The sequence below is a fragment of the Eretmochelys imbricata genome, chromosome 8, assembly GCF_965152235.1.
Source record: "Eretmochelys imbricata isolate rEreImb1 chromosome 8, rEreImb1.hap1, whole genome shotgun sequence".
In the NCBI taxonomy this organism is placed as follows: Eukaryota; Metazoa; Chordata; order Testudines; family Cheloniidae; genus Eretmochelys; species Eretmochelys imbricata.
This window is the reverse complement of record NC_135579.1, coordinates 86,157,342-87,250,393: the sequence shown is the minus strand read 5'-3', so window position 1 is coordinate 87,250,393 and position 1,093,052 is coordinate 86,157,342. Positions and strand designations below refer to the sequence as shown.

General features: G+C 40.9%; 3 protein-coding genes across 4 annotated transcripts; all 3 read right to left on the bottom strand.

Annotated features, from left to right (window-relative positions):
* Window positions 1-230,150: 230,150 nt before the first annotated feature.
* Window positions 230,151-246,253, bottom strand: PTGER3 (prostaglandin E receptor 3). Its single transcript, XM_077825119.1, has 2 exons — window positions 245,405-246,253; window positions 230,151-230,438 (listed from the first exon to the last, which is right to left on the bottom strand). The coding sequence occupies exons 1-2, from the start codon at window positions 246,251-246,253 to the stop codon at window positions 230,151-230,153; spliced, it is 1,137 nt and encodes a 378-aa protein (XP_077681245.1).
* Window positions 246,254-254,473: 8,220 nt separating this feature from the next.
* ZRANB2 (zinc finger RANBP2-type containing 2) lies at window positions 254,474-270,270 on the bottom strand. The gene is made up of 10 exons (XM_077825102.1): window positions 270,125-270,270; window positions 268,955-269,007; window positions 268,735-268,843; window positions 267,299-267,381; window positions 265,873-265,949; window positions 264,689-264,826; window positions 263,399-263,571; window positions 259,761-259,847; window positions 256,972-257,136; window positions 254,474-256,435 (listed from the first exon to the last, which is right to left on the bottom strand). Exons 1-10 carry the CDS (start codon window positions 270,178-270,180, stop codon window positions 256,372-256,374), a joined length of 1,005 nt encoding a protein of 334 aa, XP_077681228.1. The 5' UTR covers window positions 270,181-270,270; the 3' UTR covers window positions 254,474-256,371.
* A 115,880-nt stretch (window positions 270,271-386,150) lies between these two features.
* Window positions 386,151-984,320, bottom strand: NEGR1 (neuronal growth regulator 1). Of its 2 annotated transcripts, XM_077824070.1 has the most exons (8): window positions 984,145-984,320; window positions 699,531-699,763; window positions 591,437-591,562; window positions 550,389-550,520; window positions 503,222-503,342; window positions 493,426-493,577; window positions 456,492-456,533; window positions 386,151-386,275 (listed from the first exon to the last, which is right to left on the bottom strand). In XM_077824070.1, exons 1-8 carry the CDS (start codon window positions 984,318-984,320, stop codon window positions 386,151-386,153), a joined length of 1,107 nt encoding a protein of 368 aa, XP_077680196.1. The 2 variants fall into 2 exon arrangements, with proteins under 2 accessions (XP_077680196.1, XP_077680198.1); XM_077824072.1 differs by lacking the exon at window positions 456,492-456,533.
* Window positions 984,321-1,093,052: the final 108,732 nt, after the last annotated feature.

Genomic DNA, 1,093,052 nt, shown 5'->3' with positions numbered 1-1,093,052 from the left:
TGAGGCCATGCCTCCAGGCTACAGACCTGTATTGGGAATACCAGTCTCTGAGTGCTGCATATCTACATTTTGCTTTTGAGTGCTGTAAATTGTTTCTGGTATTGAGTGTAGTCTTTTACGAAGCAACTTAAAGTGTGGTTCAACTTTGAAAGGTGTTTCAAAACATGGCATCATTTTATTGTGTCTCAATTATTAGCAGATCAAATGCTTAGAAGTAAAGACACATCTTGATAATAGCTAGTCCAGCAAAATCCTTCTGAGACTGGAAAGTCTAGTGGAGTTTTTTCTTCTCACACATCACTAGTAACAAAGCTCCGCAGGCCAAATTTGATTCTAGTTACAGCAGTGCAACCCTACTCTCTTCAAACTGTGCCTGCCACAACACCTATACAGTCTCATTTCCTTCAATGGCGATAATGGACTGGAACATAATAAACAATTCTGTTGCTGATGGACGCTAAGCAATAGAGTCCAGCTCACTTTCAGGCCTGTGATAACTTTGGAAGGCTAATAGGAGTAAAAAGAACATTTGTCAATAAAGTCAGCAGATACAACAAAATTAATCTATTGAATTTTTTTCAATTAATTTTTAGAGTTACTTTTCCAGGTTAAACCATGCTTTACTGTTTCCTGTGATCTACTAGTGGATTTGATTACTTTTATATTAATAGTTCTTTAGTTTTTCCTCCAGACATGGATAATATGCTAAAGATGATATATATGTGTATACATAAATATATATCTGTGTGTGTGTATATATATGCATATGTATATATACACAAGTTGCTCAAATGAATATAATACAAAATTTTATACTGAATAATTTAAAAAGGTATTTAGCATTGGAGGCTATTGATAGACTTTAAAGGAATGTTGTCATATAAACCATACAAAACAAATATACAGTAAATATGCACAAAAGCACAAAGAGCCTCCGGGCTTCCACATTTTCAAACAACATTTTAAGATCAGCATACCATAGATTCCAAGGGAAAAAAGGGACCATCATGAACATCTAGTCTTAAAATTTACCTATCTTATGTTTTTGTATACCCTTACAAAATGAGAACAACAGAGTGAAAGAACAGATGAGGAAGTAGGGAAAGTAATAAGAAAGGGAAAAGAACAAAAGGACTAGAACAATAGAATCTACTCCTTGTGTTACAAGGAATGCTCATTTAATTTTCTCCTTCATTTGAGTTGCTGTTTTATTTCTTTTCCGGAAGTCATTCCATGCTGTTAAACTTTGCCAAGTTATCATCCAAGCAGTAGATTAACTTCTCAAAAGCTACTGTCTCAGCAAGTGGAGTTTAACAACTGACAGAACAAATGTCTGCTTGTTCCTGAAAGCTTAGGAAATGGCTGCTGCTTATATATGGTACCAAAAATGGACTTCTCTTAATTCAGAAGCAACTAAAGTTGTGGTGGTCCTAATTTCTATTTTCTAAACAGGTATAAAGAATGGTTGATATATGTGTTGAGATAGAATGATCTTTCCTAAAAGGGCTTATTACCGATACATATTATGTATGCTTAATGTAATTAGATGAAGTTAGTGCTGGCCAAAGCAGATAACAGAAATATCCCACTCCAAGTTAAAGTACTTTTTAGAAGAGAGAAGCGCTATGGTAACAAACATTTCTCTCGGCAAAGGAGCATTAAGGAAAGGTACTTCATGATTCAAAGCACACAACTGTACTGCTAAATCCTAGGGCTTGCTGGTCAGCCTTGCTATGTGCCCATGCAGGGATGTAAGAAGCCTCTTGGCTCCTCTGCATGGGCTACCCACATCACCAGACTCTGGATGGGGGTAATCAGCTGCTGCTGGGCTGCTACTCTGCCTCCTAGGTAGGTGGGTGGGGAGTTGTCAGAGCCTTAGCTCAACCCTTCAATACACACTAAATAGCATGGCAAGGGAAATAAACTGTGCCAGGAAAAGGGATTGGCACAGATTACTTCCCTCTTGTTGGGTCTGAATTGTGACTCTGAATAGAGCTATTTAATTAATTTATGTATGTAAATTTCAATAATAATAAAGATGACTATATAAGACTCTAGACACATAATTAATAATACAATAACACCTCAGCAGCAAAAATAATAATTCAAACAGGCACTCAGCCAGCCACCTACAAAACACTCCCTTCATTGTTCTGGGAAGCATACTCTCAGAATTACAGCCTGGGCCCTGCTCTATTCCTGGGGCAGTGCGGTAATGTGCTGACCCTTACTTGCTTTGTTTTGCAAGATACACAGACTGCATGCAGATCAGAGAAGAGAAACAAGATGACTAGAGGAAATGGTTCATAAGGAAAGATTAAGGATCTAGTCCCTCCCACCCCCACTTAGAAGCAGATGGGGAAATTCTTATTAACTTCGTTGGGAGCAGGAGCAGGCCCTAGAAGAGCAAAATAGGTGCTTTGCTAAGCCATAAGTCAAGAGAGAATGGATGAATCTAGTTATTTAGAAGGAGTAATCTCCAAAGTAGAAGACAGATATATAATTACAGGAGCAAGGGATGACGTGAGGTCATTAAGGCTAAGTAGGGAAAATCATCCAGCTGCTGAGCTGTATGAGGCTGTGAAATAGTTACTCCTGAGAACTAGTGAAAGCCCCATATTTAAAATTAGACAGGACAAAACACTAGCAAACGTGCAGAGGGAACAAGCTGGTACTGGCAGGGGCTTCTGATTGGCCTTTCCATCTCTAACTTCTGTGATAATTCAAAAGAAATTACCTGGAGTTTGAGTAATGGATCTGGACAGTGAGTTTGTGAGCATAGGGTTCAATCCTGCAAGGTGCTGAGAACTCTAGCTTTGGTCCAGAAAAGCACTTAATCACATGGTTAGCTTTGACTTCAATGGGACTGTTCATGTGCTTAAGTTTAGCCCAAATGTGATTTATTGGATTGGGGCTGGTGTGTTCAGCTCCTTTGATAATGGAAACCATAAGCATTAATCTTAGTGCTTCTGGCCTGATTGAGGTGGGCTCCCCATCTCTCTTTCATTCTAATGAAACATATTTCCCAGCAGGTACATAGGGTGGGGTTTTCAGCAGGTCATCTGCTACTTTGAGTGCTCCAGTGACATCCAGAAAATGAACTGGCTAGCAACTGAGCCAGTGGAATTTGGGATGTTGGAGGGTGTCAATAAGCATCTAATCACTGTAGGAGTAAGTATGAAAATTCACATAACAAGCTGGTGCAGAGTAAGGAGGGGAGGGGAGTTAACCTGCACTTAAGTCATTTTCTATCTTTTCTTAGTGACGTGTTATATTTGCTTGTTCTGAGCAACAAAGGCTAAAACAACAAATAGCTTTATTATTTATTTTATTTCAAAAAATTTTTGAATTTTTTGGTGAGGCATATAAGGGGTAATGAAGCCTTAACAGAAAAGACAGCTTTTCCCCTAAACTCTGCCGCCGTTGTTTGCATAAATGGTTCAATTGATTTCACACTTTCTAGAACATTTAGCAGCTTGGTATCAAAGCAACTGTTATATTTGTATTTTCTATCTAGTACCATAGCATCGTGTTTCCCAGTACATGGAAAGAATGCTAGATAAATGCCCTGGTTTTATAATTGCTCATTTCACAATGGAGAGGAAATGGGACTTGCTGTTAACTCCGATAGATCCCGTACAACAGAGCAGTGAGTAGGGAAAAGGTTTCCATAGCAGCAGCAAACATTCCTGAAACATTTGGTGCACGTTTCCTCCACTGTTCATCTTTCTATAATATATGTGTGTGTGTCTGTGTGCACGTGCGTGTGTGTGGTAAACACATGAATATATTCAATGGAGTAATTGAGTGGGCACTTTTAAAAGACACCATTGACTGCCCCCGTAACTTACATTTATGGAAGTATTAACAGTATTTTCCCATGCTGCTGTAAGAATACGGAATATAAATATTGCAATCATGTCAATTGGTGCAGTAAATGCTGATTTTGTTTTTGAATGGCACCCAATTCTGTGTATATCAAAAATCTATCTAAACATGCACATAGCATAGAATCATAGAAATGTAGGACTGGAAGGGATCTCAATAGGTCACCTTAGTCCTGCACTGAGGCAGGACTAAGTATTATCTAGAACATCCCTGACAGGTGTTCATAACCTGTTCTTAAAAACTTCCAGTGACAGAGATTCTACAGCCTCCCTAGGTAATTTGTTTCAGGGTTTAACTACCCTTACGGTTAGGAAGTTTTTCCTAATATCTAACCTAAATCTCCTTTGCTGCAATTTAAGCCCATTACTTCTTCTCCTGTCCTTGGTGATTAAGGAGAACAACTTATCACTCTTCTTTATATAACAACCTTTTAGGTACTTGAAGACTGTTACCATATCTCCCCTTAGTCTTCTCTTCTCCAGACTAAACAAACCTATTTTTTTCAATCTTTCTTTGTAGGTCATGTTTTGTAGACCTTTTAATAATTTTTGTTGCTCTCTGCTGGACTTTCTCCAATTTGTCCACATCTTTCCCAACCTGTGGTGCCCAAAACTGGACATATTTCAGAGTAACAGCCGTGTTAGTCTGTATTCGCAAAAAGAAAAGGAGTACTTGTGGCACCTTAGAGACTAACCAATTTATTTGAGCATAAGCTTTCGTGAGCTACAGCTCACTTCATCGGATGCATCCGATGAAGTGAGCTGTAGCTCACGAAAGCTATCCGATGAAGTGAGCTGTAGCTCACGAAAGCTTATGCTCAGATAAATTGGTTAGTCTCTAAGGTGCCACAAGTACTCCTTTTCTTTTTGCGAACACTGGACATAATACTCCACATGTGGTCGTATCAGTGCTGAGTAGAGTGGAAGAATTACTTCTTGTGTCTTGCTTACAACACTCCTGCTAATACTCCCCAGAATAATGTTTGCTTCTTTTGCAACAGTATTATGTAGCTCACGAAAGCTTATGCTCAAATAAATTTGTTAGTCTCTAAGGTGCCACAAGTACTCCTTTTCCTTTTGTGGATACAGACTAACGCGGCTGCTACTATGAAACCAGTATTATGTTGTTGACTAATATTTAATTTCTGATCCACTGTAACTTCCAGATCCCTTTCTGCAGTATTCCTTCTTAGGCAGTCATTTCCCATTTTGTAGGATTACCAAATAGCAACCGTGAAAAAACAGGACGGGGATAGGGGGTAATAGGCACCTCTATAAGAAAAAGTTCCCCAAAATGGGACTGTCCCTTTAAAAACAGGCCATCTGGTCACCCTACCATTTTATAAGTGTGTACCTCTGGGGTTCTCAAACTGGGGGTCAGGACCCCCTCACGGGGTTGTGAGGCTATTACATGGGGGGCCACGAGCTGTCAGCCTCCACCCCAAACCCTGCTTTGCCTCCAGCATTTATAATGGTGTTAACTATATAAACAAGTGTTTTTTAATTTATAAGGGGGGGTCACCCTCAGAGGCTTGCTATGTAAAAAGGGTCACCGGTACAATAGTTCGAGAACCACTGGTGTACCTGATTATTCCTTCCTAAGTGTAGTACTTTGTATTTGTCCTTATTGAATTTTATCATATTTGTTTCAGACCATTTCTCCAGTTTGTCAAGGTCATTTTGAATTCTAAAACTGTCCTCCAAAGCACTTGCCACCCCTCCCACCTTGGTATCTTCTGCAAACTTTTTTATAAGTGTAACCCTTCTGCCCGTCAGAGTTGGCAGCAACAAGGGCTGGGTTCAATATCTAGGGGATCCATTCCAATAACACAATGCAAACCGACTCGAGCCCCCACCCAGTGACCTGGGACAAATATATAACACCCCCGCTGGGCGCCTCCAAGAGGCAATACTTCCCCTCTCGCAAGCACATAGTCTGAGTGTAGTAAAAAGTCTTTTAATAACAGAGAGAAACAATGTGGCATTATGTTGGGGAAACACCACCAACAGGATTCATAACACGACCCATGAGCAAAAATAACCCACCCCAAGCAAATTGGGGCATGCCCCTTTCCCTTTGGTTCTTGAGTCCAGCAACCCCAAATCACCCAAAGTCCCAAAAGTCCAATGACCCAAAAGTCTCTGTCCCTGGTCAGGGCAGCCCCAGAGTTCGAAAGTTGATCTGTGGAGCTTTACCTCTCAACCTGGGCGGAGATGGGACGGGGGTAAGAGGCACCTTACATGATCTGAAGCTGACCGCCCCACAGCTCCATAGGCCTTCGCTTCGCTCCACTCTGCTCCGCCAGCCGCCCCATGAACTCCTTCGCTCAGCTCCGCTCCGCGGCCCACAAGCAGCTCCCGCCATCCCACGAACTGCTCTGCGTCCCACCAGCAGCTCCCACCGTCCTACGAACTGCTCCACCATCCTGTCCACAAGGCACTCCAGCCGTCCCGCAAACTGCTCCACAATATATCTTCAGGCTCCCCCACTACTTAACACAACACTCAGTGATTTCAGCTCTTAGGTGAATTCAGCTTGTAGTAGGGGAGCCTCAGTGCTGGTGCACTATTAGCCCAAAGTGAGCTCAGCAGCCTGCAACTAGACTTCTAATGAAATCAAAATTAGCTCTGATATTCCACAGTGGAGAGAGGAGGAATTAGCATGTAAGGCCCTCACCAAGGGGCCCATGCCACCAAGTATTAATACTTGTCCCCAACCTCTCTCCATTCACAGACTTTTGGAACCCATGACCCTTGCCTAGCGAGTGCTACTTAGTTGATGGTGAGTCCCTCCATCATAACAAAAGGCCAAGCACAGTTCCCATAATCAGGGTAATAACAATTTATTCTTCCTGCCCCAATAACAGAGACACTGGGGATTCCACAGCAGCTAAAGTGACCATTTGGGCAGCTATGGCCTCATTCTAGGCGGGGTGGGTGTGCCTATGCAAATGAGATTGGCCCCTGAAGTTCTTTTCTACAACTTGCCACACCTCACCACCAGATGTCTGGGTAGAGCTCATCCTGACACTGCTTACATAAGTGTACTCTCTATGCCATTATCTAAATCATTTATGAAGATATTGAATAGATCCAGACACAGGATAGATCCCTGTAGGACAGCACTTGATATGCCCTTCCAGTTCAATTGTGAACCATTGAGAATACTCCCTGATGACAGTCTTCCAACCAGCTGTGCATCTACCTTATAGTAAGTTCATCTAGGCTATATTTCTCTAGTTTGTTTATGAGACAGTCCTGTGAGACAGCCTTACTAAACTTGAGATATATCACATTTACTGCTTCTCCCCATCCAAAAGACTTTTTAACGCTGCCAAAGAAGGATATTAGATTGGTATGACATTATTTGTTCTTGACAAATCCATGTTGACTGTTACTTATCACCTTATTTTCTTCTAGGGATCTAGAAATTGATAGATTGATTATTTGCTCTATTATTTTTCTGGGTACCGAAGTTAAGTTGACGTGTAGAATTCCCTGGGTTGTCCTCATTCCCCTTTTTATAGATAGGTACTAAATTTACCCTTTTGCAGTCCTTGGGTATCTCTCCTGTCCTCCACGAGTTCTCAAAGATAACTGCTAATGGCTCAGAGATTAATTGGGTTCATAGCTAATAATATTGTAGAGGCCCAAAAGACCACATCATCCAATTTGACCCTCCAGGATGAAAAGAGAAGAGGATTGAAACAATGTTTTTTCAAAATGAAATCTGTTTCTACCTCTTTAAATTACAAAGATTGTGCAAAAAGAATTTTCCATAGAAGAACCTCTACTTGGATTTTCATAACAAAATACTAATAGAGAAAAACACTTTCAAAGGAGTGATGGTGATCAAAACAGTAGTCAAACCATCTTCCAGACTGCTCTCCCTATGGGCTCTTCTATCTAACTCTGCCACTTGACTAATTAAAAGCAGTCTAGACCAAGTTGCAACAATAGATCTCCTTTTGCTGTTCCTAGGTGCTACTAAAAAATAAGCAAATTCCCAATTCACATGGACTCCATCTCATCCCATATCCATACACTATGAGTGTGCTGGGGTATATAGACCCTACACCTGAAGGGGTTAATGAGGAACACCTGAATGAATGGGTTAATGAGAGCCTGTGGGCCCAATCAGCCCCACCCTGTTACACCTAAGCAAGGTGTCAAGCCTGGAGGGAGGAGATGTAAAAAAGGAAAAGCCCAGCTCACTCACGGCTGATTAGGTGAGGGAGTAGATCTCTTAAGCTAATTCACTGGTGCTAGATACTGCCTTGAAGTTACCTGGGTAGACCATTTGGTGCTAGAGCCTAGAGACTCCAAAGTACCTGAGCCTCCTTAGGCCATGTAGGCCTGGTGCAGGACTTTTTATTTTTTGGTCTTCATACTTAGTTTGTTTCCCTTTTGTTTTAGGACTTGCAAATATGTCATCTAGGGAAGAGACTATGAGGAAGGCCTAGCTGCAGGCCATGCTAGGGAGCAGCCCAGGGATACATCAGAGTGTCTGAAGTAAACCAACCTCTTCTGCTTCAGACCTGGTCCCTGGTTTGGCTCCCAAAATGGAGGTCAGGCTTGTGTTCCCCTGCCTGAACTGTGGAGACCCTGGAGCTAAGGGACCCTGGCAGGCCCAAAAAGCTTGAAGTTGGCCTGAACATCTGATGTTAGCAGATCAATGATGTGGTAGACTGAGGCTTCTCTGGAAGGGGTTGGACTAAAAGTGGACTGGTAAGAGGGCCAAATCACAGGAAGAGGCAGACTGCTGCAGAACCAAAGTGGCTGAGGCAGGAAGTACCAAAGGAGGAGGAGAGTCACTACACCATGTCCCACCATAGTGGTGTGTGTCCGGAGTGAGTAGATTATGCTACCATGAAATAATATTTACTGGATTAAAATATATACTGTAAAGCATGTATCAGGAACTGCTCTGGGTTATTTCATAAGCACCAGTCTTGTTTGCTGTATATCTTTCTGGAGCTAAAGAAAGACCCAGTTTAATTGCTGTGTTATAGGGACCGAGCCAAAGCAAACCAAACCACTATAAACACGTTCCTGTGGTGGTGAAATGGGCCAAAGGAGGTTGGAAGAGAAAAATGTCAGTGCTGGTGGTGTGCACCATCAGGATGTTGTCTCTGCAGGGTACATAAAGCTGTACGGCCTCCACCACAGCAGTGGAGGCAGAAGTGGCAAAGAGAAAAGGGTGCAGAAAAGAAGGGGCAGTGTCAGTGACAATTTCAAGTGGCTCCTGCTTTGCTTTCTAGTACCTAGCTCGTTGCTGAGGCTTTTCACAGGGGTGAGGGTGAAGCATCAAGGCAGGATGGGGGACTGGAAGACCAAACATCTTCTCAGAGGTATGTCTATGCTGCAATTAAACACCTGTTCTGGTCTGTGTCAGCTGACTTGGGCTGTGGGTCTATAAACTGTAGTGTATATGTCCAGACCTGGGCTTTGGGACCATCTCCTATTGTGGGATCCCTGAGCCTGGGTTCCAGCCCAAGCCCGGACATCTACCCTGAAGTTTTATAGGCCCAGTCAGCTGATGCAGGCCAGCCATAGGGGTTTAATTGCAGTGTTGACATACCTCGAGGGACTACAGGAAACACTTGACCTAGTTCAGTAAATTATCCCTATTCAGTAAAGTACTTAAGAATGTGTTTAACTTTGCTGAAGGGGCCATTTAAGCACAAGATGAAGAAACAGCAGTTTATGATCAGAAGGGTGACTGGCTCCTTTAAAAAGCAGTGTACCTGTGACCAATTACCTGCTGCCTAATTGGATTTAAGGGAAGGCACTTGAGCCCTATAAAGGGACAGGTGGCAGAGTAAAGCTGCAGAGTTTTGATGGCTGTAGAGGACGTTGGGAAACCAGACTTGAGCCAGGTAGGGCTAGAAATGACCTACTAAAAGCAGAGAATTGAGTTGGACCTTGTGGAATCTGTTTTGGGACTTGGAATTTTGTATGCAGTTTTGACTAAACCCAGGCTCTAAGCAAGTGTTTGCACAGAAAGATGCCTGTATATGGATTTTATTGGGGAGCCCAGGAAGAAGGAAACTGAGGCAGGGTGCCTGCAAAGTGACCTCAGCCTAGCAGGGCTTGCTACAGAACTACAATGCAGTTGTTATGGAGAACGGGTTGTACCACACGAGTCTGTTCACTTGCTGTACGTCCTGCAGTCTAGCCCTTAATGCCTTGCCTATTCTGCTGACTTTTGGGAAATCTCTTCCCATACACTAGCACTAGGGCAACCCCACCTAATTGTAACAGAAGGTTAAAAACCTGTCAGGCTACTCCAGACTGTGGATTGGAATCTCTAGCTCAGTGCTGGAATAGCTGCTGCCCCAAGCTAGGACCATTTCTCTAGTGCTGCAGGCTCAACAGTGTGACGCTAGTGCTCATTACTGTTATCACAGGGGTGAGGCAAGCCTGGTACACAAGACTGATCATGATACTAGCTGGAGCACTAGCATCATGGGATATTGTAGGAGCTAATCCTAAATATTACTTATATGGCACTATGATGTTTTTTATGGAGGATCTGTAAGCCTGGGATTTCCTAAGGAGTTGGGAGAATCAAAGGATTTGGGGCATCTTCGGTGCCTGTGACAACCCAACCTAAGTGTATAATGAACCCAGTGAATGCAGACTACAGATTCCAGCTGTACAGCTAGATGCTTTAGCTTCCTTTTATTTTGGGGTGGTTTTGTCTTTATTTTTTGTAACTATTAAAGCTAGTTAATATTCACTTTTTGATGAAAATGAATCTTGCCAGTTTGAGTTCTCTGCATTGATCTGAAGCCTTGACTATTATTGCTGTAAAGGAAAGTCAGATGTTCCTCTATTGCTTTCATCCCTTCCCTCCATCTGTGAACAGTCTGTTGGCTCACCTACTGAACTCGGATGTGATCACAGGTGAAGCTCATCAATCTCTTTAATTTTTATACAATACAAGTTAATTGTATTACATGTTGTCAAGGTTCCTTCCCCACTCTGAACTCTAGGGTACAGATGTGGGGACCTGCATGAAAAACCCCCTAAGCTTATTTTTACCACCTTAGGTTAAAACTTCCCCAAGGTACAAACTATTTTACCTTTTGCCCCTGGACTTTATTGCTGCCACCACCAAGCGTCTAACAAATATATAACAGGGAAAGAGCCCGCTTGGAAACTTCTTCCCTGCCCCCCCCTCCCAAAATCCTCCACCCCCTTTCCTGGGGAAGGCTTGATAAAAATCCTCACCAATTTGCATAGGTAAACACAAACCCAAACCCTTGGATCTTAAGAACAATGAAAAAACAATCAAGTTCTTAAAAGAAGAATTTTAATTGAAGAAAAAAAGTAAAAGAATCACCCTCTGTAAAATCAGGATGGTAAATACCTTACAGGGTAATCAGATTCAAAACATCAAGAATCCCTCTAGGCAAAACCTTAAGTTACAAAAAGACACAAAAACCGGAATATACATTCCATTCAGCACAACTTATTTTATCAGCCATTTAAACAAAACAGAATCTAATACATATCTAACTAGATTGCTTATTAGCCCTTTACAGGAGTTGTGACCTGCATTCCTGCTCTAGTCCCGGCAAAAGCAACACACAGACAGAGAGAGCCTTTGGTTCTCCCCCCTCCCCCCCTTTTTGAAAGTATCTTCCCTCCTCATTGGTCATTTTGGTCAGGTGCCAGCGAGGTTATCCTAGCTTCTTAACCCTTTACAGGTGAAATGGTTTTTCCTCTGGCAAGGAGGGATTTAAAGGTGTTTACCCTTCCCTTTATATTTTTGACACCTGTTCATACAAATCTCCTACAACACACAGTAGTTAGTGCCTGATAATGCTGCAAAATAAAAATCAGAGCAGACCAGGCCTGTAGCCATGGAGGGGTGTTAGAGGATGGGTAACAGGCTCACTGATCTGGAAATGAGTGAATGCTTGCATGAATTGTATATGGGATCTTAGACTTAGATTTCAAGCCATCTGTTATAAAGAGAAGGTAAGCCTGGGAGGTGGTGGGAGAAAACTGGTGTGGTAGCAGCAGAAAAAATCTGCAGGATACAAAGTCAAGGAGCACAAACCATATACAGATCACAAGGATATCGTCATTTTATTTGCACTTGAAGATTGTCAAATAGATGTGCATATGAACTATGATCCAGCAAAGCATAGGCTTAGCTTTAAGCATGTGAGTAGTTTTGTAGATTGCAAGTAAACATGTGTTTTGCTGCATTGGTTCCATGCTGTGTTATAAAGGTGAAAACCGAATACAAAAGGTACCCATATCTAGGCATTATGGGTTCTTAGCTCCACATAGCTCTGTTCCTGAACACTCTGATACACTTCTACCTAGAATTCTGATTATCTACAATTATGGGGGAGGAACTATCTTGGAAAAACTAAACTGAGTCTAATAATCCTCTTGGCTACTTCTGCGTGCATGCATTAATGGTAACTTGAAAAAAATGCATGCACTATAGCTGACCTTGCTTGCTATCTGGTGAGACCATCTACCGGATGAGATCAGAATCAGGACCTAAGTGTATGTGTGTGGTGGTTTATATCTTTGCCTTTAAAAAAAAAAAAAAAGTGGTGAACAGTCTGTTATGATTCCATGATATGAGCTGTTAAATGGTCTCATGCTAATGAAAACAGCTTTCTATATTTATACTGATCAGTGACTTGTGTGTTTGTTTGGGTTTGTTTCTTTAATCTTCATGACTCTCTATTTTGGAGTCCCAAATACACTTGTAATGCGGTCCTTCTGATTTTTTTTTGAAATATGGAATGAGACAAAAAAGAGTCTTTTAAGTCTCTCAGTGCCATAGCTAATATGGACAGCACAGCTTAATGTAACACTGAGTTGTCATGGATATGAGCATTTTTAAGAAACCATAAAACTACCTGTATACACATCCATATCAGAAAATGACACACAGAGATCAGGATAGCCCTGTGATCCATGGACCCCTGGAGTCTGCAGACTAAGATTTCCAAAAGGGTCTGATTCTCTGCACCTCCATTTGAAATCTTTTAGGGGTCTCAGATGAAAAAAGGTTGAAAACCACTGGCATGACATTAAAAATAATAAAATAAAATGTACCCCTAGGTGGTGCAGAAGAGCTGGAAAACCCTAAGCTCCCAGTTAAGAGAGAGACACTTGGTTTTTTTTTTTTTTTTTTTTTTCTCCCACTCCCACCCCCATGGAGATCAGGAACCAGTAACTCTATTGATTTCCCCTCCCACCACTATTATCCTTTATTCATAGAAATGTCCTTGATCAACATTTCCAAATCCAACACACAAGTATTGAAATGAAATTTCATTACAACAGCAAGTTCAGAAGTTGTGTATTATAGATTATTTGCATGTAGTAACTGGAAGGAGCTGGTAAAGTTAGGAAATGAAATTAAACTATAAATCAAGTCTGTAAAGGAGGCAAAAGTAATATACAAAGTACTTGTTCTTTGAAGATTGCTATTGAGAGATAAAAGCAAGCCTGGGACTTTCTCAGTTGTCCTCTGTCTAGGCCCTGCAAGGTGATGTAGGAGCGGAGTAACTTACAGGATTGGGGCATCTGATCATAAACTCTTCAGGGCAGGAAGCACCCCCAGCCTGTGACTGGGCTTGTCTTCTGTGAAGGGACGTGGCTTCTTCAACCCATCCTGCTATCACTTTGCACATCTAGGCAATGCCCAAGAACCATCTGACCCTCAATCATTAGCCAGTGTGACAGTAAATCATGATAAAATTTGCTAACAACTGAGAAATGAACCATGGAATTTCCTAGGCAAAAGTGGAAACCATTTAAATGGTAAAATTCTTCCCTGCTTCTGTCATTGTCATTGTTGTATCTTTACTAGAACTGCTATTCATAATTGTGTGGCAATGTTTAATGCTCAAAAGATCCCTGTTTAATTGGAAATTTATTTAAACCTATGTCTGCTCTACAGAATTATTCCATAATGGCTGTGGCATTGCGGGCTCATTACAGCTAGTGCTCCGGTTTCATATATGACTGCCAAATGTAAGCTAGATAACTTATAAATATTCTTCTTGGTCTCTTTTGTGTTGATTTTTTTTATAGTAATTGTTTAGCACCTGTTGTCCTGTTAATTTCATGGTAGTGGGATTTAATCTGGCCATCTAAGACTCATTCTGTACCAAGCAGAGAATCCTTGTTTTGTTGAGGTGAAGAGGAGGGAAATCAAGGTTTTTCTCTTTTGGGAAAAAATGTACTTGCAGAATTTAGGGTTCTTAACCACTGCAGTTTTGTCTCTGGACTAGCAGTCAAAAACACGATGCTATCAAAAGAGCTCTGAAACAGTGCTCTTGTAGAGGTGGGTGATGAATTCCAGAAGCAAATCTTCCCGCTCTTTCTGGTCTTTCAGCTCATACCGACCATACCCAGAGTACTGTTAGGCAGAGGTGAAAGTAAACCGGTACGCCCCGGTACAGCGTACCGGCAAGAGCTGGTGCACCGTACTGGGGCAGCCTGGCTTCCCTAGGGGACAATTTAAAAGGCCTGGGGCTCCCAGCAGTGGCTGGAGCCCCAGGCCCTTTAAATTGCCTCCAGAGCCCCGCTGCTGGAGCCCTGGGGTAGCGGCTGCAGGGCTCCAGCAGCTATTTAAAGGGCCTGGGGCTCCCCTGCTTCTACCGCCTGGCCCTTTAAATAGCCACTGGAGCCCCGCCGCCACTACTCCAGGGCTCTGGCGGCTATTTAAAGGGCCAGGGCGGCAGAAGAGGGGAGCCCTGGGCCCTTTAAATAGCCCCCAGAGCCCCAGGCTGCTGCTGCTACCCCGGGGCACTTACCTTACAGGGTGGGCTGGGGCTGGCTCTGACCCCCTTCAACTCCGCCCCTTCTGCCCTAGGCCGCGCCCCTTCCGGGGGCCAGAGCTGGCCCCAGAGTACCAGTAAGTTGCTCGACTTACTTTCACCCCTGCTGTTAGGACACACTTCCTCAGTACATTGCAGCTCTGCCCTGGCTTTCCATCATAATTCCTGTGCATTATGCATGCTAGTATACACATACTATTAGACTACAGTGTCCTATTTTTTTTTCTGTTTTTGATATCTTGGCACACAAGCCCTGCTGCTCATAAGACTGAGCTCAAGAAAGTCACTCTGGCACATAATCCAATACTTGTACAGCAGCAAAGTTCTAAACTTCATTAGTGGTCACTGCCATCCACTTAGAAACCACTAACAGTTTCCTAGCTCCCTGCCAGCAAAACAAGGACCTGTGGAAACTCTTAATTGAGTTCTGCGGGAGTTATAGCTCTAATCTGTAATCAACATTCTGTTGATCTACCAGTAGATGATTCTCTTATGAGAGAGCAAAGATTATTGCAACTTCCTCCTCTGCACCCACATATGAGACAGAATAACTGGCTGCATTTGGTATGGATTTCCATTTTTACAGGATCTCTATTGTGAAATGTATGATGTGTTTCTTAAGAGTTTGGCAGCTATCTTTTTTTCTAAATGTGGCTTCCTTTATCTACACTGCTTCTGTTGGGAAAAGGTAGATCCCAGTATCTACATTCTCAATAAATTGGTCACTAGTTATTTTTAACACATGAAATACTGGTCTAATGTTGGGCCTAAGCCTGTTCCTATTGCAGTCAAAGGTAAAATTCCCATTGGCTTCAGTGGGACCAGGACTGGTATTTATGGAAAAATGATGGGGAATTGTCAACTTTAATAAAGAAGGAGATGTTTTCAGAAGCCATCTAAGGTACCAAGTCATTGAAAGTTGATTTTTATAGTAGAATTTAAACAGATTCTTAATGTCCTAATTTACCTGCCAACTAACATAAGAAAAATGGTAACACAACTTCTCTCATTACACTTTCTTTAAACTCTGTATAGTTTTAAAACAAAAAAAAAAAACCCCAACCCTTTTCTTCTCTGGGACAGCTCACTGATACTTTCCATCAGTTACAGTCCATTAATATCATCAATACCATGTCCAGATCTAGCTGTTGCAAATGCCATGATCTCCCACTTGGCAGCAGAATCTTTAAAGTGCAATATTTCAACTGAATCAGAAATAATCACTGTCCCCTGAAAATCTGTGTCAGTCTTCAATGGCTTAAGGTACATGACATGGAAACTCCCTTAACTGTGAACTCTAAAGCTAAAATGACACTCAGCCTGCTGGGGACATTAAGTGCAGAACTTAGTTTGAATTCAACATTTAAACAAAAAAACAACCACCCTTCCTCCTCCCCCACCTCTAGAAAACCCTTTTGATACTTCCTGGTTTGCTGAACATATCCCAAAATATGTGACATAGCAAATTATGTTGCTTGCAATGAGTTTTGTGTTATCACATGTGTGATGTTACAGACGTAATGACGTATTCTGGGATATCTACAGTGAACCAGGAAGCATAAGGAAGACTTCAAAGGAGGGACCAAATAAATATATATATATTTAAAAAAAGGCTAATTAAAGATTCTGTGGTGATCTCCTTCTAGAGGGAGTTCAGCAGATAAACTGTGAATTAACTTATTTCACATTTGCTTCAACTTTAGAACTTTATTTCTCTAGTAGCATCTTGCACATCTGGAATCACAGATTGTCCCGCACTTAATGGAACAGTTCTCTTGTGCATGTAGTCTTTATTTAATTCAGTCATGCTCTGGGACTCCATTTGTTCCCATGAAAATAGTCGCACGTGGCTGAACTTAGAAGTAAATGCAAATAAAATGGCTCTGCTTTAAGGAAACAAACATTAATAGATATCCTAATAACACTGGAGATGAAGTGAAATTTACAATGTTTGACAATTCCTGCAAAAGGGTTTAGCTAGTTATTCAGCATCTGCTGGCAGAAATATGTATTAGCTGATGCATTCTGAAGTCTTTCTGAGAAATGCACTGAGGTTTAAAAAAAAAAAAAAAAAGCCACATACTCTCTTAATTATACCTGCATGTCTCCAGTGGTATTAATGAACCTGCCTTGGTGCAGCTGATTAAAATGTGGTTTTCCAGCTTTGTTCCTCAGAAAGTTGCATTTTGTTTCATAAATACATTCGCTCAGTTTCCAAGCACACTCTGTTGTCCAGCAAAGTAAAATGTATGAGAAACACATGTCTAAATATGCTATATGAGTGGTCTTTAAGGCCTGGTGGTTGGTAAGTGACCTACAATTTGGGTGACCAGACATCTCTCTTTTTTTTTTTTTTTATAGGGACAGTCCCAATTTTCAGAGCTTTTTCTTATATAGGCTCTTATTACCATTGTAGGTAGGATGACCAAACAGCCAGTGTAAAAAATCGTCCTGATTTTTCACACTTGCTGACTGGTCACCCTACCTACCATGCCCTTCCATCCACCCATCTGCTTGCCTGTGTAAACACTTCTCAAAATATGGATTAGCTCCTAATTTGCAGTTTCACTGTTCTTTGGTGCTAAACTTAAGACACACAGGTCTTGATTTTTCAGAAGTGTTGAGCCTTCCCCAGCTCTAGCTGAGATCCAGGAGGGAGCTATGGATGCCTAACTCTTTGGCAGTCAGACCCAAGGTATCTCTAATTAAGCAACTAAAATCAGTAAATACTCTTGAAAATGTTGGTGTTAATGTTTATTAGTTATTCGGACAACATTGGTGCATTCTGCCTCAAGATGCAGGAACCCTACAACATGGGGAGGGTCCTGATGCCCGTGCCTCCCTTCTTAGTGATCAATCTCCATGCTGGCTGTGAGACTGGGTATGCTGATTGGGGGAAAAGCTGTTGCCTAAATTTTGGCAAACATTTGGAAAAAGCTTGAGCCAGAAATTTTTAAAGCATCAGGTCCCTGAAAATTCAAGTTAAGGTGGATGGCCTATAAAGGGTTGGTTTCTTGCTTCCTGGGACAGACCGAACTAAGAGCAGTAGTAGCAGGCTACAGCACAGAACAAAAATGCAGAGACATAATTGAACTATACAAGTGAGTAGACTGCACGGCAAATGAACTGCCATCTGTGTGACTTGTCAAGTAATATTATAGACACACTTAAAATCATAGCTGAGTAATACCTAAGCAAGTCATTTTCAAACTGCTGGCCCTTCTTCACGATGTAGAAGAAGCAGCGCCCCCTGTTGCTCTCAAGCTGACTGCTTTAGGCTGAAGGTCTGAGTGACTTCAGAAAGAAACATCTACTAGTGCTTCTTGGTCTTTGAAGGAGGGAAGAACCTTCCCACCCCAAAATGCTGGTTTCACTTAGATTAAACACTTTCATGCAGTTCTGTTGGCCCTTTTTACAAGCTTGCCTGGAGGTTGGCCAACAGCTTATGGGTGCCATTAATATCTCAAGATATCTCAAGGCACTTCATTGCTTTTAAGACACATCCCTGAGCAAGGGATAGTTCAGGACAGCAGCATCCCAGTAGGGATCTTGAGAAGGAATGTGCCCCAGAGGTGCACAATACCTTTTAGACTTTCCCTCTGCGGAAAGTGAAGGTCCATAGCCCTTTGGGGTGTGTGTCTCCTCCAGTTCCTCTGCTCCCCTAAAGGCAGAGACTATCCCTGTTGCAGGGTCCATGGCAGAGGAGGGTAAGACTACACAAGGACTAGTCACAACCTGGCTCTCGGCCTGCAGTGTTATACATAGCAGGGATGTAGTGGCTTAGTTTAGGTTACCCACTTTTTTTTTTTTTTTTTTTTTTTTTAAAAAAAGCTTCAGGCTCCCCAAATGAGATGTGGGTAAACTAGTTTATCCTCGACTCCACTACTGACAGCAAGTGAGCACGCTCCCTTATCCCTTTCCCACCTCATCCTTAGCTAACCTGAGGATTTTTGGCTTTTGTCAGCTGGTGTCACAATAGTAACCTTTTTTTAAAAGTGCAGTTTTTGTTTTTAAGCCTGAATGCAGCCAAATGTTCTACCATGTTAGTCAGATACAGTTCTTAAAAAGCTTCCAGCTTTACTCATAGGAAAGTTTCTATAATAGAAATACAAAGACTATTTGTCATAATTAAGCAGAACTTATTTATATAGCGGCTGTCAAACACTACAGTACAGATTTTCCATTTCAAAGCCTCCTAGGATTTGCAGGCTGGCCATTGACTGTCACCCCTAGGCTGTTAAAGTAGAAATATGAAGATATTTTCTTTTCCCTACTAATCTAAGTCTTCACCAGGGCACAGTTTTGGAAATGGCCGTTCAGGTATCCAGAATATTTATGATTTAATTGTCTTAACATAAAGATATTAGCTCTGGTTGAGCAGATGCTAGTTCATCGCCGTGCAGGCTAATAACTACTGTAGTTATGACTTTGTGAAATCTGTTTCACAAATTTGAGTTAGTCTGTGCTCTAACTTTCCCATTGTCTGCAATATCCTGTTTAACATGCAATTTTCATTCTTCCATGTATCCTCTTCTATTAGAAAAATCACCACCACTATGACTCTTGAAAGCACAAGCCTACATAATACAATAATCCAGCTATGCCTCTTAATTTGTCAGTTTTACCTTAGATAAGCTTAGCTCAGTATCACCAGTATTCTCTTCTATCCATAGAGTACTATAGGAAATGTACTGAACACTGCAAATAGTGAAATTATTCAGCTGCAAAATCTATTTAAGGCAGTTGTCAAGCTTTTAAGGGACACCACTGTTCGTTCGTTCAAGAATCTCAGTACAACAGTGTCTCACCACAATCATGAGGTAAGTATTAATGTACAGATAGATAAACTGAGGCATCGAGCAATTGAGTGACAGAACCATGAATCAATTAGAAAAGAGTCCAGGAATAAGACATCTAAGACACAGCACAGAATTTGCAGCCCAGGGAGAGGAGAGGCTAAGGTAGTTTTAAGCCACCATTGTATCCTCCTGATCCTTGGCTGCTCCAGGAGCTGATAGGCTCCTGGCTTAATTTAGACCAGCCCCTAGGGTTATGCCTAAATTAGAGTGGCCTCCCTGCAGACCTATGGATCTAGTGGCCTCCAGAGTGCTGTGTGTGGTGTGGCCCCAGCCAAGCCTGCAGTCCACTTCCTACTCCAGGACTTGAGTGGTCCTTGGAAGGCAGATTTGTGACCGTCTTTTGGCAGTGCCAGCTCCAGAGGACTTCTTCCCCAGATGGAAAGGGGGCTTGTAGAGCACCTTTATGCTACTCTGTATGTTTTACCTGGCCTGAGGATCTCAGTCCAACAGTCCTGAATTTTAGTCTCTTGCTCTCTTAAGCAACACATTTTAATTTCTCTTTAAAATGTAAAACACAGTTCAGCTATTACACCATACAAGTGTCTTATTAACATGGGATGAGGAGCCTGTCTGTATTCCAGAGGGGAGTGAAACGATCCTTGTCTGTCTGTCTCAGTACTTATAGTCTCCATCACTGTTACTTGAGGAGAACCTTAAAACATGAGTGAATTAATAGACCATGTAGGGTAGACTGTGGCTTTCCCAGCCATTGTCTCACTGCAGGATGAAGGGGGGGGACAGTACCAGTAGCAGTGATAAGAGACATTTTACCACTGGAGGAGGGAGGCCAGCAGAGCCCTACCAGAGCCACTGGGGGAGACCTGCAGGAGCAATGATGCCTGCTGAACCTTCACAGCACCTTCTGCAGAACCCCAGCCAGAGTGGAGCGGGGCTGGGTGCTGGGCAATGGCCATGCCCTCACACTGCCCAGATGGCCTTTGCAGTAATGCTGATGGTGCTATAATGTAGTTCTGGTGGGAGTTCAGAGAGGTGTGTATGGACAAGATTTGACACTGGAGTCTGAGAGAGACGATGGTGGCCGCTCATTTCTCTTCCCACCCTTCAATCAAGCCACCCCTCCCTTTTCCAGATAGAACAGGCCGTGTTATTACTGTGAAGAGCATGGTGGAAGATGGCTGCGTTTACTCTTTTGCAGAGGTGAAAGTAAGCTGATATGCCCCGGTACTGTGTACCGGCAAGAGCTGGTGCACTGTACTGGGGCAGCCCAGCTTCCCCAGGGGGCAATTTAAAGCACCTGGGGCTCCCAGCAGTGGCTGGAGCCCCAGGCCCTTTAAATTGCCTCTAGAACCCCACTGCTGGAGCCCTGGGGTAGTGGCTGCAGGGCTCCAGCAGCGATTTAAAGGACCGGGGCGGTAGAAACAGGGGAGCCGCGGGCCCTTTAAATAGCCCCCGGAGCCCCGGGCTGCTGCTACCCTGGGGGGGGGGCACTTACCTTACAGGGTGGGCTGGGGCTGGCTCTGACCCCCTCAACCCCGCCCCTTCTGCCCTAGGTCCTGCCCCTTCTGGGGGCCAGAGCTGGCCCCAGAGTACCAGTAAGTCATTCGACTTACTTTCACCCCTGTTCTTTTGTCTCCTGCTTTCCAGTTCCATCCCATTTATAATCCACCTTGTATCTGCCGTCTTAGATTTATTTAAAATCTCCTGCTTTGAGTGTTTGCCTTATTTCTTGCTCTTTTCCATTTTTCTCTCCTCTTCTTGAGGTCTGTAATCTTTTGTGCTCTTGTCGTTCCACTCCCTTTCTGTGCCCTTGTGAGTAAAATGTCAGCACCAGTTTTGGCTGGATCAGTAACTGCTTGAACATGGTGGCGGGTTTGCCCCTTGCAGAACTGCCTGGAATCAATGAGTCCCTAACTCCATCTGGACCTGGCTCATACAGGACAGGGCTAGTTTGAGGACACAGTAATTATATGGAAGGATTAGTAGTGGGGTAGCCCTATGGGGGTGTGTGTATATATATGTAGTCACTAGCCTGCTGTTTAACTCGCCTGCTCAGCTGGTTGGTGCTAGCTAGAGAACGAAACGCTGGCTTTTTTTTGGAAAAGGAGGATCGGGACATTTGGGGATTCCTGGTTACAAGGACCTATGGTCCCCTCCACCTCCACTAAGATTCATAGACTTTAAGGTCAGAAGGGATCATCATAATCTTCTAGTCTGACCTCCTGCACATTGCAGGCCACGACCTCACCCACCCACTCTTGTAATAGATCCCCAACCTCTGGCGTTTTAAAGACGTCAAGTTACAGAGAATCTGACACTTATGCTAGTTGAAACCTGCAAGTGACCTGTGTTCCATGCTGCAGAGGAAGGCAAAAAACACCCCCAGTGTCTCTGCCAATCTGAACTGGGGGGAAATTCCTTCTTGACCCCAAATATGGCAATCAGTTAGACCCTGAGCACGTGGGCAAGATCTGCCAGGCAGATATCTGGAAAAGAATTCTCTGTAGTAACTCAGGGCTGTTCTCATCTAGTGTCCCGTCTCCAGCCGCTGGGAATTTTTTCTCCTGGCAGTGGCCGATGGTCCACATGCCATTGTAGGCAGTCCCATCATACCATCCCCTCCACAAACTTACCTAGCTCAGTCTTGGAGCCTGTCATAAATATAAAGGGAAGGGTAATCACATTTAAATCCCTCCTAGCCAGAGGAAAAACCCTTTCACCTGTAAAGGGTTAAGAAGCTAGGATAACCTTGCTGGCACCTGACCAAAATGACCAATGAGGAGACAAGATACTTTCAAAGCTGGGGGGGGGGGGGACTCCAGAGTGCTGTGTGTGGTGTGGCCCCAGCCAAGCCTGCAGTCCACTTCCTATTCCAGGACTTGAGTGGTCCTTGGAAGGCAGATTTGTGACGGTCTTTTGGCAGGTTCCCTGGTGTGTGTGTGTGTGTGTGTTGCTTTTGCCAGGACCAGAGCAGGAATGCAGGTCAGAACTCCTGTAAAGGGCTAATAAGCAATCTAATTAGATATGTATTAGATTCTGTTTTGTTTAAATGGCTGATAAAATAAGTTGTGCTGAATGGAATGTATATTCCGGTTTTTGTGTCTTTTTGTAACTTAAGGTTTTGCCTAGAGGGATTCTCTATGTTTTGAATCTGATTACCCTGTAAGGTATTTACCATCCTGATTTTACAGAGGTGATTCTTTTACTTTTTCTTCAATTAAAATTCTTTTTTTAAGAACTTAATTGCTTTTTCATTGTTCTTATGATCCAAGAGTTTGGGTCTGTGTTCACCTATGCAAATTGGTGAGGATTTTTATCAAGCCTTCCCCAGGAAAGGGGGTGGAGGGTTTGAGAGGATTGGGGGGGGGGGGGAAGACGTTTCCAAGCGGGCTCTTTCCCTGTTATACATTTGTTAGATGCTTGGTGGTGGCAGTAATAAAGTCCAGGGGCAAAAGGTACAAACTATTTTATCTTGGAAGTTTTAACCTAAGCTGGTAATAATAAGCTTAGGGGGTTTTTCATGCAGGTCCCCACATCTGTACCCTAGAGTTCAGAGTGGGGAAGGAACCTTGACATGGTGGCAGAGCGGTGCGATTAACTTGAAATCATTTTGAGATCAGTTTGAGATTTTTTTGAACCAGAAGCACAGATTTTTTTAAAGGAAACTTTTTTTTTCTTTTGGGCTGCTGGAAAGCAGGTTTTAAGCTGAAAGCAGTTAGAGGTTTTTTTGACTCTGCTTGGGGGCCAGAGCAAAGACAAAAGGTAATTGTCTTTTGTGAGCCGGAGTTTTCTCTACCTAAAGGCAAGGTAGTTAACCTCCTACAGGGAAATTCACAAGTCTTCACAGACCTGAAGTTGATGTTGCTCTTAGGTAAAGAAAACAAACAACCTCCCCCCTCCCCCCCCCCCCCCCCCAAAAAAAACTAGAGGGGTTTTCTATCTATTTGCCTGGAGATAAAGGTGTTAGTGTTTTTTGTTTTGTTTTTTTTTTTAAGGATTTTTCTGCAGGCTGACAATCACTATCAGAGAACATAGGTATCCAGTTACAGCACAATCTCTCTCTCTCTCTCTCTCTCTCTCTCTCTATTATTTTTTGACAAGCCAAGTTTTTTTTGGTTTTTTTTCTAACTCTCGGGTGTAAAGTTAGTTAAAAACAGAGAGGCAAACATGTCAGAAACCAAGGCACAACTCAAATTAGAGTTAACCAGATTGGAGGCTGCGAAAGAGGCAGAAAAAACCCTAGAGGCTGCCCACAGGGGAGCTATGGAGGCAAGGGAAAAAGAACTGGAGGAGAAGGAAAAAGAGAGGAAGCATGCACTGGAGATGGAGACGGTAACGGCTGAGCGGAATCTACTGGATAACCCTAACAATCTTTCCCCAACAATCCACAAATGTGAGCGACTATGTCCACAGTATGATGAATCCAGTGATATTGCTGAATATTTTCTCACCTTTGAGAGACTGTGCACTCTCCATAAAATTCCTGAAGCTCACAAGATGACCACATTGGTCAAAAAATTAAATGGAAGAGCTCTGGACTGGGAACTTCTACCAGGACCCAGTCAGAGGGGTTCTACCCAGACCCCTGGCCAACATCCGCAACAGCAGTAGCAGATCCAGTCCCAGAGACCCAGACAGAGCCAGTCCCAGAACCAGAACTGGTGGAACCACCAGCACCAGACCCATTGCCAGCACTGAATCCAGTACTTGCAACCCCAACACCAGAGGGCCCCACTGAACCTGAACCGGCAGCAGCCGATAACCCAACACAAGAGGCTCAGCCAGAGCCTGAACCCCAACATAGAGCACCAGCGGAGAGTGGTTCACAGTCAACGGAAACAGCCCCATCCCCTACATCTCTTCCAGAGGGACCAAGCCTAGGTCCACAATCCAATGAGGAACGGATGTCTCCAGCATCAAGGGAACAGTTCGAGACCAAACAGGAAGCAGATGAACGCCTCCAGAGAGCTTGGACGGCAGCATGGGGCAACCCACCGCCTCTCAGCTCTTCTAATCAATCCAGGTTTGTTGTAGAAAGAGGACCAAACTCTTTCTGATGGACACCAGGAAGACTGCCATGCTCAGATAGTTGGTAGTTCCAACTAAGTACCGGGTCAAGCTCTTGAGCTTAGCCCACGATCATCCTAGTGGCCATGCAGTGGTGAACAGGACCAAAGACCATTTGGGGAGGTCATTCCACTGGGAGGGAATGGGCAAGGATGTTTCTATCTACATCCGGTCTTGTGAGGTATGCCAAAGAGTGGGAAAACCCCAAGACCAGGTCAAAGCCCCTCTCCAGCCACTCCCCATTGTTGAGGTTCCATTTCAGCAAGTAGCTGTGGATATTCTGGGTCCTTTTCCAAAAAAGACACCCAGAGGAAAGCAGTACATCCTGACTTTCATGGATTTTGCCACCCGATGGCTGGAAGCGGTCGCTCTAAGCAACACTAGGGCTAAAAGTGTGTGCCAGGCACTAACAGACATTTTTGACAGGGTAGGTTGGCCCTCTGACATCCTCACAGATGCAGGAACTAATTTCCTGGCAGGAACTATGGAAAGCCTTTGGGAAGCTCATGGGGTGAATCACTTGGTTGCCACCCCTTACCATCATCAAACAAATGGCATGGTGGAGAAATTTAATGGGACTTTGGGGGCCATGATACGTAAATTTGTAAATGAGCACTCCAATGATTGGGACCTAGTGTTGCAGCAGTTGCTCTTTGCCTACAGAGTTGTACCACATCCCAGTTTAGGGTTTTCACCATTTGAACTTGTATAAGGCCGCGAGGTTAAGGGGCCACTACAGTTGGTGAAGCAGCAATGGGAGGGGTTTACACCTTCTCCAGGAACTAACATTCTGGACTTTGTAAGCAACCTACAAAACACCCTCCGAACCTCTTTAGCTCTTGCTAAAGAAAACCCACAGGATGCTCAAAAAGAGCAAAAAGCCTGGTATGATAAACATGCCAGGGGGCATCCCTTCAAAGTAGGGGACCAGGTCATGGTCTTAAAGGCGCTCCAGGCCCATAAAATGGAAGCGTCGTGGGAAAGGCCATTCACAGTCCAGGAGCACCTGGGAGCTGTTAATTATCTCCTAGCATTCCCCACCTCCAACCAAAAGCCTAAGGTGTACCATATTAATTGTCTAAAGCCCTTTAATTCCAGAGAATTAAAATTTTGTCAGTTTACAGCCCAGGGAGGAGATGACGCTGAGTGGCTGGAAGGTTCTACTACAAAGGGAAAAGTGCTGGTGGCGTGGAAGCAGTGAACCTCTCCCTGACCCTTGGGCATATGCAGCGACAGCAGATCAAGGAGCTGTGCACTAGCTACGCCCTGACATTCTCAGCCACCCAAGGACTGACCGGGCACACCACTCCATTGACACAAGTAATGCTCACCCAATTAAAGCCCAACCTTACCGGGTGTTTCCTCAAGCTAAAACTGCTATAGAATGGGAGATCCAGGATATGCTACAGATGGGTGTAATCCACCCCTCAGGCAGTGCATGGGCATCTCCAGTGGTTCTAGTTCCCAAACCAGATGGGGAGATATGTTTCTGCGTGGACTACCGTAAGCTAAATGCCATAACTCGCCCAGACAACTATCCAATGCCACGCACAGATGAACTATTGGAGAAACTGGGACGGGCCCAGTTCATCTCTACCTTGGACTTAACCAAGGGGTACTGGCAGGTACCGTTAGATGAATCCGCCAAGGAAAGGTCAGCCTTCACCACAGAATTTAATGTACTCCCTTTCGGGCTGCGAAATGCACCCACCACCTTCCAAAGACTTGTAGATGGTCTCCAGTGGGATTGGGAGAATATGCAGTCGCCTACCTTGACGATGTAGCCATATTTTCGGATTCCTGGGCAGAACACCTGGAACATCTACAAAAAGTCTTCGACCGCATTAGGGAGGCAGGACTAACTGTTAAGGCTAAGAATTGTCAAATAGGCCTAAACAGAGTGACTTACCTTGGACACCAGGTGGGTCAAGGAACTATCAACCCCCTACAGCCCAAAGTGGATGCTATCCAAAAGTGGCCTGTCCCAAAGTCAAAGAAACAGGTTCAATCCTTCTTAGGCTTGGCCGGTTATTACAGGCAATTTGTACCACAATACAGCCAAATCGCCACCCCACTGACAGACCTAACCAAAAAGAAACCGCCAGATGCCATTCAGTGGACCAAAGAGTGTCAGAAGGCCTTTAACAAGCTTAAAGCGACACTCGTATCTGACCCTGTACTAAGGGCCCCAGACTTTGACAAACCATTTCTAGTAACCACAGATGCATCCAAACATGGTGTGGGAGCAGTTTTAATGCAGGAAGGCCTGGATCAAGAATTCCACGCTGTAGTGTTTCTCAACAAGAAGCTGTCTGAGAGGGAAAGCAACTGGTCAGTCAGTGAAAGAATGTTATGCCATTGTCTAAGCTCTGGAAAAGCTACGCCCATATGTTTGGGAATGGCGTTTCCACCTGCAAACCGACCATGCTGCGCTACAGTAGCTTCGTACTGCCACAGGAAATAACAAAAAACTTATTCAGTGGAGTTTAGCTCTCCAAGATTTTGAATTCGACATCTAACACATCTCAGGAGCTTCTAACAAAGTGGCTGATGCACTCTCCTGTGAAAGTTTCCCAGAGTCAACTGGTTAAAATCATCCTTGAGATGTGGAAAATACTACCAAGTCTTTATACATTTGCTAGTATATTTAGAGATGCATGTGTCTTATTAACTCTGTTTTTCCTAGAGCTCCAGGAAGAAATCACAGCCAGCGTTTCACCCTATCTGTGATTTGGGGTGTGTGTGTCATAAATATAAAGGGAAGGATAACCACCTTTAAATCCCTCCTTGCCAGAGGAAAAAACCATTTCACCTGTAAAGGGTTAAGAAGCTAGGATAACCTAGCTGACACCTGACCAAAATGACCAATGAGGAGGGAAGATACTTTCAAAGCTGGGGAGAGAAACAAAGGTTCCCTCTGCGTGTGTTGCTTTTGCCAGGACCAGAGCAGGAATGCAGGTCAGAACTCCTGTAAAGGGCTAATAAGCAATCTAGTTAGATATGCAATAGATTCTGTTTTGTTTAAATGGCTGATAAAATAAGTTGTGCTGAATGGAATGTATATTCCGGTTTTTGTGTCTTTTTGTAACTTAAGGTTTTGCCTAGAGGGATTCTCTGTTTTGAATCTGATTACCCTGTAAGGTATTTACCATCCTGATTTTACAGAGGTGATTCTTTTACTTTTTCTTCAATTAAAATTCTTCTTTTAAGAACTTAATTGCTTTTTCATTGTTCTTAAGATCCAAGGGTTTGGGTCTGTGCCCACCTATGCAAATTGGTGAGGATTTTTATCAAGCCTTCCCCAGGAAAGCGGATGGAGGGTTTGAGAGGATTTTGAGGTGGGAAAGATGTTTCCAAGTGGGCTCTTTCCCTGTTATACATTTGTTAGACACTTGGTGGTGGCAGCAATAAAGTCCAGGGGCAAAAGGTAAAATAATTTGTACCGTGGGGAAGTTTTAACCTAAGCTGGTGGTAATAAGCTTAGGGGGTCTTTCATGCGGGTCCCCACATCTGTACCCTAGAGTTCAGAGTGGGGAAGGAACCTTGACAGAGCCAGTTAAGTTTTTTTGCCCTCACTGCTCCCCTTGAAAGGTAGAACTTCACTCAAATTATTAGAAACCTTTGCCTAATTTTGAGCCTAAACTTGTTGATGACCAGTTTATATCCATTTTTTTTCTTGTGTCCACATTGGTGCTGTGCTTAACTTAACTCCTCTCCCTCCATGATATTTGCTCTCTAAATATGTCAGAGGGATAATCATGTCTCCCCTCAGCCACCTTTTGGCTCGGCTAAAGAAGCGAAGCTTTGAGTCTCTTCTCACAAGGTAGGTTTTCCATTGCTCGGATCATCCTAGTAGCCCTTTTCTGTACCTGTTTCAGGTTAAAATAATCTTTCTTAAACTTGGGAGCCCCCCAAGTTTCTGGCTGCTCCCTGCCTATGTGTGCACTGTGATAGTCCTGTACAGAAAGACTGGTGGTCCATCACAGGCCTTTTAAACACAAGAACCAGACTACTGTGTGAAATAATTGGTTTCCCCTCGAGTTTCAGAGTAGCAGCTGTGTTAGTCTGTATCCTCAAAAAGAAAAGAAGTACTTGTGGCACCTTAGAGACTAACAAATTTATTTGACCATAAGCTTTCGTGAGCTACAGCTCACTTCATCGGATGCATTCAGTGGAAAATACAGTGGGGAAATTTATATACACAGAGAACATGAAACAATGGGTGTTACCATACACACTGTAACGAGAGTGATCACTTAAGGTGAGCTATTACCAGCAGGAGAGCAGGGTGGAGGGGAACCTTTTGTAGTGATGATCAAGGTGGGCCATTTCCAGCAGTTGACAAGAGAGTCTGAGGAACAGGGTGGGGTGGGGAATGAACATGGGGAAATAGTTTTACTTTGTGTAATGACCCATCCACTCCCACTCTTTATTCAAGCCTAAGTTAATTGTATCCAGTTTGCAAATTAATTCCAATTCAGCAGTCTCTCATTGCAGTCTGTTTTTTGTAGTTTTTGGTTTTTTTTGTTGAAGAATTGCTACTTTTAGGTCTGTAATCAAATGACCAAGAGATTGAAGTGTTCTCCGACTGGTTTTTGAATGTTATAATTCTGGATGTCTGATTTGTGTCCATTGATTCTTCTACGTAGAGACTGTCCAGTTTGGCCAATGTACATGGCAGAGGGGCATTGCTGGCACATGATGGCATATCACATTGGTAGATGTGCAGGTGAACGAGCCTTTGATAGTGTGGCTGATGTGATTAGGCCCTATGATGGTGTCCCCTGAATAGATATGTGGGCACAGTTGGCAACGGGCTTTGTTGCAAGGATAGGTTCCTGGGTTAGTGGTTCTGTTGTGTGGTGTGTGGTTGCTGGTGAGTATTTGCTTCAGGTTGGGGGGCTGTCTGTAAGCAAGGACTGGCCTGTCTCCCAAGATCTGTGAGAGTGATGGGTCATCCTTCAGGATAGGTTCCAGATTCTCAAGGGTTCTGTAGGAGACAATTTCTTAAACCTCTGTATTAACAAGTGCGTGTCTGCCTCATTTTGGTGGGATTATATTAACTCTACTGAGATTGTCATCCACAAACGACTCCTTCTTCATTCATACATGAGTAGCAAAATCTGACCTCATTTGCAAACAGCATTTGGATCCTGCAGAATTAAAGGTGCTGTATAAATCCAATTTATTATTGTAATAAAAGCTGTTAATTGTTTTAAATCAAGAGAAACTGATCTACAGAACAATCAAAAATTCATTTTCTGCTAGAAGAGTGGGCACTTTAGAGAGAGAACCTGATTTAATGAATATAGATTTCGGTATCTTCCAGCAATTACACATGATCCAAGACCATTTCCTGCCATTATTTAATTGGATTGGTCAACAGGAATTTACAGTAAATTTCTTGCACATGGCATGCTGAACAAGCTCCTTTTAGAAGTCTAATGTAGAACATAAATCTCCATTAGTGTCCACAATTAATGACCAGAAGAAAGTAAAATGTACAGTTAGGGTTTCATTTCTTGGCTTCTGTCCAACAAGAGAATAAGTAAAGTAATATTGGGCACTGGTATAGCACCTTTCATACAAAGATCTCAAAGCTGGAGATGTATGAGATGGAGAAACTGAGGCACAGAACTAAGTGGTTCAAGGTCTCTGTCAGTGGCTAGATTGGCAGTAGGACTCGGACTCCCTATGCCCTGCATTGACCACTAGAAATGCTGATTCTGTAGCTGCAGGACAGCACTCTGAGTTCTGTGGCTTCTAAAGTGAATGGGATAATGCTGGACTGAATTAGAACTGTCTTAAGTTCACATGCCATGAGATCTGAACTGAACTTGATCTGGATCTTTTGGAGGTCTGGGAAAAAAGCTGGTGAAGAGAGTTGCATCCTGTTCTAAACTTGTGGATTTTAAAAGGTTCCTATTCTGTTGTCAGTCTATTGCTACTCCAGAAATGGGAGCCCTGGAACTGACACAGGTATGCAAACCCTACTGTAATGTAACATTGTGAAGTAAAATCTGCTTGGTGTAACGTGTCTGCGTAAGGAGTTTGCACGGTACATTGCTGTGAATTTCCATAACATGGGTGGGACTGGTAATCCTGTCTGGGGCAACATTGTCTTGCCAAGTGCCATTTCTGGGCTGCAACAACTGCTTTGAATTTCCTGACAATGGCTCAGGGGGGAGGCTCCATTAATTTGGGGAGTGTCAGATTTATGTCCTGGGATGGAGGTGGTTCTGGAGCAGGAGGAAACACATGAAATCAGAATATCTCTGTAATTGAGAGGACATGGCAGAAGGCTGAAATCCTACCTTGAGCAAGAGGCCAGATTACCTGGGGGTGAAGCAGATAGTCCTGAATGAAGGAAATAGAGGATCTGATGGAAAACCTCTCCCACCTCAGAGACTTCTGGTAGGCAACCTCAGCCCAGGCTGGTCAACTGTCCAGGAGCCAGGCTCAGACTCGGGGATCTGGGGTTGGGTGCAGAGTCCAGCTTCACCTCTGGGACAAGAAATCCAGCAGATTAGGCAGCTGGGGCTATAAAGCTGGGGCAAAGAGCAGCACTTTGGCTCTGTCCTGTCCAGCCATTGCCAGGACTCTGGGAATGAAAATAATTAGAGGAAAGCCGCAGTGAATGCATTGCAGACCCTGCGCTCTTGGAGCGGAACTGGCCTGGTATTTGGTATGGTATTCTGTGGCTGGCTCTCTGCCTTGGGAACAGTGCTGGCTGCTGAATCCTCCCAGGGACCACTTGTGTTGGGCAGCTTTCTGCCAGGGCTGTTCTCTGTGTCTCTGGAGGAGGGAGAGCTGTGGGTACAATGTGATTTAACACACCAGCACCAAAATGTGGTAGCCCTCTGAGGTCACAGATAGATCCCAACCTGCTGGCTGCCGTAGCACAAGGCAGTAGTGTTATATTGTCCTCTAGCTGCTGGAAACGGATGCCCTTCAGGCAAGGCAGGGATGACTGGCAGCCCCGATAGACTCTTCTCAGTTCCAGGATATTAGGTGAAGTTTGGTCGTCTGGGTCCAGAGGCATTGGATTGTGACCTGACCTTGGTGATCTAGTCCAATCCTGAAGTATTGTTGTCAGCACAGCAGATCGTAGAGATGGGTTGACAGAGCACCTTTGCAAGCATGTTCCCCCTTGATCTTCAGAGATCACAGATTTAACCACATTCATAGCCTGTCCAGGCAGTTGGTCTAATACCAGAGCCCTGAAGCCATATTTTAGCTAGCATGACTTGATAGTTCAAAGTCTGCTTTTGCAAAGTGTTGCTGAATGTCTTCCTAGGACATCTTCCCACACTGGTTCTCTATCCCTTGGGTCATGTGGGGAGGGCTGGACTATCCTGATCTCTCCTGAGCTGCAGAAACACCTAGAGGACTGGAGACTGAATGGGTCTGGAAGTATTTAAGACCTAATAACTGCAATCAGCAACCTTAGTTGTAGGGGGAATGGAGGCTGCTATGTCTGAACAAAGTCCACAAGAGAGTGGAATGACTCCCCAGATCCAAGGCTTCAACCAGGGTGTGAGAGCTCTTGAAAACTGCTGATGTAATCTGATGGGATGGTTGATGACTGATTTGTTTGCTTAAATTGATAAGACCACAAGAGCAGCCTGTTTCACCCTCCAGGTGCTCCTGACAACTGATTTAATAGCACAATCATTATACACAGGGAACCAGCAGCAAAGTATAATGGCTAAAGAAATGGCATAGCACTAATGAAAAAGAGCTACTCCCTCCTGAGCAGCACCCCCACCCTTGAGAGCTAACGCAAACAGGGCTTCTGCATGCCTGCCCGTCTGCCTTCACTGCCACTGATACCATCCTGCACAGGCCTAGGAGCCCTGTGGCCTGCCTGGGCAATTTAAAAGGATCCAGGGCTCCCAGGCCCTTTTAAATTGCTTGGGCCTCTGGGCAATTGCCCCCTTTCTCCTTCCCTTCCCCTCCCCTCCCCTGTCGGCAGGCCTGAATATAAAGACAGAGATCACCTCAAAAAATGTGCCCTTGCAGTGCAAATAAATACAGCACGCATCTTATAAACTGTGTGTCTGAACATTCCCACTAGCAGCTGTTCTCTCTGCTGTTAAATCACTCATCCAGCAGAAAGGAAACTGTTTTCACAAACTCATGTGACAGGTCCAGTATGGCAGGTTGTCATCAGTGAGATCAGAAGTTCAGCAATGCCACTTATAATGAAAAATGTTTTCTCAGTTTCACAGCTCATGCTTGGGGAGGATTTTCCAGGTTTCTCTGCAGAGCACAAAGGGTCCTTTCCCCTCAAATTGTAGTTTTTGTCTCCACCAGCTACGTTTACTGATAGTTTATAAACATCTCTAAACACATGCAGCACTTTACAAAGCACCAACAGAGGCTTGGCAATGGACTGCTGATATTTTAAGGCAATCTGGGTCTGTCTGGGTGCAGCCAAGACTCGCAGCCCTCCTAGGTATATCTGCACTGTGCCACGGAGTGAATGAGCCTCCCAGCCCAGGTAGACAGACTCATGCTAGGCCAGCTTGAGTAAGCTTGCTAAAAATAGCAATGTGGATGTTGTGGCACCACCAACTAGCTACCTGTGCTCAGATCCGACCCCCCCCCCGCCCCCGGTATGACCTTGGGTGGCTACCCCGAGCTGCCAGTGTGGTAACATCCACACTGCTGTTCTTAGCATTCTAGCTTGAGCTAAACTAGTGTGAGTCAATGTGTATTGAGAGGCATGCTCCTAGCTTCCGTGTAGACATAACCATGGAGGTACTTATCCCTACCAGCTCTCAGCGATTTCAATAGGAGTTGCAGGCACTCCTCATTTTGCAGGATCCAGACCTTTTAGTCCTCGCTCAGGCAAAACTTCCACTGACTTCACTTCAGTTCTACGTTGAGCTGGACTCAATTCAGTGGGTGTTGAGGATGCTTGGGACCTTGCAAGGCTGGACACTAGTCCTCCATTTATGTACATTATAAACCCACCACACAATTCAGTACCAATGGTGTCTTGAGCTTCTGCCCACGATTAGAACAGCAGAGGTGTTGAAACCACAGGTCAGGACAAAGCATTGGTACATTCACATGACTCTTGTCTACAGTATCGTGTCTGGTTTAAGGCCGTTCCATTGGTTCCTTCCTTTCATCTGTACAGAACTCCCTGTTAAATTAACCAGAAATTGTCATTTCTTCTGATGGATTGTTACAGCTGAGCCTTGGTATGTATAAAAATGCAGACTAGCAGCCAGCCTTAATGCTGTGCTTTCTGCTAGCGTAAGCAAATTTGGACCGTTTCCAAAGTGTACTGTTAAGGTTGTGTTTTTAAAATACATTTGGAAAGAATGATTGACTGAATTTCCCACAATAACTAGAAAAAATGAGCCAAGAATGTGTGTATATCCAGGGCCGGATTAAGGCAGGGGCTTTAGGGGCTGCAGCCCAAGGCCCCAGCTCAAGGCTCCGCCACCCCTGCAAAAATAAATCCCAAGCAGTGATTGTTAACTCCAGGCTACTAAAAAGTCCCATGGCACAGCAGGGCTCAGGCTGGCTGGCTGCATGCCAGAGCCCCACCCTGCTCCTGGAAGTGGCTGGCTGCTGATACAACTCTGTGTCCCCTGGCAGGGGAGCGGGGCGGGGGGGTGGCAGCTCTGCACACTGCCCCTGCCCCCAGCACTGTCCCTGGTGGCGCTTGCGGGCAGCACATGGAGACACACTCTTCCCCTCCCCTCAAGGGCGCATTGATGTGCTAGCAGCCAGCCGCTTCTGGGAGCAGCGTGGGGCTATGGCTGGCAGGCAGGCAGGCAGCCTGCTTGAGCCCTGCTGCGCTGCCATCAGGGAGCCGCCTGTGATAAATACCTCCCGGCCAGAGTCTGCACCTTGCACCCCCTCTGTATCTCAAGCCTCTGTCCCAGCTCAGAATCCCCTCTTGCACCCAAACTCCCTCCCAGAGCCCACATTCCTCACCCTCTCCTGTACCCCAACACTCTGCACCAAACTCCCTCCCAGACCATGCACTCCCTTCTGCACCCCAATCCCCTGCCCTAGCCCCCTCCTGCACCAAACTCCCTCTCAGGAAAGACTTGTATACAGGGGCCCCACAAAATCTAATAGCCCTGGGCCCACAGGAGAGTTAACCCGGCCCTGTGTGTATCATTCCAACTGGGGAGGTCTCTGAGTCCAAACAACTTGAGAGTTTGTGGATGTTCAGATTTGGATTTAGCTCCAAACTTTGCAACTCAGACTCCTCTTTACTTTTAATCCTTTGTTTCCAGGTAGTGCCCAAACACTCATTTATCAGTGTACGTCGAATAACTGGTTCTGTGAATTGAAAGCTGGTTAGTAACAGTTGAATTGTTTTTCCTGGGGTACTGTTGTGTATGTACCTACGTATTGAATCTTCATGGCCTTGTCTAGATTAGAATTTGGAAGATGTTAGCAGTGTGGCTGTAGCATATATTAAACTGGTCAAATTCAAGCTTTGACTCCCCATATCTCAATCCTACATTATGTGTTAAAGGCACAATGCCTTGTCTACATGAGACTGCTAGCATGTGTAACCCTTCTGCCTGTCAGAGTTGGCAGCAACAAGGGCCGGGTTCAGTATCTAGGGGTTCTGTTTCAATAACACAATGCAAAACTGGCTCGAGCCCCCACCCAGTGACCTGGAACAATTACATACCACCCCCTGGGTGCCTCTAAGAGGCAATACTTCCCCTCTCACAAGCAGAGTCTGAGTGTAGCAAAAAGCCTTTTAATAAAGGAGGGAAACAACGCGGCATTATGTTGGGGAAACACCACACACAGGATTCATAACACCAACCATGAGCAAAAGACCCACCCCCAAGTAAGTTTGGCAGTATCCTTTTCCCCCTCAGGATCTTAAGTCCAGCAACCCAATAGTCACTCCAGTTTCTCTCCTTGGTCAGTGCAGCCCCACCCCAGAAGTTCATCTGCAGAGTTTACCTCCCAGCCTGGGTGGAAGTAGAGGGAGGCACAGGGGACATCTTACATGCTCCACTGCTCAGCTTGATGGCTGAGTGCTACACCTCTCCATGGGGTTCTGCTGCAGACTTCACCGCCAGCCTCTTTACCAGCTGCCCTGCTATCCGCTCCATTCCGCTGTCTGCTCACCAACTTGTCTTCACCCTACCCCCTTAACACAGCTCTTAGTGATTTCAGCTCTCAGTGATTTTTAGCTGGTAGTAAGGGGGTCTCAGTGCTAGTGCACCACTAGCCCAAAGTAGGTCTAATGCTTAGAACTAGGTATCGGTGACTTCAGCTCTGCAGTATGTAACAAGACTCCTAATGGAACCAAAATTAACTCTGTTATTATACAGTGGCAGGAGAAGGGCTCAAAGTAGCGTTTAGGGCCCAAACTCCCAGATGTACATACCTGTCCTCAGACTCTCTCAATTCACTGGGTTTTGGAACCCATGTCCCTTGCCTAGCGAGTGCTACTTAGTTGAGGGCAAGTTCCCTCTGTCATATAATGCCAAGTACAGTTCTATTGTCCTTGATTCACATAATCAGGATAACAGCGCTTTATTACTCCTGCCCCAACAACAAAGAGACTGGGGATCCCACAGCAGCCAAAGTGACCATCTGGGCAAGCAGTCCATCATGCTAGGCAGGGTGGGTGTGCCCATGCAAACGAGATCAGCCCCTGAAGTCCTTTTCCACAGCTCACCACCAGACATCAGGGTAGAGCTCATTCTGACTCTGCTTACACATGTATTAGCTAACACCTTCCAAATCCTAGTGCAGATAAGGCCTATGAGTAAAGTGGGCCCCCTGCCCTGCCTGTAGCAGTTCTCTGTGTGTGTCAATTCAAGATGGCTGACACAGTGTGTTCCTCATGGAGACTTTATATTTTTTCTGTTCATTAAATATATCAACAATCATAAGTAAGGCATACAGCCTGAAAGTACATGTTTCTTCTTTTTTGATGGAAAAATAACAGGTTTATTTTCACTGTATAATAAGAACATAAGAATGGTCTGGCCAATGATCCATCTAGCCCAGTATCTCGTCTTCTGGTAGTAGCCAATGTCAGATGCTTCCAAGGGAACGAATAGAACAGGGCAACGTCTAGTGATCCATCCCCTGTTGTCCAGTCCAAGCATCTGGCAGTCAGAGGCTTAGGGACACCCAGAGCATGGGGTTGAATAGAATAAGAGTTGTTTACGAACACGAATGTTGTTAGACCTTAATCCTGAAATGAAATCAGCCCATGTAGAGTCCCATAGGCCCTGATTTTGTGCAGGGCCATAGTATGGATATATTAAACAGAGAAGTGCATATATCTGTGGGTAAGACTGGTTAGAAAAATATTCCCTAAATAAATTAGTCTATTTCAAGTAAATGACCAAGATTTTTTTAGAATCATTTGCCTGCCTGTATCTTTGCGTAGGACATAATTGAAAGACCCCATGCTCTGGAACATTTCTTGAAACAACCATGGAATCTCTCTCAAGGTTTATACATTTCCTAGTACATGCTGAGAAAGGCCTTTGAGAAGTTTAGTTATTTCTATGTAGATATCCAATCCAGCTGCATGTATTCCATAATGCTGGTAATCTTGTTAAAGATGATGAGCTTTAATATCTGAAGTCTAGGCTTCAAGGAATCTAGGACACCCCAGAGGACTTTGCGGAAAAGCTTGTTTGTGGTACTATTGCAAAGAGTAATCAGAATGCAAGAATAAAACACATTTCCAATTTCCAGACTATTAAAGTGCCATGATATACATGCCATCTCCAGGAGGGGGGGATTGAATTTCAAGGGTGGAAATCTGAGGATTTTTAAATGCTATGTGGAATTCCATAGGATATCTCTGAGATTTTTTTTTTTTTAAATTCAGATTTGTGGGCTCAACCTTGCCACAAGGAGACTTCTAATACCTCCCAAAGGCTCCGGGCATGCAGAGGGAATGGGTCAATATCCACACCCCTTAGGGGGTGCAATAACGTCCACCTTGTGCATTGCCTTCTCTCTGACCTTTCCAGTCATCTTTTGGATATCTTGTACCCGGGGTACATGGAGAAAGCAGTCCTGAAGTTGCTAGGTCAGAATATAAGGCACGTGTCTGGCTTCTCATACCCTCCCCAGGATTGGCCTCCTGCACCTGCAGAACATCTGGTCACAGTCTGACACTTTATCAGTGGCTTCTGAAAACATACTTGGGTCTATATGGTTTTTGCAAACTTGCTTGTAGGAAGTACTACTTTGGATATTCTGAATTTGTTCTTCAAGCTGTGATGGGTCACTTAAGTCGCATTGTTTGGGAGGGTGGGGACCACTTTGGGGAGAGAAACAAAGCAAGAGATACACAGGGCTAGAATATCTTATCTTTTCCTATCATTCATATTCTCTCTGATGTATATGTATATCAATCTCCCCTTGATTCAGGGAGAGGGGAAGATGTGTCAGATTTCTTAACCATGTAGCAGACTTTATATTCAATTTTCCCTTACCACAGTCACACCAAATAATTGCTCTTATTTTTAGCTTGCTAGCTTGAGTTGAGCTAGCACGTCTGTCTATCTGGGCTGGGAAGCTTGCTCCCAGCTGCAATGTAGGCAGCCTGTTTGTCTGCCCCGTCTCTGCTTTTTCATTGACTAAAGAACTGCTACTTGCTTGTTCTCCTATTTCTCCCTGACAACAGCAGCATTGGGGCCGTTGGACCTTTCCCCTTCCCAACTGCTTTTCATCGTTTGTTAGCTAGATACAGAGGCGATCTAATTTGAGGTGACAAATATACATTTAGTATGTCTAATCTGCAATTAACCCACAGCTGGCCCAGCTGACTGGGGCTCACAGAGCTTGGGCTAAGGGACTGTTTAGTTGCGGGTAGGTGTTTGGGCTGGGGGTCTAGGACCCTGCGATTAAATGGTCCCTGAACCCCACAAGCCCCAGTCATGGCCTAGCCCAATTAGGGTGTCTAATTGTAGGGTACACATACTCTGTATCCCATGTAGAACAAGAGATACAAGGTGGGTGATGTAATATTTTATTGGACCACTTTCTGCTTGTGAGAGACAAGCTTTTGAGCTAATACAGAGCTCTTGTGTCTCTCTCACCAATAGAAGTTGGACTAATAAAAGGATATTACCTCACCCATCTTGTCTCTCTACTACCCTGGGACCAACATAGCCACAACGACATTGCATACAACACCTCTTTCTGGCATTTCAGTATATAAAGAGAAGTTGATACATTAAACTGTGATTATGCAATCTGATCCATTAGCACAGGACCTTATGCCAATTGGGAGTCCCATAAACTGTAATAGGATTTCATTAGGCTGCAGGAGCTAGGTTATCAATCAGATTGCAGTATTGCGGCCTTAGAGAACAGAGAGAAATGTGATTACCTTGCTACAATGACCTGTGAGGGATTAAAAAAAATATAATAATCCATCTGCAATAACAATGTAAAGGTGGAGACTATTAATAAAATGTAGAGAATAGGGTAACAGTGCTAATTTTGAGGGGGGGAAATCTAGATAATCTATTAAAATAGATTTTTTTCAAATGATTAAACACCAGAATGATTAAATTTTCATCTAGATCTCTCTCCTGATGCATTATTTGTTACTAAGTGGGTAAGCGGAAAATCACTTTTGGTGCCAAATGGCATATTAGGATCTATGCCATTCTCTTCCATAACCGTAGACATGATTGCTGCTTGCAAAGGTGTTCATATGACTTTCTTTAACATCCTTTTGGGGTCTTCATTGAGTTTAATTTTGGGTAGTTTTGTAAGAAGGAAATTGTACAACATTTAACACTGCAATATTTTCATTCTATTGTAGAATTAACTACACTTGAAAATATTCCTTACTTATCATAAGGGTAGACGTTTAGAATGCATCTAGTCAAAATATAAATACTGGATGCCTGCTTGTAATGTGGTAAAAGTTTAAAATAATTCATTTGCATGTGCTGTACTTATTTTTGTACTGTCCAAAATGTGCTAGGTGATTTCCAATGACAGAGAAAAACTGGCTCTTGTTCTTTTAATTTCTTACAGGGTCGCCAGTTTTGGTTGGACATATTCCTGGAGGTTTCATCACATGACATAATCTTTAATTCCTAGAGACTCCAGGACAATCCTGGATGGTTGGCAACCCTAATTTCTTATGTGCTAAACTCTTACATTCACCTTGCCCAGGAGCTATATATGTCCTAACTGCACATACAACTTAGAGTGGATGTTAGTTCACAGTCAAGCACACTGTAACAAATGCTCAAATGATGGAGGGGAGGAAACAGAATTTAGGAAAAGTGTCTTAATGATTTCAGTTGAAAAAAATGTATGACAGTTTATTGGGATCATTTACCGATACCCTTGACTGAAAGCTGTGAACTATAGCTACTTGAGTGTTGTAACAATTAGTCTCTCTCTCTTTTTATCCCTCTAAGGAAGTAAGTATTTTTTATCCCTCTAGGATTGGTGCTTGTACATGTATTCCTTTTTAGACATGAACTAGTGCATTTTACCAATAGATTTGACTTTAGTTCTTTTTAGAAAATCAAAACTAAAAAATACACTATGCAGAGCCAGTAACTAATGCCATAGATTCTCTTTTATTACAATTACATTAGTCTTAGTCATTCTGGTTTTTGGCTTCCTTCAAAACATTGCTGTGGTCGTTATGGGCTAATTGGATAGTTAGAAGCAGGTGACTTAAAGAGGTCTCAGAATATCTAATCATCATCAGTGCTATTGAAAGTGGTCAGGAATTCCTTCTGGGCACTCTGCAAGTCAGCGGCAGCGCAAGGAAAGAGTTGTAACTCTAGTTTCAGTTTGCTCCTAGCTTCGCTATTGCTCCACAGGAGAAGTAAGCTGCACCAGCCCCCGAGCTTATTTCTTCCTTTTGTGCTAGGTCAGCTGCACTGGCTGGGCTCTGGACTCCAAAGCACAAAGGCCCAGATCCTCAAAGGTATTTAGGCACTTAATTACCATAGAAAGTTCTTCTTATTCTCCATCGCTGCCCACCTCCATGGGAAGGGAAGTTTCAGCCCAGAGACAGCTGTGCTCCTACTCATACTGGGTCTGATGTGGGTAGTTCCCCCTAAAGCCCCTTGCTCTCCTTCAAAGGTGTGGCAGCCAGGCTCATGACTGAGCTCTCAGTGATTGAGTAATGCGTGAACTTTGTTACGCTATTGTATCTGTTCTGGTGGTAGCTACCCATATAGATATGCACATAACGAGGCAAATGTTTCAGACTATAAATCCTTCTGCTCCCTCAATGTACAAAGGAGTGTCATGCCAGTTAATGGGTAGCAGGGGACTCTGCCAATTTCCCAGAACCATGTAATAATTAGTTTAAGATACTTTACAGAGAAAACAGAGTCAAGGACTGCAGTTGCTTGGTAGAAATGGCTATGTGAATCTAGGACAATATTCCAATTTACGGTCTGCTTTATATTAAAAAAGGCAGTTTGTTTGTTCTCCTGTTTATAGATCTTAATACAGTCACTTAAAATATAAACTCTGTAAAACCCCATGAAATGTATGAAGTTACTAGTGATAGAGGAAGAGTGAACGTGGTCTAGTGGGGGAAAAAAAAACTGAACAGGTTAGAGTAGCCCACTGCAGCACAGCATCATGACCCTTCTGCAGCTCATTTCTTTACTATTACTGTGGGGTTCTCCTCTGGGAACCCTGAGCCACCTCTTAGAGAGCTTTGCTGGAGCTTACTCTGTGAGATGGCTGCTGGGCACCATAGTCTATCCACCTCACTAGCCAACTCCTCAAGACTCTGCCTGTCTTAACCTTGCCTTGCAGATATCAATCAGTGAACCTCAGGTATGTCTTTCTGCAGCATCCAGTTCTGTTCACTGGGCACTTGCAGAAATTGTCTCTAAATGCACAGTTAAGGGCACCCAAACAATCTTAACTCTGCCCTGTAGTGACACTATGCAATAACCAAGTAACCATGATTAATTAGCACATAAGTGTTTGTAGTTACAGATTAGATTTAACTAATGTACACCTGTACCTGAACCAAAGATTAATGTAATGGTTTGTCTGAATGTTCTGCTAAAATCCTCTTTCAGATATTTATACTTCAGGTAAATTCCAAGTGATAAAAGACTACTGCAGTGTTCAGAGAGAAATACATTATATGGAAATGGCTAATATTCAATTCAGTAAAATTACAAGGGGGGAAGGTACAGTTAGCTGGAGAAGGTGGCTGCCTTCCTCCATATTACATAAAACTGTTTTTACAGCTGTATTTCAAAATATTATTAATTCTGAACAGAACTCAAAAACATATAAAGCACACAGTGCTAGGGAATTGCACACGTTCACATACATCTTTGCAGGTGGTGGTTTTGCATAGAGTGTCAAGACTCACCCTGCTGGACTGATTCTCAATATCTATTATTGTCTCTCTTCAGTTAATGTCCAAAATAAATTTATCTTTTATTTGTGAGGATAGGATGAAGTAAAGATGTCACTTCACATAGGGATCTGAATATTACTAACTTGTCAAGGAAGGGAGGTACAATGGTTAGGGCACTAGTCTACTACTTGGGTGACCTGGGTTCAAGTCCCTGCTCTGCTAGAGACTTTGTGTGTGACCTAAGACAAGCCAGTTAGCTTCTCTGGGCCTCAGTTCCCAATCTGTAAGATGTGGATAAAAGTGTTACCCTACCTTACAGTGGAGTTGTGACAATAAATAAATATGTTTAAGATTGTGAAGTGCTCAGATACTATGGTAATAGAGGCCTTATACATACTCTGCTATTTGCATATGTCTAAACTCAAAAAGAAACAGACATACAAGAAAAGATTTTGCATGTGAAAAAGGATTGCAGGAGAGGTACAGTTCTTATTAATTTAGATTCATGTATATTTACCCTCCTTTATTCTCTCTTCTATGGAGAATTAGGGAGCTATGTAGATATTATCATTCCTTTGTTTGAGTTTAACCATCAGTTCCAGCTGGCCTGTCATGGATTAAGTCATTGGGGGATTATCAGTGTTTCTTGAAATCCGGGACAGTACCAGCAAAATGCAAGTCAGTTCTGTTCAAAGAGATGCTTTATTCTGGAGAATGAGGCATTTTGCAAATCTAGAAAACAAGTAGTCCCATTAACTTCAGTAAGTAACTATATGAGTAAGGCATGCAGCATTTGACCTCAAATGTGGAAGAAATCGTGCAGAATCACTCCACCCTCTCCCTCACACCCGCATGCCTTGAATAAGTGACCTGTGAGTGTTGTGCAATCTCTACGAAAGAGACCCTGAAACAAATAACTTGGGCTAGGATTTTCAGAGTTGCCTAATAAAGTTCTGTGCCCAACTCCCAAGGGAATTGGGAACCTTAATTTCCTTGGATTCCTTTAAAAATCCTAGACTTCATTTATTACTAAAGTCAATGGAGAATCTGATGAGTAAATATTTCAGGATTGGCCCATGTGATTTAAGTTCCAGTTTCATACCAGCTACTCAGACTGGGAATTTTAACATCCATGTCAATGGGAGCAACAGAAACTCAGTTCATTAAGTGGCCAATCCAGTGAGGCGTTAGACACCCTCAGAAAGTGCTCTGCACTTTGCGCCGAAATTTCACTCTTTGCTGTCAACACAGTTGTTGGACAGGTGACTCTGCACACTGGAAACTCTTTTCACTGTAAGTTTTTACAAGTGTCTCTGCTTCATTAGTGGGAACGTAGCATGAGTAGATTGTTCAGTAACTGCCTCTTTATGCCAACTGGCAAAGGACATACACCATACTGTTGTCAGAGTATTTAGCCCTTAACTGTGCATTTCCATATCTTGACTTGTTTGGATTTCTTTTAAGTAGGCTTGTCAAGCGATTAAAAAAATTAATCGTGCGATTAAACAATAATAGAATACCATTTATTTAAATATTTTTGGATGTTTTCTACATTTTCAAATGTATTTAAATTATAAACACAGAATACAAAGTGTACAGTTCTCACTTTATTAATTTTTATTACAAATACTTTCTCTGTAAATAACAAAAGAAATAGTATTTTTCAATTCACTTAAGTACTGTAGTGCAATCTCTTTGTCATGAAAGTTGAACTTACAAATGTAGAATTTATGTAAAAAACTTAATTGAAAAATAAAACAATGTAAAACTTTAGAACCTACAAGTCCACTCAGTGCTACTTCAGCCAATTGCTCAGACAAACAAGTTTGGTTACAATTTGCACGAGATAATGCTGCCTACGTCTTGTTTACAATGTCACCTGAAAACGAGAACAGGCGTTCACATGGCACCGTTGTAACTGGCGTTGCAAGATATTTACATGCCAGATGCGCTAAAAATTCATATGCCCCTTCATCTTCAACCACCACTCCCTAGGACATGTGTCCGTGCTGATGATGGGTTCTGCTCAATAACAATCCAAAGCAGAGCGGACCGATGTATGTTCATTTTCATCATCTGAGTCAGATGCCACCAGCAGAAGGTTGATTTTATTTTTTGGTGGTTCAGGTTCTGTAGTTTCTGCATTGTAGTGTTGCTCTTTTAAGACATTTGAAAGCATGCTCCACACCTTGTTCCTCTGAGATTTTGGAAGCCTCTTCAGATTCTTAAACCTTGGGTTGAGTACTGTAGCTATTTTTAGAAATCTTAAATAGGTATCTTCTTTGCATTTTGTCAAATCTGCTGTGAAAGTGTTCTTAAAACGAACATGTGCTGGGTCATCATCCAAGACACTATAACATGAAATATATGGCAGAATGCAGGTAAAATGGAGAACTGTATGTCTTCGGCTCCCCCAAGGAGTTCAGTCACAAATTTAATTAACACATTTTTTTTAATGCGCATCATCAGCATGGAAGCATGTCCTTTGGAATGGTGGCCGAAGCATGAAGGGGCATACGAATGTTTAGCATATCTGGCGCACAAATATCTTGCAATGCTGGCTACAAAAGTGCCATGCAAAGGCCTGTTTTCACTTTCAGGTGACACTGTAAATAAGCAGGCAGCAGCATCTCCTGTAAATGTAAACAAACTTGTTTGTCTTAGCAATTGGCTGAACAAGAAGTAGGACTGAGTGGACTTGTAGGCGCTAAAGTTTTACAATGTTTTGTTTCTGAGAGAAGTTATGTAACAGAAAAAAGTCTACACTTCTAAGTTTAACTTTCATGATAAAGAGATTGCACTACAGTACTTGTATGGGGTGAATTGAAAAATACTATATCATTTTTACAGTGCAAATATTTGCAATAAAAATAATATAAAGTGAGCACTGTGCACTTTGTAGTCTGTGTTGTAATAGAAATCAATATATTTGAAAATGTAAAAAAAATCTGAAAATATTTAGTACATTTCAATTGGTATTCTATTGTTTAAAAGTGCAAAAGTTAACTGCAATTAATCGACCGCCCAATTTTTAAGCTTAACCATTAATGCTGAATTTCCTGAGTTTGTAATGGGGATAACTACAACACCCCTGTAATATTTTTATCCTTTGTTATTGCTATGTACTCAACTGTAACTCCAGTCTTTATCAGGGATTTTACATAAATCATGTTACATTTCTGTACCTGGATTAGATGAGTTGTGTAGGTCATTAACAAGCACAATGTGAAACGTGTACTTTTGAATATTACAACTGAATATACAATTTAAAAAAAGGTGTTCAACTATTCAAGCACTTGGATTTAAAATGAGCTTTTCATGAGTTTTCACAGCAGGAAAACTCAAGCAAAGGAATGTTCACAGCATGTAAACATGAAACGGTCACAGATGTGGTCAAATTGAAATCTGCATTCAAAATAACATCTGTGGAAACATTTTCTGCTACTTCTTTCTAGTAGTAATTAAGTTCATACTTGTAGGGAGATACTTTCATTTTCCTTTTGGCTTATTCTCACTGATTTACTGAGTTGCTTTTTGTCATGTAATTTTTTTCTCTGTCAAACACAAATATAAAATTATCTTGTGAACCATTTTTCAGCAGCCATCAAAGAACAGCTTTGAAGTATGTAGAATGCTGCTGGCTTAAAATGAGATAAATAATCAAGAAAGAGGGCTGCTGAATGAAATAACTGGAACAAAAACCTCAGATGTGTCCTAGGTTTAAACACAAAGTTTCTATAAATGCATTTAATTCAGAACAAAGAAATCAGTATGGGATTATATATAATCGCTAGTATAGTATGTCTCTGAGAAACAGAATTCTATCTAAATTGTGGAACTGAATCCTATAATGTGAAACAGATCAGAATGTGGTATGGTTCTCTTCTAATTTTACCTTGGACTAGAAAAGTTCTTTATCAAGTTATATTTTCTGTAGTGTTTCTATTTCTGTATGTGTCTTGTAAGAGGATGACTGTTCTGTTCTTGCCTGTAACTCATTTATTAACAAAACTACTACTTGAGGACTTCAAAATTATTTTGAAAGACTGTACCTGTTTCACAAGGGTAACATTAAAGCTGGCAGGAGTAGACATACATTTTACTTCCATTAATGGTTGCAAGGTGATTAATATGACAAAAGTGTTAGGCATGGGGAAACTTCCTGTTTGGACTACTCCGATGTTCCCCTTAAACAGCCCTCGTCCTTCCCCAAATACTTAAGATTGAATTCCCTAATCTGTTTGTTAGCACTTAGTACAATTAGGGTTGCCAACCCTCCCGGTTTTGCTGGGAGTCTCCCAGAATCAGGCTCTATCTCCCGGAGGCTACTGAAGCCAAACCGGGAGATCTTAAGCTACTAAAAGTCTGGCGGGGATAAGGCAGGCTCCTTGCCTGCCCTGGCTCTGCACTGCTTCCAGAAGTGGCCCTTGGGGGAGACGGGGGGACACGGGTCTGCCCATGCCACGAGTGCTGACTCCACAACTCCCATTGTCCAGGAAGTGCAGCCAATCAGAACGGTGGGGGTGGTGCCTGGAGCTCCCTGCCTGCCCCCCTCAGGGGCTGTAGGGATGTGCTGGCTGCTTCTGGGCGTGGCGCAAGGAGGGAGCAACACGCGGAGCCCCCTGGCCCTGCTTACCTGGGGCAGCTCCCGGTCGGTGGTGCAGCAAGGTAGGCTCTGCCCCCGGAGCTTCCACTGGCCACAGTTCCTGGACAATGGGAGCTGCGGAGTTGATGCTTGGGATGCGGGCAGCACGCAGAGACCCCTGCCTCCCCAGGGCTGCAGGGACATGCCAGCCACTTCTGGGAGTGGCGCTGGGCCAGGGCAGACAAGGAGCCTGCCTTAGCTTCGCTGTGCCAGAGCCCTCAGCCCCTCTCACACCCCAAACCCCTGCCTCAGCCCAGAGCCCCCCCTCCCCACACTCTGAACCTCTCGGGCCCCAGTCCAGAGCTTGCACCCCAACCCCTTACCCCAGCCCGGGGAAAGTGAGTGAGGGTGGGGGAGAGTGAGGGAGGAGGGATGGAGTGAGTGGGACAGGCCTCGGTGAAGGAGCGGGGCCTCAGCCCAGGGGTGGGGCAAGGATATTTGGGTTTGTGTGCTTAGACAGTTGGCAACCCTAGGTACAGTAGGCTCTGTACTGTCTTAACTACCCTAGGTTCTAATTGCTGGTATTTTCATAGAATTCTATTGAAATAGTTTTAATTCCGAGAATGAAATCTTTCCCAAAGACTTAAACACTGAGGTCTAGCTAGCTTGAAGCCCCATTTGACATGTTTTCTTCTCAACTGTTCATCCCTGTGTATTTTAATTGTGGTTAGAACTGCAATATCTGGAAATTCAAGCAGATGGGAAGTTAAAAATGTAGTACAACATCTTTGGTTCTACCCCCGCTCACCCCCCACTAAATTACCTCTCTGGTGGAAAGCATATGTGGTGTTTTTCAACCATTCATGATAAGTCAGGGACCACCATCTTTCCCAGGAATTCCTTGTAAGAAAATTGGGAGATTTTGAGACAGGTCAGAAATGAGAGCAGGTGAATTAGAGCATATTACATAACTTGGAAAACTCACTGCATTTCAGTATCATTGCCCTTGTCAAGGTTCCTCCCCCACTCTGAACTCTAGGGTACAGATGTGGGGACCTGCATGAAAAACCTCCTAAGCTTATCTTTACCAGCTTAGGTCAAAACTTCCCCAAGGTACAAAATATTCCACCCGTCGTCCTTGGATTGGCCACTACCACCACCAAACTAATACTGGTTACTGGGGAAGAGCTGTTTGGATGCGTCTTTCCCCCCAAAATACTTCCCAAAACCTTGCACCCCACTTCCTGGACAAGGTTTGGTAAAAAGCCTCACCAATTTGCCTAGGTGACTACAGACCCAGACCCTTGGATCTTAAGAACAATGAACAATCCTCCCAACACTTGCACCCCCCCTTTCCTGGGAAATGTTGGATAAAAAGCCTCACCAATTTGCATAGGTGACCACAGACCCAAACCCTTGGATCTGAGAACAATGAAAAAACTTTCAGTTTTCTCACAAGAAGACTTTTAATAAAAATAGAAGTAAATAGAAATAAAGAAATCCCCCCTGTAAAATCAGGATGGTAGATATCTTACAGGGTAATTAGATTAAAAAACATAGAGAACCCCTCTAGGCAAAACCTTAAGTTACAAAAAGATACACAGACAGAAATAGTTATTCTATTCAGCACAATTCTTTTCTCAGCCATTTAAAGAAATCATAATCTAACACATACCTAGCTAGATTACTTACTAAAAGTTCTAAGACTCCATTCCTGGTCTATCCCCGGCAGAAACCAGCATATAGACAGACACACAGACCCTTTGTTTCTCTCTGTCCTCCCAGCTTTTGAAAGTATCTTGTCTCCTCATTGGTCATTTTGGTCAGGTGCCAGCGAGGTTACCTTTAGCTTCTTAACCCTTTACAGGTGAGAGGAGCTTTCCCCTGGCCAGGAGGGATTTCAAAGGGGTTTACCCTTCCCTTTATATTTATGACAGCCCTGTTCACTATCCAGCATCTGAAAGAGTTCATAAGTAGTAGTTCTAAATCTTTGTTGTCTTCATCACTAGGCCTGACTGCCCATGGGCCGGGTGGCAAGAGTTCAGCCTGCCAGTTAGAACTGGGTCCAGGGTGGGCAGAATCCAGGAAATGAGCCTAGGACCAGTACTGGAGGGGGCAAAAACCAAGTGCTAGGGTGCGGGGAGTAAACTGGAGTTGTAAGCCACAGGCAGACCAGGGGATTAGTACTGGAGAAACAGAAGTGGAATGCCAGAATCAGAGGGTCAACCAGAGTTTTAAGCCAGAGGCAAACCGGGGTGGGGTGGGGATCACAGCCAGAAGTCTGAAACCAGAGGAGAGTGGGGGCTGAAATGAGCAGGAGCAAGGGCAAGCACAGCTGCAGGCATGGTATCTGTTGAGCAACCTCTGAACTGCTGTGGAAACTAGGCTGATAGGCAGGAATGCTAAACCAGCAGCAGATCAGGAGCTGGGACCAGCCTGAGAGGCCGTGCAGCTGGGCTTACTGGTTGCCTAGCAGCACAGTTAGGGGGCAGGCCAGCAGCTGGTCCTAGTTGGTCTGGTCCCTGACTATCTTGCTGTTGTACCACTTTCAGCTTCTCCTGCATCAAATAAAGCAGGCATCTATTCTCTATAGATTTTGATTTTAATCGCATGATTTGATCCTACTTTTATTTTGGTTCCCAAAGCAGAATAGAATCCAAGACCCTCATGAATTCCATAACAGCAAATCTAATTGTGCTAATGAATCAAGCTGAAGTAAAGCCCCCAAAGTAGTTGAATTCTGGTCGGTTGGTGACTAAATTAAAAAGTGTTAGCCTTAGAAATTGGTTATACAATCATATTTGATTCTTCTAGTTTATCCTATTTCAGACAGTGTCCAGAACCAAATGGTTCAGAGAAAGGTACAGTAAAGCTCATGGGGATAAGACACACCAGTAGTCTGTCTTCTGATATGCATATGTAGCTCCCTCTCAGTTTAGTGTTAGTGATGCAGATGTATTCTGAAACCAGAATGTGGCCACATTATTATTTTTTTTAAAAGTTGCTTTTCTAGAAACCACCAGACATGACACCATGCATGACCAACTCTATCCAGATAGCTGGCCACACAATGCACTCAGATGGGTCTGTCAGCTAGAGTATGGTGTCCAGAATTGGGCACTATACTTTAAGAAAGATGTGGACAAAACTGAAGAGAGTCCAGAGGAAAGTAACAACAAAAACACATTTAGAAAACATGACCTGTGAGGAAAAGTTGAAAGAACTGGCCATGTTTAGTCTAGAGAAGAAATGATTGAGGATGGACATACATCCTCAAATGTATGAAGGGCTGTTATAAAGAGGACAGTGACTATTTTTTTCTCTGCGTTCACTGAAGGTAGGACAAGAAGTAATGGGCTTAGTCTGCTGCAAAGGAGATTTCAAGTTAAAAATTTTTCTTAATATCTACTCTAAGGATAGTTAAGCCCTGGAATAGGCTTCCAAGGGAGGTTGATGAATCCTCATCATTGAGGGTTTTTAAAAACAGGTTAGACAAACCCCTATCACAGATGGTCTAGGTATAGTTGGTCCTGCCTCAACACGAGGGGGGTGGACTAGATGACCTCTTGAGGCTCCTTCCAGACCTACATTTCTGTGATATGGGTTGAATCTTGAAGTCCTTAGCTAACTTTCTTACTCAAGCAAAATTCCCATTTACTTGCCCATTTGGCCCAATTAAATTAATGACAACTTCTCCAGAGTCTCAAAAGAATGAATAGTACCATTTATTACAAAGGTTTAAATTTAACTTGTGCCATATTTCAAAAATGTAGTCAAAACAAAAGACCATGGCATGATTTTGAAGCACAAAAGACTGGTGAGTAGTGTGGCTAATGTATCCTCCTTCAAGAGCTTTGAAATAGCTTTTCAAATCCTTCTGGTGTCAGTCACTATGCAATTTAAGTGTGGTGTTTGTTCAGTTACACATCTGTTCTTCATAAAGGGTAGTGCCACTCTTATTGGGAACAGTGCCATCTGTTCCATTATTTTCTAAAAGGTATTGTTCACGTGATCTACCCAGGTAAGGATATACCTAATCTAGATAATCCAGTCATAAAATGTAAGGGGCTATAAAGGGCAAAATAAGAACTGGTAGTCATTAACTGTCTACATTCATGTAAGTCGGACCCAGGCGATTTTTCTACCTACACAGAACCGTTTTTATTGATTCTGTTAATAAAGGAGATGGAAATTACTATAAGGAGTCTCTGAAACAGATAATGAAACAATAATTCTCCACAGCCATGAAATATTTAGGTGCACTGGTCTTTTACCATCTTCCCGAAAATGGGCATCAGATTTTTTTTTGCTTTAAGAATGGCTTAAAATTAAGTAACAATTTGGCCTTCTGAATAAGGTCACAATGTAATAAATAAATCTCAGGTCCTAGGAAATAGGTTTTGCAACTGGCCATTTAATTCACCAACACGTGGAAGCCCTTTTATTTTATTATATTGCAAGGCATCCAGTAAACTCTATGTAGTGGACTAAAAAGGCTCAAGTTGAGAAAGCATCTAAATTAGTTTTACCCTGAGATCATTTAATCTAGGTTCATCTAGTTTTTTAACTCTGTCCTTAGAAATCTAAGCAACACTTTCACTCTAGCTTGGCTTAGGAAGAAGATCTTAAGGAAATTATGGCTGGTGCCTCATGCAGTATCTTGTCTCTTGAGCACCATAAATCAAAGAGCACGTATTGTTATAATAGAGGTTAGATGAAACCTGGTTGCTGGTGGGTGTGATAGCCATCCTTCATTCAGACAATCATAAGAAGTAGCTAAGTGCCTTGTCAAGGTTCCTTCCCCACTCTGAACTCTAGGGTACAGATGTGGGGACCTGCATGAAAACCTCCTAAGCTTACTTTTACCAGCTTAGGTTAAAACTTCCCCAAGGTACAAATTAATTTTACCCTTTGCCCTTGGAATTTCCACTGCCACCACCAAACTTTAACTGGGTTTACTGGGAAAACGTAGTTTGGACACGTCTTTCCCCCCAAAATCCTCCCAACCCTTGCACCCCACTTCCGGGGAAAGGTTTGGTAAAAATCCTCACCAATTTGCATAGGTGACCACAGACCCAAACCCTTGGATCTTAGAACAATGAAAAAGCATTCAGTTTTCTTACAAGAAGACTTCTAATAGAAGTAAAGGAATCACCTCTGTAAAATCAGGATGGTAGATACCTTACAGGGTAATTAGATTCAAAACATAGAGAATCTGTCTAGGCAAAACCTTAAGTTACAAAAAAGACACACAGACAGGAATAGTCATTCTATTCAGCACAGTTCTTTTCTCGGCCATTTAAAGAAATCATAATCTAAAACATACCTAGCTATATTACTTACTAAAAGTTCTAAGACTCCATTCCTGTTCTGTCCCCGGAAAAAGCAGCATACAGACAGACACAGACCCTTTGTTTTTTCTCCCTCCTCCCAGCTTTTGAAAGTATCTTGTCTCCTCATTGGTCATTTTGGTCAGGTGCCAACGAGGTTACCTTTAGCTTCTTAACCCTTTACAGGTGAGAGGATTTTTCCTCTGGCCAGGAGGGATTTTAAAGGGGTTTAACCTTCCCTTTATATTTATGATATGCCTTTTGGTGTAAAATAGCTCAAACAATAGGACCCACGACTCAAAAAGGGCTACATGCAAGGCTGGTCAGAAACTGAGTTAAGTGGCCAGTGAGACAGATGGGAAGAAATTGCCATATCTTTGGGAGATCTCACTATATTAAGTGCATTATTAGACCATGATCAGCTTTCATATTTTGCCTTTCCCAAGAGTTGGGTTCTTCTCTTTCAGATGGCCTTCATGAAGCCTGGCAAAGACTTGTTATTCACCAGTTGTGATAAAGTCAGTCTTGAAAAGTATGGTGATAAAGTTTGGAAAAGCATCAAACACTTCCGATACTTTATGTGAACTATTTGAATCTCTTGAATCTGCAAGCTAATCTTGTGGGATTTCTAGCACTTCTGCTTCTAATGGTAGCTGGAAATGCCAATGCAATATGTTGGCACTTCCACTTTCTGCTGGAACTTGACAGTGCAAAGGCAGATGGTGGTAGTGGAGGAAAGCTTGTCTGATCGTTTCAGATTTTCATAAATGGTTATGCTCTAGTTCAGTTCTAAAAATGGAAAGAGGTTCAGGGATATAGCCTTATTTTATCAGAGCTAATTTTCCCATCTCTACCTCTTAATGCACTATTCCTGCATTTTTTAATTTTCTTTTTCTGCTGCCTGGGAAGTCTTGGGGGCTGTAGTAGCAGGATTCGGTGGGTCCTTTATAAGAAAATGGTACTTTTCTCACAATGTTCTAATGAAGATATAAACTTCAGCTAATAAATGAAGAGCCTCCCCATTCGGTAACTCTTCCTCACATGACTAGTCTTACACAGATGAGTAGTTGCATTGAGTTCTCTGCAACCACTGACATTAGTAGTGGCTACAGGATCAGGCCTGCTCCAGAGTGTTGGGTTTCTCCTGGTGACACACTCTGAGACCAGGTGCTGGGACCCTGGATAGAGCTGCAAGTTGACACTCCTTGGCACAGATATGACTCATTGGACTTCACCTTGAATATATGGACGGTCGAAGCAGCCCTCTAGCACATGGAACCAGAGCCAGGATCAGATAGGTCCTGAGGGTAGGAACACTTTAATCTTGGCTGTTCTTAGAGAAGGCTGGAGTTATTTTGGAATCATGTTTGTTAATAATTCAGACAGCAGGAGGGGTGACTTTTTGACTCTGTGGATAGTTTTTTTTGTTTGTTTTGGTTGGTTGCTTGGTTGTTTTTGGAGCTGGCTGGGAATTCCACCATCTTACACATACCATAACCTGTCAATCTTTTTTCCATTAAAACACACATTATTATGATGCAATTTGTGCAGACTATTTTAAACTTATTATGTATCTATTCCTTATGCCTGGAGTAAAAGATTTATTTCAGTGGGAATTTGACCTGAGTAAAGATGGCAGGCGTTAGGCCATGCCTGTATAGAGTAATAGTAATCCAAGCTGAGAAGCATCACATTCCATCTTCAATTCTTAATGAACTATGAATCCATCATTGAAATGTAAAGTTCTGACTCTTGATGGAGCACTTATTCTGACTAACACTTTCTTCAGGATTGTAAAGCCAGTATGATATTGAATAAGTAGTAATGAGAGTGGCAACAATTATAATAGCACTAATGGGGGGAAAAAGTGGAATTTGTTCTTTGTTAAATGGAAAGGACTTCACCAGCTGGAGAAAAGTGCCTATTGTAAATCAATTTGCTACTGGCCTAGGAAATAAATAGGAGTTTGAACTGAGAATGAGTAAATCGTTAATATTTCAAACTAAGCACACTTACAAATGAAATATAGCATGGATCATGCTAATGTGGCTTAGAAGAGGAATGAAGGCAGCTATACATAATATATAACCAGTGGAAGAAAGAGGAAGTTGATACTACTGAATATAAATCCAAAAGCAAGGAATTGTAGAAATTTGATAAGGCATGCAAAGGGACATGAGGAGAAATCTGCAGAGTTCAGGACTATCAGGATTTTTTAAAGTACATTTGTAACAAAAAGAATCTGAACAAATGGAGATTCATATTCCTTCTCTAGGGAAGCCATGTCCTCCCAAGCGTCTGAGAACTCTCCTTCTTCCATACGCTCCCCTAATTACCAGTGGAAAAAAGGCATGCTTGGAATACCTCTGGTCAAACTTGTGGCTCAGATGAGCCTATGCCTCCACAACAGCTGTGGTGTTCAGCATACACAGAGCCTGCTGCACCTTGGGCAGGTCACTAACAGTTGATACCAACCTTGAAGCCTGTTAGGCACCAGTCCACAAACTGGATGCTATGCTTGGTCTTGATGGTGGCAATATATGGTGGCAATAGCAGTACTGACATCTTTGGGACCTATACCACCACGGTACAACAGGCTGCAGGCCATGTATTTGCTGTGGTGAGGGTCACAATTTGCCATCTGGTTGGCTGGCTCAAAGCAAGCATTTGTGATCTCTGCTACAGTCAGATGCTCTTGGTAAACTTTCTCAGCAGAGATGACTAAGGCATAGATGGCCAGAGGGAAGTGTATATGGGGGTAGGGCACCAAGTTGGTCTGGAACATCAGGGCACCATAAAATCAGATGGAGGTGGTGATGGAGGACATGACTTACCTTTTCTGTTCCACTAGTATCTCAGGAGGATGTTTAAACAGCTGCTACCAGCAGGTCCAGATAACGTGCATCCAAGAATTTTAAAAAAGCTGCTGGAGGAGCTTGCTGGATCATTAATGTTGTTTGTTTGTTTGTTTTGTCAAGTCTTGGAACACGGGGAAAGTTCCAAAAGACTGGAAGAAAGCTAATGTTGTCCCAATACTTAAAAAGGATAAACAGGATGACCTGGCTAATTATAGGCTTGTCAGTCTATTGATCCTGGAAAAGATAATGGAGCAGCTGATATGAGACTCAATTAATAAAGAATTAAAGGAAGGTAAGATAATGAATTCTCATCAACAAGTGCTTATGGACAATAGATCCTGAAAAACTAACTTTTTTCTTTAGCTGAGATTAAAATTGGTTGACAAAGGTAATAGTATTCATGGAATATATTTAGATTTCTGTAAAGCATTTGTCTTGGTACCACGTGACGTTTTGATTAAGAAAAACAGAACCCGAATCCTAGAATGATATAAAATTAATATGGCCCACATTAAATGAATTAAAAACTGGCTGCTAGATCTTAAAATGTAACTATAAATGGGGAATCATTTGAGTGGGAGTCTTTTTAGTGGGGTCTTGCAGGGATCAATTCTTGACTTTCTTTTTAACATTTTTATCAATGACTTGGAAGAAAACATAACTGAAAGTTTTCAAAAAGAAAAGGAGTACTTGTGGCACCTTAGAGACTAGCAAATTTATTTGAGCATAAGCTTTCTTGAGCTACAGCTCACTTTATTGGATGCATGCAGTAGAAAATACAGTAGGGGGATTTTATATACACAGAGAACATGAAACAATGGGTGTTACCATACACACTGTAACAAGAGTGGTCACTTAAGGTGAGCTATTACCAGCAGAAGGGCAGGGGGGAGGAGCGGGGGGAACCTTTTGTAGTGATCATCAAGATGGGCCATTTCTAGCAGTTGACAAGAACGTGTAAGGAACAGTGTGTGGGAGGGAGGAGGATTAAACATGGGGGAAATAGTTTTACTTTGTGTAATGACATATCCACTCCCAGTCTTTATTGAAGCCTAATTTAATGGTGTCCAGTTTGCAAATTAATTCCAATTCAGCAGTCTCTCATTGGAGTCTGTTTTTGAAGTTTTTTTTGTTGTAATATTGTGACTTTTAGGTCTGTAATCGAGTGACCAAAGAGATTGAAGTGTTCTCCGACTGGTTTTTGAATGTTATAATTCTTGACGTCTGATTTGTGTCCATTTATTCTTTTACGTAGAGACTGTCTGGTTTGGCCAATGTACATGGCAGAGGGGCATTGCTGGCACATGATGGCATATATCACATTGGTAGATGTGTAGGTGAACGAGCCTCTGCAGATGACCCCAAAATTGGGAGAGTGCTAAATAATGAAGTACTCAAAGTCACTGATACAGAGCAATCTGGATCAATTTGTAAGCTGGGCACAAGCAAACAATATGTTTTTAATATGGCTAAATGGGAATGAATACATCTAGGAACAAAAAAAGGCACATCATACTTGCAAGATGGGAGGACTCTGTCTTGGAAAACAGTGACTCAAAAAACCAACAGCAACATGGGGATATGTTTTAGGAATTATTTCGGGGAAGTTCTATGACCTGGGTTACACAGGAGGTCAGACTAGATGATCACAATGGTCCCTTCTAGCCTTGGTATCTATGAATCTTGGCAATACAAATATCTTGTTAAAAGAGAAACTGGAGCAGTACAAAATATTTGCAACAAACCCTAGATGTGCCAGAACCAAACCTCCAGTGTCCTGCGCTGACCTACTTTTAACTCTGAGGGACTTCTCTAGTTCTGAACTTAGCTCTTGTCCTCTGTCTCCTATAGCAGCCTGAGCCAAAACCTTGGATGTAAATTTTAGGGAAATCCATATTTGGATCTTTGTGGTTCATGCCTCTTGCTACACAAAACCCCTAAGAATATACAGCTCACCTGGTTTCTGATTTTGTGACAAACTTGTAACTCAGTGCTAAAAGGTTCACTAAACTTTCCGATGAATATGTGTCCGTTTCTGTACATTATGGGTTCCACCAAAATCATGTGAAATTTGAAGCTTTGTCACAATCATATGAAACTTGGCAGTTTCCACTGACGTTCATTTTGAGTGATTTTCTATTTTAACTTTTGGGGTAATGGAAATGTATTTTGAACATGTGGCTTACTACCATATCAAAGATGCATTTTAAAGGGCTTTGCTGCATTACTATATTGACTATTGCGTATCAAATATCTCTTTAACCAGTATTGATTTAAGTGAGCCTCATAGACTAACTGTTCTAGATGTAGCTGTGTAACTGTTTTCAGCATTCAACATCTTAGCACTTTCTGGAGTCTGCTGTCTGAAGGGTCAACTTCCATTTTTATGAAGTAAAGTGATGTAGGGTGTTAGGATGCCCTGTGTTCTGTCACAGAGATTTGGCTCTTATGGTTCCTTTATTCTAAAATAAAAACCTTTCAGACTGAATGTATATGGTTTTTGCTCTTCATAGGTGTGAAAAAAGTAACACTTAACTGTCTGTGAAACAAAGATTCAATCCACCTCTTCATTTTCTCATCTTTTCTCCTCCTGGGTCTTGTCAGCTTTAATTGTACAAATGTATTTAGGGCCCACCTTTTGCGTGGCACCATTTTATAAACGCCATGGGATTTATTTTCATTATTTCCTGTGCACAGTGACAGGTCCCCCCAGATAAAGGAACCCAGTGAAATAATTTCCAAAACAAGAATTTTTCATTCTAACATGTTTGTGAGTGTGGAAGAAATTCACATCTTACTAAACAAGTATATTGTTTTTGAGTTTGTTATCAATAACGTGAGTGATTTATTTTCCCCATGGAAAAAGTAATGATCATTTCCCCCTTATGGACCAGATGATGGTTTACCTGGGGCAAGCTGGAAAAGATAAGGGGAGCCCTTCACCCCCCGGCCCTGCCCCAGTACATCTTTGAAGGGGGCAGCCAAAATCTGGCTGTAGCACTAGGGAATGCAGGGCTGGGGGGAGTAGTTAGTGCAGCCACCAGCACTATCAGCCCCAGAAGACTGATTCCAGGAAAAGCAAGGATGATGCCATAATCCCAACTTCTTGCACCTCAGCTGGTGTTGGCAGCAGGCCAATAAGGATTTCTAATTAATCTTTCTTGTGTTCTTAGCACTGTTACCCTCCAGCTATCTCCCTGACTCCCACCATGTGTTTCACCCACTAGTTGTTCATCTTAATTTAGTCTCAATCCCACAAAGATTTACATCTGCACATAGTTTTACATATTCTGAATTGTCTCAATGAAACCAATGGGATGATGCAGTGTGCAACGTTAGAGACGGGCATAAATCTTTACAAGATCAAGACTTTCAGTTGTAAGATCTTTGGAGCTGCAATGTGCTCATGTGGTTGTACAAGAGGATCTTGAAATGACAAGGACCTCCACCTGCTGAAATCACTATAATAGTGTAATAGTCTAAAGTACTAGTCTCTGTTTCTAGAAATTGAGCTTGAAACTTATGCTAGGTTACAGGTAAAAAATGTGATGCACTTTCTTCATCCTTCTTGAGGAACCAGTGTTCATAACCACTGCTGGTCTCTGCTCAGTAGAGGATTACCGTTGGACTAGCAAGAGTATTGCACTATAGGATTCAGATACAGTATCTTGCACAGAGACCCTCCACTCTTCCTTATTCTAGGAAGTGCTATCAGGGCATGATTCTGTACCACTGAAGTCAATATGAATTTTGCCATTTTGTTCAATGTGAGCAGGCCCATAAGACTTGATCCAAAATCCATTAAAGTCAATGGAAGAATCCCATTGGCTTCAATGGGAGCAGGATTAGGTCCCTAGTATTTTATTTTCATAAGAAACTTAAATTCCTCCCAAAGACTATGATAGCTCTAATTAATAATATTGCAGGCATAGCAATATTATGGATTTGAAACAAATCCTTTTTTCTTAGCTTAGTAACTGTGGTTTTATATGAAAAAGCTATGTCAAATGATAGCATTATGGTGTATAAATGGTTCAAAAGAATTATATTTTATTGCATCATAGGCACTTTAAAATTTTTAGATTTATTTTTCAATCCTCTAATTTTTTTCCCTGTATTAAATCCAGCTTTGAAAAATTTATAACCTCTTTAATTGGATGTGTTAAGAAATATTGGGGAAACTCAAATGAGTCAGCACATTTCACTTTCAGTTGTTATTGAACTACTAACGAAATAATACATAAACTTTTTTGTCCATGAAAATGGTAGTAATTTACTCAGTTCTCTCATTTAATACTCAGTGCAATAATTTACTGAAATAAAAAAATAATAGAGGTTCTTCTCCTTTGTAATAGGCTGGGAGAATGGGAGTGTTCCAGGAAAAACAAAGCTGAGATTTCCATGAGCTATGAAGATGAATAATTACAGCACACTGAAACATTTAACATATATTTCTTAGTAAGTATGCAACATCTTTAAGGCTTTTAAAGATTATCCTTTGAAATTTAAAATCAAAAGAATGATCAAAATTGTGACATTTTTAATTACAATACTAATTCATGCAGTCTGATTAATATATTGAACAGAAAATGCTTGCATGAAAATAGTGACTTCTTCTTTACTAAAAATTAAATGTCATTTGTCAAAACTCCTTAGGTTTTAATTTCAACCACTCTATAGATATAAAAAAATCTAACTATATCTATCGAGTTGTACAACTTAAGTGCTTAGATGTTCATTAAGTTGCAGAAGTGCCATTTTTACTGCGTATCATTTTTGCCATGATTTTAAAATCATGTTCACCTTCCAAGACACAAAGCTACTATTCCACTGAGGTGGACTAGCCACCTTTATGCCAAGTGTGGAATCAATTCCACATGGATGGACCCCTGCATCTGCACAGAGCCCCACTGACTGAAATGGGGCTTTGCCTATGCAAAGGTCATTAAGGTTTGGCTATGTGTAAAAGCTTGAACATATCAAGTGTGATTAGGGTCAGAAGAACGACCTTATCCTGTACCATGATTTCAATGGGAAGTTGTAGCTGAGTTGTCTAAGGAGGAGCTATTTGTATATATTCCAGGGTATTTTGACTCACATGAATTGCAGAGTCAGTGCTGCTACAAAAGCATAAACTACTTTTTTCTGGTTCATATGTCAACAAAGTTATTAACCAAGGTCTGATTGAAGAATCAGTATTGCTAGAAATTTGAGATGGTCAGATAATGGAAAAACTGGGTTTGCAAACATTTGTTTGAATGCTGAATGGTTGTTTGGTTTGACCATGTTCATAGCCCTTATTATTAGCTACTGGGAAACGTTCATCTGAATTGTTGGTCTGCACCAGTGTTAGGGGAATGGCTGTTCTTCACACAAATATCCATCCGTATTTACATGTGAACAGAGAATCTATTATTAGCAAATGAGATGCTATATAAAGTTTCAGTGATCCTTACCATGTGATTTTAGGTGATCAATGGACCCCAGGAACAGTTAAAGGTTGAAGTTTATAGTTTGCAAACGCACAAAATTTAAATTTTGTTTTGCATAAACTATTTTGCAAATACCTGTAGATAACAATTTCAGAAATCAGCATCAGTTCACAAATTTCTCTTTAATAGAAGGGAAAAAAAGCAAAATTCACCAAGTAGATCATTCACATTAATTTCGACAGGCTCTATTAATGTTAATACACAAGCTAGAGTTTTAGATCTCAAACTGGGATTGCAGTATGTTTCAACATAAATAATCTCCTTTCCATTATAAGTGGAACAAGATCTGGAAATAATTGAAAGATAGTAATCAGATTCCCACAATTCCATTTTTCAGAATATAACCACACTTGAATCTACAATTTGTCTTTTGTTCAGTCTTTATTTTGTTTGGATAGTCATTTTCTGTGTTTGTTTCGTACACTTACCTTCGCCTAAAAAAGGTCACTATAACTGAAGGTGAAAAACATAACACATACCATTTCTCAAATGTAGATATCTCATATGGAGGGCCTTACCTGTAATGCTTATAACATTAATATGTTGGCAAGAATAATACAGGCATGTCTTGTTGCAAATGACTTCTTAATCCATTGGAATCGATGTCTAGTGAAAAGGTGATTATTGTTATTACAGTACTGAGGAAAGACAGAGCAGACGTTTTTAACTTTATAAGAAAATATTTATATAGCGCTACCATTTCCATTACCTTTCTGCACCTGGTATTGAAAGCTTGTCAAAACATGTTTTCTGCTGATTGTAATGTTCTCTAATAGCCATAATCAGTCTTGTGAAAATGTTGAGATTGGGTAGGATGGAGGTATAAGAATACAGTTACACAAGGTCACAAATGTCCAATAATCTCTGTTTTGTGGGGCTCATAATGATAGGTAGAGATGATCTCCTGTCCTCCCATTGTGTGTCTATCTGCTTGTCTCACTTGCTCGCTCCCTCGAGGGAAACCATTAGCGTGGTAAAGACAACAGTCCTAATACAGCTAGTTATAACTTCATCATCTTGTTACATCTAGCCATAACCTCATTGATTACCTTGCTCCTGCCCAAGTAATAAAACCACAGAAGTTCCATACAGATGGAAAGAGATCTATTAAGTCATCTTTTCCATGACCCTGTCAGTGCAGGGTTATTCCTGACAACATAGTTGTCCAGTCTAATTTTAAATTTAATAGATTTTGATATTCACCTATGTTTTTATTTAATCCCATTGCTTCTGGTCACAGTTATGGGCTGTTTTCATTTTGTCTCTTGCATAGTGCTGAGCATCTGCTCAGCATTATAAAACACATTCATAATAGTTAATGTTAAACTCCATTTGGGAAAGATTATTTCATGGATTCATTTTTGCTTTTGGGAGAAAGGGAGGTAGTTCTTGGCTGCCAGTGCAACAGGAGCGCAACCAGAATTTTGCTACCTGCTGGTCCCTGAAATTTGAGTGGCATTACGATCAGGTGCCCGGGGTCAGAATCCCACACAAATTTAGCCTAACTGCCCCCCATTATGCCTCCAGGGATGGGTCTCTGCTGTTATGCCACCCAGCTCTGGTCAAGGGCCAAAGGGCGATGGATGGGTCCCACAACCTCCCTCTTGTTATGCCTCTTTAGTGTGACGTGGTGGTGGCTGAAAGGCAGGTGGTGTGTGAATGCAGAGGCTATGTCTACACTATTGCGGTAAGTCAATCTATGCTATCCAGCTCCAGCTACGTGAATAACGTAGCTGGGGTAGATGTATCTTAGATCAAGTTACTGCGGGGTCTACAACAGGGGGTGGGGTGAGGCGGGGCGGGGCAGGGCAGCAGGAGAAACTCTCCTGTCAACTTGCCTTACTCTTCTCATTAGGAGTAGAGTACAGGGGTCGACTGGAGAGCGATCTGCTGTCGATTTAGCAGGTCTTCACTAGATCCGCTAAATTGGCTGCCGGTGGATCGATCTCAGAGCATTGATCCTGGCTATAGTGTAGATGTAGCCAGATGCTCATCAGACTTAAATGTAAAGAGGAACTCCTGGGCAGATAACCAGAACCTGCACTACTAAAGGGTTCATAAACCAGCAGTGCCAACTTCAATTCTGTTTTTAGAGGAAGACGTTGTAAAGAACACCGTGCTTTAAGGTTTTAAATCCTGTGATAGGGTTGCAGGATACTCCTTAGTCTCTGGTGGATTAGGGGTTAACCTCTGATCAATTTCCCCCTTTTTTAGGCCCTCATCAGAAGGGCTATAAGACTCTTTGTTTCTTTTGCCTCTCAAAGGTAGGCAAACACCTTTGAGAGGGTAGGACCAGGACTCCGGGGACCAGGTTTTATCCCAAAAAGGGGACTTTTTCTGGCTACTTCCTGATTATGTTCTCTTACTGTAACTTTTTGTTATAAACTGTTTGTTGTGGAGAGCACCTTGCTGTTTTTCCCTTCTGAGACCCGTCAGCACAAACATTTTATTTATAGGTCTTTAAATAATGTTACACAGCTCGTACAGCAATTTCATCTTCAAAATGCCTTTCTAAGCCCTTACAGTGCTCCTGTAAGGGAGGTAAGTGATATAGACTCTATTTTACAGATGGAGAAACTGAGGCAGGGAGCTTGAGAGCTGACCAAGGTCACCAAGAGCTGAATTGTAGCAATCCATCCAAAGCAAGCAGAAGCAGGGGACTGCACTTCTCTAGTGGCAAGGCAGATACCAGGGTGTGCCTCTGGGTGCAGCTCCCTTGCTCCAGGTGGGGGAGTTTGCTACGCTAGCCTTCTTTCCTGGCACAGCTCACTTCCCTTCATCTGAACTGGCTTCAGCTGTCCCCGCCCACCTAATCAGGAGGAATAGCAGCAGTCTGGCAGTAGGTACTCTCTCCCATATGTTAGTTCCAGTGATGTGGGCGCCCAGCCAACAGCCACCGCTCTCCAGCTGCTGAGCTCTGAAGGCAGCACAGAAGTAAGGGTGGCAACACCGTGACCCATCCCTAAAATAACCTTGCAACTGCCCTGCAACTCCCTTTTGGGCCAGGATCCCCAATTAAAGAAATGCTAAGCTTCCCAATGAAATTTGTACAGTATAGGGGGTAAACACACAAGACCAGATTTCATGGGGGGCACGGGGAGGGGAAGACCAGATTTCACAGTCCGGGATGTGTTTTTCATGGCTGTGAATTTGGTAGGGCCCTACTAATTAACCGTAGTAAGAACAATAGAGATTTGCATCTTTCAGTGCTTACTATATCACTACTTTCTAAAGGAACAAAACACATAATTAAGTACTGGGCATTCTAATTATTATGTGGGTGCCTCAGCCTTATTGGCAAGCAAATCAATATCCATTTCGTTGGTTACTTTCTGTACGTGTTCGGATCCTCAGAATCATAGGATGTATATATTAATCCCTTATATTTCACTCTTAATTTTGCCTGGCAAAAAATAGACTCCTTTGCCCATCTCTTTTTCCCCATGTGCTCTGCCCCGATAACAAACTATTCAAATCTTCCTTTGGAGAAACATCATTGTCTTTGCTTCTGTAGTTATATCAAAAAATTAAATTAAATTCGCAGACCCTGGAAATAGGTCACTGACCTTATCCTGGATGCAGCCATAAGCTGCTCCCTCTCAGATCTGAAGTAAAAATAGTAGTTAAACCTGCCACCACAATTAGGTTTCAGATATAGGGTTATTATCCTAGGGTTATGCTTTTTAATGTATTTGGTAGCTTCTTCAGATGGATATTGAGCTAAGTAGCTCCAGTTGGTGGTTATGAATGTGAAATACTACTTCAATTTGAATAAGTCATTACTGTGGACAGCTGCATTAACCTTCCTGTACAGGCTCACAACCTTGATGTCCTCTTCCATTCTTCTCTCCTCCCTCATGTATCGTCGTCCTCTCCTCACATACCCTGTCACTGGGTCCTGCTGGTTTTATTTCCATATCATATCTAAATTCTGTCCATTCCTGCCCAAAAACTTCACTGAGCCCTTGATCAACTCACACCTTTTGTTGCAAGATCTCTGGTCTTCCTGACACTCAACTAGTGTGGTCAACTCTCATGATCTTTACCCCAACGTTGGGTGTCTTTCTTAAAGCTCCACTTTTGGAGTCAGGCGATCTCAGCTTTCATTTAAAAAAAAAGTAAGTTTCTAGCCCTTGTAATTGTGGAGTAAAGCTCGAAAACATGAACCCTCAAGTCTCAAATGTTAGAAGAAAGAAAAGGAGTACTTGTGGCACCTCAGAGACTAACCAATTTATTTGAGCATAAGTTTTCGTGAGCTACAGCTCACTTCATCGGATGCATACTGTGGAAAATACAGAAGATGTTTTTATACACCATGAAAAAATGGGTGTTTATCACTACAAAAGGTTTTCTCTCCCCCCCCCCCCACTCTCCTGCTGGTAATAGCTTATCTAAAGTGATCACTCTCCTTACAATGTGTATGATAATCAAGGTGGGCCATTTCCAGCACAAATCCAGGTTTTCTCCCCCCCCCCCCGCAACCCACTCTCCTGTTGGTAATAGGAGAGTGGGGGTGGGGGTGGGTGGGGAGAAGGCCATTTCCAGCACAAATCCAGGTTTTCTCCCCCCCCCAAAACCCACTCTCCTGTTGGTAATAGGAGAGTGGATTTTGGGGGAGGGGGGAGAAAACCTGGATTTGTGCTGGAAATGGCCCACCTTGATTATCATACACATTGTAAGGAGAGTGATCACTTTAGATAAACTATTACCAGCAGGAGAGTGGGGTGGGGGGAGAGAAAGAAAACCTTTTGTAGTGATAAACACCCATTTTTTCATGGTCTGTGTGTATAAAAACATCTTCTGTAATTTCCACAGTATGCATCCGATGAAGTGAGCTGTAGCTCACGAAAGCTTATGCTCAAATAAATTGGTTAGTCTCTAAGGTGCCACAAGTACTCCTTTTCTTTTAGCGAATACAGACTAACATGGCTGTTACTCTGAAAAATGTTAGAAGGTGAATAAAAGGAACTCCGAATTATTTTTAAAATCTTATGACTTTTTTTTTTTAGCCAGTCTCATGAGTTTGAGGGAATGGACTCCTGACTTTTAAATGCTAGTGACTGGCAATACAGCTCACCTAAATCTAGACCCTCCAGTCTGCCCAGAGGGTAATGGTGCACGTACAATCCTCTGAAATATAGACTAAGGCCTTTGGAACAATCAGGAAGAGACTGCTCCCAGGGAGTCCAGCTCAAGCTTTGTACTGAACCCTGTGCATGCTGGAACAGGACTTTGGTAGTTTGAGTGTCGTGGGACTACTCAGTGCAGATATGGTCAATAAAGTAGATAGGTGTGTTCCTCACACTGAACAATAACTCCAAAGACACAATTGCAAGGACTGGAATGAAGAACAAATATTTGGGCTTCTCTGACAAGGTAAAGGGGCTTCAATCTGTTACGGGTTAAAAGTCCTCACTAGTCATACAGTTGCCGAGGGCAGAGTGAAGAAAGGAGAAGCTGGGTCAAAGGGAAAGTCAGGGGAAGGGTGTGTCCTGCCCTGCCAGAAGCAGGGGCAGCCTCTGGGGATTATTACCTAGTGTTGTCAGTTGCTTTGTGGATAGTTAAAAGCCCTGAAGAAAGGGTAATAAAAGGACTAATGGTTGGAGCTTTTTTCCAGTCCCTGGCTTCTGAAACCACTCACCAATCTACAGCGTCCTTACTACATGACCTGAACATAACAAGTGATTTCTTATCAACTTTCCTGCTAGAGGCTTTGTGGGGGGAGAGGGAGAAACCAAACAAAAGCATGTTGGATTGTCAATAGTGGCCCTATCTGACATTGCAATTCAGCCAGACACACCATACAAAGAAGCCAACCACTCTGAAATTGCCCCTACGCTTTTTTTCCTAAATCTCGACAGATTCATTTTATCTGTTGAGATTGCACGCTGGTTGATGCAAAATCCTTGTGGATTTAGCTTAAAATTCTGCATTCCACTGGTGCCAACTCTTGTGAGTAATAGGATTTTTAAACCCTTCTGGAACCAGTGTCACCAGGATGCAAGAAGTTCCAGCCTTCCAGCAATTTTCAGGCTGCCTAGGGAGAACGTTCCCTCTGACTGACCTGCAGGCAGAGGTGAAAGTAAGCTGGTACTGTCTGGTACGGTGTACCGGCCGTGCCAGACCGGACTGGCTTCCCTAGGCTGGCGATTTAAAGGTCCCTGGGCTCCCTGCAGCAGCCGGAGCCCCGGGCCCTTTAAATCATTTCCCGAGCCCCACTGCTGGAGCCCTGGGGTAGCGGTTGCAGGGTTCCAGCGGTGATTTAAAGGGCCCAGGGCTCTGGCAGCTGCTGCCGGAGCCCTGGGGCCTTGCCCCGCCTCTTCTGATTGATGACACGCCTCTTCTGGTTGAGGCCATGCCCCCACTCAAGACTCTGGTGTACCAAAGTCCTTTAAGTTACTTTCAACCCTGCCTTCAGGAGGCAGGCATTGTAGGAGGCAGGAACAGCTCCCTGAGGAGCTAAGATGTTTTTGGGAGTGGGAGGAGGGTGGAGAAAGGGGTGGGGAAAAGGTCAACAGTTCAGGGCAGTTCTGCTTCCTCCCTCCTTCACCTTCACAACTTGTGAAAAATGGACTGGCTCTTCCTCTGTGTGCTGCAACACCAGATTTGGGAAGGGGTAGAAGAGGACCCAGGCTTGGGGTGAAGATCTCCTGGCACTGCCCTCCGTCCAGCCCCCAAGCCAAGAGAGGGTGAAGAACTTCCACAGATGCAGGAGCAGCAGAAGTTTTGTTGAGGGCACAGGGCGCAGAGGTGCGGCTGGGTGGGTGGAGTTGAGCTGTGGTTGCCACCTGTCCATGGTTTCCCAGGATTCCCAGGGTATGCCTTTTTAGACATCGCTGTCCAGTTTTGTGGGTTCAGGATCATCCCAGGTGTCCCAAGTGTGTGGAGGTTTTTTTTTTGTTTTTGGGGTATCTCAGAGGTAGTAACCGTAGGCTGGGGTCTGAGGCAGATGTTAGGGCTGGGTTCACACAATTAATTGATTTGATTCTGAGACTGAAGAGTTGGTGTGGGATGGAGCGGGGCAGAAAATTAACTGATGGGGCAGTATGTCAGCCAAAATCTATTTTCTCACAATAAATTGGCAACACATACTGGGGGCTGGACAGGGGAAGAATTTGAAGATAGACCAAAAAATGGTTAATTTTTCTAAAATTCCCAAGTTTTTTTGGAGGGTGTGTGTGTGTGCAATCTTGGTTGGTGTGACTCATTTTTGAACTTCTGAGGCCATCAATACTACTATTCTCACCATGTATGTCATCTGCAAGCCCTGCCCCCAAAAGCAATAGTCTGAAGAGAGATGCTGAAGTTGATTTGCTGTTGGGTCTGAAACAAAGATGGAATTACATGCCGAGTAACCCAGAATGGCATTCTTTATGTTGAATTTGTTGTTTGCATAATTACCGGGGCAAACATAGGTATGATGCTACCTCAAATTGCTCTACAGAACCTCCAATGATTGTTTGCATGTAACTTTGTTTTGTGAAGTTACTAATTTTTTTTTTCTGTATTCCTCAACTGAATTGGGGAGGGTGGTGTAGGCAGCTGAGTTTATTGCTCAACAGACCATCCAGGCTACAGTAGTAGAATTACATTTGCAGAATCAGGAATGATATTCTTTAGGTTGAACTTGATGATGTTGATTTATTTGTGTTGATCAAGACCAACATCTGTAGAAACCTTCCTTAAACTACTTTATCCACTCTTCAGGGACTGTCTGTGCACCAGCTTGCATATGCATTAATAAAACTTTTCCTTCTTGATTCTTCAGTTGAATTGTATTGTTGGTATGTACAATTTACTAGCATGATAGGTGGTCAAGCAATTCACAGCTAATAAATATTCCAGTTAATTTAGCCCTCTTTTTGCTTCACAATGTATTTGCAAATAGATTGTCGAACAATTTTGTCTTGTGAAGAAATTCATAAAGGTAAAATTCTTAGTGGGAACAAGTTTCAGACTATCAACTCCTTGTGAACTGTTTGCACTGACTTTTTTCCCTTGATTGATTGATATTCAACATTTGTGCTGTGTGATTGGTCACATTTAGCTTACCATCCAACTGGAGAAGTCACATTGTACTGTTTCTATTCCTGGACTGATGAACTAATGTTTAGAAGCAACTCTTCAAGATGGCTTCAATGTGTGAATTTTGACAAATATTTGTTGACTTCTGTTTTCTGTAAATATTCATGCAAACAAAAACTTGCTAGGAAAATGTTAGCACACAGTGAACTGAGTGTTGAAATACAGTAAATCAAATTTAGTTTAGAAATTGTCAGCAAAGTTCAGGATTTTCCCCCCAATATATGTGCAAATTTAACTAGAACATGTGAGCTGATTCTGTGTTCAGGTTGCACAAAGAAGTCCCATGACATTATGAACTTGATCCTTCCCAATTAAAGGCAAAGTGATTTTGCCATTGGCTTCAGGGAGAACACGTACAGATGGTAACTGAAGGATTGGGCTTATTATGAAGAAGCAATTACGTGATATATGCTTGCTAGGTGATTTCTATGTCTGATTGTGTCCTACAAACTTTGAGTAGTGTCCTTTAAAAATTACTTTAGAATATAATTAGATCTTTTTATAAGTTCTGATACTTATAAAAACCCAGAAGACAATAAGAATCCTAAATTTAGGCTTTTTAAGACAATCTCATGATGTTTGCCGCTTGACTCATGAATGTTTGGTGTTGACAATATTATGTCAGTGAGGTTGCACAAATGTAACAAAGTAGAATTGTGGCTAGTGGGATCAATTCTACTTCAGCTTTGAAATAAGCCCTCAGTAATTTCACATTCCCTACTCTCTCTCTCTCAGAATAGGATGTTCTGCTTTTCTTTCAATATTGTCTGAGTCAGAGGAAAGGTTATGTACTTCCCAGAAGACATCTGAAAGTCAATCTAATTAATGTCTTCCTCAGTCACTGGTAACATCCCCTTTTTTTGTTTTAGCCTTCCTTTCCCCAGTCTATATTCTATTAGATCTGAAAAGAAACTATAGACAATTTAAAATATATTCTCTCTATATATTCTAGTCAGATTATGTAGCACATCTTGGTATTTTTCTGAGTCTCTTGAGAATTTATGATGTGATTTGGGGTTGAGATGGTACCAGAAGATAGAGATGATAAAGGATCAAGGCGAAAGAAGAATAAAATGTTGCCAGATTGGTGGTAGTTTAGTTCTGTTTATTCTCTGTGACTTTAAAGGAACAATGAACTAAAAGTTAAACATATTTTTGGAAGCTCGTTGGCTAGCAATCCAGGGAATGTATAAACAAAAAACTGGGATTATAAAGGCAGCCCATGTTATCTCCACTTTTTCTATGTAGATGCATTAGTACCTGATTATTAAATTACATTCATTTTTCAAAGTAATAACTATCCAGCGAGTAAAATAACCTTTTGATCAAAACATCTCCATTGCTCCTTTCCTCCTGCTGCTCTGAGTGGAGACTCCTTCCAATTTATTTTCCTGTTGCTGTAGATTTCTCCCACCTTTCCTCCTACAGTATGTATCACCTGAACTGGCAGAGGCTTGGGAGTTCTGTGCAAACAGAATCAACCCTATATGATGGAAGAAGTAAGAGTGCCTTGCAATTCTCTGTGTTCTATTCTAGGCAGGCATGGCAATCGCCATGGTGTCTGAACATAGGCGCCGACTTCCTCTGTTCCTGGGGGGTGCTTCACTCCCGCTCTGCCCCAGGTCCTGCCCCAACTCTACCCCTTCCCCCAAGTCCCTATCCCTGTCCTGCCTCTTCCTGTCCCTGCTCTGCCCCAGGCCTCACCTCACCCCTTCCCCCAAACCCCCACCTCTTCCTGCCCCTGCTCCTCCCCTTCCCCTTAGCACCTCCTGCACGCTGCTGAACAGCTAATCACAGTGGGGTGGGAGGTGCTGGAGGGGACGGGGGGAGGAGCTGATCCACAGGGCACCCACTATTTTTTTCTGTGCGTGCTCCTGCCTTGGAGCACCCACAAAGTTGGCTTCTATGTGTCTGAGCACTCTACAGATTCTAAAAGGATAAGTCTCTGTTTCCTTCCCCTTTCAGTGGATGGTGATAGGAAAGCTACACTGAAATGAATTTTGCATTGAGGTTGGCAGTTATTCTAATCACTTGCAGAAGTGACTCCCCAAGTATGGATCAGGTGTCAGAACCTTGCGTCTGATTTTGTACACAGAGAGGAGCCAGGACAGGGAGCCAAACGCCATTGTGATGTGCTCTCAGGGACCAGTGTCAAGCAGTGGGACTGATTGCCTGTGGAGGGAGTCCTGTATATTCCTAAAAGATGGTTGCAGCCACAAGCAGGGAGACAAAGTGAGAGAGACAAGTTTGGGAGACATATCTTTAGGCGTTCAGAGGAAATACCAAGAACTCCCTGTAGGGGACGTATTATACCCCAAGATGTGCTCTTAATTAGGGAGAGGAAGAGAAATCACATTGTTCACTGAGCTTCCATTACGTTCTGTTGGTTAGAGCAAGGCTTTAATTTATTTAGCAACAGTATCTGAAGTGTTGTGTTGCCATTGCTCTTTCCAAGGAAACTTGCCAAACCTTCCAAGGATGTTTGACTGCCTCGAGGCTCTCAGAATGCATCTTATGTATACAAAGTGTGTGCAGTAGTAACAAAAGGACTAATACTCAATTTGCCAGATGTAGTTCTTTATTAATATTCAGTGTGGATTCCCAAAATAGAAGAGAATGCTATTTTCTTTTTCAGAGCTGGTGCTGAGAACCTTATTCTCAGTGCAACTTGCAGATAAAATATTGACGCTAATTAGATTACAGTGACTTGGATTACAATATTGATATTAATTTGGTTATATTAAATGGATGAGGAAACACAGTCTAACTTAGTCAGTAGTAAATGGGGGAAACAGACAGGTACCGGTCCTGCCTTTCTCTGTATAAAATGCAGATTGGAAACAAAATAATAATTTAGGGTAGAAATGGAAGTCATGGCTACTTTCTAAAAAGAGAAGGTGAGCTAAAGAAAGTAAGTCAATATTGCTATATAGTGTTCCCACAGTATGGGAAGGAAGTACAATAATTCCCAACTCATACACTACAGAGTAAATGCCAAATGGACAGGGAGTACAATTCAGTGGTGTATAATGACCATTGATGGCCAGATTTTCAGCCACCCTCAAGCTCTCTTTTGAATGTGCACCTGGTGGCATGTGCTGTGCAGATTGGGTAGCTGAGTGTCCATCTACGTGCATGCAAACGTCTGTAGGTTGTATGCAGGAGCTGCCTACCGACTGGTGGAAGACTGGTAGTGGGCACATCAGGGAGAAACATGAATCCATGTAGCTCAGAGCTTGGGTAGCTGCAAAGCAGTGGGCTGAGTCTGCTGCTCACTGCCATCCCCAGCAGCCTTTAGCAAGCTCTCTGCACAGATAGATTGGTCAGCAGTAACGTGTTAAGGGTGAGGCTGACTTGAGACTGGCTAAAAGCGCTCTCTTTGTGAGGAAAGTTCTAATATGCAGGGGCACAGGAAGTGGGAGAGACACAGTAACAATCAGTATCTTAAAGTGAGCTATAGCAAGAGCTGTGGCATTAATGCTAATCGTATGGACCTAATCCCTTGACACAACTGTCCCACGTGTGGCTTAGAAGCTATGTACCTGGCATCACCATTTTTTCTTTCCCTCTATTGGTTTCATTTCCTGTGACATGCTCTTCTGGATTCCATGCACTTACAGCAGCCGAGTATAAGGAGGGCTACAGTCCTGACCTGAGGTGCCACCCCTACCCCCTCTTCCTCAGCTATGAATTGGATCGGAAGTGGGAAATAGCATGAAGTGGGACAACAGAGGGTAGGGGGAACTTCCTACCTGGACCAAGGTCTCATTCACACACAGCTTCCTTTGAGTGTCCTCTGGAGAAGGAAATGGTGGGCCTGTTACCTTATGAGAGGATACCTCTGGGTAAATGGTAATAGTTAGTTATAAATCCAGTCTTTCCTTTAGAGGTTCTGAACAATGTAATTTTTTTTTTGTACTTTAAGTGCCTCTGTGGAGGGCGAGAAGGAGTATGAGGAGACGTTCTCTCTGGACAGGGTGACCAGTCACCCTGTTTATATGGATATAGATTCTTTAAGAAGATTTGAGGCTTTCATTTTTCTCTGCTACACAGAAACTGGGATCTTGCAAGCAATGGGTTTCTCTCATGAGACTCATCCCCTTATCTCTTTTTGGCTGCAGCTCAGAAGCAAGCTCAACCATCTTTCAATCATTCTCAAAAAGCCAGAGGTTTAGCCATGCTGATATACTTGAGAAGCAGTCACCTATTTGTTTGAGTTTAATCCATTTATTAGGTGCCTCTTGAATCCTCTTGAGTCCTCTAAATCCTATACAGTAAAAACTGATGATAATAAAACAGTTACTGACTAGAGCACTGGACTGAGGCTCAGAAGACGAGGTTCTCTGCCTGGCCTGCCAGTGGCCTGCTGAGTGTTGAATCACTTACTTGCCTCCATACCTTAGTTTCCCCAGCCATCAAATGAGGCTAATGATCCTGATCTCCTTTGTAAAGCACTTTGAGTTCCATTGAGGAAAAGCACGGTATAAGAACTAGGTATTGTAAGAGACCCTTAAAAAGAACAGCCAAAACCACAACACAGTAATACACTGATATTACACATCAATATTAATGGATTTAGCTCACTGAAAGTCAAAGGGAAGATATGCTTAGCGCATCAAATAACAGTATAATGATAGACTGGATGGCATGCTCTTGGTTTGCTAAGTGGAGTTAACAGCTGTTACAATCTTATATGTATTTGTACATTCAACACTTTAATATAAATAATTCTGGTGATTATTCCCAACAGATTGTAGCTGTTGCAATGTTCACACGCTTATGAAACAATTAGAGATGTATTAACATAACCGGGAACAGGAGGAAAGAAATTCTGTAATGTATCTTAGGGGTTTGTATGACTGCCTATTAATGTAGTAGCCAAGTGTCTTCCATGCAGAATCAACAGCAAAGGCCCTGGTGGACTTTCTGAAGTCTCTGGCACTTCTCCCTTTTCATGGTAAAGACTCTATAGGGTATTTTGGGGTGGTGTGTGTTGGTTTTCATTGGATATAAATGGATAATCCAATGTAAGAACTTGCATGGACCACTGGTAATAAGAATCTATCCTGTTAAATGAAACATAGGAACATTCCTATACCATCTCTCAACAGGAAAACAAAGAATTGAAGGGAAAAACAGGACTTTCTTAGCTATTACCATGTGGCTTTTTTGCAAGAGGCTCTGTCAAGGTTCCTCCCCCACTCTGAACTCTAGGGTACAGATGTGGGGACCTGCATGAAAAACCTCCTAAGCTTATCTTTACCAGCTTAGGTCAAAACTTCCCCAAGGTACAAAGTATTCCACCCGTGGTCCTTGGAATGGCCGCTACCACCACCAAACTAATACTGGTTACTGGGGAAGAGCTGTTTGGACGCGTCCTTCCCCCCAAAATACTTCCCAAAACCCTGCACCCCACTTCCTGGACAAGGTTTGGTAAAAAGCCTCACCAATTTGCATAGGTGACCACAGACCCAAACCCTTGGATCTGAGAACAATGAAAAAGCATTCAGTTTTTTACAAGAAGACTTTTAATAGAAAATAGAAGTAAATAGAAATAAAGAAATCCCCCCTGTAAAATCAGGATGGTAGATATCTTACAGGGTAATTAGATTCAAAAACATAGAGAACCCCTCTAGGCAAAACCTTAAGTTACAAAAAAGATACACAGACAGAAATAGTTATTCTATTCAGCACAATTCTTTTCTCAGCCATTTAAAGAAATCATAATCTAACACATACCTAGCTAGATTACTTACTAAAAGTTCTAAGACTCCATTCCTGTTCTGTCCCTGGCAAAAGCAACATACAGACCGACACAGACCCTTTGTTTCTCTCCCTCCTCCCAGCTTTTGAAAGTATCTTGTCTCCTCATTGGTCATTTTGGTCAGGTGCCAGCGAGGTTACCTTTAGCTTCTTAACCCTTTACAGGTGAGAGGAGCTTTCCCCTGGCCAGGAGGAATTTCAAAGGGGTTTACCCTTCCCCTTATATTTATGACACGCCCCCCAAATCTCAGCTAGGGTGAAACACTGGCTGGGATTTCTTCCTGGAGCTCTAGGAAAAACAGAGTTAATAAGACACATGCATCTCTAAATATACTACCAAGTACATAAAGACTAACAATATTTTCCACATCTTAAGGACGATTTTAACCAGTTGATTCTGGGAAACTTTCACGGGAGAGTGCATCAGCCACTTTGTTAGAAGCTCCTGAGATGTGTTGGATGTCGAAATCAAAATCTTGGAGAGCTAAACTCCACCGAAGAAGTTTTTTGTTAGTTTCTTTGATGGTGTGAAGCCATTTTAGTGCAGCATGGTCGGTTTGCAGGTGGAAACGCCGTCCCCAAACATATGGGCGTAGCTTTTCCAGAGCGTAGACAATGGCATAACATTCTTTTTCAGTGACTGACCAATTGCTTTCCCTCTCAGACAGTTTTTTGCTGAGAAACACTACAGGGTGGAATTCTTGATCAGGTCCTTTTTGCATTAAAACTGCTCCCACACCACGTTCGGATGCATCTGTGGTTACTAGGAACGGTTTGTCAAAGTCTGGGGCCCTTAGTACAGGGTCAGACATGAGTGTCGCTTTAAGCTTGTTAAAGGCCTTCTGACACTTTCCGGTCCACTGAACAGCATTTGGCTGTTTCTTTTTGGTTAGGTCTGTCAGTGGGGCAGCGATTTGGCTGTAGTGCGGTACAAATCGTCTGTAATAACTGGCCAAGCCTAAGAAGGATTGAACCTGTTTCTTTGACTTTGGGACAGGCCACTTTTGGATAGCATCCACTTTGGCCTGTAGGGGGCTGATAGTTCCTTGACCCACCTGGTGTCCAAGGTAAGTCACTCTGTTTAGGCCTATTTGACACTTCTTAGCCTTAACAGTTAGTCCTGACTCCCTTATGCGCTCAAGGACTTTTTGTAGATGTTCCAGGTGGTCTGCCCAGGAATCCGAAAATATGGCCACATCGTCAAGGTAGGCGACTGCATTTTCTCCTAATCCCGCTAGGAGACCATCTACAAGTCTTTGGAAAGTGGCGAGTGCATTTCGCAGCCCGAAAGGGAGTACATTAAATTCATACAGCCCGAGATGTGTGATGAAGGCTGACCTTTCCTTGGCAGACTCATCTAGCGGTACCTGCCGGTACCCCTTTGTTAAGTCCAAGGTAGAGATGAACTGGGCCCGTCCCAGTTTCTCTAACAGTTCATCTGTGCGTGGCATTGGATAGTTGTCTGGGCGAGTTACAGCATTTAGCTTACGGTAGTCCACGCAAAAACGTATTTCCCCATCTGGTTTGGGAACTAGAACCACTGGAGATGCCCATGCACTTTCAAAGGGGCGGATTACACCCATCTGTAACATATCCTGGATCTCCCGTTCTATAGCAGTTTTAGCTTGAGGAGACACCCGGTAAGGTTGGACCCTAATTGGGTGAGCATTACCTGTGTCAATGGAGTGGTATGCCCGTTCAGTCAGTCCTGGGGTGGCTGAGAACGTTGGCGCGTAGCTAGTGCACAGCTCCTGGATCTGCTGTCGCTGCATACGCCCAAGGGTCATGGAGAGGTTCACCTCTTCCACACCACCAGCACATTTCCCTTCATAGTAGACACCTTCAGGCCACTCAGCATCATCTTCTCCCTGGGCTGTAAACTGACAAACCTTTAATTCTCTGGAATAAAAGGGCTTTAGAGAATTAATATGGTACACCTTAGGCTTTCGGTTGGAGGTGGGGAATGCTATGAGATAATTAACAGCTCCCAGGCGCTCCTGGACCGTGAATGGCCCTTCCCACGATGCTTCCATTTTATGGGCCTGGAGCGCCCTTAAGACCATGACCTGGTCTCCTACTTTGAAGGAACGCTCTCTGGCATGTTTATCATACCAGGCTTTTTGCTCTTTTTGAGCATCCTGTAAGTTTTCTTTAGCAAGGGCTAAAGAGGTTCGGAGGGTGTTTTGTAGGTTGGTTACAAAGTCCAGAATGTTAGTTCCTGGAGAAGGTGTAAATCCCTCCCATTGCTGCTTCACCAACTGCAATGGCCCCTTAACCTCACGGCCATATACAAGTTCAAATGGGGAAAACCCTAAACTGGGATGTGGTACAGCTCTGTAGGCAAAGAGCAACTGCTGCAACACTAGGTCCCAATCATTGGAGTGCTCATTTACGAATTTACGTATCATGGCCCCCAAAGTTCCATTAAACTTCTCCACCATGCCATTTGTTTGATGGTGGTAAGGAGTGGCAACCAAGTGATTTACCCCATGAGCTTCCCAAAGGTTTTTCATAGTTCCTGCCAGGAAATTAGTCCCTGCATCTGTGAGGATGTCGGAGGGCCAACCTACCCTGGCAAAAATGTCTGCTAGTGCCTGGCATACACTTTTAGCCCTGGTGTTGCTTAGAGCTACTGCTTCCGGCCATCGGGTGGCAAAATCCATGAAAGTCAGTATGTACTGCTTTCCTCTGGCTGTCTTTTTCGGAAAAGGACCCAGAATATCCACACCTACTCGCTGAAATGGAACTTCAATGATGGGGAGTGGTTGTAGAGGGGCTTTGACCTGGTCTTGGGGTTTTCCCACTCTTTGGCACACCTCACAAGACTGGACATAGGTAGAAACATCCTTGCCCATTCCCTCCCAGTGGAATGACCCCCCCAAACGGTCTTTGGTCCTGTTCACCCCAGCATGGCCACTAGGGTGATCGTGGGCTAAGCTCAAGAGCTTGGCCCGGTATTTAGTTGGAACTACCAACTGTCTCTGAGGATGCCAGTCTTCCTGGTGTCCACCAGAAAGAGTTTCCTTGTATAAAAGTCCTCTTTCTACAACAAACCTGGATTGATTAGAAGAGCTGAGAGGCGGTGGGTTGCTCCGTGCCGCTGTCCAAGCTCTCTGGAGGCTTTCATCTGCTTCCTGTTCGGTCTGGAACTGTTCCCTTGATGCTGGAGACATCAGTGCCTCATTGGATTGTGGACCTAGGCTTGGTCCCTCTGGAAGCAATATAGGGGATGGAGCTGTTTCTGTTGACTGTGAACCGCTCTCCGCTGGTGCACTATGTTGGGATTCAGGCTCAGGCTGAGCCTCTTGTGTAGGGTTATCGGCTGCTGCCAGTTCAGGTTCAGTGGGGCCCTCTGGTGTTGAGGTTGCAAGTACTGGATTCAGTGCTGACACAGGGTCTGGTGTTGGTTGTTCGGCTGGTTCCGGTTCTGGGACTGGTTCCGTCTGGGTCTCTGGGACTGGATCCACTACTGCTGTTGCAGACATTGGCCTAAGGTCCAGGTCCATCACCTCTGACTGGGTCCTGATAGCAGTTTCCGGAACAGAGCTAGGCTTCACGGCTTGTTTAGCCTGGCTGCGGGTGACCGTTCCCACCCTCTTGGCCTGCTTCACATGATTGGCCAAGTCTTCCCCCAACAGCATGGGAATGGGATAATCATCATAGACTGCAAAAGTCCACATTCCTGACCAGCCCTTGTACTGGACAGGCAACTTGGCTGTAGGCAAATTGAAAGAGTTGGACTTGAAGGGTTGAATCGTCACTTGGATCTCTGGGTTGATTAAATTGGGGTCCACTAAGGAAGCATGGATAGCTGACACTTGTGCTCCGGTGTCCCTCCACGCGGTGACCTTCTTCCCACCCACACTCACAGTTTCCCTCCGCTCCAAGGGTATCTGGGAAGTATCTGGGCCTGTGGACCTCTGGTGTGATTCCGGTGCAATGAACTGTAATCTGTTGGGGTTCTTGGGGCAGTTGGCCTTTACATGCCCCAGCTCGTTACATTTAAAACATCGTCCAGCTGACGGGTCACTGGGGCGAGGAGGGTTGCTGGAGAACGGGGTGGCAGGACGATAAGGGGTCTGGAGGGTTCTTTGGGAGGTAGGTGGGGCCTTGGGCGGCCCCTGGTAATAGGGTGTGGTCTGGGGTGGTCCCTTCTGGTCTCCGCTCCAACTGCGACCAGTTTTCTTCTTCTCTGCCACCTCCACCCATCTGGCTCCAATCTCTCCTGCCTCGATTACAGTTTTGGGTTTCCCATCTAGGATGTATCTTTCTATTTCCTCAGGAACACCCTCTAAGAATTGTTCCATTTGCATTAGGAAGGGCAAATTTACTGGAGATTCAACACTTGCTCCTGATATCCAGGCATCCCAATGTTTCACAATGTGGTAGGCATGTCGGGTAAATGACATGTCTGGTTTCCACCTTAGGGCTCTGAACCTCCGACGAGACTGCTCGGGTGTTATCCCCATTCTGACTCTCGCCTTGGATTTAAACAGTTCATACTTGTTCATGTGTTCTTTAGGCATTTCAGCTGCCACCTCAGCTAAGGGTCCACTGAGCTGCGGCCTCAGCTCTACCATGTATTGGTCAGTAGAGATGTTGTACCCAAGGCAGGCCCTTTCGAAGTTTTCTAGGAAGGCCTCAGTATCATCGCCTGCCTTGTAGGTGGGGAACTTTCTGGGATGGGAAGTGGTACTTGGAGAAGGATTACTAGGGTCTGTTGGGATATTCTGCTGAGCCTTTATCTTCTCCATCTCCTCCACATACTTCCTCTCTTTTTCCTTCTCCTCCAGTTCTTTGTCCCTCGCTTCCATAGCTCTCCTGTGAGCAGCCGCTTGGTGTTGTTCTGCCTCCCTTTCTTGTTCCTTCTTCAGCCGCATGAGTTCTATCTGTTTTTCATGTTCCCTTTGTCTTTCCTCAGCCTGAAATTTGGCTAATTCGAGCTGTAGTCGAGCCGCGGATTTTGCCGTTCTAACCTCTCTGTTTTTAACTAACTTTACACCCGAGGTTTAGAAATAAACAAACAAAACTTGGCTGTAAAATTTTGCTGTGCTGGAATAGAATACCTATTCTCTGATAGTGATTGTCAGCCTACAGAAAAAGACAATTCCCTTGTCTCTGCTCTGGGCCCAAATTAAAGCAAAAAACCTCCAACTACTTGGAAACCTGCTTACCCAGCCCAAAGAAAAAAAAAATTCCCTTTCAAACCTGTGCTCCTTGTAAAACAAAAAAATCAAAATCCTAAAAAAAACACCCTGCCACTTTTGTCTCCAGGCAAATGGGTAGAGCACACCCCCCCTATTTACTTTTTGGAAGAAAAGAAAAAAAAAAAACTCTGGGTTGGAAGACTGTGAATTTCCCTGCAGTAGTTAAGTACCCTGCCTCCAGGCAAAGAAAACCTGCAATTCACAAAGATAATCCCCTTTTGTCTCTGCTTGGCCACAAAGCAGGGAAAACCCAAGCTGCTTTCAGTTTCAAAGCTGCTTCAAAGCCACAGGAAAAAAAAATTCCTTTTTAAAATCTGTATTTCTAGTTCAAAAAAATCTCAACTGGATCTCAAAATGATTTCAGGTTAATCCCACCACTATGCCACCATGTCAAGGTTCCTCCCCCACTCTGAACTCTAGGGTACAGATGTGGGGACCTGCATGAAAAATCTCCTAAGCTTATCTTTACCAGCTTAGGTCAAAACTTCCCCAAGGTACAAAGTATTCCACCCGTGGTCCTTGGAATGGCCGCTACCACCACCAAACTAATACTGGTTACTGGGGAAGAGCTGTTTGGACGCGTCCTTCCCCCCAAAATACTTCCCAAAACCCTGCACCCCACTTCCTGGACAAGGTTTGGTAAAAAGCCTCACCAATTTGCATAGGTGACCACAGACCCAAACCCTTGGATCTGAGAACAATGAAAAAGCATTCAGTTTTTTACAAGAAGACTTTTAATAGAAAATAGAAGTAAATAGAAATAAAGAAATCCCCCCTGTAAAATCAGGATGGTAGATATCTTACAGGGTAATTAGATTCAAAAACATAGAGAACCCCTCTAGGCAAAACCTTAAGTTACAAAAAAGATACACAGACAGAAATAGTTATTCTATTCAGCACAATTCTTTTCTCAGCCATTTAAAGAAATCATAATCTAACACATACCTAGCTAGATTACTTACTAAAAGTTCTAAGACTCCATTCCTGTTCTGTCCCTGGCAAAAGCAACATACAGACCGACACAGACCCTTTGTTTCTCTCCCTCCTCCCAGCTTTTGAAAGTATCTTGTCTCCTCATTGGTCATTTTGGTCAGGTGCCAGCGAGGTTACCTTTAGTTTCTTAACCCTTTACAGGTGAGAGGAGCTTTCCCCTGGCCAGGAGGAATTTCAAAGGGGTTTACCCTTCCCCTTATATTTATGACAGGCTCTGTGCCTCAATTTCCTCGTAACCATAACTTAATGATACAATGTTTATATAACTGCCACTAGCAGTGTTTTACAGACACAAGATAAAGTTCCAGCCCAAAGGAATTTATAGTTTAATATTTCACAGGGATGTTGTGGGCTGATAAGCTGATGATTGTCAACCAGGTTGAGATCCTTGGGTGGAAGGCAATTTAGAAGTCCAAAATATTGTTCTTAAAAGGCAACTTCAGTTTAAAGTCCTAGAAATGCTAAAAGCTAGCAACTTTTAGCCAAGTTTTCAGTTGGCAATTTATGATGGTGTAATAGCTGAATGCATGCTTGGAAGTGTGTTAACATTTTTATATATATAAAAAGGATTGCCTAGAACAGGGGGAATAAAAGCTCCAGAGTGTAAATTAAATGACAGAGTTTGGTTGAAGTTGGGGTAATCTGTTTAGTGCAGTCTCGTTCTCATAACAACAAGACTTTATTATGATGATACTGAATGGAACAGGAATTTGCACTGGTCCTAAGTTCAGCTTTAACTGGATTTAGAATGCAACTATTGCAACCTCAAAGGAGGGAGGTGGCTGACTTTGTCTGATCAAGCAGGAGGAAGGGGGTAGTGGCGCCTTTAAGAGCTCCTCTCACACCTTTGGGTGGGGAGGAGAATGGCTGGAGGAGCTCAGATAAGCCATTGGCCTCATGCTGGCCAGAGGAGAGCATATATGCTCTGTCCTGCCAGGCAGAGCCCTATCTCACTTCTGGATCTGGGTTAGCTTGGGACTGCATTTTTGGTCTGCACTAGTTACCTCTTTTGGGATGGAGGGAATTTTCCGTCCTTGCCAGATTGGCCTGGTCAGGGTCATTTTCTGCCTTCTCACAGTAGCTCCTGGGATGTGCGATAGGAGGTTAGGTTCAAGTTGCTGCAGTTTAGCACGTGGCAAGGGTCCAGCGCAGGTATTCATTGCAAAGTATGCCTGATTCTCTGCTAAATTGGAAGAGGGTTTAGTGGAAGATTCTTCCCCTAAAGAAGCTGGGGAATGGGGCAGGGGCTCATAATATGGAGAAGACAATAGTGTTTTCTCTGCTTTCTTAACCCTCCTATGAGGCGAGGGCAGTGGGGTCCCAGCAACAGACTGGGGCCAGGTGTGGAGAGGTGGGATGCTGATGGCTCCCCTCCCCAAATAGATGGAAACGAGTGAGGAAGGAACGATGACTGCACTGGGTGAGTTATTGCTGGATAATTCCCAGATGAGTTAAGTTAACAAAGTTGTGGTCCCATTAAACTATATCTCTCACATCTTGTGTTTCTTCTTGCACATCTGGGATAAATAGCAGTAACTGAAATGTATTAGCTGAAAACATTGATGGCGAAATCTCTCTCGATTCATTTGTGGGCAGGAATCTGCATTCCTTACATGACTCATTCCCAGTGCCGTCAATGAGGTGCACAAGGAAGGTAGGATCGATTGATATAGGTGTGTGGTAGGAAAATACCAAATTCCACTCCTTGAAAACTATTTTTCAAGTGAAATGGGTCATAGGTAAGGCTATGATTTAGTCATGAAATCCGTGACTTCCAAAGACCTCCGTGACTTCAGCCCTGGCGGCTGGCAGATCCTGCAGCCTCCCGCAGTGGCAGGGAGCTATGAGGTACCCTGTCACCTAAGGCAGCGCTGCCCCCAAGCTCCCAGCTCCCGCAGGTCGGGGGTATCCCGCAGCTCCTCAGCTGCCACCGGTGGCATGGGGGATCCTTGCAGCTCCCTGGCCACCAGCCCCATTGGTCGCAGGGGGATTTCCACAGCTCAGCTGAAAGCGGGGGGGGGCATCTGCCCAGCCCCTTCCCATTTTATCATGGATAATTTTAGTAAAAGTCAGGGACAGGTCATGGGTTTCCGTGAATTTTTCTTTATTGCCTGTGACCTGTCTGTGACTTTTACTAAAAATATCCATGATAAAATCTTAGCCTTAGTCATAGGGAAGGAAAGTCACTACACTGACCAAAACACATTGAAAACACAAATGTTAAAATTAAATGGTCTCTCCCAGTCTAATGCACAGAGCCAAAGGAAATGAAGATAAGATACACCCTATCTGAGATTTTCCCATTGGCAACATATCTTATAAAGTTTTAGAGCTGCTTTTGTGGTAGCGATACTTAATATTGAAATGGTGCTTATTTTAACAGGGCTCTGAGGTGCTTTAGGAAAAAATGTACTGGTGTTCATAGTCTGTTTTATGGCATTTTTAAATGCCAATCTGAAGCCATGTTCCCTGTCCTCAACCCATAAAACTCATGTATGCAGATTAAGGAGTTTTAAAACTAGCCATAGGGCATGTTCGGATGACTTTTTGCCAGACATGAACTGGGGTAGCAGGAGCAGATCTATAAGAGCCAAGTGAAAATTTCCTGATCCATAGTGCAGGAGCCTGGGGCAGCTCATTCAGCACTGCTTACGGCCCGTCCAAATAGGAGCAGCATTTGCTTCCCACATTTACTTCCAGGCATCAGCAGTGGCAGCCTGGGGGAGATGAGGTGAGAGGAATGACCTCTCTTCCAATCCATTTAACCACATCCCCTTTGACTAACAAATTGCTGGGTGCATTCACCCGACTCGCACCTAACATTCAACGAAGTGTCAGGTCACCATTCTGCTTGCCTAGTGCATGGCCTCTCTAGGTTGCTTAAAAAAACAAAACTCCTCAGGCACCCTTACCCTTCTTTGTGCAAGTGTATTGGGACAAGAGGGGGGAACATTTAGCCAATAGTGTATGGGGGAAATAGACATTGCTTAGAAATCCTGTGAGCTGGTCAATTTTTCTTTTTGGTCATACATAATAATTATATTTTCCCTGGTCAGTTTTTCACAGTGAGTAGGTTTTGTGGTATGAGTAGCTGATATTTAAAAAAATGTCTTTTTATTAAATTCACCGCTGATAATATAAAGGGAAATGCCAGGATAAGGAAAATAATTCCTAGATTCAACTACTAGATTCAAGCTACGATACCAGTACCATTTTTACTGACCTAAATATCTTACCAGGTTTATACAATTAGGCAACTTTTGCTGCTTACTCTTAACAATGACAAACCATAAATGTACTGACAGGTGGCAATCCAGCTGGCAGTGCTGTACTATGGAAAATTAAGGCCATGTTAGCATTTTAACCTTTGTGTCATGTGGAAATAGCTGCAGGAAAGTCTAAAGAATTGACACTCTTTTTGTACCTCTCAATGAGTGATGTATTCTGCTCAGCCAAATCTGTAGAAACGCAAACAACCCAGTTAAGATGCTGGCAAGCCCATAAAATGGCATCTGAATTTCTCTTTCATGCTTATATTAAGTAGTACAGGGATCCCAGTGTCAGTTGATTGACTACCAATGAAAAATGGATTCTAGCTAAACGCATAACGCTTAGTAAATAGCTTTTGGCACAAATCTGAATTTTCTGTAAATCTGGACAACCTATTAATTTGATACTATTAGCTGCAATATTTCTAACATCTTATCCAAATATTTAATTCTAATTTAGGAGTACCTGAGGTAGCCTAGTAGGGAAAAACTCAGACTTTTGTTTTAATCAGGGGTCAGATTGGTAGTGGTACTCTTCCAAACTCCACCAATGACATGCACCCTGCCCATGTGAATCATTGTGAACAGAGTCTCATCTCAATAGATTGTGTGTGTGTTCTGTTTGGCTCCTCCTTGGTAAGGCTTGAACGTTCTCTTGGGTCTGTTAGGCTCCTTGGGCTGGGCTCCTTATTAATTTGGAGAAATATGAACAATAGTGTCCTTTATTATATTGACTTGATGCATTGTTATCCACATCATATTCACATGAGCCTTCTTTGATCTCTGGTGACATACTGATCTGTGGAATTCCATTCTGTACCTCTATAGGTTTACAATACATTTCATCCAGACACAAAAATTAGATAGTTTTGAGCTGTCCTCATTTCAAGGATGGTTAAATCATCCCAAATATTAGTTATAATCTAAACTCAGAAACCAGATTTTCATTCTCCCTAATACTTGCTGGTCTTTACTTTGATATAGTCTTCACTCGAAGAAGTAGGAATTCAGATGTCGTTTCACTGAATGATTTCATGCTGCTGGAAATGGTCCTTCAATAAGCTATTGTTAAGCTTTATGATGTAATGTCAGACCTCGTTTCAGGTTTTTTCTATGAAAGGTTTACACAAGTGTGCTTACACTAAGGGAAAATCATCACTTTCATCTTCATTATGAACCTGAAACTTGCTCAGGTTTGACCAACCTTCTCGCATACCTCAGGGAGTGTCTGGATGTACTAGCTTAGTTGTTCTGGTAAGATTCCTAATTCAGCAGTGCATTCTGAAGCACCTCAGTCCCAGAGTGAGTTAAAGGGATGGTTGAGCAGCAGTGGGACCGGAGAAGTCTTTCTCTGGTCTTGCTGCTACAGAATGTAGGGGACCCTTCCCTTAACCCCCAGACCATCTACTTCCCAGGAGACAGACTTGAGGGGCAATAGCTTACTGGCAGGCTTCCTCCTGCTGCTGTAAGCATGGTAGTTGTCTGCAATCCTGGGGTCTGCATCCGTTTCCATTAAACTCACTGTGAGCGGGATTGAGCTTCTGGAAGTTGAGGAGAACACGGTCATGCTCCTGGAAGGTGTGATGAGGATTTGTCACCTCCTGTGCAGAACTAAAGCGAACCTCACAGGATGTGAAGGTAAATTGATGAGAAGTATGAAGCTTGAGGGTTTTCAGCATCAGGCTGTTAAACTGAACTCTTAGACTTAATATTGTTTGTATAGTCTGTTCATACTGTACTCCTGCCTTGATGCTGTGTTCAAAACTCATTTCCATTGAAATCCCCTCTTTAGTGTTCAGAGGAAGCCCTACAAAAGGGTAGAAATAAGAGGATAGGGTGATTGGAATAAACAGGCTTTCTTTACACACAAATGTAAATCATTGCTGGTTCTGCACAGGCTGACACTGAGACGTTTCAGTCAAATGGCATGTACATAAATACTAAATGAACACAGTATTAGTACATCACTATGCTGTTTACACGTTTATGCTCATTAAGCCACCTAGCAGTAACAATTAAACACATTTGCTTTTGTGTTGTACCTGCATCAAACCCAATGCATTACAATGAAGAATTCAGCCCCTTTGCCATGGTTACTAAAGCAAAGCAAGTCTTAAGCCTTAGTGATAATTACACTTCAGGTTGAAAGAAAGAAGTCTAAATGATGGCATTATCATATATATTCTGCTTTGGAAGAAATTATAAAAATTGGAAATGGCATGGTACTTAGTAATAACTATATTAAATACATTGGGATAAAATGCTGTCCTTGGACGCATACATGCTGTTCCTATTGAAATGCCTGGGAAACTGTGTAGATGCATATGTAACGCCGACAGACCCCAGTTGTCGGTAGGCAGGATTGAACCAGGGACCTCTGGAGCTTAGTGCATTAGCTCATGCTGTAGAGTCTCAAAACCAACTGCCTGTTAGCTAAGGCTGTAGAACAGACTCATTAATTGCTCTCTAAGTGGTCTTGGTGCCACTATATAGGATAGAACACCACACCCAGAAGGTGTGTGGGTTACACATACAAGGGCAATGTTTGGAAATTCTTGCATGTAATGTGCTCACACTAATATATTTGCCAAAGTTACAAGGTGTGGCTGAGGAAGAGACGGCATGAGAACCAGATTCTGAAACTGGGTGATGGGTAAATGGAATAATTCCAGTCGCAGATGGTGGAGCAGGGTTTAATTGGGAGTGTGGAGAAAGTTATGGTTTAGTTTGTTTATGGTGACTGTGTCACATTCTTGAACTCTCTCTTCCTTAAAGGAAAACAATTTCCATTACTATGAAGTAATATTATTGCACATTCCTCCTAAGGGCTATTCTTCATCTTGCCAATTGTTCGCATTTGAAAAGGGAGCTATTTCAATCAAAACCATATGTAAGTTAGAAAAATGTATCTCCTCATTTCCATAATCTGCATTACTCTTGCTTTGACTTCATTTTCCTTTTTATGCTTTTCTTTGACACAAAAATATGCCCATCAAATTCACTAAGGCAATAAAGATGGTTTTTTTTTCAAAGCAACTTACCACATCCTTTTCTGTGCAATTATATTAAGGGCATAATTATCAGTAACCCAAATTTGTTATCCTTAGAAGTAATGAAGAGAGAAATAATTCTATTATCAAAGCATTAGCTATAAACTCCAGTTGCTTAATCGTCAAGGGTCACATTCTGCAGTGGTTCCTGAAATTATGCAGAGCTGCTATTTTGCCCGAATAAGTACTGAGGGACTGACATCAGATGTGCTTTTTGCTTCTTTAAGACAAGTGCCTCAGGGTGCAGCTGATAACTTTTTTAGCAGTCTCTTGCATGCAGAAAGGTTTCTCTGGGCATTGCAAATGACTGTCTCTGCATTGTGTGGTCTCTTATTATGCCCAACTTGCTATTCATAATTGTGCAGGTGCACTAATAGTTAGGATGTGAAGGCACTAATGTAACCACTACTGCTTTGAATATATGCTCACAGAGGCTACTACAGTAAATGTACTCTACAGCCCTGAAATAAGGGGCCCAGTGGGATTGGGAATACTAAAAACTTTCTATGTGAACAAGTTGGGCCCAGTTTTCTCCCATCCCCTCCCTGCACCTCCGAACCTCATTTTGAACTCATTTAATTAAAGTTTCCATCCGTCTGATGCAAAGACAGGTTGGAGGTAGTTTTCTATCATTCTTCCCACAAAGAGGGCTGAGGCTGGAAGGGCATTCCAATGGGGGGCCACCCTGGGTGAAGACATGAAGAAGGCTGGCATCATTGGCAGAGCAAGTGGGGAAACACAAAAGGTGAGAGCCAAGATATAGGTTGGGGCTGAACTGTTAAAGCCTTGAATCTGAGGGCTTTTTTTCATTTTATGTCTGTCTTTTACTGAATGGCTGCAAGCTGGCATTGACACTGAAGTTACCCCTTGAGTCTCCCTTCTTTACCATCCACTTTGTATCCCTTGTTCTCTCTTGTCCTCGGGCCTCCTTTAATGCCTTTCTCCATGCTTAGACAACAAGACAGGGGGTGCTCCATCTCAAATGACCTAACATGCAGTACACTCAAATGACCTTCCATACATCTATGAAATACGATACTAACTCTGTAAAAAAATATTTCAAAATAAAACCTAACCTAGCAGAGAAACACCACCTTCCCTTTATACTATGGAACATATAGTAAGAAGATCTATATATATATATACACACATACAGAGAACATGAAAAGGTGGAAGTAGCCATACCAACTGTAAGAGGCTAATTAGTTAAGATGAGCTGTTATCAGCAGGAGAAAAAAAAACTTTTGTAGTGATTATCAAGATGTCCCATTTAGACAGTTGACAAGAAGGTGTGAGGATAATTAACTTAAGGAAATAGATTCAATATGTGTAATGACCCAGCCACTCCCAGTCTCTATTCAAACCCAAGTTAATGGTACCTAGTTTGCATATTAATTCAAGCTCAGCAGTTTCTCGTTGGAGTCTGTTTTTGAAGCTTTTCTGTTGCAAAATTGCCACCTTTAAGTCTGTTACTGAGTGACCAGAGAGGTTGAAGTTCTCCTACTGGTTTTTGAATGTTATGATTCCTGATGTCAGATTTGTGTCCATTTATTCTTTTGCATAGAGACTGTCTGGTTTGGCTAATGTACATGGCAGAGGGGCATTGCTGGCACATGATGGCACATATCACTTTGGTAGATGTGCAGGTGAACTGGCCTCTGATAGCGTGGCTAATGTGATTAGGTCCTATGATGGTGTCACTTGAATAAATATGTGAACAGAGTTGGCCTAAGAGTTTGTTGCAAGGATAGGTTCCTGGGTTAGTGTTTTTGTTGTATGGTGTGTGGTTGCTGGAAAGTATTTGCTTCAGGTTGGGGGGCTTGTCTGTAAGCGAGGACTGGTCTGTCTCCAAAGATCTGTGAGAGTGAGGGATCATTTTTCACGATAAGTTGTAAATCTTTGATAGGCTCTGAGCCTCATGCGAATGAAATCTAGACTGGGAGAGTGGGATGAATGTGCTGATGAGCAGTACAGAGCAAGCAAAAAGTAGTGGGACCAGGACTGGATTTACATCTTGTGCACCCATAGGCGCAGGCAGGGCTGGATTAAGACCTTTAGAGGCCCTAAGCACTGAAAAGATTATGGTGCCCCCCATATGTAATTCAAAATAAAAATGATACTATACCGTAAAATAACATTTTATTTTTCAAAATGATACAAAACTTACATGTATGCTGAAATTAAAATAGCTTCTTTCTAGATTTTCTGATTGCAAAATTCTGAATAAGTTCATTGAAGCTGACTTGACGAAGCACGTCCGCTTCCATACACAATAGGGAAAGTGAATCAAGTCTGCCCTGACACATTGTTGTTCTCTGAGGGTTTTTTATTCTTTTCAGCTGAGAAAAAGAGCATTCTGCAGAGCAGTTAGTAATCATCAACGTTAGAAAAATGTGTAGTGCGATCTCTACATTTGGAAATACACATTGTATTCCATCTTTCAGTATTGTGTCATGAAGATCAATGTGACTGAATTTCATTTTTCCTGTTTCATTAAACTTTGCATGCATATAACAGTGGAACTGTCATACTTCTCCACAGAGATGCATGTTCAAGTCAACAGGGTATGAGTCAACTAGCTTTTGGGAACCTTGTGAATATTGTTCGTCAGATAAGTCCATATTGTTTAGAAAGGAAAATCTACTCGATACTTCTTTGTACACTTCACCTCTCCTCTTCATATGAGCTTCAAGTGTATCAATTATAGCATAGTAGGTGGATACATGAAATTTGTCTCTAGGATTCAATGCTGTTTCTGTTGCACTGCTATCCTTTGCTTGTTTTTTCCTGATTCGCATGGGGGACTGGGCTTCTTTGTAGTTAGTATCAGGCAAGATATCTTTCAATATGTCTTCAAATCTTTCAAAATCACTCCTCAAAGTGTGTAAGTGGTCCGCTAATAATTGACAGAGGTCTGCACATGTTTTCAAATCCAATTCTTTTTCTTGGAGAGCTTGACTTGACTTGGTAAAAATGTTGTTGTAAAATTTCATTCCACATGGTCAACATGAATACAAACTCTAGTACTTGCATCTTGTTTGCAGTGTTTTCTGCCTCTCATATAGTTTCTCCCTTTTGTGATTGGTCTTCAGCTATACTTTCTAATGCATCCACAATCTTTGAGTAGGACTCCAGGATTGCACTTGTTGCCACTGCATGGGCCTCCCAGCGAGTATTAGAAAGAGATTTCAACCCACGATCATTGCCCAGATATGTTTTAAGAACTGCCCATGGGTGTGTTGAGGCAGAGAAAAATGTATAAAGTAACTGGACTGTTGAGAAAAAACTTACTGCCACCGGACAACAATCAACAGGACTGCAGCCAACAAGATTGAGAGTGTGTGCAGCACATGGTATGTATATGGCATTTCTGTTCTAAAAGCTTCTTCTGCATTCCTTGATAACGCCCTGACATGTTGGCAGCGTTGTCATAAGATTGACCTCTGCACTTTGAGAAATCTATTTTGCAAACTCGGCACAGATAATGCAGGACTTGGTTTGCCATTTCTTCACCAGTGTGGCTTTTCAAATTGAGGAATGTTATAAATCGTTCAACTGGTTTTCCATCTGTGGGGGAGACATACCTTGTCAGCAAGTTAAAGAAATATGGGCTGGATGGATGCACTGCAAGGTGGGTAGAAAGTTGGCTAGATTGTCGGGCTCAGTGGGTAGTGATCAATGGCTCCATGTCTAGTTGGCAGCTGGTATCTAGCGGAGTGCCCCTAGGGTCGGTCCTGGGGCCGGTTTTGTTCAATATCTTCATTAATGATCTGGAGGATGGTGAGGATTGCAGCCTCAGCAAGTTTGCGGATGACACTAAACTGGGAGGAGTGGTAGATACACTGGAGGGTAGGGATAGGATACAGAGGGACCTAAACAAATTAGAGGATTGGGCCAAAAGAAATCTGACGAGGTTCAACAAGGACAAGTGCAGAGTCCTGCACTTAGGATGGAAGAATCCAATGCACAGCTACAGACTAGGGACCGAATGGCTAGGCAGCAGTTCTGCAGAGAAGGACCTAGGGGTGACAGTGGACGAGTAGCTGGATATGAGTCAACAGTGTGCCCTTCTTGCCAAGAAGGCCAATGGCATTTTGGGGTGTCTAAGTAGGGGCATTGCCAGCAGATCGAGGGACATGATTGTTCCCCTCTATCCGACATTGGTGAGGCCTCATCTGGAGAACTGTGTCCAGTTTTGGGCCCCAGACTACAAGAAGAATGTGGAAAAATTGGAGAGAGTCCAGCGAAGGGCAACAAAAATGATTAGGGGTCTGGAACACATGACTTATGAGGAGAGGCTGAGGGAACTGGGATTTAGTCTACGGAAGAGGAGAATGAGGGGGGATTTGATAGCTGCTTTCAACTACCTGAAAGGTGGATCCAAAGAGGATGGACCTAGACTATTCTCAGTGATAGCAGATGACAGGACAAGGAGTAATGGTCTCAAGTTGCAGTGGGGGAGATTTAGGTTGGATATTAGGAAAAACTTTTTCACTAGGAGGGTGGTGAAACACTGGAATGTGTTACCTAGGGAGGTGGTGGAATCCCCTTCCTTAGAAGTTTTTAAGGTCAGGCTTGACAAAGTCCTGGCTGGGATGATTTAGTTGGGGATTGGTCCTGCTCTGGGCAGGGGTTTGGACTAGATGACCTCCAGAGGTCCCTTCCAACTCTGATATTCTATGATTCTAGTACAATACTCAATTGATCAATATGTGAAAGATCAGGTGTAGAGTCGACAGATAAACTGAAGTACCCAGCAGTACTTATTTCATTCACAATAGCTGAATGAACTTTGCCACTCATTAGACCAATGAGTTTATCACATATTGTCTTAGATAGGTATGATGGGTTACCTTTGCTAGTATTCTGATATTTTGAGATATGGCCTGCTAAAAATGGGTCAAACTGAGCCACAAGCTCCAACCATCCCAAGAAATTTCCATTCTGCAATGATCCAAATGTGATTTCCTGGCATTATTTCGATCTACGTTAGTAGGACGCCCCCCTGGTTTAGGTGGGGATAAGTAACAAAAAGAGAACAGAAAAACGGGGGAAGAGCGTGGAGTGGAGTGCAAGGAAGTCTAACAAAGTTCTGATTTTTCCCACGATGACTACTTGGATGCCTTTCTTGAAATATCAAATATCAAATTTTTTCCAAAAAAATCTCATTATTATTATTATTATTATTTATTATTTATATTATTATTTATTATTATTTATTATTATTACTTTTGGTGCCCCCTGCTTTGCTGGTTTTCTAAGCACCTAATGCTTACTCTGCCTATTGGGTAATCCAGCCCTGGCACAGGGGCTCAGAGCAGGCAGCAGGGGTACCCTGTCACTTTTCATTTTTAGACGCCCCAGCATCCCTCTGCCTAAAGACCCCCCCCCCACCACTGCCTCCTGCAGAGCCCCACTACAACTGCCCAGCACCTCCCCACAACCCCCCACCCCTCGAGTCCCACTGTCCCAAGTCCTGCCCTCTGGCCACACTGACTGGTCTCACTGGGAGGTGACTCTTACCAGTGGGCTGAGCGAGGAGCGCTCCAGCAGGGCTGCGTGGGGCTGTCTCCCCCTCAGCCGGACTAGTCCCTTGTTGGGACCTGGGAGTGGCATAATTTGAGTTTTTAGGCTCCCCTAGAATGCTGGTACCCCTAGGCATGTGCCTAATGGGAAATCCGGCCCTGAGTGCGACTGGATAAAAGAAAAGGGACAGACAGCACAGCATCATAAGAGTAAGTAAAGATCACAAGAGAAAGAAACAGAAACATCCAGACCCTGATCCTGCACTGAGCTCCCTGCACCTATCCATGCTGAAACCAAAGGGAGCTAGGGTTGCTCAGCATGTCTGAAAATCAGGCCACTTTTATTTAGGTGCCTGACTCTGGATTTAGGAGCTGCACCCAGAGTTGAACATCTGCCGGCCCTAGTATATTAGGTTCAATTAGAATGATCTAAAGTAAGCAAATCCTGGATAGAACTGACAGAGGGACATCCTCCCTCTTAACAACTAAAAATAAGACTGATCTGTTTGTAGATGGAGCTTGAGTAGAAAAATCACTTGCAGTGGTGATTCTTCTATACATTTCACTAATTCTGGAAGAGAACTTTCCCTGCCAAACTTGCCTAAGTTTGGAACAAAATATATCATTTTAGGTTCTGTTTAAACACATAAGGTAATGATTAAGACTTACATTTTGAGTGGGTCTTCAAACATGAATCCTCAAAATTGCCAGCACACACACTTTCATGTACAATGTAGGGTTTGTTTGTTTTTCGTTTCTTTGTTTGTTGTATGAATTCCACAAATCTTTTACCCCTTTTTAAAGTGTTGTATTTATTTGGATCAAATATCACCATGTTATACAATTCAGTTTGTTTTATGAGCAGTCAGAATACTCTTTTGGAGTTAGTCATTATATTCTATATACCTTTTAATGATCCATATTTAGTAGCTTTGTTATGTAATTTACATTAAAACAGCACTGCATGACAATCCTTAGAAAGTACTAAATTTGACTAGACATTTAAATCTCATTCCTGAAGTGTGTGTGCTAATGTGAGAAGTGTCTGTTTTTTAAAAAAAAAAAAAAAAAAAAGCACATTCTTAGCAGATCTGTCTGTGTATTCAGAGTCTATTCTGCTTATTTTCATGATGCAACACAGGTTTTACTGTTGATTCTGGCAAAGTGAATTGCATTTATTCTGGCTTATCAATAGAATTGTTCCAGTTGCAGGGTCACCTGTGCCTCCCGTTACTTTCAAATGATAACTGCTTTTCAAAAGGCAGTTATGTTCTGCACTGGGGGCAATAGGATTACGTAGGCGTAAATGAAATCTGAATGTGAGGGCAACAGGGTTGCCCAGGTGTAAGTGACAGCGATATTTGACGTACAGACTCTTTTTTTTTATGATTGATGCATTAATCGGAACCCAGTTTTTCTTTTGGATCCCAAGTCAAGTATGTAGAGAAAAAGCATCTTTTGACTTGAGAACTTATCAAGTCTGACTTGGAAATCACCACGACACCATAATGTATGCTCCACTGAACCATTTTTATACAGTTACTTCCAGAGTAGAACTATGTCTTAAGGTGCCCAAAAGTTCTCTACTTAAATCCCCAGGAATCGGAAGTTATTTCTATAATGTTATGGGACTGAAAAATCAAAGGACTCTATCCTGTAGAAAATATCCCCCATTTACCAGAATACACAAGCTCTAGTAAGTTATGTATAGGCCAGCCTAACTCATACTGCCGACAAAGTGCTATCTGCTTCTTACGCAGAGAAGTAGTAGTTGCTGCCTCAAAGACCTTAAAATCGAAAGACAGGGGTACCAGACAGGAATACAGCGAGCTACTCTGGATTGGCCACATCATATTAAAAGATTAAGTTTAATATAGGGTTGATTTTTTTTTTGGGGGGGGGGGGGGATAAATTACTTCTAATTTGCTTCTCAAGATTTAAGTAGAAAAGTCAGTTTCCCTACTGGTGTCTTTCAGCTCACGAGGGGCAGAGAGAGAGAGCCTGACTAGTTTTAGGGGCTGTTGAAGTAGAAAGAGTTTCTCCTCACTTCTCAGATAGCTAAAAGGAATTGGGGAAGGGGTGACTTTGTGGGGAAAGCCTCCTCTTTAAAGCAGGGAACTCCCTTTGGCCCTGTTGCTCAATGATTTATGGTCTGAGCCTCTCCACAGACAGATTTTTGGCTCTGTGAAGTAAACGGTTTGGGGCAACTTCTTGTAGTATGCTGTAGTGTTCACATTTGCATAAGCTGTAGCATCTGGACAGCTGGATAATTAGCAACATTCTTACATAATGTACAACTTACTGGTTTTCCCAGGCAGCCAATAATACAGATTCATGCTTCCAAGAATAAAATGCACTGGGGGCTTTAAATGTAGCTGCAAGGTAGTTAATAAATATAGTACCTGTGATGATTTCAATTTTCTGAAAGCAGTGTCTAGTGAGGAAGCTTAAAGCTGTTGTTTTATGCTACTTCAAACAATGCATGGCTTCTCTTTGTAATGCTCTGCAAATCCTCTAATTCTTCACACATAGTAAGTAGAACTTGTCTGTCAAATCTGTTTTATACCCGATGATGATATTTAGCTTTTTCCCAAGTCACAAGGAAAGGTCAATGGCAGAGCTGAGAATAGAATTTAGGTCTCTTACTCCCTCTCCTCTGAAGTGCACTTTCTCCCTACAGTACATTTTAATATAAGATCTAGGAAGTTGCTATTTATTGGTTTTTATGTATCCTCTTCCCCATCTTACAAGGTATTTTTAAAGTTGAGTCTTTCATTAAATAGTTTTTTGAATGGGGCTGTGACAGGTTCTGTAGATACTGTCTAGAAGTCCATAGGGAGAAGATAAACAGCACATGCTTGCTTTCCATGCAAGGACTGACAGGATTTGCCCCCAAAGGAAATATCATTAGGGCTTATAGAAGAAAGCTGGGCTGTCCTTCATAGGCTGCGTAAAGCCTCTTATGGGCTTAATTTAGAATGATGCTATAAAAATTCACTTCCTCTAAATTTGATAAGAGCAGCGCTTTAATATGAGCTTCAGACACTGGGCTTGTTGGTCCCACCACTGACCTGTCATCACTATGGTTAACAAAACAAACAGTAATAAGAAAGGAAGCTTCAGAACTCTCTTCCATTTAAGGCCTTGATTTAGAGCTGTGTGCTTCCAGTTATGGGAAACTTAACAATGATGAGTGAACTGATTTCCCAAACATCCTGGTGCTCTCAGATACGGTGATGCTAAGTGATAGTATAAAACTTCTGAAATATGTAAGACCGGCCATACTTGGTCAGACCAAAGGTCCATCTAGCCCAGTATCCTGTATTCTGACAGTGGCCAATGTCAGGTGCCCCAGAGGGAATGAACAGAACAGGTAATTGTCAAGTGATCCATCCCCTGTCCCCCTTCCCAGCTTCTGGCAAACAGAGGCTAGGGACACCATCCCTGTTCATCCTGACTAATAGCCATTGATGGACCAATCCTCCATGCACTTATCTAGTTCTCTATTGATAGGTAAATAATTACAAGATGCTAGTGTAAGCAGAGTCAGGATGAGCTCCACCCTGACATCTGGTGGTGAGGTGTGGCAAGTTGTGGAAAAGAACTTCAGGGGCTGATCTCATTTGCATAGGCACACCCACCCCGCCTAGAATGAGGCCATAACTGCCCAAATGGTCACTTTGGCTGTTGTGGGATCCTCAGTGTCTCTGTTATTGGGGCGGGAAGAATAAATTGTTATTACCCTGATTATGGGAACTGTGCTTGGAACTGTACTTGGCCTTTTGTTATGATGGAGGGACTCACCATCAACTAAGTAGCACTCGCTAGGCAAGGGACATGGGTTCCAAACCTCTGTGAATTTAGAGAGGCTTGAGATAGGTATTTGTACCTGGTGGTGTGGGCCCCTTTGTGAGGGCCTGAAACACCAATTGCACCTCTGTCTCTCTCCACTGTGGAATGTCAGAGCTAATTTTGGGTCTATTAAGAGTCTTGCTACAGGTACTGTGCTGAATTCACTTTGGTCTTATGGTGCACCAGCACTAAGGCTCCCACTACTATGAGCTGAAATCACTGAGAGCTGGAATCACTGAGCACTGTGACAAGTAGTGGGGAGCCGGAAGAACTAGAGTGCAGTGGTGCTGTTTGTGAGATGGCGGAGTGTTCGTGAGACGGCGAGGTGAGCTGTGCAGAGGGGAGCCGTTTGTGAGACAGTGGAGTGTTCGTGAGACAGCAAGCTGAGCAGAGCTGTTTGTGAGATGGCGGAGTGAAGTGAGACAGCGAGCTGTGCAGAGCAGAGCCGGTTGTGGTGGAGCGGAGCCGTTCGTGAGACAGCGGAGTGGAGCAGAGCCCTGTGGGGCAGTCAGCTTCAGGACACTTAAGGTGCCCCTTATCTCTTCCCCCCCCCCCACCACAGGCACATTTTAGCCAGACTGGGGAGTAACACTCTGCAGATGAACTTTTGAACTCTGGGGCTGGACTTTTTGAACTTTGGGTGATTTGTGGATTGCTGGACTCAAGAGACGTTTGGGTTCTGGGACTCAAGAACCCGAGGGAAAGGATGTGGCCCAATTTGCTGGGGTGGGTCTTTGCTCATGGTTTGGTTAATGAACACTAGTTGTGATGTTTCCCCAATTTAATGCTGATGTCGTTTACCTCATGTTATTAAAGATTCTCTGCTACACCGAGACTCTGTGCTTGTGAGAGGGGAAGTATTGCCTCTTTGAGGCGCCCAGGGGGTGTGTAAGATTTTCCCAGGTCACTGGGTGGGGGCTCGAGCCAGTTTTGCATTTGCTTTGATGAGAGGGAACCCCTGTGTACTGAACCCGGCCCTTGCTGCTATCAACTTGGCCTGGCAGAAGGGTTACACTAGTTTATAGTGTCTTGAGATATTTTTAGTTAGGAACATCAGCTGATGTCTGACCACAAGAATGCCATGATAACTAATTGACACGCATACTAATAAACTTGAGGTAAAAGGATTAATAACCTATGGGAGAAGGGTGCTACAAATAAGGAGAAGGGGCTGAAACCCCTAGTGACTATGCTAGACATAGTGGCATAAACTTAACTCATAAAAGTTATATCCCAGCCTGTGTGCTTTGGGAGCTGTAGCCCGTGGGAGATAACTAATGTTTCAGGTTGTTTTGCAAGGGATAGTGTAAATATATGGATGCTCGGCTTATTCTGTATTATTTCTATCTGCCTTGCTGGGTTAGAGTGTTTGTGAATTTGTTCACTGTGTTAATAAAACTATTATAAATATAGTGTGATTTCTGAGGTGAGACTGCTGTGACTGTGCACATGGGAGCTCCCAACGGAACAGTGATGATGATAATGCTAAGCTTAATCCTGGGACAAGAACCTACCAAATTTCAGAGTGCTGATTGGGAAACTAAATCACTAATATAATAAATATATAATCAATAGGTCAGGCAACAGAAAGCCTTTTCCTTGGGAGTGTCTCCTTTGGAAAAGAAGAGCACTGCAGCAGACCTCTCTGGGTACCTGCACAACTGAATTATCTTCAGTGAAGCTTGGTGCTGAACACTAGCGCACAAGAACAGATTACAGTGGGTTTGGCTTCCTGTTGTATTTATTCTCCCCCGGCAAAGATCTTAGTTCTTTACCTTCCTACTGCTCTGTGCTAAGTGTTCTTTATGCCCCCCTCCTCATACACGCCCTACCTCAGTAGTGGATTGTTTTACCTGTTTGCTAGGTTGGCCTGGAGTTGCAAGGCTAAAGATTTTTCTCAAGTTGTCTTTCTAAGAGGCCTTGTGAGCCCTAGAAAATAAACACATTTCCAAAGAATTTTCTCTTAAATGCAGAGTAGCCTGTAGGCAGCTGTAACTTCATGGCATAAAAAGACAAAGAGCTAACTTTAGGCATAGGCTGCTCAGGGTGCTGCATTTCCAGGGTAAGTGTCAAAGCTCTGGGAGGAGTTCCAGCCCAGCCTCAGAATGCAGGGGCAGGCCAGCAGTGTTGTGTGTCTCAGGGCACTAGGGTGAAGTGCTAAAGCATCTGGGGTAATTAAAAATATCTCTCCCTATGTTTGTACCTCAGAGGATGGAAGCAAAGGACCTGCAATGAGAAGGAAGTTAAGTGGAGAAGTTTGGAGGAGGGGGGAAGGTGCATGAGCTTGTATCTGTGGTGGAAAAATCACTTTCTAGCTGGCTGTTGTCCTAAGCTTCTGGGGAGGAAGGATAGTTCAGTGGCTAGGGTGCCAGCCTGGGACTCTCAAGATCCATATTCAATTCCTTGCTCTGTCAAAGGCTTCCTGTGTGACCTTGGTCAACTCGTATAGTGTGTCTGTGCCTCAGTTTTCCCCCATTTGTAGCATGGAAGTAATACAAATAGCATAGGAATCAGTCTCCACCCTCAAGAGCTTACACTCACTAGTTGAAGACTTGGAGGTGGGAAGATAGCCAAGAACAACAGTCATAAGGCTGTGCACTTAAATGTTGAAACCATATTAAATTAGTTTACTTTTCCTTTTAGATCCTCCATCTATTCTATGGTTTCCTTTTTATTTACCTATTTCTATATCTACATGAAGTCTTAGATTGTAATCTTGGTGCTTTGTTATAGGGGTGGCTTTAGAACATTGAGAGAGCAAAGGAGAAATACATGTATAAGTCATCCATATTCAATGAAGCACGTAAGCCTGTGATTAAGTGTTTTCATTGAATCAAGGCCAAAATAGCCTGTGAAAGGTGCTGAGCACTTGAAACAAGACCCACTTACCTGAGTAGAAGTTGCAGCTGCTCAGTACCTCTCAGGATTTGGTTATAAAAGAGGGTCTAATCCTTTTTCCATCAAAGTCAATGGGAGTTTTGCCATTGATTTCAACAGAAGCGGGCTCTTGTGCCTCATGTTGAAATGCACTGAATTTGCACAAGGGCATAGAAATTAATTTGTTCCTTTTTAAGCATGTCCCTGCCTAGTGCACAAATTGTTTTAAACCTTTTTATTCTGAATCAGGAGATATCAGGGTTCTCTCCTCACTCTGAACTCTGGGGTACAGATGTGGGGACCCGCATGAAAGACCCCCTAAGCTTATTTCTACCAGCTTAGGTTAAAAACTTCCCCAAGGCACAAATTCTTCCTTGTCTTTGGATGGTATTGCTGCCACCACCAAGTGAGTTAGACAAAGATTTGGGAAAAAGACCACTTGGAGTTCCTGTGTCCCCAAAATATCCCCCCAAGCCTCTTCACCCCCTTTCCTGGGGAGGCTTGAGAATAATATACCAACCAAATAGGTAAACAAGGTGAGCACAGACAGACCTTTGGGTTTTTAGGACACTAAAAACCAATTAGGTTCTTAAAAGCAGAACTTTATTATAAAGAAAAAAGTAAAAGAAGCACCTCTGTAAAATCAGGATGGAAGGTAATTTTACAGAGTAATAAGATTTAAAACACAGAGGATTCCCCTCTACGCAAAAGTTCAAAGTTATAAAAAACAGGCATAAACCTCCCTCTCAGGATAAGGAAAATTCACAAGCTAAAACAAAAGATAATCTAATGCATTTCCTTGCTTTACTTACAATTTTTGTAATCTTAGATGCTTATTTCAGTTCAGGGAAAGTAGGACACAGGAGGAACCACACAACAGGAGACAGCTTCCTTGCTCACAACTCCAACCCTCTTTCAACCTGCACCTGGCACAAAACCTCTGTAGATATCTCCCAGGGCCACCACACCATGCTTGTCCTGGCTGTGTCTGCAGCTTCCTTCTGAGTCTCTTCCTATGTCCTTCTCCACCTCTATACCCTTCCCCAGAATATCCAGCAAAGATCTCTGCCCACATAATTGTAATTCCTGGACAGATTCACACATGCCTTTTAGGTGGTAGATTCTGTAAGGGAGCTTAGCTGCAAGAAACAATTATCTTACACGAAGGACAGCAATTATACCCACTAGCTTCAATGAGGTTTAACCCAACCTATAACAGTATCCTTAAAAGTAAAGTAATCTGAACAACAGAGTAAATGACATGGAGCTGTTTGAGCACACAACAGGTAACATGTATACCACAAACCTTAGACATCTGTCACCATACAAGGATGTATCTTGCAATTATACAGGAAGTAACTTATTTGGGAGTATGTTTTTTGTTTTTATCTTACCTGAATAAATGTGTTGGCTTTTGAGAAAACTCTATTGATTTAATATTTAATATTTGATACATAAAAGGGTTTAAAAGATGAATGGCAGGGTGGTTACCCTTCTATTTAGGGAACAGTTGGGAAGAGTCTGAGTTCTTCCTTTTCATTTGTGATGGCCTCCAGATAGTAGGTCTGACTCATGTAGGATCAGACCCTATTGCAGAAGTGTTGGACTATTCTATTCAGAAGTAAAGGACTATTCAAGATATTGATGGGCCCAAGCCAAACAGCCTGGATCCAAACAAATTTGAGAGCTTAAAAATGAATATTAATGTTTTTCTCAGTCCATCAGCTGCCATGAAGCTCAAAATTGCTGGATATTTTGCTCTCACTTTTTGGTTCATGGAAATAGTTTGCTTGTAATTCTGCTCTCTCACCCCACCAAGACTCCTGCTGTACAGCAGCACTGAGCCAAGTTCACTGCCTCCGTTAGTGAGTATATTGGCTGGTCTCCATTGCCTCTCTCAGAAAGCTCCTTAATCCCCTCTCTCTCCTCCTCTGTGATCTCCTAGGAAGCAGCAAGTCAGGATTTTCCAATTCTTGGAACCTTTTTGTAAACACTTGCAAGTTCAGCAATACCCAAGATTTCTGTAACAATGGTTTCCAAAGACCTGGCCTGTTACTACTATTTCACTACTTCCAAGGGAGCCCCCAAGCCCAGCTCTGCAGAGTGTCCTAGACTGCATTACCCCAGTGCTCAGCTAGCCCAGGTCTCAGTAACGGGTAGCCTGCTTGGAAGACTTTTGTGGCAGGAAATCTCCAGAGTAGATTGGTGTCATCACACTGCCTAAGTGTGAGATCCTTCTGTCCCAAGTGCCAAAGTGTAAGGACATTAGGAATCCATCTACCTTTTAAAGCTCTCTGCCACTAGAACTAAGAGCCTACAGACCTTCATCCTCTCTCCAGGTATAGGACCTTCACTAGGCTGGCACTGGATCTCCTGAAAGTCACTTTACTGAATCTGAAATGGAAGGGGATAATTAAAAGGAATGACAACATGCCAGATTTTGGAGTAGAATGCAAAGTTAATTAGGACATTGGCAATTATTTTTGTGGCTTTGAATGTCAGTTTTATGCTTTGTTTATTAAAAAAACAAAACCCATATCTGTGGAAATGACTTTTTCCCCCTTTTGATTTGTCTTTTTTTCCCTTTGTAATGATATTTTTCTCCTCTTGTGCTTCTAACAGAGCTTAAAATGAACAGCTGAGTTTTGATTATTTCTTGTCTATGCATAAATTTCCTAGATATTGCCACTTTGGCTTTGGAAGATGTCTGGTTAATTGCTAATGCAGAATCAATACAGGAATCCCATGCATAGGAAGCATTGATTTGGAGTATCTCAAATGCTGGCATTTTGGTTTAATAATTTCTCTGTGTTATATTATTAAACAAAATCAATTCAGGTTAATATAAAAATGAAGAAATATGGGGGAGTTTGAGATTTGGGCTGTATGTTAGACAGATGATCATTCAAAACTTTAGTTAGATTTAACTGAAGCTTTGGGGCCCAATCCTGGTCCCAGTGAAGTCCAAAAAAATATGTGCTGCTGACTTCATCAGGAGAAAGACTGAGCTCTCTGTTACTGTAGGAAAGCTCTCAATCATCCCTAAAGATGCTTAGACTAACTCCATGCATCATTGTCTTTGAGGGTGGAGGCCCAACTCTCCTATTTCCCTTTGCAGAAGCTCTTTGAAAGGGAGCCCCAAAGTCTTATCAGAGGGCCCAAGTCTTCACTTCCAGCAAGGGCATATTAGGATGTCCTCTATTTCTCTTCTCTATCTTGAACTAGTGTCTAACTGACCCATTTAAAAGCCAAACTACTGACAGTAGGACTAGAGATGACCAGCACTAGTTGTTAAATGTTTGTTTACACTAGATGCTAAGGGATGTTTAAAAACACTTCAATTAAAATGGATTAACATTATTTTAAAATACTTCTAGGATTCATCTACACTGGTAAAATGAATAGTACTATCCCAGGAGATGACAAATCTGTCTGAAACTGCACCTGCTACGAGTTATGAAAATAAGTTTTTAGAAAATAAACGGTAGTCGGAGACCTCGGGATGATGACATTAAATATGAATTCTCCCAGCACTAAATTTATTACAGCCAAAATATTTTAGTTATTTTTTCTAACAGCAGGCCACTTCATAAATGTTTCCTGGGTTCTTATTACTTAAAAGATGATTGGGTGTCAAAAAGTAAATATTATTTGGAATTCACAGGATTGAAAATACACTGCCTGATTAAGTCTGCAGGAATCAAATTTGGTCATTTTATTGCTCTTAGGAAGTGGGGAAAATTTCTTCCACTGTCAAACTTTGAAGTCTAAAATTCACAGTAAATAAGGGAAATGCAATTATTTCATTAATTTTTAGATTAATTAATTAATTAATCAGTAAACTACTTGGGACCTGATGCTACAAACCTTACTCACATGAGTAGAGTTAATAACACTAATTGCATAAGTCAGGACTACTTATGTGCGTAGGGGGCTTTAGAATTCAGACCTTATGTAGCACCAATCAGCAGAGTAAAACCAGAGACTAAAAATAGAATTGTTGCAGTCAGGAAAACAGACATTGCTACTCTGGGTCTTAAACCCAAAGCAGTGCTAACCTAATGGTTTCACTTCAGGCAGTGTCAGGAATAAATCAATGGGAACACAATGCTCCTGGCTGATGAAAGATTGATTCAAATAAGCATGCTCTTATCTAAAACTACTGTTTATTAGATTTAAGCACACACAGACATAAGCAATAGGTTCAGGACATCCCAAATAATTACCTAAAATCTGAGATGGTATCTAGCAGTAGGTCAAAAATGGCTGGTTGCTTCTTCACCAGGGAGTAGGGTATTGGGAGGGGAAAATTCTCTCAGGAGAGCTTCAGAGAACTGCTCCTAAGTACACTCTATTAGGGCCCTACCAAATTCACACTCCATTTTGGTCAATATCACTGTCATAGGATTTTAAAAATCATAAATTTCATGCTTTCAGATATTTAAATCTGAAATTTGAGTGTTGTAACTGTAGGGGCCCTGAGCCAAAAGGCTGTGGGAGGGTTGCAAGGTTATTGTAGGGGGGCTGTGGTATTGCCACCCTTACATCCGCACTGCTGCTGGCGGTGGTGATGCCTTCAGAACTGGGCATTGGGAGGCCGGCGGCTGCTGGCTGAGAGCCCAGCTCTGAAGGCATCGCCGCCGCCAGCAGCAGTGCAGAAGGAAGGATGGCCTGGTATGGTAAGGCTAAGCTCTAATGTTTCAGAAAGTTCTTTTAGTAGCACTTGTTATGGGAAGTAAGATTAAAGGAAAATGGGCTCTCTGTTCTGGCAACTGGATCCCAGCATTGGGAGAGTAATAGAGCTGAAATTCTGTAATCAAAATGTTTGATCTACAAAAGGAAAGCACTTCTTTACTGTTGCCTTCAGAGCTTGGTGCTTGGCCAGCAGCTGCTGCTTTCCAGCCACCCAGCTCTGAAGGCAGTGCAGAAGTAAGGGTGGCAATTACGTGATCCTCCTACAATAACCTTGCAACCTCACCACGGCCCCCTTTTAGGTTGGGAACCCCAGTTTGAGAAATGCTGGCCTCCCTGTGAAATCTATATAGTATAAGGTAAAAGCACACAAAAGACCAGATTTCATGGCAGAGACCAGATTTCATGGCTGTGAATTTCGTAGAGCCCAATCTATTATCTAGTCTTTTTATAACTAGCTTTTACAAAACACAGAGCTCATAGTGACCCTTACTGGGTCATCACTTCTCCTAACATCAGTAAACTACTTATCAATAAAACATTCCTAACAATCTTAGCCATAATAAGCTTCTATATCAAAGGCACCCAAATTCAAGGTCTCCATCCGCTTATTTTTTGTCTCATAATTTGTTGACTCTTCCCCCCTCCCATTCTGATTAGCAGAAACTGCAAACTTGCTGCTCCAAAAAGCCCTGCTTGTCCAAATTAACCCTTAACTATGTGGTGTTCTATTTTATTAGTTAATGGTGGATGAATGCACACAATATAGCTGCAATTAGCTTGATCACATTCTGGGCTTGTAAAGTAGTCTCCTCCATAAGTTAAATTTTTCAATTTTTCCTTCTGCTCCTCTAATTTTTTACATTGTAGTCCGTCATCCCCTTCTATTTCTGCTCTGTCATTTTTCAGGGTGGCTGCTCAGAAAGGAATAGGGTATTCCAGGGGAGGGTACACCATTGCTTTATTTAATGATAGTCTAACATTTTCAGATTTGTGTTCTCTCATTCTTTACACATCATTACACTTAGATTTTTGTTCACAACTGTTACACACTGAGTACAGGTTTTCACTGAGCTGTCCACAATGATACACAGGTCTTTGTCCTGACTGGTCACAGTTAGCTTGGAACTCAGCACTGTGCATGCGTAGTTCAAATTATTCCCTGCATTACCTTACAATTGTCAACACTGAATTTCATCAGATGTTATGGAATAGTTAAAACACTGATGTTAAGACAGAGTTGCACTTATATGAACCCATTAAGGCTAAGCTTTAATGTTTCAGAAAGTTCTTTAGTAGCACTTGTTATGGGAAGTAAGATTAAAGGAAAATGGGCTCTCTGTTCTGGCAACTGGATCCCAGCATTGAGAGAGTAATAGAGGAAATTCTGTAATCAAAATGTTTGATCTACAAAAGGAAAGCACTCTGATTCAGGCTAGGAAGAGACCGTCTGGCGCTCATTGATGCCATAGGAGTGTCTGTGAAAGAAAACACACTTAACGAAAAAGCGAAGGATTTCAGATGAGGGGTAACGTGACAGGGAAGTGAAAATTGATCAGAATGGAGTGAGATTACACCATAGCAATGAGGATGGATGAAAGCTTACCCACACAAAAGCCAGCTAATAACACTAACCATATTGCTCTTTGTCTAAGAATTGTGAATGGCTTCATGGGAACAGCTAGGAAAACTTCATGTTGGAAAATTCACAAAATTCACTAAATATTTCTGGATAACAATGACCAAACCAAGTGACCGTAGTCTTCTCCGGAGAGGCACTTAACAAAAGGAGAGGAGCACACACAGAACCTGTCTTCAAATACTGATGTGATGTCTGATTTTGTAAATAACATTTTACAGAGATGAGTACTGAGCTTTCCCATATTTAAAATGAGGATAAGTACAGAAGGATAAAAAGTCTTCCAATTCTGCACAAATTATTTCAATATCTAGCTCCCTGATTGCACCCTCAGGCCAAGTAGTTAATATTTAGATACCTATAATTTGTATCCACCAACGAAATGGCGTAAAGGCCCTATTAAATATTTGGCTTAGAGCATTTAAATGACATCCCCAATGCCACAATAAGTCAGTAGCAGAACAGAACTTAAGTCTTCTGATTCCTTCCAGGCTCACCACTGACCTATGCTGCCTCAACAAACGGGGCTAGTCTTTGAAGCACTCAAAGACAAATGTGAATGCCCATATATTTCAAGTATAAGTGTGGTGCGAGCCTGTCTCCCACTACCAAATTCGTGCTGAGACGGAGCATGACTAACCAGCTGATTGAATGCAAGGCTGTGGAGCTCCATGTTTTTTCCCAACTTTTCCCTTTATTTTTTTTTTTGTTCCGGTTCTGCCTATTTTAATTTAAATAGTTGGTGAGACTCATTGTCCTCTCAGTGACATACAGTGATTCTGGGAATCGAGGATACAAAATCAGCCAACAGAAAGGCTGATACAGGAATGGGAATGCCCTTTGATCCACTGTATTGTTTCGTTTTTGGAGAAAATTTTGAAATGTATCTGCAGAACCTGAAGTTTAGTTTTGCATATATAAACGTATCCAGGAATTACTTACACACAGCCAAACAATGAAAATAACCAATGCCATGTGACTTATCTGACCAATCACAGTTAACAGCAGCTTTGATGGTTAATACTGAATACCTAATACTCTTGGATAACTGTTCGTGGTCAACCTATAGAGTTATTTTAAAAAATTGTGGAAAAACGCTGAATTGTCTTGAAAATGGGGCTCTATTTCTTTGTGAGCTTTGTGAGTAATCCTGTGAGCTGACAGAGGTCAGGTTTGTCAGATAAGTTTTGTTGCCAATTAATCACTCATTTCTAAGTGTTTTTATTTCAGAATTTCTACTCATCGGGACTAAAGCTAAACTCTATTAAAAATTGAAAGTGAAGCAGCACTTTAAAAGCTCAGCATTTGTCCTTGGTTTCTCCTATCTGTCTTGGACTATGCTTCAGAGGACAAAGCTCTCTATTGAGGACACTAGAAGAAGCCATGGGATTTGTCTTTTAGGAGTTCTCCAGCAGATTCATACTTGGAAACATTAGTCGTTGCCTTAGATCAGTTGGAACAGATATTGTTCTTAGGTTTTTTTATGTATGTGAACGAACAAACTGACTTAGACACAACAAAGCATAACAGACTCCTGTCTCGTTCACACACACAACTTGTGGACTAGACGCTGTCTGTAATCTGTCTTGTTGCAGGGAGGTCTCTCCTCCCCTCCCACAGCAGCTGGTCTATCCTGGCATTCCCTTTGTTGCAGCCATTGATGGAACTGCGTCAGTGGGAGGAATGGTAGGCAATTTTGGAAAATGTGAAACTTTTTTCTTCCACAAAAAACCCTAAACATTTTTGAAACTTAAAATGAAAATTTGTCCGTTTTCATTTCCCCCCCATCCCTTTCCTCTTTCCTATCTTCCTTTTTGCCATTTTTTTCGGGGGGGAAGGAGGGGCGGAGGAGGTGGGAGCAGGGAAAATGTGAAGGAATAAACCCCCAACATCTTCTGATACAAAGATACTAGACTTGCTCTTGTCCAAAAATATATTAAATGAATCTTTGTGAAATAAGCAAGTGATAATGAAAAGTTCAAACAATACTCTAGTTTTAAATGGTAAATAATCATAGAATCATAGAAATGTAGAATTGGAAGAGACTTTTATAGGTCATCAAGTCTAGCTCACTGTACTGAGGCAGGACTAAATATTATCTAGACCGTTCCTGACAGGTGTTTGTCTAACCTGTTTTTAAAAACCTCCAATGATGGAGATTCCACAACCTCTGTAGATAATTTGTTTCAGTACCTAACTACCCTTATAGTTAATAAGTTTTTCCTTATGTCTAACCTAAATCTCTCTTGTTGCAATTGAAACCCATTATTACTCATCCTGTCCTCAATGAATGTCTTTGGCTTTCATCAACAGAATAAAAACATATGTATTCAAAACTTCTGCTTTAAGGTACATTTTGTAAAAAGAAAAGGAGTACTTGTGGCACCTTAGAGACTAACCAATTTATTAGAACATAAGCTTTCGTGAGCTACAGCTCACTTGTCATTAAGGTAGGTTTCAAATCCCTATTCTTGCTTTCTTTTGACAAAGAAAAAAATGTAATAACACTGTATATTAAAATACATACACAAAATCAGAATTATATTTTACAGTGCAACCTGCTTCTAGGCAAAAATAGTGTAGACAATTCTAATGATGTGAGAACCTAGGAAAGAATACAGTGTTGGAATATAAGTAGCTGTAATTGTGATGGAAGCTAATGTACACAAAACTGAGAATATACTTATGCCAGTATATGTACACATTAGCAAAGTATTCTAGAAGAGAAAAAGATAAAGGAAATGCAATACAGTATCACCATATTTTTGGCAAGTTTTTAGCCATCTGAACATGTGTGATTTACTCCTGCATAAAGTGTCTGTGAAAATAAACTGGTATTGAATAAATTACTGCAGAGGAGGTGATTGCAACAATTATCCTCTGTTCTAGAAGGTTTTAGAGTTTAGAAAGTAGAGGAATTGAACTCAGCTAGTCCTAGGCTAGTGCCCTAACCACTGGACCATCTTTCTGCATTAGACAGTATATATTCTTCCTTTCTACTTAGAGTGTTGTATAAACTGGATATTTACAGATGGGCACCTAAATAAGTCTTTGGAGCAAGGACCTCTTTTTATTCTGTGTTTGTACAGAGCCTAGCATAATGTGGCCCTCTTCTATCATTGGGGCACGTAGGTGCTAACATATTATTACTAAGTATTTGTTTGATTTTTTTAGAAGTGCTCAGCACCGAGCAGTGCCAGTGACTCCAATCTGCAAATCAGGCTGCTCATTTAGATGTCTAAATATGGACTTAAGATGCCCAACTGTAGTTACCCAGTTTGAAAATCTCCATTTTTAACAAAGTGATAAGATGCAATTGAACTAGACTTGTCTAACCAGGTAGACTAGAAGTCAGTGTGGTCCAATGGTGAGGACACAGGACTTGGATTCAAGAAACTTGGGTTCTAGGTCTGTTGGCTGGCTTCAGACAAGGCATTTTGATTCTGCCTTAGTTTCCCCTTCTGCAAAATGGTGGTGGTGATATTAACTTCATCTTGTGAAGTATTTTCTACAGCTGAAGAGTGCTGTCTAAAAGGTTATTATTTAACTTTGCAAAGAATAGCATGCGTTTCTCCAGTTCTGAAAGGCATGTATATTGCAGGCTTCATCTGTTTTAGGTTTATTAAATTTTAATTGACATTTAAATGACTTGCCTGATTTACTTTAACTTAAACATTCTAATTTACTTTATGTATAATTATTTTTCACATTAGACTTATTCAACCTGGGAACTAATTAATGAAGGCCATTTAATCTTCTTCTTAATAACACAGCTGTTTAGCTAGTGTTCAAATGCATTCATAAAATGCTGCCTCTACACTTAATGTCATTTAAAAAGTCTGCTTCACGGCTTGAATCAGAACAGAGTTCTTACACACTGAAATAAGGATGGTTGACTTGGATGAGGTAAAGTAAGACCCTTTTCCAAAACTTAATTCAAAACTCAAACTGAACCAAACCGGTTCTGAGGTTCAAAAAGGTTTAAATCCACGCAATTCCCCACCCTGAATTTAAATTTTACAAGTAGGTTTTATAAGTTATATAAGTTACGGCCTTTAAAGAAAACTTATTTCAAGCAAGTTACAGTACATGCTACACAGGCCCCTAAATAAATCCTGGAGCTGTGTTATGGATACGTCCTCCCAGTTTACAGCAACCCATTGGTAACTACTCTGACTTTGAGTACAGTCTTTCAATCAGTTGTGCACCTCCCTTATAGCAATGTCATCTGGACCACACTTCCATAGTTTGCTCATGAGAATGTAATATGAGAGTGGGTCAAAAACCTTACTAAAATTGATATAAAATCTATAACTTTTCCCTCTATCCACTGGGCCAGTAACCCTGTCAAAGAAAGAAAAGGAGGACTTGTGGCACCTTAGAGACTAAAATTTATTTGAGCATAAGCTTTCGTGAGCAATAGCTCACTTCATTGGATGCATTCAGTGGAAAATACAGTGGGGAGGTTTATATACACAGAGAACATGAAACAATGGGTGTTACCATACACACTGTAACGAGCGTGATCAGGTAAGGTGAGCTATTAGGTACCAGGTAAGGTGAAGCCCAGATGGACAGCCCATTATAAACAAATGTATAAAACTATATCATGGAGTTACAAAGAGATGGCACAAGAAGTCCAGGCCTTTTCAATGTCTCCGGGTATGATCAATTCTCACTGTAATTTTACTCCTGGTTTTAATCATTGGTACTGAGGGCTGTGTCACAGGTAAAAGTGCTAAGCCTTTTTGAGCTCTATAAATCAGCAACACAGTACATAGAGACATATGCCCTCTAAGAACTAGATTTGGTTTGGGGAAAGCTTTCCCAGCATGAAAAGCCACCATACAGAAAATATTACAAAACCTCTTAACACAGAATATTCTTCTGCCCTGGATGACTAACGGTCAATATAAACTCTTCTCCAAACTTGACAGATTATTTTTTTAATAACCTGTACTAAAATTAGGAAGTGGAGCCCTATGGTGGTCTGAAGCTATGAAACTATAAAACCTTTACTGTGTGTTGCGGAGAGTGATCTGTATCCCACTCTTCAGATGCAGGTCTTCACAGTTCACCTTTACGTATTTAACCAGAGGGCAAAAAACTTATTAAGAGATGCATAAAATGTTGAAGGCCATCCTTCTCAGCTTGGAGTTATAATGTTAAGCTGTTGGGCTCTGATCACTGTTTTAGTTAGTTGTTTGGGTTTTTTTGTTTTTTTTTTTAAATTAACAAGTGCTGATCATTGACGGGCACCATTGAGGGAAACATTTTTGGTGACTTTGTGCAGGGCGCGCATACACCTAGAGTAGAATGAACAAGTGCAATACATTCGGACTAGGGACCGAATGGCTAGGCAGCAGTTCTGCGGAAAAGGACCTAGGGGTGACAGTGGACGAGAAGCTGGATATGAGTCAGCAGTGTGCTCTTGTTGCCAAGAAGGCCAATGGCATTTTGGGATGTATAAGTAGGGGCATAGCGAGCAGATCGAGGGACGTGATCGTTCCCCTCTATTCGACATTGGTGAGGCCTCATCTGGAGTACTGTGTCCAGTTTTGGGCCCCACACTACAAGAAGGATGTGGATAAATTGGAAAGAGTCCAGCAAAGGGCAACAAAAATGATTAGGGGTCTAGAACACATGACTTATGAGGAGAGGCTGAGGGAGCTGGGATTGTTTAGCCTGCAGAAGAGAAGAATGAGGGGGGATTTGATAGCTGCTTTCAACTACCTGAAAGGGGGTTCCAAAGAGGATGGCTCTAGACTGTTCTCAATGGTAGCAGATGACAGAACAAGGAGTAATGGTCTCAAGTTGCAGTGGGGGAGGTTTAGGTTGGATATTAGGAAAAACTTTTTCACTAAGAGGGTGGTGAAACACTGGAATGCGTTACCTAGGGAGGTGGTAGAATCTCCTTCCTTAGAGGTTTTTAAGGTCAGGCTTGACAAAGCCCTGGCTGGGATGATTTAACTGGGAATTGGTCCTGCTTCGAGCAGGGGGTTGGACTAGATGACCTTCTGGGGTCCCTTCCAACCCTGATATTCTATGATTCTATGATTTCGAAGAACAATAGTTATAGAAGGCGAGTGACAGTTTTTTATTGGGGCTCCTCAGTGCTGGAGCACGCCATACCCCTAAGGTGCAGTAGTGTGCCAGTTGTACTGGGACTGAGGCAAACCCTGTAGTTGTTTCATCAGTTAGGCCTTCTAGGCACTAGCTGTGGTGGGTCCCAGTAACCATTCAGATAAATGGCTAAGTGAAAAGGTATTTTACTAGGGTCAACAGGAAGAGGACAGGTTGCAAATTCCTCATTTAAAGAGCCATAATCTATTACAGTTCAAGGTGAGCCAGAGCAGTAAATATTTAGGTTTCTGGGCCAGTCCAATTAAGAATTAGGATTCTTCAGGCCTAGTGCCAGTCTGGCCCATATTCAAGCAAATAGGAGCTTGCAGGTTTCCAGGCGAAGTTCAGTTAGTATCTCTCACTGGGGCCCCTCTGTGATGGCTCTCTGCCCAGTCACTACTGCTCCTCCATAAGTCCCACATGGAGCTGGATGCAGCTTTGATGTCTGGCCATCACAGCCTGCTCCACGTGTAGCCTTGAAGTACGGGGAATCCTGGGGATTTTGGCTTCTCTGTAGCTCCTAGCTTGCCATACTGCTGCTCTTTCCCAAAAGAGTCTGACCATTTTCTGGTTTAGGACCCTTTCCCCACCTGGCCAGGAGGAAGGGGATATTCCAGGGACAGGGTTGATGGGATTTGTAGTCCTATGCTTAGCAGATCCATCACACTCACGTCTACTTCTTAGAAGTCTGGTTTCTAAGTCTTCTCCTTTCCCTTGCTGTCTAAGGTGGGGTAAATTAGGGTATGTGTACACAGCAAAGAAAAATATGGGGCTGGCCCATGCCAGCTGACTTGGGCTCGCAGGGCTCAGGCTGGAGCCCGAGCTCTGGGACCCTCCCACCTCACAGGGTCCTAGAGCCTAAAGCCTGGAAGTTTGGAAACAGTCCCATGAGCCAGAGTCAGCTGGCATGGGCCTGGCATGGGTTTTTCTATGCTGGGTAGACATACTCTTCGAGGCTGTAGGCCACGCTATCCCTATGTGTACTGCCACACCAGGGACAAAAATTGTGTTCTATATTCTTGCTTCTTACCCAAAGCCTGCTAAATTGTGTGTAGGGCAGCACTGCATTGCTGTTCCACATAACTAAAGTAATTTGTTCATTATCAGAAATGCAGGACCAGAATGTTTGTTTGAAAGCATTCAGATACCCATGGCATAAATATTATTGATATAAAAGGCATTTACCATTTCCAAACTTACGCTCATTTTCTTTTAAGAAATAGCCCTGGTCTACACTAGGAGTTGAGGTTGAATTTAGCAGCGTTAAATCGATTTAACCCTGCACCCATCCACACGACGAAGCCCTTTTTTTCGACTTAAAGGGCTCTTAATATTGATTTCCTTATTCCACCCCCGACAAGGGGATTAGTGCCTTGCTGAGTCGAATTTGGGGTATTGTGGACGCAATTAGACGGTATTGACCTCCGGGAGCTATCCCAGAGTGCTCCATTGTGACCGCTTTGGACAGCACTCTCAACTCAGATGCACTGGACAGGTAGACAGGAAAAGGCCCGCGAACTTTTGAATTTCAATTTCCTGTTTGGCCAGTTTGGCAAGCTGCAGGTGACCATGCAGAGCTGATCAGCAGAGGTGACCATGATGGAGTCCCAGAATCGCAAAAGAGCTCCATCATGGACCGAACGGGAGGTATGGAATCTGTTCGCTGTATGGGGAGAAGAATCCGTGCTATCAGAAATATGTTCCAGTTTTCGAAATGCCAAAACATTTGTCAAAATCTCCCAGGGCATGAAGGACAGAGGCTATAACAGGGACCTGAAACAGTGCCACGTGAAACGTAAGGAGCTGAGGCAGGCCTACCAGAGAGGCGAACGGCCACTCTGGGTCAGAGCCCAAAACATGTCGCTTCTATGATGAGCTGCATGCCATTTTAGGGGGTTCATCCACCACCATCCCAGCCGTGTTGTTTGACTCCTTCAATGGAGATGGAGGCAACGTGGAAGCAGGTTTTGGGGACAAGGAAGATAGCTCACAGCAAGCAAGCGGAGAAACCAGTTTTCCTGACAGCCAGGAACTGTTTCTCACCCTGGACCTGTACCAGTACCCCCCGAACCCACCCAAGGCTGCCTCCCAGACCCGCCAGGCGGAGAAGGGACCTCTGGTGAGTGTACCTTTTAAAATACTATACATGGTTTAAAAGCAAGCATGTTTAATGATTAATTTGCCCTGGCATTCGCAGATATACTCCCAAAGCCTTTGCAAAAGGTTTCTGGGGAGGGCAGCCTTATTCCGTCCACCATGGTAGGACACTTTACCACTCCAGGCCAGTAGCACATACTCGGGAATCATTGTAGAACAAAGCATTGCAGTGTATGTTTGCTGGCGTTCAAACAACATCCGTTCTTTATCTCTCGGTGTTATCCTCAGGAGAGTGATATCATTCATGGTCACCTGGTTGAAATAGGGTGCTTTTCTTAAGGGGACATTCAGAGGTGCCCGTTCCTGCTGGGCTGTTTGCCTGTGGCTGAACAGAAATGTTCCCCGCTGTTAGCCACGGGGAGGGGGAAGGGGCTAGCCACGTACTGGGGGGAGGCAAAATGCGACCTTGGAACGAAAGCACATGTGCTATGTATGTAATGTTAACAGCAAGGTTTACCGTGAAAGAGTGTACCCATTGTTCTATAAAATGTGTCTTTTTAAATACACTGTCCCTTTTTTTTTCTCCACCAGCTGCATGTGTTTCAAGGATCACAGGATCTTCTCCTTCCCAGAGGCTAGCAAAGATTAGAAGGCGGAAGAAATGCACTCGCGATTAAATGTTCTCTGAGCTCATGCTGTCCTCCCACACTGACAGAGCACAGACGAATGCATGGAGGCAGACAATGTCAGAGTGTAGGAAAGCACAAAATGACTGGGAGGAGAGGTGGCGGGCTGAAGAGAGGGCTGAAGCTGAAAGGTGGCGGCAGCATGATGAGAGGAGGCAGGATTCAATGCCGAGGCTGCTGGAGGATCAAACTAATATGCTCTAGCGTATGGTTGAGCTGCAGGAAAGGCAGCAGGAGCACAGACCGCCTCTACAGCCCCTGTGTAACCAACCTCCCTCCTCCCCAAGTTCCATAGCCTCCTCACCCAGACGCCCAAGAACGCGGTGGGGGGGGGCCTCCGGCCACCCAGCCACTCCACCCCAGAGGATTGCCCAAGCAACAGAAGGCTGGCATTCAATAAGTTTTAAAGTTTTAAACTTTTAAAGTGCTGTCCTTGTCCTTCCCTCCTCCACCACCCCTCCTGGTGCTTTTCTCCTCCACCACCCCTCCTGGGCTACCTTGGTAGTTATCCCCCTATTTGTGTGATGAATTAATAAAGAATGCATGAATGTGAAGCAACAATGACTTTATTGCTTCTGCAAGCGGTGATCGAAGGGAGGAGGGGAGGGTGGTTAGCTTACAGGGAAGTAGAGTGAACCAAGGGGTGGTGGGTTTCATCAAGGAGAAACAAACAGAACTTTCACACCGTAGCCTGGCCAGTCATGAAACTGGTTTTCAAAGCTTCTCTGATGCGCACCGCGCCCTCCTGTGCTCTTCTAACTGCCCTGGTGTCTGGCTGTGCATAACCAGCAGCCAGGCGATTTGCCTCAACCTCCCACCCCACCATAAACGTCTCCCCCTTACTCTCACAGATATTGTGGAGCGCACAGCAAGCAGTAATAACAGTGGGAATATTGGTTTCGCTGAGGTCTAACTGAGTCAGTAAACTGCGCCAGCACGCTTTTAAACATCCAAATGCACATTCTACCACCATTCTGCACTTGCTCAGCCTGTAGTTGAACAGCTCCTGACTACTGTCCAGGCTGCCTGTGTATGGCTTCATGAGCCATGGCATTAAAGGGTAGGCTGGGTCCCCAAGGATAACTATAGACATTTCAACATTCCCAACGGTTATTTTCTGGTCTGGGAATAAAGTTCCTTCATGCAGCTTTTGAAACAGACCAGAGTTCCTGAAGATGCGAGTGTCATGTACCTTTCCCAGCCACCCCACGTTGATGTTGGTGAAATGTCCCTTGTGATCCACCAGTGCTTACAGCACTATTGAAAAGTACCCCTTGCGGTTTATGTACTCGCTGGCTTGGTGCTCCGGTGCCAAGATAGGGATATGGGTTCCGTCTATGGCCCCACCACAGTTAGGGAATCCCATTGCAGCAAAGCCATCCACTATGACCTGCACATTTCCCAGGGTCACTACCCTTGATATCAGCAGATCTTTGATTGCATTGGCTACTTGCATCACAGCAGCCCCCACAGTATATTTGCCCACTCCAAATTGATTCCCGACTGACTGTCTGGCATTGCAAGCTTCCACAGGGCTATTGCCACTCGCTTCTCAACTGTGAGGGCTGCTCTCATCTTGTTATTCTTGCACCTCAGGGGGAAAGCAAGTCACAAAGTTCCATGAAAGTGCCCTTACGCATGCGAAAGTTTTGCAGCCACTGGGAATCATCCCAGACCCGCAACACTATGCGGTCCCACCACTCTGTGCTTGTTTCCCTGGCCCAGAATCGGTGTTCCACCGCACGAGCCTGCCCCATTAGCACCATGATGTCCACATTGCCAGGGCCCGTGCTTTGAGAGAAGTCTGTGTCCATGTCCTCATCACCACGCTGACGTTGCCTATTCGCCCGGTATCGCTTTGCCAGGTTCTGGTGCTGCATATACTGTTGGATAATGCGTGTGGTGTTTAATGTGCTCCTAATTGCCAAAGTGATCTGAGCGGGCTCCATGCTTGCCGTGGTATGGCGTCTGCATAGAAAAAAGGCGCGGAACGATTGTCTGCCATTGCCCTGATGAAGGGAGGGGCAACTGACGACATGGCTTATAGGGTTGGCTTACAGGGAATTAAAATCAACCAAGGGGGTGGCTTTGCGAGAAACTGAATGGCCCCCTCAATGATAGAACTCAAAACCTCAAGGATAGATCTCAAAACTGGGTTTAGCAGGCCGTTGATTTCACAGAGGGAGGGAGGGAGGAGAAAATGAATACAAAACAAATCTGGTCTATTTCTTGTTTTGAGCCACTTCATCTATCTTTATACATCTTGCTGGCAGCAGACTGTGCAGTACAGCCACTAGCCATCATCATCTCCTGGGTGCTCGGCAGAAGACGGTGCAGTATGACTACTGACCATCATCTTCTGCTAGCTGCAGATTAAAAGACAGGGCACTGCCGGTAGGACTCAATCACCATGAGATGAAACAAGGGAAATGACCTGGCTGAGTCACTCCCATGTTTGCCCAGGCGTCTGGTTAAAAGAGCACCCAGGACTACGTCGACGACGGCTACCAGTCATACTGCACTGTCTGCTGCCAAAAGGCAATAAATTGCTGCTGTGTTGCAATGCAGTACCACGTCTGCCAGCACCCAGGAGACATACGGTGACAGTGAGCTGAGCGGGCTCCATGCTTGCCATGGTATGGCGTCTGCACAGGTAACTTAAGAAAAAAGGCGCAAAACGTTTCTCTGCCCTTGCTTTCACAGAGGGAGGGAGGGAACAGGGGCCTGACGATATGTACCCAGAACCATCCACAACAATGTTTTAGCCCCATCAGGCAGTGGGATTTCTACCCAGAATTCAAATGGGCGGCGGAGACTGCGGGAACTGTGGGATAGCCACCCACAGTACAATGCTCCAGAAGTCGACGGTTGCCTCGGTACTGTGGACACACTCCGCCGACTACATGCACTTAGAGCATTTGTGTGGGGACACACACAATCGACTGTATAAAAATGCTTTCTACAAAACTGACTTCTATAAATTCGACGTAATTTCGTAGTGTAGACATACCCATAGACACGAATTAGACAAATATCAGAAGGTAACATTTATACAATTAGAAAAATGTTGGATGGTAAAATCAATTAAATTGATTTGTGGCTGGTGATAGTGTTTGGGAATACAATTACATTTTGCTGACCTGAGCTATTGACAGTCCATTTTTTAAATGGACACTGACTGAATGCAAGTCTTATTGTATTGTCTGGATTGCTGTTGTGTAGAGTAATTCATTTATTACAGAAGTCAAGGAAATTGTTGTTTTATTGCCATATGAATGGGTTGTGTTTTTTTGTGATCAATAACATAGAGGAATGAAAAATATTACGTGGAAGACCTGTATAATCTTTGCAACATGTTCATATTTTTGCATCTTTCCTTTCTTTACTGATAATGCTAATCTAAATTTATCTAAGCCACTTTCTAAACATTATACTACTAATTCACTAAGAATAGAAATGCATGTATTACATTATTGTATATATGAATTCTATGCTTATTACTTTCATTCCTTGATTTGGTTTTTGAAATGTTCAAAGAAAATAAGGATAATGAGATAATTGTAAGTATAAAATGAAAGATTTACTTGATTTCCATAATGAAGGTGAATACAGTTGGACACTGGAGTCAGATGACTTGGGTTCTATTTCTGAGCTCATTTGAAAATCTGGCCTTTAATCTATCTGCATCTCAATTTCCCCATCTGTAAAATGAGGCTCAGAATGCCCAACCATCTTTGTAATTTACATTTACATACTGCATGTGTTTGCATTAAATGATAAAATTAAATCATACTTCATGCTTAAAGTTTATTTAGAAACCTTGGGATGAAAGAGTCTTTGAATCTTTAAACATTTATATCATTGTAGTTAATAGTGGCAACTGTAACTGTGTTTTTAAGATTTAGAACCAGTTATTGGCAGCAATTAAAAGTGGGGGAAAGAAGACAGAGACAATGAAATATTAAAGGCTTGTTCATGTTCCATCCACTTGTGCAATCTTATGAGTCTTCTCTCAAAGTTTATGGTTATTCTCAACTTGACTCAATAGAAACAACATTTTGTTCAGATTTATTGTCTGTTTAAAGAAAGCCTTCAAGCTGTTAGTTAGCATTCTGAAATATATATTTTTCAGGTAAGGTGTTTGATCTTGGATCAACAAAATGTACAAAGTACTCAAATAAAATAGCACAAGTCCATATGTAAATTAAACAGGAAGAGCTGATTGAACTTTTCCTTCTGGCATCTGCTCAGAAGTAGAAAGAAAAGGAGTACTTGTGGCACCTTAGAGACTAACAAATTTATTTGAGCATAAGCTTTCATGAGCTACAGCTCACTTCATCGGATACATGCAGTGGAAAATACAGTGAGAAGATTTTATATCCACAGAGAACATGAAACAATGGGTGTTACCTGATCACTCCTGTTACAGTGTGTATGGTAAGGTGAGCTATTACAAGCAGGAGAGCGGGGGTTGAGGGGGGAACCTTTTGTAGTGATAATCAAGGTGGGCCATTTCCAGCAGTTGACAAGAACGTGTGAGGAACAGTGTGGGAGTTGGGAAATAAACATGGGGAAATAGTTTTACTTTGTGTAATGACACATCTACTCCCAGTCTTTATTCAAGCCTAAGTTAATTGTATCCAGTTTACAAATTAATTCCAATTCAGCAGTCTCTCGTTGGAGTCTGTTTTTGAAGTTTTTTTCTTGAAGAATTGCAACTTTTAGGGCTGTAATAGAGTGACCAAAGAGATTGAAGTGTTCTCCGACTGGTTTTTGAATGTTATAATTCTTGACGTCTGATTTGTGTCCATTGATTCTTTTACATAGAGACTGTCCAGTTTGGCCAATGTACATGGCAGAGGGGCATTGCTGGCACATGATGGCATATATCACATTGGTAGATGTGCACGTGAATGAGCCTCAGATAGTGTGGTGGATGTGATTAGGCCCTATGATGATGTCCCCTGAAAAGATATGTGGACACAGTTGGCAACGGGCTTTGTTTTTGTTATGTGCTGTGTGGTTGCTGGTGAGCATTTGCTTCAGGTTGGGGGGCTGTCTGTAAGCAAGAACTGGCCTGTCTCCCAAGATCTGTGAGAGTGATGGGTCATTCTTCAGGAGAGGTTGTAGATCCTTGATGATGCGCTGGAGAGGTTTTAGTTGGGGGCTGAAGGTGATGGCTAGTGGTGTTCTGTTGTTTTCTTTGTTGGGCCTGTCCTGTACTAGGTAACTTCTGGGTACTCTTCTGGCTCTGTCAGTGTGCTTTTTCACTTCAGCAGGTGGGTATTGTAGTTGTAAGAATGCTTGATAGAGATCTTGTAGGTGTTTGTCTCTGACTGAGGGAGCAAATGCGGTTGTATCGTAGAGCTTGGCTGTAGACAATGGATCGTGTGGTGTGGTCTGGATGAAAGCTGGAGGCATGTAGGTAGGAATAGCGGTCAGTAGGTTTCCGGTATAGGGTGGTGTTTATGTGGCCATCGCTTATGAGCACCATAGTGTCCAGGAAGTGGATCTCTTGTGTGGACTGGTCCAGGCTGAGGTTGATGGTGGGATGGAAATTGTTGAAATTATGGTGGAATTCCTCAAGGGCTTCTTTTCCATGGGTCCAGATGATGAAGATGTCATCAATGTAGCGCATGTAGAGTAGGGGCATTAGGGGACGAGAGCTGAGGAAGTGTTGTTCTAAGTCAGCCATAAAAATGTTGGCATACTGTGCGGCCATGCGGGTACCCATAGCAGTGCCGCTGATTTGAAGGTATACATAATCCCCAGTTGTGAAATAGTTATGGGTGAGGATAAAGTCACAAAGTTCAGCCACCAGGTTTGCTGTGACATTATTGGGGATACTGTTCCTGATGGTTTGTAGTTCATCTTTGTGTGGAATGTTGGTGTAGAGGGCTTCTACATCCATAGTGGCCAGGATGGTGTTTTCAGGAAGATCACCAATGGACTGTAGTTTCCTCAGGAAGTCAGTGGTGTCTCGAAGAAAGCTGGGAGTGCTGGTAGTGTAGGGCCTGAGGAGGGAGTCTACATAGCCAGACAATCCTGCTGTCAGGGTGCCAATGCTTGAGATGATGGGGTGTCCAGGATTTCCAGGCTTATGGGATCTTGGGTAGCAGATAGAATACCCCTGGTCAGTAATAGCTCACCTTACCTGATCACTCTTGTTACAGTGTGTATGGTAACACCCATTGTTTCAAGTTCTCTGTGTTTATAAAATCTCCCCACTGTATTTTCCACTAAATGCATCCGATGAAGTGAGCTGTAGCTCACGAAAGCTTATGCTCAAATAAATTTGTTAGTCTCTAAGGTGCCACAAGTGCTCATTTTCTTTTTGCAGATACAGACTAACACGGCTGCTACTCTGAAACCTCTCAGAAGTAGAGTAAGTAGTTTTGCTAGGTTCTCTAATAAAGCATTGTGTAAAGGAACTTGCTCAACAGATAATCAAATGAAGATTGCTGTGGATGAACTTGTGTTATTTTAATGCATACTTATGGGTGCTACACAGCAAAGAATACTACAGCTTTAGTTGCTGAGGCTGTAAATGTTGCTTTGGGTCTGCTGCCTTGGAGAGATTCAGCACCCACGTGTGGCTTGTGCCAAATTTGATTGGGGTGTTGGTAATATTTCCTGGTTGCCACAACTTCATCTTTCCATACGTGAGTATGGAAGGGCCTCCTACTTGTGTTTTCAACTGAATGAATAACTTTAGGAGACTGCGAGAAGAGGATTGTAAGAATGCCCTTTAATATATATGTAGCTATCTTTGATCTGCCATATTTTGCTGACTATCCATGTCTTTTTAGGCTGCTGCTATTACTGGAAGTTCAGAGACTGATTCTAAGTATTCTTGGGCCACCAAGGAAGGCGGGTGCCCAATGAGAGAGAAGCTTTTGCCAAAAGTGTGAGTTTCCATGGAAAGCAGATGCTTTATGTGAAAACATTTTAGTAAAAAACCCAATTTTACTTCAAACTGTTTCAATGCAAAATTTTCAAGCAACACGACTGCTGTGCAATTTATGCCACCATTTAACACTGAGCTTCAGAAAGTCAAACTGAGAGGAAGTTGTGAGTGGAAACTTCACTCAAAACTCTCTGTGCCTTCCCATAAAAATTTAGCACATGGATGCCAATCTCACTTAATAAAATAAACCAAAATGACCAAAGAAGGCATTTCTGATTGTTGTTGCTGCTTACAAGTGAATATACCGCATTCCTTGATGTGTAATGTCCAAATTCTGATCTGAGCTCCATCAGTGTACAAAATAACTCCATCCACTTAAATTGAATTATTTGGATTTACATTAGAGTAATTGAGATCAGATTTCAGAGTAACAGCCGTGTTAGTCTGTATTCGCAAAAAGAAAAGGAGTACTTGTGGCACCTTAGAGACTAACCAATTTATTTGAGCATGAGCTTTCGTGAGCTACAGCTCACTTCATCAGATACATACCGTGGAAACTGCAGCAGACTTTATATATACACAGAGAATATGAAACAATACCTCCTCCCACCCCACTGTCCTGCTGGTAATAGCTTATCTAAAGTAATCGTCAGGTTAGGCCATTTCCAGCACAAATCCAGGTTTTCTCACCCTCCACCCCCCCACACAAATTCACTCTCCTGCTGGTGATAGCCCATCCAAAGTGACAACTCTTTACACAGTGTGCATGATAATGAAGTTAGGCCATTTCCTGCACAAATCCAGGTTCTCTCACTCCCTCACCCCCCTCCAAAAACCCACCCCCATACACACACAGACTCACTCTCCTGCTGGTAATAGCTCGTCCAAACTGACCACTCTCCAAGTTTAAATCCAAGTTAAACCAGAACATCTGGGGGGGGGGGGGGAGGAAAAAACAAGAGGAAATAGGCTACCTTGCATAATGACTTAGCCACTCCCAGTCTCTATTTAAGCCTAAATTAATAGTATCCAATTTGCAAATGAATTCCAATTCAGCAGTTTCTCGCTGGAGTCTGGATTTGAAGTTTTTTTGTTTTAAGATAGCGACCTTCATGTCTGTGATTGCGTGACCAGAGAGATTGAAGTGTTCTCCGACTGGTTTATGAATGTTATAATTCTTGACATCTGATTTGTGTCCATTTATTCTTTTACGTAGAGACTGTCCAGTTTGACCAATGTACATGGCAGAGGGGCATTGCTGGCACATGATGGCATAAATCACATTGGTGGATGTGCAGGTGAACGAGCCTCTGATAGTGTGGCTGATGTTATTAGGCCCTGTGATGGTGTCCCCTGAATAGATATGTGGGCACAATTGGCAACGGGCTTTGTTGCAAGGATAAGTTCCTGGGTTAGTGGTTCTGTTGTGTGGTATGTGGTTGTTGGTGAGTATTTGCTTCAGGTTGCGGGGCTGTCTGTAGGCAAGGACTGGCCTGTCTCCCAAGATTTGTGAGAGTGTTTGGTCATCCTTTAGGATAGGTTGTAGATCCTTAATAATGCGTTGGAGGGGTTTTAGTTGGGGGCTGAAGGTGACGGCTAGTGGCGTTCTGTTATTTTCTTTGTTAGGCCTGTCCTGTAGTAGGTAACTTCTGGGAACTCTTCTGGCTCTATCAATCTGTTTCTTTACTTCCGCAGGTGGGTATTGTAGTTGTAAGAAAGCTTGACAGAGATCTTGTAGGTGTTTGTCTCTGTCTGAGGGGTTGGAGCAAATGCGGTTGTATCGCAGAGCTTGGCTGTAGACGATGGATCGTGTGGTGTGGTCAGGGTGAAAGCTGGAGGCATGCAGGTAGGAATAGCGGTCAGTAGCACAATAGCACAGACACACCCCTGGAACCCCGACCTGGGATATTCTATCTACTACCCAAGATCCATAAACCTGGAACTCCTGGGCGCCCCATCATTTCAGGCATTGGCACCCTGACAGCAGGATTGTCTGGCTATGTAGACTCCCTCCTCAGGCCCTACGCTACCAGCACTCCCAGCTACCTTCGAGACACCACTGACTTCCTGAGGAAACTTCAATCCATCGGTGATCTTCCTGATAACACCATCCTGGCCACTATGGATGTAGAAGCCCTCTACACCAACATTCCACACAAAGATGGACTACAAGCCGTCAGGAACACTATCCCCGATAATGTCACGGCTAACCTGGTGGCTGAACTTTGTGACTTTGTCCTTACCCATAACTATTTCACATTTGGGGACAATGTATACCTTCAGATCAGCGGCACTGCTATGGGTACCCGCATGGCCCCACAGTATGCCAACATTTTTATGGCTGATTTAGAACAACGCTTCCTCAGCTCTCGTCCCCTAAAGCCCCTACTCTACTTGCGCTATATTGATGACATCTTCATCATCTGGACCCATGGAAAAGAAGCCCTTGAGGAATTCCACCATGATTTCAACAATTTCCATCCCACCATCAACCTCAGCCTGGTCCAGTCCACACAAGAGATCCACTTCCTGGACACTACAGTGATAATAAACAATGGTCACATAAACACCACCCTATACCGGAAACCTACTGACCGCTATTCCTACCTGCATGCCTCCAGCTTTCACCCTGACCACACCACACGATCCATCGTCTACAGCCAAGCTCTGCGATACAACCGCATTTGCTCCAACCCCTCAGACAGAGACAAACACCTACAAGATCTCTGTCAAGCTTTCTTACAACTACAATACCCACCTGCGGAAGTAAAGAAACAGATTGATAGAGCCAGAAGAGTTCCCAGAAGTTACCTACTACAGGACAGGCCTAACAAAGAAAATAACAGAACGCCACTAGCCGTCACCTTCAGCCCCCAACTAAAACCCCTCCAACGCATTATTAAGGATCTACAACCTATCCTAAAGGATGACCAAACACTCTCACAAATCTTGGGAGACAGGCCAGTCCTTGCCTACAGACAGCCCCGCAACCTGAAGCAAATACTCACCAACAACCACATACCACACAACAGAACCACTAACCCAGGAACTTATCCTTGCAACAAAGCCCGTTGCCAATTGTGCCCACATATCTATTCAGGGGACACCATCACAGGGCCTAATAACATCAGCCACACTATCAGAGGCTCGTTCACCTGCACATCCACCAATGTGATTTATGCCATCATGTGCCAGCAATGCCCCTCTGCCATGTACATTGGTCAAACTGGACAGTCTCTACGTAAAAGAATAAATGGACACAAATCAGATGTCAAGAATTATAACATTCATAAACCAGTCGGAGAACACTTCAATCTCTCTGGTCACGCAATCACAGACATGAAGGTCGCTATCTTAAAACAAAAAAACTTCAAATCCAGACTCCAGCGAGAAACTGCTGAATTGGAATTCATTTGCAAATTGGATACTATTAATTTAGGCTTAAATAGAGACTGGGAGTGGCTAAGTCATTATGCAAGGTAGCCTATTTCCTCTTGTTTTTTCCTCCCCCCCCCCCCCCCCCAGATGTTCTGGTTTAACTTGGATTTAAACTTGGAGAGTGGTCAGTTTGGACGAGCTATTACCAGCAGGAGAGTGAGTCTGTGTGTGTATGGGGGTGGGTTTTTGGAGGGGGGTGAGGGAGTGAGAGAACCTGGATTTGTGCAGGAAATGGCCTAACTTCATTATCATGCACACTGTGTAAAGAGTTGTCACTTTGGATGGGCTATCACCAGCAGGAGAGTGAATTTGTGTGGGGGGGTGGAGGGTGAGAAAACCTGGATTTGTGCTGGAAATGGCCTAACCTGACGATTACTTTAGATAAGCTATTACCAGCAGGACAGTGGGGTGGGAGGAGGTATTGTTTCATATTCTCTGTGTATATATAAAGTCTGCTGCAGTTTCCACGGTATGTATCTGATGAAGTGAGCTGTAGCTCACGAAAGCTCATGCTCAAATAAATTGGTTAGTCTCTAAGGTGCCACAAGTACTCCTTTTCTTTTTGAGATCAGATTATGGCCCTAACCTGAGACCCACTTTGTACATAGATGCTCATGAAACACCAGTGTAAATTCAGAGTAATATTATTATTTTAATGGTTTTACTTTACATTGACACAGGTGGAACTAAAAGTAGTATTTAGCCCATTGATGGGCCCATATCAGGATCTCAAACTCAAATCACCACGAGGGCTACATGAGGACTAGTACATTGGCCCGAGGGCTGCATCACTGAAACCTTTTCCTACAACAATACAAAAGTATAGTCAAAAATGAAAAGTAATATAGTATCCTATTAAAAGTCAATGTATTAACTTTTTAAAAACTGTAATGCGAAGAGGGGTTTTAATAAAATATAAACATCTGTAACTATTCCTTATGTGGTCAGTAACACTGATGATGATCTACACTAACAGTCTATCAACATAGCTGTAATAGCAGGAACTTTTGAAAGTAACTATTCATACAAAATATGTGGCCACTTTTAACAAACATTCTTCCCAACTACTCACAGCGAAGAATCACACATGCTGAACTTCATACCTCAGACTGCTCATCGAGTCCATGAGGTCTCACCCATGCCTCGCCTCTTCCCACCCCTTCCCCAAAGTCCCCACCCCAACTCCGCCCCCCTCCCTGCCCCTATTTCAACCCCTTCCCCAAATCCCTGCTCCTCCCAAGAGTGTGCCTCATTCCCGCTCCTCTCCCCTCCCTCCTGGAAAGTCCTAAGCACCACCAAACAGCTGTTTGGTGGCGGGAAGCGCTGGGAGGTAGGCGGAGGAGCGGGGATGTGGTGCGCTTGGGGAGAGAGGGGATGGGGGGGAGGGGAGCTTGGCTGCCAGTGGAGTCGGCACCTATGGCAGGTCACAGGAAATAACTCCGCGGGCTGGCCGAGTGTTTGAGACCCCTGGGCTATATCATATACTTTTACATTTCTGTTAAGGTAAGACAGGGCCCAGTGAGGCTCCCTCTCCCATCAATTTAATGTTAAGACTGATACAAGGCTGGCCTTAGGGCGTGAATGAGCTTGGAGACCACTCACACATTAAGGGTTACAGCTGCAGTTAGTGTTACTTACTTATCCCCGGCTGCTTTGAGTGTGCAAAGGAAGTGACAAATCCTGCCTTGTTTAGAGGTCTGTTTGACCAAGGTCTGGCACTGCAGAGACAATTCAGCACTAACTTTATAAATGTTTAACAGAACATGGGTAATATATTTATGAGGGAAGTGAGGAAACAAAATAAACGACTGCACCAAACCTTCCATTCACCCTCAGCACAATAAGAACTAGATGACTCACTTTCATTTCCTCAGCCTCTCACTTTTATTTCCTCAGCCTCTTTCACTCTCCCTGTCTCTCTCTTGCAGTGCTTGGCAGGCCCATTTCACCTCTGGGCTTTGTAGGTCCCTTCCTCCACCCTTAGATTCTGTTCTACCTCTTGTCTGCTCTTTCCGGGCTTGAAAGAATAGCCAAGAACCAGCAGAAGGGGAGAGGGGCACAGAAGGATGGCAGCTTGGGAGTATTTCCAGCAGGGAGAAATGAAGATTTGTGAGAACGCACTCCAGGCAAGAGTCCTAGCCCCTAGCAGAACTCTCCCTGCACTCTCCACAGTACCCAGAGTGTTGCTGCTGCCTGGAAGAAAGCCAGTCCCCACATGACACCCAACTGGAGATTAGGAGTCAAATTACCCTAATGGCATATGCAAAACACACAGCAATTGGGGACATCAGGAGAGTGACCATTCACGAGGGTTAGAGACTGCCTGCTAAAGCTCCAGTCACAACAATAAGGAATACCTGCAGATTTCACTCCTTATCTAGGCTACTAAGCAATTAAAACTTTGTTTGCTGTGTTTAATTTCAAAATAAATAATTGAAAATCCAGAGTTAATAACCACTGCAATGACCATCACATGCATAAGATCTGATTATTTTGTCCTTCAAATATGTGCTCTTTGCCTTTATCCATGATTGGCCCATGCTATCCAAGCCTCTATCATGTAAATAAGCCTGTGGGAGTTTTTGATTCTAAGGGCTACCAGAAAGAACAGTTCTTTCCTTTTCATCACACTAGGTATGTGAAGTATTTAGGCTGTGACAGATTTGGAGTCTGAAGTGTATTTTAAATTTCTGGAAGCTTAGAGTATTATATATTGCATATCTTGGCAGGACTTTTATGAGAACAGAGCCTGGCTTGCTACCAGTGTGAAAAACCTTACAGATTTTTAAACAACTCTTTAGTTCACTGTTTTCCATCATCAGTATTGCACATGGTTCGTGCTGACACAATACTTTGCTTTTATAAAAGTGAAATATTGAAAATGGTTTCTTGGTCTACAGGGTATGAATCTCACTTTGGGTGTGAGATCCCAGGTTCAGATTCCCAACAAGCCTCCAAAAAGGCTCCATGCTACCCTTCACATTGTGGTTAGTGTAAACTGACCAAGAATAAATTTAGGCTTGAAATTAGAAGAAACTTTCTAACGATCAGAAGACTGAGGTTCTGGAACAAGCTTCCACGAGGAGTAGTGGGGGCAAACAATCTAACTATTTTAAAGATGGAGCTTGATAAATTTATGAATGGGATCATATGACGTGGTTGCCTGTGACAGGAAGGGATTGACTTGGGAGCAGAAGGTCTATGTTCCTGTAGCTTGACTAAAACAACCTTCAGTATCAGTGTTTAAAACTGGCTGAATCTCACCAGACAATAGTTCTGGACACTGGAATATCTTCAGAAATGTCCCAATATAATTTGTCCTCTCCTCCCCCAACTTAAATCCTAGACAATGACCTTCCTTCCCAAATGAGGAACATCCCTTCCAGTAGAAATTAAAGTCCAGGTGATGTCTGATGTCACTGAGTTTGTGAAGACTGACATCTTAGCAAAGGTCCACAGTGGAGTGGAAGGGTCTCAGGCTCTGGTGCTGCAGGATATGGCAAAAGGGAATTGGAGTAATGATCCCTTCAAAAATGATCCCTTCTCAGAATGTAGTCACATGCCCACTGATTCTACATATGTTGATAAGACAACTACAGCCTACTTCTTCCCTTTCTCACAGTTGATCAGTGCAACCCTAATGACTTGTGAGAGAAAAGTGGGCCTAAAAACTTTTCAAAGTTTGGTTCCATGAAGAAGTTTGCATTAAAAGATTTACTGATTTTTATAAAGCTGCTTTCCTGTCATTCCTTACATACAGTGCCTTTTTCTCAGATTTCAGGACTTTCCAGCTACATTATAGTTTAGAGCTAGTCAGAAAATAGCATTTTTAATTCCCATGGTAAAATTCTGACTTTTTGGCAACCCCCAAAAAAATTCAGCTGAAAACTGAACATTTTGATTGAGAAATACTGGTACCTCAAGAGAGTTGTAGTTTGGATGCCTTATGCCTCCTTGGACAAACTACATGTGGGTTTTTATACTGTGCTCATCACTGTAGTATCTGAGTGCTTTTCAGTGGTGCGTTAAGCAAAGAAATAGGGGGTCGCATCTGTGGTTACTAGGAACGGTTTGTCAAAGTCTGGGGCCCTTAGTACAGGGTCAGACATGAGTGTCGCTTTAAGCTTGTTAAAGGCCTTCTGACACTTGTCGGTCCACTGAACAGCATTTGGCTGTTTCTGTTTGGTTAGGTCTGTCAGTGGGGCGGCGATTTGGCTGTATTGCGGTACAAATCGTCTGTAATAACCGGCCAAGCCTAATAACAGGCCAGTTTCTTTGACTTTGGGACAGGCCACTTTTGGATGGCATCCACTTTGGCCTGTAGGGGGCTGATAGTTCCTTGACCCACTTGGTGTCCAAGGTAAGTCACTCTGTTTAGGCCTATTTGACACTTCTTAGACTTAACAGTTAGTCCTGCCTCCCTTATGCGCTCAAGGACTTTTTGTACATGTTCCAGGTGGTCTGCATTATGGCCACATTGTCAAGGTAGGCGACTGCATATTCTCCTAATCCCGCTAGGAGACCATCTACAAGTCTTTGGAAGGTGGCGGGTGCATTTCGCAGCCCAAAAGGGAGTACATTAAATTCATACAGCCCGAGATGTGTGGTGAAGGCTGACCTTTCCTTGGCAGATTCATCTAGCGGTACCTGCCTGTACCCCTTGGTTAAGTCCAAGGTAGAGAGGAACTGGGCCCGTCCCAGTTTCTCTAATAGTTCATCTGTGCGTGGCATTGGATAGTTGTCTGGGCAAGTCACAGCATTTAGCTTACGGTAGTCCACGCAAAAACGTATTTCCCCATCTGGTTTGGGAACTAAAACCACTGGAGATGCCCATGCACTTCCAGAGGGGCGGATTACACCCATCTGTAACATATCCTGGATCTCCCGTTCTATAGCAGTTTTAGCTTGAGGAGATACCCAGTAAGGTTGGACCCTAATTGGGCGAGCATTACCTGTGTCAGTGGAGTGGTATGCCCGTTCAGTCAGTCCTGGGGTGGCTGAGAACGTTGGTGTGTACCTAGTGCACAGCTCCTTGATCTGCTGTCGCTGCATACGCCCAAGGGTCATGGAGAGGTTCACCTCTTCCACACCACCAGCACTTTTCCCTTCGTAGTAGACACCTTCAGGCCACTCAGTGTCGTCTCCTCCCTGGGCTGTAAACTGACAAACCTTTAATTCTCTGGAATAAAAGGGCTTTAGAGAATTAATATGGTACACCTTAGGCTTTCAGTTGGAGGTGGGGAATGCTATGAGATAATTAACAGCTCCCAGGCGCTTCTGGACCGTGAATGGCCCTTCCCACGATTCTTCCATTTTATGGGCCTGGAGCACCTTTAAGACCATGACCTGGTCTCTTACTTTGAAGGAACGCTGTCTGGCATGTTTATCATACCAGGCTTTTTGCTCTTTTTGAGCATCCTGTAAGTTTTCTCTAGCAAGGGCTAAAGAGGTTCGGAGGGTGTTTTGTAGATTGGTTACAAAGTCCAGAATGTTAGTTTCTGGAGAAGGTGTAAATCCCTCCCATTGCTGCTTCACCAACTGCAATGGCCCCTTAACCTCACGGCCATATACAAGTTGTCATAAATATAAAGGGAAGGGTAAACCCCTTTGAAATCCCTCTTGGCCAGAGGAAAACTCCTCTCACCTGTAAAGGGTCAAGAAGCTAAAGGTAACCTTGCTGGCACCTGACCAAAATGACCAATGAGGAGACAAGATACTTTCAAAAGCTGGGAGGAGGGAGAGAAACAAAGGGTCTGTGTGTCTGTCTTATACTGGTTTTTGCCGGGGATTGACCAGGAATGGAGTCTTAGAACTTTTAGTAAGTAATCTAGCTAGGTATGTGTTAGATTATGATTTCTTTAAATGGCTGAGAAAAGAATTGTGCTGAATAGAATAACTATTTCTGTCTGTGGATCTTTTTTGTAACTTAAGGTTTTGCCTAGAGGGGTTCTCTATGTTTTTGAATCTAATTACCCTGTAAGGTATCTACCATCCTGATTTTACAGGGGGGATTTCTTTATTTCTATTTACTTCTATTTTTATTAAAAGTCTTCTTGTAAGAAAACTGAATGCTTTTTTCATTGTTCTCAGATCCAAGGGTTTGGGTCTGTGGTCACCTATGCAAATTGGTGAGGCTTTTTATCCAACATTTCCCCGGAAAGGGGGGGTGCAAGTGTTGGGAGGATTGTTCATTGTTCTTAAGATCCAAGGGTCTGGGTCTGTAGTCACCTAGGCAAATTGGTGAGGCTTTTTACCAAGCCTTGTCCAGGAAGTGGCGTGCAAGGTTTTGGGAAGTATTTGGGGGGAAAGACGTTTCCAAACAGCTCTTCCCCAGTAACCAGTATTAGTTTGGTGGTGGTAGCGGCTAATCCAAGGACAAAGGGTGGAATATTTTGTACCTTGGGGAAGTTTTGACCTAAGCTAGTAAAGATAAGCTTAGGAGGTTTTCATGCAGGTCCCCACATCTGTACCCTAGCGTTCAGAGTGGGGGAGGAACCTTGACAGTTATATTAAGTTTAGAGCTAAATAGACTGAGCTATATAAAGCAACACAATAGTGCAGATCGGCAGTAAACTTTCTTTGTTTCCTACAAAGAGATTTTGTACAGTACTTAGCACTGAGCTTAGCTGTGGCCAGTAGGCACTGTGATATACATATAATAAAGAGATCTATTAAAAGTGGTTGCTGCCATCCCAAAACTTTTATGGTAGTATAAGTGCAAAGTAATGCAGAACATCTCAGGTGGTTGGTAATATGAGACAGAGCTTTTCCCTTCTATGAAGGGTAACTAGAGTTTCAAAGAGCAAAACCAGGACACCTGTTACAGACATAGGGGAAAGGAGGTCTGGAGAAAGATTTAGTGTCTGTGGCTTTAGAAGGGGGACAGGCACACCACCATAGAAGAGCAAATTACTATTATTTATTACACAATTGACACCCTTCTTGGCATTCTTGCTGAGTGAGCAAGGACAAACATTCAGTTGATATGGAATAATCTCCTACCCCTAGAGATGCTCACCCCCAAGTCTGGGCTGAGACACAGTGATGAGAGAGATGCAATATGAAGCTGTAGCATTGCTACCCATGCTGTAGAGGTTCTGTGGATAAAGGACTATGTTTTCCAGTGCCATTAATTTTGAGGAAGAACAAATCTTTTTTCTGAGGGAGGGAAAAAGAATAGAAAAAAAAGGGGATAAATGACAAGCCAACCATATAACTGACCTACACTTCTCAATTTTTTTATTGCTAAAAATGAGAGGGTCCCGGTTCTTTCTCACTTTCTCGCTGTAACTTTGTTGGTTTCATTGGAGTTACTCCTGACTTACATTGGTGTAAGTGAAAGGACAGTCAGGCTCTGTGATTATGAAATATTAGACATTTTAGGTAGTTTTAACTCACTGATTTTTGTCTTGGGTTTTATTTTAGCTTCCAACAATGAATGAGTGCTCATATTACAGATGATTAGAGACCTACATCTAATGCTGTTTCTCTTTATCTCATTTTCAAGCAGACCTCTTTTCTGGAAGGCTTCACTACTGTTAGCATCAGTCTGTGTATAGACTTTCTTGTTAATATACTGAACAATAAATGAAAGGTAAGATTCCTCTTAGAAGTAGGGGTATGGAAAATACAGTAATGATTCAATCTAAAACAGAGTGAGCGATTGTTAAAGTAGCTGTTGAAATGCTAAAAATGTTTCTAATTTAATGTAAACGTCTTTTTGCATTGATGGGAAAACGTACAACTTTGAATTACACTAACTCAACTTCAGTTTAGTCAAATGTGGCTTTTTAAGGACACAGTACAACAGTATAACCCAACATCTTTAGGACTGTATTGCCTTTAATGTACTTTCATATTCTTTCTTCAGATGTCCAAGTGCTAACAGACTGAGAAAAAGCATGATATCAGATGCAGACAGATCCAAAGGACTGGGAACAGTATTTGATGAAAATAACATTCATATACCTGTGACTTGTGGTTTTATACTTTTTAGTAAGGTTGAAATGTGATAGTACTGAAGTTATATATCTGAAAAAAATACCGTAATCACATTAAAACATTTTATGTGCATTTAATTAAGAAGGCACACATTGAAGAAAACCTTAATATAATTCAGAGCTTGTAAATTTAAGATCCAAACATTTGTATTAATAAATTTGCAACTGTTATTTCATCTTTTTGTTGCATTGCACTGAAAATATAAATTAAGATATTGACATCATGAATGCAGTACCTAATTTATTAATACGTTAATGTCATATATGTATATATAAAAGTTTGTGTGTGTGTATATATGTGTATATATATAATCTCATAAATGCATAGAATACAATCAAGTGGAATGAAGAGAAAGGAATATATAATGCATTTTGTCATAGAACTAATTTTAGAACTCATTTTCAGTTCCCTTCTTGAGATTTTTCAACTTTCGTTTTCTAAACCAAGATTAAATATGTTATGATTTAAATCCCTCAAGGGTGTGATTTACTTTTTTAATAATCCAAGCTTCTCTCAATTTACATGTTTCTTGATCTGCAATAAAATCACTGAGGTATCTTCATCAGAAAATTAATAATTTATCACCAGAAATATCAACACCATTTAAATCTACAAAGAGAGGATCCAGGAGCCTTTGTGACTTGGGGAGGACTGGGTATTTTATACACAGAACACATCCTTGGGTGATGATGATATTAACTAGTGTCACTAAGTGGAAAGGACCATTCTGGCAAAATAACAGAAGACTTGGATCAAAAGCCATAAAAATGCCATGAAAAATAAACACAAGGTGGATGAATAGCCTGGTGATTATTATTCACAAACAGTGCAGTATGGCCAGGAGAAGTACACTTGGGGCTAAGGAGAGTTCAAGCTAAGCAGGTCCTTGAAACAAATAACTTGTATATAAAACCAACATATCACTTAGACATGAACTTTTATCATCTATTGGAAACATAAGGTCCTTTCCGAGAAATGACTTTGAATAAAGATGATCTTTCATGCCTCCACTCTGTCTGCAGCAGGATTATGTATTGAGTTAATGAGAGAATATAGACCTTGTTACGGTATGAAGTTAACCTGAAACTGCTTGGCTCATCACTGCTGCATATACACTTTCTTAAAGACCATTGTGTTGTGTCTCATATTGTTACACAGCAGAGCTTTGTAGAGTCTTCAGATAATTTTAATAAGTATGTAAAAGAGCCATCAGATAAAATCCAAACAGTGGTGATTTGGGGGAAAGCAGGACTACAGGGGGATTATTTCAATTACATCCTCCATTGTAAGGGCTCAGTTCTGACTCTCACAAGAAGTTGCTGGGTTATGGAGAGGACAAGGTGCACCAGCCAAACATCTTTGGAAGGTATCAAGGAAAAGAATTTGGAAAGAGGCTCCCATGGCTGCACATGTAGAACAGATGTTGCCAGCGCCCTTTGCAGCACAACCAACCTGGTGTGCAAGAGGGAAGGAAGCCATGGACTCATAATCAAGCTAGTTTGAAAATGATTTTTGTCCTGAAAAAAGTTTTGATGAAAATGAAGATTTTTGTTTGTTGTTTTTGTCAATTTTTTTTTAGGTTTTTGTCAAAAAGAAGAAAATAATGTGGTTTTGTTGCTAAAAATATAATATTTACAGTTTCCCGTTTTTCAGTGAAAATGTGTATATTTGCACAAAAATGGATATTTTCTCAGACTTCCATTTTTGTCCAAATGCCGTTTTTGGTCCCTCCCTTTGTCCCCCCCCCCAAAAAAAGGTTTTTCTAAAAAGTTCTCATGTTCCTGCTTATGCAGTTCCTCTCTAAATTAAACAGTCATGTTCTTTTCAGTCTCTCCTCATGTGCAGTATCACTATTCTGTTAATCCTTTGCATGCCCATCTGTGGACCCATCTGTTTCTGTGATCTTGTGAAGGTGGGGTGACTAGAACTGAATGACTAGTGACTAACCGTGGGCACTCAGGAAAAGACTAGAACCCAGGAAAATGTATGAATAGTTCGTATTATTCCTTCCAATATGTATTATCTTGGTTTTATTGACAAATCATTTCAGTTGCCACAGTGTTGACTATTCATCTGGCTTTACTGTGTCCTTCTGATGTCCTTCACATTCTAATGCTGACTAACAAATAATCTTGTGTCATTTGCAAGCATGGTGTCTCATATCCTCAGAACTATGTAACTTTTTTATCTCTTTTGTATAAACCCTTCTCTAGTCTGGATCTGGAGAAAATTCTTCTTAAACCTGCAGCAACTGTTTTGAAGCTTTAAATAACCTTTCTTTACTGCATTGCAGTCATGAGTTTAGTCAATACTCAGTAATCCCACATCCTGACTCCTGCTGATTCTCTACGTTTCCTTTGAAAAGCATATATAACCCCTGCAAGGGCACTATGGCATTAATTACATGAGTTTATCATTTTTTATTATTTAATCCATTGCTGGATAATTATAAAATATTCAATTCCATTTTATTAGTCTGTTCACCACATGAGGCCATATTGGGCCACTGATCATTATTCATTACTCCAAGGGAGAGAAACTGATGACACAATATGACCCATATTACTTATGACACCGATAACCACACAAGTTCTAAGAGAAAAGGAGGATTAGTGGCACCTTATAGACTAACCAATTTATTTGAGCATAAGCTTTCGTGAGCTACAGCTCACTTCATCAGATGCATGGGATGAAGTGAGCTGTAGCTCACGAAAGCTTATGCTCAAATAAATTGATGAGTCTCTAAGGTGCCACCAGTCCTCCTTTTCTTTTTGCGAATACAGACTAACATGGCTGCTACTCTGAAAAAAGTTCTAAGAGGTGATTGAACTCCATGATTTTCTCATTCATATTTTCTGAGTCCAACTAAACAAAAAAATCCAACCAAAACCTGTCCCAGTAACAAAGGGATAATATGCATATTTTATTGTGTAAGCAGATCTATTGTATATTAGAGGCCAGTATGATCCAATTCATTTAGAAAATTGGCTGTCTGACATGCCATTAGAAATGCTACTGCTATTTTTCAAAGTGCATTATGTTTGTCATTAGGCTTATTCACAAGAGAGGGAAACAAATTACATTATAAAATGAAGCATTACTGAATATAATTATTGTTCTGTCTCAGGATGGCTCAATAGAGGTACAATATTTCATGCATTTTATAATCATCATAATACAGAAGGACGTCAAGAGTTTGGCCATTGGCATACTATTGCATGCATTTCTTTTGCCTTAATTACCTGAGGGCTTGATTCTAATTTACACTTTATATTACAGTTACCCCACTTTAAAGTCCCATCTATCTACACTGCTAGAACAATGTAAAGGGGCCTCAGGGTAAAAGAGACTCAAGCCCTCTCTCTTTAAAAGTCAAACTCAGAAAATAATAATATATACATTGTGTGTGTGTGCACACAATATGGAGGAGTCACCAAATGATGCCGTTACACATAGTCTGACAAGCTGTTTTCCTTAATATGTGAACAAGTTTTAGTTTTGAAACAAATCATGTATTGTTGTTTTTTCTGTTGAGGTTTCTTTGGGGGAGCTGTGATCAGCAGCAAGAGAGTTTGATCTGCCTTAATCTTTCTGACTAGAATCAATTCTTGAAGTCCAGTTGCACCCTCAGAACCAACTACTGGTGTTTGGACTGAGATCCCTGAATGAAGGGATTGTCTTCGCGCCATTTGTGAGCACCTCTGTTCTAGGATTGGTGTCCATAAAATAAGTTACACAAATAATATTCTCAGGCTCTCTCACTGATTTCTCTTCTAACAGCAAACCTACCTGCAAGTACCTGACAACTGCTATTTGTTGGCAGAGGGGTGACAATATTAAAGGAACACCACTCGCAGTTCCATATTTTAAAGTTGTGATGAATTTTGCATGTAAGGCAGGAATTCAATGACTATATTGGAAGTACATATGTAAGCGCTTCCTCTGAGCAATTTACTGAAATTTACAAGTAAATCTGTTTATTAATTTAAGTTATAATTAAGGTAAAAATAGATGGTTTAAGAAATGTAGTACCTGGTGTCAGACTATTTGTTGTCCTGAATGATCTCATGAACAAAATAACACGAAGACTTTCAAACTTCCCATATAGTAACTAATTGAAACCCTATCTGTATGCTACATATTTTGTGTATTTTTAAGAACGAATGTTTCATTTTTTGACATTTGATTAGTAATTCTTTTCAATAGCGAATATTATATAAAATCTGTCATCTTTCAAAATTGCTGCATTCTCCCATTGTTTTGAAAGGGACTGAAGCCACAACAGCTTTCAGCAAAGGTGCCCTCTTTCAAAACGGCTGCTACAGCCAATTGTAAAATAGGAGTGAAGCCAAACTGTTAGCTCCCTGTGTTGTTAGGATCTACTATCAACTCAGCTAGGGGGAGTTTGACTTAATTCCTAGAGTGCTGGTGACTTTGGCCCTAAAAATTAAAATAACACAATAGTCTAAAGTTTGCTACTACGTATCTTCAAATCAGAAATATCATATAGTGATGTTCTCTTTAAGTTTCCTGTCAAGTGTTCATCTATGAAATTTTTAATATCTAGAAAAACAAGGAAACTCCCAGATAAAAACTACATAAAACTGCCATTAATGTTGAGAGTAACTGAAGAGTAAAAATATTATACGGAGGTTCAGAAGGGTAGCCATGTTAGTCTGGATCTTGAAAAGCGGCAAAGAGACCTGTGGCACCTTATAGACTAACAGACATATTGGAGCATAAGCTTTCGTGGGTGAACGCCCACTTCATGGATGCATGTAGTGGAAATTTCCAGAGGCAGGTATAAATATGCAAGCAAGAATCAGGCTAGGGACAATGAGGTTAGCTCAATCAGGGAGGATGAGGCCCTCTTCTAGCAGTTGAGGTGTGAAAACCAAGGAAGGAGAAACTGCTTTTCATCCTCCCTGATTGAACTAACCTATGCTAACTAACTAAGCTATGCTCCAATACGTCTGTTAGTCTATAAGGTGCCACAGGACTCTTTGCTGCTTATAGGGAGGTTGTAATTATCCCTAAACAAGCATTACTATCAGGAAATTCAGAGCTAAGGTTAAGCTTAAAAGAAATTCAAACATGTTTAGTTATGGAAATGCAATTAGGGCACACAAACCACCTTAACTCACACTGTAGTGATGCCAGGAAGAAAAAAAACAACTGAAAAAAACCCCTTAATGTGTCTTTAAAAATCCATTTAATTTATAACTGCAAACACCATTATGTACTTATCAAAATTTTACGTTTATTGCATGTTGTCATTACAAGCAGGATTGTTAAGGTTGTTCATTTGGGTGTTTTTACTGTTCATTTCCATTCTTTAACATGTTTGGATTTCTTTTAGTGAAGTAAGCCTCACAACACCCCTATAAGGCAGGTATCTCCATTTTTACAAATAGGGAAACTGAGGCACAGAGCTGTTAAGTAGAGCTCAGTGGAAAACTGTTTTCCTGTCCTGCAAAAATTTGAGATTTTGAAATTATCCCTGTTCTGCATTGGACTGAAATGGAGAACTGTCAACATTTTTCATGAAAAATGAGAGCCCGCACAAGACAGAGCAGCCACATGATTAGGGCACTCTTGTGGGAAGTGGGAGATCCAGGTTCAAGTCCTTGGGTCTGCTATATCCCAGGTAAGTGCCCAACCACCAGGATATAGAATCTTTCTCCCCATCCTAATGAGTATTTAATTATACATAGAAAGGAGAGAAATTGAGAGAGCCCCACCCCAGAATAATCAGATGGCTAGGGCACTTTGCTGGGATGTAGGAGGCACAGGTTCAGGTACCTAATTCAACTCGGGCAGAGCAGAGATTTGAACCTGGGTTTCTCACTTCTCCAATGAGTGCCCTAGCAGTGACTGGGCTAGTGACTTTCTGGGTTCTTTTTTTTCATGAAAAGTGTTGAAAGGGTTCAGTTTCATCCCAGTGTGGAATGGGACTATTCTCTATTCTGGGGTGAGGGTCTCTTTCTTTCACTCTCTGACCAGAAATGCCATTCTGGACTTGAAAAAACCCTTTCCCAAAGGAAGTTTTGCGAAATTCATATGTTCTCATTCCAACAACAAAACTTCATCCAAAAATTTGCAAGCACCTGTACTGTTAAGTGATGTACGGCTCCAAAAGCACTGAGTACAAGGTCACATAGGAAGTCTGTGGAAGGGTTAAGAATACAGTTTGGCTCTCCTATCTACTTGTCCATGAGAACATCCTTTCTCACCTACCTGTGTGTGTATATACAGTGAATTGAAAAAGAGACTGCTGCTTGAGATGGATATAATGTACCCATTGTCAAACAGTCCCCAGTAATACCTGTTACTTGCTGAGTGCTCCCTGTAAGGTGACGAGCAACAGATTTCAGAGGGGCAGCCGTGTTAGTTTGTATCCGCAAAAAGAACGAGGAGTCCTTGTGGCACCTTAGAGTCTCTAAGTCTCTAAGATGCCACAAGTACTCTTCGTTCTTTCAGCAACAGAGAGCATCATGTGGGATCATTCTGCCCTTAATAAGGGAACAGAGCAGCACATCACCTTTTGCTGTAAAAACTAAAAGTACATTAATATTTTTCCCTGCATCCGCTGCTGAATATTCTGTAAATTAAGACGAGCAAAAGACAATGAAGTTTTAAGGAAAGGTAGTTGGGGAAACAGCCAAAATGAGAGACTCAGGAAAAGCATAGAGTACTGATTCCAGTCAGCTTATCTCTAACATCTTATAGTTATTGGCATGGTTCTCTACATAGTAATTTAGTGCAGTGTTGAGTCCATTTAGTATATTAGTTCAATATTTCATTGACTTCTCTCCATCCCTGCTTCCCTTACATTGATAATAACATTCCTTTCCGCACTATGCAATAAATGAATGAATGCACTTAAATAAAGTGAGAGAAGTACATTTTGTAAGGATAATACTTGCTTTATTGCCATGCTTGAAATGAGGTATTTAAAACATTTCATCGTCTTATTCCTTGTCTTCAGCAATGGTTCCTTGCTTCCTAGAATCTTGATTTATATGCATGTTTATTTAATGAACATACTCAACAAAACAAACAGTCTATTTTGGAGGTTTTTTTTCTTTGGTCTTGTTAGTGGTTTTGCCTTGGTAAATGTGCCAGTCTCATTCTTTAAGCAGTAAAAAGAATTTCTTATAGGACTGACTTGATGGTCTCAATTCAATAGTTTAATATAGAACTGAGCAAATAACTAATTTTTTTTTTGGTTTTTGGTTTGGTGGCTGAACTGAAATAAATTTAGTTTTGGATTGAACTGAAATTGAAACTTTTGGGTATTTCTTGCTGAAACGAAAAACAGAAAGAAATTTAAGCTAAACCAAACGTTTTGTTCGACCTGAAACACTTTTTCTTTTGTTTCATTACATTTTTTTTTACCCTTAACATATGTAGTTAAATTTCTAAATGAAATGTTCCTTTTTTAATGAAAAGGAGAAAATGTCAAAATAAATAAATTATTTTGATTCATTTTTTTTATTTGGCCAAAACTATTCAAACTCACCTCCATTAATTTGGGTTGAATAGCTTCATGCAGAAATATATTTTTTCCGTGAATCAATGCTTGGCGAAAAAATTAAAAAAACGCCCAGCTGTAGTTTCATGGTTTGCTCCATCCTATGTACATTGCTCTTTGACCATATTAGATTAGCCTCAAGGCTTTTTTGTGTATGAGAAGTTCTTTTGTTTACATTGTTAATTAAATCAATTGAAAGCTCTTCGCCCACCCTCACCCCAGTGGGCACTGTGGGTGTTAGAAGCAACAGGAGGGACAGGATTTCAGAAATCCCTGCAAAGGGTAAGCAGCATGGGTTTCATCTCCACAGGAGGTGTCTGTACCACTGCACACAGAGTCTTTTTGGCTATGGGGAGAGAGTGGGACTGAAGGGTCAGCTGCTACACCAATTCTCCCTGCAGAGCATGCATACCTGGATTAGGAAAGCTTACTTCTTCCCTTAGGCTGAAATAGTGACTTCAGGATATATTTGTTGTTGCTCTGGGGCCTAGGATTCCTCCCTCTTGGACCACTCCTGCCCAGTTACTGGCACCAGGTGCTGAGTACAGGATTTGGTGACTGTTCGGAGTTGTGAAATACTCTGCATTTCTGCAGCATAGATGGTCATTCTGGTATGACTGTGGATTTAATACCATTGGTCCCATCCTTCACTATTTTAAATCACCCATTGCTCCATTGACTCTGAAGAAACTATGTCAGTGTACACCTGCTGAAGATCCAGCCCCATCCATGTATCTAATACCATGTCTGAAGGAAAACTTTATCCCAAACCTGAAGCTACTTTCCCCTCTTCCATTAGTTGTATAGGTTTGGTTCTTTAAGGTGGAACAGCTGCAGAATTTCATGAATGAAGGTTTGTTTTTCTTATATTGATATAGTTATATTAAAAAAGCTAGAATAAATAAAGTAATACCAGGCTGGAACATCCGCTGGACATCCTAAATTGTCAGACTATCTGCTGATTTAAAATTGATTTTGCCCAGATACCAAATGGAATGATTGGCTCACTATCTTGAGTGTTTCTATTTTTACCCCACTGTAAATGCCGTGGTGGACAGCTTAAAGCTGCTGTTACCCTGTACTATGAATAAAAGAGAGGAGCTAAGAGTTATTTTGTATCTTCATTGGTGATTAAATAGATTTGTGATTCATGGTGACTGTTTGTGTTCTCTCTGCTGTAGCAAGAGAGTAGAATTTGATTTTATAGTCTTCAGCTTTCAATTGAATGCCTTTGTTTAGGCAAATGTTTTTCAGGTATGCAGTGCATAGTTCATCAGTGTGTCAGATAACACTGGGGGAGGGATAGCTCAATGGTTTGAGTATTGGCGTGCTAAACGCAGGGTTGTGAGTTCAGTCCTTGAGGGGGCCATTTAGGGATCTGGGGCAGAAATTGGGGATTGGTCCTGCTTTGAGCAGGGGGTTGGACTAGATGACCTCCTGAGGTCCCTTCCAACCCAGATATTCTATGATCTATTTATATTTTTAACATATTCTTGGACTTATCAAGCTCTTGGCACTTGTTAATATATTTCGCCAGTAATCTGTGGCCCCAATGATCTGACCTAAGAATGGAGAGGGGGTTTTTTTAGTTCTGAAGAAATGGGAAAACTAATTTTGTTTCAGTTTCAGTGCTGCTTTTATTTTTGAATTAAGATGGGACAAACCTGAAAATACAGAAATATAATATAATAAAGCTATCAAAAAACACTGCAACGTCCATACCGGTCCATAGTGATAGATGTTAAATAAAAATTAAAAAAGATAAATAGATACTTGTATTAACTGTTACTGACCTTCCAATGAATAATTATTTAAAAATCAGGTATATTAGGTTTGAACCAGATAGGAAAGATTATAGCAGGAATGGTAACTGATGAAGTGGGTTCTAGCCCACGAAAGTTTATGCCCAAATAAATTTGTTCGTCTCTAAGATGCCACAAGGACTCCTCGTTATTTTTGCTGATACAGACTAACACGGCTACCACTGTGATACCTCTAAGTGATAAGAGCCCCAAATACCACAGCCTTTCCAGCTCTGTGATGGGGCATTTGCCCCACAATGGGATGTAAGGGGTTAATAGAGCCCTAGGGAGGCTGCGTGGGGGGCAGCCAATAGGAGAGGGGCTGTGAGAAGCAGCCAATCAGCAGGCCCATATAAGAAGAGCTTTAGGGTAGAGCAGGGTCAGTTACTCCTGGGAGCTCAAGAAGGGAGAACTGGGTGCCTTGCAGGTGGAGGAAAGATGGCACCCTGCACAGAGCAGTGCTGGGCAGGAACAGGGGAGTGAGAGGGAGCTCCTGGCTGGCTGGTAGGACTGGCATGCTGAGGCCCTTAAGCAAGGGTGAAGAAGGTGCTGGGGCCTTGGGGAAGTGGCCCAGAGAAATGTACTGAGGATTTCGAGGGGATGCAGCACATGGCTGCCATCTATAGGGTCCTTGGTCTGGGACCCAGAGTAGTGGGTGATCCAGGTTCCCCCTTCCCCCCTTAATTTAGAAGTCTTTCACTGGCTATGCTTTGGTACACTCAGGACACAGGGTGTGTGGGCAGGGGAGAGTCCCTAAGTGGTGGTGCTTGGACAAGCTGCATCCAGACTCCTCCCTTAATGTCAGACTCCCACTGCTCACACCAAAAGGCAACAAGACACTCCCTGCAGATGTTCATAATGTGATTGCTTCTCTTACTTATGTTTTTTTCATTGGGTGATATTGGCAGATTGTCAATATCCATCTCAAGCAATTATAGGAGGTATTTTCCTGGATCAGACTGCTGAATGCCCAGCAAGGATCACAAGCTTCATTTAGTAATCATCAAAAGACTAGAGTGACCAGCATGCATAGTAGTGCTCATTGTACTCATTACCCATATTCACTTGTGGAAATGGGAATCATTGCCAATGCAGTTCTCATTCTTATGAGGTGCACGGGCAATTCAGTGCCTTTCCAATCCTCTAATTCCTCATAATGATTCCATTTCAATTACATTAAATTTCTTTCTTGCTGTTCCCTTAGATTACACCCATGTTGCTAAGCCAGTTATCCAGGAGTGGGTATCTCACCGGGTATACAGTGAATAGTGTGCTGCATAGTCTCTTCTTGTGCCTACATTATAAAATCTTTGAAGCAGGGATTTTGTTTGGCATCTTTTACCTACTCAACAATGCCCTGCACAATTAAGGTGCTATGTAAATTATCATTATTTTGATAATTCTACATCATCTTTTTTTGCTCGTTTCTGTTGCTGTTTTAGACAGGCATGTGTGTGCTCCATAGAGCAGCCACTAATATTTTCAAAAAGTGAAGTTTGTCCTTAAATAAGCAGAATATGGAAGCATTTGAAGGTCATTATGTAATGAGTTCCATAATGTTTAACCCTTAAAAAAACTGGCTAATCATTGAGGGTGTTCTGGGTCCACTGGGCAAAAGTCTACTTTTTGGTTACTTGTATGCCACCTTCCCATTGGCCTCAGTGGGAGAGTAGAATTTGGCCCCTTTAATTTTGAAGTGAGAGCGAGACATTCAAAGGGAGATGTGAGAGTGGATATAGGATGAAAAATTGAGGTTAAAGAGGTAGATACGGAATTATTAATTGAATGGAATGGGTGACCATTTAATTTTAGTGGAACTCTGCAACATCTTAAAATTCCTCAGCATAAGGCGCTATTGAAATAATTTGTATTGCTTTGATTTATTGAACTGAAATGACATCCATGCCCCGTGTCCCTAGACTGTACAGACAATGCCAGTATGCTCTACAAGTGTGGCTAGTGACCCTTGGGAAACACACAGGCAGAACAAGTCAGAACAACTAAAACATCTGCTTTATTTGGCCATATATATTTTTTTACTGTGTGAAGCAGGTATGTGACTTTGGCGTCAGCACAGTTTATGATATGGCAGTGTAATGAAATCAGTACTTAATCTACCAAGGTACCACAGAACCTTCAGGTAATAAAACAGAAAACAGCACTACATATTTCTTCTTTTCTTTATTTACCTTGTACTAACTGAAGGACTTTTCCATCTGGGCAAGGCAATGAAAATAAAATGCAGGCCCAGAGCACTTGAACCAGACCTTGCAAAACTTTTCAATAAAAGCACTACAATGTATAATATATTTGTATAAGTGAACCAGTAAATTTTGGAAAAGGTTGATTGTTTCTGAACATAGAGGTGTTCAGAGATTCAAATACATTAGGTATTTGGATTACTCAATTTGCTTGTTTTTTTATACCGGTGACTATGTAGACACCTTCAGTTCTACCATTCCTGAAGTACCACTCATAAAAGTGGCAAATGTTCCTGTGAATGAATTCTCATTATTGGTTAAAGCAGATTGTCATGTTGGGAGTGATAGCTCACCAATAAACAAAACTGGTTCTTAAGCAGCCACACTGCCTTTTGTTGTGATCCTGCAGTTCTTAGTAACTAAACAGAATCACATTGGTTCAGTAAGTGGATGTGAGACCTTCCTGGTGTTTGTCAAAGTGCTGTAAGTAGGTAGTACTTTTCCTCTGAGTCACTACTGAAACCAAAAGCCTGGCATGGTGATAAGACATGGCCATTTAGTCGAAAGGGCTGCCTTTCAGATGAAATGTATTTTGGAGTCCATGCATTGACAAGGAACATGAGGCCCAGATACAGAATTTTTGAAATTAGGGGTGACAAAGGGGCATCATTTTTGCAAAGAGAAGGCATCAGGCAGATCTTTTGAAAGGAGTGGGAGTTTGGGGGGTGGCAATGCTCCCATTAACTTTTTGGCTTTCTATTTTTCTGAGATGGTCAGAGAACTTCCCCTGATCTCCCCCCGACTCCTGCCTTTTATAGCTCTGATAAATCTTGCAGTGAGGGCCGACCCATGGAAAGTGTGGCTTCCTTCAAAAATTCCCTTTATAAAAAGCAAATGAAAATATTTTCCACAAAATACTGCCTTCCTATCAGAAAATTTCAAACTTATACATATGATTCACTGACTAGAAAGAAATTGATGGTCTTTTAATACTGGCTATAGTCCTGGTTGTGGTTTCTTAGAGCTACAGTAATAGAAATGTTAATAATGCATCTTCTGGTCCTGCTGTTGTTGGAGGCTGAGATGCCGTTCTGTTGCTCAAGCACCACAACTATTCTGAAATCTTCAGGGACAAGAGGCATTAATTACTGATTTCCTATTTAGCACTAGGGGTTGGACAAATTAAAGGCTATATTAATGTTGCGAGTTCATTTTATTCTCTGATAGCCGATTCTGTAGGTGATGCCAATGCCAAGACCAAGAATCTAAACACACATGCTCTACCGCTAGGTATATTTTGATGCTTTCTTCCAAGACCCAGATCTTTGAGTATATCAGGTACAATTCCCCAATTTGTTAAACTTCTGAAAGCCACTTTAACAAAGCTCTTGCAATAATATTGGTGGAGAAGACTTGGTGACTTGGAATTGTGAGTCATTGTTTTTTATAGCTTGTAGTATGCTCCTGGCTGTGATGTCTGGGTGCATCATATGTAGGAATAAAAACATCAACATATTATTGAAAAGTGAAAGAAGAAAAAAGGCAATAACTTAGGTTTGCCAAAGGTCACAAAGAACCTTGCATTGTTCTCTGAAGATTAACAAGCTTGAGCTTTGGACCAAGAGAAGGAGCAAATTCCTCACTTGGGAACTTCAGAGTGAGTACCTACTATCTGCATTAGGAGCTGAAAACTATCTTGGTTTGAGGGAGAGGAGTTACACAACTGTCAGTCTGTAGGACCTTGACATAGTTTTGAGAATCATATGTTTTGTTACAATAGTTTATAACGTTGGTCAAAGACATGATGGTAAAACAGAGCCTGCAATATTGGGTAGCATGCGATTTTGGATTGTGAGCCCTCCTGTGAAAGATTTAACTCTCCACTCTGCACCCCAATATCTTATCCTACTAAATGTTCCAGTACTGGAGGAAGAGTTAAAGATGTAAGAGATCAAGATCTTAAAAACATTTATGCTGTAAGGGCAGAATGTGTAGTTGGAGAAAACAATAGCTGCAATTTAAGTTACCATGAAGAAATGAATGTTAAAAACAATTCCAGAAAGATTTTTATATAATAAGTACTTACAAAGCAGCTGAATTCGTTTCAAGTAGCCTGACTGAAAGAAATGCAATTATAACTTTGCTAGTGTCAGACACAATAAACAGGAGATACTGTTAATTACAAACGGCCCACCATAATCAATTCCTTCTGCACCAAAGGTAAAGGCAATCTACTCCCAAGCTTCTGCTTGAGTTCCAGAGACTGTGTACTAAAGGCAAGAGAATGATTCACAGCAAACACTTTACTCATTGAATTTAGCCTAGCTTTCTGCTCACAGAATATCTGATATCAGTTTGCTATTTCCTTACCTGCTATTTGAATTTACTCTTTTTCCCCCTCTGTTGATTGATAAGCCATTGTGCTGTAAGTATTTAATTATCTATATTTAACATTTGAATTGTTTTGGCTAGATGTGATTGGTCACATAAGTCATGGTATTGTTTTTGCTTCCTGATTGGCTTAATGTAACTGTTACAATCAGGAGGAGAGCTGGAAGGATGCATAGTTTATGGGATGTAGTAGATAAGGATTAAAGAATTTTACAAAATGTTAATATTTTCCTTTCTGGGTCTCACAGTCCTTGCCGGAAGCATCCTTGCTAGAGAAATCAGGCTACTGTACAATTTATTGCTGGGTTTCTGAGATGAAATCAATTGTTTGCCGATTCCTATTATTGCATTGTCTGCAATACAAATCAAGGAGCTTAGCAACCAGCACGTAGGAAAGGTTGTCACTTTAAGACTAACAGAATTGTGGGAAAGGAGTGAACTTGTTTTAACTTTCATTTAATTTTAAGAAGTGAATTTAGATTTAATTTTCTCTTATCACTTTCACAAAAGTAACCACATGATCATGGTTGTGAAAGATCTCATCTCATTTGATCATTGCCTGGCTTGTTTAATTGGGAAAACTCTTACAGTAAGCAGTGCCTGAGGAGCCATGCTGTGCAATCTTGGGACAATCACAAAGTGTTAGAAGGCCACAGATTATTTTTATACTGTAATAACAATAAGAAAATATTAAAACTTTGATTTAGTTCACATGAATTGTTGAAAGCAGGTTCCCCTTTGCATTGTGATTCCCAATCTGCTGAATATTCCTTTACTTAAAGGTGAACATCCGAGCTTTTTTTTCTTGCAGGTTTAAAGGAGTCGGGGGCTGCTGTTTAAAATTGTGCTTAGTGCTGTATTTTAACAAATTGCCTTTCAGAGATCTTGCGAAACCTGTGCTGCAACCTGTGGCTTCTCTGTGGCAACCTAGCTACCCAGAAGGTGTGGAAAGATGACAAGTGTAGAATGGACTAATACTTTCAAATGTATGTTAATAATCGTGCGATGCCACTTATTTTGGCAGGGAAACAGTGTTTACATGAGAAAGTGCCTTAAATACAGATAGATAAGAAGTCTAGAATACTGGTCCAAATCCTGCTCACTCAAGGAGTCCTTTGGATATTTAGTTTTCCTGAGGCCTGGGAAATCTAAAGCCGAATGGAATTGCTCAAAAAAGTTCTCGGAAATTTTTAAAGAAAAACTGGAATTCACCTTTAAGAAAGTTTTGAAAAAAAATTAGAAAAGACTACTTCAACATCAAGAACAAAAGTCTTGACCCTAACAGAGAGCTCTTGAAAGAAGCTGCAAGTTTCTTCTCAACTGATAAGGTTATAATACAAATCACACCCAGACAATGTTATAAAACCCAGGTATTAACTGGTAGCAAACACTGCAATTCCCTGGGTTCAGCCCTTTCCAACTCCTCTGCTAATCTTAAAGTGACAAGTTTTATGAAGTGCTAGTTGCTAGTTCTCTGACTTCTATTATTGATAATACAATATAATAAAAATCAGCAAAAGATTTATCTCTGTCTAAAATGCCAAGAGATATAAAAGTGGTTGACAAAAGGTCATCTGCTAAAGATTGAGGAAACTTTAGGAAAAACCAGTTAAATTAAATGAGCCTGGAAGATTCACTGATAAGAAGATAAATAAATTCTGAACATTTGGGTACTTTGGCATGTTGCCAAGCAATGCCCTATGGATAAACAAATTCAAATGCTTTTACGCTTCTGATTCAATGAGAACCATTTCAATATACTATAAAGGTTGCAGTGGTGTGTACAGAATAGCGATCCAGCTAACAAATCTAAATGCTGAATTAAATATATTTAACAGTATCTTCAAATGTGCCCATGGAAGCACCTCATGAATGGGCATGATGCCCTCTGAATAGCAATGCATGTGTGATGATTGTAAGCCCTTTGGGGGGGGGCCATTTTTAAATTCTGTTTGTGTGGCACCTAGTGCAATGGGTCCATGTCTAAAGCTCTTGGCACTAGGATAATACAAATAATAAACTAATAATAATAAAACCAAACAGATAATACAGAAGTGGTGAATTATCTACTGAAGTGTTAAGGCCAGAATTTCCAGCTGGTAACATCAGAACAGATGACCTTTCAAAATCTGATCATATTGTTAATCAAATGCACTCTTATTAATCCAGCAATTAAATCACTCTGTAAATTGCTTCAGGATCCTTTTGGATGAAAGCTGCTATATGATGCAAGTCATTATCATTATAATATCTGATGCATTAATGTTAAAAAATGCATAAGGAGTTTCCATGGCTACTTAAAACTGATCGAGATGTGCAAAAGAAAGAAATTAGCCTTGGGCCATGGGCATGAAGATTTATCCAGGAGCTTTCAGATTAGAGAGAGAAATGATATCCTAGAGGGAGACTGCAAAAGGACTCTAAAATTAGGATGGGGTTAGGGGAAGAAAGAGAAGCTCGGTCCCTGGAACACTTGGCAGAGGAGAGGGATGTGGATTTGGATTTGAAAAATAGAAGTTAGAGTCACACAAAGCCAAAGAATATTATTGAAGAAAACCTCTAAGAGATCTTGCTAAGGAAACCTGAGTTTCTGTATATATTTTTTTTTAATGAATTCATTTTTTCATCCTACAAGGTGAAAAATAATCTGCACTAGAACATTTGTATTGCCTTCTGGAAAAAATAACTGTTTTAATAAATAAAACTGTGGGACTTTACAGAGGAGGAAATGTAGCTCTTCTAACCCACACCTCTTTCATTTTACTTCATCCTTTTTTATTTCTCTCTTGTTGATTATAGAGACTGGTCTGTCTAGTATATTATCTGGTCTCATTAAAGGGATGGGGCTATCACCACTCTTCTTGGGAGCTTTACTGTAAGGAATCTTCTCTCATATTCAGCTTAAATTTTCCCAAGCTCACATGCCTCCCATTATTCCTAGTTGTTCTCCATTTTCCAAACCCTAATTAACACCTCCCTTCCTGGGCCCGCGCTGTGGTATTTAGCCACTAGCCATTAGACAGTGCAGTAGAGCCTCATCACCACAGGTGGAACTGAAGAGTTATTGTAAAAAAAAAAAAAAAATCTCGTGGCACTCTGTGCCAGTATCCCTCTTTCTGCTCCACTGCTCCATGTTTTGCAAGCAAATATGGCACAATCCATGCATCCCATATAAAACAGAATTTCAGTTCCAGGCAGTAGAAAGCAAACAACTCTGTCCATGTGTATTTAGTGTAATGGGAACTGGTAAGACTGTTTTTATTATATACTTTGAAATAGTGGAATTGTGTACCTTACAGAGAGCCAGATGGTCTGTTTCTCAGTAAACTTGAAGACAGTAGTAATAAACCCCCCCCCCACACCATACATATACCCCCGTGCTACTCTAAGCAGTCTAAATTGATTCAGCCAGAGGTACGGGAAGAAATAAAAAAGAGGGAATCTTAACATAGGATCAGTTTTTCATTAAAAAAAACGAGGAATACTTGTATATAGACTAACAAATGTATTTGGGCACAAGTACTCCTCAAAGTTTTTCATTAGAAATTGTGACTTAAGTTAACTCATTCACTGGAGCCTGGATACCTCTTTTATTTGTGCTTCGGATTGTACTCTGCCAGCCAGATCCTACCATCAGTTACTTATATGCAAACCCTGCTGACTTTAATGGGAGTTACACTTGTTTAACTGAGAACAGAATCTGGCCCTCCCAAATTAGAAATGAAACCATTTATCCCCTGCAATACTCATTACAGAGCCACACCCAGTCCTCACCCTCTGCCCAGGTGGGAGGAAATGACAGCAAATCTTGTTCACTAACTAGCACCGGGTGCCATCTTTTACACAGTGAGGGTAAAATGCCACCATTCTGTTCTGGTAGGACTTTGAACAGATACAAATGATGGCACATGATGCAAGAAAACGCAGAAATGGGCCCTTGATCTCTATAGGAAGAGTGACCAGGGTCAGTCCCCAAGATCACTGCAGTTTTGTATGTTTCTCCCAGGATGTTCCTCTCTATTGTAGCTTTCGCGCTCTTACACTTCATACTAATCTTTAAGGTCAAAAGTTTTGCTAGTTACCATCCTTCAAAAAAAAAAAAACCCCAATGTACCCAAGCCCATAAGATGTTGAATTTTCCTGAGGGACCCTATGACAGGGAGGATTGAGATCAACTAGCGCCCTGGCACACTGATCTGACACAGTTATCTGTCCCTGTATGCCCTTCTGCAAAGCTTACCTCTCACTTCTTTGGCTCTTCATCATAGGCATTGCATTTTTGAGTGCCTCTGATCTGCCCTGGGATGTCTCTTATTCATTGTGCTTTTAAAATAATTTGTTACAAATAGTTTTAGACTATCTGCCAGGCCCCACCCTTAATGATTTGCTGATTTTTCTGTTTTTATTACCTAAAATATTCAACCTTTTTATTTTGAATTTGACAATTTGAAAGTAAAGTGCATATTGCATTTCCCTTTATGTTAGCTGTATCCAATTTCTTCTTACCTTGGTAATTCATCCTGTCAAGTTAGATTGCATTTCAGACATTCCTAATCTCTCCTAGAAGTATTAAAATGTAAATGTTGTAATTTTTGTTTGAAGCATTTCTTGTGGTATGCTCTCTTCTCTTACATGAGAATTTTTACTGAATGTTCCTTTCTTTGCAAGTGGTGATGGGTGAACCGCAACAGATTCAGTTTAAATAAAGATCTGAAAACTTGGGTGCTTGTCCAACCTATCCAGTTGTTTTTGAAGATCTTCCCCCTCTCACCATCTGCCAGACCTCTAGTTCTCTCCCTCTTTGTGATGCCAGCCCTCCAGAACTGTCCTTTTATAGTCAAAAAGTAACTTGACTGAGCCAGAGTTCAACATTCTATAACAGTTAGGAATAATTATTCCCCTCAGGTATAATTCCAGTGGGACTTTTTGAGTGACATCCTGAGTGCAGCCATTTCTCTCTGCCTCCCTCTGTCCTTCCGGATCACTGATATTTTTCTCTTTTGGGTAGCATAAATGATTTGCTATGATATCATTGCAATGCCACAGCTTCTACTCTGATGCTATGTGCTAGTGGCATCAAGAGGCAGGTTTTGCCATTGGGTCATCTTGATCCACTTTTTGCACTCATTTACACGACTGTAACTCCATTAAACTAAAATCAATGGAGTCATCTGGGAGAGCAGAATATGGCTGGGTTGGGTCTGGATCTTAGTCAAGAATATGTGCTTTGGCCTATTGTGGGCAGGAACAATTGCAGTTCTGTTTTCACTTGCAAAGAGATCTATGTAAACTCTCACCAACAAGAAGCACATGTCACAACTTAACTTCTCAGTTTTTCTTTGCATTTTGCCTTCAATATGTATTTTGAGTTTTATGTAAGAGATGCATAGAAAAAATAACACCTTTGGTCCATATGTGTTCTCATTAATTGTGTTTTCTTGATTCGTGGCATATTGTCTTTAGATGTTTTTTTATGAGTGTCCTTTGTGTGGTGAAATTAAAACCATTCCACGTTTCCTTATGAATGGCTGAGCATAAATACTTTTTTTCCATTTATACAAACATTGAGCTAAAAAGAGTATTTGTTTCATTTAAAATATGACACTATCTGGAAGTATTGGGCTAACAAAATGCCTTGGAAAAGATGTTTAAAAATGACTGCTTCAATCGAGGCTAAAACGTAACGTACTAAGCTTGCCCAATCACTCCACTAATTTGCTTCTGTAGGTAGATGAACTTTTCATACTGCATGATTTATCTGACAGCTTAAGTCCTTGTCTCTGTCTGAAAATTATCTGTGAACAGCTATAGGCCCCAATTTTCCAATATAGTTGCCTAAACATTCATATTTAGGTACCTAAGAAATGGCCTGATTTTTTTAGATATTATGAGCACTCTCAGCTCCCAGTGAACTCAATGGGATCATTAGGTCCTCAACACTTTTTAAATTAGGCCACATAGGTAAAAGCCTAAATATGGATTTAGGTGTTAGGAGCACTGCTATTTGAAAATTATGGTAATCATTTTCTTTGACTAGACAATATACATAGTCTTAAATGCAGAATTTCAGAAGCCCTTCAAGTAATCAGTGAACCATAAAAAGATTTTCATTTTGCACTTTAATTTACAAATATAAATTGGCATTTGAATCTATTCTTTTTAAAAAGTTCTATAAATATGGTTCCTTTAGCACTGGTACGTTCTGCTGAGTAAATGAAATTCTAAGGAGCTTAATGAATCAAGGTTTTTTTCAGTTTTTTTTTTAGCATTACTATTTGTAGCCAAATTGAAAGGAAATTAAATTAATCAAAAAGGGGAAAAAATCTAATAAAATCCCCAGCATGATAACTATTGTACAGCTCAAGCCCACAGAGACGTGTAATGTAAGACTAAACACAATCTGGGAAAGGATTCTACAGCCTCTGTATGCTGCTGATGTGCTCTGCAGGGTCTATAAAAGCCCCAGAGGTGGCCAGGGAAGAATTCTCCAGGTCCAGGCACTGAGTAAGATTGTAGCCTGCCCTGCATAGGCTCCCTTGCTAGCCCTGGTGTCAGGGGTGTGCAGAGTATTTGAGTGAAATTTATGTAGCTATGAGGATTCTCAGCTGCTGTATGCTGCCCATAGGCAGCATGTGTGTGTGGTGAAGGGGAATGTACATTCCCTGTAAACTAGAGCAGCTCCTGGCTGTTCTCCTTTATGGAAGGGGCTGCACCAACCCCCAGAGCAGCCAAGAATCAGATGGGTTCAAAGATGGCTTGAATCCAGTTTGATTCCCCCCAACTTTGGGCTACACTTTGTATCCGGGGGGCACAGCCAAGAATCCTAGCCTTGGTATTTAACTCATTCTGTTGGGCATAGGCATTAGTGGTGCCCACAAACAGTGCCCATCTGGCATTCGATATATGCTCTAAATACAGGAAGTGGAGTGAATGTCTCTGCCTCCAGTCCATCCCACCCTCGCAAACACAATAAATGAACGCTGTGAGGAGAGCTACCACGTAGTCAAGGGAAAGACTTAATGGCACCCGACCAATGGAACTGGATGCAGGGGGCCCATATTCCCTGGAGGGGCTGTTATAGAGGGGACAACGGGGGAGCAGGGAAGGGGTGGAGTTAGGCTGAAAGCAGCTAAGTCTGATTGACAGAGCAGAGCACAGGGTTTAATGAAGTGCCATTCGTTCAACTTAACCTACATTCAGTGTCACTCCTTGCTAATGAAACCCGGTGGCAGCGTCTGAGCTGTGAGTTCCCTGAAGTGCAGCAGCTGGCAGCGTGAGCCATGGAACTTGGTCTGAATCCCTCCAGGGCTCTGGATTTTGCAGATACAGATCTGCTCAGCCATGGACCCAGTGGCAGGAGGAGTTCCAGCTGTATACAAACCTGGCCAGGCAGGAGGACTACAATAGGAAAGTAAAACTCTTTATTTTACTTTATTGGCGGGAAGATCCATACCACTCTGGTGCTCACCGCTGGCTGAAGCCTCACAGCAGTTGTAGAGGCCTTGGGGAACTATGTGTGGCGTGACACGGCTCTTTCAATGGAGACCAGTCCAAAGGGGAAGGAATAGACCCCTATGATACTGTCTTACGTACAATTGTGAGGACCTGATAGACTCCCTTGGGACAGGGTAGTCTGTGGCACTTGAGATCACAGGCTGCTTCAGGAAGGCGATCTCACGTTAGACATATTCTTAGACCTGGGATGTGCAACAGATGCCTCAAGGAAAAAAGATGATAAACATCCTCGGAAGCACAGATAGTGAGACAACAGCAAAGGAGAGCAGAGGGCCTGGGTTCCCTGCCCAGAGTGAGATGCATTTACTGTGGGAGACAGCCTGAGTAAGTAAAGGAAAAGTGCATTGCAAGGGATGTGCCAAGTTAGCAGTATGTGCCAGAGCAGGGGGAGGTCCCAGAAAGAGTCAGTCATGTACAAGATGGGGATGGCACCTCTGACAGTGTGATGAAATCATGACTCTCTCCTTGAACCTGAGTTCAGGCTGTTGGGACAGGAAAGCAACAAGGGACAATACCAACCTCTGTGCAAGCATCAGTGTTAATAGGGAAATGCCCTGTGCGATTTCAGCTGGTTAGCAGGGTCTCCTGCAGTGTGATTCCTTGGTGTGAATTGGACTTGAAAACACCCATTATAGAGAGCAGACACACTCTAATAACATACAATGAGAGCACAATGCAGTGTGTAGGAAAATGTGACCTCATAGTAACTAACCTGAAAAATAACAGATGGTACCAACTGAAGTTGATAGTAGTGGATAAAAACCACAGACCCCTTTTAGGGAATACAGCCATACAAGCCATGATCAGGGTTCAGTGTCAGAACTGTATGACTGAAGTGCAAGAAGCAAAAGAGGGAGTTCCATGGGCAATGGAGAAAATTTGTAAAGGATATGGGGATGTTTACAAAGGTGACAGGTGCCTCAAGGGAAAGCTGCAATTACAAGTAGACCCTGCAGTGGAACCTGTGTGCTTACTGTTAGGATATATTTCAGAATAGCAGCCACGTTAGTCTGTATTCGCAAAAAGAAAAGGAGTACTTGTGGCACCTTAGAGACTAACCAATTTATTTGAGCATAAGCTTTCGAGTAGCTCACGAAAGCTTATGCTCAAATAAATTTGTTAGTTTCTAAGGTGCCACAAGTACTCCTTTTCTTGTTAGGATATAGATATTCAGGCCTGTCTGTAAAGGCCTATACTTTAAGAATTTAGGTGTATTCTTATCACTTAGCTAGTTATAGAGGTATAAAAGAGAGAATCAAAATCACTGTCTGCTGGTGTAAGGTCCTTCTCTTACTGTGACAGTCTGAGGCCCTGTGCTTAGGCTAAGATCTTTGGCGAAGCAGCAGAGGCAGCCGTAAGCTGGGAAGCAACCAATCACATCCTCACATTCCAAACTAGTCACATTGAAATAAGGTGCTATTGGGCTGTTAGGAATACAGTCCTATCCTGATAGTGCCTCTCGCCTCCAGAGAAAGGGAAGTGCCTGGAAGATGTAAAAGGAAACTTAGTTTGATAGCATCCTGTCTGGCAAGAACTCACTTATCAATAGCTGGGATGTGAAATCCTCATTTCTTTGTTGTTCTATCACTGTAGTCCCCATTTCCCTATTGTTTGTCTGTATAATCTCTGACTGGTTCTGTGATTGTTCCTGTCTGCTGTATAATTAATTTTGCTGGGTGTAAACTAATTAAGGTGGTGGGATATAATTGGTTAAATAATCATGTTACAATATGTTAGGATTGGTTAGTTAAATTTCAGGAAAATGATTGGTTAAGGTATAGCTAAGCAGAACTCAAGTTTTACTATATAGTCTGCAGTCAATCAGGAAGTGAGTGTGTGGGGGTGGGGTGAAATGGGAACAGGGAATGGGGGTGGGGAAATTGGAATCATGTTTAGTTAAGGGCAGGAATGGGAACAGGGCCACAGGTAAGGCTCTGTGGTGTCAGAGCTGGGAAGGGGAACACTAAGGAAGGAAACTGGAATCATGCTTGCTTGAAGTTCACCCCAATAAACATCGAATTGTTTGCACCTTTGGACTTCGGGTATTGTTGCTCTCTGTTCATGCGAGAAGAACCAGGGAAGTAAGTGGGTGAAGGAATAAGCCCCCTAACACTTACCATGAAGGAAGGCACACTATGTAATCCAGTACACAAACAGCTCAAAAGTCTGCAAAGCAGAGGTATTTGTAGCGCCCATAGAGGTCCTTACAGTCTGGGTAAGTAGCGTGGTTGTGGTAAAGAAGCCATCGGGCAAATTCTCCATCTGCATAGATCCAAAGCCACTGAACTAGGCATTGAAAAGAAGCTACTATTTATGTCTCACAATTGAGGACATCTTTCCAGAACTGTCCAAAGCCAGAATCTTTACAGTCTGTGATGTGAGGAATGTTTTTTGGTAATAAAACTGAACAAAAAGTCCAGCATGCTGACAACCTTTCCGACATCATTTGATTGCTCAAGATGGCTGCACATGAGTGCTAGAAGGCCTGCCTAGGTTGAAAATAATTGCAGATTATATCCTTGTTATAGGTGAAGGGAGCAATGATATAGAAGCTGGAAGAAAAAAATAACAGAAAACTATACATTTTTCTGCACTGATGCAGAAACAAGAACATAAAAGTGAACCCAGAAAAAATGTGACTCAAATAGCGTGAGCTGATATACATGCAATATCTACTCTCAGCAGATGACTGAAAGCAGATTCCAACAAGATCAGGGAGGTCAGAGACATGCCAGCTCTAGTGGATATGAAAGGAGTACAATACTTCATAGGAATGATAAATTTTCTGTCCAAGTTCTATAGGAGAAATGAGATTGGACATTAAAAGAACGCTTTAATATACTCTTCTCCTTGGAGGATTTTGGGATCTATTCATGGACAGCTCACAAACAGAGGAAGAATGTGGCAAATTATCAGCTCTTAAATTCTAGTAATAATATGAAGTTGTACTCTTTCATTTGAGTTTGTTTAACATATATAGTGTAACTATTTGTTTTTCATTAATGTTTTTATATCAAGTGTAGTAAATACACAGTGAGCCAAATTATTCCCTGTTGTGACTCCATTGAAGTCAGTGGCCTTACCCCAGCCCTGAATTTAGCTCAGTAAGTATATAAAGAATTTTATATACAGTTATTGTCAAGCATAACCTAAAATGGAGTACATTACAGGTAAATCCTGTTTGCACTGAAATACTGTGCAACGAAAATGTTTTCAAGAAAGGAAACCCTTGCTCTAAGTTCAAAAGCAGTCACACAATCTTGCACAGTTCTTAACCTCCACCCTGTTTGAAAATTCTGCTCCTGTAGTTTTGCAGATTTGTAAAGCTCCAGTTCAAATGGCTAAGAAGGCTAACAAGGTTGTACATGCAGTGTTTGGAAACACAGTATCACAGCTGAATGTGCAGGATGGCATTATGTTTTGAGGGCAGGAGAGCTATTGTCCCCACCTCCTTATGTAAGGATGTCAAGCAAAAACTCCATGCCTCAGACCTGGGAATTAACAACTGTCTTAGACTAGCTCAAGAATGTATTTTCAGGCCAGGGATGAATACACAACTCTGTGATACCTGCCTGTTGTGTGATAACCACTAGTAGAAAGAGAGTCTTGTTACCACATGAGCTGCCCACCTAATGCTTGGAAAAGGTGGGAGTGGACTGATTTACATTCAAGGAAAAGCAGTTCTTAATGACAGTGGACTACTATTCAGACTTTTGGGAGGTTGATGCCTTTCTGATTCAAGAAGCACATTAGTGATTGGCAAACTGAGAGCATACTTTTAGAGATGTGGCATTCCAGACATGGTATTCATTGACAACAAATGCCAGTTTGGAAGAATTCAAGGAATATGCATGCAAATGTGATTTTGACCACCATACCACCATCTCAGTAGATAGCTAGCTAGCTAGCTAGCAAGATAGATAGATAGATAGAGTAATGGTAAGGTGGAATGAGCTATGAGACTGTTACATCAGGCTCTTTCTTCTGATTCAGACTCCTTCTTAGCATTTTTGACACACAGGAGTATCTCATGATAGGGTGCCAAAACAGTCCAGTGCAGGCACTGATGGGATGAGGGACCAAAACCCTGCTATCAGTGAAGGGAGACTTGTTGCAGCCAGAAGGATGGGGATACCATTGATGGCCATGGGGATGGCCATCAATCAGAAAAAGCAAGCACTGGAGTACTACAGGTCAGCCAAGGACCTACCAGCCCTGGTGACGGGCATTCCTGGGAAGATTTGGCCACTACAGAGACACCAGAAGGAGTGGACTAAAGGAGTCATGAAGGGAGCAGTGACATCCAGGTCATATGAGATGACTATACAAGAGGAACATATGATCCGAAGGAACATGAGGCAGCTATAACCCAGTGGACACAACCCCCAGAGTGCGCCTACAGAAATCAGCACAGAACTGAAAGAGAACCATCCAGAGGTCAACCCCACAGGGAAGGAGGAGTCGCCAGAGAGAGAGAGAGAGTTTGCTAGACAGAGAGAGGTCACTCCTTATGTGGTCATCTCTTGAGGAGACTAAACTATCTCAAAGATTATGTAACCAGCTGAGTCTGTAGTAAGGAGGAGACTATGGAGGAACTATTCCTGCTGCATGAAGGAGGCTGTTATTGAGGGGACACTGGGGGAAGCAGGGAACAGGCAGAGTTAGGTTAGAAGCAATTCAACCTCATGGACAGAGCATTGCACGGGGAGCCTGCATTTAGCCTCACTCATTGCTAATGAAACAGGCAGGGCATAGGCAGCCAGATTAAGACCTTTAGAGACCCTAAGCACTGAAAAGATTATGGTGCCCCCTCTATGTAATTCAAAATAAAAACAATACTATACCGTAAAATAAAATTTTATTTTTCGAAATGACACAAAACTTACATGTATGCTGAAATTAAAATAGCTTCTTTCTAGATTTTTCTGATTGCAAAATTCTGGATAAGTTCATCGAAGCTGACTCGACAAAGCATGTCCGCTTCCATGCACAATAGGGAAAGTGAATCAAGTCTGTCCTGACACATTGTTGTTCTCTGAGGGTTTTTTCTTTTCAGCTGAGAAAAAGAACATTCTGCAGAGCAGTTAGTAATCATCAATGTTAGAAAAATATGTAGTGCGATCTGTACATTTGGAAATACACATTGTATTCCATCTTTCAGTATTGTGTCATGAAGATCAATGTGACTGAATTTCATTTTTCCTGTTTCATTAAACTTTGCATGCATATAACAGTGGAACTGTCCTACTTCTCCACAGAGATTCATGTTCAAGTCAACAGGGTATGAGTCAACTAGCTTTTGGGAACCTTGTGAATATTGTTCGTCAGATAAGTTCATATAGTTTAGAAAGGAAAATCTACTTGATACTTCTTTGTACACTTCACCTCTCCTCTTCATATGAGCTTCAAGTGTATCAATTATAGCATAGTAGGTGGATACATGAAATTTGTCTCTAGGATTCAATGCTGTTTCTGTTGCACTGCTATCCTTTGCTTGTTTTTTCCTGATTTGCTTGCGGGACTGGGCTTCTTTGTAGTTAGTATCAGGCAAGATATCTTTTGATATGTCTTCAAATCTTTCGAAATCATTCCTCAAAGTGTGTAAGTGGTCTGCTAATAATTGACAGAGGTCTGCACATGTTTTCAAATCCAATTCTTTTTCTTGGAGAGCTTGACTTTTGTGGTAAAAGTGTTGTTGTAAAATTTCATTCCACATGGTCAACATGAATACAAACTCTAGTACTTGCATCTCGTTTGCAGTGTTTTCTGCCTCTCATATAGTTTCTCCCTTTTGTGATTGGTCTTCAGCTATACTTTCTAATGCATCCACAATCTTTGAGTAGGACTCCAGAATTGCACTTGTTGCCACTGCATGGGCCTCCCAGCGAGTATTAGAAAGAGATTTCAACCCATGATCATTGCCCAGATATGTTTTAAGAACTGCCCATGGGTGTGTTGAGGCAGAGAAAAATGTATAAAGTAACTGGACTGTTGAGAAAAAACTTACTGCCACCGGACAACAATCAACAGGACTGCAGCCAACAAGATTGAGAGTGTGTGCAGCACATGGTATGTATATGGCATTTCTGTTCTAAAAGCTTCTTCTGCATTCCTTGATAACGCCCTGACATGTTGGCAGCGTTGTCATAAGATTGACCTCTGCACTTTGAGAAATCTATTTTGCAAACTCGGCACAGATAATGTAGGACTTGATTTGCCATTTCTTCACCAGTGTGGCTTTTCAAATTGAGGAATGTTATAAATCGTTCAACTGGTTTTCCGTCTGTGGGAGACACATATCTTAGTACAATACTCAATTGATCGTGAAAGATCAGGTGTAGAGTCGACAGATAAACTGAAGTACCCAGCAGTACTTATTTCATCCACAATAGCTGAACGAACTTTGTCACTCATTAAACCAATGAATTCATCACATATTGTCTTGGATAGGTATGATGGGTTACCTTTGCCAGCATTCCGATATTTTGAGATATGGCCTGCTAAAAATGGGTCAAACTGAGCCACAAGCTCCAACCATCCCAAGAAATTTCCATTCTGCAAATGTGACTTCCTTGCATTATTTTGATCTACGTTAGTAGGACACCCCCCTGGTTTAGGTGGGGATAAGTAATAAGAAGAGAAAAGAAAAACTGGGGAAGAGTGTGGAGTGGAGTGTAAGGAAGTCTAACAAAGTTCTGATTTTTCCCACGATGACTACTTCGATGCTTTTTTTGAAATATCAAATATCAAATTTTTTAAAAAAAAATCTCATTTTTTTTTTTGGTGCCACCTGCTTTGCTGGTGCCCTAAGCACGTGCTTAGTCTGCCTATTGGGTAATCCAGCCCTGGGAATAAGGCAACCCTGCAACCCCTCAGTTGCACTGCCAACTCCGTAATAGAACAGGGGTTGTGAGCCATGCGTATCCCCTAGGAGTATATGAAGGAGGGTGTGGACACTGTCTGCATATCTGCAAGTCCCCTGGCCACTCCGTGTTCCTAAAGTCCCCTCCTTGCTGAGCTGTGGGAATCTGGAATGAACCTCAGTGCTGCAGAACATAGGGGCTGTACATTTACGGTGACCAGATAGAAAGTGTGAAAAATCGGGACTGGGGTGGCGGGGTGGAGAGGAATAGGCACCTATATAAGAAAAAGCCCCGAATATCGGGACTGTCCCATAAAATCGGGACATCTGGTCACCCTGTGTACATTCCTCCTGTGTACCCACTCAGTAGCAGCCTCCTCCATGCAGGGGGAACTCCACAGCTCTCAGACTTCCCTTGTGCTGGTTTAAAGCAAGGGGTCTTGTGGTGATTTTATTGTTTTAATACCGAATACAAATGGTCGTCAAACCATGTATCGCAAGCCTTAGTGCAGGAAGGGATTTTAAACTATAATCGCTGCAGTCAACTGATGAGATTTCAAAGAGGACTAGAAACTATTGGAGAAAGCTGAGAAAAAGACCTCAGGCCAAACGCTGCTTGTCTTAATCACTGCACAAGTCATCTCATTGAAGCTAAAGAGATTACTAAAGTGGAGAAAGTAAGAAGGATTGGTCTGAAAGAGCACTGAGTCAAAGAAAATCAGTGAGTTTCCTTTCACAGGTTTAACTTCCATATACCATTTAGAGTTAAATTTGACCACAAGCTCTTTGTTTCAGTGCATGTTTCCTTAGATGTGTGGCTCTCATTAATATTAATGTAGACAGAGTGTTTAATTCCTTCTCAAAGTTTGCCCTGTGACCTCTGTCATAAAAGGCTCTACGGAACATATTACTGTTATTATCAGTAATAGATCTAGTACTGAGAGAGTGTGATTAGGTCACAACCTGTGGTTGACTGAACTTTTACTGATTGTACTCAGATCATATTACCAAATGTTTAAGTATTTCAAGAAAGATCCCTTTGAAAAATGTTGCCAAAAGGACATTGACCATATGTTCTAAGAAAAACAGAGTTGCTGACATTAAAAAATTGAGATTTCAGCAACAGCCGCATAGTTCAAAGATAAAAATATGCTTTCTGGATTTTTCTAATAGCATTTCTTCTAACCCTATCAAGACTTGTTTTTTCTGTGTTTCATCCATGTCAGCTAAGGTGCAAGTGTTACCTGTACAGAAGCAGAATACATGAACACAGTAAGTTATTTGCAGCTAAGTGAATGTGAATAACGATAAATAATTTTCACTTCTCCAAGGCAGAAACTGAGAGCTTTTTTAAATAGAACTCACCAAATTGCGTTAGAGAACTTGTTGGGATTTGTCACCTCAAATGTATTTTCTGTCATATAACTGATCAGTGCCCAATACCAGTAGTCAGATGCAGAATTCAGTGACGGTGATTTAGTATGGAAAGGAAATCTCTGAAATCACAGACTGTATGGTAGGCAGACATATCCATTATTATTGTAGTAGCACCTAGAGGCCTCTACTGAAATAAAGACACTTTTGATACCAAGCCCATAAGAAGGGCTAGATTTGAGCGTCCTCTACTCACGTTGGGTAGTACCCTGCTTTTCAATTCCACTGAAATTTGTCTGCTAAAGCAATTTGATAAGTGGTTTTAAAAGGGTAAACTCAACATTGAATTCAGTAGAACTACTCAAGGAGTAAGACATTAGTCAACATGAGTCAAGGGTGTAGAATCTGCCCCTTAATGAACTAACGGATTTGATATACCCTCTTAGATATATGGCCACAGAATCGATAAGGGAGAGAAGTTCATAAAGCCTGCCTTTCTCAACAGAAAGAAGACTTCTGAATTTATCACCAGCTCTGAACATTAGCCTATCATGTGCCATGACTGAAGAAATTGGTTGAACAGAGTTCCTTCTCGCCCCTGCCCCCCCAAGATATATTATTTAAAGGTCAAGATTTCATCGCTAGAGTAAAAGGCAGAGAGCCTGTTCTCTATACACAAATTCATGGCGGGGGTGGGAGGGTAGGAGAACTAAATCACACATGTAGCTGAAGAGGAAAAGCTATGAGAAAGCTCTCTCTGTCCTTTGGAATTGTTATGAATGATGAAATTAAATTAATTTCCCATTGATACCCCAGTTCTTACTATGCCACTGTCCTCAGCTGTCATATTTATTGCATAGATGTCAGTAGAGACGTCCTTCTTAAAGCTACTATTTTGGTTTGGGAAATATCATGCTTTCCACAAGGGAAACAAGGAACATAGAATTTTCTGGGCCATGTGCTCAGCTGCTGTAAGTTGGAGAAGCTACAAGGACTTCACTTGTAACCCCTCTGTTATTGAATGCATGGAATCTAATTGTTATACTTGTCACACACAGTCTCTCTTTTGGCTGATACTTTTTTGTGTGTGGGTGGGTGGGGGGATTTTGTTTGCTTGTTTGAAGGAATAAAGAGGAGGCAACACCAAAGATTTTATTAATCCACTGATTCCAGTTAAACTTAGCCCATAAAAGCCAGAAAATATGAATCTGGGAAAGAAAAAGAACGGATGGTGGCCATAATATATCTAGACATTTATTTTCTCAATAAAGATCAGCTGGTTCTCCAGCAACACCAAAGTTCCCATTGAAGACTTCAAAGTCTTGATCACCTTCAAGTTGTTACAAATTCAATTCAGAAATGTCAGTCATCACATAGACATAAATCTATGAGCTGTATAAATCCTTTGAGCTGCATAAAAATGATTGACAGATGGCAGACCTGATTCACCACTGCCTTGCACCTCAGTTACAGCCATTTACACCTGTGCAAAGTGGTTGTAAACTTCTGCCATTCTGATTTCACAGGAGTAAATGACTATTCCAGGTGTATGGCAGTGTCAAATCAGGGTCATGAAGCTTGCTTATAAATAACTGTACAAGGCCTGGTGGGAATGGAATGTCCTGCCCAGCTCCTACAGGTTAACATTTAGGCTTCACAAAACAGGAATATAAAAAAAAAAAGGTGACTTAAATAACATTCAACATGGCGGCAGAATCTCATTTTTGGTAAATTGTCACAGCTGCATTGAGTTCCTGCCAGTTGACACCAGCTGAAGACCTGGCCCATTGAACTGAAATGCAGAGAGGGAAGTTTGACATGTTTTGTTTTCATAGTATTTATTCTGTTCTTGTTTAGAGATGGGTCCAACTGTAACATTGGATGTGAAACTACGCTCTCCTCCCAAGGAGTCCAGCTCTGGACCCACACTCCACAGTCAGTGCCTTTTAATGTACTACACTGAACTGTTACAGAGAAGCCAAAACACACTAAACCTTGGGGAAGTCTGGGGTTCAGGCCCACCTCTATTTCTGTTGTCACTAACAGCATTGGATGCTAAGCTACTGCTATATCAGTTCAGAAGAGAGCTTAGAAGGTGTGCAGTCTTATTTAGTGTTAGCACTGGTAGCAAGACAGAGGTCTTCTCTTATTTGTCATTGCTGGTTTTTATTAGGCAACAGGTCCCCTCCATCAACCTTGGATATTTCATTTTCCATTAACCGATCACCAGGATCTCCTTCAAATCCAACATTACCAACATATCCAACATATATGTAATGTGTGCTGATCAGTTTGAGTAGATAGTATTGTTGTATATGAATAAGGTGCTTTCTGCTTGCTTACTTTTGTTGGTATGGCTGGTACTGGGGAAGGAAAGGACCTGGAAAAGTATTACGGCTTGCATCTTATCAGTCAGAAATGTCCTACACTCTGTATGTATCAAAAAGAAATCTGTCTGGAAATCATGGAGGAAATGATGAAAATACACAGTCTGTGAGATTTTCCATGGTTGGTAAGTTTCTGTAGCAGGACAAATGAACATACATTTCTTTAGCATTCACTAACTGTATTTAAATTCTTGTGGGAAATGAAATTCAATGAGCCACTGTCAGAATTGATCTTTTTTCTAGCTATCACAAATGATTATAAAATACAACAAATGTTTCTTCATGTTTCATTAAGCACAGTGTAGAACAGTGCTGTCCCCAATGTCTTTCTGCATTACGTGAATGAAGTATTCAATCTTTGCTACTTTCTAGTCAGGAACAATGGAACTGTTCGCTGCTAGCATGTGTGCCTCTACATTCTTCCAGACAGAAATTTCTCAGCAGCATTGACACAGCTATGGAACTCACACAGGATCTGAAAGTGAACGCAAACTTTTCAGTCATCTTGTCCAAATGTGAATCTCACCTCTGTGATCTTGCATTTTGTCTCCGCTACAGATAACTAAAATAATAATACTGGTGATTAAAAGAATCCAAACACCAACCTCTGAATGGGGTGGGGGAGAACAATATCAAATACATCCTTATATATTTTTCTAATCTATAAGGTTCTCAGACACTCTAATGGGTAGGGTATAAAAGCGTAGATCAAGACTATGTTAGATTATATAATATATACTCTAGTTTTCCATCTGGTGAAATGGAAGAAATTTACTTTTATGGAATTTTGACAAGAAATATTCGTTATATGGGTGTAAACCGTGTACCTGTTTTGGTAATAGCTATCAATAGCTGCCTGTTTACTAAACTTTAATGGTAACACATACTACCTGGGACAGAGGAAGAATGTACTGTAACTTAACATTATATTATACTGACTTGAACTGTGTCAGCAATGTGAAGGACTTTTTTTTCCTATTCAGCATGTATCTAATCACTAATCTCAAGCTTTCAACCTGCAAAGGCCTAAATATGGTCTGCTTGCTTTATGCCAGTAGTCCATGGGACTGGATGTGTGAGTAGGATGAGCAATGTAATAAAAAACCCCTGTAAAGAGAGAGACTAAGACGTTATTGATCCTGGAGGCTTAACACGACATGGAATGAATTTCCTTTAGTTTAAATGACCTCCTCTACAACAGGTTTCAGAGTAACAGCCATGTTAGTCTGTATTCACAAAAAGAAAAGGAGTACTTGTGGCACCTTAGAGACTAACCAATTTATTTGAGCATAAGCTTTCGTGAGCTACAGCTCACTTCATCAAGCTGTAGCTCACGAAAGCTTATGCTCAAATAAATTGGTTAGTCTCTAAGGTGCCACAAGTACTCCTTTTCTTTCTCCTGTACAACCTTAGTGCTGTGATTCTGCATTGCTGATGTGAATTATATTTCCTGACCCCTCCCTCTCATTTCTTATCCCATGCTCCCCCTTATGAATGGAAAAGACTCTTCTACAAAGAATTGCAAAGTCATTGTGTTGACCTCCTTCATTTTCCTCCTTGAGACTTGCCTCTGCTCTGATGCGTCCTTGCCTGCTGAAAATTGCTAGTGAGATGGCAAGCTGTGACTGTTGCTTACCATGCAAAATGTTACTTTCTTCATCCATGACATCTGTTTGTTTAATCTTCTCTTGTAATTAAAAACAAAGTTGTAACTAGCTGCAAAATAGGGGTTTTTTCCCATGGAAAATTTTGACTTTTTGTTGAAAAGCTGAAAAGTTTTGGCCCAAAACAGACAAAAAATGAAAAATGATCTGGACCCATGGAAAAGAAGCCCCTGAGGAATTCCATCATGATTTCAACAATTTCCATCCCACCATCAACCTCAGCCTAGAGAAATTCACACAAGCGGTCCATTTCCTGGACACTAATGTGCTAATAAGCGATGGTCACATAAACACCCCCCTATACCGGAAACCTACTGACCGCTATACTTACCTACATGCCTCCATCTTCCATCCAGGACACACCACACGATCCATTGTCTACAGCCAAGCTCTAAGATACAACCGTATTTGCTCCAATCCCTCAGACAGAGACCAACAAGATCTCTATCAAGCATTCTTAAAACTACAATACCCACCTGCTGAAGTGAAAAAACAGATTGATAGAGCCAGAAGAGTACCCAGGAGTCAGCTACTACAGGACAGGCCCAACAAAGAAAATAACAGAAAGCCACTAGCTGTCACCTTCAGCCCCCAACTAAAACCTCTCCAGCGCATCATCAAAGATTTACAACCTATCCTGAAAAATGATCCCTTACTCTCACAGATCTTGGGAGACAGACCAGTCCTTACTTACAGAGAGCCCCCCAACCTGAAGCAAATGCTCACCAGCAACCACACAACAAAAACACTAACCCAGGAACCTATCCTTGCAACAAAGCCCAGTGCCAACTCTGTCCACATATTTATTCAAGTGATACCATCATAGGACCTAATCACATTAGCCATGCCTTCAGGGGCTCGTTCACCTACACATCTACCAATGTGATATGTGCCATCATGTGCCAGCAATGCCCCTCTGCCACGTACATTAGCCAAACCAGACAGTCTCTATGCAAAAGAATAAATGGACACAAATCTGACATCAGGAATCATAACATTCAAAAACCGGTAGGAGAACACTTCAACTTCTGAGGCTACTCAGTAAAAGATTTAAGGGTGGCAATTTTGCAACAGAAAAGCTTCAAAAACAGACTCCAGTGAGAAACTGCTGAGCTTGAATTAATATGCGAACTAGATACCATTAACTTGGGTTTGAATGGAGACTGGGAGTGCCTGGGTCATTACACATATTGAATCTATTTCCTTAAGTTAATTATCCTCACACCTTCTTGTCAACTGTCTAAATGAGACATCTTGATTATCACTACAAAAGTTTTTTTCTCCTGCTGATAATAGCTCATCTTAACTAATTAGCCTCTCACAATTTGTATGGTAGCTTCCAACTTATATATATCTTACTGTATGTTCCCTTCTATGCATCCGATGAAGTGAGCTGTAGCCCACGAAAGCTTATGCTCAAATAAATTTGTTAGTCTTTAAGGTGCCACAAGTCCTCCTGTTCTTTTTTTGAAAAATGATTAGTTTTGGGGTGAACTTTTTTGGTTTTTCACTTTTCTGACAAAAATGTTCATTTAGTCAATAATTTTCTTTTGAAAATAAGTTTTGATGGAAAAATTTTGACCAAAATCATGGGCTAGGGGCTATTTTTTTCCTTCATGTTTGTACAGTGCCAATTGTACAATGGGGCCTTTTTCCTTGAGTGAGCTGTTTTAGCCTGTGCTAGGCAGTAGGTCAGGCTAGATCAGGGGTGGCCAACCTGTGGCTCTTCAGAAGTTAATAGGCAACTGCTTGTATAGGCACCGACTCTGGGGCTGTAGCTACAGGTGCCAACTTTCCAACGTGCCCGAGTGTGTAGTATTCTGTCTAATATGTGTATCCCAGATGGAACTATAATGTTCAAAGAAGGATTATATTTTCATTTTCAACAAGATACTGTTTTGGCATGTGTGAGCAGATAATGGAGAACTGGAGGTAAGGGGGAGCAGGAAGAGGGAAATGCAGATTAGATCTCAAAAGAACACTTTCTTATACTTTTCTTCTTGAAGGAGTTTTGGGATGTGTTCATGGACAGTCCACAAACAGAGGGAAATGTTGCAAATTATCCGTTAAACTCTAGTAACAATATAGAAGTTATGCACTTGGTTTAATTAACATGAATTGTTTAAACTATTTGTTTTTCATTAATATTTTAATATTAACTATAGTAAATACACAGTGGGCCAAATTCATCCCTGTCGTGACTCCATGGAATTCCATGGACTTATACCCATCTTGTATTTAGCTCAGTAAAGAATTTTTTACATACAGTAGCTATCAGGCAAAACCAAATTTTTTTTCATTGAGGTAATACATAGCACACGTTAAAGGTGTATCCCATTTAGTAACATATTTGCACTGAAATATTGTGCAATAAAAATTGTCAAGAAAGGAAGCCCTGGCTCCATGTTCAAAAGCAGTCACACAGTCTCACACAGACCTTAGCCTCCACCCTGTTTGAAAATCCTGTCCCTGTAGGTGTGCAGCTCTGTAACGCGTCAGTTCAAATGGCTAGGAAGGCTAACAAGGTATGTATGTACAGTATTTGGAGAAACTCTGTTGCGGCCGTATTTTATAACACTTATTTATAACAAACGTAAAAGGTTGAAGATAGCAGGGTTGAATTTACATAGTGGTCGCAAGCTATACACACAATATACTTCAAGCGAAGAGCAGTAAAAAAATGCTGTAGTCTGCCACTGACGTCAGTGTGAGTTGTACTGGGCTCATAGCAAAGGGTGGATGTGCAGCTGCTTTATGGCAAACAGGGAAAAGATGGGGAAGTATTTTGTTTGTTTTTGGATTTAACTCTGATTTTTATAAACTGTTTCGGAGGGATTATTTTAGCAAACACTGTTGTTTTTTTTTAAACTGTAATGGACATACTACACTTGAACTTAGCTGGGAGAATGAATCCTGAAAACACCCATGGTAGGAGAGGATGGACCAATTTTGGATGCTCATTGGAGGACAAGAATTGTTTTGTTTTAATGTTCGGATGAATTACGTCTTTTATTATCTCTTCCCTCACCTCATTAAAAACACATCATTGACAGTCCTGCTCTGCTGTGTGAGAGCTGTTATGAGACCACTGAGGCACTGGGATATGTTTCACACAGAGCCTGTGGAAATTGCTTAGATGTTAGCCAGCCAATTACAGGAAGCAATTGTGTAAATGCTTACAGACAACATGCATATTGCTGCTAATATAGGTGAATGTGGCCACTGTTGTTTGTCATAATTTTTGGAGGGGCATCTTCCAAGAAGTACCTGAGAATTTATTTCATACAAGCAAGATGAGCAATGAAGAAAAAGTACCTGGTGATTTATGAGAGAGAATTTCAAAGGTACAAGAGAGGAGTTAGGTATTGAGTTTCCGTAAGTGCCGGGCACCAGTTTGCTCACTGTGCCTTTGGAGAAACTCTCCCTGTCACTAGAACTCCTCATTACAAATATAAGTTTGGGTAAATATCTTTGAAACTGGTGGGTGTAACAGCCTCCTTTCATTCGGGATAAATGTAAGAAACAATTAAGTCCCTTCAATGGAACCAGATAGCTGAAACAATAGGAAGCTCCACTCAAAACACAGGCATATGTCACTGCTCAAAACAAAGGCATGTGTTTTGCTGTACAGAAAGCTGAAATATGTGAATGGAGGGGTTTCACTGGATATTGTTTGATGTGGTGGTGTGTATCTGTGTGAGTAAGAGAAGGAGGAGAAACAGCAAAGAAACAAAGAAGACAGCAGAAAGTCAAGGCCACAGCCAGAACAAGCACTGGAAATGTGACCCTGAGAAAAGTCTGGAAACAGAGCTTTTGGACTGTGTGCTGGCTGCAGAGGAGTATGGAACTATGAGCAAAGAAACTATCTTCTGCTAGTTTGATTCCTGCCGTGTTCAGGGAAACAGGACTTTACACATTTTTTGTAAATAAATAGGATTGCACCAAAGAAATATCTGAGTCAATCATCCATTTTTTCTCCTTACCAAAACAAATGCACCCTGAATTCTGGCTAGTCGCTGAGCTCAAAAAGTGGTAACAACATTATCTATCCCGTGCAACGACTCAGAGCAGCACTGTCTCAAAGAAGCCAATGCTACATTTTCATATTGACAGGTCCCTGTGTAAGAAATGTTGTAGGTCAGAAAAGATTTGTGGGAGTCTGGAATCACTCATAAAGGAAAAAGAATTTCTGTTACCCTAAGTATGTGCAAAAAGAAAAGGAGTACTTGTGGCACCTTAGCGACTAACCAATTTATTAGCTTATCCAAAGTGACCATTCTCCCTACAATGTGCATGATAATCAAGGTGGGCCATTTCCAGCACAAATCCAAGTTTTCTCACCCCCCACCCCCATACACACACAAACTCACTCTCCTGCTGGTAATAGCTTATCTAAAGTGATCATCAAGTTGGGCCATTTCCAGCACAAATCCAGGTTTTCTCACCCTTCGCCCCCCCACAGACAAACTCACTCTCCTGCTGGTAATAGCCCATCCAAACTGACCACTCTTTTCACAATGTGTATGATAATCAAGGTGGGCCATTTCCTGCACAAATCCAGGTTCTCTCACCCCCTCACCCCCCTCCAAAAACCACACACACAAACTCACTCTCCTGCTGGTAATAGCTCATCCAAAGTGACCACTCTCCCTACAATGTGCATGATAATCAAGGTGGGCCATTTCCAGCACAAATCCAGGTTTTCTCACCCCCCCACCCCATACACACACAAACTCACTCTCCTGCTGGTAATAGCTCATCCAAAGTGACCACTCTCCCTACAATGTGTATGATAATCAAGGTGGGCCATTTCCAGCACAAATCCAGGCTTTCTCACCCCCCCCCCCCCCGGGGAGACACACACACACACACACACACAAACTCACTCTCCTGCTGGCAATAGCTCATCCAAACTGACCACTCTCCAAGTTTAAATCCAAGTTTAACCAGAACGTCTGGGGGGGGGGTAGGAAGAAACAAGGGGAAATAGGCTACCTTGCATAATGACTTAGCCACTCCCAGTCTCTATTTAAGCCTAAATTAATAGTATCCAATTTGCAAATGAATTCCAATTCAGCAGTTTCTCGCTGGAGTCTGGATTTGAAGTTTTTTTGTTGTAAGATAGCGACCTTCATGTCTGTGATTGCGTGACCAGAGAGATTGAAGTGTTCTCCGACTGGTTTATGAATGTTATAATTCTTGACATCTGATTTGTGTCCATTTATTCTTTTACGTAGAGACTGTCCAGTTTGACCAATGTAAATGGCAGAGGGGCATTGCTGGCACATGATGGCATATATCACATTGGTGGATGTGCAGGTGAACGAGCCTCTGATAGTGTGGCTGATGTTATTAGGTCCTGTGATGGTGTCCCCTGAATAGATAATGTGGGCACAGTTGGCAACGGGCTTTGTTGCAAGGATAAGTTCCTGGGTTAGTGGTTCTGTTGTGTGGTATGTGGTTGTTGGTGAGTATTTGCTTCAGGTTGGGGGGCTGTCTGTAGGCAAGGACTGGCCTGTCTCCCAAGATTTGTGAGAGTGTTGGGTCATCATTCAGGATAGGTTGTAGATCCTTAATAATGCGTTGGAGGGGTTTTAGTTGGGGGCTGAAGGTGACGGCTAGTGGCGTTCTGTTATTTTCTTTGTTAGGCCTGTCCTGTAATAGGTGACTTCTGGGAACTCTTCTGGCTCTATCAATCTGTTTCTTCACTTCCGCAGGTGGGTATTGTAGTTGTAAGAAAGCTTGACAGAGATCTTGTAGGTGTTTGTCTCTGTCTGAGGGAGAGTGGTCACTTTGGATAAGCTGTTACCAGCAGGAGAGTGAGTTTGTGTGTGTGGTTTTTGGAGGGGGATGAGGGAGTGAGAGAACCTGGATTTATGCAGGAAATGGCCCACCTTGATTATCATACACATTGTGAAGAGAGTGGTCACTTTGGATGGGCTATTACCAGCAGGAGAGTATAGGTCTCTTTGGATGGGCTATTACCAGCAGGAGAGTGAGTTTGTCTGTGGGGGGGCGGAGGGTGAGAAAACCTGGATTTGTGCTGGAAATGGCCCAACTTGATGATCACTTTAGATAAGCTATTACCAGCAGGACAGTGGGGTGGGAGGAGGTATTGTTTCATGGTCTCTGTGTATATAATGTCTTCTGCAGTTTCCACAGTATGCATCCGATGAAGTGAGCTGTAGCTCACGAAAGCTCATGCTCAAATAAATTGGTTAGTCTCTAAGGTGCCACAAGTACTCCTTTTCTTTTTGCAAATACAGACTAACACGGCTGTTACTCTGAAACCTAAGTATGTGAATACCCTCATGCTCTATGTAGTGCCTAGGGCAAGATGCGGCAGATGATGTACATATTATACCCACGGTAACAGTGATTCATGATAGTACATATGAAATGCGGACAAAGGCTATTCCTCAAGACACCAAATAATGGCAGCAGATTTTGCCTAAGTTGGTGTTTCACTCAGATATGCGCATCCCTTCACACAGAGGCTGAACAAATGAAATGATCAGTAGGGATCTTAATGGTTCAGAAATTGTGAAAAAATTAAAAATCCTCTGGTTGCATGAAATAGAGGCAATTTTCGTGTGTCTTTTAGCTCCATATGTCACTAAGTTGCTATTATGGGACCAGAAGGAGCTTTTTCTAGATGTGGAACAGGACTCTGATAATTTATCAAAGTAGTAGGGAAATGTTTTCAGACAGGGTTGTGAGACTTTAAAGCAAATCTGGCAAGAAAGGGATCACTCATTAGTATGTTCTTCTGTCAGGTATGAAGTGGTCTTGTTGTGCAGATAATTCCTAGGGGAGTGATAGAAAAACCATTCTGTTAACAGGTTTCTCAGAAGTGCAACAGAACATCTTGTTCCTATAAACAACCTACCCGCACATACCTCCTGCTAGTGCCAAGTCTCCATACCACAGATTGGTTTATTATGATGCGGAAGGGCAGGTTTTATGACATTACCAGTTTTTGATGGCTGCCAACCTCACTGCTGTGTTAAAAAACTGCTCTGAATATTCTTCCTGTTGAATAGACGGATCTGCTTTGTCATGTGCCAATGCATTGTCAGTCACTTCTGCCAGTGATTCTGCTGAGATGTGAGCCAGCTCAAAAATGTTTCTCTCCATCCATCGGCATAGCTGAATATTGCTACAATACTCTGATGTGGAACTCTGAGAAAAATAATGTGGACAATGAGGAGCATTCTTTGATAACTTCTGGAAGTTCATCTTCCAGATCTTCTACCAGCCAACTAAATAAAGGGAAAGAATGGAGTACTGTAATAGGGTTTTCCAGTGGTGACTAAAATCCACATTTTTTCCTATGGAAAGTAAATCTGACCTTTTCAAAGGATGCAAAGATAAAGTCAACTGCAAGGCAAAGGGATGTTCTTAGTTTCTATAGAGGAGCTTTGGACAGGCACAAAAGGAATGCATTTAATGATCTCTTAGTTTTCACTTTTTTAGGACTCTCTTTTTGAGTTTCTGATCATTGAAGATCTCCTGGTTAAGCCATGGTGGTCTCTTGCAATACATCCCATTTTTCCTATGCAGTGAGATGGTTTGCTCTTGTGCTCTTAATAATGTCTATATCTGGACTTCAGTAAGGCTTTTGATACTGTCTTGCTTGACCTTCTCATAAGCAGACTGGGGAAATGCAACCTAGACGGAGCTACTATAAGGTGGGTGCATAACTGGTTGGAAAACTGTTCCCAGAGAATAGTTATCAGTGGTTCACAGTCAAGCTGGAAGGGTCTATCAAGTGAGATCCCGATCAGTTTTGTGTCTGGATCTATTCAATATCTTCAGTGATTTAGATAATGGCATAGAGAGTACACTTATACAATTTGTGAATAATACCAAGCTGGGAGGGGTTGCAAGTGTTTTTGAGGATAGGATTAAAATTCAAAATGATCTGGACAAACTGGAGAAATGGTCTGAAGAAAATAGGATGAAATTCAATAAGGACAAATGCAAAGTACTCCACTTAGGAAGGAACAATCAGTTGCACACATACAATACGAAAAATGACTGCCTAGGAAGGAATTCTGTGGAAAGGGATCTGGGGGTCAGAGTGGATCACAACCTAAATATAAGTCAACAGTGTAACACTGTTGCAAAAAAAGCAAATATCATTCTGGGATGTATTATCAGGAGTGTTGGAAGCAAGACATAAGTAATTCTTCCGCTCTACTCCGCACTGATTAGGCCTCAGCTGGAGTATTGTGTCCAGTTCTGGGCACCACATTTCAGAAAATATATGGACAAATTGGGGAAAGTTCAGAGAAGAGCAACAAAAAAGATTAAAGGTCTAGAAAACATGACCTATGAGGGAAGATTGAAAAAACTGGTTTTGTTTAGTCTGGAGAAGAGAAGATGGAGGGAGGACATAACAGTTTTCAAGTATATAAAAGGTTGTTACAAGGAAAAGGGAGAAAAATTAACCTCTGAGGATAGGACAAGAAGCAATGGGCTTAAATAGCAGCAAGGGCAGGTTAGGTTGGACCTGAGAAAAAACTTCCTGTCAGGGTGCTTAAGCACTGGAATAAATTGCCTAGGGAGGTTGTGCAATCTCTGTCACTGGAGATTTTTAAGAGCAGGTTAGACAAACACCTGTTAGGGATGGTCTAGATAATACTGAGTCCTACCTTGAGTGCTGGGGATGGACAAGAATACCTCTTGTGGTCTCTTCCAGTCCTACAATACTAGGATTCTATCTTTAATTTTCATGGGACTTTGACCATGGAAATCATTTAACTTCTCAATCACAAATTCCTATACTTCATATCAGAGTTGTTATTCAGTGGTATCTGGTGGCAGTGGAGGATGTGAAACTGCACATTAGAGCAGACATGGATGAGCTGTAAACTATGACAGACAAATTTATGCCAATCAACACAATATCTAAATGCTAAGGTTTGTCAGTTAGCAGAAGTTAGTTCATCTAATTAACTGAGTTGGATGACTATCCATATATTTACAGAATGGAAGATTTGTGCTGCCCACCAAAGACATTTTAATACACAACCTAGCTCTTACAATAAAGTTGTAATGAAAAGTGATAATAGATTTTTTTTTCTTTCTGGCATTTTAAATTAAGCTTAATCTTCAGTGTGTCTCCTAGTACATCATGGACCTGTTACTCACTTTCCACATTAATTGTGGACAATAGAAAAGCAGCTTAGTAACATCTCTTTAAACTATGGCAACATGTAAGTAGAACAAATTAATAATTTCTGATTTCCTTTTTTGAAAGCTCTTCTTGGTTTCCAGTGGGCTTAGGAAATGGAATCAAAACTGGAGAAGGCACAGCTTCATCTTGTAATTCACCTTGAAATGGTTTAGCTAAAAGAAGTAATGGAGAGTAGCAATAATTAATTAAAAAAATAACAAGCAATGACTGAGTGAGTAAAATATTAACAAAATTATTACATTACATTACATTAGTACATTACCATAATCCAACCAATACATTGACATAAATGCAATACTTTTTTAAAATTTATGATGAATTTTATTGATATTGGCAAAGCAGGTTACCTGAGAGTGAAGATCCAAAATACTACATTTAATTATTTGTTTAGTCTTTGTGTAAAGCATCAGAGACAAAGGGGAAGAAAGGTCCAGTATAGCACTTTGGTTTTAAGTGGTGTGTTTCTTCTTCAAATATATCCCAGAGAATAAGGAAGTGTGTGTGTGTGTGTGTGTATGTAAGAAAAAAAAGCAGGAGACAGAGATCAACCCAAAATAGCAGTATAAAGTGGTGGTTTAGTTAGTACACTAGTCTTAACATAAAAAATGTTAGAAAACTGGCTGGCTCAAGATCTGCTAAACTGTTTACAGCACAGTCTACACTTCCTCATTTAGCATTTCTTTGTTTTGAGAATACAGAACATAGCCAGGTAAGAGCCCCATGCTTTTCTCCAAGTCTGTGCATGGCAAGGTGCCTGCACTTTTGGAAATGGGGATTCCACCTTTGTGGGATTGCTGAGGAAGCAGTTCTTCAAGGGCAGTTTGGAGTTGGGTTCAGCAAGATTGGAGAGGGCAGACTCTGGTGGGAATGAGCAAGGAAACTGGCAAGGATCTTATGAATACTCTCCTTATCCCTAAACCTAAACCAGCACCTCTTAATACAACCTGAGGCTGTATTAACTTGAGCTGCTTTTCTCTCCATATTATAGGCCCCTCTCCTCATTTTACATGCACACTTGGAAGTTTTCAGTGGCAGCTGTGGAAGGAAAAAATCCTTCAAAGCTCCTGTAGTTCTCTTTGGGAACAGGGGAGCTGTACAGGCCCTGAAAGAAAGCAGGGTGTTCTCTCTTGTGTGGTGTTGGGGGGGGGGAGGGGGCTGAGGGAACTGAATACAGATTCAGAACAGGATGTTTGCCAATTTCAGACATCTCTCATGAACATCATAGTTGCAGAAAGTTTGCCCCCCTCCCCTCACACACAGTGATGTTGGTGAATTGTCGTGCACTCAAAAATCCTAGCTTAATCTATATATACACTTAGAAATCTCCTAATAAAAAATAAGCCCTGATCTTATGAAGGCCTGAGAATCCTCAGTCCCCATTGACTTCAGTGGGAGTTGGCACCTCACTGGAAGCCTTCAGCACCTTGTAGGAGGAGGCATGAAAAGCATTTGTGCTTGTATTTTCCTTGATATTTGGAAAATAGATTGTGGCAGTGCAGACCACCAAACCCAGGCTTTTACAGAGCAGCTAGAGAAGAAGAGCAGTCTTGAGTTCTGGCTTGCTAGAATAATTAGTCTCCAAGGACCTTAGAAAAATGGAGGCTGGCTGTGGACAGGGCTACAGGCAGCATCTGGCCAAGCTGCGCTTTGGTATCCCTGTGTTATATGCCTGACAGTATAGTGCCTACTTGGATGAGTAACCGTTACAGTGTTACTTCCTTGAGGTACTTTTAAAGCTTTATTGTGTCATCCTGGAAAATTCAAGATGAAGCTGTTTCACTGAGTGGGTGCCATGGTATGTGTGTGCGTATGTAATTTTGTGTTTGTATTACATAAACAGAATAACTGACGATAAATTCAGTTTTTGAAAACATTTTCAAACACCACATTTCCTGGGCATTCAGCCATCATGACAAAAATAAAAGCTCCTTCTCCAATAATTGACTATATTTATTACAAATCCGAAAGTCTGCTGTCTAATTGATTATTTCCCCACAGTGACCTCCTCTAAACTTATTTAGAGGGAGCTCTTTTGCTCGAGGAGTCGATTGTGTAAAAAATACCTTCCCAAGACCACACGAGTCACCATATATGAAATGTTTCGTTTTATATTTTAGTTTCTTATATCTTAAAAGATAATTTCCAGCTGAAATTTGGACATATTTATGTCCCTCTAACTGAAGATAAGAAACAGAGGCTGTATTCATATTCACTATCAAAAATGCACATGAGGGTCTCATGTCAATAATAAAAATAAACCAAAACAAGGTCATTCATATTTAAGGCTGAGTCTCTTTCCTGGCCACAAAGGTTTGTATTAAAGGAGAAAGCTAAACGCACTGTGTATTTGGAGATTAGTTTTATCTATTTATTGGTTTTATAAATTTCTCTTTCAGCCCAAATATTCCTTTCAAGTATTTGGTGGCCAGTTAGTTTTCAGTTTGTTATACTTTATATATTTTTAAAAGGAATATGAAACTGAATGATTTACAGTAAAATAGTCTCTAGGAGTCTGGACAATTTCCTAAACAGGTGTAATCACTGATTTCAATGGCTGATTTAGATCAGCTGAGTATCTAGTCCTGTATCTGAGGGACCACATGGCTCAGAGATTGGTGAGGAATGGGCTATGAAGCATTTCACCTCTGCTGCAAGATATTGTTTCAATTCTGCTCCTGGCTGCTAGTGAAGAAAGTTTTACCTAAAGGATTGTAGGTTTCCTATGGGAAGTGAGATGATGGTCTCAATCCAGATCCTAGTGGGCAAATTTTCATACATAAAAAATTCCATTAACTGACTCCCTTCCTGGCAGTCTCAGAAAATAGTCTAATGCTTGAATAATCAAAGAGACAAAGCTATGATCTGATTCCTGGAAGGGTTCCCTCCTAAACACTCTTGTCCCTTTCTGATAAGTCAGAGGTGTTGGACAAGTACTGATGAACTACTGATTTAATACATCCTGGGATCCACATGTCGAGGATGCCTGACAAGTGAAGGGCTTCCCAAGTTATACAGAGAGCAAACTGCTTTCCTAGTTCATTAGCTTAGGGCCAGATCGTTCCTAGAGCTAGTATGGGGGCACAGAGGGGAAGTAGAATGCAAGGTGTCTTCCCCCCGATCCCTCTCTGCCCTATGCAAAAAGATCAAGGACAATCAGTCCTTGCAGCCGGGTAGTACAGGAACAGTTCTCTTCATGCGTCTGCGGGTAGACAGATTGTCTCAAATGAAGGAAGGGGTAGGAACTAACTAGGGCTGAGACACTCCACCCCCTGCCGAAGCCAACACTGGCTATCTGCAGAGAGGGGTGCATGCTGCACCATCCCAAGATGCAGTGCAGTGTGTATGCTCCTGCATTCCTTGGGCAGAATCCCTCCTGCTTGGCTCTGGGGCTAAGAGCTACAGTCTAGTCCTTAAAACGTAAGGCATGCCATTTTCCTGGCAGAGCCGGTATTTGTAGTAATAATGACCGATACCTTCAGGGTGAAAGGTAGATTTGTCAAATTTCAGAGCCCTAAAGCAGGGTATTTTGTACCACCCAGCAGTGACATTAGTGATGCAATTTTTGAATGAATGCAGGGTAGCTTTTGTCTTAGCCTTTTCGGTAGCTTCTGAGAATATTCCGTTCTTCTTTCCTTTATGCTACCTGTGCATGAACCAATGGTCTTTTGAAAAAATGATGCTTTTCCCTGCACTTCAAACAATCTTGGTCCCTTTACCTTTATACCAAGGCTACTTCACCTGTCAGACAGTATGCTGTGTTAAAGGACATAGTCTAAAGTCCATGGGAGCGTCTGGTTCTTCAGCACTTTTGAAAATTAGGCCATTTATTTGGACAGCTAAACACAGACTTAGAACCTTAACTTTAGGGACCCATTTTATCAAAATCTCAACCCCAGATCACTTTTCTCCATTCCATAGGGTGACATCAGAGTTGCTTTGCCTATTGGCTGCTGGCAACAAGATGTCATCTTACCAAATACATCAACATTATACATCATGTCACCACTGGCTAATGGGCTAGGATGTTCTACAGTCCATTAAGCAGTGGAATAGCTAGCAGTGAACAAATGATGGCGAAGTACAGGTGACTCTGACAAGGGTGTTGTAGATTGTATGGTATGTGTTTCGGCAGTTAATGACAGAAATTCAGATGAGCAGTAAACTAGCTCAGTCAGCTGATCATCTAAACAAGTTCAGTAGCAAGACTAAAATAATGACAAGATTTGAATCAATGTCACAAAAGGAAGTATTAGCTAATAGCAAATCATTAAATACATTATAATCCTATAAATCAGTGGTTCTCAGACTTTTGTACTGGTGACCCCTTTCATACAGCAAGCCTCTGAGTGTGACCCCCCCTTATAAATTAAAAACACTTTAAAATATATTTAACACCATTATAAATGCTGGATGCGAAGCAGGGATTGGGGTGGAGGCAGACAGCTTGCAACCCCCATATAATAACCTTGTGATCCTCTGAGGGGCCCCGACCCCCAGTTTGAGAACGCCTGTTATAAATAATAATGATACTTGTATAGTGCTTTCATTTTCAAAGCACGTTACAAAAAGCAAGTCAATGCCTGCACTGTTAAGCCCTGATATGTTGAAAATGGCCATTCATTTTCAGATTTTGAATAGTAAGGCCCAGTTTTTCAAAGGCATTTGTGTTGCTGCACTCGGTGTGGCAAAGCACTTGGTGTTGCAAAGCCTAGATTTAGGAGCCTAAATCTCATTTTCAGTAGGGATTTAGGCACTTAGTCTAAATCCCATTGACTGTTGATGGAATTTAGACTGAAGTGCTTAAATTCCTTTGGAAAATGAGATTTAGGCTCCTAAATCAGTTTGCTGTGCTCAGCATCACAACATCTATGTCTAAATACCTTTAAAAATCTGGGCCTAAATACTTAATGAGGCTCATCCGGAAAGGCATGATTTAGTTCACATGGGTTATCCGATGCATTTGTAATATGTTTATCACCATAGTATCTAAGCACCATTACAGCAATTAAAAAATATGATTGCTTGTGAACAGACCATTTTCTCTCCTGTGTGTGTGTGTAACATGAATTTCAGAGTTCAGATACATTGTATGCTTGTGTTACTGTGGACGTGCTGCAAGAAGTCACTACTCCTGTGAGTCCCAGTGATTACAATAAGATGACTTGCTTAAGGATTCATAGGATTGGGCTCTTAATTATATGAGTCAAAGCAATTCATTAGATCACATCAAGAATTTGAAATAACTCTGGTATGTTTTGCTCCTTCACAAGTAGATCCAGACAGCAGATATTCTTGCCCATCCAATCATGTTTTCCACATATTACTTTTGGGAGGTTTTCCTTTGCTGCACAGACCAGTCTCACATTCACTCTAACTGAAATTTCAGATCTATTGCTAAAGGAGAAAATATCCTGAGACATCTATTGAACTGAGTTCTGGATGATTCTTTTAACAGAAAACAACTGAAGGATAGCTACAACCTCAATGGATGAGATGAGAGAGGACTGTGTGTGCAGTATGAGGATATTGGGAATGGATGTTGCACCAGTGTGGTCTCAGAATCAAAGTTAAGGCTGTGCTTTGGAAAGGAGGGAAGGACACTTTTTGGACAGAAAGAAATATTGTTTAGTGAGTGTAAGGTATTAACAAAGAAGCTTATCTGAACATGTGTTTTCTGATACAGTGAATGTGATACAGAACTGATTGTGTAAAATTCCATCGTGCTTTCCAGTATTTAGAAACAGAATGTGTCAGGCTTAGTTATTTATTTAACCAGAAAAATTTCTTCCTTAAAGCCATCGGTCATATGAAGGTGAACCAGAATCCCTGAGCTACTTGGAAAGTCACAGTAGATTTGAATGCAGCTTTAAAGAAAAAGGTATGGAATGAAAGAATATCATTAGGAGGTAGAGAGGATAGATATACCACTTCTGATACTTATAATTTCTTAGGGAAAGTGTTCGTTCTCAGTTACACTGGTATAAATCTAGGGTAATTTGTTGGTTTTCATTGGCATTCATGTGGATTTATGCTGCTGTAAATGAGATCTAAATTTGGTCCATAGCTTCCTTTGTTTTACCTTGAGTCATACCCACAAAGATTGAGGGAAATATTCTCTCTAGATAAATATTGAGTCAGTCACATTCAATATGATTAGACTATAGTGATATAAAACTAAGTACATATTTTAATTTTACAGTAGTAGCTAAGTATATTTCACAGAAACCATTCCTGTATATATTCAGTAAGAAAAATAATGAAACAATAAACCTGAATTTGGGAAAACATCTTTGATGCCTGTAGTTTTGCCTTGATTAAACTTCTGAAAAGGTAAAGGGTCATTCTTGTAAAATGAATAACATTTATTCTGAGAAACAAAGATCTGTGATGCTTTTAACATGGTCATCACTGAGAGGTTGCTGCTGGCTGGAAGAAAAAAGGCAGAAGTAGCTTGTCTTGTTCTAGATCTCAGAGATTGGCATTACCTTTTGAATGGTAAGGTTGAGGTTTGTGGACTCTCTTTTTTTTATCCTGTCTATGTCAAAAGCAAGCTCTTTTAAGATGCCTTAAAAAGGTATCTATACGATTTTTTTGTAATATCCTTAGGGCCAGATCGTCAGCTGGTGTAAATTGTCATAGCTCCAGTGACTTCAATGCAACTATGACAGTTTACACCCAGGGAGGTTTTGCCCCATTCTGGCTACAAAGAATTTCCTTGTACTGGAATTTAATTTCACCAAAATTCTTGTTTACAGCTGAGCTATAAGATAGTCTTTAATAATGTAGTTTATTTATTTGAAGAATTCCATTCTATGTGAAATGATAGGGGGTTGGGCTTGCCCCTTAGTCTTATATTCCCATCATCCTGCATTACAAAAGCTTCTCCTGGAAGAACCCTCCAAGTCCAGTAACTTGAAAGAACATCTGTTGCTTTCTGAGAGAATTCTGAGCCTGCTGTGATCAGGAATCAAGGTTCATCTTATGTCCTGATAGGAGAATTCCTACAGAGTTGAGGTGTAGTGTGATGCTGCAGAAAGAAACTCTTACCCCGACTTCCAGTGCTTGAACCTCACGATGGCCTTCTGCATAGCATAGCATGACTTAGAGGGGGAACACGGCACTCGCCCTATTCTGGTGTCTACCAGATTTGGTTAATCTTATTCAAATTAGCTAATATATGTATTTTAGGGAAGAACCTCTGTCCAACAGGCCACTTTGGAAAGGAGGAGTTCAGAAGAGTTGTAAAAGGAAACCTGTCACTCCCCAAAGCTTGAGTTTCAGCTCTCCTTGTTATTTTTAATGTCTGAAATTGAGCAAAATCAACATTTTAAGGTTTTTTTCTATCTGACAATGGTAAGTAGCCCCTCTTTGGTCCCGTCCCTCACTACTGCAGGATCAGCTTGGAGAGTTACCACAACCATAGGGCTGCAAATTCTACAGCTCTAGCACAGGGGAGAGAATGGCGGGACTGATGTCTTGTTGCTCAGAGTCAGCTTGTTTTAACAAGCGTACCTCCCCTTCTCCTCTCCAGACAGCACATCCAAACCACTGACTCATGTCTGCTGAACATTAGCACCAGATCTGACCCCCCTCAGTACTGCGCAGCACAGGGTGGATACAGCATGGAACTAGGCTCAGAATATGGCCCTTGGTTTTCAGTGGAAATTCCCAACGTACCTAATGCAATGAGTTAGCAACACACCATATACGTTTTCAGTAATTCACAGAACAGTTTGTCCAGTATAGGATTCAGTATTTTTGACAAAGGACAAAAGGAAATGAGCGGTCTGTGCCTTACAAAATGAATTTCTTTAGGTGCTAGGATCCACAGACTATTTTATCAGCCATCCTGTTGTTATCACAATGTCTGATTACATTCCAAATGCACCTGAAGAAGTGAGGTTTTTACCCACAAAAGCTAATGCTCAAATAAATCTGTTAGTCTTTAAGGTGCCACCGGACTCCTTGTTGTTTTTATTCCAAATGATACTGACTGTTGCTACAATCAGCAGTGAAAGAATACAAAGGACATACCTAAATGAAGCAGGGATTTTTACTCTGAATAAAACTTTCATTAAAGCCCTTTACTCAGGCTGAGATTAGTTACTCTTTGGTTTGAAGTAACCAGGTATTCCCCCCCCCAACCTTATTCAATAGAGCAATTTTAGGAATATTAAATAATGACGTATTCCACTTCCACTGCAGAGCACAGGCATTTAAAGTGGCTCTAGCCTAATGCCTTTATCAAGTAACCTTGGGGGAAGGGAACAAGAACAGGTGCTGTGAGAAAGGAGAGACTTCATTTTAAGGAGTCTGGTAAATCATGTATTTCTGTAGTGAGTATTACAACACATATGAGTTCTTGTAAATTGCAGGCTTTCTTATTGTTAAATAGATGCAGACTAATCAAATTTATGAATCTGTTTCTTTTATCTCTGTTAAGGCCAGAAGAGACCATTGGATCATCTAGTCTTACCTGCATAAAGCAGGCCATAGCATTTCACCCAGTTAACCCTGCACTGAACCCAAAAACTTGTTTGACTAAAGCATATCTTCCAGAAAGGCATCCGGTCATAATTTGAAGACACCAAGAGATGAGGAATCCACCACTTTCCTTGGTAGTTTGTTCTATCCTCATTGCTAAACATTTGTGCCTTATTTCTAATTTAAAATCATTTGGCTTCAGCTTCCAGACACTGGTTCTTGTCATGCCTTTCTCCACTAGGCTAAAGAGCCCTTGTGTAACCAGTGTTTCCTCCAGCGAACCAGCCTTACATTTTTATGATTCTATAATCAATGCAAAATTATCAAAATTAGAATTAACCTGAAACTTTGCTGAAAAGGTCTGGTTTTTCCCTCCAAAACAAAAGAATTTTTAAATTTTAATGACATTGCTTTAGTGAAAAGTGAATTATAATGGCTTATTATTCTTATAGTAGCTCCTAGAGGTCCTAACTAAGTTCTGTGCACAGTTGTGCCAGGCACTGTACAACTCTGTAGTCCGTGGATTGAAGAGCTTCTAGCCTAAATAGACAAGACAGTCAAAGAATGGGAGGGGAAGCAGTTCATAGTCAAGTAATGAAATGAAACATGAGGAACGGTACTAATAGCCTGCTGGGGGGGAAAGGGAATATACTTAACTGAGCATGGCACATTAAATAAGAAAACTGTAGAAAGGTCTGTGAGATTGCACCTGCACTACTGAGAGTGAGACTAAGACCGTGCAAGGCAAGGCAACAGTTCCATTAAACTACGTGGGAATTTTGCCTGAATAACACCTGTTCCTTCAACCCCATTCAACAGGAGTTGTGAGGTCCTCCGCTCCTCTTGACAGAGCCCTAAAGGTTGTGGTCCCATCTAATTTGGCACTGCAAATGATGGCAGCCTTGAAGTCATTATGTCTTCATTGATGCTACATCCTATGTGTGGAAGGCCTCGCTGCTTTGGTCCACCAAGCGACCACCCTCTTCTCATTTGAAATCCTCCTGAAAACTCAGCTCTTCTGTGATACTTACAAGTGAGTCAACTATATGCAGTCTTTGAGCTTTTATCTTCCTTATGTTTACACACATGTAAAAAACAAGCCCAAACCTTAACCACCACGATGTGTTACACATGCACAAACTGAGTAACCTTGTGATCATATTGCAGTAAGCATTGCCCTTTCTTACCCCTCCTCTTCCCTAGGAACTCATGTTTAGATAGGGGCTTGGACCTGTATCTGCTGTGAAACATCAAGCACATGTCTAGGTGCTATAAAATAATAACATGCCAATAGTTTGGTGTATACCACCTGAAGTCAGTGGGAGTTTTAACTCTGTAATGGTTGCAGGATTGGGGTCCTTAATTTGTTAAGAAATGGTGATGTTGGAAAAAGGGAAAAGATTGGGACTTCAGAAGAAGATTTATCAGGAGGGGTAGGAAAAACTGTTGCCAGAACCTGGACAAAGGGACTCTAGGGATATTTCATGTCAGCTGTTTTTAAGGGTTATTCATACACATAGTCATTGAACTGTAAATGCAAAAGACACAATCAGCTCCAATTTTATGTGACCTTACATGAACTCCAGTATTCTGCAAGTTGTAGTTCACTGTACTATAAAGCAAATAATCTATATACATTTCTTTTCAGTCTTTTCTTAAAAGCCTTTTAACCTATGAATTTATTTTCTTCAATGGATACATGTAGGCCTTGTCTATGCTCCTGAAGTACATCGACCTAAGTTACACTACTCCAGCTACATGAATAACTTAGCTGGAGTTCATGTAGATTAGGTAGACTTAATGCGTGTCTACACCGTGCTGCATCAATGGGAGACTCCTCTCATTTTGGTGGAGTACCGGAGTTGACCGGAGAGCACTCTGCAGTTGATTTAGCGGGTCAGACCAGCTAAATAGACCCCCGCTGCATCGATAGCAGCAGCATCGATCCCCAGTAAGAGTAGCCATGGCCCTAGTAACTGTGATTCCTTCCCTTGGAAACAGCCTATGTAGAGGAGGGTTGGGTGAAGATATAGTAAATTTAGTCAATATCTTTACAAAAAATCACAATAACTTATATTTCCTTCATTTTTCAGAGTAACAGCCGTGTTAGTCTGTATTCGCAAAAAGAAAAGGAGTACTTGTGGCACCTTAGAGACTAACCAATTTATTTGAGCATGAGCTTTCGTGAGCTACAGTTCACTTCATCGGATGCATATTGTGGAAACTGCAGAAGACATTATATACACAGAGACCATGAAACAATACCTCCTTGCACCCCACTGTCCTGCTGGTAATAGCTTATCTAAAGTGATCATCAAGTTGGGCCATTTCCAGCACAAATCCAGGTTTTCTCACCCTCCGCCCCCCCACAGACAAACTCACTCTCCTGCTGGTAATAGCCCATCCAAAGTGACCACTCTCTTTAAAATGTGTATGATAATCAAGGTGGGCCATTTCCAGCACAAATACAGGTTTTCTCACCCCCCCACCCCCTTTTTTCAAAAAAACACACACACAAAAACTCACTCTCCTGCTGGTAATAGCTTATCCAAAGTGACCACTCTCCCTACAATGTGCATGATAATCAAGGTGGGCCATTTCCAGCTCAAATCCAGGTTTTCTCACCCCCCCACCCCCATACACACACAAACTCACTCTCCTGCTGGTAATAGCTCATCCAAAGTGACCACTCTCCTTACAATGTGCATGATAATCAAGGTGGGCCATTTCCAGCATAAACCCAAGTTTAACCAGAACGTTGGGGGGGGCGGGGGGGAGGAAGAAACAAGGGGAAATAGGCTACCTTGCATAATGACTTAGCCACTCCCAGTCTCTATTTAAGCCTAAATTAATAGTATCCAATTTGCAAATGAATTCCAATTCAGCAGTTTCTCGCTGGAGTCTGGATTTGAAGTTTTTTTGTTGTAAGATAGCGACCTTCATGTCTGTGATTGCGTGACCAGAGAGATTGAAGTGTTCTCCGACTGGTTTATGAATGTTATAATTCTTGACATCTGATTTGTGTCCATTTATTCTTTTACGTAGAGACTGTCCAGTTTGACCAATGTACATGGCAGAGGGGCATTGCTGGCACATGATGGCATATATCACATTGGTGGATGTGCAGGTGAATGAGCCTCTGATAGTGTGGCTGATGTTATTAGGCCCTGTGATGGTGTCCCCTGAATAGATATGTGGGCACAGTTGGCAGTGGGCTTTGTTGCAAGGATAGGTTCCTGGGTTAGTGGTTCTGTTGTGTGGTATGTGGTTGTTGGTGAGTATTTGCTTCAGGTTGGGGGGCTGTCTGTAGGCAAGGACTGGCCTGTCTCCCAAGATTTGTGAGAGTGTTGGGTCATCCTTCAGGATAGGTTGTAGATCCTTAATAATGCGTTGGAGGGGTTTCATTGATTTCCTCTATTAAAACAAAAATCCCCAAAATGTAAATAAATTGTCATTAATAAAATGTTTATTAATAAAAATACTATTCAGCATTTATATACTGTTTTATATTTTTCAAAGCACGTTCACTAATTAGGGCTGAATTTTGCATGGTTCTGAGCACTCTCAAATAGCACTGACTTCAGTGGAAGTTGAGAGCACTCAACACCTAGTAATTTTGCCTTACAACACCTTATTCCTTCAAATCCTGTCAAGTAGAGACAGAGAACAGAAAAGGGACTACTTGCGCGTACATTGAAATCAGTAGCAAAACTCCTCTTGCCTTCAACAGGGCAGGATTTAAGTCCTAAGGGCATGACCCAAAGCCCACTGAAATAAATCATGCAATGAGCTCTGGATCATACCCTGAATGACTTTCCCAATTCTACACAATGAATCAATAATACAGTTTGGACTCCGACATTTCTGGTTCAGCCCTACCAATCCAAACCATGTAGCCTGTCAAAATACTAGCTAACATTGCCATTTTTGTCAAGATGTTCCCTGTGTTGGACTTTTATAGCTTGCTATAATATATGCTTGATGTGAGTTACTTCTAAGAAAAGGGAGTAAATGTATAATTCTCATGAAAGTGAGGGATATAGTGCAGACAAGAACCAGATGTAGCATGGATAGGCTCTTGCAACTTTGCCAATGCATTTTATTTCTGACCTACACCTCCCTATGCTATTTCACTGTGGGACCCCTCTGGTACAGAAACTAGCAATCATGCCAAATCATTTATTAAACTTACTAACTTGTAATGCTCCCATGGGTGCATCCATTCATAACTGCCCACAGTAGGATGCAATTCTAACAAGGAAATGCTCTCCTTTCTACCAGGAAGGAAACTGGAAACATTAGGAAAGAAGGTTCAGCTGATACTGGCTTGGCCAAAAAGTGCAAAGCAGTGGTTTTGTGAGGTGCACAGATATAGACTGTCCATTTCGTGCATTTTCACTTTTGATCTGAGATGAATTCTGAGCCAATGGGACAAATGCTGCCATCACAAATGGCCACAAAACTGACTGCCTCCAAATGGGTGTTGTGTGCACCCATGTGCAGGACAAATTTACCCCAAAGTGAGAGACTATTTTTGCCTAGTACTCTGGAGCAATGGCTGTTGCAATAAGTAAATCAATCTTGTTGCTGCAGTTTTAAAAATTAATGATCCATTATAACCTCAGAGCAAACTTTCCAGTAAATAAAAATGTGATAGAAAATAGCTGGTTAGCCTGTGTAGCTCCCACACTTCAAGGTAGAAAATCATGGTAAAAAATAAAAATAATATAGTGCATCTTATTAACTTTTAACCCTCCTACACTCAAAACAAATCAAATGGCAGCAGATTAATAATGCACATAGTATGCTTTATATGGGACTCAGCAGCCTCACAATAAATATTAATAAGAACATTAGTTCCAACTAGCTGAATCTTGAATTGCAAGGTCTTAGACTAGTTATGATCTGCAAATTTTATCTTATAAATACTTTTCCTGCCCCTGAGCTGTTGCCAGCACTTCCCAGAGAAGATCCAACAGACCCAAAATAGCTGGCCAAGGGCATCTGATCCCTATGGGTTACCTATGAGTTGCAAATAGCCAATTCAAGGGTAAACTGTGGTCTGGTTATTGCTGACAGGCAAGGTGCCAAGGAATGTTTTTAGGCCAACAGGCACAACAAAGGTGAATCCTTTTTCCCTTTGCATTTTTGGTGTAGGATATTCTTTGCTCACCTCCTAATGAATGGTGGATGGAAGCTAATGGAGTTTTTGCTTTGTCAAAGCTCCTTGTTTGTGCAGTTGTTTCAGGTGTTGGTTTTGTAAAATTCATATATTCCATTGTCACAGGAAATCCTTGCTGGACACAGAGGGGCTAATTCACTGATACCTGATGTAATGGGCAATTTAACCTTTGAAATCTGGCTGGACATAGCGTTAGGATTTAGTGAGGACAAGTATAATCCACTTAGCAATAGATAAATTTGAATATTAAGCACAGATGGCCAACTTTCTAGGTACACCTAAATGTGCATTGAGGGTGCTCAACACTATCCAGGATCAGGCCCTGTGTTTACTGATATCTAACTGTGTTAAATGAGTAAAAGCTTTTCAGTAAAATTTTCAAAAGTGTCTACTTGATTAGGAGCCTAAGTCCTATTTTTAAAAGTGATGTAGGCATTTTAGAGCCTGACTGTCATTGAAAATCAGTGGGACTTAACTCCTAAGGGTGTATCTACACAGCATTTTGGAGCAGGTGGCAGCTTTGGGCTACCAGGGCTCACACTCGCGCTCTAAAAATAGCTGTATAGACAGCACTCTGAAGTTGCAGCTTGGGCTCTGAAGCCCACCCCCTTCCCTGGGCTTCAGAGCTCGAGCTGCACCCTGAGGCTTAACTTCAGAGCACCGTCTGTACAGCTATTTGTAGAGTGCTACTGAGAGCCCCACTAGGCCGAGTCTGTTGACCTGGTCTGGGAAGAGTGGGATGTTATATAGACATGCCTAAGTCGCATTTGAAAGTAGGACTTAGGTTCCTAAGTAACTTAGGAGCTTTTGAAAATTGTACCCCTTGACAAAATTTCTTTGCTGTCAGAGTATTGATCTTCAATAGCACTGCAGTTCTATTGCAGTTCAAAGTTACTGGGCCTATTCAATGGAAAGTGATGCCAATAAGTGGAAGTTAGGAACATAATGAGTGAATGCCCAACATATATAAAATCTATCTGCTCTATTTACCACAGCTACTTGTGTACTGTACTTTGAAGTGACTCTCCCTTCAGCAGCATGCAAAGTACTCTCTCTTCAGCAGGAATGTTATTAAATGGCTTAACTTCCCTTTTATTTATAGGCAATTTCTCTTTCTCCTTTGCATACAAACAATATGTGTGGAAGATCCACCCTGATACCAAAATGGTACACTAAAGCTGTTTAGAATTGGTACCAAGAAGATGTGAATCTATATTTTCAGATTTTTATAATGACAGAATTTCCTATGTAAAAAAAAAATTTCCAACAGTTTGCTTCGAAAGGCAAGACAAGGATTCTATCAGAGTTGTACACATGATTGTATAAGAGCCAAATTGTGTATTGTCTTATGCAGACAAAATTCCCATTGCCTTCAACAGAAACTTTGCCTGAGTAAAAAATGCAGGATTTGGCTGTAAATAAGGCCCAATTGTGCAAAATGGTGGTTTGCACCTTTAGGGCACTAATTAACGTCTTTAATGTCTATTGCCGTACTTGGGTTATGTAACAAATATCCTGCAACAACAGTTGACCCTCTTCTGTGCCTCCAACTATAGATTGCTGCCAGATCCATTATTCCCATCCAATAGTGGAAGTCTATCAGCTCTCTTTTGGGTTTGGCAAAGTGTGAGAGATTGTTGTCATAGAAAAAACTTAAAACATATTTTCTGTATTTTACATTAGTATCTGTTGGTCTTCTTAAATATGATGGTTCTAATATATAAGCAGCCAAACGACCTAGTTTATTGCATATAGAAAACTAGAATTGTAGGACTGGAAGGGACCATTAGAGGTCATCTAGTCCAGTCCCCTGCATTCATGGCAGGACAAAATATTATCTAGAACATCCCTGGCAGGTGTTTGTCTAACCTGCTCTTAAAAATCTCCAATGATGGAGATTCCACAATCTTCCTAGGCAATTTATTCTAGTGCTTAACCACCCTGACAGTTAGGAAGTTTTTCCTAATGACCAACCTAAACCTCCCTTGCTGCAATTTAAGCCTATTGCTTCTTGTCCTAGCCTCAGAGGTTAAGCAGAACAATGTTTCTCCCTCCTCCTTGTAACAACCTTTTATGTATTTGAAAACTATTAGCATGTCCCTGTAGTGGGGTAAGCACCTGCTCCAGCCCAGAAGGGGTAGGAAAAGCCCTGCAGAGGGCTAGGGCTGGGGAAGGGAGTGAAACCCTGACTGACTGGGGGAAGTGGTCGCAGCTGAGGGCCACGCCCCAATCAGGGCCCAACTGGCTCTATAAAGGCTTTGAGCCAGAAACTCCAGGAGAGTCTCCTTCTGCCTGTAGAGGGAGAAGGGCCTGGCTGCAAGGTGCTGAGCAGGACACCTAGATTGGAGCAGGGCTGGGGAAGGCCCAGAGAAGCTGGGGCTCTGGCCTGGAAAGGCCTATTAGGTAGGGGGGTTGTAGGGGCAGCCACAGGTAGGCAGAAACAGCAGGTCCAACCCCCCTCACCTGTGATGAGTGGCTTATACTGCAGTCTGCCCCAGGGAGTGGGGGCTAGTTGGTGACTGGCAGTAGTCTAAGACTGAGGTGGGGATAGTGGGTGGGGGTTCCCCTGGGAGTGGGAGACCCAGAACTGTGGGGGTACTGGTAGGGGGCAGCACCCAAGACAAGGGCACCAGGGTCCAGGAGGGACATGGGGGCCAGGGGTGGTGAGACACCTGCCTGAAGGAGGTGCTCTGGAGGCTGGATGCTTATTCCCCAATAGCGACCAGTAGGAGGCGCTGCTGTGTGAGTCTGTGCCCTGTGACTGTCCCCCCCCTCAGTCATCTCGTCTCCAGACTAAACAAACCCAATTTTTTCCATCTTCCTTCATTAGTCATGTTTTCTAGACCTGTAATAATTTTTATTGCTCTTCTCTGGACTTTCTCCAGTTTGTCCCCATCTTTCCTGAAATGTCAAGGAGTCCGGTGGCACCTTAAAGACTAACAGATTTATTTGGGCATAAGCTTTTGTGGGTTAGAACCCACTTCATCGGATGCATGGAGTGAAAATTACAGATGCAGACATAAATATACTGACACATGAAGAGAAGGTAGTTACCTCACAAGTGGAGAACCAGTGTTGACAGGGCAAATTCAATCACGGTGGATGTAGTCCACTCCCAATAATAGATGAGGAAGTGTAAATTCCAGGAGAGGCAAAGCTGCTTTTGTAATGAGCCAGCCACACTCAGTCCCTATTCAGGCCCAAATTAATGCTGTTAAATTTGCAAATGAATTTTGGTTCTGCTGTTTCTCTTTGAAGTCTGTTTCTGAAGTTTTTGTGTTCAAAGTTTTTTGTTAGCTACTTTTAAATCTGTTATAGAATGTCCAGGAAGATTAAAGGGTTCTTCTACTGGCTTTTGTATGTTACAGTTCCTGATGTCCAATTTGTTGTCCTCTATTCTTTTACGTAGGGACTATCTGGTTTGGCCAATGTACATGGCAGAGGGGCATTGCTGGCACATGATGGCATATATTACATTAGTAGACATGTAGGTGAATGAGCCTCTGCTGTTGTGGTTGGGTCCTCTGATGGTGTCGCTAGAGTAGATATGGGGACAGAGTAGGCAACGAGGTTTGCTGCAGGGATTGGTTCCTGGGTTAGTGTTTCTGTGGTGTGTAGTTGCTGGTGAGTATTTGCGTCAGATTGGGGGCTGTCTGTGAGCGAGGACTGGCCTGCCTCCCAAGGGCTGTGAGAGTGAGGGATTGTTTTCCAGGATAGGTTGTAGATCATTGATGATATGCTGGAGAGGTTTTAGCTGGGGGCTGTACGTGATGGCCAGGGTGTTCTGTTATTTTCCTTGTTGGGCCTGACCTGTAGTAAGTGATTTCTGGGTACCCGTCTTGCTCTGTCAATCATGAAAGCTTATGCCCAAATAAATATGTTAGTCTTTAAGGTGCCACCTGACTCCTTGTTGTTTTTGTGGATACAGACTAACACAGCTACCCCCCTAATAATTTCCTGAAATGTGGCACTCAGAACTGGAAATAATACTCCAGTTGAACTCTTATAGTGTGGAGTAGAGCGGAAGTCTTGCTTACAACACTCCAGCTAATCCCACAATGCTGTTTGCTTTTTTTGCAACAGTGTTACACTGACTCATTTTTAGCTTGTGATCCACTATGACCCCCAGATCCCTTTCTGCAGTACTCCCTCCTAGGCAGTCATTTCCCATTTTGTATGTGTGTCACTGATTGCTCCTTCCTAAATGGAGTACTTTGCATTTGTCCTTGTTGAATTTCATCCTATTTACTTCAGACCATTTCTCTAGTTTATCCAGATCATTTTAAATTTTAATCCTATCCTCCAAAGCCTTTGCAATCCCTCCCAGCTTGGTATCATCTGCCAATTTTGTAAGTGTACTCTCTATGCCATTATCCAAATCACTGAAGATATTGAACAGAACCAGACACAAAACTGATCCCTGCAGGACCCGACTTAATATGCCCTTCCAGCTTGACTGTGACCACTGATTACTCTCTGGGAGCGGTTTTCCAACCAATTATGCTCCTACCTTATAGCAGCTCCATCTAGATTGTTTATACCCATTTACTTTATGCTTCTTGCAATCAATGCTCCCACTGAGTTCTCTGATTGTAACTGCAAATGTTTATTATATTTTTGTTACTTTGCATCAAAAATATTTTAAAAAATAAAATTAAATACTAATTTGTTATCCACAATAACATAAAAACATATACTCTCTGCATGATCTCTGTGTGTTCATCTTGTGTCAGGGAACTTCACGGATATCAGTCAAATATTAACCCATTATTTACTGGAGTTAATTTATGCCCAAATCCAGCTAATTTTCAGTTGAAATCAATGGCATTTATTTGCTTGGGCAAGGTTAGCAGAATCCAGTCTATTCACAGTTTATATCTGCACCAGTTATTACTAGATTTGTGTAAGGTTTGTTGTAACAAAACCTGAAACCATATAAAAATCTTGCTTCGTTTCGTATTTTGTTGCAAACTTAAAACTCTGCCAAGCTTCAGTGGAAGCTTTGCAAACCTTTCTAGCAAACTTGACCCCAATTTAAATCCAGAACCAGGTGAAATTTAGTGATTTCTATTCTGGTTTCAATTCATGTTTTCAAAAACCCTGCATCTGCTAGACTTTGAGTATAAACTGACATTAGCCCCAGCTGAGAAACAAGTTCATCCAAGCCCCTGGAAATTGTCTGTGTTACTTTTGTACAGCATGCTGGGACTGATTCACGAAGCACTTAAGTACTTGTCTAATTTTAAGCGCAGAAGTAGTTTCATTGATGTCAATGGGACTACACTTATGCTTAAGTACCTTGCTGAATCAGGACTTCACCAGGGGCTAAAACCTGCTTACTTACCTCACGTGATTAATCGCACTGGAGTAAATGAAGCAGGATTTTTCCCAATAACAAACTTTTTCATTCTCTCTGAAGTTTTGACAAAGATATATAAATGTAATAAAATATTATGTTCTCATACCCCACATTTCCTCTGAATTTCTCATTCCTCCTGGCCTCCAAATCCATTGGCTCTTGCTTTTCCTGCAGTTTCCTTCAAATTCCATTAGACAGCTTTTGTTAGTTGGGTCCTTCTTACTTTCCTCACTTCAGCACCCTGATTTTGTTCATTTATCAAACCATCTTTTTAAAACTGAGGTTAAATCTAATTTTTTCCAGTTAGTTTTGGGGTAGACATTTGGGATGGGATTTTCATGAGTGCTCAGTTGTTTCCACTGAAGTCAGTGGGAGTTTTGACATCAGAGGGAGCAGAGTTGAGTCAGTGCTAAGAGCTTTAGCAAATCCCACCCTTGAGCTCTGTTTAATTTCTGTGTGTGTAGAATGCTTTAGAACATTTACATGAAAGATGCTTTATCTACATGTCATTATCAGAAACTGAACTGTGGTCAGGTTTCTCGGTAGGAAGTTTAAAAATAAACTCACACCTCCCAGGTTAAAAGGCTTTTAAAATTCTGTGATGTGGTGGAGAGTCTCTATAAAAATGTTGTGCCAAATTCTCATCTCCACTATACTAGTGCAAACTCTTGAGTAACTCCATTAGAATCAATTCTCATCCTACACCAGTACAAATTCACTCTATTGACTTCAATTGACTTACTCTGAATGTGTACTGAAGTAAGTAAATCCATTTATTCATCTCTAAGCATCAGTGACATCCTAGCACCAAATGATGAGGTCACTGAATGTGTACTAGTGTAAGTGTAAAGTCCATGTCTGCAGCCGGTCAAGGACTCGAGGTCTGCAACAGTGTACAGGAGATCTGCATTTTTATAGGGGTTTTCTACTACATCAGAGCGATGGAAGTCAGGACTTGTCCCAAAGTATGCATTTTCCACAGCATCTGCATTTTCACTTTAAAAAAGTCAGAAGGTCTGATTCTGTTTTCCTACTGTTTTTATACCAATGTAACTTCATGGATTTCAAACAAGTTACTCCTGGTTTATTGTGCTTTGAAATCAGAATCAAGCGCGAAGTTTCAGCCTTTCTATTGCAACCAATACTTATGCAGATAGCCCTATTTACATGAATGGGAATATTTATGTGAATAAAGACGATCTGCATGAATAAAGGCTGTAGGGTTGGAATTATATCCTGCATCAACTAGGTAAACTGCTGCTTTGTTAAGCTTGTAGAAATCTGTCTTCAATTAAGTATAGTGGGAGCAAAGATGTAAATTGATTCCCACCTCCATTCACCACAAGGCCTGAGGTTAACATCTCTAGGCATAGGTAACCAAGGAAGCAAATACTCAACTTCAGTCACTTTATGCAAATAGTGTATTTTTAGAAGGGAAGAATAGACCATTACCTGTCATCTGTGTTCCTTTCACATCATTGTTTCCTTGTACTCCCTCATCTGTCTCTTTGTATCCACTGGTCATCTTTTGTCTTATATTTAGATTGTAAGCTGTTTGAGGCAGGGACGCTCTTTCCCCCCCCCCCGCCCCCCCCCGTCTGTACAGCGCCTGTCACAATGGTGTCCTGCTCCATGATTAGGGGGTCCTAGGTGTACAATACTAATAATAAAGCAAACGCAGACACTGAATATATCAAACCCTAATGTTAGCTGATGTAATATGTAAGGCTTTACAATCATAACTAATTCCAAAATAACCACAGCACAATACATTTTAAAAAATTACAACCACCCACCTTCCCCAAAACAGGATGATGTGTGGAAAGACAGGACGGACCTCAGGCAAACTAGCATTAGTACATGCAGTGATTGAATTTCACTGCTTCTGGAGGGTCTGAGCTGTATGTTAATCATAAGGGGCATCATCTAAATGGATGATATTGGGGGGGAAATAACCTGAATACACTGTAAAGCAGTAGTAATCCTAAGAGTGTAGCGAGGATTCCTGTCTGATTGCTCCCCAGGGAGTTCACCAAATGGTAGCATGCTCTCTTGATCCAGGCTCTGATCCTGCAGGTCCCTGCATGGTGAGGAGCAGGGTGTGCAAAGCTGCTGTGCTCCCATAGAAGAGTGAGGGGAAGCGGCAGGCTGGCATACTCCTGCCTGCTGTTGGCAAGTCTCAAACTGGCTACATGTCATGCCCCTCTTAACGCAATTTACCAAAAATTTAAAATGGAAGAATATGGATAGAAATGGCAGTCTGAGGAGATGTGGGTGATGTGCAGACCTCTGCATGCTAATGAGACACTTAGCTATCATGACTCCATAACAGTGCTCTTATTAATACAGGATTGAGTTCCCCTGTAGTCCTTGGCCTGCTCACCACTTTTTTACCTTGTGTTCATAAGCAGGGCACTTTACACCTACCTTGGGCACTGTCATGCTTTTAACATACTTGGCTGTTTCCAATGATCGACCTATCGCCCAGTCACCATAGTATCTGGCCATTGTTACCCCAGGGATGCACATATGAAAGAGAGAGCTCCAGTCCATTAAAATTATTTAAGTACCAGATTAGTTCCTAGAAACCCTTAACCCTGAGCCAAAACTTACATATCTGGATGCCTAAAGTTAGGCTCCTACCTCCATAGTTATGTACTAAAACAATAGTAGCCTGATTTGTAGAGATGCTAATTGCCCTCAAATTCCACTGCAGTCAATGGGAGCTGCATTTGATCTGGTTTTCAGAGGTGCTGAGCACATGTTTTCGTTCCTATATGTGGATTTAGAAGCCTAAGTACAGGCTCACCTAGGTTTGAACTTTTCATCCTAGGTTATTGTACTGATTTGTCAGAATAAATTCGGAGGTATTATGTAGCATGGTCAATAGTTGAATTTCTTCTAGATATCCTTATTTAACACCAAATCAATTGCAAACAAAATATCTGACCAAACTGACTGAACTCTTGGGCAATGCTGAAATATGAGTTAGCATAGTTATTACACTATTGTAGTGTATCAAGGACTGTGTTGGAATTGCAAGTTATCACTTTAATGGTGAGGGTGTTTCCTGGTCCTGCTTGTTTTCTAGAGGGCTCTATACTGAAGTGTGTGATCTGGGGTCAGCAGACAGCCATCATAGAGTAAAATAAGGTTGGTCATCCCTCTCTGCTTTAAGCAGCAGCCTGCTTTGTGTCTCTCTGTTTTGGGGTTCTTGTGTATTATTGCTCAGAATTCTAAGAAATAAAATAGTGTTATGTTTCAGTAAGAATATTCTGTTTGTTTGTATCATGTGAAACATAACTGTCAGTAGTTATCTGAAGTTATAAACCTTTTGGTCAAATATATCCTGCATGTTTCCTTAAATTGGATTCCCTAGGTCTTTAGAACCATAAAACCATTTAAAATATTGCTTTGAATAGTATTCCTGTCAATCTTCAAAACTAATTTTCAACCTATCCTTGGGCTCACAGGTTTAACTTAGGCTGGTGTCATTTTTAGAGATTTTTCTCTCTAGCCTCATCTCTATTAGGGCCTGAACTAAAGTAATTGGGAATCTTTCCAATGGCTTTGGATCAATGGCTTTGGATCAGGGCCTTAGAGAAATGCAGTTAAAACTCACAATAGTTCATACATACCTAATGGATGCCACTCAGTTCTTTTTACAATAGAATATCTGTTGTACACTCCTTTGGAGAGGAGTAGTTCTTTTTCTTGTCAGTTGTCCCATTTATGACCTCAAGTGTTCAGGAGATATTTTGAACTTTCAGAGGCTCTTTTTTGGAAGATGTTCCATGACCTACTGTGGCGTTTAGATGTTGCTTATAATTATTAGAATTGGGAGCACTGGCTCTTGGGAGTCTGAAAGGACAGGAAACAGGAAGGAGGGGGGAGGAGTTGAGAGGCTGGGAGAAAGCTACAGAGGGTGCAGCAGCACCTTGGTATAGAGGTTTCCAATTTGAAAATAAAGTCCAGTTGAAGCTTGTTAGTACCTTGCCTGGTTGATACAACACCTACTTCTTTCCCTTCAGCATGGGAGTCATGTAATCACATTAAAAATATTTTACCTATATTCAGTGATGAGCTACCAAAATCTTAACAACTGGTTCCCTCCTCACCCCACGAGGGGGTCATTGCCCACACCCGCCCCCTGGGACTCCTGCCCCATCCACCCCCTCCTCCCCTGACTGCCCCCAGAACCAGGCAAGGAGGGTCTCATGGGCCACTGTAGTGGGTGCCCACCCTACCCCAAAGAGCCAGAGGGACCTGCTGGGGGGGGGGCAGTGGCGAGGTGAAGGGGAGTCCTGGCGGTGCTTACCTGGGGCAGCTCCCAGGAAGCATCTGGCAGGTCCCTCTGGCTCTTAGGGGTGGGGGAGCATAACTGGAGGGGGAGTAGGGGGAGCAGCCACTCCCCACGCTGATGACCTCAAAAGTGGCACCTTAGGCGCCAACTCCATGGGTGCTCCGGGGCTGGAGCACGCACAGGAAAAATTTGGGGGGTCCAGAGCACCCACTGGCAGCTCCTCGCCCAGCCTCAGTTTGCCTCCGCCTCCTCCCCTGAACGCACCTCCCCGCTGTGCTTCTCCATACCCCTCCCCCCCCCCCGGCTTCCTGAGAATCAGCTGTTTGGCAGGAAGCTGGGGAGGGCTGAGAAGCAGGCAGCGGCTTCCCACTCAGGCCGAGGGTGGCAGAGGTGAGCTGGGGCTGGGAGCGGTTCCCCTGCACGCCCCTCCCCGCAGGTTACCTGCTGTGGCACAGGCGGCCCTCCTCGCGCCCCAGCTCACCTCCGCCTCCCTGGGCCTGAGCGCGATGCTGCTGCCTGCTTCTCAGCCCGCTTCTCGCGCGAACAGCTGATTCGTGGGAAGCCTGGGGGGGTGCGCGGAGAAGCAGAGCGGGGTGGTGTATTCAGGGGAGGGGGCGGAGTGGCGGTGAGCTGGGGCCGGGGCCGGGGGTGGAGCGGGGAGCTGCCAGTGCGTGCTCTGCACCCACCAAATTTTCCCTGTGGGTGCTCCAGCCCTGGAGCACCCATGGAGTTGGCGCCTAAAGTGCCACTTTGGGCCAGTTAAACTTAGAACTCCTTTTAGAACCGGTTGTCCCTCACGGAACAACTGGTTCTAAAAGGGCTTCTAAATTTAACAACCGGTTCTAGCGAACCGGCTCTAGCTCACCACTGCCTATATTTAAATCTAACTGTGTGAGTGTGTGTGTGTATAGATAGCAGTGTGAAAAACCAGATTAAGCAGCCACAGCTCTTAAGGAAGTGAAGGAGTTGTGAATGCTCAACACCTTTATAAATCATGTGATTCATGGTGTATAAATAATACAGAACATCTCTCTAATCCTTTGGAGCTACAGTCAGATTAGTTTCTTTTCTCTTATGATGGGGGAGGGATAGCTCAGTGGTTTGAGCATTGGCCTCATAAACCCAGGGTTGTGAGTTCAATCCTTGAGGGGGTCATTTAGGGATCTGGGGCAAAAATTGGGGATTGGTCCTGCTTTGAGCAGGGGGTTGGACTAGATGACCTCCTGAGGTCCCTTCTAACCCTGATATTCTATGATTTCATCTCCCAGGATGGATTACCTGCCAATTTTTCTTTTTCTTGGTGTTCATTCAAAATACTCTCTGCTCTTGGCTGATATCATCAAGATTTGAAAGCAAGAAGTAATGAAAAAACCCTTTTCTCTATCCTAAGAGTTCTGCTGTTGTCATCTATCTCTGTAGTGAAATACCAGAGGTGACAGCCAGTGTACATTTCTACAGGAAATACCATGGTCATTTGTTTTCTTAATGTTTTCCTTTTACTGCTTATCTGATTCTCTGGGAATATGTTCTGATTGCAAAGAAATATTTACATTTTCAGCACTGTTTAGTTCTGGTCCTGCTATATTTTCATATTTTGATGCCGTAGAATTTTCCTAACTTGAATTTTCCTAATTTGTAATTCTTATACCAAAAATGGCAGTTTCTCACTTTCCTTTTCAACAAATGCTACAGCTCAAGTCTCCTCCTCAAAGTAATTATGATTAACCCTCCAATTTTGGGGGGAAACCCTCAAGACACACACTTTACTAACCAAAGAAAACACACTGGCCCCATTGAAGAGAATGAGAGTTTTGCCAATGACTTCACTGGGGCCAGGATTTCACTCCAAATCTTACTGTTGTGTGATCTCATCTTCCTTTCTTCTTACACTTGGTTGTCCATCTAAGGATTGCAAAAAGGTGTCTGGTGGTCTTTATTACCCTACTCTTCCCATATTACTAAATGGGGTCCTGGCTAGATGGAAGATAAGTCCTTGGATGGAAAAGGTTGGTAAAAAGATGGTGCTTTTTACCATCTTTCATTAAATCAGTCTTAAGAGTAGACCCAGTTCTGTTTCCACCTGAAGCCAATGGCAAAGTCCCTTTAATTTCAGTGGTTATGCACAGTTATAATCACTAAGGGAATGCAGGATCAGAACTTCAAATTGTAAAATCATTGGGTCAAACTCATCCCTGGCGTAACACCATTGAAGCAATGTCTTGTGTCTGAAATGTCATCCTGCAGTGATGAGCAACACAGAGAAACCTATAAATTAATAATAAATATGTAAATAAAATGATGTATATAATATATGATTGCTAATATCAGAGAGGTCTGAGGCTATTCAGAAAGCAAGTATATAACATTTACCAGTGTACTAGGAAGTATTTTTCTAAATAATTAAACTATAACAGTCGAGTGAACAAAGTACCTTTTTAGTATGCATTATCCTTGCTTTTTAAATTGTCTTTCTTGTGTATGAATTCACAAAATTCAGCAGTTAGTCTTCTAGTCATTCTTGTGAGGTTCTTTCCTAATGAATGCATCAGGATCAGTCTAAGCGAGTAACACACAGTCTGATTTCATTTTCCTCACTAATTGGCAGAGTGGTCTCCACACTTCCCCACTGATCGTGCTCCAGTTTCCGTAGTCTTAAGCTGATTTCTCATCCTTTTAATATTCCTGCCAAAAGCATATTCAATGAAGAGTAAACACTGTGTGCACAGCAGACGGAGAGTTGAGAAACACATTCTCCATGGCTGTGATTCTGATTGCAAGCATGATGAAAAACCTCAAATCCTAGCCATTGGGAGCAGCAGAATCTATCTGAACAGGGCCCCCATGCATGATTAAACCTCTGCAAACAATATAGTCTGGATATTATAGGCAAATTATCCTCATGCAGCTAAAGAGGCCAAAGGTATTTGTTTCTGATAAAATATTGCTGAGTGGCAAACACATCCCTCCACTGGAACTACTTTATCATGCAGAGTTTTTAAAATAGAGCATATTGGGCTGTGATGTGCTCCCAGATGTACACCCTTAGCCTGTGTTCAGGTCTGTGTCCTATTAGTGCGTGTGATGACAAAGAGAAGGGATCAGGGGAATCTATTGATTTATTTTCCCATTTCAACAAAAATTCTTTCCCATATGTCTAAGGAAAGAAGCAGCATTACTGTATATAGATTCTTATACCACGCTCATCACTGTAGTATCTGAGTGCTTTTCTGTAGTGTGTAAGCAACGTGACTAACATCTGTCACGCATTAGTTCTCTCATCCTCTCCCCAGGGGAAGAAGTATGTGCAATGGAGTGTTTTGGAATTTTTTTAATAATATATCTATATGCACACCTGTTGGTAAATGTTAGAGAAGGCAAGGTCAAAGAAATATTCCTTGCACTTAAAGCAGAATGTGCTGAGATTTGTGATGGTCCTTAGTTCCTGTGAGACTTCATTCTATAGTCTTAAGCTGGCCCCTAAGAAAGCCCTGTCTCCCACATAAACAATCTGATGAGGTTCAATAAGGAAATCTGAGGTTCAACAAGGACAAGTGCTGAGTCCTGTACTTAGGAAGGAAGAATCCCATGCACTGCTACAGACTAGGGACTGAGTGGCTAGGCAGCAGTTCTGCAGAAAAGGACCTAGGGGTTACCGTGGACGAGAAGCTGGATATGAGTCAACAGTGTGCCCTTGTTGCCAAGAAGGCTAACGGCATTTGGGGCTGTATATATAGGGGCATTGCCAGCAGATCATGAGACATGATCATTCCCCTCTATTCAGCATTGGTGAGGCCTCATCTAGAGTACTGTGTCCAGTTTTGGGCCCCACACTACAAGAAGGATGTGGAAAAAATGGAGTCCAGAGGAGGGCAACAAATGATTAGGGGTCTGGAGCACATGACTTATGAGGAGAGGCTGAGGGAACTGGGATTATTTAGTCTGCAGAAGAGAAGAATGAGGGGGGATTTGATAGCTGTTTTCAACTACCTGAAAGGGGGTTCCAAAGAAGATGGATCTAGACTATTCTCAGTGGTAGCAATGACAGAACAAGGAGTAATGGTCTCAAGTTGCAGTGGGGGAGGTTTAGGCTGGATATTAGGAAAAAACTTTTTCACTAAGAGGGTGGTGAAGCACTGGAATGGGTTATCTAGGGAGGTGGTGGAATCTTCTTCCTTAGAGGTTTTTAAGGCCCATCTTGACATCCCTGGCTGGGATGATTTAGTTGGGATTGGTCCTGCTTTGAGCAGGGGGTTGGACTCGATGACTCCTAAGGTCCCTTCCAACCCTGATATTCTACAATTCTAAGCTTTACTTTTATTGATGAATGTTCCACTGAGCCATGGGAGCAAAGTTGTCAACCATGGTCTTCATCCTGGGGCTTTAGTCAATCTGGTCAGGCTGTGGAGCACCAGGAAGAGAACTTGAACTAGATTTGATAGTCTATGGGAAGCCAGGATAGGGAGCAGATGACAGGTTTGATGTGCTCATGGTAGCCTGTGTTGCTGAGGAGATGTGCTGCAGCATTCTGATCTAGTTGGAGTTTCCTAAATGCTGAAAGCTTAATGCTCAGGTATATTGTATTGCTGTAGTCTAGCCAAGATGTGATGAAGGCGTTTTATAATTGATGCTGAGGTCACAGTTTGACAGCTGGGACTGAGCCTTCTAGCTAGCCATAGATGGTAGAAAGCATTACTTATGGATAGTGCTGTATGGGACCTTAGGATCAGCGAGGAATCCAGAAGCCCTCCAACACATAGACTTAACTGACCAGTTGTGGACATGTATCTTTAATGAAAGGAGACTGCACTGTGGTTGCAAACTCCTTAGAATGCTTTCTTCCTCCCACCAGCATTACCTCGATCTTGCTTGGGCTCAGCTTCAACTAGCCATTCTTCATCCATAAGCTGACATCCAAGCACTGGGCTATCTTGGTGCAAGATGTCAGAAAACCAAAGATCTATGTGGGCAATAGGGAGGAAGTGTCTGCTTCAGGGCCTGTGTGTCAAAGACTGAGGTTAGTGTACAATGCTGATTCACCAGCTCCTCCATTCCTCATCCTGTGGATGTCCTTTAGCAAGCTTTGGGAATTGGTGGACTTAAATGTTTTTGCCGGAAACATGTGTGTGTTCCTAAAGATTGTGACAAAGTTCCTGCTCTACCTTGGTGGGTCTTGTGCTTATTGGTGGATTTGCTCACCTTGGAGCTTCACGGCAGCCCTCAGCTTGGCCGTTTTTCTGAACCCACAGTCCAGGTCGACTCCTTCTGTGCCTGCCCAGGAGTTGGGAGGATTTGGGGGGAACCTGGGCCCGCCCTCTACTCCGGGTTCCAGCCCAGGGCCCTCTTGGATGCAGTTGTCTAGAGTGCCTCCTGGAACAGCTGTGCGACAGCTACAACTCCCTGGGCTACTTCCCCATGGCCTCCTCCCAACACCTTCTTTATCCTCACCATAGGACCTTCCTCCTGGTGTCTGATAATGCTTGTACACCTCAGTCCTCCAACAGTCCGCATTCTTACTCTCAGCTCCTAGTGCCTCTTGCTCCCAGCTCCTCACACGCACACCACAAACTGAAGTGAGCTCCTTTTAAAAGCCCAGGTGCCCTGATTAGCCTGCCTTAATTGATTCTAGCAGCTTCTTGATTGGCTGCAGGTGTTCTAATCAGCCTGTCTGTCTTAATTGTCTCCAGAAGGTTCCTGATTGTTCTGGAACCTTCTCTGTTACCTTACCAAGGGAAAAGGGACCTACTTAACCTGGGGCTAATATATCTGCCTTCTATTACTCTCCTATAGCCATCTGGCCTGACCTTGTCACAAGATCTATAAACTGTAATGGGAGTACAGCAGAGTATTCATCTAATTTAATTTGAAATGGGCAGGAAGTGATAAGAATATTTTCAGGAAGTCAGTGGAGGTTTACATCTTCTGAACTTTTTTTTTTTAAATACCTGCAATTCAAGCCCTGAGACAGATAACACAACTAGGCTGGGTTATAGTAACAACAATGATGTGTTTACTGTAGTCCTTGTGTTTCGTTGTTCATTAAGTAAATAAGTTATTCTGAGACCAGACTCAGTCAGAATTGAAACAGTACATTATTGCGCTGGTTAATGAGATCTGTCTGATTGGTCCCAGTAGTGCAAGAAAAGAAAGGAACATTGCAACTCTGATAGTTTTTACTTGCCTGCTGTGCCTTGTCCACAGGCTTCTGCTTGAGAAAAGTGTCTCAGTGGTGTGCTGTTGGGGGGAAAATCCGCCAATAAGCGCAGGACCCACCAAGGTAGAGGAGGAACTTTGTCACACCGTACAGAGACAATAGTATCAAATTTATAGCAATATCCTGTTTTCTGTATGTAAAACTCCCACTGATGTTCATGAGTGTTTTGCATGCTGATCAGTGATAAGATAAAACCCTAATACTGTGCACAGTAAAGGATGACTCACTGGCTACTTTGCACCCTGCTGAAACTTTCTTAGAAGCAACTTTGTTGGCAAAAATGTAAAATATGGAAATAATAGATGAGGGAGACAAAATATTTGCTTAATTTAGTCTTTGTCAAACAGACCTCTCAGTTGTTGAAAGCTCCAGTTTTTACCACTGATTAAGCTGTTATTAGAAGGCAAAGAACTGTTCATGTAGGAGAAATTGTGAAATTGTAAGGAGCTTTTTCTGTTTTTTAAATACCAAAGCAATATAAAGGTGAAAAACAAAAAGATGTGAAACCAGGTGAACGGAGGATCTAGGAAATGACATAATTGTCAAAATTCTGCTCTCCTACCAGTGTGACTCGGGGGTAATATCCTGGCATGGCTCACTTCTCATTTGTGGTTGGTTTGAGTGAGATCAGAAACTGGCCCATTGTGGCTGCAGTCTACAGTCCCTCACAATCTTCAGACACAATATGTACGTGGTGTGTGTGTATAATTAGTGGCATCCTGACCGTTTCTGGAAGGGATCTGTCTGCAATCTCTCACTGATTGATGGAGATCAGAGAGATTCTATTAGCCCGGCTACTAATTATGTTCATACCAGTTACATTGATTAACATGCCAGTTGCATACTTAATTTTCAGTCATCCCATAATAACCTACATAGATAAAAGGTTACTTTGTCCGGATCAAACTCTCTATTGGCATTTGTGCTTGTGGAAAAATCTGATGTGCCACTTTCATTAAAAATGAACTAATATGGTATCACTAAAAAGCTGAACTTCCTATGAGATTCTAAATTAATCAAAAACTTAATTTTTCTAAATAACTCCCTCCATCAGCTGGTGAGTTTCAGAGCCCCTCCCCCATTCCAGATGAACAGGTTCTATTTAACTATCAAGCTTCAAGGTTATTATTTAGTATCTTAATGTTATCCTCACTTCAGAGGAGGCTGCTCTGCTACAGCAATCAGATTAGAGCAAGGTTTCAATGTTACTGTCTTACGTAGCTGAACAGAAACTGTCAACTAGGCATGTTTCTCAAGGCCTGTCTAAACACAGTTTTTGCACAAGTATTTAAACTAAATCTGTGGAAGAACTGATTGAGTTAAATCAGGGCAACCTGCTAGTGTGGGCACAACTTGGTGTGGATGTAGAGATTTTATTACAGGTGTGGTTTGCTTCAATAACATTCTGTAACATTGTCAGTAACTCAAGCAAGCTGGTAGAACTGTGTCCACCCTAGGTAGGGAGTGGCACCGATTTTAACTAATACTTTTTTCTATTGAATTAATTAAATTGGTTCAAAAACTGTGTGTAGACAAGTCCTCAGACATCTCTAAGGTCATGTTTACGGGGGTGATTGCATCAGGAAAAATCTTTTGCAAGTGTCCCTTCCAATGTACTTTTGTCAAATGAGATGCCAGGATGCATGGTCAGCTGGGCTGTCAGACTCCTCTACCCCCTCTTGTCTCATTCATGGTACTCATTGTCTGGTCAGGCATGTCACCACACGCCACTTCTTGTCTGTCAGGGAAGCCATCTCAGGAATCAGGGAACACTCTGATCATCAAGTTCAAGGAGAGCTTCCCTGAAACTCTAAACCTGCTCACTAGCTACCCACGTAGACTCTGCGATGTCCCCCCACAAACCTACACACACGTACCTCTGTTCTTCTTCTCCACTTCTCCCCATCACTGGAAACAATCTATTCTGTTCTATTCTATCTTCTGTTATCACCCTCATCACTAAAGTATCTGAGCACTTTCCAGTGACTCATCAACTGGTGTGATTAACACCTGTCATATGTGGTTCAGTCTGTCATCATCATCATCATCATCATTTTATCAGCTGTATTACCGTAGCACCTAGGAGCCCTAGTCATGGACCATTATAATAGATGCTGTACAAGCAAGAACAAGTCCTTTCCCCAGCATTTTTAACCAGGTTGGCTGAGATCCCCCCACTTTGTAAGATCAAGACAGCTGGTGCTTGTCCTCAGATTGAAGGATGCCAAGGTGTCTTATGCACCCCCCAAAATATACCAGAACAGACCTTTGATGCTCACCTGAAAATAGTTCCCCCTCCACACTGTTTACCTCTTCCTGTTAATTTCCTTCTAAAGTCTCTGCCAGCTTTTCATTAGTGTTTGACTTAGACAATACAGAATGGTCCTCCTGGGAGTTAAGTTTCTCCAACCCCCTGTTTGGAGAAGTTTGTCTCAAAACACTCTACCTCTGAGTGGCCTACTTTTAACTATACACTGAGAGAACATAGTATTTAGTACATATACATTACTGCTCACATTTTCCATATATGCCTCTCACAGTGACTCTGATAGCCCATGTCATACTGACCATCAGTTTGTTTGTTTGTTTTTTTATAGGATTAAGATACAGAAGGTCCAGGGTCCCAGGAGTTGGGGATGAGGGTGGCAGCATTTTGGTGAAGCTTGCTTCAGTACCTCTGTCTGTGGTTTTTCCCCAAAAATCTTTTTTTTTAAAGGACCCAAAAAGACAGTGATGGGTAGAATAGTCCATCCCCTTATTATTGTCTACCAATTAGGCTGAATATTTGACACACACCAATTTTGGTTTATTAATTTCGGATTTTACATCTGTTTTTAACATAGTCCTTGAATCATATCAGCTTGGCCTTTTTGTCTGGACTAATTTCTCGGAGGTCCATTCCTCAGAGGTCCAGTTTTCTAAATCTTCTTTATCATATTTATTGCTGTCCTCTGGATTCTCTCCAATTTGTCCACATCTTTCAAAAAGTGTGGCACCCAGAACTGGACACAGTACTCCGCTGAAGCCTCACCAGTGCTGAGTAGAGCAGGACAATTGACTCCCATGTCTTACATATGATATTCCTGTTAATACACCACAAAATGATAACCTTTTTTTGCAACTGTATCACATTTTATCCCAGAGCCTTAGTTGATCTTTTAACTATGCTTGAGCCAAGCTATTGACAATCTTGAAGATAAGTTTTGAGACCTCGAACCTGACTCCATATTCTATGGGAAACAAGTGTAGAGAGTGGAGGACAGGTGTGATGTGCTTGCGGCAGCCTGTGTTGCTGAGAAGTATCCCGCGCTGCTCTGCATGTCACATGCCCTGCATCCCCCATTGCCCTGCATGTCACAAGGAAGCATACAACAGCCTATCCAAACCCTTATTTAATATTTAAACATTTACTATTATACCAATCAGGGAATCTCTACAAATGACTGACTGCTGTTAGTGCATGCTCCTCCAGAGACCTTTCCCTTTCACTTTGGACTAAAAATCACTCCAGATGATCCAGTCCTTTTAAGAAGAACATGTTTTTAAGAAAGGACTGAATCCAGTGTTTGAACCACAATTATATTTTGTTCCAGTCTACATTTTACTCTGTCTCCAGCATATGTCACCAAAAGGAAGTAAAAATTTAGTCGTCAACAATGCAGTCATTTGTGACCTGCAGTACAAATATATCAATATAATAAACAAACTTATTTAAGTACTATAATGTTTCTTTGCTAACAAGGTATGTGATAGGTTATTCCTGGTTTAGATAGTAATAAGGCATACAGCTGCCAAGCTAGTATACAGATCAATCCTCTACATTACCTCACAGCTTTAGGGAAGAAAATACATTTTTAAAAATAACTCCCCTCGTTGGGTAGGACTCGCTTGCATAATATGTTCAAATAAATCAATAAAACATATTTGAGCTAACTGGGTATATATTCCGCCAAAACTGATCAAAATATATCCTGCTCAGCTCCAAATAAAGTCTACACAGTAGCAGTCCAACAGCAGCCTAATCTATTTTAGTATAACATGAAATGCCAAAGGCAAATCAGACCTAGAATTTGGAAGTTAATCGTGTTTCTGATAGTCCGTGCAATGAGTCCTGGCTGTTGTGTGCTTCATTATGACATGCAGCTTATTCCAGAGCTTCATAGGAAAACCTTGTAGAATGTAATGGGGACACAGTTCTGTGGAAATTACTCCAAGAACTCATCAAACTATTGACGGTTCCATGTAGGACAAACCTTCCCTCTCCAGAAATTACTCCAGGAAAACTTCACAATGGGATCCTCACAGAATTCTTCTCCTTCCTCCTGTCCAAAACTTCTTCCTGCAGGCATTTCTGTGGCATGACTAATCCACGCCTTTTGTAGCAGGCAAAATAGGAAAAAACAGATTTTATAGCTAATGGGCCATATCCTCAGCTGTTGCTGGGGAGGGTACAAAGATGCCCTTTGCCATATTCCAGTCCTGTTTTGTGCTAGGCCAGTTGCAAAGCACACATTAGAGTAGCCCAGGGATCAGCAACCTTTGGCATGCAGCCCGTCAGGGAAAGCCCCTGGCGGGCCGGGCCAGTTTGTTGACCTGCAGAGTCTGCAGGTTCGGCCGATCACAGCTCTCGCTGGCCGTTCCAGGCCAATGGGAGCTGCGGGAAGCGGCACGGGCTGAGGGATGTGCTGGCCGCCCTTCCCGCAGCCCCCATTGTCCTGGGACGGTGAACGGCAGCCAGTGGGAGCTGCGAACAGCCGAACCTGCGGACACTGCAGGTAAACAAACCGGCTGGCCTGCTGGGGTTTTCCCTGATGGGCCGCGTGCCAAAGGTTGCCAATCCCTGGAGTAGCCTGTAGGCTGCTCTAGCTTGTGCCAGCTTCAGTAGACCTAAGCAATGGTTAGTGGAGCCTTAACCATGCCCCTATACTGGCAGCTGGTTTGGGAGATGATGTAGGAGCCACTACAGTAGAGAGGTTCTCTGGTGGCTGGATCTGTCATGTTTTAAGGCTGCTTTATGTCAGTGTCATAGACAGTCATAAGAGTTTAATGCCAGATGGGACCACCAGATCATGTAGTCTGACCTCCTGTATATCACAAGCATATCACCACTTAAGCTCTGTCTAGGGGACTTAAGTGCAACTTACACAGTGCGTAGACCTTGCACTGCCCAGGTGCATAAGAATGAATATCAGCTGAAACCCTTAGCAGCAGACAAAGGATGGATCAATTTTTTCCATAAACGGTACTGGTGTCCAGCTAACGAAAACAAATTCAGGCTTAGTTCATCTGTAGAGGGATGAATTTCATCCTGTATAGTCCCTTCAAGAAAGTATTTTATATAAGGTTCTTCTCTCATGGATTTAGATATAGAAATGTCTAAACCAGGATCTTTTAGTTCTCTTACTCCAGGCATTTGAGTAAAACACCTGTTGTAGTACAGCTGGCTCCAAATTTTTGATGAAACAGGTTTTTTATGAAAATGCCACAAAAATGCACAAAATTGTGCTGATTTTAATGACATTTTTCAATTTAATATTTTCAGAATGATTGGGGGGGGGAATCAAAGATTTTGTTTTGTTTTTACTTTATCGTTTTGTTAAGCATTTCATTTTGAATGTCCTAATTCATTTAATTTGGACTTTAGAAATTCACTCCAAATTTCCTGTTTCATTTTGTTCCAGCTTTAGAAGACTTTCTTTTCACCCTGTATAGTCCCTTCAGCCTCTTTCGACCTAGAACAGTAAGTCCACTAGTGGCCATTTTGGTTTCTAATTCCACTGCATCAAGGAAGGGAAGGGAGTGTTGTAGCAGGGCTCGGTAGGACTAGGGGAGTGACAGTGGGGATGGGGGGAGGAGATGGAGGAATGAACCCTTCCTCACTCCATGAGGTGCTGCCACTGCACAACCATATGGGAGCACGTTGTGGTGGTGGCAGGCAACCAGATTTGGCTCCTGCCACCAGTGTAATGTGAGCTCCCATGTAGCCAGGAAGAGGGAGAGTAGGACCAATGCCGTCTGGTTGCACCTAAAGAGGCACCAAGGATCCCTTGCCATACTGTCCACCCAAGCAGTGGGCTGGCTCCCTTCCATGTCCAGGTGCAGCCCATAGCACCTCACCCAGGTTCTGTCCCAGAGGAATGGGACCAGGCCTGGGTGCACTGACAAGCCACGAGGGAACAGGTGACTGAGTGGCTCTCCTCAGTGGGGCGAGAGGGGGAGGACAAGCTGCAGGCTCAAGGGGAGAGGGGAGGACAAGCTGGGGTGCTGTGGGAAATGTTCATGGCCTGGGAAAGGGCACTGGAGGCTGAGGACTGCCTCCATATCCGCTTTCAGGACCAGAGGGAGGCATTTGTGAAGTGGTGGGCCAAGGCTACCGCTCCACTTCTCAGCCATGCTGTTGCCGTGGAGATCAGTCTGTCCCAGGCACCCTTTCGGCTCCTGTGGAGGAGGATTAAAAGGGCTCCACTTTAAAAAAAAAAAAAAAAAAAAAAAAGGGTTGGTTCGTTACTTTTTCTATTAAAAGACACAGCATTCCCCTGCCCCAGTTAATTTGTCCATTGTTACATTCGTCAGGTTCATGTTGTTTCTAGTGAAGTTAGTTCTGCTTCTCTGTGCCTTCACTGGGGACTGCACCTTGACACTGTGGGGAGGCTTGTGTTTTCGAGTCGGAAATGGTCTATTCTGGGTCAAAAAAAGGTCAAAACGTTTCATTTAGACCCAAACTGTTTCAAATGAGTGAAACTTTTTGTTTTGACATTTTCAACTTAAACATGTCAAAGTCATCAAAACAGAACATTCTGATGTTTTAGAAATAGAAGGGTTATTTTGGTCCCATGAAGAATTTTGAAAATTTGCCTTTTCATCTTAATTTGGAAGAAAAAAAATTGCACAACTTTTCATTGCATTTCCTAGCCAGCTCTAACTACAAGCACAAGCTGAAGCATTCTAGGCCACTGTTACCCCAAAATCAGAATGTCTACAAAGGATTTTGCACCAGTTTAACTAAATCAGTTTAAAGATGAATTTAAACATGTGCAACTTCCGGGCTTCTCAGTGCCAAGTCCCTCCTGCCCCAATGAACACTTCCAGCTCTGCATCTGGGCCATCCCCTGTGCTGAAGAAATTCTCCCTTGGCTGTCTCTGGGGCTTTTATAGCCCTTGTATGGTACCAGAGTAGTGTGCAGGGGCCACAGCAGAGGGAAGGATCCCTCTCTTTATATTTGTTCTTTGCCTGTTTGCTGTTTTCCTTAATCTGATATGAAAGTCCTCTTTCCAGAAAAACAAAAGTTTTGCTGATTATGCCTCTGTGTATTTTGTGTGTACAGTGCCTAGTTTGATGAGGCCCCAGTCCTAATTAGTGGAGGTGGATGCTGCCACAAAATAAATAAATAAATAAGATTGTGGATAAGGGAACAGGCAGGACCTTTGAAATAGGCAGACCACATGTCTCTATCTGCTATTTCTGTTCTGAAAATCTTTTAATTTAAGCCCAAAGGAATTCATGCTGATTTCTCTGAACCATCAATAAAGCATATTATTAATGACTCTGGTGGAAGTTTGGGATTTGCTTTTGTCTGACAATTTTTTCATACATTTTAGTGGATTCCTTTTGACACAATTCATCAATACAAATTTAGTGTAATTCAGAAGCTATGCTAAAGACAAGAAATGTAACCCATTTGTGGAACAGATATTTGAGTGAACAAATAACATTTTCCATATTGGTCCAGAAGGTGAAAAGTTCCCAAACAAAGGAGTCACTAAATCTCACTGGACCAGAATCTGATCTCCCATTCACTGGCTTGACACCAATGTATATTTATGGACTTCAGTGGAGTTACTCCTGATTTACACTGTGTAGGTGAGATCAGAATCAAACCCATTGATTTTAGTCAAGCTAGTACTACCTATGTGTCTGATTATGACTGAATTCGTAAGTGAAGAGAACATAATTGCTAGAGCTGCCAAATGCCACACGTACTCAGAATGTTTGTGTCCATCCTAATCTTCTGATCTTAGCAAAAACGATAGATCTGGCATTCCTTATGACCAAGTTTTGCTCTTTTATGCTGCACTATACATGACATCACTATAGTTTCTGAGTTAACTAATATTTTGGGGAAAAAATCCTTCGTGATTAAAACATCCCAGTCTGCAATTCTGTTTGTAATTAGCTCTGTATTTAGACTCCTTGTTCTGTTCTCCCTATAATAACTCCCTAAACTATTTTTGAAATATTTGTCTCTACAATTGTACCAGTAGGTAAAAGTAGAGACAGTCTAGAAAAATGTCTACTAGACAGTCAGCAGAATTTCTAGCAGATCCCTGTGAGTTTTTGATTTGTTTTCACATTCTTCTGTATTTCATACAGGATATCAGATGCTGTAATAACAATCAGGGAATGGCTGATGCTTGCCACCACTTGTCTCTTGTTAGTAAAATTATGACTCTATCTATTTTCTGAAATAAAGATTCCTTCGCTGACAGAGTAGAAAAAGGCATTTTAAATTTGTAATGTTTCTAAATGAAACTGTAAGTATCTAGGGTTTTTAAACTTGGAACTGAAGCCAATACTGACAGTTAGAAATGGAATAGAGGCAGGATTCAAATGCTGTGATATCTTATCTAGTTCTGAAAAATGCTCCTTTTGCCTGGTAGTGCCAAAATACCGAAGCATTTTTTAAGACTGATCCACCCTCCCTGGTTACACTTTACTGAGCCATATGAGGCCCTGACCTAAGGTCCAATGCTTCACTCCTTTACTCATATGACTGGTCCTGCTTGAATAGGATTACATGCATAGGATAGAGTTTGCCAAATTAGACGCTTATTTATCAAATCTCACCTCAAGAATCCTCCAGCTGAACTATGAGAGCCTACATGAAATCACTTAGAGGCTCAGACTGTGTTTGGGGTTTTATGAGCAGAGGAGGCTGCAGAGGGGAGTGGGGGAAGTCAGTTACATTCTCTACAGCATTCCCTCCTTTTCCCAGACCTTTCAGGGTGCTCTAAGGGGTTGGGATTTGCTGGGGGAGAGGGTGAAGCATGGGTAGGATGGGGTCACAGAGTGGGTGGTTCCACACTGGTTGGTGTTTGGACTGGGAACACCACCCCTTGTGCCATGAAGAGATTACCTGGGAAAAATCAATGTTCTGTTTTGACAAATGTTGAAATGAAACATTTTGATTGGGTGGGGAGAGGCATTTTTGTTATATTTTTAACTGAAAGAAGTTGGTGAATTTGATATGAATATTGTGGTTGACCTTAATCTGCATATTTCCCCTCAAAAATGTTTCATCCAAAAAAGTTTGCCTAGCTCAAATCAGGAGCATAAGAGCCAGTGCAGAAGTGCAGGGATTCCACTTGGATGGTTCTGGCTTCCCGCAGATAAACTGGGATTCCATGGGTTTGTGGGATGGTCCTGCAGCGCATTCCATGGGGAGTCCGGCAGGAAGAAAGGGGAACCCCCCCCGGGATGAAACTAGGCTAACCTGCTCTTTAGTTGCTGGGCAGGGAGCCTACTGCAAGAGGGGGTAAATGTTAATCAGGAACTGCTGATTTGCTTCCAAGCTTGGACATGCATTTTGGCTAAAGGAGTTTTTAAACGTGTTTTTCAGTTTATTTTTTCCCTGACGTGTGACATTTATGGGTTATCTAACATGGACTATAGCTAAAGCCAGAGTGACTTTTCTACTACACTGCTTCCTGTTTGTGAAGTTTGTTTGGGTTTTTCCTCCTCCATTTCCATGTGCTCCTTCAACAAAACATGCACAGTTACTTGGATTCTCAGATTCTGTATTTGTTGAGTAAAACTTTCCACAAGGTCTGGACATTGCTGTATAAATCAGACCTGGAGAAAGTGCTGGTCCAGAGCTATTACTGTATGTTGAGGGGAAGCTGATGGATAGATAAATGTAAGATGTGCTCTACTCTAGTTTTCCCTAGAAACAGAAACAGGTGCTCTGGAGCTGCAGCCAGGGAACTCCTCCCTCTTGCTTTAAGAATGCTGCAGTAGTGTGAACTTGGATCCTGTTTTTCGATGCTCATCTGTAACAAACTTCAGAAATTAGGTTGTCTGTGGCTGGACAAGAAAAATATTAACAGGACACATGCTCCCATCTAGCTATTTGTATAATCCTCTGGTGGAACAGTAGGAAAGGCTCTCATTGTTAGCTTTTCACATCAGAATTGCTCATTATTTACTTCTAAAGGTGTGAGGGGAAGTATGAAAACCTCTGAGAACTGGAAGGAATGTCATTACATAGGAGTAATAGTAATCTCAGGCTTGGCCAGCTCCATCTGCAATCACAGACGGCCCTTGGTGTGGCTCTCAGAGCTGGTCCCAGGAGTATATAAATATTGCAGTTCTGCTTAGAATCTCCCGGCTCAGCAGCCAATGGGCTGGGCAAGGAGTGGCCACCTGTAATAAAGTACCCTTTTCTTTATGTACGAAGGGTGAAGGTGACATATGCTCATAGTGTCCAAGAGGAATCCTGGGACCCTCATTAAGGCTGTATGGGAGGGTAGACGTTTTATTGTGGGTGGGATGAAAAGAAATAGGTGCCTTCTCCTGCCATGCATGATTCTTGCTCTCCCTCTGAGAATATCTAAAACTGGCACTGGTGGGCATGGGAATAATGCTGTCTGCAGCAGTTATAGATAAACAGCATGTAAAAATTCTATGCTACTATTCTACTAATGGCTGGGAATAAAACTAGGCTAAGTTACCATATCTATATCTCTGTAGCTGTGAACAAAATATTGTGTACACCTTTCTCTGTTATGCAACTCAGACAGGGACTTTGTTCCCGAGGACTGTTAGACTGATGGTGCAAGCATGTGATGCTTAAAATGTGCTAAAAATGCAAAGTATTTATCCCAGGTTGTCATCTTCAGAAATGGAGGCTTTCATCTCTCCTTCATTCTTTCTCATGCTCAATGCAAATGAGTGATAACAAAAGATGCTGCTAGGGTAAATGCTTTGATCTGCCATAGGACCACGTTTATTGTTAGGGAATTAAACCAAATTGCCCCGGAGCCCCACTAAACATGACGACAAGACTATCATTGTTGTGAGCTTATTTTAAAAGTGTTTAAAGTTCACTCTAAAGAGGAGTGCATATGGTACTGTATACATTGCTTGCTGTACAGTATTTGATATGCATCCACTATAAACTCATTGGGTTTGGAAGGACCCCCTAGGAATTCATTTAGGCGCTGATCCTGCAGTCTTTACAGATGTGAGTAGTCCCCACCCTACTAAATGAGGATTTCTCATGTGAGTAAGAGTAGCAGGACTAAGTCTTTAGTCAGTCCCTCTGTGACTCCATGACCATTTAAATCTATTAGTACTTGGTCTGACTTCTCTGAGTAATAATGTAAATGGTCCTGGATTTACATACCGCAGAATCCTAATAAGTGCCGTAACATAGATACTAACTAAACAAAATATCCCCATTAGAAGTGTAGTACAAACCATTAGATAATGTTTTCTATCTGCCAGAAAAAGACCATTCATATTATGAAGTCTTATCTAGACTCAATCAATAAAAACTAAACAAGCTTACAATTTACTCTAATAGTTCTTTTCTTGAACTGATGTTGGTAAATGAGTACACAGTGGTGATAATTATAATGGTTAAAGGGATACACACACTAGGATCTAAAATATAATATGTATGCTAAATTAGCACATCTAAGACTGATTATGTATGTATACAAGTGTTAGCCATATGTGTTTTCATTTACCAATATCTTTTTAAATGGAAAAATACATAACTATAACATGTATACAATACTGTGGTATTGTAAATTAATTTCCTGTAGTAAAATGTAGGGATTTAACACCATTTCTGTAAATTACTATTACACACACACACACACACACACAGAGGCTAGGCCACATAAATTTGTAAAAATCTTCACCACATGTGCAGCAATTTTCAGCAATGTGCAGCAATAAAAATCTTCACCACATGTTTCAGCCCTGACTGACTTTCCATTGTAGATGGTCACCAGTGTGTTGTAACAGGACCCAGTCTTTGGATCCCACATGCTTCCAAGACAGCTGGGTCTGGTAGTGACTGATCACTGTTCCAACTCTCTGGGTCTCTCCAGTACACTCCCAGATGAAGACTCTGTGTCTGCACCCTTCTTAGGCAGTGAGACCATGAAGTCTAACCTTCTAGAACTGGGAACCAGTGTCACAGTCCACCCCTGCACCTACTCCGGATTAACTATTTGGGGACCACGTGACAGTTAAAGCAAGGAATGCAGCCTCTGCAAAGGAACTTAACCTCACTCACACTTTACTCTTAGACAGCACCAGAGCGTTAAAGATCTAGGGAAAACAACAAACTCCTCAATGCAATCCCTCCCCTTAGTCTGGTCTGACCCCGTTTTGTCAATCTTGGGATTTGGCCCAAGTCCTTCAGGGAGTCCAGATCCCTCCTGCCTCCACTCCTCCTGCTAAGTGGTCTGGTTCTGGTGTTGAAATGGCTGATCTTGTCAGAGAGCATGTCACTTTTTTTAAAAGCAGCCTGTGAGACCTTTTTTGTATTCCTGTCCTTCCACTAGGAGTTTCCACACCACAGCCTCCAAGTAGGATTGCTGGCAGAGTGTTAAACGTCAGTGGCTCTGCCTGTAGCAAGCCCATAGGTCTAGCTGGGTAGAGTTGTTCAATGTTGATGGCCCCTTGATGGCTCTGTTTCAGTTCCTCAGGCCCAGCTATGGATTAGTCACAAAGTCCATGTCCATGGCCTTCCAGAGTGCATTACCTCCAGTTAGGGGGTCCTAGTTCATGGCCTACATCTGGTACAAGGCTATGCGCCTGCTGAGGGTTCGCACACGTCTTTCCTTTTTCACTGGACTGCAGTCCTGGGATCTGACAGGCGAAACCCTGCTTCTATTTAAACCAAGTAGAGGACAAGGAAGCTGTCAGCAAAGCTGGGTTTTTCCTTGCTTCAGACTGCTTCTCCAGGTTGCCTGATCCTGCTGCCTGACTCTGACCTCCCAATATGTGCCCTGCTTCTTGACCTTGACTCCCAGTCTGCCGTCTGGCCTGTCTCAGACTCCGATTGCCTGGTAACCTGACTCAGTTTAGTTGTGGCTCCCAGAGCTACCAGCCTCCCTGCTGCTGGAGTTGGCTGCGTGGTAGCTTTGGACGCATTACAGCTGTGGAATCATTAATAATTAATTTCACTTAGCAGTTGCCAGGAATCCAGGGAGCATATTTCATTTCAGTGTTTTTGAAACAAAAATTTTCAGAATCCCTGGGCCACAGGAAACTTTGAAAAATTTGGTCTCAGTCCATATTTATTGCAACCAAATTTCAAAATGTGGCACTTCTCTGCTAACCAGAAATCCTGAATGTCAGCTAGGTCTAATCACACAGGGCATGCTACAGTATGTATATTGCAGATATATGTGAGAGGTTTATGTAGAGAGCCTGATCATGTATTCTTTGCATATCCAATGATATGAGTGAGTTTAGGATGTGAACAAAATCAGAATCAGGGCCCAAAATAGCAGCCTATAATGATGCAGTAAAATCCACAAATCCTGTAACAATGCAGGTTTCAGAGTAACAGCCGTGTTAGTCTGTATTCGCAAAAAGAAAAGGAGTCCTTGTGGCACCTTAGAGACTAACCAATTTATTTGAGCATGAGCTTTCGTGAGCTACAGCTCACTTCATCAGATGCATACCGTGGAAACTGCAGCAGACTTTATATATACACAGAGAATATGAAACAATACCTCCTCCCACCCCACTGTCCTGCTGGTAATAGCTTATCTAAAGTGAGCAACAGGTTAGGCCATTTCCAGCACAAATCCAGGTTTTCTCACCCTCCACCCCCCCACACAAATTCACTCTCCTGCTGGTGATAGCCCATCCAAAGTGACAACTCTTTACACAATGTGCATGATAATGAAGTTAGGCCATTTCCTGCACAAATCCAGGTTCTCTCACTCCCTCACCCCCCTCCAAAAACCCACCCCCATACACACACAGACTCACTCTCCTGCTGGTAATAGCTCATCCAAACTGACCACTCTCCAAGTTTAAAACCAAGTTAAACCAGAACATCTGGGGGGGGGGGGTAGGAAAAAACAAGGTAGCCTATTTCCTCTTGTTTTTTCCTACCCCCCCCCCCAGATGTTCTGGTTTAACTTGGTTTTAAACTTGGAGAGTGGTCAGTTTGGATGAGCTATTACCAGCAGGAGAGTGAGTCTGTGTGTGTATGGGAGTGGGTTTTTGGAGGGGGGTGAGGGAGTGAGAGAACCTGGATTTGTGCAGGAAATGGCCTAACTTCATTATCATGCACATTGTGTAAAGAGTTGTCACTTTGGATGGGCTATCACCAGCAGGAGAGTGAATTTGTGTGGGGGGGTGGAGGGTGAGAAAACCTGGATTTGTGCTGGAAATGGCCTAACCTGTTGCTCACTTTAGATAAGCTATTACCAGCAGGACAGTGGGGTGGGAGGAGGTATTGTTTCATATTCTCTGTGTATATATAAAGTCTGCTGCAGTTTCCACGGTATGCATCTGATGAAGTGAGCTGTAGCTCACGAAAGCTCATGCTCAAATAAATTGGTTAGTCTCTAAGGTGCCACAAGGACTCCTTTTCTTGTAATAATGCAGTAGCAGCGCTATAGAAACACCAGTATCATAATGGGCAAGTGGGTGGAACATCCCTGCATGCTTATGAAAATAGAATGAAGTTGTAAACATAAAAGTTTGCTTTCTGGAATCAGTAGGTATTATCTTCAAGTGTCACTAATTTTATTGAAAAGGTGTTTTTTTTTTTTCATTTTTAAGGTTTTAACTTAATAGGATCACTCTTCGCTCTGCATACTAAAAAAGTGCTGTAGAGATCTATTTTAACTCTCTGAATACGAAGGGGTAAATTAAAACCTTGTAAATATCCCACTTGAATTAGTAATATTCTGGCAAGCTAAGGTGTAAGAGAAAATAAAGAGAGTGGAAATTTTCACTGTCTAAGTACTTACACTCTTCACCAGGATATTTTTATCACCTTACCATTGTTAGAAGTCACTTTAGCCAAGTAAATTTTTCCTGTGAGCACTTAAATTTCACTCTATCTTCTCTAGCAGTTTGTTCAGGTTCCTACAGCAATCTTTCATTTAAATATTGCCATTTTCTTCTCCAGTATATTTATTCAAACTTTGCTGTATAACTGAATGTATTTATTCTTTGTAATATTAATAAAAAGCCTTGTCAAAGATTTAGGTCCAGAATAAGAATGGACCTAAATCTTCAAATCCCCCTTAAGATATGAGTGAAGTTATTGCTCATGCACCTCATCCAAAGCCCACTGAAATCAAGGGGATTTTTTCCACTGACTTTGGAACTGGCTCCTATGAAAGGTTCCAGAATGACAACACAGGAACCTGAAGTCCTGAAGCCAAAGGTAAGTTACAGCACTTTGCCATGATGTTCCTCCAATGTGCCTCAGGCCTGCTTTGGGGATCCCAACTCATAGGTGGATGAACAAGTCAGCATGAAGACATATTTCTATTAATAAAGGCTTACTTGTACTTTTTGAGTAAAATCCACCCCTGTGCAGATGACCAGCCCAAGGTCAATTTGGATGTAAAAACCCTCTACACCAGCATTCCACACAAAGATGGACTACAAGCCACCAGGAACAGTATCCCCAATAATGTCACGGCAAACCTGGTGGCAGAACTTTGTGACTTTGTCCTCACCCATAACTATTTCATATTTGGGGACAATGTATACCTTCAGATCAGCGGCACTGCTATGAGTACCCACATGGCCCCACAGTATGCCAACATTTTTATGACTGACTTAGAACAACGCTTCCTCAGCTTTCGTCCCCTACTCTATTTGCGCTACATTGATGATATCTTCATCATCTGGACCCATGGAAAAGAAGCCCTTGAGGAATTCCACCATGATTTCAACAATTTCCATCCCACGATCAACCTCAGCCTGGACCAGTCCACACAAGACATCCACTTCCTGGACACTATGGTGCTAATAAGCGATGGTCACATAAACACCACCCAATACCGGAAACCTACTGACCGCTATTCCTACCTACATGCCTCCAGCTTTCATCCAGACCAGACCACACCACACAATCCATTGTCTGCAACCAAGCTCCACGATACAACCGCATTTGCTCGAACCCCTCAAACAGAGACAAACACCTACAAGATCTCTATCAAGCATTCTTAAAACTACAGTACCCACCTGCTGAAGTGAAGAAACACACTGACAGAGCCAGAAGAGTACCCAGAAGTTACCTACTATAGGATAGGCCCAACAAAGAAAATAACAGAACATCACTAGCCATCACCTTCAGCCCCCAACTAAAAGCTCTCCAACGCATCATCAAGGATCTACAACCTATCCTGAAGAACAACCCATCACTCTCACAGATCTTGGGAGACAGGCCAGTCCTTGCTTACAGACAGCCCCCCCACCTGAAGCAAATACTCACCAGCAACCACACAACAGAACCACTAACCCAGGAACCTATCCTTGCAACAAAGCCCATTGCCAACTGTGCCCACATATCTATTCAGGGGACACCATCATAGGGCCTAATCACATCAGCCACACTATCAGTGGCTCGTTCACCTGCACATCTACCAATGTGATATGCCATCATGTGCCAGTAATGCCCCTCTGCCATGTACATTGGTCAAACTGGACAGTCTCTACATAAAAGAATAAATGGACACAAATCAGACGTCAAGAATTATAACATTCAAAAACCACTCGGAGAACACTTCAATCTCTTTGGTCACTCGATTACAGACCTAAAAGTTGCAATTCTTCAAAAACAGACTTCAGTGAGAGACTGCTGAATTGGAATTAATTTGCAAACTGGATACAATTAACTTAGGCTTGAATAAGGACTGGGAGTGAATGGGTCATTACACAAGTAAAACTATTTCCCCATGTTTATCCCCTTCCCTCCCCCAACTGTTGCTCAGACGTTCTTGTCAACAGCTGGGTATGGCCCACCTTGATTATCACTACAAAAGTTCCCTTACCCCCTTCCCCCCGCTCTCCTGCTGGTAATAGCTCACCACTGTATTTTCCACTGAATGCATCTGATGAAGTGAGCTGTAGCTTATGCTCAAATAAATTTGTTAGTCTCTAAGGTGTCACAAGTACTCCTTTTCACCTTCAAAGTAAGGCTTACACAGAATTTAAATAGAGCTAGTCAGAAAATTTTTATTGAAACGGTTTTTCACTGACAAGTGTCAAACTGGTTTATTACAACACAAACCGGAGACACTTTGAGCTGGAAAGATGTTTCAATCAGGATTAAATAGCAGCTGCCCTTAATGATTTTAAAAATAAAATAATAGAACACTTCAACTATTTTAAGTCATATTACAGTGCATAATCATGAACTCATTTAAAAATAATTAACATGACATTCAAAATTCCCAGAAGAAACATTTCTGAAATGAAAATTTTTTGCCATTTCCATTTCACAGGAAACTCTGAAAAATATGTGTTGACATAAGAACGGCTATACTGCTTCAGATCAATTGTCCATCTAGCCCTGTCTTCCAAAAGTGGCCAATGCTTCAGAGGGAATGGACAGAATAGGGCAATTATCTAGTGACCCATCCTGTTGTCTGGTCCCAGCATTCCATTGCAATCTGAAACAAAAACAAAAGTCAAAATATCAAGAAGTCCCTGAAATGAAATTCCAATGTCCAACCAGCTCTTAATGGAATTGGTGCATCAGCCTTAGGCTGGTCTTCTGTACCAAGGAGAAATCCCCCTCAAAGCACAATCCTGAATGATGGGCATTGCACCACTGTGAGAGCTCTGAGGGCATCATGACTCAGACAGGCACAGAGGACAGGAACAGCATAGCTGCTCTTGCATCTTCCTCCTGTAACCAGCCAGCTCTGCTCCACTGTCCGAGCTCTGCACCTGCTTACTACTGCCCCTCAGAAAAATGGTGCACAAGGACTGCACTTGTGCCCAACCCTTGCATGGGAGTATGAGCAGGAAGGGTGGCTCCTTGGGCCCTCTCCCTGCATCTGAATAGGGCTGGGCCAAAGAGAGTGAGAATGACGCTGTAGCCCAGTGATTAGGGCACTCACCTGGGAGATGGCAGACCTAAGTTTCAGTCCCTCCTCCAATGCCAAGTTAAGTATTTATACAAAGTAGAAGAGCTTCAACAGGAGAGACTGAGATACCCACTCCCAAAATATCACATAGTGGTTAGGTCCCTCTCTTGCTTGATAGTTGCGGAAGATGAGGAATGGCACATATCTTGGGCTTTACAAAATTCAGTCCATTTTGGTCAATTTCATGGTCATTGGATTGTAAAAATCGTAAATTTCATGAGTGCAGCTATTCAAATCGGAAATTTCACAGGGTGTAACTATAGGGGTCCTGACCCAAAAGAGGGTTGGGGGGTCACGAAGTTTATTGTAGGGGGGGTCACGGTATTGCCACCCTTACTTCTGCACTGTCTTCAGAGCTGGGCAGCCCGAAACCAGCCGCTGCTGGCTGGGAGCCCAACTCTGAAGGCAGTGCTGCCACCAGCAGCAGTGCAGAAGGAAGGATGGCCTGGTATGGTATGGCCGCCCTTGCTTCTGCCCTGCTGCCTGCAGAGTTGGATGTGTTGGCCAGCAGCCACTGCTCTTCAGTCACCCAACTGTGAAGGCCGTGCAGAAGTAAGGGTGGCAATACCGCAACCGCCCTACAATAACCTTGTGCCCCCCCCCCATCCTCCTTTTTGGTCGGGACCCCGAGTTTTAGAAATGTTGGTCTCCCCTGTGAAATCTGTACAGTATAGGGGAAAAGTACACAAAAGACCAGATTTCACGATCTGGGACATGTTTTTCACAGCCATGAATTTGGTAGAGCCCTCCACATATCCAGTCATACTAGCATTAATCGAGGGGTGTAAGATCTGAAGGCAGACAGCTGCTCAGACATGTCCATCTGGGATTCTTGCCCAATTTCTACCCTTTGGAAACTCCTACCTGACACTGAGAAGACAGGGAACGCTTTATGTGAGACAGAAAGGGAATTTTTTTTTCCCAGCTGCTCAAATTGTTCATCCCAAAGTTCAAAGATTGCTCTTCTGTCCAAATGGGTGTCTTAGATACACTATTCATCCGTTATTCAGAATCTGTGGGCTATAGAGTCCGATCTGTTGGTGCTCCTCTTACCTTTAACAAGGAAGTGCAGGCGCAGAGTCATATCAATATCATCAGCTGTTCTTAGCCCACAGCAGGGTGAAAGCCTCTTCGGCACTGCTAATAAAAATACATGATGAGCTGTTCTGCATGCAATTATCAATGTCACCATAGCTGTCTAAATATGTTACTGTGATTTGCAAAAGTGGTAAGGTGAACAACCCAGACAGTTATGTACAACAGCAAACACAAATGCTATAAATCAGGTATCTTGTTTTATCAAGATATACAAATGTGCTGCTAACCTGGTGATAGAGTGCTAGATTCTGCCACCCTTACTCACATATAGTACTACCTTATTCTGCAAATGGTGACACTGATTTCAGTGGGCATGAAGTACTACTTGGTGTGCATAAGGATGGCAGAATCCGGCCCACAAAAAAGGCCAGATTCTGTACTTAGACCCTCTGCCGTCAGTCCTAATGAAGTCAGCACAGAATTTGGCTCAAGATGTTTACCAGCAAATAGTGCTCACATTGAAGCCAATTACAGAAGGTGACTTGAAATTGTTGTAGCAAAACGTTGCAGGCAAAAGCTGGCATCAAGAAATAAAGACCAGTTGTTCTGCTGAACTTTTAAATGTTTATTTTGCATTGACAAATATAACACATGCATGTTCAATACACCAACAGCCTGTGTTTTGAATGCCAACAAAATTATAGCAAAGAATTCCACCAGACACCACAGTTGCTACAATGTCTCTGACAGAAGTACATCATTTTATCAAAATGGATCTTTGAAATACTACTGTAGTGAAATTTACATACTTTAGAATAATATAGAAGGCATCTTCAAAAATGTACAGCAAAAATATCCTTCTCACAAAACCAGATAAATGGGAAAACAAAACAAATCCTTACATTTCTGATAAAGATCTTTGAATTCATTTAAGAAAGTGCTTCAGTTGCCAGTCATGTCATATCGCCATGCCTGGCAAATAGTGCTTAAATTCTTTTGCTATAAACAAATAAGATGTAAATAATCTATCCCACTTTCTTGTTTTATAAAATGGTCTTCATATTACTGCACCCAAAGACAGATATGATCCCCTTTTCTCTAAATTAAAAAAAATAAAGGAACTGTTTTAATAACAGGAGTTCAAGACGGATAAGATTATTCTGAGCATTATAATGCCCATATCTGGTTCCCTTCAACAATTAGTTTAAACTATCTTTACATTTCAGCAGTTCACATATTGCCATTGCATATCTCATTGTTAGTCTATATGAAAAACTAATGTTTTCCCAGTGGCCCCTACAGCAGAAGTGGTGATATTAGGACAAAAATTACTCAATTTCATAGACTTTTTGTACGCTTGCTACACTATACTAGAGAAAATTGAATCCTATTGTACCAGGCTGCTGTTCAGCTATTGACAGAAAAGTCCAGCAGAGCACAATTCACTCAAATAATTAAGGTCACTCTGACCCACTTTACAAGGGACAGATTTCTGAAAAATGGCTAATGTGCATAAACTGAATGAGGCTAAACTCTTGAACAGAAAAACAGGCTTTTAACATACCATTCTTTTGGCACGAAATGGCACATGGCACTTTTTCAAAGAGAGTAAGGGATAATTTGGTTTCATACAGCATCTTTCTCACTCAGTATTTCCCAAAGCACTTACCATTAATGAGCTCGACACTAGTAGACAGATGCTGTGTAGGTACATGTGGTCCTTTTACTCAACATTATCTCCTTGTTAGACAGTAGAGCTGGTTTTTTTCAGATTGAAAATGTTGGCCAGGACATTGTAGTTCTAGTTTATTGTATTCTGTTCCATTACCTAGAAGGCACTGAATGCCAAATTCTGATCTCAGTTACATTGGTGTAAACCTATTGTAGTTGAAGGGTATGTTTCCGATTTTCAGAATATCAGCTAAATTCCACTCCATTTTTGCACCAGTGCAAACCTACTGAGCTGTGCATGTCCAAGCAGAATTAAGCTCTATGTCTTCTCAGATATATTGTATGGATGTGCATAACTGACTGTCCTAATATGCCTTGAAGAATAATGGATCTGCTTTTAAAAGGTGTGTCCTTGGTTCCGCCTTAGGTATGACACTAAATTATTAAGATAGTGCTCTTATTGGATCACATTAGTCTAAGTAGTGTCCTAAGAGCAGCTTTCATTTATAAATGATCTATTTATATAACTATACCTGAATCAGCCTTCTTTTTAATGATAGGCACATTAATATGAATATAACACATAACTTTTGCAAGAGGGACATCACAGAAATGGGCTAAGATAGAAATACCCAGACAAAAAGCATGCAAACCAGAAGGGAGACTTGCTAACTGGAAAAAAAAAATCTTTCGATATCACAACATGCTGCCTTCCTCACTTAGACTGCTGTTAGATGTGTCTTCTGCCCTGTTACCGGGGAACATCAAAGATCTTGGGTTAATTAGTCTTATTGGATGGGTTTTGCACATCTGTTACATATTCAGGAGTTGTTTTATTTTTCCGAGTAGCTATCTAGCTTTAGAGATACATCAGTTGGTGAACAGCTGTTCCTAAGAGACTATGAATGAAAACACGAAAATCACTGTGAGCCACAGAAGGCCACAAAACATTTGATGGAGTTGCACTTCCTACAGGTGTATGTGATGAGGATTTAGGAACTATACAGGAGTTTTTCTAAATGATATTTTAATAGCTGAAAGCCTTTTTAAATGTTAGCAAGGCATTTCCCTTTCTTTCACTAGCCTCAGTTGTTATTACCATTCATTTCAAGGGAAGTTATAAGTGTGGAAAGTAGTTTGAATTAACCTCCTGGTCAGGTACCTAAACCTCAAAGGAACTAGAACCTGTCTAAACCTGTTTGGCCCAGCTCTAATGTAACTCTTTAAAGTACAAGATGAACACAAAGAAACAACTCTACCATTAACCAAGTCTACACTTAATAAAAAAAAAAACAAGTTTAAAACAGGCACATTAATTCAGGGCAAAAATTACAAAACAAAAACAGCAAAAGACATTATTAAATTCTAGGTGACTTCACATTTTAGCTTAGAGCCAAACTATTAAGACTGATTACCATGAACGCAGGCTAATCAAAATCTTATTTACAGACTGCTGCTCTCCTACCTTTTACATTCAAAGTGGGAATCCATTTGTTGTGATTATTTCTCTCTGGTGTCCTTGCAGGCTGACTGGTTTGTTTTCCACTGACGCAAGCAATATGCTCCTTAAATTGGGTTTACATCTTGCTTTATTATCATAAAGTCATTATCCTCTCTCCTACCACTACACTATGTAGAAGAAACATTACTTTTAGGAGTCTCAGTGTCCTGTTTCCAAGCTAATGGCAAATTTCCCATTGATTTCAATAGGAGGAGGATCAGACCTTAGCATTAGATTCACAAGGAGGCCATGGCATTGTAATGCTGAGTGTTACCACACCAAACTTTTTGGTGCCCCACTGCCTCGTGCAATTCACAAACCCACGTTAAGCACAATGCAGGGAGAGAGTATCGTGCCTAAAAGGGATTCTCAGAAGCCAGTACCCTGATCAGCAACAAGCCAACAGGAAATGCTGAGGACAGGGGTGCGGCCTAAATCCCACCCTTCAAAGGGATTTAAGCACTGGCCAGAGAGAGATGCCTTCCTCCACACAGGGCTCAAGCCATTAACTCCTCTCCTGGAGTTAGGCACCCAAATCAGCTCAGCCCTTTCTTGCAAAAAAAATATTTTTTTTGCAGAAGGTAGAGGAAAAGGCTGTGGTGCCCACATTATACCCAATAGCCCAGCGGGTAGAGCAGTCCCCTAAGCTCCCCTATAGGCCTTCACTTGACCTGCTAACCCGAGTTAAAAGATGAGTTGCCTTGTGTTGACTGCTAGTTTAACCCGAGTTAATATCATATCTCTTTTTTGCAGTGTAGATCTACCCTTAGTGACTGATCCAAAGGCCATTGGCTTCAATGGGCTTTGGATGCAGTCCTTGATTTCTTCCTTATTCAGTCAGACATGAGCTGAATAAGCATGTTTATTTTGTGTCACTGTGAAACTGAACAAGAAGGCAAGTACATTTAAAGTAAAACCAGTGGATTACAAAATGTCAAAGTACCTGAGTGTAATTTACACTATTTCTTGAATTATCATTGAGATGTCAGAGTCCTGATGTCACATTAAAAGTAATCACCTCTGAGGCTTTGATATACAATAGTAACTACCAGTCTAACTCCAGTTACTTTTCTTTCTTGTCTGTCATGATGGTGAAGATTAGTCTCAAGGGCATGAAAAGTGATTAGCCAAATGCTTTCTGGCTGCCACCTCGGATTTTCATATTTCATGCTATTTCAGTGTGTACCTACAGACACGGGAAGATTGTCATGAATGTTATCCTTATCTACAAGAGCATTTACAGTAGGACATTTCTAATATTGCCCATTACCAAACGACAGACTAGTGTGATATCAAAAAATATGTTTGAACTTGAGAGCTAATTTTTCCAGTCAATTATGCACTACTGTTAAGTAAAATTATGCCATTTTAAAGGCCTTATCTGCCCAATGGTTTTTCATACTCTAACATATGAATACAGTTATTGTACCAATCCCATGTACAAACCTCCTTTAACTCAGATAGAAATTCCATGGCTGAATTTAGATATGGCATAAGAAAATGTATCTCCACTAATCTCAGCAAGCTTGCATTTAGGTGTAACAGACCAGAATTTGGCATGTATATTCTTGCAAACAATTTCATAGAGATCTAATCCAGCAAGGAGGCCATTAAATGGGACAGGTTAGAGGTTATGGGCCCATGAAAAACTGGAGGAAAAAAGGGGAGTTAGTAAAAGATGGTCAAATGATTCAGCAGAAACGTGAGTCCTTATAATCCACCCTGAAAATTATTCCAGGAAAGATCTGACTAATGAGATCCTCCAGCTGAAATCTGACAATGGGGCTTGATTTAAAAAAAGAAAAAAAAATTCCAAGGCTGTCATGTTTCTGAAAGCTGTATTTTAGGAAAAATCTACTGTTTCTTGGCTGACATTTCATATTGTGAGTGACCCACCCTTTGGGAGCTTAAGTAAATAAGTGGTGCTGTGTATGTGGTGCGCCCATCACCAGAGGGTAGCTGAAAGGTCTTTCTGTTCCCAGAATCATGACCTTCACAAATAATGCTGCTCTTTGAAGGCGTTGGGTGAGTTTTTTGCTATGTGAAAGGAGCATCTACTGTGAATAGTTAAGGTAGACTACATCACCATAGTGATGAGTGCTTTGCTGGGTGTTTCACAGGTATTACTTGTAAAAAAAAAAGTGCTAAGTTTATCTTCTTTTTGTTTTCTTTTTTAAAGCAGATTGTTCATTTCTGCTGTTCCCCAAAGCCCCCTCTCCTTTGCAGCAGGTGAGTTTATTCTTGCAGTCACTAAAAATCAGTAATTACCATGGTAAGCCCATGTAGCACATAAGACTCCTGCTGCCTTTCAGCACTTGAAAGAGAACACCATTATTCTACACAAAGGCATTGGCAATTCTTCTAACAAATCACTGAAATCTAAAGACAGGGAAGGACTCCTATTATTTTTCCCCTCAAGTCTCTTGCATTTTCCCCAGAAAAGGAGGTAGGAATAATATCTGGATCTAGCCAATAATCTTAAGAGTCAAAATTAAGTACAGGAATGAGTCTTTTTAATAACTTAAGCTGTTGAATCTGTGCCTCAAATGTTACCTGACATAAAAATTATTGATTCTTCTCCTTCAAAGAAAGAAAAATCCCCAGAAAACATGATGTATACAGCAGAAAAAAAGTCATATTCTTTAGCTTGAATGGTTTTAGCTGTGGATCAAAAAGAGACCAGAATTTTAGGTAACTGTTAATAATAGACCATATTCCTTTGTTTATATTTATGTATTGCTGGCACACCGGATACGTAATTATCTGGCAGTCTAAGTCCATTCAAAAGTACTACTATGCTGCAGTTAGTTATGTGGAGACCGGCATGCCACAGATGCCCAAATTCACAGTAAGGCTTAAGACTACTTGTCAAAAGTAGTTTGCATGCAAGGTGTATCAATATTCTTTCATGCTGCTGTTTGTCTGATTTCATCTGTTAATGTGATAGGTCGCCCTTTCCATCCATTATTAGAACAACTGGAGATAGCATTTGCTACCTGACAAAACTTTCGGAGGAGAATTTTTCTTAATAGCAGATAAACCCAGGGGTCCAAGATCTGGTTTAGTGAGGCCAAGCGGATAGCTGTCAAGAAGAAATTACATTCTTTCTGCAGTTCTATGCTTTGAACTGTGTTGTCAGATGGCTTGCAGTGTTCAACCGATGTGTGACTGAAGATCATTTTCAACATCATAATCTAAGAAAAGGTGAGATAAATGTGTATCATTAAAAATAAACCACATCCATACTTCTTCAGGCAGGTATGAGAGAGGGGCCCATCAGATTAGAATCTTCCGACCCCCTCCTGCTACTTCCCTCAAATCAAACCATGATCATGGAAAATAAAGAATGGCCCCCATGAACTTCATTCAAAGAGGTCTTACATACAGTAGAGAGAGAGAGAGTGTGTGTGTGTATTTACATTGAGGTTGTGCTTCAGGTCACAGCAGTAATGGGGGGAGAGAAAGATCTTACCCTCCACCTTGTCCACTGGTTTGATCTAATATATCTGGCACTGATATCAGCCAGGAGCCTGTTATCTCCCATCTTTGGGACATGGCAGAAAGCTAGATGAAGTTGTACTGGTGAGAGATGGACTGATCTAGACTAGGAAATTGCAGAGCTTGGGAAATCAATTAAAAGAGCTCATTCTGCCACCTCCACCCTTACCCATGTTGCTAAATCTAGCTGGATAATTCATATTGAGAGAAGAAACTTCAATATAATACGAGTTAATAAGGTACAAAGAATGATAAGAGTGGCCATTTGACCCCTAAGTATTTTAGTTGGTGTGGTTGAGAAGAGGTAGGCAAATTGTAAAATCATGGGCATTTAAACATACTTTATGCACGCGTTTCCATGACCGACATATCCCATATGTTATAGTACCTACCACCCAAAATGGGGCCAGAGTGGCCATGCCTCTGGCTACTATAACATGTCTGGCAGCTGTCAAAAGAAATTTCATCAGTAGATTGGCTTTTCTTGATGTGTTACCGCTAACTACCCTAGGTAAAACAATAGCTATTAATTTGTAGAAAGCAGCCTAGGAGCTGAAGATCTTCAATCATACTATCTCCCAGAAAATCTGTACTCCAGGGCAGTCCTGACACTTGTATTTCAAACTGTCAGCTGCTAAACTAATACCACCATCACAGAGATGTGTCAGTGATCCCCTTAGACCTTGGGGATTTTAGATAAGACCTGTGCATTACTTGATATTGCTTATTGAGATGGTTGGCACAGATAGACATTTGAACTCAGCAAATCAATTTTCCCTGTTGGTTTATCAAATGCCACAAGGCTTGTGGCTTTTAAAGACTTATCAATTGAAGACTGTAATATAATAATTCAATCAATCAAAATAATGCTTAGCACTTCAAGAGCCCTTTGCATCTCAGAATCTCAGAGTGCTTTATAGACATTAATGAAATAAATCTCGTAACACAGAAGCATCATTAGCCCCATGTTACTGAGAGGGAAATGAAGGCGAATAAGAGTTTAGTTCATTTGCCCAAGGTTATACAGGAAAGAGGTAGAGCTAGAAATAGACTCCAGCTTCCCAGTCCTTTGCTTAATCCACAAGATCACAGTTTCTCTCTGTCTATTGTTTTTCCAGGATATATCCATTAATTACCTGAAAAAAGATGGTGAGAGGCTCTCTGTATTGTGATATGTTCATCCCTCAGCCCACGCCACTTTCTGCAGCCCCCAGGCCTGGAATAGCGAACCGTGGCCAGTGGGAGCTGTGATTGGCTGAACCTGCAGACATTGCAGGTGAATAAACTGTCCCAGCCTGCCAGCAGATTTTCCTGATGGGCCACATGCCAAAGGTTGCCGATTCCTGCTTTATATAATTCTGAGAACTAGGAGGCACAGTTTGAAGGTTGTCAAATATGTATTTATTTTTCCATGGTTTAGTTGGTATCTACTTTCTGATTTTTTTTCCATTGACATTAGCTGCTTTTACATTTAGTACCATTTCAGAGACACTTATTATAGCTTCATTATAGCTAAGGTCCAGCATATTACAAACTGTTTTCTAGGGGCTATAAATACAAGACAAAAATTCTTTCTGAGTATAAATTTGGCATATAAGTTTCTGCAAGGGCGTTTGGATTGCAATTGCATAATGGAGCAATGCCTATGCCCCACTACTTGTTTGTAATTAAAAACTAAGATACTCAGCACTTTAAAGCAGACACATAATGAAAGACTATCTTTTCCCTGAAGAAAGTGCATTCTAAATAGGTCACACTGGCGGAGGGAGAAGGGGAGACAGAGACACAGAGATGATGCAAGCTCCTTGGGTCAGGGATTGTCTTTTTGTTATGTAGTTTCACAGCACCTAGCTCAGAGGGGGCCTAGTCCATAATTATGTCCCCTAGGTACTTCTGCACATCAGATAATAAGTGTAGCAACTTGCCAAAATCACACAGAAGGTAGGGGTGAAGCCAGGAATCGAATACAGGTTTCCTGACTCCCAGGCTGTTTCCCAGCATGGGAAATATTGAAATACGTATTTGAGTTCTAAATTGAAATCTGCACTTTATGCATGGCTATCCCTGTGCAAAAGACAGAATCAGCTTTTTGCATGGCACCATCTGTCCCAGTCCTGGAATTTACAGAGGATCAACTGTGTATCTCAGGAACAAAGTGGAGGCAGGAGGAGAGACCAGAGAGGGGGCACAATTCACCCCCTGAGAAGCCCTGCGGGGAAACTTCCAAAACTTAATGAAGCTTGAGACTTCATACTGGCCCTTGACAGCCAAAGTGGCATGGGGGGGGGGCCATCCCCAGGCCAACCACCTGGGGGTCCTTTCAAGTATAGCTATTGCCCAAGAGCAAAGCAAACAGGGTACTGTCTTGGGGTCCGATAGGCTGAGAGAGTTTGCAATGATAATTAGCATAATATAATTAACAGGCTTAATTCTGCCTCAGTTACACAGGTGCAGTTCCTGTGGGGTTTGATGGGAGTAGCATCTATGTACCTGGGTGCAGAAATGAGCCCAAAGGATTTACTGGTAGGTTATGATCCTTGTTTTAAGGTGATAAGGTGAGAGGTAGCTATGTATGTTAGTCATAGGATACTGCTGGACATTACAGGGCAAATCCAACCCCCCTTCTTCATGTTGTAGAGGGACACATGGAAGCAGACCTGATTCCCCTGCAAAAGGGTTGGTGGCAATGGACACTCGGGGCTGGTGGGGGGAAGTGTGTGTGGGAGCATGGATGGAGCAACTCCCTCGTTCCTCATAGAGCTCTTCTTCCATCTCTATGAAGGCTGCCTGAACATCAGGAGGCAGGACAGAGGAGTGGGAAGGGCTGGAGGATATGCTGCTACAAGGTCATGGATACAAGGATGCATGCTACAGGGATATGCTGCAAGGAAGTCATGTAAGGGTTGGCAGAGGCTACTCCGTGGAGACAGGACTCCCCTCCCAGCTACTCCTGCCTAAAGACTGGTCCCTCTATGCACAGATGCCATCCTCTTCTCCCCATACCCCAGTATGGCTCCTAAGAGCAAGGGCATGGTTTTTCCTAAAAAATCCTTGCAAATAATTAAAATTACAATTCTGGAGGCTGGCTGGCTGGCTAAAACTAGTTAAGCGGAGCCTCCAGAAGTCAGGAAAGCTCGCCAGTAGTTTTGTCTTCAATGATCACCAATCACATAGGTCTCCAGAAGCTGAGTTCTCAAGCTGAAACATTAGACTTAGCACAAGTTTGAATTTGTCTGTTTTTAAATAGAATGAATGCTCTTTTAAATTGCTTTATTTTATAAAGTTGCTGGGAGTCTTTGAGCTTTCATATATATAACATGTTGTGAGTAGATATTTAAAATTAGACTGGACAGATCGTTAGTAAATGTATAATACAGACTACGTAATCTTGTGCTACCAGGAAGATGTACTTGATGACATAATAGCTTTTTATTATCTCTAGTGTCCATGATTCTATGTGAATTGCCCCATTGCTTTATGTAGTTTATAGTTTAATAAAACAGGGTGATTAATTTACATTACGATACAAATTGTGGGCCAGACCCTCTGTTGATATAAATCTCTGTGGCTCCAGTGACTTCAGTGATTTACACCAGTTGAGGATTTAGCCCTGTAACTTTTACAGACTTCAGTTAAAATTATTTTAATAGGCCAACGTAGAATTCATGGAATTATAACCTTATATGTTGTTTAAAGTGAAATTTCCAGCAAAGCAATTTAACATTCCATGAAACAGTGGAGCATTATGTAATATAAACAAAACAGATAGCAACTGGCACATGAAAGCAGATTCTTTATAAATACTGTATTTTATCTGCCAATTTATATTGCAATTTCATGACTTCTGAGATCACAGAACAAGATTAAAATGATTATAAGGGCTATCATGTTTCAGAGTTCCTCAAATACTGATCCTAAAGAAAATAACCTGAATGCTGGGAATGTTAATTAATTACCTTTTGGTTTCCATTTGCTGTAATGTACACACAGAGACATATTTACATCTCATAATTATTATTTGTATTATGGCAATGCCTAATGACCCAATCAGAACGAGGCCCCATTGTGCTAGACTCTGAAGATGCTCCATCTAAACTGTAGACAACTAATGATAAGTGGCTTTAAATGAAGAGTTGGAGAAAGTATATGGGCGGGAGGAAGAGGGTCACAGTGGTAAGGTCATGTGGTCACACAGTATAACCCATGTGCCTAATAGGGAGATATCTCTTTAGGACAGGGGAGGGCAAACCATGCCCCTGCGGCCCCTTAGGAAGGGGGAGGGCAGAGGGCTCCATGTACTGCCCTCGCCTGCAGGCACCGCCCCCCTGCAGCTCCTATTGGCCGGGAATGGGGAACCATGGCCAATGGGAGCTTTGGGGGTGGTACCCTCAGGCAAGGGCAGCGTGAGGCGGAGGTGCTGGCCCTACCCCACCTCACCCCCAGGAGCCACTGCCAGACATGCTGGCCACTTCCGGGAGTGGCATGGGGCCAGGGCAGGCAGAGAGCCTGCCTTAGGCCTGCTGCACGCCGCTGCCACTTGAGGTAAGCGGCGCCAGGCTGCAGCCAGCACCCCACACCCAACCCTGAGTCCCCTAACCCCCTGCCTTGAGCCCCCTTGTTAGGATATAGATATTCAGGCCTGTCTGTAAAGGCCTATACTCTAAGAATTTAGGTGTATTCTTATCACTTGGCTAGTTATAGAGGTATAAAAGAAAGAATCAAAATCACTGTCAGCTGGTGTAAGGTCCTTCTCTTACTGTGACAGTCTGAGGCCCTGTTCTTAGGCTAAGGCCTTTGCTTAAGCAACAGAGGCAGCCATAAGCTGGGAAGCAACCGGTCACCTCCTCACATTCCAAACTAGTCACATTGAAATAAGGTGCTATTGGGCTGTTAGGAATACAGTCCTGTCCTGATAGTGCCTATCTCCTCCAGAGAAAGGGAAGTGCCTAGAAGATGTAAAAGGAAACTTAGTTTGATAGCATCCTGTCAGGCAAGAACTCACTTATCAATAGCTGGGATGTGAAATCCTCATTTCTTTGTTGTTCTATCACTGTAGTCCCCATTTCCCTATTGTTTGTCTGTATAATCTCTGTCTGGTTCTGTGATTGTTCCTGTCTGCTGTATAATTAATTTTGCTGGGTGTAAACTAATTAAGGTGGTGGGATATAATTGGTTAAATAATCATGTTACAATATGTTAGGATTGGTTAGTTAAATTTCAGGAAAATGATTGGTTAAGGTATAGCTAAGCAGAACTCAAGTTTTACTATATAGTCTGCAGTCAATCAGGAAGTGGGTGGGAAATGGGAACAGGGAATGAGGGTGGGGAAATTGGAATCATGTTTACCTAAAGGTGGAAATGGGAACAGGGACACGTAAGGCTCAGTGGTGTCAGAGCTGGGAAGGGGGACACTAAGGAAGGAAACTGGAATCATGCTTGCTTGAAGTTCACCCCAATAAACATCGAATTGTTTGCACCTTTGGACTTAGAGTATTGTTGCTCTCTGTTCATGCGAGAAGGACCAGGAAAGTAAGTGGGTGAAGGAATAAGCCCCTAACACCCCTCCCACACTCCACACCCCAACCGCTTGCCCTGAGCCCCTTCCTGCACACCACACCCCCCCACACACCCAAGCTCTCTTCCGCACCCCAGCTCCCTGCCCCAGCCCTACATTCATGGCCCTGCATACAATTTCCCTACCCAGATGTGGCCCTGAGCCAAAAAGTTTGCCCACCCCTGCTTTAGGAAATCTATTGGGTGGGGTAGGAATGAGTTGTGTGTGGTTCACTGTTGCTAGGCAGATGCACAATTAGCAGTCCACACTCAGAGGTTTCTGGAATTGGGTTTGGTAGTTTTGGGTATGCCCTGTTACTGGGCAGGTAGTCAGGGCAGCGGCTTTGCAAAAGGCTATCTGTGGGTTGGGAGAAGCTGAGCCACAGGAGCAGAAAGCAGGCTGTTTTCCCCTAACTCTGAAGCATTTTGCAGCAGGTGATAATGTTAAGCTTCCAATAGGGAAGCCCTGGCTGCGTTAATTATAGAAAGGGAAACCTTTTTTCATTTTAATTGTATACTTGGAATGTTGTTTGATTTTAACCAAATTATTTTAAATTGTCTCAATTAGAATGATTCACCAACTTTTATCTTATTTAAATGTGATGATGGGGAAAGAGTCACTCATTTTGTTATTTTCAGTTTTTTAAAACCTTTTTTTAAAAATCTAGATACTTAACTGAGGGGTTGGTTAATTGGTTAGCTAACTAGCTGAGTGATTGCAGCAGAGGAAGATGATTCTAGCTGGAGATTTCTATAAGCAAGTGAAGGGAAGATGTTGTTGCAATGCTTTTGACTCAGCAGATTGTATAGATTTTGGTGAGCAAAGACTGTAACTGAGATTCAGGTGAACTCAATCTTAGCTTTTGGGAACTCCAAGTTACATCTCACTGTTTTTCTGTGGGAACTGACCTGTTTATATTTAATTTGTTTTCTTTGTTTCAGTTTATGTATAACTGAAGATAATGTCTGTGGATTATAAGGTGGCCATGTTATGTTGTAGAAATTGTAATGTTTCTTTATCTTTATAAAGTTGGTACTTAAGAATTACATTTCATTCCTTTTTGTTCTCTTTGGATTTGAATATGGGAAGGCTGACCCTGTGCAGTCCTTAGTGAAAATCCTTAGTGACTGAATTCTGGGTGTCCTTTTTTAGGCAGTGGAGAAGGACAATGAAGTAAACTTCTAGCCCACCCAAAGGCTACAATAGCCTGTTTCATGGACAACTTACTGATTGCAGCTTCCATTAATTTAGTTTTATTTTTTTAAAGACTTCTGCCCATGATTATTTCCAGTTTTAAATTATATAAAATAGACTTAAGCCTCTACAGCTGTCTAATTTTAAGCGATAACAATACAACCTCACTTCCCCTATATCCTCCTTTTTTAACCAAGCCTTCCTCGGGGTCTGGGCACTGTCATCTACCTGACAATTCCTCTACGATTCCCATCATAAAGGACTGATGTCCAGGGCTTTTGAGGACCTTGCTGCTCCTTGCCTGTCCCTCACCATAGTAACCTCTGACTAACCCCATTTAGGGTTTCCAGGCATCCGGTTTTCTACCAGAACACTCAGTCGAAAAGGGACCCTGGCAGCTCTGGTCAGCCCAGCTGATTGGGCTGCTAAAAGTCCGGTTGGCCGCAGCGGCCAGCTCTGCATGGCTCCCGGAAGTGGCCAGCATGTCTGTCTGGTTCCTAAGTGCAGGGATGGCCAGGAGCACTCCACTCCCTAACCATGCCTGCAGTGCAGGTGCTGCCCCGAGTGCCGGCTTCGCAGCTCCCATTAGCCGGGAACTGCGGCCAATGGGAGTTGTGAGGGCGGCACCTGTGGACAGGGGTAGCATGCAGAGCCCCCTGGCCACACCTGTGCCTACGAGCCAGAGGGACATGTCGCCGCTTCCCAGGAGCTGCCTGAGGTAAGCACCGCCTGGAGCCCATACCCTTCTCCCCCTCCCACACCCAAACTTCCTCCCAGAGCCTGCATCCCCTCCCACACTCCAACCCCTTGCCCTAGCCGTGAGCCCCCTCCCGCACTCTGAACCCTTCAGCCCCAACCCGGAGCCCCCACCTGTATCCCAAACCCCTCAGCCCTAGTCTCACCCCAGAGCTCGCATCCCCAGCCGAAGCCCTCACCCGCCCCAGCCCAGAGCCCCCTCTTGCACCCTGAACCACTCATTTCTGACCCCATCCTGGAGCCCGCACCCAGTCCATACCCCCTCCCAGAGCCCAACACCCTGCCCCAGCCTGAAGCCCCCTCCCACACTCCAAACCCCTCATCCCTGGCCCTACCCCAGAGCCTGCACCCCCAACCAGAGCCCTCACCCCCTCTTGCAGCTCAACCCCCTGCCCCAGCCCAGTGAAAATGAGCGAGTGAGTGAGGGTGGGGAGAGCAAGTGACAGAGGGAGGAGGATGGAGTGAGCAGGGGGCGGGGCCTCGGAGAAGGGGCAGGGCCTCAGGGCACAGGTGTTCAGTTTTCTGCAATCAGAAAGTTGGCAACCCTAACCTTGTTTCCAAGAGAGAGGCCTAAAACAGAGCATTGGCCATGTAAGGTTTTCATTTTATAAATATAATGAGTTAATAATAAGAGTTTTCAAAACTCATTAATAACAGCGGTTTACTCAAAAAAACCCAAAACCAAAAACAACAAAAAAAACCCATTAAGCCACAGAATACAAATTTCATTTTACCAAAGTCTCTACAGCATAAACAAATGATTCTGGGAGAAACTGACTTTTTAAGCTGGAAAATACTCACAAAATGTTCAGAATAGTTGTTTTAATGCAATTGTAGGTAAAAATGAGTAATGTAACTGGGGTTTCAATGAAAGCCTCTCCTTTTGGCCTATGTTTATGCAGGATATCAGACTAGATGATCACAACAATCCCTTCTGGCCTGAAAAAAAATCTCTATTTTTTGAGTTAGCCTTAAAGGGTTAATTGCTTTGTATTCCAAAGTATTGTATGCACTCATTATAAGTGTAATCATGACAAATATATTCCAGCAGATAATTTTTTTTAAAAATTAAGAATTGTTCTTTAATGATTACTCATAATGTTAAAACTATTTATGCACCAAATTTAAGTCTATCTATGCTAGGAAAAGAGGGACAAGGCAATTAAAAGGCAATTCTCCCTTTACTGCACATAGAAGAAATTCCATGGGCGTTAAACACAAACATCAAGGGAAAAAATATACTTTAGATTTCCTATCTATGGGCTATGTTGGGCCTGATCTCCTTTATGATGGTTTTACTCTGATACGCTACTGACTACCTCCAGTTACTCACAATTCATTCTGAGAGAAGTGAGATCAGAATCAGGCCCATTGTTCCTAGTGTGTGCCAATCTTTTTAATTATTTATTACAAAAAACCCACAAATTGTTCTGTAATGCCTGCACTGAACTTTGGGACTATGAATCCAAGAGGGATAAATGTTGGCATAGAGGCTACACACTGGAGAGAAGATTTATGGAACTGGGCTCCTGGAAAATTCATGAAAAGTTTTGAAGTGAGAAACAAATACAACTCATTAATTCACTCTGGGTATCAGCAGAGTCCCAAGCAGACAGGCAGAAGAAATAAGATAAAACAAATTCAAAGGTCTGCTAGCCAGTATGTTTTTAATTGGCCCTGCCTTTGATTTGTAAAGGTCAGGTTGGTTGCCAGTTCAGCATTCACTGCTGACCTTTTATAGCAAAATGTTAGAGGATCTCTTTGCCTTCTCTCTACAGCTCCCTGAATATTTTCTCATAATATCAATGATTTTTAAAAGCCTCAGGTGGTCTGTCCAACTTCTGCTGTGACTGTCCCATTTTTCTCCTCTCTGCATGTAGGTGCGTCTTTTGCTCTTGACATAGATGCATTAAGTAAAGTGGAGGGCACCCTTACAGTATAAGTCAAGTAGTTTTGTCCTTCTGCTTTTAATCTGCAAAAATGTTATTTAAAATAAATCAGCAGGAAGCGTAGAGGAGGGGATATTTTTTGTTGTGTGTGTGTGTGTAAGAAAGAGAAAAGGCCATTTTGCTTAAAAACATAAGGCTTGGTGAAACAGACTTGCGAGATCCTTCTACCTTTTAAAGAGAGGATCATGTGTTCCTCTGCATTTGGAAAACACCTAGCATGTTTTAGGCACTAGCTACATAATAAGAGTAAAAGCAAAATATGACAAACAAAATGGAAGTAGTTTGAAATTGCTTTAGGTCTGTATTCAATGTACGGTACTAGTGAACAAGGAAGAAGTCATTAAGTGTTGTCTTTGGCTCACTTAGTTTCACAGTCTTTAAAGACAGACATCTCCCATGTTTCAAAAAATGGAGCTGTTCTTGTCTCTTATAGCTTTAATATTACACTAGAAAAGGTAATAAAGCGGCAAGAAAAATAAGCCATCAAGATACACACAATAGGGCTTTCATAGTATTGATAGTGGAAGGAGACATCTGGTATCTGGGTGAGCAGTAGAGATTCTGGCTGTATAAACACTCATTAGGGGCTAGATACCAGAAACACTTATGCACATGACTAAATTTTCAGTTTATAGCCCTATATTAACTGGCCAGGTTAAGAATCAACTAGTTTATTGACCCTCAAATAATTAAGGCTAAGGAGAAATATTATTTTCCATACTGGGAGTGAAATCTTGGCCTATTGAAGTCAGCTGCAAAATTCCCCATAACTTCAAAAGGCCAGGAATTCAAGCTTGTTAATGGGGGTGTTGGGGCAGAGTTAAGTCTCCACAGAGTTGTGTAGCCTGCTGTATATTCTAGTCCATTTCATGGCAGCAAAAAATGACAGCCATCTTGAATGTCCTTAAGGGAGAAGTCTCTGTGGCTGTTTCTAAAGCATTTAAATCTTAAATTTTAACTGGAAAAAGCCTATTCAAATAGGCTTTGAGAACAGCTGCATGAACTCCTGCCATTGAAGGAACAATAGTGAGTATGGATGGCCCTATGGGAAAATGCATGAAGCCAAAGTCAGGAGGATCCTGCATAGCTCTCCTGCCTTCAGGCCCCATACACCTTGTGCAGTGGAACCACATCCGCAATCCACATTCTACAAGGCTGAATAGGCTTCTGAATGGAAATATTCAACAAGGACGCAGTGACAGCGGGTGATAGTGCACCTTTTTGGTCAATTCTAGCAACTGTCATTCAGCACTAATTCACTATCATGTACTAATGTGCTGCATTAAATCCTGTGAATGTAAAGATGCCTTACTACTTTGAGGGTTCACTATAGCATTTGTTCTTACATTGCTGCTGAGATGTGAAGTAAGATGGTTGGTTTGGGTATGAATTAGAAAAGGTGCAGATTTGTAGAGAGCAGGATAATCAGGATGCTCTGCAAATATTGGGTTTAATCTTTAAATATAACATTTACTGTTCTGTGAAGTGACTTGAGATCCTATTTTATTATTCATATTAGGACAAAGCCTGCTTTCCTCATTGAGGCCGTGATTCAAGAAAGCACTCAACTTTAAGCACACGCTTTCCCATTGACTTCAATTTAGGATTTAGGTACATGCTTAATTTAAACATGTACTTCAGTACTTTCCTGAATAAGGATCCTTTCCTGAATCAGGACCTAAGAGTTTGAATCTAAAGCCCAATGACGTCAGTGTGGATTTTTCCATGAGCTTCAATGAGCTTTGGATAGGGCCATAAGTTCTACTTAGTTTCCCAGGCAAACTCTTGATGATGAAATTGTTTTTGAGCAAAGGCTTAGTAAGGATACTGTAGTGTGCTCATAAACTCACACTATGCCTCTGAGATATGATATTGCAAGAAAGCAATAGTTTAGTCTGCAGAAGAGAAGAGTGAGGGGGATTTGATAACAGCCTTCGACTACCTGAAGGGGGGGGTTCCAAAGAGGATGGAGCTGGGCTGTTCTCAGTGGTAGCAGATGACAGAAAAAGGAGTAATGGTCTCAAGTTGCAGTGGGGGAGGTCTAAGTTGGATATTAGGAAACACGATTTCACTAGGAGGGTGGTAAAGCACTGGAATGGGTTACCTAGGGAGGTGGTGGAATCTCTATCTTTGAAGGTTTTTAAGGCCTGGCTTGACAAAGCCTTGGCTTGGAGGCTATGTAGCTTTTAGAGAAGCTGATTCAATATAGTGGAAAAGACAGTTAATCACCAACCGCTGATATCAAAGACTGAACACATGATGAGGGGAGGGTCAATGTTAAAAAAAGTAATCATATCTAAATTGGGCATCCTGCATGCGTGTGTGGTCAAATCCATGCTACCCTGGTGCTCTTAAGAGTAAAACATTGTCCTGTCTCTCATATAGAAAGCAATTCCTAGGTTTGCAATATGGTTACTGATTTCACAAGCCATTAATGATCTCTGTACAGCTAACATGCAGAAGATGCAGGGGGAAGCGGGGTTGTTTTAAGATTTTCCTGGAATGTTATTAATTTACAAAAAATAAAGTCATTGGGCAGAACTAGCTCATTTCTAATGCTATCTTATTTACACTGAATATTCCAGTAGCACTACTAGCTATTCTTCCCAGGGTAGCTGCACTAGTCAATGGTAAGGGCCAAATCCTCAACGCTAGTACATGAGCCATGTACTAGCATGGGGAGATCTGCAGGGGTCTCTGTGGGGTAGGAATTCTCCCTACCAGGCCAAGGAACGGCAAAGGAGTCAGTGAGGCCCACAGGTGATGGAACTAGGGATGCTGCTGCACCGCCTGGCTCCAAGTGGTTTCCATTATATACAGGGTTTACAGTTTGGTTCAGTGGCTCTCAGCATCCTCACTATAAAAATTTGTTCCTGCACCCCTGCTGTAGGCAGCCCAAGGTGGTAGTAGGCCCCACAGCTAGTTACATCTCTTCCCTTCAGAGACGCGTGCATGCATACACATCGGAACATGTCTGGTGGGTCTAGGTGCTGGATGCTCTAGCACCATTCACAATTCTATCCTGTGGGGGCAAAGTCCCTGCCATTCTTCATAGTGTACAGTGCTACAGATATCATCCCCTCTCCTTACCCCTCGGACAAGTCTCATGCAGCAGAAACACACACATTCTACATTCAGGGCCCTCTGCTTCTCAAAAGGGGTTTGTCCCAGATCAACAAGGAAGGACTGAGCAAGAAAAGAACAGAATAAGAAGAAAGGGTAAAAGTTGTGTGATTAGCCTCTTTAAAAAAATGCTAAAATGTTGCAGTGGTTACTGTCATCACAACTTCTCTGAAAACAGCCAAAAATATGAAACAGCGAACAACCCTTGAATGAAATAACTAGTGTAACAAGTGAGAGGTAGCTAACAGGGCCCAGGTCAGATCATCTTTCTCAAAGCAGTGGAGTATGTGTGCCTACAAGGTTGGTGCAGAAAAAATACACTTTTGCCCCTTAACACGAGGCCCCCTCACAATAAGGCTTCCAGCAGTACACACTTCCTCCCAAGATCCTGAAGATGATTGATAGCCTCAGTACTTGGTGCCTGTTCCACCATCTCTAGGCTTCTCAGTGCTCCAGTGGGTAGATCCCTTGCTGTGGTTGGATGAGCAAAAACATCCCTGCCACACTTCATAGTGCAGAGAATACAGAACTGCTCAACCTGCTCTCTGCTATCCAGGCAGCAGAACCACACCAGTCTTGGTGTGTTTTGACTCTTTGCTAACACCAGTCTTTGGACGATGTTTTGAATTTTCAAATCCCCATTGATCTCCCTCTTCTTTCCTTTCACTCACTCACTACCTACCTGCCAAATATATTAGTGTCTCTAATCTCTTCCAAGACCCAAATTCTTCCTTCATGTTCCCGGTTTCTTTTCTTCCTTCTTTGCAAAGCCCTCATTTCCCTAAACATCCCCACCTCTCTTGTCCCAAACCTTCATTCTGCCACCCCCCCTGGAATGTTTCCCAAATGGCCACAGCCTATAACAGCCCCCATTCTACACAATCACAGAAATATGATAGCTCATCTAGTCCAGTCCCCTGCACTGAAGCAGGACTATGTAAACCAGGGGTTCTCAAACTGGGGGGCAGGACCTCTCAGAGGTCGCGAGATTATTACATGGGGGGTTGTGAGTTGTCAGCCTCCACTCCAAACCCTGCTTTGCCTCCTGCATTTATAATGGTGTTAAATATATTTAAAAGTTGCACTCAGAGGCTTGCTATGTGAAAGGGGTCACCAGTATAAAAGTTTGAGAACCACTGATGTAGACCATCCCTGACATGTATTTGTCTAAACTGTTCTTAAAAACCTCCCATGACCAAGACTCCACAACCATCCGGACTAATTTAGTTCAGTGTGTAACAATTCGAGAAAGTTTTTGCTAATATCTAAGCTAAATCTCCCTTGCTGCAATTTAAGCCTACAACTTCTTGTGCTGTACTCAGTGGGTAAGGAGAACAATTTATCACCCTGTGCCTTATAACAACCTTTTATGTACTTGAAGACGGTTTTCAAGTCCCCTTTGGTCTTCTCTTTTTTCCAGACTAAACAATCCCAGTTTTTTCTCTTTCCTTGTAGGTCATGTTTTCTAAACCTTTAATAATTTTTGCTGTTCTCCTCTAGACTTTCTCCAGTTTCTGCATATCTTTCCTGAATTGTGGTGCCCAGAACTGGATACAATACTCTAGTTGAGGCCTTATCAGCTTCTCATCAAGGTCTTTCTGAACCTCCATTTCCCCCTTAGCCTTCTCTTGGGGGTGGGGGAGGGTGTCTGTCCCATACATCACACTCACCCCTGCTCAGTTCCTCAAGAGGACCCTCATACAGGTCACCCAGCTCTACTAGCTCTCCACAGTGAGTCCCCTTGTATATGTCCACCTCCCATCCTCAGCTCCCCTTCCCAAGGGGTCCTCCCATACATACTGTGCCCTGCACCTGCTCCTATCCCCAGTACCTCTCACCAAGGGATCCCCTTATACCTGTATCCTCCTACTCAACAGGGTGCGCCTTCAACAGGGTGCGCCCCCCTCCACTTGCTTATCTCCCCTACAAAGCAGGCTGAAATTTGGGGGACACAATGACAATGTTTTAGGGAGTTGGATGTAACCTCCCCGCACCCCCACTGTACCGTAACCATCACCCCCCCATTCTCTGTGAAAGAATGCTGTGGGGTTAGCAATATCACACAGCAAATTAAAAGGTAACCTACCAACAGGGGTGACCAACAAGCAATGAGAACACACATGATCCCCAACAGCTGGACCAGTGTTTCCATGGTGATTCTCCCCCACTGCTTGCTGGACTGAGATGCTGAGGGTTTGGTCCTGCACCGAGCCACTAAAGCTTTGATCGTGGCCAAGTTACATGCCATGGTGACAATCAGAGAGCAAAGTCCCAGAAAGGCAAAGGCTGAAGCGAAGAAGGTGTTGCCCACAACGGGGTTGTCCCTGGCGTGGATGAAACACCAGGTGCCTGGCCACTGCAGGGTGTACTGCCCTAAGCCAGCTATGGGCAGGAGGGCAAAGACAAACACTGCCAGCCAGATGCTGAGCAAGACGGTCTTGGTCACCCTGGTTCGCATGTGGCTGGCGTACCAGTGAGGCGCTCTGATGGCCAGGGTCCTTTCTACAGCCATGGCACTGGCGATGAAGAGGGGGCAGAGGCCGAAGACGGTCATGCAGAACCCAAAGAAGGTGCACAGGTTGCCCGAGGGGTCCAACTCCTGCCAGTTCCTGTTGGCCTGATACACGGCGATGACCACGGGGCTGGTGAGGAGCTGGCCGGTGAGGTCGGTCAGCGCCAGGGAGCCGATGCACAGCAGGAAGGACTTCTTCCGCGTGTTCTCCGTCTTCTGGCAGGCGCGGTACACCAGCAGCATGGCCAGGGCATTGCCCACCGTGCCCGTCAGCATCATGCTCAAGGGGAACGCCACCGAGACCGAGCCGCACCCCTCCGCGGGGCGCGCCGTGCCGTTGCCGGCCCCCCGCACGGCGCCGCCCCACGGCCTGGGGGCGGTGTGGTTGTAGCGGCCCCACACACAGAGCTGAGGGGGCGTCATGCCGCCGGCTTGGCGCGGGAGCGGAGCCGCAGCAGCAGCCCAGCCACGGCCGCGCTGCCCCAGCCCATGGCGGGGAGCTCCGGCTCAGTGGGCAGAAGGGACCAGCCGCCGAGCTATAAGGCAGAGGAGGCGGGGCCCCGGGGCTTCATTCATCCAGTTCTGCTTGAGGGGGGGCGCGTCCCACCCCTGAGAGGCTGGCAATCGGGGCGGCTTGCGGCCAGCAAACCGGCGCGACGGGGGGCGGGGGACGGCCACTGGCCGCGTCCTGCGCGCGAGCCGCCGGGCGCCGCGCTGCCGGAGGAGACTGAGCGAGGCGCCCGGTTTCCAGCGGTGACAGCGGTAACCGAGCCCCGGGGCAGGGCAGGCGGGGCGGCCACGGCGGGCTCGGCGCCGCATCACGCCTGGGGCTGCAATCCGGCTCAATGCAACGCGGGGCGAAGTTGCCGCAGACCGTTCTGCTGCTGGTCACATTCTTCCTCCTACAGATTGTTCCTGACAGGGAGCTGTGTGTGTGTGTGTGTGTGTGTGTGTGGTCCGGGGAGACTCGGGACCATTACAGCAAATCACGAGGTTTCCTTTTATTTATTTGTAATTTGGGACGCGGGGGACGAGAGCAAAAGGAACAACCGAGTACTTAGAAGTGAAGGGGGCTATTGGCGCCATCTAGCTAGACATTAACACGCACGCAAAAATCCATTCAGACAGCTGCTCTGTTACGTTACACAGTCGCTAGCTCCATAGCTTTAATAGATTTTCTGTATCTATGCCTTCTTACTTCTGGCCAATAAAGCGAGAACCCAGCAGTTTCCTTTGGTAAACCTTAAACGCTTGTAAATCAAGTCAAACTTTATTTGCAAGTGCCTGTATAGACCTGGCACTATGACTGGTGATTATAAGAATAAAAGGAAGTAGAAAAGATGCTTTATCCTTCCCTGGAATTATCTGGTTTGACAGCGCTTTTCCACTGCTTTCTCGATTTAAAAATCAGCTACACTGGAATGGAATTTACACCTTTACCATTGTCTTCAGGAGAGGAAATCACTTTTTAAAAATTCCTTATTAATCGGCCCATTAAATACATTTAACATTAATTAAAATTGTTAGGTGCTTTTTATTCTCCTCTTGCCTCTCATCTTCAACTTAAATTCACACCACAGCTGTTTTCTCTTCTTCATGTGGCGCTATATCCTAGAATCCTTACTTATGTATAAATTGCACTGATTCCAGCCCTTAATTTCTTTTATCCAGTACAATAGCATCATTGCTAGTGAAACCCAAGTTATTATCCTGACATAAACATCACCTCTGTGGGTATCTATGAATATTATTGGATCATAAACACCAATTGTTGTCATTAACATCAAGCATCAGTATAGAATAGACCGGGGTGGCCAACCTGAGTCTAAGAAGGAACCAGAATTGATCAATGTACACTGCCAAAGAGCCACAGTAACAGGTCAGCAACCCCTGATCAGCTCCTCCCCTGCTCTGAGCACCTTCGCCCACCGGCAGCTCCACCACTCAGCACCTCCCCATCATCTGTTTCATGGAGTGCAGTAGGCTGGGGGAGGGGGGGGAAGGGGAAGGAGCGAGGGCATGGCAGGCTCAGGGCAGGATGGAGTGGGGGCAGGCGTGTAGCAGAGCCAGAGGCTGAGCACATTGTAAAGTTGGCACCTGTAGCTCCAGCCCCAGAGTCAGTGCCTATACAAGGAGCCGCATATTAACTTCTGAGGAGCCACAGGCTGGCCACCCCTGTAATAGACTATTGGAGTTGTTTTGGCACAGGACAAACAAAATGAGCTATCAGCTTTCTCTTTAGAAATCAAAATTTGCCAGATATTAATTCATAATATTTATGCTGCTCCTTTCATATCAGGTTAAGGAGGAATAGAGCAAAACTAAAAACAGGGTGAGGCACAGTTTGTAAAATGTTGTGGTAGTGGAGGAAAAAAATTTTTGGTGGGGGAACTTCATCCCCACTCCCCAGCCTTTGAGGCCACTTTATCATTTCTTCAGGTAAAAATCCATTTTAGCCAAACAATGGAAGTCTTAGTTTTAAGTAACTAACATTGCAGGATATTGTTTTGTTACTGGAGTTATTTTATTCAGGTGTGGCACTTTTGAATAGACGAATAATAAATCTGGGGGAAAAGTAGTCCTACAGAGCGAGTTTAAGGTATCTATTCTGCCATCTTAGGGAAGTTTGATTAGTTTTTCACTTTTGTATAAATGAAAACCTGCCATCCGGGTCCAGCTTACAGGTTTAGTGCGCCATCTTAGGGGACATAATTGCTAAGTTCAGGTATCCTCATTGGCAGATAATACTTTATCATTCAAAGAGATAAATTCAGGTTTCATTAAAAAAAAAACAAAAAAGCACAAACAAACCCAAATTTAACAGAAATATTTTCATGAAAAAATGTTGAATGCAACAAACCTGTTTGTAACACAAACATTTCAGTATTCTACTAGTGACTGAGAACCAGAAAGTGGAACTGAAGATAACACAACCAGTTCTAACACACCTGCATCCAACAATCTCAAATAGGCTTTACAATCATTACATCTGAGGCTTTTTAAAGCTGCCTAATGGGTTTAGACACCCAATTCACATTAAAATTGGACATCCAAATCATTAGGCAGCTTTGAAAATCTCAGCTAAGTACACACATCTCACTGCACCCATGTGAGAATATCTATCTAACTTATATGGCCCCAATAACCACAGTATCTGAGTCTCACCATTTTTGATGTACATTCCCCACATCATCTGTGTGAGGTAGAGCAGAGCTATTCTTCTCATGTAGAGATGGGGTATTGTGGCCCAGAGAGATTAAGGCCAAGACCCAAATAGGTCCTAACTCCCATGACTTTCAATGGAAATTAGGAGCCTAACTATCTTTGAGGAGCTAGGCCTAAGTGACTGGCCCAATGTCACATAGGAAAGTCTGTGGTAGAGCTGGGACTTGAACCTAGGTGTCCTAAGGCTTAGCTTGTGTCCTAACCACTGGACCACCTGTCCTCTCTTGTATTAGCTCCCTTTTACAAGTGAAAACAATGAGGAGTACTTGTGGCACCTTAGAGACTAACAAATTTATTTGAGCATAAGCTTTTGTGGGCTAAAACCCACTTCATCAGATGCATGGAATGGAAAATGCAGTAGGCAGGTATAAATACACAGCACATGAAAAGATGGGAGTTGCTTTACCAAGTTGGGGGGTCAGTGCTAATGAGATAATTCAATTAAAGTGGAAGTGGGCTATGCTCAACTGAGTTCAGGGAGGTCAGGGAACTTGCCCATGATCGCAAACACGTCTTAACAGCAACAGGATTACTGCACCACACCTGTCTCCTGTTTCCCAGTCCTCTTCTTGATCTAAGTTGTGAGAAAGAGGCTGAAATCAACTTGATTATTTTCATTGTTGTAGCTGATAAGTACAAAAGATAGAAAACAGCCTAAATGAAGAACACTAAATTAGCTTAACTCAGCCACTTGCAGCACAATCCCTGTGGAAGGGGTGGGGGTGGTCATCAGCACTGAGTGCTGCTATTTGGCCAAACTTTTTGGTATAGACAATTCCATGGTGTATGCCATTGTGTTAGATGTCTGCACAGTGATACAGCAACTCCTACTGCCCTGCATAAATATTGCAGCAAATGTGCATGAGCTCATGGAAGCCTAAGGTGGGAAAGGGTACATGACTGCACCGTAATTCAGATTCTAAAGACCAGGAGTGACAGTTCTGCTCAGCTTAGTGACAAGTCTGACCTCCTAGATGACACAGGTCATAATAATGACCCCCCATTTCCTTTCCCAAGCCCTCACCCCCTGCAATCTCATTTCTGCTGAGTTCAAATGCTGACTGCTTTTTTATTTTACTTTGTTGCTAAAGTAGTACAGGGAATTGCATTTGTCCGAAACAACAGCACCATCCAGTGATTTGTTGTGTTAATAACTTGGTATTTTTCACTCATACAGTATTTCAGAGACTATTTAAATCAGCTTTCTTCATGAAAGGTGCCAGCTGATATCTGGCTGGAAGTGAAATTATTTGCATAAGAAATGTACTAAATGCTAATTTTTGGCACTACATGCTATTTGTGCTTCATAGATTTATCTGTATATGAGTATTCAGCTCTGCCTTTATTTTTAGTGGAATAGCTATTTTATGCACATTAACCAATCTTAATGGTGTTGGAGATTTGACTCAACAGTTCTAGTCATGAGAACGCGAGCAAGATTTCTGTATTTATTGAACCCTGGCACATGTGGTTAATTACATAATGCAGTAGATAGAAATTGTCTTGAGCTTTTCTTGTTTTTTTCTTGGGTGACTTAAAGGCTCACAAAAAAGGTGGGTACCAGCACCACAGAGATTACAGCCCTCTGTGTAAATTTCTCCATGGGTTGTATTTAGCCTCCTTGCACATTTAGCCCCTTGGCACTGTACTGAGACCACCAGCAAGCCTGGTTACTAACATGGTAGTTTTCAGATGGGGATGCTTACCCCTTAGCAATTGAACCCTCATCTAACTCATCTCTCATAGGTCAACCAACCATCAGATGTCAATTACTTCAACTTTCTCCTGACCTAGGCTAGATTCATGCTGTTACTGACAGGCACAAAGATCTGTGCCCCATTGCCAGTTCCTGAGATACTCTGCTGCCACCATCAGTTGCAAGGCTCTTTTCTCCCAGACTGCTACACAGTTAGGTCAGATCTCCTCTACTATTTCAACACTCCTAAATGCCTGCAGTCTCCCTCACCTCACAACAACTACTTTGCTGTTCTCAGTTACTCTCCTTTGGCCAATCCTAGCCCCCTTGATGTAGTAGTTTCCAATAAATAAACGGAACATACAGGATGATATGTCACAGCCTGTCCTCTTCAGTTCAGCAACAAGACATTAGAGATGCCCTGGGTCAGGCCTCCTATTTCATGTTAACATTAATGGGTGTTTCACAACCAAATTAACATACATACATTGTTAAAAATATAGCCGAGAACGTTCTCTCCGCTTTCTCAAGCCCTAGCACATTGCTGCTAGAAAAGCAATGTTGAGTCCACTCTTTTGTTCTCAAGAATAAGGCCCTACACTAATTCTGAAGACCCAAAACAAGAGAATGATTACATATTGCATGTGTTAAGGGACTGCTAGGGAGCGCTTAGAAAAATCTTTAGAACATTATACCAAGCAAGGATTTTTGCCCAAATTCAGCTAGGAAGCTACAAGAATCCTCTGTCAGCCATTGTTTAAGGTAATTTAAAGGGGAGGGAGGGATGGGCTTGTATCTTGTAAAGGTGGTTTTATTTTTTTTTAAACTCTTCATTTTGTACATTATCAAGAGTCTCAACTATTATTTTTTTTTCTTATTTTGCTGGAGGTTTCTGGTGGAGGAACTAGAGATGAGGATTTGAAGCTCCCTTGTCTCTTAAAAGAAGGGGCAGAGGTGTTCAATCTTTACAGCTGGTATTCTCACTGTTTAGAAGGCATTTGAATTAATACCCAATAGCTGAAAATAGTCCAGATAAAAGCCACTTCTTTCCTCAGTCGGCCTCGGTGATATCACAAGTTCTCCAAAATAGTTCAAAAAGTGTATCAAAGACATTAAAGTTCTCTTCTTTTACAATGCTGTCACCGACAGTAAAAAGATAATAGATACAAACAATTCATTTCAGGAATTCCAAAGCTCTTAAGTGACAGAGCACTGTAGTCCAACTTTAGGAAAACTTTTTTTTTTTTTTAAGTTTTAGATCATTAAAAAAGTGTCCTGCTCTCAACCTCCCTCCCTCTGTTGCTTTCTTTTAAAACCAGAAGCTCAGATTTCAGACAGATTGATATTTTAAAATCTCTAGGAGAGAAGCAGGGGATCAAGACTGTGACAAATGGCAGAGACACTGATGTATTGTATTATCCACTGTTGACACTGAAGTGGATGATAGGCAGGCCCAAGAGGGCTAACTGAGCAACATACCAAACAGATGGACTAGTCTGTAACTGCTGATGAGGCACAGACTGAATTTTTGCTGTGGGGATGGCAACTGAGCTCTTCAATCAATCATATTGTGTGGCAGGATATAGGTCTATTCATTCTGTAGAAAAGGGGAGAGGAATGATAGTAGGACTATGAGAAGACACACCACTTCCTAGATCAACGGGAAATTGAAGTGTTTTACAAAATGTAACACGTACCATTTCATAAGTTTCCATTCAGAGCTTTCCCTTCACATGGTAAAATTTCCCTATAGCAATAGGTGCAATATGGGTTTAAAAATTAAATAAAAAACCTTTTCAGTAGTTTTGCATATGTTGTGATTACACATTTCGCATATTCCTGCCAAGACATAAACATGCATAAGTATAACCCCGTGGTCAGTGCATATTACGTGGCATCCTCTGTGCCTGATCCACAGAGGACATGTCTGTAATAGCCTGGCTATTTACCTCAAAATGTAAAAAATCATGTTTATGTGGTGTAAGTTTCACACACAGTCCAGGGATGGAAACGTGTCCCAAATTATTAGACACACTAATGCTAATCCTGCCTGCTCCAAGTTAGTACAATGCTAATTATTTAAGTTGAACGGACTTAAGTTATTATGTTTTTCCTGAAAGAGAAAGACACATACCTAACATAAGCAATTCCTTGATCTTTTGTCACCCTCACCTCTTGCAGAAGAAACAAATCACTGAATTTCGGTCTCGGGCAAGTAAATCTATTTACTTTTAAAATGTACTACTTTGCAATTTGAAGGCTACATATGTATTCTGTTAATGATTTAGGATTTCAACCCATCCTCCTCTCTCCCAACTATTTATTTAAAAGGCAATTCAGCTGATCTTAAAAAAAAAAATCAGTTACTCTTCATCTTTTACATTCATGGTTTGCATTTTCCATTTTCACTCAGTTTGGATAATGAAACTAGACTGGTCTGTTTTTATTCAGTTTTACTTTATGGTTTTGAAAGACCGCTTCATGTATTTCCATGAAGACGTTTCTTTTATTCCAAACCAGACCAATTTCCCTTCATCTGGGCTAATATAAGGGCTTGGCTACACTTGCAAGTTAGAGCGCATTAAAGCAGCCTCAGGCGCCCTAACTCATGACCCGTCCACACTGACAAGGCACTTAAAGCGCCTGGACTCTGCAGCAGGAGCGCTCCTGGTAATCCACCTCCACGCTGCGCCTTGGCTGAAATGCCCCAGGGTCACTGTGAACCAGGTGTTGCATTACTGCGCAATTATCGGCCTCCGGAAACGTCCATAATCCCCTTAAGTCAAGTGGCCACTCTTGTCATTGTTTTGGAATCGGCTGTAGAATGCGGCTATGTCCTTTCAAAGCTCCGTTTTTGACAGCCAGCATGCTTATCTGCTCCAGGACAAAGCAACCATTAGTGTGGAATGATGCTTGCTGTGAGTGTGTGAGACAGATGGGAGGGGGAGCAGGGTCTGTCTGAACTTACAAGACAGCAAGCTGACACGCTCTTAGTTCCCCAAAACCCCACTCTCTCCCCACATACACACAACACACTCCCTGTCACACTCCACCCCCAACCCCCCATTTGAAAAGCACGTTGCAACCACTTGCACACCGGGATAGCTACCACAATGCACTGCTCTGTGGCGTTGCAAGAGCTGCTAATGTGGCCACGCCAGTGCGTTTGCAGCTGACAGTGTAAACACACGGCAGCATTTTCCCTGCTGCGGCCTCCAAAGGCTGGTTTAACTCCCAGCGCTCTACATCTGCAAGTGTAGCCATGCCCTAAGTTTTCCAGGTTTAAAAGAGGTCTGTAGGAACTCCCAACATTTACTCTATAGCTGTTATTTATAATCTAATTATAAAGGTCTTTACTTAGGACATGTGCAAGGCCAAGCAGAAGGCCATGGAACAATATTTTACTGTAGTCAAATTATAACATTAGGCTATGGAAGTTAATTTCTTTTTCCTGAAACAAGCCCTAAGATTAATCTATGTTTTACACAAAGCAGGCCTGATTCTGATCTACTGCCCAGGTTTTTTTTTTTTATTTAATAAGAATGGATATTGCTTGTACTTTATGAGACATGCTGGGATTGGATTAACTGCTTTTGCTTTTAAGTTGCTAGTTCTTCTTACATCACAGATATTTTAAACAGAGTAAAAAGGCTTAGCGTTGCGGAAAGTTTAGAGAGCCAACAGATAGAAAGATTTGTTCTACATGTCTAAACAAACACTCATTGTATAATTGACTCACAGGCTTTATTTACATTTGTCTGCAGAATCATTTCTTCATGAAATGACCTAGTACATTTTATATAAGCCAAATGAAACCATAATTTTCCTCAGAGTTATCTGTAGCTTACCATTTGCTAAATTTAAAAACTTTTATCTAAGTACAGCAACAATTTTAATACAAAGCACAAGAATAAACCAAAAGGTAACATATAGCTTCTAATAGATCTGATTTTTACAATTTAGTAGGTAGACTTTCCTGAAGTCAGAGGCACAGTTAAAAGAGACTAACTGTTCTTGTGCAATCTAAACTACACTTAGCAAGGAAATATAAAAGAAAACAATAAAGTAGTAGTTGCAGGGCAATTTTTTCTGCAAAAAGATTATCAAAATATTTCTACAACAAAAACATTTTGCTCTGTCAAATCAGTCCAAAAGAAACTTAAAAAGTCATTTTTTTAAAAAAGGAAAGCAGAATGTAATTTTGCTCCGTTTGTCTTTGTGAAGTTCATTTTACAAAAGCAACTGTCAAAGATGTTGAAAGTTTTACTACTCAAATAATTACAGATATATTGCTTTTTTGTTTTAAAAAACATTATTTTCCCTTAACATACTTACCTTATGATGCCACTGAAGATAACTGTTAACACAAATTTTTCTTAACCAAACAGAGCTCAAGAGTGACCAGGCTTTAATGTGATATTGCTAGTAAAACAAATTTCATAAAGCATTTTAAGCCATAAATTTTATAAAGTTTAGGGGGACAGTGATGATCTTTGATCACATTTATTTAGAAGCACAGATTTATCTGTATTTCAGGAGAACATCTTATGCAGTTTATCTACCACAAGTAAAATTTAGTGTGGAAAAAAATAGCTCTCTCCAGTCCAAATTCATCTTTGACTGGTGGCTTGCAGAGGCTACAACCTTGTACTGTAATTCCAAATAAACTAGTTTCATAAAGTCCCCCATCACTTCAAAAGAAGCTACATAATGTTGATTTCAGCATTATAAGTCCATACAAGACTGTCCCCTTTCTAAGAGAGGATCACAGACTTCATACACATGGAAATTAAATTGCACTCAGCAACCTACTGCAGAAAGCAAGCTTTTCCTTGGCTGAGACAGGATCAAATAGGCTGAATCTCCACAGAGACTTACAGCTTTGAGACAGACCTCAGCTATGGAGAAGAGAGTGCTTAATGATCCAAAAAGCCTTCAAGCTGGGAGAGGGGAAGTCTCACACACCCATTACAGAACCTAGTACTGGGTGCGGGAATCGGGCGTCTGCACTAAATGTCAGTGAGAGAACTGCCACTCATCACAACTTTTGTTTAAATACAGAAAAATTGAAAGCCTGGCCTAAAACCTCCCCCTATGGGATACTTTAGCCTTAGAATTGTATTAATGTCCTCTGGTCCTATCAAATGTGCATCAAAGAAGCTCAGGAGCTGTTATGTGCAGGGAACTCTCTTTTGGAGGGTGGGACTACACATATCAACCTGACTCCATTCACAGATCAACCTGTCTCCATTCACAGCAGTAAATAATGTAATGGGTTGGAGCCGTAAAAATTAAAAAACAAACCATTTGGTAGTACTAAAATAAGTGGGCCCAATTATACATTGTTTAACAATACAAATATGCAACATCTGAGGAGATAAATGGAATAATGAAAAGTACACACCTACTCTGGAGAATTTATGGCTTAAAATGCTACCTTACTTTTTGTTTAATGAATGAACAAAGCTGCAGTTTCCCAGAAAGCAAGGACGAACATGCACTTCTACTAGCAGATTTAGCACTTCTGACCAAATAAGACACCAAGTTCTTAAAAATATGCCTCATGCACTGGACTGGATTTTTTTTTTTTTTTTTTTTTTAAGATGTGAACTTTAATACATTATTTCTTTTTAGAACTTGTACGGGAACCAGAATGGGAAGATCCAGATGACGACCTGCGGCGTCTGTAAGATACAAACAGAGAAAGCATGCAAAGAAGTAAGTTCAAATTAATTTGATCACTCACACCCACAATAGTTAGAAGACTAATTTATTTGATGGGGTAGTATATAAACTGAACATGTAAATCTGAAACCTTCTGTTTAGGTTCACTAATGTATTACACTTTTTAGTATTAAATTTGCCACACTTCATATTAAATTTACAATTCCTTGATGTCACAGTATTCATTTATGAAAATTAATCAAGCAACGGAGTACATTAGCCCTTTCAAACACTGAAAGAATGGTAATCTAGGTCTTTTTCTATGGAACATGGTCCTAACAGGAGATTTTGCAAAGAAAATGTTTTAAAACCATCAAAAAAAATCTATGTTTTAAAAAACAGCATGGTAATTGGGAGAGGGAGGGCGAAAACCTATTTCTAAATACCAAAATGAATAACTGATAAAATTCAACCTTTCCCAGTTCATTTTATTTCTTCAGAAAGTGTATTACACACATTTTAAATGCACCCATTCTTATTCTACATAAACCCAAACCTTTCGGGTGACCGTGATCTCGATCGTCTTTTTTTGCGATCACCGGGCGAAGAAGATCTAGAGCGACTCCGCTTCTTGCCTCTCTCAGGGGAAGATGATGAACGAGAGCTTGAGTAAGATCTTTTTCTTGGGGTTGAAGACCCCCTGTGGGACCTGGAGCTGGATCTTTATTGATTAAGAAATAAATTTGATTTAATTTGTGCATAATACAAAGAAGTCAGCAAAAGTCTACTACAGAGTTCAGATCCAAGAACATTCAATACAAGATTTGCCACAACATTTTACAAAATGTATTTGTAGGTATTTTAATACTTACTTCTTAGTTAATAGCCAATAAGAACTTCTATCTTAACAATGAAAATACTTATTTATAAAGTAATGCTTTTGAAATATGGTATTGTGGACCAGTGGTTTGGGAACCTTTTCCCAGTGTTCTCCAGAATTAAGCTTTTTGTTAAACACACTGCAGGAGACTGGGATGAGAGATGGCCTACAAGAAGATTATACTCGTGCTAAGTAGTACAGTCCATAAAGTGAGAGGCTGGAGAACTACAGATTTAATGAGCTATTTAAAATCATGTTTCATTTTACCATTAGTACACATATTCCATTATGGATCATTAAACCAAGGCTACTTCAAAAATAAACTGCCTAAAAAAATTACTAAAATTGGAAGAAATCTCAAAAATGGCCATTCCCCCTCACCCAAATTCACCTATTTGAGTTTGCAAGACTTTTGCTAAACTGAATTTTAATAAACTAAAAATGTTAGCAAAATACCTTGCATGACATTTTCTCATCTATGTTTACAAAAATCAGCTACTTTCTCAAGAAAAAAAATCATATTTGTGGATCTGAAAAAGCTGCCGGACAAGGTGATGGAAATAGAATTTAGGACCTTCTGACTTCAAGCCCAATGTTAAATCCACCAGACAAAAACGACTTGCTGACCGTACTTTTTCAGATATCAAACATGCATATTTTTCTGCAGAAATGTTTCACAATCTTTTGTAAATAATAAAGTACTCACAAATGCTACTCTGAAACCTGTCACAAATGTTAAGCAATTTAATAGACAGGAAGGTCTGAAATCCAGTTTTTAAACCAATTTTGTACCCTAAAAATAACTTGTTCTGAACTTGTTGCTTCAGTACCAATGGGGTGTCAAATAATAACTTGCTTTGTCTTTTATTACTTAACTTCATAGCAGTTGCAATTCTCACTATGCTAAAATTCAGACTAATCCCCAGGACAAATATAGCCAATATGGACATTGGGCAAATGCAGGATGAATGAGGGAGTAATCCTTCCCTCAGAGCAGCTAAACAACCGTTTCAGAAGATACATCCACACTGCACACCACTGGCTGCAGCATGTAGGGTAAGTGTAGCTCCATGCCACAGTGAAAAAGCAGGATGCGTGCACACTTCAGTATGTAGCTACATGGGGCAATGAAAGGCTCTGGCAGGGGGGAGGGAGTGGGAACCTTTTCCCACTCCCTCCCCCCTGCCAGAGCCTTCCCCTCCTCCCAAAGTCTTTCACTGTGGTGGGGCAAGGCTCCAGCAGCTCCCTGCTGCTGGAGCCTTTCCCTACCACAGGGAGTTGCTGGAGCTTCTCTGTCCACTGTTGGAGTCTTCCCCAGCAGGAGAGGAAAGCTCCAGCAGCAGAGCCTTTCCCCACTGCCAAAGTCTTTCCCTACACTACACTGCTAAAAACAACAGTGTGGACAGAGAGGCACTGCTTGGGTGTGTAGAGAGCCATGCAGAGTATTTACCATAAGCCTCAGGTGTATCTTTATCCAAACATTCACTATCTACACCATTTATACTGTGGTCAGAGAGGTGGGGAGGGGAGTTCACATGCTGCCATAAGGAGTGTGCAACGTAGACATACCCATAGTGGCTGTATGGAGCACTTCCACAGTTTTCTCTTTAGGAGATAATGGAATCCCTGCTTATACTCCACCCCTTAAATGAGGACACTCAAGAAGTCAGTGCCATACAAGGGATGCAAAATTATTTTTAGATGCCCTGTCCCACTTGTTTCACACCATAGGGGCCATCTCCAGGAATGGAAAGAAGAGGTGGATTTGCATTCTACTGCAGAAACTTCTGTCAACAGAAAGCCTCAGTGAACTCATCACAAGGACTAATTGCTAGCTTTGGCTGCCATGCACAGTTCAATAATTGCTATACAAAAAGACCAGCCAAATCAGACTCTAATGAGTATATCCAGAAAATCTGGACCAAGTCTTGCTTGCCTTGACCACATGTGAGTAATCTCACTGACTTCAGTGGGTTACTTACATGAGTAATTGATCAGTGATTTCACATATTTCCCCCACATTTACAATAATTTTTCAACAGTGTTGTCTAATGGGGATTCATATACATTACCAACATATACAAAATAAGAATATAGCACATCTTCTAATATTTCACACTTAATCGCCAGAGGAAACAGTAAATAAAGTTGCAAGAATTATTTTAAGCAAAAATACGCATTCAGATTCTCTTGCTTTCACATACAGCAGACATTGGGTTATTCACTTGCCTAGCTTTAGACGAGAGTTTTAAAAATATTCTCATAAAAAAACAAACTTGCATTTTCAAGAATAATTATTTCATTTAATAGTGGTAACTCCTTGGAATACTGGACCTGGGAACAACTGATTTCCATGCTGAAAATGAGTTAAGTCAAAATAGTTTTTTAGAGAAACAAACAAGCAATCAGTTCTGCTACCCTTTTAATTTCTCTCTGCAAAGCAGAGAGAAAACTACCTCATTCACCTTGATTTCGACCCACGAGATCTAGAATGTTCTCTGGAAGTGGAACGAGATCTTGATCTGGAACTGGAAGAGCTTCTTGAATGGGACCTGAAACAACATGGAGGATTTTTCCAATACTTAAACAGCCTTATGAGACATGATTATTGTAAAATTACTTCTAGAATTTTGCTCAATGCATATGAGCATCTGAAATACTAGTTCTTAATATCTGAAACTTTTCAAAAATTAATATTCGTTTTCTTTCATAAATTGTTTTTAACAATATGCAGATGCAGCTATTTATCATACATTAAGGTACTTGGGGCCCAGATTCATGAAAGAGATAAAAACATTTGGTCTTTAAAGTTTTGCCAGATTGTACATTGGAGTCATTTATCTACTTTCAACTGTTAATGGATAAATTCTAGTCAGAAGTTCCAATATATAAGGAATGGCATAAAGAAGTTACGCCATTTTTATTAATGGCTTCCTATTAAGATACTGAAAGTTGTCATTAGAACTATTAGTTAAATTGTGAAAGCAGACAAAGTAAGTAGGGTAGCAGTTATTCGGTAAAGTTAATAAAATGATTGCTTACCCATTAACTATTTCATGAATCCAACCCAAATCTTGAATTTGCACCTTAATGGGACACCATCACCTTGGATTTTTAGAAGTGTATTAAATTAGGAGTCCTAGTATCTGCTTTAGTACTCCAAAAACACTATCATGAACGTTTCTTAAACAAATTATTTAAAAAGTGTCAAGATTTGTTATTCACTTGTTGATATTTAGAAGGCTGTTTTCAGCAAGTGTGAAACTGCCTATAATCAGTCTCATTGTTTCCTCTGTATAAAAGGCACAATGCACACACAAGAGTAAATTTTTTTTGCTAACTTATGGAAATCTCAGGTATTAAAAACATTGTAAAGTTACAAGTAAACTAATTTTAGAGTAGCAGCCATGTTAGTCTGTATCTGCAAACAGAACAAAAGTACTTGTGGCAACTTAGAGACTAACAAATTTATTTAAGCATAAGCTTTCGTGGGCTACAGCCCACTTCATCAGATGCATGCAGTGGAAAATACAGTAGGACGATTTTATATACACAAAGAACATGAAACAATGGGTGTTCCCATACACACTATAACGAGAGTGATGAGTTAAGGTGAGCTATTACCAGCAGGAGAGACTACAAAACCTTTTGTAGTGATAATCAAGATGGGCCATTTGTATTTTCCAACTGTATTTTCCACTGCATGCATCTGATGAAGTGGGCTGTAGCTCACAAAAGCTTATGCTCAAATAAATTTGTTAGTCTTTAAGGTGCCACAAGTCCTCTTGTTCTTTTAAAGTAAACTAATGCAATTTTCAATTTGATGGTGTCTCCTTAAAATGCAAGCTGGTATAATTGTAATTATTTTGAAGACAAGACATGTCAAATCAAATTTTAATAATCTTTTCAGGCACTATTTGGTCAATTAATTCCATAACTCCCAATAAATATTGTTACCATTGTCTCTATTTCATCATATTATGCAGAACAAGAATAGCCTGCACTTTTATTTCCAGCAAGATAAGATTTATGTTTCTAAAAAACAAAAAAATCCTTCAAGGAGAACTCAAAACCCTTTGAACATACATTCATGTTTAATTAAATGAAGACTCAGCCCAATGTTGAGAATATGTATTGAAGTACCCATGACAAGATTACACGCAACACTGGGAGATCCCAGGAGAAACAAAATAAATTAAACTACTTTTCATCAACTTTGAGGGTTGTGAATTTATGTTTGACCCTTCATCTGAGCTGATAGTACTTTATACTTTTTAAAAAAAAAAAAATATGACAGATAATCTTATTTGCATTCCAGTAGTTCCCATGCAGTAGGTGCAGTTCACACAGGATGACACAGTCCCCGCCTCACAGAGCTCAGACTCTAAGATGAAGGGTGGAAGAAGAGAAATGAAACGTACTATCAAAATGTGTTTTTTGATAAACAAATTGGCAAGTGCCAATCAGCTCTGCCAATAATATTTGGTTAGCTTCTTGTAGGCACTATAGCCTATGTGGGCCTTATGGAGGCATTTCAAGGAAAGGATAGTGATCTATGGATCTGTTCATGGAGGGCATTCTGTATAGAAGAAACTTTATGCAGTGAAAAAGGGGAATTCAGTAGCGGATTCAAAAGTCAGGCAAGGATCGTGCACTTAGCAAATGAGTTTTGAATGGACCGTGCAGGGGCAATGTGGTGTCATGTAGGCCAAGTAAAGCATTTAATATACACATCCTGACACAAATGAAAAAGGAAAGCTGATTTTCACGTATTTGAAATCCTGGCCACTTCAGAGACAAAAGCAAAGTGTGCCTCACTTACCTTAAAGTCTGGCAAAACAATAGCTGATATTTTAAAGAGAGAAGCAGTTTAAGTGTTGAGACCATCCTAATGGATTTTTCTGCGGGTGCAAATTCTCCTAAACCAAGAGGCTATTCACCAAGTTTCAACCTGGGCAATTTATTATGGTTAAATTGAAGTTTCCTCCTACAATAACTAATTCTTAGCTATACTACTACTAGTTAGATATCTGTGGGTTAATCTTACGTTTGTTAGTATTAAGGAGCTTAAGAAATAGAGATATTTTGCAACCAACTAGTAAAATGATGTGTTTATTAAATGGTTGCTTCGCTACTGATTTGAGAATAAGCTTTTCTGTGTTCTCTTTAAATGTGCAAATTAGAGCTTTTATCTGGCCTCACTGAGACCCATGTAGACCCTGCAAACTCAGTTAAGATCATCTTCCTTGCCTGATGTTCTAACCCAGTGGTTCTCAAACTTGTTCCACCACTTGTGCAGGGAAAGCCCCTGGCGGGCTGCGCCTGTTTGTTTACCTGCCGCATCCGCAGGTTCGGCCGATCGCGGCTCCCAGTAAGTCCCTCGGCCCGCGCTGCTTCCAGCAGCTCCCATTGGCCTGGAGCAGCGAACCGCAGCCACTGGGAGCCTCGATTGGCCGAACCTGCTGATGCGGCAGGTAAACAAACCAGCCGGGCCCGCCAGGGGCTTTCCCTGCACAAGTGGTGGAACAAGTTTGAGAACCACTGCTCTAATCACATCATAATTATCTTAATCAATCATTCCACTGACTTCCCCTTTTCTACCACATGAAACTCAAATTTCTTATCTTCACCTTCAAGGCATTTTCCAATAGTGGCCTTCTACTTTATCTGCTCTGATTGCATTACCTCCTACTTTACTATCCCCGCCTCCCAGTTTGTCTACTTTTCTCCCAACAATCCTCAGTACTTCCAAAAAAGCATCTATTTCACATTAAATGCGACTACTCAATAGCAAGCCAAAAGGACTACACATAGTTTTGAAAACATGCTAGCTTTCCTGTTTTTATAAGCCATATTTGTTACAGATACAGCTGAAACATTAACTCACTGAAAGCGAAGTGATAAACTAAAAGAAGTCCTCACTTTTAAAACTGTGGAGCTACAAAAGGCCATTATAAAAATGTAATCTACCTGCGTAAACTGAATATATAAAACTGTCACATTAACAACTGAAACTATAAGTCAATCAAGAAAAAAAGATGTAAATAAAGAAGTTAGATACTGACATTTTGCCTGGCGTTACCCTTGACCTGTACCCGTTTACCTTGACCTAGACCTTGAGCTTGAGTGGGAGGATGAGCGCGATGAAGATTGTGAGTGGGAAGATCGAGACTTAGAGCGACTGCGCCTGTTGGATTTCTTTTTCTTATTAGCGTCTTCTTCCTCGCTGGCATCAAGATTATATTTTGAGAGATCAGCCTCATCTTCATCCTCATCCTGAAAAAATGCAGACTGTTAGTTAGGTTTGGAGACTTAAATATGAAGAAAATATGCAGAAAGCAGGATTACATTTTAGACTATTTTCATTTGGAGTAGTAGTAGTTTTTACTTGCTCTTGTCTGTAGTTTACTTGGAGCATATTGCCAATCTTTTCAAATCCGTTTTTTTAGTTCTCTTTTGCTAAGATAACAAAAAACCCTCAAGCATTGAGTGCAGCTTGTTAAAAATCAAATAGCTACATAAAAACAATTTCAGAAACAGCAATAAAATAGGACTGAAAAAAGTGATCCTCAAAAACCTGCATAATGACTGAATAATTAAAAAGTTAGGTAGTGAATTATAATGCCAGCATTTGTATTACAGTTCAGTGTCTTAAAAAAAATGAGACAAAGATTTTGGGCAGATGTCTGGCAGAAGTCTCAGGCTCAGAGGAAGTCTATCCCATTACCAAACTTAGGTTCCAATTCTGCAAATTCCTCACTGATTTTGGTCAGTGTGTAAAAGTAAACATGTGCACAAGTCTTTTCATGATCATGGCCTAAAAGGAACAACTAATATTTAACAATCACTCTGTATTAAAAACAAAACTGCAGATCAGGAGAATATTTATTTCAATTTTATAGCTAAAAATAAAGCCAGCATCATTTAACAGAAGACATCTGGAACATGTCTAGTCCATGTTGACATTTATTTTAGATATTTTGAAAACATCAGAAATAGTGCAGCAGTAAAGATTTTAGTGTGCATTTTCACCATACTCTACTGGATCTACCTATTAAGACATCCTATATAAACATATATTTCTCACAATGATTAATTCTGTTCCCAAAGTTAAAATATAAATGTAAGTTTAAGTGATAAGATTCTGACAGCAGTCATTCAAAGCAACAAATACAGAGTTCAGGCTGACAAACTCTCCTCAGCTCATGCATTCTTCCAATACACACATATCCCACTCCAAGATGTATACGGAGGTTAGGAGAACATATCATCCTTACTTATAACTTATGTATTGTATAACAATACTGATTTACAAGCAGCTAAGAATTAAGGCCAATCTCACTTAGTAAGAACACAGTATGTTAGCAGTAATAAAGAACAAGGATTATTTTACCTCATCCAGTTTATACTTGGAAAGATCTTCATCCTCATCCTCTTCTTCTTCCCCTTCAGATTCCTTATCTTCTACTTCCTTCAGGATAGATGCAGGCCCAACTGGCTTCCCTCTGTATTTTTTCTTTTTGCGACCAAACTAATTGCAGATAAATAATGTGAGTGACACACACTTTGTTTCTGCCCACTCCACCATAAGTAAGACTAATTACAGTATATTAAACAAGCAACCTCCTACGAGCTAATATGAAAAGACTATAATGAACTAAGACTTTTGTAAGACTCGTGGGAAAAAGTGAAAAATAGTAAAGACAACTTTCATTACAAATAAAAAAAAATATTGCTGTGTGGAGACAGAGAAGGCAAATTTCTACCATGAAATCTTAGTTGAATGACCCAAAAGTACTCAGCAAAAGCCTACTGTAGATCTAAAATAAAGACACATCACAATGTCTATATTCTGATAAATTCATCAATAATCTGGATGTAATCAAACAGCATGTGCTTTACAAGACTGCTTTATAACAGACTTCAGTATATTTGGGAAGCAGTAGGAGCACCCTAAAGAAAATAGCATAGGAAATCTAAAGCAGATCTTGCAAGCAGTTAAACTAATGAAACACGAACCACAGTTAAATTTAATTTCTAACTGATTTTTAGACGTTTACCCCCCCACACCTTTCCAGATTCAACATGAATTCTGCTTCACATATGAATCGGCAAGAGATGTAATTCAAAAGATTTGTACAGCTAGCTTCCCTCACCCTGAGCCTGGGTGGCTGAGGCTTGGTCTACGCCTAAAACTTAGGTCGACGTAGCTACATCACTCAGAAAAATTTCATGAACAGAGGGATGTGGTCAGGTCAACCTAAGGTAGCTGCAGCTAGGTCAAAGCTTGAACCCCACTACTGACGGCAGCTAGGTCAATGGAACAATTCTTCTGTTGCCCTCGCATCTCAAGGGGGTGGATTTACTACAGCAACAGAAAACCCCCTTCCTTCGCTGCAAGAAGTGTCTACACTACAATGCTATAACTGCAGCTGTGTTCATTGTAGTGCTTGCCGCATAGACATACCCTGAGTTAGTTTCTTAAGCCAGACTTCCCTGCCAGATACGTGCTCTTAAACACAAATCTCTTCATTTTAACTTATGTTCCTCCAATGTAATAATTATACATAATCTTACCTCATCATATTCCCCATCTGATTCTTCACGTTCTATATACTCAACATTCTCTCTTTCATTAAAACCTCCTCCATATCCTGCAAATTAGAATGTAAAATAAGAATGCACTACATAATCCCTTATATTGTGTAAATTCAATTATGTTAAATACAAAGTCTTTGGTAAATACTTTTATTATGCCAAATTTGATTAAAATCCAATAGAAGATGTTTCTAGATGTATAAATTATCATGAAACCTACACCAAGAATGTTATGCAATCTGAAAGGAAGCAGACATTGAACTGTTCTCACACAAGTGTGTCAAAAATAGTTTTTACATATCTAATTGAGAAGCTGAGGTAAGCTTTGAGGTAAATGAAAGAAATACATTCCACTGCAACTGTTTACGTAACTAAGGGCCAAGTGCCACAAAGGAGCCATAATCAGGCTGCAAATGCCCAGCAGAGAATCACTCTTGCATAGGAGAACACCCTGCTGAAGCATCTGTGCTGCAGCCAGACCCTGCCTCTCCTTCTGACCCACAGGGCATGTCAGGGCAGAGAGGGCTCTGCTCCACCACTGCCATACTTCCATGATGTAGGGTCCATTATAGTCCATAACGCAGAAGTGGAATTTAATATTCCTTGCTAGCAGTTTTAAGTTGAATACAATCAAGAGTGGGCCTGAGAATCAAGAAAGTTGAAACACAATCCCTGACACCCTATAGATTTGCCAGGCAAATTTGGCTCAGGGGATAATCTAGTCCCCCAAAAATATTTTTTGCATGTTTTGTTTAACCCTACATTTATAGGGCGATCTCAGAAGGAAAGCAGAGGAAAACAGAATATCACTGAGTTGACATTTCTGCTTAAAGCACAATTTCTGCTACAAGCACATTTCTGCTTAAAGAACATTCAGTTCCAGCTACAACATGGTTGCAACCCTGACCTAGTTATAATATGGTTCCATTTTGTAATGCAGATGGCACTTTATTATATCCAAAACATGACCAAGGCTATCGCTTGATTATGAAATAGTTATGGTCCATTCTATATTACAAACTGGAAATGTGTTGTAACCTACTACTGACTTATAAGTTTAGTGTAGATGGTCTCTATGGCTACATATCAGAAATTCAAAATTAACATCTCCTGGGCTTAAGCATAATCTGTTGGAAATTTATTTAAGAATTTGTTTTAATACTGTATCTTCATGAAAACTGAGGAAGTGGTTTAAACTGTATGACCTTAGGGGATTTCCTGAGGTGAACCACTGCCACACTTGTATTTTACATACTAGTAATACTTAGCACATATATAGACTTACAAGGATGGGATATGCAAAAGGAAGACTAGTTAGCATTGCTACACCTATTAAAAATGACTACTTGATTTAAGTTAAGTTTATGAAGAGAACTGAATATTTAAACATGCAAATTCATCTTACCTGTCCTTTCCTCCAGTTTTGCATACTTTGGAGTATTACACATATTACATTCTGATCTCCTGGCCCAGTTCACATTGCCACAACTTTATGGGGGGGAGGGAAAAGAAAGTAAGTGTAAAAATGCAACATTTTATTTCACGTTAAAGAGCTTGGGAATTAGGCAATATGCTCCAGAAAAAAATGAAATCAATTTATATTGATTAGCTGTGATTTAAGTTCACTACTAAACAAATAGGCAATTGTAACATCACCAGGGCCTACTCTTCCAATACTTATGTACACGCAACTCCCAGAGAAGTCTATAAGAATTTTGCCAGCATAAGGATCACAGGCTTGAGTCATGTAGTCAACCCAAAGAGCCCCAAGAGAGGCACAGCTATGATCAAGATTAAAATGCATATACCTGCACATATCTAGAGCAAATCATATTATAGTAATAAAATGGCATATATTCGGGCATAAAAGGAATTTTCACATCATAACTGCACAGAAGTCATTTTTACCTGTAATTTTTTTTCAAGGGTTCTATATATATTGGGGAAAGGTGCTTGGATTATTAAAAAAAGGCAGCAGAGGTAGAAGACAACAGAGGAAGAATGGAAAATAGTGGGAAAAGGACAAGAATTGGGGGTGGAGGGGGGATAGGAGAGCATGAATCCAAAGTGTAGGAACACAGGTGCAAGTGCAAGTTGTAAAGCTGAAATTTGACATAAACGTCAACTAGAATTCAATTAGCATTTTCTGGAGATGGAAAAATATTCTAATAAGTACAGGTTTCAGAGATTGGAAATTTTATGTAGAATTAACAAAAACGGAATAGATAAATCAAAACTAAGAGGGTCTCAGGAGATATGAAGCTCGTCGTAAAATCAGGGTATCAGAAAAAAATCTGTTTCCATAAAAGTTTCAAACAATACAAGTATTCATATGAATGAAGTTTGTGAAAAAACAATTTCTCTGTACTTTTCCCTTCTTTTGCACCTTCCGAAACTTCACAAAGTCACTACGAAGTAAGTTTTATTCTCCCACTCGCATCTCTTTTTAAAAAAAATCCACACACACAGTAGCCTGTGAACTGAAGTAACTTGCCTATAGTCATTCAGGAAGTTTTTCAGTCAGATCAGGAACAGAACACATACTTCCAATCCTGTGCTATAATCAAAAGACCATCCTGTCTGTCAAAGCCACACTGATTAAATATTTGTCGTCCAGAAAAAAATAAAACTAAAAACTAATCTAATGTGAAAACATATAAAACCTATTTCAAAAAGCACAAAAAAAAAAAAAAAAAAAAAAAAGTCGGTCCCAATTTCTCTTGCCTACTCACTAAAAGCCACATTGATTCTGACTGAGTTAAATATCCAAGATACATGACCTTTTAGTCAATTAAAAATGTTTGTGGCAGGAATAATATTTAAGTTTCAAAACCAACATACGTTTTACATTGCCAATCATTAGCACTGAACAGGCCACGGCTCTTTTCAGCAAGCGTCTTCCCTATTTCAGTCCCTCCAGCTTTCATCATTTTGGCTTCAGTTGTTTTTTCTGAAAACAGATTCAAAAAAATAATTTTCAAAAAGTTTCTTATAAGATTGAACATTTCATTCTTTTTGGGGGATGAGAGAGAAGGGAAATCAAAATGGGAAAGATAGTCACCTCGACCACATCTGTTACAGCTGGTTCTTCTAGCAAAATTAACATTTCCACACCTGAAAAAAGAAATATATTCTTATGAAGGGCAATGAACAGTTTTTTTAAAAAGGGGAGAGGATAAAGATGATAGCAATTAGTATTCGGAAAATATTTTAAAGATGAAAATTCCTATAAAGTTTTCTTTGTTTTGCAAAATGAATCATGACATTTTCCCACCTTAAATGATTTTAATGTTGGTAACTTAATTTTTGTAGCTAAAATAAAACTGTTATAGAAACTCAAAGAACCTTTTAAAAATGACTTTTTGTTTTCTAACTTCTGACATAAATAAGCTGTTTGTAACAGGGTGGCTAGTTTTCCTTTTGTTGTACAAATACACATTTCAGACCAGCAAAAAACAAACCAAAAAAAGGCCACTGGCAATTTTATTTTGTCAGGATTCTCTGCTTCACAATAATAGCAGTAGGACCTTCATTAACTGTAAACATCTGGCAAAAGTTGGCAAATATTTTGTATTTCATAAAGCACTCCGGGCAAATATCTCACTTTCTTTATTAAATATTTTCTCAAAAGACACGGGAACCAAACTGAAGAACTATAAATAAGCCTGAAGGATTGTTGGGTTTCACTGCAGATTTTTAAGTACCCGGTACTCCTGTAGCCATGACACTTTCCAGTTTATGGTCCTGATTCTGCAATGTTTCTGCTCAGACACACCCCTGCACCGACAGACCCCTACCGACAGCGATCGGGCTCTGGGGAGGCACACGGGATCAGGGCCCGTTCACTTTCTGTGCGGTGCAGAGCTGCCATCGTGTCACCGCCCCGAGAGCGCAGTGACCCTGGGGTGCCGTCCGTAGAGGAGCTGAGCCCCCCGGGCGGGGAGGCCTTTGAGTTGCAGGGCGCCGATCTAAAAGGCGTTATTCATATCTCGGGCCCCACGGAGGCAGCCTGAGGCAGCAGGGATGCCCGCAGGGAGGAAGGTGCTAAGAGGCAGGGGTGCCTCTGAGCAGAAGCCACCCGTCCGTTCAACAGCCCCGCAAACGGCGCCTCCGGTGCCCTGTAGGGAGAAGACTCGAGGACGTTGAGCTCCCGCGAGTCCCGCTTCCCTCCCCTCACCGGGAGGCCCTGGGGCCCCGCCCCCCGTCCGTGGCGGCCCCGGGCCCCCCTCACTTCTTGTCCGGGCAGATCCAGTCCCCGTCGCTGACTCGGAAATTCTTCGTCGACATCTTGGCCCACCACGTCCAGAGCCGAGCGTCGCGGCAGGGCCGGGGTCCTGCGTCTGACGGGGCTGCCTCGTAGCGCCTGTTTCCCGCGATCAGCCACCAGTGTCGGAGCGCACAGGGCCCAACCCGGCCCTGCCCGAAGAAACACGCCGAAGGGCAGCCGTGCGGCGCGGGTTGTAATCAGGCATTGGAATAGACACCCTGCCCGGCCGGGAAGGGGAGGCGGCGCGGAGAGTGCCCCCTAGGGGCCGGAGGACCCCATGGGTGGGAGCGCGGGCGGGGCTGAGGGTTAGAATGAGAAGTGGCGGAGGGAAGCAAAGGGAGGGAGGGAGCGGGGAGAGAGAGTGTGGTGGGAGCGGGAGGGGTAGGGGCGACCCTATTTCCCAAAGAGAAAATGGGACATCCCAGGTGCCCCCCTCCCCCACACATGAGGCTGTTGCTGGAACCCATCCCGCCCCGCTGGCACGCTGCCGCCCCTGCCCAGCTCTGCCTTTCCCCCTGCAGGAGGGGGCTGGCAACTCTGACTGCTCGTGCCCTCCACCCCCAGCCCACTGCACATTCCTCGGCACCACACCCCACCTTTTTGACAAAAATGAGCATTTGTCCCATTTGCTCTGTGTTTTCCCCAGGAATTGAAATGGGGGCGGTGTTCACATTTATGGGGGGGGGGGGGGTGAAACTGTGTGGGTGAAGGTGGGCTGTATGGCACCATAGTAAAAACTACAACATGTTTCATGAACATTTTATTAGATTTTAAAATCATCACACAAATTAAAGTTAGCTACTCAAGCCTTCTGTGAAGCGCTACAACTACATCCTTCTTGGTTTCTTGTTATAATTTTGCACAACTCTTAATGAACTTCTTGAATGCAATGCATTCATCTTTGGTGGCTTCCCATGTGTCCGGTACTTCCATTCCTTCAACTGATATGCTGATTAGTTCATTCACGTGATCAGGCAGAAGGTGACTTCTTTCAAAACACAAAATTCTATTCAGTGATGAAAAAGAACACTCAACTGTAGCTGTTGTGACTGGGAGTAGCAAGAGATGAATTCCTACTTCTTTCAGCCCAGGAAACATAGCATAAAGATCAGGTCAAACCACTAGTGATGATAAAAAAGAAGTTGAAGTCAATCTTCATTCTCATTCGTCAAATGATATTCCACTCTGTGTTCAAATTCTCTATTCTATCCTGAGCACATGGCAGCCCCATTCCTGGTAGTGCCTTACTCCACTCAACTGTCATATTTCCTCTCAGCCTTTGTTTTGTTAGGCTAAATTGGTATGAAAAGATTTTGAGCAGCTCTAGTTCATTGCCTTAAGCACAGCACTGAGAACATTGTTTTGCCACCATTGACTGAAAACAGGGGAAGAACTGAATAAAATTAACTAAAAATTGGTAGAAATGGGGTGGTAGTGGTAGACCATAACATTGAGGAGTATAAGTTACAATTAAGCGTATTCTAGAGAAATAAGGTGATGGCTTATAGTTTAAAGTTTGATACTTTAAGTGTTGTGCAACATTGGCACACAGCCAAGGACAGTGAATTGGCAATTTAAGCAGGGTAGCCTATAGCTAGTGTGTTGGTAGGCAGATATGGACTACGATTAGGTAAAGGTCATTTCAACACTGCAGAGAGGAGTCAGTCAGGCATTCTCAGTCCAAAACTAGGTGAGGGTCACCATCCCATAATAGTAAACATCCTATCTTACTAAAACTTGTGTAACAGCTTTGATTGACAGCTAGATTTAGCAGTTGTGATTGGTCTGTAAGTATGGACCAATCAGCGAGGAGTTAAAGATGATTGGAGGATAGATATGCTAATGATAGGATTGAGAAGCCCATTAGAACAGGCCAAAAATTGTATAAAAGACAGAAAGCAAGCCGGTAAAAGTCAGTCAAGTCAAGAGAAGAAGGAGAACCAGAAGAAAACGAGAAGAAACCTAAAGAGCGGAGGAATCAGAAGCAACTGCAGGGTAACAGCAACAGCAACAGCAGCTGCGCTGCTGGGACAGAGCGGAAGGACCTAAACAGACAAGAGGCAGAGAAGCCTACAGAGAATAAGCATGCTAGCTATAGTATAAGTTATAGAATAGAAATAGGGCTAATGTATGTGCATACTTAAGATAATAAAGATGAGTATCTGTGGTGTGTGTGTTTGTTACTATGTATAAAATTTTGAGTTTATTAAGGTTAGTCAGTTTCCTGCATATGACCTATCACCATGTGCAGAACATAATCACTTAAGCCATTCCAACTGTATAACATTACAGTCTTGGGTACTTTATCTTATATACCTGTGCTAAGGGATTTATGTTTAGATTAATTGTGTTAGGAAAGATTGGGTACATTGAATAAAGAAAAGAATTTGTTTTGGAAAAGTGCTGCTTGGGTGTCAATCCTTTGAGCAGAGGGCTGTATCCATGTCCTCCCAGCGGTGCACAGATCTAATCTGTTCTTGGGAGTTTCCTGAAGGCATAGGAAAATCCTTGGTAAATGCTGGCAATTCTACTAGGGCGGGACCCCTCCTTTCACCTTGCAGGAACAGATTAATAGGTCAAGATCTTGGGAACCCAGATAAGCAACAGGAGGGCTACTCTGGGATCCCTGAGTCTGTTCTTGGGGTAACAAAATAAGGTCCTTAAATCTCCTCTCATAAGGTAGGTTCTCCATTCCTCTGGCTATCCTAGTAGCAGTAGTGCAAGTAAGCTGGTATGGTCAGCTATGCCATACTATTAAGACATTTATTGCCAGTACGCCGTACCGGAAAGACACATTCAGTATCCACTGAACACTGCAGCGCTCTCCTGGGAATCACAGTGGCGAAAGGAGCAGAACATGGGGCTGCCAGGTGGCCCCACACCAGCAGCTCCTCCAGCACAGCTGTACTGCTCCCAGCCCCACCCCCAGCCCTGTCCTCTGGCAGGGCTGTACAGACCCCAGACAGGAGATGCAGCTGTGTGGAAGGGCTGAAGACAGTAAAGCCATGCTGGAGGACCTGCTGGCGTGGGGCCGCCTGGTGGCCCCACGTTCTGCTCCTTTCACCACTGCGATTCTCTGGAGAGCCCTGCGATTCAGCGGATACCAATTTCTACCCATGGATATCTGTATCCGTGGGTATAAATTTGTATCCATGCAGGGCTCTAGTCCAGGGGAACATTTTTTGTGAGGGGGGTGGGGTTGGGGGGTGACAATGGTGGCAGGGACACAAAGGGTCAGGTGACCCTCCCCAGCTGAAGTGCTCCCACTGGCACGGGCAGGGAGAGGAAGGGGCAGGGCCAGCCTGCTGGAAGGGCAGGTCAGCCTGCTCTCCTCTTCCAGCCACACTGCCTGGGATGCTGCCCAGTGCAGCCCAGCCACTGCCTAGGAGAGCCAGGCACTCTCCCAGGTAGCTGCTGTGCTGCACCAGGCAGCATCCGGGAGTGACTCTGGGGCCTGGCTGCCAGCAGGGCCAGTGCAAGGATGTTTCACGTCCTAGGCAAAACTTCCACCTTGCACCGCCCGCCCGCCCCACCGCGGCAGCTCCCTGCCCCCCCCGGCAGCTCCCCGCTGCCCCCTCCCTCCTTCCCTCCCTCCCCTCAGCCCGGGGAGCCGCGTGCAGCAGCTCCCCGCCCCAGCTCACCTCTGCTCTGCCTCCTCCCCGAGCACGCTGCCGCTTCTCCCGCCTCCCAGGCTTGTGGCGCCAATCAGCTGTTTGGAGCCGCAAGCCTGGGAGGGAGAGAAGCAGAGCGGGGCGGTGCTCAGGGGAGGAGGCGGAGCAGAGGTGAGCTGGGGGGGGGGAGCGGTTCCCCTGTGCGCCGCCCCCCCCCTTACTTGCTGCAGGCAGCCCTCCCCGCGCCCCCCTGCCCCAGCTTACCTCCGCTCCACTGCCGCCCCCAACCACTTGGCGCCCTAGGCGACTGCCTAGTTTGCCTAGTGGTTGCACCGGCCCTGGCTGCCAGGAAGAACAGCCGAATGCCAAGGGAAGCCGGCACAGTGAGAGGACAGAGCTCCCCCTCGCCAGGTAACATGGGATGGGGAGGAGACCGGGAGAGTACAGGGGCGCCGGGGCTGGAGGTGGGGAACGGAGGAGTCACCTGGGGAGGTCACTTCTACCCCCTTTAGCTGGTGTCCCCCCTTTGTGTCCCTCCCATGAGTCAACATACCAGTAAGAGTTAAAATCTACTTGCACCACTGTCTAGTAGCCCTTCTTCACACCAGTTCCAGTTTGAATTCATCTTTCCTAAACCTGGGAGACCAGAACTGCATACAGTATTCCAATGCCATGTATAACGTTATTAACACTTCCCTATTTCTAGTGGAAATATCCTGCCTGGGATTGCATTCTAGGATTGCATTAGCCTTTTTCACAGCTGCATCACATTGGTGGATTATCGTCATCCTGTGATCGAGCAAGATACTCAGGTCTTTCTCCTCCTGTGTCACTTTCAAATGCTATGTCCCCAGCTTAAGATCAAAAATTCTTGTTGGTCTCTAAGTGCATGAGCTTGCACTTTGCACTGTTGTATAGCTGCTGATGCACCCTATGTAGCCTGGCACTTCTGAAGTAGGACCACAAGCACAGACAGGTGGGGTCACACTGTCATGCAGACCTGGGATGACTAGCAATGGGTCCAGAACTTTCCAGTGGAGAAACCTATATTTCTAGAGCTTTGTGAGCAGCTTGCCCTAACCTCCAGCATTACAACACATGCATGAGGGTGGTCTTGCCAATCCAGAAGTGGGTTGCTCTAACCATCTGGAAGCTGGCTATTCCAGACGGCTCCAGGTCTATTGCTAACCAGTTTGGTGTTGGAAAGCCAACTGTGGGTAAAGTGGTGGCAGAGGTTTCTGAGGCAATCAGGTGTGTGATTTACCCAAAGGTAGTGGGCATAAACAATATTCCTGAAGTAACTGCTGGTTTTGAGAGAACAAGGTTTCCAAACTATGGTGGGGGCCATTGGTGGGACTCATGTGGCTACAGTGTCACCCCTCAAGGAGCATATGAGTACATAAACCACAAAGGGTACCACTCCATGGTTATGCAGGCCCTTGTGGACTTCAGAGGCCGATTTATGTATGCCAGCATGGCCAGTACTGGAAAAGTTCATGACGGTAAGGTTTTCTGCCAGTCAGGAGTCAATTTTCATAATCATTCTGAGACATTATTCCCACCAAATGACATTGTCATAAATAGAGTTACTGTCCCCACTGTTAGTCTAGGGACCCCACATAACCCCCTTTGTCTTTGTTTATGAAGCTGTATCCTGCTCTTGGAGGGCCTGGCAAAAGGTTTCTTTATACTTGTGATGGCAGTTCTGGGTGCAGTCCAGACCAGTGACGGGTTGTGTCATCACCTACCCTGTAATCCTGAGTGCCTCACAATGTCTTGCTGCTGTAGCTCACAGTCTACGATGCTCCCAGCCAGCCTAAAAGCATATAGTCACACCCTGAGTGTCTATGTGCTTAGATCGCTCTGATTCAGCAGCTCTGAGCCAAGCAGCCTGTGTACAGTCCTGCTCTGGCTTCCACCAGTGTTGATTACAACAAGCAAAGTGACCCAACACACTCCCAGTCCCTAAGTTTTCCAAAATTGTGTATTTTGAAATGTCCAGCCCTCTCATGGAGTGTTCAGAGAAATAAAAAGTTTTGTTTGTTCCTCTAAAGACCCAGAAACAAATCAAAGCTTATTAAATGGGGGTAAATACATCCTTTCATTTTAACACAGCACTGAGCTGGTTTATAGTAATAGTAAAACAAGTTTATTAAGAAAAACAAATAGGTTAAGTGATGCCAAGTAAAAGGAATAAAGTTAGAAAGGGTTACAAGCAAATACAAATGAAAATATGTATCTAAAAGTCTAAAAAATTTAGAAGATTCAGGCATTATTCAAGATGATTTGTTACCTATATTCAGTTTCCAGAAGCTTCAACCTCCAGTGGTTGAAGAACCCATCTTTCTCAACTTGCAAGAGCTCTGTTCTCTTATGTCTGTCTAGTGATGGATACCAAAGATGGCTTCTGTCTTTGCTTATATTGTCCAAAGTTCAATTATTTCGTTTCAAGAGGCTGGATGACCTCATGCTGTTCTTACCTTCCTGTGGGCTTCCCAGCCCTTTGCATGAGGCTTCCATACTTTTGGTTCCACCAGGCTTAATTTACATAGGAGACAGGTAAATAGCTGCCTTCCCTCCTGTCTGGGAGGGAACCTGCATTTTAAAACATAATATCATTAAGTACCCATATTTTCTCATATAATGTTCGTACATACATTTCACAAAGATATTAATCACCAGCGTGTCATTAGCTTTCAGAAAAGACCTCACATACACTCTTATAATACAGTAATATTGTATATAATCAGTTGATTCAATTGCTTATCACTTGAAGTTCAGCCACCCCTGAATCTTTATAGTCCATAAAAACCTTTGCAATGAATTCTTTGAAAAGTAAAACCCAGACCAAGCTTCTCTGTCCTGTTCAGTGTAGATGCCACCCTGTCTTCTCCCTAACTTATTCGTGTGAGATTTGCCTTTGCTTCTTGATGGCTTTGTTTCCACAATATGTAAATACACTCTCATTGTCTTTCAAAGTACTTTGGAAGTACCTCTGAGATGGGGAAAATACATTCCTTTGTCTAGTGCAGGCCTTTTTAACAACTGCTGCTGACATCCCTGGGTTAAGCACACTTTAGTCATAATTCTAGCATATATCCAATACTCTTTATGCCCACTGCAAACATACATCACACAAGTATATTAGTGATCAGTGGTGATACTTCACAAGGCATATTTTGTACAAAAATCATTACAATAGTGTATAGGTTATGAATATAAGGATGTAGAAGGTGCATTTGTCACACTGAAATCCCAACAGCACAATTTACAGAACTCTTTGGATTCCAGTGTCATCAATGCTGCCTGTAATAGTGTGGCTTGCTGTGCTCTTCAGAGTCTTTGTGAAGGCAAAGGCGAACCATTTGCCCCTGGATGGACCTATGGCAGCAATGGATTGCTGAACTCTACAATCAGCCAGAAAGTGCCCCTGTCACAGCTGGAGCAGGACGCAATAGAAATCAGGGATGCTCTGTGCTCCCACACTATACACTTGCGCGGACCAGAGAGGAACTAGGGAGAATAGTATGTTTATGAATGTGTTTGTATAGCAGTGCTAACAATAAATGAGGTACTGTCACTGTATGCAATGAATGGGGCTGTGTGATGATTGGCGCTTGAGGTAAGTGTCACCTACTGGTTACAAGGTCAGTTCCTTCTTAGTGCAGGGGGGGTTTGGCAGAGGAGCCCAGGCACTCCCATTACCCCAGGCTCCAGCCCAGGACCCTGAGAGAGTAGTCAAAGGCCAGGCACTCCTGAGCACCTTGCAACAGCCCTCCCTGGGCCACTTTCTACCACACCCCCGTAGTCCAAGCTTTGCAGTCTGTAGCAAAAATCACCGAAGAAAATGTATCAAATGCACCTTTAGTCTGTCAGGGTCTACCAGGTAGGTTCCTCATTTCCCAGAGGAGCTGCTGCAGCATCCCTTTTCAGGACCTCCCAGGGCAGCTCCTTTTCCCTGCCTTCTCAGCCCCCTTCTGAACTCTCTGGCTTCCTTTTAAAGCCTGCCTCTATCCCGGGCATGCTCTTAAGGTGTGGTTGTGCGGGGTTGTCTGGGCCCAGAGTTGTTCTTTAACTCCTTCAGTCCTAGTGTGGGGTTTATACACCCTGTCACAGGGGGATTGATTGTCATGATTTTAATTATGCATGAGAGATTACTAATGAAATGGGCGGGTGGTGCACTGTGTAGCAAGAACTGTGGATTTTCATTATGGATTGATGTATATAGATGCATTGAGAAATTGTGTTTGCCATATCATGGTTTATCTTTATTATTTGAAATACACATTATATGATGTAATGCAGTGATGATAATGAACTTAATAATATAAAAGCCTTTATTTATGAACATTACAAAAACACAATATTAAAGCATTGCCAGGCAGGCCAGCTGCCATTAGGACACCAAAATACCAATAATAAACCAATAACAAAACCAATAATAAAAGAAAGTCCATAAAACAAAAATTGAACAGTGCAAACAGTAACCAGTGCCAACAGATAAATCCTCTGCTTTTGTGTCCCCCTTGGCACATCATTCTTCTTTTCCTTTCTTGTACATGGAGGATGCACTTGGTGCTGCTCCATGGTCCGGGGAGGCCTGCAAGGGGTATATTTACCCTGTCCAGCTAGTGTGTTAAGGAGTGCATTGGCCACCTAACCATGGAATCATCCAATGCGTTCCTGGTCTGTAGCACTTGGTACCATGGAGGGGATTCAGGGCATGAGAAGCCTGCACTCTTATGGCCAATACCACAAACAGCCTCTCAAAGAGGTCTTTCCACTGTACTCTTACTCCTTCCGCCAATGTTCCTGCCAGTCTCTCCTCATGTGCTGCAGTTCTGTCCTCTCATTCTGCAGCCTGTCTGTGCCTTTCCACTTGCTGCGAGTCCTCTTCTCTTTGGTAGTGCACCTGCTTGTTGGCCCTGTCCAGAAAGTCCAACTGGAAATGCTTCCACTTGGACTGGTCTGCGACAGTTCAAAATCCCAGGCTGCTGCTGGAGTGTGGCTGAGCTGCCAAAGTACGGAGGCCTACAGAGGTAGAAGGACCTGAAAGCAGTTATCAAACATTGTCTCAGTACTTCAAAAAAGGTTCAGGGCATCCACAGAAAAAAGTGCCTGCTGATCTTAAGGCCAAAAAGAAAGAAAAAAAAAAAAGAAAAAAAAAGATACAAGACATTAAAACACAGTTTTACAAATTAAGAGAATGCTTCAGTTTCCCAGGAGCTCTGTGAACAATATTAAGTTAATCAGAGTGAAAAGAAATGCAAATAATGGTCACTTAAAATATGCACATGCTAGATTTTTTAAAATTGCTGACCGTTTTGGGAGAGGGGTGTGTGGGTGTGCAGGGCTGGCTCTAGGCACCAGCAAACCAAGCACATGCAGTGATGAGCTGCCAAAATCTTAACCGGTCCCTATAAAAAGTTCTGATTTAAGGGATGTGCCCCAGTATGTATTTTTTGTACCAACAGGGTTACCATACGTCCCTATTTTCCCAGGAGGAATTTTTAAAATTTAAAAATTCCTCCTGGACGGCGATTTAAGAACCAAGAAGCCTGACCTGTCTGGGAAAATATGGATGTATGTTAACCCTGCCTAAAGTTCTTTTTTAAAAAGATGGGCCTGAACTAGACATGAGCTCCGTTTCACATGTGTGGGTCCCCGCCACTCCCTGGGGGTGTGCTAGGGTGGCCAGATGTCCCAATTTTATAGGGACAGTCCTGATTTTGGGGTGTATTTTTCTTATATAGGCTCCTATTACCCTCCACCCCTTGTCCCGATTTTTCACACTTGCTGTCTGGTCACCCTAGGGTGTGCACATGTGTGGGTCCTAGCTGCTCCCTGCCCCCCTCATTGAAGCAGGTGTGCAGGGTTACTGGGAACTGCAGGGCACCAGTGGCCAGCTGCAGACAGCGGCATGGGGCAGGGCTAGCTGGAGGCAGTGGGTGCAGGGCTGGCTGCGGGCAGGGCAGGGCAGGGGGTGCGGAGCTGGCTGGAGACAGGAGGGTGCGGGGTTGGCTGGAGGCAAAGGGGGTGTGGGGTTGGCTGGAGACAGGGCAGGGGCTGCCTGGAGGTAGGGGCTGGCTGCAGGCAGGGCAGGGGGGTGCAGGGCTGGCTGGAGACAGGGACTGGCTGTGGGCAGGGCAGGGGGTACGTGCGGCAGGGGTTGGCTGGATACGGGGCAGGGGGTGCGGCAAGGGCTGGCTGCAGGCAATTGAATCAACTGGAAACAAGTGAGTGTTCTAAAAGTGAGGCTTAATTTTACTTAGAAATCCTGTCAGCCACCTGACGGGAGCAGGGGCTCCAGCTGTCAGGCCTGGGTGGCTGCTCCCCTACCAGCCTGGGTAGGTGAAGAACCCTAAGGAGCAGAGGGGAGGCTGGAGGCTGCAGAGGGACTGAAGTGAGGAGGGTGAAGGATGATTGGGTCAGGGGCCTGTACTGATGGTGGGTTCTGAGCAGATGGGGTGGTACAGGGAGCGTGAACTGAGGGTGGTGGGGGTTGATGGGGCAAGGGGGCTGAACTGCAGGGGGCTGAATTGAGAGGGGTTGGGTGGGGACAGAACTGATGGGGACCTGGGGGACCGGATTCATTGCTGGGCAGGAGACAGGCAGATGTGGGGGTGAGAGCTCCTGCAGCAGGGGCCAAAATCCCCGTATCCAGTACATGTGGGAGAGTGGGCAGCACTATTTGTCACATGCACACACGCTGGGGATGGGCAGCGGCAGTTCAAACATCAAGAGATTGACCTAAAACCACAATATAAATCTTTTTAAAAGAGGTCATGATCTTTGGGCCAGTCTCATGACTTTTGATTTCTTGAAGTTGTCAATACTGTGAGCCACACAGAACTCTTCTTCCGATCTGGGAAAGGAACTCCCAGCTTCACAGCAAAATGCAAGGTGGAACAGATTGTTTAGCATAAGTACTTAGCATATATTCTAAGGGACCATTCAAGGTAGATTTCAGAGTAGCAGCCATGTTAGTCTGTATCTGCAAAAAGAAAAGGAGGACTTGTGGCACCTTGGAGACTAACACATTTATTTCAGCCTAAGCTTTCGTGAGCTACAGCTCACTTCTTGAGCTGTAGCTCATGATAAGGTGCCACAAGTACTCCCATTCAAGGTAGAGTGACCTGTTAACTCCTCTGCAATCCTGGGGGTTAGTGGGTTACAGATTGTTATAATAAGCCATAAATCCCCCTCTCTGGTCAGTCCATGATTTTTAGTGTCTAGCAGAAAAATGAACTTAAACTCCCAGGCTCATCTTTTAAAAGTGTTGTGCAGGTTCCCTTTGGGGATGAGGACTGATAGGTCAGATGTAGAGAGATCGCTTTGTGAAAAGTGTTCACCTGCAGGTGATACAGTATTTTTGTCTTTTATCATTATCCTGTGTGAGTTCATTTGAGAGCACTGTAATTGTCTTCTCCCTTGAATGGTTCCTTACAATCTGTGCTAACTATTTATGCTAAACATTTTGTTCCATCTTGCATTTTGCTGTCATGCTGGGAGTAACTTTCCCAGACCTGAAGAAGAGCTCTGTGTGGCTTGAAAGTTTGTCTCTCTCAGCAACAGACATTGGTCCAATAAAAGATATTACCTCACCCACCTTGTCTCTCTAATATCCTGGGACTGACACGGCTACAACTCCACTGCATATCCCTAATGAATCCAAGGTAAAAACATATTTTTGAAAACTAATATGTATTAAAGCAAATGTAAACAATCTGGCTCAATTCTGTGCTACAGCTGAGGTGCACATGGCCCATCTCAGAGGTGAAGTAGTATTGTGCTCCCCAAATCCTGGGACTACCTAATCCCTGATGTAAATTAGAGCAGCTTCAGGGCTGCTCTATTTTATGCTGACTGCCAATGGTCCCCAAAAATTGCCCCATTGGCCATGGAACACTGGGGCATAGGGATTTTACAGCCCCTTTTCCCAGCATGGACCCCTGCATCAGGGACTGTGACTGGTGGCAATTGGTGATATGAGAGCTGCAACATCCAGCCAGGGTTTCTCCTGGGCGGGGGTAATCCTTCACTGACCTTTATGGATGCTTTGCATAGTTGAAGCAGTAAAGCCAAATAATTCATAATGATCTTGGCAGTTCTCAACAGAAACGGTGTGAGGTAGAGCCTGGTGCTACAAATCCAGACTCAGACAACAGTCTTCTTGAAGTCTGGGAGTTTTGACTGCATCATGACTTCAGGATTGAGCCTGTAGATAGTAGAACAAAGGGAAAATGAATTCCAGGCAATAAAACTTGCTCTTGAACCTTAAAAAAAAAAGAGCTAGGAAGTGTTCAGAAATTATCTTTCCCCCAGATTCCAAGCACAAACTTTCTAGAGCAGCAGTACTCAGCCTGATTGATCTCTGGAGTTGTGTGTGACTATTCATGGCCTTTATGTGCCTCTCTTCCCCAATTTGAGTAAAGTGAGGCAGGGCATCCTTCAAACAAAATGGCAGTTACAAGGGGTAAAATGGCCCACTGGGGAAATTATGAGAATACCGAAACAAATGTTTGCACAGGGAGGCACACAGATATGTGGGTGGAGATGAGAAGATACTGTTCTTTTCTCATTTGAGACTGGGTGGGCACAACAGGAGATGCACCATGTGCCATCTTTCTTCTAACTCTTTCCGTTTTTTTCTCCCTCGTTTATATACATCTTTCTCTTTCCATCCATCCTCTTCTTTCTTTCCCTCCCTCCCTCCTTTCTTTCAAATGAAGTAGTGAACTGGAGAGACGCAGACCTCTCTCTCTTCTTAGTCAAAGCCGATTTTCCTGTATATATTTCATGTGCTTATTTATAGCCTTTTTGACTGTCCTAGTAATGTTTATTCACTTTCACTAGTGTGCTGTAACTACATTTTGTAATAAAAAATCACACAAACCCTCTGTTTTGGAGTCTGGCTACAGGATTATTATTTACCACCTTCCACTACCCAGTACACAAGGCAATGTGACAGCGTTATTATTAATAAAAGAGATAAAATAGTAAGAGATTTCTGTAGAAGGTGTGTTATGAATGGACCATCTGGATTTGTCTGCCACAGGAAATTCTGTTCAGTTATTAAATGGCCCTAGTAAATCAGGAAAAGGTCTAATCCTGCCTTCTATCGGTGCAGTCCACTGTGCTAGGCACTGGGGCAGGATTTGTTGGGGCTCCCCTGCTTTCCCATGCAGATAGATTTTAAGGGCAAGGGGTAGACATGGGGCCAATGGGACCACAGTTACCTGAATCTGCCATTGCCCCCTGTAAAACAGCAAGAGCTACTGGACTGCAGCTACTGGACTGTGGAGCAGCTCCTCTGCTACCTTGTGGTCTGGGCATGGGTATGGGGGAGCAGTCCCTAGAAAAACAAACAAACAATCTCCTCTCTCGGCTTGGTGCAGAGCAGGGGATTTAGGACAAACTAAAGAGCCAAAAGACTATGATGCTATTTGGTGTACAGCCAGTTTTAATGAGCTGCACTTCAGAGACAGGCAGCATAGTCTGAAAAGTTTAAAACCTCTATTAACAAACACTCGTTTCCAGCTGACATGCTTTCATGGCACTGAATAATCAATCTAAACTTAAGAAAGATGTCAGAGGCTTTGATAGCACTATAATGGATAGAAACAAATTGTCTTTGGTCAACTTTGTCAGCATAGATCTTTAGAACAAGGTAAAGAAAAATAAGGCATGAGAACAAGCAAGAGATTATAGTGGTTCACTAAAATGTTTAGAAAGATTTGCTTTTGCAGTGACATTATGCACTGCTTTATTCAGTACAGTAGGGGGCACTTTAACATACACTTCCAGGGTATTATTCTGGGAAATTAATTTTAGCTGTTATCTTTTATTAAAGATGGGGGAAATATTTACTTTATCTAAAAATCTATTTGCAAAAAGACAAAATTGTTTGTCCCCATGTGAGACCCTGCTGGGTTTTGAAAGGCAAAAGTACTTAAAACATACACCTGCTATAAAACGTAAGGTTGGCAAGATGCATCAGAACCATGCAGTGTGTCCCTCCTTTACACTGTTTACATCTAAACAACATGTATTTTGCTCCATATACCATTGCTTTGATTTCAGTTAAAGGTACAGAACTTGGGAAGGTCTCCCCAAAATAACATGAGTAGAGCAATGGTAAACAATTGATGTCTCAGCAGAATATTTAAATATAAAATACTTATTCAGATTTGCTTTCTGCAGCAGACAGGATACTTAAACACTGGAGTGAGAGACAGGCAAAATCAGGCCTTTCACTGGTAGAGTATACTAACAAAACCAAAAGATAGCCTTGTTGCCACTGGTCAAACTTTAAGGGACCTACCCTGTGAGGTCACCCCCTGAGAGACAATGTAAAGTCAGTCAAAGCCACTCCAGGAGTGATCAGCACCTTCCAGGATTGGGCCCTAAATCCCTGATGTCTTGCACTGTCAATTGCACTTCCCTTTGTGAAATGGGCACGTTGTCATTCAGTTATGTATGTGACACTAATTTACAAAGGGCATTTGTTCTTAGTTACACTAATGCAACCCTGTTAATGTCAGTGGCATTGCATCGTGTAACCAAGAACAGAATTTGGCCCCCGAGGCTTAATTAATGCCTGTGTACCTCAAAGGGGTATTTGTGTACAAATAGCAGTAGCACGCAGTAGAATATAAAACTTACTTTCAGGGATTAAAACAATAGAACAAAAATTCATTGTTATTGACGCTTTCCCTCCAATCTGGTATTCTGTCACTTACTACAGGGCATTGATTTACTGTCTGGAGACCAGTCCAGATCTCACTGAAGACATGGGTCCTCTCCATGTACTTTAACAAGAACTAGATTGGACTCCCAGGTCACCAGGAAAGGCAGCGCTATGGAATCTCTGATTAATATTGAAATGATTATTGATGTTATTGTAGCCTCAAGAGGCCTCAGGATTTAGAGACCCATTGTGCTAGTTGATGTATGAACATACAGAAAGGGACAGTCCCTGATTTTATTCCATATCTGGCTCCACGCAGGTGCAGTGGTCCATCTACACAGAGCCATCTGCAGAATTAGGGCAGAAGAGTCCTCTCTGTATCATATAGGATAAAATCCTGATCCCATTAAAGTCAATGGCAAAACTCTGATTGACTTTAATGTGGCCAGGATTTGACCCATAATCTCTAGACTGCCCTTCAGGAAATGTTCATAATATAATTAACAAACCGCCCTCACCCCTTGCTAACATTTTGGAACCAATAAGATGTGTACCATTTTTGATTGCTCTTTCATGCTTTTACTTTTGCCTTCTTTACTTATAGTATTTATATGCCATCCACTTATACTAAGGTCTTTGAGGCAGGATCCATTTTTTACCAAGTCTTTAAAACACTTTGTTGGTCCTCTACAAATGCATTATACTAACAATTTAAAATTGATGAATTATCAATTCAGAGTGTAATGTTCCTCCATTAGATGACATCAGACTATCACAACATTGTATTGTTGTAACTGAGCATACATTAATCTCCTTTAAAAAAAAAAGAGCACCAGGGCTTGACAGATTTCTTGCTGAAAGAATAGAGAGTATAGCACTACCAATGTGAAATTCCTTAAACCATTAAAATAAGGCTTATTTGTTTATAATTTCCTAAAAAAAAATGTCTTCTGTGACTGTAATGGAAATGGAAGTTTTAAAAATGCATCACAACATTTTAACTGCATTGGTCTTGCAATGTTTTTTCCAATTTTCAAGTGTGACAGACATTCAGTAATAGAATTTCTCTAACAGATGCTTAGTGAGGAGTACTCACATGTCACTCAGTCTGACATGGTTTTGGAGAAAAGATATGTTCTTCAGCATGTGATCATTATAAAAGATCATCAATTGCATGAGAGTTTATAATTATATTAGAAGAATGGTTCAAGCCTTCAGAGAGCACATAAAACACAATTAAAAATAGATATACTATAGTTAAGAGTGTAAATATCTGTTTATTTTAACAGTTTAGTGTGCAAATAATCTATGCACAGATTGGGTATTTTCACATAAAATATCTTTATTTTTTGGAGTCATATTTTCAATGCTCAGAAATGTATTTGATTTTGTCCCATTGATGAGACATTTCTCTATTTTCTAAAATGTTGACTGGGAGCCTTTTTGTCTAAACAGTGTGTGAAATTGTGTTATCCATGGAAGGAAAAAACTGTGTTAATTTCACAGACACCTGTGGATACACCATTTACACATTACACCCAAAGTACATAGAACTTCAGCAGAAAATGCACATGTTACATGAAAATGGTCTGCTTTTTGTCGTTATATTTCGTGGTTCTCTAGGACAATAACTTCACATTCTCTAATTGAACTCTCTGCTGCTTTGACTGACAGCCTCTCACCCAATCTGTATGGCGATACACATGCATCGTTTTCTCCAGCAAATTTGACCTGTCAAGCTGCTGTCTTAGCTGCACTATTCCTGCTCAAAAATAAATAAGAACTCATAATGCACTTGAGCCTACCATTCTGCCAGCAAAATCTAGATATTTATTTGCCCACAATTTAGCTGACATTTACAATACAGATTAGGATTTGCTTTTACAGCCACTGGAGACCTAGCCTGGCTTTTAAAATTATTCCCCCAAAAAGATGTAAGGCAAAATAACATCATGATACAAGAGAAATATCATATCCAACAAACAAATAGCCCCCAAATATGCAGAAGAACAGTTAAGACATGGACCATCACCATGAATTGCATTAATCATACACCTTCACAACATTAAGCCAAATCTCCTTAAAATGTATAAGTTATTTAATTTAAAAATATTTTATGGTTACTTAAATCACACAAGTGCGTGTGCCAGCCAACTATATTCAGGGATGCAGAGGTTTACAATTTTTAAATATTGGGGGGGTTTCACATTAAAAATGATTATACATTTTATTATTATTTTAAATAAAGAAGAGCTAGTTTGGAAAATCACCACCTCTACCAGTTATATAGGCCCTAACCCTGAATAGTGTCCACAAGCTTATGAACTACAGCAAAGATACCCAGTTAATGTTACTAGGTATTGGTACAGTAAGGTGTATCTTCTCGAGCTGACTCCTAGTTGGGGGCTGATCCAGAATGATACTGCGCACTACAGCGGGAGTCAGCATCTTGAAGGATTGGGCCCTTTCTGTGCACCCAAAAAGTGGACAAACTAAAAAAAAAGAGAAAAAAGAACAAACAAATGTCTCTTGCACAGGAAAGAAGGTTTAACAGGTCAGCTAACATGCTAGTTCAGGGGTGGGCAAACTTTTTGGTATGAGGGCCGCATCGGGTTTTGGAAATTGTATGGAGGGCCGGCTAGGGGAGGGGGTCGTGGCCTGGTCCACCCGCCCCCATCCCCCCAGACTCCTGCCCCATCCAACCCCCTCCTGTTCCCTGATGGCCCACCCGGGACCCCTGCCCCATCCACACACCCCCCGTTCCCTGTCCCCTGACTGCCCCCGGAACCCCTACCCCTGACTGCCCCCCGCCGCCCCATCCAACCCCTCCTCTCATTTCTGACTGCCTCCCGGGGACCCCTCTCCCCATTCAACCCCTTGTTCTGGCCCTGACCCCATCTACACCCCCCCGCCCTCTGACCGCCACCCCGAGCTCCCCTGCCCTCTATCCAACTCCCCCACAACCCCGCTCCCTGCCCTCTTACCGTGCTGCCTAGAGCACTGGTGGCTGGCGGTTCTACAGCCGTGCCGCCCAGCTGGAGCCAGCCACGCCACCACGCAGCACAGAGCCCCGGGTCAGGCCAGGCTCCGCAGCTGCGCTGCCCCAGGAGCTCACCGCCCACCGCCCAGAGCGTTGCGTGGGCGGCAGAGTGAGGTGAGGCTGTTGGGGAGGGGAGACAGCGCGGGAGGGGCCGGGGCTAGCCTCCTGGGGCAGGAGCTCAGGGCTGGGTAGGAGGATCCCACGGGCTAGATGTGGCCTGCGGGCCGTAGTTTGCCCACCTCTGTGCTAGTTTCTACCAGATTAGAGGCTGGAGTACAAATCCAACCTTGTGATCCCATGCCCCTCTCAAAGAGATGGAACATTATCTTTACAGGACAAACAGTGAGACACAATGAAGGGATAGATTAAAAACTTCATTTTCTATTGCATTTGTCACAGACATATTTGCTGTTTCATTTTGGGCAGTATAGCTTATTCTGCAGAATTTGATGGTTTCCATGCTATTTTTGTATCAAAAACATGCAAAAATTCAAACTCTTAATTTCAAAGTTGCCTTTTCCTTACAATGGGCTCATCTCCATTGGAAAAGTGGCCCATCTTCAGACAACATTCACAAACCTTGCACATTTCTCAGCAAAACGATTTCATTTTTGTGTGTGTAATCAAATGCAAACTCTCTCGGATTTTCAGTAACCTAGACATTCCTCAAATATTCTGCACCTCTATAGTCTAAAAGAATTAAGAGAACTGTGGTCCAGGCATCCCAGGTTCTACCACAAAATGCACACAGTGACTTTTCCTTTCTGTTTATAAAGCACATTTACAGTGTAAAGGTCCTGGCTGTTATTATGTGACTAGGTTACACCAGTCCCATTAAACTGTTCTACAGCTATTCATTGTTTGCTTTCTCTTATTATTACTCTTATTTTCTGACCCCCACATCTCTCAAGGAATGGACTGAAGAATTTTTCAGAAGTGTAGTGGATTTCTCAGAAAAAAAATAAAAGATTTGCCATTAGTACCTTTTTTTTAGGAATGAACCATGAACTCTGCAAATTATACGGGGATACATTTCCTCTTGGTAACTTGACGTCTCTCGCAAGCACAAAAGGCGTTTCTCGAATTCGGCTCTGACAGTTTAGGTGAGCAGGTGGCAGCAGTTCTAATGATGACACGTCTGAGATTTCAGAGAAACATAAGATGGAAGGGGTTGTGCGGAAGTAGCTGTTCTGTGCTCTCACGTCACTGAAAGAATAATAAAACTCCCAAGAGGGAAAGCAGAAGACATACTTTAACCTCTGAAAGGCATTATGATGAAGAGTAGTTGGGTGTTCTTTAAATGCACAAATAATGTTTTTTTAACGGATAATATTCAAACAACTTCTAATTTCAAGATCTGTGCAATGAAAAAAGGTTCCTTATCTAACACAATGGATATAATTACAAAGATTCATGAACGAGTTATTTCAGGAATACATTTGTCTGATCAAAAATATTTAATGTGCAAGTTCAGCTAACCTAGAAAAAGAAACTGTGAGACTTAGAGAGATCTTATATCTCATTTTAAAAAGCTTGGTTGGAAAAGGAATTACTATTTAAATGGCCAACTTAAACAAGATACAATTAGCCCTTTCCATGCTAGCCCTCCACTGCACTTGTTATGCTACATGGTATCTTCATCAATTAACATACCGTAGAAACCCATGGAATGCTAGGTCATGTTATATTCTATCTAATCTCTCTCTCTAGGTATGTTTGTCACCATGGTATCAGACCACCTAGATCCTGGAAAAGCTTAGATATTCAACAGCACAGCTGGGGCATTCTACTTGGCTACATCAGGAATGCTTAAGAAGCATTTAAACATTTAAGGTTACTGTCAAGGTTCCTCCCCCACTCTGAACTCTAGGGTACAGATGTGGGGACCTGCATGAAAAACCTCCTAAGCTTATCTTTACCAGCTTAGGTCAAAACTTCCCCAAGGTACAAAATATTCCACCCTTTGTCCTTGGATTGGCCGCTACCACCACCAAACTAATACTGGTTACTGGGGAAGAGCTGTTTGGACGCGTCTTTCCCCCCAAAATACTCCCCAAAACCTTGCACCCCACTTCCTGGACAAGGTTTGGTAAAAAGCCTCACCAATTTGCCTAGGTGACTACAGACCCAAACCCTTGGATCTGAGAACAATGAAAAAGCATTCAGTTTCTTACAAGAAGACTTTTAATAAAAATAGAAGTAAATAGAAATAAAGAAATCCCCCCTGTAAAATCAGGATGGTAGATATCTTACAGGGTAATTAGATTCAAAAACATAGAGAACCCCTCTAGGCAAAACCTTAAGTTACAAAAAAGATACACAGACAGAAATAGTTATTCTATTCAGCACAATTCTTTTCTCAGCCATTTAAAGAAATCATAATCTAACACATACCTAGCTAGATTACTTACTAAAAGTTCTAAGACTCCATTCCTGGTCTATCCCTGGCAGAAACCAGCATAAGACAGACACACAGACCCTTTGTTTCTCTCCCTCCTCCCAGCTTTTGAAAGTATCTTGTCTCCTCATTGGTCATTTTGGTCAGGTGCCAGCGAGGTTACCTTTAGCTTCTTAACCCTTTACAGGTGAGAGGAGCTTTCCCCTGGCCAGGAGGGATTTCAAAGGGGTTTACCCTTCCCTTTATATTTATGACAGTTACGTTTCCGTTCTCAGTCAAGATCTTTCATTTGTCAATTCATCAGAACAAATTCTGCCCTGAAAATAATGGTGTTACCTGGGATGTACAGAAGAGCAGAATTCAGCCTGTTAACCCTAGAAAGGGGAAGATCAGGTTGGTACTAACTGTGTCAATTTGTAACTTGCTCATTGAAATAGCTCACCCTTCTCTAACTAGTCTATTTGAATGAGTGATTTCTTTTTTTACTAGGTCTGCTTGCATATACATTAAAATGTCTTTGACTAAATATTTATTTTTTTGCATTCCATCTAGAAACATAAATGAGGACAATGTATTCACTCACATTACAGTAGGAGAAAATACATTAATAGATTTCAAAGAAATGAAAACGATTTCAAAGGAATGAAAACAATTCCAAAAGGGTTTGAGCCTAAAACTTTCTATACTGACCTTATCTACAAGGCTCCAAATGCAGACCATAGTTTTGCCCATATGCAAAACTAAGGAAACACATACCAGACCTAGGCCTGATTCTGATTTCACTCACACTGGCATAAAATTAGGAGTAATTCCACTGAAGTGAATTGAGTTATGCCACTGTAAAACTGGTGTGCTGTCAAAAATCAGACCTCACCGCATTTTCAGTGCAGTTCTGGCACCACACCCAGGAGGCACTTGGGGCACCTTCAAACCTAAAAGCATGAGCTGGTACAGTTTGAGCTAAAGTTGGGGGCTGTGACAGAAAGGGACCTGTAACATACATTCAGCAGAGGGTTATTAAAGCACTCTATATGCCTCAAATGTTCACCACCAGTGCCTCACCAAATAGCTACACTGAGGCAATGCATGAGGAGAAGGTGGAATCCTGTTTCATACCTATTACCTCAGCCCCCAGATTAAAATAGCCCTCTCAGCCTGGAGATGTCTCCACTGCAAGGGGAGTCCTGGAGGACCAAGGAGGCAACTTCATCCACACCCTGCATGCTGGTGCACCTGAGCAACTCCCAAATCCTAGACCCCCCAAAAGCAAAACTGTGCAAGTGTCACTGCCAGTCTATGGAAGTGTAGGCTCAATTTGTCCTTAAGTGTATCTCATATTATTCATTATGGTTTTTATTAATGATGGAAGCTTTGTAGATCCATCCTGCACCACAGCCTTTCCTATATTTTCCTTCAGGGACCCAGAAACCAAAAAAACTTCAAACAATTATGTATTAATCAATCAGTTCATTGCAACATTTTACAATACTGTTGGGGTTTAAAACAAAGGTAGTCTGAAATGAGATTGTCTTTCAATTTTCTGTGATATCAGGGAAGTGCAGAGAGGTGGAGGTGGGAGTTTGTCTTGGATATGATTTTTTTTTAAAGGCCCAATTTTCCTGGCAAACTGGGTTAGTGTCAATCATATTAAGCCTAAATAATTTAGGATTCACTTACAGCTGATATCCCTTCAACTGAAGTGATACCCAAGAGCCACTCTAGCCTAAAGATTCAGGGCTAATTTATGCAAAATGTCAGTGCAATTAGAAAGATTTCTTTTTAAAGTTACAACTGCCCACCTACTCTCTGACCTCCCCCTGCACCTCTCCCACCATTTCCTTCATTTTTTTTAAAACCTGCATGTACATGGCCTTATCTGGCACTTCCCCTGCTATTTCTAGCAACAGCTATTTCTATCTTCCGGCAACTCGCAGAAGTTACTAGATCGCAGGCCCTGGTTCTCATGGGAGACTTCAATCACCCTGATATCTGCTGGGAGAGCAATACAGCAGTGCACAGGCAATCCAGGAAGTTTTTGGAAAATGTAGGGGACAATTTCCTGGTGCAAGTGCTGGAGGAACCAACTAGGGGCAGAGCTCTTCTTGACCTGCTGCTCACAAACCGGGAAGAATTAGTAGGGGAAGCAAAAGTGGATGGGAACCTGGGAGGCAGTGACCATGAAATGGTCGAGTTCAGGATCCTAACACAAGGAAGAAAGGAGAGCAGCAGAATACAGACCCTGGACTTCAGAAAAGCAGACTTTGACTCCCTCAGGGAACTGATGGGCAAGATTCCCTGGGAGAATAACATGAGGGGGAAAGGAGTCCAGGAGAGCTGGCTGTATTTTAAAGAATCCTTATTGCGGTTACAGGAACAAACCATCCCGATGTGTAGAAAGAATAGTAAATATGGCAGGCGACCAGCTTGACTTAACAGTGAAATCCTTGCTGCTCTTAAATACAAAAAAGAAGCTCACAAGAAGTGGAAGATTGGACAAATGACCAGGGATGAGTATAAAAATATTGCTCGGGCTTGCAGGAGTGAAATCAGGAAGGTCAAATCACACCTGGAGTTGCAGCTAGCAAGAGATGTTAAGAGTAACAAGAAGGGTTTCTTCAGGTATGTTAGCAACAAGAAGAAAGTCAAGGAAAGTGTGGCCCCCTTATTGAATGAGGGAGGCAACCTCGTGACAGAGGATGTGGAAAAAGCTAATGTACTCAATGCTTTTTTTGCCTCTGTCTTCACGAACAAAGTCAGCTCCCAGATGACTGCACTGGGCAGCACAGCATGGGGAGGAGGTGACCAGCCCTCTGTGGAGAAAGAAGTGGTTCGGGACTATTTAGAAAAGCTGGACGAGCACAAGTCCATGGGGCCGGATGCGCTGCATCTGAGAGTGCTAAAGGAGTTAGTGGATGTGATTGCAGAGCCATTGGCCATTATCTTTGAAAACTCATGGCGATCGGGGGAGGTCCCAGATGACTGGAAAAAGGCTAACGTAGTGCCCATCTTCAAAAAAGGGAAGGAGGAGGATCCAGGGAACTACAGGCCAGTCAGCCTCACCTCAGTCCCTAGAAAAATCATGGAGCAAGTCCTGAAGGAATCAATTCTGAAGCACTTACATGAGAGGAAAGTGATCAGGAACAGTCAGCATGGATTCATCAAGGGCAAGTCATGCCTGACTAATCTAATTGCCTTCTATGACGAGATAACTGGCTCTGTGAATGAAGGGAAAGCAGTGGACGTGTTGTTCCTTGACTTTAGCAAAGCTTTTGACACTGTCTCCCACAGTATTCTTGCCAGCAAGTTAAAGAAGTATGGGCTGGATGAATGGACTATAAGGTGGATAGAAAGCTGGCTAGATGTCGGGCTCAACGGGTAGTGATCAATGGCTCCATGTCTAGTTGGCAGCCAGTATCAAGTGGAATGCCCCAGGGGTCGGTCCTGGGGCTGGTTTTGTTCAATATCTTCATAAATGATCTGGAGGATGGTGTGGATTGCACCCTCAGCAAGTTTGCAGGTGACACTAAACTGGGAGGAGAGGTAGATACACTGGAGGGTAGGGATAGGATACAGAGGGACCTAGAAAAATTGGAGGATTGGGCCAAAAGAAATCTGATGAGGTTCAACAAGGACAAGTGCAGAGTCCTGCACTTGGGACGGAAGAATCCAATGCATCGCTACAGACTAGGGACTGAATGGCTCAGCAGCAGTTCTGCAGAAAAGGAGCTAGGGGTTACAGTGGACGAGAAGTTGGATATGAGTCAACAGTGTGCCCTTGTTGCCAAGAAGGCCAATGGCATTTTGGGATGTATAAGTAGGGGCATTGCCAGCAGATCGAGGGACGTGATCGTTCCCCTCTATTCGACACTGGTGAGGCCTCATCTGTAGTACTGTGTTTTGGGCCCCACACTACAAGAAGGATGTGGAAAAATTGGAAAGAGTCCAGCGGAGGGCAACAAAAATGATTAGGGGACTGGAACACATGACTTATGAGGAGAGGCTGAGGGAACTGGGGATGTTTAGTCTTCAGAAGAGAAGAATGAGGGGGGATTTGATAGCTGCTTTCAACTACCTGAAAGGGGGTTCCAAAGAGGATGGCTCTAGACTGTTCTCAGTGGTAGCAGATGACAGAACAAGGAGTAATGGTCTCAAGTTGCAGTGGGGGAGATTTAGGTTGGATATTAGGAAAAACTTTTTCACTACGAGGGTGGTGAAACACTGGAATGCGTTACCTAGGGAGGTGGTGGAATCTCCTTCCCTAGAAGTTTTTAAGGTCAGGCTTGACAAATCCCTGGCTGGGATGATTTAGTTGGGGATTAGTCCTGGTTTGAGCAGGAGGCTGGACTAGATGACCTCCTGAGGTCCCTTTCCAACCCTGATATTCTATGATTCTAGAGTCATTATTACTGACAAATCTTTAAAGAATCTTTCTGCATGGGGCTAAGTTACTCCCTTGCTCCCTGAGGCTAAGTATCCGTATCCTGACAGGGTTCCACCTAACTCTACATGTCCACAGGGCCTAGGAACCTGGATCTTTTGGCCCAGGACTGCAGGCCACCAGAAGATGATAATTGCTTATGCAAGGTAATGGTGACTGACAATTTCATCTTTAAGCTATTTATCAGTTTGCTCTCTGCATGGCAGGTGTCACAAGAACATGACAACTCTTGTCAGTGAAACAAAAGAATCTTGTGACAGCATTTCAATTGAATTTTTTCACCCAGCACTCACCACATTAACACTATGCTAAAGCAACTTCATTCATTAGTCAGAAAAATCCCAATGAAATCCTGATAAAGTATATGACATTTTTGTTTTTACACCCTAAAATGCACCTGATCCCCCTTCTTCAGCACCTTCAGAATAACCTGACTTGGTTCATTAAGAATCCTTTTATTTGTTGCAGACAAATAAGCTAACCATGGGTCATTCTGTTAACACAGGTGAGTCATTCTTACGATACAAATGATTCATAACACAGAAGGTTTTTTAATACAATGCCAAAGTTAAAATGACACATGCCAAAAGGAAGAAGTCACAATTCCTCTCTATATTTTCATTATTTATAATCAGTGACAACACACACACATGCACGCACTTACATGCACAGTCTGCACTGCTCATGCACCTTGCCTACCCATGGTGACTTCATTCTCCTGCCCTATAACCTTAAGAGTGCTCTACTTATATTGGTTCTGTATAAAGAACACCCATAGATGTCCAGTTACTTTTGGCCTTTATTTTATGTTAAGAAAACTATACAACAAGGAACAAATGTAAGGACTTTAGGAGGGAGCATAGTGTGTATGCTTCCTGTCTCTGAACACAAAATGGCAGTGGCCTCTGTAGCATGAAGTGTGACATAGCTCCATCTAAAATTGCATAGAAAACATGACATAACAGATAGAAGCTGCATACCTTGCAACTCGTAGCATATTTTTAATAGCTTCAGAACATGGCATAATGTCATGGCTCCAGTGGTTGAGTCGGAAAGAAAAAAAAACACAAAAACAAAACAAACAAACAACAAAAGCCACGCAGTTGTGCTCTTCTAAATTCCCCTCACAAACCAAGATAGTCCACTCTTGATGCTGCCGCATGTGGGGAAAGCTTCTCTCAGGATTTGCAGCCTTGTGAGGCTGCCCTTGTCCCCTAGATTCCTCAATGGACCCACTTTCCCCAAGCAAATGATTTGGGGGAAACAATAAGTCAACTTCTTGGACTTTCCTGCATTTCCTTTGCCTCTCCTATAGGCATCTCCACAGGGGCAGGTAGTTTGGCCCTCAAAAAACATAAATTTAGAGCCTTTTAAAGAGGAGAATCTTTCGTCAAAATTGCTAATTAACAGAACACTGGAGATATCTGGGGTAAAATAGGCAGATTGTGTAAAATGATGTTATTAAAGAGTAGCAACTGAATATAAAAGTCGTTTAAAGAGCAGGCATCTTCTATTAGCAGGGTTTTCTACATTCTGTTTTCAGGTAGGCATGTTCATCATTCACTGAAGTCAAGCATATGTATCTAAGAGCGAAGTCTGGCCAATTTGTGTTTTATATCACTAGACTAGTGTGTCTGTTGCACCTACTGATTCCTTTTTCCTTTACCTCAGTACTGTTCTCCCTTGACTTTTACTCTTTCCCCCTCTTTCCCTCCTACTTCAATGCTTCCCTCTTTCTCGATCTGTACCTTTTCTTTTTTGTTTCTCTCTTCTTTTTTAAACTATTGGCATACCAAGCACATTGACTTCCGTCTAGTCAGATTTGCCCTGCAGCACTTACTGAGGTGGTAGTTTGCCTGTACAGGTCATGTACTGCTGTAAGATTGAAGGAATGCAATGAAAGTCACATTAGAAAAATTGGATGGGGACACACATTGCTCTTTAGAGTCCACTATGTATCCTTAGGCACATTATTTCTCTATACCATGCTCTGGTCATTCTGTTTTCTGATAACATGTATTTTCACAATGTGATAATACTAGACATTTTCACAGAAGTCTTCCTTCTGAAATGGCATAAATTAGGAATTAGTGTTTAGTAGCTTTAAACTGTACTCTTTGCACACCTAAGCCTCTCATTGAAGTCAATGCAATTCCTATGCCCTTTCAGCATTCCATATATTTTTGCATACAAGAGTGAGATCTAGCTTTTTTAAGGTAGCAGTGTTACCATTTAACATATTGTGTTTAGTCAAGCTCTATGACTAGTTTCCATTTTATTATTATGCATCATCTCTTACACATGCACATGTAACCCTTCTGCCAGGCAGTTAACAGCAGCAAAAAGGGTTGGGTTTAATATATATAGGGTCCTTCTTGACAATTAACTAAACTATCTCTAGTCCCATCCAGAAGCCTGGGAAAGCTACACATACCCTCCCTTGGTGCCCTGAACAGGCAGAATTTCCCCACTCACAAGCAGTCAGAGTATGTGTACAAATGAGGGAATCCTTATTATGAGAAAGGGATCACGGTCATAAATTTGGGAAACAAAGCAACAGACCGTACATGCAAATAAAGAGTAAAGTATGCCCCTTTCTAATAACTTTGATAGTAATCTGTAACTCTCTTCCCATCCACTGGTAAGAATGTCCCATACAGCCCCTTGACTGTACCACTTCACTCACCCATCAAACCTCGCTCTTGGTTGGGACCAGCAAGTAGCAATAATCCAAGTGTTTTTTTGCAGGTCTGTCTCCAGGCCTTTGGGAGCGGCTTGCCCACCTACAGGTGCCACCACTTAAGTCATCTTAGTGATTCAGCTTTATTAAAGCACTGGATAGACAGGATCTCACCACAATTCATCCATCTCTGCTGCTGTTCTCGGTGTTGTCTCTCACTGTGAAGTCCTCAGTCTGTGTCAACTCTCACAGCAAAGTCCTTAATCTACATTGTCTTTTGCAGCAAAGTCCCCATACGAGGAGAGACAAGAGAATTTAGAAAAACGAGAAGTCCGGTGGCACCTTAAAAACTACCAGATTTGGGCATAAGCTTTTTTGGGTAAAAACCCCACTTCAGATGCATTGAGTGAAAATTACAGATGCAGGCATAAATATATTGGCACATGAAGAGAAGGGAGTTACCTCACAAGTGAAGAGCCAGTGTTGACAGGACCAATTTGATCAGGGTGGATTCAGTCCACCTTACAAGTGGAGAATCAGTGTTAATAATTTAGGACCTTTGAGCAGAGTCCTGGCTGCTTGGAAATGAACTTTTTATCACAGGGTCAGAACTCTTTCCCCTCTCTGAACTTCTCTGGGAGCCCGCTAACTCATGTACGGTTATGGTTACTACCCAAGTGCCATTAGAGAAAATATGGGTGAGTAGTCTATACAAATTAAGTGCTCTATGGTAGCACTATTCCCTTGTCACCAATAGAGGAAGTAAAGAACTCTTTCCTCTGTGGCTTGTTGTCAAGACCAGAGTTTGGGTGGTCAGGACAAATAGTTGAAGAAGTGGTGGTGAGAAGCCGGGAACCAGAGCCAAGGGTTAAAGCCAGGGTCAAGAATCCCTGTTGAAGTGGTAGAGATTAAGTGCGCTACATAACAGGAGTGTACATCAGCTACAGTGGTGAGGTTAATGCACTGCAGTTTGCCATTGAGCAACAGGGTTTACCAATAATTATTTCTCCCCCTTCTTCCCTCCCCCCACTTTTTTAACCTTTAAGAAAATATTTTCCTGCGGTTAATATTTTGTTTGTGGAAACTTTAATATTATCTATTAAAGGCTATTTTTGGCTACTTAATATGATTTGATATTATCAGAGATGTGTCATGAGCCAGTCCGCTGGATCTGACCCCCCCAAAGCTTGGGAGCGTAGATTTAATAGATTAAGGCCAGACGAGACCGCTATGCTCATTCAGTCTGAGCCCCTGTGTAACACATGCCATAGACTTTCCCTGTGACTCGTATATCAAATCCAACAACTCTGTGGTTGAGCGAGCATATCTTTTAGAGTGACTAAGTCTTGATTTAAAGACCCCCAAGTGACCGAAAAATGTACCACAGCCCCTGGTAATCTGGTCCAATGGTTAATTGCCATCACTGTTAGAACAGTGCACCTTTTTTCAAACTTGAATTTTGCTGACTTCAACTTCCAGCTATTGGATTTTGTTGTACCTTTGTTCTTCACTGGATTCAAATGTGCCTTCAAACTGATACTCTGGATTGAAAGATCCTTGACCTTTGGATCTGATTCAGACTTTGCAGCTGTGCTGTTTCTGCTTTATGTGGGTGTTTCCATGGAGGAAAGACAATGTTCTATAGTTAAAGTAAAACTAAAGAGTCCTCGTAAGGATTAATAGCTACTCTTAATACCAGTCCAGACCCACTGACTTCAATGAGTTTGCTCAGGTGTCAGTGAGAGCAGAATCTGGCAACAACTGAAATCACAAGGCATTATGGTTTGGTTGTCTAGCATGGACAGAGACCAAAGAACAAAACAGAAACTAGAAGGGCACTAAAGCTGTTGGATCAGGAAACAATCTGGTGAATTCAGATTTTCGTGGCAGTCATTACAGGGGAATTGATGCCTTTTTAAGTTGCCTGGTAACACACCCAAGCATGAAAAGAACCTCCACACGTATGGGAAAATATTCTTACTGACTCACCACATATAGAGTCCTTTTCAGGCCACGGCATCATGGAAAATGAGCTGGGTGCCACTGGTAGCAGTGGAGAGAGGGCTAGTAGAGAAAACGCTGGTTTAAGGAAGCTGGAGTAGAGAAACAGCCGATATTGAATTTTTCAAAAAAAAAAAAAAAACCTGAAGAAAAAAAGGTAACAGAGATTGTAGCCCTCACATTCTTCCGTCCCATCTGTTCCTTTCTTAGCTGGTCTGCATCAGCTTGCTCACTTTCCCCCTCCTGTCTCTGCCTGCCCTTGCTCCTTTCCTTTTTTCAGCTACTCTTCCCATTCCTAGCTTCTTGTCTCTGTTTTTCCTCCCAATTGCTTTAAATTATGAAAATTAGGTCCTCAAATCATTCCTCATTGGAATGGAATCGCTGGGCATTGAACTTTCCCAATAAAACAGAACACTGATTGCAGCTGTGCCAATCACTTATGGCACAGAGATATTTTTGTTACTGCATTTTGTGCTGCTCAGTCTTGGAAGAGGGGAAGCAATATGAGAAGCCAGAAACGGCCCCTCTCAGACTTTCATGGAGCTTTGTTAGAGCTGATGACCAGGAATCCTAGTTTTCTGGGATGAAAAAACCCAAAATTCTCTGACTAAGAATAATAAAAATCTGCATTTTTCTGCAATTAAAATAAAATTAAAATGTCCCTAGGCACAAAATATACATGGGTATCACTTGAACACAATCTTTTATTGATAGACTTACAATTTAAGCAAGTTTGAAGCCTACCACTGCCATCAATCATTATAATAAAATAAAATCAATAGAATGATCCAGTCACAGTACATTGTTTCTTTACTGTTGTCGATGGCTCGGCTGTTTCGGCCTCTTGTTTTCATTTCTTTTCATTCAGTTTTCATTTAGTTCTTTCCATGTGTTCTACAATCGTCTGCCATCAAATGTAATTTATGGCCTTACTGCATACGGTACACAACAGCACATTACCATCAACATGAAATGTGTCTTTGCCAAACTCAGCGACACGGTCTTTGGGGGATTTTTAAAGTTTTCGGCAGCTTTTCATACTTCAATTACTCACATCTGGAGGCTGAAGTGAAATCTGAGATGTGTTAAAAAATGAATCCCTATATGCCGTTTAGTAACCTCTATACACTGGAAGCAGTTTATAGGAGTATGTTTAGTTATATAACTTTAAAGCACATTCAAAAATCAACCACAAGAGGGGGAAGTTGTGCACGTTGAATAAGTGACAATGGTATTTTCAGTAAAATGTAGTTAGTTAATACATGTTTTTCTTTTTTCATAAAATGTAAAAACTAAAGATTCGCTGTAAAAACAAAAATTCCGCATTTTAATGGGCAAATGGATTTCTAGGCTACCTGCTGGTGATTCATGCAGCCTCTGGCATTATGTACTCTGGCATGACCCCAGGCATTATTAACATCCTTTGTCACTGCACACACTGACAGAATCCTGGGGAAAATTACCTCTGGCAACACTATTCTGTCCATCTCTAACACAATTCAGCTAGACCCATTCATGGCAAAAAAGAGGCACTGTCTGGATCAAAGCGAGGAGGAGAAAAAGTGGTGGGGCAATGGGAGGGGTGGGGGAGGTCAAATCAAGTCACTGGGACCAGGATTTAGCCCACTCTATTGGTGTGCTCATGTTTTGTCCATTGATGCACACAAACACTTAATCATGGATATAGCTGGCCAATTTTAAGTCAAGATTGGAAGTTTTTCTAAAAGATCTGCTCTAGGAATTATTTGGGGGAAGTACTCTGGCCTGTATTATACAGGAGTTCAGCCTACATGATCACAATGCTCCTTATGGCTTTGGAATCTATGAAACTGGAGTGTGATTCAGCAGGTCCAAGAGGGAGAAGTCTTGTCCAGTGTAATGCCAGCTAATGTCTATGAGGGAATTAGCCGTCTTATTGGATGCCATTCCAAATAGGGACTGCTGAACTCTCCATGCCCAGAGAACTGGTATCATCTGGTATCCAGTGTATTATGCGGGCCAAGTAGTACTTTCAGTGGACTGCATGGTACAGCATCATTCATTGCTATTTATCTGCACAACTGTATTTTTATTGTTCACGGGCAAACCTTAAAAGGTTTTGAGATTTGTGGCAGCTCCTGGATTCAGGTGTGGCTGCAAAGCTGCTTCAAAAACAGGCTTGGCTTGATACACGAGGAGTGAAATCTCTGGGTAGTGTAAGGCTGATCTTTTTATGGGGACTACAGTGGTCAGGTGGGAGTCCCACTGTGGGGCAAGGATTGAAAGCAATTTAGGATGCTGCAACTCCTATCAGGGCAGATTTTTCTACCACCAGGAGTCCTTTGCATGGACTTTGGTGACAGAAGCCAGCATAACCTAGGTCTATAGAGCCCTTTGGCCATCAGATCACTTTTCCAAGTTCTGCAGGAGGATTTTGTGTAGACTTAGTGACAAAACAAAGTGATTATTTAGTAAGTGAATAAAGAAAAACCTATTAAAAGGGTTATAAAATGCCTGCAATACGTCTTGTTTTATATCCATTATCCCTTACACATGTTAAAGTTGTATGGACTTCTTTGTTTTGTATAATTTGATAGTGCAAAGCAGTGAATGCAGATAACTCTGACCAGTAGGTGTCACCGTTGTGCTATTTAAAGCTATTTACAGCGACTGTCTACATTTCATTTTGAATGGACCATAAATAAATAGTCACTATGAAATATACTGAGATGTAAAATAGCAGGTGCAGCAAATTTGTGGTGAGGATACATTTAATGGGTGAAGGATTCAATATTCCATCTACTGAGAAAACTGTATATAAAAACTCCATCTGTAGCTTTTTTGTCCTTGTTGTGGAAGATGGTTTTATACAATTAAGTGGCAAAATGGATTAAAGCCATTGACAAAAAGAGTAAATATTTGAGTAATTTTTAGGTTCCATCTGCATACATTCAGATTGGGGTAACAAGCGCTTTATAGTTCTCCTAGTTCCAGTCCCTATTATAAAATTTCAACCAATAATTACATGTTTTTTTTAAAATGATGCTTCTGTTTCCCCCATTTTTCTTCCCCAGGTGCCCCTACATTTCTTCCACTCAGGATCTCCCCTGGAGCCCATCAGTCAAGTGGCATTATACTGACACCCATCACTGCAGAATCTGAGCACCTGTTCAGCAGCCATCCATACAGCTCTCTGCGTTGGCCACAATGGTTTGCACAAGAACAATGCAATGCACTCTATTTCCTTCAGTGGATAACCAGTCTGCCTTTACAATGTTCCTGTCTTTTCTTAACTATGAAAGCTGGGACTGGGTTCTGCCTCAGTTGTATACTATGGATTTGCAAAAATTAGATTAATCTATGAATTGAAGATCTGATCTAATTCCCACTGAAGTCAACGGGCATCCCAGCAGCTTTCATACTAAAGTGTTGACCTGCTCAGATTGTCCTGTATCCCCAGAAGTGCAGATCTCCATACTCCATTCAAGTTTATGATAGCAGCGCTCCATAAAAGAATGTGATTTGATCATAAATAGGTGGATATAGCCAAATTCATATTCTACCATTTGAAATAAGTTGATCTCAAGCCAATATTTTGGCCAAATTCACAGCTAGCATAAGTAGGCACAACTCTATCGAAGTCAGTGGTGAAGTTACCCCATTTATCTTAAATTCAGCATAATGCGATAGGAAATGAATTGGGCACTGAAGGCTGCTTAGATGCGAAGCCAACAGGGAGCTGTTTGGCTATAATGGCTGGTCAGTTCTTAGGCCTTCACTTGTCTAAAGTGGTAAGTGTCTGCATCAATTTATATGGTAGTTACTATAAAATTTGCAGCCGGCTTTTCTCATCTCTTTGTGACGGCTGGAAAAGAGATCAGATAATGGCTCATTTCTGTTGCAGATCCTGATGACGAGCCTCAGTTGTTCAAAACTCCTATCAAAATGCCATGTGCAATCACAGTTTGTGAAGTAGAAAATAATATTTCAGTTCTCTGTACAGCACTAGAAAATGTATCCTGTAGTTAACCCCATATGTCATCTAAGGACTGGCTAATGGCCATTAGGGAGTATTACTATGCGGACACTGGAAGATCTGTTGCTGCTGGATTACACTCCTGTTCTACTCTGTTGGGAACCTCCATACCCTCCTTGGCCGGCCTTCTCCCTGAAACTGATCCAGCTCCACTGAAGTCACTAGGGCATAGTGTTGGATCAGACCCACTGTGAGCTGCCTCCCTCTGCTGCCAGATTCTGCACTTTCCTTTGTCCACAAAATAGAGACTATGTGTGGAGCTCAGAGCAGCTCCATGCCAAGGAGCAGGCTGGCTGGAGAATAGAGCATTCTGTTCACTCAAAAGAGCATCGTGTGGTAGGGGGGAATCTTTTGGAAGCCACAGGGGAATATAGGGAGGACTAGGAAGATCATGATGGGATCTCATTTCAGAGACAGGAGAGAAGTTGGAGATGGGCCATGTGTTTGAGTGTGTGTGTATAGGGTGGGTGGGGAGGGTAGTGAAATACCCAGAATGAGCATACTCATTCTCCATACAACTTACAGAGGCACCATCTTGAACTACAGGACAATCAAATTGGTGCTGAGATAATAAGTATCAGAATAATGAATTAACTTCAGATACTATAATTCCCTGGCCATATCTTGGTCTGTTATGTCAAGTAAAGAATTAGCTAGTGTGGCGCTATCTGGTGCCTAGCAGTCAAAATGAGGCACATTGCAGGAAACTTTCACACAGAAGTATGCACTTCTTCATGGGGGTATTTATGATTTAAGCACTGCACATGTCTGCCAGAAAGTGTGGACCTAATAACCCCTCACACAGCCAGACATGCATGTAGCAATCTTTGAAAATCAAAAAATAAAATCGGAGATGCGCTTTGGTGTTCTGACCACAAAAAGCAATCTGCCAACATTTGGAGGATACACATGTAGCTCTTCAGAAGGCCAGTGTTGCCACTTTACGGACAAGTATGCATCTGAACACGATATCTCCACCTACTTAGCAATCAGTTTTGGGCTCTGATTGCCATCATACAGGGGTTTACTGAGCTTAACTTCAGATGATCCCAACCTGAATATTTGGGGTTTCACATGTCACTGTAAGTCAAGCTCCTCTCGCCATTTGGCCCATTTTTGATGATGGCCATTTGGACAAGGGAGCTAATGTTTAGAAAGTATACTGTAAGGCTGGAACAATACCAACTGGACAACATGGATGGTTCCTGGAAGTATAAATTCTTCCATCTTGCCACTCTGCAATATAGTTTATTACTTTAGCAAGACACCTAATCGCAGCCAATCTAAGAAGTGACAGACCCAAAGTACTTCCATACCTGGGTATTCCTCCTGTCAGAGATTTCTGCAAAGCTGATGGACTGCTCCAGAATATTTATTATATTTTCTCCTATTTACTGAGGTGGTCAGGGGTGGGGGTAGGGTGTTGGGGGTAGTTTTAGTTTTATTCATCATTAAAATGAGAGTAATCTGCATACCTTTTAATCCAGGATTAGCCCTTTTTACTTTATTTTCCCTACAAACTGACTGCCAGTGCTTCAACAACATCAACTGCTGATGGATTTCTATACAGCTGCCCAGGCATCTGTGAATGTGCTTTAAACAATATCTGAAGACTTCTGCTTGGGGTTTTAAGCAAAAAGAACAGCTTTTTCAGAAAACATTTGCATAGTCTTCAAATGTAGCTTCAAAAATTATGAAATTTAAAATCATTAATCTCTGGGAGACTATTTTAGATATGGTTAGGCTTTCGAACCTGATTATGACAAAATCCTCCCATTACATTCCCTCCCCCCCAAGCTTCATTATCACTGAAGTCAGAAGATTCAAATGCTCAAAAATGGCACAGTAAAAAGCAACAAGTGGTTATTTTCAAAGGAAGGCGATTTCAGTACAGTCAGTGCAAGGGTGTGAGTTGGGAGGAAAGAAAAGAAAAGATACTTTGATGTGTGTTTTGAGCATAGAAGGGTATGATCCACTCCTGAGTATGTTTGACGTAGATACACAGAGGTCATAGAGTCTGCATGGGTATTGCTAGAGATTAATTTTCACATCAGGCTAATATGGGCATGAGAAGCCATTTCTTTTTACACAGAAGAGATAGAAGCTGCATATAACTCTTGTGGGAACACAGCACATAATCTTTTTCTCAACAACATACTAAGGAGGGAGAAAAAAAAAAAGTCTTGCAATCCAAGGTGAGTCAAGTGACAAACAATGTCTAGAGGTACAAAATCAACATGCTGACCCTGTAGTGAGGCAGCAGGCAGTTCTGTACCTGTAGAACTATCACAGCTTGGCCAAGAAACAAATCAGAGACCCAAATGTCATTGCTGTAAAAGCACAATATATTCCAACGTCAGTCTTCAGGGTCCTGCAGCTGCCAAGAACTTTCCATGAGTAACTGTCTGTTGGCTCTCACAACACTAAAGCATAGATGAGGTGAAGGGAAGCACAGTTCAAAACCACAGGCTACAGAAGGAGAGAATTAGTATTGAAATTTTATACAGGTTTGAGTCACTATTACTGTGAAGTCCACTTACACAGCTATCAATTAAAGAGATAGGCCTGTTAAGGATGAATTCCTCCTCCCACAGAAAAAAATACAGTGGGGTCTTTTTAAGAGAACACCACATAATAGGAAAATAATAAACTCCCAACGCATTTAAAAGTAAAGTACAATTGAAAATTGATGATAGATGAACAAGTCAGATGGATGAATACATTCCTTGTACATCAAACCAAGATGTAGCTCATGCTGCCCCTCCCACCTCCTTGGGCAGAGGGAAACTTCTGCCTGTAGATCCACCCCGCTGTGTGGTACCAGGGTTAAAGTTGCCTACATGGTAGCTGTACTGGTCCAGTGTGTGAGGGTGGAGGAGCTGGGTGCAGTGCAAGGCTGGAGAGCTCATACATCTACCAGCCCAGCAGAGTTTGCAAGGAAAAGTTAATCCTCCCATTAGCACCATGGTTGAATTTCCTTTTCTGGGGAACTTCTTCCACAGTGAGGAACTCCTCTTCAAGGAGTGGGAAAGTAACTCCCAGAGCAGCAGTGGCCAAGGGAAGTGACTGGTAGCTGCAGTGAAACTAGGTTGCCAGGAATCTGGGGAGAGAGGGACAGCATGAGGTACACAGAACCAGCATAGAGTCATATGGTCTCCATGTAGATGGTCCTGACCTATCACTGATCTATTCAACATGGAAGGCAAACCCTGACTCCAACGGACCAATAAAGGGGACCCAGTCTTATAGCAATTTCCTTTCTTTGAATGCATCCTGTGGGTTTTAGCATGGGAGAGGTAATGTAGTTCCAAAATAGGAAGGAGCATATTTAGTGGTTAGAGCAGGAGAATGAAAGTCAGGAGACCTGAATTCTATTTCTGACTGGGTCATTTAATCACTCTGTACCTCAGTTTCCACATCTGTAAAATGGGGATAAGAAGGCTGACTCATCTTTGCCAAAGGTCTTTGACAGCTTTGACATAAGGACATTATATAAATACAAGACATGACTAGTAATGAAATTGTTTCATTAAACAGGAGAGCCCCTTTCAATGAGGAGGTGTTAAAAGAATACAACTATGGTGCAACAAAGGTTTTGTCCCATATTGTTAATTGCAGCTATAATCACTAGATTTTGTATTCAAGATGTTGTGAACTAACCCAGGTCTTTTATGTCACTATTATACAAGGTCAGACAGTGGTATGGCTGATGGGGAGTTTGGGCTTTTCAGCTGTGCACTGAAATTTCACCCTTAGAAATAATGTTCCTTTATCTTTAACTTGCTTTTCTCATCAGGTGCAATGATAATGAATTATGTTGCCACGTAAGGTAACCAGACAAGATGCAATACACAGAGCTCACATAGCATTTTTCCAGGGATAATAATACTTAGCACACTGTATTTTCAGCAGGAGATCTCAGAGTGATTTGCAGAGGCGGGTTAATTTGAGCAGCTCCGTTTTTACAGCAGGGGAAACTGGGGCTCACTGCACACTAAGCCTGGGCTCTGAGTCAGGTTTGAAGTCCCCTTCCGTCCACACACAGATCACTCTGACTCAGGTCAGCAAGCACTCAGGACCCAGGTTCCTGTGACCCTGCGAGGAGGAGTAGATGAAAGCCCAAGTCCCACTATGAGTTGGGTAAAAGTCTAGACGCAGGTCAAGCTGCAGACCCAGGTCAGATGGTCTGTGTAGCACAGTACAGACATGTTAGCATAGCTGTGAGTCCTGGGTCCAGCAATTATAAATCCAGCTTTACAATGCAGTGTGAATGCTCAGGCCCGGGCTTGGAAACACCGAGTCCACAGACTCCGGCTTAGTGTGCTGTGCAGACATACCCAGAACCATTTGTTCAATGTTGCATGGGAAATTAGTGCATAGCTGAGAATAGACACTAGGGAAGGGATTCTTCATCCTACTGGCAGTTCCCATACACTGGTGTACCAGTAAAAGCCCTAGGCCAGCTATGGCTTAAGGCAGACCTATACTGTCCAATGAGTCCTCTTTCCTTCCTCCCCTCCCCCACAAGGACCAGAGTAGGGGGTATGCTGTGAGTAGTAGGAAGCAGACCTATAGCACATAGTGCTATGGGGATTTTCAGTAGTATTACTTCCCATAGGGCAGCCTGGGGACGCTGCTATGACTGGGGATGACCTCCTGAGCTGCCTAAATTATGCTAAGGCTGCACCTGCTCTTGCAGGAGCCCAGAATAGGAGGGCCAAGATGACTGAATGCCACCTTTGCCCTCCCTGCTGCAAGGCAGTGAGTTCTGCACTGTGCCTCCCTTTGGCACAGCACAGGATCTCAGCCCACGTCTCTTGACTCCCAGACACATGCTGTAAGGTAGCTACTAAAATACCCTCCATGCTCTCCTGTCATGCACCCTGATTTACAGCCTGTGCAGGCAGAGTGATTTCAGCAGGGCTATGTGGGTGTAAGTTAAGAGAGAACTGGGACTCAGGTTTTTACAGCTACCAATATGTGGTCAGCAGCACTATGGTGCAATGCCATTTTGAAGGACCCCATCCATCCAGAGCTCTGAAATTCTGTTGGAGGAGGCCTGGAATCCCCCTGGGGGACTGAGTCGACCTGTCAGTTGACACCTGGTTAGCTACAAACCACTTGTAAATTCATCAGCCAACTCATTTTACAAGAACACTATGAGAGAGCAGCTGTTTTTAATGTTTAATGAAAGATATTTATAAATTGCTGTAATAACATTGTTTACCGTTTGAATTACCTCTCTCAGTCTGGTTCATTAGCTGTCATTAGAAGCTTCTCACAACATGTATTCTGCATATAGAAATAGTGTAATAATTCAGAGTCAATCCCAAATGAACTTTTTCCCCCACAGAAGGGTCCACAATGTATAATGGGAATGGAAGAAGTGATTAAAGAGTACTTGCCATTCTTAATGTAATTGTCTTTCCAGCATGCCAACATTCTCCAACTTCCCTTATGGAAGTCTTAAAGATTTTACTAGGGATATAATTCTTTACTATTTCTAAAGCACTGTGGTTCTCAACCATATCCATGTTGGGACCAACCTAGGATACTCCTTCTGTCTAGTCAGGCTCTAGTTGACACCCCTGCCCTTTTAACAATACCCTCCAGGCTGAGAAACCCAGTGAGAGGATGCTCAAATAAATCTGCCCACACCCACTGATTCTTTAACATTTGCTTTTTTGCCCCCTTGAAATTAGGAAAAGGTGACATTTTTGGCCTGGTGTGATTGAGGTGGAGTGGTTATTTCATGATGACTGAGCAAGTAACTGAGCTTAGCCCCATTAGAATGGCCTAGAAGGAAAGGATTGGGCAACAGGCCACTCTGGGAGGCAGCAGGGGATTCTGCTCAACATCTAGCCAACAGAGAGCTCTGTGTTGCCTAGAATGACCAGGAAAAGCAAGGGGCATCAGAGGATCAGGCACAAGGAGAGAGCATGTGGGCCAGTGCATGTGAAGCAGGCTAAAGGTAGAAGCCTGGGTGCTGGCTGCAGAGGGAAGGTCCGATTAAGAGATCTGATTGGAAAGAGCCCAGGGAAACTGAGGCAGGAGGCTATGGGAAGAGGTCATCTTAGAGCCGGGATGAAAGACGGAGACCAGCTTAGTATCTGTGTAGTCACATGATGGACCTGGGAGAGGCTCGGCAGCTGCTGAGGAGCAGGCCAGGGGCTGTGACCAGCTCAACCAGCGTTATGGGAAAGAACAGCCTGAGCAGAAGACTAGCAGTAGAAAAACCTCAAACAGCAGTGAGGTGGGTTGTGGTGTAGTCTGTCACCCTTGGGAGAAAAATCCGGTTCAGTAACGGAACAATGGACAAACAGTGCATCAGGGAGACAACATGGAGCGATGCCTCCAACATGACCGCTAGGTGTCTGTGAGAGCACCAAAGACTGCAAGACCGGGCTTATGAGATCAAAGGTCTAAGTCTGTCAGAAAGAGGTAGACTTAAAGATGTAACTTGGGTGGAGGCCCAAGGAACCCTGAAAGGCTAGCCTTGTACCTCTGTGACCTTAAGTACCCTGTATTCAAACCCTATGCACTACTGTAATAATTTTTGTTCAAAATATGCATTGTAAGGTATAATTTGAAAACCAATATCTCACTGATTATTAATATTCTTGTATAATGTATATAGATGTGTATTAAAAGTTATGAACATATGCTGGAATTGTGACTAAACTGTGTGGAAACTGGTCATGTTCAGGTGGTCAATAGGTGTGACCTTAACAAAGGAATGTTTGTTTACCTTAATTTCCATATAAGCAGTAAATAGGCCTTTCAAGACAGCAGGGGGAAGAGATGGCAGGAGACAGAACACTTTGCATTCCAGCAAACACCAGGAGGGAAAGAAAGAATACAAAGCTTCCTTCCTCACCAGACTCCATGTCACCTTCCTCATAGCTTGCATGAACTTAACTTTGAGAGGTAACCCTGAGAAAAATCCATTTCAAAGGTTCACTGGACTATAAAAGAAAGGGGTAGAGAACCCCAAGTTCTTTCACCTAAGAAGACAAAGCACCCAGCACCTTTGGGCCCCTGAATGATTTCCTGACTGAAGGGCTGTGGGGTAGTCACCATCTTGCTGGAAGGTTGTGGGTAAGAAAATCCATCTTGATCAAATCCTGTACCTTGCTAGATTAAGTTTTAAACTTTTAGATGTGTGTTCTCACTTTTATTTGCTTGTAACCCTTTCTAAATTTATTCCTTTTAGTTGGCATCACTTAACCTATGTCCTATTATTAATGCAATGATTTAGTCATGGGTATATTTAGTAAAAGTCATGGATAGTAATGGGCAAAAAACACAATGGCTCTTGACCCGTCCATAACATACTAAAAATACCTGTGATTAAATCTTGTAGGGGAGGGTGTTAGGGAGGGGGCAGTTGCTGGGGGGGGATATTGGGTGGGTGGGGGTGCCCAGGGCCAGCAGCATCAGTGGCCAGGGTCCACAGATCAGGGCTGCTCCGGCCAGCCAGCCAGCAACTGCTGCCGGAAGCCGCTGGAGCAGCAGCTGGTGTGGCTGTGCCTGGGGCTACCTGAGCAGCTGGCCCTAGAGCCAGCTGCTTGGGCAGGCCTGGGGTCAGTCACACTGGCCTCTGTAGAAGTCACGAAAGTCACGGAATCCGTGACTTCCATGACCTCTGTGACAGACATGGAGCCCTACCTATTAAGAAATTTGTTCTATTTTTACTACAAACTGACTCAGTGTTGTGTTTAAATGAAAGAGTATTTACCCAGTTAATAAGTTGTCATGTGTTTTTGGGTCTTTAGAAGAACAAACAAATGTTATTTCTCTTAACTGCCCAGGAGAAAGTAAATAAGGAAGTGTTATTTACTTCTTCTCACATCACAAGAACTAGGGATCACCAAATGAAATTAATAGGCACCAGATTTAAAACAAACAAAATGAAGTATTTCTTCACACAACTCATAGTCAACCTGTGAAAGGCCAAGACTATAACAGCGTTCAAAAAAAGAACTAGATAAATTCAGGGAGGATAGGTCCATCAATGGCTATTAGCCAGAATGGACAGGGATGGTGTCCCTAGCCTCTGTTTGCCAGAAGCTGGGAATGAGTGATAGGGGATGGATCTCTTGATAATCATGTTTTCTGTTCAGTCCCTCTGAAGCACCTGGCATTGACCACTGTTGGAAGACAGGATACTGGGCTAGATGGACCATTGGTCTGACTTAGTATGGCCATTCTTACATTCTTTCTTTAACACAATATGCCCTAATACAGTAAATCTAAAACATATACTTTAAAAAAAATACAGACATAAATTCTCACATACAGATCATGAGATAATACACATTTTATTAGCACAGATTTATATTAAGGTACTTAATATTATGATATCATGCAGTTGGAAATAGCTTTTTAGTGGTTACACTCTATGTGTGATGGCCAGTCACATATAGGATGCTGGCAACAAGCTACTTATTTAAAACATTAAAACTATATACATAATAACAAATATACACAGACATCCACCTTTGTTATCCCAAACTTACTCAGTTTATTTCTTATCACTGAAATCACCAAGCTTACTTTTCCTGCAGCCTTCCTTCCCTCTGAATGGGCCTTCTGTTCTGTCTATTCAGCTATTGTCTGCTGCTCTGCTACTGCTACTTCAGCCATGACTGTCGACTTCGTCTGTGATATCAGCTCTTTTATCATGCTTTCTACTCAGGCTGACTAAAGCCAGTCAGCTCTCTGCCTTATATACAGATCCTGGATTTCTCTGATTGGGCCTTCCCTTCTTATGGGCCAATCACGGCTGCTAACCTATCTGTCAATCAAAGCCAGACCTGTTTGAAGACCCGTACTATTAAAGCTGGACCTGTTTGAGACCTTGTGCTATGCTTAGCTGACCCCTGCCTTCAGGTTTTGCAGTGACCGTTGACTCACCTCAGCCTGATTGTTTGCTAATTGCTCCAAGACAGCCATTTTGTTTTCTCAGGCTATGATTGCTTGCAACTATCACCTTGTTTTCCCTAGCTGTAACCACTTAAAACCATCTTTATTAACTTTGAAATCCTTATAACTATAAAGCAAATTGTGCACTTATGTAGATCTTAACATTATGATTCACTGTCACCAATCTATTTTGTTTGTTTGATTAGGCCTAAATTTTGGTCTTTTCCTCTGTTTCAGCCAATGGTGGCAGGACAGAGATTTTAATGCTATATTCCTCTCATAGAATAGAGCAGCCAGAAAATCTCTTGTTTCAGCTGAGAGCAACCCAGGTTAGGAGCTATGGCAACAAAGCATTGTGAGGCACTCCGTGGCAGGGTAAGTGACAACAAAACCCCTTACTGGTCTGGATTGCCCCCTGAATCCCGTAACAACCTCCCTTATAGACTGATCTCCAGGGGGTGCTGCTTGGAAAAGCTCTGCTTTTCTTTTTAAATTAATTTCTGACATTTTCATCATTTCTTGACTATCCACCCTAGTAAAGAATTCTCTTATACTTAAGAAGTGTGAGCTTGTTTATTGAGAATGTATCAAGGGCTCAGCCTGTAAAAATCTAGTGTTCAGAGAATCTTCAGCACTTGCCTCTGAGGTCAACATAGGACATTGCCAAATATCTAAAAGGGATTAGTGTGCTACATTCCTTACAGAGCAATGGGGTGAGTTCTGATATTTTATTTCCATATCCCACCTGTCACTCAAAGGGACCCTAAAGCACTTCACTAAGTCTATATATACAGCACCACAAAACTTCAGCCACCTTGGGGGCAGGACCCTAAGCAGCAAATGCATATGGTAGATGATGCAAGGTATGCAAGGATCAGGGATTAACACAATGACCATGTGTCAAGGTTCCTTCCCCACTCTGAACTCTAGGGTACAGATGTGGGGACCTGCATGAAAGACCCCCTAAGCTTATTCTTACCAGCTTAGGTTAAAAACTTCCTCAAGGTACAAACTTTGCCTTGTTCTTGAACCCTATCCTCCCACCACCAAGCGTGTTAAACAAAGAACAGGGAAAGAGCCCACTTGGAGACGTCTTCCCCCCAAAATATCCGCCCAAGCCTTACACCCCCTTTCCTGGGGAAGGCTTGATAAAAATCATCACCAATTTGTACAGGTGAACACAGATCCAAACCCTTGGATCTTAAGAACAATGAAAAAACAATCAGGTTCTTAAAAGAAGAATTTTAATTAAAGAAAAGGTAAAAGAATCACCTCTGTAAAATCAGGATGGTAAATACTGTACAGGGTAATCAGATTCAAAACATAGAGAATCCCTCTAGGCAAAACCTAAAGTTACAAAAAGACACAAAAACAGAAATATACATTCCATTCAGCACAGCCTATTTTACCAGCCATTAAACAAAAGAAAATCTAACGCATTTCTAGCTAGATTACTTACTAACTTTTTACAGGAGTTCTGAGCTGCATTCCTGATCTGTTCCTGGCAAAAGCATCTCACACGCAGATAGGCCCTTTGTCGTCCCCCCCCAGGTTTGAAAGTATGTTGTCTCCTCATTGGTCAATTTGGTCAGGTGCCAGGTGCTTAGCTTCTTAACCCTTTACAGGTGAAAGGGTTTTTCCTCTGGCCAGGAGGGATTTAAAGGTGGTTACCCTTCCCTTTACATTTATGACACCATGCAACATCATGCCTAGCCAAGGACACCCTTGCATGATCTTTGCATCAAGTATTTGTGATCCATGATTTTTTATCAGTATGGGAGGGCAGCAACCAATGGGAGCACAACACACAGAAAGCTCCTTGGTTAGGAATTGGTTTATGTTTTAAGTGTGTATGTAAATAGTGTTAAACAACCTGGGGGTGGAACATCTACATTGCAATTAAAGAGCCCCACAGCCCAAACCCTATGAGACCAAGTCAGCTGGCATGGGCCAGCCGCTGGTATCTAATTGCAATGTAGACATACCATTTCTGGTTTTGATTCTTATGTATTAGGGTTCTGGATTCTAAGAAATAAAACTCTTATGTTCCAGTTTTCCAGAAAAACTGTTTTTTCTTTCTAACTCTTCTGTGTGGGTGCTATGAATATAACACTGATGTCAGCCTCTCAATGGCAGTCTTAGGGTTTGACCCTGGAATCCCTTGCTTACATTGGTAAAAGCGACTTGTGGGAGTGAATGTTTGCAGGATTGATCTTGGAACATTTAAAGTGATAACTCTGATGTCCTCACTAGCATTTTCTCTCTCCCTCTCTCTCAGAAAAGTGCTTTAATGTTTATATTTTGATTTTTTAAAAAAGACTTCCAAGCCTATGCATGAAGTGTAGCTGAGTGCATAATGACTGTCACTGTTTGCCTACACTACTGCATTACCAGTTTCTGACATAACTAAAGCACTGAACTTGGGAACAACTTGAGTATGAAAGGCACTTTATAAATCCAAATTCTATTAGCCATTTCATGCTGTACATGTACATTGTACAGTACATCCTAGCTCTTTATCTTGAAAAAAGAGCAGAACACAAGACTTATAAAAATGTGCTTACAATCAACAAAGAATTATTATTCCAGGGCAGCACTAATACATTGTCATATAAATGCCAAGGCAGCCAGATAAGACTTCCACTGTTTAAGTTGAATAGTTCTGCTCTGTTTTCATATGTTCCAGCTAAACTAGTACTCTTCATACTTTTTATTTATAAATCCAGCGAGTGAAATTGTACAGAAGACGATGCTGGGCTATATATTTTTTTCCTATTCAGTCTTAACTACTCAAAGCCATTCTCCAATTATTTAATTAATTTATTTATTCTGAATGCCTGGCATTTTGCAGTATCCAAATCCAATGTTGCAGTGGATTCCAGTAAATCATCCCTGAAAGCTCTGCCTTTCTTATAAACCGTTCTGTGCAGAGCATCAATCATTTTACTGTTTCACAGGAATAAAAAAAAAGTTTTCTAAATCTGTCTTGCTTTATCGTCCACCATTACATAAACAAGATGATTTATGGAACATGAAAAGGAAACAAAGGAGGAGGAGGAGATGTATAATCTTTTTAGTTTTTTTTCTTTATCCTGCGATTTACACTGTCTGTTTTATTTTTCTAGAAGTGCTCTTGTACTGAGTCAGCCTCTTTACCTTTTTTGGTGGCCTCTGCTCCTTATCTTTCATGCTGTGCCCCTAAGATGGATAAAATACCTGAATACTGCTTTGTGCTGGGCTAGATAGTGCAGGGGATCTAAATGACCCTCATCGGCCTGACTGGTAGTGTGCTGATTCACCTGCCTTGGAACCCTGGAGTCCACTTACCTCAGCGCAGCTGAGTGGATGAACAGCACCATGGTGTGGCACTTTCCATTGCTCTAACATGCTGTGACTTCGCCATGGAAACCAGAATACCGACCATACACACACGCGCAAATCAAAATGATTTGGTTGCCATGGTGATGCAAGACAAGTGATCTTTTTCACAGGTTCATTGGTGGCACAAAGGCAGGTAATCAAGTATCATGGGGCTACAGGAACTCCTTACTAGGTTCCACTGCCAGGAATCTGTAGTTACAAGTGAGCCAAGGACAGCAAGACAAAAATCACTTCCGTCTAAATTGTGGCTTTAAGCTATTGCCGATAGGAGGAGAGTGTGAGCGTACAGCACCCTGGCGACAACTCTTGCAGACGTTGCTCTTCAGGCAGGCACATTACTTCCAAGTTAGCTGAAGGAAGCTGCTGCTACAATTTTTAATGGATTGTAAATTGTGTTATTCCTGCGCTGGCCCAGCTCTGTTGGCTGATGTTGAAATGGGGTGGGGGTGGGGGTGTGCGGGAGGGAGATGAGGCCTTGCCCTTGCTGAATGTCTCCTTCCATAGGGTTTCTGCTACCACAGGGAGCAGACTGAGATTGAGCCTGAATCCAACACTGGGGCAGAAGGAGAGGGAAGGGGTTCTGGTATCTTCTAATCTCCATCCTATGTGCAAGGCTAGGTATAGTCTAGCCACTAAACCTTGAACCGGTTCATGCAGTCATAGCAGCCATTATGGGCCACCTTCTGTTCTCAGGTACAGCAACGCAACCTCATGGACTCAGAGCACAAAGACAGACAGGATTTTAACACTTTCCCTGCATAGACTGGTCTTCAACTTGTTTGAGTTAAGAAACATGCGCATCATTTTGCGAGGTTATACTCCTCTAGTTATGCTATTAAATAATACGGGTTGAAGATATTTGCTAATGAATGTGGGCATCATACAATACTGCAGCCTGGCACATATGAAATACCAGTTCCACAGTGCAGCTGTAGACAGACTTGGGCCCCGTCTACCAGAAAGTGTCTCTTTCTTATTTTTTAAAAATGTTTTGTTATTGATACATTTTGAATTAACATGCAATTGAAAAGCCATCACACCAAAGTCCCTGTGTCTTTGCAAAGAACAGAATAGAGGGAGAAACATTCCAAGCCACTAGCAGCACCTTCCAGCAAACTGCATTTAGAAAATAGCCTTGGCTAAACAAAAGCCTTGGCACTAACATAATTGGCCTTGGTACATCATTCTTCCGGAGCAAACAGGGCTAGGAAAGAACAATTTGTCAAAGATACACATTTGTAGTGTTCAAAGAAACAACTTTCCAGCACTGTGTTATCTCTTTCCTCCCCCTTTATACACCTATTGTTTACTGTAAGTTTTTGTTCAAGGGAAAAATTAGGTATACTCCTGAGTGTCTGGCTGCCTCAGTAATTTAGACGTGCCAGGCTCCAATAATTTTATTATGCCCCTGCATGTTAGGGAGTATCTTCAAACAATAGTATCTTGTAGGCTTACTAGAATATAATGAATCCACTATCATCAGGCATAAGTACATGCATGTGATTTAACACAAGGTGGTAGAATCCAGACTAAATGTGGATAGGCTAGAAGGCTGAACTATTGTATCACAGAAAGTCTGGATGAGATGAGAGGAGTTGAATTTTTTGACCTTTATGTCATAATGATTTTGAAATAAAGTCCAATATTTAGCAGCAAATATAGTCAAAGGTACTTTTTGTTCAAGCTCTGTCTATTGTTTAATCCTATTCTATATGAGAGTTCCTGGGGTAGAAGATTCAAGAATTCCTCCTTGGAGTGTAGGCAAGGGTATATAAAGGATGGAACCCAAACCTCTTTGCTTAATAGACAGGCAGCTGGCCTAGTGTACAGGGCTTCAGATTAGGACTCAGAAGACCTGGGTTCTATTTCCCAGCTCTGCTACTGACCTGCTGGTGTGACCCTAAGCAAGTCACTTACTTTACCTTGCTGTGCTTCAGTTTCCTTCCACCCCTTGTCTATCATGTCTGTTTAGACTGCAGTCTCTTTGATGCAACGACTATCTCTTTGTGTTTATACAGAGCCTAACATAAGGAGGCCCTCCCTTGGTTGGGGCTTGTGACAAAGGATCTGGGATCTGTTGATAATTTATATCAAGGGAAAATTGATAAGAAGGTTTAAAAGGAGGCCTGATAACTGAATACAGCCAGAGAAAAAGGTCTGTGATAGGCTGTACTTGACCCAGGTAGTTAAGCATTTGAAAGGTGGCTATTAATAATTCTTGCTAAAGGACGTTCTTCTCCTCCTCTGGCAGTCTCCCAGAGGCTGAGAGAATGCAAAGATTCACCAGTCCTATTTATCTTCAGAAAACTGTTTTGGAAAATGTGAGGAGGACTCTTTGCTGCCTTGGATCAAGGGGCAGGTCTCGAGGGGGATGAAAGAAGTCTCTGGACATAGCAGTGAGAGGCTGTCAGGAGAAGGATCAGAGAAGGAATTTACTTTCTTAGTATAGCAGGTTGGGAATTTTCTGTCACAATGATTTTCCAACAGAAAATGCAGCTTTAGGAAAACTCAAAATTTTCCATGGAAACATCTTGATCTTGTAGAAAATGTTTGATTTGCGGTTGAGAAAAATTGAAATGAATTATTTAATTTCAGGTTTGTTTGACCTGAATCAGAAGATTTCATTTTGTTGAGCTGCCTGGAAACATTTTGTTTCAATTTAGTTCAATAAAACAAGAAACTGCACATTCCTATCATTCCTGATCCATAAAGGAGAATGAGGGGCATATGGCGCTCAAACTACAGTGCCCATGAGGCAATGCACCACAATGGGAAAATGAAGTTAATATTGAACTGACTTGAAAGAAAGCGTTTTGGGTCATTTCAACAAACCCAAATGAACCATTTACATTTGAGAATGAAATGAAACATTTTGACACTCAACTATGTTTAAATGAAACTTTTTAAAATGTCCAAAATTAAAATGTTTGGAACTGCTCTTCTCTGAAAGGTTGTGAAATTTCAGCATTTTGCCCAATTTGGAATGAAAAAAAATGCTGAACGACTGGAATTTTCTGCAGGAAAATTTAGAAATTCTAAATTTTGCTCAGCTCCGCTTTCTAGAGAGTATTATGAGGATAAAACCATTAAAGATTGAGATACACTTAGATATTCTGGTAATGGGGGCTGTATAAGTAACTAAGATAGATAGACGTGTCCATTGTTTTAAACTATCTGATCTACCTGGGCCTGATTCTGCTCTCATTTAAACTAATATGAGTCAGGAGCAAAGCTGGATGGAAATATTTAATAAAATAAATAAAAGGAAAACATTGTCCTTCAGTTTTTTGTGTCATTTTCCTACCACGCCCCTGTCTCTTCCCCCCGAGCTCTAGTCAGGAGAAAGTCAGTGGAGTTGCACTGGTATAGAAAAAATAAGGGAGATCACTATCAGTGTCCTTGTTTCTGCAAAATGAGGATGGAAATATTACAAGGACAGGATTTCTAATAAGATTCCTGGAACTTACATCTTCTGGTCATTCCAGAACATGATATATCAGGTATGGTATATCAGGACACAGCTTCTGGACTTGGGCTGAACTACAAAGCACGGAGGTGTGCAGAAATGAAAATGAAGGAAAGCTACACACACAGTTTCAAACCTCCACTAATGTATCATTCCATTTCAGTTTGAGTCTTTTTGTGAAAGTTCTCATTTTGTATGAGCCAGCTGACCCAGTCTTAGTAACAGTACATTGTAAATCATTATGTTGTAAGTTTCCTCCCTTCAGGGTTGTTTTATTGCTGGTTCATTTCTAGCAGCCTCCAGCCAACAATGCTCTCTTCACCCATCTTCTGCTTCATGAAACTCTTGAGGGGTTTCTTGAGTCCTAGAAAAGGTCATGTTGAAGTGGCTTGTTTTTTACTAGTAGGCATCATGTTGGCCCATCCTCCACTTAATGTGCAGACACGAGTCAAGGATTCGATAAGAAAAACTGTAGAAAAACAAAGGACCTATTGGGACAATGTAAAAAGCAAATGTTTTTGATGAAACTGCTCTGGAATATGCCCTGCCTGGTCACAGTCAAACCCTCTCTGTAATGGTGATGTAGGTCAATGTATCCAAATACTGACTGTAGCCAAATACTTAATACTAACTTCTGCACTTCCTGTCTAGCCGTCTACCTAAAGCAGTCTATAAAGCTCTTGTCGCCATGTCTCTAAATATATAACAGTTATTATATACAAAGAAAAAACATTTATTTAGGACCTAGTTTTGCCTCTCTGACTCCCACTGAAGAGTGGCTTACTTAGCAAGTAGCCCCCTTGGGATAGATTGTGACGAGCCCTCATGTGAATGCACTGTGTGTGAAGCAGTAAGAAGAGTTTTGCCCTTGTTCATCCCAGTTCAGGGCCAAGCAGAATTTCAGTCTCTGGACTCAGGGGAGCTCAGAGACTACTTTCCTGGCCCTTGAAAGAAATAGGGGATTATTCCCAGTGTTTCTCTACAGGGCTCCTGGCTCAGGAAAACAAACCAAGTTAAAATTTATTTTATTGACTCTAAAGTCTTCATTTTTGTTTGAATCCAGGAGCTTAATGGTTGTATATCAATTAATCTCCAGCCTGTTATTCCATGATAATACTGTGAATCAACTCAAATCACATAAAACAGCACAGAGGACATATTATGGGCTGGACAGTAACCTACCAACCCAGTCTGATAAAGAGGCAGTGTATTGCTGTTATGCCCCAGGATGGAGCAGGGTAGGGTCCAGATTGTGACTCTGCAAATCACAGTCTGGTCTCTGCTTCCCCTTTGCTCCAGGGGTGGAGGGATGGGGGAGATCTGTGCTACGGAGCCCTTCTGCTGGTGCAGTTTAACTCCAGAGTGCTGGCTGGCATTTTGTGTGGGAAGGCTCCACCCAGTTCCCACCCACCTACATGAGAGGTGGAATAACAGCATGTAGGTGGATACCCTCCACCACCCCACCACCCTGTGCATGCTCTGGTGATACAGGTAGCCCACAAGAGGGAGTTAAGAACCCTACACCTCCTTATTCCCCTGGACAGGTGCACAGGTAGGCTCACGATTGAGACTTACGACTTTATAAGCTTGTGTTCTTACTGCTCTTACAGAACTTCTCAAATGCTGTGTCACACTGAGTTCTTAATAAAGAGAGTACACAAACATGCAGCATCACTAAAGGAAGAAAAGTAGCTCTTTAGCTTCACTACGCTGCAACTTCTCAAGCCAATCCTTGCTAACTAGCACACAAAACCAAAATCTGCATTGGAAAAACATTTGCTGGCCCACCTGAAGTAGGAGAAAGTATTTCCTGATGAATGATGCACTCTCCTGTGATTTTGTTGGGGAATAAGTTCCCTGCACTCCAGGAGTTCGTGTCTGAAAAAAGAAATCCATCTCTTGTCTTTGTGAGGGTGAGAAGAAAACCTTTGATGGATAGAAAGAACAGCAAAATTCACAGTAACAACTAAACACAATACACACACACAAAGCTCAATACTCATCAAGCAGCTATTCAACTACAGCAACAAGATCAAAACAATTGTTCCTGACCCAACTCTATTAGCATTCTAGAAGTGCAGAGCTTATACTATATATGTACTTGGAGGAAGAAAGGACAAGAGGACCTTTAGGTCAATATAAAACATGTAAGAAAGAAGACAAAAGCTAAGCTTAAGTACACTGTCAAGATTGTTGATCTTAATCTGATATTTAGGAACACAACCTAAAAACAAATAGTGACCTGGGCAGGTAACTCACTGGAACAGGGGTGGCCAATCTGTGGCTCCGGAGCTGCATGTGGCTCTTCAGAAGTTAATATGTGGCTCCTTGTCTAGGTGCTGATTCCGGGGCTGGAACTACAGGTGCCAACTTTCCACTGTTCTACCCCAGGCTCCACGCCTGACCCCGAGGCTCCCGCTCCTTCCCCCGCCCTCCCCTGAGCCTGCTGCACCCTTGCTCCTCCCCCCTCCATCCCAGAGCCTCCTGTACACTGCAAAACACCTGATTGTGGCGGGCAGGAGGCACAGGGAGGGAGGGAGAGGTGCTGATCGGCAAGGCTTCCAGCAGGCAGGAGGTGCTGGGGTGGTGGGGGAAGGGGAGCTGACAGGGGCTGCTGATGTATTACTGTGGCTCTTTGGCAATGTACATTGGTAAATTCTGACTCCTTCTCAGGCTCAGGTTGGCCACCCCTGCACTGGAGCATTGGTTGTAGCATGGTTGTCTGCAATGCAGGCCATGGTGAGTGCTACAGCCACCAAACCAAGATCTGCATGTTGGTGGTTTGCTTTCCCAGGATATTCTTATAAACAATAGATGAAGCCTTTTCTATTTAATGGCACCAAACTTTTCATCGGACATTATAAAAAGTTCAGGCCACACTCTCCAGGCTAAGTAGGCAGCTTTGTGTCAGTCTGCTGTCACAAAGCTGTCCTAAAGGCAGCAGGAGTGGCCAGAGGATGAATTCCTATAGTGCAGGGTTATCCATGGGTGGCACAGAGCACCCCATGTATGGCAGTGCAGTAGCATGACCGGAGAAAATGGGGCATGGCTGGAGTGTCCCTAGGCCTGGAGATGCCTGGCTCCTGGAATGGACCATTTGGATCAAGGGCACACAGGGCAGGCCTCAGCATGGGTCTGAGCCAGTAGAGGATTGGGGTGGGGACCACTAAAGAGGCATAAAGCCACCTTTGGCTCCCCATGCCCCCCACCATCCCTACATACCAGAGCTCAGTGAGACCGGAGGTTGTGGCCCTTTATTTTATTTCTATTTCAAATCTAAAAATACAGCACCAGCTTCTCCCCCCACTTACACGGTGTAAAACTGATAACACTGGGAGGAGAACCAAGATCACCATGTAGAATCTACACTGACTTCACTCCTCCTCATGCTGGGAGGTTCTTATGTGGATGAGGAACTGATCATGTGAGGGAAGATTCACTTCGGGGTGTAGGTCAGGCAGTCCTGGAGCTCTATTGTTTGGGGACAGGTTTAAATTCTAACCAGGTAAAACAGCAGTAGATTATACACTGAGTTAGCTCATCCAACTGTTTCCATTATCACCCCACCACCTTCATAGAATCATAGAATATCAGGGTTGGAAGGGACCTCAGGAGGTCATCTAGTCCAACTCCCTGCACAAAGCAGGACCAATCCCCAACGAAACCATCCCAGCCAGAGGCACTCATCCTTGGTCAGAGGCACTCATTTTTTTGGCAGTGCCGGCCACCTGTGGTCCCTCTAACAGAGGGATGAGTGCATCTTGTCTCTGGTGCTATAGCCTCCTTCTGGTAGACTTTCTGTTGTTAGGACTTCCCTCCAAAGATGGTGCAGGCCCTGTGGTGAGTCTACCCCACAATGATCCCTGATCAAATGCAAGACTGTCAGGTTCTTGTAATCTTAAGAAGTGAATGAGTGTGAGGAAATGTAGCAAGACTTTCATTTTTCTTTCCTGAGTTTGTCCTTTGTTAAAGGTTATGAGGGTGAAATGCTTCAGAGTCAAAAATACTGCTGTAACCCTCCACAATGTTATTCCCTTGTTGACTGTATTGGAGGTTTCTCTGTCTTTTTGGAATATGTTCTTTACCTCAGCAGTTTTCTGCAGTCCCATCTCTTCCCTGTATTGCACCCAAATTAAACAGTATGCAGGCCTCAAAGAGGGATAAAGTAGCTTGAAACATCTCTGATTTTGAAAGAGAATGACTTCCTGACAATAGGAGCAGCCTGTCATGAAAGAGGTACAAGGTGGATGAGGTAATATCTTTTATTGGACCAACTTCTGTGGATGAGACAGACAAGTTTTCAAGCCACAAAGACCTCTTCTTCAGGTCTGGTGGCTTGTCCTCAGCTCCTTTTTTTGACACCTTCACTCCCACCTTGTCTTTTTAATATCCAGGGATCGACACGGCTGAAACTATACTGCATACAAAAAGGAAAGAGATAAACAGGTAGGAAGACGGGGCCAAGTAAAATGGAATCTCTTCTGCCACTTGTGAGCCAGTGAGTCTATCTTGAAAAAAAAAAGTGATTTCTTTCATTTGATCTTTAATCCTTAGGAAGTTGGAATCTTTAGAGTAATTGCTGATGGAATTTTCCACAGACTGGTGTCTGAAAAACACTGCTAGGCATAAATATGAAAACAATTTGGAATTTATTAATGCTGCATATTAAAATAATTCATGGGAGAAAGTGCTGGTTAGAGGCTGGACTCTTTAGATAAATGTCACATACTGAAGATTTGCATTAATTTGCTGCACAGATTGTTTTGACATGTCACATCCTGAATAAAATGTAAGAACAGTGTCTCCTGTGGCATTTCAGAGCTATAGATACATGGGCTGGACCTGGAATCCTTACCACCTTGTTTTGTACTTATGAGATTTTTTTACTGGAAACCGCATGAGTTTATCTTTAAACACTACACTGTGCAGATTCCCATAATTTACATTTGTAACTTGGCAGAGGGAGAAGGAACAAAAAATATCTCAGAAGAATTCTAGCAGTATATCTGAATTTCTTGGAGTTTATGAAGTTCAATAAGAATCCAACATTGTTTTATTATGTTTTTCTTTTTTTAATTGCCAAACCATAGAAATTGGAATTTCAGGTCTCTTAACTAAAAACAAAATGAAGCTGTATAGAATAAGGATAGAATAGAATAGAAAGGAATTACAAATAAAAGCGTGCACTCAGGCATTACAGTGAAAGCAGCACTAGGCAGGCATAAAGCCTGCGTTCCCAAATATGGAAATATCCCTCAGAACAAGAAATAACCACATTTCTCAATGTCAGCCTAACAGACTGCCTCTTGCAGCTGTGTCATTTTGGGGCATTCAAGTTAATCTTGGTCTAGATTGTACAAATCTTGACCCCTATGAGTAGTCCTTCCTAATGGCATTGGGCCAACTGTTGTGTATAGGATTTGAATGTCATACCCCAATTTCTCTCCTTCCCCACTCTCTCTAGTATCAGTGACATAGGGCCCAATCCTGCAATCCCTTAAGCATGTGCTTAACTCTACTTCTGTGGAACTGCTACTGTTTGCAGGATTGGTGCCATTGTTATGGTTCCCTTTGGAGATGTGGTGAAGTAGTTACTGGAGCTGGTTTAGAATGTTTGAATTTTCAAAATGTCTATGAAATTTCTTTGTAAAAAACTTTCAAAACTATACACAAAATATCGTTGCTGTTTTTCAGCTGGTTTTCAGAGTGATCTAAATTTTTTTGAAAACTTGAGAAAAATGTAACAATTTTTTAAAAATTTGTCTGGATAGTTTCCTCTATATTTTTTTATCAGCTCTAGTGGTTATCCATCTTCACACACCACTACTTGAAACAAAAGATAGGCGCCGACTCCGTGGGTCCTCCAGTCAGCTTCTCCCCGATACCCCACCAGTGCCTCCCGCCCGCCGGCATCCCCACCAATCAGCACCTCCCCCTCCCTCCCAGTGCATGGATCAGCTGTTCCGCAGTATGCAGGAGGCACTGGGGGAGAGGGAGGATCTAGGGTGGGGCACACTTGGGGGAGGGGGCAGAATGGGGCAGGAAGAGACAGGGTGAGGGTGGAGTAGGGGCAGAAAGAGACGGGTTGGGAGCTTAGGGGAAGAGGTGGAGTGGGGGCAGGGTGGGGGTAGAGTGGGAGCAGGAAAAGGTGGTGTGGGGGTAGGGGTGGGAGTGGGGGCTTGGGGAAGGGGTGGAGTGAGGACAGGGCCTGGGGCACAGTTCGGGGGTTGAGCACCCCCTGGCACATTAGATGATTTTAGGGGTCTTAATTTTGGGATGCCCAATGTGAGCTACCCTAAAAGAGTCTGATTTTCAGAGCAGCTCTTGGCCATCAATTGGATACATTCATCTCTGAAAGTCAGGCTCCTTTGGAGTGTCTCAAACTGGAAATTTAGGCCTGCATTTCTTGATGCATAAGCAAGGTTCCTAAACCTGCAAACACTCATACTTTGCCTCAGGTTTTAATAAGGCTAATGAAGAGCTCAGGGATAGTGGCAAGGTGGCCAATGGGAACAAGGATAAGGAGGTAGAAATTACCACATCCAGGGTGGAGGTCAAACTCAGACAGCTTAATGGGACTAAAACTGGGGTGGGGGGGGCAGGATAATCTCCATCCAAGAATATTAAAGGAATTGGCACATGAAATTAGAAGTCCAATAGTAAGGATTTTTAATAAATCTGTAAACTTTGGGGTTGTACTCTATGACTGCAGAATTGCAAATATAGTCCCTATTTTTATGAAAGGGGAAAAAAATGATCCGGGAAACTACAGGCCTGTTAGTTTGACCTCAACTGCATGCAAGGTCTTGGAAGAAATTGTGAAAGAGAAAGTAGTTAAGGACATAGAGGTTAACGATAATTGGGATAAAATACAACACGGTTTTACAAAAGGGAGATCATGCCAAACCAACCTGATCGCCTTTGAGAACACAACAGATTATTTGGACAAAGGAAATGCAGTAGATCTAATCTACCTGGATTTCAGTAAGGCATTTGATACAGTTCCACATGGGAAATTATTAGTTAAACTGGAGAAAATAGAGATGAATATGAGAATTGAAAGGTGGATAAGGAACTGGTTAAAGGGGAGACTACAATGGGTCATACTGAAAGCTGAACTGTCCGGCTGGAGGGAGGTTACTAGTGGAGTTCCTCAGGGACTGGTCTTGAGACCAATCTTATTTAACATTTTTATTACTGACCTTGGCACAAAAAATGGGAACGTCCTAATAAAATTTGTAGATGACACAAAGTTGGGAGATATTGCCAATATGGAGGAGGACTGGAATATCGTACAAGAAGATCTGGATGACCTTGTGAACAGGAGTAATAGAAATGGGATGACATTTAATAGTACAAACTGTAAGATCATACATTTAGGGACTAACTAAGCTGAGGACTTAGCAGCTGGACGTGACAGAGGAGGAGAAAAATCTGGGTGTATTGGTTGATCACAGGATGACTATGAGCCACCAATGTGATGTGGCCATGAAAAAGGCTAATGCAGTCCTAGGATGCATCAGGCAAGGTATTTCCAGTAGAAACAGGGAAGTGTTAGTACCATTATACAAGGCACTGGCGAGACCTCATCTGGAATGCTAGGATTTTGGTATCCCATGTTTAAGAAAGATGAATTCTAATTGGAACAGGTGCAGAGAAGGTCTATTAGGATGATCCGAGGAATGGAAAACCTACCTATGAGAGGAGACTCAAAGAGCTTGGCTTGTTTAGACAAACCAAAAGAAGGCTGAAAAGAGATATGATGGCTGTCTATAAATACATCAGAGGGATAAATACCAGAGAGGGAGAGGCGTTATTTTAGTTAAGCATGAATGTTGACACAAGAACAAATGGATATAAACTGGCTATCAACAAGTTTAGGTCTGAAATTGGACAAAGGTTTCTAACCATCAAAGGACTGAAGTTCTGGAACAGCCTTTCAAGGGGAGCAATGGAGGCAAAAAACCTAACTGATATCAAGACTGAGCTTGATAAATTTATAGAGGGGATGGTCTGATAAGATTGCCCACAATGGCATGTGGCTCATCTGCAACTGCTAGTAGGAAAAATCCCCAATGGCTGGAGATGGGACACTAGATGCGGAGGGCTCTGAGTTACTACAGAGAATTCTTTTCCAGGTGTCTGCTGGTGAGGCTTACCAATGTGCTCAGAGTCTAAGTGATCACCATATTGCGGTCAAAAGACCCTGCGGGTGGGGTGGGGTGGGGGGGTTGCCTTTTCCTGCAGCATGGGGCGCAGGTCACTTGCAGGTTTAAACTAGTGTAAATGGTAGATTCTCTGTAACTTAAGTCTTTAAATCATGATTTGAGGACTTCAGTAACTCAGCAACAGTTTAGGGGCCTATTACAGGAATGGGTGGGTGAGTTTCTGTGGCCTGTAATATGCAGGAGGTCAGACTAGATGATCATGATGGTCCCTACTGACCTTAAAGTCTATGAGCACTAAAGGTAAGCATGTGCCTAAGAGTTTGCAGCACCAGGGCCAAATAGAGCAATCAGGCAAGAGAGGTGCTCCTCTCACATTGCCTTTGAATAGCTTTTTGTTTCTTTTCCTGTGTCAGAGCTACATTCTGCTGTCACTTATACTAGTTTAAATTAAGAGTAACTCCACGAAAGTCACATGTAAATCTGGAGTAAGTGAGAGTAGAATTTGGCACTCTATTTACAAGAATTCACATTTAATAAAAGTTTCTTTCTCCAATTCCATTAACTAAAAAGGATGAGATCTGTAAGTTTAGGTAGTTCCCATAAAGCCTTAGAAGCCCCTGGATTGTCCTCCACACCTTTTTGGACACCTTCATTTCTAAACAATGAGAAATAATTCTTGTTCCTATGCTGCTTAATTCCTATATACATTTATAGAACACAAAATTAAATTCATATTAGGCAGGGAAAGAACCAAATGTTAGTGTTATTTCGTCTCTCCCCCTGCAACTCAAGATTTTTCCTAAGTTTTCTCTCCAGCAGAACCGGCTCTAGGCACCACCAAAGCAAGAAAGTGCTTGGGTCGGCACAATCGCAGGGGCGGCATTCCGGCCACCCCTTTTTTTTTTTTTTTTGGCTTGGGTAGTTGCGCTCTTGGAGCTTGGGGTGGCAAAAAACCTAGAGCCGGCCCTGCTCTCCAGTCCACTTCTAAATGATTCAGGTGACAGGGGTGGGGAAGGGAGATGGTGCAGTTTTAGAGCTGATGTAGTTTCCTTGAACTGCTGCTGTAGCAGGGAGTGTATACTCCATACTAGGAACTAGGTACCCCAGCTAAGGAAGTACAACGTTCAACATGCCGCTCTATGGGTACATTGAAAGGAATGTAATCATTCAAGGGGAGGCTTAAAACCATCTAAGAGACAAGCAGCAGGGTAGATTGCAAAGGGTTAATTAAGTGCATAGTGGGAGGGCTCTTTGCCCTCTCTCTTTTTGTGGTTAATGGCAATTTCACACTCTAATTGGACAAGTTAGAAGTTCCAGGGAGTTACAAGTGGAACAGGTGAAAATGTAACTGATGATAATTCAAAGCTAATTATATTCCTCCTAGAAGTAGCCATCAGGTATTCTGAAACACATAAAAGGAGAACCTGGACAGCAACATGCATCTTAATGAGAATCTTGGCAAGAGTCTGATCATTTTGGCTACCCTTTAAAATCTCGGCAAACACTCTCGGTTTGTTGGATTATATTTTTTCACTTCACCTACAAGCTTTTCAACTTCACCTAAAAGAAAGCCAGATGCTCATGATTTGGTTGCAAGAAATCCTTTTGATTTGGGTTTGCTGTGGGTTTTTCCTCATGATGGCTAAATGGAAACTCTGTATGTGGAGTAGCTACTGATTCAGGCCCTCAGAGTGAAAACAAAAGCCCTGTGATTTACTGCTCCAAACTGTACGTTTGATGAAAGCCGTCATGAGATGAGCTAATGTGCACCCTTATTGCTTAAATAGGAAATATAAACACCTCCAAATGGGAATGGAGCACTTTGTTCTCCTGCATTACAAATGTTAAGTGATTCAATAAAACAGAGCACCATAGCTGAGTACACACCTTACATCTGTGTAAAATGGGTGGCTTTGTTTATACATCCTGTTTAATATCTACATTGCATTTGCACTGAGGCATTAAAAAGAAATAATGTGAGCAGCACAACTGAAAGCATCAATCTCTTCCTTCTGTTCTTTGCTTCCATAAGGGCAACTTTAAGGCCAGGCTCAGAGAGTGAATTGGATGAAAAGGAGGCAATGTGGGAGTTAGTTATTCTTCCCTCCACCGACTCATTGCTATCATATCCCTGGCTCCTCCCCATATACTTTCCTCTCTGATTTCACAGTGTGGCTCTCCCTTTTTCTCTCTTCTCAGTCTCATCCTTGAGGACTTCAGTTTCCATGTCAGGTCCCCCTCCAACCATTAGCTGCCCAAATCCTTGGCCTCATCTCCTATGGTCTTCGAGGTTAGCTCTATCCTCTCACTTACAAACATGGCTACTCAACCTTGTTTTCACTAAAAACTATCCCTTCTGTTTTCTCTCTGAATTCCCTCTCTCCTGCACCACCTAGTCTCATTCAGCATCTTGTTAGTGAGGTTCCTACCCCAGGAACCTCTGGGCTAGGCCCCAGTAGTCACCTGGGCCTCTGTTCTGCGGCATTCAGGTGTTCCACCACACCAGTCCAGTCATAAGAAGCTCAGCCCTCCAGCTGAGCCCCGCATAGCCCCAGAATGGGGTGGGCTGTCAATAAACACAAACACCAATGAAATGTCCCACAGGTGTGGTAAAACTCTCTTCCTTCAGAGGAACTTCTGGGAAGCTGGCTCCAGCTAGGCTCACTGGCTAATGTAAAATAACAGTGCCCTCTCAAATGGATGAGCATCAGGCCCTCCCTTCCTTCAGGGAGAGGCCCTTAGGTAGCAGTCATCTGAGGAGTTCTTGCCTTTAGCCAGCCTTGCTCCAAGAACTGAGGACTGGAAACCTACTCTCTTCTCTGATCTGCCACCAACTGTGCTGGGATTATCCCATTTAAGATCCTCGGACCAAGCCCAATGTCTCTCACAGGTGTGGTACATTATCTTATTAACCCTGTGTTGCCTGGTGTGGGGTTTCTACCTCATCACGTGCCCACTAACTCCGTCCCCTTCTGCAACCTCCAGTCTGTCAACGTACATGAGATCTCTTCCACTTCAGCTCTCTCATTGCTCCTCTCAGCTCTCTTATTCCTCACTTCAGTAGTTTACTTCCTCCATTCCATGCTCTTCTCTGTGCCCTTGACTCTCTCTCACCATTAAGTCTGCCCTATTAACCCCAGCCCTGACTTACTCCCTATGTCCGCTTCCTCCACTCCTGTCCTGTTGCTGCTTTCCATAACCTTGAAACATTGCAGGTGTGTTCTGTCCTACTTCAGCTCTGCCATCGCTCTGGCCAAACCGCAATACCATTCTCCTTTCACTGAGTGCAATGCCCGCAGTCCCTGTCACTTATTTTTAACCATTGACTCTTCCTTAATCTCTCTCCCTTTACTTTCTCTTGGCACAGCATCTTTAAGATGTTTTCAGAGAGGAAATCAAATGAGAAGCCAGTGTCAGGGGCTGGATACCACAGGAAAACAATTCAAAGAGACTCAGGGATTATGTGCGCCTATTGATAATCTGCAAAGTACAGTTAAGGCTGGCATAGCCCAAAGGAAAGTGCTTGAGTGGCTGAAAGGTTGGTGTTGTTAGGGAGCTGACACCCAGCTACCACAAGAAAGACTCCCACTCGATGGAGGCAGGGGATAAGAAGGTGACTCACAGTCCTGGGTGCCTTGAGAACTGTTATATCCACCAAGATCTTCTGTGTCTCACATCCTCACCCCTCTCATTATCCCCCTGCCTGCCAAACACCATGTCCTCCTTCTTTCCTGTTACTTTGAGCTCTACTCTCTTCTCCCCACCTCTAACTCCCCCACCCATCCCTTCCTGCTTCCTTACTTCCATTGCCCTGATGTTTGCCCTTCCCTCACCACCTCTCATTGGCCTCTGGTTCCTCCCTCACCCTATGTAAGCATGTCCTGGTTTCTCCTATGTTTTATTCCACTTGCATTATTCCAATGACAATCCCATTTCTCTTTCCCTTAATCTCAAAAATTACTGAATGCACAATTTACAACTGATTAATTGATCTTCCCTCCTCCAACTCTGTCTTGGAATCATTCAAATGTGGTTTTCAACATTTACACTAAACTGAAACCACCCTGCCTCTTCATGGATAAATCTCAGGGATTCTAGCCATCCTCATCTTCCTTGGCCTCGCTGTTGCTTTTGTTATTGTTGATCGTTTTCTCCTTCTTGACCTCTTATATTCACTGGGCTTTTGAGATACTGTTTTCTCCTGCTTCTCCTCCTACTTCTCCCACTTTTCTCTTACCTCTGACCATTCTTTCAGTATCTCTTTCAGTGGATTCTCCTCCTCTCCTCTCCCACTCTCTGTGGGGCTTCCTCACAGCTCTGTCCTGGACCTTTTGCTCTTTTCACTGTGCATCCTGTTTTTAGGTGGTCTCATCATCTCACCTTGTGTCAGCGATTATCTGTGTGCTTATGACTCACATACCTCTTTCTCCACCACTGAATTGTCTCATTCTAGCTCCTGTTGCTACTCACCCTCTCTCTCTGTCAGCTCCTCCTGGATGTCTTGTCATCATCATAAAACTAAACATGGCCCAACTCAGCTCCTCATCATTCCTGCCAAAACTCCTCCTCTTCTCTCCCTTTCTAGCACTGTTGACAGCACCAATATCTTCCCCATCACTGAACCCAGCAGTCTATGAGTTATTTTGACTCCTCCTTTTCCATTACTCCACACTTTTCCAAATTCTGACACTTTTCTCTCCTCAGAAGGCAATCTCATGACTGTCTCCCACAGTGCCTGTACAAAGGGAATTCTCCTTCAGCTGAAACTGGGGCTTTTATGGTTCCCTTCATGCTACTCTGGTCCTTTTATCTGGTGTAAAGGATCTGAAAGTGGAGATAAAGATCTCATCCCATGTCTTTGGTAAATTGTGTATGAACAATGGTTTAAGATTACTGGATGAGTAAAGGTAGTATATGAAAAGCAGAGCATAATACATCACTGGCCTCAGTATGCACAGGAAAGCTGCTGCCAGAGTTTTATTTAATATTCACTACACTGATTCCTAAAACTTCCACAAATATTTTTAACATGTCTATGTATTGTGGGAGGATTTGGCAGGGCCTACTACCAAGCTCCAGATAGTGCTTGACTCTAGCCCAGCTGCACTGAGTCAGAAGGGAAGAATGCAAGGAGCCATCACTCCTAGGTGATCTAAATGCAAGAACTAGGTGAATGCTGCTCTGGGCTAGTATCTCAATGTGCACAGGCCAGTTGCAAAGGGGCAAGGACATGATCCTACCATCCATGCCAGTCAGGGAAGGAAGAAGCATGCAGCATCCTGGTATGAGGTAGTTCAGTGGATGTGCTTCACTTGTACACCAGGGAGCTTCCAGAGGCTTTGAGCACAATGTGGTCCACAGGACTACCAAAGTGGGCCTGGGCATCTGTGGTATGATCTAGCCCTAAATAATGGGTTACTAATCACCAGGCGCTGTGTCTGGGTTCCACAGGAGCATTTCATCCCTCTCACTCAGGGGAGGCAGAGGTTGTGCTGAAGATCTGGCGGTAACATTAATAAATATGTGGTTGAGATTTGTTTCTCTCTTATTAAGGGCAATAGCTGTAGTTTCAGAGGAAATAAACCTACAAGAGCGATGGAAGATTTTTATTTTGCGTATTGCACCAGTTGTGGTTGTGTTCCTCCCAATTGCTGATGAAGTTATATCGAATAGTAACGCAAAGGAAAGCTGCAGATTTTGCTTTCCAAGTAATGCTGTGAAAGTGGTTTAATAGCATTCAGACAGAGAGGGTGGTGGCAGCTTGCCAATGTTAAGCCTAAGTAAACGGCAATAGAAATGGAAATGATTGTTACTGGCTGAACTTGTGCCCCGGGATTAAACGGAAATCTTGCTGGCACCGTGCTGGGAATATTGAAGGGAATTGTAATAGCACTAGCAGGTCCATTCATATAATAAGGAGCAGAACAGGATCTCCTCAAAAAATTATGAACAAATGAGTAGAAACTGCCTAACACCTCAATAGTAAATAATACGAACAGTGAAATTGCTTGATATCGTGAAGGCTGCCGTTATGAAATTACTGAACCAGAATAATAGCAACATTGTTCCAATTCCCTTCACTGCTCCTGTGGATTAACTGACTTTACATTATTTCCCAGTGATACATTCTCTATTATTTATTGCTGTAATCAGTAAGATTCCAATGCCATAAATAACTTTTCTCACACTATGCGTGACTTTGTTTTATGGATCCACATTAATGTATTAAATTAGATTTCATAGGAGATAGCTATGGCTACAGTCCTTTCAGAGAGCACATTTATAAAAGGACAGCTGCTTGGCTGACCTTGTGTCTGAACTTTGGTCCTCCACCTAGAAAAATACTTTTATATGGAAGCTGGAAATGGACAAGAAAAGTAGATAAATTGCAGCTACGCCACAAGTGGACCTTACTTTAGCAATGCATTTTCTTTCCAAATGCTTCTGTTAAGAACCTGTTTGGTGACACTTATTCCTCCAAGTAGGTCCACTGACTTCAGCTGAACAGTTTGCATGAGTGCTCACTAAAGTTGCACAGTTGGGCACACCTTCAGGAAAGCAGATATGAGTGAACAATGTGGAGAGGACCATTTTTCTGAGGAACTCATGCAGACTTCTCAATATGCCACAGGTCTGATCCTTAAAGGTCAAATCTGCTTTGAATCCTGATCTACCAGAGAAGACATTTTCCAAACTTGAATGCCTAAAGTTAGGTGCCTACATGGTCTGGGAGACTGGAGGTCTGTGTTCTGTTCCCAGCTGTGCTGCAGATTTACTTCATGGGTGTGAGCAGGTCACGCCACTTCTCAGCATCTCAGTTGCTCCATTTTGAAAGTGGAAATAATACTTACGCATTGTGCCTCCTGGGGTGCTGGGAAGCTTAATTCATTAGTGCTTGCAAATAGTTTTGAGATCCTAGGACAGAAGGAACTATAACAATGCAGAGTTGTTATTGTGGATTATTTACCAAAAATAATGTAATTTTCAAATGTGTTTTGTATGATCAGGTTCAGTATGAGGTATGGCGTACAAGCACCCCTGGGGCGGGCTACCTTGTTCTCCGGAGGGTCAGCTTTCATTTTATTAAGAAATGTAAATCTCTAGTTGTCATGGTTTGGGCTCCATACAGGGGTAACTATGTGAAATTTAATGCCTGTGTTGTACAGAAGTCAAACTAGATGATCTAATAGTCTTTTTTTACCTTAAACTATATGAATCTATGAATGGTTGCAAGGAAAGTCTCAAAACTGTGAGCTAAATGTAATTTATGGGGAGATGTCTATGGGCTTGTCTTCACTAACTTTTGTGAATTAATTGCCAGTTAACACATTTGTATGGGCTAGTGTGGGGACTCCCTACACATTTCATGCAAGCTACAAACTTTTATTCTTCACCCTTGGTTGAGCCATAGGGCAAAGAACAAACACGTGTAGTCTGTGTGAAATCTGTGGGGAAGGTCCACACCAACCCTTGCAAACATGTTAACTACCTGGCATTAATTGGCAATCAATTAACTCAAGGTGTAAAAGTCTACTGAAGACATATCCTTTGTCTTCACTGCACAGGCAACATGGGCTGTTGACCTGGGTTCGGAGGTGTGTTAAGCCTGTTTACCCATTGGGGGTGGGGGTTTACAACCCTGGCTCCGGTTTAACTTGGGCTGGAATCTGTCCATTTTGGGTGGTGATGTAGGCTAAATCACTTGAGTGCTAATAATCCTCCAATACTTTCCCACAATTTTCCCTGAGGACAGAGACGTTTTCCTGCAATTGACACAGCTGTTTGGGAAAGAATCCTAGAGCATCTCTCAGCACACAGAGTCATGTGATGTGTCCCCAAACACATGGGTGACTGCAGAAACTTTGCTGTGGGGACACTCACATGGAGGGCAGGCTATCCTGGGTGCCAGTCACTCATGAAACAATAGGTCTGGGAGGTGTGAACTGCCCCATTTAATCTCACTGAGGTGAGGCTAATCTAAGAGTCAGCATCGGAAACTTTTCATTCCTAATGTAAGAGCGCAGAGGGAAGGCCCAGATCTGCACAATTTATCACAATGAGGGTGATGTCTCATTTTGGTGCCACCAAGTGGGCACCATTTGGGAGACATCATCACTTCCTCTCCAATCAAGGAGCCACGTCAATGTCTCCTCACCCACTTTCCAATTCCACCACAATTTACTATCTTCTGTTGGTGGTGGTGTGTGGGGGGGGGGGGATGAAAATGAATGACGTGCATAACATATACGTATTCATACTCAACAAAAACTGTCACCCCGCACCCCCTTTCTTTTTTCTCCTGGAAATCTGAGCAGTGTGAACATTTTTAAATGGCTGTTCTAAAGCCCTTCTGCAGTGTGAAGGGAAAAGGCATTTTTTCATTCTGGTGTGAAGCTGTATAATATTGTGGTAGGCCTGCTTGCCCTCTAGTACTCTCCCAGAGTGTGTCAGTCTATGAAAATATAGAGCACTTCAGAAAAAAGAACTTGTCTGGAAATGACAATGTCAGGCATTAGATGGTAGATGGGAATCATCAGTATCTTCAACCCTGCAGCATCTAAAAAGATATAATGATCCACGGACACTGCAAGCTTGCACTTTATGCCTATTGTGTTGATAGTAGGTTTCTAGGCTACACCAGAATTACAGAAAGTTACTGCCATTACAATGTCTTAGAAAACCCAGTTGTCTAATAAAGACAAAAGGATTTTTTTAAGTGTAGGCAGTGATGTCTGCTTCAAGCTCAGATTCCAAAGAAAAATGAGCCCTCTCAGATAGGCAAGGGAAGCATAAGATATTCGCAGATATTTCTTTTCAGGGAATAAAAAGGAAGCTCCTACACTAGTAAGATCTGTCAGCACCAGTGCTGAAGGCAGCATTCACCACAGATAGTCACAAAAGTCCAGTGTGGGATTTATCACTGGAGAAAAGCATTAGCTAACCCAGCCTGTATTTGTTCAAACAAGTCAAATACCTTTAAAAGCCCCCTAACTGGCCTCCCCAGGTAGAGATAGCAGGAAAAGACCTGTTCGATAGGCTGTCCCTTAGAAAGCCCTGCAGGGGAATTTCGTGGTCAGTAATAGTGCCTAATTGCTTTGGCCTGCCCAAACCTGTCACTGGCCAGTCCCAATTAGCAGCTGCCTGACTGATAGGGTCCAATCAGGGGATGTGACCTGGCCCAGAACCACCCCCACACTCTGAAGGCATCGACAGTGGGACCCAGCCCCCCTGGGACCCTGCAATTTTTCCCAGTTAGCAAATTATATTTTTCTGCAGTTGTGGCAAAAATAACAAAGCTTCTCCAAGAGGGCTTCGGTCAGGACCCAGAGCTAGGAAGCCATAGAGAGTATTTCTGCACTGCAGCTGGGATCAAGCCTCCCAGCCCAGACAGACAGACTTGTGCTAGTAGGCTTGAGCGGGCATGCTAAAAAGCACAGCGTGGAGGTGTGGCACTGGCAGGGGCTCAGGCTAGCCACCCAATCTCAGACCCAGTGGATCAGGTGGGTCCCAGCTCGGGTGACTAGCCTGAGCTTCCACTGGTGCCTCAATGTGCTTGTGTGCTCATGAGAGTGCGTGCCAGGCAGGGAAGCTCGCTCCCAGCTGCAGCATAGACATACCCTGGTGTCTGACTGAGCCAGCATCAGCATGCCTGGGATCTTGTTACATTGCTGAGGGGTCCACAAACCACAGTTAGCTCTGTGGGGCAGGCCCATGAAGAGCTGGCCTGGCAAAGCTTGGCTACCATTTGGGGCATCAGGCATCACCACTGACTCACTTGGAAGAAGGTCAAAGAATACTATGGCCTGGACTTTGTATTTACACCACTGGAAGTCTGTCTCCCTCCCTGGCCAGCACCCTTTAGGCACCTGTAGCTGGGAGGATGCTGTTTTGTTTCTGAATGCAGAGCACCTAACCAAACCAAAACTCCAAGTGGAGAAGTGACAGGAAAAGCTTCAGGTCAAATGCCCATTTGAATCACTATCTTCCAGTAGCAAAAGGCAAATGATGGCATCTGGCAGCTAAACTCTCCATATTTTGGAGGCATATATGACCATCAATTAACTTCTAACTTATTATGAACCAAAATCTGCCATATGTATTCAAACTATTATTTTTCAGTTAGTAGCCCACTAACCTCCCCAGACCATCTGAACACATCATCACAGCATATTTCCCCCCTTTGTAAGTATCCCTGGAGAGAGAATGAATGAAATATTTTACATGTATTAGCGAAGACTGTTATCAGAAAGGAATATTTAGTAAAGGAAAATATGATTTTAAAAGGTTTTTTTTGTCCATTTTTATTGCCACAGGAATTAACTATAAACAAATTCCTTGTCTCTTTTTTAACAAACACAATCCTCACGCTCAAAGTTAAGGTTTCTATGAGGAGCACAAACGTCTAAACGTGGAGAAAAAAGGAGGTGTGTATTAAGGTATTCTTTAATCTGATGGAAATTTCCATTTTGTAAAGCAGCAGTCCATGCTTCATATGCATTAATTAATTAAAACTGACTCCTAAGCTTATCTTTACAAAGTTAGGACTATAAAATTTCTCCCTTTTAATGTTTCTTTTAATTGGTCTTTTATTGAAAGCACAGAAACACCAGCTGAATCAATTAGCTACCTCAGATATAAAACTTATTACTGACACTGTAAAAACTGGAATTTTTTCACATACAGCAAAGAGGCACCTTAAAAATGCAAGCGAGTGGGCAGGTACAAACAACCAAAATCAGTTCAGCAGTGACACACTGTTTAGCGTTTTATTGATAACTACAAAGTCTGGTTAGAGCGACAGTGATCAGCATAGAAACCCTGTGATTAAAATTCAATTTGTTTTTTCTTACTGTCATGGAGATGACTCTATTCAGCAGATAAAGGTGAATACTCCCTGGGAACAACAAACAGGGTTAAATAAAGACATTATCTGAGTCAGATCCAGAAATATAGACCTTGTACTTCGTCCTGAAATCAGAAAGCCCAACATCACAAATTAGCATAGTTAAAAGAGTAAAATAAATCTAGCAGTTGGAAAGCTGGTATGTTTCAGCTAAGTAGTTTTGTCATTGTTGCCTGAGACCAGACATTTTTGTTCTCGATTCATTAATTTGAAGACAGAATGGAATGAATTCTTGGGAATCCTATAATATTATTGCTTGAGATATTGTAAGGTTTGGTACTCAGTGCGATTCTTTCCCCCAACATTTAAGAGTAATGTACAGTTTAATTGTATAACATACAAATACAAATTGTACTATAGAAATAAGCATAATGATGCTTTTATACTTGTAGGTGTCTTTGTTATCTTTTCAGATTGCAAATCATTCAATACTAGAGGGTCTCGTGCTTTTGAGGCAAAGTAAGTTGAATCACAGTAGGCACAGGTCAACAGGAGAGATAAGCGAGTACGTTTTCAAAAGTGATGTGCCAAGTTATAACTATAGAATTCCCATTAAAATCAATGGAAATGAAATGACTAACACTCTGTGCACTGCTTTGAAAAATTTATCCCTGCCATTTTTTCCACCTACGTATAAAGGCAGATCGCTGTTGGGGCTTGGCTCATGCAAGGTACTGAGCACACTAAATGGCCTCAACTTTCGTTGCCTTCAGTTGTGGGTCTGATTCAACAAGGCAACTAAACATGTTCCAAAGTTTAAGCTACTGCGTAGTCCTGTTGAAGACTGGTTAAGGCTAAAGTTAGGCATGTGCTTAAATACTTTGCTGAACTGGGGCCTTAGTGCCTTCCAGGGTAGGATCCGTGGTGGCCTGGAATTAGACATCTAAGGAAGTGCCCTAATTTTCAAAGGTGCTGAGTGCCTACTGCTCCCATTAACTTCATTGGTAGTTGTGGGGTTTGCTTGGGATTGCTGAACAGCAGGCCACTTCCATCTAGAGGCTTAAATGTGGATTTGGAAGGCTACCATTAAGCACCCAAGTTTGAACATTTTTGGCCTCCACCTCCCATTCCCACCCTCACTTCCTGTTCCCCGGCACTCAGAAACCCCTGGTCCACCATTGCGCCTTATGGCCTGATGACCCAGGTGTGAGGGGAAAACCCTTCCCACAAAACTCACAGCCAATCAGATAGCCCCCTTGTTACCAAAGGATCCAACATTGCCCCCCTTAGTCCATAGCGTCTCCTCCTGTGGCTTGAGGGTGTTCTTTCTTTGGCTGGGGCAGGGCTTGTGCTCAGGGCCCCACATGGCGTCATTTGTCCAGTAGAGCTCTGGGTCCCTGGGCACCCCTGTGCTCACCCCCTACAAACACTACTGCAATGATATTGGCACAAAATATGCCTTGTGTGACACCCTTTGAAAACTAAGTGCACATTGGTCAGTAATGTCATTGTGAAATGTATGACAACACTGTGTGTGTAATTGCTGATATTCTACTTTACAGTCTGTGTCTAAAAGATGTTTAAACCAGGCACATTTCGGTGTGGGGGTAGGGGGAGGGGACATGTGTTGATAAACAGCTTATCTCCAGACAAGTGAAAGAGGCTCTTAAATCAGGTGTGGGCAAATTCAGTGGGCTATTCACTGGTATCGGAGGTTGCAGGAAGAGAACATTTATAATGTAAAATTGCAGAAGGAAGCATCCCATAGTTGCTCATCAGGGAACACTTAAAGCAAGATGAAGTCACCTCACCCCCCTCCCCTCTGGAGGAGAGACAACCCCAGGGGATCAGTTTGATCCTGGAAACAAAGGCAGACTTTCAGATATAAGGACACACAGAAAGCTATCCTTCTCCTGAGGAGACAAGGAAACCCAGCACCTTGGACTCTGAGGATTTTTACTATTTCTACATTAATTCCTGCTATTTGGCATCACTTAACCTATGCCTTGTGTTAATCAACTTGTTTTATTTTTTTTTTTACTGTAAAGCAACTCTGTGCTGTGTTTACAGAGAAATGTGTGTTTACCTCAGTTAAATTAGTAAGCTGCAATGTATTGACTCTTTAAAAGAGCAGCAAAGTTAGTATCTTCTATGTGTGTAATGTGCATTGCACAGACATCTCTGAGGCACTTGGAATTCACTGGTTGTTGCCTGCTAGGCAAGACTAAAGACTGGTAGAGTCTTGAGGAGTTTGCTGGTGAGGAAGACAGACTGGTATGGCAGGGAGCTGACACACAGCCTAATCTCCAGCAATGCTCACTCTTGCTGAGACAGCAAGGTAACACAGTGGTTCAGAGCTCTGGGTTTCCCCAGCAGTGTATTACAAGCTCTCAAGCACTTGTCTCCCATATTATCAGTTCCCATCTATAGGCTTTGGGCTATGGATGTGTGCCTGGTAGGAATACTATGGCTGAAAACATCCACAAATTAAAGACACATGACTGCATCATGGGATGCTCATATTACAGAATGGCAGTTTTAGGCTAGTGTGGTCACCTTGGGTTCCACTGTGCCAGGAACCCTGTATTATATACACCCTGACCTGCTGGTCAGAGCACGATCTATGGGCTCTATTGGTTCTCACAGATTCTGTCCAACTCCAGTGGTAGCCAGCAGGAATGACTCCTCCTAGCTTTCACTCTACAATGGGGTAAGGGCACTAGAGGCCACAGAGCCCATGGTATGATCCTCAAAGAATCAATGGTCCTCAAAGAATCAATCTTGAAGTACTTGCATGAGAGGAAAGTGATCAGGAACAGCCAGCATGGATTCACCAAGGGAAGGTCATGCCTGACTAATCTAATCGCCTTTTATGATGAGATTACTGGTTCTGTGGATGAAGGGAAAGCAGTGGATGTATTGTTTCTTGACTTTAGCAAAGCTTTTGACACGGTCTCCCACAGTATTCTTGTCAGCAAGTTAAGGAAGTATGGGCTGGATGAATGCACTATAAGGTGGGTAGAAAGCTGGCTAGATTGTCGGGCTCAACGGGTAGTGATCAATGGCTCCATGTCTAGTTGGCAGCCGGTATCAAGTGGAGTGCCCCAAGGGTCGGTCCTGGGGCCGGTTTTGTTCAATATCTTCATAAATGATCTGGAGGATGGTGTGGATTGCACTCTCAGCAAATTTGCGGATGATACTAAACTGGGAGGAGTGGTAGATACGCTGGAGGGGAGGGATAGGAAACAGAAGGACCTAGACAAATTGGAGGATTGGGCCAAAAGAAATCTGATGAGGTTCAATAAGGATAAGTGCAGGGTCCTGCACTTAGGATGGAAGAATCCAATGCACCGCTACAGACTAGGGACCGAATGGCTAGGCAGCAGTTCTGCGGAAAAGGACCTAGGGGTGACAGTGGACGAGAAGCTGGATATGAGTCAGCAGTGTGCCCTTGTTGCCAAGAAGGCCAATGGCATTTTGGGATGTATAAGTAGGGGCATAGCGAGCAGATCGAGGGACGTGATCGTTCCCCTCTATTCGACATTGGTGAGGCCTCATCTGGAGTACTGTGTCCAGTTTTGGGCCCCACACTACAAGAAGGATGTGGATAAATTGGAAAGAGTCCAGCGAAGGGCAACAAAGATGATTAGAGGTCTAGAACACATGACTTATGAGGAGAGGCTGAGGGAGCTGGGATTGTTTAGTCTGCAGAAGAGAAGAATGAGAGGGGATTTGATAGCTGCTTTCAACTACCTGAAAGGGGGTTCCAAAGAGGATGGCTCTAGACTGTTCTCAATGGTAGCAGATGACAGAACGAGGAGTAATGGTCTCAAGTTGCAGTGGGGGAGGTTTAGGTTGGATATTAGGAAAAACTTTTTCACTAAGGGGGTGGTGAAACACTGGAATGCGTTACCTAGGGAGGTGGTAGAATCTCCTTCCTTAGAGGTTTTTAAGGTCAGGCTTGACAGAGCCCTGGCTGGGATGATTTAACTGGGAATTGGTCCTGCTTCGAGCAGGGGGTTGGACTAGATGACCTTCAGGGGTCCCTTCCAACCCTGATATTCTATGATTCTATGAGGGTCAGCATAGCCAGAGGGCAATTACATGTAGGCAGGAGTTGGGCAGTCTGTGTGCGGATGCAGAAGTGATGGAGGACACTACCATAGGTGAGAAGGCAGCGAGGTGGATCTACTCACAGGTTTGTTCACATGGGGCCCTGCAAAACCTACAGCTGGCTTTATACATACCCAACCGGCACCTCTGTCAGTCATATGTGTTTAGTCTTTCACATGGCTTGCACCTGGGAGTTGCTTGCAACAAAGATGGACCAGGAGAGAACTACCTGGTATTTATTGTTCTTAGAAGGTGTTCACAAAACATCCAACCTACCTGCTGGCAGGTCAAACTGATGAGGATCTCCAGGCCTGATTCAATTCTCCTCCCCTAAATTGGCAGGCCTGGGAATCATTGCAAAGATTCTGCACATCATTTCCCTGTGCTTTGATGTCACTGTCTGAACCACTTTGCTTCTAAGGATGACATAATCAGCAGCTATCAAAGACTTTAGAAGAGGGAGGGGACGGTATAGGTTTCCAGCTGTAACATCCCCATGACAGTATATCCACTGTGGCAACATTGCTGTTGCATATGTTAGGACAGGTGTACTCTATCTCTAAATCTGTAGTAGGAAGGCAGACAGGATGGAACTGTGGAAGTTCTAAGCAGACCGTCTCCAGTTAGCACAAAGGAGTGGGAGAAGGAAAGAGAGCTTTAGGGCTAAGGTGGATCTTTCTTATTATAATACATTGCCTTGTTTGGTGTTAAGAGAAAATGAGTCTGGTTCTTTACTAGTCACATGAGAGCTGTAGTGTGTTTTCCAGACAGTAGTACTCCTGGTAGTTACATCTGAGTGAACAGCAGTGAGTTGCTATTGTTGGGAACCATGTCAAGTTGCATGAATCTGGTGGTCCAATCTTTGTTTATGGACTTTGCTTTTTAGTATCCACATACTGCATTTCAGGTCTCTCTTCATCACTATTGGCCGAGTTTTCACTTAGTTCATTTTTAGATGTTGCAAAGGTCTGTCTGCCCTGTGTGTTGACAGCTAAGAGCAGCCCACATTCAGTTAGGTATAGCGCTGAGACAGGCAGTGTGGGATTTTAAAGGTGCTGCTCATTGTTGGCCTAACTCTACTTCCCTTGAAGTCAGAGTTAGGCCAGTGTTGACTATTTTTGAATCTCCCACCCTCAGCCTTGGATGAAAGCATGGGAATGTGATCAAATTAAACACTAATACACATAAGGTCTAGCCCATTGAATAGTTCTGGTTTAACTATTTCAAGTGCTAAGACTCTTGGTGTAAAATGGAACCTTATTCACTTCTTGGCAGACATCTTTGTTCAGTATCCAAGATAACAGAGCAACCATACCACTCAAAGCTGTACTCTTGTCATACTTGATACACAAACATGGGTGTGCCAAGCTACTGCTTACATGGACACCAGCATCAAAAGGAAAACCAAAGATTTTGCAGGAAATAATATTGATCTTCTCGGGACTCAATTCAACACCCTTGGGAGTTTTTCCATGGACTTTAATGGGCATTAGCTCAAGCCATAGGTCAATATTCAACAAACTCCCCAACATAAATGTTGGGCCTGATGTGCTATTTTCAGGGTTATAATGTGGAAGAGATGTAAAACTGAGGTTCTCTTGGTATCCTGGGCAAATTCCTATCTGGGTTTTTACATTCTATCTGCCTAAATTCCCTCTGCAGTGTCAATTTATCAACTTGGAGTCATTAAGAATGCAGCTGTTCCAAGTCTTCTGGGGTCTACGGTCTCAGCATGCTACCTCATTCCTAAATCCCCACCATAAGCTCCTACTACAGCAGAGGGCAATTATTATAATTTTCTTCATCTCACGCTCTAAACTGTTATGTAGTGTTCCTGTGTGCTCTTAAATGGCTGCCATGTTTCACCCCAGAGGTAGCTACAGTTCAGCATCAGGTGACATGATTCCTGTAGCAAATTTTGCTAAAGGGGTTTTGGATCCTTTGGGATGAAAAGCACCATACAAAGAAGAGCTCTGTGTAAGCTCGAAAGCTCGTCTCTCTCACCAACAGCAGTTGGTCCAATAAAACATATTACCTCACCCACCTTGTCTCTCTATTTAAATATAAAGCATTATTATTACTATTATCATTCGACCAGCATAAGAATATTTAAAGGGTAAGTTCATTTCTTGGCAGGAAAGACTAGGAAATATTAGTTGATGCTTTTTTTTTTTTAAATATTTCCATTAGACAATTGTAATTCATTATTTGCTAGGTTACTGGAGGGTACACTTCATCAGCTCTGTTTAATTTAGAATACAGCTGCTCCAAGTCTCATGGGGTCTAGTCTTTCTCAGCATGCTACCCCTTCATTCCTAAATCTCCCCACTGGCTCCCAGCATTGACATGATATTATGATTTGACTGATAAACCAGTAACCTAAGTGTAGCCTATTTGTCTGAACTTCTATCAACTTACATTTGTCTGCTCACTCATAGCTGCCATTGATGGCAATCTGGTTTGCCTCCTAGTAAAACTCTAATGCAATTTAGTTCTCATGAAATTGAGGGATGGATAGCACTGGCTGGAGTCAAATAGAATACAGGCGCAAAGTACTGTGCACGGTTCCCCACACAGCTCTGCCCATGCAGCCTGATCCTCTTCAGCAATAGCTCTGCTGTTCCAGTTCACAGCCTGTCTGTCCAGGATGCCAAAACTGTATAACAGCATTAGGATGTGTCCAAAAATCCATCACTAGCTTTTAAAAGGTCTAGTTTATTTCACTTTTTTCTCCAATCAATTTTGCAGGCAGATGAGCAGACAAGATACCGCAGTGCTTAAATACTCCCCCCCCGGCACCTTGGATAGACAATGCATCACACTTTTGTTTACTCACTAACATTTAGTATATATGAAAAAGTGACTTGGCTGTCATAGATCCCAAAGAAATAATGCGAACATCAATCTCCTTTTGCCTGCCATGGGAGCTTTGCGTATTTTAGGTTCAGGTACTGCTGGCTCAAGATTAAGAGAACACAACTTGAACTCTTTTATTCAAGGAACCCTTTTTCCCCACTGAAAAACTTCCCTAGAAGCAGAGGGTTATGAGGGGTCAGAGTCTGCCACCTTTACTTATGCTGCATATTGCCTTAAATTCTGATCCTGTCTGGGTCCTTCCACAGAGCTCACTGGAGGAACAGGGCCTCCAGAGTAGTTCTACTGAAATCAACAGGACTTCTTACAGAAGAAGATTTTAGTCACCGTAGCAGAATCTGACCCTAGATTTGGAAATTCAATGTATTGCAGCGTGCACATTGAAACAACATGGGGCTTTCACTCACCTCCACTGTACAGTACTTCTAGCTTATCTCTCTTCTGAACATTTGCTTTCTGAGGAGCATGAAAAATACTTGTGGAACAAGATTGCATGAATGGGTTATAAATGCATTTTTTTCTTTTCTGTTTTTTCAAAAAAGCAAGAGTTAGGAACAATACAGCCAAAATGTTTTATTTGGGCAATACAAATACAATCAAATCAAAAATATCACAGATTTTCATACATTAGTAAGAAGTTACTGTACACTTGAACAGTTGCCATTTTTACAGCTAACGAAGCTTTACCTTTATTAAAATGTATTTTCCTCTCACATAAAATATACACTTTTCACTGACGTATTTTACATCATACACCTCTCTGGGATAAGAAACATTTCACAAACAATGCACAACAGAGGCCATCTTCTCTAAACCCATACAAAATATTACATAGAAGCGAGAAACACTGTAATATCCTACTAGGCTGAAGCCCTCAAATGTCATAGTCTGTTGCTACTAAAAATACTACATGCATCATAAAATGCTGTACATTGTTTAGAGTTTGGACTTGTAAGATTTGTTCATAGTTCCACACGGTACTTTATAGTAAGTGTTAAACATCACTTTGTACTAATGGCACACTGACTCCTCCTTTATGTCCCTATGTGCAATTAAAAATAATGGCCCAAATATTAGAATAAATACAGTACTTTTGGCAGTATAACGCCAAGGTTGATCATTTGATACTTTGTGTGTCTTGCAGACATGTGGTTTGCTGTAACCTGATGGCATGTTAAAGCTCTCGGATGAAATCCTAGTTGCATCAAAGTCAATGGGAGTCTTCCCATTGATTTCAATGGGGCCAGGACTACACCCTTGCAGTAGTGTTATATTTTCCTTACAATTAGTACAATATAAAAGGAGGAAAAAGTTTCCTCGAAGATTCCAGCCATGCTGTAATACAAAGATCACCAGCAGTAAGCATGTCTGTAATGTAAGGTTTCTATAAGAACATCCCTGGGGACTATCAAGACAACATTTTTATAAACAGTTTCTTATTTAATTTAGAGAGCAGAGGAAGGAAATAAGTACAGTGATCCCTACAGGGTGTTGCTAGGATTTTGAAAGAATTAGTGACTCAATCAACTTAAAGTCAACCTACTGAAATAAAGCATTTCACAATCTTCTAATCCTGGGAGAGATTCTTCTGTTAACCGAAGTAATTTGTCTGGCAAGTTATAAAAAAGTGATTTTCTTCCTATCCATTGTACAGTAGTAAGGTTACATGGAAAATTACCGAGTGGCTTTAGAAACATTTTTCTGAACATATCAAGTACCATTAATTCTTTTTTCAGAGGCTTTAATTTTTTTTTCCAAATAGCAATGTCTGTCTGATTAATGAGCCAGATGCAATATGTACTGTAGCATTGTCTATACACTATCCTTTCTATGCTTGTAACCCTCCTGAAAGGAACCAGCTGTTTCCTAGAGCAATCCTGTGGGGTGCTGAGCTCCCACAACTCCCACAGGGAGATGAAGATGCAAAGTAACTCACAGGGCCAGAACCAGTGTTTGTGTGTCTGATGTTTACCATGAGTCTAGCTAGCCCTAGGTTCCCATAAAAGTTAACCCAGGCTTGAAATTTCAAGGCTCCTTTCAGACCTCAGCTTCTCATTTTGCACAGGTTGTTACTAACTTGCTGTCAGACTGGCTTTACATAGAAATGTCCTACACACCTCTCACTCTTCTCTAGGGAGAAAATCCCGAGCTAAGATTTCTGCAGTTACCTTTGGAATAGGGGATTGTCTCTATTCAGAAAATCCATCAATCCTCATAAATAAGGCATCCGTTTAATGTATTTACTGTAAACCACGTTTTGAAACTAAAATTCCCAACCATTTCTCTATCATCTTGAGATGATTTATTTAGAATTGAATAAAAAAAGAGAAACATATATATATATATTTATAAAAAAGCATTATTTTCTAATTGTGACACAATGTACAATGCATGATCTGATTCTGGAATAAAATGCAGTCCCTGCAGGAAGGAATATGAGCATAATGTAAAGCAATGTAATCGTCTTCCTTTATACAAGTGATGTGTTTACCGTGTAATAATGGCTTTATCATCTCTGTGACTAATGGCTGCTCAGACAGAGGAAATGCAGTCTGCAGTGGTTTCATTTTACTTATAGCTTCACATTGCTATGCTCCTTTGAAATGAAATCCCTATTTTACCCTAAGATCAACATAGTGACTTTGACAAAGTCACTATGTTGATCTTAGGGTAAAATATATGTGCAATAGAAATGAGTCACTAGTGTAGGTATGTTGCCTGAAAATGCACTGACCTAGTCACTGCTTTAGCCAGTATATACAATCTGGTTCCATTCAATCCTATCCCTCCATGAGCTTTGGGGCAATGCTTTCCACACTGCTGATTGATTATATTTAAGTAGGATTTCATGCAATTGGGCTCATATTAGTCATGGGAATATTTTTTTTTTTTTGCAACTGTGTTGGGGGACCAGTGTATTGTGATGAATTATTTTCCTTGGATTTACTTGGCCCACACTGTTATCAGCTAAAAGCAAGCTAGAAAACAAACAAATACAATATCTGATCTTTTGACAGATACTGTACATTAGATTCAAAGCAGAAATTCCATCAGCTGAAGAGAGAAAGGTGTGATAGGTCTCATCCATGACAGGAAATCTGCTTCTGAAACTAGGTGAGAGGCACATTATATTGGAACACTATCGAGAATCCTGCTCCTTGAGTACAAGTTAGATTTTTTTGTATACAACCATCTATTTACAAGAAAGATACACGTAGAATGTAGAGTAGAATGTGGCCTAAAGTCTATGAACCAGGTATTTATTTAGTCTGGAATAAAATAAATTATTCCACTCATTAGCTGAAATTGGTTAATATCTCAAATGGATGTTCTAGAGTTTTGAAATTCATTACAAAAATGGATAGCATCATGATGAATCTTTCTTCTTTCTCATCTTGAATTCCAACTGATCAAATGTATCTCATTTTAATTAAACTAAATTCAATTAAAATACACTTTGGGGCACCCTCTAAAGAGAATATCTCTTTCTTACAACCCTAGTTAAGACTAATTTGCTATCATTTGTGTCCCACATATCATATAGCATATGATATCATATGTATCATTTTTTACATTTGGCTCTACCAAATATATTTTATTTTTTAATATCTGGTGTTTGTCCTTATTCTGATAATGTAAACATGAAGTGTGTGTTTCCTGTAACACATTTCACTGGAGTAAAAGGAACAGGAGTACCTGTGGCACCTTAGAGACTAACAAATTTATTAGAGCATAAGCTTTCGTGGGCTACAGCCCACTTCACTGGATGCAAAGAATGGAACAAATAGTAAGAAGATATATATACATACACATACAGAGAAGGTGGAAGTTGCTACACAAACTGTAAGAGGCTAATTAATTAAGATGAGCTATTATCAGCAGGAGAAAAAACATCTTAATTAATTAGCCTCTTACAGTTTGTATGGCAACTTCCACCTTCTCTGTATGTATAGATATATCTTCTTACTATATGTTCCATTCTATGCATCCGATGAAGTGGGCTGTAGCCCACGAAAGCTGAAGCTCTAATAAATTTGTTAGTCTCTAAGGTGCCACGAGCACTCCAGTTCTTTTTGCGGATACAGACTAACACGGCTGCTACTCTGAAACCTTTCATTGGAGTAGTAAAAGTAATTCATTCAGTAAGACCAGTTCTAGCAAATCCAAACTGTAGACCTAATTTGATTATCTTGTATATTTCAACCATATAATTGCATCAAAACCCCCTGTTCATCACTTGGTTTTCTTACTGTTCTGTGATATTTTAATGTAAACATTAACTCAATGCCTATGCTTTTCTTCCTTCTGCACAGAAATGAAAAAAAATATCAATATTTACCATGGCTGTATCATGGGGATACTTAATTAAATATATAGGGACTGATTCTGCTTTCACTTACATCACTGTCCACTAGATTTATTCCACTTAAAATTGATGGAATTACACCAGTGTAAAACTGGGGTGATAGCAGGATCAGGGACATAGTGTTAACCCGTAGCAAATATCATCTTCGGTACATGTAAATCTGTCTGTACAGAAGCCCTGCAGAATAACCCAGCTGGGTATCAGGAAAGGACTACTAGCAAAAAACTGCTGCACAGAGATACATACCTAGTCTTCCAAACCAAAGATGAAGACATGGTTTTTATCATAAAAGTCTACAATGATACAAAGCTAACAAAACCCGCTTCCTCACTGAAAGTCCAGAATCTATGTACACTATATACAGATCTATAGAACAAGAGCTCTGCTAGTGACTAGAATGGTGGCACTTTCCAGCATGCCTCTGTTATGCGCTCCATAATATCATAAAGTAAATTAGCAACTGTCTGCTCTTCTGCCCCTTTCAGTCTCAGGAGAAAGAATATTAGACTTTCATTAAATCCTGCTCCCTTTTCTTATTCTATTTGCTGTAATAAAATAAAAGTTGTTTTTCATTATGGGTCATTATTCGTTATACATGTCAAATCTGGCAAGTTTCAAGAAAAAGAACAAAGTTCCTTGTGGAAGGAATGGTGTTCTATCTGGTGAATAGCACTGGGGCTATATGATTTTTTTGTAATAACAGCAATACTGGCTTTTTGCAAAAGGAAAGTGTTTGAAGATGTACAGTACTACAAGTGGAAAAGCATCACATGTCCACATTATTTAAAAAGGGAAAAAATAACCCCAGTTTCAAAGGTAGTTTTATGTAAGCCCCCTATTTGCAAAGCAAAAGGCTCAGTCAGACAAGCTATCCTGGTATTTATTGATTTTTTTAGGCTCATTTCTTAAAATACTGAGAAACAGAAATTTTCTCTGATTCTTTCCCATGGGACTCTCAAGGCGGATGCTGCACAACTACAAAATTTAAAACTTATTCCTATACAGTATACCTATAAATGTCACTAAAAATGTGACTTGGTTAAATCTGAGCCCTGGGAAACACTGTTGTGGTGTTTTGGTAAAGGTTGTAATGCACAAGCCGTGCATCTTTTAGGAAATGAAATAACAGTAACCACTTGTTTTTCTGCATCTCCCCCCCCACCCCCCCAGGAAAGCAATACAACAGTGCTGCACATGAGAGTTGAAGCCTTACACACCACCTCTCCTTACATCTTTCATTATTCACAGAGAAATCATCACACTGCAGAACAGAAATAATTCTCAAGCATTAATTTGATTTACGTAAGTGAACTGTTATTCAAATGTTTACTTTAACTGTTAGCAGTTAGCACAGACGCTTTATGTTCCGAACTGATGAATAATACTAGGCTTTCCCTTCATTCTCCTTTATGCTTTTTTTCACCTTATTTGCTCTTAAGTAGCTTTGCCATCAAAAGCTGTAATTCTGCTGAATGATTTTCCAAATGCGAGAGGAGTCCTACTGTGTAATACTTGCCAAATCTAATGGTCTGGGTTGCATGCAGATTTTACTGCGGTGTGATTCCATTTTGCAGTCCAGCTAGTACCATCCTATAATTAAATAGCAAACTCATGCAGTTTAAAGGTCAAATGCTTTAAGTGCGCCGACACAAATGCGGGTGCTCAGACTGGAGACCAAAGTCAGCACATATAATAAACACTTCTGTTCAGTTAAAATGAAGACTTGTATCAATTATTAAAAATAATTTGCTTCTACATATATTGCATGAAAATGTACTCAAATGATGGAATTGGCACACATGTCTTAGAAATATATAAAAGGATAATGGCAGATTGATGTTTACTTTAGCTTTATAATCAGGCAAGAAGTAATGTTGATTTTCATATCAATTGTCTTCATTTTTGGTGAGGGCCCCTACAATAGAAAGCATGACAATGCAGCAGAAATGAAACTAAGTATTGTATGTTAACAGCTAGGGTAAGCTGCTTTGCAAGAGATGCAAATGATAATCAGCAATCAGTCCATCAGAGTTCAAATATTAACGATACATATGCTCTGAAAAGAGGTCTAGCTTAGAAACAAATTAGATAACCTAAGACCACCCACAGTTCACATTAACTCATCAGATTTCAGTGACCAGCTAACTCTGTGGACCACCAAGGAGCCCGCTTCCTGGTTCAGTAGCATCCCAAAACATTTTGCACATCTGCACATTTTAGTAGCTGTTCTTCCTCCTCAATGAAGCATTACTTTTTTTGTCTAGATGATTTCCATTTTGTTCATTTTACTGACAAAGGGATACTACAAAGATAAATAATTAAGCTTGACATACTCTGCAAGTAAAGCAAAAATTCATAACTAAGGGTAAGTACCTTCAAATAGTGAGAAGTGTCATTATTTGGGCATTAGCCAGGAAATTAGTAATAAATTACATCACCATCACAGTTTCATTGGTCCTGTACAGATTCTTTTTTTTAAGTCAATGAGTCAGATCTTTGAAGGGTGTAAGTCAGCATACTTCCATTGCCTTCTACTGAAATCAATGGAGTGACACCAACGTATTCCATTTGAGCATCTGGCCTGATATTTAACAAAAGAAATTTAGGATGCTTAAATGGATTTTATATTGCTAACGTATGTTTTAGCTCTCTTCCAGTGTAACAGGCAGGGATCAGCTCAAAATAAGGATCAAGAACAATGGAATCTTATTTTGTCAACTATTGTGTAAATATCATACATTTAATGTAATAGGTACTATTACTTTACCATCTCATTCGCCAGTGAAGTGCTCCAAGCCTAGGAGGCCAGGATATCTCCATTCTGGGCCAGTGGAATGGCCCCTAGGGTTCCATTCCAGCTGACATGAGCTGGAGCAGCCCTAAGGCAGGCCCATGATTGAGGCTGGAAAGAGTACCTGCCCTGAGATGTATTTCCACCAAATCTATAACACAAGATTTACTGAATCTTTTTTTTTTTTAACTGAAAAACGCAAACCCCACTCCTGTTTATAGCCGTATTGTGGCCTGATGTGTGTTTGCAGGATCAGACTGTTTCTTGCTTTTTCTTACCTCTTTATCCCAAATAAATATTACAGATTCAAGATACAAAAATCAGCATAAAATTAGACCTAGATCCTGCAATACTTTGTGTATGTAATACAACTAGATACAATTTTAGAACGGAATATTGCTATGCCAAGACCGTTTTACTTATTGCTAAGTTTCCCTGTTCATGGCTCAAAATAGTTTCTAAACACATCCCCTTAAATGCTCACCTGCGTTCCTTATTTAAAAATTGCTTCAGTTTCCTAACCTATTATTAGCTCAAATATCATGCAGATCATATTGTCACATTGCCTTCTGAATTCTAAGCTTCATGGCACAGGTATTGTTTATTGTTTTAATATGTCTTATTATCATCTGATAATGTACTAAGCCTTCTGCTGAGGATCACTAATGAAAATATATTTCTGGAATGAGGAACAGAAGGCTCAGAACCAAGATTTTTTTCAGGGCAATGTTTTTTACTGCTCTTTAAAATCCCCAATATATGACTAGTAATATATAGTAATTAAAATATAAGCTAGCAGGATTAACTCAGCAAGCACTTTACAGGCAATCTTTTCAGGAGTCTGTATCTCCATCTCATCCTTCCCAAGGCTTCCTAATTACTGCAGTCTTAGAAAAAGGAAAAAGGTTTTTTAAAGTCAAGCTTATATTAGACAAGAGGAATAATCACTAGTGATAAGATACTAAAGATCAATGTCAATGCAATACAAGTTAGAATCAAGGGGCCAATTCAATATAAAAAACCTCCTTGTTATGCAGTGCAGCAACCTGCACAGAGCTATTCATATTCGCATCCTTGCAAGGGATTTTACAGAAACTATCTAAACTGTTGGCTGAATCAAGCTCAAAGCACTCACATTTTGTTTCAAACGGAAGAGAATTTGACAGCATGGAACTGGTATATTCCCAAATTGCCATGTTAATACAAGTTGGGTTTTGTGTGCAGGTGCTGGGTGGCGGTGGTGGCCTGTGATACACAGGAGGTCAAACTAGATGATCTAGTGGTCCCTTCTGGCTTTAAACTCTATGACTCTCTGAATTTAATTGAACATGCTGCATGTGTAATGAGAAGCAATCCATCTCACTCCTGTTGATCTAATAGTACTGTATAAACATTCAAGACAATCAGTCCACTGAGTGCGTAATATGAATGTCAATCCTAAGAATCTACATTCATTTGGCTGGCTAGAAAATGACAGTGCTGGAAGAAATATCATTAGCGTAGCTGAATTTTTTCTTTTTCCCTGGGAGACACAATAAAACCTAACTCCTGCCCTGGCTGAGGAAACCAGGCATAGTGCAGATGCCACATACTGTCGCTTGGCCCATCCAGCACAAAGAGCTTTTTACCATCGCAGTGTGGGATAGCATACCATGGACCACTGCAATGGGCTGCAAGGCAGAGGTTGCGGATTCTCTGGGCAGAAACAAAGTGCATGTCATGTCTGATCTGCTCCTGGTCAGCACTGGTCCAGGGCTTAGCCATACTCCTTTTCCTCCAAATCAGGGCTCAGACAGTCAAGACATACATCCTATTATGTTATAGCACCAGAGCTGTCATGCAGCCTTTTGTGTTACAGGGACAGAGCTGGCAATCTGTCCCTTGTGCAGTGTGCAAAGGTGCCATATGTCCCTTACATTGAACACAAAGGGGCTTTCCTGTTTTACTGGCTATCCATCAGAGCCATAACTATGCCTTTTAGTGCCCAGGGTGAGTAAGCATATTTGCACCCCCTACCATTTCCCCCCCCCATCATTTTTCTGCCCCATTTTCCCGCCTCTGCAGCTTTGCCCTATGGCAGCAGCCCTGCCCTGGTTACGGCCCTGCTAGCCATAAATTGGCCTAAATTTCAGAGGTGATGAGTGGCCTCAACTCCAAGAAAAGTCAATGTGATCCGTGCATACTCAGTTCCTCTGAAATCAAGCCCACAGGGTGTGAACTTATAAAATACCTACCAACCTAAGCGAGATGACTGGTTCCACCACTATCCCCCAATTTTCATATCACAAATCACTCTCAAGGTGGTAAAATCTTTCAAAACAGAAGACACTTTTTATTAAGGCAATCAATGTATATTGTTTGTAGAGACACAGTGCATACCTATCTCATCGTTTTGGGCAACCAGAATTTTATGTTTCCATAAAAAAGAAACATGCTCTTTAATTTAGTATTTGGCAGGACAGATTCAATGGCAGTTCTCCAGTAAAGAGTCATTCTGTTTATGGCAACAAATGTACAAATGGTGCTTCTCTTACTACACAGATTAAATGATTTTTGTGTTTTGGTTTCACAAATCATCCATTGCTAATTTAAGATCACTCACAGTTAGGTGGCTGGGATTTTTATTTTGAAATATGCTCTCATTTTAGGTACTATAATAGCAAACCAGTGTGTATTTTGCATAGCAAATTTTTTTTTAATTGTCACTAGGATCATCTGCTAGGATAACACAGAATTCATGAAAAGTAATGCTTTACCTTTAAATACTCTGGTATGTTTACTCACAGTGATTAGAATCCAGCTATGGGAGGGTCAGAGCATTCCCTCTACAGGGGACCTTTTATAGACACAATTTTCTCTATCTGATCAAAAGGAAGGAAAACCTTCTCTTCTTTCCTTGATCACAGAGCAAGCCTCTTTGTTGAGTATCCCTGAGTTTATGGGATGGGTGGGGGAGGATCAGAGCCTGGCCACTCCTAATCAGCCTGCAGATATCCAAGTCTATACACTAACTCAGATGGAGATAAAGCTGTTTGGAGCAGCCTTCACTCCAGCAAAGCTTCCTTTGATGAAAAAGAAGCATAATGAGGCACTCTGCTGCTGAAATATGTTGTTGTTCAAATTCTAAGTATCTTCCAAGTAGCTGCAGGGGGATTCAGCCATTTGTGGTCAGCCACTGTTGCCAGGGTGAGGGAGGACCAGCCTGTCATCTGAGACGGCTCCAGCTGCTGCAGAGCTTAGGGTATCACTCCCTGTAGATTCCCAGGATCTGTGGAGTTAGGAATTCTCATTCCCTGCCAACTCTCTCAGTCCCCAATCCTCTCCCACTTTAGAGGCTGTCTACTAGTAATTTCCATGAGATGACTCTCGTAGAGTTCTTTCGGCTCCCTGATCTGTGCATGTTGGACTTTACACTACTGTGGCTTGATGCTGCAAAGTGCTGGGTGCTCCCAACTCCATTGGAAGTTAAGAGCAGCTTTGCTCAATAGAGGACTGCAGAACTCTACCCTTAGTTATGGTGGCAAGGCTAACAAATGTTCCAATCAGGTACCTCTGCTTTTTCTTCCATCAGTGATATGTAGGCGACTATAATAACTACAAGAAGGATGTGGAAAAATTAGAAAACATCCAGTGGAGGGCAACAAAAATGATTAGGGGACTGGAACACATGATTTATGAGGAGAGGCGGAGAGAACTGGGATTGTTTAGTCTGCAGAAGAGAAGAATGAGGGGGGATTTGATAGCTGCTTTCAACTACCTGAAAGGGGGTTCCAAAGAGGATGGATCTAGACTGTTCTCAGTGGTAGCAGATGACAGAATGAGGAGTAATGGTCTCAAGTTGCAGTGGGGGAGGTTTAGGTTGGATATTAGGAAACACTTTTTCACTAGGAGGGTGGTGAAGCACTGGAACGCGTTACCTAGGGAGGTGGTGGAATCTCCTTCCTTAAAAGTTTTTAAGGTCAGACTTGACAAAGCCCTGGCTGGGATGATTTAGTTGGGGATTGGTCCTGCTTTCAGCAAGGGGTTGGATGAGATGACCTCCTGAGGTCCCTTCCAACCCTGTTATTCTAGGATTCTACCATTTTATTGTAAGCACTGATCTTGTCATGTGGTCTAATGACAGAAGAAAGTCAGCAAAGATAAAAAAATATGCTCTGGCAACTAACTGGGTTAATTCTTACACCCACAGCTCTCTATAGCTCTAGTTTGGTTCATCAGCATTTTTAAGGTAATCCTTGAAAGAGAAGTGCTGCGGCTGAAATATGTGGTAGTTGAAAGTCTAAGCATCTGCTGGAATTTTTATTTAAGCTGTTTTGTTCCATGTGTAATATTTCATAAAAAATCTTCAAAATGGAATATTTATATAAATTTTTGGTAGCAGCAGCGCAGCCAGCTGTAGCAAAGTTCATTTTAAAAAGAATAAATCAGTTACAATTGAGATTTCATGCCACTCGTGTCCTAACTGGTGTACTACATTTAAGGTGAAAGTGATATTACTATCATGAAGGTATTTTCTTGCAAATCAATTTTTTTGTGCCAATGAGCAAGCAACGTGGCTACATAAAAACACTGGTTCTTAAACTTGCATATATAAGATGATCATCATTATATTATTCAGATCACCTTTTCATTATGCTGTGTTTTATAAATGGTGTTTATGGAAAAGTGCTCACAGAATATATTAGCATTTGACCAGAATAGGGTCTTTAATTCAGCATGCATGCATTGACAATAGAGCATATATTATCCCTCCCACACAGCATTTACTGTCATTATAATCGCCTACATATATTAAGTTATTTTGTTGATGATTATGGATGAACACTAGTGAGAGAACTTTGTGAAAAATAAAGCTACAATGCCAACAATCTGAAAATGAAGAAAATATGAGGCATAAACAAATAGCTTGACTTGCACATGATAGTCTCAAGACAATGAGTTTATCATAGGAAAATTAAAAATTATATCCCATCAGCTTTAACTTGCAGCACAGTGACATCAAATCTTATGCCTTCAAGATTTTCTCCACTCTGATTCCTGACTGTAACTCCTTCGAGTGTAAATGGAAGCAACACACTCACAAAGCAAGGGAAATCCAGTTGTGTTTGTGTGTGGTATGGCTATGTATCTGCCAATTGATGTCTCTTCTGGGCGAGCCAATGTGCCAGGGGTTCATGTAATTTTCCATTACCATCACCTATATCAGTGGAAAGATTATTATCATGAGGCAAAAACTGTGTGTGAATGATGAAGTAATTCACTGCAATTTGTAAACACCACATCAAGTATTATAATAATACTCACTCCTTATGCAGCGCTTTGCATCTTCAAAGTTCTGTCCAAACTTTAATGGTTTAATTAACATTAGTAGCATTCATATTATACCAGTTAAGTCAATTTCTCTAGTGTCAATTAGCTGGTGTTGATAGTGGTGGCAACGAGGAACAGAAAATTGGTCCAGATGATTGCAACAACCACCTGTCAGATCATTAGTTTAACTTGTTCTGCTATGGTACCATACTTGGGTGGCCATTTGACTTTCAGGCTTGTAAACCACAGTATGTGATGATGTAGCAAAGCTTTCTGTATAATACAGAGTGCCAGGTATTTTCTAATGTTGTTGTGCAGCAATTAGGTATTATCAGAGGGCTCTTTCTCTTATGTGGTTATAGCTCCATCATATGTCTCTGTCTGATGCTGGGACTGGACAACAGGGGATGGATCACTTGATAGTTGTCCTGTTCTGTTCATTCTCTTTGAGGTATCTGGTATTGGCCAGACAGGATACTGGGCTAAGTGGACCATTGGTCTCACTCAGTATGGCCATTCTTATGATACCTGACTCTGTGATCCTTTAGGAGCCTCTCCTCTTCGAGAGCCTCCTATGTGAGGCTTATACTTGTCTCCCATGAGTGTGTCTGATTTTGGTTTTCAGTGGCTGACGACACAAAACCTGGATTGATTGAGCACAGATGGCAGATAATAAAAAGGCATATGGAGAGGTTTAATAAGCTTGGCTAATGTTTCCTGGCAGGTGCCACTGGCCAGTGTCTCTGGACTAGGAGGTTGTGGCTGAGGAGAAACAACACAAATTGTGGAGGGATGCAAGGGCTTTATTAAAACTCACCTGTGCACTCCTGCAATCCTGGGGCTGCAGGACTGCTTCCTTACCACTGCTGCAAACTGCAGCAAATCTAAGCAGCTCTAATTTACACTTGCTGTTAACAGCCCTAAGGCACTGAAATGGCTGGTGGGCATTGGCACATCCTTCCATGTCCCTTTTCCTCTATCCACAACCTCTGTGCCAGCAGCAAGGGATGGTGTGGGTTCAGGAACCTGCCCACAGGCTCTGTGCAATACTAGGATACCCTGACATTGCAGTGACCCTCCTGGGGCTGGATGTTCTAATTGTATGGCCAGAATCTTGTGGTGCGGGTCTGAAGCTCAATGGAGGATCTGATCTTTTATTGCTAACCTTTATTGAGAGCTACCTTCAAATTCTGTGCTTTCATATTTTTCTGTTGGCCTTGATGTTGGTGGTTGAGAGGGAGGGGAAGTGTGGAATGCATTAGGCTTTGTTGTAGGTGGCTTTGAGGAAATCTGAGATACAGCAGATGAAAAGTGAAAGAAAAGAAGATGCTATTTCCTTCCTGGGCACATAGCTAGAGAGATCTAATGGTGTGCTTTCTACATTCAGATAGGTGGGACCTAAGGATCCTGTTTCAGTGTCAGATAGAGGGAGGAGGGGGCCTGGAGCAAAGGACACACATTCATCTACAATCTTGATGTGGGCAATCTATTGGCTGAACATAGGCCATGTTCAGGGAGAGCGTAAAGCATTCACACAGTCCAATCTGTAACATTCAGATCCAAGGGGCAGGCAGAACATTCAAAGAAAGGTTCACTGACTTGCTAGTGTGCCAGAATCCACAGGCAGTGTCTCCCTAAGCAGGGTTTCATCCTAAGAGACCGTTTTTAAAGCAGTGAGTGTTAGGGACTTTGCTGAAATATGTAATTGTACTAATTTCTTTATTCATACTACTTTTACTGCAGCATTAGGAAAATAAACTTGCCACAGTACTGTCATAGCTCCCTACGGTAAGATGTAGAAATGTACAGTAGTTCGTATTCTAACTCACCTGATTTCATTTATAAATGATTCAGACTAAGATATAAGTGAAAGGAGAAGCCAAATGCTTTCTTAGTTGATAAATTATAATCCTTAATTGGCTATTCCCTATGTTGGAAGCAGACCAAGAGAAAAACAGCATTTCAAACTTATTGTGTTCCTTATTCAGTGAAAAAGTCCAAAATCATGTCCCGTTAATAAAATGCAGTTATGCTGTATGGGTATAAAGCTGTCTCTATAGGCCTGTCAATTGTGCTGAGTCAAACTCACAGCTGAGGTTTACTAGTTTACAAAAGCTTGTTTTGTAATTATCACAAGGGAGGATTTTCCTAAACTCTAATTTCAGCAGATATTGGCTTAATTCATCAGAATTGCCCATTACTGTATTTCAGGCAAAGCATTAAGTTATTACTCACACCACACGATATTGTCTGAATCCTTATATATTAGAAACAAAGTGAACAGAGTGAAATAAAATTATATTTCATTCTAATAAAAATGACAAAAACACTTTTTTCTCTAAAAGCATCCTATGGGAAGCAGAAACTGATTTGCACTCTCATCTCTGCTTGTGTATTTAATCACCCTGAAGGATGCATTTATTAACTTTAATTCTTTAAAACACTGTCTGTCCTCAGTCTATTTAATATGGTTTGTGCAGTGAAACATGAAAATTGCACATTGGAACCAATCATATACCTATTTAATGTATAATTATACACATATCACATCTGTGGTGGCAAGCTTCATGTTATAAATTGGAGAATCATGTGATAAACTGCATTTATCATGCATATTTGACCACCTCAGCTGAACTCTGCTCACTAATTCGTGTCCACTGGGGCTGTTTCTAACATACCAAACCTCTGGAGAACATCAAACAGTTGAACTTTAAAAAAAACAACAAAAATGTGCAAGAGCATTTTTTCTTTTCCTCCCAAATCCAGAATTCTCCCTCACCCAAAGTTACACCCGCCTAAAGCCCTACACCTCCACTATTCACTCCTGCACCATGGCTAAGCTCTGACAACTTGCAACACTGTAGAGGTAGAAAAGGGACTATTATGGCACTGGAGAAAAGAGACTTTCAGTTCTCCAATGACATGCACAAAGAAATTGCCTCTAGTCCTGAAAGTTCCTGAGATATCAGGCCTTAAAACGGCAACATCACTAAACTCAAAAAAGCTATTTTAGGTAATCTTTTCAGGTTTCTAAAATGTATTATTTACAGTTTTCTTTTTTTCCATGTCCTGCATTGTTTGGCTCATCGAGACGGATTCTGCTCTCATTTAAATCAGCTGAAATAAATAAATAACTCAGTGGAGATCAGTAGAGTTACACCTCCATGGAGCTCCTGTTGATTTACAGTGGTGTAAGATTGATTGTAGTTATTAAAAATATTGGCTTTATAGGCTGTGGATTATAGAAGTAATACCAATAACATTTCAAAAAATTTCTCTAAAACATTTCTGTGATAGCTTTTCTATAGCATGTGTGGCATATTCAGAATACACAACAGTGCTGTACAAACATTTTATCACATTTTTTGTAATGACCCACATACCTCGCTTATGGACTCACCCCTTTCGTGCACTACAGTCATCCCAAACTCAGGTCGATAAAACCTTTACATCATACAATTATAGCTTCTTTCAATGGACTGGTATAGCTACAAGATTAGGTTTACCCATCATAAACTTATGTGAATCACTTTTACTGAGTCTCAACTCTTTGGTATCTTAATTAGGATTTGCCAACTCTTCCAGCACTGTGTAACATGGAAAGGCAGACTGATATGACTCTTCTAGAGCTTGAGCCAATGCCCATTAAAGGCAACAGAAAGACTCCCATTGACTTCAATGGACACTGGATCAGGCCCTTAGGGAGCTCTCACTTTTAGATTTATGGCTCAAAGAGTACAGGATATGGGAACATACTGACCTGTACATTGGCTATATTCAGTATTTTCCAGAAAAGTAGCGTTTTTGTATCTGAATTTTCAGCATATGGACATGTCCAATTATATGCTCTAGTCCCACTTTTGGTCAAGTCTATTTTCTCGTTGTTATCTAAATGGCTCCTTAGCTGGTAAGTCAGGATTTCTAAGTGCTCAGCTTACAAAGTTCTCTTTCTATAATGGGAGCTGCAAAGCTTGTTTTGCCAGTAATGAGAGAAACTAAGCTTGTCCATCTCAGGTGGCAATTTTTTAAAAATCTACAAGTAAACAAACTTACTTAGACACTTTTAATGTTTCTTCCCTACTGGTATGACAATTTTTTTCATTATGGAAATTTGGCTGGCTTTTGAAAAAGTAGAGCATTCTTTAAAATCAAGTGATTTACAGCAGCATTAAGAATGCTAAAGGTGATCTATTGTTAGAGATAGCTCTTAGAGAGGCTTCTTCCAGAGTTCCTTTCAATTAAAAACCCATGTAAAGACTATGAAATCTAGTCTACACATACGCCCCTCTCACTGCTTCCTGGCAGTTAGACACGTATACTGCACAGAAGAGAGGAAACAATTAATTATGGCCTAATTTTCCCCTCATCTGGCACATATATGCAAAGATCATGAAGCAAAGGACACTCATTTGAGGGCAGAATTGGATGGTCCAATATGCATGTAAGAACTGCTCTAGTGCCTCAGAGCCTGCAATACTCTAGAAATTCTCTAACTAGAAGTATATTAATTAGTGTTAGGAAAAAGCAACATCCTATTACAGTTTCATTGAACTGCTTCTTACAAGAGTTTGCAGCCAGCCAAAAGTATATCATTTGTGAAAGTGAACGTTGTGTGAAATGCCTTGCTCAGATTCATTCCAGAGGAAGGAGTATGAGTTCACAGGGTTAAATGGGTGATAAGGAAGTTGAAAAGGATTTAGTGGAAAAGAGGGTTAGGTACAGAGCATTAATGCCATAACAAAAATATACAGCTAGCGATTCACCAGATATTGTTGAAAACACATATTTCTAAGCTGCAAAACCTGATTCTTTGAAAACTGAATGTGAACAAAAACACTGGACATCTAGTTATTATGTGAAGATAATTACAGAACAGTTTATAAGTTTCTAGAGAGTTGACATTCCCTATTCACACTTCATAGACAACTTAATGTTAGCTACAGTGCTCTAAGGAGAAACTTCTGAATATAGATCTGACTTCCTGTGTAACAGTAAGGTCTTTTGTAACCACTGGGCCAAAGTTTTAAAGAGGATATCTTCCTTTCGTGGGGCAATTTGCACCCTCACTTGAATTGTGGATGCAAATCACAGGTACAATAATCTACACCCCAAATGTCACTTGGGAGCAAAACGACTTTTAGAAAACTTGTTTTGCAATTTAATATTATTACTATTAGATGTAATGCTGTAGGGCCCAAAGTCGCTAGTCAAGCTCAGGGCCCCATTGTGTTAACTCTGTACATACTGATATACTTGCCCGGAGGAGTTTACAGTCTAGCTTTAGTTTTACTTACCGCTACTTTTTTTTCCATTCATGACAAAATTTATTTTCTTAAACTTGTTTAGAAAGAGCCTCCACAATGCTTTGGAAACAGTGGAGCGTCAATCCCACCTGCGCCCAGATCTCAGGGGCATGAGTTGGCCCACTGTCTCCATTAGAGGGGAATGAAGCCATTTGCTTCAGAAATAGCATGTTGGAAAATGGCAGATTTAGCTGGGTTAAATGAAAACCCAGGCTATGTCAGGTCCCAAAGAGGTTCTGCAAACTTCTGAAAGCCAGGGCTGATGAATAAGTATTAAGGCTATGGACTATCCTTGATCTTTGTGTAACATTCCTGTTAAGATCAATAGCAGTTCAGGTCACAGAATGAAAATGGCCTTTAATCTTGATCCTAAAGACATCTATTTGCTTCATATGATATTAGCTCAGAATATAATTAGCTGAGATGCTATTCTGGAAAAGATTGTATCATGATGTGGTATTGTTGGAGAATGATGATTATTAAGGCCCTAAAATTAAGACACCCCTCAAAATGCAACACAAGGAAAATTATCAACAAGGGTTTTTTTTGTAATGATTCGCAAATGTAAGGCTGGACTTGACTGAAAAAAATCTCTGAAAACCCATGTTTAAAGAAGATAAAGAAAGTATTGATGTTTTGAGATTGTGGCAGTGTTTAGCCCTCCAAATAGGTTAAAGGGTGTAATAATTTACATGTACTGAATTATGATATTGAAACATAAAAACAAAGAATTGCTAAATGGTAAGATTAACAGCTTTTTTAGTTACACTTCAATAATTTATAATTATGGACAGTGAATGAGTTAGATGAGGTAACCTCTAGGCTAAGGTCTTGCTGGCATGAGTGTTGTTTTGCCAATTCTCTTTTTATATAGAATTTCTGATTTGGTTAACCTGATGTTATTGTTGATAGGACAAAGGTAACAGGCTATGCTGGAAGATTTTTTTAAAAAGTACACCAACCTATAATGACAAAAAAGCCCCTTTACTGGGAAAACCCAGGAGCAGGGTGACACAGAAACAGAATAGCAAACTGCCAAAATTGTGTAAATGGAATCTTGCACATGCATATTGTATGGGTTACCCAGAATAAATGCTTAATGGGTTTCATGCTGATTGGAGAAAGGTTAATAAATGTGTGATGAGGAAATATATAAAAAGACAAACCTGTGTTGCAGAAACACCGGAACAGGGAAACTGAATGAATGGGATGGAAGGACAAGACCAGACATCAAAGGCAGGAATGACCATCATGAAGTACAGGAGAACTTCCAGTGCCCCGGAATGCAGTAAATTTGGCTCCCTACCAATTTCATCTTACCTGTTTATCCTCTAGCATAAATATATGTTCAGACACTATACGTGACAATAATTCTGTCTGAAGTACTATAAATAAAGGCAAAAATTGATTAAGCCTAAATTCGGTTGACTTGTGACTCAGTTTCCTACCTTATACTCCCAACAGTATGGAAAACTATTTATTGCTATTTCAGTGCTAACGTCAAAAGTTTTCAGTTACTCATAGAAATAACAATGCAGCCAAATAATAACAACATCATCATGCTCAGTTTTATCAAAACTATTGGGTAAGTAAGAGTTCCACACAAATAACAGCTTCCCATTCTGACCCAGGGAAAAGATCTAAAGCTGTACCTTAAGCTATCATCACCAAACTGCGCTCTTAGAATATCTGAGTCTTAATGACAGATGACTGCCCCTTCAGCTATATTCATGCAGGGTAACATTAACATCTATTTTCCAGTCAGAGAAGGTACACCTAATGAAACTCTCGCTATTGCAAATGTACAGTATATAAATGTATCTGAGCCCTCTGTACCCATCTAACAGTTTGAGTCTGAAAGAGAGATCATCTAAAGCACTGACCTGCCACACCCCTATATAGAGCTAGACAAAACATATGAATGGCATAAATAAAGACATTTTACTATACATTGCATGACATAGTGAGAATAATACCTTTGTTTTACTGAGTCATGACTTTCTATTGATGGACTGATTGGCCTTTCTGCCTTCACCAAATGTCTACCACAAAAGCTAGCAGTGGAATCTCCTACGAGATAGAGAAGCATCCTCACAGGAAGTCAGCAAAGGTTCTGAGGTGAAATCCTGGCTGTATTAATGGGAATTTGGGGCCAGGATTTCTGCAGTGAAATGGATTGTCACTATTACAGAAGCTGCATTTTCATAATTGAGGTTTGAAAAATGATCAGACATGTACTAGGCAGATGACCAAACATACTAGCTAAAGGTAGGTACAGAAGGTATGAGTGGAATGGTTTAAACTGTGAATTCTCTGGGAAAGTCCTGGTAGGAAACCCAGCCTTTCTGCTGCCCTAGCTGCTGGAAAGGGGAACAAGATAGCTGCTCTTTGGATCTTGTTTGCAGGCTCTGTCTATAATAGCAGGTTCTAACCAGAAGGTGTCTGTTAAATTTGAAGGTCCACTCACCTCTAGCTCATGGATGAAAGAGGAAACTTTAGGGCTAAAATCCTGGCACAGCTTCATTGACTTCAGTGGGGCCAGCATTTCAACCAACCTAATGGCTGCTGTGAGGGAGGAGGGACTTCACTCTGCAAGGTAGGATCTCTCTTGCAGGAGAGGAGGGATTTTAAAAAGAAGTGGGTGGTTCCTCCATAAGCATAAAGTGGCAATTTATACCAGCTGAGGATCTGGCCACAGGACTCTAACTTGTGCATATTAGAAGTCCCAAAACAATTTAAAGAGGGTTTAGCTTTGTTGTTTTAAAGTATTAATTAAAATATAGAAGCTATTAAACTAAAGGAACAGTCTTTTTACATTCTAATTGACTCATCGTTTTGCTTGTATATAAGGCATACTATAAAGCTGAGCAAAATTAATAGGGACAATAATTTAATTTCCAGAAGCTCATCTTTGGAGCAGATCAGCTCTTCATTTTTAGTCTGACTGCAGGTCTAAATATCTAACGGCACAGAAGCAGAAGAATGTAACATATTGCATCTTTCACTGGAGCTGCCCCTTATCTTGAACAATTTGCCAAGTGCATGTTCTGTGCCAACTGATCGCATCAAAAAAGCACAGGGCTTGAGGAGTTCAGAAGCTCAGTGAAAGGAGACCTGCGCCGATACAGATTCAGAACTAAGATGTGTGCACTTCAGCCATGCACTTCAACAGAATGAGCTGAAAGATTTGTTCAGAAATAAGGAAACAGATCATGCTCATGTGATTGTGTTCCCATCTATGGAATAATGTTGCCTAGATACCATTCCCTACAACCCATGAATCTCTTTGTGTCTTTCTGATTACACTGTAAATCTCACTCTCTCATCTGTCATAAAGATTGATTTTTCTTTTATTGTTTTGTCAGTATATGGTTTTATCTCTGCAAGTCCCCCCCCACCATAATATGACATTTTGTTGAAAGTAAATGTTTTTAGCTCTACTGCGTGTTATTGAGTGAAGAGCTAAAAACAAGTCCGGCAAATTAATAAACTCAGTCACAAGATAATAACCCATAAAGAGAATGGAACACAGTGTACATGTGGGAGGTCTGCCCAGTGTTTATTACTTTTAGCACTCCCAAGTCATACTGTGCCACACTTCAAACTCTGGCTGAGTCTAATACATAGGAATCACTAATGATTTTGTGAAACACAGAAAGGAAGGAGGGGAAAATCTCTGGGACAGAAGCTACAATATTGTGCTTATTGATATTAAAGCATTTTTACCAAAGTGGCAGTAGGCTAGGTAAAGAGGAGATATGAGTTTATTACTGTCTCCTCTGGAGATCTCACATGGTTCTCTGTGAGGTTTCCCAATGGGCTGCAGTAGCACAAGTCATTATTTCCTTTGGAAATTATTTGAAGCTATAGCAATTCGCAGTGTTAAAGTCATGTTATCTTATCTTCTGAAGGAAGGTAGTGTAATTACTTTGTGTCACCATTGACTATAGGCTGATGACTTTCTTTTCGTCTCGCACATTATTGCAATGAGTTTTTATGTGCACATAAAGGAAATATTTATTTTTATTGGACAGAAATTTGTGAATGTTTATATAAATATCTGTACTGTTGGGTCATAGCAGCTTCCCGCCCCCCATCCATTATCAGGGCCTGCTGCTCTACTGCTTTGCATCTTATGCAAAGTGAGCGTAAGCTGCTAGCAAATCAGAATGCCACATTCATTACATTCTGTTTACACTGACCTTGCACTCATTTTACCTGGGTGTAAATGACTTCATAAACTGTAAGACCGCATTTCAATGCAGTGGTTCAAAATGTACCAGGTTGTAGGTTTGTAATATGACTTAATACAGAGCATTGTTTCCATTGAAGAGGAAGAAGCATCCCAGAACAGTATTGTTCATAATATTGTGTTAGTTATACAGGTGAAAATGCACATAAGTAACTTAGTCTTATTAGTCTGATAGCAGTCTTGTTACAGCCAGCTTATAAACAGGTTATTGGATATGATACTGCGAGAAGGATTCCTGGTTATGTATAAAGAACTGGAGTACTTGTGGCACCTCAGAGACTAACAAATTTATCTGAGCATAAGCTTTCGTGGGCTACAGCTCACTTCATCGGATGCCTGTATGCATCCTGTTCTTTTTGCAGATACAGACTAACACAGCTGCTACTCTGAAACTTGGTTATGTATAGTAAATGCTGTAAGTCACTGGCTTTATTTGCTCTCTTTAGCTTGATGATAAATTTTTTTGGAAACCATTTGAATCCTAACTGTAGCACCGCCCATTTCTTGACTGCATCCCGGAGTAAATAATGGTAATAATAGTTCTTATATTGCACTTTTCATCTCTATCTCTCAAACATCTTCACAAAGGAGATGAGTATCATTTGCCCCATTTTACTGATCCCAACCTGGAGGCTCAGGGACATGAAGTGACTTGCCCATGGTCACAGAGAAGCAGAGATGAAAATAGAACCCAGGTCTTAGACTCCTAGTCCCTTATCTAACTACTGGATTAAACTAACCCACGATATCACTGCACTGCACAAAATGAGGCAGAAATATACTTTAGGTGCCTGCCAGGTTTTAATATTGTTTAAAAAAAGAGACATGCTGTAAAAATAACATATTTTGGCACGTAGGCAGCTCAGTGTTAGGCACCTTCTACAAATGAAGATAGATAACAATATTTTAGTGGCTTATGTATTCTTCAAACAAATCAAGATATTCTGCTACCAGGTAGCATGAGTTATACAGCACCATTTCATATCTTACTTAAAATGGAATTACGTTATACATCTCAAAAAGCTAGATGAAAATCAAAGGAAGCAGAAGATGTAAACAACCAACACATTCTCTTTTTCATCTATCCAAAGGTGAACCAAATTCCTTCACATCTCACATGTCTGTGGGAGCTGTCTCAAAGCAGCACATTGCAGGAAATTAATAACCTTGAAACTTAAAAATTTGGGACTTTTATAACATTTTACTTTGATTGTATTAATGGATGATAACTGGGTACTAAAAACCTTCAGTAGGTACTTCACAGAGGGACAGTCATCCCTTGTGTTTGTACAGCAATCAGCACAATGATCCTGATTAGTTTTTGGGTGCAATCGGAATACAAATAATAAATAAATACTACTAACAATACACTATCCAACAATATGTGCCAGATTCTCAGGTGGTGAATTGATTCAGTGACGTCAATGGAAATTAAGTTGCTTTACACCTGCTGAGGATCTCGCCTTTGATCCAAAATGGAAATGGGGTGTCCAACGACTGCATAATAGTGACACTTCTTCAAAGTGTACCAGTTTTACCTTGGATAAATAGATCAGGTTACTGCAGTATACACAGTGCTCCCTTGCACTTCCCATTATTCTATTTATGATATGAAATACTTTGAATACTGCAAAGGCTGACTGCAAATACATAGTTGGCTATCTAAGGCGACTGGCATGTGTTTCGGTGCCAGTATACTATACTGTGCCAGGTTCTAATCTCGTTTGCACTGGTATTTAATCTAGAGTAACTACTCCAACTTCCTTAGCATTTCTCTGGAGTTACACCAGTGTAACTAAGATCAGAATTTTTCACACCCTCAGTGATGTAGTTATACCGACGTAAGTGTGTTTTTGCAGAAATATACATACCTACTCAGGTACTGAAGTCTGGTTATTATACTATGGCATATGCTTAATTATATCTCTTTTAGAGACCAATCCTGTAAACAGTTATAACCAAATGTATCTTTAATCCTGTACATAATCCTACTGATTTCAAATGTAGGAGGGGGTATTATCACTGTATATAGCATTAGTGAGACCACTACTGGAATAGTGTGTCCAATTCCACTGTTCAGACTTGAAAAAAGCTGTGAGAAATTGGAAAGGATTCCGAAGATAGCTACAAAAATGGTTTGAAGTCTGGAAAACTTCCTTACAGTGAGAGACTAAAGAAACTCAATCTGTTTAGTTTATCCAAGAGAAGGTTAAGAGGTGACTTTGTTACAGTCTGTAAGTAATTACATGAGGGAAAAATTTCTGATGCCTGAGGGCTCTTTAATTTAAAAGACAAAGGAATAACAGGAACCAATTGAAGGAAACTGAAGATAGATGGAAACTAGAAATAAGGCACACATTTTTAACTGTCAGGGTAGTTAGCCATTGGAACAACTTACCTACGGACGTGGAGGATTCTCCATCACTTGAAATCTTCAATGAACAATGGCTATCTTCTAAAAGACCAACCAGAACCATGCGCATGATGCAGGACTTGGAGAAATTCTACGATGTGCGTTACACAGGAGGTCAGACTAACTGATCATAATTAGTCTAACATCTATTAATTACTCAGCAAAGATATACATAATAGCAATTATTTGTAGAATATCATTAAGTTGATTCCATCACTGGACAAATAAAGAGAAGGACAACAAGCAGAGGAGGTGCCCTTCTCAGTGGTGTAGCACACACGCCACATCAATGCAAAGATCATGATTGTGACCAGTATTTAAAAAAATCCCTCTCTTTTTTAACTTGAGAGTTTTCTGGAACTAATTATGAAATCCTTAATATTAAATATTCAGGAACACTTATTTTTGAATACTTTTGGTTTAATTCAGATTCTTTGAAATTTTAATATCTCGCTTTAATATTTAATGTCAGCCTTGACATGCATATGGAAATGCAAAATCTATTCTTTGAACAAAACAAATCACAGAGGTAGGTTCCTATAAAGAAGAGACTTCTTCCCCCCCCACCCTGAAATGATTAGTAGACATGTGTAGGTCTTTTGATGTTTTTTTCCGCCTAAGGATGTTTAAAGGTATAGGTCATAGCAATAATTTCAAGTAACCCCATTCTGTCTGCTCTGTAATGTATCTATGCTGCAGTTCCAGGAATATATTGTAGTCTCATATCCTCAGGTATGCCAAATGATTTTCTCTCTATAAGCTAATCTCTTTTTCCCCTAATTAACAAAGAATATGATCTTTTAAAAATTGGCTGATTCTATTTTGGAACTTGTGAATCATTCTCATCTATCAAGTTGTACCTGAACTGCATTTTTCAATTAGGTCTGATACTTCAGGAGACACTTACGATATATTCTTAAGGGCTACACAGAATACAAAAGACAGATGGATCCAGACAGTAAATTAAATGGAAAGGTAAATTATCCCGTGTCTTTGTGGAGAAAGAGCAAACACATTATCCTTGTGCCTTTTGTTTACTGATCTGATGCCAAACAGGTTACTATTGTGAAACATTACCTAGTTAGCAAGCTGCAGTGAGAGCGCATAGGGAACCTGCTGAGAATAAAGTCTGCATTAGTATTCACTTGGTACCAAAAAGATGCCATTCATATCTGTTCATTTATAACATTAATTACACATAATAATTCTAGGTTTTAGTTAAAACAACCCTTCATATATATAATGTACTGTAAGATTGCTCAGTTCATGTGTCAGCCCCAATAAAAACCTCTCTTAGCATTTGTTAAAATCTGGCTCAACTGTTTAACATCTTTTAGAGCATAGTACCTTCAAATGAAAAACACCAAGCACTCTTTTTTTTCCTTCCTTTTTGCAGTTTCAGTTGTCTAATTAATGGGACCATTAATTTGTGAGTAGCATTCAAACTGAAATGAGTAATACAGGCTTTGTTTAATTTTCTAAGGATCTACATTAGAGTCAAGATCCATAAGAAGTACTTAGAAAAAATTCACAAATTGACTTTGCCTTGTACTTAACACCTTAGAGATTAAGGTGTCCCAAGTACTCCTTTTCTTTTTGCGAATACAGACTAACACGGATGCTACTCTGTAACCTGGGAAAAAGGGTTCTTTTTAAGGATACAGTGTGAAACTGACATAGATCCTCTAGAGGATTTTGCATGCTGTCTTATTCAGAAAGCTAAAGGTGAATGAGCCAAATCGCTAGACGCTAAGTATGAAAGGGGAAGAAAATGTGTGTGAAAATGCAAATTAGCAGGAAGATTATTAATACAAAGGCTCTCTGGTCAGGACATCATGATATAACGGGGCTGATTTGGAAAAATGACTTCTAGTTTTGCATCTGCAATTTCACATGTACACGTATCATTGGTGCATCTTTACAGACACATTTTGTGCACTTAGATGAATGGCTGCTTAGCTTTCACTGCCAATCAAGTGTTTACATTTTGAAAGACCAGACACTGCAACCCTTATTCACAGTGAGTAGCAACTTACACACATATTCTCATTGGGTTCTGCTGGACTCCCTTTGTGAATAAGTATAACTTGGCACGAATAAGGATTGCAGAATTAGGATGCAAGCGGCATATGGTTTATGCCAGCAGCAGAGGATGAGGTGCGTATGGGTTTTTATATACACCCCCACACAACTCAGTAGCGTATTGTATATATATTGTAGTTCAGCAAGAGCTACTGCCACTACTGAGAACCAATGATGAGGAGCCATTGCAGGATATCTGCTATCTGGCTCAGTGGGAGTATTCAGGAGGTGAGACCTTTCGGTCTTTTGAGGGGAAGCTACAATTTGTGTTGCACTGGAACCATAGATGAACCTGAGCAGTGGCATTCAGATCCTGATCCAAGCTTTCTCACAATGCAGGCGTGTTCAGATTCTGTGTTCTGATTTGGCCTTTTATAAAGACTGGCCGGACCCATCAAGTTTGGAGATGGAAGACTTGGTGGTTTGAGATCCACTCTCTCAGTTCAGCCACAACTCTAACTGCAATATGCTCTAGCAACTTGCACCACAGCTTTCAGAGACAGAAGAGATTTTGGACTCCTAGTCACAAAATGTATGCTATAAACCAACCTGGATACGGGGACATCGGAATATCCTTATGGGGGAGGGGATGTCCCTCTGTGGAACTAGCCCAGACAGACTCCTCAATAGTTCTACAGAGTCTGAGCTTTGATTTTCAAAAAAAAATGTAAGTCTCTAGGTGTTACATTCTCAAAGAAAATCTTTGAAACTAAAACATAAAGAAAGTGCAACCTATGTGCAGAAGTCTGCCTAAGCTTGAAACAACAGTTCTGAGGACTGGACTGCCATATTCATTTCAATGGATACTATCTAAGACACCAGTGATGTTACTTTCAATGTCAACATGGTTAGCTATTTCACTGCTGATCAAAGCATTTAAGAAAGAAGAAGAAGCATCAGATTCTGAATAACTGCACCAGTGTTTCCCAAATAAAGAGCATATTTGTGTAGATGGGACACAAATGACTAGCCAGGTTGTGTGTGTGTAAGTTAAGAGGTGTTGTAAGAAACACATGGTGGGGTTGAAGTGGAGCAAGGGAAGGAGGGGATCAGTTGGGAAAGATAGTTATATAGGATAAGACAACCATGAGATCTTACGGTCTTGGGCCAAATTCCACCCTTATTTAAGCATGAGCAATTTGCCCTGAGACCAATCCGAGAACAGATTTTGTCCCTTAGGGAGGTTAAATCTATCTGAAAGTGGGTCCAGGTGGGTGTGGCATAATTCAGGGCTTCAAGTGATCTCAAAAATGCCAAGATTGTCATGACCTGATGATGGAAATTCATTAGCTCCTAACTTGGAAGTGCATAGCTATGATTCTCTTTTCCTGTTAAACCTCTGTCTGTCTGCAAAGGAACAGGAGAATATGTAGGATGAACGTTATGGATGATACACTCGCTTGCTTGCTTTCCTGTTTTCCCTAATCTAAAGCAATCCCACTAACTTATACATAGTTTGGAAAACAAAACCATATTTAAGGGCTGAGAGAGCTTATTTAAATATATTTAGGGATGGAACAGCTAATTTACCCTTATTAACTGCAGCATTCTACAGTAATGATTCAAAACCACTACAGTTTACAGTAGTGATACTGTTTGTGGCTATTTTTATTTTTAATATTATTAAATGCTATTATTTTTAACTGCAAATAAATGTAGACCTGTGATATCTTGTTTAAGTATATTTGCATGTATTATTTATATACGTGTCATCAAATCCTGGGCAGGGAAGCACTTTTTTAAAACCAGAGAGCAGTCGGAAAATGGATAACAAGGTGAAATAAATTTGCAAGTGAAGCGGTGCACGACTAGAGGAGCCCCAGGAGGGGCCGCGCAGGATGGGCCCAGAGCCGTCATGTGGTAGTCTGATGTGCAAATGGAACAAGTATTGCCAGAGTGAAGAGTTCAAAAATCAGGAGACAAACCAAAGAAAGCCCCTGAGACCTACTTCCAGCCTGCAATGCCACACAAAATGTGTTTCCAGCATATAGACCTCAGTGCCCCACACCACTGCAAGTGGCCTCATGTCCTAGAAAGAGCGGGAAACACACACACAGGAAAAACCTGGCATAGGGATGAGCGATGCTGCATCAGAGCTGGCCTTAGCAGCCCCTCTCACTAGCAGGCAACAGCCTTTTCCCCTCAGAGCTCTCTTACTTAGGGAGGACGGGGGGTTGCTAAGTTTGTGTCACTGGCTAGCCTAGCCTAGTTTGAGGCTTGGGTATTTTCCAGTCTCATTATTTGGTCCCCAGTCATAGACTAAAATGAATTGGTTTAAATCCAAACAAGTGTTGCAAAAAAGATTTTTTTGTGCAAAAAAGATTTTTTTGTGCAGAAAAATTCTGCGTGCCACCCTTACAGTGAGTGGATCTTACTTGAGTAGCCTCATTGAGAACAATGGGGCCTCTCATGGAGCTAGGTACAACTCAAATGAAGTAAGGAGATCAGAATTGAGCCCTTAGACCCACTAACAGCAGTCTCAGTAAGACTTCTCTCAACATCAGAAAGAAAATATGCTCATTTTATTCATCACAAATAGAATGTAAAACAGATTAAATAAACATGCTTTATATTTGTCATCACATTAAATCAAGTGTGAATTCCAGACAGTAAGCTGAGTCTGGAATTATTTTGATAATTTGATAATTACACACAAATGCCATTTCTCACTGACACAAGGTTTGTTTTTTGCATTAGTCTGTATTTTCCTCCCCTCTCCCCCCAACTAGGGTGACAAGATAGCAAGTGTGAAAAATTGGGATGGGGATGGGTGGTAATAGATGCCTATTTAAGAAAAAAATATCAGAACTATCCCGATAAAATCGGGACATGTGGTCACCCTACCCCCGTTTATTCCTTCCAGACATTCTGCCCTTAGGGCCTGAAAACCGTGCAAGGGCCCAATCCTGGGCCCTTGTTTAAACTGGCTTTAATCAGGGGAGTCTCTCTTTGGGTTGGGAGCGAAGATGGAATTCTCCACCCCTTGTGCCAGGAGCCAGGAGTTCCAGTGCAGCTGCTAACAGAGCCTCTGGGCTACAGTATCTGCTGCTGTGCCCCCCTTCAGCGAGTGGGCCTCTGTGTAGTGCAAAGGATAAAGCATTTCCCTGGCCTATTTGCTGCCTGCTCTAGGCAATGGAATTGTGGTCATGCGTTTCAGTTTAGGGCCTTCCGCATCTGTGGAATGTGGGAAGGCGTTTTGCCCCCAAAACAGTACATTTAAGTTAGACCTTTCAAAACTTTTCATTAGTCATATGGTCTGTTACCAGTGGGAATATTAAATATAAGCAAGTGTCTTTAAGTTAAGACAAGTGAATTATTAAAATGTTGATTACATGGCCTATAGTAATAGCCTAGGTTTCAGAGTAGCAGCCGTGTTAGTCTGTATTCGCAGAAAGAAAAGGAGTACTTGTGGCACCTTAGAGACTAACCAATTTATTTGAGCATAAGCTTTCGTGAGCTACATCGGTGCATCCGATGAAGTGAGCTGTAGCTCACAAAAGCTTATGCTCAAATAAATTGGTGAGTAATAGCCTAGACAACTAACTTTTGCAATGCTGTTTGGGAATTGGTCCAGTAGCGCATAATGGTAGTCTGATTTGTGTGTGTGAGGATGAAAGAAGGAAAGGAGAAGAGAAGCTTTTCTCTTTTTAAATACAATGACGTGGTTTCCTCTTCTCACTGGTTATGACAGAGGTTATGCCATTGCAGTGGGTATTTTCCCAGAAATGGCTTGGGGGTAACAGTGATACATTTCACAGCAGTGCTGAAGTAGTTTCTTTCACTCTTAGCTAGATAAGGAAACAAAAGAACAATTGCAGTTTTTAATTGCAAGCCACCTGAAAAATAAATATAGGATTAAAGATTTCAAAGGAAAATCCTGTATACCCCTTTCCTTGGTCTTAGTTTGGGAGGAAAATAAAGAAAATGGCAGGGAAAGCTTGCACAAATACTTGCACTGACTTGGATGATTTAGTTGGGGATTGGTCCTGCTTTGAGCAGGAGGTTGGACTAGATGACCTCCTGAGGTCCCTTCCAACCCTGATATTCTATGATTCTATGATTAGACTGTTTCTGTTAAACTGCTAATAAACCAAAACTAGGTGGCACAATGGATGAATACACCTGCCTTTCATCTCTGGTGTTCTGGGTGTAAATTCCTTTTCAATCACAAATACCAGTGAGTTTGGTCATTTCACCCTAGTTCCTCTATAGTGTAGTATGGTCCGTGAAATTTAGTATAACTGTCTTGAGAGGACAGAACCAAATAAATAACAGTAAGGTCTGGCCAGGACTGAAGTGTATTATCAGTGCTATGTAGGGAAGGTTGTACAATGCCTGCCTGTGCTATGCCTGAACTCTAGTTGGTGCCATTAGTCATTTTCATGGGATCCATATTCAACTACAAAAGAAAAAAAAAGTGTATTTGTCTAATGGAAAATCATCTCTATGCTTTCCTATACCACATGCTTCTAGGGTCTAATCCTCCTTTCACGAATGTCAATGTAAATCTTCTCATTAAATCTAGTCCCTAAAGATTAGATGACAGCATAGGAACAGGTACCCTTTGCAAAAAATATATGATCAGTGATCTTTACATTTTAAAATTATTTCTTTAAGTATTTTGGGGTATAATTCTCAACTCTCTCAATCTGTGCATTAACCTTTCCCAGAGTGTTTAATTCTGTACTCAGATATAAGGTCAAAGCCCTTAGCTGAACTTTTTATTTCAGAAGAACTGAGTATCTTGTCTGCAAACTTACTGAGAGAAATATCTTGAAGGGAGAAGTGCTCATCAATGCCTCTTGACTAACATTACTAACAATCTCAATTTAAAAGGAGCGGATGTTAAATCTGATGTAGCTCACAACTGTTCTAGGAAGCTGAGTTACTAAGGGTAATTAACTTTTGAAATTAATTTTTAATATGTACCCTTTTACATTATATTCACATACGAGATGGTGTTTAACACATTGAAATAAGGAGCTCAGAACACAATGAAATGAAAACTGCAATGTCAAAATGAAAAATGAAAACTGCAATGTCAAAAATAACTATACTGTAAATGCTCTGGAACTGGTCCACTAAGTAAATCATCTACAGGGAAGGCAAATCTGTAATCAAATATCTCCTCCATGTTGTATGAATATAAATAACATAAAAGACAGTATTTTAACTCCACACCTCTTACTGAAAGCACAGACTACATAAGAATAATATGCACTTATAGCGTCATTCATCCCAGGACCTCAAAGGACCTTCCAGACATTAAGGACTTGAGACTGAAAGGTACTGAGTATGCACAGCTCTCACTGAATTTCCCTGGCAATTGTGGGTCCACAGCACATCTTAGGAGGAGCTCCTATTTAATTAAGTCTCACAACATATCTGGGAGGGAAGTATCATTATAGCTAAGAATGGAACCCAGGAGGGTCTGTGCTCCCAACCTTCTGCTCTTGCCAGGAGAGATTGTCTTGTACCCCACGGTACTATCTCCTAACAACAACAATTCAGAACATAGAAGCTTAGCTTAGCAGCTTTGTAATGAAATTAATGTGTAACATCCCCCCCCATGACTTGAATAAAGAACTGCACCAGAGCAGCTTGCTATTTATTGATTAAAAATATTCTGGGTGCAACTTGCAAACTTGGGTGCCTAACGTTAAAAATCTAAGTCCATATGTAGGTCTCTGAACACACTGCCCGATGATCAGAGATGCTAAGCACTCAAAATTCTTGCTGTTTTCAAAATCAATTGAGAGCACACATAGCACCTCAGGAAAAAAAAATCAGAATATTTTTATTCAGGTGCCTAATTTTTGATACCCAACTTTGGAAACGGTGACACATATTTTTCACCTCTAATAGTGGCACCTGACGGATATTAACATTGTAGGCCAAACCCTCCTCCCATGAATGGAACCTGATTCATTGAGGTTAGTCAGGACCTAATCTCTCTCCCATTAAAATCAATGCCAAACTTGCATTGACTTCAATGGGAGCCAGCGCAGGCCATGAGTGAGTCAGGTGAACTGGATTTGGCTCTCTATGTATGTTGTCACCACTAGAATTGGTCAGAAAACAAGGGGGGGTGGGGAACTGTGAAAAAATTCAGTTCTAATTTTTTGCCAAAATTGTGCCTTCATTAACATTTTCCGACCTGCTTTATCACCACAAAGACTTGAATACTTGTAACAACATCACAACACTGATTTATAGCTAAACAACACTTTATGGATAAAAAAGCTTCTCTGGGATTCTCCTGCTTTCATGCCGATAGGATGGGTTCATTAAATCTTAAAAATAATGATCAAGCTTTTTGCTCACCTGTGGTTTAACCATGTCTGCTTGATTAATTGTGGCATAAGATACTATTTATGGAAATGTCTCAGAATAAAACTTCAGAAGAATGTGTCAACTATGCCGTGTAATTTTTTTTATTATTTGAAATTATCCTAAACTCCACATGGCTGGCTTTCAAGCTTATTTTCCAGATCACTAAAAGCAATGAGAGAATTTTTGACAGACACCAGCTAAAGCAGCTTAAAATCAAAGGCATCACTTTCTAAAGGAGTATCTATAGAAGAGCCATTGACCACATTTTCCTTAGGTCACTGCTCAAGTGTGTTTTAGGCAGGATGTCAGGCCATAGAACTAGCATAATCCAGTTTGTTTTTCTACTCCTATGAGCAAATGGGTAAAAAGACCCAACAGATTTATACAGTGTGGTTAAAGGTAATTTAAACATGTTCAAATGCAATTTACATTCTTTAATTTTTAGCACATTATCTTCATTTATAGGCAGAATATATTGGAAAACAAGTCCTGTTGCTTTACTGTATTAAACTCATAGTCTCTTCAGTTTTAAAGACATTTCCAGTCATTGGGGGGAAGGGCATTTACAGTGGCTTACCCTAAAGTTAACTTTTTTCTAAATGTAAAAAGATCAAAATTAATGAAGGGAAGAGTGAATTCAAAGTTCCATAGTGGAACATCCCAGTGCTTTTAGCAAATCACTTGAAATGAGGGAGGAAAAACAGTCCTTTTAACATTTTAAAGCTTTTGTAGCCTAATGAACCATGCTACCTCCTGTAGTTTCTATCAAGTTGGAATTTTTACAAGAAACTGTCTCATTAGCATTAAGTGGAAGTAGACTGGCCAACTTTTACTGTAGCTTCCCGGAATGTTTTACCTCTCTCATTTGTATTTAGTTGATGAAGTATCACTACCTCAAGTGATACCTCAAAAATGTTAAGCACATCTAAATGACTAGTATCTTGGAAATTAAATTAATCTTCCAGAAGGTGAGAAAAGGGTGCTTTTTATACTGGGGGAGGAGGGGCAAGACATAATCACAAAACTGGAAAAGGGATGGGTCCCCCCCCCCCCCCTTTCCACAATTGGAAATATACAAAAAAGCAGGATCAGTGTTATCTAAAGTCCCTACAGTTTATTCTCACTTCAGAGTCGCATTTAAGTAGATGCCTTTAAGGTTAATGGGAGCTGTGCACTTATGACTGTAATGGGTTTGTTAAGTGGAAAGCTTATGTTATTGTACATATTTCACATCTTGTAATGGGTAAATTGTATTTTGCTTTTGGTTGGAAATTAATAAAGAGGATAGATGTTCATTGGGGAAAACAGACTGCTTAGCCCTCTGGACGCTGAATATAATGTATACATCATTACAGGCATTTATTCAGCTGCAGTCTGCAAAAAGCAGTGACAGGATAATGAATATTCACATATTTAAAACATTTTGGGGGAGATTCATGTGGTCTTATTGGCATTAACTTTACAATATTGTCTTCTTTCCTGTCTTTAAATTCTGTGTTTTGCTGCAGAAATGTAATCTATTTGACTTCAGGTGGTTTCAGTTTTACCAGGTTTAATAGTTCCCAAAGAAGGTGAATAAAAAAAAAAAGTGAATAGATGAACATTGATTGCAAGTAGAATTACAGTCCCCTCATTATTTTTCATTTTTGTTTACATTTTTATTTAAAGTTCTTCAAGATTAAGGGCCAAATTCTCTGGTTGGGCAGAGCTGTGCTCAGAGCAAGATAAAAGTGAAAGGTGACCTTATGTCACCTTTACATTTACCCAATCATGGTGATGGCTCCTGGCATAAGTTAGAGCAGTCCCCAATGGGCCATTCCAGCAGCCAAGGACTGCTGGGGTATCAGAATGCTCCTGTACCAGGGATGGGATAGTCGATGGTGCAGAGCTGCTCAAAAGTATACTATGTCACTCAGCAATTCCCCTTCCAATGGGAATCCTCAAAGGGCTGGATCCAACAGCTTTATGGTTTCTTTGTGCCATTGGAGAGGTATAAAATAGTCATAGGAGGGCTGAGAATCTGGCCCCAAATCTTGTTTTAAAATACAGGTTTATATGTGGTCAGACCAAAACATAGGAGAGCTGAGCTTCTAATATATTTTTAAATCCAATTTAGGGCATCTTGAGTTTAGTTGTGATTCATCTCTGGTTTATCAGAAGTGTAAAATGAATATGTTGATATATAAATTTTAGAGCAGAAGTTCACAAAGTGGAGAAGCCTTCAAACTCTAGAAATTAGGCATACGGTTAACAGAAAGTCGACTTGTTAGGATAAGAATAAATATGCATATAGTAATTAGTGCTCAGCAGTGATGGTGACCTGGGGAAATCTCCTACACCCAAACTTATATTAATTTTGAGAACCAGAGTCAGGTATTGGACAGAACATGGATCTCATTTGGAATCCCTTCAGCATTTTCCTGCTATCCTTATGACAGTTGTTTTTTACTTGGCTATTTTCAGTTATAATGTAAGGGTCCATTCTGAAGATAGACTAAAATTGCTCTCCTTCCTCTAAATATTCAATAGAAAAAAGCAAGATATGATTGAACTGTTAGCAGACCCAACCCATTTTAAGTGCATTTAATGTTTCAATTCATGTGTAATGAACATAGTTAAGATGAGTCAAACTGAAACTGAAGTCTTCACTTCACAACTTCTACCCTCCCTAGCTGAACAAAAAATGTGACACAAATTTTGGCACAGCCAGAAAAGTTAAGGTTATACTGGCTCTGGATCAGGAGATCTCAAGTATACCTATTCAGAAGATAAGTTGTGCTGTGCAGAGGGCAAAACTGGCATAAACTAAAAAGCTCAGAGATAGTTATGTAGCTTGGAGGTGGGAACAGTTGCACAATTCTCCACCAGCAATAATCCATCTATCCACCTCCAGCTAAGGCACATGGTCTGAGGAAATTACAACCATCCTAGAGTATTGTACAGCCTCACAAAAGACTAAGAGAAGCCAGCTCTGGCCTAAGAAACATTTTTTTGACTAATTAAAAATATTTCTCTTTGTAACATGAGCTGTATCTCCCCCCACCCCAGATGCTGGCGAGGTATAGTTTGGGATGTCCTGTCATCCCTCCCTCCCAGGCACTGTTTTATTATGGGGGAAAGGAGTAATCTTTAGGCAATGTGCTCACTCCTGTTGTCAGAATTCAGTCATGTTGATCTACTGTCATTAGACCATACTTCCTCTCTACAGATCTTCCCCAGCAGGCTCAATGTCCATCAACAAAGGGAATGTCCACCTGATATAAGGACATCTGAGGGCGCACTGAGCATGAGCAGTACATTTTCAACACCTCTAAATGCCACATGAATGGAGATAGAAGGGCTAAGTCAGCTGTTTGCATATTAGCATCATGAGGCTGTTACCTGGGAGAACAGAACAGAACCCTCAGAACAGAAAGCAGCTTTAATGAGGCATGTAGAGCGTCTTTAGGTCAGCAGCCAAGCCGGTGCTTTTTGCTGCATAGGTCTTTAGGAAATGTAGTACTGTATTTAACACTGTGCCCTGTTCTGAGACAGTTAGAATTGCTACAGTAGGCTCAGGACTAGGTACAACAATATGATGAGTTAATTAGTCAGTTCTCTAAGGGTTTCAGGACAAAGTGTTTTCTAAAGTTTAAATTCTGCTCTCACATATTCATGCACTTAGGCCAGCATCAGCTGCATGTGGCCCTAAGGATTTTGGAAAGCCATTGTCAATGGTGGTACAATGCTGTGAATGAGTGAAGGCTTCCAGAAGCTGGGAAATAGGGCCAGCTGGGACTTCTGCATACAGTAAGTATAGTCCTGCCTTATCTCCCTAAAGCCAGACACCTTCCTTCTGCCTGGCTGCAATCCTGATATGACTGTCTTTCCTCACAACTGTCAGAAACTCCTGGAATAATTTGTGTTCCCAGCTATTTTTTCTTGACCCAACTCTCAGGCCAGCAATCAGAAGGAAGTGATCAGTGTGTATGTGAGAGAGTAGGGAATGGAGCTGAGCAAGAAGGCAGGAAGAGAATAGGAGATGCTCTATCCCAAAAGGCTTGGGATGTGGAAGAAATGTTATTGTGTTGTGTTAAAGACAGGGAAATAGGGCCAGCTGGAGGGGGCTCCTGTGAGAGGGAGAGAGAGAAGAAAAATTCAAAATGAGCATTCAGTGATACCTATAAAAATCTTTACATGTGCCCTTGCATTAATGTACCCTACCACCTATTCACAGCATTTCCTTTAGTAAGTACAGGAAATTCTGTAATATCTACTTGCAAATGTACAAGTTTCCGTGGCAACCACCAAACTCCTTGTCATTTTCTCAGGGCAAAAATTGCTGAGAACAAGTTGATTTGTCTGCAATTCAGAAGGTCAGAGTGTCAGGACAGAGTTTCATCCTAACTTTTCCTTTCCTCACATATGTTAGTTTGTACAAGAACTTTAAAATTATTTCATACTTTTAAAAAAGAACTGATCATGTTTGTTTTTTAAGAAACAAAATCTTCCATGGCAGATTGTGAAATATGGATTATTTACCTCCAAACTGGAAGAGCAAGATCCAGTCTTAGAAGTAAATGCATATTTAGACTTTAAGGCATATTGTTTTTCCAGGTAAATACATATTTTGGTATACACATTCTTTAATACACAGTTATGTGGGGTAAGCAGATATTTTGGTAGGCATAACGTTTATCATTATTTTGCTAGAGTGCTAACTCTGAAAATGTGCAAAAGAGCAGCTTTCACTGGTAATGTCTTCAATACTCCTGTCTCTTAGAAACAGCATATTTTCTAAATATATATAGAAAAGTTAAAAAAGCTGTCTAGTTATGAAGAATATATTTTCCTGCCAAGTTATAAACCCTTGAAACTGCGTTTGTATTAGAAATTCTGAGACGTCCTTAAATTCAATATTAGTAAAGAATCATGGTCAACAACACTATAATTACAGCACCATTGCCCATCTATGTCATCAATGCAATGGTAGTTAATAGACCTGAGTTATTGCACATTCAGGAACTTATGGAATTACAAACTTTAGTAATTCAAGTGCGGGACCACAGTTTTAGCATAAGAAATGTTGTACTGCTTGGAGCAAATCCATTTATTTTCTATATTTTTTCATGGTTGGGATAAATATAATAATAATTGATTAAAAAATCTGAACTGTAAGGGGTATCAACTGGATGAACATAGACTATATCATGAAAGTATCAGCTAGAAAGTAAATATTTGCCAGAGATTAAAAGATCAATTTTGTAAAATGCTACTGTATTTAATTTTCAACAGTCTGCACAGTCCATGTTGAAAGAATGTCCCAATAAGTTCCAAACTGTACAATTATCAGGTTATTATATGGAACAGATTAACCTAAAATGCAAGTAACTTTATTTGACCAATATTGAGTTGGGCCCCAACCCTGCAAAAACGTTGGAATTTGCTTAACTTTATGTACTGTGAGGAGTTTCTCTGGGACTACTCAGTGCATGAAGTTACGCATATGCATAATCCTTTGCACAATTGGAGCCTTAGATGGTCAGGTGTTCATAAACACCCTGTGAGAGACCAATCCTACAAACACGTAATGACCAACATAGTGTTAATGTGAATGGCCCCAGTAATTATGTGCAGAATTGGTCTCTTAAATTTGCACACCCAAACTATCACTTTTGAACATGCAGAGTTGATAGATGTTTAGGTACCTAATTTGCAGAAGCAAATGTTGTGCCTAGAAACATGGATTTTTGCATGCTACAAACTATCTCACAAAAATGGCAAGTGCAAATTCAGAGGCTGGGTTGAAAATTTGGCCTATGTTTTCCAGTGGCTTTATTGGCAAGAATATTCTCATGATGCAAAAAAGTAAATACTTCATTTTTTCATATCTAATAAAAATGTTTCCATACTCTAGTCTGCTGCCAGAATCCTCACATTCTATTTGTCAGTAATCATGGCAAAAAACAATTAGCCTAAATATAGAATTTGGTCCAGCTACAGTATAGAAACAATTCCTAATTCATGTGAGAAGAGGCATATGAGTTATACATCTCCTTGATCTGTTTCTGTCTTCATAAAACGGTAACTGACATGTAATACTTTCTGCAGCACCATTTTTTCCTGTTGAATGGATTCTAGAGCTTAGCACTTTAAAGCTGCAATACAAGAGTGAGCAGAATGTCAGGACAGTGTACAATAGGGGTGGTACTGTTTTATACACTGCTTCCCCAACTAATAAAATTTCATCATGTTATTCGAGATTTTTAAAAAAACACCATATTTATGAAAATAGAACCTGCTTAGCGCACAAGCTTAAGAGAATAATAGAAATATTCTACTCCATTACTGAATATAAACAGCGTGATTCAATACATTTTATTGCCCTGTTACGGAGTCAGTGTATTCTTTTTATGCTCCTTATCTAAACGTCATTTAATAATTACAACATATTTGCCGCATATTTTGTTTATGTATTCGTAATGGGGCAGTTGATCAAGGTACTAAAGAAATTCATAATTTAAGTTTTAAAAAAACAGGATATTTGCAAAATGAACTTGAAAGTGCTGAATATGTACAGTACCCAGCTAGCTAGTTACAGAGCTTAACACAGTAGCAAAAAATGACTGAGTAGGAGCATGTCTCAGTGAAATTTCTGTGGCAGTGATACTAAAAAAGTCACCAAATTAGCAATATGGTGTTCAGTGACAATCTTCTTTTGATATAAAGAACTCCAACTTTCACATGGCAACAGTCTTTTTATTATTTACTGTGGTTTTATATACTGAACAAGTGACCGGATAATTTTATATTGTAATTAATGTTTTAATTAGAAATTCTAATCACCAGTAGCTCTTTCTGTATGGACCCAATCCAATTCCATTGAAACTGGTGGTATCTTTGTACTGACTACAATGGGTGATGGACTGGACCATCTATGGTCAACTTTCATAATGAGTCAAATTTTTAAAGGGACGTTGCTTCAGCCTCTAGTTTTTTTGCAAGTGCAACTGAATGCTCACAATTAATTTACAGCATGATTGTTCAATAAATTGGGAGCAAAATTAGAGGCTGTTTTAAAAAACAACTCTATACAGTCATAGAAATAAAATTTGCTATTTTAGGATCCAATCTGTTACCAGGCAAAACTTCTCTTGAAGTCAATGCAATATGTGGGGATTGCAAGGGTCATTTATGAAAGGTGAAATTAATTGTTATGGTAAGATATTCATACAATCTTAGCTGTGCATTAATGAAATTCTGGCAACTAAGATGCAATGTGTCGGCCTTTGCTAGGTGGACCAAAATATAGTTATTGGAGCCACTTGTTTTTAAATATATCTATATTAAATGTATGTTCAATGCTTCCTTTATTCTCAGCTATCTGAGATTTAAAAACATTTGCAATGAAAGTATCATTGTTAAGTTAGCTGATCAGTACAACTCCAGTACAAGAATATCAATTCATGTAGTATTGGCCAATAATAAAAAAGGGACTGTCATGATCTCACATATACAGCCTTTTAAGAGTTCTGACTTAGAGCAGTGAAAGGGATAAGTGCTACATTCACAAGAAGTCTCTTAAGAGAGTTGTGCTGTATTTTATACCGGGAAAACTTGTTTTACAAACAAAACCTACAGATTAACTACACTAGAGGGAAAAAATAAGGGGAATATACCTGTGCTATTCTTGATTGACTGGTTAAAAAAAAGTAATTTAGTTGTTGTGGGCAGAGTTTGGAGCAGTTCCATTACCCCACTGGAGGTGGAAGAGAAGGTATTCTTTTCAGCCAATAGCATCTTTGTCCTCAACTGGAGATTAGGTACGCTTGAATTTACAGGTTGTCATTTACCATACACATTCCAGAATTGTTGGAGAGGAAGAGAAAAGTAATATTTTATGAAGGCACACCCATGCTGAATTTACAGGGGGGTGGGGAAGCAGAACTGCTTTATGCAGTCTTATTACAAGGCTCATTCTTGAAACCTGAATATCATGCTAGAAGAAAATCTAGATATCTGTTATATTTTGAAGAAATGTTTTGAAGGCAATATTATTTGATTTCTTAAAATAAAAATGCTTCTGAATAATTGTGGATAGAATTGTATTTAAAGAGGGAACTGAATACTTGTATTGCAGCCTTAAAGAATCACATTTTCACTGCAATATTTTTTTTTTGTAAACTACAGTCTGCAACCCAGCAGACCATGACTGAATGCTTTTGAAAACTTGTAGATTACAAACATGAAATCACAATTAATATCCTCTAAAAGTAATTTCAGAGCTTTCACGTCTTAAAAAAGGACAATGTGTACTGCTTCACAAGGTAATGCAGCTAATCAAAAAAAAGGAGTAGAATTAAAGTATTTACATAATGAGCAATTCTACAGAAGGCGATCATCCCCATGTAAGCACTGCTGATTATATCCCACGCTGCTTTTAACAAACTGTACCAGATTGGCTCCAGTCATCAGCACTTTCAGAGAATCCTTAAAAGCCTTTCATGGTTCTTTATATTTATTGTAGAATGATGTTCTTCAGGTAGAATATGCTGGTGAAAGAGGATAGTGTCAACACAAGGTACCAGCAGGAGAACAGAACTTCAGCACCACCGGTAATCCCATATTGGGCTGTACTTGGAGCTGGAAAGAAAAGAATAAATATTAAGTAAATATATCTATTGCTCATCTCCAATTCTTTTATTTTACAGCAATCTGGAAATCTTTGCATTTTTCTTTCTGTCTCAGGAGTGCTCAATATGAAACTAGAAGATAACTGGAAAATGCAGCTGAAAGATAGAAAGACACACTACAAAATAAGACTGATAATGTCTATTCTTTCATCTTACCTAGAACAATAAATAATTATTACCATTAACATTTTCAAATGTGGATGCCTAAAATCAGGCAATTACATCCCTGTTTAGACACCTGAATCAATGACCTAATGTTCTGATGTGCTAAGCACCAAGGTTCCCATTGAAGTCAATGGAAGTTGTGGGTGCTCAGCACTGCTGAAGATCAGATCATTGACTCAGATGCCTAAATATGGATTTAGGTACTTGACTTTAGACACCAAAGTTTGACAATTTTGTCTGGCTAGGAGGTCCATGCTTATTTTCACTCTCTTTAAAAAGGGATTTGTTTTACCTTTTCTTAATGCAAATATATATTGCAATCTTCCATTTTAACGTCTCAGTGAATACTATAGTTATAATTAATACATACAAATAGAATAAAGAAATACAACAGTATATTAAAAGGAACAGCAACTGAAATAAAAAACCAAATTTTGATACAGCAGTGTTCAGATTGCTTGCTGGCTATTTTGATTGGGACTTTAACAGATGACTAACAGAAAGACAAAAGCGGAAAGTGTTCATTTTGTTTTAACAAAATTATAGAAATTAGAAATGAAAAAGAACAATTAAGTCATCCTGGACATCCACTGAGAATGCACAATTATTTCCACTGTTCATTCATATTTTCTGTACAGTTCTAAATGATACAAAGAGGTGGGGCTTTTATTTTTCAGATAACACAATATCAAAATTAATCGCTGAACATTATTATTTTAATCCTAATAAAGCAAAAAGAAAAACAACCCCTAAGGAACAAATAAGATGAAAGTTGTGCTGAGAACCACTGGAAGGTCTGATTTAATAATCAATATGGGCTGAATTCTGCCCTCAGATTTGCACCTACATCTGTTACTGAAATCAACTGAAAATGCATGTGTGAATCTCAATGCAGAATCTGGGCCTTCCCATAGGTTTCCCTTTTTAAGACTGTGCAAACACTGACAACTCGATTTCTCATAGCTTCAACAGTGCCAAAGTGCAGACCAGAATTTTATGAAATGGGCTTTTGCTAGCTTCTAACACAATACTGACTATGATCTTGATTCTGCATTCTGAATGTAACCAAAACTCCCAGTCAAGTCAAAGGCAGATTATATGCACAAGCAGTGAAGGACTGAGCCTTTGGATATATCTGTAATATGCAAAGCTGAAAAGGAAATTACAGTTTACTAAAAGACTTGTGTTACCTTACATCACATCTTAGTACAGTCTCTCATACAGGAAAAAGAAAAGGAGTACTTGTGGCACCTTAGAGACTAACAAATTTATTTGAGCATAAGCTTTCATGAGCTACAACTAGCTCACAAAAGCTTATGCTCAAATAAATTTGTTAGTCTCTAAGGTGCCACAAGTACTCCTTTTCTTTTTGAGGATACAGACTAACATGGCTGCTACTCTGAAACCCGTCGTACAGGAAAGCTTCTCTATTTAGGACAACTTTTAAGCATGTGAATTTTATGTCAATGAATCTTAAGCACTTGAATAAAAAGTTAAACATGCTTAAGTGATGTCCTGAAGTGATGGATTTAAGCATGTTCTTAAGTGTTTTCCAGAACCAGGGCCACAATTATTTACTTATTACCATACAGCCACTGTATCTTATTTTTAATCAAAGCAATGCTAAAGTATCCCTTGTTTCAATCAGATGGTATTTCTTTTAAAGGAGAGTAGCAATCTAAGTATGAAATCTTGCATTTTATTATGTCTACCACTAATTATTCTCTTAGATAAAACCCCAGAAACTCAAAATTTGAACTAAAATAAAAAAAAAAAAAGCAGTGATACTAAACATTGGCCTAGCAAAAGGATCTTGGAATCCCAATCCTGGTGTTGCTGGATAATTATGAGAAAATAAAGAAAAGGTAATATACTCCTTCATTTTTATTTTTTTATGCATAGCTATTTTTTCACATAATTAGCAGTGTATGTTTCATGCTAAGTTTTGGGGAAAGTAATGGAGAAGTTACCGTAACAATGTTACAAATCATGAAGTCTCTAAATAGGTTAATGAAAAACATGTTTTATTGCATAATTTGATTATTTAGCTACTGCCTATTCCCCCTCCACTTCCCTTTAACAGTCCTCCTTACATCCTAGACTGCTTTCCCCCCACATTCCCCATTAACATTCTCTGTTCAGAGGCAGAGGACTGCAGCAGGAGTGCTGCAGGTTGGATTTAAAGTACATTGCTATCACTACATGGAGCACCTTGTTCATCGTGCCTAGCATGATATGCATTCTTGTGCAGAAGGCCAACAAAAGGCCTTAAGCTAAGGTCTAAGTGGGACTAAGTTGTGCATAGGACTTGAGCTAGTCCTCTTCATAGGCTGAATTTTACCTCTGAGTTCTAGGCACTGTTGTTTAGTTCCCTTAAGTTCATGAGCGCAAAAACCATCTACTTTCAAGTATATATTCTGCAACAATGCAACCTGTAAAAAGTAAAGCCACATATTTTTCTTATCTATTTGCACACTTGTAAATATCACCCACTGTGTTACAGCACCATTGTTTTTGTTTCTGCTACACTAACCATACTGACTAATGCATGTCCGACACTTTGTTGTATTTATTAAATAATGAATTGAACTCACTGCTGAGGTATTAGATTGTACTTCCTACGAGAGAGTTTGATGCCTCTCCCTCATAACACTGAAATGCTCTTGATACAGCTCCAGTCTTTCCTTCAGCACTGTAATGCTATACCTGGTTGTCCTACACACCTCCAGTTATGACTTTGCGCAAGAAACAAGTAACCCAATACAGGATATCTCCTAAATATTTGAGTGATATATTCAAAGGTTATGCCATTGACAACATGGTTGTAAAAAGGGTCCTCAGATTTATTTTTCAAATAGACCATCCTATAATCTTTTCCATTTAGCCAGTTTCTGCAAGGAATCTAAGGCATTTATGAATTGGTGATTTGGAATGCCTTAAATAGATTTTCTTAGCTGTCAAAATTCCAATTCCTCAAATAATTTTTTAATTATTATTACTGGCTTTTCCATGGCATTTCTATGTATAGAATCTGAATATCTCACAAACAATCAATTCATCATACAACAGGGGGTGTGAGGTTGGGAAACATTATAATTCCCATTTTACAGACAGAAAATGCAGGCAAAAAGGGGAATTCATTCTTCGTTCCAGAAAAAATTATTCTCCCAAGGTTACATGGGAAGTCTGCTGGGATCAGAAGAGAAATTCTCATGCGCCAGTTTGGTGCCTTAACAAGACCATCCATCCTCCCATCATCATTTATTAATTACTGAATCTTGGGAGCTTTACACACAATGCACAGTTCTGGTTTAAAAAATTAGTTATCTAGTGGGAGGGTTAAATTTTCAAAAGTGACTTTGAGCACTTAAGAACCTCAGTCCTATTTAATTCCATGAAATTTAGGTTCTTAAGTCTCTATGTCATCACTTTAGAAAATGGGACTTGAGCTCCTAAATCACATAGATAATTTTCAAAACTTAACCCATTAGTCTCTACTTTTGTTAAAATTACAGTAAATCTCTCACCAGATAAGTATGTAAACCACTTTATCCCAGTCAAATTGTATGTCAATATAATCTGAATATTTTATGCATAGCATTAGGGATACTAGTAATGATGTTCAATGTGTTTCTGTGATAGGAAAGGCCATAGGGGTGCTAAACTACTGTAGGCTAGATAAACAAACTTGCTTCATTGTTTTCTCAAAAACTGAAGATACAGAAACTAATCTCAAAGGTTTTCATTCAAACTTGGAAGAGCAGTAAATTCAATTTTTTCAAAGGAAGAAGGAATTTTAATTGATACAATTCATGGCTGAGATGAAGGCTTGAAATTATACAAAATGAATACGAGTATTCCCAGAGAAAAAGAATACTAAAGAACAAATATAGAGAATACTATTATAAATGTATATTAGGGATCAATTTTTCCCCTCATAAAATTAAGAACAAAAGTTAAAAATCTTTTGAGCAATTTAATCAGTTAGAGACACATTTACAAAATTTCACATTGTGTTCAATTCCTTTAGGCAGTGGTGTGGGATTACAGGAAAATCACGTCAGAACAGAAAAACGGTAGTACTGTATGTAATGGTGATAGCTCATGAAAAACTCAACTGGTAACAAGCGGTAAAACTGGAAATAATCGCTGTGCTGAGTCTTATTGTAATTAACTTATTAACTCATCCTAGGTAGTTTTTGTGTGGTCTTTGTCTTTGTTTCTGCATAAAATTTTCATCTTTATGTCAGAGTTGACCCACGTAGGTGAGGGTGAAGAAAAACTAAGATACAGCAATATTTCACCTGCTATGTTTATTTTCGTTTGGTTTTGGTGACAGGGTAGTTAGACTAATAACTGATTAAGTCTCTAGGTTCCATGTTTTGCCACGAATATGAATCTTAATAATCAATCAATCTGCAGGAGAAAATTATTACTTTACTAAATATTTTCTAACCCAGCCTATTATAAACACGGTTTAATGTATCTTGATATTAGAGGATCCTTATGAGTAGTTCAGCATTGTGTCAGAGGATTACAAAGAGAAATTAAGTGGGTTTTATCCAACTGCCTAAACTGTGAATAAGAAACCCTTTAATACAAATAGAAGTTACCTGTGAGCAATTTATTCTGAAGTAACAAAAATTTTTGAATTTCAATTCAACATTAAAAACAAATTCCCAGTTCCCCCTCTTATTTGTTGCATTTGGTTGCATTATGCATCTGTTTAATGTATAATGGCATAGTCTATTATGATGGATACTATGCCTTTTGTGCGGCAGCCTTCATTCAGATTTATAAGGTTAGAAATTTTCAGACAATTGAGCTATGTGACTGGAAGAATATCCCTATTCTTTATACAGTTTCTTGGATGATTGATTCCCTAACTAAAGACATTTTTAATGCAAGGTTTTTTTGGAGGAATGGGGGGAATTATTTTATGAAGCACCACAGCTACTCAGTTTATTACAGATCTCCATGAATTAGGCTGAAAGTACACTCAAATAACAGTAGACACTGAAACATGCATCTGGCCTCAGTTTAGACTGAAGACCTCTGACCTGCATGCAGGATAAACACAAAACAGGTTGGCATATATTTCCAAAAGTGGCTAGTGATTTGGCATGCTCTAAGTTTTGGGTACCCAACTTGAGGCACCTTAAAGGGACTCAGTATTCAGAAGGCAGGAGCTCAGCACTTTGTGAAAATTAAATCCCTTTAAGTTGTCTCAAGTTGGGCACCTAAAACCACTGGTCATTATTGAAAATATAGGTTATGATAAAAGGCTTATAACAAACATTATGGGTGAAAAACTATCAGAAAGTCAACTTTATCTGCATGGAACTATAGAAAATATTCATTTAAATAAGATAATCTAAAAAGTTATCAGCAAAATGTTGGGTATGGCTAATTCTTAGGTATTTGCTTACTGGAAAAACAAAAAAGGCATTTAGTAAAAATGTTAGCACTCCCTCCTTTCACTTTGATGTATAGCTCCTTATAACTTTTCTAGCTTGTCTGAAATGGAAAACTAAAATATGTAGTATGAAATTGTGATTGAACTGAACTTTCGAGAGATGGATTTAATGCAGGGCCATGGGTGGCCGGTGTGCACCGGTCAGTTATCAAGCTGTAGTCGGGAGATGAATAGTGGGGTTACAGTCAAACTGGGTCTGGATACCAGGAAGTCAGGGGCAGACAGCTGGCAAACAGAAGAGTTGTGGACAAACCAGAGTAAGAACCACGTTTTGCACCAAGAGCTGGGTGGTGGTCTCAGCAGAGGATACGTGGCCCATGTTAGTCAGACAGTTCACACCCATCAGATGCTGGGAGTTCCACAGTGAAGGTTAGCCTGATGGTGGTCCAAAGCCTAGATGGAGTCTTCAGGAGTACTAAGATGGCAAGGGGTCTGGTCCAGGATTTCTTGGTATGTGCACACACTTGCAGGCACCCACATGAACTTGGACTTCGACCTGCATGAGGGACAACCAGGAAGAATGGGCAACTATACAGAAGATCTTAAGGCTGCCACAGTGATCTGCCAATGGAGCATCGTGGCCCAGCCATAGCACCTCCAGTAGGGGACACCCCAGGGAGACACATATACATCCATCGAAGTAGGTTATTCCATCCCACACGAAACAGTGCATCTTAGCGGCTAATGGCATAGACTGTATCCCTTGGGCAAGCAGCTCTTCTTTCAGGGCTCTTCTTTCAAGTTGTGCTGAATTGTGGCATTTACAAAATACCATGCTTGAGGAGTGGGTGGGGTCAGAAGTAGGTTCCTTGTTTTCCTGGTAGTATTCCCCCTTTTGTGATAGAGCATCAGCTTTCCAATTTTGGGTGATAGGTAATTGTAAACTCAAATTGGGAGAAGAACAAGGCCCACCTTCACAATTTCTGGTTCAAAGTTTGAGCCTCGTGAAGGTACTCAAGGTTCTTATGGTCAATAAAAACATGTACTGGATGCAGAATCCCTCAAGGTGGCAAAGCCATTCTTCTAATGCAGTTTTTATTGAGAGCAGCTCTTTGCTCAGGATTTCATAGTCCATCTCTATAAGGATGAATTGTCTGTGTCGCTGTCAGGGCCATGTTGGATGTGTCTGCTTCCACTATAAATGGGCAGGTGGGGTTGGGGTGTGCCATAATCGGAACTGTGGTGAAGGCAGTCTTGAGGGTCAAAAGCAAGCTGGGCTTCAGGTGACCAAGTGAATCAAATGGCTTTATGAAGGAAGGAAGTTGGGGGCTATTTGTTCAGAGAAGTCGGCGATGAATATCTATAAACAGTTGCAAAGCCCATGAAGTGCTGAAGTTTTCAGAGGGTCCAGAGTACTGTCCAGTTGTGGATGGCTTCCATGTTCTACAGGTCCATCTGAGTGCCCTCCCCGGAGATGATGGAACCTAAAAATTCAACGGTGGCCTGGTTGAACCTGGACTTCTCTATTTTGGCATACAAACAATGTTCTGTAGTCTCTCCAGGACAGACCAGACATAATGGCAGTGCTGCTCAGGGTTCTCAGAAAATACCAATATAGCAAGGTAGACGATCAGGTACTGATCCAGGATGGCCCTGAACACAATGTTTATGAAATGTTGGAATGTTGGGGGGAGCATTCGTTAAGCCAAACGGCATTACTAAGTATTCAAAGTGCCCCTACTACCAAGTATAAAAATGGTCTTCCATATATCCCCAGGCCCTATGCGAACTAGATTGTATTCCTCCTGAAGATCTAGTTTAGTGAAGATCCTGGCAGTTCTCAGGTGATCCAACAATTCTGGGATGAGGAGCACGGGTACTGGTTACAAATCATCACCTGATTCAATATGTGATAGTCTATGCAGTGGCATAGTGACACACCCTTTTTTTTGCACAAAGAGGATTGGTGTCCCTGCTGGAGAGGTGGGTCTTCAAATGAAGCCCTTTGTGAAATTTTCCTGGATATACACATGCAGGCCCTCCAGCTCTGATTCAGACATGGCGTATATTCATCTGTAGCACGCTTTTGCTCCAGGTTGTAAGTCTACTGGACACTTTTAGGCCTTATGTGGGGGCACGAAATTCACATTTTTCTTTTTGAACACACCCAAGTAGTCGTGGCACCTATTGGGGAGCCTGAGGTTCTGGTCTGGAGCAGCTGCCTTCTGGTTAGTCCATGATGAACAGGTTCTCGCTTTCAAGGGTCTTATCCAATCCTGGGGCCATGAATGCAGATTACCTAGGGGTTAGTCAATCAAGCAAGCTTTCTGGCAATATTCAGAGGAGAAGCTAATGATCCTCCATCACCAGGAGACACATGGATCATGCCACTCTAACCAAGAAATGCCAAGAATTATTGGTAAGAATGGAGAGTGGATTGCATCTATTATTTCTTGTTGCTCTTCCACTATGGTCACTGGTACTGACAATAGGAACACCCCGTCAATTGTTTGTACTGGGTCTGGTGTGGGTTTTGGTCAGAGAGGGATCTGGAGGGTTTGGATTGCCTTAGCATCTATAAAGTTTTTCTATTTATATATAAATATTTTTTCTATTTATCTACCAGTTTACATTTTAGACCATTTAGTTTCTGCTACATTTGTTTTTAATGGAGTGTCTTGGAAATGCAGACATAGCAGAAAACTGATTTGGCTCTTGACACTACTATTGCTTCAGATATTATTCTTCAGTACTATGTCTTGCCAATTTTACTGAACAGTATGTCCTTGGATATCCTGGACCTGCTCTTGCAATCTGTTGCGGGCATTTTTGCAATATTCCCAGTAAAAGTAGTCCCTCACCACAGTATTATCTGAATGTAAGCCTTAATATTAGCATATGGTGTCTAATATCATTTGGTAAACTGTACAAAAGAATTTACTGGTAACTGGGAATACAAATTGCTAATGGAAACGTGAGTACCAAAACAGCATCATCTTTTCAACAGGAAAAAGAATGCACAAAAAACCAAAACAAACAACCCCAAAGCCCCGGTTTGATTTAAGGCTTCGAAAAAAAATGCAGTAAATGACTTAATCTCTATATTTTCTAGCTTCGTCTGCATGATTTCAAAATTAACAAATTCCAAATCTAAGAATGAACTCTGAATTCTGATCTGTGTGCTGTTATATTGATTGTATTAGAACATCCTAGATGTTCTGTAAGAATGTGTTCCTCTACCTTTAATTTTACTTCTTCCCATATAGATTACATGGAAAGATTCTGTGCTTTCACTACTGTGGTTTGGCCTCAGTTTCCAGTCATGGCAGGGCTTTGTTTATTAGAATAAGTTTTCTGATGTTAAGAATAGCCAGACAGTGGAACAATTGCTCTTATAGCTATGACAAACCTATACAAAGTGTTTACATTGAAGATTAGGTAAGTAAATTGAGAGTACCGTATAGTATGCAGTAGGGATTGAATTAAAAAAGAACCCCACTGAACTTTCACCCATTGCAGGACTGAATTTATTCAACTCTTTTCTTTATTTTATATAGAATATTTTATTAATTTTTATGACCTTTTAATGACAATGATCAACGGATGGCATTGCTATACTATTCCAAAGGTAGGAAGTTCAAACTTTTTCTTGGAGCTTCTGAAATGTTTAGTAAGTATTCATTTCCCTTCTTCCCATTCAGGTTCTAGTCAACACCTATTTTTGTCATATATCTAGCCTAATTTGAAGACACAAGGAGCTTAACAATAAACGCCAACTTTTTGGATGCTTCCCTGAACAGTGCCTTAAACATTTGAATTTACATGTATATCTAGTAAAGGGTGCTACCTGCTCGAAGCACAGAATTACATAAAATAACCCATAATTCTAAGATCTCTGCTATTCAAACATCAGGAAAAGAATCTTTGAATAAAAAGGAGATGACATAAGGCACTACAGTACTTCTCTGCACCTTAATCAGAAGTAACTTTCCATAGTATTTTAACTTTCAGTTGTGTTGTAGCATTGATAAATAACAATATTAATGGACACCTAGGGCTAGATTATGCTGCTTCATGCTGGTGTAAACCTTTGCATAGGGCTCCAGCTACAGAAATTCTACCAAGGGAGGAGGCTGCAACAGAGAAATGGCTACAACTCCTTCTCTGCTGGGGTGGGGTGAGCTTTATGTGACAGAACAGCCTAAAATCATAGGCAGCACTGGCTGACAAGAGGCATAGCTGCGATAGCTAAGGAATGCCACTTTTATCCGTGCATCTTCTTAGCAGCTTCCACCTGCAGAGCACCTTGTGGCAAATGAAGGTTGTCTCATTGCTCGCCTGTCCCTGGGATGTAATTTGTACATTCCTGCACCACTTTCAGTGAATCTGACCCACAATCCTAAATGATGTTCAGTTACATTTCAAGATTTTTCTTGGTATATCTGACAGGTTTCACAGTGGTTGAATGCCAAAAGCACACACTGAAAATAAACTACACAACACTTAGAATCAGAGAATCATAGAATATTAGGGTTGGAAGGGACCTCAGGAGGTCATCTAGTCCAACCCCCTGCTCAAAAGCAGGACCCATCCCCAATTAAATCATCCCAGCCAGGGCTTTGTCAAGCCTGACCTTAAAAACTTCTGAGGAAGGAGATTCCACCACCTCCCTAGGCAACGCATTCCAGTGTTTCACCACCCTCCTAGTGAAAAAGTTTTTCCTAATATCCAACCTAAACCTCCCCCACTGCAACTTGAGACCATTACTCCTTGTCCTGTCCTCTTCCACCACTGAGAATAGTCTAGAACCATCCTCTCTGGAACCACCTCTCAGGTAGTTGAAAGCAGCTATCAAATCCCCCCTCATTCTTCTCTTCTGCAGACTAAACAATCCCAGTTCCCTCAGCCTCTCCTCATAAGTCATGTGTTCCAGACCCCTAATCATTTTTGTTGCCCTTTGCTGGACTCTTTCCAATTTATTCACATCCTTCTTGTAGTGTGGGGCCCAAAACTGGACACAGTACGCCAGATGAGGCCTCACCAATGTCGAATAGAGGGGGACGATCAGGTCCCTCGATCTGCTCGCTATGCCCCTACTTATACATCCCAAAATGCCATTGGCCTTCTTGGCAACAAGGGCACACTGCTGACTCATATCCAGCTTCTCGTCCACTGTCACCCCTAGGTCCTTTTCCGCAGAACTGCTGCCTAGCCATTCGGTCCCTAGTCTGTAACTGTGCATTCAGTTCTTCCATCCTAAGTGCAGGACCCTGCACTTATCCTTATTGAACCTCATCAGATTTCTTTTGGCCCAATCCTCCAATTTGTCTAGGTCCCTCTGTATCCTATCCCTGCCCTCCAGCGTATCTACCACTCCTCCCAGTTTAGTATCATCCGCAAATTTGCTGAGAGTGCAATCCACACCATCCTCCAGATCTTTTATGAAGATATTGAACAAAACCGGCCCCAGGACCGACCCTTGGGGCACTCCACTTGACACCGGCTGCCAACTAGACATGGAGCCATTGATCACTACCCGTTGAGCCCGACAATCTAGCCAACATTCTACCCACCTTATAGTGCATTCATCCAGCCCATACTTCTTTAACTTGCTGACAAGAATACTGTGGGAGACCGTGTCAAAAGCTTTGCTAAAGTCAAGATACAATACATCCACTGCTTTCCCTTCATCCACAGAACCAATAATCTCATCATAGAAGGTGATTAGATTAGTCAGGCATGACCTTCCCTTGGTGAATCCATGCTGACTGTTCCTGATCACTTTCCTCTCATGTAAGTGCTTCAGGATTGATTCTTTGAGGACCTGCTCCATGATTTTTCCGGGGACTTAATATTCAATGGTCTTCAGTGAAAGATTCTATTTAAAAATATCACTCCAATATATGAAACAATACATTCCCAGTCCTCCTATGATTACATATGGACCTTGTGCGCTTTGATTTGATTTTTCTGCATTTATTATGAGTTATTCTAAAATGTAGGACCAGATTGTGCAACCGTTTTGTTGAGTAGCACTTACTTATATGAGCAATCCCTGCTCATGTGAGTGCTAGTTTAGCTAATGGTTGCAGAATTAGGCCCTTAAATTGTAGATCTTAATTAGTATGCATTTCTACAGAAACTTGCAGTCAAAGAGGGTACTATCTAGAATAGCCCTATCAAGGGGTTCAGAGGAATGCATGGAGGGATACCCCCAAACAGTCATGGGAAACTACACCTCCATCACTAGACCTAACTTGAGGAGTTCTATCACCAATCCTATTCAACACCTACATGCAGCCACTAGGACAACTAATAAGAAAACATGGCTCATGTGGCAACAACACACAGATAACATACAGATGAAGAGCAGCTAGTTCAAGCTGAACCCAAGCAAGATGAAGGTTACACTGGTTGGTAAAGGGAAATGCTTGGAGGAGTTTCTGGCCATGGTGCACTCTCCTTTGGTTGAAGATACATATTCACTACTGGTTAAGTTAGTCCATAGTTTAGGAGTACTCCTGCATTCCTCATTGACACTGAGCTCTCACACAGAGTCTGTGAGTTACACTTTCTATCATCTCTGGTTGGCTAGGAGACTCCATCCCATCCAGACAAATGATGACCTGGCCTCAATAATTTAAGCCTTCAGCATCTCCTGGCTGGATTACAGCAGCACTGCAATATAAGTAGGCATGAAGTCATCAGTCCTTAAGAAACTCCAGCTAGTACAGTCTAGGCAGCAGCACATCTCTTCAGCAACACAGTCTAACACAAGCACATTAAACCTTGTCCTCTTCTCTGTACGCTGGCTACCCACAAAAAAAGAGTCAAATTCAGAGTTTTGATCCTTATCTTCAAAGCACAAAGTGATCTGGGCCCAGAATACCTAAAAGATCTCCTGTAGCTCTGGGGTGAGGACTGTGGTCAACAACTCTGCTTTTGAGACACAACAGAGCTGTACACAGCAAGGGTAAATTTCATTTGTACAGGAGACAGAAATTTCTTGGGGGCCACTCCAAAGCTATAGAGGAAACTCTACGTGATCCTAGAACTGCCTTAAACACTAACACTTTCCATTACAGGTGTTAGAAGCACTGCTTTGGCCTTGCCTTCAATAACAAAGGCACATAGCACAGCAGACATCAACTAAGAAAATAAAAAATATATGTAAAAATCCTTATGTAATTTTGGAGAGAAAAAAGGGAGAAAAAGAATTACATGACAAATGGGCTTAATGGATTTCTAGAAGATACTTTTTCTTGGCGTATGCACAACATGTCTCAGGTGGCACATGACCAGGATTCATCACCGAATTTGGTCCACTGGTTGGATCATTAGCTTCCCCGGCCCAGGCCAGGTAATGACAGGGAGCGCAAGTCAGATGATATGGTATGGGACCCTGAACAGACAAGAACAGAATGGAATGGAACCATTCGTGAGAGTGAGCACTGCACTTGATAGTAAGTGTTTGCAGGAACAGATTCACAGATTGAAAACGCACTGGGAGTTGGACCTGTCATTTATTTGCCTGTAAAGCACCATTATTACTAATCGTGTTTAATACAATAGTGCCTAAGGACCAGTGAAGAAGGTGTTAGGCCCTGTACAAACACAGGGTTTCAAAGAGTTTTCAATCTAAATAGACAAGACAAACATGGAGTAGGGGAAAGGGTTAGGGTGACCATACCTCTCATTTTGGCTGGGATAGTCCCTCTCTTAAGACCTGTCTCGGCCGTCCTGACTTTTTGGGCAAAAGTGGGCATTTGTCCCATTTGCTCTTGCCGACTTGATCAGGTGGTAAGAGCAAATGGGACAAATGCCCACTTTTGTCAAAAAAGTGGGGTGCAAAGGAACATGGGGGGGGGGTCGGTGGCGATGCCAGCTCCACATGGAAATAGGGCAGAGGTGGTGGGAGGAGGAAGGGCTCCAGCAGGGGGCAGGCAGGGCTCAGATGAGCAGCGATGCCAGCCCCAGCCTTTGGGATATATGGTCACCCTAGAAAGGATAGAACACACCAGCCGAGTGAACAATGTGATGGCAGCAAATGGCATGTTAGTGCCAAGATTTTGTTTTGGTTTTGAAGTGGGGTCAGTTAGGAGGGGATATGACAAATGGAAAGAACAGTGAAGGGAGAGGTGACTTTGAAGTGAAGGTGATTGAGGAGGACAGGGCAGGGAAGAAGGTAAGCGCAAGAGGGGCAGGTGTGGGTGTTGTTAGGGTGGGAGAGGGAGATGGTTAGAACAAACTGCCAATTAACATAGGGCAGAAAAAGTCCAGTCAAACCTGTAAAAAGTTTTCTGAATGTCCTAAGGTCCCTGCTTTGGCTACTTCTAGGGTTGCCAACTGTCTAATAGCACAAACCCAAACACCCTTGTCTTGCTCCCTGCTCTGCCACTTCCCCAAGGCCCTGCCCCTTCACTGAGACCCCACCCCTGCTCACTCCAGCCCCCATCCCTCTGTCACTTGCTCTCCCCCACCCTACCTCACTTTCACTGGGCTGGGGCAGAGGGTTGAGGTGCAGGATGTGCTGCAGGCTCTGGGGTAGGGGGTGGGGCCGAGGGGCTCAGGGTGTAGGAGGTGGCTCCGGGCTGAGTCTGGGGCACAGGGTTGGGGTGTTAGAGGGGGTGCGGGCTCTGGGAGGGAGTTTGGGTGCAGGAGGGGGTGTGGACTCAGGGCTGGATCAGAGATTTGGGGTGCAGGAGGGAGAGAGGGGGGTGGCATTTACCTTGGATAGCTCCTGAACGTGACGAGCACATCCCTCTGGCAGCCACTCCTAGGTGCGGGGGCCAGGGAGCTCCGTGGGCTGCCCGTGCCCACAGGCACCACCCCTGCTGTTCCCATTGGTCACAGTTCCCAGCCAATGGGAGCTACGGAGTCGGCGCTCTGGGTGGGGACAGTGAGCGGAGACTCTCCGCCCCCCACCTAAGAGCCGCAGGGATGGTGCCGACCACATCTGGGAGCGGTGCGGAGAGAGGGCAGGCAGGAAGCTGCCATAGCCCCGCTGCACTGCTGGACTGTTAGAACCCAAAATCTCCCAGTTTGGCTGCAGTAGCCTCTGGGAGATAGGGCCTGATTCCAGGAGTCTCCTGGCAAAACTGGGAGGGTTGGCAACCCTAGCTACTTCTGTAGCTGCTCTTATCAGCTGGAGTCTCTGGCTGGTTCCTCCCTGCAGGTTTTTTTCCCCCAGTGCCACATGTTGGGAGGGATAGGGGAAAGGTTGCATAACCTATGTCCTAGTCTCCCAGAGTGTGTGTGAATGGGGTCTTCCCCAAACAGTTAGGGGCCCAGAGAGGATGCTGGGGGGAGCGGTGGCCCCAGCTGGCCCCTCTTTCACATCCTCCGTCCAGTGCATCAGTCCCTGCTCTGGCCGCTGCTGGAGTTGCTCCTACCATATACACCTATGGTACTATATAAATAATAATAATAACATATAGTAACATTGGTTCTTTCACTAAAAATCATTAAAAATGACAAGAGTAAGGAATACCTGAAACCGGAGGAGAAGAAATAAAATAAATGAAGAAACAAAGAAAGACTGAAGGGTTCACCACATTTAGTTTGCTTTCTACTCCAGTCCCAAGAGCTTGGAATTTACGTGAGTTTTGAATAGCAATAACTAAAAATTTCACTAGTTTCTTTGTAAAGAAATCTGAGATACAGTTGCCATGTTCTTGCCAATTTTCAATGTAGGTCAATCTTATTATGTGGAGAACAAGAGACATGAACAAAACATCACTTTTACTTCCCAAGCATAAGTTTCAGCTAATAAAATAAATACACAAAAAGACAATATTAGGTCCTGATTCAGAAACCTTTACTTGCTCAAGAAGTCCTTTTGCGGCTAGTAGTTTATTCACATGAGTAAGAACTGCAAGATTGGGCCCTCCCTGGAGGAATCTGAATTACTTCTCAGCCAGAAGTGAAAGGGGTTTCTCTTTTACCTTAGCTTCCTTTGATTACAATAGCAGTTTATATTAAAAGTCAGTATGACAAACCAATCTTTAATTTATTACAAAAGTCAAGCTAGCAGGATCAAGCATACTGTAGGTGGTATTTTATCTTATCATATTAAAACCATCTCCCCAATGTAAAAGACAATCTGAACTGCTGTGGCTCTATAAGCAAGTGGAAAATTATGTAAATCTGATTTCCTTGGTATGAACCAGCACTATCTTTTTAAAGCTTATTAAATCATATTCAGATTGTATAAATACAAAGACACTAGAATATTTGGAATAAAAAAAAGATGATATATCCAGGTAAGTAACTGAAAAAGTAATGTTTTCCAAAGCTGACAAATCAGACCAATTCAATACTGAAAAACAAAAAAAACCAAAAGAAAACTAACCCCCCGGCCCCTTTAGCTGCTAATTAGCAGCTCACTAATGATTAAATTGCTCGTTCATAATAGACTAAAACAAGATATGGTTTCTATAACTCCTTTCATATCCAGGATATTGCCAAAGCACTTTACAGATCAATGAGTTAGGAACTGGTAGTGCAGTGACAGCGTAGCCAAACATAGAAACAATAATACGCCCAGAAATAATTGCTCATACAAAGCTTTGGAAACTAAGACGTGTTCTACTGAGGGAGAGAAAAGCTGTGCAAGTTTAGGTTCTTGAATCAATTTAGGTTCAGTTGTAGCTTTGAGTTCACATCTGGTAAAATGAGAATCTGAAAGAGAGTTGAATGAAGGGAAATGAAGACTCAAAAGTAACATACAGGATACAGAACCAATGAGTTTTTTATGGATATAACATACCCACAGACTTAATATATAGTCTCAACTAACTAGTTATGGTGTAGTTAATATGGCAGTTTCTTTTAACAAAAACTTCAGCTGTAAGAACCTTATAATAAATATCTTCATTTGCCTAAAACATCTTTGAGCACCAGCATCGTCAGGTGAGGTAGACTCTGGGAATAATGGGCCAACTTCATTTCTGGCATAACTATGACTTCAAAGGGGCCACCCAAAGGATAAATTTGTCTCAATTTCTGTTATTTGCAACAACTGCTGAAAATCCAACAGAAGGAGCAAAACCAAAGTGGACCCAGTTCAGGATTGCTTTTGCAGACCCAACCCATGCTGCTGACTAGGACGCAGTAGCTCAAACTGTCTGGCAACCTCTATTTTGTCATAGGCCTGCAGTCTCCTGTTATGGCCCCAAGTGAGTAGTGTCAAGCCAGCCAGGAGAAGCAATGATTCAGAACCTCTCCAGGGCAGTTTCTGTAGGCAGGGCTCCTATGGAGCTCCAGACAGAACTTAAAGCTGCTCCCCACCCTGAAACATGTCAAATACCTTCTCTAGTACCTCAGCTTCCCTACAGACAGGGGACTGGGATGAATCTTGTATCTTTAAGATCGACAGACTAATAATTACTGGGTATGTTTGACTGTGTCACATTCAGGGTGGAACAGCAAGACAAAACAAAACACATAACTATTCAGAATCAAATAACCTGCAATCTGATTCTTCCTGGGCAAAGAAGTTGCTTTTATTGCAGAAAAGAAAATGTTGACAATTTTCAGTGTAATAAAACTAGTTTCCTAATTTTGCAGAAAGTTGAAAATACCTTTTCTTCATCTATGAATGTTCATTTCCCAAACATCATAGTATATTAATAAGCAAGTTTTCAGAAAACTGGCTGTGTAGTTTAAAATGAAAACTAGGTCATCTGGCCATTTTTGAAGAAAATTGCAATTTTTCTTCACAAATCACTCTGATTAGAACTGGAATTGGAAATATTATTAAAATATAACTTTTTTGAAGGATAAAAAATTAGAGAAGACATACACATTATCATATTATTCTTCAAATACATAACGGATCTCTCAGTAAATGCATCTACTTCACTAAAGCAACCTTATTGCCATATGGTTTGCTGGATAAATCTCCTGCTTGTGTTTTCGGTCTGGGTATAACCTTCAGGATAAAGTATCCTCAGTAAAGTCTGGCTAGTAGAAACAGGAATGGAAATAACCAGGTGCCCAGCTGCTGGATCATCTTGGAACAAGCAAGATCTCTTGAGGCATGATGTATACAGAGTTATCTACTTGAATGTGCTACCATCTGGTAAGTCTATTCTGCATCAGTGCATCCTCTCCTCGCCTTGAAACTTATGGAAATCTCCAGGTGTTCTGAGATCATCTGTAATCTTCAAAGTACACTTACAAGCAGTGGCACATCCCTTAGTCTTAGTACCAAATAAATAGCACCAATTATAGTGACATTCTTCTGCAGTGATTATTTTGGAGGCACTTTCATTCTAGGCACACTGTAAAACACTCACAACTTTCTGAAAAGAGCTTGAAGTTTCTCAGACTTGTTCTAACCCCAAGATGAATTTTTTGGTAAAATTCTTTTTGGCTGTTTGAGTTCTTTGAGTATGGAAAAAATACTTTTTTCTGTGAATTAATATAATATTTTAGAGATTTTTTGGGGGGTGGGGAAGTTGTCCTTTGCTAATTTAGTCTTAAAATTAAAATGTGCTATGAACTTAATATATCCTCAGTACAACTAGGCCACTACTCGGGTATGCGAAACTGTTTTGAAAGAATAACTGAAATATCTGTCACCTCCACCATTATTGTCTTGGTAAGCATGGGAAAGCAGGGTTTTGTGCCCAAGTTAGTAAATTTTTCATTACAATTTTTAAGGCTGCCTTTGACATGTGAGGCAATTTAGTTTAGAAATAACGTTCTAAATGTTTGAAAATATCGTGGAATTAACAATACGTAAGAGAGTGTCCACTAAATGTTTAACAATGAACTAAGTTGCTACATACAGATACACATATACATATGGACCTCTGCACAGTGAAATAATCATAGGTGCATATAGCATCAGACATTCAAATGGATGCATGAATCTATCTATCTATTAAGGCTGTCGATTAATCGCAGTTAACTCACGTGATTAACTTAAAAAATTGATTACCATTAATTGCAGTTTTAATTGCACTGTTAAACAGTAGAATACCAATTGAAATGTATTTAATATTTTGGATATTTTTCTACATTTTCATATATACTGTATTCTGTATTGTAACTGAAATAAAAGTGTATATTATTTTTTATTACAAATATTTGCACTGTAAAAATGATAAACAAAAGAAATAGTAGTTTTCAATTCACTTCAAGTACTGTAGTGCAATCTCTTTGTAGTGAAAGTGCAACTTACAAATGTAGATTTTTTTTGTTACATAACTGCACTCGAAAACAAAACAATGTAAAACTTCAGAGCCTACAAGTCCACTCAGTCCTACCTCTTGTTCAGTCAATCGCTAAGACAAACAAATTTGTTTACATTTACAGGCGATAATGCTGCCCTCTTCTTATTAACAATGTCAACTGAAAATGAGAACAGGCATTCGCATGGCACTTTTGTAGCTGGCATTGCAAGGTTTTTACATGCCAGACATGTAGACGTGTTTACATGGTAAACATTCGTATGCCTCTTCATGCTTTGGCAACCATTCCAGAGGACATACTTCTATGCTGATGATGCTCGTTAAAAATAATACATTAATTTAATTTGTGACTGAACTCCTTGGGGGGAGAATTGTATGCCCCCTCCTCTGTTTTACCCACATTCTCCCATATATTTCATGTTATAGCAGTCTCAGATGATGACCCAGCACACGTTGCTCCTTTTAAGAACACTTTCACTGCAGATTTGACAAAATGCAAAGAATATACCAATGTGAGATTTCTAAGGATAGATACAGCACTCCACCCAAGGTTTAAGAATCTGAGGTGCCTTCCAACATCTGAGAGGGACGAGGTGTGGAGCATGCTTTCAGAAGTCTTAAAAGAGCAACACTCTGATGCAGAAACTATAGAACCCAAACCACCAAAAATGAAAATCACCCTGCTGCTGGTGGCATCTGACTCAGAGGATGAAAATGAACATGCGTTGGTCCGCAGTGCTTTGGATTGTTATTGAGCAGAACCTGCCATCAGCATGGATGCATCAGCATGGACGCATCAGCCCCGCCCGCATTCTGCCTCTTCCCGTCCCTGCTCCGCCCATATGGGGGGAGGGAGCAAAGAGGCATAAGTGGTAGGCGGGTGGGGACTTCAGCAGAGAGGACAAAGAGGTTCAACAGGTGGTGAGGCCTTGGGGAAAGAGGCATGAGAGGTCAGCGGGGAGGCCTCAGGGGCAGGGGTGGGCAGGGGATCTCAGGGGAGGGGGCAGAGCAGGGCCAGAGGTGGAGTGTGGGCAGGGTTTCAGGGGGAGGAGGCCGAGCGGGAGTGGGTCTCGGGGTGGGGCTATGGTCCAGGCACACCCAGGCTCCCCAAATGGAGGAGTCACATGCCGCTCATGAGGGTGAGGTACAGCATTGGCCTTAAAAGCATTATTTCTGTCTATCTGCAGACTCAGCACTGAATTGTGTCGCATTCAGAATGGTATCTTTGGAATAGAAACTCAGGGCTAGATAATCTGGTCTATTCTGCTGTGTGTGCTGTTGCTGTGCTCTCCAGGGACTCCAGTGGCTATCAAGTTGCAGCTGGCTTCCCTGCCTGCACTCACAGACTCCTCTGCTGAAACACCCTTGACCCCCTCTGTTCCATGAGAATCTGGCTCTCAATTCTTTTAAATAAAGCTTAGATTCTACAAAACTGGCTTAACCCACCAGAGAAGTGCTAGAAAACCACTAGAAATTGGCTCAGTCAACCTCTACACAGAGACAAGCTCTAAATCAAATACATTTTAATTTCCTGATTTTAGGGCATATCATGTTGAATTCAAAGGTTTGGGGGTTTTTTTGGTCTACTTTTAATATGTTGATAATTTCTCTGCCTCTATGGTCTATGTTGTTCAGAATCAATTGTCATCCATGAAAGGAAAGATTATTATTCCTTGTAGTAATAATAAAAATATGATAACACATTACTCTTATAAGAATTCTGAGGTTTGGGTGTACAGGGTATCTGAGAAAGCTACCTATCAGTTACTATCTGCAGCTTTTACCATAATATTAGTGAATAGAGAAAAATCAAAGTCAAACTGCTACAGAGGTACAGTAAAGCAAGCCAACTCCTCCTCCTCTGCTTTGGAGAAGAGTCATAAGAAATAACTATCCTATCCATCAAATAAAATGGTGCCATTTACAGTTACTCTTACTATTTCTTTAAGCTGAAGAGCTTTCCCTGTGTGTGTGCTAAAACTGGAGTTCTATAATACGATGTGAGCTCTTTGAGGCTGTCTTTTATTATATTTCTCTAGCGTGTCCAGCATGTGTGATGCCTTTGGGTGCTAATGTACGACAAATAATAAATTATATTAATAAGCACTTAGACCTGTTTTGCTGATAAAAGTGGTATCCAAAAATCTTAAAGGTGACTCAGACAGTTGTAGAGCTGTAATGCCAAGTGACAATGTTGAAGTAGTGCTCATATGGTCAGTCCACCAAAACTGTTGGAATAGTTTGGCAGAAATATAAAGATGGCATAAAAGTTCTACTGGACAAAATCTGTCTGGAGTGTTAATGACTTCAGTAATGGAACAATTAAAAGACTGAAGAAAATACTGATCTTCATAAATGTATCATTCCCCTTCCGACCCCCACCTCTGAACAGGCTCCCTGTTATTGTGAATTCAGTTATCAGATGTATGGAGGTAGATGCTGTTGCCATAAATGAAGATGAATCATTAACTGGCAGAAGATGAAGATAGCTTTTAGACTGAAATTAAGGGATTTGGTAGTATAGCATGTTGTTAGAAGAATGTGATGGTGTTTTTCCACAGTCAGTGGAATCCCCTATCAAATACCAATGGATGTAACTAGGTCACATACAGGAAAATGTATCAATTTTAGTCATTGGGGATACTGTCTTTTATTATAGAATTAAGATAAAATTAGCTTTCATGGTTCCTGGCAAGTACAGTTATTTTTGTCCAGGGACTTAATTGTTGCTGAGCTATTCTATTTAACCATATCTGGTATGTAAGGCTCCATTTTATTTGACAAGCAACTCAGAACATTTTGTTTGCTGAATGGAATGATCTGCCTTGAGCTCTATACTATGTTTGATGTTTGCATAGCTGGGAGGGGCACAATTCATAGTGAATACACTTTAGATTAAGAGAGATTTACTGGCTCATGTATTTGCATGCATTGTCTTGATAAGTCAAAGCACTAACATCTGCAAGGTTGTGAGTCCTTCGCGTGGTATGCTGGGCACCTTCAACTGTTGTTAGTTTCAATGGGAACTGAGGATGCTCACCATCTCACAGGCCCAACTCAGTTACTCATTTATGCACAACATTTTAATTTTATAGATGCTACAATGTCTACTTCATTGACTCTATCAAATTTCACCCCTAAAGTATTGTGGCTGGAGTCCAGCCTTAAAACGAAAATAGTAAATGCAACATTCCAGCAGATCTATTTCTGTGAGTCTTCATTTGATTAGACTATGTAGGCTGTGGTTGATCTTCCTATAGAACTCTGACTAAAAATATTCTGTAATTTGTTCTGGTGAAATCTGGAGGTAAAAACTGGGGCTCTATTATGTATTTGATCAGCAAAGAGGAAATCTTGCCATTTTACTGGTGACTGTTACAAACTAGTCTGTAAAAGCTTTCTTTGCTTGACTTTCTCAGTTCAGAAAGGTACCTGACTAGTTCATACCATTATGGTATGCAACAAAGCCACCAGTCCCACTTTTGTTAACAATTCAGGTCAGAATCCCTTTCCCTGATTTCTTCCTGTACCCCTTTTCTCTATTTTAATTTCTTCCCAAAGCAGACAAAGTTAGGTTATATGTGCCATTTTCTTAAAAGCCGCACTCTTACTAAATAATCAATACAAGCAACTTATAGAAGAACTAACAAAAATAACCAGTACCCAGGAAAACATCAGAAATAATAGATACAGTAAAAGTAAACATAATCAGAACATGAAATAGCTGGTTGTAGAAGAGTTAAATATTTTCCTTTCACTGGTGCTGACAGTTATTGACTAATGAACCTCCAAACTGAGTTTTCTTCAGCAGATTCACACCAATGAGACTCTTACAGTACCTTCCAATCTTCATCTAAGTTGGTAAATACTAAGAAGGTAAATACTTACCCACTGCCTATCTCAACAAATCTTCTTCACTCATTCTCCCCATACTAGAATACTAGAACATCCCAAATGTATATAGAATATTCCCTTGAAATCCTTATGCCACCTTCTCTATGTCAGGCTGCTTTAAAGTGCAGCTCTTTCACAAGCCATAGTTTAAACCATTGAGTTTTAGTTATTAAGGAAGCCAGTGGACATTTAGGCTTTCTACATTCTAAATAATTAATAAACCTATATAGGATAATTTCCACAGAATAGTTTTATTTCAAGGCTCTCATTTTAAAGCTAGGTCCCATGCAAATGCCTTTGTAAGAATAGTGACTTTAGCACATGTGTGCTCTTCAATCTTAGCGAACCCTTTTGTTAATAGGTGCTATATTGTTAGGTAAAATGCTAGTTATAGCTATCATCACTCATGAGGAAAAGTAAGTATTTTACTTGGACCTCTCTATAGATCACCACATCTAGGCTATGGCTTGGGAGGAGCTCCCCATAAACATCTGCAAAGTTACCCCATTATCTTCTTTCAGATCCTTCTTTAAAACTTTTGTGTGATGCCTACAACAAATTTGACAATGATTAGGCTGTTGAAACTGCTGCCGGTCAGGCTGACCAAAATTGTGTCAAGCTCTTTGCCTTACAATCTAAGTATCTTTTGTTCTGTGCTTGTACAACATGTAGCATAGGGGAGTCTTGGTCCATGGCTAGGGCTTCTAAGCACTCTGGTAATACAAATAATCAACAATCATATATGGGTGTCAGTATATATAACTCATGCACCGATGATAATATGGCAAAAAGTTATGAAGCTTTTGGATTTCTAAAAGATGAAAAGTTCTTATTTGGAAAACAACCAAAGCAGGTGGTTAACAGAGACATAGCAGACAAAGTGACATTTTTTATCCATATGAAATCACCCAGCAGTTTTTGTACATCTTTGTCACAGCTCTCTTATCCCAGAAGGCATTTCTCTCTCCTTTGCTTCACAACACATAGCTAATGCTCATTGATTCTTGCATCCAGCAGCCTTGGAACATGAGAAAACTATTTAAATTTATGCTCAGCAATGCGAGTTAGAAATTGGTTTTGTGCGCATGTATTACACTGTGCCTTTATTATACATTATCAGGCTTGAGTAATCTCCCATAGTACATTAAAATAATATCACAGATTTGTGTGAGAAGTTCCTTTTAGTTACGGTAGAAGCAGATATGAATAAATTGAAGAATGGAAAGAACTTTGGTGCACTTGGTCCACCCACTTACAAGGAAAGCTTTGAAATTCAGTGGGTCTACCCAATATTATTGGACACCAAGTAAAAGTCTGTCCTTTTCTTACTTTTGTCCATTATATCTGCTCCATGCATTTCCCAGGCGTCATTTATAAAATATAATGATCCCCTTGGGGAAGAAAGTCCCTCTTGTACAGTACTAAAACTGTTCTGTATCACCTTCATTTGACCATGAATCACCTTCATTTGACCACTGTTCTGTATCAAATCATTTGACCATGCCTCTGCAAGCTAAGCTCACCTTTCCCAAAGTCCCAGTGTGAACCTTTTAAGCATGTGTACACGTATCAAGCTATCCTTTCACTCTTCTTTAGTGGTTTTTCTAAATCATCTTAACATTTTATAAATCTATGTAGTTGTGAAAATATTTAAGTGTGCACTCAGCACAGATAGGATTACATTCAATCCTCTCTCTTGGTAGTAAATAAAGGGGAACAAAGTCATATTATATCACTGTCCCTAATTAATACAAGAGATTAGGAAAACTACAATACTGTCTCTGCTAACCAACATTTTAAAACTCCAACCACTGCATTAGCCATTTGTTGAAAATAATTATAAACTGTAACACTGACACCCCACAGATAAAAACATTGACTTCTTCAGGGTGCCTAAATAAGCACGAATAAGTCTGTTAAATAGATTATGTATGGAAGATGGTAATAGGCACCACATTTTATTATATTTAGGTTAATGATGTATTAAGGGGGGAGAGCCTTAAGAAATAGTTTATATGCAGAAAGTAAAACAAACTAAGGAGGAAGGGAGAAACCAACTCAAGGTCAGACTTAGTGGTAAAAGAAAGATGATGAAAAAGTCTAGCTCTTCAAAAAAAATTTTTAAAGAAAAGATTGTAAGATAATGGGACTCTGAAGTCTCGGTAGAGTCCTATAGATAAAAATCTCTAAGTATTGTTATACTTGAAGTTAGTTGAGGATTTATGACTTTGGAGGAGCAGTTCCACAGTCTATAAAAAGACTGCATTAGAAAGCGATGACTTGAGACAGGAGAGGTAATCAGCTTGGAGGGCACCACAACACACTTATGAGTGTTTTGACCAGAGAAAAGTTTGTCAAAAAGAGAAATTGCAATCCCTGTCTTGAAGACCAGAGTAGGATTGTTCAAACAACAACCTTGAAAAACTTACACAAATCTGAATCAGTGAAACCACCAATTTGTTTAGTCTTATGGAAATACAGTCATTCTCCAGGCTAAGCACTGAAGATATGAATCTCACAATGATGGAAAATTCACGATTCAATTTAAATACAGAGAGACAAGATAGATAACGAGTCCTTTCAAATGGGAAAGCTGAATGGAGATTTTGATTAAACAGAGACAAGCCTCTTAGACCATGACAACATTTGACCAAGTGATACTTTGGATATTTTAAGTATGCCAAGAACCATTTCAAGCTGACCACGCCACTGTTATTCCCATGTTTCTCCACTGTGAATCACTCCTATAAAAAAAATTAACTACAAAGAAAGAAGTCCACGTCACACAGTATGATCATGTTATTATGTTTAATCACAGTGTAGGAAGAAGTCATCAGTGAAGTGATACTTGGTCTCATCTTACAGGACAGTCAAAACTCTTAAGTAAATATTGAATCAAACGATGTGGACATGATTGTGGCGTTCAGCCATGACACAAGTTGGAAGGAATTGGACCAGAGAGGCTCTGCATTAGTGGCCTATACTGGAATTATTGTGTCTAAGGTAGACACAATGGCCCATAGGGTACTGTGGAAAACTAGGCCTGAATAACATTTGCATCCCCACCCTTTTATAGAGTGTAATGTTCACTCTTAGTCATGCCAGCCCAGCTCCACTGGGCCCTTCCCTGCTTACCAACTGTGGGGAGTCTAGAACTAGCTTTTTGTGCTAGTCTTTCCATTCTCTCCCACTCTCTGGGAGTGCAAGGATCAGGACTGCACGCAACACAAGGCAGGAGGGAAGGCTATTTGTGCTCTCTTCTCCATTTGTGCTCCATGCAGGGCCAGGCAAAATCCATACCCACATAGCTTAATCTAAATCACTCACTATAATCTGCCTGCATTTTAGAGCACCCCTGACTCTAATATCTAGTTGCTGGATTCATTCTATCCTAGGTTACATCCCAGAAGTCCCATTTTCTACTGTGGGCCAAATTCTGCTCTCACTTATGCCCATGCAACCACACTGAAGTTAATATGGTTGCATGGGTATAACTGGCTAAAACTTGGCCCTGTATGTTTTCCAACCAGGAAGCACTTTGCTCTGTTGAGGCAAATGCACTGGAAATCATTTCAAGACAAAAGATGAGAGGTACAGAAAATAAAAATGATTACAAACGCGGTCCATCTACTATTCTACTTTGGTAAAATGAGATAAATGCTACTTTCGTATATTCTGAGATAACAGTCTGAAGAAATATAGCTGAAAAGCTTTGGTGGCTTAAAAAATGGGTTTGGTCACTCTCCAAAAGTGAGCAGTTGCAGAGGAAGTCAGAAGGTGAACCACTAAAGGAGCAACAGCATTTATAGTAAAAAGGAAGCGAGGTGGATGTCAGTAAGTCTTACTCATCTCTATTTCACACAAAACCATCATTTTTGAGATTCAACACTAATGTATTTACACTGATTAAGTTCCTATTTTCAATATAAGCAAATTAAGGATTGTCATGGCATGTTTTGGGTTTCAATCTATCATGAGTGCTTAGAATAGCATCTGAGTATGCCTGGACAGGAGTAATTGCTAAGATTCCAGAACAGGAAATGGCTATTCTTTGTACTCAGTGTTAGCACTATCATTAACATTAAATATTTTAGCATAAATTTGCAGTATAGCCATTAGTCCAATCTGCTGCACTAATAAATTCTGAAGAAATCCTTAATTTGAAGGAAAACAGGTAACCTTAGCTAAATTCTACTATTCTACTACTGCCCAGAATGAGTTTGCCACTGAACAATACACAAAAATAAAAACAGCCCCTGCTTTAGAACTTTTAGTCAGGTATCATTACTGAGATGATTACACTAGTACTCAAGAGTTCTGGAGGAGAATCACTAGACACGTAAGCTCATTGCTAATTCTCATTACAGTATTTTGCATTCTTCAGATCATTATGCAACCAGTAACTATCATTATATATATATATATATATGTATATATATAAACATTTCTACTACATACTGTAATAGCTCAGTCTGATATTGATTTTAAGGTATCCTAAAATATCTGTGTAAAAAAGTTGTCACTTAGTTCAGATTTAAAACATAATGAAATACCTGAGGGATTTGGGGAGGGGTAATAAAAACACTTGAGACAATCAAAATATGACAGCTATTGGTTGCACCATAACAGAGTATAGATTTGGGGGGTCTTTTGTCCTTTAGCTGTGTGTAGAGAGGCCTTAGAGTTCAGAAAGACAATAGAGATTGTCCATACTAATTCAAAATGTCAAGTACCTCAGAAGATAGAGCTTTCAAATAGCGTGTGGGTGGGATGCGCAACATTCTCTCCATTCACCGCTATTCACTGCACATTGCTAGCTTTGTCTGTCTTCTAGATTTAATCCTCCCCCCCATTTCACTCCACACACACTCCAAATGTCTACCCATGACGTCCTGAATCCATTCCTATTCTCTTGACTGGAGTCAGACCATTACCAAAGATAAATTCTGAATGTAACCTTTAAGCCTAAGTTTTTCTGTTATGTCCACGCTCCACAGTGAAGAGGCTATGTGGTGGCCACATCTGGACCCCTTAGGGAGACACCTGTCATTGAGAGTGGGAAGTGAGACTTTGAACCTGATGGGTTGGCTGGATTGCTAGTGTGGTGCTTCTTGCTGCAAGAGCACATTTTTTATCCTGCCATTTCAAGCTGTCTAGAACAAATAACACTGCAGTCAGGTAAACAGAGCCCAATATTTAAAGAAATAGGAATAAATATATCCCACCTCACACTACGAATGTCAGACTTGCTGATTTTACCTCATTCTCTGGCTCTCATTAATCTTGACCTTGAAATAACATCAAATGATTTAGTCATTAAGTATTCACTAAAGACTTTCTTCTATTTTGTGACTATGTGGACCAAGTTCCACAGTTCTTACACAGGTAAACTTAGGTCAGTATAGGTATATTCACAAGTTATGGGCAAAGAAGAGTCTATTGTCCCTTTACCATTTCAGTCATCTCCAGAATAGAAACTGTGTTAAAGATGTACTGAGTACAAAATCACAAAACCAAACACTGGAAAGCATGAAAATACAAAATTAAACGATCTTTAAAAACCTTAAAAATGCCATTGTATTCACACCCACCTATACATTCCCCAAGCTACAAAAATTATGATTATTTAAAAATACAATATTTGATTTCTACTGATATTCTACCGTTATTTTTTAAACATACAAGCAATTATTCTTTATAGCAAGCCCAGGACTCTAATTTCCTTATGGCAGACATAAATTCAGCATCGGATGATTACACAATTATCATGCCCACATTCAACTACATACAGGGCTTCTGAGGTTCATATTAATCTAATCTAATAACTCCCAAAAGCTAACTAACTTTCCAAAACAGTCAAGCATACTAGTCCTTGACAAGGCCAGCAAAGTAAAGCCAATTTGAGTGTGTACAGTAAAACATTGAGGACTATTTTGGATAAGTCAAAATCCTTCATTTTTCAAATTTACAAACGATGAACAATTTGTCCAATATACCACGCACGTAGGAAAAAAAAAAGTACTGAGTCAAATGACCATGTGTGAAATCTCAAGCAGACTGGTTACATTTTGGTAAATTAGTTGGGAAACCTCCATAATGAAAAGGGTGATGTGCATGTTGTTGAAGAGTAGATGTTGTCACTTGTCTGACATGAATGATCCTTGCTACGCAGTGGGTACGTGGAAAATATTCTAAAAACTAATCACAATATCTTGAAAATGAGAACCCTTATTTTGGCTTTCTTTGCTTCTGAAGAGTTAAATCAGAACCTTCACATTCTTTTAATGTTATTTTTATGCTCAATTTACTTAGTTTATAAAAAAAAACCAAGTGTGTAATTGAGATGGTATATGACACAATGAGACAGAAACCTCATCAGGTCTACATATAATGGAATCATTACAGCTCTTTCATTGAAATTCCAATGAGTTCTTTAGAAATATTACAAACTGCATGTAAATGTGTGAGATATAGAACTTGAGGGTGGTTTGATGATGCTTTGAAGTGCATCTAATTGCACTGAGCCTTTATATACCTTGATGCATTTTCCATGCATTGCAGCATAGTAGATTAAAAGCAACAGTTCAAAGATCTCCTAGTGACCCATTAGTCATGGATCATGAAAAAGGAATTGTTATGGTCTTCAGTGTCAGTCTGTATACTACTTAAGATGTTCAAAATCTGCAGCTCATTGACACAATAGTTAGTAATGGCTCCAAAGGAGATGTCAATGCATACTATTAAGGACCCTTATTCAGTGGATTATTGACTCATTGAACCCATATGATAGACCACAGTAGCTCTGAAGGAATCAAGTCAACATGTATTTGAGTATACATATATTATATGCTTCTGCTTTCACAGTGAAAAAGTATAGTACAAGTTTTACTTAATAGCAGTTACTTGTTTATGAACTTTAGTTAAATTTTAAATCTTAACACAGTGGCTGCCATTAAAAAGTCAACATTTACCAACAATTACCACATTGTGATTTCTAAGGTACTCCAGTTATTGTTTAGTCCAAATCTAGGGAATTAATGTCTCAGATACAACAGTTGGTGAATGTTGACTTTTTGATGGAGACCACAATGTGTGTAGACATTTTTTATAACTGTCAGAAACCTCATGAAAATTTAAAATAATGATGATTTTGACAGACTTTTAACAGCCCTAGCAGGAACTGATGCAATTTAGATAATCACTGTAAATAATGGATTCCTCACCTGTTGCTGTTTAGCATGTATTCCTACTCAAGCAAATGGCTTTGGATATCATAAAATCTTCATAGAGAGGTGTTAAAACAATGTAGTGTCCTCTAACTTTTCAGATGTTACAGATACGTTTTGTTAAAACAAAAAGTATTTAAAATATCTCTCCTATACTATCTGTCATGGGGCCTACCTGTAAAGCAACTTGGAAATGCAGAGCATCATTGAGGCACAGATAAATTTGATCATATTGAACATGAAAATTTTTATTGAACAATAAAAAATGAATCATGATTATGCATTTAATAGGATAAATGAAGCAGTACTAGAAGACAGATGCTCTTGATGTCTAACAGGATAAAATAGTGCAGTCCTAACATCACTTGAGTTTAATTTCTACCGCTAAATAATATTTCATAATCAGGGGAAGTATTTATGAGGCAAATTACTGAGAAAGAATAGAATAAAATTGGGTTTTACATAGCATCTTTCATATTCAAGGGATCTCAGAACTCCTTGCACAGATAGCAGTGCAGTGATCATAGGAAAATGAAACAGCCGTCGTGCACTTCAGAATAGCTGACATAAAACTGCCTTGGATATTAGAACCTGTTTTTATGAATAGAGGCAATATTGGCCATAGCCCTCTGGATAACCCCTAATTATACTGATAAGCACCATGTGATCCTTAAATTTAATGATGATAGCTGTCAAGGGACCACAGTTAAGTAGCTTGTCCAAAGGAAGGCTCCTTTAACAATGTAGCAGCCTTATAATATTCAACTGCACTGTCAGTACTGAGTGTTGGAGTGGGACTTGAACCCATGAACTTAGATATATGAGTGCTACTATGTGTGACATGTAGACATAATGTACACAATTTTCAATTAGAGCTGGTCAGAACACTTCATTTTAACGAAATATGCTGTTTCATTAAAGCTGAAATGTACCCGTTTCCACAAAACTTTCTATCAGGAAGTAGATGGAAAGAGACAATAGCTGGGTGGCTACGGTATTAGGCTGCAAAGTGGGAATGAGCTAGGATGAAAAACTCTGCTCTGACTCAGGCAGAGAAGCAGGGACTTGAACCTGATTCTCATACACTGCACTAGCCTATAGACTGTGATGTGCATTCACTCTCTCTCTCTAGTTGCCTGCATGTGACATGTTTATGATAAACATTTATTTAGGCAAAAACAGAGAACTGTCCAAATGCAGATTCTTTGGGAGTCAATAGGAATTATTTCTATGGGGTCAGGATTTCACCCCTACAATTTACAGTCTTAACCAGTTTTAGAACGGGCCACCAAGGTACCATCTGCTTAGGGTTCCTACAGCACATGGCCCCAGTGGCTCACTTTCGACTCAGGGCACAATCTGTTTCTCCCAGGATTGAGGACAAAACCCTGAGAGGCAGGGCAGGACAGGATGTCAGTCTGGTTGCGGCTGAAGCTGCTGTAGTGGTGCAGGCAAGGGAGGAACAGAGTTTGCACTTTCAGAGATCTTTGATTTTGACTAGGGAAGAGGGCTATGTCTCTAGGTAAAGGAGGTTTGGATCAGCAGTGGAGGTGCCGGTGGACTGGGGCACGTGTTTAGAAGGAAGAGGGAGTGAGGGTAGGGCAACAGTTTGGGGGGAAAGTAGCAAACAAAAAAATTAATAACGACCATATTTTGTATCTTCCATCACTGTTTCCTGTACTGTTTATTTAGAATATAAGCCAACCAGGACAGGGAATGTCCCTTACCCTGGAGATGCACAATGCCTAGCACAACACGGAACCAATCCCTTATTATTATCCCTAATAATAATAATAATATAGGACCTTGAGGTGTGCTATCCTCATCTGCGCTCTGTCACAGGGCTCCTCAAAAACTCCACCCTGCCCTTAGCACTTTAAAACACTCCCCTGCTACATTAGGATTCACTTTATTTAGTCCATACACACATTGACCCTCCAGACCCCAACCCCAGTTCACTGTCTCCCTCTCCTTGAATCTGGAAACTCCAGCCCTCTTTCCTGGAGCTGAGTTCAATTCAGTCCCTTTATTTCTTGCAGGAACCAGTCTTGTTCCCTGCAGCTTACTAGGCAGGGGTCGGTCCTGCCTGACACTCCCAGCCCTACCTAGCTGGAGTGTTACTGGCTATATCCTTCCCCCTTCTGTCTGGTTCCCCAGGGCCTGCCTCAGCCCCTTCCTTCTCTCCAGCTGCCCTTTCTCTTCTGGGTCAGTCACAAAAGACACCCACCCTCTGGCCGCTCTCCTGAGCTCTCTTCAGCCTTTTAAAGAAGCACCCAGATGATCAGGATGAGGTGTGGGTGAGCCCAACCACCCTGAACGGGCCAGCCAACCTATTACATTCATCTAGATGACAATCAAGTTTGAGCACAATACTCAAAGGGTGAAGAAACCAAGACTAGAGAGGAATTATTAAGAGTTTTACAAGGAAGTTTAAAATGACGGTATGAAATTAAGCAAAAAAGTAGGATTAATATGAAAACAGTTATTCAAAATGAAGGCATTAGAAAAAAACACTAGAAAATACATTGTTGCAAACAATCCTGAATTTGGCATGGGAATGGACATCATGCCCTTACAGTTTTTTTCCCCGGATCAGATTTCTATGGCTCTAGAGTACAAGTCTACAGGAACTGAATTCTCATCATTGGCCCAACAGTACATAAAGTCCAGCAAGTCTCTTCAATAAAGTCCAGTAACAGTGCCATTGCTCTATTCAACATTCTACAATAGAAAAAATAATCCATGATCAATATCCCCATTCACATATTTTCATAAGGAATGGTGTGACTTTGAGCCATCTACTAGAGTTCTTTCCTCACAGATTTGCCTAATGCAAAAGTGTCAGGTTGCAAAAATAGCTATTAGGTGTATTTCAAGTATCAGATGCATTGCACATGCAATTAGATATTTATGCATATGCTTATGACAGAATACAGTAGTGCTTCTACCACTGGACTTTAATGACAATAATTCCTTCATTTGTTCGTGTCATGTTGGAGAAAAGAAAAAGCATTTTAATGTGAGATTAAATTTAAATTTGGGAACTAATTATTCTAATTCGATAGAATTTTTGTTTCGTGTGCATCCCTGACAATTATTTATGACTTTACTATAGATAATTAGGGGTTGAGTGTTACTCTATAATATTGTAAATAGCTTTACAGACATTAGCTGAACTGCTAATTTTTACAAGAGATGAATTTATTAGTAGTTAAGATGTAAAATGTTTGTGCTTTTGACCTTTAAAAACATTCTTTCTATATTCTAAAAGATTGGTTTGAATCAGTTCTCAAAATGAAGTGTGACATTGTAAAACAGCTCTTGAATTAAACAGTATATTAAATCTATGTATTCAGTGGCAACCTCTGATAGTTCTCCCGTATATCAAGAACTTTTTGTTAGTTCTCCAGCATTCAAGCAGAGTCATATAGTATATTGTGAATGATAATCTTTTACATTAAACTTTGCAGTTCCTGGACTGTTCCAACGTCACTCTTCTGATTTCAAGAAAGGATATTAGGTTAAACAGATTTCTTGTTTTTTTGGTGATTCTGCATATAAAAGCAACTTTCATACAGAATTTTGCTAACGCAGATTACAATCTTAAAACAATTCTTCCAATATGACAGCAGACAGGTGCTTTCTATAGATCTATGTTTCATTCATCTTGTTCAAGGATAAATTTAGCTGATGTTCTTAAATATTTGATTACTCACTTTTTCTATGTTACTTTCACATACAGCATAAGTTGCTAAAAATGTTTTCAGATACAACTATTAAAATGCTGTAATTTGTGAAAGTACTGTGGGCACTGCTGGTGAATCACATTAATATTAAATAAATTCATCATTGTTAGTGCTCACATTACAAAAAAGCAGTGAATGAAATAAATATCATAAAAATCACAATGATGGGACATTTAACACATAGTGCAGCCTTGAAATGTAACTGACTAGATCTGCATTACTTCACCAGCTTGTTTCGTATGTCAATACTGCTTAATCATGCAATTGTTATGGAGAACAACTAAAATAGAAGGACATTGGATAAGTCACACACATAAAACAGATCTACAGCTTGCTGGCATATGAAATTCCTCTAATATATATTTTTATGAAACTACCAGCACATTATGTGCTTGGCAGCATAAATAATAAAGCATGTTACCCTGGCAATTTTACATTTACTATATTAGTTAGTAAATGAAATGGCCACCCTTATTCTCCTATAATAAAAACTACCCAGCCTTTTCATGAAAGATGATTGTAATTTCCACTGGCCTGTATATGCAATAAAAACATAGCTCATCAAAATCTGAGCTATCTGCTCTTAAGATACAAGAGCATTTTTCTTGAACACTCTACGTGACATTAAATATTCATGAAACTAGAGAGAGTTCAAACACTGCCTAAGTAAAATTGTTACTACTTTTCAACTTGATTGAAATCATTTCTAAACTACACTATACTACAAACAGCTGAGAGGACTCTTAAAAAAATAGACTGTGAGATATGCAGAGTGTGTCCAGGTACTGTAGCTACTAGCGATCGATTTTTCTGAAAAGCGTTGTTCCTCCTCTGAAATTGATTCATGATAACTGCCTCCATTTGGGTCAAACAGTTATTAACCGCTTGTAAATTTTAATTAAATGATTTGTCACTTTGAACATATAGTTTGTCATCTTGCAGCTAAGCAATGTCTCTTTATCAGAAAATGACTCAGGGGGAAGGCATTCATCTTGTCTGTCATTTAAACACCCATTAAGATAATTTGGTTGTTTGCACAGAAGCAAAGTTGAGGTGTTGTAAAATAGACTGCACCACTTTACATGAGCAGGACCACAATGTAAACTGTAAATATATAATTTGGTTTAATTACACCCTAATAATAATTTTAGTCTGGTCATTTTTCATTACAGACATTCAACCTTCTGAGTACAGCAAACCTTCCTCCAGCTGCATTTAGCAGGCAGGAGTTTCCCTTTTTAGTTCCCCTTTCCTTATTTTATTTGAAGGTACAAACTGCACCTGTGATTATTGGACTGTTTAGTACCTGATTTACACCTATAGTTGTTAGTCCTCACAATTTTGCTAGTGCACAAAGCAAGGCCCAGTGAAGACTGGGTTAAAAACTAGGCTAGTGTATTTGTTTGACTGAATATAGAAAAAATAATCTATTTCAATGAAGTGATAGGGTGCTCCAAGGGCTGGGTGGCCTAGCTTAGCGGAGATGGATCAGTTGCTAAAATGGACGGCCGAACACAACCTGCAAAACGAGCAGCAGCAACTCTTGCAACAAATGGCCAAGCAGCAACAGTAGCTGATTCACGATTTAGCAGCAGGTACAGTAGGTGTTTGCAATACTATAGCCAGCTGCCACAGTAAAGCCAGCGACCAGCAGTGGCCCCCACCCTGATCAGACTTACTAAGCTGGGGCCTGACAATGATCCTGAGGCCTTCCTTGAAACCTTTGAGTGAGTTGCCACAGTAGCTCACTGGCCCCTAGACTAGTGGGCCATTTTGCTGGCCCCATACCTAACTGGGGTGGTGCAAACCGCTTATTACACTTTAGATTCCATTGTGGCCCAAAAGTATATGCCGGTCAAGGCAGCCATTCTCAATGCCTTACAGATCTCAAAAAAGACATTCTGGCAATGCTTCCCCGTTGCTCAGAAGCTATGAGACTCATGCTGGAGATGACTCAGACCACAGACGAAGACAGGAGCTCAGGTGGCTGAGTGGGTCCTATTTGAATAGTTCACCCTGATTCTGCTCCCTAGGGGGGAAGGCTGGGTGTTACGGGACCATCCTGAAACAATGACTGATGCCATGGCTGCCAACACCCTCATGATGACACCCCTCCAGGGACCTTTTGTGACCAAGGGCCCCACACCACTGAATAAGAAAGTGGGCTGTGGAAGCCAACATCTTGAGGGCTTCAACCCAGACTCAGGGGGGGCCGAGGACTGAAAGACCCATGGATACCCTGAACCAAAAGTCCAGAGCCATTGACCCACAGCCCAGTCTGAGAGACTGCCAGCCCACTGGAGTTTAAAAAGGGAATATCACCAGTTCCCAAACTAGGGGGATGCCATGCAGAAGGGACCTCCTCAGTACCGAGGGACTGGTGGCAACCGTAAAGACCAAAATGCGTATTTTGCATGTGGACGCCCTGGGCACTAGTCCTGAGAATGCTCCTATATGGAGTGCAGCTTTGGGAAAATCTGGACCAGAGGGGCCCAAGCTCAATAAAGAAAATCTGCAATGCTAGACATCCCCATAAGGGTGTATGGGACGGAAGTGGCTATGTCTACACAGGGATAAAAACCCCGCAGCTGACTTGGGTTTGTGGGACTCAGGCTCTGGGGCTGAAAAATTGCTGCAATTTCTACATAGGCAGACCCTACCTATTTAAGTCAATGAACCTTTTGCTTGTATAGGGATTGCAGGATTAGACCCCTAGTACTTTATTCAAATTATCTGGTTATGCTGTTCAACAATTTGTGAAGACATCACAAACTTTATTTAAATCTAATCTGCAAAATATGTAGAAGAATTCAGTATTCTTACAAGCTAATCAAACATTCTCCGACATTAAATTGTGACTTTTTATTGTACTGGTATCTGTAAATAGAAAATTCTGCCTTTGCTACAAAACAACGTATTTAATAATAAATGGTCTTTCGCTGAAAAAAACAAACATATGTACTACAAGGGAATAAGGATTAAATCTTATGCAATCAAGACAAATCATTTGCTTATTTTTCCTATTTTCTGAGTATCACAATATGATGCTGGAAACAAGTGAGTAATATTTACTGTCATGTCTATAAAGTGAAGTGGAAAAGCTATTAGTTGGGGCTGCATGTTTCAAAACGCTTGCACTTGATTCACAAATTATAAACATGCTGAATTCTTCTGAATTAACTTCACCATCTAAGTTGTGTGAGGGAGTGCCTCACTTGTGCCTGCGAACATCCAGAGGTGAAAGAAAGTGAGTTTACCTCAGAAATCAGAGCTGCATGCCCTATAAGCATGACTACTAATTTAGTTGGGGGTTTGGATATCACTGTGATAAAGCATACAGTTTCAACTTAATGAAGATGGATGAGTGTAGAGAACCTTGGATTTGAGAGGAAGCCTCTGTGGAAGGAGGTTGAATTCCTTACTTTCAGTAATCCTTTATGACAGTGGCTCTCAACCTTTCCAGACTTCTGTACTTCTTTTAGGACTCTGATTTGTTTGTGTACCCCAAGTTTCACCTCACTTAAAAACTACTTTCTTACAAAATCAGACATAAAAATACAGAAGTGTCACAGCACACAATTACTAAAAAATTGCTTACTTTCTCATTTTTACCATATAATTATAAAAATAAATCAATTGGAATGTAAATATTGTACTTACATTTCAGTATATAGTACACAGGGCACTGCTTTATGAGACTACAGCAAGGAACAGTGTCCTAATTTACAGGATAATTTGGAAAAACAGTAAAACTGTGAGAAAAAAGATTTTCTGAGTAACTGTACACCCTTTTAAAGAGGACACAGGTGTGGGCTGCTGGAGTAAAGTCTATCTATTATCATTCCATTTATTTGGCTAGAGTGTTTATTTGTATAATTTCCTAAGGGTAAATGTGATTCCTTGAATAATAGACTAGGTAGTGTTCCTGCTTATTTTCATACAAAATTTTAATTGACTGAAAGACTTGAATGTTAGAATATATTAACGCATTTCTCTAGCCTTAATTATTTGGAGTTGTAGCTTTAAAGGATTACAGCAAGAGATGGATTGGCAAGACTGCAAACCAACCCCAATAACTACTCTATACTTTTACAGCTAGATATAAAGGGCTAGTTGTGTCATTTATGCCACAGTTCAGTGTAGGATGTAGAATTAAATCCCTTATCCCAGGAAGAGTGACAGGGATACTGTACATGCATAACTTCTCCTGGGGTTGCACACTTTGCACAAAGCAATTCAGTGGATGCAGAGTATTATCCCAGTATGTAAACCCATCTCTACAGACTGGTGTAGGTATGAGGTGGGAGGCAGGCGACCACTGTCTTCCTATCCTTTGTAGACTAGTTGCTCCCAGCGTGAGCAGTCTCTGTACTGCCCAAAATTCAGGGGCTACTACTAAGAAGGAGGAGCTTGAGCAGCAGTGTAAGAGGAGAATGGTTCTTGTGTACCCCCTTTTCTGCATGGCCATGCAAGGGACATCATGATCTGGCCCAGAGGACTCAAGAGACATTGTGCAGATGAAAAATAAGTCAATAAAGATCATAAACATTTGGGAGTTTTAAATTGGAATGGGGAATTAACCACAAAACACCTCTTTAAAATTAGTGGCTTTTAAAATCTCAACCAATAACTGTATTGAAATCAGTATTTGGGGTGGAGGTATCTTGCAAAAGTGTAAACTGTAAAGGCCTTGCAGGAGACAATGTGTGAATGGACTGATATCAACAATGCAGTGTTTAAGGCTTGAATTGAGTATATTATTCATTACTACATTTGCTCATCTGTTTTCTAAAGTCAAGGCAGTCCTTTCTGAGCAGAACAGGATAAGAAATATCCATAGTTTAAACCAGAAATGCAGGCATAGCATCTCCAATACTGAGACATTTAGAGTGACACATATCCAGATATCTGTTGGAAAAGTAATACGGCAAACCCCACAAAATATCCAATAATGGAATAAGTAGAGGGCAACTTCTTGTTTCAGAAGGTGGAGAAAGTATATATGCGGAAGCCATTTTACATATTATTTTGACCATCAGGAAAGAATTGGTTGTGAATCTGAAAGTGGCAGGCAACTTGGGTGAAAGGAAGTGGAAACATGGAAAAATGGCTAAGGATGAGTTAAAAGAATAGCACTAGCATGAAGGGACAAAATCAGAAAGGCTAAGGTACAAAATATAAGTTACACCTAGTAAGGGACACAAAAGGTAATAAGAAGAGATTCTGTAAATACATTAGGAGAAAGAGAAAGATGAAGGAAAATGTAGGTTCACTACTTAGCATGGAATGAGAGCCAATAATGGGTGACATAAAGAAGGCTGAGGTGTTAAATACCTATTTTGTCTCAGACTTCACTAAAATATTTAATTTTGACAGATACTTAACTCAGTATTAATGACAAGGAGAAAGAACAGAAGCCAGCATAGGAATAGAATGGGTAATAAATATGTAGATAAGTTAGATGTATTCAAGACAGCTGGGCCTGACAAAATTCTCGCTAGGGTACTAAAGGAACTAGCTGAAGCAACCTTGGAATCATCAGCAATTGTCACCAAGAATTCATGAAGGACAGGTGAGGTCCCAGAGGACTGGAGAAGGGCAAACATAGTACCTATCTTTAACACAGAGAGCAAAGAAGACCCTGAAAAATAACAGATCAATCAGTCTAACTTCAATACCTACAAAGTGTGACAGGGTCGGGCCAGATGGCTATAGGAGAGTAGTAGAAGGCAGATATATATTAGCCCCAGGCTAAGTAGGTCCCTTTTCCCTGGGTAAAGTAACAGGGAAGGTTCCAGGACAATCAGGAACCTTCTGGAGACAATTAAGACAGGCTGATTAGAACACCTGCAGCCAACCAAGAAGCTGCTAGAATCAATTAAAGAAGGCTAATCAGGGCACCTGGGTTTTAAAAAAGGAGCTCACTTCAGATTGTGGTGTGCGTGTGAGGAGCTGGGAGCAAGAGGCACTAGGATCTGAGAGTGAGAACGTGGACTGTTGGAGGATTGAGGTGTACAAGCATTATCAGACACCAGGAGGAAGGTCCTGTGGTGAGGATAAAGAAGGTGTTGGGAGGAGGCGATGGGGAAGTAGCCCAGGGAGTTGTAGCTGTCGCACAGCTGTTCCAGGAGGCACTCTGGACAGCTGCATTCCACAGGGCCCTGGGTTGGAACCCAGAGTAGAGGGCGGGCCCAGATTCCCCCCAAATCCTCCCAACTCCTGGTCAGATACAGGAGTTGACCTGGATGGTGGGTTCAGAAAAACGGCCAAGCTGAGGGCTGCTGTGAAGCTCCAAGGCGAGAAAATCCGCCAATAAGCGCAAGACCCACCAAGGTAGAGCAGGAACTTTGTCACAAAAGATACTGGAACAAATTATTAAACAATCAGTTGTAGGTGCCAACAAGATAATAGGGTTATAAGGAATATCCAGCATGGATTTGTCAAGACCATATCATTCCAAACCAACCTAATTTCCTTCTTTGACATGGCTACTGGCCAAGTGGATAGGGGAGAATCAGCAGATGTGATTTATCTTCATTTAAAGTTTCTGACACAGTCCAGCATAACATTCTCATGCACAAACTAGGGAAATGTTGTCTAGATTAAATCACTATAAAGTGCATAAACAAATGACTGAAAAATCATACTCAAAGAGTAGTTATCGATGGCTCTCCGTCAAAGCGGGAGGAGGTATCTAGTGGGATTCCACAGGGGTCTGTCCTGGGTCTGGTCAATATTTTCATTAAGGAGTTACATAATGGAATGGAGAGTATGCTTATAAAATTTGCAAATGACACCAATCTTGAAGGGGTTTGGTAGCACTTTGGAGGACAGAATTAGAATTCAAAATGACCTTGACATACTGGAGAAATGTTCTGAAATCAACAAGATGAAATTCAGTAAAGACAAGCATAAAGTGCTACACTTAGGAAAATAAAAATCAAATAGGGCCTGGGGGTTACCGTGGATCACAAACTGGATATGAGCCAACAAAAGGCTAACACCATTCTGGGATATACTAATTGGAGTGTCATATACAAGACATGGGAGATAATTGTTTGGCCTCAGCTGAAGTATTATGTCCTGTTTTGGGTGCCATGTATAAAGAAAGATGTAGACAAGTTGGAGAGGGTCAAGAGGAGGACAACAAAAATGATAAAAGGTTTCTTCCTGTAAACTGCTTTATATTTCTTTAGGGTAATGAACTAAGGTGGTAAGGTACATTTTGTTCCGCAGGTTTCTTGACATGTATGCAGGAAAAGCTTTTTTCACCCTTAACAACAAACCCTAAAAAGATCAGGTCTGCTTTCTGCAGCGTTGTACTAATTGCCTCCCCAGCGGCAGCCGCAGTTCTGCAAGTGTCCTCCTCGGCTCTGCCTTTTCGCCTCCAGCCTGTGCTGCTTGAGTTCTAATAGTTCTGTTTCTGCCTCCAGCTGTGCTGTATGCTGCAGTTTCTGCTCTGCAGCCAATTCATATTACCTCACCCTCTTCACCTTTTCCCGAGAAATGGCTATTGATATTGATGGAAGGAGAGGCAAAGTAGCTTCTGGTGTCTGTTCAGCTGCAGGATATACGCCATGTACAGTGAGTTGAAGGGGTAAGTAATGTTATTGGACCCCTAGATTCCAGGCACTAGCTGTGCCTCTCTTTCAGTCCTATGATGTATTTATTTTGTTTATTTATTTCAGCAATGATATATTGCTTTTTTTGTTTTACCCTTATTGGTTTATTCTTTAACTGTTTGATAGTCAACAGGGAATCAATGACTGACAGCATCTTTTCCGTATCTGTGATCTTTAATAGGAAAGATTGCTTTCCCCCTCCAGAGAAATTGCTGATGGAGGTACTCAGGGCAGGTGTTGATGCAGATGTTGCTGAAACCAGAGCCCCGTGCCTCCAAATACTGGCAGGTTGTGTGGCTGCTCTTGTGGCCTGTGTGTGCGTGCATGCATGCACAATGATCTCCATCTCTGCTTCTCCTTTATGATGAAGAGGTCAAGCATCTGGCTATGTAAAGAAAAATAATTCCTACTTCTTTTCAATAACCTCTGCCTCCAGCCTCCAGCAGACCAGGAGTCATGTTCAGGTCCTCGAGCATAGGGTGCTGTACTTTGCTGTCCCAGCTTGTGCCTCAAGGGGAATTCATCCAAGGGAGGATTGGCAATGCCTGTGCTAATGCATGGGAACTTTAATCTCCCCCAAAGTCTCCACAGGACATGTATTAAGCCAGCTCCAAATACTACCACTAATGCTGTCCACTTTTGAGCAGCGCTGAGTGGCTGTTAGCCCCTGGTGGAGGTGAGGTTGTGTGTTCCAGTGTGTATGCCTGAAGAATTTGGCTCCAAGATTAGTCCTACACATTTATCAATTTAGGCAAAAGGTAAGTGTAAATGTATGCTACATATAGGATCAGATTCTTCCCCATACTATAGCTATGTGGGGAAATGCCCAGGAGTCAGATAGCTAGCAAAGTTGACTCTGTGCTACCCCTTTCTGCTCCTGGTGTGTTGAAAGTGGGACAATAACATCTGGAACATGCTGTATTTCTCCAGTGTCTGCTGGTGTAATGGCTCCAAAAAGGCAATTACAAACCAGTAGCCATGAAGCTGCTCCTAGGATTGGGATTAGAAGGGTGGCATAAAGTCAATTTTGCATACAGCCCTGCCTTCCTTTGGTGCACTGAGCACTGCCCCGGCCCTTGCAAATCTGGCCCTTGCAGTAGAAATACACTTTAACAGAAAGGAGATTTCCCTCCTTCTGGAAAGTTACATTTGAAAAGGATTTTGTCATTCAGACCAGCTCTAATCTAGGTGAATTATAGCTCAACTCTCTTTAGTGTTGTGTTATATTTATATGTTCCAGTCAGATCAACTTTAAATCATTCATATTCCCTAGTGCATGAGAAAACAGCAGACTTCAGCTGATAGACAATTTTCTTAGCCTTCCAATACTCAATTATTTTTTGCCTTTGATTTTGCCATCTATTTGGCACTCACCATTTTCTTAGTGCCCTGGACTGTTCAGTGCATTTTTTTTCATGTAAATGAAGAGTAACCGTTGTGCTGATGTGTCCATGGCTCATGAGAAAATATGTAGGTATCCTCATATAATGGATTTGCATTTTGTGCAGACTACATATTTATCTTGCAGTCAGTCTATTGCACCAGAGGAGGTAAAATCAACTCTAATTCACCACAACTCAGTCTAGGCCAGCATGTCATGGCTGTTAAGCTTTGGTCCTCTCTTGTCTTGACTTCTTTAACTGATTACACCGACTCTGTCTGCTGTTTGCTCTCTCCAATGTGTTTTAGTTCAGAACAACTACTCTAAACTTGTCACCCCCTCCTTGACTCTCTTCTTGGAATCCCTGTTGCTTAGTGCTTCAAGTTCAAACTCCACATCTGCAGCCTCAATTTTAAGGCACTGCATAAGTCTCACCCTGCCAGCACCTCACTCCTTGTTTCTCTCCACTCAGCAAATAGCTGCCACTCTCCTTGCTCCCTTTTAGCCTTAATCCTGAAAAGTGCTCTCAAATCCTTCCTGGTTCATTTTATTAATCCAGTGCTAAGGCTACAATAGCTCTATATTGTTTATGATGGGTACATCACATGTATGTATGTTCATCCTGAAATTTGGCACCTGGAATCAAGTTAGGATATAGGAAGATAAGGCAAGAAACTGCTAAAGTAGATTTAATTACGTGTTGGAAACTTTAGAAATATTCAGGGTTGTCACACTCTAACCAAAACTATCACAAAAGAAGAAATACTGTATAATCCTGCTTAGGTAATACAGAAAGGGCACAATTCTGCAAGGTGCTGGGTGCCTTCAACTTTCTCTGCCATTAACCTCAATTGGAGCTGATGGTACTCAACACCTTGTAGGTTTGGGTTCTAAGTCATGCTCAATACCTATTAAAGAGGGGTATACTCTATATTTTTTGCACAAGTGGAAAAAGGCATATTTTGCTATATGGGCAAATGGTTTTTGCTAATTTCTATTGCATATAACCCTTGAACTGCTAAACCTTCATGTATCTTCATACAAAAGAAGGTTTCTTTCTAATTCTAGAATATGTGAATAGTGACCATTTGAATTTAGCTGGCTGAGGATTTCTTCCCCTTTGTAAAAGGCTGCTGCTTCTTCATTTAAAATGCACCATTCTAAATGAGATTCCTCGGGGGTGGGCGGGGGAAGCATTAGAAGATTCTAGATACATCTTACAAATAGCATTGCAGGCATTAGTTATTACTGGAATGCGTGTATAATTGAAGTGCTTTGCTTTGACAATTTACCACTAACTATTCAAATTACTTGCTGTTTTCCTATTATAAAATCCATACTCTGTTAAATCAAATAAATTCTTGTTTTTTCAAAAGTGAGTTGTTCTCTGAATCAGCTTAGTATGGCAGAGAACTCTTTCAATGTGGCTCCATATACTGTGTCAGTTGAATGAGACCTTTATTTTCAATGGCAGGTTATAATTTTTTCACCTTCAGAAATATTAAGAAGAGTGAGTCCCATAATACATTTTAAATAGTTAATTAAAAGGATAAGTCCCTGCCGTTGTGGGCATTACTGAGAATGAACAATCTCTTTCACATGTCATATCCCTATAATATTACTCTGTGGAAATTTTAGTAATATATTCTATTTCTTAGGCTGTAAGATGTTCAGGTTCAGGACTTGCATTATACCCCCTTCCCCCCTCATGGTTGTGTCACACCTAACACAATGGGTTCTTTGCAAAAACAGTATAAATATTAAATAATAAATTGAGAGCTCACATTTATTTCAATGGGCTTTGGATCAGACCCAAAGTGCTTAACATTGAAAGCTTCTATTTTAAGTTATCTTACCCTGTTATATATGAATAATAGTAATAGTCAAAAATGTCTGACTTGATGCAGTAGGCAAAATATTTTGCTCATAAAACAAAAACCTTTGATGTAAAAGAACACTTTCTTTAACAAAGGTTTCAGTGTAGTCCCATAGTCTGTATGGATCCCTAATATCCAGTGGGATAATTATGGGTAGCAGAAAATGAACAGGAATCAGAGCAAAAGCATCTATGAGAACATTTTCCATGCTACTCTTACTGGACCACTGGGACATTTTTGGCAAACTGGGCCAGGCACTTAACATTTTTCATCATGATTACATGTCCTGAATTATAGTTGACTGATCTGAATAGTATTTGTACAGGATATTAAACAAGTCCTCAGACTCAAGAGTGTAATATTCTAATCCTGTTGCAGACACACAGAGGTGCACCGTACTCCAGAAAGAGTTTGCATTTTTTTTAAATTAATGAGATTCTATAGTTTTCAGCCATCTGAGTGGCTGGGTCTAGGAGGAGGAAAATTCTTAGGAGTTTCAAACCATAGTGCCTGAGGTTTTAGAGTATAATGTATAATAAATTACCTTGAATATCTGCCCCACATTTTGCTTGATCTAAGTCATCACACTGAATTCTATGAGTAAATTACCTCTAAGTCTATTCAAGCCATTTGGAGTATTCATAGCCTATTCCACTTTATTTGCCGGCATACTTGGGACATTTGCAAAATTTACTACTCTGAAAAAATTCACTTGCATATATGGTATAATATTGTGCAAAACGAGGCCAAATATAATGAGCCAGCACTCTCATGAGCAGCAAAGAGTTCTGATAAATGAATAAACATTTCTGAACTGAGAACATTTTAAGCTCTCTTGGGTAACTTATATGACCAGCAGCTGTGAAGCTCATACAGTAGATAACCTTTATGCACATTGACCTTGGTTACACGTAATAGGGCCTGGGCCTCCTCTCACTCACAGGATTTTACAGCCATTGGTATGCTGCCATTGACTTCAACTGAATTACTTTTGATTTACACCACTATGGGAGGGGAATCAAGCCCACTATTGTGTTTTAATGTATGGATACACACATGTTCCTGTAAAATCAGCGACACATATAATATATTTTATATTAAACAGACTATTACAGGGAGAAAAAAATCACATTCACTTGTGAACTCCCTTGTGGCATATCCATTTTACATGATCCCTAATGAAACACAGAATCCTATAATCATATGCATCTTTTATGTCTGATGCTGTCCTTAAGATATCAGAAGTGTAGAAGAAAAGGGTACTGAACTCTTTATGAAACAGTTCAGTCATTTGAACATTGTAATAGTCGTTTAACTGGAACAAAAAAGGATATGAAGACAGTAAGGTTTTAAACATTAGGCACAACAGAAGTAAATAGTTGACCCCATACTACATAACCAAACATTTCCTGGGCCCTATATGTGTAATAGGTAGACAGGTTGTTGCTAATTATATCTAAATGTTCATACTATAAGGAGGTTAAAAGTAAAGCTGGCTGGAAACTGGAATCCCCATTTTGCAGGAAATTCAGAAATTAAAAAAAATATTCTGAGGAATTGGATGGCCAAGCTGGCAGGAAACCAGACAGGTTTGTATCAGAAACCTGCTTGGATTCCAGCTTAATTTTGTCAAAATCCACACATTCCCAAGGAAGTTTTGTTTTCAACAAATCAGCATTTTCCAATGAAAATTTCTGACCATTTCTAGTTCTAAGTTCTTTTGTATGGTAAAAGGAAGAGGAACCTTCCATTTTCTGTCCATATATTTGAGTTTGGCACATGTACAACTCAGTCAAAATACCTATTGGCCATGTAGAACACTCACATAAAATATGTTCATAATACAATAAATATTAAATACTGCTCTGGTCTTCTCAAACACAACTTAACCTCAGATGCAGGCTCCTTGAAGGAAGTTTTTCTATCTTTTGTCCTGATCCTGTCAAAGTTACAAATTGGAAAGTTTATCTTGAACATTTTTCTTGTTATTTTAATGCTATCGAAGGACTGCAGATTGGGAGCACTGAAAACCTAGAACAGCACATTCTTTGGGCTAAATTTACAGCCTAACCTCAATACGGGACATGGTCACTTTGGTCTAAGAGCAATTAAATGTGTAAGAATCTGATTCACCAGTACAACCCAGGTAAACAGTCATCTAAATGACCTAGACTACACCCACAAATAGAGAGTCATATTTAAAAATCTGGGTCACTACCCCAGAACAGTTACAGAGCAGGCATTTTCAGTCTTTGTGCCTTAGAGTTCATCTGGATGAATCATCTCTAAGGGTTGGGGTTCTGTAGTTAACTCTCCATATCTATTCAGCCCTTAACGCTGTACTGAGACTGTCAACATATACTAATTGAGATGGGGACACCTGTCACTAGGAAAGGGATGGAGACCATCACACATTTTATCTGCATTAATATTTAATAAAAGTTGTTGGAACTATAAGGAAAAATATCTATCTGTAAAACTTTTCCAAAAATACATTACATCTGGAACGTTAGCTCTTCGCTTTACTGCTTTTCATCTGTAGTTCTAATATATCCAATCTTATTTGCTATGTGCTTACATTGGCAAACAATGGCACCAAACAGAAAAACATAATCACTTAAACATATCAGGTTACCTTTTATACTGATTCCAGAACTATCATATTTGCCAGTATTAAAATACTTGTCCATGGACAATTCTCCAAATCAGATGATGTTTTAAAGGCTTCTGGGCCCAAAGCTGATAAGAGAATTGTGTGCATATTCCATTGAATTTTAGGGTGTTTTAAAATATGAATATCTTAATTATAGGACAGCAAAACTGATATAGTTATCAAACTGTTCTTGAAAATCTGCTCACAAAACACAACATGCAAAAAATTGATAAGATTCTGCGTGGTCTGTCCCATATAATTTCATTGACTTATGGCATTAATGCTGATGTTTTGTTTTGTGTTTTGTTACAACAATAAAACATGCATGAGGGATTTCAGAGGAGAGCAAAAAAAAAACCCTGCACAGTGACCAGTGCAAAATACATAGACAGGCAATGATTAGAGAATCTTCCACACTACAAGTGTGGTATTGGTTTTGAATCCTTATCTGAACCAATACTGCCCCCCCCCCCACCTTCTGAACCTCATGCCCTTCCTGATTACATATTCTGGCTCCTCTTGCCACTTGGTGTTGTTTGGGTGGAAGTCTGCTGGCCTGCTACCTCTATCAGCTACGATTTGAGGTGGCTCATAGGCCACCCATCTTCTTCAAGGAAGTGGAAGAAAGAACTACCTTTCCAATATTTTTATGGACTCCACTCTCCCCTCCTTGTTCTGGGAGGGTGTGATGTGTTCCTCATCAAGGCATAAAGAGTTTGTATTTAACACTTACATTATTTTTATTAAACTATTACACAGTTCGAGTATAACAGCACCCAGCACCTGGCATGGTCTGCAGCCGGCAGCTCCCTTCAGTCCAGAGCCAGTCCTTCCAAAATGGAAGGTGAACTTTGATCTCTGCAGCATTCTTACATAACAATAGCTGCTTTAAACAGAGGTGTAGTGTTTTCCCTGGGGTATGTAACAATAAGCATCAAGTTATTGATGTGGAAATGAATTATTGCAATAAGGTGTACTGTTACTATGGGAGTGACTACATTAATTAAGAAGTGGAAGGTTGGACATATGACCAGGGAAGAGTATAAAAATATTGCTCGGGCATGTAGGAATGATATCAGGAGGGCCAAATCGCACCTGGAGCTGCAGCTAGCAAGAGATGTCAAGAGTAACAAGAAGGGCTTCTTCAGGTATGTTGGCAACAAGAAGAAAGCCAAGGAAAGTGTGGGCCCCTTACTGAATGAGGGAGGCAACCCAGTGACAGAGGATGGGGAAAAAGCTAATGTACTCAATGCTTTTTTTGCCTCTGTTTTCACTAACAAAGTCAGCTCTCAGACTCCTGCGCTGGGCATCACAAAATGGGGAAGAGATGGTTAGGGACTATTTAGAAAAGCTAGACGTGCACAAGTCCATGGGGCCAGACGAGTTGCATCGGAGAGTGCTGAAGGAATTGGTGGCTGTGATTGCAGAGCCATTGGCCATTATCTTTGAAAACTCGTGGCGAACGGGGGAAGTCCCGGATGACTGGAAAAAGGCTAATGTAGTGCCAATCTTTAAAAAAGGGAAGAAGGAGGATCCAGGGAATTACAGGCCAGTCAGCCTCACCTCAGTCCCTGGAAAAATCATGGAGCAGGTCCTCAAAGAATCAATCCTGAAGCACTTGCATGAGAGGAAAGTGATCAGGAACAGCCAGCATGGATTCACCAAGGGAAGGTCATGCCTGACTAATCTAATTGCCTTTTATGATGAGATTACTGGTTCTGTGGATGAAGGGAAAGCAGTGGATGTATTGTTTCTTGACTTTAGCAAAGCTTTTGACACGGTCTCCCACAGTATTCTTGTCAGCAAGTTAAGGAAGTATGGGCTGGATGAATGCACTATAAGGTGGGTAGAAAGCTGGCTAGATTGTCGGGCTCAACGGGTAGTGATCAATGGCTCCATGTCTAGTTGGCAGCCGGTATCAAGTGGAGTGCCCCAAGGGTCGGTCCTGGGGCCGGTTTTGTTCAATATCTTCATAAATGATCTGGAGGATGGTGTGGATTGCACTCTCAGCAAATTTGCGGATGATACTAAACTGGGAGGAGTGGTAGATACGCTGGAGGGGAGGGATAGGATACAGAAGGGCCTAGACAAATTGGAGGATTGGGCCAAAAGAAATCTGATGAGGTTCAATAAGGATAAGTGCAGGGTCCTGCACTTAGGATGGAAGAATCCAATGCACTGCTACAGACTAGGGACCGAATGGCTAGGCAGCAGTTCTGTGGAAAAGGACCTAGGGGTGACAGTGGACGAGAAGCTGGATATGAGTCAGCAGTGTGCCCTTGTTGCCAAGAAGGCCAATGGCATTTTGGGATGTATAAGTAGGGGCATAGTGAGCAGATTGAGGGACGTGATCGTTCCCCTCTATTCGACATTGGTGAGGCCTCATCTGGAGTACTGTGTCCAGTTTTGGGCCCCACACTACAAGAAGGATGTGGATAAATTGGAAAGAGTCCAGCAAAGGGCAACAAAAATGATTAGGGGTCTAGAACACATGACTTATGAGGAGAGGCTGAGGGAGCTGGGATTGTTTAGCCTGCAGAAGAGAAGAATGAGGGGGGATTTGATAGCTGCTTTCAACCACCTGAAACGGGGTTCCAAAGAGGATGGCTCTAGACTGTTCTCAATGGTAGCAGATGACAGAACGAGGAGTAATGGTCTCAAGTTGCAGTGGGGGAGGTTTAGATTGGATATTAGGAAAAACGTTTTCACTAAGAGGGTGGTGAAACACTGGAATGCGTTACCTAGGGAGGTGGTGGAATCTCCTTCCTTAGAGGTTTTTAAGGTCAGGCTTGACAAAGCCCTGGCTGGGATGATTTAACTGGGAATTGGTCCTGCTTCGAGCAGGGGGTTGGACTAGATAACCTTCAGGGGTCCCTTCCAACCCTGATATTCTATGATTCTATGATTCTATGACCACTGAGTTGGAACTTTCCAAAATTTTGGATTACCTTAGCAAAAAGATCTTCTACCTCTTACTAACAACATTATGGAACTATACAGATCAAGAAAATATATTCTAGACTAAATAAAGGCCAGCATTCATTTTTAGCATGCTATATTCTGATAACCCTTCAAATAAAAAAAAATACAAATCTCCACCCTGTTATAGACATAAGAGTTGCCATACTGGGTCAAGATCATGGTCCATTTTGTCCAGTATCCTGTGTCTGACTGGCCCATACCAGAGTTTCAGGAATGTACAGAACAGATTAATTATGGAGGATCCACCCATTTTCCACTCCTGACGTCTGGTAGTCAGAGGTTAAGGGTTGTGCCAAGCATGAAGTTGCATCCCTGACCATCCTGGCCAATAGCCATTGATGGACCTATCCTTCATGAATTTATCCAATTTTTGTGAATGCAGTTATATGTTTGGCCATCAAAACATCCCATGGCAATGAGTTCCACATTTTAGTTGTGTGAAAAAGTACTTTGTCTGTCTTGTTTGCATTAAACCTGCTGCCTATTAATTTAATTGGGTGACCCTGGGTTTTTATATTGTGTAAATAACACTTCTCTAGTCACTTTTTCCACACTAGTCATGATTTTATAGACTTCTATCATATTCCCTCTTAGTTGTCTCTTTTCTAAGCTGGACAGCCCAGATTTTCTCTCCTCATATGGAAACTGTTCCATTCTCTTGATCATGTTTGTTGCCATTCTCTGAACCTTTTCAAGGTCCACTGTATTTTTTTTGAGATGGGCAACCAGAATAGGACACAGGATTCAAGATATGGGTGCACCATGGATTTATACAGTTGTATTATGATATTTTGACAGACTCCAAATTTCATTGGAACCTTTTGCATCATGAAAAAATACTTGCATCTTTACCAAAATCAACAGTCAAAGAGAGTAAATTGATTAATCAAAATAATGCATTAGGTTTTGAAAAACTTGGAAATTCTCATTTCTATTTGAAACAGTGACTAAGCAGAGTCTAACTAGGCAGAGTCTCGGAGCAGCTATTTGATTCAGAAAGGCTACTCAGGTTTGTTGGAAAGCTTATTAATATTTAAATTCCTAAAGAAGAGCATGTCTGTAGTCAATACTATATCAGCAGAAAGTATTCTTACATTTTGCATACAGATCTACAGAGTATGGATCAATAGACTGAAGATGACCTACTTCTGTCCTGTTCTTTAGCTGACAGAAAATAGTTTTTCTCGTATGTGATGCATTTATTCAGCAAGCAGTGAATAATATCCTTATGATTTGCTGTGGTCAAGAGTCTTCTGAAATAATATAGTCTTTAAATATTAGAGGCTGTCACTGAGTTCACACAGTGAGTTTTTTGAAACACGTACTTCTTTTAAACAGAAACATTTACCTAATTCCACAGTTTTTATTTTCAAAATGTACTTTTTCTCAGGACGATTTAGGAACATCTCTGAAACAAAGTTTCCATTTATTTTGTAAGTGCAGATGAATACCTTACTTCAAAGGCAGTTCATTTTCTAGAGTACAACTAGTTTATCATTCGTCTAAATGTCACAGGTTTAAGAACTGACATTGCTTTAATATGCCACAGTTCTTATAATAGCAACTGCTACACTAAATAATCTGAAGATGAATAGCCATATTAGTTGAATTTATAACCAAACTTTCCTACCCCCAGAATGTGGTGCAACAATTCACATTACTATATCATTCTAAAATACAATAAAAATAATAAACCTACCTGCATAAATGTACAAAGAGGAAAAATATAAGGCATCCAACATAGGGAAAGGGGTAAGGTTTTAAATAAATATTTGGCCAACTGTAGCCAAAACACTTTAGGAAAAAAAAAGACTTTAGATTTAGTTTCAAAGGGACTCCATCTACCTAAAAATTACATGTCTGTCTGAAAATATTATACCTACTCGTAATTACAAAAGTACTTAAGATTAGCATAACGGAAAAAAGTTACTGAAAAAAGTATTTCTCTTTGTGCAGTTTGTTTACTTACTTCAGTAGACAGCAACTTCTGTAGAGTCAGCCTCTATTGCCCTCATATAAACTACTACACATATCAACGGGGGCACAGAAAATAACCTCTATAGTGTTCTGAAAATTATTTTTTTTTAAATCAGGGCATATTATATTGTATCATATTATGTGTGCAAAGGATACTTCAACCAGAAAATTGATTTTTTTAAATTAGCCAATTAAAAAAAAATAAGGTCCCTGAGATGATTGCAAAGGTATGTTAAGAAGAAGCAGAAGGTCCAGATCCAACAAAATTTCAAAACAACCCAATCCAGTACTGAAAACACTTGTTTTATATTTACTGTTATTATTTCCAATGTGCCTACTTACTCTAACACAGACTATAACAGAGAGAGGGCTTAGTGGCCCTTGCTTCTGAGAAAGCAGAGGAAGAACCCACAGATGCAAAGACATTTAAAAATCCTGAGGGGAAACTTTGATTTAATTTGCTATAGTAATTCTTCTAACAAAACTGAATACAACATTCCCAACACAAAAGCAATACCAGTCAGATGATTTATTTTACTACAAACTGGCATTGACCAAAAGGCTCAATAACATTGTAAATTCTAAGGTTCATTGGGTCCAGTCCTACAGTTCTTATTCAAGCAAAATGGCCACTGATTAAAATAGGAACATTGACTTTGTAGGATCAGAAAGCTAGGGCTTAATGGATTTTCCGTGTGACTAATAGGGCCTGCTTGAAAATTGAGATTGTTTTAGTATCTATGTATATTAAAATATACTAGATAATTTACAATGGCAGGACAGAGGGAAATAATTGGGGACTCAACGAATTGTCCAAACTGCCCACAGTATTGAAACAGATACAGTATGCACTTTTCCTCTGAATTATATAAAGCAAGTGCCCTCATCACTGCATGTCTTTAATTTTCATAAGTCCTTTAATAATGTGTGAGATCATGAGTCCCCAATTATTTCCCTATGTCCTGTCATTATTACTTATTTAGTCATCTTCAAGAATTCAGTAGCCTCATAGAAGATTCTTCAATGCATTGTCTTCAGAATAATTATTATTATGGTAAGGGACTAAAGCATTGCATGAGACTACAGTTCAAGAAAATGACTGACCAAGTAAATATCAACAATGCACCTGATTTTCAAATGTGAGCAACTAACTCAACATCCATGTGCTAGGATCAGCATAGAGGAGCTTAAAATTGGTTTCAGTACTTAACTGTTAATTTGAACTTTCCAAATGTGGGCACCCAAAGCTAAGCACAAAAATTTGTAACAAAAATTTATAACTAGGCTCCCTTTTTGTAATCTTTTTTCTTTAATTAACCAAGCATTTTTTTTAAAGTGCTCTCCAGATCAGTACTGCAGAAGAGACAAAAAGTAGTTTAGTAGTGGTTTAATACATTCAAATGAGAAGTTCTGTGTTAAAGAATACGATCATTTAAAATCCATTTGGATTTTGTAAAAATGCTAAAAATATTTGAAACCTCTGTCTACTAATATGGATGATAACCTTTTTGAGTGAATATAGAATTTTGGGACTACTTTGTTCATGAAATGTTTCACCTATTCATAATCTTCTTGAATTACAATTGCTTGGTTTTGGCATCTCAAAGATAGAAAGTAGAATTGTACGACTAGGACTCTGTTAAAATTAGTCTTTGTAGATTTGTAGTACATTTTCTGCTTGGAATAACAAATGAAAACACATTTTATCTAAGCTTTTTGGAATAAAACCTTACAAAGCATACCAACAGAGTAATCGTATGTGTTTTATAGACAATTTTTAACATTGAAAACTCAAAGTAGCAGATTAGCATAGCTTGACTGAACTTGATCATGGAAAATTGGTGAAATGAATGTTCTTTTGTGCTACGGTATTTGTCTAGCAGATTCAATGTTATAGTGTCTTGATAGTGTTTACACAGTATGGAAGTGTTAAAAGTCAATGGAGCCTCATCAGTTCAGTATTTCACCTATTGAGATAGGGACTATTAATGATATTCCCCAGCTAAATAGTTCTAAGGGAAAGCTAGAAAAACACTGATAAGGAAAAAAGAAAAAAAACTACAGTAATGAGATCCAGCAGAGTTTGAGCATTTATTTTAGCACCTTAGCATGTAATTGACTTTTTTCTTTGTCAGCATGTAGATCAAGTAATGAAAATGAGTCATATTTTTTCAAAGATGCTTGGATACATATAGAGGGGAATTTACTAGACTTTATATTCCATGCTGGACTCTGGGACCCACAAATCTTGTGGTTGTAATCTCCCACCAGCACCATATACTCAGGAGTTGGCACACCTGAAAAAGGTATAGGAGAACTTCAGCTTTTTTACTTAAAAAGTAAAGTGTTTTTTTTTCATTAAAAAAGTGTTAACTGCCCACTTCATATTGACACCTTATGCTTAACAGTTTAGCTGTGACACTCTCATTACCTTTCCCAGATCTGAAGAAGAGCTCTGTTGAGCTCAAAAGCTTGTCTCTTTCACCGATGGATGTTGGTCCAATAAGCTATTACCTCACCCATCCTGTGTCTTTCTTTAGAAAAGTAACTTTCTAGCCCCTTTTATTAAGATATAGCCTGAAAATCGAAACCAGTGATAATGATTGATAGGGTTACAATTGTACCACTCTGATTTTTTTTAAAAGGTCCAACTCCCTATAGTTGCCAATAGCTGGTTTTTGACACCGGTAAAACTCATAGGCCCTGTGATTTTTTTTTTCGGGGGCCGGGGGGGGGGGGGGGGAGGGGGACCAATTGGTCCAGACCAATTTGTGGTTATGAAGGCAGTACTACCTTGGGTGCTGCTGAGTGGCTATCAAAGCCACTCTCCCCATTCTAGTTATTTCTTGCTGGACTGACTTCTCGGCAGAGCACTAATGTAGTTGTGGCCACAAGAATAAGTGGCCTAGCATGAGATGTAGCATGATCTAGTGGACTAATCACAGGAAAGAGAGCACTTTAATTCTAATCCAGTCTCTGATATTCAGTCCTTCTGTGGCCTTACGCAAGTTACAGAGAATTCTGCTGTAGGTGTGTGTGTGTGTTCCATGTGCACAAACTTAGAATATTTTAGCCAACAGTGACATTGGGGCTACACTTGTACCCTTCCCACCTTTACATTGCCTACAATGAGGGTATAAAGGGCAGAGCAGCTCCAACTACATTCAGTTCCTTCACTAATACAGAAATTCAGACTCTATTGGTGCAGAAGGAGGGCAGGTAATGAGATCTGTGTGGACAAAAGTACTCCACACAGACTCGAGAAGAACACCAATTACCGTAAGGTAAGTAACCTCTTTCTTCTTTGAGCATTTTATCCACATGGATCCCACCTTTGTTGCCTGACTAATGGCTGCCAAACTGGGCATCTGATCTAGAAGCTGGAGTAGTGATTGGTAAACACACAAACTGAACTCCAAGTAACCATCCTACAGGTCTCAAAAATAGAGACTCCCCTAAAAGCAGCTGAATATATCTACTGAGACCTAGTATAGTGTGCTCTAAACTAGAAAGGGAAGAATGTATTTAGAGTGTCTTGGAGAGCAAACCGCCTGCTCTTTAAACTGATTACCAAAGTTGCAAAGATTCTGAAAGATTTACAAAATGTCTTTGTTCTGGAAAGGTAAAAGGACATAGCCCTAAGAACCTCTAGTGTGTGGAGTTCAGCCTTTGCAGGGAGTCAGGTGCTTTAGGAAAAAATACTGGTAAAAGGTATGAATTGATTTATATGAAAATCCTTTTGGTAAACATTGTGGATATGGGCATGAGGGTAACCCTCTCCTTATGATAAATGGTTTATGAAAGTATTGTCATCAAAGCCTGAATTTCATTCACTCTGCGAGTCGAAGTGATGGCTACCAAAAATGCTCTTTTAAGAGAGAAGTAATATAGTGAGCATGATGACATGGGTTCAATGGAGAGGACTCTCTGTTCCTGGAATACTTAATCTATAACCGAGACTTTCAGCTCCCACTCATGAGTTACAGATCTTTTCCTGCTCAGCTGATCCAACACACTGTTCCATATACTTAGAAGATGAAAGCCAGTGAGGCTGATCTGATGTAGGATGCACCAGGTATGTCTCTTCTCAACATAAGGGGGATGATCTTGACTCTCCTTGTGTGTTAAAAAATGCATCAATCTTCTATTGTCTGTCAATATCTGAGTAGTGGTACCCTGAAGGAGAGGCAGAAACACCTTGTAGGCTAGCCAAACAGCCTTCAGCTCTGGAACATTTATGTGTAAAGATATTAAGCTCAGGACCACATGTCCTGTGTCTGAAGAGAGTCCAGATGAGCCCCTCAGCCTTGTCTGAATGCATCGGTCACCAGAGTCTTTGAAGAAGGTGGTGGTTGAAGCAAAATATGCTGGCAGGTGTTCTGAGGTCTTTCTACCAAAGCAGAGATGACAGTATTTTCAGGTGAACTTCTATACTGTACGTCCATGGTGCGTTTGATTGGCTGATAAATCCTCCTTAACCAGCCCTGAAGAGGCGAGAGGTGTAGTCTTGCGTGTAGAGTCATGTTAATACAAGCTGCCATATGATCCAGAAAACTGAGGTTGATTATCAGTGAGATTTTTGGATGAGACTGAATGAAAGAGATCAAGTGATTCTTTGCAGAGACTATGCTCTCATTGATCTAGAGTCCAACATTGCCCCTATACATTTTTTAGATTGAGTAGGGGTGAAAGCTGGCTTGTCCCAATTGATCTTGAGGCCTGGTTTGGGAAATAAATGAAGAACTGCATGAACATCCCTTGTGACCTTCTGCTATGAATGACTTCCAATCAGCCAACCATTGAGATACACATGGAAGTCTTTTCTCTTTATATGAGCTGCCATCTCTGCCAGATATTTGGTAAAACCCTTGGAGCTATTCAGAGGCCAAGGAGTAGGACTCTGAACTGACAGTGAAACACATTGACCATGAAATACAGAAACTTCCTGTGAGCTGAAAGGACTGACACATAGAAGCAAATATCCTGCCTGTCAGCAGTTGTGAACCAATTAATAGAATCCAAGGAAGGAATTATAGAAAAAAGGAAGATCTTTTGAAGCAACAGATGAACTAGTTCAGATGCCAGAGATCTAAAATTTAATGTTATCCTCCTTTCTTCTTTGGAATGAGTAAGTAGTGGGGATAGAAACTCTTTGTAGCAGGGCCCCCTTTGTTCCTGCCTCTGCTAGGTCTACAAAGTCACTCTGAACCCTGGGGGTTAGTATCCACTGGTGCGGTTTATTCACAGGCTTGTTTCCACCACCGTTTCACCATATACAGTTGGCCCTTCACTGTCTGCAGGCAGGAGGGAGGGAGAGAAGAGCTACCTCCCTGCTTCCACTCCCTACCTTTTCCCTTTCTTTCTGCTCTTCCTGGCTTCCTTCTTCTGAGGCTTTTATACAGTCCCAGGTTAATTAGGTGGCAGCTGTCCCTGCTTCCCCAAGTAGGGCCAGATTACCTCCAGCCAGCTGTAATCTATTCTCCTAAATGGGAGCTGGCGTGACAGAGGGCTGTATCAGCAACCCTGTGCCCAGCACCCTGTCACATCCTTGCTTCAAAACTGTGGAGGCACCTCTTCTACTGTACTCAGTTGAAGAAGAGAGTCTGTCTCCAAAAGCAGCACTGTGTCATGAAACAGGTCCCTGAAGATGGATAAGTTGGGGAATATATTTGCTAGATAATTTCTAAGAAACACTGGTCAGTAAAAATTGCAGACTATGTATCTGCAAACAAAAAGGAAAGGTGACTTCCAAAGGGAGGAGAGAAATGGTAAAGATGCTCTACAACTGGGTTCAGGACTCTCCATCAGTGCATCAAACCTGCAACCTCATGCCCATGAAGAATTTGCTGTCACAAAAAAAGAAGGCAGGCCTCTCGTCTTCTAGAAGGTAACCCTTTTTATAGAAAAAATCAGGAGCCCTGTTGTACTGATACAAAGAAGATGGAGATCTTTGCCTGAAGAAGGATTTCAATCTACTTTGCTCTTTCTTCTGCGATGGGGTGTAAAGACCGAGAGACCAAACAGAGTCATTTAGAGAATGAAGTGCTTCATCAATTCTTGAATTAAAAAGGTCATGGCCCTCAAAAGGAAGGTCCTCAATTGTGGCCTGTACCACTTTTGGAATGCCCAATGACTGGAACCATGATGTTCTTTGCACAGTGACCATAATGGCCTTTGAACTCATTGCAGTGTCAGAGGCATCCAATGAGGCTTGTAGAGCTGTCTTCGCCACCAACTGGCCTTCTTTAACCACTGACTTCAATTTGTCTCTAGTCTTCTGAGGAGAAGTTTTTCAGTTTACTTAAAAACTTTCCCCATTGAATAAAATTGTACTTAGCCAAGAAAGCCTGTTAGTTGGCTACATGAATCTTCAAACTAGCATATTAGTAAACTTTTCTTCCTATAAGATGTGTCTTCTTGGGCGCCTTGTCTCTGGGTGTAGAGTAGGGGACCCAGGCAGCTTAGACTTTTTGTGAGCTGTTGTAACAATCAAAGACAGAGGGATTGGGTGGGTAAAAATGTATTTGAATGTCCTTTAGGAGGAAACTGGTTCAGCAATCTGCTCTCTTAGATGTGGCAGAGATAGATGATGGGGTCTGCAACAGATTTTTGGCAGGGTCAAGAATGTTCTCTTTAACAGTCATGGCTGAATGACCTTGGATACCAGGTGCAAAATGTCAAATAATTTATAAGACATCTTCTGGACATTCTCTAGGGTGAGTCTCAAAGAAAGAAAAGTCTTTTTTTTTTAAAAAAATAAAGCCAACCAGCTTAAATTAAGATTTATCAAAACCCACATTAATACTAATCAAACTAACCAGCTATAAACCCTAAACTATCTAAGAGCTACATGAAAGCAAGAGGACACTGTGAGTTCTGACTCACTACCATGGGCAGTGAGCAGGAACTGCATGGCAGTTGGATTGGTTCTGCCCTTATTACCCTTCTTGTAGGAAACATGAGGGTGCACAGAGCACATGTGCATATGCCCCAGTGGACATTGCTGGCTAACAGGTTCTAGGCTTCCATGCATGGGATGCACACACCTACAGTGGGATCGGTTTGAAAAATGCTTGAAGAAGAACCTTTCATCCTTTGGTTCCCCCATTTGTTTGCTTTTTATAATATTATTTCCCTTTCTCACAGGGACTGAGGGGATGGTTAATTATTTTAGCTTTGTAAAGTACTATGTAAATACTACAGCCCCCCTGAACCAAATGGCTGGTTAGCTAGCAGCCCCCAGATCCCTAGGTTATTTGTAGAATTGTCCTCCAAAACATGTTTTATAATTATAGAAGTGCACAGATTCTATCATAAGTAGATGGTTTTCCCTTCTCCTGAAGCAGAAGACTGAGTGGAGCAAGAGGACTTCCTCCACATTTTTGTACAGTTTCAGGGTCTGTCTACAGTGGAATTGGAAATGTAATTGCCAGCTCGAGTAGACATACCCACACTTGAGCTCTGCTCAAGCTAGTGCACTAAAAACAGAAGTGTAGCTGTGGCAGTGCAAGCAGCAGAAGAGGGTAGTTACTTAGGGTCTTAGACCCTCCTGCCCCTTGTGCAGCCTGGCCACACTTCTATTTTTAGTGTGCTATCTTGATCAAATTACACATCCGCATTTCAGTGTAGGTATACCTTCAGTCAGTTAAATTTGGAGATGCTCTGAGGAATAATTTCATTAGTCCTACCAAAAATCCTGTGTATATTGATATGACCACGGTGGATGGGAGTTGGTTATGTTGGGGATGGAGGACCTGAAAAATAGCTTTGTCAGTCTACCCCAGCCACCTGAGTCTGACTCTGAGAACACTGAAACGTTTCTGCATACAGGCATTTAAACCACGCTTTTCCATGAAAACATTTTGTAAAACAATATATAATCTTCTGGTTTTGTTGAATTAATTTTAGAAAGTTTTCATAAATTAAACCAGAAGCATGACTGCATAAAATAGAGCCTGACTGACTTCAACTGGGAAAAGCTAGTAAATTGAACATCAAAACTGACCCATATTTAACTCTGCTCATTGTATATAAGTGGAAAAGAATCTCAACATTATGAAAGAACCACTTCAGATCATGCATATGTTAATGTAAGGACTTGATGGTAAAACATCAATTATTGACATGTTGGAATGTAACTCTCTGAAGGCTTAGTTGGATTCTTCATTCCTTAATTTAGATACATTTGACCCAATAGACCTTTGGTTATCTTATGATTGATCTTTTATGTCAAGACTCACTTGAACTCTTCTTCACATGCGAACTCATTGCACGATAGACTCTTATGGGAGTTTTAGAGCAGCATTATCGCAAGAGCCCCCTTTTACTTCATTGAGACACAGATTTCAAAAGGCTTATCATACCAATGATATACTGTTGTGCTTGTGCACTCAGTCATAAGGGCAAAGAGAATTGTTAAACACAGAGAGAGAACTTGGCTTAGCACACATTTCCCATTCTAAGTTAACTTCAAATATTCCTAGAAGTTCCTTTTTACTTGGAAGTAAATTCTCAGTACAACACGAAAAAAGTATTGCATTACTCTCACTAACTTGAATGAGAGTCACATGCTTAAATCCCCATGCATTACAGTGAAAACTTACCTCTGTATTCTCTAATCTTTAGATAATATTCCATTGTTCATGATTAGTTTTTCACTGATGTAGCTTTTCCCTGAGTATCAAACTCTGTCATCATTCAGAATATTTTTATCTGAACTTCTTTAAATTTAAATTTAAAATAAAAAAAAGAACACAATACAACATGCAGTTGAATACCAATGACATGTATGTCATTGGTATTCAATGTGCCTGTAATAATTAAATAACAAATTAAACACATAATATCTATTCAAAATTATTGGTTATATATAAGAATGTTAATGAACTCATGAACCATTACTACACCTGGTTGGAGCCTCTGTGGACAGTTGTCCACGGGGGCTGGAGAGAAGGGAAGAAAAATATTTAAGTGATGTCGGAAGGATCCCATGGATGGAAGACAGAATCCCATGCACTGCTACAGGCTGGGGACCGACTGGCTAAGCAGCAGTTCTTCAGGAAAGGATATGGGGATTACAGTGGATGAGAAGTTGGATATGAGTCAACAGTGTGCCCTTGTTGCCAAGAAGGCTAACGGCTGCATTAGTAGGAGCACTGCCAGCAGATCAAGGGAAGTGATTATTCCCCCTCTATTCAGCACTGGTGAAGCCACATCTGGAGTATTGTGTCCAGTTTTGGGCCCCCCACTACAGAAAGGATGTGGACAAATTGAAGAGAGTCCAGCAGAGGTCAATGAAAATGATTAGGGGGCTGGGGCAAATGACTTATGAGGAGAGGCTGAGGGAACTGGGCTTATATAGTCTGCAGAAGACAAGAGTGAGTAGGGATTTGATAGCAGCCTTCAACTACCTGAAGGGGGGTTCCAAAGAGGATGGAGCTAGGCTGTTCTCAGTGGTGGCACACGACAGAATAAGGAGCAATGGTCTCAAGTTGCAGTGGGGGAGGTCTAGGCTGGATATTAGGAAATACTATTTCACTAGGAGGGTGGTGAAGCACTGGAATGGGTTACATAGTGTGATGGGGCAAGGCCAGATGGCTATAGAAAAGTAGTGGGAGATAGATATATTAGCTCCAGGCTAAACAAATTCCTGGTACCAGGATAAGTGAAATGGAAGCTGCTCCAGGTCGATTAAGACACCTGGGGCCAATTAAGAACTTTCCAGAAGGCAGGGAGAATGCTAGGTTGATTGGGACACCTGAAGCCAATCAGGGGCTGGCTGAAACTAGTTAAAAGCCTCTCAGTCAGCCAGGTGGGTGTGCATGTCAGGAGCTGTGAGAGGAAGTTGCGCTGTTGGAGATGCTGAGTAGTACACACCATATCAGGCACAAGGAAGGAGGCCCTGAGGTAAGGGTGAAGTGGAGCTTGAGGAAGTGAGGGCTGCTGTGGGGGAAGTAGCCCAGGGAATTGTACATGTCATGTGTCTAAAAGGTCAGCTACCATAGCTGATACTATTACGGTCCCTGGGCTGGAGCCTGGAGTAGAGTGTGGGCCTGGGCTCCCCCCCCCCCGACCTTTGCCACCTGATTAATCACTGAGACTGGGAGACAACAGAGACTGTGCAAGGAAGGATAACTTCTCGTCACCTCCCTCACTGGCTTATGATGAAAATGGCTCAGTAGACTGTGACCCTTGTCTCTAGAGAAAGAAGGGTTACGTGGAGGGTCACAGTGAGCCTCTGAGGCTAGCAAAATCCGCCAGGGAACGCGGGACCCATGGAGCCAAGGACAGAGCTTTGTCACAATAGGGAAGTGGTGGAATCTCCATCCTCAGAGGTTTTTAAGGCCTGGCTTGACAAAGCCCTGGCTGGGATGATTTAGTTAGGGTTGGTCCTGCTTTGAACAGGGGGTTGGACTAGATTACCTCCTGATGTCTCTTCCAACTCTAAACTTCTATGATACTTCTATGATTCTATGTCCTATTCTGAGAGGTAATGATGGCCCAGTCCTGCCAGGTGCAGAGAACCTGCTAAGATGTGCTGGTGGCCCTGACTGCTTAGCACTTCATCAACTAAAAAGCCTGAAGCTGCTTTGCAAAGCAAATACTTCACATGGATTCTGCACACTTTTTCCGGAAAAACCTTATGGTTAGAACAGTGAAACAACAAATAAAAGGTCCCACATTTGGGTTTCCCAAATCTTTTTGTACGGGTTTATCAAAAGACACAACAGACCAACAGAACAAAATCAACTCGTGTTTAGCTATTTTAGATTTAAGAGTCCCCAGGTCTTTCAATGAGCATGGCCTTGCCTCACTTACTTTCCCAAATCTTTTGCTATAAACAGTTTGCAGAAATCACTCTCTCAGAGCATGTCTCTTCTGATCATGAGTAACATTCATCTTTGAAAGCAACATGATAGTAGACTTCACACCCACCTTCCAAATAAACCTCCTTTATTTGCAACACTTCTTGTTGTCTAACATGCCCTAGCGGGACTGATGTAGGGAAGAACAAGAACTGATACCTCTCATTCTGTTTCAACTGTTGTGCTGCCTAAATAATTCTGTCTCAGTGACAATCTCACTGTTCTTTTTAGGGGATCCTGGGGATCCTATTTGCCTACGACTTAGGCTGTCTTTTAGTTTCAGTTTCAGGACTTCAGGTAATTAAGTAATTTTCTGTACTATCCATTGGCATCTCCAGAATCCTCATGTTCAGAACCCTTGTTTTAGGCACTCACTGTCACAGTCAGCAGCAATCTACCCCTTCACAAAATGCTAAAATATTAGATTTTATGCTGCATTGTGCCCCCAAATTATTTGCAGTCTAATTTCCATTTCTTCCACTTTGCCGACATCGTCTCCAGATGGTTTTCAAGTATTTTTACCAGACAATCCCATGGTGCTTTGCAATGTACTACCAACTTCATCTGGTAAAGTACTTCCTGTCTCAAATTGGTGGCAGTGTAGGAGACTGAAGAGAATTCAGACTTCAGTCTGTTGATGGCTTAAAAAAAATCCTAATAAAAACATTTGCTTCTGCTTCTTCATTTGAATAACTTTTACTACAGAAGTAAAAAACTAGACAGTGGTATAATGTTGTCAAGTTTCTTTGATCTATTATGAGTTATTCAAAGGGAAGAGAAGAAATTTCAACAGCTAGGTCCTAGAAACCTAAAAACTTGTAGCTATTTCAAAGGCATTGATTAAGTTACATAAAAGTCTTTTTTTCTTCTTTGATAAGACTAAATTTAACATCTTTAATTTCCTCCTAATGCATGATGGTCAACTCAATGGAACTTTACCTTATTTCAAATGTTTATACTCAGCCTGGCTGGAAATACTGTTATGGAACTTTGATACATGTATAAGTGCAGCCATGTTGAATGTTTATGATTTGAAACAGGGTGGGTTAATTGTTAACCAATGGGGTGAATCCCAGGTGAGGAATTACACATAATAGTAAACTGTATTTAAAGAATCAAAAAATGTTTAAGAGCCCAGTAAAAACTAGGTAAGGAATGGAAGCATGGAAAAAATCAGAAAGACAATGAAAGGAAGGTTACTTTTTCTTTTAATAAAGAATGTATGATATACCTTTCTGCTGTTAAAGCAATTCAGTAATTATGGAGAACTATCATATGAATTTGGTCCACTTGAGTGAACAGTTCCACATGCAGTGCTAAATTATTTCATTACGTGTGCATCTCTGTATAGTCTGACAGTCAGGTGAAAATGCTTCTCTGCCATATTTGTAAATAAATTACAAACATAGTTTTAACATATTTAAGTGAAACTGATTATAGTTTAACAAGCGATCATGAATAAGTTCACAGAACTGGTTTTGGCTCAAACAGTGATTCCATGAAAAGGTGACAATATTGAAGAATGTATTTGCGATTAATCGTGACCCTTGTTCCTTGTAAAGAAACTTTTCATTTGAGGTTTATCTTCTCTCTCTTGATGTTTCCTAGCATTTTAATGCTTTTTTTAAATACAGATGTGGAATAGGATAGTGCTTTCAAATATTTTTGCTGCAATAACGTTGAATTCCCTCTTGGTCTGTACAGTAGGCAGCTCTTATATTTTTTGTATATTCCTGCTTCTAATTCAATAATCTTTTGCTACTACAGCTATCAATTTACTTTGTCTACACAAGTCCAAAAAAATTTCCAGCTGCAGAAATTGTCAATTACTCATTTTTATATCGCTCCTGAGCCAATTTTCTATAAAACAAGGTATTTTCATCTTCACATCATGAATTCTGCTGGCTAGTCAATAGTTTTTAACATGGAATTCATAATGAATGCTTTGATTAAATTTCAGGATATAATCACCATTTTATTTACTTTCTCTGTAATGATGGCAATATCTCTGAAAACCAGTGACAGCCAGTTAGTTAAATAACCCCTGCCTCTCAAAAATCTACTTTATGTTAGTTGTTTTTCAAATTATGTTTATTAAATCCTTCCCAAAATTGTCTCTGATGTTGCCTGAAATTATACTGTTTATTTAGCACTCTATATTTTGACTAGCATTTTGATCTATGAATAAACAATCTTAATGTAGCAGCAAACTTACAGCATGAAGAAAGTTTTGCCATTGTCTTCAGTAAGAAAAAGACTGGACCTACGTTTTTTAAAATTCATTTGTCATGTCTAAAGCCTGATAATTTCAGTGTACCATCTCACTAAAAACGTTATGCATAAAACTTGGAGAAGACTGTAAACCTGCTACAATGTTAATATGATCAAAATGTAGTTAGAAAAGGAATTTCTGTGTTTAATATTTATATTAAGTTTAATATTTAAAATGGTTTTTTGATTGTTCAACCAGTGGTAAAGCAGATGGAAATATGCATACAGTCTTTTGTATTTGCTTTAACATTTATGGGGTCACAAGACTGTTTTTACCGAAATGGCGACCAATAAGCTCAGAAATGCCATTTGCAATAAAAAAATACATTAGTTTTTTAAATGCACTGTACAATTTATCATAGTGGAAAACACCCCTTACCTTTTATACCTTCACCCTGCAGGACTGATCACAGTATAGTTTTCTTTTAATCTTAACACTTGCTACATTTCATAGACCTTATTTTTGTGAATAATGGTGTTAATAATTCAATTTTCCAGTCCTGTTAGTTGAATCAGAAACTGATATGACAAAGACTTTATAAAATATTAAGTAGACTTCACTACCCTCATTCTGAAAAAAAAGAATGGATGTTTCTTATGTTAATCTAGGTTTCAGAGTAGCAGCTGTGTTAGTCTGCATTCGCAAAAAGAAAAGGAGTACTTGTGGCACCTTAGACACTAACAAATTTATTTGAGCATAAGCTTTTGTGAGCTACAGCCCACTTCATTGGATGCGCAAGTACTCCTTTTCTTTTTATGTTAATCTATTAATCTTTAATTTCTACCAAAATCTTTATTCTGGTCATTTCCCCCCATAAACAAAGTCCTCAGCAACAGTACTATCCTAGTCCACGTTGTTGTCCTCCTCTGTTGAGAGTGAGGCATGCTAGGGGCTCAGATCTTGGCTGCCCTGGAAAACTTTTAATTGACTTTGAAATTACATGATATTATAGTAATAGTAACAGAATACCCTAGATATTTAACATATTCAGAATAGAAAGGTGTAAGTAATACACAGGAACTTTGTCTAGTTATGCAAGGCAAATTTAGAAAAATTCAACTGCTATGTTGATTTCAGTAGGACTAACTTTCATGAGGAAGGATTATGACTGAACCCTTATTCTTTAACCAGTTTGATTTTGTTGCAACTTTTAAATCTGTACTGTCAACAGATCAACTCTCTCTTACGTTTTTCATTTTGCAAATGTATTTTAAACTCATCTTTGAAATTATTTAAAGTTCGAATATATCATACATATATGATATTCATATCTATATCTATTCATTATCTTTTGCTTCTCTTAATTTTCTTCTCTTTGGCTTTAAAGGTGTGCCATTCCTATTTTGCAGACTGTACCTCAAACAAATGCCTTTTGTTTATTTTTAGCTCCCTTTTTACATCCCTGCTTAACCACAGTGATCTCTTGTATCCAATTTCAGTATTAAGAGAAATATATCACATTGGGATGCTGGTCTCTCACTTCATTAGTTTCTAAACTATATATTTTTGTCTGTAGTAGATTTTCCCATTTACTAAGAATTCCATAAAAAAGTCTTTGTGACCTTTTATGTTAATTCAAAGTCAGCTTTCCTAAACTAGACATGTCTGTGATCCTTGCTGCAGTACTTACCCTCATAAGTCTTTCAAACTGAATAATATTAGATGCCATGTAACTTTAACCATATAATATTTATCATTCTTGCCTCATTTCCTTGAATTAGGTCCAGAATAGCAACAGACCATGTAGACTGTTCAACACACTGTATAACAAAGCAATTCTGCAATACATATAGAAAGAATAATTCAGTGTGAAGTTTGTGCACAGTTGACATGCCATTCAATATCTGAGTTATATCAAAGTTCTGGACTCCTTAAAGGCTTCTGTTATCTATAAAAACATTTCTCGATCTACCTATATTTCACTCCGTAGAGGTCTATTAACAACAGTGAAAAATTGCCTGACTAGCTTGGTTTAACTTCAGTAGAACCTGTGTCTGTTCTTTGCAGGTCAAGTTCATCCTTCCCTTTCACCCCTGTCTCGGCTTTATTTTGTCTTTCCTTTTTATGAGAGCCATATTATGGTCTTAAATAAATCCACGTTACTGATCTTTCTTGGTAGTTTAGTTGAAATGCTTTGGATTGTCGGTGTAGGAGGTCCTGGGGTGGATAAAGGCAGCACAGTTTCTTGAGGGAAGGAAGATACAAATGGTAGCATGGACGTGCAGCCCCTCTGTGAAACTGGAGCCTCTGTATCTGTGGACTTTGGAAAGTACACTCCTTTACAGTCTGCCCAGCCTCTATCTTAATAGAGCCTTCTCAAGGTTAACCTTGGAGCTTGATGGGAAGGTTCAATATGCTTCTTAGTTTTTCTTTTGTACCTCCTCCTTATTGACTTCTACATCATTAGCCAGTGAACACTTTACTTTGGGTTATATTGTACTCTCCTTTAGTAAATCCTGTGGGGGAGGGGAAGGAGAAAGCCCATGAGTCACCTTGTGGATTTACCGGTGACTATTACCCTGATGGAAAAAGGAGATAGGGCAGGGGTGGGAAAACTTTTTGGCCCGAGGGCCACATCTGGGAAAAGAAATTGTATGGCGGGCCATGAATGCTCAGAAAATTGGGTTGGAGTGCGGGAGGGAGTGAGGGCTCTGGCTGGGGCGGGTGGGCTCCAGGATGAGGAGTTTGAGGTGTAGGAGGGTGCTCTGATCTGGGACCGAGGAGTTCTGAGGGTGGGAGGGGGATCAGGGCTTGGGCAGAGGGTTGGGGTGCGGGAAGGGGTGCAGGCTCCGGTTGAGGGTGTGGGCTCTAGGGTGGGGCTGGGGGTGAAGGGTTTGGAGTGCAGGAAGGTTCTCCGGGCTGGGATTGAGGGATTTTGAGGGTGGGACGGGGATCAGGGCTGGGGCAGGGGGTTAGGGCTTGGGGAGAGGCTCAGGGGTGCAAGCTCCGGCCAGCGCTTGCCTCAAGCGGCTCCTGGAAGCAGCGGCATGTCCCTTCTCTGGTTCCTACGCGAAGCCGCGGCCAGGCAGCTCTGCACGTTGCCCTGTCCACAGACACCGCCCCTGCTGCTCCCATTGGAGTGAACGCGGGGGCCATTGGAGCATGTAGGAGCCAGAGGGGGCCCATGCCGTGGCTTCCGGGAGCCATGTGGAGCGGTGCCCAACCCTGCTCCTCGGCTAGAGCGCCGGAGTGGGGCAAGCCCCTGCCCCACTCCCCTGCGGGAGCTCAAGGGCCAGCTTAAAATGGCTGGTGGGCCAGATTTGGCCCATGGGCCGTAGTTTGCCCACCCCTGAGATAGGGCCACAGAGGATGCAATGGGTTGGTCTCCAGTCCCTTTAGGGAAAGGAGCCAGGCTACATTGACTCCACCCCCCATTTCTGCTCCTGTAGAGGATTAACTGAGGGTTAAATTTTACTTTTGTTTTTTTCTTTACCATGTCTCACAGCAGAGAGAAGAATAGAGGCCCAAATCCTGCTTCTCTCAGGAAAAGTTTTGTGCCAATTTTTTCCCTTTTTCCCCGGAAGCATCTGACTCTCCTTCAGATACTTTTGCTAAGAAACAGTACATGTTTGTGAAACGCAGCTCGGTATATTAACTGCTTTCAGTTTCCTCCTAAAAGCCACATTTGACTACACTGCAGATTAGTAATCTGATAACATAAAAAACTCTTAGTATATTATAATAACCATTTTCTTAAAAAATAATTGTGTGAAAGGAGTTTTCTTTTCACACATCATATGTGTGGGGTCAGTTTTTCTGACCAGTTGAGAAAATATGGTTTTATAAAAATCCTTAAATTTAACTGTGCAAAAGACAACCACTGTTATATGCAAAAATGGAACCAAAATTTGTATAGCTGTTGATCCAGATTGTGCCTCCTAGGTTTCTGTTTGGAGGGACCTCTCAGCTTGCAGATCTCACTCCTTGTGTGTAAAAGGAGATTTAGCCACCTTTGTGCCACCCATGGTACAATCATCAGACCCTGTGGAGAATTCTTTACATGGACTGGGGGAAGAAAGTTCAACCGGGAAGGTCTGGAAGGGGACACATCATTTCCCCCTGCCCTGTCCCTGTGGACATTAGTAAAAAAAAAAATACAGACAGGGACTATATTATCTTTTCTACAGAGTTCCTCCTTCCACTGCATTATGGGGACACTCATGGCTGAGGCAGTCCCTGTTAGAATGATTCCAATGGAGACACATTGTTAGGGAACCAATAATAGGAAATCTCCCAGGGGTCAAGGCCTCTGTATGGATAATCCTCACCTCTCACAGATCATGGGGGCCAAGTGTAGGGCCAGGCTCTGCAACCTTTTTTACATGGAGGCAAACTCCACCTCCTTCAACAAGATGACTTCTATGAGGAGAACCTGACTTCCCTGAGATCCTTCTCTTGAGTTTTTCAGAAGTAGTGATGACCTGGAATGTTTCTTTCAGAAAAGCTAAATACATTCCTTCATTTTGTTAGATATTACAGAAAAAAGATTTACAAAAGCCAAAGCAAATGCCTTGTTTATAGTAACACAAACCAACCATCAGTTTTCTACAGCTAACACTACAAAGAGTACTAAAAGTAAAGGCAATGCACAACTAAGTCCCCTTGTATGCATTACTGCATAATCTTTGGACAGAGAGAGAGGGGAGGCAGGAGAGATACAAACCAGAACAGTTTTCTCAAAGAAAGAAACTAATAAAAGAGCAGAGTATACAGCTCAAGGAAGGACAGACCAATGAATACACAAAGACAGGAAAGAGACAATCCAGCAGTACCAGAAACAATACTGCCCAATATCAATTCAACTTATTGATATGACAATGTAAAAGTCATGATTCCTGAAGAGAGAGAGAGAGTACCCAAACATACGTTGTGAATGTATGTGGATACTGACCTGGGCTTGAGACAGGACTAGAGGTAGTAGGCTCAATAATTTCTACAAAAAGGGAAAAGGAAAAAAAAAGAACATTTGGATATTAATTACACATGGAACACAGATACAAAATGAGACAATAAACAGTCATGCAAGAGACACCCATAAGACCTTTTATTGAAAGATTCAACTGACCACCAGAGATTTTGTGAAAAACATGCAATAAATCAAACCTATGTCATGAGATTCACATCACTGTCTTTCTTTTTAGAACTATTTTATTCATGCATCACCAATACACAGTACACAGGATACCACATTCCAATTTGCAAATTTCCATTCTGCCAGCTTTCTAAACCTACCATTAAAGTTTTCAAGCCAAAATTCACAAGGAATTCTTCTTGTGAAATACTGAAACCTGTGTACAAAAAGGCTTTCTTTCACACTAAGTATTTTTGCAAACATAAGCAGTGACAAAGACTGTGAACATAAGAAATATGATTAAGACAATTCTGGCATTTTCTTAGGTGAACTTGAGGAAATAATTGTTTATTATCCTCTGTTTAAACTGTTTCTAGAAAACATACATTGAAAACACCAATATCAAACCACATTTTGAAGAAGTTTAATTTACTTGGTGCAATACAAGGAATAGTAAAAAGAAGCTATATACAATTCCAAAATTCTCCACACGTAGTATAACAAATCATTAACTTTGTGACATCTCACTATCTCGCCATGGTAGTACTTTATACTCCACTTTCTCCATTTCTTTTATTGGATTTAATAGTGCTACACAAACCAAACATACCAATCTTAATAAATATTGCACAGGTGCAAATAACTAGTAACATTTCCAAGCGGCAACTTAATGCTCTTAATTAAAAAAGATTTAACAGTAGCATTACCTAAATCCAAAGGATCCTGGGCCATACAATGAAAATACCATGAAAACATAATGCAACCGCTGAAAAAATATGAAATAACTAATAAGACAACAGTAGACATGCAAATCATAGCAAAAGAACTTCACTCTGTCGTCTCCATTTCAATTTTCCATATTAGCTGCCATATTCGATTTAATGCTGTGAGTGTAAGATTTATTCAAAATGAAACAACACCCAACATTTGCTGAAAGAGAGACATTTAATTATAAATATGGTTTCTTTAAGAAGTGCTGCTTCATTTAAAACAACAAAATGTATTTTAAAATCATGCATTATTTTGAATGCAAGTTAATAGTGTTACAGGTCCTTAAAATGTATCAAATGACAACTCAATCATCACATGAATTTATTGTGATATTTAAAATAAATCTGTTCTGAACTGGCACTTCCATGACACTGTACATATTATTTTATTAATATATGCAGGAATTCACAACTGCACTGTATTAACTTTACAATTCATTTTGAAAACTAAAACCCATGCAGTGTGAAAGGCTGACATTTTGTGCCATACACAGTGGTTTATATGAATGGATCTGAAGCTTCAGTTTCCTACATATTGCTTAGAGATGGTTTACACGATTACCCACATTTATCAGTTCAACTGGTGGAGGAAACCCACCTGATATCTGAGACAGCTTTAAATCACTTCAGGGATGGGTAAACCATAACTGCTTTGTGGCATGATGGGTACAACTCACCCTAATGCAGGATCTGCAAAGATTCTCTGCACCTTTTAATCCCCATGAACCCTCAGAACTGGGGTGAATTTCACCCTCTGAGAGTGGAGCTGCCTTCGTCTCCAAGGCCCCAATAGAACAAAACATGGAAACCCATGTGTAACGTTATATATGTGAATATTAGAGGTTAGTGGGACTATGCCTAAAGTCATACACATACATAAGTGCGCTGCTGAACCAGAGCACAAGTGAGCTCTTACCAGGGGATCTGCCTGGGAAGAGCATTCAAGAAAGATGGGAAGGCCCTTGAATGTTTGCAGTGCAGTGTTCTGCTAAGATCTGTTAGGTAGTTCTGGGTTGAAAACAAGTTCTGTTATTTTGGGACATCCATAGTACAGGTATATACACCCCAAGGAACCAATCCCAAAACCGGTGTGCTTTCACCCTGTACTATATAGATTTCACAGGGGAGACCAGTGTTTCTCAAATTGGGGGTTCTGACCCAAAAGGGAGTTGAAGGGGGGGGGTCACAAGGTTATTTTAGCCACGTGTGGTATTGCCACCCTTTCTTCTGCTCTGCCTTCAGATCTGGGCAACTGGAAAGTGGCGGCTGCTGACTGAAGGCCCAGCTCTGCCGGCAGCAGAGCAGAAGTAAGGGTGGCAATACCATATGCTGCCACCCTTACTTCTGTGCTGCTGCTGGAGGTGGCTCTGCCTTCAGAGCGGGGCTCCCGGACAGCAGCCGCTGCTCTCCCGCTGCCCAGCTCTGAAGGCAGAGCCACCACCAATAACAGTGCAGCAGTACTGCAACCCCCCTTACAATAACCTTACAACCCTTGCAAGGTTTTGGGAAGTATTTTGGGGGGAAAGACGTTTCCAAACAGCTCTTCCCCAGTAACCAGTATTTGTTTGGTGGTGGTAGCGGCCAATCCAAGAACAAAGGGTGGAATATTTTGTACCTTGGGGAAGTTTTGACCTAAGCTGGTAAAGATAAGCTTAGGAGGTTTTTCATGCAGGTCCCCACATCTGTACCCTAGAGTTCAGAGTAGGGGAGGAACTTTGACAGACCCCTACAATTGCAACACCATGAAATTTCAGATTTAAAAAGCTGAAATCGTGAAATTTATTATTTTTAAAATTCTGTGGCTGTGAAATTAACCAAAATGAACCAGGAATTTGGTAGGACCCTATCTATTTGCAGACTCTAAAACAATCTGCTTACAACACCAACTCTGCCTTCTTAGATGAGTGACAGTATATGGCCTCACTGACAAGCAATGTATGCCTCATTTTGTGGAGAATCAGTGAGAGTCTGTGAAGGTTAGTGGCTGAATATATCACAGAGCAGCATTGCATTGTTGTTAGGGATGGCTTAAGTGGAAGGAACATTTTAATAGTGCATAGAACGGGGGTGAAGAAAAGTTGTCTGAAAGGAGTGAAGTGTCTTGTGAAAAAAGCTTGTATTCATATAGAGCAACTAGCAGAGGAAAAAGGAAATTAGATTAAAATTAGGTATCCCTGAAAACCAAGTGTACTGTAGGCAGGAACTATTGATAAGCATACTTCAAATGCTATCTATTAATTTTTGGTTTACTATTTTTGATCATTTGATTTGGTGGATATCAGCCCTTGCCATGTCTATATGCTTTGGAAAATCATATCTGGTTTCCCAGGTGTTATTGTTGTCTTCATTTCAATAGCATTATACAGTGGTGATATGAGTCATCTTCCTGGTTGTCCTGAGATAACATGATCTTGTTCTTATGATATTGTAGGAGTTAATCCTTCTTATTGCTGTGGTTTCCTATAGAAGTCCTGGGTTCCATTTACTGCAGACTAGTAGCAAAGTTATCTTTGCTACTGTCAGCAAGGTAACTCATGTTTTACTGTAATTTGCCATTAAAAAGAAAACGACCATTTCCACCACATCAATATTAATAAGGATTTTATTACTGTTGGGCCAAGTTCTGTAGTCATGACTCAGGGCCAGATTCTCCCATCTTTACTGAAGTTTAGTAGTACCTCACTTTGAAAGTAGTCCCATTCAGTACAATTACTTGCTGAGCAAAGTACTACTCAGCATCAGAAAGGAGGCAGAATCTGGCTGTAACTCCTTGGACAAAACTCCCATTGACTTTACACATTACTAGAATCATAGATCAAGCTATTTGGGGCTGGAATATCTTCCCCAGCTTCAAGTACCAAAACTCTTTTTTGGACATGTTTATTCATGAAGCAGTTCACCTCTTTAGAGAGAAAATAAAAACAGCTGGTTTCCTCATGAACACACTGGGCTATTTTATTAAAAATAAAAACACATTAAAGATTCATTAGTAACATTCTGCTTTTTTTTAGCATTTATTTTCCATTTCCTTTGGGCCCAAGTCTAGAATTCTTACAATATCAAGGTCTCACATATACCACAGATATTGAGGGACAGTTCTGCTAGCCATATTTTACACTGGCATATGATATGCAACTGAAAAATACATAAAAACATGACATTTTTTACTTCTATGACTTCAATGGGAATTTTTGCCTATGAGCATTGGGTCATAAAGAAGTAGAACAGTTGAGCTGTTCACACCTCCTTTCAGAATTTTGACATTTATAAATTTGGTCTAACGTGAACTTTTGCATCCATGAAACCTGCACCTCACTCCCAAAGGAGAACATAACTGTGGTGTTGTACCTCTCAGCCCAGACTTAAAGAAAAATGAATTTTCTATGGGATCATGCTTCCTAGTGGTAGCATTCTGAGTCCCATCTTGCTTCTGGGGGGAGACCACTAAATCTCTAGTTGACTAATAATTTATATAGTTTTAACAATAACATGTTGAGAAAGTTCATGGAATCAGAGTTTAAGGCCAGAAGTGACCACCAGATCATCGAGTCGGAGCTCCTGTGTATCACAGGCCACCACATCACTCGCACACTAAACCCAACAAATAAAATTCCCATTAAAACGTTACTAATGATGCACTAATGAGTTTTTATTTTTATTAAAATAGCCCAGTGTGTTCATGAGGAAACCAGCTGTTTTGTTTTTCTCTCTGAAGATCCAAACAGCATCATGAATAAACAACATATCCAAAATGTTTTGGAACAGGATAAGGTTTAAGACAGGGTGAAATATTCTAACCTAAACACCTCTGATCTAGACTCTTAATTCTGTGTAAACATAACAAAAAAATCAAGCCATAAAGCATAACAAGTGAATTCCTGAGAGATTAATGAATGCGTCTTTGAAATATGAGGCCAACTATGTGACGTTAACGTTAACTATCAGGCTTCTTATTGTGCCCTAAGTGTGATCCCACGCATTTATTTCAGGTGTGCAACAGCTGCCATGTGGCTCCGCAAAAGCTACTGTAAGTCCCAAGTTGTTGTAATGGATTCTGGGAGTGTATGTAGAAGCACATCTTAGGCATCCTGGAACTGAAACAGCAAAACCCAGCACAGGCTTTTCTGGAGAGCACAGCCCAAGGCACGTACAGCCACAGTCTAAAACACATCGGTAAAAGCCGATAAAGCAAGACAGAGTAATTTCTTTGAAAGCGTGCATATATGTCTTTTAAGGTTCATCTTGCTTTAAATATACCTCAGCAATGACAGTATGAATGGGTGATGATCATCAAGGTGCTTCCAGGAGTCATGTGACTGTGGAAAATGGACCCATGAAGATCAGTATTTCTGAATAAGCACATCTTGAATGAGAGTTCCTATCACTTTAAGGGTTCTGCCATAAATTGCAGACCTACAGAGTTGCTGAGCAAGCTGGAATACCCTAACTGAAGTTTGTGGAAATATGTAAGTAGCAAGATCAGTGTATTTGATAGCTGTTTAATTTGTGCTGATCTATAGCCATTTTTGCATTTCTGCAGGATTGAGTCCACAGTGAAGAGATTTTCCCCTAAAATAAGTTCATTATAAGCAGATGTTTACTATAGCTGGAACTGAAATTTACACAATGTGATACAAAAAGAAAAGGAGTACTTGTGGCACCTTAGAGACTAACAAATTTATTTGAACGTAAGCTTTCATGAGCTCACATCTGATGAAGTGAGCTGTAGCTCATGAAAGCTTATGCCACCCCCATGCCAGATTGGGCTACAACAAGCCAGAGCAGCTGCACAAGGCAGCAGCCAATCAGGGAGGGCCTGTTAGAGAGCCAATCAGGGCCAGTGTTACAGCCAATCAGGGATAGGCTAGGCACTATATAAAGGCTGCCCAGGAAGGGAGCAGGCAGTCTCTCTCAGACCTTCAAGGGAGAAGGTCTGTCTCCTGAGTGAAGGAGACTGGCACCCAGGACAGTGCAGCGCAGGCTTGGGAGAGCTGAGGAGAGCTCCAGCCCAATACCTGCCAGGCTGCAGGCCCTGATAGAAGGGCCCACAAGGGGCAAGCGGGCTGAAGGGGAAGCGGCCCAGGGAGGAGAGGTGAACAAAGGGAGCGAAGGAGGGCAGGGATGCTGCTGCCAGAGGGTCCCTGGGCCGAGAGCCAGAGTAGAGGGTGGGCCTGGGTCCCCCCTTCCCCCTTGTACTACACCTGGCTGTTAGGAGTGGCCATAGCGTACTGTACCCAACCCCTGATAGAAGGGATTAGACTCTGAGGATGTGGTTGGCCACTGCTGCTGGGATGAAGTGAAAAGACTGCTGTTAACCCCCCCTCCCCCCGGAAGGGGGTGAGTGTGGACTTGGGGGCACTGCTGGAGGGCAGCGTCCTGAAGAGGACACTGTGAGCTGGGAGCAACGCAAGTCGAGAATCAAATCGAGGGCAAGAGACGGACGGGACATCACCGGCAGAGGGCGCTCTGCATGAACTGAGCTAATTCCCAGGAGTGACCAATAGGAGGTGCTGCGGTGGTGAGTCCCAACCCCATCACATGGACACATGCTGTTAGAACATTTATCCACCATACACTATCATGTATTCCCTAAATGAGTTCTCCAGCTTTTTTCCCCATCTTCAAATCTTATTGATGAAAGAAGAGAGAGAACAATGTAGATCCAAGAAATTTAAGATTTGGGTCATGATCCACCAGGAGAAACTAGAGAAGTCTGACATACAGAGGAGAATCAGCTCAATCTTCAGCACTACTCAGATTGCTTTCTTGTTTCTCCTTTTTCTTGAAGAGGAAATGCTGGTTCTTTTTCAGTGTTTATTCTGACATAAAAATAAAGCAAAACAGAAGCATAAGAAAAAGCGATCTTTTCTGCTTGAACTCCTTGCATATTGTGTAATGAACATAGAGAACTTTTAATCACACGAGGCCCCATGCACACAATTTATGCTTTCCCTCCTATCCATGTGGTAACTTGCCTTTTAGGCACAGTATTCAGCAATTTTTTTATAACAAACTGGAAATGACATAATACTTACTTTAAGGGACTGGCCTCTTTAGCTCCTGGCACTCATGGTCCACTTGCCTGTTTTCTTCCTCACTGGAAAAATCACCTGTTTCTCAGGACCAGGGAAAAGATGACCAAATATCTTCGTTGAAGACTTTTCTAAATGCAGTTCTCCTCCAAATGCACCGATCATTTACAACTACATAACTTTAACATCACATTGACAACATACGGAAAAAATATCCTATTCATCCATGAGTATAAAGAAGTTAAGGATATCTTCTGCTAATCATGGCCTTTAAAAACAAAACAGAAAATACCTTTTTTATATTGAACAATATTAAACAATGAAATATTCTCTTCCATATTAAGAATAAAGAATACACAAGAAAGCTTACCATAAGTATCTTTCTACTTGCCAATTTGCATAGTCCCAGCAGGGACAGAGAGAACTGTGCATCCAAAACACATTGATGTGAAAGATTTTACTTTACTGGGATCCATGAATGCAAAGATGGGCTTCAAAGTAATATGTTGTATGTTGTTCATCAGCTGACAATGGTGTTGATAAGGCCATTTCAAACACATTATGCGATTACAATTGTTAAGCAATACCAAAATCATGATGTTCTCTTCTATTTTGTGGATTTTGCATTCAATATTGTTTCAGAAATAAACTAGACTATTAAAAAGGGGCTTTTCAAAAGAAGAGCCCTCAGTAATATAAACAGCTCTTTGAGCCACATGAGGCTTGTATAGCCTACCACAGGTTTGCAAGTCTACATTATCTGCAAGGTTCATAGAACTGACTTTTGTGATTAACTCAAACCTTTGTGATAGAAAAGACAAGTTCTATGTATGGAACTGTAACTAACTGAAAGAACCTCTGGTGTCGGAAGAATCCCTCCAAAAGTGAAAACTTATTTAAAGTCGATTTTCACATAGCAGCAGCTGAAAAAGAATCACCATAGGGAGGTCCAACATTTCTTTAAAAGGAAACACAGCTTTTATAATCCTGGAGTGGGTCCAAAATTAAGCAGCAGTGCACTCGTACCATTGCTGAGATACCAGCTTTTATAATACATAGATAATGTAAAGCACATTATGAAAAAAATGTTTATATGCTATGGTCAAATCAGATTTCCTGGCAAATGAAATGATCCTATACCAGACTGATATGGAACTGTATATGGTTACATTGTGCTTTTTTATTTATTTGCATGTTTGGTTATAGGAATTGTATCCCACTTTCCAAATAAATGTGGTGTAGACAAACTGAAGAACTTTTATAAATTGTTTTTTAAAGCCTTTAATTTTCAAATACTGTAACTTAAAACCCTCCATTACTGAAACATTTTATTTTGGTCCATGTGTGAAAGGATTAAAATAACAACTGCAACTACTCTGCATATAAAAGCTTGTATTTCTTGAAATGCTGGTTTTGTAATGTGTTATGTGGAAGAGTATAAAACTTAATACCTCTTTCTCAGGAGAGCCCAGGAATGAAAAGCATACAGTGAATTAGCATTGTCAGGGAAAGATGTTCACTGCATTTGACCTAAGTATAGTTCCAGCATATCCCTGCTCTAGTCTTAACGTTTTGCATTATAGATACTGATCAATGTTCCTCCTACAACAATCTCCGCAGTTATATTAATTTTAGGTTAATATTACATAGAATAGTTTTGACTATGGTAACAGTAAGGGATTGCAACAGTTATGATTAGATATTTATATATAGCATACAGTGACATTTACATGTTCTATATATTTAAGGCATATTATGGAGAAATGCACTCTTTATTATAGGCCAGATTCTTATATCCTTACTGAAACTGAGTAGCACCCTGTTCCATAAGCACTATTTACACTATTAATTGGAAGAACGGTATCTGTATTGGTACTACAAGATTAATTATTCTTCATCTGTTTAGTAAAACGTAACAGTCCTATCAAAACATCCATTTTACCTCAATCTGTATCAATGGAATCTGTTCTTGATCCCTAAAGAATGGTTAGGTTTCCCATATTTTACGGTAATAACTTGACAGGTCCAAAATAAAAGTGGCATTAGTGTATAGATATGAGTTGAAAATTAATTGCATAACTATTTTCAATTAAGATCATTGGTACTTAACTACATTAATTTCATTTAATCTCCTTCAATCTGCACCTTATGTTAATGAATAATTTTTTTTAAATAAAAAGGCTCGTTAAGCCAAAGTAAGCCAGGGACTATTTGAATGTGACGGTAAGTGGAAAAACTTACTCAAATATAAGCCTTCCAGATGAAAAGGTTTAAGTGGATTGGTACATGGGAGATGCCCTTAATTAATTCTGTATCGTATAATCATTAATATATTGCAATAACAAGTCAAGCTCTTTTCCAGGTATGAGTTATCACATCTTAGTTGCCAAATAATAGCTTATTTTACTTGAGTGGTTTGTTCTTTTATTACAGTAAGATAAATATTCATATTTCAATTTGTACAAGATGATTAACAATTAATTTAATAGCTATGAGCCTGATACTAGAAAGGATCAAGTAGGTTATTCATTCCATCTTTCTGACCATGAAGAACTGTTCACTGCTGTACATTTGCTATTGTCTGTCTGCCCTTAATCACAGCCTATTTTTGTAAAGCTAAGTATATTTTAAATCTTGCCAAATGGTGTTACACAGTATTTTAATGTATGCCTAAAATGATAATTCATTACTTTAATATTTAGGTCTTTAAGACGCTACATTACACACTATGGGTGAAATTTATCCCTCTGCAGAAGTCTAGGACAAGACCTACATACCATTTAAACCCGCAAGTTATGGATTCAATTCTGTAGCCTTTAGGTTAAACCCTTATGTCTCATCAGGCCCTGTGTCTGAAGGATTAGGTCCAACAGTTGTTAATGTTGCAAATTTTGCTAATCCTTCAATCTGCTATGGATATATGGGGTTTTTTTTGTTTGTTTTTTTAATACTGGATTTCTTGATAGGTTACAGACTGGAAATCACCCTATTTAATGCAGGATGAATTATTTTTCACAGCTTGAAAAGGAAAAAATGGAGTGCAAAAGTCTGTCAAGTGTTCTAAATACTTTTAAATAAGTACATTTCTCGTTAATTCAGTATATTGTAAATGTGGGGTGTTTTTAAATGGAAAGTTATTTTTCCATTGGAACATTCAAAACAATATTTTAAAACATGACAAGATCACACAGTGATATTACTCTATACTGCTGACAAAAAAAACAAAAAAAAACCCCAGCTACTTCATTTAACTATCCATACCACATTTGTTCATGTTTAAGGCTTTGCCTTTTACAAGATTCTTGGTGTATTTATGGATAGTGACCAAATGAGAAAATTTTACCACTATGCATAGGGAACTTTTCATAAGTTCACCTTCATATTACAACCTTCTTTTTGAGTGTCCTATAAAAATTTACACCACTAGTTTTTGACCCCATGGTATTTCCTTGCAGTACAGACGGTATAAATCCAACAAAATTCAAGGGTGAAAAAGTGAAGCACATACAAGTTTCAAGCAATGTAAATAAATCTGAAGAGTGAAATCTTTACTCTGCTTATGTAGACTGAAAAATTTAAACTTGACATCTTCCAATTATACATAATCAGATTAAAAATGAAGATAAATATTGTATCACAAATACAGAAAATATGACTCTGCACCTTCTCTCCTCCAGTGTTTGTAATGCAGGATCCTCAGATATCCTCTTCCTGATTCATATATTGCTAGAACATAATGGCTATGGATTTCTGGACAGTCATGCAATGTAACAAAGTGGCTTCATTCAAGATAACCCTTCTCCCTGTCCCCTTTACATAGCCATTATGGAGCTCCCCATTACAAAGTCAGCATTTACCAACAGTTACCACATAAAGAAAAGGAGTACTTGTGGCACCTTAGAGACTAACAAATTTATTTGAGCATAAGCTTTTGTGAGCTACAGCTCACTTCATCGGAGCTGTAGCTCATGAAAGCTTATGCTCAAATAAATTTGTTAGTCTAAGGTGCCACAAGTACTCCTTTTATTTTTATGGATACAGCTTAACACAGCTGCTACTCTGAAACCTAAGTTACCACTTAGTGGCATCTGAGGTCTGTGCTCTACTCAACCACCCCTTTTTCTCCAGCACCTTCCCTCTGACTCAGTTCTGTTTCTCTGTTCAACTCCTTCTTCTTCCTTGCCCTAATGCAATTTAGCTGTTTGCTCCAGTCCTATTCAAGCAACCCTGACAGCCACTGTTAGGGTGCCAACCCCCCAGTTTTGCCGGGAATCTACCGGAATCACGCTCTATCTCCCGGAGGCTACTGCAGCCAAACTGGGAGATTTTAGGCACTTGACAGTCTGGTGGCACAGTGGGGCTAAGATAGGCTCCCTACCTGCCTTGGCTCTGTGCCACTCCTGGAAGTGGCCGGCACATCCCTCTGGCTCCTGGGGAGGAGCAAGAGGGGTCTCTGTGTGCTGCCATGCCTCGAGTGCTGATTCCGCAGCTCCCATTGGCCGGGAACTCTGCGGGGACCCCTTTGGCCCCCCACCTAGGAGCTGCTGCCAGAGGGGTGTGCTGGTCACTTTCTGGAGCTGCCTGAGGTAAGCGCTGCCTCCCTTACCCACTCCTGCACCCCAACCCCCTGTCCCAGCCCAGAGCCCACACCCAAACTCTCTCCCAGAGCCCATGTAACCCACACGCTTCTTGGTTGTGGTTCTCTGTCCCCACGAGTGGCACCGAGACCACTTAGAGAGAGATTAATGAATTTGCTCTTCAGCCTTAACTAAGGGCCATATGGCTTTTGGCCAATGGGGACTGCGGGAAGCGGCGCGGCCCGAGGAACATACCAGCCATCACTTCCCGCAGCCCCCATTGGCCTGCAGCGACGAACCACAGCCAGTGGGAGCCGCGATCGGCCAAACCTGCGGATGCGGCAGGTAAACAAACCAGCCCGCCCCTCCAGGGACTTTCCCTGAACAAGAGGCGTCCCAAGTTTGGGAAACACTGCAGGAGAGGATCATGCATTTAGCACCAGAGGCCTCAGGTTCAATCCTGCCTGCCGACGGCCGGGGTCTGTTGGCGTTCCTCCTGCACCTCAAATTCCCTCTCAGAGCCCACACCCCATCCTACACCCAAACTTGCTCCCAGAGCCTGCACCTCACATGCACTCCAACCCCCTGCCCCAGCCCATACCCCAGGCTCCCTGCACCCAAATTCCCGCCCAGAGTCCACACCCAAACTTGCTCCCAGAGCCTGCATGCCTCCCCACGAGCCCATACCCCAACTCCCTGACCCAGCTTGGTGAAAGTGAGTGAGGGTGGGGGAGAGCAGATGGAGTGGGAGGTGGGGTCTCAGAGAAGGGGCAGGATAGGGGTGTGGCCTCAGGGAAGGGGCAGGGCAAGGGTGTTTGGGTTTGTGCGATTAGGCAGTTGGCTAGCCACTGCTGCTGTGCCTGACATTCCTCAGCCTGCTCTGTTGTCTTGGTTTGTTGGGCAGGACACTTAAATACTTATTTGCCCAGATAGCACTCCTACTTGTTCCAGGTTTCTGGACAACAGAATTTCCCCTGCCTATGAACACTGCATTCACAATCTCTAAAGCTCATTCCTTTTGCTGTTGAGAGAGTGAACATCCCCGTTCTGAGGATGCAACTCTTCCCTCAGCAACCAGAATTTACATAAATACCACTACAAGCTCTCTGAACACTTTGTCTCCTAAGCAGAAATTTGTATTATAGATACACACATACAAATGAGTTGGCATGAGGAGCTAGAGACCTGTGTGATTCCTCTTCAGCTTGTTTTCTGGTCTCTGAACTATCAGCTTATAAACATTCCAGCTCAGTGTCACTGATGTACCGCAAAAGTTGCAGCCTGCCCCGGTCATCCTTCATCACAGCTGAAAGAGGCAGTAGGACTGCAGGAAGTCAGCCAGGTCTCTCTGCAGTGCCTCCTCTCAGCTACAAGGGTTTTACTTATTTTTGCAGTTGCTGAGCAGGCAGGCAAGATTACTTTCTCTCTTCACCTCTCACAGCTCCCTCTGTCAACTCCTTCACTCCCACTGCTCAGTGGAGCAGACAGTGGTAGGTGATGGCAGAAGCTAGCACCAACTGCTAGGGCCTTTATTATGACTTGTCCAAAAAAAAACCAAACAAAAAACAAACAAACAAAAAAACCCCCCATCAAACATGCCCACAATCTCACAAACTGTTTTAGACACTCACCACAAGTGTTTATCCCAAAGTCACTTCAAAGCTAGTGTTGCAGGGTTGCCAGGTCACTCAGCTAGTAGTTAGGGCCCACTGCCCGGTCTCCCTTTTTACTCTGTGTGTCTGGGATCCCCAGATGGGGTTCAGCTAGATCAGCTTCCTTGCCATTCCAGGGGTAGGCATAGGGGACTCTGGGCTGGAATGGCAAGGAAGACTCTCTTCCACAGGAGCATGCTCAGCAGTGCCTGAAGGGTAGAGTTTTCCTAGCCCAGCACTGCTCCAGCCTTTCCCCTGCCTTGGCCTTGTTTTTGTAAACTCCATCATGCTACAGGGTTTTGTAAACTCCATCACGCTACAGACTGAAAAAAAAAATAGAGTGGTTTACTTGCCCACACCTTTCAGGAGAGGCCATCACCATTACCAGGCTTCTCCAGATCTCCCCCCATCTTGTTTATCTATTCTCCTGTATGTCCTATAATGCCTTGCCAGAAGCTAGGAATAATATGGGTAAACTATGTTTTCCAGTTTGTCCTGCTCTCTGATTCTCAGAAAGTTACACGATGGAACAATCAAGAGCCAGCATCATAACTTGTCACTGAGGGAGTTTCAGCCTACGTCGCTCATCAAACTACAATTTCAGCTCCTAAAGCCAGGATCAGCAACATGGTCTGTTTCCCTGAGATCACTTCCTCTCACACAGACAGACTTATCCTCTGCACCACAGACATTTTACATGCTCACCACAGGCATTTTACATGCTCACCATGCTTAGAGCTAATCCTCTAATCTAAGAGATATCCTCTTAAAGCTAACTTCTATTTTGAATTTAGACACTCACACAAATTAAAGAACAAAACAGCTGCAGGGCCACAACAAAAGTTTTATTTTTCTACTGAAAACTACAGAGAGAAAAATGGTGCCGCCATCCCATAATATTAAGGCAGATTTAAGGTGGACTGTTCATTCTATGCGAAGCCACATAGGGCCAGATTTTCAAACGTATTTAGCTGCCTAAAGATGCAGATAGCCAGCTAGAGGGATTTTCAAAAACACCCAGACGCTTCTGAAAAATCCCATTGCATCTTTAGGTATTTAAATACATTGGAAAATCTGGCCAATAAATACAAATACATAGCAAAAACTACAAGTCCAAATGATTAATAACCTTCTAAAAGTATTTATTCTTTTTGCACTATGCCAAAATACAAAAAGAAAACAATACATTTGATATGGAAATCAAAGAGAGAGGGAGAGAGAGAGAGAGATTGTGGGTCTGAAATTACAAAACACTGCCTAGCATTCTCAAAAATGAAAGGTAATAAAAAGCACAGCCAATTTTCAAATGAGACCCATATTCCTCAAAGTTTTGTATGCTATTTATATCTTTTCCCTCCTGAACTGTCACCAGGAAAAGCACAAAACTAACCTTTGAGTGTATAATCTTCGTAATATTATCTTTCTTTGCATGCCTGAAACAATTCAATTAGTCTTCCATGAAAAAATGTGCCAGACATAAAGTGGACTGTCAGCCAAAGAGAAGAGAGGGGAATAAATAGGGATTTTAATCTCAATCAGTAAACACAAAAGAGAAATCTTCCTGAAAGACTGGAGCATTAACCTAACTTGCCCCTGAGAAGCCTGGCCATTTCTGTCAATTTTTATGCTATGGTTTACTTATCAAGTCTGTAGAAGTAAGCATTTACCATGATAAGCTCTACATCATGATACACACATTACCCCTGAAATACAGGATATTCTAACTTCTAAAAAGAAATCCATCACTGTGTAGCATGGAGATTGTAGTAAAGACATTGCTTTAAAGCTCATCGTGTGTATTTTATAATTAAAATAAAAAAAGAGAGAGGAAAGTGAGTAGTTGTATTCCACCGACAGATAAAAGCGAGCTTTCTATGTCCTCTTTTTAATGTAATCCATAAATGCTTGCTTAACCTGTTCCTGGCCTTTTGCTATTATGAAGCCAAACTGTGGAAATATTTCCTACAGAACAAGGTGGCAGAACCACCTCAGTCTAAAATGATTAAAGGAAACCACACAATGCACGTGGTCTGATTTTCAGAGGTGCTGATTATCAACTCCCACTAACATCAATGGGAACACTGGGTGATGGTGCTCATCATCACTTTTAAAAATCAGACCTCTCCTGTGTACTTTATGTTTTATGTAATGAAACCAAGGAAAAGCAAATGGAGAAAGCCTATTTAGTTACCACATTTAGGTGAACATCTAATAAGCTGCCCCCCCCCGCACAAAACTCCACCAAATAATAAAATAATAAAATAATATAAATAAAATAATTTTATTCTGTTTTACAAAGTAAAAATATTTTACTATCAAAGAGGAACAATATTTGCATATAAATCTTTATTTCTAATCTTAGATTTTTCCGGAGGAAACAGCTGGTTTAGGTGTAATTTTTACAGCTGTTCAGCCTACAACAAAAAGAAGAAAAAGTGACAAAATATTCTTAGTACTCTTTTTAATTTGTGCTTTCGTTAATATGTATAAATAGGAAGTTCATGAATAATGTAGAAGCAGTAAACTGTTAGAATTTTTTTGCCGTTAAAAAAACATATGATTAGAACTACTCCCGCTCCCACCAATTATAGATCATTGTCCTCAGAGGTCATTCTTTGAATCTGCACGATTGTTAACTCTCACTTCCAGCCATAAAGTAAATTTTACAGAGTAAACTATATATTAGAGATACGATAGAGCTGAAGTGTAAACTACAGGGACACCGCTTTCCTGCTATATAATGGCATGCCTTCAACAGACAATGCTATCAACCAAAGTTCTATTCAGATTGGACTTTAGTCAAATACATACTTTCTGGCTTCTGTAAATACCACACATCTGACAAAAAGCCTGTTAATTTTCCCCCTTTTACTGACTATGCAGATCTGCAACCTGAAGAATCAGGAGCCAGAGGGATCATGCAGATAAACTTTTTGCCTCCTACAAAATTCTGCACTTGAGTTAGAAGTTTGTCTCCTACAGTATTTGCTATCATTCTGTATTTCTCAGTCCTGTGTTAATCCTGCATAAAATTGGACTATGTTATGATGCAATCATACAACTAGGGTTGCCACTTTCTGATTGCAGAAAACCGAACACCCTTGCCCTGCCCCGCCCCTTCCCCGAGCTCCCACCCCTACCCCGCCCCTTCTCCAAGCTTTGCGCGCCTCCCCCACAGCTCCCATTGGCCAATGGAAGCTGCGGAGCTGGCGCTTGGGGTGGGGCTGGCACGTCAAGCCTCCCTGGCAGTCCCTGCACCTAGGAGTTGGACATGCCACCTGCTTTCGGGAGCCCCGTGGAGCTAGGGAAGGCAGGGAGCCTGCCTTAGCCCCACTGTGCTGCCGACTGGACTTTTAACAGCCCGGTTAGCATCACTGACCGAAGCCGCCAGGGTCCCTTTTCAACAGGGCATTCCGGTAGAAAACCAGATGTCTGGCAACCCTAGATACAACTACCTTGAAAGATCCTTTTAAAATATCCTCCCCTTTCTGATTGACTGGTCTGTTTCTATCTTTACATCCAGAAGATGTTCTTTTCCTTTTTTTCTGGTCTGCTAGTTAAGGATATGCACCTCTCATCAAATATCAGGAAAAGATCTAGTCTGATATGAAACAGCTTACCCCAGTATTGAAGACCTTAGTGCAATATGTCCAGTAGAGCTCTCTCTCTGTCATCAGAAATGTCATTCACCCATTACATATCCAGAGAAAGCAACAGATTTTCTGCAGGGGTTGAGTGCTTTATATCTTAATGCTATTGCCTGCAGCCAATTAAAGTGATTAGATTTTACCCATTTTTTTTAATGAACTGTGCTCAGCATCTCTTGCCAGCATAAAGGATTTCCGAGAGCATTTTTGAGAAAGAAAGTTCTTAAAATGTTCACTAAATTAAACTAGCAGAAACTAGGCTTAGTGAAAAAAGGACAGTTTAAAATCTATTCCAAAGGATTGTCTGGGAGAAGAGTAGTACATTATCCTTTTATTATCCTAAGAAGAGGGTGGATATATAATAGGGTATCCACAATCCTTTTGCTAACTCAAACAGAAGTGGACAAACAACAAAACAAGAGGGAAACAGATGAAATCCTTCTTTGTGTCCTAATTAATTCTGGATTTAAGACTGTTATTGATATCTTTAAAAGTCATTTGATCAATAGAAGTGTGTGTGTGGTTATAAGTAATATCTCATTTCACAACTATATCAAAATTACATTACATTTTTCATGATGCTTTAGCTAATCCATAGACAGTGCACTGTATTATTGTCTCCATGGATATGTCCAAAAAGCCACATTATCTGTGTAACAAATGACTTAAAGATTTAGTTGCTGTAAAGTAGTTGCCTACCTTACTCCAATACTAGCTCCTACTGATATAGCAATTTGTGAATAAGTTCTTTAATCATTACTGTGTAATTACAGTATTACTGATCCATGATGAATTGAAATCCACAGTCAATGTCTATCAAATGAATCGTTACAAATTTGTATAAATTACATATTGAGATATGCTGGCTTCATGGTGAAATTCTAAACCATATAAAATTCCTGAAAAAACTTCATTAAGCTTGAATTATGGTTGTAAATTTATATTAATAGTTTAAGGAAACGCATTATACAATTAGCCTCAAATTTCCCCAAAAAAATCTATTCCTGCATAACATCACACACATGAAATTATGGACAGTTTGGTTTGTATAAAGTTACAGAAGATGGAAGGATCAAAATTAGGCTTAGAAATAGCAATTCTAGGTTCAGCACAAACTATGGAAAGATTATGGTCTCTGTCAATAATAAAATGCTAAAAGAAAGGAAATATGCAGCAGAGCAATTCTGGACATGTGTCTGGCACTGGAACCACCTTTCACTTACAGAGCAGGGTAATGAGAGGAAAGACATTGCTGTTCACAAAAAAGAAGTGTATACTCCAATTTGCATGTGCTACTGATCCTGGCCAGGGTCACAGGATGTGGGTTGGCACTGAAGTTATTCCTCCTTCATAGCACTCTGAAGCACTACGGAGAGATTACTTTTGCTCACTAGTGTGGGAAAAACAAAAAATCAATGAAGACATTGTTGCCTATTACAATATATCCTTGCAGTGAAACACCTACTGCCCCTGCTCCAAAGAGTCTAGAGTCACATAACATATGAAGATAGGAGAGGGCAATAGATGCAAAAATTATATGAATATGGACTGCTGAAATTAGGCATGAGCTATAGATAGGTAAGAGAGAATAGTTAGTGGTGTAAGACTAGTCAAAGAAGTGTCTCATTATTCCATATAATAAGTGGTACTGCAAACAGCAAATACATGTAGGAAGGAAATAGATTCACTGGCTGGGGAGCTATGGAATGTTCAGAGCCAGGAAAGAAGTGAAGTGTATTTCAGTAAGGCACTGGTTTGAATTCTCCCCTTACTGATAAGTCCACAGGACCAACTAAATCATAAAATGCATTTCTCTTGTGTGTGGCCCCATCCCAACCACACAAAAGAATTGGTTATCCCATTTAAAGGATATGAATTGTGATTCCAAGGGGATTTTCTAGTGCTCAGAGTGATATACTGCAAAAAGATATTAGCTGCTTGTCCCTCTCCTCAAAATTAAGATGTGACTGTAAACCACTAGCCATTATACCCCAAACAGGGACCAGTACAACTGAGGGACAGAGAGAGTATTTTAGGCTTCATTCTCTTTTTCTTACAGGGCAGAGACTGGACAAGTCCTATACACTACAGAATAATAAGTTTTAAGTGCAAATAAATGTGGTGAGTATATAAGCATATATAAACTGTGTGTGCTATTTTGTGTAAAATAAACCAATGATCACTTACAATATTAGGTTCTCCACCTTTTCCATACTGGGATAACACTGAGACCCCATAACCCGCTTCTCATTTAGCAGCATGGGAAGGGCAGAGTGGTCATGATCATCAGGTTGAAAACCCCTGCCCTAAGGTAGCTCAGTCTTCCTTTCATTTTATTCTGTGGTACGAGACAAACAGACTACACTTTTATGTACACAAGACTATATAGCCCTTAGCCTACTGAAGACCAAATACAGAACACTTATTTTTTATGTGTAGAATGGTCAGCATAAAACCAAACAAATAATTAAAAAATCCCAGGAAATTAAAGTACATAGAAACAATTTCTTAGGTACGTCAAGAACATCTTTAACTACCTTTTCATCAATGTAAAGCAAAAACAATGTTGCTGACCCCAATCTCCACTCAGTAAACAGGATAATAAAACTGAACCACCAATAAACCCCTGGGTGAACGTGGGTTTTATTTAGCTCGGCAGAAAGTTGTTCATTAGAGTTTCAAACTATCACACAGTTCCTCTAAGCCCTTGTGACCTTAGTGCCTTTCATCTCTTACTCTTAATCACATGTACTGAAAGAGCCTGTTAGGCTTCCTCTGCATCATATGCTTAAACAAAGGCAGAAAACTGCACCACTGTGATGCTGGGAAATTCTAATTGCTCCCAGTGAAGAAAATAAGGGAGCTGCTGAAACTTAAGGTTACATTCAAAGCAAAAACAATCTCTCTGAAAGCAATTCTGAGTGTAAAATGAACACAGGGCTTGCTTGGTAAAAGCTTGCAAGAGGGATGAAAGCACTAGTCATATCACATACAAAGCTAGATCTTGTTCCCTGATTTTATTTGAGTGCTGCAGGATTTGGTCCTTAGGTATAATTCTCCAGTGTTGAACACAAGAAGACAAAGCTTCAAGGCGGAATGCACAGAGCACCAATATATTATTTAAGGGGTTTCCTACAGTGCCATTATTTAAAGAATGAGGCATTCCTGTGGAGTAAGTGTCTGATTTTTGTAGCAACCATAAAACCCCACCAAGCAGGGATTCCAAGATGGAGCACCATGCTAATTTGAGATTTTAAAAAAGATTTTATTTTGTTAAAAGAAATATGTGAACCTACTGGCATGACTGTTAAAAGAGAAAATGACAGTAGGCACTCTCAAAAGGGACATTTTCAAGGGTATGGTCAATGGCAAAACTCATCTAATTAATTATTAATATAAATCCAAATGAACTTTACTCCATTTATGTAGCTCAGAATGATGAAGGAATGAGTATACTCTCCTGAAATTTCAATACGTGCTTCCAAGGAGGCTACAGGTTGCAGACTTAGAACACTAGAGCTTTGACTAGCCACCCCCTTTTCTTTTTTGTCTAAATCTAATAATGAAATAATAGAAATGCTTTGATTCTGTAACAGAAAATGTGCAGATGCACCATATACCCAAGCAGAGTCCCACTGACTTCGGAGATACTCTATGCAAATAGGATGTATGCAGGAGGATCCTTCTATCTGTGGACTGGGACCGAAGCCATGTCTGTCATGCAGGGAATTCTCACAGGCTCAACAGGTCTGCTACACATTTTTAGGTTCAACTATTTTGCTGTATCACAGCTCTGCGTCCCCAGTTCTCTGGGCTGCCAGAAATTGATCTAGCCAATAGCATAATCAAGAGCAGCCTCAGGGTTGTTTTAAATTACACTCAGCTTCAATGGCTCCAGCCTGGCTCCAACACTGTCGGAATATCCAGCTGGCTATTTAGGACCAGTTTAAGGTGACTTTGCAACACTGGAGTGGCCCAGATCAGCTGTGTTAGGGGCCAGGATCTGGCTCTCAGTTTGATGGCAGACAGTCTGTTTTGTTTTATATTATATTGTGTGATCTCTGAATAGACAGGGAAAGATTTTTGGGGAATGTGAAAGAACAGAAGACAGATTTTTGGTGCCTGTGTGGGCTGTCTCCACTGGTTTTAAGCTTATGCTGTTCTCAAAGACTCATGAATAGGTCATCTGATTTTCTGGATTAATTTTTTTTATGTTTGGGTTTGAAAATAGGGTAAAAAAGGAAAAAGGCACTTTCTATTTGTTAGAAGCAATGAAAGGCAATTTTACTTATTACAATTTTCAGGGGTTTTGGTTTATATAAAAGTCAATAATTGTATGTAGAAGTAGATAATTTCTCTAAGGATCAAAAGAATTAAAAATAAATTTCTCACTCAAATGAATGGTCATGCACCAAGAATTGCATCTTCAGTTCACATTCTATCATGTTAGCTCATTCAGGTTCGACACTAATTTTTAAATATTTACACAGAGCAGCAACACTTTTAGTATCTAGGAGTTAGTGGTGAATGCTCAATGACCAGTAAAAGTATTCTTATTTTCAAACTGCCTGACAGATATCCTCACAAGTTAAAGTCACTAGCCTTCTGATTGACTAATGGCACATCGTCATTACCAAACAACATAGGTCGGATGATGACTGGAAATGTGAGGAAGATTTAATGTTTTCCTCCTGTTTTAATCATAATTTTAAAGCTTGGATTGACAGAAAGCAGGGTTTTGATGTATCTGAATTTTAAAATTTTGAGAAATTATATTTTGAAATGTGCTTGTTGATACTGTAGATCTTTCTGAGTTTACCAAGTCTAATTTTCAACTCACTTCTAGGAAAAGAAGGGTAACATTCCTTTAATGCAAAAATAAATAATGAAATAAAATTCCAAATGAACAGATTTAGCAAGTATTGCCTCAGAACATAAATGCAGCAGCTGCTGGTGATGTAGAAGTGTGCAGCAGCTCCATCAACTGTAGTTTTAAAAGCCACGAAAGGCTAATAGGTCAAATATTATAAGATTCCTAACCCCAAACTCAGGCTTACCATTTTGTTATTTTCTTACTGAACTGTGTTACTTTGGAATTTTTAGTCCTTATATTCTCAAAGAGCTGTTAAAGATTTAAAAATTACAGCTCAAAGAGTTCAGCATGATTATTTACTATATTGCATTATGTTTTAGCTTACTGTAACAACAATAAGATTTCCCTCTTTCCCTCTCCAGGACAATTTTGAAAATGAAATACTTAAAACATTTTGTCCTGAGAAAGTATTTTAATTACAGGTGTTAATATAATTTCAATCATCAAGTTCCCAGCTTTACGTTTTATCTTAGAATAAAGTTTATGAAATTAAAATATTACAAAGATTAAAAACTTGAAAATGCAGAGTAATAATAAATTTGGGAAGGAAGTACATTTCTGAAAAATAAATTATATGCCTTTACCTCTAACTGTCTCAAATGTTACAAGCAGTACCCAGACATCAATTGCTAGCATATTTCAGCTGCTCTGTTTTTTTTAAACCCTGAAGCTTTTATAAATCCTTAGTTTATTACAGAACACTGTCAAAAGCTTGTGAGATTCCTCTGGGTTTTAAGTTTGTTGGTTTGACATGATAACACTACGTAGATTTAAGAAAAAAAATCTGCTTGAATCTCCTCCTTTAAAGACTTGGTTAAATCCCTCAGCATCTTGTTTCCTAGATGATCCAATGCAGAAGTTAATGAATGTTTATACAGGGAGGTGACTGAAAAAAAGCTCTCTTACAGTTTTAAATCTGTGAATCTATTTTTGGTATTGTAGCATTAAAGTACTGAAGATTTTCCCCTCCCTAATTTTCTGTGATTTCCAATTTGTTGCTGAAATGTGTATGAATTGCACAGCAAGTTTCAGCAAGATGAATGATACATTTTTTGGGGTAGTATGCCACCCACCACCATTTCTTCTGAATCATTTTTCACATTTTAACTCATTATACTAGAAGATTGCTCACAAGGTAGAAACAAACAAGTGCCTTTCAGGAAATTATGGTTTGGAGAGAAGCTGCTGTTTTCTAAAGAGCAAGAGAAAGCAACATATATTCTTTGGGGGGCATGATATCGCTGAATATGGGTCAAATCCTGTTTGGCTTACTAGTTGTTTCAATGGGATTTCTTAGTGAGTAAAGTCAGGCAAATTTGGACATCATGTACATCTAGTCAAGTACATATTTATAAACTTCACCTACAGTTCCATTTTTTAAATAGAAGAATAGTTGGAGTGACTGCACTTAGCAATAAGAAAATTCCATAGATGTCCCTATATTACACCATTTCATTGGGACTCATTCGGTATACAGACTGAGAACGAGCGCTCAGATCTGGTTATAAATATGCAATTTAAGAAAAGACATAAGAAAAGGTAAATGCCCCAGGATCTTACAGCCTTTATGAAATCTAAATACAATATTTTCATACAGGTACAATCCTGGGATCTTAAAATTCCATCTGACCTAAAGGAAGAAATGGAGGAATAACCATAGCGATTAGACCAGTGGTCCATCTCGCCCTGTCTCTGACACTAGCCAGTGCCATATACTCCAGAATAAAGTGCAAGAAATCCCAGTTATAGAATAAACTGGGCATAGGGGGAATTACTTCTGAACTCTCATTAGTCAGTGGCTGACTAATTACCTGAGCAATGAGGGTTCATATGCCTTCTGAAAGCTCTGAGCCAGATCCCTATAGATCTACATTATTTACGCACGCAGAAGAGATGGCCATTTGTTTTATCCTATTCGATGAAACTGCGCATGCTGCATTATGGATATAAATCCTTCCATCTCTTTTGATCCTACTAGGCAGTAATATCTTGTGACAATATATTCCACATATTATATGGTTTTTTTTAAGGAAAAAATTCCTTTTATCAGTTTAACATTTGTTGCCTTACAATTTTATTGATCATCTGCTTGTTGTTGCATCATGAGAAAGGTGAAATAGGAAACCCAATTAACTTTTCTATAACATTAGTATGCACACTAGAGACGGTCAGAAATTTTCCAATGCAACGTTATTCCACCAGAAAATGCAGATTCATGAAAAATTGAAATATTCCATGAAAATGTGTCAGTTCTGATGAAATGCTAACAGAAACCATCTTCCCCATCTTCCGGATAGCTCACCCGGTGGGCTGCTGGGGACTGGGATTGCAAGCTCCCAACTCCTCGGCAGCCTGCTTGGCTGACTGAAGGAAAGCAGGGACTGGAGAGCTTGGGAGCAGTGAGAGCCCAGCTTCACAGGGCTTCTAGCATCCTCAGATCCAGGGCATCCCACCTGGCAGGCTGACAGGAAGTCTGGAAACCTTGGCTCCCAAGCTCGTTGCTCTTCAGCAGCCCGGGCTTCCTGACTCTGGGGAAGCCTGCCAGATGTATTGCCTCAAAGCCAAGGCTCCCAGGGTATCCAAATCTCTTGGCAGCTTTGAACATTTCAGTCACAATCTACACACTTAAGTAACCTCATGTCCTTAGTTTTGTAACCTTTGCCTCTTCTCCCCGCTATGTTTTTTGTTGCTCTCACCGGTTGTGCCTGGGCTAATAAGTCAACTCTAAGCTCTTTGGGTATGGTAAGGATCTTATCTTTTCTATTTGTTTGTGAAGTGCCTAGCACACTTTAGGGGGATATAATCAAATAATGAATTGCAACCATCTTCACTAACTATCTCAGAACCTGACAGCACTAATCCTTATTCCGATACGCAATGCTTACTCTCATGCATAGTCTACATTGTAATCAACATGAATACATGCAGGGATAAGTGCAGGATGGGGCCTTACTTTTTGTGCAGTGCTGTACACTCTAAGGACATGATCCAAAGCCCAGTGCAATAAATGAAAATATTCCCATTTACTTCAATGGGCTCTGAAGAGACCCTTAATCAGTTGGGACATTCAATCCCACAAATGACTGAATTTCACTGGCATCAGAAGGGATTCATGTGTAGAATTTTTAAAGCAGTCAAGTTTATAAAGTACTTTGTGTTCTTTTGAAATGAAAGGCTGTATATAAACATAAGACACAGTATTATTATTATTAGCCTCAAAGATAAAATGCTTTGCTCAACTCTTCAGGGTTTCATGACATCGAGCATTCAACTGAATTGGACCTGCATCCAGCTTACAATATCAAGGGGTGTGCAAAGTGATATGCTACAAGCAGTTGGCAATAAAAAGCCGAAGTGTCACAAATTATTTAAAAACATTTAGGGATTCACCAAATGTGTCTGCATACATCACATACTTTGAAAGAAATTCCCCACCCGATTACTAGACTCTCCACCACCTACTTCCCACAAGGAGAAGAGAAGATCCCTGGCCTGCCTTCTCACAGGAACCAGAACAACAGGACTTGACAGGAAAATCTCTAGATGGAGTATGTGTACCCCATGGGATTTTCTTAGGAAAAAACAAGGCCACAGCAGTAGGGGTACATTTCAAATGAAAGATTTAGCTACATCATACTGGTTTGCAATCCAGTGCTCTGTCTCTGCAGGAGCCTATGTACCTCGTAGTTTTTTGGGCCTTACCCAAAGCCTACTGAAATCAATAGGAGTCTTTCCACTGACCTCATTGGGCTTTGCACCGAGCTCCTAATGCCTGCAGGAATTTGAAAACAAATTTCGCAGACCCTCCAACTCAGACCCGACATAACATAGACGAGCAGTCAGATTTCAGTCTGTTTTGTTTTTAGGGTTAGTGCATTGTGAAATGAAATAGTAAAACAAGAAGGTATAATGCCTCTGTAAGTTATTAGGCAACAGAACTGAAACTCTGAACATAAAGAAGATTTCCCTGGAGAGCACATTTCTTTGCAGAAATGACAAAATGGTTAGGCTAGTGGTGATATTCAGCTAAAAGTTAGTGGGAACCTGCCACAAAACCAAACACATTGAAATACTATTTATCAGTCAATAAAGAAAATAACTTAGAGTTTAATGATAAAACAGCCTGTAAAAATTCTCACTGAATTTCTATGCAGCCTGTGACACACTGTGCATAATTTCAAACAACACTATTTTAAATTATTGAAACCTATTAATAGCAGCTACCAATGGGATTGCTATGTTCCTGGATGGTATAGCAGTTGGCCGCATACACAATAAACTTAATAGCGAGAAATCCTAATAGGGACTCAGATTTTACTGCCAGATTAGACAGGCAAATATAGTTACCAGGTGACTTAATACAGCTTTCATTATATCAATAAAATAGTATAGTATCAAATTATTATCCTGGGCAGAAAAAAAGAGCAAAAAGCTGTCATGGATCAAACCCAAATCTCCGCACAACTAGACTAACAAAGCTTTATTCAGAGGTTGAAAGACAAGAGTGCGTGCCTTTACTCATTGCTTATACATATGGAGTGTTAGCCACAGGTGAGGGGGTGGTGACAGCAGCTTTTAGGCCATTAGCAGTGGCAGTGTGGACAGCACCGGCATGCGTTCACATCATGAAGTGAAGTTAACTTGTTCCTGCCTTTTACACGCTGGTAGGTAGTCTCTAAGCTATGAGGATGAATAATGCATAAGGTGCTAAATGTTCAGTCTGTATATGTTTTTGTGCAGTTCAAATACACATTCAAATTAAGGAATTTCTCTCAGACTATACTCAGAATCCAATTTGCAGTCAGTCATTCCAAGGACAGTATACAGGTAAGGGATGTGTTAAGTGGATCATTATTTGATGAATGCCACACAATCTGCTGCAGAGATTAATTATATAGCAATACAACAATTATGATTACATCTCTGTAGCACAGGTGTGTGTGTTTATAGATATCTATAGCCATAGGCAGATCTAGCTATAGATTTACAGATATATAATCTCATATATAATGTATTGTAACAAATTCAAGGTTATGAATGATGGATTGAAAACTAAAGTGCATATATGGCATTAGGGTAGGATTTTGGGATTAAAAACAGTATTATCTCCATTATCTGGAGTAGTATTAGGTCTTTAAAAATGGCTGGAGATGAATATGCAATTTGCATTGTGTAAATTACAAAATGTGATGAAAATGTACCAAAGAGACCAAAGACCAAAGAGAAAATCTGCACACCTATTCTTACCATAATATTGACAATGATGGTACAAATAAAGGTATTTTACTCACGTATCAAATTACTCACTTTGGAGAGTAAAATTTTCCCAATGCTGCATAAAAAATTAAAGAACAACATGGCCTAGTATTTTCTATTTAGAAGATGTCGCATAGTGCCATAAATATCTACTGTTTAATGATGCCCACTATACACACCTATGCATGTTTGACATTCCAGTAGAGGTCAGTGGTATACAAATCATGCATAGTAAATGTGACTGAGCAATACGCATATTACTACATGTTATGTGGAGATCACAAAGACTTAATTTAAAACTTAAATATATATAAATATATATATAATATTCTTTTTTTACATTGCAGGCATGGAGCTCAATTTATTAAAGATATTGTTTGGGTGTGAATCTTTATGTGGGAATTGGGGCACAATCTAATCAACAAACATAAATTAAGGGCATGGGCTGGTGCTTAATGGCACTTAGGAAAGTTTGAGACAAGATCATAAGCATGTCGCAGTAACCATGAGCTCACAGTTGGATGCTTAATTCAACAGAGTAATTCTGTTTTGCTGCAGAAATTAAATTAGCACAGAATATACTGTCACATCACACACACATCTTGCTATCCAGTACCTTCTCTTCCAAATGTAACCACTAACATTTTTCCTGCAGCTGTTCATGATGATTTATATTTTATAATCATTATTACTATTACTTCAAGGATTTCTCTCTGATGCCAAAAGACCTGAAAGCAAGTAACAAGTATGAATGGATCATTTAATCCACCACTAACAGGAAGTAATATCTGGGTAGTTACGTGCAGTGATGAGCTGCCAAAATCTTAACAACCGGTTCTCTATAAAAAGTTCTAATTTAAGGGATGTGCCCCAGTATGTATTTTTTGTACCAACAGGGTTACCATACATCCATATTTTCCCGGGAGGAATTTTTAAAATTTAAAAATGTCTCCTGGACAGCAATTTAAGAACCAAGAAACCTGACCTGTCTGGGAAAATATGGATGTATGTTCTGCCTAAGTTCTTTTTAAAAAGATGGGCCTGAACTAGAAATGAGCTCCATTTCACATGTGTGGGTCCCCGCCACTCCCTGGGGGTGTGCTAGGGTGACCAGATGTCCCGATTTTATAGGGACAGTCCCAATTTTGGGGTCTTTTTCTTATATAGGCTCCTATTACCCCCCACCCCCTGTCCTGATTTTTCACACTTGCTGTCTGGTCACCCTAGGATGTGCACGTGTGTGGGTCCCAACTGCTCCCTGCCCACCTCATTGAAGCAGGTATGCAGGGTTACTTAGGGTTAGGGTTAGGGTTAGGGTTGCACGCCCACCAGTGGCCGTGGGGCCAGCTGCAGGCAGGGGCGTGGGGCAGGGCTAGCTGGAGGCAGGGGGTGCAGGGCTGGCTGCGGGCAGAGCAGGGCAGGGGGTGCGGAGCTGGCTGGAGACAGGAGGGTGCGGGGTTGGCTGGAGGCAAAGGGGTGCGGGACTGGCTGCAGGCAGGGCAGGGGGTGTGGAGCTGGCTGGAGACAGGAGGGTGCGGGGTTGGCTGGAGGCAAGGGGGTGTGGGGCTGCCTGGAGGTAGGGGCTGGCTGCAGGCAGGGAAGGGGGTGCAGGGCTGGCTGGAGTCAGGGGCTGGCTGCAGGCAGGGCAGGGGGTGCGTGCGGCAGGGGCTGGCTGCGGGCAGGGCAGAGGGTGCGGGGGTGGCTGGAGACAGGGGCTGGCTGCGGGCAGGGGGTGTGTGCGGCAGGGGCTGGCTGCGGGCAGGAGTTGCTGGAGACAGGGGCTGGCTGCAGGCAGAGAGTGCGCAGGGGCTGGTGCGGGCAGGGCAGGGGGCGTGCCAGGGGCTGGCTGCAGGCAGGGGGTGTGGCAGGGGCTGGCTGCAGGCAGGGCAAGGGGTGTGGGGGTGGCTGGAGACAGGGGCTGGCTGTGGGCAGGGCAGGGGGTGTGTGCAGCAGGGGCTGGAGGCAGGGCAGGGGGTGCGGGAGTGCCTGGAGGCAGGGCAGGGGGTGGCTGGAGTTGGGGGCTGGCTGCGGGCAGGGAGTACGGGGGTGGCTGGAAGGGGGGAAAGGGGTGCGGCGGGGCTGGCTGCAGGCAGGGGGTGCGGGGGTGGCTGGAGGCAGGGGCTGGCTGCGGGCAGGGTGGTGGGTACTCATGGGGAGAACAGCAGAACGCAGCCCAGGCCCAGCACAGCAGCTGGGGACCCACCATCGGGCAGCATCGGGAGCCCCAGGGCCAGGGGAGCAGCAGCAGCACCAGGGCTCGTGCCCAGGGCCAGGCGGCCGCCCACATGGCTCCCGCAGTGCAGCGCCCCCGGCGGCTGGAGGAGGAATTACATCACTTCCTGGCCAGAGCCCATCAAAGCCTCAGCGCTCCCTGCAGGGAAGCGGGTTAACAACCAGTTCTAAAACTGCTTCAAAATTTAACAACCGGTGAGTATGAACTGGTGTGAACCGGCTCCAGCTCAGCACTGGTTATGTGGCAGCTGTTTAATAGGGCACAGCAACAGACAATTTCTCCTCTACAGTGAAGCTCTTAAAAAGGTACCATTTACATTTTTGCATTTGGCTAAAGTATTGGCAGTATTCCCCATTCTATGCATAGATGATACATAGAATGGGGATTACTACAAATACCTTGCACAATAGTAAACTGATACAATTATGGTTACTTAGCTCAGTAACTATGGTTCAAGATGATTGCCTGAATGAGCTGCCTGTTGCTCTCATTAAAAATGAAGGTGGAGGAGAGCAGATCCAATGGCCACTTAATTCTCCCCACTAATTCAAGAATCTGTGATAAAACTCAAATAGTGGGAAAAGGTGGCAGGAGGCCATACAGGAAAACATCTCAAAGAAAATCACAATTATTGTTGTAACTATCCATTTTTCCTTGAGCACTGTTTACATGGATCCATGCTGCAGGAGACTGACAAATCATCTCAGACCTAAAGAGATGGATCTAAGGAGTTTCTTAAAGAAATGTTACAGAACTATTCTCACAAAGTGAGCGTCTGCTCTACAGGCTAAGCCCAGGGAGTAATGCTGCATGAAGATGAAGGTATGAACAGAAATCCAGAGTCTTGCTTATCTCTATCACAGAGACACTTCTGAGATATACTTGGAGGCTGCCTTAGAGCTGGTGGAACGAGCCCTTAAGATAATGGAATCTCTATTATATCATAACAAGAGTCTGATCTACTTTGATACCTTGAATAGAAATGGATTGACCTGTACTATACAAATAATCTGTCTGACCTGTGGAATAGCATAGTTCTATTCAGATAGCAACTCAAATCCCCTCTATCAATGTAACCTAACCTCCCTGGGTAGGCCTGAGGGGGAAAAAAACAGACAAACTGACAGATTGATTTAACTGGAAATCAGAATAATTTTAGAATGTAGGGTGAGAATTAAGGATCAGTGTATCCACAGTAACAGCACATAATGTAGATCACCTGTTAGTACTGGTATCTCATTGAATCTCTGAGCCAATGTGGTCTATGCCAGGAATGAGGTTTCTCAGGAGAGAAGGCAGGGTCTTTGGCTAGAGCATGGAGGCTCCTTTGCCAGCGCTGTATAAAGGGCCAATCATTTGAGGGTGGTTTTATGGTATTTTAGAGCGTATAAATGTAATGCCTACAAACCCCGATCATCAATGGGTGGGATTGCACCTAGGACCTCTAAAGCTAAATGCATGAGCCTCTACTGCATGAGCTAAAAGCCACACAGCTCTTAGTCAAGCCTTGAGCAAATTCATTAATCTCTAGGTGATCTAGGTGCCACTAGAGGGGGACAGAGCACCACACCCAGTAGGCATGGGTTACCCAAGGAGTTCTCTGTTCTGCCTCTAAACAGAATGGGATTTCCAAAGGACAGGTATTCTCTTGCAATCTAATTTCCCCTGCCAATCCAAAAGAGTGTAGCCACAAGGACTGGCACACAGTGATGGGTGTTGAGATGGACCAGGTTGCAGTGGCACTTGAATCATATGTCACAAGTCATGTTTTGTCCTTCAGCAATGTGAGCAGTAGCTTCTTTTTAGTTTTCCTCAGGAAACTGGCCCAGAAGAGGGGACAAACTGTTTCTGATGAGGGAATACTTCTTATTAGTGCATTTGGTAATTAGCTATCCTCATTTGCAGCATCGCTGATACATATGGATTCTACCCTTGAAGGTCTAATCTCTTCTATACTCTTTTTCTGGCTGTCAAACAAGTCAATCCAAACTGTCAAGACCTCTCTGAGGCAGCTGAATTGGCTCTCAAATCTCTTCTATAAGACTTGATACCTATAGGGCAGTTCTCCTGGATGCAGCTGACATGGAGGCTGGATTTAACTACAGACCCCTTCTAACTCAAAAATCCTCTTATTATCTAAGGGGGCCACTAGGCTAGGTTGCCTCATCTGAACAATGTAGAACAAACAAGAAAACTTTTCTTGGGGCAAATAAAATTTGAAGTCCAACATCTAAGCCAGCCTCTCCAAGAGTTCTTGATAACTTTTAAGGTCATCCGTATGGTGGGACTACCAGTGGTGCAACAGAATTGTTTGCTGAAGAAGAGTATCAGTGCGCCCTTCATCCGCTCAATCCTCTGAGGGAAGTCAGCTGCTGGCATTAAGGCTGTGAGGTTTTCTTTTGATGAATGAGATCTCAGCTTTTTCTTCTTAAGTGCCACCAAAACATTAATGGGTGGGAGGAATACTGGTATAGGCAGTAAAATTAATATCCTGCATTACAGGCTCACTGAACATTCTTCTGTTGGAAATACCCAAACATTTCCATACTCTTTCTCCCATTACTAATTAAAAACAGAAAAAATATACCTGACTATATTAACCATAAAATACATGACTCCCTTATTTGTAAAATCAACCAACCAACCATTTTATAATCTGTATATATTATGTCACACAAACAGGTATCTCACCTGACATTTCCAGTCAGTGAACTGCAGAGCATAATACTGTATGAGATACATGTTTTAGCAGTAAATATTGTGACTACTTGTTTTATCTGGAACAGCAGAGTAAGTATTTGTGTAAAACCTGTGTTAGTGGCTAGAGTTAAAGTTAGACCCAAAGGGCAGTTTCACAAATTCATTTTCAGGAAAATGCTTTCTGCTTTTATTTAAAACTGTTAATTTAGAGGAAGATTCTGCATATTTAATCAAGGTCTATTCCTTTCTCCACCAACTCCCTGCCTTGTTCCTCTGTAAATGGAACCTTTTATTCTGGGTACATATCATAACAATACTTGTTCCCTTGAGAAAATGGGTTTAATGAATCATAAAATCCGTGCTTCAATCAGAAAAACCTGCATTCTTCCTCTCTTTAAGTGCTGCAAACTGTGGAAAATCTGCTTAAATAGCGCAAAATATTTGATGAATAGGACCCATAGATGGCAGGGTGGGACCTGCGCACACACTAAAATGGTGCCTTGGGAGGATCATCCAGTTCATACACTCGTACAAAGAAAACGCAGGAATACATCTGGAAAAGAACATATCTGGAATATACCAAGGATTTAGCCATGAATAATTAGCAAACCGCCATTCATTATTAATTTATGGGAACCACTGGGTCTCTGTTTCTTCCTGCAAAGTTCACTTTATTGCTGATCGATTTTTCATAGCTAGATCTTACACTTTCAGAACCCATCATGTTCTTCAATTAGTGATGTGGCAAAGCTCAAAATATCCACAGAAGCTGGAATGTCTGGAAGAGCCCCCAAAAATTCAGATTCACATCAGATCTGTTCTGATTTATTTCCCAGCTTCCCATAGAAATGATCCTGACCAGTTTCTTCTGCTCACAACAGTATCTGGGTTACCTTTCCCCCACTTTGAAAAACAACTGCCTCAGGCAAGTTTCCCCTCTACTCCTCCCACCCAGCTGATATTACTATTCCATAGTTATGTCACTCCCTTAACCCAGGCAACCACTTGTGGCCTGGTCACTGTCCCCCCAAACCAGCTGCCTAGGCCACATGAAGAGATTATGTACCTTGTAATTCAGCTGTCCCCATATCCACTTCCTGCCTCTCTGCTGGCTTAAGCCTGAATGTACACATCACTGATACTCATCCTCCCCTTGCTAGTAATCCTATGTTAAGTATTCTTGTATTTCTTAATAGCCTTAATTTGAACCCTTTTAAAGAATACTCTGCTGTCGAGATACTACTACAAGAGAATAAAGCAAAGGTCTGACCACCCCTCCCCTAAGAAAGGAGTACTGGTTCTTGATAACTGAGATGTCGTGTATCTACTATATATGAACCTGCAGATGAAGAAAATGCAGGCTTTCTACTGCTATATTTAAAAAAGATCCTTTTAAAGATGCATACATAGAAGCATCCAATTAGCAATTGCTCAGAGACATTGGGCAATTTGCCAATACCTAATAGCAGAGGTGTGTAGTCTTTTGCACTCAATATTTGCTGCTTTTGTAATATAGAAGGGCTTTGTGACAGAATCCTGATAAAATCATTTGTCTTCGTACACTGATTGTGGTTCTGCAGAAGAACTCAGAAGTACACCCAACAGCGGCTCTGCAATCGCAGTAATTATTGGCAGCTTTTCTAATGACACTATTCTAACCACTCAATGGCTCATTTTGTAACATACACTCTTAATTTTTATTAATATACATTTAAATAAGACATCAAAGACTAATTTGTAAAATATTTTAAGCAATGTTGCCACCAGATTATGTTTATCCCTGCAACGAATACGTTTCATCATCAAATAACTCTTTATTGTTCACTGAAAAAAACCCTCCACAACAATGGTTTGTAGATTATGGTGTTACACATTGCTATATCTTTGACTTTCACCAAACTAAACCGTATCTTTTAGAGAGAAAATGCTCTCTGTCATATGAGCATAGAACCAAATACTTAATAGAATCACTACTCAAGGAGTTTTGCATGAGAATCTCTCTTCCTGTTTCCTGGGACTATGCAAATCATGTCACAGGAACAATCTCAAAAATCCTGAATTCCTTATTCTCGTGCAGTTCATTAACTCCTGACAAGCCATAACTTGATTTGCGCAATGCTAATATAAAACAATAAAATATTATAAAGTACCCCATCCTGTATTACTTGCACACTCAAAACTCTCAGTGACATTCACAGTGCTACTATGACTATCATATTCTACAACATTGAATGCAGGATCAGACCCCTGTTCCATTATTTTCTGTCATTATGTTCCACTTTAGATCTGCCATTATCTTTTATGACACAAAATTTCTATTAACAACAATACTAATACCTTGCATTTTATATATCCCTTTCAATCCTTACATCTCTGAGTGCTTCACAAAGATGCTCAGCCAGTATCTACTATCATCATAATAGAGCCAGGATAGTATTTTCCAGCTCTCAGCTCTATTCTGTTGCTGCTGGCACACAGACTTTGGCCAACCTCTGAGCTGCCTCCCAAACCAGCTGTTACTTCAAGTGAACTGGTTTTAAAGCATAGGAAGGGTGCATACCACCCTGCATCTCCAAGAACAGGCTCCCACACATGATGTGATACAGCTCTCTTTCCTCATCACGCCTCCACCCATCTGAATTGGCTTCTGCAGCAGCTGAACTTGCTCCTGGGGAGTTCATAAACTGGGGAGTGAAGGAAACTATATGCTACTGTTTCATTCCCTGAACTGACTCTGGCTTCTCCCTGAACTAGAGTTTATCAAGGGGGCAGAATTTCTTTACAGATACAAATTTCATAAAAACTTTTAACACATTTTTATTTGCCTATTTTCACTTTTCTGACTTTCACCTGCCCAAATTCTGACCCCGCACAAATTTTGAATACATCCAAACAGTATGGAATGCACTATGGACCTGATCTTTGCCGGATTCTTCTTTTGTTTGTGCTGCTCCAGCAGTGCTAATCAGGTGGAAAGATGGTTCAACAGCTGGAGATTCCTTGATGTGGTGGACATCCCCATGTGGCACAGAGCTGTTGTTGTTGACTTTACAACACCCTCTTCCCACCAACCCAGGCTTAAGGAACATAGCCAGAGTGCGTCTGAGCACTAGTAATCCTTGGTCTGCAGGACAACCCTTTTGCTAGTAACAGCCAATGCAACTTAGAGTAACTCAAAGGCTAAATTTCACCAGAAAGTGAGCTGGGTGTGTAAAGGTGGCCTCTAGTGATCTTTGCTACTCACTTGTGCTGAGCAGAGATTAAACACGTTAGGATTCAGCCATATGTCTTTAATAGACACAGTGACAACAGCTATACAGTTAAATGAGCTTTCCCCCTAAATTCAGGTATGTTTGTTTCAATAAAAGTATGCCACATTTTATCCAATTTGTTTGGAAATTTAGGGAAAGCTCTACTACTTACATTTACTCTAAACTCTAATGTGGAATGTTGTTTTGGGAGGATGGGGTATTGTATTGTATTGTGCTATGTCTTGTATTCTAGGTTAAAAACATTTGTAACCATTTTCTCATTTGGGTAATGACATCTCAAACATTAAATACATTTTCCCCGTTGAAGCAATATAAATAGGCTTCCTACTACTCTATGATGATTCAGACTCTTTTCGTCTGCTTTAAATAATACAAGTAAGATATCAGGGCTTAAATTCTCAAGGGATTATTTCCTGGAGCCCCTGTGCCGCCCGCACCCCCATTCAGGGCTCCAGGCTTCAGCTGTAGGCTGGGAGGTCTTGTGGCTTTAGACCTGGGAAGTTGCCTAGTCTTGGGGCTTTAGCCCTGGGGTCAGGGAGCTGGGGCTTCTACCCAGCAGGAGGCACTGGGGATCCCACGGGTTTGGAAATATTTACCAGAGCTCTGCTCTGGATGGCTCCAGCTGAATATAAGCCCTGGAAGAGATAGGAAATAACTGGACTATTAAGAAACTTCAAGGTTATAAGTTAGGAGTCTCAGAATTTAAGCATTTATTTCCACTGAACCACTGGACTCATGGTTTCTTTAAAAATAAAAAATGTACCAAATTTTGCAAATAGTTCACATTTCCTGAATTCCTTTTTCACCATTAAATCTGTTATATTAAAATACTGTAAATTAACACACATAATTCACCTGATAGACAATACATATCTCCATATATCACTATCACAGATGTCACGATTATCAGATCAACTACAGAAGTACTGCAACCATAGATAAATGCCTTAACTCTAAAAGTAGAAGATAATTGAAATAGGATATTTGAGACTCATTCTATGCAAAAGAAATTGGGTGTTAATCACCAAGCTACTCTGTTTTGTCCATCATAACCACTCTTGGCTTTTCAGAAAGATTCAATCTTAAATTCAGACAGGTTTTCTGAGGGATTTATGAGAATTGGTCTGTAGATTGGGAAAAATGTGTCAGAATAAAATCTGTAGGGTAGAGTTATGAGAGAGTTAACCTCCATGAGCGTAATCCCTGGTTTGTGCATGTTCAGGTACTTCCTCGAACAGACTGGAAGGTTTTCTTGTTTTGTTTACAGTAAAATCTTAGGTATGCATTATTCAGTCATGCTAATTTCATGCTTGCAATAAGACCTTGGATTTTTGTATCTCCAGTATGTAAAGTTTTGAATCTTTCTTGGACATCTCAAGGAGAGAACATCAGAAAACAACAGATTCTAGTTACAACTCCATCAGAATAGTGAAAAAGAGACAGAAACCAAACTCAGTATCATGTGTAGTAGCAATCCCCCACCACCAAAGATGTGGTACTTTTGGATTCACTTAAAGCTTCTCTCCATCCCCCAAATAAGGATCTTTCTAAAGCTCAATGTATTATTTTCAGGAAGTGAGTAGTTAGATTTGTGTATTTGCAGTTATTAAGGAATGTATGCTATGGTATTCACACTCCCTGTGAAAAAAACCCCAAACAATCATGCTGAATTCTTATGCTTTTCCATCTACAACTGTAGAAAAACAATTATGAACATTTTGCCATACATTCATGTTACTTACGGTTGAGAGGCAGGCTGGCATTGGTCACCCCCAGCTTGTTGGCAGCGACACATGTGTAGTTGCCGAAATGCTCCTCTGTTACATTGGTTACAGTGAGAAGTGATCTTGTACTATAGTTTTTAATAGTAATTCCATGTTTACCATTGATCAGTCTAGAAGGCAAAAGGAAAATCTTCTGTAAACCACATGCCTCAATCAATCATGTTTGCATTTTCTTTATTTGCTTATGATGCCTGACTGCAACCACAGTAGCTAACAGTAGGGAATTATCCAGTGGTATAAAGCTAACACAATGGCAGAGGGGCTGGGGAGCACTGGCAAAGCAATAACTGGATAGTATTACGTTTGTACTATTTCCTGCCAATTTGTTCTATAGTCTAAGGACAATAATTCAATGTAATGTTCACTTTCATCTAACTATCACTACCCTATATCACTGAGCATATAGTATTACAATAGTAAGATAGAAAGCCCAGATTTTAAATCTTGGCCCCTTAATAGGAAGGTGAAATCCTGTACTTGGATATTCAAATTGGCACATAACTGTGTAAAACATATAGCTGAGTGTCCAAGTAAAGTAGTGTTGTGATAAGTTTAAGTGCCAAGTCTGAAAATTGAGCCATTAGTGCTAACAAACAAAGTATAAAGTAAAGTCATCCAATTATCATAGTGTGGTCACACTGACATAGATTCATTTCATAGATTCATAGAATATCAGGGCTGGAAGGGACCTCAGGAGGTCATCTAGTCCAACCCCCTGCTCAAAGCAGGACCAATCCCCAATTTTTGCCCCAGATCCCTAAATAGCCCCCTCAAGGATTGAACTCACAACCCTGGGTTTAGCAGGCCAATGCTCAAACCACTGAGCTATGCCACCCCCCCCCATCTACACAGCCTGTGGAAACAAGCTTCCCAGATCAGGTTGATGGCCTTGGCTTGCAGGGCTCACGCTACCACACTACAATAAGATGCATAGACGTGGCTCAAGTTGGAGATTTGGCTCTGAAGCCTAGGGAGAGGGGTCCTCCAGTCTGAGCAGCAACTTTGAAGTGCTGAGCACTGCTCTACTTTCCTTTGTCCTGCAGCACAAAGAAAACAGAAAGCAGTTTGCATCTTTCCAGGTGAGGATTCGCCTGGTTTGAGGAAGTTTCCAGCTCCTGAGATGAAGGGCAAAATGCCCCCTATAAGGAGCCGATATAAGACCCAGGATATCTGGCACAAAATAAGGCTCAAAATAAGGCGTACTTCTCCCGCATTTTTTTGTTTTGGCTTTGCTGGAGAGTCCCATGTTTCCATCTAGTCCCTGTCATGCAAAAATGGTAAAGAAGCGCAGAAAGGGTTACTTACTCCTAACGCCAACAAGGGACTTTATTAGGAAAAGGAAACAGTATTATTCCTAAAATTACTCTGCATCTCTCTTTGCTTTACAGGAAAGCTTTTGCACTGAACTTTTTCAAGATTCCCTCACTGGTTGTGTAGCTGTTTCTCTAAACAAAAACCAGGTGTCTAGAGGAGCAACTACTTGGATTTATGGTCATTCTACAACCATGGCTACCACATTGGAGAAAGGGATATTGACCAAGTTAGAAGGGGAACAGTGTGTCCAGGCAAATGAACATCAATTTTTGAGCCCTCTCACTGTGTAGATTCACCAAAGATATGGGATACCTAATTCATCCTATGTAAAAAGCAGGCACTTTTTATAAGCATCTTATAAATATCTAAAAGAGATAGCAAATCTGATTTAATATCAAGGTTTTTTAAATGGCTCAGAAAAATCTGGGGAAGAGGGGCAGCCATGGGACTTTACTCAAGCTGAGAGGAAAATCTAAGTCTTTATAATTTGTCATGGTAGGGAAGAATGCATAAGCTGCATCGTACCAAATCAGACACAAGAGAAATATAGTTAGATTACATGATGAAAATAACCAGCTATGCTTGATTACTCAGAGAATTGCTTATATTTCATATTAAGAGCAGAATTTTGCCTTATATAAACATGTTACTCTTTAATTTTGATATATGGAAGCAGAGAATCATAAATCCAGGAGAGGGATGCAATCTTTTAATATTCTGCCTCAAAATGCAAATGATCATTATTAATAATACATCTGCATATTGATTATTGAATATTTTACTGCATTTCATTAACGCTTCTAGTTTTCATTTAATCACTATACTTTCCTGCATATAAATTAGATATTCATTGCAGTGTGTACTTTATATTCTCAGTGTAAGTCAACACACTAAGAGTTCTGTACTGTTTTTATACGCGTTGGCTGAGTGTATTGGCAAAACCATACACTGAAAAAGAATATATCAAATTTCAGTGGCTACGTACTACCCAGTGGGCACTTCAATTTCAGGAACAAACTAAGATAACTTACTGGAAGAAAAAACAGAGGATTGAAAATTTGCTTTTTTGGGTAAGAAGAATAGTAAGAAAATCCATGTTTTCCTCCAGACTTGCGAAAGGCAAAAAAGTGGTGGCCCTTCATTTTAAAAGTATATATTACTGTAAATGGCTATTTGCCTTCTGAAATAACTTTCTTTTCCTCCACCACCCATAGAAAAACTGTGAAGCTCCTGCTTTGCTGTTCTGGGCTCCTCAAAAACTTATCACTTAGCTGTTGAACAGCGTACCATGTACATAATACCAAAATTACATGCAGCATTGCATCATATATCTAGCACTGAAATTTTGAAAGACATACTAAATAGTACTTTGGTGCTGCAAAGACCATTTTCACTGCTCTAATGATCATCAGCAAAGAAGCTTATAGAAAGCTTTGTGGGAAGGGCCTTTCATTGGGTTTTACATTGCCCATTCCAGAGGTCAGACCTGCCAAATGTAAGTATTAAAGTCTTTTATGCTTTCATATAAACCCAATAGATGACAGTGATCATGGCAGCTACAGCAGAAGGATGTGAAGACAATATTGAACATCCCCCCACCCCCCCCAAAAAACAAAAAAAAGTCAAACAAGAGAAAGTCTTTGGTCCACAAAGTTTGGGTCAGAGGAGAGAAAGATCCTCCAACACACAGCTATGAGGCTCTACCCTTATGAGGTTCCAAGCAGTACAAGTTCTTTTCTATCACACAAAGCCCACCTGCATTACAAGTACTGACTTTGGTGATGCGAGCTGCTTTGGCCTCTCTCAAGCTCTTCAGATTTCTGGCCACACTGAATTTTGTGCTTCCCAGGCTTTGCCAGCAGCATATTTTGGTTAGAGCTTTTAGTCTACCTATTAAGACAGTCAAAACTTTCCCTTTATTCTGTTCTCCTTCCTCACAAAATCCCTCTTATTTTGTACTCCCTCATTCTTCATTCCATCTCTCAATATCTTCTCCCTTCCTCATCCTTCCCTCTTATCTGCTTCCACCATGTTCTCTCCCTCATGCCACTAGCCCTTGTAGATGCTGGTCTTTGCCTGCCTCCAACTTCATGCTTCCTAGCTTCACTTTCCATGCTCACAGCCTTTGCAATGCCCCGGCTCTTTCTCTTTGTCCTCCTGGGTTTCTACCACCCCAGCTTTCACTCATCCTCCTTACGCTTCCTCCCACATCAACTCTTCATCCCTCCTCCTACCTCTGCTTCCTCCTACTCCTCCTCATCTCTATTGCTCCATCATCCTTTCTAATGTCTTGCCTCCCATTGTTCTCATCTCCCTCTCCGTGTTTCCTCCAGTTTGGTCCACCGGGTCCCATTTCTGTGTATTCAGCCTCTGCCACCTTCAGCTTCCCTATCGCACCTAGTTTCTATTAGGCTCTTTTCCCAGCTGTTTCTCCAGCTTCTGTGCCCCAGAACTCCCCCGTCCCTGTCATTTCCCCACCCCCCTGAATTTCTGTGACCTCCAACCCATCTCCCAGGCTATTCCCACCTCCAAATTCCTCTCCGTCTATCACAGCTCCCTCAGCTATCACAGCTGCCCTCAATTCCCGTGTCCTCTAAGGGTGGTTTCCCCCTATCTGTACCTCTTAACTCTGTTTACCCTTCGATGCTCCTCTGTGCTTCCAAGTTCCTCTTTCACCTTTCATCCCACTGTACCAGTCCCTTGGATGTGAGGCGGGAACTAGCTGCTCTTGTTATTGGGGAATGGAGGCAGAGTGTGCCCCTTTAGGCCCTGGGAGCCATTTAGGGTGGGTCATGGAATTTCACCAATAATTTCTGTATCAAGCCCATAACTTCTGTAAGAGAGAGTGAATTTATTTTAGGATGATACCCAGCTGACTATAAGCCCAGCTCTCCTGTTCCTGGGAAAGGGATGGAGACCTGGGATTCCTACCAGAGTGCTGCCTCTAGGCTCTGTTGGGGTCTACATCATTTGTATCCAGCAAGTAAAGGACCCTGAGGAATATGAAGTTTCATTCCCCTTAAGCTGCAGGAATGGAACATGAGCTTTCTATCTCTATTGCCACAGTCCTCCCACTCAAGAGTCTCCTCCTACTCTACCCTCATCCTCCTTTTCATGTCATTCTCTTCAACGAATAACTCCAATGCTTGTATCTGCCGGTGGTTCATAACTTTCTCAAGCAGCAGCACATGCAACTGACAAGGACAGTTTCACTACTTTTCTCCAGATTTCTGAACAGCAACACTAAAATTGATCCCTCGGCCACTGTTTGAGAAAGCTTTGAGCAGCAATAAAGGCACAGAAGCTGTCTGTCTGCAGACCAGGAAAACAGCACTGTACTGGTTAACATGGTGCAAATTTAGAAGGCTTTCTTTGCAACTATAAGGCTAGAAAAATTTATTTTTAAATAAATAATAATAATACTACCTAGCTTTTATATAACACTTTTCATTTTTAAAGGGCTTTACAAGGAAAGGTCATTATCATTATATCCACTTTAAAGATGGGGAAATTAATGCATAGAGAGGTCAAAGTGACTTGCACAAGGTCATCCAGCAGGCCAGAGGTAGAGCCAGGAACAGAACCCATGTCTCCTGGGTCCAGTCCAGGACTCTACTATATCACAGGGCCTCCCATGGAAATAGAAAAGGAATACTTGTGGCACCTTGGAGACTAACAAATTTATCTGAGCATAAGCTTTCGTGAGCTACAGCTCACTTCATTGGATGCATTCAGTGGAATACATCCGATGAAGTGAGCTGTAGCTCACGAAAGCTTATGCTCAAGTAAATTGGTTAGTCTCTAAGGTGCCACAAGTACTCCTTTTCTTTTTGCGAATACAGACTAACACGGCTGCTACTCTGAAACCTCCCATGGAAATGAAAGTTTATATTCTGCTGCCTTTGTTTTTAGGATCCTCACTCCTCAGTGTTGTGTGGTGTTTGCAAGACCTGTTCATTGTCATTTTTGCTTACAACAATGTATCTTAGTCAATAAAATAACTCTAGCCATTTTTACCAAGTCACTTTTCAGAGAGCAACTGCACTTTAAGAGAATGCAGTACATCATCTTTTCTATATTGCACTTGAGGCCTTCCAGTACAATAAGATCTCACTTTTATTCCAGGTATTATACCTAGAAACAGACTACAGAAGATCATGCATCAGTATTAGCCCCAAGGAGTATTTATCTTTAGTCTCAAATTTGAATCAATTAATGTTACTATAAACTATTAGACCATTATAATGATTTTAGTCTTTATTAGGTTATTTGAAATGTATGTTTTGTTTTTTTTATCAATTTTAATGGAATTAATATTTTTAGATTAAAAACGTTTGGGCTGCTTCCCTCATAAAGTTTAACCCTGTACTATAGGCAAAGTGGAAAATATGTCAATGTGGATCGGTAGGATAAAATAAAATCCCACTCCACCTCTCCTGCCAAAAAATCTTTGTCCTGTTCCAGAGCCCAGCTCAAACCAATCCTTATTTTGAGATCTTGAAATATGGTGATAAATCCTCCACAAATCCCTTGAATCTCTATTTTTATGCAATTTTGTCATCTGGGTTTTTAGACAGGGTTTAAAGTACAAATACAGGAAATCTCATGAAAAACTCGTTATCAAATAGAGCTGTGTGAATAGCTGATTTTTCAGTTAGGTGGCCAAAATAAAAAATCAGAAAAATATTTTGATATGGGTCAATCTGAAATGAAAAAAAATTGAATTTTTTTGTAAATTGAAAAAGTAAAATAAATATTGTTTCTGGTGAAATGAAACATTTTGTTCAACCTAAAACACTAAATTTCATTATCAATTTTTTTAACTTACAAAAATTAAATAAAGTTGAAGTAAAATTTGTAAAATTGAAGTAAAAATTCAAAATTGTTCTGAATCTAAATCTAAACATTTCATTTAGAAGATGTTGAGACAAAACATTTTCAACTTTTTTTGTTTTTTCCCCCAACTGAAACAATTAGCAAATTCGCAACAAATTTGCAAAATATTTCAACTGTCCACAATCTGCATTTTTCTTAAAAAAAAAAAAAGTTTTGTCTGAAAAATTTCATCCAGCTGTATTCTCCAGGCGGTTCCAGCCCAATTAAATTAATTCATGAGTTGAATGTTACTGCAGAATGTGTTGTCCTGTATATTAAATGGAATCTCATATTTTATGGTACACACATTCATCAGTGCTCTGAGATCTGCAGTGGCTGACTACTGGCTTCCAGGTGGAGTTTAAGGTATTAGTATTGACAGATGAAGCTCTAAATGGTCTAAGACCTGACTAACTGACTTTTCTCCTTGTCCCACATGCTACAGCTGAGATTAATATGGTGCTTGAACTGGAGATCATAGAATATCAGGGTTGGAAGGGACCTCAGGAGGTCATCTAGTCCCACCCCCTGCTCAAAGCAGGGCCAATCTCCAACTAAATCATCCCAGCCAGGGATTTGTCAAGCCTGACCTTAAAAACCACAAAGAAAGGAGATTCCACCACCTTCCTAAGTAACGCATTCCAGTGCTTCACCACCCTCCTACTGAAGAGGAGATCCCTTAGCCTACAGAAGATGGAACTTCCCATGAAATGTTTTGTGTGAAGGTCTTTTTATACTGGGATTTGCTCCTCACCTTGATCCAAACTAGCTTGAATTTGTTGACCTTCAGAGCATGAAGCATCTTTCTGAAAAGACGCGTGTAAAGGGTGGATGGGTTGGGGTTTGAGAGGAACTTATTGATAGGGACTTATTGATAATTTGTTTTGCAACTTTTTAATTTTTCCCGACTAGTTGTTTTATGCAGCAGGGGTCTGTGACTGTTCCCCTCCGCCCTTATTTTATGGACTGTATTTTGAATGGATGCCAGGGTGCCTAGTGCCTTGAAAGGCAACTTTTTATTGTGTTTAGATCCAAGTAAATGAAACAGTTTGCAAATTTAACAGCCAGTTACTTCAGATACAGATATTCTTGGGTCTTTTTCAAACTCACTCAACACTCAATTTTGTTTTTAAATTCACTCAGCACTAAATTTAGGGTCCAATCCAGTTCTGATCATAGGGAATGGAAGTGTTTCCATTGACTTCAGAAGGAAGTGAATTGGCCCCTAACATTTCCGGCAAGTGACTTCAGCCACGCCTATAAATAATCTGCTCACCGCTCTGCATACTCTTTTCCTGAACTGCCTTTGAAAATTGACATTTCTCAGTTGTCCGTTACGAGTAGAGAATTGGCTTTACCAGCATAGTACTGTATAGATTTTTCATCTTCCAGAGATGACACTTGCAGGGGTATTATTGGGAAACACAGCAATGTATGAGAAAAAAAAAAGTGACTTTCTTGAAAATGGGAAGGTTCTGCAATGTTCAGAAATACTAGAGTCTTTGCAAATGTTCAGTATCTTCAGGGTGTCTATAAACAACATTTTAACAAAAATACTATTTACCATTAGACTTAACATAAGCATGTACTAAAAATACTTAAGCAATAAGAGACAATAGAGTAGTGCATTTCTGGGTGATTAAAATAAGCCTTAGGTGATATAATAACTGAAGCAGGAGGCAGATGGCAATGACTTTATTGTCCTGAAATGCATTGCCTGTTGTGTCTTACTGCTCTCATGAAACTTGAGTTCATACATAAAAATAAGGGAATCAGTCAGATCCATGAATTTAATGGATATCACTGACATCAAATCAGGAGTCTCCAGTTGAGTCCAGACTCTATGAAGTATGCAAACAGTACTGCAACATTGCTTGTAAAAAAACCAAAATACCTTCTTGTACTTAACGGTAGTTTTTTGGTATAATAAACGGGGAGAGACAAAGTGTGGACCTTTGGGAGCAGGATTTATGGGGTTCCCTCAAAAGAAGATAATCTTCTGCTACTGTTAGTGCTGAGTCTCAGTTGCACCACATTGAAAAAACACTTTGCAACTCATCTGAATATAGTATTCATGACCATTCAGTGAAGTTGTGGAGCAAAGGGAGCAGGTAATACTCCTACAGGGGAACAAATCTAAAGAAGAGCAGCTGGCCAGTCAGAAATGTTCTGACTAATTGTTTTTGATGAAGAATGCCCATTAATATTCTGTGTTAAATCCTAGCATTAATGGAAAGCTAATGTTGAGAAAGCAAGCACTTAACAGTCCGGAAATTCCAAAAGCTAAGGTAAACATTCACTTTGTCCCCTTGGGCATATGCCTTAAACAGACACTGACCACTTAAATTTGCCCCAATATTTAAATTTTGTAAAAATAAACTTTTATATAAACTTAAGAGCTGTAAAACAGTTTTCACATTAAAAATATCTCAATGAAAGCAGTTGTTTTTAAATAAATAAAGATGTCCTGGAGGAGAGGGATACTCAAACTAGGTAGCATTAAGAATCTAAAAATGAAACTGACTAAAAACAAATATGAAAAACACTTTGATTTTCAGCATGCAAGATGAGAGAAAGTAAACCCTGGACCAGATTCTCAGCTAGCATAGAGCATCCTAGCTCCACCGACTTCAGCGGAGTGATGGCAATTCACACAAGTTGAGGATCTGTTCCTCAGACCACAAATGGCAGAACTTGTTCCCCCCTGCCCAGTCTTTTGGTTGAACAGCCTTTTTTTCAAAACGGAAGTTGTCTGTAACTACTGTTATGATAGTAAAAATTTCCCATTTTTTGTGATTTTTTTTCTATCCATCTTAGGCACTTATATAGCCTCCATTACCATAGTATCTGACAATAGTGCATAATCTTTTCCTTCTCATTGCTGGATGGAATTTTGGCCTTTTTCTCATCTCATCCTAATGCTGGGAGAGGGCTCTTCCAATGTTTCACTTGGTTTCTGCGAGAGAGAGGAGGCTTTCATCCCTCATTCTCCAGAGAGGCTGTGATGATGTCTCGTCCCAGTAGTGCCTTCCTTCTCACCTTCTGAGTAGGGGGGAGGGATTCTCAGGGCTCCCATGCTGCTGGGATTGTTTCTTTCAGTCACTTTGATTTGTACACACAACTTGGCTCCTGCTCTATGTCTGATACCCAGGCATTGGGTTTAGTAGGGAGCACTCCAATGTTCAATGCAGTGTCATTAAGATATACCAGGTATTCCTCAGATGTGCTGAAACATCTGATCTGTTTGCATGTGAGTACAAGTACACTGGAAAACTGAAAAGACTTTGGAGACTGGATTGGGAATCAAATATTAGGCCCACAATCTAAAATCAGGCCCATCTTTTAAATGCTTCTTTACACATCAATGGACCCAATCTTAGAAGTTAAGCCCTGTCAGTATTCTGTTTCTTCATTATAATTTTTCTACTGTAAATCAACTGAACATTAGTACTACACCAAACTCCACTGATGCCTCTCTTTATAACACAAGGCTTATAATGTGCAGAACAGCATTAGACTGGTATCAGTGTATAACATATACAATAAATACATGCAGGCTACTTACTTTCTCTCTCCTTTGTACCACTCAAAGACTGGAGCAGGAACTCCTGCACTTTCACATCTTATCAGTCCATTACTTCCTAGCATCCCACCACTGGATTTAAGTTCCTGAATTGTGGGGGCGACTGGAAAAAAAATTGAAGCGCAAATTTTAAAAGAAAAATCACTAAAGATTTTTTTTTCATTTCTTCTACAAGATGCTTGAAGTCACTTTCATGTCTGATGGATCAACACTTTCCTATTTGATTTTTGTGACAGGACTACTCACAGTTAACCACATTTCTCAAATTGGATATGAAAGAAGTTATCCCTGAAAGTAGAATATAATATACAGCTTTTATTTAGCTGTGTGTCTCAGGCAACAAACATATAATCCTGTGTTAGTAACAAACAAGTGCCCACTGCATGTTGCACTAGGAATTATTCAAAAATATTTCAATTTCTTACCAAAGACAGTATGTACCTATAAATATACCTGATCCTTAAGGGACTTCTACAAACCCCATCGAAAACTAGAAAGACTCTGCCAGGCCCTAAATGCATAAGATGACACAATGCCCACAGACTCTGCTAAGATTTTCACCTGTCTAAGGAATTCAGGATTAAACCAAAAGAGTGTAAAATGTGGACTGTACATATTAAAGGTAGAACTCACTTTCACAACTATATAATAAGTCTGATTTTTCCCATAATTCACTATACACATAAATGTTGCATCCTAATCTAATCTAATCTAGATAAGTGATTGCCAATTTCTCAATTTTTCAGGAAAATCCAACCTTAAACACCACAAAATTGCACAGGAAATAGTTTAACAAAGGGAAAACATGAACAGATAAGCAATTGCCGCCTTCTTAGACTTTTTTTATATTTTCATAGCATTTTATGATGCATATAAATTATATTTAAAAACAGAAAAAAAACCCCATACAACTTATAAATAAAACTCCATTCATGTTTTTCAAGCAATTTTCCAGATGTTGCTTTAAACTAGTTATATATATAGGTGAAATGACTCCTCCCTCCATTCTTTTTCATAACAACACTCATCTTTAAGCTTGTCATTTTAAGAGGCCATAATCTTTTATGAAAGCCGAGTACTGCAAAAAAAGGAACATCTATATTAAACAGAAGGTTCATGAGGAAGTTCTTTACATAGGATGGTCAGTTTCATAATGCTATTTTATGTGCCAACAGGGACATGACTAAGTACAAACAAAAATATGTGAATCTCGTTAAAAGTACATGAAGTAGAATTATGATGTACCAAAATAAAATGTCTGGAAACAAGCATTAGTATGCAGTATCCACTTCTGTAGACCCTTAAAATAGCCTATACAGTGACTAACGCAGAAATTAGCCCTAAGTATATTCACAAATATTTAGAAGGACACTTTACCTGGCAAGAATTATTGCCAGTGAAGGGCATGATCCAGCTATTACTGAAGTCACTGGGAGTCTGTCTCTCCACTGACTTCAATGACAATTGGACTGAGTCCCTGTCACAGGGTTTGGGGGGGGTGCAATCGAGACCTCCAAGGGGTTGTGTCACTGCCCTGTAACCCAATGCTTTGCTGCTGTAGCTTCCAGCCTGGGATGCTCCGAGCTAGTGTAGCATGCAGGTCACACCTTGAGTGTTTTTGTTCTAGACAGCCCTGATTCAGCAGCTCTGACCCCAGCAGCCTGTCTACAGCCCTACTCGGACTTCCACCAGCCTCGGTTACAACCAGCAAGATGACTCCAACACACTCCCAGCCCTACATTTCTCCCAAACCATGTGCTCTGCAATGTCCAGCCCTCTCCTGGACAGGTCAGAGAAATAATATGGTTCATTGTGCCTTTAAAGAGACAAAAGCACAATACAGTGTATTAACTTAACTGAGGTAAATACACCCTTCCTTTGAAACAGAGCACTGAGTTGGTTTATAGTAAAAATAAAACAAATGTATTAAAAATAGCGCATAGCTTAAGTGATACCAAGTAAGAAGAGTAACATTAGAAAGGATTACAAGCAAACAAAAGTGAAAACATGCATCTAAAAGTCTAACATTAATCTAGCAACGTACAGGCTTTGGTCAAGATCATTTCTCTCACCATCTTCTTTCCAGCCATGGCTGACTTTCCCTCAGTCAGGAACTTCTATGGAAGTACAAGGTGCTGGCTTCCCTTGTCTTCCTAGGTGAAATATCTTTTCCTAAGCAGGTTTCTCACCTATACAGAGATTTCAACTGCTGCCCCCCAGTCTTGGGTGAAGGACCCAGCTTTCTCAGCTTTCAAGAGCTCTGTACCCTTGTGTCGCTCTAGTGATGGATGCTAAAACGGCTTTCTGGCTCTGCTTATATGTTCCAAAGTTCAGTGAGCTTATTTCAAGTGGCAGGGTGACCTCATGCTGTTTTTTCCCCTTCCTGGGGGCTTCTCATCCCTCTATATGTAAATGGAGATTCCATTGTTTTGATTTTACCATGCTTAATTTACATAGGAGACAGGTAAACACCTGTGACATTCCCTCCTCCCTGGGAAACACTTGTTTTCCCTCAGTTTGGACACATACTGGAAAGCTTAATATCAGTGCAATCCATAATTCCTCATATAGTGTTAATACATACATTTTACAAAGATATTAATCACCAGGGTATCATAGGCTATCATACAACATCTCACTCGATAAAACTTTGATAATACAGTTATACGGTATATAATTGGTTGAGTCAATTGCATATCACTTGAGGTTCAGACCCCCTCCCCATAAAGTTTCTCTTTGCTGCTGGAAACAGTCTCCTCGGCCTCTTGTTAGCTTGATAGCTTTGTTTAGCTAAAATGTAAATGGGCCTTCACTGTCTCTGCCTGAAGACCGGGCTAACCAGAGAAGCAAAAGCACATTCCTTTGTCTAGGGCAAACCAATTTACTCACTCCCTCGACATATCTGGTTTAAATATATTTACATATATCACATAAGAATATTAATGATCAGTGAGTTATTAGATTTCAAACCATATATTACATGTCACCTTTTATATAAATATCATGACACAGTGTGTGAAGTATAGTGAGCATGTCAGGCCTGAGAGGAGCTACTGACATAAAGCAGTGAACCAGAAATGAGCCTCTGTGTCACAATCCCATATATTGTCCCAGATCTTTGGACCTTAAAGGCAGTTAGACACTGTAGTTTGACAGCATGGTGTGTTTAAAGTACAGGACTGGGAAGACTGGGTTCTGTTAATGACTCTGTCACTGACTTCCTGTGTGACTTTGAACACAATCTCGCTGGGCTTCCATTTATTAAAATATTAACTATTAATTAGTATTCCAGAGATGTGAGAGAGCTCATCCAATTTTATATTAATTTGGAGTCTGGGAAGAGAAAACCTGGATGCTAGAAATATAAGGATGTAGCCCTGCGTCTAATAAAAACACACAGGAGAGTAAAATTTTAGATGGGATTGAACAGAATGTATGATTTTCCATACCAATACATAGCACACTGTGAACTGGCTTCAGAAGGCCACCAAAAGATCTTTTCTCTCCTTTAATTTCAGCAGCCATAACCACTCTCTCCAATTGTCTCTTCCCCGTGATAACAGAGCGTGAATGAATCAGTCCATTCTCTTTAATTGGTAGTGACAAGATTTTCAACTGTGCAATAAAAAGGCGTTCTCAATTTACATGCACTATTACCATGATTTAAAATCAGGACCACATTTTTACAGAAAAGCATACTAATATGTGTAGTGAAAACTAGTAACCCTCATGGGACTAGAATCTGTACTGTCTCTGCTGAGAGATGCAGCACAGAAGGTGCACTCTGAGACTGGGGGCAAATGCCACCTTTGTGCTGCCCCAATTCTGGGCTACCAGGGAAACTGAAATAGCTCCTGGCATAAGTTAAAGCAGCTTTCAGGATGACTCTATTTTTTGGAAGCTGTATCTGGGTTTCTTGGGTTGTCCTGCAGCTTAGCATTGCCGTAGCATGAAACACTATGAGCATAACCTCTCCTATCTCTAATTCACCCACTCCCACCCCCACGCCAAGGCATGTAAGGTGAGGCAGCATAGTGCTTACATAAGCCTGAAACTGCTACTGTGCAGAGGGATTTCCCCTGGGCCTGTTGCATCCCCTGTAAGGACCATATATGCCATCACAGCAGTGTAAAAGGACTGGAGTTGGGGTCAGAATCCAGACCAAATTCCAGATTGATGACAATAAACAAACTCCCAACTTCTTTTCTGTTGTACTCAACCAAATGAAAACAGTTTAAATACGATATCTGTTTGTTACCCCTAAACCCCTTACCTAACTTCCCTCAGTTACACAAAAAGCAGACATCTACTTCCTCAGCTGAACACCACCAACTGCTTCTGCATATTTCTCCTTTTAAATCAGTTTGTATTTAAGTCAACTGTGGATGCCTTTCTTATATTCTGATTCTCTGAAGATACCACCTTACAGGATTCTCACACCTCTCAATGGCACATTCAGAGAACAACATTCATAAGTGGCCCGGGTGGCTTGTGATCGCAGGGGGTTTGGTCATACTCTATGCTGCTACCGCTTCAGTCAAGAGTAAAAACAAGAAACCTTTAGCAACTGGGGTGTTCCACCAGGCTCATGCTGAGAAGTTAAAACCAGGAGTTAAAATCCCGCTAGTATTTTTAGAGAAATATTTCCTATTTTTTTCGTTTAACTCACTTTCCTTCTCAAGCACTTTTCCTGCTGCCTATTAACTTCTCTCAGAGATGATCCCTCTTTTTCTCTCTGTTAGGAAAGTCCAGCTGCCCTCAGTAACATTTTGCTGTGTTCCCTCCCTTACTAACTGCTGAAATTTTATATAGCCACAGGTTAGGAAACTGAAAATAAATAAATACATCCCAATGGTCACTCCCAAATGGCAGGTAACCTATTGCAATATGTGCAATTATTATAAATTGTGTTAAACATCTAGTTACAATTACCCTTTTTAGTGAAGACTGAAGCAAAATCATAGAATCATAGAATATCAGGGTTGGAAGGGACCTCAGGAGTCATCTAGTCCAACCCCCTGCTCAAAGCAGGACCAATCCCCAGCTAAATCATCCCAGCCAGGACTTTGTCAAGCCTGACCTTAAAAACCTTAAAAAAAAAAAGGAGATTCCACCACCTCCCTAGGTATAAGCATTATACATTTCAGCTTTCTTGATGTTGTCCATTAGCTCTCCTTCTTTGTTACCTCGAGGGCCTACACTTTCCTTTGTCTTTCTCTTTGTCTTTATAGAACCTCTTCTTATTGCCTTTTATGTTGCTTGCTAGGTGAAACTCAGTTTGTGCCTTAGCCTTTCTGATTTTGTCCTTACATGTCTGTACTATTCTTTTATACTCATCCTTAGCAATTTGTCCATGATTTTTTTTTTTTTTGATTTTCAGGTCATTAAAGAGCTCCTGATGCAGCCATATTGATCTCTTGCTATTCTTCCTATCTTTCGTTTGCATCAGGATAGTTTGCTGTTGTGCCTTTAATATTGCCTCTGAGAAACTGCCAGCTCTCCTGAACACATTTTCGCCTTAGATTGTCTTCCAATGGGACCTTAGCTATTAGTTCTCTGAGTTTATTAAAGTCTGAGCTTTTAGAAGTCGATAGTCCTAGACATTGCTCATTGTCCTGAAACATTCTGTTGCTCTGACTCCTGTGACAAGAAAAAACACTAACTGAATAGCTAATACTTTCCTTACAGTAAATGAAAATAAAAATAATAGTGATATTCCACAAGAATTTTTAATCACTCATGTGTTATAATAATGAAATTAGTTTATTCCCTGCTAAAATATATATATTGTAAAAGAATATGATTAACATTTAGATGAAGTAACAATATGAAGAAAAAGGGGATTCTATATCACTGGTATATGCATCAGTTCTAGCATGTAGCTTTTGTGATTCAACTTACAGATGTACCCTCCCTCCCTTAGGTCATGATTCAGGTACATCCTTACTCAGCAAAGTATGTGAATACATGTTCAGCTTTTACTCTGTACATAAGTGAATGGGATTTCAAAGAAACTTACATATATGATTAATTTCCAGCAAAAAAACAAACAAAAACCTAGGGCCTTATTGATGAACTTTTAAGTTTATCACTAAAGCAGAGTGGATAAGAGCAGTAAAACTGTTCAGCCCTGATTGACCCTTGAGAAATCCCAACACATAGCTGCCTGACTAGAAGGCGGTAGCTGGAGACAGTCAGAACTCGCTGGTACAACCAGCATCAAGCATTCAAATAGTAAAACAAAAAATATATCAATGACAGTTTTATAGGACTGACCCCTCGGTAGGCTGAACTTAAGAAGTGAGTAAGTAAGGATGAAGGGTGCTGTAAAGTTTTTATTGCCATGAGTTTTACAATTGCATGATGAATTGTGCAGGTCTTGCTAAATAAGAGACAAAACTTTCCAGTAACCAACACCATCACATATTCTGGTGATGTCAGTTATTTTGAGGAGGGGTTCGAGGAATGTGTACTTTTTTAGGCTGCATTGGCTATTTCAATTATATTCTATAGGAATAATTATATTACTGGTAGAAATAGAGTTCAATAACTTCCACTAATTGAGAATGAAGTCAGTTTTAAAACTGCATATCATATTTTGGGAAAAATGCAATGATGTGCCCATTTTTATGATCACATGTAGTGAGGCCAAATTCCGTACTGACCCCTGCTGTGTAATCGTCTTGAAAATTAATCACTGACAGTGGTAGTGCATAGGGTTGAAGGCAGGCAGAATTCGACTATGTGCCTCTCTTATCCTGTACTGCACAAGACAGATGTGGTATTGCACAAATAAGCATAACAGTGACAAACAGGACAGGACCTTGATCCTGTATCAATGACAGTGCTGATGTATGGCTTTGAAGTTATTGCCTAGTTGCCAAATTAAGGCTTGTGATGAGAATTAGTCGTTTAGTGCTTGCATAAACCCCTATGGTCTCCCATTCACCACTCACTTCCTACCCATTTTTTGCCATGCACTCTTGCAAGGAAGGGGGCAGGCATGCAGAGGGCCTGAGATTTACTAGTAGTCAGTGTGGAGAACTACACCTAGTACTAAACCTTACTTTGGATGACGTGTGAACCTGGGCTGGGGCACAATCAGATTGCACATTGTGCTAAACAAAGGCTCCCAACATCACAATCACAATTGAGCATGAACATCACATGTGCTTAGTAGTAGAGGCTCATGCATCTATTGTCTCCTTAGTGTGTATGTATAACTCCTACAACACTTAAAGTTAGATATGTGCAGCACGGACAGAGTGTATCCCTTAATGAACAGTAAAGTAGAAAAAATCCTTTTTGAAAAGCATTTGTCACAGACCTGTTTGGTTTCATTTTAGTAAAATGATTGGATGGATCATAATTCACTTGGCTAGGAAAGTCTCTTCTTACAGTAATGCTGCCTGTTCATTGCACATTGCAGTCTTCTCCTGTGCTTAAACAACAAATAAATTAAACAAAGAGTGGAGATGAATTTTTTGCTATTTATGTTGATATTTCTTTGTTCCATAATTTGCTCCTGCTCAGATTACATGCATCTGAAGTGCACTATCCCATTTTTGATAAATCAGGCCTTTATGCTGGTGGGATATCATTAGAAATGAGATTCTGCATCTCATGTTCCAACTGGAAACCGGTTAAGGTAATACTGAATCTGCTCTACCAAAGATTTTCAGTATGTTTTTTAATGCATAATTTATAAAAGAACAGGAAGAACAATGCACAAGGTACACAGGCATTCAGACAGCTACAGAAAATATGCAAAAATTCTAGCTAGAACAGGTTTTGTCTTTTAACATTTTAATGAGCTCTGGGACTTTTATGCATATTAGTTATGTTGCCCTAATTACTCATTATAATTCTAATGTGCATTTTATATTTAATTACAATGCTTATAAAGATTTGGTATGGACAGTAAATTATTATAACTACCATGAGCATAATGATTATGAGCTGAATTTATTAACTTTTACACTATCATTCAGTGGTAGTAACTTTCAATTTCACCTGTGTGATTAACCACACTGTCTGATTAAACAAACATTTCTGTGAAATTAATTGTAAATATCAAAAAAGTATCTTTTACTTTGCCAGATTTCATTAAAATTTAAGTTTTGGTTTCTTTCACTTTTTCTTTTGGTAAGCAAATTGCTCTCCAATGTTTCAAAATAAACATATTTTTCTCACAAGGGACCAGGTTTTTTTATAGTTCATTGAAACAGGAAGTCAAACATTAGCAGTTTTCAAGTCTTTGGGATGTCTTAATATGAAAATCACCAAGGTCTTTACAGCAGTAAGAAATGTCATTTATACCCTATACTCAGCCAGACACAGTAAAAATTGGTCTCTTTATGGAGATTTATAAATCTTTACAAAATATTTCAATTTGTTTAGGGAAAAATGCATGCTTTTTCATCAGTTGTAAAATGTCGTGTTTGCCAAAATATAATACATTCATCTTAATCTATATTATTAATATTAGAGAAAAAATTAGTTCATGTTACCACAGCATATTTGCAATTCATAAATGTATTCTTGTAAAGATTTACTAAGTCCTAAAAGGGTCCAATTCCTGATTTCTTGCATTGGGCCAGAAACAGCAACCCTAATTCATACTGAGTAGCACTTACATAGTCTTGTTTAATTTCCATATCAGCATGAGAAACTGTCCTTTAATCATTAAACAGACAAACTGTCTGCAAAATCAAAAGCAGTTTGCCTGAGTAAAGAAAGAAGGAAGGATATAAAACTGAAGACCAGAGAATTTCCAAGAAATCCTTTCTTTTGTTCCAAGAAAAATAAGTTTTATCTTCCGTGTGTGAATATTTGAGAGAGTCAAATACCACAGAAGTCAGAAAGCTAAACAGCTACAAATACTTATTAGGTAGATTATCAGGAAGAAATTAAACAGCTTAAAATGGCATTAAATACAATGGAGGTGTGTGTGTCTCAGGTCCGAATTTGCTTTCTAACCACTGCATTTTAGATATGTTTTCTGAATGTGTGTGATATAAACCTTTCATAATGATGGCACAAGACCTCTTCTGTCATAAATATAAAGAGAAGGGTAACCACCTTTCTGTATACAGAACTATAAAATCCCTCCTGACCAGAAGCAAAACTCTTTCACCTATAAAGGGTTAAGAAGCTAAGATAACCTCGCTGGCACCTTACCAAAATGACCAATGAGGAGACAAGATACTTTCAAAGCTGGAAGGGGGGGGGCGGGGAACAAAGGTTCTGTCTGTCTGTGTGATGCTTGTGCCGGGAACAGATCAGGAATGTTCTTCAGAACTCCTGTAAAAAGTTAGTAAGCAATATAGCTAGAAATCCGTTTGTTTAATGGCTGGTAAAAATAGTTGTGCTGAATAGAATGTATATTCTTGTGTTTGTGTCTTTTTGTAATTTAAGTGTAAGCAGTGTCAGGATGAGCTCCGCCCTGACATCTGGTGGTGAGGTGTGGCAAGTCGTGGAAAAGAACTTCAGGGGTCGATCTCATTTGCATAGGCACACCCACCCCGCCTAGAATGAGGCCATAGCTGCCCAAATGGTCACTTTGGCTGCTGTGGGATCCCCAGTGTCTCTGTTATTGGGGCAGGAAGAATAAATTGTTATTACCCTGATTATGGGAACTGTGCTTGGAACTGTACTTGGCCTTTTGTTATGATGGAGGGACTCACCATCATCTAAGTAGCACTCGCTAGGCAAGGGTCATGGGTTCCAAAACTGTGTGAGTTGAGAGAGGCTGGGGACAAGTATTAATACGTGGTGGCATGGGCCCCTTGGTGAGGGCATTACATGCTAATTGCACTTCCTCCTCTCTCCACTGTGGAATATCAGAGCTAATCTTGATTTCATTAGAAGTCTAGTTACAGGCTGCTGAGCTCACTTTGGGCTAATAGTGCACCAGCATTGAGGCTCCCCTACTACAAGCTGAATTCACCAAAGAGCTGAACTGACTAAGAGATGAAATCACTGAGCGTTGTGTTAAGTAGTGGGGGAGCCTGAAGATATATTGTGGAGCAGTTCATAGGACGGCGGGAGCTGCTGGTGAGACGCGGAGCAGTTTGTGGACTGGCTGGTGGAGCAGTTCGTGGGACAGCGGGAGCTGCTTGTGGGCTGCAGAGCGGAGCTGAGCGAAGAAGTTTGTGGGGCGGCTGGCGGGGCGGAGTGGAGCGGAGCCCTATGGAGCTGTGGGGCGGTCAGCTTCAGATCATGTAAGGTGCCTCTTACCCCCACCCCCATCTCCACCCAGGTTGGGAGGTAAAGCTCTGCAGATAAACTTTCGAACTCTGGGGCTGCCCTGACCAGGGACAGAGACTTTTGCGTCATTGGACTTTTGGGACTTTGGGTGATTTGGGGTTGTTGGACTCAAGAACCAAAGGGAAAGGGGCATGCCCCAATTTGCTTGAGGTGGGTTTTTTTGCTCATGGGTTGTGTTATGAATCCTGCTGGTGGTGTTTCCCCAACATAATGCCACATTGTTTCTCTCTGTTATTAAAAGGCTTTTTGCTACACTCAGACTCTGTGCTTGCGAGAGGGGAAGTGTTGCCTCTTTGAGGCGCCCAGCAAGAGTGGTATATATTTGTCCCAGGTCACTGGGTGGGGGATCAAGCCAGTTTGCATTGTGTTATTGGAATGGATCCCCTAGATACTGAACCCGACCCTTGTTGCTGCCAACTCTGATGGGCAGAAGGGTTACATAAGGTTTTGCCGAGAGGGATTCTCTGTTTTGAATCTGATTACCCTGTGAGGTATTTACCAACCTGATTTTACAGAGGTGATTCTTTTACTTTTTCTTTAATTAAAATTCTTCTTTTAAGAACCAGATTGCTTTTTCATGTACACTTTGGGACAGGGACTATGTGCTATTCTGTGTTTGTACTGGTCCTAGCTCAATAGGCCCTCATTCTTGGTTGGCCCCTAGGCATTATTGTAATAAACATGATTAGTAATAATAATGAGGTGGATGCAGCCAGGTGCTCTGCAAATTTCCTTAAACAACTTGGACAATGTACAAAACATTATGATTTGGAACATGGCCACTACTACAGTCTGGAGTCTCTTCGAACACATGATTAGCAAAAATGTGGGGATACATTTAGGACTTTCACTACCTGAATTGTGATAATGGTGCCATTTAACTGAAACATACAGAGCACAACAGTCTTTTTTTGGCTCTTGTTTACAAGATTTTCTGGATAAACAGTTTCTATTTTCTCTCAGTGCTGCAGAACTTAACTGATAAAAAACCAATTGTTTGGATGCTAGGAAGCAGAGTGGGTTAAATGTATTGTCTTACATCTTTATAGGCCAATGTTCAAAACAAGGATTAGATCACAGCTTATTTTCTGAATTTTTTTTTTAATTCCTTATGAAAAGGATACAGCTGTGACTTTCTAGTTTGACATTTGGTATGAATATTTTGCACACCGTTAGTTAGAAACACTGAGCAATATTATTACGAGGTATTCATTAGCAAGGGAATGTTCAGAGGTGGTGATCACAGCAATAATCAGGATGTTGCACATCAGGACAGGTGAATTGGCAGAACTACTTGGGAAAGCTGGAATACCTGCCATTATTTTCCTTCATTTAAGCCAATTTTACATCTAAATCCAGCAGTTTTTAGTTTAGGTGTTAATACAATATCAAGCTAAACTATTTAGATAGTGAAACTATGCTACTTAGGGCTTGTCTACACAGGGAGTTAGCGTGGTGTAAATCAACAGCGTGCACTAACTTGCCATGTAGACAAGCCCTTAGACATTAGCAATATTGTCAAATATAACACTCAGAAAGGTAGTGAGCAGATAAGTGTTTCAAGTCAACTATGTACAGTGCATTGTGAACTGACATATGTGCCATGCAGCATGTGGTGAATTACATTTTAATAATAATTTACAATCCAGAAATGGATGTTATCTTCTTACTCACACAGATACAGTAAGTGTTTAACATAAGCTAAAGTAGCATGGAACAAAATGGTGTTTGTAGACTCATAGACTTAAAGACCTGAAGGGATCATTATGATCATCTAGTTTAACCTCCTGGATACTGCAGGCTAAAGAGCTTCACCCACCCACTCCTGTAGTACACCCATAACATCTGTCTGAAGTCCTCAAAGCATGGTTTAAAGACTTCTTGCTCTCATCGTAAAGAAGTATCATTGTTCTGCTTTCTTATGAAGTAGTGTTAGTTGCTCCAGAGTAAGGTTACAACTGAGTTTCTATTATAAGCCTAATTTTTGCTCCACACTATAAAAAAGAAAAAAAACCACACTGGCCTCAAAATTAGCAGGTTAGATTTGAGGCAGAAAATATGTAGAGAATCCGTTAAGTGATTCATGAGCAAAATCATTAATATTGATTTTCAAGAAGTCTTGGAACACTGATGAAGTTCCAGAAGACTGGAAGAAAGCTAGTGTTGTGCCAATACACAGAAAGGTTAAACAGGACAACCAGAGTAATTATAGGCCTGTCAGCTGACACTGATCTCTGGAAAAATAATGGAACTGCTGATACAGGACTTGATTCATAAATAATTAAAGGAGAATAAAATAACTAATGCCAATGGTTTATGAAAAATAGATCCCATCAAACTATCTCAATATTTTTTGAGATTACAAATTTACTGGATAAAGATAATAGTGGTGATATAAAATACTTAGACTTCTGCAATGCATTTGAAATGGTACCACACAACATTTTGAATAAAAACCTAGAACAATATAAAATTAACACAGCACATGTTAAGTGGATTGAAAACTGGCTAATTGTAAATAGGGACACACCATTGAGCAGGTGTATTTCTAGTGGGGTTCTGCAGGGATCAGTTTTCTGATGCTATTAAACATTTTATGTTTTCTTCAGTTCATTTATAAGAATCACCGCTGATAAATTTCGCAGGAGACACAAAGATTGGGAGCGTTGAAAAAGAATGAAGAGGACAGGTCACTGACACAGCGTAATCTGGATCGATTGGAAAAGTGAGCACAAGCAAAAAATATGATTTTTAATACAGCCAAATATAAAGTTATGCATCTAAAAATAAAGAATGTAGGACATACTTAGAGGGTGAGGAACTCTATCCTTGGAAGTGATGACTCTAAAAAAGACTTGTTGGGTCACGGTGGATAATCAGTTGAACATGAGCTCCCAGTATGTTATTATAGCCAAAGAACAAAGGCAATCCGTATATGTATAAACAGGGGAATCTTGAGAGGGAGTAAGGAGGTTATAGGTCCTCTGTATTTGGTACTGGTACAATTGCTGCTGGAATACTGGTTCCCGTTCTGGTCCATAATTCAAGAAGGATTTAATAACTTGGAGATAGTTCAGAGAAGAGCCATGAAAATGATTCAAAGAACGGAAAACATGCCTTAAATGACAGACTCAAGAAGCGCAATCTATTTAGCTAAACAATGAGAAGGTAAGGAGTGACTTGATCACAGTCTATAAGAACCTAACATGGGGAACAAAAATTTGATAACAGGCTTTTCAGTCTAGCAAACAGGAGCCAATGGCTGGAAGTTGAAGCTAGACATACTCAGACTGGAAAAAAGTTGCACATTTTTCAGTAAGGGTAATTAACCATTGTAACAACTTACTAAAGTTTGTGTGGATTTTCCATCACTGGCAATTTTAAAATCACAATTGTATGTTTTTCTAAAAGATATGTTCTAGTTCAAAAAGGAAGCAATTCAGCTAGGTCCTATGGCCTATGTTATACAGGAAGTTAGACTATGATCATAGTGTGGTCCTTTCTGGCTTTATAATCTATGAACACTAAAACAGAGAATTCACCTATGTTCCAAAACCATTTTGTTGTTGTTGGCACTTTGCTCCACACTATCAAAAAAAAAAAGCAGGAAAGAAATAATACATAGTTTATAATGCTCTCTGAACTCAAATCTAGGACCAAACATTTGGGTTATTCCAGTCCAATTATAGAAGTTATTAAAAATCTGATTTAATAACTTCACCAGGGAACCAGTACTGTAATCAGCAAGCTTTAACAATATAATTGAAATCTACACCTACAATCAGAGATTGGGTGGAGTTCAAATGATTAACAGAGTCATGGGGACAAGAGTACGGGATCTGTGAATACATGCCACACAGGAGCATAGCTTTGCAGATAAAAGGTGCACAACACAGACTGCCATCACAAAACTAACTTGGACATTAAGGGTGAAATCCTGTCTCCACTGAAATCAGTGTCAAAACTCCCACTGACTTCAATGGGGCCAAGATTCCATCTACCCTAGGAAGTTGATAGGCAGGCACCACATTCCTGTGTATCTCCCAGGGTCTTGCAAGAGTAAAATCTTTATCCTGAGAACCTACAGAGAGTCAACGAAGACACACAGTCACACTGTATATGGGCCTGGACTCTTATTTTTACCTTCACAATTGTATGTGCGTGTATGTGCGTGTAATACTAGCATGAACTGAAAAGAGTGGGACGTTTATCTGAACCATGCCTGTCCATGCCAACAGAGTAGAAAAATCTCTTCATTACTGTAGAAAACCCCCCTAAAAAATTCTTGCACCCTCAAAATCCAGCATAGCAGTTGAACAGACTGCAATGTATTCTATATTTATGCATTAGGATTCAATTTTATGATCATTATATATATACACAAGGCATTAAGTATATTTTTCTATTAATTGTGAAAAAGTGAATGTTAGTATGATATTCTCCTAATCCTCTAAAAAAGGAAAAGATTGTTGGTGACACAAAACGTTGCTTGCAAAAAATATAGTTCCATAGTGTCTTTCACTTTTTCCAAACTGTTAGTGATTTATTAGAGCCAGGTTTAGAACAGAGCTGAATTGATTTGGGAAAGTGTGTGCACTTGTATTTAAAACCCTGCAGGTGGATCTACTGTTTTGGTGCCTGCAATTGATGAATCATAGATAATAGGCAACGAAGCTCCAGGAAGGTAGTCAATGCCTTTGCAATGAGTGTCAGCATATTGTTTTTCATCATTATCAGAAGGGCTGCCTTGTGTGTTAAGATTATTCATTGTGGTCTGAATTCCTAAAATAAGATAAATTTAATCTCTAAGTGATGTGCATTTCCTGGTTAGATATATTAATTTTCTGACATTCATATAATTTTTATTTTATTTGAAGTGTTTCCTTTTTGGGGGAGCCGATTTTCTTGTTCAAAGAAAATTTTCAGAGTAACAGCCGTGTTAGTCTGTATTCGCAAAAAGAAAAGGAGTACTTGTGGCACCTTAGAGACTAACCAATTTATTTGAGCATGAGCTTTCGTGAGCTACAGCTCACTTCATCGGATGCATACCGTGGAAACTGCAGCAGACTTTATATACACACAGAGAATATGAAACAATACCTCCTCCCATCCCACTGTCCTGCTGGTAATAGCTTACAGTGGGGTGGGAGGAGGTATTGTTTCATATTCTCTGTGTGTATATAAAGTCTGCTGCAGTTTCCACGGTATGCATCCGATGAAGTGAGCTGTAGCTCACGAAAGCTCATGCTCAAATAAATTGGTTAGTCTCTAAGGTGCCACAAGTACTCCTTTTCTTTTAAAGAAAATTTTACATCACGTCAAGATTTTCTGGTTTAAAATTTTTATGGTATTGAATGCTCTGGAAGGACACAACCAACTGCATAGGCCTTTGGACATTTCAAATGACTGCCAAATCCTACTAGCAAAAGTTTACTTGGCTCTACCACCACCTGCAGTTCTTTCACAAATTATCTGGAGAAGAAAAAGGAAACCCACAGCAATCTCCAGAGTTAGCCATCGAGGAAATGACCCAGAGTGAAGAAGCCCAGAGGTACTTAATACTCAACTCTCTTTTATTTGAGGAAGTCTTTTATTGCCTGTATCAAGATCACATTGATGTTTTCTGTCTGAAGCATAATTTTGGGGAAGACAATGACACACATTTATTTAAAAATATTTTAAATCCCTATTATTACTCATCTTACTGCTGGTATTGAAAACAATCTTGTCTTCACCTGGAGGGGACAAAGCACAGTGTGTATTGTTGACATCCTGATCAACTTGTGCTGCTTGACACCTGAACTGAAAACTATCCTGTCTCGATGACAATGCTAGTGTTATGACAAGCAGCTTCTCATCTTCCAGTGAAGGAGCAAAACTGCATCCTTGTCCTACTTGCTTTATGCAACTAATCAAGATCTCTGAGGAGCGTGACAAAGTTCTTCCTCTGCCTTGGTGGGTCCTGTGCTTTTTGGTGGATTTGCTCACCTCAGAGTGCAGCTCTCAGTTTGGCCGCTTCTGCTAGAGGCTCAAACCTGCCGTTCACTCAGCTAACCTCATCACTGGCCAGCATGGGGGAAATGGAGAATAATCCCTGCAGTCTCTATTGTCCCACCTAGTGGGTCGGGGACAGGCCAGATACCTTTCCAAATTAGACCTTCCCTTCTGGTGTTGCTCACAGACCAGGTCAACTCCTCCTGTGTCCGATCAGGAGTTGTGGGGATGGGAGGTACCTGGGCCGGCCTCCGACACCAGGTTCTAGCCAAGGGCCCTGTGGATAGCAGCTGTCTACGTCTCCTGTATCAGCTGCATGACAGCTACAACTCCCTGGGCTACTTCCCCATGGCCTCCCCCCAGCACCTTCTTTATCCTCACCACAGGATCTTCCTCCTGAAGCCTGATCACGCCTGTACTTCTCAGTCCTCTTGCAGCATGCCTTCTCACTCCTTGCATGCCCTCTACTAACTGATGGGAGGTCCTTTTTAAACCAGGTGTCCTGATTAGGCTGTCTGCCATAATTGATTCTAGTATGTTCTTAATTGGCTGCAGGTGTCTTAATTGGTTCTACCAGGTTCCTGATTGCTCTAGTGCACCCCTGCTCTGGTCTCTCAGGGAACAGAAAACTATTCATCCAGTGGCCACTATATTTGCCTTCTACCAGAGTCCTGTACCCCACTGGTCTTGGTCTGTCACAGGAGGCAGAAGATGGCTCATTTGATGGGCTGATGTCATAGAATTTTAGTTACACTGTACCACTGGCATAGAACTCAGTAGGTGTAAACAAGGTAGAGATTTTAAAAGAGATAGCCTTTATCAGTTTTTCCCTGTTCATGGATTATCTTGAATACTAATATGCTGTAACATCTTTAGATATAGCACCCTGCTCTATGCGGCCAGCGTAAACCGATGTTGTGCTATGGGAGCTGAATACTATCTACATAAAGAAAACAATTTCTAATTGACTTTGTTGTGCCTTAACATGAGCAACATCCTTTAAAAAGAAGCTGCAAATATCCAGGAGTTTGCAGAATTCAGGGCAACAGAAAATCAATGTACATTTAGGACCAGGACTGATCTTCAATCAGAGCCTTGTGCCACATTGTTTCTGTCTGTCTTCTCAAATTTTAAACACATATCTGAAGGACATAATTGATGAGCACTGTACTTGCAAACATAACATCTCTCTCTCATCTATGGGAATAAATATGTTTTCTCAGATCAACACATTACAACACCTGTTTATTTTTCAGATTTTAGTATACGGTTCTTAACTCATGGATATGGGCAGTCTTTCTTAGTCTAAACTTATTCATGATGGAAAACATGTTGGACAACTATATAACTACGTGACATAACAACATCATGGTTCAAATCCTGTTCACCCAGCTCACACAAGTAGTCTCATCAATGACATCACCCTTGCGAGTGAAATTATCAGGATTTGGTCCCATATCTCCGCTAACAGGGAGTTTCAAGAGGGAGCTCTCCCGGTGAAGGAGGAGCAAATATGGGACCCTTGGGGTAAGTGGCTGACTGTAGTGTGTGTTTGTGTTTGGGGGTTACTTGCTGTGTGCTGAGCTTGTGTTTGTCTGTCTGTCTGTTTGTTTGTTTGAAGGACTGCGTGCTGTGGCTCGCAGTTGGAAGCTGTGAGCTTCTAAACAAGGTTTGAAATCTAGAAGCCTCTGTTCATTGGCTGAGCCTTAGTTAGCAGGCGGGGCTATCAATAAGGCCAGGGCTTTATAAAGCAGTGAGCAAGCAACCAGGGACTGCTAACAGGGAGTTTTGAGAGGGAGTGTGGGAAGGGGGCGAGGTACACTTGCTGTTCTTTAAAACCTTTAAACTAATCTATAATCAAAACGTCTTGATTTAAACAAAAACCCTATCTTTAACCTAGGTAGCTGTAGGAGAAAATGCAGGTAGAAGCCCAGCAGCAGAGTGGGGGCTATCCTGTTTATTGTACTCAGTGTACCATGATTACCTGTCCTGGGGGCAGGTGGCGTATGTGTGCATTCAGTGCAAGGAGCTCCTGGCCCTCAGAGACTGTGTACGGGCTTTGGAAGCCAGGGTTGTGGATTCTGGTCAGACAATCCCTGCACTGTTAAGGAGGATGAAAGGCCCAGAGAAGGAGAGCAGATGGTGGGAACAGAGGGAACCCTTCCCATAGCTGGGACCCTCCTTCTAGATGATGTTGTGGTATCCTCTCACACTGAGGTTACCTCTCTGGGGGAGGGAACTCCAGTCATTAGGAAAAGGTAGATGTTAGTAAAGGGAGATTCGATCATTAGAAACATAGATAGCTGGGTTTGTGATGACCGGGAAAACAATATGGTGACTTGTCTGTCTGGTGCGAAGGTTGCGGATCTCTCGAGGCATCTAGATAGACTTATGTGTAGTGCTGGGGAGGAGCCAGTGGTCGTGGTACATATAGGTACCAGTGACATAGGGAAGGGTAGGAGAGAAGGCCTGGAGGCCAAATTTAGCCTGCTAGGAAAGAGACTGAAATCCAGGACCTCTATGGTGGCATTCTCAGAAATGCTACCAGTTACACGCGCAGGGCCAGGTAGGCAGTGTCACTAGAGGAGGTTTTGGAATTAATTGAGAAACTTAACAGTAACAAGTCATTGGGACCAGATGGCATTCACCCAAGAGTTCTAAAAGAACTCAAATGTGAAATTGCGGAACTATTAACTATGGTTTGTAACCTGTCCTTTAAATCAGCAACTGTACCCAATGACTGGAAGATAGCTAATGTAATGCCAATATTTAAGAAGGGCTCTAGAGGTGATCCTGGCAATTACAGACCGGTAAGTCTAACATCAGTAGCGGGCAAATTAGTTGAAACAATAGTAAAGAATAAAATTGTAAGACACATAGAAGAACATAAATTGTTGCGCAAAAGTCAACATGGTTTCTGTAAAGGGAGATAATGTCTTACTAATCTGTTAGAGTTCTTTGAGGGGGTCAACAAACATGTGGACAAGGGGGATCCAGTGGACATAGTGTACTTAGATTTCCAGAAAGCCTTTGACAAGGTCCTTCACCAAAGGCTTTTATGTAAATTAAGTTATCATGGGATAAGAGGGAAGATCCTTTCATGGATTGAGAACTGGTTAAAAGACAGGGAAAAATGGTAGGAATAAGTGGTAAATTTTCAGAATGGAGACGGGTAACTGGTGGCGTTCCCCAAGGGTCAGTCCTAGGACAATCCTATTCAACTTATTCATAAATGATCTGGAGAAAGAGGTAAACAGTGAGGTGGCAAAGTTTGCAGATGATACTAAACTGCTCAAGATAGTTAAGACCAAAGCAGACAGTGAAGAACTTCAAAAAGATCTAACAAAACTAAGTGATTGGGCAACAAAATGGCAAATGAAATTTAATGGGGATAAATGTAAAGTAATGCACATTGGAAAAAATAACCCCAACTATACGTACGATATGATGGGGGCTAATTTAGCTACAACTAATCAGGAAAAAGTTCTTGGAGTCATCAGGGATGGTTCTCTGAAGACGTCCATGCAGTGTGCAGCGGCAGTCAAAAAAGCAAACAGGATGTTAGGAATCATTAAAAAAAGGAGATAGAGAATAAGATGAATATCTTATTGCCCTTATATAAATCCATGGTATGCTCAGATCTTGAATACTATGTACGGATGTGGTCCCCTCATCTCAAAAAAGATATACTGGCATTAGAAAAGTTTCAGAAAAGGGAACTAAAATGATTAGGGGTTTGGAACGGATTCCATATGAGGAGAGATTAAAGAGGCTAGGACTTTTCAGCTTGGAAAAGAGGAGACCAAGAGAGGATATGATAGAGGTATATAAAATCTTGAGTGGTGTGGAGAAAGTGAATAAGGAAAAGTTATTTACTTGTTCCCATAATATAAGAACTAGGGGCCACCAAATGAAAATAATGGGTAGCAGGTTTAAAACAAATAAAAGGAAGTTCTTCTTCACTCAGCGCACAGTCAACCTGTGGAACTCCTTGCCTGAGAAGGTTGTGAAGGCTAGGACTATAACAGGGTTTAAAAGAGAACTGGATAAATTCATGGAGGTTAAGTCCATTAATGGCTATTAGCCAGGATGGTGTCCCTAGCCTCTGTTTTGTCAGAGGGTGGAGATGGATGGCAGGAGACAGATCACTAGATCATTACCTGTTAGATTCACTCCCTCTGGGGCACCTGGTATTGGCCACTGTCGGTAGACAGGATACTGGGCTGGATGGATCTTTGGTCTGACCCAGTATGGCCTTTTGTTCTTATCTAACAGAGAGGAAACTCTTTCCTCTGATTGTAGGGTGCATAACTGAAGTACCTTCCAGCTTTAAGAACACGGGAAATTTTTAGATTAAAGCAGAGCAGGAAGCCTTCCAAGACCTATCCCCTACTTTGAGATCATGGTTCTGTCCTACCTATTTTTACTGATGAGTACTTAACTAATTTTATAAAATACTTTGTCTTGTAACTATTCTTATAACTGCCCTGTCTGTATTTATTAGCCTTAATGTGAAGTCAAAATTCTGTCTCAGTTGCTTTAGTGCTCAGGTCCCCTTTAGCTGAAGTGTATAATATTTTTGTATATTTGACATTACAAGTTAATCAACCACTATTTCTCTGTTCCCTTCCGCATAGTGTGTGCATGCTGCAGAAGAACTCTGTGTAATGTCCTTTTCATCCTTGCAATACAGATCTGGCTTCCTACATCCTTCTGAACAACCAAAAATTTCTAGTTCTCTTATTCTGTAAAGTATTTTCTGTATCTTTTATATCAAGGCAGTGCATGGAGGCTAATTTTCAAAATTTAGCTATATCTCTTTAATACAAATATCAGCCATTTGTAAGTTCTACCATCACACAGATCAAAAGATTTAAAAAAAAAGAGGCTTCCTTTTCTTCAGATGAGATTTAAACAAATAAAAGCATGTTGACAAAACATCTAAATGTATAACCGTGGATTAGATAGAAATTTTACTCCCTGGACAAAATTGTGAATTTGCCTCAGATGTAAATTTACTGTTTGCCATTTGCTAAAGCTGCCTCTGGTTCTGCCAATAAATTTAAGGTGAAGTATCCTTTCCCTACCATTCAAAAATGCAAATGCAAAAAATCTGAGCACCACATTTCAGCATGTTTCTGAAGTTAGGGAAATATACTGTTCACGCTCTGAATGATATTTTTAAACATCTTTAACTTCATTAATTCAAAACTAGATTTCTGTAAACAAAGCAAAACATATTCCTTATTCAGGAATTACCAAATATGGAGTTTTAAAACAAAATAGTTTTTAACTCATGTGCAAGACAGAATCTGCTAAAATTTTCACAATTGAAATCTGCTTTCTGTCCATGGCGAGATTACTCAGAAATGAAAAACAGACTTTTAGTATGGTTTAAAAGAGTCCATACACACCACTGGACAGACCCATACACTTCATCCTCAGAAGTAAAAATCTGAGAAAGTTGTAAACAACTGAAAAGAGAAGTTTTGGATGTAGTACCAACTGAACCACAAACACAAGGTCTTTTAAATATTTTCTGTAGTGCAGACACCAGTTCTTAATGCTTGTTTTCCCCCTTTCCTTACTAACATAGTAGGTGGTATCAACAATCATTGCTCAACGTTTTTTATTCTTTTTTCCTGCCAAGTAAGCTCTCTCTTAAATTTTTGCAAAGCAAAGACATTTCTGAAACAATTTGTAAAATTTATTCACAGAAAAAACACTAACCATGAATATTTTGAAAAGTTAACATTAAGGAATAATTGTATTAGGCTATGTAAAAAGTTTGAAAGCCAAAAGAAAATCTTAAAATTTCTACAAAAATAAAAGGAATACTTGTGGCACCTTAGAGACTAACAAATTTATTTGAGCATAAGCTTTCATGAGCTACACCTCACTTCATCAAATAAATTTGACAGTCTCTAAGGTGCCACAAGTCTTCATTTTCTTTTTGCGGATACAGACTAACATGGCTGCTACTCTGAAACTTAAAATTTTTAGTACCCCTTCTCTATTCCCTGGACTGAGTGCCATGCATCTGCATCTGGGCTGTGATGTCAAAGCGTTTTAAGACTATACTTCATTCCATTTAAATCAGGAGATTGCCCTCCCCAGATTTCAGCCTAAACTGATGTATGGAATTCGCATTCCTTAGCATTTATAAGAAATTAAGTTTTTGCTGAGCAGATCCTAATTTTATAGAAAGTTGGATTGCCTCTGAAGATGCAGAGCAGGTTTATAAAAAATGATGGCTGAACTTTCTGAGCATGACACTACACTACTGAGTTTACTGTCTTTGCTTTTACTACCAGTGGAACGACACCAGTGGTGATTTACAGGTCCCATTTTTGCCAGAGCAGACAAGGCCTACGTTTAGACCAACGCCCATAAAAAGGTTGTCCTGCTTTGAAATCCAATATCTCTAAATGGAGTAGGCTATTCTTAATTTAAGGCCTAGTCCTTAACTTAAATCCCCTTACCCAAGTACTTCAGAGGTACTAAGAGCATGGCCATCCCTCCAGGGGAAATGCAAATGAAGTCAACAGATATGCCATGGTAGAAATGGTGTAAGTGATGGGTGTGACTTGCTATGGAACAGTCAAGACCAGTGGCAGACTGTGTCACCCCTGCCCTGTAAGGCCTTGTCTGCCTTACAATGCCTTAGTGAAACAGCTCCCACAAACAGCCTTCCAAAATGCAAGCCATGATTTAATGTGTAGAAGGAGATTTTGATTGATTTCAAGGCTGAATGCCAAACTGACTCAACTATGGAAAAAGAAAAGGAGTACTTGTGGCACCTTAGAGACTAACCAATTTATTTGAGCATGAGCTTTCGTGAGCTCACAAAAGCTCATGCTCAAATAAATTGGTTAGTCTCTAAGGTGCCACAAGTACTCCTTTTCTTTTTGCGAATACAGACTAACACGGCTGTTACTCTGTCAACTATGGAAAGCACTGATATTTGCAGTGTGACAACACCAGTTGAAAGTTCAGAGGTGTTGTCTGTGCTGCAAGAGCACAAAGAAGCATTTTCTAATAAGCCAGGGAAGACATACTTGCTAACTCATAAAATTATTATAGAAGGACCACAGTCACCTCCCAGCAGACCGTACAGGGTCAGTGAAAAGGTGCAGGAACAAATTCTTACAGAAATACAAACCATGTTAGACCTAGGAGAATAAAAGAGTGTAACAGCTCTTGTGCTTCACCTGTGGTCTTGGTCCCTAAGAAACACAACACGGTAAGCTTTTGTGTTGATTATAGAAAACTCAGTGCTGTCATAGTACTAGATGTGTATTCCATGTCTAGAACTGATGATATGCTGGATATTTTAAGCAAAGCTAAATATCTTGGCTCTTTTGATTTAACTAGAGGTTACTGGCAAATTCCTTTAGATAAGGATGCACAGAAAAAATCTGCTTTCATCACTGATATTGACTGCTATGAGTTCACAATGTTACCATTTGAGTTAATTAATGCAGGAGCCACCTTTCAGAGGCTGGTCAACCAAGTGTTAAATGGTTTGCAGAGCTTTGCAAAGGCGAATGTGGTGACATCCCAGCATTTAGCAACACTTGGGCTGATCACAAAAAAACACTTAAAATTATGCTGTCAAAGCTCAAAGAAGCAAGCCGAACCATAAACGTCTCTAAGTGTAAAACTGGAGCAGCCAAAGTTCCTTATTTGGGACACTGGATAGGGGGTGTTTAAATATTCCCATATCCCTTAAAAGTAGAAGCCCTTATAAACTGACCTGTACCCCAAACCAAAAAACAGGTCCACATCTTTCATAGGCTGGTAAACTTTTACAGAAGGTTTGTGTCTGGGTTCAGTGACATTGTATCTGCAATCACAGATCTATGTAAAAAGATAAAGCCTGACCTGTTGCCTACAGGTTAGTTGGTGGCTAACCTTACCGTAGCTTTGTAAGGGGGGGAAGATGTGACAGAATATATCCCTGTATACACAACCTACACATTATTGTAACAATACTTGTATTACATATACCTTGTAAGGTATCATTGGAAAACTCATTATTTGCTGGTCATTATTTCCCTGGTAAAATATGTGTGGCAACATTGTATGTGAAGTTATAAGATTTTCCTGGATGATGTTATTAACACATGTTCCAAACCCCATAGCCCTGTAATTGACAGAGAGATTAGTAGGTTAAGAGATAGTGGATCTATACCTTTTACAGGTAGCCATCCAATGGAGACATCTGCCCCTGCGGTGTTTCTTTTGAGATGCAATGCTGGCTGTTAGGCAGGTTTTAAAATCTGTTAGTGAGACAAAGACTGTGACAGATATAAAGTTAAAAATGAAATGGTTTTTGGGCAGTTCACCCAGACCCAGTGGAGAGGTTGATTATTCCACTTGGTGAGCTCATGCCAAATAATTATGGAAAACAGTTAAGTCTCTGACAAGGTCAAGAGAAGGAAGATCATTGAGAATATGAATGAAGGCACCCCTGTTGTCATAAATATAAAGGGAAGGGTAAACACCTTTAAAATCCCTCCTGGCCAGAGGAAAAACCCTTTCACCTGTAAAGCTAGGATAACCTCACTGGCACCTGACCAAAATGACCAATGAAGAGACAAGATATTTTCAAAGCTGGAGGGGGAGGGGGAGAAACAAAGGCTCTCTCTGTCTGTGTGATGCTTTTGCCAGGAACAAAAAAGGAATGGAGTCTTAGAATTTAGTAAGTAATCTAGGTAGATATGCGTTAGATTCTGTTTTGTTTAAATGGCTGATAAAATAGCTGTGCTGAATGGAATGTATATTCCTGTTTTTGTGTCTTTTTGTAACTTAAGGTTTTGCCTAGAGGGATTCTCTATGTTTTGAATCTGATTACCCTGTAAAGTATTTACCATCCTGATTTTACAGAGGTGATTCTTTTACTTTTTTTCTTCAATTAAAATTCTTCTTTTAAGAACCTGGATCTTAAGATCCAAGGGTTTGGGTCTGTGTTCACCTATGCAAATTGGTGAGGATTTTTATCAAGCCTTCCCCGGGAAAGGAGGTGTAGGGTTTGGGGAGGATTTTGGGGGGAAAGACGTTTCCAAGCAGGCTCTTTCCCTGTTATGTATCTGTTAGATGCTTGGTGGTGACAGCAATAATGTCCAAGGGCAAAAGGTAAAATAGTTTGTACCTTGGGGAAGTTTTAACCTAAGCTGGTAAAAATAAGCTTAGGGGGTTTTCATGCAGGTCCCCACATCTGTACCCTAGAGTTCAGAATGGGGAAGGAACCTTGAAACCTGTATTCACACCCTATACACCACTGTACAAAATACGCCAGGTAAGGTATCATTTGAAAACTAATAATTCACTGGTCAGTAATATCATGGTGAAATGTATATACAAAATGTGTATTAAGAGTTATGAACATAAACTGAAATTATGACTCAGTGTGTTTACCAGACAGGTTTGGGGAGTGGGTAAACTGGTTTATCAAAGACAATGGAAACCTCTAGCCACATGTCAAAGTTGATGGGCACTCAGTCTTTGACAGCAAAAGGGGGCAGAGCAAAGTGATCAGCATTTTAGCAAACAACCACACAGAACCTCTTTCACCAGGAGACTCCATGCCTTCTTCCTCACAACAGGAAGTAACTTTATCTAGGGATAACTGTCAGAAAAATGCATTCCAAAGGATTACTGGAGTATAAAAGTGGGGGGCAAAAACACCCAATCACCTCTCTTTCTCTCAGTCTCTTTCACCTAAGAAAACAAAGGACCCAGCCATGTGGTTATGTGAGAGATCCTGACCTGAAAATTTGGTCATCAGTGTTGCTCGGAACCTGTGGTAAGAATTTTACCTTGAACCATGTCTAGTTTAAGTTGCAGCTAATGGAAAGTATTGTATCTTTATTTCTCTTGTAACCATTTCTGACTATATTACCTATACTCACAATAAATAAACTTGTTTTAGTTATTGTTTATTTATTTTTTAACTCAAAACTAATCCAGTGTTGTATTAAAACTGAACTGTTTGGGTAACTCCAGTTAAAATAGTATATTGACCCCTTACAGGCACAACAGACTTTTAATATCTGAACTGCCAGGAGAGAGATGGACAATGCAAGACACATTTTTTGGGGGAAAATTCAGGACTGGGAATGTGTTGGGATCACCCTGAGGGTAGTAACCAAGGCTGCTGGAAGCCAGCGTGGGGCTGGTGCGTTGCCGACAGGCTGCTGGGATAAGAGTTGCTAGACCAGAGTTGTAACTATACACAGACACTCACACTGTGACCTGCATGCTATTTGGCTGTTTGTGAGCAGTCCATATTGGGAGCTACAAGAGCAAACCATTGAGAGGCACCCAAAATTGCAGGGTAAGTGATGACACCACCCCACACTGGTATGGATTGCACCCTGAGAATTTGAGAGTTTACTGCCCCTTGCACTACAGATACCCTTATAAGCTGGTACCAAGGCAAGTGCTAGAAACTGTTTTAGGATTCTACAAAAGGTCCATGGGAGTTTAGTGAGTGTATCAGAGTTTAAGACTCAGTTTTCTGAAACTCATCAACATATAATAGAACAACCTTCTGTGTACTTGAGCAGATTACATCCATTAGCCCACAATATTCTTGAGTTTAAGGGAGTAAAAAAATACAGAATTAGATTCACATACAAGATCAGTTTTTACGAAGTTGTTGACAAGTAGCATTGCTAATCATGCTCAAGATCAAGGATGTTAATTCAGATGGCCAACAGAGAAACATTTTCTGTGCAGAATTCTTTTTGAAGTTAGTTCTATCAAGGAGGAGCATTCTAAATCAGAAAAGAAATGGGATATGTAGCGGATATCCATGGATTTGCAGGGCACTACAAATGAAAAGCCAAGAACCAGAGCTGCCTGCTAGAGTATGTGGGTGAAGAGGCCAACCAGAAAATAATCATGTAGGCCAATGGAGTACAAATTAAATTTTAGAATGATAATCCTGGAGAATAGTTAGCAGTGTGAGCTACAAGATTTACAAAGGTTCTGCCTTGTGATGAGGACAGCATGCTGCAAAAGTTTCAAACTCTCCAAGTCCATGGCCTGGAAGATCAAGCACCCAAGATTCTATTTCCATTGACAGGAAAGGTTTACAGTGATGTGGTAAGTATATAGCACATGTGATTCTGGCATCAGGTCACAGACCAAATCAGGATGAGGAGATGGATGAGAAATGAAAGACCCATCTATATTTGCAAGAATGATTTCTCCTGTCAGATGGGGTTTTGTACAAGAAGGTCCAGAGGAAAAGAGAAGAGTTGGGACAGCTAGTGATTCCCTACAGTCAGAGACTGAGAATTAGAAGGAATCCATGATGAGATGGACCACATGGGAGTAGCAAGTACCTTAGAGCTGGCTGGCAATTAATTTTGTTGTCCTCTAATGCCCTGAACCATAGATGGGAAAAATGTGAAATTGTGTTTTGTGAAAGTACTTTGCATACACATGTTTTTGGTTTGAATATCTTTTTCTGAACAGTTATTTCAAGTCATAACTGCAATTCTATGTGGATGGGGGAAAGAAATCATGAAAATGTGGTATAGATAGATCTCACTCAAAAAAAAAAAAGTACAATACACTGAGAATATCAGCAACTCCTTTTCACTTCTGTCAGAGCTATAGATATGTGGTTTCATGTCCATAGGTGCTCATGATCAGGGTTATTTATCACACATACAACACATACTGGCTAAACTGGACTCCATTGCTTTTCCTGTCGGTTGTATTAGAAGTTACAGGAAACAGAAAAAGTTGATACATTGTTGTGACTAATGTTCTAATGTGCACCAGTGTCTAATAAAGTCTGCAGAACATCAGAGACAGATCTGTGAAGTAGCCTTTTGGAAGCTTTTATACATATTGTTCACTTTTGAGAAATTATTTTTTGTTGCATCATAGAATCATAGAATATCAGGGTTAGAAGGGACCTCAGGAGGTCATCTAGTCCAACCCCCTGCTCAAAGCAGGACCAATCCCCAACTAAATCATCCCAGCCAGGGCTTTGTCAAGCCTGACCTTAAAAATATCTAAGGAAGGAGATTCCGCCATCTCCCTAGGTAATGCATTCCAGTGTTTCACCACCCTCCTAGTGAAAAAGTTTTTCCTAATAGCCAACCTAAACCTCCCCCACCGTAACTTGAGACCATTACTCCTTGCTGTGTCATCAGCTACCACTGAGAACAGTCTAGAGCCATCCTCTTTGGAACCCCGTTTCAGGTAGTTGAAAGCAGTTATCAGATCCCCCCTCATTCTTCTCTTCCGTAGACTAAACAATCCCAGTTCTCTCAGCCTCTCCTCATAACTCATGTGTTCCAGTCCCCTAATCATTTTTGTTGCCCTCCACTGGACGTTTTCCAATTTTTCCACATCCTTCTTGTAGTGTGGGGCCCCAAACTGGACACAGTACTCCAGATGAGGCCTCACTAATGTCAAATAGAGGGGAACGATCACGTCCCTCGATCTGCTGGCAATGCCCCTACGTATACATCCCAAAATGCCATTGGCCTTCTTGGCAACAAGGGCACACTGTTGACTCATAGGCAGCTTCTCGTCCACTGTAACCCCTAGGTCCTTTTCTTCAGAACTGCTGCCGAGCCATTCGGTCCCTAGTCTGTAGCGGTGCATGGGGTTCTTCCATCCTAAGTGCAGGACTCTGGACTTGTCCTTGTTGAACCTCATCAGATTTCTTTTGGCCCAATCCTCTAATTTGTCTAGATCCCTCTGTATCCTATCCCTACCCTCCAGCGTATCTACCTCTCCTCCCAGTTTAGTGTCATCTGCAAAGTTGCTGAGGCTGCAATCCACACCATCCTCCAGATCATTTATGACGATATTGAACAAAACCGGCCCGAGGACCGACCCTTGGGGCACTCCACTTGATCCCGGCTGCCAACTAGACATGAAGCCATTGATCACTACCCGTTGAGCCCGACAATCTAGCCAACTTTCTATCCACCTTATAGTCCAAAATTAAGCATTTAGTTAATGAAATCCAAGTGGGTGATTTGTAATTCTTTAATATGAAATGTGAATAGACTTGGAAAGATTAGATTTTTATTCGCAAATGTTAGCAAATGTTGATTTCATTGTACACACACACACACACACAAACAAAAATATTTTCATAGATAACAGAAACTTACAAACAGGCAAAGTAAGAAAAATGCTGCTTGAGCGTTTCATTTAAGGATATTTACTTTAGTATATTTTGATATGTGATATTGACAATTTGTGTTTTAATAGTTATAAAGCTTTAACTTTTTCAATCTCTGCATTTATGGACATTAAATAATGACTGTCTAGTGTCCCTATTGCCTGCCACTTCACCCCATAATTCTGCACAACTATGAACATTTAAATTGCTAAAAATGTTTAAAAATCAATATCGATTTTATAAAGGATAAAAATTTAATTTTGCCAAGCGTCAATATGAACAACAGTTCTAAAGTAACACACCTTCTAAAAGAGTAAGGACAGTGAGAAATGTCTAGACAGTAAGAGGCACAACAAACAGTACAGTATAATTTCCTCCACAGTAGTTTTAAGGTTACAGATATAATTAGGTTAGAGTGACTTGTACAGTATATCTGATTTCAAAGTAAAATTAGAGCATTATGGATAATATTATGCAAACTGCCATAGCAACAGTGAGGCAGACTTCTAAGACATGCTAATGAGTTAAGCTGTTCTGCAAAAACCTAAACTATCTAAGAAAAAACAAACATTTAAAATAAAATTCACACAGGCGATTAAGGACCCTATCCTGTTCCTATGCAAAACCATGCAAATCTCTCATTGATTTAAAAAAAAGTGGCAGCAGAATCAAATCCTTAGTGAACCATTATATCAGAAATAAAACAGAAAATTAAATGACAGTGTCTACATATTTTTGTTTTCTTTAATTAACTTCTTAGCATTAGGGAAGCAAAACATTACATTGGATTTTACAGTGGTAAGAATCACAGCAGAGATGGAAAAGACTAATAGGTTGATGAAGTCCATCCCCTGGGCATAATATTGTCTATTCATTTCAATTTGCCTTTAAAAATAGTACAAAATGTACATAAGCAACAAATCAAATTGGAAATTATACATGTAGAAATCAACCAAAACAGTCACTATTAGAGCAGATTGAATATTAGAATAATATTTATGTAAATTCTTGATCAAAACTTTAAATGCATTCACTTTTGTTGTGTTCATGTCCCTTGTGTTTGTTTTTCTATGAATATTTAGCAAATCTCCTACTTGTCATGAAAAGGAAATGTTAAGCTTAAATATTCTAATATTTGGCAAGAGTAAATTCTGAATGACTTAGGTGAAAATTCCAGCTGCTGGTTAGTTGTATAAGTCATCCAATCAGAGAAGAGAAACAATACCACATGACTTATGCAACTAACAAACAGCACCAATTTGCTTAGCTTACGCTGTGCAGGCTCCTCACATTGAAAAGCCCAACAGAGGAGTACGTTGCAGTACTGAAAAGTAGTTGCAAACTCTCCTCTCTTATTAATGGGGAACGACAATGGTAAACCGTTGCTGGCTGGGAAGGGGACATTGTCTGAAGATGTGCAACTCAGAACATCCCCTTAAGCAATCAGTACCAGCAGAACTCCTTTGGAGCACTGGTCAAAAACTAAAGGATAAAAGTGGGCAAAAGCCAGGGGGAAAGAGTAGGTAGCAGGTCCATAAGTTCCCTCCCTTATGTTAAATACCTTCCAGGGATCAGGAGGCTAAATTGGTGCAGGGAAGTGTAATTTACACCACCCTGCCCCAACACCAGTGAATCTAGCGCTTGGTCTGTAGCACAAGACCAATAAGAGCTACATTTAAATTAACAATCTTATCCTTTATTTTCAGTTTAATAGCTGCATTTTCTTTTAGAAGGCTAGTGGACTCTTACTTGGTGAAATCCACATGGTCTAGCTTGAAGCAAACTGTTTATTTTACAGCTACAGCAGAACAGACCTTTAGTATAATTTACAAGAGGCAGCTAAAAACAGAAATTCTGCAATGCAAGTCCATTTAAAAGTTCTCATTTGCTATTCATTAATTTAGGGAATTGACAATTTTACATAAATTAAAATAAAAGCTTGCTTCATGGTGCATGTGTCTCATTCTTCATCTTCTCAGCATGACCTCAGTGCTTCTAGGGATTCCAGCATTTAGCAACTGCTTCTATTTTTTTTTTTTAAGTATTTCATTTATAAAACAGACAAGAGCTAGTGAAGCTGCAGTAATGTATGTATAACTACAGACCAGCTTTCAGAATACATATTAAAATCTTGTTAATCCAAGATTCTAGTTGTTCCAAAAGGGGGCTCAAGATTATCATCTGTAAATCAGTATTTGCCTTATAAAATGTAATGGATAATGCGAATAAGATTTACTGGTAAAGTGAAATTGGATTATATCTTATCTATTTTAGCTCAATTTGGAAATGTATTCCTTACTTGGAAACTACCATCACCACACTACGTGATGCTAAGATCTCATTACACTTTCTTCACTGAGCACATGCAAAAAAGTCATGAATTCTGTGACCATCATTTCTAAAGAGAGCACGAGAGACACACATATATTAAAGAGAAAAATAATTTATGCAATACACCACTGCAAAGAAAAAAAGGTTACAAAGTTATAATATTTACGGTACAAGGGCAGACAGCAAATTGCTGTTTATGTCTGGTTGTATGTAATCCAGCCTGGAAACTTTAGAATCAAAAACTAATTGAAACCACATAATTTTCTTGTACATATTTGGAAGACTGAGCATCTATTATATGCAGTGAATATCCATATTCAAAAATATGCCTGTTTCCTACGCAGCATAGCTATTCAGGGTTCACTGCAACCATATATTACAGGGCATAGTAAAAACCTGATTTATTCAACAAATACTGGATCTGCAGTAAATAGTGTAAACTTTTAATTAATAGGAAAATATTAACTACTTCTTTTGACTATATATTTTTTACATTAAACTGTTCATGATAATCATGACACTATATGGCCAAAGGTGGAAAAAACACACTAAAGTTGTGATGCAAGAGGATATGCAAGGAGAATACAGAGATGGAATAAAGATCACTTGAACCTTAAATCAATCCAGTGTACATCAGCAGATCAGAAGAGCTTAGAAGGGAAAATGCAAAGCCAAACAGAGGATTCAAGAGGCTGCGTTACTTCTAAAAAGAGCATGCACCTATTGCATACCTTGTCCCAGAGAAATCAAGTAAAAATCTTGTGAGATATAAAGGCTAAAATTGGGTCATTTGTCCCTAGAGTACTATTTGGTATTCTGGCCACACAGTAAAGATCTGTTGAGGAGCTGAACTGGAAGGTAAATAATACAGCCAAATTAAAAACCCACGAGAATTAGGTAGAAGATTAGCAGAACACATCATGTACCAGAAACACAGCCACAGCAAAGTATAAGGATGGGCAGATGAGCAGAATAGAAGTGGAGGTACCAGTGAGCCAACAAAGGATGAATTTTATCAATAGGGTTAACAGAACCAGACATCCTCCAATACCAAACGTAGATTAGGAAAATTACTGTGTTTTTTCCCAAACACAAACCCTTCCTTTACTGATAACTGCAGTATGCTGCCCCCTCAAATATTTCCCTCTACTCCATCCTGTCCTTCCACCCCGAGCTGTGCTCTTAATGCTCATCTGGTTTTTAAAGAACTAAGTGATGCTAAACCACCTTAAGTTACACTTTCATCATATAATCATTGCTTTGTATGGCATGGAGTTCACTATGTGTCTTGCTAGAGTTGCTGTTGGTTGCATTTTCCTGACTGAAAAATCAAGGTTTGTACATATATCCTTGCCCATCTATCCACATTTATACCTACTTTAATTACAATTGTAGAATCAAGGCCATTGGAACAGAGTGCATACTGTTATGCTTCTGCTAATCTGAAGTAACGCCTCTGAAGCCAATGGAGTTACTCCCAAATTACTACAGTGTAACTGACATCAGAATCCAATCCAATATGTCCAAAGGCACTGGAGTGGTAAATGCTAATATAATTTCCAGATCACTGAGCCAAGTGACTATGATATTTTTGCCAGTTGGTCTCTCTCCTCTTGTTAATACAGCAGTTTACTCCAAAACATTCTTTTCATCTAGTGGAAAAGGCAATAAAGTTTATTCTCCAATATCAGACAGAACTTGGGTGCACAAGTGACACTACACTGGGATCTAAGGGGCAGGATTCGACAGACAATATACTGTACTATGAGGGTCTCTTGCCATACTATATATGAGAATTTTTCAATAGTAGAAAGGATACAAAGAAGAGGAAGGCAGGCTTTTATCTTCATTTGTTCACTTTTCTAACAAAAGTGAATATTTTATTCAGTGTATATTTGGAAAAAAGAAAAGAAAAAAGGAGACTGAAGAACACACCATTAAGAACAATCCTACACTGGCCTGGGGTGGGTAAGATGATCAGAAGGCTTTTCCATCTTTAATTTCTATGATTCTTTTGTTAAAAACCTTACAGATTTAATTTTTAATACATATTTAATGTAATTATTTTCACATAAAAATAAGAAACTGGTCTTAATATAGTGGTGTTCAGTCTCTAAGAGCTGAAGAGCCATTACATCATTAAATGACTGCAGAAATCCACAAACTGATTACAGAAATGAAGACCTGACATTCCACTGTGTTGACCATGCAACTGAAACTCCATTCAGGGCTAGATTATAAACCAGGCTACCCAGCTAGTACTGATGCCTAGAGAAGGAATCCATGTGACCAGGTGTAGTAAACCTTTCTGGGCAAGCATTGCACACTCAAAGGAATTGTGATATTCTGCTTCCAGCTGCAGGCGTCTCTGAGGCCAATATGAGAGCCTAGGGAACAGTATGCAAATACAGGCAAATAAACGTCTTGCACAGATTGTGATGCAGCCCTGAGTAGTATGGGGTGTGCAGGTCTGAGCATTCTCTATACAACCAGCCTAGCTGATGTACCTTATCCATCAGGCAGGCATTTAAACTGGGGTAAGGAGCAGACAGTGTTGGACATAATCTTTTTGCTATGAGCTGCATCCACCCATGTCTCAGTTCAGCATCTGATACTTCTGACAGAACTGATGGTGTCAGCTAGCATGAGGTGGAATGGTGATGCCCTTGCAACGGACAGTGTGACCCAACTGGAACACCACCAGTGGGATTATGTTACAAATCATCTCAGCATGCTGTTGTGGGTGGCTATTCAGCAATGCTCTGAGAATGTAAAAACATAGTTCGAAACTCTGCACTACTTCACAGGAATGTGACTGGCCATTCCCACATTTCTTGTAGGGAATGTGCTATGAAAGGTCACGTGAAAAGGCTACTCTGTTCTCTGGCTGGAACCACGTGTACACTGACCGACACAGTGCAATGATAAACATGTATTGTAATTTCACAATCTAGCCCTCGGTGGTTAAGTGGTTCTTCACTTAATGCTAGCAGGCATGGTGTGCAATCCCTGTGTAAACCCTCCTGGTTGCTGACACAGTTAGTGAGAAGGCCTCTCTTTGTGAGAGGGGAAAGGGTGGTTCTTCTAGCTGCTGGTGTGTGGGGCATGGTTTTGTAAAATGCTTGTACAGTGTGCCTGGGCCACAGAAGATTACTATCATCAGCTAGTGGAGTTACTCTTTTCTATTCAGTGCTAGAGGTCTGTGCTTTATGGTTGTAAAATATCTAAGGTTAAGTCCATATGGGGATGTTGGACAATGTTGCCGAAGCATGGGGCTTTAAATCCTGTGGACCTCAAGAGAAGTTTCCCCAGAGAGGTGGAATATGTAACATGTTTTCACAATATGTGTTGTGTCCCTAGCTAGTGGTTAGTTCATAGAGAGACTAACAATCTATTACCGCTACCAGGTTACTGCTGTAGCTCAAGAGGCACAGAGATCTGTGCTTTGTAGATGTACGTGCTAGGTTCAAACCCCACTGTCAACCCATGCCAGGGTTGTCGCACTATCTCCCATGTATCTAGCAGTTTAGGGAATATTCCTAAACTCTGTGCTTTCCTCACTTCATGGACCTCATGCAGTGAACAGAACACAGATTAGGCCCATATAGTCAATGAGAGCCTGATGGAAGACACCTCACTGCGAAATATTTTTTACTCTTTGAGTGGTAATTAGGCTGATTACGGGCCAGATTCTCAGCCCTGGTTAAGTCAGGGCACAAAGGGAATTTAAAGCTGCTATAAATGGACAGCTGGAGAGTCCTCTCTGTAGCGGAATCCAGCAGTGGTATAAAGCTTGCACACCAGTTTCCCCTGCTGTGAATGAGGAATTCAGGAGCAGACATGAGAGCTGAGAGAAGACCAAATGGAGGTGTAAAAGGTGGGCTTAGAGGATTTTGTACTCTAATGCCCTTGAGTGGAACAATCCTTTATGCTATAGCTAGCATGACCCCCAGGCAGCCCCAGGACTCAGCTCACACTCAGAACAATTGAGAATTAAGTGCTTAGTATTTCAGTATTCTCTACCCAACTGTAATTTTACATTTAAAATTCAATGTGAATGAAATATACACAACAGTTTGATCACTACAGGGTGCTTATGCTTTTCTAATGTAAGTGAGTTTTATCTTGAAATGCTCCTGAATATAATAAGTCATTCTTCTGCCTAGTCAGACTGAATAAGTGTTGTGGTATGGAACAGATGTTGGGAGTGTTTCTGCATTTAGTTCAGCTGGCTAGTGGACAAGTTGCATACTGAGACCAACAAAAATGTATAACAATTAGCTGACTTTTACAAGTTTTTCATATGCACAAGCTGTTTCATCTTGTACCTGAATCTTGGTTTTGCCATTTCTTCAGAAAAAATTATCGAAGGGATAACATATTCAGCATGGGCCCTATGCAGACCCAAGAAGCCTATAGCAAAGTTAAGGGGAAGCAGAGTTTGAAGATTCCCTTTCCCCTGTAATAAAAGTTGTATTTTGTTATACAGAGACTCAGGTCATGTCTACACTACAAAGTTAAGTAGACTTCATGTAAATCAACATTAAGCCTCTGATTTAAGCAAGTCGATCTTGCATGTCCACACTACACTCCTTGTGTCAGCGGAGTGCATCCTTACCAGCAGAGTTTGCATTGACACATGGGGCGCTGCACTGTGGGTAGCTAGCTATCCCACAGTGCACAAACCTGAGTGGAATTTTGGGTTGGGCTTGCAACGTCTTATGGGACCAAAACATTGGTATGAGTTGTTATGGGAACATGGCATTAGCCTCCTATGATGCACTTATGTCCCTCCTTCCCTGAAATCAACGGCAAACAAATCAAGCCTTTCTCGCAAGCCTGGATTACCTGTGCAGACACCACAGCACAATAAGCATGGACCCCGCCCAGCTGTACACTGTTGTTGTGAGCATTACAAACACCTCATGCCTTATCCTGAAGTATTTACACAGCTGATACAGGAGCCACTGCACAGAACAATGTGATGCCATGCAAGCAGCCCTGCTGGAGGACACAGAGCAGAGCAATTTGCAGTTGTTGGCGACAGTCACGCATCACCTTGACATGGTTGAGTGCTGTTTCTGGGCCCAGGAAACAAGCACTGACTGGGACTGCGTTGTTATACAGCTATGGATGACGAGCAGTGACTGCAGAATTTTCGAATGCATAAGGACGCTTTCCAGGAACTGTGTAAAGAGCTTTCCCGAGCCCTGAAGCGCAACAATACTAAAATGAGAGCTGCTCTGACAGTTGAGAAGTGAGTGGTGACAGCTCTGTGGAAGCTTGCAATGCCAGACTGCTACCTGTCAGTGGGGCATCAATTTGGAGTGAGTAAATCTATCATAGAATCATAGAATATCAGTGTAAGAAAGGACCTCAGGAGGTCATCTAGTCAAACCCCCTGCTCAAAGCAGGACCGATCCCCAATTAAATCATCCCAGCCAGGGCTTTGTCAAGCCTGACTTTAAAAACTTCTAGGGAAGGAGATTCCACCACCTTCCTAGGTAACGCATTCCAGTGTTTCACCACCCTCCTAGTGAAAAAGTTTTTCCTAATAGCCAACCTAAATCTCCCCCACTGCAACTTGAGACCATTACTCCTTGTTCTGTCATCTGCTACCACTGAGAACAGTCTAGAGCCATCCTCTTTGGAACCCCCCTTTCAGGTAGTTGAAAGCAGCTATCAAATCCCCCCTCATTCTTCTCTTCCATAGACTAAACATCCCCAGTTCCCTCAGCCTCTCCTCATAAGTCATGTGTTCCAGTCCCCTAATCATTTTTGTTGCCCTCCGCTGGACTCTTTCCAATTTTTCCACATCCTTCTTGTAGTGTGGGGCCCAAAACTGGACACAGTACTCCAGATGAGGCCTCACCAGTGTCGAATAGAGGGGAATGATCACGTTCCTCGATCTGCTGGCAATGCCCCTACTTATACATCCCAAAATGCCATTGGCCTTCTTGGCAACAAGGGCACATTGTTGACTCACATCCAGCTTCTCGTCCACTGTAACCCCTAGGTCCTTTTCTTCAGAACTGCTGCCGAGCCATTCGGTCCCTAATCTGTAGCGGTGCATTGGATTCTTCCGTCCTAATTGCAGGACTCTGCACTTGTTCTTGTTGAACCTCATCAGATTTCTTTTGGCCCAATCCTCCAATTTGTCTAGGTCCCTCTGTATCCTATCCCTACCCTCCAGCGTATTTACCTCTCCTCCCAGTTTAGTGTCATCCCAGTTTAGTGTCTATCATGGGATCTGTTGTGATCCAAATTTGCAGGGCCATTAACAGACTTCTTCTAAGAAGGATAGTGACTCTGGGCAACGTGAGAATGTAGTGGATGTTTGTTGCTGCAATGGGGTTCCCTAACTGCGGTGGAGCGATAGACAGAATGCACATCCCTATCTTGGTACCAGACCACCTTGCCAAAGAGTACACAGAACGAAGGGGGTACCTGTCAATGGTGTTGCAAGCGCTGGTGGCTCACAGGGGCCGTTTTACCAACATCAACGCAGGATGGTCAGGAAAGGTGCATGATGTGCACATCTTTAGGAACACAGGTCTGTTCAGAAAGTTGCAAGCAGGGACTTTCTTCCCAGACTGAAAAAAAACACTGGTGATATTGAAATGCCATTTATGATCCTGGGAGACCCAGCCTACTCCTTGCTCCCATGGCTCATGAAGCCATACACAGGCAGCCTGGACAGCAATAAGGACTGGTTCAACCATAGGCTGAACAAGTGCAGAATGGTGGTGGACTGTGCCTTTGGACGTTTAAAAGGTCGCTAAAAGAAAAGGAGTGCTTGTGGCACCTTAGAGACTAACAAATTTATTTGAGCATAAGCTTTCGTGAGCTACAGCTCACTTTATCGGATGCATCCGATGAAGTGAGCTGTAGCTCACGAAAGCTTATGCTCAGATAAATTTGTTAGTCTCTAAGGTGCCACAAGTACTCCTTTTCTTTTTGCGAATACAGACTGACACGGCTGCTTCTCTGAAACCTGTCATTATAAAAGATCGCTGACATTGTTTTCTTACTAGGTTAGACCTCAGTGAAAGCAATATCCCCACTGTTATTGCTGCCTGCTGTGTGCTCCATAATATCTGTGAAACAAAGGGAGAAAAGTTTCTGCTGGGGTGGGAGGTTGAAGCAGATCACCTGGCAGCCAATTTTGAGCAGCCGGACACCATGGCAATACGAAGAGCACATAGATAAGCTTTGCATCTCCGTGAGACTTTGAGAACCAGTTTCAGCAATAAGCCAGAGTAATGTGACACTTATCCATTGTTCCTTACCAAACTGTCCCCTCCATTGCATTTTATCCCCTGTAAATTCTACCCACACTAACCACTAGGTGTTGAATGAATAAAGAGCCTTTTCTCCTCAATCCGTTAAGTTTTATTATGCATACAAACCACACAGAGACAGCAAAGAAAAGTAAGATAACCTGGGGCAAAAGGGCTTATAACACTGTGGGGGGAGAAACAAGGAAAGTTTGCTTACAGATGCACTCCAATAACAATCAAAGGTGTGGGAATGGACACCTTCTAGTCCTTGTACCCTCTCCTTGTGTTGGGTGCAAGGGATATCAAACTCTCCCCCCACACACACACTTCATAGGATGTTTGGGGGAGGAAGATGTAGAACTGGGTGATGATGGAAGCAGGTTCAGCATAGGCTACAGAGGGACTCTAGCGTCAAGCTGCCTTTCTTGAACCTCAACCAGATGCCTCGACATATCTGATTGCTCCTTCATAAGCCGCATCTCTTCCTGCATGGCACACTCTTGTTCCCTGCATGCTCTCCTGTCCTTCCTGTCCAAGTCCAGGTTCTCAGACAGTGTAATCCTCCATGTTCTGAGCTCCATCTTGTCACTCTCGGAGGTGTGCATTAACTCATTGAACATGTCCTCCCGAGTCTTTTTTCCCCATCTTCTAATCTGGGAAAGTCACTGTCCTGGTGTGGAGGATGCACCGACTGACAAGGTTTCAGCTGCAAGGAATGCAAAGCACAAGAGTAGCACTGACAGGGCATATATTGTTTCTGGTGCAAGGTTAATGTCTTTTAAATAAAAAAACACCCCTCAATACACTTCACTGCAAGTCACAATGTAATCACAACCGCTGGCTGTTGCAAGAGTCAGTTTGCTGCTCCAGCCATGGTGAGTAAGGCCCCAGGGCCTGGGCTAGAGGTCTTGTGGAGGACATCCTTGGAATCACAGGTTCAAACTGGAGAAAAGCCCCCTTACCCCTAGCAACCTGGATAGTACTTGAGGACAGGCACCAGTGTAAAGCCCCCCGAATAGTTTGTATTTTACAAAAGCAGCACCGGCTTGTGGAGGGAGACAAACAGGAAGTCGCCACCCTCCCACTTTTTCCCCTCAGTGCTGTTTGCAATACACGGTGATCCCTTCCAACCACAACCATGGCACACTTGGGAACGCCTGGTTGTGAGACCCAGATTTCACCAAACGGCGGGCGGATTACTCGTTGGCGGTTTAAGAGTGAGCATTGAAAACTTTCCCTGTTTCCCCTAGGTGACCCTATGCGATATCACTCTCCTGAGGGTAACAGAGGTGGCAAGGGAGCAGATGCTACAAGCATCTGGGTACAGACCTGGTCGTTATGCTACAATGCTGTGTGCTGCAATGATGCCAGCAGAGTTAATAGTGGAATGGCACAGGAAAGTGTCCTTCCATGGTGGGCAAAATAAGGCAGCCCTTCCCAGAAACCTGCTGCAAAGGATTGCAGAGTACCTCCATGAAACCTTCCTAGAGATCTCCATGGAGGATTCCTGGGCAATCCCCATGCACATAAACAGTCTTTTACTGAGAGCACCCTCTGTGTAGCTGGAGTGGTCACCAATACCCACTACACCTACTTTTTTGTTCAGATTAAACATAAAAAATAATAGCATGTAACCCCTAGAGTTTGATTGGAAATGTGTACTCTCCAGAGGTGTCTTCCCCAGCATCATGCTCCACCACCAACTGGTCCTGTGAAGGGATGGGCTGCAGGGTTAAAAACAGTTCTCGGCTGTTGGGGATCCTCCGCTTGCCTGACTCACATTCTCTTCCTCTTCCTCGTCAACAATGTCCTCCTTGTTGTTGCTTGAGGTTGCCAAGGGCTCCTGGGAGGTATCCAGGGAGCTTTTAGGGGAAGTGGTAGGGTCACCGCTAAGAATCACATGCAGCTCCTCATAGAAGCAGCATGTCTGTGGGGCAGAACCAGAACAACTGTTTGCCTCCCTTGTCTTCTGGTACGTTTGTCTTCTGGTGTAGCCCTTTTCCCTCACGCTCTGCGCAATCTTGGCATAGATGTCAGCATTTCTTCTGCTGGATCGGAGCTCTGCCTGCACAGACTCTTCTCCCCACACAGCAATAAGATCTACCACCTCCTGCGTACTCCATGCTGAAGCGCATTTGCGGCCTTGAGTCTCCATGATCAGCTGTGCTGGCGAGCTCTCCACGCTGATCAAACAGGAAATGAACATTCAAAAGTTTCCGGGGCTTTAACAGGGGAGGAGCTGTTTCCTGTGTACCTGGCTGACATGCAGTGGATTTGAAAGTGCTCTCCAGAGTGGTCACAGCGGAGCACTGTAAGACACCTACTGGAGGCCAATTCATTAAAATTACACAACGCAATGTCTACACTATCCCCATGTCGACCTGTGGATGTCGAAGCAAGAGCTATGCCTCTCACAGAGGTGGAGTACAGAAGTCAACTTTATAGGGCACTTAGGTCGGTAGAAGGGACGCGGTAGTGTAGACACATACATTATTAGATCAACTTAATGTGGCTTATGTCAACCTAAGTTTGTAGCATAGACAAGGCCCCAGTTCTTGCCTCTTAGAAGCACCTCCGGGTGTTGATTAGTTTTCTGAGATCACTAGGTGGGGGCTCCAGCCAGTCCTGTTTGTACTGTTAAGAGAAATCCCTAGATATTGAACCCAGCCCTTGTTGTTGCTGTCTCCACGTGGCAGAAGGTTACATTTTGGGCGCTCCTCCAGGAATCTGGGTGAGTGCCCTCGCAAGCTCAGCTTGAGCAAACCACTGGTTTTGGAAAACACAATCACGATTCAAAAGAACGTAACCATGGGCAAACAACCCCCCCAGAGTACGTTGGGCAGCGTCCTTTGCCTCAGTTTCTGACTAGCAAATATACCTTTAACACGACACTCTCCTTTTCCTCGGCAGCACCCCACTCACGGCTGGTTGTCCTGGGTCAGCAAAGACCCAGAGTTCATTGGTGTGTTACATGGGCTCACCTCGCACCCCAAAAAGGGGACGGGCACCTTGAGCAATGCCTCTATTGCCGCTGCTGCCGGCTCACTGCTGCCGCTGTCTGCTGCTGCCGCTGGCTGCTCGCTGCCACCTCTGGTGCTTTCTCTGCCACCATTCAGCTGTGCCACTGCCATTACCACTGCTGCCACTTTGCTGACCCTGTGTTTTGAGGTTCCAGCTCGTAGCACAGCCCTTAGTGATGAGAACCTCTCCGCTGCTGCCTCAGTCTTTCACTGAAACACTGACCCCACACCAGATCTAAGGTTGAACTCCTGGACCTGCTCCGCACTGATTTCAGCTCCGCTAATCCCTGAACAGAAACAAGGAGTCTCTATGGAGGCCAATCGGCTGTGTCTTTAAACACGGGAAAGAGGAGGATCAAATACTGTCTAGGATTCTTTAGGCACAGTCCGGAGCATCAGGTAAGAACACCTGTCCCCACCCTCTGTCATTTTCACTGTGATTTGGCCTCCCCTCCCACTGTTTAGCAAGTGAGGTTCAGTTTAGGGTGACCCCCCTCCATCAGGGCATGCTAAGTACAGTTCTGCTGCCCTTTAGTCATACAATAAGGATAACAACATTTCATTACCTCTGTATTCAATACCAAAGTGAATTGTAACACAAAATCGGCCAAAATTGATCACTTTGGTAATGCAGTTCTGTCTGCTGAACACCTAGGCAGACTAGGTGTGTCCACGCAAATACAGTCTGCTCCTGAAGTCTTTTCCCCCAGTTCATTACTAGATGTCAGGGGCGAGCTCATTCAGACCCTGCTTACATAAGCAAACACTGTCTAAAGAAGAGGGACAAGGTCCAACTGGCATGCCAACCCAGCTCTTGTTGTTGCTGTCTCCACGTGGCAGAAGGTTACATTCTAAGCGCTCCTCCAGGAAACTGGGTGAGCACCCCTCGCAAGCACATCTTGAGCAAACCATTGATTTTGGAAAACACAATCACGATTCAAAAGAATGTAACCATAAACAAACAACCACCCCAGAGTTAGTCATATGGCTAACATTCTGTAACTGCAAGATATCTTTATACCTCAGAATCTTTCCATCACATTAAAAAACAAAAACAAAATAAATCAAAACACACAGTCACAGTTCACTGGAAGTATATGTCAAAAAACTGACAAAACTTCATTAGCAAAATTAAATGACAGAGTCCCTTCTCAAACTAGCATTATACCCTCCCAAACAAAAACTCTCATGTACACAAACATCCTACACACTCAGACAAAAAACGTGAGTGATTAGACTAGTCGTACACTGTGTCCTGTACATCAGCAATCTTGGACTTGTATTAGGGCTGCCAATTTGGGTTGGACATATTCCTGGAGGTTTCATCACATGACATAATCTTTAATTAAAAATTAATCTTTAATTCCTTGGATAGCTCAGCATGGAAAGAGTTCCTCACTGAAGAATACCCTCCCTCAACCTGGGGAGCCAGATGTTTCCCTCATACCTTGTCCCCTTCTTCTCCAGTACAACAATAGCAGGAGGGATAGCAAAAGTTTCCCCTGCTCTTTCCATTTCTTCATCCTAGAGAATCACAAGAGGCCAGGTAGCTCTGAAGATCACCTTCTTTCCCCTCTAACCGAGAAAAGGGGTCAGATAATAGGAGAAGAAAGGAGAAATAAGAGAGGAAGACATGGGGAGTCCTGAGGTAAGGGAGACAGATGTGGCTGTGTGTTCAGAGGGAAAGGGAGAGAAAGATAGAGAGGGGGCCACAGGAGACTGAGAGATTCTGATTCTTGTGAGGAGAATAGAAAGACTGTCTTAGAACCAGGGAAGACAGGCTCACAATGTAATTTGCACTCAGGGGTCCAAAGATTCTTTTACTAGAAAGTTCCCAAAATTCTATTATCTAGCTGTGGAAGGGGGCTAAGAATGAATTTGCTGTCTCTCTTTCAAGTCCTATGTTCCAGATTTGCCTTCAGTATATGTGCCATTGGTAATGTCAGAGGGCTGCCTTGAAGTAAAAGGCTGTTTGGAGGCATGGCAAGGGCATGCCTAGTAGAACTGCAGGTCAAAATCCTCTGCAGAGGGGCACACAGGCACTCTGGATGCAACTGAAGTGTGAAGGCTGAAACAACAGACGTGGAGTGACTCTAGTGGTGCTCTGCAGCCGTGGTCAATCTAACTGTCAAACTTCTACAGAGACCACCTGTATAAAGCTGAGCACGGAGGTCAGGATCTAGCCCTAAAATCTTTGCTCCTGGTTATGTAAATATCCCAACTGAAGTTTGGCACATATTGCAGGTTCTCAGTGCTGAAGTTAATTTTCTTCTAAATTACTTGAAACAGGAGAAAATCAATTTGGCTGCTTTGTGGGAAAAATAAAGACAGATTGTTCTAGATGTTTTATTTCATTTTTCTCTAGCAGAAAAAAAGGTTCATACAGAAATAAAAATGGCCAGCACTTAATCCTGGACATAATTTGTTTGTAGCTCTAAATAAAAATTACATTTATATTTTTATATATTTATATTTAAAAGTAGCCAAAGTGTAAAATAATATTCGAAATATTCACTATTAATGGAAGTGTATAAGTGACTAAAAATTAGACTGGAGAAGCTATTAGGGCTCTCAGTATAAGGAACAATGTATTTAACAAGGCTATAACCCCCATCAAGGGGCAAAGTCAAACTGGAGGCATTTGTGTCACTGAGGTCCATGACAGAATAACAGCTTACAGGGATTAAAGTATTTATTATTGAGCACCTCGCTAAAACAACTCTTTCAGCCTCACCCAGCTCCCTTCTTCCCTCCAGGTGTAAAATTCTGTCTTTACCTGAGTGGCTCTTGAAGAGGAGGTGGAAGAAAGAGGAGCGCTGTGAGGAACCAAAGTTTATTTGGCAAAAATGCAATCCTGAAGCTACCAGCAAGGATGGCTGAAAGGGCACCGCTACAATGCTGCCAGGTACTGCTAACAAGGAGAAAGTGTGAATGTGACTAACAGTGACAAGGGGCATAGGCACAAGGGGTCTTGGGGCTGGAGATGCCTCTTAACCAGCAGAATATGTCCCCTTGGGTACATGGGATGTAGGGCAGTGCACCTGCTGAGTATACACCTTGGTGCTCACTTAACTCTGTAAAAGATTCTGGGACACAGGTTGCATGAAAGTCACTGCACAAAATAAGGGCCCCACTCTACAAACCTTATTGATGTGAAGCCAATTAGAATACTGTAATGATAAAGGACCAATATTGTAAGGATTTGCAGTTGTACTGTAATACACTATTTTATAACAAAACACTGAAGAATAACAATGCTGTACACTTACATGTTGTATAAAACTATTATAGTTATCCATAAAAATAACACTAATTTTAGATTTTTAAAACAATTATTTTTACTTTCCAAAATTTGGGGTCCATTCAGCAAAATGTTCATGGAAACAAGGGACACAGGAAATACTGAGTACAGTGTGACAGACTCAGTGTTAGCTTCCTGAAACAGTTCTGCTCATATTATCGTTTTACCAATGTAAACCTGATCTATGTATCAACGTTTCTATGTATTTCAACCCTGGACCTTTCCAAGGCAGAGAGTTTGCCAGTTATGGTCAATTGTACGAAACCCTCTGGTGATTTAGGGATATGTAAAAAAACCTACTAAGGCACTGATTCTGCTTCCCTTACTCTCTCACATCATTGTAAGTACTACTCCATGTGATTAAGTGAGGCAGTATCTTGCCTGTAATGATAAGAATAAAACAATCAACTAAGCCTCTATGGGTAAAAGGCAACTGCATTGATCTACTATATCCCAGCACATAATAGCCTACAGCCATACCATTTCATAAAGTAAACAAGTTCAGGCCTGGTCAGTGTTCTGATAGGATATCTCCAGGGAAAACCCAGGTAATGCATTTAGTAGCATAAGCAATTCTGCCAGCCATACTCCTCTCTCTGAATCATTACAGAATTAATTTCATAGCATGGTGCTAAAAAGCACTGTGCTGTTAGCGACACTAACTTTTGAAGAAGACACAAACCAAAGTCCTTGCAACTTGTAATTATTTAAGATCCCAAGGCAATTTTCAAGAGAAGAGGAGTGTTAATCCTGGTGACCTGGCCAAATTACAATCTGAGTAATTGCATTTAGCCTACCTAAAATTTCCCTTGTAGTTTCACCTGAAGAATTTATTCTCATTTCCTCCCCTTAAAGTTATGTAGTTTTACTAGCATATAATTAGTGTAATATTTCAAATCAAAAGAGTAGTGTAACTGCTCTAAATTGACAGGAGAGAGCTATCCTGTCGCTTAATTACTCCAGCTCCCACAAGCAGTAGCAGGTATGCCAGCAGGAAAAGCTCTCCCTCTGACATAGCACTGTCCACACTGTTGCTCAAGGGGGTGACTAATTCACATCCCTGAGTGACATAATTTATGTTGATTTAAACTGTAGAGTAGCCTTAATCTGAAAGCAAACCACTGACAAAAAAAGCCCACGTAAGAACAGACTTGACAGACTATAAAGAAATCTAACAGCCAGTCTTATGCACTTCCATTGATATCAGTCATCTCTACTAAGATGTTAATGAAATAATTGCATTCTAGCAGAGCTTCTCATGTATTTGTACCAGGGTTATATCATAATAAGACCTTCTATTTAATATACTTCCACTGAGATAGACCAGTCTAAATGATCTCTTCTTCCTACATTACTATACAACTGCGCAAAATTAAACCACAGAACACTGTGGCAAAGGAAAAGAATATAGCCTTCAATGTCCAAATACAGGGATTCCAGTCCTATTAGTAATAATGAGAATTACACAGTTCAATCTCCAGTTTGAAAAAATACCACCACCCCAGAATCTGACTTATGTCCACAAAAGCAACAAATGTGAAATGTTAACCATTACCATCATCCATTTTGCAGAAGGGTTGGAGGACACATAGATAATTTCAACCTTTATTCCACAATGTCTCCCTTTTGTGGGATTAACTTGGACCGCGAGTGTCCAGGATGTTTCGCTACTTTAACAGAAAAGTGCTACTATTTCACCAGCTTGTTGCCACTTTACTACAGTAGTCTGTTTTCTTCTCAGCTGTGTTTTCCTCTCCACTGGATTTAGTGATTAAAAAGTAACAGGACTTACAGTTTACTGTGACTTTTACTTTTTTCACATCTGGGATTGAGACATCATTTTCTGCACTGCATTCATATTCCCCAGCCTGGTCTCTTGTAATTCCATAGATGTCCAGATATTGTCCATTTTCAAATGGTTTTGCTGAAATGAAAAGAGAGCGAGAGAGAATAAATTAGAGAAAGTTTAACCGGAGGTGCATGAAGCATCATTCAGGTATAATAACAAAACTCATGATTTTCTTCTGGATATTCCTGACAAAATTATTCCAAATGACACTGGGCAATTATTACAGCCTTTGTTCTCCTACCTACAGAAAACAATTTTAAGGAAAAGAGAGAAAGTTTAACAAGTGATACTTTAACAACTATTTCCCAGGAAGGGGTATACACATGTTCCTTATAATTTTTTCTTGTATACACATGTTCTTTATAATCTCAACATACATTAGATAAACACTGCAAAATGGGCATATATCTATCAATCTTCTAGCACGGTAGATTAAATTCACCAATATGGTTCCGTATATATTGACTTTTACAAAATATAACATGCTGCTTTGACTGGGAAACTGACACATTTTATATATTTTTATTGGGAAAAAAACATTTTTACTAAAGCTTCTGAATAAAAATATTTTATCAACATAGACATCCATTATATTCTAGAAAAGGAGTACTTGTGGCACATTAGAGACTAACCAATTTATTTGAGCATAAGCTTTCATGAGCTACAGCTCACAAAGCTTATGCTCAAATAAATTGGTTAGTCTCTAAGGTGCCACAAGTACTCCTTTTCTTTTTGCAAACACAGACTAACACGGCTGTTACTCTGAAACCTGTCACTATATTCTAGCTCATCCAGAAATCTGTATACATTATTGTAGATGCCTGCTTTCAAAAATCAAGAACTAATCAAGAATCAAAACAAATAGAAAGATAACTGAGCAATGGAATAGCTAATCTCTCTCTACTAAGGAGTGTTTATATTGTACTAAATTCTTTATTCAATCTTCCCTCAGCCAAACTGCCAGTGAAAAATGGATTTAGTAAGAGCTAAGTCAAAACTGAGCAAAGACATCTGGGTCGGCCCATTGCATAGTAAGCAAAAATGTTATCATAATTAACAGTAATGGCCAGATATTTATTTGATATAAAACAAGTTCAGAAAACAACTCAGGTACGTGTATACATCACTTGTTGTGGAAGCAGTTATGAATGTGTTATTTATTCTGAAGAAGGACAGTTTATGTCTCAAAGGACGAACTAGCTGTCAGGATGCCTGGGCCGAGCTGACAGTACTGCTGCAAACTTAAGCTGTGACCTTGAGTAAGTTGCCACAACTCTCTGAACCTCAATTTCCCCAACACTGCAGAGAAGTGTTGCCAGGTTTATTGTAAGCACTTTGAGATCCTTAGACGGAAAGTTCATTTTTCTGTCCTTTGAGCAGTTCTCAATAGACTAAAGAATAAATAAAATACCTTTAAATTATGCACAAAGTTATAAACATTCACAACAAAAATAAAATAAATTGAAAAATATTAATTAAATCTTACTAAAATGCCCAACAGTGGTTATAATAAATCACATGTTGGAATATACATGCTTAAAAGGGGGGAGGAATTGCTGGAAATTGCTATCCACACTGTGACAACACAGATAAGATTTGGTCAACTGTTAAGAACCCTGCAAACAATGTACAGAGCAATGGTAAAATTTTGAAATAGTTGTATCAGAAATTCACTCCATGCAGAGGATGAGTACAAGGCCTGTTCATTGCTTAAATTCCACTTAACCCTTATTTTGAGGATTTAATTGGTATATAGGCCTCCTGCAGGTTCTCTACACAGGAGTTTCTATACTTATCAAGATGTCACTCACTAACAGGTCCCAGATACTCCAGCTCATTCACAGGGAAAAAATCCCACAGAAAATACCAGTTCCAAAAAGTAGGAATGAAAAAACTGCAATGGAAAAAATATAAATTGAACTGAACAGTGATAAAATCTAGTGAAATAATGTACAGGATACAGTAAATTGCACCATGATGGTTTTTCCCCATGTTGTTCATAAGAGATAAATTATGAAAAGTAATCTTCCACAAAAGAACCAGCTGTTACTTTTCATATGGGTGGCTGCTGTTATATGCTACTGTTGCCAGGTTGAATCAATTTATTGAAAAATTTTATTTAATATCACTCTGAACAGAAACATATGTCGTTGTACTGTACTTCATAAAACATATATTTGCTTGTATGTACTATCACGTTCTTGAATGTGCTGTACAGTGTATGCTGTTGAGGCTCTGTATGAGAACACTGTATCACAGACACTAATTTTGGCTTAAGAAAACTATTTCACTGCATAAACCAAGGAACACTTTGCTGATTAATCTTTCAAAGTTCATACATTTGGCATATAAGGTTGCATTTCAGAAACTGATTGTGTCATTGTGGCTTGTGGTGGAGTACGAAAACCACGGGTGACAGGGCTGCATCAGACTCTCTATGGATTCCAATCCAGTTTAGTGGCTGGACGAGCAGCCACTCCTTTATGCCCCCTCTGCGGGCTCTGGGGTAATTGGATCTAGATAGTTAAGCATATATTGGATTCTCTTCCCACAAGGGATAGACTGGCTCTCAATAAAAAGGGTGATGTGAGTGTTTTATGCAGGTTCTCTGTGTTTAGAAGAATTTTATCCTATTAGAGAAATGAAAGTAGACGACATGTCATATGGGAGAACGTCAGACAACCCAAACAATCAATAATCCATATAGAAACAGCAGGATATCAATAACCAACACCAAACTGTGAACAGACTCCCTCTTCAGCGCCTCCAAACCCAGGCTGATAAGCACTCTTGGTAAATCATACGGCACACAGATTTCACTGGAGTAACATATAAAATCATGTTAACTATTGTTTTTTCCTTTATTTCCAGTGCAACACAATGTAACAGCAGCTAGATGGAGGCCCACCTCTGCTCCCTGGTCAGCCTTTTATACAGCTTGTTTTTTTCCCTGGGTTCTCCAGTTGGTGAGCTAATTACCTCCTGAGTTCACCAGGCTCTCTACAGATGTAAGTGATTCATTCTACCCTTGCAAACTCAATCAAGCTACCTAACTCCTTCCTACTCTAACTGCACTCAGTGTTCTGGGTGATCTAAGGGTATGTCTACACAGTGTTAAAAGACCTGAGGCACAGCCACAGTTGGCCTGGGTCAGTTGACTCAGGCTTATAGGGGTTGGGCTGAGGGGCTAAAAATTACTGTGTAGACATTCAGACTCAGGCTGGAACCCAAACTTTTGGACCCTCTACCCTTGCATGATAGCCACTTTCAGCATTTTCTCTCCACTTTTAAGCAAATTTTGAGCCCCAGAGTCTGAGTCAGCTGACCCAGGCCAAAACCAAGTTTGTAATCCATGTGTAGACATATCCTAAGTGACAGGGGTGCTGTCCTCCAAAGGGCTCTATTTGTAGCTGCTTACAGCTCTCTGGCACACTCACAAAAAGAGCAGGATACACAATCCACCCTCACTCCTCTCTGCGGGAAGTTACATCATAAAAGATTAAAAATGTGATAGTGTATCTCCTACAGAGGATTGTAAACAAAAGTAATATAAGAATATCCTAATCCTTACCTCTAGGAGCACTTAAAGCTAGAACTGAGTTACAAGGAAGAAAAAAGTTTCAATGGGATCAGAGGTGTACTTTACAAAATATTATGGGAAGCACTGGGTACAAAGTCCAAAAAGGGTTCAGTGAAAGGCTACCAAATCTCCATGAACTTATTTAGCTACACAGAGGAAACCCTATCAAATTTCACATCCCAAAGGGCAATGCTCCAGTGAATCATATATGAAATGTTAGTATTTTTTTATTCATCCCAAAGGATCTACTCCAGTTTGTGAAAGACTCTTTAGTTTCCCCAGTTTGTATGATAATCCTGCATCTAAAAGCACATTGTACAGAGGCCACTTGCTTTTTGTTTAAAGATCATATTGCAACATGAAGGAAATCAACTGACAAAAGCTGGGTGAGTATTATTCCAATTTTACAAAGGAAACTGAGATACAGAGGAGTTAAATGACTTGCTCACAGCTACACAGCAAGTAAGTGGTGGATATGGGAACAGAAATCGAAGCTGAAATCCTTGTCTCACTGACATTAGTGGAGTTTTTCTAATGAAGTCAGTGGGATCAGGATTTCAGCCTAAGTGTCTTGATGGTCTACTCTAACCACTAGACAACACTGCTTCCCTGGAAAGAACTTTCCATACACTCTAACTGTGCATACTAAAAATAATCACAATACTCAGTTTGGGTAAGTCATCCCACTTGTAATTATCCACACAAACGTAGGCTAGGTCTGTGATAGCTAAATTTATGAGATAACAATTACATGGGAGGCTGTCAATAGGTAAGCACACAGTTTGTTTATAACACTGAGAAAACAATGCATAAAACACTACAAAAGTATACACTACTGTATGTTAAAAATCCTTTTAAAATTATGAGATTAAAAACTCTCCAACCTAAAATTCTTTGGGGATTGGATCAATCGTGAAAATTTGGAGACAGGGTATGTCTAATCTTAGTGGTAATTAATGCCTTTTTCAATTCTGACTACCAACATCAATTTGGAAAGAAGATAGTAAGTGAAGTGTAGTGTCTTGCAAATCCACAAAATAGATATCCACGATTAGACCCACTGGCCACTAACTAACACTCCTCACTAGAAACCCAAGGTTATTTTTTTTAAATGCATAAACATAAGGAAATTCCCCAACTTCCTCTCTCCTATCTCTAGCCTTCTTAACCATTCCTTGATTGTAACTACGCTTGTGGCATTTACTTTGCAGTCTGAATGAGATAATACTCAGCCTCAGCAGAGATCAATATCACTGCCACTCCATATTGACAGAAGTGACAGGTTTATGTATTCGGCACAACTCTGCTACCACACAAATAGCATTAGTTCCCAGATTTGGTAAGCAGTCATCAGTCCAGTTGAAAATTATCAACAGAAACAATATCTGCAGGGAAAGTGAATGTGTAAATAAGTATTGACAAAAGACTGCTTCTTGGTACTGTTAGGGAGAAAGGGTGCTGAATAACAAATTGCTACTGCTCTAACTCATCACAACTACTATGTAGAAAACTTGGGTTAGGGTCGCATGGTACCCATGTGGAAGATGGCTGCCTAGTTCCAGACCTCCTCACTCCCACGTATTAATTCATCTCTGATAATTACTTTCCTAACAAACTGACAATACATTTCTGACATAAAAGTTTAAATTAACCCCCTGGATAAACTTCAAACTATTGAATATGAATTCCAATGAAAAATGAGAGGCAACAAAAGACCTACGTTTGAATCACCTAAGCAGCTTAAGGGAGAGGTTGCAAGGCTACAGTCGAACCTAGCCCAGACATTACAGCACTGAAAGAATTCCTCAAAGACTGACTAGATTCAATCTCAAAAGATATTCATGGACTCTCTAAACATGTAAAATCCCGAATGTCCCACTTGGAAAATAAGCTACAAAAGACTGCCATTGAAACTAGTGAAATTAAAGAAGAAACTGCCTCCTTCAAGTTTAGATTAGACAAACGGGAAGAAAAACAATATGGCTTAGAAAACAGATCTTGAAGAAAGAACCTTCATCTCTGGGGCCTTGCTGAGGGGCTAAAGGAGAAGGATATTACCAGCTTTCTTCAGAAACTGATCCCTGACAAACTTAAATTGGACCCCCCAGTTTCCCCCATTAGACATTGAAAGGGCTCATTGAATGCCTGGTAATAGAAGGCAGGAGTCTAAGCCCAGACCCATCATCTTCAAACTTTTGAAGTTCAATGTTAAAGTAATCTTAATGAATGCTGCAAGAAAAACTGAAACCCTTATGTACAAAGGTCACAAAATTTCTCCTTTTCCTCACTTCTCAGCTGAACTTAACAAAAAGAGGGCTGCACTCAATGGCATACAAAATTATTTTGAGGGGGACCAATGTCAGATATAGCATCAAGTACCCATTCACCTTCACTATGGATTTAGAAGACTCCAGGGGGCATTTGGCAAAACCTCCTCCGAAGCTTGGCAGATACTTCAAAGACTGAGACTGAGGCCAGATTTGAGAATCATAAAAGCATACCTCAACAAGTTTAAAAATCAGTTTGTTTTCCTATGTTTTCTATGTAGATATGGTAATATTCACTTTATATAATCTTCCAACTCCTAGAAGATAACCAGCTAGGTTGAACTTTTCTTTGATCTCCTTTGGGACTGAGCAATAACAACAACTGAATAGCACTGTGATGCATAAAGCAACAGTTTAACACTAAGCTGGGATTTACAGCGCCACTGCTAGACAGAATCTCTTGAAGAGCTCTGCCTCTGATAGGTCATGTTATGGTAATCACACGTCCCTTGGAACAGTAAATATTCCTGACGTGTAAAGTAGACTATAACCTAAACATTAAATAGCATTAGTTATTCAAATTGTGCAGGGCATTTGACATACTATGAACATGAATTTTTTATATTGTTGTATTTTTCATATTTAGATTTGGTACTAGTTTATATTTGATTTACCAAATCAACTATAAATTTACAAGTGATGAGTCTGTGTATATATACATATGTTTATGAATGTATACATAAAACCTTCTGTAGGTAGAAATATATTATACATGTTTTTGAATACCCAATGGTGTTTACAGGTTAATATTTGACTTCAAATATATTTGCATGTAGAAATGTTTAGACTATTAGTAGATAATATAGGTTGGGGAAAAGCAGATGGAACTGAAGCCATCAGGGATCTGAACATGCCCACCCTGGCTTGCTTTAAGTCTGTTAATTTTTTCTTTTCTGTTACAAATATACTTTGGAAGACACATGATATTATTTAACTATAGATCTTTTTGTATACCTAACTCCCTTAGAGGCTCAACTGAAGGCATAAATTCATTCAAAACTAACCCGTATCTAATATGTATAATACAGACCAGATCCTAGAGATTTTACAGTATCAGTGGGGAAATATGTATCTTTAGAATAAGGTTATATGTCTTAATATACAATTTAAAACTTTGCATGAATATTCTTGGAGTATGTTCCTGGAATATGAGGGGACTTGATCAACCTTCCAAAAGAATTAAAATCCTGAGATACCTCAGGTCAAAAAAGTTCCAAGTAGCTTTACTGCAGGAAACTCATATAGCATAAATAGATGCCAAAGGAATCAAGAAGATGTGGCTAGGTGTTGAGTTTCATCCATCATTAAATTCTAAGAGCAGAGGCACAAACATCTTATTTCATAAAAGAATAACTTCTCAATATATACAGTCTTGGTCTGATCCTGAGGGAAGATACATTCTTTTTGAAGGCTGTTTCAACTCAAAAAAGTTAATTCTAGGAAGCATTTACAAACCAAGTGGATTCTGAATTTTTCAAAGACATTGCAGACATTCTTTCTAATAAAAAAAGACATTTCTGCATTACCGAGAGGCTACTGGAATACTATGGTAGACAGACATCTGGACAAATCCAGTCTCTCAAAGTACAAGGGGCCAACCCTCATTAGAGTAGAACCTCAGAGTTATGAATGCCTTGGGAATGGAGGTTGTTCGTAACTCTGAAATGTTCATAACTCTGAACAAAATGTTTTGGTTTTTCTTTCAAAAGCTTACAATTGAACATTGACTCAAAACAGCTTTACTATGCAGAAGAAAATGTTGCTTTTAACCATCTTAATTTAAATGAAACAATCACAGAAACAGTTTCCTTACCATGTCAATTTGTTTTTAAACTTTCCCTTTATTTTTTTAGTAGTTTACATTTAACACAGTACTGTAGTGTATTTGCTTTTTTTTTTTCCCCTGCTGGTGCCTGATTGTGTACTTCCAGTTCCAAATGAAGTGTGTGGTGACTGGTCAGTTCGTAACTATGAGGTTCTACTACACTAATGAATGAATTCGATTTAAAATATATATGGAGACTGAAACACCCCAAGAAGCATGACTATACATATTTCTCTACAGTACATTTATCTTACTCTAGAACTGACTTTTCTTGTGTCTTCAGAATTCCAGCATACCTAGAAGTAGCTACTGATAATATATCAATTTCAGATCATGCTCCCATTATACTTGCCTTATACCCTTCTTACACATCATTAAAATCTTCAAGGTGGAAGCGGAACACACTGCTACTAAAAGATGCAAAGTTTTGTCCCATAGTCGATTCAGTCATCTCTAACTCCACACACACAAAAAACCACTCAGTTACCTCAGATTTCTTCTTCTGGGAAGCTCTGAGAGCTACCGTGGAGTTGAATGCATAAAGCATGTCTCCCAAAAGAAGAATGAAAGACTCAATAGTAGACTCTTTGAACAAGTAAATAGATGAGTTGCAGAGATTGCACATAACTGACCAAAATAATGAAAAAGTTCTATGTTCTCTATTCAATGACAAATATAAATATAATGAACGCTTATCCAGCCAAGTCAAATTTGCACTCAAGAGCGTCCAAGAAAGATAGTATGAATGGGGAGATTAAGCAGGTAAACTTCTTGTCCAGAGACTTAAGATGAACAGGCCCATGACAGCGTTTCTTCCTTATTACAAGAAGATGGGGGGTGGGGGAGGCAAGGAGCTATCCTTAAATCAGTAGATATAAATAATCAAATTAAACAATTCTATAAAGATTGATATAAATTGGACAACCAATCTGACTCTAATAAATTTGACCCTTTCATTGAATGCCCTAACTTCAGAACAATACCCTAAATTCAGAACAAGTGTTGTTTTTATACCCTAACTTCAGAAGGGAAAGTTACTCACCTTACAAAGAGAAAAGGAGTACTTGTGGCACCTTAGAGACTAACAAATTTATTTGAGCATAAGCTTTCATGAGCTACAGCTCACTTCACTGGGTGCATTCAGTTCAATTTTCCACTGATTGCATCCAATGAAGTGAGCTGTAGCTCACGAAAGCTCATGCTCAAATAAATTTGTTAGTCTCTAAGGTGCCACAAGTCCTCCTTTTCTTTTTGCGAATACAGACTAACATGGCTGCTACTCTGAAAACTACTCACCTTGCAGTAACTGAAGTTCTTTGAGATGTGTGTCCCTGTGGGTGCTCCACTCTAGGTGTCGGTGTGTCTCAGCGCCGTTGATCAGAGATTTTTGGTAGCAATGCCTGGTTGGGATGCAGGCGCTCAGTTGGTATCTCCCGTCTCATTGGAATCTTCCTGAGCACCTGCGTCCCGCACCCGCCTCAGTTCCTTCTCTACCATGGAGCAATTATACTAGTACTCCAAAGTAGAGGGGAGGAAGGTGGGGAGTGGAGCACCCACAGGGACATACATCTTGAAGAACTTCAGTTACTGCAAGGTGAGTAACTTCCCTTTCTTCTTTGAGTGCTGTCCCTGTGGGTGCTCCACTCTAGGTGAATGTGTAGTAGTTCCCACTATGGTTGGTGGGACTTTGGAGATGGGGCAGTCAGTACTATAGAGAATACTGTATGGCCTACTATGGTGTCTGCTGTGGTATACTGCGTGATAGCACAGTGTTTGGCAAACGTGTGTTCAGATGACCATGTAGCCGCTTTATAGAGGTCAGAAATGGGTACATTATGTAGGAAGGCAATGGATGTCGACATAGCTTGAGTGGAATGAGTTCCAATGCCTTCGGGCGGTTGAATATTTTGAATACAGTAAGAGGATCTGATGCAGTCAAAGATCCACTTGGACAGACGTTGTTTAGAGATAGCTGTACCTTTCGATCTTTCAGTGATGGAGACAAAGAGTCGTGGAGATTTACAAAATGGCTTAGAACTGTCTAAGTAAAAGGTGATTGCTTGCCTGACGTCGAGAGTATACAGGGATGCCCCGTGTGGAGTCTTGTGAGGTTTGGGATAAAAAGTAGGCAAGTATATCGGTTGTTTAAGGTGGAAGGTGGATACCACCTTAGGGAGAAATTTAGGATGTAGTCTCAGAGTGACTTTGTCTTTGGAGAAGATTGTGTAGGGAGGATGGGCCATCAGGGCGCTTATTTCACCTACTCTCCTTGCTGATGTTATTGCAACTAAGAAAGCTACCTTCATGGACATATGGTGAAGGGAGGAGGTAGCTAAAGGCTCGAATGGAGGTTTCATGAGAGCGTGAAGAACAAGGTTAAGATTCCATGTAGCTGCCATTGGGTAAATTTCAGGGTAGAGATTTTGCAGGTCCATGAGCATTCGTTTTATGGTGGGGTGGCTAAAGAGTGAATAACCTTCTAACAGGTCATGGAAGGTGGTAAGCGCTGCCAGGTGTACTTTGATGGAGCTGAGCGAAAGTCCGTCCTGTTTTAGTTTCAGGAGGTAGTCTAGAATGTTAGGGAGGGTCACTGTATTGGGCATTAAGTGATTATGTGAGCACCAGAGGGCGAAATGCTTCCACTTCTGCAGGTAAGTTTTACGAGTTGAGTCTTTTCTACTGTGCAGGAGGACGTATCGGACTTGCTCTGAACAGGCTAGTTCATGGGTTTGGAACCATAAAGGTTCCAGGCTGTCAGGTGGAGTTTTTGGAGATGGGGGTGAAGAACCCGACTGTTGTACTGGGAAAGGAGGTCTGGCCTGTTGGGGAGAGCCCGTGGATGACGGGAGGACATGCGGAGTAGGTAAGGATACCACGTCTGTCTCGGCCAAGCCGGGGCAATAAGGATGACCCAGGCCTTCTTGTCTGCGATCTTCTGAAGAACCTTATGTAGCAGAGGGATTGGTGGGAGTTGTTCCACAGGATGAGGAACGCGTCTCCTAGGGATGCAGTCCCGAGTCCTGCTCTGGAGCAAAACAGCCGACATTTCGATTCTGGGTTGTGGCAAAGTGGTCTATTGATGGGGTGGTCCCAGAGGGAGAAGAGCTTTTGAAGTCTTGAAGGATGCAGTTCCCATTCATGTTCTGTTGAGAAGTGTCTGCTGAGTGCGTCGGCAGTAGTGTTGTGGCAGCCTGATAGGTAGCAAGCAATGATTTGTATTTGATGTTGTATGCACCAATTCCATAGTCGGATGGCTTCCATGCAAAGGGAATGTGATCGGGCTCCCCCTTGTCTGTTGACATAGTACATACATGCTTTGTTGTCTGTTAAGACTCAAATAGATTTGTTCTTTATAAGGGGAAGAAAGTGAATGCATGCTCACCTCACTGCTCTGAGCTCTAAGAGACTTATGTGTAGGTACGTCTCTGATGCAGACCACCGGCCTTGTGCCCTGTGTCCCCCTAGATGCGCTCCCCAACCGATTAGCGAATTGTCTGTGGTGAGCACGAGCGTTGAGGATCGTTGCTGGAAGGAAACCCCCATGCAGAGGTTTTCTGGTCTTGTCCAACAATGTAGGGAAGCTAGAATACTGGGAGGAGTTAGCAGCGTCCCTAAGGTGTGTCTGTTGGGTTTGAAATTGGAATTGAGCCAGCCCTGAAGACATCTCATGTGAAGCCTGGCATACTGGACCACGAAGGTGGTGGCTGCCATGTGACCAAGGAGCTGTAGGCAGATTCTTGCCTGTGTCCTGGGACGAATAGAGAGCGTTCATATGAGATGCGTAATAGCAAGGAATCTGTGATATGGGAGTGAGGCTCTGCTCTGGATTGAGTCGAGATGAGCTCTGATGAACTCGATCTGTTGTGTAGGTGTCAGGGTGGATTTTTCGATGTTTATTTGGAGGCCTAGGCTGTGAAAGAAGGAGGTGGCAAAACGGGTAGCTTGAAGTGTCTCGCCATTGGAGTTGCCCTTGATGAGGCAATCGTCCAGGTAGGGGAAAAGTGTGATCCCATGTTTGTGGAGGTGAGCCATGACCATGGCTAGAGTTTTGGAAAAGACTGTCGGCACTGTGGAAAGGCCAAAAGGAAGAACTCTGTATTGAAAATGGTCGTTACTGATTGAGAATCGTAGGAAGCGTCTGTGAGCTGGATGAATTGATATATGAAAATATGCAACCTGTAGGTTGAGGGCTGTGAACCAGTCCCCTTGATCCAGTGCAGGAATTATTGTGCCCAGTGAGACCATCTTGAATTTTTGTATCCTCACTAATTTGTTCAGTCAGCGTAGCTCTGGTATAGGCCTCCATCCCCTGGTCTTTTTCTGCATCAGGAAGTAATGGAAGTAGAACCCTTTCCCTCGATGTTGGGTCAGCACAGATTCCACGTCTAGCTGGAGAAGGTGAGCTGCTTGTAGACAAAGTAGGTGCTTGTGAGAGGGGTCCCTGAAGAGGGACGGGGAAGGGGGAAGGGTAGGAGGATAGGATATGAATGGGATAGAGTAACCGGACTGAATTATTTTGAGTACCCAGCGACCCTGTGTAATACACTGCCAGGCATCTTGGAAACTCTGGAGGCGGTGGCCAAATGGGCAAATACGCTGGAATCAAGGGGTGGTTGCGCAGACCCTCGACCAACATTTCAAAATTGTTGTTTATTCCCGGATGGGTGGGAGGTGATTGCTTGAGCTTGATTTTGTCTGTGCTTAGGGTGTCTAGAGTGATTCCTATTTACGTCATATGGTTTGGGTTGAGACCGATAATATTGTTGCGTATGCAGTCTTTGGTAAGGTTGGTATTGTCTCCTGGGAAGAGATGGGTGAATACCCAGGGTGCACAATGTCGCTCTAGAATCTTTCATGGTGTGAAATACTTCATCTTTTTTTTTGGAAAACAGTGTCTTTATCAAAGGGGAGGTTCTCCACTTTGGTCTGCAGATCTTTAGGGATGCCAGATGCAGAAAGCCATGAAGATCTGCGCGTAACCACAGCAGTTGCAATAATACAGGCTGCTGTGTTCACCGTGTCTAAAGAGGCTTGTAGGGCCATTCTGGAAATCCATTGGCCCTCACTCAGAAGTGATTTAAAGTCCACTCTCCTATCCTCTGAAATGTAGGAGGCAAATTCAAAAAGTTTATTGTAGTTATCAAAGTCATAGCTGACGAGGAGCGCAGAATAGCTTGCAATCCTGAATTGTAGAGTGGAGGACGTGTAAACCTTGCGACCCAAGACATCAAGGCGTTTAAGGTCCTTGTCTTGTGGGGTGGGCCGATATTGTGGCTGTTTTGTCCTTTGTGTGACTGCATCCATGACAAGAGAGTTTGGTTGTGGGTGAGAAAATAGGAAGTCAACAGGAACATAGTATTTACGTTCGGCCTTTCTGCAGGTTGGTAATAAAGAAGCTGGAGTTTTCCAGAGAGTGTCAGCTGGTTCCAGGAGTGCTTCATTTATAGAGAGCACGATTTTTGAGGGTGCAGAGGGTTGAAGGATTCTGAGGAGTTTGTGTTGTGTCTCCTGAACCTCTTCTAGGGGGATGTCTTGACTGAGTGCCAACCTCAGTGGCTGAGGCTTTAGAAAGAGCTGAGGCACCTGTCAGCACAGAGGGTAAGGATCTTGCAGGAGACCCTTTACCCTTGTCAGAGTCTCACCTATGAGACTGCTGTGCTTCTTGCCTCTGCTCCAAAGAGGGTGAAGCAATGCTCCACACTGGTTCAGATCTGGCTGGGGAGCGCATAGGAGCGGGTTTAACTTTCCCCATCTCTAAAAGCGGCTGCAGGGATTTTTCCATCAGAAGCATTTTAAGCCGCAGGTCCCTGTAGCGCTGAGCCCTTGACTTGAGGCTCATACAGTGGAGGCACTTTGTGGGAATGTGGGTTTTCCCGAGGCACTTCACACAATGTGAGTTCCCATCTGACCGTGGCATGGAGTCCTGACAGGAAGCACACTTTTTGAATCCTGAAGCCCCTAGCATTGTGAACTAGAAATGGCAGGGGAGAGTGTCTCAGCAGGAGACAAGACTGAAGCGAAAAGTTTTTGTTTTTTTTTAAACTAAGTAACTAACTATGTAACTAACCTAAAAGAAGGGAAACAACTGGGATTAACTAGTAACTATTTCTATATTCTTTGTTACTTTTTTCCCTACAGAGACCAGGGAAGAGAAGTAGCACTGCCCCGAGTCCCATCTTCAGCCGGGGACGGTTGAGAAGGAACTGAGGGGGGTGCGGGACGCAGGTGCTCAGGAAGATTCCAACAAGACGGGAGATACCAACTGAGCACCTGCGTCCTGACCAGGCACTGCTACTGAAAATCTCCGATCAATGGCGCCAGGATGCTCTGACACCTAATGTGGAGCACCCACAGGGACAGCACTCAAAGAAGAACAAGTGTTGTTTACGGACAAAGCTATCACAACACAAGAGATTGAACAGACTATAAAAATATGAATTCTGGCAAGGTCCCTAGGATGGATGGCTTTCCAGCAGATTTCTACACAACGTTTTATAATTAGTTATCTAATATTCTTTCAAAGGTCTTCACTGAAACATTCCAAAAAGGAACCATGCCTCATCACATGAGAACTGATTTAATTACTTTAATATTAAAGAAGAATAAAGGTTGTTGCAACTGTGGCAACTTTCATCCACTATCGATATTGAACACAGATTGCAAAATAACTGCAAAAATTTTAGTGACATGATTGAACACCATTATCCCATCAATTATACACACAGATCAGGTTGGTTTTATTAAAGGAACATCGGATTCTGAAAATCACTCACTTGATCCAGCAAACTCAGATGTCAGATGTTCCCTCCATAGCTTCATCTTTAGATGCAGAGAAAGCCTTTGATAGGGTTGAATGGCCTTATCTAATGGCTGTCCTAAAAAATGGATTTGGACCAATATTCCTGAATGGGGTCAGTGTATTATACAACTCTCACATTGTTTATTATCAACTAAAACAATTATTTCTCCATTTCAGCTAGAAAGAGGGACACAACAGGGCTGTCCCCTCTTGCCCCTCCTTTTTAATGTTTCTCTTGCACCACTGGCAATGTACATTCATCAGCACTTAGCCATTGAAGGTTTGACTTTAAACAGGAAAGAATACAAAATCAGTTTACATGCTGATGACATTTTTATACTATTGAAGAATCCATCCTCATGAATCACATCATTATTGAATGCAGTTGATATTTTTGGAAAGATCTCGGGGTTTCACTTTAACTGGAATAAGTCACAAGCAATGGATATACCCAAAAGACCAGGTCTTTCTCAGGTTCAGCATTTCCCACTTCAAATATGAAAGGAAATAACTTATTTAGGAAATTTATCCCAATATTCTCAATATTGTTTCTATAAATATGGGTTATATATTAAAAGAAATTTCCAAGGATGTAGATAGATGACATCTCCTCCCTCTAGCCATACTGGGGAGAACAGAAATAGCCAAAACAAATCTGCCCCAGATTAATTTATATTATTTAGCCTATTGCCTTTCCAGGTGTCTTTCTTGCTTTTTGCTCTAATAAATAGGCTTATCATGCAATTCATGTGGGATAAAGAATAGCCTCGCTTGTCACACAAGACCCTTAAAAAATCTGGAGCAACTTGAGGTTATATGGGGTTGCCAGATTTGCATTTATATTAATCTAGCATCCCAAATATGTCCCCCTCCAGCAGCTCTGTATACACACCAGCCTGGTTTGATATTGAAAAAATCTTCGTTATACCGTATTTGATTCTTTTTATTCTTTTAACAATTTAAAAGGCTTCCCTACCCTTATGAGAAAATTTAATATCAACAAATATCAGCTACCACTGTCTCGCAGTTCCTTCTTTCAGCAGCTATGCTCAAGGATTCATCTAAGAATAGGGGACAACTGCTCTGTTTCAATGTTCTCACCTCTAGAAGAGCATGTTAAGAAATATGGAAACAAAAGTCTCTTTGTAAGAATTACTTATCAGCAGCTTTATGCTTTGTATTGCCCCCTAAATCTCAGTCTCAACCAAAAAAAAAATGGGAAGAAGTACTTAGCCTAATTATCACAAGAGAAAGCTGGGAGGATATCTGACTTAATGTGAAAGATACTTCAATTTCCTTATCCTTGTGATTCTTCCAGAACAAGATACTAAACAGGTACTACTGGACTCCAGAACATTTGTTTAAGGCTAGATTGGTAACTCACATGGAGATGCAAACAGCCACGTGACAACCTTTCACACATCCTCTCTACCTGTCAAAAAGGCACATATTCTGGAACGCCATATTCAGTGCCCTCTCAAAAACTTTAAGTGTTGCTTTCTTTCCTTCTCGAAGCTTGTGTATTTTAGGGGTGCTGAGTAAGTTGGTATTGCCAGTTAGCACTCAGAAATGGATTGCATTAAGTATGCTAGTGGCCAAAAGAGTTATTTTGAAAAAATGGAAATCTAGAATTCGTCCCTCATACACAGATTGGTTTAGGGAGCTTTCTACTACTGCTTTAATGGAAAAAATCACTCTGTGTAATAGAAATGCTTGGAAAAAATATGAGGATGCCTGGTCACATGTGAAACTATTGACTACTTTTGCAACTTAGTATACATTAGTCCCTGATACTCAAAGGTTATATTCTCACTTATTTATCTATGTAGTCACTTTAATAATTGATGCCCTGCATGACGTTTACAGATTTAGAGGGGTTTTTTTTTGTTTTTGTTTGTTTTGCATGTTTTATAAATGATGACTGTTGAATTTTGTTATTTATATGATATTTCCATCTTGTGCATGTATTTTTATGCTTAGTTTTGTTATGTGTTTATATTTTACATAAAAACAAAAAAAGTTTTTTTTAAAAGAAAACTTGGGAGTGCTTATATGATTCTTATTAGAGGGGTGTACCAGTGGTGCCATTGTTAAGTGTCTGTCAGCACTTCTTTGTAAGTCTATTCTGTACATGTGGGGATGCTATACTGACCTATTAAAATTCCCTGGTACAACTATCTTTTCAGAACATTAGCAATCATGTAACAGCAGATTTCTGTAACTGAAAATAACTGGAGAAAAAGATCAGGGCTAGACAGCTATACCACTAATCCTTAAAAAAATAGATTACAGGTTCTAAATAATAGATTCTTAGTATCTTTTATACAGTATAAAAGAGTTGTCCGAATGAGGATTCACTGAAAGGTAGTGTCTGCTTTAGGTGGACACACCATAAAAGGAAAGCTGGTTCAGTGTCTAAAGCAGAGGATTAGGGATCAGGAAATCTGCGCTGTATTCCTGGTTTGGCCACAATCTTCCTGTGTGACAGACTATATCACTTAATCCTAAATTTTAAAAAGTCATCTCTAATTTCGTGTGCTTCAATTTTGCGCATTGATGGCTTTATTTTCAAATGTGATGGGTGTCTAGTATTTGCCAACCAAAGTTAGACAGCACTTTTGAAAATATGCCTCTTAGCCACTCTGTGCCTAGTTTAATCACCTGTAAAATGGCAATGTAATCTGAGGAGTTGCAAGGTATAATTAACGTATACCAAGTCCTCTGAACTCCTTGGATGGAAGGTGCTATAGAAGTACAAAATATTATCACACATAATTGCAGAAAATATTAGAGGAATTACATATGCTTTATCAAGAGGAAAACAACAACTTTAAGCCCTAACTTCATTATGTCCCATCATTTTCTTCCAAGAATACAATAGAATCAGTTGCTACAAGGAGAGAGTCCAGCAGAGGGCAGCAAAATTATTAGGGGTCTGGGGCACATGACTTACGAGGAGAGGCTGAGGGAACTGGGCTTGTTTAGTCTGTAGAAGAGAAAAGTGAGGGCGGGTTAGATAGCAGCCTTCAACTACATGAAGTGGGGTTCCAAAGAGGATGGAGCTAGGCTGTTCTCAATGGTGGCAGATGACAAAACAAGGAGCAATGGTCTCAAGTTGCAGTGGAGGAGGTCTAGGTTGGATATTAGGAAAAACTATTTCACTAGGAATGTGGTGAAGCCCTGGAATGGGTTACCTAGGGAGGTGATGGAATCTCCATCCTTGGAGGTTTTTAAGGCCCGGCTTGACAAAGCCCTGGGTGGGATGGATTTAGTGGGTGTTGGTCCTGATTTGAGCAGGGGGTTGGACTAGATGACTTCCTGAGGTCTCTTCCAAGCCTAATCTTTTATGATCCTATGTCACATATGAAGTTTGTGGTAATATATATCATTATCATATATAACATTTGTGGTAATATATCATTATAACTCATTTGCTTACACATTTTGAAAATAGGAAAATGAATTTCATAATTATTTTAAAAGCCATATATCTATGCATGTATATACAACATTTTCTCATGAATCCATGGATTTTTGTTAATTTTGTCACTAATGTCTATTACATTTTATCTTCAATATCAAAAACATCTTGTTTTACATCTGGAGAATTCCAGCAACCACCCAATAGAAGAAAAGATTTCATATATACACACACATCTACCAGTGAGCAGAGACAATGAGTTAAGACATATTGTGATTACTGTATACCCTAAATAAAGGCATAGCCATAGGAAAAAGAGAAGAAATTGAATTACTAGTCTGTGAAAAAGAGTTTCAGAAGACAATTTAATTTTCTCACTATTCGGCTCCATAGTGTCTCATAGATGAACTGGAGAGAGAAAGTGGGAATTAGAGTTCTGAGATGAAATCCTGGCCCTACTAAGTCAATGGCAAAACTCCTACTGACTTCAGATAGGCCTAGAATTTCACCTCTAGACTCTTACAATGAACTACTTATGTATTTTTCAATTAGTTCACGAATAGAACAATCAAGATAGGTCTTTACCAATGTAATGACTGTTTTTGTTCAAAAAAAATCAAGGAAGATTGTACACATTGTATAGGCTAGCATGGCTTTTCTAGCCTTTTAGTGTTTATTACTTTCTCTCAGAAATATTCCTTTTTAGCTATGTTTTTACACAGTTTGTGGGATAAAATGTGCAGAGCACATCTGAGTGTTCATATTAAAGGTTTGTGTTTCGGAGTAGCATTATAACATATAATAGCAATACATCATTACACAAATGCATCATTAGAGCGACAAATCTTTTGAAGATATTAAATTGCTGTATTACTGTCAATCATCAAAGCAATGTAGCTGTGATGACGTGAGAGCACTAAGTAACGTTAATGCCAGCATAAACCCGTCAGTTACCATGTAGCATTTTTAGACTAAACAACACTGGAGTGTTCCTTTAACATGAATATGTAATCCTCAAACATCACCTTATTGGGAAGAAAATCTTTTTTTCCCTTTGATGCTGTGTTCAATAGAGAGAGAGAGATAAATTTACTGTTAGGAATCATTTATATTTTTCTACATGCACAACCTTCCCATTTGCTGCATCTTATTAATGGTTAGTTTTGACTCACCAAGGTACAGATTGGTTTTAAAAGTGAAGATGTCAAGTTTAATTCGCCCCCTCCCCACACTTTCTGAAGTTTTGTCACTGAGCAGAACTACCTGCCATATTAATCTATATATCTGAGCCCCATAAAGTTACCATTTTTGGAAGTAACTTTGAATTTTCCCTTTACACTCATTGTAAAAAAGAAAACATTACTGTCTCATATGCTAAAATGCACTAGTGTATTGATTTTGGTGCCTTAGAAGTAGGATCTTGATAAAAGGACAACTATCTACATTTTAATACTTACCGTGAAGATGCTATGGATCAGTTGCTACCTTTTGGAGGGAAAAAAAGCATTTAAGCCAAAAGATTTGATGGATATCTGTGTACTAAAAGGGCAGCATGTCTACCAGATTATGCCCTTTGACTTTTGGGGATCTGTTTCTGGAAATCTTTGTATTGCATTGGAAGAGATTGGTATATTGGCAGTGCAGACACAAATACCAGTGTTCAATCGACAGATAGATTATTTGGGAGAGAATTACATGTTTTTTTCTTCATTCAGGGTTCTTTATTCAGAATATGTTCTCACAGATTTAGTCAAAGCACTAGCCTTTAACAGGGAGACATTCTTGTTACTTTGTGAAATTCAGAATTCTGTTTGGCAGAGCTGAAATATATGAAACATTTCATTGTGGAAGACTTTCCATCTCTAGTCTTCAGGGTCAAATAGTCAAATAAGAAAATTTATACTTCTCAGTTTGGAGAAGTAAAGAATTTATAAAACAACAACAACATAATCAGGGCTAACTTCAACATGGGGCTAAGTTCAGAGCTCTTATGTGGGGATTTATGGACTCTTAGCAGGGGGCCAGTTATCTGTGACTCATGCTAATACAATTTCTTCATTTCAATGGTTAACCCTTTGTTAATGTGTGCATTTGTATCTCATTTTAAGTCTGTATAGTTTTATTTTTTTGTGTTTGTAACATTTAAATCCCGCAGTTCTGATTCTGGCTACATCTGTTTACTTTTCCTCCTTTTGGGTAGCTTTTGGTATACAAAAGTGATATCCTCCTCCATCCTGCCATTCATGGCTATTGTTTTACTTTATCCACAATAAAAACATCTGACTTCAATAAACCCACTGATTCCTCCAGTTTTCTCTCCCAAGATTTTTGAACGTAGCCTATTAAGACAAGGCTATTACTGCATTCTAAAGTTGAGGATATGTTTACCAATAGAGAGTACTCAAGCACTTAACCACAATCTCATTAACTGTTTACACACAAAACTCATCTCATCCCTTCTATGAGAAATAAAGCCCCCCCTCAGTGTACTCATTTATTCTCCTTTTCTACACTGATATCCAGCACTCAAAATGAAAGGGGAGGAGGTTAATAGATGGCTACACTATACTCTCCAGTTCTTACTACCGGGGGAAAAAGGTAAAAGAATTTAAGCAAAGAAAAAGTTGGAGCATCGCATTATATTTTGGAGATCATCCACCACTGCACTCCTACCCTCCAAATCAGGCACTGCTCTCCAGAAGATCAAATTGTTCAGAACTAGATATGTCAAGAACATACACAAATAAATGCAAAACTATTTGTAGTTTGTACTTGCTTTGTGTTTGGGTATGAACGAGACATTTCATTGAAAAATCCACCATATTTCACAAAACTTTGACCAAAAAACACACTACTTCTCAGGTGATAATTAGTCCATCTCTGAGGAGACAAAGCCTAATCTGAATGAAAGATGGTTTTAAAATTCTAATTTTCATGTGATTTTTATGCAAAGATAATCATTTTGCCCATTTTTGCTGAAAAGAGGACACAAGATCACCTGAAACAAAAAATTAAATATTCTTATACACATTTTCTAAAAAAATGATCACCAAATTTGTATAGCTTTCCTCAGAATATCCATGTTTTACTAAGACTATCACCGTGTCCTCAGTACATAGCAGACCAAAGTATTTCAATATCTTAGTCCGAATCTCCCTCACTATTCAAAACAACTCCACATTAACAAGCAGAATTTTTCATTGGGTTTCAAAATTTACAGATGACATGAACATTTCCAGAATTACTGTTAATTGTTCCTAAAGGGATTCTAAAACATTTGGACAGTTCTCATAATGATGACATTTTTATGAGACTGTTTAATGGGCAGCCCATTAATCACAGAGTTTAATATCAGTGACTCCATATGTAAAGGACTGTTTGATACTGAAAGTGATTTTCAGTCCTGAATCCTCAGATCTAATCTATTCTACAGTGGATTGCATCCATTGCAGGGTAAAGTCCATTGAATAACATTTTTTTAAAACTGAAATCAAAAGACATTTCCTGTCTGCAGGATAGATGAATTTTTGAGGATTCAGTACTATACATTTTCTTTCCTTAAATGCAAAAATAAAGGGAAGGTTGAAAGACAGTAACCACTGGAAGCTATTAATTGCACTGCTGCCTTTAAATCAGGGGTCTCAAACTCAAACGACCACGAGGGCCACATGTGGACTAGTGCATTGGCCCAAGGGCCACATCACTGACATCCCACCCTTGCTGCCCCCGGTGCCCCCCACTCCACCCCTTCCATGAGGCCCTGCCCCACCCTGCCTCTTCCCACCCCTTCCCTGCCCCCATTCCAACCCCTTCCCCGAAGTCTCCACCCCAACCCCGCCCCCCTCCTTGCCCCCAGCGGGAGCAGGAGGGGTGTGGGGTGTGGCGGGGCTCAGGGCAGGGAGTTGAGGTGCAGGAGGTGTGCAGGATACGGCAGGGGGCTCAGGGCAGGGAGTTGGGGTGCAGGGGGGGATGCGGGCTCCGGCCCGGCGCCGCTTACCTAGAGTGGCTCCAGGGTGGCAGCAGCGCACACCGGGGCCAGGGCAGGCTCGCTGCCTGCCTGCCTGCCCTGGCCCTGCGCCGCTCTGCTCTGCTCCAGGAAGCAGCCGGAACCCTGTTCCTGGGGGGGGACATGGCTCCGTGTGTTGCTCTTGCTGCTCCTCCAGGTGCCTCCCCTGAAGCTCCCATTGGCCGCAGTTCCCCGTTCCCAGCCAATGGGAGCTGCGGGGGGCGGTGACTGGAAGCGAGAGTAGAGCCCGGAGCTCCCTGCCCCCTGGGCCGCAGGGGCACGGTTCCGGCCACTTCAGGGAGCGGCGTGGGGTTCGCGGCACCATGGGGTAGGCAGAGGGGCCCATGGGAGCTTGGCGTGCTGCACAAAAGAACCCCACTGGCCGCATCGCAACGTGTGTTTGAGACCCCTGCTTTAAATCGATAAATAAAATTATGTGTTGGAGGAAGTCTATTTCCTTTACCAGGTTCATATCTCCTTTTTCCTCTTGAGTTGGTGGGAAACTGCTATAGATGTGTTTCATATTAAACATTGCCACTGCTTATTAAATTAAATCACTGAACTGTTTTACATTATTTTTCCTAAGCAAGTAAAATAAACTAGTGTATGCTATAGAATAATACAGTAAATACATTGATTTAGTGACAGATTGCCAAACTTGACTCCAGAATCGTAATTTTACAATAAGATGGACTAGAGCATGAAACCTTTGGCACTTAGGAAACTCCAATTAGTAAAGATGCCTCAGCGTGTCTCCTCAACAACACAGGCTATTGTGATGATATCTAACCTGTTCTCTGCACTCTACACTGGATTCCTATAGACTGTCAAATCAAGTTCAAGTTCTCTGTTCCTCACACGTTCTTGTCAACTGCTGGAAATGGCCCACCTTGATTATCACTACAAAAGGTTTTTTTTCTCTCCTGCTGGTAATAGCTCACCTTACCTGATCACTCTTATTACAGTGTGTATGGTAACACCCATTGTTTCATGTTCTCTGTGTATATAAAATCTCCGCACTGTATTTTCCACTGCATGCATCCAATGAAGTGAGCTGTAGCTCACGAAAGCTTATGCTCAAATAAATTTGTTAGTCTCTAAGGTGCTACAAGCACTCCAGTCCTTATTTAGGTGCTTCAGGGCTGAACCCAGGGTATCTAAAAGTCTGTCTAAAGCTCTGTGATGAACACTGTAGTTGACAGATATTCTCCTCTGGCACAGTGGAACGCTCTGTAATAAGGTTTCAGAGTAACAGCCGTGTTAGTCTGTATTCGCAAAAAGAAAAGGAGTACTTGTGGCACCTTAGAGACTAACCAATTTATTTGAACATGAGCTTTCGTGAGCTACAGCTCACTTCATCGGATGTACACAGTATGCATCCGATGAAGTGAGCTGTAGCTCACGAAAGCTCATGCTCAAATAAATTGGTGAGTCTCTAAGGTGCCACAAGTACTCCTTTTCTTTCTGTAATAAGGGTAAAGCACATCTATGCACGATACAGACCTTTCTCGGTGGCCAGTCTGAGACTCTGGGATAAACTCCCCCAGGAACTAAGGACAATCACAAAACACACTGTCACAGTTGCAGGGTAACTGAATCTGTATCCCCACTCTGTATTCCACTACAGGAGTGTCCAGTCATATCTCAGGCCTCTAACCATCACCTGTCTCTGGGGAGGGGGCCATGTGCCTTCTGACAACGGGTTTTAAGGCTGCATGCAGCCCCATGTCATACATGTACTGCGATATCCCCAGCAAGCCAGTCTGCTTAACAGCCAACAGATGTTTTTGGCTTTCTCTCTAAAGACAATTAGTGTTTTTACCAGTGACCACATAGCTCTTCCAAAGCAAAGTACATATATTATGAGAGCAAAAGCATCACAGAGGAAAAACGTAAAAACAATAAAAGGATTAAACCCTCACTAAACATACTAGGAATTTCTCATCTTCTGCATGGGGAGTCTGGTAGGACAAAAGTCTTTCCAACCCTTCTGCAGGGGTTAGGGCCACCCTAGGACCTAAGGTCCTGTCTGTTTGCTGAATCAGAAGAATCAGAGTCTGTTTAAATTCAGCTTTTTATACCAGAAATCTTGCTTTGTCTCCCAGGCTCTTGAAAACAGACAAACAGATAAAACTAATCTCCCCATTCCCCGGCAAGGTCAAGCTTGAAAGGCTGGGCTTTTACATAACTAGTGCTGAAGGATGTAGTGAGGTGGAGTGGTCTCTCACTGAGCTAGAGGGGAGGGGCTACTCTCGGATCCCTGGTGGGCAGAGCCAGGCCAGGCCCACCACTCCTGCCGAAAGCTAAGGGATGTGACAGGAAGTTTAAGAGGTGGAGTCTCTAGCTCAGTTGAGCCTGAGACAGGGAAGGAGATGGATGTCCCAAGCCTGCTGCAGGCCCCAGGCCCTGCTACCAAGCAATGAACACCTTGACTCCAGAGGAAACTGAGAGCGGAGAGGAGCAACCAGGATTGCCAGCGGCCGAATACCCCAATGAGACCCCTGAAATACGGATCCCCTTGCCCAACCTAGGGTAGGAAGTAGCCGAGGGAAACCAGACATTGGTCCAGTTTTGCAGTCAGAACCCAAGTTAGTATGTTGCAGTGGGATGCCTGCTGACCTAGTGGTAGCGTTCTCCACTGCTGTCAGGACCCTGGGCTGGGACCCAGTGGAGCAGGGTGGGCCCAGGTCCCCCTATCCCTGTGGCTGCCCCACCCTTGTGGTGGTTGCCTACTCACCTTAGGCCAAGAGCCCTGCGTTTGTTGGCCATCTGCCTGAATCAGGACATCAGGTGAAAGACTGCATAGAGCCCTGCCCTGCCTAAGGACCCAAGCTCCCTAGACTATTTGATGCTCTGTCCTGTTCGAGGGCCTGGGCTCCCTAGACTGTTTGTTGCTCTGCCTGAGGGTCAGAGTTACCCGAGATACCTAGGCTGCTTTGCTGCTCTGCCCTGCCTAAGGGTCAGAGCTACCTAGACTCTTTTGCTGCTCTGGCCTACCCCGCCAAAGAGGCCTCAGGCCCTGGGACTTGATTCACTAATTCCCTAATACTTGGTGGTGCCCCAATGACATAGTGAGGCAAACTGTCCTCCCACTGAGCCAGAGGGGGAGGGGCAACCACTAACCCATCTACAGAGGATCTGCATTAACCCTCCCCCCGCCGGGATTCCCCAGGAAACCCATTTAGCAAGCCAGGAACACACAAATACACATCATCATTTGTATGGGTGCAAATACGGGCTATAAATATTCTACAGCTCATGCTGTCTGGCCCATCTGAATATAAGGGCTTTTTGAGATTTTCATGCTTTAAATATAAAGTACAATATAATCCTCAAAGATGCTGCATGTGGTTGCAATATTTGTCACACTCACCACTTCTACTTCAAGTGCCAGGAACATGTCTTTGACCTTGCCTTCTCTAACATAAATAGATAGTTGTTTTCAGTGTTGTTGTAGCTGCGTTGGTCCAATAAACAAACAGAAGTTGGTCTAATAAATTGCATTACTTCACCTACCTTGTCTCTCTTAGAAATACATAGTGACATGTATATTTAAAAAAATGAACAACTAAAACCTTATCAAAGCAAGACATTCCACTGCACATACTTCTCCCCTGGGGACAGGATGAGAGAACTAAACATGTGACAGATGTGACATGTGACTTAATGCACTACTGGAAGGCATTCAGATACCATAGTGTAATAACCTATATAGAGTAGAATAAAGTCCCTATAAAATATTAATGTCATAAATATTTAAAGTACAGTAGCATGTAGGTTTTATGTACATACATTTGTCAAGTATAATTGTCTGCAAAACGATCTAAGCTCTCAGCTTCCCCATTGACTTTCACAAAGGGGTTACGAAAGTGGTTGTCTTCCAGGAAGCCATCAATTGACCATGAGGTCCAGCACCTTGCAGTAGATTTGAAACTGAAGATTGAGACATTTACACGCTCAGAGTGCCAGCATGATGTGCTTCCTTCAGACTGGCCTATTCATTGTTGATCCTTCCTGCCATGATTTGCTACTGAAGCTTTTGTGGATTGTGGGTATGCCATTCCAATTTAGTTGCAAGGAACAGATGTTTCACCTGAAAGTTGAGTACAGTGCTAATGTCTCAGTCAAACAATTGCCCACAAGAAGAAAAATGATGGCATAAGGGAGGCATGTCATTGCCACTGCTTATCAAATTAAATCACTGAACTGTTTTACTATTGGCAGAGTTATTCTTGACTAGCAGTAAGGCTTTAAAAAGAAGCAAAGGAAGTGCCTTGTGATCACTTGGAGTACTAGACAGATGATTGGCAGCTCCAGGCTGGCAGTAGTCACTGGCCTCAGGAATTCAGACTGATGAACCAGGAAACAAATAATCCCAAAATTTAAGATACCTAGGACAAAGCAATTCAAGTGGCACCTTATCAACAATCCAACAGAGAGCCCTTTCAGATGGGACCATTTCCAAAGTACTTGAAATATCCTTGACTTGTCTTTGAATTATAAAGCTAGGAAAAGCTCGGTCTATGTCTAGTTATTTTACACAGTTGAGACTAGTATTAGTATTAGCTCTGTAGTGTTAATGACAGCCGCTGTAGAGTAATGTGGAAGTTATCAGCTTGTTATAGACTAAGAAATTGCTGTATTGAATATATTGTTTGGGATTGTGATTATATTAATGGAAGTTTAGGTACACTAACACCTATTGTATTGGTCTGTACATGCACATGCTCTATCGACTCTTGGGTATATATAATTCACTAGGTATGAGTGCTACAACTACAAAGTATAGTTTAAAAATAAAGCCACTTTTGAGTTAAAGGAAAAGAGTTGAGCATCTTAAAATATAAATTCACACATTATACAAGTCCTTGGAAATCTGATCCCCTAATTGACTTAAAGTAAAAAAAAAATCCATTTTCATTTTAAAAAAATCCATCACACATAGTTCTTACTTTTTAAACAGGATTTTTACTGTTTCTGTATTGTGCGGAAATATTCATTAAAGTTTTGAAAAAAAATATTACCCTTCAAAAACTAAATACATATGGAACAAGGTATTTTAACATTTTCACATAGTTACTGCTAATTTTAAGCCTTCTTCTTATTTTTTCAAGGTAGTTATTTTTAGCTGAAACTAAAAGCAAACAAGCTGACTTTTTTTCCATAAAATGTCAAGATTTTTGTAGTAATCTGCACCAGTGAGATTTTTGCAGGAAACAGTCTCTCTTTCTGTGTTCAGTGACTAGCAAAGACTTTTGTCCTGTAATTGAATTGAATCAACTCCTAGACTCATTCGTCCTAGACAGTTCCATCATTTGAGCGCTCTGAAGATGTATTACACTAATATATCGTCAGAACGACCAGTGTTATGATGATACATTAGTGTAATACATCTTCAGAGCTTTAGCACTGTCCAGAAACAATAGGGCTAGTATTGGATTCAGTTCAATCATGGTGTGCACACCCACACACACAAGAGCAGAAGGCGGGGGTCGGGGAGAGGGGTGAAGAGAGACTGGAGTTTGCTAATAAGGGGTGGGGAATCACAGCATGAAAATGGAAAAAAAAACCTACCTCCAAAACATCAGACTGCCAATATTATTGAACTGCAAATAGTGTATTACAGGCAATGGAGAGTGAACTGGCTGTGAATATTCTGCTTTGCAGGTGTTTATTATTCTGCTGTTATCATGAGCTATACTGTAGATGGCTCAGGTAGTGGTGCCTGTTGTTAAGGATGCCCAACACTTTCCATTGTAAGACCCTGTTTTCTGGTGCTTATAACTCTGACAGACTTTAAGCCTTTGAGCTTAAATTTCCCATGCTGTTTGTCTGTCAAAGGCTGATTTATTTTATTTTTATATTTTATTTTATTTTTTTAAACTTCAGCAAAAATGGTTCATCTGTTTCTCAGAACAAGTTATTTTGCCAACGTTAACATTTTTTACAATAATTTCTTTCTCTTTAGTGCCTCCTTGCTTTGGCACAGGGACTTGAAATTTGGCAAGGGGATCATCCTTGGTGATCAGGGATGTGCCCTTTGTTCTTTCCATGAAAATCTGTCAAAATTTAGGCAAGTTATGAGCATCTGAAAAATCTCAGTTTGTGCCCACTCAGCAGAGACTTGTTAAGATTTGGCAGCTAAATTCTCTGAAGATTTCATCTACACAGAGAATGTGCCATTAACTCTCAGCTCCTGTGTCTCAATGTATTGTTCATGAGTCATCCCCACACAGCAACTGAGTGAGACCACCTTGTGAGAGGAGACTCAAAGAGATTGCCTTGTTTAGCCTAACCAAAAGAAGGCTGGGGGACATATGATTTCTCTCTATAAATACATCAGAGGGATAAATACCAGGGGGAGAGAGGAGTTATTTAAGTTAAACGCCAATGTGGACACAAGAACAGATGGCTTGTAAACTGGCCATCAACAAGTTTAGGTCTGAAATTAGATAAAGATTTCTAACTATCAGAGCAGTGATGTTCTGGAACAGCCTTCCAAAGCGAACAATGGGGGGCAAAAAACCTAAGTGGCTTCAAAACTGAGCTTGATAAGTTTATGGAGGGGATGGTGTGATGGGACTGCCTATGATGGTATGTGGCCCATCGGCGAATGCCAGTAGCAAACATCCCTAACTGCTGGAGACAGGACACGGGATAGGGAGGGCTCTGAATTACTACAGAGTATTCTTTCTGAGGTGTCTACCTAATGGGTCTTACCCACATGATCAAGGTCTAAATGATCACCATATCTGGGGTCAGGAAGTAATTTTCCCCTGGGTAAGATTGGCTGAGACCCTGGAGGTTTTCACCTTCCTCTAAAGCATAGGGCACAGGTCACTTGCAGGTTTAAACTAATGTAAATGGTGAATTCTCTGTAGCTTGAAATCTTTAAATCATGATTTGAGGACTTCAGTAACTCAGCCAGAGGTTAGGGGTCTATTTCAGGAGCGGGTGAGGTTGCGTGGCTTGCAAAGTGCAGGACGTCCGACTAGATCAGTGGCTTTCCAGACTACTGTACTCCTTTCAGGAGTCTCATTTATCTTGCATACCCCCAAGTTTCACCTAACTTAAAAACTACTTGCTCATAAATCAATTGAACTAAAATAGTGTACTTACATGTCAGTGTATAGTATATAAAGCACTATAAACAAGACATTGTACTGACTTCACTTGTGCTTTTTATGTAGCTTGTTGTAAAACTAGGCAAATATCTAGATGTATCCCCTGGAAGACCTCTGTGTATCTCCAGGGGTACACATATCCCTTGTTGAGAACCACTGGACTAGATGATCATGATGGTCCCTTCTGACCTTAATATCTATCAGTCTGTGAGGATTTCTCCAACAATTTCTTTCCTGTTAGACAGGAACTGCTGTGTTGCCAGGCTTTAGGACTGGGAGGAGGGATGCTGTTTTCCCTGTTCTCTCAATGCTCACTCCTGCAGGCAGTGAGGAGAAAGAGGAAGTAGCCTGACCTGAGTGCAGAAGGCTGAGGAGCAGGGCTGAAGGGGATGGGGAGAAGAGAGACTGTGACAAGGTTCTGTTGAAACTGTGAGAAAGAGCTGGGGAACAAAGAGTCAGAGGGAGGTGGGGTGACTGAGATGAGGAACCTGAGATGAGAAGGGGCAGAAGAGAGACTGAGACTGAGACAAACACAAGTTGGAGGGGCCAAAGGGTGGGTAACCACTAGAGAAAACTCAAATAGCTGTGCCTCATCTCCTTCTAGTGGATGGATCACATAGAGGATGACAACCTACTACTACTAGTCAGCTCAAGTGGCAGATGACTGTGCTATGCATCTAAACATTTTAATTCTGCTGATGAACTATGAGGGTGTGAATATGTTTCCAACATGGTCTACTCTGTTTTTTCAATTTGCTTTTTAAAAACCTAGGAAATACATCCAAAAAGTACATTAAAAAACATTCCATTTGAGAAATCAAGCACACAAAAGTTAGGAAATGCCAGAATTAAGGGTGCTTGTATAAACTTTAATAGAGTCTTCTATAACATGATCACAAACTATGTATTCCGTAGGGCCCCGATCATTCAGCGCACCATGCATTTTTCAGTAACAGCAGGGGATCTTGACAGATTTGCAACTGCCAGCTTCATCCAACCCTTTTTGTCTCACCACCAGTCACAATCTTCTTGTTTTACCTTCTCCATCCCCCAAACCCCAAAAGAGTGAGAAAAGAGAAGCATATCTGAAAACCTTGTGCATGTATAAAAGAAATAGCTGCCAAAGCAACTTTTTGAAAGAAGAGGAGGAACTGCAGATCATCTCCTTCCCTTGCTCACTTGGGGCATGAACCTAATCAGTGGAGTGGATCAGGCCCTTTCAAAATTACTTCCTCATGGTATTTAGATAGGGGTCCACTTTCCGTGTACAACTCCTCTTAGTAACATTTGCAGTGCTTGCTTTCCAAAGATGGTAATATAACAAGTATGGTGTGAAAACAACTGTTTAAAACTAGCATTATGTTTCAGACAGACCTTAATTCTTTAAGATTTTGGTTTCACTCTTAAACTATGGATGTTAAACTTTGCTCTTAAATGTCAGAACAAAATAAATATCTCCAATTTAATCAAATGACATTTCAACAATACGAGAATTTCAGATTACAAACTACAGTTTCACATTCCTTTTGGCGTTTCACTGTTTGTGTAGATTTTGTGGATTTACATAATGGGTTTGTATAATGAATATTTATATAATGAATTCATTTACATAATGACTAAGTTAAACATTCACCATAAAGATTACAGGCCAATAATTTATGTACTAAGTTAAAAAACATCTTTAAATATATTTTATTTTCATTCACATTAACATTTTATTTTATCTCTTGTTCAAAAAATTGTATAAGACCTCATCTAAGTAGAGGCTGCATTGAGGCAAACCATGATAACTTTTCTGAATTAGACTACATTGAATCATTTGTATACAGAGATTTCAGTATCTTACCTTTTAGTAACAGCTTTGACAAACAATTCCAGAATCTTTTAAATATAATTCTTTATTATTTAACGCTGTATTCTTGTTCTGATGTATGCAAGCCTCACTATTGTCAGTGGGAGTTCTAGGAGAGAACTGATGAAAAATATGAAGGGCAAATGAACCTTAGCTCTAGATAAACTCAATTTGCAGAAATTAGGATGCAAACACAAAAGAGAAAACTAGTGTTTGCAAATATCCTGTACTTTTTTTCCTAATAAATCGGGGCATATCTTTCACTTTTTAATTGATTTTAGTGCTGTTTGTAACTGTTTATATTTTAAAATATGTGCTCCAATACAGTACAGCTACATTGTTACCTCAAAAGAAAATTACTTCAACAATTTATACAACAGACTACCAGACAGAATATAATCTGTTGGGTTTCCAGGGCTGCTTGTTTCTATATTGTCATGGAATTATTTCACAGAGTTTCTGGGCCTTCCTCCTCTCCCACAGACCAGTCCTAAATCCTCTATCCTTATCCCAGAGAAAACAGAGCCATGACAATAGTAAATCAGCTACAATACATTCAAACTCTATTTCAGTTCTCTGCCAAGAGAGATTTATCAGTGTTTGCTCCTTGTAAGAAGTGGGGTTAAATGCAGCTGGAAGCCGAAATAAATTAGCCATATTATGATTAAGCTTCATTATCCTAGACAATATTCACATAAACGCAAGTTAATTAAGATCAGTTACTTATTCTACCGTAAGTGTGGGTTTTTTTGAGATACTTTGTCCACACAGACTTCACTCTTGGTATACATATGCCCCAGTGCCTGAGATTAGATTCTTTTGAATAGCAGTGTCCCGGCCATCCTCTCGCTTCCCATGGCCACAGTTATAAAGGACAGGGTGCAACCTGCAGTCATTCCTTAGTTAATTAGAATTCCATAAGAATAGGACTCAGCTAATGAGGATGGAGGGTGGGTTGTGGAATCTTTGGAAAGCACATCTCAAAGAACCATACTTACTGTAGGGTTAGTAACTTTTCTTTCTCTCAGTGATTGTCCACATAGAGTCCACTGCTGGTGTCCAACAATCACATGCCAATTCACCTGGATATGGGCAAGAGGAGTCCTATTTGAATAGAGATTCCGGGACCATCTTACTGACACTAGCATCTGAGCTGGATACTGGAACCAGGAAATAGAGAGTGGTAAATGTGTGTCTAGAACTCCATGTTGCTGCCTTACACATTTCTGATGTGAGGATGCTACCCAGACGTGCTGCAGAAGCTGCTGCAGTCTTAGTATAATGAGCCCTAATTTGTCCAGGGACAGTCTCTTTAGCAATATCATAATACGACAATCTGAGACCCACTTGGACAGCCTCTGAGATGATTGCCTCTCCAAGGGCTGTCCCTTAACCTGCTCAGCAAAAGCACAAAAAGTTTAGATGTACACCTGGGCAGCTTGGTCCTCTCTAAATAAAAATACCAGGCTCTCATGACTTCAGTGTGGGGAGTTTCATTTCACCTGTGGCAGAATCAGTTTAGGGAGAAAAAACAGGAGTAAACAGACTGATTGATGTGAAAGTCAATGGTTACTTTAGGCGGAAACCTCAGATGACATCTAAGGGTGACTGTCCTTACAAAAGAACATGTCAGGGGGCCTGAATCTCCCCTATTTTCCTAGTTGATGTGATGTCTACTAGAAGGCAGTTTTCATAGACAGGTGATAAGCGGAGCACGTAGTCATAAGCTTAAATAGGAAACCCATCAGTCCAGTCAAAACCAGGTTAAGATTGCAAGAAGGAAGGAGTTCCCTGACCGGTGGGAAAACATGGGTGAGCCCTTTTAGAAATGTCACCAGAGCTGGATAAGTGAAGATCATGTGGCCTTGAATGGGAGGGTGACTAGCAGAGATTGCTTCCAAGTACACCCTTATAAAACTGAGGGACAATCCCAATTGTTTCAGGGAAAGTAATTATTCCAGAATTGCAGAAATTGAAGTTGTCAATGGTGAAAATTTTTGCTGAACTATCCAAACAGAAAAATCTCTTCCATTTGGCCTTGTATATCAGTCTGATTAAAGGTTTCCTGTTGTTAGCAAATGAACCAGACTCTCTATGATTCTTTGTATTCCCATAATTCTTTGTATATAAAACCCCGTGATTCTTTGAACAAAGTGTGTTGTAGCTATAATTCTAGTTTTTGTGCTTCTAGGGACTTTGTACTTAGGTTAATATAGTGTGTGACTAAGTGGTGGAATGTATATAATATTTTTACCCTGACCCTATTGACCCATGGAGAATTGTCCAGATATCCAGAAAAAGACTACTTGTGATTTATAAGGGATACGTGTTATTAAAAATGTCTTCGATGATTGATAAAAATGGCCCATTGAGGGATGTTTCAGCTTATTAGGAACTACCTGTTGCCACATATGTTTTCTACAATAAGAATAGAAAGAGGTTTAATGTTTTCTGAAGGGAGTTGTACATGCTGAGAGGATTTTCCCCATATCATCCAATCATCAAGTTAGGGGTACACCTGTATTCCTTGTATCCTCAGTTACTCAGCAATGACTGCCAGAACTTTGGTGAAGACTTATGGAGCTAAAGTGTAGGACTCTGTACTGACAGTGAGATTTGTGAGCTAAGAATCTCAGGTACTTCCTGTGAACTGGGTATACTGAAAGGTGGCAGTATGTGTTTTTTAAGTTGAGAGCCACAAAATAATCACAAGATCCAAGGAAGGGATTATGGAGACTAGGGTAACTATCTGGAATTTGAAACAATGGATGAAGGCCTTGAGATATCTATGGGCCCCATTTTCTTCTTTGGGACTAGGAAATAGTGGGAATAAAATCCTTTGCTCGTGAACTTATTCCACTGCTCCCAGCAGTATAAGGGAATCTACCAGATGCTTCAACAGTGTCTCATGACAAGGATCCTTGAAAAGGGATGGAGAAGGTGGGCTTCCACAGCTTGAAACTGGGGTGGGGTACCCTATGCTGACTATTTTGAGGACCTACCAGTCCGAGGTTATTCCAGTCCATGTCTGCTGGAGGAGGAAAGCAGTTGCCAGTGGATGGGTTGAATGGAAGAGGATCCAAAGGTGCTCCAGTCAGGCTCCAAACATGCACCTCAAAACAGGTTCTTTCTAGAAGCCCCAGAATGTGGGGCAGCGAAGACAACAGAAAGGGCTACCACCAATGAAATTGCTGTCTCCTGCTTGGGGGCTTGGAGGACCACTGTTGCTGATAATAGGTATGCTGTCATCTCTGTCTGTAGAAAGACTCTTGTCTCTGGCATTTTCTCTTTCGGACTTAGGCATACAGGCTCAAGGATCTTAGAGTTGTCCTAGAGTCTTTGAGCATATGGAGGTATTAAATAGCTTGTTGCCTTCAACTGGAACTTGGATCTCTTTAGGGAATCCTAATGCCTGCAGCTAGAAAGATCTCTTCATAGCTACAGCAATAGCCATTGTCCTACCCACAATATCAGAGGCACCTAGTGCAGCTCGTGATGCCACTTGAGCAGTCAGCCTGGCTTCAGCCATGAGAGATCTTTATTTCTTATGCTGATGCTTCTGCTTCAGAAGCCTCACTAAAAAGTCTGTCCCAAGAAGGAAGTTGTATTTTGAAAGTAGCACTTGATAGTTCATTACTCTCATCTGGAGGCTCACTGAAGAACATATTTTCCTCCCAAAGATTCTTTGGATCTTTCTCCTAAAGGATAGATTTATGCTGACCTTGTTGCCTTGATTTTTTCCTGAGCTGCTTGAATAATCAGGGTATCAGATATTGATAAAAATATTCAAAACCCTTAGTGGATACTTGGTATCTTCTGTTAGCACTTTTAGAAATTGCTAGAATTGAGCCAGACGTATGCCAGATCACTTTGGCAGGTTCAAGCAGTCCATAACTGATGGCCACAGCCTGACACTAAAAGTAGAATGTTGCAGAATATCCTGAGCTTCTCTTGTATGGGCTCTAGTGGGATATCCAGTATCTCCACCATTCTTTTTAGCAAGTCCTGAAAGACTTTTGTTTTATCCATAAGCCCTGGAGGAGGAATAATGACTACAACTGGGAAGGAAGATGAGATGGTGGCAGATAGCTGATGCTGTGGATCAGAAGAGCAATCATCACCATTATATTCCTCCTCACCCTCCATTAGTAGAGGATGGGACAGGAGAGGAGCTTAAGAAAATGGGACCGCTGTATTCATAGATTCATAGAGTCATAGATATTTAGGTCAGAAGGGACCATTATGATCATCTAGTCTGACCTCCTGCACAACGCAGGCCACAGAATTTCACCCACCACTCCTGCGAAAAACCTCTCACCTATGTCTGAGCTATTGAAGTCCTCAAATTGTGGTTTAAAGACTTCAAGGAGCAGAGAATCCTCCAGCAAGTTACCCATGCCCCATGCTACAGAGGAAGGCGAAAAACCTCCAGGGCCTCTTCCAATCTGCCCTGGAGGAAAATTCCTTTCCGACCCCAAATATGGCGATCAGCTAAACCCTGAGAATATGGGCAAGATTCATCAGCCAGATACTACAGAAAATTCTCTCCTGGGTAACTCATATCCCACCCCATCTAATATCCCACTGCAACTTGAGACCATTAGTACTTGTTCTGTCATCTGGTACCACTGAGAACAGTCTAGATCCATCCTCTTTGGAACCCCCTTTCAGGTAGTTGAAAGCAGCTATCAAATCTCCCCTCATTCTTCTCTTCTGCAGACTAAATAATCCCAGTTTCCTCAGCCTCACCTCATAAGTCATGTGCTCCAGCCCCCTAATCATTTTTGTTGCCCTCCGCTGGACGTTTTCCAATTTTTCCACATCCTTCTTGTAGTCTGGGGCCCCAAAGTGGACACAGTACTCCAGATGAGGCCTCACCAATGTCGAATAGAGAGAAATGATCACGTCCCTTGATCTGCTGGCAATGCTCCTACTTATACATCCGAAAATGCCAGGGCACACTGTTGACTCACATCCAGCTTCCCGTCCACTGTAACCCCTAGATCCTTTTCTGCAGAACTGCTGCCTAGCCACTTGGTCCCTAGTCTGTAGCAGTGCATGCAATTCTTCCCTCCTAAGTGCAGGACTCTGCACTTGTCCTTGTTGAACCTCATCAGATTTCTTTTGGCCCAATCCTCTAATTTGTCGAGGGCCCTCTGTATTCTATCCCTTCCCTCCAGTGTATCTACCTCTCCTCCCAGTTTAGTGTCATTTGCAAACTTGCTGAGGGTGCAACCCATGCCGTCCTCCAGATCATTTAATGAAGATATTGAACAAAACCAGCCCCAGGACCGACCCTTGGGGCACTCCGCTTGATACCAGCTGCCAACTAGACATGGAGCCATTGATCACTACCCATTGAGCCCGACGATCTAGCCAGCTTTCTATCTACCTTATAGTCCATTCTTCCGCCCATACTTCTTTAACTCGCTGGCAAGAATACTCTGGGAGACCTTGTCAAAAGCTTTGTTAAAGTCAAGGAATAACACATCCACCGCTTTCCCCTCATCCACAGAGCCAGTTATCTTGTCATAGAAGGCAATTAGGTTAGTCAGGCATGACTTGTCCGTGGTGAATCCATGCTGACTGTTCCTGATCACTTTCCTCTACTCAAAGTGCTTCAAAATTGATTCCTTGAGGAACTGCTCCATGATTTTTCCAGGGACTGCGGTGAGGCTGACTGGCCTGTTGTTCCCCAGATCCTCCTCCTTCCCTTTTTAAAAGATGGGCACTACATTAGCCTTTTTCCAGTCATCCGGGACCTCCCCCAATCACCATGAGTTTTCAAAGACAATGGCCAATGGCTCTGCAATCACACCCGCCAACTCCTTTAGCACCCTCGGATGCAGTGCATCCAGCCCCATGGACTTGTGCTCGTTCAGCTCTTCTAAATGTATTGCTGGTTGCTGAGTCAATGGATGAGCTGGTTATGACACTTAAAGCCCAGGAAAGCTCAGTGGAAAAGTCAGCCCAAAATTTAGTTGATGTAAAACCAAAATTATTCCCGGTGGCAATTTCAAACACACTGAGGACTCTAGCATCTTTGTGGGTGATCATCCAGTCATGACTATTGGTGATTTCACCGACCTCGGCTCTGTTGTCAATAACATGAGTAGCAGCAAGTAAGAACCTGAAGTCTGCACTGCATATGTTATCAGTACCTCATCAGGAATGTCTTTCACAAATTGAACACACTGGTAAATAGCAATATGACGCTTCAGTGCTAAAGAGCTTTAATGTTTCAGTGATAAGTATTCTGACCTATGGGACAAGCACCACACTGTCAAGATTGAAAAGAAGTTGGACACTATCTCAAAATGACTGAAAACATCAACTGGAACAAAATTCAAGCTGAAAGACAAGATAGCCCTCCTAACTAAACTGTATTGCTTTCTCAAATGATCAGTCTACGCTCCCTAAGGTTCTAAAGTCATCTGCTCCAAACATGTTTCAACTTCCCTGAGAGAATCATCTTTGACTTTGACCCAATGAAAGCAGAATGGAAAAGACTCCCTGGAAGACCTAAAACATGATGGCTGGACAGTGTTAACAGACACCTGTGCCTTACAGGTATCCTATCCCATAACACACCAATTTTGGCTCAGGACAGAACATCATAGAGGCACATAATGCATTTGGTGTCCTCTGTGCTGTCCAAGCAACAGCATGAGAACTAGCCTAGCCTAACAAGGGAGCAATACCTTGTGGATAATATGCAATGAACAAGAAGGGTCTGGATGCTTCTCCTTCCAGAAACCATTAACACTACTTGGCTAAAAGATTTATAGATTGTGTGGCCAAAAGGGACTATAATGATCTCTAGGATGACCTTCTGTGTCACACGAGCCATAAAATTTCATCAAGTCCATATGTTCTAGCTCATCTAGAAGTTACCTTTTAGAAAGACAAGCAAGAGTCTTTCACAAGCAATCCAGTGTATTGCCTCCCACATGGACTGAGTGCACTGGTTCTGCTGCCCTCCAAGTCTCTGGCTGCACACAAGCTCATGACCCAAATTTTGATTGCAAACACAAATATGCTATAACTGGCGGGAGGTAGCTCTAACAATAATATTTACTGATATATATTTTAATACTATTATACTGTATTATACTGTATAGACTACATAGTTACATATTTATTATTATTTTTTCAGAGCTGTTGTCTGTATTTGACTATTGGTAGTTTAGAAAATACATTTTATCCAGTTAAATGAATTACAGAGAGCATGCAAGTTACATTGCAGTAAGCAGTAATTAGTCAACTTCTTTATTGCCATTTGGGGCTTGGTTAACCTTGCCTATTCTGAGGAATTATTTTTTCTGAACATTGTTCACTCCTGATTCCTCTTAAACAGGCAAGGTTAACCAAAACTCAAATGGCAATAAAGAAGTTGACCTAGAATGTAAAATTAAAATCTATGTGACAAGTTTTAATTAAAACACAACCAAAGCACTGCTCCTCTCTTGAAAAGATAAATAGCTTAGCCAATGGGGTTGCAAGGGATTGCATCTAAAATAAAAAATACCAATTAGAAGCACTTATAAGACATTAGCAAGATGGCAGTAGGGTTCAGCTAATGTAATTCATTTTTTCAGGGAACCCTAGGGAGTTCATTTTTAAAGCAACTTCATATATAAAGCTACCATTCTAAAGTCTCCCCAAGGTTTCTGATACTATTTTGATTGACATTTAGTTATAAACCATCTTTATGATGCAACTGATATTTTCTAGTTTATTAGTAGTCACTTGAAATAGTTTTCATTGTCATTGTTTTAAAGGCCAATAGTAACTTTTTCAAATCTTGTTTTGTAAAGCAAACTACTGCTCAGACTCACTTTTAGGCACACTATGCTATGTTCCACCACATACAGTAATTAATTGCCATTACTCTGGTCAGTGTAGGAACACATTCATTTATCCATTCTAAATGAAAATCATCCAAACATTTGACTAAGCAATCAGATGTAATGCCAAGTAATGTGATCTCTCCAGCAACCTTTCAAACTAAATAATTAATGTGGAAGTAAATAAAAGGAAACATAATATTTTAGTTACAGAACAATCATTACATCAGTCTTATACTCCAGTAATGACAGGTTTCAGAGTAGCAGCCGTGTTAGTCTGTATCTGCAAAAAGAAAAGGAGTACTTGTGACACCTTAGAGACTAACCAATTTATTTGAGCATAAGCTTTCGTGAGCTACAGCTCCGATGAAGTGAGCTGTAGCTCACAAAAGCTTATGCTCAAATAAATTGTTAGTCTCTAAGGTGCCACAAGTACTCCTTTTCTCTTTATTCTCCAGTAATGTGACATTCAGTGACAGCATACTCCCAAACAACTCAATGGTTTTCAGAAAAGTTCTTTGAAATGAGTGAGAGAGTAGAACAGACCCTTTATGTTTAAAATAAATAAAAATATCCACATAAAAACATTCCAGATCCAGCACCAATGCTGTGTACCACTTTCATCTGGCAGTGGAGGGCAATCCTGCTAGACATAAAACACAGAGGATTGTCAGAGCCAAAGCTCTGCAACACGGAAGTGAAGTTCCTTCAGCAGTCAGCAGCAGAGAGAGACAGGAACTGAAACAGCTGAGGAGTGGAACTCCCTTATACAGCCTCAGGCACTGAAAGCTTGAAGGAGTTAGTGTACTTGAGCACTCCTCAATGAACACAACTTGCAATAAGGTGCTCTTGCCATCAGTGGGAATATAGAGAGGCCCCCAAAGAATATTTTTTCTATCATACTTAGAACAGCTTAACTCTGTTAGTCACATACAAAAATTACTTAAAAAATATAAAAAGAACTCTTTTCAGAGTGGTAGCTGTGTTAGTCTGTATCAGCAAAAAGAACGAGGAGTCCTTGTGGCACCTTAGAGACTAACAAATTTATGTGAGCATAAGCTTTCGTGGGCTAAAACCCACTTCATCGGATGCATGTAGTGGAAAATACAGTAGGAAGATACATATATATACACACAGAGAACATGAAAAAATGGGTGTTGCCATACACACTATAATGAGAGTGGTTAATTATGTGAGCTATTATCAGCAGGGGAAAAAAAACTTTTGTAGTGATAATCAGGATGGCCCATTTCCAACAGTTGACAAGAAGGTGAGAATAACAGTGTGGGGCGGGGGAGAATAAGCATGGGGAAATAGTTTTACTTTGTGTAATGACCCATCCACTCCCAGTTGAAGCCTAATTTAATGGTATCCAGTTTGCAAATTAATTCCAATTCAGCAGTCTCTCGCTGGAGTCTGTTTTTGAATTTTTTTTTGTTGTAATATTGCGACTTTTAGGTCTGTAATCGAGTGACCAGGGAGATTGAAGTGTTCTCCAACTGGTTTTTGAATGTTATCATTCTTGATGTCTGATTTGTGTCCATTTATTCTTTTACGTAGAGACTGTCCGGTTTGGCCAATGTACAAGAACTCTGTGTGTGGAATCAGAATCACAATTATTTCTTTAGATATCATGTCTGCTTGCAATTTTTCATGTATACGTTAATTTAAAACTATTTTGATAAACTATTCTGTATAACAGCATAATCACAAGGCTCAGTGGTAGTGAAATATTAAAGAATATTAAATCAGCATGATGTAAATTTCATCTTTGTTTTTTAGGTATAGAGAACTGTGTCTGAAAGATTCCTTTGTTTTTTGAGATGTTTGATAGATTACTATGGTCAGCTGAAATGAGCATAACCTGCGAGCCGGGAACTCTCATCTTGTCTTTGACACTGACTCTCTCCTGTGTCCTTAGGCAAGTCACTTAGGTCCAGATTTTCAAAAGTAAAGTTGAATTTTTGGTATCTCAAATTGTGTGTTTAACCCTATGTCTAAGGGCTGAGTTTAACAGGTGCTGAGCACCCACAACCCTCACTGACTTCAGCTAGAGTTTTTGGGTGATCACCTTCTCTGAAAATCTGGTCCAATTGTCCTAAACTGGGCACACAAAACTAGTGGTGTCAATTCCTAATCTATAAAGGCATGAATGGCGACGGGTTTCCTGAAAGAGAGAAACTCTGGGTTAAAAATGGTTTTGTGCTTACCTGATGGAGAGATATGTCTCCAAGAAATGGAAGGCTCTGGTTTCCCACTGGCCAAGCAAGTAAGTGTAACATTGCTTCCTTCATTCACAACAATGTCAGTTGAAATACGAGATATCTTCGGAGAAACTGAAATGGAACAATGAGAAACTTTAAAAAAAAGAATTTTGCATTAGATTGAAAAAGAGTGATTCATTTCCTCCAATGTCAGACATATATCTTGAAGTCCAAACTTTTGGGATTTTTTTTTTATATAATTTTTATCTACATTGGTTTTCATGGTATTTTGCAAAGAAATCCTTGTTCAGAATTGCTTACTTCTAACCACAACTATTCCACCATTTATACAAAGGTACCGCCCATGGATCAGGATGCTCCATGTTAAACACTAGGACAACTGCAATCTGCTCCAAATTATGAAAATGTGGAATAGCTCTCAGGTTCCTAGCAATCTGCCAATGTAGCTCTTGTTTAGGCAAAATTTGGACATGCTCATGTTAGTCCATAATGGACATTAAATTAAAATGCTATTGTTCTCTGAAAAATGATTATGCAAAAATAGTACTTTCCTATTCATTCCATCTGCTGCCTGTGTGTATCTAGAGTTATATCTCCTCACATTAGTAAGTAAAGTAAGTTTTTATTGCTTTTTATGACTGTTGGTCCTGCAATGCCAATATAGCCAAGAGAGAGTGAGCTGGATTTCGTTTTCCTTTCTGTATCTTAAGCAGAATTGTTCAATAAATTCTATTTATAGGACTAATTAAAATATAATAAGGCTTCAGCAGTGTAACTGAAAGCATCAGTGAGAGCATAACTTCAAGACAATGGAGGTTTACAAGGATAAATGGGAGGGTAACATTTGGCCTGCAGAATTTTTATTACTGGTAATGATGCACAGTAAGACAAGAACCAAAGTTGACTTTTGGAATCCAGGCTGAGCTTTCACTTGTGAAGTGCTTTTTAGGTATTAACTAAGCACTTTTAGTATGGAAATCATTGAAAGATAACAACAGGGAACACCACATTGCTATTTCTGCAAACACTTTTTAGAGTACAGCCACATTCTCAATGTCAAACATGCAAAAAGCGATATATTCTGTACCTTGGTATAATGGAATCTTCTAGTAAACTTGATGAAACTCTAGTAATCGCTACATTTTTGTACCAAAAATGCAGTTTTCAAACAAAACTGTTCCATAATGCAAACATATGCTTGTATTACAGGAAAATATGATTATAATATTTCAGTTTTTTGAACAAAAATATTTACGAAGAAAAACATATTTCTTCTCTCTTGCGGACAAAATCTATTGTCTTAACTGGGCACCTCCTTTATTAAAATTGTAGTAGCAACAACCTTCATAATGACAAAAAAATACTGAAAATGTTCAGAAGATCTTGAGTATTTAGTTTATTCCCTAAATATTATTAAGGTACAGAAACATTCAAAATAGTTTGATCATATTAGTTAAAAATTCCTGATATTTCAACCCTTACTTTTGAAGCAGAAGACCAAAGGAAACCTTAAATTACATTAGAATCTCATTAATTATTACACCCTTTATGAAACAGAGCATGAATAAACAATTGTTAAAGACCAAGAATACACTATCCAAAAATGCTTTAAGTTCCTTTTCTGATAACTGCAGTTTAAAGTATTTCACATGGTTGTATACAGTACTGTTAAATATACTATAGTGTTCTATATAAGTTATTAAGTATGGAACCTCACCACAACATTATTTCATATTTGCTAAGAAGGGAGACTCATTTTTTTACATATGGATTATTGGGTTTGGCAACTAGTGAAGTCCAGGTTATTAACACTCTTCTATATGTATTATGGGACGGATTGTGACTGGACCTTTGTAGGTGCATAATACTTGAGGTGGATGCAAGGAGCCTTCTAAATTCAGTGTAGGTGGCAGCCACAACTGTAGTCCCTTGCATTCCCTGCACTAGAACAAGCAGCAGTGTTACCCCCACATCCCCAAAAGGTTTCAGGGGGAGGGTGGGCCTATGGCTCTGACCTGCACACTTGCAAGTAAGGGTTGTTGGTTCTCAAAGGTCCTGATGCAGCTCACCAATCCCTCTTCCCAAATCACACACAAGGGTCTTAGTTAAAACTAAAATCTGACCTGATGTGCACAGTGGTAAAATAGCTATAAACATATGGGGTCAAACGCTGTCACCCTTCACACTTCCTTCCATAAAGGATGGAAGTAGATTAGGGGAGCGAGTATTTAGGCTAAAACAATGGACCACACCTCTGGTCTTAAACATGGCCTTTAATTTTATTCCGCTGCTCAGTATACAGAGGACCCATATAAATTCTCTACTAGTGGGTTTCAAGAAAGCCAAACTGGAATGCCACAGTACCCCATAGTTCCCCTTCTGCTTGTGACTACATGCACCACAAATTCATGATCTGGCCCACAAATTCTTCTCAGCCAGTTACCCAGTTCAACCAAGAATAGCCGATTCAAGAATAGTTTATGATTATCCCCTCAATGTTTTTTAAAAATGGCTTGGACAGTGCCACCCCACAAACTGCATACATCAGAGACAATGAAACCAAGTTGCATTTGAGTGGGTAGCCTCTATGTTTCCTTGAGAGGAGAGGGCCACAAAAAAAATAAAATAAAATGAGCAGTTTTACATTTCTATGTTGTAAACAGTGGGATCCATAATAGCAGCAGCTGGGGCTGTGTTGTACAATTAGATTTTGTAAACATTCTTTTATCACAGTCATTTACTTGCTGAAAAGTTGCTTGAATGACTCAGCATCTGCTATATACTGTGTACCATTCTTTGCAGACATTGAATTCTGCATCAGCTAGAGACTATAAATATTGAGAATTCAGACAGAATGTGTGTCGGGCTGTCTAAGACCATAATTTACCATGAAAGAGCTAACTAACTAAATAAATAATAATAAAAAAAATAAATTAGTGCAGATATAGGTATTTACATTTCAAACTACTGTACAATTATTAACCATTTAATCCTAAAAGAAGCCATATGGGAAAGGTAAGTAGAATTCCTAAAAAAAGTAATGTCCAAGTCCCCAGGCATCTGCACTCTCTGTAGTGTTTGGAGTAAGGCAGTTCCATGCTAAAACAATAAAAGCAACTGATTAGGGCAGGCAATCGTGGGGGAACCTGTTTTGGGATGGACAGGAGGAAACAAAGGCTAGAGAGAAACAAAGGTCGGGGAAGCCATGTGACATTGCTAGCAGCAGCTCCGTAGGAAAACAGAGCCTGATAATTCTTCATAGCTGTTGCTAGGCATAGTATGAACTGAACATGAAAGCCTGAACTACCCCATAAACAACTGAGAAAGGAAGGAAGAAATGAATCCCGGAGTATGGTACATCAAGACAATACAATGTTTCTTCTACCCAAGACCTGGGGTCCAAATATCCTTGGTTTATAGAAGCATGTTCGTAAGCTGGTTGGGCTACAAATACCCTATGAGCCTCATTTATTACAAATGTAGGGTAAGATTAACTATTACATTTTGAATAGTAACCAGCATTTGATTTTGATGTTTTGAATTGCACCATTCAAAATTATTTTAACGATATATACCAGGGTAAGTTTGGTCAAATAGATCTATAAAAATTGCACAGGACAAGAATCAATAAAAATAACACAGTCCAGTTTCTTTGCCACAAGAGCCTGTGTAAGGCTGCAAAAATGCAAACAAGTCAATTTTGCAGCCTTGTACAGGCTTCCAGAATAGAGAGAGTGGATGGAGCATTTATTGAATCTGGCCTACAGATACCACATACAGACATACAGAATAACATCTTTGAAAAAATACGCTTCAGCGCTTTTCAAAACTGCACTGCATGTGAAAAGCACTACTTCTCAGTCTACACAACTCCGGAAATAAGATGGAAGTTTAACAGACATTTCTAGTTAAGAGAGACAAGGTGGGTGAGGTAATATATTTTATTGGACCAACTTTTCCTGCTGAGAGAGACAAGCTTACACAGCGCTCTTCTTCAGGTCTGGGAAATGTCCTCAGACAATCTGTTCCACCTGGTATTTAGCTATGACACTCAGAGCACATTTTCCAGACTTGAAGAAAGAGCTCTATGTTAGCTCAGAAGCCTGTCTCTGTCACGAACAGAAATTGGTCCAAGAGAAGATATTACCTCACCCACCATCTAATATCCTGGGACCAACACAGCTGCAACAACACTGCATACATTTCTAGTTTATTAATTACTTACATCATTGGGATTATTTCAGTAGCTGATTTTATCTGTGGAGACTATGTCAATCTCACTGATGGCCCACTTTGTTTATACTCTTCCACAATGTGAAGGGCTTCACAGTAAGTCTCTCTGAGCCTAGGACCTACGTGTCCAACTTCCACCAAGCATTCTGACTGATAGCCCCAGTTATTTTGCCATGTGCACATGGACATAGTCAACCAAAAGCTGCCCCCATGTGTGCACAACATAGTACTAGTAAAATACAAAGAAATAAAACCCCACAAACAGGACAGTGCGCCCTGAGTGAATACAAATGAGTTTGGGCAGATAAAATGGTCTTAGTGGTGGTGATGGGAGTGGGGAGGAATTCATGAAGTAATACAGGTTGTAACTACATTTGAAATACTTTAAATTGTTCTGCATGTATAATATTTGTTCATTAAACGAGTTGCATGTCATCAAAATGTACTTATTCCTAAATGGTGTGATGGGGCTGGGGCTCATTGGTGGTATTGCCTAGTGGTTAGGTCTCTGTGTCACAACTCTCCCCTGTCCCCAGTGTTCCCTGCCATTGGTCACTCAGACATGATGGCTGTCTCTCTTCCAATAGACAGTAACTCGGCCTCTGGTCAGGTCATCATTGAAGTCCACCCCTTTCCAGGGTAACAGTGCCCAACAAAGCACAGGAGTCCAATGTCCTCCCAAAAGGAGCTTTCTGCCCAATTCTGGGTTCCCAAAGGCCTCACACCCTTACTTCAGCACTTATAATGTCTTATCTCAAGGTGCGGGAGGTTATGCCACACTTGCGGCTGGCTGGTTATGGGAGCTCAGGCCCTCTCTCTTTATCAGGCTTCAACCCAGGGCGCTATGAGTGGCAGCAATATTAAGCCCCTAGGAGTGCTCCAAAGCTGCCTCCCTCAACCGCTTCCTACCATTTACTTTCCAACTCCAGGCTGTGGTCACAGTCTCACAAATAATCAAAGAAAAGATAAAGTAAACGGTTCCTTAACCCCTAAAGACAAACTAGTCCCTCCCCCAAATCCTGGGGGAGCTACCACTTGCAGCCCCACTCCGTGCAGCAAGGACTCCTGATGTACCCTTACTCAGGAACTCCCAGGATAGGTCCATTCTTCTACCCTATCTTCTATCCCCTCCTTTCTGAGCTATCTGGTTCTCTTCTAAATTCCTCCTCCTGCTGGAGCAGGCTCTACAGGTGCGATGGGTCAGGGGCACTTGGGCCTAAAACTGCTCCTTAACTCCTTCTATCCCACTTTGGGGTTCACATACCCCGTCACAAATGGAAAGAGGAAGAAATTTTCCATTCAGTTTTATGGGAACAGAATTTTATACCTGCAAATATTTTTAAAATAAATATTGTAGGTAGGTTAGTTTCCGGTATTAAAAAACCCATATGTCACTGTGAATAAATGCAGATCTAAGTTGATTAAGCTTCAAGTTCTGATTTCATCATTTCTCTGACAAGCCAAGCAAAATTGCATTAGTAGGAGCATTGCCAGCAGATCGAGGGAAGTGATTATTCCCCTCTATTCAGCACTGGTGAGGTCACATCTGGAGTACTGCATCCAGTTTGGGACCCCGCACTACAGAAAGGATGTGGACAAATTGAAGAAAGTCCAGCGGAGGGCAATGAAAATGATCAGGGGGCTGGGGCACATGGCTTACGAGGAGAGGCTGAGGGAACTGGGCTTGTTTCGTCTGCAGAAGAGAAGAGTGAGGGGGGATTAGATAGCAGCCTTCAACTACCTGACGTGGGGTTCCAAAGAGGATGCAGCTAGGCTGTTCTCAGTGGTGGCAGATGACAAAACGAGGATTAATGGTTTCAAGTTGCAGTGGAGGAGGTCTAGGTTGGATATTAGGAAACACTATTTCACTAGGAGGGTGGTGAAGCACTGGAATGGGTTACCTAAGGAGGTGGTAGGACCTCCATCCTTAGAGGTTTTTAAGGCCCAACTTGACAAAGCCCTGGCTGGGATGATTTAGTCAATGTTAGTTCTGCTTTGAGCAGGGGGTTGGACTAGATGACCTCCTGAGGTCTCTTCCAACCCTAATCTTCTGTGATTCTATAAACTGGGTACTGGCCACTGTTTGGAGAGGAGACTGCAAAGGCAAACCCTACAGTACTAAAATAAATGTTAGCATAGGTGTCCAGTTTGGGAAACAGCTAGAGTAGAGATTTGTATAAGTGGCAAAATTTGGATCCTGACTTGGATTTCAAATATCCCTAAATTCAGTGATATTTGGATTTGAATTTTTTTTTCTGTCCATTATAAAGATATGAGCAATTTGCAAAATTTAGATCTGTATCTGCAGTTTGAACAGCCCTCAGAATTCAGTATGTATGTGTTCAGGTATGGTTGAAGCCTAGCTAAACTTCCCCTGCAGTTTTAATTGGATATAGTATTACTCTTCAGTTGACATCCTAAACTACTGTGCTGAGTTGATATGCACTGTTAAGAGGCAATGAGCTTCCCACAACTAGTTGGCTGTGTTTTCATAGAGGGAGCTGTGGAATTGACTTAATGAAAATTTAATGTAAAAGTCCTACACATAGGGCTGCCAACTTTCTACTCACACAAAACTGAACACCCATGCCCCTGCCCCACCCTCCCCCCCACCGAAGCCCACCCTTGGCTCACCCTTTCTGAGGCCCCGCCCCCCTACTCACTCTGTCCCCACTTCCCTCTGTTGCTCACTCTCCCCACCCTCTCTCACTCACTCATTTTCACTCAGGGGGGTTGGGGTGGAGGAGGGGGTGAGGGCTCCTGCTGGTGGTGCAGGCTCCGGGGTGGAGCCAGAAATGAGAAGATCAGGGTGCAGGAGGGGGTTTGGGCTGAGGCAGTGAGTTGGGATACAAGAGGGGTGAGGGTTCCAGCTGGGGGTGCAGGCTCTGTGATGGGGCCAGGGATGAGGGGTTTGAAGTGCAGGAGGGGGCTCCATGCTGAGGGGTGGAGCTGAGGGGTTCGGAATATGGGAGGGGGTTGAGGTGTGGGAGGGGGTTTAGGTTCTGGGCTGGGGATGTGGGTTCTGGGGTGGGGCCAGAAATGAGGGGTTCAGGGTGTGGGAGGGGGCTTTGGGCTGGGACAGGGGGTTGGAGGGTGAGAGCTCCAGCTGGGGCTGTGGGGTGGGGATGGGGATGAGAGGATTGGATTGCAGGAGCAGGGGCTGGGCTGGGATTGAGGGATTCGGAGGGCAGGAGAGGGATCAGGGCTGGGGAAGAGGGTTGGGGCTTGGGAGGGGGACAGGCAGAGGTGAAAGTAAGCCAGCCCAGTCTGGTACGGTGTACCGGCAAGAGCTGGTGCGCTGTACTGTACTGGCTTCCCCAGACAGAGATTTAAAGGGCCTGGGGCTCCTGGCAGCGGCTGGAGCCCTGGGCCCTTTAAATTGCCGCCAGAGCACTGCTGCGGAGCCCCAGGGTAGCAGTGGCAGCCGGAAGCCCCCGGGGCTCTGTCGGCAATTTAAAGGGCCCGGGGCTCCCCACCAGAGACCCTGGCCGTTGCCGCTACCTCAGGTGCTCTGGCAGCATGGCTCCAGCGGCGATTTAAAGGGCCCGGGGAAGTAGCAGCGGCTGGAGCCTCGGGCCCTTTAAATCGCTGCCCGAGCCTTGCTGCCGGAGCCCTGGGATAGTGGCGGTGGCAGTTTCTGGCCAATGGGAGCTGCAGAGCTGGGGTTAAGGGTGGGGGCAGCATGCTCCCTGACTGCCCCTATGCGTAGGAGCTGGAGGGGGGACATGCCACTACTCTGGGAGCTGCGTGGAGCCATGATAGGCAGGAAGCCTGCCTTAGCCCCACTGCTCTGATGACTGGACTTTTAACAGCTGAACTGATGATCAGACTTTTAACGGTGCTGACTGGAGCCACTGGGGTCCCTTTTCGACCAGGCTGTCTGGTAAAAAACTGGACACCTAGAAACCCTACCTACACAGCACCCTATGGTGAGCCTGTCTCTCTCCTTCGTCTTCCTGCTGTAGCTGACCCACCTATGGGAAACTGGCCACAAGATGGACAAGGACAGCAATTGGCCAAAGTGTGATTGGGGTGGAGGATAACCTCACTCATCTGTGAACACCAAAGTGGGGTGGATAGGAGCCTTCTGCCCCAGATCACTACACAGTGGTAGCTGAAGTTTTCCTTTTTCTTTATACAATTTGTTTGTAGGCTATGAGGGTGGAGTCTTCAACACAATGGATCATTTCTCTCTCATTAGCTGAGAAAAATGAAACTATTAGCCATTCTTCTCTGCTCCTTCAAACATTTTCCCAGTCAACCAAGCGAGTACCCAATCACCAAGTTAGGTTGTCCCATAACCTTATTACTCAGCATTTATACTGGATAGAATTTGATAGTCTGATCCAAGGAAGGGATGATGAAAGGCTGCAGTGCAGTACTCATGACACACATGGTCTCTATTCTGGGTGGAGGTGGCTGAGGGAGGGAAGGACTCTCTTTTAAATCAGAAGCTCAGTGCTTGTGGCCACATAGCAAAGAAGCGCTGTACAGTTTCTGTAATTCATCCATCACAAAAGCTAATTTTGATGAGATACAGTCCTAAAAGCATTTTAAAAACTGGAATAAGTCAAGGTGCAGATGGGGAGTATTTACAGGTATCTTGTCATAGATCACCTAAACATTTATAAACCTGATCCCATTTGTAAAAGAGAGCCCTTATAAAACAATATTTTTTATTCCTATTGAAATGCATAGTATATAACTTATTCCAAGACTGTGGAGATGGGTATCTTTTCCCTTGTACAATTCCAAGCAGATGCTCTCTCTTGAATTATGATATTATGCTAGATCACCCAATTAACTTCTTTGGTAAATTTCCAGCATCCCTCACCAAAAGTACAATTAGTACCTTCACACCTATTCCTAGAGATTACTGGTGAGTCTCTATTAGCTATACAAACTTGATATTACTCAAAACTGATCAAGTTCAGACTCCAGGAAGACCATGAGCCCTCAGGACAACCTCTGAGACTTTCACTGCCATAGGTACTACAATCATAAAAGCAAGGAAAGCTAAGAAATAGTTCCAAGCCAGAGAGACTGCAAAGAAGAAAGAGCTTTTGAATTCTTGGACTTCCTCATCATCTAAATTCACCTAAAGTGAGGGATACACATTTTGTCACTAAAGCAAACTAACTATATTTGCAGTGCATTATTTTGAATTGGCAGAGAGAAACGCTGCCAATGTGTGGGATGGTAGGGCAGACAGGAGTCAGTTGAAAGGCAAATCTCAGGCTTTTCAATTTCCCATTACAAGTAAGTACATTACTCTTCCTTGCTGTTTGGAATAGGTTTGTACATTTCCACAGAAATAAAAACATATTTCAGAATGTGCCACAACCTAACTTTCAAAAATAATCCATGCTTTTCCCAGTTCATTTAATGACCCCAAAACCACACATTCATTACCAAGCATTTTCAAGATTAGAAACATACAGAAGAATTATTTCCACATAAAAGAATAATTTTATTAATCAGATTCGCCATGTAGATTCCTGAAATTAATCCATTATTCTAATTCACTCTGCAAAAGACAGTTCTATACGAAAGAAAAAACTGGACAGCTGTGACCTACATAGCCTAAAAATGAGATAAAATATGCCCATTTGTCATGAAAAAAGTCCAAAGGATCATTATTAAATACAAACTCCACCAAAGTTAGATATCATTCACATTATAAAATTAATTGGCAAAAGACAAAAAATTCAAAGGCATACTCTTAATTCCTGCCATGATACATGTACTCTCATGTACATGGAATGTATAATAAGCCAGTTCCCAAGGCCCTAAGGTAGGGGACCATAATATCTTAAGTATATAGGTACAACGGACAGAAGAATACTATGAGTAATTTAGCAAATGTTCTGGCTTTAGTCACCCTAAAGCTATTTATGAATAGCTTTCTACATTTAAGTTCCTTGTTTCTATCTTTAAAATAAAACAAAACAAAAATATGTTCATAGAAAGTTATTTGGAAGAGTGGAATAAATTCAAATGAAACAGTTATTCTCTCAAGTAAATGTATATAGCTGACTGATGTAAATATACACTTTGCGCAATTGAATATTTTCCAGGTTAAATAACTATTACTATTTACAGTAGCCTTAACCCATGTGACTTCCTTCAAAGCTGTTCTCATTTTTCTGGTACATGCACATATAAACATTTTTTGGAGGGGAGGGCTTGACTAATGGCTATTTGTGTGGCATGTTTAGCTGCCACAGAATACTCGGCTGCTCCAGAGGTACTTGGATGGCATAAAGATGTCACCAACCCACTTCCCTGTACCTATCATACGGGACATAGCTAGAGCTTTACTTATCATAGGGGACTGTCCAATAGCTTTTCTGTTTTGACATAATAATCAACATGGGGCTGTTACAAACCAGTGCAATTGATAGTTTCTCTGGTGCTGTTCCACATTACATGGGGAATCAGGGCCAGAATTAGGGACATGCAAATAGATCTTATAGACATCTTGCCTTACTCTCCCCCACCTTTCCTTTGCTCATTGCAGGAAAGGAGGAATGGAAAATCTGGCCCATCCACAAGATCTGTTAAGTATAGCGATTTATTTTACTTTGACTGAGAGATACAAACACCAGTACAAAATATGGGAGAGGGAAATATGCTAACATTGATCTCAATGGGAATTGAGGACCCTAAACATCTTGGAGTATCAGTCCCAGAACATACCCTTCTAAAGATATATCTGCAGATCTCCAGCTGGTGAAAGGTGGCACAGTTTCCATTACTTCAATGTAGTGATACACATTTACACCAGCAAAAAATCTGGCCCATGAAACATTTTCAAAAATGGCTTCCAAAATTGCAGCAACAATTTTTCCCCTAGACATAGGAACGTTGACTTTATCAAGGAAACTTTGTGTGTATAGAAAAATCAGGTAACTACCCAATCAAATAACTATTCAATTTTCAAGCAAAAGAACAAAATCATGACTGAAAACAAAATTGTGCACACAGAATTGCACCTGCAATTTGAGATGCTGAGTTCAAAATTTGACCTTTTAAAAGGCTTAAATCACTTCACAATGTCCCTTCAGTACTTTAACAAAACTATTGAAAATAATTTCTATTTGGCACCATTGTATATGAATAGGAAAAACTATATGGTAGAACTCAGCCTCTTTTTGTGCTTCATAAATCACTGCATAGGAGCATTGCAATTCAAACTTTACCTATATTTATCCAATAGGATACAAGAACTCCCTTAGTCACATACAACCGTACTGGGTAAACAGAATTTTCTTTATGAAGAAAATGATGTGATCTTCCACCTCCTATCTCCTTCCAACACCATTTCCTCCTTTTTCTCGTCTCCCCTGCTACCGTTTTCATCCGTTCTCTTCTTGTATCGTATCCACGTGATCCCTTGATCCATTTTCCTCACTGCTACTAAGCTACTTCACCCCCAAAATTTCACTCCCTCCATTTTACTCCCCTTAAGTTCACTCTCTTCTGGTCTGTTCCTCTCAAAATAAAATCATATCATGTTCTCTGCCATGCTCAAACACCCCACTTTTGACCCCACCTGCTCCTACAGCTATTTCCCATCTCTCTTCTTTTATCTCTAAACTCATACACATCATTTACAACTACTGCCACAAATTCCTCTCCTCTAACTCCAACTTGCTTTTGCATGCTCTATTCCACCAAAGCTCTCACAAAGTTTTCTGATGGCCAAATCCCATACTCATCCTCCTTGACCTCTCTGTTGCTCTCACTCATCCTTGAATTCTTGTCTTTCCTTGGCTTTTGTTATTCCTTCCTCTCCTGATTCTCCTTCCCCCCGTCTATTCACCCCTTCAGTTATGCTTTCCTTCTCTCCTTCCCACTGTTGGCACCTCTGCTCCCCATCTTCCTTTATATCCTTTTTCTAGGTGATCATATCTTCTCATAGGCTTATGATACTGTCTAATATCAACAAGGGAACACTGGCGAGGAGGGATGTGGGGAGGATAGAAACACTGTTTCATGAAGAATTTGGAGATTTTGAAATTTGGTTTAGTTTAGATCCCAAAATTCTGAACCTCCCTAAAAAGAATGATTTGTTCCAACAAAATATTTGACTTGAACTGTTTCTATTTCTATATTATATAATATAAAATAAAAAATTCTAAATGAAAAAGTTATTTCAAAATGAAATATCAAAACTTTTTTTTCCTCCAAAACAAAATTTTGGCAAAATCTACACAATTTTATGAAGCAGTTTGATTTCAACAGAACTGCATTTTCTGATGGAAAATTATTGGTAGATGTTTTTCCAACCAATTGTATTTAAAGCCAAAATAATCAGGCATAAACTTTGAAGAAAAATACAATTTTGTACAGTAATGGTATAAAACATTACAGCTTACAATTGTGCTGTTAGAGTGTTCTATGAAATTCCTGTAGACTACTGTAGGTTTTTTGAGAATATGAGAAAGCGTGTCTATTTTCATCATAATGTAGAATTGTCAGCACCCGATAATATTTATTTTGTTAATACAGTTTCATAATTAAGCAATAATGAAGGGGTTCAGTGTAAGTGGTTAAAATAGCTCAACTGAGTCCTCCCTTTAGACTGCCAAACATTTTTCTGGCAGTTTAGATGCACAAATGTTTATTGCACTCTTCACTGCAAACAGCAGTGATCATGAGAGCTTGCAAACATTTGTTCACCAAAATTCAAAGCTCTGCTGCACAGCTTGATGCAACTCTACTTAATTTTTCTGTTCAAAAGATATAAAATATTGTTTAAAATCAGAGCTGTAACAGCTGAGGTCCCTTTAGGCAGCAACAGCAGGAAGTACACTACACACTAATAGTAAAGCAACACATCACAGAAAGACCAGGTCTCTGCTGTGATTTAGCCTTCACTTTGGTAGAAACGAGCGTAAGAATGTGTGTATTCCTAAAAAACAAACAAGAGGACAGCAAGAGAATACCCGAATGCTCTCAGTATTGGTGGTGTCAGTAGACCACTTTCTACAGCTGGGGACAGAAACCAACCTCCCTTCAGATATCTGCTTTCTACCTAAATTAGAGAAGGTTAAGAGGTGCTGATGTCTCCTCTGTAAATCTCTGTGGTCACTCGTGGAATCTATGGGTTAGTGTGCTCTCCTCTACAGGAGAAAAGGTCCATGGATTTTTTTAGTCCAAGTTCCATGGGCATTGTTCCCACTTTGCACCCTGACTCTGCCCTGCTTCCTTGATCTCTTATGCACCTGGGACAAAAAAGCAAAACAAAAAGCCCAAATCTCTCCCTAGCTTCCCTTTCCTAACTTCCCTCAAACTCACTGATACAATCATTATTTCTCCTCAAGTTTTCATAACTCTGTGTTCTCTGTTTTTCTATACTCCCTCTCCTGTTGTTCATTTAGTGGCTGTTTCAATGGTTCTCTCCCTTTTTGCTTTCTGTTCTTCCCTCCTATTTTTCCTTTACATTTTATCCAACGATTACCTTATCTATCCTCACAGCTTCTCTACCCAGGCAACTGCCAAATCTGTCTCTTACTATGCTGAGTCTTGAATCTCCAACTGGCTCTCTGATATCTCATCTTAAATGTTACCTCAGCCATCTCAAATTCAATGTAGTGAAAACTGAACTCTCATTTCCCTTATCTTCCTCCCTTCTCCAGGGCTCTTAATAATTCCATTGTCCTCTCCATCCTCCAGGCTTTACATTTGATTCCTCTCTGCTCCCTCATATTGAGTCTGTCACCTCATCCTGATGTTTCTTTATTATGTTTATTATGTTTCTTTATCCTTCACTATTGCCAAAACCTTTGAGTATTCCCTGGTTTTATTTCACTTTGTCTGCTTTAACCTCCTATTTGGCCATCTCAATTCTCTTCCATCTAAAATACAGCTGCTGAAATTATATTCCTTCCTTGCTACTTGGATCATGTCACTCCCTATTTAAATGTCTTCCGTCTTTCCTCCTCCTTGTTATGTTCAAGGTTCTCTTTGACAGCTGCACAGCTCCTCTCTTGCCTTTACTATGCCTTCACTCCCATTTTGTTCTATTACCCCTTCTGCTCTCTTCATTCAACCCAATCATCTGTCTTATTAACTCCCCTTGTATCCGTCCACTCTGATCTTTTTGGTTCTTCTGTGTTGGAAGATTTTTCATCTTCTACCCTGTCTTCAGTCAAATATCTCCTGAAAGTATTTGTCTTCTGCAAAGCTTTCAATGATAATCTTCCAAAAGAAACATTTAAAAAGTAACTAGTCTACTTTGAGATTCGACCTTCCAATCCTTAGTCATCTGGTATATTCTATGTCTGAACTGTACTCTTTGTCCCATTTAGATTTTGTGTCCCTTGGATCAAAGACAATGTCTTCTATGTTTTGAATAACAGTTCACACACAAATGGTATTCAGTAAATAATAACAGGGCTCATAGTCACAGAGTTCCCCTTTTGGGATTTCTCCCTTTTCATTATGTTTAAGGATCAGATGTAGCTTTGAGAGCTAGGGGGAAAAGAGTTCACCGAGATATAAACATAAATAACAAAATCAGACAGAAAAGTGCTGTTGGACAATATGTGACAGTAGCATTAATAATCTTTATAATGTTGTAATAAAATGAAATGCCCTTCTATTGGGCTTACTGTGTCCATGTCAGAGAGGCAAAATAGTAGTAGAATGTTACATTAGACATGAGGCTTTGTTGAGCCAAAGGAGAAACCTAGTTCCTTATTAAAAATAAAAAATATACTTTAGAAATTTATCATAAATGCTCTCATATGCTGAAGAAATATTATTACAAAATCTAGTATTTTGGAACATTACTATAGCAAGTTTTGCATATATTTTTGTAATAAAGTTTGGAAAAACTAAACACTAACATCAAGGACCAGACGCACTTGTGTCTTCTAGCTCCCACACAGCTCCTTTGCAGGTATAAATTATGAATTTAAATGGCAAGTGTTTGCTTTCACTCTAGTGTATAGTTATGTGACTTCTTTGGAATCACTGGGCAAGCAATAAATATTGTACGAAGCTGGAAAATCCTTGGGAATGCTGAAAGTGCTGTGATGTCACAGCTCAGTACACACTGCCAACTGTCCAGTTTTTTGGGCTCAGGATCATCCCAGATATTTTGGTATGTAAGAGGTGGCAACCATAGTATGTGTTAGAACTGGGGGTTGGCAAACCTTTAAAAATTCCCCAGAACCTTACATTTGTGCTGATTTGAACTTCAGTTAAATTCATCCCTATGCAGAGAAGCACAAATAAAGCTGAAGTTAGAATTGAGTGGTACATAGATTTTGTCTGGCCCTCTGCAACAGCATTAACCCATATAACCCATAGAAAATATCCTTTAAACATTTTAAAAGTAACTAAAGATTATATACTGCACTATTGGTGCATTAATAAAACATTTGAAAAGATTGTGGGCTTGATTACAGAGTTGTGCTTTGGTGCTGCAATGCTGTGTATTGCTGTGCCTAACTAAAATTCACAACCCCAAGTTAGGCACTGAAGCTCCCTGTATAATGCATGTGCAGAGTTAGGAGCACAAAATAGGGATTCACAAAAGCCAGCATACTGAGCAGGGAGCTACCTAAACTAGCTAGTAGGAAATGTCAAGGAAACAGGTATGGCGTAAGCCATGCCCCTCAAAGGAATTGAGGTCTAGAATCCAGGTCTCCACCGTCCCAGAGGAGGGCCCTAAGCACCAGACTATAGAGTAATTCTCATTCTGGCCAAATGAATACTTTATAAAAAGTGGAACACTTTCAGCAGGAGAGATGGAAAGAGGCTCACCTGTGAATACCCTATTGCCAAGCGGTTAGGGCACTCTACCTCAAGGTAGGAGACCTTGGTTCAAATCTCTGCTCCACATCAGACAGAGTGGGAATTTAAAACCATCTCTTCCACATCCTACCTGAGTGCTTTGGCTATTGGGTTTTAGGGGGTGCCCCCTGTCTTCTATGGAGGGGGGTTAGAAATGCTCAGAGAACACCTACTGGATCAAGTACCTCAGGTAAAATAGACAGGGGAACGCACCTTTGTGACTCCCACCAGGGCTAGGGAATGAATTGGGCACCAAGCTGCTCAGGGATGTTAGGACTCAGGCAGTTTTGCCAACTGGCAAAAATTTAAGCACTGAGAGGACTTTACCAGCAGAAATTTAGGCACTTGGGGCTTATCCACACAACCCTTAAGTTGTTGTAACTTACGCCATTCAGGGGTGTGAAAAAGTCACCCCCTGAGTGATGGAAGTTAGCCTGACTTAAAGAGACGTCCACACCGCCATTGGCGGGAGATGCTCTCCTACCAACATAGCTTCCGCCTCTCATTGAGGTAGAGTAATTATGGCAACAAAACAGTGCTCTACTGTCATCATAGCATGTCTTCACCAGGTGCACGACATCGGCACAGCTGCACCAATGTAGCACGGCAGTGAAACAAGCCCTTGGAAACTTTAGGGATGTGCAGGGTTTCAAGGTGGTCGAATGGTGGTTCTGTGAATGCCAGTGGTGCCTAAATGTTGGCTATATGGGCCTAAAGGGCCAGTTAGGTATCTAAGTCTCTCTTATGAATCTAGCCCTGCGTATATGTCTAATCATTCAGCAATGCAAATAATTACATTACTATTGCTGTAATTAAAAGGATGTTGTCAAGATTATTGGGCCAAAAGTTCACATGCCTGATATAACAAAAATGTATATTTAACTGCATATATTAGTTTTGAACTCACATAACTTGCCTTAGTATGAATGGGAATTAATCACATTCCTCGGTGAAATAATGAAGATGAATTTCTTAGATGATGTGACTTTTAAGTCACTATAGCTATCTTACTGAAACAAGAAAACCCTAAAACAAAGCTTGACGATATCCTTTTGGGCTTTCAAAGATGGCTGACCAGTTTACAGAAAGAATAGTCATTGAACTAAGGATCAGAAACCTGGAAGCTAATCCTTCTAAAAAACTTGCCAGCATTTCTCTGTGGTTTGGGATTACGGACTCAACACGTGGACTTTACAAAGCAGGCGGGCATTCTCTTGACCATGATTTGGAGAGCACAACAATGAGATTTTGAACGGTAACTGTTCAAATGAAATGTTTATCTAGAAGTTTTGGAAACTTTAGGTATCTGGGCTAACACACATAAAATATGTATATCAAATAATGTATTACTTAAAATAAATATTTAAATATGCTATACCATACTGATTCTGTATGTTCATAGTATTTTGATATTTGCAATATATATGAGTACTCTAGTATGCAGTATTTTCATTATACATGATTTTACATTTCTAATTAAAATTAATTTGCTATTAAATATGGTTAGATTATAATACTAGTAAAATTATTCTAAGTATTTATATAGTCCATATTTAATACATGCTTAGTGCACATATTTAAGGAAATCCTTAGTCCCTTTACTGAAAATTGATGCTCTAATAATTACTCAGAAATTAATACAAGTAACTTATATAAGGATATATCTAGCCAAGTTTAGAGTTAAGTTTATTTTCATTTAACAGAGTGATTTTGTACTATTAATATAGACTTAGTACATTGCTCTGTACTGCTTTTATGTAATTTTATTATTAAAAGCAGAGCTGTAGCACCTAGAGGCCTCAACCCAGATCAGGTGCTGCAGCTACGTGCTGTAAATATAATAATAATAGAAAATCTGAGCAGTAGCATCATTTACTATGGGGCAAGGGAAGCAGTTGTCCACTCCCTCAAGATTTTCATAGATCTGTATGCTCCATTGTCTTTTCCACTTTTTTGATGCTCTGCCCCACATCTTTGCAGGGTATAAAATAATCACATATGTTCTATATACTGACACAATTTAAGCTGTGCCTGCCCCCCAAATTTTTCTGAAATGACACCGCTGCTGAGGAGCTTAGATTCTAATTCTGCAATGAGTTTCAAATACTCAGTGAGAGCACTGCACCTTGATCAAGCCTCCTGCAAGAGTCTGGCTTGGCTAGATTTGTTGCAGGGAGCCGTGGACAGAGACAGTTTGTTGGTTCCGAAGGGCCAGTGTCATAAATATAAAGGGAAGGGTAAACCCCTTTGAAATCCCTCCTGGCCAGAGGAAAAAACTCCTCTCACCTGTAAAGGGTTAAGAAGCTAAAGGTAACCTCGCTGGCACCTCACCAAAATGACCAATGAGGAGACAAGATACTTTCAAAAGCTGGGAGGAGGGAGAGAAACAAAGGGTCTCTGTCTGTCTATATGTTGTTTCTGCCGGGGATAGACCAGGAATGGAGTCTTAGAACTTTTAGTAAGTAATCTAGCTAGGTATGTGTTAGATTATGATTTCTTTAAATGGCTGAGAAAAGAATTGTGCTGAATAGAGTAACTATTTCTGTCTGTGTATCTTTTTTGTAACTTAAGTTTTTGCCTAGAGGGATTCTCTATGTTTTGAATCTAATTACCCTGTAAGGTATCTACCATCCTGATTTTACAGAGGTGATTTCTTTACTTCTATTTACTTCTATTTCTATTAAAAGTCTTCTTGTGAGAAAACTGAAAGTTTTTTCATTGTTCTCAGATCCAAGGGTTTGGGTCTGTGGTCACCTATGCAAATTGGTGAGGCTTTTTATCCAACATTTCCCAGGAAAGGGGGGGTGCAAGTGTTGGGAGGATTGTTCATTGTTCTTAAGATCCAAGGGTCTGGGTCTGTAGTCACCTAGGCAAATTGGTGAGGCTTTTTACCAAAGCTTGTCCAGGAAGTGGGGTGCAAGGTTTTGGGAAGTATTTTGGGGGGAAAGACGTTTCCAAACAGCTCTTCCCCAGTAACCAGTATCTGTTTGGTGGTGGTAGCGGCCAATCCAAGGACAAAGGGTGGAATATTTTGTACCTTGGGGAAGTTTTGACCTAAGCTGGTAAAGATAAGCTTAGGAGGTTTTTCATGCAGGTCCCCACATCTGTACCCTAGTGTTCCGAGTGGGGAAAGAACTTGACAGCCAGTCTCACTGTCTTGGAGTGAGTGAGTGTCTTGGAGTGAGTCACCTGCCCCTGCGGAACTGTGTGGGTCCTTGGAGCCTGGAGCACTATAGGGGTCACTCCCAAAGACACTGGCTACAGGCTGGAGCATACACCAAGCCCTGTGATCCTGTGAGAAAGGGTAATTGGAAATCTGACATTCCAGTTTATATTATTTTAAAAAGGCAGTTCCACTGGAAAATCAGGGCATTTAAATGGCATTTTCAGCATGCTGAAGTGTTTTGAATTTTCTGGAGTTAACACCAGTAGCTAGAAAATTTACCAAGATAAAGACTGAAAAAGTAAAACTTTTCAGCCAGCTCTAGTTAATAATGCTCTCCAGGAAGACATGGCGGCGAGCCAATGACATGACAGCTTTTCAGAACAGCTATGCTGGCAACAAGAGGCTGGCTCTATGTATAGATACCCAAGAATCTACAGGGTTAGAATATGATTTTTCACAAGGAAACACAAGTTCTGTAAGTCTCCGCTTTCTCCTTCCCCACATGTCTGAGAGTTCGTTTCTTCCAGATTATTGGTGGTAAATCAGTGGGTAAACTTCAAAAATTTCTGACAACTATTTCCCCCTACTCCCTTCACACTTTTTTCCATAGGAGAGATTGATTTGACTCAAAGTAATCAGAGAGGTTACTGTGAACTGCTATTCAGTACTCCTAAGAAACATATTAAAATTACACAATAACTGTGTTTCAATAACTGGAACAAAGTGTGCACATTAAGAAAAATCAAGTTAATCTAAGCATCTCTATTTAGTTTGTTTGCACTATGGTATGTTTTAAATATTTGCTAAAGCTTGCAGGCACTATATATACACCGTTAAATAAATTAATACATCATTCCCAGAACTGCACATCAATATACAGTAGCATGAGGGACATTATTTTCTTCAGGGCTCTTTAATAAGAAATGGAATTTCCTTTAGTCTCCAAAAGCAATTTTTTTAAAAAAGTGAAAATGAAGACCTATAGAATTCAAGCAAGTCCTGACAGTAATTTATTTTAAATGTGAGTAAACCCACAATACTAATTATAGCCCTAAATTTTGATTTCATACTGGTGCTAATAAGGAGTCATTCACTGCAATCACTGGAGTTACGATGAAGAGAGATCAGAGTATCTTTCACAAATAATTCACAATTCAAATAAGAGTTTGGAAGTGACAAAGCTGAGGTCATTATTATTTGTTGTTAATAAAGATCCTATGGCATTATTGCATAAACAGTTGTGCAAACTTTAGAGTCTTGGCCAGATTCCAAGTTAGGTATTTACATTCTGCCTTCTGTACCTAAATTCCCCCTTACACTATTCCTTAATAGTTTCAATTGCATAAAATATTCTTTACCTATTATATTCTTAACCTCTTGCCCTGGACTGTTATAGTATATAGTGTCACTGTGAGCTTTTGAATTGTTGCCACATTTCAGGAGTGGGTGAAATAATTATTTAAATTTACAAATCAGTTTGTAAAGTACTCGAGGCTCCTTTGTGGCAAAAGATGCTATCTAAATGTAATTTTTACCATCAATAGGCAGGACCCCTTGTGAATTACATTTGGAGCCAGAGTCCAACAATAGTTTTGAAAAGAGTGAATCTACTATATATTTAGACTACTTACATTATATATATATTGGTGGTATATATACACTTGGTTTTTATGCCTGGTTTGCTACAGTCCTGGCACTTGAGAAGAGACTACACTCAGACCTCAGAAATCCCGTGGCCACTGTCCCCCACCCATGCTATCTATTTAGGGCTGAACCAGAAATATATATGAAATATCACAACTTTTTCCTTTTTTAAAGTAAGCTTCTAGCCATTTTCCTGGCAACTGATCTAAACCAACGTAAAACATCCTTATAACTGAGAATTAACAAAAAAGCTGGACACTACTTCTTCAACAGGAAGATGGGAAAGACCTAAAGATCTGCCCATCATTGATACAAATACACACACCCTTTTAAGCAAAGCAAAATGGGTCAGTCTGATTAATCAACCTATCTTACAGTTTTCTGTAGTGCCCATTACTGTAGCTTCTAAAACCCTTTCCAGATATACTCAATCTGTGTCGAGGTACTTCCTGGATTCTTCTGCACTTCCTGGATACTTCTGTACTTCCTGGATTCTTCTGCACTTCCTGGGGTTGAGGTTTTTTCTTTGTTCTTCACTTTTTATGTGTAAATCCTTTTGGTTATGCTGAGAAAGTTTTATCAAAGAGAATTGTCTTGGAGCATATCCTAAAACTGGTCAGATCCTGGATTAGGCTAATCATCCCTATAACTTTGGTTTTGGCTCTCACATGTTTTATCCTGGAATTTGTAAGATGCACTGTCCCAGAGGAGTACAGCTGTCTCAACAATTCTTGGAAAGAGGTCTTGAACTGGCAACAGTACACTGGATGACCACAGAGGAATTGTAGTACAGGGGGATGCATTCACAGTAGCCTGTCTTATTGAAGAGACTGGCAGCGATATTCTACAAAAGCTGGGACCCCCTGAATTGTTTCCATTTCAGCTTCTAATAGAGTGAGTTATAGTGAGTCTGGAAATGATTAATGTATCAGTGTGGGCAGATTCCTTGCTGAAAGGAAGGGGCAAAGTTTCCCAGAAAGTTAACGATAGAATAGGGCATTATTTACTTCTGATGCTTCCATTTTATCAAGGGATAATAAGTTAAATGGGACCCCAAAGCTTTTCACCACTAAGGCAAATGGAGGAGGATGCTTTCACTGGGAGGAAGGGGGGCACTAGTGTTTCAGATAGTTCTTTGCTATCATCTTCCTTCTGACTAGCATTACTTCAGTTTTCTTCAGTCTGAACTCATACTCCTCTATGCAACAGATGATCTATTATAGGCATTGAGACATCTTTGTGATGGCACTGTTTGGAGATTGATATGTACATCTGGGTGCTGTACATTATTGGCAATGAAGCCCATAACATCTCATGACCTCTCCAAGAGGTCTCATGTAGTTACTGAAGAGGGTATGTGCAAGGATACTTCTTTCTTTGATTTTTATCTGCAAAGCTTATTGCTTTGTCTTCCTAACATGCCCACTGATTGTACTAAACTTGGATAGTTTCTAGCAATCACCAAAATGACAAGAAATTGCTGATTACGTTTCCTTTTATGGCTTGAACCAATTAATTAGAGCTGGGTGACCAACACAAACAGTGATTTGTAAATATTTTTATGGGAGAGAAAAAAGTGCACTAAATTCTGTTTGCTATTATTTGTCAATTTATATACCAAATACCTCTCAGTTTGCTATTGTTCAGACAGCGTCCAGGAAGTCTTGAAAATGTTCATGTTCCAAAACATTTCACAAAATTTAGCACAGTAAGCATTTGTATGAAAATTTATACCAGGAATGTATGATGTGCTTATTTTCCTATTTTCATAGACTCCAAGGCCTGAAGGGATCACTGTGATCATCGAGTCTGACCTCCTGTATAACACAGGTCATAGAACTTCCTCAAAATAATTCCTAGAGCAGATCTTTTAGAAAAGCATCCAATCTTGATTCAAAAATTGCCAGTGATGGAGACTCCACCTCAATGCTTGGTAAATCATTCCATTGGTCACTTACTCAATGTTAAAAGTTACACGTTATTTCCAATCTGAATTTGTCTAGCATCAACTTCCTGCAATTGAGTGCTGTTACATCTTTCTCTGCTAGACTGAAGAGCCCATTATCAAATATATATTCCCCATGTAGGTATTTATGGACTGTAATCAAGTCATCCCTTAACCTTTTCTTTGTTAAGCAAAATATACTGAGCTTCTTTAGTCTATTAATATAAGGCAAGTTTTCTAAAAACATAAGAATGGCCATACTGGTCAACTGGCCAACGATCCATTTAGCTCAGTATCCTGTCATCCAACAATGACCAATACCAGGTGCTTCAGAGGGAATGAACAGAATAGGTAATCATCAAGTGATGCACCCCCTGTTGCCCATTCCCAGCTTCTGGCAAACAGAGGCTAGGGACACCATCCCTGCCCATCCTGGCTAATAGCCATTGATGGACCTATTCTTCATGAACTTATCTAGTTCTTTTTTGAACCCTGTTTAATCTTTAATCATTCCTGTGGCTCTTCCTTGAACTGTCTCCAATTATAAACATCCTTTTTGAATTGTGGTTACCAGAACTGGACATAATATTCCTGCAGCTGTCACACAAGTGCCATATATAGAAGTAAAATAACACCTCTACTCCTACTCAAGAATCCCCTGTTTATGCATGCAAGGATGGCATTAGCCCTTTTAGCCACAGTGTTGCTCTAGCAGCTCAAGTTCAGCTTATTATCCACCATGACCCCCAAATCTATTTCAGAGTCACTGCTTCTCAGGATAGAGTTCACCAACCTGAAAGTATGGCCTACATTGTTTTTCCCTAGATGTACAGATTTACATATATCCGTATGACAATGCATATGGTCTCCTTGTGGCAAACTCAGTGACCCAGATCGTGCTATATCAGTGACCTGTCCTCTTCATTACTAAACACCACTCTCCCAATTTTGGGATCATTTTCACACTGTATTAGTGAGGATTTTATGTTTTCTTCCAGGTCAAGGATAAAAATATTCAACAGCATAGTGCCAAAAACTGATCCCTGCAGGACCCACTAGAAACACACCTGGTCAATGATTCCCTGTTTAGAATTACACACTGAGACCTATGACTTAGCCAGCTTTTAATCCATTTAATGTGTGCCATGTACATTTTATATTGCTCTATTTTTTAATCAAAATGTCATTTGGTACCAAGTCAAATGCCTTACAGAAGACTAAGTATATTATATAAACACTATTACCTTTATCAACCAAGCTTGTAATATCAACATGTGACAATCACACACCAAAATTTAAGGAATAATGGATAGTCCACGTGAACAGCTTGAAATGTCAACCATAGATAATCTATGGTTGGCTTTTCTATTTACTTGTGAATAATGAAGACATTCATAGACAAACAATTGTTGAACAGAACTAAGGGGCTAAAATTCGCAATGAATATTATTTGTTATGGGCATTCCATCAGTGGTTAATTATTCTACATATAATAAAGCCTAAATCCCTCTTAGCTCTGAGCATTAAATCCTCCTCCCTCCCCCCCGCATTTACACATTCCCATGCTGTTTTCCCTGAGGTGAACCACAGTGTATTCAGTGTCTGCTCATCGGTCACTACTATGTACACAAGAGGCAACAGTTGGTCCCATAACATGCCCCTCCTCCCATGCCAGCTAAGGGCTGTTTCACAACTGAGGTGCAAACTTCCAGACAACCTGGAAGCCCATCTATGTTCATAGGAAACAATACTGTGCCGGCAGATCCATCCCACCATCAGCCTGGCCTGTCTGAAAGCATCTGGAATGCAAACACAGAGGAAAATAAACACTGATTCTTCACCAGTGGTCTCACAGGTATTCTGTATGCTTCAGAATGCTTGCGTCCAATTGCCTGAAGTGCCTCGGCCCCCAGATCCAGCTGTGCTTCTGCTGTTGCTGCACCAATCTTGAATGAGTGGGAACCCAATTCCTGTGCTGGAAGCCCCAACCTTGTCAGTCCCCATTTGTAATAGACTGGTATATTGTAAGGGGATTCCCACCACTGTGAATAAAGAGGAGTCCATCCCTCTCTGGTCTTGTATGCGCTCATGGCCTTGATAAGGCAGATCCTGCACTTGTCACCCTCCCTATAAAATAATGGGATTTCACCCTGGCCTCTTTGATCTGCTTTTGACCTCCTTAAGGTTAACATCACCAGTCGCCCCTTCCAATCTATACCCCTCAATTCCAAAGCCCTTCCAGAAGAATCCCAACAGGACCCAGGTACTAGTCCACTGATCCTAAGAGTGTCAAAAAATGCTACCAGGAATCCAGCCCTGAACAAGGCCACCTCTTGTCCACAATGTCGTATGGGACTTTGGGATCCACATCAGATCCCTAAGCATATTGACAGTGATAGGACAAAGTGTATCCACCCTATGGTCAGTGGTTCCAGACAACCCTCCTAGAAACCTCCAAACTAAAAACTCACCACAAGGATCTGGGTACCACTCAGCCTACTGACAAATGTAATGCCCAACAGGAGACAGGACATGGTTGATGATGCCAGTTGCCAGGTGGCTAATGACCCCATGTACTGCAGCACCTAGTCCTCTGTAATAGGTCATATTGGTGACAGGCCTTCTCACTCCTGAAATTGCATAAAATCATTAAAACTTTTTTTATAGCTCCACATTATTTGCATAGCCGCTGAACTCTTTGCTACACTGACAGCCACCATTTCATAGAACTAGTTGCATCCATTCCTGTTCCTTGCTGGCTACTGGTGAAATCTGTCCATCTGAAAATAAAACAATGCATCTGCTATGCCATTATCAAACCCAGGCATATGTGTGGAAGGGGAACAGATGTTAGGTCTTAAACACTGTAGTACAAATGCTCTTATCAACCTCATAGCTCTGTGTGATCTGGAGGTCTGGTGAATGACAATATGTACCACCACCATCTTGTTGCACAAGAGAAAAACATCTTTTTATTAGTAAACTCTATTCCTCAAATGATCACTGCAAGTCTGCAACCAAAATGGGGGAAAAATCCAGAAATGTTACATCCTGCATGATACCATTTGTATCCAGGTATCCATTTATGGGCACACCACCTGTATTGGTAAAACACCCCAAAACCTGTACCTCCCAAAGCATCCAAGTGAATCTTTAAATCAGCTTCAAGTATCTATTCCTCCCTCCACAATGACACTCCATTAAAATGGCTGAGAAACTGTTCTCACATCCCAATCCCCCTTCATCTCTCTAGTAACTCTCACAAAATGGCGATATGCCTATGCAGCTGCAAGATATCTACCCTAAGGCTACCGCCCAGTAGGCAAAGATGCCCAATAATAGATTGCAGCTCACAGACTGTAATTTTCTTGCTCTACCTCTCCTAATCGAGCCCCGTAACTTCTGAAGGTTATCCTGAGGGAGGTGAGATATATGTTGCCAATGTGTCTAGCTCAATCCCCAGGTAGGTCAGGGTACTGAAAGGCCCCTACTTTTTTTCCTGTTAGAGTTATCCCCAATTTTTCAGACCAGGCCTGAAAGGTGTCCCTCGGGCTACCACACTTGTCCAGATTTGCCCTTCCTGCAAACAAAAAGTCATCTAAGTAAATATACTGCTTTCATGTTGTAAGTTACCCACTAGCTCTCTAGCCACCCTTAAATGGGCAACACACCTTCTGTTCTCCAGCCACCCCTAAAGGGGTAAGACACCTTCTCTTCCAAGCCCAGCAAAGGTCCCCACTGCCTAATGTGAAGTGGGGTCAATCTCAGGACCTGCCATGGACTGCAAAAGTTGTGTGTGAACTCCACCAGTTTTAAATAAAATCTATGTGAGTACAAGAGTTGCCACCTTCTTGGCCTCATTCTCCCTAGTTATGAATACAGGCTGAATTTGGTCCACGGTGTTTTATTTTTATAAAAAAGAAGAAAAAAAGAAAGTGCTACATACTGACCCTCGCTGAGATTTACAGGACTACAATGAAGCTACTTTGTTATTCATTCATTTACCGTCTTATCCTGTGTAACACTGTTTTCTTTTTTTATGTGGTGGTAAGACTCGATTTAATGAGTATAAATAAAAACTACTTTACAAAAAAAGGGGCAACAATTTAAATTATTTTCCTTTTACAAGTATTTCTTGCTCCAGTGAAAAAAATCTATTGCAACCAAAACAAAAAGTACATTTTACATAATTGCGTCCACAACTTCCCCCCATAACATTGTGACAAGAAGAGAATAAGTGAAATTGAAATATTTAGCACAGTGCACAAAATACTCAAAAATATACATGAATTTTCACAGTAAATTTTATAAAGCTTTTAAATGAGTATGCACTATATTTACTTAAATAAAACTAAAACTACAATCGGCTACACTTTGTACTAATGTAGAACTGATCTTTTACTTATGTGGCAATCAATCACCAACTCAGAAAATGTGGTTTGGGATAGGGAGCTTGTTTTGTTTTTTGTTTTTTTTTGTATTTACATTGTTAGATTCTTAACAGCATTTTGATTGAAGAGCATTGCTTTAAAGGTCCCCACCTTTGCTTATTAAATATACTTTGCCTTGTGTGCAAAGGAAGCATCAGCACTGGGTCTGACAAAGTAAGTGATGCATATGTTGGAAAGAAAAATGGCTATGTCTTGACACATCATTTGTTTCCAATTTATTGCTGAAGCAAAAATATGAAAACCTCATAAAAAGTAGTACTTTTCTGAGATTTTGATTAACCGGTATCCCATACTTCTCTCATACCTTCAGAATTACATAAAGCATTTAACAAGCCTCTGTATTTTCACTGGAAATATACTGTCATGTAAATGTAGTTATCCATCACAGATGGATTTCTTTTTGACTGATTTAAACATCAGCCACATAGTACAGCAACAACGAACTATGTTGCCATAAAAATAGATCATAATGAAAAAATGGAGAAAGAACTCTTAAAAAAAATAGTGTGCTTAACAAGGGCATTGTTAACCATATGGTTCTATCAACCACTGTTAGAGTCAAACTAGTATAAAGATTTATGAGAAGACAAGAACTGATGGCTAATAGCCTATCATCAATTAAAGCATTGCCATAAATTGAATTGAATGTAAAAGACCTCTTCTGAGCTAATTGTTTCATAGACTTCTTGTTAACCATCATCAAGCACCTCCTTTACATCTACTCAAAATAGGGATGAATTATTTGCTCCTATTTAGTAAATCTTTATTTTCCCAGCAAACTACATGATTACTTATTCTACATTTTGGGCTTAACTCATAATGGTCTATTGATAATTTATATATACAATTGATCTAAAGTAAGTACCTTAGGTAGGTTTTTAGATGAGCTCTTGGGGCAATGCCGCTTTCATCTCATTTTCCTTTGCATACAGGAAATAGGTCAACATCATGGCTTTCTGGACCTATGTCCGCACATGAAAACAGTATAAGAACATAAGAATGGCCATAGCTGGTCAGACCAATGGTTCATCTAGCCCAGTATAGCGTCTTCCGGGAGTTGCCAGTGCCAGATATTTCAGACAAAATTAACAAAACACGACAATTTATCGAGTGATCCATCCCCTGTCATCCAGTCCCAGCTTCTGGCAATCAGGGATACCCAGAGCAAGGGTTTGCTTCCCTTGACCACCGGGGCTAATAGTCAATGTTGGATCTATCCTCCATGAACTTATCTAATTCTTTTTTTAATCCAGTTATGCTTTTGGCCTTCATGACATCTCCTGGCAACAAGTACCACAGGTTGACTGTGTGTTGTGTAAAGAATTACTTCCATGTGCTTGTTTTAAACCTGTTGCCTATTAATTTCATTGAGTGTCCTATGATTTTTGTGTTATGTGAAGGGGTAAATAACACTTCCTTATTCACTTTCTCCACATCATTCATGATTTTATAGACCTCTATCATATCCCCATTTAGTTGTCTCTTTTCTGAGGTGAACAGTCTCAGTCCTTTTAATCTCTCCTCATATGGAAGCCGTTCCATACCCCAGGTCATTCTTGCTGCCCTTCTCTGTACTTTTTCCAATTCTAACATATCTTTTTTGCTTTGTTGTTGAGATGGGGAGACTCATGCAGCATGCAAAGTGTGGGCACACCATGAATTTATATAGTGGCATTATTGATGTTTTCTGTTTTATTATATATCCCTTTCCCAATGGTTCCTTGCATTCTGTCAGCTTTTTTGAGTGCCACTGCACATTGAACAGATGTTTTCAGAAAACTATCCACAATGACTTTAAATCTCTCTTGAGTGGTAACAGCTAATTTAGAACCCATCATTTTGTATATATAGTAGGGATGTTTTCCAATGTGCATCACTTTGCATTTATCAACATTGAATTTCATCTGCCATTTTATTGCTTAGTCATCCAGTTTACTGAGATCCCTTTGTAACACTTCACAGTCAGCTTTGGACTTAACTATCTTGAGTAATTGTCTGCAAACTTCCCCATGTCAGTGTTTACCCATTTTTGTATATCCAGATCATTTATGAATATGTAGAACAGCACTGGTCCTTGGGGGACCCTGCTATTTATATCTCTTCACTGTGAAAACTGACCATTTATTCCTACCCTCTGTTTCCTGTCTTTTAAGCAATTACTGATCCATGAGAGAACCTTCTCTCTTATTCCATGACTGCCTACTTTGTTTAAGAGCCTTTGGTAATAGACTTTGTCAAAGGCTTTCTGAAAGTTCAAGTACACTATATCCACTGGATCACTCTTGTCCACACATTTGTTGCCCCCATCCCAAAGAGTTCTAATAGATTGGTGAGACATGATTTCTTTTTTATAAAAGCCATGTTGACTGTTCCCAGACATATTGTGTTCATCTAATTGTCTGACAATTCTGTGCTTTACTATAGTTTGATCCAATTTATCTGAAGTTAGGCTTACTGGCCTTTAATTGCCAGGATTGCCTCTGGAGCCTTTTTTTTTTCAAATTGGCATTACATTAGCTATCCTCCAGTTATCTGGTACAGAGGCTGATTTAAGTGATAAGTTACATACCACAGTTAGCAGTTCTGCAATCTCTTGAGTTCCTTCAGAACTCTTGGATGAATACCACCTGGTCCTAGTGACTTATTACTGTTTAGTTTATCAATTTGTTCCAAAACCTCCTCTACTGACACCTCAATCTGGGACAGTACCACAGGTTCAGCACCTAAAAAGAATGGCTCAGTTGTGGGAATCTTCCTCACATCCTCTGCAGCATAGACCAATGCAAAGAATTCATTTCATTTCTCAGCAATAACTGTACTGTACCTGAAGCAGGGGGATGTTGTCCAGACTTGCTGGAGGAAGGTATGGTGGGGGGAGGAAGTAGGTCAGAAACTGCTGCAAAAAGGTGGGTGGTGGGCAGGGCAAGGCTGACTCATCCCTTGGGAATATAAGGGCAGAAGGCTTTATAAGGTGCAAGCCCTGGCATTAGAAACCCTTTCTCCACACAACAGGCAAGGCAGCACCCACCCTCTCTCCCCTCGAGGTGAGAATATCTGGTTGGGTTAGGACACTACCATGTTGGCTTCAGTGGAGTGTGGGTTTTTTTGCCTTCTCCACAGCAGATGTTAGGCAGGACCTATCATGGTGAGAAGGAAAAGGGGTTTGTAAGTGTGGAGCAGATGTCCAGTGCAGGTATTCCATAGGGAAGGCATACAGTGAGCAGACAAATGTCCTGATAAAGGACCTAAAAAGGAGATGCTGGTTAAAGGAATGGAATGGGGGGGGGAGGGTTGGGAGCTCCTATGATTGGTATGGCAGGGAGCCATCCCCCCTTTCTTATAGCCCACCTTAATGTGGGTTGGCTGGGGAACCTGGATGGAAAATGAAGGTGAGCTGATGGAAGCCATAGATAGTTATCTGCATGAACATGGAGTTGCCTGCACTGTACACTTTTATCTGCCAAGTAGTCCTAGACATCTAAGAATAAAGTTGCAGCCTTATTAAATCCATATCAAGTGTCTCCTGACCTTCCTTCGGTATAACCGGACAATGGCCTTATCTTCCTTGAGTGGTCCTTTGGCACCTTGATCGTCCTGTTGCCCCACTGATTGTTTGGCAAGCTTCCTGCTTCTGATCTGTTTTTTTTTTTAAATTGCAGTTTGTTTTTGTTTCATTTGCTCTTCAAATTCTTTTTTTGGCTGGACTAATTATACTAGTGTGGGGTTTGGGAGGGGGTGCAGTGTGTAGGAAGGGGCTCAGGGCAAGGGGTTGGGGTGCAGGAGGGGGCTCATAGCAGGGGGTTGGAGTGCAGGAGGACGTAGGGTGTGGCAGGGGGCTTAAAGCAGGGGATTGGGGTGCAGGAGGGGGTGTGGAGTGTGGGAGGGGGCTCAGGGCAGGGGGTTGGGGTGCAGCAGGGGGCTCAAGGCAGGGGGCTAGGGGGCTCAGGGCAGGGCGTTGGGATGAGGGGTGCAGGAGGGGGTCGGGGTGTGGGCTTCTGCCCGACGTTGCTTACCTCCAGCAGCTCTGGGGTGGCAGCAGCATGCAGCGGGGCTAAGGCAGGCTCTTTGCCTGCCCTGGCCCCGCGACACTCCTGAAGTGGCCAGCATGTCCAGCAGTGGCTCCTGGGAGTGGGGTGGGGCTGGCAGCTCCACCACGTGTTGCCCTTGCCTGTGGGTACTATCCCTGAAGCGCCTGTTGGCCGCGGTTCCCTGTTCCCGGCCAATGGGAGCTGTGGGGGGCGGTGCCTGCAGGCAAGAGCAGCTCACTGAGCCCTCTGCCCCCCCACCCCCAGGGGCCGCAGGGATGTGGTGTCGGTCACTTCCAGGAGTGGCGCGGGGCCAGGGCAGGCAGGGAGCCTGTCTTAGCTCTGCTGCGCCACAGGGTTGGCAATCCTGCAGGCTGGACTGAAAGTCCTGACGGGCCGGATCCAGCCCACGGGCCGTAGTTTGCCCTCCCCTGGTATAGATAGTACTTAGTCCTGCGTTGAGTGAAGGGGAGTGGACTAGATGACCTCTCAAGGTCCCTTCCAGTTCTATGATTCTAGTACTTGTTCTCTCTGCAGCCCTTTCATCACTCTCCAAATTTTTTTCATTACTGTACTCAATTTATTACTCAGAAAATACAAAAGTAGAAAAGCTAGACTATGTGCCTTGAAGATATATTTGTTGCCACTGACTTGATGCTAGAAAAGAAGGAGAGATGGAACAAAATAAAACTGGCATATCTGTTAATTCGTTTGCAAAAATTTTGATTCAAATCAGAAAATTTACTGAAACACAGATCTAGTAATATAATATTTCTAACTAAGCATACCACTCTCCATCATTCTGCTCTAAATTAGAAGATTTAACAGCCATTAATTGTTATAGGAACATAGGGTTTTGCCATACCAGATCAGCTCATTGGTCCATCAGTTACAGTACCCTGCCTCTGATAGGATACTGTAACTGATGGACCAATGAGCTGATCTGCTTCAGAGGAAAGCCAAAACAAAACAACAAACAAACAAAAAAAACCTCCAATGGCCATTCGTTAAATGTACAGTGCTGTACCTGAGGGGGGAAATTCCTTCCTGATCTGAAAATATTAGCATATTCCTGGAAGAGATATGGTTTCCCCTTACCTTTGTGCCCATAATCACCAATATTATAAGTCACAAAATTACCTATCTCCTTTGAAAAATTATGGATGTTATTTATTTCTATGGTCTCCTGCAATGCAGAGTGATAAAATATTTCCATTTAACTTTAGTGTATTTGATTTACTGGTACTTCTTTGTCAACTGTTTCTTTTTCTCTTAAACTTGTAGCAGCTCTGTTTTGTGCCTTACCCTCTCCTTTTATTTCTGGAAAACGTATTTCATTATGCTTCAGCTCTGCTTAAAGAAGGTCAAAGTAAGAGGGAGAGTTAACTAATTTTGTTGCCTCCTATCACAGATGCCACTGCCACGTGCTGATGAAGGCTTCTTGGGGCAATGAGATGCAGTAAGAAACACCTCCAAGAGGTATTTATGTCCCAGAGCCAGCCATACAAAAATGTGTGTGTGTGCACACTGTGCAGAGCTGGGCGTGGTCACATACTTGCTGCTCCCCAGCCAAGTTCTAACTAGATGTCTGTACTAATGGAAAAACAAAACTGAGTAATGCCAGGGTGGAGTTAGGGGAAGGACTGTCTTCTTCCCTGAAAACTCATTTGAAAATAGAGATTGATGTGTATCTGTTGGGAATGCCTCCTTCTCCTCTCCCCTTGGAGGGAAGCCTAGGTACTGGGTAGGGCAGATCTTCCTTAAGAGGAGGTGTTGTAGGTAGGGGACTTCCACCTGAGACACCATCATCTTCTCCTATTCAGGTTGTTGCTGCTCCTCCCACTGACTGGAAAAGCTGTGAGCCCCCAAAATTCCTCACCTAGATACCCGTTCCTTCTGCTGCTCCCACTTCAGCATCCCCCTGCTTGGTGAGTCTTCAGTGCACCAAGAAGGACAGGGGGGCAGGGAGATGAGGTGAGCTCATGCTCATTTTTCAGCAGAAAGGAAGTTATGCTCCACTGCACTCCCTGTTAATCTTACCTACAGTCCTTTCATCTCAAGCTTGCATCTACAATCTCTTTATGGAGTGTGAGCGTGACACATAAGCAGATTACTTTCATAGAAGTGCTAAATATTGTTTTAGAGAGATTTTTTGAGGGATTTTTTTTTAAGGCCCAGCTTGACAAAGCCCTGGCTGGGATGATTTAGTTGGGGATTGGTCCTGCTTTGAGCAAGGGGTTGGACTAGATGACCTCCTGAGGTCCCTTCCAACCCTTATCTTCTATGATTATTCCTCCAAGATAATGAACTTTATCAAAACAAGATAATGTACCTGCAATGTTTCACACTCTTAAGTACTACTGACTGTACTTTATGTGTGGTTAATAAGAATAAATTAGCATAATCAGAATAAGAATTCCTATTACACTGATTCACTTGAAATAAAATTTATATAAAGTTTTGAATGAGGGTCCTTTCTACCTCAGTGATTCCTGACCACTGGTATTCACACCCATACTGGTGCCAGAGGTATTTGTAACTGGTACTTTACCTTAATGCAGGATGGGTACTCGTGAAACACTGCTGCCTGCCTGTCATTCATGTATGTTCGCACTAATCCCATGATGGAGTTTGTGTTGATCGACCTGGAATGTACTCACTGAATGAGTGGCACCAAATATTGGCTTGGTCAGTGTAGCAAATTGTTACAATTGACTTAAGCTGGAAACCATTCCTCTAGTGGAGAATGCTTGCAACAACAAATAGACGGTGAGAAAAGAACAAGATTCTAAAATACTGGTATAACCCAAATTTAGTGAAAGAACACATTGCTTTCACTGTGCTAGTTGTCAGCTTGTTCAAGGTTCCTGCCAATGGAATCAGGGCAGCAATATGCCAGTAAAAGAAGATACTTTTGATTTACAAAGGCTCAGCTTTAAATAAACCTGCACCCTCTTTACTGTGCCAACATGTTTTAATTTAACATATTGTCCCAATATCTTGACAAAAAGAAGAAAAAAGAGACAAAAAGATTAACAAACAAATAATTCTGCACTACTTTTGCCTGTCTCTTTCTAATAACAAGCCTGTCAGAAAATATTTATCTTCAAAATACAAATGTGTTATTATGGACTTTTTTTCACAAAAAGCTATTTTTGAGTATTGTTCCTTAGCAAAGAAAAAAAAAGAAAGAAGTGGGATGATATCAGCTAAGTGGAAGAGTTCACTGATAAATCCAACTGAACTGTATATTTTAGCAGTATTTGGTTCATGAAGCAGTGTCAAGGTTCTTTCCCCACTCTGAACTCTAGGGTAAGATGTGGGGACCTGCATGAAAAGCAGCTTAGGTTAAAACTTCCCCAAGGTACAAACTATTTTACCCTTTCCCCTTGGACTTCCACTGCCACCACCAAATGTTTATCTGGGTTTATTTTTATTAGGAAAGCATCGTTTGGAAACGTCTTTCCCCCCAAAATCCTCCCAACCCTTGCACCCCACTTCCTGGGGAAGGTTTGGAAAAATCCTCACCAATTTGCATAGGTGATCACTGACCCAAACCCTTGGATCATAGAACAATGAAAAAAACATTCAGTTCTTGAAAAGAAACACTTTAATAGAAGAAACAGTAAAAAGAATGACCTCTGTAAAATCAGGATGGTAAATACCTTACAGGGTAATTAGATTCAAAACATAGAGAATCCCTCTAGGCAAAAACGTAAGTTACAAAAAAGACGTACAGACAGAAATATTCATTCTATTCAGCACAGCTATTTTCTCAGCCATTTAAAGAAATCATAATCTAACACATATCTAGCTAGATTACTTACTAAATTCTAAGACTCCATTCCTGTTCTGTCCCCAGCAAAAGCATCACACAGACAGACACAGACCCTTTGTTTTTCTCCCTCCTCCCAGCTTTTGAAAGTATCTTGCCTCCTCATCGGTCATTTTGGCCAGGTGGCAGCGAGGTTATCTTTAGCTTCTTAACCCTTTACAGGTGAAAGGATTTTTCCTCTGGCCAGGAGGGATTTTAAAGGTGGTTACCCTTCCCTTTATATTTATGACATGCAGTTTTAACATGCTGTTAGCAAAAGAGAAGTTTTCCCTCCTCATTCTATTAAAAAACACTTTAAAAAAAACACTAACAGAAAACTTGCTTTCTCAATTTTGTTTTTGATTTAAGTCTATTTGGTTGTTTTACTCATTTCCGTTGTTGCTAGAATGTGACACACATTTAGAAATGTTGACTTCTGTGAATTAATCATACAGAAAATTCAGAGGTAAATTCTGTTCTCAGTGCATGCAGCAAAACTCCCACTACTGCGTTAAACTTGGAACTCAGAAGGGAAAGCGAGGCAAACAGGGACAGATTAATATAAGGCTTTTAAAAATAAATTTATCAGGGATGAAATGAATACTAAAGAGAAATTCACACTAATGTTAAATGGAGATAGTTAAATTAATGAGGATAAATAAAAGTCCCTGCCTCTTAGAGCTTACAACAATAGGCTCTAACCATGCAAGCTGTTCAGCAGGGTCCAACTCGTCTGCTCTCACAGATCCCTGTTGACTTTAATAGGGCTCCATATGGGTTCAGGGAAGAACACAGAACAAATTGTAGGATCAGGGCCTTAAAACAAAAAACAGACAAAGCCAAAACATGATGCACTCGGAAACTGGAGAAGGAAACTCAGCAGGATGAAAAAAAAGTATTGTTTAAATGTATATCTTTTAAAATGTATTTTCCTTGAGTTTGCAAGTCTCACTGAAGAACTGAGCACCGAGGAGAGGCACTGATACATATATGCTTCTCTAACATCTTTAGAAATAATTTAGAAATGGCAGAGAAAACAACTGAATTACATTCATAGATATAAAGCTAGGAAGTCTTGCAAAGGGAGAACAGAGCAAAAATACATGCGGATCCAAACAGATAGTAAAACAACAGAAATTAAGTAAAACAGACTTAATATGTTTATGAATACTGTAACAAATCCATTAGCCATCTACATCTTCACAGATGTTACTAGGAACTTCATGGCAAGGCAGCAGCAGGGACAGAATCTAGTCCTCCTACTACAAAAGATTGGCTCTCCCAGTAGAGCTTAAGTAGAATTTGCATTAGTTGTTATCAGAACAGGGCAACAAGAGTATTGTTACAACACACGCAATTAACTAGTTCTGATTACACCCAGTAGCTAGTTAATCACAATACTTTGGGCCAAAATAATCAAAACACAGGCATATATGAAGAAAAGATAGTTAGAAACAATAAATATGAGGAAGACCTAGAGTTGCCAGGTGTCCAGTTTTTGATCGCTCCCGTTAAAAGTCTGGTCAGCAGCACAGTGGGCTAAGGCAGGCTCCCAGCTTGCCCTGGCTCCATGCAGCTCCCAGAAGCAGCAGCATGTCCCCCCTCTGTCTCTTATGCATAGGGACAGCCAGGAGGCTCCGCACACTGCCCCTACCCCAAGCGCCAGCTCTGCAGCTCCCATTGGCTGGGAACCATGGCCAATGGGAGCTGCGGGGGCAGTGTGCAGAGCCGCCTGGCCAGAGAGGGGACATGCCACTGCTTCCAGGAGCTGCCTGAGGTAAGCACCGCCCGGAGCCTGCACCCCTCACCCCTTCCCATGCCCCGACCCCTTGCCCCTGCCCTAATTACCCTCCCACCCTCCGAACCCCTTGGTCCCAGCCTGGAGCACCCCCCTACATGCTAAATCACTCATTCCCAGCTCCACATCAGAGACCAACCCCCCAGCTGGAGCCCTCACCCCCCCCCACACACCCCAACTCCCTGCCCCAGCCCTGATGCCCCCTCCTGCCCTCCGAACACCTCGGTCCCAGTGAGGAGTATGCTCCTACACCCCAAACCACTCATTACCAGCCCCACCCCAGAGTCTGCACCCCAGCCGGAGCCCTCACACCCTCCTGCACCCCAACCCCCTACCCCAGCTCGGAGCTCCCTCCTGCACCCCAAATCCCTCATCCCCAGCTCCACAGCAGAGCCCACATACCCAGCTAGAACCCTCACCCACCCTGCACCGCAACTTCCTGCCCCAGCCCAGAGCCCCCTCCTGCACCCCAAACCTCTCATCCCTGGTCGTACCCCAGAGCCCGCATCCCCAGCCGGAGCCCTCACTCCCTCCTGCATACCAACCCACTGCCTCAGCCCAGAGCCCCCTCCTGAACCCTGAACTCCTCATTTCTGGCCCCGCCCCAGAGCCCGCACCCCAACTCTCTGCCCCAGCCTGGTGAAAATGAGCGAGTGAAGGTGGGGAGCAATGGAGTGAGCAAGGAGTGGGGTGTCAGGGAAGGGGTGGTGCAGGGTGGGGCCTTGGAGGAGAGGTGGGGTAGGGAGCAGGGCCAGGGTGTTTAGTTTTATGAGAGTAGAAAGTTGGCAACCCTAGGAAGACCTCAGCCTGATAATAAATGACATAGGGCCTAAATATGCATATGTACATGGAACTGAAATGACAGTAGAATCAGGCCCTCAGAAATTAACTGCAGTGTGATGTGGTGGCTAAAAGGTTAATGTTATATGGAGCTGTATTCAACATATACAAGGCATAATGTCAGGGACAGATGTAGCAAGTTCTCTTTTTACAGCATTAGAGAAGTCACACTGTGATGTGTGCATTTGGAGGTGTATCACTATAGCAAAGAGACACCCTGGCAATGAAGGGGGGAAATAATAAAAAGAATACCGAAAATGACCAAAACAAGGAAACTTTAAAAGAAAAAAATACCTACAACTAGGTAACAAAAGTGACTAGAAAAGAAATATTGTAACTATCTACTGTTCCAACATTAATAATAGACAGGAAGAAAATTCCTTGCAGTGGATATGTGAGGAATAACTAGAAATAGCATCATAAAATGTTGTCAGTAAAATTAGCTGAACAATACGATTTTTTTCCAATAGCAAGTTCAATTAAATTATGAAATAGTTAAGAGAAATTTGTAAGGCTCCTTCACTGGATTTATTCAAAATGGACAAAACACTCGAGAATTTACAAAAGAGACCCATCCTTCACCTTATAAGTCATTCCCATCTCTTACCTGTAAGATTATGTTAAATACCTCTTAAATGGCTGATACTTTTGCTTAGTTTTTATTCTTTGAGCAGTTTACTTTACAACAGGAAAAAAGTTGAGTTAATTCACATTTCTTGTGACTGGTTTAAGTGAACTGGCAAACACTGCAGATTGACATTCCAAATGATACTGTTCAATCACACATCTCAGTTCAGTTCCCTGCAATTAAGGTGCTTTGATTACTTAACATGGAAGGAATAGCCAGCAAGTTTTTTCCATCTTTATATTCTGCAATAAATATTCTAAACTTTCCTTTCTTCCCATGTCATTAGACATAAGACAGCAAATAATTACCTTCATATTTTCCATAGCAATTGACTGACATCCTCAAAAAGGGATCAATAGGATGCTAATAATTATACTAGGGCATACACACATCCTCTCTCTTAAAACCCCAAAACACTACTTTCCTCTAAACTAGTAACTAACACATCACTGAATTTGGTGTAAAACCAATTGGGAGAGATTCATACATTTGATGGTCAAACAAGCCACACTTCTGTACAGTATCAAACTTCCGTAATTTTATACCTGCTGTTTCATACTACTGTAGATAAAGGAATAAAAGACGTAACAATTCTATGTTCTGTTAATTCTAAGAAAAAACGAGAGGCCAGTTCTCTAGTGTGACTAATAGAATCAACATGATTTTCTATTGCAAAAAATTAGGCTCTCCTATATATATAAAATAGATAATTGACAAACATGTACAATGTAGGGTTGACAGATTTTCAAGTTGGAGTACAATAATATTAGTAGGTATGGAAGTTTTCACTGAAACCTATTTTTCTTACTGCATGTGAGCTGAAATAAAATTAAAAACCAGACATTAGAGATTAATATTGTCAATTAGCAAGGTGAGAATATTAACAGGTTTTACCAGTAAAAACATAAATAGCACAGAAGTGCCATTAAATATCAGCTTTCACATAGTATGATCTGACAGTTAAGACACAATTTATATTTAGACCTGTGATAAGTATATATTTATTTTTCTGAAATCTTGTGTGGCTTTGATTTTGCCTAGTATTCAAAATATAGCCATTAAAATGATCTTCCTTGCCAGTGAATGGGTACTTATTCAATATTTCTTTTTATCCTTTTTATTCCATGTGTGGTCCCAGAACTTCTTAGATTGTAAACTTTTTAAGGTACAGACTTTGTATGCATGTGTACAAAGTCTAGAACAATGGGTCCCATTTTGGCTTCGCCTATGGATGTTACTGCAATATAAACATTAAATAATGACAAAACAATATTTTACATCTTTCAGTAATAATATTAGTAAGCATCCCTCTACATGGGCTATTCCCCTGTCAACATAGGTGCATAAATTTCCACTGATGGGAACAGAAGTTATATGTACCCCTGAGAAAATATATCCATTTGCCTTATTTTTCATGAGAGCTCACTATGTTAATACTTAAAGTATGTGAACTTAGATTCTACACTGAAAAATGCTAGAAAACAGATAGAATGATCAGATAGGTAGAATCTTTACAGTTAAAACATAACTACAAAAAATTAAGTAATAACTTATCACCTGAAATGTTTTAATATTAAATGGTCACAAAGGGTTTAGATTAAAAAATAGTGCTTTGTTTAGGTTGAGTAGGATAGGTTCTATCTTTTTTCCATCTGAGTTGCAGCACATTAGCAAAACTTTTAATGCAATTTCAAGTGAGTTCATTTTTATTTGCAAGAAAGTTGCAGAACTAGAAATGTTCTGAAAATACATGCAGAGGATTGTTTCCACTGGAAATGTTAATGCAGCTGACTTTTTGTGAAGTAGAGCATTCCCCAATTTGGGATCAGAAACAATGGTATATGATTTAGGTGACCAATCATACATTAAGTGAATCAAAAATACAATGAGCAGGTTGCAAATAATCCATAGGCAAAAATTCATTTGTACAATTAATTGAGCAACAGAAAAAAACAACAAAGTTAATAAAATCAAAATTACAGTCTATTGAAGGATAGTTTTCAAACATAAGGATGTTGAATTTACTGTATACACTTTTGTTTGTGTGAAATAATTACTCAGTCCTAGTTTCTGCCCACCACCTCCATTCTGTTGCATCCCTTGGTATACTCCTAAGGAACAGGTTTCTGAGGGAATACAAGATGTGGGATTTTGTTTGTTTGTTTGTTAAAATAATTTCTCTAACCCTATTAATAACAACATAATATGTGAATAGTAAATCCTGAATCTTAAGTATCCTATTACTGAGTCTGTTGGCCTTCACTGTACTAGCCAGCAAACAGCCAGTCCAGCCAGCAAACTGATAACATTTCTCCTGAGTAAAATGAAATTATCAATATGTTCACACAAGATCATACCCTCTTCTACTCTTGCCTGTTCATTAACAAAATCACCCTTTCAAGGGACTTCTGTCCTTATAATAATATTTATAAAGTTTTAAGGCAAAAGCAATCATCAAGTCCCACAGTATTGCCTCAAGTAAAGGGCCAGTGACTATTTGAGAGCCGAAAGAATGTTATTAAATTCCCCATTAGAGGATTCAATTTGATTAAAGAAGGTATCCATGCCAGACAAAGACAAATTCAGCCTCTAGTTACCTCTCTGAGAGACAGTCTCCTGAGGGCTAAGCATAACAATAGTGTATCTTCTACAGTGGGGGAGAGACTAAAAATAGACATTGCAGTGGAACACAAACAAATAAATCAATCCTGCTATATGACTAGTGGAGGGAGAAGAAGTGAAATCCCGCTTCTGAGAGTGCACTTTCTACCAGATATTGATCCACATGTACGAGAGTAGAAGCAATATGGGAGTGTGACTAGATCTATATACTACAAGATTCAAGTTGCCAATTAGAGTTGGGACCATTCCCAAATTGGGCAAGAGCTTTTATATCTCATCACCAAGGCTCCACATTCCTATTAGTTAATTTGTTTACCACAGTAATAATTAACACCGCCACCCTCTTTCTAATGCTTTTAAATTCAGTTTAAAATATTTTTCACTTGACCAGAGAAGCATGGTTCAACATGCTGCCACTGTGGATGGGTCCAAGTATTACTGTGGCAGGGGCCTGGTAGCAACCGTGACTGTATGCGAGGGGGCATAGTGGAAACACATGGGGGGAATAATGGTAAGGAGTTGCAGAGTACAGTGGAGCTCTGCTGTAACAAACCTCCTCTACTTTGCCAGCACACATTTCTTACGTTGAGAGTCACAGGGGATGCAGATGGCAACTCCGCACAGACATATACTGGAAAGTTAAATACAATGGAGCTTCTCTGTAGCCTGCTTCACTCCTTCCAAAGCCATGGTAATGTGAGAGGATGGAAGTAAAGGGGAGCTCTGGATTATGGGAAGTAAGGGAGAAGGGTTTGTGTGGCATTCACAATGAAGTGCATGGGCGGGAGGGGAGGAACAAGGAGCCTATCATGTCCTCTCTTTCGTTTATTTGATTTCTGACACATGATTAATGGGTTACTGCTCTCTCTATTTTGTGGGGTTCTACTGATTTATTGTGTTTTTAATCACCTAGAGTTTGGGATACAGGCCACTTATTAGACTCATCTATAGACAGATCAATGCCTCTTGTTGCTACTTTTTAAAATCCAAATAAATAAATGTATGCTCCCCTACTCATGGCCACAAGACTCTCTAGGAATTCCTAGCCCTCTCCAGTAAGAGTTCCAGTCCAACTGACCTGTTCTGGTTCCTTACACTTGAAATCCCCTTGGCTGAGCCCCAGATGGCTCACCAGAAAGGGAAGCAGACTCCAGAGAGGAGTTCATAGCTCTATGCTTGAGGCATCTATGGCTGCAAGACCTCCACCCCTTACCTATATCCCATCCTCCATAGTTGTTAACGCCTTAATGGAGTCCCAGTCTGATAAACTTGCCCTAGGTTTCTGTCTGCACTGCCTACATTCTTAGTGGCCCACAGATAATAAGTCTCCTCCCTCTTCCAGGAGCCTTTATGGTCTCTTGTTAATGACCAAGATCAAGACAGCATGATAGGGGGCAGGTAAAAGGAAAAGCCCAAACTATCAGCAACCATGACCCTGAAGATCCACTACAGAGCCAGCTGCCTCTGTATTATCAGAAAAGAAAGTAGTAGATAGATCTCAGCAGTTCAGCTGTTTCTTTCTTGGTGGAGATCAATTCAATTATGGTGAAAAAGAATAATTCTTTTGTATTTGACTTTTAAATTCTAAGAACTCCTGTGGGGGGGGGGGGGGAAGGAGGAGGAGAGAGAGAATGAATTTTGGAGTTTGTTGAGATACAGGAACTGCCAAAAAGTGACACTGTCGGGGCAGAATTTGAAAAAGGGAACTTTTTAAATGTTTCCCATACAAAAATTAGTATATATTTTTTATTTTAAAATGACAGGGAAACTTGTATCATTCTCTGAAGAGTTATTGTGACAAATTTAGAGATTACATTTAATAATTAAAGTGTGAAAGAGTTTATTCTTATTTTAAGTGCAATTTTCAACATAACCTCAACTTTGTTGTCAACTAACAATGGCCCCATAATATATGCCAAATTTTACAATATCATATATACTTATGTTATTATGTGTGTGTGTAATTTTCATTATTATTTTGGATTTGTGTTTTCAGGAAATTCAATAAAAATTAATTTAAAAAAGAAACTATGAAATTATACCATGAAATACAATGATAATTAAAGTCTCTTCTAATAATGAATAAATCAAATCTGTGGTACTATTCAAAAGTATTACAAGGATTAAAAACATTCAGAATAGCCAGCTTACTTCAATTAATATTGACTTCCACAGCTGAATATTCAAAATCCTTTTTAATTAGGATTTCAACATCTAGCTAATGACTTTGCTCAAATAATACAGAGGACCACTTTCCATCTTTAGTTTAAAAATTACAACAGCAGCCTCTCAATGCTGTGTAAGTGCGTAGTACTCGGCTTCATAAATAAGTGAGCAGAAACATCTAGATTAATTTATCATGTTTTAATATTAAAAGCTGATAAAGCTATTCAATTTGGTTTGTTCAGCAACAAGAATCATTGCTGGCCTCCATTTAGGGAAAGAGGGATATTGCAGAAACATCAGTAAAAGCTATCAAATCTCTTCCGATGTTCTTTGCTATTCTAACTGGCAAGAACTTCTCACACGAGAAACTTAGCTTGGATCTATAAAAATGGAACCAAAGTGTTGTTGGAACCAGTTAGAAATGGCAAGTAACATTTTCAGAAGTTGCATCTCCTTACAATTATACATAGAAAGCAGTTTAACAAGAAAAGTTGCATCTAAATTTGAAAACAGAGGTGTCTAAAGAGAAGAAGTTCATAGGATGCCAAAAAGCTTACTGTCACAGTTCAGGGGTAGACTGGAGCTGCTCAGTCTGGCACTAAAGCATCCAAGTGAAATTTGCAACACCTGCAAATGGTAATTAAGGGCAGCTGAGCTATCTAGAGAATTTGACACAGATCCAGTTGTAACTGCTATTAAATCTGTCTCATTTGAACGCTACACTTCACCATTTCTTAGAAAATAACCTCCCAAAGCCTAGAATTATTGTAGCTTTGTAGATCTGAAAAAATGGAAAAGGCGTTTGATACTCTGTAGGAAAATGTATCAGAGATGCAAGGAAAATCATATAGCCTACACAGATAGAGCCTTCCATCATGAAATACCTATCTCACATAGGCTCAGAAGCACTTGGCACAGCTCAGGAGCAAGGGGATGAAAGACATCTTTAAGCCACTTTTACACAACCCCTATTCTGGGCTGATCTGCTTTGGTCCAGTTCCTCTCTTTGGACCTCTCTAAGTTGCATTGGCTGCTAACAGCTCGAAAAGACCATTACAGGTGCCCTGCTGATTCTAGCTTTTCACTCCAGGGAGGGGTGTGATAAGGGAGTCATTATGATAGCTATGTGCTGGCAAAGAACCCACAACACTAGGGGAGCCCCATTGTCTAATAACTGAAAATGGCTAAGGTTGGATATGTCAACCTACATTGATGCTGGCCTGGAAGCTAAAGAACTTAATATAGTTACACAATGGCACTTTCCAACATACTCTGCCATTGGCTCCTTATGTTTCTATACAAAGAAAAGCTTGGAGTACATTTGTATATTTCTGGAGGCCTGCCCAAGGTTGTATTGGCAGCTTTGAAAATTAGACTTGGCATTTGAACACAATGAGATATTAAAAGGAAAGCTTTCCTGCCATACTGTATGTTGACTTAGTTAATGGTAATTTTGTGATAGCGTTCATAAGCAATTTTATATTCCTACCTGGAAAGATAATTTTTGGTTGTTACAGTGTTAATAATTTAAATCTGCGATAATATTCCAAAGAAACAGCCCAAGATGTGATGGGGTGGAAAAAAATACTGTGACAAGACCCAATGTGTTATATGATCACAACTTGGAAACTTCCACTTGCCAATTTGAAAGACTCATGTTTTGGTGCTTTGTACTAATTTTCAGATGATACTCTTGACAAAGTAGCTCAGATCATATATCACATATGTATAGTCTTTTACGGGTGGAGGGTTTACAAGAAGTGAGGCATTCAAAACAAAAACAATGTAACAGGAGTAATGGATATTAAAATCACACAGGTACTGCGTAATCAGATGAACATTTGCTAACAGCATATACATCTTTGAATGTAGCGTATGGCCTACAGAGACCAAGAAACCAAAATCTGATTATTTCCAATTGAAGTGATGCACTTGTACAAAATGAAGTCTCATAAACGTGTAGCCATTCTACATTATTCAGTTTAAAAATGCTTCTTACTTTGTTCTTCTTTACTATACTTGTCTCTTCCTTGAGGATGTCAGAAGGGGGAGCTGCCTACTTACATAAAATGAGGGGCGCAGATGACCTGGCTCCAGGCTTCCTCCACTCCCCTCCCATGAAAATAACACTGGCAGTGGGGGTATCTGTTGAAATACAGGGGGGGGGTTCCCTATTAAGAGGGTTTCAGGACCTATTGGAGCTCCACTGGTTCAGGTAGGCATCCAAATTGATCTCAAACTCCAAAACTTTAGGAGTTTTGCTACCATCAATGTTTTCATATTTAATTTGCAAATGACTGACTTTCAGTGACACCTAGGCTCCTAAATGCGTTAGACATTGCAACACTGGGCAGAACACCACCTAAATACCTTTAAAAATCTGGTTTCAGAGTAACAGCCGTGTTAGTCTGTATTCGCAAAAAGAAAAGGAGTACTTGTGGCACCTTAGAGACTAACCAATTTATTTGAGCATAAGCTTTTGTGAGCTACAGCTCACTTCATCGGATGCATACTGTGGAAAATACAGAAGATGTTTGTTTTTATACACACAAATCATGAAAAAATGGGTGTTTATCACTACAAAAGGTTTTCTCTCCCCCCACCCCATTCTCCTGCTGGTAATAGCTATTACCAGCAGGAGAGTGGGGCGGGGGGAGAAAAAACTCTCTTTTTTAAAAATCTGGGTGTAAATAACTTTAAAAATAATAATTTGTAACAAAGGAACAACGCTGGCTCATGGGTTTTTTTGACAGGTGAGGTACAAATCACAAAAAAGTTATTTCCACCTCATCCCACCCCCAATGTAGAATTTAATAGCTATTAAAAATTTGCCTTATTTATAGGTTTCAGAGTAGCAGCCGTGTTAGTCTGTATTCGCAAAAAGAAAAGGAGTACTTGTGACACTGATGAAGTGGGCTGTAGCTCACGAAAGCTTATGCTCAAATAAATTTGTTAGTCTCTAAGGTGCCACAAGTACTCCTTTTCTTTTTCCTTATTTATAGTGGACCCAGGAGTTAGATCTGCGCCCCCTCTCCCTGGCCAATGCTATCCAGGAAAGTGAGGGGCAAGGGGGCAGGGTACAAGGCAGGCCTGGTGGCTCATTGTGCACATGCACAGGGCCTCCCACGGGGGAGAGGACTGGGGAGGTACAGGGCGCAGGCCCCATCCCCGCCCTCTGCAGCCTGGTTTTATCTGCTACAATCCTGCTGTGGCCTCACCAAGCAGCGGTTACCACAGCAATGCCTTTATAAAGTGAGTGCTGGGCATGTAAATCACCATGGTAACAAGGCAGCTTTTTTGATACATTATTAGCTATATCAAGTTTTGAGCCTCACGCAGAAGTACCTTCTTACAACTTTCTGGAAAGCATTTCACTACTGGAGACAGTGAGTAGTGATATTTGAATCAAATTACAATTTGCCCTTAAATCGTATATACTCATGAATTAAATAAAAAGATATTTTGTAGCTTTTGGGAATTCTTGGTTTGGCTGTGCCTCCCTCACCTGGGCTGACAAGCTGCCCTTGCAAAGGGGGGATTTTTTCCCTTTATAAAACTATTGGCTAAGGGCTTGCTTACATAAACTGATGGAGATTTCAAGCATGATATTAATTTATGTTCAGAACAGTCTGTATGTGTCTATTCTAAAGAGAGTTATGAAAGAAATAATTTACTGTAGGTCACGTACCATAGCCAGAATTGGCTATTAAGGAGTCTGGAAAATTAAGCAATAGAACACAACAGGCAGTGTATTTCTGGGGGATTGTTCCAAGAGCTTTCAACTCCAGTGAAGTGCAGTAGTCTTCCCGACACACACTTCCTGGAGTGTCTCCCTGCAATTATGGAATGGAAATTATAAAAGGAAATCAGAGGGGGAATCAAACAGGTGCATTTTAGAGAGATTGTTGAAAATGGTGCGACATCAATGACAATCAAAACCTCCATTTATGTCCAAAGTTCTAGAAACATTTGAAATATGAAGTAGAGCAAGTTTGAAGATATAATACCCAACGACCCACCCTTCATTTCAAATAACATTAAAGATTTCACCAAAAATAGAATATTCAGAGTTGAAGCTATTGTTCCTCCCTTTTGTATTTTTGGTCTTTTAGCAATAAAGCATTGATCACTTGTTTGCTGATCCCTACAAATGAGTTTATCACAGAGTTTCTGTCTTAAAGTTGAATGCCATTTCATTTGTGTTTTGAGTCAGACTTCCATGGTCAAATTTGCACAGTGCCTGCATAATTACAACCTACAAAAAAAGTACCTGCATGGGCAAGTGAAGAGTTGCAATAATTAGTTCAATTACCCATTTTGCACTCGGAAATTGGATGTGCTTGCAAATTCTGCAGGTGCAAAGCTAAGGAGTTGTGGAGAAAATTTCAACCTAATGTTATCTTAAATGCACTTAAAATGCACATTTAATTTACTACTTTTAAATATTTTTTAAAAATGAAACCACACAAAATAGAAGTATTTTGAGAATTTACATGAATTTCCACTATACACACCCATTTTGCCTCATTTGAACCCAATCTGAACATCACACTGTAGGTTTGAAAGGTCTTTAGGCATAAACTGTCAGAAAACCCTTGATTTATTTTCTCACGCCTTCTTCTTTTCACTGCCTGGGTACAATTTCCCTTCATTCACTGACACTTTAAATACACTCATAAAACTGAAGCCTCAGATGTGACAAGAGTTTGGCTCTGATGAGCAGAGGACTATACCACCGTTCTGTTTCCCTGATCTTAAAATGGCTGGGGGCCAAAAAAGCCCTTCAGATATCTTAGAGCAACTCCAGAGCTTCAGTGGCCAACCACCTGGCAGAGCACTATCCACTCCACTATGCCCCTTTCACCCTCTTCACACTCAACAATCCTCATACTCAAATAGGTGGGTAGCATAGATTTGTCTGTGAGAATGGGAATTTTTGTTTTGACCCTTTAGGGCAACTTTCCAAATGCAGTGAGCTGCCTCAGCAGTGCCAGGACCCAGAACTGAAACCCAGAACATATATCAGTTTGGGACCAAAGTGAGCATCTTCAATGATCACACGTGTCCCCTATAGGCCACATATTTTGTACCAGTGGAACATTTCTGGATTTCTACTCTCCTTCATGTAGATTTAGCCAAAGGGACACCATGTTAAAGAACCCATATGGGATCCTGTCCTCACTGACATCAATGGGAGTTGTGCCAGTGACTTCAATTTGCACTTTATTTTTAACTTGAAACACCCATCAAAAAAACAAACAAACCCACCATGGCTTTAAATTGCAGAAAAAACACCTCCCTCCCAAAATACCCTAGATGATGGCAATTTAATTAATTGATTGTATGAACTCAAACCTTAATTCTGAAGTTTGTATTCCTCACACTACACAAGGCTCACCATTCCTAATTTAGACTACATCAAATGTGCATTTAATATACTGAAATATTCTCTGAATTGTGTCATGCTGATAGGTATTCATACAATCTTTAAAAGTGTTTATTTGGAGTTGTTTTGACATGATCATTTGTTACATATTAGACCAATCCATTTAAATGTCAGTCAGAATATATGTTTCCATACTAACAAAAACATGCAATTTTCAAATTATAATCTTTGATTATAATTGTTATTGCTAACAAAAATTCTGAAAGGGATATTCAACCTTGTGCTTCAAGTTTTAAAACAATCTCTATTGGAGATTAGGATTATAGTTAATCTAAGGGGCAAATTATGCCACATCTGCCTACTACTTCTTACACGTACTTCTGAAACATCTGGCGCTGGCCACTATTGGACACAGGACAATAGACCAGGTAGACCTTGGGTTTGATCCAGTCTATCAATTCCTATGTTCATTTGCTTCTCTGAATCCAAGATATTATTGACTAATGCTCTGCAAAACTTTATTTTAATAAATGCATCCCACATGTTAGAGCTGGGAAAGATCTATTAGATCACATATTTCATCCTGCTGGTCATGCAAGATTGTTTCCTATATTATGTAAATTAGTACTTTTTCAAGTCTCATTGTACTTTAAATGAAGTGCCTTATACCACTTGCCTTGAGAGATTATTTCACAGTCTACCAGACCCCATAATCAAGATGTGTTTCCTGATACTCAGCCTAAATTTTCCTGTACTTCATCCCATTACTCCGATTTACACCCCTTTGTGTCACCTTAAATAATTTCTTCCTTGATGAACCTTTGAAATACACCAATTTATGTCCCCACTTTTGTCATTGCTTAGTCATGTTATACAGATTGTTTCCATGTTGTCTGTCTCCATAAAGAAAATCTTCCAGTCTCAAATGTGAAGGGCAACAGGATAATTAATCTAAATGATTCTGTTATGAATACGTCCAGAACTGAACACAGTATTTTGTCATATTAAATAAATGCTTTTGAGTTACAGTGACATGCAAGTACATATGAAACTATTACATTTCTAATTATTTACTAGCCATGGTTAAGTTGAAAATAATTAAAAAAAAACAGGTGGAGTGCAGATTATTAAAAAAAAACAGGTGGAGTGCTGGCCCCACTGAAGTCAATGATAGTTATGCCACTGATTTCAGTGGAACCAAGATTTCCTTCTCCAACCAAAAGTTAGTCCATGAGATGAAGATATCTTGAGAACTATTTTCCACTTCATGTGTATTAGAGCTGTTACTACTAAATTGTCACTCTCTCTCTACCATTACCATACACTGATATCTGATATGTAGAATACATCTGTGTGGGTTTTTAATGGCAACCATGGTATGTAACTACCAATAGTTTTACTGTGATAATGTAGCCATGTTGATCCCAGGATATGAGAGAGACAAGGTAGGTGAGGTAGTCTCTTTTATTCGACCAACTTCAACTTTTAGGGTACGTCTACACTGCAGTTAGACATCAACAGCAAACCTGTGCAAGCTGATGCAGGCTTGCAGGGTTTGGGCTGCAGGGCTGTTTCATTACAGAGTAGATATTCGGACTTGGGCTGGAGCCCAGGTTCTAGGACACTATGAAGGCCCCAGAGCTCGTCTACACTGCAGTTAAACAGCCCTGCAATCTGAGTCCCGTGAACCCAAGTCAGGTGGCACAGGCCAGCAGCGAGTGTCTAATTGCAGTGTAGATAGACGATTACTGAAAGTTACTCACTCACACTGAAAGAAGAATATACATCCTACATATAGGCTGCACAGTCTGCAGGAATTTTTATGCAGGTTATAAAGGCTTAGAAATGTGTACAAGAAATAAACTATAGTGGCACTTTCAGATGCTGCTATACATATACATGTTTTAAAACTTGTGACATGGAAGAAGGGGATTATTATAAAAACTGAGAATTATAGAAAATTTTTTTTTCTTTTGGCTAAAATATGTCTTTCCTTACTGGAAAATACAGATTCAAACAGATTCAAACTGTCTAATCAGAATTCTGGAAGACAGAAAAGGAGTCTTTTAGGGAAATACAATTAGTGCCACACTATTTAATGTCATGATTAATGATTTACCAGATTACATTGACAGACGTATAAATTCCCCTATTTGCAGAAAATGGGATATTTTGAAAGAGAAGTTATAATCTGAGCAGTGAGACAAGACAGCTTTGGCATATGTAAGACGTGAATACAGGGTCAGTTATTGAGGGTGATCAGGAGTCAAGTACAGAGTAATTATTTTTAATCAAATTCTTTTAACCAAAAAGTAATACAATGGTGTTTAGAGTGCACAACAGCAGATATGTATGAAGAGGCTTATGTTAAATGTTTCCTTTTAAATACAAAAATTATTGGCATTTATTTTGGAACCTGAATAGTAATTTCACTCCTAATATATGCTAATATAATCTACAAACTTTCTGAAATAGTTGCAGATAATAATTTTTAACGGAGCAAGGATAATAAACCAATGAACAATGCCAAATAAATTATTTGTTTTGAAACACTGCAAACACAAAAAAGGTTACTAATACAAAAGAGCTGTAATGCCTTGACTATACTATATAGTCATATACATATAATGCCTTGACTACACTAAAAATTGATTTTTTATATACCCATGACTCACTTAGGTCACCGAGGCCTAAATTGGATACTATACTTTCAACAGTTTAAGAAATGTATCTTTGTACCTCCTCTAGCAGGTGAGGTTAATGTTAGTAATAGAGGAAATAATGTTAAAACTAAGATGCAAACTGCAGATTATTAAAATTCAAAGCTAAATAAAATTAGTCCATCATTTGTATAGCTGCTTTTTTTTTTTTTTTTGTATTTAGTATTTAGTGTCACAAGGTCTCAAAGATGAGGTAATAATGTAACTATTCCATCTGTTGCACTGTGCTGTATGTAATAATGGCCTTGAGCTAGGTTTAAAATCACAGACCTACGGCTGTGACTGTATTATCTGACTCCTTAAGTCCTTTTTATCCATTCAAATTAGAGCACTTGAATTCAAATTCACATCTCTCCCATTGGATTTTTTTTTAAAATGAACATGTTTACCTGGAGAGAGAAATATTTGAAACAGTGCAGGAAATGCAGGAATTGAACAGATTTTGTATGTACATCTTCTTAGGCATGATTTTCAAAAATTTACTTTTAGGGCTAGAATATTTTGTTTGTAGGATTCCCAAGTTTTTGTACCGATACCTGGGAATAAAAGATCTGTGAGAAGCATGTATAATAGAAGTTAGAATCATATTGCAGCATTAAGAAGCAGTGTCTTGTCAGAGTTTTCCTTTATTATAGAGCTTTTCCACTATAGAGTACCATACCATTTATTATGCCTATTATTGCCTCAGGAATTACAGCATACATCTAGTCACACATGCTTCATGGTTTTATTGATGCACATTTTTCTTTACATAGCTCTTTTAAGAGATATGGCCTTGAAGCTTCTTTCAGGGATGTGTCCCTGTGTGCCCATAAAAGACGGTAACACATCTTATAGTCAGGCAGAATTAAAAGGAAGAGGAAATTTTGTGGGCACCCCATTCCTAGCCTATACACAATGAAGGGGCAATAGAGTAAAATACAAGAAGAAGCCCTTTAAAACTTAAGAAGTGGTTCTAAAGTTTTCATGGAAGTCAACAAGAAGCACCAGATTTCAAAAGGAAATTACTGGTTGAATTATCTGTCTTACATAGCTGCTGTAATAACAGAAGTATGTCCAGAATCTTTTAAATGAAAGTTAGTAGATGGAAGAGGGGAAGCAGAGGTTGCTACCAAAACTATTTACCACCATGTTTCCGCAGCATAGTCACATTCACATTTGAATGCAGCCGTGTTTTCCCCAATCTACCAAATTTTTGTTTGCTTAACCTTTTTCAGCACAGTGACTTCCACCTCTTAGTGGTGAGATATAAGTACAAAATGTTATCTGGTTACAGCTATGCATCAGCCAGCAGTGGGAATTATTTTAATAATTCTTATTCATCATTTCTGCTATTGAAAATATGCATTTAGATTTGGATGAATAGTTCATATAAAAACAAAAACTCATCTGTGTGTTAGATATATAGTTCTACTGGGCTTTGAACAACTATAAGACACTCAGGACTGTTGCAAAATTAAGTATTTGGAAAATCAGTGCTAGAATGGCATTTTTCATGTCTATTTGCTTCAAAGGATGCTCTGATTTTGTTAATTGCCTCAAAGAGGGCTTCAATTTGTTATTTGCTACAAACAGTATTCTAATCTAGTGTATCCTCCAAGTTTGCAGCTGTGTTCAAGTATCGCAATGTGTTTGTTGCTTGCTAACTTATTCTTCTGAAATTAATTCACTCAGTTCTTTATGTGAAGTGATTTTTATGGCTCTTTAGATACAAATTGATTTCCTTGTACTATGTGAGCATTTAAACACACTGTTCTCTAACATAGCAATATCACTTTACAGAATCAACATCTGAAAGTCCAAATTTGCACTCACAGTTAATAAATAATGAAATACTGTATGGCCACTGTACTGACTGGAAAGACAAGTGAAAAATAAACTTTAATAAAAGTTTGTCATGACAACAGACTTTGAGTAGTGATGTGACTCCAGGGGGCTTCTAAGAGTCCCTTGTTAAAATTCTGCCATCAATTCGAAAGGAGAGTTGGCTGATTTCCTTGCCTCTGATGAAGTTCACCTACTACTCAAGATCCTGATACATCATTCTGATCAGATAAAGCTTGTGGCTCATAAAATACTTCGGAAGAACATTTTTTGGTCTTTGAAATCACCCACAGAGAGCACTAAATGGTGACAGATATATTCAAAAATATTGTCCAGAGAATACCGCTGGCCTCCACTATAGGGTCTTTACCCCTCTCCACCTTCAAATTATACACTTGTGTCAGTACACCACATATTTTTCAGAAACAAAGTATAATATTTCCCAACAAACTGCAGCTTATAATAAGATAGTGGTGGTGTTTTTTAGTTTTTGTTTGTTTTTGCTAGGAGGCAGAGCAAATTTGGGGGGATAGGTTGAATATACAATCCTAGTTCTAACTGCAGATGAAGAGTCATCTAATAGGTTTAGAAAAAGGCTGAAAGTGGATGTTTCTTAGCACTCCTTCTGACTAAGATCATAGGCAATGACTGGCCACATTAATTACTGTTATGAATTTGAATCTACAGCTAGAAATGATATCACAACATATAACCAAGGAGGCATAATGTGAGCAATGAGCCACTAGTCTACATTGGACTCAGCACTTTAAATAACTTCATTCAAATGTCCTAAAATAGTTTTAAAAGCCTGCCCTGCAATTTTATACACATAAGAAGGATTAAATCAACCTGACTCACACTGATCAGTCACAAAACTCTACATTTAGGGCCTGATCCAAAGCCCAATGACTTCAATGGGCTTTGGCTCCAGCTTTTATAGAGAGATCCTGATTGTTACAATGAATTGATTGTGGTGTGATCAAATCTAATTCTTATCCAAAATGTGGGGTTCATGTTTAAAGCCAGGATTTTTTAATACATAGTTTTTGGTGTTATTTGAACCTTTTCCTCCCCTCTATTTGTTTAGGCAATAGGAAAGCAATATCAAATGTAATTCCAAAGCAATCCATGTTTAGTGCTTTATTTTTTGTGGTAATGATACCGTACCTGCATAATACTCATTATCCAGAAATTTCCAGATCAAATTTGGCAACTATTATACTTTCAATAACTTAGTAATTCTGGTGTGCCATTTTGGCAATTATTTTGATTAATCTACAGGTTCCTTAGTCACCCTGAATATGCTGACATTCCCAAATATTTATCCAGCAACAAGACAGTTCCTTGAAATAAAATTGTTGTTCTCACAATTAAAATTGGACAAATGGTGGCCAAGTGTGGGTCATGGACCTAATGCAACCCCTGCCATCCGTAGTTTTACAAAGACACCCCTAGCTACCTTCACTTTTTAATACTGAAATCTGAATTCAGGAGACTTTCGATCTGAGGCCTGTTTCAGAAAGCATTAGCTACAGAATGCTACTTAGCATTGAATGATGGGACTTGCAGTCTCTGAGGGCTGCACTCTGTGTTATGGAGCCACTGGTCATAACTCTACAGTTAAGACTGTTCTATTTTGCACTTAAAGCATTTAATGTAGGGATTCATTATGTATGAAAAATTCAGTGTATACTGCCCAAACTTACAGCACTTACTCTTGGAATACAGAATTAATTTTCTATGAATTTACAAGTAAAACTGTTAATTAATTTATGAGTTATAATTAATTAATTAAACATCTGTAATCAGTTTTTTCTTTGTCCTCAGTGATCTTAATAATGGAAGAGAACAGACACTTCAAAGTTTTCATGTAGTTAAAATTAATTGAAAACTTACCTGTATGCTACATTTTTAGAAATTAGGTTGTAATTAAGCTAAATTATTAACAATTGTGGTATCTAATTGTTATGATTGTTTAGGCTACAAAGTGAAGTCAACGGTTTAGGTAACTTTGGTGGGGCTTCTGTAACATCACAACTAACTCAGCCAATCATTAATCTTCTTCTACAGCTAATCTGCATGCAACAATTTTATTGGATGTAATGACCCAGTGGTATGAGGAGGTTGGACATGAGTCAAAAGTAGGTTACTTAGCCCAATTGTCACTGCTCTTTAAAGATTCTGTGGCCACATACTAGTGATATTGAAACTCAGAAACTGGGCTGTCCACACAGTCTCTTTCAAACACTGATGGTCTCTGTAACACAGCCCACTAATGCATGAGTCTCTTAAGGGCCATCTTCATCAGTGCAATCCACTTGTTCTGTGTGACTCTGATGCACCAGTGAATTACCCCTTAAAGATAAATTATTTTAAAGATGATTTAAGGTTCCTACTACAGCTCTCTAATACCATATGCTAACCTTTTCTTTGGGTTTCTTGTTTATATTGACATATGAAATTTTCAATTAAGAAAACTAAGGACATTCCAAGGAAAAAAATCTACCTTAAAATAGAGTTCAAGTCTGAGACTATATATCAGTAATTTAAGGTAAAAGAACCTTCCAGCATTGCTGTAATTATTCCCTAACCATTATAAGCCCAGGAAATTGAGTTACGGTTACACTTAAAAGAAATCGAAACATGTTAAGGCACCCAAACAACCTTAGCTGTGCCCTGTAGTAACACCATGAGGGGAAAAATATATTTTAAGAAAATCTTTAAAAATCAGTTTAGTCTAATCTGGAACCACAAACACTAAAATGCTTTAATCATAAATTGATAGTTATTGCATGGTATCCCTAAAGGGCAGAGTTAAAGTTGTTTGGGAGACTTAATTGTGAATTTCCATAATTTAACATGCTTACATTATTTTAAATCCTTAACTTAATAATAGTGGAATTTCCTGGTTCTGAAATGCTTGGATTTGGGATAATTACAACACCCCTGTAATATATTTAATACTTAAATCACTGATACACACTTTCAACTTTAACTCCATTTTAATGTAGGGTTTTGGGGGTTTTTTGTCTTAGAATTAAAGAGGAAAGTGGCAACAATCTGCTCATTTATGCAAATTAGATGACATCCTGCAGTTCTTGGTGAGTTAACAAAGGCCCAAGGCTGGGCAATGTCAGTATGCTTCCCAGAAAGGGGTCTACTCATTTTTCAATTAGCACAATACTAATGCATATGATTAAAGGCTGACACATTATTTTCTTATTTTTGGTAGACTAAAAGTATTTCAGAGTGATGCTTAGTCCAGGTCACAAGAAAGACCTCTTTTTATTGTTTTCCTTTTATTGAATAAGAAATAAAATATTTATGTGCTCTCTGATATTAAATCAATAAATTTGAAGGTACATTTAACTGTAATATAACATCATACCAATTCTCCACTAAATACGTTGAAGAAGCACAACACTTTAGTTCCTTTACTATTTTAAAAGATACAAATAAAATTGCATCGTTTTCCAGTGAAGAAAAAGTCTTGTAAACTTTATATTGTACAAGTAAATTCTTTAAATATGGAAAGTGGAAGTTATTTCACCAAAGGTGGCAAGTGGCAACATTTGGTTTGTTTCTGGTATTTCAAGCTCTTTGCAATAAAGTGAAATAAGACAATTATTTTCTAACAAAACTCATGATCCTTTAACATTAGTTAAAATGCATATTACTAATCTGCTGGTAATGCAGTATTTAATGAATATATTTAAATCTCCTTTATGATCCTGAAATAGGTCATTATGTTATGATGGTATGTCTCTGTTTTTTTTAAGAGTCACAGCATGCCAGAACTTGGATCCTCAGTTGGTATAAATCAGCATGGCTGTTTGTTTTTAGTGGTTTTAAGTTACACCAGCTGAAAATCTGGCCCATTATGTAGCAGCACTACATTTTGGTCAGCAGCATCAAGAGTAACAGTTATTTGTTTATTATTCAGTGTTTATATTTCTTTAAAGTGAGTGTATATTTGGAAAATTTTACTGCATATCTGTGTCTCACTGAACTGGCTATGCATGGCTCAACAAAAACATTCCATTCTTATTTTGAGAAAATTCACTTAAGTTTCAATGGAAAGTAAAAAGGTAATAATTAACCTATCATATGTCAGCATGTGCTAAGCGGAGAGAGTTAAAAGTTTCAGCTAAATCTATTTTTAACCTTTTTGAAGAAAACAAATTTTCATGAAAGCTGTGTCTCATCTGAATTTTTCAGCTAAAAGAGTTAGAAAATTTAGAGGAAATTTTTTAGCAAAACAAAAATATTTTTATTTTATATACATATACATACACACACACACAGAATTCTTACCTTTCTATCAGTCTCAAGGATCTAAAGTTCAGGAAATGTAGAGTAGTTTAAAAAAATCACTAAAAAGATGTAAAGCCTGAAAAATTTGTCTAAGCACTAGAAGGTAATATTATGAAAATGAGTAAATTGTATACTGTGTAGTTCAATTATTGTTCAACTATGTTGTGCTGTTTCAAACCACTTATGGAAATAATTTTTAGCAACTTTATAATAATTTATTTTAAGGGAAACAGCAACACAAGCTTTTTTTTTTCTGGAATGGGAGCTCCTGGGTGCAATGAAGTTAAAATGCTATTAAGAGGCCCTTCCTGCATTCCTAGATTTTCATGGGAGTCCTCTGTATACAAGGCATCCCAGATCTAGCCCCGAATGCACTGGATGAACTATAACCTAGCAGATTATCCCAGATATGTGGACATTTCTATTTATTGTCTCCCAATGAGGCACAGTCTGTAATATTTAATAATTGTTTGAAGTGTTGTTGTAGCCATGTTTGGTCCCAGGATACGAAAGAGACAAGGTAGCTGATGTAATATCTTTTATTGGACCAACTTCTATTGGTGGAGGAGACAAGCTTCAGAGCTTTGCAGTGCTTTTCTTCAGGTCTGGAAAGGCACTCAGATTATAAGAGCTAAATTCAAGGGTGGAAAGATAAGGAATTAACAGTATAATTAGGCAGGCCAAAAAATAATTTGAAAAGCAACTAGCAAAGGGCTGAAAAACTAACCAAAAAAAATGTTGAAGTGTTGCAGAAGCCTGCCAAACAATCAGTGGGATCACTGGACGATCAAGGTGTTAAAGGAGCACTCAAGGAAAATAAGGCCATTGTAGAAAAATTAAATTAATTCTTTGCATTGGTTTTCTGTAGAGGATGTGAAGGCGATTCCCACACTTGAGCCATTCTTTTAAGGCAGGGGTTCCCAAACTTGGTTCATGGCTTGTTCAGGGTAAGCCCCTGGCGGGCCGCGAGGCACTTTGTTTACCTGAGTGTCTGGAGGTACGGCCGCTCGCAGCTGCCAGTGACCGCGGTTCCCCATTCCCGGCCAATGGTCTCTTGCAATATGTGTTAACTCCTTATCTGTTCCCTCTTGTATTTAGCTCTGACACTATGAATGCCTTTTCCAGACCAGAAGTTGGTCCAATAAAAGATATTACTACCTCACCCACCTTGTTTCTCTCATGTTTGATAATGTCTTTTTTTGCCGGCACAGGACAAAATATTGCAGTAGTAAATGTTAGCTAGTTTTCAATACTATAAGAGTCTTCCACTCACGCTGTTCATATTAGATGACTTTCATATAAATTTGTGCCAGTCATGCAGATGATCAGATCAAGTATGAGTGAATTAGTAAATCATATTCTACAATAAAATATGACATTTACTAAACCAGAAGCTTTTCTTAAGGTAAAGGTAAGGCCTCCACTCTCTCTCACAGTTCAAGAGTTTTAACGAATATATTTAATTAATTTATTTTTATTAAATGTACTTATATGGGGGGAAAAGGTAAATCCAACAGCAAATCCCAATCTAATTATAAAGTAATAGCCAAAAAAAAAGCTTACATCTCATTTATTTCCCCAGATTCCCCAACCTCTCTGCAATACATCTCAGCCCTACTTAAGGTGCGACCCGAATAAATGGAGCTTGTGCACCCTGAAGATCAACAGATTTTGTCTATTTCAGACCAAGTGGGGTTGGGGTGGGATGTTGGTTTCTCTGCACAGTTATGCATCCAGGGAGGGTGCTGGGACGTGGATGAGGGAGAAAGAGACTGAACGACTGGGGGATACTCCTGACTTTGCCCCCACAAGCTCTTTGGCATGATATGTACTGTTTTGCTTCCCTCCCCTTCTATGGGAGCAATTAGTGCCACATCTGAGACTGGAATTTTAACCTCCTTTTTAAAATTGGATTCTAACATAACCCTCTGGACCTATTCAAAATTAGTGACTGTACTATACTCCTGAACTTTGAAAAAATAACATGAAAAAAAATCTTCCTTAGTCCCTTCTACATCTCATGTTTTGACTTCTTCCTCTATCTTCTGAAAGATCACTTAGAAACCATATTTAAAACCATATTCCAATCTTTCCTCTTGAGAATGTCCCAATAAGATTTCTGAAAGACATTTTATCATTCCCTCTGCTAGATCATTTCCTTTACTTGTGTGCAGGTTAACTTTATTGTACAAACCTTCCGGGGGGAAAAAAAGTTGAAAATTCTCCCCTAGCTTCAGTCAATTAGAGAGTGAAAGAGCAGAAACTTCCGTTTTTGAAGGCCAAATTTAGAAACCCTAAACCTCCTGAATTAAATCTCACTATGAAGGTATTTCAAACGCTAGGATCAGAAATAGCAGTGGCTTTAATTTCTCTGTAGAGGATGAACCCTTCCTAGATTGCTCAGGTTAGTTAAGCTCATTATTTGCTGTCCTGAAATCTTTTGAAGATTATAAAGTCACTCTAAATCTAAAACCTGTAAATGTTTTCCTAACAGGGAAATCTTTTTAAAAAATGGACAATGAAAGACTAACTTTTACAAAAGGGGATTTTATGATCAGGAAGATTTAAGCCATGCATTTTAAAGTTTCCTCACAAATTCCTTACATTCAAATATCAGAGGAAAAGCCTGTGAGTTTTTCAACTTTTCCAAGAACTATTCAGCAGTGTTGTGGGGCTTGGTGTTTTTATCTTTGGTAATAAAACAAGTTTATTTCTTGTGGGTAGGGAGTGTGCTTCTGCTTGTTATTTGGATTTGTTCCCTTTCTTTAAAGATGCATTGTATGGGTCTTCCCCCCCCCCTTAAATTAGTAAAATAAATTTTCAGATATCCATTTAAAAATTTTCTCAGCAGGAAATTGACCACCGTGAAAAGGATTCACACAAGGTCCTTTTACTAGTTAATCTCTGCATAACGAACGAAATATTTCCTCCTATGGACAGCACAGAGTGCACTGGGATGTTTTCGCTGCATTCAGGGAAGGAATGCTCCTCCAAGAGACAGAGCAGTAGCCGACTGGCTCCTCAGAACTGGATTAGCTTCTGAATTACTTATGCCTCTCCCTGGGAAGAGATGACTTTAATAGTCATAGTAACAGATCCACCAACTCCACCCCTGCCCCTATTATCCTCATATGTAGCACTGTACACATAGCCCTCCATTGAAGCTAAGCTCAGTGACACAGAGAGGATGGTTTCTTTCTGAATCCTGTACTCTACCCCTGGCAAAATGGAACTATACTTGATCAGTTGCAAGAGAATTCTTCACGCCTGCTCAGAAAAAGAGGTGAAATTTTCCTGAGGATTTAGATTGTTGCCTAGAGCTTTATCTAGTGTGAATTTTACGAACGAAGTATGTAAGGTTCACAGTAGATCTGGGTCCTGATTTTTAAAGGTGCTTCAGGGAACTAGATGTGTAAATCCCATCAAATTTCAGCAAGATTTTGATGCCTAATTCTCTTCAATTATTATGAAAAATCCCAGCCATAGCTTCCAAGATTTTACAGACCTTCCATTGCTAGATTCTTATATGATAAGAACAAAGGGGGTCTGGCACTATATTTCAGTATTACTTTGCATTTATTAATAAATACTCTGGATACCCAGTAGATGTTTTTATACAGAACTGATTATTGTTCCAAGCTTTTTGCCCTCAGTTCCTACCTTCATAAGTGCAAGAAATCAGTATTATTACCTTTACATTTACACAGCTCAGAGACAGTTTCTGTGCACACTTGATCCAGTTATGGAAATACTGAGCCAAACTCAATCTGACATGTGACCAATGACCCTCCCCGGGACTCAAGGGGGGAAGAGGCACTCAAAGGAAGCCTCCACCCCCAAATAATCCCCCTTGAGCTCACGTCCCCTCCAGCCCATTCCAACCAACTGATCCAATTTCAACAAGTCTGTTCCCCCTTGTACCCATGTCTCCATCACTTCCCTGCCAGCAAGACCTGCTGATACTGCCACCAGCTCTACCAGTGGCTCCACACTGGGTGAGCTCTTGAAGGGAGCCCACTGAGAGGAGAGACAAGACAGTCTCCTTGCACTCGGTGCTGGCACCACAGGGGACCCCGATGGCCAGGTGTCATCACTGCAGGGGAAATCTTGCTCAATCCCCACATGGATACTTGGTGACGGAACAAGCTCATCGAGAATCTAACAGACAATCCCATGGAAAGATTCACATATATTTTAAAGCCTATAAATAAAAAATAAGACAAGAGTTTCAGGCCGCTCCTAAGGACCATGTTTGGGAATTACCTGGGGGGAGGGGCATATCCCATACTATGAGAAAGACTTGCAATATTCACTTATAGAATCTCACGGATTTATTGAAATCGTGCAAGTTCCAACTCCAGCACACACAGGCAATACTGAACTATCTACAAAGTTCCTCTTCCCCAAACCTCTGATCAAACAGATCATAATAATATATAAGACAACTTAACACTAAGATAGAGATACAGCCCCATCTGTTGGTGGAGGTGCTGTCTGCAGGTAGAGGAAAGCTGGATATGCTGGTTTTAAACTGCTCAGGTATTCCTAAACATCAGAGAAAGTCACAGCTTTACTCAATTAGGATAGCTTTCCAGCTGTTTTAAATCCTTAATTGGAGTACAGAAACAGGCCTGGCCTTACCATGAGGCGAACTGAAGTGGCTGCCTCAGGTGCCAGACTAGTGGGGAGCACCACTAGGACCCAGAATGTAGAAAATTCTGTCTGCTGCTGGTGCACATGTATTCTCTCTGCTCTAGATGCACAGAGATGGTGGAGTGCTGTGCTGGAGGAAGCAGGGCACAAGAGACATAACAGGCAGGCAGGAGAAAAGGTGAGAGGGAATAACAGACATCAGCAGGAGCTGCAGAGAGAGAGAGAGGAGGACGAGCCTCTTATGTACCTCTCTAGCACCCCCAGGAGCCTGGACTGATTAATGCCAACTTCTCAAGGAGCTTTCTGTTTCCTGCTGCTTCCCTGAACCCACTTGAGGAGAACAGGAAGTCAACTGAAGTAGTAGGAGCCAGTTAGGCCCTTAAGATGCTGATATCTTCCCTCACTCAGGCCCTGCTACCAGCCTACTTATTTGTCCCCTTCAACTGAGTGTTGAGAGCCACTATAGCTGGCACAGAACAGCAGTCATGAGTGAAAGAAGAAAATGCCCTTCTGGGGCAGCATTCAGAAAAAGAAAGAAAGCAAAGGAAGCTTTTCTATCTAAGCAGGAAGGAGCTCTCCTGAGATACATAGACACAAATGTTCACAGTGAGCCTTCTGGCCCCAGTGAGGATGTGAGTAGTGAGGAGATGCCTGATCTTCCAGTTAGTCAGAGTGTAGGTGACCTGGCAGCTACTTCAGCATCCATATCTCCATCTCAAATGGATGTAACCATGCACATTCCTGAAGAAAAGTGTAGATCAGAGAAGAGTGTAGTGCAGGCACAAGAAACAGCTGCTGCTGAGTTTAGTTCCTTAAGTCTAGATGATCCAGGACTGTGGACCCACTTGAGCAGTAGCCTGAGGGACTTCCTTGTACTGCATGGGCCACAGCAAGTGAAAAACTTCATGTTCCCCAAAGACAATGAAAATAGAAGTTTCCATCCAACACATTACTGCCATGAAATCCCCAATGGTGACAAAGTGGAGAGGCCATGGCTTATGTACTCAAAAACCCAGAATGCTGCATACAGCTTTTGTTGCAAACTCTTCCAGTTTAATGTTCCAGCCACATTGAATTCTACAGGAACAAAGGACTGGAAAAATCTGGCTAGAAATCTAGCATGCCATGAGAAGGCATCAAATCACCAGAGAGTATTCCATAGGTGGAAAGAGCTTGAGATGAGACTAAGGTTAAAGGCCACCATAGATGATCAGCATCAAGAGAAGATTGCATCAGAGTCTCTTTACTGGCAAAATGTTCTGAAAAGGCTCATTGCCATTGTGAGAATGCTTGCTACTCAAAACGTAGCACCGTGTGGCACTTCAGATCAGCTGTATGCCAAACAATGGAAACTTCCTTAAAATTGTGGAGCTGATGGCTGCTATTGATGCTGTACTTCAGGAGCATCTAAGAAGAGTCACCACCCAAGAAATGTACACACACAACTACCCTGGAAAAACAATTCAAAATGAGATCATACAGTTACTGGCAACAAAAGTCAAACAGAAGATTGTGGCAGATCTGAAGTCAGCAAGATATTACTCTGTTATTCCGGACTACACATCTGACATCTGCCATATGGAACAAATGACTTTAATGGTGTGTTTTGTAACAACAATAGAACCTAGTGAAAATGTCCCTGCAATGGTGACTGTCAGAGAGCATTTTCTAGAATTTATTGAGATTGATGATACTACAGGAGCTGGTATGACAAATGTGCTTCTTAAAAAGCTGGAAGATACGGGAATTGCAATAGCTGACATGAGAGGTCAGGGCTATGATAATGGTGCCAACATGAGAGGAAAGATCCGAGGAGTACAGACTTGGATCCAAGAGTTAAACCCTTGAGCTTTTTTTGTCCCATGCAGTTCTCATTCATTGAATTTGGTGGTCCGTGATTCAGCATCAGCTTCTAGTGAGGCTGCTGAATTTTTAAATGTAACTCAAAGCACCTATGTATTTTTCTCTGCATCAGCTCATCGATGGCAAATTTTGAAGCAACATCTGGGAGCATCCTCTCTGACACTGAAACCACTGAGTGCCACATAATGGGAAAGTCGAGTGGATGTGATAAAGCCTATCAAACACCAAATTGGGAAGATAGATGATGCCATAGTTTCCATTATGGAGGATAATGCTATGACAGGAACTGTTTGTGGGAGAATAGTGGCAGAGGGAAATGGAATCACCAGATCCATACATAACTTCAAATTTCCATGTGGCTTAGTGTTGTGGCATGACATACTGTTTGAAATAAATGTTGTAATCAAGAGACTCCAACATGTTGACCTTGATATATCTGGAGCAATGGAACAACTGGACAAAGCAAAGTCATACCTACAGTCTTACAGGTCAGATGAGGGATTTCAAAACGTTCTGAAGGGTGCACTGAAGTTGGCAGAGGAACTTCACACTGAAGCTATTTTCCCAACCATTCAAGAATACAAGAGTCACTGAAGAAGAAGACATTTTGATTACGAGGCATGGGATAATTCCATAAGAGACCCCACAAGAATTCAAAGTTGAATTCTTTAACCAGGTGCTAGATTGTGCAATATAGTCAGTTGAAGAATCTTTCATGCAGCTCAAGGAACACAGCAGTATATTTGGGATGTGGTATGATATTCCAAAACTCCTCACTACACCAGCAATGCAGTGCACTAGAGACAGTGTTGACACATGATGACATTTGCGATATTGATGCAAGTGATTTAGGTGAACTGAAAGCCCTTTCAAGATACATTTCAGCAGGATCAACGCCAAAGGCTGTTCTGGAATATATGTGCACAAATAAGATGACCACCCTCTTTCCAAATGCTTTTGTTGCTCTGCGCATACTTCTAACACTTCCTGTAACAGCTGCCAGTGGAGAACGCAGCTTTTCCAAGCTGAAGTTAATAAAATCACATCTACACATCCACAATGACACAGGAGAGGCTGGTCGGCCTTGCAACCATCTCAATAGAACATGAGCTGGCCTAGACTGTGGACCTTCAGCAGGAAGCAGTTCAAATCTTTGCAACCAAGAAAGCACCGAAAGCACCACTTTGATTATTCAAACAGATAAAAATGCCAGTGTTTACTATGCAGACAAGAAAAGTTACATTTGCTGTTCAGGCATTTGAAAGTTAAGTGTTACCTAAAATTTTTGAACAAGGCATTTTAAGTTATTCGTTCTCCTTTTTTTGGGGTAGGTAGCAGAGCAGTACCATGAGAGGAGTAGAACAGGAAGAAGGCAGAATTGAGACCTTTCAAAGTTTTGGCCCAAGCAAGGGGGCATGGGGGTGTCATAAATATAAAGGGAAGGGTAAACACCTTTAAATCCCTCCTGGCCAGAGGAAAAACCCTTTCACCTGTAAAGGGTTAAGAAGCTAAGATAACCTAGCTGGCACTTGACCAAAAAGACCAATGAGGAGACAAGATACTTTCAAAGCTGGAGGGGGGGAAACAAAGGGTCCTCTTTGTCTGTGTGATGGTTTTGCCGGGACCAGAGCAGGAATGCAGGTCAGAACTCCTGTAAAGAGTTAGTAAGCAATCTAGTTAGATATGTGTTTGTCAAGGTTCCTTCCCCACTCTGAACTCTAGGATTCAGATGTGGAGACCTGCATGAAAAACCCCCTAAGCTTATTTTTATCAGCTTAGGTTAAAACTTCCCCAAGGTACAAACTATTTTACCTTTTGCCCCTGGACTTTATTGCTGCCACTACCAAGCATCTAACAAATATAGCAGGGAAAGAGCCCACTTGGAAACGTCTTTCCCCCCCAAATCGCCCCAAGCCCTACACCCCCTTTCCTGGGGAAGGCTTGATAAAAATCCTCACCAATTTGCATAGGTGAACACAGACCCAAACCCTTGGATCTTAAGAACAATGACAAGCAATCAGGTTCTTAAAAGAAGAATTTTAATTGAAGAAAAAAAGTAAAAGAATCACCTCTGTAAAATCAGGATGGTAAATACCTTACAGCATAATCAGATTCAAAACATAGAGAATCCCTCAAGGCAAAACCTTAAGTTACAAAAAGACACAAAAACAGGAATATACATTCCATTCAGCACAACTTATTTTATCAGCCATTTAAACAAACCAGAATCGAACACAAACTAACTAGATTGCTTATTAACCCTTTACAGGAGTTCTGACCTGCATTCCTGCTCTGGTCCCGGCAAAAGCAACACACAGACAGAGAGAACCCTTTGTTCCCCCACATCCAGCTTTGAAAGTATCTTGTCTCCTCATTGGTCATTTTGGTCAGGTGCCAGCAAGGTTATCTTAGCTTCTTAACCCTTTACAGGTGAAAGGGTTTTTTCCTCTTGCCAGGAGGGATTTAAAGGTGGTTAGCCTTCCCTTTATATTTATGTCAGCGTTAGATTCTGTTTTGTTTAAATGGCTGATAAAATAAATTGTGCTGAATAGGATGTATATTCCTGTTTTTGTGTCTTTTTGTAACTTAAGGTTTTGCCAGAGGGATTCTCTATGTTTTGAATTTGACTACTCTGTAAGATATTTCCTTTCCTGATTTTACAGAGATTTTCCTTTTACTTTTTCTTTAACTAAAATTCTCTTTTAAGAACCTGATTGCTTTTTCATTGGTCTTAAGATCCAAGGGTTTGTGTCTGTGTTCACCTATGCAAATTGGTGAGGATTTTTATCAAGCCTTCCCCAGGAAAGGGGGTGTAGGGCTTGGGGGATATTTTAGGGGGAAGACGTCTCCAAGTGGGCTCTTCCCCTGTTATTTTTGTTAGACGCTTGGTGGTGGCAGCAAAAAGGTTCAAGGACAAAAGGTGAAAGTTTGTACCTTGGGGAAGTTTTAACCTAAGCTGGTAAGAATAAGCTTAGGGAATCTTTCATGCAGGTCCCCACATCTGTACCCTAGAATTTAGAGTGGGGAAGGAACCTTGACACGGGGCATTATTTGAGCTCCCCGCCTCAGGTGCCAAAATGTTGTGGACCGGGCCCATACAGAAAGATGCATGTCTGTATATCACAGTACACATGGAAATCCGTTATAGATTATTCTTTTGCCTGAAATATTTTTACAAAAATTTACAACACTGCTTTTGACATGCAGCCAAAAATAAAGCAGATGTTTGGCAAAAGCTAATTAATCTGTACAACTTTAAAATTTCAGATTTACACTGATGAAAGATTAACCTTTCTTTTCTCACAGAGTTCCTTATTGAGGCATGCTTTCTCCATATTTTAGGAAGATATACTCTTTTAGTATTGGTGTAATAATTTAGAATAATTTATATGACTAAACTGATCTCAGGTCTCAGTCAAAAATCAACTGGAGCTCTTAATTGTTTGGCTAATTTAATCTCAACTATATAACGTAACAAATGTCATCAATTATATTTACTCTTATAAAATTTCATAAAATTGTTTAAGATTAACATCACAATTCTGTTTGACGTTTTTGAACTTGCTACAGTTACAAGTAACCTCAGGGCCTCATCCTGCAAAGATTTTACACACAGTGTTTAACTTAAGCACTGCAAGAATTTAAAAAAAAATCCAATTGATTCTCTCTCAAAGAGAAACTAAGAGGGACCTGATAGGTAAGGGATACCTATATCAAAATTAGAAGTGGACCCAAACAGAAAATATCATAACTGGATTGGAAAATGAACTCCCACACATTTCAGGACTAGAACCATTTCAGTCCATCTGTGCCAAAAGACTAAAATGTGGGATATTCCATTGCTCTGATTTCATTTAACTTCCAGTTATTCAGTTTTTAGTATTTTTTAATTTGAAATCTATTTTCAGACATGGGATCTGGGTGGAGGAGGTATAATGTGTATACTGAGTGGGTTTGTTTATTTATCTGTCTGCAGTATCATGGCTTTTTGTGGAGCTAGCATTGCCTGCTTTCCTGTTATTTCCAGTATTTCTATATCTCTGGGATACAGTGGGCATCATTACAAATAGATGTTTACCATATCCCAATGTGTACCTTTCTGCTCAATGAATGAAATGGGGAACAATGTGCATACTCTACCAAATGTAAGTTCAGCAGGGGGGTAATGGTTCAGTTTTGGTACTGCTCACTGTACATTCTATGTCAGTGAACCCACTTGAATTATTTTAGAACTATGACCAGCCCCGTTGTCATAGATGTTTTCTCTCTCTCTGTTTTCCCTTTTGTCCAGGTTCCTCCCCGACTCTGAACTCTAGGGTACAGATGTGGGGACCTGCATGAAAAACCTCCTAAGCTTATCTTTACCAGCTTAGGTCAAAACTTCCCCAAGGTACAAAATATTCCACCCTTTGTCCTTGGATTGGCCGCTACCACCACCAAACTAATACTGGTTACTGGGGAAGAGCTGTTTGGACGCGTCTTTCCCCCCTCCAAAATACTTCCCAAAACCTTGCACCCCACTTCCTGGACAAGGTTTGGTAAAAAGCCTCACCAATTTGCCTAGGTGACTACAGACCCAGACCCTTGGATCTTAAGAACAATGAACAATCCTCCCAACACTTGTACCCCCCCTTTCCTGGGAAATGTTGGATAAAAAGCCTCACCAATTTGCATAGGTGACCACAGACCCAAACCCTTGGATCTGAGAACAATGAAAAAACATTCAGTTTTCTTACAAGGTTTTAAGACTTTTAATAAAAATAGAAGTAAATAGAAATAAAGAAATCCCCCCTGTAAAATCAGGATGGTAGATATCTTACAGGGTAATTAGATTCAAAAACATAGAGAACCCCTCTAGGCAAAACCTTAAGTTACAAAAAAGATACACAGACAGAAATAGTTATTCTATTCAGCACAATTCTTTTCTCAGCCATTTAAAGAAATCATAATCTAACACATACGTAGCTAGATTACTTACTAAAAGTTCTAAGACTCCATTCCTGGTCTATCCCTGGCCAAGACCCAGCATACAGACAGACACAGACCCTTTGTTTCTCTCCCTCCTCCCAGCTTTTGAAAGTATCTTGTCTCCTCATTGGTCATTTTGGTCAGGTGCCAGCGAGGTTACCTTTAGCTTCTTAACCCTTTACAGGTGAGAGGAGCTTTCCCCTGGCCAGGAGGGATTTCAAAGGGGTTTACCCTTCCCTTTATATTTATGACACCTTTGGATTAGTTTTCAAGATGTGCATTTGATTTTGTTCTATTCAGTTTAACATACTATGTGGGAATAACCATTTAGGTCTCAAAAATATCAAATATCCAGGTCATCTTCTCTAATCCACCTCCTAAAAGAAGATAATTCAGCTGCAGGCGATCCCAAGGGAAGAAAATATACAGGGAGAAACCAATCCAAAATAAAAGATGATTTCTCCCTGTAGTTGACTCCCAGATCATGAAACATGATACAGAGATGCATCATATCTAAATTAAAAGGGTAGAATCGGGCCTTGTGCTTTGGAGGTGGAATTTAAATTAACTGATTTACATGCTTCCTCTTTTCCAGTTATTCCAATCACCTGTGCAACTGCTGATAAATTTTGCTTTAGCCCTCTGTGAGGTACATCAAGTAACTTACAGCAGAACTCTGAGACAGTAGAATCATTGGCAACAGATTGTATCCTCTTTGTGAGTTTTATAGTGTCTTGGGGAATTTCTCGTTTTCCAAGGATATTCATTATTAATGGGAATTATCCATGTGCATCGAGGATAGAATAGACTTCCTCAATTAGAAGATCTTACAAAGAAGCATACACTGTGTTTTCTTAAGTAAGAGGAAACTTCCCATAAAAAAAAATGAAACATTCAAGATTAAAAGGAGGACTTGTGGCACCTTAGAGACTAACAAATTTATTTGAGCATAAGCTTTCATGAGCTACAGCTCACATCATTGGATGCATTCAGTGGAAAATACAGTGGGGAGATTTATATACATAGAGAACATGAATCAATGGGTGTTACCATACACACTGTAACAAGAGAGTGATAACTTAAGGTGAGATATTACCAGCAGGAGAGTGGGGGAGGGAGTGGGACTTTTGTAGTGATAAGCAAGGTGGGCCATTTCCAGCAGTTGACAAGAACATCTGAGGAACAGTGGGGGGTGGTAGGGGAATAAACATGGGGAAATAGTTTACTTTGTATAATGACCCATCCACTCCCAGTCTCTATTCAAGCCTAAATTAATTTTATCCAGTTTGCAAATTAATTCCAATTCAGCAGTCTCTCGTTGGAGTCTGTTTTTGAAGTTTTTTTGTTGAAGAATTGCAACTTTTAGATCTGTAATCAAGTGACTAAAGAGACTGACGTGTTCTCCGACTGGTTTTTGAATGTTATAATTCTTGACGTCTGATTTGTGTCCATTTATTCTTTTACATAGAGACTGTCCAGTTTGACCAATGTACATGGCAGAGGGGCACTGCTGGCACATGATGGCATATATCACATTGGTAGATGTGCAGGTGAACAAGCCTCTGATGGTGTGGCTGATGTGATTAGGCCCTATGATGGTGTCCCCTGAATAGATATGTGGACACAGTTGGCAACGGGCTTTGTTACAAGGATAGGTTCCTGGGTTAGTGGTTCTGTTGTGTGGTGTGTGGTTGCTGGTGAGTATTTGCTTCAGGTTGGGCGGCTGTCTGTAAGCAAGGACTGGCCTGTCTCCCAAGATCTGTGAGAGTGATGGGTCATCCTTTAGGATAGATTGTAAATCCTTGATGATGCGCTGGAGAGGTTTTAGTTGAGGGCTGAAGGTGATGGCTAGTGGCGTTCTATAAAACCTCTCCAACGCATCATCAAAGATCTACAACCTATCCTGAAGAACGACCCATCACTCTCACAGATCTTGGGAGACAGGCCAGTCCTTGCTTACTGTCCTCCAGCCCCCCAACCTGAAGCAAATACTCACCAGCAACCACAAACCACACAACAGAACCACTAACCCAGGAACCTGTCCTTGCAACAAAGCCCATTGCCAACTGTGTCCACATATCCATTCAGGGGACACCATCATAGGGCCTAATCACATCAGCCACACTATCAGAGGCTCGTTCACCTGCACATCTACCAATGTGATCTATGCTATCATGTGCCAGCAATGCCCCTCTGCCATATACATTGGCGAAACTGGACAGTCTCTACGTAAAAGAATCAATGGACACAAATCAGACGTCAAGAATTATAACATTCAAAAACCATTCGGAGAACACTTCAATCTCTTTGGTAAAACTATTTCCCCATGTTTATTTCCCCCCACCTCCCCCATTCCTCAGACGTTCTTGTCAACTGCTGGAAATGGCCCGCCTTGATTATCTCTACAAAAGGTTTCCCGCCCCACTCTCCTGCTGCTAATAGCTCACCTTAAGTGATCACTCTGATGAAGTGAGCTGTAGCTCACGAAAGCTCATGCTCAAATAAACTGGTTAGTCTCTAAGGTGCCACAAGTACTCCTTTTCTTCTGGTTACAGTGTGTATGGTAACACCCATTGTTTCATGTTCTCTATGTATATAAATCTCCCCACTGTATTTTCCACTGAATGCATCCAATGAAGTGAGCTGTAGCTCACGAAAGCTTATGCTCAAATAAATTTGTTAGTCTCTAAGGTGTCACAAGTACTCCTTTTCTTTTTGCGAAAACAGACTAACATGGCTGCTACTCTGAAACCTGTCAACATTCAAGACTGATTTTCTTGCAGATACAATGGATACAGCTTTTGTTCCTTGAAAATTAGAGAGGCACTACATTGTTAAATAAGACCTATCTCCAATATCTTTTTTGTTTTTAAGGTTATGAAATGAGCTCAACTGAGGGCTCTATGGAGTGCTCTATTCACCAAACGTTTGCAGCAAATCATTGCATGCTTCCCAGAATAACTCTATCTGGGCATCTGATCTGGAGGGAACATCTCTACTTCAGTTTCCATGCCCAATCAATCCTTTCATAAGGCCCCCTAGGTTTAGGGAATGATCGTTGTAAATCAAGCTCAACTGAATACATTTCACTTTTTTCTTCTGTTTCCCATATTGAGATGTTTCTGTCCCTTTCTGCTTATAGATTTGTATTCATGGACTGGTCACTGGAGGTGAAATATTTTTGCTTGTGTATATATATCTCATTTTATGAAATCATGAATCAACTTTTGCTAAAGCAGAGTCAGCTACAAAGATATAAATGACATTCTATTTGACTATCCCAGCTAATAATGCCATCTCTCAAGGATTTATTAATTTCAAGGCAGGTATACAGGCTTACCTTACATTGTGACCCTTTCAGATCAGACTGTATGAAAGGAAACAGAACAGTGCCACACAAACAGATACTTAAATATTATGTGTCATGTAACTCCATAAAAGACAAAGAAAATTATCTGTGCAATAGGTTTCTCCACACTTAAAAATGGAACCATGGCAAGAAGCATAGAGCTTATTTTACTGAATGTATTCTATCAAAGAAGTCCAAAGTTTACTACCCATGTACTGTCTATAAAAGTCAACTACACTTCCACTGGTGTTTGACTTAGTTCTAATTATGCAGCTGATTTTGCTTAAAAAGTATTTGAGAAGAGAAAGACAAATGAAGATGAATATTGTATGGAAATGTATTCAAAACTTTAAAAGATGGATAATTGTATAAAAGTTCATAAGTTTAAGAATAAATAACATTTAGTTATTTTACTGCTTTGGCCATTTCTTCCTGGTGAAAGGATTAACAGGACCATTTTCTTTGTATTTCCCTTCCCATTTAGCAATTTTATTGCTTCGCTTTTTTGCTTGGTTTTACTTTGCCCCATTTCTCTATATCTCCCATCTTCCTTCTCGTCAATGGACCAAATCACCAATGACAAAACAGATACAGCATCAGTGAAGTTGTGTTCATTGATGCCAACAGTGAAGTCATCCCATCTTTTCTAGTTTATGTGTTTAGAATGTTATATTGGTGCACATTACCAACTACCAGACTGAATTACATTTATTTAAAAAATACATCAAGCCCAACAGCAGTTGAGATCCATCATGCAGATCTGAATTTTGCCCTCAGTTTTCAAAGGTCCAATATATAAATACTGGTTCTGTGTAATATTCTTTCTCCTTAGCACTGAATAGAGACTTCCCTCTTCCTCTTAAATTCTTTGACCCAGAAATAAAGTATAGTCAACGTCACTGTTTGGCATTAAGGTAGTAAAGACAATAGAATCATGCTGGGCTTCATCTAATTCCCACTGAAAAAAACCAAGAATCTTTCCACACTGATGGGAATTGGATCATCCTTCCAGAAGCTCCTATACAGCCTCTCATCTCCCAAGCTCTCTCTCATTTCCCCGGTAAGTGCTGGAATGATCCCACCCTAGAATCCAAGAACTTTACATTTCCTGATCGCCTCTTCTCAGCTGCTGGTTTTGCTTTCATCCCTGGCATTAGTCCCTCCTTGCCCCTACACTAGACACTTTCTTGTTGGTTCTTGATGTGTGGGAAGTATCAGGAACTATTAGCGGGGGATGCAAGGCACATCAATAGCGCAGCTAGCATAAAAGGGAAACTTCTAGAGAGGATGGGAAGAATGATGGGCTGCAATTTGCTCCACAAAAGTCATTTCCCCAAAATAAGAACCTCCCCTTTCTCTTGGCTCAGCACTCCCTCGCAGCTTCCGAAACCCTTGAAAATGTTCCCAGGTGATAGCTATCATTAGCTAGTTTCCAGTGTGCCTGCTCACCAATGAAGAGTGGGAGGGTTGGGGCATATATTGCCATTGATATACTAATGGAACTCACATTAGTATCAGTGATCAGGGTTGTGGTAGGGACCCTGCAAATAATTAGCAACGCTGTAGTAGTACCTTCTTGCAAGGGTTGTTTTCCTCTGATGCTTTCCAAGCTCAAGAGTTATTAAAAGCAGATAAGGAAAATCATAATCCCTCCTCCCTATGCCCTATAGGGGGTCAAGCACTGTAGGTGCAGCAAGCTAGACAGTGCAGCCTACACATTTTTCACTTCTTGTTCATGCACAGGAGCTGAGAAAGAGACTGTGCCTAGCTAAGAACAACCCACCCCCACACCCCAGTTTCCATCTAAGGCAGCGTAGCAGAGCACTTCTCCTTACTTGGGGATGTGCTTATCATGCATAATTTAGCCCAAAGGTAGCAGTGGGAAGGAATATTTTTCTGGTGTGTTCTTGCCTAACAAACGGTGACATTTCTTGCATTTGGATTGTATGATCCATTTATTGATATAAGCATGATTGATATGATAACAGTAGACTAGATCAAATAAAATCTGGCACAAGTGGGCAGAATGCCAGTGTGGGTGGCTTCAAATAGATCTTACTTACACAGCAACATTTTGCAGAATTTTCTAATCATTCTTAATTTCTAATTTAGGGTTTTTTCCTGTAATATGCAAAGTTTGCTCATTAGCTCATTTTCAACTTGTGTGGTAAAACAACAAATTAGCAATGTAAGCACTGGTAAGAGGATTTGGTTGAATATGAAACACATGAAGTTTGCTATTTTTATCGCATCCTTCAGTTTTTGTGTGTGAAGTTTCTTGTAAATGATGCATAACTGATTAACAAATCAGGCATAAAAATACATCCCTGTATACATCTGAGTCAGAAGAAAAGTGATATATTTTCCCTTGATGCTTGCAAGAAATGCCCAATAAAATTAATATAGTTTGTATATGCACATACAGGAGATAACATACCTGCACGGGGCTCATTGCATGGTCAGGGGCTTAGTTTTGTTTATGCCTGTGTTACAGTCTTTTTAGAGTGAGGTTCTACTCTGAAATTGACTTACAAAAACAATACAGATCTTCCCCTATGTGTGTTTGGAGTCATACTGACCAAGCAAAATGGGTCAGAGTTCACTGACAAAGTGCGATTTTACTAATTTTTACTCTTTTTAACCCTGCAGAGTCAACCCAGCTATGAGTATGAGAACTGGATTCAATTCTGTCTCTTGTATCATCATCAAAATTGATAACCAAGTTCCAATAGCGAAGGTTAATTCTATCACTAATTACACCTGTGCAACCTCTCTGAAGATAATGGGGTCACACAGGTTGAACTGACATAATTTGGTATGCAGAATCTTTATTACTTTATTACTATATGATGCTGTACAAATCAGAAATAGTTCAGTCCGACTTTCCCATTTAGAGATAGTAGGTCTGCAAGTTGGAAAACAACCAGTATGACTTTTAAACAGAGCAAAACTGAGCTTGAGTTATTGAAACACAGTGAGAAGAGAACCCCACAATGGCTTTTTCTAAAGAGTACAACAAACCTTTAAAATGCTCCATTGGGGATGAAAATCTAGTTTACAAAACATGGATGCACTGATAATGTAACCAAAACTGTATTATAGCTTCCATGAAGACCTGGTATCCTGGACATTCCAGAAAGATATAAAATGATTTGCACATAGTTTTGCACTAACACGTTGAGCTGGCAAATCCCTTCTTTCCAGGTTGTCCTGGTGATCCAAACCTTTCCAGCAAATTGAAGAAGTGGATTTTCTCCTCCTACACACCCCCTACCCAGGTTTCATACAGGGCCCAGGATTTTTCTGTGAGACCTAATACTGCGTCATGTGAAGGAGAGTGGTAGTTATACAACATTGTACAACTCTTCAATGCTCAAAAACGATAACATATTTTCCTGACAATCTATGGTTTGATATGATTTATTAAAGTTAATCCGCCAGTTTAAACTGATTGCTGAGGAACCCATAGAATCTATTTATGCATTGACATGAATGAGGGAATTTGACCCTTGTCCTGTCCTTTCCAAAAGCAAATGGATATAGATTCCTACAGAAATAGAATTATACATATTCGTATTTTAGCTGGCCTTAAAACAAAGGCATGTATGTAAAATATGTAAGAGAAGACTGTGGACACAAGAATGAAATTATAGTGTGTTGGAGGTCTTGAAGGCTAATTAGCTAAAGCAATATTACCAAAAGAAGACAGCTTTATAGTTTAAGTGTCATAGAAAGGAATTTTCATAGCAGTGCCATCAACAGATTTTATGAAGACCCCAAACCACATCCCATTTCAAGGCTTCATAGAAATTCCAATCTAATTATCCAGCTAAGGATTATGCTTAAATTAGGAGTTTAAAATTCCAGCCACTGATATGAAACTTTTTGGTATTGTAAGAAATTAAAATCCATTTTTATAGTTGCTTGGGATTATGGCAGAAAAGATTTCTAAGCAAGTCAGGTTAGGTAAAGCAGCAAGGTATATGCATAAATTCTTTTTAAAAAAAACCCTAAGAACTTTAACAAACTGAACACAGATCAAGGCCATACACTGGTCATTAATGAATGGAGCTTCAATTAATACATACATCACGGTATAGTTAGCAGTTCCAAAATGGTACTATATATGGGGCTAAATTAAGGAAATCTGGGACTCTAAGTCACAACTAATAGAGAGCCTCCAAGGCCCCGACCCCTTGCCCATGCCCCAGCGCCACACACTGGGCTTAGTCCTCTGGGTGGTAGCAGCAGGTTTCAGAGTTATGATGTATGGGTCAGATCACACCTCTTGGAATTACTGTTTCAGGCAGTTTGAAGACTGACAGACAGGCAGATATCAGTTACATTCAGCTCACATTTCCAAGTTTTCCTTTGCATACATAAGGGCTAGAAACATTATGTAAGTGAAAGCTGAGAGTCTGACCTTATGCCATCACATGGGAGATAAGGACTATAGCATGGGCTCAAAAATCCCTATTCCTTACTCCAGCCCAGACTACATATACCTCTAACGTAGTACAGCAGTTCTACAAGACTACTTTCTTTTAATATATTCTCCTTGAACAACACCTGTACACCTGCTACTGACAGAGTATGGTACTGGAAGGCAAGAGATCTAGGCTCTCTTCCTGTCTTTGCCACAGACTTTCTCTGTGTCCTTGGACAAGTCACTTCAAGAAAAATTGGGGTACGAGTCCACTAATTTTGTGCTTCAGTTTCTGAGTGCCCAACTTGAGACACCTAAAGACTGATTTTCAGAGGTGCTGAACACCCCAAACTGCAACTTAAGTCACTGGGAGCTGAAGATTTTAGCACATGTGAAAATCAAGCACAGTGTTTCTCAGACGGGTACCCTAACATTGAAGCATCCAAAATTATTGGACATTTTTTATAAGTTCGGTTTAATTCTCTCCATGCCTCAAGTACCCCTATCTGTAAAATGGAGATAATACTTCTTCCTACCTAACAGGGATTCTAGTAATAAATTCGTTCATGCTTATAGACTGTAAGGTCCTTAGGGCATCATGTGTATTTTGTGGTCTGTTTGTACAACATCTAGCACCATGGGGTCCTTGGTCCCTGACTAAGTCCCCTAAATGCTACAATAATAATAATAATAATAAAATGCTTTGAGATCTTTGAGAATAGAGCTATAATAGGGCAAAGAATCATTATTATGTACTTAATGATGAGGGACACATTGTTGCAAAGTGTACTGTTGATGTAACAATGCTCAGTGCTTAAAATACATATAATGAAACATTCCCTGTACCAAGGAGCACCTAAGTTTGATAAAAGCTGTAAAATAGACACAGTTTAGACAGCTACAAGCAAACTCAAAAAGATATCAATGTCCAGGAGACAGAATCATCTGAAGGTATCAGCACAGAAGTGTGATTAAAATCAGGATCTGAAGGAAAAGAGGACATATTTATCTGTTTCACTACTAAAATCTAAATTAAAAAATCTAAGAATTCACACAGTTGAGTTACAATTAGAGTACCAGATACTGTTCAGCATGTTATTTACAAAATAGTCTAGTTATGTACAGTCTATCATCCTAACCCAAAGAATTAATATTTACGCTGGTGTGAGACATAGTATATACCAACACAATAATACAGTCCAATTGCTTCTTCATTTTGCACAGCAAAACATCACCAGAACAGCAGACACTTTGCTTCCAAGTATCGAAAGTAATACCTTCCATAAGGTGAAGTGGCAAAAAATTTCTGATACTACTATGGTCATATTTGAATGTCCTTGCAATGGACCAACAACTTTTTTCACAGCAATCTGACACAGAGCTACAGGAGAGAGAAAAAAGGATTTATTAAAAAGGGACGAAAAGCTGTCATACTTTATAACAAGTGAAATGTTTTAACCTTTAGGACACCAAAGAGTGCACATGCTTAGCACTCTCTACAGAAAGAATAAACCACAGAGAGCTCATTCAATCTCAGCCACTTTTCTTCTCTCTGGCTCAACCAGTCAGAGCCTTGGATTTAATCAAATAAGACCTATTTCATCTGTCTAGACTCCACACAGAGCATCAGAAGAAAGCCCTCTGAGTGTGTGAAGAGTCTTTCACTGCCCTGCTCACTTCACTTCAGCTGCTAACTCAAGCTCCCTGCAAAATGTTGTTGCTCACTCTTTGCCAGTTCCTCCCCACCTACAGACTAAGCTCATGTTTGAAACCCTGTCCCCGTCTGTTGGTTTCCAACTTGAAATAATAATCAGGAAAGGTCAGGTCAGGTTCCAAGTGCAAACCAGGGTCAGGGATGGTTCTCTGGTAGAAGGCCTCAAGGATGGCAGTCCAGAAGGCAAAATAGTTCTACCCTAGGGTCCCAATGAAGCCCTGATTTCCAGGATCCAGAAGCCCAGTACTCACTAGTGGCCACCTTCAAAACTCAGAAGCTAGCCACTTCCCAAGTTGTTAAACAGCAGGGGCCACCACATGATCTAAGAATAACACAGCTTATTGCAAAGCTCCTGAAATGTATTATATCACTAGAATTTCTAATCAGCTATTTCCTTTCATCATTGGTGTACTTCACCTTATAATCAAGGATCTCAAAAGTGCCTTACATATATTAATGGATTAAGACTCAGAATATGCCCTGAGAGGTAGATAAATATTACTGTCCTCATGTTATAGGTACCTGTGAGGAAACTGAATCACTGGGATGTCAGGGACTGGCCCAAGTTCATACAGTCAGAGACAAAGCCAGGAACAGAACCTAAGTCTAGTGACTACCAGTCCAGTGGTTTAATTGGGAAATAATCCTTCTTCTCCTCAATTCTGTTTTGAATTAATATTGTTTATTGCATTCATGGAATCGTCTATTTATTTCTGTAATAATTTCAAAATGTAAAGAATATTCTAAGAATATTTATTTAGTTTTTAAAATAATAATTATAATTCTTTTCCTTTTAATTATAATCAAGTCATGCTAATTGCCTTTATTGATACATGTAATGTTCTGAATGCTTATAATTAGAATTATTTAGCTTGCAAGGTAGCCAGCTAAGTACTGTAAAATGGGAACCAGGTTCTAATTACTGTAGAAAAGGATTGAGTAATATTCAACAATAAATTAATCACATCTGAGGAAAGATGGACTAGAGTTAGAGATGGAAGAGATGTCAGCTAGATTGCTCCAACATTATAGTCTCTAATACTTTGCCCACCCTAATTTTAAGACTCACAAGCAAAGGTTATCGAAAGGTTATTCTACAATCTAACACTGCAGATACAATCTCAAAAAGCAGTTTTTTAGTATTTTTTCTTTCATGCTGTACCATATATATTCACATTTGCCTTCTAAGTCCTGCTCTTTTCCCCCTGTGAATAACCACAATCAGTAACTATTCACATATGAGCAGCTAGCTTCACTTTCACTGATTTTCCCAAGTCAGATATCACTGTCAACTTATCACACTCCAGAGACTGAATGCATCTTAGCATATGCAGCATTTGTTAGTGCATTTTTTGAGATTCACCAGTTACCTTGTTATTCAATTATCTCTCTTTTTTGAATATTTAGTAGATATAAATATTTCAAATATTTTCTTAGAATATTCCATTCTACTGTAAAATCACAGTTTTGTTATGGCAGAGCTATAGGAGTCACCATAGTTTGAAGAAACCTTTAATTCTAAAATGTTTCATAGATCAACCTTATCACTTCTAGAGTAACAAGAACTGAACCACTCTATAGTACTTTGTTCCAAAGTAGAACACAAATCAAAGTGAATATAAATTACCATAGAGTAACTGGCAAGACTCTAGAACTTGGTTCCCCACTCGGTGACCTAACCTTGGTGATTTTCTGTGCACTCTGCAAAAGACTTTTGTTTGACAGGGTCGCTGGACAAGGCTGAGAGTGTGCTTTCTAGGTGCTGGAGGAGATAGGTGGCTATCCTGTTGAACAGATTTTAATGCTGCTCAGATTGAAATGAATATTTACAGTATAATTAATTATATCAGGGCACTTGGATAGGCCTCTATTATTTTATATCTAAATAAATAAACTCTAAACCAGAAAAATATAATTTGATACTGGGCCAAATTCTCTTCTTTATTACAAGGCCTTAAAAGGGGATGCACGGATGTAACTCAACACAGAATTGGTCACATACTCTATATCCTGTAATTACATACTTCAAATATATAATTATCCTTCATAATAATGGCAAAAAAAAAAGATTTCAGACAAGAAATGGGAGACAAGCTTACTTCACTTAGAGCATTCTATTAAAATGTCTACTAGGAATTGGTCTGGGTGTTAGGTATTGTTTTTAGTCTGTGTTGCACGATATGTTTCTTTTGGGACAATGTGTCAGTGTTATTGCTGAGTACCTCATCCCTTTAGTTCTTTGTCTTCCCATTGTAAATATGCAATGTGAATCTTTTTGCCCTCAGATACACTTCTGCAACTCCACTGATACCTATGGGGCTGCACAGCTGTAATGAGAGGAAGAATTCTGCCCAGTGAGTTAAAAAAATATTTGTATAAAATATTTGTACAGAAATAAACATGAATAAAAATAAAATTAGAAAACAGATTTCGTAAAGGCAAATTCGTCCCTTTCATGTAGAACAACATATGGGCTAGTGTATGTATATTACACTGCGTATCCATCAGATACTCTTCTTAAATGATAATACTGTTCAAGTAGGTTTGCATGTTTCCTTGTAAAGTTGCTATTCTTACAAGCACATTCAGCATGTTAAAGCCAGTGTGACTTCTCATGTAAGGGGAGGAGAATTTGGCTCACAGTAACTGAGGGAATACCCTAACATGCCTGCAAGTGGTGCAAACTTTAACCTTTGACAATAAACAAGTTGACCCCAGGACTAGATTTTTCTGTGTGGTAAAATGGGTTCTAGTAATACTCCTGTCTGATCTCATCTTTTGTGCTGTTACAGGATAGCTAAGATTTCCCTGAAACCTTCACAGTTTTTAGGAGAAACGATGCTAGGAATTGTACTTTCAGTGCAATTCAGACTTCACTTTTTAAACCATTAACCGAACTTGACAAAAGGTTTTCATCCGATGATAACATTTCAACTAAGGTATTTAATGTGCCAGACATTATTAGTTTTAAATCAGTCTAACAGCAAAATTCTGACCTCAATCTTTCATCTAGAAAAATCTCACAGGAGCCATATACCTAACAATGTCTTCAGTCACATGACAAAGGCGATACACACATGTCACTATTCTTTAGCCATCAGTTCATTATGCTCTGTATTATGCTAATGTCTGTTATAGTATTGGTAATTTTTTTTACCCATGATATGCTTTCCTTATTTCAGAATGGTTAATGTCTTTTTTGATTATTTGCCTGGTTTTCTTTATTTTTTATATCATAAGCATTTTGAAAAAAGTTACATACACAGTATTTTACTACACATTTTAATTTTTGCTATTTTTGATGTTTATTCTGCTTCATTTCATAAATGTGTTAGCCTCTTGATATATACACACACATTTTTATATATGTAAAAATGTATATAAAAGCTATATATATACCGCTACGGTTAGCACAGTATGCTGATGTACAGCATAGCATTGTGATGTATTTTATTCATTAAGGGTCTCCTGCAAAGCCCAGTGAAGTCAATGGAGATCAATATCTTCTGACTAAAATAGGATTTGAATAGGCTTTAATATAGTATATATTTTTCACATTGCTTACTCACAGTGCTAAGTAGAAAAATTTAAGAAAGAAAAAACAAAACCTCAGAAAACAGGCGAAAAAGAACAAGAGGTGAATATAGCTGAACTGTTTGGTAATAGTGACCATAATGTAATTAAATGTAACATCCTTGTAGGGGGAGAAATATCAAGGAAACCCACCACAGTAGCATTTAACTTCAATAAGGGGAGTTAGTGAGGAAGTTAGTTAAATGAAAATAAAAAGGAATAGCCACCAGAGTGAAATGCCTGCAAGTTGCATGGAAACTCTTTAAAAACACAACAGAAGTTCAAACGAAATATATACCCCGAATGCAAAAAAGAATAAGAGGACCTAAAAATGCCACCAGAGCTAAACAACACAATAAAAGAGGCAGCTAGAGACAAAAAGACATCCTTTAAAAAATGGAAGACAAATTCTACTGAGGAAAGCAGAAAGAAGCATAAACCCAGGCAAGACAAGTGTAAAAGTATAATTAGGCAGGCCAAAAAAGAGTTTGAAGAACAACTAGCAAAAAAATGCTCTTAGTTTTTGGGTCAAATCCATCAGAAACAGGAAGCCTGCCAAACAATCAGCTCCTTTAGCACCTGAACAAACGAAGTGCTAAAGGAGCACTGGAAGAAGACAAGGTCATTGCAGAGAAACTAAATGAATTCTTTGCATTGGTCTTGGCTAAAGGGGATGTGAGGGAGATTCCCACACCTGAGCTATTCTTTTTAGGTGACAAATCTGAGGAACTGTCCCAGATTGAGGTGTCAATAGAGGAAGTTTTGAAACAAATTGATACATTAAACAGTAATAAGTCACCAGGACTAGATGGTATTCACCCATTCAGAACGAAGCCAAATATGAAGTTGCAGACCTAATAACTGGGGTATATAACCTATCACTTAAAACAGCTTCTGTGCCAGATGCCTAGTGGACAGGTAATGTAACAACATTTTTAAAAAGAGGCTCCATGGGTGATCCTGGCAATTACAGACTGGTAAACCTAACTTCAGTACCAGGCAAACTGGTTGAAACTATAATAAAGAACAGAATTATCAGACACATAGATGAACATACTATTTTGGGGAAGAATAAACATGGCTTTTATAAAGGGAAATCATGCCTCACCAACCTATCAGAATTCTTGGAGGGTGTCAAGAAAGCATGTGGACGGGGTGATCCAGTGGATATTATATACTTGAATTTTCAGAAAGCCTTTGACATGGTCTCTCACCAAAGGCTTTTAAGGAAAGTAAGAAATCATGGGATGAGAGGAAAAGTCTCTCATGATCTGTAACTGATTAAAAGATAGGAAACAAAGGGTAGGAATAAATGGTGAGTTTTCACAGTGGAGGGAGGTAAAAAGTGGGTTCCCCCAAGTATGTGTACTGGGACCAGCGTTCTTCAACATATTTATAAATGGTTTGGAAAAAAGGATAAATGATGAGGTGGCAAAGCTTGCAGACAATACAAAATTACTCAAGATAATTAAGACTAAGTCTGACTGAGAAGTGTTACAAAGGGATCTCACTAAACTGGGTGACTAGGCAACAAAATGGCAGATGAAATTCCAAGTTGATAAATGCAAAGTAATGCGCATTGGAAAATATAATCCCAACTATATGTACAAAATGACAGGGTCTATATTAGTTGTTACAACTCAAGAAAGATCTTGGAGTCATTGTGGATAGTTCTCTGAAAACATCTGCTCAATCAACAGTCAAAAAAGCTAATAGAATGTTAGAAACCATTAAGAAAGGGATAGATAAGACAGAAATATCAATGCCACTATATAAACCATGGTGCACTTACACTTTGAATGCTGTGTGCAGTTCTGGTTGCCCCATTTAAAAAAAGATATATTAGAATTGGAAAAAGTACAGAGAGGGGTAACAAAAATGATCGGACATATGTAATAGAAACAGGAGATTAAAAAGATAGACTGTTGATCTTTAAAAAGAGACAACTAAGGGAGGATAAGATGGAGGTCTATAAAATCATGACTGGTGTGGAGAAAGTGAATAAAGAAGTGTTGTTTCCCCCTTCACACAACACAAGAACCAAGGGTCACCCAATGAAATTAATAGGCAGCAGATTCAAAACAAATATACAAATATTATTCTTCAAACAATGCACAGTCGACCTGTGGAACATGTTGCCAGGACATGTTGTGAAATCCAAAAGTATAACTGGGTTCCAAAAAGAATTAGATGTGGAGGATAGAGCCATCAATAGCTATTAGCCAAGATTGTCAGGGATGCAATCCTGTACTCAAGTCACTAGCTCAAGCCGCCACCCATGCCTCAATGTCCACACTACTATTTTTTGTGTGCTGGCTCAAGCCTTGCTAGCACAAGTCTGTCTATCCAGATTGGGAGGCACACTCCCAGCCACAATGTAGACATACCCAGAGTATCCTTCAAAATGAAACTCTTGTTCATTGTTTAATTACACTAATAAGGTTATGCATGATTGGAAGAGTAAATCACACTACATTGTTAAACTTTATTTTCTTATTACTGAACATCTGTATGAGTTGACACAGCAGGTTGAAACAATAGCCTTTCACTTCCAGAAGCTTCAGAACAAGCCTTATCATGGGCCTGAATTGGCTCCTGGTTTGGAGTTCTGCCATTGACTTCAGCAGGATCAGCATCAGGCCCAATAAGTCTTAAGTACAATTCTAAAAGAAGAATCTTTTTTCCACAATACATGATACAATCACTTGGGGGAAAATTCCCATATGTATGGAGCACTCCAATAGCTATGTCAACGTGACAGCAGAATGTGGCCCAGGATTTAGCAGCTGTTGTCACTCTCCTCACTGTTATTTACTGGAATAATTTTAGTGCTGAAAAACAGGTCTGGCACACTGCAGAGCTCTGTAAAACCTTCTACAGTGCAATATACATTGGAGTACTCCTAGTCAACAGGGTACCAAGTAATGAATTCTATCCACTTTTTAAGTCAAATCATTTTGACTGCAAATGCATTTACAAAAAATCTATTTAATGTTCTCCATATACAACTTTCAGAATTTAAAGAAGGGTTGAATGACAGTTATTGAATTCATTTTAAAGATGGAATTCTGGACTTATTAGGATTTAAATAAAAACAATTAGTTTGTCCTGACATTTATTAAAGTATTCGAATTTTCAAATAGATTATTTTCATGCAAAACAACACTCTGGTTTTCAAATCAGGATGATGAACACTTGCTGTAGTCTCACTCACAAGTTAATAAAATATTACTATGCTTTTGGATATGCCCAGTTTTTAAATATAAAACTAGAATTTGAATTCTATTCAGCCAAAAATTTGCCACTATCTCTGATAGTTCAGAAAATTTCCTCAGTGCTTTAAGTAGTTTGAGTTTCATATGGCTCCACTGACCAGCTGGTTCCTAAGGTCTGCAGGAAGGGGTTCCTAAGGTCTGCAAGAAGGGATTCCTAAGGAAGGGGGAACTTACTCCATCCAACCTTGAGAAGTCTGCAAGAGGAAGGGGAAAAGGGACATTGTGACTAGTTAGAAGCCTCAGGCCACTTAAGAGCCCCTTAGACTTGAAAGAGAGGGTGCTAAGACGGATTCCTAAGAATTACTGGGAGTTGTTCACTTCTGACAGACCACAGCATTGTCATAGAAATGGAGGTTAGGTGAGAATACCTCCAATCTTCTTTTCCACAAGCCCTCCAGAGTCTCTCAACCCCTCTTTTCCCATATATGCTTATTATTAATAGTCACTTTATAGACTTTTTCCATCAATAGATCTCAAAATGCTTCAAAGCAGAGGTATGCAAGACAACAGAGAGCTTAGGAGAAATATGTGAGTAGCAGAACAGGGAATCATTCCCCTCTTCCCTCCCACCACCTTTGCCTCAGGCTCTTTCAAGAAGACCCACTGAGGGAATCCACTCCCTCTGTCCCCACCTGCTCATGTTATTCAAGCCCATCTCTGACCCATTTAGAAATTACTCCTCAAACTATTATCTAATTTTAAAATTAGAATTTAATCACCTTAACTCTGGTCCTTTGCATTAGATCTTAAGTAGATATGTCCACTCCCGTTTTTTGTTACAAAAAAACATCAAAAGACATTTTGGACTCTAGTGAATACAAGCATTGAAAAGGTTTTATAGGTCAGAAACAACTTGTCCAATTTACTTAAGATCAGGTAGAAAAAAAAACTACTTTTGAAAAAGAGTCCAATCTATCAATTTTGAGGTAGATATTCCTTTGTGGATTTGAGATGGGGCAAAATACAGGCTTATAAAGAGAATTCAGTTGCAATCTTAACTGTGGAGGTAGCTATCACTACTCCAGAATTACTCTGGTTCCACACTAGGATAACCCTGTTTACTTCAGTGAAATTATTTCTGACTTATACCAATGCAAGTGAGATCACCATCAGGCCAGGTAAGATGAGAGTTTTCATGATTTATCAGAGGATATTAAAGAAGAAATGATTTAATAGGTACAGGACTTGTCTACATGGTAGAGTAATTACTACAGGGGTGTGATTTCTCAAGCACATTAATGTGTTGTTCATTAATTGGTCCATGTAGACCTTGCTGGTGTGGACTAAATGTTCCCTAGTGTGCTTTGATAAAGTGATGTCACTATGTTAAAGTGCACTGGGGAACATTTAGTGAGCACCAGCAGGGTCTACATGGACCAAGTAGCATGTAGCATGCTAGTGCATTTTAGAAATCACACCCCCATAGTGCAAATTGCCCTACTGTACAGACAAGCCCACAGGTAGAGTCCATTTTGCTAGAGTCCATTTTGAATTGCCAGGAATTGCAAGAGCTTGTAAAGCATTTAATCAATCCGCAAAAACAAAAACTGTGGGAGAACATTCTGACTGGTCATTACTCACAGCTTTCATGGATATGGCCCATAATAATAAAGATTCTAAATAAAATTACGGAACTGGACTGCTTTTCTATTGTTTAGTAAATCTAACCAAACTACTTTTAAATCTGGAACAAATTTGCTAATTCTTTCTCTTTTTGTTCTGAGAAGGGACAAGATGATAACAGTGGCTGGCACTAGCAAGTTAATTTTATAACTAAAACTGACATCCCACTCAAGTACCAGCAATTTAAAAAAGTAATATGTTGTCAGTTTTAACTGGAAAGTGGTGGTGATATGAGTTTAGAAGTATTTTGCATATTTATTTTGTTCCACTTTAAATAAATTTGTGCAAGGTTTATCTTGTTAGTTCCAAATGCAAGTCCCTCTTGGCCAGATTTAGAAAATAAATTAGACTTCACAAACATTTCAAAGACTGAATCAATACATTAATATTTAGGAGGCATTAAGGAGGCTTATTAAACAAAGAAAATGACTGGAATATTACACTGGAAATATGAAACATTTAAATCAAAAACATTGATCATCATTATGGACTGAATCTATACATATACAATTAAATTATTTCCAATTCATTATATGCAAAGTGTATCAAATGTTTTAAGAAACCAAAACATAGATAATCCACAGAAAAAACATATGAGAGAGAAGTAAGAAAAGGAATTTATATAAGTCTCTCACACATGTGGACCCGATTCTGCATGCCTTATTTACACTAGACCCAAAGGTGACCTGGGATGTGGCCCGGTGTGGAATGAATCAAAATTTCCTCACAGGTTTAGTCTTTGCCTTCCAATCTGCAGCCCTCATCAGGTGCATGGGATACTAACCACACCATTCCATGTTCTCACCCTCCTTTGAAAAGCCTGAGAAACTCCATCAAGAACATGGAATTGCAAAAAATGACAGTCACACGCTAAGCACTTGATAAAACACACATGGTTATCTTAACTCTGTCCCATTGTATTTATGTAAGATAATAGCAGTTTTCAAACTGTGGTCCATGGATAGCAATAAGACCTCTAACTTACTGAACTCCTTCTTAAATATCAGTCTTAACTTTGTCCAGTAAAAGGTGAAAAATTAAGAAACCAAGCTGTTACTCCTAAATACTACAAGGCTTCATTTCTTTCCTCTATCTTCTTTATTTTTAAGAACAGCTTCAAAATGCACCTTACTCAAACTCTTCCAGAGCCAGAGCATTAGAATATGGCTTGCATTTTCCTAGTATAGTTCAATGGTATCTGTGACCCAAGGTGCTTGTGGTAGCCCTCACTGAAAATGCCAAGGTTAGGGCAGGCTGCAAAAGGGAGAGCAGATATTCCCAAAACTGGGGGTTAACACTGAAGATAAACTCACCAACCAGTCACAGACTGTACTTCTGATCTCCCACACTGGTTATCAAGAAATAATAATAAAAAAAGAAATCACACAGCTCCCTTATTGCATTCCACTTCTCTGGCTCCCAATCAGCACCTAGGTCCAGTACAGTGAGAAGTTATTTAAAAAACTCTGCTCACTATGCAAAATGATCTTCTGTACCCCGAAGGGCCAGCCACATTGCCAGGCCAGTATTAGGTTGGATCTTACCTAAAATACCATGCTGCCAGCCAATCCTTTCATGTCTAAAAGGAAAAGTTTATTATAAAGAAAAAAGAAAGAACAAGAAGAGAGTTGTTAAATGGTAAAGCAGTCAGATACATATAGAGACTCCAAAGTCCATATATCAGGTTCTTAGAAGTATTGGTGAGTTTGCTGCCTTGAAAGTCCCTCGGGAACACATCCACAGCTTGGATGGATCATTCAGTTCTTTATTCAAAGCTTTGTTTGTAGAATACAAGATGGTAGGAGGTATTTCGGTGCTGAATTGGGGCTATGTCTGCACAGCTAATGAATTCTGATGGATATTGTGAAGATGTATTATGAAAAACTGCTGTTTTATGAGTGCCCACGTATATGTGGATCCACCATTGCAGCCAGGGCCTGTAGCATGTACACTCCAGACAGACACAATGGGAAGCACTTAAGGTTAACAATGGTACTTAAACTTCACACAGAGGTTATGCAAAAAGTAGCTGCATCCTTAGAAAAAAACATTTTGCTGATTCGTCTGGAGGGAAGGGGAAAGATAGGAGCAGTTGAAAGTCACTAGGAGGAGAACAAAAACAGGGCAGGTTAAAATAAACACACAGGAACAGAGGCCAGACAGGAAGAAGCATGGGGCAAGAGAGAGAAAAGTCACAGAAGGTGGGATGAGGTTTTTCATAAATATAAAGGGAAGGGTAACCACCTTTCTGTATACAGTGCTATAAAATCCCTCCTGGCCAGAGGCAACATCCTGTTACCTGTAAAGGGTTAAGAAGCTCAGCTAACCTGGCTGGCACCTGACCATAAGGACTAATAAGGGAACAAGATACTTTCAAATCTTGGGGGCGGAGGGGTAGGCTTTTGTTTGTGCTCTTTGTTTCCATGTTTGTTCTCTCTTGGGATGAAGAGAGGCCAGACAGAAATCCATCTTCTCCAACCCATCCTAATCCAAGTCTCCAATATTGCAACCAGTATAGGTAAGACAGGCGAGACGGATTAGTTTATCTTTTGTTTTATGTGAATTTTCCCTGTGTTAAGAGGGAGGTTTATTCCTGTTTTCTGTAACTTTAAGGTTTTGCCCAGGGGGGATCCTCTGTGTTTTGAATCTGAATACCCTATAAAGTATTTTCCATCCTGATTTTACAGAGGTGATTCTTTTACCTTTTCTTTCATTAAAATTCTTCTTTCAAGAACCTGATTGATTTTTCATTGTTCTTAAGATCCAAGGGTTTGGGTCTGTGTTCACCTGTACAAATTGGTGAGGATTATTATCAAGGCTTCCCCAGGAAAGGGGGTGTAGGGCTTGGGGGGATATTTTAGGGAAAGACATCTCCAAGCGGTCTCTTTCCCAGTTCTTTGTTTAAAACGCTTGGTGGTGGCAGCATACTGTTTAAGGACAAGGCAAAGTTTGTACTTTGGGGAAGTTTTTAACCTAATCTGGTAAGAATAAGCTTAGGGGGTCTTTCATGAGGGTCCCCACATCTGTACCCTAGAGTTCAGAGTGGGGAAGGAACCCTGACAGGGCTGCAAGAGGGAGAGGACCAGCTAGCATGCAACAGCCTTCATGAAGACAGGATATCTTGCATGTCTGCCTTCCTGGACTCAGATAGTTCCAAAGGGCTCGCAGGGGACAGGTGAGATACAAAGTGAGGGACATTGCAGTTTATTATTTTGTATGAGCTCTACTCCCCTGCACTTTACATGAAGAAATATAAAAGAGCATAAAGTTGTTAGGCTATGTTAAAGTGTCTCTCTGTATGTTTCAGAGTAACAGCCGTGTTAGTCTGTATTCGCAAAAAGAAAAGGAGGACTTGTGGCACCTTAGAGACTAACCAATTTATTTGAGCATGAGCTTTCGTGAGCTACAGCTCACTTCATCAGATGCATACCGTGGAAACTGCAGCAGACTTTATATATACACAGAGAATATGAAACAATACCTCCTCCCACCCCACTGTCCTGCTGGTAATAGCTTATCTAAAGTGAGCATCAGGTTAGGCCATTTCCAGCACAAATCCAGGTTTTCTCACCCTCCACCCCCCCACACAAATTCACTCTCCTGCTGGTGATAGCCCATCCAAAGTGACAACTCTTTACACAATGTGCATGATAATGAAGTTAGGCCATTTCCTGCACAAATCCAGGTTCTCTCACTCCCTCACCCCCCTCCAAAAACCCATCCCCATACACACACAGACTCACTCTCCTGCTGGTAATAGCTCATCCAAACTGACCACTCTCCAAGTTTAAAACCAAGTTAAACCAGAACATCTGGGGGGGGGTAGGAAAAAACAAGAGGAAATAGGCTACCTTGCATAATGACTTAGCCACTCCCAGTCTCTATTTAAGCCTAAATTAATAGTATCCAATTTGCAAATGAATTCCAATTCAGCAGTTTCTCGCTGGAGTCTGGATTTGAAGTTTCTTTGTTTTAAGATAGCGACCTTCATGTCTGTGATTGCGTGACCAGAGAGATTGAAGTGTTCTCCGACTGGTTTATGAATGTTATAATTCTTGACATCTGATTTGTGTCCATTTATTCTTTTACGTAGAGACTGTCCAGTTTGACCAATGTACATGGCAGAGGGGCATTGCTGGCACATGATGGCATAAATCACATTGGTGGATGTGCAGGTGAACGAGCCTCTGATAGTGTGGCTGATGTTATTAGGCCCTGTGATGGTGTCCCCTGAATAGATATGTGGGCACAATTGGCAACGGGCTTTGTTGCAAGGATAAGTTCCTGGGTTAGTGGTTCTGTTGTGTGGTATGTGGTTGTTGGTGAGTATTTGCTTCAGGTTGCGGGGCTGTCTGTAGGCAAGGACTGGCCTGTCTCCCAAGATTTGTGAGAGTGTTGGGTCATCCTTTAGGATAGGTTGTAGATCCTTAATAATGCGTTGGAGGGGTTTTAGTTGGGGGCTGAAGGTGACGGCTAGTGGCGTTCTGTTATTTTCTTTGTTAGGCCTGTCCTGTAGTAGGTAACTTCTGGGAACTCTTCTGGCTCTATCAATCTGTTTCTTTACTTCCGCAGGTGGGTATTGTAGTTGTAAGAAAGCTTGACAGAGATCTTGTAGGTGTTTGTCTCTGTCTGAGGGGTTGGAGCAAATGCGGTTGTATCGCAGAGCTTGGCTGTAGACGATGGATCGTGTGGTGTGGTCAGGGTGAAAGCTGGAGGCATGCAGGTAGGAATAGCGGTCAGTAGGTTTCCGGTATAGGGTGGTGTTTATGTGACCATTGTTTATTAGCACTGTAGTGTCCAGGAAGTGGATCTCTTGTGTGGACTGGACCAGGCTGAGGTTGGTGGTGGGATGGAAATTGTTGAAATCATGGTGGAATTCTTCAAGGGCTTCTTTTCCATGGGTCCAGATGATGAAGATGTCATCAATATAGCGCAAGTAGAGTAGGGGCTTTAGGGGACGAGAGCTGAGGAAGCGTTGTTCTAAATCAGCCATAAAAATGTTGGCATACTGTGGGGCCATGCGGGTACCCATAGCAGTGCCGCTGATCTGAAGGTATACATTGTCCCCAAATGTGAAATAGTTATGGGTAAGGACAAAGTCACAAAGTTCAGCCACCAGGTTAGCCGTGACATTATCGGGGATAGTGTTCCTGACGGCTTGTAGTCCATCTTTGTGTGGAATGTTGGTGTAGAGGGCTTCTACATCCATAGTGGCCAGGATGGTGTTATCAGGAAGATCACCGATGGATTGAAGTTTCCTCAGGAAGTCAGTGGCGTCTCGAAGGTAGCTGGGAGTGCTGGTAGCATAGGGCCTCTGATGAAGTGAGCTGTAGCTCACGAAAGCTCATGCTCAAATAAATTGGTTAGTCTCTAAGGTGCCACAAGTCCTCCTTTTCTTTTTTCTCTGTATGTTGACTGCTTCACAACTCCTGCATGCCCCTGAGTGAGCTAAACTGTAAACCAGAAGCTTCTGAGCTCTGAGGTGGAGTTCTGGGACAAGGCGTGTTTAAGTAACAGGTGTATCTCAGGTGTCAGCACTGGTCCAGGGGGTCCAAGGCAGGTGGGCCAAGGAGCTCCATTTTTGAGAAAGGGTAGCAGACTGAGAGTCAGTGCTCAGGAAATGTGCCAGAGGCCAAAGGAGGAACCAGTGCTTTAGCTTGTTGACAGTCTAGAAGCTGAACATGCTTTAGGGGCTCCAGAGCACAGAGGCTTGGATTCCCCTCACAGTAGTTCTACTGGTTGGCCAGGAAGAGGCACTCGCTGGGATCTGTGACAATTTCATTTTCTGATTTTGATATCAGAAAATCTAACACTTAAATCATCAGTTCATGAGTTAGCATCTAGCTCTGATTAAGACTGAGTTGACTAAGAACTCCTTCTAAACTTGTAATTAATTACTGATAATTCTCACTTCCCTTTAATAAGGTCATTGCAATAACGTTAACTGAAGATTGCCCTCTTTATACATCCAAGGAACGCATTAGTCCTTTTTGGCCATAACATCACATTGGGAGATCGTGTTTAACTGATTATCCATCCACCATGAACCAAAGTCACTACTTCCCAGGATAGAGTCCCTCATTCTGTAAATATGGCCCGCATTCTTGGGTTCCTAGATCCATATTGTGTGCATGTACCTAATTTATAAAGCAATCTGGATCGTTTGATATCAGTGACCTGTTCTCCTGTCCTCTTTACTACATCCTCAACCTGTATGTCTTCTGCAAACTTTATCAATGATTATTTCATGTTTTCTTCTTGGTCATTGATATCTTGGCATAGTTATCAATGAACCGGACCTCACTAGAATCACATCCACTCAATGACATTTCCCTATTTACAATTACATTTTGAGACATCTTGGTTAGTCAGTTTTTAATCCATTTAATGTGTAGCATCTGAATTTTGTATTTCTTAATCAAAATTTTGTGCAGTACAAAGTCAAATGATATGAGGACAGTCTTATCCCATTAAAAATCTATTTTTTCCTCACTGACCACATCAAGAACATCAGGCAAAAATGGCACACAAAAGAAGAGTCAAAATGAGTTTGGAATGATTGTACAGAAAGATCTCAGTGCAACAGAGAGATTCACCCAGGGAACTCTTTTGGAGAGTAGGGTTTCATCATAAATGATTTTGCAATCTTGGGACCTGTTCCTGCTCCCAGTGAAGTCACTGAGAGTTTGGGATAAGGCTTGAGTCTTTATTTTCTTTCATTTGTAATGTGTAGCATATAATTCCTGGCCTTCAAATTCTTCCTGCCCTGAAAGAAGGGAAAGCCCTTTCTTTCCTATACAAGAACTCATTGTTATTCAATAGAATTCACCATGTAACAAAGGAGGCATTTTAATGGACTGGAACTTTGCTTTAAAAAAATCTCCTGTTTCTAAAATTTTATGTTCTGTTGCAGACTCTGCTGCCAATTATCCATATGCAACATAAAGGGAGAACTCGCACTTTGGTTAAGTGATTTTGCTTTCACTTTGTATCTCCTTTTTGCTTTTTATTTTCATTTATTTTTTTCCCAACAGCACACATTGTTTCTAGTCTTTCAGAACAAAAGAATGAACAAAACTATAAGAGAACACAGAAGCTGCTTCTGTAGAATTTAGTTATGCCATCTCTATGAACCCCATTCAGCAGAGATGATATATAGCTCAATAGCACCAATTAGCTTCTTGAGGTTCATAAGAGTCTCCGTTATTTCAAACAGATCTACCCCCAGATCAAAATCATTCCTTATAAATGTGTAAGTCTCATATCTTTGCCTTTTTTACCAGAGAATATGGAGGGTGAGTTTATTCTCAGTGCAAATATGAGACATCCTTTCAAAAAATGTTTACATACTTGAAGTCAGGCACTAGCCAAACTGAAACCTGATGCCCACACCGCTCTGAAGGGAGACTACATAAATAAAGGTTAGTCCACCTTTTATCTCTAAGTTGCTGCTTCAAAGCCAGCCCAAGCAATGATGACTACAATCTGATGACTATGCAGAGACCTGTATATAATGAGTGGTTGATCTCACTTTGAACCTGACAGTCATAGACAGCATAAAACCACCTTTGTACAATTAATAATTGTTACTATGCGCAAGCCTCCACAGAGACCAAGAATTGAATTGGAATGGAGATAGAACCAATAGATAGACTCTTGCCCAAGATCGGGGCTGAGATGCTGTGGGGAAACTTTGAGTGCTGCTATTCCTGCTGTTGCAGTTCAGTGCATAAATAGGGGTTGTTTTTTCTTTACAGAGCTGTCAGTCTGGCAGCTTTCCACAGGGCTAAATTTACTAAAATTAAAAGGAAAACACAGAGGACAATTGGACTTTAATTGCATCTTTAAGATGGTTTTATATCCTTTTCAATATGGTTTTTAGGCTGGAAAGATTCTCTCTTTCACCAACAGAAGTTGGTCCAATAAAAGATATTATGTCACCCACCTAGTCTCTCAAATATTTTGAGATCAACAGAGATATAAGAAGACAGCAAACAATCTTTTTAATTGCAATTAATAAGGTAATGCATATAAGTAAGGTAGATCAGGACCTGCTCAATCAGGTGGCTGCAAGGAGCTCTATTTAGTCAAAATCAGAGTTTCTAGGTTTTGGCCATCAACATTCTGAAGCTTAGCACTTGCTATTCAGACTTTCCAAATTTTGCAGCATTAATCATACAGAACTCATAATGCTGACCAGTATTTAAACCTCTTCAATATTTTTTGATTTGGGCTATCAGCTGCATGCCCTCTTATATTCTGTGTATTATACTAGCATGCAAAATCCATATTTCTTTAAAAAATTGCACACCAGATCAGACCAGATGTGGTCCCTCAAATACAATTTAAAAAAAATGAAAATAAGCCCAGATTTTACACTGAGTACAACACCCTGTAACCGCTAATACTAGTACCTGGCTGCTGTCCTTCTAGTATGCTACGGGTATGTCTACACTGCAATTGAAAACCTGCATCTGGCCTGTGCCAGCTGTCTCAGGTTAAGGGGCTGTTTAATTGTGGTGGAGATGTTCAGGTTGTGGCTGGAGCCCAGACTCTAAGACCCTGAGAGGTGAGAGAGTCCCCTGCAATCTATGCACCTCAATTAAACAGCCTCTTAGCCTGAGACCCGTGAGCCTGAGTCAACTGGCTCAGGTCACCTGTGGGTGTCTAACTGCAGTATAGATACACCTAAGTCAGCATTTGAGGAAGATCTTCTCTGGGAAACAGTGAGGTTTCTGGGAAAATACACTCTCCCAACATACTGATATTATATATTGCACATCATTATATAAAAATATTTTTTCCAAAGACCCCTGCCTTTTAAGTTCACATTTTCCAAGTGATGTGACTTAGTTAAGATTCTTTTTGGTGGAACTTTTGCCCCACATTATCCATACTGCAAGCAAAAATAAAAAAGAACTAGAAGTAAAGAAAGAGGAAGGAAGCACAAGGAGAACTCCTTGTACAAAAGTGATTAAAAAAGTCATAAGATACTTGAAAGTGTAAACAGAATGGGTTGACTGCAACAGAGCAGAAATACATGAGGTTGGATCAAGTGCCTTGTGTAGCTCATCAGCTGGAACACACACATCTTGCAGAAGATAGATTTGATCTGGTGTGCAATTTTTAAAAAAAATATGGATTTTGCATGCTAGTATAATACACAGAATATAAGAGGGCATGCAGCTGATAGCCCAAATCAAAAAATATTGAAGAGGGTTAAATACTGGTCAGCATTATGAGTTCTGTATGATTAATGCTGCAAAATTTGGAAAGTCTGAATAGCAAGTGCTAAGCTTCAGAATGTTGATGGCCAAAACCTAGAAACTCTGATTTTGACTAAATAGAGCTCCTTGCAGCCACCTGATTGAGCAGGTCCTGATCTACCTTACTTATATGCATTACCTTATTAATTGCAATTAAAAAGATTGTTTGCTGTCTTCTTATATCTCTGTTGATCTCAAAATATTTGAGAGACTAGGTGGGTGACATAATATCTTTTATTGGACCAACTTCTGTTGGTGAAAGAGAGAATCTTTCGAGCTTACAGATCTTTTCTTCACATCTACTTTCTTCTAAGGTACTCAACTGTGAAGTCTGATATAAAAGCTGTTATTTAGGATATAAAATGCTCCTGGTTCCAATTGCTGTTGAATTTTTGTGGAGGTTACATTAATTGACATTGAAAGTTTTCCCAACATTTCTGCAATTAGTCTGTCATTACATGGGATAAAACCTATGCAATAAAAAAAGGATGAAGAAAATAATTGCTGCTGTTACTATATGTCAGGTTTGCAGTGAGTTTGTTTAAAGTTAAAAGATTTCCAAATCTAATTTGTTCTAATGAACAGAGAGGCTGAGTGGCATGTTAATGCAGTCAGACTTGACAGGAGGTTTTTTTGGCATCACAAAATTGAAAAATGGCTTGACATGCATTTCTTTTCTTCTGGGCTGTCATAACTGAAAAGAGAACAAGTAGAAGAACTGAAGGGGAAAAAAGGAAAAGCAGGGAAATAACATCTATCACTAATGCCAGATATATTACTGCTAATAAATAAACTTTCAGATATGGACTGGACTAGACTGGCCTGACTCCAGAACATGTACCAAGGCTCTTTGAGTACAGAAATTCTACTCCTTATGCTACCTGAAAAAAATTAGGTCCTTCAACCAAAACTCACATCTTCCCTTCAAATAATACTGTAGAGCTTTCCCATTGTGTTTACCCTGCTTCTCAGGAACTTTAACAGGATCTGATTATCTGCTGTGTCATAGACTTCACTGTGTTGAGCAGATCATTCAAAACTGTTACAAGGTGATGGCTGGGATTTCCAAAGGAGCCTATGGAATGAGGGTGATTTCACTGGGATCTGGGGGCCTAAACTACTTTTCATATAGAATTAGGGGTAGAGTCTTTGTACTGAAAAGATCCTGGGTACATGTTCTGGAGTCAGGCTAGTCCATCCATATCTGAAAGTCTATTTATTAGAGGTAACATACCTAGCATTAATTTAAGATATTATTTCCCTGCTTTTTCTTCTTTGAAAACTCCACCCAATTTGACCATACCTATTGTGTAGACAATTTATCATATATATCCTTTCTATCCAGATGTTACTGCATCTATACTGCCACACATTCCTCAGAAGCTTGGCCACATATTGTAAGTTAGATAAAGTGGACAATTAACAAACATATTCACATAAAGCAAGGTCTCCTCTTACAAAGACTTCACTACTACTTTCCTTAAAGCCAAAAGAAAAACTCTCAATTTTAGATGATTGTCAAACAGCTCACCAATGCTGAATAAGAAAACCAACACAAGCTCCCAACATTCAAAAAGGAATTGTCCTGGCCACAGATGCAAGCTACTGATGTGGAAAGCTGACAATTGTGGAAATGAGATGGAAGAGCAACAGGGCTTTTCTCCTTCAAAATGACCATGTAGATGCTCTATAAGCCTTTTAAATAAAGAAATATAATTGAGACAGCAAGTTTAAACCAGTGAGTAGCACATTGCTGGTAAGCATGTTCTGTTCTTGTAAAAGTCAGCAGCTATGAGAGTAAGGGCATGGTTTAACAAAAACTATCTTTTCATAGGAAACTCTCTTTAAAAATCTACTATGCATGTTTAATAGATTTACAGTAACATACAAATAGTTTACTCTAATAAAATTACGTGGATTATTTGAATAGGCCTTTTATTTTTTTAACCAATTAATTCATTATTAAAACCATTCTTTGTGCATTCTTCCATTGTTCACTGTGATTTCTAGATGTACAAACAGAGTTCTCTGAAGTTCCACTGGTCCTATGATCTTCATAACCGTGGGGAAAACAAGAAGGAAATAGACCCTTCAGGAAGCCCATGAATAAGGTATATCCCTACTCATTTGGCACTTGCCTTCTGCCACACAAGTTGATGTCTGAGGAAAAAGCAGGACTGGGAAGCTGCAGGCCAAACAGGTCTAATGTTGTCTTGCCACAGTCAAGCCATCAAATGGAGACTGAGAGTAGAATAAAAAATTTCTCTGGCAGAAAAACACCCCTCAAGATACTCCCTTGTTGCATGGTGTCAAGGTTCCTCCCCCACTCTGAACTCTAGGGTACAGATGTGGGGACCTGCATGAAAAACCTCCTAAGCTTATCTTTACCAGCTTAGGTCAAAACTTCCCCAAGGTACAAAATATTCCACCCTTTGTCCTTGGATTGGCCGCTACCACCACCAAACTAATACTGGTTACTGGGGAAGAGCTGTTTGGACGCGTCTTTCCCCCCTCCAAAATACTTCCCAAAACCTTGCACCCCACTTCCTGGACAAGGTTTGGTAAAAAGCCTCACCAATTTGCCTAGGTGACTACAGACCCAGACCCTTGGATCTTAAGAACAATGAACAATCCTCCCAACACTTGTACCCCCCCTTTCCTGGGAAATGTTGGATAAAAAGCCTCACCAATTTGCATAGGTGACCACAGACCCAAACCCTTGGATCTGAGAACAATGAAAAAACATTCAGTTTTCTTACAAGGTTTTAAGACTTTTAATAAAAATAGAAGTAAATAGAAATAAAGAAATCCCCCCTGTAAAATCAGGATGGTAGATATCTTACAGGGTAATTAGATTCAAAAACATAGAGAACCCCTCTAGGCAAAACCTTAAGTTACAAAAAAGATACACAGACAGAAATAGTTATTCTATTCAGCACAATTCTTTTCTCAGCCATTTAAAGAAATCATAATCTAACACATACGTAGCTAGATTACTTACTAAAAGTTCTAAGACTCCATTCCTGGTCTATCCCTGGCCAAGACCCAGCATACAGACAGACACAGACCCTTTGTTTCTCTCCCTCCTCCCAGCTTTTGAAAGTATCTTGTCTCCTCATTGGTCATTTTGGTCAGGTGCCAGCGAGGTTACCTTTAGCTTCTTAACCCTTTACAGGTGAGAGGAGCTTTCCCCTGGCCAGGAGGGATTTCAAAGGGGTTTACCCTTCCCTTTATATTTATGACACATGGCATGTCCCTGCAGGTGCATTGCCCTCTACTCCAGTGGTGGGCAACCTGTGGCCTGCAGCCAGCCAGCTCCCAGTGGCCTAGGTTCACTGTTCCCGGCCAATGGGAGCTGCGGGAAGCGCCAGCTAGGCCCACGCTGCATCCTGCTGCTCCCATTGGCTGGGAATGGCGAACCGCAGCCACTGGGAGATGCAGGCGGCTGTGCAAATGTAAACAATTGGTCTGGCGGCCCACCAGTGGATTACCCTGACGGTTGCCCACCACCACTCTACTCCCTGTTTGGCTTTTGTAGGAAGTCACTCCCAGTCCAGAATACTTTAAACTGAGATCCCCCCTGCAAGGGGTTTCATTTATTAAGTCTCTTACAGCATAATCATTAGTCTTTAGCAATTAGTCCGGTCTAACCCTTGTTCCCTCCTTAAGCCAGGAGTCTCACACTTTCCTTCTAGGGCCTCCTTTGATAACTCAGGCCGGCTGCAGACCTCAATCAGGTTCTCTTAGCTGGCCTCTATTAATTCTGTCCTTTCCATAGACAGACTTCTTTCAAGCTATCCACTCACTATCCCCTCTTTTGGCTCACTGGAGACTTCTCTTTTATCATGCAACTGATTTAGCCACTTGACCTACTTGTCATGTGACTGTGATAAAAGATGGTTACTTATCTATATTGTAACTGTTGCTCTTTGAGATGTGGGTGCAGATCTGTAATTCACTCAGATGTGCACATGCCCAGCACACCAAATCTGGACAATTTTGCTTAGCAATATCTGTAGATGCAGCGGTATTGTTGCTGCTGATCCCCAAAGTGATGCCTCTTTGTGGCTGAGGTATTGTGATATGGAGGCCCACTGAGGGTTCATTAACTCTGCGTCTGCAACTCTTTTCAGGCCTGATATACTCACTATGCCTAATACATGGTTGTCATGATATATACCCAAAAAGTGTATGTAATATATAATTGGAGAACTAATGACTCATTGATCATTAATATTCTTGAGTGATGTATGTATGGGGTGCTAGAATTGTGGTCTTAAAATGTGTTTGGTAAGCAATGCATAAGCCCAGTCAACACTAGACAAAGGAACGTGTATTTGTTTTTCTGACCAGCACATTTCCAGGCCAATGGGAGCTGCGGAGCCAGAGCTCGGGGCAGTATGCAGAGCTGCCTTCTGCATCTCCACCTAGGAGCTGCCAGTACAGGTTGCAGCTTGCAGAGAGCTGCCAGAGGTGAGCACCCCCACCCCCGGATACAGCACCCCGAGCCCCCTACTGCACCCCAACCCCTTACCCCAAGCCCTCTCCTGTACCCAAACTCCCTCCCTCTTAGTTAACTGGGATGTTTCACTTACTGGCACCCTCCATTCCCCCAACATGCTGGATAAACCAGCTTTTACTATATATTTACATACAAGATAAACACTCTACTACCTTTGTCTGCATGGTTGCTGGACTTCAGTATTAGGGTTTCCCTCTACTAGATGCTGAGTCCTATGAAGGCAACTTGTGGTGTTTCTTCCCTGGTACTTGGGAAGACGACTGCTGCCAGGAGTCAGCCAACATAGCAGGAGTGCACATAAACTAAGCAGCTGTTCTGAGTCGGAAGACTCCAAGTGTGAACACAGAGCTGCCTCCATCAGTAGAAATGTAAGTCTGGCCACGCTGTCGTTTTTGGTCACTGATTTCAAGTCCCTACAAATCCCTGTTGTACAACTCCCTGAGACACTCAAGCAACTGAAGTGCAGGCCACTTACTGCCATTGGCTTTTTGCAGGAATGAGGGAGGGTAAAGCCCGGTAACTGAGGCATGCTCTGGCCCCAGTACCAGAACCCAACAAAAGGAACTGGAATATGTAACACCACTCTAGAAGGAAACAATATTAAAAACTACCTAACACCAAAACTATGGCTAAATGAGTATCAACTATGTACAAAATAGATAAATTTTGAAAACCGTGTGAAGGCAAGACTAGACAACATGACAGCCATCACAGGTGGTAAGAAGGAACTGAAGGAGGTCGGGGTGGCTCGGCCCTGTATACCATCATGAGGCCATGGAGTGAGCACGTGCTGCCTCGACTAGCACTGCTGAGGGGAAAACCTCCAAGAACTGTGCACTGGGCGCACAGGCACGTGAAGTGGAATGGATGTGTGCAATCGCATGAAGAAGAATTGATGCATTGGGCTGAAGAGATCCTTTGTCCTCTACTGTATTTCAGTGTAGAAGTTAACCCTCTAGTTACCATTGCTAATCCAATTGTATGCAAATAATATGGCATGATTCCCCGTACAAAAATCCCATAAAAGTTTTAGTTGAACTCAGATGACTGCAGTTACGGGAGTATTTTCATTACAACTGCATACAACAAATATTATAAAAAAACGATCTTAGCTACAAATTCAGAGGATTAAAGGTTTTTGTCCCTACTAATAAAATAAGGTTCTTTATGTAATATATGTACTTGGTTCTTTCAAAGCTATAACATGACATTGTTGGGTTCAAAGACGCACTGGTTAAAAGTAATTAGTGTGACAAAGATTTCATATACAGTGTTTGTAAAGGATTTGAGTATGCTATCTGGAGTATTAAAGATTGCCATTTTAAATTCTGTTTTATATTAATAGCTTTATTACTCATTAAAGATTCAACTGAAAATGTTAATGATGATTACACCAACCGCTAATAAATTGAAGCCTTAGGTTACACTTTGCATTTTTGAAGATATAAATGCCTTTGCTTAATAATTAGGCATATTTTTCACTATTGATTCATTATTTCAGATCATTAGCTTAATTAATTTAAAGCTTTCATTTATATGTTTTATATGCAATTAGTTTTCAACTTTGCTTTTCAATTCCTTGTTTGAGGGCATTAACTATTATAAAAATAATCAAAGCAGGGGATTCTTTACTTTGGAACAGTACAATACATATTACCTCTTGTAGTGGGGTGAGCACCTCGCTTTGGAGAAAAAGGGGTTAAAACCAGCTGTGGGAAAGGGCTACCACGAGGAGCCAATCAGGCAAAGGCAAGTAGCAGGCAATCTGGACCCGGTAGGGCTGGTATAAAGAGGGCTGTGAGCTAGGAGGCAGGCTGTCTCACTCCAGCCTTGAAGCGGGAAGGACCTGGCTGCCTGGGAGCACAGGGTACCTTCAACAGAGCAGTGCTGGGGTAGGGGCAGGCTAAGCTGGGGAGCTCAGGCCTGGCAACCTCCCAGGCTGAGGCCTGACAGGAAGGCCTAGGGAGGTACTGGGGCTGCAGGGAAAGGCAGCAGGTCCAATCCCTAACCAATGATGATTGCCCATTCCAGACTGCAGTTTGCCCCTGAGTAAAGGGACTAGATGAAGACCAGCAGTGGGTCACTAAAGCGAGGTGGGCTCAGGGGACTGGGGTTCCCTGGGTGAGCGGCAGCACCCCAAGATAAGGGGACTGTGGTCCGGGAAGGGCGTGGGGCCTACACATGGTGGTGATAAAGGGACCGCAGAGGGGCAGGTAACAGAGGGCGAGACACTGGCCTATAGAGGGCACACAAAGGCTGAGAGAGTTAATTCCCAGGATAGCCAGCAGGAGGCGCCGCGGTGGTGAGTCAGCGCTCTGCTACGCCTTCACAGACTAACAGAAATCACATCCTAGTCCTGCAGTGGTGAAACATGGAAAAGCCTCCAATTGCAGGATTAGGCCAGGCCTCTTAGCTATTATTTTCTGTGAGAATGCAAATTAAAGAAAACAGTGTGGATTATTATATTTAAAAAAGAAAAAGACTTGTTTTTTGCCTTCACTGTTGGTGTGTCCTTTCAACAATGGTTCATTTCTATATTTGACAAATGTTTCTTTCAGTCTAGTTTAGTTACTTTAAGCTGGTCATTTAATTCTTGTTTGCATGGCTTTGCATTACAATGGCATACACCACAATTGAGGTGCTGTAATGAAATACTGGAATTCTTTTAAATTTTGTTGGATATCCACTGAGAGCATCGTGGAGCCAGGTCACATATACACTTGTAGTTTAAATGAATGCCAAGAGAACAATAGAGGAAAGCCAGGGTCTGCTGTCTAGGCATGTAGCAACATTAGTAATTACTTCCTGTTCTCAGTCTCATTAGGGGCTTCTGTGGGAGCAGAGATGTAAAGCAAATGAATTCAATGAGCTGCTTGCTGTTTTACCTACCACCTCAGAAGCACTGGGGAAGGGTGTTACGTAGGGCCACACAACTTTGTTATTGTCCTCTGCCTCCTTTCCTCATACAGGCTCATTGTGAAATCAAAACGTTAAATCAAAACCCCCAAAACTAGTCTACCAAAAGTCTTGATTTGATACCGTAGAAGTTTTAAATAAAAATCTTTTTACCTATGAATTTCAAGAGCAATATTCATTTTCATGCCCAGTTTGTGATAAAGACTATGTGGCTTCTTATTCCCATACCATTTGAAGAGATTGCATATAACACTTGTGCCTTCTTGTATTGCAGAATGCACCTTGCTAGCCTAAGGGAAATGAGAATATTTCCCCCCAACTATATTTGGCATCAGTGTTAAAATGCAAAGGCAATAAACCCTCCTGAACTTAGCACATGATTATGTATTTTAAAATGATGACAAGACAGCATACTTGGAGCCACCTAGAAGATCTACAGCAAATTGACATATATACACGTATTACCTCTGCTGGAGACAATAGACACGATCACTTCAAATATACAAAGTTTTTGGTATTTCTATTTGTGTACATACACACACACACACACACACACACACACAATTTTGTTGATGTTTTTATTTGTTCTATTTTCAACTGTCAACATAGTAAATACATTTGTCAAGTTTTTTTTAATGGTGTACTGACATTGTCTGAAATTTTACCAGATATATCTCATACTAGATACATACCTTCTTCCTTTGCTTTTGCATCCTCAGAGAGAACAATACACAAATGGTAGAAATAATTTTCACTCAGGCTTCTTTTTTTTTAAAATCATACATAATTCCTGTGCTCTCAGACATTTGGGGCTACATTCTATGCTGCTGCAGATGGGGTAGTATATCAGAGAGCTGATTAGAGTTAGGATTCTCTGCCTCATTCCACCCTAGCATAGGTTAATACAGTTTGGGAGTTCCTCTAGCCCATGCCAGCTGGCAGTAGTCTCCAAGAGACTGTCCACCAACTTGAGATGGCTGAAGTGATCTCCTGCCATGCACTCTCCCTGCCCCAACATAGCTCTATACTGGAGATGGAGGCAAGGTGACACAGGAGGCTGGTATGCCAATTCTACATTTACTGGGGAGTCGGGACTTGATCCCTCAAAGGGAATATCAAGCATAATAGATTCTTCTCTCTGTGCTGCCTGGGCAGTGCAATGGGTGCAGAGCAGGGCTGGGAATCTATGTACAGGTTCTTAAAGAAGCAGAAAACCAAACTAGTAGCATACATGAGGTTAAATGACTGTGTAGCTATAGCTAATGGTTATTTAACTTTCTTATTGTCAGAAATAACTGTTTAATTAAACCTGAAAAACAGTAATACTGGGCCAAATTCTGTTCTCATTTGACATTCCCCATTCAAGTCAATGGGTACTGCACTAATGTAACAAAGCAGTATTTGACTTGTGGTATACAATTTCTTTCTTCTTCTTACCCTACCCCCTCAACTATCACCCTCCACTCCCATTGTTGTTTCTAACTCCAGAGAGCAGCAAACTCTGGATACTTAGCTTTCTAGCACAGAGGTAACCTTTTTCCTTATTAAAGGAATTTAACTGTTATGGGATTTGTGAAATGAACTGAGTTGATATTCCTGGAGACTGAGGTTCTCTATCCATGTGCTAATAAGCGAAGAGGCCACCTCCATGGCCATTTAATCCTTGCCTCTCTTGTAAGACTCCCATTAAAAATGCAATGTTATGGTTATGTTTTGTTTGTGTAGTGGGGAGCTAGCCACAAAGCACTGTACTGACATCACTGAAGTTATAACAGCTGTGTTCACATTCCACCTGAGCAACCAACATGCAAAGCAGCATCTGAAAGCCATCTTCTGCAACATAAAACTCAGGCACAAGGATTTCCTGAAATATCTTGGAATGATTCTGGATTGCACCATCCCATACGGCCAACATCTGATGAAGACCACTGCCATGATAAAGACTAGGAACAATATAATCCACAAATGAGCTGTGACCAGTTGGGAAACAGACATTCTCATCTTATGGATAGCCTCTTCGGCTCTCATTTTCTCAGCAGCTGAATATTATGCAACAATATGGGTAGGTAACACAAACAAAACTTGTCAATGTGCAATTGAACACTGTTAATCAAATTGTTTCAGGAGTGCTGAAGTCAACACCAAGTCTAGTTTCCTTCCTTATTTATGCATATCTTATCACCATCACTTTGAAGAGAAGCAGCAGAAATACAAACATAGATTTGCCCATCTATGAGGATCTCCAAACTCCCCTCCAACCCAACATGGTGCCTTAAGTTTAGGAGCTCTTTCTGGTTAATGGCCAAAACTCTTAAAATCTTGGGATTCTCACCAAAAGACAAGTGGTGGAGGTTGTGTAAAAATAACAGGATCAAGAATCAAAATCTGATTATGGTCCTACAGACCAACCACCTGGCTTCACCATGCCATGTAAGATATGGATCACAGTGAACCATATCAGAACCTCATATGGGCATTGCAATTATCTACTACGAAAATGGAAAATGAAGATTAGCCTGGGATGTGAATGTGGAGAAGACATCCAGACCATAGACCAACTAGTGAACTGCAGCCCTCTAAAATCCTTCTGTAGGACGGATAGTCTTGATTCATTCCGCCAGAAGCTATAGAGCGAATGACAAATTTGGACATTGACCTTTAAGGTTGCTTTTACAGTTGCCATATGAAAGAAAGCTAGAGTTATTTCACGCTGGCCACTGGACAACAATCAAATAGTAAAATCTTTTGATCACTGCCAATCCAAGGCTGGATTTAAATGGTTGATCAACAGATGAAAGGTTCAACATCTCATTGCTCATTTCTAAACCACCTGTCTCCTAGAACTTTTTAATTAGGCTATAGGAGTGTTTAAAAATAGTTGATTATTGGGCTGCTTATTCAAAGAAAGCCAAACCCTTAAAAAAAGGCTTTTGGATGCCCTCAATCCTTAATCTGGAGAATTGTGTACTCTTTCAATAATTTACTTTATCTTGTCTTGAAAATGTATCATTCAAACAAAATTTTTAAAATATGTATCTAAGCATGCATTGACGGGACCTACTAAAATTTGAAGAATAAAAATGTGTGAGACAGCTTGTTTTAGCATGCAGATAATCATCTCTCCTTAAGGACAATTGTTTCTCTGACATTTACTTACTGCTTGAATTGACCCCGTTTGACTTATTGATGTTTGTCCCTCTTGAACTTATATTCATATAACTGAAAAACTGTTTAAATGCCAATCAATTTCAAATGAATAATTACATTTACAAACAGCACCATATGATTAAGCTTTTTACCTTACCTACTATATTCATTTCTGAGCTCTGGAAAACAAAGTAATTGCAAAACTGCAGTAATCCCACATCAGCTACTGAAGTACAAACTTTCTGTGTCTGCGTGTTACCTGTTTGGCTTGTTGATGAGGCAATTATTAACTTAAAAATATAACATAAAGGTGTTTATCATATTTTTAAAACATAAACTACTTGACACTGCAAATACTGCAGGCATATCCTCTCTAATAACAGAAAAGATAAAATAGTAACCGAAAATAAATGAATCCTTGCAAGTAATCAAGAATAACCACATTTTGAGGAGACTAATACCTGATTTAAAGGCCACAAAAGAATAACTACAGAGCTCACTTTTGCAGGACAATGGCTTTACGTAAGTGCCACTTATGCAGGAATGAAATCAAGGTAATTTTGGCATCAATATGGTGATATTCTGTCCATAAGAATGTGTTTGAACAACTCCAGCCTATACTGAATAAGTCTCTATCTAACACAATAGCTTCTTGATCCACCTTACTTTCTAAATGCACAGGTACTGAGAAAAAAGCAGGATTGTTCAGTTAGCATTAAAATTCTTATATCTTGTACAAAAAGCTGTGCACAGTAATTAATAAATGTAAAAAAACTTACCACAAGTCTCTTACATGGTTGAAAAGGTCACAGAATTTTTTCCTCCTGACATATGAGGTCTATGCAATATGTCATGAGGTCATGAGGGGCTGGCTAAAACATGCTCAGATGCCCATCATCTAGGTCACATACACTTTCATGATCATGGCTTGAATTTAAAAGGGAACTGAATAGAGAAGTAGGTAGTTCACTATCTACCTATACAAGACAATAGAGCTGAGGATTTTGCCTGAGCTGTGCTGAAAAGTTCATAGATTATAAGGCCAGAAGGGACCACTACGATCATCCAGTCTGATTGCCTGTATAATACAGGCGATAGGATTTCCCTGAATTAACTCCTGTTATAACTAGAGCATATATCTTATAGAAAAAAATTCTGTGTTGATTTTATGAACTTAGTGTAATCATTATGGTGCCAAAATCCATGGGAGAGGTTATGGAATTAAAATATAATAAAATTAGACTGACATTCTAGAGGATGCATTCTGATCACAAGGTTACTGTGCATTAAGAAGAGAACATATTTTTTTAAATATAATTTAAAAAAGGACTGTTTTACTTTAAATGCTGATTTTTTCAATACATTCCTAATAATGCTGTGCAATTGGTTAAAACACGTACCTTGTACAGTTAAGTGCACCTGCATTGTTCTCGGAGTGTGTTGGGTCTGCACAGAACAAGTATATGGACCGTCATCTGTCACATCTACATCCTGTATCTGAAGGCTGTACTCCCTTTTATTTGCTGTTGCAATTGAAACTCGAGGATCTACTGACCACTTATCACCTCCTGCAAAAATAATACTTGAGCGGTTCAGCCAGGCACCTTTTGAAGCTCCATCTTCCAAATAACACCTGTGAATTACCAAAGAAAAAGATTAATAATCAGAATGAAAATAAAGAGAGCTTTGTAAGTTTGTTAGTTATTTGTTTTCACACTAAGAGTCAATATTTCATATAAATACAACTTATTAGACATGGCTTAAAAAGCTGCAAGTCATTTAGAAATTCAGAAACCAAGTTTACTTTGGCTCCAAATACAGGGGAATCTTCCTTATAGCTTGCAGTGAAAAGGTTTACACATCGGGAACTTCATTATCATCTCCTCCCTCTCTAAGTCTGCATTTTTGAATTGTTGCTGATGTGTGGCTACTGAGGACTTCAGTAATTTCTGAACTAAACCCCATGACCACTTCTGATGACAACAGGCCTAGAACTCAGTTCATTCTGCTCCAAAAATCACAGTTCCCTATCATTTAATTCCCTTAACTATCAGATTATTAAGAAATTTTAGCAATTCAAATTCCATCCAGTAGTGATCGGGATAGAGGTACATGCTATCTAGTATGAAAATTACTCTTCTTTTTCTTCCAAAATGAGTTTCTCCTCATTTGGTAAAATATTTGAAAAATTATTTTCCCTTAACTATTTTTCATGCCATTTCACAAGACTGACAATTACGTTAAATATTTAACTGTACTATTTCTTTTTATGCTCATCTTATTTATCATTTCTAAGTTTTATGTTGTACAGTATTTTCCATTTATGTAAGCATAGCTCCTATTAGATTGCCATTCCTAGACAACAAGCAAATATGAAGCATATTTCAGCTACATCAAAATAAATGGAAGTGGATCAGTGGTATGTTAATGATTCAAACTAGTGTAATTAGTTTATAGTACATGACTGTAGTTTTGTACAATTATTGTTTATTAAAGAAGCAATTACAAAAAAAAATAACATGCAATAGGGTACACTAAGCGATTTAATTGGAGCTCTGCAAGTAACTCCCTGCACGTTAAGATGTAGATAATACTCCCAATGAATGTGACAAACTGCTGTCTTTCTAAACTTCATTTTGAAAGTCTTTCTCTACAAATTAAAGACTAATTCTTTTAAATGAGTACAAAGCAGAACTACAGAATGAAAATATACATTGAAAGAGTTTCATATCATCTTTACACACAACACTAGGGATTTGAACACAGTGCTTGAGATTGCTACAAAATTGCAAGCTGAATGCCACAGGGTAGGTTACTGCTAACTATATGAAATTAATCAGTTGAAAAATATTATGAACAATATATATTGCAGAATCTAATTTGCAGTCAGTTTTACCATGTGCAGAATCAGAACTAGTAGAAGCCAAAGTTCAGTGTTAACTGAACGTCTTTTCTGTATGTATTACATAAAAATATATAGCTCTCCATGAAGATAATTAAGCCACTGCATTGAATTACCATTGTTAATATATGGCATCACATATTAGAAAAACATTTGTAATATTTCTCTAATATAGTTTTTCATCAAAGTAAATTGCTCATTGTTGCACACTGAGCTAAGAGAAATGACCGCACCACATCTTGAGGGTATTTGGCTGGCTGGTCTAATGAAGGAAACGGTACTTTACGGCTGGGGCAGGAGGGGGGTGAAAACTGTTGCAAAAGAGTCACTGTGGTTGGTGACTCATCCCTTGGGAATGCAGGGTTTAAAAGGGATAGCCCTGCACCTCAAGCTTCCCTTTTACATTGTGGGGGGCGGGGAGGCGGTTGGGGACTCTTATGATTGGTACGGCAGGCAGCCAACCCCCACATTCTTATAGCCCACCTTAACCCTCCTAGGGGGGGTGGGGGAAATAGATGGTAAGATCCTGGCAATGGATTTGCTGGAGGGAGTGGATGGAAAAAGAGGGGGAACTGGTGGAAGATCCCCGGGTATGGTAAAGTCCCGGCAGTGGATTTGCTGGAGGGACCTGGATGGAAAAAGAGGGGGAGTGGTGGAAGCCCCCCAGGTAATTATGGAATAAACGTGGGGTTACCTCCACTGTACACTTTTATCTGCTGGGTAGTGCCAGACATCTAATAATAAAGTTGCAAACTGATTAAACCCATGTCAAATGTCTCCTGTCCTTCTTTCAGTATAGCCAGACAATCTATTTAACAGGATACTGTTAAATGTTAACTAAGAAGTAATAAAAACAGATTGTTGATTTGTTAGCACAAAATCAAGAAGGGATTATTAGATTGTTGGGCCAAACTATGATGTGAGGCCACAAATTTATGTTGAAATCTGCACATGGCACTTGATCAAGTGGCTATAAAATACTATTTCTAAAACAGTTTTAAAACAGAATGAAAAATACTGACTTAAGTACATACTTCTCATAGCTGAATCCCTGATAATGAGATGCAATGAGTGTAAAAGCTAATGCTAAATTTCATTCTAAAAATAAATAAATAAATGAAAAATCTAGCCCTTTTTGTTGCTTAGAAAGCCTTAAAAATTTAACTTGATAATGTATAACCATGATAATTCATAAAACTCACATATTATCTACAGCCCCAAAGGCCGCTGTTTGTGGTCTGAGAATCTGATTTTTGGACAGACCAGTGTGCAGCAGTGAGGGAGTCAGAGCCTCCTGAGCTGCCACAGATTGTGTTACAGCTGACACAAGCTCCCTCCCATCTGCCAACCAGCTGAGAAACCAAGGTAGCAACTGGTTGTCATGGGGGGAGCAACTCAGTGGTGCATTGTGCACCACACCAAGCATGAGTTTGGAAGCAAATTGCTCCTGTGTTCTAATCCTTCACATACAGACTCCTTCTGATGCCTAAGGCCTTGTTGCCATCTAAAAATGAGGGAAACAGTTCTTTCTTCCCTACCTCACACAGCAGCATTTTGACTGATCATTAATTGATGTTTGTACAATGCTATATAAATTCTAAATATTAGACACTGATTGACAGGGAAGGGAATCTTGCTGAGACAGTGGAATATAGATGGGAACGAGAGAGAGAAACCTTAATTCCAAAAGCTTATGCTCAAATAAATTGGTTAGTCTCTAAGGTGCCACTCCTTTTCTTAATTCAGAAAAGCACTTAAACACATGCTTAAGACCACCCATATGCAAGAGAAAACCTAAGTAGGTGTTTAATCACAACTATGTGCTTAAGTCTAATTGATTTTATGGGGGCTTAAAATGGGCTCCTTAATTGCTACCTTAAATAGGAATTTTCTCCTGAACTAATCAGAGAGGGAATATATGTCGGAAGCAAAGAGAATACATGAAGGCTCGGTAAGGGAGGAGAGAAAATATAATCCAGGAGAGAGCAATGCGATGGACGTTGGATCAGGTGAGGATGAAAGAGAATATGAGTGAGAAAGGAGATGTGGCTTGTCAAAGAAAGAAGAAGAGAAAATTAGATTAAAAATACACAGAACTGAGACAAAAGGAAGAAAATGTTAGGAAGATGGATAGAGTACACCAGAAGAAGGAAGGAAGGAGAAGGGAATAAGGAAATTGGAGAAGGGAACAGGTAAGAAAAGGCATAACATTTAGACAAGTAAATGTTACTTATTTATGCTCCTTTTGTTTTATTGTACTCCCCTGAAGATGTCTGGTTCTATATGTTTGGGACACCAAGACAGAGATTGAAAGCTCTTCTATGGAGAGATGTTTCAGATTTTTCTTCCTTGTTCACACCAGTATGAGCAGACCTCAGTGGAAAGCTTTGGGTTCCTAAAGGAAGAGTTTGGAGGTCTGGAGAGATTTGGGGGATACAAACAATAATCTTGAAGACCTTCCCTGAAATCCAAAAGATGATACTGTGCATAGTGGACTCGGGAGGGGCAAGGATAAAAACCACACTTTGCAGGCACACTCCAAAATCCTTACACTGCTCTTTGGAACTTGGTATTTTTTTTCTCTAATACCACTCTACAGCAGTTTGATGTGAGGTGTATATGAGTATTTATGAAGGTAGCCTGAATATTTAGATTTTTCTTTCTCTCTAATTCTGACCAGATACATGGGTATATATACACACACACACACCACTAGCAAAACTGCTTCCCCCTCCCCACAAAAATAAAGGGTTTATTTAGATTGTAAGAAAATAAGCCACTTTTGCTCACAAATGTTGAATAATGAAAGTAGCAATTTTAAGGGTACCAACTAAAGATAAAAGTGGATTTTTCCTCAGATTCAAAATTAAATCACATGAAAATGATGTTCAAAAGGATAGGTTAGCCATTTACTGTCACAGATGCCTCAGCACCCTAACGGGCAGTTCTGAAGCTGTCAAAAGCCTGCAAAGAAGCCAGATGCTGTGACGTGTTCTGAAATTTGCAAAGTTTCCTCATTGCTCCTCATTTAAACATACCTCTTTCAAAATCAAGGCTTTCGTGCTGAGAAAAGGTGAGATAAATGAGTTCTTAAAAGGGATATTATAAACATTAGATTGCGTCCAGCTGTTTTATTTGGTCTGGTGATAGTTTCTCACTCTTTTAGAACGATGTGCCAAAGACCAAGTTGTTATTGCTTGCCAATTCCCTTTACCATCCAAAGTGAACATCACAAATAGATAGGAGGAATCTGCCAAAAAACAACTTTAAAGTTGATTAACAAATATAATATTGTACATTGACTATAATTTACTCACTACAACAAGGGGATCAATTTTCAAGGTTGAGCAAGCAAGGTCATATACAGGACTTTTCCTGATGTATAACCAAAAATCATACTTTCCCAGTTTAGGTTCAGTGGCTCTCCTTGAAAACAAGAACTTTTCTGGAACACAGAGACATAACTCAAAGAAAAATGACATTCCAAATCAGGTTCCTGTTCTGCATGTACCTTTAGAAAGTGGACTTTTAGGAGTGATAAAATATGTGTAGAAAGAAAGATTATTTTCACTGAAGCAATCTTCTCCAAAAGTAAAAAAAAAAAGGGGCCATATTCTGTGTTGACTCACAATCCATGCAAATCCACTGAGGCAATAAGATTGAACTAAATGTAAGCCAGGGCAGAATTTGGCCCAAAGATTTCATGTAGGATAGACTGAACATTAGAAAGAACATAGCAATTTGCTGCATTGACCCAAACCAGCAACAAAAAGGTGGCAAAAAAAGCAATGGAGAAAGTGCCTACAGTATTTAGTGCAGTGTTTCTCAAATTTTTGTACTGGTGACCCCCTTTCACACAGCAAGCCTCTGAGTGTGACTCCCCCTTATAAATTAAAAACACTTTTTTATATTTAACACTATTATAAATGCTGGAGACGAAGCAGGGTTTGGGGTGGAGGCTGACAGCAGGCAACCCTTCATGTAATAAGCTTATGACCCCCGGAGGGGTCCTGACCACCAGTTTGAGAACCCCTGATTTAGTGTGTACTACAACCAGTCAATTTTATTTGCTGCAGATACATTGTCCTATGAATTCATATTTTTTCTGTTTGTAAATTTCTCCTGATTTGTGAATTTATTAATTACTCAAATGTTCAAAAATACATTCTTGGCAGTATTGTGCTAGTTCTTCCTTGCCATTTATCCCTTAAACCACAATTGCTGCATACACTCATCTCTGTTCACTACCCCACTTTTTCAGTGAGCAAAAATACTTTAACTTTTAATATTTTATGCATTTCACAGTGTGTGATAATTCTATGCTAATGAAATTAACTACCAAAGATTGTAAAGGGGTTTCCCTTTTTCTTTTGGTTTAAAGCCCATTAACATTATTTAAATAATGATGAGGGTCAGACAGACAACTTAGCTTGTATCCCACCTACTGCCACACAAGAATTAAATTTGGTCTTGAAATTCACTTCTCAGATTGATAGGAACATCATTGAACTGGTACCTTCAGTGCCTGTGGGAAGTCTACAGACTGCACAACTCTCACACCATTATTGCAACCTCAAAGAGGTAATTTGCCCTCAGCTGTAAGGGTGAGTGAAATAGTCTCAGAACATGTGCATCTTGATCTCTGAGGGGGCAGGAAAAGCTTAGATGAAGGGGGAAAGTGTCCCAGAATGAAAGTGAATGAATGTTATATGATAACCTTCTGAATAGGACCAACTTCCTTGATTTCTACTCACGATGATGAGAGCTCCCTTGGTACGTACCTTGTTTGAGGTCAGGTGGGGTTATAGATCCCCTACACTGAGGTGCCTAAGGCTGTTCTACTGCCAAAATAAAAGGACAGACACTGATGAGAGTGCACTACTAAAATGTCTCTTTCCTTACAAGAGAGTAGCAAAGCAAATAGGATACAAACACGACAAAAAATGGTCAGGTTTAGAATCTTGTTACAAACTTGAAACTTGGCCTAAGAAGCCGACAGGTTTCCTAAGATTTGCAACCATTTCAGGAAAATTTGGGCACGATTTTGTGTGATCCTGAGAATATATTCAAAGGACTCTGGTCTGAGTTCTTGTTTTCATGCAGAATAATCCAGAGCTTTCTACTGAGTTTCATTTTGGGGTTAGCTTGATCCCAAAACTCAGAACCTGATTCCAATTCAACTTATACCAATTTTACATAGTGTGAATCTATCAGTTGAGTTACTCCTGATTGACTCCACTGGAAGTAAGATCAGGCCCAAAGCTGCAGATCAGTGCAGAAAATCTTGTGAATTGAAACTACTGACTTTTCTATGGGTCTCTGTCACAGGGTCTGATACTTGAATCACTTACAACAAGATGCAGGCTTTATGCACTACTCGTGGTAGTAAGCACAGTCATAAGACAAACCATTCCTATGTGTAGAAAGAATAGTAAATATGGCAGGCGACCAGCTTGGCTTAACAGTGAAATCCTTGCTGATCTTGAACACAAAAAAGAAGCTTACAAGAAGTGGAAGACTGGACAAATGACCAGGGAAGAGTATAAAAATATTGCTTGGGGATGCAGGAGTGAAATCAGGAAGGCCAAATCACACCTGGAGTTGCAGCTAGCAAGAGATGTTAAGAGTAACAAGAAGGGTTTCTTCAGGTATGTTAGCAACAAGAAGAAAGTCAAGGAAAGTGTGGGCCCCTTACTGAATGAGGGAGGCAACCTAGTGACAGAGGATGTGGAAAAAGCTAATGTACTCAATGCTTTTTTTGCCTCTGTCTTCACGAACAAGGTCAGCTCCCAGACTACTGCACTGGGCAGCACAGCATGGGGAGGAGGTCACCAGCCCTCTGTGGAGAAAGAAGTGGTTCAGGACTATTTAGAAAAGCTGGAAGAGCACAGGTCCATGGGGCTGGATACACTGCATCCGAGAGTGCTAAAGGCGTTGGCAGATGTGATTGAAGAGCCATTGGCCATTTTCTTTGAAAACTCATGGTGATCGGGGAAGTCCCGGATGACTGGAAAAAGGCTAATGTAGTGCCCATCTTTAAAAAAGGGAAGAAGGAGGATCTGGGAACTACAGGCCAGTCAGCCTCACCTCAGTCCCTGGAAAAATCAGGGAGCAAGTCCTCAAGGAATCAATTCTGAAGCACTTAGAGGAGAGGAAAGTGATCAGGAACAGTCAGCATGGATTCACCAAGGGCAAGTTATGCCTGACTAATCTAATTGCCTTCTATGACGAGATAACTGGCTCTGTGGATGAGGGGAAAGCGGTGGACGTGTTGTTCCTTGACTTTAGCAAAGCTTTTGACACGGTCTCCCACAGTATTCTTGCCAGCAAGTTAAAGAAGTATGGGCTGGATGAATGGACAATAAGGTGGATAGAAAGTTGGCTAGATTGTTGGGCTCAACGGGTAGTGATCAATGGCTCCATGTGTAGTTGGCAGCCGGTATCAAGTGGAGTGCCCCAAGGTTCGGTCCTCGGGCAGAAAAGGACCTAGGGGTTACAGTGAAGGAGAAGCTGGATATGAGTCAACAGTGTGCCCTTGTTGCCAAGAAGGCCAATGGCATTTTGGGATGTATACGTAGGGGCATTGCCAGCAGATCGAGGGACGTGATTGTTGCCCTCTATTCAACATTGGTGAGGCCTCATCTGGAGTACTGTTCCAGTTTTGGGCCCTGTCAAGGTTCCTCCCCCACTCTGAACTCTAGGGTACAGATGTGGGGACCTGCATGAAAAACCTCCTAAGCTTATCTTTACCAGCTTAAGTCAAAACTTCCCCAAGGTACAAAGTATTCCACCCGTGGTCCTTGGAATGGCCGCTACCACCACCAAACTAATACTGGTTACTGGGGAAGAGCTGTTTGGACGCGTCTTTCCCCCCAAAATACTTCCCAAAACCCTGCACCCCACTTCCTGGACAAGGTTTGGTAAAAAGCCTCACCAATTTGCCTAGGTGACTACAGACCCAGACCCTTGGATCTTAAGAACAATGAACAATCCTCCCAACACTTGCACCCCCCCTTTCCTGGGAAATGTTGGATAAAAAGCCTCACCAATTTGCATAGGTGACCACAGACCCAAACCCTTGGATCTGAGAACAATGAAAAAGCATTCAGTCTTTTACAAGAAGACTTTTAATAGAAAATAGAAGTAAATAGAAATGAAGAAATCCCCCCTGTAAAATCAGGATGGTAGATATCTTACAGGGTAATTAGATTAGAAAACATAGAGAACCCCTCTAGGCAAAACCTTAAGTTACAAAAAAGATACACAGACAGAAATAGTTATTCTATTCAGCACAATTCTTTTCTCAGCCATTTAAAGAAATCATAATCTAACACATACCTAGCTAGATTACTTACTAAAAGTTCTAAGACTCCATTCCTGTTCTGTCCCTGGCAAAAGCAGCATACAGACAGACACAGACCCTTTGTTTCTCTCCCTCCTCCCAGCTTTTGAAAGTATCTTGTCTCCTCATTGGTCATTTTGGTCAGGTGCCAGCGAGGTTACCTTTAGCTTCTTAACCCTTTACAGGTGAGAGGAGCTTTCCCCTGGCCAGGAGGAATTTCAAAGGGGTTTACCCTTCCCCTTATATTTATGACACGCCCCCCAAATCTCAGCTAGGGTGAAACACTGGCTGGGATTTCTTCCTGGAGCTCTAGGAAAAACAGAGTTAATAAGACACATGCATCTCTAAATATACTACCAAGTACATAAAGACTAACAATATTTTCCACATCTTAAGGACGATTTTAACCAGTTGATTCTGGGAAACTTTCACGGGAGAGTGCATCAGCCACTTTGTTAGAAGCTCCTGAGATGTGTTGGATGTCGAAATCAAAATCTTGGAGAGCTAAACTCCACCGAAGAAGTTTTTTGTTAGTTTCTTTGACGGTGTGAAGCCACTTCAGTGCAGCATGGTCGGTTTGCAGGTGGAAACGCCGTCCCCAAACATATGGGCGTAGCTTTTCCAGAGCGTAGACAATGGCATAACATTCTTTTTCAGTGACTGACCAGTTGCTTTCCCTCTCAGACAGTTTTTTGCTGAGAAACACTACAGGGTGGAATTCTTGATCAGGTCCTTTCTGCATTAAAACTGCTCCCACACCACGCTCGGATGCATCTGTGGTTACTAGGAACGGTTTGTCAAAGTCTGGGGCCCTTAGTACAGGGTCAGACATGAGTGTCGCTTTAAGCTTGTTAAAGGCCTTCTGACACTTTCCGGTCCACTGAACAGCATTTGGCTGTTTCTTTTTGGTTAGGTCTGTCAGTGGGGCAGCGATTTGGCTGTAGTGCGGTACAAATCGTCTGTAATAACCAGCCAAGCCTAAGAAGGATTGAACCTGTTTCTTTGACTTTGGGACAGGCCACTTTTGGATAGCATCCACTTTGGCCTGTAGGGGGCTGATAGTTCCTTGACCCACCTGGTGTCCAAGGTAAGTCACTCTGTTTAGGCCTATTTGACACTTCTTAGCCTTAACAGTTAGTCCTGCCTCCCTTATGCGCTCAAGGACTTTTTGTAGATGTTCCAGGTGGTCTGCCCAGGAATCCGAAAATATGGCCACATCATCAAGGTAGGCGACTGCATATTCTCCTAATCCCGCTAGGAGACCATCTACAAGTCTTTGGAAAGTGGCGGGTGCATTTCGCAGCCCGAAAGGGAGTACATTAAATTCATACAGCCCGAGATGTGTGATGAAGGCTGACCTTTCCTTGGCAGATTCATCTAGCGGTACCTGCCAGTACCCCTTTGTTAAGTCCAAGGTAGAGATGAACTGGGCCCGTCCCAGTTTCTCTAACAGTTCATCTGTGCGTGGCATTGGATAGTTGTCTGGGCGAGTTACAGCATTTAGCTTACGGTAGTCCACGCAAAAACGTATTTCCCCATCTGGTTTGGGAACTAGAACCACTGGAGATGCCCATGCACTTTCAGAGGGGCGGATTACACCCATCTGTAACATATCCTGGATCTCCCGTTCTATAGCAGTTTTAGCTTGAGGAGACACCCGGTAAGGTTGGACCCTAATTGGGTGAGCATTACCTGTGTCAATGGAGTGGTATGCCCGTTCAGTCAGTCCTGGGGTGGCTGAGAACGTTGGCGCGTAGCTAGTGCACAGCTCCTGGATCTGCTGTCGCTGCATACGCCCAAGGGTCATGGAGAGGTTCACCTCTTCCACACCACCAGCACATTTCCCTTCGTAGTAGACACCTTCAGGCCACTCAGCATCATCTTCTCCCTGGGCTGTAAACTGACAAACCTTTAATTCTCTGGAATAAAAGGGCTTTAGAGAATTAATATGGTACACCTTAGGCTTTCGGTTGGAGGTGGGGAATGCTATGAGATAATTAACAGCTCCCAGGCGCTCCTGGACCGTGAATGGCCCTTCCCACGATGCTTCCATTTTATGGGCCTGGAGCGCCCTTAAGACCATGACCTGGTCTCCTACTTTGAAGGAACGCTCTCTGGCATGTTTATCATACCAGGCTTTTTGCTCTTTTTGAGCATCCTGTAAGTTTTCTTTAGCAAGGGCTAAAGAGGTTCGGAGGGTGTTTTGTAGGTTGGTTACAAAGTCCAGAATGTTAGTTCCTGGAGAAGGTGTAAATCCCTCCCATTGCTGCTTCACCAACTGCAATGGCCCCTTAACCTCACGGCCATATACAAGTTCAAATGGGGAAAACCCTAAACTGGGATGTGGTACAGCTCTGTAGGCAAAGAGCAACTGCTGCAACACTAGGTCCCAATCATTGGAGTGCTCATTTACGAATTTACGTATCATGGCCCCCAAAGTTCCATTAAACTTCTCCACCATGCCATTTGTTTGATGGTGGTAAGGAGTGGCAACCAAGTGATTTACCCCATGAGCTTCCCAAAGGTTTTTCATAGTTCCTGCCAGGAAATTAGTCCCTGCATCTGTGAGGATGTCGGAGGGCCAACCTACCCTGGCAAAAATGTCTGCTAGTGCCTGGCATACACTTTTAGCCCTGGTGTTGCTTAGAGCTACTGCTTCCGGCCATCGGGTGGCAAAATCCATGAAAGTCAGTATGTACTGCTTTCCTCTGGCTGTCTTTTTCGGAAAAGGACCCAGAATATCCACAGCTACTCGCTGAAATGGAACTTCAATGATGGGGAGTGGTTGTAGAGGGGCTTTGACCTGGTCTTGGGGTTTTCCCACTCTTTGGCACACCTCACAAGACTGGACATAGGTAGAAACATCCTTGCCCATTCCCTCCCAGTGGAATGACCCCCCCAAACGGTCTTTGGTCCTGTTCACCCCAGCATGGCCACTAGGGTGATCGTGGGCTAAGCTCAAGAGCTTGGCCCGGTATTTAGTTGGAACTACCAACTGTCTCTGAGGATGCCAGTCTTCCTGGTGTCCACCAGAAAGAGTTTCCTTGTATAAAAGTCCTCTTTCTACAACAAACCTGGATCGATTAGAAGAGCTGAGAGGCGGTGGGTTGCTCCGTGCCGCTGTCCAAGCTCTCTGGAGGCTTTCATCTGCTTCCTGTTCGGTCTGGAACTGTTCCCTTGATGCTGGAGACATCAGTCCCTCATTGGATTGTGGACCTAGGCTTGGTCCCTCTGGAAGCAATATAGGGGATGGAGCTGTTTCTGTTGACTGTGAACCGCTCTCCGCTGGTGCACTATGTTGGGATTCAGGCTCCGGCTGAGCCTCTTGTGTAGGGTTATCGGCTGCTGCCAGTTCAGGTTCAGTGGGGCCCTCTGGTGTTGAGGTTGCAAGTACTGGATTCAGTGCTGGCACGGGGTCTGGTGTTGGTTGTTCGGCTGGTTCCGGTTCTGGGACTGGTTCCGTCTGGGTCTCTGGGACTGGATCCACTACTGCTGTTGCAGACATTGGCCTGGGGTCCGGGTCCATCACCTCTGACTGGGTCCTGATAGAAGTTTCCGGAACAGAGCTAGGCCTCACGGCTTGTTTAGCCTGGCTGCGGGTGACCATTCCCACCCTCTTGGCCTGCTTCACATGATTGGCCAAGTCTTCCCCCAACAGCATGGGGATGGGATAATCATCATAGACTGCAAAAGTCCACATTCCTGACCAGCCCTTGTACTGGACAGGCAACTTGGCTGTAGGCAAATTGAAAGAGTTGGACTTGAAGGGTTGAATCGTCACTTGGATCTCTGGGTTGATTAAATTGGGGTCCACTAAGGAAGCATGGATAGCTGACACTTGTGCTCCGGTGTCCCTCCACGCGGTGACCTTCTTCCCGCCCACACTCACAGTTTCCCTCCGCTCCAAGGGTATCTGGGAGGTATCTGGGCCTGTGGATCTCTGGTGTGATTCCGGTGCAATGAACTGTAATCTGTTGGGGTTCCTAGGGCAGTTGGCCTTTACATGCCCCAGCTCGTTACATTTAAAACATCGTCCAGCTGACGGGTCACTGGGGCGAGGAGGGTTGCTGGAGAACGGGGTGGCAGGATGATAAGGGGTCTGGAGGGTTCTTTGGGAGGTAGGTGGGGCCTTGGGCGGCCCCCGGTAATAGGGTGTGGTCTGGGGTGGTCCCTTCTGGTCTCCGCTCCAACTGCGACCAGTTTTCTTCTTCTCTGCCACCTCCACCCATCTGGCTCCAATCTCTCCTGCCTCGATTACAGTTTTGGGTTTCCCATCTAGGATGTATCTTTCTATTTCCTCAGGAACACCCTCTAAGAATTGTTCCATTTGCATTAGGAAGGGCAAATTTACTGGAGATTCAACACTTGCTCCTGATATCCAGGCATCCCAATGTTTCACAATGTGGTAGGCATGTCGGGTAAATGACATGTCTGGTTTCCACCTTAGGGCTCTGAACCTCCGACGAGACTGCTCGGGTGTTATCCCCATTCTGACTCTCGCCTTGGATTTAAACAGTTCATACTTGTTCATGTGTTCTTTAGGCATTTCAGCTGCCACCTCAGCTAAGGGTCCACTGAGCTGCGGCCTCAGCTCTACCATGTACTGGTCAGTAGAGAGGTTGTATCCAAGGCAGGCCCTTTCGAAGTTTTCTAGGAAGGCCTCAGTATCATCGCCTGCCTTGTAGGTGGGGAACTTTCTGGGATGGGAAGTGGTACTTGGAGAAGGATTACTAGGGTTTGTTGGGATATTCTGCTGAGCCTTTATCTTCTCCATCTCCTCCACATACTTCCTCTCTTTTTCCTTCTCCTCCAGTTCTTTGTCCCTCGCTTCCATAGCTCTCCTGTGAGCAGCCGCTTGGTGTTGTTCTGCCTCCCTTTCTTGTTCCTTCTTCAGCCGCATGAGTTCTATCTGTCTTTCATGTTCCCTTTGTCTTTCCTCAGCCTGAAATTTGGCTAATTCCAGCTGTAGTCGAGCTGAGGATTTGGTCATTCTAACCTCTCTGTTTTTAACTAACTTTACACCCGAGGTTTAGAAATAAACAAACAAAACTTGGCTGTAAAATTTTGCTGTGCTGGAATAGAATACCTATTCTCTGATAGTGATTGTCAGCCTACAGAAAAAGACAATTCCCTTGTCTCTGTTCTGGGCCCAACTTAAAGCAAAAAACCTCCAAACTACTTGGAAACCTGCTTACCCAGCCCAAAGAAAAAGCAAATGGGTAGAACACACACCCCCTATTTACTTTTAGGAAGAAAAGAGAAAAAAAAAAAAAAACCTCTGGGTTGGAAGACTGTGAATTTCCCTGCAGGAGTTAAGTACCCTGCCTCCAGGCAAAGAAAACCTGCAATTCACAAGATAATCCCCTTTTGTCTCTGCTTGGCCACAAAGCAGGGAAAACCCAAGATGCTTTCAGTTTCAAAGCTGCTTCAAAGCCACAGGAAAAAAAAAATTCCTTTTTAAAATCTGTATTTCTAGTTCAAAAAATCTCAACTGGATCTCAAAATGATTTCAGGTTAATCCCACCACTATGCCACCATGTCAAGGTTCCTCCCCCACTCTGAACTCTAGGGTACAGATGTGGGGACCTGCATGAAAAACCTCCTAAGCTTATCTTTACCAGCTTAAGTCAAAACTTCCCCAAGGTACAAAGTATTCCACCCGTGGTCCTTGGAATGGCCGCTACCACCACCAAACTAATACTGGTTACTGGGGAAGAGCTGTTTGGACGCGTCTTTCCCCCCAAAATACTTCCCAAAACCCTACACCCCACTTCCTGGACAAGGTTTGGTAAAAAGCCTCACCAATTTGCCTAGGTGACTACAGACCCAGACCCTTGGATCTTAAGAACAATGAACAATCCTCCCAACACTTGCACCCCCCCTTTCCTGGGAAATGTTGGATAAAAAGCCTCACCAATTTGCATAGGTGACCACAGACCCAAACCCTTGGATCTGAGAACAATGAAAAAGCATTCAGTCTTTTACAAGAAGACTTTTAATAGAAAATAGAAGTAAATAGAAATGAAGAAATCCCCCCTGTAAAATCAGGATGGTAGATATCTTACAGGGTAATTAGATTAGAAAACATAGAGAACCCCTCTAGGCAAAACCTTAAGTTACAAAAAAGATACACAGACAGAAATAGTTATTCTATTCAGCACAATTCTTTTCTCAGCCATTTAAAGAAATCATAATCTAACACATACCTAGCTAGATTACTTACTAAAAGTTCTAAGACTCCATTCCTGTTCTGTCCCTGGCAAAAGCAGCATACAGACAGACACAGACCCTTTGTTTCTCTCCCTCCTCCCAGCTTTTGAAAGTATCTTGTCTCCTCATTGGTCATTTTGGTCAGGTGCCAGCGAGGTTACCTTTAGCTTCTTAACCCTTTACAGGTGAGAGGAGCTTTCCCCTGGCCAGGAGGAATTTCAAAGGGGTTTACCCTTCCCCTTATATTTATGACAGGCCCCACACTACAAGAAGGATGTGGAAAAATTGGAAAGAGTCCAGCGGAGGGCAACAAAAATGATGAGGGGACTGGAACACATGACTTATGAGAAGAGGCTGAGGGAACTGGGATTGTTTAGTCTGAGGAAGAGAAGAATGAGGGGGGATTTGATAGCTGATTTCAACTACCTGAAAGGGGGTTCCAAAGAGGATGGATCTAGACTGTTCTCAGTGGTAGCTGATGACAGAACAAGGAGTAATGGTCTCAAGTTGCAGTGGGGGAGGTTTAGGTTGGATATTAGGAAAAACTTTTTCACTAGGAGGGTGGTGAAACACTGGAATGCATTACCTAGGGAGGTGGTGGAATCTCCTTTCTTAGATATTTTTAAGGTCAGGCTTGACAAAGCCCTGGTTGGGATGATTTAGTTGGGGATTGGTCCTGCTTTGAGTAGGGGGTTGGACTAGATGACCTCCTGAGGTCCCTTCCAACCCTGATATTCTATGATTCTAAGAGCATTTGCAGGTTTAAGTCTGTAGCCCCCTACATCCAAATTATTTGAAGCATTTATTGATCATTCATGAATGATAAAACAAAAACCAAAATTGAATTAGGCACCATAAACCCCAATAACATAATCTGTCATGTTAATTAAGGCCAAATTATTTATTATAATTAATGGGTACTGATTGATAATGAATGTATTATGGGCCCCATCTTTTTTTCTTCTTTAGCTTCTGCTTATCTTTAAACATCATGCTAGTCACCATAAGATTTCACTTAATGCAATTAATTTTAAAACAATCTCCAAGAAGCACCAGTTATGTTTTATGAACAAAGAACAAACATATAACAAAATTAATTGAATCAAGTAGTACAATAATTAAATAAATGAAATATTAATCCTTATTTATCTTATGTCTCTTGAGAAAATTTTGACTAAACCATAGTACAGTCAGGAGATTGTCTCTGTCTTAAAATGTGACTCTGAGAGTGCAATGGAAAAAGTAATTCCTTCTTTTTTTGATGGAAGGCTGTAATCAAAAATGTTTTACAGAAGATTTAAAACATCATTTCCAGTGTTAACTGACATAACTGCATGGGGATATTTCAATATTTCTTCCAACAGTTATCAGAGAATGACTTGCAAGTATTGGATATCATCCTGTCCAATTTCCTTAAAAATCTCTAACCACATCTTCCCTATTCCTCACCTTCCATGCTATTCTTTCTCCAGGAATAAATCTAGGTGTTTCTTGAACTCATTGCTACAGTCACCTTCCCCACAATTAAAACATAGATTTATTACTAATTATACAAAATATCTCTGCTTGAATTTCTTAATTGGGATTTTTTTTTTTTTACTCATAGGGGTTCAGAGGGTAGGAGGGAGATCAGGGCTGGGGAAGGGGAATGGGGTGCAGGAGGGGTCAGAGGTGCAGGCTCCTGGCGGCACTTACCTCAAGCAGCTCCGGGAAGCAGCGGCATGTCCCCCCTCCAGCTCCTAGGTGGAGCTGCAGTTCCCGGCCAGTGGGAGCTGTGGGAGCAGGGGGGACATGCTGCTGCTTCCAGGAGCCATGCCAAATAGGGCAAAGCCCCTGACCCTGCTCTCCAGCTGGAGAGCCAGAGTGGGGCAAGCCCTGGATCCCGCTGCCCGGCAGGAGCTCGAGGGCCAGATTAAAACGTCTGGAGAGACAGATGCATCCCCTGGGCTGTAGTTTGCCCACCCTTGCCCCAGACACATAGAATCATAGAATCATAGAATATCAGGGTTGGAAGGGACCTCAGGAGGTCATCTAGTCCAACCCCCTGCTCAAAGCAGGACCAATCCACAAGTAAATCATCCCAGCCAGGGCTTTGTCAAGCCTGACCTTAAAAACTTCTAAGGAAGGAGATTCTACCACCTCCCTAGGTAACGCATTCCAGTGTTTCACCACCCTCCTAGTGAAAAAGTTTTTCCTAATATCAAACCTCCCCCACTGCAACTTGAGACCATTACTCCTTGTCCTGTCCTCTTCTACCACTGAGAATAGTCTAGAACCATCCTCTCTGGAACCACCTCTCAGGTAGTTGAAATCAGCTATCAAATCCCCCCTCATTCTTCTTTTCTGCAGACTAAACAATCTCAGTTCCCTGAGCATCTCCTCATAAGTCATGTATTCCAGACCCCTAATCATTTTTGTTGCCCTTTGCTGGACTCTCTCCAATTTATCCACATCCTTCTTGTAGTGTGGGGCCCAAAACTGGACACAGTACTCCATATGAGGCCTCACCAATGTCGAATAGAGGGGGATGATCAGGTCCCTCGATCTGCTCGCAATGCCCCTACTTATACATTCCAAAATGCCATTGGCCTTCTTGGCAACAAGGGCACACTGCTGACTCATATCCAGCTTCTCGTCTTCTGTCATCCCTAGGTCCTTTTCCGCAGAACTGCTGCCTAGCCATTAGGTCCCTAGTCTGTAGCTGTGCAATGGGTTCTTCCGTCCTAAGTGCAGGACCCTGCACTTATCCTTATTGAACCTCATCAGATTTCTTTTGGCCCAATCCTCCAATTTGTCTAGGTCCCTCTGTATCCTATCCCTGCCCTCCAACATATCTACCATTCCTCCCAGTTTAGTATCATCCGCAAATTTGCTGAGAGTGCAATCCACACCATCCTCCAGATCATTTATGAAGATACTGAACAAAACCGGCCCCAGGACCGACCCCTGGGGCACTCCACTTGACACCGGCTGCCAACTAGACATGGAGCCATTGATCACTACCCGTTGAGCCTGACAATCTAGCCAACTTTCTACCCACCTTATAGTGCATTCATCCAGCCCACACTTCTTTAACTTGCTGACAAGAATATTGTGGGAGACCGTGTCAGACCGTGTCCACAGAACCAGTAATCTCATCATAGAAGGCGATTAGATTAGTCTGGCATGACCTTCCCTTGGTGAATCCATGCTGACTGTTCCTGATCACTTTCCTCTCATGTAAGTGCTTCAGGATTGATTCTTTGAGGACCTGCTCCATGATTTTTCCGGGGACTGAGGTGAGGCTGACTGGCCTGTAGTTCCCAGGATCCTCCTTCTTCCCTTTTTTTAAGATTGGCACTACATTAGCCTTTTTCCAGTCATCTGGGACTTCCCCCGTTCGCCACGAGTTTTCAAAGATAATGGCCAATGGCTCTTCAATCACAGCCGCCAATTCCTTTAGCACTCTCGGATGCAACTCGTCCGGCCCCAAGGACTTGTGCACGTCCAGCTTTTCTAAATAGTCCCTAACCACCTCTTTCTCCACAGAGGGCTGGCCATCTATTCCCCATGTTGTGATGCCCAGCGCAGCAGTCTGGGAGCTGACCTTGTTCGTGAAGACAGAGGCAAAAAAAGCATTGAGTACATTAGCTTTTTCCACATCCTCTGTCACTAGGTTGCCTCCCTCATTCATTAAGGGGCCCACACTTTCCTTGGCTTTCTTCTTGTTGCCAACATACCTGAAGAAACCCTTCTTGTTACTCTTGACATCACTCGCTCACTGCAGCTCCAGGTGCGATTTGGCCCTCCTGATTTCATTCCTACATGCCCGAGCAATATTTTTATACTCTTCCCTGGTCATATGTCCAACCTTCCACTTCTTGTAAGCTTCTTTTTTATGTTTAAGATCCACTAGGATTTCACCGTTAAGCCAAGCTGGTCGCCTGCCATATTTACTGTTCTTTCAACACATCGGGATGGTCTGTCCCTGTAACCTCAACAGGGATTCCTTGAAATACAGCCAGCTCTCCTGGACTCCTTTCCCCTTCATGTTAGTCCCCCAGGGGATCCTACCCGTCTGTTCCCTGAGGGAGTCGAAGTCTGCTTTCCTGAAGTCCAGGGTCCGTATCCTGCTGCTTACCTTTCTTCCTGTGTCAGGATCCTGAACTCAACCAACTCATGGTCACTGCCTCCCAGATTCCCATCCACTTTTGCTTCCCCCACTAATTCTTCCTGGTTTGTGAGCAGCAGGTCAAGAAAAGCTCCCCCCCTACTTGGCTCCTCTAGCACTTGCACCAGGAAATTGTCCCCTACGCTTTCCAAAAACTTCCTGGATTGTCTATGCACCGCTGTATTGCTCTCCCAGCAGATATCAGGAAAATTAAAGTCACACATGAGAACCAGGGCATGCGATCTAGTAGCTTCTGTGGGCTGCCGGAAGAAAGCCTCATCCACCTCATCCCCCTGGTCCGGTGGTCTACAGCAGACTCCCACCACTACATCACTCTTGTTGCTCACACTTCTAAACTTAATCCAGAGACACTCAGGTTTTTCTGCAGTTTCGTACCGGAGCTCTGAGCAGTCATACTGCTCCCTTATATACAGTGCTACTCCCCCACCTTTTCTGCCCTGCCTGTCCTTCCTGAACAGTTTATAACCATCCATGACAGTACTCCAGTCATGTGAGTTATCCCACCTAGTCTCTGTTATTCCAATCACGTCATAATTCCTTGACATCACCAGGACCTCCAGTTCACCCTGCTTGTTTCCAAGGCTTTGTGCATTCGTACATAAGCACTTGAGATAACCTCCTGATCGCCCCTCATTCTCAGTATGAGGCAGGAACACTCTCCTCACAGACATTCCTGCCTGTGCTTCCTCCCGGTATCCCGCTTTCCCACTTACCTCAGGGCTTTGGTCTCCTTCCCCCGGTGAACCTAGTTTAAAGCCCTCCTCACTAGGTTAGCCAGCCTGCTCGCAAAGATGCTCTTCCCTCTCTTCGTAAGGTGGAGCCCGTCTCTGCCCAGCACTCCTCCTTCATGGAACACCATCCCATGGTCAAAGAATCCAAAGCCTTCTCTCCGACACCACCTGCGTAGCCATTCGTTGACTTCCACGATTCGTTGGTCACTACCCCAGCCTTTTCCTTCCACGGGGAGGATGGACGAGAACACCACTTGCGCCTCAAACTCCTTTATCCTTCTTCCCAGAGCCACGTAGTCCGCAGTTATCCGCTCAAGGTCATTCTTGGCAGTATCATTAGTGCCCACGTGGAGAAGCAGGAAGGGGTAGCAATCCGAGAGCTTGATGAGTCTCGGCAGTCTCTCCGTCACACCGCGAATCTTAGCCCCTGGCAAGCAGCAGACTTCTTGGTTTTCCCGGTCAGGGTGGCAGATAGATCACTCAGTCCCCCGGAGGAGAGAGTCCCCGACCACCACCACCCGCCTCCTTCTCTTGGGAGTGGTGGTCGTGGAACCCCCCCATCTCAGGACAGGTCTCACTGCTTGTGCTGCTGCATCTATTTTTTTATTTTTTTAAAACTTGCTAGCGCCACGAGAAACTGCCTGGCTCCTCGAACTGGGAATGGCACCCCCAGCTTGACATGCAGACATATGCTAAGCGTGGAATCCCACAAGCTGTGCATGTGGACAGGGACGGGAGGGTGGAAAAAGAGAAAGTGGGAATCTAGCTGTAAAGGTGTTAGTCATTTTACACAAGAGCTACAGAGTTAAAAACACAGAACATTTCCTATTTATACCTGGCTTTAATTAAAACAATGTTATATGTTATAAATTGCTTCTTTAACTGAATATGTCCTTAGAATGTGTAAGACAGAGCTGTGCAGAAAATGTTTATAAAACAAATACAATTATTGACTTTTCAATGAAAATTTTGATTTGTCAATGAAAAACTGAAATCCATTTTTTGGGTCATCTAAACCTCCCCCAAAATTGGTTTCGCAATTCTGTTGCTGTGCCTCATGCCCCCATTGTCTTTGGTGGGTTAGGCTCCCGAGATGCATCATGGGAGATGTAATTCACCAAAACCTCCCCTCTTGTTGAGATGCTTTGGTGCATCATAGGAGATGTAGTTCAGCCAGAGTGTGTAGATCATCAAGGGGAAGGAGGGCATGAAGGACCCAAACTACAACTCCCATGGGGCACTACAGCATCATTTCAGAATCACTTTTTTATTTTTAAACAAAACTATTTTGATTTCTGGGTGTTCAGTTTTTCAAATAAAAAAATCAAAATTTTCTATGGAAAGCAGACACTTTTTGCAAAATGTTTTACATAAAAACCCAATTTTCTATTAAAAACAGTTTTCATGGAATATTTTTGACACTCCACAAGGATAGAATGGATTTAAATCAAATGGTAAGTGAAGGTGGAACATCAGAAGGTTCAGAGGTTAATTTTGGATAAGCATCCAAAAGTTCAGAGCCTTATCTGAGTGATCCAATCCTCAAGGGTCTGATAATTGGGCCAAAAATCTTGCATGGATTCCAGTACTTCCTGCTTCTGGCAGTGATAGAAATATTATAAACACAGACTATTGATGTTTTCAGATTTTCACTACTGTTCTATCTGGAAACAGTGAGTTGAGCTGAACACCAGAAAAGATAACAAAACATAGCTAATTGAACTTGTCTGAACCATAAAGAAGATTTACTTCCAGCTCTAAGTGAAAGTTCACTAGGTACTTTTTTTTTAATCGAAACTAATTTGTCCATGCTTAATAATAATTACAGGCCAAAACCTGGCCCTGGTAATTCTGTGGCACAGAGCTGCACACCTCAGAGGCACTTGGGTATGGAGGGCAAAGAGCAAACAGCCCCCCACTGCCCAGTAATTCTTATCCCTACCAAGGCAAATATATCCATATATTTAGCATTCCCGTCACTCTCCCCTACTGTGTATGCAGTGTTTAATGCTGCTTCATGGCTGCAGAGACCCCTATGGTAACAGGATGGCTCAAAAGCCTATTGGGAGTTGCTTGGGGTAGCGAGCTTATATATATATGAGCTCAATACTTCCCAGATACAGAGATCTTCTACCCTCTATATGCAGCAAGAGATACTGACCTCTCTACCGATGTAAGTAATTATACTGCACAGTCACCATTGTGCCTGAGCAACTGGAACCGTGAAGACCCAGGAACAACCCTCTCTGCAGTGGAAAAGAGGCCTAGAATTGGGGTCTACGTGTCTGGGGATCCTCCTGAATAAATGTCTCTCTATAAATGTCTGAAGCATTTCATATCACAGTGGAATCACACCCATATCACAGAGGAAGCCAGAATGGAGGAAAAAAAAAAGCCTAAGCATCATTGGAATTCACAAAGTTAGATCGACAATTTTCTTCAAGAAGCAACACAGCTGATTTACAGTTAAGGGAGTTTGTAGATGTCAAATTAGCCACCAGAGGGAGACTATGTAGTTCAAAGAATGGAACTGAAATCTGCACAGACAATTCCCAGGAAGCCAAATAAAACAGGAGCTTAAGATCTATGAACAGTATTTTTAAATTAGAGTTTAAGGTTGTAGATACAGAACTTTCTCTCTCTGGCATTTTCATTCACTTGATAGGGATGGTTTTGCACAACACATCTGCCTTTTATAATACTATGTACAGTTTACACTGTCCACAGATTAGGGAGGGATACAAAGAAACATACACAAGGAAAGCCCTGTTTTTCTCTACTTTGCATTTGGACAATGCAGTTTGTGAGAAGTTCGTTTTGGTTGGAAATGACTGGAACATTGTCTGAATAGGTTTAAAGAGTGTAAGATACTATATCTTGGTTGGCATCTTCATCATACCATTTGCTGTACCCTGAAAACCTAATTTCAATTCCTGTTGATTTTTCAGTTCATCCCAGTATATCTGATTGACTTTTGACTTCCTCAAAACTACTTTTTTTTTTTTTTTTTTTTTAAAGAAAAGCCTTCCTGGATAAAAATAACCCAGCAGCACTCAACTGAAATATGATGGGTTTTTCTCACATGCAGTGCTACCTTTCCAGAGTAAAAAGGTTTACAAATATTGAATTGTCTGCCTTTCCCAGAAGGCAGAAACCATATTGTACATTTTAAGCTGTGCACTCCAATTTGGGAGCAACTCTAGATGACAAACTGTTAAAGAAGAGAAGTGCTTATTATCATAATTATGAATAGATTTTAGTCCCTTCTAGAGTATGACAAATCTTGGTGGATGCTGCAGGGTGTGTCTTAGAGCAGTAGGAAACAAACTAACCCTAGTAAGTTCACTTCATTGTCAGAATTCAGGTTAGGAAATCCATAGCCAGACAGTCCATCATTCCCAGCATCTTCCTCTTCTTTACAACAAGCCATCTTGCCAGTTTTACAACTCAGCATACAGTTCAGTTCCTCTTCCTATTCCAGTCATCTGCTCCAAGTGCCAAATCCTGACCCTCTCTTCTGGCTCAGCAATCTCTCACTATCCTCCTTATGCACAATCAGAAAGAGTCCAATCTCTATTCCACCCTCACCTTAATTGAGGTTGGAGAAGCCTTGTTTGAACACGTAGGCATTGGCACCTAGGTATTTTAAACATGCTCACATGAGCTCTCTTGTCCTTTGGCTTTTTCTATGCAGAGATTCTACTTTTTAAGCCACTTAAATTCTACTCAGTAATATCATACATATTATAATAAAGCTTATCATCTTTTTTTTTCATTTTCAAAAGTTCCAGTCCATCTCCCTTGAATGGCATATATGTTCTCCAAAGGCCTATATGTTACCCATCACTGTGTGGTATAGAAAGGAGCTAAATAGTGGATAATTGGCCAGATGGAAGGCATTTATGTGGCATACTTCATCCCTCATAGCATAAAACTTATCCACAACACCGATGTGCCTTCACTATTGTGTAGGGACAGCAGGCAGTACAAGGAAGGATTTGGGAACCATGATACTATCTATGATAGGGTCCTCTTATAAAACTTTACATAAAAATGGCCATTCTGGATCAGACCACTGGTCCAGCTAGTCCAGGATCTTGTCTTCTGACAGTGGCTGGTGCCAAATGCTTCAGAGGGACTGAACAGAACAAGGCAATTGTTGCGTGCTTCAACCCCTGTCATTCAGACCCAGCTTCTGGCAGTCAGAGGTTTAGGGATACCTAAAGCATGGTGGGCTGCATCCCTGGACATTGTTGCTAATAGTCATTGATGGACCTATCCTCCATCAACTAATCTAATTCTTATTTGAGATTTTTACCCAGTGTTTTCATTCAAATAACTAATTTAATATAGTAGCAGTATACTTATTCATAATTAGCTCATTGAAAAGTTTGCTTCCAAACTTATTAGTTTCTACTTTTTTGGGGTGTTGTCCAGCAATATTTTATACTCCTTCATGAAGCAATAGATTTGAACTAGAGAAATGTAAATGTTTTGGGAGAAATCAAGGAAACTGTCCAGAGATACCTGATGATCCATGGATTTTTCAAAAGAAACAGCTAATACCATGTGCTTTTTAACTGGCAAACTGCCTGAAATAAATGGATCAAGTGGCTACTTGCTACCTGAATTTTCAGGAGTAATTAACATAATTACCATCCACATGTGTCTCATAGGTCACCTTTAGTACTTTTGAGATTTTGTGTATGGTTTATTATATGTAAGGGCTGCACAAACCACATTATTATGCTCTATGACTGGGCTTGATAAATTTGCCAGACACCTACCAGCGAGTTGCTGATACGAAAGATGAGAAGGCAGGGGAACACAAGAAAGGTCAAATGCAAAAGTTCCAGTGCTTTCTCTGCTGCTTCTTCAAGATTTCCCAAGCACCTGCAAACGGAAAGATTCTTGACATTGTCACTGGTGCTCAGAGAGTTCTGAATAATGTTTGATGGATCCCCAAAGGGATTCCCCCAGGTTCATGGGGACCAAATACACAAAGGGATCTAAATAGCAGCAGTGAAACTGAAAAGTGTTTTATTTGGGCATAAGCTTTCATGGGTAAAAAACCACTTCTTCGGATGCATCTGAAGAAGTGGTTTTTTACCCATGAAAGCTTATGCCCAAATAAAAATGTTAGTCATTACGGTGCCACCAGACTCCTTGTTGTTTTTGTGGATACAGACTAACACGGCTACCCCCGATACTTGAAAAGCATTGTATTAGTTTCACTTGCTGTTGCAACAGACACACTGGAACTGTTTTTTCTGAAGACTTAGAAAAGAGCACGGCATCATTTTACCTTATGGTCACGTTTAGAGTGTAATCTTTGCAATCCCACGGGCTAGGCACTTCTTTTTTAAATTAAAGCTTAAATACTATAGCAACTGATACTTCAGCCTCCTTCATTCACCAGGGAATGCCTCTTGCTCACTAGTAGCAAATGGAATTTTCCAAGCCCTGCTCTGTAGTATAAAGAAATGGCAGAACCTCATGGAATTCACCCCAACTACTACAATAATTCTACTTCCATCCACATATCCTCATTGCAGACTGCTACTCTATTATGGATCTTTATAGTCTCTTAGAATATTAACTTAAATTCCTTCTCTATTAAGAGAAACAATTCATAGGAAAAACTAGACACAAACATTTTTTCTTTTTTGTATGACCTTTAACTGTGATTAGCCAAATCGTATTTAAGGCCATATAGTATGTTTCTCATTATCATGATTTGTATGTAAAGTTGGAATTTTAATTGTAGATCAATGGGAGTTCGGTATCTAGGCAGTTTTGACCATCTGACTAGATGCCTATCTGCATCTTTAGCAATTAAATACTTTTTAAAATCTGTCCCTAAATGTACAAAAATCTCCAGTAAATTAGATTTTTTTCAACTTTTCCTATGAGAGTATACTAATGAACTAAGATTTCAATAGGAAAGTGGCTGAACGAAAGGGTGCCTCAGCATTTTTCTTGTCTGTTTGGATTGCTGCTTGCAAAGCAGAGTTTCAAAAGCTAGAGTACATACTGTGTAGTTTGTAACAACTGTACTTACACAAATAGCATTACACTAAAGGTCTTATCCAATTTTCTTGTACTGCCTCAGAACAATTTAGACACATCAGCTGCCTGACAAAAAAAAATTGACAAAAAATGTAAATGGAAAGAGATTTTATTTTTATACCTCTTGCAAGTTTACTAATATAATTTGTCCTATATTTAGTGCTATCTGGATTTAAATCTGTGTGGGTTTCAACCTTAATATCTAAATCATCCAAGCCAAACAAAAGTTTGTTCTCATGAACTAGGTTTCCAGCCTCCACCATTCTGAACAGATAGCAAAGAACTGAGATAACAGTTACATGTATTTTTCAAATATCAAGTATAGGTTCTTCATTTTATAGGCCAACTCCACCAAATGGAATAACCAGGCACAACTCTAATGAATTAGAATTATCTATAGAATTTTTATATGAAAAAACTTCTCTCTTTCTCTGCCTCCTCTCCCCCCCGCACTCACTCTCATATGCTGTTGATGGATTGATTTTGCAGACCTAAAGTGAACAAAATAAGCATAATAGAAAAACAAAAATAATACAATGGAGACACTTTAAAACTGTAATCTGTTTGATATTATTGGTTCTACTAATATTCTCCACTCCATATGTAGGGATTATCTCCCACACTAGTAGAATCATTCTAAACAGGAGGAATTTTAATTTGCAATCATTACAAAAAGAAGTATCATATACCGGCTGCTACATTTTGCATCTATTTATTTAATTCCCAAAGCTTATATGATCCTACGTTCTTATTAGCGTATACTGGTTTCTAAACTTTATGAAAAAATTGGTCACTATAGCAAAATAATATATAAAAATATAAACAAGGACTGCATATTTTTGTTTAACCATTCAGTGGGAAAAAGTCTTCTTGACAAACTTAAAGTCAGGTATGTTTGTCTTATATAAAAAGATGAGTCAACCATTTCTGCAGATGACAGCCAAACCAGATGGTACAATTTTTCCCCTTGGTTTTCTGCCATGTGACACTGAAACACAAATTAAAGGAATAAAAAGCAACATAAGCTCTGAGACCACAGCAAAGCAGTTAAGCAGGCCTTTGAAAATGTTGTTTGTTATATCTGAAATGTTCAATAACCTGGGCTTTGGTGGAAGGGTTTTAACATATAATATAAAAACACACATACATATATATATATTCATTTTGTATATATAAAATGAAAATTGGTATGTTTGTGAACATACATATGTCTGAAAGCAACCAGCTAGGTTACTGATAGAGATCAAGGAATAATTAGCTGCTGCATTTGTTTCAGTTTAGAACACTTATGGTGATCCTTATTATTTTCAAGGCTAAAAATGAAAAAAGATTTCATCACTGATGTAATAAGTTCTGACAAAAACATAAGGACTGAGAACAGAAGATTATTACAGTAAGATACATTCATGAAAAAATAATGAATGTAGATTTGCCATTATACTTGCAAAATTCAAATACATGCCACATCTTCCTAATGAATGCATTATGATGGCCATGGAACACCCATACTGGACTTTTAATTCTTACAGTGCAAACAAAAAACATAAAAAAAAGAAGAAGGAATACAGGTCATTTTAGTCCAGGCATATTCCTATTGGTCAGACTGACTTGTATTTTAGGGTTTAATTTAAAAAATAGTCACATGAATGTTTGATATTATCTTGGGTCTCAGAGAGCAGGGATAATCTAAAAGAGTTTGATCTAAAAGAAAAATGAAAAGCTACTGAACTGTATGCAGATATAAATACATCAGTTGGCTGGAATATGTGAGCAAATATGAGTTGCACAATAAAATCATTTGTGAGGAAGAAGGAGCCATAGTTTTTGGACATAGAAGAAAGAATCAAATACTCGCAGCTGTGATTTGTGGGGGACTCCCATAACAGTATCACAGTGCTAACCTAACATGGAACTAGGGTATTCTAAGGACACTCTTCTAATTTGTCTGATGCATACTTTTTCTCATGCTCTTTTTGGAGATGTATGCCAGGACTTTACAGGACTAAACAAAGTCAGGTACCAGACACCCCGCAAAGGAACTGAGAATAGACTATAAACAAAACCAAGTGCTCCTCCTCTTTATGGGGTATGAACAGAACACCATAATCTCCTAGACCAGGGATCGGCAATCTTTGGCACGCAGCCCATCAGGGAAATCCGCCGGCAGGCCGGTTTGTTTACCTGCAGCATCCACATGTTCAGCCAATCGCAGCTCCCACTGGCCACAGTTTGCCGTTCCAGGCCATGGGGGGTTCAGGAAGCAGCACGGGATGTGCTGGCTGCCACTTCCTGCAGCCTCCATTGGCCTGGAACAGTGAACCAAGGCCAATGGGAGCTACGATCGGTCAAACCTGTGGATGCTGCAGGTAAACAAATCGTCCTGGCCTGCCAGCAGATTTCCCTGACAGGCCACATGCCAAAGGTTGCTGATCCCTGTCCTAGACCGAGTCAGCCTTTTCCCCCCAACTAAGCCACTCTTTTTGACTTTCTCCTTTTATAACTATCACCTCGACCTTGCAGAATAACAAGGCTCAGCTGCATGTATTCTGTTTTCTAACTCCTCCCTGTCTGATTCCCTGCTCCTGCACAACCAGGTTAGGCTCTACCTATATGGCTTTGGACAAAGTGCCTGGGTCTCCTGGAGCACAGTGGCTTTAGTGTTACTGTTTTTCAAAAACATGTTATGTTACATAAAATAATAGAGAAAAAGCAACACAGATTTCCCCTTCTGATTCAAAGGTTCATATTATTGTCACACTTGTATGTTACTGAAAAACAAGATATTCTGCTCTCTCCATGATAAATTGTATTGATAAGGTTTCTATAACACATATTGCATATCTCTGAATCCAGCTCTGTTTCTAGAGACAGGTACACACACCACTGACACTGATTTAACTATGAAACTGAAATTTGAACTACATAGCATGATTTGCATTAAACAGAAAAAAATATGATAAAATATGCATGACAAACAGACACAAGTAAAGTTGGGACAAGCACACACACTTACTATGAGCCTGATTCTCTGCGGTACTAAGTGTCCCCATCTCTCAGATGCTCTCAGTGGGAGGTGAGGACGTTCATCACCTCCCAAGAGGCTCACAGGATCAACCTCATAAGGTATTTAAATACTGAGGTGATAATCCCATAAATAATACAGAATCCAAGCACAGAACTCACAAACTAGAGTATAGCTCCAGGCCCTGGAGCAGCCCGAGAGTGGAAGGACTAGAGAGGCCTTACACAGCCTCCATGGGCAGTCCTATAGGTGGCAGCACTGCACAGAATCTCCACTCATGACATACACCTATCACCCTCAGCCTGGCTCCCAACATGGCCTCAACAGCAGGGCTTGGAAGGGCGTCCTCAAAAGGGAGTCATATACCTGCTTTCCTCAGTTCCTGCACTGGAGGAATCATCACCCCACTGGAATCAGGGCTTTTAGAGACTCTTTGCACCACCTTTTTTGGCATCAGTGGGAGTTCCACACATGAAGCAATTGTAGGACCCGGGCCTATCATGAGAATACTTAGCCCTTGCTGATTAGCTTCACACTTAGGGGCCTAATCCTGTAAGTGACAGCTCTTTGCAATGCAAAACTCCAAGTACTTCAGTTGAGTTTTGCTTCTAAGGATTGCAGGATTGGGCCCCTAAACAGCAGAAAGACAAACCTTTGCAATAGAAAGCTAGAGGTTCCCAATGATATCACTAATATAATTATCTCAAGTGCATACATTGTAGCATGAGGCTTAACAACCTATGGAGCATGAGAAGAAATCTGGAAAAAGTGTGGTTTAATAAAATTAGCTCTTCTTTTTACTCTACCTTCTGTGATTTGACGTGGCTGATTTAGGCCCTGATCCTGTCTGTTCAAACCCAACATGACTAAGATAAAGCTCCTACTCTCCCAGCCCCCTCCCAATCCTCCACCTACCTCCTTTCCCAATCACTGTGGACAACACCACCATCCTGCCTGCCACTCAGGCTCATAACCGCAGAATCGTCTTCAACTCTACCACTCTCTAGGGTCCTCACATTCAGGCTATTTCAGGGGTTCTCAAACTGTGGGTCAGAACCCCTCAGGGGGTCACAAGGTTATTACACGGGTGATCGTGAGCTGTAAGCCTCCACCCAAACCCTGCTTTGCCTCCAGCATTTATAATGGTGTTAAATATATTAAAAAGTGTTTTTAAATTATAAAGGGGGGGGGTCGCACTCAGAGCCTTGCTATGTGAAAGAGGTCACCAGTATAAAAGTTTGAGAACAGCTGGGTTATATCTAAATATTGCCCGTTCTTGTCATAATGTCTCTAAGATTCGGCCTTCCTTATCCACCCACACAATTAAAACTCTTACCCAGTCTTGCATCATATTATGTATCAATTACTCCAACATCCCCCTCTGGCCTTGACAAATACTGTTTTGCTCTGCTCACATCCATTCAGAATGTTGCTACAGAGATCATTCTTCTAGCCCGTTACTTTGACCAGTCCTTCCCTTTCTTTCCATCCATCAAGTGGGCTCCTCCTTCTCTATCACATCAAACATAAGCTACTTGTCTTCACTTTCAAGGCCCTTCACACTCTATCTATCATCTCTCATTCACTAATGAGATACCAACTCCTGCCTCCATTTGGCCCACAATAGCTGTTGACCAATTGTTAAATTTTCAAACAAGCACCTTCATGCAGTTCCGGTCTCCCATGTTTAAGAAGGATAAATTCAAACTGGAACAGGTACAGAGAAGGGCTACTAGGATGATCCGAGGAATGGAAAACTTGTTTTATGAAAGGAGACTCAAGGAGCTTGGCTTGTTTAGCCTAACTAAAAGAAGGTTGAGGGGACATATGATTGCTCTCTATAAATATATCAGAGGGATAAATACCGGAGAGGGAGAGGAATTATTTAAGCTCAGTACCAATGTGGACACAAGAACAAATGGATATAAACTGGCCACCGCGAAATTTAGACTAGAAATTAGATGAAGGTTTCTAACCATCAGAGGAGTGAAGTTTTGCAATAGCCTTCCAAGGGAAGCAGTGGGGGCAAAAGATCTATCTGGCTTTAAGATTAAACTCGATAAGTTTATGGAGGAGATGGTATGATGGGATAACATGGTTTTGGTAATTAAATATTCATGGTAAATAGGCCCAGTGACCTTGATGGGATATTAGATGGGGTGGGATCTGAGTTACCCAGGAAAGAATTTTCTGTAGTATCTGGCTGATGAATCTTGCCCATATGCTCAGGGTTTAGCTGATCGCCATATTTGGGGTCGGGAAGGAATTTTCCTCCAGGGCAGATTGGAAGAGGCCCTGGAGGTTTTTCGCCTTCCTCTGTAGCATGGGGCACGTGTCACTTGTTGGAGGATTCTCTGCTCCTTGAAGTCTTTAAACTACGATTTGAGGACTTCAATAGCACAGATATAGGTGTGAGGTTTTTTGCAGGAGTGGTGGGTGAAATTCTGTGGCCTGCAGGAGGTCAGACTAGATTATCATAATGGTCCATTCTCACCTAAATATCTATGAATCTATGCTCTCCCAGGCTGTCTCTAACCCTTGGGAGGTGCACAAATCTACCTCCTTATTTACCTTCCACTCCCTCCTCAAAACTCTCATTTGTTGTGATGCCTATCAAAAATCTGACAATGGTTAGGTTGTTGATGTGCTGAGACCACTGCCTGTCATGCTGAGTCCTTGTACTCTCCCTGTATCTCTATTCATCTGCTGTCTCTTGTCTTATACTTAGATTGTAAGTCCCTTGGAGCAGGAACCCTCTTTTTTGTTCTGTTTGTACAGCCTCTAGCACAGTGGGGTCCTCATCCGTGACTATGGCTCCAATGCATAATGCATACAAATAAAATAAAAAAATTTGACTTACACACAAACCCACCATATAGAGTAAAGTTTTCAGTGTCTGTTCAGAAAAAGACAAATGGCTGGGTGTCTTACAGATTAATACTGCAGAGCACTTACAGAGCTATGTGAGGAAGCCTGTACAGTTCCTGCTTAAATCATGCCTGGCTTGAGCCAATGTACTTTGTCCTTCAATTATATAAGTACTGAAATCACAGAATCAAAAAAATGAAACAAATGGTAGGCCTGATTCATCACTGTATTACTTCAGCTTAATCAGGCCCAGGAAAGAAATGTCATTTTATTTATGATATCTGAACCCTTTGTGACAGGGTCGGGCCAGATGGCTACAGGAGAGTAACAGAAGGCAGATATATTAGCCCCAGGCTAGGTAGGTCCCTTTTCCCTGGGTAAGGTAACAGAGAAGGTTCCAGAACAATCAGGAACCTTCTGGAGACAATTAAGACAGACAGGCTGATTAGAACACCTGCAGCCAATCAAGAAGCTGCTAGAATCAATTAAGGCAGGCTAATCAGGGCACCTGGGTTTAAAAAGGAGCTCAGTTCAGTTTGTGGTGTGCATGTGAGGAGCTGGGAGCAAGAGGTGCTAGGAGCTGAGAGTGAGAACGCGTACGGTTGGAGGACTGAGGAGTACAAGCATTATCAGACACCAGGAAGAAGGTCCTTTGGTGAGGATAAAGAAGGTGCTGGGAGGAGGCCATGGGGAAGTAGCCCAGAGAGTTGTAGCTGTCGCACAGCTGTTCCAAGAGGCACTCTAGACAGCTGCATTCCACAGGGCCCTGGGCTGGAACCCGGAGTAGAGGGCGGGCCCGGGTTCCCCCCAAACCTCCCAACTCCTGGTCAGACACAGGAAGAGTTGACCTGAATTGTGGGTTCATGAAAATGGCCAAACTGAGGGCTGCCGTGAAGCTCCAAGGTGAGCAAATCCGCCAATAAGTGCAAGACCCACCAAGGTAGAGGAGGACCTTTGTCACACCTTATAAAGTATCTTTCTGTCTCATGCACATACACATATATATACACAATATGTATAATATTATGTCATCGTGCCTTGTCCTGTTCTTTATTGGATCAACATGGCCTGGAGTTCTTACTTTAAGCAGATACTGCTAACCTTGTAACATAATTCTCTCTAGGTTGGTTTTCAGAAAAATAATAGAGTTAAAGGAGGAATTGAAGCTACCCATAGCGGCATAATTCATCGTGGAGTGTTGCATGCCATTATCTCAAAAACATACAGTGTAGTAATCACTTGAAGTACTGATAACACATAATTGTATGCTTCTCATAAATTATAGGTGAATGGGAGTTTCAGTTAATGAGTGCCAAATAGTAGCTCAGGAACTGTAGTGATTACAGAAGATGTGGTTATGAATGCATTTATTATTGAGATATTACAAAGTCTTTTTATAGTAGAGATGGTAGGCATATAGATAACCAACCAACCCATGGAGGTACCTGTATACACAACTAAACTAACTAAAGGTAACCAGTTAACTTATCCTGCCTGCTACCATCCCTTCACATAAAAGCAGGACTTTAATAGAGGCTGTTTAAATATAAACATATATTTATTTTGTCCAACATTTACCAAACAAAAGCTAAAATTAAGACAACACAATTTTCATCTTTTATTTTAACGAAATAAGAGAAAGAGGGGGAAAAAACCAGTTCTCGTTGACATTGTAAAAATAAGGACATGCATGTTGCCCAAAGGAAAGCCATCATCACTGGATAATGATAAGAATGCAATGATAATGAAAAGCCTATGACATAACATGAAACTGGATAGGCAAGACTAGAAGGTCCCACTGTGATCCTGACACTTAAAGCAGTGGTTTAGAGTTGTATGCTATTGGATACAAAATACATCAGATAATGCCCATCCTAAATGAACTCTTCCACTCCACCCCCTGAAAACTCAAAGGTTCCAATACAGAACAAAAACAAATTTAGAAACCTCAAAAGTTGCCATGAAATGGAATTGTCATCCGCCAGAGAGATCTCCTAGTGATACATCTATGGTATTTAATACTTTGCAGTGGTCTGTGCACATAAGGGTTCCATAGTCCCAGCCAGCCAAGAATTTCTCTAGTTGCTCAGACTACTTCCTGTTTTATATAGTACTCCTTAGCCAATCAGAGGGCTGGATGTTCCCCTCAATCAGAAGCTTTCGAGGCGGGGCCCTCTGCAAACTAGGCCTTTTCTGGACCCTTCAGTACTTACTCAGGGGAGCTGCTGGGTGGCAGTCATAGCCTGAGCATTGCCTGGGGACCTGTAGGCCTGTGAGCCCTGACAGGTAAACACCAAAATGCTGGAAATGTTCATTTCAGCTGAATAACTGTAAAGTTGGTTCAGAAAATGCCAAACATAAGTTGTGAATAGAAAGCTGTCCACTCTGAAGATCCAACTGATTTGCTCCATAATTTCCCATTTTAAATGATCATTCAAACATCTCTGATAGTACAAAAACTGACACAGAATGTTGAACAAGGAGCACTCAGATTTTCTTTGGAAAAGCATGGCGATTGTTACTGTCAATGAATGCTCACAAATGACAATTAAATAGAACTGTCACTCCTCTGTTAGTTTTGGATGATGTTACATTATTCTAGGAAGTGCTATCTGAGTAGCTCACAGTGACAATATTCTTTCAAAGTTTTCTGCTAGTTTCCAATAACTTCATTTGCAATAAGTATAAGCAGCAATATATATATATATATATATATATATATATAAAGATCTAGGTTGAGATTCTGGATTGCATCTCTTGGGAGAGAGGCTGCTGTAAATCACCTTTGTGCCTGTCAGATTCTGAACAGCTCCAGGGGCCACTGAGGCCCTCAGTACAAAGTAGAGCAGCCAGCTGGGAGCTGCTCTAATTTATGGATCATCTTTCTTTCTGGGCCGTTTGTGAGCTGGTCCACAGCCTAAAGCAGCCAGAATTTCCCATAGTTGTGTGTACTATGGGGATTCACCTCCTATCCACAACACAAGTCAATCCTTCCCCAGCCCCACCCCAGCATATTCTCGTGCACTGGGTTTATGAAAGAGCCTACATAGGACAGCCTAAGGCCTTGTCTACACTACAAAGTTTTGTCAGCAAGTTATGCCGCTTTAATTAAAGCACTTGAGTCCATCCACACTAACAGTTCTTGCATCGACACAAAGTAGTGCACTGTGGTAGTTATCCCACCATGCAACTGGCCGCAGGGTGGTTTGGGAAGGGTTTGCAATGCCTCATGGGGCAGGTTCAGCATCACATGATGGAAGTTTCTCAGCCTTATCATTCCTGGGGCATCCTAGTAGATTGTCAGCTGCTTTTCAACTGAAGTGTGTGGGGAGGGAGAGGAGAGTGGTATGTCTGGGGCGGGGCAGACAGCAGGCTGACCGACCTATCCTGAGGCAGGGAGAGGAAGACACCCGTCCATGTCAGCCCCCGGCTCTGCTTGGCACAGCAGTCTCTCTGGAAGTAACCCACTCTGCCTGCCTGCCTATTGTTCTGTGCAGCTCTGTGAACTTTCTGTGCTGAGGAATACCAAAGCAGCACAGCAGTTCCCCCCTATACACACCCGGCCCCGCTCCCTACAGCAACAGTCTAGATGCCTGCTGCTGTGTTCCTAGTGCAGGGCAGAACAGGAGCATTCCAGTTAATGATTTGCTCTTCGTTCCCCAAAGGGGGCAGCACGGAGCTGTCAGATACTTCCAGGAGCTTTGAAATGGGAGGGGCATATGCATGCAGGGCAGTAGAGATCAAAACAATGAGCAGAGCAGTCACGGTAGGCATTGTGGGATACTGGTGAAGGCCAGTTATGACAAGAGAACAAACAACAGTGTCTACACTGACGCTCTGTCGCTTTAACTTTGCTGCAAAAGGCTTTATGCGTCTCAGTGAGGTGGTTTTGTTTTGTCGGCAAAACAGCAGAGTTTTGGAGCCAAAAGTAGCTTTGTAGTGTGTACACCTCCCCTGTTTTGTCAGCAAAAAGCAGCTTTTGCCGACAAAACTTTGTAGTGTAGACAAGGCCTATGTATCTTCTATGCAGTGCCTGTCCTGGTGGAATTCTTCTTCACCCAGTTCTGGCATTTCTATGGCCACTGCATGCTGCAGAAGTAACAAGGGCTGCAGGGAGAGGACGAATTTCTCCCTTGATCTTTTAAATAAATGTAACCTGATCATTGCATTTCTTATTTAAGCTTTGTTAAATCCATGAATCTTGTGTATCACATTTATGTTTCAGTTATTTTGTAATAACAAAGTGGAATTTTTCTTAGATAGTCTACAAGTGCCTTTCACAGTTGCTAGAAGCCCACACATCTTCAGGAGGTGGAGAGAAACCCTAGCACCACTGCTGTGATAAAATGGAGGGGATCTTAGGTAAGTAGGCCCTCCTCTACCCGTAGTGAAATTTCAGGGGATAGAGGGAGATGGAGTAGTGGGGACACTTCACTATAAGAGGGTTCAACTGTATTGCATATATTCTTTAGTCTTGCGTCTAATGTGGGTCCCCAGTCTATAGAAAGAAACACACCAGATACACTCCCTTCAATATTACTCATCTACAATGTTTAAAAAGGGAGAACAAAAGATTGTGCAAGGAATTAAAAAAAGACTTGGAAAAATATTTTTTTTTAAATGACAAACTACAACAAAAGGGTTTGAAATCACTGGAAAATAAACAAGCATGCTGTGATTTGAGCTATTTCATCCAGGGGTTAGTTTTGTAGCTTTGATAGAGGGAAAAAATGCCTAAAACGATATACAATGCATTCTTTGAGCTCTATGGTACACAGACCCAGGGAGGATAATAGGCATTTTAATTAGCATAGGTAAGGCAACATTTGCTATATCTTTGTGTTCAGATTGAAACCTGCTGCACTGTACACAGAATGATAAAAGATCGGTACTATTCCAGGCCTAAAACAACACGAATAGCAAAGGAAGACTAAAGCAATGTGTCATTTTCTAAACTGTTGTAATAATCATAATAAAACAATAGGAAGTAGCCTCTCTGCCATTTTTTTGAATGGGATGGAAGGTTTAAGATATGAATAGGGTATTATAAATCAAAGAGGATACATTAAAGATTTGTACAGTTTCAAATGTTGGTACCTAGCTTTGTGATTTCATGTGCCTGTACTGCTAATAGGATGAACTTTTTTTTTTGAGTACCTCAGGAGCCTATTCTCATTTTTCATGCAGTATTTCCATTTGATTCATTCTTTGTGAAAAGAAATTTTACCAGAGGAATTTAGCTTTTTACAAGATGCAGTCAAGGAAGTAGTTTACTTAGCAAAACCGTCATCTCCACTCAACTGGTGCTCTTTGTCTTCTCGCAGCAGATACTCACATGGTTGCCTCAGTAATCCAGTCTAAAGAACATGGCCCATGAACATTAAACATGGATAATCACAGCTATTGATTCTGACATGCTGATTTTCCCTGAAAAATCTCTTACTATTTTCTGCTACATTAAGGAGCTAGTCTTAGAACACATTCCCTCAATATGTGTTTAGCCATGCTGTTTTTCAATCCTAATTATTAATGTGAATTCTTATTTATATGATAGAAAGAAACAAATAGAAACTACCTTCTGTCTAACATTTAAAGAAAATGGCGCAGAAACAGGCATGTATTAGGTATGAATACAGTTCATAGCTCTAGTTTTCTATTAAATGTGTTTATGCTATAATAGGTATACTTGATAGAAAACTACACCACATTGTATTAATGACCATCTGATTGTACTCAAATACTATCCATTAAATAATTATGTAATTTATAGGAAAAAATTTCAATATATATGACTCTCAATTAATTTTAAATATTTCACTGCTCTCCTGATCAGCTGTAAACAAAAAAAGGAAAAAATATCAGGGCAATCCTCACCTTAAGTCATCTAATTTTAATAAGAAGTCCCATTTTTACACTTCATGAAATTGAGTGAGCCCATGTAATTTATAAGAATGTACTTCATAAACTCTGACCACTGAATCCACTTTGAGAAATATCCACTTCCACTTCAGAATATCTGTTCCAGCGGATTACATATTGTAATGCAGATCACCTGTTGCATTACATACTTCAATCATTTCTGCACTTAGGCACATGTTTCTCCCTCATTCTGTGTGAACTAGGGATAGATTCAGGGGAGATTATGGGGGGGGAAAGGTCTAGAAATAACATGGAGCTAGCAAGTTATTGGAAAAACTCCAATTAACTTTAATGGTGTAGTATCAAGTACTTGGGGAGCAGGAAGTGGTGTTGCACACAGCGGAAAGTTGACAACTCTGTACCTTAAGGAAAGGAGCTACACTGCGGATCCAGGAAACCTCTATGGCATCATGGAATTTGATACATCTGAGACCAGTGTACCATAAATGCACCCCTTTGTGGGGCTATCACTGACAAAACTGAAGTTGACAATATCTAATTGATATCAGTGGGAGTTCTTGCACCAGGCAAAAATACACTAATCATTTGCTAGGAGGGACATAAGGAAAATGGCATTTTTTCTTTATGTCTTGCTAGTGAAATACTTAATTTAATGGATTCTAGCCTTAGCTTTCAGTACTTCCAGAAAATGGGGGCCTGATTCGGTGCCCTGGTCTGTTGGCGTGAAGTGGCTGAAACACAGACAGATCCCTTCAGCCAAGAGTTCTCCTGACTCAGGGAAGTCTCTAGAAGAGGTAGGACTGATGAAATAGTCCTTTACTACACCCCACCAACCTCTCGTGTAGGGACATGTAAGGGGCTGGCCAAGGCGGATAAAGGCCATATTTGTACTGCAAACCTTTAGTACATATCACAAAGTGCACTGCAAATAGTATTTACAAATAGTCCCACTGAAGACCACCCATGGTAATAAACACTATGCCAGTGGTTCTCAACTCTGGTCCACCGCTTGTTCAGGGAAAGCCCCTGGCAGGCCGGACCAGTTTGTTTACCTGCTGCGTCCGCAGGTTAGGCCGATCGCGGCTCCCACTGGCCGCGGTTCACCGCTCCAGGCCAATGGGGGCTGCGGGAAGGGTGGCCAGCACATCCCTCGGCCCGTGCCACTTTCTGCAGCCCCCATTGGCCTCGAGCAGTGAACTGCGGCCAGTGGGAGCCGCGATCGGCCGAACATGCAGATGCGGCAGGTAAACAAACCTGTCCAGCACGCCAGGGGCTTTCCCTGAACAAGTGGTGGACCAGAGTTGAGAACCACTGTACTATGCCCTGTAGTAAGTGTTTGTAGAATCAGGCCCTAAGTTTGTTGCCTGTACATCTGAACCAGGGCACTGTCCAATATAATTGTGAAAATTGTTTAGCTTAACATAGTCATGCTGTAATGTAAGATAAATTATTTTTGGAAATGGTTTAAGTTTTGAGAAACTGAGTGCTTTGAAAGAAAAGGAGTACTTGTGGCACCTTAGAGACTAACCAATTTATTTGAGCATGAGCTTTCGTGAGCTACAGCTCACTTCATCAGATGCATACCGTGGAAACTGCAGCAGACTTTATATATACACAGAGAATATGAAACAATGCTTTGAAGGATTCTGAAAGGACATTTGTATTGAGAATCAATAATTTGTCTATGATAAACGAAAAAACTCCAGTACCTGGCTATGCCTTATAACGTGTAGGAAATCAGCATTACTAAACACATATTAATTATTGCCCATGTGGCCACCTTATTGATACACACACAGGGAGTGAGGGATGGACAATCCAGCCAAATATACAATAAATGCAAATTTATGTATGGATAGTGCTAATAATTATTTGGAAAGTCAGTTGTGTAAGTTGAATCTGCTCACTATCAGCTCTAAGTTACATGACTGTCTCTTATACAGTAGATAACCTAAGATCTGAAAGATCCTGGCAACAACACATGGCTAATCTTTACATTAGGATTAGTTGTTCTTGAATAATTTCCTCAGTGCATTAGCTACAATCAGGATTTCTATTAATATCTAACACGGATGCCTTTTTTCCCCTCACATATTTCCCCACACATCCTTGGGAAAAAAATCCGCTTTTTTTCTTCACATTCAAAGTTCTCTGCATGTTCATTTATATTATCTGCCTGGCTTGATAATGAGACCACATCTTTTGGTAATTTACACTTCTTATCTCCAGTGCCACAGAACAAAAACAGGTTTGTTTGTTTTTTAATCTATTTCATCTATGAGCACAAAAATTAAGAGGTGCCACTAATCACTCCTGTGTAGAGGTTCTTGTGAGCATGCCTACTACTCTGCTGCAAACACTGCACCAAAAAATTATTTTTTAAAACATTGACGCAATGCGGTACTTATAAAATATACACATGAAGAGGGAGAGACAGAGGGAGCAATGAAGGGGTTCCTTTGACAATTCTCTGAAAGTTTGCAGTTGTATTATTTATGAGATTTATTGAGAGAGCTCTTTCTTTGAATACTTTCTGTACTATTGGATCTGGCTGGAAGCTCTTCCTTGATTATTTTCAGTGGGGGATAAGGGAATTTGATTGAGAGCTGCTGGCTAGCAACTACCGCAACCTGGGGGAGTGATAAAATTAACCTAAAGCAGTGCCTGACCTATTCCTTTCAGTGCCTCACAATGTAAGGGAAAGCTACTTAAGAAAATTAACACTATGATTTTGTGGCATGTATATAGGGATTTTGGTCAAGTAAGTAGAAGAGCTGGGCAGAAAATGTCTCCTGTCCCATGAGAAATTTTGCTATTTCAAAAAATGTTCCATTCTGCATCAGGACAAAACCGAGACCTTTCAACATATTTCATGAAAAATTGGAGAGTGAGCCCCAGAACAGCCAATTGGGATGTAGGAGAGAGCCACATCCAAATCCCTGCTCTCTCTGAGTCAGTATTCTGGATCACAGCCACGTGCCCTTACCACCAGGCTACTGGCTATTCTAGTTGTGGTCTCCCAATTACTCTAGTTGGAGCTGTTCCACTTTGTATAAATAATTAAATATTCATTGAAGGAGGGACTTAAACATGGGTCTCTTACATTGCAGGTGCATGCCCTAACCCCTGGCTATAGTCAGCCCATCGCTAGTTCCTAAACCATCTGGCTCTTCACTCTGGTTTTGAGCAGAATTTCCAGTAATCTTCCCAAAGAAAGATCTGATGAATTGGCATTTTCTCATGAAAAACTCTTTTGTAGAAAATTTTCTAATCAGTTCTAATAAGGAGTACACAGGGTTTAAATGTATACTGGATTCTTACTGTTAACAAGAAAAACAGTTTTTTCTTAGTACATTAATTCCAAACTACCTTGGCAATTTTGACTATAGTCAATGGAAAGACTACAGTGCGCTTTGGATCAGGCCCACAAATCTTAAGTTCCAGAACCCCCTTAAAGTTGGCTTCCAGCACTAAAAAAGTATTTTTTTCCAGCAACCTTCAAATGTAAAGAAAAGATACACAACATATTTTATTTCAAACAGCACAAAACCTAAAGTGACAGAACTTACAGCGGAGGAAAAGTGAGACAGTTTTTGTTTCTATTAACTTGGTGCTTCATTGTCTACAGCCCTCTGCTACTGAGATATTGCACTTTAAAATTTCTATTTAATGTAAAGATGGTGAGTAACCTTAACTATGTAGGCAACAGGCTTACATGAGCAATCTGAAGGTGAATTAAACATCAAGCTGTCTGCTCTCCATTAAAAGATCTTTTGAAGAGTCTGGGACTAAGCTTCTGATGTTCAAGGACCCAATTTAAACTCTTTCTAGAATGTTGCTGGATGGTAACAAACCTGTGGTATACTAAAAATCTTAAACTCTCCTTTATATAAAAAGCTAACATATTAACAGGTCTGTAAACACATTGAGATAGATAGATAGATAGATAGATTATATTAAAAGGTTCTTATCTTTTAATGTTTATAAACAATTCTGGAAAAATGTGATTATTCTCCATCTCACCAGATTATATCACTTCTTACTAAGCAATAATGTAATTACACTTGTCCAGCAGGATTAGCACTGCCTTGAGCAGTGGTCCCCAAACTGTGGGGGGTTCCCCCTGAGGTGGTGTCCAGGTTCCTTCACCACTCTGAACTCTAGGGGACAGATGTGGGGACCCACATGAAAGACCCCCTAAGATTATTCTTACCAGTTTAGGTTAAAAGCTTCCCCAAGGTACAAATTTTGCCTTATCCTTGAACAGTATACTGCCACCACCAAGCATTTTAAACAAAGAACAGGGAAAGAGATCACTTGGACACGTCTTTCCCCAAAATATCCCCCCAAGCCCTACACCCCCTTTCCTGGAAAAGCCTGGATAATAATCCTCACAAATTTGTACAGGTGAACACAGACCCGAACCCTTGGATCTTAAGAACAATGAAAAATCAATCAGGTTCTTAAAAGAAGAATTTTAATGAAAGAAAAGGTAAAAGAATCACCTCTGTAAAATCAGGATGGAAAATATTTTACAGGGTATTCAGGTTCAAAACACAGAGGATCCCCTCCCAGGGCAAAACCTTAAAGTTACAGAAAACAGGAATAAACCTCCCTCTTAACACAGGGAAAATTCACATAAAACGAAAGATAAACTAATCCGCCTTGCCTGGCTTACCTATACTGGTTGCAATATTCGAGACTTGGATTAGGATGGGTTGGAGAAGATGGATTTCTGTCTGGCCTCTCTTCATCCCAAGAGAGAACAAACATGGAAACAAAGAGCACAAACAAAAGCCTTCCCCTCCACCCCCAAGATTTGAAAGTATCTTGTTCCCTTATTAGTCCTTATGGTCAGGTGCTAGCCAGGTTAGCTGAGCTTCTTAACCCTTTACAGGTAACAGGATGTTGCCTCTGGCCAGGAGGGATTTTATAGCACTGTATACAGAAAGGTGATTACCCTTTGCTTTATATTTATGACAGGTGGGCATGGAGGAATGTTCAGGGGGGCACAGCAGGGCCAAGGCCAGCCCCCATGGGGGGCAGGGGAGGGAAAGCCACCCAGCCCTGCTCTCCTGGGGCCCTCGCTCCCAGTCCGGGCTCCGCTCCTGGCCCCAGCCTTGGCCCCTGGCCACAGCTTTGCTCCCGGCCCTGCCCTCAGCTCCGCCCCTGACTTTGCTCCCGGCTCTACCTCCCAGTCTCAGCCCCTGGCCACGGCTCCCTTATCCCTGGCCGCGGCTCCCTTATCCCTCCCTCCTTCCCCCTCGGAGGTGCAGCCCTGCTCTTTGCTCTGGCTCCTTGGGGATGGGAGGCGCACAGGAGTAAGGGGGGTGCATGACTGTAAAATGTTTGGGGGTCATTGGCCTAGAGTATGATGCAATAGCTAAATTAATTGTATGTTTGTTTTTATAAACATTAGCTGAGGAAATAACAAGCATTTTAAGGACTTAGTACTTCTATTTGAAAACCTGGTTTGTATCACTGCATCCCAAAGAAGCAGCATGGGCCAGTGGATCAAACAGTAGATTGGGAGTTCAGGAAGGCCAAAGGTTTATGGTCAGTTCTGGTGTAAGGGCATTGTATGCCCTTGGGCAAGTCATTTAACCTCTTTGTGATTCAGTTAGAGCAACTGACCTGGACTAGGGCCTCAAGGTGCTACTGTAACACAAACAATACAAGAAATTTCCCTACAGTAGTATTTCCCTTCTCTAATACTTTTGCCAGTCTTGTTTAGATTATTTCAAGTTTAAAATAAGTTTATACAACAGAACAATTACATTGTTTGATTCCAGTAAAGTGTTTATTTTTTAAAAAGTTTGTTCTGGTTGTTAAAAGCAAGCATCTTGGGCCTAGAAACAGAGCCCAAGTTTAACTATCCATGAATAAATATATAAAATGTAGTACATTATCAGTGCTGTACAGGCTAGAAAAAAATAAAAACTTGGTAAGCCATGCCAAGTGTATATTTTATGCAAGAAAGCATAGTTAAGAATCAATGTGTATGATGATCCAAACTGTTAGAGTATCAAGAATGAAAGCTGAAATTCAAGCCCAAATCTTGGAGTGCATGATTTTAGGCGCTGTCTATGCTACTAGAAAACATCTTTAAAATATAGTTCTGTAGCATTGTTATGGTCAAGTCTTGTTATGTTAAGTTTTCTTGTCTTTACTGTCAAAAAAAACAAAACCAAAAAAATCCATGTTTAACTTTTAGAGATCTATGGTTATAGCAAGGCTAATACACTGTTCTCCATGGCCTTGTCTACACTAGGGAAAGTGGGATTTGTTTGTTTAATTTCAGAAGCCCTCATGTAGACAGGCTTCCAGCAACTGTAACAGTTTTCAGCATTATGCAGTTTAGACTTGTTCTCAACAGAGTTAGATAAGGCAGCCAGTGGGTCACCTACATAAAGGGGCTCCCAAAGTTAACACTTGTTCATCTGCAACAGTGCGGAAAACTTTTCAAAAATGTTGCTAGTGTTTAATCAGGGACTTAGGTGTGTGTGTTAATTCTGGGTTCAAAAGTAATTATTACTTATTTTTCTGTCCATGCAGGCAAGGAAAGTACTTTTATAACATACTTTGGCCTTGACAAATGTGCTTAACCATGGTTTTTTTGGAAGTGCAGAGGGCATCCTAAAGAGTAAATCATGAATGTCATGTAGCTAAATGATTACGAGAATGAAAAAATATGAAGTTGGGGTGAAAAGACAGTAAAAACCAAACAATAATGGAAGTTCAAAGGAACTGATGTAGAAATTCTGAAATAATTTAGAAAGCAGATTTCACCTGCCTTAAAACTAACTAGCAAACAAGCCCCCTTGGAATCTTAGGAAGTCCATGAAGAACTTTCAGTGGTTTCTGCTTGGCAGGTGAATGGACAGTCCGAGGTAGTGTAAGTTAGTGTATTCCTGTCTGCAAAGCTGTTAACTAAACTAGTGCTACCAAAACCTGAACCAGGAAGTTACCAAAACAGAAACAGGCTGTGGCTGATTTTAATCTCCATTTGAAAAGTTAGAAAAATCAGGAAGAAAAATTTTGCCTAAACAATAGGAATATCAAGGAAGGTAGCAACTCTCTTTAAAAAGTCTTGGTAAGCCCTGAAGCCATCTTGGACAGTTGAATAGTCCCAGGGAACCAGTCTGATCAGATGAGGAGGAGGAATAATGCAAAGGAGGCTGAGGCCGATCCTCCTACAGTACAGTGGGTGGACAATCTGAAGCCTGTAGGCCTGGAAGGGCTTGCTTTATATCAACATCAGGACCTCCTCATGTGAGCTAGCAGGTTGTGTGCTCAGAGGTCTGAAATGCTGAGAAACTGGGGAGGATCTGGAAGTGGGAGGCATGGCCCTTGGTTTCCAGTAGGGCACTAGGTATCGCACAGGATCTCAGCCACGATTGCGGCACGATTGCGGCAACCATCCAGTGGGTTCCAGTACCAGAACTCCCTTGATCAAGGAGAAGAGAAGAGCTGCCTTCTATCCCAGGAGCAAAGGGCATAGGAACTCATCTTAGACTCCAAGGAGGACCCTGAGTCACCTGACCATGGTGGTGGTGGTGTGCCAGATAGTGCTGAGGTCCATGGTTGTTGCTCTGGAGATATCAGTACAGGGGACATCATGCTAGATTTACCCTTAAACTGCACAGGCTGAGAAAGCACAGAGGCTCTGACAATCTATCCTTGCCATGGTACTGAGGACTCATCATGACTGAGTAAGTGGGCAGCCAGGACCCTGAGGATCCACCAGTGCTGGCTGGCTTGTCTCTGGTACAACTGGGGAGGTCTGGCACCAAGATGCAGAGTAGGTCACATGCTGCTGCATAGGTCTCCAATGTCATCAGTACCAAGAAATTTTCCTGATGCTTCCATTGTTGTCTGGAAGTAATTGGTAGCATAGCAGGGGTCAGTCTCAATTACGCAGGCACCATAGCTAGCACTGATGACCCCTAGTGAGAAGAGGTTGGTACCAGGAAGTGCCTTCTCCTGGACTACACCCTTCCCTGTCCTCCCAAGCTGGTGGATGGTACCAGGGACCTCCATTGTCTAGTGGAGCTAAGTCTCTGCTCCTGAATCCACCCTCTTGTGCATCTTTCTCAGCATTGGAGAAGCGGATTGATGCTGATGTTCAGAAGCAATATTCAGAGGGGCACTCCTCACCAATGCCTAAGTACTTGATGCATGCCCTGAGCAGGAAGGTTCCAAAGGTGGACACAGGACAGACTCATGAGACTGTGGCACAAAGTCACCTCTGTAGTTTTTGGTCCTTGGGCTTGAAGTCCCCTGAAAATCTGGCAGAGACCTCTAATAAGACACTTTCCAAGGCACTTTAGACAGATGGAATGCAGGGTCACTCACTGGCATGGATTTCCTACAGCTGGCACAAAGCTTAAATCCTGCAGATGAAGGCATATCTTGGTACCAGGTACACCAATAATAAGAGGGGACTGAAGCTCCAAAACAAACAAGAAAAACAACAAAGAAAACCTACACTCATCTAACTGTTTACAGTAGAGAAGATAATTTCTCTTTTAAGAGAGAGAGAACTTAAGTAGCAAGTCAGTGTACTCTGTCTACCAACCAGTAAAAAGGAAGTGAGAGGGATCTGCCCTTTATACCATCATGCAGCAGGGTACCTGTGCTGCCCTGATGGGTACCAATAAAGGGAAAGTCTCTGACTCTGCTGCACTGGGCCTGCACACCCCTGAAGTGGAGTGGATGAGGGTAATGACTCGAAGAGGAAGCAGAAATACTTCACAACTGATATGTAGTAATAAAGAAACAACTATTCTTAGATACAAATAAAAGAGTAATCCAAACACTAACATCTTTACCTAGTTATTACACAATTCTTACTCACATTGACTTCATTGGTTTTCCCTGAGTAAGTCTGAGTAAGAACTGAGGTCTTCAAGATGTAGCCTAATATTAAGCAATATTTTATAAGCAACTATTATGCAGGAATTAAGTTCAAACAGATGGTTCTTCTAGACATGGTGCAGTGATAACATGACACCGAAAACAAAAATGTTCTTCCTAAATGAGAGAATTTTTTGCTTAAATTTTTGTAGGCCATTTTTTTTTTAACTAGAGGGTGAAAAATATTTAGCCTATCTAACTCCAAGCAATACTCATTGGGATGTTAGTTATACAGCAAAGTACAACACTATTTAGGGTTTACTCATTTGCAACCCAAGCTGCATGTGACTGGATTGGACTAGTCTACTCTGAAAAACTTATCCTATATGTTTTTAAGTAATGTGTTTTAATATTTTAGCCATATTGTGAACAGCATGAATCACAAAAAGAATATTAATCTTTGAGAACCTTGTACAATTGAGATTAATCAGCTTGTCTCTAGCAGGCAATATCTGCAACTGCAGAACAAAAAAGAAGGACTAATTCATAAAAGCACACCTAGTAATTAGCCTCTTTCCTATATTTTAAAATCAAATGTGTATCAGAAATAAGCTAAAATATAGATATTTCATTAAGATATCTTGACAAATGTATCAATATTCAGTCTGATTTATAATGTAAGAAAAACAATTAACTAAAGTTTATGGTGCCATTCAGAAAGAATATATAAAAAGGAAAAGGATATAAAATTATGACTTAGTATTTTTCACTTTATCACAAAAGGGGATGATAAAATTTAATGAAAATTAATTTAAAAACATAATGATTTAATTACCTATTTTGGAGGATCCATTTTTGAATGCAGTAACATGAATAGAAATAGACAATTCAGATTAATTGGTGATAGAGGTAGAGTAGTATAAAGGAAGTTGTTGGAATGTGTAGGCCATTTTTTTTAACTAGAGGGTGAAAAATGTTTAGCTTATCTAACTCCAAGTAACCAGTAATCCCTAGGGAATTCCTTACACTACAGTTGTTATTTCTATTGTAAAAAAAAAAAAAAGACATAGTTCTACTTCTGATACATATAAAGAAAAGGAGTACTTGTGGCACCTTAGAGACTAACCAATTTATTTGAGCATAAGCTTTCGTGAGCTACAGCTCACTTCATCGGATGCCACAAGTACTCCTTTTCTTTTTGCGAATACAGACTAACACGGCTGTTACTCTGAAACCTGATTTCTGATAAATGTTTCTCTCCCACTGAAATCAATGGCAAACGTGCTCATCTCTAAAGGAAACATTTGACTCAATATCTTAACATTTATTTTTGATTTTTCAATCCAGATGTGTGTGTGTGTGTGTGATTTGACCATTTAAGTTTGTGCATATCACTGGCATCTGATTATGCATTTGGCTACATGAGGCATTTCCAGAGAATTCTGGCCATGATTGCTCCAAATTACATGTTCTCTAACCTGTGTGAACTGAAACCAGATTGAAAAACAGGATTCAGGAGGACAGCAAGCAGGGAAGGGGACATCTGAGAGATTCTTTCATGCTCCAATGTTAGCTGCATGTTTGACTCAATAGGAAAGGAAGACAAGCAGGAGTGAAAAGCATTAGCAGTTTGGAGGAAGGAGAACTTCCCTGGGCTGCAGTGGTATGTTGAAGGATAAAGCAGTGGACTAATAAAACAAAATAATTGTAAAGTAGTGCACTATTGAGAGAATGAAAAGAGGGGTAAAGACAGAAATCACCATTGTTGGAGCATATTTGTGTCCAGCAGTTATCAACGATACTGTTTACTTGACTGGAAAGCCACAATTTATCAGGAACAATGCAACAGACTGGAGGGATATGTTTCCACATGAATGTGATCTTTCATTGCAGTGATGAGGTTAAATACCCCTATTGTGGAGCAGGAAGAAAGGCAGTTCTAAAGGAAGTGTGTGTGAGTGAGGGAGAGGGATGGCCATTTTTCCTTCACTTTATCTAAAAAGCTGATTTCCTCAGACCTTAGCAGAACTGTGGTGTGATCTAAGCCCTAATTAAGGAGTCTTCCCTCCTGAATTAATGAACACAAAAAAAATCTATAGGAATGCAGGATTTACTGTACCAGATCAGAGCATTGGTCACATCTAGTCTGCTCGGCTTCCTGTGGGTGACTGATACCAGATATTTCAAAAGAAGGGGAAACTTCCCATTATACAGCTAGCAGACTACCATCAACCCATCCCACCATCAACCTCAGCCTAGACCAATCCACACAGGCGGTCCATTTCCTGGACACTACTGTGCTTATAAGCGATGGTCACATAAACACCACCCTATACTGGAAACCTACTGACCGCTATACTTACCTACATGCCTCCAGCTTCCATCCAGGACACACCACACGATCCATTGTCTACAGCCAAGCTCTAAGATGCAACCGCATTTGCTCCAATCCCTCAGACAGAGACAAACACCTACACGATCTCTATCAAGCATACACAGAAAAAATAATAATTCCACATCAGAACAAAACCATGAAACCTTAACATTGATGGAACTGATGTTTTTTAGACAGGCCTAATCTAGATCCTCCCAAGCATAGCCATTTTATTGGGCTCCTCAGCTGCATGGACCACCTTCAATGTACGTGGTACACCTGCAATGTACCACCTTCCCCCGCCGTCTGTCCCAGACTACTCTAACAGTCAAGGGATTCAATTTCCTGAGAATGGAGACGTGGGAATAGACACAATGGGAAAGTGTTGTGGAGAGATTTAGGGAACCATGGATGCAGTTTTCAATGTTAAATGGTGAGGTGGGAAACTTATGATATGCAAAGATCAAAACAGATGGGGAGAAATCCTTTTTCAGGAGGCTTAAATTATCACTGTAGAACTAATGAAGCATAGGGTAGTTTGTGCACTGCACTGCACAACAGTGGAGCATGAGCAGTAAACATCAGACTGGTGTGGGGTGGCATGGAATCCCTGTCGCCTGGGGGTCTCCTGTGGCTGCAAGCTTGTCAGGACTCTGAACTGGCACAGCACAAAGCATTCTGTACGTCCAAGTGAATGAGGTCCAACAGGTCAACTATATCTACTATTTCAGTAGAACTGTCCAATATAAAAATACTGTTTCACCACTGAATATGCCTAGCCATTTAATAAGCAACATGGCTTTAGTGAGACACCCATACACACAGTTTATTTGAAGGTATTGATCAGCATTCTAATATGATCACTGCAATCATATTTTTATCACCAGTCCTTTTCACTCAAGCATGCACACTTTTTTCCTGAAACAATAATACTTTAAATTGCCTTTCAGACTCAATGGTTTTCATTACATGGTATCCTACATGACTTATAATAAACCTGATGTTCAGTGAATAACTTTGTGTCATAATAATTCATAGATTATAAGGCCAGAAGAGACAGTTGTGATTATCAAGACTGACTTTCTGAGTAACACAAGCTATAGGACTTTTCTGAATTAATTTCTATTTGAACTAAAGCACATGTTTTAGAAAAAAATCCAATCTTTATTTTAAAATTGCCAATGACAAAGAATCCACCACAATATTTGACAAGTGGTTCCAATGGTTAATTGCCATCACCATTAAAAACCTGTGCCTTATTTCCAATCTGAATTTGTCTAGCTTCAGTGTCCAGCCATTGTGCTATATCTTTGTTTGCTAGATTGAAGAGCCCATTATCAATATTTGTTCCCCTTGTAGGTACTTCTAGACTGTGATCAAGTCACCCTTTAACCTTTGCTTTGTTAAGCTAAATAAACTGAGCTCCTTGAATCTATCAGTAGCAGGCATGTTTTCCAATTATTTAATCATTCTCGTGGCTCTTTTCCGAACCCTCTCCAGTTTATCAACATCTTTCTTGAATTGGGGGCACCAGAACTGGACAGTATGCCAGCACCGGTTGCACCAGTGCCAAATAAAAAAGTAATATAAACTCCTTACTCCTACTCAAGATTATGCTGTTTATAAATCCAAGGATTACATTTTTATGTTTTAGCCACGGCGTTGCATGGGGAACTCATGTTCAGGTGACTATCTACCATGACCTATGTTCCCTCTAATTTTTGACAGGCCGTGTGTGCAACAAATTTCTTCTGTGCAAATTTTTGACAGACTGTGTATGCAAAAAATTTCTTCTATGCAAATTTTTGTGTGTGCAGTGTTTCGCCATGTACGCGGGGTTTAGGATCTGTGTGCGTGTGCACGTGGGCACAGCTTAGGGGGAACAGTGACCATGACGCCCTAATCTTTTTAAGTGTCACTCTTTCCCAATATAGAGTCCCTCAGTCTGTAAGTATGGCCAACATATTTTGTTCTTAAAGGGATAACTTTATATTTGGCCATATTAAAACACATATTGTTTGCTTGCGATTGTTTACAAGTGATTCAGATCGCTTTCTGTCAATGACATGTCCTCTTCATTATTTACCGCTCCCCCAGTTTCTGTGTTATCTGTAAACTTTATCAGTGATCATTTTAAGTCTTCTTCCAGGTCACTGATAAAAATGTTAAATACCACAGGACCAAGAACAGATCCCTGTGGGACCGCACTAGAAATACACTTACTAAATGATGATGTTGATGATGAAGCACTCTGTGTAAGATCAAAAGCTTGTCTCTCTCACCAACAGAAGTTGGTACAATAAAAGATATTACCTCACCCGCCTTGTCTTTTTAATATCCTGGGACAAACACAGTTACAACAATACTGCATATTTTGATATCTGTCAGTTTTTAATCCATTCAATGTGTGCCATGTATATGTTGTATCATTCTAGTTTTGTTTTGTTTTTAAATCAAAGTGTTGTGTGGTACCAAGCCAAATGACGTACAGAAGCCTACTTCAGTAACACATACTGCTGAATATTTGGCAGAGAGTCTCAAATACTGAACAAAATCCAAACGGCAGAGGAGAGCGCCAGGAAAATTAAAATGCTAAGATCATACTAAAGTTTCTATAACTTTAAAGGCCTGATTTCTAAGGGAATTCTTCCACATACGTCAGATCTTCACATAATGTAGACTGAAAAGTGTGGAAAGAGTTCATTCCTCTTATTCCCTAGTGTCAACAGGAGAAAACTTAACTTCTTTCAATTCTCCTTCATGATATCTTTTTTATATACACACACATTGTATATATTTCCTTTACTATCTGCATTTTATTGGTCCCAGAAATACGAGCTGTAACATAAGCCATAACATGATGATTTCATGGTAATCCTATTTCTTACTTAAACGTAAAGAGCTAAATAATACCAGGTCAATAACATTCTAGATATCACAAGACGAGTGACCTACATTAGCTAAGAGAGCTATCTGCGTTATGGCACTTCTATACATAGGATAGTATTTTTATACATTAACATTTTTGTAAAATATTTTAATTTTAGTATAAGTGAATTCAGTTCTTTTAAAAGGTACCAGATTTACAGCTCCGAGCACCAAAGTTATCTGGACCCACAATATAAATAGCTGGGTGGGGCTACAGCAGCAGCAAAAGTTTCCATATTCTGATACACCAGTGAGCCTCAACCCTGATCTAGTTGGACTCATCTTCCAGGTGAGAAGGCAGAGCAGTTTCCACAGCCATTCAGTTCTTTGCTTATCCACTGAGCCTGCCAAAATGGGGGCAGTTGTAATGATGTGTTTTATCATGTGAACACCTGTCCACTAGTAAATGGATTTATACTATGGAACTCATTTAACATACAGCAACCATTAAGGTATAAATGAAAAAAACGTCAATTTCTGATTACCTTCGAAAAATGGCCAAAATTCAGTCCTTTAAATATCCAATTAAAGTACAAATATTTGTACTATGCAGTTACAAACCTCACTTATTGTTACATTGCCCTGTAATTTACTTATCAACCATGCAATGTTAGCAGCACTTTTGAGCTAGAAAGGATCTACTGTTACCATTTAGTCTTTGAGGCCTACCTAGGGAGGTAATGAATCTTACTTTTAAGTACCAAACTCAGAATTTACAGTCACTAATGTTCAAGCCATCTATTGTGTCCCTTAAAGAGACAGAAATTAATCAGACTTAAAACATTCAAATCGCTTTGGGATTCCAACTTCCATTTTATTCTTCACAGAGAATAAAGAAGCACATACTGGTAAATATTTCAGGTTCTTAAAGTGCCCACAAATTACAATAAATGTCTGACTCTTCAAAACAAGCATGACTGAGATTAATCAAGTGCATGATATGCCAGAGAGCCTCAAATGCTGAACAAAATCCAAACTGCAGAGGAGGGTGTGTCAGGAAAAGTAAAATGCTAAGATCACACTAAAAGTTTCTATTACTTTAAAGGCCTGATTCCTAAGGGAAGTCTTCCACATAAGCCAGGTTTTCACATAATGTAGACTGAAAAGTTTGGAAAGAGCTCTCCTGTCTAATTTTCATAAACTGTCTCGAATGAACAAGATGCACCTATCCCAGAACACAGATTTAAGAGAAAATTAAGAAAAGTTTGATGTCTCAATTAGAGCTACCCGTAGGCAGCTTCAGCTGAAGCAACATACATTTATGTAGCAAATTACCTAACCTGAATTTGATCTAGGCTGCAGTGCAGATAATTGTTAGTGTTTTGCTCAGAGGCCAGTTTTCAAGTTTTTTTCCACTGAAATTTTTAACCCCAATTTTGAAGGAAAATTATCATGTTTCACCCACAATTAATTCTTTGCCCACTTAGTTGAAAATTTAATGTACAAGTAGATTAACCTGGAAAATAAACCTTCCTAAACCTCTGAAAGTTAACTAGAAGAGCCTTACTCTTGCTGCTGTACGGTTAATGGTTTTCAATCTCTACCAAGGGTTTCAGAGAGTGAGGCGAAGAAGAAAATATTTCAAAATACCTGCCATTAAGATTCAAGGTCCAGGCTCTGGCCACGAAGTGCTTGATTACAACATACCAGGTGAAATCCTAGTACGTGGAAGTCAATAGCAAAACTCCCATTGACTTCAATGGGGGCAGGATTTCACCCATTGTTAATACTGGTCGCTAGAGTTAATAACTTTATCATTTAATTATGAAATATACAGTGTTGACTTTTACCCCCAAGATTTATATTTTTCAAATAAAATACTGGTTATAAATTATAACTAGTTATAAAATATAAAGTCAAAACTATTAAAAGATCTCTTGATCTATATTATTCAACCTCATTTTCAATCTAGTCAAAATTCCCTGACTTGTTTTGACCACTTGAGGCATTCTATTATTAATTATGGCTGCCATAACATTGTTCAAACTGCAACAGCCTGGTACAAAAAGTATTTTCCTCCAGCTCGCATTTCTCTTGGAAATGAAGTTGGTGGAGTTACAGTTAGTGAACATGGCATTAGTGTTTAGAAAAATAAACATGATATATTGGCTAGAACAACAAATATAATCACAATCAAGAGGTTTCCAAAAGCTTTCAAGAAGTTCATGAAGCCATGAAATTCATTAGGCATTTGCATTGGTATGAACTTCAAATTCCCACATTTGTTTATTTGTATGGGGGGGGGGATGTCTGGGTCTTTACAGTGTTAAAAAATGGCTTTAAAATAGTATTTAGGAAAAGCAAGGGTGGCAAAAATTTAAGTTTGACCTACAAAAAATTGCAATATTCTCAGTTTCATTAATATTAATAAATAGGCCACATTTCAGAAGGGTACATAAGCAGCTATTTCACTAAGCATGTGATTTGTCTCAGAGACTACTCATGTGCCTAGAGCTAGGCACATGTTTAAATACCTTGCCGAATTGAGCCATAATACTTGTAAAGAAAACAGGTCTGCTTCTCTCACATACTAGTATGAATCAAGAGTATTTCCACTGAAGTCAAAGTAGTCCCATCAATGCAAAAGCAGCATATTGGGTGAAGAAACAAGCCCTGGGGTGAAAATCTATAAGTGAGTCCACTTTACTACAGTACTAATAATTGATTTTATAGCATAGTTTAGACATTTCATTAATATGTATTTTAATAACTGCTGTTTAGATGTGTATAGCTAAGGCTGCAGGCTTGTTATGATGGTGAAAAAATCAGATACCATGACTTCCATGAGGGAACGCTCTCAGTGGGTTGTCCCACTGGCCTGGTGTGGAAGGGAGGCCACTGCGGGGATGCTCCACCCATGCTCACTACAAAGTGACAGCTCCTGCATCCCATGGAGCTGTGACTGGCTTGGCTTCCCATTCTGAGGTTGTGCCATTCACTCAGATTTGGCCTGGCTGTCCCTCTGTCATGACATAGGGTAGCTGGGCCAAATCTGTGTGGTGTTCCAATCCCATGTGGCACTTTCAAATGCCTGTAACCAGCCCAGTGGGACACAGGAGCTGCCGTTGCCCACGCCCAGGATAAGTGCAGCGCAGGCTTGCTGTCAAAGCTCCAGGCCCAACCCCACAGGACAGGATCTTCAGCTGTAAGGTGGGGATGGGACAGGCTCATTCTCCAGCCTCATTTCCTCCTCAGGGGATCAGGATGCTGAGTGGAAGGTGCTACTGCAGGTAGTTAGTGCCCCCTCTGTGAGGCAAGGTGAATGTTCTGGTGGAGATGGAAGAGGAGAAAGATCCTGGGCTGCTCGGATTTTGAAGAGATAGACTTGAATTTCATTTGTCAAGACTAAAAAACACTGGACATCACAGAGCAGTCAGTAAACTTGTGCCTTTTTCTAAAGTTACTACCACTAACTTTTCTAAAGTTACTTCTCCATAATTTTTGATAAAAAATGGTGTGACACATATGCAGCCCTATTTATAGCCAATATAACTCAATTTGGAATAAAAAATCCTAAACACACTGCCCAGGGAAATTCTTAGAAATAATTCAGAAATAATGTGTCCCATAAGAATTTCTAACCATGTGATATAATTGCTTATTTTAAATCACATTGCTTAACACTTATAATATCATAGGTTGCCTTAAAAGATGGAGAGGTGTTTCAAAAATATTTTCAAAAACCTTATGTACTAAAGATGTGTTAGTGTTGTATTTAATACAGTGTTGTTGTTTCAACATAATGGAATTCTGCACACTCAAGTATTCGTTATACTTTTAAATGTTAACAAGTGTTCATATTGCTAACAAATGGCCACAGATTATTAACAACTAGGACTAGAATCAGTCCTCTATAGGAAACTTGGAAGTGTCACTTTGGGATGAGTCACTTAATCCCAAACTCCACATTTGGAGTTTGTTTCATGCATGCCTCCTGTATAGAGATCACCCTCTTTGATTCAGGAGGTCAGAGCAAACATGCTTTACAAACACATAACACAATTTCTTGAGTCAAACTTAGTACAACAAAAAGATAGATTAGCTGCTTTTGGTCTCCTGGGTGGTTGTCTTTCTGGTTGGCAAACCTCTTTCTCCTGCCCACTCTTGCACAAAATAAAATCAGGTTATTTTCTTACAATTTAATTAGCTGTTTTCAATTAGAAGGACCTTCCCTACACTTGAACATGTGTAGCTTGCCCTCAGTTCAGCTTTTTTTAAACTTTGCTGTTATATTTTCCTCTATAATGTTCTTCAATGCTCACCTGATAGAGAGTTGAACCCAGATCTTCAGGTGTTGAATAACTATTGAATTAACACGCTGTCCCACTTAATCCCCAGGAAATAAGCTGTATTTCAGATAAAATCCCTCTCTTTAACATAAACTCATGAGCCCCTTTGTGGATTTTGGCACTACCAGCTATGGTCCTGGTCCTGGAACAGGTCAACATTACACTACAACACTGTGCTCGGTAGTAAGTGTTCGGAGGATACGCCCATATGGTTGAAAAAAGAAACACCTGCAGGTAAACGGGAAATAAACAAGCAATGCTTTGCACTTAAATAATGCCTTGTGTCCCAATATTATAAACTACTTTACAAACTTAAATTAGTGAAATAATATGTAGTATTTGAAAGAACTGATTTATACATGAGGACAATACGAGAAGTCCACGGTTAGCTCCTATATCACTTAACAGTGGATAATCTATGTGGTAACACTGATAACTACAGATCAGTTCCAAAACAGAACAGAGCAATTCAGCAACTAGGCAACTGTTCAATTGTTGAGACTCTTGCCAGGCATGATCACCACACCCTCTATTCAACTTTTCAGTGTTTACAGAGAAAGGTGGCAGCAGCTTGTCCAGTAAAGTCAGGATGTCAGCATCAGCCAGATTCTGCAGGATCAGTTGCGTTGATGGGAAGATCATTTCAAGATACTCCTCAATTGTCTATCACCTGCTGTCCCTCTTCCATCTGAATAGGTGCAGGAAGTTCAGGTAGAGATGAAGAGACCCGGATCACAGTCCATAAAATGAAATCTGGGAATGCATCAAGGGTTTTGTAACATTACCCGAGTTGCTGAAGACAATGGAGAGTATTGTTGTACAATGGCCGCATAGGCTCCTCCAGACGATTTGGTGTCCTAATATCATCCCTGATGGCTGGATGAAGGGGATTATTCTTCTGCTGTTCAAAAAGGGTGATAAAGCTGAATGTAGCAACTATAGGTATTAGTGTTGTTGGTTCTGAGGAAAGTTTGTGCTTCAGTGATAATGGCTCGAATCAATGATGAATTTCATGGCAAAGGTCAGGATACTCAATGAGGCTTTAGACCTGTTGACTAGATCTTTACCGTGAGACAATTTTTTGAGAAGATGACTGAATTTAATAAGTCATGAGCAGCATTTTTATAGACTTCCATTACCCCTTTGATTCAGTGTATTGGCCAAATCTGTGGGATCTGATAAGGTATCTCAGCATCTCTGAGAAGACAGTGTCATTGAAGAGCTCTATAATGAAAGGGAAAATCATAGTTGAGTCAATGGAAGATACATAGGATACGTAGGATGGTTTCCTTTCTCCATAAGAATTCAGCAACACTGTAACTGTCACCATCATTGTTTAACATGAGCATTGACTGGTTGATGGATAAACTTGAGTAAGCAGCTGTCAGTGGCATTGGGTTGAGCACCATTCTACTTCAAGACCTTGAATACACCAAAAATATTGTCTTGGTGGTTCAGTTTGATGAATCACTGCAACTCATGACCTATATGAGTGCAAGAAGCAGTATGCATTGGCCTTGTTATTAATCTGTATAAAACTAAATCCAGGGCCATTACCATCAACCAGCTCCAGATTACAGCAAGCTCAATATTAACCTATCTGGACAGCACATCGCACAGATGGCATCTGTCAAATATCTGAACAGCATCAGAGACAATACTGGGGGATTCTTGAAACATGTAGAGACTCACAGAAGCAGCAGCTGCTACCATGTTTGGGGCCCTGAAGTGGCCTCTGTAGAAATGTTGTGACATCAGGCTGGCTACAAAGTTCCAGTTCTACAGAATCTCAGTTATATCAACTCTGTTGTATGGAAATGAAACACTGGCACTGAGGAAGGCTGAAGCACTTCCCATCAAACTGACTTTTTTATTCTTGACATCTCCATCAGGTGCTCCATATCAAGTGGCAGGACAAGATCAGAAACAAGGCTATTCAAACCCAGACCCAGCAACCACCTTCAGCAATGATGGTTCCGTTTTAGCAGCTTTCTTAATATGGAGATAGTATAAGAGTGGAAGACCAACAAGGTGTGTACCAAGGACGGCTGCTACATGGCCAACGGTCATGGGGGCACCAAAAGCTTTGGTAGCATGACAAGATTGCCAGTGATGGACATACAATCAGACCACCCTAAGCAACTTGCCAGAGATTGAGCTTAAAAGATGGAGAGGTTTTTGAGGGATTTGAAAGGAGGCCATCTCCCTTTGGGATTTGCCATGATGATGATGATTTGTGACTCTCTATTTAAAAAGGGAACATTTCCTTGACTACAATACAATGGCAGAGATATTTCCTGCCTAACAAGAAAAGAATGTCCAACTGTAAAAACAGTCCAAATGAGAAATAGTTGTGTATTCAAGATTTAGTATTCTCTCATTTCTTAATAGTAAAAATGATAAAGCTGATTCTCTGAAACTGCCAAGCTACCACTACCTGGAATTATCATTGTGTAAACTGCTTAAATTCATAATATTATTCTCAAAAGGGCTATTTCCAAGGGCAACATCCACAGTTTCCAAGAAAGTATCTTAAGGAATTTTGAAAAACTGAAGGTGGCATATGAGTGTTGCTGTTTTGGCCAAAAATGTTGTTTTGAGAATGCTTTATTCATGGCATAGTGCTTTCCTTGCCATTGTGGGCATCTATAATGATGCTTTAAGATTGAACTATATATTATAAATCTAGGTTCTCTCTTGTCATGATTTCTTTAGACCTATCTGTGTTTTGGACCATCCAGGTTGTCTTTACTACATAGAGCTTTGTTCTGCTGTGCCTAGTGCAATATTGATTTTTACAATATCAATATTTTTGTACTTGGAGCAGATTAGAAGCAACATAGTGAAATCCAGCCTGCCAACCAAACATTCAGGGTCAGAATGGAGAGATCCAAGACAGGCTTAATGAGAAAGTAAAACAGACAAGAGAAGAAAACAACTGTGGATAGAGAATGAGCAGCAGAAGATGAGATGAGAGCTCAAGTATAAGAGGAGAAAAGGTGTAAGGGGAAATGAAAAACACAAGTTTACAGGATTCCAAATTTGAACCTGCTAAAGAATAATTTTAAAAGGGAGAAGAATTTTAAAAGGGTAAACATCAGGGTTACAGATGTAGACAAAATATTTTGAAAAATATACCCTTTTTATCTGACATTTTTAAAAGTAGCTTTTTTGTCTTACTGTGACTATGTTCATATTTATGTTCATTAACAAGTTGCTTTAGTAGAAAAACTCATTACACAATTTACACTGTGTTTTATTTCATGACTGTTTGCTGCCAGATAATCCAGATGATGTGGAGTTAGTGCCCTCCTAGCATCTGGCCAAGCTACAGATTTGAATGAAAGCAAACTCGCTGAGGGCTAATGATTTAAGCTGGAGAAAAAAAGTTATGCTGCTGGGTATTTAAGGACAGCAGCCAGAGCACATTGTGGGTTGGTTTTTCCCCTACAAATGAAGGGGTTTGCCCACTCTTTGCTAATAGGGTTTAGGAGATCCCCAGTTGTTCCTGGAGTTGTTAATGGCCAGGAGCAGTCTCCAAATCTATACTTATCTTGAGTTTTGTGCCTGTTTTTACTACATATAAACCTTGCCCGCTTTAATCCATGCCTTTGTCAGATCCAGAATGGATTACTGCAATGTATTCTACATGTGTCTATCCTTTGACACCACAATGAAGCCACAGCTGGTACAGAAACAATTGTAGTAGGCACATTTTTTATGAGAGAAAACAAAGTTAAATAAATACATTGTGACAGGTTTCAGAGTAACAGCCGAGTTAGTCTGTATTCGCAAAAAGAAAAGGAGTACTTGTGGCACCTTAGAGACTAACCAGTTTATTTGAGCATGAGCTTTCGTGAGCTACAGCTCACTTCATCAGATACATACCGTGGAAACTGCAGCAGACTTTATATATACACAGAGAATATGAAACAATACCTCCTCCCACCCCACTGTCCTGCTGGTAATAGCTTATCTAAAGTAATCGTCAGGTTAGGCCATTTCCAGCACAAACTTTGCCTATCTCTAATGGCACTAAAGAACAAGGATGGAAAAGCAGTAATTTACAGAACAGGAATGAAAGTAGTCTGCAAAGATTTCTACACCAAACTGTTTGCATCTCAAATGAATGTCTCACAACTAACACTTCAACAGAACAAACGAGTGCGTACTCCCGGTCCTCGTTGGTGAAGTTCGACGTGAAGTCTACCAAATGAAGGAAGGAAAAGCTCCAGGAAAAGACGGACTGATAACCAAAATTATAAGAGCTAGAGGCCAAGACCTCTGGAAAACCCTTGCTCAAAGGTTTAACCATTACTTGGAAATGCAGAAGATACCATCCAGCTGGAAGGAGTCCAACACCATTTTGCTGTACAAGAAGGGCGATTGTGAAGCTCTAAAGAACTATTGTCCAATATGCCTGCTCTCACATGTCTACAAGGTAATCACCAAAATAACAACAAACTGACTCTCACAGAGTCTAGACAAGCAATAGCTGAGAGAGCAGGCAGATTTTCAAAGGAATTTCAGCACATTGGGCCATATTTTCATTATAAACAAGCTATTAGAGCACTCAAGGGAATACAAATTCCCTTTATGAATTGCATTAATTGATTATGAAAAAGCGTTCGACAGCACAGAAATCAATGCAGTACTGAAAGCTCTTGCAGAGCAGGGCATCTACAAAAACGACATCAAATTACTAAAGGAAGCAAATTCTGACTACACTACAGATATAACTGTGTTCGACACTCCACTTCGCATCCCAGTCAAAAAAGGTGTGAAGAAAGAAGACCCGGTTTCACCGATACTCTTCGCAGTCTGTCTCGAAATGGTAATGAGGTGGATGAACTGGAAAGGTGGAATCAGCGTCAATGGAGAGCAGTTAAACCATCTCAGATTTGCAAACGATACCATGCTGATTGCTGAAAACACTATCAAACTACAGAAAATGCTACGAGAACTCGACACAAAAAGCAGTTAAGTCAGACTCAAAATGAACCACTCTAAAATGAAATTTATGTGGTCTGATGCCTTGCTTCAAGCCCAAATAATAGCCAAGGGAGAACAAAGAGAAGAATTTGAAAAATATGTCTATTTGGGCCAAGAAATTAACATGCGCCATGATTGGGAAGGTGAAATCTCGAAAAGTAAGAAAGCTGGTTGGCACGCATTCTATTCTATCAAGGATGTCCTCCAAGGAAAAATCAACAAGACAACATATGCCAACCTCTTCAACTCAACAGTAGTGCTGGCAATGTTGTACGGCAGCGAAACCTGGGCACCGATGAAGTCAGAGCAGCACCATCTATCTGTCAGTGAGAGGGCGATGGAAAGAATTCTGGGGATTTCAATCCACTACTGAGTCCTCAATGTAATGATCAGACAGCATAGAGGAGTGCAGGGCATCATTGTTGAAAGCAGATACAGTGAAATGCGATGGGTCAGGCAAATAGCTGAGCTCACTGACAATCGATGGACCACAGCTGTCACCAAGTGGTACCCACAGGAACTGAAACGACCACTCAGCCGACCTCCAAAGAAATAGGAAGACTTTATCTGAAAAGGCATGGTCGCATGTAGAAGAGGAAAGCCACGATAAGAGAATAATTGAAGACGTGTTGTGATCGGCACAATCTATACGAGGGCTGAAGGACCGATCAATCATGGTGATCAATCTGACTAGAAAACATGTGTATGATAGGCAACCAGGTGTGCCATTCCTATGTCTGTCATTTAATTATGGCATTTATTTAATTTTAACCTTCTTCTGTGTAACTCACATAGATTTGAAATAAAATATGCAAATAAATTCTGTCTCTAGAAAAGGGTAAATTCAAGCATGAAATAGAATGGATTTCTATTCTATTAATGCACTGTGGCACTTCTCTGTGTCCAGTTACATTAGCCTATGAAAGTATTTCCAGCATTGTCAGCCCCCAGAAATGTGTTAAAATGACATGGTGAATTTAGAATCTGAGTAAATAAACCCTCTGTATAAAGGCCCCCAAAACCAAATACATATAATAGGAGCTCTTCATGCACTTTAAATGCCTATAACTCTATATCCAAAAGATGTAATATATGTTCTATCAGAATAATTAATTTTTAGGTAAATATCTGGCATGATACATACTCTCATACCCTCTGAGCTGATATATAGTGCCATATATGATTTTGTGAATGAAAAATAGTTCAAGACATTTCAGACACATTATGTACTTTGACATTAAGCAACCAGCAATTAGCCAAAGTATATAATTGCATCTTAATGCACTGAAGGTGAAAATGACAAAGGAGTCTGAAGAAAAATGTTACAAAAATGAGGCTTTGACAATAGAAAAAAACACATTAAAATAATTAATACAAAGATTATCAACAGAAAATAAGGGAAGGTGAATGCTATTCTAAATAACCTGCTGAAATTGCAAGTAGAGTAGACAGCCAAAACCTGCAGTCCTTATTCAGGCAAAATGGCTGTTAACTTGCACGGTGAGTCTCACAGGTGGCTCACTGTGTATGCACAGAGATCCAGTGCTAGCAATATGCAACTGCCATACATAAAATTACTTTCTTAAGAAACATGGCAATACCACTGGCTGTTCATATTTTATTATTTTGCTGTGTGTTTCTCTGTCATACTGTTGTACAGTAGTGCTTCAGAAGAAGGAGAAAGTACTTGTTGTCAGTGATGAGCTGCCAAAATCTTAACAACGGGTTCTCTCCTCACCCCACAAGGGGGTCGTTGCCCACCCCCGTCCCCCAGGACCCCTGCCCCCTCCCCCCCCCTCCCCTGTCCCCTGACTGTCCCCAGAACCAGGCAGAAGGGTCTCATGGGCCACCGCAGTGGGTGCCCACCCCGCCCCTAAGAGCCAGAGGCACCTGCCAAGAGGCGAGGTGGGGAGTCCCAGCGGTGCTTACCTGGGGCAGCTCCCAGGAAGCATCTGGCAGGTCCCTCTGGCTCTTGGGGGGGGGGGAGCCACTCCCCCACTGATCACACCAAAAGTGGCGCCTTAGGCGCCGACTCCCTGGGTGCTCCGGGGCTGGAGCACCCACGGGGAAAACTGGTGGGTGCAGAACCCCCACCGGCAGCTCCCCACCCCGTGCCCGGCCCCAGCTCACCTCACCTCCACCCCTGAACCCATTGCCCTGCTCTGCTTCTCTGCGTCCCCCCCCCCAGCCCCGGCTTCCTGCAAATCAGCTGTTCGGCGGGAAGCCAGGGAGGGCTGAGTAGCAGGCTGCGGCTTCCTGCTCAGACCAAGGGTGGCGGAGGTGAGCTGGGGCAGGGAGCAGTTCCCCTGCGTGCGCCCCCCCGGGTTACCTGCTGCGGCACGGGTGGCCCTCCTCGTGCCCTCACACCCCCCAACCCCAGCTCACCTCCACTCTGCCTCCCTGGGCCTGAGCGGGAAGCCACTGCTTGCTTCTCAGCCAGCCCCGGCTTCCTGCGCGAACAGCTGATTCGTCGGAAGCGGGGGGCGGGGCGGAGAAGCTGAGCAGGGCGGCATGTTCAGGGGAGGAGGCGGAGTGGAGGTGAGGTGAGCTAGGGCCGCAGGTGGGACAGGGAGTTGCCGGTGGGTGCTCTGCACCCACCAAATTTTCCCCTTGGGTGTTCCAGGGCTGAAGCACCCATGGAGTTGGCGCCTAAGGCGCCACTTGAGGCCAGTTAAATTTAGAAGCCCTTTTAGAACCGGTTGTCCCTCACAGAACAACCGGTTCTAAAAGGGCTTCTAAATTTAACAACTGGTTCCAGCGAACCGGTACGAACCAGCTCCAGCTCACCACTGCTTGTTGTTTTGGGGAAGGGGATAATTTAATGACCTAAGCCTCAGTTTTGGCTTGCCTAATCCACCTGAACCCCAGGTTCAAATTTAGCAAGACTGACTTCATTATTACATAGTAGATCAAATAAGTACAATGAAATTTACTATCTATCTATACATGGTTTGAGGCGAGGTTTATCTACCCTTCTTGGCAATGTACGCCTATGAAACTTTTCTATGTTCTGTTGTTCTGTACCTTGCTGCTTGGCAGTTGGCTGTTGTCCTCTTCCCCAGAGAGGGTGATACAATAAAATATATAAATATGTATATGAAATATATATTAAAACAATATAATTTGTGACCATAGGATCCTATGAGATTAAGCTCTGCCCCTGGAATTACATATAGCAGTAGTAGCTAGAAGTGTCTTTTGCCATCTTCAGCTGGCCAAGAGATTGTGTGCCTTACTCTGACATGGATTTGCCCAGTCATCAATAACCTTCTCACTTTCAAGACAGACTACTGTAATGTGTTCTTCTATCCCTGAAGACCCACTAATGCAGAGTATGCCTTTCTGTCTTTTAGATAGAGTAGACAGACAAGGGAACATTACACTAATCCTTGATTGATTGCCATTTCACTTGTGGTTGAAGGGCATTTCTACGTACCTAAAAATCCTTTTATAAAGGGGCCAAGAATCATGTTATCTCAGAGTATACCCTTATCCCCTACAGTATATGCCATCATGGCAGTTTTACTTGTCTGGAAACTTCCAGTATTAGTCTCCAGAAAGGCACTCAGAGGTGTTGGTCCTGGGGTCTTCTCAGCAATAGGTTCTTCACTCTGGAATCTACTGGCAATGGCATTCTATCAGAGTGCAATTTGTGTCTTTTTTATCAAGTTTTTCCCTGACAATGGTTGCTTGGATCCCTTATAGGAATATTTTCTATTGTGTGGGTTATGAGAGGAAGCTCTAGTAGAGGTGGGTTTGGCAAAATAAGTTTGCTTTCTAGTTTAAGAGAATAACATTACATAGTTTGTTTTAACTACATAAATGGCCTCTTGGTAGAACAAGGAAGGGTGTCTTACACATTTTGTAAGTATCAGGGTAGCAGCCGTGTTAGTCTGTATCTGCAAAAAGAAAAGGAGTACTTGTGGCATCTTAGAGACTCACAAATTTGTTTGAGCTCAAATAAATTTGTTAGTCTCTAGGTGCCACAAGTACTCCTTTTCATTTTGTAAGTAATAATACAAACTGAAAATCAAGCTACAAGAGGAAAATAAAGATTATAAAGAGACTCAATTTCCTATCAATTTTTTTTTATTATTTCATAAAGTCCCTTCCAGGTGATTATAGGCATCTCAATGAATATCAATCTTTGCACAGCAGGTGCTGATGAGCACTTCGAGTGCACATAGAAGAAGGGGACAAGAAATAATATAAGCACTCAGGAAATATTAGTGTGCTCAGCATGTCTGAGAAGTTTATTGCTCGTGAACCCTGAATAAAATGCAAGATAGAAAGAGAGAGGAAAGTCAGTGGGTGTGCTCATATTCACTGTAAAAGGGATGGTACAAAAGTGCTGAGATTATAGAAAATATCTCTGTGTGTCGTTTGTGTGCTTCAGACAGGAATAAGGCTCACTAGGCAAAAGAGTGATGGCACTATATTGCAGCACTTCTTTGGAGCATCTAGGAAGATTAGCATGGAGCTAAGGAAGATAAAATAGGAAATGTCAGAAAGATTTGAACTGAAAGCAGGAGTCCAACAGGGAAGCATCTTCTGCATCTTGTCTTCCACTTATTTAACTATTAAACAGTAATGTGATACAAGTTGCAACTATCAAGAAAAAAATGTTGATAAGGGCCTAGATTTAACAGATGCTGCAACTTCTCCTCTTGGATCTTCTTGTGGATGCTCTATCCTGGAAGAGGGCATTCAGTTCTGGCTAAAATTTCTCAAGACAAAAGTAACAAAAATGGAGGGAGAGGAGTAGAGGTCGGCAATGAAAATTATTAGAGACACTGAAAGAGGAAAGACTGAAAATACTTGGACTATTTAGCTTGCAGGGGATAGAAAAGGGGGGATATGATCAAGTATGTAAAATAATCAAGTCTAGAAAAGGTAAGTTGTGTTCTCCTATTGACCTTTTCTTATAATAAAGTAATAATAATAAAATTCCTAGCTCTTATCTAGCGCTTTTCATCTGCAGCTCTCAAAGCAGTTTACAGTGCAGGTCAGTATCATTATTCACATTTTACAGGTGGATAAACTGAGGCACAGAGCAGGCAAGTGACTTGCCCAAGGTCACCCATCGGGCCAGCAACGAAACTAGACATGGAACCCAGGTTTCGGGAGACACAGCACAGTCCACTAGGCAACACTGCCTCCCAATACAAGAATAAGAAATCCATAAATTATAGAAGTATAAAGGCAAATAAATGTTGTATAGTTCTTTTCCATAGCTAGCCTGTGGCACTCACTTCCAATAGATAGCACCGGGGCCAACAGCACAGTAGCATCAAAAGAAGGATTAGATTTTTATACGAATAATGAAGCCATGCAAAATTACATTAAAATAAAAGAGCTATAATCTCTCAAGTTTCAGAGTGTAATCCCACCTCTAATTGACAGGGTTTAAAAAGAAACTTATCTCTTATTTGGTTAGAGCATAATTGTCCATTATGGAATTTTCTGGGACTTCCTGTGAAGCACACAGTACAAATCAGTACCTGAGACATGATTCTGTATTTGAGGAATCATTGGTAATCTGGTATGGCAGTTGCTATATTCCTGTATGTGATTTACCTAAATTTACACAGTGAGTCAGTAAAAGAACAGGCAATTCTTTTCCAGGGTTTCGATTCCTAGTCTTATGCTGTATCCCTGCCTGACCATACAGCAGAGTTGACACTCAGTAAACTGAACAACCAGATAATAGTTTAAATAGGTGGCAAACCTAAGCTCGCCACACTGTGAGTACTGTAGGTTTGTACCAACTGGGTTTGCCACAGAACTACATTTTATCTCTATTGATAATAGGGTCAGAAGATAAAAATGATTTCCTTTTACTACTTTTGCTATCATATAGCCTTAAATTTCTCAGAATAAGGAATACTATGGTTACACTGTGCTCAGTTATATGAATCATCAGCCAGTATTAACAGCTGCTGTACAACTCAACCTGCTCTGAAAATATGTGTGAGACTAAATATGCACAATGCTTACAACACAAATACTATGGTCATGGGTGCCTTCTGTCATAAAAAGTAACATTTAAACATGTCTGTAGTTCTTCAGAAGACAAGAAACTCAGGGAAACTATTTGCAAATCACATCATCACCTTGGTTCCATAATTTTCAACTCAAGACTCATAGGAGCTTTATTATGTATATGCTACACATATATGTGCTAGATGCTTTGCAGGCATAAATAGGACAGGTCTTTGTCCCAAGAAGTGTACAATCCAACTTCAATGGAACTTCAGCTCATGCTTAAATTTAAGCGTGTGCTTAAGTGCTTTCCTGTAAAGAGATGATCTAATTAATCAGGCCTCATAGAAGGTAGTAGGGTGGCTTTCAATATAACTAGTTGAATTATGAGTAATCGACAGAATATGGAACTATCACTTTCATACACAAAACTGAAACAGTGGGGGCTAAGGAGGTGTCCCATCTTCCCTTTGAAGATGCAAAGTCCTGTACAGGTATTATGTGCAATAATATCAACCCTCTATTTTATATTCCTAAAAATGTCTTCTTTAAAGATACACAACTATACAGTTATATACTATAAAACTTATAAATGGACAAATGACTTCTTAAAAACATATATCACTATGCTAAACACTAAACAGACACTTAGGGTGAGCCTACACACAATCTGAGATGCGACTGCCACTCTGGTAGACATACCTGTGCTAGCTCTACCTGCGCTAGCTTTGGCTAAAAATAGCAGTGTAGACACAGGCTGTACAAGCATGTTGGGGACCCTGGGGACCTACTTGCATTGCTAGTTCACACTGAAGCCTGCATCTACGCTGTTTTTACACTCTACCATGGAAAAAGTTAACATGGGTATGTTTATCCAAGCTGCAATAACACCTCAGACTGTAGTGCAGACTTACACTTAGCGCAGCTGAGGAGGCTGTAGGGAGAAGATGGCTCTAATTCAGCTTTCCGTTTCCCCAATTATGGGGCAGCTGGAAGTTGTAACAGCCCTTGACACCATTTAGACCAGTCTAAGGGCTGTTACAGGTTATACAAGCTGGAGCAGTCCCACAGGGACTTCTCCCTTTCACCATGGCACCTCCTTATGGTCCCTGAGCTATATTCTGTAAAGTGTGCATAAAAATAAACAACATTAGAGTGCTGTCATAACCATAAGGGTAGCCTAAAATTCCTCCTTACCTGTAAGGGGTTAAGAAGATCAAATAACCTGGTTGGCACCTGACCAAAGGAACCAATGGGGACAAAAGATACTTTCAAATCTGGGGTGGGTTTGGGGGAGAGAGGCTTTGTTTTGGGTTCTTTGTTTCTGTGTTCGTTCACTCTTGGGATGAAAATTCTTCTTTTATGAACTGATTGATTTTTTTTCAGTGTCCAAAGATCCAGGGATTTGGGTCTGTGTTCACTTTGTAACCAATTGGTTAGGATATTATTCTCAAGCCTCCCCAGGAAACGGGGTGTAAGGGCATGGGGGGATATTTTGGGGGAACAGGAACTCCAAGTGGTCCTTTCCCTGATTCTTTGTCTAATCACTTGATGGTGGCAGCATACTATTCAAGGACAAGGTGGAATTTGTGCCTTGGGAAAGTTTTTAACCTAAACTGGTAAAAATAAGCTTGGGGGGTCTTGCATCTGTACCCCAGAGTTCAGAGTGGGGAAGGAACCCTGACAAGTGCGATAATAACACCTTGTACTTAAATAGCACCTCCCGTCTGAGGACTTCAAAGCAGTTTACAAACATTAATTAAACCTTACATTCTCCCTGTGAGGAAAATACTATTACCCTCATTTTACCCATGGACAAACAGAGATAAAGTAACTTGTCCAAGATCAGAGAGTAAATCAGTGGCATTGCCAGGAATAAAAGGCAGATCTTCTGACACACAGTCCTGAGTTTCAATCAATTAACTTATTTCAACTGTAGTCTCCTTCTCCAAACTTAAAGAGCCAAAAAATAATGTCGTGTGCTAATACTGATTTCTTGTTTAAACAATAGGAATCTTTCAAATTAGTAGTAAACGGCTTTTTTTCAATGTGCGATTAGGACTTTAACCACATGCAATGGACAATAAATGGATGTTGTCACATATTTTTTAAAAATAAAACTGATAAACAGCTGAAGTAATCTATTGCCCTATGCAGATTTCCAGTTGTTTACCCACTTTTAAGAACAAATCTTCATATCAAATAGATTATTGTGACATAAAATAGCATCTTCCAGTAATTTGTGCCATAAAGCTACCAGAACATTTTAAGCTGTAAAATACACACTCCAGGAAAAAAATTATGTATCTACTGGCCCATTTTATTAGGCAATGCAAACAAAATGTTTTTTATATTGAGCTCTTAATGAGCAAATTTTCAAATAATTTCCCCCAGATTGTTATGAATTCTACATTAAGATGCAAAACCTAATTTTCTGGAATGTTTCCACAGCCATGTTATACTCAATCAAGGTTATCACTATATTCAAGCACTGTATTTATTGTCAAATGAAACGTTTCATCACTATTATGAAACTTATGAATGTTACTAGCTTGCTAAAGCTGACAATTACAAATCTGTCAGCCTTCACTTTTTAACATGAAACCTGACAGCTTTAAGACTGGTTCTTTAAAGAGACAATATACACTTACGTTTTGGAATGGTGAGTTCAGATTTCTGAAATTATACGCATATTAGCATAATTAAATTGCTTCTGCCTTTAGGGTAGCCAATCAGATTGTGTAAATGTGACTGTTCATCGAGCTCTTGAAACAATTTGCCACTTGAGAGCTATAGTGTAACAATTCAATTGCGGTTTGCTACAAAATGAATTATAGTCCAGAAAACCTGAATTCTATTAAACTTCTAACGAATATTCTAAAGTCTAGAAACCATAAGTGATGTTACATTTTCCCTTCCAGGCATCTTGCATGCTTAACATTAAATTGCATGATAAATAATTTCAAAGTAGTTCAAATTAGCATAATCTAAATGATGTGAGCAAGCCTTATTTACAAGTGATCCCATTGTGTTTGGTAAGATTTTCTTAAGTGAGTAAAAATTATTCAGATGAACAATACAAACGTTTTAAGTGAGAGAAATGTTTCTATAGTGGAGTGATTCTGAAATTATAAACTCTGGATCACACATCACATTTTAATTCTGATTTTCACACTATGATTCTTACACAAAAATCAGAAAAATATATCTTTGATAGCATTTGTATTGCCTGTATGACAAAAAAATATTCTGATGATATTCTGAATATATGGCAGGTTGCCTTGCACTGTAGTCACAGAACTTTGTTTTGTGATGTTTGTAAAGATATACAAAATTAGGCAGCTCAACAGCCAGCTGAACAGCAGCATAAGCCATCATGTTAAAGACTTGTGCTCATGAGTGAAATTGGGATATTCTTTCCTTAGGATGTGGATAATATGGAGTATTGTGCAAATAATGACTCTCCTAGAGTCTCACTGCAAAATTATGCTGTGGGCCTTAATGAATTTGTCTTCTTTCCCACTAGCAACATAAGTATCAATTGCAGCATATAGACAAGCTGTTCCATATGCGTATTACTGCTCCCTAGTCATGGCAATGTCAGACTTGCTCAGGTATTTATTGTTTTGTAAGGGTTTCATCCTCTAATTGCTAGAGGATTTAAAAGACAATGTGTCAAATTATCTAGTGACCCTGCTAGCTAAGGATTTTGCTAGTGTTATCCTCAAGTGTTATAGATCCAGCTGTACTAGCCCCACATCATCCCTTCCATCCTCAAGGGGATGTGGCTGGAATATCCCTGTATGCTAGCAATCCCCTGCTGCTGAAATGAACCCCAGGGACACTGGCTGGTGATGTATCTAGACCTACTTTGAAGTTTCTTTAAAGTACACTGAGAGGACTAAGCCAATGAAGAATCAGCCCCATGACTGGGGAGCCAAAAATGGATTCTTCGCACCACCTCCTACCCTTTTCTCTGGTGTACCTGACACTTATTGGGTGCAGCTGAGAATCTGACCCATAACGTATAAAAAAAGAGAAGTGTGTGTGTATACATGGCCATGGACCATTAAAGCTACTGTGCCGAGAAAAGGAGATACTTATTATATAGGAGAAATATTGGCACAGAATGAAAATTGATTAAAAAGCATGCTGATGTCATAATAGCAAATATTCTCAAGATTAACCATGAGAAAGAAAGGGACCTCTTTTAATGTCTTTTGTGGGTTACGTGGCAAATGCAATCTCATGCTTTGGTGTCCAGGCCTCTTTTCTGAAGAAGAGGATTGTTGAGGGCGCACAGCAGGAGATGCTCAGCTCCTTGCAGGATTAGGCCCATAATCTGCAATCGCTTAAATTATGCATAGGAGCTAGTCTATGATGGAATGGGCTGTACTATTTCTGTAATCACATATTTTATTGAACAGTCCCTAGGCTATTTTAATATTCAAATCAATTGAACATTTAGTACAGTAATAATGTAAGATTAATATTTGTACTGCTTGAAAGAATCTTGATCCTTTAGCAGTAGTGAAGCTAGCAGGCTGTGGGTAGAGAAAGACTTGTTAAAATGTCAAGTTACTTGAAATCTGAAAGGAAGTTGAACGATTTGTTCAGAAGTGGTAGAGCCTTTGTGCACAGGTGCTGGGGTAGGAGGGAACACGCACAATGAGCCTCTATATATTGTAATAGCTCACATGAGGGTCTGCACTTGGTGGAATACAGCAACTGCTTCCTTGGCATGCTCTTGGAGGTGTGGAGTGCTCCAGCGGACAGCAGAGGTGAAGGGGGGAAGTGTCAGAGACCTGTTACACTGGCGGGGGGGGAGGGGGGTTATGCTATTGTAAAGGATGGTGCAGTCTGAGATTCCCCCAGCACACAGTAGTCTTCCTTCTTTCCACGAGTCACAGTCCCTTCCCAGGGGGTAGTGTGGCTGTACGCTGCCCATATTAGAGTGAGTGGCTAACTGCCACAATTTGTCCCTTAATTTCACTCAAAAGCAGCTGGAACTACTGACTTCTCTAGCTCAACCTGAACTTATGGTCCTGGTGCAGGAATCATGGGTGAAGTTCTATGCCTTGCACTACTAATTATTATTATTAGTAGTAGTAGTAGTAGTATTACTGAAGTGCCTTTGCACCCTAGTGTACAACTTTTTGGCCTTAAAATCTAGCCACGTGTGAATAAGCATCTAGTTTCCTGCATCACAGCATGGACACCTTGAAGGAACCTTCCTACCAGTTATAATGTAAATGAACTATAGTCTTTTTTGTACTGTAGCTTCCTTGATGATCACATTACATTCGGTGTATGATTGATTATCCAGTTGTAACAAAGCAGGGCCCGATCCTGCCAGTGTCTATGAGTACCCTCTGCTCTTATTGAAGTCCTTAAGAATTGGGGATGCTCCTCACCGGACATGTGATGATGACTACTTCACAGGATCAAGCCCCCCTCGTCAGCACAGAACATAAGAACGGCCATGCCGGGTCAGACCAATGGCCCATCTACCCCAATAGCCCGTCTTCTGACAATGGCCAATGTCAGGTGCTTTAGAGGGAATGAACAGAACTCACCCACCCCCAAATACTGGAAACCAGCCCTGTTGATAATTAAGTAAAAGTGTATTAGGTAACAGTTTGAGGTCTGCGTTCTTCTTTCCCTATGACCACTAATGAAATGTCCTCAGAACTGTAGGCCCAATTGGAGCTTTCTGTGACATGTGAATGTCGTCATGCTCAAGTCAAGACATTTTCCTACTTCTATTCTTATATTTCATTGCATAATGTAAGACAGACATTGCAGGCAGTGCATTTTTAGGGGATTATTATACTTCTTAGAAGCAGATAAAGCCAATCAGCCTTGTGCCTTCTAATACCACCCAAGCATGCTAGAATAACCCAGAAACATATGCCTGTCATAATTTATTGCTTCATTTTTACTTTGAGCAATTTGTATTGTACTCTCTTCTGCCAGAATATGAGCACCTTTCAAAAAAAAAAATAGCAGCCTCAAAACACATATGATTTATATATATACACTGAGGTAAGGGAATGTTATTTTTTTCCTAACCATTACGTTTAGGTATGGATAAATATCAGACACCAAAGTATCCACTAATCTGTATAGCTGTATTCACAGACAGACACACACAATAAGGGCAGCTACTGAACACCTGAAATCAGACCATGAATTTCAATATAAGAAACAGGAGGGGTAATATAGAAGTTTTCATTTCCTTGACTGTATAAACATTTTTTATTGTGTGATGTTTGGAATTTGGAGTATTTGCATTACATTAAAAAGCAAAACTTATTTTTGTACACACAAATATAACCATATGCAGCAAATGTTATGGTTACTTTAACCGATCAGAGCAGGAAATATTAAGAATTATAAATGTATTTGTGCTCCTTACTGCTGAATGATGGAAAATGACATGATGGTATCTGACATCCTTAGCAAAATAAGTAAATGTGTAAGCAAAATAGGACCTCCTACATAGTTTTACTGGTTGAAAGACCAGAATAATTGGTACAAATAAATACCCTGAGAGCTACACAGCACACACAAGACTTACTGAGATATGCATAAATATATTCGAAAATAAGCTTGATTATGGCTGTCACAAATAAATTCTACACCAAAATTTTTTTCCCTAGTTCCACACGATTGGCTCTAGCAAAACATTTGAAGAAATTTTCCCTCAGTCAAATCTTATTTGAAATAAAGGAAATTAAAAAGAATGGAATAATCTACTTAGCAGTTGTCAAAGGCCTCAACTTTCTAACCCCTTAACTGTGAACTGCTAGGTTGTAAATCAGTAAGGGGGGAAATTCTAAATAAACCATAATTAAGAAAACACAAAATGTAAAACTGTCAGAACCATGTCACTTGCCTGTTGAAAATCTAAGGGTATTCTGTGTTTGGAAATTACCATTGTGGAGTAGCACAAGCACAGAAAGGCAGCTACCATGAAATCATTCATGAGAATTTGGAATTAAAATTCTGCTTTATTTTGAAATTGTTTTTTTTCCAGTAGATTTGAGTGTTTATCATAAAATATACATTGTTCATTGCATCTGATAATATTCAACTCATCATCAACACTTAAGAAATAAACAACGATCCCAAACGATTGGCAATAAATACATCACCACATATGTGCCACATATTTTAAGGAAAATTAGGGTTCAATTCATTTTAATTAATTTCATATATTTATCTGAATGTTTACTACTCTTCAGTTACAGAGTGCCCATCCATGTAAAATATATTAATAAACAAACTGACCCATCAGTTACCCCAAGTATTTATTTATTTATTTGTTTTTTTTTATTGCACTACAGTAAAACACTGATTATGTGTGGGATGATTGCACAGAGGACTGTGTGTGTGTGTGTGTGTTATTCTACACTGGAATGTTCAAACAGAATTGCTAGTTTGAATGCCTAATACCAAAGAAAGGCCATCTATAGAGACAGCAGCATGCCTATAAATAGATTTTAAATTTTTTTTACAATTTTGACGGATACTCTCGATACTTGCTTTTAAGCATTTTTTTCAATTTTTATCTATTTAAATTTTTATAGTTGTGGGAAATTATGGGCGGTGTCAAACAATGATTATTTAATGACAGCAGACATTGAGATTCAAAAAGTTCAAGCTTTATAACGGTTATAACACAAACTGTCAACATCACATGTCAAAATATACAAAGTAAATATCCTTAAACCAAACTCTAGTAAGTTCTCAAGCAGCAGTTTTCTTACTTTACCTATCTCTAAATTTTCATTGCTATGGATGGATTTTTTTGTGTGTCAGTTGTGCATCTACACTGAAATCTAAGTTTATCGACACTTACCAACAAAAATCTAATTCTTCCAAGTCTACCTATAAACTATCACCTATATCGGAAGGCTAATCCATCGCCCGGTAATGTCAGAAGGTCCACTCTTCCTCCTCTTTCAGTGTCAAGTGGCTGGGCAGGGGCATAGATGTGTTAAAAGCCTAATCCTAAACCATGAAATTCCGTTGGAGTTTTGATATTTACTTCAATGGGCACAGAATTGAGACCTAAATCAGATCAGTGATTGGGGGTGGTGGTTGTGTTATGTGTGGGAGGGGTACACAGTAATGTTCATTTCAAAGGCAAAAAAGGAAGTGATATGACCAAGTACAGCACTGAAAATATTACATACATATGCATGACAGAGAAATAGCTTATAAAGGTGTTATAACTCATACAGGGTAAAGTGCACAATGTCAATGCAAGATCAAAGGGCCCAGATACTAAACTGGTGTAAATTGGTGTAGTGCCAGTGATGTCAATGGAGCTATACCAATTTACACTAGCTGTGGATCTGGTCCCAAATTAATAGCGATATGTACTGGAACTCAGAATTTCTGAAAACTAAAACACTTCACGAATTCGGCTGAGGGGAAAAATCTCAGTATTGATAAAAATCAGAATTGCAAGAACTAGAGTTTTTAGGCTGAAAATATTATGCAAATGCCTACTTAGAGTTCATCTCTAATTTCTCGAGCAATTACTTTGTAGTAAGAAAGATGATAATTTGAATGTCCAGTTAAAATACTGATCAAATTGATGCTAATGGTTGAATTGAATAGGCTTTTAACACTGCAATCGAAGTGTCTAACACATGACATCAACACTAGTTTATAAGCAGCAATGAGAAAGAGTAACAAAGGGGAACTTTTTTAGCGGTGCCACCTTAAAATGGATCTTTTTGACTCTATGTTCTTAAGGGATGTTTTAGAACTACACACTCCTCTACTCCATCTTTCTGTCACAAAGATTAGTGTCTTCCTCCTTCTTCAGGATAACAGACAATGAGCCCTTGTACCTGAACTCTGCAGTTAAATAAAATTCCATGTGCACCACTATAACTCACAAAAATATCCAGCCTGAAAAGTTCAAAGCAAAGCCTGGAGTGGGGCTGTGGGATTTTAAATGTAATGAAAGATGTAAAGATTAATCCCCACATGCCAATTTCAGAATTTAACCCAGATGATCAACTGTGAACCAAGTGCAGAAATTAAATACTAATGTGCAAATCCTTCAATGGACATGAAGAACTCTGGATGCAGCAGAACTAATGAGGTCCTCTTCAAAGAGTAAGGGAGTATGATTCTGGATACACAAAGATGAGTATGTGGCCATTTGTCCCAGGTGGCAATAGGCAAACAGCACGTAGGAGCTAATAGTTGCAGCCGAGTAGCCTGGCTGTTGGTCCATATGTTGGGTGAGGAAGAGAGGGCATGGCAGAGAATTCTTTTTGCTCCCAGCCCTTGGGGAGAACCTCTGTACTGAGCCTGGATATGCATGCCTGCTACTAGATACAGAGAAAAGAGCGCTCAAACTTATAGCTCTTGCTATTTTTAATGTAGGAAGAGAAAAGGAAAAATATTTAAATGAAATCTACATAGTTCATTACAAGGGTAAAAGTCTTGTATCCTTGTGGGGCACCGAGACCCAAGCACTGTCACATGGTATGATCCCACACCCTGGATTTCTTTTTGCAACAGTCCTCATACACCCTTATGTAAATTTGCCAGTGTACTTTATTCACAATCTCTTACACAGCCTCACATCCAATCACCTTAAGGCTTTTCCCAAGCTTCAACATACCCCTGTAGGTACAGGACGGGAGAGAGCTGTCTCATCTCCCTGAGATCCTGAGCTTCTTTTCCCTTTCTTTCAGCCTCCTTCTCTCCCTTCCTGTCTCCCATTAAACAGTCTCCAGCTGATGAGCTCACCCACCTTGTTGACTGGTTAATCACCCAGTCCTAATCAATCATCTCCCAATTTGGCCCATGAAGGGATACTTACAAAGTGTACAGAGTGGTGAGCCAGCCCTACACTGCTCCCACTCTATCACAGGCACAAATTTACAAGTTCTGATTCTTTCGTATCTCTTAAAGTAAAAACGAGAGGCAAAAATCTCATCTTCATGTTTTGGATATATATATGCCCAAAATACCAAAACCAAGTTGTAAATATTGTGTCCTGACCCTGGCTAAAAAACAGTCCTTCAGCGAGTCCTCAGAGTTTAAAGTCATAAAGGGATGGGGTTTAGAGGCACGATGTGTGTGTTGTAGCTTAAATTTCCCTGATCTATCCAAGACCTCAGTTAGCTCTGTCCCTCTTGCTTTAATCATGCTCCTGGCTTGAATAATCTGTGTGGGCATATGTGCTGTGATTTTGTGTGCCTCCCAGGCAAACCAGAATATGAGTGCTGTTTTTACGGTGATCCTTTGAGCCTGATTTTGGAATAACCATGAAGAGAGACAGGGTCTGGTCCACAGAGTCTACTATATTACAGTCTACTTAAAACCTTTCTTCTTCTTGTTGACGCAGGCAAAGCCATGTTTGTGCATCTTTTATCTCTCTTTCACATAATTTTCAACCTTTGGTAGTCAGGATTCTGGTTGTCTGAACAGATTCAGTTTAGCAGGGGGCCTGTAGATGACAATTGACAATACTTACCAGATGTTGAAATATCATATAGCTCTAATGTGAATGGTAATTGTGCTGAATATTCTCAGTTTTCCCTTTACAAAACAACTGTTAAAAATACAGGATGCTTAATACAGTTGATGCAGTATTAATTGTGCAGCTAACCAAATGCATATCCATATTAGATACAATACCATTTCTCATCACTTCTCAGAATGGTATCTAGTTAGAAATTATTATTGCTTTCAGAAAAAGCAGACATCTGAAATTATCCACTAAATAAATTCCTTGCTCTGGAAAACATGAGCCTCCCACTGCAGCATGATGGCTGATGGCTTTAACCAATCTACTTCACATAGTAGTAATGAGAAGAATTAGTGAGGTCAGGGATGCTGCCTTCTATAGAGAGACTTTTGTTGAGTCACTGACAATTCCAGAAGTGTGCAATGTGGAGAGGGAAGGAAAATGTTGAGATGAGGTGAAAAAAGGACTTGGAGGTTTTTTTTAATGTCTTTTTAATTCTGCTTGGAGATTCTTGCTGGTCCTGGTGTGGATTTGCAGAGACTGTCGCCTGCCTTTCCCGTTGCAGAAAGCCAGACTGGTGAGACCATCCAGTGTGATAGGTGTCTACCAGTAGATTCTCTCAGGAAGCAGGTAGGAGAGCTACTACTTAACCAGGAAGAAGAGGAAGATGAGGCTTTCTTTAAATAAATAACAAACTCATCCAAAGCACTGGACTTGGTGATGATGGGGGACTTCAACTAACCAGATATGTTTTTAGAAAATAATACAGCAGAGCACAGATTATTCAAGAAGTTCTTGGAATGCATGGGGAACAACTTTTTATTACAGAAGGTGGAGAAAGCAACAAGGAGGAAGGCTGTTCTAGATTTGATCCTGACAAATAGGGAAAAGCTATTTGAGAATTTGAAGGTGGAAGGCAACTGGGGAGAAAGTAATCATGAAATGACAGCATTCATTATTATAAGGATTGGTAGAAGGAAAAACAGCAGAATAAAGACAATGGACTTCAAGAAGGAAAACTTAGGCAACTCAGAAAACTGGTACGTAAGATCCCATGGGAAGCAACTCTAAGGGAAAGAAGAGTTTAGGAGAGTTGGCACTTTTTAAAAGAGATGTTATTAAGGGCACAAGAGCAAATTTTCTCAATGCATAGGAAAGATAGGAAGTATAAGAAACCACTCTGGCTTAGCAGAAGGTCTTCAGTGACCTGGAACTCAAAAGAGAGTCACATGAAAAGTAGAAACTAGGTCAAATTAAAAAGTATGAATATAAATATATATATATATATATATAAAACCCACAAGAAGGTAGAGACAAAATTAGAAAGGCCAAGGTACAAAACAAGATTAAACTAGCTATTGACGTAAAGATAAGAAAACATTTTACAAACACATTAGACCCAAGAGGAAGACCAAGAATGGCGTAGGCCCATTAATCAATGAGAAGGGAAAGACAATAACAGAAAACGCAGCAATGGCTGAAGTGTTAAATGCCTTTTTTGTTTCAATTTTCACCAAAAAGGTTAGCAGTGATCTGATGACTAATATAGTGAGCATCAGTGTAAATGGGATAGGATCTGAGACTAAAATAGGGAAGAATAATTTAAGAATTACTTAGACAAGTTAGATGTCTTCAAGTCAGCAGGGTGTGATGAAATACATCCTAGAACACTTAAAGAACTGGCTGAAGAGATCTCTGAGCCATTAATGATTATCTCTGAGAATACATGGGGGAAGGGAGAGATACCTGAGGATTGCAAAAGGGAAAAATATATTACCTCTCTGTAAATAAGGGGAATAAGGACAACCTTGGGAATTATAGATCAGTCAACTAAATTTTGCTACCCAGAAAGATAATGGAGCAAATAATCAAGTAATCAATTTGTAAGCACCTAGAGATAATAAAGTGATATGTAATAGTCAACATGGATTCATCAAAAACAAATCATGTCAAACCAGCCTAATATCCTTCTTTGACAGGGTAACAAACTTTGTGAATACAAGTAAGCAGCAAATGTGATATATCTTGACTTTTGACACCATCTCACATGACCGTCTCATATGCAAACTAGGGAAATATATCCTAGATGAACCTACTATAAGGTAGGTGCACAACTGACTGGAAAACCATACTCACAGAGTAGTTATCAAATATTCACAGTCAAGTGGGAAGAGCATATCAAGCAGGGTCCTAGAGGGATCGTCCTGGATCTGGTTCTATTCAATAGCTTCATAAATTATTTTGATAATGGCATAGAGAGTACAATGTTTGCGGATGATACCAAACTGCGTGGGGTTGCATGCACTTTTGATCTTGACAAACTGGAGAAAGGGTCTGAAATAAACAGGATGAAATTCAATAAGGATACACTCAAAGTACTAGACTTAGGATGGAAAAATCAATAGCACAAATACAAAATGGGAAAATGACTGCCTAGGAATGAGTACTGCAGAAAATGATCCGGCATTTTAGTGGACTGCAAACTAAATAGGAGTTAACAATGCAATAGTGCTGCAAAAAAAGACATTCTGGGATGTATTAGTAAGAGTGTTGTAAGACACATATATGAAGTAATTCTACTCTACTCAGCATTGAAAAGGCCTCAACTGGAGTATTGTGTCCAGTTCTTGGCACCACCCTTTAGGAAAGATGTGGACATATTGGAGAATGTCCATAGGAGAGCAACAAAAATGATTAAAGTCTAGAAAACGTGACCTATGAAGCAAGATTGAAAAAAATGTGGTTTGTTTAGTCTGGAGAAGAGAAGACTGAGGGGGGACATAACAATAGTCTTCAAGTATGTAAAAGGCTGTTGTAAAGAGGAGGATGATAAATTGTTCTCCTTGTCCACTGAGGACAGGACGACTAATGCAGCAGTAAATTGAAGCAAAGGAAATTTAGGTGAGACATTATGAAAAACTTCCTAAATCCAAGGGTAGTTAAGCACTGGAACATATTATCTAGGAAAGTTGTGAATTCACCGTCATTAGAGGGTTTAAGAACAAGTTAGACAAAACATCTGTCAGGGATGGTCTAGATAATATTTAGTGCTGCCCCTGTGCAGGGTTCCTTCCCGTCCTACATTTCTATGATTCTATGGCTATTGGAAGACAAAATATAGTAACTTTTTAACTGTACAAAGGATAAAGTCAATAAATTACAAATGCTTTTTAAATGAATAAATTAATGAGTGCAGTACATGAAGTGAAATTTAATGAAAATTTTAAAGTTAAGCCTTTAAACAATGAAGTGAATTAACTGCTAAGGCTTTATAAATGAATTAATTAACACAATACATGAACTGAAATTGAATTATGTTTTCAAAGATTTTAGATTTTATGTAAAAAAGGAGGTATACATATGATTGTAACTTTTTAATCGGGTTTAATCAGTGGGAACCAAGAACACTTGCCAGCTCTGTATGTAATTTTAGTTATATATAGTTATTCTCTTTGGTCCTGATGCTAACAGTATCATATAAATTAGACATGGAAACAAACAATTAGGTAATCTAAACTATCCCCTTACATGGAAAAGTGTTCCCTATAGCATGTGTGTACACTACAGTTTTTCAGGTCCTATTGCAAATGTCTCTGCCACTGGGGTTATCCCCGTTTCCTTTCAGAAACTAATCCATAGTCATTAGTTCTTTATAATCACCACCCTATGTTGTCTCTTACTGTATCTCATTGCTGTTAGTTATAATCCCGTGGACTCCCTTGTTTAGAGTGCATTCTGTAAAGAGTTTAGCACAACTTTGGGAGTGGCACAAATAATAAACAACATAGATAGGAAAAACCTATTTGGTTCTCCATACCAATTAACCAGTACAAGATTATTCCCTAATGCAGTGGTCCCAAATGTGGTCCACAGACAATTAGTAGTCTGCAGAGAGGTGGCTGGTTCCAGTTGCTAAAACACATTAAAAGAAGCTACAATGTATCATATACGGTCTAGTATTAGTTTTCCATGTAAGCAACTGCTGTAGTTATTACAGGGATGTCATTTGATCAACAGTGGGTAGGGTGGAGGTCCATGCTATCAGTATTCTGCAAAAAGGTGGTATATTAGATATTTATTCTATTATGAAAGATAAAACTTGAGAAGCCTCCTCCTTGAGTAATTCCTTCCCCTTTTTGGTGTCTTTGCCCTTCAGATACTTGTAGACGCTATATCCTTCACCCATAGTTGTTTAGCCAAGCTATACATTTTAGTTCTTTTATCCAACAGTAGCTGGTGAGCTTGGTAAATGAGTAGGTGAAACTAATGCACTGGGTGAGATTCTGTCACATTGGTGCAAATCTGGAATAATTCTTTTAAAATAATTTGAACCTTACCTGATGTCATAAACTATATATAATTCAAAACATGTAGGTGAGGCCTACATTTGAGGAGGTTCCTCTGCTTTAAATCTTCTAGCCCGTTCATCATTTGTGTTGCTTTATACTGTGTTTCACTAATGTATCTATGTTTCTGGGATTGATGCCCCCAGAATGGAACATGATGCACACAAATGGTATCCATTGTATCAAAGTGGAACATGAATCTCTTAAATGAAGTTGTACATTTTTGATGAAATATTAATCAAAGATTCTATCTAAAATACTACATGATCAAAATGTACTCACAAATAATTTATGCAAAAGAAAAAGTATATTCTCTTCTGCCGTGGTTAGAGTGATCTGATATTCCAGTTTCCAAGGACTGACCAATTTTAATGACTCTTGTTCAATTTTAGGGAATGGATAACATAGTAATATGTGGATTTTTGAAAAACATGCACAGCTTTTAGAAAAGGCATACAGTAAATGTTCTTTAAAGTATTTTACAAAAAGATAGAAATATTGTGAAAAATGCACCCAAAAGCCAGCTAGCTACTCAGGTTTAAATACAAATACTTTCCCTAGATTATGCTCCTCAGTGAAGAAACAAACACTTCATTTAAAGATTCACAAGCCAATGGGAGTTGTGTACACTGAGAACTTCTGACATCGGGTCATTATCCTCCAAGCACAAGGACTTGTGAACTAAGGAATGACACCTGACTTCAAAATCCTTAGGACAGGGAGAAATAACCTTAAGCAAAAGGTAGTATCTAACCACAGAAGGACAACATAGGGTCAGAAAAGTGGAACCTTTAGTAAAGGCATTCAGCTCCCTATACTGTCCTATAGTCCTATCCTATTCTTGAGGATATAGCCACAAGAATGTGGTCTTCTAGAATGAAAATGGAGAGTACTGTAATGCTGAGGCTCAAAGGAAGGACATACAAGACCTTAAGGAAAGAAAGTGCCAAGAGGAATTATGCAGCCAGATGACAGAATTCATCATATGCAAAATGAGGGTATGAGTTAAATAAAGATTTAAGATTAAACCTGAAAGGAAGACTATGGACGATCCCTAGAGGACTGGCCCAATTTCAGAACAAAGAGCCAAATTCTACACAGATTTAAACCCTGTGCAAGATCATTGACTTCAAAGCACTAATTTCAAAGGGATTGCACAGGATGCACACAATTTGGTAGAAACTATCTTTCCTTCTTCCCCCAGTATAACTTATTAGTCACCTCTTTCTGGCAGAAAGAACCTAGTGGTGAAGAAAGCAGTGCTTCAATTTGCCTCTCTCAAAAGCCAAGCAACGAGAGGGAACAGATGATACCAAGGCACTGGGGATGCTCAAACAGAGCAGATGAAAGGAAAAGGAATGACACCCTTATTCTCATCTTCAGAGGTTGATTTTTGTGCTTCCAACAGTGCAGTAGGAAAGGTTGCTATGGTTTCATATGGAGCTCACTAGAAAGGATGAGATGAATAAGGAATGACGTGCCAGAGTAAACTGAGATGGATTCTTGCTGAGACAAAACACCCGACCCTAACCAGAGGAGGAGGAGGAGTGATTGTTTTAAGAGTCTGAAGGATGAGTACTTTACTTTCCATGAAAAATCTTGGTCCTGATCTGTATTAATATGGCTATCCAGATACATTAGGCTCTATATGGATTCTAAGAGAAACTTCTTCACAATGATGGCAAAAAACCAGGATTCTAGTATTGCATAGTTTTACACCCCTTCTCTTGGGTGCCAGCTTTGGATCTCCCCATTGTCAACCATTTATTTGGATGCTGCTGTCCTGAAGATATCTGGCTTATTGAAAAGGTAAACTCTACAAGATTAAAAATAAGCGATTTCAACGCAATGCTAAGCAAGACTATAACCACTGGGCTACAGTTTTGGTTAAAATGCATGGCAGTTTACAAGTAATATTTTGTCCACTAGAAGGAACACAATGTTTTGCAAAGATTATAAAATAATTTATTTTTAAATTGTTGTAAAGATCTAAAGATGTTGTAAAGATCTCAGGGGATGCTGGAAATGTTTGTAAAATCAGTGGTTTAAAAATGAATTTTTGTTTGGCTAGGAAGTACAGAAATAGGAAACAAGAATTTTGGATATCACAGAGATTTGATAGTCATTGTTTGGAACACAGGATTTACAGGCTGTTCAATTTGCAGCTCATATTTTCTGCCAAGATCTACATGAATATAAAACTGAAATCAGACATACTATTGTGCATTTTGTTTCTTCAACAAAAAAAAAATGAAGGCAAACTAGAAATAGAGATCTGTTAAAATTACTTTTCAGCATATTAAAGTGAATAGGTCTAGTACAAAAATACCCCTAAATTCCAATGCTCAGTATTGTCAGCACAATAGCCCAAACTCCTCATTGAATCTGAATGAATAAAAAGTGCCACTAGTGTTTTTTGTAACTTGACATCCATTTACAACTATGACTCACAAATGTATACATACCACTGAAATACATCCACTTCTGAGGCAGAGTGATGTACCAGAACAAACAACACTAAACATTAGTACAAGAGGCGAAGAATGTTAACTTACCCAATTGAAACTACAGAGGACATTTACAATAAAAGAACGTCATCAGAACTAAGTGTTGGAATTTAAACCAATCAATTTATCTAACACCCTTTAATTTGCAAAATGCACCATGGGATTTTAATGAGCATAGGTTACTTACCTAGTTTAGATGCTATGGTGATAAGCATGCTAGAGAGATGATAGATAGATTGGGACCTTAGGTTTATATTTCATCTGAAAAATGGCATCTCTATCAGCGCAGTGCACCATAGTACTATGCTGGGACATTGGTTCAGAATTGACTTAGAGAGTAGAAGGTCACATACCCAGTTGTCAATTCCTTTTCCCTCAGTACTGTGGCGTCTTTTGGGGATCTCTCATTCCAGTGCCATTTCTTAACATTTGTTGAGATCGCAGCTCTAGATGCCACAACAAATTATTCTGATCGGTAATCAGTTAAATTTGCATTACTCTTTTCAAATTATAAAATATATGGTCATTTTACTGAGTTTTGCATTAGCATATTTCTTCCATTAGTTGATGTATGGAGTGAACTCTAATGGCCCAATCCAATTCCCATTGAAATCAGTTGAAAGACTTGCATGCATTTCAATGGAATTTGCTCAAAGGTTGGACCAGGCCCTATCTACTGTCAGGGGATTTGAAAGCCCAAAGTCTCCAAGAACATTGAGGCAGACATCCAGATTTGTGTTAGAGCTCTGTAAACAACCACTGGGCAGCTATTGCCAAAGATTACTTCAATAGTCCAGGGTATTATTTTTCGTTCAGTAAAGAGGTCTTTGGTAGCTCAGTTATAAAGTGAAACAAAATTAAATAAGCACTCGAATATTATATATAATTGTCTTTTGGGGTCTACATTTGAAATAAGCTGATTAGGATCATAGCATTCGAGAGCTGGGTTACAAAGCCCAACAGCCAGGGAGCTTTTACTCATCTCTGTCTTTGCTGAGCTGTGTACAGCTGTTCAGGTTCCAACCATATTCACTTAAGACTTTGCCAACGGCACTATCTTTGTCCTTAACAAGTTTAGCTAAGCTTTTACAAGCACATGGCAATTTCTGCTTGTTTCACATAATCTGATCAGATGAAATTCTTTTACCTGTACTAGAAAATAATTGCTTGCCTATCTTCTGCAATGTTCTTTTATCTTTTCCCATGTGGTTAAAATTGTTTCTTCAGTTTGCTGGTCTGAACTCTAAAAGTTGAATGCGTCTCAACCCTCCCTCTCTCTTGCCAACCAAGATAGAAATAGGATATTACATTATGTTATAAAGCTAGCACATAAACATAATATCTACAAAGTAATAAAAAGTATATTTTCAGAATGCCCTAATTTTAAATTTAGAATGGACAGCAATCACGCAGGTATTTTCCCCATATGTAATAGTGTCATAAAATTTTAAAGTTGTTCTGAAATGACTGAAGGTGCTTTTCTACTTCTAAAATATGTATTAAATTATATGAAAGCAACAATTCTATATCTGCAGGACACTGGGCTAAATTCTGAACTCCCTTCAAAATCAATAGTTACAGTAATTTAAGTAGAACTATTAATTTTTGTAGCGAATTGGATGGCTCTATGGTAGTATAGGTCTAAGCCTAATATAGGTCTAGTCTAATATACAGCACTGGACTGGGAGTCAGTGGATGTGGGTTGTATTCCCAGGGCTGACACTAATGTGATGTGTGAACTTGTGCAAGTCACTGGATAAAATTTGCAACAGCTCTTAACAGAAATAGGAGCCTAAGTCCCATTGACTTTAACAGTCAATGGGATTCAGGCACCTAAACAACTTTGGTGCTTTTGAAAATTTTGCCTTTCATCTCTCTGTGCCTCTGTTGGCCCTGCTACACTTTGTTGGTCTTCTCTAATTAGAGTGTAAATTCTTTTAATCGCTGAATTGCAGACTTTGATACACTTACATGGACTAGCGCGTTACTTCACATATAGACCCTTCAATGGGATTACTTGTGAGTAAGGCCCCAATCCCTCAAACACTTACTGTGTTTTCAGGATTGAGGCCCAAGGCATGACCCACTGTAAGAATATCTCAATCTAGTTTAAAGGATTACAAGGCTGTATGCACCACTAAAGAAACCATTAGACCTCTCTCACGCCCTTTAAGGATTTAAGTAGAGCCCAGGGACTTGTGTGGCTCATCACACTAAGGTGACTTTCATTCTAAAGGCAGAATTGTGCTTTGAGCTGCTTTTGTTTTTGATTGTGTTGAAAAATTATGAGGAATGTCTATAAACCTGAAAAGTAAACACAGTGAATGTATTAGCTCTTTCACTTATACTTCTCAACCATCCCTCCATTACGAACCACACTTTACTTTCAGGTACATTGGAATAAATCCAGAGTAATTCTGGTAATTTTAATGGAGTTTTTACTCTTGATTTACACCAGTTTAAACAAAATCAGATTCTGGCCCTATGAGAGCTAGATCACAAATTTATTTACCTCCATTGCAAACAAAGCTTGTATTTTTCTACAGTCTCAATTGCAAATTATCTATATTCTACATGCAGACAAATGAAACCATGGTTACAGAAGATGTTAAGTACGTACTACTAAATCATTTTAAGTTTCCTCTCTTATTAGGGTTAGACAGTAGCACTGAGTCACCAGTCTAGGTAGGAGTGGTGCAAATTATTTTACCCTACATTTAGCTAGGTTGTGAAGTATGTTTGCAATGATTTGAAGGATTTACCTTACTAATTATTTTTCCACTGTCTCTGTTCCTTTATAACCTCCTCTTTTAAGATTTCACCTTGAAAAGTAATTTTTTTTTTGCCATGGACTAACTGGTGAACAGCTCTCTTGCCGTGTAACTATTTATTTTATAAATGTTAAGGTCATGTGTCAATTTTAAAACAAACATTCTGATATAGAACATCTGTATTATAGTTTGGAAATCATTAACCAATTAACTGAATGTCTAAGGGCCTGATTCTGATATCACTTTCAGCATATGTATAGCAGCGTACCACATTCGCTTCTTTTGAGGTAGCATTAATGTACATCAATGCAAGTGAAATCAGAAGTAGGCCCTACATTTGAAAATCTGATTCTGAAACTACGTTTTGTAAACAAGGTACAGTACCTGAGCTTGACTCATTTAGGAAAAGAAAGGAAATTAATAGTTGGGGACATTTATTGTGAAACTTTAGAGGCAATACAGTCATCTCCATGGAACATAATCGTAATCCAGGTACAAAAATGTGATTTATGTAAAAAACAGAAATCCCCATTTATTTTTTCAGAATGTGGATGTGTCTGTTCTGTTCTTTTTACAAAAACAAATAAGCATGTTGGTCTTATTTCATATATCCTAGGTTTAATTTATAAACTCAGATTATATCCTCTCCCTTAGGTGTGGATAATTTATTCATGAAACTCAACAGGTATAAAGGTTGAGTTCACAAGTTATCATCCATTGAAGGGGGGGGGGTGGAGAAAGATGTTTGTATACTTGTAGAGGGAATAGGATGCTTGGCTCTCCATCACACAAGTTTTCTGGTATCCTCACAGATGTTGGTCAATGTTTGTGTAAATCAGAGGCATCTCCATGAAGGTTAGTCCCTCCATACTACTTTCCAGGCCTCCCCTCTCTCTATAGCATGGTTTCTGCATCCTGATCCCACGTAAGCAGGAAGCAGAGAATAGATTGAGTAAGCTGGGAGATGCTGACATTAATGCTGCAAGGACTTTCCCAGGGTAATCCAATTTCAGAAGGGATAATGCTGCATAGGGTGCCCATCTTTGGCTCTATCCTGCCTTCATTCATTCATGCCCTCCTAGAGCAGTGAAGCTCCATTTCCGTTCAGTTTTATATCAAAGGATGCCCACAACATAGGGAGATGCTTGTCATCCTCTGTGTCTATCAGAGTGGGGAGAAAGGGATGATCCCGACTTTATTTACCATTGCTGTCTTGTATTTAATCTTTAAAACTTTGCTATGTAGGATTTAACTTGAATCGAAATAATTAACTAAGTAAAACAGACAACCAGTTTCCTAACCATCTGTTCTTGAATTAAAAAAAAAGACCAAATAAAAGGAGCTTTTTAATAGTGTTGGGTGAAAGACCTTAATATTTTCTTATTTATAAATATTAGTACTAAATTAAAATACTGTTCAGCCATTTGTCATTTTCTATGGTATCTGGTTAGTAGCGAGATAAAATGCGTAGAGCTATTTATGTTGCTATGGGTATCTGGTGACTCAGTATGATCTATAAATAAGCTCAGGAACATCTCGGGGCAGAAGGAAGATAAAGATGCATTCAAATGAATATTAAGTACAACGTGGATTGATTTAAAATTAGTTTTTGGTTCTTAATCAGAAGCGTTGACTGTATTAAGTAACATTTAATTATGAATGCCATGTGGAAGTGTCTTTTAAAAACAACTGTTCAAAGTCAATTCACTGCTGGGCTTGATCTGGCTCTTCATCAAACCAGAAGCCACAATGGAGAGTAGAGATGGGTGACACCTCAGCATCATTTCCTGTGTGGATTCACTGGAAAAAGAAATGGGATTTGCTTTGGCTCTGTTTACACCTTTGTGTTGGCTTTCTCACAAATAATTTTCCTGCAGCCCTAAAGAGTCCCTCCAGAGTGGGAGAAAGAGGAGGACAGAGGATCCACACTACAGAACATCCTCTAGCCCCATCCCACCCTCTGCTTGAATTCATTCTGACCCCACCCTTCTGTGCAAAGACTGTTACTGCAGAACTGAGCTCTACACTGCACAAGGGATGCACACAACCTATGCACTTCCCACTTAATGAGCTGGAAGCCTTCTGCTTTTGGCCTATTTTATAGCAGCACAGGATCACTTCACCCCAGTGAAGTGTTTTAATCCATACACTGCCAACTGGGTGTGGGGTACATATTTCCTGTCAGACTGCGTCTCGCATGCAGGAGAATTGCAGGACCAAATCCAGGAAAAATGTTGTCTGCATTAGGGTCCTAATCCAGTATCATTAAATGGAAATTTTGCCATTGACCCCAATGAGCTTAGGATCAAGCCCTAGCACTAGAACTGAGCCATCAACTTGCAAAAGTGGAATGGCAAGTTCTTCCAATTTTCTTAAAATATGCCTTTTTCCACCTCAAGACATAATGACCAAAGTTACTCACACAAAAAAAACACAACCCCAGGAAAAGATGGCATTCACTATAACTTCCTGAAAAACCGAGACCCTAGTTGCCTGGTATTAACTGCCATTTTCAACGAATGCAAACAGTTCTGCCATACTCCCAGTTCCTGGAAGAAGTCTATGATGGTGCTCATCTACACGAAAGGTGAGCAAGATGACCCCAGCAACTGGAAATCCATCTCTCTCTGTTTCACCATGTACAAACTGTATGCCAGCTGCGTCGTGGCTAGGATCACAGACTGGTCGGTGAACGAAGGAGCCATCAGCTCCATCCAGAAGGGCTTCATGTCATGCAAAGGCTGTCACAAACATAATTTTGTCCTTCAAACTGCCATCCACATGGCCAGGAGGGCTGTCATAAAGGGAAGGATAAACACCTTTAAATCCCTCCTGGCCAGAGGAAAAACCCTTTCACCTGTAAAGGGTAAAGAAGCTAGGATAACCTCGCTGGCACCTGACCAAAATGACCAATGAGGAGACAAGATACTTTCAATGCTGGGGGGGGGGAGGAGGGGGAGAAGCAAAGGTTCTCTCTGTCTGTGTGATGCTTTTGCCAAGAACAGAAAAAGAATGGAGTCTTAGAACTTAGTAAGTAATCTAGCTAGATATGCGTTAGATTCTGTTTTGTTTAAATGGCTGATAAAATAAGTTGTGCTGAATGGAATGTATATTCCTGTTTTTGTGTCTTTTCGTAACTTAAGGTTTTGCCTAGAGGGATTCTCTATGTTTTGAATCTGATTACCCTGTAAGGTATTTACCATCCTGATTTTACAGAGGTGATTCTTTTACTTTTTCTTCAATTAAAATTCTTCTTTTAAGAATAGGAGTACTTGTGGCACCTTAGAGACTAACCAATTTATTTGAGCATAAGCTTTCGTGTCTCTAAGTCTCTAAGGTGCCACAAGTACTCCTTTTCTTTTTGCGAATACAGACTAACACAGCTGTTACTCTGAAACCTGTCTTTTAAGAACCTGATTGCTTTTTCATTGTTCTTAAGATCCAAGGGTTTGGGTCTGTGTTCACCTATGCAAATTGGTGAGGATTTTTATCAAGCCTTCCCCAGGAAAGGGGGTGTGGGTTTGGGAGGATTTGGGAGGGGGAAAGACGTTTCCAAGCAGGCTCTTTCCCTGTTATTTATTTGTTAGTCGCTTGGTGGTGGCAGCAATAAAGTCCAAGGGCAAAAGGTAAAATAGTTTGTACCTTGGGAAAGTTTTAACCTAAGCTGGTAAAAATAAGCTTAGCGGGGTTTTCATGCAGGTCCCCACATCTGTACCCTAGAGTTCAGAGTGGGGAAGGAACCTTGACATGGTGGCAGAGTGGTGGGATTAACCTGAAATCATTTTGAGATCAATTTGAGATTTTTTGAACAGGAAGCACAGATTTTTTAAAAGGAAATATTTTTTTCCTTTGGGCTCCTGGAAAGCAGATTTTAAGCTTAAAGCAGTTAGGGGTTTTTTTTGTCTCTGCTTGGGGGCCAGAGCAGAGACAAAAGGTAATTGTCTTTTGTGAGCTGGAGTTTTCTGGACCTAAAGGCAGGGTAGTTAACCTCCTGCAGGGAAATTCACAAGTCTTCACAGACCTGAAGTTGTTTTTTACCTAAGAGCAACTAGAAGGGTTTTCTGTCTATTTGCCTGGAGACAAAGGTGTTAGTTTTTTTTTTTTTAAAGGATTTTTCTGTAGGCTGACAATCACTATCAGAGAACATAGGTATCCGGTTACAGCACAACTTATTTTTGTTTTGACAAGCCAAGTTTTTTGTTTGTTTGTTTTAGTTCTAACACTCGGGTGTAAAGTTAGTTAGAAACAGAGAGGCAAACATGACAGAGCCCAAGGCAGAAACAGCCAAAGAGGCTGCCCACAGAAGGGAACTGGAGGCAGCAAGAGATACTGGCTAACCATCCTAACCATCCTTCCCCAACAATCCATAATATGTCCACAGTATGATGAATCCAGTGATATTGCTGAATATTTTCTCACCTTTGAGAGACTATGCACTCTCCATAAAATTCCTGAAGCTCATAAGATGACCACATTGGTCGCAAAATTAACTGGAAGAGCTCTGGACACATTCAATAAGATACCTATTGATGAGGCTTCTGACTATAATAAGTTCAAGGATTTGGTTTTAAAGCAATTTCAAATTACATCTGAAACGTACAGAGTAAAATTTCAAACCCTAAAGAGAGGGCCTGGACTAAGTAATGTGGCTTATCTAAACCAGATGAAGGATCTGTTAGATAAATGGGTCCAAGGAAGGGGTGTCACTAGCTTTGACGGAATGTGTGATTTGATAGCTCAGGAGCAATTCCTGAATATGTCCAAGGAGGAAATAAAACAGTGTTTATGGGATAAGGAAATGGACTCAGCAGAAATTCTTGCTTCTTATGCTGATTGATACGAGCAGTCCCAGACTGCCAGAGAGGTGGGGCAAGCCGGAACAAAATGGATGGAGGGAGGAGAGAGGAACAACCCTGGTCGCAGTTGGAGCGGATAACAGAAGGGACACCCTCAGACTACACCTTACTACTGGGGGCAGCCCAAGGCCCCAACTACACACCAAGGAATACTCCAGACACCTTATCATCCTGCCACACTGTTCTGCAGCAACCCACCTCGCCCCAGTGACCCATCAGCTGGACGATGTTTTAAATGTAATGAGCCGGGGCATGTGAAGGCCAACTGCCCCAAGAACCCCAACAGATTACAGTTCACTGGAATCACACCAGAGGTCCTCAGGCCCAGATACCTCCCAGATACCCTCAGAGTGGAGGGAAACTGTGAGTGTGGGCGGGAAGAAGGTCACTGTGTGGAGAGACACCGGAGCACAAGTGTCAGCTATCCATGCTTCCTTAGTGGACCTTGTGAGCTTCAGGAATTTTATGGAGAGTGCGAAAGAGGCAGCACAACACCAAGTGGCTGCTCACAGGAGAGCTATGGAAGCAAGGGACAAAGAACTGAAGGAGAAGGAAAAAGAGAGGAAGCATGTGGAGGAGATAGAGAAGATAAAGGCTCAGCAGAATATCCCAACAAACCCTAGCAATCCTTCTCCAGGTACCACTCCCCATCCCAGAAAGTTCCCCACCTACATGGCAGGCGATGATACTGAGGCCTTCCTAGAAAACTTCGAAAGGGCCTGCCTTGGGTACAACGTCTCTACTGACCAAGACATGGTAGAGCTGAGGCTGCAGCTCAGTGGACCCTTAGCTGAGGTGGCAGCTGAAATGCCTAAAGAACACATGAACAAGTATGAACTGTTTAAATCCAAGGCGAGAGTCAGAATGGGGATAACACCCGAGCATTCTCGTTGGAGGTTCAGAGCCCTAAGGTGGAAACCAGACGTGTCATTTACCTGACATGCCTACCACATTGTGAAACATTGGGATGCCTGGATATCAGGAGCAAGTGTTGAATCTCCAGTAAATTTGCCCTTCCTAATACAAATGGAACAATTCTTAGAGGGCGTTCCTGAGGAAATAGAAAGATACATCCTAGATGGGAAGCCCAAAACTGTAATCGAGGCAGGAGAGATTGGAGCCAGATGGGTGGTGGTGGCAGAGAAGAAGAAAACTGGTTGCAGTTGGAGCGGAGACCAGAAGGGACAACCCCAGACCACACCCTATTACCGGGGGCTGCCCAAGGCCCCACCTACCTCCCAAAAAACCCTCCAGACACCTTATCGTCCCACCACCCCATTCTCCAGCAACCCACCTCGCCCCAGTGACCCGTCAGCTGGATGATGTTTTAAATGTAATGAGCTGGGGCATGTAAAGGCCAACTGCCCCAAGAACCCCAACAGATTACAGTTCATTGCACCGGAATCACACCAGAGGTCCGCAGGCCCAGATACCTCCCAGATACCCTTGGAGCGGAGAGAAACTGTGAGTGTGGGCGGGAAGAAGGTCACCGCGTGGAGGGACACCGGAGCACAAGTGTCAGCTATCCATGCTTCCTTAGTGGACCCCAATTTAATCAACCCAGAGATCCAAGTGACAATTCAACCCTTCAAGTCCAACTGTTTCAATTTGCCTATAGCCAAGTTGCCTGTCCAGTACAAGGGTTGGTCAGGAACGTGGACTTCTGCAATCTATGATGATTATCCCATTCCCATGCTGTTGGGGGAAGACTTGGCCAATCATGCGAAGCTAGCCAAGAGGGTGGGAATGGTCACCTGCAGCCAGGCTAAGCAAGCTGACCCGCCTAGCTCTGTTCTGGAAACTTCTACCAGAACCCGGTCAGAGGTGATGGACCCGGACCCCATGCCAACGTCTGCAACAGCAGTAGTGAATACAATCCCAGAGACCCAGACAGAGCCAGTCCCAGAACCGGAACCGGCAGCAGCTGATAACCCTACACAAGAGGCTTAGCCGGAGCCTGAACCCCAACATAGTGCACCAGCGGAGAGCGGTTCACAGTCAACGGAAACAGCCCCATCCCCTACATTGCTTCCAGAGGGACCAAGCCTAGGTCCACAATCCAATGAGGAACTGATGTCTCCAGCATCAAGGGGACAGTTCCAGACCGAACAGGAAGCAGATGAAAGCCTTCAGAGAGCTTGGACGGCAGCCCGGAGCAACCCACCGCCTCTCAGCTCTTCTAATCGATCCAGGTTTGTTGTACAAAGAGGACTTTTATACATGAAAACTCTTTCTGGTGGACACCAGGAAGACTGGCATCCTCAGAGACAGTTGGTAGTTCCAACTAAGTACCGGGTAAAGCTCTTGAGCTTGGCCCATGATCATCCTCGTGGCCATGCTAGGGTGAACAGGACCAAGGACCATTTGGAGAGGTCATTCCACTGGGAGGGAATGGGCAAGGATGTTTATACCTATGACCGGTCTCGTGAGGTAAGCCAAAGATGGGAAAACCCCAAGACCAGACCTCTCCAGCCACTCCCTATCCTTGAAGTTCCATTTCAGCGAGTAGCTGTGGATATTCTGGGTCCTTTTCCAAAAAAGACACCCAGAGGAAAGCAGTACATCCTGACTTTCATGGATTTTGCCACCTGATGGCCGGAAGCAATAGCTCTAAGCAACACCAGGGATAAAAGTGTGTGCCAGGCACTAGCAGACATTTTTGACAGGGTAGGTTGGCCCTCCGACATCCTCACAGATGCAGGAACTAATTTCCTGGCAGGAACTATGGAAAGCCTTTGGGAAGCTCATGGGGTGAATCACTTGGTTGCCACCCCTTACCACCATCAAACAAATGGTCTGGTGGAGAAATTTAATGGGACTTTGGGGGCCATGATATGTAAACTCGTAAATGAGCACTCCAAAGATTGGGACTTAGTGTTGCAGCAGTTGCTCTTTGCCTACAGAGCTGTACCAAATCCCAGTTTAGGGTTTTCACTATTTGAACTTGTATATGGCCACGAGGTTAAGGGGCCATTACAGTTGGTGAAGCAGCAATGGGAGGGGTTTACACCTTCTCCAGGAACTAACATTCTGGACTTTGTAACCAACCTACAAAACACCCTCCAAACCTCTTTAACCCTTGCTAAAGAAAACCTACAGGATGCTCAAAAAGAGCAAAAAGCCTGGTATGATAAACATGCCAGAGAGCGTTCCTTCAAAGTAGTGGACCAGGTCATGGTCTTAAAGGCACTCCAGGCCCATAAAATGGAAGTGTCGTGGGAAGGGCCATTCACGGTCCAGGAGCACCTGGGAGCTGTTAATTATCTCATAGCATTCCCCACCTCCAACCAAAAGCTTAAGGTGTACCATATTAATTCTCTAAAGCCCTTTTATTCCAGAGAATTAAAGGTTTGTCAGTTTAGAGCCCAGGGAGGAGATGATGCTGAGTGGCCTGAAGGTGTCTACTACAAAGGGAAAAGTGCTGGTGGCATGGAAGAGGTGAACCTCTCCATGACCCTTGGGTGTATTCAGCAACAGCAGATCAAGGAGCTGTGCACTAGCTACGCACCAACATTCTCAGCCACCCCAGGACTGACTGAACGGGCATACCACTCCATTGACACAGGTAATGCTCAACCAATTAAAGTCCATCCTTACCTGGTGTCTCCTCAAACTAAAACTTCTATAGAATGGGAGATCCAGGATATGCTACAGATGGGGGTAATCTGTCCCTCTGGCAGTGCATGGGCCTCTCCAGTGGTTCTAGTTCCCAAACCAGATGGGGAGATACATTTCTGTGTGGACTACCGTAAGCTAAACGCTGTAACTCGCCCAGACTACTATCCAATGCCACACACAGATGAACTATTAGAGAAACTGGGATGGGCCCAGTTCATCTCTACCTTGGACTTAACCAAGGGGTACTGGCAGGTACCGCTAGATGAATCCGCCAAGGAAAGGTCAGCCTTCACCACACAAGTCGGGCTGTATGAATTTAATGTACTCCCTTTTGGGCTGCGGAATGCACCCGCCACCTTCCAAAGACTTGTAGATGGTTTCCTAGCGGGATTGGGAGAATATGCAGTCGCCTACCTTGACGATGTGGCCATATTTTCGGATTCCTGGGCAGAACACCTGGAACATCTACAAGAAGTCTTCAAGCGCATAAGGGAGGCAGGACTAACTGTTAAGGCTAAGAAGTGTCAAATAGGCCTAAACAGAGTGACTTACCTTGGACACCAGGTGGGTCAAGGAACTATCAACACCCTACATGCCGAAGTGGATGCTATCCAAAAGTGGCCTGTCTCAAAGTCAAAGAAACAGGTCCAATCCTTCTTAGGCTTGGCTGGTTATTACAGGCGATTTGTACTGCAATACAGACAAATCACCGCCCCACTGACAGACCTAACCAAAAAGAAACAGCCAAATGCCATTCAGTGGACCAAAGAGTGTCAGAAGGCCTTTAACCAGCTTAAAGCAACACTCTTGTCTGACCCTGTGCTAAGGGCCCCAGACTTTGACAAACCGTTCCTAGCAACCACAGATGCGTCCGAGCATGGTGTGGGAGCAGTTTCAATGCAGGAAGGACTGGATCAAGAATTCCACCCTGTAGTGTTTCTCAGCAAGAAGCTATTTGAGAGGGAATGGGATGGTGTTCCATGAAGGAGGAGTGCTGGGCAGAGACGGGCTCCATCTTACGAAGAGAGGGAAGAGCATCTTTGCCAGCAGGCTGGCTAACCTAGTGAGGAGGGCTTTAAACTAGGTTCACCGGGGGAAGGAGACCAAAGCCCTGAGGTAAGTGGGAAAGCGGGATACCGGGAGGAAGCACAGGCAGGAATGTCTGTGAGGGGAGGGCTCCTGCCTCATACTGGGAATGAGGGGCGATCAACAGGTTATCTCAAGTGCTTATATACAAATGCACAAAGCCTTGGAAACAAGCAGGGAGAACTGGAGGTCCTGGTGATGTCAAGGAATTATGACGTGATTGGAATAACAGAGACTTGGTGGGATAACTCACATGACTGGAGTACTGTCATGGATGGTTATAAACTGTTCAGGAAGGACAGGCAGGGCAGAAAAGGTGGGGGAGTAGCACTGTATGTAAGGGAGCAGTATGACTGCTCAGAGCTCCGGTACGAAACTGTAGAAAAACCTGAGTGTCCCTGGATTAAGTTTAGAAGTGTGTGCAACAAGAGTGATGTAGTGGTGGGAGTCTGCTATAGACCACCGGACCAGGGGGATGAGGTAGATGAGGCTTTCTTCCGGCAGCTCACGGAAGCTACTAGATCGCATGCCCTGATTCTCATGGGTGACTTTAATTTTCCTGATATCTGCTGGGAGAGCAATACAGCGGTGCATAGACAATCCAGGAAGTTTTTGGAAAGTGTAGGGGACAATTTCCTGGCGCAAGTGCTAGAGGAGCCAACTAAGGGGGGCGCTTTTCTTGACCTGCTGCTCACAAACCGGGTAGAATTAGTGGGGGAAGCAAAAGTGGATGGGAATCTGGTAGGCAGTGACCATGAGTTGGTTGAGTTCAGGATCCTGACGCAGGGAAGAAAGGTAAGCAGCAGGATACGGACCCTGGACTTCAGGAAAGCAGACTTCGACTCCCTCAGGGAACGGATGGCCAGGATCCCCTGGGGGACTAACTTGAAGGGGAAAGGAGTCCAGGAGAGCTGGCTGTATTTCAAGGAATCCCTGTTGAGGTTACAGGGACAAACCATCCCAATGAGTCGAAAGAATAGTAAATATGGCAGGCGACCAGCTTGGCTTAATGGTGAAATCCTAGTGGATCTTAAACATAAAAAAGAAGCTTACAAGAAGTGGAAGGTTGGACATATGACCAGGGAAGAGTATAAAAATATTGATCGGGCATGTAGGAATGATATCAGGAGGGCCAAATCGCACCTGGAGCTGCAGCTAGCAAGAGATGTCAAGAGTAACAAGAAGGGTTAATTCAGGTATGTTGGCAACAAGAAGAAAGCCAAGGAAAGTGTGGGCCCCTTACTGAATGAGGGAGGCAACCTAGTGACAGAGGATGTGGAAAAAGCTAATGTACTCAATGCTTTTTTTGCCTCTGTTTTCACTAACAAGGTCAGCTCCCAGACTGCTGCGCTGGGCATCACAAAATGGGGAAGAGATGGCCAGCCCTCTGTGGAGATAGAGGTGGTTAGGCACTATTTAGAAAAGCTGGACATGCACAAGTCCATGGGGCCGGACGAGTTGCATCCGAGAGTGCTGAAGGAATTGGCGGCTGTGATTGCAGAGCCATTGGCCATTATCTTTGAAAACTCGTGGCGAACGGGGGAAGTCCCGGATGACTGGAAAAAGGCTAATGTAGTGCCAATCTTTAAAAAAGGGAAGGAGGAGGATCCAGGGAACTACAGGCCAGTCATCCTCACCTCAGTCCCCGGAAAAATCATGGAGCAGGTCCTCCAAGAATCAATCCTGAAGCACTTGCATGAGAGGAAAGTGATCAGGAACAGCCAGCATGGATTCACCAAGGGAAGGTCATGCCTGACTAATCTAATCGCCTTTTATGATGAGATTACTGGTTCTGTGGATGAAGGGAAAGCAGTGGATGTATTCTTTCTTGAATTTAGCAAAGCTTTTGACACGGTCTCCCACAGTATTCTTGTCAGTAAGTTAAGGAAGTATGGGCTGGATGAATGCACTATAAGGTGGGTAGAAAGCTGGCTAGATTGTCGGGCTCAACGGGTAGTGATCAATGGCTCCATGTCTAGTTGGCAGCCGGTATCAAGTGGAGTGCCCCAAGGATCGGTCCTGGGGCCGGTTTTGTTCAATATCTTCATAAATGATCTGGAGGATGGTGTGGATTGCACTCAGCAAATTTGCGGATGATACTAAACTGGGAGGAGTGGTAGATACGCTGGAGGGCAGGGATAGGATACAGAAGGACCTAGACAAATTGGAGGATTGGGCCAAAAGAAATCTGATGAGGTTCAATAAGGATAAGTGCAGGGTCCTGCACTTAGGATGGAAGAATCCAATGCACCGCTACAGACTAGGGACCGAATGGCTAGGCAGCAGTTCTGCGGAAAAGGACCTAGGGGGTGACAGTGGATGAGAAGCTGGATATGAGTCAGCAGTGTGCCCTTGTTGCCAAGAAGGCCAATGGCATTTTGGGATGTATAAGTAGGGGCATAGCGAGCAGATCGAGGGACGTGATCGTTCCCCTCTATTCGACATTGGTGAGGCCTCATCTGGAGTACTGTATCCAGTTTTGGGCCCCACACTACAAGAAGGATGTGGATAAAGTGGAGACAGTCCAGCGAAGGGCAACAAAAATGATTAGGGGTCTAGAACACATGACTTATGAGGAGAGGCTGAGGGAGCTGGGATTGTTTAGCCTGCAGAAGAGAAGAATGAGGGGGGATTTGATAGCTGCTTTCAACTACCTGAAAGGGGGTTCCAAAGAGGATGGCTCTAGACTGTTCTCAATGGTAGCAGATGACAGAACGAGGAGTAATGGTCTCAAGTTGCAGTGGGGGAGGTTTAGATTGGATATTAGGAAAAACGTTTTCACTAAGAGGGTGGTGAAACACTGGAATGCGTTACGTAGGGAGGTGGTAGAATCTCCTTCCTTAGAGGTTTTTAAGGTCAGGCTTGACAAAGCCCTGGCTGGGATGATTTAACTGGGAATTGGTCCTGCTTCGAGCAGGGGGTTGGACTAGATGACCTTCTGGGGTCCCTTCCAACCCTGATATTCTATGATTCTATGAAAGCAACTTGTCAGTCAGTGAAAAAGAATGTTACGCCATTGTCTATGCTCTGGAAAAGCTACGCCCACATGTTTGGGGACAGCGTTTCCACCTGCAAACCGACCATGCTGCGCTACAGTGGCTTCATGCAATGACAGGAAATAACAAAAAAACTTATTCAGTGGAGTTTAGCTCTCCAAGATTTTGATTTCGACATCCAGCACATCTCAGGAGCTTCTAACAAAGTGGCTGATGCACTCTCCTGTGAAAGTTTCCCAGAATCAACTGGTTAAAATCGTCCTTGAGATGTGGAAAATATTGTTAGTCTTTATATACTTGGTAGTATATTTAGACGTGCATGTGTCTTATTAACTCTGTTTTCTCCTAGAGCTCCAGGAAGAAACCACAGCCAGCGTTTCACCCTATCTGTGATTTGGGAGTGTATGTCATAAATATAAAGGGAAGGGTAACCACCTTTAAATCCCTCCTGGCCTGAGGAAAAACCCTTTGAACTGTAAATGATTAAGAAGCTAGGATAATCTCGCTGGCACTTGACCAAAATGATCAATGAGGAGACAAGATACTTTCAAAGCTGGGGGGGGGGAGGGGGAGAAGCAAAGGTTCTCTCTGTCTGTGTGATGCTTTTGCCAAGAACAGAAAAAGAATGGAGTCTTAGAACTTAGTAAGTAATCTAGCTAGATATGCGTTAGATTCTGTTTTGTTTAAATGGCTGACAAAATAAGTTGTGCTGAATGAAATGTATATTCCTGTTTTTGTGTCTTTTTGTAATTTAAGGTTTTGCCTAGAGGGATTCTCTGTTTTGAATCTGATTACCCTGTAAGGTATTTACCACCCTGATTTTACAGAGGTGATTCTTTTACTTTTTCTTCAATTAAAATTCTTCTTTTAAGAACCTGATTGCTTTTTCATTGTTCTTAAGATCCAAGGTTTGGTTCTGTGTTCACCTATGCAAACTGGTGAGGATTTTTATCAAGCCTTCCCCAGGAAAGGGGGTGTAGGGTTTGGGAGGATTTTGGGGGGGAAAGACGTTTCCAAGCGGGTCTTTCCCTGTTATATATTTGTTAGACTCTTGGTGGTGGCAGCAATAAAGTCCAAGGGCAAAAGGTAAAATAGTTTGTACCTTGGGGAAGTTTTAACCTAAGCTGGTAAAAATAAGCTTAGGGGGTTTTTCATGCAAGTGCCCACATCTGTATCCTAGAGTTCAGAGTGGAGAAGGAACCTTGACAAGGGCACAGAAGCAATGTGCCATAGCATGGCTTGACCTGGCTAATGCTTTCGGATCCATGTCCCACCACCACATTTTTACCACTCTGCAAGAGTTCGGGATGCCTGAAAACTTTTTCCAACTGGTCCAGGAACTTTATGATGGCTGCACTACCACCATCCACTCCATGTAATCCACTCCATCCCACGCTCATTTGTGGGATCTCCAGTGGTCTAGGCGGTTTCGACCTATATGGCAATAGAACGAATATCCTGGCCTATACAGACAATCTGGTCCTGATCACAGACAATCCTGAGAGTTTCCAACAAATGCTCAATGTCACCAGCCAGGATGCCAACAGGATTGGTCTCTGCTTCAAAGCCAGAAAGTGCGCATCCCTACATATCGATGGTAGTAGAAGAGATTGGTTCAAACACCGCTGTTCCAGATCCAGGATTAACCCATGATCTTCCTTGAAGATGGGCAAGTGCACCAACATCTCAGTACACCCATGGGTTTCTGTGTGCAGCAGACACCTGCGGATATCTACGAGACGTTGCCAAAATCGACTTCTTCCCTACTGACACCATGGCAAAAGACCAACGCCTTGAACATCTTCCTGATCCCGCATATTTCATTCATCCTGAGGGGATCCGCCATGGCGAAGGTACCTCTTAACAAGAAGGACAACACCATCAGGCAACTAGTGAAGAAGTGGATGTTTCTTCCCCAAAGAGCCAGCAATGAACTGGTGTACATCTCGCATAGGCAGGGCGGCACCGACATCCCTTGAATGGGTGATCTCTGCGATGTTGCAGCAATCACTCACGCCTTCTGACGCACCCGGACGTCAAGGTGAGGAACATCGTGGAGAGTGCTTTACACATTGTCATGAGGAAGTGATTTGCCAGGACTCTCTCCCACCAAGATGTCACCACCTACCTGAGCGTCTCTTTGCAAGACAAATTTGGCAGAGGTGGGGGAGACTTTGCTTCACTCTGGACTCATGCCTACAATGCTATGCAACGACTGGAGAAACATATCTGCTGCCACTGGACATGGTATGAGGAACACCAGGAGCTGGGAGTCCCGATGCCACAGGTGAAGAATACAGAGCACATAATCATCACTCCAAGAGCTAGAACCATGCTGGAGAAGACCCTGAAGGATGCCATCCACTGCCAGTATGCGGAAAACCTGAAATAGAAGCCGAACCAGGGCAAAGCTTTCGAGGTGACTTGCAAGTAGGATGCAAGCAACCACTTCCTTCCTGGGGGAAGCTTCACCCAATTTGCTGACTGGAAGTTCATCAATAGAGCACAGCTCAACTGTGTCCCACTGAATGGAGCTGCCCACTGAAGGACAATCTCCACTCGTTGCTATATTTGCTTTCTACAACCAACTCTCTGTATAACTTTTCATGAGTGATGTACCTGAACATTTGGATGCTAACACTTAAACTATATGGTTAAATTTATTAATCTAAATTTAGGTTATTGTGGATTATGTACTATATGTATTTTATGATTCTAAATCAAACATTCTACTTTTGAATAATTTAAGCACTATACCTAGATGTACCCACGCTATTCTCTTAACCTGTGTATTATATAATTTTAACATTAGCTTTAATAAAAAAATTTAAGGCTGGATATGAATGGAATATGGGCACACATGCCAACTAGCATTTTTTTTTTTTTACTCTCTCTCTCCATTACCTTGGTGTTTAGATACGGTCCTCACAGTGCTTTGCAGCTTTCTAAGCAACCCTGATGATACTGATGTTTCTTGTAAAGTTGCAAGTACCCACATCTACATAAAATCAGCTGCCTATGTCTCATGCAAATAGGATTTTGGCCACTCCCATCAGCACTAGTCCAACTCCACTGCTATACTAACTTTTCCCTGCCAAGAGATAAGGCCGTATGTATGATTTGGTCCTACTTCCCAATTCCTTTGTATCTGGAGTACAAATTAGGCATCTAATCACAATTATTTATTTATTTGTGTTAGGATGTTCAATAATGTGCTAAGTTCTTTACTGAACACTTAGAAGACATTTCCCTGTCCAGAAGAACTGAAAAAGTAAATAAAATCCTAACATATGAGTAAAAGAACCAACTGTGGCAAAACAGTTAAAAGGCAGAACTGGGTTACAAGAGCATGATTCTGTGGTTGCTTAGAAATTAATGTATGCTTTTTGGTTAATGTTAAGTTGTGATTGTTTTGTTTACTTTCTTTGTAGTCATAGAATGTTTTGGGGCTATTAAAACATAGCTATTATAGCCATTACCAGTAAGTCATATACTCTAAATTTTGTTCTGTGCTTAATGAAAGGATCTTCAAACCCACTTTTATCCAGCAAAGAAGTGAACTGTCTTTTGTTTCATTAGGAACCTTATTATCAGAATTTCAGTATTTATTGATCTTTAAATGCAAATATTTCTGCACCTCTCTCCTCTTAGCACTTTATTTCTATAGGGATATGTATACTGCCCCTGCATGCAGATTTAAGCCATGTATTCCACTTAAAGGGATGCTGTCTGTACAAAAAAACCGTGATAATTTTTAGTCACGTTTTTAATTTCTTTCTGATCTCAAAAGGTTTTTTTTATTTCTTAAAACAATTGGGCTACTCATATTTACTACAAATATTTAGAATAATTTAAATATATTCCTTTTTTTGTTAGAATAACTCCTAACTATTTCTTCTCCAGAGCTGCCTCTGATACTTACAAGAAACTAGTCACCTAATAAAGCAGGGGTGGGCAAACTTTTTGGCCTAAGGGCCACATCTAGGTATGGAAATTGTAGGGTGGGCCAGGAATGAGGGCTCCAGCTGGGGGTGCGGGCTCTGGGGTGGGGCTAGAAATGAGGAGTTCGGGGTGTGGGAGGGGGCTCCGGGCTGGGGCAGCTACCATATTGTGCGTGCTACAAAAATACAAATAGTATGTTAATAATATTGGGATATCTTCAACTGAATAGATTTTGAAAAATTCTTAAATCCATATTATCCATTTGTTCTTTCCCTCCAGCATATAGATATACATACAACTATCATAAAGTGAAATATTTAAACAAAGACAACTTTTAAAAAATTTATAAAATAATGATTCTGTTTCCCACTCTAAGTCCAAAGCAAAGTTATATGTCGAAAGCCAAAAGTAGACATCAAAATAAACAAATTCATACGTTACAAGTTTACAATTGGGGGACATCATCTTGTGGCTTGCAAATTCACCATGAGACAGTTATTTGGAAATGTCTCTCGTCTTTTTCAGAAATGCACAGTCAACTGCACTGTTAACAGTAAAATTAGTTATCTTTTCTGGTACCATTTCTGCATTTGACAGTTACAATAAAAATCACTCCAAATGATGAGAACTTTACCCTGAGTAAATATACTCAATCACATCTGCTAAGCCAGCCTAACAGACTATCAGCAGCTATATTTTCTTTCAGTCTGAGTTCAGTGCTATCCATGACGTAAATTGTAGCTTAGTTCAAGAAAATGACTGTAAAATAAATTATATAAGCCAAATTACTATGGTATATCGGTTTCACTCAACTGTTGGAAAAACATTCACAAAGTATGTCGAAATAACTTGTGATACTTTTAAATATTAAAAGACATTCATTTTTAGTTTACTATTGATGAGAAGTTCTCAGATCCAAAATCTTGAATTAAATGGGGGAAAAAAAGCTGTGACTGAGAGGGCCCAAAAATCAATCCAATTTACACTACAAAAGAAAGACTCCCTTTCCTTACATTCCTACTTTGTTTTCAAATGATCTTCCAGACTGTTTTAAATAAGAGAGCAGCAACCTTTCCAAACAAGAGCTGTGTCACTGTAAACATCTTGCATGTGTGCCCACAAAAGACTCAGTACTGCAAGGTGCTGAGCACCTTCAATTGCCAGTGAAGTCATGTGGATGATGTTGGCCCATACTGCAAGCGTGAGTAGACATTCCTCTATGCTAGCAAATAATGTTTCATTATTCTTTAAATTCCAGGCAAAAAAAAAAGTTAAAAGAAAATTAAAGGCTGCAAAGTCTAGCACTTAATTAAGAAACACCCATATTAAATTTGCCTCTACAACTACAATTTAGGCCATTTGAGTGTATGTGTTATGGCAGTCTTGTCCAAAATTGCATCAGAAGTCTCTGGCAGAGCCAGAAATAGAACCCAGTACTGCTGTGTCCCAGTCCAGTGCCTTAAACACAAGAGACTGCTCTTTCATGTTCCTTCTCTTCTTGCAACTTTCTGCCTCATTCAGTGTGCATCTTGTGCATTGAATGAGACAGGGATCCCATTGAACAAATAGTATGTGATCATATTCCTGTATAAATAATGCTAGATGTATAATTCATATACACAAGGGGGTTAAAGCAGGTAGTGAGGTGTCAGACCAGGAGCAGATTGCCTTGGGTCAGAATGGAAATGTACCAAGTTACAATTCTCTGCACCCAGAAAGGAGAACAAGTCGTGAAAAACAAACAAACAACAAAATAGAATATAAAGGCAGCAGTGCTCATATGCTTCTAGAGCAGTAAATGAAAAGGATAGTTTCACCATGTTTGAATATATAAACAAGGACACAGAGAAATGTTATTCATTATGACAAGACAAATACACAAACTAGCAGCAACACACAGTTAGGAAGATGGCTAGTTTATTCTGTAGACCAAATTAAGTGTCTTCTAGTTTAGAGAACAAAACTCTATTTTCCCTATATGCAATTTTTCATGATTGATAATGGTGGAATACACTTTATGTTAAGAATTTAAAATTTCATCATGAAGACAGTTTCATAATAGCAATAGCACTTATTTAGCAGTTTCCATTTTCAAAGCACTGTGTAAAACATTAACTAGTCCTCATCTCACCTGAGTTAGGTATGTATTATCAACATTTTATAGATAGGAAAACTGGCCCACATAGAGCCAGGTGGTCTTCCTTGGAGGACTTACATGCACCATTTTTCTTGTCCATCAAAGTGTTGCTCATACCATACTATGTTTACTTTGGAAATGTCATTTACAAGCTTCCCTGATATAAAGGCAATATAGCAATTACAGTAGTAGGAATCTTAAGACACTGTAGACTTAGCATATTGTGATAGATCCAGGCCAGCTGGGTACAGCAGAGTAGCCTTATTGGGATCCGGGAAGTGCTGCTAGGGGATCCCCCCCCCAGCCTACGCGGGGGGTCCACAGGACCTGGAAAACCAAACAATTACGGGGGACAACTAATGAACAACAGGGACGGGAGTGCAGTCAAAGGGTCAAACAAAGGAAACCAGATGGGGACACCGAGCAGAGAACCCTGGACAGTGCCCACTGCTCCTCAAAGGCATCAAGGGAGTCAGTGGACGCAGCCCAGAGGAACTCTGCCCGGAGGCGTGAATGGACAGAGGATCGGAAATAGGCCCCACAATCACAGGAGACTCCATCGGCCAACCTCCTCACCCTGGTTTTATAGATGGCCACTTTAGCCAGGGCCAGGAGGAGGTTGGCCAGGAGGTCCAGCGACTTAGCGGGGCCATGGACAGGGAGTGCATAGATAAGGAGGTGAGGGGAAAAATGCAACCAAAATCTTAACAAAATATTCATGAGGAGCCGGAAGAGGGGCTGCAGCCTGGTGCACTCCAGGTAGACGTGCGCCAGGGTTTCCCTCACGCTGCAAAAAGGGCAAGTGTCCGGGATTGGGGTGAACCGCGCCAAGTACACGCCCGTGCTCATGGCTCCATGAAGGAGCCGCCAACTGATATCCCCGGCAGGCCCCGGGTACAGCAGAGTAGCCTTATTGGGATCCAGGAGGAGGGCGGGCAAAGCCCGCCCACTGCTAAAGGATCCCCCCCCAGCCTAAGGGGGGGTCCACAGGACCTGGAAAACCAAGTAATTAAGGGGGACAACTAATGAACAACAAGGACGGGAGTGCAGAGTACAGAAGGCAGATATACTAGCCACTAGATTAACAGTTTTCTGTTCCCTGACTGACCAGGGCAGGGGCTGCTCCAGGCTAATGAGAACACCTGACTCCAATTAACCTGCAAAGAGTCAGGTGAGGCCATTAAGCTAATGTGACCACCTGACTCTAATTAAGGCCCCTCTGATAATATAAAAGGGCTCACTCCAGTCAGGTAGAGAGGAGCGGAAGTGTGGCTGAAGGGCTGGTTAATGAAGACACTCTCAAGCCCTTGGTAAGGGAGAAACAGGAGAGCTGAGGGAAAGTGGCCCAGGGAAATGTAGCAACTCTGGCAGTAAAAGGTTGGCTGCCAACAGCTGCTACCATTAGGGTCTCTGGGCCGGAACCTGGAGTAGAGGGTGGGCTGGGTTCCCCCCAACCCACTACTACAGAAACACCTCCTGGGAGGGGAAAACAGGCCCTTATTTTTGCATAAGGCTGTAGGAGCAACAAAGACTGTAGGAATTCTCTCACTAACCTCCATTGCTGGCTTACGATGAAAAGGGCTCAGTAGACTGTATCCCTGGCCCTAGAGAGAGAAGGGCTACGTGGAGGGTCACAGTGAGCCTCTGAAGCTAGCATAAACCGCCTGGAAGGGCAGGACCCATGGGGACAAGGTCGGAGCTCTGCCACAATATATATGAAGATAAATGAGTGTAATTGGCGTTTCTTGTTTTCACTTGTGTTTTTGAGTTGCCACATGTAAGTTTGTGCCCTCCTTGAGCTTGGTAATATAGCAAGAGATAATATTACAAAACCACAAGTGCAATGCTATAAAACAACAAGAAGATTTGGTAATTAAAATACCATACGTGTGAGATTTAAAGAAGATACCATCTGTTTTTTTCCTTTATTGTTTATGCACCAATATAGCCACATAAAGCTGGAAAGCATGTTTCTGGTCTGAGATGGTCTTTCTGCAACTGGAGAATCTGATACAGAGAAGACTATATCAGGAATCTGGGGCTTTGTACTTTGAGAGTGTTGATTTGATCTCTGCCAGTAGTATGTTGAGAAATGTAGTCTGGTGGCTGTGTTTATTGCTGTTTTTTGATGCAGTGATTATAAATATTGAATGTGTTCAGTTATTAACCAGAGAATGGTATTTCTCTCATGTGTGTATTGCAATAATGGCATAATAGTGAGTTGTTTTGTCTGTGGCACTTTCTGGAGCTTAAGTTTAATTTACTTTGGTAATAAGAAGTGTAACACTTGTCTTTCAAGATTGAATATCGTGAGTAATTCTTGAGAAGGGAAAAGGAAGGCTGTTTTGGTTCTTTTCCATTGGAGTGCTGATTATGCAAGGAGTGGGAAGGAGACTGCCTGGGCAGTGAGCTCAAGGGAAAAGTTAATGTTCTGTCTCTCCTAGTATATAAGGAGATGTAACCTTATGATTATATTAACCCCAAAATGTATAGTATTTTGCATCCTTTCCTGATTATATTGATGAGTTTAACCAACATTTCACACCCAGTGGAGCATGAAAATTTTATATCATTCTGTTTGCAATCTTTTATGAAAAATAATACATGGTATTTTTTAAAAAAAGTCAGCATGTCTTAGTTTCTTGGCTACAGCTTCATTTTACAAGATTTTTTTCTAATCTACCTCTATGCTGACTCCTTATTTTTATTTGAGTTTAAACACTACATTATATAAGATTCTCAATAGACAGATAATGACAGCCAGAATTAGCAGTTTCAAGTTAATTTCACCTTGTATAGTGTCCAAGTTCACGTTGTATAGTATCCAAGGTTTAAAAATATTTCCTGAAAACCCACTACTCTAAAAGTAAGATTTAAAACCCTAAAGGAAGAAGTAGGCTAAATGCCTATAGTTACAGGATATTTCTCTCGGTTAAAGGGTGGAAGAATATTTTCCATCAAAACATATGTAAATCTTGTATCTTTGTACCTGGAATTTACAAGTTTCAGCTCTAAGCTGTGAATGTGAGATGTAAATCCCTCAAAATTACTGACTTTTATAGAGTGAAGTCAAAAACATGTACTTCACATGCAAATCTATCACTAGCAGATGCTCTACCTTTTTTGTAAATTTCAATCATAACTCTAGTTTCATAGCTTGAAAACACCTACTAGATGGAAGAAATTTTAGGCTGGTCCCATGTCCTCTCTTTTTAAAAAACACAGTATTTCAACACAAATAGGAAGAAACATGAACTCTAGAGGGGTTTTGTTTGTACTAATGAAACACCTTTCTGTGCTTTTCTGTTTTCTTGTCACCAATATGATATAGAGATTTTCAATACAAGCTACAAGAACAGGAGTACTTGTGGCACCTTAGAGACTAACCAAATTTATTTGAGCATAAGCTTTCGTGAGCTATAGCTCACTTCATCGGATGAATTCAGTGGAAAATACAGTGAGGAGATTTATATACACACAGAACATGAAAAAAATGGGTGTTTATCATGCACACTGTAAGGAGAGTGATCACTTAAGATGAGCTATTACCAGCAGGAGAGTGGGGGGAGGGGGGAAGAAAACCTTTTGTAGTGATAATCAAGGTGGGCCATTTCCAGCAGTTAACAAGAATGTCTGAGGAACAGTGGTGGGGGGGAATAAACAAGGGGAAATAGTTTTACTTTGTGTAATGACTACCAATGTGATATATGCCATCATGTGCCAGCAATGCCTCTCTGCCATGTACATTGGTCAAACTGGACAGTCTCTACGTAAAAGAATAAATGGACACAAATCAGATGTCAAGAACTTTAACATTCATAAACCAGTCAGAGAACACTTCAATCTCTCTGGTCACTCGATTACAGACCTAAAAGTTGCAATTCTTCAAAAACAGACTTCAACGAGAGACTGCTGAATTGGAATTAATTTGCAAACTGGATACAATTAACTTAGCTTCAATAAGGACTGGGAGTGGACGGGTCATTATACAAAGTAAAACTATTTCCCCATGTTTATTCCCCCCCCCCCCCCCCCAACTGTTCCTCAGACGTTCTTGTTAACTGCTGGAAATGGCCCACCTTGAGTATCACTACAAAAGGTTTTCTCCCCCTCCCCCCACCCACACTCTCCTGCTGGTAATAGCTCATCTTAAGTGATCACTCTCCTACACTCTCCTGATCAGTGCATGATAAACACCCATTTTTTTCATGTTCTGTGTGTATATAAATCTCCTCACTGTATTTTCCACTTAATGCATCCGATGAAGTGAGCTGTAGCTCACGAAAGCTTATGCTCAAATAAATTGGTTAGTCTCTAAGGTGCCACAAGTACTCCTTTCCTTTTTGCGAATACAGACTAACACAGCTGCTACTCTGAATACAAGCTACAGTAAACATACAATACAATGTTGCATGTATATATTTCATTGTTCCAGTGAATCTGTTCATAGATTTGGAATAAAAGAATTACACCCAGTTGCCTCTGGCCCTGATACCCATTAAAAGTCAATGAAAAGGCACCCATAAATTTAATGGGTATTGGATCATGCCCTATTTGTTAATATGCTCAAATTTTAGAGTCATGCTAAGCATGAGAGTATATCCATTTGATTAATTTCCTGGTCTTGAGTGAAACTGTGATGTGCTTAAACTATTGCTCCAAAATTTGACTTTCAGTACATTGTATCCCACTGAACATATTTCTAACTAGTGAAATCATCAGCCACCATTGAAATACATATGTTATTTATTATAGAAAATGAATGGAAGAGTGGTTATTACAATTAAAGTTAATGTCATATAATTTAAATTTATTTCAATTTCAGTTCTAAAAGTACAGTCAATTAGTTTAGGACCCAGTGTTGACAACCTTAAAATTGTTATCTAGATGAATTCATTAGTCAAATTCTTTGCCAGAAGAATTAAAATATCAGTTGTAAAATACAAACACCCTTCTGGCCTTCTTACGGTAGTTAACGAACTATTGCTATAGTCATGCCAACATCATAATATTCAGAAAGTCCTATTTACAGAGCATTCATTTAATCTGCTCTATAGATCATGAGAAAAGCAGTCAGAGAGAGAGAAAAAGTGTTCTTCATATTTCAGAGCTTCTCAGAAACTCTCATACAATGCAGTTTAGCCCTCTTCAGAAATAGTTGTCTTTCTTTTTAATATTCAGTTAGCAACATGCTAATATGTTTGATTTAGGGCCAAAGACTGGTTCCTGTGTAAAGCTGAAGGAAAAGGGTCTTGCACTTGACTTTAGGGGAGATACAGCCCTTACTCTTCAATCCAAAGGTAGTGCAAAGAGTGCCAGTACACCCAGGCCGTGACTATTAAGGCATTTAGCTTATAGTAGTACATGCCTTCCCTGACCCCCACTGCAGTTCCATGGAAAAGGCTGTCATAGCTCATTGCCTGGTAGAGAACTGAGGATCTTGGAATTACCTTATGTGGACTCTTTGTGGCCTTGCCACCCATATGGGAGGGAACATGGCATATCTATTGAAAACATATACATAAAACTACAGTGGGTAACATTAAAGAAGCACGGTCGCCATCTCCAGAAATGTTAACAACCATATTGTTATGTTGTCAGGAATTAAAACAAATACACTCAAACCAGACTAGGACAAACAAATCTTTTACCCTGCTCTAAACATTACTCAATCTGATTTCTGGCAGACTGCCAAAGGGAGTTGTCATAAATATAAAGGGAAGGGTAAACCCCTTTGAAATCCCTCCTGGCCAGGGGAAAGCTCCTCTCACCTGTAAAGGGTTAAGAAGCTAAAGGTAACCTCACTGGCACCTGACCAAAATGACCAATGAGGAGACAAGATACTTTCAAAAGCTGGGAGGAGGGAGAGAAACAAAGGGTCTGTGTCTGTCTGTATGCTGGTCTTGGCCAGGGATAGACCAGGAATGGAGTCTTAGAACTTTTAGTAAGTAATCTAGCTAGGTATGTGTTAGATTATGATTTCTTTAAATGGCTGAGAAAGGAATTGTGCTGAATAGAATAACTATTTCTGTCTGTGTATCTTTTTTGTAACTTAAGGTTTTGCCTAGAGGGGTTCTCTATGTTTTCTTAATCTAATTACCCTGTAAGATATCTACCATCCTGATTTTACAGGGGGGATTTCTTTATTTCTATTTACTTCTATTTTCTATTAAAAGTTTTCTTGTAAAAAACTGAATGCTTTTTCATTGTTCTCAGATCCAAGGGTTTGGGTCTGTGGTCACCTATGCAAATTGGTGAGGCTTTTTATCCAACATTTCCCAGGAAAGGGGGGGTGCAAGTGTTGGGAGGATTGTTCATTGTTCTTAAGATCCAAGGGTCTGGGTCTGTAGTCACCTAGGCAAATTGGTGAGGCTTTTTTACCAAACCTTGTCCAGGAAGTGGGGTGCAAGGTTTTGGGAAGTATTTTGGGGGGAAAGACGCGTCCAAACAGCTCTTCCCCAGTAACCAGTATTAGTTTGGTGGTGGTAGCGGCCATTCCAAGGACAACGGGTGGAATACTTTGTACCTTGGGGAAGTTTGGACCTAAGCTGGTAAAGATAAGCTTAGGAGATTTTTCATGCAGGTCCCCACATCTGTACCCTAGAGTTCAGAGTGGGGGAGGAACCTTGACAGGAGTGAATTCAAAGGGTGGGAGCGCTCAGATGAGAGAATCTTCCCACCAGTCCTGAAGAGTCCAACTCCAAAACAGAGAGCAAGAACCTTGTGGAGGATCTTAATACTGAGGTGGGGGATGTGTGAGAAGCAGCCCCACACTATTCAAAGCTTTAAAAGAGTATCACCAATGCCTTGACTTACATCTGGAGATGAACAGGAAACTAGAGTGAAGACTCTAAAAGAAATTCTTACAGGGGCTTGCAAGAGGCACAAAGCTATATTCTGACCTGCTTGACCTTCCAAGTGGACTTCAGGAATAAGGGCCTAGAGTTTTTGAAGATGTGAATGACCATTATGAGAGGAACAACAAGCACTTGGCTTGTGATTGAAAATAAAAAAAGTGTTTTTTCTGCCTTCCCTTCCAATTTGCCATAATAGAGGTTTAAGGGTTAAACCTCTGAACTAGTATCCTCCTAACACACCATAGCCGGAACAATTGGCAGTGCTGCTCCACCATCTTGTTTACATGATCAAAGCAATGTAGCCACTGAAGCTGAAGACCTGAGTAGCAGACCACAGAGCATGATAGAGCGTAATCATCAAACTACTCCATAACTTCCCCTATACGGTGGAGGAGATATACTCCATGTACACAGTAATACTTTGCACTTACTATATGCATGGCATCTGTCAGTCAAACATATCAAAACATTTTGTAAATATGGATTGATTAAGCCTTGCGGCATCCCTGTGAAGTAGCACTAAAGACTATTATGCCATTTCATACAAGTGAAAACTGAAGTATAAACAGATTAGAGGTCATATAGTGTGGCAATGCTTCATTACTCTAAGCACCACACAAACTCCCTTTCTGTGGTCTCACCAGTGGTTTTCCAGAATCCATGACAGCTTAAAGAAGATGTTATGTTTCCTTCTTTTTGTAATCACAAAACTCATTCCTTTTACATTTAGAAGATGAAGGTATTTTAAAATGTGCTCCTATATTTATCAAACAGAACTGCAGTTTTATTTCTGCATAAGGAGTCTTACTTATATGCAATTTTATCACCATTATAAATGTTACTTTATTATTATTGTGTTAGTTTGCAGCGCCTCAGTAAGGATCAGGGTTTCAATAGAAAGTGTTATGCAAATACCTAGGAAAAGTCCCACCACAAAGAGCTCAAAATCTTAAGTCACTGATCTTACAGATTTACACAAGTATAAAGCTATTGACCTTCATAAATCAGTGTAAAATCAAGTGTGTGTTCTTCATTGTGTAAATGTGATACAAATTCACTGTTTTATTTTTTTTTTTTCCAGAAGAGGTACAGTCCCTGAGCTCCCTAAAAGCATACAGCCCAGAATTTTGTTGTTGTAACGCATACACTGTCAATGAAAATGTTTTTCTCTGTATAGTGTTATATCACTGTTTAAAAATCATAAAAGAAACCTAAAAGTTTATACATATACTAACTATATATAAACTAGTATATACTATAACTATATTAACGTATGCCATGTAATATGAGAATCACAATGCCTCTCTTTATATCCCATTTTTAATGCACCTTTCAAAACTCTTATTTTTATTAACCAAATTATCCCATGTCTATCTGAAAGCTTCCAAAGTAAGGGCAACTGGCAGAAATAACACACACTGATTGGTAATCATAGAGCCAATCAACAGTAGTTTCTCCTTCCTGGCTTCAGCAGGCTGTTTTCCTATTTTTACTAATATCCAGACTAATAAAACTTTTATAGACTCCTTTTTCCTCACACAGGAGCTATTGCACCTAATGGTCCAAACTGTTTTTCTCAGTAACACTAGAACACTGCAGAAATGAACAACAGTAGATCCCATGGTCAACTTATCTTTGGCAGGATTTTTACTCCCAAGAAGTAAAAAGGAATAGGATATGAGCAAATTTATAATTATGTTTAGCATTCACTATAGGTGAAATTCAGACCTCTGTAACCTTTGAAATACCACTGTACTGATTGCTGCTTTTCCGTTGGCAGGAGTGAAGAAATAGGTTGGACTGCATTAATTAAATTGGCTTGGAGCTTTCTGGAGGTCTCCAATAACTTTTTTAATTATAACTTAATACTTCAATCTAGCACTTGCAAAATTGAAATTTCTCTCCAAATGCCTACGCTTCATACTTATTCTTTCCCCTTTCCCAAAATACTTATAGAGGCTCATCTAGGTTGTGAGATTACTATACATCAGCAATGCCTCAGCCAGGAAAAGTGTTTCATATATAACATCAACATTTTTTGAACTTCATTTCTATAATGCAGACTCGTGGTTTACAAAATTTATTACATCAAGGGCCAAAATTTCAGCAGCCAGCATCTGTATTAAAAAGGCAGGCGCATACATTCATAGGAGAATTCTGTCTCCAGTCAATGGAAGTTTTGCCATTGACTTCAATGAAGCCAGGGTTTCACTCCAGGTATCTAGGACCAGTACAAGCTTTTCTGTACCACTTAAAGCCAGTTGCTCGCATGGCTGAGTGAAGAGGAAGCAAAGTAGCATCGTAAGTGCCGTACACAGCTGCCTTACCTAGGCTATCATGTTAGCAGGGTTGGAACAGGGTCAAGTTATCTGTGATTGTTTGGATCCACTGGCCTAACACCCTAATATAAAAATAGCAATGTGACTGCAGCCACTATTCTTATAAATTAGAATAGCACAAGAGTGGAATTCATCTTATGTACTTCCTCTCACCTCATAAAACATCATACAAAAGCTTCTTTTAAACTAATGGAATTGTTGCACTTATAGAAGCAAAACAGTAATCCACAGCAAGCTGGTAACTAGAAAATTGGTTTGGCATAACACAGCTTCCTAGTTTCTGTAAACCTGCCACAGTATATAGTGAAATTTATAGTGAACATGCCAATGAAATTAACATTTATTTTGGAATGATGGTTATATGTAGTTCAGGCATCTCTACTTCATGTCTCCATACTAAACAGTAATTACTTTTACTTCCATACTAGAATCCTTTGCAATGTTATGAATGACTACTTTCATTTTCATAGTTGTATTTTAACATAATTGTACATTCATATATTAATAATTTAGAATGAATTCCTGTACTATTGCATAGTAGTCACTCTACTGGTCAATTAACTAATTCTGATTATGATTCCTATGAACACTAAATAAAATATTGATTAGCAGATACTGTTATGAATGTTAACTTTTTCACTTTCACTCCATAGTTTCCTGCAAGAATACAATAAAGAATGACATTTACAGAAGACAATATACAATATTCTGTGGTAAAACTTGAATTTCAGAAACTCTCAGTCTAAAGGTTTTACTGACTGTAATATATTCTCAGAATACAAGGGTTTAAGAGCTAAAAAAGAGGACATTTCATTTTCGTTCTTTGCAAATGTTTCTGTTTGAATGGAATTCTTTTCTGAAGCAAATATCAAAAAGAGTTAGAATGACATTTCCTAGTACTGAACAACTTTGATTTTTAAATGTACAAATTCCTGTATATGAGCTTTAATTGATGGTTTCAGCAGTCAATCTAATCTTCATACCAAGAAGGGAGAGAGGGTGAATCATTCTTCTCTGTACAAATAACCTTTGAATAATTTAATCTTTCTTTCAACAGGTTATATAGAGCACTAACAATTTGCTATGGGGACAATTAGCAAATAAAATGGTTTAAAAAGATTGACAAGTATCTTGATATGATGAAACCTGAAACAAGAAATTTGAAATATTAGCGCGCTGAAGATCTCACAACATATATTCGTCTGAATCCTTGTACAAATGAAATAATTAGGAAAGCCTTTATAAATTACTTTTAATTTTATTATGGAATTGCAATAGTGGAAATGGACAATGACTTCAAAAAGTTGAATGATTTACTCTGCACTTAAGATCTATATTGAAGTTTACACCCTTTTGTCTTTCTTGGAGGAAGCCTCTGTAGAATAAGCTGAAGTCAGGATTCAGCATTAGGATGGGTTTAACAAGACTTGGCAATGCATATGCAACAACTTGATTATTGACAACCCACAGGCTTCTGGACATGGGAATTCACTGTATTTTTTTCCAAAATTTCAGAACTCCAGAGGCTTAAATGATACCTAGTGAGCTTTGATCTTCATAATATCTCTTGATCTTCAATCTTTAGAATATTCAAAATAATGGATTTTAAATATGACTAAACCATTTCAACTATGGGAATCATAATCTCACATGTTGTCTCTGAACTATTTTACCATTTGGAAGTACAATGGAATTACAAAAAGATTACTGAAAAATGAATCAACAGCCCTAGGCACTGTCTTTTTTTCCCCCATGCTGCCAGTTTAGAATAATTAGCATAATACCTGTGGATTTTTACAGGTATTATGTAAATAATTTACATTATTTACCTGTACATAATTCTGATAAATAATCATAATTATTAGCACAAATGTCCAACAATAATAAATACAATGCAGAAAGAATATACTTTGTGTTCATTGGAACTAGTTTATTGGAACTAACAATGCAATGGTTCTTGGGAGGATTATTCTGACAATTCTGTCCATTAATCAGCCTCTCCTCACTTCTGAGATCAAACATGACAATTAATTTATTATTCCTTGATTTAACTAAAAGAATTATCCAAAAATCACCAAAAATTACTAAACAGTTGTCAAGTGAAGAGGTTTTTGGTAGACAGATACTAGAATAAGGGAAAGCAGCAATAGAATCTCACCGTAGAAATAGCTTAGTCTTCTGAACAGTCTGATAACGAGCCATTACATTTCATGTCGGAGCACGGTCTTAAACCTCACACACACACACACACACACACACTTTTGACATTGCACATTAAGGCAAGAGAGCCAAATTAATCCTTATTTTCATCAGGTCTGAGTCTGTCCGCTGTTCTGGTCACATAAAGTAACATCACTAAATGAGAAAATGAAATTATTTCACACCATAAGGTAATTAATTGTAGGCTTGCAATTCTTTGCACTGGAATGACAACTATGTAATACAAGCATTACTGTTACATAAAACAAGAAGATATTGATTATAAACTCTATGCATGCAGATAGAATCTTTCCCTTATCAGTAAATTTTAACAAACATTTTGTCCTTTTTTTGTATACACATTTTACCCCTTTTGTATTATACACAGAATACCACAAGTTGAATTTCATTGTTTAACAGTATTTCTTTCAATTACTTTTAGTCTAGTCCAAACTGTGTATTACCCAAGCAGAATAACTGGAAATTTTGTAATTTCACTGTCCCAAAATATGGGGCCTATGTTCCTGTTTAGTAAATTAGCAGCAACTATAGGCAATTATGAAGAACCAGAAACAGCAACACATTTCTAACTCTTCAGAATAACAAAGTGGAGTGTCTGGGTACGACAAAATGAATGCAAACAAACCTAACTGTTACTGTAAGAAATTACACTTAGGCTATGAGCTCTTTGGAGTAGGGACCATCCCTTTCTTGTCTATCTGGAAAGCAACTAGCATATACTATTATTCTCATCAGAGAAAAGGAAGAGAAACTTCCAAGCTCACAGTGAACAAACTGGTAAAACAAAGGTTTTAATTTAATTAAAAACCTTCAAAACAGCAAAACTCTAAGGCTGTGAGATACCCATGTCTCGACCTATTAGAGAGAAGCAAGTCTGGTGAATAGTAGCTCTATAGAAGGACACTGTTGTTCCTGCAGTTTTAAGTCCTCAGCACTGGAAGGAAGGGAGATTCTCTAACCCAGACTAAAAGTAATCAAGAGAAGGCACTTTTTTAAAGAACTGATGTAAAGAAGGGTCTAGTTTATTAAAGAAGACATTTTGCCCTGATTTCTGAACCTATATTGGTTCAGAATGTACTACAGTAACACTACTCATCTGAGCTATTAGTGCTGCATATGAAAAGAATAAATGTGTACATTACACAAATTATTTTCATACTTTAAAGATTTAAATAATTTTAATTTATGAAATTATGCAGCAAATATTAGAAGTATGATCAAATAAATTTTAGGCTTTTTAAGCTGTACTACACTTTATGAAAATTGTTAACAGAACTATATGTTTATTATACAAAACATGTTAATTATGTAGGTTGCAAAATCACGCACTCAGACATTAGGAAATGCCAGATTTAAGATTGCCCATGCATCCTTAGTTCTGCCCAGTTTTGCATCCATCCTATGCTTGACTGAGACAGGGGTCCTTTGCAAACAAATAGTATGTGATCATATAATTACAGAGTTTACCATAATGCATATGCACCAGGGGGGCAGAATGAAGTTTGCATGTGCTACTTTCAATCTGGCATTTCCTAACTTTAGAGTGCTGGACTTCACAACTTAACTGATGTTCTTTCAATGTAGGTTTGTTTATTTTAATGTAATCTCCTACTTTTTTAAAAAAGAAAAAATGTAAAAACTAATTTTATTACATGTAACAACACCCTTATCAGCATAGTTTGAACCCCAGATCTTCAGCTTTACGTCACAGACTTCTACAATTTAAGCTACACTATGGAGAAATTACACTTTGTGGCAGCAGGAGAAAGGAAAGTTTCTTATCTGACTTTTCTCCATGTCGGACAGTCTGTACTGCAGGGAGATGGAGCTCACCTCACAGAGCAGACTGTTAGACAGGGTGTGTCTGTGAGAATTCTTATCCCAGAAGGTGGGGAACGGGCTACTGACACTCTGTGTTGGGTTTCGGGGATGGGTTTGGCAGAGCCAGGCCCAGCTCAACTTTCTCTTTTCCTGTCTCCAGAAGATAGGGCTCCTACCCCAAATGTTGCTTTGAGATGCAGAGATCATCTGTTAGGGCCATATGTTCATGTTCATTAATTATATTGTATTTTGCTAAAAATTTCCTGAACAATGTACATAAAAAAGGGAAACAACAGTTTATATCTCACCCAAACCAGAACTGTAATTTCACAGGACAAGTGAAAGACATGTCTCTCGCCCCAGGGCTTAGTCCCTACTGAATTTCACAGGTTGGTTGCAAACCACTGAGATGTTAGAGCCCCTGATGGGAGGAATTTCTTTGCATGCCTCCACTTTGTGGACAGGGGAGAGCAACCAGCAAGTCTTTTGTCCTCTGATGTTCTACAGTAGTTCTTCTGGTGTCAATGGGCCTTGTGTGTTGGTACAGGACTTAACATCTTCTGTTGGAAGCCAGCATTTCACATTTTCCTGTCTGGTGATTTATACAGTTACAGAGAATTACAATGCAAACACTCAAATATTATCTTTCAATGGGGGATACAGATGTTATAAATCAGATTAATGCAGGCAACAACTTACAAGCATTCAGTAATCTAAACACTCAACACATTTTCATAACTCTACTACCTATTTTAAAAATACTGTCACACAGGTAAGCCAGACTAATTTCACCATGTATTTGTCAGTATCCAAGTGAGGCATGGGGATCTTAGCATAAACTGGCACCTGGTTTGCCAGCATCATAGATATAATAGAAAATAAGATCATTTGTACAGAATTATTAGCTCAGACAATATAATCTAATGGAGAACTCTCTCTCTCTGCTATAAAATTTTATAAATTTTAGATATTCTATAGAAAGGTTATAATACTCTATTAAATTCTATGGAATTTGTAGAAGCACCACTCAGGAGATATAAGATGGCTTCAATGTCATTCAGGAGTGTTCATCACATTACCAGCATGGATCCATTGTGTGTTGAAACTCCACATCATTCTCCATAAAGGTATGTAAGGGGGCTGTACTTTAAACATCGGGAACCTGATTCATTTCTGCTGGTAGAACCCAGGGATCTCAGACATGGAAAATATGCTGAGATTGGGGATACAATGCAGTGCAGCAAGCAACAAAATCTCCTCTTGATTGGGGGCCAGTTTGTCAGCACAGCTCAGAACAGGAAAGAGAACATTTCCTAGAAAGCATCCAGTGCCAGAGCTTTTATGGTGCCCCATACACAGTTTAAAATTGCCTTCTCTCCTGCAGTGAAATACAACTGGCCTCCTCCAGGGATGAATGGCTCTGCTGGCACAGTTCTCACTGAAGGAGAAGGGATTACAATAAATATTCCCCTGAAACCTTCAGGGTGAATCAAACAGATACAAGAGAAACAAGGGGCCTAGTGAAGGATAAGAGCCTCAGAGATGGATATTTGTAAGTGTATATACACTTTGCCATTTGCAATAATCAGGACAAATAATAATAACCACCATTTATTTGCTCCCCCCTCCCCCAGCTTCTCTTTGTTACTATGCAAGCTAGCAAAGCTTTCAATTTTATGGTAGTTCTCCATGAGTGGACTCAGCAAAAATGTCAAATTTCAGAGTTAGTCAAGATTAGAAACTGATTTTAAAAAACAATAATAATGTCATTTGTGTGGTTAAAAAGTTTTGGTGCTTAGTTTTTAGTGAATAGAAATCGTAGATTACACTGTGAACAAAAGAAGTCACTATATGAATATCCAGGATAAAACGGTTACTAATCTTTTGTAACTGTTGTTCTTTGAGATGTATTGCAGATGTATGTTTCATTCTTGTTGTACATGTGCCCTGTGCACAGTAGTTGGACATTTTTCTCTCACTGGTACCCATCATGGTGGCTTGAGTACCCCCTGCTGCTGGGCCCCACTGGATGCCAGTATAAAGGGCCCAGCCACTCCCAACCCTCTCAGTTCCTCCTTGCTGGACACCTCTGATGCAGAGGGATAGCATGGCTGGTTGTGGAGCAGACATGTGTAACACATCTCAATCAACAAGTTACAAAACCTTAGTAACTGTTTTTTCTTCAAGTGAGTGCACATGCATTCCACCATGGGTGACTCACAAGAGGTAAAGTAGTAGTAGGAATTAAAGTTCATATGTACGCAGATTGGAATACAACTCATCCAAACTTAACATAGTCTCTGGAGTATGGATTAATGGCATAATGGAATGAGAAGGTGTGAACCGAAGATTAGGTTGCCGCTTTACAAATCTCCTGGTTAAGGACTTGCACAAGGAATGCCGCTGAGGCAACTTGTAGTCCTGAGGAATGTGCTGTCACTTTGCTTGACAGGGAAATGCCTGTTAGATCATAACAAACACAAATGCAGGAAGTTATCCAAGCTGAAATTCTTTGCAAAGAGAGATTGGGAAACTCTTAATTCTGTCTGCTATGGCCGTGAATAGTTGGGTTGACAAACAAAACTGTTTAGTCCAATCTATGTAGAATTCCAGTGCCCTTTTAACATTTAATATGTGCAGACATTTCTCCTCTCTATTGGCATGTGGTTTTGGATAAAATATAGGTAAGTAAATTGACTGTGTAATCTGAAAATTGGATACAACTTTAGAGAGACATCTCAGATGAGGGTGCAAGCACACTTCACTCTTCAAAAAGATTATATAAGAGGTCTGTAAGTCAGAGCACACAGTTCAGCCACTCTCCTGGCTGAAGTGATAGCTACTGGGAAAGCCACCTTCAGAGATAGGTGCAGTAAGGAGCACATTGCTAGAGACTCAAATGGTGACCCCATGAGCTTCCACAAAACCAGGTTCAAGTCCCAGAATGGGCATAGGTTCCCTTATTTGAGGGTAAAACCTTTCCAGGCCCTTCACAAATATGACTGTCGTATCATACAGAACGGCTACCTACATGGTGATGGAAATCTGATATTGCTGCCAGATAGGCCTTGACAAAAGAAATTGAACCTGTGCTGCTTTAGGTGCAATAGACTGTCCGGGATATGCTGGACACAGAGGCCTGTATTGGCAAGACCCCAGACTGACAATACCAAACAGAAAAAAAGCCTCCATTTTGAGGGTAAGCAGCTCTGGTATAGCATTTTCTACTATTAAACAAGATATGCTGAACTTGCTTCAAGCAAGAATCATCCCTAGGATTTAGCCATGGAGCCTCCAGGCCCATAGGCGCAGGAACTAGGGGTGCAGGGGGTCCCGGTCTCAGCTCGGGGGGGGGGGGGGGAGGGCAGAGATTGGGTAAGGGGGCTGACTTTCAGCCTCCACTCTATTAAAAATGTTCCAGCACTACTGTCCAGGCCATTAAATGAAGGACCAGCAGGTTTGGGTGGAGCAGTTGACCATGATCTTTTAGAGGTACACCACGTGTAGTGATAGGTATGTGTAGGACCTTACTTGATGATGATGAGCTTGAACAGGTCAAGGGGTTTTCTGAAGGCCAGAAGAGGGGATTTAGGAAAGATTTGTTTCAGGATGAGGTCCCCATCGAGTATGGGTTGTAGTTGTTTTATGATATCCTACAAGCTCCCCGCTGAGCAGGACATACCAACTCAAACCAACACCAGACTATGTCAGAACAACGAATGCGAAACCTCCACTGCTACAATGATCAACACCCTCACAACACAGCTTTCAAGATCCATAGGTTTTACATGTGAGTATCACAACATGTGGTGTTCCTCATCCAGTGCACTAAATGCCTGGTCAAGAACTATGTGGGTGAAACCAGACAATCACTACACTCTTGGATGAACTCACACAGGAAAATGATAAAAAAAAACCTGTGGGTGAACACTTTTCACAAAGCAATCACTCTGTATCTGACCTTTCGGTCCCCATCCTCAAAGGAAATCTGCACAACACTTTCAAAAGATAAGCCTGAGAGCTTAAATTCATAACTTTGTTGGACACTAAAAATCATGGTCTTAATGGAGACACTGTATTTATAGCTTAATACAACAATCTGTAACTCACTAAGCCCTCCCACCTCCTTTTGTCCTATGACTACAGGACTGTTAACGGGCCACTTAGAATGGTCCATTAGAATATGTGCTAACAACTTACACTAAACTATCTGTTCTATCTTGTATTTAGCTGTGACACTCCAAGTACCTTTCCTAGACCTGAAGAAGAGCTCTGTGTAGCTCAAAAGTTTGTCTCTCTCACCAACAAAAGCTGGTCCAATAAAAGATTTTACCTCACCCAGCTTGTCTCGCTAATATCCTGGGACCAACACGGCTACAACAACACTGCATACAATCCTGAAGACTGGGCATGACATCTCCGAGTGTTCCATCAAAATGCCTGGTGACACCGCAGTCTAGATGGTGTCTAGATGGCATGAGCATTGATACAGAGGCAGAAGGAGGGGGAGCTCTACATCTACAACCCCTACTCTTTTTCTTCAGGTCCTGCCAAGGAGTAGGGGCAGAACAACAGTGGGTATGCTGTGGGCGGAAATGCTTTCTGGATGGGAAAGGAGTGTACAACCCCAAAGACTTTAGAGTTGCCCACCGCTGCCCTAGAGTCTCTCAAGCCATGCATCGTAGAGTCAGTTTACTCCAAAAACAGCAAAGAACCTTCAAAGGGCAGGTCCTGTGAAGGCTGTTGCAACTCTTGTGAAAGTCCCAAGGATTGCAGCCAAGAGCTCATGTGCATTGCCACTGCAGAAATCATGGACCCAGCCACTGAGTCCACTATATCCAGCATAGCCTGCAGTGAAGACATCACTACAGATTTCCAACCACTGACTTTTGGACTCGGTAAAACAAATGATTCTCAAAGAAAACACTGATAGAATCATTTATGTTGAGAGAAAGTCTAGTGGGACAGCTATCTGATATGGCTCTTCACTTTCACCAGGGCAGAACTGGTTTCATGATCCTGAAACCAGTTTTACTAGATGGATATTGTGTCTAACCTTGGCATATTGTTTGCTTGCACTGAGTTTGATTGACATGTATCAGTAACAGACATGTCCTCTTCTTTATTTACCTTTCCCCCATTTTTGTGTTGTCTGAAAACTGTCAGTGATTTTGTTTTCTTCCAGGCAATGATAAAAATGTTAAATAGCATAGGGCTGAGAACTGAACCCTGCAAGACCCCCTAGAAACATGCCCACTTGATGACGATTTCCCATTTACAATCACATTTTGAGAACTTTCAGAATAACAGCCGTGTTAGTCTGTATTCGCAAAAAGAAAAGGAGTACTTGTGGCACCTTAGAGACTAACCAATTTATTTGAGCATGAGCTCAATAAATTGGTTAGTCTCTAAGGTGCCACAAGTACTCCTTTTCATTTTGAGAACTATTAATCAGTCATCTTTTAATCCATGTAATGTGCGACATGTTAATTTTATACAATTATAATATTTTAATCAAAATGTCATGTGGTACCAAGTGAAATGCCTTACAGAAGTTTAAGTATCTTACATCAACAATTTTATTTTTATCAACCAAACTTGTATTCTCATCAAAAAAGATATCAAGTGTTATCATTATCATATATCGACTATATCATCTATTTTTCCCCCAAATACAGAACAGAAATATGTATTAATCCTTTCAGTCTTTTCTGCATTATTATTGATAATTTTATACTTAATTTTAAGCACGTGAGTAATTTCATAGATTTCAGATTACTGACATACACACAAATGTTTGCAGAATTGGAGGTATAGTTTCTAAATATATTATGGCCAAAATGTTCAAAAATGGAAACTGAACTCTGGCTCCTAAAACAATACTTTTGCAACCAACCAAGTGGCCAGATTTTCAAATATCATAAGTAGGCAACAGCTCCCTCTGAGGTACTTTTAAAAAAGCTGACCACTTGCTTAGGTGCAGAAATATGGATTTAGGAGCCTTACTTTAGGGTCCAGATTTTGAAAAATTAGCATATATATGTGTGAATATATATTATGTATGTATTAATTATGTGCATAAAAATACACACATTTGTTTTCTGCTCTGGACTTCCTCATGTGTCCTGATTTCTTGGTCTGTAGATGGCACTCTCTTTGGAAAATAAAATATCTCAAGTTTTGTATTTTACACAGAACTAAGCACATTGCGAATGCTTAATAAATATTAAAAAATATTATCACTTTGCAGAGTGAGTCATTTTTGTTACAAAAGGTCCATTTTATCTAATACTAAAAGGTCTAATCATAAAAAGCAAGTGTTTAGTGCAATAAATGCAATAGGTTTATTTCTATTTTCATAATTGTTTTTTAAATCAGCAACACTGCATATTCCTGATACAATGATTCAATTTTTACACGGGAATCTGGAGCATTATTTCCTTAGATTTTTAGTAATACAGTTTCACTAATCCCTTGAGACTCTGTACTCCATTTACAGACAAGAGTAGGGTACCTATTCATATATTTCATACTGTGCAACTTATTATTTATCTTAATTAAAATAGAAACAACAACAAAACCCTTTGAATACTCTATTTTTAAAGACTCACAAGGGTTCGTGATGAGGTTTTTTTTATCCTTTTATGTTCTGGCCTTTTCCTCTTTTGAAGAATTATTTCCAATTTGAGTTAAATTACATATATAATTATATATATATAATTAGTTGTACCTGCTAGAGGGGAAATCACATTTCTATAGGAGTCATGTATCAGCACAATTAACCGGAAATTCCTAATGCCCTCCAAAAAAAAAAATCAAAACATTTAATTTCAGTTATTTTTGAGCCTTCAGATCTATTTAAAGAACAGAACTGCAGTAATGTACTAGATCAAGAAAAAAGCAAGTTCAGATGCATTACAGTAGACTTTTCTAGTGAACTTGATTATATTAGTGGATTTGTTAGGCGCTTTAGGCCTAGATGCTCAGTGGACTTCAATGGAGTTATGCTGATTTACACCAGATGAAGATCTAGTCTTACATGACTACAGTGGCTTATAACTCAGATAGAATGACCAGATAGCAAGTGTGAAAAATCAGGACAGGAGGGTGGGGAGTAATAGGCTCCTATAGAAGACAAAGCCCTGAGTATAGGGACTGCCCCTATAAAACTGGGACATCTGGTCACCTAATCCCAGGAATACAGAACATAGTATCAGACAAGTAAGAGTCTTTATGCTGAAAGTCCTCTGAGTCTCTGTTCCTCCCTTATGATTCACCAATCAATATTTTTTAATCAAATCGGTCCAGGATAATGTTTGGTCTCTAAATATAAAAATGCAGAAACTATTGCCCTGTGCAGAAAATTTTGTCAAAAGCATCATCTTTATATTTTTCCAATGTGTACTCTTTTCACTGTTTTTATGTCTTAATTTTCCATCCAGCAACACCTCAATGGGAATAGAAATGTTAACTTGCTATGTTGGTTCTCTTAATGTTACTATACAACTTCAGTACTGTGTTTCATGAACCTTTGAGTAATATCAGCATATTGTCATATGACCAGATGAAAATAATCATATATTCACTACTATGCCTAATATGAACAAAACTATGGAATATCACTGCAGATAAATCAACAAAACTCCCAAGAGAGGCAGTATGTTTTTGTATATATCCATCAGCAATATATCCACACAAATTGCTAAATATTATTTACAATACTCAAGTCAAGTTAATATTACAGTAAATGAGAAACTGATGTCAGAGCTGAGGACCAAATCCAGGGCGTTGGTAAGAACAAAATGGTTGTGATTAAAATGGAAACCACACTAAAATTTTGCATAGAAATAAATCTAAATGCTTGTCTACTGTTGCATATAGGTATAGGTATTTGCAATGTAAGGCATAAGTTAAGGCACTAACGTAATGAGCTTACAAGTCTCAAGACCTGTAAGACAATAGCTTAGCTAAACTAATCAAGGCATAAGCCCCAAAAAACCTTAGCATATGGAGTGACCCTAGATCACATGCTGTGATAAACAAGTATGACTAAACTGCTGACAGGTAACCACAGCTTGAGATATTTTAAGTTTGGATATCTGCTGATGTTCCTACCACACAAATGCCATGGTAACTAATGGGGGAAGGTGGATGAGGTAATATCTTTTATTGGACCAACTTTTGTTGGTAAGAGACAAGCTTTCAAGCTCTGTGTATGCTTGAAAGCTTGTCTCTCTCATTAACAGAAGTTGGTCCAATAAAAGACATTACCTCACCCACCTTGTCTCTCTAATATCCTGCAACCAACACAGCTACAACAACACTGCATACAACATATGGTAACTAATGGGGGAATATGCTAATGACCTTGAAGTAAAAGCCCTGGAAGCCTATGGGAGAAGAGAACCCCAACATTAGTCGGGTGAGAAAATACAGATGAGGAAAAGGGGCTGGTAACCCATATTGAATATGCATTATGTATATGGCCACCAGTCTAACACATTATAAAACCTTGCATAATGACAGGTTTCAGAGTAACAGCCGTGTTAGTCTGTATTCGCAAAAAGAAAAGGAGTACTTGTGGCACCTTAGAGACTAACCAATTTATTTGAGCATGAGCTTTCGTGAGCTACAGCTCACTTCATCAGATGCATACCGTGGAAACTGCAGCAGACTTTATATATACACAGAGAATATGAAACAATACCTCCTCCCACCCCACTGTCCTGCTGGTAATAGCTTATCTAAAGTAATGGCCTAACCTGAAGATTACTTTAGATAAGCTATTACCAGCAGGACAGTGGGGTGGGAGGAGGTATTGTTTCATATTCTCTGTGTATATATAAAGTCTGCTGCAGTTTCCACGGTATGCATCTGATGAAGTGAGCTGTAGCTCGCGAAAGCTCATGCTCAAATAAATTGGTTAGTCTCTAAGGTGCCACAAGTACTCCTTTTCTTATTATAAAACCTGTATCCTGGCCTGCATACCTTGGGACATGCCAGGATGACTACCACTGGTGGTAGTGATGAGGAGGATGACGACGACGACGACCTTGCTGGGTTGGAGTGTTTGGGACTTGACTAATTGTGCTAAATAAAAACATTAAAAGAACAGAAAGTCTTTCTGAAATGTAATTATCGCCTTTGTGCACTCAAGGATCCTCATCACTGTAATAATGCTAATACTTACGGGTCTGATCAAGAGGCAGGACCCTGCCAACCCACAACGTTAACTGGGATTTCCAGTTGATCAATACAATTAATACACAATCCATAGATCAGGCAATAGTACATAAAGACACTCAGGAAAATAAATCAAAATTAACTGAAGGTGTGAATTTAAAGTGGATTAGTTAAACTGCGTTAAACCCCTGTGTAGACACACTCATTCAGAATTAAGTTGGTGTTAATTCACTGAATTAAGCTAAACTGAATTAAGGCCACTTCAATTCTGAATGAGTACATCCACACAGGGACTTAATGCAGTTTAACTAATCCACTTTAAATTCACACCTTCAGTTAATTTTGATTTATTTTCCTGAACATCCCCCTGTAGACAAGCCCTTGGTTACTCTTTTATGACAAGAAGTAGGCATGCATTAAAAGTTCTGCACACCTTTGTAAAAAGATGGCTGGGAGGAACATTCTGTTTTGTTTAATTTTACTGGTATTTGTAGAACTTCTCACTCTCTACACCTTCCACCTCCTCAAGAAAAAGCTGTCACTTGTATGGCTACTGTTCACATACAGTAGTAAAATGCTGTTTCTGTATCTTTGTGGACAGGGGATTATTATGGGAATAATAATACAGTTGATGGAAAACTTTGAGACAGGAGAAAACTAAACTAATTTGACCTTCGAGACTTAAAGTCTAGTCTCAAATCAAGAGTTCTAAAACATCCCAGGCAACAGGGGTTAAGCCTAAAGAAAATGAGCCTGGGAGTTGTACAGCAACAGTAAAAGAAGCAAGTGAAGCTCAGCACCACTTCAAATTCTAATGCTGCTGTCATGCCTTTGCTTATGCATCCCAAGCAGTCTAACCTACACAAATCATTCATTAGAAGCCCAGGTTTGAGATCCAGCGGCAGTAACTCTAATTAGTGTTAAGATCTGCAGACTATCAGATAGGGGCTAGTCTCCTGTCACAGTCATTGTCAAAGAAATAATAATAGTAGGGCAAGAGGTTTTGGTACCACAATGTGATGGCTTACATATTACTGATGATAGAGATGATGCTTAAAGTCCAGAACTGTAGATTGAATATAACAGAGAAAATAATTCCCAATCATATCCAGAGCATTATCAGAAGCAAGCTAAAAGGACTGGTTACAGACACTAGGCATACATGTTGGGCACAACAAGCCTCATAGATATATTAGGATATATTGGGTTTCGTATATTTGCTAGAACTGGGTGAATCATTCCTAACCAGCAATCTGATGAATGACATCTATTTTTATGTTCTTGGATAATCTGTGAACAGACTGTAATTTTCTCAAATTTATTTATTATGGGTGAAATTCACCCCAGGGCAGAAGCACAGCATAAATACTATGCACCATTTAAGTATTATTTAAGCCCTATCTGGGGGCTTAAGTGGGACTTAAGTGGCATGAATAGGCTTTGAGCTGACCCTCTTCATAGGGATGGATTCCATTCTATTTGACATCAGTTCCAGACATGTGGGTACACTTTTGACAATTAATTCTGCAGTTCATCTGCAAGCCGTTTGCTCTGATCATGTTATCTCCAACTTGTTTTTATTGGCACTCTGGTCATGTGGATGTTTTTGTTCCCTGGTTTGAAAACCATAACATTATAATTAGAGTTCCAGTGTAATACCAATGATGAATCCCAAATATGCTCTCAGTGAATTATATTTGCTGACAAGCTTGCTGTTTCAGTGAACATACCTGCCAGTAAACTTGTCTGCTAAAATGTTCATTAAAAACTAACACTCCCACTCAGCAAAACCTTGTTTTAAAGTGTGAATGAAGCTTTTGGAAAATTCAGTGCAGTATTTGCCCATCTGCAATACTTACATTAATTTTGAATACAGAAAGCTAAACAACTTAATCTGGCCTCCTAAAGGTGGCCTCTTATCTTGCTTTTGAACTAGGAACTAATTCATCACTGTAATTTATTCTGAGTTCTCGATCCAGTTATGTGGATTGCTGGGCAAACAATTTGCCCCACTGTATTTTCCACTGAATGCATCCAATGAAGTGAGCTGAAGCTCACGAAAGCTTATGCTCAAATAAATTTGTCAGTCTCTAAGGTGCCACAAGTACTCCTTTTCTTTTTGCAAATACAGACTAACACGGCTGCTACTCTGAAACCTGTTCAAGGTAAGTATTTGTTGCTCCTTATTAGAGCTGGTTGGAAATTTTCCATTGGACTGATTTTTCTGATGGACAAAACCCTTTTTGCAAAATCAAAATTTTACCGATTAAAATAATTGATTTTCGATGAGGAAAATCAAAGTGATGGCTCCCTGGCTATCATCCTGGAAGGTGCTTGTCAATTTCACTTTTTGCCTCAGGAAGAAAGCAAAATAAATAAGAGCATTAAAGGTAGGCAGCCAGGTAACCACTGCCAGCTGGGTAGTAAGCAGGGAGGATGAGCATCCCAGTTCTCTGCCTCCCCTCACTGGCCAGCTGCCTCTTTGGCAGCAAAGTTGTGGGGAGGTAGAGATCCAGGGTAGTGATGAACCTAGGGTTGGTGCTCTTCTTCTTGCAGCCTTTCTGGAAAGCTCTTGTCGATTTCACTTTATCTGCTGGCCAGGCAGCCAGCAAGCTCAAAAAAACATTTTGGAATTTTTCTGGCAATTTCTTCCTGCAAATTTTTTTTGCAGTTTTGACTTTTCATTCTGATATGGGATTTTAAAAAATGCAAAAATGCTTTTATTTGGTAAGGAGGGGGAGAGAGATCCATCTTATGGTCAGCTCTAGATATTATTCACTATTCATACTGTGTATTTGTTCACCTAAGTCATATGATATTGTATCTGTCCCCAGCTGGATCACCTAACCCATAAATATCTTTTAAAATATCCAGGTGAATAAATATGTGGCTTATGAACATGCATTTGCATTAGTATTCAGAATGCTTTTACTTTCTGTGAAAGATAAAATCACACCCTTAAACATTAACAGGTGGATAAAAGGGAGTCACAATTACCAGCAAAGTCAATCAGCAGATTTTATCCACAATTGGGAAATTTTGTTGTTACTGTTTTCACCTAGCTAACTGTGTATCTTCACTAATAGCACATTATTTTCAGTGATTCCAATGACACAAACGTTCCTGATTTAATACCCTTGCCCACTCTAGGTTACCCGAGGCCCTGTGTGAAAATATGTTTTTGTTTATTTTTCCTCCCATGCAGAGAGGAGAAAACCAATGTTATATATACACGGCCTCTAGGCCTCAGCTTCTTCAGGAAGTATGATGTGCAGGGATGGTAAGGAGCTGAGGGTGCCAGGCATGCAATGCACATAAGTGGCATTCAAGCTGATGCCACCTGTCTCTGATTCTTGGACATTTTTTGAAGGGGAACGGGCGGAGAAAGGGTGCAGGGGGAGAAGCAGAGGGGAGAGCCTCTTGTAGCTCTCATCATTCCCCAAATCTTGCAGTTGAATGGGGACTTGTCCAGCCCCCAGAATAAGTTAGAGAAAGATGAATTTATGCCTAGCTTCCCATGATCCCAAGGGGCCATTCCAGCAGCTGTGCAGGGCTTCTCTGGCCATGCCTCCTACTCAGAGGCTCTACGAAGCCCAGTGTGAAATCACAACGGTACCTCTTTATCCAGAACTTTTCAAAAGTTTACCAGAGACTTTCTATGTTAGATAAACTGCTTTTTATTATGAAAATAGTTAAATATTTAAATTGTTATTCTGTATCTTATTTTTCATTTCCTCTAATCTGTAGCAATCACTCATCTTGCAATACTGATGCCATGTTCATTTTTATTTACACATAACTTTATTCTAAAAGTACTCCTCTTTGTAATAGAGCAATTTAAAAACCATGTACAGCAATGCAAATTTATCATTACCCATAAAGAAGGGACTTGCTAAAGAAATCCAGAACAGTCACACAACAGCAATCTTAACTCACTGACTACATATCATTGGTGACCCCACAGCTTTTTCAAAAGGTGTGGGCATTCCTTTAAAATTGGTAACAGAAACTGTCAAGGTTCCTTCCCCACGCTGAACTCTAGGGTATAGATGTGGGGACCTGCATGAAAACCCACTAAGCTTATTTTTACCAGCTTAGGTTAAAACTTCCCCAAGGTACAAACTATTTTACACTTTTGCCCTTGGACTTTATTGCTGCCACCACCAAGCATCTAACAGATATATAACAGGGAAAGAGCCCGCTTGGAAACATCTTTCCCCCAAAATCCTCCCCAAACCCTATACCCCCTTTCCTGGGGAAGGCTTGATAAAAATCCTCACCAATTTGCATAGGTGAACACAGAACTAAACCCTTGGATCTTAAGAACAATGAAAAAGCAATCGGGTTCTTAAAAGAAGAATTTTAATTGAAGGAAAAAAGTAAAAGAATCACCTCTGTAAAATCAGGATGGTAAATACCTTACAGGGTAATCAGATTCAAAACACAGAGAATCCCTCTAGGCAAAACCTTAAGTTACAAAAAGACACAAAAACAAGAATATATGTTCCATTCAGCACAGCTTATTTTCTCAGTCATTTAAACAAAACAGAATCTGATGCATATCTAGCTAGATTACTTACTAAATTCTAGAACTCCATTCCTTTCTGTTCCTGGCAAACACATCACACAGACAGAGAGAAGCCTTTGTTTCTCCCTCCCCCCCCCCAGCTTTGAAAGTATTTTGTCTCCTCATTGGTCATTTTGGTCAGGTGCCAGCGAGGTTATCTTAGCTTCTTAACCCTTTACAAGTGAAAGCATTTTTCCTCTGGCCAAGAGGGATTTAAAGGTGTTTACACTTCCCTTTATATTTATGACAGAAACCAAAGAAAAAACTCTATCATGAACCAGAGTTCAGTGAATAAATAATAATGATGATTACTAATAATTTATTCAGTTTAGCAAAGCACCTCAAAGGCTTTTACCAGCCTCTTAATGGGTTAAGGCTCACCACACCTCTGTACAACAGTGAAGTATTACTGCAGTATTTTGAAGTGGCCTCTCATTTTGGGTGCTTCATTATCTAGGTGACCAACATTAACTACTGGTTGAATTCCAACTGAAGTGGTGCCTAAATGACTTGGCCCAGGTAGCACAGGATTTTTGCACCACAATGTGGAATAAAAGCCAATCTGCTGTCAGACCTATGTGTTAACCATTACCGTTAATGGACACTCCCCAGATACATAAGCCAGTAAAGGCCTTGGTCCTATAAGCAATAGAATGCTATAATGGGAGTTGAGGTCACTCAGAACCCCACAGGATGAAGTCATTAGTGACTGTCCTGATTAGCACAAGAATACATTGTGCTTGTGGAAATATTTTTATTTAATGATTTGCTTTTAAATAAGCACAGTAGAAACCAATAAACTCCATAATAGAGCAGGAAAGACTCTAAAGAAATGCAAAGGCCATTCACTGGGAAGCTAATACCAACAAACCGGAATTCACATGTATTCACTACTGAGTTAAGTCCACCATGGATGGGTGTAACAGACAGCAGGATTCAGTGCACTGAATGTATAAATATAAACTGTTCAATATAATCTTGCAGTTTTGCATAATAGAAAATGTTCTCATTTTTGGCAGGAGGAGGATAAATCATGCCTAATCTTAAAAGCAAATTTTACAGAAAAATCAGTAAACTAAATGTAGTTTATTCGAGCAAGCAACTATTCATTGTTGCTAATGCAAGATCAGACACCTCGGTTTTTTATTATTTGTTTAAGACTTGGTAGGAAATTGGCAGTAGCATAAAACTGCAATACCTTAAAAATTATAATACTAAAGTTGGAATTAACATAAAAAATAAACAGACTTAACAGTGGTATTGCATATTCACAGACAAGATGGCCACAAACAGCTCATATTTCTGACCTGATGGATGAAATCAGGATTTTTTCTTTTTCAATGAAAGTTTAATACCTGCTGGAAAAAAAGTCAATAAAATGAGGGCAGCGTAGTTTGGCTTAAAAGAAAAGCAGATTAGTAGGCCTGGTGTTAACACAGAAAAGCAGACAAAATACCCTCAGAATGAACTCTTAAGTGACCTTGGCTGTAATCCACCTCTCAGATAAAAAACTTTACAAATCATTGAAGAAGCACATCAATCATTTTCTGGTATGAACTGAACTATGAAAAGCCATCCTGGGTAGACCAATAAATGACTCATGAGAATCAGTATGAGAAGCTGTATGTATCAATCCAATGACAGTGTCAAAAGGACAGTATGAAATTATTGTTTACAATGCTAGAGTCAACTAATACAACAATGGAAGATAAATCAAAGTCTGACATTCAGAGCAAAACAGCAATGACCTTTACATGGACAGTCTCTTTGGTGGGTTGAATTACAGAATCATAGAAATTAAAGATTCGGCACTAAAATGACACCAGTTTTCACACTCACTTTCTCTCTCACCAACATCTCCACTCCTCCTTCCATGCTGATGCCTATGCCTGGAAGAAACACTCTCTCTAAATGTATTGTCTATCCCACCATTCTCACTCACATCCCTTCTAGAAACCCACTTCTGATGCAAAGCCTATAAGACATGAACCAAAAAAATTCAAAGAATAAAATAAAATAGTTCAAAACAAAGTACAAGAAATAATCTATTCTTACATAATCATGTCCACTCGTAACCCCTTCTTTGTTCTGTGTCTCTCTCTTTGGGTACAGTATAAAATTTAGATTTTTGTGACAAGGTCTTTCTCCTATTAGGAAGAGCATAGCAAACCTTTTGCGATAATACAAAAATATATAAGACTTTTATATTACATGAGATGATGAAACTCTGGTCATCCTGTACAACTTTCACCAGTACTAAAGTTATGGTTCCCAGGATCATTACTGGTCACATAGTGCTAGCTCTTCTCCTTGTTTCCAGATGATAAACTATATCAAAAGACAGATAAAAATACAAGGGACACATCTCCATTATTAATTTTCCATACCAGTACCTGCTGAATTTGCCATAGGATGTTATATGACTATAAAACAAAGTGGCATCAAGGAGCTTATAGTTAGGAGATTTCACTATAGGACGTGTTAAGCTTTAACTACTGAATTGGCTAACACAGGAAGTGCCATGAAAAAGTCAGCCTTTCCCAAAAGTTTGCACATCATCATATCTTTTTAAGATTACCCAGTTTTCACAATACTTAGAGAAGACGATATTGGTGGCAATGCTGGCAAATATATCGAGTTATTATCCTTTTGTAATATCACTGCATATTGGTTTAATCAAAGACTTTAAAAAATTCTAACAGAATAAATTAATGTAATTTCCTGGAAACATACTATCTCTCTTCTTCAAGAAGGCCCTGCCTGTTTCAAAGATATATGACACCTCTCCCCCTATAAATTACAGTACATCATAACTAAAACATATTACACATGGAATCCATTTGGGCAATAAGGGCCTAATCCAAAGTCAGACTTTGTGACTTAGTGAGAGTCTCTCCATGTTCTATGAGTTTTGGATCAAGCTCTAAGTCTTCTCAGAAATATACAAGCATACGGGATGAGACAGGAAAAGTATCAGAGATATAATATGCTCCACCTCTCGTGGTGTTTAGATGTTGCTTGTAATTATTAGAATTGGGAGCACTGGCTGTTGGGAGTCTGAAAGGACAGGAAACAGGAAGGAGGGGGAGGAGTTGAGAGGCCTGGAGAAAGCTACAGTGGGTGCAGCAGCAGCTTGGTCAAGACTTTGAAAATAAAGTCCTGTTGAAGCTTGTTAGTACCTTGCCTGGTTGATATAACACCTTTATAGAATTAATTATAATGAATTTACTGAGCAGTAATAGATCAGCAGAGGGCAATGTGATGAAACTGCAAAGGATAAATCTGCTGCTGCTTGCCTGGCTTCTTGCTGGAGGTTGATAGGGCAGCCAGGAAGGGATGGTCGCAATGGCAGCTGGGAACCTAAAGTGATGAAGGCATCTGTTCCTGGTGGCTTCTCAGGGCTGCTGAGGGGGGATTTTGTGACTAGAGGTTTGCAGTTGGAGCTATCACGGTTTAAAAATAACACGACTCATGTCTAAATAAACAAATGACTCCATGACAGCCATTTTTTTTCAACAATGGATAGAGGCCTGCCACTAGGCCCTGAAGTCAGCCTCTGCTTAGCTGAGGGGTAACGATATTACACTATACATCAAAATGTAACCTCGTGCCATGGAAAAATTAGGTAAATGTAAAATTCACCAAACAGTTGCAGAGGATACAGAAATTCTGTGGGTTTATCCCGCACTAGCACTAATGGGAATTACCTGTGCAAATCTCTTATTCCTCAATAAAAGAAATATTTTTTTGAGTTCTAAAACTGTACCTTTTTCACTAAAATAATGCTAGGCTAAACTATTAGGCAATTTATGAAGTATCTTTTTATTTTTTAATAAAAACAAGTCTGTCTATTTTAAGTACCTACATGGAGCCCATTAACTTGGATTTAAACTTGGAGAGTGGTCAGTTTGGACGAGCTATTACCAGCAGGAGAGTGAGTCTGTGTGTGTATGGGGGTGGGTTTTTGGAGGGGGGTGAGGGAGTGAGAGAACCTGGATTTGTGCAGGAAATGGCCTAACTTCATTATCATGCACATTGTGTAAAGAGTTGTCACTTTGGATGGGCTATCACCAGCAGGAGAGTGAATTTGTGTGGGGGGGTGGAGGGTGAGAAAACCTGGATTTGTGCTGGAAATGGCCTAACCTGACGATTACTTTAGATAAGCTATTACCAGCAGGACAGTGGGGTGGGAGGAGGTATTGTTTCATATTCTCTGTGTATATATAAAGTCTGCTGCAGTTTCCACAGTATGTATCTGATGAAGTGAGCTGTAGCTCACGAAAGCTCATGCTCAAATAAATTGGTTAGTCTCTAAGGTGCCACAAGTACTCCTTTTCTTTTTTCATAGAATCTGAGTGTCTCACAATCTTTTAAAATGCATTTATCCTTACAACTAACTTGTGTTAGGAAAATACTCCTGGCCCCAGTTTACACATGAGGAACTGGGTCATAGACACGAAGGAACAGATTTTTAAAGGTATTTATGTCCCTAAAGATGCAGCTAGGCACCTAGCAGTGTTTGCAAAAGCACTAGGTGCCTAACTCACATTGATTTCCAGGGGAGTTAGTCAGTTAGGTGCTTTTGAAAATTCCACTAGGCACATATCTGCACCTGGCCCTCAGGGATTATCCAAGGCTATGGCAGAGCTGGAAATAGAACCCAGATCTCCAGACTCCTAGGCTAGTGCCCCCTAATCACTGGACTTTCTTTCCTCCCCGAGTTTGTTCACTGAACATGTTTCCTGAGATCACACAGCTAGCTATAGGTGCAAACGAGGTGAGTTGCACAATAAAGGTATCACAGATTCAGGGAAGAAGATGAGAGTTGTAAATATGCCCCTTAGTTGTCACTTATCTAAGATATATATTTGTAGTAGTTTGTCTTTTCTGATATATTAGTCCTCCGTTTCTTTATTATTTTTAGTTGCTTTTCTCCAAATTGACTCAAATACATGCCTAGTTTTCTATAAGTAAGTTTCTCTAAATAGAATGCCACGTTGTTATTCACATCCATGTTTACATTCACCAGATATAATTGTGGTACACCTTGGGGGAAACGATTTGCGAATGTGTAAAGGGGTGGACTTAATGCTCCAAGCAAAGAGGGACCTGTAACTTTTTCGTGTAGTAAAAATTGTGCTGTCAGCCACGCTTCAACATAGGGCCCATCCCAGGGTAGATAAGGCAAGGAGGTATGTGAACAAGGAGGTGACCAAATGCTTTGGGGCATAGGAAGGTTGGTAATTTTGCAGCCTGGCATAGCATACAGGGCACCAGAGTTATTTTGGGAGGATGGGGTTCACGCTCACCTGTCAGACTTGGGTGCAGACACATTTTTGGCTGATATTAAAGGGGGCATTAGGAGATGTCTGGGAACCTGACTAGGTTTGGGGAGGAGTCAGCCAAGCTAATTGCTGGTGCTTCCTTGTGGCAAATGTTCAGTGCAGGCACTCCATAGGGAAGGTGTACAGTAAGGACTAAAAAAGGAGTTATTGGTTAAAGAAGCAGAATGGGTAGGCATGATGTTCAGGGCTCCTATGTCTGGTACGGTGGGGAGCCAACTCTCTTTCCCATAACCCTCGTTTGGGGCCGGTGGTGATAAGGTGCCAGAAATGGGTTGGCTAGGGGACCTGGATGGGAAAAGAGGGAGGCTGGTGGATGCCCCCGGGGTAGATATTGAATGAACATGGAGTTACCTGCACTGTACACGTTTACCTACTGGGTAGTTCCAGACATCTAATAAACAAGTTGCGGCCTGATTAAAACTATATCAGGTGTCTCCTGTCCTTCTTTTGGTATACCCGAACAATAACTGCCCCACACCTTTAAGAGTGGGGTGCCATTCCAATCTCAGAGCTATATGGGAGGAACCAACTCACTGGTCTGACTTGTACCTCTTCATACTCAGTCCAAAATCACTTTGGCTAACACTATGGGTAGACCTACACCTCTGTGCTGGGGAGCCTATCTGGGCTATCCTCATTCCATGACACAGCACAATGAGCTATGCACTTCCCTTGTTATTGGATGAGAACAATCTTTCAGTCGAATCTTTTCTGTTTTTTGCTCTAACAGGGATAGATCTAACTTTCATTAAAGTCAGTGGAAAGAATCCCATTGACTAACTGCTGTCCATAATGTTCAGAAGTCTCTTTTAATCGATTTCAAGGCCAGAATAAATGATTATGGTCATCTGCTCTAACCTCTTGCATAACACAGGCCAAAACATTTCCTCTAGTAATACCTATTTCAAGTCCATAACTTCTGATTTAAGCTTTTTAAATGCACATCCAGTCTTCATTGAAAAAATTCAGTGTCCAACATATCCATCACTAAAAATGTTGGGTGGGAAAATAGAGGCATAGAGAAGTGGAGAAAACTGCACAAGGTCAGATAACAGATCGGAGGCAGAGCCAGAAATAAAACCCATGTCTCCTGACTCCCAGGCCTGTGCCTTATCTTCTTCATGACACTTAGCTGACCCAACTACTTCCAAATTTTCCTTTCACACTGATTATTTTATTTCAGGTTTTTTTCCCTCCATGTACATCAGCATACATTTTTGCCAAGTGGAACTTTTATTACTGACACACATTTCTAACTTCACTAGAATCCTTTGTCTCATATCCCTGTACCCAAAGGTGTTCAAAATATCTTCCAATTTAGCATCAGCTACACATTTAATTAACTTTTTATTCCCTCTTCCACAACATTAGTAAAGATTCTTGCCCTAATATTCATTATTGCTTCATTCCACTGTTCACTTCCTCCAACTCAGAACATTGTCATATGTAGCAATACCCTTTGAGATGAATGCTGAAAAGTTTGTAATACACTCCTTTCTTGGAATGCTTATGAGGACAGATATAATTCAAGCAGAACCCAATTTTATGAAACTCTTTTTGCCAGACCATCAATGTTCCCAACCTAATAGCTAGGCTATAGTATGTTTCTCCCAATTCCAATGTCTTCCAAGAATGTTGTGAAATTTAAGTCCATCAAATAATTCTTGCACATTTAGTTTATTTACTTGTTGAAAAGATATTTCCACATATAAGAATTGCTCTTTGTTACATTTTAGAGGAGTTGTACTGTCCTGAACTTGGGCTTTGTTTGATTTTCTATACAACCCTAACCCTAACCTTTGCTCCTGCTGGAATTCTGCACCACTGCACAATGCAGAATTTGCACAGAACTAATGTTCCCCATATAATTTTATTTTTTCATGCAGAATTTGTGATGTTTATAAAGCAGTCCATAAAATGTCAGGACAAATATCTTCCCAAAGTAGCCAGCTGGGTCCAGGTGAAGTTACTAAAGGGCAAAGGGATATTCATTCTTTTATACGGGCTGGAACCAGAGGCCTTCTTGATGGGTGCAGCAGTCTCACTTGTACCATACAGTAGCACTTCACCCTGAATTCTACTCTGCACTCGTCTGACCCTAGAGGCACCATCTTCCCTTATCTATTACCTTCCAGCCTAAACCCACCCCCCTCCACTCCCACCTGTCACTGCACCTCCTCCCCAGCACTCCTGCCCATGCCCGGCACATACTGAAGGAGGGTTGGCTGGCAAACCATGTACACACACACACACACCCAATACCCCCCTCCACACACACTCGCCTGATACACACACACACACACACACACACACTACCTTGGTCTCCTTTCCCCATGCTAACCACCCAGTATCCTACAACTAAACTACTGCTAACGCACCAACTCCACCTTCCTCTACAGTGGTGTGACCCATAAACCTTACAATACACACAGAATCTTTAACTTGGACAAGACATGACAGACAAATACAAAACATTCCTTAAGGACACGACCACCCTCATAGACCAGGTCATTACAATACTTTTGTATAATGACTCTGTTTAAATGAAATATTTAATTTCACTGAAACAGAAAACTGTCAACAAAGATACATCAAGTTCTGTATTAATCTGCCTAGTAAGAAATCTATTTGTCAAAAAATATTTCCTGAATCTTTTTTGTTGTCTGTATTGTTACAGACATACTTGCTGACAGGTATTTTTAAATAAATTACCAAAATACTTGAAACTGGCATGATTATACTGTTTTATTTTGACATATAAAATATGCAAAATTATAAAATATTATATGCAGAATTTTTAATGTTTTGGCACAGAATTTCCCCAGGAATAATCCTTATTTTATGAAGATAAGATCAGATTTTGTTCTTGTGCTAATACCATGTTCAATATACTTGTTCAATATATTTCTCTCTGAATAGTCATCTACTTTCTGATTCATTTTAAATTAATATATTTCAAATGATTATTAAATGATAGTTTCTGTCATTCTCTATTATTTCAATTAAATTCCCACATCTAGGGGCTTTGAAGTTGCAGTTTTGGTTCATAACTTGTACTGGTTATCAGTATCTAAAATGATCACATTTATAACTTTGTGTAATAATATAGGAAATCACACCTGGAGCATGATTCTGCATCCCTTACACCGCAAAACATCCATGGATATACTGTAATAAGGTTTTGCATCTTCTTCACCTACTATTAATTTTAGGTTTAATATTTAGCAATAAAAGGCCCTACAAAAACAGTAGTTGATAAACATCTGAGAAATGGCAAAAAATGCAGTGCGCACACAAATCTTCATGTGTCAGCTTTACACCTCTCTTAAGGCCTCATCAAACACCAGTGAAGTCAATGGGAGTTTGCCACTAATTACAATCAGAGCAGGGTCAAGCCCTTAGTTCATTTCAGATCTCCTGACTGCCAGGTTGGGAGATAGAGACCATCTCCCCACAATATATGTTCCATGTTCGTTGGCAATTTTCCCTTCTAGAACTATCCTGCAAGAACTAAATGTTTTGAATGTGAATAAATAATGAAATTATCATTTGACCACAATATCTCCTGCCTGATACAGAAGGGAAAAATACACAAAACATTAGTATCATTATAAGTCACACAACTAATCATAGCAACCAGTCTGCTCCAGCAAATGGGTAGGTTGATAGCAATCACACTGTGGGCAGAGAGAGGCAACACCTTGACCCTTCCTAAAGAAGGATGGCTGCCCTGCCCTGCCCTGCCCTGCCCTGCCAGCCAATCTCAGGCCATCTTAGAAGCCAGAAAATGATTGATCAAGTGGCCTAACAGAATGTGGGCACATGGGTCCCTGGGGTGCTCTGCAGACAGCTCCTGAAAGGAAGGTAGTGTGAGCAGCGATCAGGTAGGTATAAATTAATTATAAAGTGAATGATCTTTAGTTAAAAATAATGAATGCATCAGTGAGAATAAGCAAAAGCAGAAGGATGAAGTTTGCTTGAGAGGTTTAGAATGAGCATGGACAGGACAAAAGGCACCCTATTTGCTCTCAGTTATGATGAAGAGTTGATATTAATGATTCCCTTCTGTCACAGAAGGTTGTGTGTGTGTGTACATATCTAACGAAAGATACATACACACACCACTGATTCCTTCCTATTATTTGATCGGCAGTGCATACATATACACAAATAATAAAGAAAAAATTAAAAATCAGAAAATAAATAAAATTCGTATATCAGAAAACTATACTTTTTATTGTTTTCCATCTTTATATACCTGTGGCTGGGCATGTAAAGCATACCTTCAGATGACAAATAGTGGTTTGGAACCAATTGGAGCAATCAAATTCCATGCTCAGGTTTAAGAAGTGCAACCATCACAGCTACTTTTCAATAATTAGATTCTTGTTTCACTGTACGAATATTGAGCAAAAGAAAGAAATAGTTTAATGTAACTTGCAAGGAAGTCTTCTAAAGGATTTTGGGACTTGACCTCATATTACTGAAGCTGTGGCTATCTTCAACAATACCATAAAAGCAAAAGTAGCTGAAAGACAAGAGAAGTCACTATGCCACTGCCATTATGGAAAGGTGACATTTAAATAAATCCCCCAAGGAAAAGAGAGCTGCCTTTCATATCAAGATTGAAGTAACCCTCAGATTAGGACAAAGTTCCATGGAGAACTGTCAAATCAATTAGCGATTTTAAAGAAATTGAAGTAACAGATAATGTATGGAGGATCATAAACTGAAGTTTTGATATGCCATCAGCAAACACAGAAAAAATGACACCTGAGTCCAAAAAATCTCAAAGAAATAAGTTTAGATCAAGCATATTTGAATGAATTAAGTGAGCAATTTTGGTATGACTGACAAAGCATTATGAAATACTGTGTTAGGTAGCATATTAGCTCAGTCTTTACTCACTGATTTTTATCTCTGTTTAAATTAATTAATTTAATTAACTGGAAGAACAATTTAGAAAAATACTTGCTACAAGACAAGTTAACTAATAAACAGCTTTATAGTGGAAAAGAAAAGAGGACATGCTACCCAGTGAACTGTGTACATAACTAGGGAAACAGTTGTTCGCTATAACTAATGCCAAAGATGGAAAGGATACAGAGCAGATAAAATTATAGCATAGAGAATAATTTTTCAGAACTGAAACCAACTAGTTACGCAAATTACTTTCACAAATTACTTGCATCCAACGAAGTGGGTATTCACCCACGAAAGCTTATGTTCCAATACGTCTGTTAGTCTATAAGGTGCCACAGGACTCTTTGCCGCTTTTATAAATCCAGACTGACACAGCTACCCCTCTGATACTTTCACAAAGTAAGGAGAATGCAGATCAAACTTGGAAGATTTCATAAATAACCTGTCAATTCCTGGAAATCCACGTGTTAAGTGGTGCTGATTAATATACAGGAACTCATACACAATTTACAATAGGACCAATATGCTAGCTCTTAAAAACTGTATTTGTATACTGAACAAATTATCGCGCTATGAAAAATGCAAGAGATATAGCTAGATATTTCTGTCCTCAACATAATCAGTCTGTGTTCTTAAAAAAATAAAATTGAGAGATTTGCTCTGAAATGTTCTAAAGGACTTTGAAGAAGAAAATTTTAAATTTAACGTAGCAAACAGAAAAATGTACTAATTTTCATAAATACTTCAATTTTCCTATAAAATTAGCTGCACATCAATGGTTATCATCTCTAGTTGCAACTCAGATCCTGAGTGTTGTGGAAGAATGAAAAAGGGGAAAGTCAGTAAACAAACAGGGTAACTAGATACAATGAGCAAATGCACCCACTTGAGAGAAAAACAAAGCAAGACCTGTAACTAAGCAGAAAATGGGGCTCCTCCTGCTTTCATTCAAGTCAATGGACGTGGAACTAGTCCTTATTTGGCTCTGATCTTGCAAACATACTACATCCTGTTGGCTTTAATGGGAGTTGCATGCTTGGAGGTCTTGCAGGATCAAGTTGCTTACATGGAATAATTAATTTAGAAACATGCAAATTTGTGGTGTCCAACAATTTGTGGGGCCATATATGTACTTAAATAAAGAGAATATTTTCTGTAAAATACAAATATCAACAATGTTATGTAAAAGTTGTGGCTCTAATCTTTAGCTGTGCAAGAGCAACTTTGCACTTCTCCATCTGCAAAGCAGCCATGCAGCCAGCCATGGGAGGATCATCCCTGTGTAGAGGGATCCTCCTAACACAGACTTACATAAGGGCACTCTTCACCTTCCAAATGCTTCTGTAAGGAACACTACTGGGGAAAAGAGGCTTGATCCTTCCCTCAGCCTGGATGATACTCTGCTGCCATACAGCTCCTTTGGACCATCAGCAGACAGCATAATTTAAAGCAACCAAGAGACTAATCTTCTAAATTAAACCAGAGAACTGGATAGGCACACAGGATAGTCCAGATTAGAGGAGCATAAATATGACTTAAAGACAGTTTTGCACACACACCTCTTAAGATGCAGTGTGTGCTCCTCAGCTGCACCTAAGGATTGACATCTTTCTTTTGTACACAGTTATTTTAAGTATTTTCCCATTATTCTAAGAAAAATACCATTAATAAGTTTTAAACATGCAGTTTTAATTATAGAATGGAAGAAAAAGCTGGCTAGCATTGGAAGAGATGATCGTTTGATATGTAATCGTTACAATCACAGACACTAAAGTATAGCAACACGGGTCTTCATGATTTTTTGCACTACATCTTTGCATTTGAATGGCAGGTACCTGCTGTAATTGCACATTAAATGGAAACTACCTGCAAAATGTCATGACATATAAATTGGTTTTCTCCCATTGCCATACCTTTTTCATGAGTATAAAGTATCCAGTGAACATTCTTAAGCCATTTTTAATGAGACAAGCCTAGAAAATGTCAGATGGAGGTCATCTCTGGAGTTTCATACACAGAAAACTGTACTTAAATGGACTGTGACTTTGCTAATGATATTCAACTCAAGGCAATATAAGGACAAACATCAGCTGAAACAATGAGTTCAATTAGCAAAATGCAAGTCATAAATTAATGCAAGAAGACCCCCAAAGTGATGATAAATGGAAAGGCAATGAGTAGAGCCCTGCAAATTTGCAGATATCTTGCTTTATATCTGTGGATATCTGCATCTGTGGATGTGGATATCTGGAGACGATGTTTGTGGATAGTGGATCGGAAGCAGATACAAATTTTGTATCCCCGCAGGGCCCTAGCAGTGAGGAATGAAAGGTGGTCTGGCATGGGAGAAAAGTGAATCTTTTCACCTATTGCACCAGATTATCATTGGCCACTATAGGGAAAGAGAGACAGAGAAGAATTTTTATCGTGAAGATTTTTATAGTGCACTTTTTCTGCAGACACTGTTCCATATCAGAATAAAAAGCAGAGATGTGCTCAAGCACTCAGATTCAATTTCAGGAAGCAATGATCCAGACACATACAATGTGAAAATTTCACTGTCCACTTCTCCATAATGTTTTGTTTATATGTATGACTCATAATGATGAAGAAAATTCAGGAGATATAGCCAGATATACTGGTTTAATATGCTCATGCTGACTTTTAGATCTCTTTTCTCGTGAACAACTATGAAACAAGGAGGTAAGAGAAAGAAAAAGATTACTCTAAATGTTAAAGTTCAGAATTTACAGAAGGGTTGAGTATACCTTTGGAAAGAAAAATTATGATTTTTTTCCCCAATGGCTTGAATGTAAAACAGAAAAAGGGACTTGGGAAGAAAGTGAAGCTGCTAGAACAAGAAGCTTATCAAGAGCTTCTGTGTGATGAAAGGCTGGAATACCCTGAAGCTGAATACTGAATAAGGAAGATGAATTTAACTCTTGAGGTTGTGTGTGTGGAAAATTTGTATAATCCATGTAAGTGAAGGATATTCACAATTTTTGGTTGTCACATACTATCAGAGGCAGAAGATTCTTCAGAATATGCATGCTCAAACCTATATCCTGCCAATATGTGTTGGTTTACAAATGTATAATTAAGAGATTTTCAATGACTCAGTGACAAACACCATAAGGAAACAAGAATGCAAGAGTTTCAAGTATGATTTATACAGACTCTAGAAAACAGGTTTTTTTATTTTATTTTTTGAGTTAAGAAGTTTTCCTTTTTCATTAAGCCTGCATATGCTTACAGAATGCATTATCATTAGGAAAGAGATGAGCAGTCAAGGTGGGGCACTATAAATCATCAGTGTGAAAAAAAGAATACTGCCAGTGGAAACAATCTGAAGCAAAGATATTTCAGTCGATAGGGCTGATGAGCAGTATATAGACAGAACTCTATCTCTCCATTTTGTAAACTAGATTAACACTCTAGAGATTCATGAGAGACAGAGAAAGACCTCTAGTAGAATGACCCTTGATGTTTTTATACCCTGAACTATTTCCTGGCTGTATTTGTATGCAGCATAACATCAAATCCAGCAATGAAACAAGATTTGCAAGCTACCAGGCCACTCTATTCAGAGTGAAAACATTTTTTAAAACATCTCTTTTATTAAAATTCCCTGTCCTGGCTAATTTAAAACATAACTGTTTTTCTTTTTTCTCTCAAGTGCAAACATTTCACTAGATGTTTTAAGAGAAAGAAACAGAGAAGTCCATGTTATGAAATATAAACATATTTATTGAAGAAAATGCATTTTTAGAAATAATGCTAAATGTTTCAGATATTTTGTATCTATTTTTCAGTCTCCAGTGCAATGTAAGGTTTGTAGACTAGCTTTCATACACTTTAAAATAAAGAAACAATGTTCACAGAAACAATGCCCCTAACAGACAACAATAAAAAAAAATATTGATGATGGCTATGGGGTGAGATTTTCAGTCACTGGTCTCCATTTTTTTCAGGTATAATTTAATACTGGCACAATTTTGGTGCACAGATTAGATCATTTGGATGGTTAAGATCCTAATTTTCAGATGCAGTTAAAGACTAAAGGGCTTGTCACAGCAAAGCACACCAAAAGGGCATGATTTGTAAAGCCCACTAACATGTTATGCTGTAATTGTCCGGTGTAAACACTGCTGGTATGGTCTAAAAGGAACCTAGTTTGCCTTGATATAGTCCTGTTTCAAATAGGACTATGTTAACATGAACTAGGTATCTTTTAGAAAGGATCCACAAAGGACCATTACAGCGTAACATGTTAGCGGGCTTTACAAATCACACCCCTCTAGTGTGTTGTGCTGCAAGGTATAGAGAAGCACTTAGACATCATAACAATCTAAAATTTGAATACAACTAATTGTAAGGACAAAACTGAACCTGAATCTATTTGCACCCATAATTGTACTACCACAAAATCAGAGGCCCAGATAAGGCTAGTTTGAAAATATAGTCCATAAGAACTATATTTCAAGACTAAATATCAAGTTAAAAGAGACGGTGGCGGAATTGTGATACCTGAGGTAACCAATGAATCTTTTTTATTTTGTTGTATGAATTCTGGATTGATCAGTTTGTGTTTTATTTTTCGAGTAGGGGTTGGGTCAAGTTATGTATACAAATCTGAGCTTTTGCATGAGCAGAAATACAGTTGTGAAAAACGGAGCATTCAGAAATTGTACAGACTGGATAAAGGCATGTCTGAAAATATGGCCCTGATTTATAGGGCAAAAAGTAACGTACAGTCACGTTTTATGCAGTTTTAATATGCTGAATTATACCTAACGAAAACCATAAGTCCTTCCCCCTCCCCCATGCCCCAAAAGGTGCCTCAGAAGAATTTTAGAATGGCAGAAATGGTGCACTACTGGCCTCTGAGCTCCTTTGTCCACCGACAAGAATATTTTTAACTAATCAAACAATAAAATATAAAATAATTTAATCACAGTGTCTGGACAGATTCTTAATATCACAGTGAAGGGTCTAGAATAACAAGCTTATATAAAAGCAGAAGTGATATTAAATATTAAAATAGAATTAAATATTAAAACACAACCTCTAAAAGATAAAAGGAAGTAAAAGTCACAAGCTAGTCTATTATTTCACTCAGTTTTGTCTCCAAATTCTTTGTAAAAGAAAAGATGTGGCTGCTCATGGGAAAGCAGCTAGCAGACTATTTCAGTGTTAACTCTCAACTTTCTTCTGATTAAAAATTCATATTCAAATATTTTGACTACCATGATAAAGGTTTTGTCATTATCCATCTTTTTTTTTTTCCTTGTCAATAATACGTTCAAGACAAATGTTTCTTTGGTGAGTGATATCAGACTGGCAACTTATCTACACTGCCAGAACCAATGTAGTCCATGAACAAGTGGACCGAAAAAATCTTTTTAGAAAAAAAAAGTCCTCACTATTATTTCTTCTAGATCTTTAGTAGGGCTGGCTGGAAAAGAACAATTCCATTTTGCAAAATATTTCGAGTTTCAAAGTGTGTGTTTGTTTAGATGTGTGACAAAAGCGATACATTTAGAAATTTTCACACACATAAAAAAATCCTGAGGGATTGAGACCTCAAAGTAGCCAGTACCCCAGAGGTTAGTGCAAAAGATTTCAGTTTCAACAAAATGACATGTTTTGATGGGGGGGGAGAGGCGGGGGGGAGAGAAACTTTTTGGAAAAATTTTTCAACCAACTCTAATCTTCAGAGTATTTCAGCTGCTCCAGGTCATGCTCACAAATTTTCCACTTGTAGTGTTGCAAAACAATCAAAACAATTTCTTATTTTATGGAAACAGTGACTATAGCGATAATGTCAAAGTGGCTACACACTTGCTGGGGCCTCTCAGGATGTGTCTACACTGCAATTAGACACTCGCATGGCTGGCCTGTGACAGCTGACTTGGGCTCAGGCTAAAGAGCTGCTTAATTGCATTGTAGACTTTCAGGATTGAGGTGGAGCCCGGGTTCTCGGACCTTCCCATCTCACAGGGTCCTAGATCCCAGACTTCAGCTTGACCCTGAGCATCTACCCCTCAGTTAAACAGCTCCTTAGCCTGAGCCCTATGAGCAAAGACAGCTGGCACAGGCCAGCCATGGGGGTCTAATTGTAGACATGCCCTCAAAGATCAGATTGACAGCCGGTATCTGAAGTCAATCTGGTCATATTCTTCACAAGACTGAGGGCACCTAGTATCTGAAACATATAGATCACAGGAGGTCCACATGTGGCAGCAGAGTGTATGGCCAGCATTTTAAAAGGAGAGCGAAGGCCTAGGAAGGCCTCAGACAAAATGGGACCCTCAAAATATCACCAAGGACACCAGAGTCACCTGATAGCTGATTCCAAGAACTGCATGAACCAAAAGAAAGCTTTTTTCCTTTATAATCTGCTTCTCTCCCAGCAGATCTCAGCATCCCATGGTTGATTCTACTCTTTACCAGAAGTAACAATTGTGTCTCAGCAGACCTGGATCTGGTTTCTTCTGACAGAGAGAGAGAGAGGCAGCTAGCATGGGAGGAAAAAACACTAAGGTGTTGCACAAGGATCATGAAAGGAATGAAAGGTCAGTTTATTCGAAGGAAGAGAAGGAAAGGAAGCTGCCAGGAATGAGGACTTGTAGCTGTGCCAGCCCAGTCTCCAGGAGCCTGTGAGAAAAGCCTAAGCCCAACAGCAACAACTGATCTCTGACTGCTCTGAGAGGGTTGCCAGCTTTGGTTGGACGAATTCCTAGAGATTTCATCACATGACAATCTTTAATTAAAGATTAATTTTTAATTCCTAGAGACTACAGGACAACCCTGGAGGGTTGACAATTCTATGCTCTACACCTCCACCCTCACCCTCCTGTGGCTGTGATCCTCTGTTGCCCTGCTTCTAGCCTTGCTCCAGCCCTGATCCTACTTCATTTCCAGCCTCACTCCCCTGCTGTCCAGGTCACTCCAATCCTGTTCCCCTGCTTGGTTCCTGACTCCAGCTCTGACTCGGTGTTGTTCCTGGCCTGGCTGACCCTCCTTCAACCACTAAGCTTGATCGCCCACGCACCAGTTCATGACAGAAGTAGCCATGTGGTAGAGGAGAGGAGGGTTCGAAGCATCAATGAGGGAGGAGAGCAGGGGTAGTAGAAGAGAAGACGGAGGCCCTGGACCTAGGACACTTTTGGAAAACTGTCCCTGGCAAAAATATGTTTGAATGTTACCAACTATTGAAGTCCCTGGCTGTGGATTTAATTATGTTCTTTATTGAGTTTAATGTTATGACCTGTATCCTTCTAAACAAGATGAATATAGCTTGCTGAAATGTTTCATGTAGTTGCGTGGAATAACCCTAATAAGAATAAATACAGTTAAATATTGTCAGGATAGGACAACACTTACCTCTTCCTCAATTTAATGCAGAGTTCAGAAAGAAAATACTATTGTAAACACCAGAAGGCTAATTTTCAGAACATTGTGTGGGGATTTCCACATATTACTCCTGTTAAGAATAACAGGAGCTGTGAGTACAAGCCGTGAAATGTGCAGAAAATTTACCTCCTGACGGCTAAAAGATTTAATATAAGTTTCTTCTGATACTCTGTAGTCTGGAGTAATCCTTTCCATTTTAGAAGCATATTTCTCAAAATTGGTTAAACATTTTCAATTTTTTTGTTTGTCTGAAGAACAATGTAAGAAAAGATACATTAGAAAAGTGGTGAGAATGAAAAGCAAACAGGATCTACAGTACCTCCCAAGTAATTGTACCTTTCTTAATTTACCAGTGTAACCATGGTAGATAACTACTGCATACTCAGAAAAGCAATTCACTAGCATTAGTCATTCTTGATGTTAGTTTAATTGTTCACAAACTGGTTGTGAAAAGACAATTTATCATAAAAACAGTAAATATTTTTTCTTATAAAGCTTTGAAATATGGTCTGAGTTATATTGTCCAAACTTCAAAAGGAGTCTTCCATTTATTGGTGCAGCAGATATTAATGTTCCAAATTACTGACACAAAATGTTCTTAACATAATTCAGTCCAAAATCAGAAGGAAAACCATCACTGGAATTAATGCTTACTTGGAAACTCAAACACTCTGATTTATGATTCACCCTCATTCATAAATTATTACAATTTTCACATGTTCCTGAGACACTGAATTTTAAGCCTCATAGATAATGTTTCTTTATCATGTTAATAAAGCTGTACAACAAAAGATCAGCTATATTAGTGCTATTTACAATTTTTGGGGAGAATAAAGTTTCATTTCAAATAAGAAAAAATGACTGCAGGAACTATCTGCATGGAAAAAATCTGCATTAGAAACAAACATCTTCCAGTGAGGATGGGGATAGCACAAGTGTGTGGAAGCCAACTTTGTGGCCCCTAGATCAGGAGACCAACCCAGATAAAAACTCTGTCTCAGTTTTCAGAAGAGTTTTTATCAGTGTAGTACTCTCAAAACTGTCTTGCTACTCTCTAGATCGCGGTGGGCAAAATGTTTGGCCCAAGGGCCACATCGGGGAATAGAAATTGTATGGTGGGCCGTGAATGCTCACAAAATTTGTGTTGGGGTGCAGGAGGGGGTGTGGGCTCTGTAGTGGCGCTAGGGATGAGGAGTTTTAGGGAGTAGGGGAGTGCTCTGGGCTGGGACGGAGGGGTTCGGAGGGGGATCAGGACTGGGGCAGGGGTGTGGGAAGGGGTGCAGGTTCCGGCTGGGGGTGCGAGCTCTGGGGTGGGGCTGGGGATGAGAGGTTTGGGGTGCAGAAGGGTGCTCTAGGCTAGGATCAAGGGGTTTGGAGAGTGGGAGGGGGATCAGGGCTGGGGCAGGGGGTTAGGGCATGGGGAGAGGTTCGGGGGTGCAGGCGCCAAGCAGCGCTTACCTCAAGCGGCTCCCAGAAGCAGGGGCATGTCCATTCTCTGGTTCCTATGCGGAGGCGCGGCAGCTCTGCACCCTGCCCCATCTGCAGGCAGCACCCCTGCAGCTCCCACTGGAGCACGTAGGAGCTGCAGTGGGACCATGCCGCGGCTTCTGGGAACTGCATGGTGCAGCCCCTGACCCAGCACCCCGGCCAGAGCGGGGCCGAGCTGCATGATCTGGACCCTGACCCAGGGCCCCGGCCAAAGAGCTGGAGCGGGGCCGAGCCGCTGGTGCGGCTTGCAGCCCAGGTTAAAATGGCCCACAGGCTGGATGCAGCCCGCGGGCCGTAGTTTGCCCACCCCTTCTCTAGATGCAAAATCTCCCAGCTCTGAAGGCACATAACTTTTGGCTGCTGAACACCACACAAAGAAGTCCAACTGAATTCATGTAATAACAATACTCTCTCCCCTTCACCCAATAGCTCACAAGTCTGTTGGTAACAGCCACCAGGACATTTACTGTCCAGGTAAAATTAAGGGGCACGTATTGACCTCACCAATTAATGCTACTCATTGAATTGCATCAGTTTGTAGTAGTTTTTAAGGTGGGAAACTGGAGCCATCTGAAATGTAGCCTATTTCAATGGATCTTTGTTTTTTTAGCACTTTTGCTAGAAAGAAATGTTATCTATAACCTAACATAAATGTTTTCGTTCCTTATTCAAATTAGTAGTGTCAGACCCCTAAATGCTGAGGTGGACCAGAGCTTCAAAGTTCAGATCTGAAGTGTCCCAAATTCAGGTGTGTTCAATTTTGCAATTCATTTTTAGACCCATCTCTTATTAAAATTTACATTTCTTCTGCAAGCCATTCGTTGCAATGCTTAATTGAAAAAGGCACATCTCCCTCTCCTGGGTGTAAGTATTCTTTGGGATAAAACCGTTTTCTAACAGGATTTTAAATATATGTATTGAAAACAGCTTGCTGATCATGCCTGAATGTATGTAGGAGACATTTTATTGATCAAGAGTAACAAATGTTATGAGAAGTAAACATATTATTCAGTTCCCCCCAACACACACCCAAATCGGAAAACAGTATGTATGTATGCATACATCTGACCAAGAAATCAAGTGGATGAGCATCATTCTGAGAATTGTAACATTGTTTTCAAGGCATAAAATTCAGGTGTACCTTTTACCACTTCAACGCAAGTAGGAGTTTGTGTTCTATAGAAGTTATAGTTACAAATAAAACTTTTTGTATTGTTTAGGGCTTGTTTCATATAGCTCAATTCCAATTGCTTCAATATCCACACAGAATCAGATACCCTGTATGTCACTTCTCTCAAAATCACCTGAGTCTTCTTGACTTTTGGTCCTAATGCAGTTTCCTTAATCATTCCACTTAAATGACTGTCACTAACTTAGCAAAGTACAAATCAGAAGTGAAATCTACTTTCTTCACAGTCAAACATCTAGATTTGTGCAGTTTGTTGTCTAAACAAAACCCTTAATATAAAATAGTAAGTAATATTTAGGCCATTTACTACTGAGTAGTAAAATAATTATAATTAGTATTTACATGTTCAAAGCCCTTTCCATGATGTAATTAATCCTCACAACATCTTGGTGAGGTAAGAAGGTCAGTATTATTGTTCCTGTTTAATAAACGAGGCAAACTGAGATGCAGAGATGATAAAACATTTATTGAAGGCCACACTGCAAGGCAATGGAAGAGGGATGACTAGAACCCTCCCTCCAGCTCCAGATTCCGTGCTGTAACCACACTACGATTCTGTCTGTCATTTATTAAATACATTCAGAAGTTAATTAAAGTGGCAGACCCTGATGATATTGTACAGTAATTTATTAGCATGCAGTGTACAACCATATAGACTATGGCTGATTAACAATAGATTATGATAATCAGAATGCCCAAGTGGGACATGAAGTTCCATGATGAATTCTGTTTCCATGCACACTGACAGATTTCTGAACAAAGCTAAATAAATTTATGCTAAAAAGGATAAATTCTGAAGTGGGGAATGAACATTTAGACTTATCATACCTACTCTTTGTTGCTTGATTCTTCCTATTTGCCATTGTCATCTATCACTATTGGTTTCAAATTTCAGCTTAGTGTCCCTTGAACCTATATGTACTGTTCGGTTCTAATAGCCAATACTTTTTCTTTCTGTGATATATTCCATAGGATAGATTCAGAAGCTTGTCAGAAACTGTAATTTCCATTCTGCAGGAAATACTGACATTAAAAAATATGTTCCATATCAAAATTTTCCCTGGAACAAAAATTCCAAACAATTAAGATGTAAGATCATTTCATTTTGATAAGGTAAAACCTTTCCATTTTGATGTTTCCATTTTGATTCATTTCATTTTGTCATTTATATTACGTGAAAACTTTCAACTTTGATGAAACAGCATTTTCCAATTAAAAACATTCCAACTGAAATGTTTTGACTAGCTCTAGTTATTTAGTCCTTTAGGGCCAAGATCCTAGCTTCAAAGGAGCTAAACGAATTTACATCAGGTCATTTCTCTTACAGAATATTGAATATTAGAGAAGAGTATCTGTGTTTTCATTACATATTATTTAAATACGTTATAGAGATGAAAATGCAGATAGAGAGGGATAATTATTTTTTTGCACGGTGCTACAGCTACCTGCAGTTGGAGCCATGTACAACAGTTAGTATAGCTGCAGTACACACAACAAGTAAATAAGTATGTTCTAATTTACAGTAGTCATTTGGTTGTATTAAGATTAAATATAAATAAGTAAATAAAGCTGTACTTCCATATTGTACCATAAAATCTTTAATTAAGAGCTTAATTAACAATGTTTATTTTGATATAATTTGAGTATAATGCTAATAAACCTACTAATTTTCATAACTCATAAAACAGTCATTGAGCTTGATAAATAAAATATTGATTTGATATGAGTTTTAACATATGGCACATTAAGAGTTTGGCCATAAGACTTGTAATATATTTTGACCATTCATGTGTTTTTTGTGGTATGACAATGTAAATGGTTCCATGTGAACTTTCAGCACTCCAAAATCTATAGCACTGTCTGATAAAATGTGCCAAAGTAAAATGATCTTTTTTCATGGTTTTATATTTTGCTTCTTACTTTTATCACAGACTCAGCTGCAAAAGCATAAGGAAGCACTCTAGAACCATTTTAGAAGTGTTACATTCCCTAATCTACCACAGAAAACAACTCTTCTGAGACCTAGTGTAGAGTTTTCAAGAATATGTATTTTATAGTGCACTACTTATTATTTCTTTATTTTTGCATTTTTATTAGCTCAGCAAAAGCTATTTAGACTAAATTTCCTTCCAACCTGTCTTAAGACAAGAGAATTAATGGTTGTTTTGCTTGTAGATAGAGTACTGTCATGGCTCCCTCTATTCAGGCAGTAGATTTATATATTAAACAATCTTCAAAGGACAGTACTGGGCAGATGGAGAAAGTGGAGTTCCTGATAAGCATTTTCAAAGTGGGTGCACAAAAAAGAATATTGCAAATACAGACGAGATCTTTTTCTTACTTCCCATGCTTACAGTGCACTTGCTTATGTCTCCTTTGCACCCTGAGAGTGTCACTGTTTCTTTAAAAAGAAAAGGAGTACTTGCGGCACCTTAGAGACTAACCAATTTATTTGAGCATAAGCTTTCGTGAGCTACAGCTCACTTCATCGGATGCATATTGTGGAAAGTATAGAAGATCTTTTATATACACAAAGCATGAAAAAATGGGTGTTTGCCACTACAAAAGGTTTTCTCTCCCCCCACCCCACTCTCCTGCTGGTAATAGCTTATCTAAAGTGATCACTCTCCTTAAGAAGTGGGGTGGTGGGAGAGAAAACCCTTTTTAGTGGTAAACACCCATTTTTTCATGCTTTGTGTTTATAAAAGATCTTCTATACTTTCCACAATATGCATCCGATGAAGTGAGCTGTAGCTCACGAAAGCTTATGCTCAAATAAATTGGTTAGTCTCTAAGGTGCCGCAAGTACTCCTTTTCTTTTTAAAGAAACAGTGACACTCTTAGAGTGCAAAGGAGACATAAGCAAGTGCACTGTAAGCATGGGAAGTTAGTCTCTAAGGTGCCACAAGTCCTCCTTTTCTTTTTGCAAATTTATTTGAGCATAAGCTTTCGTGAGCTTTTCATCAGATGAAGTGAGCTACAGCTCACGAAAGCTTATGCTCAAATAAATTTGTTAGTCTCTAAGGTGCCACAAGTCCTCCTTTTCTTTTTGCAGATACAGACTAATATGGCTGCTACTCTAAAAACTGTCTCTTTAGGTTCTTTTCCCTCGTTCATCACCATGGTATGCAAATACAGTTGTCTGAGAACCTCTCATGTTGACCAGACAGGGCATGCACCAGCTATCTGTAGATACTGCCAGTGCTGATATAGCTCCTAATACAAACACTGCTGACATATATGAACCCAGAGATTCAAGGGGGGGTACAGGAATCTGCAGATGAGCAATCCCAGTAGAGGGATTCCATCAGCCATGCTTAGTGAATATATGAGCGAGAGCTCTATCCACTCAATGAGGATTTATTTAGGCTGCACTGCATTTTGGCAATGAGGCCATTTATTGCCATGTTAATACTGAATGCAACAGATAAAAAACAGCACTGGGGCTATAGTGGACATGTATTCCTCATTGCAAAGTACAAAGGAAATGCCACTACTGGCATGGTGAGACATGTCACTCATAGGCAGGGCCATACACCAATCTCACATAGCAAGAGAAAAGGTCCAAGCTGGGATGGGAGAATGCATGAAAATATTCCACCCAGAGATGGTTGAAAAGTGAAAATACCACACACTTGAAAAATCTTTGCAAGACTGTCTTCCCCTGTTACAGGTCAACATTTTAATTTTATGACAAATGCAGCAGGACTATAGGACAAGACAATAACTTAAATTAGGCTGGATGTTCTTGTTGAGGTAATGGGCACCATACTGCTGAGGGATCTTTGCAGGACTGGTTTTGTTTATTTTCCCACAAGACTTCCATGTTCTATTTATAGCTGACAACCTGACACCAATTTGTGGATATACTTGAGGTGGTCAGCCTCAAGAGAGGAAGCTTGGTAGAGAAGCACTTTCTCATACCTGATGTCTACCACAAAAAAAAAAAAAACCTTCTGGAGAATTCAGTTCTCTCATAGCAAGGAGTCAACTAGTCAAAAAATGTAACTGATCTCAGTGCTATACCAGCTCTCCCACAAACTCCTCACTTAAGTACAGTGAGTTGGCACAAATGGGTGGATATGACATAAATTGTTGCTACTTCAATTACATCCAGGTAATTTTAAATTACAAGATTCCTCAGTCAAGGACCAATTTCATTTTCATGGAGTTATTCCACTGGATAAAGGAGAGCCTTTTCAAAGTTCATTTGTGAAGGCAAAGACTATAACAGAGTTCAAAAAAGAATTAAATAAATTCATGGAGGATAGGTCCATCAGTGACTTTTAGCCAGGATGGGCAGGGATGGTGTCCCTAGCCTCTGTTTGCCAGAAGCTGGGAATGAGCAACAGGGAATGGATCACTTGATGATTACCGGTTTATTGCCTCTGGGGCACCTGGCATTGGCCCCTGTCAGAAGACAGGATACTGGGCTAGATGGACCTTTGGTCTGACCCAGTATGGCCATTCTTATGTTCCTCTAATCTACCCTAGGAAACTTCCTGGAATCAGGGCCTGCAGCAGAGCCAGTCCATGGGCAACATAATTAATGTAGATGGCTTGTAGTAGGCTGCCTGATTAGTTGGAGATGTCAGCAGACTGGTCTTCAGCCCAGAAGCAGCAGCAGTTCAGCAACTACTCAAAGCATTTGCCCATGGTTATGATAGCTCCTGCTTATTACTAATACTGCTCCACTTTGTTCCCAGTCCTCCTACTGCTTTGGACCCAACTCAACCCTGCCCCTGCTTTGCCTCATTCTGGGTAAGCAAGTTCTGACCCTCAGCTATGATTCTGGACTTTTGACTTTGTCTCTGACCCTTGGCTCTGGCATCTAGCCTCTGACTCCAGATCCACTCTACTATGATTCCTGATTACTGAGTCCTGCCACCAGGTTGACCACCAGTGTCCTGGTCACTGACAATTTGAGCAGCCCCACCACAAGCAGTAAGAGAATTAAAACGGATACAATGAGCATGCATTCTACAAAGGCCAATATATCTCTGACAGAGATAACTGGAGCCCTACAGACCTTGCTGCCTTAGACTGCTGCCCAGCAGCTGCAGAATGAAATCCTGCCAGCTCAAGCCACACCATCTTCAACTCCCAACCCCCCTCTCCCTGCAAGCCCAAGATCCCCCTATTTGAAAAGTTTAATGGTGATCACGACAAATTTGGTGGATTCCTAAATTAGCATTGGCCCCTATTTCTGCTACACCCACAGTTGTACCCCACCAACCAAGTCTAAGTGGGACTGAGTATCAGCCTGTGTACCAGGGAGGCTGGCTTGAATATTTCTGCTCCTGAAAAACATCAAGCCCGGTTCTGGGACAATTTGAGGACCTATGGTGGTGATCTTTGATGATCAAAGTCACAGGGGTATTGCAAACCTCCTGAGCCTGTACCAAGATCCCACAATCAGACCCCTAGGTCTCCTCCGACCTCTGTGCATACTTCTGCAGCATTGGTCTATGATATCAATTGACTATTGTAGAACTGCCACACTCCCAGGGACACTTGGTAATCCTGGTGGTTGTCAACCTCCTAACAAATATGGCACACTGTTCCACATGGGAGACCGCTTGGTTATTCCCGGAAAACATCTTCCATTAACATGGGTTACTGATGGGCCCAGCATTAGACAAGCATCTTCAGTTCATCTCCTGGTTCTGGTGGGAATCTGTGAGACTCCTTAGCTTCAAGCCCTCATCTTGTCCTCCTATCACGCACAGACTAATAGGTAAACAGAAAGGGTCAATCAAATCTTAGAGCAATATCTTTGCTGCTTTTTGAGTTACCACCAGGACAACTGGCTTCTCTTGCTGTGCTATGCTGAATTTGCATATAACAATGCAATCCACACCTCAACCCAACATAGCCCATTCTTTAGGAACTATGGCTTTCACCCCCACTGCCACCCAGACTTACCCGTGAGTTCCCCAGTACCAGCCACCACAGATTTAGCCTCCCACCTACATCGGGTGCACACAGAGCTCAAGGAACACTTGCAGTCCTCTGAAGAAGCCTAAAAACACCATGAAGACTGAGACTATCAGGCTGCTACCAAACTGGCAAAAGAGACCAAGATATGTCTCTCTGCCCGAAACCTTAAATAAAGTCACCTGCCAAACTACACTATCAATACATGAACCCCTTCAACAGAACAGAATGAGTAAATTACAACTGTCTGGATCCTTGTCATAGTTGCTATTACTTTAAGTGAGCTTTTATTAAGATCGGAATTATACTATTTTAACATTGACCTTAAAGGTACTAAACTTTTTTATAGTGTAGTACACGTTTTAATGCAAAGAGTATCTTGGAGACATCTCCTTTTACTCATGATCGTACAGCTCCTTTCTCTTCTCTCACATATTATCCCTGAGGTAACTACGGGCATTGCCTATATAAACCAGGAAAGTATTCACTGTATTTTAGCTAGCTTTTAATGCAGTTTAGCAGCTGGAAATATAGAGGAGGAATCAGCAGTCACAACTGAAAACCTCTGACCTAAATGATACAACATACTGTTGTTATGCCTATGGGTCCAAACCCTAAGGTCTTTACTCAGGCAAATTCTCATTGAAAGGAAATAAAAGTTTAATCATATCCCACTTCATGTTGCTTTCTGTAATTAGACAGCCTGCAGGATGGCCTGATATTTTTCATTTTTATAAAAATATCTTGGGTGGTTATCTTTTAAAATACCATCTTTTGTGCAAAACATGCATTTTTAAGACAGTCTTTTATTTAAGAAGACAGCTGCACCTTACAATAGTTTGTAAGAGTATATTGGAAAATAAAAGATATTTAACAGATTTAGTGTATTTCTTTAACAGGTGACCTCTGAATATTATTTTACCTTTAAATGCATGGGTGTTTTATTCTTATCACAGTTTTATTACTTTATCATTGACAGTAAAATCTTCTTAACTTGTATCCAGATTAAAGGATGGCTGATTTAATTGCTGGGACAAGGACACACCTAAACAGAATGTCCAGTGCTGTCTACACGTACCCTGGTGTTGTCATTTAAATGACATGCTTAGTGTTGTCTGAAAGCCTTTTCAGAGCAGTGAATTCCAGATTCCAGTGTCCCTGATTTATTAGAGCTGAACAATTTCTCTTATCCTAGGGCTCCATGTGCCAAAATTATTCTGCTGGGGAGTGCAATGAAGGTGCATGACACCAATGTCAGTTCCCTTTGTCAGAGAACAGAAACAAGCAGAAGGCCCCTGTAAGTGTGGGGTGGGAGCAGCACATTTAGCAGCACCTCCTACTACATGTCTTTTTTTGAGGATGTTGCACACGCTTTCCCCTGACAATGGACTGCCAGTCAGTGCCCTACAGCAGCGTTTCTTTTGAGGTGCTCATACCACTGGCAGTGCTATGACTTCCCAGCGCCTGCACTAAAGGAGTGCAAACAATGCAATTTTAGTTAATCCATTCAAAAGTGGTGGGTTTTTTAAATTTATAAAAATATAGAAATTGGTGTTGCTATGTCAACTTCCATTCCTTTAAATGTTGCCCCCTCTAAATATACCCAAATATACGTTTTGAAATTCTGTCTAGACAGTCTATTACTTATTGCAAAGACTTTCAGAAGAATATATTTACAAATCCTTCATTTCCATAATAATTTTTTTCTTATGTATGGAGGAAGCAAACTGTATAATCACCAACTCTTGAATTTTGCTACAAATTTATCAAAATATGTTGTCTTCATCTCTTTCCAAACAACATTAAACCACAGCTCTCAGCAAGCTGTTCTCATTTATAATACAATGCTCTTGTAGTGTTGGCAAATACGAAATTTCAGAGCTAGTGAATAAAGAGAAAGCTTCATCTACTGTTAACAATCCCTTAGGACACTATTTGTAAATAAATGGCCTTAGATGCACATGCAAAAATATGCAGTTTCAATACTTGGCAGAAAGATTATGGAGTGTAGTACCAATCCTTTTAGAAAACTTTATCCTTATTTTCACTCTCTCTCATATACTGCGTATGTTTTAATGCAATGGACAAACCCTGTTCAATTACTTTCAATATACGAAAACAGGATCCCATTAAAGCATCTTCCGTGTTTGGACAACAACACTATTTTGAGAAAAATACTGCTTTTTCATAATTAAAGCATAAGAAATATGCTTATAAGTCTGCTTTTCACACCTCTCTTAAATTTAGTTAATAAACAACAAGTTTCTTGCAGTTTGGTATGTCCCAGGCTGTCTCTACATAACATTTCTTACATAATTTGAGATAAAGCAGAAACTTGGATTTTGAGATCCAGGGCCAGATCCTCAGGTGGTGTAATACATCATAGAGCCACTGAAGTTAATGGAGCTATGCCAACTTACATCAGCTAAAGATTTGGCCCCCATTGTGCCCAACATTTGAAAGAGCCCAGTACTTTCCAATACTGCTTTGGATTCATCCATTTAACTTATTCTTTCATCTAAAATTACAGATGGTTTTATTTACTTTGTCTCCGTGAGGCGTTGTGCCTTTCACTGTAATTTTTTTTCTAGATTTATTGGTTACCTGAATAGATATTCAGAACCTTTATCATGTACGTAGAGAACTCTCTATACTACATGCTTACTAACTTTATATCTATTATTTTCATATGCACATTTTCATCTTTATTTAGAACACTGTGCTATTCACTACTTTGGATATGTACATAGACATACAAAAATACATTTTAAATGTATACTGGAAACCAAGACCAGCTCAACAATGAGTACATGTATTTGTGTGTTAAAATAAATGGTCATATATAAGTACACCAAAAATAAATATAAACAAAAATATTAAAAAAAATAAATATAAATGCCCTGCAAGCAGGGGGAGCTCTAACCCTTCTCTGAACAGTATCTACAGACACTGGATCAAGCCGTCAGCAGGTGTAAATGAGCATAAATCCATTGATTTAGACTGTACTCAATACAAAAACATCAGTTCCCTGGGGTTTGGCCTTACTGGTGACTTGAACAACAAAAGCGTGATGGTGAAAATTGGTTGTGCTAAGACAGAATGGTCAATTATTATTAAACAGCAGTGGGAAATTGACTGCATACCTTAATTGTGCATTTCCATACCTTCTAATGGTTAGGGAAATTTTTTCTATACATGAATGATTGGGAGGTCTATAAACATTTGACTGGATGCTATCTATAGAAAGTTTTAAACCTATTCAACCTTAACAATATTTTATCAGATATTTAGTAAATATTTTGGGTGGTTGACATAGGATAGGGTCATTTACATAGAATGCCTATGTTTAAATATAAAGTATATTGTATGGCACGGAGAAATGAACATGAGTTTCACTTAATGCCTAGTAGAAAATGTAACAAATTTGCATCTGACCTTATTTCCAAAAATATAAATGTAGCAATTATGCATAGCTCAAAGACAAATGTCACTAAGAAGGGCAAGGTAGTCCAGTACCAGGCTGACACAGCACTAGCCTCACAGTCAGTTTCACTACCAACTCAATAATCAGCAATGGTTTTATCCTTGGGTGACAGGCTATGGCTACACTGGGGCACACAGTATACATGAGAATGTCAAAGCTGCACAAATGACAAGAATCAGACTACCTACTGCATTTTCTTTATGCCATATTTAAAAGATTTAATGGACTGAAGCATAATCAGCACTGTTATAGTTCCCTGTAACAGTCTGAAAATGAACAGAAACATTATTTTAGAGAAGCTCCTTCCTTATCATAAGCAGTTAAATACAAAAATCAACACCATTAAGAGACATTTCAGTAAACATATACCCTGAATTTTTGTAAATTTTTTTTATTTTATGAAATGTGCCTAGCATGGTCTCTAAGAGGGCTAAGCTAAAATCAACAGAATGAGCCATGACTAAACCAACACAAATTTGGTACAGGAGAATTAAAAAAACCTCCCCAACCACAAATAACTAACTCCTGCTGCTCTCAAGCCAGCCCTTGAGATAAAACAATGGCCATAGACATAAGACTTGCTACATTATCAGGTCTCAGAGTAACAGCCGTGTTAGTCTGTATTCGCAAAAAGAAAAGGGATACTTGTGGCACCTTAGAGACTAACCAATTTATTTGAGCATAAGCTTTCGTGAGCTACAGCTCACTTCATAGGATGCATACTGTGGAAAATACAGAAGATGTTTTTATACACACAAATCATGAAAAAATGGGTGTTAATCAGGTCTGCAAACTCAAATTCTCTCAGACCATTGGGGGAAGTCAATTCCATAGCTGAGGGCTCTCAATGAGAACACCTTGCCACAAGTCTTCCAGCCATGCAAGTCAAAGGGTGAACACTCCTGATGACTTCTCTGGAGCCAGGATTTCACCCAAATGAGAGCATCTGATCTGATCTTAACTCTTTGTAAATAGAATGAGGAGCGATGCAGACTCTAAGGAGGCCAGACTCATATAGAGTTATCTAAATTAAAAACAAGCATCTGGAGTTGGAATATTGGTGGGGGGGTTTGGTATATGAATCATGAACAGATTATCATCGTTTATGTGAATGTGCTTGGCATTCATAACTGTTTTGGTTTACCTTTTGGATGAATAATTGCCAGATTATGACTCATTTGTGAACTGTTCACTACAGCTGTTCACGAGCCAAAATCTGTGGTCACATGGTATTGTTTCTGCTCTCTAATTGGATGACTGAACATTCTTAACAGGAAACTAAAACAAGTGATGTACTTCTGGTTTGAACTATGAAATTCTAAGGATTCACAAATATTTTCACAGATACAGGTGGCTGGAAGTTATCCCCATGTACAACTTCCTTAAAATGTGTGCCAAAGTTACACCAGAAATGTTTCCACAGCAATACAGCTCTCTAAATGACTTTTGATTCTGTTGAATCTGAATTACATTTGATTTACAAATTCTCAGTTCTTAAAAAGATAGGATTGGGTGATTGCACAAATAACTTAGTTACAATCATTAAATGATATTTTTTTAAAAAACAACCACTGATATTATCCCTGAAACCATCATAAAATTGAGGTAATGGGAAAGAACCAGTAAATTTTAGTATTCATATCTGAAGTTTACTCAAGTCATTGCATATATTTTTGTAATTTATATTTAAAAATAAATGTAGGCAGTCTCTCTCTTTGAATCCTTAAATGTTTGAGAATACCACTTGAGAGCATGCTTCTAACTCCCTTGCTTAGCTTGTGTTGTCAATAGAACTATACCTGTAACTTTATACTTACTGATATGAAATTTTATGAATCTGCTTGCATAATTCTAATTATCAGAAATTCAAATAAACAAATGCTTATATGTTTTCATGTACAAGCCATCGGGGGGGGGGGAATGGGGGAAGAGAGAAATCTGTGTAAAATGTTGAGAAGTGAAACAATGTTTCTGAGGAAACCACATAATTTTTCCAGAGGAAATAGGGCATTTATGAGGAAAGATACCAAAACTAGACAGAACCAAATTAGCTTTTGCATCATATTAACATGGTCTGAGGCAATTATAAATTATTTCATCAAAAGCATAAATTATGCAAAATGTGAGGAGGTACAAAATAACATAAAAAGAAGGGGTAAAAATTTCCCCGTGGTAGGGGTAGGTGGGGGGACACAACCACCCACTGTTATGGAAGAAGATCTGTGAATATTTCACAGGTTTAATATAGATGTCCTGTTGAGGATACTACCCATATTTAAAAATGGTTCCCAAATAAGGTTGGTAGTGTATCCATTGCATTAAACATTACATGTACAACGTAAAAATAAGTTAAAATTGATTGCCTTTTTTTGAAGAATCATTTTAAGCAAACTGTATCAAGCTTCCAAAGTCACTATAAGAACGCCCAAATATACACCACAAAAGTGATATCTGCCTCAGACAAGAGAATACAAAATGCTCACAAATAGACCCAAATGCAGCCAACAAATATCCACTTATGATATTATACTGTTATCAGTACAGTTAGCAACAGGCATCATTGACAGATTTCTCTAGTCCATTTTATAAATATGGAGATCTGATATATGGTATATAACAGAGATCGAAAATTGCATCAAAACAAGCAGTTCAAGTGAAAATTATTTGCGTTATCACTGGCATAACTGTTTCCCATAACTATAAGAATTATTTGTCTTGACCTCAAAATTATCTAGATTAAAATCTGAGATTCTGTTGATGTTTAAACTAACTAAGTACAACAAGAAATATTTGTCATTTGCTATAGGATGTAGGTACTTAAAAGCTCAAGGAGAACAAGACGATAAACAGCTAAGATTACATTACATAATATAATCACACTGGATCATGGCAATACATTGCATTAAAGGGTTTTCAGCAGAGTTATATTCCTTTAAAAGGAAGACATTTTCAAACAGCAGCTGTGGAACAGACACTCAAGACAAGTAGTATTCAAGTGCAGCAATAAATCATGAAACCTGTATGTCTGACACAGGGAGTTGATCAGGAAAATGAATTGCTGTGTCTTGAGTGCAAAGTATAATAAACAGAGGTGCCAAGAAATAGTCATATCTGCCAGTAATAATTTGGAGTTGAAATATAATCACACACAATATACATGATAAATAACCTGAAACTAGATATGATACAGGTAAATTATACATTTACGTGGAAGTGAACATTTGTGCTGAAGTTATGAAAAGATTTTAAAGAGCTACTATGAATGCTGTGCATTGAGATGCTAATTCATAAAAACACAAAACTTCTAAAAATCTTGTGCATTTTCAAGATCCTAAAGCTACATTTTTTCCTATACATCATGCCCTCAGTTTCAAAGACGTAAACAGTTTCACCAACAGCTTCTCTCCAAAATCCTCCTACATAGATTTTAAAGGGACCTACAGAGTTAACACTGAAACAATGCATGGGAGCTACTTAGAAGTATCTGAAATATCCCTTGGATTGCCTCCTTCCATGTTAAACCCATTGGAGAAAGCTAGGAGGATGAAATCTGCATAGGGAGTCCCTCCCTGACCACACTGAAAATCTCCCCCCTTCTCCCCCTGCCCCCAGAACAGTCTGTGAGGCCACCCAAATTCCTGGCAGGCAGATCCAGGGAGCATAGGAAGGCTTTGGCCAACTACACAAAGTCTTGTGCCTCTATGAGCCCAACGGCGTACCTCTAGCATCTCTCCCCTCCTACTCATGCCATGCTACCTCAAAATCCTTCTGAAGATGTCCCAGGCCTTGCTTTAGAGAAGTAGCTTACCATAGAAGAGACTCTGTCGAGAAGCTAATAAATCCCAGTCTATATTACCTTTTCTGCCTAACATCCACAGGCCACGTGGAGGAATGATGTCTATACCTCCACTGCTGTCCCACATGGGACCACCAAGCCTCTACCACCAGTCTTTTCCTTTTCCTAAATGGATCTCAACATCATGGAGAGCCCTCTGTGAGGACTTGGGAAGGGAGGAGGGAATCCTGTCGTTCTGGTGGTTGATTCTCTCTATCCTCATAGACAGGATATCTTCTTGCAGAGAATCCTCTATGTGCAGTGGGTTTTTTGGGGGGGGAGGGAAAGGGGGAAAACACAATCCTTCAGCCCTTCAAAGTTAGTTGTGCCCTCTAAAATGAAGAATAGGAAATAAGAAATAATTATTTCTCTATATTTCCTAACATCTTGCAAAGCTGATATTGCTATCATGCAAAATAGGGCAAATTTAAATGCAATATGTTTAAAAAGCATGTCCCTGCTTCATCTGAAGTCCATAGTGTCTTAAAATGAAGTCAATGGCAGTTTTGCGTTGGACTTCAATGAGAACGGGCTCAAAACTAAGATCATGAAGTTTATAAAGTTTTGTCCTCAGTTGCTGCCAAACCACGGTTGCAAAGAAACAAAACAACATCATCAGTTTAATATGTCCTGCTTTTTAATCTCATTTATATATTTCCATGTGGTGATTTCCTTAGGACTCATGATCCATTAATTTATTTCCTGATTATTGTTACTTATTCTTTTGTGTCATTACCTCGGTTATAAATACCCAAATATTGCTCTGTGACAAAACATAACATGATTGTCTCTTCACAAAACAGGAATATATGCTGCATATCTTGAATGTGCATGTAGGTGACCTTTCATTTTAATAGTCTGTTACTTAGTTGGATAATCAAGATGTTTGTTATGGTTCTTAAAGGTCAGGATAAAATTAAACATCATATGCTAAAATAAATTAAAATTACATTCAGCAAGGAAGCAGAAGAGTAAATGACATCAACCCCATGGACCAGGACCTGATCCAACGCCCACTCAAGTCAGTGGGAGTGTTTCTAATGGCTGCAGTGAGAGGCAGGCCAAACCGCAGATGGGCAAGGGATTGCTTCAGTGATTATGTGATTTTTTTTTCAACAAAGTGCAGTGGAAGGTGTAACATAAATGGGAGGGAAAAGGTGTTGGATAGAACTGATGGATGCATAACTGAGAGGAACATGAGCCACAACGGATGTGATAACAAAATGCTACTTACACGTGGAGTCTTTGCAAGTTAGGATCCTGACTGGCACAGATGTGAAACATGAGAGAACTTCACATAAAAAACTCCTGACAATTCTAATCAACAGCTGCTTCAATTTCAATATTTCAAAGTTAGTCAGTGGCTCTTACTTCATCTCCTGAAGGCTGCCATTTTGTGAAGAACTTTTCCTTCATCTCTGTCCTACTTTCTGTCTACAATGAACGGGGAAATTTTCTGCATTGCCAGGGCTCTTCATCTTAACAAGAGTTTAGCTTAAGTATAATTTTTTAAAGTGTTAGTTAGCTGAAGTAATCTTAATGTGAAAATAATAGCTCTCCCTTTTTATGCTCTGGACACTACATTATCTTGGAATCTTATCTGAATATAAAATTAGAAGTTTTCTAATGATATAAAATTGTGAATCAAATATTCCACATTTCAATTTTTTTTCAGCTCTAGCCATATTTCTTTCACATTTTCTGTAAATTCCTGCTGGAAAACGAAGTTTATTTCTACGAATTTAAAGGATATAATATCTTCCAAAATCTATATCTTTAGGGTTCAATTTCCATAAGCTTGGATGAGTTCAAAGCTACAGGTGAACACTTATTCTAGGATGCAATCAGTCACTTTCAAAGGTGGTAGCTGAGCATACACAGTGCTACAAATACCCCAGGTGAAAGAAGGGTCCACGAAGATAGGAATGCATAACTTATAGTATAGAAGCCATCCAGACTAACTATAGGTATAACCAGTGATGAGCTGCCAACATCTTAACAACCAGTTCCCTCCTCACCCCCACAAGGGGGTCGTTGCCCACTTCTGCCCCATCCAACCCCCCCGTGTTCCTTGACACCCCACCCCCAGGACCTCTGCCCCATCCACCCCCCTTCCCGTTCCCTGACTGTCCCCAGAACCGGGCACGAGGGTCTTGTGGGCCACCGTAGTGTGGGCCACCGTAGTGTCCCTAAGACCCAGTGGAACCTGCTGGGGGGCGAGGTGGGGAGACCCAGCGGTGCGTACCTGGGGTGGCTCCCAGGAAGCATCCGGCAGGTCCCTCTGGCTCCTAGGGGTGGGGTAGCATAGCTGGGGGGGGAGCAGCTGCTCCCCCCACTGATTACATGAAAAGTGGCGCCTTAGGCACTGACTCTGTGGGTGCTCCGGAGCTGGAGCACCCACAGGGAAAATCTGGTGGGTGCAGAGCACCCACCAGCAGCTCCCCATCCTAACCCTGGCCCCAGCTCACCTCCGCTCCGCCTCCGTCCCTGAATGCGCCACTGAGCCCTGCTTCTCCATTCCCCACCCCCCGGCTTCCCGTGAATCAGCTGTTCGCGCGGGAAGCCTGAGAAGCAAGCGGTGGCTTCGCGCTGAGGCCCAGGAAGGTGGAGGTGAGCTGTGGCTGGGAGCGGTTCCCCTGCGCCCGCCCCCCCGGGTTACCTGCTGTGGCGCAGGTGCCCCCCTGCCCCAGCTCACCTCCGCTCCAGCTCCACCTCTGCCTCGCTGGGCCTGAGCACGAAGCTGCCGCCTGCTTCTCAGCCTTCCCCGGCTTCCCGTGTGAACAGCTAATTTGTGGGAAGCCGTGGGGGCGGGGTGGAGAAGCAGAGCGGGGCAGTGCATTCAGGGGAGGAGGCGGAGCGGAGGTGAGCTGGGGCTGGGTGCGGGGTGAGGAGCTGCCGGTGGGTGCTCTGCACCCACCAAATTTTCCCCTTGGGTGCTCCAGCCCCAGAGCACCCATGGAGTTGGCACCTATGGCGCCACTTTTGGCCAGTTGTTAAATTTAGAAGCCCTTTTAGAACCGGTTGTCCCTCGCGGAACAACCGGTTCTAAAAGGGCTGCTAAATTTAACAACCAGTTCCAGTGAACCGGTGCGAACTGGCTCTAGCTCACCACTGGGTATAACACAAGCTAGTCATGAGTCAGGTACACTCAAACCTGCAGGTATAGGTGAAGCATTTAGCTCTTCTGTAGTTGCTATGCTAGTAACTTCTGTTGAAAAGGAGAGGCAGCTGAAGAGTAATGTTACTTGATACAAAGACACAGGCTGTTAGAGAGCCTGTTCTGTGGAGAGTCTTCTTGTTGTTGTTGTGATAACTGTACACAAAATCTAAAGTTAGTGACCCTAGCCCAGGCCTTAAAACAGATTAAATATTATTCTTCTCCAAAACTATAATTCAGTTCCTAGAACTGTTAGTTAGAAATGAGGAATCATAAGTAGGGTTACTCCTGAAGTTCCAGGAAAACCAGGAACTATTAATTTGCTCAAATGCAAAAACAGAGCTCCTGCCAAAGAGTAGCCAAGTAAACCAGATAGTTTGAGGTGCTAATTCTTTCAATATGTTTGTTATGTTGACATAATATGAAACATGATAAGGAGCAGTGATCATACTTCTTTTTTTAAAAATTTCATTATGTCTTGTTTTGAAGACACTAAGTTACAGTTTGTTTTTTAAGCATAATGTTGTGTATGTCAAGATGAGAAAGTTACTTACCTGCAATCCTGCTTCTTTGGAGGAATTGATTCCTGTCTTGAGTCTCAGCATCCAATTTTCAGGAACTCTCCTAGCTCTCAGATCTTTGGCACCCTGATGCCATGGCAGCTGTGTTTTTGCCTAATTGCTTCATGTTCCATCCCAACTACCACTGCCTCAACTCCTTCTAGAACGTTCTGAGCCAATCCCTGAATGAGCAGGAAATGAGACTCCCTTAAACACATCTATAGCTGAAGGGGGTGGCTGCGTAAGGAGAAATCCTTTCAGATGTGTTCAAAGAAGCAGAATTAAAGGTAAGTACATTTCTCTTCTTTAGTTATATTGTACCCATAGGATTCCCACTGCTACAGAGTGCAAAGCTCAAGCAATGTTTCATAATACACTGGTAAAAAGTACTGCCAGCATCAGCAAGAAGGGCTGTGAGAGGTACTGAAGCAAAGTAAGGCCCAGTCAGGAAAGAATCATCACAAAAAGAGACTCTAAAAGGGGGATACTTTGCATATTCTTCATCCAAGTAATAGGAAGCCTAGCAGCTGGTGTGCTTTACCTCTCTGTCACCAATGTGCTAAGGCTGAGCCACTAGTTTGCTCTGGACACAGCATCTACAACGAGGGTTTCAAACTCAATTTACCTTAGGGCCAGTGCCAGTCCTCAAATCCTCCAAGCAGGCCAATACTGTCACTGAAGATGGTGTTCCAGAAAAGAAAACATTTATATTGTATTTTTATTTCAAATTTCTTAGAAATAATAAAACTGTCATACAACTTTATACTATTCTTCGCCTGCCAGAGAGTTTTTAGTGTTTGCCAGGACACCTGGCGACGCTTCATTTCTGTCAGTTTGTTGATGTTTGGCCCCTGTGACTGAGCAGTTGAAACCTTCAGGATTGCAGCAAGGTGGGCATCAGATAGTTGTGTTCGGTATTTTGACTTGTTTACATTCATTGTGGGAAAAAGTGATGCTGCCTCCATTGCTGACTCTGCCCGGCAACTAACGATGCTGCCTCCATGGCTGACTCTGCCTGGCAAATAATGATGCTGACTCTGCCTAGTGACTAGTGATGATATCTCTGGCCCTCTCCCCCAGCCAGTGGGAGCTGCGAAGGGGTGGGGCCTGCAGCAGACATTACCAGCAGCGTGGCTGCATGTGTCTCTCCGCCGCCGCCACAGTGAGGAGGTTCTCAGGCCGCAGATAGCCTGCGGGCCAGGACTTTGAGACCCCTGATCTACAGGGTGTTGATCAAGGTGCCAGAATGGCATTTAACCTCCAGCTGGAGAACAAGCGTGTCTTCACCTCCAAGGTGCTTACTCAAATGAGTTTGAGGTGCCAGTATGTCGATGTGTCTTAAGCATAGATGGTTGGGGCGACTGAATGGGGCTTTCCTCTATGGCAACCCTCCAAGTTTCCATGATCCTGGCCTCAAGTGCCCACACACGACAACATAATGCCCTACCCTGACAGTCAGATAAATGAGGAGTCTAGCCTCTAGAGCCCTGCCCTGCTCTTCCCTTAATCAAGTGTTTCAACAAGTATGGCTAAAAGGCCAGAATATTCTTTCCAGGAATCTGGTGTCACGGATGTCTGGGCACCTAGCAGTCTGCCAACCAGAAAGCACTGCAAGGAATGAAAACCTTGAGTACTCTGTGGTGAGGAGAAGTAGTCTTTACACAGACAAATCCCTGAAAACGGACAAACAAAATCAAGGGAAACATTAAAAACTGGCAACACAAATCTAACCCAAGAATTAGACAAACTAGCTATTCTCAGCTCTGATAGTCTGAGAGATGCAGTCAACACAAAACCATTTCCCTTAGCCATTATAAACAAAACAAAAAAAACCCCTCATACAAAGCAATTATTTTGAACTTTCACAGCCAGACTAGAGAGAGCAGCTGCCTCTGTCCTCAGATTTAATGCCTTAAAAAACAGCCCAAACTTCAAAGACAGCCACTACTAAAACTTGAAGGCTCTGCACCATGAAAACTGATTAATTGAAGCTACCAGTTAAAGAAAGGCTACCTATAAATGGACCTTTAGTCTGTTGCAAAATTGCAGAAAAGCTTCAAAAACAGACTCCATCCAGAAACTGCTGAACTGGAATTAATTTGCAAACTAGATACCATTAACTTGGGCTTGAATAGAGACTGGGAGTGGCTGGGTCATTACACAAATTGAATCTATTTCCCCATGTTAAGTATCCTCACACCTTCTTGTCAACTATCTGAAATGGGCCATCTTGATTATCACTACAAAAGGTTTTTTTTTCTCCTGCTGATAATAGCCCATCTTAATTAATAGCCTCTTACAGTTGGTATGGCAACTTCCACCTTTTCATGTTTGCTGTATGTATATATATCTTCTTACTATAAGTTCTATTCTATAAAGCTGATGAAGTGGGCTGTAGCCCACGAAAGCCTATGCTCAAATAAATTTGTTAGTCTCTAAGGTGCCACAAGAACTCCTTTTCTTTTTGCAGATACAGACTAACATGGCTGCCACTCTGAAACCTGTTCATATTATGTGGCACTTTGCCAACTTTTGTAGCATTTTACCATGACATAATATAATCTAGTGCAAAGGTACATGTGTTCCATTGTATTAAATTGTTTTTCTTAATTTCAGCTTTAATAAGTGGTAATAATAGACTCCTCTCTGCTGTGAAACTATAGACCCTTCTGAGAGTTGGATCATGCCTGTTCCTATAGAAACTTGATACAGTGAAGTGCTCAATGCCTGTGCTCTGAGATCCCTGGATGAAATGTTGTTTTAAGGTGTTTTCCAGTGGTTTTAAGAGGCTGTTCCAGTGCAAGCAGATGCAGAAGAAAACAATATCCATGAGATAAGAAGGAAAAGCACTATATGAGGGGATGATTACATCTGACAGAACCCATAATTATCTTTCAATGTTTTTCTTTTCCTACAAAGAAGTCAAAATTTAAACCTGTTTTGAAGGTTAAACTTGCACATAAAGGTCAATAATCTATGTTAGTTGGAAGTGTACAAACCTAGAAAATTGGTTACCACCAATATATAACTACCACATCAGAGCTTGAAGAGATTACTTTTACATCACTATGCTACTATTTATATTGCATTTTAATATGTTTAAGGGATTTATTATGTTGAAGGGATTATCTCTACTGCTTTGCACTATCCAAAGCAATAAATGGCTGCCAAGTTTGATTAATGGCCGAAGCAAAGCTAAGGCATTTAATCAATCTCACAGCTTTTTATTGCTATTATTCCACAAAGCAAGGGATTATTCCTATTATGCAACAAACCACAGCATGAAAAAGAAAATGAAATAGGAAACTACTATTTTTCCCTTTATGGGAGATTGCAATTGTTGGCTAACACATTCTTGAACTTTCAATTGGCATTATTTCCAATTATGGCAAAGCATATATATGTATACACACAAGCAGGACTTTAAAATGAAAAGGTGAGTGAGTGGCATGTGTGAAAAAAGAGTAACATTAGACACCTGCGGCCTGATTTTCAGAATTACCCATGCAAAAATGTGCATGCAATTGCATACCACCAGGTAATTATCTGATTTGCACGTGTAATCAAAAATCAGGCCATCATTTCAGTAAGAGTTGCAGTGTCTTTTGGTTCGGAGATATTGTCCATTATAGGCTGGCAGTGATTGGCTGGTTCTCATGTGTTTAAATTTAAATATGAATTTAATGCTCAGGAGAGGTTCCAGAATTAAAGCCGTGGAGACCAAACTCCTTTACTTCTCTAAAAGCCCAGACAGTAGCAATTCAAGCTTCTCAACACTTTTTACACTGCTGTGCCTTAGCTATGTGAAATGCAGACCAACTACAGGGATGAGAATTTCCGTGCCAAGTCTACAAAGCTTTCAAATATGCCTTTTGGAATTTTTTTGTGGGGGGGAGGTATGCACCCATCTTTTCTTTTTTTTCTTTTTTTTTTTTTTTTGGCTTGTGCATATTGCAATACAAAAATCCAACCAAACAAATACACTGCTACCTCCGATATAACACTAATTCGGATATAACACGGTAAAGCAGCACTCGGGGGGGGTGGGGGGGGCAGGGCGCTGTGTGCGCTGGCGGATCAGCGTGTCTGGCTCTGACATGCTGCTCTGAGCGGCGTGTTAAGGATGCCGGGCTGGGGCCGAGGGGTTGGATAAGGGGTAGAGGGTCTTGGGGGCAGTTAGGGGACAGGGAGCAGGGGAGGTTGGATGGTTCGGAGGTTCTGGGGGCGGGGCGGTCAGGGGACGGGGAATGGGGGCACTGGATAGGGCATGGGAGTCCTGGGGGGCCTGTCAGGGGGTGGGGGTGTGGATAGGGGTCGGGGAAGTCAGGGGACAGGGAGCAGGGGGTTTGGGTAGGAGGTGGGGTCCTGAAGGTGATTTGGGATGGGGGGGGTTATGGAGGGGGCAGTCATGGGACAAGGAGCAGGGGGGTTTGGATGGGTCGGGGGTTCTGAGGAGTCATTCAGGGGCAGGAAGTGACTATTAATAACGGAAAGGCTCGAGGCCTAAGCAAGTTTGATATAACACGGTTTCACCTATAACGCAGTAAGATTTTTTGGCTCTCGAGGACCACGTTATATCAGGGTATAGGTGTAAAGCTGTTTACAAGCAGCAACTGTTGCTATGCAAACCCACAACAGCAAGGAAATGAAATGTTAAACCACCCAGCAGTACATACATTCTATTCCATAGGTGCACACTTTACCATTACCACACCTAAAGTTCATCATGGACCCCATGCACTGCAATCTTAATGCCCTTTTGCTCTTCAGTATGCATCCCTTTCAAATATTATTTTCCCCCAACACTAGTAGTTGTATATATTTGATTGAAGAAGTTAATTGTGCAGAGAAGGATGGTTAAAGGGGGTGGTGCAAGGCTGGCATCCTTAACAGGGCAGAGTTAAAGTGATGGTGTGTGTTTGGCAGTTGTGGTAATGGTGTTTTTAATGCTTAAGATTGGATTTGTGCATGTGTAGGTTGGGGAAGGAGTGGACCTATGGGAGGCAGAAGCATGCTGCTGCTGAGGAAAATTGTATATTTTATCCTGCCCCAATCCATCAGGGTTTTATCCTGCCCCATCAACCTGCACATAAACCTTCAGTTATGATCAGTAACAGCTAATCATGACTCTAAATTCAAGGATTTTTTAAAATTATCCATTGCACCTAATCTACTGATAATCCACCTCTATACTAATTTCTACAGATACACAAGGGTACACAAAAGATATGCCAACAATGAAAAGTGGAATTCCCAAGGACAAATTTCAGCTAGAGCACAATTTCAAAGAAATCCTAATAAAAATGTAGGAAGAGAAAACAAAATCCAAAGCAAAGAAACAAAATATACACTGTGTGAAATTTTACACCGATTGGTCACCTATTTTTAGAGAAAACCAGGAATTAATGTCTCATTTCACACGCATTTTATCATGCACCCCTAACTCTGCTGCTACCAGGCACCTTCATAATTCCACCAGAAGAGGTGTAATGGTCACAAGTAGGCCAGAGAGTACAAGCTAAAAAGACAAAAAGCACAATCCTTGACTCCCAAATGCTGCCTTAGTACCTCCCACCTCTTGCTCTTGACCTTAACAGTCTGTGGAATATCAGCTTTGCATGTTTTGGGGAATTAGGACCAGGATGCAAGAGTTGTTCCTTGTCATTTCCCTTCTGACAACTCCTTTTCCTGTGCATGTGTAAGGACCAGACAGAATTTGGTCCCAGATTTTGTACACCATTTGCTTTTAACTCCTTAGTTCTAAAAGCTGAGATTTCAATTTATATGACAAGCTAATATCTTTCATGCCATTAAGTATTTAATGCCAAATTTTTCAAAAGTGACTAGGAATGTGGAGTACCTGAATTCTGGGGTTCCCTACTTGAGATTCCTTACATTGGACTGTTTTTCAGAGAGAGGTATTCAGCATGTTCTGAAAACAGGCCCCTTTAAGATATCTCAAGTTGGGTATTGAAAAACGCAGCCTCCCCTCCTGCACAAATCACTACTCACTTTTGGAAATCTTGGCCTAAACTTCTCTGATGCATGTTAGATCAAGACTTATTGATACAGTAGAATATGCACAGTGTTAAAAATTACTATCTGCTTGATCTTGTAGCTCTCATTAAAAACAATCCCTGCAGGATCTGGCAAATTGATAGAACATCTCTCTATTCATGGTGATTTCTTCTTGAAAAAGTATAGTAAAATTTGCACACAAGAGAATTGCACTTTAATCAATACAAAGCTGGGATGTCAATAAATGTATTTTTCTAAACAATAACAGTACAGCACCAGTAATGAGAACTGAGATAATAGAGTTCCGTGGATATTAGTTAATGGAAATCTCTGCTTAAATGATGAATATGGTACTTAAGAGTCCAATTCCACAAAACCTTAAACAAACAACTTATTTGTAGCTGCTGTCATGGATATATTCCATAATTTTGAAAAATAACTAGACAGAAACTGTACTATCCTATTTTATAACATATAATATGCTGTATTTAATAACAACAGAGTACTGGAGGACTCTGACAAAGGTAAATCTCTATAACCAGTACTCAGACTATGACAGTTAATAAAAGTTTTTCCTAACGCCTTTGAGGTAATAATTAACAATTTATAGCAAAATGGGAGAATGGGATAATAAAAAAGCCAGTAGCACATAAAAATGGATGAACTAACTCCAGAATGACTATATAAGAACAATCTTCATAAATAAACATGCAGTACAGCCATCCTTTCAAGAAAGTATCATTTTATCAAAGAGTAGAACTGTTAAGTCTAGAAAGGAACCATAGTAGGTAACTAAATACAAGCCCCTCTTTTTTCCCCTCCCAGACTATTCTGATGCTTTTGTAGTGGCACATTAAAGGTTATTCACATAGATACAACTAGTAGTTTCTCATCAGTATGATAAAAGCAATGGGTGTCAGAGGGGACTGGTGAAATGAGGGAAATATCTCTTGTCTGTGTTTGCAGGAAACAAGAAGGCTGTTGAAAGAGTTGGGTTTTCTTGGGGGTCCCTGAGATGGAGAGATCCTGTCAAGGATGGTAATGGGAGCTCTCTTTACCTTTAGAGTCTTATGCCACCTTGGGAAGGGAGGCAGAAGATGTTACAGGTATCCATCCACGTCAGATCAAAGGAATTTCTTATTTAAAAATGATTTCCCAATGCCGATCTACCTGGTTAAATACTGTCCCAATTATTTCTCTTCCTACTATGCTATATTCAGGGTCATATAAATGTATTAGCAGATAATTATTCAACTCCTATTGAAGTCAACTGGAGTCTTTCCATTGACTTTAATGGGAGCTGGATTAGACTCTTAGGGAATGTCGACACTGCAGCTGGGAGTGTGATTCCCAGTGTGCATGGACAGACCTAAACAAGCTCTGCTCAAAAGTTAGCATGCTAAAAATAGCAGTGTGGCTGTTACAGGACAGGTTGCAGCTTGAGCTAGTCACCGGAGTCCAAGCCTACCCAACCCACTGGATCTGAACGTGGGTTACTAGCCTGAGCTGCCACTTCTTCCACAACTTCTACACAGCTATTTTCAGCATGCTAGCTCAAGCACAGCTAGCGGAAGTCTGTCTACCCATTCTGGAAATCATACCTCCCTACTGCAATGCATATGGTTTACTGACTTTCTGTAAGAATTTCATAGAAACTCACACCACTTCTACATAGCTCTCTCTCTCTTATGTATATAAAGCATAATCCAGTGCATTACTCTCTACTGTGGTTTTATTCTCTCTTTTTACTTCTCTTCCCTGGACCTTGTAGTCCTTGGTCTAGTGATATAATCCAAGGAGAATTAATTGTACAGACATTTTAACAGTAATGATTGAGTCAGTGGATCATGATTCCGTCCATGTAACAAGGGTGACACTGGGGAGGGCACATTTAGTGGATATGCAGCTGGATTGGGAATCAGAGACCTGTGCTCTGTTCCTCGTTCTGATTGTTGTGTGAGCAAGTCATTTTGCCTCTCTGTACCTCTCTTTCCTTTCACATTGTTTGTAAAATCATCAGTGCCGTAACTGTCTCTCTTACTATATGCTGGCTGGTACAGTGCCTACCACAATACACACTTAATTGTAGCGGAGGCCTCTAGGTTTCAGAATAGTTGGCAGCTGGTATCAAGTGGAGTGCCCCAAGGGTCGGTCCTGGGGCCGGTTTTGTTCAATATCTTCATTAATGATCTGGAGGATGGAGTAGACTGCACCGTCAGCAAGTTTCCAGATGACACTAAACTGGGAGGAGAGGTAGATACGCTGGAGGGTAGGGATAGGATACAGAGGGACCTAGACAAATTAGAGGATTGGACAAAAGAAATCTGAGGAGGTTCAACAAGGACAAGTGCAGAGTCCTGCACTTAGGATGGAAGAATCCCATGCACCGCTACAGACTTTGGGACCGAATGGCTAGGCAGCAGTTCTGCAGAAAAGGACCTAGGGGTTACAGTGAAGGAGAAGCTGGATATGAGTCCACAGTGTGCCCTTCTTGCCAAGAAGGCCAATGGCATTTTAGGCTGTATAAGTAGGGGCATTGCCAGCAGATTGAGGGACATGATTGTTCCCCTCTGTTCGACATTGGTGAGGCCTCATCTGGAGTTCTGTGTCCAGTTTGGGGCCCCACACTACAAGGAAGATGTGAAAAAAATTGGAAAGCATCCAGCGGAGGGCAACAAAAATGATTAGGGGACTGGAAAACATGGTTTATGAGGAGAGGCTGAGGGAAATGGGATTGTTTAGTCTGCGGAAGAAAAGAATGAGGCGGGATTTGATAGCTGCTTTCAACTACCTGAAAGGGGGTTCCAAAGAGGATGGATCTAGACTGTTCTCAGTGGAGCAGATGACAGAATGAGGAGTAATGGTCTCAAGTTTCAGGGGGAGAGGTTTAGGTTGGATATTAGGAAAAACTTTTTCACTAGGAGGGTGGTGAAGCACTGGAATGCGTTACCTAGGGAGGTGGTGGAATCGCTCTCCTTTGAAGTTTTTAAGGTCAGGCTTGACAAAGCCGTGGCTGGGATGATTTAGTTGGGGATTGGTCCTGCTTTGAGCAGGAGGTTTGACTAGATGACCTCCTGAGGTCCCTTCCAACCCTGATATTCTATGATATTACAATATTAATAGAAAGTATAATTGCTTATAACCCTGATTTGTCATATGACTAGGGGTGGGAAATTAAATTTGCCTTCTTACCAGCGTGCTATACATTTCTTACATTAAGAAGGTTAATAATGTCTTTCTGAGTAAGAAGGAAACAGGGAAGCTTTCCTACTCAAACACATGTCTTTTTGTGTAGGCATATGCAATTCTACACTGCCTAGTATTGTTACTAGAGATCAAACAAGTGCCCACCTACAAGATGCAAGTCACATAAAACCTTCAGAATGTTTTCTGCAGAGGAAATGGAAGTTTTCCTAAGTTATAAGACAGAGGAGAAGGTCCTGCAATATGAAAGCAGATTTTATTTGAGCTATTCATCAAAGAGAGCAACAAGAAAAGAACAATTGGCCAGTAAATTAAGTAGAGGAACAAGTAGATGGTGATGACTATGTTTAATGTATGTTGAAATCAGTATTAAAGCTTCTCAGTATTACCCACAAAGCTTTATGCATATGGAGTTTTAGAAGAGCCTTCATCTTTGGAGATATGAAATATTACATATGGGTCATATCTAAATGAATAGATTTTTTTAAGTCTACAAGAGACAATTACATCATCTAGGCTCATCTTCTGTGTAACACAGGCCACAGAACTTTTATCAGTCACCCTTGTATGGAGCCTAGTAACTTGTTTTTGACTAAAGCATTTTTTCCAGGAAGTCATGCAATCTTGATCTGAAGACATCAAAAGAGAATCCACCAAATCTCTTGGTTGTCAGTTCCAATGGCTAGTTACCCTCACTGTTAAAAAGCGTGTTCCTTATTTCTAATTTGAATTTGTCTAGTTTTAACTTGCAGACATTGTTTCTTGTTATCCCTTCTGCTAGAGATGAGTACCTGGTATTTTCTCCCCAGGAAGGAACTTATACACTGTATTCAAGACACCTTGATCTTCTTGACACCTCTCAATCTTCTTTTTCATAAAGAGCTCCATCTGTTTAGTTTAAGTCTCTTACTGTAAGATATTTTCTCCAGTCCTCAAATAGTTTTTTCCTTTTTCTGCACTCTCTCTAATTTTTCAAAATCCTTTTAAAAATATGAAACACCAATAACCATACATGGTATTCCAGTACTGGTCTCATTAGTGCTGTAAACTGACTTAAAGTCACCTCCCTGTTCCTATTCACTGCTCCCTTTTTATATATCCAAGGATTGTGTTAGCCCTAAGGAGTTTGTCACCCCTATGGGTTTACCATGAGGACAAGTGGGTTTCGTATATACAGTATTTATGCAATATGCTAAGCAGCAAGGAGATTACACAGATTTTTTTTTTTATTTTTTAAGTCTGCTACTTGAAACAAGGCCATTACTGAATATTGGAAATTCCATCAATTATCTTTAACTTAGCCACATCCCCTATGCCTTTCAGATATTTGAAAATGTACCATATCAATAAACATTCCTACTAAAGTTCATGTGGTTGCTTTAGTGTGGTCCCGCAGCCTTAAAATCTCAGCTATCCTGCATGGAGATTCCTTTCTCAACGGGAGGAATTCCATTGAATACTGCTGAATTTCTGTGAAAGAAACATTTCCTTCCTTCAAGACGATTAGGATATTACTGCTCCAAGGTGGCAATAAATATAAAGGTTGAGTCAGACTATATGTACTATGCAGATTTTGAGTGTGATGGTACAAGCTCTCCACAATAATGGAGAGATAACACTGGGTAAAAAAGTGTTCATTATTGCCAGTTACTGTCCACTTGTACTTGTCAAGCTTTTATTTGTATTTCTATTAAATGGTTTCAAAAAGCAGATTTCCAAAGTCAGAGATAAATGTAAAAAAGCATTCTCTAATTTTTATTGTGAAATGTAACTGCAAGCTTCCTCAATTAACCCATCTTCAGCAACAGGCCTTTTCTTATAGGCGGTACAGGTTTCCTATATAGAGCCCGATCCTTTAAAGGGATCAAAACCGGCAGACCTTGACATTGGCCATAGTATGAGAAGATTAAATAACAATACCTTGTAGTCAGTTTTACATAGTAATGTTCGTAATAACTGTCGGATACTTGAACTTGTATGGCAGCTTAGACAGCAATGGCAAATTATCTTGTAAGATATTGTTGGTTGTAATATTTTTAATTTTGTATGAATGCCTACGGTCAAGATAGGCATATTAAAAATTTACATAAATAAATTATAAAACTTTTGCCATATAATACTCTTCCCAACAGCAATAAACTCATTAGAGTTTTTGGCATCCTTAGGCACTAAGGTATATAACAACATATTTAAAATGGCAAAAACAATCCATATAAAAACATATAAGGGTATACAGAACGTTGTTTAATACTCGACTATAGTGCTTCATGAATAAGGTAATCAATAGAATATGGCATTTTGTACATAATAGAGTAAACTGATATTATAGTAATAGTTATTATATGGTATGACCAGTTCCTTGACAAATAGTATGACAGAAATCCTCTAAAACTCAGGTATAAGTATTTCAAAAGATCAGTATCGTCCAATATTTAATCTTTACCTGCAACACCCACACTCCTACCATGTCACTACTGTCCATTCAACATAATTTGCATAATTGCTTCAAAGTCCAAAAGGAACTCACACAACCCAGTGAACCCCAAGTCCCTTTGATCATCTCATGTGCAACAGACAATCCATCTGACCATTAACCTAAGCATCAGGGAGGGTCGGATACTCATATTGGCAAGGGCACAGCAAGAAGAGACCATCTACTTCTCTGGTTTATACAGTTCCTAGTGCAATGAGGTACCCATCTTAGTTGGCCCTTAGCACTACCATAATAAACATGATTAATAATAATAAGAGGTCTCCTTTGTTCTGTTTTTTATGGTCTGCATTCCACATCTACCTAGCAACCCGCTATGCATTGTAGAAGTACCAGGATTGATCAATAATAGATGTAAGACGACAAGGCTGCCATTGGCTGGCAGATGCTGGAGTGCTCCCTGAAGGCTGCGGTGTGCCCTCCCAGTCCCACAATCAGTAACAGCTCAGATAGCTGGCATCCCTTATATGTTTCTTCCCTGCACCCTTGGAAAAAACCCGGGGGTAAACTGTCACAGGAGGTCTGGATTAGAAGCAGCCTTTGACTTTTTTGTTTTTGGAATATATTCCTAAATGTGTAACATCTTGACTCCGCCCTGCTCCTATGATAACATTTAGTTATATGGCCAGTGAGCTGCTCATTTAGTAGATGATATTTTATGGGGCCCCAGAGTCAAATGCAGTGCCATAGCACCCAAACCCTGCAGCTTCAGGGAGCCTCAGATACACTCCATAGTTTCCATGCTATTTTGATTGACGTAGAGCGGATTAAATGTATTGCAATTATGGGAAACATAACATTTATACGGCCCTTTGCACATTCATAAAAACATAAGAACGTCCATACTGGGTCAGACCAAAGGTCCATCTAGCCCAGTATCCTGTCTTCCGACAGTGGCCAATGCCAGGTGCCCCAGAAAGAATGAACAGAACAGATAATAAAGTGACCCATCCCCTGTCACCCATTTCCAGCTTCTGGCAAAGAGAGGTTAGGGACTCCATCCCTGCCCATCCTGGCTAATAGTCATTGATGGACCTATTCTCCAGGAACTTATCTAGTTGTGTTGGTATTTTTTAAACACTGTTATAGTCTTGGCCTTCACAACATCCCCGGCAAAGAGTTCCACAGGTTGACTGTGCATTGTGTGAAAATATACTTTCTTTTGTTTGTTTTAAACCTGCTGCCTATTAATTTCATTTAGTGACCCCTAATTCTTGTGTTATGAGAAGGAGTAAATAACACTTCCTTATTTGCTTTCTCCAAACCAGTCACAATTTTATATACCTCTATCATATCCCCCCTCAGTCATCTCTTTTCCAAGAGGAAAAGTCCCAATCTTATTAATCTTTCCTCATACAGAAGCCATTCCGTACCCCAAATAATTTTCGTTGCTCTTTTCTGAACCTATTCCAATTCCAATATATCTTTTTTTGAGATGGGGCAACCACATCCGCATACAGTATGCAAGATGTGGGCATACCATGGATTTATATAGAGGCACATGATTTCTGTCTTTTTATCTATCCCTTTCTTAATGATTCCCAACATTCTGTTCATTTTTTGACATGAGTGGATGTTTTCAAAGAACTATCCATGACTCCAAGATCTCTTTCTTGAGTGGTAACAGCTAATGTAGACCCGATCATTTTATATGTATAGTTGGGATAATGTTTTTCAATGTGCATTACTTTGCATTTATCAACATTGAATTTCATCTGCCAATTTGTTGCCCAGTCACCCAGTTTTGTGAGATCCTTTTTGTAGCTCTTTGCAGTCTGCTTTACACTTCACTATCTTGAGTAGTTTTGTATCATCTTCAAATTTTGCCACCTCATTGTTTACCCCTTTTTTCAGATCATTTATGAATATACTGAATAGGGTTAGTCCCAGTACGGACCCCTGGGGGACACCACTATTTATCTCTCTCCATTCTCACCATTTATTGCTATCCATTGTTTCCTATCTTTTAACCAGTTACCAATCCATGAAAGGACCTTCCCTCTTATCCCATGAGAGCTTACCTTAGAATCACAGAATATCAGGGTTGGAAGGGACCTCAGGAGGTCATCTAGTCCAACCCCCTGCTCAAAGCAGGACCAATCCCCAACTAAATCATCCCGACCAGGCCTTTGTCAAGCCTGACCTTAAAAACCTCTAAGGAAGGAGATACCACCACCGCCCTAGGTAACGCATTCCAGTGTTTTACCACCCTCCTAGAGAAAAAGTTTTTCCTAATATCCAACCTAAACCTCCCCCACTGCAACTTGAGACCATTACTCCTTGTTCTGTCATCAGCTACCACTGAGAACAGTCTAGATCCATCCTCTTTGGAACCCCCTTTCAGGTAGTTGAAAGCAGCTATCAAATCCCCCCTCATTCTTCTCTTCCGCAGACTAAACAATCCCAGTTCCCTCAGCCTCTCCTCATAAATCATGTTTTCCAGTCCCCTAATCATTTTTGTTGCCCTCCGCTGGACTCTTTCCAATTTTCCCACATCCTTCTTGTAGTGTGGGGCCCAAAACTGGACACAATACTCCAGATGAGGCCTCACCAATGTCAAATAGAGGGGAACAATCATGTCCCTCGATCTGCTGGCAATGCCCCTACATATACGTCCCAAAATGCCATTGGCCTTCTTGGCAACAAGGGAACACTGTTGACTCATATCCAGCTTCTCGTCCACTGTAACCCCTAGATCCTTTTCTGCAGAACTGCTGCTGAGCCATTCGGTCCCAAATTCTGTAGCGGTGCATGGGATTCTTCCGTCCTAAGTGCAGGACTCTGCACTTGTCCTTGTTGAACCTCATCAGATTTCTTTTGTCCCAAACCTCTAATTTGTCGAGGGCCCTCTGTATCCTATCCCTACCCTCCAGCATTTCTACCTCTCCTCCCAGTTTAGTGTCATCTGCAAACTTGCTGAGGGTGCAATCCACACCATCCTCCAGATCATTTGTGAAGATATTGAACAAAACCGGCCCCAGGACCGACCCTTGGGGCACTCCACTTGATACTGGCTGCCAACTAGACATGGAGCCATTGATCACTACCCATTGAGCCCGACAATCTAGCCAACTTTCTATCCACCTTATCGTCCATTCATCCAGCCCATACTTCTTTAACTTGCTGGGAAGAATACTGTGGGAGACGGTGTCAAAAGCTTTGCTAAAGTCAAGGAACAACATTGCTTCAGAGTCTTTGCTGAGGGGCCTTGTCGAAGGCTTTCTGAAAATCTAAGTACACTATATCCACTGGTTCCCCCTTGTCCATATGCTTGTTGATCCCCTCAGATAATTCTAGTAGATTAGTGAGGCATGATTTCCCTTTACAAAAACCATGTTGACTCTCCCCCAACAAAGTATGATCATCTATATGTCTGACAATTTTGTTCTTTACTATAGTTTCAACCAGTTTGCCCAGTACTGAAGTCAAGCTTAAACGCCTATAATTGCCAGGATCACCTCTGGAGCCTTATTTAAAAATTGGCATCACATTAGCTATCCTCCAGTCATTTGGTACAGAAGCTGATTTAAATGATAGTTTACAAACTACAGTTAGTAGTTCTGCAATTTAACATTTGAGTTCCTTCATAACTCTTGGGTGAATACCATCTGATCCTGGTGACTTATTACTGTTTGGTTTATCAGTTTGTTCCGAAACCACCTCTAATGACACCTTAATCTGGGACAATTCCTCTGAATTGTCTCCTGAAAAGAATGGCTCAGGTTTGGGAATCTCCCTCACATCCTCAGCTGTGAAGATGGATTCAAAGAATTCATTTAGTTTCTCCGCAATGGCCTTATTGTCTTTGAATGCTCCATTAGCATCTTGATCGTCCAGTGGCTCTACTGGTTGTTTAGCAGGCTTCCTGCTTCTGATGTATGTAAACATTTTTTTTGTATTAGTTTTTGAGTCTTTAGCTAGCTGTTCTCCAAAGCTGTTCTTTTTTGGCCTTCCTAATTATATTTTTACACTTCATTTGCCAGGGTTTATGCTCCTTTCTATTTTCCTCACTAAGATTTAACTTCCACTTTTTAAAGGATGCCTTTTTGTCTCTCACTGCTTCTTTTACTTTGTTGTTTACCCAATACATTTAAGCTTCTATTATGCGTCGGTGCAGCTGTGCCAATGTAGCATGATAGTGTAGACGTGCTTAGACACACACACAGTGTTCCCTCCCCCAACTCTGTTCCTTACAGATGGTATATTTCCTACTGGGGGTAAGCTTTCTGCTTTACAGTTGCAAGTCCCTGTTACTTGTGGTATTGCTGTTTAAAATTAGGTGCACAGTGCTTATGAATGCTCATTGATTGTGAGGACTCGCAAACTCAATAAGGATTTTTGTTATTTATAGAATGGACTGCAATGCTCAGAGTCCTCAGTCAAAATGATTAGATTAGGAAAGGCAAGGGCCTCAGAGACCTTGCTCCATGAGGGGGAACATAAAAAGTTGCCTTTCAGTTTAGTTGAATGTCCTCTTGTCATTGTATTATGATGAGAAAGAACAAACAAGAGGCTAGGGGAGGGGGCTGGATGTGGCCCTCTATGCATCACCCCACTTCCATTTTTGCCTTCTAGCTCTAAATGTTCCACAGCCAAGCCCTGCTCCACAAGATGTTAGGAAGTTTTAGAAAATTCACATCAGGTACAGCAAAAAGGAAGGGAAAAAAGAAAAATAGAGAAGCAGATTATATGAGCATGTCAGAACAGCCATACTGGGTCAGACCAATGGTCCATCTAGCCCAGTATTCTGTGTCCCAACAGAGACCAATGCCAGATGCTTCGGAAAGAATGAACAGAACCGGTAATCAAGTGATTCATCCCCTGTCGTCCATTACCAACTTTTGGCAGTCAGAAGCTAGGGACACCCAGACCATGGGGTTGCATCCCTGACTATCTTGGATAATAGTCATTAGTGGACCTGTCCTCAATGAATTTATCTAATTCTTTTCTGAACCCTGTTATAGTTCTGGCCTTCACAACATCCCCTGACAATGAGTTCCACAGGTTGACTGTGCATTGTGTGAAGATTAAAATACAAATGCCTTGAAAGGATTTTGACTCCTGTTACCTCTTCAAATGTAGAATCAGCACAGGAAACTGATCAAGAAAAAAAGTTTAGAGGTGCATGAAGAAACAGGGAGCAAGAAACACTGTCTAACTGTTATACTATTATACCACAACAAATGGATAATAGTAGCCACAACTCAGAAGACATTCCATTAATTCTAGTATCCCTTTTTAAAGTCAGTGAGTCTTCAACATTGCCCAGATTCATCAATGACAAAACAAGAATACCCATAGTGAAACATGGGCCCTTGCAAGTTAAAGGTAAAAGTTTTCCAAGTCACTATGGGAGCAAGTTACTGAAGAAAATTAAAAAAGAAAATTGAAACATGGAGAAAATGTACAATGACACTGGCGCATTTAGTCCAGTAAAGTGGATGTAGTGTTCTGCTTCTGTTGTAAATTATCTGGTGTTCATAAGTAAAGGCTCATTGATGGTGATTTTCCGGAATGGCAATAATCCACAAAATTCTCATCAAAACTCATGAGAAAAGTCATGTTTGCATAGGAAATACAATGAATTGGAAAGAATTGGAAACACAAATGAAAACTGCATCTGCAATTGACCACACTTCACAATAATTGCTCGAAACTCAGGCACAACACTTGCAAAGTGTATTTGAAGGAATTGTGGCTATTGTTCTTCACTTAGCTTAATGGAACCTAGCATTTTGTGGATCCATGGAGAAACTTAACGAGAGTGGAAATGGAAACTTCTTAGGCCAAGTTGAGTTAATGGATAAATTTAAGCCTGTGATGAAGAAAATATAACATAGTTCTTCGCAAAAGGAGAAAGACACCATTACTTAAGCCCTACAAGACAAAATGATATCATTGTGAGGTCCTCAAAAGGCAACAGGTACAATTATTAACATAAACAAGATGAAATATTATTCCATTATTTTCAACTGAACATGTGATATCAGTCAGATATCAGTCTGTCATTTTGAGGCATGTTAAGATGTCAGAAACAGAAGTCAACATTGAAGAGCAGTTCCTATCATTTCTGAATGTTCAGGAAACTACCAAAAAGGCTTTGTCAGATGAGATACTTCAGGAGTTATCCATACATGACACGACATTTGATAATTACAGGGGACAGGGATAGGGTAATGGAGCTAACATAAGAGGACAGCATGAATGTGTGCTAGCTCGTTTAATTCAAAAGAACAAAAATGTATTTTTTGTTCCTTGCAGATGCCATTCTTTAAATCTAGTGCTGAGTGATGCAGCACATTCCTCAAACTCATTGACATTTTTTTTTTGCTGTTCTTCAATATATGTACATTATATTTGCAGCTTCAAGCAGTAGGTGGACAGTTTTGAAATCCTATGCAAAAACAACATTAAAGCCTCTGTCCATCATAAGATGGAAGAGCAAAATTGAAAGTGTCAAAGCTATGCGGTTTCAGACACAAAGTGTGCAGTTGGCGCTGTGGAAATTGAGAAAAACAATAAAAGATACTGTGGTAGATGCAGAAGCTGGATCATTGGCAGATAAATGCTCCTCATTTTGGTTCATCATCTGACTTGTGGTTTGACATAACTTAGTGTTTAAAATTAATATTGTAAGCAAACAACTGCAGAGCTCAACGACTGATCTTGATGATGTCATCAAATTAATTGAATTAATCAGACAGAAATACAAAATTATCATGAAAATGCATTTGAAGAGTCGTTGTTAATTACTATCAGACAGCAGAAGAAACATCAGTGCCTGCGGAACGGGCTGAAGTCCGCAGAAAGAAGTTGTTCAGCTACAAAGCAAAGGGTCAAGTCATTGGTGATGAAGAAAAGAGATTTAAATTTGACTTCTTCAATATTGCTATAGATCCTTCTCTGGTGAAGCTGGGAGAACATTTTGAATTACTGCAAGAGCATATGAGCGTGATGCGAAAAATATTGTGAACTTTTTTTCCCCCAACAAAGAGCATTTAAAAAATGTTGCTGTCACCTGGAATCTGTTCTGATGGCAGTACTGTAGATACAGACCTGGTACATAAACTCCAAAGTCTTTCTGGTGTTTTGCCGAAACCTGCACTTGAGATATTTGAATTCATTTTTAGGAGGGGTTTATCCCCGATGTACCGAAACACATCTATTGCTCTACAAGTGTCTCTCACAGCTCCAATCTCTGCGGCATCTGCAGAAAGAAGTTTTTCAAAGCTTATGTTAATAAAAACTTATCTGGCGTCTACCATGTCTCAAGAATGTTTGGTGGGACTAGTTACATTGTCCATAGAAAGCAATATTTGCAAGACCCTGGACTTCAAGAACATGACAGAAGAATTTGTCAATAGAGCACTCTATTACTCAGGATAAACAAGGTAAGAAAAACATTCATTATATTCTTTTTCAGTAGTTATCCACTGACAAGAGTAAAATGTGACAGACAATTTTAGGTTCTATTCACAGCCCATTACTAGTTGTAGATTTCTATATGTCATTATTTGCATAGTTTGATTCAACTGATAATGGAACATTATTAATGGAAAGGTGTCCCCTTGGTTCCCTCGCAGGGAGCCTCCAAATTTCTTGCTATTCAAATATCACTAGTCAAATATCCTTTTTTGTCCATACATTTTCCAAACATTTGCAAAGCTTGTTTTCTTTCCAATATATTTTTAATTTCCAGCCACTGAACTTTTGTGGTCTCAAAGCCTAGCTACTGACTTCAAGCTATGTGTACAGTGATTGCAGAAATTGGCCCTCAGAGTATTGAGTGTAGGGACAGATTCTCAACTGGTGTAAATTCTCTTAGCTCAGATGAGGAACGGCCCTTTGATGTATCAGTTGTGCCTATCTCACATTACAATAAATCATCATAAGGTTGGTCTGCGCTTTATCACACCTTGAACACAGCATACTGGCAAATACAAGGAATTGGTTTCTAAAGCCTCAGGACAGTGAAGGAGACTATACAGAAAGAGTAAGAAGTGAAATGAAAATGTTCAAGTTTAAAAATAATAATACCAAAGAACATATCTGGGCAACGGAAAGGCTCTTGAAGGGCCAGATTTTCATCATTAGTGAAATTTTGTCCTCTTTGTTTCAGTCCTTAGTAGGCTGACGGGTTCTTTCTGCTAACGTATAAACTGTTGGAACATTGTTGTAAAAAGTCATATTTTCAGATTCCACTAGCACATATTTAGGAATACATATTTGTAAAATGGTACATCTGTGTATTAACAGTGAAAAATAATAAATGAAATTCTGAACAGATACCAATAAATCTACAAAAATGTATACTAGATTCCCTATGTACCTTTCTTGTATGGAAGCTATTTTTATGTCCAGATGGTATCTAAAATATTTGGGTCTGCATTCTAAGAGCCTGTCAGCTCTATTTTGTTGTGTTCTTCACATATCACTGCCCTGAATCCTTCAGTAATTTGCCTAGAAGCAATTCATATTTTATAGGCATTAAAGGTCCAAAGCTGAGTGTCTTAAACTGAGAAGATTTGCAGATTTCCTCTGACATTTATTTATTGTCCTTTAATATTAATTTGAATCACCGGTGATCCTGACACCTGTCATGAAGAACAAGCCTTTCAACCTGAAAGATACCATGAATTTGTAACTGACACACTTTGACTTGGGAAGAAAAAGCAATTTATCATTTTTTTAAAAATAACGTATAATGAAAAAAAGAACCCTGGATGAGCTTTTCCCATTAAAAGTGTGAGGTTTAAGTGATAGTGCAAAGATTTTCTATCACAAATCATGGTTAAAAATAACTGGGGAGAAAGGAACTGGATCAAAAGACAGAATTTTCTGAGAATACATTTGAAAGAAATTCTAGTTCTCATTTGACTCAACTGCTTGATCACTGCAAAGCCCAAAAATCTCAGAATTCCTTTTCTGTACTTTTTCTAACGATATACAAAATAATGTATCAGGATACAGAAGTTCATTTTTAAAGTCTTATGTGAGAAATTCAGTGGTCCTTTGCTACTATTCAGATGAAATAATGAACAGTTCTGAACTCATTTTGATTAGAGCATGTCACAAATAGGGCATTTCTGAAATGGAGCAGCATGCAGCTATGACCATGAAGCTGCTATAGACTAAAAGTTGGCACTAATACAATGCTGTAGTTGTTACATTCAGACCATGTTTGCAGTGTGCCTAAAGAGCAAAAGTGGCAGTAAGGCTTTTAGCACAAGACCAGTATCTGAATTTGAATTTCACTGTTGCCTCAATATTGAGATTATTATTAAAAACAAAAAATCCACCCAATATATCCTAAAATACACTCATGAAGTAGCTTTTAGAATTAGTACAGTCATGTTGGTTACTGGAAATAGCTTGGATACCCTGTTTCAGGTAGTTGTAATTTATTGTAGCTTTTATATTTCTATAATGTATTACATTATAGGAATCTTTAAATATACTTTGGATTACAATATATTCCTCTATGCTGTAATCAAACAGATTCTGGGCCAGATCCTCAACTGGCAAAAATGAGCATAATTCTGAAGTCAGTAAAGCTGTGCCAGTTTACAGCAGCTGCAGAGCCAGCCCTGAGTGTAAAGCAGTGATGTAACATTTCATGTTGCATTATATTTTCCATCTTTTTTTAAATATAGTCACATTTCTGTACTGATGCTTCTGTAGTCTCGCTCTATACTCATCTAGTAATGGTGCTAGGTGTTTTACACAAAATAAAGAAAAATACAGATATACTAGTTAATTAATATTTTACATGATTATACAGGACAGTATACACAGGATTAAGCACATATCTGTTTACTTCCTCTGACAAGCAACAAGTAAATTTAAGATAGCCATTTGGTCTATAAACATTGTACGAAATCTGGACAGGACCCAATCCCAGTCTGGATTGGGCTCAGGACATTATAGCTCCTACTTAGTTCGATTTATTACCAGATCATGTTTCTTTTTCAGAAGGGCACAGTTAACTCCATTCACAGCTGTAGTCCCTATTGCTACCTTTGATGATCTGTTCCACAATTAAATACTCTCTATGTACTAAAATGTTTATCCTAATCTCTTTGAAGGAGTGGCCCATTTGGGTCCTCATTTTAAATCCCCCTCTTTTCCTTTCAGATAATCCCATGGTACCCTTGTGAGCTTGTAGGGATTTTTCTTTTTTTATTTGTTTTGGTTCACTACATAGGTTTCTGTGCTTTAAAAAATGCATTTTATTAGACCTTTACCTTTAAACACTAAAATGCACAGAGACACAGAAACATGTCCAGTGTATGGCATATATACAATCACAGGCACTTGTTCTTTTGTGGTCAGTGCTATAAAAAAAAACCTTATAAATCAATAAAATAAGTACCTACAACAGAAACCCCAGCTTTAAGGTTCAGCTAAGTGAATAAAATCTTAAATTTGGAATGAGCAATTCTTGCTATTAAATATTTAAACGTTGATGAGAAATTAATCATACTTTCCAATGAGCAACCATATTTTATTGAATGTTTCCAAATAACAGTTTAAATTAAAGGACATTCTTTCAAGAGCAGCCAAATCACTCATTTCAGTAGCCCTGTCAATTATCCAAAGGCAGTCAGATTTCCATTTTTGAATAATTAACATTTGGCAAGCTCTGTAGCTCTGAAGAGCCATTTGCCTTTGTTGCAATCCAATTTCTCCAAAAGTAGAAAATTATCTAGAATGTATCAGTTTTTAAAATAATTTCCCCCTTTTACAGTTCTTCTCTTTAATATCTCATAGGGTATGTTTACATTACGAAATTAGGTCAAATTTATAGAAGTCGGTTTTTTAGAAATCGTTTTTATATAGTCGATTGTGTGTGTCCCCACACAAAATGCTGTAAGTGCTTTAAATGCATTAACTCGGTGACGTGCTTCCACAGTACCAAGGCTAGCATCGACTTCTGGAGCACTGCACTGTGGGTAGCTATCCCACAGTTCCCGCAGTCTCCACCGCCCATTGGAATTCTGGGTTGAGATCCCAATGCCTAATGGGACAAAAACATTGTCCCGGGTGGTTCTGGGTACATGTCGTCAGGCCCTCCCTCCATGAAAGCAATGGCAGACAATCGTTTCGCACCTTTTTTCCTGAGTTACCTGTGCAGACGCCATACCACGGCAACCATGGAACCCACTCAGCTCACTGTCACCCTACATCTCCTTGGTGCTGGCAGACGTGGTACTGCATTGCTACACAGCAGCAGCTCATTGCCTTGTGGCAGCAGACGGTGCAATAGGCCTGATAACCATCATCATGTCCAAGGTGCTCCTGGCCACCTCGGTAAGGTCAGTCAGGAGCGCCTGGGCAGACATGGGTGCAGGGACTGAATAGGAGTGACTCGACCAGGTCATTCTCTTTAGTCCTGCCAGCAGTCCTATTGCACCGCCTTCTGGTGAGCAGCTAGGAGATGAGGATGGCTACCAGTCCTACTGCAACGTTTGCTGCCAGCCAAAGATGTAAAAGATAGATGGAGTGGATCAAAACAAGAAATACACCAGATTTGTTTTGTATTCATTTGCTCCCTGCCCCCCCAACTCCCTCTGTGAAATCAACGGCCGACAGTCATTTCGGTGAGGTCTGTCAGGGGCACCTTGAAAAGTTTAATGGAGATTCAGTCCTGCCTGAAATACCAGGGGGAGGGATAGCTCAGTGGGTTGAGCACTGGCTTGAGCACTGGCCTGCTAAACCCAGGGTTTTGAGTTCAATCCTTGAGGGGGCCATTCTGTGTGACAGTTTTTGTTTCTCCTTGATGTAAAGCCACCCCCTTTGTTGATTTTAATTCCCTGTAAGCCATGTAGTCAGTCGCCCCTCCCTCCGTCAGAGCAACGGCAGACAATCGTTCCGCGCCTTTTTTCTGTGCAGAGGCCATACCACGGCAAGCATGGAGCCCGCTCAGATCACTTTGGCAATTAGGAGCACATTAAACACCACGCGCATTAACCAAGCGGTATATGCAGCACCAGAACCGGGCAAAGCAAAACCGGGTGAGTAGGCGACGTCAGCATGGTGATGAGAGTGATGAGGACATGGACACAGACTTCTCTCAAAGCACGGGCCCTGGCAATGTGGGCATCATGGTGCTAATGGGGCAAGTTCATGCGGTGGAATGCCGATTCTGGGCCAGGGAAACAAGCACAGACTGGTAGGACCACCGAGTGTTGCAGGCCTGGCACGATTCCCAGTGGCTGCGAAACTTTCACATGCGTAAGCGCACTTTCATGGAGCTTTGTGACTTGCTTTTCCCTGCCCTGAGGCACAAGAATACCAAGATGAGAGCAGCCCTCACAGTTGAGAAGCTAGTGGCAATAGCCCTGTGGAAGCTTGCAATGCCAGACAGCTAGCGGTCAGTCGGGAATTAATTTGGAGTTGGCAAATCTACTGTGAGGGCTGCTGTGATGCAAGTACCCAATGCAACCAAAGATCTGATATCAACAGTAGTGACCTGGGAAATGTGCAGGTCATAGTGGATGGCTTTGCTGCAATGGGATTCCCTAACTGTGGTGGGGACAGAGACGGAACCCATATCCCTATCTTGGCACCGGAGCACCAAGCCGGCGAGTACATAAACCGCAAGGGGTACTTTTCAATAGTGCTGCAAGCACTGGTGGATCACAAGGGACATTTCACCAACATCAATGTGGGATGGCCGGGAAAAGTACATGATGCTCGCATCTTCAGGAACTCTGGTCTGTTTCAAAAGCTGCAAGAAGGGACTTTATTCCCAGACCAGAAAATAACCGTTGGGGATGTTGAAATGCCTATAGTTATCCTTGGGAACCCAGCCTACCTCTTAATGCCATGGCTCATGAAGCCGTACACAGGGAGCCTGGACAGTAGTCAGGAGCTGTTCAACTACAGGCTGAGCAAGTGCATTTGGACGTTTAAAAGCACACTGGCGCAGTTTACTGACTCGCTTAGACCTCAGCGAAACCAATATTCCCATTGTTATTACTGCTTCCTGTGCGCTCCACAATATGAGAGAGAGAGAGTAAGGGGGAGATGTTTATGGCGGGGTGGGAGGTTGAGGCAAATCACCTGGCTGCTGGTTACGCACAGCCAGACACCAGGGCAGTTAGAAGAGCACAGGAGGGCACGGTGCGCATCAGAGAAGCTTTGAAAACCAGTTTAATGACTGGCCAGGCTACGGTGTGAAAGTTCTGTTTGTTTCTCCTTGATGAAACCCCCCCACCCCCCCTTGGTTCACTCTGCTTCCCCTCACCCTCCCCTCCTCCCTTCGATCACTGCTTGCAGAGGCAATAAAGTCATTGTTGCTTCACATTCATGCATTCTTTATTAATTCATCACACAAATAGGGGGAGCACTACCAAGGTAGCCCAGGAGGGGTGGTGGAGGAGGGAAGGACAAGGCCACACAGTACTTTAAAAGTTTAAAACTTATTGAATGCCAGCCTTATGTTGCTTGGGCTATCCTCTGGGGTGGAGTGGCTGGGTGGCCGGAGGCCCCCCCACCATGTTCTTGGGCATCTGGGTGAGGAGGCTATGGAACTTGGGCGGTTGGTTACACAGAGACTGTAGCAGCGGTCTGTGCTCCAGCTGCCTTTCCTGCAGCTCAACCATATGCTGGAGCATATGAGTTTGATCCTCCAGCAGCCTCAGCATTGAATCCTGCCTCCTCTCATCATGCTGCCGCCACCTATCAGCTTCAGCCCTCTCTTCAGCCCTCCACCTCTCCTCCTGGTCATTTTGTGCTTTCCTGCACTCTGACATTGTCTGCCTCCACACATTCGTCTGTGCTCCGTCAGTGTGGGAGGACAGCATGAGCTCAGAGAACATTTCATCGCGAGTGCATTTTTTTCGCCTTCTAATCTTCGCTAGCCTCTGGGAAGGAGAAGACACATGCAGCTGGTGGAGAAAAAAAAGGGACTGTGGTATTTAAAAAGACACATTTTATAGAACAATGGGTACACTCTTTCACGGTAAACCTTGCTGTTAACATTACATACATAGCACATGTACTTTCGTTACAAGGTCACATTTTGCCTCCCCCCACTGCATGGCTAACCCCTCATCCTTCCCCCCAGCTAACAGCAGGGAACATTTCTGTTCAGCCACAGGCAAACAGCCCAGCAGGAACAGGCACCTCTGAATGTCCCCTCAAGAAAAGCACCCTATTTCAACCAGGTGACCATGAATGATATCACTCTCCTGAGGGTAACACAGAGAGATAAAGAACAGATGTTGTTTGAACGCCAGCAAACATACACTGCAATGCTTTGTTCTGCAATGATTCCCGACTACGTGCTACTGGCCTGGCGTGGTAAAGTGTCCTACCATGGTGGATGGAATAAGGCTGCCCTCCCCAGAAACCTTTTGCAAAAGCTTTGGGAGTACGTCCAGGAGAGCTTTACGGAGACGTCCCTGGAGGATTTTCGCTCCATCCCCAGACATGTTAACAGACTTTTCCAGTAGCTGTACTGGCCATGAATGCCAGGGCAAATGAATCATTAAACATGCTTGCTTTTAAACCATGTATACTATTTAAAAAGGTACACTCACCAGAGGTCCCTTCTCTACCTGGCAGGTCTGGGAGGCAGCCGTGGGTGGGTTCAGGGGGTACTGGCTCCAGGTCCAGGGTGAGAAACAGTTCCTGGCTGTCAGGAAAACGGGTTTCTCCGCTTGCTTGCTGTGAGCTATCTACAACCTCATCATCATCATCTTCCTCGTTCCCCAAATCTGCTTCCATGTTGCCTCCCTCTCCATTGAAGGAATCAAAGCACACGGTTGGGGCAGTGGTGGCTGAACCCCCTAAAATGGCATGCAGCTCATCATAGAAGCGGCATGTTTGGGGCTCTGACCCGGAGTGGCCGTTTGCCTCTCTGGTTTTCTGGTAGGCTTGCTTCAGCTCCTTAAGTTTCATGTGGCACTGTTTCGGGTCCCTGTTATGGCCTCTGTCCTTCATGCCCTGGGAGATTATGATAAATGTTTTGGCATTTCAGAAACTGGAACGGAGTTCTGATAGCATGGATTCCTCTCCCCATACAGCGATCAGATCCCATACCTCCCGTTCGGTCCATGCTGGAGCTCTTTTGCGATTCTGGGACTCCATCATGGTCACCTCTGCTGATGAGCTCTGCACTCACCTGCAGCTTGCCACGCTGGCCAAACAGGAAATGAAATTGAAAAGTTCACAGGCCTTTTCCTATCTACCTGGCCAGTGCATCTGAGTTGAGAGTGCTGTCCAGAGCGGTCACAATGGAGCACTCTGGAATAGCTCCTGGAGGCCAATACCGTCTAATTGCGTCCACAGTACTCCAAATTCGACCCGGCAAGGCCGATTTCAGCGATAATCCCCTTGTTGGGGGTGGAGTAAAGAAACAGGTTTTAAGAGCCCTTTAAGTCGAAAGAAAGGGCTTCGTCATGTGGACGGGTGCAAGGTTAAATCGATTTAACGCTGCTAAATTTGACCTCAACTCCTAGTGTAGACCAGGGCATAGTTTTGTGTTTCACATTAGGGAAATTAAGCTCATTGCTTGCACAAATACATTTCCAGGGTGTACCATTTCACTGTATATAGTAACAATAGTATAGCTACCGCAAAGTAGTGATGCGTGTTGCTGTGTTTGATAGTTCAGGGAGATTAAACAGACCCTGTCTTGTGAGCTGGCTGAAGAAATCACATCAGAGAGCCTAGATACCCATTAAACTTGGCCTAAGTCCTGCAGTCAGACTAAAGTGGGGCTACTCCCAGGCACAGCATTCTGTCTAGGCAGATCTGATTGTACCATGAGGACTAATATGAGAAGAGACTGAATTAAACTGTATATTATGTTGTCTCAGCTATTATAAGCCTAAAGTAATAGCTGCTTTACAAGTGTAGAAAAAAAATCTCTACTTTTATAATTTCTTAACAATCCTACAAAGTGTTATGCATGTGCCTAACATTATGCACTTTAAGTGGTCCCATTGACTCCAACCATTCATTTTTTTGGGTTATTCACAGTATATAAAGTTATCCATATGCATGCATCTTTGCAGAACCCATTTCAAATAGCATATATTCATTTCAACTTGAATTGCCATCTCTAACGTATTTTGTATTTTTGGAAACAAACAGTTGTTTGAAAACAACCACTTTTCAATTCTTTGCAATGGTGAGGTGATTCTATAACATCCTTCTTAATATGTATATGGTATAGTAAACTATATTAAAATGAGGCATTAATTGTTAAACATTGTAGATTTTTCATTTTTTTTTAAACTCCAGATATTATTAGAGTTTTATTTGCCCAGTCTCTTACTTCAGTACTAGATAAACAAAATAGTAAATACACAAGTGAAGGAAAATCTATAAACCTATACGTAGGTTAAAGTTGTTGTCTTTGGCGGGAGGCTAATATGTCATTTCTTGAGAGGAAAACTTAGCTTATCCATGTATTACACTAGTCGAACCAGAATTCTGGGGTCTCTCATGACTGTTATATACTCTCAATCCACCTGTTTTCATCATTACGATCCATAGTCTACGTATCATTTTCTGAACATTTTCAGCTGTCCTTTACAAAACACATTTGTAAAATGAAACCAAATGGTTTCACAGCACTAAGTAGAGTTTCTTCATCAATAAAGCTTCCAAGCAACACTAAATACCTTTGCAGAGAAAACAGATGAGAGGAAGTACAGAAGCTACATTTTTCCAGCAATAGTCTCAGGCACCTGCTTATTTCTTTGTACATAAGACATTTCTCCTTTGCAACATGTTTACTATTAAGACAATATTCTTCCTCTTTTATACAGGCAAATAGACTTGGTTTTGATAGGATTGTTCTGCTCTCTACAGCAGATGCTATCCATAGATTTTATTTCACCAATAAAACACAAAACTAATATTTTTATCGCTTCTGAGTTTCTGGTTTCGGAGACTTTATTTTTCAAACCAATATTTTTTTAAGAAATTGCTCACCATTTATTTAAAAAAAACAACCCACCACTCTTCTCAATGAAAACTATCAGAGTTAATATGCAAGAATTACTGAGAGGGAATAAGGTTTACACACTAATGAAGAAAAATGTCTATTTATTCTAAAACATGCAGACAACTTGAAAACCATCTTGTTTGCTAGTTTACTGTAGCAATATTTGCTGTACTTTCAAATTAGCTATAAATCTACTTCAGCAAAAAGTACAGCTAACCGTCACATGACAGTTATTGTTTCATAGCATCGGTTTTAATGGTATCTAGACTAGACAATCTTAATTGGTAGAATAATCTTAGACTACTGTACACAGTTAAGAATCATATATATTATGGAACACCTATTTTAAGAATTGGTTACTTATATATTTACATAATGAAGGGAAATCATCAAAAGCTTTGATTTGGAAACACCAAAAAAATTATTTACATAGCTACCTACTTAATGATACCCCTCCCCCACTCCATGCCTACTCTCTTCTGAAAAGATCCTGATATCATTCTGTCCTTCCCTGCAATACTTGCTTTCCCAAACTAATGAGAATTCATGGCCTTCCTCCCTGCTCTGTCTCTACAATCTTTTCATTAATAACTGTGACTGAGCAAGTCATTGAAATAGCACGCAGTACGAAACATTCACCTCAAACCTTGAATTCTCTTGTACATAGCTTGTGTCCAAGGTGCAATACATTCCAAGAACAAGAGTGGGAGATGACTGTAGCACAACCAAACATGCAAACTCCATATGAATACCCCAATCAAAAGGAGGAGCTACCTGGGCCAGGAGGAGCATTTAGGTAGGGAAGAGTAGACCACCACTCAGAAAACAACTTTAAGTATTGCAGCCATGAGACTTGTTAGGAGGCTAAGAGTGGACTTAAGTAGAATGGGGCTCCTTTTGGGGGTTCAATTTAATTTATCTTAAATCTCCAAGAGATGCAGATGCCAGTTCATTTCCAACTGCATCAAACCAAACTGTAGAGTTCGGTTCCTGAAACCAATCTCAAACTGAATCTTGCAGGATTCAAAATTCTAGTTAGGTATTTTTGTTCTGATTCTTGTTTAACTCTATCGCAAACTCAGTTGTAAGACAATGGAATTCATTTATACCCTTATCTCACCCAAAAAGTTCTTTGTAGTGGTATCAAAGTGCAATTAAAGTCCATTTTGAACAGTTTGCGGCTTCATTACTCCGCCTAAAGGGTATGTGCATGACATCATTTATAGAAATATACATTATGTACATTCCAGTACATGCTGAGAATATAGGAATTGTTTTAGAATAATATTCAGATCCTTTAGATGGAAAAATGAGGCAAGAAAGCTGTTCAAAGTGAACTATAATTGTACTTTGATAATACTAAATAGAACTTATTAGGTGAGATGCAAGGGAATAATCATTTCTGAACTGCATTGCTGCTAAGGGATTTATGTGCGTAACATCTTACACAGCAATGAAATAATACCACTGTATGCTTTCTGCACTGTGCTCCAGATATGTGATTGGCAGAACACCTGGAGTTTATCTGTGTTTCATATTATCTCATTATATCTAACCTCTGATCCAGCTATTCAGCTGGTGTAAACCATTATAGTTCCACTGGAATCAGTGTTGCTATGCTGATGTACACCAGCTGAGGACCTGGCCTTATATATCTATTATCGATTGCACTCCAAATCATATATACACACTTTAGAAGGAAAAGTTAAGTTGCAAACCTGTTCCAAATGGACTTTAAGTGCATTTCAGCAGCACTAAACAGAGCTTTGTGGTTCAGATCACAGAGTATAATGAATTTTGAACTACACTGCTGGAAGCACTAACACATACAAAGACAGTGGCAGTCACATGCAGTGATGCTTGTGTGTGCCAAACCATAAATGCATGCACATTTGATATTACACAGGCAACTGACTGTATTGCTTGCACAAACATAGGCATGCTTGTAAAATTTGCACCTAGCCATCAGTCACTACATTTTAAGGATTCCATTACATTGAGTCAGCATATACAACGTTCATCTTTTGTAAAATCATAAAAGGATTGATTTTAAAAGGTACTTGTTATAGTTTCTAAGGTAATTGCACCTCTGACTCCTTTGTGGTCTTTGAGATTATCTCACTTAGGTCTCAGGCCTCTAGCTGTCACTTTCTTGGGGCAGAATCATGCAATCCACTCCCTCCAGATTGGGGATTTAGGCTGCAGTATCCTGTAATTTACTGTGTTCATTTTAGCAAGTCTGACTTTAGTTCAGGACCTACAGAGCCTGTGCTCTCTAGGGCAATGACAAGATTAACCAATGACCAGCCAGCCTTCATAAAGCAAAGTATTATTTACTGAGAACAAATGCATTACACAGAAAATATAGCTTCAAAACACTTTAAACAGTTTTCAGTTATTTGTTTGCCAGGCCTCTTGAACCAGGTCAAACTAGCATATGCAATTCCCCCTCCCCCCAGCCAGGAAATGAGACTTCTTCAGACTTGTTACCTGCCCAGGAATTTGCATTAATTTACCTCCCAGTCATTTTCGTTCCTGCAGAAAACCTAAGGTCTCTCGATTTTGGTTTTAAATTTATTTCAAATTTCCCAGGAATTTATCAGTGTTTATAGAAAAAAAATTTTAAAAAGTGTGAAAAATCAGTAAAAGCCAAAAATGAAGGCCCAGGAGATGGGTGGGGCTGTGTGTGAAGGGAGACTTCAGCTTCCTGTGGGCCTTTCATGGCAGTGGTCAGTCTCAGCTGCCAAGACCTGGCTCCCTGCCTATTTTGCTCCCCCAGTGGGCAGGAGAAGTAGATGGGGCCATGTTGCAGGTCTGGGGTTAGAAGGCAGTTCTGTCCAGCAGGGAAAGCAGACAGGGGCTATCACAAGCTCCCTGCCCTCTCGTGGATAGTCAGAGAATGAGATGGGCAGGGAACCCTTCTTGACTGCCAGTACCCGGCTCCCTTCATCTCACTCCCACACAGCTCAGCAGCAGCCATCAGCCAGCAGTTAACTTCCTCTATGCAAGCATGCTGTGCCATCCGGCGGGGGTCGGGGGGAGAGGCAGGTCAGGGGAGTTCCAGCACTTGCAAAATTCAGGTAAAAAAAAAAAAAAAAATCAGTAAAACTTGAATAGTTGCTTTTGCAAAAGGCAGGAATTTTGGGTGGTGGTGGGGAAGAATTCAGTAAAAAATGTAGGGTATTAAGAATAGCACACAACTCCCCATTGATCAGGAATACGATCACTTAGCTCATGAAGATACACATAACATTTATAAAGTTGATACAATAGTCTTTGAATATTCCATGTGTTCATGGCATTCTGACATAGTGCTGAGCACCTTCTGTGAGGTGCTGAAAGCCCACGACTCCTCCTGAAACTGAAGGCTGGTCATGGCACAGTCCAGAAGGTACTCAGCACTTTGCAGAACTAGACCCAAGACAGCCAGTTTTCTAAAGAAGAAATTATTTTCCCTACAATGAAACTCAGCTATTTTTAAATAGAGTACTTATTTAAGAAAATTACAATTCTCAGACACCAGATACAGAGCGTGTCATTACTTTGTGTTGATTTTGACATAAAGTGACATTTCAAAGCTATTGTATATGCCTTAGTTCTGGATTAACTAGCAACTGGATTTACTGCACAGTGATTCTGGCTAACATACAACTAGTACATATCAATAATTGGAGCAAATCGATTACTAACAATTCTCCATATTTACTGTGATACAGCTGTGGGCTCACCATACACATTTTATCTCTTCCAATAATACTGTAGATAAATCCTGACCTGTGCACAAAATTCAATTACACTGGCTTTGTGCATGACAAATGTGTAGTAGCTAGATGGATGAAATACTCCCCACCCAAACTAGCACAGGACAGGTAGCACCAGTGCTGTAATGCTGCAGCTTCTGTTACAGACCACTGGCTACTCTCTCCTGACTTGGGGATTTGGTAAACCGTCATGTAATCGCAGACCCAGAGGCCATGTTCCTGCTACTCCCCCACAGTCTAACCTGCTCCCAAATTCCTCTTACACCCTGCTGTGGAGGAAACCAGAATGGAGCTGTTCTTCACAGTGTACAGACAAGATGGAGTACACTAACATGTTCTCTCCATGGCCATGGCCTTTACACAGTAGAATGATGATTCCACTACTTTTTAAAAACATTCATGCTCACAAAAGGAGGTCCAAAACTTGACTACAATTTACTAGATTTTCCTTCATTTAAAATAATAATAAATAATAATAATAAAAATCGAGGACCAGACTTTCATCTGAAGTAAATTGGTTTAGCTTCACTGAAAGCCATGGAGCTTCACTGATTTGCATCAGCTAGAATCTGGTCCCAAATATGCAGTATAAATATTTATAACATTATGATAATTATCCTTATTTATTTATAGCTTTTGAATCAATACCATTGGTAACAAATGGTACAGAACATTCATGTAGATCATTGCTTTTTGCATTTTATGCTCTAACATATTTTACATTTACTCTGGTAAGATGATCACCAGCTATGCCAAGATTTAAATGATTAACCTTGCTGTAGAATGATCTAGAAGGAAGAATTATTCTGTCTGCCAAAAGCATTTCCTGTACTTTCAAACACTAATAGACTCTGGCACTACAGTGCAAGATATAATGAATCCAGAATTGAATTTTTCATGCATTTTAGTGAAATTCTATGCTGAAACCATAAGATAAAGTAGTTTGTTTGTTTGTTTTCTAAGGAAAAGGTGCCCAAAGTTCTCACAAATATATATATCAGATATTTAGAAAGGCACCTAGAACTAGAAGCTTCCTCCAAGATTTGTCAGGTTTACAGTAGCTGCTTTAACTTAATATACAATAGTGTAGAGTATGAAACTATCAAGGTCTCATTCCTTTTTTCAACTCAAACAGCTGCTACCATCGATGAAGAAGCAGGTGCTGAAGCACAAATGATATTACTGCTAAAAAGAACAGACTATTTGGTTATAACTTTCCTCACTAGAATATTATGTCAAAATACTTTTAAATTCCCTAAAGTGTTCAGGTGGGATAGGAAATTAAACGGCAAAAAGGCTTTTAAATAAAAATTTGTTTTATTATTCACCTCAAATTCCACTATTTTCCCTAAAATTTTTAATTAATTTGGGGCACCTGAAATAACAAGAGATCTATTCGTTTAATAATAGGATGTATGACTACTGCATGGAAGCTGTGTTAGATTTTTTTTTGGCTCCACAGCTTGAAAGCCTGCTCCCAACTCAGTGGACCAAAAATGAATGGAGCTGCAGCCTTCTAATGACAGCTTGAATATTCTGAGCATCATTATGCACAAAATCTATCTGCTGAAATTTTCATATATTGCAGTTCAACACCGGACAATGATGCCACTGACGGTGTTTAGGGAGCTAGGCCACTGCTCTGGGGAGACCTTTCTGAATAGCTGTTAAGTCTGCTGTTTGCAATACACTGTAGAGAGCTGTCCTGTGCATAAAAGTTACTCCTAATGTGCAAGACATTTTAAAATCATTCCAGCATCATACTGCACTAATAGAACATTTTGGGAATAAAGCTTCCAGGAAGTTACCAGTTTCATTTTGGAAGCCGAAAGGGAGTAAGGGTTGGAAGGCTTCTTGTATTTCATTGTTATTTGACTCAATAATAGAGCTGGAAGTGTTTTTACAGATGAGGCAGACCAATACTATGACCCCAGGGGGTTGTGGTTTAACTGCAAAACATAAACACAATTGTGTGTAATAAAAGATTCAGAAATGACTAAGTAGAAAGTGAGTGTTGTAATGCTTTGTCACTTAATGGGCCTCTTGCATATACGTGCAGAACGCAGTGTGTGTATGAAAGATAGATTTAACACTATTCCTTGGACTTAACAGAAAGAAATAAATGTTTTCAGTACATAAGAAACACCTGGCCAAGCTTTTATATTCGTTATGGGGAGGAGAAAGAATTATGAGCCTGCTTGGGTCCCACAGTATTGTATCTTTTATTGTATCCTATAAGCAACAGGGAACTGTTACTAAAACTCAGCATCCTTCCCCACTCTGAACTCTGGCATACAGATGTGGGGACCTGTATGAAAGACCCCCTAAGCTTATTCTTACCAGCTTAGGTTAAAAACTTCTTCAAGGTACAAACTTTGCCTTGTCCTTGAACCTTATGCTGCCACCACCAAGCGTGTTAAACAAAGAACAGGGAAAGAGCCCAGTTGGAGACGTCTTTCCCGCATAATATCTCCCCAAGCCCTACACCCCTTTTCCTGAGGAAGCCTTGATAAAAATCCTCACCAGTTTGTACAGGTGAACACAGATCCAAACCCTTGGATCTTAAGAACAATGGAAAAAGCAATCTGGTTCTTAAAAGAAGACTTTTAATTAAAGAAAAAGTAAAAGAATCACCTCTGTAAAAATCAGGATGGTAAATACCTTACAGGGTAATCAGATTCAAAACATAGAGAATCCCTCTAGGCAAAACCTTAAGTTACAAAAAGACACAAAAACAGGAATATACATTCCATTCAGCACAGCTATTTTACCAGCCATTAAACAAAAGAAATCTAACGCATTTCTAGCTAGATTGCTTAGTAACTTTTTACAGGAGTTCTGAGCTGCATTCCTGATCTGTTCCCAGCAAAAGCATCACACAGACAGACAGACCCTTTGAGGAGCAAATGGCTGGGTTAATTGTGAAACTACAGAAACTCAGAGGGAACTTACAGGATCATATCAAAACCAAAATGCCAATTATGTAAGTGTGATGTGTGTGATGGAGTTAAATCAATAAGACTCATATAGAGAAAATAACTGCTTGGAGAAGCTTACAGGTTTCATTTCTTAGGTAATTATGTGCTGTAATCCCACTTGCATTGACTTCAATAACAGCAGGCCTCCTTGGAACTGCATGTACAACTAAGGGTAGATCTAAGAGTCTGTCTCCATAAGTGCCTGTAATTCTCATTGATTTCAATGGGAATTATAAGTGCTCAGCACTTTTCAGAATCAGGCCCCAAGAATCTCTTTGACTATTTGTTTTTTCTTCATAGACATTTCTGTTGGTTTCAATTTGCACGGTGTTCACATCATTCACAATTTTCAAACAGATACACATTCAATCAAATCCTCTAAAACACAACATGAAACTGACATTACACCATCTTTTGATGAAAAAACATAAATTTGCCTTTAGTCATTGGAAACTGGATCTAGGTTTCTGAGAAGAGTTCAAAACTTTTGATGTCTGAGCTGTGAATTCGTAACTACACCCCAAACCAGCAGAAATATGAAAGTTTTGGGTCTAGTTAAAAACATTTTTTCTAGAAATGACAGCAACATATAATGAAAAAGGATATAGTTGGGGTATCTAAGGTGTGGTTGCCTCCATGGGCTGGACAGCCCACGCTTAGAGAACAAAAAAAAAAAACATCAGGAGCTGAATAGAAAGTCAGGAGAACTTCAAGAGACTGAACTTCAGATCATCTTCTTAAGGGGGACGGGTCTTGGGGATCTAGGAAGTTCAGAGGGGATGTACAGTATGTGGGAAGAACACTCATAGCTCAGGAAGGCAACAGGAGGCGGCAGGAACCTGATCTGCTAACTAAAGATAATTGAACATATCTGTCATAAACAACAAAGAGCAAAGTCTGGGGTATTTTTGGTTTCATGAGTCCTGTTTTTTGGAACTGATTTGATATTGAAAAACAATTTGACAAATATTACAAAGTATCAATAGGTAGCATACTGATTATTCATGAAGTATTGAGCGATAATGTCTCATTAATTCAGTTGCAGGGTCTAGGCTCCAACCAGACAGCCCCATTGTCCTGATATCCCATTAACCCCCTGTCACACAGCATTGATGCACAGACGACGGATAGTCCAGTGTTGACGATGTTAGCTTGACACTCAGATGACCCAGGTTCAATTCCTTACTTCAGCTAGAACACTGGACAAGACTGTGCCTTATTTTCCTTTCTGTAAAACAGGGATAATAAATAGCACCTCCCTGTCTCATGGGGTGTTATGAGGATAAATGTGTTAAAGATTATGAAGCACTCAGAGACTATGGTAACATGGTAGAGCTAGTCAGAAATTCTCTGACTGAAAGTTTTTCTGCTCCAAAATACCAATTGATCACAAGCAAAATGTTTTGCAGAAACGTGTCACCTTTGATGAAAATTCATTTTGAAACAAATTTAAAGCAAAACATTTCAATTTTTTGGGAATGGAATTTTTTATTTTCTATTTTGAAACAACTTTCAACTTCAATTATTTAAAATTTTATATCATATAAAATAAAGTTGAAATCTAAACAAAACATTTTGATTGTCAAAATTAACTGTTTTGATTGTCCTGAAATGCAATTTTTTTCAGAATTTTGGATTGTGGGAATTGTATTTATTTATTTATTTTCTTCCATTCTGGAAGAGAAGAAATTTCAAAATCACAAAACTTCACCCAAAACAAAAAAAAATCCAGTTTGTGCACAGTACTATAACGGGTGCCAGATAAGTAGCATAGAATCAGGGACTTTCACATGCTCAGGGAGTGAGGGGACAATGGTTTTGCCGTTTCAAGAGGCTTTCCATTTGAAATTCCACTCCATCCAAGCCAGGCAACAGAGAAGCTGAGTGTGCTTTCATTGCTCTTTGAAATACTTTTTCTTTTTGGCACTGTCTGGAATTGTTATGTTTCTAACATTTTTGTAAAATTTATATTTACAATGTTTTAGAAATTAGGCCTATTTTCTTCTTGAAACCGCACATTAGAAGGAAACCTATATAGGAATATTCAGACCAAAAAGAAAGAGGAGACTATAATATGCCTTATGACTATAGAAATTAGTGTACAAAAAGGGAAAACTAGAAAATGTTTGTAAAATACATGGAGTGTAGTACCAATTATTTTCTAAGGATGCTGGTATCTTCTCATTATGTATATTTTTTCCATGTCTCATACTGGAGACTAGAAAAACAACCTTTAGCTGCAGGTGTATCAATGGATAAAGATGAGGAAATGGCTTAATTTTCATCAGCCACAACAATAAATTGGGTATGCATTCAAAGAAATGCAGCAGGATACTCTGGTGTAGAAATTCTCTCTCAGATCCATTTTACAGCCTGCAACGCCATCCTCACCATCTGCAGAGATTCTACCTAAATAGACAAGGAAAATCGAGCTAAATATCCATTAGTAAATTATGCAGATAGCATACCTTAATAGCTAAAATTAACAGTTAAATGTTGGTATAACATTAGGAGATTCAGGCTAGTTCTGAAACTGCAGTTTCTGTTATGATTTTCTATGATGTACTATAGTTTTCTTTCTATCTACCTTTAAAAAAAAAAGTAAAATAATTAAAAGTTAGACAACATGCTTAAGTATCTTGCTGAATCAGGGCCATAGTTAATCATGCACATTTACTCTGCACTTCACTTTCCTTGATAATTAAAGCTAAAATACATCTCATAAACATCCTTTCTTCTCATGAATCTTTTATGAAAACTAATTTTACTGTACTACTAAAACAAGAGACAGTTACATTTTGTATAAAACCTTCTGCTTTCACTTCAGGAAAAAATGAATGAATACAATATGGAGGAAAGATAGTTTTCAATCTGTTTTTACAAAAAGAGTATCAAAATGTATGTTGCTTTAAAAAAAAATCACAGAAATCTGGACTCCACAAGCATCCTTTAATCCTGCATTTTAGTACCTTAAAATACAACAAAGCAAACACACCTTTTCAGCCAGGTGGTTGGAGACTACCTTTCTTGGACCATTAATTTCAGAGAAAAACTTTTTAACTGTGAGCTGAAAACAAAATGAAGCTAATATAGGGAAGCTTGAGATGTTTGGGAGCTATCGCCAAAAAACAGATTACCCAAATGTAATTATGGAAAAGGTTCCATAATATACAACTATTTGTGCTTCTTTATTATGGAAATAAGGATCATTTCTTCAATAAATACTAGAACATAGCAATCATATTATGTAGGTACATACCTTATTCTACAACCAGGTTCATGATTGAATATCTATGAAATAGAGAAAGGACTCTGAAGAAATTTCGAGTGTACAGCTTCAAATCTTCTCAGCCAAGCTAACAAACTGTAAGTGCAACCACCTTATTCTGTGTTAGAACAGCAGTGACACATGTTAATGCAGCTGTTATCACACAATAACCAAACAGCATTAATATGTCTAAGTCCAAGTTCTCAGGAGCAAAAGTCACTGTTCCCCATGGAAACAATGGCTCAGAGTAACGAGACTAGTCACAGTGTCTCACAGGCAATTACAAGCAGTCTAACACCAATTTGCACAATTTAAGTACATACTGGTGGGCCGCAATTTACACCTAACCTATTCACTATCAGGGAAACTGCATTATAAGGTTATTCATCCCTACGGAGAGCATATGGTGTTTGTGCTGCTGCTGTCCCCACATATTCTATCAGGGAAGGACAGCTTTAAATTGTGGCCATGGGTCCATAGGATTCCCAGCTGCTAAATCAGCATCTCCCTGACTGTTCAAGTCATGGCCCCTGCATGTCCTGTTCTGCCCTCTGGACACGAAGAGGTGGGTTACAAGTGGAGGCACTTCAGCTACTACCACTCCCTCCAGGAAGACTTTCTGCCAAGAAGGACCTGGTGCCCTGGTTTATAAATCAAACAAATAAATAAATAAGCTTACCGAACTACAAACTTAGACACTCAGCATCACCTTTGTTTGAACGGAAGAGCATGGTGGTAAAAAATGAACCACAGTCATGATAGTTACTATTTCTAAGTATGACATCATCCCCCAAAATATCCACCCACAAGTAGGTATCCCAAGCTGTATGTTATCAGAACGAAACATTCAATCCAGCATTTTCTAACCAAACTAATTACTTAAAAATGACCCATCATCTTTTGACCCATATACATTCAGTGCCACCTTCTCATGAGGTTACCTCCTTCATTATGTTAGAGTGCTCCATAGTTTGTCAACAGATTTGTTAAAGTTTGAAAGGACTCATATCAGTTTATCTATCTCAGGGGTGGGCAAACTACGGCCTGCGGGCCAAATCCAGCCCGTCAGGGCTTTGGATCCGGCCCACAGGACTGCCTCCCGTGGTGCCACAGGCCCCGCACCACTCTCAGAAGCGTTGCCCTTGCCTCCAGGCACCGCCCCCTGCAGCTCCCATTGGCCGGGACCAGGGAACCGTGGCCAATAGGAGCTTCGGGGGAGGTACCTGGAGGCGCGGCAAGGGCAGCGCACACAGCCCTGTGCCCTCCCCTCCCCCAGGGGCCGCACAGGGACGTGGTTCCGGCTGCTTCCCGGAGCGGCATGGCGTGGGGCCAGGGCAGGCCCTGGTACGCGCTGCTGCCGCCCCAGAGCGGCTCTAGGTAAGCGGCACTGGGTCAGAGCCCGAACCCCTCCTGCACCCCGCCCCCAACTCCCTGCCTGCACCTCGCACTCCTGCTGCACCCCAGCCCCCTGCCCTGAGGCCCCTCATATACCCTGCACTCCTCCTCTGCCCCAATCCCTTGCTCTGAGCCCGTTCCTGCACATCACACTCCCTCCCGCACCCCAACCCCTTGCCCCAGCCCAAAAAGAGTCCAACATAAATTCTCTCAACCCTTCAGGACCTCGAGAGTTTACAGGGGAGTCTATCATCCATCCACCCCCCACAGCAAATTTTCTGCACCCAGTATATCACACCGACTCTGTTTCTCAGACCCTCTAATTAACTCTTCTCTCTATGGCTTCTTCTCACAGCAGTGGCCTTGTGCACTCATTCTCTCACCCGATATTGCTTGGCAGCTCACAATGAACAAGGCGGCTATACCAGCATGCAAGTGACTCAGACTATTTAGGCCTCTTGCTGATTTTCCTCACTATGTTGCATTTAACAACTGTTCTCTCAGTCTGATTCTCTCCCTCGTGAGAGAAGGCTCCCTAAAATGCTCTCTATTTATTAGACCTGCTGGCTGCATTCTGTTTTCTAGCTGGCAACTTTCCTTGTCTCTTCTCTCAAAGTTTCCTGGTTGGCACACTCTTCATCTCCACATTCTGTTATTCTGCCAACAGCATACAATATTTCCCAGCCAGCATCCCTCTGCAACAGTGCTAACAGGCTTCACTGGATCTCACTCAGCCACTCAAAACAGGCACAGACATAAATTCAAAAGCATCAGATGGATGCAGAATCTTCTGAAAAAAAATAAAAAATTCAACAAGACTCCTTACACAAATAGTTCTCAGATCCAGCTGCATATTCCAACTAGCTGAAAAAGACAGAGGCTATATTACCATCTAATATAATATATTTTGCCATCTAAATGCTTCCTTGCTGAAAGTAGCATGTGGGGAGTGGAAAGACAAAAATCCCAAGGATGAAGAGGAGGCTAAAGTGGGGGAAGCAAGAGCAATATCTTCTAGAAGCACTGATATAGCACATTAAACAGGGAGATGTTCCTATCTTTAAAATGGGTGTTGGCTATGTATTGGACCCCCCAGGAGTCTGGACGAATCCTGATCCTTTCCTTGGAGAGACAGACATGCTGGACAAGCTGTAGATTCATGCCCAGGCATGGGATTGCTCTGCTCTTGTTATGGAATATGCCAGTTCCTGTTTTGCCTCAAGAGTTCAACTACATGGCCAAAATAGTGCCCTTACATTAATGCAATTTCATTGACTTCAGTACAATTTAGTGTAGAATTTGTCCTATTTTACTTTTAGAGACTTGCGCACTTGCAAGCTATTAATGGTTGAAAAGAGAGAAAAAGACCATAAAATACCTGGATTGAAATTCCATCTGTCCAGGTTTCTTTTGTCCTCCCTGTCAGGAGTCATACAAAGAAATTTATTTACTCTGACAGTCTTGCCATTAGTTAGCTCCCCCTCCTTTTTGCAGTTATGAGCACAAGAGCCTCTGACTGAAAAAGAACAGCTGCAAGACCACACAAGGTACCTAAAGTAAGCACTGCTACAGTTATTGTTACCAATCAGCAAATTCCTTCTAAACTAATCCAGTGATTACTAATTTATTGAGGACACCATTTTCAGAAGCAGCCACATTGCTAGGCACCCAAAAAATTGAATCACCCAAAGTAATGAACTCTGGGATTTTTTTGATCTAACCCTTTTACCGTTGATATCCGTTGCAACCTTTGTGCTCCAGAAAGGTGTGGTGGCCCTTTTTTTCCCAAGTAACATTCCATCGGAATTTCAGAAGAGTTGGGCCAACACTGTGTTGGGAGTGTCACACCCAAAATTCTTGCCATATTAGCTGGCAATGAAATATAGTTGTCTGCCTGTCTATCAGTGGCCAAACTAGAGGGACTTGCAATTGCATAGCATTGCAGGTGCTTCACAAGAAGGGTTTGGTGGGAGGTAAACACCCAACACTTAGAAATCATAATTAGCTGATTTTAGCAAAAACATTAAATACTATAAAGGACAATACAGCAAACAAAATTGATCTCACTAAGGAGATACAAAATGTTTTAAACAATAAGAAAAATATCAACAACAATCCATGATTTATCACTGCCACAAGGTTATTCTATACGTTCAGCAATATATCTCTTGCAAAACAAGAATATTGGTTTTTACTTCAAAGTAATGGTATTTACATTCACAAAAACAGATCAAATTTGGGAATGTTTATGAAAGTTATAGTTTTGCTAAACTTCTCCAAAAGGTGGTAAGGTAATGATTTATATTAATGCAACAAAATAATTAAGATGCGGTGCTGGAAATTTAGGATATTGTAAGTTAATACATGCTAAAAATTAGTATTGGTTTATTTTCTTTAAAGTTGTGAAGGAGTCTTATAATAGAAGGATGATATGTTTCCAATAAAGATTTTGCAACACTAGAGCTAATTTGAAAATATGATTCAAAAATATTGACTTAAGTAAAACAAGAACACTGTCTATTCATAATCAACTTATGGATTCTGTTAATTTATGAAAAGGCCAGAATCAGATGACAACTTTAAATCTTGAAGAACCCATTCCTTCCTCTATTAGCCCCATGTCATTCTCTGAATGTCATTTTGCATCTCACTTAGGATTAATCATGGAAATACTTTTTCATTGATTTTAATACAACAATTTGATAAAAGTGGGATTGGAGGATTGAGCCATTGGAATTTAAGCTCCTCGGGAGCAGGAGCAGAGGCTAAATTCTGTATTACTTTAGTTTTCTCATACAAGCCCACCCAAACCTATAGTACTATATTACCATTATTAAGATCAAACACAACACTTCAGGAATAAGGCCTAATTATATCCTTCCACACACAGAGCTTGCCCCCCTCCACCGCAACATCTTCCTCCCCTTCCCTGCTGCTCATAGAAGGCTCAGTTTAATGCAGAAGAAACATACAAGGGAGCTGGTGACACAGAGCTAGTACAGTGACACAGGGCCTCCACATGGATGGATGTCCCTGATCTCCTACATATCCTTAGGGGAACATGGGGTAGTTGTGAATAATCCATACAACTTGTTCCATGGGATGGGAGTGCTCAGCTCGCTCCCTTACTGGAACAATCCAAGAGAAATCTCCAATCTGCCTTTGAACGTTATCCTCTTTCACCTCTTCCTTTGTGGTTTCTGGGGAAAGAGGTGACTTAGACACGATAACTCACAACCATCACCATACAGTTGTTTAAAACAAACAAACAAAAAAAAGAGTTAGCTGCAAATAGACTGTAGCTATGCTGCATGCTTTTCTTTAAGTTTTAGAGAGGGTCTGTAAAAAGAAACAGCTCTGCAGAATTCAGCTTGAAACAAAAAGGATTAACTCTTAAGAGATAAAGTGACCATTTATCCCCAGCTGTAAAAGAGGGCAGTTTTAAGATACTAAAAGTATGTTCTGGTATAATGTACCCTAGTCAACACATCTAAGTATACATTTCTCCAATTTTAAGAGGAAGTTAGTAAATATAGGTTGATATAGTAACAAATAAAAGCAGCCATTAATTGTAATCCACAAATATTATGGGTGTGAGTGATATTTTACTGATATGATTAGAGAAATAGATTTCCTGAAGTCAGTGGACCCAGTTCTGCTCTAAGATGCCTACAGTGCTGTCAAAAGAAGGTGTGCACATATACCTGATTGCAACATCTGTCCCAAACACATTATAATATTGAATTAAATGAACTTGGCCAAACACATAGTGCTTGTTTCTTACCCATATCTAAAATGTCTCAACAGACAATGATAACATATTTCTTCTTTTTCACCAAATTTGCCAACATATGAGTGTGCCCACAAAAATGTGCACATTACCATTTTAGCTTCACAATCTCTCATTTCATCATGCAAATTGGGTTCTTGCACTCAGAGGACTTGACCCTCTACAGTTTCACACTTTGTCTGGGTATTTACGATTGGGCAAAATGGTACCGACTCATAATGGCAGCATTTTGCACCACTTTGCATAGGTGCAAGTGATCAGCACAGAAAACCAGGTCTGTCAATGTAGGTCTCTAATTAGCCAAGCTGCTTATACAGGTGCAGGTTTTTTGTGAGTCGAAAAGTGTGCTTGTTCATTTTTGTGGGCACCCACCTTTAATTGTTTTATCTTTTAAACGTGTTCCTGTGTCTGCCTCCCCCAGTGCAGATCCTCAGCTGATGCAAATTGTCATAGCTCCACCAAAGTCAATGGAGCTATGACAATTTACACCACCTGAGGGTCTGCCCAAATATTTCTATTCCATTTATTATTTCCTCAAATGTTCCCAGCCCAATTCAGTCATGCTTACATTGATTAGTACCTTACTCTGTGAACAATCTTATCATAAAGCCACTAACCTCAATAAGTGCAGTAGCAGGTTATATACTTTTAAATATTCTTTTAGATATTAGCCCAGGAGAATACAAATGATTGATTAAATACAGCTACAACATACCAACAAAGTCTGCCTTTGAACTGGGATATAGTGACCAGTTGAAACTATTTTCCCAAATTTTATCAAAAGTCAAAGCTACCATTGTCATCTCCACAATACATCATGATTACAAGAGACACAAAAATCAAAAGTGAAAAATAATTCTGGATTTTAATACTGACAAGACAAGGACTGAAAATTTGGATAAGCTACAGAGAATCTTATTTTTTCTATAAAAGAATTATCAAGAGATTGCTGATGGCCTCTCAAATTAAAGCTGTTCCCGATATATAGTTATATTTTTAAATATGCCTAAGTATCAAGAGGGAGGAAAAGTTAGACAGAATATTTTCTGTTAGATTAAAAAAAATTAAGTGCCTAAAGACACAGATAGGTGGCAAGTATTATTTTCAAAAGTGCCGAGGCACCTAACTCTCATTAGTTTCAATGGCAGATAGGGGTCTAAGTATTTTGGAAATTCCGCTAGGTGCCTATCTTCACCTTAGGCACTTATATGTATCTTTGGAGGACCTGGCTGTTTGTGGAATCTGCGGCAATACCTCATTACTGACACACTAGCAAAATACTGCCGTGTATCATCCTGAAGAGAATTGAGCCCAAGATAGGGAACTATCTGGCTGAAGAACAAGCCAGGTTTAGACAAAAAAGAAATACAGTGGATAATTCAATCAGCATGTGCTATACGAGAACGTGCTGGAAAACAACACGAAAGTGGTCCATGTCTTAGTGGGTTTTGCTAGCATTTGATAGCATATGACACAATCCTCTTTTGGGAATCCTACATCTGGTCAGCTTTGGTGAAAATATAATAAGGCTGAAATAAAAATCTCCACAGAAGCATGATAACTTTGGTGCTTGTGGGGCATGATCAGAATAGTTGGTTTGACATGAGGACAGGTGTCAGACAGGGCTACACACTATTACCCACCCTCTTGAACAGTTGGCTTGAAGTCTTAAAAAGAGCCACTGGTAGAAACCTACAGGAGAGTGTATCCGTCCATGGATGACAAAGTAGTCATCTCTGCTTTACTGATAATACTGACCTGATTGGATCATCACAAGAAGAGGTGCGAGTTGGATGACTGTAGGAAGATTGCCTAAGCCAATGTTGCAGGGACTGGTGGCAGGAGCACCCATGGTGAGGGTAGTTCAATGATGTGGCTGACTAGACAGAATGGTGCTTTGAACTATGAAAATAACAATACCACCTTTAAAAAATCTGTCCCTGAATAACTGATGCAAAACCACTGAAAGGAACACTAGTAAGACCTAATGATTCAAAAATTTAGCTAAAGACCTGTCAAGAACAAATCTTTATGATAGAAACAGACAAAGATGTGGGTGCACAATATATGCCATTTCTAAATTAAATGAATGAGTGGCAATGAGACCATTTATTTGTGATGCATAAATCACAGATAGCATATTGCTAATTTTAAAAAATACACAAGTCACATACCTTATAGATGAGATTACACACATCGACCACATTGAATATAAAGCAGTATTATAGCTCACAAGCAGCAAACCAAATATGATGCTAAAGCACACCGCTCTTTAAGATGTCACTGCAAAGTGAATCACTGTTTATAGGAGAACTGAGGTTTGCTACAGATCAATACACATATGGACATATTGAACATATAGCTCACAGTAGCTCAATGAGAGTTAGGTCAAATATAACTGGTAGCGTAGCTGTTGTATCATAGGCAGCGGTGGCATGGCTTAGCAAGGTCAAGTACAAATCTGCCTGAAACTGGCGGCTACATACTCAGCACAGCTAAGCCATGCTGTCACTGTCTGTGCTACCGTGACTAAACTGCTATTTATACTTAAGCTACCACAAGTCTGTATGTAAGCACACTAGGGAATCATATCCCTCGCTCTTAATGTAGACATAGCCTTAGGGGCAGATTCAACCACCTTTAGTGACAATGATAGTACATTTCTCAACAAGTAGTATCTCTGAAGTGAACAGGCCTACTTTGTGGAGTAAAGTACTACTCAATGTCAGTAAGGAAGACAGAATCTGGGCCTCAGTCTATCTCAGGCTCAGAGAACCATGTGATAATGTGAAAAAAAGACACTCCTAAAAAATTATTTTGAAAATTAAACCAATATTTAAATTGATGTTAAAGTTTCTGCCACTTCCCTGCGTGTTTATTTTGAGCACTTTATGTTACTCCTTGCTTACCATAGCATTCATCTGAATACAGGCATGGACATGAGCTACATAGTCTCCAGTCTCTTTAGGCTTTTCTTCATTGCAATAATTAACTTGAGTTAGTACACTTGGGTTACTCCACTCAAGCTAGGCTACCTCTAGTGACAGTGGCCACACTGCAAAGTAACATTCCAGCTACACAGAGTGATTTGATTAGCAGAATGAGTGGGTTAGCAGTGGAATTGTGCTAACTCAAACTATAGCCTATAGATGCTTCTCACTGCATTACTAGCTCGAGCACCAGAAGCACTTGAATGACAACCCAAATCTCCTGATGGGACAGCTACTTGAATTTAATGCACCACTTAACCTGCCCTGGCGATTGTTGTGTGTGCATGAGAGTCGGGTTAGGGACAACACTAAAATTATACCCCAAGCTAACACTAAAGTGAAGACAAGTCCTTTGGCTTCTCGGAAATGCATGTCACCTATGTGAGATTAAATATCAGATGGAGACAAAGACCATATATGTTTGCTCCTTAGGCCTCAGGCCTCATGGAAATTAGTTTACAAATATGGAAAAAGCTTATTAAAAATTGTGTCAGACAGTTTTGCCATTTTTAGGGTTCATTTTTTACTTGGATTACAGAACAACACTGCTGCAGCAGTTGTAGTTTTAAACCTCTTGTTCTGGTTTCTGATGTCAGTGAAAAGATATTTATAGGATCTCGCAGTCTCTAGCTTTCTTTTTCATGGCTTGAAGACCTCAGGAAATATTTTATTAACAGTATTTTCTGAACATGTACCATACCATCCCTACTTCCAATTTCATTGGAGAGAGGAGTGATGTAAAATAGTATAAAATGGCCACCAATGAATGTAAACAAATACATTATGTTATTTATTTTTTGTGGTATTTCCTATATTTAAAATGTAAACTACAGCCAGGCATTAATATTGCACCTCATTTAATGTTTAGCAGTAACCACTATATGCTCTTCAGGCAGGAAACAGCATGAAGTGGGCAAGGAAGTCAAAATGAAACATATTGTAACTAAACAAATGTATTTCTCTTGAACTCTGGTGTTTCAAATGATAATAATAACCTATGCCTGGGATGAAATCTTGGCTCTGCTGACATCAGTGGAAGTTGGCTACTGACTTCAGTGCAATATTTCACCAATAATATGGTACCATCCTGGAAAGAGCATAGCTAGAGATTTCTAGTACAACTACTGAATATTTTAAATACATATAGTATATTAAATCACAGCTAGTACTACAGGATGGTAAAGAAATAGAGGTAGGGGTGCATCATATTTACAATTTTACTTCAATGTAATTCCATTGATTTAAATAGAGTTACTCAGAATTACACTGGCATGAGAGAAGAATCAGAGCCTAGGCCTTTACTCTCTCTCTAAATATCTATGGCACTAAATACAAAAGTTTAATAATAAATACTTTCAATAAATAATAATAATATGCTAGTGAAGATCGAAGAAAATCATGTAGAATAAAATAAAGTACATATATAGCAAAGTTGGAGGTAGACGAGAGGAAGAAAAGGACAAGGAACACTGGAAATGAGCCTTCAGACATATCTTACGTATCTAGGATCAGTGTAAGAAATTAAATTGCCATAAAAAGGCAGAGGTACAGCTAAGCAAGCTCAAAAACTAGTAACCAAGACAATACACACCAGACCAGATTCTGCCATCAGATACGCAAGCATGTGCAACTTTAACTGAAGTCAAAATAAGTTACTCACAAGTGTATTGAGCCTATGGTTAGTAAGTAAAGAAGAAGTGGGACCACTTAACACTGAGGATGGAGTGGAAGTTAAGGATAATCTAGGCATGGCCCAATATCTAAACAAATACTTTGCCTCGGTCTTTAATGAGGAGCTTAGGGATAATGGTAGGACGACAAATGGGAATGAGGATATGGAGGTAGATATTACCACATCCAAGGTAGAAGCCAAACTCTAACAGCTTAACAGGACTAAATTGGGAAGCCCAGATAACCTTCATCCAAGAATATTAAAGGAACTGGTACATGAAATTGCAAGCCCGTTAGCAAGAATTTTAAATGAATCTGTAAACTCAGGGGTTGTACCGTATGACTGGAGAATTGCTAACATAGTTCCTATTTTTAAGAAAGGTAAAAAAAAAAAAAAAAAAAGAGAGATCCAGGTAACTAGAGGCCTGTTAGTTTGACATCTGTAGTATGTAAGGTCTTGGAAAAAAAATTTGCATGCAGACTTCAGTGTCAGGATCCCAATAGAAGCAGTCAGTACCAAGAGTCAGAGCAGGAGCAAACTGGAAGCAGGAAGTAGCAGAGGAGTGCGTAATCAGGTTCCAGGCCAGTACTGATACCAAGAGTCAGAATCTAAGTCAGGTGGCAAAGTCCAAAGCAAGCCAAGGTCCAAAGCAAGAAGCAGTCATGGCAGTCTCGGGGGCAGTGGAAAGTTCTGCCACTGACTGAGCTGCATCTATTGTCATGGGCATACGTGTATTAGTGGTCCAGCAGAGTTTGTGGGATACTAGTACCATGCTTTGTTGACAATAAACCTGGCTGGGTGCCTTTGTACCTTAACGGATTTTGTGGTTATTGGGTAGTTTGCTCGAGGTTTGCTGTGCCAACTCTTCGCTCAGAGATGGGACAGCACACAGGAAAAACACACACACACAGCCAAACATCTAACCACAGTAATATTCAAACAAAAACAACATAAGGTTTTGTGTTCTACTTCCAAAACATGTATATACTCTGGATTTTCATATTGCTGAATTGGTTAATAACGCATTATGTTTCAATTGCCATTATAATAATGAAGTGGTCATTGAAATTATACTATGAATTCTATAGCTATTCTTCCTATACTACATTAAGCTAATCAACTGCTTTTTGTCTAACTAATTGGAAATGAGGATTATTGTAGCTTCACGTTAAGTGATGTTCACCTTACACATGCTCATGATACACTGTACTGTTGCCTGGCTGTGTGTCCTTCGTGAGAAGGCACAGCATGTTACATCTAGGAAGCTGAAAATACACTTTTTTCTGCTGATAAGAACCCTGCGCATCAGCACTTGGTTTTCTAGAATACAATCTATGATAAGGTTTCTTTACAAAGATGATATGGTGAGACATTTTTGACATCACAAAAGTGCTATAATGAAGTGAAAATCTCAGTTTATAAAAAAAAAAATCTCTAAGAGCTTTTATGATTAAGATTAGAAAAGTCATTTTCAATTCACTAAAGAGAAAAAATATTTTAGTGTCTCAATTGTTAAAAGAACAACCTTGAAGAAAGCAAGAAATGTTTCCAAATGTAGAAAGAAAAGACAAATTATACAGGGGCGCTTTGAAGATGTATTACATTTAGTGTGGCTTATTATAATTACTAACACCAAAGGTCAGTTGCTTTGTCAAGAATACTGCCATAGATCATTTTAAAAGTAAACTGTAATAATCATTTTCTACTAATGATTTCTTGTCCGCATTATTTGTCATTTGTTTTTAATGGGAAGTCTTTAAATCAAACATTTGTTAAGGTGTTACACAATTTTTACTAAAAGAAAAGGAGTACTAGTGGCACCTTAGAGACTAACCAATTTATTTGAGCATAAGCTTTCGTGAGCTACAGCTCACTTCATCGGATGCATCCGAAAGCTTATGCTCAAATAAATTGGTTAATCTCTAAGGTGCCACTAGTACTCCTTTTCTTTTTGTGAATACAGACTAACACAGCTGCTACTCTGAAACAATGTTTACTGTAGTAGGAAGGTTCTTGCTCAGAATTAGTAGGTTGCATGCTGCGCTAATAATCAAACAGCAGATATTTGCAAGTCAATACCACCTTATTTGTCAAAAGTGGGGGAGCAAATAACACTCTCATTTAGACTGTGCACCCCGCAGGTTTGCATGTTTGCATAAAAGGGCAAGACTTGGTTCAGTTTGAGTTCCACTCAGTTAATTACAACATTTAGGCTTGATCCGGCACATTTTACAGATGCAAAATTCCTACTGATGGCAACAGGAGATGCCTGAGAAGGGAATGCAGGTTTGAGGCCTCCTTTGCTCCTTAGTTCTTTTTGTAATCAACTTGTAACAGTTAGGAGCCTGATCTCGCAAACCCTCCATGCATGGAACTCCTATTGATTTCAGTGGGAGTTTGGCTCACAGAGGGTTTTGAAAGAATACGCTCCAGTTTGGGGCATGTTATGGGTGCACTGAATTAATTTCTATCTGCTTTTACAGGCTAGAAATGTGGGAGGCTTTTCCTAATTTCAGCTTTCATACCTTTATTCAGTGTGAGTGACAACTACTATAAAACAGCATGAGGGATTCTTTTTTTTATATGCACCAATATGCAACCTTCCCACCCCCCCTTGACGTCTATGCATACTGTGAAAAAGCTAATAAATCTTGCTTCAGTTCATTTTTCTAAAACTATTAGAATGCACTATAATCTTCCTTCAACACTCTGCGGTATGAGGAACACTGAGTAACGTTTACATGTGTACTTTAAAACTTGATTATTGAACAAATAGGAAATCTTGACACACTGTATACATTTTAAACATTCTTCAAAGGGAGTGAATGAAGAGTTCTCATTTTCTAACTTTTACCATTTGAAATAATACTTTATTAGTAACATGCGCTGTAAATTAACAAAATGTCATGGATACCATTAAATCTTGCGAACCAATTTAGAAATCTAGAGCAAAATAATTGATTAAAGTTTTTTTAAAAAAAGACGCTGAAGTTTTAGGCTTCAAGGATTAATTTAAAAAGACTGTGGAATGTAGATTTAAGTTCCAGACATATGTTTATTCATTTAGCAGAGTACTGAACAAAAATATTTATATTCTTTTTATGGTACTAGTAAAGTTGAGTGATGTGAACATCTTCATATTTAGATAATATGAATTAACAATAAAAAATCCCCATTAGGAGTAAGAATAGAACAAAAGGAGAATTATTTTTATTTTATGAACTGTTTAAAGCATTTGGAAGGAATACAGTATTACATAGGAAGTTGCTCTTTGACCCTCCTTCCTCAATGGAACATAGAGCCTCAGCATGCATAGTGGTCCTAAATTGCCCAAACCCACTGTGTTCTAACAGATTCTTAATTATAGACTTTGAGTTCTTTATTTTCAGTGTAACATCACATATAACACGGTGTTCTTACTGGGAAATGCTTGACATAACGGGATCAGGGAGCCATATTATTTTTGCTCTAGTGTAAATGCAATGGGAGAGGAGGATGAAGTGGTAAATGCAGGGAGCCCTTCCTCCAAAATACATCTGGAAAAAAGGGGAGCCATGATTTGGATACATGCTTGAGGGCATCTTCAGGACTTCATTTACCTTTGGCTGGCCTAGCCAAGTGAATGAAGAAGAACCCACATTCAGTTGCACAGAAAAGCAAAGAGGGGAGGAGTTAGGAGAAGAAAGGAAGAAAGAGAAGTATCACCACAGAAAACGAAGATAGCAGATATACCTTGAGATTTGATTATAGTGACTTAGATATACCTGCTTCTAATGAGAGACAAATTATTGTGAGCCCTTTCTGAGCTCCATATCAAATATTAATCATAACTACAGCATACATGGACAAATATATTGTTTCCCTCAATAATAATTAAAATAAAACAACAACAACAACAGACACACAAAATTTTGAATTAAACAAGAAAAAGAAGGATTTCTGGAATGGACTATTTAACCGCATCATGAAAAACAGTCTTGTGTGTGAATTTAGATTTTCTCTTCCTTAGATGCAATAATTTGTATAACTAAAAATGCGATTAAAACATTTTAAAAATCCAATTATTAAATAGAGGTTCGCACTGAAATCACTGAGGATTTCTGCATAATAACTGGTGGCATAATATGGCCTGAGTAATTTATAACCTACTACTACACAGAGAAGCCCCTGTTCCAAAGCTTTTACAAAAGCCTAGTAATATTTTTCAAACAGATCTTTAAAGTCCCTTTAAGAATTTCAGCATTGTAAGAAATGCAATGTCCAAGATTCTGTATACAAAGGGTTCAAATTTTAAATTTTTATTTTTAAGATCTACTCCATGCCCAGAGGGTAATTATCAGAACTTCAGAGGCCACTTGTGGCCACAGATAAGACTCTGTCCCCTTATGTGCTCATGGACAACTACATATGGAAGTTGCAAAGAGTGACACGTACAGAGTTGATAGATCCCCAGGATCAGAATAGCATTCACAGACCCAGGGATCTGAATTCTGGAAATTGCCAGGCCATAAGAGGACCAGGACAAAAACTTCTAGACAATCTGAACCTTTACCAAGCATTTAGTTGTCCAAAAAAGAATACTCTAGCAGTACAATGCATTTGTGTCTTCTGACACCAGCTTCACTCTATGTTGTCCACTGTGAAGAGTGGCATCATGGCACCTCCATCAAGTGGGGCTTTCTACCTTCATTCTTATAAAATTCCAAAGCATAGCTGCAATGTTTAGAATACTTACCCGTAAATTATGTTATTTTAACAGGAACTGCACAAGTGAGGGCAGTGTTTTCCAAGGGCACTAGCTAACTACTGAAACATAGTGGTAGGAAACCTTTTGCAAAGGGCTTTTTGTAGAAAATAAAGAGCTCTGATATCTTGGCACCAACACCAAAACTTTTCTAGATTCTACAGCAAACAATAGGAGACTGAATTGATGGGGCAGAAAAAGCCCCAGGCTTGAAGTGTTAACCTGTCATGTGCCAGCACATGTATCTTCAGATCAAGATATACAGCTGCCCCTTGGGGCGGGGGGGTGGGGAGATCAGGTACCTAGGCCAGAAGCCAGTGCCTGGGTATGTGCACTAATATCGGATCCATGTACCAGGCCAATCTGAGCAAGATAGAAGTAAGCATTATGGCAATGGCTTTCTTCAACCATTTTTTCAGATAACCACTTAGAGAAGAGGTTTTGGGAAAATAAGTAATCATGTTTCCACAAGATTGCAAAGACATTCCCATAAGTTGCCTTTAGATCATAGTATTGTCTGTATTAATGGGTCATCTTGGCACTCTAAGAGAACAAACAAGTTTGATGAGGCACCCACTACTCACCCCTCCATCCTAGACACTAGATTCAGAACACTGAAGGGAGGTTCTTTTCTCCAATGAGAACTTCACATTCATTTTAGATACTCGCTAGATCAGGGGTTCTCAAACTAGGGGTAGGGAGGGTTAATAACGAGGTTATTACATGGCGGGGTCGCAAGCGGTCAGCCTCCACCCCAAACCCCCTTTGCCTCCAGCATTTATAATGGTGTTAAATATATTAAAACGTTTTTTTAATTTATAGGGGCAGGGGTTGCACTCAGAAGCTTGCTATGTGAAAGGGATCACCAGCACAAAAGTTTGAGAACCACTGCACTAGATACATCAGTTGCCATCAGGTCCGGATTAACACAGGTGCTTTAGGGGCTGCAGCCCTGGGCCTCGGGCTAAGGGGGGCCCTGCAGGCCCTCAGGCCGGATCCGTCCCACAGCAAGTCTCTGCGCCATGGGCCGGACCCCAGTCCCTGAGCCTCAGCGCCCCCCCACCCCACGGGGCTGGAGCTGTGAGTGCTGGCTCGCTGCCATGCCCCTGTGCCCCTAGACGAGGGGCGTTCAGGGAATCTCTGTGCGCTGCCCCTGCCCTGAGCGCCAACTCCATAGCTCCCACTGGCCGGGAACCATGGCCAATGGGAATTGCGAGGGCAGCACCTGCGGGCATGGGCAGTGTGCACTGTGCAGAGCTGCCTGGCCCCTCCACCGAGGGGCTGGACGTGCCGGCCATCTCGGGGAGCAGAGCAGGGGGGGTTGGATGGGTCAGGAGTTCTGAGGGGGGCAGTCAGGGGGCGAGAAGTGGGAGGTGGCAGATAGGGGGCAGGGGCCCAGCCTGCCATACAGTTTCACAACTCTGATGTGGCCCTCGGGCCAAAAAGTTTGCCCAGCCTTGCCCTACCCCATCCTGGAGCCCCCTCCTGCACCCAAACTCCCTCCCAGACCCCACACCCCACCTGCACCCCAACTCCCACCCAGAGCCTGCACCCCGAACCTCCTGCCGCACCCCAATCCCCTGTCCCATCCCTGCCCCCCCCCCTCCCAGCTTGAGCTGCACCGCCTCCCGCATCCCAATCACCAGCCCCAGCCCTGAGCCCACTCCTGCACTCCAAACCCCCAGGGGCTCCACAAAATCTAATAGCCCTGGGCCCACAGGAGAGTTAATCCAGCCCTGGTTGCCAGGAGAGATGTAGAATCTCAGTAAAATAAGAATTTTGGAACTCTTGCTTACCCAACCATATGAACTGGCCACACCAACTCTGGCTATCAGAACCATTTCCACAGTCCTGAGTTCTAGTACTCTGAGGTAATTTTTTACAGGAAAGCATAATTTTTTATTGTCCTTTGCTCCATTACCTCCCCCTCCTTCTCCACATACATTCATGTTCCAGTAGACTGAAATACAAGCACTGTGATTGAGGCTGGTCCCTGTGCAAGGAAGAGCAGATGGGGCTCCCTGTGCTGTCTCCTCATTTGTTCACTTGCACATGAACAGGCACTATCTATTTAGTTTCTTACTCTCCCATATATTTCTGTGAAGCTGAAAGTGGATGATTAGAACTGGTGGAGGTTAAAAGGGGTTACAGAATTTAATTGACTAATATTTGTAAAGAACCATGAGATCTTCAGATGGAAATTGCTGTAGAAGCGCTAAGCATTATCATCATAGTCATCTTCATCATCAGGCTGGAGTTAGAAAATTTCTCATTCCCAAGTGTTGGAAGCAAGGAGAGATACACAGAGAGCATGCATGGATTTTGTTTTATATTTCATTGTGTGGGAGACTTTCAAACAAGGTGCATTTAGTTGAAATGTGAATATTATGTTCCAATCACAAGTTTATCAGAGTAGCACAAGTATAATTGTGTATGCAATCAAGCTGTAACTGGCAGAAATCAGAATGTATGACTACTAGGAATATTTTTCTCTAGGAATAATTTTTATTATTTTTATTCTGATTTTTATAGCTAGCACTGATTTACAAAAAAATTTGCATTTTAAATTGCCAATATGCATTTTTTATTTTAGAATTCAGATAACATACCTGTATTATAATACAACATCGATCCAATTTTCTTGTTTCAGCAGAAGGAAAATATAGCAATAGACCTTTTCAAGGTTTGTTAGCCATGGATTTAGCATTTTACAGGAAGCTATGTATTAAACTGGAAAGTTTATAATGGACATTTTAAACAATATGAAGTTGGATAAAGTAGCTTTACAGCAAATTAAGATTAATTTTAGATTATAACAGCATACCATACAGAAAAGAATCACTGAATTGAAAAATGAGATTTTTAAGAGATTTCAGTGTTTAAATAATATAAGTTGTGCAACGAAGGGCATGGTTTAAAAGTAATAACTCCAGCATCCGAAAAAGTATGTTTCCAGCTAAAAACAGATCAAAGACTTTCAAGCCTTTTATAAACCAACTGCCTTCATTTCTCCCCCTTGTTTTACTATGAGTCATAAAAACATGTTGAAGCAACATTAACACCAAGGCATAAAATAAAAAAAAAAAAAAGGAAAGGCATTCTGAGGTAGGCCTTCCACAGCACCCTTAGTCAACTCAGTTGTGTTTAGACATTGTGATGTCTGGCAACACAGAATACACACCCTGGGGGGATTCTTTTCAAGTAGATTGCCATACAGTAGTACAAATGACACAAACACAGACATACCTAACTACATACAGTAAAAGCTGTGTTATCTGGCACTTTACCAGCCGGAAAGATCTATAAACCAAAATTTCTGATCTTCATTGAAAGTCCAGTTTATAGTCCGGTTGGTGCGGGGCTGGCAGGCTCCCTACCTGGCTCTACGTGGCTCCCTGGAAGCGGCGACATGTCCCTGACGCTTCTAGGCGGAGGAACGGCCACAAAGATTCGGAGTGCGGGAGGGGAGGTGGGCTCTGGGAGAGAATTTGGGTGGGGGAGGGAGCTTGGGCAGGGGTTGGGGCACAGGAGGGGGTGTGAGGTGCCGGACCCAGATGACGCTCACCTCAGTTGGATCCCCACAAGCAGCGACATGTTCCTGCTGCTTCTAGGTGGAGGCATGGCCAGGCAACTCTGTGCACTGCCTCTACCTGCAGGTGCCGCCACCGCAGATCCCATTGGCCCTGGTTCCTGGTCAATGGGAGCTGTGGAGCCAGAGCTCAGGGCGGGCACAGTGGACAGACCCGCCTAGCTGTGCCTCCACATAGGAACAGGAGGTACAGGTTGCTGCTTGTAGGAAGCCACCTGAGGTGAGGACCCCCCAGATCCAGCACTCCCTCCTGCACCCCAACTCCCTGTCCTGAGCCCCCTTCCACACCCAAACTCCCTCCCAGAGCCCATGCCCCACACCCTCTCTCATGCCCCAACCCCCTGCCCTGAGCCCTCTCCCACAACCAGACTCCCTCCCTCTTAGTTAATTGGAATTTTCTTACTTACCGACACCCCGCATCCCCCCAACATGCCGGATACCAAAGTTTTTACTGTATTACACTTAGCCCATATTTGATAAATTAAATATGTTCTTTGTACCCTAGGCATCGACTTCATGGGTGCTCCGGGGATCAAACACCCACAGAAAAAAAAATGGGGGGCGGGGCTCAGCTGTTTGGCAGCTGGCTCTTCAGGAAGGGCAGAGAGAAGTGAGCAACAGGCGGGTGGGAGCTTCTGGGGAAGGGGCAGAGCAGGGGCAGAGCACCCACCCCAGGAAAAATAAAAGTCAGTGCCTGTGCTTTATAGCAACAAGCTGCACAACCCCTCTGAAGACTGGAGTTGCTGACATTTGGTTAAGATGACCCTGGGTTCTGGTGAGATGACAGGACTACTCTGCCTCTTCTCAGACTGAGACAACCCCTAAAGTCTCCTTGCTTTGCCCCTTCCCTTGCAAGTACTTTCCCAAACAAAGGTGGTGGTTATTCTCACTGCCGGCTCACCTCAGTCAGCTCTGGGCACAGCAACACTCTGCCCTGGCTCCACTGAAGCCACCAAGCTCCTCTGAGGCTCTCTGCTTGATCAAAGCCCCAGCAGGCTCTCAGCAGCAACTTCTGGTATGGACAGAGCTCTACCCAAGGAAGCTCAGCTTCTCTCCCAAAATGGAGGCAAGCCCCTCCCCCCATGCTTGCACTCTCTGGAAGAGGAAGTCTCTCTCTCCCCCCCAAGGCATCATGGGAGTTATGGTCTCCAAGGCTGGATTGCAGCCCGCAGGATCTTCCCAACTGAAACACTCCCAATTAAGTTCAGAAGACCCTTCAGTAAAAGGTGCCTACATAATGTATTACTGGAAAGTGCTGTCTACTATCACACTGGAAGAGGTCACTCAAACAAGTCCTTTCCAAATTAACATGTTTTTTTTTTCCTGAAGTTCAACATACCATTCCAAGAGGTGTGGATAGTTCTCTGAAAACATCCACTCAATGTGCAGTGGCAGTGAAAAAAGCTAATAGAATGGTAGGAATCATTAGGAAAGGAATAGATAAGTGAAAAAATGGGAATCTTCCCACCTGGAAATCTAACACAGTGCCCAAGTGGGAATATGTCCTATTCCCTGTGATCTCTGGCCCAAGACAGATTGATTTATTTTAATTGAGGTTTTTATCAATGCCTGCAGTGCATAAAAAGAAACACATGCAAACTGCACTCCACATGAGCAGGAATACTGCTAAATGAAGGAGTTTCAGGTTCTGGCCCTAAAGGAGCTAAATTGAACCTTTGTGTAAGTACGTATATCTCTATTGCAACGAAATTGACTTCCGTGGGACTGCATTCCTCAGTGTTCGCTTCAAATATGGCAAAATAAGTGAGGACAGACAGTGATTTACCTCATAAGAACATAAGACCAGCCATACTGGGTCAGACCAAAAGTCCATTTAGCCCAGTATCCTGTCTTCCAACAGTGGCAATGCTAGGTGTTTCAGAAGGAACTAACAGATTAGGTAATCATTATCTGATCATCCCCTGTCCTAATCATCTATTTGGAAAGATTAGGGTGCCTTGTTTACATAATGAGGATGAATCTACCATACTTCCCACAAGGGAGAGGCCTTCGTCCCTCTACTTAGACATAGTAGAGAAATGAATCTGCTCCAAGAAAGGGAAGGCTTGTTTTACTAGGTGCAGCATAATGTAAATACTCAGTGAAATCTTACAAGACAAAGCCCTTTTCATTCTGCTATTTAGATGGGAATCCTTAAGGTAGTGGGGCATGTCTTGTAAATGCCAGTATATGGAGATATGGATTTGTCAGCTGTTTTAACAGTTAGAACAAATATATGAAGAATTCTATGGCTGCTAAAACCAGGATGACAGTATTAATTAATTGTGGATTGCACTCTCAGCAAATTTGCGGACGATACTAAACTGGGAGGAGTGGTAGATACGCTGGAGGGGAGGAATAGGATACAGAAGGACCTAGACAAATTGGAGGATTGGGCCAAAAGAAATCTGATGAGGTTCAATAAGGATAAGTGCAGGGTCCTGCACTTAGGACGGAAGAATCCCATGCACCGCTACAGACTAGGGACCGAATGGCTAGGCAGCAGTTCTGCGGAAAAGGACCTAGGGGTGACAGTGGACGAGAAGCTGGATATGAGTCAGCAGTGTGCCCTTGTTGCCAAGAAGGCCAATGGCATTTTGGGATGTATAAGTAGGGGCATAGCGAGCAGATCGAGGGACGTGATCGTCCCCCTCTATTCAACATTGGTGAGGCCTCATCTGGAGTACTGTGTCCAGTTTTGGGCCCCACACTACAAGAAGGATGTGGATAAATTGGAGAGAGTCCAGCGAAGGGCAACAAAAATGATTAGGGGTCTAGAACACATGACTTATGAGGAGAGGCTGAGGGAGCTGGGATTGTTTAGCCTGCAGAAGAGAAGAATGAGGGGGGATTTGATAGCTGCTTTCAACTACCTGAAAGGGGGTTCCAAAGAGGATGGCTCTAGACTGTTCTCAATGGTAGCAGATGACAGAACGAGGAGTAATGGTCTCAAGTTGCAGTGGGGGAGGTTTAGATTGGATATTAGGAAAAACTTTTTCACTAAGAGGGTGGTGAAACACTGGAATGCGTTGCCTAGGGAGGTGGTGGAATCTCCTTCCTTGGAAGTTTTTAAGGTCAGGCTTGACAAAGCCCTGGCTGGGATGATTTAACTGGGAATTGGTCCTGCTTCGAGCAGGGGGTTGGACTAGATGACCTTCAGGGGTCCCTTCCAACCCTGATATTCTATGATTCTATGATTCTATGATTATATTCAGGCAGCAAATAATCTGTGTTGATTTTACTGAAGGCTATTGTACCTAGAAAGACAAAAAAAAAAAAAAAAAAAGGAATCAGAAATAGCTTGCAGTTCAGATACACTCTACAAACCTGAAGAGGAGGAACGTGGATGTTTGAAAGCCATGAGAGTTCAGTTAGTAAATCCCAAAGTGGAATAAGAGTTTTGATATTGGTGTCAGTAACATGAGAAACAACTCACATAGGAAGTATGGCTACAGCATGCAAAACTCTGCATGCACAATGATTTTAGCAGACTTCTAGAGAATACATCTGTATTGATTTTTTTTGGAACACAGTGTGATATAGGTGAATGTACACAGCGTTGGGAATTATAGTGGGGAGGGATATCAGAGGGCAAAAGTGGTGGTGGTGTTGGGGCCACAGAGAGGGCAAGGAAGGTTATGAAGAGAGGAGTAAATGGGGATGGGTGCTAGAGGAGGGAAGATAGGTTGGGACTCAGATCAGGGAGGCATGGCACCCCTCAGTTCTACCAGTGCACATCAACCCACTCTTCATCCCCAGTTCTGCCAATGCACCCCAATCACACTGCACCCCAGCCTTGATACACTTCATAGTTCTGCCAGTGCAATCCAAACACCCAACAACCCATAATTCGGCCAATCCTTCCCAATCACACTACATCCCATAACCCTGCAAGTGAACGCCAACGACCCTGATCCTCAACCTTCCAGCACCCCAATGCTCCTGCAGCCCCAACTCTACCAGTAGACCCAATCACCCTACACCTCAGATGTCCTGCACCCACCAGCTCTGCCAGTGCACCCCAACCCAGGCACAAACCCTGAACATATCCACTAATTCAGTAAGATTATGAGCTTTGTGGCAGGGACTGTCTCTATTATAGCAGTGGAGCACCACTACAGTTAAGGTTATGTCCTCACTTCTGTTTAAAGGTTGACCTTTCTAAATGCTCTAAAATTGAAAGGTTTAGTTAGATTCCTTTGAAGTTGGGTTTGCTTCACAGGGTAGGATTAGTGACCCAAATTTGGAGTTTTTTGAGATCAGCATTGCAGAAATATAAGCCCTGAAAAAATAGCCATTTTTCAAAAAGTTTTTAGGTTTTTGTTGGGTCTTTCCATTTATGTTTGTTTGTTTTTTACATAGAACTAGAGATCAAACTATTGATGTGATTGTGGTAGGGCGCATGTGTGCGCACACACACACACAGAACAGAGCAGGTTAAATTAGGTTAATTAACCTGAAAGACTGTGCCTGGGAGAAAGCCAGGGATTGACAGGCTGATGGATGATGAAGCCCAGCTGAGAAGCAACAGGTGGGGCTGATATGAAGCCAGGGAGTTGGCAGCAGAAAGGGGCTGCAAGGGGAACTAATCTGCAGTCATTCCCTAGGAGTAGGGCAGTGTGTTTGGGGCTACAGTATTAAGAAGTCTGCATTTAAGAAGTCTGGGAGGAGGAAGTTTGGGCTGGTATAGCTAAAGAGGGAGGAGTCAGAAGACGTAGGAAGGAGTCCAGAGAAATAACATCAGGATCTGGGAACAAGTAGACCACAATTGCGGTCTGGCTTCCCCTATAAGCCACTGGGAAGTGGCGTGGACTGGGCAGTGAATGGAAGACTGCTATTTTGGATGAAGAGATTTTGATACCTCAGAAGGCAAAGATTATAGTGATCTATATATAGTGACCATATCTATATATCTATCTGTATTGGGCCAATGCATGAAGAGACAGAACCTGAGTCATGGAGAGAGAAAGAGAGATGCAACAGGGGGTGCCAGTGAGTGACGGAAAGTGGTGTCAGGCCTGTAAGAGCTAATCCTCAGAGTAGACAGGAGGAGGCACCCCAGTGCTGACATTACCCCATGACAGTGATGTGGATAAAAATATTCTGTCTGCCAATTTTACCCAGGGTTCTGCATGGCTCCTGCTAAATCTTTAGAGGACCCAAATTGAGAGTAGTGTTTTAGGAAATTTACATTTTTTTACAGCATGCATGCACCAATATGGACAAACAGCTCGAGGATTTCCATTCCACCATTTGATATGCTTTAAAGGTCAACTTTAAATGCTCTAAAATCCAAATAGTTACCTAAATTGTTTTGAAATATATTGTGCCTCATGGGAGTGCAGGGTAGTATTTATGAGCCAAATCTGACCAATGGATTCCTGAGTTACAGTCCCCCACAACCACCAGTGACTTCATTCTGCTACCTTATATTGTTAATCTGAGAGGTACTAATAATTGGATAAGTCCTCATTGAGATTGATGGCTCACCATTCAATTAACATAACTAAGGATAAGTTAATGACTAAGCAGAAAATTGGAGGGTTTATGGCTGACCAGAAAATATGTACTGTACAGCATAGAAATATTACAGACTCTGATACCTCACTATTTTTCAGAAATGGGATATATATATTGGGCAGGGGTCAAAGGATCTTTTTCTCCAACATAAAACTATCAGTATTGTAGAACAGAAACCCTGTCTGTGATTCCTCTTGCTGGCCCTGTCACAAACTCTGCCCTCCAACCATTCTGAAACGCAAACATGAACACAATTTCACTGTAACATAGATGTTCTTTGCTCCAGACACAGCATGAGAGTCAAGTTATTGGGGTCGGGGGAGAGAATAATGGCAATAGAAACGTTTGTATACCAGAGAGTGAGGACTTCAGAGAGATTTGTTCCCTGCTTGCAATGGTGGGTCCTGGGTACAATAAACGGTGAGGGGGCCAGGTTGGAGGGAAGAATGCAGTGAATGGGTCAGGGGCATGGCTAGGGAGGAGTTCCAAAGCAAGGCTGACGGGGCACAGCTAATTTGGGAGGTGGTGATTGGCTAGACTGGCATGCAAATTGTGGGGTAATGTGCCTCAATGTCTAACTCCTGCCAACAACATGTCTTTTCCTACTTGAAAACAAAACAAAACAAAAGAACACCTTGGAAATTCAATGGCAAAATAACACATTAATGCAGAGTTAAGGTTCCATTATGGTATGTTGTACCCATACAGAACACTGAGCTGAGCAAAATTCAAGCTTCTGAAAACCAGTAAATGCATGATGTAGGGTGCCCATGCAACCTTAACTCTGCCCTCTTTCATCAATGCCTCCATGCACCCCATTAAAACCAATCTGCCAACCCCACAATACCATAAGCTTTTCACCTCCTTTGACAACCTGTTCACAGGATGTCATCCAACTTTATTAAGGACAAAAGAAAACAGAAGAAGAAGCCCAGCTTCCCATCTGTAAAATAGAGAACACTCCATCTACCTCAGGGGGATGCTGTAAGGATTCATTAGTTATTGTCTGTAGCATTTATTTGCTTTGGACATATAAAGTGCTATATGACAAATGCTGCATACCATTATGTCATCCATTTGGGCCTGGTGGACTTGTGTGGGTATAGCTCTCAAAACCACACCCTAGTCAAGCGGGCCACCACTTTACAATGGAGAAAACATTCAGATATACTAGTATCCATTGCTTTTGAAGAGGAGTAAGGAAGTAGACCGGGACATAGGCATCATCATCCAAAGCCCAGGGAAATCTAACAGTTTCTTTCTTCACCCCCACCTGACCTCTCTTTTCACTGAGAATGGATGATGAGATGGGGAATCCTTCTGAAAGTCCTTTCCGTTAGCTAGCATGATGTACAGTCTTAGCTCAGTGTGCTGCATAAAATAAATCACTAATCATGGCATTTTCACTGTTTCCTTTCCTCCCTCCCATGTATCAGAGAGTGTATTTACAAAGAAAACAGCATGATTATTATTCTAAACAGCATCCTTAGTAAAGTAAGCACAGCTGCATCTATTCCTCCTCAAAGGTAGAGGAAGGTGGAAGTGTGTGAGAGAGAGCACACTCCAGGGCCTGTCTGGTGGCCCAAGAAAAGTATAAACTTCCTATACAAAGTCTTTACCTCAACTGACAAATCTCAGTAACAGCAGGAATTTGAGAATCCAAGAGTTGGGGATTGATTCTGAAATGATTAGGGAGTTATTTTATTTTTAATAATTTGGCAGGTTTGAATATGTCCCAGATTTATTTTGAAACTATAAAACCTAATGCTCTTCCTATGACTTCAGGGCTTCTCTTTTTTGCAACTAATCATTTATTATAATTCCAGTGGAATGCTTCTCCCTTACCCCCCACCTTTTTTTTAAACCATGGACCGGATTCCTTACTGCCTAACACTTTATGTACTTATTAAAACCTATGCAAAGTGGATGTAGAAGGCTTCCACATCATAATTCTCCACTGTCTCTCATGGTAGCACTTTGCACAGGTATAAATGCTTATCCAAAGTACCAGCCGGTGGACACTCTGATTCCATGTCTGCAGTCTACATGTGCTCTAGTCACTTGTGTGACTGTTTAGGAAGTATTGTGTTGCATTTTAAATTTTTCTAAAATCTTCTTATGTAGAGATATAAAAAATAAACTACAGAAGATTTTTCACCAGGTATATTTCGAGCTCTGGGCATGGCCAAATCATCTGAACCTGAGGAAAACCCCAAAACATCTTAAAACCTTAATTTTCTGCAGAGAGCACCAACAGTAGAGACTGTGGGCTGGCAATGTGACTGTGTGCCATTCAGAAGCTTTATGGTAGTTTCAAAAGTTCTCTATGAAAGGGTAGAGGATGTAGGTGATTAATATCATGGCCAGTGCATCCATCAGAATCTGGTGACTTTCTCTAAGCCCTGAATTAGTGGCTGTAGTGTGGATGCACAGGCAGTCTGGCTAGTTGGGATGTAAAATGTTGTCCTGCACCCCACCTTTTTCCCAGGTGCAGTACAGCTCTGCTAAACAAGCTTAGTTCTATTCCCAAGAATAGGCCACTACCTTCCACAAGGTGTGAATACAATTTTCTCTAAATTATAAACTTTTTCCATTGAAGGCTTAACTGCCAACTAAGCCTCTTTTTACACATTGTGCAGTTAAAGTTGAAGCATAATCTACACAAGATAAGACCATTCTAATCATGATTAACAATGCCATTAAATATACAAGACTTTTTGCTTCAATACATTTCGGCTCCTATACACTTTGCTGTGTTCTGCATATTCTAATTATTCATCAAAAATGGAATGCCTAACCCCTCTTATTCAGAAAACTTTCCTATGTAAAGCATATTTTAACATACTGAAATATCAGATATGTTTCTGTTCCTAGCCAGCCAGAAGCAATACCAGTGCATAGTACATTCTCCTTTAACAGAGCATTCATTTTCAGATCTTGACCTTCAAAATCATAGCACAACCCAGAAAAAAGTAAATTCTATTATCTAAAATGTTTCCATGTGTTTAAATTCTTGAAACCTACTAGTTAAAATTAGAATCATTTGACATGAATGCATACATTACAGACAATGCCAATAAGGATTTTTTATTTAGTATTTACACAGATTTGTTCATTCTTTTCATTAAAGAATGGAATGTGAAGTATTCAACAGCATTTAATAACAATAGGATGGATAACCCCTAAAGATTTCAAAATTTTCCACATATTGTTTTGACCCTAGGGACACTGTACTGTAAGTAGAAATACTTTCACATCCCAGATCCACGTTAATATACATTTCCAGTTTATTTATTACTACAAATGCTACAGAATTTCACTTGTGAAAACAAGTGAACAATATCATTTTATGTATTTAAGATTACACTTGCATTGTTCCAGGATTTATCTAGTATTTCATTAGATGCTCCCCTTCATCTCACAATTTTAATTAGCAGTTGCAGTCTGGGATTACCTGTGACTGTCATGGGGTGAAAAGTTCCAGCTAATGAATTATTCAAAGCAAATTAAGAGACTGAGGGAGTTCTTTACCTGTCTAGGACTCATACACACTTTATTAATGAACACTTTCACCTGCATAGTCATAGGTATATCATAGACTGGATGTTTATACTCCCCTGAAATGGACTGTGTGCCTGTTAGTGTCAAATCTGGAGTTTTACTGCTGTATAGATTACATTAGCACTGACCGTTAGTAAATTAGATTCTTAACATTATAGCATATCTTTATTAAACCTGGATACTTCTAGCCACAGTTAAGCATTTTGTATTACTCATAAAATTACCAGTTTGTATTACTCATAAAATTCCACAAAGACACTCTTCCAAAAAATACACTGATTGCATCACAGAAAGAGTTTTTAATCATAGTGAATTTTACATGAGGGTGAGTTTTTCTGCAATGTAGTCCTCAGATCACTAGGTGAGTGCTTCTATACAAAGTGTTATTTTTACCCATTGCATAGCATGACCAACTGGAACAGGTTTGTAACAATGGACTATAGTAACAGATAATTCTACAGGAAGTCAGCAGAAACAAATGCCAGTTGAGCTAACTACTCATAATGCGGACAAAAACATACACTCACACAAAAGGAGGGCAGAAAGATCCATTTTTAAAACAAATATTTGTAAAAATTTTGCAAAATATGTGTAAAGCCATAAGCTCCTACACCTGGTTCCGCATGAAGATTATTGGATGGAATTTTCTGTTTGTATTCTGTTAGCTTAAATCTCTGAACCTCTGTTCATTGTTCATCCTTAACTGAACATATCTGGTTGAATCCCCTTGCATCACAAGAAATAGCCATACACCTCATATTGGTATCTGGAGCAGGAATTATTTGAGCTATGGAGAGAGAATAGTCAGCTGCATGCATTCTGAGTCTCCTGGGGTTGCTCCCATAGATCTCAGCAAACCTAAGCCATAGCGGTGCCAGGCTCCAGTCTGCTACAGCTTGGAGCAAAAAGGCCTGTTCCTGCTCCCACTGATATCAATGGGAGATTTCCACTGGCTTAAATGGGGGAAAGGAGAAGTCATGTCTAAAATCAGTAAGAAAAAGGATCTGAGGCATTTGTCTGCTTTGATATGTCCAGCCAAATCTATCATACCACCATATTATAACAACATGTTACCAGAAGTGAACAGCCTTGCGAGCTGGTACTCCTGTCAACCAGGTTGTAAAACAGGAAGATATTTGCTTCACTTTATAACACTGCTTATCCTTAAAACTAAAAAAAGCAGACATATAATCCCCTTCATCGTAATTATAACACTAAACAGCAAGTGAAGCATATAATTGCTAAACATTTACAGCAGGAGAATATTATAATGCATAACAATTGAATTTTGAAACTGTGTTAGCAGCTTATCTATCAAAATTAAGACTTGAAGCTTTAATGCAATTTATTAAATTAAATATCTTTTGATACTTGATGTATTAGGTATATAAGGTAAAGGCACCACTAAATAAATTACCAACACTAATCAGGGATACTCTAATCTCCTTGCAACATGACAGCTCTGTTATGGTGTAGACTCCCAAAGGACAAAGAGCCTCTTCTCAAAGATATTGATTTACTCCACTGCTCTTTCTTCTACTTACTAATTATTACCAGTGCAGTTCCTCCAATTAATCAGCTCAACTAAACAGTAACAGTAGTCCACGGTCTTTACATTCATTATGCAGATAAGTGACAAAGTCAATGCTTCCTGCACAATTGCTCTAATTACAAACCTTTTTTGGTCACAGATTTCAAGAGTGTAAACAATAAATAGAATGTACTTCCACCCATTGGTTCTTGTTATACCTTTCTTCAGTAGATTAAAGAGCCCTTTAGTACCATGTATTTTCTCCTTGTGAAGATACTTATACACTAATAAAGTTACCTCTCAATATTTTTGATGAAGGGCTTCATTGTTTTGCTTTAGACTCTCACTGTAAGCATTTTGTCCAGCCCTTGAATAATTTTTGTTCAAACGTGAAACCTTATTGCACAAATCTGGAGGATTGCCTTCCCAATGACACATGGCATGACCTTCAACTCCTAAGAGCTGAGGAAGAATCTGCACTCAACCATTCATACATATATTCATAATCCTTATATTATGTTATAAGATTGATATGTTTTTTGTGGATGCTGAACGCTATCCTTCGCTTATGCACATCTATCACAAATAAATATTTACTAGCACACCCTAGTATTTTCTTCAATAGTTTATTTACCTCCTGATGAAATGTAGGTGTTTTTCATCCATAACTATCATTGAAATTCAGGAGTGAAAGTGATTTAGAAACTAAATCATCTTACAGAAATGTATTTAGTGTCACATAGCTGAACCCTTTAAGTGCTAAAATGCACTCCTTACCATTTATCACAGTTTTCCATTCTATAATTAGAGTACATAGTTTAAGAACATAAGAATTACCATATATACCAGTAGGCCATCTATTTCACCATCATGTCACAGACAGTGACCCAAGTTATATGAGCCAGAGAAAGGTATAAATATAATATTGCACTTAACTGGCAATATTTACATTTCAGGAAAGTTTCTTTTTCCTCCCAACTTGTGATTAATGTATGCCTTAGAGCCAAGTCCTTGAAATTTTCATCCTTGCTTCTGTAAGTGAAAGTTATCATATTATTTGTTATTTATATTAGCATAGTATCTAAGAGCCTGAGTCATGGATTAGGCCTAGTCATAGCATACTCTATTGTGCTAAAAGAAAATGAGTACTTGTGGCACCTTAGAGAATAACAAATTTATTTGAGCATAAGCTTTTGTGAGCTACAGCTCACTTCATCGGATGCATTCAGCAGAAAATACAGTGGGGAGATTTATATACACAGAGAACATGAAACAGTGGGTGTTACCATACACACTGTAATAAGAGAGTGATCACTTAAGGTGAGCTATTACCAGCAGGAGAGTGTGGGTGGGGGAGAAGAAAACCTTTTGTAGTGATAATCAAGGTGGGCCATTTCCAGCAGTTGACAAGAACGTCTGAGGAACAGTGGGGGACGATAAAAATGGGGAAATAATTTTACTTTGTGTAATGACCCATCCACTCCCAGTCTCTATTCAAGCCTAAATTAATTTTATCCAGTTTGCAAATTAATTCCAATTCAGCAGTCTCTCGTTGGAGTCTGTTTCTGAAGTTTTTTTTGTTGAAGAATTGCAACTTTTAGGTCTGTAATCGAGTGACCAAAGAGATTGACATATTCTCCGACTGGCTTTTGAATGTTATAATTCTTGACGTCTGATTTGTGTCCATTGATTCTTTTACTTAGAGACTGTCCAGTCTGACCAATGTACATGGCAGAGGGGCATTGCTGGCACATGATGGCATAGATCACATTGGTAGATATGCAGGTGAACGAGCCTCTGATGGTGTGGCTGATGTGATTAGGCCCTATGACGGTGTCCCCTGAATAGATATGTGGACACAGTCGGCAACAGGCTTTGTTGCAAGGATAGGTTCCTGGGTTAGTGGTTCTGTTGTGTGGTTGCTGGTGAGAATTTGCTTCAGGTTGGGGGGCTATCTGTAAGCAAGGACTGGCCTGTCTCCCAGGATCTGTGAGAGTGATGGGTCGTCCTTCAGGATAGGTTGTAGATCCTTGATGATGCGCTGGAGAGGTTTTAGTTGGGGGGCTGATGGTGATGGCGAGTGGTGTTCTGTTATTTTCTTTGTTAGGCCTGTCCTGTAGTAGGTGACTTCTGGGTACTCTTCTGGCTCAAGAAACTCCCTGAAAAAGCACAAGAACAAATCCGCACAGACGCACCACTGGAACCCTGACCTGGGGTATTCTATCTGTTACCCAAGATCCATAAACCTGGAAATACTGGACGCCCCATCATCTCAGGCATTGGCACCCTGACAGCAGGATTGTCTGGCTATGTAGACTCCCTCCTCAGGCCCTACGCTACCAGAACTCCCAGCTATCTTCAAGACACCACTGACTTCCTGAGGAAATACAATCCACCGGTGATCTTCCTGAAAACACCATCCTGGCCACTATGGATGCTGAAGTCCTCTGCACCAACATTCCACACAAAGATGGACTACAAGCCATCAGGAACAATATCCTCGATAATGTCACGGCAAACCTGGTGCCTGAACTTTGTGACTTTGTCCTCACCCATAACTATTTCACATTTGGGGACAATGTATACCGTCAAATCAGCGGCACTGCTACGGGTACCCACATGGCCCCACAATATGCCAACATTTTTATGGCTGACTTAGAACAATGCTTCTTCAGCTCTCGTCCCCTAATGCCCCTACTCTACTTGTGCTACATTGATGACATCTTCATCATCTGGACCCATGGAAAACAAGCCCTTGAGGAATTCCACCATGATTTCAACAATATCCATCCCACCATCAACCTCAGCCTGGACCAGTCCACACAAGAGATCCACTTCCTGGACACTATGCTGCTAATAAGTGATGGTCATGTAAACACCACCCTATATTGAAAACCTACTGACCACTATTCCTACCTACATGCCTCCAGCTTTCATCCAGACCACACCACACAACATTGCCTACAGCCAAGCTCTATGATTGAACCGCATTTGCTCCAACCTCTGAGACAGAGACAAACACCTACAAGATCTCTATCAAGCATTCTTACAACTACAATACCCAACTGCTGAAGTGAAGAAACAGATTGACAGAGCCAGAAGAGCATCCAGAAGTCACCTACTACAGGACAGGTCCAACAAAGAAAATAACAGAATGCCACTAGCCATCACCTTCAGCCCCCAAACAAAACCTCTCCAACGCATCATCAAGGATCTACAACCTATCCTGAAGGACGACCCATCACTCTCACAGATCTTGGGAGACAGGCCAGTCCTTGCTTACAGACAGCCCCCCAACCTGAAGCAAATTCTCACCAGCAACCACACACCACACAACAGAACCACTAACCCAGGAACCTATCCTTGCAACAAAGCCCGTTGCCAACTGTGTCCACATATCTATTCAGGGGACACCGTCATAGGGCCTAATCACATCAGCCACACCATCAGAGGCTCGTTCACCTGCACATCTACCAATGTGATCTATGCCATCATGTGCCAGCAATGCCCCTCTGCCATGTACATTGGTCAGACTGGACAGTCTCTACGTAAAAGAATCAGTGGACACAAATCAGACGTCAAGAATTATAACATTCAAAAGCCAGTCGGAGAATATGTCAATCTCTTTGGTCACTCGATTACAGACCTAAAAGTTGCAATTCTTCAACAAAAGAACTTCAAAAACAGACTCCAACGAGAGACTGCTGAATTGGAATTAATTTGCAAACTGGATAAAATTAATTTAGGCTTGAATAGAGATTGGGAGTGGATGGTTCATTGCACAAAGTAAAACTATCTCCCCATGTTTATTTCCCCCCCCCCCACCACTGTTCCTCAGATGTTCTTGTCAACTGCTGGAAATGGCACACCTTGATTATCACTACAAAAGGTCCCCCCGCTCCGTTCTCCTTAAGTGATCACTCTCTTGTTACAGTGTGTATGGTAACACCCGTTGTTTCATGTTCTCTATGTATATAAATCTCCCCACTGTATTTTCCACTGAATGCATCTGATGAAGTGAGCTGTAGCTCACAAAAGCTTATGCTCAAATAAATTTGTTAGTCTCTAAGGTGCCATAAGTACTCCTTTTCTTTTTGTGAATACGGACTAACACAGCTGCTACTCTGAAATCTATTGTGCTAGCTACTGTACAAACAAAGAACAAAATAACCAGTCCCTGGACCAGAGACCTTACAATCTAAGTATAAAATAAGAGACAACAGATGGAGACACAGACAAATGAGAGAGCATAAGGAAACAATGAGACAAAGTTGGTCAACATGATAGGCAGTAGACTTACACCACCAAACATCTAACCATTATCATGATCGTATTTGCAGTTATCAAAGAAAAGGAGAGATTTAAGGAGGATTTTGAAGGAGCATAAGGAGTTAATTTTTCAAATGTTTATGGGGAGTTCCTTCCAAGTCTGATGAGCAGCATAGGAGAAAGCACAGAGGTGTTTCTTTGAAAATTAAACAAGTGGGCAATGAAGGCTGCCATCATTGGCTGATGAGACGTGGGAGCTGACATCTCGATAGTGAATAAGGGAAGATAGATCAGCTGAGGATAGGCCATGAAGGACCTTGAAAGTAAACATAAGCAGCTTTTGTTTGATGCAACAAAGAAGTGGGAGTAAAACACCAGAGGAATGCAAAGAGAGTGGTGATATGGTCAAAATGAGAAGCAACAAAAACAATATTTGAGCAGCAATCTGAATTAATATGAGCAGGGCAAAATTGCATTTGTTGTAAGATTATGAATTTTAGTGTGTGAATGGATGGGAAAGGCCATGTCTAATGGTAAGCTTACACTGCAGCTGGGAGCATGCCGTATACCCAGGGTAACATAGGCAGCAGTTCAAATAATACATCACCAGGACCAGATGGTAGTCACCCAAGAGTTCTCAAGGAACTCAAATATGAAATTGCGTAACTACTAACTGTGGTATGTAACCTATTGCTTAAATCAACCCCTGTACCAGATGACTGGAGGACAGCTAATGTAATGCCAATTTTCAAAAAAACGCTCCGGTGGCAATCCTGGAAATTACTGTCCAGTGAGCCTAACTTCAGTACCAGGCAAATTGGTTGAAATTATAATAAGGAACAGAATTATCAGACCCATAGATTAGCACAATATGTTGGGGAAGAGCCAACACATGGTTCTGTAAAGGGAAATCATGCCTGACCAATCAATTAGAATATTTCGGGGGGGGGGGTAGGGGGGAGAGGTCAAACAAACATGAAGACAAAGGTAATTCAGTTGATATAGTGTACTTGGGCTTTCAGAAAGCCTTTGTCAAGGACCCTCACACCAAAGGCTCCTACAAAAGTTAGCAGTCATGGGAGAAGAGGGAAGGTCCTCTCATGGATCAGTAACTGGTTAAAAAGATAGGAAACAAAGGGTAGGAATAAATGGTCAATTTTCACAATGGAGAGAGGTAAAGAGCAGGGCCACCCCAGGATCTGTACTAGGATCTGTACTGTTCAACATATTCATAAACGATCTGAAAAAAGGGGTAAACAGTGAGGTGGCAAAGTTTGCAGAAGATACGAAATTACTCGAGATAGTTAAGTCCAAAGCTACAGCGAAGATACATAAAGGACTCTAACAAAACTGGGTGACTAGGCAACAAAATGGCAGATGAAATTCAATTTTGATAAATGCAATGTAATGCATCCTGGAAAACAAAATCCCAACTATATGTACAAAACAATGAGGTAAAAATTAGATGCTCAAGAAAGAGTCATTGTGGATAGTTCTCTGAAAACATGTCCTCAATGTATAGTAGCAGTCAAAAAATCTAACAGAATCTTAGTAACAGTTAGGAAAGTGATAGATAAGACAGAAAATATCATAATGCCACTAAATTTGAACCATGGTACACCAACACCTCAAATACTGCATGTAGTTCTGGTCACCCCATCTTAAAACAATATATTAGAATTGGAAACAGTAAGGAAAAGGGCAACAAAAGTGATTAGGGGTGTGTAACAGCTTCCATATGAAAAACCTGAGATTGTTGAGCTTAGAAAAGTGACAACTAAGGGAGAATAGAGGTCTATAAAATCATGAATGGTGTGGAGAAAGTGATTAAGGAAATATTATTTACCCCTTCACATAAGGAAAGAACCAAGGGTCTCAAATAAAATTAATAGGCAGTGGATTTAAAACAAATACAAGGAAGTAAAAAAAAAAGAATTAGATAAGTTCATGGAAGATAGGTTCCATCAATGACTATTAGCCAAAATGTTCAGGGACATAACCCCATATTCTGGGTGTCCTTAAGCCTCTGACTTCCAGAAGCTGGGACTGGATGACAGGGGATGGATCACTCAATAAATTGCCCTGTTCTTTTAATTCCCTCTGAAGCACGTGGCACCTGTCACTGCTGGAAAACAGGATGCACGGCCGGGGGACCACTGGTCTGACCCAGTACGGTCATTCTTATGAGCTAGGCACCCAAGTATGTACCACGGGGGCTGGGCATGTTTGTACTCAGATAGCTAGCCTAAGCTGCTACCCAGACATGACTTTAGAGTTATTATGCATGGAGAATCTGCAAGATTTAAATATATGAGGACTCCTGGCTATGAAGACCTAGAGAGAGGTCTGAGTGAAAGATGACCCCCGCCCCATTATGGGTTTGAATGACAAAGAGGCAGGGCCGGTGTAATCACTAGTCGAACTAGGTGGCCGCCTAGGGTGCAAAGATTTAGGGGTGCCAAAAAGCTGTGCCCCCCCAATATTTTTTTACACTATTGCTTAGGGGCAGGTACCTGTCAGTCTTCAGCGCTCGGGCCACGCCAGGGCCAGCAGCCTCTTCACCTTGGAGTCTCCCCTACTTGCCCAGGGGTCACTCCTCCTCTCAGGTTCCCCAGCCACTGCCACCGCAGCAGCCCGGGAGGACGCGGGCAGGGGGCACCACCGTGGAGGAGATGCAAGGGGCCGGGCTTGGCTGGGACCCCGCACCTGCCAGCCAAGAGCAGCAGGAACTGGGCACCACTCAGGGGGAGCCAGACAGCCCGAGCCCAGGGCGCTTACACTCCCCACCTGCCCCTGCTGCTGCAGAGGCTGCCACTGGAGACTGACAAGTACCTGCCCCATCCCGGCACCACCTGCCTCCCAGCCCAGTGAGTGTTACCTACCCCACTAGCCTCAGTGCCCTGCCCCATACTGTCAGCCACCCCAAGCTCACTGTGACACCAGCACCCCTTGGCAAAGGGTTCCCTGATCTTCACAAACAGCTGTCACTTCAGGCCTGACAAACTTTCTGCATCCCACACAAGTCTTACAGGGCACTTACCCACAAAGAGGAACATCGAAGGGATCTACACAAGGCTGTTTATAATGCTAAGTTTACTAGTTTTTGGAGGTTGTCGGGGGCAGGGGTGGGGAAGGGAGAGCGTAAGCTGCAAGTTTCATCTAGGGCGCAAAATATCCTTGCACCGGCCCTGGAAACAGGATGGTCTATCATATTGCCACAATAATCAAAGAGGTGGGGAGGGATGATTTGTTTGCAGCATGATTAAGAGCTTTATTTTAGCCGTGTTGAGCTTGAGCTGACAACTAGATATTCATGAGGAGATCTCAAAAAGGCTGAGATTTTAGTTTGGACAGAAGGAGACAGATCTGGAGTAGAGGTAGATCAGTGGGTCATCAGCATAGAGGTGGTAGCTGCATTTTTGTTTGCAGATGAGATTGCCCAGATATAAGGTGAAGAGAGAAGTGAAGAAGACCAAAGACAGAGCCCGGTGGAGCCAGCACTGAAAGCTGGAGATAGGATGAGGAGGATCCTCTGAAGGACACATTCATGAAGTAATTAGAAAGATGGAAGGAAAACAAGTAGAGGACTATGTCATGGAAGCTAAAAGAGGATAAGATTTTAAGATGATGATCATGGTCATGCCAAAGGCAGTTGACAGGTCAAGGAGGATAAGAATGGAGTATAGTTAGGAGCTTTTCCTAGGAAGCGGTTTAGAGACTTTGTTGAGAGCCTATATTGTTCCTACTCATATAATGCTCCAATCTCTTTGTGAATGTTAGTAATCTCTTTTCCTCAATAACATCTAGCAGCAGTGAGTTCCTCAGGTTCATCACACAGTGCTCAAGTAGTATTACTGTTCCTTCCTAATATATTTTCATGAGTTCAGGTTTCCTGCTTTAGGATCCTAGCCCACGGTCCAGACTTCAGAAAGAGAATTCTGCTGATTTAAGAGTCATTTTTCCATTAAAGTTGCATGATTGCATCTTTTGTATAACATATTAACATAATTGTAAACTGAATTTCACAAAGCATTCTGCCAAATTATTCTGTTAAGCAGAGGACTAAGTCTATTTTAAATTTATTGTTGAGCAAAATACTGCCTTTAATTATACTGTGCAACTCACTGACCCACACTTTGGTAGTACAGGTATTTGAAAACAGAATTGTCCCATAGATCTTTACCTATATTACATACTACAAGGGGGAACAAATCTAAATTTACAATTTGCTAAAGGCCTAAATTATTGTGACGTATACAGTACCAATCGTTAAACATTTGTTTTGCTCTTACTGTGTGACAAAACTTCAGAGTTTTACACTTCATTCCAAATTATAGCTCTGTAAAACAGTGCAGTGTTTATATGATGGGATTATGTGTAGCATCTGAGCAGTAGGGAGACCCACCTGCCACTGCCTATTCCCAAAGAAGGTGCAATAAAATATCCCTGTGACCCTGCCTCAGCTACTTTCATCATAGGTAGAAGCATGGGAGGGAAAGCAGGCTCTGTCACTTTGTCTCCCTCTTGTGCAGGTGGGCAGGAGAGGATGGAACAAGGTTGAAGCTTTCATTCCATCCCTCAACACTGAAGCTAGTGAGGCTGTGGCTGCAAAAAAGGAAATATGTGCCATGCTGGTATAGAACCAGGGCCTTTTACCCCTTTCCTAGAGTAGCATTCGAAGCTGAGAGTGATGAGGAAGAGATGGAGAGACAGAGTCCCATTCTCCTTTCCAATGGCAGCTCAAGAGTGTGCTTCCCCCAGAGGTGAAAGTAAGCAGGTACGGTCTAGTATGGCGTACCAGCAAGAGCCGGTACATAGCTGACGGGACTGGCAGGAGGCAGCTTCCCCAGTCCCTTTAAATCACTGCCAGAGCCCCGCGGCAACTGGCTGTCGCCACATGGGGCTCCAGCAGTGATTTAAAGGACCCGGGGCTCCCAGCCACCGCTACCACAGCTGGATTCAAAGGGCCTGGGGATTTAAAGGCCCAGCCCCTTCCTGTTGAGGCCCTGCCCCTCTGCTCAGGACTCCAGCGTACCGGTAAGTCCTTTAAGTTACTTTCACCCCTAGCTTCCCCTGATTGCAGGATTCAGTTCTATCCAGAACTCCTTACTCACGTGAAATTCTCATTGACTTTGGTGGGAGTTTTGCTCAGATATCAGTAATTCAGGATTGGACTCATTGGACCAAGTTCATCCTTGGCATAAACAAATTTAGCCCCAGTTTGATACTCCTTGCGAATGCACCACACCTTAGGGAAAAAAATCCTAAAACACAACCTATTACTTTTGAAAACCTATGCACTACTTTTTCCAGATGAGTCTAAAAACACCAAGATGTAAAATTCTCCAATAACCAACATTTGTCTCTCTATCATTCTCTATATATGTATGCCCTCCCTCTTTGTAGTTCTCAGCGTTCTTCTCTACTTCTATCACTCTCCTCAATCTTCTTAATATCCTTTCACCTTCCACTGGTATTCTTCTCCAAACTCCTGAGTATTGTATTTAACGTTGCTGAGTATTATATTCCAGTTTCTTGTACTTATTCTGAGATTTTCAGATAAAGCTGTATACAGATGTGCTTTTTCTATTGCACAGTAATTTAACAGTAGTTTGGTATGTCAGTTTACTTTAACAAATCAAAAAAATTCTTTGTTGCTTTGGACAACTGCAAAAGCCTTTCAGCTGCTTTAGACAACTAAAAATCTCCAAGAACAATTTTGAAAAGAAATGCCATATGCACAAATGAATAACTGCTTTATGCATCATTTTCAGGAAATATCAAGTGTAAATCAGAAAGCAAATCTCTTGCAGTTGTGGATGGGAACTAAGTGAGAATAGAATGAATGTAAGACTATAGATTTACTCCTAAAATATATACGAGTATAACAGCAACTTTTCACTGAAAGAGATGCAGTGAAAAAATTGCACAACAGGAAAACAAGGAATAAGAAACTGAAAATTCCAATACAAGACAGCCAACAGAAAAAGATGTTTTGGTTACTAACAAAATAAAAGTTAAAAATAAATAAAAATCCTGCATAGCTTGAATACATGGGGTGAAAAATCCTGAAGTCAATGGCAAAATTTCCATTTATTTCATTTGGGAAGGCTTTCACCCATGAAATTTAACAGTAAATCAAATGCTCTCAAAGCTAATCTAAATTTCTCTTGCATTATCATCACTGGTCATTGTGGCTTGCAAGAGATGCAGCACAAGGGAAAAGGGTTTAAGAGTGAATGACAGTGCCTAAGTGACTTAGGAGCCCAAGTCCCATATTTCAGAAGTGATAGGCATTTTAAATTCTCAGTGTCTTTTCAAGTCCATAGGATTTGGACTCCTATATGCCCAGGTCATTTTTGAAATTGGGACTTGGGCTTCTAACTCTCACACACACTTCTGAAAATGTTACCCAATGTTGATCCAAATCTGTTCAGTGAATAATCAGAGCAAGCTTAGTATAGGTTTACATGAAGAAAAGGGGAACATATAGGGCTACAAGCTCCTTAACAGACCTTATCTTTGTCTAGGTGAATTACCTAGTTATTTTTTCTAGTGCTAAGAAGCCTTTAATAATACTATTGCATTGATCAGTAATAAGAGTTTGATCAGCGATCCAGTGAAAGCAATTTTTTTTTCAATGTAGGCCCAACAGATCTGCAGCTAGAAAAGTAATTTACTTTAAATTTATACTCAGAAGACATACTTTTAGAGTTGGTATAATTATCTGAAATATTGTTTCAGTTTCTGTACAGATCTGATCCTGGGAACACAGGCTCTTCTGACAAATCCGAAAGGATTGAAAAGAAGAGATTACTGCCTGGAACGTTTCCTGCAGAATTAGCGATTAACATGATGCTTTGTCCATGGAATGTTAAAATGCTGTTGTAACTTCGAAGATGATGTCTTTCTCTATCATTCAAAATACCATTAACCCCTTTAATCTGAGTAGCTAGCCAGTTTGGGGGTTCTTTTTGGTTGATTCCATTAGGAGGAGAAATTGATGGAGTACTTTGATGCAATCCTGTTTACTTACAAAGAATGTGCATACTGTCTTATTTCCTTGACACCATAGGAACCAAACAGCAGGAGAGTGTTTCTCTGCTCCACGCCTCTTTCTGGCCAACACTCTACCCAAAAGCTTTGTGTCTTGGCTTTTCTCAGAGTCATACTGCTGTTTCTCTGGCCATCATAGCTTCCTTGCTGCCTTCTCTGGGGTTTTTGCTGCTTCTCTCCAATACACATTTCATTGTTCCCTCATTTAGCCTGCACAGAACGTGGTTGTCATGCCCATCAGCTTTAATAAGGTGGCTGGGTTGCCCAACCCCCAACATACAACATAGTTACTTATTCTCCTTGGAAAATGAAGGTCACTACCCAAGGACATGACCCTGCCTTGTTTAGCATATAAATTGATTCTATAGGGCTCGGCACAGTTGCAGAAGTTCCCCCCCATACACACACAAACTCAACACAATGCAGTTAGCAAGTAATGAATGAGTCAGCAAGATCTTACTTTTTTGCATAAAGATATTCCATAGCATTACATTACAATGGGATTAGGGCCATTGTATAATACTTTACCATACCAACAGTCCCATTGTGCTCACTAGGATTACTCAGAAGCAAGGGGTTACTCAACATGAATAAAAAGTGACAGACTCAGGCCCTTACTGTGTATAATGTACAAAGTTTAAAAGTAATTTGGGGTGTTAGAAAAACAAGTTTATCTGTACCGTGCTAAAGATGTTTTTACTGAAATAACTCATTTGGTCTCCATCAGCTGGAAAAGGGTACCTTACACAAGATGTTGAGAATTCCATCTGCAATGCCCATTAACAGTGCTGAAGATTTAGAATATTGAGACCACATTCATTTTTATGATTCCACAAGGCTTCAGAGGGGTCTGATAGATTTTCTAGTCCTCCAGGGTTAGGTCTAGAAAAGGCAGTACTAAGATGAGGTCTCTTCGGCTCACTGAAGTCCTAGAAGCTCATGGGAAACTTTGACCTACAATCTGCAATTTGTATGCTCATTCTTACTGACAAAAAATATAGCAAGGAGAGTAGGCCTATTATTGGAAGAAGCTGTCAGCATCTCCATTCAGGATGTCTGGATATCAACATCTTTTTTTAAAAAATCATTGGTAGGCTAAAACACCTGAAACCATTTTATTTTTTTTTTATTACCCTGTCTTTAAATTCCTTTATGGAATATTGATATACTGGGAAGGACATATTGAGAATGGAATTCTCAGAGTTCCTTGATCTCTGCTAATCTGTCTTAGAATAGATGGCCAATAAACTCTTTGGACAAAAATCAAGCATCCATGCTGTTCCTTACAGATCAGCTGATTTTGACTTCAGGAAGACAAAGGATGGTCTCATGGCAAAATAAACTGAATGCGACCCTGGAGAATTGGATTCAAACCCTGCATCTTCCTATGTTTCTATGTGGTGCTGGACAAGTCACTTAAATTATTTACACACTACTAAAAATCTTATTAGTAATTATCATGGAATGCTTGTTCACTTGAAATATTTAAACAAAACTATTGCACTCAGATGAATCACAAACAGTTTATCATAGAAAGTACTCTTTACACTTCTACAACCAAGATTCAGTTTAAATCCATCATCCATTCTTTAGTCATAGCTATTCTTTTTTAGCATGATATACTGTGTGATATACTGAGGCAGAAACTAAATCCAGATTGAGTATTTAGATTTAACACAAAATAAATACATAGACTAAGGCCCCGCTCCTGCGATTTGATCTACTTGGGTAGGCCCATTAACCCAAAAAGAATCCCACTCAAGTCAGTGGGTTCTACACATGTACAAGGGTGTATCCATTGTGAATATTGCTGTAAAGATAATTCCCCAAACCTGTTGCTTTAACCATGTCACCCTTCTCTTTGCATTTCTCCACTGGCTCCCCCTTCTCTACCATATCAAACATAAGCTGCTTGTTTTCACTTTTAAGGCCCTTCACATCCTGTCCCCACCAACCCCATTCGCTACTGAGCTGTCAGCTCCCATCTCCGATCTGTCGATGATGCCAACCTCCATCATCCACCTGTTAAACTTTCAAACAAGCACCTTTGTGCTTTCTCTCATGCTGTCCCTCATGCTTGGGAGGCACTCCTCAATAAATAACCACAAAATTACCTCATTATCCCCTTTCAAAATCCTCCTTAAAACTCTCCTTTGTAGTTTTGCCTAAAATATCTACACAATGATTAGGCCATTGGTTTGTCAAGATCACTACCTATCAGACTGACAAATAATGTCTTGTTATTTCCTTGTACCCCCAATTATAAGTAAACTACAATAAAAAACATGATAATGCATGGGAGCTAACAGACAGCAAAAATGTACCCGAATTTGACAAAGGATACATTTAACTCATTGACACACCACTGCTCAAAGTATCTGAGGGGATACATTTGCTGACATGGAAATCATGCTGCTGTTTTGCACCCTTTCAATAACTTCTGCTTCACTATAAAGAGAGACCACTGTTGTTCTGAGCAAAACTAGTCTTTCAGTGAAAGCTGCAGTATCTAAATCTGCCTTCATATACCGAACAGGTGTATCTTTATTGTTTCTGAGGGAAGACTTAGACCTATGCATGCTTTATTTTGTAGATAGATACATACACGTACACCCCAGCAAGGGCCTAATTTTCTGCTGTGCAAACCAGTGCAATTCCATGGATTTCAATAGAACTGCCTCCATTTAAAACAGAATAGAATTTGGCCCACTACATATTTGAACTAAAGATTTAAATACAACTCATTGGATAGTATTTATTACAAAGAATGTCAAAAAGTTTAGCTTAATGAATCATATTTCAAACCATGAGATAGCACTAAGGTGAACAATTGGAATGAGTTGTAAGAGACAAGTGGTCCCCAAACTTTTCACGGTCACGTCCCCTCCACCCCATCTGCACCCTCCCCGCAGGGAGCTGTGGGAAGGAGCTCCAGGGGGGTTGGGGTGGACGTGGATGGGACAAAGGGGCCGCAGCTGGGGCTGCAGCCAGGGGTCGAGGCTGGGGCTGGGGCTGGAAGCGGAAGCCGTGGCTGGGCTGCAATCAGGGGCTAAGGCTGGAGGTGGGATTGTGCCTAGGGACAGGGCCAGAGTAGGGCTGGGTGGCGCTGCCTTCCTGCTCCCTAGGGGGGGCTGGCCCAGGCCTTGCTATGCCCACCTGAATGTTCCTCCTTGCCCCCCTGGGGGGGCACACCCCACAGTTTGGGGACCTCTGTAACAGACTATGCTCTGTTAATTTAATTTGCAGACTTTTTCTAAAAACTTTAAACATCAACACCTCTGTATGACTAGGAGTGTAACATTCATAGAATTTATACAAGTGCAAAAAGTCACAGAATTAAATATAAATAGGTTAATTTAAAATAAAATTGTGGCAACGTGTAAGACTATATTACAAAATTGTGACAAATGATATCTTTCTTTCTTCAACCCTCTGCCCATTAATGGTCTTCAGAATGAAGAGTCTAGGATAATTTTCTAGCTCAGTTTTTCCACCCAAGGGAAAAATATCTTATCATAACTGGGCTATTTTCATAATTTATTTATTCATCATCAAATCTACTTTGATGTGACTAGAGCTCTGCACCTAAGAATTGATAAAATATATCTTAATGTTCACTATGATTGACTCTATCTTTCCATAATCTCTTCTCCATTCAGCCGAGTCTGACTTGACCCAGTAATGGGCCATGGCCCAGAGCAAAATCAAACAAGAGCAATATTCAGCAATAATACACAGAATATTTTTAGAAATAAAATCTTGTCATTTTCATGTTGATTTCCCCTAGCTGAGTGTTTTATTAAAGTCCACTGGCTGTCTCTCTGATTTCCTGAACCCCAAAAGGTAGGAACAAGTTTTTTGTTAGTTTTTACTTCCTGTTCTTAGACAGTCCAAACCTATGGGCAACATTTTTAGTCTGAGTACAGGGCAATACAAGGTTTAATCTGTCTCTGACATGACTCCTTCATATTTCTCACAACGAAAGCAGCCATCAAGATCCTCCCCCGCCACAGTGTCTTCTGTGGGCTTTTGTTTTGTTTTGTTTTAAATTTCCTTCCTCTGAAGCATCAGGAACTCTCACAGCTGGAGACAGCACATTGGACAGGGAGGGCCAGAGCTCTGAGATGACACTGAGCATTCGCTCAAAAGAGAAAAAAATATTCCCTGCAATTCTCGTGGGCTTGGGCATTGATGCACCTCGGTTCGGCCTATTGTCTGCCTGTGGCACATAAAATGGACTCATCTCCTTTGGGCTGTAATACTTTGTTCTAATTTCAGGTGTTGGGCTTAGTATGTTGGTACTGAGTGGTATTGGTGGCCTGTGATATACAGAAGGTCAGACTAAATGATCTGTTGGTCCCTTCTGGCCTGAGGCTCTATGACTATGATGTAATTGCTTAGTATAATTAATGCTTTCAGTATTTATTGTTATTTGAAATACAATAGGGACTAGAGGCCCTAACCCAGATCTGAGACCCACCATTCTGTTATGCATTGTGTGAATATATTTGTGGGTGTGTATAAAAGTACACACACGACACTATTATATATAATTTTTGTGTGTATTTTTATACATACAAATACATATACATGAGAGATATTATTTATATAAATTATATAGATAGAAAGGGAGAAAGTTCCCACCTTGAAGAGCTTGCAGTCTAAACAGACACACATCAAAGAAGGATGTGTGAGGATAAGCCTGTGTACAAAAACTGAACCCCCAAATTGTGATATTTAAGCGGAAAAGCCTTTTGTTCTTCTCTGAGTTAAATCTAATCTTTCTCACAAATTTTGTGCAACAAAAAATGTTGTTGAAAGATAAGTTGCTGAATACCAAACTAGAAAAAGGGAAGTTATTCACCTGTCCATATAAAAGGAAGAGTTCAAGACGAATTGGAAGGAATTGTGTCTGTGTGCATGGATAAGAAAATATTTGATTATTTTTCCTAGTATTTCAATTTCAACATTTTGCAAGCTTTTTATTTTTTAAATTGTTTTTGATTGGGGACTTTTGTAGCATGATTGATCCATCAACCAAATTGTCTCTGTAACGAGGAACCCCGCTTACTTGATGGTGAGTTGAACCAGGACACCTACGCTCAGAAGGAGAGGGGTGGAACAGGAAGTTTAAAAGGCAGGCCCTGAAGTTCTTTTGGGTTTTAGATACCACTAATTCCCAAATAACCTGCCCCTGAAAGGGACCTGAGAGTGGGGGGGTGTGGCCTCCCTCCAAGATTGACTGGGAGGGATGGCCACACACTCCAACGGTGTCAGAATACCTACAGACCTGCTGACAGGATATACTTTTGGATCTGTGGGCTTTCCAACCCAAGAATTAATTAAATGGGGAAGTTCTTTGTATGCGTAAAGGTAGTCTTCTCAAACATAGGATTGCCAACTTTCTACTCGCACAAAACTGAACACCGTTTCCCCGCCCCCTGTCCTGCCCCTCTATGAGGCCATGCCCCTTCTCAGAGGCCCCACCCCCTCATTCCATCCTCATCCTCACTCACTCACTTTCACTGCACTGCCTCAGGGAGTTGGGGTGCAGGAGGGGTGAGAGCTCCAGGGTGGGGTCAGGGATGAGGGGTTTGGGATGCAGGAGGGAGCTCCAGGCTGGGAGGTGATACAAGGGATTGGGAGTATGGGAAAGGGCTCTGGGCTGAGGCAGGGAGTTGGGGTGTGGGAGGAGGTACAGGCTCTGGGCTGGGGATGTGGATTCTGGGGTGGGGCCAAAAATGAGGGGTTCAGGGTGCAGGAGGGGACTGTGGGCTGGAGCAGGGGATTGAGGAATGGGGGGGTGAGGCTCCTGCTGGGGGAGCGGGCTCTGATGTGGAGCTGATGATGAGGGGTTTGGGGTGCAGGAAGGTGCTCCAGGCTGGGACCGAGGGGCTCCAAGGACAGGAGGAGGATCAGTAATGGGTCGGGGGTTGGGGCATGGGAGGGGATCGGGGCATGGGAGAGGGTCAGGAGTGCAGGTTCTGGGCAGCACTTACCTCAAGCAGCTCCCAGAAGCAGCAGCATGTTCCCCTCTGTTTCCTATGCGGAGGTGTGGCCAGGCAGCTCTGCACACTGCTCCATCAGCAAGCGCTGCCCCCGCAGTTCCCATTGGCCGCAGTTCCAGGCCAATGGGAGCTGCAGGGAGTGGCTCTTGGGATGGGGGCAGTGTGCGGAGCCCCCTGCCTGCCCCTATGCGTAGAAGCCAGAGGGAGGCATGCCGGCTGCTTCCTGGGAGCCGCACAGTTCGGAGGCTAGCAGGGAGCCTGCTAGCCCCGCTGCATGGCTCTGTCAACCAGACAGTCAATGGCCCGGTCAGCAGTGCTGACCGGAGTTGCTGGGATCCCTTTTTGAGCTGATGTTCCACTCTAAATCTGGACGCCAGGTCACCCTACTCAAACACCACTGGTGATGCCAGTGATTTCAGAAGGACAGTGCCCCCTTCTGATTCACCAAATGAGTCCTCAAGAGGATTTCAAGGAAGAGGAACCAGATTGGCCTAAGTCTTCAAAAAGTGAAGGAAAAGGAAAAGCCACTGTGTGGCTTGTCTGCCTGCTTACAGCCACAATGGCTGCTGATTTCTGTCCACACAATGACACCATGCCTGACAAAGAGGCCTGTGCTTCCTCCACACTCCTGGTTGGTAACGAAGAGGTATGAGGAGTCCAGCAACATGCAACCTCAAAGATTTGACATCTGCAAGCAAGTAACATCCAGCAAATCAGTCCTTTTAAAACATCAGATCCAGTAAGACTGCTGGCTAATAGTTACAAACACACACCGGCTTTCTGAAGCTGAATGAAAGAAGGAATTACAACAACCATCCTGCACAAGTATCAGTTTTGTTTCTCCAATTTTAATTAGTAAAGAGACTTCTCTATCTAGGCATTCTTGCCTTTGGTGGTGTTTTGTTGTTTTGTTTTTTTTATTTAGTTCCAAAAGGTCGGTGATAATGAGCATATGCCCATCATGCATGTGTGTACAGAACCTACGGAATTTGAGAACAGCATCTATACAATGGTTTCTGAAATACTTAAATAACCTCAAAGTCTGAAAGATCACACACGCAGATAGTTCATGAGTTGGGAGTTATTTGTTTAATCCTGATACATTATGCTATTTTCTCCTAAATTGTTCATCTAAATTTTAAGCATAACAAGCTGTGGCATTTGAATTTTATTGGACTATTTCATGTAACCCTTTGTTGTGGAGGAAAGAAATTGACTTAGCCACCCATAATTTGAGGAGGCTGCCTTAACTGTATCAGAACTGTAGTCTCAATAATCGCTTCAACATGGGAGAGACTTGACCCTCCCTATGTCAGTTGTTTAGCTGGGACATAAATATATCGATTGACACTGAAACTGATAAAGCCCCATTACTTTGAAGGCTGACAGCTAAACTAGACTGATATAATCTCCAATTATTACATAGAGCTTTTAAGAATTGTTAATTTACTTAATATTTTAATCAGCCTCCTAATTAATTTGATTTGATATTAACCACTCTCTTTTGTTTGTAGTTTTTATGTTCACCTTTTGCTTAATTATTTAGTTTAGTTAATAAAATATATGAAGTTGGAAACCTGTGCAGTTCAAGTGTTTCTTCCCCAGATGTCAGAGTACTGAACAGGAGGAGTCCTGGAGAAAATAAGAGGCAACTCTGTAACCTATCTGGTGGTGATCTATAGAACTGCCCTACAATCCTCCCATAACTGGTGGCCAGATAGGAACACGATTAGCTTTTGAATGTTAAGTTATATGTTGGTCATTTCTCTCAATAAGCAACATGGGTTCCAGAACATTTGAGGGCCTGCTGTGGTGGATAAGAACCTGTGAACCAAAAGGCTGACCAATGCCCTGTAATAAACCTACTCCATACCAACCAGTGCGAGAACACAATCCATGTTATTTTCTGGAAGGAAATGTTTGTTTGATCCATTGAATAGGTTTGATATGTTTAATTAGTTATTGGTAAGTATTCCTTTCAAATATTGTTTTTGTAAAGTCCTGTCTTTGTGCTTAGAAAGCTGGCAAGAGATAAAAAACGGTTACCTACCTTTTGTAACTGTTGTTCTTTGAGATGTGCTGCTCTGTCCATTCTATTCTAGGTGTTTGTGCACGCAAGTGCACAGCTGGTGGAGACTTTTGCCTTAGCAGCATCCATAGGGTCGGCTGTGGCACACCCTTGAGTGCCACGCTCATGCGTCGGTATATTAGGCGCCACCAACCCTATGCCTTCTCAGTTCCTTCTTGCTGGCAACTCCAACAGAGGGGTAGGAGGACGCGTAATGGAATGGACATGAGCAACACATCTCAAAGACCAAAAAAGTAGGTAACAGTTTTTTTTTCTTCTTCGAGTCCTTGCTCACGTTGATTCCATTCTAGATAACTCACAAGCAGTATCCTTGGAGGTGGGTTCACAATTTAGCAGCTTGCAGTACTGCCCTACTGAAGCCAGCATTGTCCCAGGCCTGCTGGGTAAGTGCATAGTGGGATGTGAATGTATGGATGGATGACCAGATGGCCACCCTACAGATGTCCTAAATAGGCACTTGGGCCACAAAAGCTGTGAAGAAGCCTGTGCCTTGGTCGAGTGGGCGGTTACAATCACCGGGGGGAGGCGGGGGGCACCTTCATCTTATCATAGCAGTAGCAAATGCAGGCAGTGATCCAGGAAGAAATTCTTTGAGCAGATACTGGGTGATCTTTCATTCTGTTGGTCACCATGACGAACAATTGCATTGACTTACGGAATGGCTTGGTGACCGAAGGTGCTCCACTGCCCCATCAGGCAGTCCCATGATCGGCTTGCCCTTAGATGTAGGGGTCTTAGCCGAGCCTGGTGCCTGGTGCAGCGCCTGTGGTGCTGGTCGGATTACTTGTTCTTTAGCCGCCGGGGCCACTTCGGGCAATGAGGGCCCTGGGAGAGACCTGGGTCCTCTGCTGCTCCCTGGAGTCAGAGGCAGATCCCTGGTTGGGCTAGGGGGTCCCACCTCCACCATACTCCCATGAAGCCCCGGGGCAGCCACATGGCCTGACATCGATCCTTTGCCCAAAGCCTCTTTGCCTTCTGGCACTAGGGAGCTTCTTAGGCACTGGCAAGGGGGAATGGTGCCGGGTGGAGTCCACCGCACCGAAGGCAAAGTGCTCGGTTTAGGGTCCGAGTGAGAGGGCTCTGATGCAGTACGAAGCACAGCCTCCAAGAGGAGGGCCCTCAAGCAGATATCCCACTCCTTTTGGGTTCTAGGTCAAAAGTTTTAACAGATCCTGCACTTGGGATTCCCCTTTCTATGGGATTCCCCCAAACACTTCAAACAGCTGTCGGCAGGGTCACTGATAGGCATTGGCCTGCTGCATGATGAATATGGTTTGAAGCTGGGAGAGCGGGGCATGCCCCGCCCCAGGGCGAAGTCCCGGCCGGGATGCTAACTACCAACTAACCTAACACTTAACTTAATGGCTAACTAAGTACCTACAAACTATATACATAAAAAGAAGATAAAACAAAGGGTGTAAAGAATCGCTAATACTCTTGAGAGCTGCAAGACAAGGTGCTCCAACGTCACGGGTGGTAAGAAGGAACTGAGAAGCCTTAGGGTCAGCGGCACCTAATATACCAGCGCATGAGTGCAGCACTCAAGGAGGCACCACAGCTGACCGTACGGATACTGCTAAGGCAAAAGTCTCCGACAACTGGGCACATGGGCACGCATACAACTAGAATGGAATCAGCATGAGCAAGCAATTGAAGAAAAAACAGAGTTCTGTGTAAAAACAGAAGTGACAGTCAAGTCTTGGGTATTGTAACAGGGTGATTTGCCCATGGGCTGGAGAGCCTTGAGCTAAGCCAGACCTGATTAGAAAATGAGCCTCACCTGTGGCAAATCCAGTCATCTAATATAAAAGACAGTAGGTAGCTGCAGGGGGTGTCTGGTTGAAAACACGTGCAAGCCAGCCAGCACACACACTGGAGACTGCTGGTTCCAGATGGAGCAGATTGACAGAGAAAGAGCTCCATCTGTGGCTTAAGAACTGAAGCTAAATTTGAACTGGTGAATTATGATTTTGGACTAATATTAGGAATTCATGGAGGACTGTTTGGATTATTTTGTGATTATGGACTCTAACGGTTGTGTGGACTTTATTTGATACTAAACCAGCACTCGAAAGGGGTGTTATGAGCCACAAAATAGATGTCTGTAGTGCTTAAGGGGCCCTGGCCTAGAGTGTCTGTCTACATAGGGTCAGGCTCCAGTCAGAGCCTGAACATTTACAGAGCAACTTTACAGCTCGGAGCCACAGTCCTGCAAGGCATAAGACCCAAACACTTTAGCATACGCAGCAAACCAGGAGTAACCCTAGATCATAAAATATCACAAGATAGAATGCGGTAGTGACTCAACTGCTGACAGAAAAATCACAAAATGGTCATTTATACCAGCTTGCAATATTTTAAGTTTGGAACATTAGCAGATATCGGACCACAAGAGTAACTGACATACATGCTAATGAGCTTGAGGTTAACAGACTAGTAAACGATGGGCACCCCAACATTAGTAGGGTGAGGAAATACAAATAAGGGGATGAAACCCCTACTGAATATGCATAAGCCATAGTGGCCTCAGCATAACACATACCAGTTGTATCCCAGCCTGATTGCCTTGGGGAGATGCAACTCTTGGGAGATGACAGGATGACAATCATTGATGAGGAGAATAATTTACACTTTCAGGTCTTTTGCAAGGGATGGTGAGAGTATATGGATAATCAGACTCATGTTCTATATTATCTCTATCTACCTGGCTCGGTTGGCATGTTTGTAACTTTGCCAACTGTGCTAATAAAACTATTACAAATGCAGAAAGTTTTTTCTAAGTGTGAGTGTTGCAACTGTGCACATCAGGGTTTCCAGCTGAACACTAATTTTTATACTAGGCCTGATCTTGGGACAAGAATGCACCAAACTTAAGAGTATTAACTGGTTTCAGAGTAGCAGCCGTGTTAGCCTGTATTCGCAAAAAGAAAGGGAGTACTTGTGGCACCTTAGAGACTAACCAATTTATTTGAGCATAAGCTTTCGTGAGCTTCAGCTCACTTCATTGGATGCATAAAGTGGAAAATACAGTTAGGAGATTTATATACACACAGACCACCAAAAAATACCAATATAGAATATTAACTGGGAATTCTTAAGTAATCAATAAAACATACAATCAATAGATCAGGCAACAAACCTTGTCTCGGGGAGTATGGCTTATCTCCACAGAGAGAGTGAATGGTGCAATTCATAGACAGAATTTTACTCTGGATTTGGGTTCTGATCGCTTAAGTGAGGAACAGCTGCCTCCACCCAGGAATTATTTCCCAAGTGAGCGAGCATATGAGAGTCAAGAATTGTCACCCCAACATCCAAAGTGGCAATTGGAAGGTTAAGTCTCCTAGGTCCAGAAAGAGATCAGGAAAAGCAATACAAGGAGCAGGACCTGAGATGGAACAGTGTATTATAGTGTTAGGTCTTGTCCCTGTTTCATGAAGCCACAATTAGCATGCTCATCAAGGTTGGGCAAGAGAGTTTTATATTACTCTCCTCTGAAACTGCCCCATCAAACAGTTGAAGAAGGAACTGTCCCTCCATGTGCATAGCTAATTGAATGTGATTAGTGTTTTCCTAGAACTTGAGTTTCTTACTGTGACAGACAAATTTTCTGTGACATCCTGAACAAAACTTATGGAATTACCATAATTCAATAAAGTTTAAGTTAAATCTTATTGAATTAGGTTAGTACCTTTGGGGTAGATGCTATTAAAAATGCAACTGTGTATGTGTTACTGTGGCATTGCATGTATATTCTCAGTACAAGAGGGATAGTAATGTACTTCATCCATTATCAGCTCTTTAAAGCCAAGTCCCTGGAGAGGTCTGCATATATCTAATTCAGACTGGATTCTCCAGGGACCAACAGACAAAGAAAAAGGTTTTGGTTAAATAGCCTGGTATTAAACTGGCTCAGGGCCTTTCTCCTGTTCCAGCAAATGGACAGGATGCCTGATTCATAGGGTCCCAATCCTTAGGGAAGGGCTGGAAGGACTGGGCCTATTGAGGTCCCATAATACTGAGTGCCTGTTCTAAGCTGAAGCTGTGATGAACCTGTAATCACAAGAAACCCTGTGGGTGGGGTGTTGAAGGTCTGATTTTGCCAGAATCCATGTTAGGGTTTGGGTGATCGCTGGTAAGTTTATTAGCATGTGTATAGGTTCTCTTATTGGTTTAAGATGTTTGTCTGTAGAGCTTGTACCTTAAGAGTAAAATAGGCTTTGCACAGAGAGAACTGTGTGGTAGCTTATCACTGTCAGCCAACCCAAAGGCTGCCGACATGTGCACTAACACCTCTCAGAATTGCATTAAAACCATTAAGGCCTTGTCTGCACTAACGGTGTAAGTCTATCTAAATTATGTTAGTTAAGTTACATAAGTTATGTAACTTAAGTCGACGTAAGTTACATCGACTTAAAGCATCATCTACACCATGCTATGTCAACGGGAGATGCTTCAGCAGACCCAATGTCACTGCATCAATTGCAGTGGTGCCAATTTAGCAACGTAGTATAGACAAAGCCAAAGAAAACTATGCACTGGTGGGACCTGTATTACGGAATTTCTCAAAATATAGGTTGCTAGAGCACTGAAAAGTCTCAAAAGAAATTAAAATCTAGCTGCATGAAAGCAAACAGGATAGTACAGTAATGAATGGATGTGAGTGGGAGGCTTTGAAGGAGTTTGCAGTGGGGGAAGTGAAATACAAAAGTTTACTTTGCAATAATACTGCAGACCATCTTAAGGAAATCTGGAATTAAGGGAGTCTGCCTACAGAAACTCACTCCATCATGCCCGACATGCAGTGCCTTGATAGAAAATAATATTCTGTAACATGAGTCCCCCTTTATACCTGGAGCAAAGCGTAAAAAAGTGATAACCTTAATTCTCCATTTCCTGGGTTATTTTTGTCTGGTTGGTTTTGGTATTTTTCTTGTTTATAATCAGAATTTCAATAACAGTTGAATGTGTTACCATGGATTTACTTAATTAATATCCTGAGAGGGAACTGTAAGGGTAGGGAATTTCTGAAGTGAGAGTGGGATGAGAGTTTTTTAAATTGCCCAGTGAGTTCAATCTTAAATTGTACTGATGTATTTAGGATGTATTTTTAAGTTATATCAATGGCACATAGATAATATGGATTGATCACCTTTGTAGTATTTCCATAAATCAAATAAATAAGTGATTTTGGTATCCTGAATAATTTGGTTAATCAGTCACACAATATTCAAAATAGATGTTACAGAGTGGATGAAAATTCATTATCATATAGATGTACAGGTGTGTACACACTTCTTGTAAACACTTCTATTAATAAAGTTTAATTTGTATTTTTTTACTACAAAGGGCATGAGAACTGTTAATCTATGGCCCATTTTTGCTCTCACTTATACCAGATTTTGCACCAATATATTTTGCCATGGACTCCAATGGATTTATTCCTGGTTTATAATAGCATAAAAGATCAATCCTATGAGTTGCTGATCATCTCCTTAGAGAAGCTAAGTATCAACAGCTCATTACCTTACAGGATCAGGCCCTTAAATGAGACTCAGGACCAATATGTTACTAAAAATATTTTAATTTAACAATCTACAGCAATGTTAAAAATAAAATACAGAGGTTGAAACAAAGCCATGTGAAATGCAGACTCTAAAATTGCTGCTATTGGTGGTAAAGATAATGCAACATTTTCTTAAATGACATACCTATATTTTCATCATCAAGTTTGTTTCTGTAGCATTTTATAAAGTTGAAAAAAAATCAAGTAAATAGCTAATTAATGCAATTAAGTACCTACAAATGCACACATCTTTGTGATCATGAAACAAAGTAGTTAATCAGTTTGCCTTGGGCCTTGTCTATGCACAGAAATTGCACTGCTTTTTAAACTGATTTAGTTAACTGAAAACCCATGTGTGGATCCTTTTATTTCAGTTTACAAGTCGCTTATTTCAATTTAGTTTAAACCGGTTACTAATGGACTTAAGCTAAACTGAAAGAAACTTGGTAAGTGTCCATTACAGCCTCTTGGACGGATTTAACTAAATCTGTTTAAAATCATACCTTAAATTAAACTGGTGCAATTTTTTGTATGTAGAAAAGACCTTAGCCATTGCTGCTAAAGTGATATCGCACTGGAGAAATAGCCTTTATTTATTTACATAATAAAATAACTTGATGAGGCCTTTAATTTTAAATATTTGAAGAATTTAGAACAATCTACTAATCTACACAGGTTAAGGTAGTGGGTCATAATTTTTCTCCAGTTAACTGGAAGAAGCAATTTTATTGAAAGTAAGTGGCCCTATTGATTTGTGTAGTTTAACAAAGGTTATTTTCCACATCTGTCCTTTTTGCCTGCACTGAAAACTTGTTCCTCACTAATTCAGTCTGAGAAATCAAATTATTTAGGGGTTTTAGTCAGCGTAGCATCCAATCCCTTAAAGACTTTAAGAGTTTGATAATGTGAAGCTGGAGCTCCCTGAACTGCAATTGATGCGAAAGAAAGAATTGAGGCGCTCATCACCTTTTAGGTTGGGCCCAATTTTTTAACCAAAATGTTTAAATTTGTTAAAATTAAATGTCTGATCTTGCAACTTTTGCTTACGTAAGTAATCTTTACTTATGGGAGGGGACCACTCAAATAAATAAGTAAGGGTTGCAGGGCCAGTTCCTAAATGAGTCAATGCAATTTCTGAAGTCAGGGGAGGGTGGGAGTGGGAGAGGGAGGTAGGGTGACCAAATAGCAAGTGTGAAAAATTGGGAGGGTGTGTGTGTGCCTATATAAGACAAAGCCCCAAATATCGGGACTGTCCCTATAAAATTGGGACATCTGGTCACCCTACAGGGGGTAGAGGGATGCCATATTCTGAAATTCAGTTTCACTAAGAAGTTATATTTCCTAGTGGCTTATCTTTGGTCACCCTTTGACTAGGTCCTTCACCAAAGGCTCTTAGGCAAAGTAAGCTGCCATGGGATAAGAGGGAGGTGCTCTCATGGATTGGTAACTGGTTAAAAGATAGGAAACAAAGGGTAGGTATAAATGGTCAGTTTTCAAAATGGAGAGAGGTAAATAGTGGTGTCCCCCAGGGGTCTGTTCTGGGACCAGTCCTACTCAACATATTCATCAATTATCTGGAAAAAAGGGTAAAAACAGTGAGGTGGCAAAATTAGCAGATGACACAAAACTACTCAAGATAGTTAAGATCCAGGCAGACTGTGAAGAGCTACAAAAGGAGCTCTCAAAACCGGGTGACTGGGCAACAAAATGGCAGATGAAATTTAAAGTTGATAAATGTAAAGTGATGCACATTGGACAGCATAATCTCAACTATACATATAAAATAATGGGGTCAAAATTAGCTGTTACCACTCAAGAAAAATCTTGGAGTCATTGTGGATAATTCTTTGAAAACATCCACTCAATGTGCAGTCAAAAAAGCAAACAGAATGTTGGGAATCATTAAGAAAGGTATAGATAATAGGACAGAAAATATCATGTTGCCTCTATATAAATCCATAGTATGCCTGTATTTTGAATACTGTGTGCAGATGTGGTCGCCCCATCTCAAAAAAGATATATTGGAATTGGAAAAGGTTCAGAAAAGAGCAACAAAAATTATTAGGGATATGGAATGGCTTCCGTATGAGGAGAGATTAATACGACTGGGACTTTTCAGCTTGGAAAAGAGACGGCTAAGGGGAAATATGATTGAGGTCTATAAAATCATGACTGGTGTAGAGAAAGTAGACAAGGAAGTGTTGTTTATTACTTCTCATAACACAAGAACTAGGGGTCACCAAATGAAATTAATAGGCAGCAGGTATAAAACAAATAAAAGGAAGTATTTCTTCACACAGCACACAGTCAACCTGTGGAACTCCTTGCTGGAGGATGTTGTGAAGGCCAAGGCCATAACAGGGTTTAAAATAGAACTAGATACATTCATGGAGGATAGGTCCCTCAATGGCTATTAGCCAGAATGGGCAGGAATGGTGTCCCTTGCCTCTGTTTGCCAGAAACTCGGAATGAGCTACAGGGGATGGATCACTTGATGAGTAAATGTTCTGTTCATTCCCTCTGTGGCACCTGGTACTGGTCACTGTCAGAAGACAGGATACTGGGCTAGACGGACCTTTGTTCTGACCCAGTAAGGCCATGCTTATGTTCTTATGTCAAGCTCGCTCGCTCTCTTTCACAGTGTTGTTATCTGTTCCATGTACCAACCATACAACAATTTAGGGCCAAACATTATTTCAAAATGGTCAGGAGATCACAATCAGTACTTGGAGGCTAGGGGTTGTGGCAGATTCTATGCCCTGTTCTGCTGCCTTTACACACTGGGGATTTCCCTAGATTGTGGAAATCCCCACTTTAGAGCCAGGCTAGCTAATTCCTACTCTTCTTTCTTGCAGTCCTTAGCTGGAAACAGGAAGGTGGAGTGGCAGGAGTGCACTGTATTCCAGGTATCCTTAGCTAGTACGTAGTTCCTAGGGGACTGTTGGGAGCTGTAGAAAACCAGAGCCACCAGGTTACTCCAGACTGCTGGGGCAGAGATTCAGTGAGTTGTAGCTGGTTGTGATGATGTTTCTCAGCTTCTGCTTCTTGTCTGTCTTGGACTGCCCAGGGGGACTTCAACAGATGCTTCCCTAGGCTGAGACAGAACCTGTTGAGCTCGCATCCTGCTCTATGTGGGGCTCCCACAGCCCAGTAGGGAAGAAAGAAATTGATCAGACAGAGCTACTCTCTCCTCCCTTCTCTGGCGTGGCAACCAGCCAGCAGGTGACCTGCTGAACAGCTGTAGCATAGTTCAGCCTCTCAAATTGTTCCCAGCACACAGTAGTTAGTCTACTACATGGGCTTCAGGAGAAATGGTGGAAAGCCCTTGGAGAGAGAACATCTCCTACCACTTCCCCATAGAGATGAGGCTGATTCAGACACTTTGATCTAAAATTGCAGGGCACAGCTCAGAGAGAACATATTCAGTTCATAATCACATGCACATTACTTCTTAACTGGTCTCAACAGCTGCTGTTCAGAGCTTCAAAATATGCAAATGGCCTTCAAGCCACTAAATGGATACCACTGTATTATAGTATATTTCACGTAGGACATGTTATTTGATAGAAAGGTGATTTGCAATATTAGATTTTATTTCAGTTGTACAGGGACTGACTTCTTAAGTGAAATATCCGATTTGATAGATGATGCAGTTTATGAATGGTAATAGCCTATATTTTAGTGTGAACCATGTCACATTCAACATAAGATGTGTTTATTTCAAGACTATAATGTACAAATCATCAGGAATATAGACTTCAGTGGTTAACATTTTCATTTAAATATGACAGGCATTCACAGCTATGTTTTTTTTTTTTTTAAACAAATGACAATGTAATTATCCCAAAGCTAAGGTTATGCTGGGAGTTCCTGTGTCAAGCTGAACATTTTAATGGGTAGCATCAGAGCCACAGAGGAACAAATAAACATTGAGTGTTAAGCTCCCTGTCAAACTCCTTTTAGATAATTAAAAAATAGTAAATTGACATTTTGCAGTTTGAATACCAAATTGCTGCAGCCATAATTTCTCCGTACGCTACATTATAACTATTTGCTCACACCTAGACTCCCAATAGTACATCTCAGTAGCTGGTAATTGCATTTAATAATTACACTGAGCATACGCTACACATTTTTAAAAGATTTTCACCTTTCAGGCAGAGGAGTGCCCACCAGTTGATAATTAATAACTGTTGAGGGCCCTTCAGGCTAGCATGATATCATCAAGAAATACCACAAAGTCTTGACACAACAGTCATCCAGCTGAATGTCTCAAACAAGACTGCATTTCCCCACACCCCTCATGTAAACTCAATGTACTACAGTGCCAGCTGGCCAGCATGTCTCTTCTTTTTGAAACAGAAGTTGGCTTGTTTTTTTATTTCTTTGATTGATACAGAAGGGGAGGCAGGGAAAAGAGGCAGAGGAAAAAACAGTAGTAAAATTAAAGCCTTATGAATTACTGTAATATAGACAACTTCTTCAGTAAATACAGAAGACTGATGAACATTTGGATTAATCACTTACCATTCTGGACATTAACTGTTAGAAGTAAAGGCTTTCTCACTCCCCAGATTAAACATGAAACCCCCAATATTCATGTTCCCTACATCCAATCCAAACTTCAACACTAAGACTAAATCTATGGTGAACAAAATCCACATATCATCAGAACTATTTTACCTGGGCACTTTGATGATGTTGTTTCACTGACTAGCTCATATTTTTAGTGCTGTCTCCCAGCCTTCTGACAGATTAAAGACCTTCAAAATAGACATTATCTAAGGTTACTCTATGGTTTTGTCTCTGAGAAATATTGCACCAGTTTAACTCAACTGTTTTTAAATATATCTAGTTCAGCGGTTCCCAAACTTGTTCCGCCGCTTGTGCAGGGAAAGCCCCTGGCAGGCCGGGCCAGTTTATTTACCTGCCGCGTCCGCAGGTTCAGCCGATCGCAGCTCCCATTGGCCTGGAGCAGTGAACTGTGGCCATTGGGAGCCGTGATCAGCCGAACCTGCGGACGCAGCAGGTAAACAAACCTGCCCGCCCTGCCAGGGGCTTTCCCTGCACAAGCGGCGGAACAAGTCTGGGAACCACTGATCTAGTTAAATTGATTCCAACCCATTCTATAGATAAGAATATAAAAAGGCCACCGGAGCATGGGTCAGCCCAATGGTCCATCTAGTATTCTGTGTTCAGAATTCAGTATTCTGTGTTCCAACAGTGGCCAGCACCAGATGTTTCAAAGGGAATGAACAGAACGGGGCAGTTATAAATTGATCCATCCCTTGTCATCCAGCCCCAGCTTCTGGCAGTTTTAGGGACATCCAGAGCATGGGGTTGTGTCCTGCTAATAGCCACTGATGGACTATCTTCCATGAACTTATCTAATTCTTTATGAACTTAGTTGTAATTTTGTCTTTCACAACATCTGCTGGCAATGAGTTCCAGAAATTGACTGTGCATTGTGTGAAAAAGTACTTCCATATGTTTGTTTTAAAACTGCTGCCTATTAATTTCATTGGGTGACCCCTAGTTCTAGTGTTATGTAAAGGGGAAAACAACACTTCCTTATTCACTTTCTCCACACAAATCATGATGTTATAGACCTCCATCATATCCCCCTTACTTATCTCTTTTCTAAGATGAACAGTCTCAGTCTTTTTAATCTCTCCTTATATAGGAGAAGTTCCTTACCCTAGTCATTTTTTTGCCCTTCTCTGTACGTTTTCCAATTTTAATACATCATTTTTGAGATGGGGAAAAGCAGTGTTGACCCTTCCCCAACATATCATGCTAATCTATGTATCTGATCATTCTGTTCTTTATGATAGGTACCAGACAAATGGATTGAAACTAAGTTAGGTATATTAGTCTGTAATTGCCAGGATTGCCTCTGGAGCTTTTTTTTTTTTTTTTTTAAATCAGTGTTACATTAGCTCTCCTCCAGTCATCTGGTACCAAGGCTAATTTAAGTGATAGGTTACATACCACAGTTAGTAGTTCTGCAATTTCAGATCATAGTTTCTTCAGAATGGGTGAATATTATCTGGTCCTGGTGACTTATTACTGTTAATTTTATCAATTTGTTCTGAAACCTCCCTCTATTGACATAAGAGCAGCCATACTAGGTCAGACCAAGGGTCCGTCTAGCCTAGTATCCTGTCTTCTGACAGTGGCCAATACCAGGTACCCCAGACGGAATGCACAGAACAGGTAATCAAGTGATTCCCATTCCCAGCTTCTGAAAAACAGAGGCCAGGGACACCATCCCATTGGCTCCTCAATCTGGGATGGTATAGTCCTTATTTGTTCAATTTACTGACAGAAGCTTAAGCAAGCGTGTGACCGGGGTCCTAGTGGGGAGCCAGCTGTGGTCACTCAATTAGGGTGAACTGCAAAGAATGGGGAAGACAATCCCTATCAATCTGGTGGATATTCCAATACTTAGATTCACCAGACCAGCATAAAACAGCTTCTTTTATTATCGTAATGGTTACTCAGAAGTCCAAACAACACAGTTCCCTTAAAGTGATCCAACCTCAGGTCTCCATCCAGGTACCCATGTCAAATATGGTGAAAATTTCTGTAAACCTAATTTCATCATTTAAAAGAAAAGGTTCTACCAATCCCAAAGGATCGGACACATTACCTCCCAGGTTAATAATTGTTTCAGATATTACCCAAATACATGCCACAGCCAATTCTTATTAACTAAACTAAAATTTATTAAACAATGAGAGAGAGACAGAGAGAGAGAGAGAGAATAGTTAAAATATCAATATACGTACAAACATGAGTTCAATTCATTGAGGTGCAGATTCACAGCAGAGATAGTGAGCTTCGTAGTTGCAAAGAGTAACTCTAGAATTCAGTTCATAGGTGATAGTCCAATGTCCAAATCTCATATGCAGGGCGTATCAGCATAACTGGGACCTCAGTCTTGTGACTCAAACTTCCCCTGATGAAGTCTAAGCAGATCTGAGATGACAGAATCAGGACCCAAAGATCTTTTATACAATTTCATGTCTTTTGACAAGTTGGAATTCCTCAGGGAACACAAGGTAGTTAGAATGACTTTGAAGGAGGTCCATCACTGGTGCTTAGCTATAGTCATAATGTGACTTGCTTGTTCCTCCACCATTCACAGTACTTTTCAAAGAGAGATGGATACTGAGATATCCCGTGTTTACAATTCATTTACATTACAGGATGTTCTTTTGGCCTCTGAATTATCAGACTACAGCATATACAGGGACTGTCCATTACATTGTCCACCCTACTCATACATATGTAAATACAGAAAAATACAAACATTATCTCCCTACATGTCTTTTGAGGGTTACTTATTTTCCAGGATGTTTAACCCCTTCTAGCCATGCATCACAAAGTGTTACTCCAATGTAAGTGTGGTTTGCATTGGTTTAACTAGGTTGATTTTAAAATAGATTTAGCTAAACCAGTGAAACTTTTCTTGTATAGACAAGGCCTAAGGGAACATGTACCACTTCTTTAGAACAGGGTAGGAAGCCAGGCAAGTGGGAGCGAAGGTTCTTGGGAAATCGCTACAGTAAAGCAGAAAGAGAGGGAGAGAGTAGGAATAGGGAGATTACTGTTTCACTTATTCTAATGATGTTCCTTGTTCAGTATTAATAGAAAGTGACATCTTCTGTGATTCTTTCGCATTGCCACAAGCAAGCCATCACTATCACAGCTACTGCCACCAGAATTAGCTTCCCCCATGTAATGTACAAATGCTGTTTAAAAATGACTAACAACTTTCTAGAACATGCACTGAAGATGCAACTGGTGATGCGTGTCAATTGATTCAAGTTAGAAAAGTATTTTAATTTACCTCTTTGCAGAAATTATCAACTTCTACATAAAATTAACAGCTTTGGCATAAAAGCAAGCACTTTAATTCTAAAAATAATTATTATGGACTTCCAAACCCTGACACGGCTTTTGTATTTCACCAAATTTAACAAAGAAATATGAAAAAAATGAAGTATAAAAAGAGCTCTGAGTTAGAACAGCATCTTGGTGATCTAATATTTCCTAAATGTGTCCAAATTATTCCTAGTAATGCTCATGTGTACTCATTTTTATAATATCGACCATAGTCCACTGAGGAATACTGTAAAAGTTACTAAAGTCACGTCAGACCACTAGATGAAGAACCATCAACTTAACAGTGATTGTCTAAAGTTTGTTTACATTACATTATTTGATTTTCACTGCCCTAACGTGGTTTTCATTCTTCATTATTCAAGGAAGTAAAAGCATAAGTCGAGTAGGAGACCAAATATTTTGTGTAGCCAGTTGTTTCATTTAATCATTTAATAGAGGATTTATGTTTGTGGTTAAGTATAATCAATGCATGATGGATTGGTTTCAGTAGGATCGGATCATAGTAGTATAAATGCTGATGAGCATTTATGAATGATGTGTGTGTATTAGGTATATACACACAAGCAAAGTAAGGCTGTAATGCAAGGCCAAGAGGCTGAGGTCTGTAAGATTTCAACTTAGCCGTACTAGGCCTTAGGCCTAAGGGTGGTTGACATAAATATGTGACCTAGGAATAACCCTGTATCAGTAAATTACAAGATTACTGTAAAGAATATGCCAGTGGATGCTGTTTGGGAAAATATACCACAATGTATCTGTCTAGACCACAAGACCCCTGATTGTACCATCATAGATGGACAGCGAGAATAAAAATTAACGAGGAGTCCTTGTGGCACCTTGCGGCTTATGCCCAAATAAATTTGTTAGTCTCTAAGGTGCCACAAGGACTCCTCGTTATATTTGCTGATACAGACTAACATGGCTACCACTCTGAAACCTGTCACCATGCAAGTGAGAATAAAGGGAACTAAGAGGACAGCCAAAGAGAAATGGGGCACCATAGATCAGTGAGGGATGGAAGTATGGATAAGGAAAAAGGGGTTGGAACCCTTATGCATATGTATGATACTTTGTGGGTATAAACATGACCCAGAATAAAAGGTGTTGGCACACCTGTGCGTGGAGGGAAGAAACCCACAGGGAGATGCCAGGATGACATTTATAACAATGATTAGCACTCCAGAGTCCCTCAGCAGGAGATGGGTGATATGCCGGTTATAGTAAAGTGTTTAGTCCCATCTAGCTGTTATTATATTTTACTATTTGAGAGACTGTTTATCCATTTAGAGAATTTTTTAATAAGGAACTTGTAATAAACTGGAATTGTTTCTCATGTGCTCCTAGGGTCTCTAAATACTACTAACATTCCTGATGCTGTAGCCCTCAGGAGACTGAATCATTAACCAGTGCAGTCTAAGATTAATCAGTAGTCAATGCACTCATCCATAAATATAGCTACATTTGAAACATTTAGATAATTCAAATGACAGAAACTGAAGAATAGCACCGATTGATATTTCTTTAAAAGTTTAAATTCATTGTGGACAAAGGATGTTCTCCCTTGGAATTATTACTTCAAACGTCAAATATCATACAGAATAACGAACAAGAAGGGTTTCAGAGTAGCAGCCGTGTTAGTCTGTATCCGTAAAAAGAACAGAAGTACTTGTGGCACCTTAGAGACTAACACATTTATTAGAGCATAAGCTTTCATGAGCTGTTACCTGTCAGTCAAGTATCAGGTGGACAAATTGGGAGCCCAGGGGGAAGTTAAGGACACTTGTTCAATGACTGATAGAAAAAACAAAGATACATTTCGTATTGCCTTGAACATGTGGCTATATTTAGAGAGAGAGAAGGTGTATGAGGTAATATCTTTTATCTGACGAGAGACATTGTGTAAGTGCAAGAGCTCGTCTTTCACCAACAGAAGTTGGTCCAATAAAAGATATGACCTCCTTATCTTTCTAATATCCTGGGACTAAAACAGCTACCATAATGCTATATTTACATGGCTATAAATGGTTTATGGCAAAACAAGCCCTAATATATGCTGAACTACTTTAAACTGGCCACTGAAACAACTGCTGGGGGTAGCTGCCACAGATGCTTCCCCCCCAGAATCTAGCCATCATCTCTTCCTCTGTTTAATCAGTGAGGCCCTGGCCCTGCACCAGTAAGGTCAAAGGGAGCTTTGCAATTAACTTTAGTGAGCTTATGTTTGAACTTTTAGCTTTTACTTGTTCATTCATATATTGACTGCCTCTTTCTTTCCAGAATGGTGAAAACTGTTTTCCGTGTGCAAGTTCCAGCTAACCACATTAAGTCTGCATTGGCAGAAAAGGTGTCTGATAGATTCCCTGGGCCATAGTACTGCAAGCCTACGGACACCCCATCCCCTACAAATAAGAAACTGCAACTTTCCGCAGCTGTTCTGAAAGAACGACTCCCTCGGTTAGTCAGTCTCTCTTACAGCTGTTTCCTGTTTCTGCCTCCCACTAGCTTTCTCCAGCACCCTAAAAACAAAAACTCCTTCCAGTTCTGCACACACTTCTGCATCACCCCCCCAGACACCATACAGATCAGAAACTAGCTTTTTCAGGATAGTGGGACTGTCTTCTAAAGAAATGTATCCCCTGATAAGAGAACATCCAAACCAAGGCTGATGTCCAGATTGGTCTATAAAACATGTGACATGACAAAATTATTAATCGTTCCCAAGAAGTTAAAGACCAGAGGCCTTGTTCTTTTATGAATGTAACTCCACTTACATTCATCTGAGAGGAAAATGAGTCCCCAGTACAATAGCCAACTAAGAAGAAAGTCTTCATTCTCAGTATCTATTATAAATATAAAGTGCATTCTACTTTGACAATAGTTTAAACAATAAAATATGCGCTTTCCACGTACATAGTGAAAGATCAGTAAAAATACAATGGTAAAATAGATTACATACGACATGGATGTTTTCTCAAGGGAATAAATTATTTTGCATATTGTTGACTATATAATGAGATTACTTTTATGTAAATTTAACTACTACATCATAGATGTTATACTAAATCAGACAGCTCTTATTCCTATATGTTTATTTATTCAAATATTGAAACATCCCAGAATATTGTACACAAATACATTATATATTTACTTTGTATTTGCATAAAACTATTGGCAATTTCTGCAAGGGATATTGTATGTTAGATTTTTCCTAGACAAAACTGTTACTACTAACAGCTGGATATTCTTTGTTTTAATTATGCATGACTAATGATAGCTGTTTGCCTGTTTGACCATCAGATCATATGCTGTTGCCAAGGGAAAATCTTTTTTGAGAGAGATTGACTGTTTTTCCTCTTATAAAGGAAAACATGTTCTTGTTATCTTTTTATTTCTAACTCAGCTTTGCAGCTTCAAAAACCAAACTGTATCCAGTTATGATGCCATACATCTGAAACATTGGCCACATAGGATATGTGACATATCCCCAAAATTTATCTCTCCAAGCTAAATATATAGGAGATGAAAATGCAACAGCTTCATTAACAATTAAACCCTGCCTAATTGCATATCTTATTTGTTGTGGTGTATACACAGAACTTGTTAATGGGCAGTGCTCACTATCACAGAAAGCTCTCTCTTTACCAGGTGAACAACTGAAAATAGCCTACCACCCCAATCAAGAGTATAGGTCCTGTCAAATACAGCTGCCTGCCACACAGGTACTTTTTCTCCATATGCTGTAAATAAATATGAGACACATGTTAAGGCAAGACCTTTTTGAGAATTTTAAAGTGATGTTTAAACATTTTATCTGGACTATTTTACGTATACCTCCTCACGTAAATCCAGGTGCCTCAATTAATTTTGCCTGTTCTGAGGACTCAGTTGTAAATTTTTGTAGGAAATTAAACTTTTGCCAAGAGGATGAGGAAACATTTTTCTGCTTGGTTGATTCTTAACGAGCGGCAGCTACCCAGGGTTCTGCACTGTTCGATTAACAGGCAGAGAGCCGGTGTGTGACTGTCTCAAGTGTTCAAAAGATCAACTCATGCAGATGGCCACATTCTTGAGTTGATGTTTGGAGTGGGATTGGAGGAATGGAAATTTTGCCTCTGTGATGAGTTATCTCCTGTGGTTTAAAGGAGGGTTTGCCTTTCCAGTCAGGATAAAGAACTTGTTTTGAGGGTCTATTCTCAAAGGCTAATAGAATCAGAGTTTTTAAGAGAACTATGAAGAACTTCTCTGTACTTTCAACAGGCTACCATTAATGGCTTAGTATAGGACTGTGTAACAATATTTTGTTCTCTATTCTCTTCTAGAGCCAAGAGCATTCTGTTTGCCAACTTTATCTTTTCAAGTCATCTTGGTTTACAGATTAAGCAAGAGGAAATATGACTAGAGAGCCATTGGTGGAAGTCTTTATGTGAATCTGGTCAATTGTGTCATATTTTTTTTTAATCTTAATTATGTGATGGCTAAGCAGGAGACAAATATGAAGGTTATCAGCAAAATTTCAGTCAATGGATGTGTCTCCAATTGTGGACATCTTGATTAATCCAGGCTCTCTTCTCTTGATTGCTAATTTAAATCCCACCAGTTGTGTGCACATCTTAAAGTATTTTTCTGAAAAAAATCATTCAGATTCAGGCCAAACTATCTCCTCCTTCAACTGTTGAAGAGTAATCTCTCAAGGGAACAAATGCAAGGTCTTCACTGTTTGAGTTATGGCATGCATTGATCCCTGAGTTGGAGGCTGGAAGCAGGACATGCCCCTCTTGGCTGCGACAATCAGTGGCTTTAATTATTGGTGAAGGTGGTCAGTGCACCTATTCAGGAGGGCAGAATGCCATCTTTGAAAGGAAATGGTCAACTCAAGATTAAAATATTGTAATCTACTCTACATAGTTACATCTTAAATCTACCACTGGGATGTACTGTAAACTATTTGGCCACGTAGAGACTAACCCTGGGACATCCCTTGTACTCCATTCAAGGCTCAGAATCATGGGGCTCCAGGAGTCCCTGTGTAGGAAGATTTGGCACACTCTGCCTAGTGGCAGGTTTCCACAGCTCACTGTATATGTGAATTGTTGGTGTGCTAGAGGTGTGGCCAAGGTATCCATGTAATGTATGGATCCACTGAATCACATCCCTGTTGGGAGTGAAAGCAGCAGGCCAATCCAATACTCTTCTCCATAGCCAGTAATGGAGGCCATGGCCCAGATGGACAAATAGCCTGAATCCCTGGAATTGATTCTTCCATCTCCTATTCTCCAAGGTTTGGGTTATAGTCCACTCTTGTGCACAATGACAAGAAGAAAGTAATTACAAATGTTAAAGCCCTTTCTTTTGGATATAAAACAGCATGTCTTAAATGGATCAAATTCCACCATTTATGTCTTACTGATTCCTTAATCTGTGATAAAATTTAGAGGAACTATCTGAAACATTTATGATAGCTACAGTAAATAATTGTGGAGCAAATTAAGAATAGTTTAACTACTTGTACAATTTTCAAGTGCCATAAGGTGCTCATCTGATAATTGGCAGAGATTTGGAATGTGAAAACTCACTTAAGCAATCTCTTAGTTTTACAAATCTAACTATGGCAAAGTGCATTTATATTTTCTGAAAGATCTGAGAAAAGATGCAAGCAGCAGATTAATGTATGAGCCTAAAATGTACAAGGATACCAAATAGGGGCACAGAAGTCAAGCAAATTCCCTATTAATAAATGTGAAGCAACTAGGAAAGATAAAATAGCAAAGAATTTAAATATATACAGCAGCTGTGTGGACATGCATCGAGGGGACTCTAATGATAATACATGTAATCTCAGCTAAAATATGCTAGGCCAGTTATTTAGAGGCATATTCTGCTATCAAAACTCTCATTTTCTTCACTAGGAATTCAGCATTTGGAATGATGGTGGACTAATGACGTTGGTGGATATGTCAGGGGCTCCTTTGCTGAACACTACCAGATTTATAGGCCAGTTTCTTTTTGGAAAACAAACTGGTGCCAGAGATCAAAATTCTCAAAAGTCATTAAGTGACTTGGGAACCTAGTCTCATTGACTATCAATAGGATTTAGAGTCCTATGAAGATTACACACCTTTTTAAATTTTTATCTAAAATCTTAGGATGTTTCCTAGTGAAAAATTTACATTATATACACAGTACCTTCAGCAAAGATGGTGAGAACAGCAGCGAGACTACATATATTAATGTGCCCCCCATACTTTTCTGTAGTCAGAAAAACAGCTCCCTCTTGAATAATCCTTGGTGTCTGTCATATGACATGACTGTCCTCTGCAATATCACCTCAGCCCAAAGTCACAAGGCACAACCACCTGGAGACTATTATTGCAAACACTGAGATGAGCTAATACAGATTTGGGCTAGGTGTTAACTCTCAACTCCTCAGCCAGGTTAGACCATAACTGACATCTACTTGAGTTAGCTTCTCTACAAATCTCCATTCAGACGAAAGAATGCCTAACCCACATGACAACCTTTAACAACTGCCTATTTGTGGTGGTTGCAGCCAGCTGTTTTGCAGTCCATTGGGCAAAGCTCACCAGCTACATCTACACCAGGATTTTTCAGACTCATAATTCCTAGGGAGGTACAACTCCTCCAGTGTTAGCACTGGTAGGAATTGCAATATAGACAAGGTTCATGCATTTTTAACCATTTTCCTGTATAACCATGGTAAAACACACACCTGAGTCCACTTAAACATCATCTGTGTTATAGCTTCCACCAATGCTCCTTCCAATGAAGCTGGAATCATGCATCTAAAAATTCTTAGTTTAGACAAGAACCCTATGTTTAACTCTCTGCTTGGAAAGCATCAAGTTATTTTATAGTACTCCAACAATTTAACAACATGAATTTCATTACAAGTTTTCCCACATTGGTATAAAGGAAAACAAACACTTCTACCTACTTTCTAAAATAGGGTGATTTGTAAATTTCATTCTCTCATTACATTGAAAAGGATCCACTTCTGGATTTGAAAAAGAAAAGAGGAGAAAATTATCTTTACTTTTTCTAACCCCTGACATAAGTGTACAAAAGTAGGTCTAATATTTTTGGCTATTACAGGTTTAGATTTTAGATAATAAGAAAAGAAAAACTGAATGGCACTTTAAACTTGTTTGAAAGTAAATAAGTTATTTGGAGCAAATTTTGCCCTAACTCACATTGGTGTAAATCCAGGATAGTTGCCCTGAAGTAAAAATCTGGGTTTAAATTTACATCAGAACAGCATAATTGGGCCCTTTTGTTGTTTCTATTAATGAACTAATAAGAAAGATCAGGTCTGAAGAAATATATTGTCATCCAAATAAGGATGGTCACAACTAGACTTTGAGTTACATATCTGTAGGTGGTCATACTCATACATGTAGATATTTTAAAGCGATTATATTTGCAATGTCCAGCAATGGGCAATTTAAGGACTCTTCTTTCCAAAATGTATAAGACTTTCTGCGACATGTAAAATCTAGAAGGCCACATACATAATCCAGCTGCACACTAGGCTATTGTGGTCAGGTGCATAAAAGAGTAAAATCCTCTCTCCGTTTTTTCCCCGAAGTGATATCAGCAGGGCAGTAAGTCCAGTAGAATGATCTTTGGCTACAATACGCAACATTCACCCTCCAGTAGTTCCTAGAGCTGCACCCAGCAGTTTTATTGGCAGGAAGCAGGTACAGCAACAAGGAGACTAGTAGAGGGAGGCTCTGACAGTAACAAATACATAAGAAAGAGTCATTTGATTGTTGGAGAAATAGAGGCAAAAAATATTCAAGGCAGCTCTCCATCTTCATTGTAATCTCAGTTTAGTCTTAATTTGTCCCTTCCCAAAGCATGTGGTTTCTAAAATTGCAGTTTCTGTTATTAAGATGTTGCAGACATATTCCAAACCTTTGCTGCTCAATTCTTTTTACAATGGCTTTAAAAGAGTCATTAGATAAATACAATTTGCATATATTTCTAAACGAATCATGATTGTTTGCAGTATTTTTAGCAATTTAAAAAATTTGGACAACACTCTTCTCTCATGCAATGCTCAGTCCTGGGATGCTTGTATCAAAGTCTTGCTGACTTCATCAATGGGAGCAGTGCACAAACGTTGCAGGGTAGAATTCGTCCCTCCGGAATGAGGTGGCTTTTCTTTGTAAATGACATCATACTAAATCATTAGAAGTTATCTTGAATTATTACAGGAGGGAGTAATAGCAATACTATTTTAATCTTTTTTTTAAAAATCATCTTCCTTTTCAATTAGACTTGGATAAAAATAGTGGTCCAGTGAGTCTTTGTTTGGGTGCAAGGGTCTGTCTGTGTGCGGCAGGATTACAGACAATCTTTGGGGGGAAAAAAACAGAGCCAGATTTAAAGTATGTAGATATTAGGCATCACTCCCTCCTGCTCAGACATGATACCTACTGAAGTTAAAGGGGGCTTGCTCTGAGTAAGGAACTCTTAAGATTTTTGAACCAAAAAGTCCTATTAGCCAACAAACAAAACCTCTTAAATTGGAGAATTGGTCTGAAATCAACAAGAAGAAATTCAATAAAGACAAGTGCAAGGTACTACACTTAGGAAGAAAAAAAATTGAATGAACAATTGCAAAATGGGGAACAACTGAATAGGAAGTAATACTGCTAGAAAAGATCTGGGAATTATAGTGGATCACAGATTGAACAAATCAACAATGTGATGCAGTTGTGAAAAGGCAAATATTCTGGCTTTTTTTTTAAAAAAAAACACAGCGGTGTCATATGTCAGACATGGGAGATAATTGTCCTGCTATACTCAACGCTGGTCAGGCTTCAGTTGGAGTACCACTCTTCAGATCTGGGCACCACACTTTCAGAGAGATGTGGACAAACTGGAGAGAGTCCAAAGGAGAGTAACAGAAAAGATAAAAGCTTCAGAAAACCTGACTTATGAGGAGACGTTAAAAATCTGGGTATGTTTAGTCCTGAGAAAAGGTGACCTGGGGGGGACCAGATAAGTCTTCAAATATGTTAAGAACTGTTAAAAAGAGGACAGCAATCAGTTGTTCTCCATGCCACTGTTAAGAAACAATCAGCTTAATCTGCAGCAAGGCGGTTTAGGTTAGATATTAGGAAAACCTTTCTAGCTATAAGAAGAGTTAAGCACTAGAATAGGCTTCCAAGGGAAGTTGTGGAATGCCAACCACTGGAGATTTTCAAGAACAGGTTAGACAAATGCCTCTCAGGGATGGTCTAGGTATTCTTGGTTATACCTCAGAGTAGGGGGTTGAACTAAATGACCTCTTGAGGTCCCTTCTAACCTTACATTAGAATAATTCAGGTTGTTTGACCTCAGATACTTTGTTTCAGGGTGTTTTTAAAGGGTACACTCACAGAGGAGAAAGTAGTGCCTTCCTTACAACTTTTAACCCAGTGTGGAAGACCCAGGTTCAATTCTCCCCTCTGCCTAATATCCTGAATAAGTATTGGGCCAGAGAGGAAAAACTCCATAATCTGGTGGTAGGAGCACTCGCCTGTGATGCCAGAGTCTGAAGTTCAAGTCCCTGTTCCTATGAATAGTTATTTATACAAAATAGAATAGCTTCAACAAGAGAGACTGAGAGCAACTCTGCCCAGCACTCAGCTATCACGAGGTGGAGAAGAGAACCAAGTTCAAGTGTGTCCCCCCCCCCCCATTGAATAGTAAGACTGCATTTTCTAGCAAAAAGCCACCCATGCATAAATAAAGCTATTTATGTGAAAAAATTTCACCTAGCTCTAGATCCAATCAGGATTGGGCCTAGCCATATTGTGCTAGGTGCTGTAGGAACAGAGGAATACAAAATCCCAACCTCAAAAATCTTAAAATCAATGCAATTACAAAATGAAAGAGGTCTACCTGTGGGAGCATGTAACTCACCCCGTCAGTTCAGGATTGTTCCCCATGGTATGTTTGTCTAATGCTTTGTTTCATGGCATTCCATTAGCATTAGAAAAACATTACAAACCTGTGCTTGTTGTTCTTTAATACGCCTCCACACTTGTAAAATGAAATGACAAACTAGTTATTTTACTTATGATACTTAGTGGTATTCTTCATCTTTAAATCTCCACGCACTTAAAACATTTATTTTGCATTTTTCAGATGAGGAAACTTAGAAGCAGAAAGGTCCAGAACGAATTCATAGCAGTTCACAGAATCTGGTACCCACCCTATCGATTGAAATATGTCACCTGCTTACTACAATAGGACACCCTAAATAGTATTTTCAGCTCCTAGGGATAGCTTTGTAACAACAGTGAAGGGCAAAATTCTGCCCCCAGTTACTCAGGTGCAACTCCATTTGCTTTAGTGGGAAAGCACACATGTAAACTGAATGCAGAATCTATTCCTAGCTCTCATGTGCAATTAAGTTAAATGGCACAGGCAAAATCACTTAAAAATGTTATAATCTTGAAAACCTGAACAAGAGTGTATTCAGAGCAAGAGTATTAAAAATGCTTTGACTCTCAGATAATCAAGACACCTGTAAATCAAATGAATTAGCATAATCTCTCTCATCACCTAGTAAAATGCTGACTCAAAAAGTAAGGAGAATGACTTGTAGAGTCTAACTCCTTTAAAAGGCTTTTTATGCTTGACACCAGCAGTCATATTGGCTGTTTTAAATACATTAATTAGAGGCTTTCTGATTTTAACATGCAAAGTACAAAGGTAACTCCCTGGAGATCCCACTCCTGCAAAGGAGGGAATAACGAATGCAGATACAATCAGAGAGCAATCTGACACTAAGTGAGGAGCCAACACACACACCCACACCCCAACCAATGGTCAGCACTAACAGAGCTCCACTACAGAAAAAAAGATGCAACTTGGAATCACACTTATACAGCTACCTTTGAGTACTACAGTGTACATGTATCAAGAAAATCTAAATACCGTGGTCTGGGGGAGCTGGAAGAAGCTCCTTTTTCTTTGCACAAATTAATTACTTCATTGAACAAACTGGACTATGTATTTACAGAGCAATACTGTTTCCAGTGCTAAGACCTAATAAAAAACAAATTCCTTATTTTCATTAATTAAAAAAAGTTTCTGTGTATTTATGATATGAATATCCTCTGGGGAAAATTTCAGGAGGAGCAAAGGTCTACATCAAAAGTCTCATTAAATGCTCTATGCACTCCTTTAGCAATTGGTGCATTGTCCCTCTAAAGTTATCTCATTAACTTGTAATACTGTAAACATCAATCAGCAAGAAACCCTACTAAAGATAAGAAAGATGTGAAAATATGGGTTTCATTAATAAGTCATCTATGTCTTTAAAGGGTGGGAAGAATGCTTTATATTGAGATGGAGGGACTATGAATACCCCATATATTATTTCAGCACAAATTTGCTTTTGGCTTCCAAGTTCTACAGGTAAGTAGTGATGTGTACTCCATCCTTAATCGTATTCTCTTCCAAAACAGATATTCTCTCACTTATGAGATAAAAATGATTGTTTGACCTTAAAACTCCAATTTCATTTATGTAATCCATCCAGCTGCATAGGTACTGAGTTGCGAACTCACAATTTTAGGCCTCACAGAGTTTAATATACTGTAGTGCTACACTCTAGCTGTAAGCCACCAACAGATAACCCTTAGAGTCACACAAATATTTGTATTAATTTTTATTTTTTAATCTTGGATTTTTTTTTATTTTCTAGAACCACCAATGACACTCAGTATTTGTTTGAGTTCTGTCCTGAGCTAGGAACTGCAACTCCTCAACTCTTGTTCACTGCAACCTTTAAATCTGAAACTCTGAAAATAAAGATAGGAAATGTAACAGCAAAATATGTCTGTCGACAAAAATAGAGAAACCAAAGCAAGTGAATTCATGGTTTTAGAATGCTCTAGGAGTCTAACTACAGTATATTCCTATAAATAAAAAAATCTGTCAATTGCACTGCATAGACTCTGGTTGTATTCTCAGAAGATACTACATCAGAACACTCAAGGAAATCTTATGCAATATTTTCCAAGAAAAATCTATGAAAGCTGTATCTGGCTAAGTCACTTTTTAATCTGGAAGCCTAAATCAGTCACTTCAAAAAGGAAAATAAAATGGTCTATAACCAAATAGTTTGTGGTTTAAAACTATTCAGATTAAAGTCTAGACTTACAAAACACAAGAAGATTCAGCCTATTCGTATCAAATCTGAAGTACCAAGAAAATGATTTTTTAAATTACTACAAAGTATTGTGACGAAGTAAAATGTATCAAAAAGTTAAATTTGAATGTTTTCAGTTTTAAACTGAAGATTAATGAATTTGAGTCAAATAGAAGGATTCAGCTACATTAGGTACAGTGCACTACTACTGGTAAACAAATTTTGCACCAGCCAGCTGGACTGGAAAAAAATATTGTTACCATATGGAATGCAAGCTTCATTAAGGGATGCAATAACTGAGTTATCATAAGCATGTAGTCTCTTAATGGCATAAAACTAGAACTCGCAGTTGTCATTGTATGATGGTTCTTTTCATGTTAATCATTAGGAAACAAAAAAGCTAAAATCATAGTGGATATACACTTATAATACTGTGCAATCTTTACAACTGAGCAATATACTGGCAAGGAATGTCTGAATACCAGATTCTATAACAGACATTAAAAACCATCAGGTAGAATTTTTATCCAGCACTAGGAATTTCCAAACTTCCATTGACAAACTTACTATTCAAAAGGCAGGTATATATTATTTGCATCCACCTAATGTTTAGTTAAAAGTCTTAGAAATTCTTCTGTAATAAGATGTTTGCTGTCTATAGTTGTCTCAAAACATAAATTCACCGAGTAGGGATTCTGAATTTATAACCCAAGGGCTAATCTATGTCCTTAGACTAGGTTTGGTTAAAATCTAAATATTTAAAGTAGGACATGATTTCCACCACAGATCAGGATTTAAGAGTTTCCTAATATAATTACATACCACACCCATAGAATTAAACTACTAATGCACCTGTCATTGGTTATTAAACAAAGACACCCAATGTTAATATTTAAAGATACACATCTGCAAATGTATTTTGAGACCATACAACTTACACATACAGACTTGCACAGTGGATGACAATAAAGCAGTTGTCTGAATAATGTGTGTTCAAACATCTGAGGAGGGCAGTTATGAAGAATTGCTGAGATCTGTACACTGCTGAGTATCACTTTACATTTAAAAAGCAGAATAAGCTTCTGCGAGTATCTCCTTCTGCAATTGCTTCGGTTTAGGGAGGTAACTGGACTATAGCTGATCTCTGATGAGCCATTACATCTTTCAGAGGCTCAGCAAGGAGTGAGAGAAACGAGACTTAGGAAGAAGTAGCAAACTTATTCCAGAGGGAAAAAATTTAAAACAAAACTTCCCAAACTTAACAGAGTAGAAGAGTATACCGCGTAGCAAAGGGAGACCGCTTGAGAACTTCTACTATATCTAGAAATAGGGCTATCGGGGAGGAAGAATAATAGGGACCCGCCTTTTACTTCCACGGAAATACTGGGATGGCTCTGGAAAGGGACAAATGAGAAATACACTTTCCTAGAAGCGGAGGGACTGGCCCTCCTGAATAGGAAGAGTTGGCATGAATGACTGAGCACTAGTTTCAAAGTGGTACCGCCTCTCCCGGACCTCTTACTCTTAACCAGGGCTGCTTGGACTTGGAGCTGTTTTATTTATTTATTCATTTCTTTTTAAAGCAGCCGCCGCCGGAGCGTATTACAAAACGTCCATCTTTCTAATGCTCAGAGTGAAAATAAAACCTCCTCTTCTAAGGGTAGCTAAACCAACGCGCCCGTTAGAAATGCCTGCGGTCGCCCGGCAATGGCTTTGCACAACGCTCTCACTCACTTGCCCAGAGAAGTAAAGAAGAGGCTCGGTTTCCTACCTAAGCACAGCCGTGTCCCCTTTTCTGACCACCAGGTTGTCCACAGCTGCCCCAGGGAAGTCCATACTCTGTCCGGCTGGGAGGCAGGAGGGCAACAAGCAGCACAGGCTGAGGAGCACAGCGGCCAGCCACTGGTTTGAGCAACAAGCGCCCTGCACCAACAGCATCATGTCCATCCCTGCTCCGGGCTGCTCCCGCTCAGCTTCCAGCTCCTCTCAATCCCCAGCCCCCGGTGCGCGTGACGAGCCTTCGCTCCCGCCAGGCAGCCAAGGCACTGGCAGGGTTCTGCCTCGCCTGGGCGCTTTCGGCCGAGTCCGGAACGCGTCTATCCCCGGCTGGCTCGCACACCATCCAGCGAGGAGAGAAGCGCGCTGCAGACTGAGAGCAGGGGAAGAAGCAGCCGCCGCCGCCGCCGCCGCGTCAGGCTCAGCAGCAGCAGACGGCCCCCAGGCTCCGAGCCGGTTGCCATGCAGCCGTTTCCTTAGCAACTTGTCCTGATGACTGGTGATGGAGCTGGGGGGGGGGGGGGGGGGGAGCGAGAAATAGCTAAAAGCAAAGCGGCAGTGGGAGGAGGTGTGCTACAGCCACCGACATGGCAATACGGAAATAAATGGCATGCAATTAAAGGCAGTGATTGCGGAGTGACCTCCGTTTGCAGGCAGGAGGGAGACAGCCGAGTTGGCTAGTCAGCGGCTTTTTAAAACACCAACTAACTCGTTCCAGCTGCAATGCCCTGCACGGCGGCTGGGAGCCACGCCCGACACTGCTGCCCAGGACGGTTCCGACCCAGCGCGGCTGGGAGCGGGGCTTCGCGCGCACGCCTCGCCGGGACCGGGCCAGCAGCCGGACCGCGCGAGCAGGCTCCAGAGCTGGGCTTCTCCCGCCAAGGCTTTACGCGGGCGGGGAGAACTCTGCTCCGGCGCCCCTGGGCTGTGTGTGAAGAGCCCCAAAGCCTCCTCAGGCAGGAGAGGCCCCCCGCCCCCAGTGAACCCAGCTTGGGGGCGGGAAAGGGGGCCCCAGCGCACGAGTGAAGTGGAAGGGGGGCTCGGGAACCCACACCTTAGCCTTCATCTACCGTCCTAGGCAGAGGAGAAGAGTGATGAGGCGCCTAGCTAAATTAGATAAGGGGCTTGCATTGCCCTAGGCTGGAGAGAATGCAAACCCGCCTCTCCCCTCTGAGCTAGGGAGAAAAAGAAACCAACGCCCAGGAAACACGTCGCATCCCCGAGGGACCAGCGACTCCCATCTCCCCGAGGGACAAGTCAAGAAGAAAAGAAAGTTCCCTTAACAATGGGGCACCTCCCCTTAGTGGAATATCCCATCCTCGGAGTATGGGAGAAATCCTCCAATGAGGGTTTCCATTCTTAGAGAAGGAGCACCACTGGTATCAAACAGTTCTGTTGTCCAACCGGACTTGCATTATAGACCTCTCAACCCCTCAGAAAAGTGTCCATTAAATTGTGAAACCTAGCAACTCTTATTCCAAAAGGAAGGGCAGTAAACTGGTAGACAGGTTCAGGAATTTGAAATGCAGTTTATTTCATTGACTCCTGGGATAAAGCTATTTGCCAGTAACTCTTCTTTAAGTCAAGGGTGCACATATATTTAGCCAAAAGTATATGCTTGATCATCAGTGGGAAGTATTAGATTCAAGTCAAACGTTGATACCACATTATGTTTTCAGAAGTCTATTGGGAATTGTATAATTTTAGCCCCAGAACTACTGGGCTAATCCACATCTAGCATAACCACACTTCCTGCTGTCATTCTCCTTGATAATGGTTGTGGCACTGATACATCCTAATGGAATCTTTGAAGGCGATAGTATGATGCATCGAGGTAGTTCTCCCTGGTCTCACCACAAATGTCAATACAAACCTTCAAGACTTTTCATTGTAGTTCTTCCTGAAGTTCTGTTAAGATGCACATTTAGGAAACAAGTCTCCTCGTCCATTTGTAAACTAAAATCCATTTCCATATCCTGTCTCCCAGAACTTTCTATAGCATCTCTGAACATCTGCATGAGCAATTCCTGATAGGATCTCACAACCTCATATCATCTCTGATCCAGCTTTCCTTAAGATTTCATAGGAGGGTTGTCATTTTGCCAAAAGTGTGTAAGCAAAATTTTGCTTTAATATAAATTTTAACACTTCTGCCTTAACAGTTACATATTGGGCCTTCTTCTTTCCCTGAAAGTCTTTGAGATATCCAAAGCAGTAAATCTCTCATTTCTGCCAACTGGCCTAATCTAGACTGTATAATTAGCCATGCCCTTCAATGTTTTGGCCTCAGTTTCCCAGCTCTTTACCAGGGTAGCTAGGGGATTTTCACTTTTGGTGAGAAAGGAGCTTAAAGAGTGGAAAAACAAAACAAAACCATTTACTCCTATAGGAAAATGAAAATAGTAGCCCCTACTACTAGTCTGGCCCTGTTCTATTAATAAACTTTTATAAAATCCACCTCAACACCTGCTCAACTCTTTACGATCATCAGGTTGTGGATGACAGGTCGGTTTTGTCCTGCTGACATGTATTTTCCAATGTAGTTGTTGCATAACTGAACATATAAAATTGGACATCTGATCAGTTATAATCTCTTCAGAAAAGTGATCCAGTATATTTTTGGCTATTTGAGAGGAATGGTATCTCAGTTACTGTTAACAGCATAAGAAGTGTACAGTGCCTTTTCATACCATAGGTTACCTTCTGGCATTCAGGACAGATTTTGAAACATTTAAGTTGCAAAAGGTAATAGAAGCTTGTACAGTAGGCAAGCTCTGTGTGTCCCTTAGGGATAACCCAGGCTAAACGCTGGGGATCTTTTGCTTATGCCTTGAAAACCTTTCCCACGAGTGTCCAAACAGCATAGAGATAGCTTTTCCTTGTTAGGAATTTTTATTCCCTTTCCCTTCATTCTGCTTCCAGTTGCAAACTTGGCAGATGGGAGGAATTCATTTGCGTGTCTACTCTTCTTGTGGGTGTGGAGAGAGGTGAAGAGAAGAGCAATCAAAGTTTTTTGGCCTCTGATGATCCACAATACTTTGTCTAGAATTGATGGGCCTTCTCTGTTAGGCAGGAGGACCTAATACCTTCTGTTGGAAGCCAGCATTTTATATTAATCTATGTCTCTTTCCTGTCTGGTGATTTATACAGTTATGGTAGCTTACAATACAAATGCTCAAATATCTTGCAATACAGGGCACAGGTGTTACAAATGACATTAATACCTGGAGCAATTTACAAATTTTCAATAGAGTCTAAACATTAAGCATGTTTTTTATAACTAATACCTATTTGAACAATACTAACAGGTGAGCCAGACTAATTCCAACTATGTATTTCTCTGCGTTCAATTGAGACATTGAGGCCTTGGCATGAGCTAGCACCTCATTTGCCAGAGCCAAACAGTCCATAAACCTGTGACTTCCAACTCCCCTTCCCTTGGCAGTCTTAATCTCCTTTTCTTTTGTGCTTCACCCTCTTTTATTGCATCCCACTTTTATACGTCTTTTCCAGTTACCGCAAAAGATCCTGGTCTAATTCAATGAAGGGCATTCTTCCTCCCTTCTTGTCTCACAAGCCTCATACCAAGTCATATAGAAGGCTTGGCACCAGGATATAAATGCTACATAACATATAATGCTCACCTTTGTATATTAAGTAGCGGAAATTCTCCAGTCCCTGTATACACAATTTTTTAAAATCATCTTAGATGGTTTAGATCCTTTATGGAGAGCCACCAACTATACACAAGAGAATGTGGGAACATTCTGTACCCAAGAGTTCTCTTACCAGCTGGACTTTCAGTATCACAAAGCATTTCTGGGTGAAATTCTCAAATGGTTGGTTTCAGGCTCCTCCTGGGAGCACAAAATATAAGTTTCCAGAATGTTTGATTTCTGAGTACAACAAGCCCCAGCCTCATTTGATCACAGTAAAAAGTCACATGGAGCTTTCCCTTCTCTTCCACCCTGTATTCAAATATATATATAAATAAATAAAGGCATTTCTTAGCCTCCTGTTGACATCAAGAGAAAGACTATATATATATATATATATAAAAATATATATATATATATACACACACATATACACACACACACACACACACACACACACACCTACCTACCCCCCCTCCCCCCAACCACTTTCCCCTTTGGACAATTCCAGTCCAATATTCTCACCACTCTTGGTGCCTCAAGTTTCAGAGGGATTCTAAACAGTCTCTGGTGACAACAAAACTTGGTATTCTAAATATGTCTCCCGCAGACTTCCCACTTCCGTGCTGTTTTTTTAATAGTCATTCTCACATTGAGGTATGAACATACCTCCCCAGTACAGTCAGGAACTGTTCTCTAATCACCATATTGAGAATTTAATCTTTGTCCCACAGTTTGGCCCACATCCTTGCTAAACTAGTAAGATACACCAGGGTCTAGGTGGGTGCTTTGCCTGTTGGTATGCTCAGACTGCCCAAAACTATTGGCATTGTTTCTTCACTAATATAATCATCTTTACAGGATAGCTATTTCCTCTTCTGTATAATTATTCACCAAATACATGCTCATGGGCTTTTGAAGCCTTCTTTGCCATCTGGGATACTAGATAAACAGCCCATACATCCTGCAGCCATTCACATGATAGTGCCCTGCACTCAAACCTGGTGAAGATTTGTTCATTATTTTCCCTTTCCACTTACTGAAGTAACTTTCTTTAACTTTTTTCCTACCATCCTCTCAGTAGGCTCCCTTTGCCTTTCAAACTGCTCTCCTATCTAGACATGTTGTCTGGAGCCTGATGCTGCTGTATGCCTGGGCCTGGAGGGGAGGAGAGTGTCTAGTATAGTTCTTTTCTTCAGGACTCTAGCAAATCTAGCCAAACCCAGGAATATTTCTCACTCCCTATCTGCAGTCCCAAAATCTCAATCCTTTCTGCTACCAATTCAAGAAATGCTGGACACTTAGAACAGGAGTGGACACCTATTCTGCCAAGGAAATATTTTTCTGAGCAGTCCCCATTCCATTCCAGACCCAGGAGTGGGGTGAATTTGGGCATCCACCTCTAAACCAATGTTTAGAGTCTTCCTTTCCTCCTCTAGAAATAGGAGTTCTTCAATCTCTTGTACCCTTCAGTCATTTATGTTGTCTTGTCTCCAAGTCCCCCACAGAGACATCCCACTCTGACAATCACTTGTGACATGGCCCCAGTGGAGCATCAGAATGCTCCCGTCCACCTCAGAAGTGTACGACAAAAGGTACTCAGTACAGAAGGGTTTATTAAAGCTAATGTGTTTACCACAAAAAACAAGACACAAAAATGATAAGGGAACACATCAGTCCTCAAAATATCAGATTCCATGAGTATCTACTATTTAGCAGTTGCCTGACATCAAAGAGCTATCTTAGAAGGTGAGCCTTTCTGCCTCTAACCACTCTTCCCACGAGTTCTCCCCTTTCCCCCAGATCATATTCAAACAACTGCCTTCCTCACGTGTCTTTCATTTAACTGCAGTTCAGAGAGAGAAGAGTCTGTCTCTCAAGGGCCTCAGGCTCCTCTTTTCCCAGCGTGCTTTGCCATTTGTCATAGCAGTATAGCTCAACCAACTTCAGAAGTAGTTCATTCCTTCCTCTCTGCTGCAGAAATAGCCAACTTTTCACTTTTCCCTGAATTTACCCCTCATATAAGATGGCCCTCCATATCCACCTTCATCCCTTCCCCAAACGGAGTACTCTCATTCATTCTATCACAGGAGAAAAGGGTTGCTCTGACCCATCCTTATCTCAAAGGGCTAGTCTTGGGACCACAGTAACACACAAATGGGGAAAACAGGTCTTACTTTGTTCTTAAGCCATGATTTGCTCCATCCTAAGTCCTCTTTTTATTTCCCACTGATTGCATGCCCTCTCAAACAATATTGAACCAAAGGTCTATTTTCAGTTAGTTACTTTGATCAGGCTCCGGTGTAAGAGAGAGTGGAATTTAGCTGTTGTCATGGGTTTGTGCAATATTGTTATTAGAGCTGGTCAGATAATATCTATTGAATCAAAAATATTAGGAAATGTAAATGAACAAAATATTACCACCATATGGAATGCAAGCTTCATTAAGGGAAACAATAACTGAGCTACCGTAAGCATGTAATCTCTTAATGGCATGAAACTAAGTCATCCAGCACTAATTGTTAGACAAGTTGCCATTCATTGTGGTAAATAAAGGCATTTCTTAGCCTCCTGTTGACATCAAGAGAAAGACTAGTGAATAGCTGGAAATCAACTATTTTAATTGGGAGGGAGGCAGTTGTGTTACGTAAGAAGCCATTTAAATGTTTTGAGCTCTCTATGCAAAATAGTCAATATTATACACTCATATTGTGGTGATGGGCATGATATAAGAGCACAGGTAGATCTAATTTTAGGAAAAGCCATTTACCATTTATTAAGTCACATAATACTGTTTTTACTTGACCTCAAGTATTCAAAATAGTTTTTGCTCCTTGAATAAAGAGACATTTCCACAATAACATACTGTTAATTTAAACATAAGATCATTTAAGATCTCAGTTAATGATAGTATGGAGGTCAATATGAAAGTTTTAATTGTATTTTCATTTTCAGATTTAAATCCCCTGGTTTCAGGCCATTTGCAGATCAGTGAAAAACCAGGTCAGGAGTCAATAGAGTTTTGTTGTTCTGGAGACTAAACTCTTTCATCTGGATCGGTTTTCTGAGACTGTGCAGCACCTGCCACCAAATGTGTACGCATGCACAGTGCACTTCCATGGGAGAAAAACAGAAACCTTTCACATTCACTGGTTTTCCAGGAAAACATCTCACTTGGAATGTCTTCAATGGCACGGGGAAAATGTTCACTACAGAGATCTGTATGTGGGTTCCTCTAAAAAATTAGATAATTTATAAATAGGTCAAGGCATATGATAGAATATTTGTGCTGAATTTAACTTCTTTTTTGGTTAGCAAATCAGTATCCATTCAGGGACAATTATCTTGGAATGTATTTGTTATTTGTAAGTATTCGTTTAATAGTCTGGACAAAGTGTTCAGACTGACAAGCTCTTCACTCATTTTTTGTGTTGTGTGTTTAACTCACTTGGAAGCCCTAGTAAAAGAATGTGGGAATGAAGTGATAACTGGGACATACGGCTAGTAGAAAACTGCACTTTTGATCTCCGATGGATTGATGTACCACACAAGAAAAGATGACAAGTGATTCAAGTAGGATGTCTCTGAAATGGTGGCCACTTGAGATCCAATGTGCATAGTGACATGGATAACTGTAGCAATGAAGCTGGGTCCAGCAATCCCTCCTAATATATCCTTTTCAATATACATATGGAGTGTGTGGTTCTTTTGCAACAGGCTCTTTGGATCGACTTAAATTCTTTGGTTTCAGAGTAACAGCCGTGTTAGTCTGTATTCGCAAAAAGAAAAGGAGTACTTGTGGCACCTTAGAGACTAACCAATTTATTTGAGCATGAGCTTTCGTGAGCTACAGCTCACTTCATCGGATGCATACCGTGGAAATACATGGATACGTGGTATGCATCCGATGAAGTGAGCTGTAGCTCACGAAAGCTCATGCTCAAATAAATTGGTTAGTCTCTAAGGTGCCACAAGTACTCCTTTTCTTAAATTCTTTGGGGATTCTTGTTTGTGTTGATTTTTTATTAATATTCTTCTTCCTATACACTTGGGACAATGATCATCAGTGGTATCAGCCCAGATTGTCCCTCAATGGGAGCTGCTATATGTTCTGTTTCTGGGCACTTTAAACATGACCTGGGCATGCTTGGGAAATGCATATTAGACTCCAAGCTCCCAGCACTTCTGATGTCACTGGCAAATTCAACCAACTGTTTGGGTTTACAGCCTATAGTCTTGTTTTTAAACTTTTTAGAGAAGGAAGTCATTGTTGCTGTAATTCAGATATTTGTTCAACTAATTTCTCAATTCCTTTCCAATGACTCCTTGTCACAGCACAACTTGAGGATTCCATATCACAGTCCAAGGAAGAAATTGCTCACACATGTTTGCCTCAGATATATTGTCAAAACTGTCCAGATGTCTCTTTGTCAAGTCTAAGTCAGCTGCATGCTTCTCTTCCTCCATTCTGAGCAACATAGCAAACTGGAGAATGGCCATATTCACTTTCTTTTGTTCCAGTTGGAGGGTAAGAATCAGATTCTGATCCCAATGCCACCTGGAGAACTGTTTAAGTAGTAGTTCATCTCATTCTGTAGAGGGAATACTCCCTCTTGCGATAACTTTATTAAGACCTGCAAGTCTCTCTACCTTTGAGCACAGGATTCTGGTAGACATTATCCAGCTCAGCATAGTGAGAACCTAAACTAGTTAGAAGTCTTATCTCTCTGGAGTGCATCAGTGCTACAGTCCACATCTTGCATAAGATTCCAGATAACACTGTGCAGACTGCAATTAGGCTGTTCAGCTGGATTCTGTGTATGAAGGTCCAAATTCTCAAAAGTGCCCACCCAGTGCTCAGTACTTCAAACAAATTGTTTCAAGGTGGGCTCCCAAAATTGGAAGATATTTGAAAATTTGATCCCAAATACTTTCCCAGTGTTATTCCCCCCTCCCCCAATCAAATTGTTGCATTTGCCACAGGGATGCTAGATGATAGAATGGTTGGGAAAACTTCTTTAGAACCATTTTCCATTAGAGAATGTAGTTCTGTCAAAATCTCAATGTGTTGTGAAATCACATCAATTTTATGAAATGTCATTTTGGAGAAAAAGAGATCCAATCATTTTGACATTTTCTGAACAAAGACTTTTAGAAAAAACCTGTTCATTTCCATTTTTAATTTTGTACTATGTATTCTAATAAAATAAAATTGCAATCCAAACAAAATGTTTTTGTCAAACTGTAGCAGCAGGATCATCTTGAGAACCCTCCCCAGCTCTATGGTTTGTGGCAGTGACCGTGGAAGGCACCATTGGAGGACAGCTCTTGTGCTGACTGTCAATTAGAACATAAGCCTGTGTTAATCATATTGTCTACTTTAATTAAAAAAATGTGATGTACACAAAACAAATTATGTTGTGGGGGAGAATTTTCTTTTGCAGAGAATTTCAAAAATGTTCAGATTTTGTTCATAATTAGGGCCCTACCAAATTCACGGCTGTGAAAAAACGTCACGGACTGGGAAATCTGGTCTCTACCATGAAATCTGGTCTTGTGTGTGCACTTTTACCCTTTACTATACAGATTTCACGGGGAAACCAACGTTTCTCAAACTGGGGGTCCCAACCCAAAAAGGAGTTGCAAGGGGGTTACAAAGTTATTGTAGTGGGAGGGGGGTCGTATTATTGCCACCCTTACTTTTGCACTGCCTTGAGATCTGGCACCCCATCCCATCCTTACTTCTGTGCTGCTGCCTTGAGAGATGGACCCTCAGCCAGCAGCCACCACGCTCCAGATCTCAAGGCAGTGCAGAAGTAAGGGTGGCACTGCCTTCTGAGCTGGGCTCCTGGCCAGCACCTGCCACTCTCCGGCCGCCCAGCTCTGAAGGCAGGGACTCCGCCAACGGCAGCACAGAAGTAAGGGTGGCAATACCACGACCACCCTACAAAAACTTTGCAACCCCCTGCAACTACCCCTTTTTGTGTCAGGACCCCCTACAATTACAACACCGTGAAATTTCACATTTAAATATCTGAAATAATGGAAATTATTATTTTAAAAATCCTATGACCATGACATTGATCAAAATGCACCATGAATTTGGTAGGGCCCTATTCATAACAGTAAACACATTCTGAATTCTCAAAATCCTGTGCAAAATAGGATCTCCACACAGGTCTATTATGTGATCATGAATAAGCAAGGAAAGTGCTCTGTAAGACAGTCTATTAAGCTGCAGTCTTCATCGCAAACATGCGAGAAACCTTGCTATGACTTACAGGGACTAGCTCTGACAACAAACATACAAAAAAAAATATCACAAAACTGATAATGGAAAGAAAGCCATAAAGGACACATTTATAGTAAAGCACACTGAAAGTTACCAGTCACATTATTTTAATGAAAATATGTTGTGCTATTGAGATGGTTTGGAATTCTTATATCTACCAGTTAAACCCTGTAGCAGCAACAGTGCTGGAACACAGGCAGCAGAGAGATGTTGCTCCCTCTTTTTCAGCCTCTGCAAAGGCAATTGGAGCAGCAGTTCTGCAGAGTAGCCTCTTAAATCAGTTGTCTTAAACCAGAAGACGTGCCGAGCTGCTATGCAGCGTCTCATCCAAGATATTCTTTTGAAATCTGGGCTCTGTTCCTTGTCAGTTAGAAGAGCACAGGTAAATTTAGGTTCTTGATTTTCAAGCCTACTATCTACAACAATTATGGGGTAGGTTTGCACAGCATGCTGTTATCAATAAAATGTTAGTCATGTGTGGGTGCATGAAAACATTTTCTTTACCATATGGTGTACTAAGGAAATAATTGTCAAATGACAGACGCTCACTAATATTGATGCCAAATACATTTATAATACCGTCAACTTGTTAACGGCCTACATTTTCCTATTTTTAAGATACACAAATTAATATAGTTTGAAAACATCTAGAACAAGCCTCAGATTGGAGGCTTTTAAGAAGAAAATATATTCCAAATACAAGGATAAATTATTATTTTTTCTATCACAAACAGTAGTGATTTGGATCACACTGAAAACAGGCAAAGGGCATAGGTTCATACCTGCATAAACCCATCATTTATCTATTTAAAATTAAATGGTAACATACAGGAGTTTTCAGTTACCAATATGAAATATCTCTTCTTGGGGCTGCTATTTCCTTCGGAACTGACATCTTCAGTATCCAGAGCAGAAATGGAATTTTGGTTTTGTGGAGAAGCAATTCTAATGAGTACTACAACTCTTCAAGCTTGAAGACTAAAAAGTGAAGCCACTTCTTAGTAGGGATACAATAGCTTTTAGAAATAGACAACACTAAAAAAACCTTTTAACTGCAAGAATATTTTGTCTTTCAAATTTTCTTGCCGATTGGTAGAAGGTAGCTCTATCAAAAGTTAGATCTGAAGTGAAGATAGTTTCAGAATGAATACTGAAAATGATTATGGTACTTTAGAATGCCATTAACCAGATTTTACATCTGTAACTTTCATGTACTTTGAGAAGCTATGGATTATGCTCAAGCACTATTTTAAGTATAACAGCAGCAGCAACAGCAAGTATTTGCTTCCTAGATATTTTTTAGTCAGTAGATGCACAATTATTATTACTAAATAGATCAGAATTTAAACTCACATTTGGTGTTTGATACATTCATACTTTACAATTATTTGTAATCTGAACCCAGACCCATATTATTTTACTGCAGAAGGTTTTATGAGTAACTTGGGCAAGATAGGACCTGTTATCTCACAAGCACCTCATGAGAGCTCATCCCTTCTAGATCCTTGAATGGAAAGGGCCCCCTCTATGTAAGGATCTTCCCAACATTTGCACAGGTGCCTGTACAGCATCATCCCAACCTCATGGAGACCCTGTGGAGAGAGGTCCCACAGGGTGATGAAATGAAGACTGGGTGAGCTAAGCAGGAGGAACCAGAACCAAAGAGGAACCAGAACCAGAACCAAAGAGGGGAAAGCCCATGTCAAGGAGCTGGTGTCAAGGGAAGAGGCCTCTGATGGGGTTGTTCTGTTCCCCACAAATCCCTGGAGGTCTATGAGGTTTGGGAGTGGAGTCTATTTTCTAGGAGAAGAACCACCACTGCCCCACAGAGGAGAACTTGGTAGTGTGACACTGTTTTATTGATTAAAAGGTAATAGTGGAGTTCCATTAATTACATTAGGAAAAGAAACTGTACTTGGGACCCAAGTCTCCCAGATTTAAATCAGAGAGGGTATGTGGATAATTACATATTCTGGGTATTTGCGTGCCTAGACACGTAATACCAGAGATGGGACCAAATCATAGGGTTTGAATGTTCAAGTTCAAGGTAGTTCAGATCTGGGGTTCTAATTCAGATCCATCTCTAAAGATTACTAAGGGCCCAAATTGGAAGACACGTCACCCATTGTACCACTTAATACCGTGAGTAGTCTTATTGATTTGTAGCCTCAACGTAAGAGAGATTTCAGAGTAACAGCCGTGTTAGTCTGTATTCGCAAAAAGAAAAGGAGTACTTGTGGCGCCTTAGAGACTAACCAATTTATTTGAGCATAAGCTTTCGTGAGCTACAGCTCACTTCATCAGATGCATACTGTGGAAAATACAGAAGATGTTTGTTTTTATACACATAAATCATGACCTTGATTATCATACACATTGTAAGGAGAGTGATCACTTTACATAAGCTATTACCAGCAGGAGAGTGGAGTGCGGGGAGAGAAAACCTTCTGTAGTGATGAACACCCATTTTTTCATGATTTGCGTGTATAAAAACAAACATCTTCTGTATTTTCCACAGTATGCATCCGATGAAGTGAGCTGTAGCTCACGAAAGCTTATGCTCAAATAAATTGGTTAGTCTCTAAGGCGCCACAAGTACTCCTTTTCTTTTAACGTAAGAGAGAGTGAGCTAGTCCAGAATCAGAGGATGTTGAATATTTACTTTGTGAAAAGTACATAAAATCAATAGCAACATTGTCCTTTCGTTGCCTTGGAATGAGTTAGAATCATAGAATATCAGGGTTGGAAGGGACCTCAGGAGGTCATCTAGTCCAACCCCCTGCTCAAAGCAGGACCAATCCCCAACTAAATCATCCCAGCCAGGGCTTTGTCAAGCCTGACCTTAAAAATATCTAAGGCAGGAGATTCCACCACCTCCCTAGGTAATGCATTCCAGTGTTTCACCACCCTCCTAGTGAAAAAGTTTTTCCTAATATCCAACCTAAACCTCCCCCACCGTAACTTGAGACCATTACTCCTTGCTCTGTCATCAGCTACTACTGAGAACAATCTAGATCCATCCTCTTTGGAACTCCCTTTCAGGTAGTTGAAAGCAGCTATCAGATCCCCACTCATTCTTCTCTTCCACAGACTAAACAATCCCAGTTCCCTCAGCCTCTCCTCATAAGTCATGTGTTCCAGTCCCCTAATCATTTTTGTTGCCCTCCGCTGGACGCTTTCCAATTTTTCCACATCCTTCTTTTAGTGTGAGGCCCAAAACTGGACACAGTACTCCAGATGAGGCCTCACCAATGTCGAATAGAGGGGAACGATCATGTCCCTTGATGTGCTGGCAATGCCCCTACGTATACATCCCAAAATGCCATTGGCCTTCTTGGCAACAAGGGCACACTGTTGACTCATATCCAGCTTCTCGTCCACTGTAACCCCTAGGTCCTTTTCTGCAGAACTGCTGCCGAGCCATTCGGTCCCAAATTCTGTAGCGGTGCATGGGATTCTTCCGTTCTAAGTGCAGGACTCTGCACTTGTCCTTGTTGAACCTCATCAGATTTCTTTTGGCCCAATCCTCTAATTTGTCGAGGGCCCTCTGTATCCTATCCCTACTCCCCAGCGTATCTACCTCTCCTCCCAGTTTAGTGTCACCTGCAAACTTGCTGAGGGTGCAATCCACGCCATCCTCCAGATCATTTATGAAGATATTGAACAAAACCGTCCCGAGGACCGACCCTTGGGGCACTCCACTTGATACCGGCTGCCAACTAGACATGGAGCCATTGATCACTACCCATTGAGCCTGACAATCTAGCCAGCTTTCTATCTACCTTATCGTCCATTCATCATGCCCATACTTCTTTAACTTGCTGGCAAGAATACTGTGGGAGACCATGTCAAAAGCTTTGCTAAAGTCAAGGAACAACACGTTCCTTGGATAGCTTAAATCATTTTGTTCACCCCAGAAAACAGAGAGATATTTCTGTTTCTAAATCAATTTGGATATACAGAGGGCTCCTGCCCCTTTATGAACATTGACTTTTGTATATTATGCTATAGCTTTGTTCATACTAGTTATTTTTTCCAGTTTTATTAAACTCGTTGCAGGTTTCTTGTCTAAAATAGTTGACTTCCTGCTGAGTATTCTTTAAAAATCACATTAAAAATTATTGTAAACAATTTAAAGAAACATTCATGTTCCTGTTCAAAAAAAGAAATAATCCATCATAAAAACTGAATATCTTCCTTTTGCTACCTGAAAGCTCACTTCCATGCAGAGTAGTTGCCATTATAACATCAATATCTGCCAATGCCTGGGTCCTCAACCGGGGGATCCTGACCCCCTAATTGGGTTGCAAGCAGGCTTCAGGGGGTCAGAACCACCATTTATTTCTTTATGACTTGCTGGAAGGGAAGTTCCAAAACTATTTTCTGTTGTAATATGGAGTCACAGTATTGCAAGGTTGAAAAACACTGTGCTAACAGTTATCACCATTATTTCCTGTTTTAAGCATCAGAAGGAAATTAGTATTTCATATTATTTACCTACAACATTCAAACTGTGTACTGATTAAAATGGTAGTCAATACAGCGTCAGCAATATGTGACCTATATATCATAAAATAATATGGTGGGAGTCACCAGATGGTGCTGTCATACATAGTCTTACAATTATTATTATTCACATGCGAGCAGTGTAAGGTCTTGGAAGAAATACTTGTACTGTTGTTACTTTTGTAATGCTTGTTCTTTCTAAGGTAGAGTTGGAAAAAAGGAAAAGTTTTTTGTGAGACTTTATGCTAATTAGAGAGAGTAAGGCAAACAGCAGAATTGCTCCCTGGGAATCAGGCATTGGTATTTTGGCTGAGATTCCTGAAAAAGGGGACTGCCAGTGTCCCTGTTAGAGCACTTCTACACTTCTCAAGAACTGTTGTATATAATGTACGTTTAAAAAGTGACTAAGAAGACACTAGCACTCTGTGTCAACGATTTCTAGAACTGATTAGGAATTTTCTGAAACATTTTTTTGTCAGAAAATATAGATGCAGCTGATGACATGACAAAAAACTGACCCTTCTTTCTCAAAATTGAAATTCTTTAGAAAAAAAATCAGAAATTGTTAAAAACATCCGTTTTGACATTTTTGATTTTTTTTTCAATTCAAAACAGGTTTTTGTTTTGAAGTTTTAGTACATTTATACTAAACAAAAAAGTTAAAATAAGAAAGTCAAAAATCAAAACAAAACATTGGGAAATTACTGAAGTAAAACATTTCGACTGACCTGATCCAAACAAAATGTTCAGATTGTTGGTTTGCAAAAAAATAAGATTTTGATTTTTAATCTCAGTTCAAAATGGGGAAAAAAAATCTGAACTCTCAAAAGCTCTTGTGGAATGGGAAATCCATTTTCCACCCAGCTCTACTGTTATTACCCCAATGAGAAACCAACCGTGCAAGGCCATGAAAAAGCTGCTACCACTCAGCAGTAAGGCAACAGTATATATTCTATTCAGGAAGCTGCATAATAGATGATAAATCCCCAAGGCAGAAACCTTAGTTTAATTCATAGCAGTAAATTGCCATGCACAACTGTGCCACTTCATCTGTAATAAACAAACCAACAAACAAACATTAAAGCAATAAATGTGTTCTTTTCTGGGTTTAAACAAGGAAAATCAGTTGTAATTTGGTCCTGAGGAAGCTGGGCAACGTTCATGGTGGGGGTCCATTTTTGTTGAACGGTGGAGTCTAACTTTCTTTCCTTTGAAATGTTCAGGTGAATAATACTTGAAATGTAAATTTTAATTTAAGTAGTTTAATTCAATACAACTGGAGTTAAAACTGCAGTCACCCTTTCAAAATAGATTATGGTTGCTCTATTGCCACCCAATATTAAGTAAAAAAAACCAACCAAACAAAAAATCCAACGGTGAAATAAAAACAGCTGAAATAACAGAAGCTGTGTTCTTATTGTAAATATCACATTGTGTGTTTAAAAAATGATTTCACTTCTGACATACAAAATTGGATGCAGTTAACCAACCCCAGCAGTTAAAACTTTAGAGGGAATGGATGAGAAAACTGGAGAAGGAAGAGAAAACACTTAAATATATGCAGACCTATGAAGTCAGTAAGAGACAAGAAATCAGAAAAGCTGCAATACTAAGATCTGCTGCATTCCAAAAGAATACAAGTACAGGAGATTTACGGCAGGCAGATGTGGAGACAGAGAAGGGGACAATATTGATGTTGTGATCAAAATGTTTGAGTAGTCTCGTACTCTGCAGAAAAATATGTTTGAGTGCCACACATTCAACATTTACAAAAGGTCATGTACAGTCCTTGATCTGCACCCATAACTCCTGTTGACATAAATGGGAGTTGTACCATATATCCAAGGTACTATATGACCACAACAGCACATAAAACATTTGACAAATTTATAAGAGATCTGATACCTTCCCAAAAAACTAATATGAAAACCTCATAGAGAGTATAATTCTGTGATGATAAAAAAAGAAAATTGACTATAAATGCTGAGACAAGACACTGATTATTGTAGATGCCTGAAGTCTAATTCAACAAAAGACTTTAAATGGAAAGAAAGATTATCAAGTACACTGTGTATGATAACAGGGACCGTATAAACACCACAGTGCATGGGAGCGCTTGTCAAAGATTAAACAGCGTGCTATGTTAAAGAGAATTCCATTTCTGACCACATAAACAAGTCTTTGAATACAGGTTGTGAGGCAGATAGGCCTGCATATAAAATTTGAATCCTGTAATAGGGAGGCTTGTCCTTATGGGCCGAGGGCTGGTCAGCCCTGAGTAGAAAGGAGCCACACCTGGATTGGATCAGGTGGCTCACTATACAAGCAGCAGGAAGCTGCAGTGAAGAAGGGTTGTGAGAGTTGCTGAGACTTCCAGAGACACAAGGCCTGGCAGTGAGCTGTGGAAAAGAGACCCCTGAGGACAGTGCTTAAGATCAGCAGGGGAATTGTTATGTTGTTGTTTTCAGTTTTGCTTTGCTGTATTGGGAAAAGAAAAGAGAAAAGCCTGGTCAGGAAGGCCTTTGAGACTTTTTGGTGGAAAAGTTATTAGCAAGGCACTGCAGAGGCATCCCTGACCACAAACAGGTGCACAGGAGGTGACTGATCCTCCTATAAACCCCCAAAGTTGTGTGTGTTTAAAAAACAAATTCTGATCAAAGTTGAACTGCCAAATACCAAAATATAAAGGGAAAGTTAAAAGCATCTCTCTCTAAAATATGAACTGCCCCTCTATATGCATGGCTGAGTGAATATGATTTGTGGGATTTTTCCTAGTTCCAATTTCTTGCTAGCGTTGCATTTTATTGCAAATTACGTTTGAGTCAGGACTTTACCAGGGTTGAGATAATGTCTATGGCCTGACTCTTGACCTCAACTGTATCAAAATACCTATGGAGCTGCTCACTGACCAGATATATTTTTGAATAAATGGATTTTCTAAAACCAGAGTTACTGGATTAAGGAGGTTCTTTGTTTGCATGAAGGTGACCTATCAAGACCCTACTGGGTGATGCCAGTGACCTCTAAAGGAGAGTACTCCATTTTAATTCACCAAAAAGCTCCTTAGAGGAGCTCAGAAGGGGAAGAACCAGTTAGGCCATCTTCAAAACCTGAAGTAAGGGAAGAAGCCTTGCTGCTCACTTCAGGTTTGCTTGCTTGCAGTAACTGCTGCTGCGGCTGTTGGCCTCTGCATGAGCAATATCACCGTGGATGACAAAGAGGCCTATGTTTCCTCTGCCTTCCTACTTGAGGAGTAGGAATTCAGTAGCATGCAACGTCTAAGGTTCAATATATACCAGCAAGTCCGTCATTGTTAAATATCAGCATCAACAAGACCACTCACTGATCTTTACAACCACATGCCAGCTTCCTGAAACCAAATGAAACCACAAGAGTTGTGACAAACATCCTGCTTAAGTATTAACCTTTTGAGTTTTGTTTTCCAATTTTTCTTATTAATGGGATACCTCTTCCTGAGCATTCTTGAATTTGTTTTAACTTCAGAAGAGGGCTGGTATTAAGAGTGTGTTGTTAGAACCCACAGAATCTATTTGCGAAACGCACCTATGGAATAGTTCCTCTAATACCTTGCTGCCTAAAAGGAAAGTTGAATGTATTTCCTAGATTAGGAGTTGCATATTTAATCTTGAGAAATCATGTTATTTTCACCTACATTTGTCATTTGAATGTTAAATGTAACAAACTGCATCCTCCCAAATTGTATTGGAATATTTCATGGTAATCCTTTGTTGCGGGAGAAGGGATTGGGGGATAGGCAGCCTGCCCAAATTATGTTTTAAATGGTATCAGAGCTTCAGTCTCAACAGTAGCTTCAATTGTGGAGTGATTTGACTCTCCCTGTATCAGCTATTTAGCTGGGACTGAAATATATTGATTGGTATATACCCTATTACTTTTTGGTCTGATGTCTAAATAGACTGCTGCCTTCCTAAATTACTACATAGAATTTAAGGAGTTGTTGGTTTATTTGATAGGACAAGCAGCCTGAACCTTGTTTTATGATTTAATAGTAACCCACTTTGTTTTAATTTTAAGCTTTTGCTTAGTTATGTAGTTAATAAAAATATACAAAATTGGAAACTTATGTGGCCTGTGCATTTTCCTCCCCAGATGTCCAAGTCTCAGCCCTGGTCTACACTGGGGGATGGGGGGGAGGAATCAATCTACGTTACGCAATTTCAGCTATGTGAATAACGTAACTTAAGTCAACGTACTTAGATTGACTTACCACGGGGTCTTCACCGTGGTGAGTCGACTGCTGCCACTTCCCCGTCGACTCCACCTGCGTCTTTCGCAGAGCTGGAGTACAGGAGTCGACGGGAGAGTGCTTGGGGATCGATTTATTGCATCTAGACTAGACGTGATAAATCAATCCCCACTGGATCAATTTCTGCCCACCGATCTGGCAGGTAGTGTAGACATGCCCTCAAATATGAGAATCACCAGAGTAAGTGAGAGGCAGCTCTGTGACTCATGGGGTGAGGATATATAGACCTTTGCTATAGCCGTCCTGTAACTGGTGCCTGAACTGGCACACTGTTGGTTTTTGAGGGGAAGTTGACTTTTATGTAATGATTATTTCTTTTGATACGCAACATAGGTTCCAGAACCTTTGATGGGCTGGTGTGATGGATGTGAGTTGGTCAACCTAAAGGCTGACCAGTTCCCCATAATCAGTTTATATGTCTCAAATAAAAATGTATGTGCTCAATTTGGACTCAAATGCAAATATTACAAGAAAAAAAAATCACATGAATGAATTGCTGTGGAAATGAACTCGCTTTGGATGTGCTCAATTCCATTTTGTGGTTGTGTACCACAGGCATTTGAGCAATCGAGTTTTACAAGATATACACTCCTTGGTAGAAAATGAATTAAAAAAAAAAGCCAGATGTTCCATGTGCAAAAACCATATCTTAATCTGGATATTGAAGTATTTGCATTAGAAATGCTTGAACATTATAATTCAGTAGGGAAAGGAAATACATATAATATATTTAACCAATCACAACTAAGCAACATAACTCATTTTGAATATTCATACTCCATCCATAGTGTAACAATTTTTAAAAGACACTATTTGTCAAATTCAAATAATGAATAAAAGAGGAGGAAACTGCAATCTGTGTGTGGATATTAGGCAAGTAAAATAAGTTTAATTCATCACATACATTTATGTTGCCAAAGTCACTTAACTGTAATTTCCAGTACATAAATTTGATATACACATTCATAATGGTTCAAACAGTTACTGTCAGACATTCTGTTCTAGTGTAAAAGGGAGTAACACCATGAAGTTAATGTAGTTGCACCAATTTAGCACAGAGGTTGAATTTTATACAGAAGCACTCCACATAAATTTGTAGATAATCATTTCTAAGTAATTCAACAAAACGCACAGATCAGTAAAGCCAACCAATAAAACTTCTTCATATGCAAGAGCAAGAAACACCACATTTATATAAACAGGAAATCAGAACAAAGATTAAAAAGTTTTGAGCAAAATCCTATAATTCTACATAGTGCAAATCCCCACTGGTTCAATGGGAATTTATAGATTCCTAGATTAAGGTCAGAGAGTCATTAAGATAATCCAGTCTGGCCAGAGAATCTCACCCAGCAATTTCTGCATCGAGCACATTAGTTCTATGGTCTGTGTTATACAGGAGGTCAGACTAGCTAATTACAGTGGTCCTTCTGGTCTTGGAATCTATGAAACTTCTGTTTGAGTTATAGCATTTTTAAAAATGCCCAGTCTTGGTTTTAAGTGATGGAAAATCCACTACATCTGGAGGTAAGTTGTTCCAATGTGAAAATTATTAGCTGTCTAAAATTGGCAATTTTTCTAATCTGAATTCCCCTAGCTGCATCTTTCCACCACTAGATTTTGTAATGCCTTTGTTGGCTAGATGAAAGAGCTCTTGACTATCAGAATCTCTTTCCCCAAGTAGGTGCTCATAGACCATGATGAAGTCACCTATTAACCTATTCTTCTGTAAATCTCTAATTATAAAGCATGTTTAAGATTTCAAATCACTCTTGTATTTCTCTTCTAGACCCTTTCCAATGTTTCTACTTTTTTTTTTAATAGAGACACCAGAACTAATCACAGTATTTCAGTAATAGTTTCACTAATGCCATATACGGAGGTAATACAACCTCCCTTCTCTTACTTCATCTTCACCTGCTTATACATTCGAGGATTGGATTAACCCTTGTAGAGCTGCAGCATCACACGGGGGTACATTTTCAGTTGGTTATCTTCCATGATCCCTAAATCCTGTTCAGTGTCACTATATTTCCTCCAACTTGTGAGACCAACATTCTTTGTTCCTAGATTTATGAACTTTATTAAAATGCATCTTGTACTGATGAACCCACTTTACCAAGCAATCCACATCAATCTGTACAACTGACCTGTTTCCATCATTATTTACCAGTCCACCAATTCGTGTCACCTGCAGAATTTACCAGCAGTTTAGTCTGCATAAAAAAGTGTCCCAAATCATGATGAATTGAATGCATTAGCTCACATTTTTGTTAATCTGAGAAATAAGTGACCGAAAACTGGCCAAAATTAAATCAGAGACAAAGATGAAACATTTAAAGCCTGAAATGGTAATGTAAAAAGTTTGGCCTGCAGGCAAAAAGGTATTCCACTTTCTACAGGAATAAGCATGAGCTGGATAGATTGAATGTTTGAGACTGAAAGAATGATGATAAAGCATGAAAAACTGTGTGTCATTTAACCATCATCAATTTTAGAATAAAGGAGAAATTAAAACACTTGGAATGAGAGATGATGTTATGGTCATATGCACAGAATCTGGAGAGGTAGAAATAATTATATGTAAATTTGACAAGTGTCAGCTGCATTGAAGTCTTCAACAGAACTAGATACTCATAACTTATGAAATTCCACATTGCCCATGGCAAAATCTGGGGACAGACTTGCTCATTTCATTTGTGAGCATTTACTCATAGTAGTTTGAAATAACACCTCTACACCAAAAGTAATACTGTGATCATTCACACACAGAAGAAACATTTCCAGTAGCCATGGTGTACCTGAAATAATGAAATCAGTCAATGGATCGTAATGTATTAGTGAGGGACTCTAAAGATGCTTGTAAGTGGGAATTCAAATGTGAAGCAGCGTATTGCTAAGAAATCCACAAGCAAATACTGTCTGAGAATACAGTTCAAATAAATCAAAGTCTGCTGGAAAAGGCAAGACCCAAAGGAGGTGATGATTCGTACCTAGTTTCTTAGACTATAAAATAATTCCTATAGGCATGTGCATTTTACCACATTATGTGCAGATAAACAAGCAATTTAAATCTAAACTAACTAACTGTTTCAAAGCAGATGCCAAAAGACCTCCTTCCACTTGAAAAAATCAGATCAAATGAAATCAAGAGAAAACAAAACCAAATACAGCATTGTAGCAAATCTGCAGAAGTTATATATAGCTGAGTCTGTTCATGAACCAAGTCAGTCAGATGGCAAAAAGAAATCTATTACTCTTAATCACATAAAACATTCTGCATTAATGCATAATTGAAACACCCAAAAAGTAAAATACTCAGCTGCAATAATCATCTGATAGAACAGGAGAAGTAGTAAAACAGAATACAAGACTTTTGGGACACAGGATGTTAGATGCAAAAATATCAACAAGTAGCAACAAGTAACTACATCCAAGCTACTGAATATTGTTAATATAAAGACTACTTAACTGATCAAACCAAAGAATCAGCCACAGGTTTTGACAACATACACAGTATCCAAAGGAAGCGTTAACTATAAATCTGTGGTACGAAGGCTAAGGAAAAGAATAAATACAATAACCTCAGAGTGGGTGAAATAAAAAGCCACAATAATCCTCTCCCCTGCTAAGAGAATTTAGTAATCTAACTTGAACTCCCAAGGGAAAGAAAAAGTCTGTTTGTTATAATATCTGACAGAGCTATCGGTGGTACATTTATATAGCAAAGGACTTATGACTGGGATTTCTTTTCATACTGCAGTTTTAATTAAAGCATGCTCTGATTTTGCATTTCCAGTACTGTACTAAGAAAAAAATTGCTACACATATATTCTTGGGGTTTATTTATTTTTTAAAAAAATTAAAAATTGAATGTAGTGTTATAAAACATAGAATCATAGAATATCAGGGTTGGAAGGGACCCCTGGAGGTCATCTAGTCCAACCCCCTGCTCGAAGCAGGACCAATTACCAGTTAAATCATCCCAGCCAGGGCTTTGTCAAGCCTGACCTTAAAAACCTCTAAGGAAGGAGATTCTACCACCTCCCTAGGTAACGCATTCCAGTGTTTCACCACCCTCTTAGTGAAAAAGTTTTTCCTAATATCCAATCTAAACCTCCCCCACTGCAACTTGAGACCATTACTCCTCGTTCTGTCATCTGCTACCATTGAGAACAGTCTAGAGCCATCCTCTTTGGAACCCCCTTTCAGGTAGTTGAAAGCAGCTATCAAATCCCCCCTCATTCTTCTCTTCTGCAGGCTAAACAATCCCAGCTCCCTCAGCCTCTCCTCATAAGTCATGTGTTCTAGACCCCTAATCATTTTTGTTGCCCTTCGCTGGACTCTCTCCAATTTATCCACATCCTTCTTTTAGTGTAGGGCCCAAAACTGGACACAGTACTCCAGATGAGGCCTCACCAATGTCGAATAGAGGGGGAACGATCACGTCCCTCGATCTGCTCGCTATGCCCCTTCTTATACATCCCAAAATGCCATTGGCCTTCTTGGCAACAAGGGCACACTGCTGACTCATATCCAGCTTCTCGTCCACTGTCACCCCTAGGTCCTTTTCCGCAGAACCGCTGCCTAGCCATTTGGTCCCTAGCCTGTAGCGGTGCATTGGATTCTTCCGTCCTAAGTGCAGGACCCTGCACTTATCCTTATTGAACCTCATCAGATTTCTTTTGGCCCAATCCTCCAATTTGTCTAGGTCCTTCTGTATCCTATCCCTCCCCTCCAGCGTATCTACCACTCCTCCCAGTTTAGTATCATCCGCAAATTTGCTGAGAGTGCAAACCACACCATCCTCCAGATCATTTATGAAGATATTGAACAAAACCGGCCCCAGGACCGACCCTTGGGGCACTCCACTTGATACCGGCTGCCAACTAGACATGGAGCCATTGATCACTACCCGTTGAGCCCGACAATCTAGCCAGCTTTCTACCCACCTTATAGTGCATTCATCCAGCCCATACTTCCTTAACTTGCTGACAAGAATACTGTGGGAGACTGTGTCAAAAGCTTTGCTAAAGTCAAGAAACAATACATCCACTGCTTTCCCTTCATCCACAAAACCAGTAATCTCATCATAAAAGGCAATTAGATTAGTCAGGCATGACCTTCCCTTGGTGAATCCATGCTGGCTGTTCCTGATCACTTTCCTCTCATGCAAGTGCATCAGGATTGATTCTTTGAGGACCTGCTCCATGATTTTTCCAGGGACTGAGGTGAGGCTGACTGGCCTGTAGTTCCCAGGATCCTCCTCCTTCCCTTTTTTAAAGATTGTCACAAAACATGCTAGACTGACAGCTGAGGAATGGACCCCTCCATTTCCGTGCAAAAAAGGTCCAATACATGATCCCCATCACCAGGCCTCTGCTCTGCTGGGAACAGACTACTACTCTTGGGAGTCTTCAGTCTACATACCACATACTGAATATATAATCAGAGGGGAAAGTTTGTAATGTAGCAAAGGGTAAAATATTTCCTTTGGAAAAATTATTAGAAAAACAGGTTATTGTATGATGCACATCTTCTCTTTGTTAGAACAATGTTCCAGAATATTAATAATATGGTACTATAGGGTCTAATTCTAAACTGGTATAAATTGGTACTGCTCACTGACGTCAGTGAAGTTCCAGTAATTTCAGTGGAGAGCTATGCTAATTTACACCAGATGAGGAACTAGCCCATAATCTTTTAAGCTTTTCCCATGGCTAGTATACATATACACTATCCTTCTAAACCAGTGGTTCCCAAACTTATTCTGCCACTTGTGCAGGAAAAGCCCCTGGCGGGCCGGGCCAGTTTGTTTACCTGCCGCATCCACAGGTTCAGCCGATCGTGGCTCCCAGTGGCTGCAGTTCGCTGCTCCAGGCCAATGGGAGCTGCTGGAAGCGGTGGCCAGTACGTCCCTCGGCTTGTGCTGCTTTCAGCAGCTGCCATTGGCTCGGAGCATCGAACCGTGGCCACTGGGAGCTGCGATCGGCTGAACTTGCGGACACGGCAGGTCAACAAACTGGCCCGGCCCGCCAGGGGCTTTCCCTGCACAAGCAGCGGGACAAGTTTAGGAACCGCTGTTCTAAACCTATTATTATTCTCTTCTGCCTTGGAAAGGCAATAAAAAGTTAATATTTTACTTTGTAAGCCAGTAACAGAATACTTACCCTAGCAGCGTTCTCTGGTAGCAGTGGTCCTCTTTTAAGATACAGCATGTGAAATGGAGGATAGGGGTCACTCTGGATCCAGAAACTGATTTTTACTTTTTGTCTTGGGGTTAACCATTCCCTGCCATCCATTTTGAGATGCTGATTAATTTCTTAACCTCCTCAGTGTAACTTTGGCCAAGGAGGTGAGAGCTGAACAATCTGAAGAGAAGAAATGTAGTGGTGTGGAGATAGCTTTATAAATCCTACCAATCTGAGTTATCTGATCTGCTCAGGCAATGATCATCCAGCAAAAGGTCTGACATTCTTGCACACTTTGCCCAAGATCATTTCCCCCCCTGCACAGGGATCTAGAAATACTAGCCCATTCATTTGTTTTTCTTTTCAAGTCCTATATAATCAACATGCCCAGAAAGGGGACCACTGCTTGCTACCTTCCCCTGGACTACAAGCAGTACACAGCCCTGCTCCTCACAGTCTTGGAGTTTCCTCTCTTTCTGTTAGGAATTGTTCACTTTCTAATATCCAGAAAAACAAATGCTTCTTCCAAATTAGGTGTATGAGATAGTTGTGTGTCTGCTGGCCATAATGCTCCTCAGTCACTTGTCAGAGTATGTATCAAGTTGTGAAAAATGGCAACTGAAAGTCTTCATTCAGTGGCTCCTCTCCACTGTAGTGGTGCCTCGAAGTTGCACTCCAAGTGCTAGTGATCCAGCTATGACATTCCGTATCTCCAAGCTGATGGGCATGGTCTTGTGTACTCAGACTTCTGACAATAGTAGAGACTGGAAGCAACGCAGGATTGATGGGAGAAAGCCTAGGAGAGAAGGTGTAGATCAGATCCTTCCTCAGGCCTGACAGCATAGGAAGGTGGAAAGATGGAGACTCACAGTTTGTCAGATTCACTCCCAAAGCCCTTCATACTAGGTGAGGGAATCTTCCCACAAAGGGAAGATACCATTTACGGAGTTAGCTAGTACAGTACTGCCTACCCTCCTGATGTAATCTCCTCCATGGCCTGGAACTGGACAATGGCACATGGAAGAAGAGTTTGGTGGACTGAGTTCTATTTGGTGCTGAGATGGTTTCTACCTCAATAAAGTACTCCATGCCCAAACTGTAGACTTCCTCCTTATGGCCATACATTGAAAGACATTAGGTGAATATATCTTCCATGAATTAAAAGTAGAGTGAGTACAGAATGTCGTGTCAGACATCACCTGATATTATCGTAAAAGGCAAGCAGATCATCATATTTGGAAAACAAATGCAATCACTGTCCTGAGAATAAACTGCCAACAGAACAATTCAGTCACCTAGGAAATAAAAGAAAGTTCTAATCTTCTGTATTTTCTTAATAGTAGTATAGGGCATATTTTGTTTAATCATAGTAACATAGTATGCCATTTTGTATCAGCATAATCTAATTTTTAATAAAGTAAGAAAATCATGCAAGTAACCAAACAATTGATTTAATCAGTTTTTGAATATATTTTATTAAAAACTGAAGAATTAGTTTGGAATATCATCACAGGTTGATACAGAGCATCTTTTATCTATGAAGAAAGAAGAGACCTTTTGTGCTTTAACAACTTCCTCCCCCACATCTTTTTGTCCTTTGTTTTTTTTCCCAATGAACACAGAAGATCAGCATATTTTTGAAAATGCTAGAATACCACTGTTTAGTGAGATGACTAATATTAAATATAATATAATTAGTAGGGAAATAGTTGCAATATTTCTTTTTGGAAACTAGACAGTAAGAAAATAAGTTAATAGTCAAGTTATCTTTAAGAAATCCTTTTCTGTTAAACACTGAAATATTACTTTTTCAGAGAAATTGTTATGACAAGAGTACTGAATTGAAAACCTGAATTCTAATCGCTCATTTTGGTTAATCTGAATTTTTGTGGCTTAGAAACACAGCCAGTTTTTCCCCTCTGGAACTCAGTTCCAGCCTATTCTGAAATCCTTAATGAATGAATTCAGTCTGACTGAAGACAAAGTAAATTTGGAACTGCATAAACATAATGAACAGGAGAACTTGTGGCACCTTAGAGACTAACAAATGTATTAGAGCATAAGCTTTCGTGGGCTACAGCCCACTTCATCGGATGCATAAAATAGAACATATAGTAAGAAGATATATATTGTGACAAAGTTCCTCCTCTACCTTGATGGGTCTTGCACTTATTGGTGGATTTGCTCGCCTTGGAGCCTCACGGCAGACCTCAGCTTGGCCGTTTTTCTGAACCCACAGTCCAGGTCAACTCCTCCTGTGTCTGACCAGGAGTTGGGAGGATTTGGGGGGAACCCGGGCCCTCCCTCTACTCCGGGTTCCAGCCCAGGGCCCTGTGGAATGCAGCTGTCTAGAGTGCCTCCTGGAACAGCTGTGTGACAGCTACAACTCCCTAGGCTACTTCCCCATGGCCTCCTCCCAACACCTTTTTTATCCTCACCATAGGACCTTCCTCCTGGTGTCTGATAATGCTTGTACACCTCAGTCCTCCAACAGTCCGCATTCTCACTCTCAGCTCCTAGTGCCTTTTGCTCCCAGCTCCTCACACGCACACCACAAACTGAAGTAAGGTCCTTTTTAAAACCCAGGTGCCCTGAGTAGCCTGCCTTAATTGATTCTAGCAGCTTCTGGATTGCCTGCAGGTGTTCTAATCAGCCTGTCTTAATTGTCTCCAGAAGGTTCCTGATTGTTCTGGAACCTTCCCTGTTACCTTACCCAAAGAAAAGGGACCCACTTAGCCTGGGGTTAATATATCTGTCTTCTATTACTCTCCTGTAGCCATCTGGCCCGACCCTGTCAAAATATATACATACAGAGAAGTTGGATACTTAAGTATCCTCACACCTTCTTGTCAACTGTCTAAATGGGCTATCTTGATTATCACTACAAACGTTTTTTTCTCCTACTGATAATAGCTCATCTTAGCTAATTAGCCTCTTACAGTTTGTATGGCAACTTCCAACTTCTCTGTATGTATGTGTATATCTATATCTATATATATATCTTCTTACTTATGTTCAATTCTATGCATCCGATGAAGTGGGCTGTAGCCCACAAAAGCTTATGCTCAAATAAATTTGTTAGTCTCTAAGGTGCCACAAGTACTCCTGTTCTTTTTGCAGTTACAGACTAACACGGCTGCTACTCTGAAACCTATAAACAAACATTATGGTTGATTTACAATATCAGCAAGCACTAACGTTCAACTTGAGCACTACATGTACTGGTAAGTGAACACTATTTAACATGTAATTCTTATATCTGGAGAAGTTTAAAATAGTTCTATTTTTGTTCTAAGACTGAGAAAAGAAAAGGGGTGGGATGGAAGGATCCATGGTCCAGCAAAGTGTTAATTAAATGGAGAAAACGTTTATGCATTGAATGAAGCAAGAGAAATATTTTACTATTACATAAGTGCAGTTATCATTAATGATATCAAATGAACATACTTCTTCCTGAACATCTCTCCTAAGGCCTGCAAGTGGGAGTTTTGTCATTGACTTCAGGCAGAATAGGTTGAACTCCTTGTACAGCATGTTCTAATGTTGCACACATGGTTGGCAGTAGAGCTGGTCAGAAATTTTTTTTTTTACATGGAAAATTTTAACTTTTCACCAGAAACACAAAATTATTTCAATTGAAAACTGAAAATGTTTGACCAAAGGTTTAAGTTGTGAGACCAAAAGCTAATTTTTTCTGAGGAAAACAGGCACTTTCTCCAAAAAATGTTTAGTTGAAACCCCAGTATTCTCTTAAAAAAACTTCAACGGTAAGTGTTAGGCGGCTTATTCCTTCACCCACTTACTTCCCTGGTCCTTCTCGCATGAACAGAGAGCAACAATACCCGAAGTCCAAAGGTGCAAACCATTCAATGTTTATTGGGGTGAACTTCCAGCAAGCATGATTCCAGTTTCCTTCCTTAGTCCCCTTCCCAGCTTTGACACCACAGAGCCTTACACCTGTGTCCCTGTTCCCATTCCTGCCCTTAGCCAATTGTGATTCCAATTTCCCCACCCCCATTCCCCCCCACACACCCACCCACCCACTTCCTGATTGACTGCAGACTATATAGTAAAACTTGAGTTCTGCTTAGCTATATCTTAACCAATCATTTTACTGAAATTTAACTAACCAATCCTAACATATTGTAACATGATTATGTAACCAGTTATATCTCACCACCTTAATTAGTTTACACCCAGCTAAATTAATTATACAGCAGACAGAAACAAGCACAGAACCAGACAGAGATTATACAGACAAACAATGGGGAAATGGGGACTACAGTGATAGAACAAACACAGAAATGAGGATTTCACATCCCAGCTATTCATAAGTGAGTTCTTGCTAGACAGGATGCTATCAAACTAAGTTTCCTTTTACATCTTTTAGGCACTATCAGGACAGGATTGTATTCCTAACAGCCCAATAGCACCTTATTTCAATGTGACTAGTTTGGAATGTGAGGATGTGACCGGTTGCTTCCCAGCTTATGGGTGCCTCTGCTGCCTTGCCAAAGGCCTTATTCTAAGAATAGAGTCTCAGACTGTCACAGTAAGAGAAGGAACTTACACTGGCAGACAGTGATTTTGATTCTTTTTTTTATACCTCTATAACTAGCCAAGTGATACACCTAAATTCTTAGAGTATAGGCCTTTACAGACAGGCCTGAATATCTATATCTTAACAGTAAGTTTTCAACCAGCCCTATTTGTTAGTCTTGTTGCCTTTTGTAGTAACGGACTACTTTAATACATTCGCTTCATCCACTTGTACATAATGGATAGTCTCAAAGGCTATTATATAGTAGTAGTGTTAGAAATGGTCATCTTTGAAGCAGAGTGAAATTCATTGAATGCTTGTGTACATCAATAGCCAGAAAGTGTTTCTAGGCTATGTTACTGGCATATGACTGTGATGCACTTGTTACAGAGAAAGATATGTATTTCAGCCTTCAGCATGTAGTGGCTAGAAGAATGCTCATCTGGAAATATCTAGCATTTCTGTGCCTTTTACCAGACATTTATATGTACCAGACATGTAAAATGTTCAAGTCCTCCCAAATTATGAACATCCAATACATTTTCATAGCTGCTTACTTTTTTTGTTTTGCACTTACAGCTATGAATGGTGTTTTTAGTTGCTTGCTGCCTAGCTACCTCGAGAATACAAAAATTAAACCCATGTATCAATGAATACAAACTTGTGACAGTAGGTGAATAAGGACTGAAAGATCTTTGCTCCTCATTGAAAGTCAGTGGACCTTAGGAACCAAAATGTTTAAGTCACTTCTGAAAATGACTGAGGCATCTAAATCAGTTTTGTGTTGCAATATTGATATTTCTAAAAATCTAGACCTAGGGGATTTAGACATATCATCCATTAATTTTAAATTAGAGGTAACTGATATTAAATGCGTTTAAAGAAAAGGAGTACTTGTGGCACCTTAGAGAGTAACCAATTTATTTGAGCATGAGCTTTCGTGAGCTACAGATGAAGTGAGCTGTAGCTCACGAAAGCTCATGCTCAGATAAATTGGTTAGTCTCTAAGGTGCCACAAGTACTCCTTTTCTTTTTGCGAATACAGACTAACACGGCTGTTACTCTGAAACCTGTCTAAATGCGTTTAGTTGAGTATTATAAGAAAAAAATCACAAATCCTATTGTCCAGTCTCCAAGAGTGTGTTAGACCTTTAAAGACATAGCCAGAAGAACTTCAATACAATACAAACACATTACAAATGTTATCTACAACTCTTTTCCTGTCACATCTTAGAACTGCATGTTAGAGACTTAAAGAATGCCTTTAATTATTATTTACGTAGCACCAGAATTATGTCAGATGTGTGACAGGCAACATAATGGGCCGATCATCTGTGAACTTAGTCTAAACAAAGTTTAGGTTGGGGATGGGTGCAAACAAACTGCAAATGACTGAACGGTGATATTTAACACACAAGGTTCCCTCTTAGGGTGATCAGATGTCCTGATATGAGGGGCTTTGTCTTATATAAGACCCTATTACCCACCCCCACCATCCCGATTTTTCACACTAGCTTTCTGGTCACCCTATCCCCACTCTATCACAGGTCCCAAAGATAAGTGTCTCTGATCCATGATGGAGCTCTGTTTTGCGGCCTTTCATTTGGCTCAATCTTAAATCTAAGATATCATTAGGCATTAAGTCATGCTCCAGAAACCAGATCAGATCATTAATCCTGTCTGAATCCAGCTCTGATGAATTATGCTTCTCAGTATCCCTGAGTTGGTAATGTCCATTCTGGGAAGTCCTCACAGACTGAGCAACAATTTGAAATACAATGCAACATACAAAAGTGAAGGTAAGCATAAACTATTGTTCTGATTATGGACATCTATAAATATGCAAGCCATATTCTCCCTTTAGAGGCCCAATCAAAACATCATTAAAGTCAAATGGAAATACAAGGGAGAATAGGGACCCGAGTTAGCAGCAGACAAGGAGTGAGACAACAGGAATGAGGGAGGAGTTGAGTGGGAATACTGGTAAGAGGAAAGGGGAGACTGAAAGAACAAAGAGGAAGGGATATGACAGTCAACAATAGCACTATGTAGTAGCCAATATGATCTTAAAATCTTAACACCACCATGTTTCCCCCTCCTTTCACTGAATGTTTGCACATACCCCACCTTCTCTATTGCACTACCCCCACCCCATTACCCATCGATTAAGTTGTAACCGCACACGCATGCACACAACACAAAACTGCCTGCCTGCTGATTTCATTCCTCCTTGACTTCCCCAGGGACCAGCCCAAAGATCCTGGTGACTGATGGGCTGGGCACTTATGTAGTGTATAGTATGTGCCACTTCTATAAGACAGCAAGAAGAAAGTCTACCTGCCGTGACACAGCTAGTAATAGTTGGGTGAATAGGAGGAGGTAATTGATGCCGATGCCACCTTACTGCTATAGGAGATATTGTAAGCAATAGCAACAACTTGAGAAGCTAACAGGTTTTACTGCCTGAACCCACCAACTGCTCCAGTATAGTGCTGCCTAGCTCATGACAGCTGACAAATCCTAGAGGCAACATGTGCAACTGCATGGTTTACATCAGTGGTGGCCAACCTAAGCCTGAGAAGGAACCAGAATTTACCAATGTACATTGCCAAAGAGCCACAGTAATAGGTCCCCACCCTTCAGCTTCCCCCTCCCCGCCTGCTGGCATCCCCGCTGACCCTCCCCGCACCTCCCGATCAGCTGTTTCATGGTGTATGGGAGGAGTGAGGGCATGACAGGCTCAGAGGAAGAGGTAGAGTGGGGACAGGACCTGTGGCAGAGCCAGGGGTTGAACAGTGAGCACCCCCCAGCACATTGGAAAGTTGGTGCCTCTAGCTCCAGCCCTAGAGTCGGTGCCTATCCAAGAAGCTGCATATTAACTTCTAAAGAGCTGCGTGTGTCATTGGAGCCACAGGTTGGCCACCCCGGTTTACATGTTCTCTTGGCCAGCTCTGGTAAAATTAAGGCCTCAGACTGCACTCTTCAGTAAGCAGAATAGGGTGGGTGTAACCAGGTCCTTGCTTATGTCAAGTCATGCACTTGTGAGGGACATTTGGCGGACAGACTTAATTTGTTTATGGAAGTTAAGATCTGAATGTGTTTAACAGGACTGAATATGTTGAATTTGGGGGTGTTTTTCAGCTTTTTCAGTCTGACATACCGGTCAGATTCACTCCTTCCAGGGGTTTGTTAAAATGCTAAACCCACTCATGATAGCTAGGTCAGAAGCAGCAGTAAATAGCTGTCTGTGTGTGGGGAAGTAGCACCCAGCACCTACAAGGAGAATGTTGCCTTCTCTTTCCACCCAAAAACTTAATCCCATGGGGCTCTGAGGAAAGGGGCATTGATTTGCACCTCCCCATCTTGTCTACACCTGTGGGGTGGGGTGGGGTGGGGGGAAGAATAGTAGTGATTTGACAGAAGTGTTAAACGGGGACTTGTACAAGCTTGGGGCCTCTGTGCTGAGTGGTAAAGCTTCCAAGTAGGCCACTTCATAATTACAGGTTTCAGAGTAACAGCCGTGTTAGTCTGTCTTTGCAAAAAGAAAAGGAGTACTTGTGGCACCTTAGCGACTAACCAATTTATTTGAGCATGAGCTTTCGTGAGCTACAGCTCACTTCATCGGATGCATACCGTGGAAACTGCAGAAGACATTATATACACACAGAGACCATGAAACAATACCTCCTCCCACCCCACTGTCCTGCTGGTAATAGCTTATCTAAAGTGATCATCAAGTTGGGCCATTTCCAGCACAAATCCAGATTTTCTCACCCTCCGCCCCCCCCCCCACAAACTCACTCTCCTGCTGGTAATAGCTCATCCAAAGTGACCACTCTCCCTACAATGTGCATGGTAATCAAGGTGGGTCATCAGCCTGGTCCAGTCCACACAAGAGATCCACTTCCTGGACACTACAGTGCTAAGTCCAGGTTCTCTCACTCCCTCACCCCCCTCCAAAAACCACACACACAAACTCAATCTCCTGCTGGTAATAGCTTATCCAAAGTGACCACTCTCCCTACAACGTGCATGATAATCAAGGTGGGCCATTTCCAGCACAAATCCAGGTTTTCTCACCCCCCCACTCCCATACACACACAAACTCACTCTCCTGCTGGTAATTGCTCATCCAAAGTGACCACTCTCCGTACAATGTGCATGGTAATCAAGGTGGGTCATTTTCAGCACAGATCCAGGCTTTCTCACCCCCCCGGGAACACACACACACACATAAACTCACTCTCCTGCTGGCAATAGCTCATCCAAACTGACCACTCTCCAAGTTTAAATCCTCTGATACTAATCCACAGAGGCCTCCCTACCAACACTACAAAAAGAAGGATTCTAGGTGGACTCCTCCTGAAGGTCGAAACAGCAGACTGGACTTCTACAGTGCTTCTGCCGACTTGCACGGGCTGAAATTGTGGAAAAGCAGCATCACTTGCCCCATAACCTCAGCCGTGCGGAACACAATGCCATCCACAGCCTCAGAAACAACTCTGACATCATAATCAAAAAGGCTGACAAAGGAGGTGCTGTTGTCATCATGAATAGGTCGGAATATGAACAAGAGGCTGCTCGGCAGCTCTCCAACATGAGTTTCTACAAGCCATTACCCTATGATCCCACTGAGAGTTACCAAAAGTAACTACAGCATTTGCTCAAGAAACTTCCTGAAAAAGCACAAGATCAAATCCGCACAGACACACCCCTGGAACCCCAACCTGGGATATTCTATCTACTACCCAAGATCCATAAACCTGGAAATCCTGGGCGCCCCATCATCTCAGACATTGGCACCCTGACAGCAGGATTGTCTGGCTATGTAGACTCCCTCCTCAGGCCCTGCGCTACCAGCACTCCCAGCTACCTTCGAGACACCACTGACTTCCTGAGGAAACTTCAATCCATCGGCAATCTTCCTGATAACACCATCCTGGCCACTATGGATGTAAAAGCCCTCTACACCAACATTCCACACAAAGATGGACTACAAGCTGTCAAGAACACTGTCCCCGATAATGTCACGGCTAACCTGGTGGCTGAACTTTGTGACTTTGTCCTTACCCATAACTATTTTACATTTGGGGACAATGTATACCTTCAGATCAGTGGCACTGCTATGGGTACCCGCATGGCCCCACAGTATGCCAACATTTTTATGGCTGATTTAGAACAACGCTTCCTCAGCTCTCGTCCCCTAAAGCCCCTACTCTACTTGCGCTATATTGATGACATCTTCATCATCTGGACCCATGGAAAAGAAGCCCTTGAGGAATCTAAAGTGATCATCAAGTTGGGCCATTTTTCATGATTTCAACAATTTCCATCCCACCATCAACCTCAGCCTGGTCCAGTCCACACAAGAGATCCACTTCCTGGACACTACAGTGCTAATAAACAATGGTCACATAAACACCACCCTATACCGGAAACCTACTGACTGCTATTCCTACCTACATGCCTCCAGCTTTCACCCTGACCACACCACACGATACATCGTCTACAGCCAAGCTCTGCGATACAACCGCATTTGCTCCAACCCCTCAGACAGAGACAAACACCTACAAGATCTCTGTCAAGCTTTCTTACAACTACAATACCCACCTGCGGAAGTGAAGAAACAGATTGATAGAGCCAGAAGAGTTCCCAGAAGTCACCTACTACAGGACAGGCCTAACAAAGAAAATAACAGAACGCCACTAGCCGTCACCTTCAGCCCCCAACTAAAACCCCTCCAACGCATTATTAAGGATCTACAGCCTATCCTGAAGGATGACCCAACACTCTCACAAATCTTGGGAGACAGGCCAGTCCTTGCCTACAGACAGCCCCGCAACCTGAAGCAAATATTCACCAACAACCACATACCACACAACAGAACCACTAGCCTAGGAACCTATCCTTGCAACAAAACCCGTTGCCAACTGTGCCCACATATCTATTCAGGGGACACCATCACAGGGCCTAATAACATCAGCCACACTATCAGAGGCTCGTTCACCTGCACATCCACCAATGTGATATATGCCATCATGTGCCAGCAATGCCCCTCTGCCATTTACATTGGTCAAACTGGACAGTCTCTACGTAAAAGAATAAATGGACACAAATCAGATGTCAAGAATTATAACATTCATAAACCAGTCGGAGAACACTTCAATCTCTCTGGTCACGCAATCACCTACATGAAGGTCACTATCTTACAACAAAAAAACTTCAAATCCAGACTCCAGCGAGAAACTGCTGAATTGGAATTCATTTGCAAATTGGATACTATTAATTTAGGCTTAAATAGAGACTGGGAGTGGCTAAGTCATTATGCAAGGTAGCCTATTTCCCCTTGCTTTTTCCTACCCCCCCCCCCAAACGTTCTGGTTAAACTTGGATTTAAACTTGGAGAGTGGTCAGTTTGGATGAGCTATTGCCAGCAGGAGAGTGAGTTTATGTGTGTGTGTGTGTGTGTGTGTGTGTGTGTGTTCCCGGGGGGGTGAGAAAGCCTGGATCTGTGCTGGAAATGACCCACCTTGATTACCATGCACATTGTAGGGAGAGCGGTCACTTTGGATGAGCTATTACCAGCAGGAGAGTGAGTTTGTGTGTGTGGTTTTTGGAGGGGGGTGGGGGGTGAGAGAACCTGGATTTGTGCAGGAAATGGCCCACCTTGATTATCATACACATTGTGAAGTGAGTGGTCACTTTGGATGGGCTATTACCAGCAGGAGAGTGAGTTTGTATGGGGGGGGGGCGGAGGGTGAGAAAACCTGGATTTGTGCTGGAAATGGCCCAACTTGATGATCACTTTAGATAAGCTATTACCAGCAGGACAGTGGGGTGGGAGGGGGGTATTGTTTCATGGTCTCTGTGTGTATATAATGTCTACTGCAGTTTCCACGGTATGCATCCGATGAATTGAGCTGTAGCTCATGAAAGCTCATGCTCAAATAAATTGGTTAGTCTCTAAGGTGCCACAAGTACTCCTTCACTTCATAATTGACTTTTCTGATTCATTTACAAGGAGGTTCTGACTAGAACTGAATAAATAATTGATTTTTCACTTTAGAAGCGAAAATATTTTTTAAAAAAAATTAAAAAAAGTGTGGTTCATTTTGAACCAAAATGATTATTTTTATTCTTGCTGAAACCAAACAAAATTTGTGTTCACATCAAACAAATTGCCTTTTCTAAATGAAATGTTGATTTAAAACCTAAATGTTAAAATGGTTCATTTTGAAAATGTCAAAAAAAAATTTCACATTTCTAAAAAAAAAAAAAAAAATCCTAGCTTTTTTTCCCCCCGAAACTATTAGCTAATAGCAATCCACATTTGCGAATGTATTTTTTGATGAATTTACTACTCAGTGAAAAAAATACACCCAGTTCTAGTTCTGCCTTTTGTTTCTGCTCCTGGAGTCCCACTGCCATTTTCTCTGAAATGCTTTACTTGTAAAGCTAAGTAAATACTAGTAAGAATAATGTTTATATTTTACAGTCTGGTAGTGGCTCACCCAAAATAAGCATATCAATCACATATAATTAAGCTGTCAGCTCTTAAATTAGGAAGAATATTGCACTATAAAAAAGCAAACAAATATCAAACACAGTGTGACATGGAAAAAGCCGTGCAGCTGTCGTCCATGCCCATATTCAGAGAAAACCTAAGTTGGCCGCTTTTCTCCTCATTCCAGGTTGTTTTTTAAACTTAATTTTAAAGTTATTTATTTTTTTCTAATTAATGCAAATTTGATTGTCTAGCATTTCAGCAGAAGTAATCACAGGAGAATCTGAGACTGGATGTTTGATATTTAAACCTACCTGAAAACGGATTCAGATAATACCTATGCTTGCAAATAGGAAGCTGACCTTTAACACCATTAATCTATGCTATATTTTTATGCTGTCTTCTATTATGATGATTCAGATTCAGTTCCAACAATCTAATTAGCACTAGACAGATAAAATAGCAAGTCCTGCTCTGAAAAACTTGCAAGTTAAATCAACAGAAGTGAGCTAAGCAAAAGAAAGACAAGTAGATACATAATGTATCAAATATACAGATGGTTGAAAAATTTCTGTCAAAACATTTTTCCCCCCACGTGTAAAATTGCTTTTTAATTAAATGGAAAGTTTTTTGTGGAAGAAAAATCTGGTTGTGTCAAATATATGGGGATTCTCATTAAAAATCACAAAAGAATTCTAGGAAAAAAATTGTTTGAACTCACTCAAAATCTAGATGTTCCACTGGCTGGATAGTATAGTTTATATGCATTGCAGTCCATATGAGACCACTTGTTTTGGACACAAAAGGTCACATCTCCAGTTACTGGCAGAGTTTCAACAGCCTATTTTATGTGGTGGTTTTAGGGTGGTTAAGCAGTGGAATAAATTGCCTAGGGAGGTTGTGGAATCTCCATCATTGGAGATTTTTAAAAGCAGGTTAGACAAATACCTGTCAGGAATAGTCTACATAATACTTAGTCCTGCCATGAGTGCAGGGGACTGGACTAGATGACCTTTCAAGGTCCCTTCCAGTCCTATGATTCTATGTAATGTGATCTGGGTTGTCCCGTTTCACCTTCTGTATGTTAATGGCTTGCACGATGATTAATGCTTGATCTATTTACAGCTTTCCATTCAGATCCTGATTGATATACCATAGCTGTGATTTAATTGCCTAAGACACATTATTAGCCTTTGAACAGGCCTCCCATTTCCACATCTATTATATATATATTGTGGGCCTTGACCATCCAACCAACCTGCTTTCTCACCTCTCTAGAGGTCCTTGCCATAGAGATCTAAATAGAAAAATGTGCAAGTGAGGAGCCACTATGGTAATTATCTGCCCACTTCCATTAATTGGGGATTCCCACTGGGGAAAAAAAGTGTTATGATTCCACAGCAGATAGAAGAGCGGTTCTCAAAAGTATTTAATCGTGCTTTTCCCCCATGGTGTCGTAGTAGTTTACACCCCACACCACACAAGTACATATACAGATACAAAAAGCATACAAGTCTCACTAAACATTAAAAACAGTAAGGTATTGATTCAAGCAGAGCCAATGATCCATTGTAAGAGCAAAACCAAAAAACTGCGATTGTGGTTGATGCTTACAATTAAATGTGCACACTGCGTTGTAGCAAACAGATTAATGTATAGATGCATAATATATAACACGTGTGTGTATATATATGCATCTATATATTTGACCCATATATTTGGCAAAACCAGATTTTACATTATGCATCTTTGTGCAAGGTTATACAAGTTTAATAGACGTATGTCAAAATGCACAGCATCATCTGAGGACCTGATATGTCTGGAAGAATCAGCTTTGCTAGTTATTCATTGCTGTGGGTAAAGTTTTTTTCCCCCTAAAACATCTCATGCTCTTCCAGAATACATTCTGCACCCCCAGCTTGAGAACTTTTAAGACACATACTTATGGTCTGATTGTTCAGCATGTGTCTTATTAATTATTTGTAAATCACTTTGAACATCAAAATAATGATGTGTGTGCTAAGAATTACATCTGGGATTCTCAGATGGGCCTGACTGAATTAAATGCCCAAATCCTCTTAGAATTCAGTGGAAGTTGAGCATCTAACTGCTCTAGGCAGCCTATATGATCAATAAAAGACAAGCTTCAGTTGCCATGTTGGTGGTGTAAATACGGAGATGAAAAATCTTCATAATTCTACAGGCCATAAACTTTTTGGAGCTAAATTTTAATGTTCATCTTTCCTTTCCTTTCCGGTTTCCAAAAAAAAAATATATCAATCAATTCTTAAAAATAAAAACCACACCAACATGCATCTTAAAATGTCAGCAATACCCATTTGGACATCTCTAACATAAATGAATATTAAGAATAAAATGATGCAATTTCTTTACAAGACCTCCAAAGGCTTATCATCTATCAAACCATGGACCTGGTTATTCACTCACTTATACCACTATAACTTAGAAGTAACTATTCTAATTCCATTGGCCTAAATAGAGTATGTAGCTCAGAATCCGATCCTATGACAAACATTTTTTTTTTGTACAAATGCTCAGAAAGGGCCTTGAGCCACCTTTAGTAATGCTGATTATTACCTTATTCTGCAAGTACAGTCAATAGAGGACTAAGGGTTTTAGACTTTGGCCCAATAATATATTCAATAAAGCACTCGTGATTGATTATATTTTCATTGCAGTGACATCCAATAAATAACAGGTGAAATCAATCAATATAACATTGCAATTAGGGTTTTTATTTTTTTATTTTTTGTTTAGTGCCTCTGAATATGGAGATACCCTCTGCTTCTTTGTTGGAGTTAGGCAGATATTTGGATGCATGCTACATTACATGACTGCCTGATGACAACACACTGGATCAAAGTTTATTAAACTTGCTTCTTTAAAGGATTAGTGGACAATTGTGGATAGGTAAACAAGGATAATCTCAAATTAGAATGGATTAGATCCTACATCATCTTAATTGCTATGCATTTCCCTGGTTTGCCTGTCAAGAAAGGAAAACATTAATCCAACACTTTAAGGATGTAGTACAATACCCAATTCAGGGAACTTAAACATGCATATGTCTCCAGGCTATACTTCTTAGAGATTCTGAGATATCCACAATGGCTGCGATAACATACAATTATTCTCTGAGGGGAAAGAAAAGTGTTCTAGTTCCCTGGATTATTTTTATGCTGAGCGGAGCTGTCTCAGTCACACTGTACAGTTAACAATTCTTTGAACATTCTAGCTTGCTGCATTTTGAATTTATTGATAAGACTTACTGCAGTAACAGGAAAGCCCCTCTAATGAACACTGCAATAACCAAGTACTTTTGTATCAAAAGTATGAAGAGAAGTCTTTGCATCAGTCATAGAAAGGAAACATCTTCTGGAATGAAGAGTTCAGGGTGGAGAGAACCTGCTCATCAAGACTGAAGTAATTTCAATGCAGTTAGACCAAGAAATTTGGAGTCTGAGCTGACCATACACTTAATATTAGCAGTTTAGCGATTAATTCCACCATAACGCAATTGAAGACATCTAATGTATTGTCTTTTAATTGATCAACAATTCAGTTTTAGGTAAAGTGTGGCAAAACTAACACTTTGCTACTAACATTCTCTTTCAGGCTGGTACGTAGAGAACAAAGAGATTGCCCTATCAATTCTAAATGTACAGAAAAAGCTGTGTGTATTGCTCTCCACATAACAAAAAGGGCTCAAATTTATATTGCCCAATAGTATCTCTAAATAGTAATGACTGATAATTTAATGATCTAGCTTACACTAAATAGATCTGATGTCAGAGAGGCAAGGACGAAATGATTAGTGAAATATATTTGACAATGGCACATATTTCCAACATCACTTAAACATCTAGAGACATCCTGATTGAAAGCGTTTTTTGGCAGAAAGACAGACTCATTTCACCTCTCAATTAAGTGGATGTTTTATAGTACTGTGCATTTAATCTGTAAATCATATTATATTCAATCAGTAGTGCACATCAGGATGGTTGGGCATGTAATGCTAACTATTTATGTTTCGATCTATGTTCTGGGAACATCCACCATAAAAACCTATGGGCCAGATTATGCCCCAACACACCGGCGACACAAAACATATGGAAAGCCAGTCTTAAAAAGTTACCCCTACATGGTGCACAGCTTTCCATGCTTCCTTCTGGTTCATGGCACGGGGGGCTTTCCTAGAGGTAAGAAAGTATGCCCTGGGGAGCCTGTGTTGCAGTCTTGCCATACCTGGCTGCCAGAACGGTCCCTTATAGCCTTTTGGCAGCTCTGCTCTATGTCAAAGATTGGACTGGACCCCAACCAGCACAAGGATCAAAGGAATGCAAAGCAAAGCATAAAACTATCTTTGTCACTCCTCCCACCATCAGTGCACAGAGCAGAACTTGGCAAGATCAGCGTATCTGGCCCTGCATAGGGCCATTTATCATTCAGAAGAAACACACTGCACTTTGAACCTCTCATGTATGAGAGTGAGACCCATTGTACTAACTTCTAGAGTCCAGGTGTTTTCAATTAAGGTATATGCCAGTGATATTCAAAATAGTAAAGTGTAATTTGAACCAAATTAAGCATGCCTCCACGTTTCTACTTTGTTTCATTTCTGTGTTTTACGAAAGAGTCATAAGCTGCCATCCCAGTTTTCCCTTTTCGATGCCAGATAAAAATTTAGCGAAGAACTTCTGCAGGATGACTTTATTGTTGTGCAGGAATACAAAGCCCATTAATAAATCTATGCATTTTATCAATAAGATAAACAATACTCCCTCTTGCAAGTGGAGTTCATTGCTAGCTTTGACACTGCTGGTATTTAAACAGAGTGCTAACAAATGAAGCAGACAGAGTGTTATGAAGTAGATTATTTATATATAGGGTGTTACGGAGGGCAAAAGCAAGAAAGCCCTTATACTTAGAATAATAATTAAAGGTGCTTTTAACATCCACCCACCCAAACACTGAAGCCATGTCAATTAAAAATGAAAAAGTTATAGGGATGGCTTCAATGTACAGTACAATTAGTTACAGCTTAATCTATCATGCAGTATCTGTTCTGAGCATTTTAATATATATTAAAATGGACTGGCACATAGATCTTTTTCATTTGCATTAATGCAATTGGATCACTGACAGCGTCAACAATGACCTCCTTTCTTCTCCATATTGGAATCAAAGATGTAGCCAGGGCTGTTCTTAGTGTCTTTTAAAATACATTCATTACTTGGATGATATGGTGACCTTTATTGTGCTTATTAGCTTTATTATCTTTATGCACTAGCATATGCAAAACAAATACAGCAGTCAAAAAGAAGACCGATATAGGAAGTATAAAACCTTTGGCATAGCTTTGACGTTATCTGTCTATACTTGCTTACTATGCATTGAGCAATGCAGAATGTTCAACTATTGTCTTGTTCAAAGAGAATGAAAATCATAAAGGTAGACCTGTTTTTGAATACTTGAGATGAAACCCCACATAGGCTGAAAGCAGGTAGAGAAGACAGATAAAGAAAGGTATGAGACTACAAGAAAAGAGAAGAGAAAGAGGAGGAGAGGAAATTTAAGGAATAAAAATAGTGAAATAAAATGATAAAAGGTGGGAATGAAAGTTGAGTGGAAGGTATCAGATCAACCCATTCCATATCTTTAGCTCTAGATGTCCCCTTTAATACTGAACAATTGCCCCATGCTGTAACTAGGCCATTTTGCTTAGAGGTGCAGAGTCCCCATTCTTCTGCTACTTAAAGGGATTTGACTGTGTATTCCCAAATACATGACCTGTGCAGAGAGATGTAGTCACATGACTTCTCTAGCTGATGCTATGAGAGCATATGTAACACAGACATACAGATGCAAACCTGGTCAGCAGCAGTATGAAAATAAGCTAACCGAGACTACATCCAGTATAATATCCCATATAACCTCTCCATGTGGGAAGTGCATAAGGACAAATCATCTAGTATCAAGCTACTATAAAGGTCTTACTACATACCCTTAAGAAAATCAAAACCATACTCTGCCAGATCAAGTGAGAGATGAATGCAAATTCCAGAGATGAAGACTGAAAATGCTTTGCTTCTAGCCCCTTCCTATTTAATTCAGAATGGCTCAACCCCTCACCCCCAATTCAATTGCACTAGATGAGTTTTCAAGCCCCACACAGAGTACACAGTAGTAATCTAGTCTGGAGGCATCAGTAAAGGCAGAGGCATTGGAAGTCCAGGAAAAAAAAAAAGGTCACATCCTTCTTATCTGTCAAGCACGTAAGGGGTGGTGGGGTGGGGAAGGGGGGGGGGAAGAGAACACTCTTGGCCACTGCTGCTACTTGAACATCTAGGATCAAAGGATCCAACATGCTCCTCAAGACTGAACAACAAGGAGTGGAGAGGCTCCTTCCAGTGGAGGTAATAATTCCCCACCATTTCTCCTAGTTGCATCCTCTAACCTACAGGATCACCTCATATGTCTCTGGGTTACTGCTTGGTACTAGGACTGTTAATCACTTTTAGATCACAGGCACTGAAGACAGAGGGTGCATTCTGGAATGACAGGGTTTTTGCACTGCTGTTACAGAGTGTAGCCAGATGATTCACTAAGAGGCAGTGAGTAGTGACAATTGATGAAGCCTTGTTCTGCAGCTCCCAGTAAATTGTATGGCACCACAACAAGGTACGCCTATTGTGTTTTTTGGTTGGCAGGAAGTGTCAGGACACAAGATCTTGCAGAAAAGATACATCCTACAATGTTTGTATGTACTCCTTATAAATGTGAAGTATTCTCTAGCACTTTTCATTTGAAGACCTCAAAGCTCTTCACAAGGGTGAGTACTTATCACTAAACCCATTTCATGGATGGGTAAACTGAGGCATAGTATTTAACTTGTCCAAAATCATATGAGGAAATCTGTAGCTCAAGTGGAATTAGAAACCTAGTTTCATAAATCTCAGTTTGATGGCCTACCCATACTCAGTCTATGGCCAAATTTAAATCCTACCTAAGTGATAGCTTTTTTAATACAAAAGGGACATGGTCCAGAGTTTTTTAAATAAACTCATTTTGATTTGTTATTAGCAGTTATGCTGTCAATGTCTCACTTTTGTAACAAAAGGAAATGTTACATATAGCTTGTGACAGACAGGTGCTTCCTTTTCAGCTTCTTGCTCTAGAAGTATGTTATGAATACTTTATTAGTTGTAGACAGATTGGCTTGTAGACTTGTTCCTATGTTTCCTGTTTAAAACATTATGTATCCCAGAAATATATTTGCTAGCCAGAGGCAATTTGACATGTGCAGATCTCATGCTGCCTTCAATAATAAGCAGCACCAAATGTAGACAACTAAAAAATGTGTCATCTTTTAGGAACAAGAAAAAAAAATCAAATAAACTGTAGTATTTGTACCTTCTAGACTCTGCTAATAAATCATGCCCAAAGCAAGCTTAATGATTTTGTTCATAGCAGCAGCGTACAGTGGTACAAAATATTTTTTGGAGCAAGATTGACAGGGAGAAAAATGTTCTGAATTAGTGGGCACAACACAGTGTCAAATTTTGACACCACTTTTTTCCAATATGTTGATAGGAAAGTATAGAAATTCAGATTTTAAAAAATGATCCAATGTCATTTAACTCTCTCAGCAGCTCTTCTGTTTTTACAAACTCTGATCAAGCTAGAGATCATGACAAAAAAATCAAAACCATCCAGACATTCTGCCAGTATTCATTTGTTAGCTACAGACCAAGGATTTTCAAACTTTGACTACTATTTCTCAGATAAAGTACAAATTATATATATTCAAGCCTCCTGTAATGTAAAACTTTGAAAGAGGATTTCAGAGCACTCTTCCTAGGAGAAGATTATACTACTAATGTACATTTTTTAAAACAGATGATCAGGGACAGCCAGCTATTTTTAATTTTTTTGCTAAATCATTTCAAGTTAGGACACAGGAGACAAATACACATTGTCTATAGAATGCATATTATAAGAGAGGATTCTTCCTTTACTGAATAAGTGAAGTGTATACAAATTTCAGAGATTAAGACTGTTTGTAGACCACTTCGAAACAAACATCAATGTTATGATAAATTTTGGTAACTGTTACCCAGATAAGATAATCCATATTGTGGACCACAGTACTATCTCATTATTTTTTGTTTTGTTAAAAAAGAAACCAGAAAACAAAACCCACACACACAATGCGTAGGAAAACAAAGGGATGTTCTATTTTGTAATATTCTTTGAACAAAAACGTAATCAGTTTTTCAATTTCTAAACAAAACGGAGTAAAAAGGTCTGTATTTCCACACTAACTCCCAAGTCAGGTCATCTCTAGCTGACAGGAACACTTGTGGATTTGATCTGTCTGCAATACAAGTACAGTGATCTCTATCTTCTTTGACTTTATCCATGTAATAAGGAAGCCTGTCTGATTAGAAGACATACTCGGTCTATGTGGGGAACAGTAGCATAGCATTTTTTACATCTGTAAAAAGAAAAGGAGTACTTGTGGCACCTTAGAGACTAACAAATTTATTTGAGCATGAGCTTTCATGAGCTACAGCTCACTTCATCGGATGCATTCAGTGGAATTCCACTGAATGCATCCGATGAAGTGAGCTGTAGCTCACAAAAGTTTATGCTCAAATAAATTGGTTAGTCTCTAAGGTGCCACGAGTATTCCTCTTCTTTTTGCGAATACAGACTAACATGGCTGCTACTCTGAAACCGGTCATTTTACATCTGTGTACTTCCAACATGGGAATAGGATAAAAATAGCCTCACGCTGTACTGTCTGTGATGGTCATTAAACACAATAAGAACAAAGCTGCTTCTCATTGGAGGATACTTCAGAATATGATACTTCAAGCCTTATCCAAATCATGTATACAAAAGAGTTACCCTTTCTATTTACCATAATGAGAATGACATCAGCAGAGCCACAGGATAAATCTGACACAGACCCAATGCTGAAACAATGGCTGGGTTTCAGTCTACCTCAACACTTTGAATTTGTATTTAGACTGGCTGCATACTCCATCTAAATCAGGAAAAAATTTTCTTTGAAAGGCTGTGATTCAGCCCAAACAGGGCATTTTGCCTCCAAAAACCCTAATCTGAAATGGAAGTCACCAGATCAGGAACAAAGATAGTCCACTTCGAAAGAAAAATAAATGGTGTGTAAAGTAGAGTTAGTGTTCTGCTAATCGTAACGGAGAGGTCAAAAGCAAATTAGTTAATTTTCAGTTGAACACACACGTTAGAAGATACGTCCTCATGCATCCCCTCCCCCTCAAATTCAGGTCGACAACATGTGAGGCATAATATGGCTCCCATCTGGCTCAAACAAAACTAAAAGAAAATGTACACCATGCTCCTCATTAAGGTAAAATGTTTATCGAACGATCATTCATCATAAAGACATTCAGACTCTAAAGGGAAAGTATGCAGCATCATCACTTGAAAAGGCACATCTGCCTGAAGAGTCAAATAGGGAGAGTGATGTGTTAATCAGACCTCCTGAGTTCCCTTCCAACCCTGATATTCTATGATTCTATCATTATTGATAGCCATGGATAAGAGTCAGATTTAAAGGCACATTTCTCCACATTCTACTCTATTTGACTGCCGGTTAATTCAGTGAAAGTTGGAGGAACTATGGTCCTGATTTCAATGACAGCCCATCATCAGACCATCATTGTGGATCTGTGACAGCTGCTCCATAGTTTCTGCTGCAACAGAGTTTCTATTGTAAGCTTGATTTTGCACTGCCTGCCCATAAAATTCACACCGAAATATCAGCCTTTCAATTGGTAACGGTCTGTGGCAGAGGTAGAATTTTTCCTACTCGATTTTATGCTTAGTGTATGAAGGATTCATTAATTAAATAGGACATCCCTTCCTTCCCTTCCCCCTCAAGAGGTGTCCAGCTTTCACAAATTTCAGTGTTTTTATTCACTTTGCTGCAAAAGAGACCCCAAGAAGTAGAGGTAAAATGATAGAAATGTATTGCACATAACCAAAGATTAGGTGATTAAACTCTTATTTTAAAAAGTTCTGAATATTTTAAGTAGTAAGCATGGGTCATGGGCAACTGATAAGCTACAGTAATTTCAGCTCATTGGCAGCTCAAGTGACAGTGTGGGGAAGCAGGAGCAGCCAGGCAGGCAGGCAGGAGGGCACTGGGGTTAGGGAAGAAAAGAGTGAAACCTTCTGTTGCTACACTACACCTCTCCCAAGGCCCCTAATCTCTCTAGACCCTTAGGAGAATGTTTGGCTTCCCTTCATATGCCCTGAGCCTAAGGAGGCTTTTTAAAGAGCCATAATTCCTCATGAGCCATTGCCAAGCACAAGGTGCACTTCTTCAGTCTTGCCTTCTCTAACAAATATGTACCAGGGCGTATATATAAAAAAAACCCCAAACACAAAGCCTGACCAAATCAAAACATTACATTGCGCGCACACAATTCTCTTCTCTAGGAGAGAGAATGAACCACCCATGGCAGGTATTAGTCACAGTACTTAAAGCACAACTGCTGATGAGAGCACTATAACGGAATAAGGGCTCCTGGGCTTTTGCAGTTTAAATGCAAACTAGAGCAGACTAGAAAATGTATCTTTTCCCCTCCCCCCAAAAAAGAAAAATTAGACTTCAATTGAAGAGCTCAAAACTACAAGCTTTTGGGTACAAACCAGACTTTTTTGGTTTTCAGCCAAAAATAATATTTCAGCTTTTTTCATTTAAAAAGATTTCAACAAAAACTCATTTCTACAGAAAGCAGATAATTTTTAAGGAAAAGTTTGCTGTGTCAAAATTCCCATTTTCTGTCGAAAAACACTTTTGAAAGAACCTTTTTGACCTGCACTGTAAAGATCCATAGCAATCTTGTTAGTCCTGGGAAGCCCATTTTGGAGGTGATGAGCCAATTTGGGCTCTTCATAAAGCTTAATGATCTAAGAGACAAAACAAAACACACACAGAGTTCTGGGGTAGAAAATTCACCAGTATTTATCAAACAAACAGTTTTTTAAGTCAGGATTTGAGTAAAAAGATGGAAGATGGATGGTAGAAAAAAGGCAAGACACCATTACAGCTTAGCAAACAGCATGAAACATTAAAAAATAAATCAACCCTATGATTCTTATGCAAAACTCCTATAAAATTTAATGTGCATGAAACCCAGAAGATGCTATACAAATTGCTCTATAAACCTGTAGAATGTATTCAAGAATGATGTAGGTTTTGCAGGCTTTTTGACCCGTTCTGTACAATTGTAGTTAGCAGGATTCTTTCCATTGACGTCAATGGGCTCTGGATGAGGTCTCCAGAAATTAGAGTTATGGACATTTTTCATTTGTTTAAAATAAATGGGTATTTTGATCCACTTCTTGAATCTCATTTATCTCAGTTCCATAGCATTATTCTATAAGAGTAGAGTTAGAAAGAACTTCATAGGGCCAGTTCTGATTCAGGTAAAACTGCTGTTGATTTCAAATGAAGTTTTGCTTGATTAAAGGTCAAGCCCAAAGATAACAGAGGGAACAAGATAGTCAGTCTTTCCTTTGTGTCCCTAAGTGTAGTCTGGGGTATAATTATGTAAGACATTGTAGGTGAAGGCTGATCTAAATATTTTGAAGGGGAAGAGGGTTGCAAAATATTTTTAAAATATGAATCGTGATGTTTCCAATTTGAAGTTTCTGGGGGCGGAAATTAAACCAAAAATGTTTTGGTTATTGAACTAAACTGGAAGAGGACATACTTTGTCAGTCATCATGCCTGCACTCCTGAGAAGGAGAAGAAATGGGGCTCCAGGGGAGGGTAATATGAAGGAGTAATATCTATGGGAGAAGAGGAAAGGGAATGGGGAAAACTTCTGTCAGTCACAGAAAGGGAGTACAGGATGGCAGATTCTGCTCCCTGGCAGAGAGGTGTCAGGGAAACCTTCCTTCACAGGCAACCTGCCTTCTCCACGTATAGGGAGGTGGTGACAGGCCAGTACCCTCTAGAGCCACCTCTCACACAGATCTTTCAGGCCATAGGAGGACAATTACAGGCACTTCTATCTTTTCGCAGGAATTCTCAGGCAGCAAGACTCAGGTAATGGGAAGGCAAGGAATGTGTGAAAGTCTACCACCAGGCGCTGCCTTCATAACATTGACCCAGTCATCTGTAACCTCAAAACCAGGTGATAAGTCAGGGTCTTTAAAAACACCCCAGTGACAACGATCAGTTTCTACACAATGTGGTGCACAGTATGCGGCTTCTCAAAGCTGCACACAGAGGGTGGCATGCGGTCAGTTGAGGTTGGTACTGAGAATGATGCTGCCACCCTTGTGGGCAGTGGTACTGCCATTGGTATTTGCAGTTCTGTGGACTCAGTGGGTGTGACTGCTCTGGAACTCAGCCACTAACAGTTCCAGTGTTCCTATTTTATGTTGTCATTCCTGATGTTCATAAGCATTTCTTGTTGCCTAGACTGACATTGTGAGCCTACTGTTGAGTCACTGCCCTTGTACAGTCCAACTGGTCAGTTTAAAAAAAAAAAAAGAAACCTCCAAAGCCAGGAGGATGGTTTTGTTGATTTACTGGGCCTGACACCTGGGATGTAAATTGCTGTTTGCTGCTGACAGTGACATATTGAAGGAGGAATGCCCTCCTACCAATGCACACAAAGCCTCTTTGCACTGCTAGTGGCTGCAGTCACATTTCATCCCAATTGAGAGCTAAAAAAAAAAGTCCATGCCAGGACTGAAAAAGGCCTTCAGCATTTATAGAGGGATAGTTCCCTGGCCACTAGCATGCCCTGGAGTAATCTCTGGCACAGCTTCATCCTCATGCTGGTAGGAGTATACGAAGGATGGACTAACTGGAGCTGCACTTTGAAGGAAAACCTCCTCAGCATCATTGGATGTGATTACAAGTTATCACAACCTTCAACGTCAATATTTGTCAGGGGAATAGTCCTCTCCTGAAGCTTCCAGATCACTAGTGAATCCTCTTCCCTTCCCAGGGCTGTTTAAGGAATTCAGCAATGCCCTTCCCAGTGAGCAATCCCAAGCTGGAGGTGAAAGATGTCCCTTTAATTGTATCTGAAAGGACTGCTGCTTCTTTGCAGCCTCTGTTTGTGGTCTGCCATGCTCAGAGAAACTCATAGGATGGGACACTGGTCTATCCCAAATCTTGTCACCAGTCTTCTCCTTTCAAAAACTAAGAACTAGCCATAGGCCTTTTTGAGATGTCTTTACCACACTGCCAATCCCCTTTGAACCTCTCAGGAGTAGGGAAATATTTTCCCACCACCCAACAGGTGAACAAGCAGTGCTGAGAAGCAAACACTAATGAAAACCTCACACCAAGAGGGTGATAATAGTACTGCTTATGAAATCAAAGTACCTGGCCTGCTTCAGTGACCCCAATGTGCCCACATACTGTGTGCCTGCTTCTCCAAGCACAAAGGGACACCAGAGTGATACGCTGCTGGAGTCAGCATATCACACACATTCGCCAAGAATTTATCTGCACACTCATCCAACCAAGTCAGAAAGATACCACCTAACATGAGAGCCTGTACTCAACCTAAGGTTTCCCAGTGAGACACCAAAAATGAAAATTACTTTAGAACAAAAAATTCAGTAAAACAAAAAAAAAAAAAAAAAAACCCAGCAAGTATTTCAGAAGAACTAAAAGTTTGTGAATTTTTTCCATTTTGAAAATGTGCCCTTTTCCATTGGAAAAAAAGGGTTTGACAGATGTTGACAAGTTCTAGTGAAGAGCTTGAATATGATGCAGCAGAAGACAGGATGTGTGTTAGGAGGGTGGGGAGGAGAAGAACATGGTCAGAACAGTGAGAGAGATGACACTCATAAATGATGGTGGAATTGCCAATGAATAAAGTTATTTTAAACATCACTGCAGACCTGTGGGCACTTGCCAAGTGTAAGGCTCACAGCAGTGAGCACGGAACATTTCTGCAGCCTTAAAACTGGCAAGCATGTTAATTCACTAAATTGTCTGGGAAGAAACATTGATAGCTCTTGCAACACTGAAGAAAAGTCCAGTCACAATATGTAAAGAAATTAAAATGTGTAAATGTGAATATTTAAGTGGGAATCAAGTTTAAAGTTTTAAACCATAAGAAGGCTTGTAGAATATATTAAAGCTATTCACAGTTAAAGCAAAATGGAAGGTTCAAAAAGTAATTGGCACATATATGTGGCAGATTACACAATAGGTACAGATCACAGTTTATTATTGTGTTCACCAGCTAGCTAATGTTTGCTCATCAGCTACTTGGTATGTGGTGAACAGCTGTATAGAGCATATTAAGATTCACCAATCAAGTCAACTCCCACTACACATGATATAAACAGAAACGATGTGATAACCCAAATGAGCCTGTTAAAATGATTCAGCAAAGACCACTTAGGAAAAGTGTTTTAATTAAATACAACTTAATTATAATTAGATACTGAATTGTCTTATTTTTGATCAATGTCTGAAACAGTGTTAAGATTACAGTAGAAAAAAAGATCAAGCTAGCCATGCAATGCTAATATTATTGTTCTGTGATCAACCACTAGCCTTCAGAATTCTGAGGTTGCTTTGCACTGCTTTGCTTAGCATCGTTGTGTTAAATTTATAGTAGCACTTCACAACAAATATCACAAGGGCTCTCACTGACTTATGCCAGATGTGGCAGTGGAATATCAAAATGTATATTATACAAGAATTTTAAAAAAATAAAGTCAAGCCAACTGACTCCACTGATGTAAGCTGAAAGTGTTTCAACAAGGTGGCTCACAAAACAGTCTGCACACAGACAGGCTTGGAAACAATGTGTCCACAGCTGCTGTGAAAATGAAAGTGCTATACGGAATCCAAACATCTAAATATTAAAGATCTGAACTGTCTTCCACTGCAGAAAGTCTGCTTTTCTATAATTTATATAAAATAACCCTGCTGGAACATGATTTTGCCATCTAACTTACATGAATCGGATATTCATGAGCCAGGATTATTTGTTGCCCCAAGAAACAATCTCTAGGTATATATGGAACAGGGGGTGAGACAGAGATAAAGGTGAGGTATGGAAGGCACATTTCTACAAAATGGGTGAGAGGAAAAATAATCAGAGCAATCTATATGAACTGAATGTCACACAGATTCAGAGCAAAGCAGGATTGTTATTTTTATTAAAGCGGAGCCTGCACAAAGCACGTAGAGGAAAGGAAGACCTCTTCCTAACTACATTATTTCTGCCTTCTAAGAAGTAGAAGATGATTAATGGTGTCCACAGTTTCTAGAGTCTCTCCTGGGACTGGGGTAGTGAGGATCACTGGAAGGAATGGGGATTTGTGTTTAGTAGATATGCTTTTTTCTGTATTCTTTGAGAGTTGCAAGCACTGATCCTCAGCTGCAGCTGAGAAACACTCAGAGCAAGTGAGATGGGGGAAGCTTGAAGGCACTTATTCTATCCTCTAATTGTGGAGTATTTCAGGCCCAGATCTGAAGGCTGTTCTCATTTGCTCTGGTTACTAGTGACCCCTGAGGACATGCTGCAGCCAGAGATTATTAGAGCATAGCACACTCCAGTTATGCCCTGTATGCCAGCAGCCTGGAGAGGGGTTGACATAGGAGCCATTATGGCTGCCAATCTAGGATTTCTCTAGGTGGGGGAAATATCGCTGTAGCCAGTTATGCCAACTTTAGGGCTACTTTAAATTTACCAGAGCAATGCAAAATAGCCACAAAATGATGAAAAAGATTGAGGCCTCATTGTTTTAGGGGCAGCAAGGGAAGCAGTGTACAATGGTAGTCTCCACAGATGGATTTAATAGTTTTACTGTACAGAACAAGTAACCGTAGGCACATACTGTATCCCTATGTCTAAGAGTTAGTTTCACTTACTGTAGGTGAGTGTGAAACTTTGGTAAGTGATCTAGGTATGGGAAAATTGTGTCTGCTGTTCCACTGTTCCCTTTGGCCTGCAAGAGCTCAGACGGGAAATGTGACTGCTCTGATGGCAGGTTTATATTATTTTAACTGGTCAGAATATTTGTTAAACCTGTTTCTGATTTATTGTGTGGAAGGCATTGATTGCACTGTCTTTGCATACCTGGATTCCATGATATGATTTTGTGAACAAGGTCATCTGAGAGAGGCTTGCCCAGATGAACCTCTATGTCCTGGAAGGATTATGGGATCACAGGATAGAGGACTGGGGGCTCGGGTTCCTCAAAAGCAGCATGGGACAAAGTTGGTGTCTTTTCCACCAAGAAATGCATCACCACTTTGTCCTCTGCGCCATTTGAGGTTATTGACAGGGTCTGAAGCTATGGATGAAGCGGAGTTACAGGCAGGTCTCATGACATGTCAGAGTCAGTGCCCGAGAACCCAGATGTTGTCTTGCCGCCTGAAAATACTCCTTTGAATTCTGAGTCTTAGAGCTGCCATGACTCAGTACTCCAAGATCAAGGATACCGCTGGTGCTATGGAAGTTCCTTCGACAGCTGTCTCCCAGGGAAGGTATGGTCATGTTGCAGAAGAATTCTGCTATCAGTTTGAGTCTTTGGATTCTGAAGGTGACAGAGGATGAAGGCAGCTACTCTGACTTGCTCCTGAGTCCTCAGCTGGATGCTGCAAAAGGAGGGGTCAAGGCACTGTAGAAATTAGCAACTGTTTGACTAACACTAAAGTGATGCAGGGGATTGAGCCTTATTTCCCAGACTTACAGCATTTTACGAATTCTACAGTTTTCATTTTGAGATGGAGGCTCATGGACTGTTTTGATCCCAGAAAGCATTTTCTTTTCAAGAGGCTGGTTTGCAAGGTTAAATAATGTTAAAAGCACACAGGCACTTCAGTGGCTTGCCTCCCTTTGAGCTCTCTTGCTTTCCCACATCTCCTCATTTGTTGTTTCCAACTCTTGCCTTCCTTGGTCTCTCTTCATGTTGGCTACTTAATCAATGGGTGCAGAGATGGGCATAAAAAGGGCACGGCATATGAATTTTAGAAACAAAAGTGGGCTTTTCTTGCAAAAAGCGCGGATTCCGAAAGCAATGTAATTGGTTAAGCAGCAGCAATTTTGATCCATAGATTCAATGTAGAAGTGGCTTTTCTATTCTCCCTTTAGCTAAAGGGGCAACGTTTTTTCCTTACAGGAGATCATTCAGGAGCTGATGTTGTGTGTGGAAGGACACATTAGTAGTAGTTAACTATTTTCAATGATAAATGTTCTTACTCTTGATTAAGCCTTAACTTAGCTATAAATTTGAGAGTACGATTATCCTAAAAGAGGAAACTAAAATTTCACAATTGCTCATGTTTTAGATAGAAACCATGAAACACTACACCTACAGCGTGCCATTCTACAGACTTTACATTTGTTTGGAACTGGACCACACTATTATATCACTATCTCATAATTAGGCTTGGCAGAATTAGATCTTTTTATATCATTTCAATATTTAAGCATTTTTTTCCATTTTTATCAATTTAAATGTTCACAGTTGCGAGAAATTAGGGGGCTCAGACAGTAATTACTGAATGCCAGCAGACATTGAAATTCAAAGACTTAAAGCTTTATAACCTTGAAAACAAACTATCAAAATCACATGTGAAAAATATAGAAAGTAAGTAGCCTTAAATCGAACCCCACTAAGTGCTCAAGCAACAATCCTCTTACTTTGCCTATCTGTACATTTTGATTATTAATCAATGGAAGTATATTTATCTGCTTCTGTGGTACAGTGACATCGACATTTACTGATAAAAATCGAGTCCTTCCAAGCCTACTCGTAACGTAGCATGTGTTTCAGAGATGGTCTTAGTGAGATTTTCTTGTTTAGAGAAATTCACCAGGGATTCCCCCCTCCTCTTGTACATTACATTCTTAAAGAATTGGACCATTTCTGCGTCTCTTGAGAAATCTTGGCTTGCCTGCTTGTGCCTAACTCTTACTCCTTGTACAGTGCCTAAGCTACCATAATACTGTTACTACCACTAATAACAGCAGCCCTTTCAGTTATCAGCGCATGATGTTGTCATGGTTTTATTTCAACAGGGAGAGATGTGCAGTCTCTTGGCCTATTGCAGTAATTGTAAAGGGGCCTCTTCTGCCTAGATAAGCTTGGCTTTTTAGGTGATTCTTGGCAGGACAATGACCCTCCACTTCTCCCACCTTGCAATTGTACGGGGGTGCAATTAGAATTTAGATGCTGGGGTGGTTCTTTACGTGTGATTGTTTCATAATAACATACTGAGAAGGGACACTCATTTTATTTAAATATATAGAGAGAGCGAAGATTTTTGTTTCTTTTACAGCCTGGCATAAGGTTAAGGGTTGCATTTTCAAAAGAGCTCAGCCTTGACCTATTCTGCTCCCATTAAAGTCAAGGGTAAAACTCCCACTGAGTGTGATGGGAACAGAGTTAGGCCAGAACTTTAGAATGCTTTTAGAAAATCCCACACTCTTTCCTGCACTTCCTTCTTGATTTGCCTCTCCTTTGCCACTCCCATACCATCATCTCCATCTCTGCCTCTTGCATCACTGCTGCTTGTGCCAGTCAAGTCTACCTCTGCAACCCCTCCAACCAGACATAGCAGCAGACCTATACCTCTCACCTTCTCCTCTGCTGAGGCCCAAGCCATCCTTGGCTCATCTGCCTGCTTCACCTGCTCTTCTCCAAAATCTGCCCTTCAGTTCCCTGCTCTGCCTTCTTTACTCTTGCCTAACATGCATGTTCTTATCCTGCGGTCATACTAAACAACAGTGGTAGCACTCCACCTACTCTTCATTCTCGCCTCCCTTCTGCAAGCTAATTTTATGTTGTGTTGATTTCTGCTGGCAGAAAAAGCTGGCTGTCACATGAAAATGCATGGTGCAAATAAATATGCAGCCAGCCTTTCCCCGTGGAATAAAACTGATGAAGTTAACTGATCCTGCAGAAAACATGGAAATCATTGATACTGGAAGTAAGTGGTAAAACCTACTAAAGCAATGTACTGGGTTACATAAGCACTATAAAATGGAGTGACGGCAAACAGAAGTACATGCTGGCAAATGTAAGGCCTTGCAGTTAAACATTATCCTAAGTTCTCTGAACAAACTACATCATTACAAGTTGTGGTTCAGTAATGCTGCTTACTATAGATACACTCAGTTTCATGCAGCAAAATACTGGAAACACAGTACACTTTCATGCTTTGTACTTTGAATGGGGGGAAGGTGCTCCAGGCATAAGGGCAGCATGGAAACACAGTACAGAATTGCAAGTGGGTAAAGGTGGTGAAGGGCATGTTAAGACAAGAGTTGGTAGAGCATATGGTACTGTGAGGGGGGAGGGCGCAGCGGAGACAAGTACTGAGTTGTAGGGTGAGCAATGCTGTACAGAACCTTGAAAGTGAGGATGAGGAGTCTGATCTATTTTATGAGCTGAAGACTAGATACAGTGTTGTGACAGCCCTACTGGATTTACTGCCCTCTTCTACTGCAAGAAACAGGCTGTTCTCCATAGCTGAGCAGATAAGTGATAGATGCTTTGACCCAATCAAACCATGAACACAGAATGGAGAGAGTCTGGATCCTGGTTTAATTGTCTGCAATAGTTTCAACAATTTCTCTATCACAGCCTGAGTGAAAGAAAAAATAAATACATACATACAGCATATTTTGCCTTTTATTTGAGAACCTGAAAACAGTTTGTATACGGTTAAGTAAGCCTCATAATATCTTTGTGAGGAAAACGTGTTTTCCAACTGCATAACCTCAGACCAAGAAGTTTAGTGATTTGTCAAAGTCAAACAGCATGTCAGTTGCTTAGAACCTGGGAATTCTGAATCCCAATCCCTATTCTAACTACTAGAATGCACATTTTAAGACGGCGTGAGGTGAGGGGGTAGGGTAAGAGGAGAAACAGCCTGGAATTTTCAAAGAAGCCAAAGGGAGGAGGGTGCCCAGTTGATTTGGGTGTCTAGTTTCTCTTACATCCTTTTAAAAAATGTCACCAATACTTTTCATACTCCATTTTCAGAGACTAGACATATTTCAGTATAAAATAAACTACAAAAGAAAAACCACTTCCTTTCTTGTATTTTCAGTTACATAAGGCATATTGAGCAGATGCATTACAGCAAACCAGAACCCAAAAAGTGTGCTTTATAAACACCTTCAGTGAAATCTTAGCACCATCTAGAATTTCAAATCAGAGAAAACACTTTAAAAAAGCATGCAATTGCAACATCTCTCTTTAAGAAACACTGATTCACAGCAAAGGGTAAGATGGATAAACGGTTTTCCCAAATGCACTTATTTTATCTCTAACAATATAAATGTAAAACTTAATTGGTTCACTGTATTCATTTTGACATGCTCTGAAGTGCTAACTAATGTTTGTAATACTTAAGGATCTTTTCCTTCTAAAATTGATCTTATCTGCCCACTTCCAGAAACAGATCTGAAGGAGAAACACACAAATGTACAACATGCAAAGAGGGAATGCCAATCACCACTCAAGGAACCAAACAAAAATACTCCAAAAGAACTAGGGAACTAGATCAAACTTGTGGTGGCATTGTAGTGTAAGAATTTGAGTCTTCTTGCATTTACACATAATGATGGGGGGAAATGCAGCTAAATGACCACAACAGATGAGGCAGTCTGCACACTAAATTGATGATTATTTTTGGAAGCATTTTAATGGACTGTTCCATTCCTCCTTTTAATGAGCCACACAAAATATTTTTATCTAAACAATGTAATGAATTGAAGGGGCCAAATTCAGCTCCAGGGACATGCACCTGCATACTCTATCACAGAATTTGGCACAAAGAATCCAGATTGAGGTCCCTATTTGGATCTCTTGCTTCTGTGAATAAATCATTGCAACAGGCATGACAGACTCCATCTGGAATGCTGTGTGGTGTAGTGGCTCTGTATTGTCCTCCTGAAGGACACCTTTGCCTTCAAGAGGGCACAATTTAAGGCATCAAATATGATATGAGATCTGAAGGATCCAGTTTTAATACTATGGTGATGAGTACAGTACAAATGCCTCGACAGATTAGACTAGACAGCAAAGGATAAGGGAGTTAGATATATTCTGACAAGAAAGGAGAAGGCTGACTGAGAATGTAAAAGTAGTAGGGAAGGTTGGTACTATGGCCCATGAGCTACTTGAATTCAATATACTGTTGCTCTGCCTTCTGACACCAGTAGCCCCATTTTGATCATCTGCGTGGCCAGTCTGCTGAATAGTAGCTGAAGTATGGGGCCTTGCAATGGAGAAGAAATCAGTGATTTAGGCTCAGGGTATGTTCTACAAAACAACTTGCTTTATTTACATATATGCAGCAGTCCTGGAACAGAGGCACTCAAACAGCATGCAGGCAATCCCCTCTTCCACAAATCATATACCAATACAGGTCTCCTAGGAAGCAGTGTTGTTACAAGAACTGATTTTATTTGAGCGGAGAGATTAAGACAGAGAGCACTCTTCTACTGCTCATCATGACTTCTCCCAAAGGCCCTTTGGTTTACCAAATGATCAACCATACAAGTATTTCTCCCAAGACTAAAAACTTGCTCACACAATTAAAAAAAGAAAAAAAAAAAGAACCCAGTAGACTATATGTAACAATGCCACTTGATGACATTTGGCCTAGCAATACTAAGGAAAGGGTTGCAAGGCATTAGATTTTAAGAAATCTAGTGAGCATGATGCAGTTGGAGAAAGTATAAACTCCATGTGCAAGATGCACTCCCTGCATTGTACACTGGCAGAAACTGTCCCCTGGAAGTCTGTGGGCCTCTTACATCAGCCTGAAGCAGAACAACAATGCAAATTAACTGCAACCCCACTCCATAATTGTGTTAAGAGTCATTTGGCACGGTCCCTGAAGTAGGTGGGACTGTCCAAAAGAGGGAAGTAGATTCAACGCATCTCCCTGTCAGCTTCCACCAGTGGGACTTAGATAGAAGCCTGAACAAATTGTAAAGCTGCCTCTCCTCAGACTGCACGTTGGGGGAAAAGCAGCTGTAGCACCCCCATCTCCCTTTCCCAAGATTAAACTTCTGATGTAGCTGTCCCCACGAGTTCTCGGGGATGAACACACCATGCACTGACAAGGGGGGAATCCAACTGCACTGATATGAAAGGAGCCTGGAATATTTTCAGTGACATCTTAATTAAGGGGCAATAAATAATTCCTTCAGTACATAAAAATACAAGGAAGAAGCAGACATTGTGGCTTTGAGATAGACTGCTCAAATATCGGATGGTAAAAGAGGAGCCTGTACTGAAAAGAGGGGGAACAGGAGGAGATAATCAGACAAGCCACAGTGAGAAAAGGTGAGAACAACAAATAAAATATTGAAAGAGTTAAGCAGATCAGTAGGGACTTTGAGGAATACGAAGTATGTTTGGGTTTGTTAGGAGAAAGAAAACTGAAGATGAAGTAGGTGCCTCAGTATATGCGGATGGTTTTGGAAGTGGCTAGATCTTTGCAAGCCAGCTGCAGTGACTAATGCGATTGGGTTTGGGCTCCCCAGTTCTCATGGTCAGTCCCAGCCCTGATGCAAAGAGCAGGACGACCATAGTGGAGGGAAGCTGACACACCCCACTCCATCCCTGACTAGCCTGTTAGGTCATGAAGAGGAGTTAGATGTACAGGCCAGCATTTAGCACATAAGCTCTACTGGGGAGTCTGTCCCTGCCAAGGAAATTTTCTGCTATGTATAGTTGTAGCCAGTTTCATGTCCCCTTTGCACCTTCAGTGCCTAAAGAGGCCAGATCATATGAGAGAATGCAGCCCTATGACTTCCATGAATTCAGCATCTTTCTGCCCACAGAATGCCTCCAAGCCGACCACAATTATACTCATTATTTGAAATGACTCCATTAAAACTGTTCATTTGATGGTTTTTGAAATTCTACCTGTGTTCTCAATGATTTTAGCATGGTTTCTGTTCCTTGCTTGGGTGAGTGCAATGAAATCTGCAGGAGGAGGGGTTTGGGATGGGCGACATAAGTCTTCTGGTACCCCTTTGGAGAAGCACATCCTGAACCAGAGCATGTAGTCAGGTTTTTAGGGTTGAATCCCTGTAGAGGGTTTCAGGGAGCCTTCCTGAATTAAAAGAAGCAGGTGAACCTTAGCCTAGTAAGGCTCAGAACACTAGAAAGGGTCTTGTCTGTCTGAGGTACCATGCTGATGGGCACCATGAAAAACCTCAAGTGCTTTTTTGTGGGAAGGAAGAAGTCTAGCACAGGGAGCTGGAGACATACAAGCTGCTTTCTGAATACTGTTGGGTGTTTCTACATAGTTTATTTTTGAGCTTAAGGATTTATGCTGTATGAAGGAAATGTGAACAGACTCGGATGTCTTAAGTATTTTATACAGACCCACCCACGCACATATGCAAAAATATACCTGAAATCCCAGAGAGGAGTTTTAATAGGATGGCAGACTCTAGGACCTTTTATATGGCTGCAAGACTTCTCTCAAGACACCCTGCTCTCAAGTGCTTGAGCTCTACATGTATTAACTCGAATCTGAATGCTAAAAACTTTCAAGGAACTTCACATGGACAGTCAGAGAATCCGGTCATGGTTATAGGGCTAGCTGCACCCATGGCGCCTTTTTGGTCTCTGAGCTCATTCCCTCAGGTCTGAGATGTCATGCCTTGACCAGTCTCGGGGTGGAATTTCATAGTTCTCCCACTCGTAGACTGGGGCCTGGGCTACAATACCCTGCATATCAACTATTCTGGCTGAGTTCAACAACTGCCACTCTTCCATTCAGGACCAATGGCCATGGGTCTACGATGATCAGACCATGTTCTAAAAGAGAAAGCATTGTTTATTTTAACAGTTTATTTTTCTGGCATGGTTCCTTAACTCAAGTGTTTGCTGAGAAATGGGCTATCTTGAGCCATTCTTTTCTTTGCTACTTGCTTTTCCAGACAGCGCCCTGTTGAGCTACACCTTTATATTCATATAGTAAACACCCTAATAACTAGTACAACATACAGAGATCATAAATCAGAGGGCAGCTCCAAATCCATCATAATTATTTGATGAATAAATGTCAAATAGCAACTATATTCAAAACAATCGAAAGCTTCTTTTGGACAAATTGTAAAAAGGTTAAAATCTACCATGAATGTTTTCATTCATCTTTAATAAAAAAGCCAATTTGGACCTTCTGGATGAATAGGAGAAGAGAATTCCTTATTGCCAAGAGTATTTTTTCTTTCCTGTCTAAAGAGAAAAGAAATTAAACCTCTGATGAGTTGACCTTAAGCAAGAAGTTTTTCCACAGGTCTTGGAGACTACTCTAGATTGTATAATTCATTCACTGAGCTTCTGACATAGCCCCATCAGAAAAAAAAAAATCAGAAGATTTCAATGCAATGGCTGCATTCCGGTAAGTATTAGAAGTGATTAGCTGTATTCATGAATCTATAATTGCACCTGCATACAACGAAGAAATCTATAGAAACATGAAGTAATTTTAAAAACATGAATATGCATGTGGTCTGGGATGCCAAAAATATCATAATGAAAATTTGAAATTCTTGATGACCTGATATTGCTATATTTTCCAGATGTCAGAATGCAGCCAGCTATATAAAGCATAGTCACCATATTGTAAAAGTTAAATAGGCAATTAAGCTCGAGCAGGATTTTATATAGCATCTTTGTCTTAGGGTGGTCCTTGCCTGGAGTGCCCTCCTGCAGCAGGCCACAGCTTGATAGGCACACCTGTCTCAGTTTCCCCTTAGGAGTCCCCAGTAACTCTATGCATGCTCTCCTGACAACAGTACCCTCCTTGGTCTAAAATAGGTCCTCAAAGACATAGTTCATTTCTCATCCCTATGTAAAGAGTTATCATCCAACACCCCATCCCACAATGCCCCACATAATCACACACCGGTGCCTTTGGCGAGGGCCAGATTCTCTGGCAGTCCTTCCCCTCTTGTATCAGCACAGCTCCCCTTCCCTAACCTAGGGAAAAAACCACGGGAACAACCCTCACTCCCCTGACCATCATAATTCTTAGAGTCACAGAAGATTAGAGTTGGAAGAGACCTCAGGTGGTCATCTAGGCCAACCCCCTGCTGAAAGCAGGGCCAACCCTAACAAAATCATCCCAGGCACAGCTTTGTCAAGCCAGGCCTTAAAAACTTCTAAGGATGGAGATTCTACCACCTCCCTAGGTAACACATTGCAGTGCTTCACCACCCTCCTAGTGAAATAGTATTTCCTAATATCCAACCTAGACCTCCCCACACTGCAACTTGAGATCATTGCTCCTTGTTAGGTCATCTGCCACCAGGGAGAACAGCCTAGCTCCATCCTCTTTGGGAACCTTCCCCCGCCTTTCAGGTAGTTGAAGGCTGCTATCAAATCCCTCCTCACTCTTCCGCAGACTAAATAAGCCCAGTTCCCTCAGCTTCTCCTCATAAGTAATGTGCCCCAGCCCTCTAATCATTTTCATTGCACTCTGCTGGTCTCTTTCAAATTCGTCCACATTCTTTCTGTAGTGGGGGGTCCAAAACTGGATGCAGTACTCCAGATGTGGCCTCACCAGTGCCAAATAGAGGGGATTAATCACTTCCCTTGATCTGCTGGCAATGCTCCTACTAATGCAGCCCAATATGCCATTAGCCTTCTTGGCAACAGGGGCATGCTGTTGACTTATATCCAGCTTCTCATTCACTGTAATCCCCAGGTCCTTTTCTGCAGAACTGGGTTCAAATCTCTGGTCCTGGAGAGGTCAGCACGTAAGCCCCTCCACTGCTCCCCAGCCTTCAGCCCCCTTTGGCCCTTAGCTCTGGCTTGGAGCCAGTGAGGATCTCCTCTGCGGTTCCTCCTACTTTCAGCTCTCTTCATCCCTGGATTTTTGGCTCCGGGATGCCAGCTAGCAAACCCCTGACTGATCCCCTGACTTCAGTTTTCTCCCAGGTCCCAAATATACAGTCTCTGGCAGATTTCACCTTCCCCTGACTTCCACTCAGGCAGTTCTGATGCACCAAGGCTCTCTGTGTCCAATTTCCAGAGAAAATCCAGAGATCTAAAACATCAGCTCAGGATTGAAAAATCAGGGCTTAAGCAGTTCACATCAGGCCGCAGGCTCATCCACAATGGAAACACAACCACACACCTTTGCTCTACTGGATATAACCAGCTCCCCAAGTCAGCAGAGATCTTTATTTCCTTCCAACATGGAGACTCCCAAGTATCCATTTTCTTTCTTCTGACTCCTCAGAGGTCTTTGAGGAAGTACTGCTCGCATACCATAGCTGCTGTATATGCTGATAATTACTGATCTGTCCCTAGAGAGGTCCTTCTGCAGCTGTGCATAATTGCTATCTAATGATCTGAACAAGCCTTTTCCCAATAATGTCATATTGCTGTGTGCCTCTCCTCCAAACCATATTCACCGTGGCATTTCCAGAATTTCTGGCATGAAGTCTCTCACTTTCCTAACCTTTCTAGTCATAACTCATCAGCAGCAGCCATAAATGCAGTCAAGGCTTAATCTGAGTGTGGAAGCCTGACATGGAAAACCTACATTAATTTCTTCTCAAACCCCTTGAGCAGTGCTTGCTTCTCTTCTTCATAGAGAACTTGAGTGCTACAGTTCTTGGAGGAGTTATATGGAGAAGTCAATTATTTGAGAAGGCTGGATGGCGTTCTGTATCTTCTGAAGGCAGAACAATTGATTCTGATTTAAAAGCAAAGATTGTTCCTAAATTATTGGCTCCAGAAACAAAATGAGTGTCTGGTAGAGGAAGATCTTTGAAACTTGTGTTCTGATCTAGCAGAAATCCCTACTTTGTTGTTCATTGAGGCACTCTTCTCTAAAATGTACACATTAAATAACTGTATTCATTAGCTTGGATCAGTATGGGGTCTGCCAGCAAAGCATTTTGTTTTACTAGAATTTGCTTGATTCTATGCAACTTAGATAAAAGTTAAACAAAACAGCAATATATGCCACATAAGATTACTGTTTGATCTTCCAGAATATCTGAGCCCTCGGGATTTGCTTTGTGTCAGCTCTCACCTTCTACTATTTCACTCGGAAGTGAGCCTGATGCTGGTTTCATTGCTGAAATGACAAACCACAGAGTGATTCTCCTTGAGATGCACATACCGAATGACGGACAAGAGACTGGGTCAGATGACTGGCAATGGAATAGTCAGAGCCTTTTATTGCTTGGTCACTGGCTCCAGTCTGACCCAGAGTATCATGTGAATGTAACAGAAAGCCATTACCATCAGTGGTTCTTTAGTAGATTATTTTAAGAAATAGTTAGTAATATAATTCTAATTCCTAAGTAGGAAGGTGTCCACCACCATCATAGAACTACGATAGAAATACTAATTCTAAAACCCCGCAGAGCCTCAGTGAATATGCTAGTGATTGTTAAATTACTCTCTCACCTGTTGGGTTGGTCGCTGTAGATCAAGGTTCAGCAAACTTCATCCTAGTTCTCCCCTAAGATACAAAAATACTCAGGACTCCCACTTTTAATAGAGAAGGAAATCTCTTTCCAAGGGAAAATAGCACGTTTTCATGGGGTATTTTGAACATATAGATGGTACAGTCAATATCTTTGTTTTCAGGTCATTCCCAATCAAGCAAAAAAAAGCGCAGAAGCAGCTATAAAACATTCCGTACACAATAAATGGTTCTTTTACCTCTTTTAATCTAGAACTTAGTAAAGAGTTTCCATTTATCATTTTTCTCATCTTGCCTGAGCCTTTGCTTAGAAAATTTGGCACCTAGCCAAAGAGGCCAGGCTCACAGTTTGAGAAATACTGCCTTAAACCACAGTTCAGTCACAATGGCAAGGCAGCTTCAAGAAGCTTGCACCCCCTGCGGCCCATTCTCTACTTATTTGTGGACAAGCAGATGATCTTCAGTCTTGAGCTCAACAAAGGTTATAAACGCTAAATTCCAGCCCTGCCTCTCTCCCCAAAATGGAGGTCCAAATAATGCCCTCCAATGGAAAATACCCCTGGGATGGGCCTTGGAGGGAAGACAACTTCATGATGATCCCATCACACATGGTCCTATCTAACAGGGCATAGGGAGACCACAGGGCATATTCCTAGTCTTAGCAGCTCCTTCAGGAGGTTAGGGCCTTACCTGTGAAAGCTCTGTACCTCTATACAGAGGACTCCTCGTCCTGGGGAGGGAGAGGGCAGTGGAGAAGAGAACGTAGCACTATCTTTCTTCACTGATTTCTGTGGAGCTGGAAGGGGGACAGTTTACATCTCCCTGACCTGTCCATTTCCGTTCCCATCCCAGCCAGGTTCTACCCCCTCCCACAAGTGCAGACCCCAGGCAACAAGGAAAGGCCTCTGCAAGGTCTGAGGGTCAGTGGGACACTGCTGCAGAAGCACATGATCCTCCTTCAAATAGGGAAATGAGAATATGCAAGCACAGCATCCCCGCTCGGCACTCATGGAAAGTGGATAGTCTGGCCCAAACTCTGGAGTTTCAAAATGTAAGTGAAGGATGGTTTAACACTGTTAACTTGGATTGTGTTGACATTTGTCAAAGTAACTCTCAGTCAAGCGTATTTAAATATAATGTTCACTTTGAATTTCCTTTTTTAAATGATACTTTAGAAGGATCGGAAATGAATATGTTTTAACTGAAATAATGGAACAATTCCCATCTCTTGGGTTAACATTCATTTGGCCTTAAGTAAATGACCGACTACAACTATTATTTTATAGATGACCACCTGTCATACTTAATCAGTTAAATAGCACAGTGCATTTTCTATATATTCTTATGTGCCTATTATGTGTTTCGTTAGGCATATTATTTATTATTGGACACTGAACTGCATTTGGCTAATCATGAATAAGTAGTACATGCTTCGAATAAAGGGACTTCCAAACTGCTAGTCAGACAGTTGCTGATTTCACAAAATCAAAATGGATTCATGCCTACATATCAGTTGATATAGCATGTAAAGATCCGACTAAATCGGAACACCAGATCCAAACAGTCCTGAGCTATGGAATTGCTAGCTGCTGATGCTGGAGCTTCAAAGTTCAAATGATCTTTAATTTTCATGCTTGCTTCTGCAGAGTCAGTGGATACTCAGAAGAGAAGGTGGGGGCATCTCTACATGAAGTCACTCAGATCCAGGAGGGAGCAGGAAGGGAGATCATCCGCACCCCACAACAAGAGACTGGGAACATAAAACAGAGGGATAGGAGCAGCTGGGAGGTATCAAGCAATCTGGCAAAGTTTGATGTGAAGTGGTTCCCTTTGAAATGGCATCTGGGTAAACCTACAGAAATGATGCAGTACCAACCGCTATGAAGAGAAATGGCAGCACACAGGGTTCGTCTCCCCACTTTTGTGAGGTCACAAACCATTTCTTCATTCCCCTACTGTATTTGCTAGCAGTCAGTCTGGACTGGCACAGAGGGACACTGGAGAATGTAGAATTACTATAGGCGCCGACTCTGGAGCACCCATGGGGAAAAAAAAAAAAAAAGAATAGTGTGTGCTCAGCACCCACCAGCAGCCACACAGATCAGCCCCTCCCTGTCCCTCCCAGCGCCTCCCACCTGCCACCATGAGCTTTTCAGTGCTGTGGAGGTGTGAGGGCGCAGCGGGGGCAGGAAGAGGCGGTGGAATGGGGTAGAGCAGGGGTTGAACACCCCCCTGGGAACTGGGGAAGTCGGCACCTCTGAGAGTTGCTATGCAAACACAAGAAGTGAAGGTTACTGATCTTTTCTTATTCTAGTCCTTGACTGGAATATTCTCTTGCCATAATCATGGAACAGTGAATGAAACTCAAATCTATTTTAATTGCTGAAGATTTGTTTTCCCTTGATTTAGAAAATGTGCCACATCTAACATTGAATAGGGACAGCAGGCCAGATCCTCAGATGATGAAACGATGCTGCTTTATACTTTAGTGGAGCTCTATCAGTTTACAGCAGCTCAGAATCAGAGCTGTGTTTCATTTGCTCTGAGGAACCTTGATACAAAAACACTTCAAATCATAAGACCTGATTCTCCTTACCGACACTAGTATAAATAAGGAGTAACTCCATTTAAGTCAGTGGCATTATTCCAGTGGCAGAGATAAGAGAATCAGGACCACATTGGTTAGCATCCAAATTTTGAAGTGTCCGACTTTCTTTCCAAATAACTACTATACACTGCCAAGGTGCTATTCATAGAGTAGGATTTCCCAGGCCCTTTATGAAACAGTAGTATTATTTATTCACTGTATACATCTGGCTAAAGAGGTTATATGGATTTATTACTGAAGTTCTTTGCCTTGTCAGTTTTAGAATGAAAGATGGCAAATATAGTGCAGGTAAGAGATTTTTACACTGTACTGAATTTGGGAGTAACATCACAGCAAACGAACGTATTTTGGGCTACATTTCTTAACAAATGTTCTGCTATGTAATCTCTCTGTTAAAACCTAACAGACTCATAGGGATATGAGGAATACTGACTGCAGTGACACCATTCACAAAGTGTTACTTTGAAACATGGTATTATTGTGAAAAATTGCGTGCATTTCTGAATAGGTAAAGTATGTTTACATTGTATTTACGTTTTATAGCATAAAGTCTTGATGGTGACTTCACTTAGTAGTTTTACACTGGGTAACTCCACTAACGTCAATGGAGTTTCTGCCGATGTGTGTGTGATTGTAACCCAGAAAGAAGCCTACTAAGATTAAAAACAGCCATACTGTTCAGCATGAATTAATTATTCCTTTTAGTGACTAATATTTTCATTTTCAATATCATGCTACTCTATAAATTCACTTTAAAGTAGCATTAAATGTAAAAAAAAAAAATCCTAATTTGGCTAGTCTATTGAGTAATAGAGAAACCATGCAGTTACAAATAAGTTTAAACCATAAATGTATATGCCTGTATATTTTTTCCTAAAACAAATTGTTGTTAATGAGGCACTCAGTTCAAATCACAAGAGCACCACTCATAGACAACATAATCTTTGATTAATAAAAAGTCCCCATTTATTGTGGTACTAGCAGTTGACTATATATCATGCACAGTGCAGAATAGCTGGGTATACAAGTGCAATGAATGTTCTATTCGTTAAGAATTTTAGCTGCAAAATTTATCATCATCTATTGGCCAACATACTAAACTAAATATATATATTTTTAAATCTACTCTGGTAGGATGCTTAAATGCGGTGCTCTCTTAGGTTAACACTTGAATTTAGAGTCTGATCTGCTTCTGTGGAATCCCTAGTCATCCTCAACTTTATCTGGATGACAGACTCTTGTCAAACATAAACCAAGTAATCTATGGATACGTATTTAAAAGGTCAGGCTTATGCTGCACAAAGCCTACAAAAAGGCTTTCCATCTTCCTTTTTTTAAACGGTAGTGGTTTTTCTGCCTCACATAATTCACGACATAACACAAAGTTAGTATACATTATGTGCATACTACAGTGTATATATATTTCCATTGTTTTTTCAAGGTACCTGAACTACAAAAAATCTGTAATAAGGGCTCCTTGGGTGGTTGGTAGTAATATATTCATGATTTGCTTGTATTCTACAGCTGGCTCTACATTAGAATACTTGGTTACTCACTACAGAAAATATCTAGAGAAGGTAGGAGAGGTGTCGTCCATACTTTTTACATCTGACCTCAGATTCAAGAATTCCTTCACCTGAAGAAAGGACTCCTTTAAGAAAATCTGCAGGGTATGAGAGTCCATTGCTAAAACTAGTGTGGTATCCTGATGATACCTACTTTGGTTTCTAAAATGCAACTATTTCTACGCAGGCTGCTTTACGCTCCCCACTGGCTTCCTCATGGAATTTTCTGAATGAGTATCACGCTGCTACTAAAGTTCCCTAGAGTTTATCTATGGGAAATTCACATATGAATGATTTCTCACAGGGTTTGTCTTCCCAGTCAGTTACTGCACAGCAAGCCAGCGTGTGAATATACAGTACACTAGCCTGCCACACACCAACTGGCTAGGTGGACCCTGCTACCATGTGCAAAAGTTCCATAGTGCCTGCTGATGTTCTTCTGAACAGTTAACACAGGATAGGCTAGTGTGCTGTACATTTAGCAAGAAATAGTGGTAGTGGACTTGCCAGAAAGGATTTCCTGAATATGAAGTGCAAATTGGTGGCTGCGCTGAAGAAAAGATTCTTGGATTTGAAGGGCAAGTAGAGATGCTATGGAGCTCCTACAGAGTCAGGTTCAGGAAACAGCAGTCCCCTAGGTTCAAGAAAGAAAGGAACTGATCACCCTAGGAGTCAGAACGAGGAAGTCAGAAGAGGGTTGGCTTTTTGTAAGCAGCAGAGACAAAAGGTTAAGGCAGCATTCTATGTGCCTGGATACAGAGGAGGATGGGCAGGCTGTAGTGCGCAGAGAGAAGAGGATCAGGAGGGATTTCCACACAACTAGAAGTTTCCAATCAATACCACGTTCTCAATGTAGAAACTGTAGAAGATATCTCTCAAGATCCAGCTGATCCTGGGGTATGGAGAGATGTACAGGACACACCGGTGGATGGCTGCTCGACCCAACCTGTAAGAAAATCAAGGCTGCTCACAAAGCATTCTCCAACTGCCCAAGGAAGACAGATCATCCTTGCTGGGGATTCAATACTCAGAACTGAAATTATATTCTGCAAGAGACAGGGGGACAGCAGGGTGGTGTGCCATCTTCTCAGAGCCAAGACATGACACAGCACTAAAATTGGATAGGCTTCTGAAGTCCATAGGCAAGAATTAATTGACGATGGGTCACATTAACTTAATGACACTGTGTTGCAGGGTGTCACATATAAATAGGTGGACTTCAGGGAACTTGGAAGAGTACTAAAGAAGAATATTGTCCAAATAATCATCTTGGAGATCCTTCAACATATCCATAAATGATCTGGAAAAAGGGGTAAACAGCGAGGTGGCAAAGTTTGCAGATGATACAAAACTACAAGATTGTTAAGTCCAAAGCATGCTGTGAAGAGTACAAAAGGAGCTTACAAAACTGGGTGACTGGGCAACAAAATGGCAGATGAAATGTTGATAAATGCAAAGTAATACACATTGGAAAACATAATCCCAACTATACATATAAAATGATGCTAAATTAGCTGTTACACTCAAGAAAGAAATTTTGGAGTCATGGATAGTTCTCTGAAAACTTTCACTCAATGTGCAGCAGCAGTCAAAAAAGTGAACAGAATATTGGGATATCTAGAGAAGATATATTAGAATTGGAAAAGGTTCAGCAAAGGATAACAAAAATTATTAGAGGTATGGAATGGCTTCCATAGGAGGAGAGATTAAAAAGACTGGGACTTTTCCACTTGGATAAGAAACGACTGGGGGGGGGGGAATATGATAGAAGTCTATAAAATCATGAATGGTGCGGAGAAAGTAAATTAGGAAGTGTTATTTACTCCTTCACATAACACAAGAACTAGGGGTTACCAAATGAAATAAATAAGCAGCAGGTTGAAAACAAACAAAAGCAAGTATTTCTTCACACAACGCACAGTCAAGCTGTGGAACCTTTCGCCAGAGGGTATTGTGAAAGTCAACTATAACAGGGTTCAAAAAAAAATCGGAAATTCATGTAGGATAGGTGCATCAATGGCTCTGAGCCAGGATGGGCAAGTATGGTGTCCCTAGCCTCTGTTTGCCAGAAGCTGAGACTGGGCAATGGGATGGATCACTTGATGATTACCTATTCTGTTAATTCCCTCTAGGGCACCTTGCATTGGCCACTGTCGGAAGACAGGAAACTGGGCTAGATGGAGCTTTGGTCTGACCCAGTATGGCCATTCTTATGTTCCTGTCCCACAAATGACGGAACGCAGAAGGCAGAAGATTCTGGAAGTGAATCACTGGCTAGATAAGTGGTATAGGGTTTTTGTTTTGTGGAACATTGGTCCACCTTCTGTTTTGAGAGGGCTGGGCCTGTATAGTTTGGATAGCCTCCACCTCCATAGAAGGGGGACCAATTTCTTCAGGGACAGACTGGCTAGAGTAGTTAGGAGTGTGTTAACTAATAACAAAAGGGGATGGTAAAAAAGGGAAGATATGAACATTCATTTAGCACCGAATCAGGATTTTGATAACAAAATTAAGAAACCAAAGGATACGAAGAGAAGAATTTCCTCAGTTGCCTACACACCAGTAATAGGAGCCTGGATAACAAACAAGAGGAATTGGAATGGCTTATTTAGGAGCATAAATTCAATCTAGTTGGTATTACTGAAACCTGTTTGGAGGATTCACATAGTTGCAATGTTTAAAAAAAAAAATCAATGGTTATAACATTTAGGAATGATCAAGTGGGCAAAAGGGGAGGGCGACTGGCACCAAAAGTCAAAAATGGCATTGTGTGTTTGAGTCACTGACAACTCAGAAGAAAATTATCTTTAATGTGTATGGATGAATGTGCTAATAAATAAATAAAGCACAGGATGGGATACTAGTTTGTGTTTGCTACAGACTATCAAATCACACTAGGGAATTATATGACCTGCCCTGAAAGCACCCATCTATAACATGCAGGAAAAGCTGTGTGATCATGAAGGACTGCAATTTGAGTGACATATGCTGGAGGTTTCATGCTGCCAGTGCTGAAACATTTTCTGAAAATTTTAAATATTATACATGACAATTTCGTAACTCAAGTAGTGTTGCAGCCAACGTAGGGGAATTCTTTATTATACCTTATCTTGACAAAGAATATAAATCAGCCTAGGAATTGTAGAAATTGATAAGGGAAGCAAAGGGAAAACATCTATGATCAGCAGAATTAAGGACAATAAATGAGCCTCCTCCTTAAAGTATATTGGGGGGGGGGGGGAAGAATCCTAACAATGAGATCAGTCCATTACTAGATGGAAATATGTAGAATTATCAATAATAATGCAAAGAGGCAAAAAATCATAAATATTTTGTTTGGGAGGAAAGATAAATTAGCCATATCATGACAACACACTTTCCGTTCCACTAGCATCTTGCAAGGATGTTAAAGCAGCAGCTACGAAAGTCAGACATTTTAAAATCAGCAGGTGCAGATAACTTGCATCCAAGTGTTTTTAAAGAGCTGGTTGAGGAGTACATTGGACCATTATTGTTGACTTTCATTTCTTGGAACAATGGGGAGATTCCAGAATACTGGAAGAAAGCTAATGTTGTGCCAATATTTGTGCCTGGATGCACAAATAAAGTGAATCTCCAGTACAAGAAGAGAGACGATTTTACCTCTTTACTGGTGCCATCACTGCTTGAATACTGTGGCCAGTCCACAGTTCATGTAGGATGTTGATAAACTGGAGACGGTTCAGAGGATAGCCATGAAAATGATTAAAGGATTAGAAAAAAGTACCTTACAGTGACTGTTAAGCTAAATAGGTAGACTCAAGAAGCTTTCCAATTGCCCCTCACAAGCAAAGGTGCTTAAAGCATTGCAGGAAGCTGATGTGAACCTAAGTAGCATGGACCGTTGATCCCCTAATGACTATTGACAGCACAGGTTACACCTGTAGGCACTACTGCTTTCTTCTGAGAGGCATAATCCCAGAAACCCTTAAACAAGAATCACCAGTGAATGTGAACAGCCCCTCCAGTTATCACAGATCAAGAGCACCAGAAAGGTGGTAGCTAATCAGCTTCACCAAACACTCCAGCTCCTACAAAATGCCCCTTGAATTTGTCTTCAGACTAGGGTTAGGTTTAGAGTCAGAGATTAATCTTCTTGGAGTATGGGACCAAACATACATTCTACTGCTGTTATAACTCTCGACAGCCTTAAATCCAGTCACCACAAGGTGCTGCTGACTTGTCTGTAGGCCCCAGCAGGCATGGATGAGGTTGTGGTAAGCTGACATTGCACTTTCCCAACCTCAAAGCTTTCTCTGTTGAGGATCCTCAGCCACCATCTCACTATTATGTGAGATCAAGCAGAACCCTGATCTTACAATTTTCATATCATTTAGCAGGCATTCCATGATGACTGAAGGTGTGGGCCACTCCCAGCAATGTTCTCCTGGAATTTAACTGTTCATAAATAAGTACCTTCAAATTTATGGAGGAGAAAAGATGAAATGGGTCCTTCTCCTGAAGGGTCAGTGATGTCAGTTTTCAATTTATTTAATGATCCTTGCATACTTTTGAGATTTGAGCCTTAGAAACATACCCAAAGAATAATTATTAACTAGCACCTTTCACTCACAGTTTGCCGAGCTCTTGTCAATCCAAACTCCTGTGAGGTAGGCATGGATTGTTACATGCATTTTATTCATAATATAATAGTCATGAGGGAAACTAAATCACTTTCTCATAGTCACCCAGAATTGGGGTGACTAATCTATAACACAGGAGTCTTGGCTTCTTGATCTTCTTCTCCCATCACTAGACTCTACTCCTCTGCAGACCCCGATACATAATATTCTTTCTGCAGCATCTGATATGCTAACTTGACTATGACAACAACAGTGTTGGGTATAATTAAAGACACCAATAATTTTTATGCTACCAATGGTCATTCATCGCATTTACAAAGCGGATATAAATGTTTTTTGCAATGCAATTAGAATGATATATTTTCAACAAAACTAGGATATATGCTTCACCTTTTCTGTAAATGTTTCTTTTGCAAAAGAGATGAACTTCTTCATTATGACAGGTAAAGAGCTCCAGTACAGAGGCATTTCACCTTTTTTCACCCTCTCTGGCAGTTGTTGCAGGCTGTTAAACAGCTTTAATAGTTACTGAACCCAGCCTCCTGCTCTAAGGGCATGGAAACTTTATTTTTATTGTCCTTACTATCTTCATGGTTCATTGAATGCAATGTACAACCATTTTTCAAATGGCTACTGGACCCCAGAAGGACCTGACAGTTAAATGAAAGTTGTCTGTCTTCCTCATGCTCTAGCTAGATTGGGTAATAAAAGAGGAGAACCTGGAAGCAAGGCCCAAAACTTAGATCACTGGACCAAACAAATAAAGTTAAATGAGTTCTTCAAAGACACAACAGGGAAGAGTAGCTTCCTCTACCCAATTTCTAGACTAATGGTAGCCAGTAGTAATATATTTATAATGAAAGGCTATTAAAATTACCATTGTGCCTTAAACAGTGGCTAAGTAGGAAACTTGTACTCTAATATTTATAGAAAAGGATCTAACAGGCAACAACAGAAGCATTTGAATGCTTTGAGATGTTTTTACAATTACAGTTGATTTAATGCAAGATAGATGAGGCTTTGGAGACACTTCCATATCTATTTATTCATATAAAAAGGAGAGTACAAAACTATTTAACTGCCTTTGCATTTTAAAAGGTGTAGGTTAGAGTGATTAATCACTCTGCTGAACATAGACATGGAAATGTCCTGGTGTTTCCAAATGCTTTAGCTTGCTATTCAGTGGGGAACTCACACATTTTTATTAGAATGAGATTATTGTGGGACCTCAAATTTATGTTTTAAACAGCCAGAAAGGAGGGGCAAAATTTGTTTTGTTCTGAGTATGGGATCAGGGGAACCCCTGAATACAGGATACATAGGAAATTGCAGGGGAAACACACTCAGAGGAAGAAGCAGCGTTCATCTATAGGTAGGATTTCAATACCTCACTAATCTGCACTTTATGCCAACCCTCATACTTTACAATCCCCACAGAAAACTCCTAGTCCTTCTCCATGTCAGAAGATTTAATAGCAAGGTGCTGCAAAAAGAGCTTACATTACCAAGTCTTCGTTATTTTCACAAATTATAGCACAGTTGACAACTGTAGTTTACTTTTATTTCCAGTACGTCCTGCAGTACATCTACTAGTAATTTATGAAGATGATCATAACAAAACTACATTACATTGTCATGACCATTTAGTATTGTGGTATCTCAGATGATCTTTCCTTGCTTTTTAAAAGTGTCTTTCCCCCGAGGCTGACCACATGTCCTGCTTTTATAGGGACAGTCCCGATATTTAGGGCTTTTTCTTTTATAAGTGCCTATTACTCTCCGTCCAGATTTTTCACACTTGCTACCTGGTTACCCTAACCCCACCACACCACCACTCATTTGCAAAATGCAGTAGTTCACATGTCTCCTAGTTGTTAGCATGAATTAGTGAGAGTCTACACATGGGTGGCAGGTATCATAGGCACAGGAAGGCTCTGCCTTCCCAGACAGCCTTTTGTCCCACTGCCCATGCTCCACCTCCATGCCCCATCCTGCCTGCTGCTCCCTTTGAGCCAGAGGCTGGGGCCACACCGCCTGCTGTGGGCCGCTCTGGCCACACTGCCTTCCCAGAGCTGGGACTGCTTTGCTGGGGGCGCCTTCAGGGGCCGGGGCCACTCAGCCAGGGGGCGACTTCAGGGGCCCAGGGGCCAGGTGGCCATTGGGCTGGGCAGTGATGCCCAGGGAGGCTGGGGCTGCATTGCTCGGCTCCCTGGGGGGTGGGGGGGGCTGAGAGCACTAGCCTGGGGCAGGGGCCAGCAGCCACATGTGGGGGGTTAGGGGTGCTGGGCAGGGACCAGCAGCCAGAGTAGGGGCTGGGCTCCAGTGGGCACAGAAGGGGCAGGGCCTCGGGTGGAAGTGGCAGGGAAGCTACCCTCCCTAAGCCAGGGGTTCACCCACCGCCCACGAGTCTCCATTATTTATGCAATGAGACAATTTCTACAGCTAGCCAGGAGTCACCACAAGGTCATCATTAACATAAAGGGAGAGGAGGATTTCCCCCTCATGTGGAAAAACCCAAGAGAGCGGTATGAGACTTTTCCACTAGTTAATTTCTATTTTTGCCTCTCACCACAGAGCAAGCAAAGAGTGCAGCTCCCAGAACTCAGCTTTGGCTTCTTGGTGGATTTGCTGCCGATTCCTAGAGCAGAGTGGGAGCCATTAATTCGTCTTTTCCTCTAGCCCCACCCCATCTCACACAGAGAGTCCACCATGTGGGTCTGGATGGGTGCTGTAGGCAGCCATTTTCACTCTCCTGGGGGAAGGTAGATATTAAATCATGGAGAAAGTACACAGGAATCCTGGGGAAACGATCACATAAGTGATTAAACAACAGCTTCATATGTGCACTGGACATTTCAGGCATGTGACGGAAACTCCCATAAACAAATAATAGTATTCTTCAGTAATGGTCCAACCACTTCATTCAGCAATACTGTGGTTTTGGCCATTATTGCAGCACTCTCTCAGAAGGACATGTTCTTGCCACCCCTCAAAAATGAACATTTCCTGTAAGATTTATAAATTTTGGGGGGAAATTCTTGAGGAGACATTCCCTCCTGAAGACTATTTTTACTAAGAATTTATAATAGCATTCCCATTTCTCTTACTGTACCTCTTAATTATCCCTCATTATCTGGGTATGCAAGTCATTCTAGATCTCTGGTCTACCTCTGCCCCACAAAGAAGTATTCTGAGTTGGGTACAATTCTCTGCTGTCCTGAAGGCCAGTACAAGACCTATGGACCACAGCAGCCTCACTTCAGCCCTTAAGTTGCACATAGGCTTTTCGCCGGCCCTCTACCTAGGGGTGAATTTCACCCATTGCACCTTTGATTTTTGTAAGTTATTTGCATCAGAAACTCAGAGGCATGAGGCCTGAGAGATAATACATTTATATTAGGATACTGATCCTACATTGTTTAATGGTGTTCTGCAATATGTTGTTCTCTATCACCTCTCCCCCAAACTGTCTCTCAGGCTTCGCAAAGTGAAAAGCAGTGCTTGTCATCTATGCTTATTAATTCACCTCTCCCCCACTCTTCTGATATGACAGCCCTGGTCTACACTACAGAGTCAAATTTAGCCCTGTTAGGTCGACTTCAAAATGAATGCGTCTACACAACCAACTCCGTTCCATCAACATAAAGCGCTCTTAAAATCGACTTCTGTACTCCTCCCCAGTGAGGGGAGTAGCACTAAAATCAACCTTGCTAGGTCGAATTTGGGGTAGTGCAGATGCAATTCGACAGTATTGGCCTCTGGGAGCTATCCCAGAGTGCTCCAATGTGACCGCTCTGGACAGTGCTTTGAATTCTGATGCACTAGCCAGGTACACAGGAAAAGTCCCGGGAACTTTTGAATTTCATTTCCTGTTTGGTCAGCATGGCAAGCTCAGCAGCACAGGTGACCATGCAGTCCCCCCAGAATCGCAAACGAGCTCCAGCTTGGACTGAAATGGGGACACTGGATCTGATTGCTGTATGGGGAGAAGAATCTGTGCAGGCCAAACTCCAATCAAAAAGAAGAAAAATATATATGCCAAAATTGCACAGGGCATGGTGGAGAGAGGCTACAACAGGGACGAACAGCAGTGCCATGTGAAACTTAAGGAGCTCAGGTAAACCTACCAAAAGACTAAGGAGGCAAAGTCAGTCACTCCGGGTCAGAGCCCCATACGTGCCCCTTCTATGATCAGCTGCATGGCATTATAGGGGGAGACCCTACCACTATTCCACCACTGTCTGTGGACACCTGTAAGGGGGGAGTCTCATGCCAGAAGGAGGAGGATTTTGTGGATGAGGAAGAGGAAGAGGAGACGAATGCGTAGCAGGCAAGCGGTGAATCTGTTCTCCCCAGCAGCCAAGACCTTTTCATCACCCTGGAGCCAATACCCTCCTAAGGCGGGATCCTCAACACTGAAGCCAGAGAAGGCATCTCTGGTGAGTGCACATTTGTAACTACAGTACAGGGTTTAAAAGCAATAGTGTTAAATGTTTGATTTGCCCTGAAGAATTGGAATGCATTGACAGCCAATACAGCTACTGGAAAAGTCTGTGAATGTGTCTGGGGATGAAGCGGGAATCCTCCAGGGACACCTCCATGAAGCTCTCCTGGAGGTACTCTGAAAGCCATTGCAGAAGGTTTCTGGGAAGGGCTGCCTTATTCCGTCCTCCATGCAGGGCCGGCTCTAGGATTTTTGCCGCCCCAAGCAAAATCATTTTTGTCCGCCCCCGCTTTTTTTCCCCCATGCCCCCCGCCCCCGGCCCTGCCCCAACTCCGCCCCTTCCCAACCCCTTCCCCAAATCCCCGGCCCTGCCTCCTCCCCCAGGTGTGCTGCATTCTCCCCCATTGCTTCCTGTGGCTCCCCCGCACTTTGCCTACTCCCCTGAACACGCCGCTGCTCCGCTTCTCCCCCCTCCCTCTCAGGCGAGGGAGAGGCAGCGCGTTCAGGGGAGCAGGCGGAGCAGAGGTGAGTGAGGGTGGGGGAGGTGCAGGAAGTAATGGGGCAGGTAGAGGAACCACTCCCCGCCCCAGCTCACCTCTGTTCCACCACTGCCGCCTCCCGCAAGCGCGCTGCCGCTCGGCTTCTCCTCCCTCCCAGGCTTGCTGCGCCAAACAGCTGTTTGGCATGCGGCAAGCCTGGGAGGGAGGGGGAAGAAGCAGAGCGGTGGCGGTGGCATGCTCAGGGGAGCGGGTGGAGGTGAGCTGGGGCGGCGGGGGCACTTTTCTAGGGACGGCATGGCCGGTGCCTGAACGCCGCCCCTAGAAATGTGCCGCCCCAAGCACCTGCTTGTTTTGCTTGTGCCTAGAGCCGGCCCTGCCTCCACGCCAAGACACTTTACCATGCCAAGCCAGTAGCAAGGAATCTGGGGTAATTGCAGCACAAAGCATGGCAGCGAATGGTCCTGGGTTTTGGTTGCATTCAAGCAACATTCAGTCTATATCTTTCTATGTTAGCCTCAGGAGAATATCATCATTCATGGTCACCTGGCTGAAATAGGGGAATTTTTTGTAAGGGAACAGTAAAAGGACCCTGTTCACACTGGGCTGTTTGCATTTGGTTCATCCCGGAGAATAGCCATGTGGTGGGGGGGGAGGGGTGAAAGGATCATCCCAGAGAATAGTCACACGGTGGGGTGGGGGGAGGTATGTGTTGCACATCCACCCGAAAATCGCAGCCCCTCCTTTTAAATGAGACCCAAGCAGCATTGCTTGCTATGGGAAAGGAAGGCGTTGCAGTTTGAAACCATTCCCACATGTTATGAAGGCATAAGAAGTGTACCCTTTGGCTTATCATGGCTGCCTGGAAACCAAATTCTATTGCCCAGCCGTGTGCGATGTGTCACCACACCAGCAGGCGCTCAATGTAAAAGGCAAAATGCGACCTTGTACCTAAAGCACATGTGCTGTCTGCTGTGAATTGCTTGATTCACTGTGAAAGAGTCTCCCTTTTGTTCTCAGAAATGTATCATCTTAAATTTTACTCTCCCTTTTTATCCCCCTGCAGGTGCAAATGTTTCTATGCTCCCCCTATCATCTCCATCCCTGAAGTTATTGCAGAATAGAAAACTGAAAAAAATGCACTCGTGAGGACATATTTTCTGAGCTCATGCAGTCCTCCCGCACTGATAGGGCACAGCTTAATGCACAGAGACAATTAGTGGCAGAGGCCAGGAAAGCATTAAGTGACTGCAAAGAGCAGAGGCAGGAGGCGATGCTGAGGGTAATGGGGGAGCAAATGGACATGATGAGGCTACTGGTGGAGCTGCAGGAAAGCCAACAAGAGCACAGACCGCAGCTGCATCCATTGTATAACTGCCTGCCCTCCTCCCCAGGTTCCATAGCCTCCACACCCAGATGCCCAAGAATGTGGAGGGGGTGGGGGGAGGCTCTGGGCACCCAGCCACTCCATTCCAGAGGATGGTGGAAGCAACAGAAGGCTGTCATTCAAACAGTTTTGATTTGTAGTGTGGCTACAATAAGCAATGTGGCTTTGCCCTTCCCTTCTCCCCCACCCCACCTGAGCTACCTTGCAGTACCATTGAGAAGTATCCCTTGCGGTTTACGTACTGGTTGGCAAGGTGGTCCGGTCCAGTCCCACCCCAGTCCCACCCCATCCTCCCATAAACACATTCTAGCCGGCCCGTTTTTCCATCCTATTGTACTCCACCAACTAACTCTAGTCTCAAATACCTACCTAATAGGATTCCCTTCATTTAGGTCCTTACCATCTCAGCCTCCTCCCTGATACTGCATACCTGGGTCTCATTCCTGCTAGCACTATTCCACATATAATCCAGCAACATTGAAGCTATTGAAACATGAGGGGTAGTGTATCCGAGTGCCTCTTTGGTTGCCCATGTCTCTAATCTGTACAGAACAGCTGGTCTTACCATGGTTTTGTATATTCGTCCCCTAAGTAGTCTGAGCCTCTGTATTTCAAATCACTCCACTTATCTTGAACCAGACTTCCCCATACTCAACACCCTTGCTGTCAGGTCTCTGTGGACTTCTCCATTTGCCACTAATCAGTCCCCAAAGTTCTTAAAACCCAGAAACCTGATTTAGGCACTGGCCCAACACTGATTTTCTTCGGTGTTTGGTTCTGCATGAGTCAGCCACGTGATTTCAGGCTTTTCTTTACTCAGAGGCCACAGTTTGTTAGGTCACTCTTCCAGGCATCAGCCACCTGGACCAAGCCTGCCTCACTGTCAGCCATTAGTGCAGTTTGGTCTGCATAGACCAACTTCATACCATCTTCCATTTGGATTTGCTTGCTTATGAATTCCATCACAATTATGAATAATAATGGATTAAGCACTGCTCCCTGGTGGAGCCCCAACCTCAAAACACTGAAGGATGTCCCCCATTTTTATCACAGACCTGTAACCCAAACCTGTCACCATCTGGACAAAGTCCTTCAATAGCCTGATAGAATTCCATCGGAGGTACCAGCAGTCACCAATGTACTTTCAAATCAAGGAAAGCCCAACCATTGTCAACATTTCCATCCAGCTTCTTTTCCACCATCTAGCAATGAACATGCCATCTGTCATTCCTTTTCCCTTTCCAGAAAGGAACTGCTCCTTTCCTAAAATGGGTTCTGCTATTTGATGAATGTGACTTTGGTTCTCTGACAATTTCACCCAGTTGGGCAGCAGGTCAATTCCTTGGAACTTAAACTGTTAAATGTCATTTTTTTTTGGTATATTAGTACCAGTATAGCCTCTCTCCAATCTTTTGGATTTGTCTTTTCTTTCCAAATTGCATGCAATCTGTCTCAAGGGTTTGCTTATTTCCTCCATGACTTCATCTAGACTTGCTGCTTTTTCAGGTGCCATCTTCAGGAGTTCAACCTTGACCTGTGCCTCTGACAGGTCATCAACATAGCACAAAGGGTTCTCATTAAGTAGACCCTCATAGTATTTTTACCACTGATTATGTACCATGTCTCCTGTCACAGGCAGTCTGCCTCCTGCACCCTTTAAGAATGGTGTGTTCACTCCATCTTTCATCCTTTTGTTTGTCTGTACAATTACATATATTTTCTTTTGGCAAATAGAGAGCAGTAGTTCAACTCATAATACAGCAGGTCTAAAGCTAGGATTCTTGCCTTTCTGATTGCTTGTTTTGCTACTTGCTTGGAGACTCTACAGGCAGAAACTGCTTTTTCTAAAGAGTTAATTTTCCATAACCTTTTTGGCTTCTCATTTCTTAATGCTTTCTGCCCCTCTCCACTTCACCACCATTCTTCACAAGAAGATGGTGTACCCAGCTTAGTGTGTCCCCATAGCATCTCAGATCAATATGTTCTTGAGCATCCGCCACTCTTCTGCTGTTCCAATTTGCATATCTCTTGGCTCAAAACTTGTGACGGTCTCTCTAAAGTTGTCTGCAGTCACACTGCACAGTTTTCACATCCTGATGCAGTCTCATTGTCACAAAGCTCACACTGGGTACATTTGCCAATCATGTGTGTTGCCACCAATGGTTTGTGTTGTGGTGCAACAGTTTCAATCCTCAACCATCTTCCTTTGGTTCATTTAGGTTAGCAAGAAATCTATGTGCGTCTTCACTCTGCTGCTTTGTGTTTGCAATCACCCACTGATTGCTAAAACACATCAAGGACTGCAGCACTCTCTGTAGTCTGTGATCCTAATGTATACCATCTCAGTATGTGCTCATAGGCTGAATGACATGAGCTCATATGGAGGAGTAGTAATTCCTCTGTTTCAGCCATATTTGCTCAGTTCTGTCTAACTTCTTCCTTCTCTTCCTCAGGACAACCTTGTTGTGGGGTGTATATGGATACGAAAAACAACCCACACTCCTTTACTTGTACTTAGCCAGCCATTAGAGAGTCATTTCCCAAACAGTTTTACAAAGTTCATCACGAACCACCACTCTTAAACCCTTTCTCCTTCATTGCCACCCATGTAGTATAACTTATAGACCAGACCCAGCTCTCAGCCTGCACTTCCTAGCCATGTGGTCTCCTACACAGACTATATTGATGTTGCTTCAGACCATCATCTCAGCCAACTCTATCCCTTTACCTGTTAAGGACAAAACATTGAGTAGCAGTAACTTGCAAAGATTTGTTAGACATGTATTTTAGGAGTCCAAATTTTCATCTGGTAATTGATCTTTAGGGCTATTCTCCCTGAATCTAGGGAAGACAACCAGATCCCAGCCACTGGGAATCCCATTAGCTCAGGGCCTGCCATGCATGAGGCAGGCAAACTTCATCTAAAGGCTAAAGAGCCCTCCCACCATTTGCAAGAATCCCTAATGGGATGATAAGCATGCCAGACTAGGCACCCCTTAAAACTGGTAACTACTCAGGCCCTTCAAGTGCAAGCTGAAAAAGAACAAAGATGCAGTGTGTTACCTAGCACCATGATCAAGGTCTCCAGCTGGCAAAGCCTGACAAGATCCATGGCCTGGCTGTTGCTTCTTCCTTTGTAGGTACACTGCCACCCAGTTAGTTCTGAGGAGTATATATACTCTTCTCTCTCCAGGGCTTCATAAGAGTACACTGCCTAGTACTCTAAATGTTTTTATTCCATCTCAAGAAGGTTTATTTACGAGTTTTCTTTCTCCTATGTGAGCTACCTGCCACAGCTAGAGGGATCCACCCAAGCAGCCTTGTTTTATGGCGCCAGACACTGTCACACTCCCACTAAACAGTTGCCATGGCCTGGGGTAGGTCCGATAATGAACTCAGTCCCTATAAAAATGTTCCAAATGGCCACCACAATACAGTAGCATCGACAACTGAGCTCCTACCACTTCTCTTACGGTGAAGGTGATTCCTACCTTTCTCAGTGTTTGTATGTATTTCTCCTGTGTAGTTTGTTGTTCTTAAACTTAATAGTGGAAGATATTTCTCCAGTAAGCATTTTATAGTTATAATAGAAAAGGTATAAAGCAAAGCACTGGACATTGTCAGAGGTTACTGAACGATAGAATATATTTTATCCTGAGGAGAACAAAAGCCTAATTATCACGTTATTTTTATGCATCAGGAGAGTTTTAAAATAGCAAATCTGAAGTGAGAGACATTCCTTTTTACCAATATATTAACAGGTGACATTTTAAGACAGATATTTTCAGATCCTGTAGTACTTTGTATTAATATTAGCCTAGTTCATATAGATCATTGACACACATTTAAAAGCAGGACTGGATGTATGTAAGATGTAAGATTATTTGTATTAAATTATTAGACCAGAGGCCGAAGCAGCTGTTACGGATGCCAAACTAATTTACAGAACTAGAGCCAGTACAAGAAGTTAAAGCTCAAGAGAGCCACAGAAAGCTTGGCAGTGACTGTCAGTTTCTGCAGCGGTAAAGGAGGTGAGTTCATGGCAGAAGTCAAAACCAGATGAAGTAGTGCTTGCTAAGGATCCCTGGGCGTCCAGCAATGATTATAAGTCTTCCCCAGGGAATGTGGGTCACCTAGCAAATATGACCTCAGCTAAAAGTAAACAACAACATCTGGCTCCCATTTTACCACAGCCTAAATAAGACCTGAAAGACAAAAAGTCAATGGATACTTCGCTTAAGGAGGCTAGTCTAGAGGCAGTTCAAATATTGCAACTCTTACGGTATCTTAAATTAAAAAAATATATGCCCAGTTTGTTTGTTTTTTTTTTTTAAAAACAGGTTCTAATAAAAAGCAAGCTATTCTGATCAAAAAAATGAGGTATAAAACATTGCTATATCAATTAAGTTAAAATGATAAACAGATTGAGGAGAATGTCTAGGTTTATTAACCTAAGACCTACATATTTACCTTGTGGGACAGTCTCTGTTTTTGTGAAATGAAGTGCACATTCAGATATGTATTCAATGCCAGATTTTTGGAATTGTGCAAACATCAATATGCACAATATGCCTAATTTTTGTGTGCATGTATTATGATTACACAAGAAATAATGGTAACTACAGTCTCAAATGACTAGTTTGTTGCACTGCTGCAGGCATTGAATGCACAATTGTGATGTTTTTGTGTGAATGTATCTGGCCTTAGTTTTAGAACCATGTAGAAAAATGTAATTCCTACTCCTTTTCACAACTAATAAAAAGTGGATAGAAATTGGTTTAACTACATCATCATCTCCCAGAAGGCTTTTCCTTTCGATTAATATTCTAAGTCTAAATAATAGCTTAGGTGGAACTCATGGTAACCAGTTAGGATGAAGTATTTTTGAATTATTTATTAACATTGTTTAGTATATTATTGACCTACTCAGAGGCTAATAAGATAGTCACGTTATGAGTAAATACGTTTTTTCAGCCAAACCTGAACAAGGAATAAAATACATTCTAATTATCTGTACAGCTTATATATAAGTATCGGGTTAGACTCTGAAGTATCAGTCACTTGTGAAAATGGGAAATCATTTTGGCACTTTTGAAAAATACTATTCATAGTTTAATTTGAACTGGACAGGGATCCAGATTTGAACACTGCCTCCTTAGCTGATCTCCATTTACAATGGGCCTGATACCAATCTGACAACAATGTAAATTGGAAGTCATTTCACTCAAGCCAATAGATCCCTGAAGTCAGTGTAAATGAGATAAGACTCAGGCCTAACAAGTGAGTGCAATTTCAAGATGACTTCCACTGAGTAAACCAAGTAAAACTCCATGAAAAATTACATTCAAAGTTGAGTTATTTGCCAGTTAAAAAAAAAAAAAGTTAGGTTACTTTCAGGCTTGCTATTATTTTGCTTTCCAATAAAAAAAGCCTGTCAACTCCTGTAACGTATATGTTTATCATCTGTCATGTACCAAAAGTTTGTGGGAAATGTGTCCCTTTACAATGCTTAAAGTCACACAAAACTAATTTTTCCCCTTTACTTAATCCTCCTTTTGTGGTATTTCCCCTCCAAGTTTCCTTCCATCTTTCATTATAAAAGCATAAGCAGCAAAATGCAAGGAGAAAGGTCATTATATACACCTGGCTGTGATGATTTCAAGTTCTGATTAAGATAACACTTGCTCATAGAGTAAAAACAAAAGACAATACTTAAAACATATTTTGCATATGGTCAGGTATTATACAAAGATTTTGTTTTGTGCTATAATAATTTAAAATAATACATCTGGCTGGCGGAATGTGAATGGTTTTAATCACAGAGGCCTTGTAATCACATATACTCTTTGTATCCTTTTCCATTTCATTTCTGCTTATGTGAAAATGAACAAAATACAAAATCGAGAGTCATTTTAACGTTGACATTAGCAAGAGAACAATGGCTAGCAGCTTTGACCTGCTTTTCCATCTGGCACTTTAACAACTGTTTAGATTAATACTGGTAGGTACAATAGGAGCTGAAATTTTTCTAGGCCAAAGTTTAATGGTGTTCAGCGCAGCTCCTCACTAAAAGGTTCCATCCACCTGTGGACAAAGCCTCCTGTCTGTTACCATGGCCCTGAATAAAGTGACTGATGAGCATGTGAATCCGTTTAAAGTAGCAAGAAGGAAGCACTTATATTCCAGTTAACTATGCTGTCTTGATACGAATTATACAAGCTGTGATAATCAACAACATATCAGACTGCTGAGAACCCTATTAGCATGTGGTTAACATGCTAGTGGTCACAGTAGCATTCTGCTGTGTAGAAAGTGGCCTTTGGTATATCACACTTCAGTGGTTTAAGTTCAATAATAATAACTCTCGTTTAACAAGATACAAGACTGACTCTTATAAATTAGAAGATAGATCATGAAAACAATCTAAACTGCTCTATTAATAAAAATAGACCAAAGCCTTTTGGCACAATTCATTTCTCATTTCCACTTTCAAGTGGGCTCTAAATATAAGAAATCATGCCTGCCCAATTAATCACAGTACTGAAGATCTTGAATAGCTGTGGAGAATGAAAAACCATTGCTATTAGAAAGTTTAAATTAAAACACTTGAGCTAAATTAAGGAGCATTTTAAATACAGGGACTGTTGTCCAGTAGCAGCTAAGAACTAATCTCTTTGGCTCATTCCCTTTTATTTTTTCCCCTTGGAATTGTCTAATAAATAATTTGCTAGTTCCTTTAGGGCTTTTTGAGTTTGCCTGATGCCACTTGTGTTAAAGAAGGAAACAGAGTTTGACAATAAACATTTAAATTCCAAATTATTTTAATTTACATGCTTGTGACAAAAAACAAGGTTTCACATACGGTGTCAATGTGTTAACCAACTTTATCTACTTTCTACTATTTGAACACAACGTAGACACTACAGTCTTAAGACAAAACAGCTAAACGCAACTTACGTACATTGTACACTTTGGAATTGTCACATTGCATCTGTGGGATTAAATGTTTTAAGGAGCTGTCAGGTTTAATTGGAGAGTTTGCACAGTTCTGGCTTATGGTATAAAAGAAAAACATTTTGGTAGTGTGATGTATCACTTTATGTGAACGAGTAGATCTAAATAAAACCATCTGCGAACAAAGCCTGAAGAATTAAGTAAACAACTATCGTAAATTGACTTAACTAATGCTTAATTTGTACGTTTCGTCATTTTTTGCTGGATGATTGCAATTATTTTTAAACTGTATAAATTTAGTACATGAGTGACATTGATAGTGGGAGCTCAAGCCAGGCATAGCAGTGACAGATATGTTCAAGCCTCATCACACAAACAACTCTACATAGGACATCTCAGTTTGATCTGCAGCAGTCCTGTTCTCAAGGGTTTCCCAAAGTTTTTCTGTCACAGCTCCAGGATTCTTTGAGATTCCTGGCAGAGTGTTTTTATCTTCCTTTTTAAAAGTCCTTCTCATCCAGGTCATAGCTTGACTGTATGTGGGGAGACGCTTCCAAGGAAGCTTAGTATCCCCAACCAGCAGCAAAGAGAGGAAGTGTACGCTTATCATAGCAACAGTCAAGTTTGACAAATGTCCAGTAGAAATGGGTGGATAGCCCACTAATCAGCCAGAGTAAACTCACAAATTCATATAAAATTAATTTTGGAATCAATCTTAGATATTTCAGACTTCTGGGTTGAGCAAAATGGGCACCGGTTTTAATCATATTTGAATATCAGGTGAGAAAACAGAATAAAAGTTATTTATCCAGCACAGGAAAGGAGTTATAGCATTGTATTTCAATAAAGACAGACAATAACACATTCATTTTTCAATGTCCAATGCAAACTACAGCAGCCGTAAGAAAATTAATGAAAAGCAATAAGCTTTCACCAAGCTAGAGGGACTATGGCAAAAAACTTAGGTGACATATCAGATCTGAAAAGCAGGTGTTACAAGTTGACTGAGTATAGTAACACAGTCACATAATACAGCCTCTTCCTTTTTGATTCTGGAATCTAACCTTTGATATCCATAAACATGACTCAACCAAGGGCTCAGCACAGGTGACATATGAGCAGACTTTTTGGGGGGGGCAGAGGGGATGGGGACTTGGGACTATTTAAAAACACCAACAAAACACTGTCAGGGATAATTCATCATGTAACCGTCTTTTGACATGACCCTGGCCTTTGGGAGCAAACAAATATACTTCAGATAACATTAGTCCCATTTAAGATATTCTCTGTAAATTCAGGATAGCCAAGAAACCTTTATGGCAATGGGGAAAAGATTCCTTGAACTAATTCTGCACACACAAATTTAACCTCACATAAAAGAGTCTAGTCAATGGTTGAACATTGGCCACTTGTCTGAACAGAGGGTATTGGGAAACTCCTCTCACAGTAACATCTGCATTTTGAGAAGGAAGGGACCAGATTATTGTCCATGGACCTTCTATATACAGAGACCCACTGACAATTGGTAAGCCACCTGTGGGTCACTGTAATAGGAGAATTTTGCTCTGGTTTGTCAAGCTTTTGCTAAAGGAAATATTGTAATTTCAATAGAGCTGGGTAAATAATTGATTTTTCAGTTCAATAGAGTTGGAAAATAAAAACCTTCATTTGGGGTTTACCCAGAGTTTTTTTTTTTTTGTTTTTCCTTCCATCACCAAAAGAAAAGCCCAAAATTAATTTGTTTCAGGTTGAATGAACCCTTTTGTTTGACTCAAACAAACATTTTGTTTTTGGGCGCTTAGCTATATTTCACTTTCCAAAATAAAAAGTAATTGTTTAACAAGATGTCACTTCAAAATGAAGTGCTGAAATGTTTTGTGCCAAAAAAGGGTTGAAATGAAACATTGACTTTTTTAAAAATTCCCCCTCCCCTCCATTTTTGTTTGGCTGCCGCTATTTGCCAAATTCACTCCAAATCATCAACAGTGTCAGTCAACCTGAAACTGCATTTTTCAGTGAATAAACTACTCAGATGGGAGGGTTTTTTGGGGCACAGATCTAAAATGCATAGTTAGTAAGTAATTACTTTAGGTCATATGCCTGGAAACCCCAGGAAATATATGTATCATCCCCTTATCCTGATGATTGGACCAACTGGTATCTAGCTGAAGCATCAAAGGGAAGAGAACAGTAATTTCCTTAGATACTAGCTTATCTTTCAGTTACTATGAATATAAATCAAAATGACTTCAGGATCAAACTTGGAATCAAAGAAACTTCTGGTCATGTCATGGCAGCAACTCCTTCTGTGGATGGAGGAGATGACATTTTTTCAGTAGGGCTTTCATATTGAAAATCAGAAGGACAATACTCTCCAAATATATCACTGATTTCCACACTCAGCGTATGGGCGTTAACCAGTTTAATGCTAGTTTTGGAGCCTCTTACGATTTTAAGATAGTGTTTGCCTGATGGCTGGTCAGCAGATGTTTCAGCTCAAGCCTCTCACTGTGAATTTTTCGTGCAGTCCCTATTTGTTTCCCTTCTGGAATTTACTTAAATATTAGCTTATAAGCTGCACATATTAAGTGCACATCAGGATTGCTGAGTTAGAGATGAAGTCCTATAGCCTTTTGCATGGCTTATGGTAGCAGCAGCAGGCTTAACGTACATTTTTCCAGTTGCATTATGCAACTAGCTTTCTGGTGTATTAACCTCTTTTCCTTATGTACAAATTCAGATCTCCCTATTTTGCAGGCAGGCAAAAGACATTGAGTGAACAAGGAGGGTGTACATATAAAACAAATAAAAAACAAACAATGTTCTAAGAAAAGTTTGGGGTCAGGGACAGCTCTGACAATTGTTTATTTTAGAAATCTCATTTATGCCTATTTATTCAGTTTATAAGACCACCAACTGTGCAGAAGGGATGTACTTAGAAAGTCACACGATTACCAGTAAGCAAGTAAACGTGAATGGGTGCATCATGCTTATTACAATGGTGAGGGAAATTGCTACATGATAAACAGAGATAGTTTATTTGTGGCATTCACCGATACTTGTATGTAGGTTATTTCCTTGTTATGAAAATAAAGGTATTTTCAGAAACGTTTAGTGGGAGTTTTGCCTATGTAAGGAAGGCAGAAGGTTTACACACAGTTGAAAAAAAATTACCATTTGAGCCAACTCTAGAGATACAGTAGCCTACTCTTTTTTTTACATCAGAGTAAAAATAAAAGAGGTAGTTCTTATGGACTTAATGGAATTATGATGGTGTAAAACGAGTGTGAGGAGAATCTCGGACAGCCCTTTTCTCCCACTGAACCATAGGTGGAGTTGGGAGGACAATGTTCTGTTAAACTCCCGAATTCACAAAAAAGATGGCATACAACAGTTCACCTAAAAATACTCAATAAATCCAATTCAAATGTACAGAGATTGACTCAGACTAACCCCTACCCCATCCCAATACCTCTAAAGCTTGTGGGAATTCAAGAGTGCTCTGGATCCAGTATTCACCCCAATGTGTCATCATTGTTATCCTAGTGTCCCAATCAAGGATCAGGGTCCCATTTTGCTAGATGTTGAAAAACATGTAGCCTCTACCCTAAAGAGTTTACAACTGAGGTAAGAATTTATTTGGAAAATATTTCATCACTGTTTAAGCAGGCTGGCCTACAATAGTCACATTCACAAATACATACATGAAAAATGTTAGGAAGTAGTTTAGTTTTCCCATTAAAGAATTTAGTACATAGAGTATGCCATCTTGCTGGGTTATTACAGCAAGGAAAGCCTGTGCATGAACGGAAAGCAGCTTTCCATGTTAAGAGTATTTATACAGCACTGCCCCCCCTTTTTTTTTTGGTGGTGAGCTATTTTTCCCCCTGAAGTGTGCCACTATTGCAAATATTTTCAGCTTACAAAGATGCTATTGGTTCATATGGAGCATTTTTAATAGAATAGTGTAAATATTACTGGAAGAAGTGGATCATATTCTGGATGAATGGAAAAAACTTCTCAAATTCACTTGTATCCAAGTTACCAGTACCCAATAGTATACTTATACATGACAGCTGTGTTGCTCAGAATCATTTGGACCACCTCCTGTTTTATTTCACTTGTAAACTGTGGTTACTACAGACTGGACAGATCTCATATTAGTAAGGAAAAGGTAACGTTCAAGTTCATGAAAAAAAATACAGTACCAAATTTTGCAGTCTTTCCTCAGGGAAAAATATCCAGGAGTATTTTACATCAGTGGGAGTTTTGCCTATGTAAGGAAGGCAGAATTTGTTTCAGGGCATTTATCATCATAAATGCCATTTCCTGCTTAGATTATAGTTTTATATCGAATAGCTATGTAGAAATATTTAAAGTTTTTCCTATTCTCAACAAATACTGTTCCAGTCCTGAAGGCTCAACATACTACTTGTCCTATGGTGAATTTCCTGCCTTGCAGAGGGATTTCCATCAAACCCCACTGAATTTCCATAAACCAAATAAAACTAAAATATCCCTCCTTTTTTGGAGAGTAAGTGGTATTTTAATGGATACAAACTATAGAGACATGCTTTTCAGCATTTACATTGATATAAAGTGGGGCTGGTAGTAGGGTGACCAGACAGCAAGTGTGAAAAATCGGGACGGGGGTGGGGAGTAATAGGAGCCTATATAAGAAAAAGACCCAAAAATTGGGACTGTCCCTATAAAATCAGGACATCTGGTCACCCTAGCTGGTAGGTGAGTGTTACACAATTTGTAACAAAATTTATAAAGATGCAGATCATGGAGCAAAGACCTCTGATGCACCACTTACTATGTGGGCTGCCATGTTCTTCTCCCAGATTCAGCTTCACTTATGAGGCCACATCCTCAGTTACCATAAACTAGAATAACTTCACTGAAGTCAACAAACCTAAGCCCTTTTACACCAGTGACCATATGGTGAAAGACATAGCTCCATTTCAATAGTGTAATCTTGAAGTGACACAGGCAAAGATGATTATAGCAAGGTCCACCTCTTAAAGCAGTGGACACAATTTCCTGACCCACCTAGTAACTGGCATATCAATGTCTGACAGCAGTTAGAGATCCAGGAATTAATACAAATACCCCCCAGAGTACAAACTGTACCAACAAAAGGCAGTCAGATGCCCTCAATAAGAAGGGTAGATTTAAACCTCACCAGATCTTCCACTGGCTTCCCTCAATTTATTAGAACCACCTCAGTCTTTTACAGATTGGGCTACAGATGACAACTAGCTCAACCTCTTCCAAATATCAACGCATGGCTCCAGGAAGCAAGAAAACAAAAGTACTTTCTACTTCAGTCTTTTTGCTTCTTCAGTTCTGGAAGGATGGAGGGCAGAATCATGTCTTAACTTTTGAATTCTTCCCTGACTATTTTTCCTTTCAGCTGCAAGCTAGAAGTTAAAACAAAAACAAAAAACCACAAAACAAAACACACATTAAGGAAAAGAAGTTAGCCAATGAACCCCAGCTTAAAACAGTTTATTAGCTGAGAATACTAATGAAACTCCATGTAGGTTATTAACCATGCAAGAAAATCAGAGTACTAAGCTCTGTGTGGGTAATTAGATGTATTGGAGTGTAAGAATGCCCATTCTGGGCACGTTTTGTTACCCTGAGAGCATTAGCTGACCCGCCTCCCGACAGTCAGGGAAAGCATGCCGTTCGGATTCCTAGATGCTTATGTAGGGGCTGGGGCTTCTTTTGGGGGCTGAAATCTTACAAGACAGTCACAAAGCATACTCAGGAGTGATTTTTAAATCCCCTTAACACAAAAGACACAAGCACTCTGGCATATAGGAGATGATTCACATCTCATATCAGAGGTCAGATTCTGCATTGCACAGTGATATAAGGGAGCCTGAGCCGTGGACATTCTGTCCCTTGGAATATTTTTGTTCAGCCAATTCTGAGTCTTTACATTTTTATCTATAAAGTGTGTACACAGATTTTTACCTTCCTGACCAGTTCTCCCATAACTCAAAACCAGTTGAATGGATTTTTCAATCAAGTTTTCCACACACACACACAAAAAAAGATTCCCTAATGGCTGAGACTAAACAGATTATTTCAGCACTAAAGGTGAATTACTGAAGAACTCATGAGCATATGTAACAAAGGTCATAATGGATGGTTAACTATGGCCTTAAATTAAGTCATGGGAAAGAGCAAATACATTACATTTTTGAACCTCTATTTTCCCACAAAATGGGAATTTGTAGTGGATGCGGAGTTTGGGATTTTTTAAAAGTATTAGTTTTCAGATTTCTTGTGGATGATTGTCCTGACATTCCATGCAGGACAGCAAATAACATACATCTTCAAAAGCTATTACAAAACAATATTTTGTATTCAAAGATCAAAATTAAAAGAAGTCCACAAAGTGAGATTTACATGAGTAAAAATATTTTGAGCAGCATAGTGATGTTTTGAAAGAGCCTTTTTTTAAACTAAGCCTTCTTTCTGGATGTTTGATCTTCATCATTAGTCCAATACCTTTCTGTCTGAAATAGTTCTTCATATCGGCCTCATGAGAGCCATTTGCACAAGAATGAATTTCATTTACTCTTTGCCTTATTGCCTGATTTCTTTTTATTGATGCCAATTTTAAGTCTTCAAATTTCAGCTCATCATTTCATTTCAATGCAGAGTTTTCCCCTCAGGTGGAAACTCTAATAGTCATCTCTTTTGACCACAATTGTGACATATAGGAACAATACCTCCTCTTTGTACAAAGTAATGTAAATTGTTTCCCTGTGTTACTTGTCTTATTAGAATAACTGCTAGTCTCATTCCTGTTTGCAAAACATTCTGAAGAGTAAATGCTAAGATTATAATTAGTTCAACATTGTTTGTGCTAGATTTTTAGTCCCAAAATGGTAAGAAACAAGTTAAACAGCGGGCTGGTAAAAGAAAGGTGCAGAGACTTTTTAAATGTTTCACAAGGCTACTGGCTACACAGGAAATCTAAAACAAATCTTCACAGAACAGGAATTCAGAATTCATTCTGAATTAACACAGTGACAGTGATGGGTTCCATTTGTGTATTCCTTTGGATGTTCAGTTTCAAAAACTTGTCATACTAGCATAACATCAGAATTCTAAAACGCAGAGCCCCTGTATTGTTTCAAACCAGATGATCCGACAGCACCAAGAAATAGAATATTACAGCTAATACAGGTATCTTCAAACCTAATAACAGAAAGTGGGCATTGACGCTCCTATTTAAAGTATTTAAATTCATGCTGAATTCCATCCCCTTTTCAGAAAAAGCACTTAAGCATGTGCTTAACTGAATCCTGCGGAAGACAGTGGGACTTACACATAGGCCTAAAATTAGCATATACTTAATCACAAATTATTTTAATTTTAAAGTTTTCACCATTTCTCCCCCATCAGCAAATTCAATTTTTTTCTAGCTGAAGGCAGTTATTTGAAATGACAGAGTATTTGCTTTACTGTTGCAGGAATTTCTATATGCTAATTATGTGAACAATCCCTTGATTGACCTATTCAAATATAGGGAGACAAGGTGCATGAGATAATACTTTATTGGACCAATTTCTGTTGGTGAGATAGAGAGAGACAGATAGACAAGCTTTTGAGTCAACAGAAGTTGGTCCAATAAAAAATATTGACTCACCCACTTCGTCTCTCCAGTATCCTGGAATCAACACAGCTTCAGTACCACTGTGTACAACCATTCAAATGTAAGCATACCTGGCTGATCCACTGGCTCATAATATTCATCGTTTCCTGAATATTTATGCTCATAAGTTTGGCAACCATTATGATGCATGTTATACAGATTGTTTTAGTGAAATACCTGTCAAAGCCAGGAAATATTTTGAAGAGAGTTTGGGAAAGAAGATGGCAAAGCCGCCATTGGCTTGTCTCTGCTGAATGCGCATGGTCTCAGGTAAGGCATTCGTGGGGCCTATTTCAATCCCTTTAGGCAACTCAGACATTTGGTTTTCAAAGCATTCATTGCATTGCATGGTGTACTATTCAAATCTCCAGGCTTTTGATTCAAGCTAGTTTACATCTAAATTGCTTTCTTCATTAAGCTCAAACTTCAATTTTCAATATATTAAATTTGTGAGTTGTTCAAAGCAACAAAAAGTTCTTTTTACAGGCTTTGTTCCTACAATTATTAAATTAAGGCAGTCATTAGAAAGTAGTTTATCAAGATTTCTTGTATATAGTTTGACTTTTGTACTATGAAATCAAATAAAGCAAATCTGATGGCAGTTTAAAAAAAAGAGAAAAATACACTCTGCAGAGTTAGATTCCTCCAATTCCTCTTTGCTATACTCTATTAGGAATTATTCATTATGGTGAAATTCACCCCTTGTGCTTAGCCCAGACAAGACTTATGTTCTGGTTAGGACCCACTTGAGTCTTCAAAAATTGGGCTAAGTGGGACTCAAGTGGTGGACAGGCCTTTATGGGGCCCTCTGCACAGTAGTGGATCTCACATAATAAGCTCATGTTTTTCCTCCATCACAAACTCTGTTCCTCTTCATGTTTGTTACTGTACATTAATATAAAATGATCAGTCTTGAAACTATTTATTATAAAAGTAATAACCCTACTTCCCTTCAGGCTTCCTACTCTGTTTCCCTCCTCCTCAATAAATCATCAGGAGTCCGTGTCAAACATTTAAGAGGCCAGTTAAAAACGATAGTTGTTCCTTTAAACAATTTTTGGGCAGTGCATGCAAACATGTTGAATCAGAGTCTCACTGCAGCAAGAGTTAATCCTGGCTGAACAAATACTGGGTGTGTCTAAATCATAACTAATGGCTGATTCATTTCACAACATTAAGAATTGTGACATGATACAAATTTAACATTTAAAAGAAAATCGTACTAAAATATTCTCGGTGTAGGGAAGAGAGAATCAGAATAATAACTAACTTCTATCCTCCCTGTGGGTACCAAAGAAAGGAACGCTTACTTCTTGAAAGCTGAACAGGTCTGTAGCTCTCCAAGTGCCACTTTGCTAATACAATACTTTGCTTATGAGAATCTTACAGCATCTCTGATACCACTGTATTCTTTCCACAACTACACTGAGCCAAAGCTTTTAGTTCGGGGGGGGAAGCAGATTCAGTAACAAAGTGTTCTGTGAATTCATATCAGTTTCACTAAATTGTTAATGAAAAAATTCCAAATGTCAAAATATTTTGTTTTCGCATTTCCTAAACAAAATATTTCAATTTTTTGGTCTGAAATGACTTCATTTAGAAATTTCCTTCAATGATTGAAAACAGTCAAAAACCTTTAAAAATGGTTGAAATTGAAATGAAATGTTTCAGGTTGAACAAAATGTTGTTACATCTCAAAACAAAGTTTGGGTTGCCTTTATTTATTTCAACTTTTTGATTTGCCAAAAATTCCAAAGAATTGTTTTTTTTTTTTGTTTTTTGTTTTTTTTGGTTTGGCTTAAAACTGTATTTTCTGGGTTTTTTTCCCAGAATTGCCAGTGAATCTGAAAAAAAAATCAATTTGCACAACTTTACTCACAACATTTGTGGGGCGTCCTGATAGAATTAGATCAATCTCAGCACTAGCATCAATAAGTTAGATACACAGACAAGCTGATAAGCGATGGAGCTTTAATTCCTGGCCTCAGTTATTTAACATGAATCAGGGTCACAAAAGGTGTGGCTCAGCGTATACTGACTCCTGTGGCTAGTGTTACACTAGTGTTATTCATATGGTACAGGAGTCTCATAAGGGGTCTATTTAATCATAGGTGGAGCAGTAGCACTGTCAAAGGTTAAGGTGGGTGAACACTTTCCTTGTGCCTCTTAAAAGGAGTTTGGATGACCGTTTGCTGTGCAGTTGTAGCAGCGATGGTCCCAGGAGACACAAGGTGGGTGAAGGAATACTTTTTTATTGGACCAACTAATAAATGTAACATTTAGCAAGGAAGGCACAACTCTAAGTGTATTACCAAACTGCACCACTGAAGGAGCAATTTTTTGCATTACTGTCTGCATCAGTCACTCATAATGGAAGCTAGATTCTCACTATCCAGAGTGTAAAAATGGAGACAAAGTTGGGAATTTGGCTATTTTAGAGTTAGAGAACTGTAAAATCCGGGTTTCCTAAAGCTAATATTAGTTTTTCCAAAGACTCCTTTTTGTGCAAACATGCCTTTCGATCCATCCCTCTTTCCACTACAAAGTAGCAGACCGCTTTTGTCTACCTCCCACCATGGGAACCAGTATTTCTACCAAACCCCGACATACAAAAACCTCTGGCCTCACAACAGACCCTTTTTCTCTATTATTTTCAGAGACAGCTGAATAGAGTACCCAGCCATTAGAGGGGGCCCCAAGGTAGAACTCATTATGTGGTGTGGAACTAAAAAAGGGAATAAGAATCTTTGGTCTTCAGCCCCTACCCTAACCATGCAAGAGGAAAAAAGTCCATGGGGTGGGGGGGTGTGAATAAATCAATAGTTTGGGCTGTACAAAGCATAAGCTGAGCACCTACATGTCAAAGAACTCAAGAAGACTGTGTGAATGAGACAAGGCAAAGTGTTTTGAAAGGCATGATCCCTCAGTATTTCAGTCATATTATAATAGAGGGAACTGACAAATTTGTATTTTTTATAAATATATGCACCTTAACATATCTGTGGGATATTACCTTGCCTGGCTGCAGTTAGATCAAAAAGGGGCTGTTAAAGAAACCAAGCAGAAAAGGTAAAACCATGGCCTAAATGAGGAGCATTCTTTCAGGCCCAATAGCCACGTCAGTAGCCATGAAGAGGGTCTCCTCAACCCCAACTCTGATGACAGGGCTGTTTGCCAAGGCTGAGAATGTGAAGATAAGAAAAAGACACCAGTCTGTTAAAAGAGAAGGAAAAAAGGAGGGGGGGGAAATCATTGGCTCCCATAGGATGCCAGATTGACTTGAGAACCAAGAGAACAGGGGGAAAAAGGTGAAGTCATGTCTACCTAAGGGTTTGAAGGTAATGCCAAACATATGACAGACAGTATGCACATAACAGTCTTATTTTAAGACTATTTCTCAGGGTGTTATATGCGTTTCCGCAAAATACATCACACTCTCTTTTGAAGAAGCTGCTTCTGTGTTACTGCGTAGTGTTACTGTCCACAAGATCCTGATGGGAAACACCTGCAGGTGCCAACCGTATTGGATCTACCAGTTATGACAGTTGGCAACCAGGGGAGATGTAACCCGGAGGCCCAGTCAGAGGGTGGTTGGATTGTGGGATTGTACCCAAATGGGAAGCAGAGGCATGGGCCTGCCACTTGAAAGGGCTGCATTTGGGGGACTGGTAGAGGGTCTCATGTGGTGCAGTATACCCAGGGACCATGACATATAACACCTGAGAACACTCCAGTTCTGACAAAAAACCTTCTTAAGTTAAATCTACAGTACAAGCTGGAGGTGTGATTCCCCAGCTCATGTACGTGTACTCACGCAAGCGCTCATTGAGAGAGAACACAAATATAAATAGCTGTGTAGGTACAGTAGCTCAGTTAGTGGTAGTCAAGGCATGGCTTTGCTAGGCCATGTACATACCCACCAGTTTCAGGTGGATATATACTTGGCCAAGCTGAGCTATTGCTCTGTTGCCTCTAGGCATGCCTCCCCATCTACATTGCTGTTTATATTTTCTCTAGCTAAACAAGAGGAAATGCTAGTATGTGTACATGAGCAGGGAAATAAGACCTAGATAACAGTGTAGATGTAACTTAAGAAGCTCCTTAGGGAATATTGGCTGTGGATCACTGGACACTAAGGTCCCAGTCCTTCAGGGCTTCCCAGAAAGCTCTGAAGTCAAAGGAAGCCTACCTGTATGGTGTTCGGTGCAGGTTCAGGATACAACTAAAAGATGTCATTAGCATGCCAGTCAGATAGTCATCCTAGTACAAAGCATTGACATTAACTACGTGACTGCAATGAGACACTTACAATTTTACATGCATAGATGTTAGGAAATTCAAAATGATCCACAAGTTACTAGGACAGAGGACAGGTTTCAGAGTAGCAGCCATGTTAGTCTGTATCCACAAAAAGAAAAGGAGTACTCGTGGCACCTTAGAGACCAAGGAATTTATTTGAGCATAAGCTTTTGTGAGCTACATTTTACTTCATTGGATGCGTGCAGTGGGAGGAAAAAAAAAAAAGGTCAAAGGAGGTGCTGTCGTCATCATGACTAGGTATGAATATGAACAAGAGGCTGCTAGGCAGCTCTCCAACATCACATTCTACAAGCCATTACCCTCTGATCCCACTGAGGGTTACTAAAAGAAACTACACCATCTGCTCAAAAAACTCCCTGAAAAAAGCACAGGAACAAATCTGCACAGACACACCCCCTAGAGCCCGACTGGGGGTATTCTATCTACTACCCAAGATCCATAAACCTGTAAATCCTGGACGCCCCATCATCTCAGGCATTGGCACCCTGACAGCAGGATTGTCTGGCTATGTAGACTCCCTCCTCAGGCCCTACGCTACCAGCACTCCCAGCTATCTTCGAGACACCACTGACTTCCTGAGCAAACTACAATCCATTGGTGATCTTCCTGAAAACACCATCCTAGCCACTATGGATGTAGAAGCCCTCTACACCAACATTCCACACAAAGATGGACTACAAGCTGTCAGGAACAGTATCCCCAATGATGTCACGGCAAACCTGGTGGCTGAACTTTGTGACTTTGTCCTCACCTATAACTATTTCACATTTGGGGACAATGTATACTTTCAAATCAGTTTTCAGAGTAGCAGCCATGTTAGTCTGTATTTGCAAAAAGAAAAGGAGTACATGTGGCACCTTAGAGACTAACCAATTTATTTGAGCATAAGCTTTTGTGAGCTACAGATGCATCCTATGAAGTGAGCTGTAGCTCACGAAAGCTTATGCTCAAATCAATTGGTTAGTCTCGAAGGTGCCACAAGTACTCCTTTTCTTTTTTCAAATCAGTGGCACTGGTATGGGTACCCGCATGGCCCCACAGTATGCCAACATTTTTATGGCTGACTTACAACAACGCTTCCTCAACTCTCATCCCCTAATGCCCCTACTCTACTTGCGCTACATTGATGACATCTTCAACATCTGGACCCATGGAAAAGAAGCCCTTGAGGAATTCCACCATGATTTCAACAATTTCCATCCCACCATCAACCTCAGCCTGGACCAGTCCACACAAGAGATCCACTTCCTGGACATTACGGTGCTAATAAGCGATGGTCACATAACCACCACCCTTTATACCGGAAACCTACTGACCACTATACTTACCTACATGCCTCCAGCTTCCATCCAGGACACACCACACGATCCATTTTCTACAGCCAAACTCTACGATACAACAGCATTTGCTCCAACCCCTCAGACAGAGACAAACACCTACAAGATCTCTATCAAACATTCTTACAACTACCATACACACCTGCAGAAGTGAAGAAACAGATTGACAGAGCTAGAAGAGTACCCAGAAGTCACCTACTACAGGACAGGCCAAAGAAAATAACAGAATATCACTAGCCGTCACCTTCAGCCCCCAATGCATCATCAAGGATCTACAACCTATCCTGAAGGACGAGCCATCACTCTCACTGATGTTGGGAGACAGGCCAGTCCTTGCCTACAGACAGCCCCCAACCTGAAGCAAATACTCACCAGCAACCACACAACAAAAACACTAACCTAGGAACCTATCCTTGTAACAAAGCCCATTGCTAACTGTGTCCAAATATCTATTCAGGGGACATCATCATAGGGCCTAATCACATCAGCCACACCATCAGAGGCTCGTTCACCTGCACATCTACCAATGTGATATATGCCATCATGTTCCAGCAATGTCCCTCTGCCATGTACATTGGACAGTCTCTATGCAAAAGAATCAATGGACACAAATCAGACGTTAAGAATTATAACATTCAAAAACCAGTCGGAGAACACTTAAATCTCTCTGGTCACTCACTCAATTACAGACCTAAAAGTCGCAATATTACAATAAAAAAAACTTCAAAAACAGACTCCAGTGAGAGGCTGCTGAATTGGAATTAATTTGCAAACTGGACACCATTAAATTAGGTTTGAATAAAGACTGGTAGTGGATGTGTCATTATACAAAGTAAAACTATTTCCCCATGGTTATTTTTCCCCCCTACTGTTCCTCACATGTTTTTGTCAGCTGCTGGAAATGGCCCATCTTGATCATCACTACAAAAGGTTTTCTCTCTCTCCTGCTGGTAATAGGTCACCTTAACGGATCACTCTTGTTATAGTGTGTATGGTAACACCCATTGTTTCATGTTCTCTGCGTATATAAAATCGTCCTACTGTATTTTCCACTGCATGCATCTGATGAAGTGGGCTGTAGCCCACGAAAGCTTATGCTCAAATAAATTTGTTAGCCTCTAAGGTGCCACAAGTACTCCTTTTCTTTTTACGGATAGAGACTAAGATGGCTGCTACTTTGAAACTTGCCACAAATTACTGTAATTTGTCCACTTTGCATGCACCGTGGTAAAATATGAATAAATATCTACATTAAGGGAAGGATAACGTCATAGAATCCACTATTTACTCACAAGACAAAAGGGATGGAACCAAATGTAAGATGATCAACCCACCTGATGTATTTCCTTATAGTCCAATCTTTTGGCCTGAGTCTGCACTGTAGGGCCCTAACTGTGGAGCATGATGAAGTGACCACAGAGGAACCATTCAGTGGAAGCAGAAAAATTGTTGTTTCTTTGACTTCCATGCCAATATGACTAAAGTAAGCTCTTAAGCATGGACGTTTAACATTAAACAGTAACACGACAGGTGATTGAAGAGTTTGAGATACTATTGCTGTGGACACATTTTTATTCGCTGGATTTTCATCATGTATTTAGAGTGTTACTCATAATGGTGTGTTTGAGATGGTGGGGAAGAGGTTATGCATGTGAGTACATTGGGGTGGACAATGCATTCTATGTATCAATATATTACAGGTAAAATCACAGTCATGGAGCTCTGCATCCTTTTTGTATTTTATAGTAACATTTAACCAGTGATAAGAATTTTAGTAGTCTGATGCCAATGTAATTATTTACATTAATTATTTACATAAATAATAAACTATGTTGGAGAGTTTACTGAAGAAGCAAGCTCAGCTAGCCTGTGCATTGAAGAGGATCTTCATTTTCCTCTCAAATCATGTAACTAAAAATGAGGCTGTAATGTAAAGGATGAATAGTCTGACATGCAGCTATGAATAAATGTTACGGATTTGAAGGAGATTATCTTTACAAAACTGACAAACATTTGCCTCTACTGTAGTTAGTGTGTGGAATTTAAAAAAATATAATCTATTTACATGAGGCACTGGTGAGTGGAGTCATAAATGTGGTGAGGCGAAGCCGTACCACCGAGGCTACTTTTACTGCTCTTTGAAAAAGAATTGTGCACATCAGTCTAAGGCATGCTGCACATCACAGTATACAGACTAGCCAGTTGTGGACTTGGCCACAACCCCTAGATGGTATGCCACATCAGCTTATTAGCCCTCAGACTGTTGCCATGTCAGTATTTGAGACACAAACAGGGACGGAAGCTCTCACCATACTAGCTAGAGCTGCTAAGGGTATGTCTGTGTAACCCACACACCTCCTGGGTGTGGTATTCTGTTTCATCTAGTGGCAGGCAGGGGGAGAGGGAGAGGAAAAAGAAATATATGAGTCTGCTCTACAGTCTTAGCTAACAGCCAGTTGGCTTTTAGCTCATGCACTATGCTCCAGAGGTTCCCGGTTCGATCCCACTCGCTGACGACCGGGGTCTGTCAGTGTCGCATCTACACTGCAATTAAACACCCCCGGCTGGCCTATATTAGCGGAATTGGGATCAGGCTGTGGGACTGTAAAATTGCAGTGTAGACATTTGGGCTCGGGCTGGAGCCTAGACTCTGGGACCTCATGAGGCGGCAGGGTCCTTGAGCCCAAATGTAGACACTACAATTTTACAGCCCTGCATCCAGAGCCCAAATCAACTGACACAGGTGAGCAATGGGTGTTTAATTGCAGGATAAACGTACCCTAAGAAGAGGGGCGCTATCCGTTTGCTTTTAGTAGTGCAGAGGGAGCTGCCCTCTGGCTGGCGTGCAATCTGGGATCTAAACAGACCATTCTCCTGAAGGCAAGGAAGAGATCCTGCTCTGCTGCCTTCATGGGGTGAGGAGTCAGACAATCCACCTCCCCAGTGTACACACACAGCGCATTGAAGGATGTGGCTCTCATTTAACAAAGTAACCTTGGTGCAGGGACCTTTTTGTTTTATTTGTATAATGTCTTGCTCAGCGTGGCCCAGGTTCTTGACTAGAGTTCCTAAATGCTATGCTAATACAAATGAATAATAAAATAATAAGGCAGTTTTATCTAACTGTTTTTAATTGCCACTCATCACCATTGCACCTGAACATGTTCCATGTAAAACAAATTGCAAAGTTCCTGGTGGATTTTGTGGCGTGTCTGGCTTATCTTTCCCCTTATCAGTTATAGAAAGCTGGCTTAGGGTTAGGATATTGGTCATCTGGCACTGGCAGACATTTCTCTACAAACATACAAAACACTTTCAAATGAAATATTGAGATCCAATACTTGAATCTCATTTATCTAAAGCATTAGCAAAGTGTCCACCACTAATATAGAAAAGCCTGATCCAAAGTCCATGTAAGTCAACAGAAAGTCGCATGACTTCACTGGGTTTGGACCAGGTCCTAGGCATGTCAGTATACATCTGACTTTCCCGTATGCAACCGCAGCCTGTTGAAGTGTCTTTTTCTGCTCAGCAAAGATTCATAAAGGAAATTGGTTAAAACCACCATATTATATATAAAAATAAAAGTTTCCATGGCTGTTTAGAGAAAAGAAGGGCATTTGCAAGTGCTGGAAATTAAAGCCATACATTCACCTTCAATTTCTATGCACCACAGATGAGCACTTTCATAGCCCACCACACTTGAACCTTCACCAGGGAAAACGGCTCTCTTAAGATAAGAATCACACACTACTGTCTGTATTCTCATTACATTACAATTTCTGATTAAGAATGGCTATCCACACAGAGTTATGTGTAAATCTAATGTCTTACTGTACTCACTTTTAAACTGACCTGAGATAACTAATCACCTTTGTTTTACACTAGATTAAATTCCAAGCGTCTGAAGATGAAAGGTCACTGATACAAACATGCTTTTATATTGTCACATTCTTGGACAGTTCAGTAAAAATAATACATCATTCAAAAAGGAAGGACTAATATTCAAAAGCTGAACTTTGTTTCACATATTTCTATCCTTTTTTTAAAAAAGTACTTTTCTGCCTAAGTGACAGAGTGACTTGCAAAACTGCCACTCATCTGATGGTAGAGAACATTTAAAAGGCTTTTAAAAGAGTTTTGTTAGAGCATATTTTAAAACCAATCATTAACTTGTGACCTTTCATGACAATATATGTAGGAACCACAAGAAACAAACATTAATTAGAAACGGAGTGTTCACTAGCCTATTTTAAATCCAGTTTCAGCAATAACTCACTCATGGTTACTTTTAAGGCTATTAAAACATCCTTTTTAGGAGAGCTCTCTTGTTTGCAAAAAGCTGATATTTTTCTGGAAATTCTAGGGTTTTATAGTCATATACATTAGTAGCAGCCAATGATTTCCATTCTACATGCCTCTAACCTACCAATAGTCCTCAAAATGTGGAAGGCAGTGTTGTGTATGAGACTGAGCTAGGAATTCCCAAATTCTAATCCTTATTAATGGTTTAAGGCCAGAAGAGGCCATTGCAATCACCCAGTCTGACCTCTTCCATAACACAGGCCACAGACTTTCATACAGCAATTCTCTGCATCAATCCCAGTATTAAACTTGTGTTCCCTGGAGAAAGCCCTTAAAAAAAAAAAAAAAGTCTGTTTATTGACCTGTAAAATGTGGATAGCAGTAGTCTAAGGTGTGTGTTAAGCATTGATGTTTGTACAATATTTTGTAAATGCTATTAAATGGTCTTTTCAAAAATGTATCTACTGTAATTTTCTACCCAATCCCCAAGAATGTTCTACCCAATCCCCAGTAAGTTAAAAGATGTCAGTTACACAGAGTTTATTGTAAGCTTTTTATAGATTCAGATGACACTTTTTTTCATTTGCATTGACATTTTTCATTGCAATACAGATGAGGAGGTAGCCTGCTTGACAAGCCCACCTGCTTAAAAAGTTTAGATTCCTGAATGATGTTAGTAGTATTTTGGTGGGTTCTTTTTCCCCCCCACATTTTGGTTTATAGATATCCAGCACAAGGGCTTATAGATGTAAGTGGGAAAACTTGTGTAGCTCTTTTGCATTAATTCTGATCATGAAGTGTATCCAGATACCATGCAGACACTCACTTTTGAGCATCTCTAAAGAGCACCGCGCAAGGATAACAAGTTAGCATTGCCATACGCTGTGGAATAGCAACACAATGCATTTCTGACCATGCTCATGTGTAATAGTCTCATTAGCTGATAAAGCACAGTTGTTAGAGACACATGCTGCACCTTTACTTTCATTGTCTTCAATCACTAAGATGTGTGGCATTTGAAAAAGTCAAGTGGGGAGGATTAGACTCAGCTGGGAAAAAAAAAATCTTGACAGAGCAGATGAACACCAACCTGAATGGAAAGCACATTTACAAAGAAAGGAAAGGTAGAAACCACTCTCCCTTTCTCGTTTTAGGAAGCAAGAGTACAGGGACAGATTATTCCCAGCTTAAATCAAAACACAAGAACCTACCAAAACAACTGGAACTTACGCAGTCACAGTCTACAAATGGCTTGTTAGCAGAGTGGAAATCATATTTTTAAGTGATAACACAGCATTAAGTAGTATTCAGATTTTAACGTTCTGCATGCTGTAGCTGCAGAATACCCACCTGGTAGCAAATTATAATCTGAACAGGTAGAAAAGGGCACTGCATTCCCCACTCAAAAGGGCATTGAATTGGAGAAAGCCACAGGTTTCTGACTTGCACAGCACAGAAACACCGAGAACAGAAACAGAACAGCTACGTTTATTATAGGTAAAGTACATGCACAGCAATCCTCCTAGAATAGAGTCTACAATTCACCCTGAGTTATGTCTAGACCTCATCCTGGGTTATGCTGAACTCTGCCACTTCAGTCTACCCAGGCCCCCTGGTATTGGAAAGTCCATGTGAACAATGTTAGGTCAGTGAAAGGAACTTGCAAGAGTCATTTTGCAGGAGGCGCAAAGTATAGCGGTGCAAACCAGAAGTGGCTAGGAATAGGACATAGCCTGGGCTGGTAAGGAACACCCACTTCAGCACCACCCCGAGGCAGCCTCCTTTAGTGAGGCCCAATAGCTGTCTTCCCACAGTAGGACTTGCAAAGGGTAGCAGAACACACACAGCTTGCCATCATCAAGGTCTGCTGGTGTTCAGGGCTGGTTTAACAAGGTGAAAAGTGTACCTCTGTCTTGGGGGGGAGAGGGGGTATAAACTGAGTCCACCTAGGATAATATAGCCACTAGAGAAAGGAGAGATTTGAGGCTGGGCTACTTGCAGTTATAGTAAAATCAAAGCACTACTCTGATGAACCAGTTTCTTCTCCTTGCCATATAGAGACCAACAAAGGGATAAAGTATCAATTCCTTACTTATTAGCAGATACTAGGTTACCCAAGCCATAATCGATTCCCAGCAGGAACATTTTCCCAAAGGCCTTTCTTGCACCACTAAGGGAAACAGAATGAAAATATTCTACCATGTAAATAGTTGCCTGCCTGTTCAAAAGCTTATCTGCTCCAGTGGGGATAATAGATACCTATTATGGGGTATCTATTATGCCCACTCTCCTAGCAGCAAACCAGACACCGCTGTGTCTCTACTTACCGTACAGCTTTAGCAAAAAAATATTTCAAGAGACAGTCATGTTAGAGAGCATAAGAGAAGTATTTAGCTCAGTTCAATGCTTATTTAAATATTTAAAAAGAGAGACAGACACCTGCATTTTATACACACGAATAAAGATACACAAAAATAATGTAACAATGAAAGCCAAATCTCATACTAATATCTTTGTCCTCCTCCATACTGAAATTTAACAGTAGCTAGGAATAGAAGACCTAAGAGAAATTGCTACACATTCTCAAATCTATTATCAATGTCTTCTTGATACTTGATATTTATACTTCATAACACCTTCACAGTAATCACTATAGAGAGTATAGCACAAGCACATAGCATGTTTCCTACAGATCTCAGAATATATATGGGGCAGATTCAAATCATTTTAGCCCCATGCCTTCCATGGAGTTATACTGATTTATACCAGTTGAAGATCTGGTCCTTTTTGTGGTCTTAATAAGATGAAATAAAAAAAATTAAAGAGTAAATAATTTTTAACCACCATGTAGGTCATCTCACATTATACATATATCACAAAGTTCTCTTTGTTCTAAAAAGTACCCGAGATTTTATATCCTATTACAATGGGAGAAACTAAGGTATAGCTCCACAAAGGGACTTGGGCATGGAAACTGAGTATCACGATGCATAACTTATAAATGCCTTGGGGAGAAAAAAAAATCAATGGAATCCAGAAAGCTTGAATTAGGCACTGAGACTCCCTATACAATACATGGGGAGAGATAGGTGCCAAAAAACAGGATCCACAAGAGCCAGCATGCTAAGCTACCAAATAGAAGACGACAAGAAGGGTTTTTCTTAACTTCCCAACCCTGCCCCATGTCTTAAGTACCCAAGGGAAGTACCTATCTCCTGGGATCCACAGCCATGAACCCTCTGCTGGAGTTAGGTGCCTAAGTGGTTTCTTGCAAGAGACATAAGAGGAGGAGGTGCCTTCCTTATAATTTTGAACCCAGTGGTTAGGAGACCCCCCTGGAATGTGGGAGATCCAGATTTAATTCCCCCATCTACCTGATGGGAGAAAGGATTTAAATATGTGTCTCCTACCACTCAGTGACTGGGCTAACCACTGAGCTATGGGGACTCTCTCATGGGCCCCTCTTAAAGCTGTTCCACTTCAGATAAGCACTTCAATGGGATTTGAGGCAGAGAGAAAATGAATGATTGTATAGCCTGGCAGTTAGGGCAATTACATGGGAGACCCAGCATCCAGTCTCCCTGCTCCAGTGATTGACTATTTATCCCTAAATGAAACAGATTCTGGGAGCCTAGCTCAAATATCTTATAGCCCTGTGATAAGAGCACACTGCTGAGAGGTGGCTGATCTGTTTAAATCTTTTCTCCCCATCAAGCAGAGGAAATAATTGAACCCAGGTCTCTTACATCCCAGGTGTATCTCTAAGCACTGGGCTAAAAGTGAGGCTCCTCCTCCTTTGGCTGGATTTTGTATGGGGCCTGATCCAGTAGGCTTTATCTGAGCACACCTACAGGGCTGGGCATCACATCACCTGATTTGATGTTCGAGGTGCACAAAGCCTTGCTTTGTGCGCATACCCAGCCTCAGAAATGTAGGGGACTTATGGCAAAAATTTAGACATTGAGGAATTTTAGATGCCTATAGGGTTAGGCTGCAGCCCAGCAGGGCTTCTGAGGAGCCTAAGCTTTGGGCTTGAGTGCATAAAGTGGGGAGTTAGGAGCCTAAGTCCTTTTGAGGATCTGGGCCTGAGATCATATTGTTCATTCAATTAATGTGTTTCATTCATACACATTGAGGAAGTTTCCTTTGTGTGAATTTATAATTAAGTTTTATTGTAAAATTACTATTTCGAGCTAGATTGAGCTGTTAAGCCCGCCTTGTACATAAGGCTGGTATGTAGCGCCACTGGCCAAGGAGAAACTCTGATAAGGTTTCCTTGCTCTCCCCCACTTGCTCCACTAGGAAAATATAGTTTGCCACAGCCCTTTACCGGTACTGCTTGCTTCCCCTTTTGCCTGCTCCCCATTGCTGGCTGGTGTATTGGGATGCTGGATCCAAGGATCTGCCTACCTGCTTAGAAGGCAGGCATGCAGCCCTGGTCTCTACCTTACATGCAGACCTGCAGAGCCCCAGGTACAGATTAAAGCAACTTCAAGTGCTACTCTAATTTGCACCTGGATCCCTACAGTCTCATGAGTGGTTGCAGCAACCAGAAATAATCACAGCACAGGAACTCACCCCAGCATAAAGGGGGCTTAGGGCACCAGTGAATCAGGCCAAGGGGAGAGGGATAAAAGAATAGCAAAATCTGGGAAAAGGCAGCATGGATTGCAGATCAGTTGCTCCAAGACTAAAAGCATAGCTCAA

Excerpts from the sequence above, each read along its gene's own strand:
- NEGR1 (XM_077824070.1), bottom strand. The coding sequence starts at position 984,320 with ATGGACATGATGCTGTTGGTGCAGGGCGCTTGTTGCTCAAACCAGTGG. Across the intron at positions 503,343-550,388 it reads AGTAAAAGTCACAGTAAACT|TCGCCCCCACAATTCAGGAA; the intron begins GTAAGTCCTGTT and ends TTTTTTTTCCAG. Across the intron at positions 493,578-503,221 it reads TGGTACAAAGGAGAGAGAAA|ACTGATCAATGGTAAACATG; the intron begins GTAAGTAGCCTG and ends TTTGCCTTCTAG.
- PTGER3 (XM_077825119.1), bottom strand. The coding sequence starts at position 246,253 with ATGACGCCCCCTCAGCTCTGTGTGTGGGGCCGCTACAACCACACCGCC. Across the intron at positions 230,439-245,404 it reads CTTGTTGGTCACCCCTGTTG|ATTATGATGTTGAAAATGAT; the intron begins GTAGGTTACCTT and ends ACCTTTTCTTAG.
- ZRANB2 (XM_077825102.1), bottom strand. The coding sequence starts at position 270,180 with ATGTCGACGAAGAATTTCCGAGTCAGCGACGGGGACTGGATCTGCCCG. Across the intron at positions 267,382-268,734 it reads AATGATTGGCAATGTAAAAC|TTGTGGCAATGTGAACTGGG; the intron begins GTATGTTGGTTT and ends CCCCCCATAAAG. Across the intron at positions 263,572-264,688 it reads CCAAGTATAAACTGGATGAG|GATGAGGATGAAGATGAGGC; the intron begins GTAAAATAATCC and ends GCATTTTTTCAG.